The sequence below is a fragment of the Notamacropus eugenii genome, chromosome 1 (genome assembly GCF_028372415.1).
Source record: "Notamacropus eugenii isolate mMacEug1 chromosome 1, mMacEug1.pri_v2, whole genome shotgun sequence".
Lineage (NCBI taxonomy): Eukaryota > Metazoa > Chordata > Mammalia > Diprotodontia > Macropodidae > Notamacropus > Notamacropus eugenii.
The window spans coordinates 265,374,879-266,528,311 of record NC_092872.1 but is presented as its reverse complement, the minus strand read 5'-3'; the positions used below and the strand labels follow the sequence as shown (position 1 = coordinate 266,528,311).

Here is a 1,153,433-nt window from a genome sequence, read left to right as displayed (position 1 = left end):
CAACTTTTATGGCATCAAAGGAAAAAATAACCCCAAAATGACTACAGAGAGATATTTTCCAGGGAGAATATCTGGAGAATATATCCTGATATATCTCAATCACTTCCTAGTATACCTGCCCCACCTCCATTGAATCCTACTTCATAACAAAGAAACACCATTTGGCTCAACAGCTACATTTGACAACGTATGCAACATTCTGGACCTATGGTCCCCCACATGGCCAAAAAGTATGTCCTGGTCTCTTGGAGCAAAACTGGTCCTTGATGTTAATCCCAATCCATTTTCCTTTCAGAATTAGTTTGTTTCTTTGACTGTAGTTATTATGTCTACTGTTCTCCTGGTTCTGCTCCTTTCATTTTGTATCTCATTAGTTCATAAGGTCTTCACAAATCAACAACTTAGGAGGAAATCCTAGAGACAATCTAGTTCAATCCCCTCATTTCACAGATGCCCAGAAAATGCCATCTTTCACATCCTGAGGAGAATTTAACGGAACCTCTGGTCTGGAACCCTAAACTCAGACAAGTACCCAGAATGACTAATCAAGGCCCTAAAAGTAACCAACCAGCACATCTGGAATTTGACCCAAGTCTTTGGACTCAGACCCAGTGCTCTGCAGAACCATTAATGGCAAGCCAGATCTTTCTGAGAGGGAATAATTTCCCAAGTCAGTGATGAAGACACTACCCTGAAAGCTCATTCACTAGAAGGGACCTCCTAGATCTCCTTTCCAGGTTTCCTGGGGCACCAAGAATGCTTCCTCTCAGATCACCAAGGAGCTGGAGCAAACCATCTTATAGCTTTGGTGAATTCACAAGATCTTCCCTTGGCACAGCTTGGACCTTGGCAGCTCAGCAGAAGGGAGTGGAGTAGGGGGCAGGAGGCAATGTGTCTCCTCTACTATGAAAGAAGGAGAACTATGAACCTCTAACAAGCTTGGCCATGTCAGGTTAGTGATGAAGGTTACCCAGTGCAGAACTAGGCCAAGGGAAGAAGGAATAAGGGTATGGGGTTAGGACACAGCATGAAGGAAGAAGGAGGAGGAGGAGGAGGAGAAGGAGAAGAAGAGGAAGAAGAAAAAAGGAGGAGAGGAAGAAGAAGAAGGAGAACAGGAAGGGGATGAAGAAGATCCTTATCTGCTCTGTGACCTTGGACAAATCACTTAACCTTTCTGGGCCTTGGTTTCACCATCTCTAAAATGAGGGAGCTGGACAAGATGGTCTCTAAGGTCTCTCCCAGATTTACTACTATGATTTAGAGATGGATGAGCCTTTAGAAAACATCTTTCCCCTCCCCAATTTTGCAGATGAGAAAGCTGAGGCAGAGTAAAGTAAATTGCCCACAATCACACATCTAGAAAGCATAAGAATCAGGAGCAGGAAGTTGGGCTGTATCTTTGTTGGCTTACACTGCACCAGTTTGATTTGAGTTACTGTTTAAGATGGTGGCAGATTTTCAGTTTCTAAATCTATGGTGGGACTGAATATCTTAACCTTTACTTCCTGCCCTTCCTTAGTGACTTCCATCACAGGCATCAATTAGCCGTTAACCCAGAGCTCCCATTCCCAGCCTCAGCTGGAAGGTTTGTCTAGAGTCTCTGAGTCAATCAACCAACATTTATTAAATGTCTGCTGCCTGGAGCTGCCATATTGCATTGTGGCTACACATCTGTGGTATACATAAAGCCCATAACTTAGGGTCCTTCTCTTGTCAAAGTGAGGTCTCTAATCCTCTTTCCTGAACAAACGAGATAAGTAGTTCATGCGCTTGGAATTTTGTGCTTCCCTTGGAGTAACAGTGGAGCTTTCCTAGTCCAATCACTCTTGGGGTCTAGTCCATCTGGTAAACATTGTGTTAAGTGGTAGTTACAGGACTGAGAGAAACACACTGTCTGACCCCAGGCTGCACTCAAGATCTTAACCTTAACAACCCTAACAACAGCTGGGACTAGTCCTTGGTAAAAATAAACAAGCAAATCAATAAAATGAAGAATTAGGGGGAAATTGTCTTTGAAGCATCATCTCCCCATTTTGTAGCTTTTTCCCCACCCTCCCTGTTTATTGCCCCACCCTAAGCCATCCAGTATTCTCATGCCCTTTCTCACTCTTTGTTTATCAGAGACATTTATACTAACATGTAAATGACTGATATCATCTTCAAGTCTTTCTCCTCCCAAGAGAGGCTGCATTTTACCAGAGATCAAGTTAAAATTAATTCTATACAGATGGAATTATCTAGGTAGACATTCAGGCCTGCGGGACAGGTGGGGGAAGAATTTACAAGGGTTGGGCACTTCCACAAGTTTCTAAAACATACCACTAGGTTGACAGGTTTCATTAGCCTGAAGCAGCCAAGCTGGTCTACTTCTTCCTCTTCTTTGTTCCCAGCACTTGATAAATTCCAAATGAATGACTAAGTGAATGAATGATATCCTCTCCTTATAAAAGTAAAAGAAAAATGAATTAATATTTGCATTTTTAAGTGCATAGCACAGTACCTGGCACGTAGTAAGCACTATATAAACATTTGCTCTCTTTTCTTCTAAGTATGTGCACTTGTTTGTCCCAAATGCCAGGAAGAAGAGGAATCCCATAGACAAAATTAAGAAAATCAGAGTTTCAAGCTAGAAGGGACCTTGGAAGCCATCTAGTGGAATCTCCTTCTTTTACAATGAAAGAAAATGAAGATGAGGATGGTTAAGTGACTTGCCCAGAGCTGCACAGCTACAATGTGAATGAGGTGGCATTTGAACTCAGGTCTTCTTGACTCCAAGTCCCACCCTATACCATTCTTTCTTTCAGATCATGGACTGTACTTTTAAAAAATATTGGATAACAATGACTCTTTGGTATTTTGTCAAACAGGGTCATAAAACAAGTTGGGAGGGATCCCCCAGATCAGCTCCTCCTTCAAACCTGTCGGTGCCTGGAGAAACCTCCTCTCACATTTTTTTTGCCTATTGTCTAGTTGCTGGCGATCCCAACTTTCAAAGACCATGCCAGGGCACTGCCACCTGGAAAAGCTTTGGGGCCGGATTTGGCAATGGGGTTTAGACAGATTCAAGCTAGTAAAATGGAATACGTTAGCCACAAAGTAAGGAAATTTGGGGGTCATAACAACCTTAAAAAAAAGTCTATCAAAGACCATGTGGAAAGGGTGTGATCAGCCAGTCAATTAGATCTGCCTACCCCAAAGGAATACAGCAGGGACTATGCTGGATATGTACAGAAGAACTGGGTTTGAATTCGGGCTCTGTTTGTGACCATAAGCAAATCATTCAATCTCACTGGACTTCAGTACCTCTGGGGGGGGGGGGGGTGCTGCGCAGATGAATTCTGACATCCCCTCAAGCTTTAGAACTGTAGTCATTAAAGTAAAACATGATAGAAAGAATCCAGGACTTCAGGTTGGTAAATGTGGGTCCCAAGCCACTGTTCTTTGACATACTGTCTAGGTGACTTTGAAAAATCCTCTTCACTTTTCTGGGTATCAGTTTCCTCATCTGTCAATTGCTGTTAGGATTAGAGAAGTATTTCTAACCCTAACCCTAATAACCACTCACTCTTTTAATATATTGGACAGCTGAGTGGCATAGTGGATAGAGTGCTGGGCCTAGAGTCAGGAAGACCTGAGTTCAAATCCAACCTCAGGCACTTACGCTGTTTGCCTCAGTTTCCTCATCTACAAAATGAACCAGAGAAGTAAATGGAAAACCACATTAATATCTTTGCCAAGAAAATCCCAAATGGAGTCATGAAAAGTTGGACAAGACTGAAACAAGGGAACAATAACTAACTCTTAATACAGAATTCAATTCATTACAATAAACACTTATTAAGCACTTCCTAGGTTCTAAGGTACAAAGACAAGATGAAATATCTTTGCCCTCAAGGAGGGGTTGGGAGGAGGGGAGGGGAAACAATTCCTGCCTCGGGAGTTCCGTAGGATTTGAATAATGAAAGAGGAGGAGAAGGGAATGGAATTACCATTTATGTAGACTGACTGGGCGCCCAGAGGTGACTTTATAAATACTACCTCATTTGGTCCTCACAACAATTCTTTGAGGTAGCTGAGTCTATTACCCTCATTTTGCAATTGAGGAAACTGATGTAAACATAGGTTAAGTGGCTTGCCCAAGGTCTCACATATTTACAGAAGACTTTCTGAACATATACGGGCATCCTCACTTTCCAGGAATAGAAGGGAGAAAGGAGAAGTTACCCGCAAAAATAGAAAAAAACAAAATGAGCATGGCAATCAATTTCACCATGATCCAGGAGAAATGATTCACAAATTCAGTTCAACAGACCCAGGAGCTTCTGTGAAGAACTAAGCATCATGGAGGGAACAAATAAGAAAGGGATCTGATTCTCAGCCTCCAGAAGTTGCCAGTTTAGGCAAGAGTTTGATCCCATTCCACGAATCTTGAATAAATAACTGGGGAGAGGGGGTTAGAGCTGGGCCAGTTCCGGAGACACAAGAAAAATCAAGGAAGCCTTCTCATCCTCCAGGAGTTTCTGTTCTTCTTGTACACTGAAATGCTGTACACCTTTAATGCTGACCCCTACCCATAATCAGACCGGCCACGTTGGATGTATAGTGAAAAAGATACTAAAGCAGATAAGATTACTAAGGTAAACATACTGTTTGGTTGTAAATAATCTGAGAGAGTGACTAAAGACATTTTCCCCAGAATTGGGCATAGGAGTCTGCAACCAGCAGAGACTTAATAATTATGTTGCAGTGGCTAAGAACTCTAGGTTTGAAGTCAGGAAAACCCAAGTTCAAAACTGGCCTCAAATACTTACTAGCTGTGTGACCCTGGGCAAGTCATTTCGTCTCTGCCTGCCTTAGTATCCTCAGCAATAAAATGGGGCACCTGCCCCAGGATTGTTGTGAGATCAAAGGAGAGAATAATAAAGCACTCAGTGCAGTGCCTGGAGCACAAAGGGCATTTAGTAAATGCTTACTGCCTTCTCCGTTAACATAACTGTGCCTCTGCTGAGTCTTTCCCTGGTACCCCTTTATGGTATGAAGATGAACCTAGGTTCTCATTGAAGTCCCAGGGGTCATACCAAGCAAGAGAGGTTTTAAGGATGGGCCTAACTGGGGGAACACTTGTCTGTCATATGAGGATCAGCCTGGTTATGTTAAGTTCAGAGAAGCTCATCCCCACCTTGGGGCGCAGTCATGGCAGTCCTCTAGAATCATTCCCCATGATATGAAGTGGGTTTGATTATCGCGCCAGTTATGGCTGGACACAGACAACTGAATTACAGAGCCCCAAAAGCAACGATGCACGAATCCTATGGAAGTCAAACGTACTTTTCCAGAGAGTTGTGAATTTGGAAGTGCAGACAAAAAAGCAGGCAGGGAATTAATAGAAATGTTCTTATGATTCAACTTTGCTTACAGTTTTCTGTTTGCCATATTTGGGAATTAAGAACATATAAAAAGCTGGGTTGGAAAGGCAACTACCTCAGCTTCATAAACACAACTAAATCTGCTAAAAATAAGATTGCAAAACAGTATGACGTGGATATGCCAAGTGACTCAGTATAACCTGCCAAAGGCACCTATTTTTCCATGGAAAGTAACCAAGAAACCTTGGTCAAGAGCTTGTATTGATTTAGCAGGACTATTCCAGGACAAAGACTTCCTGACCAACACATCTGCTAACTACTTGTGTGACCACAGGCAAGTCACTTAACTCCCTGGCCATCGATTTCTTCCTCTGAGGTCTCTTTTTAGCTCTAGAACCAGGAACCAATAAGCACAGGACTAGGCCCTTTTCCAGGCCCAACGTGGCCCAAGTTTCGCCTCCATCCTCTGCTACAACAAGCACAGCTCTGCCCCGTTACTTGTAGTACACAGATCTCCAAGCATGGTGGTTTCTGCCAATGGGTCTCCATTTAGCTTGGCTGAATTTGAGAAATTTGTAGATGGGAATCTTATCTGAGATGTCTCTACCCTGACTCATCCTCTTCAAGGTAAGGCTGAAAAAATCATTGTACCTATCTCAGGACTTCCTGAAGAAAATCTCTGGGGGAAACTGGCCAAGAAGATGTGCCAGGTTTCTCATTGTTCAACATGTCACTCCATTTTCAGGAAGGATCAGTAGCGCTGGATTATTGATAAGACATCCCTTAAAACTTGTTTTGACTATTAGGCTCTGTAGAATAATTTATAAGGCAAACAACAACATATTCAGCCCTGATAATGCTAATTCTGATCATTAGTTTTTAAACCATGAATCAGTCTTTTCTAGGAACCATGGAGATGGAACTAAAAAGAATTGGTCAAGGTAACTGAGGTCACATGTAGGCTCTGTCCTGCAAGATCTAGAGTACAAATGTGGCAATGTGGTGTTACACCACATCAGTCATTCTTCTGAAGATGACTTAGGAATGGGACTATCAGATACCTCCTCATTAGAATCTATTTGGTTGAATGAATGGAACCCATCTGGTCTCTAGAACTCATATCAAACTTGTTTTGCTAGGGCCCAGAAGGAAGGTTCAGAAGCAGGGCTGTCCACTGTGTCTCGAATGTTCTGCCTTCTCATCTCCACTTTTCATAATCCCTACCGTCCTTCAAGGCTCAGCACATGTACCATCTCCTCCATGGGGCCTTTACTGAAATCCTTAGTTGTTCTTTCCTTCTGTCTCAAATGATCATGGCTACACCAGTCTGTTTGCATGTTATAAAATATGAGATCCTTAAAGTCAGGTGGGGCATTGGAGAGTGCACCAGGTTTAGAGTCATAAAGACTCATCTTCCTGTATTCAAATCTGGCCTCAGAGACTTACTAGTTGTGGGACCCCGAGGAAGTCACTTCACCCTGTTTGTCTCAGTTTTCTCTTCTGTAAAATGAGCTGGAGAAGGAAATGGCAAACCACTCCAGTAACTTTACCAAGAAAACCCCAAATGAGGGCATGAAGAGGCAGGCATGACTGAAAAAGGACTGGACAACAGCAAAAAAGATCCGGGACAGTTTTCATTTTGTCTTTATATCCTTAGTGAATGAAAACAATCATACCATTCCAACTACCTCAGCTGCTGGAGTAGAGTTTCTTGGTCTTTCTCAAATTTAGTTGAAAGTAGAGGTAATCTTGCCAAAAGTTCCATCTTCTCCTTGTTTTTTTTTTCTCTTCTACACCCCCACCTTTAAGAATCACATTCCCCAAGGTGGGGGAGGAACATTGTCTGTCTGTCAGGAGGTGCCAAGGCACAAAATTAGCTTTCTTTCTTCCTCCTAAGTTCCCGTTAATGCTTCTTTCCTTCTGACTTCTGGTAGTTTCATGATGCACTAATTTTAGCTCAGGGTTTGTCTCCGAGTCATTTTTTTCAACAATAAAAGATTGTCCAGTTCAAGCACTGTTCATCCCCTACCTGTCTTTCCCATAAACCATTTTCTAGTTTCCAAGAAGCAGTGGCATGAGGTATAGTGGAAAGAGCCCTGAATTTGGAGGCAGGAGCAGACAACTAGTGCAAATCTCAACTCTGCTACAAGGCTGATGGGATCATGAGCAAATTATTCTCTCTTTGGTTGCAGCTACCTCATCTGTAAATTAAGTTGGCTGAATTAGGTGACCTCTAAAGGCCGTTCTAATTCTAGATTCCATGATCTCAATCTAGAAACTGATACGTGAGATCTCTCCTACCCTTCCCCATCTTGGTCCACATTCTCCTTCCTCCTGAGTCTGGCCATGAGTGTCTCTAAAACTAAACCTGCCCACAAAAGGAAAGTCAGCAGGAAAATTTTCATTTCAGATCCATTTCCAGTAAATTAAGTTGGTGCTATCTACAACCAATTAATCCATCCCTTTCTTTTGAATATTTCACATTCTTTTATTTTACAGATTTTCCAGTAAAATTAACAGCTAAAATCAATCCTATATCTATCCTGCTTTCCATGATAAAATTAGAGCTTTGTTCCAACCAAAAAAAAAAAATTCCCTGAAGATACTGATTGAAGAACATTTGGTAAGATATATTGTGTAACTATTCACTAACAAATAAATGGTCAAAGATTATGAACAAACAATTCTCAAATTGTAATGTATTCAATATCACATGAAAAAATGCCCAAAACTGATAATAAGAGAAATGCAAATCCAAACGACTCTGAGGTATCACTTCATACCCTACACATTGGCAAAGATGACAAAAAAATGGCAACAGTCAATGTTGGAGGAGTTATAGAAAGATAGGCACACTAAGAGGTTGTTGGTGGAGTCAAGAAATGGTGCAACCATTTTGGCAAACAATTGAAATTAAGCAAATTAAGTGACTGAACTCTCCATACCCTTTAAACTAGAGACTCTGGTACTGACCTTGTTCTTGAAGGAAGCCATTAATAAGAAAAAAGTCCATTTCCTCCAAAATATTTATAACAACACTTTTTATGATAGCTAGGAATTGGAAACAAAGTAGATGCCCATCAATTGAGGAAAGGCTGAATTAATTGTGGTCCATGAATGTAATAGAATATTACTGTGCTGTAAGAAATGATGCGTATGATGAATTCAAAGAAGCTTGAAGAGATCTATATGAACTGATGCAGAATGAAATCAACAGACAAGGAACAATACACAGAGTAACCATAACTATGTAAATGGAAAGAGACACCAAAAATTCAAAGAGAATTTAACAAAGTTATGAAGATCAAACAGAACTTGCATGATAAGATATGAAAATACACCCCCAACCCACTGCTTCTCAGTGGTGGAAGGTCGACAGCTGTTTACCTGTTTAACAGATTTTCAGATTTTTTTCAATGCATCTATCAGTTGTGCTAATTTTTTATCGTTTCTAAAAATACTATTTATCATATGAGATGGCTCTTGGGAGGGGAAAGGAGAAGGAGGGTAGGTGGGTTACTATGGTGATAAAAGAAAATATCAATAAAAACTTATAAGAAAGCAAAAAGCAAAATTGTGATCATTACCAGGCTCAAGTCATATTTAACATAGCACTGGCAAATCCTTTGTAAAACAGACAGGTCTGCATTGCTTTTCTCCCAGAAAGTTTCTATGTTTTGTTACTTCAAAGGTGGCTTCCTTTGCTATTCTTCCTTTCTGGATTTTATTATTGCCATGTGGAAATGCTGTCGATTTTTGTGGGCTTGTTTTGTATTCTACTAATGCTATTGTCCTAATTTTACTGTGATATAAAAAAGTAAAGATGATGAAACATTTGAATAAGTAACAACCTGTTTATGATATAGCCATACAGTGGAAAGAGCCACTAAGAACCTGGGTTCTGGCCCTGACTGAATCACATCAAGACATTTCAGAAAACTTCTGGGTTTCACTTTCTTCTTCTAATTCCATTCATTTTAATTGATGCCTAGAATCGTGTCTACTATGATCTAGGAACTAGGGATACAAAGACAAAGACAAAGACAAACACTCACAGCCACCAAGGAGCTTAAGCTATGCTGCGAGGAAACAATACTTAAGCCTTTAAAAAAACACCAAATCAATACAAATAGAAGAGGAAGGGGGTAGCGATCTGAGCACCAACTGGGGAAATTAGGGAGTCTCTGGCAGGAGGTGACAACTCAGCTGAGCCATGAAGGGATTTGGGATGTGCCCAAAGATGGAGGGGGCAAAGCATACTTCTAGTTTGGGGGGACAGCTTGTACAAAAGCAAAGAAGTGGGAAAGGGAATAGCCAATAGGCTGACAGGCAGATTCAAAGGTGAATTCATAGGTCCTCACCACTCTGGACCTACAATTCGTCTACCTGCACTAGTTGTTGTTGTCATGGTTGGGTTCTTTGTTGTTTTTCAGTCTTGTCCAATTCTTCATGACCCTATTTGGCGTTTTCTTGACCAAGATACTGGAGGGTTTTGCCTTTTCCTTCTCCAGATCATTTTACAGATGAGGAAACCAAGGCAAACATGCTGAAGTGATTTGCCCAGGGTCACACAGCTAGTCAGTATCTACGACTGGTTTTGCACTCAGGTCTTCCTGACTCCAGGAAATCTAGCCACTGCAACCTCAAGCTGAAGACCTACTCTAGTGGAGATTCCAACTCTTATGGAAGCTAGGTCTTAATGGAGCTTGCTAGAGGTATTATAATAGGCATTCTTTTGTGGGGGTATGTACGTTTTAGACCAGCTCATGCAAGTGACTGGCCAACAACCAAGCATGAAATGCACCGTGTAGGCTTGGGGGCTCCTCTACAGAGGGAGAAATGAAATACTGTGTCCAAAAGAAACTTACTTTCTATCAGAGGAGACAACACAGACATAAATAAGTTTATACAAAGTCAAGGAAAGGTGATTGGTTAGGGAGGCAGGAATAGCTGGGGGGATCAGGAAAGATTCTTAAAAAACACAGTGTTTGGACTGAGTTTTGAAGGAAACCAAGGATTCCAGTAATGTGAGTGACTTGAGAGCAGGGACTGTCTTTTCTATGCCTTTGAATCCCCAGCTAGGGCAGCTAAGTGGCACAGTGGATAGAGTATAGGGCCTGGAGTCAGGAAAACCCTGAGTTCAAATTCTGCCTCAGACACTTACTAGCTGTGTGACTCTGGGCAAGACACTTCACCCTGTTTGCCTCAGTTTCCTCATCTGCCAAATGAGCTAAAGAAGGAAATGAAAAATTGTTCCAGTATCTTTGCCAAGAAAACCTTAAATGGGGTCACAAAGTGTTGGACATATTTAAAATGACTGAACAACCACAAGGTATCCCTAGTACTTAGCACAGATAAATTCCCTTAGCTTAATAAAGGTTTATTGACTAACTAGAGGTGGTAATGAGAGCGAATATATTTCAGGCACGGTAGACAGATGCATGCTGACATGCCTCCCAATTTCAAGATTCTGGGATTCTAGGAAATCCTAGAAAGGGCCCTCAGATGAAATGCCTACTTTGCCATTGATTTATTCCAATGTTGGGAGTTCTTCACTTAATTCAATTAAATAAACATCTTTTAAGCACTACTATGCTATAATCTGGGGCTACAAAGACAAAAGACCAAAACAAGCCACCACCATCACCACCCCCCAAAGCATTTTCATTCTATTGGGAATTTGATTGGAGATTCATTTCAACAGTTTCTTCTCTATCCAGATATCAGCTTACATGGGGAAGTATGTGGAATTTGGAGCATCCTGTTGTGCCTTTCTTTGGGGGGGGGGGGGGGGGATGAGGTAGAATGAAGACCCACAAATCCCCAAGATTTTCCCTTTAACTTTGAAAAGTAAGAGGGGCAAGGAGACAGGAGACAGTTGGAATCTCTCGACATGTGTTTCCATCCATCTTTCCTTTTATCCAAGTCTCCTTTCCAAACAAACATCTCAGGATCAGGAGGAAATAGCAGAGAACCCAGGAAGGCCCATACAGTGTCATCAGCTCTCCTCTCCACATGTCAACATCTTTTGATGTTCCTTCCCAACAATGAGTCAGATTGATGCATCAGGGTAAAGCATTAAGGAACTACTTTTAAAAAAATACAGTTGCTTTTCAGTTCCCTCTCCACGGGGGCCAGGATATAGGTGAAAATCAGCAAACTCATAGTGTTAATGTTCAACCAGCCATAGTCATGGGGGCATAAAGCTGCAAAGGGGGAGGCAGAGAAGGCTGACAGGTTTGCCATCCAACCCATTGACTCAGACATGTACTTCCCTTGTAAGGTGCCTTGTCTAATTAGCTGCTGAGATGCTCCATCTCCATCCCCTGGTGCCTTGGCACTGATGGAAGTGCAGGAAGAAAGCCAGTGTCACTGAGCATGATGAAGCAGGCTTTGACGGCCCTACAAGATGTCCTGCGGATGGAAGCCAGACCAATTCGACTAATCATCAACTTTGCTGCTTCTGATGGCAGAACTTGTCTGGCAGGCTTTTGACATCAGGACAGAGGATTTGCAAAAGTCAGTGTGAAGGAGCTTCAGCCGCAAACTGAACATAAGGGATGCTTTGTTTATATACATATTTTTTAAAGGGATGATTACAACAGGCAGCACCCTGAGAGGACCTGAAAATCAAAGGAGGAAAGAGCTGTACAAACTGCCAAGTCATCGCTAAGTGGGGGAAGAACCAGGGGAAGAAGGGAAGGCTTGAAGATTGATGTGTGAGCCCAGAGTCTGCCCGCTCGCTTTCTGTTTCCAATAGGAAATGTTTGATTTTACTCTTTAACCACTTCCTAGCTATGGATGTTTTTAGGTCGTTTTCCATCTTCATCAACTGAAAGTGGGAGCCTGCCTACAATAGTATTGGATGTAGAGTCAAAGAGCCTAGATTTGAATTCCACCTCTAATATTTACTGGCTATGAAACCTTGGGAAAATCACTTCATCTGTCCAGGACTCAGTTTCCTCAATTATAAAGTGAGGGAGATGGACTCAAGAGTTTCTAAGACCCCCTTCTAATACTAGGACTATTATCTTATAATTCTTGGATTCTTGACACTACTTTTTGTTAGCTCTGAAATGGTGGGAAAGTCACTTAATCTCTGTTTGCCTCAGTTTCCTCATTTGCAAAATGTGCTGACTTGAACTTCCTCTAACCTCTAGAGTCAGGAATACTAGAGTTCAAATCTGACCTCAGACACTCCCTAGCTATGGGGCCTTGGGCAAGTCACTTACCCTCTGTTTGCCTCAGTTCCTCATCAGTAAAATGTGGGTGATAATAGCTCCTACCCTAGGATCAAATGAGATAATAATTGTGAAGCACTCAGCACAGTGCCTGCCACATAGTAAACCCTATATAAAAATATCAGTTATTATTATTCTCTTGAAATAGGATTCCAAACCATCCTTTTAAAACTAAAAGAAGTTTTAAGCATAGCTATCGACAAGACCAACTTATAGTGTCCATTCAAAATGTCAAAGACTAGCCACCAGCCAGTCCAAGGAGCTCTGAAACAGGATCCTACAAAGTCCTGTCTCGTACTTCAACAAGGCATGAAGATAAACGTGGGTTATGGAAGGCTTTCCAAACCAACTGTGGGCCACCAACTGGATGGGGACTCATGGCCAAAAATGAAATGGTCCCTGTGTTCAAAGAGTTCTGGCCCCGCTGGAGGCTACAGCCTATAAACCTCTATGGGCCTTCCCAAGAGCCAATCTAACAGGGAGGGAGAGATCCCTACCAGTTCAGGAGGCCCAGCAAGGTTTACCTTGGGAGGTGACCCCTAAGTTCATCCCTGAAGGAAGAGAGAGATTCTAGGGCAGGAGAAAAGGGGCACATTCCAAACACAGAGGCCAGCCTCTGAAAGGCACAGAAGCAGGATACAGAATGCTGAATTTGGGAAACAAAGTAGGCCAATTTGACCAGTTTGGCCAAAGGTGATACCTTGTGGATGGCAAGCAACTTGATTAATTATAGAGCAGAAAAGGAGAATCTATACATTTCCATAGACTCACAAAGGCAGAAATGTGCAATGTCTGGAAAGGTAGGTTTGAGTCTGATTGTGAAGACCTTTAAATAGTGAGCTGAGGAGTTTGTGTATTATCCCAGAGGCAATAGGGAGTCACCAAAGTTTCTAGGATGGAGGAGTAGCATGGAATATGATTTAAAACAGATGAACAAAAATCTTTACAATGCCCTAAGACATCATTTGCTTTTTAAAAAATTTTTAATTAATCTTAGAACTATGATATTTTCTCAGAAGACCAATTTTATTTCCATAATTCTATCACACATGAATTTTAATTCATGCTTACTTGATTTCTAACAGGACCATGCTTAGGAAAAAATTAATGGCTATCCAAACTAAAAATGCAAGCATATTAATTCCTCAGAGCAGATTTCAGTTGACATTGTATTTTTATTTTCCTTCCTTTGAATTCCAACTCAGTGGCTGGCCTACCCAGTTATTAGCATGCTTTCCCTTTTGAAATGACTTCATATTAGTTTGTATTTATGTGGGTGGCTATATAGCACAGTGGAGAGAGTGCCAGACTTGGGAGTCAGGGAGACCTGAGTTTAAGTTCAGCATGAGACACTTAATAACTGGCCAAATCACCTAACCTCTGTTTGCCTCAATTTCCTCATCTATAAAATGGGGATAATTCTAGCACCTACCTCACAAAGTGAATTGTTGTGAAGATCAAATGAGATACCTTATGCAAAGTTCTTTGAAAATAATTATGAAGTACAATATAAACGCTAGCTTTTATTATTACCAAATGTTTAGTAGGCACTTCCTACCTGCCCATCCCACCCCACCCTCATAAGGGCAGGGACTGTTTTGTTGTTCTCTTTATATCACCAGCACCTAACAGAGCCCGACATAGAGCAGGTGCTCACTAAATGATTGTTGAACAGTTAATACTTATGAATGGAGCCAGAAGTTTAGCTCTGTTCAGGAAAATAAATGATCCCATCAGGCCTGTTGCTTATGTAGGGAAATCACTAAAGAGTGAACATGGCTGAACCCTCGGCCCTACACTAGTAATGACTAGGTTGTTGTCATTTTTAAAAACAATGTCACAAAAGCTATTTCGAGACTGTCACTCTTAAGAATAATTAGTTTCCATCAAAGCAACAGATTATCTGTTCCCGTTGTCCTCTGGGTCATTACAATGAGCAACCAATACAGATAAATGGGTCCTAATCTCTTCGGTTCTCCTATTGGACTGATGGATGGTTATCACATCTCCAATATTATGAGGCAGAAAAATTATGCTGACATTTAGAAGCCAAAGCAGAGAAAGATAAAACTAAGTACGAAGCATGCCCAATGACAGAAGGGATGGGGGTGGAGGGGTAGAAAGAGTCAGAGAAAGACAAATAGAATGAAAACCAGAACCACAATTAGGCCAAAGGAGAATGATGAGAAGAAGAGGTTATACCTTGTGGGTGGCAGGCAGTCCGATTAATTGTAGAACAAGAAGGGGAAATCTGGGCATTTCCGTAAGACATATTATTAGAAGGAATATTGACTTAAGCATTTTTAAATTTTATGCCCCAAAAGAAGACAAAGGGATTTCCCTGGTATTGATTTGGTTCTAGATCCCGTCAACTTTACGGGATAACAGAATGAGAAATGGTTGAGCAGCAAATGAGAATAAGAAAGGACTGCAATTCCTTCAGAAGCACATCTAGCAGCCTTGCTGGGTAATAGCTTTTGCCTGCTGGGAACCCACTGGATCATATTAAATCTGTCAAGTCCTAATGTCAGGTCACATTCAACTTGGGAAGGCAGGCTCCAGCTTACCAAAAATTTGGAAGAGAAACTGGGGACCTAGGCTCAACTCATGAGTTACCTCCAACATGAAGACATTCCAATCACTCCCAGCTGTAAGCCCCAGCCCATCACCCTGCAAATCGTTGATTATAGATTTTGTATTGACTTGTTAATGTACATGTTAGTCCCCCTCCTTGAGGTCAGGAACTCTCTTGTTTTTTGTCTTAATATCCCTTCTGTCTAGCATAGTGCTTTGAGCACACCAGGCTCTTAGTAAATGCTTGATAGTTGGTTAATTTCCATTAGACTTTTTTATTTATTGGAAAAATCTATGGTTAGGCGGAATTAAATAATTTTTAAAAATTTGTTTTCTATTTCCAAAGGATTTGAGAGGCACATTCTGTTGTCTTTTGTAGGGAAGGTCTATAGCTCCCAGAGCCAAAAACAGCATGGGGGTATGTGGGAGTTTTCCCCAGGGCCCCACCATCCTGAATGTAGGGGACTTTACCATCTCTTCAGGGTGAGGTACTTCAGGGGAAGTACATTTGCCCCCAGACTCTTCTTGATCACTTTCCTCCCACCTTGCCTCGTCCATCATCTGCTGACCGACACCCTTGCATGGCACAGCTGCCCATCCTAGACCTACTTCCTCCTCCCCCAGCTCCAAGGACCAAATCACTTCCCTCTCCTAGTGAGAGTTCCCTCACAATTAGATTCCTTTGCTCAGCTCTCTTGATCTCTTTCTGTCTGTCTTTCTCTGTCTCTCTCTGTCTCTCTCTCTCTGGTCTCTCACTTTGTCTTTCTCTCTATCTTATCTCAGGTGAAGAAAACGTCCAATTCCCCTCCTAAGAGTTTCCCCTCCCTGATGCTCTTTAAGCCAAAGCCAGTTTACTCTGCACTGGGAATGTGGCAGGCAAGTAGGCAGGCAGTATTCATTAAGAACCCACTATAGAGGGGACCTTTGTCCAAATGTAGGTTGGACTAGATGCCCTCTCAGTTCCCTTATGACTGAGAATCTGATTAATGACAGCTCAAGTTTCCTTATCTGAAAAATGGGAATCATAACCCTGCAGGACCTGCTTTCCAGGGCTACTGTGAGGCGATGCTTTGTAAGGCTTAAACCCCTCTATAAAAATGAGAATTATGATGATGATATTATGGGATCATAGATTGAGAGCTGGAAGGGACCTTAGAGGCTAAGTTCAGCTTCATTTTAGTGATGAGGAAATGGAGCCTCAGCAACTATCCTGCCCAGGGTTGTTCAACTAGTAAGTTTCTGATTTGAACCCAAGCCTTCCTGCTTCCAAGGCTAGCCCTCTGTCCATCCCACCATGCCACACTGCCTCCAAGGCTAGCCCTCTGTCCATCCCACCATGCCACACTGCCTCTGGATTAAATAACGCAAATAGTCCATAAGAAAGTGAGATTAATATTTGTGACAGAACAGGAAGAGCTTCAGAACTGGTCAGGAATAACCTAGGTACAAATGCCAATGTCAACATTTATTAGCTGCACAACTTTGGGCAAGTTGCATCTCTCTCTGAACCTCAATTTCCTCATCTGTCAAATGGGGAGAATAGGGAGGGCCTGCAGTAGCAGTCTACAGATTTAGCGTAGGGAGAATCTTTGGTTTGGTTCTGATCTTAAGTCAGAGAGGTCCTAATCAGAATGGCCAGGGTTGACTTCATCAGAATGTTGTTACTTTGCAACCCTGGGCCTCTGTTTCCTCTTTTATAAAATGAGTTGGACCAGCTGGCCTCTGAGGTGCCTTCTAGCCCTAGTTCTGCAGTTACCTCCCAGTCCAGGGGACCAAGGTCTTAAATACAAGGTCAAGAGGTGGCAAGGTGGAGTCCATAGAGCAGTGAAGAGAAAAGGTTGTTTATTGGATGATAACCCAAGGGTACAAACGCTGACAGGCCTCACCCAGGGCAGAGGCAGCAGCAGTTCCTTCGGGAATGAGGACTCTATGAAGTCCAAAGAGCAATTCTAACGCCCCTTCCCAGAGTACTGACCCAGTTACCAGAAGCAGCCTTCAGTGCCAGAAGACCTGCCCTTTGAACGACTAATGCCCCCACACCCTCAGGGCCCAAGGCCTGGGCACAACACTGCTTGTTACTCAGTCATTTTTTCAGTCATGTCCAATTCATTGTGACCCCATTGGGGGTTTTCTGGGCAAAGATAAGGAGTTGTTTCCCATTTCTTCTCCAGCTCATTTTACAGGTGAGGAAACTGAGACAAACAGGGTGAAGTGACTTGCCCAGGGTCACACAGCTACTAAGTGTCTAGGCCAGACTCGAACTCAGGTCTCCCTGACTTCAGGCCTTATGTTGGTTTCCAAGGTTCTGAGTGGCACTCTATCCAGGGCACCACTTAGCTGTCCCTATACCAGAATACTAGGTGCCTATGACAGATATCATTCCACTTATTTCTATCTTTGGTTTGTCCCATAGGAGGTGGAAGGATTTATTTAAAGAAAAAATATCTTCAGAAGTATAGGCTTGCTTGGCCCCAGAAATGGGTTTGGGACTCTCTATTTACCACAGGTTATGAGACCAAAAGGGATCTGAGAGTATGATCTAGTCCAGAGATGACCTCAAGGCCACTTAGTCAGAGGGTGGCACTTGAGGACCTAGAGAGCTGCAAGTGGCCCTAAGGGGGCAAGTTCCCCAGCCCTGATCTAGTCTAACCCAGAGAAGCCCAGAGATGGAGATGTTGAGCTAGTACTAAGGCACTTTGCACCCTGGGCAAACATCACAAAGCAAAGCCTTCAGTTGAGGGGCTAGGGTGGCAGGGAACACAGCCGTGAGTGGGGAGGAGAGATGGAAAACCTTGGAAACCAAGATAAGGTGGGATAGCCTAGGGGTACAGGCAAGGGTCAGAGTAAGAAAGGAGTATGGTCTGGTAGGTGCTTTCTTTCTAGCCTGAAAGGCAGTTTAGTGCAGTGGATTAAAAAAGATCTGAGTTCGAATCCCAGATGTGACACATACTGTGGGTTTGCTTCTGGAGAAATCCTTCAACCCCTTGGTGCCCTGGGCAACTCCTAGACATATAGAGCAGGTTTTGATTTGCTGCACTCATGAAGAAGGTTTTCTCATCAGCACCTGGAAGCAAAGTCCAGAACAGCCAGTCCTAGTTATGGCTCTGAGAGAAAGTGGTCTGGTACAAAAGCATTAGACTTAGAATTCAGAGAGCTCAGCACAGTTCCCATCATGCTTCTGATGCTCATGAGTTACCTGACTTGCAACAGGTCAATTAACCTTAATTTCCTCATTCACAAAATGGGGACAATAAGCCTACTGAATCCACAGTATCCTTAAAAAGCAATTGAAGGGGGCACAGGAAAACTATTGGCCAAGGAGCCAGAGTGGGTATGATGTTGAGTGAGGAATTCAGACTCAGTCTTTGTGACTCCAGATCTAATGTTCTCTCTGCCATGTGATGGAGAGGTTGCCATTTGAACCTGACTCCTTTAAACAAAGGGGAGACAATTCTCCAGGTTAAGCATATCACCTCTTAGTCAAATAGGAGACCAGTTCAGGTTGCCTAGGCAATGATGGTCAAGCCTGGTAGAGCCTTCCATCATCTTTCCCTTCCTCTCTGATGGAGCATGTCCAAGCTAAGGGAGCCAAGAAGAGCCAGGATGGGGGCTCATCACAGCCCTAAGTCCTGATTCCAATTGGTCAAGTCCCTGCAGGTTGGGGAATGAAAGAAGGGAAGAAGGTCACCAGAACCTAGCATGAGAAGCTACAAAGACATGCATCTCCTCTTTCATAATTTTGTGCAGTACTAAATTAATTTGATTTTTCATGAAGATTCAAATCTGTTACTAGTCATAGGGACAAGGGAGAAACTGCTTTGAGTCTCACTTTTCTCCTATGCGAAATGGGGATAATAATGCTAGTAGCACCTACCTCATAGGATTTTTGCAAGAATCCAATGAGATTCATATTTTAAAGTATTTTGGTTTCGTTGTTTACAATGCTGTAAGAACATATTCTACCACTATTCAGACCATATTCAGACCGTCATCGCCTCATACCTGATCTATAGCAATAACCTCTAGGTGGGTCTGCCTGCCTCAAGCCTCTCCTCACTCCAAACCATCTGCCATTCAGCCACTAAAATGATTTTCCTGAAGTGTAGGTCTACCCCCGCTCAATAAACTCCTGTGGCTCCCTATCACTTCCAGGACCAAATACAAAATGCTCCATTTAGCATTCAAAGCCCTTCATAACCTGCCCCCCCTCCACCCTTCCAGGCTTCTTACACTGTACTCCCCCCACCCCACACTCCAACCCACCCACACACTTCAATCTGGTGACACCACCCTCCTGGCTGTTCTACAAATAAACACTTACTGACTGATCTAAGTGCTATCTTAAAGCCCTTTAGAAATGTCTGTATTGCCATTAAATTTATTCATTTAGAAGACACTGTGGCAGAGAGGAAAGAGCACTGGACTTAAAACTGTAGGAAACCTGGCTCTGATACTCACTAGTTGTGTGACTCTGGGCAAGTCACTTAACCTCTCCCAGCCTTGGTTTCCGCATCTGTAAAGCTGGGGATCACAATCCTCCTAGTACTTATGTGACAGGTAATAGTGCATGTAAAATGCTTTGCACACCTTAAAGCTCTTGAGGCAGGGTTGCATAGTGGCCTAGGAGCTCCGAAGCCCTGAGTTCAAGTCCTGTCTCAGACACATAGAGGCTGTGAGGTCATAGGCAAGTGACGACCTCTCAGGGCCCCAAACAACTCTCTCAGGATGTAATTTGCCAAGCAGACATTGATCTGCATTGGCAAGAGGGCTTTTTCCTCCCTGACAGCTCCCTCCCACCAACATTGATGTCATAGGGCTGGACTTTTCTTTCAAGGGCTAGAAACCTGCCAGATGTCAATATTGTCATTTCAAGTGATGAGGGATATTTACAGCTAGCAGATCCTCCCCCATAGTGCTTCATCGGGCGTGGAGATCACCCTGGGTTCTCCCAAACTGTGCCAGGACAGAGCAAGCTCTGGCAGGTTCTCCCAAGTCCACCAGCGCTTCTGTGGGTAGCTCTTGTCCATACACACTGAGGGAGCTGGATTGCCAGATAATCGATACCAGGCAGTGATTTTTTTAAAAGTCATAGCAAATCCTGAAGACCCTCTCCCAAGATGTGCAGGGGATGTGATTTCTACCAGCAAAGGGATGACTGATCCCCCAAAACACCAATGAAATAATTGCTACCATTTCTATAATGCTTATGGTTGGTTAGCAAAGTGTTTTCCAAATACTATCTCATTTAATCCTCACAACAACCCTGGGATTTAGGTGCTATCGTTATCACTCCCATTCTACAGATGAGGAAACTGAGGCAGATAAAGGTTCAATGACTTCCACAAGGTCACACAGCTAGTGTCTGAGACAAGATTCAAGTTCAGGTCTTCCTGGTTCCAGGTCCTGTTCATCAACCACTGTTCCATCTAGATGCCATCACAGATGGGAAGCAGTGTGATTCAAGTTGAAAGAACAAAGGTTTGAGAGCCAGGTACCTGAGTTCAAATCCTGCCTCTGATACTTAGGGAGCAAGATCTGTCCCCCACACATAGAATGGAGGTGTTGTGCTTGAGTGGAGACAGAAAAGACATCTCTAGCCTTTTCTCCCCTCACCCTTCTCCAAAGAGACTTTAATTCCTGCCCGGAGGGAAAGTAGAAAGTTGAGGCCAGAAGCTTGGCTGCTCTACTGTCCTCAGAGAGCAGGAGTACCAGGCTAGAATTATAGCTCTCTGGTCCCTTCATTGTTATTAGTCTAGGCAGGGGTGGGGAACCTGCAGCCTCTAGTTTAAGTCTAAGTTTCACAGAACAAATCCTTTCATTCAAGGGATTTGTTCTGTAAAGTTTGGATTCAAGCAAAGGGCCACACTTGAGGACCTAGAAGACCACATGTGGCCTTGAGGCCACAGGTTCCCCACCCCGGAAGGGGATACAATTTTCAGGTTCAAGTTAAACTTCTAATTACTATCCATTAATGGAGAAAGAAGGACCCAAGCTGTATATCCAAGACTTGACCCCTTTCTCACCAGTGATCACACACAGTAAATAGCAAAGAAACTTATTTATCCAAGTCAACAGCCAAACAAAAATCAAAGGAAGTATAAACAGGAGAATAAAACCCAGACCATACAGAGTAAGGTAGCTCTCCCCCTGGAAGAGAGCTAACTCAGCTCAGCTAAGGAAGACCTAGATGTCACCCCAGCATCTCTAGCATAGCAGGCTAGTGCAGACATGAAGGAGACTACCAGCTTATTTTCCTTTTGACAACCAGAAGTGGGGTCTGTCTTCAAGCTAGAATCCAGAAGCTCCTAAAATAACCGCAGAATCCAAAAAGAGACTTAAAGAGACTGGCATTCTCCTCTCTCCCACACTCAACAACTCTGCTCCTCACACAGGTACAAGGCACAGGCACAAGGCATTCACTACTACCAAAGGGAAGAGAGTCCCACACCAATGGATTTTGGGACTCAGGTCATAAGCTATGTGATCTTGGCAAATCATTCTACATCTCTGTGCCTCGTTTTTCTCATCTGTAAAACAAACAGTTTGAACTAGATGGCCTCGAGCATCCTTTCCAAGAAAGAGGAAGGAAACAAGTCTTTATTAAGTACCTACTATGTGTCAGGACTTGTGCTAAGCACTTTACCAGTATTATCTCATTTGATCCTCACAACAACCCTGGAAGTAGGAGCTATTATTAGCCCTATTTTTTAGATGAGAAAACTGAGGCAGACTGAGGTTAAGTGACTTGCCCCCCTACTAAGTGTCTAACATCATATTTTAATTCGGATCTTCCTGACACCAGTGCTCTGTCCCTTCACTGCTAAGCTGTTTCCCAGCTCCAGAATTATATTCCTATGATCTTTTGAAATTTTAAAAAAGGGATCTTACTCTCTCTTCCTCCATCCATCCTCTAATTCACACATATATCAAGACTTTTCAAATAGAAGATGACATTAATTAATATGTTAAATAATCATTTTCATAACTGTCACAACTGACATTTTTATGAGGTATTCTAAAAGTCTTAATATAGTTTTAAGCTATTAAAGACTTTTGAATTACTGCTAATTGTGCTTTAAAAGTTGCAAAAAGCTTTGTTTACCTTATCTCCTTTGACCCTCAAGACAACCACATGAGATTGGCACAATAAGATGCTCACTGAAACCGAGACTCAGAAAGGGGAGTGACTAAGCCCATACCTGTATCCCCCACCTATTGTCAGAGACCAAATGTGAAGCCAAGTCTTCCTGACTCCAAATTCAGCACTTCCCTAGCTGTTCATCCCAGCTCTACATATCGCTTGAAACATGGACAGTCTACCAGCACCATGCTAGGAAACTGAATCACTTCCATTTCAACTGTCTTAGAAAGATTCTGAGGATCGGGGGTGGAGCCAAGATGGCAGAGTAGAAAGACGCACATACACATAGCTCCGAACCCACAACCCATGGAACATCTGTAAAGAAGAACTCATGGCGAATTCTGGAGCAGTAGAGGCCACAGAACAGTGGAGAGAAGGAGATTTCTGTTCAGAGGGACCTGCAGACTTCTCGCAAAGGGTCCTTCGTGCCACAGACTGGGTGCCAGGACTGGGAGCCAAGTACAGCCCTGCCACACCCGTGGCACCTAGAGGAGCAGATCCGAGCAGGCTTCTGGGACGGGATCTCCAGTGGTCACGTGGGTCTCTCCACCCACAGGTGATGGGGGTCGGTGAGAGGGTCTCTTTGGCAGGTCAAGAGAGGAGTGGGGTGCCCCCATGGCTCAGGCCCCCTCGGGAGGCAGCAGCTGAGGCAGCGGCAGACCAGGGCTCCCCAAGCAGGCAGGAGCCTGGATCCATTGTTGAAGGTCTCTGCATAAACCCCCGGAGGGAGCTGAGCCAGTGAGGTGGCCCTGCCCCCACCTGAGCACCTGAACTTAATCTCACACTGAATAGCAGCCCCACCCCCGCCAAAAGCCCTGAGGCTGGAAGCAGCATTTGAATCTCAGACCCCAAGCGCTGGCTGGGAGGATGAGGAGACAAGGTGGGTGTGAGGAGAATATTCAGAGGTCAAGTCACTGGCTGGGAAAATGCCCAGAAAAGGGAAAAGAAATAAGACTATAGAAGGTTACTTTCTTGGTGAACAGGCATTTCCTCCCTTCGTTTCTGATGAGGAAGAACAATGCTTACCATCAGGCAAAGACACAGAAGTCAAGGCTTCTATATCCCAGCCCACTCAATGGGCTCAGGCCATGGAAGAGCTCAAAAAGAATTTTGAAAATCAAGTTAGAGAGGTGGAGGAAAAGCTCGGAAGAGAAATGAGAGACATGCAGTCAAAGCATGAACAGCAGGTCAGCACCCTGCTAAATGAGACCCCAAAAAATGCTGAAGAAAATAACACTTGAAAAATAGGCTAACTCAATTGGCAAAAGAGGTTCAAAAAGCCAATGAGGAGAAGAATGTTTTCAAAAGCAGAATTAGCCAAATGGAAAAGGAGATTCAAAAGCTCACTGAAGAAAATAGTTCTTTCAAAATTAGAATGGAACCGATGGAGGCTAATGACTTGATGAGAAACCAAGAAATCACAAAACAAAACCAAATGAATGAAAAAATGGAAGATAATGTGAAATATCTCATTGGAAAAACAACTGACCTGGAAAATAGATCCAGGAGAGACAATTTAAAAATTATGGGACTACCTGAAAGCCAGGATCAAAAAAAGAGCCTAGACATCATCTTTCATGAAATTATCAAGGAAAACTGCCCTGAGATTCTAGAACCAGAGGGCAAAATAAATATTCAAGGAATCCACAGAACACTGCCTGAAAGAGATCCAAAAAGAGAAACTCCTAGGAACATTGTGGCCAAATTCCAGAGTTCCCAGGTCAAGGAGAAAATATTGCAAGCAGCTAGAAAGAAACAATTCAAGTATTGTGGAAATACAATCAGGATAACACAAGATCTAGCAGCTTCTACATTAAGGGATCGAAAGGCATGGAATAGGATATTCCAGAAGTCAAAGGAACTAGGACTAAAACCAAGAATCACCTGCCCAGCAAAACTGAGTATAATACTTCAGGGGAAAAACTGGTCTTTCAATAAAATAGAGGACTTTCAAGCATTCTTGATGAAAAGACCAGAGCTGAAAAGAAAATTTGACTTTCAAACACAAGAATGAAGAGAAGCATGAAAAAGTGAACAGCAAAGAGAAGTCTTAAGGGACTTACTAAAGTTGAACTGTTTACATTCCTACATGGAAAGACAATATTTGTAACTCTTGAAACTTTTCAGTATCTGGGTACTGGGTGGGATTACACACACACACATGCACACACGCACACACACATAGAGACAGAGTGCACAGAGTGAATTGAAGAGAATGGGATCATATCTTAAAAAAATGAAATCAAGCAGTGAGAGAGAAATATATTGGGAGGAGAAAGAGAGAAATGGAATGGGGCAAATTATCTCTCATAAAAGAGGCAAGCAAAAGACCTATTAGTGGAGGGACAAAGAGGGGAGGTGAGAGAAAAACATAAAGTTTACTCTCATCACATGCCACTAAAGAAAAGAATAAAATGCACACTCATTTTGGTATGAAAAACCTATCTTACAATACAGGAAAGTGGGGGATAAGGGGATAAGCAGGGTGGGGGGGATGATGGAAGGGAGGGCATGGGGAGGAGGGTGCAATTTGAGGTCGACACTCATGGGGAGGGACAGAATCAAAAGAGAATAGAAGTAATGGGGGACAGGATAGGAGGAGGGAAATATAGTTAGTCTTATACAACACAACTATTATGGAAGTCATTTGCAAAACTACACAGATTTGGCCTATATTGAATTGCTTGCCTTCCAAAGGGAAGGGGTGGAGAGGGAGGGAGGTAAAGAAGTTGGAACTCAAAGTGTTAGGAACAACTGTCGAGTAATGTTCTTGCCACTAGGAAATAAGAAATACAGGTAAAAGGGTATAGAAAGTTATCTGGCCCTACAGGACAAAAGAGAAGACGGAGACAAGGGCAGAGAGGGATGATAGAAGAGGGAGCAGATGGGTCATAGGGGCAATTTGAATGCTTGGTGTTTGGGAGGGGGAGGGGATAAAAGGGGAGAGAATTTGGAACCCAAAATTTTGTTAAAATGAATGTCAAATTAAAAAAAAAAAAGATTCTGAGGATCACCTGGCAAGATAAGGTACCAGACACTGAAGTTCTTGTTCAAGCTGAACTGCCAAGTATTCAAACTATGCCTCAGAGAGCACAACTCCAAAGGGCTGGTCACATTGTTCGAATGCAAAATGTACGCTTGCCAAAAAGACTATTTTATGGAGAACTTGCATGAGGCAGACGATCATATGGTGGCCAGAAGAAAAGATACATGGACACTCTCAAGGTCTCTCTCAAGAACTTTGGATTTGACTGTGCAACATGGGAGACACTGGCACAGGACCATTCAGCATGGCATGCCCACATAAGAAAAGGCGCTGTGCTCTTTGAGCAAAGCAGAATTGAGACAGCACAAAGTAAACACATGATGCGCAAATTGGGAATATTCACTCCAAACATTCAAATGGACTATCTGTGCCCAACTTGTGGTAGAGCATTCCGAGCTGGTATTGGTCTGATCAGTCACAGTCAGACACACTGAAATTTCACTTTATCGTGGTGATGTCATTTTGGTCCTCTTTGAAGATGAAGGACAACAACCAACCAACATATCACTTAACAATTAACCAATGTATGGTTTTTAAAAAAAATTTTGTAACATTTATGCTCTTTATGTCTTTTATTTGTTTGTTTATTTTAGGCTAGACCTGTGATTTCCATTGGTGTAAGGAACAACCCATGTTGTTCTCCATGTTGTAGTACATAGAGAGTACCAGGTCCGGAGTTAGGAAGACCTAAGTTGAAGTCTGGCCTCAGACACTTACTAGCTGTGTGACCCTGGGTAAGTCACTTAATCCTGATTGCCTCAGTTTCCTCAACTGTAAAATGGGGATAATAATAGCCCCTACCTCCCAGGATTATTGTGAGGATCAAATGAGATAATATTTGTAAAGTCCTTAACGAAGGGACTGGCACATAGAAGTGGCTGAATAATTGTTTGTCCCTTTACTTAGCAATTTCACAGTTTTAGAAGCCTGAAAGCACCAAAGGGTTATAAACTTACCCAAGACCACCCAGTCCGAACTAGAGAACATGCTGAAATCTCTTCTTGTCTGAAGGAGCTTTTGCAAGGAACACAACTGTAAGTTCCACAAGGCAGGGAATGTGTCATAGTTTTGTCTGTCTGTGTGTCTGTGTGTCTGTGTGTCTGTCTGTCTCTCTCTCTCTCTCTCTCTCTCTCTCTCTCTCTCTCTCTCTCTCTCTCTCTCTCTCTCAGCCTGCCAGAGTGCTCTCTGTACACAGGTGGTGGTTGTTTGGTCATTTCAATCATGTCTGACTCTTTGTGATCCCATTTGGGATTTTCTTGGCAAAGATACTGAATGGTTCGTCATTTCCTTCTCCAGCTGAGGAACCTAAGGCCAGTAGGGTGAAGTGACTTGTCCTGGGCCACAGAGTAAGTGTCTGAGGCTAGATCTGAACTCAGATCTTCCTGACTCTAGGCCTAGCACTCTATCCACTGTACCACCTAGCACTTGTTGAGTGGATGGACTCCCCACTTTCTCTCACAGACCATGATCAATCAAAACTTCTCATTTTTACATTTCCAACATCTTCTCTATCCGTCCCCTTTTCTCTTCTCACACAGGTCCATTACTTCTCTCCTGGAGCAATAAACCTCTATTTAGTCCCCTCCCCTTAAGTCTCTTTCCATTCCCATCCATCCTCCTCTTGTTTGCCAAAGTGATTGTCCAACAGCATCGTTCTGAAATCATCCTCCTTTCCTTGTATCCCCAATGCAAAAAAATAGTCCCTACCCTTAAGGAGCTTATACTCTAAGGGGGAAGACAACAGTTAAATAACTATTCATATACAAGATCCATACTGGGGAGATAAAAGGTTTTCTCAGAGGCAAGGTTGTGGGGTTGGGGCTGGGGTGATGGGTGCCAGTGTTGGGAAAGCCTTCCACTGAGTCGAGTTTTGAAGGAAGACAGAAAGCACAGGTGAGTAGAAAGAGCATTCCAAACATGGAACACAGCCACTGCAAAGGTGTGGAGTCCAGAGATGGAGTGTTGTTTATTGGGAATAGCAAGTAGGCCAGTGTACTTAGATCCATGGAAGGGTTCATGAAGGGAATAAGGAGTAAGCGGACGGAAAAGGAAGTAGGGGCCAAGTTGTAAAGGGATTTAAATGACAAATATCATCAAATAAATATTTGATCCTGAATGTAGTAGGTGTTTATCGAGTAGGAGGGTGATATTTTCAGAACTGTACTCATCTGTTAAATGGGGATAATAGTACTTCATGCCTATCTCACAGGGGTGCCGTGAAGATCAAAATGAGATGATATATGCAAAGCCCTTTGAAAAGTTTAAAGAAATATGCAAAATTTTCATATTATTCCACCACCCTTGGCTGGTCAGAGTACTCTCAGATGAAGAGATAGTGTGAAAGGCCCAGTTTTTGAATACCAGCATTCTACCAGTGTCATTTGATTTCTTCAAGACAGCGATCATTGCAGCCTCTAAAGAAATGGAAAGGAGTAACCCGCTAAGGGCAATGGCAAGGCTCATGGAGAATGTGAGCAGGCTGTAACAAGTAACAGATAAGGAATTAATCATTGTAGCAAAGGACTGGGTAATCAAGGAAGCATCTATTCAACATCTGATTTATATAAGTGAGGCACAGTATTCAGTACTGGGAATAAAAAGGCTATTTTTCTCTAAAATTCCTGCCCTCAAAGATGTTATTCTCTATTGGTGTGATCTAAGAAATGTAAGATTGAAAAAGATCATATGGTAAAAAGATCAAAAGGTCATATGGTAAAAGTGAGGGACGAGAATATCTAGTGGATGGTTATACGCTTCATTGGAATCCTCCTGCTGTCCAAAGAAACTGAAGATGACCCTCGTGACACTAAACAAGCATTTGATGGAAGAATCATCCAAGTAGATACAATCACAGCTACTCAAGAATTTGAGTATGAAATTACATATGGCCCATCCTTCATCCTGAGAATGAAACAACTCAAGATGGGACTCTGGGCTATTCTATGGAGCACCCATTAAGTAAAGTAGTGTTGCAAGAAAATATAGTACATTTGGAGCCCGAGAATCTGAGTTTAAGCCCTGACTCTGCTACTCATTACTTGTGGATGAGCTGGTTGTCTAAATATATATGTGTGTCTATAGATGCATATATATGTACGTATGTATATTGGGTGGCCTGGATAGATATTTTATGAGGTCTGGCCTGACTCTGGAAAGAAGGAAAAGGAAAGCATAATTGTATTGTTAGTAGCCTAGTTGGGAGGGGCAAGCACATTTCAGAACTACTGAGGCTAGATAATTTCACCTCCCCTCTCTGGGCTTCAGTTTTCTCTTCTGCAAAATGAGGGGGCATGGATTAAATGACCTCTTAGATCCTAGAAATCTCCATGATCCCAAGTATCAGAAATAAGATTCTAATTCCTCTTTTCCTGATTCCCAACCCAGCATTGGATCCATTTTTCCCATGCTGCCTCCTTAGTCCAGTCAATGCTCATTACATTAATAGACTAGTAATAATTTAAGTCTCCTAGAGAAACACAAGTTTAGACTTATTTTAAAGCCAATTACTGACCTGATTGATTATGGTGACATTGAAGACATAATTGTTTTTTCCCCGGTAAACTCTGCTGCATTCCTAAAGGATCGAACAGGGTCAGGGGTGATTTCCTTTTAATCAGTTTGGGAACAGTTTGGTCAGAATGATGAGTTCATTATTTATTGACATATACCAGAATTAACATTAAGCTAACTTGATTAGACCCATCAGCCCCTTCGGTGTCCCCAGCTATCAAAAAGCCACGAAGTGTTAAATTTATTAAATCAACAAGTCAACCATGTTTTCTGTCTCAGAAGAACCTAGCAGTCCACAAAACCACAAGGCTACTCTTTCCCTCCTCATTTTTGTTAAGAGTTATCACCCAGAATTGAGCAGGAGCAGGAAAGCCAGCTAGATCTCATTTGTGATCTTAAACTATCAAATGGGATAATACTTGTAAAACACTTAGCAGAGTGCCTATTTAGCACATAGTAGGCGCTAAATAACTTTTGTTCCCTTCCCTTTCATTTCAGAAAACACCCACCATTTCCAGTGATCCCAAGTCGCTCCCTGATACAGAAGCCTGTGCTTGTAACATCTGCCAGTGATGGTGTGAACCATGACACAGAAAATATCCCAATTGCAGGGGACCCAGAGAGCAAAGGAAAACTTGTCAATCAAGCAATCAACAGACATTCACTAATCACCTGTTGTGTGCCAGGTGTTGTGCTGGATGCTGGGGGTTCAAAAACAAAACCCACTAACAAAGAACTTACACTCTATGTAGGAGATACACAGCTTCAAGTCTATTGCTTATGATAAAAACACCAGAGAATCTTTCATAGGATCGCTGACTTAGAATTGGAAAAGACCTTGGAGATCATCTATATCAAACCTCTGTTTTATAGATGAGGAAATTAAGGTCTAGAGACACTAAATGATTTGTTCCAGGTCACACAAGTAGCAAAGACAGGAAGGTAGGTGGGAACCAGGTTCTCTGATTACAGAGAAAGTAAACTTTCCACTGTACCATATGTTCTCTGGGGACCCAATCTCCAAATGCAAGTGCAAGATAGGAAATGACCCAGAGGGGAGAGCTACATTTTTTAAAAAGAGCTATCTGATTTTTATAGCAGCATTGTGTTTAATTGCAAAGAACTTAAAGTCTAAAAATAGAAGAATGGCTAAATGGTTAAATATATTGGGGTACATTAATGTAATGAAATGCTATAATATAATTGAGACCAGAAAGTGTGTCCAGTGCTTAGCATAGTATCTGGCATATAATAGGTGCTTAATAAATACATAGTAATTATCTGACTAAAGAACATAGAGTATAAAGAAAGCTAGAAAGACTTCAACGAAATAATGCAAAATAAAAATAAAATAATAAGGCTGCCTGAAGGAATGGTAGGCGCCCTAACTATGATAAAAAGTGGGTAAGTAGATGAGAGTGAATAGACGAAGACTTTTGCCAGGGTCTCAGAAGAAGTGACTGAAATGAAGATTATGATACTTCATACTTTGAAATTTGCTCACATGTAGATACTGTAGTTAACCTCTGCGTGTGTTGGTTGTCTAAACTTTTGGGTGGCATGGATGGATGTGATACGAGATCTGTCCTGATTCAGTATAAAGGAAAAGGTAAAAGTAGGACTTTACTTTCAGGAGGGGCAAGCATGACCCAGTACTACTGAGGCTGGGTAATCTCTCCTATCTCCAAAAGAGGTATCATGCTAGAATACATTCATCAAATATTTCAAGACTAGGAGTATGATTTTTTTTTGAGGTGTTGGGGAAATAAGTCATTTCCTTACGTGCTCTTAAGGAAAAAAATGATAGTGGTTAGTAGTTAACTGAGGAGTTAGTAGTTAACTAGGAGGTTGGGCTGTTTGCATTGGCTTGACATTGTTTTTAATTTTAAAAAAAAGAATCCTCACCCTGATTAATAGTATTAAAAATGTATGGCACACAGTTATTCCTTATCTAGAGCTAAAAGTGACCTCTGAGGCCATATGGTCTAACCTCTATATTTTACGGAAGGGAAACAGACACAGAAACATGAAGTTGATTTCCCTGATGTCATACAAGATAAGAGGCAGGATTTGAAGTCAAATCCTCTAGATACTATTTTGTTGTTGTTAATTAGTCATGTCTGACTCTTCATGACCCATTTGGAGTTTTCTTGGCAAAGATACTGAAGTAGTTTACCATTTCCTTTTCCAGCTCACAGATAAGGAAATTGAGGTAAACAGGGTGAAATGACTAGTCCACGGTCACACATCTAGTAAGTGTGTGAGGTTGAATTTGAACCTGTCAGATCTTCCTGACTCTAGGACCAGCACTCAATCCACTGTGTCATCTAGCTATCCTCTAGCCACCATGGCCAATGCTTTTCCCACTGTACCATTCTGCCTCCCTCACAGAAACTAACAACCAATACTTATCCTAGATCTAGTCCAGCTTCCTCTGAGATCACCTAAGAAAAGCACTCGTCAGACCACCAGAGAAAAGAAGAGGATGGAAGGAGAAGCCGGCAGCTCAAGTGTTCTTTCTCAATCAGGAGGGGAGAGCACAAAGTCAAGAGACAAACCCCGGCAGACCTGTGTCTTAAACCCCTTATCTTCCTTGTTTGTCACGTCTGATCAGGTCATGTTTTCCTGGTCATGTTCTTTCATGCAAGGGTACCAGCTGCTGCTCAGCCACTCCTCTGAGTAGGGGGTACTGTTTTATCTGACCTACTTTCTGAGTTTTGCCAGCACTAACAGGCGACAGAGGTGATTACCACCTTTCCCAAGCGAAAAGTAAGTTTTGAATCAAGGGCAACCTTCTTCATTAACGAACAGAAAACTGTCTCCCCAGACTAGACCTCATAACTCACCATCACGGGGGTGGGTTCTACTCCAAAAAACAGAAAGCTGCCACTTCCGTCTATGACCTTCTGGAGATTTCTCCTGCCCTGGCTGTAGTCAAGTGAGAGAGAAAGGGTTTACTCTACCCACCTCACCCTATCTAAACTCTCAGAAAGCGTTGATTGTTAACTCTGAGACTGAACTTAAGAGTGAGGAAAGCACCAAACTTGGAGCAAGGTTGCCCTCAGTTCAAATCCCCCCTCAGATACTTACTAGCTGTACAACTCGACAAGTCCCTTGGTGGGGAGGTGGGCACTGCACTGAAATGGAAAAAGCACTGGCTTCAGAGTCAAAGGACCTGGTTTCACATCCTAGCTCTGTCTCTTACTAACTTGGATGAATCACTTTACTTCTCAGGGCCTCAGTGTCTTCATCTGTAAAATAAAAGGGTTGAGTGAGATGACCTCTAGGATCCCTTTCTGCTCTAATTCAGTGATCCTACGAAGAAATTTCAACCTCTATAATATGGAATAACAGTGGCAGAGTGGAACACAGAAAAGAGGACTAGATCAGAGAGTGTGGGTTAAAATCCTGATTCTGCCACTCATTACTTTGTGTAACTTTGGACAAGTCTCTTCCCATCTCTGGTGCTTAGCTTCATTGTCTATGAAGTGACAGGATTGGGCCAGATACCCCTGGGAGTCCCTTCTGGCTTGAACACTATGCTCCTATAAGACTATACCAGAGAATCATTAGGAGGCTTATAATGCACAGAGAGTGCTTTGTAAACCTGAAACGGCTATAGAAATGTCATCTTTGATGATGATTTCCAATAGTGGCCCAGTGATAGTGATTGTGATAATGTCTTCAGTCTCCATGCATGTCAAGATCATGCATGATGGGTGCCCCCACAAGGGTCAGTCTCAGGCATTCTTTCTTCTCCGTCTATGCTATTTTACTTGGTTATCTCAGCAGCATCCCTCATGAGGGATTCCCTCATCATCTCTATGTTGATTTCCAGACCTACTCTTTCAGCTCTATCTTCTCTCCTAAACTTCAGAATCACACATCTCTATCCCCTAGACATTTTTAACTCAACATGCCCAAAACTGAGCTCATTATCTATTCCCCTCAAACTTCCCCTCTTCCAAACTTCCCTGTTAGTCTGGAGAGTACCATTATCCTTCTGGTAACTCAGTCACCCAATCTTGTGTCATCCTTGATACTCCATTCTCTCTCACCTCCTATATCCAACCTCTTGGCAAGTCCTATTGATTTTACCTACATAGTTTTTTGTATCTGCCCCCTTATCTTCTCTTACTTTACCACAATCCTGGGAAGGCCTCAGCCCATAGTCAGTCCACTCATAAACTCATTTCATAGTGAGCCAATTAAGCACCTACTATGTGGCAGGCATTGATTGTGCTAAGCACACCTCATACTTACTTGGACTATTGAAGGAGCTGCTGGTAAATCTCTATGCTTCAAAGTTCATCCCTCACAGCTCTCCAGTTCATCCTCCTATCAGCTATCAAAGTGAGCTTCCTAAAGCACAAGTCCAACAATGTTAAGTGCCCCCTCCCCATTCAATCAACTCCAGGGGCTCCCCATCACCTCCAAGACCAAATACAAAAGCACTTTTTTTTGGCATTCAAAGCCCTTCGTTAACACAGTGCCTGGTCCATAGTAGGTGCTTAATAAATGTTTATTGAATTGAATTTGTTATCCGCCCCCCTCCTACCTTTCTGGTCATCTTACACCCTCCACTATAACTGACTCAGTGACTGGCTTCCTGGCTATTCCATAGACAAGATACTCCAACTCTCAGCTCTGGGCATTTTCCCTGGCTGACCCCAGGCCCTTACAAGTTCTAAGCTCCCCACAGTGCCTGCTTCAGCTACCTTCATGGTTGTTGGCACAAATTGTTCTTATCCATTTATTCTGCTGGGGAAGTTGTCACATGGTTGGGGTAGACATTCCCCTAACTCACCAACAGGTTTGAGGCCTACCAATTACCCTCAGCCTAGTGTAGACCACCTGCCAAGACAGTTTTACCAGGGTGAGGCCACTGCACATGCAAAGCTTCTTGGACCCACATGTGAGAGTTGGGTGAATGAGATGGATGCCAAAGGTGAATGAGCAGTCCTCGCCTCAGAGGTGCCAATCCTCCCTGAATACCCCATGCACCCCATCGTTTGCACATAGTTGTTGCATGTTGTCTCCCTGCAGACTGAGCTCTTCAAAGGCAAAGACTGTCTTTTGCCTTTTCTTACCCCCAGTGCCTAACACAATGCCTGGCACATAGTTGTTTGTCCTTCATTCTCAAAGAGGACCATGATGCCAGGAAGATGATGGCATGACTTGTAAGTGAATTGAATTTAAGTGAGGGAGGGCTGTACAAAGTCACCAGCCTTACTCTCTCCTCCAGAGTCACCTGGGTCCAGTGGCCAGATATGGATCAGAAAGACTGGAGATGGTCCCTGATACAGTGGGAGACCTTGGCCATTTTCAGCTAAGGTCTTTCCCAGGTCTCAGTCTGTCTGAAGTAATGTCCATTTAGTGATTAGTGCAAGGTAAGAAATGAGGCAAAGAATGGACTCTTTTACTCTGGCACATGGTGGTTGATTAATAAATGCCTCTTGACTTATTCACTCTCCATTTGCCCATTGTTGCCTCTCAAAATAAAGAAGTTGGATTAGGTGATCTCAAAGGTCCCTTCCAGCTCAAAATTTACAAATAGCTGGGCACCCAGGTCACAAGCAGCAGAGCTGAGATTTGAACTCTGGTCTTCCAGCTCCAAATACTGTATCCATATAGCTGCTCCACTCTAGTCAACTTGGTAAGAAGTAATTCAGAATTTTCTGAGATCCAAAACAGGATTAAAACAAAATGTCCTGGAGACCCTTCCCACCCAACATGACCGGGGCAGGAGGGAGGGGAGAGGAGGTGAAGGAATCAAAGCTACTTGTTTAAGACCAAGCAAAAAGTATATTTGACAGGGCCTTCTACCTCGTTCCCTGCCCACACAGCTCAGAGGCGGAGAACCTGCTGGACTGTGGGGGGAGTGGCTCACAGTGGTTTGAGTCTCAGAGGAAGAAATAAATTCTCTGAACCCTAATCTGCATATGCACAAAAGAAATGCTTCTGACTTCCCTTCTGTTCTCTATGGGGCACTGAAAACAAATATCGTGTGTGTGTGTGTGTGTGTGTGTGTGTGTGTGTGTGTGTGTGTGTGTGTGTGTGTGTGTGTGTGTGTGTGTGTGTGTGTGTTGGAGACACATTAGGAACTAAGGACTCAGTCGACATCCCACTGATGTCAGGTTTGTAATGAGCAATTTTCCAAGGGAGGGGAGGAAGGAGAGAGGAGGGGAGGGGAGGTTCTTCTGGGGAGGGATCCCCTCTGATGGTTGGGAAATACCTAGTCCTTGGTTCAGTCTAGCACAATCCACACCAGCCTCAAGAAACAGAGTGAGGAGATAGGTTCATGAAGAGCCTCTGTCATGTGCTGCCTTTGTGACCTTGGACAACTCATTAAACCCCTCTAGGCTGACATCTGTAAGATAAGAGAGTTGTACTAAATGACCTTCCAACTTGAAGCCCTCAAGGATACTTGGGCTACCTCTGGATATTTTGCAGAAGCACAGGACCAGTGATTTAAAAGTATCTTATTTTTCCCAATTACACTTAAAGACAATTTTTAACATTCATTTCTTATGGGCCATCGATTTAAAGCTGAAAGGACTCAGTCCAACTCCCTCATTTGGCAGATGAGGAAAACAACGCACAGAGTTAAAATGGCTTACCCAAGGTCTCACAGGTAAATGCCAAAGTTGGGATTCACACCTAGTTTTCAAAGTCCAGGTTCAGTATTGTTTCATCGTGCCAGGGAATGAAGTTTTCCTGGAACATGGAGCTAATTCGCAATCATCTCTCTTTCTCTCCCTTATCCTCCTATCCTGCTCCCCAATAAATATGAAATCGTAGAGCTGGGAAGCAAAGGTATGCTGGTAAATGGTGAACAACCAGCTCTCAAAAAAAGTACACCTTTTTTTAATCTACATTGTTAAAATTTTCTCCATTGTTTTCTTATTTCTAATCAACAAAACAATAAATCAAGCCCTGGCTTGTAGCCTAATTTCCAAGGTGCAAATGCTCAGTCCATTAAATTGAAATTTAACAATCAGCTCTTAGAAGTTGGTGCAAGCTAGCTCAAACATATCAGTGACTAGAAGAGACACACTGATGACCAAAGCCACACAAACTTAGAACCTTGTCTGCAGATCTAGAACCCTTTCTATTTCTCCAGAATTAATTGTAATAATTCTGGGTTACAGTGATTCCTAGAATGAAATTCTGCCCAAAGTAGTTTTGCCACAGTAAAGTACTAACATGGTCCAGTCCTCCTGGTTTCTTGCTCAGGACTGATGCCCAACACACACTTAGGAACACACACAGATAATCAAGAACAAAGGGAATCAGATGAAGTGATGTATGCAACAGTCCCTGCTGCTTGTGAGACTGAGGATGGTGGATCAATTGAATTCAGGAGCTCTGACGTGCAGTGAGCTAAAGCCAATCAGGTGTCTGTATTAAGTCTGGAAGTAATATGGTGAACCTCTGGAGAATGGGGGCTCCCAGGCTGCTTTAGCAGAGGCAAATTGGTCCAAGTCTGAAACAGAGCAGTTCAAAGCCTCTGTACCAATCAGCAGGGACAGAGGGGAAGGGCAGCCCATGAAGGGCCACTGCACTTCTGTTTTTGGTGGGACAGGGAGACCATTCTCAAAAACAGCACAACATGGGGGATAAAAACCATTCAAAATCAAGCCCTTTCTAAAAAATTGACCCAGACCAATGACTTCAGCAAGGTCCTTCCATCACTTTCAATAAGTCACTTGTTGCCTGGGGACCCTGAAAGGTTACCCAGGGTCACACAACTAATATGCTCCACAGGCCAGGCTTGAGCCTCAGTCTTCCTGACTCCAAGGCCTGGTCTCCAGCCACTAAACACTGCCTCTCATTCAAGTCATCCACCAAGTCATAATAGAGATAGAGGGACTAAATCTGGATTCATTGATATAGAAAAGTCCTAGATGAAAACAATCCCTTTACAAACATAGGTTGGTGACTTCCCTGCAATTTACACTCTTTGAGCTGCCCAGAGCACCAAAAGGTTAAGTGACTTGCCCAGAATTTTAAGGTTTACAATTTCATTTTCTTGTAAACCTTAACAATCCTGGTAGATAGGCAGTTCATGTAGGATCATCCTCATTTTACAAATAAAGAAGCAAAGGTTGAGAGAATCTGTAAAAGGAGCTGCCCAAAGTCAGAAGCAGGACTCAAACTCCATCCTTCTGCCTTCAATCTCATGATTCTTCTTATTATACCATATTACCTCCTTTCCACTGCTCCATTTAATTACTTCAAGCCTGAAGAGAGTGGACCATACTGGGCTGAGTCAGCCATTAACCTTAGGGACCAAACTCTCCCCGTAGATGAAGAGATTTGATTTCCCCAAGCACAGGACTGACTGTAGTAATGAGAACTCTGTTCTCAGATGCCATGACATCAAGGACCTGTCTAGGAGTCATCTCCTATGGGACACTCACACCCCCAGCTTCCTTTCTAGTCCAATGATGTCTGAGTATGATTTCTCCAGTTCATAGTGAAAGACAGGGGAAATTGAAAGATAAAAGACAAGAAAAGAGCTAGTAATTGACATCAGGTGGGCTCGGACTGAAAAATGTAGCAAGAAAATTCACTTTAATTAGTAATAACAGAAGTGCAAACCCCGACTTCTAGAGAAAAAGGTCTCTCAAGATGTAATGTCATTAATATTTCATCTACCTGTAGCATACCCAGTTTGACCATGGAAGATGATCTGGGGAGAGCTTTGCAAACCTTCAAGTTTCCAGTAACTGTGAGATCTTCTGACTACTTCCACAACACAAATTCTATTCAATCCACTCCCAGCTCTGCTCCTTACTCTCTGGACTTCCCTGCCTCCCTATCTGGAGCCTTCACTCTGGAGGGGCTCCTACCCCACAAGTCTCTTTCCAAATTGGTGTATCACCAGTCATGAGACCATACTCACTTTACTCCTGGCCCCATTTATCACTGTATTATTTCAACTTCCTTCCCAATAGCTACCCCTCCTCTCACAGAGGGGAGGAAGGATAAATGTTATCTTGACCCATTGCAGTGAAAGTTCCTCCAAAACTGAGGGCAGGGAGTCCCTATTTTGCTTCAGTTTATATTCTAAGGCTTAGCACATAGTGAGTGCTTAATAACAGCCTTATTTTTCTATCTTTCTCAATATATCTATTTATATAGATACATGGATGTAGAGAGAGATCTATATGTAGAAACATCTCTAGGTATCTATAGCTAGATTTCTATCTATAAACTATCTCCATGTCTATATAGAGACATCTCTATGTATCTATAGTTATATTTCTGCCTGTGTATAATCTGTCCCTAGATCTATATAGAGAAATCTCTATTTATAGCTCCATTTCTATATCAATCATCTATCTATATATCTATATGTATCTATAGCTATGTCTGTATTTATCTACAATCTACCTATATACCTGTAACTATATTTCTATATGGATATATGGATATGTGTGTGTGGATGGGTGTGTGGGTAGGTGTGTAATCTCCATTCTCTAAAAGGAGTTCCAAGGAGAGCACGGAACATCACTCCTGTCACACATTCTATGTTCAAGCCAAACTGGTTGATTGGCTAGAGCCTCCGTATAACTTTTGGCATAGTGAATAAAGAACTGGCCTTGAAGCTAAGAGAACCCAAGGTCAAGTTTTCCTTCCAACACATTCCTGGCTGTTGGACACTTGGGTGAGTCACTTAAATCCTCCTTCCTTTAGGCACCTCCTAGACTATAATTTGCAGGGAAGGTGCTGACCTACAAGAGTAAAAGCATTTCCTCTACCAGAAGTTACCCTGACCAACTTAATCCCAGGTCTCCCCTAGTCCCTCATTTGACAATCTACCTCCGACCCTAGGCCTTCATACAGGATGTCTCCTATGCCCAGAAGGAGCTCCCTCCTTGTGTCTACCTCTCCTAATCCCTTCAAGGTTGGCCTTGCATCACCTTCTAGATAAGGTCTTTCAGGATTCCTCAAATTCCAGTTCCCCCTGTCCCCCCAAATGAATTTGGACATGCTTTTTATTTCTTTATCTCACACCCAGGAGAATGAAAACTTCTTCAGGGCAAGGGCAATTTCATTTTCGTATTTATATCCCCAGTACCTAACACACAGTAGCAATTTAAGAAATGCTTTGTAAATTGAATTGTTAAATCTGAGCTGGAGAGAACTTTTATTGTGATGTCTAGAAGTAAAAAAGAGTCAGTGCTAATGTCAGGGTACTGCTTTGAGGCTTACCAACTAACTATGTGACCCTGGGCAAAATGTAACCTTTCCAGGTCGCAGTTTCTTCATTTATAAAATGAAGGAATTAGATTACAGAGCTTCCTTCCCAGCTCTTAGAGATTTATGGTCTTATAATCTTGGTCCAACCCTTCATTTTTATGGGTGAGATAGATAGGTGATAGCTCGATGGATAGGTAGAAGAACGGATGGATAGACAGATGAATGGATGGATAGAGGGGTGAATAGATGGATAGTAGTTGATGGATAAAGATAGATAATAGATGGTGGATAAAGATAGATGGAAAGATGATAGATCAATGGATAGATAGATGGATATATTGATGGATGGATGAATATTTGGAAAGATAGATAAATAAGTAAGTGGACAAAGAAATGATAGAAAAATAGGCACGTAGGTAGAGAAATGATGATAAAAGTCTGAGGACCTAGGTTCAAATATTCTGATCCATACCTGAGGGACTGTAGTCAAGTAACTGAACCTCCCTGCACCTCAGTTTCCTCCTCTGTAAAATAAGGGGACTGGACTAGGTGGCCTCTTAGGCACCTTACAGACCTAGATCTAGGAACCCTTGGAGGGGAGTGACTTGCCACAGGTCACACAGGCAGTAAGTGCCAAAGTGAAAATATGGACTCTTCCTACCCCATCTCACTTCCTGTTGTGTACCCTCCCCAGCATCTGGTATGCAGCAGGTGCTTAATGAATGCTTGCCGATTGATTGGTGGTAAGGAGTTATTGTGTAGAACCTGGGTTTCTATGGACAAGTTGACTCTCCCATGATCAAACGAGATAATTTCTGACAAGTGCTAGGCAGGCACCTGGCACATGTTATTTTGTTGTTATTCAGTCATTTTTTAGTCATGCCTGACTCTTCATGACCCCATTTGGGGTTTTCTTGGCAAAGATATTGGAGTGGTTTGCCATTACCTTCTCCAGCTCATTTTACAGGTGGAGAAACTGAGGCAAACAGGGTTAAGTGACTGGCCCAGGGTCACATAGCTAGTAAGTGTCTGAGGTCAGATTTAAATTCAGATCTTTCTGACTCTGGCCCAGCACTGTATTCACTGTATCACTTTGTCACTTGTCATCTGGTACATAGTAGATACTTAATAAGTTCTTTTTAACCTTACTTTCCCTGCCATGTAAATTGAAATGTGGCTTTTTTGGCTTCTAGCATCCAGGTTTTCTTTTCAAAGTTTTGGATTTAGAACAACTGTATTTGAAGAAAAACTTTTCCTCTCCTGTAACATCAGGACAACTTTTCAAGGGGACAAAGAAGGTTAACAAGTCTCTTTCCTCCATGTTAAAAACAGACTTCCAGTTTTAAAGGAACTTCCTGTCCTTGAAAGTGTGCGAAATTTCTTTCCCTTGGATGATGGATGGAAAATGAAATCCTGCAGAGTTTGTTCTGAGGGGGTTGTGTTGTCTTTGTTGGTGCAAAGGAAAGAACTCAGGAAACCACAGGCTTGCTTATGGACGCTCATTTTGGAACCTTCCAAACTCATTTGAAAATTTGTAGTCTATAGCCTGTAATAGAGTGGCTAAACTTAGCCTGTCTTCTGGCTTCCGAGCCAAAATCCTGTTCAGGAACTATAATGGGAGCAAGAGCACAAGATAAACAAGAGTTCACTTGCCAGTCCTGGAAGTCTCAGGTTCTTCCTACTGACCTCTGGGGGGACAGTGATGTCATCTCCAAAGGATGGTGAACAGCAAAGGGGTTCAAATGATATAAGCCTCAATTAAAATTTAAAACCTAATTATGCCAGGAATAATATTTGATGTTCCTTTGTCTGGCATTCAAGGCTTTTCACAATCTGATACATTTCCAGTCTTTATTTCTGCCCACACCCACACACATACAGATATTCTACCCTTGAGCCCAATTAGGCCACTTTCTGTCTCCCCAGCTTGCCCTGAGCTCTCCCACCTCTGAAATTTTATTCAAGTTATTTCCCATGCCTGGAATTTCTCACAGAATCACTGATTTTGAGCTAGAAGAGATCCCTAAAGGCTATCTAATCCAATCACTAGTTCCTGCAGAGGGATTGCTTCTATAGCACTCCTGGCAAGTTACGTCTCACCTTCTGTTTGGAACCATTTACTTCCACAGATTTTCCTGGGCTCCTCCTGCCCACTCCTCTGGCCCATACCTGATCCCTCTTAGCCTCCACCCTCTTCTGCTTCTGCTTCTTTTCTGTACTTGGCATCTCAGGCTTTGCACAATGCCTGGCACCTTTTGTTTAACTCCAGACCTATGATTCCAGCAGCCTATGGCACCTGCTCAGGAGTGCCCACTATCAACTTTGCACCATATAGCCAGAGAGCTGCAAGGGGCACAGAAAGGTTGAGTGACTCATCCAGCATCACACAGCTGGTATGGTACAGAGTCAAGGGATTTGAACCTAGTTTTTCCTGTCTCCAAGGCCAGGTCCCTATGCACTATGCCATGCTGGCTCACACATCTAACTTACAATAAATACTTACACGCCTTTTCATCCATTCATTCACTCATAGATTGAGAGCTAGAGAGGATCTTTAGTCCATTTAGGTCAAGCCTCACATTTTATAGATGAGAAACTGAGTCCCAGAGAGATGAAATGATTTGCCCAAGATTACCTAGAAAGCAAGAAGCAGAAGTAGAATTCAAACCCAAGATCCAGATTCCAAATCTAACACTCATCCCATTGTCCTACTGGAAGGAATTGTTTCATTGTTTATTTTGTATCCCCAAGACCTAATCCAGCATCTAGTAGGTATATAATAGGTGCTCAAAATTGGGTTGTTAAATTGATTTATGGAAACACTAATGCATACCAGTGTATTATGAGTAGACCTGCAAATCAGGAGAACCATTCTGGAAAGCAATTTAGAATTAAGCAAAGAAAGTACAAACCCTTTAAACCCTCTAAACCCAAGATAAGTTAGGCATCATCTTCCACTCCTTACTGGCTCTCATCCCACATAGACAACAATTAGTTGTCAAGTCCTGTTTTTTATACCTTCATCACAACTCTCCAGTATGGCCCCTTCTCTCCTCTGATACCCCCTCCCGCTTGGCCAGATCTTCCTCCCCTTACCCCCTGGACTTTTGTAATAGCTGCTGAGGGATCCACCTACCTCAGGTCTCTCCCCACTCCAATCCATCTGTCATTCAGCCATCAAAGGGATCTTCCCAAAGTGCAGATCTAACCCTATCTCCCCCCAGTCAATAAATTCCAGTATCTCTCTGTTGCTTCCAGGACCAAATACAACATCCTCTCTGTGGCTTCTAAAGCCTTTCTCAACCTAGTCTTGTCCTACATTTCCACTCTTCTTACATGTGATCCCCCTCCACATACTCTACCATCAAATGACACTGGCCTCTCTTGTTCCTTACAAACAAAACTCAGCCTCCTGGCTTCTCTGGCTTTCTTTAAGTCTCAGCTAAAATTCACCTTCCACAGAGAAGCCTTTCCCAGCTCCACTTAATGCTACTGCCCTCCCTCTGAAATTACCTCCAATTTATCCTATCTTGCTTTGCACAGTTATTTAAATGTTCTCTCTCTACCTATCTCTGTCTCTGTCTCTCTCTCTTCCCCCCCCCTCTCTTTTCTCCTTCTCTCTTTACATGTGTGCATAAATGCTCCTTGAATACAATGGTTGTTTCTGACTTTCTTTTTATCCCCTGAACTTATAACAGTCCCTGATACATAGTAAACAAATTCTTGTTGACTTGGCTTGATTTGATATGAATGAATGCGATAAAAGCAAAAACGAATATCTGGTAAATACAGAAAAATCTGAGAAGACTCACATGAACTGATGCAGTGAAGCAACAAAACCGAAAATATATACATACATATATAATGATGGCAACAACATAACTGAAAAAATGCAACAACAATAGAACTGACCCTGAATGCTGAAAAATTCTAATGACCAAGTTTGATCCCCCCAAAAAAGAGCTAAGAGAATACACCTCTCCCTGTTTTTGCAGGGGACTTCTTGTGGCTAACCTGATTTTTTAAAAAGAGAGCAGGAAATCAGATGAATAAAATATTAGGGTGAAATCACAATAAAACCAAAGAAATAAAAAGAATAATCAGAATATACTATGCACAGTTATATGTTAACAAGACCAAAAATCAAAAGAATTTGAAGAATACCTTCAAATATATAAAATACTTAAACTATCAGAAAACTAGATAGAGAACTCAAATACCAACTTAGAAAAGGAAATAGATTTAGCTCTAAAGAAACTATCAAAAGGAGGAGTGGGACTACTGATCCTGATCACTGGAGAATTCTATCAAACAAACATTTAATGAAAAATTAGTACCCATCCTTCACAATTGATTCTCAAAAATGAAGAAAAAAGCACCCTACCAGAATCCTTTTATACGATAAATATAATCCTGATACCTAAACCAGGGAAAGATAAAACACAGAAGGAAAACCACAGGCCAGTATCACTAGTAAATATTAAAGATTTTAAAATATTCAAGATTTCAAAGAAAATCCTGTTAAACAGACTAGTGATTTATCCAAGAAATCATTTATTATGGCAAAGTAGGATTTACATAAGGGACACAAGGATGCAATGTTAGGAAAAATCATCAAAATAATTAATCATATTCAAAACTAAAACTTCCAAAACCATATGATCATCTCAATAAATGTAGAAAAAGCCTTTGACAAAATACAACAATCATTTATGCTTTCAAAAAAACCTTACAAAGTATAGGTATGGAGGAACTTTTAAAAAATATGATAGAAAAGTATCTAGCTAACACCAAAGGCAAGTATCATAGACAATGAATGGTACATTAGAAAACTCCAATAAATACAGCAATGAAGCAAGGGTGCCCTCTCTCCCCGTTGTTATTTGATATAGTTCTGGAAATGCTAGCAATAGCAATAAGGTAAAAGAAAGAAAGTAAAAGAATAAAAATTGGTAAAGAAGAGCTAAAACTATACCTATTTGCTGATGATCTGATGGTATAGTTGGAAAATAAAAGAAAATCATTAAAGATAATAATTGAGACAATAGCTTCAGCAAAGTTCCAGGCTATAAAATAAACCCTCAAAAATCAATAGCACTGCTAAATAATATAACAAAACCCAAGAAGCAAAAATACATAGGGAAATTTCATTCTAGAAAATTACAAAATATCCAAAATATCAACCTGCCAGGGATCAACCTGCCAAAGCATACAAAAGACTTTATAAATTCAATTACAAAGTGCTCATTAAAGAAAGAACAGTTTAAATAGATGGAGGAATAGTCCATGCTCATGGCTGGGCTATGTCAATATAATACAAATGACAATACTTCAGATGTTAATTTACACTTTTAATGCCATACCCATCAAATTACCAATCCTACTTTATAGAACTTGGTGAAATAATAACAATTCATTTGAAAAACAAAAGATCTAGAATATCAGGAAAATGAACAAAAGAAGTAGAGATGAAGTGGGAATAGCACAGATCTCAAATTATATTATATTATATTATATTATATTATATTATATTATATTATATTATATTATATTATATTATATTATATTATATTATATTATATTATATTATATTATATTATATTATATTATATTATATTATATTATAATGCAGCAGTCTTCAAAACCATTTGGGATTCGTTAAAAAACAAGAGGGATAAATCAATGGAACAGACTCAACAAAAGAGAATCAGAAAGAATGAAACAAAATGACCCAGTGTTTGATAAAGTACGCAACACAAATTACCTGAGGGAAAAAAAGTCTAATTTGATCAATACTGCTGGGAAAATTGAAGATCCATCTGGCATAAATTAGGCTTCGATTAACATTTTATACCATATTTGACAATGCGTTCTAAACAAATATACAAGCAATAGCAAAAAAATGATCTAAAAGAAAATTAGAAAAGAAATAGATCATACACTTCTACAACTATCTGTAGGAAATGCATTCTTAATCAAACAAGAGATATAAGCCAATACAAAAAATAAGAGATAACTTTGATTACATGAAGCTAAAAAGCTTCTGCACAGACAAAATTAATGCAATCGGGATGAGAAAGGAAGTGGTAGAACGAGAAAACATTTTTCTATCAAATTTCTCTGATAAGCATTTGGTATACAAGATATATAAACAATTCATAAATACACATAAATTTAAAAGCCATTCTCCATTAGGTAAATGCTCAAAGAACATGAATGAAGAGTTCTCAAGAAGAATTGTAAACTGTTCACAACCAAATGAAAGAATGCTCCAAATCATTAGTAATAAGAGAAACACAAATCAAAACAACCCTGAGGTTTTATTTCATACCCTACAAATTGACAAAGATAACAAAAAATGACTATAATGCATGTTAAGTGTACTGGGGAATTATAGGCACGCTAATACATTATTGGTGTAGCTGTGAACTGGTACAACCATTATAAAGATTTGGAATTATGCAAATAAAGTGACTAGAATATCCACACCCTTTGAACCAGAGACTCCAATACTGTTTTATGCTTCAAGGAAGCCATTGATAAGAAGAAAGTCCTTAAGTACACCAAAATATTTATAATAGCACATTTTGTGATAACAAAGAATTGGGAAAAAAAGAGACATCCATTAATGGGGCAATGGCTAAACAAATTGTGGTACATGAAGGTAATGAAATGTTGCTGTACTGTAAGAAAGTGTATAATGAATACAGAGAAGCAAGGAAAGATCTATATGAACTCAGTCTATAAACATTTATCAATACCTACTATATGCCAGAATTAAATGTAAAATGTAAAAGACAGTCCCTGACCTCAAGGAATTTACAGTCTAGTGGGGGAGACAAGAAGCAAACAACAAAGTACAAACAAGTTATATACAAGACAGATAGGAAGTAAATGAGAGGGAAAGCAATAAAATTAACAAGGGTTAGGGAAGACTTCCTCTAGAAGGTGAGGATTTAGCTGGGACTTGAAGGAAGCCAGGGATGTCAAGAGGTGGAAAAGAGGGGGAAGAGCATTCCAGGCATGGGGTACAGCCAAAGAAGATGCCGGGAACTAAAAGATGGAGGGTCTCCTTCTTGGAATAGTGAGGAGGCCATTGTCACTGGAACAGAGATTACATATTGGGGAGTAAGGTATAAAAAAAACTGGAAAGGTAAGAAGAAGGTTAAGTTCTGAAAGGCTTTGAATTCCAAATAGAACATTTTGTGTTTGTCCTGGAAACTTTTGGAGTTTATTGAGGGGGGTGGGTGCCTGACATGGTTGGGCTTGTGCTTTAGGAAAATCACTTTGGTAGCTTAATGAAGGACAGATTAGACACTTGAGGCAGGCAGACCACCACCACACCACACCCCTACAAGCAGGCTATTACAATAGTCTAGGCATGAGGTGATGAGAACCTGCACCAGAGTCCTGGCAGTGTTAAAGGAACAAAGAGGATGTATTTGAAAGGTGTTGCAAAGGTGAAATCAACAGGTTAAATCCAACACAACCAAGAAAACAGAAATATACAATGACTACATAAATTGAAAGAATGACCATGTACCAAAAATCAAAAGTGAATGTAACCAAATTATAAAGATGAAGCTTAAATAACTTCAGTGAAGAACCCCACCCATCCCTTCATGGAGGTGGAAGGTCCATAAGTGTTACACATTGTGCATGTTTTTGAACTTTTCCAACATATCAATCAGCTGTATAGATTATTTCCTCTTGTTTGTCTTTCTTTCTTTTTTGAACTTAAGAAAGACAATTTGTTATATGCCATGGTTTTGTGGGAAGGGGAGGGAGAGATCCTATGGATAACAATGATGATACAAAAAAGCAGAAGACATCAATAACTTTTAAAAATGGAATATAGTGTATCATAGCTACCTAAGTTCGAGTCTAAAACCTCCCCCAGATCATGAGCTCTCCACAGGGAAGTTTCTCATCTCCCTGAGATTTGATTCTCCCCCATTTCCAGTACAATTCTTGGCCCAGAGTTGGAACTCAGTGAATATGTTCTGAATGGAGCTGGTCTCCAAAGCTAATTCTCCTGAAAAATTAGCATCCATCTCAATCCTGGTTTTTCCTTTAAGTGAGAGCTTATCTTTCATACACAGACTCTCTGCCAACACTGGCAGCCACTCTTGTGCCTTCCCTTCAGGTCACCATGAGAATCTATGGCCCCACCCTTGGGCACCACCTGAGGCCACTGTTGGCCTCTGATTTTTGCAGAAAGAAAGTGTCATTACAAAACATAATATTGCAAGTATCTTAAACAAGATGAAAATATGTATGATGTATTAAGGAAGAGGCAGGGCAGGGTGGGGAAATAAAAATATCATTGGGTAACCAACTGCAAATAACTGGTGTTTATTCTACAGCTATAAGCATCTAAACTGGAATTAATTGTGGTGTTTCTTACTTCCATTTTGTTTGTTCTTGTTCAGTAGTTTGAGTTGTGTTCAACTCTTCATGACCTCATTTGGATTTTTCTTGGCAAGGATACTGGACTGGTTCACCATTCCCTTCTCCAACTCATTTTACAGATGAGGAAACTAAGGAAAACAGGGGTAAGTGGTGTCCCAGGGGTCATACAACTAGGGAGTATCTGAAGCCAAATTTGAACTCAGGTCTTCCTGACTCTGGGCTCAGAACTCCACTCACTGCACCACCTAGCTGCCTCTAGGGCTTAGTTCTATAGAACTTTCAAGTACAGGGGAAATTCCATTCCCCCCCAAAATCTCATGAGAACAGAATACTTACTAAACTTCTGATAACTGTCTGGCTAGTAGAAAGCACTCACTACACCTCAAGTTCTAATTGCAGCCCCCACACATATGAACTGTATGAGCTTGGGTAAGGCAGTAGAAAGAAAGTTGGAACTGGAGTCTGAGGACCTGGGTGCAAATCCTGCCAGCAATATGCTCTTGGGCAATTCAGTTCACTTTTGGGGGCTCAAGTTCCTCATAAAATGAGGGGATTAGATTATATAACCTGTAAGTCCCTTCAAGCCTAAAATCTATGAGCTTATAAAATTTACCTCTCCAAACCTCAGTTTCCACACCTGTAAAATAGGGATAAAAACACTTTTATTGTCTATCTCATGGAACCATTGCAAGGGAAGTACTTTATAAATCACAAAACCTTTTAGAAATGTGAATTGCTGTTTCAAACAATATTTGAGAGAGGGGAAAAAAAGTCAGCATGACCAAAAAAAAATTTGGATTTCCCCTTGGGAATTTGTATATGTATATGAGAACTGTATACGAGAGGGTTACCAGACTAAGAGGTCAGGGAAATGTTGCAGATCTATGATACCTTTTTGATATTTCCCAGTGTCTCATAATATTCTTAAGGCTAAGTGAAGAAATGTGGGCTAGAAGAAAGCATAATTAAGTTAATTCAGTACTTGTGGAATGACTGGACCCAAGTAATACTACAACAGGCTTTCATCCAAGCCTGGATAGTTTTTTATATGACTGTGTGCAAAAGGAGGTATGACTCCTAATTGTTAGAGAGAGCACTGACGCATCATATCTATGTAAGGGGTAGACTTGGTTCTAGATCTTCTTGATAAAAGAATTGAATGACTCAAGAGACTCTTGGAGAGACTTGTGGAAAGATAAAGAAAGCCTATAGACATGTAGGAAGTGTTGACTCTTCCACATGTCCCTCATTTCCACTTTCTTCTCTAGATGCTTCAGAGAAAAGATCGTCCTTTTCATAAAATCAGGCCATCGCCCTTATTTTGAGCTGAAGTCTCATTGTGCTCCCATCTAAAAAACTCATTTGATCTCATAGATTTTCTGGTATATTCTGAGCAGTATAACCTCTCCAATTTCTGTTTGCTATTTGTGTGGATAAATAGGCTTATTTACTACTCACTCTTGGTGATGCACTTTTGTCTAACCATTGGTTGATAGGAAGAGGCCAAGCTGGAGGCTTAGGCTTGGAGCTACCCTCTCCCATAAGAGTGGCCAGAGAAGTAACTTCCCTCCTGAATTCCCAAAGTCCTATCCCTAGATCAGAAATATTTGAGGAGGGCAGAGAGATGACCCTCTTGCAGAAAGGTGAGGAAGGGAGTGAATGCCATGCAGGAGCCTTTCTCCTGCTCTCCTCAAGGCTGAGACTACAGTCTTTCTTGGAGAGGAGTGGCCTAGAACACGGAGATATCTACCCATGCCTCCTATAAGCTAAATATCTTTGTATTTAGACAACACATGTGGACAAATATATCTTATATGATCATATGTATTAGAATAATCATTAATGATTCTACATTAATTTGGTAAGAGGTCTGTTAGATTCAGAGATGAAAAGGATCTTGGAACCCACCTAGCCATTTTACACATGAAGAAACTGGGGTCTATATAGGTTTAGTGATTTGCTCAAGGTCACACTGCTGGTAAGTGGCAGAGTCAGGATTGGAACTCAGGTCTTCTACCACCAAATTCAAGACTTTCCTGTTGTTCAGTCATTTTCAGTTATTTCTGACTCTCTGAGACCCCAGTTAGGATTTTCTTGGCAGAAATACTGGAGTGGTTTTTCCATTTCCTTCTCCAGCTCATTTTACAGATAAGGAAACTGAGACAAACAGGGTGGAATGACTTGCCCAGGGTCACACAGCTAGTGTCTGAGACCAGATTTGAACTCAGGAAGGTGGGTCTTCTTGATTCCAGGCCTAGTACTCTATCCATTGTGCCACCTAACTGCCTCTGCTACTTCTTATGGAGTCCTTACTGAGCTGTCCCCAGGGATCTGTGCTATCTACATTTTTATAAATAATTTTAGTAGAATGTAAGGTCCTTGAGGGCAAGATCTGTTAATGGTTTTGCCTTTCTATGCTCAGGGCCTATAATAGTCCTGTGCATATTGTATGCGATTAATAAATGTTTTTTGTCTTGAATTGGATTGAACTTGGATGAAGGCAAAGATGTCACACTATTTAATTTGCTGGGAGTCAGAGCAAACATTGGAAGACAAAATTGGGGTTAAAAAAAGTCTCCAGAAGTAAAAGTGGCAGGCAATGATCTAATAATGTATAACATAATAGAGACAAATGTAAAGTCTTATACTTGGGTCCAAGAACTAAATTGCACAAATAAAGACAGAGGGATGTACAATTACACAACAGTAAATATAGAAAAGACTTCAGGGGTTGAGAGGAGTTCAATATTGGTCAACTGTGTGCCTGGAAGCTAAAAGTATAATGCAATGATCAGATGCAATAAGAACAGCATTGTGCTCACAACAATATTGTGGCATATCTCTATGTTCAGGACACACAAGATTCATAGGATTTCAAGATCAAAGGAATTTTAGAGATTTTCAGTATTGTATCCAGTCACGGGTGTCATATTTTAGAAAGGACCTTGACCAGCTAGAGCAAGCCCAGATAAGGGCATCCAGTGTGGTACTCAATAGAATAGAAATGCCTTGAAGATAGGAACTGATCCATTGTTTTCTCCTTTGTATTGTCAGCACCTAGCACAATACCTGGAACTTAGTAAGTGTTTGGTAAACACTTGTTAAATTTATCAAATGGTGAGGAGACTGAAGATCATGTTATAAGATCAGTGGAAGGAAGTGAAGTCAATACAGTCTAGAGAAGAGTCCACTCAGGGAAAGCATGATAGCTGTCTTCAAATATTTGAACTATCCAGTGGAAAATGGATCCAACTTGTTCCACTTGATCCAGAGCAAAGAACTAGGGGCAACCAGGAAATATGGCATAGTGGAAGACTCTTGAGCTCTATGGTAGGAACGACTTCCTGAGAGCTGAAACCACTCAGGAGTAAGTAGTATGAGCTATCTCAGGAGGAAGTAAATTCACCATCCCTAGAGATACTTTATATCACTAAATTATACATATTTGTTAAAAGGGTTTTGTTTTCCACTGTTGTCTTTGTAGACATGGTAGGAGGAAGAGAAAATAAAAGCTCATTAATTGAAAAAATAAAATTTAACTAACTTTTCAAAAGTGGATGACCACTTGTTGGTGATATAATAATGGGGATTCCTAGTCAGGTATGAATTTGATTTAAGGGTCCCTGAGATAAACTAGTTGTGCAATGCCCCAGCTTTCTCTGGAACTTCTTTATAAACTAATGTTCCATTTAGCTGGGGACTTTGTTAGCCAACAAAGTCGTTTGTCTCAAGGGGTGGAGATAGTCATCAATTCTTGGAGCTGTCATCATTGGGCCAAGACTTCATAACTCCATTCAAAATCATCCATATTTTTTCAAAAGGAAAGGAGATGAGAAACGAGGTAATATATTAGAAGAAATCAAATAAATTTACAATAAAAGATCATTAGGAAATGAAATCTTGTCAGCCCAGATAAATGGACCAGATTATTACATTTAAGTCAAACTAAATTACTGTCTATGTATCCATTAAAGCATTTATGTGTCGAAAATCGAGATGCTCACTTTTCTGTAGGTGTAAAATCAAAGCGATTTGGAGAAGTTAAAATAACCCCTTCCTATGAAAGAGAAAGGATGAATACTTAGAAAGTAATGAGAATATTATTATAGAAAGTTACTGAATTACTTTTATTTCTTCTTAAATGCTACAGATCATTTGGGATGAAAAGAAACCTAGAAGTCTTCTTATGCAATAGCTCATTTTACAGTTGCGGGAACTGAGGTCTAAAGAGATAATATTACTTGTCAAGGTCACAAAGCTAACAAATGAAAGCTGAGATTTGAACTCAAGTCCTCTCTACTATCACTCCATTATGTCTTCTACTACACCACACTGGTAATCAATTAAAACTGCCTGTCAAACAAAGCTTTTCCTCCTGTTGCAGTTGTATTACAAAGAAATTCCAATTTCTTAATTTTTTGACCTATTTGTTATTTCATTCGTATAGAAGGCTCCCCGGGAGGGCCCCCTCTGCCAATGTTGATCAGCACCTGCTCTGCAATTTGTAGTCCTTGGAGACATTTAAGGAACAGATTTAACTTGATAAGAGCAAAAGCCATTCCCCAATTGATGATTGGTCAAAAGATATGAACAGGAAGTTTTCAAAGGAAGAAATCTAAGGTATAATGAGTCATGAGGGCTAGAGCTCCAAATCACTAATAGTTAGAGCAATTAAAATTAAAGTAACTCTGAGGCTCCACCTCACATTCAGTCTATAGAAAAAGGTAACAAATATTGGAGAGACTGTAGAAAAACAGGCACATTCATGTACATAGTGATCTGTCTGTTGGCTAATCTGGGAATTAGTCCAGCTATTCTAGAAAGCAAATTGGAACTACATGCCCCCAAAGGGTATAGCTGTGCATACATTTTGACCTGGTGATATCAGTACTTACTTCTGCCCCCAAAGAATTTTTTTTAAAGAGGAAAAGAATCTCTCTATATTAAAATCCTCATAGCACTTCTTTTTGTGGTAGCAGAGAACTGGAAACCAAGGGGGTTCCCATCAATTGGGGGATGGCTGAACAAATTGTGGCATATGAATACAGTGGAATTATTATTTTGTCTTAAGCAATGACAAAAATGATGGTTTCAGAAAAACCAAGAAAGAGCTATATGCAAAGTGGAGTGAAGCAAGAAGAACCAGAACAATGTATATACTGACAAGGTAAAGACAAACAACTCTGAAAATGTCGATCAATGTACTAACCAAACATGATTCTAGAGGACAGACACTTAAAGCCTGACAGAGAGGTGAGGGGTAGAAGATGTAGAAGGATAAGACATTTTGGGACATGGCCAATGCAAGAATTTATTTTGCTGAACAAATGCATATTTGTTACAAGGACTTTGTTTTTCTTTTTTTCTGTTTTGAAGGGGGAGTATAAAAATAAATGATGGTTAATTTTAAAAAATAAAGTTTAAAAAAAAACTATAGTTTTAGAAAGTTACTTGAAATACTAAAAAGTCAAGTGACTTTACCAAGGTCATACAATTAACCAAAGAAGGGACTTGACCATAGGTTCTTCTGAATCAAAGCCTAGCACTTTTCCCATTTCTACATGTAAGGATACTTAATAAATACTGACTGCCTGGATCATCTTTAGTCCTTCTGTATTTAAGTACCTGCAGACATATTGTTTCCCTCCTGGAGAATGTAGAGCTTAGGGAGCAGAGATTGCTTCTTGTTGTTTTGGCTTAAACAGTCCTTGCCACACAGTAGATGAGGCTCAATTTAGTTGCTTCCGATTAAACATTTTATCAGATTTTAAAGTGAGGAAAATCTCAGATCTTCAATTTCATTTCTGGAGTCTAACTTCAAGTAACTGAGAAGCAAACTAGTAATTTGTAGAAGAAAGAGATTTGGTGACAGATGTTCAAACTATTAGAATTTTACCAAAATGTCAGTTAAAAGGAATCCAACCAACAGGTTCCATCAATTAATCAAATTTGGGTTGTGTTGGGTTTTTTTTCACTTTATCTCTCTTGGACTCAGTTTTCTCATCTGTAAAATAAGGGTCTAGACTACATGACCTGTAAGGCCACCTCCCATTCTAAATCTATGCCCATGTCCCAGGAACAAGAAAAATTCTTATTTCAGACACTGGTTTAACAAAAGACAAGAGGAGAAACATATTCTAGGTTCAAGACTCATTCAACCCAATCCCCTCTGCCTTCTCTATCTACCCTCCTGGCCAGTGATCATAGCTCTTTACATCAAGACTCAGAGGATTCAGATCTGGATACATTGAAGTCTCACTTTCCATCTCTAAAACGAGAGGGTTGGACCAGAAGACTAATAAAGTCCCTTTCAGCTTTAAATCTATGCTTCTATGTAAATTATACTGCACTACCTAAGGCAGAAATGAATATTGCTAGGTTTATAAGAAGCCCTTAGTTAATCACTCAGTTTGATAAACCAGAATAACCTTATCCCTTGCTCCCTACTCCCATGTACCAGCATTTAAATCAATCAGTCTTTTCCTAGAGTTTAGTTAGGGATGTCATCATAGAACCATGGACTGAGATTTGAAACTAGAATAGAGGTCATCTATTCCAACAGTCTTATTTTATAGATGAGGAAACTGAGGCCCAGAGAAATTAATTGGCAAATTCAAAATCACACAAGTAGAACATAGCAGCAGTCAGATTCAAATTCAGGTGCTTTGATTCAATCAATCAATAAGCATTTTTAAGAACCTACTGTGTGCTAGACATTGTGCTAAGTGATTCTAAATCCTCCAGTCTTCTCAACTTTAATTAGAACTGGACAAGGATCTTTTGCAGGATTTTTCATCAAAACCTTTCCAGCGTGGTAGGCCCTAGACTTAGAGAATTCAGGATCAACTTCAGTCTACAAGAAGGCATTAGAGTTGAATTTTTATGGATTATATCTATCTATAACTAACAATTTTTGGTGATTGGGTCAGACAATACTAAATGCTCCTTTGAGGGAATGGTGGAAGAAACCCTAAAACTGACCAGGCTGGAGAGATTGGGTCACCACATGACTAGTGCTATAGAGGTCACCACCTGGGGAGGCAGAGGGAAAGGATACACCTGGGGAAAAGGTTATTTGTCAAGCTGCTTTTATGGGAAGGAAACATACCTAATAGCTTCCTAGTTTACTTAATTATTCATACTATCTTCTTTACTGTTGCTGAAGAAGTGAAAGTATTGTCAAAATGTAGATGTAACAAAACTTTATAATGCAAAATAATTTTTTTAAATGTTTGCACTCCCTTAATTGAACTGTCTTAATTGCACACTTAATTTTTGTACCCTAGGGCAAAATTCTGATTGTCCTACCCTAGTTACAACTCTAACAATTAGGATGAAATTACAAAAATCCCAGACAAACAGTAATGAGTACTTAAACTACAGTGAAAGCAGGATGTATGGAAAAGGGAAGACAGGGGAGATTCTGTGGCCTTATACCTAGTTAGTATAGAATTATTCCTTATATCTACAAGTCAATATAAGGACCTCTGGCAGGTGTTTAGCAAACTGGAAAAAGCTTCAGGTATAACATAGAACTTGACAGTATATCAGTCCTCCTAGCTGCCTATGGAAGGTCTTATCTCCAGAGAGATGGGATTTACAGGATGATGATTATTTTTTTCAGTCAAAGCAATTCAGAAAGGGTCCTACTATTAGACTGAAAACTAAGAGTTTTTTCTAAGCTAATTAACATGAAATATTTCCTCTCTCAGAGAAAGGGGAGCAATTGCACACTTTAATTGTCCTCCCTCATTTGTAATAAAGGATCTTTTATTTTCTATTCTAAATATAAAAGTGGGGTTGTTGGGTTTTTTTGGAAAGTGTTTTTTTTAATGTGCTTTTCGAGACCTGATGATGGTAGGGATCACTTGTAGCTTATGGCCTTGGAAATCATTTCAGAATTTTTCCAGGTCAATTCATATGTGTGTGTATATATGTATGTGTATATGTTTGTGTGTGTATATGTCTATGTATATATGTGTGTATATATTCATATTGTATATGTATACACATACATACATATTCCTATACACACACACACACACACACACATTATATATATACATATATTTTTTCCAGGCCTTGTGTTAGACTGTAGAGATAAAAATACAAAAATGAGAGAGTCCCTCCAGAAACTTGTATTTTAATAGCGGATCTCAACACACATAAGAGAGTGGTGTCAGCAAAGGGAATTGGGGTCTGAGGGGTTACAGGGATGGTGAGTAGGGTCATGGGACAGTCGATTTTCATATTTTCCAGAGGCAATAGAAGTGTTGACTTAATTACTGTGTCCAGAAAAGAGAAAAAAGGTGGTGAATGCAACGTGATTAATGTGGAAATATGTTTAATATACATGTATAACATGTATCAGATTGCCTTCTGTCTTGGGGAAAGGGAAGGGGAGGCTGAGGGGAGGGGAGAGAGAGAGGGAGAAAAAATTTGGAATTCAAATCTTATAAAAGTGAATGTTGAAACTATCTTTACATGTAACTGGAAAAAATAAAGTATTATTAAGTGGAATTTTTTTTAAATGAAACCTCCTGCCAAAGAGGTGATATATTCAAAATGTAGAATGAGGACATGGCTAATGAGAGAATTTGCCTTGCTGGACGATGCAGATTTATTATGAGGATTTTGTTTACTTTTTTGTTTGTTTGCTGGGGGGAAGATGGGGGAAATTTGAGAGAAGTGGGAAGGAGAAAAAAATGCTTATAAAATTTTTTACAAAGTGGTGAGTGGCTCATAGAGAGAAGTGAGGCAGAAAGTATGGGTCCTTTGGCAAGGTACATGGCAAGTGGCCAGGATGGATGGATGGATGGGTGAACCACAACAATGTACATAAATGATCATGCACTGGATAATTGTCAGCTACTATTATTATGATAAGAATAACCTCACTTGCTATAGAATCATTTACGTGCTAGCCAGAAAAGTTTCAGACAAGAGAGGTGATTCGTCTATGCCTACCTACTTCCCCATCTATGAAATGAGGGAACCTACCATCTCTTATACTCTACTGGCATAGACTTGGAGAACCCAGTCACCTCTTCAACACAAGCCAGTTTTGGTTTGATGGGTTACATCTGCTGCTGTGTATGAATCCCCAGTTCCTAGCATGCTGCTTAGAACATGGCAGACATTTACAAAATGTTAATTGAAGAGGAAAAGGTTTTTTAAAGAACTTGGATCTATGATTAAGTTGGTATAGAAAACTCTGAATCAGTAACCTCCCTCCAATGGTACACATTCACAGCTGCTTTGCATTGTCTAGTCTGAGAGTGTCCAAGCACATTGGGAAGTCATGTGCTAAGTGACTTGCCCTTGGGCAAACAACCAGCATGTGTCTAAGGTGGAACTGAAAGCCAGATCTTCTTGACTGCTTTCCATCTATTATGGCACAATGCTTCTCAGACTAAATTACCCAAAATAAGTGTGCAATCGATGCAGCAGGAAGGATGCCAGTCATCGGGGAGAGGCATGATGGGAAGAGAAGGTGGGGAGAGTATATACAACCTGAGTGCTTAATTGGTACCCATGTAATATCAAATAACATGTAGGAAGGCCTTCCCCAGTAAATTGGGTAGAGACCTATCAATCAATTAAGAAACAATTTTTAAGTGCCTAGTATGTGTCAGATGCTATGCTAAGAGTAAAATGAGAATGATAACAACTCCTACCTCACAGGGTTAAGGATTAAATGAAAGGACAAATCAAACACTTTGCAAACCTTAAAGCTGCTGATTATTAAGGGACTCTGCCAATGGTGGGGTTCAGAAAGAAGACCAGTACAAAGGCCTGGATCCAGAAGGAATAGGGAAAAGGTCAGTTTGGATGCCTACAATGTGTGGGAAAGAGAATAATGTAAGCAGACTGTTAAAGGTTTTAAAAGCTAAACAAAAGAGTTTGTCTCTTGTTTTAAAGGAAATAGGAAGACACTGGAATCTATTGAGTGGTAGGGTGACAAGGCCAGACCTGCCCTTATTCCCCATAGAGAATTTGCCAGAAGACAAGGGCATGGATTGTACAGCATGGCAAGTCATAGATTACAGAGTACATCATTACAGGGAATGCCCACCAAAGGACGGCAGATACATCCAAGTATTGAAAGCTTTCCAACGTGCTTTTCATGCCAAAACAGAGAGTAGGGTCTTGGGAAGTTAATAGGAAAGCTTTGCCCACCATATTGCACAAAGAACATACAAAATATTGCAGTAACTTGGGTGCCAAAGAGAGATTTCTTTATCCTGTTTTTCTGTCTGTGAATTTAACCTTCTTAAAGTCCCAGTTGTCTTCCTTGATTACAGAAGAAAAATATTTTGAAATTTCAAAGGAAGAAAAAACAAGAAGAAAATTAGAAAGCCAATCAATCAACAAGCATTATTAAGTACCTACTATGTGCCAGGCGCTGCGCAGGATACAAATCAATGAGTGAAACATTCCCTACTAGTTAGAAGCTTGCATTCAAATGAGAGAGACAAGTACATTCATAAGGACATACAGAATAAATAGAAATGGAATAAATATATTTCTATTTTCCTACTATTGCTGTGATGTGGAGAGTTTCATTCAATCCAACACTATAAATAATTCATGGGGTCAATAAATGGATGTCCCAGCCTTTGAACCCTGCCCAGCCCATCTTCAGGCGGGATGCCTTCCCCAATGCCAACCTCACCAGAAGTACTTCATGACTCAACCTGCAGCCATGGACCATGAAGATCAGTAGGTAAGATATGTTTAGTTTCTCCCCTCCCGCCCAGCAGTTTCTCTGTTCTTTCATGATTCCTTCCTTTCCCCCCAAGTCTTGCCTTGTCATTCCCTAAACTCTACTATGGTTTCTTCCAGTGCCGGTGCCCAGGGTCTCAGATGCTTTGCTGGAACTGGCTCATTATGTGCAGGTTGTACCAGAGGTTAGAAACTGAATGACATTCAATTAAAATGATATTAGCAGCTCAGGAGTGATTTGGTTTAATTTACTCCTACTCAGATGTAAAAACATTAGCGACTTTTTTAATTGGACCTCATAATGTCTAACTCCTACTCAAATGCAATGAAATTAAAGACTTTGGTGCCTAAATACCGCTTAATTTACTCCTACCCGGCTATAATGACATTAAAGATGCTTTAGGGTAGATATTGTTTCCAATCAATTTTATTCAAAAGAAATCCGAGCTCACAGGTACTATTATTAAGCACATAATAAAATCACACAAGAAACATATCTAGCCATTGGGGGATAGGGTGGTTTCCAGTAATATTAAAAAGTAATCATTTTCATTTTAATGTAAAGATATTAAAAAGTCACAGCTCAAATAGGAGGTTTTACAAAGTTTTCAATTGTTTAACCAAACACTGATTCCAAGTCTCTTCAAAAATAGGGTTTTATTACATGGAAGTAAGAAATGCTTTAAGAGAATTTTCAAGGGTTTCTGCTTCTACTGTTAAGGGGTCCTCTGTTCACCAATGTAGACAGTAATTCTTCTGGCTTAGTAACCCATCTTTGGGAGTGGCCGTCACCAAAAAATTTACTATCCTGGGGCCAACCTGGTGATTAACATTTTAATAAAATTTGTTTCATATTGTTGGCTTCTAGTTGAAAAATGAAAAGACTCTATCTTAAGAATTTTTTTCCTGTAGACCTGGGATTTCACTAGAATAGGACCTTCTGGTGAGGACATTCCTCTACTAAAGGAGATCAGCAGTTTCTGTGCCTCCTAGTCCTAGATAATTGCCTGGGCCACTGGGAGGTTATGGGACTTACCCATGGTCACACTGACAATAGGTGGCAAAGTGGGACTTGAACCCTGGACTTACTCCATGACCAGCTCTCAAGCCACAACTCCATACTACCTGTTGACTTAACAGCAAATCCCTTTAAAGACTCTTTTTTAGAGTTGAAATTAATTAAAATATTGCCATTGCTATAACCCCTTAAAGTTTTCTTTTTCTTTTTTTTAGCTTTATTTTTTTATCTTTAATATATGGAATAAAATAAGCATTTCCACAACACAGTATAATAGAAGTTGAAGTTTGCAAAGTGCTTTTCATGCATTATCTCTTTGAGCCTCAAAATAATACTATATAGATATTACAAATATTTTTGTTTCCGTTTTACAGATGTGGAAACTGAGGTTCTGATGGGACAATAATAAGTCTTTCCCCTAAGTGGAGCTTATAGGCCTGGTTGTTTTTAAACCTTCTCCAACCTCATATTTTAATTAACATTGAAATAGCTTTTCTGTCAGCCATCCTCTCCTAGGAAGAGTAGCACCATCCACAGTCATGATAGAAAGATACAGTTAGAAAATAATTGGAAGTTAAGGCAGAAAGTAACCACATAAACCTGATCTTGGAGTCCAAAAATGTAGCTTTTATTTACTTTACCATTCGGAGATTATTTGTCAGAATATTTTGTAATTTAAAAAAAAATTCACAAGTTGGGAAGACTTGGGGAAGGGATGAGATCAGCACTGATTAAAGGAGGTCTCTGTGGCTACAGATTTATCTAATTACTAAAATGTGTGATAGGGTATGTTACAGGGCAATGGACATATTGGGATGCTTTGCAGCTAAATCACTCAAGGCAAAACTTATGATGATGACCCCAGACCATTAATGAGAGAACATGATTGACAGAAGTTCAGAAATATTAGTTACGCAAAAGATCATAAGAGTATTCATTTAGAGCTGGAAGGGATCTTAGAGAGCATTGGGTCCAATTATAGATGAGGAAACTGAGGCACTGAGAAGTTATGTGATGTGGCCAGAGATATATGGGTGGTAAATATCAGGGGGAAGTTTTGAACTCAGGTCTTTCTGACTCCAAGTCCCCTGCCCTCACCACTACTCTTCAATATCCCATTCCAGCAATCTTCCTATATAGCTGGACTGTAGCTGGTCAGCTTGACCAGAAGTTAAGATTAAAATTCTTGTAGAATAACTCTTTTGCTAAAAAAAGTAAAGAGTTGAAATTAATATAGCATTTTAAGGTTAGCTATACACTTTTCACACATTATCTTTTTTTGAATCTTATAAGAACCCTATAAGGTAAAGTATTATTATCTTCATTCTAAATATGAGTAGACTGAGGTTCAAAGGAAATGAAATGACTTGCTAAAGTCATACAATGAATATGGGTCAGGAGCAGGATTAAAACCCAGGTCTCTGATATCTCCAAATCCAACACCCTATCCATGTGATGGTATTAATGTGGAATGTGGATACATCGTGATTATCTATGTCATAGGGTAAATATCTGATGCTCAATATTTGTTGAATTATATTGAGTCAAAATATGTGATAAAAATCATTTGATATGAAGATACATTACAATGAAAGATTATACATTAAAAATTACCAAGGGGAAAATATCAGTGAAATGATAAATTAGAACTCTGCTTATCCTTTGTGATGGAGGGTTCTGAATGCTAAACAGAGCCCTGGAACATTATAAAGACTTTTTATGGAAATCTGCAGCAATGCAAAAGACAACAGTTTAACAATCTACACTTCGAAAACAAAGTGGATGAAAGACATATATAATCTATATATACTATAATATACAGTTGGATGAGCATTCAGTCAAATTCACAAGATCACAGGATTTCAAGTCGCAAAGAACCCAAGAAATTATCTATTGATAGTCTCCAAGTCTCCACTTGGGTCATTACCTTGACCTCCTTCCCACCAGAACTTAGACTACACTCCTGGAACCACTTTGGGTTGTGATGGGTCAGCTTTGGTCTTCCATGGCCAGATCCACACTTCTGCCTCATTTCTAGGACATTTCCAAGACATTTCCTCTGTTCCCATACCCCTTTTTTATATGTTGACTCCTGTAGTAGATTATAAGCTTCTTAAAGGCAAGGACTATTTTGCTTTCTTGTATTTGTGTCCCCACTGGTTAGCATAATGCCTGGTACATAATAAGTACTTAACAAATGCTTTATTAATCTATCAATCATCTATCTATCAATCATCTATCTATCTAGTTAGCTAGCTAGGAAATAGGTAAAATGACTCACCTGAAATTATGTAAGTACTTTAATAGCAGAGGCAGAATTGGAATACTGGTCCTCTGACACCACATTCACACCTGACCACCCTCCAATGAAAGTACCTTCCTTCTGAGATTACTCCCATTAACTCTCCATAACTTCTTTGTATCATTTTTTCCCACATTGTCTCCTCTACCTGAATGTGAGCACTTTGTGGAGAGTGACTGTGGTTTTTTTTCCATTCTTTGTATCCACCAGAGCTTGCTGGCACATAATAAGGGTTTAATCAAAGCTTTTTGACTAATGTGAAATTGAATCTCAGAAAAGACACTGGGACTGGATGTGTACATTTGTGAGTCATCTGCCTGGTCACACATGTACACATACAGTCATACAGCAGAAGTTGGCTACAACCAGAGGACTGTTGGAGTCAGCTCAGATTAACTCACAAGGTATTAAATTCTCATTGCGGACAATTACACCTTAGAAATTAGCAAATGCTACAACTCAGGGCTTGATTTAATGTTTTGTTGGTTGTCTAGACTGAAGAAAGTAATGGAGAAAATTTTAATAATGTAAATTAAACTTGCAAGTGTGTCATAAAATATCTCTTTCCCTCAGAGAGTCAGTTGTTAAACACTTACCAGCATACCTCTGTGGGAAACCTAATCTCAGCTCCTGAGGAACATTCTTCCCACCTGCAGAGTGCTTAGCTGTGACTTACAGATTTGCATTTGGGGTATCTGGTTTGTTCCTGGACACACTTTAATATCTCACAAAAAATTGTCATTTTGTTGTTCATTTTATATTTGTATTTTATGCATTGTTATTAATTTTTTACAAATTATATTTAGTTAAGTTTTTGTTTCTCCAATTTGAGGAATAAAAATGTCCTTTATGATTGAGTATTCAATAAATGTTTGCCTTAAAAAGAAATAAAAAATAAAATTCCCTGGATGCATGCCCTGATGAAACGTTCTGTGCATGCCTCCACTCTATTAACAGTAACTAACATTGGTGTGATTCATCTTGCACATTTCAGAAAATGCTTTCATATCCCTTGCCTCAGACCAGCCTTGCCTCAGCTCCATGAGGCAGCTGAGCAGATTTTACAATATTATCCCCATTTTGTAGCTGAAGAAGCAGAGATTAAACTGTCATTAAGTATTTGGAGGGCTGTCACTCGGACAAGGTATTAAATTTGGTTTGCCTGGTCCCAGAGGGCAGAGCTAGGAGGGATGAGTAGAAGTTGCACAAAGGCAAATATAAGCCTGAAGTCAGGACAAAAATGCTTTATACCTTTGTTTTGGGTGGTTTGTCTTGTGGTCTGTGTGTTTGAGTCCAGTTCTGTGATTTCAATGGTTCATGGAATTCCCTGCAATAAAACTCCCTCCACCCATGTAGATCTCCATCCCTTTAGCAAGGGAAATTTTAGTTTTCTCGGTACATTAAAAGTTTCAGTGACTTATCCAGGATTGTCAGGGGAGGGACTTTAATCAAGTCTTCCCAACTCTGAATCAGACTCTTTCTTCAGGAGTTGCTACTTCTCCTTCAAAATGAATGGATTGCCTCATATGGGAATGGATTTATCACTAAGAGTCTTTCAATGAAGAAAAGACTACCACTAGTTGAATGTGTTATAGAGGATTATTTTGCCATAGTGAAGCAAGTTGGATAAGGTGACCCTGCGGTCTCTCCTAAGTCTGAAAATGCTATGAAGTGACTTAATGGAGTCATCCAGGAGATATTAGCCTGCCTGAGTTACACATCCAGGGTTCATGACTTCAAGCTTTTCATGACCCGTAAAGCAACAGTGCTAAGGTTGTACATCTCAAAAATTGCCTTATTCTGCATCTTCAGTGATTTGCTTCAGACTGATTTTTCTCAGCTCTGTATTTATTTGGGGACTGAAAAAAAGTGACCAACAGGAAAGAGTTTTTTAAAAAATTCTTGGTGGAAAATCTCAGTTTAAAAAAATAAAAAGAAATCAATGACCAGCCAGCTCATAGAGATAGCCCCAGGGCTTTCAGGGCATTTGTTTCTCCCTAGAAACAAGGGAGCAGGAGAGGACTAAAGGTTCCCATACTTCTTGCCCAGGGAAGTTTTTGCAAGAGGCAGAAAGGGGCTCTCTATTCTTTTCCAGACTGATTTCTAGTTCTCTGTTGTGAATGCCCAATTGTGAGCAGGATTCTGGGAGGCACAGATGTATTATTAAGCTACATAGTGAAACTCAAGAGGTCATTTTCGTGGTCTGCTTCTAAGTCTGCTTCACAATGGGTCTTAATTTCTAGCCAAATGTTTTAGTTTGGAGGGGTTTCTAACATTTTGGGAAAATGTCCATTTAACCCCTCCAAATCCAGTTATTGAAGAAATGGAAACATTTTTATGGTGAAGTTTGGGAAGTTTATTTCCGTCCACCCCTCAATGCCTCCTCCACTAACACCCTTCTTCAACATCTCTATGGCGGTGAACCTGGGTTCTCCAAATCAGTGTCAAAAAGGCACAACATCTGGTAGGCCCTACTGAGCCAAAAGGACTTGGAGTATGGGTCACATAATGTTCTAGAGATCCAGCTTAGTTCACCGAACTGTGGAACCAGTTGTTGCAGCAGAAAGAATTGGTCAGCCACAAGAAGTTTCCAAAAATAGATCCTAAATCAGTCTCTGGGTACTGAACCTGAGTTCCAGTCCTATCTCTAACCTGTGTTCACTGTGTGATCCAAGTCATTTAACCTACAAGTATCCCCAAACAACTCTCTAAAATTGTAAAGGGAGTCTTTTCTTTCATGTTTTTTCCTCTCCAAAATAAGAACTGGGAAAGAAAATGATCCAAGATGCTGTCCTCATGAGGAATAAGGTCATTTCTAAGGTACTCAATCTTAATGTAGGCAAAATCTCATCTCCTTAAAGTATTAGGGTGAATATACAGGAATTACTCTTAAAATCCACTAGAATGTCCATACTCTTTGACCCAAAGAGTCCACTACTTGGCAGTAGGATCCAAGGAGGTCAAAGACAGCAAGAAGAGCCCTATAGACACCTACATGTATAATAATATATTTTATAGTAACAAGGATCTAGAAATAAAGCAGATATCCATAGATTGGGAAACAGCTAGACAAGCTGTGATATGAGAACACAGAGGATTATTACTGGGCCTGAAGAAACAGCAAATAGGAAGAATTCAAAGAAGCATGGGGAAGACCTAGGAGCTAATGCAGAAGGAAGAAAGCAGAAATAAATAGATAATAGATAAACAATATATTATTTTATATTATATTAATTTTATATTATATTAATATTTTAGTAATTTAATAATTTATAATAGTTTTTATATTATATAAATTATAGCTTATAAAATTATGTTATATGAATATATAACAAATATATGATATGTAAAAATATAATAAATGAATAAATAAGTAAGTACATAACGTCCATATGTTCAATTTCTTTTTCATTGATTAACCCCTACTATAGACCAGGCGCTGGGGATATGAAGACAAAAACAATCCCTGCTTTCAGAGATCTTAGAGCCTGGACAGAGGGAGATGACTCATCCAGGTGAAGATGTACAGGCAGAAGGTGATTTTTGAGGGAAAGCACTAGGAGCTGGAGGCAAAAGGAAAATTTGATGGAGAAGCTGTTACCTGAACTGAGATTTGAAGGAAACTAGAAATTCTGAGATGTGGAAGTGAGGAAAAATTCTGGTCATCGGAGACACCAGGGCACAGTCATGGAGATGGAAGATGGCATGAGAAATGACCACAAGGCCAGTTTGGTCAGAACATTGTGGGCAGAAGAAAAGGATGTGTTCTTGGGATGGAAAAGTAATTGGGGCTTATGTTGGGAAAGGCTTTAAATACCAAACAGACGACTTTCTTTTTAACCACAGAAGTAATAGGGAGCCATTAGGGTTTATTGAGTAGAGGAATCAGATTGGCCAGATTTGCACATTAGGACAACAAAAGAAAGAAAAGAAGAAATGAAATTGAATGCTGAGCAATAATAATGACCAAATTTGACCCTGGAGAAGAAATGAGAAAATGTATTTCCCTGCCTACTTTGGAGGGTGGGGGACTATCATGCTCAGTCAATCATAGATAATAAGATAATAGAAATGAAGAAGGAAATAACCTGAGAAACTGTTTACAACTCTATTGGGTCCAGCACCTCATTTTACAGATGAGAAAACTAAGACCCAGAGAAGTTAAGTAAATTGTCCAAGGTCACATAGTAATGCATCAATTAATTAGTTCTGCTGAATTTTTTTTCCTTGTCCTTATTTCTTTGGCTCTCTGGGTAAGGGAGGAGGATGGATAATAAAGGTCATGTAAAAGCAACGGAAGTCAATAAAAAAATTTAATAAAATAAAGTTATTTATAAACATCTAAATGTTAAGACTTGCCTCAACACACATCCTGCAATATTTTCAGTTACCTAGAAATAATAGTGAATAAAAGCATTTGACATTCTTATTTTTATGAATTTAGCCATCAACAAATTATAGGAATAAGCCAGGCATAACTTAAGCTCTCTTGGCTCTGCTCTTGCTGTTTCATTCATATATTTTCACGCTACATTTAATTAAGACAATCATGCTATTATCTTAGGTAGATCCTGGGTCTTTTCCCAGGAGACCTCATCAGCTGACTTATTTTGGTCGAGTTTTTTTCTTGCTGTTGTTGTTTGAGGGGTTTTATGCATCTATTATTTTCCCAACAGCCTATTCAAGAAATAGACATTGTTATCTATACTTTAAGTGAAAACTAAATAGATCAGTTTAATGAAAGCACTGGTCAGTTTCATGGAACATTAATCACTTTTATGGAAACACTGATCAGTTTCTGGTCAGTTAAATGGAAATACTAATCAATTTCAAAGAAATACTGGTCAGTTTCATGAAAGTATTGGTCAGATTAATAAAAAACACTGGTCAGATTAATGAAAACACTGGTCAGCTTCAGGAAACAGTAGCCATTTTCATGGGAACACTGGCCAGTTTCATGAGGGATATGCCAGGAGAACAGAAAGGGAAGTTATGAGAAGTTTGTCCCAATCCACAGGGTTAACGGATAGTGAATCTGAGCATAGAAGTCCATCTCTTGCCTCCCAGAGTAGTCTGTTATCAGCCAAACTGAGCTAATATCCTGGACATTTAAAAGTGGTACTGATCCATGTGAAATGTACAAATGGCAGTCACATTCAGTTTTCTTGCTTGCCTTCATTTGAAGCGTTGCTGGGTCAAATGGCCTTGGGCTTCCCACTGTTCCCTTTGGAGTCCTCCCACGCCTTCACTTCCTTTCTTTTCATCTTCTCCCCTCTTGAAAGGCAATAACTCTATCTTTGAAGACTAGACACTGCTTCTGTGCTGTATAGGAAGCCCCCGGAGACCACATTCAGTGGGAGCCAGGAGGTAATGGGCCCTATTCCTGATCTCTGAATTAACTATGTCTTTGAATGCCCTCTTGGGTATAGACTGTCAAATGAAAACCAATCGTGACATTCAATGACATGTATATGACACTCCTCCACAGTTCATCCCACTTGATCCTCAATGACCCTATCAGTTAAGTATGGCAGACAACATTCTTAAGAGACCTGCCAGTGACTGTACACCAAATAAGTGAGGATTCAAATGCCAAATCTCCTGACTCCAAACCCCACACTTTTTTCACTACTCCATGATCCTACTGAGTATCTGGATATTCAGAATCATGGACACAAAGTCATTGTTAGATGGACCAATTTAGTCTTCCATCCCTTTACTAGCAGCCCCATGTAGTGACAAGAGTACTGGATTTGGAGGCAGGGGAGTCGTGTGGTACAATATAAAAGGGCTAAATTCAAACACAGAGGACCCGAGTTCGAAACCTAGCCATGCAGTTTACTACCCTTGTGACCTTGGGCCAGTATCTTAACGTCTCTGGGCTTTTATCTCCAATCTGTAAATGAGATTGGACTAGATGACCTTGAAGATTCCTTCTGTCTCTAAATTTAGGATCTTACAACCCTAGTTCAAATCTTCTGCTACCTAGCAATTCCTCTTGTCTTGTGCATGTTCTTCATTAATTGAAGCATTACCTCATCTGAAAAATGAGGGGCCAGCCCCAAATTACCTCTGAGAGCCCATCCATCTCTAATTCTGTGTGGAAACAGATTGCCTCACTCCTACATATCTATTAAAAATCTTAAATTGATTGCAGATTGGATAATGATCATGGAATCCAAAGAAAAACTGTATCGACTTCTTATAGACAGCCCAGAAATGCACAAAAAGTTAAACCAAAACTTGCTAAGCCAGTGCTAGTAGAGATGAACAAACCCAACTCCCTACCACTAGTATGACCAGTAATAGGTCAGAGGCCTGCAAAGCTCTGTGTCTAGAGGCAGCAAGGTTGGAGGCCCCTCTCCCACCCAGAAAGACAGTCCCAAATTGGACTTGGAAGACCTAGGGAGTGATAATGATGAGAACACCATGACTCAGTGGGACAGCCCAAGCATCCAGGAGTTCTCTGCCTGGGATGCCATAAAATACATTGAAGATCTAATACTCAGAGATCCCAGGAGGCCTACAGATGGAGATCAGCATAGAAACCGAGTAGACTCAATACAATTAACAGGATGAACCACTCTACAAAAAGTATGCAGCAGGGTGGGGGTGGGGGATGTAGTCCTAGCACAAAGCCTCAGTTTATGAATTAAAGCTGGAGGGATTCATAAATCAAAGAAAACATCAAGTATAGAAAAAATTATTGTGACTCTAGAGAGTCCCCAAAATAAGAGAGTGACTCCATAAAACCACAAGCAGCAAATTAAAAGAAGAAAATGGATATTCCACAAGGACTACATGAATTCACAGAAGAAATTAAGCAAAAGATCAATAGTTAAATAAAAGCTATGTAGAAAAGAATTGTAGGGACAATAAATAGTTTAGAAAAGAATGTGATAAATCTTATGCTAACAACAGACTCCCGAAAGCCCAAAATAAACCTAAGTATGAAATATTAGAACAAAATCAGAAGATTGAAAAAGTAAGAAAATGTAAGGTGTCTGATATCAGTGAAATGAGGTGTTGCACATGCCTAGATCACCTGAAATGGAGACACCATTCTGGGAGATAACAGGGTACTGCTTCTGGTAGAAGACATCTTGTGAACAAAGGAGCAGCCTGTTTTCATTGGTTTCATCCCTGGGACGGAGAGGATCTTTAAAGTAACCAGCATGGGTCCCTCCCTCCCGTAGCTTAGGGTGGGAGGGGGCTTACATGCTCCCTTGCTGCCGCTGTCGCCACCGCTGCCACTGCTGGGAGGAAAGATGAGTGGAAGGACCGATTTTGGGAAGAGCAGAATGCAGAAGTATCACTACCACTACCTAACATAGGAATGGATTACATTCCAACAGAAGAGTAAAGAAGAGTCTTCGCTGAATGTAATCGAGAGCTTCTGGTAAAGATCTGTTCCCTTTTCTGCAGCAAGTATGTTGGTTACTCAGGGATTAATTGCTAAAGGAATTCTTTCCAGTCCCCCTAAATATGGTTCTGTCTGTAAACTTGTATTTGCTTGTGTAATGGGGTAGATACTTTGCCGGAGAAATTTCCTATGTGAAAACCTGCCAAGAGAAGTTTAAATGGCTTGAAAATTCTCCTCTTGCAGAAGTTCTGCATCTGGGACAGGGACATCAACTTGTATCATCTGGATATTTTTCACAAAAATCAGGATTTGAGTCAAAAATAACTGGGTGTTCATTTTTTGGAACATCTCCCACATCTGAAAGCAGTGTAAAAGAAGCTTCTATTCCTCCCTATGAACCAATCATGAATGAATCAACTCCTACTGGTATTACTGATTATAAAGCACGAGGACCTGATTAAACTGTAGAAGAAAGTCCTAAGAGAAAAGCTGTTACATATGAAGAATTAAGGAATAAGAACAGAGAAACATATGAAGTAACCTTGTCACAAAAAGGTGACACCCTACTCAGATCTATGCAAGAAAGAATACCAAAAAAACAAGGAAAAGTAAATCAATATGGAGATACTTGGGATGAGTGAAAAATTTTGTCATGTACTGAAGAGAGTTTGCGTTGATTCTACTGGAGAGAATTTCAGGTAACCAGCATCATCTAGGTGGTCATGAGCGTCTGCAGGAAAGTACAGAAGCAGCCTCCACAAGCATATTTAAAAGAAGAAACATGAGTTTTAGCAGTATGGCTTAACAGAAGGTTTAAATTTAATTATGGACTTTAGGGTTAATATTGTATCACTGTACTTACGCTGCTTGGGAAACTGGATGAATGAAGGTATAGACCATGATTTAATAGAGTATAAAATTGTTTACAAAAATTGGCTAAACTATTCTTAAAAAGTATCATCAAAAGACTCTGATGGACTGGAATGGGCATAGACAGATCGATCAAGTACTATATGTGTGTTTGTGCACATACGGGCAAAGCAACCAAAATGTTAAGTATTAAAACCCCCATATGAAAAGTTTGCTTTTTTTTTCCTGGAAGGTTTGCCATGTCTTCATGTATATTTTGTCAATTAAAGTTGAAAATAATATGAAAAAATAAATAAGTAACCAGCATGGGCCAGTCTTTCTCTCTTTCTGACAGGTCCAAGGGATAGAAGACATATTCATTGAAAGCATGAGATCTACACACTAAGTTGGTTATCAGGGAATGTGCTACTTGCTCCCTCTTTCCCATTAGGCCCTGTGACCATGAGAAATGAGGTTGGGGTTGTAATCGATTTTATTTATCTTTTTTCAGTTCTAGGAAAAAGTAGTTGAGTATCCAGACCCAAGATCTTGAGCCATGATGACCTTGGAGCCAGTATTCCAGGTCAGATTTTGCTGCCAACCTAGTCCTTGAGAAACCAGGTGTCAGGACATGAATATATGGAAGGGGCTGGGGGGTAGGGTGTGATTGGACTTGAATCTTAGTGGAACTAAGTTATATAGGAACTGAATTAAGCTGTTAACCTAATTACCCTCTCCTTCCCAAAGACTAAGGTGGTATAGGGAGGGTTTATGCTCCCCCTGGGTATTGAAAAGAATATTTATATGTATGTTTGCTATACCTTTGAAGTAAACCTTCTTTTGAAATAGCTAATATGACTGTTAAGTTGGTTAATCACAACTGGGGTGCTAAAGACCCCCTAAAATTGGAAGAACACAATCAGTGCGGGCTAGAATACTAAGAGACTAGATACCCCAAAACCCTGTTAGGATACCAGAGAACCGTGGGGGAGGGGTGAAATATAACATACTTGACCTTCTGGTAGTGGGGAACAGGGTAGTCAGTGTTACATCAAAAACAACTGATGTAGCAATTAGGTCAAGGAAAAGTAATTTTAGTAAATGTTTGACTTCCTGAAAAACATGTTTTTTTAAAAAACCTAGACACTATACTTCAAGAAAGCATAGATCTCAGATATAAAAGAAATAAAGAACAATGTGAATATAGATAGAATTCAATTCCTTTTGAAAGGAACCTCAAAGAAAAAGTCTCAGGAATATCATAGTCCAAATCCAGAATGCCTGTATCAAAGAAAAAACATTTCAAATATCTGCACATAAACAGTTCTGATACCAAAATACCACAGTCAGGATCACACAAGACCAACTTCTTCTACATTAAATGAAAGGAGATCTTGGAATATAATATTCCGAAAGGCAACAGATACAGGCTTACAAGTACAATAACTTAGCCTGAAAAGTTAATTATAAACCTATAGGGGGAAAAATAAATTTTTCATGAAATAAAGGGTTTCCAGGCATTTCTGCTAAAAAAAAAAAATAGATCAGAGCTGAACAGGAACTTTGAAATACAACCAGAAGAGTCAAAAGAAATCTGGAAAAGTAAACATGTTTGAATAATCAGAGGAGAGTATATAATATAGATTTCTAATGGGGGAGAAGTCAATGTTCCTTCAGAAGTTTAATGTTTTCAAAGGGTATTAAGAGAGTTAAGAAAAACAGAGGCCTTGAGTAGTAATTTGATTCTGATTTGAGAGTTTGGAAGGGGGCAAGAAAAGGGAGGATAAAAGAGATATACTAATGTAGAAATTAGGGGGAAAGGAAGTGGAGCTTGCTAGTTTCCATAACTCAATTCATAATTGGATGAAAGTACAAGATAAGAACACCAGGCAGAAAATTCAGTTGGAGATGTCCAATAGAAAGCTGGAAATACTGGACTGAAATTGTTGAAAGAGAATGGTTACAGATATATAGAGAGTATTCTGTGTAAAAGTGATATTTGAAGTCATGAGAGAAGATGAAATCCTCTAAGTGAGAGGATGCAGAGTGAGAACAGAACAGAACCAAGGACACCAATGTGGAATATCATGAGAATGAGCTAATCCTATTGTTTAGGAAAGAAAAACCAGTAGGTTATGGATACAGAACACAGGTACAAGGGTAAACTCATTGAATATGTCAGTGACCATGTGGAAGAGAAGCAAGGCTTCAGGACAAAGAATTTCTCATAAAAAGAAACCAATGTGGGGAAATTAAATAAAAATTAACCAATATAGTAAGAGGTTGAGTAATTGTATTCTGGGCTTTTGTTCTCATATATCTGCATTTACTTCTATAGAGATTAATCTTTTCTTACATCAAGTTTCTGTGACAGATATCTCATTTATAAAATATGTAAGGACCTGATTCAAATTTATAAGAACCATAATGCAGTAGTCAAAAGATATGAACAGGAATTTTCAGAGGAAGAAATGTAAGCTACCAACAGCCATATGAAAACATTCCAAATCACTGATAATTAGAGAAATGCAAATTAAAACAACTCTGAGGTTCCACCCCATTCATATCCATTAGATTAGCAAGGATAATAACAAAAGAAAGTAACAAATGTTGGAGAGACAGTGGAAAAATGGGCACATTTATGCACTGCTAATGGAGTTGTGAACTGGTCTAACCATCCTGGAAACCAGTTTGGAACTCTGTCCAAAAGTTACTAAACTTTGCATGCCCTTTGACCCATGATATCACCATTAGTCACATACTCCAAAAAGATCAAGTGAAAAGGAAAAAAAAAAACCCTACATGTACAAAAATATTTATATCAGTTCTCTTTCTACTTATCAAAAACTGGAAACTAGGGGGATACCCACCAATTGGGGACTAGATGAACTGATTATGTTCTATTAATATAACAGAATACTATTATGTCAGAAGAAATGATGAAAGGGATGGATTCAGAGAAACCTGGGAAGAACTGCATGAACTGAATTAAAAAACAAAAAACTATGGTCCTCCCTTTGTTGTTACCCATTCTGGTCTATGGTCCATCACTAGGCCTGCACTCAAAGCTGTCCCATTTTGGTACTAAATGACAGAGATTAGTCAATGCTTCCATAACCTTTGAGAAACCAGGCACCACCACACCTAGATATGACAGCAGACGAGGGTTTTAGCAAAGGATGAGATTATCCAAGTGCCCAAAATATATCTTCCAGAAATGTGTCATGACAATATTAAGTTGCTTTAGGAAAGGTCAGATTGTAAATGTGTAAGATAGTGCAATGCATGAAAGATCTTCTTCACTTTTGCCCTATTCATTCTAATATGCCCTCAGTAGTCCCTGCTCTCTCCCTCAAACAACCAAGCCTCTCATCCTCTCTTCCCCTCCCATAACTTTCCTTTAAAAAAAAAAATAGATTAAATGCCTCTCAAGTGAATCTTTTCAGCATGTGAGTTAGAAACAGCTCTAGGTCAGGTGCTGAAAGACAGGTTTGAATCTAGGTGTTGCTTCTAGTTAGTTGGGAGACCTCGAGACCCTTCTCTGGGTCTCAGTTTCCTCACCTGTAAAACCAGGGGCTTAAACTAGATGATATCTCAGGTCCTTTCTGGCTCTAGCTTCTTCATTCACACAAAGACGTAAATCAGGGGTAGGCATTTCCCCTGGTCACCAACATCTTCTAAGAGGTCAGAGCCTTGCCTGGCAGGTGCTGGGTGATGGGCAGGAGGAGTTCCAGAGACAGAGATCCTCCTGGTTCTCTTAAAATCACACCAAGAGGGAGCCTGCCAATTCCATTTATACCTAAGCCAACCTTGCTTTAAACATACACATTGTTGGCACCTACAGTCTCCTCCATGGAGTCAGAGTTCACGCCCCCACCTAGGCTGGGGGCCCTAAACTGGAGTTTCAATAACAATGATCCAAAGTGAAAAGGGTGAAAGAAAAGTGGCAAGGGAAAGAAAAAGCTATATTTCAGTGTTTGTGTGACATCTATTTTTGCCTGCTTGCTGTCCAGCAAACAAAGTTGGGAAAAAAACATTCAGCCCAATGAAAATACCATGCACACTCCAGTGGTATCACCAGCCCTATAATTTCCAGGAGTGACAGTCATCTTCTGGGTGTTCCCTGAATTTATTCAAATTTTCTTAGGTCAGGAGTCATTTTTATCCCCTGACTAGGGAATAGGAAGTACTTTAAGGGAGTTGCTTAAGATTCCATGACATTATCGAACTCAAGTGCATTCACTTCCTTAGCCTTAATTCAGGTCAATTCAGTAGATCTACAATGCAGCAGGTGCTGTGCTAAGTAAGCAATAGGGATACCAAAAAAGAAAAAGAGAGGAGAAGGGAAGGGAAGGCAAGGGAAGAGAAGGAAAAAGGGAAGGGAAGGGAAGAGAAGGAAAAAGGGAAGGGAAGGGAAGGGAAGGGAAGGGAAGGGAAGGGAAGGGAAGGGAAGGGAAGGGAAGGGAAGGGAAGGGAAGGGAAGGGAAGAGACTATCTAAATGTGTGTTGGGAAATGGTTAACAACTGGCTCTCTGAACACACACACACATACGTGTGTGTGTTTATTTATATATACATACATATACACACATATGCCCAAGACACACTTTTCAGTTTAATCTTCATTAGTTAACAATTTTTCCATCACTTTCTTAAGTCTAGAGAATCAACAAAATAATAAATTAAGCCCTGGTTTGTAGTGTTTCCTGATCTCTGAGGTGAAACTGTTACACTGAAAATTTAACAATTGGTTCTTGGTAGCCAGTTCTAGCTGGTACCTGTACACCCTGAATGAACCAAGATGGTTTTTGGGGAGGTTACTCAGTATGGGAGAGGGATAAAGAAATTTGTAAGTAAGAAAAATAGGGACTGGACTCACTATGTCAGGATACAGGGAAATCCCTGAAAAATTAACAACAATAATATAACAGCAGCTAGCATTTCTAGAGGGCTCTAAGGCTTGTAACATATTCTACATAGATCATCACTTTGATCCTCACAAACATCTTGTGGAATAGAGCTCTTATTATCCCCATTTTGCAAATGAGGAAGCTGTGACTGAGAAGCCCCCTGTCCACATTTATACAAGTCTATGGAACAGGACTAGAAGCCAGCATTCTATGGTCACACCACCTTCATCAGAGCAGGCTGGCATCTCCCCTGAAACTGATCATCTTAGAGAGTTACCTAGAGCTTGAAGAGGTTAAGTGACTTGCCTAAGGTCACCCAACCTACCCCTGAACCTGGGTCTTCCATGCTCTGAGGCCATCTCTTATCTACTATAACATGCTGTATCTCAAACAAGTAATTAAATATAAAAAATGTAAGAAGTTATACTAATCAGTTTCAAGAGGACATGAGTCCTAGTAATTTGGGGGTGGGGGAAGAATCAGGAAAGACCTCTTGTGGGAGGTGGCCCCTGGGCCATGCTTTATGTAAACCTGAGAGGTATTGCTGAAATGGGATGGATCTCTGCACATGGGCAACATGCCTGTGCAAAAGTATGGTGGTCAGAGATGAAAAACCTGATACAGCAAACGTCTGTCAGGTCAGATTAACTGGAATGGAGAGAGCACAAATGGAGTGAGATATGGAATGAGGGTGAATAGGCAGATGGAAGTCAGATTGTGGAGGACTTTACATGCTAGGCTGAGGAGTTAGCTTTTTCTCTTCAGAAGGCATAGGGAGCCTGAGAATTCTGAAGATTTTTAATTAGAGGAGCTTTGGGAGGAATGATATTATCCAATCTGTGTTTTTAGGAAAATCACTTTAGCAGCTATGTGGCAATTAATTTAGAGAAAAAAGAGATTGGAGGCAGGGAGAACAGTTAGAGGCCATCCCAATAGTTCAAGCAGAACATGCTGAGTCAATTCCGCCTTTTCTTGATCATATAAGCTTTCATTGCATTTTTCCAAAACAAAGTGTCGTTCCAAGTCTGGAATAGCAGAATTGTCTCTGAAAATAAAAATCTTGCCCTCCTATCAGAGAGTCCCCTGCTCAAGGAAAGCATTAAGAGAAAGATTGTGAATATACACAGGCAAACCCACTCTTGGTACATCTATCTTCTTAGGGAGACTGTCCAGAAAGTCCTTTTGTTTTTAAACTGAAGAAAGACAGTTATCTGGCATTCTACAAGCACACAACTGAGCTCAAGAAGTTTCCATGACCCCCCACTGTCCCTAGGATAAAATGCAAGCCCCTTTACTTGGCATTCAAAGCCCTGCAGATTATGGCTGCTTCCTTCCTTTGCAGACTCATCTCTCCTCTTCACAAAGTCTACCTTCCTGCCCAAGTGGCCTGCCAGCTCCTATCTTGGGGACTTTGGGCATAAGCTTGCTTCTGAGCCCAGAATTCTGTCCCTCCCTATGGTCAGCTCTTAGAGTTTCCTCTCTTCCTCTAAAACTCAGATTATCCCTGTGTGACCTTGGTCAAGTCATCAGACCTCCCTGGGCTTCCATTTTCTAGGCTTTAAAATGAGGAGATAACTGTGTCAGTGGTCAGAAGACAATCTGAGAGACCCTGGAGAGGGAAAATTGACAAGTGATTGGAAATGGGAGGTGAAGCATCAAACTGCTAGAGTCAGAGGCTATGTGGAATCCCAGTTCTGCCACTCAGGTGACCTTAGACAAATCCTTTATCCTCTGTCTCTGTATCTCAATTTCTCAGCTATGAAATGAGTACACCGGACTAAATAGGTCAGAGGATCCTTTGCAGCACAAATCTATACTCTTATGATAAGAGGGCCTCCAAGACCTCTTCTAGCTTCAGATCCCATGACCCCATGAACTGTCTCCTACAGAAAATCTTTCCTGATCCTCTTTTGTCATTTTCAGTTGTGTTCAACACTTCATGGCTTCATTTGAAGCTTTCTTGGCAGAGATACTGGAGTGATTTGCCATTTCCTACTCCAGCTCATTTTTCAGATGAGGAAATTGAGGCTAAAGGGTAAGTGACTTGCCCAGGGTCACATAGCTAGTAAATATCTGAGGTTACTTTGAAGGCCGGAAGATGAGTCTTCCTGCCTCCAAGCTTGGTGACTCTAGCTGTCCCCTCATCTTCTTAGTGGCTAGTGTTTGCTTCCTCCTCCTCAAATTATCACATATGTAATTATTATATGTTGCCATGTAGCATTGGTACAGTATAATGAGTAATATATTCAGAGTCAGAGCACCTGAGTTGGAGTATTTTAATTAGTCGGGTGGCCTAGGGCAAGTCCTTGGTCACTTCTCTGGGCCTCAGTTTCCACATCTGTAAAATGAAGCAGTTGGGCTAGATCACCTCGGAGGTCCCTGCCAGTGCTCTAGGATTCTGTCTTGTTTCCCTCCCCCCGAACCCCCACCAGTGGCTTTTTGAAGTTTACATTTGTCTTTTGTCATTTCATTTGTCATTTTGGTTTTTGTAACTCCAATACCCAGCACAATGCCTGGTGGCATCCCACAAATGCATGTATGAAGGCTGAATTTCACCAGCTTTGCCCTTCTTCACCTGGGTGGGGGGAGCAAGGGAAATTCTGGAAGCACTGCGCCCCTCCCTCCCTCCTTCCCCACCCCCCACTCTCACAGTCCTTTTCATGCCCTACCTAACAAAAGGTGCTCATGAATCAGCTCCCAATCTCAGGCTTTTTGGATGATGCAGTTTTTTTGACCAAACAACAGTCCACAGTTACAAATGCCAGACAGGAAGGGCATCTCTGCAGGGAAAACAAGCCTCTTTAAGCTGAAAGAATGAATAATGACAACGTGTGGGCTGGGCTTTCTATCCAGCCAACTCTGTGAAGACCTTTCGGGGAGTAGCAATCGGATCACAATTGGAGAGGTTTGGGTGCGCCCACTCATGCACCCACTCACCTCCCACACCCTTTTGTATTAGAAGCTCTGCAGGAAAGGGGGTGGGGGGAGGAAGGGCGGGAAATTTCTCTATTTGGAGAAATGCAGGTATTGATTAGGAACCTCTGGGATCCCAAGGAGCAGTTCCCTTTCCCCATCCCCAGGAAGCCTTTGTGCATAGTCCATCCTTCAGAGCAGGGGTTAACATCCAGAGTCATCAAATTATGTCCCCCTTGGATTTTAGATTCCAAATGCGAGCTGCTACACTATGAAGCAGAGACTCAAGCTCAATGAAGTGTTGAGGTTGATTGTACTTGGAGTGTCCAAAATCAGTAGTATCATGGTAATTCATGACAATGGTTCAAGATAATGAAACATCTTCCTCATTTCAGCAAAAGTGGGGGGAAGGATCAGTACTAAAGCAGAATGGCAGACCTCTTCACTGTATTGGGAGTTTAGGTTTATCTTTTCTCATTTTTACAAGATAGAGTTCAGTTTGGAGTAGGGGGAAAGGGAGGTTTTTTCAGAAATCACAGTGATGTAAAGATGAAAGCAAGCAATAAGTTTAACAGCAAAACAGCAGTAAAATGAATTATTAAATAAGTTTTATCTTTTAGGGAGGAAGAAAGAAAGAAAAGAAGAAAAAAAGAGAGAGAGAAAGGAAGAAAGAGAGGAAGGAAGGAAGGGAGAGAGGGAGGGAGGGAAGAAGGGAGGGAGGGAGGAAGGAAGGAAGAGAGAGAGAGAAAGAAAGAAAGAAGGAAGGAAGGAAGGAAAGAAAGAAAGAAAGAAAAAGAAAGGAAGGATGAATTTAGGGTTACAGTTAGGAAGAAAGAGAGAGAGACAGAAATAAGGAAGAAGGAAGGAAAGAAGGAAGGAAGGAAGGGAGGAAGGAAGGAAGGAGGGAAGGAAGGAAGGAAGGAAAGAAGGAGGGAGGGAGGGAAGGAAGGAAGGAAGGAAGGAAGGAAGGAAGGAAGGAAGGAAGGAAGGAAGGGAGAGAGGAAGAAAACATTAGTACATTTCTGAGCCCAAGGTGATTTTCTAAGTGTTTATTTTTAACTATGGTTTGATTTAGAATCCAGAGTACAGAGTTGGGGCTGGGTTCCCTAGGGGCTCAGTAAATTGTGTGACTCAGTCTAAGTTTTCAATATTTTTTATTCACATTAACTTATGTTGCTACTTAACTTTTTCCTGCAGTTGGCAGCTCCTCTGTTCCTGTCATTAGGCGGGCACAATAATGAAACCCCTTGTTTCCATTCAGAATCCCATTAATAGTTGGGCCACTCGGATTATTTCTGCAATTCCATCCATCAAATCGGGGGTTGCTAGAGAGGAAATAACTAACAGAGTTAGCCCTGGTATCTTCCCCCTCCTCTCCTCATTCCCAAACTCAATTAAGCCAGCGCCATACCAAGACCCATACAAAAAGAGCAACCGCGTATTTACATAACACAGAGATCTAGTAATAAATCAACATTAATCATGAATGTTGGAACAAGTCAGAGAAAATTATGTTTGACCCTGCCATGGGGCAGGCTCATCCATCCATGAACAACATCGCTTTCCAATGGAGAGCAACATCCTTCAGCCAAAGAGAGGGTCAAGCACTTCCAATACATGTGACAGACGTGTCTGATCTCTCTCTGTATGCCACATTCCATGTAATGGGTTCTGTGTCACTGTCTAATAAAGCTTTTTCTGATCCCCTGAACTACTAGTGCTTTCTTCCTCTTCCTCATAACATCTTGGACTTATTTACTTCTCTGTTTAATTGTTCGTATTTCCCCGTAGAAGGAAAACTTTTGGAGAGTAGGGGCTATTTCTTTTCATCTGCACAATGCCTGGCACATGAAGGGCTCCTAAGAAATATTTGAACTGAATTGCATGGGATGGATAATTTCTTTCCCCAGCCACATCTAAAGTTCAGAAATCATCTTCTTTCAAGTCCCTCCTTGAATTCTAACCCCTTTGATAGAGTCTTTCCAGTCTTATGGGAGTGATCTTCAGAATTCATCATTGCCCTAAGGATTTCCAGCTCCTACCATCACTAATTTCCTTTGTATGTTTAAGGGAGAAATTCAAGGTTACACTTGCAGATGACAAAATGTTGCAAGAGATAGCTCACACACAGGGATGATAGAACTGGGAATCCAAAAGGCCTCAGCTAGCCAAAATGTTGGGACAAATCTATTATGATAAAAAAACTTAATAGGACCAACTGGAATGTAACGCTTTGGTTCAAAAACTTCAACTTTACCAAAGTACAAAATTCAGGAGGCCTGGCAAGACATTGGATCATCTGAAAAAGATCTGAGTGTTACTGGTGTCTCAATACAAGGCAATCCAGAAAGCAAATGCCATCTTGGACTTCATTGAGAGATGGAGTATCCAGGATGAGGAAGGTGATAGTGCCATTGTACTCTGCCATGGTCAGAACACACTTTGAGTCTTGTATTCAGTTCTGAGAACCAGATTTTATAGAGGATATTGACAAGTTAAGAAGTTTCCAGAAATTGGACCAAATGGTAAGAGGGTCTTTAAGACTAGACAACACAAGGATCCACAAAGGAACTGGGGATTTTCATCCTGGAAAAAAGATTTAGGAAAGATGTGAACACTGTCATTTCAGGGCTGTCCTATGGAAGAGGGGTTAGGCTTGCTCTGCTTGGCCCCAGAGAGAAGACTGAGGAGCAGCCCATGAAAGTTACAAAGAAGTAAATTTAGGCCAAATGCTACCCAAAAGTGGCATGGGAGAGATCCCTGTCACTGGAGGTCTTCAAAGAAAGTCTGAATAACCACTTGTTATGATATCAAGAAGCAAAGAGTCCTCTTCAGATATATTTTTTTGAGTTGTCTATGATAATGACTTCAAAGATACTCCAAAGGGTTCCATTTCCACATCATTTCCACTTTTCCAATTTCCATATCATTTCCACATCTTGGTCTTTATTTACTGAGAAAACAGCATGCTGATCTTCCTAAAGCACAGGACTGCCCATGTCACTGCCTTGCTCAGTTAATATTCCACGGCTCCTTGGTGCCTCTGGATCAGAGGCAAACTCCTTAGTCTGGTATTTTGAAAGGCAGCATAGGGTAGGGGGAAGAGGACTGGACTTCTTTATCAGAAGAATTGAGTCCTGGAGATTGTACCTCATAATGCAGTCTAAGCTTGCTCTGCTCTGCTTGGCTTCCAGGCCAACCTCTTACCTCCAACCCACCTTACAATGCCTTGAAACTCCTGCATTTTTTTTCAGATGATCTGCTACAAAGCCACACCTCCCCAATCTTATAATTGAGAAATTGATTTCTTGAACTCATGTAAGACTTTATCCCTTTCACATGACAGTCCTTCAAATATTACATCACTCTTGCATCTTCTCCAGTTTCTTCAACTATATGATCAAACAGCATGAATAAAAGACCTTTCATGATTCTGATTTCTCTCCTCTGGACACTATTCTGTTTGTCAGAGGACTCCTTTGAGCCCAGAGTTAAGATTACATGGATCCACATTCTAGCTCTGGTCCTACCTGTACGACCTTGTCCGTGGCACTGAAGTTCAAAGGACCTCAGGTTCCCCATCTGCTAGATGTACATCGGAGAATTGACAACCCTACATCTTTAGTTCTATGAAAAGAAAATTTGAGAGTTATCAATTAAAATTGCTTCACTTTTCTGGTGGAAGAACACAGATTAAATGTAGCAGAGTTAAATCCAATTTTACCACTCACATCTTCTCTTTTCTCTGAACCCTTTAAAAATCTCCTACTCTTTCTTTGACCCTCTTCTCTTGGTTTTCATCATGCTATTTCCTACCTCTCTTAGTGGCCATGTATAAACAATAGTGTATTGTAAAGGACAAGATTCAAATCCATCCTCTGACATTTACTAGGTATATGATCCTGCATTTTCTTTTTAAGACAGCTAGTTTTCTGAGAACTTTCACATACTTTGAAGCCATATTATAAATGACAATAAGTAATAAATAATAGATTTTATTACTTACAAAGTTTATTATTTTTCTAATAAAATCTTGGCATTTCTAGTACATCAAGTTTCTATTGCTGAAAAGCAAAAATAGGTACAATCGGGGAAGGGGATGAACATTTATGGAGCACCTACTATATGCCAGACATTGTTTTAAGCACTTTACAAATATTACCTCATTGGATCCAGCCAAAGTAGGAAAATCTGAGTGATGCAGATCAGATATCATGGGACAGTGGGAAAATGCTGAATTTGGAATCATGGGAGTCCAAGTTCAAGTTCTACCTGTGCCACCTCCTGCCAATATAATGGTAGGTAGAACATGCAACATCTCTGGGCCTCCATTTCCTCATTTTTATTAAGAGGGGTGAGGGGTGGCATACTAGGTACTTTCCAATTCTCAGGTTCTGATCCTATATACTCCTATGATGTCAAGGAGAACAAAACTATTGTTTTTATTCTTATTTGTTGTTGTTGTTGAGTTGTGTCCAACTCCTTATTCAGGGTTTTTCTTGGCAGAGATATTGGCCTGGTTTGCCATTTCCTTCTCCAGCTCATTTTACAGATGAAGATACTGAGGCAAGCAAAGTCAAGTGACTTGTGCAGGGCCACACAGCTAGTAAGTATCTGAGGCTGGATGAATCTTCCTGACTCCAGGCCCAGCACTCTATGCACTATGGCATCCCCTAGCTACCCTACTCTTAGGTTTACCTTGATTCCTACTTTACTCAACTACAATGAGAACAACTCCCCACTAGGCCATAGGCTAAAGTTCACTTGTCCACTGATATATCAGTTCAGTTAGAGCAGGACTAAGTGGAAATAGCAGACAGGGAGATTGCAGTTTTTAGATTTATTTGTTTTTTTCCAATTTCAGCCCTAGGATGAGGATGCCTAGGAAGCAAAAGCATCTCTGCTCATGATGGAAACAGGGGATGTCCACATGAGGAAAGGACATTGGATTTGGGGTCAGAGGGCCTGGCCTGGAATCCAACTCCACTTTGTACCTGGGCAAACTTGCCCAAGGCCCTTCTCTTCCTGGAATCTCAGAATGGTAGCGATAATGCTTGTGCTATCCATTTCACAGGCTTGGCAGTGGTAGTACCGAAAAAAATGTCTTCACTTTCAACTTTCCGTTGGTTTCAGGTGTTCATACAGAAAGCCAAGAAGTCATGGCAAATGTGACTCTGTGATCCAGATGTCAAAGGATAAATGTCAGAGGTGCGTAAGGACTTTTGAATTGTAATTCTACTGACTTCTGTGTTAATCCCATGTTGTTCTCCATATTTCCTCTATAAGCAAGTCTCAGTTATCTTCTCTGGGATCTCATGAAATAGAATTTGGTTTATTTGTAAGAAATATTCCTCTAGGGTTCTTTGGGAACCAAAGCCATGATACAGTGGAAAGAGTGCTAGATTTAGGATCACTGGAGATCTACTGTGTAGTCCTGGGTGAGTTATTTTACCTCTCTCGATTCCAGGAGGCTCATCTATAAAATGAGGCAATGAGATTAGCCAGGTCCTGGGGTCCTTTCCTTCTCTAGACCTAGCATCCTTTTTTTCTGTAAAATGAAGGAGTTAGCCTCAATGGACTCTAAGGAGGTCATTAAAGAAGCACCTAGTATATGCCAGGAACTATACTAAGTACTTTACAAATACTAGCCTACTATTATCTCCATTTTACATTTGAGGAAACTGAGGCAGACAGAGGTTAAGTGACTTGCCCAGAATAACACAGCTCACAAATATCTGAGGTTTCTGTTACTATTTGTTGCTCACAAGCTCCCACCAGTGTACTTTCCACTGATAATTAGTCAATTAATTTTTAGAAAAGATATTTACCAGGAAGGTATAGCAAATATAGTCACAAAAACAATTTCCCCAAACAAAAGGTGCACTCATGAGGTCCTTGAGAAGAATGAGTCTCTATTAATTTCATTGTCTTCCCTCTGTTGTTTCTTATTTCTCCTGTATATAGCTTGCTTGGTATATATTTGTTTGCATGCTGTCTATCCCGTCAGATAGTAAACTCTTTGTAGCAGGGACGATCTTTTGCCTTTTTTTGTATCCCCAGAACTTAGCACAGTGCCTGGCACATAGTAGGAACTTAATAAATGTTTATTAATTGATTTCTAAATTGAATTTAAAGTACGAAGGGTGACACATGTAGAGAACACATGCGATGCAGGAGTAACTTATAATTTTGGTTATTGGAAGTCCTTTCCTCCCTCTGTAGATTTCTCATCAGTTCTCTTTATGTTTACTTCTCTTCTGGATTCCTAGGGTCACAAATCCATCACTGATGCTTCTCTCCACCTCCAGGGTGCTTCCTTATTCAGGAAGAATTTTTGCATCCATGTTTATCTTCGGTTCTACATTCCTGGGGATTGCCTCTTCTTTCTCCAGTGCCTGTTTGCTTCTATCCTCACCTCTTCTACTGGTTCCTTTTTTCTAGTGACATGGTCTATGTTGGGAGATGGGAGAGAGGAATTGGAGGAGGGGGGAGACCACTAGGGAGTTAGGTAGCAAAGTGGTTAGAGTGCTGGACTTGGAAACAGAAAAACCAAAGTTCAAATTTGGCTCAGATGTTCACTAGCTCTGTGACACTAGGCAAGTCCATTAATCTCTGCCTCAGTCTTCTCATTTGTAAAATGAGGACAATAATAGCACACCCCTCCAAGATTTATTATGATGATGAATGAGATATTTGTAATATTTTTCACAAACAATTAATACCGTACTCCCCTCCATTGCTGTCTTCTGCTATAGGACCAAGGTCTACTTCCCCAAGGGACCCCCAAGCCTGGAGTCCTCTACCACTCAACTGGACTATTACTGAACCAAACAGCCACTGACATGTCTTCCATTACTGAAAGCTAGTAGGGGCATGATTGGCCAACCAAGCAAGGTGCTTCCTTCTTGACCCAATTTAGGAGGAGCTTCCTTCTGAACAAGGACTCCAGGGCATAGACAATCTTATTAATCAGGTCTATTATTGATTTCTTCAAGTGGTGTGTGAAACCCCGCTACTTACATCTTTAAGGTGCAGAAAGCATGCTGTATACATGGATTCCCTTGAGTCCTTCAACCAGACCTTGAGGCAAATGCCATTATTATCTCCATTTTAAAGATGAGGAAACTAGTGCTCAGAGGGATTAAGTGATTTGCCCACAATCACACAGCTAGTGTCAGAAGTGAGATCTGAAATCGTCTCCAAGTCCAACAGTCTTTCCAGTACATCGTGGTGCCTCTCGTGGTATACTCCCAAAGTTCATTTCTATGCCAGTTTGAAATCAAACACATTTTCCTATTGTTACAATATCATAGAAGGTAGCTTGAGGTTCCCAGGACAGACCCCAAAGGTGATAATGTTACCACCCTTATAACTGACATTTCTATAGCATTGTAAAAGCTTCAAAGTGCTTTACCACTGACCTAACTTGACAGTTATGGCAAGAGAATACCAGATTGTCTCCATGTTGAAAGAGCAAACTCTTCTGGTGAGGAGGGATGACTGAGTGGTGAGTGGTGAGTGGAAAGACTGTAAGAGATAGGGCTCAAGGACTTGGATCCAAATCTTGGCTCTGCCCCCTTTTTCCTAAAGTGACCTTGGACAAGTCAAACTCTCTAAGGTCCTCAGTTTTCTCTTTTGTAAGATCATAGGTTTGAAGCTGGATAGAACCTCAGAGATCATCAAATTCAACCCTCTCCTTTTACATATGAGTAAACTGAGGCAGAGATTAAGTGACCTGCCCAGGCCCACACAGCTAGTAAGTTACTGAGACTGGATTTCAATCCAGTCCTTCTTGACTCCTGCTGTAGAACTCTACCCCTACTCCATGCTGCCTTCTTGGCTTTGAGGATGAGGCTGAACTTGACAATCTCTTCCAGTTCTATCACTATGTTCTTTGTTAATGGAGAATCATAGATTTTGATCTGGAAGGAACTTTAAACATCATCTGGTCCAACCCCTTCATTTATGTGCTAAGGTAACAGTGTGCTGGTATTACTGGTGAATAGAAAATCTATCAGTACCAATGTAACATAACATCTGGTCTAACAGACCCCATTTCTTCAAGGCCCAGATACCCTACCATCCTATCATCCTTTCACCTTCCAATTTAACTCAATTTATTTCAATAAACACTTGTTAAGTGACAACAAGGTACAAACAACTTGTCCAAAGTCACATGGTGGGAAATAATAAAGAATGGTGATGAAAACAGAACCTTTGACTGCAGATGCAAAGATTGATAGGCATAAGAAATATCAACTGGTTCTTTTAATTATTAAGGAAAAAGTTATGAAAACCCAATGGAATTGCAGAATCTCAGAAATGAAAGGAAACTAGCATCAAATCCCACCAATTTCTGAATCCTGTCTACAATACACCAGGCAAATGGTCGTCCAGTCTTTAGAACCCAAAGGAGAAGGAGCCTGCTACTGCTGGAGGCAGTCACAGATCTAATTGTTAGGAATTTAGTCCTATGCTGAAAAGAGGCTTGGCCTCTACCACTTACAATCATTGCTCCTAGCTCTGCCTTCCAAGGCCAACTTCCTTTTCAGCTATGTGTCCCCTTGAGTCTTTTCTTCTGGAGGAATCAACATCCCCAATTGCTTCTACTAGTCTTCAAGAGTGTTATTTTGAGATTACCAGCCTAGTGGATTTCCTGTGGACACTCCAATTTATCGACGTCCTTCTTAAATATGGCTCCCAGAATTGCACACAATACTACAGCTATTTTCTGACTAGGGCAGAACTCAGTGAAATTATCACCTCTCTAGCACTAGAAATTATGATTCTCTGAATGCTCCCTAAGATTGCATTAGCTTCCCAGGCTGCCATACCATATACACTACTGATTCACATTGAGTTCAATCCACCAAAACCCCCAGATCTTTATTCCATGAACTGCTCTCTGGGTGCACATCCTCCAGCTCACAGCCCAGTGCAATCCATCCTTCTCTATGGATCACAGAATTTTAGACTGTGAGTAAGTTTGGAGGGCAAATAGTTCAGCTTGCTTAGGCCAAGTGGGCATGGATGTTGAAAACAAGAACAATATCACTGGATATTTCAGGTGAAAGGCTTCCATGGCCATTTGTGAAGTGTTTGTCATTCCACCTATGGATACCAACTGAATCTTTTGAGCACACTTGAACCCATGTTACTTCACAAAAGAATTAGATCCAACTGTGCATCATTCTGCCAGAATGTGGCTTCATAGAATAATGTGTGTTTTTCATGATTATTAATATTTCACATCTTTTTAGCAAATTAAAAATCTAGCTTAACAAAGGTTAAAAATATCTAGTGATACATGAATGACTAAAAATAATTTATATTAATGATGCTTTCTTCAAGTGGCTTTTGATTTTTATTACTATTATTTCTATTATTTTTTTTTGGTTAATCATTCACAGAATTATGCCACACATCTATCAAGTCTTTGGCTCTTTTTTCATCCAATCTCCTAACATTTCATTACCATAGTTACCTGATTAATGGATGCAATAATATATATGGCATGATATGATATGTTCACATTAAATTTTAATCAAATATTACTAAATTCAGAAAACATTAAGTAAATCATGACTGATGAGGCAATATCGCTGTCCTGTCATATTGATGGCTGGGAAACTTCACTACTGAGAGTTACAGATTAAGCATAAGGAAAGAATTTTATGAGGAAATATAAGTATTACAACTTCCCCTGTTGTCTTTTTGTAATTGTCTTCAAGCCCCCAGATTCAATATCAAATTCATCAAAAGTTGATCAGTGTCACCCATTCCCTAATGTTTTTCTTCAGTTTAGACTAACCCCAGAGCCAGAAAGAGGGACTGAGGGGCTGCCTGGAAGGGTGTTTCATCCCGATTGGTGGAAGGAAAATGAAATGTCATTACTAAAACTTAAGTCCAGAATCTAGCTTCCCCAGTCTAGGCAAAGAGATAGACAAAGTCAATCCCTTTGCCTTGTCTTACAGCCTCTTTGTTGGTGAAGTGCAGAGAGGTGTTAGGAGAGGAGTTACTATCCTTTCCATAGAAAGATGGAACCTCCCAGAAGACCATTTTCATTCTTGTCTCCGTATATCTGGTGCCTAACACAGTGTCTAGAACATAGTCAATGTGAAATAAGATCCCCAGCTTCTTTCAAAGTTTAGCTCAAATGTCATTGCCTACCGAAGACATATGATCATCTTTCTCCTCTCATGGCTCCATGGAAATGACTTTACATCTACACTGCATACATTTTAAAATTAACTTTTCTGTGCTCATGCTTCTTCTCAATAGAATGTGAGATCTTTAACTTTAAATCTGGTCTCAGACACCTACTAGTTGTGTGACCATGGGAAAGTCACTTCACCCTGTTTGCCTCAGTTTTCTCATCTGTGAAATGAACTGGAGAAGGAGGAAATGGTAAACCACTCCAGTATCTCAGCCATGAAAACCTCAAATGGGGTCATAAAGAGTCAGATGTGACTGAAAAGCAACAATAAATTAAATTAAATCAAATCAAATTAATGGAATGAAATTGAATAAAATCAAAAAATGCTACAGACTACAAAATCACCACCCAGGTTCATGCAGAAGGAGGAGGAAAGGAGTCAGAAAAATATCTCATTCATCCCTCTTTACCCAAGAGCTTCACAGACATAAAAAATCATCCTGCGCTTAGAGGCCAACTTGTAATTTCTTCAGGTGGATTATGGGATGATTTGTGTATCCTTCAAGATGCGTGATTCCACTGGGAGCCTGTTGGGTCCAACAGAGTAGATAACACAAGAGGACAACCCCAGGCTCAAGACCTAACTCTTCCCCCCAGTGTGGTAGATGGGCAAGAATAGTTCATCCAATCAGCCGTGATGTTTTCAGAGCCAATTCAATAACACTTCTTTCCCATTCTTCCGGTTCACCCAGGGTTAGCATCAGAACATGAGCCATTAGACTGATTATAATAATTACTATTAGGGACCATCTATGCCAAACCACATCGTTGGGTGCCAAGACAAAAAAAGGGTCTTTGCCCTCAAGTTGCTTATGTTCTACCCTCATCCAATTAGGAGCTGAGAATAATTCAGGTGAGTGGAGACAAGGGCCTGGGCCTAAGGGTGATGGTTTGGAGCTGGAAGGGACCTTTGAGGTCTTTCCATCTGAGCCCCTCATTTAACAAATGATGAAATTGAACACTGGAGAGGGAAAGTACTAGGCATGTGTCTTGGGCAAGTCGTTTAACCTTTGTTTGCCTCAATTTCCTCATTTGTAAAAATGTAGATAATAACAGTTCTATACCCAGGGATGCTGTGAGGAACAAATGAGAATAATTGTAGAGCACTTAGGATAGTAAGCACTATGCAAACATTAGCTGTTACTATTATCACTATTATTAGCAGTATTATTCTCTCAGAAGCTGTTGCAGATTGTTGCTACTGAAAGCTGTAGGAGAGGGACGTCTCAAGAGGCGAGCAAGAGGAAAGCGATTGGACTTGGCATCTGATTGGATCTGAGGAATGAAAAGGGCAAAGATGAATCCACGGCTTGGAAAATGGGTGACTGGGAGGAGGATGGCACCCTCAATAGAAAAAAAAAAGCAAACAGAGAGGAGTGGCTGGTTTAGAGGGAGAAATTCTAAGCTCAGTTTGGGACCCTCTGACTTAGAAGTGCCAGGAGAGGTATAGACGTGTAGGTGTCTGATGAAGAACTCAAGAAATGCACCTCGGAGCTATGGGAAAACCATGCCGCTCTTGTGAAGCCAATCGAGCTCCTTAGAACAGGTCACTGATGAGTTTTGTCTTGTTCTGAATCAGATCATTTCAGTGTGAGAAGGTATCTGAGCGATCATCTTGTCCAACTCCCTCATTTAATAAATGATGAAACTGAGTCCCACGGAGAGTGAGGGCCTCTCCCACAGTCGCAGGATTGGTTGGTGGAAAAGTAAGGACCGATGGACTCCTTATTCAGATTTCTTGACTTCTTATCCAGGGCTCTGCTCCCAGAACCATACTGCTTCCAAATTTAGCTAATGGCTGAGCACAGGGATGGTCCAACAAGGGAGATGTGGTCCAACTTGCGAGTTAGGAAAAGAGATTTGGTCAGCTTTGTGAAGGACAATCGACAAACCAATAAGCATTTCTTAGGTGTCTCCTGTATACCAGGAACTAAGGAAAGTGAGACAAAAGTGAAAAGTCCGTATCCTCAAGAAATGTCCTTTCTATCAAGGGAGACAACATCTATACATATACTTAAACTTAGAGGGGAAGACATAAGTTGGGGAGAGGGACCAATTGGGAGGTCATAAGTCTGTTTCCCACCCAAAATTCTTTTGCATTTTTGGATATAGCTTTGTTTTTAGCTATGTACATGTTACTTCCCCCATTAGGATGGGAGCTCTCTGAGAGCAGGGACAGAGTCACTTTGTTCTTGGAGCCTCAGGTGTTTCCAGGTACACAGTAGGCGCTTAATAAATTTTTATTGAAGAGTGATGTGTTTGCTGTTCAGCCCCACCCTCACCCCCAGTAGAATCCTTGAGGAGAGGACCTGTATTTGCCTTTGTATCCCCAGAACCTAGATGACCTTAGGCGCTTAATAAATGCTTGTTAAATTGAGTTATCATCACAAAATGTCTAAGCTGAATCTGATCCAAATAAGGACCCATGAAAAATCCAAAGGACTCATAATGAAAACGTTACCCACCTCTAGAGAGAGAGAGAGAAAGAGAGAGAGAAAGGATAAGCTCTGAGTGCAGATTAACACCGACTTATTTTGCTTTCTGTATTTTTCTTGTTTGTGTGCATGTTTGTTTTCTTTTACAGCACGGCTAATATGGAAATATATTTTGCATGACTTCACTTGTATTATCAATATCATTGCTTATCTTTTCAAGGGGTGGGGGAAGAGCAGGATGAAAGGAAAAAATTGGAACTCCAAACATTTGTAAATGAATGTAAAAAAACCTTTGATGTAATTGGAAAATATTTAATGAAACCAATAAAATGACATTTTTTTTTAAAGTCTGAGCTGGAATGGATTATAAGGAACATTTAATTTAATGCCTTCATTTTATAAATGAGGAAATTTAGGCTCAGACCTAATCCAAGGTGACACAGCTTGTAAATAGCAAAGGGTCAGAACTAGAACCCAGGGCTCCTGACTCAAATCAGTTGGGGTCATATTTGAAAGAGTCCTTTGAGGCCCTCAAGGTCACAAAGACCAACCAGACAGTGGCAATCAGCTTTCCATCTGAGATCCCTCTTTTAGTTAGATGGGCTCCACACAAGCCCAGGGGAAAGTGCAGAGGCCGCCAGATATGGCTCCCGAGAGCTGATCCCCATCTCTTTTTTTCTTTCCTTGTTTATTAGGACATAGGATATAAATATCGGAGCCTGACCCGGTTATTCCTATGATCCCACAGGGGCACCCATGTTGGTGACTGACAAGAAGAGGAATGAGAGGAGGCACCCTGTCCTGCGGCTGAGGCTGACTTGCTGAAACACAGAGGCTGTAATGTTTAGCCTGGGTCCATGCCAGCTTTTCAGGGAAGAGGCAACTCATCCAACCGGGCCCTGTCTGAGCACCTGGGAGCACAGGTAAAACCCATAGACAGGGAGTAATCTCCAAGTCCTCCTACACGTTGAGTTACCTTCCTGGCCTGCCAGGTCAGGGCCTTCAAAGACTTTGGGGTTTCGGTATTGTGCTCTTCAGGCCAAGGGTTCTTAGTCATGGGCCCCAAGTCCCTGGATAGATTTTGGGGGTCTGTGAAACTAGATGGGAAAAGAAGCTATCTTTATGTGAATAGATCTGGTTTATTTTGTCATCCGTTGTATACATTTTAGAACACTATTCTGAGGAGGGGTTTCTAAATTTCCCCAGGCTGCCAAATGGACCAAAACTACACACAAAAAAGTCAAGAACCCTGGGCTGGATCATCTGTATGGTCCCTCCCAGTTCTAAATCTATGATCCCATATTCTATAGTGTTCTCTTTGGGACTGGACTGGACCTGGAGCCGGGAAGACCTGGGTGCAAAGCCCTCCTCTGACACTCACTGGTTACGCTGCCCCAGCTGGGTAAGTTATTTAATGTCTCTTCAGTTTTCTTGTCTGTAAAACACCTGGATTGGACCTTAGACATACTACCCAATGTGGTTTGTAAGAGGAATGGATTGGACTAGATGACCCCTAATCATCTAACTCTAAATCAATAACCCTATGAGTTTAGGATTCTGTCACAACCTAAGAGCCAGTTTCCTCATCTGTAAAAAAGAAAAAGTGGGTAAGTCTCCCTGGCTTCGAAAGTCCTTTCCAGCTTCCAACCGGTCCTCCTAAATATCCTTTAATTAAAGACCAAGGTCTGTTTGAAATCTGTCATAGCTCAGCAAAGGCCACAGAGAGGGCCATAAAAGTAGGCTGGTTCAGTGGAGGAAGTGCTTAATTTGGAGTCAGCAGAAACCTAGATCTGAGTCTAGACTCTGATACTACTGAGATCTCAGACCCCTCTGAGTCTCAATCTCCACATCTGAAAAAAAAAGGATACAATAATAATCTAGTTATAATTATTGTATTATATAATAGCTAAATTCAATTAGCATTTCTCATTATTAACTAGAGCAATAATAACTCACATTTGTATAATTTAGGATTTGCAAAGTCTCTTTCAACCTTAGTCATCATTTAACATTCCTCACAAGCCTGGAAGGTAGGGGCCATCGTTAGCCCCACTTTACTGGGCGGGGGGAAGTTAAATTACTTACTCAGGGTCATACAGCTAGTGAGGCTCTGAGGTGAGATGCAAAGTCAACTTCCCTTGATTCCAAATCCAGGACTCTGTCTAGTATGCTAAGGACCTACTATGTGCCAGACCCTGGGATACACTTGGGACGCAAAGAGTACAATCTGCTGGGCCTCCCAAGGACTTTTGTAAGGGCTGTTCTGCAAACCTCAAAGCAGATCAAGAACATGAAGCCCCCCAGGAGGGACTGTCCAGGGGAGTCAAGGAAAGCATACAGGGACCAAGGAAGACTATTCTGGTGGGTTATTTTTTGAATGGAGGAAAATGGAGGAAAAAGCCCCCAAGTCATTTTATTTGTTACCTAAGAACCTGAATCTCTTTAGAGTCAGGGCACCTGAGGTCAAAGGGCGGCTCTTGCCATTACTGTTGGGGTGACCGTGAATAAGTCACTGAAAACTTCTCTGGGCCTCAGGTGCCTCCTCAATAAACTGAAGGGTCTATAAATTAGAGGAAGTTTGGGGAACTTGCAGCCTCAAGACCACCTGTGGCCCTCTGGGTCCTCTACTGTGGCCCTGTAGGACTGAATCCAAATCTCACAGAACATTCAAACGGCCTAGAGGGCCATAGGTGGCCACGAGGCCCCTGAAAGATGGTCTCTGAGGTTCCTGGTGGCTATCAATCCATTCTCCTGAGACTCCCATGATCAACAAAGACAGAGAATTCGGTGCCAAAGCTGAGAATGCCCTAGGTGACGTTTCTTCAGAAATCAAACCAGGGAACACTGGGTGGGGGGAAGTCTGAAGCTGAACTGGCTAGACGATGAACGGAAAGCCCCCTGCTTGGCACTGCTGCTCCCAGCCCAGCCTGCCAGGGCAGCCTGAACTTCTGCCCAAGCCCTCAGGGACTTTCACTATATAAGGTGGTGGTAGTAGTTGGGATGTGGGCTGGGCCTCCTTTTATTGTTTGAATCTGGGTGATGAAAGGGGGTGCTAGGAGGATGTGGGCGAGCAGGCAAGCTGAACAGGAGAGAAAGAGGGTGTGGCTGCGAAGCCCCTTACAGGGGAAAAGTGGGCTGGATCTGGAGGTAGAGGACCTGCGTTCCTGTTCCAATCCCAGCTCAGCTATGGACTGGGCCTCAGTTTCCTAATCTGTAAACTGAGAGGTTGGACCAGATTCCTTCTGTCTGGCTCCAAATGAATGCCCCTCCATCTGATGCTTCAGTTCTGGACTGGCCTGGGCAGAGGGCAGGCTCTCAGGAGGTCCCAACCTAGTTACTCACCAGCCCCAAAATCAAGGGTCCTTCTGAGCCTGCATCTATTTCATAAATCCTAGGATCATGAATTAGCTTAAAGAGACCTCAAAGGTCATCCAGTCCAACCCCTTTACTTCATAGATGAGGGAGGGGGGGCACATAAAGGCATGTGACTTGCCCAAGGTCACCCAGCTAGTCAGTGTCTAATGCAGGATTCCAACCCAGGTCATCCTAGGTGCCAAGTCTCCAGTGGCACTCCAGGTCCACTTGAACATGAGGTGACCTCAGATGTCCAGTTCTGTGTGTTTTTTCTCTTGGACATTTCAGAAGCAACAGTGGAAATCCTTTGAATGCATACCTTGAGAATCAAGGACTCCTCACGGAAGATGAGGTAGCGTACTTCTACTCTACTGAAAGTCAAAGGACCCACATTGGAATCCCAGCTCTGCTCCTCCTTCTTCATCTCTTCTACGAGTCGAGAGGCCTAGACTTTCCCATATGCCCGCATTGCCCCTCAGGGCTCAGAGGACTGTAATGGGGGCCTGACCCACGACAGTTTCATCCTCAGGCTGGGCCACACACTCTTCCTGCCACCAGCCCAGGTGAAGGAGGCTAGGGATTCTGCTTCAGGAAAGGGAGCTAGGTAGTCCAGTAGATAGAGTACCAGGCTTGGCATCAGAAAGCCTGAGTTCAAATGTGGTGTCAGACACTTAGGAGCCGTGTGACCCTGGACAAGTCACTTAACTTCTGCTTGCCTCAGTTTCCTCTTCTGTAAACTGAGGATAATAATAGCTCCTACTTTGCCAGGTTGTCCTGAGAATAATCATTGTAAAGTGCTTAGCCCAGTACCTGGCACAGAGTAAGCATTATATAGATGTTAACTTATTAGCTATTATTTTAAGCATGATTTGTATAATGAAAAGATCTTATTCTGTGATTCTGAGCACACTCAGGCATTCTGCAATGGATTGTGGGTGAAGAGTTACACAAAGATAAGCTCATAGATGGATAATTGGGTCAGGCCTTGGAGGCCATGAAGTCCAGCCTTTTCATTTTACACATGAGGAAACTGAGTCATGGAGAAGAGGCTTGACTTTATTATTAACTGTCTGAGGCAGGATATGGACCCAGGTGTTCCACATCCAGAAGACTATTAACCAATACTGAAATCCATGAATGAGAAATCCAAGTATTAATGGTGTGGGATAGGGCCTAGATACGGGCTAAGAGTGCCTGGGCTCACGTCCCAGCGTGGGCAGGTCAGTCACTTAACTTCCCTGGGTCTTAGCTGGACTCAGTGGCTTCTAAGATGTTTTCCAGGTGTGAGCCAATCTCTGATCCTCTGGGAGAGTGGATGACATTTGATTTAAGTTTCATCCATACTTCATTATCAGTCCATACATGAGTAGAAAACTCAGAGCCAGGATCCGAAGGGGCTTCTTGCCACCCAGGCTCCCCTGGAGTCGAATCCCTCTGAGAGCTTTGAAGAAGCAGCAGGAAAAGGAATCATTGTCAGGCCCGATGGCATGTGGGGGGAATCCCTTTTGTTTCAAAAATGCTTCTTCAAAGGAATTGGCTTTGAGGAAGACTCTGTGTGGGAGGCTTGCTAGGCCTACAATGACAAGGCTGAGGAGCCTGCTTGGGTCTCCGCTTTACTCAAAATGCACAGTCTGGGCAAAAAGAAAGAAGAATAGAAAAGAAAGAAAGAAAAAAAGAAAGAGAAAAACAACAACAGTGAGAGACAGACAAAGCAGTCAGTGCTGAGCAGTGTGGGCAGAAGAATCCTGCCTCCTAAGGAGGAAGCTGGCTCATCATGTGTGTCAAAAGCAGCCTTCGACAGGTAAATAGCAATTAAACGGTCCCCGCCCACGGGAAAATTCCACACTGGAAGGGTCGGACATTGATGAAGGAGGCCCTTCTAGCCACAGGCCGCTTCCCAAGAACCCTGGCTCTTTGCAAGTGAAGGAGAGAAAGTGTCCACGACTCTGAAACATCAGAAACTGATTGGAGAGTTAGAGGGAATGATTCCCAGCCTGCTGTTCCTTCTGTGCTGGAACTGATTCAATTTCCTACCTATATTTTTAACAATAAGATTAATAATTGACATTTATTGAATGTCTCCTCCCCGATTACCTTGTATATATTTTGTCACTGTTTTGTGTATTCTTTTACATGTACTAGACATCTCCCCCTAATCAAATCTAAGGCTTCTGAGGGCAAGACCTGGTTCCTTTTTGTCTTTTGCATCCTCAACGTCTAACACAGTCCTAGGCATATAGGGTGTTCTTAAATGATTGGTGGGTTGGTTAGTTGATGAGGCTTTAAGGTCTACAGAGTCTCAAAAGTCTACATGGTCTCGAAGTACAAGCAGCTTTGCTCATAACAACCCTGGGAGATGGTGCTTTGGATATCAGTATCCCCACTTTGAAGGTGGAGAAACAGGCTGAATGATATCCACATTACAAACTTCTATTTTTATAGCACTGAGAAGTATGAAAATATTTTACATATAAGACTTCCTCTGACTTTTACAACCACTGAAAATAGGGTTGTTGAAGGATTCTAGAGCTGAGATTCCATGGGGAAAGGGAGAGAGAAAAGGACTCCCAGTGTGGAAACTCCCTCCCCCAGACAGATCCAGAAACGTTTTGTAATTTTAAATTTTAGAAAGTGCCTGGGGCAATGGAGAATAAACAGAGTCTCTGTCCACTGTCCTGTACTGCTTCTCTCTCACCCTGTGATAAATCAAAGCTCAGAGAGATGAAGGGACATACCCATGGACACATAGCTAACAATGTGTGTGTCCAAGGCAGGATTCAAACCAGGTCCCTCTTGAGTCCAAATCCATCTACCCATTGATTGGATCATGTGATATGGAAGTAAAATCATTTAAAACACATCCTTCTAAGTAGAAGATGTGCTTTCCAGCCCTTTGCACTCCTAATCCTCATCATCCTGGGACTGATGCTACCCATTATCACAAACCAAACTATTCTTATTTGGATGGACTATGGTCATGATCTTCCTCTAGGGTTCTCCTTGAATACAGCATCACAGTGTGGGCCTGACATTGGGCTTAAAGGGCAGTGTCAGCGGCCCAAGACAGGCTCTGGCAAGTGCTACAGAACTAGGCAGTCTTTGGCACCAAATCAATCAATCAATCAGTCAATCAATGAGCATTTATTAACTGGTTAGTGATTATACTAGCGCTGCAACTACCAAGGCAAAAACAACACGGTCTCCCAACCTCACCTCCCCCAACCTCCTCTACCCAGGGGAACAACCACACAAAGAAATATAGTCCAAAAAGAGAACATTATTGGAGAGAGGATGCTAGCTGGTGGGGAGATGAGGAAAGCTTTCATTTAGGAGGCAGCCCTTGATTTTCTCCAAGAACCACCCTAGATCAATCTGGAGATGCTTATCACTTGCTTGGCCATAGGAGAATGTATGTTTTGGCCACAACAGTTCATGAGGACCATAAGCCAGATTCACAGTCACAACCTGTATTATTGAAGGATGGGCCATGCTCACAAAACCTCTGCTCATAGGTTCATAGATCCAGAGCTAAAAGGGATCTAAGAAGTCCTCTGGCCCAACTCCCTCATTTTGCAAAGGAAGAAACTGAAACCCAGAGAAGAAAAATGACTTGCCCAAGGCTACACAGGCAAGACATAGTGAGGGTATGTGTGGTAGACTAGCTACTGCTGCTGCCGCTGCCACCACCACTACTACTACTACTGCTACTACCACCACCACTACTACTACTACTGCTACTACCACCACCACTACTACTACTGCTACTAACACTACCACCACCACCACTACTACTACTACTGCTACTACCACTACTACTACTAATACTACTGCTGTTGCTGCTACTGCTACTACTACTACTACTACTACTACTACTACTACTACTACTACTACTACTACTACTACTACTGCTACTACTATATCTACGACATCCCTGGGAGGGAAGTGTTATCTCCATTTTACAAACTGAGGCAAGAGATCAAATACTTGCTGAGGGTCACCCCGCTAATAAGTGTCTGAGGTCAGATTTGAACTCAAGCATTCCTAACTCCAAGCTCCATCTCTATCCACCTAGCTACTTAATTTAACATTCATGGAAATAAATAACAGGAGTCCCTGCCCCTATAGAAGAACCAGGCACTATCACCATCATTTTCATGTGACTTTTTGGTCCCAAAGCACTTGCATACAGATGACCAAATGTGCTCCCGGGTTGGCAAAGTTGCTCATCAAATGCTACTGTTCCAGTACCTGCCACCTGAGACAGCACCAGGGGTATCTTGCTCTGCCAAGACCTGGGTTGTTTTAAAGCAGAGCATCGACTGTGCAAGAAGCCACATCTGGACTATCTGGTGCTCCTGCCGGGGTCTGTGCCCTGGAAGGGACAAAAATAAAACAGATAGCATTTGGATGGATAGATAGATAGACAGATAGATAAGAAAGGCATTTATGAAGCCTTTACCGTCTGCTCAGCCCTGTACCAAGTATAGGGGATACATATTCAAGAATTTAAGACTATCAATCCCTGTCTTCAAAGAACTTACACTCTCATGGGAGAAGACAGCACATAAAGGGAAGGGGAGGACAGTGACGATCTCCATGGGGGCCTTGTCTGGAGGGGGCCAGGGACTGAAGTGTAGACCTGCATCCAGGCAGGAGAAGGGGGAAAGCCTCCCTCTCAGAGCCCAGACTGGTTCCAGGGGTGGAGTCCAAGTTCCTGGGGGAGGAACAGCTCTCATGATTCTAGAGTTTAAGGGTTTTGAAGACTGCTTTAACTCACTTGATTTTCACAGCAACCCTGTAAGGTGTGTTCCATTGTTAACCCCATTTTGCAGATAAGGAAACAGGATCAGAGATGAAGTGACAAGTTCAGAGTCACACATGCTCAGAGCATGATTCAAACCCAGCTCTACTTGACTCTAAACCCATTACTTTAGCCAGTGTGTCATACAGAAACTATGCACCTTGAAAGGACAAAGAGACTGTTCTGTTTATGGGAGAAAATAACTCACATTTCTGTGAGGGGAGAAGTACAGATATCATTATCCCCATTTCATGGATTGGCAAAGTAAGGATCAGGTTGGTAAAGTAAGTAGCGCGTGGTCCCGCAGTCAGTGTACATTTGAGCCTGAACTCACACTCAGCCCCACTCAAGCACAGTGATCTGGGTACAATCCTATTCTGATCCTCTTGTAAGATGGCCCTCTACCCACCAAGTCTGCACATGAGCTGTCTGCTGATGGAAAAAAAAATCAGTGGCATACATATCAATCCAGATTGCTCTTTCTACAAACAGGTTAGTCATCACCAAAGGAGAGTCTCTGGAAAAGGCCACACTGCAATCCAGAGAAGTAGGTAGAGAATGTAAACTGATGCCAGGAATTTGGAGGTTTTTTGTTTCTGCACAGGAGGATTTAGCAGCTCCCTGGTCTGGCTTTCAGGGTGCAGTGAATCCCTGCTTCTCTACCAGTCTGCAATGGCTCAACTGAAACAGAAAGCCATAGAATTTCAGAGCTGGAAGAGACCTTAGAGGTCATCTAGTCCAGCCTCCCTCATTTTTACAGAGTGGGAAACTGAGGCCCAGAAAGGAAGCATGACTTGCTTGAGGTCATACAGTAGAGAAATGGCAACGGTAGGCACAAAGTCTCTTGACTTACAATATCATGTCCTTTTAACTACAGGGCCCCACTTTCAATTCAGAAAATCAGGGACCACATCTAATCCTGCAACATAAGCTTTCTGGGTACCTTCTCTGTGAAACTCTAGAGGCTGCAGCCCAAGCTGTGCAAACAGGGAGACACTGCCTGAAAGTCCTCCTGTAGCTCTGACTAAACTTAGGAAGGACCAAAGAAAACAACACTTCTATCTTTCATTTAAAACGCTTTAAGAAAGTTTATCGGGGTGCGGCGTAAACAACAGCCCTCATCCATATAATTATTAAGGAGGTTGGGAACGCACTCTTCGTAATCTTTGTAAAAAAATCCTTTTACAGCTAATTTTGCAGATAAGGACACTAAGGACCAGCAAGGTTAAGGTCTCACAGTCCGTCAACAATCATTTAGAAAAGCTTTGACTGTGCCAGACACTGGGATAAACTCATAGTACCTCACCTTTAGTCTCTTCTTGTTGCTATCGTCCACTTGGGTCCAATTCTTTGTCATCCCATTTGAGAAAAGGAGTACTCACCTGTCATTAGTGAATTCAAGTCACCTGGGCCACATGAACTACATCCTTGGGTTCTGAAAGAAAGAGCAGATGTGATGCTGATCACTTATTATCATTCTTTCTGGTTCAGCCAGTCATTTTTCAATCCAGTCTGATTCCTCACGACCTTATTTGAGGTTTTAATGGCAGAGATACTAGACTGGTTTGTCTCTTTCTTCTCCAGATCATTTTACCAATGAGGAAACTGAGGCACACAGGGTGAAGTGACTTGCCCAGGGTCACCCAGCTAGTAAGTGTCTGAGGCTGGATTTGAACTCAGATCTTCCTGCCTCAAAGTTAAGCTCTCCATTCACAGCACCGCTTAACTGCTTCTAAATTTAAAGAATGAGCATGAAGAATTACCCTGCAGGAGAAGGTGTGAAAGGGCTTTACCCAGACCGAGAGACAAGGAAGCTCGAGGTTATGAATCCCTCCTATGGAACTGCTGTCCCTGGTCATGTCCTGGAAACCTTGGCCCCTGTGATTTTCATGGGCCCCAGAGGGCCTTCCTGGCCCCTTGACTGCACCCCGACAATATCTGTCTCTCCCTGGGACATCACCCCACTGGTCTGCAAGTGGCCTTGTAGGAGGTTTGGGGCAAGAGTACTCACTGGTTCCGTCTCAGTCAATCAGAGAGCCTCCTGCTGGAGATGGGCAGCTGCCTTTTCTTTGGGTCCCCATTGCTTAGCCCAGCACCTCACACACAGTAAGTGCTTAATAAATGTTTGTGCATTGCTTGAGTGACCTTAATACTTCAAGTACAAAGGACCTGCTTGATGTAAATAACTGCGTCATCCCCCCACCCCAAACAAAGGTGGGACAGGAAGAGGTAGACCATCATGGTTTGCTCCCATCTCTTCTAAAAAGGATAATTCAGCCTATCTCTCAGCTCAACCTGAAAGATCACTCAAGATGGCCATAGACATTCGTAGGAGAAGAGGGGGTAATTGTAGTGATTCCACAGCGGCTTCATGGGATGGGTCCACCTTCATCTGGGCCTCAAAGGATACTGAGGTTTTGGATAAAGGAGAGGAAAAAGCAGCAACATGAATGAAGACAGAGACAGAAATGAGCATGGGGGGAAGTTGTTGGACAGATTAGAGTTGCCCAAAGGGAAAAGAATGTGTGTTAGGGGTACAAATGATCAGGGGCATAGACTCAGAACTAAAGGGGACTCAAGATCCATGTAGTCTGGCCCTCAGATTTGAATCCAGACTCTACTACTCACTTACGTGTGTGACCTTGGTTAAGTCCCTTCTTTAAACCTCGGTTTCCTCATCTGTATAAAAAAGAGGTTGGACTTCATATTGTCTTAAATTCTTTTCAGATCTCAATTCTACAATTCCAGGATCTTGGGTTCTGTGGTTCACTGACCATTCTTTCCCCCCTAATTTGCATCTCCTGTAGCCCATGAATACTTTTTAAAATCTGTTACATGTGGTTATTGACCCAAGCACAAAAAACCAGGCTCCTTCTGCAAGGTTGTTTTAATTGAAACAACAAGAGCACAGATGGTTTTTTTTCTGTATCCCAACACACACACACACACACACACACACACACACGCTAATAATTTGCAACTTAGAAAAAGTATTCATTTAAACATTGGAAACTGGTTCTTTTTTATCCCCAATGTGGTCTCATGAAGTTCCGAAACCTGGAGGGGAAGTCGATTTCACAGTACAAGGGATTGAGGTTAGTTGTAAGGATTAGGTGACCAGATGGAATGCATTAAGGGAACCGGGTTAGAGTCCAGCTTCCTGCCTGGCATGAGTTGGTGGCCTCCAATATGCCCTGCATTAAGCCTGATGTTGGCTAGGAGGTAAACAAGCAGAAACAGCAGGGAGGATAAAGCCAGGCACCAAGTAGAAGACTGGTACTTGTGTAAGTTCACTGTGGTGAGGACCATTTCCACACAGCTCCTTACAGGTGTATGGTGCATACAGGTATATGCACAATCAAAGATGGAGGACTGGAAGTGTAAGGAAGAAATTCTGAAAGGAGAGGTTTACTCCCAACTGGAAGGAGTCAGACTCCAGAACCTCAGCGATCTACTTTCCTAGGTCTTTCATCTCACAAAACAGGCAATCACTTCAAGGCACATATTGTAGCCCATCCAGACTTCTCATTCTGACTAATTCTCTTCCATGTCTTCCCACAAATTCTCCCCAGAAAATCCATCCACTGTGCTGGAAGCCTTCCTTTCCATGAAGGTTAATAAGAAAAGTATAGATGTTTTGAAGATATACTAGCCTAGACTGATCCCAAAGAAAAGACATGAGAAAGCCCTCACAGTGGCAGTCTATGAGCATGGAACTCTGCATAGAATGTCAGGCTTTTCCAATATATTGGTCAGTTTTGATGAACTTTTCCCCTCTCTTTTTATCCTTAACGTTATAAAAGATTATTCTCTGGAAGGAAGAAAGAGGAAAAATACTTTGAAAACTGTTGGTGGTGATATAAAAATAAACTACATCAATACAAATTTACTCAAACAAAGGAAAAGCAAGGCTAAATTTCCATTCAGTTTGACTGAAGATCTGTCTGAAAACAAAGTGTCTACAGGTCAGATCCCTTTCTAAGATGCTTTCCGGGCCCTAAGATTCTATAATTCTATGAAATCTGCTAAAATTGTAGCAGATCGGATTCAGCACATTCTTTAAGTCTTCTTGTCCCACGTTTACTATGTACCAGGCACTGGAGGTACCATGATAAAAATCAAACCATTTCCTCCCTCAAGGAACTTAGATCTTGTTAGGGAATTTAAAACACATACAAATAAGTAAATTCAATGTAAATAGAGGGATACAGAGAGAGAAGGAGGATGTGAGAGAAAAGAGAAAGTGTGTGTGTGAGAGAGAGAGAGAGAAAGAGAGAGAGAGAGAGAGAGAGAGAGAGAGAGAGAGAGAGAGAGAGAGAGAGAGAGAGAGAGAGAGAGAGATGGAGGAAGTAGAGAGAGAGAGAAAAGAATGGGGAGAGAAAAGAGAGGAAGAGAAAGAAAGGGGAGGGGAGAGAGAAGAGAGAGAGAAGGAGGAGGAGGAGGAGGAGGAGGAAGAGGAGGAGAAAGAAGACAGGGGAGGGGAGGGGAGGACAGGCAGGAGAGGACAGGAGAGGAATACTGAGTGCTCTTGGAGAGATCAAGAACGGCTTCTTATGGGAGGTGAAGATCCAGGAAAGAGGTTAAGGATAAGAAGGAATAGATGTGAAGGGTCGTTCCATGCAGGGGGAACTGCCCTTGCCCAAGCAAAGTTTCATTGATGAGAAATGGAACACTGTGTGCGGAGAACTGCTCCCAGACCACCTTGAGTGTGATGGAAAATAAAGATGGCAGAAGCTGCCTTTAAGTACCAGGCTGAGGAGTTTTTATCTTATCTCAAAGGCAATAGGGGGCACTGGAAACTTTGGGGGGGAGGGTCTTAGATGGTCGGACCTAGGTTTTTAGGACTATTGCCTTAGTTACTATTGGGGGTTGAAGAGGGGAGAAGACGGAAGCAAGAGACAAATTAATAGGGTATTTCAACCAGGAAGCGAAGAGAGTCTGAACTGGCTGAGTGGAGAAAAGGGAATGGACCTGAGAGATGTGGTGCTAGGCATGACAAAACTTGGCAAGGGATTGGATATAGAGGGGAGGAGCAAGGAGGAAGAAGAGGAAGAAGGAACTTCAGAGGAGACTCCGAGAAGGACTTCCATGGAGTTAATGTAAGTAAAGGCTTTGTTGGTCTATAATCATCCGCTAAACACCTGGTACCTCCCAGGCATTGTGCTAAGCCCTGAGGATACAAAGAAAGGCCAGAAAGAAAAAAAGCCCTGCCCTTAAGGAGGCCACACTCCAGTGGAATGGACAACAAGTAAAACAACTAGGTGTGCCCAAGATGTACACAGACTAAATAGAAGGTGATCTGAAAGAACAAGGCATTGGCAGCTAAGGGGCCCCAGGACTGAAGAGAGTAGGATTTGAATCTTATGTAAATGACACAGACCACTGGCCCTAGCACTTGGAGGGTTCTCTGGTACCCTTAGGGAATACAGAGGCTCTTGGCACTTGTCTCCAGATCTCACCAAAGGTGTTCCCTCAAATGGGGGTCATTGTTCGGATTCTGATGCTATATAAATAGCAATTGTTTCTCTCTCAATTGACCAGGAAGCCTGAGGATCAGTCTTCTCCCCCCAGACTGATTTTTTTTTCCGACTAAGTGAAAAAGGTCATTTTTCTCCCTCATTTCTTATCTAGTCAATCACAGAATGGGTGTTGCCTCAGACACACAAAAACCTGGGGAAGCTGTTAGCTTAAAAAAGCCAAGGTCTCCTACTGCATCCGGGACCACTTCCAGTTATCTTGATCTGCATCACTGCAGACTGGACCCAGATGACTGGAGGAAAAAGTGAGGCTAGTGACTTGGCCCAACTCTGCCTCACTTAAATCCAATTCACTTGCATGTCATGGCATCACTTCCCTGATGTCATGGTCCTTTTGGAGACTGAAGGCCAAACAACAACAAGGGGTATGTTCAAACAGAGTTTGAATTCAGGACTTCCTGGCTCTAAGGGAAGCTTCCTAACCATCCGTCCTGCCATATACAATGCACATGTATATGAACACGCATAGGCCAGGCCCCGTCTGCAAAATGAGAGAATTGTACTTAACAGTCTCAAAATCTGTCATCCTTGTCCTTAAAGGAGTACTGGTCTTGTCTTTGCATTCCTAGGGCCCAATACAGTGCCTGGCACATAGTAGGCACTTTAAAATGCTTGCTGAATGAATGAGTGGATGGCTCAAGGACACAGAGAAAGACAGCGGTCAATATGCCCCACATTTCCAACTTCCCCCCACCATTCTCTCCATGGTCCCACACTTCGTTTCCAAAGCCTTTGTTTGACCGGTGCCCAGGATCCTTTAAGCAAAAAACACCAACAAAAGATAAAGGGGAGAGGAGGCAGAGCTTACATGGTATTTTGTGTCTCTGTTTCCTACAACAAAATGTATTTGTGGCCTTTGTTACAGGTGAACATTCCAATCTGCATATATTTTCATGCTTAATCTTAAATTTTCGTCTCTGGGAGTCAAATTATAAGGAGGGAGGGGACAATGTGCTATGTTTAATCTAATTCTTGCTTTCCTCTGGCAAGGTTTTGTTTTGACAGCAGCAGAGATCTTAAATGCACCAAGTACAAAGAAAAAAAAGAACTCAAAACCAGGAGCCAGCAGGATTTCCCCAGTGGCTAATGGGAAATGGGCGCCTCTGGGGAGTGCTTGTCCTCCAGATCCCCAGGCTCAACATCCCCCTTGGAATCATTGGAGACACACACATCTAAGGAGAAGGGATGACCAAAGCCTCCCTACAAGGGCTAGCCTGGCCCAGAGCCAGCCTGGGCCTTTGCTGAAATTACCCAAGACCGCTGGTCACTGAGGACACCTAGAGGAAAGGCCCTGCCACTGCGGGCAGGCCAATGCTGCAGGCACTGTCTAGGAACTGGCCCATGCGGCTTCTCTGGGGCTAGATCGCCCACTAGGGTCCACACCCTCATGTAGCAGCTGCGCTGGCCTCCTTTGCTGAAATGTGAAGTGTGAGTCAAGCTGAGAACAAGGGGCAATGGGGGGCGAGGGGAGGAAGTCAGGGAATCAGGGACTCTGGGTGCTACAAGGGGAAGGGAAACAGCCTTTATGCAGCATCTACTGTGTGCCAGGCACTTTGCTAGGTATTTTAGGAACATCACTCCTCTAATATTCATGACAGCCCTTCGAGGTAGGGACTGTGATCATCCCCATTTCACATTTGAGGAAACTGAGGCAAAAAGCGGTTACATGACCTGATAGGTGTGTGGGGCAGGATTTGAACACAGGTCCCCTACTTTGTTTTTGAAGTTCTTGACTCTCCGACTCTCCACCAGGATGATTCTATTATCCCTGTCCTGGCACTGTCATTGAGAAAAGCCACAATAACTAACCAGTTCCAGACCCAAACAAGCTTCTTTTCTTCAACTATTTTTCACACTGCTGAAGTGAATGTGCTCCTCTCCTTCTAACTCTACCCCTGAAAACCATCATTAGATCATTATTACCATTCCTGCTGGTTTAGCCAACTGGTTTTCACTTGTGTCTGACCCCTTGTGACCCCATTTGGGGTTTTCTTGGCAGAGATCCTGGAGTGGTTTGCCATTTCCTTCTCCAGTCCATTTTGCAGACAGGGTTAAGTGACTCGCCCAGGGTCACACAGCTAGTAAAGTGTCTGAGGCCAGATTTAATCAGGCCTTCCTGACTCCAGGTCTGAGGCTCTATCCGCTGGGTCGTCCAGCTGTCCATTCCTTCTGGAAAGCCAGGCAATCCAGTCAGCTGCCTTGTTGTTCCATCCTCCTAGAGACTTCCCAGACTCAAACTCCCTACCCAGGCCACTACTCTCCAGCGGTTACTTTTTACTGGCTGCGGCCACATCTGCTCCTCGAGGGCAGGGACTCTCCCAGTTTTATATTTCTATCTCCAGTCCTTTGTCGTTCATCCTTTGTTTTTGAAGAAGACCAATGACATCCTACCAGTGACATCTCGACTCATCCTCAGATTGAATTAAAGTGAGGGAGAGCGCACAAAGTCATCAGCCTCACTCGGAAGTCCAGTGGCAGGACAGAAGTCAGGATGACTAGCAATGACTCAGGATCCAGCGGATGACCTCGGCCTTTCCCAGGCCTCAGTTTGTCTGAAAGATGGAGGTGGATAAGGAGAACATTCCAAACATGGCAGGCAGACTGCCTAGGTAAAGGCCTGGGAGAAAGGAGATTAATGTTGTGCATGAGAAACAACAGCACCAACAAGGCGTGCATGGAGGGGAATTCTGGGTAACAAACCTAGAGAAGCAGGTTGGGGCCAGGCCAGGGAAGGCTGGTCGTAGAGCCAGCTTCTGATGTGCAAGAGCTGGGATTCCATCGCAGGTTCTTGGAGCCTAAATTTATTTTTATCTCTGAATCACAAACATTGTATGGAACCCTGTCCACCTCAGTTTTCTCAGTTACAAGATGAAGCTCATATAGTCGCTACCTCCCAGCGTTGTTATGAGGTTCAAAGGAGGTCATATTTGTAAACAGAGCTTTAGAGGTGCCAGCTCTAGGAGGACCAAGGGTTTCCTTTTCACCTCTCCTTCTAACCCCCTTCCTAGTACTTAGCACACATTAAGCACCCAATAAATGTTTTATTATTCATTCATTCCATTCAATGATTTTGAGTCACCTGTTAGGTACAAAGGTTACTGTGGGACCTTGGGGAGCCAAAGAGAAAAAAAGTGTCTTCCCTCAAGAAGTTCACATTCTTCTGGGAGACCTACCCTGGAGACAAGGCAAGAAAATACTAAGAGGGTTGGGGGTGGGTGTGGTCTGTTTGTTTGTTTTGTTTTTTGGCTTTTTAGGAGGGTAAGGAGGGAATTCCAGTCCTACACTTCCATTAGTGCAAGAAATTTTCAGTTAGGAACCTCCCTCTCCCAAGGCAGATTAGCAGTCAATCTGTAATTTACAGTCTTAGAGAGTCAGACAGTTAGAGGTGAAGTGACCTACCAAGGGTCATATAGCTAGGATGTCTCCCAGGTAGGACTTGTACCAGTCTTCCTGACTCTTAGGTCAAAGAACATACAAAAGCTTCTGTAATGGCCAAGGTATTGGACTTGGAGTTAATCATAACTTTGTTTAAATCCCATCTTGGACATTTACTGTGAGACCATTGGCAAGTTGCTTAACCTTTCTCTGTCTCAGTTTCCTCATCTGTAAAAAAGACCGAGGTAAACTTGGCTTCAAAGTTTTCTTGCAGCTCTAAATCTAGAATCTTGTGATAATTATTTCAAGAGAGAATGAGCCCCAACAACTGGGAGCATTAGGAAAAGCTTCAGATGAAAAGTGGTCCCTGTATGAAAGGGAGAAGTAAGTGTAAGGTGTGGGGAAAAGACTATCATTCTTCATGATGCTTTATTATGTAGCAGGAACATCCTGTGATACTCTCTCCCATTTTAATAGATGAAAATGGGTATAATTAGCTTTAAAAATCAATAAAGCAGTATTACAGATTGTTTTTTGGAGAAGTAAAGAATAGACTCACTGAAGTTAGCCTCCCTTTGTTTGGGGAGGTCATGGGGTGTGGTAGAAAAAAATGTTGTTGGTCTTGGAGGGAAGAGACTTGGATTTGGAGCCTCCCTCTGATACTCTGATAAGTGTAATAGTTGCATGATGCTAGGTATGATCTTTCCGAGCTTCAGTTTATTCACAGATAAGACCCAGATAAGCCCCTTCCCCTATTTTTTGGCCCAGTGGAAACTGGCCTTCTTCCTGATCCTAATACCTGCCATGTCCTTGCCTTTGCAGTGGCTGTACCCCAATCATAGCATGTTCTCCTATGCTGGGACTCAGAATCCCTGGCTTCCCTTAAAGACAACCCAACACCCACTATTTAGGCCTGTTCTGACCATTTAACTCCTAGTACCTTCCCCCTAAAAACATTACCTTGCATTTATTTTGAATATACTCTTTTCAGATACTTGTCTGCACATACATTGCCTTCCCCCAATAAAATGTAATCTCTTTGAGGACAGGAACTGTTTTATTTGCGCCTTTGTACTTCAAAAGCCTAAGATGGTGCTGGCACATGGTGATAACCGCTAGCTTTTAGACAGCACTTTGGGGGTTATAAACCACTTTACAAATATTATCTCATTTGAATCTCACCTACCTTGGGGAACAGGGACTATTATTATCCCAATTTTACAGTTAAGGAAACTGAGATAGAGTAACCACCCAGGGTTACACGGCTGTGGTAGAATCTGAACTCAGGTTTTCCTGACTCCTGGGCCAGCACTCTGCCCATGGCCACACCTCAGAACACTAGAATTGCCCTAGAAACACTGGAGAGAGGCAGTAGAAGTTGGCAGCCTTGGTCAATAAAGTCATTGTCTCCCTTTATATACTTGCACGTGTATTTATGTTTGTCTATAGGGGAGAGGGCCTGGATATGGGATTTCATTGGTATAAGGATAAACCTCTATTCCCTTCCATAGATGTGGGTCAGCATCTAAACCTTCCTGTGTTTCTCAGCATTCCTCCTAGTCATTGTTTCTTGTAGCACAATATTATGCCAAGATATTTAAGGATACACATTGTTTAACCATTCTGTAATGAATAGGGCAGTTTCCAGTTTTGTTTTTTATTATTATTATTAATGCATATGAGATGCTTCCTGCATAGAAACCCTGTGATATAGGTAATGAACTTATTAATAATTAATAAATAATAAGCATATTAAATGGGTAGTTAGGTGGCACACTAGATAGATTGCCAGGCCTGGAGTCAGGAAGATTCATCTTCCTGAGTTTAAATCTGGCCTCAGACTCTTACTTCTTTGACAAGTCACTTACACCTATTTGCCTCAGTTCCTTATCTACAAAATGAGCCAGAGAAGGAAATGGAGAATCACTCCAGGGTCTTTGTCAGGAAAACCCCAGGTGGGGTCATGGAGAGTCAGACACAACTGAAATGACAAAAACAATAAACAACATGAATGAACGGACAATAGAAACAACGAAAAATGCTGAGCGCCTACTATGCTGAAAGTCTAAGAGGCAAGGGTGATGAGGGAGTTCTGTCTGGGTCTGGGAGACGGATCATCATCCATGAAGAACAAGGCTAGTTTGGCTGGACCAGAGAGTGAGCCAAGAGGAGCAGTATATGTTTGTGAAGGTAGACTGGAGCCAGATTGTCACAGGCTTTTAGTGACAGAGCATTTCCTATTGAATCTGCAAGTTAACAAAACCAGTGGTATACATTTAGCCAAGGAGGGACATGACCACATCAACATGAGGACCTAGTATAGAAGGGAGAAAATCATCTAGAGTAGGGAAATGGAAGGGTATATGGCAGCTGTTGGATCTCACCAGGTAGGGCAATCCCTCTCAGGACAGTGGAGAGGAGACTTGACACTGGAGAGGGAATTGGCAAGATGTGGTGACTGACTGAATATGAAGCTAAGGTAGAAAGAGGAGTCAAGGATAGTGAGGATGTCACCTGGATAATATCCCCTGGAAGATGGAAGGATAGTGGAGCCCTTTACAGAAAGAGGGAAATTCCTAAGAAGGGTGAGTTTAGGGAGGTAAATACAATTTCTGTTTTGTAGAAGAGAAACTGGGGTGACTTTCTGAGCTAAAAAGCATTAGGGCCACAATTCAATCTAACCCAATCTAGTGTTCATTCTTCTATAATGCTCTAGTAGTGAACAGTTATAGGCCAAGCTCCATGATAACAAATATTTTTGCAACAAAAACTCCCTATAGCAAAAGATTTCAAAAGATTCAGAAGAAAGATTGGTAAGATCCCATGAACTAAAAATGCTATAGGGAAAAGTAAGTCCAAAAGGAATGGAAGAGACTCAAAAATGAAATTCTGAAGATGTATAAAGAAAGTACTCCAATGAGGAGAAAAAATAGGATTTGTCCAAAGAAACAGCAGAAGGATGTTGCTGACCAATTTAGATTTTAAGAAGAAATGGACAAAAGATGAACCAAGGGCAGGTAATAGAAGATGGACAGGTTAGTGTAGCAGGGTCAGATAAGAATAGTGTCATGGGTGCTAAAACTAGAATGTGTTGGTGCTAATGGGGGGGAACAAAAGACAACAAAAAAGAATTTTGAGGGTTTTGCCTGTATTGGGAGGAGAAAGGAGTATCACCGAAGAGATAGGACTTCTGCTTGGGGTAGAGGGACCTATTATAAGGCTGTTCTATTCAATCCTTATTTTGCTTCTATTTTCTGTAACAAGGATAATGGCCTTTGCAACAAAAATAAAAGAAAAAAAGTGGCTGAAGGGGAGTTGATACCTAAGATAAAAAGGAGCACTCACCTGTCCTTAGTGACTTCAAGTCACCTGGGTCATATGAACTACATCCTTGGGTCCTGAAAGAAATGGCAGACATGGAGTTGAGCCACCGTCAATAAAGTGTGAAAGAAAATGGAGCAGTTCTACCGGGGTGGAGAAGGACAAATGTCGCAATTTTCAAAAAAGTAAAGAAAATAGAGTGTGCAAACTATAGGTCAATGAGCTTGGCTTTGATTCTGGGAAACCTTCTGGGACAGATGATTGATCACAGAAGATGCTCAGTAAAAGTGCATGGATTAATGGTTGATAACATTATTGTGATAATATCTATGAGAACTGCTAGTATTTATATAGAATTTTAGGGTTTTAATACCTTGAAATATTGTCTCATTTGATCTTTACAGCTCTGGGAGGTAGAAATTATTATTATCCCCATTTACAGATGAGGAAACTGAGGCAGACAGAGGTTAAGTGACTTGCTCATTAGACCCTAATTAAACTTCTTAGACGGCTAATAAGTATCTGGGATGGAATTTGAATTCAGATCTTCCGGGTTGCATATCCATCATTCTATCCAGTACAACACAGAAAAGAGATCCAGAACTGGTCAGATACTAGATTAAGAGAGTTGTTGCTAGTGGTTCAATGTTGACACAGCTGAAGTTCTCCAGAAAAGTTCCCCAAAGATCTGTGATCCTATAGTATTTTAGTACTTTTATCAAATACTTGGATAAAGGTCAAAATGACAAAATCATACACAAGGCTAGTGTAACAGTGACTGTTCCCTAATCCCCCTGCCTTAAGGTCAGCTATGTTACAACTCACCAGTTCCCCAGGGTTCTCCAGTACCTCCAAGAGGGTTTGAGAATCTCTCTGTCATTGCTTCAAGCCTCCACATGCCCCCAACTTTAGGGATCTCTAGCACCCCAGATCCATTTAACCACTTAACAGTATGATTCACTTTTACAAAGGAATATTTACTTCAAAAATATAGTAAGATAAATGAATATAATTAAACACTATTATGCAATAAGAAATGATGAAAAAGCATATTTCAGAAAATCTTGAAAAGACTTATATGAATTGATGCAAAATTAAATTGGCAGAACCAGGCAACATCGTGCGAGGATCCACTATGAATCATTTAGCTCTTCTCAGTAACACAATGACCTGAGACAATACAAAGGACTCATGAAGAAAAATACTATCCACATTCAGATAAAGAACTAATGAACTCTAAATGCAGATCTAAACATAGTGTTTTTTTCACTTACTTTATTCTTTCTCATGTTTTTTCCCTTTTGATCTGTTACTTCTTTCACAACTGTGACTAATATGGAAATATGTTCTACATAATAGTACATGTATAAACTATATCAAGCTGTCTACCATTTTCAGAAGAGGGAAAGGAAGGAAGGGAAAAAATTTGGAATTTAAAATCTTATAAAAATGAATGTTAAAAATGTTCTTGACATGTAAGTGGGGGGAAAAGAAAATACTATTAAACTTTAAATAAATAAAAATATATCAAGCATTCCCCCTCAACAATCCAATCCAATAAACATTTATTAAATGCCTACTACATACCAGGCACTGTACTAAGTGTGGGGGATACAATTGATGAAAAGCAAGATAGTCTCTGCCTTCAAGGATCTGCCTTATAATCTAAGGGCAGGAGAGACAACAGGCAGAAGGAGGCAGGAAAGGAGGGTGCATCTGGTTCCTTGGAGTTGAAACAGGGCAGACAGAGCTACAGATACAAAGAAGAGAGAGTCTAGTTTCTGTCCTCTATAAAGGAAGACATTGGGAGGAGTTTGGTACTCCACCTCCAGTTCTCCAATCAGAGGGGAGAGGAGCCTGAGGTAGTGTCAGTCAAGGCTTGTGTTAGTAGCAGGGGGATGAGACTAGAAGTGATGAGCTTAGCCTAGCAGTGAAGTCTGTTCCAGTGAGTTGAAACTAAGCAGAGTAGAAGATGCAAAGTAGAATGATTGTGTCTCCACCATCTCGGGACATCATAATCCCCTACACATAACAACTCAGTGGGAAAGAGAGGGGAATTAGGCTGACAGCTTAGCTCAGTTTCTATGTAGCTATGTAGCCATCAAGTTCTAAGCCCAAATCTCTCCCTGAGTCCAGGTCCTAGGCACCTTGGCTTCTTAGAGATCCCCTACAGCCAGCCTGGAATCCTGTCTCCAAGGTCACTAGGGCTGAGTCCAGGTCCAGGAGCTCCATCACCTGCACCTAAAGCTGAGGAGAACAACAAAAAAGAACAAAATTCCAGGCTTGCTTCTTGGGGCCAAAGTGAACCCCAAAGTGGGCAAGGAAAGAGTATCCTTCCCTTCACCCAGATCAGTTGATGTTGCCAGAACTGTGGGTGAACAGGACCTTCACCACCCTGGACACTTCTGGAGAAAAAAAGAGTGATACTATCCCAGTATGGTTGTTTTCAGAATGCAGCCAAGAGAAAAGGCTGCTCCCACCCCTGGGGGAGGGAAAGGAAGACTATCTTCTCCCAGAAGCAAATCCCTGGAGTTGCCCACATGGGTGCCTCCAGGGTAGGTGATCTGGGCCTGTGCAAAGCCAAGCCTCATTGTACTAGGAGGCAAGAAAAGTTCTCAACAGGCTAGAGCATTGGAGTGGCTCTGATAAGATGAAATTCAGCAGAGATAGACACAAAATCTTAAAGTTGGGTTCAAAAATTCAATTTCACAAGTACAGATGGGAGAGGCATGGGCAGATACAAGTATGTTTGAAAAAGACCTGGGCCCCAGGTTTTCATGGACCCCAAGCTCAAGATAAGTCAGCAGTGAAATGTGGGAGTCAGAAAAGCTAATGAGATTTTGAGTTGCGTTAAGGGGAATACAGATTCCAGGAATAAGGAAGCAATAGTCCTACTGTATGTACTTTGCCTTCATCAGACCTCCGGAATAGCTATCCCTTCCACATCACAATTTTCCCTATCATGGTTTCCATATATCATGGGTCAGCATAAGAAATTAAATAGAAATTTGGGGAGAGTTTTGTAGAAGCCACAGATGACATGCAAAGGCCAATAGACAATACAGAAAAAGTTTAGAAACCCAGAAAGGCATAAAATATGTGTACTGTATTGTATGATATCAATGTATTTTATCTTTTGATATCATAAATATACCCAAATTTTAGAACCAAGTGCTATAAATACTCAATGAAAGAAAAAGAAAAAATTCTCTACTACAAAAGGGAGGGCCCAAAAAATTTTACATGAATTTTCCAGGTCAAGGAGGTGCCATACTCATAACTCTGACATGTAGAAGAGATAACCATATTGAATTCTGCTTTCAGTGCCACAGAAATTTGTCATGTTCCTCAAGAAAGGTATTTACCATGTGTTTGCTCTGGCCTGTCATTGATGGTGACTTAAACACTTTAGGATCATGAGATCTGGATAGGAAAAGATCCCTGAGAATCATCTAGTCCGTAGTTTAGATGAGGACACTGAACATCAGAGAAGTGAAATTACTTACCCAGGGTCACATGGCTAGTAAGTGACAGCACTCAGGTCATCTAATTTGAATCTAGATCCTTCAACTACAAACCCAGGTAGTTCACTTTGCATTCCTCAACCCTGCCTTTAAATATTAGCAATTGTTTTTACCAAAGAAATGTCTGCATTATTGACCTATTGTTGACTTAAAAGTTAAAGTAAAACATGCCTCAAAGCCCGGGCTTTCTTCATAAATATTTATTTTTAAAGAATGGAACTTGAGTTTAGGGAAGAGGGGGAATGGAAGCATTGCTTGGATGTATCTGGAAGTACTTTCCAATAACAAGCTCTCAAATATGAGGTTGCATATTTGTATCCAGACAGGGTGTGGTTGTCCATAGACTTAAAAACTGGGAAATATGGAATTGCCAACTTTTAGTTTATTTTTTCAGGCAACAAGGTCAGGAGAACTGAGCCAACAGCATCTGCTGGGGATGGAGTTTACAATCATCCCTCTTTTACTTTTACAGGGTGTCTGAAAGAGGGCAGGACTGAGCCACCAATTCTAACTTCCATGTGTAATGAATTTCAGGAGAAAGTGATTCATTGAGCCTGGGAGTCCAAGAGTCAGTTTTAAATTTAAAGGCACAGGGGGAAAATGTGTTTTTCAATGGCCAGTTAAGTACAGATGGTGTTATGAGAGTCTCAATTAAATGGAACCATTTAACTTATGGAAGACTGAGTATAAAAACTGAATCCTACACAAAGGTCACAGGAGAAGCAGAACAAGATTGGAAGGTTAGAAAAGGAATTGCATAGAAGGAAAAAAAACATTTTGGATGCCACTTCCAAGAAACAAGATGGTGGGGTAAACAGTAAAGCACCATAAATGACCCATATTCACCTCCAAACAACCATAAAATAATGGCCTCAAACAAATCCTATCAATAAAAAGATGGGATAAAACAATCTTTGAGCCCAAAAAACTTGGAAAATGAGCAAGAAAGGTCTGTTTCACTTGGGTAAAAGGGGAGTATAGTCCAGGACAAAAAGTGTCCCAGCAAACCAGCAGTAAAGTCCACCTCAGCAAACCAGCAGTAGAGCCTGAGCACCAGTGCAGTGGGGCAGGCAAACACCAATAGTAGAACTCCCTCAGCATATCCAGGGAGAACCGCCACATGCTTCTACATAGCCCAGGCAAACAGGCAACCTCTGATGTAGAGACTGGCTAATACTTCAGTGTGTCCCTGGGGAAAGGCATTCCACTGGCCTCAGCACATGCCAGACACCAGCACTAGGATGCTGCCAGACCTCTATGGCCTCCAGCAGCACCAGTCACCCCCCAATTCTTCAGTTCAGCACCAGACATGAGGGTCCCCCATGGGCCTAAGGACAACATCAGTGCAGCACCAGGCAAATAGCCAGGGTCTGCAGCCCATGACACAAGAGGTCTGAGACAATGCCCCTTCCACCCTGGGAGGAGAGCTCAAATTTAACAAAAAGTGAAAAGGCAAAAAAAGATGAGCTAAAAAATAACAAGAACAAAAAATAATCTGACCATAGACAGTTATTAGGTGACAGGGAAGATCAAGAAACAAACTCAGAAGAGGAAAACAATGCTAAAACAGCTGTGCGCAAAGAAAAGAAGAGAGCTGGCCAAAGAAAAGAGAAAGTGGTCTCAAGCCCAAAAAGAACTCATGGAAGAGCTCAAAAAGGAGTTTAAACATCATATAAAAGAGGTAAAAGAAAAACTGGGTAAAGAAATGAGAGTGATGCAAGAGAATTATAAAAAAAAAAAAAAGAGTCAACAGCTTGGAAAAACAAAACAACTGCTTAAAAGGTAGAATTAGCCAAGTAAAAAAGAAAGTACAAAAGCTAATTGAGGAAAACAACTCCTTAATAGTTAGAACTGGCACACAAATAAAGTCAGATCTAAATAATTGGAAAAATATCAGTTGCTCATGGGTAATAGAATAAAAATGACAATTCTACCTAAATTAATTTACTTATTCAGTGCCTTACCAACCAAACTATCAAAAAATTATTTTATAAAGCTAGAAAAAAATAATAACAAAATTCATCTGGAAGAACAAAAGTTCCAGAATAGGGAATTAATGAAAAGAAATGCAAGGGAAGGTGGCCTAGCCACACCAGATCTTAAATTGTTTTATAAAGCAGCAATCATCAAAACTACTTCACACTGGCTAAGAAATAGAATGGTAGGTCAGTGGAATAGATTAAGTACGTGAAAAATAATAGTCAGTGACTATAGTAATCTACTGTTTGGTAAATCCAAAGACTCCAGCTTCTTAGATAAAAATTCACTATTTAACAAAAACTGCTAGGAAAACTGGAAAGTAGTATGGCACAAACTAGGCCAACATCTTATACCATATACTAAGATAAAGTCAAAATGGGTACATGAATTAGATATAAAGGCTGATACTATAAGCAAACTAGGAGAGCAAGGAATAGTTAATCTGTCAGATCTATGGAGAAGGGAAGAATTTATAACCAAACAAGAGATAGAAAACATTATCAAATGCAAAATGGATGATTTTGATTATATTAAATTTAAAAAGTTTTACACAAACAAAACCAATGCAACCAAGATAAAAAGGGAAGCAGAAAGCTGGAAAACAATTCTTATAGCCAGTATCTCTAATAAAGGCCTCATTTCTAAAATATATAGAGAACTGAATGAAATTTATAGGAATACAAGTCATTCCCTAATTGATAAATGGTTAAAGGATACAAACAGGCAGTTTTCAGATGAAGAAATTAAAACTATCTATAGTCATATGAAAAATGCTTTAAATCACTATTGATTAGAGAAATGTAAATCAAAACAATTCTGAGGTACCACATCACACCTATCAGATTGGCTAACATGACAAAACAAAAAAATGAGAAATGTTGAAGAAGATATGGGAGAGTTGGAACACTAACTCATTGTTGGTGGAGCTGTGAGCTGATCCAACCATTCTGGAGAGCAATTTGGAACTCTACCCAAAGGGCTACAAAAATGTGCATACCCTTTGACCCAGCAATATTGCTTCTAGGACTGTATCCCAAAGAGATCATAGAAAAGGGAAAAGGTTCCACATATACAAAAATATTTATAGCAGCTCTCTTTGTGGTGGCCAAAAACTGGAAATCAAAGGGATGCCCATCAATTGGGGAATGGTTGAATAAATTGTGATATATGAATGTAATGGAATACTATTTTGTTATAAGAAATGATGAACAGGAAGACTTCAGAGAGGCCTGGAGAGACTTATATGAACTGATGTTGAGTGAAAGAAGCAGAACCAGGGGAACTTTGTACACAGCAACAACCAGAGTGTGTGAGGAATTTTTCTAGTAGACTTAGTACTTCATTGCAATGCAAGGACTTAAAAATTCCCCGTGGTCTCTTAAGGCTAAATGACTTCCACATTCACAGAAAGAACTATGGAATTTGATCACAGAATGAAGCAGATCATTTTCTTTTGTATTATGTTTTGTTTTGTTTTATGATTTCTCCCATTCATCTTAATTCTTCTATGCAAAATGACTAAGGTGAAAATGTATTTAATAGGAATGTATGTGTGGAACCTACATAAAATTGTATACCGTCTCAGGAAGGGAGTGGGAAGGTAGGGAAGAAGGAGGGAAGGAAGGGGGAAAAAATCTAAGATGTATGGAAGTGATTGTAGAACACTGAAAACAAATAAAATAAAATAAAAAGACTGCACTAAGGAAAAAAAGAAGATATGGGAAAATTGGAACACTAATTCATTGTTGGTGAAATTGTGAACTGATCTAACCTTTCTGGAGAGCAATTTGGAACTATGCCCAAAGAGCTAGACAACTATGTATAACCCTTTGACCCAGCAATACCACTTCTAGCTCTGTATCCCAAAGAGATCATAAAAATGGGGAAAGGAACTACATGTACAAAAATCGTGTTCATGCTTCATTGCTGAAGAAGACCATGCCATTAGAAAAATGATGACATGACTTGCTCTTGACTTTGTTTTGAGTGAGGGAAGGCCATACAGATCACCAGCCTCACTTCTCCTCCAGAGCCATCTGAATCCAGTGAGCAGATATTCATCAGGATAACTGGAGACCCAGGATGCACGGGGAAACCTTGGCCCCTTTAGGCCAAGGTCTTTTCAGGTACTCACTTAGGGTAAGGCAACACCCATTCATTGAACAGGCCGTTTAAGAAGTAGCCAAAGCATTGCCCCTTTAATGAGGTCAAGAAAAAGACATCCAGCTGGGTGAGAAACAGTAACAGTTATTACTGATAATCACTCTAAAGCTAGGAGGGTCCAGAGGAGCCCTTAGGCAGGGGCCCATTGTAGTCCCAGTTTCAGAGTATAGTAGGTTTAAGGTTTTGGGAGATGGGAGGGGAGGGGAGCCAGTAAAACCCAAGTCAACTGGGCATCTTTTGGCCATCCAAATTTAACTTCCTTTGGAGAGGAAAAGGAAGGGGAGGGGGACACAGATAGGAGAGGAGTTGAGTTACACAGCTTGCTGGGACCCCATTCAGCCAGCCGCATCTACTCACAGGATTGTGTTTGTCCTACATTGCCAAAGAAGACCATGCCATCAGAGAAATGATGACATGACTTGCACTTGACTTTGTTTTGAGTGAGGGGGGGCTGTGCAGGTCACCAGCCTCACTTCTCCTCCCTGTACAAAAATATTTATAACAGCAAAGAATTGGAAATTGAGGAGATACCCATCAATTGGGAAATGGCTGAACAAGTTGTGGTATATGAATGTAATGAAATACTATTGTGCTATAAGAAATGATGAGCAGATGGACTTCAGAAAAACCTGATAAGACTTACATGAAATGATGCTGAGTGAAGTGAGCAGAACCAGGAGAACATCATACACAGTAATAGCCACATTGTGCGATGATCAATTATGATTGAGTTAGCTCTTCTTAGCAATAAAATGATCCAGGACAATTCTGAAAGACTTATGATGGAAAATACTATCCACATCTACAGCTATAAGAGTCTGAATGTAGATTGAAGCATACTATTTGCTCTCTTTTAGAGTTGGGCAAGTGGAAACTAATGACTCTATAAGACATCAAAAAGCAATCAAACAAATTCAAAAGAACGAAAAAGAATAAAAGAAAACATAGAATACTTCCTAGGAAAAACAACTGACCTGGAAAATAAATCCAGAAAAGTCAGTGTCAGAATCATTGTACTACCTGAAAGCCATAATCAAAAGGAAGGCCTGGACAACATCTTTCAAGAAATTATAAAAAAAAAAAAAAATACTGCTCCAATGTCCTGGAATCAGAAGGCAAAATAGGCAGTGAAAGAATCCACCTCAGGAAAGAGATCAAAAACCCAAAACAAAACAAAACTCAAAACTCCAAGGAACATTATAGTCAAATTTCAGAAGTATCAGGTTAAGAGAAAAATATTGCAAATGGCCAGAAAGAAACAATTCCAGTGTTAGGGCATGACAATCAGGATTACACAGGACTTAGCAGCTGCAACATTGAAAAACTGGAGATCATGGAACATGATATTCCAGAAGACAAAGGAACTAGGACTACAACCAAGAATTACTTACCTGGTGAAACTAAACATAATACATCAAGGGAAAACATGGTCATTCAACAAAATAGAAAGATTTCAAGCCTTCATAAAGAAAAAACCAGAATTAAACCAAAAATTTTAATTCCAAGATAAGACCCAAGAGAAGCATAAACAGGTAAAAGGGGAAAAGAAAACATAAGGGATTCAATAAAATTAAACTGTTTACTTCCCTACATGGGAAGATGATACTTGTAATTCTTTAAAATTGTATCACTAATAGTATAGTTAGAAGGAATATACAAAGATGGTACAAGTATAAAGTGAATCTGAAGGAGTGAAATTAAAAATTAATTAAGGAATGAGAAAGAAGAATACACTGGTTACAGAAGGGAGAGGCAGAATGTGGTAAATTATTCACACAAAGCGGTGAGAAAAACCTATTACAGGGAAAGATGGCAGTGTGGGTGATGGGCATTGTTTGAACCTTACTCTCACCAGTATTGGCTCAAAGAGGGAACAATAAACACGATCAGTTGAATATAGAAATCTATCTTACCTGACTGGGAAGTAGATGGGGAAGAGATCAAGTAAATCAGGGTGGGGAGGGGGGAAAGGCTAACAGAAGGGAGGGAAAATTGGGGGAGGTAGTAGACAGAAACAAAACACTGGTGAGGAGGGAAAGGGTGAAAGAAGAGAGAGGAGACACAGGAGGGAAAATAGGATGGAGGGAAATACACAGTTAATAATCGTAATGTGAATGGAATGAACTATCCCATAAAATGGAAGCAGATAGCAGAGTGGATCAAAAACCAGAATCCTACAAAATGTTGTTTACAAGAAACACACTTGAAGCACAGAGACACACGAAGAGAAAAGGTGAGCGGCTGGAGCAAAACCTATTATGCTTCAGCTGAAGTTAAAAAAAAGCAAAGTAAAAAAAAATCCTGATCTCAGACAAATTAACAGCAAAAATAAACCTAATTAAAAGAGATGAGGTAGGAAACTACACCTTGCTAAAAAATAACATAGAAAATGATGCAATATGAACACTGAATATATATGCATCCAAATGGTATTACATCTAAATTCTTAAAGGAGTTAAGTGAGTTATGGGAAGAAATAGACAGCAAAACTATACTAAAGGGAAACCTCAACTGTCCCCCCTTAGAATTCGATAAATCCAACCAAAAAATAAACAAGAAAGGAACTAAGGAGGTAAATAGAATATTAGAAAAGTTATGTATGACAGACCTTAATTTCCATGCCATATGTTTTGTGATGACTTCCTTGGTTCCCATCCCTCACACACACCTGGATGTTAGCTTTGCCTTCTTCCTCAAATGCAAAGGTATTTACTTATTTGTGTGAACTTTACATTTTCCAGTAGAATGTCTATTCCTGAAAGTACCTGAGTGAAATTCTAGCATGGTGAGGTAGAATGGAAAAAGTTAGAGACCCTTTGCTGGGCCCCAAAGAGCAGAGCTAGGAGTGATGGATTAAATTGAAATAAGGAAGATATAGGCTTGATGCCAGGAAGAACCACTTAACCACAAGAACAGTCCCAAAGTGGAATGGATGGCCTTAGGAGATAATGGGTCCTCTCTCACTGGAAGTCTTCCAGCAAAATCAAAGTGACCCACCAGTTAAGTGGGGTATTGGAGAAGGGGTAGGGGAAGGTTAGGGATTCCATTTTTGCCATCACATCCCCAAGGGCTAGCACAAGTAGGCACATCACATACACTGGTGGGATCGAATGCTGTTCCCCCTTCCCAGAATATTCAGCCTCCTTTCCTGCCTTTCATCTTGATTATAAATGGAATTTAGAGCTGAGACCTTGGAAACCATCTAATCCAATTACTTCATTTGTCAAATGAGGAAATTAAAGTTGGCAAACCACTGAGGAGAATTCAAATCCAGGTCTTTAGAATTTACATCCGATGTGATTACCCCTAAAGCATGCTGTTTCTGCTTCCTATATTAAAGGAGGGGGAGCAGATTTGAGGACCTGCTCTTTCTTATGTGGGAAATTGCTGGTGAGGGAGCTACCTCTACCAATGCAGATCAAACTATGCCACAGCTTTTAGGTGGTTTGTAACCCCACCTTGGCTACTTATCATTGAATGGCTATTTACTTCTAGGCAGAAAGGTGATAACTATGACCTGAGGAGTGGTCACTTCTCCAGCCTTCCAGTTTAATGAGCGCTGGAGAGTACCTTCTCCAAACAACAGGCTCCCCCTACTGGGTGTGGAATCTGTAGTCTGGTATATAAGTCTGACCTTCTCTTCCTTCTCTCCATGGAGTGAGTAGAAGTAACTGGAAACTGCCAGGGGACTCAGACCTGCTAAACACTATGCTGTATGTCACTGCATGTGAGCAGCTGCTTCCTTCTATGGGATTATTAGTATTATTATGAAGAATAATGATGTCATTATCATAACATTTTAATTACATTGTAATAATTATATTCTTATAATATATAACAATGATAGCTAAGCATTCAAAGGAACTTTAGGCTTACAAAGCACTTTACATATATTATCTCATTTGAGCCTCACAACTATGCTGGGAGCTAAGTGCTATTATTACTTCAGTTTTAGAGATGAGAAAACTGAGGCTGAAAGAGGTTAGGTGATTTGGCTGGGGTCAGTCATGCCACTAAGTAAGTGCTTTAGGCAAGATCTGAACTCAAATATTCCTGACTTTAGGCCCTGCCCTCCTATAGAGTAGGGTCTGAGGGCTCCAACAGACCATGCTGCCTAAGCCCGAGCTCCTACAGTTCAGTGACTGTGGTCCTCAAAGAGATGACCCAAATCTGGTAAGAGACAGGGAATGGTGTGTGAGGAGAAGAGAGAACCAACGGGCCCCAAACAGGCAGTGCCCAAGAATCCTGCCAGTCCAGCGAGCCATGCAGGGCAAATTGTTTTCTCTCACCAATGTTCCCCTGCTCTGCAGCTGGGGCCCTGTCCCTTTTCTTGGATCTGTGGGTATGTGTGGGTCAGGAATTCCCTGGCCCCAGCAGAATTGGGAGGGACATGGGTAGAAGCAGGTAACTTTATAGAAAGGTGCTTTACTTTCTTCCTTCTGTTTTTTTTTTGTAATGTTCAATAAACTATGCTGACAATATACAATCAATATCTGATTCATGTGAATGCAGAGGGTTGTGATAGAAGGGGGTGTCTGAGTACAGGGCAGAAGCCCCAGAGCTGCAGTTTTCGTTTTTAAAAAAAAAATCTATTTTGAGCGATATTCCATGTCATCTCCTTGCTCTGGGGTTCTTAACTTGTTTTGTCTTATGAACTCCTTTGTTTGGTGAAGCTTATGAACTCATCAGAATCATGTTTCTAAACGCATAAAAGCAAATTCATTGGATTACAAAGGAAACCAATTATGCAGAAATGCAATCATCAAAATATCTTTTTAAACAACTTCCCAGATGCCAAGTTAAGAATGGCTGTTCCAGCTCCATTCCAAACCTGGCCAAAATACATTCTGGCCAATGGCTCAGCATAGCTCAGCCCAGAAAGCCACATGTTAGGACAATAAGAGAACAAGCCTCAGTTTGTAGGCTGAGCACAGCCTTGTGATCAGAATGAGTACTTCACACTTTGGGGAGGCTATCTCATGCTTGCATCAGGGAGGAACACAGCTGGCTCTTGGGCAGGTGGTTCAAGGAAAATGTCACCTGATAGAAGACTCAGATATTATAGTCCATGGCTGGATAATTAAGAGTGGCATGATGGCAACATGTAGGATTAAGGAATGCCAGTCTGGACTGCTGCCCTTACTACAGTGCTGCAAGCATCACATGCAAGGCTTCTAGGCAACACAAAAAGAGGCACCTGCAGATTTAAAGAGAAATGAGTTGGAGTCCTGCCTTAGACACTAGCCATGTGACTCTGAGTGAGTCAGTCAACCTCTGTAGCCTCAGCTTCCGCCTCGGTAAAATGGGGATAATAATAGTACCTGTCTCCTAGGATTGTTGTAAGGATCAAATAAGATAATATGTATAAAGCATTTTTCAAAGTTTAAAGAGCTTTACAATCAGCTGCTGCTCTTTTAAAGTCTTAGGGAGTTGCCCAAGGCACTGAGAGACAGTGATTTGCCCAACTTCACAGACTGTATCACAGGTGGGACTGAAACCCAGGTCCTCCTGATTGGAAGATTGGCTGTCTATGCACTTTGCCCCTGTGGCTATCTTTGCTGCTTTAACTACGGATGATTTTTTAAGCAGATTTTTTTTACATTAAAATTTTAGTTCTTTACACACTCTTTTGCCTACCCTCCCTCTTCCCCAACTCTCTTGAGTCAAAGAAAAATAAATAAAACTAAGATAGCAACTGTGAAGATGGTGCATCCAAACTTACCTGACCTGTGCCTTTAATAATGGTTTTTGTTGTTTAACAATGGTGTGCGGATCTATTCCTTTCTGCTCCTTCATCACAACTCTCAGGCCCCTAAGCTCAGGTCTTTCTTCCCTGTCTCCACTCTGGTGCCCTTCCTTTTCATTTCAAGGACTAGTGATCTAACCAGCCACACCGTGTTAAAACAAGAAACTCACTTGCAACACTCTGATCCTCTGCTTTATAACCCCTCCTGGATCACTGGATGAAACTCCGAGCTATGCCATGCAGACAGTAGAGAGTTCTGACAAAAAGTCATCCCCTGGAGAAGGAAATGGCAAATCATTCCAGTATCTTTACCAAGAAAACTCCATGGACAAAAGTAAAACTTTAGAAATGGTGACATGAAAGATGAGCCCCTCAGGTCAGAAGGTGCCCAACATGTTCCTGGGGAAGAGGAAGGACAACTACAAGTGACTCCAGTACTACAGAAGCTTGAAGGAAGCTCAGCTGTGGAGGTGTCTGGTGATGAAAAGAAAGTCCAATGCTGTAACATACAACATATGAAATGCCCCGCTAGATAAATCAAAAGCCAGAATTAAGATTGCAGGGAGAAATACGAACCATTTCAAATACAGAGATAATACTGTTCTCTATGGCAGAAAGTGAAGAAAAAAGTTAAGAAACTTCTTGATGAGAGTGAAAGAGGAGAGTGTAAAAGCTGGCTTGAAGCTTAACATTAAAAAAAACAAACCCTGAGATCTTGTAAGATGGTCCTGGCAAATAGAAGAAAGAATGGCAAAAAATGCTCCCTACCCACTTGCAGGTACTCTGACGTGTCTGTTTCTACACAACCCCAACATTTACCATTTTCCTTTTCTATCTTTGAATATCTGATGGGTGTGAGGTAGAATTTGAGAACTGCTTTAATTGGCATTTCTCTAATGCCAAAATGAACAATTTTGAAGACTTGTATGAATTGATGAAGAATGAAAGGAACAAAACCAGAAGGAAAATGTATCCAATAAGAACAACATCATGAAGAGAAATTACTTTGAAAGTAGTAATGACCATTGACCATTCAGAGTAACAATTGATCCATTCCAGAATAACAATGATGAAATACACAATCCATGTTCTGACGGAGAAGTGATGCATTTAGGAGGCACAATAAGACTTTCTGATGAGATCTTTGTATTGTTACTTTTTTGTTAATTGTTTTACTTTGTTATAAGAGAGCTCTTAGGAAGTGGGAGTAATATGTAAATGTTTATGATGTAAAAACAAAATTTGTCAATAAAATGTTTAAAATGTCAGTCCCTGTTCTCTGGACCTCATTGTCTAATTGAGGAGACAACATACAAAAAAACTATGTACACAGTATATATGAGATTAATTGGAAATAATCTCACAGGGAAGGCACTAGCATTGAGGGGAAATCAGGAAAGGCTTCTTGCACAAAGTGGGATTTTAGCTGAGACCTGATGGAAACCAGGAGGTGGAGATAAGGAAAGAGAGCATTTCAGGTATAGGGTATAGCTACTTCCTCCAGCAGGGAATGAATGAATGGTTGGAACAATTTGTTTCAACCATCATAAAGGCAGCTGAAGCAGGCACTATGCTTAGAGTTTGGTCAGACATCAAAGACACCAAGGTCATTCACTGCATCCCCAGTCATTGTCAGTGGTCCTGACTTTTGTCTTGCCATTGGACTTGGATAATTCTGGAAGAGAGAGTGAGGCTATTGACTTTCTGCAACTCTGCCTCACTTTAATCCAATTTATATACAAATCAAGATATTACCCCATGTTGTCACTGATCCTCTTCAGAAATGAAAGATGAACAACCAGAGCTACTGAAAATGCCCAGAGTTGGGAAATGGAGTGTTGAGTTTAAGGAACAAGGAGACCGGTGTCACTGGAAGAAGAGTTTATGGAGTGGAATGAGGAAGAGGAAGACTGGAAAAATGAGGAGTCAAGTTATGGAAGATTTTAAAAGCTGGAGGATTTTATATTTGATCCTAGACATTATAGGGAGCCACTAGAGTTTACTGACTAGTTTATTTAATTCACACAACAAAATATGTTCAACCATCTTCCAATCAATGGGCACCCCTTCCACTTCTAGTTTTTGGCTGCCATAAGAAGTGCTTTCAAGACTGTATTTTTAAAAATATGCTTATATATTCTTCAAGAAGAAGAATCATTGCTTTCTTCATGACAACTTCCTTGAACCCACCAGTAAGAAGGAACTTCCATTTTTAGCTACCACATGACATCTGATTTTCTTTTGATCCAAGCATGAGTTCGTTGGTCTAGTAGAATCACTCTCACTTTCTTGTTCAACTCACTCTCTACACTCTAATTTTGGAACAAGGCAGTTGGATGTAAGACCATCGGCCCTGGGGCTTCAAGTGAGGGGGAGAAGATAGCATTCACTTCATAGAGCACTCCCTCAATACACACACTCAGTGTACAAGTCATTTTTCCCCGTTCTCTTTAATAGGCCAACAGGAAGAAAGAAGGGAAACAACCCAGTAGGAAAAAACAGGAGGTTGGCAACATCTACAGCAAGTTCCATTCCTCCAGACTAGTAAGGAAACTCCTTTTTCCAATGTGAATCCATTCAGGGGCAAAACTTGAAGTCAGGTCTTCTCAACTCTAAAGCCTAATTATCTTCTATGTCATGCTGACTCTCACCAAAAATATACATTTGTGCTATAGTTAATGATGGATCTACCCCCTCCCCATCTGGACCATAAACTTCTTGACAAGGAACAAGGGTTGTGTCTTCTATATCTTTATGTTCCTCACCAAGTCGAGTCGTAAGTGCACAATGATACAGACCAGCATATTGAGTAGACCCACTGTGAGTAGTGGGTTTCTAAGAGGATACAAATGAGTTTCCCAGGATGAGAGGTCATAGAAGAGTGTCAAGCAGCACAGTTGGAGGGGCTGCCCCCCCCCGGTGACGTCATTTCTCACCAGATTGTTACAACAGCCTCACTGCTCTTCCTGCCTTAGGTCTCTCCAGCCCATCCTACACACTCCTATAAAAGTAATTTTCTTTAAGCTCACTGCTCTGGCCAGCCAGATTCTGGAGATTTCTTTTTTTTTTGCTTCTAGGATAAAAAATAAGTTATTTTAGCTTTTAAAGTCATTTACCACATGGTGCCATATTCTGACATGCAGATAAGCTGGGCTTCTCTCAGTTCCTCATCTTCCATCTCTGTGTCTTCGCACTGCATATCCTCCACACCTGGAGTGTTCTCCCTTCTTACCTCTGTGTTGTAGAGCCTTTTTCTCCTTTTGAGATGCAGTTCAGGCCTCATCTTCTGCATGAAGCCTTTCCTGATTCTCAAATGTTGTACCTTCCCAAACTACCATGTGTGCATGCATGTGTATGTGTACATAGCATTTGGGAGGATTCAAACCTAGGTCTTTCTGGCTCCAACTCCGTTGTTCCATAGAGCCTTGTGTAGAGTAAACACCTAACCAATGATTATCGGACAGAATAGAATCCTCTTTCCAAAGTTGGAAGGGTATCTCTGGTGTTACTGTTTAGTCATTTTTCAATCATGTCCAACACATCATGACCCCATTTTGGGTTTTCTTGGCAGAGATGCTATAGTGGTTTGCCTCATCTTCAGATGAGGAAACTGAGGCAAACAGGATTGAGTGACTTGCCCAGGGTGACACATCTAGTGAGTCATCTAAAGGCAAATTTGAACTCAGGTCTTCCTGACTCCAGACCTAACACTATATCCACTGAGCCATCTCATTGCCCCTGGGCAGCTGTGACCCAGGGCAAGATAGTTAAACACTCCCTCAGTTTCCTTATCTGTAAAATGAGGGGAGGGGCTGGAGTTGATGATTCCCTAAGGTCCTTTCCAACATTAACACCTCAAAAATTAAAGAAGGTTTCATCCGAGATGAGCCTTGAAGGAAGGTAAGGATTCCAAAAAGCTGAGTTTCAGAGAGGGAATATTATAAGCATGGGGGATGGTTTATGCAAATATACAGAGGCGGGAAATTGAATGCCAAATTCAGCAAACAGCAAACAGTCTGTCGAGCTTGGTTAGAACAATAAGGACATTAAAAAGAATAATTTGAAACAAGTGGAGCCTGACTGTGGAGGGTCTTAAGTAGCAATAGCTAACATCTGCATAGCATTTTGATGTTTACAAAGCACTTTCTGCACAACCCTGAGCCCTAGCTAGCACAAGCGTTTAACATTCCCATTTCACAGGTAAGGAAACTGAGATTCAGAAACACATAGGTTGTAATAGCTCAGGTCATGCAGGGAAATTTCAAACCCAAATCCTTTGGAATTCACACTTCGCCCATTACATTTGCCATCTCTCAAAATGCCAGGCTGGGTGGGATGTTTGGATTCAAGCTTGGCAGCAATAGGGAGCCACCAACGATTTCTGACACCGTTAGGAAAATGATTCTGGGAACAGTGTTCAGCGTCAATTAAAGACAGGAGAGACTGGAATCGGGGCAATTAAAAACAAACAAACAAACAATTGAGAAGCTGTTATAATAATCCAGACGATAGGGTTCAAATTAGAGTAGGAACATTGCTGTGTGGAGAGAAGAGAATGAATAAGAGAAATGTTATCCAAAGGATTCAGGAACTGATTGGCTATGTTTGGGGGAGGGGGAAAATCAAGGTTAGTTCTCCACCATTAAAAGCCTGGTTATCTGGAAAAGGAGAGGAAAGTGTTGGAGAAAACAAAGACCACACCCTCCTCAAAGTAACTGAAGGCAAGCAAAAGAGAGGATATTCTTAAGTTCTAAACTTAGGTTTCTACACTTGTCTATTCCGACTGTCTTAGGCAGAGGAGCAAGATCATGGCACATGTTTTCTTTCAAGTCACTCAGGGCAAATTTGGAATGGATTTTTCCAACTTCAACCTCTCAATGCTGGCTGTCTTTTTAACAGGAGTTGAAAGTTAGGGGCTCTGGAATTTGCCATAGGTCAGTTATAAGATCCTGGGTGTGAATTTTCTGAGTGTGAAATCTCACTAGAAGTCAGATGAGATTTCACTAAGGCTAAGCGTCTCTGAATTACCGGTAAATTCCAAACCCAACCCAATGTCAATATTAACTACATTCATTGGCCAAGTCTGCCACCATCTCAGAAAGCCAACAATTCACTGGTTAGTGGTTTCGCCCAACTTTCAGCTCCTTGGTTAATGTTAACATCATGCAATTAATACTCATAACAGATCTTTTCCCACATTGTTTCAGGTTTTAACTGGTGGGTCTGATTAATGTTTGGTGTTAGTCTCAGACTTTGGCTAGAGTTGCTGGAATTTTTTCAACCCAGGCTGGATCACCATCTGTCAGGGAAAATGTAGAGGGTTCTTGCCCTGAGTGGGAGGCTGGACCAGATGACTTATAAGGTTCCTTCCAGCTCTTAGGCTATATGACTCTATTATACATACAGCTGCCTACTCTTGCCATTGAAATAATCCAATAGATGCCATAGGTCAACATCAACATACTAGGTCAGATAGGGATATATAAAATTCGCTCTTTACTCTCTAACCATCTCCAACTGCTGTGCTGCCTTCTCCAAAAGCCATGCCCTTGGTGTTTTAACCCTTTCATATTTGGAACTTACACCCAGTCTTGACTGGTAACTGTCTTTCCACATCTACCACTTTAGGAAAGTCCCTGCCATGACTCCCTTTACTTCCTGCTCTCTAACCATTTCCTCTTCAATAGCCTTAACACCATCTTGCCCTCCTTCCCCGCCCCATCTGCTCTCAAATGGATGTCTGGAACTGGAATCAAAATCTTCTTTGTCACTGGTCCTGGATAGAGTGTCAAGCTACTCCATCATAGCTCTACTAAATATCCCTGTAACTTTCAACAACAAAGGACCCCTACCTGACCACCACTCTGCTGTATCTCTCCTTATGTATATATAAGTTCTTGGAGGTTAGGGACTGTCTTTGCTTTTTAGGGTTTTTTTTAAGATTTATGTCCTTAGTTCTTAACAAGTGTTTGCCATATAATCTGAACCTAATGAATTCTTTTTTATAAATCAGTCAATCAGGCAAACATAAGCAGCATCTCTTCAATTTGGTCTTGAAAGAAGAAGCACTGGTCTAGGAATCAGGAGACCTGGATTTGGGTTTCAGCTCTACCACCAATGAGCTATGTGACCTTAGATCACAGATTTAGGGCTAAAAGGGACCTTGGAGGCTCTGTAGTCCAACTATCTCACTTTCCACATAAGGAATCTGAGATCCATATTGAAGTGACTTACCCAAGGTCACATAGGTAGTAAATGGCAGAGCCATAGTTCAAAACCAACTACTCTGACTACAAATCCATTACTTATTCCACTCTACCACATTCATGAATCTCTCCAGGTTACAGTTTCCTTGCCTGAGAAATGAGAGAGATTGGATGAGATGATCTGTAAGACTTTGCTTCCTTCCAGCTCTATTACACTACAGAGAGGGAGCACATGGCAGAGGAAAGAGAACCAGATTTGAAAATCAGTGGTGCTGGGCTCAAATCCTATCTTTACCTGTGTGACATTAGGCAAGTCACTTCACTTCTCTGAGGCTTAATGCCCTCATCTGTAAAATGAAGGGTATGAGTGATAAGATTCCTCTGGGCTCTAATTTATCATCCTAAGATTCTATTTGGCAATGGAGACAAACAACTAATTATGCTCCTGTTTAATATTTTAGGAATTGTCTATTGACTATACAATCAGCTGGAAACAGGGAGTATTAACATGCCCATTGTGCCTGTAGCATAGTACTAAGTATCGATAGTGAGATAGGAAGGCCTACAGAAGCTAACGGCCTTAAGATGGTGACCTAGTTACATTCCCTACTTATATTTTATGAACTCTTTAATACATTGTATCATTGTGTTCACTTACTGTTAAACTGTAATAAAAGGAAGCTAGAGGGCATAATGGGTAGAGCACTAGACTTGGAGTCAGGAAGTTCTAGGTTCAGAGCCTCAACAGCTACTACTACTACCACTACTACTACTACTACTACTAGCAGTTATATAGCAGCTTAATCTTTGTAAAGTGCTTTACAAATATTATCTCATTTTATATTTACAATAACCTTGGGAGGTAGGTACTATTATTATCTTCATTTTACAGATAAGGAAACCAAGGCAGAAAGAGATTACAATATTCATTTTGGGTATTCCTCCAGGAGGTAACTGGTAGATTTTTTTCTATTTCTATTTTGTCCTCTTGTTCTAAGAGATCTGGGTAGTTATCTTTTAAGATTTCTTGAAAATGATATCTGCACTCTTTTTTGGTCATGGTTTTCAAGTAATCCAAAGACTCTTAAATTCTCTCTTTGATCTGTTTTCCAGACAAATTGTTTTCTTCTATTTTCTTCAGGTGTTTTAAAATTTTGTTTTAATATTTCCTGTTGTCTCATGGAGTCATTAACTTCTATTTGGTTCATTGTAATTTTTAGGGAGTTTCATGCTTGGGTAAAGTTTTATATCTCTTGTGTGAAACTGGTCATTTCCAATTCTTTTTTATTTATCTCTCATTTCTTTTTCCAATTTTTACCTCTACCATCCTCATTTAATTTATAAAAACTTTTCCAGTTTTAAAAAAATATTCTAGCTCCATTTCTTTAGAAATTCTCATTGAACATATGCCCAAGTGTGTGTGTGTGTGTGTGTGTGTGTGTGTGTGTGTGTGTGTGTGTGTGTGTGTGTATGGTTTTAGGCTTGCTTTGCTTGTAGATCTTTTTTAATCATTCTCTTTTTCTTGGTTTGTGTTTTAAACATTCTTGCTATAATAGTTTTTTTCTGGTGGGACTATTTTTTGTTTGCTCCTTCTTTCAGTCTAGTTGCTGACTTTGGATTTTATGTCACTGCTGGGCTCTGTGCATTCCTAGAGGGAATGTCTGGAATATTCCACATGCTGCATTTCTGGGGTATTGAGTGTTGAACTATTTCAGGAACTCAAAGGCAGCTCAGGCTACCTAGGGTACTAATCACTGAATCAATTCCTTGAAGGAGATACTAAATATAACTAGTAATTGATACTGCAGATAAAACACCAGAATGCAGGCTTGAGCCAATGACATTAGACAGATACCCTAACACCTCTGGAGCACCCCTGGAATCCAGTGTGGAAGATCTAGTCCTGCTCTGACAACCAGAGCAAGTTTCACATCCCAAATAGTCTGATCCAGGGCAAAGCCTAATTTTTGCCCTCCTGCTCTGAGCTCTACAAGTTCTTGAGCTGGGTTTGAACCTGAGCCATATACCTGTCTGCTTTACTCAGTTGAAGTTCCAGTAAACTGCTGCTAGGCTATCAATGTCTGCTCTTCTCAGTCATCTGGAAAGCTTTCCTGGTTCAAAGTGAGAGAGCCACAAGTTCTTCTTTGGCCTGGGATTCCTGCTTTGATTATTCCACTGCAACTTCGGAGTAGGTTGAAGGCTAGAACTGATGTTTTTCTCTGCTCCTGGTAACAGAGCTATATAGAGCTTCTGCTTGCTTCTGGATGTGCTCCATACTTGTGCACAGACTGGGACCCTTCATTATCTCTCAGCCTAGAATGCCACCCTTACTCCTCATTCAGTCCCTGGAATTGTGACCTAGAACTGGCAACACGGCTGCCAGCTGGCATCTATTCCTGTACCCCGTACATGGTCAGGCCTTTCTTCTGTCGATCTGAAAATTTGATTAAAAGAGGCAAACAGACAAATATATGTATATTTATAGTATGTATTCCCTTGAAGCTAGCAGTTACATGATCATGGAGCCAGAAGGAAACTTCTGACTGACTAATATAACAATGAGCAGGTTTAAATCTGTTTTAGGACAATCCAAGGGTGTCTGTCCTTCAGATTTATGGTCTCTATATATGTTTAACTATACCAAGAGAAAGGAATTTTCTTGATTGAATAAGTTGTAAATACAGTAAGATGAGAGAGTTGGCAAAGTGTCAATTGAAATTACAACCTAGGATATGTGTTTTCTTTACCATTAATATTCTATAACATAGTATATATTCACAAAAAGTCCCCTTATTCAGGATAGTGTCCCAGGTTAAGGGTCTCATAAAGTATGCTAAGTTAGCCCCATCTGACCTTGTTGACATAAGAAGAAGTAATCTCTGAGTTTACTTCAGAGAAGTAACAGAGAACAAAGACACTGTTGGGTTCAGGTTCTGATTAATTCTAGCTCTGGCCCTTATTAAAGTTCAAAAATAATATTTAGTGATTATCACTTTGCTGGATTTGGAACATTTTGCTGTGATACACAGCCTCTCCCAGGGCAAGAATGCTCTGTGGGGCAGTAGACCTCAGTATACCCTTGAACAAAGTGTCTGCAAACCTTTCGGTCTTCCTATGCTGTCTTGGGCTAGAAAATGATTCATTGTGGCTTTTTTTTTCTTGCATTTCTCAGTCATTCTTATAAATCTCTTAGTTTGGTGTGTTTCCTAAATTTGTTGGGAGGTGTTATGAGGGAGAGCTCAGCTTCGTTCTTCTGCTCCACCATCTTGGCCCTGTTTTGTGTCTATCCGATGACTTTCCAAGACTTTTTGTCACTTAATCTAAAGTCTTTGATTGAATGACTGATTGAAATGTGTTCTGACCAGTTAAATGTGCTAAATGAGGTGTTTTACCCACCTTTACAAATACAAAAGGCTCTTATGATTCACCTTTGTTTTCTTTCTAACATGTCTAAATTCAGAGAATAGATGAGTATAACTAGAAGCCTTAGGGTGGAGGATCCCAAGACCTGCTTTGTTTCTATCCCTCCTTGTCTATTCTTTCCTGTCTTAGATGAAGAAGTCCTGAAAACTTAATAAACTAATCTGCAACACTGTGAGCTTCTATTGTTTGGAAGGACAAGTTGGCAGAATTCCAGTAAAGGGAGTTCAGACAAGTTTGTGAGCAGTGAAGCCTAGTGAGGATGGAAGCCCCCATATGACTCATCTGACCCAGCACAGCAGGAGATTTAAGGCAGTTCAGAGTAAGTAGGTCATGCATTGGCTAAGCCCCATTTACAAGTGAATTTTGTGATGAATACTTCTTACTAACTTCTCAGCCTCTTTTGCTTGCTTATCTATAACATGTCTAACAGTAGGTATCCCCAAAAGCTCTGCCCCAGGATCTCTTCTCTCTCTACATTCTCTCTCAGAGACCTCCTGGGCTCCTAGGGGTTGAGTGAGCATCCATATCTGATGACTACCAGGTCTGCATTTCCAGCCTTAGACTCTCTTGTAAACTGAGTTCTTTATCAATCAATCAATCAACATCACCTACTGCCTATTGAACATGTTGAACTTCTCAAACTCAGCATGACCAACACTGAAATCATTATCTTCCCTCCAAAATGTGCCTTTTTGCCAAATTTCCTTATTTCTATCCAAAGTGTCTCCATCCTTCCAGTCTCCCAGTTTCAAACCCTTGGTTTCATCCTCCAATCCATTTCCACCACCATGTCTCTCACATCCTCCTTTCCACTCCCAAAGCTCCCACCCTAGTTCAGTCCCTTAGCTCCTCTTGCCTGGACTATTGCAACAGCCTTGTCTTAGTTCCCCTACCTCATGTCTTTCCCCTGCTGATCCATACTTCACACAACTGCCAGAGTGATCTCCCCCATTCAATAAACTTCAGGCACTCTCTCTGACTTTCAGGAATCTGTTTGGCAGCATGACAGGGGATAGAAAGGTGATCTTGCTTTTGCTACATGCTGGCTATGAGGTGACCTTGGAGCAGTCACTTAACTCTTCAGTGGTCTAGGCAATTCTCTAAGATACTAAGTTTCAAAGAAGATAACAGTCTGCCTCTGGGAGTTCTCCCATTTTGGTCCCCACCTCTAGTTTGGCTTTTCAAGCCCTTCCCAACTTGACTCCAACCCACTTTTCCAACCTTATTGCCCATGATTTCCCCTCACATCCCGTCTAGTTCAGTTAAACCTGCCTCCTCACTTCCCTGACCTGCACCTCTCCCATTCCCCCAGTCCATACCTTTGCATACCACCTGTCCCCCAAGTCCATGATGCTTTTCCTGCTTACCTCCATCTCTTCTTCCTTCAAGGCTCAGCTCAGTCACTATCTGCATAAGGCCTTCCTGGTCACCTTGCCTGTTAGGGTCACCCACCCCCATCCCAGACACTTCGTATCTACTTTATATCTGTAGAGAGATAGATGCTAATAAATAGGTTTATTGTACTGATTAATTGATTACTATGTAGTGGGCAGTGTGCTAAGTGCTTGGGAAGCAAATAGGATGGCTGCTGTCCTCAGGGAGTTTGTGTTCTACTGGAGAAAGACACCAAATAAGAGGGAGGCTCTCTCCCTGGGGGTAATGTGGCTGTCCAGAAAGAGGAGAAGAAAGCTAGAGAAAGAGGGGCATCAAGAGTTACTGGAAGCATGAATGTGACCATTCCTGAAAGAGTGGTGGTGTCCACATTTTCTGACCCTTAACCTCTCCACTCACAAGGTGGCCTCCAAACCTGGACACATCCAGCTCAACATACAATTTTTCAAAGGTCAAGAAAGGACAAGCACAGAAGTTGCAAAAGGATCTGGGGCCCCGGGGCAAATTTACCTGGTAGAGTCCATGCCCAAGCTGCTACTTGGGCACAGTCACCATAATGGTGGGGTGGAAGAGGGCTGCCCACCCTTCCCTGGTAGCTTCAGTGCTCCTTCCATACTCCTCCCTGCAGTCCTGAAGGAAGAGAGACTGAGGCAGGAGGGATCTCTTAACCACTATTATAATAATCTGGGAGAGGATCAAAGCTACACCCCATGGCCTCAAGTATGCTCAAAAGCTCTTACATGGATGCAGGAACATGTTCCATGGGGTAGCCCACATTACACTTGGATGCTCAGTATCACTTTGTTATTCTGGTTCTATGTTCTGTTTTCCTATTGAGGAATATTGACCATATTTCATTAGGGCCAGGATTCCATCTTAATTAATCATTGTCATTTCCCCTTCTCCTCCTTAGTATAGGGCTTGGTACCCTGTAGGCCAGGGCTGGGAATCTGTGGCCTCGAGGTCCCATATGGCCCTCTAGTATGACCTCCTCAAGTATGACCCTTTGATTGAATTCAAGTTCTGGGAACCTAGAGGGTCGCATGTGGCCTTAAGGCCGCAGGTTCCCCACCCCTGATGTAGGCACTTGAATGATTATTGATCACAGATTTTAGGACTGGATTTAGAGGCCATCTAATGTAATTCTATAATTTTACACATATAAGTTCAAGCCTCAGTTGTGTACCTTACTATGTTTGTAACCTTGGACAAATAAATTTTCTGGGCCTCATATGTAAAATGAGTTCCTGATGACCCATCAGGTACTGTCTAGTTCTAAATTCCTTGATTTTCAGCTTCTAATATCCAGTTAGCAACCATCATTTACCCTTCTGGAAAAGTGACCTTGCTAATTGTAGAAGCATTCAGGACAGAATGGTGAATTAACTTCAGTCAGTCATTCAACAAGTATTTCTGAAACACTTAATATTTGTGCAGTTGAAACTTAATAAATGTTTGTTAAATTGAATTTCATTGTTGAAGCAGAAAAGCCTGAGGGTCTTTTTTTCCATTTCCTTTGTCCATCATGTTTTCCTAAAAGAAAAATGAGTTGAAAGTGAGAAGAAGGAAAATGGCAGTCACAGTATTGCACAGTTCATTTAGAGATCGTCAAATTTCAGAATTACTGGGGGAGGAGGCCTCAGCCCAGAGCAGCCAACACTAAAGCTTGGCCTCAGTCCAGCTGTGTGGTAAAAATTCTTTGGCCTTCGACCTAAAGTCATAACAAACTCCTTGGTTGCATCATCCTTCCTGCAGTGGCTTCTGAACTGACTAGGCTGTGTGGAAGTAAACACTCCAGCCAGGCCTAGAGTGTGAGGTGTTGTCTCCTTTCTTTTGTATCTGAGGGCCAAAATAGCTCCAGGAGAGATTCCTCCCAAGGAAACAGTTCTCCAGGGAGGCATGTGAAAGGCTGTGAAAAAGTCAAAATGCCAAGTGTTAGGGATGGTCTAGGGAGCAGAGGAAAGGTTCTGTGTGCTCTGGTGTATTCTAGATTTGGTCCATGGTGCCACCGTTCACTCCTGTCCCGTGGCTTCCTTAAGCCTATCAAGAAGAATGTTTCATGCTTCAGCTATTGTGAGAAGGGAATAGCCCCAGAGGACCCTGGATGCAACAGGAAGTGTCTAAACAATGGATTCTGGGATCTTGGCTACTATCAAAGAAATCTCTTTAAGAAGAAGAGGCAGGAGGAGAAGTTTTGCAGAATACATGAGGAGGAGGAGAAGGAGGAGAAAGAGGAGGACGAAAAGAAGAACTAACATTTACATCTTATGTGCCAGGCACTGTGCTAAGTATGTGACAACTACCATTTCACTACACATGGCAGAAGGGGCACTGGCCTTTGAGTTGAGTCCCAGGTTCAAATCTTAGCCCTGTCTCTTCTTAGCTAGGTGACCCTAAACAAGTCACTTTATCTCTCTAAGCCTCTGTTTCCTTACTCATGTAATAGAAATAATAACCCTGAGGAAGTTAATCCACTTGCCTTTGAAATCTTCAGACTTTCTTATTCTAGGGCTCAGCCTTCTTGATTGGTGACTGAGTTACTGCAAACTAACCCACTTATCCCATAATAAACAGCCTATCCTAGATTCCAGATCATATTTCACCTTCATATCCCATCCAGTTGGTCACCTGGGCCATCTAAGCATCTGCCTGCCATGCCACATGTACCATTCCCTCTTCCTTTCCACATCTTGCTCTGGACATCATATCAAATCAATACCACCCTTGCTTCTGGAAAGGATTTGATAACTTTCCAGATCAAAATTCATTCTCCTGGACATCATTCCACTACACAGGTTGTCTTTGCCTATTAGAATATTATTTCCTTCAGGGTAGAGACAGTCTCCATTTTTGTTTTTGTTTCCCCAGTCCTCAGCCTTGCGAAGGCAGAAAATAATTGCTTAATAAAGTTTTTTAATTCATTCATTCATTTGGGTCATAGGTAATTTTGCTTCCTTGGAAGTCATTTCATAGAAAACAATGCTTAAATTGGATGAACCAATGCTGATACCTGCTGGTGCTTCCACACTTACCCTTCCTAGACCAGCACCTTCTGCATCCTGGACCTCAGTAATGGTCTTCCATACCCCTAGTCCCTGGGGAAGTGAATGCATTTATCTTTGTCATCTTTAGGACTGGGAAACAGGGAGAAAAATGACAGCTGTACTCAGGCATTTGAAGCAGTCAGGGAGCTTGGCAGAGGGAAAGAGCTTGGCAGTGGTGTCCTCCCTTGTGGTATTCTGCAAAGAATGGAAATGAGCCAGTTCCATGATTCCAGAGGTAATAGTTGAGCACACAGGACTGTGTCAGGGCCCCCTGATGACTCTCTCCAGACCCCCCAGTTTCAGAGCCACTGAGCTAGACTAGGTTGAACTGTTCATTTGACAAATGTTTCCTTTTGGCCTGACCTCTCTTAAGTGTCAACTTATTGGATGGGATACTTGGCCTCTCATCTCCTGAACACCACTGAGCTGAATCCTTGCCTAGCTCTGCTCACCCAAGCTTCTGTGGCAATCAGGATCTTGTTGGCAGTCTCCTCGGATGTCTGGTTCTGTCCAGACCTTGGTCTGTGATCAGTACGTGATAAACAACCCTACGTGACTGCACCTTAGCTTTCATCTTTTAGTGTTCATAACCTTGAACCCAAGAAAACTAACTAACCTCCTTGGTCCCAGGGAACTTGGGACCTGCTGAGGGAGAGCCACTAGCTTTCTCCATGTCACTTCCAGAGGGCTAATAGGTGGGAAAGTCCTAGGTCAGAATGCTACCTGTGACACTTATTAGAAAGTTAGATGAACTTAGGCACATTCTCAGGAAAGATTCCTAGTCAAGAATCTCCATTTTCTCACACTTTTTTCTTGGCTGGTATTTATATGTACAATGTCATATGTATTGAGCCTCACAAACAACTCTGTAAGGTAGGTGCTATTATTTATCCCATTTTACAGATGGGAAAACTAGGGCACAGAGAAGTTCAACGGCTTGCCCAGGGTCACACAGATAAAAGGTGTCTGGAGCAGAATTGCTCAGGTCTTCCTAATCCTGAAGTTCAGCACCACCTAGTTGCTTTACTTCACAGGGTAGTTGTGAAGATCAAATTGGGTAAGGTATGTATGCCTTGCAGAGGTAGCTGGTGTCACAATGCACAGAGCACTGGGCCTGGAGTCAGGAAGACCTGATTTCTAATTCTGCCCAAGATACTTACTATCTGTGTGACCCTGGGCAAGTCCATTAATCTCGACCTGCCTCAGTTTTCTCGGCTATAAAATGGAAACAATAAATAATTGTGAAGATCAAATGAAATAATTGTAAAGTGCTTAACAGTATGTCTGGCATAATTGTTAAATAATGTTCTTCTTAATACTTCTCCTATTTATTAATTCATTCTTTCCATCTTGTTTGATGGAGTTCAAATAATTACACCTTGCCTCCATTTGCTAGCCTGGAAAATGGGGATAATTTCACAGCCACAACCATAACTTGAGGATCAAAGGATTAAGTTTTTAAGAAGCATCAACATCCCCTGCATGCTCTGTACCATTTTCTGCATGGTCTCCATCCTCCAGTGAGCAGTGGGAAAAGGAGAGGAGTAGAAAGGGTCAGGGCCTCACCCTCCAGAGCCTCCCTCTTCTGCTTGCTTTTCAGCCTCCTGTGAGAAGAGAAGTATAGTTCCACCATAGCATCCTCTCCCTGATGAGTTGAGACACGATTCTAGACTGATCTCCCGCCTTGGGAAAAGAAGAGTATCACCACTCTTTTCTCTCCAAGTTCTTGCTTCCTCATTTAATCTACCCAAGGCTCTGAAAGGACTCCACCCTGAGCTCATAATATTATTGACATTGAAAATCTTCCTAAAAATTTCCCTTAATAAGAAACTCCACTCCCCACCCATCCTACCCTCCTTATTCCAGTGAACCCCAAACAATCATCATTCAAATCCCAGTCCCCATTGTCTGATTCTTTATTTCAGTTTTCTACAAACCACCAGTCCACCTCCCATATCCCACCCCAAAGCTACCCACCCCTTCCAATGTGCCCTCTGGAATGCCTAATCAATATGCAACAAACTTGTTTCCATCTTATCTTTTCTTTCCCACTCTTTGTCTTCTGACTCTCCTGGAGACTTGGTTCCTTCGTGATGATACAGCCTCCTTGGTTCTCCTTCTTCACACTGGCTGTACTTTCCCTCATTCCCCTGGCTCCTTGGTGGAGGCAGGGAAATAGGAATACTCCTTGATCCCCCTTGCCACTCCCCAGCTCATCCTTTATCAGCATCACTCAGTAACCTTTCTTCATTTGATGTTCATGAAATTCACATCTACCACTCAATCAGAATCCTACTAGCTTGTCTTTGACCTCTGGAATACACTGCTTCGGGCCTCAACGAGTTCAATATGTGGCCCCCCAATCCTGTCCTTACACAAGGAACTTCAATACACAGACTAATCCTCCTTCAAATACCCTAACCAACCAGTTCCTCAACTTACTCATTTCCAGTGACCTCCTCCTCTATCCCACATCAGTCACACACAAACACAGTCATATCCTTCAGGTTCCCTTCATCCACAAAGGCACATTTCCATGTTCATGAACTCTGAAATTCCCTTATTGGATCTTACAACCAACCTTACAACCCCCAAACCTATTCTTCACCCATACTGTGACCTTTGATCCCTTTACCCCTCAGTTGTCTCTCCTAGGTCATCATCCCTGTACTAGCTACATGCATTTTGACCCTTTGATGAAACAATTCAACTCTACATTGTCTTAAATCTCTTGCCCACTTATCTTGCCAGCTGACCTCTGCCAACTCTCAGTATTGGAGCACTCCAACCATCTGCTGCCTTCACTCCTATCCCGAACAAAGGTGGAAAATGTGTCCAACTACAAATTTAGGTTACATAATGTCAAGTGGGCTCTCCATTCTGTTGGGCAATCCTTTCTTATATACCTGCCTAATTAGTTCACTATTCCACTCACCACAGAGGCTGTTTGAAACCTGTCCTCAAAACTCCTAGGGCTTCCCCACCTGTTCCCTCTCAGCTGAGAACCCTGCCTCATATTTACTGAAAAATTGAAGATATATACTAAGAGTTCCCTCTACTCCACTTCTCCTCATAACTCTCAGTGCCTCCTTTCATTATCTCTTCCTTCATCCATCTCACATGATGAGGTGGCCCTTCTCCCTGCCAAGCCTAAACCTCTACATGCACAAGTGATCACAGGCCATCTCATTTTATCCAGCAGATAGTCCTCTTTATCATCCCCACTCTCTCATTTATCTTCAGTTTTTCCCTGTCTACTGGCTGTTTCTCTAAATATGCCTGTCTCCTTCATTCTCAAAAAATCCTCACTTGATCTCTCCATCCCTGCTAACTATCATCACATATCTCTCCTGCTTTTTTGTGGCTAAATTCCTTGAGAAGGCTGTCTGCAATAGGTACTTCCTTTTCCTCTTTTCTCAATGTCTTCTCTACATTCTGGCTTCTGACCATTCAACTGGAACTGCTCTCTCTGGAGTTACCAATGATCTCTTAATGGTCAGATCTGATGGCCTTGTCTCAATTCTTATCCTTTTTGACTTCTCTCCAGCCTTTGATATTGCCAATTACCCATTTCTCGACGCTCTCTTCACTCTAGGTTTTTGGGACACCACTCTCTCTGGGTTCTCCTTCTACCTGTCTAACTCCCTCTAAATCTCCTTTGCTGAATTTTTGTCCAGGTCATGCCTGCTAACTGTAGGAGTCCCATAGTAAATGTTCTCTCTCTCTCTCTGTCTCTCTCTCTGTCTCACCCTCCCAACTCCCCTATATCCAATAATTCAATCTGTTGCCAAAGCCTGTAGAGTTTACCTTGATAACATCTCTTGAAAATGCTCCCTTGCTGTCTGCCTGGTACAAATCTCTTCTCTCTCCAATGCACCCCCTACTGGGCCACCAAAATTATTTTCCCAAAGTATGAGTCCAAATATGCCATCCTTCACTAAATAAACTGTGGTGGTTCCCTCTAAACCTCCAGAAAGAAACGTAAAATCTTCAGTTTTGTGTTCAAAGCCCCTCCTATCCTCCATCTCACCCCAACCCACACACCTTTCCTCCTCTCTTGCCTCTCCCCACTTCCTCCTCCCCATGTAATCTTGGTTCCATTGACACTGGCTTCCTGGCAATTTCCCAAACAAGACACTTTATCTCCTAACTCTGGACATTTTCTCTGGCTATCCCCCCCATGCCTGGAAGCCTCTCCCTCCTCCCTTGTGCTCCTGGCCTCCTCCAAGTCCCACCTTCTACAGAAAGCCTTTGGGGCTCCCTCTAGATTCCAGTGCTTTCTCTCTGTGGATACTGTCATTTCCTGTTTATCCTGTCTCAAGGTTGTTTGTTCATGGTTGTTTGCATGCTTTCTCCCCCATTATACTGAGAGTTCCTTGAGGGTAGGGCAGCCTTTGGCCTTTCTTTGTATCCCTACACTCTTGCACATCTTCAATCTCCTGCTCTCTCCAGGTCTGCTTCCCTACTTAGGGCTAAAGGCACTCTGCCCCTTCCATTAATTACTGGACTGCAGCTGCCAAGACTGAGCCTCCTTCCTTTTCTAGTACAGAGGAAGGGACCTGTGGGAGGATGAGGTCTACACATCCATTTCAGAGAGGAAGGGCATAATTAGCTTTGGTGTCATGCCAACTATGTGGCTAAACTGGGTGCACGTCATTTGTCTGAGCTGTCTAGTCAAGCCACGGTTCAGTGTTGTTCTGGAACAAGCGTGAAGTCTTCCCTCCTTCCAAAGGGCACTAGTAGCTCAGGTGATTAGTTCTCTTTTCCTTCCTAGGGATGCTCCACTCTTAGCATCCTTCTTTTATTCCATGATCTCAGGCTTGCCAGCTGGCCTTCTCTTGGGTTTCATAGAATCGTAGAATGTCAGAACTGGAAAAGAACTTAGAGATCATCTTATCCCTTTATAGATATGGAAACAGAGATCCAGAAGAGTGAAATAATTTGCCATGATCACACAGGAAGTGAGTAGCCATGGTAAGATTCAAATCCATCACACTGTGCTTTGGTGCCAAGCATCCATGCTATAGGTAATTATCACTGTATAGCCTTTACAAATCTGAAGACATGGAAAAATGAGGGAGATACTGAGGGGTGTGAGGCATAGAAATTATCTGGGTCATGATGTTGAGGTCTGGAAACCATAATGAGGTTTGGAGTGCTCAGGACACCAAAATATCAACACACTGGGTCCTGCTGAATGAATTCAACTCAAGCCTTCTTCCAGCCAAAGTGAAACAAAGTTTATTAAAGGTTCTCCATATTGGATTGACTCTTAAGAAGCCTAACCATTTGTGATGTTTATATGAAAAGCGGGCCAGATAGAATCTCAGCTAGACAGAGTCAGAGCTGGACTGAATCTGAATGAGATGGAACCTATATACAGAAAGTCCATGGGAAAGATCTAGATGTGGTCTAGTAGTCTGGGAGGAGGGTCTAAGCAGGATTTTGATGCAATTGAAGTAATCAAGGGTGGGAAATAGCTGGAGGCAATTGGGAAGTATCAGACAATGGAGAACTTGGGTGGGAAGTAATGAAGTATGGTCCAGGTTAGGTTAAGGGTAACACATTTGAGTATGAAAGGCTGTGTGTGCTCGTCCTTTGTTGCTGAAGAAGACCATGCCATCAGAGAAATAATGACATGACTTGCACTTGACTGTGCTTTGAGTGAGGGAGGGCTGTACAGGTCACCAGCCTCACTTCTCCTCCTGAGCCATCTGAATTCAGTGACCAGATATTCATCAGGATGATTGATGATAACCCAGGATGAGGCAGTTGGGGTTAAGTGACTTGCCCAAGGTCACACAGCTAGTGAATGTCAAGTGTCTGAGGTGAGATGTGAACACCACCTGGCTAGGTTAAGTGAGAAGATTCAAGCAGAGTTCCAGGAGGTTCCTAGAGTCTAGACCCCATCAATAAGGGCCAGTAAATCATAGGATCATAGGATTTTAATCTGGAAGAAAATTTGGAGAAGCATATCCTCAAATTCCCTCATTTTGTATATGAGGAAACTGAGATCCCAGGAAGAAGAGACTAGTCCAAAGTCACATACCTTGTGGCAGAGCTGGGATTTAAACAGGTCTCTTAATCTCTAATTTATCCTTCTTTTCATGTTGATAATTGAACGGTGGGATTGAATGAATCTAAGAAAAGAGTTTGAATGAGGTAGGAAGCAAAAATAAGGGAAAATTGGAGCTAATCCTCCATTAGAATGTTAACTCCTTGAAAGCAGACAATGTTTTTGCCTTTCTTTATAGGCCCGGAACAGTACCTGACTCATAGCAAGTGCTTGTTAACTGATTGAGGTGATCAGTGGGAGAGGAAGGTTGAAGAGGTTGGGAGAAGGAATGGGCTGATAAGATGATGAGTGTAGCTGCATGTGATCTTTGGGGTATGAGCTGGTCAAGGGGATGGAGACATGGTTAAAAGACCTGGAAGGTCGTGGTATGAGGTGGTAAATAATACATTACATGCTCATGTCAATCAGGTGAGGATGGGGTGAATTGGCTAGGAAGTAGTCATTAGGGTTTGGGGTGGTATATTTGGTGGTGAATGGGATAAAGAAGGTGGTTAGTAGTGTTAAAATAAACAATGAAGCTGGAATTGTAGGGAGGAGGGTTGTGGAGTGGGGATACAATCAATGGAGCTCAGAGATGATCAATAGGTAGAGAGTAATTTAGTGGTTATTGAAATTGGGTGACCAATGGGGCAAGGATGGAGTCAGTGACTATTGAGTCTTGAGGGTAATTCATGGGATATGGGTAATGCCTTGGTATGAGGTCATCCAGTGGTTGTGAGATGGTTATTGGATCATTAGAGTTGCTAGGGAATTTGTAGATTATCTGATACAAGCTCCTCACTTCACAGACCCAGAGACAACCTAACTTGACCACAATCCTATACAGCCAATAGCAGAAATGAGATCTGAATATCACCCTCTTCTGAAACTGAAGAAAAAGAGGAAAACAAATTTTCAGGAGCCAAGTTGAGGCAACTCTAGTTGGATGCTCTCAGTCTTCTTAGAGAAACAGAAGGCTACTTCATCCATCTTGAGCGTGGGGTTGGGGAGGGATCTTCTGCTCCAGGGAGTTCAGTTTTTGATGGAGCTGGAAGAGGAGTCAGGAGGCCTGAGAGGAGGCTACCAGCCTTAGGAAGGGTTCGGTGGGTTGGGCTCTGACCGGTGGGAAGGCAGTTAATGAGGCAGGAAGCATCCAGAGAGGTTTGGGCCAGGCCATCGGCGGGTGTGGGGTGATGGCTGTGGCTGAACGGCCAGTGGAAGAGGGAGGTTAATGGTGGCCCAGGAGCAGGAAAGGCGTCTCCATGGGACTGGCGAAGTCTCAGCCTCAGGTAGAAGGGAGTCCAATGGGGATGAGGCAGGAATGGATGTGGGGGGAATGAGCCAGGGATCTGGGAGGCGGAGAGGGCTCAGGGGCTGGGGAAGAGATCCTGGGGATGGCCGGGAGGCTCGAGGGCTGAGGATCAGAAGGGTGAGAACAAGTCAGCGGGCTGGGAGGGGGCAGGGGGATTGGTGGTAGGCATGGGGGCACGGGATCAAAGGGGCCGGAGGAGGGCCGTCAGCGGGTCTCCCTAAAGTGATAAGGGATGCCCTGGTGCTGGAGGGGGGTCTCAGACTGGGTCGCGAGGGGCTGGGAGGTTGCTCCACGAGGGGGTCAGGGAGGGTCAATGGGGGGAGGGGCCGGGGGTGGGAGGGGTCAATGGTGGGTCAGGGTGGGAGGCTGGTCTGCCAGGGTTCAGTCAGTCTCCAGCTCCCCACGTGCTTCAAGGCCGGGATCCTCAAACTCCTGCCCTCCCCCTCTCCCAGACTGGCCTCTACGAGGGTCTCGCGAGATCCCGAACGCGGAACGCGACAGAACGAGAATCGCGCTAGAGACGGGGTATTCCTCGGCCCGCCGGCGGCGTCTCCCTGCGTGTGACGTCATCACGCCGCGCGTGTGCGCGGGGGGCGGGCTCTGGCGGCGGCGGGGTCTGACTTGGGGAGGAGGAAGCGGCGGCGGCGGCGGCGGCGGCGGCGGCGGCGGCGGCGGCGGCGGCGGCGGCGGCGGCGGCGGCGGCGGCAGTGTTGATCCGGCAGCGGCTCCCGGGCCCCTCCGAGTGCTGCCTTCCCCCGGCCCTCCATGAGCCGGGGCGCCGCCGCCGCCGGCCCCCGCCCCGGCGTCTATGGAAGTAATGGACGGGCCCCTCAACCTGGTGAGTGCGGCCCCGGGGAGGAGGGCCGGGCTATGGCTGGGGGAGGTGGGTCTCCTGAGCCTGCCCCCCCCCTCAGTTCCCTCCCGTGAGAAGCGGGGCGTCGGGCCCCCCCAGGCCTCTGCACAGGCTGTGGCCTTAGAACCCCCTCCCCGGGCCTCAGTTTCTCCCCTTGTAGAGCGAGGCCTGGCCTCGGAACAGGAAGAGTCTTGTCCTTTGGGAGCCTCAGTTTCCCAGCTGTCAAACGAGTTCATTTGCAAACCCCGAATTCCCTGGGTCTTGCCCCGTCCCAGTGCCAGGACCCCCGACCTCCCCTCCCCGTTTCCCGGTCCCCCTGGGCAGTGCGCGCACCTGGGGGGGGGCACGTGGGGTCGGGGGGGCCACAGCGCTGCCCGGGACGGGGAGGGGAAGGTGCTTTTCTACCCTTTGCCCCAAGTAGGGAATGGAAGGAGAGGCCCTGCCCCGGGCTGAATTCCCCCCCTCCCCATTCCCCCTTCCTTCCCCCCCAGGGAGAAGTTAGAGGGGTGCCTTGCCCCTGCTCCTCCGCGGAGAAACAGAGAAGCTCCCCGAAAAAGGAACGGGTGGTCCAACCCTGGTTCGGGCCCAGTCCGCCCCCCCCTCACCAGGCTTCTCCCAGGCCCAGGCAGGCGCCGGCCCCGGAGTCGGGGGGTCGGGCTCAGCGCCTTGTCCCTGGGGGCCTCGATTTCCCTCCCCCCTCTAAGATCCCAGGATGTCAGTAGGCTGGTTTGTGTTTTTCCTTCGTCCCCTTTCCTCCTACAACGTAAGCGGTGGGTGAGTTGTTTTCAGCCCAGACCAGAGAAGAAATGGAATTGTGATCTCCAGCCTTATTAATGGGAATATCTCGTCTGGAAGGAGGGAGCCCGATAGAGAGCCTCAGTGGAATGTTGTCTTCAGTTGGGGATGTTGGCCGAGCCCGAGAATGCTAGCTAGCTCCGGCCGGGAGGGTGACCAGAGATGCCCGGGGCTGGCAGGGGCCTCAGGCCGCCGGGTCTAACCTTCCACGATTCTTGGGGTGTTCAGAACTTGCCCAGAGGTACATAAAGTAAGCAGCTAAAGTGGAATGGAAACCTTTCTCCTCCGACTCCACACCTCTTGTTCTTTCTACTGCCTTGGACTGGGCAGTCCAAGTTCTGGAGAATTCACAACTGGCCAGGTATCTGAAGGACTATAAGCTGTAATAGAGAGGAGCGGTAATAACTTGATATTTCTAGATGGTGTTTCAAAGTTTGAAAGGGGCAACATTATACCCCATGCAAGTTACTGAGGGCTTTATTTAGATATAATAGAAAACTTCCTAACAATGAAAGCTTCTTAAAAGTAGAATTGGTTGCTTCATCAAAGAGTTCCTTTTCACTGGAAACCTTTAAGCAGATTTTTTGATGGGTAGAAAAAAGTAGTGGAATTCTGCTTCAGATATGGCTTGAATTTGGTGACCACTGAGAATCCTCCCTGCCTCTGATTGTGCCGTTCTTGGTCTTGGATGCTTCCATGTCATTACCTCACTGTGGTGTTGCCTTTCTGTGTTAGGCTCTAGTAGAGAGATCTCACAGGGAGTCAGACTGACCAGTGGAGAGTCCTGAAAATGTTCAGCATGCTCTGAGATGGAGGGAAAGGCAGAGGCAGAAGGAAGGAAATGAGGGGACTGATGGAGCTCTTTTCAGAGGGAGAGAAAAAGGAATAGAAGAATTATTTTTATTCACAGATTCTAATGACCTTGGTATAGTGAAAGAACACTGGACAGGGAACCAAGAAACCCAGATTCCTAGCCCAGTTTCTTTCACTAATTATGAGCTCAAGCAAGGCCCTTAACTGATCCTGTGTCCTCATTTATGATCAAGCATTATTAAGCACCTGAGCATCAGCCTGCAGTAGAAACGCAAAGGTCTGCCTTCAAGGAGCTTAAATTCTCCTCTAAAGACCTGAATTGTTAGACTAAGTGAACAGACAGCCCTAAAATTATTTAACATACTAAAGTGAATGTGGGAAGTTATGACTTTATGAGAAAGGAGGGGGTCAAATATGGCCCCTTTGGTTTTTAATGTGATAGATTGTATTGTCTCCTATGAAGCGTCATTGGCTTTTCAGTGCTAAAACTTCGTAAGGATATCCTCTGAAATTATAAGACATTTACACAGTAGTAGTATTTCAAGAAATAAGGTATGGTCATTCGTTAAGGTCTAGGTGGACTAATTGTTCTCTGCCCTTTGACTGTAGCCTGCCCCATTACCCTCTAGCCTGCCTTGACAGGTGAATAGACCATGGGTCACAGGATAAGAAATGTAGGTGAAGTGGCACAAACAAATCTTTAGGCATTTTAGAAAAATCATTCATCTTTTGGGTCAGTGTCTTCCCTTTTTGTGTGAAGCCCAGGATATTGTCTGATTAGAAATAATGAAGTAAGGTTTGGAGCTAGAGTTTTTACCATTTTTGAAGGGACATTGGATACAAGTCACCAATAGAATCACAGAACTGGGATCCAATGCCTAAGATGTCAGTGATAGAGACAGAGTAAAAGACATGCGTTCTCCATATTCAGCATTCTAGACTATGACATTTGATATCATGAATTGTGCTAATTAGGTATTGGAAATTTTGGTTTCCAGCTTAGTCGATTATTGGAGACTGACCCAGCTAACAAAAATAAAATTATTTTAATCGAGTTTGGGGTGCTTAGGACAGGCCACATGGAAGGGAGTAGCTTTGATGTTTCTTATTTCATAATAAAATAGCAGTCACCAGCTCAGAAATGCTACCCAGTCTCAGAAAACTCTGTAGTATGTTGCAGTGTAACATGAGGGAAAAGTGATCAAAATGTACCACAACATAAAATGGCCCTGTAATGATTACTGAGTGCCTAGAACATACAAAGCATCTACATTAGTAGGTACTTCATCAGTATTTGTCAGATTGAGAATGTGAGATCCATGAGAACAGAAATGATCTCTTTCTGTTTTCTGGTCTTTGTCACCAACCCCTAGCTAGCACAGTGCCTGGAACTGATAGGGGCTATGTGAATTCTCATTGATTTGATTCTTCCTTTCCTCCTCCCCACCTGGGACCTCCAACCCAAACTTTACAAGGGAATACTTGGTTCAGGGAGTGTGCCATTGGGAACTCTTTCTTTTGATAATGGTTCTTCCTTACGCTTCCGAAGGGGATTTAAAGATGATCGTCCCATTTCAGTGGCATCTGGGGTGCCATTCCATTGTGTCCTGCTGCTGGAGGAAGCTGCTTAGAGGTAGAGAGAAGATTGCTTAAATACCAAGGAGAAGTTGGCATTGGGATGACGGGGGGGGGGGGGGGGGGGGGGGGGGGGGGGGGGGGGGGGGGGGGGGGGCGGCGCGGGACGACGGGACGGGACATTTCCAGGGGTGGTTAGTTTTTTCTACTAGAGAAGCACTAAGTTTGTCCAAAGTTGTTTTATAAGAAGCTTTGCAGTGATCAGGTTGTAAAGCATTCCTCCTGTAAGTTTGGTGAGAATTAGTTCCCATTTTTTATAGATGACAAAATATAGGCATAGAGAAGGGAAGTAATTGTCCAGGTCAGTGACTCATCAACACCTTATGGATCAGAAACTTCTTTGGACTCCCTGACCTTTCCTCTTTCGTTTTTTTCAAGCTGACTCTCTGATGCACAAGCTAATTTTAGTGTCACATTCCCATACTGCCAAGGGGTCCCAGGTGTGTATAGGATTAGTAGGTACTATTTAGATCAGAATTTAGTGTCCTAGAATTGATTTGACCATTGTCAAGTTTGCCACTGGGATCTGCAGCCCTGTTATGTTATATTATACTTAACATGGGGTTGAACAGAACAGGTTTGAAATATTCTGTTGAATATGGCATGCATGTTATGAATACAAATGTTTATTTCTTAACTGAACAGAAAAATAAAATGTACTATGATCATCACATAGTATCATGGTGTCTCTATTTTGAAAAAAAATTAGTTATCTATTAATCTTAGTCCTTTGTGAAGATAAAAAAAAAGTGGGTATTGATACTAATTCCAGCAAATTCAGCAAATGTTTATTCAACTACTGGTCAAGGTGCTACTTAGGATAAAATGATGGCATCTTTTCCCTCAGTTTTGTACATCTTAGATTCAATATAGGAGATAAATGAAAATGTATGAGAATTATAATCACTAAGTGTGACTACCTGTCAGTTCTGGGAGCGCTCATCTCTTCTAAGGTCATTGCCTGCCAGCTTGTAAGTGCGTAGGGGGCACAGGGAGTTTAGTAGACCACCTGCCTCCTTTACTTTTCTAATGAGAACTTAACACTGAATCAGCTGAGACTCGACTTTAGAGCCTGCCTCTGGCAGTTAGTGGTTGGACAACCCTGGGTAACTTCACAGGATCTCAGAATTTAGAGCAAATGCACCTTAGAGGTTATCTAGTCCCAACCTCCTCATTTTACAGGCTAGAAAATTGGGGTTAACAAAATCAAATGATTTGCCCAAGGTTAACACAGGTGGCATGATTTTTGCCAGAGATAAAAAGGTAAAGAACCTTTAAATTCTTTAATTAGTCCAGAGGTGGATTGACTTAATGGAGAAAAAATTTAAAAACAAGTTACTTAACCTCTATAAAATAGACAATGGCCTCTAATGTCAACCTCACTGACTTGTTAGGATCAAATGGCATAAAATGTCTATAAAGCACCTTGTGAACATGACCAGGCTGCCTCAATGTCATCTGGTAACTACTACTGTTATTGCTCATGGTCTGGCACCTATTTACTTCCCACTTCACCTGAGGAGACAGCAGAGCCTATTTCTGCACAGGCCTGGAAAGCAAAATAGACCAGCTTGTTCTTTTCCACTTCTCAGTTTCGAGTTGCCCTTTGGCAGCAAAGTTGCAATGAGAAATTTCAATTTTGTTAGATTAACCAGTGGCCAGAGAGCTGGCCTTGGAGTCGGGGGGACTTGGGTGCAAGTTTCACCACTGGTGACACGAGGCATGCCACTTAACCTCTCAGTTTCCCATGTGATAATCTAAAACTTTAGCAGGTGTGTGCTAACTTCATGTTATACTACTGATGTCCAAATTGAGCAAAGCAAAAGAGCTCTTTCTTTTGTTGGATTTTACCAGTGACTGTACTTTTCATCTGTTTCGGTCAATTTTAGTGTCTTTTGGTACAGTGCTCATTGTTGGATACAGGTAGAAGTTCTCTATGGCTCTTGCTTTGAGGAGCCAGGGGTCAGATACAGATAAACACATAATTTTCACTGGCTACATTTCTACACTGAAGACATACTCACCTTTTCAGACATCAGAGTGGCACAGGTGGTGAATAGGGCACTGGGTCTGGAGTCACTTACCCTCTGTCTGCCTTAATTTCCTCATCCAGAAAATGGAAATAACAGCATCTACTTCCCAGAGTTGTTATGAGGACCAGATGAGATATTATTTGTAAAGTGCTTTACAAGCCATAAAGTGATATATAAATGATAACTATTACTATTAAATGTTGATAAAGTGACTCCTACTTGTAATTTCCCTTACTCATTTCAGTTTTTGAAATTATTTTTATTACTATTATCATGGGAGCTATCAGCTTCTGCTACTGAGTAAAATCACTAGTGTTTTACATCTTGATTAGTAGCTGTAAGTAAATTTTTTGACATATATGAACAATTTTTCTTTTCTTTAGGTTTTGGCCGTAGGAATGTCACTTAACGTTTCTGGGTCTTGGTTTCCTTACCTGTAAAATAAGGGAGATTAGACTAAATGGTCTCTAAAATTTCTTTGAACTCTCAAAAAGTCTGTGATTCCTGTAAAAGAAGTGTCTGGTTGTGTCTCAGATCACATGAATTCCTGTCCTTCAGCACTTCCCCTTCTCCATCACAACTTAAGAAATTTGCTTGATTTTATTGACCATCTCAAACCCTGATAGCAACATCATCATCATCACCATTTACTTATGATTTTTACAGCATTGTACAGAGACGATTTCATTTGGTCTTAAACTGAATTTGTCTTCCATCTTGGCCTAAGTGCCTTTTGCTTGTTTACAATTACAGAGGTTGAAGTGTAGATCTACCCAGTGCCTGCTTTCTTTGTGCAGTTCGCTAGATCAATAATATCTGTGGATTTTTAGGTTATAGAACACAGCTCCTGCCAGTGAGAAAACTGAGGCCCAGAGAGGTGAAATAAACAGACCTGGTATTAGAACTGAGTCTTCTGATTCAATCTTTTGCTTATTCCAAACCTCAACAAGCATTTAGGCCAACATACTGATGTGGACTTCCCTGGGACAATTAACTTCTAACCCAACAATTAGTACAAAATCTACTAAAGAGAGTTTTAAAAAAGACTGAATCTGATGGTATTTAACTTCCTTAGTTTGTAACAGTGAAATTCATCATCTATATTACTTCTAAACTTCTAGTTTTCTGTCAATGGCTTTGTCATCCTCTCAGCTGGCCATGGTGATTTTTTTTCCCCCTTCCAACTCCTTAGCCCCACATGTAATTGGTATAGGCTTCATGGTTTGCCAAAAAAAGCTTTGGTATAGTGTCCAGAGGCATAGGTTTGAGTCTTACCGCAGACATTTACTAGTTACATGACCATGGGCAGGTCACAACCATGCTAAACTTCAATTTCCTATACTTTAAGATGATATTTATGCTACTATAAAATACTATAGAAGTGCGCTTTCGTTATTACTGATCCTTTTTCTTCTTTTCTATATCACCTCTCTAGTATCATGTATGCCACCCTGTTTAGAGGGCCCATTTCATATTGCTTGAACTGTTATAAGAGGCTTCCTTATGCATCTCTCATCCATTCTCTACATCTTACATAACACTGCTAGCACTGGTTCTGCAGAAAATCTGAAATTAAGCTTGGAGGGACTTGAAATGCCAGAAAGAGGAGGTTGCATTTGCTCCTGAAGGCCAGCCACGGTTGTTTCTTCAGTAGGTAATATTGTCAGACATGTGCTTTTAGAATCTCCCTTTAGCAGCTATGTGGAGAATGGAGCCTTGAAGCAGGGAGAATATTGAAGGCAATCTGTGCTGTGAGGGCCTTTACTAGGTTGGTAGCCATGTGAATACAGGAAAGGGGGTGGGTTGGAGAGATGTTGTGAAGTCCGTAAAACCTAGTGACTTTTACTGCATGAGAGGGGAGGGAAGTCAAAGATGACTCCCTAGGCTTCAGCTTGGTAAACATTTCTAGCTTAGAGAACTCTCCAAACATAATTGTCTGACTCTTCACATGCCCTCTGATATTCTATCACAGGACAATTTGATGTTACATAGTCTTGACTCAGGAAAAGGTCATAATGTGTTAAAATACAGTTTGGAGTTAATGGTCTACTCTAGCTAGTAGGACTGTAGTCACATAATCTCCTTTGACTACTCACATCCATTCTTTGAACCCTCCTCTCTATAATAGCAAGGGCCCCAGCATACACAGGAGGGCCTGCTGTATAGATTCTTAGACCTGCTTTTCTAAAAGGAAAACAGCTTTTGTGGGGTTAACAATCTACTTTAATCAAGCACATGTATTATTCACTTAGTTTAGGGGGAGAAGTCAGCGCCCTGTACTTCAGAGAAAATACAGAGAAATTAAGACCAACAGACAGGGCTTCCAACTGTCCGGCCATACATATATAAATAGTTATCAGAGAGAGAAACACCAACATCTGGGTTTTCAAAGCCCGGGGGTTCCTTAGCTGCCCAGAGTCTCATCTGGCATACCAACCTTCTACCAAAAACTAAACCTCAAAGTAAAACCTCACCTCAGAGTCTTTATTTACTCTTCAGAGCCAGAGGACAGGCCCCTCTGATCTAGGGCCTTAATAGAAATTAACAAACAGTATATTGAGGTCTATTAATGGGGGGCAGATCTTTAACTCTTCCCCCCCCCCCCACTCTCCATTAACTTTAAATTACCATTACACTCTCTAGCCCTGAAAGGCATTCCTCTCCCTGTGATATGTACCCTAATTCCTTCTAAATGGAAAAAGAGCACTGCCCATAGTTAATAAGCATTAAACACCTGCTGTGCCTTGCATTGTGCTAAGTGTTGGGGCTACTAAGAAAGGCAAAAGATAATCCTACTCCTAAAGAACTCACAATCGAATGTAAACAACTGGACAGACCAGCTATGTGCCAACAAACTGGAGATGACAGAAAACAGTGGAGTTAAAGGGGATTGGCAAAGCTTCTTGTAGAAGATTTCAGTTGGGACCAGAAGGAAGACAGGCAGAGGAGAATTTCAAGCTTGGGGAACAGTCAGTGAAAATGCGTAGAGTCAGGAATTGTGAGTCATCCGTGAGGAACAGCTGGGAGGCTGGTGTCCCGGGGCTGAAGAATACATGTGAGAGAAGAGGTGAAAGGTATAAGAAGACTAAGAAAGGTAGAGGGTCAGGTGAGGAAGGACTTGGAACTATAAGCAGAATTTTATATTTGACTCTAGAGGTGATAGGGAGCCCTTGGGGTTGATTGGATTGGGGATGACATGGTCAGACTTGAACTTTAGGAAATTCACTTAGACTGGAGTGTGGAGAGAATTGAGCCAGGCTGACCTGCCGGCATGCTCTTTTTCTAGTCCAGGAGCAAGGAAATGATCTCTTCATGGCGAAATCTGATGACTAAGTGACACTCTCCTTCTTTATTTCCCTGCAGCATTTGGCACTGGCTAACACTCTTCCTGAGTGTTTCATGGTACTGTGTTCGGTTCTCTTTCTGGTCGAATTCAAGTTTCCTTTGCTTTATCATTATGGAGATTCTGCCCTCCTACCAGTTGGTGTACTTCAAGCTCTATCTTGTACCCTCTTTTGTCTCTACACTATTGTCAAATTACTGGCAACTTAGAGGCAGCAGATAAAGCACTGAGTCTGGAGTCAGGAAGACTTAAGTTCAAATCCAACTTCAGACATTTTATTTTCTAGCTGTGTGACCCTGGGCAAGTCACTTTCCCTCTGTTTGTCTTAATACATTGGAGAAGGAAATGGCAAACTACTAGTAATGTCTTTGCCAAGAAAACTCCACGGACAGTATTGGCATGTTGTGGTCAGTGGGGTCATAGAGTCGGATATGATCAAACAACAACAATCCTTCTCAAACAGTGTGCAGCATTTGATAGTGTTCACCACCCTTTCTTCTTGTAAACTCTTCCCTCTGAGTTTTTGTGACACTTCTCTCCTTGTTTGCCTCCTGTACCTTCTCATTTTCCTCTACTGGCCCATTGTCCATATCATCTGCCAAACTCTGAGTGGTCCCCAAGGTTCTGTCCTGGGCCATCTTCTCTCATACTTTGTCAGTAAACTTATCAGTTCCCATGAGTTTAATCATCTTAATGCATACAACTCCCAGATAGCCAATCTCAGTCTCACTGAAACTTCAGATCTGGATCAGCAATCACCTATTAGATGTTTCAAACAGGATGTTCCAGAGACATCTTTAATTCAGCACATCTAAAATGAAACTATTCCCCCTCAGAATCCCCCCAGTCCCCATTCCAGACTTCCCTTATTTCTATTGAAGTCACCACCATTCTTCCATATCTCAGGTGCATATCTGTGTATTATCCCGGACTCCTCCATCTTTCACCCCACTTATCAAATCCACCCGCAGATCTTGCCATTTCTGTCTTTACATCTCTTGCATCCTACCCATTCTCTCCGTGCACAGAGCTACCACCTTAGTCTATGCCTTCCTCACCTCTCAGATCACTGTAACAGACCCATGGTCTCTCCTGCCTCTCATCCATTTTCCGTCAAAGTAATTTGTCTTAAATGCAAATCTGACTTTGTGACTTCCCTTTGCTTCTAAGATGAACTATAAACTCCCACATCCTCCTTTCTGAGCCTTATTGGTTTTTTTCCTGCCCTCTGACCCTTACATATCCCACTTCATCTGTTGTCCTGGTACCTTTGCACTGACTATCTCCATGGCCACAATATGTGCCCTCTCTATCTCTGCCTTAGAAGAAGGTTTTTCTTCCTTTTAAAATACATCTTAGGCATCTTCTGCATGAAGCCTCTTTTGATTCTCCCCAACTATTAGTGTCTCCTTCATACACTATCTTATATTTTTGTATGTATCACTTAAATAATAATTTTGTTAACTATTTAACTTTATTAACTTTATAGATTAACTTTATAGTGCTCTGTTATATGGCCTTGTTATCTACCCCATTAGAATGTAGGGTCCTTGTGAGTAAGGATCGTTTCCTTCTCTATATTAGTAGTGTAATAGTAGGTGCTTTATTGGTTGATTAATTATCTAGGGAGAATGTTTGGTGAGGAGAGCCAGACTTTGAGGGAAGAGAGGGTTTTTGTCTTGTTCCGCCACCAAAGGAGAACCAACTTCACTAAAGGAAATCCACAGTCCCTTTTTAGGGTGAGAAGTACATGTTCTTTCCACTTAGACTTTCAATGGCCTAAGGTAGCATTGTTCCCCATCACTTTTGACTACTCCTGTTTCCCTCTTTCCTCATTTCTCCTTTCATCATCCCTCAAGAAAATGCACTTTTTTGCCTTAGGCTAATAGAATACAGCTCAAATGAATGAAGTGCTGTTAAGATTTTGCCTTTGGTCAGAAAAACTTAGCAAAAAATTAGTATTTTTAAAATCAGAAGGTAGAAATTCAAAGTGGAAAAATATTTGCCAATTTAAATTTATGTTGCTTCAGATTAAGCTACTTGAATCCAAAAAGTGTCCTTCTTAAGAGGAAAAAGTAAGATTTTTAAAGCCTAAGTTGTGTAAATATGTTATTTTAATTAGACAGAATAGAATACATATTACTTTTTCTTTTACAACAATAACAATAATAATAGGTAATATTTATTGAGTTTTTTAATATTTGCAGAGTTGTTTGCATAGTTCTTATTTGAAAGTGCTATCCAGGTTGGTTGTACTATCGTTATATTAACTTGTGCAGAATAGGTGGACTATTGGAGATTTTTTGGGTGACCCTCCAAATAGTCCAGTGGTTATTAAATGCTCAGTAGAATTCATTATCATTAGCTTTAAATTAAACAGGAAATGCTAAATATAATTTAATCTCCTTGAGAGCAGGTTGCCTTTATACACCCAGGCTAGTATACTGACTTGCTCAAATAAACTTAATACTTTTTAAACAAAAACAGCACTTTTATTAGATAAGTGGTAATCCTAAATGAAAGGATGTTTGTCTCAGCTCCAAAGAGATGAGTCACTGCTCTGCATACCAATAGTTTTTTGATAAAACAGTCCAGCTGGGAATATGTGAAACTGGACAATGGAAAAATGGAGCTGGGTTGGAGAGGGAAGGACAGAATAGGGTGGGGAATGGTTGTGTTTGTGTTATAGCTAAGTCATGATGTCAGGGAAGCTAAAGAAATGTTTCAACCTGGTTAAGTTCCTGACAAAAGGAACTTTTGTCACCTGGGTATCTACACAAGATTGTTTTGACTTTTGTTATCACAAGGAGTGAAGTGAACCTGCATATTCCTTCTTTACAGCATTGTTAATATCACACATCTTTTCACTAGTTACCTGAAATATTTTCAATCTTGAATCAGGGTAAGGTTAAATATTACCTGATTTGTTTGTAAAGTAACTGAGTGCTTAGTCACAACTAATTCTAAAAGATTCCTGGTCAATGTTATGTCAGTTAACATAATTGTTTGTAATTCTAAGTAGAATTTAAGTCCTATGAGGTACCTTGCATGTTATGGATGAGTAGCGTCTTCCCCCCTCAAGATGCTTGTCTTTATAGAAACTGTTTCACTTCATTCTTGGAGCTCTGTCTTCCTCTTCTCACCAATGTTATTTAATTCAAATTACTGAGTCATTATTTGAATATACTTATTTCTGACACTATCTAGAGTGATTCTGCTTGAAAAACTGAAAGAAAGAACTCATTTCCTTCTTTTACTTATGCTTTTAAAACTACACATATACATTGACAAGTGTAGCTATTTAACAGTATAAACCAAGATAGAAGAAAATATCAAAGCCCCAGAGTGCAAGATTTAAAAGTTAAGCTTGTGCCTATAAACTTATGCTCTTTGCTGGTTAGCATCACACCAAAAATGTCTAGATTAACTTGAAAATAATATTGATATCTTCCTTGTTTTAATGAACTTTTAACTTAGCTGTATTGTTCAGTGGAAAATCGATATTGAAAACAGCTTGGTTTCATAATTAAAAAGTTTAGTTAATTCTTATTAACTTAGATTTAGTTAATTCTTTAACGTTTTACAAATCACTTTACTCAAAACAATTCTGTGAGGTAGACATGACACAGATTATCCCAGTTTTACAGATGAGAAAATGGAGGTTCAGAGACATTACACAAGACAAGATTTACCAAGGTTCTTATGGAAATTCTCTCAATAAGATTTGAGCCTGGCTTCCTTGACTCTGAATTCTACTCTTTGAAAGGACACTTGACTGGGTGTCAGACGACCCAGAGTTGAAGTCCCAGCACTACCGGGATTCTTTTAATTCTTTGAAGTTTCCATTTCCTTGTCTATAAAATAAGTATGATATTTGTTTACCTCAGTCATTGTGAGAAAAGTGAGTTGTAAAGCAATAAGGGTGTCGCAGAAGTCTTAGTGCAGTTTCAAGCTTTGATAGCTTCAGAAGTATACATGCTATAGACTTTTAAAAAATAACATTAAAAAGTTTTTTTATTTATATTAATAAACCATCGATATATTATTAGGATTTAACATAATCACTCTTGTGCTTTTCAAAGAGGCAGTTTCTGAACTTTGTAAAAAAACCCTTTCATTAGCCTCTGCTCAGTGATCAAAAGGATTGCATTTGTAATCATGCCTTAAGGTCACCCAAAGAATGAGGTTTAATTCACAAATGTTTTGCCATGACTGAGATGGCCACGTGAGAGGACCTCCACCACCAATCCACCCACATGGGAGAGGGGCCAACCAGATTGTTTGGATGCCCTCTTTAGACTGGTTCACCTGATAGCTAGCCTTGACTTTGTAGCTCCTCTGTACCCCCTGTACCTACCTTCTCTTCCTTTCCCATCTGACTGTTGGACTGCTTTCTGCTTCTTAATATTCCTCCCTGGACTGTCTGCTCAGCTCCCTCCCCCTCCTTTCAGCTTTGGCTAGGGTCTTCCCAGTTCAATTGTAAGCTGCTCCAGAGCAGGGACTAGTTTGCTGTCTTTACAGTTTTTCCTGTTTATATTCCTAATGCTTAGCACGGTGCCTGGCACATAATAGGCATATGTGTGTGTATAACAGGTAGTTTAAATTGTAGAACTGTAGGAGTTTTTAAGAATTTAAAACTGTACTTAAGATTTTTGTTATACCCTGTATTATGTGAACTGATGTGAATTTTTTGTTAGATCATTTACTTCATTTTAACATAAGTTTCCTTTTAAGTCTTTAGTAATTGCCATCACTTTATCTTTCTTGCCTGATTCAATACTTTTCCTAATTGTTGGTCTGTTTTTTGGAAGATGTGACAATTTCAGGCATGTTCATTTCTTGAATAGGGTGGAGATCTTTTTTTTTATTCCACCAGCATCTTATGCTAGTCTTTAAATACTTTTTAAAAAATAGGAGCCATTTAGTAATGGATAATTTTTCCAATAACTTTGTGCTCTATGGTTAAGGGTCACAACTTCACTCTTTGTGGATCACCCACAGTGCCTAGTTGTTCATCCTGTGTTTTTGAAGAGGTTCAGTGACATCAAGGATGATATCTTGACTTACTTGTGAATTAAATTTAAGTGATGTAGCTCATTTGTGAAACTAAGTGCAGCTCACTCTCTTCCTAAATCTTTGAAGTCCAGTCGCAGGACCAAAGTCAAGAAGGTAGGCATTGATTTTGAATGTAATGGACTTTGTTGTCTCCGATGTCTGACCAATGATCAAGCTCTAAGCGTTCCCACAGCTTTAACTACCTTCCTGGTAGTTGGTTGGAACATATTGTTCTCATCCACCCATTCTGGCAGGGACAGTCATCATATGCTTGGGGTAGACATCCCCCTAACTCACTAAGGGGTTTGAGGCTTGTCGGTTACCTTCACATGGTTAGTCCATCTTCAGAGACAGTTTACTTAGATGTGGCTGCTGGGCATGCTTCATATAGCTTCTTGGATCCATAGGTGAGAGTTCAGTGCCAGGTAGAGACCAAAGATCTCAACAAGCCCTAACACCAGAGGATTCTAGTCCTCCCAATTCCCCCCATAGTGCCCAGTATAAGGCATAGATACCAAGGTGGCAGCAGCTGCTCAGGGGAAGTAGAGGCCATTTGGCATGGAAGGGGTCAGCTTGGAAGAGGCTAGAGTTGTTTTAGGACTAGAACATTGTTCCTAAGCAAGCTTTGTTTATACTCTTAACAGTGCTGTTGCCCCAGTTGCCCTCTCCCTGAATTTGAACCTTTCTTGTTATGAGACAGTTAACGCAGCTCTGCTCTTGTTTCTCTTCAGTTCAAGTTGTGGTAAACTTTTCCTTAAGTGTTGAAGCTTCCCTTTCTTGTGGTTTGCTAGTTTAAGATTTAAGCATAAAATTTGGTTGGTGTGTCTACTTCTGTGTTTTACATTTCAGGTATTTAGCAACTATTAGGCTTATGTACCAGACTCTGGGCCAGGAACTAGTGATACAAAGACCAAAATGAAACATGTGCTGCTTACCTTCTATCAAGGGAAACCTGCCTAAATTAAGTGTAGCTAAAATATATACAAAGTAAATAAAAGGTCATTTAGTAGAGGGAGACAGTAGCAACCAAGGGGATGGGGAAAAGCCTCATAGGAAGGTGGAGGAAAGGAGGAATTGTGTCACAGGTTTGATGATGCCAGTTTGGGGAAGATTAGGCACAGCTTGTGCTGAGTTTTTGAGTTGGGAGATGAAATGTCATGGATGAGAAGCTGTATGTTGGTTGGCCTATGTAACGTGAAAGGGAGTAATGTAGAAGAGGACTTTGTATTTGATCCTCACTTCAGTAAAAAGCCCCTACTAGAGGTTTTGGGGTGAGTTTGGGGAGTGAGTTTGTCAGATCTATGAAAATGTCACTGGCAGCTGTGTGGAGAAGGGAGAGGCTTGAGGCAGGGATCCCAGTTAAGAGGCTTTTCCAGTAGTTTAGCTGAGAAGTGAGGGCCTGAACTAGGGTGGTGGCTTGTATAATCACAGAAGGGAGGGATGGAAGAAATGTTATGGAGATAAAATATGGGAAGGTGAAGGAGTGTTAATAGTTGAAGATGACTTGGAGGTTGAGAAAGCCTGTATGAGTTGAAGGAGGAGTGGGATCTTTACATCATTCACCTGGGTGATGATCTAATCTAGTCTACTGTGGAATATTCCTTACCCAAAAAAGTCTACTTCATCAAAAACATTCTCAAGTTGGACATAGGTCATTTTCATTAAAATTGTACGTAGAAGAGAAAGGGTAGAAAATTTCTATTCCCACAGTCATGGTGCCATTGGTGTGGAAAGGAAGGGAGAGGAGTTTTGAGAAAGTTTTTAGTTATCTATACACTTTAGCCTTATTTTGCTATAAACTTTATAAACTTTAACTAGCATTATTGATAGTTTAGCATCTTGTTCAGTGACAGTGAAAAACTAAACTTAACACTTTTAATGTTCTTGCTATAATAAAACCAGAAGACAGAAGGAAATTGCTGCGTAATGGAAGGATGTTTTAGCCTTTCTTTGGAGGAAGAAATCAAAAGACTGGTGGAATTGTTTTTATTGTGTATCCAAATGAAACATAATTGCATTGACTCCTTATTGTGGTGGGAACTGGACCCAGTCACTGCACCCAGTCACTGCATTGTTTTGTGTGGTTCTGCCAGTGCCACCACTTCCATATTCTGCATTTTTATGCATCTCTAAATACATCCTAAATGACAGCTGTTTTTTGACTACTACTTGGCTCTCTTGACTCATATTGAACTTTCAGACTTAAAATACTTCCTGTTCCCTACCCCCCAAGATTTTCTTTTGAGATGAACAGCTGTTTTAGTCACACGTCCCTTATCTTGTACTTCTGAAGTTGCTTTTCTGAAACTAGATATTGAACTTTAATATTTATCTTTCAAACTCCACATTCTTGATTTTGCCCTATCATTCTAACCCATCAAGATCTCTTTAAATCTTTCTAGGCTTCTCTTTTCTTATCTGTAACATACAAGGGTTGGATTAGAGCAGGAATTAAAAACTTTTTTGCTGTCATGGACCTCTTCAGCAGGTGGAGGCCTACAGATGCCTCAGAACAATGTTTTTATATTACTTGAAATAATGCTAAATTTTAGTTGGAGGTTAGTGAGAATATGTAATTTGTATCCATCCAAGTCCCTGACCCCTCAAAGTCTCTCCATGGTCCCATAGACCCCAAGTTAATAAGCATTTACAAAGCACCTTTGTACTTAGTGCCAGGCACTGTGCTAAATGTTGGGCTTAAAAAAGAAAGTTGTTCTCCAGGGGCTCCTGGGAAGATGACATGCACACAACTTTGCATGAACAAGATATATACAAGATACAATTGGAGATGCTCTGCAGAAAGAAGACAGTAACATTAAAGGAGATTGGAAAGGGCTTCCTAGAGAAGTAGATTTCTGTGGACTTTGAAGGAAGCCAGGAGGCATAGATGAGGAGGAGAGTGTCAGGCCTGGGGCAGAGTTGGGAGGTGAGGAACAGTAAAGAAGCCAGTGTCATTGGGTTACAGAATAGGATAGGGCTGAGGAAGGTGGGCTCTGAAATAGAAGAAGACTAGCAAGGCAGGAAAGGGGATAGGCTGTGTAGGACTTCAGACAACAAATGGGCTTTATCAAATAACCAGGGACTGTGTGACATGATCAGACCTGCTTAGGAGACCACTTTATCAGCGGAGTGGAGGATGGACTGAAGTGGAGGGAAATGGAGTAGCAGGCCATTGCCATAGTCCATGTGTGATGTAGCACAGGGTGGTGGGCATGTCAGAAAAGAGAAAAGGGGGGAACCCACGAGAAATGTTACCAGTGTGTCATCTTCTGGGACTTGACAGCAGATTGGATGTGAGAGAGTTAGAGGGCGATGCTTAGGTTAGGAACCCAGGGGAGAGAAAAATGGTATTACCCTTGACAGGAAGAGGAAAGTCAGGAGAGGGGGAGGGAAGAAACGGGAAAGTTCAGTTTTGGACACGTTGACCTGAAGATGTCCCATTTGAGATATTTACTAGGCAGTTTTATGTGTGAGACTGAAGGTCAACAGAGAGGTTAGGGGGCTAGGTATTATTAGATTTGAAAATAATCAGCATAAAGCTAATTAAATCCATGAAAGGAACAAAGGAAAAAAGGAAGAGAGGGAGAGAAGAAGGGAGGAGACAAATATGCCTTTAGGTACCAGCACATGCCAAGCACTGTGCTGAGCATATTGCAGATAAATCTCATTTGATCCTCACAACAGCCTGGTAAGGTAGGCGCTATTATGAGCCCCATTTTATAATTGAGAAAATTGATGCAGATAGATGTTCACTGACTTGCAGTAGTATAGAAGGTGCCCGTGACTGAAAGCTCTCGAGGACACCTGTGGGACCACCTGGGCTTAGTGGGTGTGACCTGGGTCAGGATCCATCAGAGGAGGCTGCAGAATGGTCAGAGAAGTAGATGTCCCTTTCCTTTCTAAATCCATGACCCTTACAAAGTGGCAGAGTTGGAACAGGATAGACTGGGGAAGAGTTTTCTTTCATCTCTTTCTTTCTACACCTGTCTCTGTCCAGGTGGAATTTGGCTTTTTTCTTTCATTCACCTTTTGAATAGTGTTGAAGTGGATGGTCTGGCTGTATTAAAAGTTCTTTCAGGACCCAAAACATCCTCTTTACAAAGTACTCAGAAAATTTTTGATACTTATTTACAAACCGAAGTGAGAACAAGTATTTCATGTCACCAAGCATTTAGGTGCCTACTGCCTTATTCTCAGAATTGGGAGAGAGCAGAACTTAAGCGAATGCTAGGCTTGTTCTGCACCTCAGTTAGTAGGAGTTCAACTAGTTAGAACCTGAAGAGGACTCTGGGGAACTGTGGGTGCCCTTGTTATGGAGATGAGGAAACTGAAGATGAGAGAATGAAGAGACCTGGCCAGTATCATAGCTTTTAAGTGCTCTTGACTCTGAGAGGCCCTGTTTCTTCATCTGTAAAATGGAGTTGGACTAGATCTCCAAGGTTCCTTTCAGCCCCTGGTCTATGAGCTGGGGACAACAAAGTGCTTTGTGAAGGCTAAAGGTCAGCAGGGGAGGTTATCAGTGACTGAGGTTTCCCATGAAACTCTGCCCCTGCCTGTCAGTAGGTCATAGATCACTTAACTCTTCTGGGCCTCAATGTTCTCACTTGTAAAGTGAGATTCAATCAGCTAGATAAGAGATCCCAGCTCATTCATAACATTTTAGAGCTGAATGGATCTTAGACATTCGTAACTTGAGGTCTCTGAACTTGGATGGGAAAACATAATGTGTCCTATGTTTTTATATCATGCATTTTAAAATAGTATCCTGAGTAGGAGACCATAGACTTCCCCAGACTACCAAAGAGATCCATGACTTAGAAAAAGTCTAGAACCCACTGACCTAGTCTAGCCTTTCTCATTTTATATATCATCTCTTAAGTTCCTTCCCAGTGCCACTGCCCTCTAATCCCAAAGTGCACTGCTCAGTTCCATAGGATTTATGAATTATGAAAACTTTCTTGAAAATTATTTGATGTATAGCTGAAAGAATACATTTTTTGGTGACAGTTTCATTTTAAGTTTGAGAACCTGTCTGATTAACCCTTTCTTCACACAATTCTTGCTTTCCTCAGTGTGGATCTTCATTCCACAGTCTTAGGAGATTGTTTCATGAGTTAATTGGCTAATGTTCAGTGATGAGTCTGCCACAGCTTCACTGATCTAGTTCTTGGAAAACATAGATTCACCAGACCTGGCACATAGAAAGCGCTTCATAAATTACCTCTGCCCATAATTGGCAGGCCAGGCCAGATCCTACCTCTGCTGCAGCCTTTGAGAACCCAGAATCCTCTCCACATCCTGATTTAGCATTGGTCTAGGACTGTAGGATCCTAGAGCTGGGGTTGCAATGAATCCCTCATTGTACAGATGAGGAGACTGAGGCAGACAAAGGCAAAAGGGATTCTTATCACCTGGGTTAGTATATCTGAAACAGGATTTTTACCCAGGTTTTTCTGATGTCCAAGTCTGGCTCTCTCTGCGCAACACCATGATATTATGGAGCTCCATGGAGAGTTTTAAATGCTAAAAGTCTTTATGTTTAGTGTCCATGAAAACTAAAAACATACTAAATATGGTCTGTGTTGATGCAGTTTTTAGTTTTCCTTTTTTTGGTAACAGCTGAAACGATATCTTCTAACTGTAAATTACCCATCAAATATATAAAATTAGGAATTTTGAAATAGTAACTTGCTAATGTAAAAAGGGATGGGTAGGGCGTGATGGTGCTGTGCTGTAATGAGACTGAGTAGAACATTAAGTTTATACAGAAGCAGAGCCATGTATTTCTCAGGAAGGTCTGATCTGAAGAAATCCTTTTAAATTAGGCAAAAAAGCAGCACTGAACATCTGATAGGTGTATGAGTAATATAATTATCAACTACCAATTGTTTGACAACTAATATTTCAGACCTTTTGGATTTGTCTTCTCTAACTATTTTTGGGGCCATTTTACTTACTTAGTATACCTCTAGTAGTAGGAGGTGAGACAAGTGAATATCATAACATTTTTATTTATTAGTTCACATCTTTGAGGGATAAAACTAATAGTAAGTGATTTGTTACTTATAGATTTCAGTTTACCCTCATTCTCTGATCCTTCCCCCATTAATAACTACTTAATTTTAGAGCTAGACAGAACCTCAGAAACTAGGCTAACTGGTGTCTGAACATTATTCCATTCAACCACATTTCCCTCAAAATGGTCTTTAAGCCTCTGCTCAGAGATTTCCAATGAGAGGAAACCCACTCTCCTTGGAAACCCACTCCACTCTAACTCTGAGTATAAGAAATTTATCCATCTCTGTCCATTTTCTCCCTGTGCTCCCAGTTCTACCTGCCCTGTGGGATGAAGCAGAAAGAAGCCTTAATCCCTCTTGGATATGAAAGCCTCCAGATGCCATAAAGTGACTTCCTATTTTTCTAAGCTCAGTTTCCCCAAATCCCTCAGCCCACCTCCAGTTCTTTCACTGGGCTAGTTACTTAGTGTGGGCCCATTGTACTTTATCAATATTTTTTCTCAAACGTGGTGCTCAGACTTGAATGTGGCCTTGTATTCCCGATGTTCTGAACACGATGTTGTTGCCTCTATTCTTTGCTTGCCCTGAGTTACATCATCAGCAGCCCTCTGACATTTTTGTTTTCCAGGCTCATCAGCAGAGCAGGAAGGCAGACCGGTCATTAGCTGCAGGAAAATACGAAGAGGCCATTTTGTGTCACCAAAAGGCAGCCGGTGAGTGTTCTAGAAGAAATGTTCCCTCGAAATAGCACTTTTGTGCTAGCTTGAGCAGTTTCACTTCCCCTCCAAGTCTTCACAGTCCTTTATTTAGAATGGAAAGAGCATGCTCATCATGGCCTTCACATATAGACTCTCTGATGGAACATTTATTTTTCCACCAGTGGTGATGGCTGTGTACTGATCGGCTTCTTGGACTTGTTCCTTCTTACATGACTGGTCAAAGATTATTGGGGAGTGCCATGGAACCTATCGATGTGTAAAGACAGAAACTGATTGGAGGATGAATGTCACTTCATTCACTATAGCACCCAGGGAGGTGGGCTTGGATTTCAAAGAGTTGACCCTGGGGGCTCTGAAGGTAAATAATTGAACCAGTATTAGCCACTATATCTGCTTTCTCATTTCTGAGAAGAACCCTTAGCATGCATAGCCCAGACACCCCTTTTGGTGGTTCTGAAGTTCACTGTGCTGATTTTTTGTTACATGTTCATGTGTAGAGAAATTAAAGGAAGCAGCCTACCAGTGCTTGTCAGCTTAATTAAGAGACATTACTCAAGTCTGATTAGTAAGTCCCACAAAGATAATTGACTTAGATATGGGGCTGGTTGGTTTTAGTCCTTTTAAGCCACTTAGACTTTATCTATTGCTGTATTGTGGTATTCTAAGTGTAGCAAGTTATTTTGAGTCAAAATAGATAGAATTAGACACCCTCTTGTTTTCTAAAATGATGTGCACAACATAATTCATAATGAGAAGTGGAAATTATTAATCTACAGAAAAGACATTCTGTGGGAAACAAGTTAGGATTTTGAATAACAGTCCAAAGTTAAACCTTTCTCTTAGGATGTGGGAACAGGGGAAACTTAAGAATAATTGGAGGCCATTTCTGAGTAACCACCAAGAGCTCAAAGGTTCTTGGATGGACACATTTAAGAACCCTGGTTCTAGGCTTCCCTACTTTTAGTAACAGGTATAATTTCTTTCCTTAATGCAGAGTGACTAAAATGCCTTCATGGTAAGCAGTCTAATTCCTTGAGAATTTAGTTTGTAAATGAATTGAGACCAGGAATTCATGTTAGTTATGGTTCACCTTAGAAACCTACTGCTGAAAATAAGTGTGAGTGTAACTGATGTAAGGAAACAAGCTGACCAGTAAACAGTGGGGTCAGGAGCAGAAATGCTGTTTAAATTTCACAAAAAAAAGGAGATTACTTTGGTTTATAGGAAAGAAAGGGAAGTTTGAGAGATTCTGGCAAACTCTAAGAAAGAATTTAATAAAATAAAATGGGTGCAGCTGCTGGCGCTCTGATTCCTGGAGGTCACTCTGGCGCTTAGTCAGCAGGACACAACATAAGGCAGCAGCTAGACAGGACCAAAGGGCTTTGGATCTCTAGAGAGATTCCGAGAGGGAGCAGACGAAGGGAGCCAAGCGCACACTGAGCATCTGAAACTTGTTTGACCAACTTTTAGATGAGAAGAGATCTCTGCCTTTCTCTCATCACGTGGTCAGCAGAGGGAGAAGCTGAGGAAAGCTGACAACAATGGGTACATTACATTTCTACTAGAGATCAATGTCCATCATTCATGAGGCAGGTTTTGCTGTGTTTCTGCAACCAGGCTGCACAGTGCTTTGGTAACAGTTTAACAGATTGCTGATATTGCTTTAAAAAACACCAGCAGGATGCCTGAGAATTAGTCCTTCTCGCCTGCCAGTTACCCTAAATATACTTTAAATACTGGGTTTGGGTACCACATTTAGTCAGAATGAGGGGTAGGGAGGAGGATGAGAAGCAGTTTCATTAGACTGTGGGACTAAACAGTTTAGTGTTTGAAACGTGGCTCAGTTCTGTCATGACTGAACCGTGTGACCTTGGACAAAGCATGGGAACATCTCTGGTTTTTTTTCCTTTGTGAAATGAGGGTGTTGAACTGATTCTCAAAATGTTTTTTTCCAACACTGACTCTTAAGTCTATGGTTCATATGAGTCTTTAAACAAAGCTCTGTACAGGACTGGGAGAAAAGCAGGTGTGGATATGGGGTCTGAGTTTGAGTCCTCCCCCTGCCACTTAATGCTTTAGGAAAGTGACTTCTCTCAGTCTCGGTCTCTTCCTTCACAGCAGGAGAGGGTTAGACTTGAGCAGCGCCAAGCTTCCAGCTGTGAAGCCTGGGATTCTGTGAACTTTGGTTAATGGAAGTGGTTTATTTTGAAATATGCTCATCATACTTTCTTCAGAGAGTCTTGTTGATGTTCATTTTTCTTTCTCTGTCCCTTTTCAAAAATTATCACCCTGAGGCTGCTGAACAAATTATATGATGGACTTGAAGTGATTTGTATATTTTTAGGTAGTAAAAATAAGGCTTTGTAGTAGTAATCCTTTCTTCTTGGTTTTCAGTTTTGCTGTTGGGCTTCTCTGATCATGAGGAAGCAATCGTTTATTTTGCATTCCAAATGAATGTGCAGACGGGAAGACTACATCCTTTCAGTTGGATCAGGGGATTTCCTCACTTAAAGTGTCCTTGATTGAATTGTTCTGTCCTTTCAATCCTGCTTCCTAGATTCCAGAGCTGGGGGAGCAGAGAAAAATGTCCAGTCATCTGTTCGGTGCAGATATACTCTGTGGGATGCGAGGCCGTGGGCATTAATGAGGTTGTTGCCAAAACACGGTGCTGCTTTTGAGGGACTTAGCTTTAAGGTTAAGAGGGCAACACACTATTTAGTGCAGCAAGAGAAGTGCATTGAAAAATTACAAAGTGAAGTTTTGGGGGAAAGTTTTCATGGAGGTGGTGACAGGAGAACTGGGTTTTAAAGGGTGGCAGCAGTTCAGGGAGGTCGTTTAAGGCATAAGAATTATGAGCCAAGGCCTCAAGACCAGCGAGCATAAGGGAATGTCCAGGGGGTTAGCTGGGTGATAGAATGTTTGGAGGGGAGTTGTGTGAGGTAACTAGGAAGGTAAGGTAGTTCCAGACTGTGCAAGGCTTTGAGTGAATGATGGGCAAAGAAGGTCAAACTATGTCAGAAGTCAGTAAGAGAGGCTATAAAGTTTTTTGCACAGAGGCATGAATGACCAAATCAGTGTATAAGAATTATTCTGGCACTGATAAGATTAGAGGCATCTTAAAAGTTATCAAATTCATCCTTCTCATTTTATAGATTATAATATTGAGGTCCATTGAAGGTCCAGTGACTTGCCTAAGGTCATATAGATAGTAAATGACAGATCTAGGGGAGTCCAGAGGGCAGAAACACTTTTTCTTTTGTCTTTGTATCTCCCTCCCAGTCAAATACAATGTCTGTGAAACCAAGAGAGGAGGAGAGTATATTTAGTAGGTGGAGATGGATAACAGTGTCAAAAAATTTTAGCAAATTGCAACTGTATTACTTCTAGCATCTCAAGTATAGGAGAGAAGGTAGATGCAGGCACAACCCAGAGTTGAGAGTTGGCAGGGTATGAATAGATGAAAGACAAGAAGGCAGAAGATAAAGGAAGGGTAGAATATAATAGAGCCAAGTCTGAGAGGGCTGACAGTGAAGCCAGAAAAGGAGTGATGGGCTGGGGGATGCCATTGAGGGAAGAGGACACCACATGATGGTGACCACTTGGTAGTTGAGAGCCCAGGAGATTATAAGCAAAAGGGAGAGGTTTCCTGCTGATGATAGTAGAGGTACAACTAGAAAATGACTATCAGGAGATGCAAGTTTAATGAACTTGGAGGCCTGATTGTTTGAGGGGATGTCAGCATGGATGTGGAGGACTCCACATAGAAGAGCAGGGGTTAGGGTGGAGAGGAGAACTATGTAATAATATAGAATTTGAGAAAGTGAACTGGGCCTATATCCCAGAGACCAAAGAAAGAAGAAAAAGTCATAAAATGCAAAACTGTTGATAATGAGTATTTTTGTAGTGCTAAAGGGTACCCATCAATTCAGGAATAAGTGTCTGAGGCCATATCTGAGCTTGGAAAGATGAGACTTCCTGACTCCGGATGTAGCAGTCTATTTACTGCACCACCTAGCTGACATATAAGTAAATGTAGTGGAATGCTATTGTGCTATGAGAAATGATGAAGGGGATGGTTTTGGAGACAATTGTAAAGACTTGTTTGAATTGATGGCAGAGTAAGGTCAAGAGAACAATTGATTCTTTAGCATCAACATTATAAAAATGAACAGTTTTGAAAGACCTAAGAACTCTGATCAATGCAAATGATCAACCATGATTCCAGAGGACTAGTGATGAACACTACCTGTTTCATGAAGAGAGGTGATACACTAAATAAGACGTGCATTTTTGGATATGGCCAATTTGGGAATTTGTTTTACTTAATTGTTCATGTTTGTTACAAGACCTTTGTATTTAATGGAAGATATTAGGGGAGGAGGCAAAGAAAATTATGCTTGATAACTGAAAAAAAGAGTGTCTTGAAGGGTAGTAGAATCTAAAGGAGCAGCAAGGAACTGGATGGATGGATGAGACTCTCCAAGGTCACTGATCAATGGGAGTGAAGGGAGGAGGGTCTGTGATCCGGCATTGGTGAACAAGGATTCAGTGAACACCTCCCCTGTGCCATGTGTTGCAAGGGAATTGAGGGAATCAGCAGCCAGCAATGTAGAGAGTGGCCAGGGGGGAAATGTCTCCCTAGAGCCAGGTTTCCATCACTGCAGGAAAATGGAAAGGGTGTGAGAGCTGGAGGACAAGAAGGAGTTTGTTAATGATAGAGCAGATAGCTTCCATGGGTGCCGTGGAAAGGGTTGAGCAGAGGAGAAAGGGGCTGGTTCAGATACCATCTCCTACAAAAGCCTCCCCGATTCACTTGTTAATGCCCCTCCCATCAAAAAAAATTTACTGGTACAATAGGTTCTTGAAGTCAGAGATCCGTTTTTGGTTTGTCTTTGTATCCTCTTCTCATGGCATGTGCCTGACACACGGGTACTTCATAAGTGCTTTTGGAGTTAAATTAACCCATAGTTCTAGTTCCAGGTCCAGCAGATTGCTTCTTTTTTTTTTTTAAATTATTTTATTTGTTTTCAGTGTCCTACAGTCACTTCCATATATCTTAGATTTTTTTCTCCTCCCTCCCCCTCCTTCCCTATTCCCTCCCCGAGACGGCATACAATTTTGTATAGGTTCTACACATATATTCCTATTAAATGCATTTCCACCTTAGTCATGTTGCATAGAAAAATTAAAATGAATGGGAGAAATCATGAAACAAAACATAATACAAAAGAAAATGGTCAGGCAGATCACTTCTTAACTTCTCGTCTTCTCCACCACAATTGCAGTGAACAGTTCAGGATATGGTAATGGTGTTGTCCCTCATCTCACTGCTCCTCAGATCCCTGTGACTTTGGAGGTAGAGACCTGAGTTAGCTGGTCAGGCTAGACAGTATGGAATGACAGAGCAGTGACTAGGCCTGAGATTCCCAAAGACAAGTGGGAGCAGAGCTCTTTACCTTCTGGGCTCCTTAGTTGTGGAAGGCACACCTGGTACTAAAGCTGCAGGGCATAGCCAACTCTGGAACCAAGTGCTAGAGGTGGCTTAGAGCGGTTGGGATTAAGGGTATAGGAAGAAAGTTTAGCATTAGTGAGCAGTCTGGGTCACCTTTCGTTCCCACCATCTTTTGCGCAAGGCATTTACACAAGTACAACTTTAATATCAATATTTTTCTGACAGTTGATATTATTTGAAATTTATACTTACTTTATTCTTTGCAAAAGTTTTCTTATTAATGTCTCTTTCTTTTTATATAGCATATCTTTCTGAAGCCATGAAGCTGACACAGTCTGAGCAGGTGAGATACTTTACTAATATTTGCCCAAATGTCTGGTTTGACAAATTAGTTTGTAGTTGAGATTTCCTTATAGAGGCCCAGGAACCTCACATCATGTCTGGTTACCTAAACTTGCTGTGTATAAAATAGCATGCCTGGAAACCTTCCGACACTTTCACGTGGGGACATTGATAGGTCCCTTAGGAAGGAGATGGATTTGGAATCGTTTATTCTTGCTGGAAGTTTTGGCATCACATTCTTTTCTGACTATATTTCTCTCCTGCCCAGTGAGCCTCCTTGTTGTGAAGAGTTGAGGAGAGGGATCAGTTCAGCACCACTGTTAGGCTTTTGTTCTCTCCCCCCCAATTTGCATTGCTGTAGGCATTGTGTATTTTGTTTTCCCGATTCTCTGTTTTTTTGCATCAGTTCATTTGCTTCCCAAACTTTTGAATTTTTCATATTCATTGTCCCTTATGGCTCAATTATATTACATTACGTTCATGTAGCACAATTTTATTTCTTAGCAGTTAATGAGTATCTACACTGCTTCCAATTTGCTACCAGAAAAAGTATTCCAACAGCCCCTTTGCAGAAATATGAATTTGTTTGCACTCTGTTTGCTTTTAATTCATTGCCAGATGGCCCAATCTCTGTTGGGAGCATCATTTAGAGTCATTCAGACCTTTGAAATGTTGCTTCCTTGAGCTAAATACACCCTTGCCCAAGGGGAAAGAGGGAGACTGCCATTGTTACATCCTAGATGGACCAAATCCGAGTTTAGAATTGGGAGCTCTTCGTTTTACACATGAAAGAACTGAGAAACTAAGGGGTAAAGGGCGATTCCTAAGTGTACTTCCTTGTCATGTGGTTGTTCTGCCCACTTGGTGAGTCAGAAGTGCCTTCTGTGTCATTTCTTGTGTGCTTGGTGATCCTGCAGGGAAACCCTTCCAAGTTGTAATTTTAAATAGTATTATTGATTGGAATGTTAGTTCCTGGGTCCCATTTATAGTCTTTTGGTTCAAGTGATTTTTTAGTGGAAGCAATGGGCTCCTCCTTTCTATTGCTCCAAACTGAAATGAGTGATTTTAGGATTTCCATTGTCACTGGACTTATGGAGTCACTTCTAACTCTGAGAGGTCCCATTGATCAGTGGTTCTCACAGTCAGTGCTATGGCACAGCTTCCGCTACCCAAATTCTCTCAAATTGAGCTTGCAACCCTTGTCACATGAGCCTTTTGACTCTCCTATGGTGTTGTGATTCCTCCTGGCAAAAATGGTACTGTGCCCTGAGAACCACTATCGTAGACCAGCTTTTGTATTGGTCTTCCCCTTACTGCTTGTCAGCTGGCTGCAGAAGGAAAAGCTTTATCCAAATGGCCCTGAGAAAAACCATCACCCTCAGTTTTAAATGTTGATGGCTAGGGGGATCTTGTCTGCTGGAGCAGATGGCTCTTGTGTGTTTTAAGCACATTGGAAAAAATAGATATACCCAGACATTCTGCATTTATTTGGGAAAGTATATTATTGGAAATATGTTTCTTTCCCTAAATGAATTAATAGCCAGCCTACCTTTCAGCAAAGTTTTCAGGCTTTCTAAATCTTGTTAGGTTTGAAAATTTTTTCTCATTGGTTTTTTGATTACAGAGATCTTATTAAAGTGATTATATTGTAGTTTTCCTTTATGTCACTCCACATTATTACCAGATTAGACCCAAGATTAGGGAATTTGAAAGGAATATTGAGAAGCATTGAAGTGCTTTAGCTTTGTAACTCCTAGAAGTGACCATTTCCCTCTTTTTAGGCTCAGTTATCACTGGAATTACAAAGGGATAGCCACATGAAACAACTCTTGCTTATTCAGGAGAGGTGGAAAAGGGCAAAGCGGGAGGAAAGGTGGAAAGCCCAGCAGACTCCTGATGAAACCCCTCATCTTCTGATGTCAACCAGGCCACTGACTGAGGATGGGTCTGAGGGCCCAAGTGTGCCCAGATCTCAGCAGTTTAGCCCTGCCTCAGTGCCAGGGGTCCTCGACAGGGACCCAGACACTCTTCTTTTTCTCCTTCAGAAGAGAAAAGATCCGACAGAACTGTGTCCTGGCAGCAAAGTTCCCAAAGATGACAAAACAACAATAGAAGAGCAGGCAACCAAGATCGCGGATCTGAAGCGACACGTGGAGTTTCTTGTGGCCGACAACGAAAGATTGAGGAGAGAAAACAAGCAGCTCCGAGCTGAAAAGGCCAAGCTCCAGAAGGCTCCACCTGAGAAGGAATTGGATGTAGATGCTGACTTTGTAGAGAAATCAGAATTATGGAGCCTGCCTCCCTCTGCACAGACTGCCACAGCCTCTTCTCCCTGGCAGGAGTTTGCAGCCAGCACAGGGAAATCCAAGGACATTCCCATCCCCAATCTTCCTCCCTTGGACTTCCCGTCCCCAGAGCTCCCGCTTCTGGAGCTCTCTGAAGATATTCTGAAAGGACTCATGAACAGTTAAATGGAAGGTCACAAGGGGCTAAAACAGTGATGGTGAGGGAGAGGCAGTCATACAGTGAAAACAGCAAAAAGGGAAAACCACGAGGCTAGGGACGGTCCGGGCCAGGTGGAGGCTCACTGGACGGACCAGTGTAGGAGAAAAGGCCTGGCCACGCCGTCCAGAACAGTCACTGTGAAGCACCCAGCACAGCCTCGGGAGAGGCCGGAGCTGAGGAAGCTGGAGGTGGCAAGCTCTGACCTCCTGAGGGTCTCTCTCGATTCAAACCAAATGGTGACCCGGAATCACTTTCTTCAAGCAGCAGTTATTTTCCTTCTCTTAACTTCAGGGTTATGCTATATGTAATAATTAATCTATAATGCCATAAAGGATAATGCAGAATCGAATTAATACAGGAGCCCAAGAGTGGCCTTGTATTGGAAAGATGCTTTCTATCATGCATTGACTGCATGCGTTTTGTTATGCACAATTTATTAATTCTAATGAGGTGTGTCCGTTACATGCCTTCCTAGATGATCCCACATGTGCCACACTTTGCACTCCTCCTAATGTGATGGTAACCTCAAGACTATCAGGAGAAAGGTTTAAATTTCCACTTTATGAAGAAAGGAACCAAATTATTAGTTCTGCTTTTTTTTAAATTATCAGTTTACATAATTAATCAGGGTGCATCATAAGTTTTAACTTTCTGTTTGCTGTATTAAAATGTTATGCATCATTTAAAAAATACCCAAGGAATTATCCCTTTGTTTTGAATGGTGCATGAATGGAAGTAATGCTAGTTGGCAGTATTTGATTGCAAGAAATCAATAAAATAATTGTGTTTTATTACCCTTGTTGAATTTGATTGATAGTTATGACACATCTGGTGCAGCTCCTTCCATCCTTCGTGTCACACACTTAGTGCATCCTTCTAGCTGACACTGCTTTCATCCCCTCGGCTGTGCTAGGTGCAGATTGCTCAGAGTTAGTGACGCTTATCCCTTGGTCCTCTGTTGCTGTTGTTGCCACTACCTTGGGTGAACCAAAGCAGTGTGGTTCAAAGGGATGCCTTGAGAAATCTCCCTGAGCCCAAAAGGGCATCTGGCACTGGGTATGAGTGATCCTCTGTCCCCAGGAAAGCATCCTTCATGTGAGCTGGAGGAGTAGTCACTGCATGTGACCATGTGGACAGATGCTGCTTCCTATGTGCTTCTAGCATTGGCAGCTTTTTACACAGTAAAGCACAGTGTGGACAATAGGATAGCAAAATGAGTCACCCAGAAACTACCACATTTATTTTTCCTCTTGTCCTTTCCCTTCCTCTGAAACCAAAACCTGATCCAGATCTGGGAGGATTGAATGGGGAAGGCAGAAGGTTCATAATGGAGTGTCTCACATCAAGCCTTTAATAAAGCATGCTTTCTCAGTAATGAAGAAAATGGTGAGGACAGAAGAGCCACCTCTTAGCCAGAACTAATCCAGACCCCGGGGATTCATCAGGCTTGTGATCTGTACCCTAATATGGCAGCCCTAATATGGTTTCTAGACCCTTTGGCCAAGGCAGGTATAGCTTTAACCTCCCCACTGTGAGCCTCAGCCTTCACGGAGGCTTTTCCAGGCAGGTAAGTATTTGAGCTCCTGCTACATATCTGCAGCACTTGATTGTTCTCACAAACTTTAGAGCTGAAGACACCCCGCATTCAGCCCATTAACAGTCCCAAGAATTGGGAAATATTTAATGAAATAATGCAGTAAAACACAAGAGTATTTCATTTGGAAGCTAAATTACTACACAGCCTTCAGTGATCCTTCTATGGATTAGTGGACCCCATTTCTTTTTGGGTTTGACGCCTTTGCCTCAAGAATACATCTAACTCTTTCATTGTGCAGGTAAATTAAGAGATCCCCAGAGAGGTTACATAATTTACCACACTCAGGTAATATAGGCAAACCCTTGGAGGATCTAATTGAAGGCTTGCTTGATGTCTAACTATCAGAAGGTTGTTATCTAGTTAATATCCCTCCCTCCCTCCTCTTCCTGTCCCTCTCAATAGCCCTAAATGCCAAGTAAATTTAACCAAATTATTATTCTCCCTACTTTGTGGTTTGTATGGCTCTTTTGAGTACATAGGACCCAAGGGATCCTGAAAAGCTGAGAATGAGAATCCAGAGTCCCTGCTCAGCTTCTCTGCCCCAGAGTTCTTGAAACTTATGCCAGGGGAGCAGGAGCTGGCAGGTTCTACCAAACTGGGAAGAAGCCAGTAAGGCTGTCCCAGTCCCAGAACCAACCTAGGTCAGCGTGGCAAGACATATCACCAGAAATGCAACCAACCTGCAGAGGGAAGTTTTGGCTACTGAAAACTCATAATTTGATAAGAAATTGCTAAAAGCCAAAACTGTTTTTAGGGAGGCCTTTGTAAACCAAGCCTTATTCAAACTGAGGCTTTCCTTTCTCAAAGTCTGCCTCCAATCCAAGCTCTCCATCCTATCTCTCTGCTGCCCATCCCTGCCCTGCCTCTTCTACATTGTTTAAACCACGTGTTGCAGCTAAGCAAAAGTAATTTTAAAGCATTAAATCATTCTGTTTACCCCTTTTACGTTGCTTTCTACTATTTTACAATTCACCATGGATTAGATGGGTCATAAAACCAGAGTGCAAAAAAGACCTGAGATTTAGTGCAATAACGTTCATTTTTACAGAGAATTTTTTGATTTGCAGAATGCTTTCTCTGATCACCCTGTAACTTAAGAAGTATATGTGGAATACACATTTTATTTTTTAAAACTAATCATTGACAACAAGACATTTCACTGACAGAACAAAAATGAGGATCTTATATGAAACAATGTCTAGTGTTTTAGGTCCCATTTTTAACAGGTTATTAACAAAATTGCTATGTCTTCTGAACTTTGGTTTCCCTAGTTTACAGATGAGGAAACAGGCTCAGAAGGATGAAGTGATTTGGTCTGAAGTCACACAGCTAGTTAGTATGTGTGAGAAGACTCAATTAGAAGTTTCCTATTTCGAATTCTAGCCCTCTTCCCACTGTTATGTTTGGACAGGTAGGTCCAAGGCTCCAGTTATCTGTAGCCAGTGGAGCTCGACTGACTACTGTAGAGCCCCTTTTAAAAAGTAAATGTTTTGTTGGTTTTAAAAGCCTACTGTCCTTGCCTAGCGTCTTGTGAAACCCTCTGTGGGTGGTAAACTGCCTTTTTGCCTCTGTTAAAAACCTCCTCTCAAGTTGCCTAAACTAGCCCTTCCCTCCTCTCAAAAGAGAACCTCAATAAGTACTTAACTGAAAAAATGGACACTGTCCATCTTGGAAGCCCTCTTCCCAACTCTGAACTCCACCTTGGCATCTTTCCCTGCTCCTCGCCTTGGCTCCCACCTTGCAGGAAGAACGTGGCCCTTTGCTTTGCAAATCCCAAACCCACCCCATTGCAGCTATACACAGAGATGGTCAGACTCATTGTCTTGCTATCAACTGCATGTTACACTTTGATGTTCGTGAACTTTGAAACTCTTATCCGATTGTTGTCTTTGATTTTTCTGTCCAATGCCATGGCCTGTTCATCCCCACTTTGGCCTTCAATCCTTCTACCCTTCATTTCTTTCTATCACTTTTTGCCCCTGTACTGGCTATACCTTTCTGTCTTCCCCATCGAATCCTTGATGAAGCAGTTTAATTCTACACTGTCTTCTCCACCTTTGCCGTCTCTTCCTGTTGTTGATCTCACCTTACTAAACCCTAAATTTGGATTACTCCCACCATTTACATACTTGGCCCCTATTCCCGTGCTATTGAATGGAGCTAAAGAAAATAAAACTGTTATGTCCACCACAAATTTTATTACATAATCTCAACTGTTCCCTCACTGCAGGAAATCATTCCTTTTAACACTTTCCTGATTGATTCACTGTCCCACTCACCGCAGTGCCTATTGTAAACCTTCTCCCTTAAGCCCCCAGTGGAGCCTGCTCCCTTCATCTGCTCAGCTAAGGACTTCTCATAATTCACTGAAAAATTGAATCTATTCATCAGTGGCTCTCACTTTTCTTATCCTCACCTTAAATCGAACAAGCGTCTTTTCCATACCAAATCCTTGTATCACCGGTAGAGGTGACCCTTTTCCTTACCTAGGCAGATCTCTCTGAAAACCCTGGAGCCTGTCCCTTTTTTTTTCAACAAATTTCTCCATTCTAATCTTAAATCTTAAATGTTCACTGTCTTCTTCCCTCCTCTCCCTTTCTCCCTACCCTCTTACTACAAACACACCCATGTCTCCCTTTTAAAAACCCTCGCAGTCTCACTAGGTCTGCTAGCTATTGGCCTGTATCTTTTCTACCTGGCTAACCTTTAAGTAGTTGTCTACACTTGATGTCTCTTATTTTGACACTTGCTTCTAAACACTTTGCAGTCTGACCTCATCTTTCAACTCACTACTTTCTCCAAAGTTACTACTGGTCTTTAAGTTACCGATCTGATGGCTTTTTCTTTGTTGTTAAGTTGTTTTAGTTGTGTTCAACCTTTTGGGATTTTCTTGGCAAAGAGAGTGGTTTGCCATTTCCTTTACAGACAGGGTTATGTTACTTACCCAGGGTCACACAGCTAGTGAATGTCTGAGGCTGGATTTATGCTCAGGTCTTCCTGACCTCAGGCTTGGTGCTTCATCCACTGTGCCACCAAGCTGCCCTTGCTGACTGTTTCTTAATTCTCAACTTTCTTGATCTCTGTACTGTCTTCTGAATACTACTTCCTAGTTTTTCTTGATGAAGATCTCTTCTGGGTCTCCTCATTCCTTACTTGCACTTAACCCACATATCCCTCCTGTTGTCAGAACTGGTCTCTGCTACCTTTTCAGTCTCTCCTTAACATTCCTTTCTCTTTCTGGGTTTGTGTCTTCAGAGTCTCAGTTACCATAGTTTTGGTTTATCGTTTTTTTTTTGTTTGTTTGTTTACTCATTCTTTCAATCTTACTTCCTGATTTTGACCTTTGTGTTAGAGGCACAAAGGAATGCCTGGACATTGCATGTTCCTGTTTTGGATTTTCTTGGATCCTGCTGACGATATCTGAGTATTGAGTGCTGTATTGTCAACCTGGGGAACTGCAAGATTGCAGTGCATCTGAAATGGTCTGATTCAGGGTGCTCTTAGTCAGAACTTTGCAGGCTTATGACCCAGGTTTGGGTCTGAACAACACAGCTGTGGGCTTACCCCTGGTTGAAGTTACAGAACACTGCTACTGGATCCAACCAACAGCTAGGTGGAAGGCTGTGTGGATTGAGTGACAAGTGCAAGCTCCCCCTTGGTCTGAATTTCCTAACCTTTGTTTTTCCACTTCGGACTTGACAATGGGGTGGGGGTGGGGATTAGATCTGAGACTACAGGGTCACAGTCATGAGGCTGCATCTCCTTGCCCACTATCACAGCCTGACTGGACATGAGTCCTTCTGCGCTCTCCTTGACAGTTCCAGCAAACATCCTTCCATCACTGATCCGAGCTGTTTTTGCCATTCCTGGAACACTCCCTCCTCTCTGCCTCTGAATTCTGAGTTCCCTCAAAGCCCACCTCCTCCGGGAAGCCCAACCCATCCTCCCAGTTGCTAGCACTTTCTCCCCCAGGCATTGATTTTGATTTTGTAATTACTTCTATGTGTAAATGTTTTTCCTGATGGAGCCAAAGGTCCCTGAGACCACGGCCTGGTTCCTTTTTTATCTTTGTATGCCCCATGCCTGGGTTAGATATTCACTTCCTTGGTGCTCAGTTTTTATCACCTCACCATTTTATAGCCCTGTCCCTGGTGGTAATGAAGTAAAGGCACTAACACTGACTTTGTCCGACAGCCTGTGCCTTGGTCCTTACCTGGAGTCTGCCACCTCTGCCTGGTGGAGGGGAGACACGTTTCCACCCCCCCATACCCCCACCCCCAGGTCTCTGGAGTCACTGTTGGTCTCTGCATCCAGTAGGCTCTTCATTGGCTTTGGGCAGGGGAGGGTCACCCAGATTTTCTTACTTGAACTCCAGATCAGCGGATGCTTGTTGACTAATTCGCTGACCTTGGCAGCTTGGTAGACTTGATCCTAGCCCAGATTTTGGTTCTCCCTTTGGGAAGCTTGCCACCATCAGAGTGGACTTAAGGATTTGCCAGGCTCACTCCTCGAAAGCCTACTGGCAGTTCCTGCCTGTGGCCTACATCTGCCCATCTCTAGGTGCTGGCTACAGCATCTGGAGGGTGAGCAGTGAAAGTGGGCCTGAGGATCCAGCGACTTCTGCCAACCCAAGAGGGGTCAAGAGCCATCTTGGAGCTGGGAGTCATCAAGAACCTTGGAGTAAGAGCCAGAATTGGAATCCAGTGCTTCATCAGTGCTTGCTGACTTGACTGTAAAATTAGGATAACAGAAGCATCGTATGTAAAGTGCTTTGTTAACTTTATCGTTATTAACTCATAGTGAAGTCACTGAGGAGCTGGCCCACCATTAGTGCAAGTGGGAGTTAGGAAAGTAGTCACAGAGGGAGAGCTACAGAGGGTCCCAATCCTGTGATTCCCTAGCCCTGCATATAGCAGGTGCTCACTAAATGTTGATCATCAGTCACTGTGGTTCCAGTTTGACCAGATCAAGGACCACAGTTTTACTGCCTTTGCAGTGTGTGGGACCAGGCCAGCTCTGAGCCTGTCTTTTGAACAGAGGAGAGGGAATGAGAGAGGGATTGATTGTGACATTGTAGGTTGAATCGAGCACAATACTGGAGTTGCCGCTCAGGTGTGAGGGCTGCTTTTTGTCCAATAGCACCACCTGGTGGTCGACCCTAGCCCAGCCGGCCTGCTGTAGCCACCAAGCAGTAGGCGGGGTGGGGGCCTCTTTGCAGCTGCCACACTCTTACCATGGGGCAGTCCTGGGCATGTGCTCATGACAGAGGCGTGGCACCTAGGCCCTGATGAGGAGGCTCAAGTGAAGCCCCTTCCCAACTCCCACCTGCCCTCTCCAGCCTTTGACACTCCTCCCTAGCCAAAGGGCTGTGGTGGGAAGGGCAGGGGCCATTCCTGGTTTCATAGCCTTCACCAAACATATCCTCTAGGCCCAGTTCTGCTGCGTGGAAGGAAATGCATTTATTAAGAGCCTACTATAGGCTGGGCACTATGCTGTGCGTGTATATGTTCGTCCTTCGTTGCCAAAGAAGACCATGAAATCAGAGAAATAATGACATGACTTGCATTTGACTTTGTTTTGAGTGAGGAAGGACTGTGCAGGTCACCAGTCTCACTTCTCCTCCAGAGCCATCTGAATCCAGTGACCAGATATTCATCAGGATGACTAGAGATGACCCAGAATGAGGCAACTGGAGTTAAGTGACTTGCCCAAGGTCACACAACTAGTGAGTATCAAATTTCTGAGGTGAGATTTGAACTCAGGTCGTCCTGACTCCTGCATTGGTGCTCTATCAACTGTACCACCTAGCTGCCCCTGGGCACTATGCTAAATGCTTTGTGAAGATGCATTTGGTCCTCACAACAAATAGGTGCTATTATTATCCCCGTTTTACAGATGAGGAAACTGAGGCAAAAAGGGTTAAGTGACTTGCCTAGGGTCACATGGCTAGTAAGTATCTGAGGCAGGATTTGAAGTCGAGGCTTCCTGAGTCCTAATCCAACCGTCCATTAGTGCACTGTGTGTCCTCTAGCCATCCCTGTCATTTAGTACCTGCCTGATCTTGGGGGGAGGCACTTGCTTTGTTTCTAAAAGGAGGAGTTCTTTTGACAAGGTTCTATGAAATAGGAACAACTCCAATTTCGAGTGTATTTTGAAGCTTACAAGTCACCTCCCTCAACCAGCCCGAGGGGCAGCAGAGAGTACTGTACTTGGAGACAGAAAGACCTGAGTTCAAATTCTGCCTCGAATACTTAGGCTGTAACAACCTAGAAGAGTCCTTTAAGTGCCCCTAGGTTCCATTTCCCTATACCAGTTCACACATCCCAGGGTGATTGTGGGGATTCAATGATATGAGGGGCAACTCTGAAAGACTTACAAACATCCATGACCGTGCATGATTCCAGGGGACCGGGATGAAGCATCTGGGCAGAGAGAGGATGGACTCGGGAAAGAATGAAACAAATGTTGGGGCGTGGTCAATGCAAGAATTCCCTTAACTGAATATTTGTTACAAGGATTTCTCCCAGCTCACCTCCCAACCCCCACCCCCAACATGGGAGGAAAGAAAATAGATTTTCGTTAATTTGTTAGTGAAAATAAGATCTTTGTGAAGTACTTTCCAAACCATAAAACACTTCATAAAATTTTAACCATTATTATGTCTATTTTAGAAATGACAAAAGCTCTGAGTCAGAGAGATCATAGGAATCACAGATTTGTGGGTGGGTGGGGCCTTAGAAACCTGAGTCTAGTGAGTCAGCCAGGACTAGAATTGAGGACCTGGCCCATCCTCTTTCCCTTGTACCATACTGCCTGACCAAGGGAAGAAGCTGGTCCAAGAGCCCACAGGTAGTGATGAGCAGGCTGACCCCAGGTCTGGGACTCTTCAATCTAGCTTTGATGGTTGGTAGAACATGAGAACCTGGACAGCACTGAAGTCTGATTATTAGGCCAACAGTAGAGAAAGATCAGAACTCCAAGACAAGGCCCTGCCCTTTTAAGGGTGGCTGTGATGGGCACCACAGAGCTTCCCGAGCTGTTCCTTAGGAGATAATAAGGATCCTTTGATCACATTTGCCGTGCTTGCTCCTGCCACTTCTTGGGCATTTATGGGGCTCTGGACAGGAATAGTCTCATTTGAGCCTCGAACCATTTTCCTATCTTGGTGATGACCTGGGTTCAAATTTGGCCTCAGGGCACTTACTGGCTGTGGAGGCTTAGGCAGCTCCCGAACCTGTCTGCCTCTGTTTCCTCAACTATGAAGTAGAGGTAATGACAGCGTCTTACCTCCCAGGTTATATGGATCAAATGAGGTATTTGTAAAGAGCTTCGCACACTAAGTGCATACTAAGGGCTTGTTTCCTTCCAGTTTCCAGATGAGGGAATTGAAGCTCTCAGAAGTTCACTGACTTGCCTGGTCGTCCTGATTCTACATCTGACTCTCTACACAGCTTTTCAGAGTTGGAAGGAATTTTTTCCACCAGGGACTCCAACTCCTACCTAAAAAAGAACTCACAGCCTAGCCCAGAATGGTCACCCAGCCTCTGCATGAAGCCTCCAGGGAGGGGCATCCTAATTCTTCTCTTAATTCTTAATCCTAATTCTAATGCTTTCCTCCTAATTCCTCTCTTCCTAAAGCAATCTTCTTATGGAACGAACTAGAAGATATTCATCACCAGGCTTGCCTTTTTCCAAGGGCCCTCCCTAGTTTATCAAAATTCTACCTAAAATATGGTGTCTTGAGCTGAACGCACACATACCTCAAATGTTGCAGGTTCAATTCCAGGCCATCATAATAAAGCAAATATCACAAGAAAGGGAGTCACATTTTTTTATTTTGGTTTCCTTATACGTAAAAAAGTTATATTTATACTCTGTTAAGTGTGCAGTAGTGTTATGTTAAAAAAACGATGTACGTACCTTAATTAAAAATACTTAATTGCAAAAAATGTTAACCATTATCTGGTCCTTCAGCATGGAGTAGCAACTTTTTGGCTGGCGGAGGGTCTTGTCTCAACATTGATGGCTGCTGACTGCTCAGGGTGGTGGTTGCTGAAGGTTGGGGTGGCTGTGACAATTTCTTTAAAATAAGACAACAGTGAAATTTTACACATTGACTCTTCCTTTCACTTGAACACTTAGAGGCTATTCATTATTAAAGTTATTAATTGGCCTAATTTTGATATTGTTGTGCCTATAGGAATAGGGAGGCCTGAGAAAGAGAGAGACAGAACAGATCAGGAACACACACAATGTTTATTGATTAAGTTCAACATCTTATATAGGTGTGGTTTGTGCCACCCTCCCTCTCCCTTCAGTTACAATAGTAACATCAAACATCACTGATCACAGATCAATCATAATGAAAAAGTTTGAAATATTGCTAGAATTACCAAAATGTGACACAGAGCCATGGTGTGAGCACATGCTGTTGGTAAAAATGGTGCCGATAGACATGTTTGATGGAGGGTTACCACAAACCTTCATTTTGTAAAATAAATAAATAGATATCTGTGCAGCATAATAAAGTGAAACAATAAAATGAGGCATGCCTGTATTGGTCTACCTAAGGATAGCAGGGAACTGTCACCTCTCTAGTTATGGATAATCTGGTGCTCACTGGAACCTATGGTTCCATTAACTTCTCAGCTGACCATCACACTGTTGACTTGCAGTAGGTGAAAATATTTACAGCTATTTCAGACAAACCAGATATAGATGTTTGTTAGTTTCAGACAAACATACATATGAAGTTGATTTTTTGGAACCCAAATGAAAGATCTTGTACTTGTATTATAAAGTTCATCTTATTAGATCTGGCTCCACAGGCTATTAAGAAATTTGGGGATCCTGACTCTGTCATTCAGTGGGTTAGCCATTCCCTGCAGCTTTGTGTCATCAGAAAATTTGATGAGCATGCCACTTATGCTTTACAAATCATTCAGGGCCAAGCATACTTCCCTGGAGGCCTTCATTCAAGTTAATATGGCATCATTAACGACTGCTTTCTGAATCTGATCATTGAAACAGTTCCAAATCTAGCCTATATGTCTCTATATTTTCCATGAGAATAATATGGAATATTACATTTGATGCTTTGCTAAAAGTCTAGGTAAACTACCTACAGCATTCTATCTGTAGAAAGAGCAAAGAGATAGGGGGAAGAGGGATAAAGGTCATAATCTTTCTCAGAATTCCCTAGCCAGGACAGCTAATACTATTTGTATAGAACAGGAAGTCTTCTGGGGGTCTAAGTTAGACTAGTCTTCCTACCAGAATGTCTCTCAATCCCTTTATTGTTTAAGAAAGCAGAGCCCTTAGGAATTTACCTTATCAACCCTAAGAGCTGAAGTGGATTTCTGATTATAAATTAGGTAACAATTGAACTGAGGGATCCAGGGGAGTCGGCAGAGGGCAGCACAGTCAAGTTAAAGAGAAGTTCAGTGCAGAGAAAGGTTTCAAAGAAGAGAAGCAGCTAACAAAATAGTTCTAAGACGGACAGATCTGACTTCAGCTTAGATACCTCTTGTTACAAAGTGGGTAAGAAGACTAGAGAAAGGGCTCCTAAATATTAGCTGAAAATGCTAATTGAGGGTAACTACAGCCTTCCCTGAGTGGGGAAAGTCTCACCCTTCCCTTAAAGGGTCTATGAGTTTATCATCTCCGTTAGGACTAGCTGAGTCACAAAAGCAGAGGCTTCTGAACCACAGCACTGCCCAGTGGATGATGGAGGTGCCTAAAGAAACTGATGAATGAGCTAAAAAGGACATTGGAGGCAGTCATGATATTCATTAACCCTGAAAATAACTAGTCTTGATGACTAGCTGAAGTGAAAAGCAACTTCTTATGGAGGAAAGAATGGTAAAGAAAAACCAGACGGTATCAGTAGAAAATACCAGCAGCTTAGCAGGCTTGGGGGTGTGAGTTGTGGCTCCTGGTTGCAAGTACCCTGGTCATGTGCCTCCTTTCATGTGTAGATAGATGGCCACATGTACGCTTTGTGTGCCCCACACATCATTCCTATATAAGACCACTTTTCACTGAGTGTATATCTGTGGGAGAGTAAGTTTAAGGTTATGGGGGGGAAAGGTTTGGCTGTTTATTTGCATTGCTATTTAATTAAGATGCCTTAGTGATGAGTTAAATGTTTCATCTGACAGACTGGTAAAGAGGAAAACACAATGGCAGAAATTTGGGAGCTAAGGTTTTGGAGACAGTTCTGATCCATAGAATCCCTAGAATGGGGGCGGGGAGGGGAAGAATGAGAAGGAAGGATATTATGGCTATGTATGCACTCTATTTGACTGCCTCCTTAGGTTCACAAGATCTAGAGATAGGAGGGATCATAGAGACTGTCTAATCCAGACCCAGAAACAGAGAGGTTGGGGCATGTCCAGGATAACACAGCCACAGTACAGAGACAGTGAAGGATTTGTAGCCCAATCTTTTCATGCCAGCTCTAGCAGCAAACACAACTTAGGGTACTTAGCCTTTTTTCTTCCAAGGCAGCCTGGTGAAGCCTTAGGACCCCTTCTTGGAATAGTATTTTTAAATACATACAGTAAATACATAGGATGACAGAAAAAAACCAATGACATTGAAATACAATTATCTGAATATTTAAGAACTCCTTTAATGTACGTGACTATCTGGACTCCATTCCAGCGAAGACTTAGCTACATTAGAGGTGACTCTGACCTTTTTTCTTTTTGAATAATATTTTTCCCAATTACATGTAAAAACAAATGTTAACATTCATTTTTAAAAATTTTGAATTCCAAACTATCTCTTCTCTCCCTCCCTTCCTCCCTCCCTCCCTCCCCTCCTCCCTCCCTCCCCTCCTCCCTCCCTATCATGTTAATTTTATATTGGTTATACATGTGCCAATATGCAAAACATATTTTCATATTAGTCATGTTGTGAAAGAAAATAGTCCAAAGAAAAACCATAAAAAAAAATAAAGCGAAAAATATCATACTTCCATCTGCATTCAGATACCATCAGTTCTTTCTCCGGGGATTAATAGCATTTTTCATCGTAAGTCTTTCAGAATCATCTTGGATCTTAGCTGAGAACAGCTAAGTCATTCACAGTTGATCATCCTTACAATATTGCTGTTACTGTGGGCAATGTTCTTCTGGTTCGGCTGACTTCACTTTGCATCAGGTCAAATAAGTCTTCCCAGGTTTTTCTGAAACCAAACTGCTCATTATTTCTTATAACACAATACTATTCCATCACAATCATATGCCACAATTTGTTATCATTCTCCAATTGATGAGCATTCCTTCGATTTCCAATTCTTTGCCACCGTAAAAAGAGCTGCTATAAATATTTTTGTATATATATATTCTTTATCTCTTTGGGGTACAGACCTTGTAGTGCTGTTTTATAGCCCTTTGGACATAGTTCCAAACTACTCTTCAGAATGGTTGGATCATTTCACAACTCTAACAGTCTATTAGTGTCCCAATTTTTCCACATAGCCTCCAACATTTGTAATTTATCTTTTCTGTCATATTAGGCAACCTGATAGATAAGAGGCGGTACCTCAGAGTTGTTTTATTTTGCATTTCTCTAGTCAATAGAAATTTAGAGAAATTTTTCATGTCTATATGTCTATCTAGCTTTGATTTCTTCATCAGAAAACTGCCTGTTCATATCCTTTAATCATTTATCAGTTGGGGGATGACCTGTATTATTATAAATTTGACTGAGTTCTCTATATATTTGAGAAATGGGGCCTTCATCAGAGAAACACTGTAAAATTTTCCCCCACTTTTGTGCTTTCCTTTTAATCTTGTCTGCATTGGTTTTGTTTGTGCAAAAGCTCTTTAACTTAATGTAATCAAAATTATCTCCTTTCACATCTGCCTTATTTCTCATTTGGTCTTAAGTTCTTCCCTTACCTATAGATCTGACAGGTAAACTATTCCATGCTCCTCTAATTTGCTTATGGTATCACCCTCTGTGTCTAAATCATGTATCCATTTTGATTATGTTGGTATATGGTGCATGGTGTTGGTCTGTTCCTAGTTTCTGTCCAAACTGCTTTCCAGTTTTCCTAGGAGATTTTGTCAGATAGTGAATTCTTGGTCCCAAAGCGGGGATCTTTGCATTTATGAAACACTAGATCACTATGGCAATTTACTACTGTGTTTTGTGTACCTAGTTTATTCCACTGGTCCACCACTCTACTTCTTAGCTTGTATCAGATTGTTTCGATGATTACTGCTTTATAATACAGTTTGAGATTTGGCCACCTTCTTTCACTTTTTTAAAAAACAAAGTCCCTTGATATGTTTGACCTTTTCTTCCAGATGAATTTTATTTTTTTCTAGCACTATAAAATATTTTTTGGTAGTTTTATTGGTATGGCACTGTATGAGTAAATTATTTTAGGCAGAACTATCAAAATAACTGATTATTTATATATTGTATAAATAATATCAAATATTTATATAAACATATATAATTTATACATTACTATATTTATTATATTAGCATCATTGATAACACATAAATAATTATAACACATTTATAACATTACTACTTATGTTCTGTTTATATTTGTGTATAAAGCACAGGTCTTTAGCCAAGCCTGGAGCAGTTTTTTTATTTTAGGGAGGCACTTGGGCATAGGGAAGTATCTGAGGCTGGATTTGAACTGAGACCAGGGTTGGTGCTCTCTCCATTGCACCACCTAACTGCTCCTAGGCCTGGAGCATTTTGCATGAGTCTCCTAATTAGTGGAGAGAATGATAACTGAACTCTGTGTCTGCTGGGGAGGTGGAGTTGGCAAGAAAGCTTTGGAGAAGAGAGGTGGATCTCATTCTTTGAGGGAGACCCTTGTGCTTTCACGCTGTCTTTGGCACCAACTCTGAGGAGGAGGAGGAGGAGGGCTCTCTTGAAGACAGAGAGGAGAAGCCAGGTCCTCACCATGTCCGGGATTTTTGGATTTCTTCCCCAGAGACTTCAGGGATTTTCTGCTCTGGTGCAACCAAGGCCTCTCTTGCTTGAGTCAAGAGCTTACCCTGCTTCATCCAGAGACCTCCATTCCCTCTTGCATATTTTCCGGTGTGTTCTAATTGTGTAACTTATCAGATTTCTGCTTGCTGTTTGCTTGGAAAAATGGGTTTATTTGCTATTCACAAATTATGATGATCTTTTGTGTAAACTGGTGGTAAGGAGTACAAGAGGAAAAGGTGTAAGTCAAAGGCTCCTCTCCCTGTAAAGAAGCAGCTTTTTGTTCTGAGCTAATATTCCTAGCCTGATGCTTTCTCTTGACCAAGAGAGCATCCAGAGTCCTCTTCTCTCTTTGAGGCAGAGGGATTTCTCCAGGCCTCCCCTCCAGCTGCCCACCAGACATTCCCGTTGATGTCTTCCGTGGGCAGCCCCTCCCCTGCAACAGATTATAACTGAGCTATGAGCCTTGTGACTGGCCCTGCTTCAGTAATTGATCGAGCTGGTGTTGGAAAAGGGCCTGAAAATTTTCAGCGTACTACAGGCTATCGCAGAGGCATAAAGTTTAACCTCTCTGTTGTACAGAAGAGGAAACAGGCTCAGAGAATGAAGAGGATTGAGCCAAGGTCATACAGGGAGTGACCATCAGAGGCAGGCCTATATATTCCATGAAGACATGCTCTGTCCATGTCACTAGCTGGACTAGTGACAACCAAGGACAAGGAGAGGTAACCGAGTCTCCCTACTGGGAATGAGCTGCTGCACTAGCTCAGGAGGTATCCAGAGCCTCAGGGAAGTAGAGGGTAAAATCTCTGTGTAGTCCTAACTTCTCTCCTGAATCCAATCTAGCACTCTCTGTCACCTGCCAGAACCCTGCTGCTCTCATATAACTGAGGATGAAGAAACTGACTCATCTCTTCTCCATAGAAAAGATGGAGTCTGTGGGTTCAAACATTGCAGGCCAGCCGTGTTGCTTTGTCCATTTTTTTAAAAAGCTCTTTTCCTTTGTTATAAAAGAGAGAGCTTAATGAAAGTGTGGGGGGGGGGGGGACGGAGGGTGTTGGGAAGTGACTTTGGTAAAAACCAACAGGCATCATTAAAATTGTCAGTCAACAAACATTATTATCAAATACTGGCTTTGTGCCAGGCACCATGCTAAGGGCTGGGGATACAAGGAAAGGAAAAATAATAGTTGCTGACTTCAAGGAGCTCCCAGGCTAATGGGAAAGCAAGGGTAAGCAGCTACATCAGCATTTCTAAAAGCTAGAGCATGTCTGTGGGTTATTGCCCCAGGAGGGAAAATGGCAGCTCATTCTACACTCCAATCACCTTATAATCAATACATTCTAGGAGAATGAGAATCTGTCCTGTTGGCTTGACTGGGAAATCTTTCTGATGGGGATTTGGCCTGGGGGCCCCAGTGGGAAGGGCTGGGGTTGGAATCCAAGGCTTCCAGTTGGATCCCAGGCTCTGCCACCTCCACATGTGACCATGCATAAGTCAATCCCCCTCTCTTGGCTCCAATGTCCTCATTTGTAAAGGGTGGAGGGTGGGTAGACTAGATCATCTCTAAGGTTTCTTCCAGCTCTGAATCCCCTGACATCATCTCTCATGTCATCCTTAGAGATTTTCTGCCAGAGAAAACAACATTCACAGTATGACCAGATCCCTGTATTTCGGAATGGCTGGCATATAGTGGGTACAGCCTAATAATAACAGATAATAACAACAACATTTCTATGGCACCTTGAGATTTGCAAAATGCTTTGTCCACATGAGCTCCTTGGAGCCTGACTGAATGCACGGATTACAGCAGTTTATTGCACACTGGTTTCCAAGTCCATCTCAGACCAACACACATTTGTGTCCTAGGAGGTCTCATCTTTATGGCAAAGACATAAGGTTACCTGGTATCATGGCCAATGCACCAGATTCATAGGCAAGAGACCTGAGTTCACATCCTTGTTTCTGCTACTTTCTACTTGGGTTGTCTTGCCCTGTTAGAGCCTCAGTTTCCTTACCTGTACAATAAAGAAGAGGGGGAATTTGATGATCTGCTCAGTTCTCTCCCCGGTAGAGGCACTGCCACTGACCTGTGGCCTTTCTCACCACCAAACCCAAGCATAAGGATGGTTACAGGATTATAGATTTAAAGCCTGAAGGATTGGTCATCTCCCTGGCCAGAGAGCCCCTCACACTGTAGATGAAGGACATGAGGCCCAGGTGCCCAAGGTCACATAGGCAGAGAGTTACTGAACCAGGAATGGAACCCGGGTCTTTGGACTGGACAAGAACCTGGTGGTTTTTTCTGGGGTTACTTCCACTGAGGGTCTCCATTTGCCTGTTGCCCTAATGCCTTTATAACCTCAACTACTCACCTTGTCTCCCTATGGCAACCACACTGTCCCTTCCATTTTCAAGCTTTTGATTCTGTTTTTTTTTCAGAGCAGCCATTGCTCAGCTGAGCTGGCTCTCTGCCAGATCTCAGTGTTCACTGACCCAGTTATTCCAATTCTCCCCTCATCTACAAGCTCCTCACCAGGGTAGGATGACCTAGGTGATAAGTATGCTTGTATGAGGTCACAGGGGACTGGAGGAGAGGTCTAAGAAAGGACAGACAAACAACAAAGCCAGCCTTCAGATATCTGTCATGTGTCCTCAGGGGCAAACAGCACCCCCAGTTACAACAGAGTCCATGTCCTGCCCCCAGCTACAGGGCCCACTTTGTCTTGGGCCTGTCCTCTGTTGGCCACAAGGCTCAGTGAGTCTCAGTTTAGAGGGCAGACACCAGGAGAAACAGAGGCAGGCCAGGGAGGCCTGCATAGGAGAGCTGCAGCTGGCCACCCTGGTTGAAACACTGGCTCTTGGCGCTTTTACAGAGGACCAATTGAGAGCAGCTGAAGTCAGCTGTGAAAACTTCCCTGGCCAAGAGGGGAAAAACACTTTGTCTGCAGCCAAGGAACGAAAGCCTGCCAACAATTTTTTTTCTCCCTTCGTTTGAAAGTCAACCAGTGCTTTATGAAAAGATCCAGATGGATAATCGTAGGAAAATCCTGGAACCATGATAGCAAGCAGCCCCTGAACTCTGACAAGGGCCCATGGAGAAAAGGCCGCCAACTTGGGGAAGCTGATCAGTTAGGAAATGAAGCTGGTGTCTTAGGGAATTGAGATGACAGTGTTAGGAGGAGGGCATTATGGGACTAGGAGTCAGAATACCTGGGTTTATGGCCTGCCTGCCTCATTCACTTTTAAATCTTGAAAGACTGTAGGCAAGTTCCCACTTTACTCTGTGCTTCAGCTTCATAATCTGTAAAATGGGGGACTTGGTTCCCACTTCTAAGGGACCTTCCAGCCCCCAGTCCTAGGATCTTTTACTAATGAGCTAATTGTGTAGCCTTCCTGGCAGCTCTCCCTCAGTTCACTGATGGTGCTAAGTTTTCTCCCTATTTGCCAGTGGAAAAGGGATAATGGACAAGGAAATCTACACCTTCCCACCAACCCCAAACTGGGCTCCAAGAATGAGTCTATTGGGCCTTCCCTCTGAGGATCATTAAGCACTTTATAGGTTTTATTCACTCCTTCCCCCACTCAAAGATGCTTAACTGCAGAAGAAGAACTTGCTCCTGAGTGGGAGAAAAGCCTGCAGAGTAGATTCACATGTACGTATGTGGTTTATTCACCAGGGGAGACCAATCCCTAACCAAGGCCAGACCACATTATAGAATAGGCTGGGGAGGGGCTGAAATAATAGCTACCAGTCATAGTTTGGTCAGCTCCATCCTTTGGCCTGAGATAAATGGCAACACACCCAGTGTTCAGGACCAATGGGGGAGCAGCAGCATCAGGATCAGAGGCCCCAGCAGGTTCTAACCAGGAGCTGGCTAGAATCATTGCTCAAAGGGGAAATCTGATAAGGGATCTCAGTCCCCACCCCTCTTCTTTCAAAGAGCCTTCCAGAGATCCTTCCCCAAAGCTCAAAGTCACACAGAGTAGGTGGTGTTAACTCCTTGGTGGGCTTGTGCTCCTAGCGGCTGGGCTCACTTAGCACATGTGGTATGAAGCTGGCAGGCAGCTGAGTCATAACTGGGCCCATGAACCCTAGATGTGGAAAAATATAAAATCAGATGGGAATTGGTCCCTGCTCTCTGGGCTTCCCCATACAAGAGGAAAAGACTTTGGAAGTAACATACTCACAGTACCTACCAACACTGACTATGGTCCCTCTCAGCTCTAAATACACAAACCTATGTGCACAGAGGATTGTAATACAGAAGGAAGAGAGGAAAGCCACTGTCAGCTTGGGGGATAAAGAATTGATTGTCTTGTCTCCTCTGTTCCAAGGAGAATCCATTAGGGTTAAATGTAACCCACTCAGGGGCAAATTTCCTCAGGGACTTCCAAATATAGCTCTTGTCAATCTGATGAGGGCCCCAATCCTATACAAGCACTTAACGTAATAATCAGATGAGGTTTAGAATGGCCTTCATGTCACCCTTTGGAGAAAATGCAGAAACCACATATGACTTATAGGATACAAATAGCTCATACAATGCACTCAAATCCTGAGATTTTTGGGGGTTCTACTTTCTCCACAAAGAACTGGCCAGGGCTCCCTGGGGTAGAGCACTGTAAGAACTTAGATTCAGCACTGCTTCAGAAACAACCCTTTTACCAGATTTGCATTAAACTACCAACTCCTGGTAGGAGCAAATCCAGATTTCTTGTTCCTCTGAACTTTTTCATATTTATTCCAGGGACATGTGCTTAGACTCTTCTTCAAGAGGACAGTTTTGTTCAAGGAAGTACCTTTTCTCTCTGGAAGGCTGGGTTCCAGAACACCCCAGAAACTACACTGCCCTGTGTGAGAGATGATCACTCAGAAGTGAAGCCTCTTCAAAGAGTTGTTTCCTGTACTATTAAAACACATTCCCTTGAACATCTGCAGCTAGCTAACCTTATAGAGAAGCACGCTTTGTAATATATCTTGTACTGTACCTGACTCCCTCTTCCTCCCAACCTTGTGTATGCCCTACACCCTCCCCGCTTTCCTTGTTTTTGCTGAGCAAACAGTTCCCTATTTCGCACCTTTTTGTCCTTTGTTCTTGGGGAGAAGTTCCTGCATTTAGACTGTGAGCTCTGAGGCCCAGCCAATGGGAGAAGGAGCCAGTGGATGAGTGGGGGTTCCCCGCTAGGAACTTGCTTTGAGCTGTGTGTATTTGTACTCCCTGGCCAGCACTTTTAGGAAGACAAAGTGGGGGAGGTAACCTTTCTCATGAGAAAGCAATAAACTCCTTTTTGCCTTTCCTAGGACAAGTCTCTCACTGATTATTAGAAGGGAATCAAAAATACCCCATACAGTTTTGGGGGCTCGTCCGGGACTCTCCCTATTTGCAGAGGGATCTCCCAGTCAGATCTAGGACATGCGCCTGCCACCATTTGCCAGCTGTCCTGGAGTGGTTTGGGAGTTCCCTTTGACTTTTAAGGAATGGACCCGCAGTGAGACGATCTTGAAAGGGAAAACCGAAAATAAAACAGAGCTCCTGACTGGGCTAGCAAAGATACCATAGAGGAAAAGGGACTGAATCAAGGTCACATGAGTTTGTGCACACAGACCCGAGAATCCTTTTAAGAGGGCAAGATTGGCAAGTTTCCAGGGTGACCATAGACTTAGGGTTGAACACAAGACCAGTGAGTCTCCCTCTGAGCCTCAGGGAACAAGAACTGTGAGTCTCCACCCACTTCCCTAGGCGAGTGAGCCATGGGGAAAGCTAAAAAAAAGTCTCCCTCCAAAACTTCAGACAATAGTCCTCCCCAAATCCTGAAAGACAAAAGTATCAGGGAAAAGATAAGAAAAAAATGATTAAGTATTGTTGTTTAGTTTGGGCAGGCACTGAGCTCAGAGGAAATGTCTTCTGGCCAAAGTATGGATCCTCCAAGGCCTGAGTTCACCAAAAATTTAAACCTATATGTTTACTGTGCAATGTTTTTTTAAATGTTTTGTCTGTGTGAATGAAAGTCTGTATCTCTGTTTTATCTGACGCTTTTTAAGGTTGTAAATTTAGCTAGCCAGCCAGCAAGAGCAGAAAGGCTGAACTGGACTGTCCTTGAAAGGCAGGCTCTTTAATCTGATTCACAGCCTTTTTTGGTAGAAACTGGGAAGGTAGGGCGTGACAGACCATTCCCTATCTCACCTAAAGGAGGATCTCTTTTGTAATGGAAATTAGCAGAGTAAAATACTGAGTCTGTGAAAAGTGGAGTTTTGATTGAATGAGATCTCAAAGCTAAAATCTGTACTTTATATTTAAATAAGTAAACATATCTGATACCAGACAATGGTTTTCAAATTGCAAATTCATTTTAGAATTTCGGTGATTTCTTTTACAAGCATTAGCTCTGTCCATGTACTCAGACCATGTGCACAAGGGGAAGGTTACTTCCCCCTGATCTGAGAGCTTGTTTGATGGGCCTCAAAGCGGGGTGGGGAGGGGAGCTGGCATTTCAGCTCTTTAAGGAGGTATAGTACAAAGATTATGGGAAGTTATAAATAGATTTTTCTTTTAAGTAGCAAAAATATTTAATTTTTAAAAAAGGGCTAAAATGCTTATCATTAGTGATTATAAATACAGAGTTGATACGATTCAAGTTAAAATCTGTCCTGAAGGAATACAAAGCAGCATCTGAGAATGCTCTTCCTATCAGGATTCAGCAGAAAAAGTTATTGTTATTTGTCATTTATGGCTGTAAAGCCCTTGACGCAAGGATGGGCATATGTTAGATGCAACATTAATACAATGGTTACACAATTTTCAGATTTGGATTTTGTTATATATATAGATTGGGATTTTAAAGGGGTGTTATAGAAATTTGATAATTTGAAACTTATATTTGGTTATAAATAAGAAGACAGAAAAATCATGTAACTTGATTTGATAGTTAATAGCTCCATCAAATTTGAGAGGACTGTATCTGAGCAGGCGATAGAGTATGCCCACATGGTGGTAAGGAGATGAATTACTGCTTTAAGTAAAACTTAGTTTAAATTTTTAAGCAAATCTAAATGTTACATTAGAAATTGCATTGTTAAATTAATGATGAATTGGTTTTTAAAAAGCTGTTATTCTGTATGAGTTTCTGTGTTGCAGAATTCCTATTGAGAAAATGAGAATCTTTAAAAAAAAATACATATACATTTTTTTACATGGGTGTGATTTTCAAGCCTGTTCCACTTAAGAATGTATTAAGTATGTTAAAAAAATTTATTTCTGCTATTAAGAAGGAAGTTTTAACTAAAATTGTTTTTGCTATGAATCAAGCATTTACAATGTTTGTAAAAGGAAGCTTATGGGTGAATGTACAAAGACCTTGGTTTTAGGTCTTTTCTTGTAATTTTTGTCAATTAGGTTCAAGAGGGTGACGCAATAAATTGTAAAATGTTCTTAAGATAGGAAAATATCTGTTGTGTGAAGAAATGTTTTGTAAAATCTTTTGTATGATTTTTGAAAGGCCTACCTATCAAATTTATATTTGTAAGCTAATTTGTTATAATAACTTCAGGTTTTATGGGGGTTGAAAGATAAGGGATAAGATAAGGGAGACCAGGAATTTTATGGCCCTAGGAAGCTCTGTGATCATTTTAAGACAAAAAGCCTCCTGGCCCCATCCCCCTTTCCTTTTGAAGTCCAGTCATTACAGGACTTCTTAAGATCTAACACGAACTGGTGAGGCTCAGAGAAGAGATGTTAACTCTTTCCTATTGTCGAAGGAAGCAGGGGTGCCAGCCCTTGAAGAGTCTAAAATCATCACCCAAATGCCATAGTGCCTGGCTTTGTTAAGAGTTGTAATCACTTAAGTCAAGTGTAAATTGTGTGTATATGGAGCTTCTAAACAAGGAATTTGTTTTGGTGATAAAAAAAAATCTCTAGTGATTGATTTTTAGGGCAAATTTAAGATTTAAGATATGAGTCCCGGTAAAATTTTTGATTAGTGAATCCTGCTATCTAATGAAAAGCCTCTGGGACCATTACTTGTTGTGTCCTACTACTCAGAGAAGAATGTGACTTGTTACAGGCAGAAATTTGTCTCAGGGGACAGTCCTGTCCTCAGCTGGGATAGGATCCTTCTGGGTCAGTTTCCTCTTTGTATTCCTTTAGGAAAGAAGTGTTTTCTCACTTGATTATTTCTGAGTCTGGTCATGAAGTGGAAATGGTATCTAATTAGGTTCATGCTTTTCATCTTCATGGCATGTTTCTATAAACAAAGCAGACAGTTTAAGATGTAAGCACAACGCAAGTAGTGGAATTTTGTTGTTTTCAATTAATTGCGTAAAAGTTTATGGGCCTCTAGAGAGCCAGATCAAGTAGAGAAATCCAAGGAGCTTTCAACGTGAGGATTTTTCAGGGCCCTTTTAGACAAATGGGACTAAAACTCCTTTGGAGTAAGGGACAAAGTTCCCAACTTGGAATTTACCTATTACAGAATGATATAAAAACAATTGGTATTAAAACAATTGACTGAATTAACTACTGAGACTAAATCAGAGACATCTTCAAGTTTCTTAGAGGCAGGTAACCTCTGGTAATATTTGCCATTAATGGAAAAATTAAATGGTTGTTTTGATTTGAATTAATTTCATGAATATAAGTTCAAGTTACTGCTTGAACTTATCACATGTGTAGCTCATTCTTTTAGACTGAGCAGGGTTAGAAAGGTATAGAGAAGCTTGGGAAACAGATGTAAATTTACGGCAATAACTTATGGCTTTAATGGTAAATTTGATTTTGGTTGTCATTTAATCAGGATCTAGAACATGTATAGAAAGGCATATAAGCTACTTAAGACTTGCCTCAAAAGATGTTCCTTAGCTAGTGTGAAATTATAGTCATATCTGAAACTGATTATTAGAGTTTGCTATTTTAAGATTTTATGGGATTATTAACTGACTTTTTTCTGAGTCTAACTCCAGGTGTGCATAGCAAGAGAGATTGCCTGAGCCATTGATCCATGATGCCAGTAAGCCTGTGAGATGCTGGTATGAACTGCAAAGGGGTGACCTCATGGGAAGGTTGGGAGAGCAGCTGTTCAGCCTAGGCTGAAGTAGTATTCTCTGGACTCAATTTCCCCACTGACACCTGGCAGACTTTAAGCCTGGCTGGATGCCAGCTGACAGTCTACTCCTGCCTGAACTTGATCTGAAGTTAGGGAGAAGTTGTTTCCCTGAAATGTCCCTACTCAGTGGCAATTTCCTATAATCAAAAATTTCATAAGCAAAACACGAGATCTATTAAATAATAGATTGTTGGTAGGGGAACATCTGAGGTTAAGTCCAAAAAACAAATTAAGCTATTAGGCTTAGAATTTTAGACCAACAGCAATAAGTTAGGGTCCTTTAATTCTTAGTAATAGTGTGGAGACTATCAGGTCAAGGGCTCGCGCGGTTAGCATACAGTTATTATTTTGTCTCAGTTGGTTAATGTGAATTTCTTAAACATGACAATTGGCCAAAGTTCCAATTTTGACTTTGTAAGAGTGATAAGTGTATAAAGCTTATGAATGGTCATCTCAAATTGTATTAAGGTCAGTTTTGTAGGAGAGTGGACATTTGGATTTTTACAAGAAGACAAAGAGGATGCTGAGATGCTGTGCTGAAGACAGCTTGAAGAAGCATCACATGACCAGAAGTTGGAAGTATTTTATGAGGTGATATGTACTGTGTTAACAATGATTGGTTAGTATATTTATGTGAGTACTGGGGCCTGTCACTGACTCCTTAGTGAAATCTCATGAAGGAGACTGCCCCTCCTTGTAATTTGTCAATGCATCAATCAGCCTCATACCTGAGTGAAGGGACTGATCCATTCATGGCAGAAAAGGCTGTTGTGGGTTTATTGTTGTTAGCTGCTATACCTTTTCTTTGCTTTGCTGCAGGTATTTTCCTTTGTCTCTGGCCTGTAGGCCTTAGCCATTTCTGTTGCTATGCATGATGTGGGGACTCTTCAAATTTTAAGAAATAAGAGGGATTGTGAGAGATGATCTCTCAGAAGTAAAGCCTCCTCAAAGAGTTTTCTTGTATTATTAAAACACACTCCCTTGAACATCTGCAGCTAGCTAACCTTGTAGAGAAACATGCTTTGTAACATATCTTGTACTGTGCATGACTCCCCCTTAGCCCCTTGTCTATGCCCTACACCTCCCCTCTGCTTCCCTTCTTTTTTTTTGCTGAGCACATAGTTCCATTTTGAGCCTTTTTGTTCTTGGGGAAGAATTCCTGTGTTTAGACTGTGAGCTCTGAGGCCCAGCCAATGGGAAGAGCCAGTGGATGTTGGGGTTCTGCATTTAGGGACTATGTAAACTTGCTTTGAGCTCTGTGTATTTGTACTCCCTGGCTGGTGCTATTATTAGGGTGACGAAGGTGGGAAGGTACCCTTTGTCATGAGAAAGCAATAAATTCCTTTTTGCCTTTCCTAAGACAAGTCTCTGACTGATTATTACAAGGGGATCAAAAATCCCCCACACACCAGGAAGTCCTTTCCTCCAGGCAAATGATTAACTTCCAGGGTCATGTCAAGTAAACAGGCATTTATTAAGCACTTACTACGTGCCAGGAACTATGCTGAGTACTGGGGATACAAAGGCAAAAATGGTGCCTTCAAGAAGCCCAAGTCTGATGAGGGAGCCAACTTGTCAATAATTGTGTATAAACTAAATACACACACTATACATTGGAGATGGCTTGATGGATCCTGAAAGGACCCTCACTGCTCCTAAGTTTGAAAGCTCATTCTTTATGAGACACCAACTCAGAAAAAGAAAAATACCTTTGCTGCCTTAAGAGAGTGGTGAAGTGGAGGGGGAGGAGATATTTTTAAAGCAAGTTAATACCATAATGATTAAGGTTAAGGAGACTTCTCAACACTGTTCCTAGTTCTGTTCCTAGTCAAGCATCTCTCCTCTTCCCTTGACTTTCTCTGAAGGGAAGCTGGCATGCAGGAGGCTGGTTGGCTTTAAGATGTCCTCCAATGATTGCTCCTCTACAGTTAGGGGTTGGGCCTTAAAAACTTTCCAGTCCAATTTCTTCATTTTATAAATGAGAAAACATGAAAGCCCAAATTAGTTGCCTGAAGATACATGACTAGTAGATGGCAGAGTCAGAATCTGAACCCAGGTTCAAACTTGTTCCACTATGCCTATGAACTGAGGCAGGAGTCAAGGTGACCCAAGGTGACTGTAGGTAATGGGACCTATGTGAAGGGATGTCTACAGCGTGCTTACAAATGTGGGGAGGGGGTAGATAGAAAGAGTATTTACATCCAAATTGGTTGGCTGTCTGCAACTTACCGTATTTTGGGGCGACAACTGCCACATATACTGATAGGTAGGTCAGGGTCAAATTAACAGGTGCAAAACCACTGGAAAACAAAATGCTATGCTATATATATATATATATATATATATATATATATATATATATATATATACGAGGATGATCATCATTATGAAAAACAGGATAAACTAGAAGAACCAAGGAGAAGACTGCAGGAATGTGGTGAAATGCTGGGGTCAGATAGATGGCAGGGCAGCAATGAGCCAGAAAGCAGAGCCCAGGGGAGGAGGAAAGGCTCATCTAGTCAAGCAGTGGGTGAGAGCCAGGCACCACCCAACCCTTACCCTGCCAGAAGGCAGCTTTCGTGATAGGACAGCTCATTTGGATTGAAGTGGTGAAACTATGCTGAGGCAGAGTTGGGAGTCAGAACTTGCTTGCTTGTTCCAGGTTTTTATGTGGGTAGCCTTCTGGAGGTGAAGGGAGAGGCTGTTTCCATTGGTACCAGGAGAGCCCTTCTTGGTACCACCAGAAAGAATTCCACAAACTAGTGAGCTAGTCCAGGAGTCACCTGTGAACATGGGGCAGCCCAGCAATAGTCTTGGGCTGCTGATTTTTTCCTTTTCTGATAATTGGTTGTCTTGAGAGAAATTAAAACACTAATCAAATATTTTAAAATTCTCTTTTAATTTATTTTCTCACATATCAAAGTTTTGGTAATTTAGAAGTGAATCCCCTGCCAATTAAAGTTGTTCCACAGAATATAGATAAACAGAACCAAGACGCCAAAATGAACCACATTCTTCATCATGTAGTCTTACACAAGTAGGCAATGAATCTATTTCCAAGATTGAAGTTTCACAAGAAAACCAGAGAAGACAAAAGCATGAAAATGAAAAACATTGCACAGTCTCCAGAAAATCTTTCCCATCACCACCATCCAGTGCACATACTGGAGAAACTGACGGCAAGCCAATATCTGGTAAAGTCATTTTAATGGAAAATGTAAAACCCCTTTCAACTTCAATGTACAAAGCCATGTGTAACACTTGCACTTTTTAACAAATAAAGCAAGCCAATGTTTTAAAAAAATACATCATTGAATGTATATATGTATATATTTACATAGCATATTAAGTTTAATATTAAGCTTTAAAAGTTCCACATAAATTTTACCAAAATGAGACAATTTAAATAAATTACACCTTTTGAAAATGTTTAATTGTACACTGAACAGCTTCAATAAAGTATCGAAGTGTCTATTGAACACCTACATTATATACTTTGTATTTTACAAACTTTACACTTATTTGGCAGTAAATTTCAGATGATGAAGTGACCGCTGTGCGATTCAGCAATTTCCCCAACGCAGGCAATAGCTGGTGTTTGTGGACTACTCTCACAGTAACTGTCTCAATGTAGTGAAAAATATCAGTTATTTTAGCAAACTGTACAAGATCACATTTACATCTGATCAACAATATAGCATAGAATTTTGTATTTTTTCCCAAAAATAAATACATCATTTTAAATCTGACATTTTCACAAACTCCATGTACACTATAATACAGAGAGGGCAGCTGGGGGCTGCCTTTCTTTTTAGAACTAACACGAAATCACAGTAGCTGTGACAGATGGTTTGGTGGCGCTCCCAGGAGAGTGTGTGCCCGCTGATCTTCATGTGAGGGCTGAGGAGCCCCGGTCCGATCCAGGGGGCACTTAATTCTCCTCCATTTCCTCCATTTCCTCTTCCCGCATCTTCAGAGCTCTCACCACTTCTTTAACTGCATGGTATAAGATATTTTTCACCTGAAAGAGATGTTGGAACTCCAGTCACTTCAACTGCAAAATGACTAAATGAAAATTCCCTATTAATCAAAGTATCTAGGGGTCAAAAGGGCTGTTCCATGGGTCCAAGAAAGAGATTTTAAGGGTAACTGCAAAGAAAACTTGGGGTTCAGATGCTGCCAGGGGAAAGTTGCTGGGGAGACACAGGTATCTAGCCCTTACCTGCAGTTTGTCATCATAGTTGATTTCCTCCTTCAGCAGTCTCAGTTCCTGCGTTAAGTGAAATGATTGAACAAGATGTTCTGGAGACACAAAGTCTTCAGTCACCTGGATGCAGCTGTGAAAATTCTGCACCTGTCCCCCATGAGAAAACAAAATTGTCATCAAAGCCTTTGCTCAGTGACCTAGGGGACTGCAAGATCAAAAGGACTCTTTTCCTAGAGCTTTATGGTCCAGAGGAACTGCCACAAAGCACCAGGCTAAGCCTGCCTCTCAGGGAGTCATCTGCCAGTAGATGAGTTCTCAGCAGAGAAGGGAGGAGGGAAGTTACAGAGCCAGCAGAGGTCTTAGGGCTCTAGTCCAATCCTCTGTTTAACAGATGAAGAGAGCTAAACCCCAGAGAAATTACTTGTTCAAGGAAGTAAGGCAGTAAGGACTGGAATCTAAACTCAAAGCAATATTCAACTTTACAAAACTAAGGTGGAAGCCACGCTGCATTCTCTAAAAAATAAAATGGAACTTGTTTGCACTTATTTACCTCTCAGGGTTTGTCTGATGAAAGTTAAAGCACTTTGTTAAATGAAAGAATCCAGAAGACAGGCAGTCAAGCTGTGAATTAGTATCTATCGAGTCCCTCTTTGAAAGCAAGAACATGTGTAAACTCGGTGTCAGAAATCTTTTTGCCCATGCCTTCTTCAGCAATTTCTTGGTGTTCCTTCCCACCCCCTCTTTGGCTTCTGGGCCATGTCACTATTTGTTGGCATTTCTACCAAAGGATGGGGAAGTTCAATGATGAGTCAGAGCTCAGTCTGCCTACTTTTTGCTATGCAGAGAAGAGTAGATTGAGATGATGAACCGTAACTCGAGGATTTTGAATGGTCCATGGACTTCAAGTCTCCATATTCTTCCCTCCCCCCATGACCAGGGAATATAGTGTTGGCTCAATTTTCAAGCTACTCTCTGGATCTGGTTATAATGAATGGGGAAACATGCCAGTCCCAGCAGGAAACTCCCTCACTTCCCATCTCTTTGCTACACTGGAACAAAAGTGCAGCACTTGCTTCCCAGAAGTTAATTTGCTTCCACCTAAATGATTTTATGTTTGGAGTCAGTGTCTCATCCTCTTGCTCATGTCAATAAGCATTTCTTTAGCACTTACTATGTTCCAGGCACTGTATGAAATGATGGGGATACAAAAAAAGACAAGACATAGTCCCCACTCTTAGGAGTTCAGTCTAATGGAGGAAGACAACATGCAAACTACTATGTGTAAACATGTTTTATATAGGATAAATTAGAAATGATTAAGAGGGAAAACACTAGAGTTAATGGTGGTTGGAATAATTTTCTGGGAAATCAAATTTGGTCCCCTAAGTCTCAGTTTTGTTTTCCTTTTTCAGCCTCAGTACAGCAAGCATTTTAAAAAATGAATTCCACCAAATGTCCCTTTTCAACTTCCCATGAAAACATTTAAGACTTAAACCGGAACATGACACATTACCCTAGGTAGAAAGTGACAAATTAAATCAATCCTTAACTTCCAAGAGTGGTGGACTGTGTCAGTTGTTCTCAAATATATGGAAAAGTATTCCAATGGACCCGAACAAATGCTCGTGCAGTTAAACACCCATCTGATCCACACAGAGGCGCAATCCATGAGGCTTTGTTGGTTTTTACCTGATGCAGTGCACCTGCCGGCAAGATGATCGCATCACCCAGAAACTGGACGACAGTGCACGTTTTCACGCCGTACTCATCCAGCAGCCTTTGGCGGAGTTTTTTGTTCACATACCAGCTCTGGTCACGGATGGGGTCATGCTCTGGGAGGACTTCCAGGCCTTGTTCTTTTGCAATCTAGAAAGTGGAGTGACACACACGGTTCACACACCCAGCTTCTGAGAGGAGGCAACAACAAACTAAATGTCTTTAAAGCAATGACCTCTGTTTTAAGGTCTTGGGTCAAACAGGAAGAGAAGTGGATTAGGGGCTCAAACAAAGAAATGACAGAAACCCAAGTAAGTGTACTGAAGGTGACCCGTGTTCTTTTGGTTCCTCTTCCTTGTCTGTTGGACTTGTTGGCCAGGTCTCCAGCCAAAGCGGCCCACTAAAAATAAGGTCAGCTCACAAAGCCAGATGCCCATGTCCAACTGCTCTAAACAAGGGGGGAGGAATAAATAAATCATCGTCTGGCTACGCTGCCTGCCTGAGAGTCTGTTTTAGCTGATAACCTTTCGCCAACTAAGGACTTAACTGTCATTATTAGAGAAAGAAATTGGCATAAATGAATGTATAAAACATTAAGCCACTGCTGCAGTGTGGACATCAGTGGAACTGCAGACCCTTCATGTGTGGAAGATGATGGTCATCGGGCCTAGGGTAGGGCAGCAGTACGTGGCATTTCTGTCAGACTAAGTGACAAACCTTTCAATAGAGAGGCAGCCATGGACTAATCCTTAAATGACACATTTAAAAGCAAATTCATCTGTGTTTATTCACTTAGTCAATAAACATTTATTAAGCACCTACTATGTGCACTGTGCTGAAGTGCTGGGTCACTCCAATGGGGGAGAGAACAAGCCAGCATGTAATATACAAAGCAAATACTATACAAGATAATGAGGAAAGAATATAGAGAAGGGGCCAGATTTTAGAGGGGTTGGGGAAGGTTCTTTAGAAGGGAGGATTTTAGCTGAAGCAAGCCAGAGAGGTAAGTAGGTGGACAGAGGAGGGAGAGCATTCCAGGCATGAGGGACAGCCAAAAAAAAATGCACCAGCTGACAGACAGAGCATCCTATTTGAGAAAGAGTGGGGAGAGCAGAGTCCATGGGAGAACGTATGTAGGGAGGAAGACTAGAAGGTGGTAGAGGTGGGGGGCAGGTAACAGAAGGCTCTAAATGCCAAGCAGAGAAGTTTCTTCTGATTTTGGAGGTGACAGGGAGCCAGTGGGATTGACTGAGTGTGCATGTAGAGGGGAGGGGAGAGATAAAGCAGGACTTTTGCTTAAGGAAAATCACTTCAGTGGCTGAGTGGAGGAGGCAGACCCATCAGCAGCTACAGCAGTGCCTCAGGCATGAAGTGAGAAGGGTCTTGGCACTCAGAGGAGAGCCCGTGCAGGCCTTGTCAACAGTTTGGATAAGGGGGCGATAGAGATAAGGGGAGTTGAGGCTGATACCTCAGATACAAGCCCGCCAGAGTGGGAGGAAGGAAGCTGGGGGGGTGGGGCCGGATGTGAGAAGGTAAGGAGGAAGAAGGATGGGAAGAAGTGTTATATATATAGTAACCATTCATATAGTGACTACTGCAGTAACTACAGTAACTAAGCGCGGTGCCGAGCGCTTTTCACAAATTTTATTTCATGACATATGATAACGAGTTCCATTTTGGACATGAAGTCAGCAGAGAGATTGGGACAAGAGAAGTAGACTGAGAATCACCAAGCACAGAGATGGCAACTGAATCTATGGAAGCTGATGAGGGAGGCAGAGAAGAGAGAAAATAAAAAGGGATCTATGTTTATAGCTCAGAGAACAAGGAACCAACAGCCACCAGACACAACTACCACAGAGACCTTGTTTTCAGACCAATACACAGGGTAGAAACAATCAAACCGAAAACATACAAAGCAAAACACATTCACTGGTCTCCTTTTTAGGTGGCTACCGCCGGTCCCACCCAAGGAACAGCTGTTTCTTTGGCTCAGTAGTTTAGCCCTTAATGAAACGGTGGTGTGGAGGGATTATGGCAGCAGGGGGGCTTCCTCGCTCTTTAGGAAGAGCCTGACAATCCAAGTCCCAGTGACTCTGCGGTCCAGCCCAGGCACCGTCGTTCATGGACTTTGGTTTTCCAGTGTCCAAGCTTTCAATTTTAACTCTTCCCAAAACAACCTAAATGCTATTCAATAAATCCAATCCTGTTAAAAAGTTGTAAAAGAACTAAAAACACCTGGACAAAAAACCAGATTTCCTTGAGACTTGGGCCCCCTTCTTCTAGAAATGCCCACTTTACAGCTAGTATCCAGACTAGCCGGGCCTTCCTTCTCCATGCCCCAGTGTCCGTCCCCCTCTTCTTATCAGCTAGTTTCTTCCAGACCCTCCATTTAAGTTAAAGTGCTGGCAAGCTAGCCATGGCTTGCCATGCCTCCTCCCTTTCTGGGGTCCATCCTGGATTCTCCAGATTTTTTTCCTAATGCACCTGGGTGGGTCCCTTTCTCTCCCCTCAGCCCCCAGGTACGATGTCAGCTCCTTGAGGTGGGTGGAGGTGTGGAACTGTTTTTCCCAAGCAGAGCCAAAGCATGCTGAATGCTTTCTGGCAGACTAGAGAAGGGTGACACTAAGGAACACAGACAGCACGTACCTTCTGGAGAAACTCCCTTATCTTGTCAGCATCTTCGCCTGCATAGATGTGCCACAGAGCACCAGGGGTCTCAGTTGAGTCTTTCAGCCTTCTCATTAAAACGTCATCCAGGTCTTCTTCCTCAAATTTCTTTAGGATGCCTGAAATATGGAGAGGGCTCGTCAGGCCACACAAAGAGGCCCCAGCATGGCCTGAGCAGACACTGCCACACTCAGCTGCATGCATTCAAAGCTGCTATGCCCGAGTGCTCAGACAAGGGTGTTCCTTCCTCCCTGGGGAAAGCCCAGCACCTCTCCTCCTGAGTTCATGTGCCTTCATATGCCAGAGAGCAGAAGAAATGAAACTGAGACCATTTCTGAACAGCACTACCAAGGGGCTTCTTGTCCTGGGGAAGAGAAACCAAAATCTCTCCACAAATGTGCTTTTGGAAAATGGGGAGGAGAGAAAAGCATGTCTTTCTTCAATATGGCTTTCTCAGACAACCCCCATCAAGCTAGTAAGCAAAAGCAGGACTTATTTGACTAGAGAACTACTAAAAATGGAAGGGAGAGGCTGAAGGAAGAAAACCTAAGCAGCACAAACAAACCAGGAAATGAAAACGCCAGGACAACTCGCCAGGCCTGTTTCAGAGGTGGGGATAGGGAATTCCCCCCACTATTGTTGGCAGGCACCTTTTCTACAACTTAGTCTTAAAGTTGCCCAGTGCACTGAGGAGCGAGGAGACTTGTTCAGTCAGTCAAGCAGCTAGCATATGTCAAAGGTGAATCTTGAACCCAGGGAGCTTCCTAGTCTGGCTCTCTCTCTGCTACATTACTTAGCCTCTCTTCACTAAAACAATAATATACAGATCATACATTTAGAGCTGCATGAGTTTTTAGATATATGGTCTAAACCTTGTTTTGCAGATGATACAAAAAAGAGGCTCAGAGAAGTTAAATAACTTGCCACAAGGCTTTTCCTGATCACCTCCCACCCTGCCAGTTGCTAGTGTCTCCTTTAACTATGGCCCACTATAACTCTGAGACACCCCTCAGATTGCCCAGTAAGACAAAAAAGGAAAACGATAAACGTTGGAGGGGATGGATATGGGAAAATTGGGACATGACTGCATCGTTGGTGGAGTTGTGAACTGATTCAGTGATTCTGGAGAACAATTTAGAACCATGCCTAAGGTCTATCAAACTGCATACCCTTTGATCCAGCAATACCATTACTAGGTCCGTGCCCCCAAAACATAAAAAAACCTACACACACGTGTATATCTACATACATACATACACACAAATATACATGTGTGTATATATTTACAGCACCTCAATCTGGTCTGTAACCCAAAGATTTAAAAAAGGGGGTGGAGGGAGAGGACCTATTTGGACAAAAATATTTTGTAATACTTCCTAAAGCAGCTCCTTTTGTGGTAGCTAATTAGGAATTGGAAATTGAGGGGATGCCCATCAATTGGGGAAAGGCTGAACAAGAACATTATTGTGCCCTAAGAAATGGTGAGCAAAATGCTCTCAGAAAACCCTGGAAAGCCTTACCTGAACTGATACAAAGTGAAGTGAGCAGAATCCAAACATGTCCACAGTAACAGCAATATTATGTGATGATCAACTGTGAGTAACTTAGCTATTCACAGCAAAACAATGAACTAAGACAATCCTAAAGGACTCAACAAAGAATGCTATCTGCCTCCAGAGAAAAGACTGGAGGCATCTGACTACAGACTGAAGCAAACTATTTTTTTTGTTTGAGTTTGCTTCCACAAAATGACCAATATGGAAATATTTTACATGACTGCACATATATGATTTATATCAGACTATTTACTCTCTTGGGGGGACAGAATCTGGAATTCCAGAAAGTGTTAAAAATGGGGTTTTTTTATGTGTACTCGGAGAAAAAATAAAATATCTCCAAAAATAACCTGTGGTTTGGTTTTATAATCATGTGTACAGGTAGTGTCTCCTCTGAAAAGATGTTAGCTTCTTGAGAGTAGTCACTTTCATTTCTAAGTATTTCACTTGACTGGCCTAGGGGTGACTGACTGGCCAAGAACACGTGTTCGAGGGCAAATTGGAGGCAGGCTGACACCAAACCCAGTGCTCCATCCACTGTTTCGTGGTGATTTATACTTGAGGTGATCTAGCCATAATATAAAATCAAAGAACAGGAATGTTTCAAATTCAGAAGTCAAGATTCTTCATGTTTGGAATGAAAAAGGGCATGGCCTCTGAAAGGAGACCAGAACAGAGAGGACTGAGAGGGTTAGGACAGCAAGTGGTGAATTGTGGGAAGTGAGTGATCACAGTGACTCCATCTTGCAACTCAATTCTGGAGCTAGCTCAGTTCCCTTTCTATTCAATTATGGATCTAGTCCAATTTCTGTCTTGTGAGAAAACATTATTCAATTGTGGGAATTGGGAGAAAACCTTATTGCATTGTTTGAGCTTAGCCCTTTATGGCTGGAAAGCTGAACCCTCTCTCCCTGTTGCTTAGAGAGATCTTTAACTACAGACCTTGGTTATGCTGACTAGAAACTCAGTCAGATCCAAAGGCTGGTGCAAGGAGTTTTCTCACCATTGTACATCTCAAGCAATTCATTCATCTTATCTGAAAACTGGCCCCACATAATCCATCAGTTAATTGTTTCTATGTTCCTTTGATTGTTCATGGACACCTTTAGGGGTGGTGATGGTGGTGGTGGTGAGCAGGACATCTCTTTTTCTGAATTCAAGGAATTGCACCTGTTCCCTTTCCCTCTCCCAAGCTGCAAAGTCCCTACCTAATCTTTCATCCAATTAGAAATCAGATTACCTAATGTTGTACTGTTTCCTTTTAATTAGTTGGCTTTATTGTTTTTACAATATTTGGAGTCCAGAGTTAAGCTGAAGCAGGGGCCTAGTCCTATATTCTCAGGCAACTGGCATGCACTGCTTAATAAATCAATATGCTTGGAAGATCAAACCTTTGTTTCCTCAGTCATTTCATCTTTCACCTACCACACAACAAATACCCAAGGGAACTCTTATGTCTGGATCATTAACACGGCCTTCCATCATATTTAAAAATACTCTAATTGCGTGCTCTGAAGATGAGCAATTCAAGTCATGGTTCATTTCTATTGCAAAATTTTGGAACCAAGGGCAAGAATCCTTCAAAGTCCATCACTGGGATTCTATTTTCTGGAGAGTCCATTTGGGCTACTTTAAACACAAGGTCTTCATGAAGTGATTACAGTAGGTCAAAAAGAAAGAACATATTCCATCCAAGACTCCAAAGCATCAGCTGACAGGGTGCAGCCCCCTGCCTGGAGGTAAGGAGTGAGGAGGAGCCTGGCTGGGGCTGCTTTTGTCATAATGAGTATTCCAAGCTACATGATGTTAACTTCTCCAAGAAAATACACTAGTCAGCAAGCATTTGTTTCATAGTTGCCGTGTGCCGAAGGCTGGAAATACAAAGAGAGGCCAACACCCGGTCCCTCTGCTCAGAGACCCAACTCTACTGGGGGAGAGCCCAGGCAAGACAGGCCCTCCAGGACAGAGCCTGCTTCAAGGGGGAGGCCGCAGCCTTTGGGAAATGGATAGGCTATGCTGAAGGGAAACACATCTTTGAACTGAGAAAAAAAGATGGTGATACCTAAAGGGATTGATTGGCAAATCACAGGAAAAGCACCTTCAAATGACCCCATCTGAGGATGATAGAAGGGAAGGAGAATGGCCTTTCTGAAGTTCTTTGCTATCACTTCATGGAGAAAGTAAAATATTCTTATTTTGCCTTTTAAGGAATGAAGAACAGCTGTAATTAATTTGATTATCTTTTTAAGACAGGGGATTGAAACTGATGTAAGGGATGGCAGCATCTGTGAGCATAGGACACAGTCCCAGCTCCAGCTTCTGACAGGGAATCCCTTGGGGCATGGGGGAGGAAAAGCCTCAGTCTCCTCTTCTTGATCCGGAGGGACTTTGTAACCATTACTGAGATCAAGCAGTGGGGAACAGAGGACACATGAGCACTCCATAGAAGGAGAAAGGGATTTCTGGTACTTAAGGAAAAACTATGGCTTGGATACTTGGGAAGTTAGAACAACTGCATTTAAAACCCTAAGAAAGTAAACAACCAGATTCCCACTTCAAATGTCAGAAAAAATGTTGAAGCTACAGGGAAGAAATGTTCTTAAAGAGGTAGAGAGACCTTACCCCTTCATACTGTGGCTTCTGAATCTGACTAACTTGATAATGGAATCAAAGCTGGAAGGGCCAAGTTCACAAGTTTTTCTCATGCATGTACCTGCTCTATTCCTGGCCCTGTGCTAAGCACCAGGAACACAATCAAGGCCACCCACACCCTGATGAAAACCCAAACCAAACCAAACAGTTGTTTCTCTTGCAGTCTAACGGGGAAGATGAATGCCACCATCAGGTACAAACAAGCTATACACAGAATTAAGTGGAGAAAACCACAGAGTTCCCTCTGGCGGAGAGTTGCCCTGGCTTTAAGGGGATGTGGACTTGAGATGACACCTGAAGGAAAGCACCTAAGTCAGGAGATGCAGAACTCTAGCCCAGGGGTACAGTCTGCTAATGTGGGCTGGGAAGGGATGAGGAGATGAAAGGCTCAGAAAGGCAAACACAAGATTGTATATTTGATCCTAGAGGTGATAAGAGAGTCACTGGAAGGTAACAGGGTTGGAGCTGCACCTGAGGAGAGCCTGTATGGTAGCCGAGTGGAAAGGGAGTGGGATAGGGATAGATGGTGGAACCCCCCCTCAGCTGCCATGGCACTGGTCCAGGGGTCAGGGGACAAGGGCCTGTATCACAGTGGGGGTGTACATGGGATTGGCAAGGAGCGGGGTGGGGGTGGGGGGGGAGGGGAAGAGACTGAGCTGAGGAGGATGCCCAGGTTGTGAGCTGGTGGTGCCAGCCATGACTGAACAAGAATCCCGAGTGCACCAGCCTTGGCCTGACAAGGAACTCATCTTCTCAACATTTACAAGTTTTTTCCACTGAGCCAAACGTGGCCCCTTTCCAACCTCTGCTCCCTGTCTCTTTCACATCAACCACAGCCTTTCAGTGCCTCAGAAAGAAGTGATTTCTCCTAAGTCTCCTTTCCTTAACCAATCCCTTTAAGTGACTCAGTGACATCCCTACTGCTTCTTCTCCTCTTTTAATGCTCTCCAGGTTCTTTTAAAAGTATCAACTTGGAAACAACACAGCAGAACTCTTCCCTTTTATACACTAAAAATGATAAATTAATCTAGATTAAAACCCCTATGCGATGAATGAAAATCATTCTTCGTCTACCCTGGCAGTGAGATAGAAACTCTGGTAAGGAAAAGTGTGGGTTCTGAGGTAGACATCTGTTGGGGGTGTAAGCTCAGTTTCACGTGGACAGTCTTGGGCAGGTAAAGGTGAGGACTTCTAAACCTTAAGAGTTCTCATGAGGCCCCCCAGGGAATAGCTGGGAACTGAGGAGTGAGACACGGGCTATCTTGTGCATCTCCGACTCTTCTCCATGGGATACGTGCTGGGGAGAGCATCCCACCCTTGAGATTGGCCCGGGGTCTAAGCATACCTGTTGTTGACTAAGCTAAGGGCTGAGAGCATGCCCGGTATTCTCGTGAGAGCTTAAGTAGAGTCAGGAAAGCCTGAAGGTGCTCTTTGCGCTTAAGGGCCTTTAGAGGGCAGAGGGTCCCTCCCCTCTCCCACTCCCATTCTCTTGCTGTACGATCTTTGCCTCCTTGGGAGGAGGAGGATTCCTCTCTCCTGAGGAAGAATTCACCCTGCACATGTAACCAAGACCCTGAATAAAGCCTAACCCTTGTTCGACTCTGGAAAGTCTCTTCTCTCAATACGTTTATCCGGTTTGGCCAACCGAAGACCTGGACGACAGGTAAGGTAAGACTCAGGTAGCCCTTCGGCCTCAAGGCCGAACAGACATCATTGACAACTATAGACCTCAGGGCCACCAATAGTCCATTCCTTCAAGCAGCCAAGATTTAACCAACAGTTCTTACATGTGCTGCACTACAGGAGGAGAACACAAAATGGCCTACCTCAAGGAGTGCACAATCCAATTGGGAAGATCACACCATGGAACTCAATAAAGAACTGGATTAAATGCAGGTGCACAAGCATGACTTCAGAACTGAAGCCCCTTGTACAATCTGGATTCATGTCATGTTCCACAGACAATCAGACTATTCAGAAACAGTGAGGAGCTGTAGCTTTTCAATCTATTGTTAACTAGCTAACTTAATGAAAACAAAATAGCCCATGAAATTCTTTGCAGAATACTGTGAAAGCAGAGGGCCAAAACTCTAGAAAGTCTTTGGGAGTTTTGCCCCTAAAATCACTAATCTGGCCTTTCACCCAGCTCTACCACTACACCAAGCCTGTACCTCCCTATGGAGGAGGAAGATGAGCAAGACTTTTTACAACAGCTCTTTTTTTTGTGTGGTGACAGTGAACTGGAAACTAAGAGGGTGCCCATCAACTGGTTAAGAGTTCTATAAATGATGGTCTACAAAGGTAAAGGAATACCATTGTGCCATAAGAAAGAAGATATCTTCAGAGACATCTGAGAAAGCTTGTATGTACATACTTGATACAGAAGGAGGTGAGCAGAATCAAGAGAACACCATACATATACACCAACATATACAATAATAAAAACAAACAACTTGGAAAGACTTAAGAATTCTGAACATCACAGTGTTCCATCATGATTCCAGACAACAAAAGATAAAAGCATGCTACCTATCTCTAACCTAGGGGTGATGGACTCGATGCACAAAGAGATGTTTTTGGTCAGTGTGGGAACTTGTTTGCTTGACTACATACATTTGTTAAAAAGGGTTTCATTTCCCTTTTTAGAAAAAAAAAATTATGGTGTGTATAAGAGCAAATAAATGCTTGTTAAATGAAAAAATATAATTAAAAATGAGAAACAGTGCACAGAAAAGAACAGAATTAAGGTCAGAAGGGAAGTTCAGACAATCAGAACAATTCTGAAAATAACATAGAGAATTCTTCCTCTAGATGGATATTTGGTGGATGTTTCCAAAAATCGCTCTAAATAAATTTATTGAAAGGCCCCCAAATTAATAACCTGACTCAGAAATAGAAAGTGATTATATATGTGAAAAAGAACTGTAGGTGATAGTGAAAATAGAATTTTTTAAATAAACACACATCAGTTCTGCCAATGAAATAGAAGGAAAGATCTGCTTATTACTTCTACAAAATTAATTCTGGTTTCACTTTAGGGACCCAAAGTATTTCATAACACCATGTATTTTGCTTTCCTCTGAGTAAGAACAGGTTATGGACTTGTCCTGTGAAAATATAGTGAAACAAGGGTTTGAATATGAAAACTAATGATGTTTTAGCTAAAAGTGAATCAAGAAATCTTTGGTTTATCAAAGAAATAGACAGTAACTGTTATAAGAGAGAATAGTCATTTTGCTTAGTGATTGAAAAAATAAATGGGAACACTGTCAAAGATACCTTATGTTTTAAGAAAAAACCTACCCATCAGATTAAGATTAATATTTTGTTATGTTATAAAAATTATAATAAATTCCAAGACCATCCCCCACCAATTCTCTTTCTTTACTCCAAGCTCCAGTAATGAGGCCCTTCTAGCATGACAGTCTCATCTCTATATTTTCCCTTTACTCCACAAGGCTCCCTCTCCCCTGCTCTCCTGTCCACCTCTCTACATCTTCTCAAGAAGACTGCTCGCCCACCCTGACTTTTTTCCCATCTCAGCTGCTTATAAACATGTACAAATGTCACCAAAATAGATCCCCTCTCCCAGTCGATCGATCATCCTGGATCTTTCCTCCTTTTCTCAGCCAAACTCTTAGAAGGAGTTCCCTTTGGAACTCCCCATGGCCATCCAGTCTCAGACTCCATCACTCATTGGATAGTCTTTTCTCGGTCTTCATTCTTCTTGACTTCCTTGGGTCACCTCCTCCCTCCTCCTGGTCCTCTGTGTTACCTTTGTTGACTCATTATACCCTGTAGCTGCGGCTGTACTCCAAGACTGTTTGGGCCCTGTTTCTCTCTAGACTCTCTTGGAGGTTTCCTAACACTACAAGCTTCGTTGTTCAAAAAACTCCTTTAATAGAGCCAGTCCCAGTCTCCATCATGAATTCCAGTCCCACATCATCAACTCGCCTATTGGTTATTTCAAACTCAGACTTTTTCAAAATAGGAGTCACTAACCTCTGCTCTTCTGCATTTCCCCATTTCCTGCGGAAGGTGCCACTCTTTGCCCAACTGTTCAGATTCACAAGGCTGGTGGCATCCCAACCTCCTTATTTTCACTCATCTCTCATCTCCGTTCAGTTGCCACATTTTATTGTTTCTCCCTTGGCTGCATCTCTCACACCACCCCTGCCTCCCCTTCTTCACTCCTCATAAAGTCACCCCCTTGGTTCAATCTTCCATTTGTGACTTCTTGCTGGACCACTGCCTTCTAACTGGCTTCTGTGCCATATCTCTCCCCATGCCACTAGATCCACAGAGCTCCAAAGCTACTCACTTAATTCCAGTGGCTCCTGGGAACCTCTAAAACAAAATGGAAGCCCCTCCATAAGCCGGCCCCAGTTTCTTCATCCACCACTCCTCTTCTGGCCCCTGGCCACCCATCCAACAAGCCTTCTCTCGGGTCCTTCACATGTACCATGCCCATGCTTTTGCACTCACTGGAGATGCAGGATGTACTCATTTCCACCTTCTAAAACCTTACTTCATTCCCTTCAAGATTCAGCTCAAGCAACACCCTCCCATTAAACCTTTCCAGAGGACCTCTTGCCCTAAACTAGCTTTTACTGATTTGGCATATACTACTAAGTCCTCATGTTCTCTTTCCTGATGGAAGATCAACTCTTGGGCAGCAGTTACTGCTAGTTTTGTTCTTGTAACCCCAGTATCTACCACGATGCTGGCACAGTTTGTGGGTGTCTTATTTCTGCAGCTTAATTAAAAATGTGGGAAGTTATAACTGAGGTTTAACAACATTGCAACGTAAGTTGCAGTGGATTAGATGATCTCCTGACACATGAGCCAAAAAAGCTCTTTTCTAAACATCATGATATTAAAAAAAAACAACCCCCAACACCCAACAACAAAAAAACACCTGACTGTCAAGAGAAATGTGTCCTTCATATGTTTTATTCATGCCTTCAAGCAACAAATTAGGCAACATAAAAATCATGGGGAAAGGGGCTAATCCAAGGAATTCATTGGGAAGATTACTCTGCTTCTCAATTCCTTAAATGACCAATGGAAAGGTTATTGGTGTTAAAAGGAACTAAAATAAAGGACAAACATCATCTATTTGCTGATTATGATCTATCAAGTATGAAGATGTCCCTATCTTACACTTATTCTTAGCGCTTGTCACTGATAATCCAGCAGCTGGGTTTTGGTGAATGAAAGAAACAAAGTCTGTGCAATGCAGAGGGAAAAGTACTGGGCTCAGAAGTAGGAGAGACCTGAGTTCAAGTCCTACCTACCTGACACTGACTTGCTGGGAGAATAGGGGCAAATCACGTTGTTTCCTAACCTGTACAATGAGGTTTAATGCACTATCTTCTAGTGTTGGTATCTGAACCAAATGAGATAAAGTATTTTTAAACACATCGAACTTTGGAGTGCTATAGACATCAGGTTATTACTATCAATAGTTAAGAGTATGGGGTGGTTATTCAACTATTAGTCATAAATACCTGGATTACATTTTCAGGGAAGGTTTCTGTACCTGATTTTGAAAGCACTCCATTTCCTTTTGCTACACCCACGTAAAGTAGAACGTTCACAACATCAGAAACTTCAATGTGGAGATTTGTTGTTCCGATATCATGATCTTTAGTGGCAGCCACACCTACATTTGAAATAAGATTTGAGTTTTCATGAATATACATTTAGTTCCCATACCTCTACTCATATATTAATATATAATCCCCCAATTCCAGTTCACAGTGAGGAAATTATTTCTGCATCGGTAGTGATTAATTCAACCTGCACATGAAAGAATACACCACTAAGCAAAAGTTTGAAATTTACAAAGCATGTCAATATTTGCAAAAGGTTTTTTATCATTTATGATTTTACTCTACACAATGGATTTTTTCTTCACTATATTTGGTCATAGTATATTGTTGATGACATTAAAATATTTTCTCTTAACAGGTTATACAAGTAACAAATTCCTAAGTATGGAGAAAACTCACAAGGGAAGCATTTATTTTCTAATTCTGATATTGAGCTAATGATGAATACAATAAAATAGGGGATATGCTAAGAAAAGTGTTGAAAGGCCATAGAGTAACAAAGACATTTATAACCTAACAATAAACGGAAACCATCGTAGGATTTAGCCACGTACCTGTGTAAAAGCTGCATTGTTATTTTTGGTAGTGAGAGCTACTCACCATATGCACTGCACAATCTGGGTCCTAGGTCTGGACGAACAAAAAATCCTGGCAAGTGAGAGGCCAGATTGAATTTTCCTTCAGGATTACAATATTCTGGTAATGGCAGGCATTTAAATAGATCTTCATATCTGGAAGATTATAATACTTGAAATTTGTTTGGGAATTTAAGATTTTCAAAGTGTTTTTAATCTTAATATTTCCTCCAACTTCCACAACAAGGCCTAGGAGCAAAGAACTCCATGAAAAGAAGGCCTGACTGTAAGCTTCTTTGTATTATCAGGTGACATTTTCCCTCGATTCTGACCAGGTCTGAGGGTAACACAAGTGGTAAAGCCCAGAAGGAGCAGGAGAAAGGATCATAGACAGCTTTCCTGGATGATCTCTGATCCAGACTCACACCAGATGGATTCTGAATCAGCTTCCTCCCGAAATCATGTCATTGGAAAGCTCAGTAAGGCAGGGGGAGAAAGAGAAAACAAGGCCTGCTCCCATGGGGGGCTTCAGGAAGCAGGAGCTCTGTCAGTCATCTCCTACAGTCAAGCCCAAATTTCCCAGTGCCCGAGTCTTTGCATTACACAAGCCACCTCTTTCCTGAATGCCCGATCTCCACCTGGAAGTCAACCCCAATGTGACTACTAACCACTAATAGACAAGTTTCATTTGATGTAATACCTTGCTGGCATCATAGTTTTGAAGTCTTCTCCTGAAGGGCAGTCTTTCAATTTTAAAACAACCGGTTCTCCACTTTTCATTTTTTGCCGTTCTGTAAAGAATACAGTGATCATCAAAAATAAACTGAATTGCCATTTTCAAACAATGTAGAGGGAGACAGAAAAGACATATCATTCAAAAGTTTTATTCTGATTATTGCTCGGTACTGTGCAGTTAAAAAGTCACAAATGCTTACTGCTTGTCAGGATTCCTAATTTTCTGAGGCTACAACATAATGAATTATTCCTTTATGATTCCATAAAGTGTGAAATCCCAAAATCTCTTTAGAAGGATTTCTTTAAGCCTTTTATTTATTATGAACAATCATACTATACATTTGTAAAGTGATTTTTACTTTCTAAAATATTTTGCTTTTATTATTACTTCATTTGGCTGAGAAAATGATTTTTAATATCACTCCCAACTGATAAATGAGTAATTGAGTCACAGAGTACTTAAATGATTTGCTTAATAAATGATATAGCTAAAGGTGTAGCCAGGATTAAAACTCAGACCTAAGTCCTCATTTTGTAGATAACACTGTTTCAATCTACATGTTGCCAAAGCTTAGCTGCCTTCTAGAAATATTACACCTGAACAATTTTTCATTTTTGGAACTATATTTAACAACAATAGTGAAAAATCATATACTTGAAATGTCTTCAAAACCATCCCAGAATTCCTTAACGTTGGCATTTGAGATAATGCCATCTTTGCAATTCAGGAGATCTGCCTGGTGGTTGCCAAAATCAAGACCAATTGCCTCTGCTTTCCACAAGTTGATGTTCATTTTCTTGTGTACACCAGAAACCACTACAGGCTTTTGAAGAAAAAAGAAAAGAAAAAGGTTAGAACCAAGGAGAACTTAAAACACAATTCATAATTAAGTCCTAATTACAACTACTCAGTACTTTTTGACCTGCATTTTCCAAGTGTATCTACTGAAGATGTTCTAAGATTGAGAAAGTATCTCCTGTGTCTTACCTTTCTCCCCTTTCCTAAAAATGTTTATATCTCAAAATAGTCCCAATGATGTTATCTATGAAGTATTGAAAGGCCTGAACAATGCAACAATTTTAAAAAGCTTATTGATTTAATTTTTACAAATTAGTGAAAATTTGCTGTATGTAAAGGCATCACGAGGCTAGGTAGTATGAAGTGACAGAAAACTGTTGGGAGCCATGATTGGTGCTGCTCAGTCATCTAGTTGTGTCTGACTTTTTGTGACCCCATGGATCAAAGCATGCCAGGCCCTTCTATGCTTAACTACCTCTCCAAGTCTGTCTAAGTTCATAACATTTCCGTAACACTACTTATCCATCCCATCCTCTGCTGTCCCCCTTTCCTTTTGCCTTCAGTTTTCCCCAACATTAGGGTATTTTCCAACAAGTCCCATTTTCTCATTATGTGGCTGAAGTATTTAAAAGCTTCAGCATCTGACCTTCCAATGAATAGCTTCAATTAAATTCTTTAAATGTTGACTGATTTGACCTCCTTGCCATCCAAGAGATTCAAAAGTCTTCTCTGGCACCACAACATGAAAGCATTGATTCTAAGATGCTGTCAGCTTTCTTATAGGCTAACTCTCACAGTCATACACTGCTACTGGAAAAACCATAGCTCTGACTATGGACTTCTGTTGGCAGGATGATGTCTCTGCTTTTCAGTCTGCTGTTCAGATTTGCCCTAGCTTTCCTTCCAAAGAGCAAAGTGTCTTTTACTTTTAAGGCTGTAGTCACCATCTGCAGTGATCTTTGAGCCTCAAAATAGAAAATCTGACCCTGTTTCCATTTTTGCACCCTTGGTTAGTCAGGAAGCAGTAGGACCAGTTGTCAAGATCTTAGTTTTTCTTATATTAAGTCTCAGATCAGCTTTTACACTCTCATCTTTCACCTTCACAAAAAGACTTCGGAATTCTCTTTCTGTTATCAGAGAGATATCTGAGATTGTTGAGGTTTCTCCTAGAAACCTTAATTCCAGCTTTTGACTCATTCAGTCTGGCATTTCACATGATACACTAGGCATATAAGTCAAATAAACAAGGTGAAAATATACAGCCCTTTCCATACTCCTGCTCCAATCTTGAACCAACCAGTTTAAGTTCAGATATTTGGTTCTGACTGTTGCTTTTTGACTGCACAGACCGGTTCCTCAGGAGATAAGTAAAATGATCTGATATTCCTATCTCTTTAAGGACTTGCCACATTTTGCTGTGATCCACAGAGTCAAAGGCTTTAGTGTAGTCAATGAAGCAGAAGTATATGTGTTTCTGGAACTCTCAATTTCTCCATAATCTGGTGAATGTTGGTAATTTGGTTTCTAGTTCCTCTATCCTTTTCAAAAACCAGCCTGCTCTTCTGATAATCCTTGGTTCACATATTGCTGAAGCCTAGCTCACAGAATCTTAAGCACCATCCTTGCTGGCATGTGAACTGAATGCCACTTTTCAGTAATACGAACGTTCTTGGGCATTGTGTTTTTTTTGGAATGGGATGTAAGATGTGGCCACTGCCAAGTTTTCCAAATTTGCTGGCATATTTAAGGGCAGCACTTTAATAATAATAATATCCTCTTTCAGGATTTTATAGAGGTTTGTGCAAATTCTGCCACCTCTACCAACATTCTTGTAAGCAAAGCTTCCTAAGGCCCACTTGACCTCCCTCTTTGGGATATCAGGCTCGAGATCAGCAACTACAAGCACTGTGGTTCATGGTGGTTCTTGGTAATGTCAAGAGTTTTCTTGTACAGTTTTTTGAGTGCTCTTGCCACCTCTTTTAAATCTCCCCTATCTCTATTAAGTGTCTGTCAGTTTATGATGCCCATTTTACACATGAAATTTCCCCCCACTGTCTCTAATTTTTTTGAAGAGATTTCTTGTCTTTCCCCTTCTACTGTTTCTTCTATTTCCTTGGAGGGGTCAAACACAGAAGGCATGGAGCTGGATCATAAGAAAACATCTGGCTTAGGGAATAAAGAGGATCATAGATTGAGATCTGGAAGGGAGCGTAGGCCACTTTTCCCAACAGGAGCATGCCAGAGGTGGATGACCTGCTCAGTCATGAAGGTGCGAATGAGCAGAATCTTCATCCTCTGGCCCCACATCCAGTCCTCTTTCTACTTTATCATGTTGCCTCAGATGCTAAAACTATACAAAATCCATTTACTGACTGATCAAAATAAAGGTTACAACTCATATTTTGCTTTTGAAATCATATAAATGAATGTTCTGACCCTAATTCTTATAAATCTGGTCAGAGGTAACCAACCAGAAAGTTTAATAACTGTGTTCTGACACTTTCTGACTGATAGATGGTTGATGAATTGAGCCCAATGGTCCCCTGCCTGCCACCCTGACATAGTTCATTCACTAAGCAGTTTTGGGGAAAGTGTTTGCCTTTGAAAACACTTACCTGTCCTTGTTTCCAGCACTGTTTGAAAAGCTTCAAATTATCAAGACTCTTGTGATCTTGAAGCCACAAGACGTGATTCTCACACATCCATGAGTATGGAGCCTCCTCGGACAACTGATCACTCTCGTCCAGGGTAGCTGGCTGGGTGTCTCCAGGACCCTCTTCTTCTCTTTCTTCTTCTCCTTCTTCTTCTCCTTCTCCTTCTCCTTCTCCTTCTTCTCCTCCTCCTTCTCCTCCTTCTCCTCCTTCTCCTCCTTCTTCCCCTTCTCCTCCTTCTTCTTCTATCTTGGAGGCTTTATTTGGTGGAATCTTGTTTTCAACAACTGAAGCAATGATGTCATCAAGAATGTTTGGAACAGTCCTTCCACTTTTGCTACTCTGTTGATTAAAAAGCCAACAAAAGCAACACAATGTACATCAAAAACTTCCTTTAAAATGTTCATCTTGAGAGAAAAAAAGATATATAAAATATATCTAGGACAATTAGTGCTAAATATCAATTGGGTAATTATAAGTATATAACTTTGCATCCTTTTCTGGGCATGTAATTAAAAAGGAACTTCATTAATTGGAAGGCTCTACAAAATGCAGTTTCAATTTTCCTCAAGTTAAAAGACAGTGATGCACAACACAAAACTGGAATGGTCTTTTAAAGTTTGGTAATTTAACTTCATGATTATTTTATAGAAATGCTGTGAAAACAGTTCAGTTTTACTAGCAAAATTATCCAAATCAATTCAATTTCAAAGGCCCTGAAAAACGCTAAGTGATCCGGCAATCAACTCACTGGGGCTCCCGTAGAATACACCGGAGCAAAGGCGATGCCTGCATCTGTAGAGCCGAGACGCAGCTTGCCTGCTGTTGTGGTCAGCAAGTCCCGTAAGGTGGATCCTTGTTCATTATTCTGGGACACAGCAGGGGAGGTTTGGCAGTCTGGAGAATCAGAGATATCTTGATCACTTTCTTCTTTGATTTGTTTTTCAAGGGAATCTTCCTTGTTTTCTGAAATCAAGTATTTTGCAAGCTTTTTAATATAACTACAACATTATAAACAAGTGTTACTAAAATGGATCCCTTCATTTCATCGTAAGGGTAACCTGCTGTCAGCACTAGCACTTTTATTCACCTCAGGACATCCCATTAGTGATGCCAACAGTCTGAACATGAACACTTGCCCAATGTCTCAGATGTTCAGCGGAGTTTGTACCTATGACAAATCAAAGAGGCTACAGCTAAGTGGGTGTGGGGGTTATAAGGGCAATCCACTGGTAGCCCTTCTGGTACACTTACTTAAAATGAGTCTTGAACCACTGTGAATGCCACCAGAGGAGGGTATCTATAGCATAAGTGAGTAGGAAATATATTGAAATTCAAAACATCATGTTAATGAAAGACAACTGTAGATTACTCTAGAAAATTAATGTTAAATGCCCTGTCCTCCTTCTCACATACTCTTAATAAAATTAAGTGTAATTACCTTTCTTTTCTTCTCTGGCTTTTTGTTCAGCAAGATCTGCTAACCAGTGTAGTGGGGACTGGGACTCTGGAGGAGTTGGCTTGCTGTCTCCGTCTGTGCTTTCGTCACTCCCGGGGCTGGTATCATCATTAGTCTCAGACTGCTGAGGGGAATTCTGCTGCTGAGGCTCAGGCATGCACAGAGAAACTGTGCTACTGTGATGAAGAACACTCTGCAAAACCTGTAAGGCAGAATACTTTATTTAAAAAAAATATCATCTCCAACTCTATGAACAAGTTTAAACATCAGTGGTTATGTTTTCTTACCTAATAATTTAGAAAAACGTATCACAAATCAACCAAACACTGTCATAAATGTGGCTTTGAAACTAGGAAACCTGATTCATCTACATAATGAATTTTAATATTTAAAGATCTCTGACTCACCTGAGACACTCCATTCATTTCAGGAATTGTCCCAACTTGCACATTTTGTATGTCAGTACAATAGCAATGAGATTTAATATCGAATTTTTCTCTCAGATTGTGCATTGCATCCAGGAGATCTGTCAAAACTTCAAGATAAAGTGGTCATAAAAGAGAAGCATTAGTATCTATTCTTAAGACTGTAAGGACAACTCTTTACATTTAGATCTAGGCCCCTCTGTCTCTGTGTCTCTCCTGCTGTGCAGTGGAAGGGGAGATGTAACACCCTGGGCAGATGGTGGAAACTATAACATAGTCTTAGTGCAGTCTCTCCAGCCTCTTCTGGGTCCTCTCCCAGATGCCTCCCCAGTGGCTCTTTCTACTGTCCCTGTTCCAAGCCTTTACTCTGCACCCTATGTTCAGAACATGGCTCATGACTCTGCCTTTTTCTTTTCCTTGGCTTCTCAGGCCTGAAGCCCACTCCTGCCCTCTTGTTCTCATATACTCTTACTCTTTATTCCCACCAGGGCTACCAGAGTGCCCCAAAGGTCTTCATGCTTTACTTTTCTTCCTCCAAACCAGCTCGGATACCCCTTTCAGACACAATTTTCTTCGATTCTAACCCTAACCCTAAATGCACTCACATCACCCAGTCCTGTTTCCTCGAAGTCCAAAGTCCTCCAGCTTGCACTGAAATCTGATGCCATTCAAATTCCACACCATGATGCCCTCCACATACTCTTTGCTCCAGGTAAACTGGATTTCTCAGCATGCTGATGCCTTTCTGGTCTGCCCCTCACCTAGTCTTGCTTTCTAAAGCTCATCTCCATGTCAAGGAATCATAAACGGCTGTGGCATTCTGAAGTGATCACACTCTGTGAACCTCACTAAAAATGGCTTTCCCCCTTTTCTTAGATACTGACTCTGAGTCACGGTTACTTGCACCTGAGTCTTATGTAGTCTTAAACTACATCTTACCTAAACTTGTGTCTCTACTGGTCCTTTGCATACAGTAGGCACTTAATAAATATTTACTGCATTGAACTCTCCATTCTATTCTGCCACTAACTACAGTTTTGGGTGATTAACATTTGACTAAAAGAGTTGATTATAGTTTTCACCAGTGGATGTTTATTTCTTACCAGAGCCTGGTATGATCTGAGTTGGCATTAAGTGTTTGTGATCATGAGGTTGTCCCTTGACACATTTCATCCACGCATAGAGCTCTTTATCTAGAAGACAATATAATTTCTACCTTTATTTTCAAACATGGCTATACATAATTACAGTTTATCTTATTATGCACATGAAAGGATCCAAAATGTTATATAAATACTAATGCTAGCTTCTTGAAGGTTTTAGATGCATTTTTCACATCTGAGTTCCCAAAACATAGTGATAATAAAATAGGAATGAAGTGAGCAGCGTGCCTAAATGACTATCTTGTAATAGCAAAGTGCTATATGCAACCTTCAACTTTCCTTGCAATGTCTCAGCATCTTCCCTTTTGCCCTTCTCCTCATTTTCAGCATTTAATCTGGGGTTATAACTAAGTTCAAGTACATTAATTATCACAGAATTTAGAGCTGAAAGGAAACAGAGAGAATCCAGTCCAACACTTTATTTTACAGATGAGGAGGAGTCTGAGGTCTGGTAAGGCCCAAGCCTAGGCTCCATTGGCACCAGATTCACAGCTGTTTCTGCTCACAGCACCAAGTATTTCTCTTCCCACCTACTTCCTTGAGACAACAGAGGTCAGTGAATTGGCTTTGGGGGCTGTTATGAATATCGCTCACAAAAGTGAAAAGAGAAACAGTCATAAAAGTGGCCTTCACCCTCCAGGCGGCTGAGTGCCAGCCTTTTCACCAAATCAGGTAATGTGCAGGAATTATAGTCAGGCTCAGGTAAAGCACAGGGCTGATGTACTACCTCCACAGCGCACTGAATCCAACAAGAAAATTCTTCCAAAGACAGATTATTTTCCAGAGTTTTGAATGAGTATGATTTTAATCAACATCACTTACTGAGATTTAAACAAAGTGACTTAGGGCTGTTTTCTCCTGACTCCACCCAATCCATGCAGACAGTTTGGTAAAGGCACACGCTAACTTCCAATGTATTTCCAACTCAACAGCTCCTTAGCCAAAATCTGACAGACTGACCTTTGACATATTGACCCTATTTACTGGGGAGGCCCATATCACTGAAAAATTTATCAAAATAATAAAATATCAATCACTATGAAAGTAAGAAGCCCAAGGTATTCATAGTATTAACAGGAGAACTGTCATTTTCTTTTTAAGAATTTTTTTTAAAAAAATGATTTTGAGTTGTGAATTCTCTCCTCCACCCAGCCCCTCTACCACTCACTAAGAAGGCAAACAATATGATAGCCATTATACGAACGGCTACCTAGTTCAGCAAAATATTTTACCTTCCTTTTAAAGGTGACCATTACACATAAGGAGCAGGATGAAACTCTCAACAGCCCAAACCTTTTCCCATGGATTTTACATGGCCACCATTTGTTAACGACACCTGAAACAAGCTTGGGACAAACAAGTAGGCATTTTTGCCTTGGGATCAGAAGCCCAGCTTCCCATGAGGCTCCACTTCAGTCTGAACCCTTCAGAGTTGTCGATTCCAAGGCAGCCATGCTTGCCTTGCTCCTACCAAAACACATTAGCCAGAAAATGCAGAAATGTCTTCTGTCCAGGTGAACATGACAACCACAAAAACCCATTTTTACCTCACCAATATGGTATCTGAAGTGCATTACCACAGATTCCTGCTGCGTCACTGTAACCTTGGGGTGATAACTGATTAACTTCTCTGGGCCTCACTTTCCCCCTGTGTCAACCAAGGTTGGAAATGTCTGGCTTCTGAGTTCCCTCCCAGCTCCAGACTTATGATCCTACTATCTTTGCTCAAGATTTCATGGCTCCTAATTCTAGATCTTCTAAGTTTCCAAGGTTGATCTTTTTCCTAGTTAGACAACAAGCACTCATTAAATTTCCCTACCTTATTTCAATATGTGAATATAACAGTTAAATTTTATTGAGTTTCTTTCATTATTTGAGGCACCTCCAATTATGATAACAGGAAAGATACTTCTAAATTATGATATACTTTAGTGAGGTTAGCACTATACAATCCATTTCCTCAAAGCTACTTCCAGATCTCAAAATTTATTTGAACATTCAACTAAAATTAAGAGAATATGGAGTGGAGATATTAAAATGACAGTAGTTATTATAATCTTTCTGGTAAATGCTCCTCAAGTGAGCTCACAAAACACAAAAAACAGCTCCTACCTGCTGTCACTGAATTCTGACTAGCCATGTCTTTAATTCTGTAATTAAATGGTACCAATAAGTCAATCACTCAAACGTTGCTATTAGCTGGAGAAAAACAAAGTCACACCAGAAATTATCTGGTACAAATCAGGTACAAGAAGATGATGCATTTTTCTTGAAGCCCCCACCTCTTAATAAGGTTGTGTGGATAAAAAGGTTTCTGAAAAGGGGACAATCCCACTTTCCTCAAAGGAGAAAGATGTTATAATTAAAGATAGAAAAACAAGAGTCTAAAAATTAGTTCTAAGTCCATCTTTATATGTGCAAGACTATGACTACACGTACTCATGTAAGAAAAACGTGCCCAACTTTCTCTGTCACTGATTCTAAAACACACTGGAGTAAAATTATGTACAGTCCTCTAGGTTCAAGGGTTCTTAACCTGATGGGGTCCATGGATAGATTTCAGGGACTCCATGAATTTGGATGAGAGAAAAATTATATCTTTATTTGAATGTAACTGGTTTCTTTTGTAATCCTACATATTTTGTTTCATTAATTTTAAAACATGAGTCTGCAGACCATGAGCTGCAACAGACTCTCCACCCAAGGGTTCTATGACACAAAAAAGGTTAAGAATCCATGCAAGTTCATGTTATAAACTGACCTCTTGAACTCTTCCTTTCCTTTGCTTTATAACAATCTAAGCAGACCACAAATCCACATTTTTGGCAGACCCAATGAATATTAAACAATGTGGCTTCACACGCATCACACATCTCACGGACTCCTCTCACTGCTCTTTTCCAGGCAATTTTGGCTGAAATGCAGAATAAACAGAATGAAAGTACAGAAATTGAAAGGTAAACATTTGTGATATAATGCAGAACTGATGGATAAAGCTAACGAAGACCAATCACAAATTTCTGCATGTTCTCGATTCTTTATAGAATGTTTATAGAAATGTTCATAATCATATATGACCAAAATGTTTCCCATTTAGACGTTCCACGTACCAATTACCTTTCCATTAAACAAAGGAAGGCATGATGTAATTAATAATGCTCACTTCAATTCATCAGTAAACATTTACTAAATGTCTACTATCTGCTAAGTACTGGGCATACAAAAAGAAGCAAAACACATTGCCTGCTTTCAAGGTATTTACAATCTAAGGAGGAGACAGAAAGCGAATAAATACCGACAAAGCAACAGACAGGAAATAACAGTGATGTCAGAAGCACGATCCTGTCATTCTACAGAGTGACCAAACCATATGACTTCATGAATTACAAACCCACTGTACTGCAGTCAAACTTTTAAGGAACACATAGAGCACATTGTAGCTACTGAGTCATTTCAGTCGAGTCTGACCCTTTGTATGGCCTCATTTGGGGTTTTCTTGGCAAAGATGCTGGAGGGTTTTGCCAATTCCTTCTGCAGCTCATCTGACAGGTATGGGAACTGAGGCAAACAGGGCAAAGTGACTTGCCCAGGGTCACAAGGCTAGTAAGTGTCTGAAGCTAGTAAGTGTCTGAGAAGATGAGTCTTCCTGACTCCAGGCCTGGCAACTCTATGTACTGAGTCACCTCACTGCCCACTGAACGTATTAGGAATGTATAAATATAAGCCTGTGCATTGTCCCAAGCAAAAAACATGATGAGACAAGATTGATGGGCACATCCCTACAAAAAGCAGAAAGCAAGTCAGGAAGAGTAAATTCCTGGAAACTAAAACAAATAAAATTAATACAACTTTTAAACATATTAAATATCCTTACCATCTTTTTTCACCCAGGACAAAGCTGTTTTCTCTGATGTTACTAACTGACAAAACTTATCACCTATAATCTCCAAGATATATTTAGAAGTCTCTAAGTCTAGTTCATCATCATCATAATTTTCATGTGTCCATAAACTCAGAGCTTCGTCATCATACTGGTCAGGAGATGAGAAACCATCTATTCTAACCACTCCATTTTTACTGAATGACAATCTGAAACAAATCATAAGAAAATAGTTAGATTGTAGGTATAAGAAAATAAAAATCTGCTTTTAAAAAAATTTTAAATTTCTATTTAATTTAAAAGGGAAACAGAAGAACAGAACTAATTTGGTTTATCTTTCACAGAAGTAAAAAAAGTAGGGAAAAAGCCATGCTGTAACTACTATGTTCAGTTTGCATGACTTTAGTCCTATAGAATCATTTAATTTGCAAGGTGGAAATGACCTTAAAAAACTATCAGATAAGAGCAAAATACAAATGCTACCAATTTTAGGTCATTAGAAGAAATGCTTTTATTCTACATGGTGCATGCCCTTACAATTGTCCTGAAGAGAGGATGAAAACCATGCCAACTTGACACTTTAGAAAAAGCCAACTGTTAGTGAAACAAAGCTTGGAGCAAGATATTTCATTTCTGAACTAATTCAGGAATTCCAGAACCGAAGTTAAATTCCACTTAATATTGATTTATTACATGCTCCCTGTATGTATAGCACTGGGGATATGAAGAAAACAATGAACAACAGTAGCTACTGTAAGTTTTGTGATGACTAGAGGAGACCTAACACATAGACCTACAAGTTCACATGAGATCAAACTAAGGATGGAAACAGTACTCAAAAAGAGGTCTCAGGAAAGGCTTTTGCTTGGAGACAGCATCCAAAGCAAACCTTTCAGGAACCTAGGAACCTGAGGAAGGTCTGCATTCCAGCTGAAGAGGCCAGGCTGGGCAAAGGCCCAACAAAGTGAGATGGGATGCCACATTTCGCAAACAAAGAGGCTAGCTGAGTTATTAGCTTTTAAGAACACATGATGGAAAGGAGTGTGAACTAAGTCTAGAAAAGTAGCCTCAAGTCAGGTTGAAATGTGTTTAAATGCTGAACACAGAAATCTGTATTTTATCCCAGAAGCAACAAGAAGCCCCTAGAGTTTACTTGGGAATGCCACAGTCAGACCTGTGCTCTAGGAATATCAATTTGGTAGAGGGGAGACTGGAAGAAGGGAGCCCAAGTAGAAGGCCTGAACATGGGTAGTGTCTCTGCGAGCGAGAAGGGGACAAACATAGGAGACGCTATGGAAGTAGAACTGACAAGATTTTGGCAAAGGACTGGATAATTGGGAGAAGGGGAGGAAGGAAGAGAGAGTAAAGATGTAAGGCTTTCTTTGAAGTTGGAAACTAGGGCAACTGAAAGGATAGTGGTGCCCTCAATAAAAAGAATGGGATGTGTGGGGAGGGGGGGGAAGTGTTCTATTTCAGATGTTTTGAGTTTGAGAGGTCCAAGGGACATCCAGGTGGGTAAGGTACACATAGCTGGTGATATGCAACTGGAGTTCAGGAGAGACCTGGGAGCTGGACAGGTAGATTTGGGAGTTACGTGCTTAGGGATGATTGAATGTAAGGGAGCAGTAAGGTTACAGACATGCAACTGGGTGCAGAAACAGAATCCTGAGAAGGGCACTCACAGGTTACAGGTGGGACCTGGAAGATCCTCTAGCCAAAAGGAAGGAGAGAGGAACTCATTTTCCCAAGCAAGTTGCAGGGGCTTGCTGCTGGCTCTGGGACAACATGCAGCCCCTGCTGTGGTTAGCATTTAAAATGTTCCCCAATGGGACTTCAAGCTATTTTTTTCAGAGTTATTTCACACTACTCTCCATCATCCACTCAAACAGGTAAAATGGAGACATTAAGAGAGAGAGCACTGTGAGGCTGCTGGAAGAAAAAGAATACAGGATGTAGGGGACATTCCTAGGACCAGATTTAGAACTGGAAAGAACCTTCTAGTCCATTAAGCCAAGAGAAAAATGGGTGTTTTGCCCAGTGTCATAGAGTGCCTGGTATGAGGCTGGAATCCAGGTCTTCCTGCCATCAAGGCTGGCACTGTTTATGCTGAGGTCAGGAAGGACAAAGGCTGATCAATTCTCTCTCTGGAGCAGGTAGTCGGAGTAGAACGGTAGGGTCAAAGTAGGATGGGTAGAGAAGTGAATGGGAGGTCTGGAGGGAAGAGAGTAAACATAGATGTGTTTGTGGGTAGCAAGGAAAGTGGCACGACAAAAGAAGAGGATGAATGAAAACGGGATGATAACTGAAGGAAAAGCTCCAGAAGGAGACGGAGTTATGGAATTGAGGGCACAAATAAACTGGCTGGCCTTCAGAAGAGCAGCCTTTTTTGTGGAGGGTGACATGGAGAGATCTTTTATTTCTATTCAGAGGGAATATTGTATGAGAGTTGAAGAGAAAACATACGGAACAGCTTTTGTGGGGAGCCTAACAGAAAATTAGTCAGAGGTTAAGAACATGGCTGTGAAGAGTCCAGGCTCAGTTGTGACTGGATCATAAATCTGTAATGCAGACAGCAATTGGGCGACCTTCTGCAGTTAGTAGTACAGGGCTAAAACATAAGAAGCAAGAGAACAAAGATACAAGGTATTTAAGGGGAGAACACAGCATATAGCTGAAACTATATTAATTATAGGATTAAGACTACAGAGCAAGGGTTGTTGTGTTCGTCCTTTGTTGCCAAAGAAGATCATGCCATCAGAGAAATGATGACATGACTTGCACTTGACTTTGTTTTGAGTGAGGGAGGGCTGTGCAGGTCACCAGCCTCACTTCTCCTCCTGAGCCATCTGAATCCAGTGACCAGATATTCATCAGGATGACTGGAGATGACCCAGGATGCACTGGGAGTCCCTGGCCCCTTTAGGCCAAGGTTTACGCAGGTACTCACGTAGGGTGAGATAATCCCCATTCATTGAATAGGCCTGTTTAAGAGGTAGCCAGGGCATGGCCCCTTTAATGAGGCAAAGAAAAGAAACACATCAGGCTGGGAGGGACACAGCAACAGTTACTACTGATAATCATTCTGAAGCCAGAAGGGTCTGGAAGACAGCCTTTAAGCAGGGGGCAGGGGACCCATGGTGTCTGAGCTTCACAGACTGAGCAAAGTGAGGCCAAAGGAAGGATGATGAAGTAGGAGAACAAGAAAGTCATGGTGAAGGCATAGAGTAAATACAGTACCGAAGCAGAGGGAAAAAGAAGTTAGGTGTTTGAGATTTGAGAGGATTTCCCAGTACCGGATCATGGAGATGAAACAATTATGGGTGAAGCCAGAAAGACTTGCAAGGGATGATGCAGAGTGAAATGCTCTATGTACAAAGTAACAGCAATATTGTAAGATGATCAGCTGTGAATGACTTAGATATTTTCAGAATTGTAATGATCCAAGACAACTCTGAAGGACTTATGATGAAAAAAAAGCTCTCCATCCCTAGAGAAAGAGTTGATGCTGTCTGTATACAAATTGAAGCATACTTTTTAACTTTATTTTTCTCAAGTTTTTTTTTTTTGGTCTATGTTTTCTTTTACAACATGACTACCATGGAAATGTTTTACATGACTACACACATATAACCTATATAGAATTGCTTGCCTTCTCAATGAGGGGGCATGGGGAGAGATGAAGGGAGAGAATGTGCAACTCAGAGTTTTAAAATCAAATGTTAAAAACTGTTTTTACATGTAACTGGGGGAAAATAAAATGTTAAACACACACACACACACACACCACACCCCCCCCAAGTATGGGTGATGATGAAACCAGAAGTCTATCCATTCCTCTGGCAGGCTGGTTAAGTGGCAGGCCAGGGTGCTGGAGGGGACATCAACATGTATAATTAAGTCTTGAAGTAAAAGGGCAGTTTGGGGAATTGAGAAATCAATTAACAAGTATTTTTAAAATCTACCATGGGGATATAAAACAAGAGGGAAGCAGGCTGAGTGAGTCAGGTGAGGGATTCTTTAAGAAAAGAGTGGCAATGACCCGAGAGGTGACAGATGACTGCAATAAGAATGTGGATAAAGAAGCAGGGAACAGAACATATATTTATGAAGTAACATAGTGGTAAGTGTTTTATAAAAATCTTCTCTGACCTTCCCAACAGCCTAGGGAGGGAGGTGCTGTGAAAACTCCACTTCTACAGCTGAGGAAGTGGAAGCAGACAAAGGATCTATGGGCATCTTAGAAAAGGGTGATGTGTGGAGTGGAGGTGACGGTCCAAGGAGGCAAGGTGGCTAAGTGGTAGTCACAAAGGACAGACACAGAATGAGGAGGGGTTCATTATGCCAACATATTCTTTTGGGAAGCCAAAGAAAGGTCCTAAGTTCTAGACAGGATGAGTGTCTTCAGAGTAAACCCAGGAAGATGGAAGGAGCGTCAAAGAGAACCTTCCAAGATTTAGGAAGGGAAGTTTGTTAATAACAGAGTGGACCATTCATTCCAAAGGACATGATGAAAGCCAGAGCAAGGTAGGAAGTGAACAGGGATAGCAGGCCTGAGAGAGAGGGAAGTAAGGGGAAGAGGTGGGCCATTCTGAGTCATCGGGATTAGGAAGAGTCAAGAGATTGAGAGCTGTACAACACTCAAGTGGCAAGTCCATCTATTTCCTTTGGTTTCATTACATGTAAAACCTTCACTCGAAGATGAAAATAAGTTACAGTATACATGTGTCATTATTTACAATTCTACTATATAAATTAGTTTAGAGAAAAATATTAAACTTGAATGGCTTTTTTGAAAATAAGTTTATTTCCTATTATTTCTGATATCTATGCTGTTCTGGGCAGTTAGGGCCGACTCTGAATACAGCCTTCCTTATCCGATTCACCTGCAGGTGTACTGGCTGTCATTTTTCTTCCTTGCTAAACTCCAGCCAGATATCTTTTAACAAAGCTGAATGTTAACTTTGCCCTTTCTTACTCTGTGCTCCCTATTATTCCATATTACAATTACATCACTCTTTTCAACTCTAAGACAGACTTCAGACTTGGAGTGAAAAAACAGGAGGTCAGGCTCTAGAGTGGAGACAATTAAAATAAGTTTTTTTTTATTACACTCTTTGCCACTTCTCATTTTTTCTCCAGCTTCATTCTTGCCACTTTCTTTTTTCTCATGACCAGCCACTTGCTCTCTTCTTTATCGTTCCCACACCCATGAACCCCAACTTCCTCTCTCTTGGATTCCTCTTAACCCTTCCCTCTACATTGCCTTAAGTTTTGTTTTTGTTGTCCAGACAATGGGGAAAGTTTCCATGAACAAAGTTCCTTCTCTAAGCTTTCATTCTGGTATATTCACTTGAGCCAAGTGCCACACTGTTCTAGATAGTCAGGCTTGGCTAAAATAATCAGATTACTTTCCTCATCTCTTTGGAAAAGCCTTTAAAACCTTTTAGTTAAAGCTTATCAATGACTGGACATCATTTTAATAAAAATTTCCTTTACTAGTTGCTTTTAGAACCAAAGAATGTTCAATTTCAAAGGGTACCTCAGGGGCTACCAATGTGTAGCACATCAAAAAAATTCACCCCTCCCCGGCTATATATGGGAATACTGGAATATAATCTCGATATTAGTTGGCTTGCTCAGGTTTACAGGTACCACATGGCGTTTTAACTTACACACAAATTAAAAATCACAGTGACTTCTACCACAAAGTATTAAAATTATTTTTAAATCATTTAATCAACACCTACCAGAAAACCATTTTCTCTACACATGAAAGGAAAATGACATTTGAAAAAGCTATTGTTAAGAAAAGCATCTATTTCCTGTACTGTGTCTAACTTGACCTCTTCCAGTTTGCTGTATTGCGTCATGCAAAGGCTACTACAAAAGGCAATACCCCAGATAAGATAACAACTGTCCAAGAATTCCTCCCGTCTCCCCTGCCCCCACACTTCAGTTTTGATCCAGTTAGTTCTCCCTTACCTCCGGAAGTAGTAAAATCTACAAAACACTGGGGAAGGAGTTGGTTCTTCCCCTTTTTTACTCCGAATAAGTCTGCACTCTCTGCACTTCTGCAAATTGGGCCCGATCTCACAGCAGGAGTCATCCTGCAAGAAGGACTCGCCAGTCTGCTTCAGCTTTTTCACTTTACGCCAGTCTTTTAACACTGAACGAGGGATACCAGCTGTAAGAGTCACACAAAACATGAATTACCAAGATTACCAAGACTAATTTACTTACAAACAAAACCAGATTATGACAACAAGATCAACAGCTAAGAGAGGTAAATGTGAAATAGCCAATTTAAAGGGAACAAATGATTTAAATGGAATTCTTACTATTTTACTTTCCTTAATTACTAGTAGAGGCTCAAGATCAGTGGTGTCAAAACCAGGTCACTAAGGATGCCTTACCGTCTCCATGCTGATTTAGAAAACCACATATTAACATTATCTACATTTGGTTGTATTTTTATTTTGTTATGTTTTCCAATACATTTTAATCTTTCACCAAGAGCTATATGTTTGACGCTGCTGCTCTAGATACTAACAAGACACACCGAAGACCATACGAACACTGTTCTAAGTGCAAAGAACATTTCTTAAGAGCCAGGAGAGAATTTTAATTCTCAAAACTCTGTGTTTCAGTCCCATTTTCCTAATGTCATATTAACTCTTCTAGGACAAAAGATGGTTTTATTTTAGTTGGGCAAATGGAAGGAGAGGGGAGAAGAAATAAGGGAGAAGAAAAAGAAAAAACCTACATAACAAAGTATGTAAGGTATTTTTGCCTCATGCCTCTTACATGTGGATCCATCAGAAATCAGTGGCAGCAAGACATGACAAAAATGATAATCTCTGAAAGAGATGTTAGTCTTAATCTAGGTGATTACTATTTTTTAAATTGGAGAATGAAAACATTCTAAGTAAGTTAGAAACAAAAGAAGCATTTCATAAATACTTTATTGTCTAGTATGTAAAGTGAAAAAGAAACAACAGTTTTAAATACCTATTGAAACTGCCATCTTGACTTCTAATCAATACCAAAACATTTGCTCAAATGACTATGTCTTCCCCAAATAAGTACAGGCAGGTCCATTAAAGATGCTTTCGAATTAAAAACAAAGAGATAAATTTTCCAATGCTATTGTTGAAACTTGTCAGATATTTCCTATTAAAAATAAGCTATGTTTTCTGAATCCTGTGATCTCAAAGCTCATTCATAATGGAGGGTAGAACAATATTAAAATCCTGAGCGGTTTTATCTTGTAGGAACTTGTAGGATTGACTTTTTCACATAAGCTGAAATGTCTTCACTAAAGCCTTGAATGAATTTTCTCCATACTTATCTGTCCATCCACGGTTATAGGAGGACTGCAGTTGTGGCAAGACTAAGCTTCCTAATACAGGAAACACCGTGTTTCAACTACAGGGTGGCCCATTTAATAGAGGCCCCAGTGGTAAGCATTTCTAGGCTTGGTGCCTGATTTTCCTAATTTCATCATCTTCTCTGCTGCCTCTAACTTTTGGCAAGGAGCCACTTGGATCTATCTACTTGGGGTGGGGGTGAGAATCAACCACTGAAAATGCTATTGAAGCCTTTCGGTGGGGTTAGCACAAACTATTTATTATTTTCTTTCATCATTCAACCTCGAACTGAGAATTCTTTCATGGCCTATGCTGTGGTTGTTTAGTTGTTTTTCTGTCTTATCTGACTAAGACCCACTTTTGGAGTTTTCTTGGCAAAGTTACTGGAGTAATCACCATTTCCTTCTCGAACTCATTTGACAGATGAGGAAATTGAGGCCAACAGGGTTAGTGACTTACCCATGGGCACACAGTTAGCAAGTGGTCCCCAGGTCTGATTGGAATTCAGGTCCTCCTGTCACCAGAACCAGCACCCTATCTACTCAATCTATATTAAAGATCTTAAAACTGAGAATCACAATAATAAATGCTTTACTACTGACAGATTGTTAATTTGCTAAATACATCTCCAATTATCTGGATCTCTCTTTTTAACTTTAGTAATGGAAATGAACTACATAATTTGATTTTCCTTTAGACCAGGAACCAGACTCATAACTTAGTGTTTTACAAATAACAGCTCAGTGGAAAAGAATAGAAAACAAAATCAAAACAAAATCTAAACAATGACCACTAGAAAAGGAAGGGGTAATCATGGAGAGCCAATACAGCTCTCTCCAGAACAAGATGTAGAAGACTAATACCCCTTCTTCATCTGACAGGATTACTTGTCCAATGGAGCATGATGACTAGTTTCCTAAATGTGAGCTAAACATGTGACATGTCCCACCTCAAGCACAAGGTGGAAAAGATGTAGGCTAGATTAATGATAGTGCAGGGAGGTGGATTCAAATCCAACTGAATGACAAACCCAGACTATTGTTATATATGAACAGTATCACCCTGAAGCATCTTTTAAATGAAACTTAAATACAATTGATGGTATGCTCACATTCCATTTGTAAGTGGGTTGACTAAAACGCTCGACCAAAGAATCATATCCAGAAAGACCTCTACAGGTTGCCCAGCTGGCCAGCATTTAACTATAAATATAACAAGAGAGTGTGTTTAGACAGGAGGGAGTTCATCTGTAAAAGGGGTAGTGGAGCTTCGCAGACTGTAAACTTGATAAAAGCCAGCAGTGTGACAGAATAGTGTGACAGAGCAGTCCAAGAGCCCAGGAGTTCACCCAGAATTAGGTAGGTGACATTCCTATGATACTCTGCCAGGTCAGACCACATCAAGATGACTGTATTCAGATCCGGGCACCTCTTTTAGGAAGGAACTAGATAACATAAAGAATGTGAAGAAGAAGGCAGAGACAAGCAGGGATCAGTGTCCCAAGAGCCACTAGGCTCAGCTGAAGGCTAGGGGACCGAGAAGCCTGAGAAGAATGGGGATGACAGGAGAGTTGTTTCCACGTGTTTGGAGGTTATCTGGGGAGGAGGAATTCTACTGGTGGAGCAATGAGAACAGCCAGCCCTAAACAGAACGGGCGCCTTTGGAGACCGAAATCAAAGGCTCCAAAGAAGGTTTGGTTCCTCTTTATGGGCTGTTACTGAAGAGGTAATAGCCTATTAAGATACTGAATTGGACAAGCTGGTCCACGAGGTCCTTTCTGGGGCTAAGGTTTTGGTAAAAACATGTATCTAGAAAGAACCAGAGAGGAGATGATCATAGTATCTGAATCCCACTCTACAAAGAGCTTTCCTCCCAACAATCCTACGAGGAGGCAGTAATAGTATTATTATCTAGCTTCACTTTACAAATGAGGAAGCTTGGGCCGAGAGACACTCAATGTCTCAGAGCAAAAGGAAATCTGTCTAGTAAGAGAGAGAGCACAGTCTTCCCACACTACTTCAGAGATTAGGTGGGGCTGCAAACTTCACTGTAACCATCAGGTTTTGAAAAGGCAAGAGAACTTTCACTAACGATACACAGAATGATGAAGCTCTGTTCCCATTCAGAAGAACAATCCAGTCTCTGCTCCCAAGTCACGTCCCACTTTTGGTATTAAATGTGCTCTCCTCTCATGTCTTCCCCTTTTTAATCAGAAGTGTGTACAAATTTGCATCTAAAATAACCTCTCCTTTTTGAGGGGCACTTTGTTCCTCCCAAAGTTCTTCTCCCTCAGCACTTACTGGTTCCATGTACACATTTTGAAAGATTATCTGTTTTGAAACCACAAGATTCCTTCAGTGTGAAAGGTGACTATTAGCATACTCTTTATACAATGTTTGAAGGTTTGCAAAATACTTTAAAAGTAACACCTCAGTTTATCTTCACAATCACCAGGGAAGGAAGGCAATATTGTCCCTTTTCTACAGATGAGGAAAACTGAGGCAGACAGGGGGGTAAGTGACTTGCCCAGGATCACATTGCTAGTAAGTGTCCAAAGGCCACATTTGAACCCACAGCTTCCTGACTCCAGAGCCACTGAGCCACCTGGCTGCTCTGCTTTCCCAGGATACTTTATCAATTCCCTTATGGTATGCATTTTTTCCCCACATTTTTTTCCCCAGACAACTCCTTACTCTTTAGATTTTAAATTGAAATCCCAACAGTCTACCTACATCAAAAATTTGAGAGTTTTAGTTCAAGAATTATGGCAGAAGGGAAAACAAATTTCTAAGGCCTACTATTGTGCCCCTCCCTACCATTTAAATTGTAAAAAGTTCAGGCTTTTATTCTCTATCTTCTTAAAAAAATTTATAGACATGAAAATATTAACATTCATTTCACTAAGGAATGACATGCATTCAAAGTAGATCCAGATACTAAGTTCAGTAAACATTTAGACTACAGAGTGCAATCTAGAACAGGTGAAAAGGGGAAAGAAATGCGGTGAAGATTACAGCAGATAAAAAACCAAAGTTCATGTGTTTTTGGAAATCATATAGGCATGTGTACGTTTCCCCCCTATTTCTTTTCTCTGCACTCAAGTCCTTGCCTTCAAGGACTGAGTTTTTTTTTCTTTGCTTAGTTAGGCCTGGTATGGCTCATGAAGGCCCAACTGGGCTTCAGAAGAGGACAAATAATTATGAATTTGACCACGGAACATGTCAGAATCTTTCTGGAAACAGTTCTTATTTTACTTTGTCTCAGAAGTCTGTGGGGACACAACACAAAAACAAAAGCACAAAATAAATCACACCAGGCTTCACACATACGGCCTGTTTTCAAACATTAAATATGTAACGGACCCCCTCCAAGCCTGGAGCTCTATCCCATTCAATAAATACTCTTGAAGACTGGAGAGTTTCTTAAAAAAAAAAAAAATCATCTCTGAGCTGTAACTTTTAACCCCCTTGGGGATAAAACAAAAAACCACATGACCCAGTGAGAGAATAGAAACTTTTTATGAGTAAGCAGCAAAACAAATGGACATCTTTTCTCTTTCCTTATTCACCACTGTATTTCAATAACTCCACCTGAAATTGTCTCCTGCAGATTTTTCTACCTGTCTCACCCTCCCTTGGCTCTTGTTTTTCAGGCTCTATTGGCAGAAGCATGTGTGAAAATCCCATTCAGTGAGAAGGTCCAACAGGAGCTTTCACACATGGGATTGCTTCTGGAAGCACTGAGTACTTGCTATATATTGCACACAGATAGAGGCTGGGTAGTGCGAACACAGTACCCCAAAAAGGCACATGTCTGCATTATCAAGCACCCTTTAAAAAAACAAACTAAATTTAATGAAATTAAGAGTAAAAATTCGTAAGAACACTTATCAATAAATGTCAGCCATAATTTATATTTGGTTTGCCCTGTCAACAAAAGTATTCTCCTGATCACAAACAAATCATTAAAATTATCTATAATGCTAAAAGTACATTCAAACTAAAAAAAAAATTTCAAATCAAGAAGGGTTCAGAGCAAAATTGCTACCTCTAAAACATGCCAACTATGATGTTAAATGTCCAGTTTTTTTTTTTAACAAAGAAAACTATATCACATTGCTGTATTAGACAATGTAATAATGAAAATGAAAATTTGGATCAATCTAATAATTGCAAACACACTTTTTTTTATTGAGAAAGGGAGTAATGTCTTTTCATTTCCCTTTTTCTCAGTCAGGGTATAGAAGATGTGCCCTGGAAGCATAGGATGAGAGTTCTCTACTCATTAGCCATGGGACCATAGGCATGTGTGCCCATCAACACAAAAGGACTATGAACTATGGAATTAGTGAATAAAGATAAACCACAAGATGGGAGGGACCAAGCTACTACAAAGACCCCCTTGTGTCCCACTCCAGTGTACTCTAGGGATGTTTCTAGCCTGGCTGCCCAACCCCACCCCCTCCCAAGCAAGAAGATGATAGACTTACCACTGCTGCTGCTGCTTGGCAACTTCAGCTTGTTCTTCTCTCGGGCGCTCCGGCTGAGAGCCCCATTGAACTTTGCTTCTTCCTCGAGTTCGCCCTTTCTCTTTTGCAAGTCGTTCTGCTTCTTCTTGTAAGTTGGCTTGGGCTGACGCTTGGCCCTCTGCTCAGCCTTGCTCTCACTTCCATCTGAGTCTCCTCCACTCTCAGAGCCAGATTCATAAGGCCTTTTCAACTTTCTTCGGATGGCTTTATCGTCTTTTGCAGGTCTATCTCCTAGGACCTTAGTCTCCACACTGCTGTGTATCTCACTGGATGTGGAGGCTATTAGATTGACTGAACATGGCTTAATGATCTCTGATACAGTGTTTCCTGAATTTTCCATTCTGTTAGTGTTTTTATCCTCCTCTGAATGTCTGGTGAGCCAGGCCTTCTTCAGCTTGGTGTGGTAATTGGGCTGACTGGTCTGGGAGTTCTGCCCGCTGCCTACAGAGTGTGCCTTGTTTGCTGTACTACAGGTAGCAGGACTCTCGAGGGGAGTAGGAGCTGGACACATCTGGATTCTTCCGGCATTAGACTCGGTCTCGTTGGCATTACTACTTTTAAACTGAGCTGCAGCCAATGCAGCCTTATGTTTTTTTAAGTGGATGAAATCAGTTGCGCTGGAGAATCCGGAGCTGGGCTGAACCACACTGCCTGTCATGCTACTGGCTGTGGGGACCAGAGTTATGGTGCTGACTTTGCTTTCTTGTGCGTGGGTCGTTGGCTGGACAACACTTCTTGCAGAAATACACTGTAAAGACGTGGAGGTCAAAACTGTACTTGATAACGAATATGTTACTTCTGAACCACCCCAGCTGGAGACACTGGCGGTGGTGGCAGCAGCTGGGGTCAAGTCTGTCTTGGTGCTACATATCAAACCAGTGGCTGTAGGCACGATGATGGAACTGGGCATACTGATGGAGCTGGGCATACTGATGGAGCTGGGCATACTGAGGGTGCTGGGCATACTGAGGGCGGTGGGCATACTGAGGGAACTGGGCATACTGAGGGCGGTGGGCATACTGAGGGCGGTGGGCATACTGAGGGCGCTGGGCATACTGAGGGCACTGGGCATACTGAGGGCGCTGGGCATATTGCCCTGGGGGGCAACCTCAAAGTTCTTTTCATACTGGGTGGGAGGAATGGCCAAGTTTGAATTGGGAAAGATAACTCTCCCAGACTCTCGGGCTTCTGCTGGTTTCCAGCCATCAGCTGGACTTGCTCCAGTTGAAGATCTCTCACTACTTCGCTCCTTGGGAGCAGCTGGCTGCATCACTGACACACTATCAAATTTTATTGAAGCGGGACGCACAATGACAGATGCTGTGGCAGCCGGTGCTTTTCCACCACATTTCTCCATGTGCCAGTTCACTTTCTCATTGCTGGGGGCATTATTAGATCTCCACATTTCTGACAAACTGCGTTCAGAAGCATTCTTGAAAGCAGCCTGAGCGTCTTTTGGCTCAGGTACTAGAGTTGGAGGTTTCTGTAATTCCTGGACTTTTCCCCCAGCATTTACAGGCAGAACTGGAGTTAAGGTGGGAGGAGAAAGGCTGCTATAGGTGCTTTCCTTTCTGTCCAGACTGGGATGGATTGGTGGATGAAAAACTGGTGCTCTATGTAACGCAGGCATACTCCGGATTGGATTTGATGAAGAAACTGTCAAATGGGTAGGACTCCGACAGTCATTTCCAAAAGCGGTCATGGAGTGAGACGGTATTTGCTGGGGAAGCTGTTCTGCTCCCTTGCTTCCTATGCCTTCCCCTTCTGGTTGGTGTTTAATCAGAGGTGGGGGCTTTGAAAGTGATGAAATAAACGAAGTCAGAGTTTGAGGACTGGCTGCTGTTGAGGGACTGTTACTCTGTTTATCAGTGAACAGACCGGAGACATCTTTGGATGGGTATGACCGTGGTGGTTCATTCACTACACTGTTTGAGATGGTGGTGAAATAGTTACTTTGCGGTAAACTCTGAGGCACAGAGTGCTTCATCTTATAAAGGTCTGACACAGAGCGGTCCCCATCTTTGTCTTGTTTTGTGGTTTGGCTTTTTGGGCTTGCAGAGGACAAAGGTGTGATTATGGAATAACCCTCTCTCTCTCCCTCTAGAGTCTTCATCTTTGTCGTAAAGGGAGCGACATCAATACTTTCCTGAAGGACCCTTCGGTGCTCCTCCTGGTATTTGTTCAGCCTCTCTCCACTCTCCTGAGGGGGCCTCTGTAACTGACTCATCATTGGATCCACAAAATGTCTGTGTAAGTGACTATCTTTCCCAGTCGGCATTCGATCCAAATCATTCTTGGCTGGTGTGGAAACAACAGTCCTGAGAGGTTCAATAAAAGCTTTCCTCTCCAGTTCTCTGTAAGGGGAAAACCAGACACGGAACATTCTTAATCACTTTTTCTTACAGAAAAGTTTCTATTTGTTTTAAAAATAGACTGTCATTTCAGTACAAACATTCTTTACACATCCCAGAATGGTACCCAGTAAATCAGAATGTAAATTAAAACAAAAGGAACTGAACTTATTCAAAATCTAACTTTATAGCATTAACTTAAAATGCCTTGGAAAAAAGAAAGCACATGAACAGAAGGTATTTAAAAGTCTTAAGCGTCGGCAAACTTACTCTTTGTGATGATCTACTAACGTTTTTGACAACGGTGGACTAGAATGAGCTGTCATTTTAAGGGGCCGATGAGCATCTGCACTGGATGGCCTGACAGGAATGTGACTCAGTAACCCAAGACCATCAGCAGAGGTCACGGGGGTGGGCTGATGTAACCAAGGATTGGGAGTATTCTATTACAAAAAACAAATCAAACTTCAGTTACCACAGGAAGCTAAACACAGCAGAAGAGTAGGCCGTAACAGCAGTATGCATACAAAAGAATATACATTTTAACAGATCATGTGCACAGCAAGATCTCATGTCTAAATTGACTCGCCACATGCATTTAGAGATGGCAATCAGAGGTTTGATAATAAAATATTTACCTGTAAAAATCTTTTCTTTTTAACCAAGGGTAAAATAACGTACTTTCATTCACATAGGGAAGACACAGTTTAAAAGATTTTTAAATGCTCTAAACTACAAAACTCATAAAATTACATGGTACTTGAAGAGTATTTCATAGGAATTCTCATTTCAAAAGAAATAAGAAACATGATTGTTGTTTCTCACTCCTATTCTTTAAAATCATCTTTTACATATTTTTATAATGTACCTTCAAACTCAGAATGAAAACCTGATTTACTTACTGTACTCTATACTATACTAAAACAGATTTGTCTGTCAGACGTATAAAGTACGTATCTAGGAAAAAAACAAAACTGGTCTTCCTGGGTCATTCAGTGACACTTCTCCATGACAGTTAACGGGTTAACAGGCAACAAGCTTAGATCACAGAGTCAATGTGGGTAATTTACACTTGGTTCCCAAAATGATTACTTTTAAAAGGAATGGCAGAAAACAGTGAGATTTTGGAGCTTATTGATTCTAGTCCTCTCAATTTGATTGGTGAGGAGCCTGAGGTCAGATTTTAAGTGACTTGATTTTAGTACTAAAACACCATGAAACTGAAAAGTAATGAAAAATAAAGCAGAAAAGTGTGGTGCAGCCATTTAACACAGAATAAAAAGCACAACACACTAATCATTCTTAAGAATGGTCCTAGTCAGGATTTATCAGTATTCTAGCTGGTCTCTAAAATACCCTAAAACCAAAATGTTTGAACTTTGTATGATGAAGACAGGAATTTGTTAAATAAAAAATCATAATAAAATTTTATTCTGTACTATAACACACACACACACAAATAAATAACTGGGAAAAAAATTAACTTCCTGGGGCTGGGAGTAGGTCTCATAAAAATGGAATCTTCACCTTACAAATAATTCTTGTTGCATTTACTTTTTATAAAAAAAGTACCATAAAATTTTATTTGCTTAGTCCCTACTTTTAAAAAGAACTACCAATAACACCCACACACACGCACTCTTTCTCTCTCTCTTAGAAATGAGGCCATTTTTTATTATTCTATTTTTCTTCCTCATTTTCAGTTTCCACTGAAACTCTCACACAACATGGTCATTTGGCCTATGGTTTCAAGTCCTGAATTTAAGGAAGACTATTGCCCAGTCCCCTCTCATCTATATGGGTCATTTTCTTCTAAGCATAAACAAAGGATTTAACAGTTACACAGAACTAACTCAGTGAGGTCTGTCCAACTATGTTGAAAATGGCTTTGGACTCACTGTGCCACACATCTTGGGGACCTTTAAAATAGGCCTAACTGAAATGATACCACTTGAAGGAGGTAGCATGATACAGTACAATGCAGTACCAACAACATGCGCGCAATTACAGGAGTTCCTCTCTCTGTTTTCCATCAACCCAATGGCACACTGGGCTATAATCTCAGAGGTTTCTTTACAGCAGGTTATAAAGCCCTAAATCTGGTGATGCCTATGGCCAAACTGCACTATCTTCACTGTCTGTTTTCTTTAAGATTCCATGTGACCCTTATTTACCACTGTGCACAAACTCATGGTCACTTTGCTATGATTTTAATCCATTAAGTCAATTCACAAGAACCAACAGTGCATGTGAGACTAGAAGAATTAGGCTTGCTAATGTCTTTTTAGAAACCATCAATCTGACTTACCTTCCGCAAGGAGGCTTCGGTATTAACTGTATTTTCTGGGTGGACCCATTTAGAAGAGGGTAGACTGAGTCCAGAGTAGGGAGGAGTCCCATTAGGATACTGCCACATAACTGGGTAAAGTCCAAGTTGATTAAAAGAAGCAGGTGGATGTGCTTGTCCAAGGAGATGAGGTGATGGATGCTGCAGCATTTGCTGCTGCTGCTGCTGCTGCTGCTGCTGCTGCTGGTGCGCTAGCGCTAAGTGGCTCAAGCTGCTGGCATGAGCAGCCTCTACTCGGGGGCCACCTAGTAAGGAGGCTGGAGGCACTCCAGGTAACGCTGTCGGAAGCAAATGAGGGTGGTGAACAGAAGAGTGGGGGTTACTGTTCAGAGGGTGACTAAGAGAAGGCAAGTTAGTTTGGTTTGAAGACCCCGTCAGGTGGGTAGGGGTACTTAAAGAAGGGGTACTTAAAGAAGGGGCACTTAGAGTAGGTTGGTTAGGGCCTGGATTGAGACAAGTACGATGAGATGTAGAGTGAAGAGGGTAACCGTGATATGATGACGGCGACATGTGATTCGTTCCTGACTCTTGCCCAACAAGTGCAGGATCTCTGTAAACTGTGAAATGCTCACTTTTATCAATAAGAGGGTTCTTTTTGGTTTCTACCATACGAGTTGGAACTGGATGAAAACTAGATCTTGGTAAATCATGGTCTGTTTTATTTGTCAACCTTCTCTCTCCAGTGGCATGACTACTGTTTAAGAAGCTGGTCTTAGGTTTCACAGAATCGGGAGAACGAGAGAATTTGGCTTGAATAATATTAAGGAAGGAATTCGTTTTTGGTTTGGGTGTTTCTGTTAAAGAACCGAACTTGTTCTTCATAACCTCAGGAGGTGAGCTTTGTTTCTGCACTTTGCTGTCTTCACTTGAAGAAACATTTAATGAAGACATGTATGAGGCAAATAGATTTTTATCTTTCTCAGCACTCAAACTATCATCAAGGGTTAAAGGGCTTATAAGAGTAGATGGTTTTAAGTCCACTTTGTTTAAGCAACTAACCCAGTTTGACTCAGATTCCTTCTTTTTTGCTTCTAAATATTTTGCATTGTTATACATAAGTTTTGAGTCATTACTATGAGGCTCTAGTTTCTTCAGTGGCTGAAAACCAAAGATCCTTGTGGAGTTTTCCTGAACCACTTTCTCAGAACTGGTCTCATTTGTAATGTCAATGACACATTTTGGTGCAGGTGCTCCAGATGCAAACTGCTCCTTCGGTAATAATTCCGTAGGATGTGCTTTCTCGATTTGGCAGTCCTCAATATGTAAATCACTGACATTTTTTTCACAAAACATAACCTCTTCTGTGGTGGTGCGAAAAGGCTTTTCTTTCAGCTCAAGACTGGCTGCCTTGAGAGCTTCTGCCTCTTCACGAAGTTTCTTATCTTCATGTATTGGACCCCAAGGAGACTGCCTAGTTATTATTGTTTCCTCTGCTCTCTCAACACGCTGGGATTTCCCTTCATCTCCGTTGATCTTTGAATCGTTTTTGTTCTTCACCTCATTTTCAACAATATGCTCAGAAGATGACTCTGTCATTCTTTTACTTGGATTATCTGAGTCACTGCACTCAGAATAGTCTGAAATGTCTGTTCGAAGTCTTTTCATATTTAGGTTCTTTTCATCCTCTTCAATTTTTCTTCTTTTGTTAAGCAAGGGTTTGTTTTTGTTTTTAAGATTTTCTACAAAAAGAAAACATTATTTTTAGATACAATACAGTATAAGCAGCTTGTAATGTCCATTTCATTCATTCCTTATGACTCTCTACAAAAAAAAGTGTGTACTGCTTCTCCTACCTCCAAGGCCTAGGTAGTCACATTTCTCTTCCTTCATCTTCTCTTCCTCTGGCACACTACTGTCTGAGCCTTTCCTCTTGTTCAGCCGAGCGCAACGCTGCTGCGGATTCAGTTTGAGCACTGGAGTCTGCGAGTTCATAGCTGGTCTTGGGCTACTGGCTTGACCACGTGTATAAGGATCCTAAGTAAAAGAAGAGGATGATGAATCCACATGGTATGCTAGTAGATACACAGATCAGCATCAAGAGAGAACACTGGATGATCATCCACTGGCTACAGTCTACTTACGTGAACAGTGGTGCTGCCTTCAGTAGAACAAGACCTGTGATGGGACGTGATGCCAGTATCTTCTCCTTTCAACAAAGAGTGAACAACATCATCAAGAAAGGTCATTTGAACCATAGAAGGATCGACATTCTGTGGTTCTAGTACCTGGTTCATGAAACAACAGGAGAACAATAAGCATATTTAAATTGCATTTACTGAGCAATGAGCTGTCAGTGTTTCTTTCCTTCTACCATTATTCTACTTGGAAAACAAAAAACATCAAGGAGGACATTTCATCTGGTGTTTGCAGGAATAAAAATGTAACAAGTTCTAAGGCTTAATAATTTCAAACAAATATTATTGTTTCAACCTCCTGACAGAAATAGCAATATGGTGTAATCATACCCTTTCTAATTGGATTGCTAAGTGTCATTCTAGTGCATACAGCCTAGAGTCAGAAAGACTCATCTTCACAAGTTCAAATCTAGCCTCAGACACTTACTAGCTGTGTGAATATGAGCAAATCACTTAAGTCCATTTGCCTCAGTTCCCTCATCTGTAAAGTGAGCTGAAGAAGGAAATGGCAAAACACTTCAGGATCTTTGCCAAGAAAACTCCAAATGAGGTTGTGAAGAGTTGGACACCACTGAAAAACAACTCAACAGCAATCTCAGTCCCGATGGGTAAGAATCAATGCCACAAAAGCAAAATGTGAAGAAAAAATTCACATAAAAAAACTGACAGGATTAGAAGTGAAAAGGTGAGATACACCAGAAAAGAGAAAAAACGAACAAGGCCCAAATGAAGAAGTGAATGAAAGAATAAGTATAGTTAAAAGATTAAAAAAAACATAAAAAAGTGCACTTTAAGTTAGGAAAACACGAGCATTTATGCATCTACCACCTGCCAAGTACTTAATGTGCTAAGCACTTTACACAACTATTATCTCATTTGATCACCAAGGTACATGCTGTTATTATCCCTACTGACAGTTAAAAAAACTGAGATAAAGGTTAAATGACCTGCCCATGGTCACTCAGCCAGTTACTGAGGCTGGATTTGAACATATATCTTAAACAAAAGGGATGGCAGAGGATGAGATGGATAGTGGCATGGAAGCAATAAACATGAGATTGGATAGACTTCGAGAGAAAGTGGAGGTGAAAAGAGCCTGATGAAGTCAGACATGACTCAAGAACAACAACAACAACAACAACAAATACCTTCTTGACTCCAGGCCCAGTGCCCTATTCTCTGAACCACCTAGATGCCTAAGAAAACATTCTTTGGCCCTCAAAGCAATTTTCGTACCTGTGGTATTTTCAGAAGCAAAATTGTTTCTCCAAGAAAATCCTTTATGTGCGACAACTTTAGGGTGGCTTTCATCTAAATATCACAAAGTACTTTAGCAACAAAAAGTTGTAAATGATAATTGTACAAACCATTCTTTTCTTTTCTTTCATTTATTTGATAATACTCCTCTTCAGTTCCCACTACGCTAGGTGGTAAAGTCACAAGTACATAATTTCTGTATTATAAGAAAACAACAACAACAAAGAGGTTCCACGTGTGAATGAATATGCCTAAGATATTCCCAAGATTTTAAGTAGGATACCTACTTTGCTGTTTAATATATCAAATGAACATTCCATTGTGACTTCAGTAACTGGAATAAAACTTAGTATGAAAATCAACATCTTTATTTGTTTCAAAATGCACTACAATACTAGAGAAAGTTAAGCTAATTCTTTGGAAAATATAATATCTATTGACCAGATGGACAGAAAAACTCAAGACACTGACAACTTTAGACTGTAGTTCCTCTATTTCAGATACTTATGTAATTAGGCACAGGTAAACAGTTTTCTTGTGACAAGTAAACAATATAGGAAAGTACATATGTCTTAGAACATTCAATTATAAGAAACCTAGAAACAAAAATCGGAATTAACTTACAGCATTACATTCTAGCAAAGGATGTTTTCATTATAAAACAATCTCTTTAAAAATACTGGCTAAAATATTTACCTGGTCATTCATAACAATCATGGTGCGGGTGAAGAGATCATGGTGAGTAATTACTCCAGTAAACCACTGGGTGGCAGAATCTTGTCTGTATACTCTCACTCTGTGTCAGTTAAAAGAATATGGACCTTTAAAGGAATTGTACAGAGAAGTTTAGCAGACGAGGTCATAATTAAGAAGTGCATTTTAAAGTGTATACGTAGATGATTGACGTGATATCTTGATATCACACACATACACATGCACACACTTCGAAGGCTAATTCCCAGTTATTCTGGAAAAGAAGTAGAATTTTTCTTTTCTGATTTGGAGTGATTCTGAGGTTACTTATATAAATAATCACAGACCATTCAATTAATGTTCAAGAATTTTACATCAGAAAGCTAAAACAGGTGGTTCCTGTAGTAGGTAGTAGCAGATAGAGTGCTGGTAACCTAAGGTTGTCAAGCCTTGCCTCTAACACCTGCCAACTTGGCAACTTTCTAAGACTGTAAGTTGAAGTACAGGTGCCAGTCAACCATGCAATAGATGGAGTTTTTTCATGTGGAAATCCCGATAGCAATGAATTCAAAGGTTTGAATGAAAACAAACAAAACTCCCACTTAACTCTCCTCAGAAATGAAAACAAGAAGGGCTATCAGAGGGAGGTCATCCAATCTAAGCGACCTGACCAATGTCATCCAAGTAGTTAAGTTTCAAAGTAGGATTTGAACCACTGCATATGACTACTAAGTCATGGTTCTTTCCATTGGATCCAAAATACCTCCCCAAGAAGAAAATGAAAAGAAATGGCAGTCTAGAAGCTGTCATACCAATAGATGCAGCACATTAAGGTGTTGGAGAAGTAATTCTAAATTTGGTGTATTTGGTCCCATAATTGCCAAGCCTGTACCCTAAATGACCACATTTGTCTATTCTGTGGAAGTCAGGAAAAACTGTCGTCAAAATAATCTTAATATATCCACGTGAACACATACATTTTGCAGTGCTGAAATTGATAGGCTTTGGTTAAAGAAAACACTCTGTAGTAGGCGTAAGAGAATACATAAAATTTTAAAAATGAGATTTAATTCAGTCCTAACTCTCCAAAAAGTAGCAGAAGTTTTAAAAGGATGACATTTCTCTGCAAGAAGAAATAAAATTATTTGCCTGGTTAAAGGTGACAGAAAATATAATTGCTAATCAATGTCAAATACACAACATTTCACAAATCCATCCTCAAACCAAATGTGAAGTAAAAAGCAATTTGTTAAAATCTCCAGAAATTAGTTGGATACTATATAGGTAAAATGCTCCAAAATACAAATCAGAACATTTTGAGGAGGGAAAGCTCTTTTTCAGCCAGACAGGCATAGCAAAGGCTTCAAGGAGGAATTAGTATCTGAATTAGTCTTAAGAGCAGGAGTTATTAACTGAGGAGCTATTAACATATGCACGCACATGCACACACACACACATTTTTTGAGAACAGTTATTTCAAGACAATGGTTTTTCTTCATAGTTTACTTCATGTATCACTTTGGGTTAAAAACATCATTCTGAGAAGGGTTCACAGCCCTCATCAGGCTGCCAAAGGGATCCATGACATAAAACAATGTGTTAGGAAAAGGATTTCAGAAAGAGAATCATATTTCTCATATGGAGAAAGTTTATTAACAAAACTATCATCTTTCTAGTTTAAACCAACTTCTAAATTTCCCAATTTGGATTGAGGGAACCACTTACATAACCTGTTATTCCAATCATGTTCAGCCTCTTTCCTTTTCTCTACACTCAACCAAATTCTATCAATTTCATCTGTCTCACTTCCACTCCCTTTTCTCCACTTACCGGGGCAGGCCCCCTTTCCATCCTCCCCCCAACTCCTTCCCTGCACAATCATAAAAGCCCCCTGATTGGTCTGCCTTCTCAAATCCATCCTTCACAAGAAAGTGAGTAGTTAAGCACAAGTCTGACCAAATAACTCCTGGGACTGAAAATCTTCAATGACTCCCAACTGCCTCTTGGTATTAAAGACCTAACTTTCTAGCTTGGTCCCATTATGTGCATGTAACAGTTTAGTCAGGGTATTCCCCTAATTCAACATGTCACCACACCATCTGCTGCCTTGGGGCCATTGCACAATCCATCACACTTGCCTGAAATACTCTCTCCAATCATCTCCAAAATTTCCGATTTCTTTAAGGTTGAGCTCAAGTAGCACTACTCAGGAAACTCGAGTGATTAGTCCAGTTGTTTTGTTTATCAATTGCTTTGACTCATCTCAAATTTTCTGAAGGTCACTTTACCTGAACATCTCCTCCCCTCCAACCCCTATAACTCTCAGGGCAAGAAATGTCACTTCTGGCTTTTTATCCCCCAAACTCAGAACTGTGTTGTCCATAATGAAATCAGACATTCAATAACCATGTGCTATAGTCTCACAAATCAATAGTTTCAGTTTATTGTTTTAGAAAGCTTATATCCATTTAGATTAAATCTCTAACTTCATGGCTCTACTACTGTTTTAGAAATGGGAATGAATCAGACTGGTCACTCAGAGAAGGCAAAACTATACTGGTTAGATGGTCACATGTTGTAGATAAACCTGTAATTTACAAATAAAAGGAAAACGAATACTGACGTATTGTGGCAACTGGTTAGGAAGGCACTCTGGCTACTTTTATCAGACAAATACAGCTTCACTCAAGGGAAATCAACTATGGCTCTGGATGACTGGTTGGGGGGGGTAGAGGGGGGAAAAGTTCCTTCATCAGAAAAGAAACACCCAGGGCACTCTGTAATTTTCTATTAACAAAATCCCATGTAGCTCTATTTCCAAGCTTTGCCACTCACACACGCCAATAAACTGCTCACGATTAGAATTTTGGTAAATGTAGCCAGTCATTTGAATGGTGATAGGTGGTGGACCTTTGATTTTGGCCTCTCCCAATGTGAATCAGATCTTAGAGCTGCCCTGAACACTATGAGGACTTGCCCAGGCTCACAAAGGCAGACAGTGAGAGACAACATTTGAAGCCAGATCCCTCCTGGCTTTGAGCCAGTGCTCTACTTCCTAAGTCATGGGACTTTCATTTATATTCTCTATATTAAACAAGATCCACAACAAAGAATCCTTATTCCATGCACAACTGATTCCCATCGAAACTGAGAAACCAAGACCCTGAAGGAAGCCTTGAGCTACGTGCTGATCCCTCCCCTCGGCTGTCCCAGCAGGGCCCACTGACTTCATTTTCCTTGAGTCACATCCTCTCCCGCCTCCTAACTGGCCTCTTCACATTGATCCACCCTCCACATGGCTGCCTAAGTCATGTTCTAGTTTCTCTAGTTTCTCAGTTTGCTAGACATGATCTTAGAGACCCCAATTGCCTCCAAAATGAAAGAAAAACCCATTTGTTCTCCAAAGCTTTCAGTGGCCTGGCACCTTTACACTTCACCACCTTCTGTCCCATTACTCCCTTCTCTACAACACTCTGTAGACCCTCACCCAGGAGCTCTGCTGGCTTTTCTTTGAAGTGTAGAGAAGTGAGGGAACTTGTGACTGGCATGGCAAAGAAGGGGTTTTAGTCCACCAATATACTCCCCCCCCCAAAGACCCTCCCTTCTCTCTCTACTTCTGGGGAGCTTCTACAGGACAGGAGGTACTTCCTGGGCCTCTGAATTGCTCTTCCTCTTCATGTTACCTAGCATTAGGCCACACTCTCCTAGAAGAAGGCAATGTCTCTGAAAACGGACATCCCAAAGCTTAGCTCGGTGCCTGGCACACACGATTCTTTGTAAACATTTGTAGATTAATTACTGTAGAGCTTCAAAACCATTACCTTGCATAAAAATCTTCTGAGCTTTTTTTTTTAACCTAGACTTTAACTTCCTGAAGAAGCTGGGAGTTACTGCTGAGAACTGGATTTAGGCCATCGACAGAGTCCTAAAATTATAGACAGGAAAAGGACCACATTGTATACACCTAGTGCTAATATTACTCTACTTTCCTTCTTATACATCCTCTAAAGAATAAATGGAGAAAATAATTTTTGGACCAAAATGTGTATGTTAAACAGATTAATAAATGATTGTTAACTGCACACTAATGCAGCATAAGACATTAGAGTGTAATAGGAAGGCTGATGTCATGAGAACATATTGATCTCTAACCACGTGTAGTCAACCTTGAAATTTATTAAGCTTTCCACTTTAAAGAGTGTGGCCATAATAAAGACTGATTCAAAAAATTAAAAAACCCTCCAACAGAATTTTACTATTCAAAATTGAAGGAAAAGAGCAAGCAATTTCTATAGTGCCTACTATGTGGTACTGTGCTAAGTGCTTCTTAAAAATATTATATCTCTTTTGTTCCTCACTACAACCCCCTGAGATAGGTGTTATTATTCTCATTTGACAGCAAAAGCAACTGAGATGAATAGAGAGGTGAAGTGACGAGCTGTGCTGGGCCACCCAGCTACAGTGGCCGAGGCTGACCCAGGTCCTGTGCTCTAGCCAACATCAGCAGGTCTAAGTGACTAGGTAAAATCAAGAGAGATGAGGAAAGACTTCAGATACTTCTGTAAATACCCAGAATTCTATAACCACTCATGTAGCTGTGGAAGTAAGAAACCTAAAGCCTCTTTTGTTTTTAGATAATGAAGGTACAAGGCCTTGCCAGTTGCCCCTACCTGAAGTACATTTCAATTCTTATCCAAACTGAGCTGACCAGAGATTTCACTTGTGAATGTTTTTTCTTCTCTGAGCCATTGACAAAGGATCTACACAATGATTACACTATTAATGGCATTATCCCTGTAACAGGGCAGATGAAACATCCATTTCTTTCTCCTTGGAGATGAGAATCATCCAGTTTCCCACAATCTGTTGACCCTCCCCTCCACAACTTGGTCTGTCGATGGTCTTTTAAAAACTGAATTGGTTGATCATGGAAGCCAGAGAAGGAAGTGGACCCAATAAATGTGGTAACGGGAACTATGGCTGAATAAAAACAATCAGGGCAACTCTAAGGTCCAATACATTGGTACAGTACAAGGGAAGATGCCCAAATCAAGCACAGAGAAACTAGCATCTTTATTGCTTGATGTGGGGTATGTACATATCTGGGGACATTTCTTGACCTCTTTTGTTTCCCTTAAGTCTTCCCCTATTTCTCCCTGATAATCAATTCTTTATTTTTCTTCTAGTTTGGTCCTTTCCTTGAAGCACTTCTTTATCAATCTGAAACTAATAATTTTCTAGAATATATTTTACCAATGAACAATCAAGACAAGAGTGATACTTTTTAAGGTTTAACCTTAGGAAACACTAAAAAAGATGCTAATTCATAGCAGAAGTAGATACTGCAGAGGAAAATATCAAAATGAGAAAAATCAGTGAAACAGAAAAAGATCTCTCTAGACAAGCTCTCTGGAATCAACCAAGGTGCCTCCATGAAGGGAAGCCAAATAGAAAAAGCAGGCTCACTAAACATGATTCTCTGCATAATTTAGGAAAACCTGAAAGAGAACAGAAAAATTATCCTCAGTCCAACCTAAAAAGAGAAGGCACAGAGAACAGGACAATCAGACCAGGAGTTGGAAAGGCCCAAGTTCAAATCTGGCCTCAGATTTGACCCTGTATGTAGGCCCGCTATGACCCTGGGGAACTCATTTCTTCCTCTGCGTGCCTTAGTTTCCTTATCTCTAAAATGGGGATAATCATAGTACCGATCTCATGGGAAGGATAAAATGAAATATTATTACTATTACAAACAAGAATTCCCTTTATAAACTAAGCAGTCTTCTAATCTTCTGAAAGACAGCTAGGTGGCAAAGCACCAGGTCTGGAATCAAGAGGACCTGTGTTCAAACCTGACCTCAGATACTCACTAGCTGGGTGACCCTGGGCAAGTCACCTCACCTTGTTTGCCTCTGTTTCCTCACCTGTAAAATGAGCTGAGAAGGAAAAGTCAAGCCACTCCAGTGTCTTTGCCATGAAAACCCCAAGTAGGGTCATGGAGAGTGGTCACGACTGAAAGGATGCAACAACTCAGACTTCTGGGGAAGGAGATCCACTGCCTCCCCAAAGTAACAATGTCACTGTTGAAGGTTTAGCTCCACTGTCACACTTCAGCGATGAGAGTGCTGTCAATTCTCTGCAGTTTGGAGTGACCTTGCGTCTTCTAACCATCAAAAGCCTCTTTGGGACACTTTTATTTTGTACTTAATCATATTCTATGTCCTATAATATGTATTTGCTCTATGTTCACAAGGCCTAGGTCATAAGATTCATCTCTTTCTCCCTCATGTCTAGAGTAAAGGTGGGGTAATTGATTTTTACTCAACTTCACCTCACTTAAAGTGATAAGATGCCTAATCAGTCACAGGCCTTACTTAGACTACTTGGGTGAAAGCCAAGAATCATGTTTGGATAAGCCAAGGAAACCTGGCCACTGTCTAGGGGGTGAGTGGGGGATGGATTCAAGAGAGTGGAGCAAAGCTAGGTTTGAGCTGTGGCAGACAGGTTAGATACTAACTAGGCATCTCAGAGCACAAAATCTTGAAGGTCACTTCTTCCCCCAGACTTCTCCCTGGACTGCCTTGACTACCCAGAGAGGGTAGTATTACCTACCGTTTTGTTATCTTGAATTTTGCCACAACCACAAAGAGGTTGGGGCCTAACTAGAGACAGACATAAATATATAGTTGGGCAAACAACCCCACCTCTGCCTAGTTAAGAATTTCCCTAATGAGGGGCCTGAAGCTAGAGTGACAGAATTCATAGCTTTTGATATGAAATAAATTCCCTAAAGGTGAAAGAGAAGGGAAGCAGGAACAGAAGGGCCCTTGAGGCCTACAGGAACTCATGAGCTTAAGAGGGGGTGACACTACTGGTGAACAGGAGGCATCAAGGAATGAATCAAAGAACAGAAATTCACTAAGAAAACTACACCAAAAAATAGGGACATTTATGACCAGTGCCAACATTCTCTTCTAATGAAACCAAAACTCCTTTCCCTCTGTAACATTAGGCCTTTACAAAGATATATAAAAAGTCTGAACTGCCTGGAGATTCACAGTAGAACTCTAATCACTGCTCCATAACATCGTTTCGAGGAATTAATGAACTTGATTCTGCTCACTGATGTGGTGTGTGACCTTGAGTAAATCATTTTTCAGTTTTCAATTTCATCTGTAAAATGGAGTTACTACTATTGCTTTCTTTCTAGCTTAAAAGGTTATTCAAAAGCTGGTAAGCTAAAAAAGGGACAGACACAAAACGCAATTTTTAAATTAAAACAGAAAATTCTCAAGCACACAACTGTAACAATAATAACTAACATTTTGATAGCACTTGCCATGTTCCAGGTACTGTGGTAAGGACTTTACAAATATATTCATTCCCTCATTTGATCCTTACAACAACCCTGAGAGGTTGGTGCTCTTATTATTCCCATTTTACAAATGAGGACACTGAGAGCAACAGGTTAAGCGACGTGCCCACGGTCCCATGGTAGGAAGTGTCCTAGGCTGGATTTGAACTCGTGTTCCTGATTCCAGGCCTAGTGCTCTAGCCACTGCCACCTAGCAGCACGACCTCATCTTTAAGGCTTTAATGTCACCTCCCCCTCCCCCCAAATTCTGACAGGAAATTCAATTTGAAATTGACAAGCTGAATTTAATTTTCTCCATTCCCTGACAATATTCTTAGTAGAAATATTAACAAGTAGGAAAGTATTTACAAGGCCTACAAAGAAATGGGGGCTCTAAGCGCAGAGCGCACCTCTGAGTTCCTGTGTGAAGCTGAAGAAATCATGGAGTCACTGAGACGTGTAGTTTCCCTGCCTACAAAACAGGCGTCGCAGGAGCATTTGACACACAGCAACAAGCAGGCTGTGCAGTCAGACAGCGGCTGAATCATAGCCGTGGCTGCCTTCCCCTCCTCTCTAGTCTGCCCTGCTCACTGCAATGCCTCAGATACCAAACAGGGGAGTGAAATCTCTAAGTTGTGCTTTTTTAAGCAAAAGTGAAGAGCACCGGTGGAAGTGAGCTTTGGGTTTATTTTAATGCACACTCATAAAACATGCACACACACACACACACACATACACATACGCACACTGTCCTGCCATAATACAGAACTGTTGTAATGAAATAAATATAATTCACTTTGGCTTTCTTGAACTTTTTATTTGAAAAATGAAAACTCTGGGAAGATGTTTTAATTAAAAGTCCCTTCCACTTTTCTAAATAAATACACTCAATGTATGTTATGTATTAGATTATTATTAATGATTATAATAATGAATATTTTACTAGAGCTAACTTATTTGACTATCCCACTGACTTTATATCATCAACTGCAGAAGACAATAATCTAACATGTCACTTAGTTAGCAAAGGTCAAAAGCAGGAACAAGCAAAAATCACCCTCAGGGTTTTATTAGAGGTGATCTGCTGCTCAGGGAAGCTATGTTTCCCTAACTTTTTATCAGGATATATGTGAAATCCTAAAACTATGCCTCTTTTTACTATCACTACTGACAATGATGTGGCATCCTGTAAACTTTTACAAACTTTATCACAAGCATACCTGCTTCCCAGTGTGCTGAGCTCTGCCTCACTTTTCAGAGGAGGAAGGCTGAAGTATGTCAGCAAGCCTCATAGAAGTCCAGTGCTTCCACTGGAGGCTATAAAAGGCTCTGTGTAGTGCCAGCCTAGGACCAGCCAGGCTGAAGTTCTGAGATACCTTAGCAGCATGCTGGCCTCAAGGTAGGGGGAATATGTTGGGAGCAGGGGTGAGGGAGGAAGGAAAATAAATGGTCATCAACTCGTAAACACTATCTGCTAATTCAGGGGAGAATTTCAATCTGAATCTGTGAAGGGAGCACTTAATGAATTAAAAGGTATAGCACTTAATGAATTAAAAAGTAAAAGGTACATCACTCAAGATTTGCAACTTTTGGCTACTGCATTTAGCGGCAGAAAATAAAGAATCACTATTCATGGATTATTGCATCACTAAGCAAGTTTATGATGTGCACTAAAGATTACTGTAAGTCAGAGAGTGGCATGCTGAAAATGGGACTGGATTCTATACTGGGAGGGCAGAAGGGCAGAACCAAAATCCAGTGATGACGGCACTACAACACTCCAGCAGTTTCTCCATCCTTTCTTGACCCATCATTTGTCTTACAATAGAAAAAAAAATCTTTCAATTGTCTGAAGTTGGTAGACTTCAGCTAAATGAAGTCCTTTGTAAAATGACTGTGCATTATGACAGTTTTCAGCATAATATCCTGTTTTAAATTATCCTCAATTATAACAATTATTGTGATTTGCCCATCACTACATTCCAAGTTCATAATAAACACAGCTAAGTCCCCTCTAGTCTATGTTCCAAATTCTGGGTTACATAAAAAACTACTCACCAAAAAAAAAAAAAAAAAATCAGACACAAACTGGGTAATCAGGTACGAGGGACTATTTTCTCCCCCTTAAGTGACTGAGCTAATAACTTTAATGGCTTAAAAGAAGACATTAAAAGCTCATAGTAGTAGTGCTCAGAGCTCACATTTTCTAGGTTAAACATCTACAATGGTCCACCTCTGATGAACAGCCTATGCCCTTCTTCAACTTCAAAGTGCAAATATACTTTCCTCCAATGTTCCATTCCTCTCTACCTTCTATAAATGACTCTGTATTGTAATAATTTTCTAGGTACAAAACTTATTTTCTCCCTAGTCACTGCTGGCACACCAAAAACTTCTTGAATTCCACCCTAAGGGTCTTGACCTTGCTTTTTAAATAATAACTAATTTCAGCTGCTGGTGGGTGGGGGAGGTGAAGGTTGTGTAGACACCATAGAGGCCTGACAGCCTCCACTGGCTGCTGTTTTTAAGTCTCATTTTGGTTTTGCTCTTTGCTGTGTTTTCTTTTTTTTTTTAAAAGATGGAAGACATGAGTGAAATAAAATCCAGGAAAAAGATTTCTAAAAAGATTATGTTGATGAATCAATGAAATGAAAAGAAAAATTCATTTCCAATAAACTTCCTTAGAGGATCATGACATCAGAAGATGGTGCCATGATTTGCACCATGCATCTGGATTTAAAGATTGTGTAAGATGAGGAGCCTCACTTTCTCCTCCAGAGCCAAGGGCAACAGAAGAGATCAGGACAACTGGAGATGGCTCCAGGGAGGCTCATTAGTAGCTTTATCAAAGTGCCTTACGTAGGAAGAGGTTATTTGACCTGCATTTTGAAGGGATTCTAAAAAATGGAGGGAAAAAGGAGTCTATTGGGGGTAAAGGGCTTTGAGAAGAGCAAAAGGAAAAAGCAAGTCTGTCTGTTTAGTCAAAATACAGGGTACGTGAGCCTTGAAAAGAAGATCAAAGCCATACTGTGAAGGGCTTTAAATGCAAAACAGAAAAATTCATATTTGACTCCAGAGGCAAGGAAGAACCACCACAAACTTTTTGACACCAAGGTGAAATGATCAGACCCATGCTTTAGGAACAATCTGGCAGCTGTATTAAGAATGAGACAAAATCAGTATCATTCATAAGGCAATGGAGAGATAAGGTGGCATTTATAAAGAGCTTTAAGATTTGCAAAGTGATTTACAAGCATTGTTGCATTTGCTCCTCACAACAGCCCTGACAGGAAGAAACTATTATTCACCTCATCTTATAGATTATTAAACTGAGGCACAGCAAGGTCAGGCAATGTGCCTAGGGTCACACAATTACCAAGTGTCTGTGGCTGGATTTGATTTCAGGTCTTTCCGACTCCTGGCCCAGTGCTCTATCTACTCATTTAGCTGCTTCCTACGTGCCTGCTGCTTGTAGCAAGCAGCAACAAATAATCAACAATGAACTTCTAAGAAAAGCACATCAGGCACAAGTAGGACAGGAAGAGAAGATGTACTGGTAACCAGCCCAAGTCTTCCGTGGGTGCCCCTTGTGGAGCCAGGAGAAGCCAAGCAGGCAGGCCTCCAGGATATCTGGGAGACCTCCTGAGGCAAGGTCTAAGAATGTACAGGCCAGATGGGGTGGGAGCAGCTTGGAGGAGGCTTCCAAAATGGGGGATATTAACACTAGATCACAGGTGTCACACACCATCAGTGGTGCTTTGACACCACTGATACAGATGAGATCTGTAATCCTATCCATAATCAAGATGTTGTCATAAGAGAAGAGAAAAATCCATGCAACAAACACTGTCAGTGAATCAATTTATTTCTCCTAGAAATTCTAATTTCCTTATTTCCATTACAGAATCATCTTAAACATTTTTTAAAAAATGCGCCTCTACACCAACCAACCCCCCCCCCCCCCCTTAACAACAAGCATCTCTCTGTCCCTTCTCCCTATTCCCCACCCAGACCCTGCAACAAACACAAGTAGACAAACAAAGACCATTCCCACAACGGCCAAGGCCAAAAAGGCTTGTCTGTCTCACACTGTATCTCTCTCTCAGGAAGTAGGCAATATTCAAAGTCATCAATCCTTTGGAATAATAGGTTGATCAGACTTAATTTTTTCAAAATGATTACTTTTTACAATGTGTTATTATAGTATAAATCAGGGGTGGCCTTGAGGCCACAACCTGGTGTACGCCATTCTTTTGGTTCTGTACATTTGGTTCTCCATTGGCTCAGAATGAGATTCAAGACATTACCTGGTTCCCCCCAACCTTTCCTTGTTCATACCTACTTCTTGTGGTCCTGATTACGTGAGCTAAGCTTCCCCTGGCAATTCTTTCTTTCTAACGCCCTAATACATCCTCCCCCAACCCCCTCTCCTCTTCTCCGGTTCAAGCCATAATAAATATGAAGGGGAGAGGGTGAGGGAAGAGATGTACTAGAGACTAAGAGAGAACAAATATTATTAAGCACATATTGTGTGCCAGGTACTGTGCTAAGTACCCCCTCCATTAGAATGCAAACAATCCTTAATCAAATCTTTTCCAATTGTTCACTTATTTCTTATATTTCATTTTACTCCTGTGTTTTTATTTCCAAATTTCTGAGGTACTCAATTTCATTAAAGTTTGTGAGGCCAGCAAAGTAGGATCTTTTGCTGTTTTTGTTTTAGTATAATCAGGTATAATGCCTCTATTTGAATGTGATTAAAGAAGATCTTCCTCACTCACAAATGGGCCTATCCACAGAAGGAAGTTTTATTAGGGTAGTTGACTGGTAGGAGGGTCCCAAGTACCTTCTGTTTTATCTATTGAGGCACTGATCAGAGGTTCATGTCCTCTGGCTCTGAAAAGTTTATAAATATACTCTGCTGGTAGGGTTTTACTTGGGGGCTTAATTTTTGGAAGAAAGTTTGTGTGCTAGAGGAGAGACTCTGGGAAGCCACTAAGCAGCACCCCCGTAGTCTTTGAAAACCCAGATGTTGGGGGTTTTCATACCCACCTCCCCCCCCTTGTATGTTGGAGTGCTTACTGTTACAAAGTTCCATTTTCCTCCCAGTGGGATTACATTCAGTTTTGCTGGATAAGTTATTCTTTGTTATAAGTTGAAACCTTGTGTCTTTGGAGAATTCTTTCTATTCCACACTCTCAGCCCTGTTAAAAAGGCAGCCCCTCAATCATGTTTGATCCTGACTTGGGCTCCTCTACACTTAAGCTCTTTCTTTCTGGCTGAAAGAAGCATTTTTCCTTTGCTTTTGGCTATCTCTCACTTTCCTAGGAGTCTTCACTCTGAGGTCTCCTTCAGGAGGGGACTGTTGCTGGGTGCTTTGTTTTAAGAGCTCTGTGCAGTTTTCTTGGATTATGGCTTTTAGTGCAATGAACTTATCTTTAATCGTCTCTTCTTAGTTTCCAAAGTCAGTCTACTACCTGTTTCCCATGACTTCTCACCAACAATTAGAGTACAAAAATGTACTGGAGGATTTTAAAAAATAAAACATTAAAACAAAACAAAAGCCATTCCATAGATCATTAGCTCTTCTCAAAAATAAGGTAGACAACATCTCTTGCTATATTCTAAATACATTTCATAAAGTTTACTATAGTTAAGGACTTTGGCACAGAATTCATTTCCTGAAATAGTTATATGACAATAAATATAAGACTAAGAGACCTACATGGAAAAATTGGCATTTAATGAACTGTAATTGGACTTTCTTGTTGTGTGCACACTGTGTTACCTGCTCCGGGAACCCTGGGCTCAAGGAAGGGAGCTATCCATTCCCCATGCATGGAACATCATCAGTCCCCCCTCCCCCACCAGAGTTGTGTTTCTAACCAGAGATACCCTTGCACTCAAGCCTGGCCTTTCTCACTGTAGTTCCCTTTGTGTTCTGTCTTTTCATAGTAGTTCTCTCCAGGGAAAGGGGTGCTGAAACACCATTCACTGTCCTAAAGGTCCAGAGTTCTGCTCCAGGGGCTTAAACCCACCAGCTCTTAGCATGCACACATTCCAGGAGGATGAACTCAACTAAGGGTCTGAGGTAACCTAGGCTAAGACTAAACAGGGCCAATTATTTGTAACAAAAGTATAACAGGTTGTAAACCTAGCATTGGAACAAAACCCCAATTCAGGAACTGAGGCTGAAGATGTAAGTAAACAGATGACACTATAAAGAATTACAGTAAATTCAGGTACCTAAAAATCCAACCAGGAAGGATAGAGAATAACTCTACAAATGTAAGCAAAATACAGATTTTCCACAAGAATTCCATGAAAGCTAAGAAGAAATAAATATATAACAAATGACATAAAAATCTCTGAAAGACTTGAAAAGAAAACAAATATGATCTAGAACAGAAAGTGGGAAAGACTAACAAAGGAACAGAGGTCCTGAAAAATCACAACAGATCAAACAGAAATCAGTGACTGCATGAGATGAAAAATATTAGAACTAAATCAAAAGACTTTCTGAAATGGAAGAGTTATGTATGATATATGCCAACAAAAATAACCAAATTGGAAAACAAGTCAAGGAGAAATAATTTAAGAAACAGCAATCTGATGAATACCATGTTTAAAAAAAAAAAAAAGCCTGAAAACTGTTTCAAGCAAATTAAACTGCCCAGATCTTTTAGAAACACAAAGTAAAATGGAAATAGAATCCAAGTATCACTTCCTGAAAGAAACCCCAAGGGGGGAAAAATATCAAAGGAACATCATAACACAAATCCAGAATATCAGAGTCACATAACAAATGCTATAAACAGAAAAAAACCATTTAAGCAGCAAGGAACCAGTCAGGAACACACAGCTTCTACTTATAAGAGATTTTGTAATAAAATATTCCAAAAAGCATAGGCTTTTAATATCTAAGAGTAATTTAGGCTGGAAAACTTCACAAGGAGAAAAATGTCTCTTAATGGATGAATTTTCAAGTATCCCCTAGGAAAGGACCACAGTTGAGCAGACACTTTGAAATGCAAACATAAGAGCATCTGAACAATTGTAAGGGACCATAAGATAATGAAATACTATCTAGAGGAAATAACTGTCCCTTATAAATGTATCTTCACAGGGCTTTAAGGGTATGAAATAGGACAGTGAAAAAACCTCTGCATAGATTGGTTCTGCTCTTATTTGTTTAAAAGTAAGTTTTCATGTCTTCTGTTTCTTACATCATAATAACTCTCCCGAGTATTCCTTCTCCCAGAAGGTCATCCCATGCCAAACAGTATTTTATCAAGGAGCACCACTGATCAATACATGCTGGAAAAGTAAAAAAACTGTTAAAATGTGTAACACCTGTGGATGACCTAACTTCATGATGGGGTAGAGTCCTGCTTGATCACTGTAATTCTGTTGTATTCACTGTGGAGTTCTGGTGTGTAGTTGCAGTCATTGTCTATGTGGTTTTTTCTGGTTCTACTTTCTTCACTCCGTATCAGTTCACATAGACCTTTTCATGGTTCTCTGTATTCATCACGCACAGCAAACATTCCATTATATTAACATAGCAGAATCTGTTTAGCCATTCCCCAACTAATAGGCATCTACTTCATTTGTAGTTCTATAGTATAACAAGAAGTGCTGCTATAAATATTTTTGGGGTATGTGGGGACAGTTTTCAGAAAGATGGCTTCCTTCCTTATATCCCATTCCTGGGATATAAGCCCAGCCATGGAGTTTCAAGTTCAAAGGCTGTGGATATTTTAGTAAATTTACTTGCTTTAACATTCAAACTGCCTTTCAAAAATGTTTATACCATTTCACAGTCCCAATGTATTAGTGAGTCTACCATTCCATAATCTCCCCAACATTGACTATTGTGATTTTTGCCACTTTGTAGAATGTGAGGTGATACCTTAGGGTTGTTTTGATGGGAATTCTCTTATTAGTGATTTGGAGCATTCTTTCATGTGGTTGTTAATAATTGGAAATTCTTTTTTTGAGAATTGTTCATATGCTTTGACCACTAATCTACTGGGGAATGGCTGTTCTTACAGTTTTAAGAGTAGGAAAAAGAAAGGGACTCACTGGTATAAAGAAGATGAATCAGGGTCTTGAACTTACTTTTTCTTATAATCTGGGTTCATGAGAAGAGAAAGAGGTAGGTGGAGTGGAAATCAAATGAACTTCAGTTTTGTCTGAAGCAAAGTTACACACATACACACATACACACACACACACACACACACAGAGTTAGGTATAGAAATGCCATTCTCAAAAGGGAAAAGTGGCAGAGTGATGGAGGAGGATAATGGTGAGAAGGTGCAAGCAAAAGAAATTTTAACTTCAGAGTGTAGATCCTGACATGCAATAGAAGAAGAAAAAAAGAAATAGACCCAGTGACTGAGGTATAAGGTTAAGAGAAAAGAGGAAGCATAACAGTAGCAGATCTTCACTTAAGTGATCAGTCAACAGGAATTCATCAGCCATATTATGACCCATGCAAGGTGCTAATTAATCACCGTGGGCATAAAAAAAGGCATTCTAATAAGGGAGAAGATATGCAAATAATTATGTAAATATGAAACATCTACAGTATGCATGGGAAGAAACCTCAGAGGGAAGGTGGAGAAGGAAGGCTTCAGGGCAGGAAAAGCCTCTAGAAGAAGTCAGGAGCTAACCTCAGTCTTCAAGAAAGCAGCCTACTAGGGGAGGAGCCGAGATGGCGGAGTAGAAAGATTCACACACGCTAGCTCCAAACCCACAGCCCATAAATTACCTGAAGAAAAGAACTCCCAACAAATTCTGGAGCAGCAGAAGCCACAGAACAACAGAGCGGAGGAGATTTCTGTTTCACAGAGCCCTGAAAAACTGAAGTGAAAGGTCCATCGCGCCCCGGACCTGGAGCAGAGCCCAGCCCTGCCTTGGCTGCGTGGCACCAACAGGAGCAGATTCCAGCAGGCTTCAGGGATGGGATCTCCAGGGGCCGCGCGGGTCCCTCCACCCACGGGCTCTGGGGGTGAGTGAGAGAGTCTCTTTGGCTCGCCAGGAGGGGAGCGGGGTGTCTCTGTAGCGCGGCCCCCCTCAGGAGGCAGCAGCAGACCAGGGCTCCCAAAGCAGGCTGGAGCCTGGATTCATTGTTGAAGGTCTCCACATAAACCCCCTGAGAGAACTAAGGCCCATGAGGTGGCCCTGCCCCCACCTGAGCACCTGAACTTAATCTCACACTGAATAGCAGCCCTGCCCCACCCAAAGCCCTGAGGCTGGGAAGCAGCATTTGAATCTCAGACCCCAAGCGCTGGCTGGGAGGATCTGGAGGCGAGGTGGGGGTGGAAAGAAAACTCAGAAGTCAAGTCACTGGCTGGGAAAATGCCCAGAAAAGGGAAAAAAAAAAAGACTACAGAAGGTTACTTTCTTGGTGAACAAATATTTCCTCCCTTCCTTTCTGATGAGGAAGAACAATGCTTACCATCAGGGAAAGACACAGAAGTCAAGGCTTCTGTATCCCAGCCCACTCAATGGGCTCAGGCCATGGAAGAGCTCAAAAAGGATTTTGAAAATAAAGTTAGAGAGGTGGAGGAAAAATTGGGAAGAGAAATGAGAGAGATGCAAGTAAAGCATGAAAAGCAGGTCAACACCTTGCTAAAGGAGACCCAAAAAAATGCTGAAGAAAATAACACCTTGAAAAATAGGCTAACAATTGGCAAAAGAGGTTCAAAAAGCCAAAGAGGAGAAGAATGCTTTCAAAAGCAGAATTAGCCAAATGGACAAGGAGGTTCAAAAGCTCACTGAAGAAAATAGTACTTTCAAAATTAGAATGGAGCAGATGGAGGCTAATGACTTTATGAGAAACCAAGAAATCATAAAACAAAACCAAAAGAATGAAAAAATGGAAGATAATGTGAAATATCTCACTGGAAAAACAACTGACCTGGAAAACAGATCCAGGAGAGACAATTTAAAAATTATGGGACTACCTGAAAGCCATGATCAAAAAAGAGCCTAGACATCATCTTTCACGAAATTATCAAGGAAAACTGCCCTGAGATTCTAGAACCAGAGGGCAAAATAAGTATCCAAGGAATCCACCAATCACCGCCTGAAAGAGATCCAAAAGGAGAAACTCCTAGGAACATTGTGGCCAAATTCCAGAGTTCCCAGCTCAAGGAGAAAATATTGCAAGCAGCTAGAAAGAAACAATTCAAGTATTGTGGAAATACAATCAGGATAACACAAGATCTAGCAGCTTCTACATTAAGGGATCGAAGGGCATGGAATATGATGTTCCAGAAGTCAAAGGAACTAGGACTAAAACCAAGAATCACCTACCCAGCAAAACTGAGTATAATACTTCAGGGGAAAAAATGGTCTTTCAATGAAATAGAGGACTTTCAAGCATTCTTGATGAAAAGACCAGAGCTGAAAAGAAAATTTGACTTTCAAACACAAGAAGGAAGAGAAGCATGAAAAGGTGAACAGCAAAGAGAAGTCATAAGGGACTTACTAATGTTGAACTGTTTACATTCCTACATGGAAAGATAATATTTGTAACTCTTGAAACTTTTTAGTATCTGGGTACTGGGTGAGATTACACATACACACATGCACACGCACACGCACATAGAGACAGAGTGCACAGAGTGAATTGAAGAGGATGGGATCATATCCTAAAAAAAAATGAAATTAAGGGGTGAGAGAGAAATATATTGGGAGGAGAAAGGGAGAAATGGAATGGGGTAAATTATCTCTCATAAAAGAGGCAAGCAGAAGACTTTTTAATGGAGGGAAAAAGAGGGGAGGTAAGAGAAAAACATGAAGTTTACTCTCATCACATTCCACTAAAGGAAGGAATAAAATACACACTAATTTTGGTATGAAAATCTATCTTACAATACAGGAAAGTGGGGGATAAGGGGATAAGCAGGGTGGGGGGGGAATGATGGAAGGGAGGGCATGGGGAGGAGGGTGCAATTTGAGGTCGACACTCATGGGGAGGGACAGGATCAAAAGAGAATAGAAGTAATGGGGGACAGGATAGGATGGAGGGAAATATAGTTAGTCCTATACAACACAACTATTATGGAAGTCATTTGCAAAACTACACAGATATGGCCTATATTGAATTGCTTGTCTTCCAAAGGGAAGGGGTGGGGAGGGAGGGATGAAGAGAAGTTGGAACTCAAAGTTTTAGGAACAACTGTCGAGTACTGTTCTTGCTACTAGGAAATAAGAAATACAAGTAAAGGGGTATAGAAAGTTATTTGGCCCTACAGGACAAAAGAGAAGATGCGGACAAGGGCAGAGAGGGATGATAGAAGAGAGGGCAGATTGGTGATAGGGGCAATTAGAATGCTCGGTGTTTTGGGGTGGGGGGAGGGGACAAATGGGGAGAAAATTTGGAACCCAAAATTTTGTGAAAATGAATGTTAAAAGTTAAATAAATTTAAAAAAATAAAATAAAATTGATAAACCAAAAAAAAAAAGAAAGAAAGAAAGAAAGCAGCCTACTTCTCATTCAATGATGAAAGAAAACAGTACCTTTAGGGAAAAAAAAATCTGTATTGCCAAGTTTCTCTGATGAAGGTCTGATATCCAAGATAATAAAGGAAAATGGCTTAAAAATAAGAACAAGAGCCATTCCCCAAAGGGTATGAACAAGAAGTCTTCAAAGGAAGAAATAACAACTATCAATAGTTGCATTTAAAAAAAAATACTCCACATCATTAATAAGAAATAGAAATTCAAACAAGTCTGAGGTTCTCCCTGACATCCATTAAAATTGGCAAAGAATGACAAAAAATGAATTCGACCATGTTGGAGGGATGTGGGAAGACTAAACCACTGTTCGTGGAGCTATGAACTGGTCTGACCATTCTGCACAGCTATTTGGAACTATACCCCCAAAGTCAACAAAATAAAATGTCTATACCCATTGACCTAGGAATACCACTAACTAGGTTTCTCACACCCCAAAGAAGGCAAAGAGAAAAGCAAAGGACTCCTCTTCCCCAGTGTACAAAAATGTTTAGAAGAGCATATTTTTTTGTTGTAGCAAACACCTGTAAACAAAGGGAGAGTCCAATCAATTGGGTAACAGCTGAACAAATTATGGTATATGAAAGTAATTTTTATTATGGTACTTTCAGAAATGACGAAAGAGACAACTTAAGAGAATCCTTGGAAGGCTTTTATGAATTAATGCAGAGTTAAGTGAGCAGAGCCACACACACACAATTGTACAATACTCTTGCTCTGAAAACCTTAAGAACTCTGATGAAATTGGTCACTCATCATATCCATATATACTCCTGGATGAAGTATTTCCCCCAATTTCTAAGGAAGAACAGAAAGAGAAATACATTTTCATAGTCAATGTAGGAATTTGTTTTACTTAACTATACATTTTTACAAGGATTTTTTTACTCTAAATTGGTAGATTTAGAGAGGTGGGCTAGCAATAGTGATGAAAAAAGAGGGTCAATGAAACTTAAAAAAAAAGAAAAGACAACATCAATTCAGAAAGATGCATAAACAGGATAATTCAGAGTAACATGGTGGATTTATTTACACACACACCTCCAACATCCCAAAAAAAGAGTGGTGATCTACCCCTTACTGGAGGTCTTCCAAGCAGAGGATAGATAACCAGTCATTGGGTGTATTTCAGAGGGGACTCTTGTTCAAGAAGGGGATTGATCAGATGGGTTTGGGTCCCCTTCCAATTGAGAGAATGTGACACACATAACCAACTTTTTCAACGTATACCTAAAATGTGAATTTGAAAGTACTGATGAAACATCAAAGTATGTTTGTATGAAGCGTCACTGATGTTGCCACTGGATACAAAATAGCTTCTTTTTCAACATGCAGACTATAGGAGAGCACTTTAAAACAATGAATGACTGAATTCTGATTCTCTCAAAATCTGTTCATTATAGTTATCCACATGTAGATTATTTGCTTTGTGGATTATCTAGACATAGCATATCTACACTGCCTGCCTGTTTCTTTCTTATATATTTTCTTCCTCCCTAGTAAAATCTCATATATTACCATTTCCTGGTTAGTCTGTAGAGTACATGCAAACTAATGTTTAGCATGAGTCAAACAACATGGATGTCAAAGTCTACTAAGAAAAATGTAGCCGCCCCTCCCCCCCAAGACAAGTGTCTTCTGGATTGTGTCCTAAAGGTCTGAACTGTTTGTAATGTAATTTTTACTACTATTATTTTGAATCTCCTGGGATAATCAAACATTATTCAGTGCAGTCACACATATACACAGAGACACAAAATTCATTCTATAAATTATAATCTGCCTTAAAAATCTACCTTTAGTTGAAATGAATTCAGATGTGAAACATCAATGTTTTCTACTAAGCAGACTGCAACATTATTTCAATGCTATTTTAAAGACAAAAAATGTAAGTGAAATAAGTGATTATTTTTTTTAAATGACAGTACAAAGATTTATAAAGAAACTTGATAATTGAGAAAGCAGTTCATTTTATTTATTTTCAGTATTCTACAATCACTGCCATATACCTTAGAATTCTTTCCCCCTCCCTCCCCCTCCTTGCCCTCTACTCTCACCCCTCCCTTCCCGAGACGGCATTCAATTTTATATAGGTTTTACACATACATTCCTATTAAATACATTTTCACCATACTCATGTTGCATAGAAGAATTAAAATGAATGGGAGAAATCATATAACAAACCAAAATGTAATACAAAAGAAAATGATCTGCTACATTCTGTGACTGAATTTCATAGTTCTTTCTCTGGATGTGGAAAGCATTCTGCCTTAAAAGACCACTGGGAATTTTCTAAGACCTTGTATTGCAATGAAGTTCTAAGTCTACCAGAAAAAATCCTTGCACACTGTGGTTGTTGCTGTGTACAAAGTTTTCCTGGTTCTGCTCCTTAGAAAGCAGTTTCCTGAATTTTGCTACTGGACTTATACACGGGCAAAAAAAAAAATCATAAAATAACCACATTTCTTCCCCTTTTTAGCCACACCCATTTTAAGGAAGCCAAATCCTGTTGATTTTATTTTTATGAACAAATTAAATTCAGTTGATTTCAGTTTCTTGGCCAATTTCCTAAAACATAACCATTTCCTTTAAACTTGAATGTAACTTCATGTGCACACACATGCCATTTCCACATAAAAATGGTTTCCTTCCACTTCATCTAATTGAACCTTCCTGACAGAACAAGAATCTCTCATGTCAGAAGTCTTTAGGTATTTTGTTTATCTGGGTTAGTCCTCTGTTAGATAAGCAGGCAGAATATAAGCTATCTTGGGGCCTGGGCCTCAGTTTCTTCAGCTAAAAAACAAGGAAGTTGGATTAAGTGGTTTCTGAGGTCTCTTTCCAGCTCAAGATCTAGGACCCTATGACAACCTTCCTTTAATTCACCAACAATTAACATACCTGAGTTATTCACAAGTTCAATCACTGAGTCACCTCAATTTGACTCAACAAGGAGTTTCCTTGAACTCAGGGAAGAACAAACTTAGGAAAGCCTGGGAACCATAAAGTAACCAAAAATAATTTTTTTGCAAAAACCCTAAGCTGAAGAACAGTAGTTTCTCTCTAGAAAAAGAAAGAAATCACTTTAAGGAAGATAGAATTATATGTTTCCATGACATTTTATAGAAAGCATTTTACTAAAATTCTTACTAAGTGTAAAACTAAGACCAAGCCATATGGGCACTTCCAGAATTGGGTTCTGATTAATAAATCACTCAGATAATTTATGCTTCAAAATGAACAACATCACTCTTAATGAACTGTTACTCAAATGGTCTTTCCCATTAGAAATTGCAATTGCTATAAATTTTCATGATTAACTTTTTTTGGGGGGAGGGAGGAATAGAGCAAAATGTTTTCAGTTTCTTAAAAACAGCCAAATCGATCTGGTGGGAAACTAAAATAGAAAGGAATTTGCTGTAAGAGCGTGGGGAAGCTGCTTACATGCTACTTCTTGTTCAGTCATTTTTCAGTCATGTCTCACTCTTCGTGATCTCATTTGAGGTTTTCTTGGCATAGAAATTGGAGCGGTTTTACCATTTCCTTCTCCAGTTCATTTTCCAGATGAGAAAACTGAGGCAAACAGATTGTCCAGGGTCATACATCTATGAAGTGTCTGGGCCTGCATCTGAACTCAGGAAGATGAGTCTTTTCTGACTCCAGGCCCAACATCTTATCCACTGCACCACCCACCTACACCCCATGCCCACTATGTACATTATGATCTAATAGTATAGACATCTAAGGGTATTTCACGAGCTCCCTGGGCTCTTAGAATAAATAATATATGGGAAGTCCCTCTAAATCAAGGATTTTTTTGTCTTTACGTGCATGTAGAATCCGTGACAGTCTTCTAAAGTACACAGATACCCTCTCGGAATGTTTTTGAACTTTTAAGTAAAATACATATAATGTTAAATGGAAACAATCACACTGAAATGGTTATTAGAATATTAATAAAACCAATTCATCAACTCAGGGAACCCCTGCCCTATATCGTCAAATAAAAAAAATGCCCCAGAATATAAATGCAAAATAATATAGTATAGGATTGTGTTAAGAATTTTAAAATTTGCAATTTAAAATTAAAATTTAAAATTATTTTGGAAGTCTTTCTAAATATACTTCACATTTTCTTAGGAAAACAGTATATAGTGAATTTAACTTCTGGTAACAATCCTATGATCCAAAGACTATGTCATATGTGCATATCAAAGCCATAAAAATATAAGATACATCAATTACTATATTGTTAATCTATGGTTCTTGATTGGAAATGGAATTACCAAGAATTATGTAAGGGAAGCAGCATAGCAGATTTCATCACCAATGAGCAATAGATGTGAAAGGAAGGTCCAGTCATGAGGAGGGTACTTCATCTCTAGTGTCCAGCCCTTAGATTTCACTGGGATTTATGAAACGCCAAGAGAAGCAGCTTCAAAGGCTGAGTGGATTCCCTATGGTGAGCTTATGGGAGGACAAGGAAAAGAACCACACAGGGAGAAAAGGCACAACTAAGCTGTGACTGGGAGGAGTGTGGTCTTCTTCTAAACCCAGTGTGCCTTCCATAGAACCAGCCTATATACTAACTTGAGCCACCATGGCTTCACTTTATGGACTGGCACTTGCTTCTAAAGGGTTCCTATGTCCTCTCTTGGTCTATGTCTTTGAGGAGCCATCTAAATCTTGTATTCAGTGGACTCTGGGTTATTTGTTTACCTTTCCTACTCTCTTACTCTTAATTTACTTAAAGAGCAAGAAAATAAAGATAAATGAAATTAACTTTTGCCTTGGACTTTTAATCTCTCCTGTATTCATTTACTCCTTGAAAAACACAAATGCCCCATGAGGATCAGCAGAGTCACTCACTTAAAAACATAAATCATGAATGTAGACATATTCCTTTACATGTAAGAATTTGGAAGCTCTTACAAATATAGTACCTTTGTACGTAGGATCATCAACTTAAAGCTAGAAGGAACCTCTGAAACAAATTAAAACCATTTTTGTGTTTTACACATGAAGAAAATCAGCCCCCACAACTTGAAGTGACTTGTCCAAGGTTATACAAGGTCAGAAGAGGCAGAGGTGATACTTAAATATAACTACACAGGTTAGGTATCGTCTGCTTTTGCTGGGCTTAGACAGTCGTACGAAGATCTAAAATGAAATATTACTGACTGTATTTCCCACCCCAATTCCTTGTTGTGCCATTCCAGTAGTTTCTGGAAAAACTGCCCCATTCCCTCCTCCTTCTGCAGATAGCAAGGACAAGTCAGGACTTCGTACCTTTGCTGCTGGCATGACTTTATAGGTTTAAAAAATGTCCTTAGTTCTGTTCCTAAATCATTCCAGATAAATATATCTTTACACTCTCTCCCCCCAAAATTATTAACACCACTTTAATCATTTGCAAAGAAAGGAAATTTCTTTAAGGAACCCTGACAATCCTTTCTAAACCTTTTATAGCAATTATTTTTCTTTTTGTAGGTAGCAAAAAAAACTCTCATGGTGGGACTTTGAACCTTTCCCTGCTTCTTGTAAATGAGTATTAATAGTGTTCAGTTTTTTTCTTAAAAAAAAAAAAAAGTAATGTGAAAAATCTAAATCAATGAGAAATTACAAAGCTGGAATGAAATGGGCCAGGGGAGGGGGGTCAGCCTGGGCTGGGATGGTATTATTTTCTCTTCCATTCACTTCTTTCTATCTGTTCTCTGCAGACAAGGAACTATTTGGTACGAGTAATATTTATATATTAAAACACTTTTTTGAATTTGTACTTTTTAATTTCTTTTCACATATGAAAACTCAATATAAGTAGCAGGTATTTAATAAAAGATTGCTAATCCATTGATCATCAAGTAGTTACTGAAATTCTCCCATAAACTGTGAGCTCCTTGGAGCAGGGGCTGTTTTTTTAGTCTTTCTCTGTTACCTCCAGCACTTATTTATTATTAGCACAGTATTTTCAAAGGCGGGTAAGTAGGCAATATTTAATGTACATGGAATTATTAGAGAAAATAATCAGACCATATCACATAAAAGTACTAAGTTGTGTTGTAAGTTATGTGTATAAAGTAGAAGCTCTAAGACAGGAAGAGCTCAATGCCCTTAAGACCTCCAGAGGTCCCTATCTTCACAGCCTCAAATATCAGGAACATAAGGAGAAACCCAGAAATAAGCAAATATAAACAGGTTACTAAATCAAAATAGATCCCACAAAGTACACATGCATAAGTTTATCTGCTTTATAAGGGGAAGAGTCTGTATTCCCTGTCTTTGAGCTCCTTGTCTTCTTAAGTGCTAAACTGAGTTCTCTGGTTTCCCAATCTTCAGGAGATTAGACGCAATAAAGTAGAAGAGTTGAAGTGAGAGACTCTAGATAAAAAAATACATCAATAACTGACTCTGAAAGACCTACAGAGGGCACAGGAACCCTTTAGAAGCAAGTGAAATTTGAAAAGTGAAGCCACGTTGGCCCAATTTAGTGTAGATTTAGTGTAGCACCACAGAAGTCACACTGGATTTGGAGGGAGAAGACTTGGATTTCAATTGTTTAACCTTGCTAAGCCTCGGTTTCCTAATCTATAAAATGGGGGAGAGAAATTTGTATATGACCTGAAAACCTGAGCACTGACAGTATTACTGTGTAGTGATCGGTGATACTCCCTTCAGATTGCAATTTAGCTGTGGCCTTTGCTCCCTATCCTCATATAAGCTCTCAATAGGGAATCCACCCAACATGCAAAGGGCCTTGACAACAAACCCTGACCGTTCATGTACGAGGTCCCTCTCTACAACATCCCCCAACAAGTGGCCATCTCCCTTCTCCTTGAAGACTTTCTGTGAAAAGCTGGTAACTCATTTCAACTTTCTGACAGTTTGGTTAAGAAGTTTTTCATTGATATTAACTGAAATCTGCGTCTCTACACCTTCTAGCAATTACTGTTCCTAGTTCTACTCTCTGAGGGCAAGGACAAGCCCAATCCCTTTTCCTAAAGAATAGCCTTCCCCACATTGGGAAAGAGCTATCAATGTTTCACCACGACTTTGCAAGATTTAAACATCCTCTCAGAAGGTATAATATTGTAGACGTGCTGATATTTTATGCCACTTTAGGGGGTTACTCCTAACTATGAACCCCAATGCTGCTTTCTAACTCAGTCATGAGAGCTGTCTTGCAGCACCTTGATGAAGATCACAGTGTCACATCCCCATGGCTTGCCCCCTGTTCTCTAACTCTGATACTTTCCAATAACTTCTCTTAAGATAGCAAGAGTTAATCATTATCTCATCTGGCCATCTTGCTCTGGTAATCAGGAAATATAGAGCAAAACATTAAATGTGCAGAGGAGATAGGAACCGTATGGAGTCTTCAGAAAGGATGACTGGGAAGTCAACAGAAAGAAAGTTGCTTATTCTCAGGTTTGGTGAAGGCTACATACAAAAATTGTTTCAAAAAGCTGTCAAGGCTTGAGTTTCTTTAGAAGCAGACATTACGACAAACTTGGAAGATTAGAAATCTCATTGCCCATTTCAGCCCAGTCTTTCCATTAAGTCCACTGTCTCACCAGCTGAAATTATGCAGCATGTTAGGAAGTCCAGTGACTTGTTGAAGCCTATACAAGAATGAATTGATCTTGGATTTGAATATAGTTCTTCCAACTCAAAGTTGATTAGGATTTTTAAAAGTTGGCATATAATTGTGTGACAGGCTTTACTTGTTTGGGTGAAAAAGCAGCTTTCTGTTTGCCCTAAAGCCAAGAACACCCTGACTATCTTGTCTGTCTTTCCTTTGGAGCCTAATCAAGTCAACATGGTTTGTATTTTTGACAGTCTTTCAGCTAAACTCCAGGATTAAAAAAAGGCATTTAAAAGCAAAGCCCTTAACACTTCCACACTACTTTCCATTTTTCAGTTTGACTATTTTAATACCTCACTGAAAAAAAGGGCCTTCCTCATGGAGGGTAGGGTGGAGAGAATGTGTGCTAACAGAAAATGAGGGAGGTGAATATTAAGACCCAAACTATAAAACTGGGAAGACACTGCCAAGTGGCTCAACCTGTCAAAAATTGCCTTTGATTAAGACCAGAGTAGTTAGGGAGGGAAGGAAAATGTCATCTGACAGGGTCAGAAATAACAGAAACGCTACTGAATGACAATGGATGTAATCTGATGGCACTTGTATTTCATAAATAATATCTAATATCCTACAACTAGCAGACTCCATCTTAACTAAATGCAGTCACATGGTTCTTAGAAACAGTTGATTCCCTGGTATGTAACATAAGACTTGAAAACTTATTAAAAATTACATATCCTCCTATGTTGACAGGTTATACTTGGTAAATCAGTAAATATTTTTGTCCCTTTAATAAGAAACTTTGCAATTACATTAATGCTTTACATTTGGCATTTTAAAAGCTTGGATTTTTAATAAGTTTAAGTTGACACAAAACACTGGATGAATAAATAACACAATTATACCATTCTGAATCTGGGATGAAATAGCAGAATTCCAGTAAGCCTTTATCTGTAACTACAACAGCTATTTATTAGTATCTTCAGAGGGCAAAGCCATTGATGTTTACAAGCTTAACAAAGTATTTTAATCATAAATTTTAATAGTTTGAAAGTCACAGCAGCAAGAGATTGGCAATTTTTTTCAGCATGTGTTCACATTACCAGTCCCTCTCAAGCTTAATGTTCAGCACAGTCTTTCCTGATTGCCCCTACCCTGCACAACTACTAGTATCTTTGTTCCTGCCTAAACTTGCTTTGTATTTAATTGTGTATATATCCACATTTGCTTACTTTATATTTGTCCTATAGATATTAAATGTGTATTTATGGTCTCCTTCACTAGAATGTAAGCTAAGAACAGGGACTGTCTCACTCTTTGGAGCTTAGTACAGTATCTGGCATAGTAAAATACCTGGTAATTGATTATTATTAAGAGAACTGTCGTAGACTGTGACATGTTTTTAACAAATAATAGTGAATAGCTTAAAACTGGGGTCAAACGGGGATAAAATTGGAAATGTGCTTGGGTTCAATAAACATTGCTTCCCGTTCCCCACCTCCATTTTCCAACCCAATGTTTAAGTCTGTTTGAATCAGGGCAGCCATACAGTAGTAATCTCCCCTCTAGGGGCTGGCAAGTGTAATTCAGGAAATATAACTTGTATTCAACTTTGATAACCCCATGTACTTGTATACTTGTATAAACAGGGTTGGTGGCAGATTAAAGAGACAAATTAAATGGATGGGATTTTACACTAAGTCTCCTATACATATAACATTATATACCAAATCAGGTACTTCACAACACTCCATTACAAAATATTAATTATACTATTTTCTCTTTAGTCCCAAAATTGAAATCTCAACAAGATATATTAAAACTTAAAAAGGATTGGCTTAACAATGCATACTAGAAAAACAGATTGAATGAAGAGTACCTTTATCTAGATCACAACATTCAGTTGGAAAGACATCTCACAGATGTCAGTATATATCTACGCTGGACAGTCACTTTGCCTGAAATAATCTGGACTCAGTCCAAGAGGGAAAAACAGATTGGAATGACTGTGGGAGAACTACTTAGCGATTTCAATGATCTCCAAGTTTCTACCTGAAACCAAACTATCATCTATTTAACAATGAGTACCATACAGAGTAGATCTTGGAATCAGAGAATGACAGAGCCATGGCAGTTGATGAGCCTACCAAGAGAGATGGTAGAAGGTACAGGACAGAACCTTGAAAGACATGCATAATCAGAGAGGATAATATGGATGATTTCTCTGTCAAGAAAGGAGACAGAAGACTGTTCAAGACAGGAGGCAGAGGGAAGGGAGAGGAGAAAGAGACATCACAAAAAGCTAGAGAGCACATAGTACATAGGAGATCAAATGAAGCAAATAGGTCAAGTAGGATAAGAACAGAAGAAAATCTCAGATTTGGCAGGTAAGAGATGGTGACTTGGAAGAAGAAAGTTTCTGTGATGTGTAGAAAGGAAAGGGAAGGGAAGGGAATGAGCATTTATCTAGTGCCTACTATATACCAGGCACCATGCCAAATGCTACACACGGATATGATTATTTCATTTGATCCCCACAACAAACCTTGGGATTGAATGCTATTATTATCCTCATTTTACAGCTGAGGAAACCGAAGTAAAAAGGTAAAATGACTTGCCCAGAGTCAAAGGATCTGAAGCTGGGCTTGAACTCGGGTCTTTCCAATTTCAGGCCCAGCGGTCTATGCACTGTGCTTGCCCCTAGCAGGACCACGGGTATGTGATGTAGATTGCAAAGGGTTGAGGCACTGGAGGGGAAGTGAGTTTTGCAAGTGTAGATAGCTTTTTCAAGGAGTTCGTCTAAGAGAGGAAAGAGAAAAGGCTACGGAAAAAAGCAATGGATAGGATCAAGTAAACATGTGGAGTGGGTGGCTGGCCTCAACAAGGAGAAGGGTGACTTCCTTGCACAAAACTAGGGTGAAGGAGGAGTTATGCAAATTACGGTCTTGAGAGAGTCATATGGGAATCTGAGATATTAAGCAACTTGTCTAGGGAATGAAGACAGTCTTGGACCTGAATCCAGGTTTCCTTGACAGTCTGTCACTGGTTCTCTACCTACTATATCATAACAATAGTATAATAAATACAATAAGATAAAGTAGGTACACAATGGTGTAAAGTTAACATTTTCTGTTTCATCACTAAATCAACAGATTACTGGCTAAATGTTAAATTACTAGGTTAGATTACTGATATTAATGGTAGTGCTTTGAAAAACCGTAAGTACCCTACAAGTGTAACATATTATTAACAAACTTGCGTAATTATTACTACTGCTTGTTTCCCCCAAATGAATATGACTTAGTTCTTTTTCATACTCATAAATTTTTGTGCCCAAATCAAAGTTCCAAAGAATATTCTCCTCAAAACCACTGCTCATCACACCCCCTTCACAAATAATTAGTACATTCAAACCAAGAAAAATACTTTTATAATTAACTCTATTTCCAATCTCTTAATAGGCTAAAACTCTAGAGTGGGAGAGCACTTGTTTCTTTAACACTGCAAGTGATAGTCCTGAGGTGTGGGGAGTCAGTGAGTATTGTCTCCACTCTCAGCTGGAGGGGATTTCTGCCTTCTCTTTTCAAAATAGTAATTTTCAACCTGTCACTTTAAAACATACTCTTTTCTCTTTCTTAAACAAGTGAAACTCCAAAGGAAAATAATGTAACTTGTATGAATGTAATGTCCTTGAAAAAACTGGAAATGCTTATGCCAAATTAGATGCAAGATTGAACACCTATGCAAATGATAATGGTTGGTTGTTGTCCTTCCTCTTAGAAGAGGACCAAAATGACATCACCACGATAAAGTGAAATTTCAGTGTGTCTGACTGTGGCTGATCAGACCAATACGAACTCAGAATGCTCTACTACAAGTTGGGCACAGATAGTCTGTGTGAATATTTGGGGTGGATATCCCAAATTTACGCATCCTGTATTTATTTCTTGCTGTCTCAATTCTGCTTTGCTCAAAGCCTTTCTGATGTGGGCATACCATACTAAGCAATCCTGTGCCAGTGCCTCCCATGTTGCACAGTCAAATCCAAAGTTCTTGAGAGAGACTTGAGAGTGTCCCTGTATTGCTTCTTCTAACCACCATGTGATTGCCTGCCTCATGCAAGTTCTCCATAAAATAGTCTTTTTGGCAAGTGTGCATTTTGCATTAGAACAATGTGGCTAGCCCATCGGAGTTGCACTCTCTGAAGCATAGTTTGAATACTTGGCAGTTCAGCTTGAGCAAGGACTTCAGTGTCTGGTACCTCATCCTGCCAGGTGATCCTCAGAATCTTCCTAAGACAGTTCAAATGGAAGCGATTCAGTTTCCTGACATGGCACTGGTAGACTGTCCATATAACAATGATGTCAGCACAACAGCTCTGTAGACCTTCAGTTTGGTAGTTAGTCTAATACCTCTTCTCTCCCAAACTTTTCTTCAGAGCCTCCCAAACACTGAGCTAGCACTGGCTATGCCTGCATCAACCTCATTGTCAATGTGTACATCCTTGGAAAGTATACTACCAAGGTAAGTGAACTTATTCACAGCATTCAAAACTTCTCCATTTGTTGTAACTGAGGGTTCTACATATGGATGGTGTGATGGTGACTGATGGAAAACCTGTGTTTTCTTGGTGTTAATTATTAGGCCAAAATTAGCACAGGCAGCAGAGAACTGACCCATACTTTGTTGCATCTCAGCCTCAGAGGTTGCATTGAGCATGCTTGACCCCAGCAGGACCGTGGGTATGTGATGTAGATTGCATCACAACGCAAACAGAAAATCATGCACCAACACTCCCTCCACTTTGGTCTTGGCTTGTAGCCTTTTCAAATTGAAGAACTTACCATCAGTACATTAGTTGGCCTTACTGCCATGTTCATCCTCATTGAAAGCATTTGACAACATGGCTGAAAACATCATACTAAAAAGCATGGGCAAGCACACAGCCCTGTTTCACTCCATTGGTGACTGGGAAGGCACGAGAGTATCATCCGTTATCCAGAACTTGGGCAGACATGACATCATGAAATTGACGTATAATATTGATGAACTTCTCTAGACAACCAAATTTTGACATAATTTTCCCTAAGTCCTCACAACTAACAGTATCAAAAACCTTGGTCAGATCTACAAACATTGTGTACAGACCTCTGTTCTGCTCCTGGCATTTCTCCTGGAGCTGATGGGCAGCAAACACCATATTGACTGCTCCTTGGTCCGTTCTGAAGCCATACTGGCTCTCAGGTATATGCCCATCTTCTAGATGAAGGATCAGCCTATTGAGGAGGACTCTAGCAAGAATTTTGCCAGCAATGACTAAGAGAGAGATCCCTCTGTGATTGTTGCAGGACAATCTATTCCCTTTACCTTTATAGAGATGGACAATGGAGGCATCCTTGAGCTCTTGGGGGATAACATTCTCTTGCCATATAACGCAGAAAATTTCAGTCAGCTTTTGTATGAGCAATGGTCCCCCTACCTTGCAAATCTCAGCTAGAATAGAATCAGCACCAGGTGCTTTGCCACATGAAAGGAGCCTAATGACTTCAACCTGAGGTAAACAGTCAATGGCCTCAGCATTGATTGATGATGATCTGTTGAGAACACTATGGAAGTTTTCAGCCCATCTCTCTAGGATCATACCCTTATCACTAATCAATGTGGCTCCATCTGCACTGAGCAGTTGTGATGCACCATAGGTTTTTGGTCCATAAATAGCTTTCAGAGAATCATAAAACGCTTTGAATTGTTACTATCAGCATAAAACTGAATTTCATCTGCCTTCTTACTGAGCCAGGAATCCTGTATCTCTCCAAACTTTGCTTGTACGTTGCGTTTGATGAAATGAAATGCTGCCCTCTTAGAGGTGGATGAACTATCCTGCTGGTATATCCTGTGGAGTTCTCGTTTTTCATTTAGCAGTTTCTGAATTTCCTCATCATTTTCATCAAACCAGTCTTGGTGTTTGCAAGTGTTCTGACCCAGAGGAGCAAATGCAGTGCTTGTACACCAAATTGCTGAAAGCTGCCCACTCTTTTTCTGCTCCACTGTTGCCAACTGTATGTAGGCTCAACTTTCCCTCCAAATTAGCAACAAACTGTTCATGCTCACAGAAGAGCTCTAATTTGTGGACATTAATTCTTCCGGTAGTCAGTTTGCCTTGAGGGCGGCACTTTTGATGAATATGAATATTTAGCTTGGAAAGGATAAGTCTGGTCCAGTCCACCACTCTGCACCACACACTGTCTTTATCACTCTCACATCTTGTCTGTCTCTTCTCCTTATACTCACATAGTCTATTAGATGCCAATGTTTGCTGTGAAGGTGCATCCATGAAGTTTTATTGTGTTTTGGTAAACAGAAAACAGTGTTGGTGATGAGAAAGTCATGTGACGCACAAGACTTCAGCAGTAAATGACCACTGCTGTTGCTGTTTCCAACTCCATTCCTCCCTAAGACTCTCTGCCAAGTCTCGTAGTCTGAGCCTACTCTAGCATTAAAGTTACCCAGAATTATAAGCTTGTCGTCTTTAGGCACATCGATGATAAGGGTCACTAGGCCTTCATAAAATTTTTCTTTGACTTCATCAGGGTTTGTCATGGTGGGAGCACAGGCACTGATGATGGTGGCATAGCATTTTCCTGCAAAGTGGCAATTGCATTGTCATGAGCCTGTCATTCCCTCCTTTTGGCAAGCATATCAGCTTGCTAATTAGATTAGTTTTGATTGCAAAACCCACACCAGCTTCACAGCACTTCCCTCCACTGTGCCCACTCCAGAAAAAGGTGTATCCAGGACTAGCTTCAATACGCTGACCTTCATTTGCCAACCTTGCTTTGCTCAGGGCTACTATTTAGATGCAATACCTGTTGAGTTCTCTTGCAATAAGAGCAGTTCTTCTTTCAGGTCTACTGGATTTTGGGTTGTTGTCTATTAGTGTGTGCACGTTCCATCTTTGCAGATGTTTTTGTACAATTTTGTGTGTGTGTGTGTGTGTTTTGACAGCATAGTGGGATTTCCCGCCTGCTGCGCCAATCAAGGTAGGGTTGGGTAAGCAGACAATGTTTAGGGAATCTTTTCTAGCCCCTTTCCTCACACCAGAAGGTGAACAGTGCAATCCTTAAAAGGCTGCTCAGACACCCAGGGGGCTGCTGAGTCCCACTGCTGCTTTCAATGAGAAACGACCCTACAGCCTGGGCCACCTGTGTGCAGGGTTGTGACTACATCTCCCAGTGTATCTGTACCTACTGCTTCATCAGTTGCCTGTCACCACAGGAGTTTGAGGCATAATAGTAAAATGATATGGTGACATCTTTTGATCCGTGCGTAAACTGGATTTAAGTGAGGCAGAGTTGCATGAAGTCATCAGCCTCATTCTCTCCTCTGGAGTCATCGGAGTCCAGTGGCAGGACAGATTCAAGATGGCTGCCGATGGCCCAAGGATACGGCATCTTTGGTGTCTAACCAAGCTCTAAGCACTCCACATTGCCTGCTTCATCTGCCTTCGTGGCTGCTGGAACAAATTGTTCTCATCCGCCCATTCCACCACAGAAAGTCTTCATATGCTTGGGGTAGACACCCCCCTAACTCACCAATGGATTTGAGACCTCTTAGTTACCCCTCAACCTGGTTTGGTCCATCTGCCGAAATGGCTTACCAGTGTGGCCGTTGCGCGTGCTACAGCTTCTTGGAGTCACAGGTGGGAGTTAGGTGGAACAGGTGGACACCAGAGGTGGAAAGAGCCCCCAAAGGGCTCAGCAGTCATCACATCAAAGGTACTGGTCCTTCCTGAACACACCCCACACTCCACATCTATGCTAGAGGCATGGTGGAAAGTGGTAGGAGGCAGAGGTAAACCATGACAGAGTCCCCACTGTCAACAGGGCTACAGGCTAACAAGACAGGATAGCCATCATCAGTAAAGGCTCTAGGCAAAAAGAATTAGGACACTTAAATGTGGCATATGGGGGCAAATATATGCACACGGGATTTTCAAAAAGACATAAAACATGAAGATGCCCAGAAACAAATGGATGGGCCCAATTAACAACATAAAAATTCCTAATATACTGGGCTCCAGGCTTGACCACTCCTCAGTTTCCACAGGGGCATCATTAACCATACTGTGTCTCCTAAGGATGAGCACATTCCAAGGCTTTGCCTATGCTCTCCCCTCTTCTTTCTCCGTCTCCTTGTGAGCTCCACAAGTGCAATGACTATCTCAATCCATTTGACTCCTAGATCTAAAGATCTAGCTTGAATCTCTTGCTTCAGTCCCATTTCACCAACTAACTGTCCACTGAACACTTAGAATTGCATGTCAGTTAGGCATCTCAAGTTCAACATGCCCAAATAGGACCTCTAACCCCACTACCCTGCCAGTCACCCAGTCAGATTCTTCATGTCCCTCAATTCACCTATCAGAATCAGGTACCAACCTCATGGGTTCCATCCTTACAACATCTTTTGCATCCACCACTGTTTCTCTACTCACATTTTAGAATCTCATCCCCTCTGAACCTCAACTATTGAAAAAGCTTCCTAACTTGGTCTCCCTGGTTCAAACCTCTTCCTAATACACAGGGACGATCATGTAACACCTCTGGTCTTAAACTCCAGTGTCGTCTATCATCTCTGGAATCAAAAATAATGCTTCTGCCCTTTACACACTGGCTCCAGCCTACCTTCCCAGGCTCCATGACGTCTTCCTTCCCTTCACAATCTCTTGCTACACCTCAAACACATTTTATCTCCTGGATATGTGTCCCCATGTCTGAAATGTTCTCTTTCATCATCTAACTCTTATAATTTCTAGTTTCCAAAATTTAAAATTCCTCAGCCTTACCTTGAAGGCATCCATAATGTGAGCCTCTCCCAATCTTATTCAATTTGACAAACATAAATTTATGGAGCTCCAACCACAGTTAGTGACAAAGAAAAGGAAGACTTCCAGTACTGAGCAGCTAACAATGAGAGAAGATAAGATAAGAGACCTAAATAGAGAAGAGTCCAGAGGGTGGACAGCAGCCAGCCAGGTGCATCCTGGGCCATCTCTAGTCCTCTTGATGAATATCAGGCCACTGGTTCCAGAAAGTTCAGGAGAACAAAGTGAGGTTGATAACCTTGCACAGCCCTCCCTCACTCAAATCAAAGTCAACTGCAAGTCATGTCATCATCTGGATGTCATGGTCCTCTTCAAGAATGAAGGACAAACACAAGGTAACATACTGGATAGAGCTTCAGGTGTGGGGTCAGGAAAACCTGAGTTCTAATCCAGCATCAGACACTTACCAGCTAGGGGACCCTGGCCAAACCAAACCTCTGGAAGAGCAGATGAGATAACATTTGGAAAGGGCTTGATCAACGTCAGCTGTGATGCTGAGGTAGGACATGGAATTGGACAGGGACCTTCAAGAAGTAGAAAGACTTCAACCGGGGAGAAGATGCATGCATTTCTATTCCAGTTGGAGCAGGTGGTTATGAACAAAGACATAAAAGAGGCAGAGAAAATTCCATTTAGGAAAACAGGGAATCATCAAATGATTATTAAGTACCTGTGTGACAACCAATATAGTAGCCATCCTGCCTACCCTATAGAAGCTTACATTCTAACAGATACAGTGAATTAGCAGCTTGAGGGCTGGGGAAGATAGGGACTTGAAATGCTTTCCGTACAGGGTTTTGGCTGCAGCATTAAGGAAGTGACGGCCAGTACTGAAATATAAGACTGGATAAGATCAAGTGAAACTATACTGTGGAGGGCCAAGAATACTAGGGCACGGACTCTAGATTTCATTCTAGAAGCAAAGCAGTGCTATAGTAAGATGGGAATGTGACTCAGAAGACTGTCCTGAGAACTGTGAGGAAGATGGATCAGAGGAAATGGAGAGGGGATTTTGATGTAACAGTCCAGGTGTGGGAGAATGAGGCTCTGAGGAACACAGAACCAGACTGGGTAAGGATATTAAAGGTTAACTGGTCGAAAACTTTCCTTCACATTGACTGCCCTCTACAATATTCCAGACCCAGACAAATGCTCACCCAAACTTGAACACGTCTATGAGTTCAACCAAAGGTGGCCCTGGAACGAAAAGGAGACTGATTACTTCTCAAAGCATAACCTCAGCTTTACTTACTAACTAGCTGCTTTCTTTACCTCATAATTAGACTATACCACATTTCTCTAACAATAATGAGGATGATAACAAAAACTGACATTTACATGAAGCTTTAAGGCAAACAATACTTCATATGCATGATCTCATTTGATCAAGGAAACAAGAGAAAGGTGAATGTTGCGGTCAGTGTTGCAGAGCTCAGAAATGTTAAGAAAATTGTTGAGACTTTGTGATCAGATCTAGCACCCTCTTCACCATGTGCAATTATACTTCTATGACAATATGTTTTCAAAGATTACCAATTCCTCTTGTAACTGCTAAATCTAGCAGGCTTCTCTCAATTTTCTCTTGGCAGCTTCTGCTACGGGCTGTCCCCCTCCTCCCTAGATACTTTCTCCTCCCTTCATTTCCATGACACTTTTCTCATTGGAGTCTCTTTCTACTTGTCAGATTACACCTTTTCATTATTCTTTGATGGTTTATTATCTATCTCTAATCCCTACTTACCCCAAGTGCCTCTCTCAAAGCTCTTTGTTTTTAATTTTGTACTCTCTCTCACTTTGTGATCTCATTAGCTCACACAGCTTCAATTTCTCCCTGATAATTACAATGACACCTCCCAAATATAGACATATACAATGAGTCCCTCTCCTGAGATCCATGAATGCTCATACTTTCAGCCACACAGGTTGGCAGCCCTAAAGTCCTCCATGACTTTCCTGCTCACTCCATCTTCACATTTCATTAGTAGTCAAAGTTTTGTTAAGCTTGTTAATTTTAGCTATGCAACATCTCTTGCAAAAATTTCTAGATACCAGTGCATGGCACTAGTTCAGACAGACCCCTGTCACGTTCTTCCTGTGGAATCTATTCAAAACGCTTCTGAATAGGAAGCTGGCTGACACTTGCTACCTCACTAATTCATCTCCAATCTCTGGCTGCCAAAATCTCAACCCCCTCTGTTGTCTTTTGGATAAACCAAGCCCTTAGCAGACTCTCTTCCAGTCAGCTCCAGACTAACTTTCTAGCTTTCTTTCAGTCAAGAGCTGGACAGAACACATGACCTCCTTTTCATAGGTTCTATATCCAGCCAAACAAGCCAACAAGATGCTCTCAGACTCTCCTCTAGGCCTATAACACCCTGCCCTTCCTACTCATCTGAGACTCTCAGCATTCTTCCTTCCAGGCTCAGTACAAGGGCATTTTCATCCTACCCAAACAGATCTTCCCTTAATTATCACCCTCTCCTTGGCCACAGGAGGTCCTAAATCAATAGATCTGAGAAGTGAAAGGGCTTTCGGGAACCAACTAGTCTAGGCCACCTCTGCCTACAAATCCATCTACATACCTTTATAGGTTGTCACAAAGCTAATTTCTTTGGGTTCTATTTAGTTCATGCTGTAAGATTTCATAAGTCTTTTCAAGTTCTCTTAAAGCTTCATAATTATTTACTTCAGTGTATCATCACATCACCATTTTTTCAGCAACTCCCCCAACTGATGAACAGTGACTGCTTCTAGGCCTCTGCCAACATGAAAAGGACTATTAGAAACATCTTTGTACTATGGGAATTTCCCTATCTTTAACCTCCTTAGGATTAATGAACAGTAGTGGGATCCCTGGCGTCAAAGGGTATGTACAGTTTAGTGACTTTCTAATATCACTCCCAAGTGTCATTAGATTCTTGAGTTTCTTTAGAGCAGGGACTTGTCTTTGGTTTTTCTTGGTAGTTCCAGGGCTTAGCAGTGTCTGCACCTGGAAGATACTTAATAAAAGCTAACTGACTTTTCCATTGGATCAATTTAAAGGAAAGTGGTTGCATTCCACTGGGGGTAGGGAAAAACAGAGAAGAAAATATAACACAACTAAGTAACTGTCAGGAAAACCAAAAGGGACAGTTTGCTACTGGGTGACAGGGGAGGATTATCAGAAAAGGTCCCTTTCATGGAAGAAGCAGCACCAGAGCTGTTAGAAAGCTCTAGATTTTGCAAGGCAAAATGAGGAAGGAGATAGAAAAGTTGTACACAGGGAACAATGAGCAAGCCAATGTGAAGGGGAGTCCTCTAATTTCATATACATTCATGTGAGCCAGATTTGTGGGGGTCTTCATATGCCAAGCTGAGAATTTCTATTTTATCCTCGAAGCAGTAGGAAACCATTCAAGATATGGGTAGGAGGAATCTCATCTGAGTTTTAGGATAATCAATTTGACACCCATGTAGAGAACGGATCAGGGCAGCTGAGTGGCGCCATAGTGCCTGGAGTGCTCCTCCCAGTCTGGAGACAGGAAGACTCATCTTCCTGAGTTCCAATCTGGTCTTAGATACTTATTAGCTGCCTGTCACTTCACTGGGCAAGTCAATTAGCCCTGTTTGCCTCAGTTTCCTCACCTGAAAAATGAGCTGGAGGAGAAAATGGCAAACCATGACAGTACCTCTGCCAAGAAAACCCCAATGGAATCATGAAGAGTTGAACACAAATGAACAAGGATAGACTGGAAAAGACAGACACACTGAGTACCAAACTGCAGGTGCCATCTGACCAGCACACATGCCCTAGCCTTCCTGTGGGTCTGTCCCTGGTAAATGAATGAAACCAAGGTGTATTAAATTCTCACAATGTACCAGGCACTGTGCTTACAACTGAGGATACCAACACAAAGAGGAGGAGAGTCCCTATTCTCTAGGAATTCACAGACTTTAATTGTTTTTTAAATTCTGAACTTGAACAACAAATAAAATGAGAATTTCCATATACATAGGAGAAAAAGAGGGCTGCACATGAAACTGTGATTATTATATCTAAATTATTTTTCTTGCTGAACCCCTAGTCTATCATTCTTCCTGGCCTTCATTCTGTTCTCTTCTGTATATTATAAAAAATGCTTCAAATGACCTGCTTCTCTCTTTTCTTTTTTTGGCTGAAGTGGTCCTAAACAAGCCCCAATTCTCCACCTTCTCTCCTCTGGAAGGCAAGGGAAGAAGGGAGGGGAGGAGATTAGGATTAAAAGAAGTATGGAGGGAATAAAACCTGGCACAACTATGATTAGTCTAGCAAAGTTAATTCCTGAACTGGCTCTATGGTTTTCTCAGAGAACTTTTAAGTCTCATGAGATTTTTCTGGCTGTCCTATCACATTGGCTGGGTTTATAGGAGAGGAATTGTACAGGGACTAGCTCTTGTGATTCACTGATAGAGAAACCTCCAGGGTCAGGAAACTCCCTCTAACACAAGTTAGCACTTTCTCAGCCAATTCCGGCCTTAGAAAGTAGCCTAGACAAGCACCCAGGTTTAGTGGTGTGCCTAGGGTCACAGAGCCATATGAAGATAATGCAAACACCCAGATTTTCTTCAGATTAACTACTGTCTAGCTACAATGCCCCATTCTGTATTTGTGAAATTGATTTGTGGACCCAAAATGTAATATAGTAACAATTATTAAGATTTGTACAACACTTTGTGCCGGCACCGCATTTAAGCACTAGATAGTGGTTACCTTACCCAATATGAACTCATTAGATGTGGCTCACAATTGTAACCTATTCAAGATCTTTCTGAAGGCTAATCCTCTCAACCATGCTATCAACACAACCTCTCTTAGCTTTGTGTGAGCAGTAAGTAGGGCACCAAAGATAAAATGTTGGACTTGGGAGTCAGGATGATCTTGATTCAAACCACATCTCAGACAAGTGCTAACCATTCTGTCTCAGGGCAAGTCATCATCTGGCCAACTCTCATTTTTTTCATCTGTACAATCTGGATAATAACAGCACCTACCTCATAAGTTACTGTCATGATGAAATGAGATAATGTATGTAAAGTACTTGATAAACTTTAATAAGAGGCAATATATGTCAGTTATTATTATTGCCCATGAGACCCTGGACAAGTCATTTAAACCTGTTTGAACCTGAGTTTCTAGAGTTATAGGATGAGGGAATTAAGTAAGAGGCCTCTTTAAACTTTTAGTCTGATCTTATGATCTATTATTACTACTCATTAAACTCGTTCTAAGGACTGCTGTCTAGCCTTTATCTCTCATCTTTCCCACAACAACAGCATGAGACACTTTTTGTTAAATGTTTTGCTAAATCCTAAATAAATTAGATTTCATTTCCCTGCCTTAGATTGAATTCAACAAGTATGTGATTAACAGTCACATTCCTGCTGTCATCATTGCCCTTCCTCTCCCTAGCTACCTGGCCAAAGTCTACCTTTCTCCTCTGATCTAAATTAAAGCCATTCCTGAGCTCCCATAGAACTTATAATGGCATTTAATCCCAAGAGGCAGTATGATATTACGTAAGGAAAACCGGGCTTCGGAGTCAGGAGAATTTGGGAAAAAATTCTACTTCAAACACATAGTGGTGTAAGAGCCAGAGCAAGGCAGTAAACTTCTCAGACCCTCAGTTTCCTCATATGTAAAATGGGGATAACAACATACAGAGTATCTCTCTCCCGGTGTTAAGATTTAGAATTAAATGCTTTATAAACCTTAAAGCTTTATATAAATGTCAACTATCTTATCAGTTGCTAATAGTTAATGCCAATTATATGATGACAGATAGAGAGCTGGATGGAATCTTTGAAGATAACCAATCCAATCCTGTTATTTTTCTAGATGTGGAAATTCAGGCCCAGAGGATTTGTCCAAGGTCACACAGGTGTGAAGTGTGAGAGACGGGAATGGAACTCAGGTACTAGGATTCCAAATAAAATATTACTTTAACAATATCTCACTTTGTACAATCCATAAAGAATGGACACTAAAGAACAGAACTGTGTTTTATCTGTTTTAAGAAATCTGTCAGGGAGATGCACAAGCACTCATGAATTTGCTGAATGAAATCACTCTTGGGATTAGTTTTTCCCCCCTTCTTTGACAGCACCTACAATATTAAAGTATAAGTCAAAGAAATGCATATTTGTTACACTTGGAAGGCAGCATTTGAAAATAAATCGAGTCATTCAACAGTGAGATGAAGAACTCAAGCTGTACAAACTTTTTGGAGTATCCCTGCTCTTAACACTTTAATTATGCTGATGTCCACATGTGATTGTCAAGAGATTAAATCTGTCATGTCTCAAATTGTGCTTTTTCTGCTTCTTGGATCACTTTTCTTGCCTGATTTACATATACATATGCACACATACAAATGTATGTGTGTATACATATATACGTATATACACATATGTATGTGGTGTTAGTCTGAATACAAATGTCACATGCCTCCCAAATTGACCTACATTATGATGTGGCCTATCATTTTTATTGTTAAGGATTATGTAAATTTTAGCATGAATGCCTATTCAATTTCGTTTCTATTATTATAAGCCTGAACCATCAAAGAAAAGAAATTCCTAATGACTTTACCTTAAAGGGATAGTATAAGGAACATGGCAGTTTTTCAAAGTCAAGGGAAGTCAGTCAAGGGAAGTCTACTTTAACAGTAAAAGAAAAGGAGGCAGTAATTTGATATCAGGAAAACAGAAGGTGAGAGGAATTGTGGGGAAGTAAGGTTTACATATATTGTGCCAGGTCTAATCCTTGCAATTCTTTGTCAACCAGACTGCTATAATTTGAGATTTTTTTAAAAGTAACATTTATGACAGTCTCTTGATTCATAAACATACATTCTCTGGGTACAAGGTAGGGAAAACCTTTAAAAATAACCCCAACTGCCTTGCCTTCCTCCCTCCAACACCCCCCCCAAAACCAAACAAAAATATGTAAAGGTACAATTAAACCAGTAATGAGATTTATTTTGTCTTTAAAAAATAGAAATGGTTATTCCTAATAATTTCTGAAAGTACATCCTTAATCAAGATGGAGATGGATGGTGGAAAGGACCACTTCTTGTTCAAGCAATCCTGTTGAGGGAGGTACAAGTAGAACACCTTGTGGAACCTTCAGTACATTTTGGACAAATTTATTCTGCTCTGCTGATACTCTCCAATTTTGAAGAAAATTTAAATGTGTTATCATAAGGTTACAGACTTACAACTGTAAAGAACACAAAGGATATACAGGGTAAACTCAATTTGCAGAAGTGGGATCTGAGGCCAGGAGTTTCAATGACTTGTCTAAGCTTTCCCAAAACAGTAGGAAGCAGTTTAGCCAATGTACTCATTTGACAAGAAACAGTGTTGCAGATGCTAATTGACTTGTCCAAGGTTGTATAGGCAACCCATGACAGAATTGGAATTTGAATCCGGTCCACCAGTTACCAAACGTTCCTCCCTCTAGTGCAGCATGCTGACATCCAAAATTCACTCTTAACTCCATCCAATGGACTTAGAGGAGACATTCTGTTCTCTCCAGAGTTATCAGTAAATGCTCCAGTGCCAAATATCAGAGACTTTCCCCAGTCTTCCTCTTCCTTGACCTCCCTCCACCTACTGACACCTTCTATCACCTAGCTTGTCAGGCTTTCGTGACACCGCTCATTCCTCCTCCTGTCTGCTCTTCTCAGACTCTTCTGGGCTCCACTTTCCTCTTTCTGCACGGTGGGAGTCTCCCCCAGTGCTGGGTCCTAGGACTTTGGCTCTTTATATGCCCTATATAAGTAACCTCATATGCTCTCATATATTTACTTGTCAGCTCTGTGACAAAATATACTTATCATTTCTGTCCCCCAAATAGCATTTCCGCACAGTGCCGGGTATACAGTAGGTAATAAATACCTGCTGAGAGATATGTGTATGTATATCTGTCTACACACAGACATGTGTAAACAGAAGGGAATTCCCAGATGAAGCCACTCCCCAAACCTTCTCTTAGACTCCTGAGACACAAAAAGCTGGGATGTATAAAAGACAGTCAATACTCCCCTCCATGGTGGAGTGGACAGAGAACTGACGTGATGACTGTGAATCTTGGGAGGCACTTTCCTCATTTGGAGAATGAAGTGCCTTCTAGCTCTAGTCTGATGAGTTTATGGCACACACACATTCTCAAGGCGCTAGGGGGCGCCATGGTGCCTGCAGTCAGGAAAACTCTTGGATCCTTTCCTTGCCTTTTGCCCAGGCTAAGTGCCTGCCCCAAGACCCAGAATCCCTGGTTATAGTTGTGCTCATTACTCAGGATGTGCCTCTGGGCTAGCTAGGCGGCGCCATAGTGCACACAGCACTGGGCCTGGAGTCTTCCTGAGTTCAAATCTGGTCTCAGACACTTACTAACTGTGGGTCCCTGAACAAGTCACATCATGCTGCATGTAAAATGAACTTGAGAAGGCAATGACAAATCACTCTATTATCTCTGCCAAGAAAACCCCAAATAGGGTCACAAAGAGTTGGGCATGACTTAACCCCCACCACCCTCTGGTATTCTGCCCTAATGTATTTCTTTAGCTCTGCTCCCACATTATCAGCGACTATGGGGCAGTTCCATCGGTCCAAATCTGTCCTCTGTCTCTGGAGCACACTACAACCCATTTGGACATCCAAGCCCACAACCTTATAGACTTCGCAAATTGTTCAATCCCTCTTCAACAGCACACTCATTCCTCCCCCAAAGCAGATGCCATGTCAAGAGTGGTATTGTTGAAGAAGCAATAGCTCTGAGTCGGGAAATGAATTCAAATCCCACTTCTGACTCTTAATGCTTGCAAAAGCAAGTCAATTAGTTTGGTTTAATGAAAATAGTCCAAGATCTGTAGTAGGGAACCCTGGGTTCACATCCTGGTTCTGTCATCTACTACTTGTGGGCAAGTCAGTTAACTTCTCCGGCCTAAGTTTCTCATCTGTAAAAGTGGAGTGTGAAACAGATAAGATCAGAGGCCTTCACCTAGAATCTGGGAACTTGGGAGAAATAAAAAGTTTGATAACTGCATTTCACTATAGTTGGTTTCCTTTATAATTACACACACACAGACACACACACATGATTTTATGCAATTAAAAAACATGCTGCTCATAGGATGAACAGAAAAGGTTAAGAACCTCTGGATTCAATGACTTCTAAATTTTACATCTATAATCCTTGGAACCCTCTAGGCCCAAGGTACTTTATCTCTTGGATGACAGCCTAAGACTAGATGGCCTCAGAGTCCTTCAGGTTCCAGATCTATGCAAAGTCCCCTATACCTTCTCCCCCTCTCCTCACATGCCATGGCAGTCCTCCCTATTTCATTGCCTCTGAACTAGACTGCTCTAAGACACCAATGGCTCCCCTGCAATCAGTCTTTCTCCAGTCCAATACATCCTCTATGTTAGAGGCCAAAATAATCTGACTATTCAATGGCTTTCCATTGCCTCTAGAATAAAAACGCAAACGCTTCAGCGTTCAGATTTTCCTTTCTAGGCCGATTTCATCTCACTCCCTGGCAGTCAACTGTGCAGAAAAGCTGGGTAACTCTCTGCTGACACAAGCCCCCAAACACCCTGCCCTGAGTGCCATGATATGGAATGAACTCCTTTTCCAGATCTCAATCTCTTACAAGTGTTAGCTTCCTTCAAAGCTTAGGTACTTACTCCCTTCCTAGGGAAGGCCTTCGATAACCTCAAGGTGAAATTGTCAGTACTCTCTTCTTCCTCAATTTATCATTAATTCATCTGCTTAGCATTTTCCTTTGACCTCTGTAGCCTATTTAGGCACCATAGTTGGACTATGTTGAAAACTAGTCAAACTACTTTGGAGGCAGCTAGGTGGCAGAGTGGATAAGAACGTGGGAACTGAAGTTGGGAAAACCTGAGTTCAAATTTGACCTCAGACACTTAATAGCTCTGTGACCCTGGGCAAGACACTTAATTTGTTTGCCTCTGTTTTCTCATCTGTAATGGGGATAGTAAGATCCTCTACCTTGCAGAGTTGTTGTGCAGGTCAAATGAGTGCGTAGCATATAGTAAGCACCATATAAACATAGCATTTTATTATTGTGGATCCAGGATGGACTCAACTTCTTGAGTTCAAATCTGGCCTCAGACACTTACTAGCTGTATGACTAGCTGTGTGACCCTGGGCAAGTCACTTAACCCTGTTTGCCTCAGTTCCTCATCTGAAAAATGAGTGGGAGAAGGAAATGTCAAACCCCTCTAGTATCTTGGCCAAGAAAATCCTAAATGGAGTCATGAAGAGTCACAAAGTAACTGAACAACAAACAATAATATTACTATTTAGCTCAAATTCTGAAACATTTTAAGATTTAAGTAATCTCTACCGGCAGTTTCAAGGGTTTCGGATGCCTCACACTTGAAAGATGATGATATCAGCTTAAGATTTTGATTTTGGAAGTTGGATGTGGATAAAGATCTGACTCATTCCAGGTATAAACACCTGGACCAGGCTGCTGCTGCTTCTTTTTTTTTTGCTAAAACTTTCTAGAAATTTTATTCCAAATGCACAGAAAACAGAAAGGCCAGGACCAGTTCTACCAGGCAAAACTTTACAAAACCATTAAGACAACAGAGGAAATGGACCCTCTCCCTTTCTTTTGTATTAACCCAAAGTCTATTCTCTTGAATGGTAGGAAGCATAGAAATGTATATATCCCTGGCTCTAAATCTGCATCAGCTCATTATGATTCACTAGCCTAAAGTAGAAATATTCATACAGTTCCAAGAGGCAGTGATTCTGACTCTAGGAAATATAACCTACCAAACAACTGGAACATAAGAATGAAATAACAGAAATTATCACAGTGAAATGTCTGAGAAATCCAGTAAAACATGTTGACTTTGCAACAAACAATTCTATGAATGATCTTTGTCAAACAGCTTCTAAATTGTGATCACTAGAGGATCCCTAACCAATCCAGTTTAACAGATGAAATGCCTTCAACTTTCAGATTAACAAGTAATCTCTTCCATTTCCTCTACTTAACAACCAACCTCTAAGCTTCAGGTATACATTTGGCAATCAGTCAGAAAATCCTAGCAGAAGGGCTCCACATGATTTTTAGGAACAGCTCTCCAAACAACTTTCTGTTCTATAGCTATTACTTTTTGTAAAATTAACTGGAAAACTTAGGTGTAAATGGCTCATAACATTTTCAACCTTTGTGTTCTCACAAAGCAAATTTCTTAAACGTAAATATTTCAACGACGTTTAATTAAAGAAGGAATAACACAACCAAGAGGTCCAAAGCTAAATTATTTTTTTTTTTAAAAAGCATGAAATATACTTGGAAAAAAGCAGCCGCACCATGTTTTTTTCCCTTCTTCCTCCCTGGCCAGTTTAAAAAACACAGGAGTTCCCTCCTACTTCAGTACTTTTCCCTTCCCCCTCTACTTCAAAGAAGCAGTCAGTGCTGCCAGGCAGAATCAGGAAAACTAAAAGGAGGAAGTAGGAATTTATGTGCACACAGAAAACAGACCATAGCAAGCTATTTCACAGTGACCTAATTAACATGCTTCAGTACCATGGGACCTCAAGAAGGGTGGTTTAATTTTATTTTCATTCGGCCCTTTTCCTTCTGAACAAAACACAAAACAAAACAAAAAAACCATACACAAAAACCAAAACCTGAAAACTACACCCACTCTAGTGGTAGTTTCTCCCTCTCCTTATCTAAAAACTGAATGAATCAACTATTTTAACTCAGTCAGATACATTTATGATGTGGAAAAGTCTCTCTGACAGGACTAATATGGGCAGGATTTAAACTAGTGTCCTTAAGGCAATCTGTAATAATACCAGGAGAGTTATTCTTTCTTACTGGACAATAAAAAGAGAACAGGTTCAAAGAAAATCATTATTAATAGTATTTACCACATATCTGAAACATAATGATTAGATGGCATCCAGTTATAAAGAGGAATAATAAAAGGTCATTTGAAAATAATAGGACTTTTGGGACCTCCCATACTAGACCACAGCTACCATGATATAATGCTTGAAAGTTTGCAAAGTGCTTTACATCCATGATCTCATTTGAACCTCATAACACAGTAAGTTTGGTGCTATTATCTCCATTTTACAGATGAGAAAACTGAGGTTGAGAAGTTTAAATGACTTGCCCAAGGTCACAGAGCTAATAAATCTCTCAGACAATATGTGAACGCAGGCCTCTCTGACTCCAAATCCAGTAAGTACCAGACAGGCCAACCTATAAACGTGGAAACTGACACTCAGACTCAAAATAACATTCTACCACTATGTCAATATGAATATGGCTACTTTTTAAGAAGCTAAAATGAGTATCACACCTAGAGCAAGGGTGAGATACATGCTTGTATGTGAACAGACTGCACATAAAACCAAATCACTGATCAGCAAGGAACTGCAAGCAAGGAAAAGATGGGCTATCCTGTGGCAAAGAATGAGCAGTAACAGGTAAACAGCCTCAGTCCTCTTAGGGTGTGGTGATAATGCCAGGAGAAAGTGAAAAAGCCTTCAGCACACTGGGCACCAAGCTTTTGGGAAAGCATGGATAAAAATTATACATGAAAAGGAAATGGAAGGCATGGATAGGTTGCCATCTGTATCTCTGGAAAGAACTTCTGAATCAATCATTAAGTTAAAAGTTAACAGAGTATTTTAAATTCAATTTTTAAAAATCAGAAAAATAATGGGGATTTTTACTTAATCATCACTTTCTTAGGTCAGCCAAAACTTTCCTTTAACCACATAAAGGTACCCTGAGGTTGAAACTGTTAAGACACTATTTACCAAAATCCATGCCAGTAGCAGCTACATGTTTAAGATGCCAAAGAATTTATTTAATGTAATGTTTGGACAAGTGGTTAGAGAACAATATTCTGGGATAAAGCTACACACCACTTGCATCCTATAAATCGTTCCTTAACACAGCAGAAACTTACATCTTATTTGGATGGAGCTAAGAAAAGAAATAGTATCTCAACCGTAACTATTTGTTGACTGAATAGAAAACTGTGATCTATTTACTAATATTTGAAATTCTTAAAAAATGTTCTCACATTTTGGGATGTGTTTCTTTAATATAAGTGTACTTAAATATTTAGTATAAAATGTTAAGTAAATATTGCTAGAATCAGAAGGTATTTTAAGGGACTACTTTTAGCTATTCATTAATATTTTTACTCACCTCCAAAGTATAGTTACCAATCTACACCAAAAGATTATTTAATAATGGATCAAATGATAGAGTTTAAAACATTCTGTAAATCAATAAGTGATATACAAATGTCAGCTATAATTAATAGAAGATTCCCATGTTTTAATTTGATTTTCCAAAAACAAACAAAACCTGAATAGAAAATCAGAAATGCAGTTAATTATATATGGAAGTTGAATACAAAATGGGCACCATAGTTTCTATTACCTCTAAAAACTTCCTAAGTTCTCAAACTGTAACACATGAACAGAGTACCATAGAATTTAAGTAACTAGTTGCCTAGCTCATTCAGGGAACAACAATTCCTATCACAAGAGAAATAAAGAATGGTTAAAGAACTAAGTGAGTCAGCCTTCTCATGGAAGTCCAGAGGCTGACACTGATGTATGTACATTGGCAGGGTGGCTGAAATGATTTATAAAACATACAAATACTCAGACTGCCAATATCACATAAAAGAGACTCTGGCTTCTGATAAAAAAAAAAAAAAGAGACCCCCAAAATAAAAATAACTCATCAAGAGCAGAAGATGACTTAACTTTTAAAATGGAAAACAAAAAGGAGAGATATTAGTGCTTTCTTTTAATCAGTACCATAAATAAGAAATAAAAGGCAAGGCCACCAGGCCACCTGACAAGAGTTCATTTTCAGGTCATTTTCTTTACTTATTTCACTTCCCCAAATCAACTTCAAGATGAGAACCCTTCAAAGATCCAACTTAAAGCAACTATTTCTCCACTGGAAAAGAAACATTTACCAAAAAGTGTGTAAGCTAAAAGTGACAGCTGAAAGGTCTCTCCCCACAAATTCAACTGGGTCCCTGCCTTTGGATGGATTTATGGCTACATTTCAATAGCATCAAAAGAGCAAAAGAAAACTGGCCTTTTATGGATATCATCAAGATGATGCAGTAGGAAAAAAAATACAACTTAGTGAGACTTCAAAATAGGAAACAGCATGTGTACTGAGGGAACCATTCATTTATTTGGAGAGAATGAAGTAACAACAAACAGCAGAAGCATTACACTAATATAATTCCCAAGGTATTATGGCTTTATAAACAACAAAAGCACACTGTTCAGTAACTCAAGTCCTGGCACCATGCATTTAATCACAGTCCTATGTTCATATTCTGAAAACAACTATAGGTAAGTAGGAATGTTGACACCCCAAGTTTTTTTTTTAAATAAAAAAAGCATTTTCAGTAAAATAATCCCTCTTCCTATATTTACTTACAATGAAAAAACTATGTAATATTTCACTTCTGAAGTTTTTTAAGTGAGGGAAATCAATGTCATCTGATAACATACATGAAAATGTACTTGCAGAGGAACTAACAAGTATATTAAGACAGTTAGTTTATTCAGGACTATTTTTAAAAACTATAATACAAAACGTAAATTTTCTCTATCTTACTGAGAACTAAAAAATAAAAACAACCCATTATTTACAGTTTTGTATGTGGGTTATTTCCAGGTGCCTTAGACAAGTACTAAAATTTATAAAATATTTTTCTAATTGAATATTACAGATTAGGAAGCTACAAACAACTTAGGAAATGCTTCCTAAATGCAAATTTGAAATCAGAGGCAAAAGCCATTATTTCCTTATGCTATTCAAAGATAATTTTTAAATAAAAGCTTCTTTTTTAAAATTCACAGCACATATATGAAATGACCCCACTTTTAACTATGTACTATTTGATGTGTAACATTTAGTAACCACTCCAAATTCTTGAAAATCCAAGGTAAGAGACAATCACAATCTATGTAATAACCAATCTGTCATTTGCCAAGAACTGACTGATCATAAACTTAACCCACAAAGAGAGAATCAACTTTCTCACATGCTGATACTAAGACATATTATTTTCTAAAAAGTCATTGACTCCTTACCTGTTAGGGCTGAAAGGCGCTATCTTCAGTTATAAAATCGACTTGTTTATCGACAAAAGAATTCTACAGCAGCAGTAGAACTTTTTCCAACTAGAGGTTTAAAAACCTGAGGGAAAAATGAAATACATGTTAACAGAACAGATTACCTCGATTTTATATTCAAAACGGCAAGCAGTATAATTTGATAATTTCATTATTACTGTGGCCTACAGAGCACTGGTATATTATTTTAGAGAACACAACTTCAATCAATGTTTTACACACATTTCTGGCTTATTTTCACCAATAACCAACCAAAGACTCTCCAAGCAACAGGATGCAGAAGGCTTTTAACTCCCCACCCCCACCCAGACACAAAGTGAATTCCAGATGCATCCATAAAGAGGGGGGAGGGGAAGAAGAAAGGGAGAATAAGGGAAGAAGGCATAAAAGAACACTCAACTTCCAATGCATTACATCTCTTTTTCTCCGCTGTCTCTTACAAAAAGCAAAACTCAAGTAATTTATTTTTCCCAAGCAGGACTATTTCTTTTCTGCGGTAAGCAAGAATTTGTAAGTAAAATCTTGTGGCTGACTTGAATTCTTTTATTTGGGCATAAATATAAATGCACAAAAAAGCAGGTGGGAAGTATTCAGCTTAGTTCAGGAATGCTGAATTTGAAGCTGCAAACTCCCCCCCCCCCCCCCCCATTAAAACCCTCTGAAAATGTTCCGGAGTTGTGAAAGTGGAAATGTCATTCACCCTCTCGCAGACTTTTGGTAGTACCTTTAGTGTAAAACACCAAAGTTGAGAAAACAGGGATTTGGAAAGGAGATATACACAATTCGTTTCTAATTAATTTAATTCATATGGAGAAATAAGACCCTTATTCTGGGAACAAATTATGCAACGAAACACTTCTATCACCTGTATCTCAAGTGAGACATCCCTCCAGGTACAAAGTCATTTGTGCTTTCCCAGATTCTCTGGCAGGTTTTTCTGCCCTGGTTTTTAACAGAAAAATCTGGGGTAAAGAAGTCCATTTGACCTAAGCACATAACCAGTAAGTGAAATTGGGGAGAATTGTTTTCAAAGTGATAGGCTAGACTTTTAATTCTGACTGGGAGCTTAAGGAGTTAATGTCTAACAATTAAAAATCCTTTTTGCAAACTGCAGTAGTTCTCAGGACGATAAGAGCTGGCATTTATGTAGCCCTTAAAGGTGGACCAAGCACTGGGGGACATTCTCATTTGATCTCCGGCCCTTATGTCCAAAAAAGTTTAATACAAAAAAATGCAAGTTTAACAAACTGATACTGCTCAACCAAAAAAGGCCAGCATCAGAAGATCTTCTCTTCTGTGAAATACAAATGATTACTGAGAAAATATCTTGCTATACTGTTAGTTCTTGGTTAACTCCAAAAGAGATCTCCAGAACCAGTCATGTTTGTGTGCAATGTCATTCATGCTGACTGTAGGGTGTACTCATTTCCCTCGGGAGTCCAAAACCTCACTAATCTATCACAGTTGACTGTTCTTGTTTTACTCAAGACAAAAGAGGGAACCAACACCTCCTGTGTGTGCCAAGCACTGTGCTCGTCCTACTCATGCCAAACAGAAATTTCCTTTTATATTGTAAGTGAGGTGAGGGCAGCAGTATCTTCTCTTTGCACATGACCAGCTCTATCACATATGAAGGCAGGTGGCATTACAGGAATTGTTCTGTCCCTTAGGAAAGACTTTCTTGCCTTTCCATGTATTGGCAGATTTTAGGTCAAGTTATTTAATTTGTGGTAAGAGATACAGGAATACTCTGCTGAAAAAAATTTTAACGTTTAAACGTAATCAAAGTTGTATTTGTCCTTAAAAGGCACATTATTGGTCAAATGTTCACAAATGACTTTATAATCTAAATGAATAGAACTGAAGGGTGGGGGGGTGGGGAAACCGGAGCAAACTTTCCTAGTTTATTTCTCCTCTTCTCTCTAGTTGCATAAGGAATACAGGTGGTTTGCATTTCCTATGAGACCTAGTCTTTTTTTTAATTTGAAAAACACATTCTTCAACAACCTCTCACAACTCTCTCTCAACCCAGGTCGGACGGTTGTTCCACAAGCAACAATCACGGTTTTCAAGAAAATTGAAACTACTGTCATCTATGGACTGATTAGGGCAAAAGAGCCACATCTCCGCACACCAATTATGTCTTAACATTTCTCACGCTACAAGCTACTGTAAAATTGGGGTTCCCAGACTTCAGGCCGGTTCTGTTAGCTGGCCAACGTACTTGTCGGACACTCCAGCCAAGCAGAAAACGCACAATGACGCTATCCTCAGCACTGACGACGTTATCAGAAAAGAAATGGCCATGACTTACAGTTTCGAAATTGTGTGACCCAGAGTTTGTTTGCCGATAAACAGCTATCGCGCGGGAGTTCACCCACTGGCGGAGTCATAGCTCCCCGTTTCCAAAGCCCTGCTTCCCATTTCCCTGACGCGCTACCGCGCGCCGACCCGGGCACAAGGAGCGCATTTGCTTCTAATGAATGAGAGCCCACCAGGCCCGCGCGGTCCCTTCCTACTTGGGTCTAAAACAATAGCGCTCCCTCCGGCTCGGACCTGAGGACCGGGGATCACGCGTCCGTGTCCGCCCAGACCCCGAGCGCACGGCCACCTCGAGCGGGGCGGGCGCCCGGCTGGGCACGGTGCGCGCGGCCCGACGGCCCGGGCCCCCCGTCCCCCTTCCGTCTAGGGCTCCGCGCGGTACCGCATTCCATTCCCCTGAGAAAAAGCGTAAGAGCCAAACCCCCCGGGCCCGGGACCAGGCTGGCCATTTAAAGTGTCACCGGAAATGCCCCAAATTAGCCGGGCGCTCCCCAGGGCGCCCCCAAAGTTCCCAGAGAGCGGCCGGGGGGGCCCCTAGGGCCGAGAAGGAAGCCCGGACAAAGGAGGAGCCGGGGCCGGCCCGGGGCACCCGCCCGCCCGCCCTTTGCCCCGGGAAGTCGCGGGTGGAGGAGAGAAGGGGGAGCGCTGTTACCTGGCGCGGGGGATCCCCCCGGCTCGGCCGTCTGGGGTCCGAGCGCAGCCGAGGCCACGAGCCGGGCGGCTCACTCCCCCTCTGCGGTCCGCCCGGGCGGCTCGGGCGGCGGCGGGGGCCGCATCCTCGGGCGGGACAAGCGGACGCCTGGGCCAGGGCCGCTTACATGGGTAGGGGGGGCGCGGGGGCCATGGGCCGGGAGGTCCGAGGTCGGGAGGAGCGGCGCTGCGGCCGGCGCGAGGCGGCGGGGGCTCCGGCTCTGGGTCCGGCGCGCGGAGGAGAGCCCGAGGAAGCGGACGGGACGCGAGGGCAGGCGGGCCGAGGGAGGAGGCGGGGGCGGGGGCGAGGCGAGGGAAGGGGCGGCGCTCGGCAAACTGTAACTAATGGGGCGTCACAGGTGCGGAGGGAGTCACTTCCATCCCGGGTCCCGGGGCAGACGCGCCGGGACTCTCGGGGCCCGGTCTCGGCGTAGACAAAGGCGGGCCCGGGGCCCCGCACGTGCCCGCCTGCGCCTCCTCCTGCCCGTCCCGGAGCGCCCCAATCGAGCGATCCCCGCCCGCAGGAAGGCGGAATGGAAAAGGTGACGAGGCGATCCTTCTGGGCAGCAAAGGAAAACCACGTCTCCAAGTTCTCCCGCTTTACCAATGCAGTTCATGCAAGTACGGGGAGGACCGAGGGCCGAGGCGTGCCCTGCACCGGGCAAAGTCTCTGCCATCACCGTCTAGAACCCCCGCCTACGAGGGGCAGGCAGTCACTTCCACCTCTTAAAATGCAGAAGAAAAAAAAGTGCTGACAGTTCTAAATTTATCTGAGCACTTTATAGGAAGTCAACTTTTTAAAGTTAACAAAAAAGTTTCGAGATTTAAAAACAACTGAAAACTCAACGTTGATCGAAAAGCTACTAAAATTTCCACGACTTGCAGTCAGGTCTCGGTTCTGATGATAGAAGACAGAAGCATTTTCTAGCTCTTAGTAGGCCACCAAGTGCTTTTGCAGGTCTTATCTCATTTGATCCACACAGGAACCTTGTGAGGTAAGAGCTTTATTATCTCCATTTTATAAATGAGGAAACTGAGCTTGAGAAACATTAAGAGACTTGCCCAGGGTCACAGCGAGTAAGCGTTCCAAAGCAGCCCTTCCTGATTCCAAGCCCAGCACGTTCTATCTAATGCCTAGTCGAGCGGCCTGGAAAGCATTAGAGACCCTGCATTCTCAAAGCCACTTTAGGGATCAGTGATGACAAGGCTACAAACAAGCGTGGACCTTCAAGTGATATGCTAAAATCTTTAGTTACTTGAAAAAAAATCCATTTTAAAACTACATGTCTAATTTATGTTTCCACTTCCCTCTTTGTGTTCAAAACAGAAATTCTCTTTCCCCCCAAATACACTCCTCTCCCTGACTCATTTATTTCTGTCCACCACACCTCCCAGTTCTGTTCACAACCTCCTCACTGCACCCCCCCCCCCCATTCCACCCTTCCACTCATACTGTAGGTCTATAAGCTTCCACATCTATTTCTTTCTCTACTCCATGTCTCACCTGCCCCCAAACTCAGGCCTTCCTGGCTTGTCAAATGGACTACTGCAATACACTCTTCATTGATCTAACTGCCTCAAATCTGTCCCAATCCACAATCTCCTTTCCACAAGTGATCTTTGTAAAACATAGGTCAGACCATGTTCCCTCCAACCTCAATAAGCTCCTTATCACCTCTAGAATCAAGAAACCATTCTACCTGCCTTGTAAAGCCCTCCCTAGCCTGGTTCCTACCCTCATTTCCAAGCCTGATACATAACAGGGGGTTAATCAATGTTTATTGATTGACTGATCTCTTGATGGTCTCTTTGATGGAGGTAAAGCAAGCCTTGTTCCTTCTCCAGTTTCCATGCCTTTGGCACTGGCTGGTCCCTCAAACGAAATGCAACACTTCTCAAAACTGGCTTCACAGACTACTATAATGCTATGTTCAAAGGTCAGCTCAAGGGTCACACCTTACATAGAGTCCTTTCCAATCACCCTGTCTGGAATGCTTTCTCCTCCCCTGGAAAATTACTTGTTATTTACTTTGCATATATTTTGTATATTCTTCAATCTAAGACTCTGTTACATTTTTATGATATCCAAATGAAAAGCTAAACCACACTATCCCAAGTTCTGATTTCTAACAACTCTTTTAAGAAGTGGCATGACACAGCAGGGCGACAGGGGTGAGTGCTGGCCACATATACACACTTTTTAGGGTTCCCAAGTGATGCTCTAAGACAATAAACTGCAAAGTACTGGGGAACTTTCAGAAGCACAGGTAGCTCTTCTACACTTAGGGAAATCAAAGAAACAACTAAAAAAAGCCACCAAGTCAGCAGCCCAAGGTCTAAATCTCAACTCCTCCGCTACCTGGGTGATCTACCTCTCTAGGGTCCTGTGACATTGCTCCCTCCTGGCTCTCCTTTGGCTTTGATGGGCTCCCTTCTTTGTCTCCTTTGCTGGATCTTCAACCACATCAGTGCCCATATTTCAAAAATCTTTTCTATGCAGATGACCCTCAGATCTACTTGTCTAACCCTATTTGTCTATGATGGCTTTCGATCTCAGGCCTCCCACTGACTGTTAGATAGCTTGAAATGCATGTCCTATAGACATCTTAAACTCAAACAACTACAGCCAGCATTTATATAGCCACTGCTGTGTGCCAGGCACCATGTGCTAAGTGTTTTACAAATATTATTTCATTTGATCCTCACAACAACTCACGTAGGTAGGTGCTATTATAATACCCATTCTGCACTCGAAGAAACTTAGGCAAAGGTTAAATGGCCTGCCAGAGGTCACAGACAGGAAGTGTCTGAGGCTGAATCTGAACTTAGGTCTTCCTGACTCCAGGCCCAGGACTTGATCTATTGTGCAACCTTGATATCTATCCAAAAGTCTAAAACTAAACTAATTATCTCCCCCCAACTTAAGGGCCTAGAAGGTCATATGTGACCCTGAGCCAGAAGGTTCCTCACTCCTGCTCCAGAACATCAGTTATGTCTTTTGCAAAAAGGGAAATCTAAAATGGTGAGCCTTTTTTTTTAAAAAGGCAAAAGATCATCAACCTTTTTAAGTCTTAGCTATTCACTGCAGCCTCTAGGTTTTATATATGATTTGAGGGAAACAGGAGACAGGGCAGAAAAAAAGAGTGCTGTAGACAGTGTCCTCTCCAAGCTCAGAATTAGCTCTTTTGAAATTTTGCTAAGTGTAGAACTTGGGAGTGATCTGTTAGACAGGATCTGTTAGGATTAGGGTTTTACAGGAAATAAAAGGACTTTCCAAAGGCAACGGAAGTGACAGAACACCAAAATAACACAGTTCAAGTTGCCTCAGAGCTTCTTCACTAGGTAACTGACATCACAGAAGAGCTAAGGACAGTCCACGGCCCAGGGGGACTCCTAGCCTTGCAGGACAAAAACCCTACAGCAGCAGAGAGGATGTGAAAGCAGCCGGGTAGGGATTAACAAAGATTAGCAGTGAGATCTTCTGACATATAAATTGCCCCGACCACCTGAACTCTGTGCGTTTGTGTAGTATCTGTCTATCTGATGTGTGTTTTCTGGTTTAGCAGTATTCTCTCCATGTGGACCCCAGAAGTTCTCTGGGTTCCCTGTCTGTGTCCCTTACTTTTCTGAAGGTATGGTAAATTAGAAGGAGATGTCCTATTGTACATGGCAAGATCTTTCTTGTCACTTACTCTATTCTGTTGTTTGATTACATATCTTTTGTTGTGACCCCGAATGATATGGATAGCATAGTTAAAATAAACACCCTAATGAAGGCTTATAAGGGTCGGACTGCATGCAGCCTGCTGAGAAAGTGGGACCCTGGAGGGTCAAAAGCCTCATAATACTTGTAATATCTACTTCCCCAGGTTGTTGTGAGGAAAGATCTTTCCAAACATTCAAATGCTATATAAATGTAGACTAACTCTTGTTGATATAAAACAATAAAACTCATCTAGGTAGGGCCCCTGTTTTCATATGAACTATCAACATCATTCTGAAAGACAAAAAAGTTAAGCAACAAAAGTGTCACACAAAAGCAGTGTCACATTTTATAGGAGATTCATCATAATCTGAGAGAAGCTGCCAAGGCTCTAACACAGTGTTCAAATACTACTGGATTAATTTCATTATTAGGCAGAAATATGGTAAAGTCATCTAACAGTCACCTTTGCTCCTTGGAACAACCAGGCCCCAAAGGAATCAAACAGCACACAACACTACACTTAGCTAACAATCCATGACCTTTAGTTAGCATCCTGGCTCTCTGCCACAAGGTTCCTATGTTCTTGGCAACAGAGGATGCTCAAGTTTTTAGGAAAATATTCAAACTACCTCATAATTGATATTTAAAAACCCCCCAACATTCCAGCCATCCTTGAGAGGGAGATAACTTTTTACAACTATGGGAAAAATATAGTGTCAGCTGCTTGTTATACATGCTAACACAGAGGCATAGAAATGTAGTTAATTGAAAAGATAATTTAAAATATATTTGGCTTTGAAATAGGGGTAGAGGGGGGGAAACAAGTATTTATATAGCACAGATACCATGTGAAAGACAATGTGCTAAGCACTTTTACAAACATCTCAGTTGATCCAGAGAGATAGGTGCTATTATTATCTTCATTTTACTATCCTCATTAAGGAAGTAGGTAAATGAAGATCAAGTGGCTTGCCCAGGATCACACAGTTAATATGTGTCAGGCCACATTTGAGCTCAGATATTCCTGACCCTAGGCAAGGTGGATTAGGCGTTGGGCTCGAGGTGGGAAGATTCATCTTTCTAATTTCAAATTTGGCCTGAGACACTCACTAGCTTTAGGACCCTGGGAAAATCTTTTCACTGTTTTCCTCAGGTTCCTCAAGGAAACTCCAAATGGGGGCATGAAGAGTTGGACATGACTGAGACTCAACAACAACAACTCCGGACTCCATGCCCAGGGCTCTATCCAGTGTGACCAGTTACCTCTAAAATGGGCCAATGGATCAATTTTTTGGCCACAGCAGTTCCCTAAAGGTTGTGTTTCCCATTTGTGTTGATTGTACTGATTATCTAAAAAGACAGAATAAAGCATTTTCAAGTACGGGTTTGCATGACATTCCAACACATCAAACAGAATAACAAAATGTGAAGATCTCATTTGGAAGCAGCTAAGAAGGTGCCCAATTTCATCAGGGATCAGGGATTTCTGTTCAATTCCCTGTTCTTCACTGCTTGCAATTGGTGGAATTTTTTCAGTCTCTCACTAATAAAAAAAAAAAAATATCACAGTGGGAGATGAGTTGTCCTCTCTACCACTAAGCTTATTTCACCTGCTCATATTGTCCCTAACTGATAGAGAAAGGAAAGTGGTGAGTTGCTACTTCATCTTTTTTTTATTGAGAAGGTGGTTAAGGGTTGGTTTCTAGTACTAACTTGACCTGCAACCTCAAACTACCTTCTAGCTTTAGTTTGGCAGCAGGTGTGAACAACAGAGCAGGTTGGAAAAAAAAAAAAAAGGCAGGGACTGAAAGAGTAGTTTACTCTGGGTCCCCAGGCAATGACTGGATCACATCATAGAATACTGACTAGACACCCTCCATCTTTCTAAATGTGACTGACTCAGTGACTCATTCAGTTGTATCCAACTCTTCATGACCCCATGGACCACATCACACCAATACTGTTTTACTGTTCATCTGTTTTTCTTGGCAAGGATACTGGAATGGTTTTGCCATTTCCTTCTCCAAAGGTCTTCTCAGATCTTCCTGATTCCAGGCCCAGGCACTCTATCCATTGGGCCATCTCAGCACAAACTATTTTTCTTGGTCAATGAATCAATCAATCAATCAGTCAATCAGCCAATAAATATTAAACATCTACTATGTGCCAGGTATTGTGCTAGGCTAATGATGGATGAAGAAACAAGACTAATCAAAGGCAGCACTTTCTTGCCTGATTTCTCCCTGGGGATGTCTGTTATACACAGCTGAAAAAAAATCTCAAAGCTTATGACCTACCAGGTCTTATAATTCAAGGACCTCTTCTAAACTGAACACATATATATCTTAAATAGTGTAGTTTAAGCCACTACTTTGGGAAAAGTCATCATATTATGAAGATTTACCTAAGCCAACTATATAGGTCGCTTCATTTTGCTCTGAATTACCAGAAAGTTTATACTTCAAAAATTATAGTATTTTATAACTTACAACTATGTGGCCTCATCACAAGAATTTTTATGATGGTGATGATGATGATAATGATAATGAGCATTTAATATAACACTTTAAGATTTATAAAGCACTTTACTAATATCTCATTTTATCTTTATGACCACCTTAGGAGGTAGGTGCTATTTACATTTTGCACATGAAGAAACGGAGCTAGACAGAAATGAAATGACTTGCCCAGGGTCTCATAGCTAAAAGTATCTGAGACTGGACTTGAACCCATGTCTTCCTGATTACAGGTGCAGGGATCCATCTACTGGATCACACAGCTGCCTAAAGCCAATTTACCTGTGAATTTCTTCCACATAGGGCAATCCTAGAGAAGAAATTCATGGCACCACTGTAGATTCTCAAGTGTTCTTCACTTTAAAGCCTTTGAAGACCAACTATGCCACTGACAGGTTATATAATCTGCCAAGTGATGGCACTGTCACACTGCCTCTAATATGCAAGTCTCTCCCATCAATCTAGCCCACGGTTTCTCCAACTAAAGATAAGGGCCAGTGCACAGTCCCTAACCATGGCTGTAACCCTTAACCTTGCTCAGATCCTGACTCTCTCAATGGCATTTCCACTTCTGTCCCAGTGGCAGTCTCACAGAGGCCAAGACACCTCTAGTTTTAATTCACAAGCCTCCATTTGAGGAAGTACTCCCCAGTCATCCCCTTGCCTCCCCTTGCTCATCGCTAGTCTGCCTCAGTTCAGTTTCTGATTCTCCTGACAGCCTATACAGAATGCCCCCTCTCCATCTACCTTTTTCCGATTCCCTCTTGTGGGTCATGTTCCTCCATTAGAATGTCAGCTCTTTGTGGGCACGGACTGTTTTTTCTTTTTCGCTTGTTTTTCTATTTCCAAGGTTTACCACCGTGCCTGGCACATAATCACTTAATAAATATTTTATGTACGTTAATCCAATCTCCTAACACTATTTCAGTACAGCTTTAAAGTATACACAGTGCTTTTTTTTACAACAAAACTTGTGAGACTGGTATTACAAGTACTACTGACTACCTGTTTTACAAATGAGAAAATTTAGACTGAGACATTAAGTGATTTACTCAAGATTAAAAACTAGTACATGTCAGAGCCATGGTTTAAACCTGGAGCTTTCTTTACTATAAATCCATGCTGTCCCTCTACTTGCATTGTCTGTAAATGATATACCAACTGATAGATAGTTTCAACAAAATGGGCATCCAACTACATATGTACAGGTTGTTACATGGCTTAAAGTTATCTGCAGAATCTCCCCAGTTATGGAGAATCTGTCCTGTGTACAAAATTTGCAATGAGCAACTTCCATGACAAAAAAAGGGAAACACCTTTGAAGAACATTAGCCTTTTTTTCCTCTCACAAATAATCAGAATTTAAGAGTCATTTTTTTCTGTTTTATCAAATGTAACCTTGATATTAACTGAGGTGTAGCACCTATTTTAGGAGATATCTAAATTCTCTCTGATTTGTGCCTCTATTTGTAAACCCTAAAATCATCAGGATATGGCTTGTTTTGTTCTGTCTATGTGGTTCATCAATTCCCCTAACGCCACTCAAACTAAAAAAAGTTGAAATATAGTATTAATAAGATATTCAGTACTACACGAGTTCCTCAATTGCCAGGAAATTTCTCTAACACTTTTCATAGGATGAAAAAGCAACCCATCCCTTTGAATGATCCTTCATTTGGAAGAGGTAGAGATACAGAATTTCAGAATTGGAAAAGGACCTCAATGACGTGCTAATTCAATCTATACTACCAAAATAACTCTCTCTACAACTTGTCCAAGAAGTCACCTATTGGTCCTGATTCTGATCTCTAGCGAAAATTTCAACAAATCTAATTTCTTGGCCATGTGGTATATCTAATGATACTGAGTATGGGGGTTTCTTGATTGCTTACTTTCCTCTGCATTAGCTCATGTAGATCCTTCTGGGCTTCTCTGTATTCATCATGCACAAAGTTTCTTAAAGTTCACTAAAATTCTATTACATTTATGGATCACAATTAAAGTGCTGCTATAAATATTCTGGTGTATGAGGAAGATTTCTTTTTGTTGTTGGCTTCCTTAGAATATAAATACAGGAAGTCTTTGGTTTAAAGTGACAATCTAGTCACTTTATTTGTATAATTCCAAACTGTTTTCCAAAGTGGTTGTACTATTTGACAGCTCTATCAACAATGTATATAAGCATGCCCCTCTCCCCTCCTCCAACACTGTTTCATTTTTTTTATTAACATCTTTGCCACTTTGCAGAACATGAGGTGAAACCTCAGGGTTTCTTCTATTTCAATTTTTCTTACTATTATTAGTATTTGGAACATTCTTTCATGTGGTTGTGAATACTCTGCATCCTTTTAAAAACTAAGTTTCATATCCTTTGGCCATTTATCTTCTGGGGAATGGCTATTACAGAGAAATTTTATTTAAAAAAAAAAAAGACTTCCTCATTTGATCACTTCCTTTCTTACTCTACTTGCATTAGTTTTCTGTCAATTAGTCCTTCGGTTTCAAGTAATCAAAGTTATCTATTTTATCTTTGTTAACTGCCTTTATATCTTGTTTGGTTAAGAATCTATCTCTTACTCAAAGCTGTGATAGATATATGATATGTTTCTGTTCTAATTTTCTTATAGCATTATCTTTAATATCAAGGTTACATTTAAATAGATGAGATGATCATGTGCTTAGTTTTTAAAATATGATATTTTTTCTGAGTAGAATTCATTACGGAATAGGATGGAAGGTATTCATGTAAGTTTTATTTCTGCCAGACTGCTCTCTGGTTTTTACCAAATTAGGAGTTTTTTCCTGGGTAATTTATATTTTCCACTTCATCAAACACTGGGTTATTAAGTTCTATTGTTTTTGAGTCTCTCTTGTCTAGTCTGTTCCATTGATGTCGATTCTTAACCAATACCAAATGGTTTGGATGACTGCTTTGTAATGAAGTTTGATGTCTGAGAGTGCTAGTTCCCCTTCTATTGCTACTTCTTTCCATTATTTCCCTTGATATTCTACATGTTATTTTCTTTAAGAATTTTGTTATGATAACTCCCTTCGTAATTTGATGGGTACAGAATTAAAAGTGCAAATTAATTTAGGTATTATTGGCATTTTTATTACATTGACACCATCTAGCTATGAGCATTGAATATTCCTTCCTTTCAGGAGCACTTTGTAACTGAATTCATACAAGACTTTTGTATTCTTTGGTAATTCCATATATTTTGTACATTTTGTAGTTATCTGAAATAGGATTTCCCTTTCTGTTGCTGCTATTGATTTTTTAGGATTTATTTTGTAGACTGCAACTTTGCTGAAACTATTATTTCAGTATTTTTGCTAAATTTCTGTGATTTTCCAAGTATACCATCCTATCTTCAACAAACACAAATAGTTTGTCTCTTCTTTACTTATCTTTATGCCATTAAATTTCTCCTTCTGGTCTTATTACTGTTGTTGGTATTCCCAGACCTCCTTGCTTTCCTACATTATTTATTGGGAAAATGTATCTCTATTGCATATGATGCTTACTTTTGGTTTTATATATTTACTTTTCATGATATTAAAAAGGTCCTTCTATGCCTATACTTTGTAGGTTTTTTGGCATGAAAGAGTGCTGAACTTTGTCAAAGGCCTTTCTGCATCTAGTGAGATGATCAAGCAATTCTGAATGCTTTGGTTTTAAATATGGTTATTTTGATTGCTTATCTAATGTTGAACTACCTTTGCATCTCTTACATAAATTCCACTCAGTCATAATGAATGACTTTGTGGATAAATTATTGTAGCCTATTTGACAGGATTTTGTTGAAAAATTTTGAGTCAATATACGTTATGACGTTAGTCTATAGTTTTCCTTCTGTGTTTTATCTTTCCATGGTTCAGGTATCAAGACTATAATTGTTGTATAGAAGGACTCTGATAGGGTACTTTCTCAACTTCTGAGAATTTGTGAAGTATAAGTATTGATTGTTCTTTAAAGGACTGAAAGAATTCTTCTCTGAATCTACTGGCACCAGGAGATATTTTTTTCTATTTGATGTATTTCCTTTCATTAGATTGGATTATTTTTAAGAAATCAATTCAGTCTTTTGAGAGTTTGCATGTTTGACATTTTTGAAGTTTTCCTTTATTTCTTTTGTTTTCTCAATTTGAATTTTGTTTTTTTTAATTGTAGTTTTGTTGTAATTTCAACTTCCCCATTTGCTATTTAATTGATATGATTTTCTGCCTTTTCTTTTTAATCAGATTTGATAAACAGTTATGTATTTTACCAGTCTTTTCAAAGAACCAGCCTTTCAGTTTTATTTATTATTTCTACTTCCTTCTAATTTATTTTTCCTCTACTTTTAATGCCTCCTCTTTTGTATTTATTTTAGGTTTATTTGTCTTTCTGATTTTTAAAAGGCTACATTCTGTTTGCTAATCCTAGAAATTTTAGTATGTTCTTTCATCACTGTCATTTTCTTAAACATAATTATTGCTTCTATATTTTGATCTTTGACAGATTAAATTATTTAGGATTTCACTGTTTAAGTTTCCATTTGAGTGTCTTTTTATTTTTGTTTGTGTTCACTGAAACAATGACTATTTCTATTACATTACTGTTTGCAAAAAAATTATTAACTACTTCTGCCTTTTTATATTACTTGATATATTTCTGTGCCCTAATAATAATTTCTGTAGAAGTTCCATGTAGTACTGAGAAATAAGTATATTCCTTTAAGATACCATTTAGAAGATGCCATAAGTTTTTAATTCTAACTTTCCAGCAGTTTGTTCAGTTTCATATTTTCCCTTTTGTCTATCTTTATTTTAAACCTATGAAGACAAAAGGATTCTATTCTATTCTATTACCTTCTTATAGCTCAGTTAATGTTTCTTTTACAAATTTGGATTTTTGAGGTTTTGGGAGTATTTAAGTTTATTACTGATACTGCTTTGCTGTCTATGGTTCTTTTCAGCATACTAGCTTTCTTTTTTATCCCTTAGATAGAATGAATGCAAATTCAGTTTTTTTAGATTCAGATGCACAGTAAATTTTTTTCCCTCCCTTCAGTTTTGTGTGAGTGTGTTTAAAATGTTTCTTTTGAACAACATATTTTAGGGTGTTTTCTTATCCACTACGTCACTTTTTTGTTTTACTGGTTTGTTTTAATCCATTCATATTTAACATGAGAGTTAAATTTATATTTTCCTCAATTTGTCTCTAATATTGGATTTTTATTTAAAGTGGGGTGAGTCTTTTTCCCTATTCTGCTGTAAACACAGCACTACAAAAAAAATTAAATTAAATTAAACTTCAGTTACTTTAGTTTAATCCTTTATAAACAGGTCCTACTCCCTGTCTGTCTGTCCCAGAGCTACATCTCCCCCTCTCTCTTTTGTGACTCCTTTCCCTAGAGGTTTTGTTTATTAGTCCCCTTTTCTCTCCTACTTATCTTGTTATATAAGTTTTACCCTCTATCTCGCCACTGGGCCTAGATGGCTCTGGAGGAGACAGTGAGGCTGGTGACTTTGCAGAGAGCCCTGCTTCACTGAAATCCAAATCACTTGCAAGTGAAAACATCACCTTCCTGATGTCCTCATCGGAAACGAAGGACAAACAACAACAAATCTTATGCCCTTTTGCTCCCTCAGTTACTCAGGTAGATTTCTTCTATTCTCCATTCCTTTTCATATTTCACTTGGGGGGAGGAAGGGCACCCTTTTCCAAAGACAGTTTTTGTTACTTTTCATCATCCATCCCTTCTTAGACCTTCATTCTCCCATTCCTTACCCCTATAATCATCTAATTTCTCTATTCTCTCTATTCCTTATACAAAAATCCATCAAAACTTCTGAGGCACTTTTTCTGGGCTCTTTTCTCTAAGCAATTTTTGTCACTAACTTGTAAAGCTTACCTTGTGGATTCCCCTTTTCCACTGGTCCTCACTCCCAAAACAATGCCATGACAGAAAGGACACAGACCCAAGGTAGGACCTTCCCTCCTCCACGTCCTTAATTATCCAAGCCCATCACTGATCTATACACTCTCCCTACTTTTTTTCTAGATATACCTTAAAATTCCCACTTCTAATTGCCAGTTTGCCCCCACGAGGACACCCTACCTACCAAGGCAGGATGAAGTAGTCTTTTCAAGCAACAAATCCTCCAGACCACACCCAATATAAAATCCCCCCCCTTTCTTCAGAAAACATCTCTCTTCCCCCATTGGCACATTCATTATCCTACCATCAAAGTAAGGCCTTCTTCCCCCACCCTTTCAATCTTTTCTCTTCCTCCTTACCCACTCTTCTCTTCCTGACAGGCCAAAAGGGTCAACTTCCACTTACTGCTAGCACTTGATTTCACTCAGACACATCACATACTCCTTTATGCTCAGATCACCTCCCTCCTTTCATGTACCCTTCTATTTAAAGCAAAATTGCACACACACACACACACACAAAATGGTTCACTTGTAATTGGGTTGTCATCAAGTTCAATCCATAATGCCCTAATCCTGTCTCTTCACCAGTTACCTCTACACTTCCCCTTTCACCTCTCTATTCTTGTTAACATTTAGAAAGAATTCTTTTATTGGTCAGATCTCTGTCACCCTGTTGATCTTGTTGTCCTTGGTTTGTTCACCCCTCTTACATTTCTGTTGTCTTCAATGTTCAAACCTCTGGTTTCCTTTCCAAGAATATTTCAAATGCTTCTTACCAAACATCCACCTTTTTTTTCACTTACGGTTAAATTCAGATTTACAAGGTAAGTCATCCTGATCTGCAATCAGAGTTCTACAGCTCTTTAGACCACACCGTTATTCCACTCCAATCTGCATTTTCCAGTGAGTGTGGAGTAAGTCTTCTATCATTCAGATTCCTTTGCTTCTGAAAAATTTTCTCAAGAGAACTTGTTGTTTCTGAATTGAACTTTTCTATTTAACTAGTCTTTTAAGTTCGAAAGACTTGGTTTTGTTGCCCTCCCCTCCCCAGGTGATATAGGAATTCTTTCAATTAATATTTAATTTTCTGTGTTCAGAGTTTCTGGACTGATTAAAGTAAAATACAAAAGTATTTTACCTATTATTTCTGCTGTGCAGGCTCTAACTTCTACTGTCATCATTCTCCTTTCTCTTTTGAATCACTTAGGAATGTTGTGGTTCTATGCCTTACTTTCCACAGGTTCTTCTGTTTCATCAAGTGTTGGATTATTTTCTTTTGTTTTTCAGTATTTATTCATAGAGGTTTGAACTTGTTTACTAGATATGGAAGTCATAATTCCTTCCATGGTTAAATGTTTTCCTTGTTGATCTGCTTATGTTTGACTGAGGTCTTCGAATTTTTGTCTTCCTAAGGCCTTTAGTAATTGATTTTTTAATATATGTTTTCTTCTTTATTTCCCTCTGCTATTCCCTTTCTGACTCCCTCTTCTCTTGTGGGGGCTGGACCTCTGAAGAAGCAAAGCTTCCTCCCACAGCTCACTGGTACAGGTCTGTTGTTGCTGCTTGTCCTTAGGGCTTCAAGAGGACCAAATCACATCATGAAGTCAGAGTCAGCATAGAATGTGCTGACTGTGAATGACCTCCCCTAGGTCAGGCAATACTAGTTTGTGTGAGTATTTGGGATGGAAATGTCTCTGAATCTGTGAACCTCACATTTCTTTTGAAAGAAGCTGCAAGTCTATAGAGCACCTTCTCTGATGTAGGCACGACATGCTGGAACACCCTGTGCCAGTGTCTCCGTGTCTCATAATGGCTTCCAAAGTTCTTCAGAGAGACTGTCAATGTCCTTGTATCATTTCTTCTGACCTCCATATTTGTATGAGTTCTCTGTAAAATAATCTTTTAAGCAAATGTACATTTGGCATTTGAACAACGTGACCAGTTGTGCTCTCTGGCAGAGTCTGAATGTTTGGCAGTTCAGTTCAAGAAAGGATCTCAGTGTCTGGTATCTTATCCTGCCAGGTGATCTTCAGAATCTTCCAAGATAATTCAAATGGAAGCAGTTCTGTTTCCTGGCATAATGCTGGTGTACTGTCCAGGTTTCAAAGGTCAATAAGGTCAGTACAATAGCTCTGTAGACCTTCACCTTCAGTTTGGTAGGCAGCTTAATACCTCTTCTCTCCCACACTTTCTTTTGGAGCTTCCCAAATGCTGAGCTAGCCTGCATCAACCTCATCATCTATGTGTACATCCCTGGAAAGTGTACTGCCAAGGTAAATAAACAGCATTCAAAATTTCTCCATTTGCTGTAACCAATGGTTCCATGTATGGATGGTGCAGTGCTGACTGGTGGAGAATCTCTGTTTTCTTGGTGTTAAATGTTAGGTTAAAATTAGCACAAGTGTCAGAGAATTGATCCACACTTTGTTGCAACTCGGCCTCAGAGGCTGCATTGAGTTTACAATCATTTGTGAACAAAAAGTCGCCCACTAACTCTCCCTCCACTTTTGTCTTGGCTTGTTGCCTTTTCAAGTGTGGCAAACAAGGAAGTTCTGTTTCCACAGTTTTGGGTGATCAGGATTGTGACCGAGGACAGTCAGTTAAGGTCAGAAGCTTCTGCACAGGCTCAATAAGCTGTTTGACGGAAAGCCTATCAGAGAGGAGAACATAAAGTCACATGGCCAGGGAACAGTAGCGGGCTGAGTGCAAAGTTCGAAATACTATAAGAAGCTCCCATTTTTCTGAACGTATTGTAGTCTTCTGGTAGCATGCTGGAAACTACCCATTCATTCATGGGAATGAATATAGAAGGCCCATCCTCCTCTGAACTCCATTTTAATAAATTTTCCTTGATACCTTTGTGCATGTCAAGTTCGTCTCTAACTCAAGTTATATAAATTTACTGTCAGTGTAGTAGTAGCCCTTGATGCCATTATCATCCTTGTTGAAGGTGTCTGACAATATTGCTGAAAACAAAAGGCTTTAAAGCACATAAGGGAAGCAGACAGCCCTGTTTCACTCCATTGGTGACTAGGAAAGCATGGGAGCAGGACACTGTCCCTTATCCAGAACCCAAGCAAGCATGCCATCATGCAACTAATGTGCAATACTCATGAACTTCTCCAGGCAACCAAATTTCAACATGATCTTCCACCGGCTTTATGATTGACAGAGACAAACCTAGCTCCAGTTTTATGCTGAGCTCTTTTCCTAAAGCTTTGTGGAGTACCACACAGCCCTGGTCAGGGTGTCCCATGGCCCAGCACTGGTAGGTACAAGAACTTTCCTGTTATTGCTACATGGTGGATTTCTGTAGTATATACTTCTAAGGCATAGGGAAGTGGGAGTGTGAGGTTAGGGGTCCATTTTAAGCCCAGACACTGTGTTCTGGTTATCTTTGGTGGCCATAGCAAAATTCCAAAGCCTGCAACCAGGATTGCCTTGGTTTTGTTGCAAGCCTATGTGTTGAGTCCTTTGACAATGTGGTATACAAACAGTAAGATGTTCTGAGTGAGTTTTCATTGGCCATCCATGCTTGGTTTTTAGGTTCCAGATTTCCTGGACAATGGAAGATAGTTAAAGTTACTTCATTTCTGGTATATAATTTCTGTTTTGAGAGTTTTGAGAGGCTGTAATGGTCATAAAAGATGCCTACTCCTCCATCTTCTAGTTTATATGACCCATGTATTTTATCATGGAAATGACATATAGTCAAACCCTTGCATTTAATAACAGCTAGCAGGTACACATTATTAATTATGTGCCAGGCACTGTACTAAATTACAAATATCTCATTAGATTCTGACAACCACTCGGTGAGGTTAAGTGCTAATAATCTCCATTTTACAATTGAGGAAACCAAGGCAAACAGATAAATGACTTGTCCAAAGTCATAGAGTTAGTAAGTGTCCAGTCTTCCTGATTCTATGCCCAGCACTCTGTCCAGTACAACAGCTAGTGTTTCTCAAGCAGTTTCATCTGCACTTTTAAAGGTGATTATTTTGAACCCAGGTAAAAGAATATTTATCACTTTAAAGTTTTCATCTGATAGATTTTGGTTCTATTTTTAGTTCACTGGAAACTTCCTGAATACGATCTTTCAATGGTTCTCATCCTAGCTTTTTGTCATCTGCAAATTCGAGAGTCCACAAGATACACAATAACAAAAGGAGAGATTCTACTCTGTCTCCTAAGCTACGATTTCATATTTCCCACCTCCAACTAGGTGAACACCACTGGCATCTCAAACTAAACACAGCCAAAACAGAACTCAGTGTCTTTTTTTCCCAAACCCTCTCCTATAACTACTGAAGGCAACTTGATCCTCCTAGCCTCCTAGGTGTCTGGACACATAGCAGACTTATTTACTTTTATTTTCAATGAGCCAAAATGTTAATTCAGTTTCCAAATCTGATCAGCCTGTCTCATATCAATATGTACCTTCAAGCCTCTCTCATAAGCATATCCTTCTTTGTACTCCTAGGTACACCCCAGTTCAGACTTTTAACGCATACTATTACTTGAATTATTGCAATACCTTCCAACTGTTCTCAAGTTTCTTCTTATATAAGAACAGAAAAGAGGGACCCCCTTTCTGTAGCTACTGTTGGCCACTAGCAAATACATTCTTATTGTTTAAAAGGATCAAGAGGAAAAGCGTAATAATCTTTCTTATTCAACTTCACCACCTTTGCCTGAAAGAACTGTACAATGTTTAAAAAACAAAACAATTGGAAGCTTCTGTATTTTGTCATCTCTTCTGATTTGTGAATCCTTCATTAAAAGTAGTTCTGAGCACAATGCCCAGCACACTCTAAGCATTTTATGCCTACAGACTTGACCTGATTAAAAAGGCAAAGATTCTCATGTAATTTGCATGGTATAACAAAAGATAGGGAAACAAGTCTAGACAACCATAAACACAAATTACAGGATGTCCCCAAAGTCATATTACAGGATTGCATTATGACTTTTGAAACACCCTGTATATCTTATACAATGACACTTTTAAAGCCAAACAAGAAACTCAAAAGTTAATCTAAAATGAACTAAATCTTACAATTGTTTCAAATAGTTAGCAAAACCAACCTCACAAGTAAAGGAATGTTTCCTTTGTGTCTATACACAACTGGTTTCAGGGCCCTTGTAAATTGGAAGTATTTTTAAATGAGTATTTCTACTTTTTCTTAACACTTGAATAGCTGTGCACTCTATGACACTTACAAATACCTTTTAAAAATTGTTCCATTTATTTCTATCCAGCAAATATCTGTTAAACATGCAGCAAAAATTTATTTGTCTTACAGTTACCTCCCTTTCGTGTCCTTGTGGTGTCAAAATTGTTCTGTCAATAAGTCAATAAATACTTATTAAGGGCCTCCTCTGATCTAGAAACTGTGCTAAATGCAGGGATACAAAGAAAGCCAAACACCAGTCCCTACTCTCAAGAAGCTCATACTCTAATGGGGGAGATAACATGCAAACAGTTATATATAAAAAAAAAAGTTATGTAAAAGATACATGAGCAATAATCAAAAGAAGGCAGGCACTAGAATTAAGAGGGGTTCTACTTCCTGTAGAAGGTAGAATTTGAAGGAAGCCAGAAAGTAGAGATGAAGGACAGCAATGCATGCATAGGAGCCTGGGGGAGAATATCCGCAGAGCCCAGAGAGAGGTCTTGTTTGAGGGACAAGAAGGTAGCTAGTATCACTGGATTGAGGAGTATGAGGGGTCAGTAAAAAGGTAATAATAGCACTAGAAAGTTAGGAGGGGGCCAAATAATGAAGGGTTCTAAATGCTGAACAGGGTATCTGATACTGGAGGTGATAGAAAGCCACTGGAGTTTTTTAGTAAAGGGGGAAGATCACTGACAGCTGACTGGAAGATGGACTAGAGTGGGAAGAGATGAAAAAGAAGGCTGTGGCAATATTCCAGGTGCAAGGTGATCAGAGCCTGTACCAAGGTGGTAGCAGTATCAGAAGAGAGAAGGTAGTGCTATGTGAGAGCTATTATGAAGGTAAAATTGACAGGACCTGAAAACACACTGGATATGGAGGAGAGCAAAGACCTGAAAATGACACCTAGGTTGAAAGCCTGGTAACTGGGAGGATGGACATGGCCTTGACAATAGGAAAACTAGGAAGAAGGGAGAGTTTGCGTAGGAAAAAGATAATTCAGTTTTGGACATGCTGAATTTAAGAGGCTATGTGGCATCCAGTTCAAGATGTCTGATAGACCACTGGAGATGTGATACTGCAGGTCAGCAGAAAAGTTAGGGCTGGGTATGCAGATTTCAGAATCATTAGGAATAGAGACGGTCACTGAATCCAGGGGAACTGATAATATAGCAGAGAGGGAGAAGAAAGAGGGCTTAGAGAGTCCTTGTTAGCAGGCTCAACATGGATAAAGAACCAGCAAAGCATACTGAGGAGTGGTGAGATAAAAGAACAACCAGAAGAGAATGGTGGCCTAGAAAGAACGTAGTATCAAGGACAAGAGAGTAGATGAGAGTGTCAAGAAGTCTATGAAATTTCAAGGATGAGGGCTGAGAAAAGAACATTAGATATGGCACTTAAGAGATTATTAATACCTTCAGAGAAAGCAATTTTAGTTGAATGAAAGGATGGAAGTCAGACTGTAGTTAGTAGATAGAGAGAGGAAGTATAGACTTCCCCTGTTGACAGCCTTCTGAAAAAGTCTGATCACAAAAGAGGAGGGAATGATAGTAACAATACAGAAACTGGATCTTTTATCTACCAAAGAATTTACTGTTTCTGCAAATAAGGTACCACACAACTGATTCTCATTATTTGTGGATTCAGTAGTTGTGAATTCATCTACTTGCTAAAAATTTATTTGTAACCTCCAAATCAGTATTTGCAGGCTTTCGTAGTCATGAGCAGAGCAGCAAAAACTTGGGAGTCACCCCATGCAACATGTTCCCAGCTGAAAATAAGGTCATGCGCTGCCTTCTTGGTTTAGTTCTCATGCAGTAAATGAGTATTCTTTTCAAAGTCTATTTACTGCCACATTTTTTTTTTGGTGCTTTTTGTTGTTTAAAATGCCCCCAAGCACAGTGCTGAAGTGCTGTCTAATGAAATTAAGCTCAAGAAGGTTGTGTGTATAGATAAGCTTCATTCACCTACAAGTTATAGTGTCAAGAGTTCAATGTTAATTAAACAATACTGTATATCCCAAAATCTGCACATAATTTTTATAAGAAATTTATATATTAAATAAGGTGTCTTTAAACAGAAACACATAAAAGAGGGCTATGTATAGATTGTTTTACTTAAAATGCTGTGAACAGAGGCCTGGGAAAGAACCCTGTACTTCTAGTAGGAGCAATGGTCAATATTCACTATTTCAGTTCATGACTGAACTAGTTACAGAACATAATTACCATGAATGACAAGAATCGGCCGTATATTTTTAAAAAATCAACTTCAATTATTTTGTGATTTAATACATTTTACGTGACAGTGACCACTATGCCAAATTACCATTTACAATCCATGGGTGGCAAGAAAGTATTAAGGTTAATAGTAACTAAACTACTAAGTGTTCCCAAATTAGAAGTATTTTAAACATCTGGTTTGACACATTTTATAGACCAACATGTTTTTTGAAATAAAGGCAAATGGTAGGACATTTTTAAAAAAAAGATACCATTAAATAATTTTACAATACAAAAACATGTATTTTAATTATAGTTGTTAAAGTTTATTGATTAACTTTGTAATAACTGTGTCCAAATGGGTTTGCAGTACAGTAACATATTTTAAACACTTCACAAATATTTGTTCAACTGCCTATTGTCAATTAAGTGAAACTCACCAGAAACTGTGGAATGGTTTGAGCACATAGATACAAAGGTAAGAGTTCCTGCTCAGAATTCGCACTACAGAATGTTCATACTACTATAACCTTTTAAAAAGCAATTGAAATAAAGAAAGCAAACATGAAAATAAGCATTCCTTTATCTGAAGTTGACACTCCCCCTCCCCTCCCTCTCCTCTATTTAGGAAAAAAGCCTAGTTAGGAAGCAATTGCCTCACACATAGTAAGGTCTTCTGAAATGAACTGAATTAAACTGAAAGGGAAAGCCTGAAAGGTCCTGACAATACAAACCACATCCAGGACTTGAGGTAATTTGATTCTAAGCAAAGTGAAGCACAAGAAAAGACAGGAATTGTGCCTCTCTACAACCCATGCACACTGAATCATTTGGTACTTTGTGTTTCTGGATAGGGAGTGCTCCTTCTTCAGTCTGGAGCACAAATAAAGGGTGCTGAATGCTGGTGTGTGTCCCGATGGACCATAATTGTATCTGACAGAGTAGTAGGTCACTTATTTCCAGGGCCCAAATGTTTCCTAGGTAGATTCTGCCTGACTAAGTGCCTGTTACAATATTGGCTACTACTATTTGAACTCAGCTTTAAATAGGTTATGATATAATGCTGGCAAGTTGCCCACTTTAAGACACAGCCATTTGAACAGTGATACAGTCCTTTAAAATGAACAGTTTTACACAGCAGCACTTCAAAATTAAATGACCAAAGGCCAGAGTTCGTATGTGTACAGTTTGTCACATATGTAAATATTTAAAGATACTATCACTAGCTCCATGTTCACCAAGTAACAGAGGTTGTTCCCTCAGCCTGAACCGCAATATTGGAGCTACTCTAAAGCTAAGAGCCTGCCAGACAGAATTCCCCTAAGTTCTCAGAGAGGATAAGGAAGCTTGAGTTCCTAACTGCAATACAGTGGTAGGAAACAACCACGCAGAAAGATGAACAAAAACTCATCCTTGTGCTTCTCTTTTTTTAGTAAAAGAGTTCAGTAAAAGTTCAGTAAAAACCATTTTTTAAAGTAGCAAAGATTTCCAAGGCCATATGAAATAACAATGCTATGAAATAGATGATTTTATTTTGCCTTTTAGAGGAGAAAAAACTGACTCACAGCAGTTAAGTGAATTGCCTAGATTCAAATAGTCCATAGGTTCTAAAGTAAGATTTTATTTTAGGCCCTCATGATTCCAAGTAAAGATATGTATCCACCACTACACACTGCTTCTAATTTATGAAATGAAAGAACTAGCTCTGGCTTAGAAGAGATTTTCTGTCAGAGTTAAACTTCTGGGGGTAGAGGCTGGGTAATAAACTACCTCTTGATCTAACAGCAATGCTCAGGATTTTCACAGGTAGCAGAATTTAGAACTAGAGAGGTTCTTATAGATTATGTAGTAAACCCACTCTTATTGTAGAAAAACAAATTAAGACCTAGAGAAATCAAGTCACTTGTTGAAGATTGCAGAAATATTAAGCATCACTATGAATGCTGACCAGACCATCCAGAGTTCATATTCAAGGAAAAGTCAACTGAATAGCCAAGACAGGGGAATTAATATACTTCCTCAGCTCCTTTACACTCCCTCAACCCCCCCAATTCACAGACAAAAGGAGTACAAATTTAACCCATGAAGTGGCCATTCAACCTTTCCTCCAGACCTCATCTACTTCTTTAAGTTTCCTGGAAATTTTTAGCTCTTGAGGACATTTTTGTCCCAAAGATGGTTTCCTCTATGGTCTTAGACTTTCTAGTTTAATTTATGTTTTTTAAAACATTAGTCTACGGACATGAAAATTTTATTTCTTCATCTTTTCTTGATAATGATATCTACTTATTCTTGTTACTGTCTTTTTTGACTTGGAATGTTTACAAGTTGAATAAACTGTTCACAATTCTTTCCTCACCCTTTAGGAAAGACCCAAGGAGGTAGCAGGGTGGCCTGGAATCAGGAAGTCCTAAGTCCAAATCTAGGCTCAGACACCTATAGTTGTGTGACCCTAAGCAGGTCACCAAACCTGTTTGCCTCAACTGTAAAATGGGGATCATATTAGCACATACCTCATAGTATTACTGTTAAGGATAAAAGGAAGGAATATTTGTTAAGTGCTTAGCAGAGCATTTGGCACATAGTAGGAGGTTACTGAATGCTCATTCCCTTTGTGTTACAGGTGGGACTTGAAGCAGGTATTTCTGATTCCAGAGTCAGCCTCTTCTTAAAAGTTGTCTCCTTTATCTATGGTAGTTTTTTTTTGTGGTGGCCAAGAACTGAAAACGAAGGAAGTGACTATTAATTAAGGAACAATTTATAGTATAAGAATGTAATGTAACTGTGCTATGAGATATGATGAAAAGGGGCAGTTTCAAAGAAAGCTAAGATGACTTGTAAGAACTGATCCAGGATGAAGTGAACAGAACCAGGAGAACAAATCGTACAACAGCAACAACACTGGAAAGATAAGCAATTTTAGAAGACTTAAAAATGAAGGCCAACTCAATGATGAACAAGACTGCGAGACTCATGATTAAATGTGCCTCCCACTCTATATAAGAGAGGCGAAGGAATCAGAGTGTACACTGAAACCAGTTTGGGGGGACATGGACAATGGAGGAATACGTTTTGCTCGACCACATACCACATGTCTGTTACAAAAGGTCTGCTTTTCTTTCTTTTTCAGTGTGGGGAAGGGGAAGAGATAGGAGAGAGAGAAGGCAGATTTCCGTTAACTGCAAAACGTAATTAAATGTGAAAAAAAAAGTTGGACATTTTACTTCTTTTCTGGCCAATATTTCTTCCATTTTTTAATTTTTTCTGTTCCAAATATGTCCCACTTTCTTTTACAGCTTCTTACTTTTTTAGAGAGATCCTCCACTGTATCTTCTAAGTTCTATTATGTACTCTGTGGTTTGCTATCAATTACATATCAAAATTTCTTTTAAAAAAACCCCAATTTACATCTAAGTGTCTTTTAAAAGATTTCTTTTCTTTGGGATTTCCTGTTTTGCTTCATGATTTCTGAGGCATTTTCAAAATTATAATTTGTACTTGGACTTTGCATCATCTCTATATTATACCTATTACTGTCTCCAGCTTCTCTCTGCATTATTTCCTTACTTTTCCCCCTTTTATATTAAGCAACTGTCCCTGTAAAACCCTAGCCCTTAAGACTTTTTACTTTTCTGTTGTTCCGTTTTCTGTTGTTTTTCAAGGACCTTGCTCCTGGCTTTCCTCCTTACTACTCCCTGCTGCTCCTTTTCTTAATTCCAAGATGCACTAATAACTCACAGGCTTCCTGGCTGGGCACTTTCAGCCTGCTCCTGTTGAGGGCTGAGGAGGATGGGGCTGCCTCCCTGCAGAATCAATGCAGCACTGACGCTCCCCTGCCTCCACTGGGTTTCTACTTCCTTTTCCTTTAAGCCAACTCTGGGATGCTTCGTGTCTCTCCACTGTAGTTCTCTCTTTCTCTTTGCAGGGTTGGGCAGAATCAGTGTCTGCCACCTTTTGTGCTGTCAATGAGGGAAGATGAGGGAGGGATGAGAAGAGGAAGGGGAAGAGGAAGTGTGTGGGGGGAGACAGTTACAAACTGAGTCATGGCTGTGGGAGAGCTGGGCTGGGCAGGGGACCTGGATGCAGCCTGTGAAATGTGAACTGGGGAGATAGGGCAGGGGGATGATGAGTAATAGCTTCAAGAATTTCAGTTGTCTAATGTTATTTTGTGGGTTTTTTAAACTTATGCAGCTTCTATCTTATGGAGAAAGGCAGCATGGCACAAGTGGATACTGCACTGCCCTTGAAGTCAGAAGGACCGAAGTTTGAATCTTGCCTTAGATAACTTATAACCTGTCACAATGGACAAGCCAATTAACTTTTGTTAATAAAGGATGTGTGTGTGTGTGTGTTTGTGTGTGTAGATTTAATGGCCTCTTAAGATCTATTTAGGCTTTAAATCTATGCTCCTATGATTCACATTGTTATTCTCTATCTGATCTCTCATTGTTTTTTGGAGGAGTGAGCAGGGGTGCAGGAGTTCCATGGGAGAAACTGACAGTAAAAATCTACTTCATCTTCACTACTATGTAGTCTCCAACAATGAAATGTTTGTACATTTCACTGTGTAAGTTATCCATTAATGGGACAATCTGAACAAGGGTCAGATGACCATCTGTCAGGGACAGACCATGGTGGTGAAATCGTATTTTTTTATCTATTCAAGTTGGACAATGAGGCTAGATTTGTATTACTTTCATTTTTTATTCTAAAAGACTGCGACCTAAGGAAGCTAACAATAGTAAGTGTCCCTTAAGGATTTATACAGGACCCCCTTCTCTTTCCATTCTTTATTGATGATGTCATTAGTGCTCAGGAGTTGAATTATCATCACACACAGACACACACACACTCGCACACTCTTTCTCTCACAGTCACCCTAGATTCTGGGCTGAGTTATGTAATCAAGTATCTCAAACTATTATCTGGACACTGACAAAAAAACAATGATCTTTCCCCCAAACCTTCCTCTCTCCCAAACTTTCTTCTTACTGTCCAAGGTACCACCCTCCAACTACTCACACAATGTCAACGTCATCCTGGGCTCCTCACTGCCATTTACCCTCATCTCTAATCTACTAGCAAATCTTGTCACTTCCATCTTTACAACATTTCTCAAATACCTTACCCCTTCTTTCTACCCATACAGCCACAATGCTAGTTCAGACCTTCATCACTTCCAGCCTAAACTATATTCCAAGTTTTCTAAATAATTATCCTGTATCAAGTCTCTCTCTCTCTCTAATCTACCTTTCACAGTGATTTTTTTAAAGCATTAAGTCTGAATATGTCACCCCTGCTCAAGGAGCTTCAGTGGCTCTGTATTATGTTCACGAATAAATAAAAAAATGCTCTGGAATTAAAACTCTTCATAATCTGACCCCTTCCTACGATCTTTTCCATTTTTTTATGCTTTAATGGATCAGATAAACTTGGCTTCCCTCAAGTTGTTCACATAGGACACTCATCTGTTCTTCATACCTGTAAAGCTCTAGTCAGTGTTTATCAGACTAGATGCACATAGTAAGAACTTAAATACTTGTTGCCTTAACTGGGCCTTTCTTTCCCCTCTCCTGGTTTCCCTGGATTCCTTCCAGATTCAACTCTAATCCTGTTTCTGCAGGAGACCTTTCCTGGTTCCCAGCTTCAAGATCACCTTCTCCTTTCTAATTAGTATCACCTTCATCCACTCTGTTTATATCTAGTATGTGAGTAGTTGTTTGGGGCATATGGGGTGATCAGGAAGGACTAGTATCTCTGGTGTAAGGGCCTGCCAAGCCCTTTGCAGGGGTGCCAATCCACCTTTGGTGTCCACCTTCACCCAAGACACACCCTGGTAAAATCATCTTGGCAGATAGGATAAACCAGGTTGAAGGAACCAAAAGATCACAAACCTGTGGGTGATTTAGGGAGATGTCTACCCCAAGCATATGTAGACTTCCCTCATAAAAAAAGGGCAGATGAGAACAAGTTATTTTAATAGCCATGAAGGCAGCTAAAGTAGGTGCTGTGAAGCCCTTGGAACTTGGTTAGACATTAAAGACACCAAGGTTATTCACTACATCCTGGACCATCACTATTTGTCCTTTGATTTTTGTCTTGCCACTGGACTTTGATGACTCTGGAAGAAAGAGGCTGACGACTTTATGCAACTCTGTCTCACTTAAATTCAATTCACAGGCAAACTGAGACTTCACCTTCTGATGTCATTGGTCCTCCCTGAAAACTGAAGGATAAACAAGCCTAGTCTGCATGTAGGCTCCTGGAAGGAAGGTACTGTTTCTTGTTTGTTTTTGCTTTGCTTTCTATCCCCAAGATTAAAATAGTACTTGGCACATAATAAAAGAATCAAACAAATTCTTGTTGGTTGGTTGATTGATTATAGAATAGATCCTTTGCAATGAGCTGAGACTAGACTAGATGATATTTCCCTTCCAACTTCTATTTTGTACTCTTTACATATTGCATATAAAATACTTATTTCATTTACAGCTGATTTATTTTTTGTTTGATCTCTCTTTTTATCCAATAAATAATGAATCCCTTCAGATGAATGGAACAGACTACGATCTGAGTGTAAACAATACTAAAAGGTAGTTGACCTGAATTTTGGTAAAGCAAGACAGTCTATCTTTTTTTCCCCTAATATCTCTTTAAGTGTGAATGCCCTATGGCAGTTCTGGATGAAGCTGCTACTGAACAATAATAGTTCAGTCATGTCCAGCTCTTTGTGACCCCATGGACTCATTTTTTTCCAGGGAATTTCCTTGAAGATATTGGAGTGGTTTGCCATTTCCTTCATGAGTGGATGGCTCTTTTTTTGTCAGTACTCTCCACACTATGGCCTGTCTTGGGTAACCCTGTCCAGCTTAGTGTATAGTTTCACTGAGTTACGCAAGCCCCTCTGACACATCAAGTCAGTGATTTAGGAGGGGCTTTATAGGCAAACGGGGTTGAGTGACTTGTCTGGGGATACACAGCTAGCATATAAGACTGGATTCCATTTAGGAACCTAGCTGCCCTCTCTAGACTGAGTACTTAACCCCTAGCTCCCCCATTCTATTGTCTCCAATAAGTTGCAGAGGAAGCTGGGACCAGGTCCTCACATCTTCCTTAAGGCCTGCCTTGTGTATTTATCTCTTGGTCATCCTGACCGCCCTAATTTTCTTAAAAAGTTCAAGAATTTGAGAGTTGGAAGGGACCTCAGCAGCCACCTAGCTCAGCTCATATATGACATGTAACTCTCATTATAAATTTAATTAAGTCAACAACTACTTATTAATAAGCACTTATTATGTACCAGGCACTATTCTGAAGGCTGGGGATACAAAAAAAAGAAAAAGACAGTCCCTGAACTCAAGGAGCTCACAATCTAACTGGGGAAGATATCACATAAAAAGAAGTGGGGGGGTAAGGGGAAGAAAGGAACCCAGAGTGGGGGTGCAATGAAGTCCAGGGGAACATACCAAGCAGGGAAATGGTAAGATGGGGTGCTGGGCACCCTCTCTAATCAGAGAGAGGGATAGGTCCCAGGGGCAGGCGGTACAGGGTCATGTGAGTTTCATGAGAGTTGATGTGATCTTGCAAGATGAAGAATTTCTGGAGACCATGATGAGATGCAAAAATGTAGTCAGATGGGAAATGAAATAATGAAGATCAGGCTGTTTTCAGGCCTCCTGGAAGGCTTCAAGGGGACATCATCCAGTGCTTCTGCTCTACACCAATCTTCTTAGGGGACGGGCAGTCAGGGAAGCCACTGGGATGGCAAGTGGATAACTAAGTTTGTCAGCTGATGCTCCCTCTTGGTCAGTGATATCATTGATTTGATTATGGTTCCTTTAACAAAAGATAAGGTTGAAGGTTTTGAAATAACTAGGGCAAAAGAATATGATTAGGTCTGAGGCTCCTAAGACATAGTAAGGTCCCATTAATCATGGTAGCTGTTTGACCCTAGGGCAGGAGTTTCAAAACTTCTTAGAGCAGAAGAGATGGTACCAGGTGTCAAAATGGACAGAGCAAAATAACAGATAATGTATTGGACTAGACAGCAGGAGAATTAGGTTTAAATTCCAACTCTGATGCTTACCAGAAGTGTGAATATGATTAAAGCACTGAACATCTCAGAACTTCAGTCTCATGTAATATGGGGATAACACACTATCTACCTCATAGAACTACTGAGAAGAAAGAGCTCAGCAAACCTTAAAACAATAAATCATTCTATGTAATAATTACTATTATTAAACAGTATTAAAGGAAGTAAAGGGAAAAAAAGCTGCCAAAAAAGGCTAATTTTAGGCACTTTGTGAAACTGTTGAGCAACAGCAGGGCAAAAAAGTTGTCATATTAGTATGGAACAACCTCAAACTAGATGTATTCTATAACATTGCTACTACCTCCCCATTCTCCCTTCACTCAAGTCTAGCATTTGCAAATGAAGACTGAGAATGGGAGAGGAGTTACAGAGGAAATTGTCCCATTTCAAGAGATTCCCCTCAGAGGAGTAGCCACAGGGATCTTTTTTATATTCTGATGACTGTGCTAGTCCTCTTCAAGGGCATTCCTCTAGTACCAGGAAATTAAATTTAGTTTAATTCAAGTCAATCCCTGCCCCTTCCAGCCCCCGACCCCCACACTCTGAAACCCTTCGAAGTTTAAGCCCTTTTCATTCCCCTTCCAATTTCTCAGGTCACCCCTCCTCCCTACACCCACCTCTGGTGCACTGAAAAAATTAAGCGAATTCTAGGAGAGCTCTCTCTTCTTTCTTCCTACTCCTATCTCACATCACTTAGCTCAATCTTAGACAAAGCAAAATCCTATACATCATTAATCCTATTCCCTGGAGGCTTTTACAGCAGATTTCCCCCACTAGTATGGCAAACCTCTAATTTTCAATCTTTCCCTATCCAGTAGGTCCTGCCCTGATGGTTACAAACCCATGTTCCAAACCCCTCTTACCTCCCAGCCTTAAAAATCCCTCTACCTTGACCATTATCCTCTCTCTCTCCCTCCCTCTTACTTAAATTTCTTGAGAAAGTTGCCTTCATAAGAGGCCTTCACATCATTTCTTCTCAATCCTAAACTTTTTGCAATCTGGCTTCCAACCTTGCCATTCAAATAAAACTGTCCCGATGATCTCTAAATGGCTAAATATAATGACCTTTTCTTAATCCTCTCCATCCTCCAAGAACCTCATTGCCACTCTGGACTCATACCACATCTCCAATCTGTTCACAATTCTTGTAATTTCTACCTTCACAGACTCTCTACTTATACAACCTTCAGCCCAGTCCAGGTCCTCAATGCCTCATGACTATGTTAGTACAGTAAGCTTCTGATCATTCCAATTCATCCTTTATTCAGCTGCCAAAATTATTTTCCTGAAGTACAAGCCTCACATGTCATTTGCTCTACTTAATAAAATCCAGTGACTTACCATTACTTCTAGGATCAAATATAAAATACTCTGGCATTTAAAGGCCTTTATAATCCGATTCCTTCTTTCCCCATCTTTCCAGTCTTTTTATATTTTATACCCCTCCTTATACTATAGAAACTAGCTACATGGAGTATTTGTGCCCACCTACAGATGACATTCCCTCTATAAAGCTCCAGACTCTGGGCCTTTTCAGTAGTTGTCCCCATCACTGGAACGTTTTACCTTCTTGGTTTCTTGAGATCCTTAAGATTCAGCTCAAATTCCACATTCTATAGGAAGCCTTTCCCAACCCACGTCTCCTCATCCCATCCCTCTGAAATTATCTTCCTTCTCTACTCTACAAATCTCTTATATAACAGTTATTTACATATAGTGTCCCGCATTAGAATGTGAGCAACTGGAGGACAGGGACAATGTATTAGCCTTTCTTTTTATCTCTGCACTTAGCATACAGTAAACCAATATGCCAATCAATAAAACCAAGAATCAAAAATGGTGAACTTAGAACCTGATCTTTGAATTGCAATAGCAAGAAATATTAAATCAAGATTTTCAAAACTAAAGAAGCATATTCAAATACATTATATAACTAAAAATATAATTTTATTAATATTTTTCATGTCTCAGAAGGTTTATGTACTACAAAATAATTTTCAAAATAGTATTTTATCTTTATCTCATCCCTTTAAATTTATTTCTGTGAAAGTTTCTTAATAGACAAAATTATTACTACAGTAGTACATGTGTATAATTTCTAAATAAATAAATATGTATTTTGGTGTGGGGGCAAACTCAAAAACTGTATATCCAGATACGGAAACATGGTCAAAAAACTTTTAAGACTATTGCTCTAAACTATGACTACACTGGATAAATCAAACAGAAATGTTATAAACAAATCTCTGAATCTGGTTATTACTTCACAGCCTGGGTCACTCACTGATAATTTGAGTAATATTAGAAGCTTCAAGTTAATAAACCCAACTTGAGTTATTGTGGTTTTAAATGGCAAACCTAAACAAAAGACCAAATGAATATATAACTTCAATTATATATATATATATATATATAGCTTATATACATATATATAAAAAACTTCAATTATATATAGCATATTTAGTGCTGCTATAATCCTTTCACTAAAGTTAGAAAATGCTGGCAGAAAAAAAGATAATTAGGTCATTAATGTGAAATCTAGTCTTTAGTGGAAGGAGTCAAAATCTTAATAGTTTCCACTTATAAATGAGAGTAATTTCTTCGTTTTTTTCTAGCATTAAACATATAAGAAACTGTACATGAACTTAAGTAAAACGAAACAAGAATAGTTTCAGTTCAAAAGCACAGATGCTTCTTATATATTTTGATCTAAATCATCTCCAATTCTTCATGACCCTGTGGACCATACTGTCCATGGGGTTTTCTTGGCAAAGATACTAGAATGGTTGCAGTTTCCTTCTTCAGTGGATTAAGTGAAACAGAAATTAAGTGAGAAGGTTAACTCCATTAACTCCATTCGGTTTTCTGCAGCACTCACAGACCCAACATTTTCACATGTCCTACACTTCCAGCATCTACAAGGGAAGGAGAACCCTGACACAGAAGGCCCTTTCAAGTCTACCCAGGTGCATTTATTTTTGTTAGTCTCTCCCATGAGAACTCTCTCCTTCAGGAGAGGGACTGTTTTTGGTCTTTCTTTCAGGGCTTAATAAAGGCTTGCTAGCTAACAAAGTATTTGCATAATTTTGTAGTTGGTTCTTTAAATACTAAGTCATTTCAACTTTTTGAATTCTGTGACTTCATTGTAAGCTCCTTAAAGGTAGTTATTGTTTCCTTAGTTGTTTTTTTTCTTTCATCAACAGAACTTTGTACAAAGAAGATAATTAATAAAAGTTTGTTTCTAAGACTGTCCACAATATAAACTGACTTGTACATATCAGTCATAGAAAAGTAAACAATCAGCCACATTCTGCTGTCATTGATTGAGATGTGATACAGTAGAGCTTTTGTACTTTACTTCTCTTAGAATATATAAGGACCCTTATGCTAGGAAATATTCCTGTCATATTAACTTCTGAAAATGCAAACCTAAAACTTTTTTTCAAAATCATTTTCAAGTACATGAATTATTTAGATGCTGCCCTCAGGAATAAATTCAAAATAAACTCTCTGAATATCATATTACTTTTATTGCAGTTCCTTAAGCAGAAGACACAATGCTGAGTGCTATACAAAAAGTATTTCATTTGATCCTCACAACAATGCTAGGAGGCAGGTGTTGCTATTATCTCCATTTTACAGATGAGGAAACAGGTAAAATATGGTTAAGAAATTTGCCCAGGTTCATTTAGCTAACAAGTATCTGAGGCTGGATTTGAACTCAGGCCTTTCTGACAGCAAGGGCAGCTACACCACCTATCTGCCAAAGATGTGCAACTATAATCGCTGAATTCATGAGATGGAGATGGCAGAAGGACCTTGAATTCAATTACAGGGACCAAGGTCGCAGAAAGCAATTACTTATATTCACAGTTCATCTTTATGTGCAATCTCTACTGTCAAAAGCTAAAACCATATAAAAGTTATTTCCTTTGTCAATGTCCTAATAACTACCCAGGCTGCACACACATGCACATGCACATGCACACACACACACACACACACACACACACACACACACACTCCTTTTTAAGGTATAGCTTAAGGTATGTAACTGGCAAAGAAGTATACTTCTGAGCACTGGTCATTCTATATGCTCACATCTAAAGATACCTTCTGATTTTCATTCAGGTAGCCCAGAAACAAGTTGTATCATTTTATTTATTGCGACCCTATTTTCCAAAAACAGTTTAAACCTACAGAAACATCAAACCATGCCCAAAGTCACAAAATATACTATTATCAAAACAGAATCAGTCATACACACATATGTGAAGACATTAATTGCTATTTCTCTATAAATCAAAATAACAATTGAAGGAGATGGCAATCAGTGGATGCAGGGTACAGTGGGAGACAACCCCAAAAGTACTGGGATTCAGTCAGAGCCCTTGGTTTCAACAGTTAGCTTAGGAGTCTGCCAGTGAATTAAACTTTCTAAGTCTGCTGCCTAGGCAGCTAGATGGCGCCACAGTGCACAGAGTGTTGGACCTGGAGTCAAGAAGACTGGCCTGGGTAAGTAAGTCATTTAATCCTGATTGCCTCAGTTTCCTCACCTAGAAAATGAACTGGAGAAGGAAATGACAAAATATTTCAGTGTCTTTGCCAGGAAATCCTCAAATGAAGTCACGAAGAGTCAGAAAGTACTAAACAACAACAACAGAAGTCTGATGTCTAATAGAAAAAACACTTGTGTTACTGATCTTACAGGATGATGTTGAGGATAAAAAAAGATAAAAAAGCAAATCATTTTGGTAGGATTTCTATGTTTCTTTTTGAAAATGGGATGTTTCTATTTATATTCGCATATATCTATGTCCATGTCTGGGAACTTCATGTAGAGCAATTGATGGTGATATGCCAAGAATGGTACAATAAAAACAATGGCTTCTTTCCCTCGGGTTCTTCTATGAATAAATGTTATTCTGGAGAAGCCAAAAGAGATGGCGCTAGGGCTGCATGTCACTAGCTGTTCTGATCAGCTTCTCGTCTCCATGATGATGACTTCCAGGTCTCCCAAAGAGCCCTACCTCTTTGGACGACACCAATATCCTTCCTTACATAACCTAGGACAACCACTTCAGTCATCCTCTACTTTTCACTCTCTCTCATCCTCCATATAAGTCAGTTTCCAAGTCTTGTTGATTCCACAGCCCTACCATTTTGCCACTCACGTAACAACCACTTAATTCTGATTCCACTTGTTGGACTGTTCTGGCTTTGTCTTCCTATACTTGGTATTTCCCCTCCCTACTCAATCCTCCACAAAGCTGCCAAAATTATATTCATAAAACACAAATCTGTGCAAATCACTCCCCTGGCCCAAAAAACCCTGATGGTCCCCAATGGCTACTACACTAAAATAGAATCTTCACTTCACAATCTTGATGCAGCTATTTAGACTGATTTGACATTACTTCCCACATGTACTCCATATTCCTTGTACATTATTTTCCATTTTCCTCCTTGGTGCCTATGCCCAAGATGTCACCCTGCCTATAGACTCTTGTTCCTAACCACTGTTTCTTTAAATCCCTAGTTCAAGGATCAGGTGACACTTTCTCCTATATAGTCTCCTGGTTCCCCCAGTTGGTAGTTTCCTACTGTCCTCAAATTATTTTGTACTTCTTTCTGTAATAAAAAATAATACTTTGTATTTCCATGACGTTGACCAAAATAATAATAATAAAAAAAAGCTAGGTGGACACTAACAAGAAAAAATATATGGCATCCAACTGCAACAAATTAATCTTGAATTTCTGAAACTAGTAATAATAATAATAAAAATAATGGAGTAATGGACAACAGAGAAATTGCTTGAATAATCATCAGAAGATAGTATCAAGGGCAACAAAAAATTGTTGGCTTTGGCAAAGAAAAAGGCTACCTAACCTCTTTTTCTAGAGACTACAGTAAAGTAAGGTAGTACACGTAATGATGTATGGGAGTTTTGACACATGGAAGCAGGAAAAGAAGAAGTCATAACAAATAGTTTCTACTTTCTCTCCTAAGATGGAGAACGTAGGTGATGGCATACAGACCTTAAGAAGGTAAGAGCTTTATAATTATTACAGCAGTGCTAACTTATAGAGAGTTAAACAGTGAAAAATAAAAGATTTGCTGGGCAGCACTGATAGCCCAGTAGAAATGAGAAAACAAATTTATAGTGAACCCATTTACCATAACTGTATAATGTTCAGGAATACATCAGCCTGAATAGAAAAAAGGTAGCTAGACAACAGATGTAACCTAAGCCTGTGGTTGAGAAAGGTGCAAGCAGTGAAATAACAAAGAAACAAAGGATTCAAGGTTAGAGGAGAGTTTATAGTCAAAGAAGCATAAAATAAGATTCACACTATTACTGGGAGAAATTGAGGTAAGAGGAAGACACAGGTGGAGGGAAGGAAAGTTACAGTTAGGTAAAGAATGTATTTTGGAGCAGCCTGGCAGACTGAAACATGGATAGAGCAAAAATTATGATCAAGGGGAGAATATCGATTGGTAATTGCAGGTGAACAATCATTCTTCTTCCTCATGGGTATAATTTGCAGACTGGAGGTATAATTCAAGTACTAACAGTAGGAAAATAAAGTATTTTATAATGGCTTAATAATTTCTTATAGTAATGCAACTGTTCTTTTATTTAAATAGAGTATAAGTGTCTGGGGCTGGATCTGAACTCAGGTCTTCCTGACTCCCTGTCCAAAATTCTACCCACTGTGCCACCTAGCTGCCTGGTATTTTGGTCATTTACCAGGCCCAGCAAGCTTAGCTAATAACCACAACAACACCCATTTCCTATAGCACTTTAAGGTTTACAGAACACGTAACAAATATTATCTCTTCTGATCTTCACAACAATCCTTGGTTGTTATTTGTGCTATTTTTATCTCCATTTGACAAAGCAGTTAAACAAGGAAGACAGAGGTGAAGTGACTTGCCACAGTTACTTAACTGTCTAAAGATTACAGAACTGGGATGAATGAGGGGACAATCTGCTGGAGAAGAAGGGATGGCATAGGGGTCACATGTCAGTAGAGGCATTTAACCTAGCAAGGACATGTTTCCTAATGTTTTGAATGTTAATGTTCTGAATGTTTTCTAATCCTCTCTAATGGAATATGAGTTAGCTTTTTAAAAATTTATCAGACATATTATATACACTTAAATATTTGGACTCCTTTTGAACTTTAATTCTCTCTCAAAGTTATTTAGCATTTCACAATGGAATTGTTGGGGGGGGTCTCATAAAAATAGTTTCTCAATACCAATAAAGAGACAAAATGCATTAGATATTCTGTGCTATCCTGCACACTGATAACAAGCAAAAGCAAAGTTACTGAAATGACTCACAGTGCCCTCAAATAACCTTCACAGACTGTTCTGACCAAAGGATACTCTGACAGAATGCACTAGATGCTGACTCAAGGTCTAATAGACTCGAATTCCATTTTCCCTTAGCATGCAGTACTTGTTCTGTTCCATTAAACTTGATTCCTCTGCATCAGAAGTACTGATCAACAAAACAGACATACAACATGGCCCTTGATATTCTCTTCTGAATACAAACTACAGTTCAAATCAACTTCAAATAGACTTAGGTACAAACATATCGCTGACTTGTTTTTCACATGAAACTCAGTGAATGTGTATTAATATCAACTTTCTCTTCTTTAGGGTGAGAATATTTTGCATAGGTTGCCATGATGTTTAATTAAGAGCCATGAAGAGCCTTTTCTGACCTAACTAATCCCAAGAAGTTCAAGCCCTTCAGTAAATTCAGAGACCCTATTTCTTAAGGCTCCTTAAGTGGAGAAAATACTTTGCAGGAAGCAAGACAAGCCAAAGAAGGCTGACATACAGCCCAAGTGATGGCCCTGGGGCTGGAAACACTCTGCACTTTGATTCTTGATGACCCAGTCATAAGATGACAAAGTTGGCTGACAGATTTCGACACTTGCTAATCCACTCAACAAGCCAAATACAGTGACAATCTGGGACCGAGAATGTCTAAGACAGCATTTGGTTTTCCTTTAGGACTTTTAAGCCTTTGACTAGTCTCTTGAATAAACCACTCTGAAGCTATCTCAGCCCTTCCATACACTCTAAGTGTAACTTTCTTTGGTGGGTAGGTTCCAGAACAGCAAAGCTGTCATGATTTTTCTCTTATTATATCTCTAGTATTTAGCACAGTGCTCAGCATATAAGAACCACTTAATAAATTCTGTGTCTTTCATACATGCACTTTGATGCACAAGCCTTTTTAAAAATTGACAAGTAACTTATTCCACATTCAACGTAATCTACTCTATTGTTCCAACGAAATACAAACCCTTCTAGAAGTACCATTCATACCATTTTATTTAGCAAATCAAAGAGTCAAATTAAACTAAAAATTCTGAGTTTTCATAACGAAGAGTTCTTGTTCCCAATATGAATTATAGTTTCTTTCCAACTCTGACTTTGAAAATTACTAAAAAAAAAACAAACCCCAAAACCTCTGTTAAAATTCTAATCGAATGTCTAACTGTAGCACAGCAGTGGCTCCTGTTTCCCAAAGGCAATGGCAGCAGAACAAAAACTATGGCAGGATCTATCAAGATGGCGAGGCTTTAAAGATGGGTAAGGAAATGGAATAAAGGTCTGTCGCTGATGAACAAGCCTAGTTACAACTGCAAGGACTCAATACCAGATTAGCCAAAGGATAATCAGTTTTCTAGCCTCAATAACTCATTGTTTAGCTATTAAGCATAGAAAGTTTGTTATCTGCCATTTGTGGAAGAAATGTACACATCGTTGAAATTATAGATCTTTTAAGCTCTGAAAAAAATTAGAAGGCACAAAGGAAAAAGTATGTATCAACACATTCATATTATGGAATAGTTAAAAAAATGAACTGTTTAATACTTTAGATGGATTTTATACTTTTGCAAGTAATCAGCGTCTATTTCTTGTTCTCGCAGTATCTCCCCCAAAATTGACTTTCAACAACTCTCAGCTTTCTCTAGACACTAATTATGGAACCCTAACTTTGCAAATTAGTAGCTATCTTTTTTTGTATTTTTTTTTTTGGAGGAGAAAAATCATGCCAACATATATTTATTAAGCACCTACTATGGGCCAGGAACTATGTTAGATGATAGGGAAACAAAGTCAAAAAAAACCTCAGACTTTTTATCTGAAGGAGCTGACATTCGAGACAGCATGCAAACAACTATGTACAAACTATAGAGAATGATAGGAGATAATTTCAGAGAAAAGATACTAACATTAGGGCGGACCAAGAAGTGGAACATTAGCTTAGACCTGAAGGAAGTCAGTAGAAGGAAATGAGGATGGAGAAAGTTTCAGGAATGGGGAACCAGTGAAACCACTCAGAAATATCCTGTAGGAGGATCAGCAAGGGGGGGGCCAGCATCACTGGATTGCAGAGGGAGTGACAGGGAGCAAGGCAAAAGAAGATCAGGGAAGTAAAAGAGGGTCAGATTAAGAATGACTTTCAAAACTGAAGAAAAGATTTTTATAATGGATCTAGATAACAGAAAGCCAATAGAATTGATTGAATAGGGTGGGGTCATGATGAGATCTGCATTTTAGGAAATCACTTGTAGAATGGAGGGGAATGGGGAAGAAAACTGAGGCATCCACATAGTTCAGGTGAGATGAGAAAAGGCCCTGCACCAGAGGCGCAGAGAAGTGGGCATGTAAGTTACATGTTGCTAAGAGCTTTTCCAATGAGCCAGTCATTGTCTACTTAGGCATCTGCTTCACTGATGAGATGGCTAACTGCGCACCAAGTCAGGAAGATGAGTCTTCCTGAGTTCAAATCTAGCCTCAGACACTTGCTAGTTGTGTGACACTGGGCAAGACACTTGTTTGCCTTAGTTTCCCCAATAGTAATGAGCTGGAAAAGGAAATGGCAAGCCACTCTAGTATCTTTGCCAAGAAAACCCTAAATGGGTTCATAGAGAATTAGACATGACTGAACAACAAACAATAAAAAAAAAAAAATTGATGAGATGTTTTCTTTTTATGGATGATGGGCTTTGTTTTGATATCACATTAATTTCCAAGTATAGGCCTCCTCCTGCTCAGCCCAGCCAGCATGGCCTGTAACAAGAACTAAGAGAAGAAAGAGCAATTTCAAAGTGTAAACCAACAATTAATTGCCTTTGTCTAACCATGTTTGTGATATTTTACATGCACCCCCATGCCAGCCAAGAGAAGAAAGTACATTTCCCACAGAAAATACTGGCATTAAATATTTCATTACAGGTGAAATGTTCTCCCCTCATTGCCCTCAGTCAGTGAGATAGCAGTCTCACAGAGTACAGACATTTCCTTAACTCTTTTTTTGTGGGGAGGGGACAGAGAGCAGAACCCATGGTGTGGTGGTGGTGGGGTTTGTAGATCTACCTGGAAGCTTTCAGCCAATCCACATCCACTCGGGGCCAGTCTGTCCCTCCTTAGGCAGTTCAGTGTCCCCAGGGCCTCATCATATTCCTGCCAGACTTAATGCAGACACCTGATCCACTAAGCTCCCAAATTTGAGTTCAAGCTTCTACCTACCTAGAAAAAGGATTCCTGGGGTACACCAATGTTCCCAGGCTAATCACTTTCTTGGCATCATTTCAAACTGTTTTCTGGAATGGAGCACGGCTGTCTCTTTACAGGCCCTCCAACGCTGCCATCTTTACCAATGTGTGGGTTATGAAGTGACATCTAGTATGTTTCTCTTATTAATGATTTGGAACAATCTTTCACATGGTTGTTAATAGTTTACAATTCCTCTTGAGAACTCTTTATTCTGATTCCCTGATCACTTCACTCAGTGGTTCATCCTAAGTATATATCTTAAATATCAAAGACAGATCAGAAATATTTGATGTGAAGACACCCCCGCCCTCAATGAATGGTTTTCCTATCTTGCTGAGCTTCACTGATTCTGCTGGTGAAAAAGCTTTTCGATGTGATAACTGAATTTATCTATTTTACCTCTTGAGATTTGTTGTCTCTTATTTTGCTAAAAATTCTAGTCCCCTAGACAATTGTGAGATAACTCTAAATCATTTTCCTCTCAAATGTTTTAGAATGGAGATGGTTCTCATCAAATTCATGGCAAGATTTTTCCCCATTTATGATCATAATTTGTTATGACTTCTGACCTTTGGGAGAGAAACAGAATAAAATTGATGCCACTTTGATAAGAAGATGCTTCAAACAACTGAAGACAAGCATGATTTTTTTTAGAGAAAGGAATGCATTACAGTGTGGGAGTAGGTAAGTTTTTTCCAGGCTAAACATTTCCTTTTTATTCACATTGGGTCTTGGAGTACATCATCTCCAGTATCCAGGTGCCCTGGGTCCTCACTTCAGGGAATCTTCCAACACCTTGTAAATTCAATTCAACAAGAATTTAACAAGCCAATGTTTCCAGCACTGTGCTATGTCCTCTTAAGAGGCATGCTCTATCCTACTACATTCTCAAACACATGGCTTCTTTTCTCTCTTCCAGAATGGCATATTTCAAAGCATAGGCAGGACCAAGGTACTTGGGGGCATTTAACCAATATCTGATACTTTTTAACTACCAGCATTCAAAGCCAGGTTTAATGAACTAAACAATCAAAAAGTAATTATTTATCAAGTACTTACTATGTGACAGTCACTGTGGTAAACTATAAAGAGACAAAAATGAATCACACAGTCCATCAGAAGGTTTATATACAGTAAATAACAAGGTAACTGGGAGGGGGACAGGCTTTCAGAGGTGGGGGATCAGGATGGCATCTTGAAACGAAGGACTGCAAAAGGTGACTGTGAGGAGACGGTGTATTCTGGAAACGTGGAGCAAAGACATGTAGGTGGGAGACAGCACGTCCTGAATGAGGAGCAAAAAGAGGCAAGTATATTAAGGGGAGTGAGCAAGAAAAGGACAAGGGCTCCATGCTGCCATGTGACACAGCTGTATTCTAAGTAGACTGAGGGCCTTAGCTCTTCAGTAGTTAGAGGACCACCATCATTAGTGTCTCCATCAAATATGAAGGAAGATTCTCTACACATGCACACCACAGACTTAAGAGTTCTGTGAATGGTACAGATAATTCAAAAAGCATTTACATTTGACTCTGAAAGCACTAATGCTTTGTTTTGGTTTGGGGGGGAGTTGCTCTTACTATTGAGGTGTGGGTCTATTTTACCTAATTAGGATCTGTTCATTGATATACTACTTTGATGGATTATGAAGAGGTGCAGGTAACTGAACACTACAGAAATTAATAAGATGAAAAGGCATATTCTTGCTAGCTGAAGGTTAATTTTTTCTCTATAAATAACGGTTACCTTATTTCCATTTTATGATACAGGGCTGCCATTTTATATGACAGATTTGACAGCAAAACACAGATTAATCGCATGATGGACTAGAAATTAGGCCTCCATGCCCATCTCCACAATGAACTGTGATACTTATTGGGTAAGTCATTTAAGTTTCCTGGGCTTGAGCTTCCTCATCTATAGAAAGGAAATTAGATAAAATAAACTGCAAGATATCTTTTGGCACTACATTTTTGTAACTGAGTCATGGTCATGTTCCAAAAACAGATCAGGATGCTCTTCAGTATCATCCCCTGTTCTTGAAAATCTCTCTCTCTCTCACACACAGACACACAGACACACACAGGAAAATGGAGGTTCCTAATTTAGGGCTCAAAATCCTTAAACAATCACTAGCTGGAAGGTGTCTTAACGATAGCTAAATCAAAGCACAGAACAGTTTGTAGTCAGGCTCTGAGCAGCAGGTTCCATTTTCAGATGACTGTGGCTCAGTGCTTTCCCCCCATCCCCCCTGACGTGGCTGCGGCCTCTCCCCGGATACTGTTTTGGGCTTTCCTGGGTTTTTCTGACACTGCTCTCCTCCCTCCCGGTTCTCCTCTTTCAACAACTGGGACTCTACTCACTTCCTTTTGCTGTCTCAATTAAAGAAGGAGGGAGGGAGGTAGATGAACTAGCTAGCTACACAGAGAGAGATACAGAGTTACAGAAAGAAGAGGAAGTTTTTATTACTCTATGCCAGACATTCTTGCTAGATGCTTGGGGATAAAAAATACAAGCAAGTAAAACAAGACAGTAAAAAACACTAAAAGGGCACAGTAAATAAGAATAAGGTAAGGGTAATAGAGAAAAAGGAGGTGAGAGTCAGGCTGTGGATAAAAATAAGGCAAAAAGTCAGAGTCCCAAGGATAGAGCATTTCTGTTTCTAACCTGAATCTTGTTTGGGAGGGGAAAGCAATACTTTCTGTTTCTAACCTAAATCTTGTTTGGGAGGGGAAAGCAATACTTTGCATTTTCAAAAAACCTACAGAATTCAATAAGAATCCATCATTATTAAATCAGATAAATCAACAGTAAGGATATTACTATTGCAGTTGTTATGACTAGCAAACATTCACAACTAATTTATTATTAAAATTACAAGTGATGGTTCTCCAATTTAATCTGTTCTTGCTTATACTGAATTAGCCCTTAGAAGGAAAATAAATCATAGGAGGAAATCCATTAAATTATGGGAAAAAGGCAAAAAAATTTAGGTTCAAAAATATTTGAACTTACATCACAATTTGTGATGCTTTTGGTTTATGGTTTCTAAGTCTGTTAAAGAAAATAAACATACATGCAAAACAGTGTCACTGTTTTAATGAATTTTCTTATTATATGAATGGGGGAGGGGGCTGGAACCAAGATGACAGAGTAGAAAGACATACATACTCTCACGCTTCCCCCACAGCCCACAAGATACCTATAAAAAAAATGATTCTCAAGAAATTCTAGAGCAGTAGAAGCCAGAGAACAACAGAGAAAAAGAGGTTTCCAGCCAAAGGTAACCTGGAAGGCCGACAGGAATGGTTTATCTTACGGGATGCTGAGCAGAGCGGAGCCTAGCCCTGGCCTTGCAGCCCTGGGAGGAACAGGCCCTGAACAGACCTCCAGGGCAGAATTCCCAGCAGGGAGGGTCCCAGATCCCTCAACCCACAAGCAACAAAGAAAGCTCCAAAGATCAGTTGGGGAGGGCTTTCCCAGCTGTGCGAGAGGGGAACGGGGTTCCCACAGCACTGGCCCCAGGCACTGGCAGCAGCAGCAGCAGATGGTGGATGGCTACGCAGAAGCAGCCTGGGGCCATTGTCCAGGCAGCTCAGCTTGGAGCCTCTGATGGAATTGAGCAGCTGATCTGAATCTCAGTCTTGAGCACAGTAGTAGGGAGAGGAAGAGCACTAGGTCCCTTCTCTTGACAAAGGATTCAGAAGTCAAGTAACTGGCTGGGAAAATGCCCAAAAAAGGGAAAAAAAGTAAGACCACAGAAGGTTACTTTCTTGGAGAACAGGTGTCTCCTTCCATCCTTTCAGATGAGGAAGAAAAAGTATACTGTCAGAGGAACTCAAGGCCTCTGCCTGTAGTACCTCCAAAATGAATATGAAATGGGCTCAGGCCATAGAAGAGCTTGAAAAGTGTGTCAGCAGCCTGCTAAAGGAGAACCAAAAAAATGCTGAGGAAAATAACACTTTTAAAAAGAGGCTAACTCAACTGGAAAAAAGAGGTCAGAAAGTCAATGAGGAGAAGGAGGCTTTAAAAAGCAGAATTAGCCAAACAGAAAAAATGATTCAAAAGCTCACTAAACAAAATAATTCTTTAAAAGAGAGAACTGAGTTCAGGGAAGCTAATGACTATGAGATAAACCAAGAAGTTAAAAAAAAAACCCAAAAGTTTGAAAAAATAGAAGATAATGTCAAACATCTCATTGGAAAAACAACTGACCTCGAAAATAGATCCAGGAGAGACAATTTAAAAATTATGGGACTACCTGAAAGCCCTGATCAAAAAATGAGCCTACACATTATCTTCCATGAAATTATCGAGGAAAACTGCCCTGATATTCTAGAACCAGAAGGTAAAATAAATATTGAAAGAATCCACTGATCACCTCCTGAAAGAGACTCGAAAAGAGAAACTCCTAGAAATATTGTGGCCAAATTTCAGAGTTCCCAGGTCAAGGAGAAAATATTGATAGCAGCTAGAAAGAAACAATTCAAGTATTGTGAAAATATAATCAAGATAAGAGGATCTGGCAGCTTCTATGTTAAAGGATCGAAGTGCTTGGAATAGGATATTCCAGAAGTCAAAGGAACTGGGATTAAAACCAAGCAAAACTGAGTATAATACTTTGAGGGAATAAATGGTCATTCAATGAAATAGAGGACTTTCAAGCATTCATGATGAAAAGACCAGAACTGAATAGAAAATATGACTTTCAAACACAAAAATCAAGAGAAGCAGGAAAAGGCAAACAGAAAAGAGAAATCATAAAAGACTTTCTAAAGCTTAACTGTTTACATTCCTCCATGGAAAGATAATATTTGTAACTCTTGAGACTTTTCTCAGTATTTGGGTGGGTGAAAGGATTACACACACATACATACACACACACACACACACACACACACACAGAGTACAGGTTGAGTTGAATCAGAAGAGATGATATCCAATAAAATAAAAATTAAGGGGTGAGGGAGGAAAACACTAAGAGGAATGGAATGGGGCAGGCTATAACTCATAAAAGAGGTAAGAAAAATCTTGTTCAATGGAGGAGAAAAGGGAGGACGTGAGAGGGGAAAAGTGAAGCTTATTCTCTTCACATTTGGCTTAAGGAGGGAATAACATGCTCACTAAATTTGTTATGAAAATCTATCTTACACTACAGGAAAGTAGGGGAGGAGGGGACAAGTAGGGTGAGGGGGTTGATAGAAGGGAGAGCAAACTAGAGGTAAACACTTTTGGAAAGGGCCAAGGTCAAATGAGATAATAAAAAAAGGGGGGGGGGACAGGGTAGGATAGAGGGCAACGTAGTTAGTATTACACAAAATGATTATTATGGAAGTCTTTTGCAAAACAACACATATATAGCCTGTATTGAATTGCCTACCTTCTCAGTGGGATTGGGTAGGGAGGGAGGGAGAGAAGTTGGAATTCAAAGTATTAGAAATGAATGTTGAGAATTACTATCGCATATAACTGGGAAATAAGAAACACAGGGAATGGGGTATAGAAATTTATCTTGCCCTACAAGAAAAGATGGGGATAAGGGAAGGGTGGGGTGTGATAGAAGGGAGGGCACATTGAGGGAAGGAGTAATCAGAATGCAAGGTATTATGAGGTGGGGGAGGGGAGAAATGGGGAGAAAAATTGGAACTCTAAATTTTGTGAAAATGAATATCAAAAATCTAAAAATAAATAAATACAATTAAAATTAAAAAATGAGTGTGGGAAGCATGAGAATGCTCAAATGTTACAACCTTTATAACAAATGAATACATCAAAATTTGTTTGCTTTTTAAAAATTGTTTTAAAAAACATGCTGTTTCACATGTGACGAAAACACAAAGGATGTGGTTCTATAAAGAGATCACGGTCTCATGTAAATTTAGAAGTGCTTATAGACATATGGTCAATCCTATCAAAAATAATATAATAATTATATTGTTAACAACAAAAGAATAGTGTTTCATTTTGGTCATTGAACAGGTAAAAATCAAAGCAAAGGAACACAACCTTTGTGAAATCCCAGCTCTCGTTAAATTATAGTTCTATAATCCAGAAAATATCATACACATATCCTTAAAATCAGGAGAAACAAGGGTAAAAAGAAACATAACATTGTCGAGTTGGAAAGAAACTGAAAATACTTGCTCTTTACGAAGTTTTTTGCCAAATTTATATCAACCAACTGATGCACACCCTACTTCCCAATCTCTGCCTAATGAGACTGCTCATCCTTTTCTTAAAAGGGCCAATTTTGGTGCTTGAAGTTAAAGTTCTTTCTTCAAATTTGCTGGCTGAACAGAAACCAAAACCTGGAAGCATAATCCTTTCATGCCGGAACTGTTGATGTTCCTGTTACATCTAGGGACTATCAATCAATTTATTAAGTGCCTACTATGTGCAAGGCACTGTGCTAAGTGCTGAGGATACAAGCCTTACAATTCAATGCAGGAGACAGCATGCAGATAAATACATTAAAAAGCAGGGTATACACATAGGATGAGCAGGATATAATTACCAGAGGGAAAGAACTATTATTAGGAGTTGGGAAAGGCTTCCTGTACCACAAAGGATTTCAGTTGGGAATTAAAGAAAGTCAGGGAGGTCAGAAATGAAGTAGAGGTGGTAAAGCCCACAGGGAGGTCATAGAGAATGAGGACTAAGAAAAAGCCACTGGATTGAGCAACTAAGAGAACATTAATAACATTAGAGAGAAGTTCTATTTGTAAAGGGTTAAAGAGAGAGTTAAGAAGAGAGAAAGTGCAGGCACCTCTTCTGGCCTGCCTTTCTGAGAAGTTTAACCACAGAGGGAAGAAGAGAAATAGGACAACAATTAACAGGGATGGAAGGATTTAAGTGAGAATTTTTTCCATGTGGACATGCCTGGAGCCATTAGCAATATGTAAGTAAGTAAATAGAGAGATATTGAAAATAAATGAAAAAGTGGGAATGCCAAGAGGGCAATCTGTTAGAGGAGATGAGATGAAATGGGATCACTTGAACAAGTAGAGGGATGAGTCTAGGTAAGGAGTAAGGCCATTTCATCATGTGAGACTGAAGGTATTAGAGTGATAGGAGATGACAGAGTTCACAGTGAATGTCCTCATTTTTTCTGTAAAACATGAGAAAGAATGAGAGGGGCAGAGAGAGAAGAGACATGTAAAGTCTGAAGAAAAGTGAGAATGTTTGGAAGAGCTGCTGTGGAGGGTAGGAGAGTAAACTGATTAGGGAGGCAGAGTATGGATTGCCTAGCAGCAGCGAGGACTCAGCTGAAGCTATACAACATAAATTTAAAGTGGATTCAGTCAGAACAATTGTGTGATTTTCTCCATGTGTGTAGAATCAAAGGTGACAAATGGTGAGAATGATCCAAGGCTAAAGCTTGGCTGGATGTAACTGGTGATGGGATAAGAGGGTCAGGGAACCTAGAGAGGAGGACAAGACAGAGCTTGAAGGGGTTCACTAAGGGGTCCATACACTCTATGCTTCATTTCACTCCCCAGACATTATATGAGCCCCAGAGCTTAACACAATGCTAGGCACACACTTCATAAATGCTTTTTCATTTACCTATCTCCCCTATTAAGAGACTATAGGTTTAGTGAGGGCAGGAAAAATATTGTTTTATCTTTGCAATCCTAGGACAGTGACTTATACACATTAAGTGCTTAATCAATATTTACAAAAATATGGTATCCTTATAAGGAAGGTAATAAGAAATTTAGGTATGCCCCAACTTTAGGACAGTTAAGGCTTACGAATTATAAATTAAAAGTTGAGTCTATTTACAGTACCTGAGTCTTGCTTTACAAAAGGAAGGAAAAGAAGAGTCAAATAAGTGTAATACACTTAAAGTTTATATTTATAGATCACTAAAAAGCACTAAGTGGTTTGACAGAGCTGCACAGAAGGCCGAGAGACTTCAAGAGAAACTAAGCGTGGAAGGAACAGTTACACAACAAGGACTCCTGTAACACCAGGTAGTGACCTAACATGCCTGAAGGAGAAGAATAAATAAGGCAAGGCAAGAAGGATTTCTTAGGAGCATCCCATGTACCATACACTGTGCTAAGCCTGCTAATACCATCTCAATGAACTCTCTAATACATTCTAATGAAGGAAAATCTCTCTCTCTCTCTCTCTCTCACACACACACACACGAAAAGTAGGGGAGGAGACTGAAGGATAGTGTGTCTGTCTGGTCTCTTTCCCAAAATGAAGACTCCAGGAAAAGCTCACCAATGGGAGAAGGGTTAAAATATCTGAAACCCATGAAAATGGGTGTAACAGAAACAGAGTAAAGGCTGTAGACAAAGCCTTAGGGGAACACCCTCACATAGGGGGTCAGACATGGATAGTAGGCACTTCATAAATGTTTGATGACTGATGTAACAAAAGAGCCTCAGAAGCGTTCAGAAAAATAGAAAAACCAGGAAAATGTAGCATCATGAAATCAAAGGTAGAAAAAGCATTCAGAGAGAACAATAAGGGCCAATAGTGTCAGATGTTGCAGAGAGATCAAAAAGGAGGAGGCCTGAGAGAAGCCTACTAGATTTGGAAATTAAGAGATTGCTGGTAATCTTGAGAGATGAGCCAGATGACAAAAAGCTGAGAATGGAGTAGGAGGTGACAGTATAGACAGCTTCCTCTAGGAGCAGGACTATGAAAATGCAGAGATTGATTTGAGTAGGGTTTAGCTCAGGCCAGTGATTAGGGTTTAGGGTAAAAACATAATCAAACACACATAGACCATAAAATTCCATAAAAATAAATACACTTAACATAATATTAAAATGACAGAATTCACAAAAAAAAAAAGTAATCTGCTTCCCTCTGCCTCTACGTTGGATTAGGCAGCAATGCAAACTCAGAAATATATTCCATAAGTTAGTGGGAACTATGCCAAAGCTGGAACACCAAATTCCCATAACTGAACTATTTATGACAAAGGTGATAAGCCTCACCAGTGGTTCACTGTGTCGTCCTCTGGACTTTCTTGGCCTCTTAAAAGGAAACAAACAAAAAAGAACTGGTTTGTACCATACAGGAAGAAAACTTACAAGGATGGCAAAATCAACTGAAAGCTTCAGGATGAGAGATCTGAGGAGAAGTTTGTAGGTAGCAGGGAAGGAGTCAGTGGATAGACAAGGGTTGGGGAACCTGCAGCCTCGATCTTTGGGAAGAGCCTTTTGACCGAGTTCAAGTTTTATGGAACAAATCCTTTCCTTAAGAGGACTTGCTCTGTGAAGTATGGATCCAGTCAAAGGGATGCATTTGAAGACCTAGAGTGCCACATGTGGCCTCTAGGTTGCAGGTTCCCCACTCCTGGGATAGACAGATTAAAGACTGGAGAGAAGGCAATACTGAAAGAGGCCAGTTCCTGGAGGGAATGGGATGGGAAGGAACCAACTGAATAAAAAAAGTTGAATTGGTGACAACAGCTTTCTCTTTAACCAAAACTCAAGTAAAGGGGAAGGAAGGGATTGGGAGATGCCACTGGGGTCATCTGAGGTCCTGCACTGGGGAGGAAGCTGGAGAAAGATGTCCTCAAATTTCTGAAATAAAGCACAAGAGCAGGTTCTCCACTCCTAAGTGGCATAGATACTCTGAGGAGGGAACAAAAGGCTTGACTGTGTTCTGTGGAAGTGCCATGTGCCAGTCACGGTGCTACAATACAAATATGAGACAAAGAATGACAATCCTGCCCTCAAGGAGCTTACACTGTGATATTCTACCTGGGGAAGACAACACACAAAAGAGAATAGAAAAGCAGGGAAAGAAAAGAGGTGAGGGGGGAGGGAAACAAGAGGAACACACAGACTGTTGTGTAAGTAGGAGCTCAGACGGCATCAGATGAGAAGTCTGACTGTGCAGTGGAAACAGTGCTAACCAAAGGACAATGGTTGGAATCCTGGCTCTGCTCTTTACCACCTCAGTGACCTTAGGCAAGTTACCTTTTCATGTTCTGTTTCCTAATTTGGAAAATGAAGGGAATAGGCTGAATGACCTCTTAAGTTTCCTTATAATCCTATGATTACAAATATGTAGTGGCTCCTGTAAACACTACTATACACTGGCATAGGGTTCCTAAAAATATTGGAAGATGTATATGAACTGAAGTAAACTAAACCATGGAAAAAATGTACATACCATTTTAACAAAGTAAATTGAGAAAATGAACCTTTCACCACAGCAGTGGCAGACCATGGGTGTTATAACGATACAAATGCTATCAAAGATGGTCTATGAGTTAGAAGAAGTTGGCTTGGCTAAATGTCTTTTTTCTTCCTTTTCTAAATATTTGTTATAACAAAAAGCTCTTTGGATAGGGGGTGTGAAGAAAGACTATTTAATTTCTGATTGACTTCTTATCGCATACCTTCAATATGACAATTCATAAAATGATACCACTGATTGTTTTCTGTGTACATTTCACATGTCCTGGCTATTATTTATGACTTGGTCTTCCTGTTTGGCAGCTGTACTTCTTTATATAAGCACAGCAGAAACTGTGGTGCTGAGGCCACCTGCAGAAGGTCCTCTGTCACCGATGAGAATCTATTCCATGCATATTAACAATTGTGATCTATTTTCAATCTCTCTGCTGCCTGCCTGCCAGTTTCATCTATGAATTTGAGGTGACAGAGCTCGGTCAGGCACCATATCAAACTTTCTACAAGCCTAGTTCTGACTCAGCTTTCTTCCACAGTTTTACATGATAATACTGCTCACACCTTATCCTACTTAACTGAAAAATGACTTTGTACTACTTGATAGCCTGCTCTCTCTGCATGATAAGGAGGTAAAGTGTTTACTGGCTAAAGTGGTTTTTGGTCTTCTGGCGTAAGAAATGCTTGCTGATTGGTCATGTCAGCTCATATATTAAACTTTTATAGGAAAGAGTGGTACTCAAAGACAATAATACATGTGCTATTGCTCCTTTCCTATTTTAAAAAAGTTTCACTAGGTCAGGTTGAAGCTGTCTCACCTGTTAACAGTGTAATAATAGGTTTCCTTCTAATTTCATGTTGATCTTTACCTCTTCTCTAGTTAAATACACATTAAGCAGTTAATTTAGACTTCCTAAGAAGTAAGTCTTCATTGTGTAACTGTTAAGCTATGGTCAATATCATTTTGGGGTAGGGTGATATTACCCGGTGCTTGCCATGTCCAAGGTCTTCCAAATGTTGCTCTGAATGATGGTATTCCTGAAATATAAAGTAAGGCCTCCAAGGAGTATCTAAACCTTTGTCTTATTTCTTAAATTTTAGCCACATTTTCCAAACTTGTTCCACTATTCATATGCAGATGTTTCCCTGGTTTGAAGAATCTTGTCAAGTTCTTTGGAGAATGGTTCTACCATATCAATCTCTACCCCAGGTGTTGGGGCTAAAGTGAGCAATGCCACAAGAAATGACAGCCTCTGTCCAGTGGGCACACATCACCATCTCTTTTGATTCTCCAAGATGAACTTGTGAACTTTCCTGAGAGTTACCTGCACCTTAATTTTATTTTCTGGTTTTACTGAAAAATTTCTTCCAAAATTATGCCAATTTGCTACTAATTAGACAACAATTACATACTTCGAATACTCCATGTAAATGACTGTTTAATAGATGATTTAAAAAAAAAAGGGTTCCTTTTATACCTCCTTCACTGTGGAATGACAAGATTTTACATTTTTTTCCTTTATTTCATGGGCTGCCATGATCATATAGTTCATTCCTCAAGATAAACTTCATTATCATCAAGGATAGCTTATGACAAGACAGGCCCTCTCACTAGGATCATGCTCAAAGCTTTTTTAGTATGCAAATTTATGCTCCACTGGCAGGGTCTTCAAGAAGACATTGTTTACTTCTTTGACATAAGAGGAACAGAGGTAAGACTGAAATATATGACCATTTTGCTGCTAAGGAAATTCAAGCTGAGAGGTTTTCTGACTTTTTCATGGTTCCAAAAAACTAGCCAATGATAGGATAAAGACTTGAACTGAGGTCTTGGGCTTCTAATAGCTTGTATTCTTTTGATTATTAGGAACTGCTTTGTGATGTATGAAAAGAAACCAGAAGAATTCAGGCCTTGTTATACCTGTAATACCTGAATACAGAAAAGCACTGTAACATAATAGTTAAGAGTGCTAGTCAGATTTAAGAAGTTGCCCCCTGAAGCTTATGAGCTATGAAACTATGGGCAAAATCACAACGTCTCTGGGCCTCAATTTTTAAATATACGAAACGGAAACAACTGTACAGGATTTTTGGGAGGTTCAAACAAGCTCATGTAATTAAATGCTCTGCTTAGTTTGAAATACTATAATATATATTGTTAGAGACAAAATTCAGCCCCTAACAGTAATTGAGTGGCTGAACTCAGGCATGTCAATTTCCAGGACACTACTGGGAATAGCATATTGGTGTATTACAGCACATAGAAGCCAACAAGAAATTCCAAATTTGTTGAATTTTAACTTCATATACTAAATAAATATGAAAAACTAGCTTATGGAGCATCTCCATCCACGGGTCTCAGGGGTAACTTTTGTAAAAGGTTTACTTTCAGAAAAACAAGGTAATATTTATTCTTGATAATTAAATAAATTTATTTCAAAAAACCAGATGACATAAGAAGCAAGTATTATGTCATGTATCTGATTAGGTTATACGCTTTCAGACTACATCAGAATTCTTAATCTTAAAATCCACAAAACAATTTAATAACCAGATTTTCCGGATAAATTTCTAAGGAAATTTAAATAAGAATGTTGCTTGAACCACTGGAAGAAATTCATATGATTCAGCTAATCTTTCCGTTTGTGGTGTAAAGACCACACACGCTTGAGTCCTTTCAGTGAGATGACTACCAATCTTCTTTTACAGATTTCCAAATGAATAATTTATCCTGATAATGTATTTCATTGGTGTTGGGCTATAGAACTGAGGAATAGAAGGAATGGGACGGATCACCAGGACAGAACATGGGGGATGGGTGATGGGGAGTGAGGGGAAAGCTCTGCAGCCCGAGGGAAACAACAAAGCACCTAGCTGGGGCCAGTTCTGACAACACAGTCAGTTGTGGCAAAACCCTAAGTTGCAGGAGAAAGGTGAGATGCTTTGAGATCCAGCCCCCAAGGAAACTATATTCTGAGGGGAAGGAGTCAGAAGTGAGTGATAAGAAAAATAGAGAAAGGAGGGTAGATTGAGAATACCAAAGATTTCGGGAAGAAGAAAACTAAAAGACCCTGTACATAAACAGATAAACAGGAAAAACAGTAACAGAAGGAAATGTGGCCTCCCTATCTAATAAGTTCAGGCATCTATGAATAAATATCACAAAATAAAAGAAAATCATCATTAACTTGATGAGACAGAGAACCCTATGTGATTTAAAGAGAACATAGAACCACAAAACTGTTTCTGAGTGGTTTGAAAGAGAAATGAGAACTGTGAGATTAGAATCTATGTCCTTCAGCAAAAATAATGAGTAGAATTTCTTCAATGGTAAGCCTTACCAAAGAAACAAAAGAGAAAACAAAAAATTGGGAATGTGAATACACAGAAGTGAAAGACAATCAGAAAAGAGAAGTAAAAAAGCAACACTAAAAGAAGACATGCTTTCTATGCAAGTAAAACATACTGATCTCAAAGACAGAATGGATAGAGACAACTTCAAGATCAATCTCCCAGAAAAGCATCATATAACAAAAACCCGAAATACAAAAATGCAGGAAATATGAGAAAGACGTGTTCAAAATTCTGAACATAGAAAATGAAATTGAGTTGAAAGAATTCTCAGAATGGCTTCAACAACAACAACAAAACAAAAAAAAACCCCAATGCTACCAACTACAAGACATATATCCATATATACATATATAGTGGTTAAATTTCACAATTCCATTCAGAAACAAAAAGTTCTACAAGCCATTCCACTTTGAAGAAACTTTTCCATTAAGAAGTTCTTTTTAGTGAACAATGAATACTTTGAAATCTAAGCAGATAAATGTAGTATTAAATCTTTTCTCAGCCTTTTATTCCCCAAGCATAAAAAACCCCTCATTTTCTAACACTCCCATACTGATACTGCTTCTAATGATCTATTCCTATTAGTTTTCTTCTGCTCAGACTTTCCAAACTTAACCCAGTACTCCATCGATAACCATTTATTAAGCTCCCACGATGTGCCAGACACTGCAAAGCACTGGGGATACACGAGGCAAAAAATAGTCCCTGCTCTCAATGAGGGAGACAACATGCAAACAAATACATACAAAAAAGCTCTATGAAGGATAAATAGGAAATAATTAAATGAGGAAAGACACTAAAACGGAGAGGGACTGGAAAAGGCTTTTTGAAAAAAAGATTAGATTTTAGCTGGGACTTAATGGAAATCATGGAGGTTAGCAGATGGAGTTGAGGGAGAATGTTCTTGGTGTTAAAGAATGTTAAGGTGTCCCCCGAATTTGTCTTTCTGAGTTGCCATATTTTCCAAAGCACTGAACTCAGAGAATACAGGAAGCCCTGAATGTGTCAAGGATGAAGCACCCCCCACCTCCATGTGCCCCTACTTCAGCTGACACAATGTGCTGTTTGCATCCCAAGATGAACTTTCCATGTGTCCTTGGGAATAAAGACAGCAGCCAATCAGTCTTCGCTGGGCTGAGAAATTGCTTGTACAGCTGGGACCCTTGTAGATAAGCAGACCAGTCTATCTTCATAGTCTAGCAGTTTCCAAGAGAAAAGAATGGGGCTTTTGTCATTGAAGAGGATGTAGTGAGGAATAAGGTGGAAGAAGATTGGAAAGGGAGGAGGGGGCTGGATTACAAAGGGCTTTGATCACCCAAAAGAGTGTTTTATATTTGATCCTGGAGGCAACAATGAGCCACTGGGTATACTGGGAATACTGAAAGGAATGACATGGCCATATCTGCATCTTATGAAAATCACTTTAATACTATATGGAAGATGGATTGGACTGGAGAGAGATTTGAAACAGGGAAACCAAATAAGGATCTGTTAAATAATGCAGATGACAGGTGATGATCAGATGATAACTGAACAAGAAACAGAGATAATTAACTCATTTGTTCATTATGTCACCTTAGTTTAATTTGAATATACTAACAGTTACATAGGTCTTGAATGGCATTCCTTTAATTTTGTCAGGCATTTCTTTATTCTGTGTGAAAGAGCTAATAGCAAAACATTAATAATGATCACATTAACACCTTTTTTTTAATACAAGACTAGCTTCTGTCACCAGACTTTCCTAATACTTCTCTTCCCCCTCAAAGTAATAGGTCTTTCTTCAAGATATAATTGACTGAACTATTTCCTTGAAAAATGTGTCATCCTACTCTTCCTCCTTTGGAAAAATGAAATCATGTATGTTACTAGACCATCAAAAAAATTAGTGGAAAGAATCTAGCAGACAGACAAAGCTATTTCCAGTCCATCATCTTAGTCCTAAAAGGTGGTACTGACAAGGAAATTGTCTTAAAATGGGAATGGCCACATTTTAGGAACACTTGAAAATAACCAACCCTTTCTCATCTCTAGCTTAAATATGGGATACAGACCTAGTAGTGGTATTGCTGGGTTAATGGGTTTACAATTGCATGCCCCTTTGAGCCAAATTATTCCAAATTGTTCTCCAGATTTGTTGCATCAGTTCACAACTCCATCAACAATGCACTACTATCCCTTCTTTTCCATATCCCTGCCATTATTTATCATTTTCCTTTTCTGTCAAGTTAGCCAATCTGATAGGTGTGAAGTGGTACTTCAAAGTTATTTTATTTTGTATTTCTTTAGTCAGTAGTGATTGAGAGCATTTTTTTCATCAGTCACATGTTCCTAAGCATATGACTCTCCATTTATCTCTATGCTTTTGGAATAGACTGCTTGGAATTCTGATCCTTCTCACTGTGGCTTTTTGGATTCCACTATTCTCTTGCTCCAAGACTCAGCTCAAATGCCACCTCCTTCATGAGGGCTTCCTCTCTTTTACATCTACTTTCTAAGTATTTTGTAAAGACCTGTCTCTACGTAGGGCACATTTCCTCAATTAGAATGAAAGTTCTTTGAGGGTAGGGAGCATTATTATAGGATCTGGTATAGACTAAGCACTTATTGACTAATAGTATATTTAAGATTTATATGCTATAAAAATTTTCATCAGTGTTTATTTATGAGCCAAAAATTCAACTTTTATAGATTATTTATGAAAACTGGTGCAGAGGGGGTGGTAGGGATGTGAGAGTTTCAGTTTTGTAAAAAATGGGCAATTTGAAAACTATAGTCCTAAGGCAAGCCTTTTATGACTCCTTCACTCTAGGATTTGCTCACCTTTCTTCAAATGAACATATATAAATTTTTTTGTTGATATAAGGTATTTCTCTAGTAGAGTCAAAGTTCCTTGAGTGAAGAAGCCCGAATTCAGGGCTTTGAATATAATAGGCATTTAGTAAATGCTTACCGGATTTGATAATCATTAATAAAAAACAAATGCCTCCACCAGAGTAAGGACAGAGTCATGATGGAATGAAACCTTTGAAAATGGTAAAATCCTGAGGAACATTCTAATAAAGACAGGAATCAGGTAAAAGAAAATTAGTCCAAATGTCAAATGTGGTCGAAGGTTATAGTCAAAAGATAAATGTTCTACAATATAAAATTTAGGACTAATTTCAAAACAAGATATATTAGAATATCTACCTACCTGTATCCCCAAGGGAGCTGTTGTGCCATAATGGAGAGAGAGTTGCTTTTGACCCAAGATCAGAGTTCAGATCTTGCATTTAACATACAATACCTTGTGTGAATTGCTTAATCTGCCAGTTCACTGAAGCAGCTCTCGAAGACTTTAAATCACAAAACTGTTATGCTATGCTAAAAAAGCTTCTTCATCAATCCAGAGCAAAAAAAAAAATAGTGTGTCCATATGTACGATTCCCCAACAGAATAACGTTCCTACACAAGCTGTTACCTAGGGAGAGATTTTGGAATACCCGGTTTTAGGCCTGACATGGTAAAATACTGTGTTATGAAAACACCACCACATCTGAAGTATTTATGGATTTGAATCCCATTCTACAAACTTCTACCTTTGTGACTTTAAGTCACCTAATTTTTCTTCATCTGTAAAATTATGAAGCTTAATAAGATGATATCTAAGGTCATTTCCATCTCTAAGTCCTATAAATGCTATAAAATCTTTTCTTCAGTGTCTGTCGCACATTCTTCTAAATATATTCCATGGTGACAAATCTGTATTCTCCAAGAGAAGTTTAGATGTTGAAACAGTAATTTGGAGTCCACACGTGTGAACAAGATAGGTGATTAACTGGAGTACCGTCACTTTGGTCAAAAGTCAGCTGAGAATCAGAAAAGAAACAGTTTTGTCTCACAAATGAGACAAGAAAGCAATTAGAAAGGAAGAATTTAAATACTCAGAAGAAAGCCTGCAGTCCTAGAGTTAGTGGATGTCTCCCCATGATGATGACAGCAGTTATTTCAGCATTTGAATCCAGTCACTGATTTAATAAGTCATGTCATGTACATCATTTTAGCTACCTTAATGAAGCAGCTAGTTAATAGTATTCTACAGAGCATGTTAATTTTTCCTAATGACAAATGCTACACAACTCAAACAAGGCTATATGATGAGACCCCTTTTAAGTTTTAATCTCCTTTCCTGCCCCTTTGCTGACAGAAAGAGACCCTTTTGAAGTCATCACATTCCATCATTCACATTTTGAAAGAAATACAAAAATCAACATTCAAAAGGGCCTTTCTAAAATTTGTCAGCTTATTTGGGGGGAGGGCAGGGAGGAAATCAGGGTGAAGTGACTTGCCTAAGGTCACAGTGCTAGTAAGTGTCTGGGGCTGGATTCAAACTCAGGTCCTCCTGACTCCAGGACCCCTGATCTGTGCACTATGGGAACAACGTGGTGGCCCTTTATTTTTGAAAATACATTTTATTGCTGCCTTTTGTCTGTAATAAGTTACTTCTCACTCCTTGCCCAGTCTGAATACCATTTCTGTGATAAAGAAAAAGAAATTAAGGAAAAAATACCTAAAACTCCAAATCTAATTAGGCAACGTGGGCAGCTCTATCCTCACGGAGAACAGACAGGCTCATACCCTTGTCTCTAGGTCCTCCTTCAATGATGTTTCATTCCTCAGAGTCAAACTTCATTTTGCTAATCATTATTATATTCATTGTGTTTATTGTTCTTGGTCTTCCAGTAACTCAACATTCATGTTTTTTTAAAAAAAAAATATCCTTCAAAATGAGAAGTGTTTCAATAGAAAGAAAAATCCATTATATGAAATGGAAGGAACCTCAGCACTCCTCTCTTCCTTGATGCAGCTACGAGGAAATTCCCACTACAACACCACCCAGCTTTTAGTTTAAGATACTATCTGCATGTATTATGGAGTAGCTAGGGCTGCCACAGTGCACATAGTGCCCAGCCCAGAGTCAGGAACAGAGCGCCAGGCCTGGAGTCAGGAAGACTCAACTCCATGAGTTCACTGGCCTCAGACACTCACTAGCTGTGTGATCCTAGTCAAGTCATATAACCCTGTTTGCGTCAGTTTCCTCATCTGTTAAATGAGGAGGAGGACATGGCAAACCACCCCAATATCTTTGCTAAGAAAATCCCAAAGAGGTCATGGAAGAGTTGGATACAACTGAAAACAACTAAACAGCAACAGAAATATTAATTAGTAAGATCATCATTATCACACGATAATGATAATAATCACGGGAATATACCTGTGATTTCACTGGTACATGGAATTCCCAGGTGAGGAAACTACCAACAAAGGCTGGCACCTTCCCCACAACTTCTAATCTGAAAGTATTACATAGAGGAAGTCCAGTGACTTGCCTCAATCATAGTCATACTCTATATGGCAGAGCTAAGACACGAACCCAGATCTTCCTCGTTCTGAGGGTGACCTCTGGCTTCTATGTGTTACACTGATAATAGCAAATAATAATATCTATCATTTGCAGAGAGCTTTCAGGTTTGTAAAGATCTTAACATAGATTATCTTATGGATCCTTACAACCCAGTGGGATAGGTGCTATTATTGTCATTTTACAGATGAAAGATCAGAAGATTAGGTGACTTGACCAGAGTCACAAAGCTCAGTAAGCAAGAAGGAGGATTCCAATTTTGGTCTTCTGGACTACAAGTAGAGTATTCTACCCACTAAGCTACCTCATATTATCAGTGGGGGGTGTGTGTGTGTGTGTGTGTGTATGTGTACATGCACGCGCGCACGTGTGCATGTCTGTCTGTAGGCTTGACATTTTGTTGAAGGCTTTTTCTACATATATATGTTGATATAGTCATGTAATTTTTATTTTCTGCTCTTTTTGCAATCTTGACCTGTAACCACTTCAAATTTATATTGTCTCTACCCTTGAAAACCTTTGCTCCCTTGTTCTGCTTGTGCTTTTCCCCCCTTGCAGGCCCCCTTTTCTCTTTATCCCCATTTGCCTTCTTCATACCTTTTGTAGGAGGAATCAGTCATGCTGAGTCCAATACAAATGTGTGCTACCTATAATCCAAACTGAGTTCTTACAGCTGCTTAGAGATTCTTTTATACTTTTCTTGATTATGGATCACATACTCTGTATCTGTTCCAAACACTTTTCTCAAGTGATATGAATGAATTAATGAATGATAAAACTTTTATTAAGTACCTATTTGCTAGGCACTATGCTCAATGTTGGATATAGAAGTACAAAAATGACGCTGGCTCTCTTCACCAGGAGACTGCATTCTGATTAATGCTCACCAATGGGCTAACAGGAAATGAGAACAGATACACGGATAGGGACAAAGAGAACTTTGTCTGGAGAATGACAGAAATAGTCAGTGGAGCTCTAGGGTAACCGATGGTCACACTTTCCAGAAGCAATGGTGTAACTGATCTGATGACTGACCCTAGAACAAGAACCAAAACATGGGGGTGGGTGATTCTCTCGAGATTCAGTTGGGAAGACGCCAGTACAGGTGAGGACAAGGAAAGAGGAAGAGAAGGCAAATGGCAAGATGCCCCCAACTTCCTTAGCAAAGGACAATATCAATCCTGTCTTAGAAAATGTAGCCCTTCTGTGTGGGGCCTCTCCTCACCACTTCTATCCCTCAAATCCTTAACATTCTCTTCTTTCATACAGTGTCTGAGGAAGACACAGACCTTCTCTTCTTCATGTCCAAACTCTTTCCTCTTGTGCTCTTATCAGGGCCTGCCCACTCTTTCTCTAACTTTCCCTGCAGATCCTCAAGGTGCCTCATCTCCCCCATTCTGAGAAAATTTTCCCTTGACTCAACCACCTGCATACACTCTTGCTCCATAGCCATTCTCCATTATGCCTAGATGAAGTTGTCTCCACTGATTATCTTTACTTCCTCATACCCAACTCATTTCTCAACTCCTTGCAATCTGTTCCTTCTTAGGTCATCAATGATTTGAAACTGCTGAATCCCAAGGTCTTTTCAAATAATCATCCTCTGGATCTTTCTCCAGAATCTGACCCTGTTCACCACTTAAAAATACTGTGCCTTAGGAGGCAAAGCCAAGATGGTGGAGAAGAAAGACACACACACACAGGGTCTCCCCACACAGCCCATAAAATACCTGTAGAAAGGGACTCTCAACAAATTCTGGAGCAGCAGAAGTGGAGAACAACAGAGTGGAGGAGATTTCCAGCCCAGGGTGACCTGAAAGACCCACGGAAACATCTGTTGCACCGGACGGGGAGCCCAGCCCAGCTTTGGCTGGGCAGCTCAGGAACAGTCCTTGGGGGCAGAATCTCCAGCAGCGGAGTCCCCAGTCCCAGTAGCAGCAGTTCCCAGATCCCTCAACCCACAGGCGCCAAAGGTCAGTGAAGGGGTACAAGAATGTAAAACTGGATTGGGCAATGTAAAATCCCTGCTTATAATCTCAACCACTCCTGTCCATCAGTTCTATTAAACTGAGGGAAGCTTATGAAAAAATAAATCATAATGGAAATGAACTAAATAAATGAAAGTTGAGTTCAGAATATGAAAAAAAACACTGTGCCTTCTTTGACACTCTGGGACCCCATTTTCTCTTAGTTCTATGGTCTAGATTCCTCTTTTTCACTCTCTGAATTGTCAAACAAGATACACCGCCTCTTAAGCATGGATGTATCCCAGAGCACTGATTGCCTATTTCTCATCTCAGAAATCTCACAGGCATATTATACTGGATATCTTGAAGGCAGAACTGGCTTTCTCCTGACACCCAAGCTGCTTGGAGTTGTCCTCACTCTTCACTCGCCATTATCCCTCACATGTGATCAGTGGTCAGGTCTTATTCATCACTTCTGAACTCCATCCCTTTCCCTCTACCCACAGAGCCACTTTAATTTGAACTCTCATAACCTCTTGCCTGGACTTGTCCTGGCTAGGAGGCTAGTGCACATCAAGAATGAGGGTTATTTTTGGTCAGACATACCTTTGAGTATCTCTCAAATTGTACCATACAGGCAACTGCTCATGCTAACTACACACAAAGAAAACAATGAAGCAATTTATTTTTTATGAGATTTTATTTTTCCACATTATAGATCAAAGGAATGACTTCCTTATAGTGTTGTTTTAAAAATATAAAACTTACCCTTAACTGACCTCTCTGATAGTATCAAACTATTATCTTTACAGCTAAAAACTTTGAAAATATGAAAAAAATTGAAAATAAAAAACAGAAGTGCAATATTTTATTTTCAGGAAAGGAATGAGGGTTGAAAAATAGGCAAAGGTAACATATGCTAAAGACATGGCCAAAATCTCTAAAAAATAAAATGAAGCAAACAAAATCCTAAATGAAAGATTCAAATTCCTGCCATGAAATGCCTTTTGCTTTCATCACAGATGCAGATTTCAAACCTGGCAGCCTTTTAAACCCAAAGGCGGTATTACTGAAATATTACTGATTTACTTGGCAGTAAATGAGAAACTAGTCTTACTTGAAGTTAGCAAAGGCAAAACACATTTTTTCTAGTTAAACATTAACTCCTGAAAGGGACACAAGGAAATTCTTCTTTTAAGCATATAACACAACAGCCCTACACCAAATATTATTGATACACACATTAATAAGCAATCTAATTCATGTCAAAAATCTGTATTTTCAGTAAAGGAGCTGTTACCTAAAATATCCAGGCTCAATTACGCAAACCAGGCTAGCACAGGAGAGGCATCTAGCAAATGCTTGCTGAATTAATGAATGCAAACATATTATACCAAATACTCTCTTTTTCTTCTAATTTCGCAAATGAAGTTAAACAGGTTTGAGACTACAAATGCAACGTAATGAAAGTTTTTCTTCATTCAGCTAATTCAGCATTTTCACATCTGGAAACTGGACAACATTCTATTCTCTATGTACTAAGAAAATCTACTCTTGATCTTGAATCCTACAAGGAAGCTCGAGCTTCTAAAAGTCTGGGGTGAGATGGTAGTATATTCCAAGTATGGAAGAAAGACAATCTGTGCAATCTGTTCAAAAGAAACCAATGAATAATAACTATTTGACATGGAAAATGAAATAGAGAAGAGAGAGGGTGGATACAGGAAAACTAGCCAAGAAATTATTGTAAGAATTTAGGCAAGAGGGGGTCCAAGGCCTGATTTGTGGAAAGGAAGTCAAATAAAGAAATTTTATTCATGACAGTGAACCATATTATATCCAAATTAAGGGGATAAAAGTGTAAGTTCTGCCATAAAATACTGAATTACAAACAGAAGTGTTAAGGCTCTGAAGAGAGTTATTATCTTTGATTTCAGATGTATAAACCACCAATACATTCTCAGCTTTAAAACAAAGGATATCAAAGAATGTTATCATATTCAGTGGCCTCCAAGGTGCTGGAAAGTCTTCAAATAATGTAGCCTGAAACAAAGAGAGCTCTGTATATGCAGGAGTGTGGTCTGACAGCTAAGGCATTAACTTGCTATGGAAGAATTTCAGGCTCAGGGAATTCCTAAACCCCATCTCTAGGACACAGACTAAAAGTAGGAGAAGCCCTCAAATTTAGCCTACAGCAATAGTTCTTTCTCAAAATGTGGTCCCAGGACCAATAACCTTTCAGGGGGTATATGAAGTCAAAACTATTTTAATAGTAATACTAATACATTTAAATTTCTAATACAGTTTAAACAAAAGCTATAGTCCTAATAAACAAAAGCTCTTTGGAGGGGTCCTCCAATAATTTTAAGAGTATGTAGTTGTTCTGAGACCAAAAAGTTTGAGAACCAATGTCCTAGACCAAGGGTGGGGAACCTGTGGCCTCAAGGCCATGTGTGGCCCTCTAGGTCAAGCACAGCCCCTTGACTGAATCCAAACTTCACATATCCAATTTCCTTAATAAAAGGATTTGTTCTGTAAAACTTGGGACTCAGTCAAAAGGCCACACTCAAGGACCTAGAAGACCACACATGGCCTTGAGATCACAGATTTCTCACTCCTGCCTGAGACCATAACTAGTAGGAGGTTTGCCTAGAGATTCATTTTCTATAAAATTTTTGTTGTCAGCAAAATACAGTTTTAGGACACAAAGGTTTCATTATTTAACTCTCACAAAAAAATTTGCCCTATGGAAACATTCTATAAAATTAAGCTGAATTAAAGATTTATTGACATTAGGAGTTTTGAAAACATAATACTTTGCTTAACAAGGCAGAATTGTACTATGGGAGAAATACGGGTTCTAGAGACGGAGGACCTGGGTTTACAATTGGCTCTCTGACACTTACTACACCTAGGGGACCTTAAGAAATCTGCCTGGGCCTCAGTTTCCTCATGGACTACAATAGTTTCTGAGGTCTTTTTCAGTCTCTCTACATAGTTGTTCTAAAAAAAAGTTATTAAATATAAAAAATTATCACAAGTTATTAAGAAAGGATCTATAAAACTATAAAAAAGAAACTTGTATTTCCTATCTTATTTTAGCAGAATTTGAAAAATATGAATTTTTTAATTCAACTATTTTTGCTTTTATTCTATTTTAAAAAAACAACAACTTTGTAGTCTAATTTGTTCAAAGTGAAAAAATGTTAGTTCTATGGAGGGAAGGAAAATGCATTTATTAATCTCCTACTATGTGCCAAGCACTTTGCAATTGTTATGTAATTTGATCCTCACAAGAACCCTGTGAAGTAGATGTCATTATTATCTCCATTTAACAGATAAAGAAACTGAGGCAGAGACAGCTTAAGTGACTTGCCCAGGATTACATTTTAGGCTCGATTTTAAGCCAGGTCTTCCTTGCCTCTAGATTCAGCACTCTGTGCACTGTGGTGCCACCTGGCTGCCTCTAATCTATGCTATATACATATAAATATAGCCAAGTAAATTATGTGTCAAAATTCAGAAATATCTTAAATACTGGAACAATGATGTGGTCTCATTATTTAGGAAAGAAAATTTAAATCAAGTAATACTTTATTTGAGTAACTGAATCCAGGACAGAATATTTAAGGTTTGTTCAATCCAAATTTATCACCTAGTTAATATCCTGGTAGCAGTTATCTACTCTCCACAGGGTACTCTTTCCTTAATGAGTTCAGATCTTGGTTCACAATTTCCTCTCTATCCCAACTCTCACTTCAGACTAAGACCTTCAACATACACGCTGGCATTCCCTGAAGTATCCTAAATGTCCAGTTCCTCAACACACTCAACCTCAATGACCTACTCCTCCACTTCACTTCAGTTACACATGGGATGGTTAACTCCTTGGACCTGCCATTCTTCATGAGTCTATACTTTTATGCCCATAAATTCAAATTCTTTCATCCAATTATGATCTTTTATCATTCCATCTTTTCCCTTTGCTGTGCAATCCCAAAACTCAATCTTAGTCTTCATCCTCATGATGACCTTAAATGCTTTCATTTCTTGGTTCTTTTCCATTTCATCGTCCCTGAACTAGTTAGTTACACTTTCATCCTTCCCTTATCTTAGAGGCCCTTTGTTGAATCTGTTCAACTCAGATACTCTCTCCTATGAGTGAGTCCTTTGTCCCCTCATCCAACAACAAATCATGGCTTGCCAAATCACAACCTTGGACACTTCTCACCATCTTCCTCCCTCCTCCTATTCATGATCTGCTAAACAGAGCTAGAGAAAACCCCAGAACAGTACTAATTGGGTCCACAAAAAATTTGTGAGATCTAATCTTACCTGGGTCTCCACTTCAACAAAGCAATCCTTTTACAATCCCATGGCTATTCCAAATTTTTTCATCCCTCTTTAAGGCTCCAATGACACCCATTTCCTCTCACCTTGTCAGCTAAAGACCCTGCCTCACAATTCACCATTTCCCAAGAATGAACTCTTCTCCCCTCTTATCTCTCATTACATGTTTCTTCCCCTACTATCTTCTCCTTTGCTTGTAGGACATGATGAGGTCCCCCTTCCCTCTCCCTGTCAAGCTGCATCATCTCCAGCAATACTATCATGCTGTAAGAAATGATGAAGGGGAAGGTTTCAGTGAAACCTGGGAAGATATGTAAGGACTGAAGTGAGCAGAATCAAAAGAACAATTTATACAAAAACAATAATAATGCAATGACTAAAAACTGTGAAAGACTTAGGAACTCTGATCAATTCCACAGGACACGTGATGAAACACGCTACCCCCATCTCCAATTAGGGAGATGATGGTCTCAATACACACTGAGGCATATGTTTTGTTTGGCTTTTGGACATGGCTAATGGAGGACTCTGTTGTGCTTAAATATACATCTTTGTAACAGATTTTGTTTTTTGTAGTTTCACAGTGGGAGTGGGCAAACTGGGAAGAGAATTCAAAACTGAAAAGAAAGTACAATTAAATTTTTTAAAAGATCACCTCAAATAGATGGCATTCATTCTCATTTTTAACTCTCTCCCGAAGGAAAAGATCTCCCTATCTACATGGCTCCTTTCTGGTTGCCCATAAACACCTATGTTGATAAAGCCCTTACTTGAGCTAACCATCCCTGCTAGATATTATCTCATCTGTCTTCTCCTTTTGGCTGAATTTCTTGAGAAAGCTTGCCTACTCCATGTAACCACTTCCTTTACCTTTATTCAATTTTAAGGCATCTTCAATCTTACTTCTGACCTCATCACTCAAATGAAACTGCTCTTTCCAAACTGCCAAGGATCTGTTTACTGCAAAACTGAATGGCCTTTTCACAAACCACATCCTTCTTGACCTCTCGTACACCTTGGGCAGTGTTGATCACATGCTGGTCTTAATTAATCTCTTCTCTCTGGGTTTTCCTGACCCTGCTCTCACTTTTTTCCCTCCCTCCTGCCTGACCACTCCTTCTCAGTCACTTTGCTGGATCCTTCAACAAGGTAATGCATATTAACCAAAGGGCCCCTCTATTAACAGGGCCCAAAGACTCTGTCTGGGTCCTGTTCTTTTTCTTCCGGATTATCTCATTTGGTGATTTCATCAAGCTCCATGGGTTCAACTACTCTATTTTTGAAGATGAATCCAAGATTTACATATCCAACTCTTAACTTTTCTCTTGGACACCACTCTCTAATCACCAGGTAGCTTTAAGACATCTAGAGGTGGATATTCAACAATTATCTCAAACTCAAAACAAATAAAACAGAACTTCTTATCTTCTCCTACCCAAACCTTTCTCTCTACCCAACTTTCCTGTTGTTGTCTATGGCACTACCATGCTCACAGACACCCAGAATCCCAAACTCAATATTATCCTCAATTGCGTTCACCTCCAATCCCATATCCAATATGGTGCTAAGTCTTGTCAGGTCTACTGCCATAAAATCTCACTTACACAATGTTGAAAATCCTCATAATCTTTAGTGTGAACTACTGCAAAAGCTTCTAATTGGTTTCCATGTCTCAACTCTCTCCCTATTCCAATTTATTCTTCACTCAACTGCCAAACTGATTTTCCTAAGGCATAAATATGACTGTATCACTGTTCTTCATGCCCTCAAAAAACTCCAATAGCTCCCTATTATCTACACGATCAAATATAAACTCCAGTGTTTGGCTTTTAAAGCCTTTCCTAAAACCTGGTTCCTTTCCACCCTGTCAGTCTTCATAGTTTTTACTCCCTGTACTCTCTACAATCGAGACACACTGGGCTTTTTGCAGGTCTTCACATGTCACGATCTATCTCCTAACTCTCTGCCTTTTAACTAGTGGTTCCTCATGTCTAAATTGCTCTCCCTCCTCACCTTTGCCTCCTACCTACCTTAAAGATTCAGCTCAAATCCCATCTTCTGAAGAAGGACCTCTCCATCCAGTCTTTTGGTAGTGTCTTCTTCTGAGATTACCTTCCAGTTATACTGATGTATAATTTTTTTTTTTTGGCTTATTGTTTCCTACCCCTATTCCCCCTCAGAATGCTTGTTTGGGGCAGCAGCTATTTTTTAAAAATTTTTCTTTGAACCAAAACTTTGCATTGTGCCTGGAACATAGTAAATGCTTAATAAATGTTTATTGATTGATTGCTTCCTATTCCCCAATCACCACCCCTCCTTCCCCAGAAAAGTTTTCTCTTGTAATAAATTAACAACAGTCAAACAAATACATGCATAGGTCATGTCTGAAAACATGTATTATAAACCTACAATCCAGAGACCCATTAGCCATAGTTTTTCCTAATCCCTGTTATAGTCCATTAATTTCGTGCCAAGAAGCATCAGTTTTCTCATATATTGGCTGGGTCACGGCATTGATCATACTTCTATCATTGTTTTGCATTTCAGTTATGTAGTTACTATATAAATTGTCCTTCTGGTTCTGCCACCACCAACACCAAATGCTGACAAACACCCACTATTATATCAGGTGAGAGAGCCTAACATTGGCAGGCTGCCTAAGTAAGAGGGAGAAAGCAGGATGCACTAGGTGCATCAAATCATCATCTCCTCTAAAAACTCAAGGGAAACAGCTTTAGAGTCCAGGGAATAAAAGCATCATACCAGACCATTGATTCTAACTGTAACTCAGCAATTATCAAAGATAAGAGTTTGCAGAGATAAGATTTGACAAAAACCTGACTCTACAGATTTTATAGCCAAAGCAGCCAAAGCTACTGAAGACTTAGAAATCCCTGGGGACCAAAGTCCCTGACACTGTCAAATAGTTGAGTATTAGAAATAGAAATGGTCCTAATGTAAACGATATTGAAAAAGGTACATTATTATTGTCATCATCTGCTTCACTCTAAGGATTCTTAATTCACTCTGGGCTTTCCAATCTGATTTGCAGTTTAAACTTTCTAACATGCAGTCTCTGCTATTAGAATATTAGTACAAGATCCTTGAAAGCGAAGACCTTCTCACTGTCCTATTCATATCATCATTTCCATGTATATCATTCACTTATATCATGTAGCATAGTGCCTGCCACACAGAAAGCATTTAATAAATACTTGATGATGGTTTGCTGATTCCTCTTATACTCCCATTAGCAGTATTTCTGGGTTACAGTTTAGTGACTTTGAAGGTAGAATTTTCCAACTGGTTTTATGAAATAGGGAATTTTTTCCTAAGTAATTAATATTTTCTGTTTTACAGGACAGTGAGTTATTGAGTTCCACTGTTTCAGATTCTTGTCTAATCTGTTTCATTGATCTACAAAAATCTATTTTTTTATCCCATTTTGATGACTGATGTATTACAATACAAGTTGAAATCTGAGAAGATAAGAGGCAATGAGGAATCCAGGATGACCCCTAGGGTTGTGAACCTGAGGAACTGGGAGGATGGATGTTGCCCTTTATAGTAACAGGGATGATTGGGGGGGATGGGCGAAATTTGTGAGGAAAGATAATGAATTCAGTTTTGGACATATTTAATTTAAAATGTCTGTCTGCAACCTGTCACCCTTTTCCTTTTTATGGGACTGTTTAATCTATTCACATTAGAAAGTGTAAGAATTAGATTTATATGTGTTTTTTGCAAATTAGGATTCTCCCCCTCTTCCTTTGTACTGACACCACTTTGTTTCTATAGTTATCTTAGGTATTAAACTGGACTACCCAGGTGTCTCGAGTATATATACATATCCTATTGCACACCTACCATATCCCTTTTACTGCTATCTAAGAAATAGTCATTTAAAATTCTTCATAGACTAGTTGTGGTTCGTGACTTGCATCCACACAATTCATAGGAGGGAAAAATTACATCTTCTAGGAAGTTAGGAAAATCTTCTGAGACTAAATGCCATTTGAACTTAAACATTTTTTTTAAAAAGCATGGTAGGAAGTAGCAGAGATAGGCATGGTAATAACAAGAACTATATGAACAAAGGCATTGGGGGAAGAGAGAATAATTTGTGTTAGGGAAACAGGAAATAGGCTATTTTGGTAGCTTAAATAAAAATAATGCTATGTACATGATAATATAATTATCAAAAAACTGTCAATGGATCCTAATTATTATAGAATAAAACCCAATTTCATTAAACAATCATTTAAAACCCTTTACTGGAAAAACCACAGACTTGAGTCTTTGCCTTTATCTCTCAAATACTAAGCAGAATGAGTTGCACATAGCAGGTTAATAGATAAATCAATCAATAGGCCTGCATGAAGGCTGTAGTTAGACAAATTAACAGTTAATTTACATTAATTTAGGTGGAATTAACTATTTGGGATTCAGATTCTTCATCTATACAAAGAGAAGGATGGACTAGGATTTCTAAGTGGTTAATCATATAATATTGAATGGTTTAGGGAAAACTGTACCCCAGATTTTACCACAAGTTTTTTTTTTTTATTATTGTTGTTTTAATCAAAACAGCTACCTATACTTAACTATTATGTCTTATTGTGGAATTTTATCTTTTGTCTTTGTTCTTGAACCCTATAAGTTACAAATTAAAAATGTTTTTGAATGGAGAGATTTTCAAAGTCAGAATCTTTAATTCCTTTGTGTTTTCTCTTTTTTTTAAGCAAAAGTGCTAGTACTTACTATGAATTTAATCAATAAATTTGTCTCCAGTAGTTTTTGCCTAAAATTCAAGGATTCTCAATTTTCTTTCACATTATGAAGTTCTATTCACTGCTTTACTTTAAAATCTTACACTTACTTGGTTGATTACCCAAATTCTCCACTAGACATCTAGGAACATTAAGTATTTTTCCTGTCTTAGCCTACATATTTTTAATGAATTAATTTTCTATCTTCAATTTTGTGAATCTCTTAATTTTCATAATTTCTACTTACATTGAGTTTATGATTTGTTGCTTTTCTAGTTGTTTTAGCTGCATGCCTATTTTGTTGATGAAATCCTTTGGTGATAACAATTTGCCCCTAAAGACTTCTTTAAATGTATGCCCAAGGTCATCATAATGGTAACATAAATAGCACCGAACTCTAGATTTGCTCACTGTCCAAGTGAGTTTATTCCATTTCCTGTTGCTTCCCAGCTATATGCACTACCATCCACATCTGTGTTGTTTCCTAAAGAGTACTGGAAGCTACTTGCTAGGTTTCTTTTAATGGTATCATCCATAATAGATTTAAGAGCTACAAATTAAGTATCTTAAGAGTTCATCTAGATGGTCTTGCTACCTTATTTTACAGTTAATGACTCATAGCAAGAATTTGTGCCCTTGCCTATCTTCATGCCAGACCTATCACTGTCTCCTGTGGCTCATTTGCTTCTACCTAAATCAGCCCAAATAATGAATTTGCATCATGGTTCTACAGAAACCGAGATCCAGATACATTCACTTTCTCGTGTTCTACTTAGTTAACTAAGAGTCCATGACAGGTTTTGAGCCCTGAGCATTCCTAATTCCAAATCCAAAGCTCTTTCCATTCCTGCTGCTGAGTGGGCAGGAATTTCAATTGGTTCTTGAGGCTTTCCTAAATACAAACTCCAGGAAGAGAATTCACTGCCTGGTTTTTCTGCTGTACACCAACTGCCTCCTGAATTCCTTTATACATTTTCAACAGTAAGTGAGATCAGTTTTTTTTCCCTTTTGGTTCCAGTGATAGAGCTCTAGATTGTTACTTACTGGCATCTGTGCTTTGATATCTTTTATTTCCCCAGAGCATTTTCCATAGATGCTTCCTTGGAAGATCCAAATTCATCCTCTGCAGAGAGCCTTCAAGTTTTTACATAGTTCCAGGCATTCAGAATTTCTTCTGTTTTTCCCCTCCAAATTTATTAATTTTCTTTGTTCATCATTTTCAACATTCACTTCCTTAAGTTTTAAATTTTCTCCCCCTCCCTTCCCAAGATGGCATACAATCTTATATGGTTTCTACACATACATTGAAATATTAAATATATTTGCACACCAGTCATTTCTTCTCTTTTCTTAGACTAGTAGGAGTAGTGAGAGAAGTAGTAACAGCGGGCATCACAGAGCCTTTTAAGGTTTGTAAAGTGTTTTACCTATAGGTTGTTATCTCCTTTGATTCTCACAACACTCCCATAAGGTAGCTTTTAATAGCATCGTATTTTACCAATAAGGGAAACTGAGGCTGGGAGAGCCAAAGTGACTGCTCAGGCTCAAACAGCTATCAAGTGTCTGAGGCAGGATTTGAACCCAGGTATTTCTGAACCTCAAGTGCAGTGCTCTATCTACTATACAACTGAGTTGACTTTTCTCTTATGTTCTTGCCATTTGTTTTAACTCTAGCTTTGATTCTTTCTTTCTACAAATCTTTTTTTTCTTCCTGTCTACCTCATTGGCTTATTTCCTTTGTACCATTAAAGATAGAGATTTCCTCAAGCTAAGGAAATTAGTTTTTATTTTAAATATACAGTTGGTGATGGCCAGTAGACAGAAAAGCAACACAGTGCCTCTAAGTTACTTGGCTAATTCTCTTTATTATCATATATCCAAGTACAAAAAATGTTAGGATTATAGTTCTTTTGCAGCACCTTTTGAAAACACTTGTTAGTATGCCAAGACAAAGTGTCTAGGATTCTGGTCTTGTCTGCCATTGTCTTATCTAGTTATCTCTGACCATACTAAATGGCCCATTATAAGTAATCAGGTATTTGATTAAACCTTTCCAGGGTCCTTAAAGTCTGTACCTTTATGTAAAAAGTAGGTAATTATAAACACAAGTCAAGATACTGAAAAGTAAAATAAAAATATAGCTTCCATTTGCTTCTTCCTTTCCTAATTTCTTTTCTCAGAAACTCTCCAGCTCCTTCTGAGCTTCTAATATCTAACTGTATTTACTTTAAAATTATCTTAATGTGAATTTAAAATTTCATTACACCGGCAGGACTATACACAAATATACATAAATTATGGAGAGCTAAGATGATGGATGAATTAGAGATCCTAACAAAGCCAAGTGAATTTTATATCCCAAATTTCACTGAGACTTGGTAGGGCTCATTACTAACATAAAACTAGGAAAGATTATATCTTACTCAAAAAGAACCAAAGCTGATAATAGGTGTTGGGACAAACCAACAGTTTATAGGAAATAAGTTACCAGATGTTCTCAGGGTTCCTGTGCTTATCTGCCTATTGGTGGCAGTTGGTCATAACATGTTGCTGGTAGTGATCATGAGATCAAGGTGGGCCCCTTCCTCAACAATGAAAGGATTTCTCCTTTTAATGATGGGTGAGGGGTTTGAGCTGCAAACAGCTCTAGTGGTTTGGGTTCAGGGAACTGGGCTGTCTGTAGGAGGGACTGAGAAAAGATGGTGGTTGTCAAAGTGATTGCCTGGCAGCACAAAGCTGGCTGCCTCCAATCCATCAGAGTGTTTTCCTGCTTCAGCAAACTTGGTTTGCCTGCCCTATGTTGTTTCCTTTCTCATTTTATGTACTTTATTTTATTCATCTGAAAATGATATTCTGGAAAGGCTTCATCAGATTGTTAAAGAAGTTTATATAGAAATGTCCTGGTAAATACTTGAAAACTAGCTCCTCCCAAATGTAAGAAACTCTTTTAGATCTAATCTGTATTACTCACATTTTCTACATCACTTTCTTAAGTCTAGATCAGTGTAAAGGGCAAAATCTTGCAGCTTTTGGCCTGCCAACCAAAAAAGGTTTTTACATTTTTAACTACAATAAAAGCTATTTAAAATTACATGCTGGCTTCACTGGCCATACGAAAACAGGTCTCATACAAAAACAGATGTTGTCTGAAGTTCACAATCAAGAAAACCCTAAACAAAGCCCTGGATTTGTAAGGTTTGCCTTCTGCTGATTCTAAGGGTGTCAATGTTTACCCTGACAATTTATCCACTGTTTTGAGCTGGTCCCAGGACACAAAGACATTAAGAGTCCCAGATCTAGAAGAGTTTTGTCCACTGATCTAAAAGGTAAACAGAACACTTAAACATAGGGAGAATTAAACATGGGGAGACAACTACTTAATAATCTTAATCTCCATTTGCCATATTATTCAAAGAGCAATAATATGATCCACTCATGAGGATCCTCACAGCAGTTGGGTGAAGTAATCCTCTCTGTGGAAAGGAGTAAGGGCTAACTGCGATCCAAGGAAATGTAAATGAAAGACTGCATCAGCTCAGAAATCAGGTATTCTTTGGAGTTCTGCAATCCTACAGTGTACAGCGTACGATGAAGGAAGTTGAAGAGAGCATAAAGGACGGGGGTAACAATGACCTGATGACACAACAGAGCCCCATAAATTCATCCTTCTACATCAGAATGATCATTCCTACCACTGTCCCCATGTTAAAGTCACAGTGGTCACCTGCCAAAGACAGCAACTATGCCATGTTAGTGAATTCTGAAGACTAGTCACTAGAAAAGACTCTCAACGTTGAAGTAAAGGAGCTGTGCGAAGAGTAGTAGACCTTTTGCTGCTGGGGGCAAGTGGGTGTACCTTCTGGGGCCTCAGTTTACTTACAATGTAATTGAAGGGTAAGATGTGATGACATTTATGATTCTTTACAGCTTTAAATCTATGATTTCAAGATTTTCTGATTCTCAATAATGGAGAACCAATTCTATGGACAGTTATTTACAAAATCTGAGAAGAAGCCCACTCCAGGGCTGGGACTATCTACTCAGCAGAAGGCCGTTAAGATACCGGGGACGAGTTTCACTATTAAGGCTCTCCAATGCCTGAATTCTGACATCACAACTCTAGTTCATCAAGATGGTTTTCTCCATTAGGGTTCAAAGAAATTAACCTGGGCAAGTGAAATGATAGACAACATCTGAAGACCCAGCTGTAACATCACACAAGCAAATGTTTTTTTCTAGAATTTGTACAAATGTTTTGATGAAGCCTTTTAAATCAGAACCCATAGTAGACATGGCAACTGCCATTTCTGGACAGGAAAAAAAATGGAAATCAACACCCATCATCTATATTTTCTATGGACTGCTGTTTTAAGCTACTTCAATTACAATAGTAGCAGAATGGAAATCCTGACCAGTTCCAAGTACAACTAGATGGATGAACAGGTGTGGGAAATGCTTGCAATGGAAAAGTCAACTCATTAAACAAAGGATTTTAACATATCAAACTTAAGAATTTATTTTTTTAAATGAATAAGCAGTATCAAATCATAAGACCACTCAATAACAAGAAAAAAGGCTGAACATTTAAAAAAAATTACTGAACTGTAACTGCCATTTTTTGTTGAAAATAAGAATTTATGAGGTTTTGACAATGTAAATTCAAGAGTAAGCAGGAAACAGAGTAAAAGATCATAATTAAGAATTTATGTTTATATTTCAGCATCTGTGATATTTTAATATACTTTGTAACTCAAGATAATTCAATTTTACAAAACACAGTAAGTAAAAAAAAAACTTACAACATATTTCTTAAGCAATCTTGAAAATTTGAAAAAGAAAAAGACTTAAGATCAGTAATTCCATTTTTGTGACTATTTATACAACTCCAAAGAAAAGTTCAATGATTTAAAAATGTACCACTGATACCTCTTTAGGAGGGGGAAGAGGAGAGATAGCGGGAAGAATGTAGGTTATACTGAAACAAAAGATATCGATCAAAATCAATTTGAAATTGCACCACCTGCTCTGAGGCTCTCATTCCACTCCTACTAGATTCCATTCAGTTCCTCAGAGTATGTGGCTACCCTCTCTCAGAACCAGAGGGGATTGGGAAGTACCTTTTCTAACACTATCATTCATGAACCCAGACTAGTGTACTTCCCCCAAGACTATCAGGTGAAAATCAATTTTGTCACAAAGCCTGTGAAGCTTTCCAGCTGATGGAAAGATCAGAAGTCCTATACCTACTATGTAGGACTATCAAAAGACGAAACAAGGTTGGTCTGGTATTACTTGACTTCATGAAGTTGTCTTGGATCTTTGTGATTCGAATTCTATCTCAAATAATATGTTTTAGGACTTTACCACGAACAGTAGTCAAATTTACTGGTCTATTATTTACAAATTCCATTCAATTCCCCTTTTCTGAAATCATAACAGTGATCCCTTTCAAAGCCCTAAGTACCCTTCTTTAAAAGAAAAGTGAAAACAATGCTCAATCATTTCCATCTAGTCTTTCAATAGCTTAGGATATCTAGGCTAGGTGATGACCTCAACATTTTCTCTTCCCATTTTCTATCTTACTGAGGAGGAATAGGAATTCCCCCTTAAGCCATTTCACTCTGTCCTACCTAATTAAAAAAAAAACCAAAACATTCCATTTAGCACAGAAAACTGAAATAAAATTTAATTTGAACAGCTCTGTACTCCTGTACTCAGCTGTCATTTTCCCAGATGGTCACTTTCCAAGTTTTTTTGATCTTTCCCTTTTCCCACATTAGCTAAATAATCTCCAAACCCCTTTTATTAATTTTAGCTTCCATCACCATCCTCTGCTCATTCTGAGCTTTAGCAAAACTAATAATATTTTTGTAAGACCATGTTACCATCTTAATAACTCAACCTCTGTCACATCACAAGTCCTTGATTCCACTTTCTATACAAGCCTTTTGAAAATTTAAGTTGGATGAAAACTCCCCCAGACATACAAATTAAGCTCTTTAGGTAATATTCTTTTTTTCATCTTTGCACAAATGTTTTTTCTTTGAGACTTCAAAATTTTAATTTTGAATGCTTTCCAACCTAACCAGGCTAACTTCCCCTCCACAGAATTTTACTTCTTAACTTAAAAGATTTCTTTGAAATCTTGTCTCCCCAAATCAAGGATACATGCAGAACTCTTCTGCTTTAACAGAAATTCTGAAGTGGAATGGCTCATTTCTTTCCACTGTTCACATTATTTTCACGTCAGCAACTTTTCTGTTAGAGTTGAGTGAAATAAGAATATAATTTGCCCTTGCTTGTTAGCCCATGTATTTATCTAAACTGTGTATATCTTTTGGCACCCTGCACACACAAATGCTTAATAAATGCTTTTGGCATACCAACAACAATTAGTAACTGAAAGTTAGTTTGTTCTAAATATATCCTCCCCCATGGATTAAAAGTGAAGTCAGGAAAAACAACCCTTTGATGCTAGTGAACAGAGGTGGCCTCAGATTCAGGACAACCAGGCCAACAAGTAAAGTGCGCAGAGCCCGAAGCCTCTCTCTATACTTGTCAACCGTGGCTCAATGGCCAATCTGCACTCAGAAAAGTAGTTTCTGACACTAGTGAAATCACATATCTGGTTCAAATCATTCAACGATATTTAATTTCCTGCTTTAGCATATGAAGTGATTTACTCTTAAAGACGACAAGAAAAAAGAAACCAATTTGCTAAGAAAATAAGATTTACTCTATTTACTGAAAACTGAATTCTCTGTGAAATAATTTTATAATAACTTACCTTTCTCAATAAGCTCTGAAAGATGGTCATGTATGAATCATAGTAAAGTGATCCCCACCAAAAACAAACAAAAAAAGCCCCACAATGAATTGCAATCAAAAACTTTAAAACAAGTACTTCTTTTCCCTTCCAAATGTAAAACATAACTGCAATAAGAAATTCTAAGAAGCATGTCACCTAATCAGTTGAGCTCTCAGTATCCCTTTATATTTTCTACTTTTTCCCACTCTTATGTAAACTTTATTTTATGGACAGAATAGAACTGAAAGCCAGATTTAGCAGATTTTTGTAGCAGAATGATACATGAGAAGTTTTAGAAAAGAATGGCAATTTTTTGAAGATTCAATCAGATACTTAAGAAGTGTTAGCATTATGGGATTATTATGTACAACCTAAAGGATGGAGCTACATGAATAAATTTATTTCTTGTAAGTTAATAAATAACTGACATTCTTACTGGAATATTAAAAAAAAAAACTTACCAGTGTAGGCCACTGTACTTATTTAATCTCTGATCCGAGTCTAGCTAGGATCCTTCCTTCTTGCCCAAACTAATTGGTATTCCAACAAGAAAGCAATAAAATCTTCATAAACTTGAATTCACTCTTGCTTCTCCCATTCAATATCATCAAATTCGACATATATCTAGGGAAAAGTTACATAAGCAAAGTGAAAAAAATTTATTATCGGTTTTTCATAAAATACTTTTTGAACTAAAATACAATATATGAAAATGATTAAACAGTAATTTCTTCTAAAATTAGTATTTACCATACATACTCAACAAGATTTCCTTTGACATCAATTTTTTTTAACCAAGAGCAAACAAGATATAATTCAGTAAGAAATGCAGGCCAGTAAAGATTCAGTTCAAACTCTTATAACTTTTACATTTACATTGTTCCTGTATGCATAAAGAAATGCATTCAGCAGTGATCACCCTAAAATGCTAGAATGTTCACAATGAATTTCCTTTATTAAAGTATGAGTCTGATATCTCAATCATGAAGTGAGGAAAATCTTGGGTTGTTTTTAAAAGCTATGGTGACTGCTCAAAATCTCTGGTAGATCCTGTCCACTGCTTAGCCATCAAGAACAGGCTGCGCATTTCAAGATCATTATGCTAACTCTAGAGGAGCTTGTCACCAGAAGATTGAACAACAGGGAATAAATCTGTCAGTGTCAAACTGTCTACACAGAAAAGGTAGCTAAAAGTGCAGCTACAGTGCCACAAGATGAAATTATAAATCCTATGAGTATTGCTGTTTCAGTTGTGTTTGACTTTTCCTGACCGATAGTCTTGGCTAAGATACTGGAAAGGTGCCATTTCCTTCTCCAGCTCATTTTACAGATGAGCAAACTGAGGCAAACAGAGCTGGGTGACTTGCCCAGGGTTACACAATTACTAAGTGTCTGAGGGCAGATTTGAACTTAGGAAGATGAGACAGACTTCCTGACTTCAGGCCAGGTACTCTATCCACTGAAGTGCCACCTATCTGCCACTTAGAGTAGTATACTGTATTTATTAAAGCAAAAAGTAGACTAATACTTCCAGAAAAATTTCAACAAGTTTTAATCCTGAAATAACAAAAATTTTACAATAGTCATTCATAATAAAACCTAGCAATAATAAAGCTAATTAAATTAATTTATTTAAGCAGCTGCCTCACAGCTCTTTTACCTTTCACATTTACTCTCCAAAGAGTAAGAAATGCAAATACAGAGATAAATCAAGTACTCGACTTCAAGGGACTAGAGTGAAGAGTAGCTAAGATATCAAGCCCTTTAATGAACTAGACAGTGCTTTCTGGCTGATTTTCCCTCCTACTACTACTAGATCACGGCTGTGATAAATGAATGATATAGAGAGACAGAACCTGGAAAATTTGGGGCTGGGATGAATTACCCAGGTTCATTCCCACCAAAGTAGAAATAGATACATAGGGTTTTACTCTAGTGGGTATGCAAATGGAAAGATGGTGTGAGGTAATCATATTGAGACAGGGGTTCTACCACCTGGGAACTGAAGACTAGCAACAATGCGGAGCATATCCTCTGAAACAAAAGCATCAGGAGGTTCTCAACAGATACAGGAAATACCTCTGCCACTTGGACTGAACACTGAACATGTACCATACATAACACTGTCTAAAACATTTATGGAGCGTACAGCAATCTATTTTAGTCTTTACCTCATTAATAAGAGGGTAAAACAAGGTTATCTATGAGGCTGTATCATTCAAGGAGTCTTACAAGATCATAAAATATGGACAGATGACAAAATTTGTAACTTACGGAAGTGATTGTTGCAAACAAAACAAATAAATTAATAAATTTGGAAAAAATAAAAGCAAAATAAAGTAGACATTGATAACCAGTTTGTTTCCTCTATATTTAAAAAACTTGAAAGGTTACAGAAATCTGTCATGTTTTAAAAACTGCAATCTAAAGTAAATCTCCTTAAATAACACCTTAAAGTATTTTTCTTTCTACAAGCCATCCATCTTTTCTCATCCTTCCCCACTGGTTGGGTGTGAAGAAGTGACAAAAGATATCATAGATTATCAAAATTACATGACAGAGTAAAACTTCTAAACAATAAAAAATGAAAGCAACTGGAATAAGAAAGAAAGTGACTGGGTGGGGAAAAAATAAGGCTAGAGATCAGACCAGAAGTTATATTCTACAGAGAATTCCCAGTAAATCCATTTTTATAGAGAATTCTACAAATTCAAGTCAGCACCTTCTCTACAACTTAATTGTTTTAGGGAATTCTAGAGTGCTCTGAGCAATTAGGTTATGGGCCTTGGTCATATAGCCAGTGTATGCCAGAGGAGAGACTTGAACAGATATTTTGTATCTAAGGGCAACCTATCTGAGCAAAACACTTTATATATCTAAGACTCAGAAAAATCAAATTAAGATGACCTCAGGGTAAAATTGGCAAACTGACAAATAGGGCAAGAATTGCGAATGTTCAAAGGAAGAAAGTGTGTGTTGTTGCAGCACGAACAGAGGCAAAGATAGTGGAGGAGATGTTTGGGTTCTTTTCCCTCTACTCTCTATCAGTTCACACATGACATTCCAGGTTTATCTGAAACCATCTCTTTTGTCATTTCTTACGGAACCATAGTATTCTACTACATTCACATACTCTAACCTATTCAAGCTTCCCAAACTGATGGGTACCTGCATAGTCTCCTTTTTTTTTTTTTTTTTTTTACAACCACAGAAATAAGTGCTATAAATAATTGTTGGTACGTATGTGTTTTTCTCTTTCTTTGATCTCTTTGAGAAACAGGTCTAGAAAACATATCACAAAGTCAAAGACTATGCACCATTTAGTAACTTTGGGGGCATGGTTCCAATCTGTTGTCCAGGATGGCTATTCAAACTTACAGTTGTATAAACACTGCATTAATATGCCTGTTTCTCCAGTACCTGTCATTTTCATTTCTCATCTTCTGTCTCAATGAGATGGGTGTCCCTAGATTTACTTTAATTTGCGATTCTTTACTTATTGCTTATTTCTTTCTTTTTTTATTTCATTGGCCATTGATAACTTGAATTTCTTTTAAAACTGTCCATATCTTTTACACTATTTATCAACTAGGAAATGGCAGTTCTATGTTTTTGTGTGTTAAAGAAGAATTTAGGTTCTTTCAATTCTTACAGATGAATTATAATCTCCAACATTAGTTTCTGCCATCTTTATAACAGTCTTTGCATTAAATAAATGGATATTAAAGTATTTCATTTTCTTAATTTGGAGACTATTGTAAAATTTTTTGGAATATATTTCTCTATCATCTTCCTCAATATTAAGAAGGAAGTTGCAATTTTTTTCATTGTAGCCTGAACTCACCCTTCCGCGGAGACCACTCTCTCCAAAGTTAGCAAGGTTCTCTTAATTACTAAATTCAATGACCTTTTCTCAATGTTTACTCTTTCTTGAACTCTGTAGCCTTTCATCCCTTTCTTTATAAACTGATTTTTATTTACATTGTTAAATATTTCCCAATTACATGTAAAAAATTTTTAATAATCATTTTTTAAATTTCTGAGTTCCAAATTCTCTACTTTCCCCTCTCCTCCAGAAAGCAATTTGATTTTGATTATACATGTGAGGTCATCCAAAACATATCCATATTAACCATGTTGCAAAAGCAAACACAAACAAAATAAGAACGAACACGTTTTTTTTAAAGAATTGAATTTTTTTCACTTTTTCATAATCTTTTTGTTCTGTTTCTTCTTTCACAACATCACTAATGTGAAAATATGTTTTATTTACAATATTGTACATGTATAACCTGACATCTCATGGAGGGAGAAAAATGTGAAATTCAAAATCTCATTTAAAATGATTGTTGAAAACATGTAACTGGAAAAAATGAAATACTGTTTACAAAAAAAATTTACATTGATATTCATTCTGGTTTATAGCTTTTTGTTTTTGCTTTCTCTGTTTAAGTATCAGAACTCTATTTGCGTCATAAAAAGAATTTGGTAGGACTCTTTATTTAACTATTTTTTCAAATACTTTATAAAGTATTTGGGATTAAGTGTTCCTTAAATGTTTGGGATAGTTCACTGGTGGCTTGTTGAATTTTTTTTTTCTGAGAAAGAACTTTTTAAAGTATCCTTTCTCCTTTTCTGATAATTTGAGCTATTTATATTTTAATAAATTTTCATACATTTAACATAGATTGCTAAATTTATTGGCATATAACTGGGCAAAGTAGTTCCTAATAACTGTTTTAATTTCCTCTTTACTGATAGTGAATTTACCCTTTTTCTTTTTGATACTAGTGATTTAGTTTTCTTCTTTTTAAAAAATCAAATTAACCAAAGGTTTACCTATTTTTTATCCATAGAAGCCAACTTCTAGTTTTACTGGTTCAAATGGTTTTCCTATTTCAATTTTATTAATCTCTCCTTTGATTTTCAGGATATCCAATTTGGTGTTTAATTGGAGATTTTTTATGTGTTCTTCTAGTTTTTTTTTTAAAGTTGCATGCCTAACTCCTCAATCAGCTTTTTGTCAATTTTATTGATGAGCATATTTAGACATAAAATTTCCCCTTATGTACGGCTCTGATTGCCATCCCAGAAATTTTGGAATGTTGTCTCATTCTTGTCATTCTTTTTAAATGAAATTACTGATTGGTTCTATGATTTGTTTTTTGACCCACTAATTCTTTTGGATTATTTAGCTTTCAACTAGCTTTTCTCCTACACTTCTCCAGCTCTTTATGGTCTGAGAAAGATGTATTTTTCTGCATTTGGTTGTGAGGTTTTTATCCCTCAATATATGGTCAATTTTTGTGAAGGTGCCATATAAAGCTGAGAAAGGTATACTCCTTTCTATTCCCATTCAGGTTTCTCCAGAGGTCTATCATATTTAACTTTTCTAGAATTCTATCTACTTCACTTTCTTATTTGTTTTATAATCAGATTTCTCTAGCTCTGAGAGAAGGTAAAGGTTCCCTACTAGTATATTTTAACTATTACCTCCTGTAATTAATTCACATATTCCTTTAAGAATCTGGATGCTATGCCATCATGTTTAGTATTGATATTACTTCATTATCTATGGTTTCGTTTAACAAGATGTAGTTTCTGTTTACCCTTTTAAATTAGGTCTATTTTTGCTTTTGCTTTGTCCGAGATCACGATTGCTACCCCTGCCTTTTTTTCACTTCAGCTGAAGCACCAAAGATTATGCGCCAGCCCCTCTGTTTCAAGGATGTTTCTTGTAAACAAGATATACAGGGGCAGCTAGGTGGCACAACTAAAGCACACTGGAGTAAGGGGGACCTGAATTCAAATCTACCCTCAGACATTTGCCACTTAATAGCCGTGTGACCCTGGGCAAGTCACTTATTTCTGATTGCCTCACCAAAACAAACAACCAACCAACCATATACATGTTATCACATTCTGGTTTTTAATGCACTCTGCTATTCACTTCCATGTTATAGGTGAATTCACTTCATTCACACTCAAACTTATGATTGCTAACTGTACATTTCCCTCCATCCTATTTAGATTGTTCATCCTCCTTTCTCTTTTTATCCTCTCCCTTCTCTCAAGTCTGTTTTGTTTCTAAACATCCTTTATTTGGGGATCTCTTCAGGTGGTGATTAGTGTATTCTTTCCATTTCTATTTTACCCTCTAGTTCTAAGAAATCAAGGCAGTTTGCTTTGATAATTTCTTGAAATATTATTTCCAGGCACTTTCTTTAATGATGACTCTCATCTAATCCAATAATTCTTAAATTCTCTCTCCTTGATCTCTTTTCCAGGTCAGTTTTTTAAATGAGACATTGCATATTCTTTTTACTTTTTCACTGTTTTGATTTCGTTTTACTATTTCTTGATGTCTCATAGAGTCATTAGCTTATTTTTGCCCAATTTTAATTTTTAAGGAATTATTTTCTTTGGTGAGCTTTTGTACCTCTTTTTCCATTTAGCTAATTCTATGTTTAAGGAGTTATTTTCATCTATAAATTCTTGTACTTCTTTTTCCATTTGCCTAATTGTTTTTTAAGGTATTATTTTCTAAGTATTTTTTGGTGCCTCTTTTACCAAAATTTTCTTCCTTTGCTTTCATTTCTTTACCTAATTTTTCCTCTACCACTCTGACTTGATTCTTACTTATGATAATTCCTATTGGGATTGTGTCTAATTAGCATTTCTTGAGGTTTTGTTTATTACTGATTTTATTTCATCATCTTCTGAGTCTGTGTCTTGATCTTCCCTGTCAGTATAGTAGTTTTTTTTATGGTCAGGTTTTTGTTGTTGTTGTTATTTACTCATTTTTATACCCTATTTACTGATTTGGAATTTCTTGTTAATGTTGGGCTCTTCCAAGGTGGGAGATGAGGGGGTAGTAAGGATCTATCTCAAGCTTTAGCCTTTTCCACCCTGAGGATTTCAAAACTAGTTCTGGGGATTTGGAAGTTTTCAGTTCTTCCAAGGTAGAGTGATTTGGGAAAAGGTGTGGTCACTGATCTCTAGGTCTTCACTCTGCTCCTTACCCAAGAAGGGTTCTTGATCCTTTGGAATGGGAAGAGATACTGTCCCTCAGGGGTTCTACTCCCTCTTGACTAAAAAAGTACTCCTTTCCACCTTTGAACTGTGCCCCCAAAAGTGGGTATAGGTAATGAAGTTACCTAAAAACCTGGTCTCTTTCTGACCAGTTGCTAGTCTTAGGAGCTCCCAAAGCTTCTGCTGCTTCTGTCACCACCAGCTGGTCTAGCCACTGATGTTTTCATTCACAAGGACTCAGAACCAGCCTACTCCCCTGTGTCATAGAGATCTTTCCTTCTGACTTCCTATGTTGTTTTGGGTTGCTAAGAATGCCTCACTTTGACGTTTTGTTAGCTCTCTCAACTCCAGAATTTGATCTGAGGTATTATTTTTAAATTGTTTAGAGTGGTGCGTTGAAATAGCTCAGCTGCCCACCATGGAGCCAAAATTGTTGGTTCCACCCCATCTCCCCCCTTATATTCTCTTCTCTCTAGACTCTCTCATGGCTCTCCTTCCAACTTGATCACTCCTTCTCTGTCTCCACTGATGGATCCTCATCTGGATGGTTGTTGTTGGTCCTCGATCTTCAAATAGGACCAATGCCACTCACAAAATAATGGAATTTAAGGAAGGCAGAACTGCACAAAGTGGTCAGTCTCTCTTCCTAAATCACATAAATCCAGTGGCAGGACAAAGTCGAGGTGACTATATATTACTTCACCTGGTGATCTCATCAGCTCTCATGGATTTACTCACATCTCTATGCTAACGATCATGAAATTTACCAATCCTGCTCCAATCTCACATCTCCAACTGCCCCTCGGACATTTCAAATGGGATGTCCAGTAATCAATGAGTCAATAAACATTTATGTGCCAGGCACTGTGCTAAGCACAGGGGACACAAAAAGAGTTTGTCAAAGTCCCTGCACTCAAGGAGATTACAACATGCAAACAAATAGGTAGAAAGGAAACCACATACAGGATAAATTGGAAATGATTAAACAAGAGGAAGAATGGAATTAAGAGAGATTAGGGAAGGTTTTCAATAGAAGGTAGGATTTTTGTCTAAGAAATTCAAGGTGGTCAGTAGTTGGGGTGGAGGGAGAGTGATCTAGATGTGGGGGACATCTAAAGAAAAAGCCCAGTAGGGAGAAATGGAGTGTCTTGCTTGGGAAACAAGCAGGCCAATGTCACTGGATCTAAAGGTATGTATCTATAGTAAAAACAGGGGAAAGGTAGGAGGGGGCTACATTAGGAAAAACTCTGAATGCCAAGCAGAACATTTTGTATTTGCTCCTGGAAGCAATAAGGAGCCAATGGAGTAATGAGGGGAGGTTGGAAGGGTGTAAAATGATTACACCTGACATTTTAGGAAAATCACTTTAGTGGCTGCATGGAGAATGTACTGGAACAGGGGGAGACTTGAGGCAGGCTGACCCACCAGTAGGGTATTGTAATAGTCCAAGAATAAGGTGATTAAGGAACTGCAACAGGTAGTGTCACTGTCAGAGGAGAGAAGGGCGTATATTTGAGAGATGCTACAAAGGTGAAATCAACAGGCCTTGGCAACATATTGGATAAAGGAGGTAAGAGAGGAGTCCAGGATGACTCCTAGGTTGCAAGTCTGAGAAAATGAAGAGGATGATGTAATCCCCTAAAGTAACAAGGAAGGGAGGAAGGGAGAAGGTTTAGAGGGAAAGATAATGAGCTCTGTTTTGGACATATTTGGTTTAAGATATCCAGTTTGAAATGTCTAAAAAGCAGTTGGAGATATGAAGCTGGAGGTCAACAAAGGAGATTAAGGCAGGAATGACAGATTTGAGAAGCATCAGCAGAGTGATAGTAACTAAATCCGCTGAAGCTGATGAGATCACCAGCCTTTCCTCATGTTATTCCCTAGAAATGTACTCTGATTCAGTGACATTCCTTTCTGTTCCTTGAACAAGCCTCTCTATCTCTCACTTCTGGGCATTCTTTTTCTGGCTGTCTGTCATGCCTGGAATGCCCTCTCCTATCATCTCTAGCTCCCAGCATCCCTGGCTTCTTTCATGTCCCAACAAAAGTCCCACCTTCTACAAGAAACCTCTTCCAACTCCTCAATTCCTAGTGCCTCTCTTTTCTTCATTATCTCCTATTTGTTCTGTATATAGTTTGTCTGTACGTAGTTGTTTGCTTTTGGTCTCCACCATTAGACTATGAGCTCCATGGGGACTGTCTTTTGCCTCCTTTTGTACCTACACTTTGAACAATGCCTGATAAGTAATAGGTGCTTAATAAATGCTCGCTGACAGACAAGGTAAAAAAAAAAAAGACAAAATAGTCAAGGTTTCAATAAAAAATTTCTGATTATTTTCAGGTAGAATATAGAACCAACTATGCATGTAATTTTTTACACCTGGTCCTCAGGTACCTCAATCGGTAATATTAAGGGTTCGGGGGCTTGACCTTTCAGTTGCCTTCTTCCTCTAAATCTATTAGCATGCAAATGAATTTTTGTTGCATCCCTTAGGAAAAACTCAGTGGGCTTTCCACTGTACCACAACTTCCTTCTATTTTCTGGTTTAATTCATAGCAAGAGTTTTGACATTAGTGTGAATCTATTTGTTGGATAATGTCTACTTTTTATTCAATAGAGAAGGATCTCATATTCACAGCAGCAATAGTTAATGTTTACAGACTGTCTAAAAAAAGTCTCTGACCTTTAACATGATTTGCCCCCTTTTCTACAACAGCAGAAGAGACTGGGGAGCTGAATACCAATTTGTAGTAGTTTTCTTTTTTTAATCAGTAACTAAGATGAAAAAATTAATTACTACAGCTGATACAGTCTGTTTCCAGGACTGAACCTGAAGCACTAAGATGGTGCTAGAACCTTCTAGAGCTTATTTTCTGCCAGCAAAGAATTTGAGAACCTAAGATCCTTTTCATACTACAATGTAGCGGTGGGAGTAAAACTTTCAAAAGTATATAAAGTGACATTAACATGGTCACTGTATTAAAATGCCTAGAGTGTGAAATATTATGTGATGAACAATGCCTCATGCCTAGAAAGCTCTTTTCTCACTTTCACACTTCTTGGAAATCTGTAAGGTCCAATTTGTGCACCTTTTACACAAACTGTGTCCAGATTAATTCCCTTGTGTTTAGGCCTCAATGCTCTCAGCACCCAGTACCATCATTTGCAAATAGTACATAGCAAATTTTTGGTGAAATAAATCTGATCACAGAATCTATTACTAGGAGGGATCTCATGGGCCATTCTGTCTAGCCCATAATGGAAAAGGAATCCCTACTATAACCTAACAAGTTATCATTCAGCTTCTGCAAAGAGAAAAAACCTACTAGGGTCACAAGGTGGCCTAATCTACTTTTGGATAGCTCAAATTTTTAGGAAGTTTCTATTATTATCAAGTCTAATTGGGTCAAAAAGAAGAAATAGAATCCCTCTATCACATGATAGTCACTGAAGTATTTGTAGACAGTTGTTAGGTCACAATGCTATTTGATCTGACCAGAAAAATTTTCACAAAGGGACTAAAATTTCCTTATTCCAGGATGCTACTAAGCATTTCTTCAAACAACAAAGAGGAAGAGCTCGGAAGGGTTTCCCTTTTGCAAAACAAAATGGCAGTAAATGATAAATTCATGTAAGAGAAAGATAGGAGATCAAGACTCAAAAGGTATCCAATATTCCTACAATGAAAAACAAATAAATTAATGTCCCTGCTCACTGAAAGGAGAGATGGGTCTGAGTGGGAAGAGAAGTAAAAAGTTACGTCTTTGAAGTTTAACAACTGGAGATAGGAAACAAAATATTCCTGATTAAAAGTTATAGCAACAGCCTACATTTGATAAGCTGTGAACAAAAATTACTTAGAAAATAACTTGTCGGAAAGAACTGTTGGTTAAGCTGGGAAGCAATCTGGCATCAATTAGCTTTAAAACAATATACTGCAATAGATAACACAAGTAATGGATATGCAACCTGAATGAAAAAAATCATAAAAATTTGAAGAGAGCTACATCAAATACACCTTTCCTAAATGTGGCTAAGTGAAGAGTTCTCAATCAAAAGAGGGGCAGAGATAACCACAAAAGACCAAAGGTTATGGGAACTTTAAGTTTTTATACAAGCAAAAGCAATACAAATAGGATAAGCAATGAAGCAGTGGCAAGGGTGAGGAGTTTGGACAGGGGTGGGACATAGGATTTCATCCATAAGAATGAATGGATTTCATCCATCCAGCGTAAAGAAACACCCTCAACAAATGAAGGTTGGAACCTTCTCTGAAACTTCTTGTTAACGAGAGCACTAAGAGTTAAGTGATTTGCATCACGGCCCCATAGCCAACCTATCTGTCTCATAGGCTTTCAACACACGGTTACCATGCTGCCTCAGCTACATCAAATAAGAGCTTGATTTCCAAAATGCACCAAGAAATAATGCAAATACCTATGACCAAGAGTCATTATGCAATGTACTAGAGGTCATAGGAATTGTAAACAATTAATGAACATACAAAACTGCTCTAAATGACTACTAACAAAACAAATACATATCAAAGCAACTCCAAAGTCATAGCTCACATACTGCTAACTGGCAAAGATGGCAAAAATCAGAAATAGTGTTGAAGACCGTGAAAAGACAAGCATAATATTACACTATTAGAGCTCTAAATTGGTATATTCATTCCGGAAAGCAATCTCCAATTATGGGAAGACAGGTGTTAAATAGTCCATAAGCTTTGACTCAAAGATTCCACTGCCAGACATATATACAATGGAGATCAGAAAAAAAAGGTCCTATATTCACCAAAATATTTATAGAAGCACTTTTTCTAGTAGCAAAGAACTGAAAACAAAGCAGATGCCTATTCATCATCAAATGGCTGAATAAATTGCACAACATGACTACAATGGAATATTATTGAACTTAAGAAATAATTAATATTTAGAGTATAAAAAGGCATGGGGAGGCTTATATAAATGAAGTAAGATATGACAAAGCCAATAATATACTCAAATGTCTACAATGTAATTAGGGAAAAAAACCCAGGAGTCATGTGGCATGGAGATGACCCTGGAATCTCAGTGGCTCTTCTAGTAGGTACAAGATCTGATAGATTTTATATCAAGAAACTATGAGAAGCTCATCATGATGGTGATGATTTTTTTTAGCTGTAGCAACTTTCAAAGATTATCTACTAACTTAGAAGGACTTACTCTTTCACAGTAGAGGGAGCAGCCATATACTAATGAAATTTTATGTCTTTGAAATATAGAAGAGAGCTATGGTAACCCTTGAGAACATTTGCAATTGAGTCAATTGCTCTAATTCTTTCAGAGTACTTATTATTCCCTAGCTTGGACAGGTAAAATTCTAATTTAATATATTTGATTATAAATAATATAATCTCAAAGAAAGAGCTGTCACTGAGTGATGAGGAAGGGGAGAACCCATGTATTATTTCCTGACCCCAGGTCCAGCATTTCATTATACTCATACCACCTCTCAAGAAGTGTATTTATCAAAGTGACATTTACAGAGAAGAAACAGCCAAGATAGTCAGGTAGAAAGAAGCAGTGGGTCCCGCTGCCCTCCTCACAAGTCCTCCAACTCCCACTAAAAAATAAAAAAAAAATTTACTCCAACAAAGATCTAAGAAAACCCAAGAGGAAACAGAAAAACCAGAAAGGGTAATCTTTCCAGCCCATGATCACAAATTCAACCTGTAGGCAAATGACTACAACAGGAACTATGTAGAAGATGTGGGTCAAAATCAGGTACTGCATTCAGACCTTCAAACAAAGGCAGTAGTATAGGAATGCTCAGGAATGGTTACAGATTCAAGCTCAGGCCTAAGGTCCAAGCTATAAGCAAGGGGTCACCCAGAGCTCTGAACTAGGATAACCACCAATCTGACAGTCCCCAGAGATCCAAGCTAAGCTTGAAGTATGGGGAAACCCAGAGCTAGTCATAGACTCGCCCTCCCCATTCTACCCTAGAGTAGAAAAGAAAATAATTCTTTAAAACTTAAAGTTGGATCAAGGGGATGCCCATCAATTGGGGAATGGCTGAATAAACTGTGGTATATGAATGTTTAGAGAAGCCTGGAAAGATTTATATGAACTGATGCTGAGTGAAAGAAGCAGAACCAGAACTTTGTACACAGCAACAACCACAGTGTGCCAGGAATTTTTCTGGTAGACTTAATACTTCATTGCAATGCAAGGACTTAAAAAATTCCCAATGGACTCTTGAGGAAAAATGCCTTCCACATCCAGAGAAAGAACTATGGAATCTGACCACTGAATGAAGCAGACCATTTTCTTTTGTATTATGTTTTGTTTTGATTAGTTTTATGATTTCTCCCATTCTTTTTAATTCTTTTATGCAACATGACTAAGGTAAAAATGTATCTAATAGGAATGTATGTGTAGAACCAACATAAAATTGTATGCTGTATCAGGGAAGGAGTGGGGAGGAAGGGAGGAAAATCTAAGATATAGGAAAGTGATTGTAGAACACTGAAAACAAAAAGTAATTTAATAAAAAAAATTAAAGATGGGCAAGTAGAAGTTAATGACTCTGTGAGACATCAAGAAATAATAAAATCAAAAGAATGAAAAATAGAAGAATATGTGAAATTTCTCATTGGAATACAACAGACCTAAAAAACAGATCAATGAGAGGTTAAATAAATCACATAGGGTCAAACACTCAGTAAATGACTCCGAAGCTAGGTTTTCCATAATCAAGATACAGCACTCTATGAATGGTGTCACCCAGTTGCCAAAAAAGTTAAACAAACAAATTTTAATACCCCAAACTGAAATCCTAAAAATCAAACAAGTTAACAAAATTAAAAAGAAAAACAATAAAACTAGGGGCAGATTTCTTTTAAAAAATTAGCTATAAGTCATTAGTTCATTTGATTTTAAAAGAGGAAAACCAAATTAACAGAATCAAAAATGAAAATGGAAAACTGACAAGGAAAAAGTACAGGATATATGAAAACTACTTTGCCCAAATATATGTTAACAAATCAACTTAAATGAAATATTTACAAAAATAGTGAAATTAACAGAATAGAAAATTTAAGCAACCTAATTTCTTTTTAAAGAATATATTTCATTAAATATTTCCCAATTATATTTTGAAGTGTTTACATTTTTAAAAATTTTGAGTTCTTAATTCCCTCCCTCCTGCCTCTTCCCCACCCCTTGAGATGGCAAGCAATACATCAATTATACATATGAAGTAATGCAAAAAATATTACCTTATTAGCCATATTGCAAAAGAAAATATAGGGAAAAAAACAAGAAAAATAAGGCAAAAAAGTATGCTTCAATCTGCATTCAGAATTCATCAGTTTTCTCTCTGGAAAAGATAGCATTTTTCATCATGCACCTTTTGAAATTGTCTTGGATCACTGCCTTGATCAAAGTAGTTAAGTTTCACAGTTGAAAAATCTTACAAAATTGCTGTTGCTATGTGTAATATTCTCCTGGTTCTGCTCACTTCACTTTGCATCAGTTCACGTAAATCTTCCCATATTTTTCTGAGACCATCCTGTTTGTAATTTCTTACAGCACAATCTTTCATTACAATCATACAGCACAACTTGACACAATTTTAAGAAATCAAACATCATAAACGAACTTCCAACAAAAAAATTCCAGGACCAGATGGCTTCACAAGTGAATTCTATCAAACAACTAAATCAAAGAGAAAATTAATTCCAATATCACAGAAACTGTTGGCAAAAATAGCAAAAAATGGATCCTAACTCTCCTATTCTCCATAATCTTTCAAATATCAGCAATCACAATACAGTAGCTCAGCAATGTTAATCTGCCATTTTTTTCCTCTAGTATTCAGATAGCTGTTCTTCTGGCCTAGGTGACTTGAATTTATCAAAAGCAACTAGACGTTCCTCTCTTCCTATCTCCTTTCTTACAAAGAGGGTACCCATTTCCTGTTGCCTATTTCTGCTCTGTCATTTCCAATGCTCACTGAATTCTCCTGCGCAGAGAAAACAGAAATGAAATTACAACTGAGTAGCCCCACCTTCTCTCTGTTGCCACTTTTAACCCCTCTCATCCCTTATATGGGGAATCTATAGATCTATCCAACAGCAACAAGACAAGTTTCATTTTACAAACTGAGGCTCAAAAAGCATCCCTAACCTGCGAGTAGTCCTAAACCTCTTTTTCCAGGGTTATTATGCATCACTCCCTTCAGGGCACCCCACAGGCTAGCCTACTTTTCCTCACACCTCTTTTCATCTCCAATCTCTGAGTCTGCACAGGCCAGTCCTCTTCCCACTTCTACCTCCTTAACTCAACTTGTAGAGTTCCTGTTACTTTCAAAGCACAGCTGAAATACCAGTACATTAAAGGCTTTCCTTATCTCCCTTCCAAGCTTTTTTTGGGGGGAGGGGAGTGGAAAGGAGGGTGTGAGTCTCTGTTTTTTCCCCAGCCTGGAAGTATAATAACCACTCTCAGGTCCAACCACAATACTGATCATCACCGAAGTTTTAACTTGAGCCAGCTCAGTTTTTCTGATACAGAGCAGTTATAACCTCTCCACAAGCAGGCAGGCAAGGGGCTCACTACATTGGTTTTGTACTTAGTGTAATACCTGATCATTTTTTAGCCTTTCCACAGCTCAGAACTCCTGAATTAGTAAACCATCAGCTTCAACCTTCCCAGTAGCAGGAATGGTACCACTACAACAGGTCATCCCTCCAGCTATCCAATATTTTTCTGTCTTCCCCCAAAATTACCTTGCATTTACGTTGTCTATATTTTGAATGTACTTTTATTTATGTGTGCCTCATTTCCTAATAGAATGTAAGCTCCTTGAAGGCAGGAGCTGTTTCATTTATATCACTATATCTATAATCTATAGTAATATAGCACAATATCTGGCACTAATGCCAAAAAGGCTTGATAATTAAGTCAAGTGCTTCTTTTATTACACTAAATAAGAAAATATACACTACTTTCTACAATCTGAAAATTAACTCACATTTAAATTTAGCTTTTTAAAAGCTAAATTTGCTGAATTATATCTGTCAGCACAATGAATGCATATGATACATCAAACATCAGTAATATTTTGCTGTAGTTAAACATATTAAAATCTTCCTCAACTGAAGGTACATCACATGGATAAGAAAATTATTCTTTCAGAGTTATAATCAAAACTCTTAACACTTAAAAATCTGATCCAAAGTTCAGTGCTTTCTTTTAAAGAAATATACTTTAATACACTTAATTAAAAAAAAGCTATAGCTATTTTTGGGTAACAAGACTGTGAAACCTGGATATTGTGTGTGTGTGTGTGTGTGTGTGTGTGTGTGTGTGTGTGTGTGTGTGTACACAGATATAGACACAGACACACAACTTTTGACTTTTTTCTTTTTTTATCAAAAAGCCTTTTTAAAAAATAACATGTAAAAATGAGTACAAAAGAATGAAACTTAGTTTGTAACAAAAAGATTAGGCATTTGATCTGTATTTTATCTTTTTACATTCAACTGTACTAAAAAGTCACCTTAAGAATATCCTTTTCTTTCTACTTCTAGCAGAATGAAAAGCAACTGCAATGCCCTAAGGAAAATTAGCACCTGTAGCAAAGTATTTCCGTTTGCAAATGATGTATCACGTTATTCATCTAGTAACTTTCATTAACCAAAGCTCTCCCTTTCCTGATGGAATTAACTGATGAAGTCTCAGAAAACAGAGCTCATAGTGTTCATTCAGCTCCCACAACTAAGCAGCTGAACATCCTACATCTTTTAAAATCCTATTCTTAGAGAAAGTTTCACATGGTGTCATGCATCATCTTGTTGCTAATCATGAGATCTAGAGATGTTTTCCAGTTGCCTTTAAAAATATCTTAGATTTCTAAAATGCACGTAAATGAGTATTAGTGTTCAAACATACAGGGATCAATAAAAACAATTCAAAGAAATATGGACAAGTAAAACAATAAATAAGAGAAGTGTATGTATATAGTCAATCTCATATATAATTTAAATCCATTCAATCTTCACAATCTGAAACATGTCCCCTTTTCCTCTACTCACAGTGTCAAATGCACTGAAGTAATAATAACTTGTTAATGGTGTCACCTTTTTTATCACCCTCTCCTCTGATGCTGCCACACCATCCTAATACACACCCTCATCTCCTTCCACCTAGACTACTGCCAATAGTTTGCTGGTTCATGCATCCCATTACACAAAGTCTTGTCATACATCAGCCCATCCTCTATTCACTGGCAAAGTGACTTTCCTAACGTGTAGATCCAACCATATCACCTCCATATTCAATAAACTCCAATCATTCCTTATCATTTCCAGGATCACGTAGAGATTCCTGTTTGGCATTCAAAGCTCTTCATAACCTAACCCTCACCTTTCCAGTATTTTCACATTTTAGACATCCCCCTTCTCACCTCCCCTCTCTCCCAAACTCTTTGGTTCAGTGGCACTACCTACATCATTGTTCTTTGAACAAGACAATCCACCTCTTGGTTCCAGGAATTTTCTCTGGCTGTTCCCATACATGGATGGAGTGTTCTCCCTCCTCACCTCTGCTTCCTGGCTTCCTTTCAAGTTCCAGTTTAAATTCCACCTTCTACAGGAAGCCTTTTCCAATCTCCTCAGAATGCTTGAGGCCTTCCATCTGGTGATTAGGTTCTATTAATTCCCTATACATCTTTTTTGCCCACAGTTGTCTGACTAGGCTCTCCCATTAGATTGTATGCTTCTTGAGGACAGGGACTGTGTTGTGACTTTGCATCCTCAGCACTTATTAGCACAGGGCATAGTACACAGCAGGCACTGGCTGTTAAAGGGGCTCCCTACCTCACTTATCGCTTTCCCCACTCCAAATCTATGCTCTAGACAGCAGCCCAATTGCTATTCCTAAAGCTCAGGTCTGACCAAGTCAAGGCCCTGGCTAAAGAAGTTCCAGTCACTCTCTGCTGCTTCTAGCAAAAAAAAAAAACAAAAAAACAAATTCCTCCAACACTAAAGCACTTTTGCCCAGTAGTCCCAATCTGTCTTTCAAGCACTATTTCTGCATTAGTACCCTTCAGGCACTCAATCCAAGTTGACCTTCTTCTTCCCCACAGGACCATGGATAGCAGCTGCTCATCCTTGGCACAGACTAGCCCTTTACCCCTTCCAAACAGAAGCTTCCTACAAGTTTCAACTCCAGTGTAAACTCATTCTGAAAGTCTTTTCCGATTCCAGCATACTCTGTATGTACTTTGGATATATTCTCTAAAGGCTTACTAAAAAATATATGTCATTCATTCTGAAAGTGACTGCAAGAATTCTAAAACACGAAACTGAAAAAAATCATCTCATATGAAATATACATGATTTTACTAGTTTGAGAAATTTCCCAAATTTTTTTCAAAAGACTTTTTTCAGCATTAAATTTTTTTGGTCATAGTACTATGTGAAGTGAGGTTCTATGTCAACAAAACAAGGGAAAAACTGTCAAGTCTACTGATCATCCTATGATGGCAATTTCTCAAACGTATAGCACCTTAAGATGCTAAACAAACACCAGTCTTTTGCCTAAGTAATGAAACCAACCTTAAGATTTGTAAACATTGTAAGGAAGTCATTACTGAAAACACAATTTAGCTCACGTGTAGATATGAAAGAGGTTCAATTTTTCCTGAGCTAAAACTAAGCTTTAAAATGTTTCATCCATGTTTCCAAAGAAATTACTTCTCCCTGTAAATCTGGAGATTTACTGTAAGCATCCCTAAATATAATAAAACGATGTTTTACAAATAAAAGAATATAATACTGTGGAAACCTAAAAGGATGCATTACTATAGTATCTAATACCACACTTACTTGAGGAGTTATTGCAAATTTACTTTAACACAATCTTACATATCCAAATATAAAAAGTCTTTTCCAAATTAATCATGGGGGGAGGGGTGTTAGGGGTGAGCTCTCATTCTACTGATGCAGACATCACTCAAAACAGTTTAAAAACTCTTTTGCAACCTCCTGTATCCCAACAGTAAGTATGAGAAGTGCATGCAGTTGGTGGAATATCCACAAAGCCTTTGGAGAATGCACAGAAATCCTATATTTAGTTCTAGTCCACTAAGGACAAAATGAAAAGAATGTTTGACTGAATGAGCTGGGGGATATTCAAAAGACACTAATCAGGCTCTGGTCTTTGTTCCCAGAGGTGCTAAAAGGAGGTAAGGACTACAGTTCTAGGCCTCCCCAAGCAAAGAGACTTCAGGCCTTATCTCCACAGCCTGCCACGTGGCTAATGAACAGATGGTCCCACCGTGGCTTCTATTGTCTTTTGTTGTCTATTAGTTATTGCCCTAGGTACAAGAGCACCATATTGCTACAACCTAGGGAGGACTGAAAGGTCACAATAGCTGTGATACATCACAAGACTTGAGGATGAACACACTGCACTGGGAAGGTCGAATAGAGGCCCTAAAGAATGAGGGCATAAACTAGTCCAGCTAAAGAGGAGATATCCTCTAGAGCAGACTAACACTACATCAGGAAGTAAACTCAGTGCAACAAAGGCTCTGTGGTCAAAGCATTAAGCTTAAGGGGAAGGAGAAAGAATGGGAGCTTATTAGGTACCTACTATGTGCCAGGCACTATATTAACAAATGGTATCTCATTTTAATCTCCCAACATCTTACTAACAGGGCAGTTTGAGTCTACTCTTTTCAGGAACTGAGTGGGAGGAGGGAAAGTATACTCATAGTGTTGGGAGGGGGGTGTCAATGCTTTGGAACTCATGTCGTTGCAATAGTTTTGCAATAATTATCACTTTATAAAAGTTAATCAGCTAAAGGATATCAGGGTGCTAATTGCTAGAGGATATCTATGACATTAAGGAAATACTAACTGCAACTCATGGATGATATTGTAGGATCCATCCAACAGATTTAAAGAAGAATCAACTTCATCAGCCCTTAAGGGTAGATGTGTCCTCCCCAGAACCTGTAAGTTGAAACAAACTCTCAAACCCTTATACAGTAGTTTCATACCTTCAATAGTTCATCACATATCTTTGTAACACAACAATAGGAAATCATTGTTTTACCCAGTTCTCTGAAGGTAAACTGTTTGATAAATAACATGCCATTATTTACTATGATCAAGACTCTATGGTGTAAAACTATAGTGAAAAGTAAATTTTTTAAAAATTAAACTATTATTTATAACTTGTCATTGAGAGCAACACACCATCTTGAAAATAGTGCCCAAAGCATTCAGCATACTAGAAATACAAACTTTTCAATATTTTTCAGGATTAAAAAATAGCTGTTATAATTTTCAAATGTAAAAACAGTAATAATGTCATGGAAGCAACCTGCACATGCAACCAAGGGATCTCACATATTGTACTAACCACGCTGATTTCTAGTAAGCCACAGAGAATTAGTTTTTTCAGCTGAAGGGTTTGAAATATAGTATAAATATATTTGAAAATGAAGGGTTTGAAATACATTATTTATAGATTCCCTTCTCATGCTACAAAATCCATGAGTCTAATCAATGAGTAAATTAGAATAAGCTAGCTGACAATTTTTTGTGGAATACTATATATTCTTGTACACTATGAAAAGAATTTTCTTCATTTAAAATGTCATTTTTTGGATTCACTCAGGCCACAGTGTTTTAGGAATATAAAATATTCTATTTGACAGCAATAGGAGAACTCTATTTCAATCTATTTCTTAGGAAATAGTGAGATTATTTAAAATATGCCAAAAAATCTTTTCATAACCATAATCTATATTAGAAAGATAAATATTTATAAAGAGATAATAGATTTTGTGGCTCCAAGGTTAATTTTCTTCCCCTTACCCTTAGAAAAGGAATTGGTAATCCCCAATAACTTTCATTAGTCCACTCAAGAATTCACAAAGACTTTTAATGGCAGGCAGGCAAAGTCTTCCATAATATGAATTGCTCCAAATGTTTGTAGAATCCAAAAGAATTATGCTATAAAGGCAGCAAAATGAAGGAAGGGGGATTGGGGAAAATGATCATAAATTCATTTTGGACACAATGAAGTTCCCATGCATAGCAGAGAGCTGAGGATGCCCCATAGGGGTTGTGGAGGTGGTGAGGGAAAAAAGAAGGAAAGAAGGATGGGTTATGTGTGTTTGGGAGTCATTGGCATAGATGTGTTCTTTGAACCTATAGGACATATCTAAGAGAGAACAGGGAGGAAAAAGAGTTATGGAAAACTCAAAGATAAGGACAGTCAGGGATGATGATACAGTAAAGCAGACAGTGTTCAAATGAGTAAGGAAACTGGAAGAATACATTGTCAGAAAAAGGAAGGAATACTTAGGCAGAGATGATGGTCAAGAGTGCTCAATGTTGTAGAGAAGTCCAGGAGAATGAGGAGCAAAAAAGAGAGAGATCTGGCGATTAAGAACCCCTTGATAACTCTAGAGAGCAGCTTCAGTTGAAGAAAGATGAGGACTGAAAAAAAAAATCACTAAAGTTAGTGATAAAGAGATCATGCTACAAAATTACAAAACATAAATATGACTCAAAAGAAAATTGATGAAAAGATGCAAGGTGGGAGGTCCATTAGAGTGGCACATGTATTTTCAATTTTTTCAGTGTACTGATCACTGTTTTGAGTGTTTTTCTCTTACTACTTCTTTTGTTTAAAAAATGTAGGGACAGCTAGGTGGTGAAGTGGATAGAGTACCGCCCCCTGGAATCAGGAGGACCTTGGTTCAAATCTGGCCTCAGACACTTGACACTTACTATCTATGTAACGCTGGCCAAGTCACTTAATCCTAAGTGCCTTGTCAAACCCCACCCCCCCAAAAAATGCTTTATTATATAGGATAGCTTTTTTGGAGAAGGAGATGGGAAACTTTGTAAAATACCAAAAAAAATCAGTAAAATTCATTAATTTTTTTTTTAGACATAACTGATTAAATTGAAGAGAATGGTTTGAGTCTAGTGGTGGGGTTAGAAGTCATTCTGTAAAATCTGAATGAAATGAGAAGATAAGGCAAGGAGCATATATATTTTTCTGAGAGTTTGGGTGTGAAAAGGAATGTGGGAGGGAAATTAGCATTGTGATCGCAAGGTTAAAGGATTTATATATTGCCTAACTCATGCAAGATTATATATGTAGTTATTTATAAGTATGTATATTTTGACATTTAATTTTTTGATATGTCATCATTTTTGATGGGCTGGTCATCTATGGGTTAGTAATTTTCCCTCTTTGACCATCATTTTCCACTGAATCTTTATAGGCCTGAACGCACTAATAAGTGCACTCTGAAAAAGAGAGTACTGTGAGTTTCACCTAAATTGTTCCATACTTCACATAAACAAGTTGGTGAACAGCCTTGAGGTGAAGAAACTTAGCACACTGTAGAAATAGGAGCATTTTCATTTGCCAAGGGAAGGCTGCCAGATACATTAGCAACACACCCTTCCAAGGTGTTCTGGACAACTTTCATTGTCCAAATAGTATAAATGTATTATTTCTACCAACATTCTAATGGTTCAAAATGGAGAAAAATTATTTTCAAAGGCTACAAATTATTTTTTAGCTCATACCTAATACTCATCCAGCTTCATACCCTATACTGGATGGTGGTACTATGAAAAAGTCTTTCCCAAATGATACACACATATCAATATGTATCGTATCTATAATACATATATAACACTTGGGGCATGAATTGATTTTCTTTAAAATTTCATGTAGGAAAACTAAATCTAAGACACCAGAATGTGGTAGATTTCTACTTTATTGCTCTTTAAAATAACGTCAAAAAATAAAAATTACAGTGGCACATTAGTTTTCTAATGTGCAAACAGTAATTCAACTGTTCTAATCAATATTTACATTTTAAAACTACATTTTCTAATTTTCATTCAGCTATCAGGTATTGTTAAAAAACAAAAGACAACACATTTATTCATTTTGAAATAATTTCAAAATGTAAAACTGGTTTAGTGTTCTAGCCAAAGGCTAAGATCATCTCAGGAAAGAGAGGGGCAAATTGAATATACCTAATTTATACAACTGAGAATTATTTAAGCTATCTGTTACAAAAATAATTATACTACTGCCGTAATTTACTCCTAGATCCATTATGTGCAGCAAAATAAAAGGAAATTTAAAGGGTTTTTTTTCCACACATAGCCTTCTGCTTGTTGCTTATAACAAAGAAATCTTTTGCCAAAAGAAACCATCTCTGTTTACATTTTTTAAAATAAACACTGCAATGCAATCAGAGATCTGTAAGCATATGAAACCAATCTACAAAGAACTGCTCAAAAATTAAAAAAGACAACCTTTCCCTAAAAAACATCAAAGGCTGCTTATGTAGTACAGTAATATAATTAAGAACTATTTGCTCCTAATTTTTTAGTTTCTCTTAATAAATGCTTTAAGCCACTAACTATCCATTTTCAGAATCTGTTTTCATCACCCTGAATATTGGAAGCCCTGGGGCAAGCGCGTGTGTCCCTCTGTCACACATCCTGTACCCTGTGTGTATGTCTTCCTGTGTCGCACATCTCATCCCGTGTCTATGTCTCTCTCCATGTCACAAATCGCATCCCCTAAGTGTATATCTATGTGGCTCTGTGTCACAATCCCATCCCCTGTATCTGTGTGTCCCTGTGTTGCACATCCTATCCCCCATGTGTATGTGTCTCTCCCCATGTTGCACATTCCATCCCCTGCATGTGTGTGTATCTGTGTGTTCCTGTGTTATATATCCCATCCTCTGCAAGTGTGCGTGTATCACAATCCCATCCCCTGTGTGTATCTGTGTGTCCCTGTGTTGCACATCCCATTCCCTGCATGTGTGTGTGTATCTGTGTGGCCCTGTGTCACATATCCCATCCTCTGCCTGTGTGTGTGTGTATCTGTGTGTCTCTGTGTCGCATAACCCATTCTCTGCATGTGTGTGTATATCTGTGTGGCCCTGCATTGCAATCCCATCCCCTATGTGTGTGTATCTGTGCGTCCCTGTGTTGCACATCCCATTCCCTGCATGTGTGTGTGTATCTGTGTAGCCCTGAGTTCGCAATCCCATCCCCTGCATGTGTGTGTGTGTATCTGTGTGGCCCTGTGTTGCAATCCCATCCCCTGTGTGTGTGTATCTGTGTGTCCCTGTGTCGCACATTCCATCCCCTGCATGTGTGTGTGTATATCTGTGCGGCCCTGTGTTGCAATCCCATTTTGTGTGTGTGTATCTGTGTGTCCCTGTGTCGCACATCCCATCCTCTGCCTGTGTGTGTGTGTATCTGCGTGTCCCTGTGTCGCAATCCCATCCCCTGTGTGTGTGTGTATCTGTGTGTCCCTGTGTCGCACATTCCATCCCCTGCATGTGTGTGTGTATCTGTGTGTCCCTGTGTCGCAATCCCGTTTCGTGTGTGTATCTGTGTGTCCATGTCGCACATCCCATTCCCTGCATGTGCGTGTGGATCTGTGTGGCCCTGTGTCGCAATCCCATCCCTTGTGTATCTGTGTGTCTCTCTGTCGCACATCCCATCCCCTGCGTGTGTGTATCTGTGTGGCCCTGTGTCGCAATTCCTTGGTGCCGCACATCCCATCCCCCGTCTGTCTCTCCCTGTCTGTCTCTCCCTGTGCCGCATATCCCATCCCCGTCTCTGTCTCTCCCCCTGTGGCACATCTCACCCGCCCCTGTCTCTGTGTGTCTCTCCCCGTGTTGCACATCCCATTCCCCAACGTCTCTCCCTGTGTCGCACATCCAATCTCCCTTGTCTCTGTCTCTCCCTGTGTCGCATATCTCATCCCCTGCATGTGTGTGTGTGTATCTGTGTGGCCCTGTGTCGCAATCCCATCCCCCATGTCTCTCTCTGTGTCGCCCATTCCATCCCCCGTCTTTCTATAGCACATCCCCCCACCTCTCCCTGTGTCGCATCCCATCCCCCAGTCTCGATCACAATCCCATCCCCCCCGCCCGTCTCCCCCATCCCATCCCATCCCCCTCTGTCTCTCCCTGTGTCGCATCCCATCCCCCACGTCTCTATCCCTCTATCACACATCTTATCCCCCCTCAATCTCGGTAGTCTATCCCATCCCCTCATCCCATCCCCCCCACCACTGTCTCTTTCTGTCGCCCATCCCCTCATGTCTCTGTCTCTCCCCGTGTCGCACATCCCATCCCCCTCGTCTCCGTCCCTCTATCACACATCCCATCCCCCCATCTGTCTCTCCCCATCCCATCCCCCCTTCTATCTATCTCTCTGTCGCCCATCCCCCAAGTCTCTGTCTCTCCCCCATCCCATCCCCCCTGTCTGTCTCTCTCCATCCCCCACGTCTCTGTCTCTCCCTAGGTCGCCCATCCCATCCCCCTCCACCCAGAGCCCCCCCCCCCCGGCTATTCGGACCCTTCTTGGGACCACGGGCTCAGGATTAGCCGCCCACGCCCCTCTCTGGGGTCTCCCTGCGGACCCCCGGCCCCCTCGGCTCCAGCCAAAGGGCTCCGCCCGGGGGGGCCGAACCCCCGCCCCGGCCCCCACGCCCGCCGGCCTGCCTGACGGTGGTCGCCCTCCGAGACCACAGGAAGGACGCTGGCGCCGCTGGCCCGGGCTCGCTCCTTGGCCCCGGGCCGCCCGGTCCCTGGGCCAGGGTCTCGATCTCACCGCCAGCTCCGGCTGGAGCTCTGATCCGGTCCGGTCCGCTCCGCCGACGGATGACCTCAGCTTTCCAGCAGGTTCGCCGCGCCCTTCGATGCGCCGCCGCCGCCGCGGCCACCGCTGCCGCCGACTACGCCCGGGAATCGGCAGCCCCCAGCTCAGGGCGCATCTCCCCCTGCCAAGGCAGCCCGTGTGGCCCCCCACGAGGGGCACCCTGGGGCGACAGGGGTGGGGGCGGGGGTGGAGCCGCGCTCCGAGCCTGCGCTCCCTCCCCTCCGCCTCCGCTGCGGCAGCTGCCCCCCTACGCTACCATGGTTACGGCGGCGTATCGGTGCGGAACTACATTTCGTCTCCCTCCGCCTGCAGAGGAGCGGAGACAGAAAAGAGTGCCCGCCCGACGAGGGGGGAGGGGGTCACGGCGCCACCCGGAAGAGCAGGGAGGGCGCGAGGCCGTGGGAGCCGCTGGCGGGGGGAGGGCTGCCGGGCCGCCCCTCCAACCTCGTCCTTGGAGGCCGCTAGGACGCCGTGGGTCTGGCGTCAAGGTTACTGCGCAGCGGCGCCCATGCCGAGCGGGCCGCCCAAGCCCCGCCGACCGCAGGGCTTTTTGTTGTTTTTTAAACACAGTCTCGCCCGATGTGCCCCTGGGGGAGGGGAGAACGAGGAGCAGCAGAAAACGCCCCCCTCGCTGGAGAAGTGCCCGCTCAAGTGCAGTCGGTCACAAGGCAGAGCCGGATCCGGTTCTGACGGGTCCGATCCCGGGGGCCAGCCCTCCCTTTCTAGACCACACCTTGAGGAGGCGGTTCTGTACGCAGGGTCTCCCTGGCCCGCAGGCAGGGGCATCAGGCCACCTTCGCGGCCTCCTCGGAAAAAATGGCTTTAAGAATATATTCATCAGATAGCCCCGAGTCCTGTGACAGTCAAATAAGTTAGCACCACCGAACTTAAAATCTTTGTGTCCCACAATCCAAGTGAGCTTCTAAATGTGACAATAAGGATACACCCGACATCAACAGAATCGTTTTTATCCTGTCTCTGGCCTTTATGGGAAGATAGGAAAGCCAGATTTTTCATCGTTTCCTCTGGGAGACACACACAAGCTCCTTGGATCAAAGGCACATCCTTGAGATAAAACAGGGCCATGCCAGCCGTGTGGCAGAAAGAAGAATGTGTGGAGGACGCTGATGGAGGGTGCTTTGAAGAAGTCTGTTTTGTGGTGCCAATCAAATGGACAAAGCCAATCCATTGAATTCAATAGAAAAATAAAGAGATGCAGGTCCAGAAGCCCTGGAAGAGCTCACTGGACCCATCTCTGAGGTCACAACACAATGGTCACTGATGAAGTGTCCTTTAAGATACCAGTTCTCTGCCCACACCATATATAAACTGTTCCTTTGCTAACTAACCACACTGAAAATCACAGCCATAATTTCCAAAATCTTAGCTGAGCTTTTGGAGCCAGTGTCTTAAGTAGAAAACTTCATGAAAGGGAAAGAAAAAAAGAACAGGCCCAGGAGACCTGGTTTAAGACCTGGTTATCAAAGATTGGCTTTAGGACCTTGGGTAGGACATTGAAGCTGATGATTCCCCCTTAAAAGGGAGATTGCTTGCTCCCTAATTTACTAGAATATTGTAACAGCAGATAATACAAGATACTCAAGTACTCTGAGTCCTCCTCAAGAAGACACTCTGTAAACTTAAGGCATTACTATTATCACTATTATGTTGGTGCTTTACCATATACTACTTTCCATAGCGTCAGGGCTGTAACACACTAGGAGAACAACTTATATGGGACTACCCTTACAACAAGAAATTGAATGAACTCTCAGAACAAGTCTAACCACGCCACTCTCCTCTTCCATAAACTCCAGTGGCTCCCTATTACTTTTAGGATAACCTGGCCCCTTCCAAGCTTAAAATCCCCTCCTCAGAAGTAAGCCTCCCTGCTCATCCTCTCCCATAACCTTCCAGCTCTGACTCTACCCAGTTTCCCTGGCTGTCCCCAATGCTTGGAGTTTTCTCCCTCATGTTATCTGTCTCCTGCTCTCCCTAACTTCCCTCAAGTCCCAGATGGTGTCATCATCTGGCAAGGAGACTTCCCTAATGCTGGCCCTCTGAGATGACCTCTAATTTACCCTGGACATAATTTATTTGTACATAGATGGTTACATATTGTTTCTCCCATTAGACTGTGAGTTCCTTGAGGGCAAGAAGTCTTTCTCTGCCTTTCTTTACATCCCTCATTGCACATAGTAAGTGCTCAATAAACAGTCTCTGCTGATAGTGCTTTAAAAGACATTACAAATCTTTGTATAGATAAGAACTCCCAGCCTTTATTCAGGATAGTGTATCATCTCAAAAGGCTCTCTTCTCAGTCTACTACTCGTCTCTGTTCCCACAATTTCTTTGATCTTAACTATATGTGCACACATGATCACATATGTGCAGATGATTCCTAAACCTATATATCTAAATCAATTTTTGCCAAAGCTCTGATTCCACTTCTCTTAACTAAACACTGGAAACCAGGGGGCCAGTGGACAGACTGCTGAACAAATCAGAAATAAAGAATTCAAACCCTGATTCAGACTAGCAGGTGGCCCTGGGCAAGTCATTTAATCTCCAAAATGAGGGGCTGACATCAATAGTGCCTAAGATCCCTCCCAGCTCTACATTTATGATCCTATGACTCACTTAGGAATGACCTATAAGCACTGCAAACTCAACATTTCCAAAATTCAATTAATCATCATCCACATTCCCTAATTATGTTAATGGCACTATGATGCTCCTTAACAGAAGTTTGCCAGCAACCAAAGGGCCAGAAAAGAGGAGTACACCAAAAAGCCAACCACAAGCAAGCAAACAGGCAGAGATGTCATTTCAGTATGACTAAAAAGAAGCCAGAGGTGGACAGATGTACAAGCTGCAGGGCATTTGATCCAGGGGTAGCAGACCCAGAGAGCCCTAGAATGGCTGCAAACCTACAAAGATGTACCTGGAAGACCCCCAGAAGCATCAGGGATCAACGGTAGCTGAGGCAATGGTCAGTGCAATAATGGATTGATCCATGATACCCAAGGTCCCCAAGAGACTTAGCACTCTGTTCTGAATCACCATAAATGGTCCTGAAGATCCAGGGAACTGAAATTCAAAAGTCCATGGCGGGTACTAATACTGGAAGGTGGTTCAGCACAGGAATCCAGGAGACCCAGGGAGAGATGAAGTAGGATCAAACATCCCTCTCTCAAATCCCAATTCAAAAATGAAATCTAAAGAGAAAGAGTAACCAAAGAAGACAGCAACCAATATAGAAAATCATTACTAATCTAGAGCTACCCCCAATAAGGAGAGAAAAACTTCAGTAACAACTGCAAGCAGAAACTCCAAGAGAAAAAATATATTTTCCACAATGATTAAATGAATACCTAGAAGATATGAAGCAAGAGATAAAAATGAAATGAAAGCTCTGGAAAAATGAATTGAAGAAAAATAATCCATTAGTGAAGGTAGTAAATATGACCCAAGTAAAAGACTAAAATAGAACTAGCAGAAATCAATGATGATGAGACAGAAATATCTATAATAACAAAACCAAAAGATTGGGAAAATATAAGAAACTATAAGATATCAGAAACAAATGACCTGAAAAATGAGTCACGGAGAGATAATTTAGGAATTGTCATACTCACTTAACAATGACTTTAAAAAGGAGTTAGACATCATATTTCGAGAAATCACAAATTTAGAAATTACAAATTCACAAAGTTAAAACCCAAGTCTAAAAAACGATAGTCTGATGTTCATCTTCTGAAAGGAACTCTTAAGTCCCAGATTTATGATCACAATTCAGAACTCCCACAACAAAGAAGAAATACTGCAACCTGCAAACATTCAGAAAAAGATGACCTCCCTCTTCTCTCCCTTCCTCATCTCACTCTTTAGATGCTTTCTGTCATTATCTCTTTCTTCACTCCTGTCTCCCATGAAAAGGTAACCCTTCCCTTTCCCATGGCTAAGTCCTTTTCCGTGCACAAGTGATCCCATTTCATTCCATCTCCTCCAGAGGACTGGCTCCTATAGTGTCCTCACTATCCCACTTAACTTCACTTTCTTCCTGTCTTCTGGCTGTTTCCCTACTGTCTAGAAACATTCTCATGTCTCCTTCATTTTCAAAAGACCCTCACTTGATCCATCCATCCCTACCATCAGCCCAGATCTCCACACTATTTTTGACTAAATTCCTTCAATCAATGCCCCCACTTCCTTTATTCTCTCTTATTCTCCTTGATAACTAGAGAGAGCACTCAAGTGCCCAATCCTTTGACTTTTCCTTAATTCTCCCTCTTCTTGATATCTCTACAGCTTTCAATACTGTTGATCACAATCCTCTCTAGGTTTCTCAGGCACTGCTTTCTCATGATTCTCCTCCTACCTGTCCTACAACAAAGCCTCTTTTGCTAGATCTTCATCCACATTGAACCTGATGACTATGGGTGTGCCCCAGGACTTGGTCTTGGCCCTTCTCTTCTCCCTCTATATTATTTCACTTAGGTGTGAACTGGATATCCTGTATACATTTTAAACTCAGCATGTCCAAAACTGAAAACATTTTATCTTCCCTCAGAATGCTCCCATCCTTCCTAACCTCTCTACTCCTGTGTATTGAAAATGCATTTTTGCTTATTGTTAATGTAATTTTGCTTCTTAATGAGAAGATTGTTCCTGTCCTTAAAAGGCCCATGTGATCTACTTAACTCACATGGAAGCCTGAGTCACATAAGTCAAGTCACATGGAACAGGAAGGGGTAGAGCAGAAGGGGTGGAGCTAGAGCAGAGCTGAGAGGAAGTTAGAGAGCAGTCAGAGCTGGGAAAGACACAGGCAAGCACGCAGCTGGCTATGAGTGACAGAAGGACATTTTACTTAAGGAAGCTGGTTTGTGGGAAGGCCTGGGGCTGGTGTTGTCCTCTGCCTTGTTACTGTGTATCAATCTCTTTGTTACTATGAGGGATTTGGTTTTCTGGTGTCTGAATAAATGTTTTGGTTCTGTCTTCCACGTGTAGAGTATGTTGTATTTCATGATTCAGAACTGTGCCTGCATATTCATAGCCACCATAGGCACTGTGAATATCACACTGGTGCTACATCCTATCAAAGGTGCCATCATCCTCCCAGTCACCATTCATGCTCAACTCCTCACTCTCTGTCACGATATCCAATCTGCTGCCAACTTCTGTCATTTGGTTCTTTGCAACATCTCTCAAGTGTTCCCTCTTCTCTCTTCTGATGCTACAACCACCCTGATCCATATCCTCATCACCTCATGCCTGGACGATAAGTTTATGCCCACTCAAATCCATCCTCTACTCAGCTGTCAAAGTCATCTTCCTAAACAATACGTCTGAGTGCATTTAGTTAATTCCAGTGGTTTCCTCCTACCTCCAGGATCAAATATAAAATCTTTTGTTTGGCTTTTAATGTCCTCCACTTACTCTATGATCAGTAACATCAGCTTCCTTGTTTTTCTTCCCACAAGAAATGCCATCTCCCACCTCCAGAAATTTTTATAGGCTGTCCTCCATGCCTGGATATTTCTCCCTCCTCAAGTTGGCCTCCTGGCTTCCCCAGATTCTTTCAAGTCATGACCACAACTCCACTTCCTGCAAGAAGCCTTTTCTAGTCCTTCTTAATCTCGATGCCTTCCTTCTGATACTATCTCCGGTTTATCCCGTATGTATCTTGTTCATACATAGATGTTTGCATAGTGTTTCTCCCATTAGCCTGTGAGGGCCTTGAGAAAAGGGCCTGTTTTGTTTTTGCCTTTTTTTGTATCTCCAAAACATAGCATTGTGCCTGGCACATAGTGTACAGTTAACAAATACTGGTTTACTTGACTGTAACACATTTAACTTTATATGGCAAAACTGACATGCCGTAAGAAGTGACTGGAAATGGTGTGCACTGAAAGCCCAATGCAAATGTCAATGTTCCCACTGTGCCATTTCCTTTCCTAAAACAGTTGCCAGTAAGTAGAATTGTTCTAGTAGCAGCTGCCTACCTTTACCATTTCTAATTCTTGCTCTGGCCCTAAGATAGTGGAACAACCCAATACACCACCCCAACCCCCCTCCAATCCTGGTAGCCAAGAGTTACATGAAGTTCAGAATTCCTGATTCTACCCAATTCCCTGTGCGAAGGGCTATACTAAAAATCCCAGGTGATACAGAAGTTGGGGGGTGGGGGGAATGGGGGAAGTAACCATTAATATGGGCGAAAGTAACTACTCTACACACTCTCCCTTCTTTTCCTATGTAGCAGTTGTCAAATTGGGGCTTCACTTTGAGCACAGCGCCTTTCCTCCCCCAATTCCTGTGGAAATAGGTGCCACAGGCTTCATTATCAAGGCCTCATGGTCCTAAAGGACTATTTCCCCAAGTGATGGCCCTTAACATCATGAACACAAAAACTAATAACAAAATGTGGAGGCAGCCTTCCTTTGATTATAGAAAGGGATACATAAGCAGGTTTAATGAAATTTGGAACATAGTACAATCACAAATATGCAATAAAAATTGGTTGAACTATCTCTATACAAAGAACAAAGTTATTTGCAAGCATGCCATGTGCTTCTTTGAGATTATTCAACAAAAAAGGGACTTTTTATAAAATAGTGCTCCTGATCATCTATTCACTTAAGTTCAACAATGGGAAGCTTCTTGATTTTATTTTTATTTTATTTTATTTAAAGTTATAGTTCACACATATGATGAAGATCCAGAAAAAGTCTTCTACCTTCAACTAAAAACTAAGTAAATCATGCCTCAAAAGCAAGCTAGAAAACAATATTCTAAGTGCCATGTTACTAGCCAAGTGCTGAGGTCATCTTCAGATTATCCTGAATTAGTCATCAAGTCATTATGGTCCTGCTCGTGACACAGGGGACGACTTCAAATGCTCAGAGTGGTGAACACTGTTATTCTTCACAACATCCAGAAAAAATCAGGAAACAGTCCTCATTCTATACAGTCATTTGGAGATCATTATTTTCTAGGGATCATTATTACTCAGGTAGAGTAGCAAGCTAGAAATTAAAGGTCAAATTGTAATGACTAAAAGCTCTTTAAGTGCCCAGAGTATAGAACAGCAGCCCTGAAAGGCCTCTGGAAAAGAGGAGCTATATTCTAACTCCTAGCTCTGACCCAAGAGAGCTGAGGACTTTCTGGCTACTCATTGGACCCCTTGAGGCTTCAGTTTTACTGTAAAACAAAAATAAACAAGGAAATTTCCAAGGTCCCTTCCAGCTTTATGACAAGCATCAACAGTGATCCTGCAAATGGTACTGCATTCTCTCAGCACATCTCTCTCTCTCTCTCTTTCTCTCTCTCTCTCTCTCTCTCTCTCACTCTTTCCTCCCCACTTTCCTCCCCTTCCCCCTTCTCCCAAGAGACTAATTTACATTTTTAAAGAGCCAGGAACTGGATGGCCAAAAGAAAGCGTCAGTAAAAGTGTTCTATCAGGAAATGTTAAGATTTATTCATTCTCAGTGGGATAACAGATAGCTTTCTACATATAGAGAAATTATGTCATCATTACAGTAGAAAAATAACAGTACTTTTACCTTGTTTCTCCTAATAAAAGACATTATTCCACACTACCACTAAGTAAGTAGAGGAATTTCTATGAGATTCCAGGTTTCAAATAATTTCTAATAACTCAAAAGCTGCCTTTCCTGTATCTGTGCACATTTAATAGAATATCCTTTTCTTGATCTTAACTAGAAAACCCTAAATCAAGAGCATTCACTTAATTTTTTATACCATATCTAATTATCCTGAGAATTTTACTCACTTATATTTAGGAAGCTTGGGAAAAACTAACCCCATCTTATAATTATAGCAACCATATTCTTAGATTATTTGGTATTATGCTGAGAATGTTTCACCCCATATGGGGGGGGGGGGGGAGAATTCACCCTTTTGGCACATTTTCATTCTACTTCCCCAAGATATTTTAAGGTGCACCAAAGTAACTAAAGACTCTTGATAAATCCATGAATGCTGAAGAAAAATAGGTCAAAAGAGGGGAAAGGTGAATTGGTATCTATTTTCCTAGACTTGCACATAAGAAACATTCTCATTCATATATAATTTCCAGAGCACCAAAAAGCCCTTTTCTTCTCACCATACAAACTGATCCCAAGGAGTTTCAGGGCAAACATCCCTATTCTCATCTGCACAAAGACAGAAGACTCACATAAACCCTGACTCAGTAGTCAGGAAAGAAACACCAATTTCCCTCATCTAGAGCTCTATTCTTTACACCATCTCATTTTGTGTGATTTGTCCTTTGTTCTTGAGGAGGACCATGACATCAGGAAGATGACGCCATGACTTGCAGGTGAACTGGATTTAAGTGAGGCAGGGCTGACCTCACTTTACAAGATCTCCAGGAGAGTTTTCCTACCACAAGGACAAAAAAAAAAAAAGTAAATAAGAGAAGGGTGGTATCATGTACTATCGACTGCAGGTCACCAGCAAGAGAGAGATGTGCAGTATTCCTGGTCCAAAACTTGCTTATTCATGTTTTACTTCACTTTCCCAAGGAATAAAAATACCCCATTTCACATACAATTTAACAAGAGTAAATATATAGAACAGGAGACTTTATATTTTATTTCAACTAATCTCTGTATGTTTGTTTTTTAAAATGTCATGGCATGCATTAGCTACTCACAAAGTTACTTTCTAGTCTTGAATAAGTACAAAATTAATTAAGTCATTACTAAAAGCATTTTGTGAATTATTGCGTCCAGAAACATTAGACTTTTCTTAAAAGTTAATTTCCTTTATGACTATAACAGAGCTTACAAATCATGAGTTCAGGGAGAACATTCTTCAAATTACAATATAATTATTTTTCTGTTCTTAATAACATTACATTTGGTTCACTAGTATTACTATTAATGTTATAAATAATTAATATTTATAATGATTATTACCAATTATAGTTGAAATGACAAGGGACTTTAGGGTTAGTTTGAAAAGCCCTATATTCACACCACCTTCTGTGATCCTTAAACTCACAGGGGTGGGAATGGAAGGGTGGGGAGAATGTTTCAAAGATCTTCCAACAGGTACATGTGTACTGGTTGAACCTAATTTTAAAAAGCCATTTGAACCTTGGCCGAAAGTTATCACACTGTATACCCTGTGATTCAGCCATACCACTCCTACGTCTATATCCCAAAGAGATCAAACAAAGAAGATGAGTCTTATAAACAAAAATAAAAATGTTGACAGCAGCTCTTTCTGTGATAGCACTAACCAAGTGCCCATCAACTGGGGAATGGTCAAACAAACTATGATACATGAATGTAACATTACTGTTCATGATGCTAGAGATAAATTGCAAAGAATCCTGGGAAGATTTGTATGAACTGATGCAGGGGGGAGTGAACAGAAACAGGTTAACAATTTATGCAATAAAACTGTAATGACAAACAACACTGAAATGCTTAAAAGCTCTGATCCATGCTGTGACTAACCATGATTCTTAAAGACCTATTCATGAAGTATGCTACCTATTTCTTGCCAGATAGGTGTGACCATGACTGAGGGTACAGATTTAAAAGATTTATATGGTGGAATGTTAGGAAGCAGTATGGCAAGCTCCTTCTACAAAACTATTCCTAAGAAATCCAGAAATCCAAGATCTAGAACAAAAGCCTGATGGAAAAGTCCAGAAAAAGTCAATCATTTGTCCAGCCCATCTCAGCAGAGAGAGACAGACAAGGTCTTTGGACACTGGATTCTGGGGTCAAGCCAGGGACACTCCAGTACCCAGGGAGACCATACACTAGGACAAGAGGGGTCCCAGATCCATACTGGAACACTACCAGACCCATACTAAGGCACTGAATGTGACTAGGAGAGGTGCAAAGTACAGCTACGTCATCCAGTACCTAGTCTGAAGTCATAGATCCAAGGGGATTGAAAAGGGGACCTGTGCCTGTGAACAGGGGTAGGATTGAGTAGTAGGAAGGCCCTGGGCAGTGTAGTAGGAAAGAAGTAATTTAAGAATAAAGGAGCAGTGGTGGGGCTCAGCACTCAGGCATAGAGCAGGATTTCCAGCATCTAGCCCAGACTACAGAAGAATAACCAGTTCCCAGCTGAGAACTTTGCCTTTTATTTCACTGAACCAAAGGACAGCCTACAATTCTGCCATTCTGAACCAACACAGATTTTCAGCTGACTGATTGGGAAGGAGTCCAGCAGCATCTACCTCTGCACAGATCCAAAACCAGCTCAGGAACTTAGAGAGCTCCAGCCACAGGGGTAGCAAGTAGACTTTGCCCAGTCACTTGGACAGCTTTGAAAGCTTGCAGGTCCCTAGCCTATCTATGGCTGACAGATATTATAACACAGCACTCAATACCCCAAGAAAGAAGTAAAAGGACCAGCCCAAAGGTTCCCTCCAAAAACGTGGCAGAACCCAGGCATCAAGTCCAAAGTCAGGAAGTAGGGTGAGAGAATTAACAAACAAAAAAAGAATTCCACCACAGAGTATGGTGTCAGGGAACCTCAGGACACAAACCTAGAAGGGAATGACTGCAAAACGTACAAACAAAGCCTCAGACAAAAACAGAATGGCCAAAAAAAAAAATTAACTAGAATTCTTGGAAGAGATGAAGCAAAAATGTGAAAAGAGAGGGGGCTAAAAGCACGTTTTTATAAAAAGAATGAGAGTGCTAGAGGAAAATATAGGGAAAAAAATGAGAGGTATGGAAGAAAGAATTGGAAAAGTATTAACAGCTTGGCACAAGATATACCAAACCTTGCCCAAACAACAATCTGCCTGAAAATCAGAATGGACCAAATAAGAGCCAATGACTCTATGAGGCAACAAGAAATATTAAAATAAAGTCAAAAGACTGAAAATAGAGACATACATATCCTATTTCTTTCATTTAACCATACATATTTGTTACAAAGATTTTGTTTTGTTTTTTCCTTTTTTCCTATGGGGCAGAGAGAAAAATTTTAATTGAAAAAAGTGAAATGTGATTTAACAAAAAATACTTTTAAAAAAAGTAAAGATCCTCCTTAAAAACCCTGAAAAAGGGTGTCATTTGCAATTCAGAATTTCTTCTAGGCCACACCTTCTGGTTCATTAGTGAGTCAGGAATACAAAACAACTATAAATCTCAATCTAGGGAAGATCATATTGGTAATAAGGAGTTTGTCCACAGTGGCACCTGGAGGCAAAGTCTAGAAAAAACCCTTACCTGGCATCTATCCCAAGCTGACAAAGTCCCACTGAATGTATTAGCATCAAATCAGGTGATAATGATTACAGTGAAAATCCAATGAGGTCAGATTCCTGAACGGTTACAGAATGACAGTGGGCATGATGATGACTATGCCCTCAAAGCACTCTGCTTTCAGCACTCTTTTGGGATTGGCAGTGTCCAGGATCATCTCTATTTTGCAGATGATGAAAACTAAGTTTTAGATTAGTTTACTCAGGACAGTAAAGTGTCAAAGGTGGAACTTAAGTTCTAGTAGTCTCATTTATGTACAGATCAACTCTTAACTACACACATCACCCACAAATGTTCTATATTTCCTCAGTCATGAACTTTGAAATTCCCTTATCTGATCACAATCTCTTTTCATTCTACCTCTCCCTCTGCCTTGCAACCTCAAACCCTGGACTTCAGCCTCAATGTGACCTTCAATCCCTCCCTCCACAAGTTATTTCCCAGGTCATCACCCACACTTACCACACTCTTTTCCCCTCCTCATCTTGACCCTTTGGTGAACTAGTTCATATCTACACTATCTTCTTCTCTCTAGTTCCTTGATTCCTTAAGCCCTTATCCCATCAATAATTTTGTCCAGCAAAGCTCAGTCTTACACCATCTGCTGCCTTCACTCCTACACGTGTCTCCGCTACAAATTTATGTTACATAATCTCAACTAGGTCCCCCACTGTGGCACCTTCATAATCCATTCATAGTCCCACTCACCACCGCAGCTTTTCTACATCTTTGAACACCCCCTCCAGAACCTCTCCTACCTCCTTCCCCCACTCTTCCAGCTGAGAACTTTGCCTTTTATTTCACTGAAAAAACACTGAGACCATTTACTGAGAGAGCTCCGTCTTAATCCCCTTATTTTCCCCATCACTTAGAAGCCTTCTGCTTTATCTCCTTTTTCACGTCTTGCATAAAAAGACAGACTTTCTCACTGACCAAGGAAAAAACAAAACAAAACAGACAAAAAACATTCTACATTCTCAAATGATCCTGATATCTCCTAGTTCTTCTCCTCCTACCTTTGACCAACTCTCCTCAGCTTTCTTTGCTGGATTTTGTCCACATTGAGCCCAATGACCATGGGGTATCCCCCATGGCTCTGTCTTAGGCCTTCTTCTATTTTCTCTCAATACTATTTCACTCAATGATCTCATCATTTCCCATGGACTCAATTATCATCTCTATCAACATGATTCTCAAATCTATTTATCTAGCCCTAAACTCTCTCAAAACTTCCAATACTGCATCACTCATTGACTACTGGACATCTCAAACTAAATGTCCCATAGAACCTTGGCCCCTACTCTGGTCCAGGCCCTCAGGATCTCACATTTGCAATAAATTTCTCCTCACTCCAATCCATCCATCCTCGAACTCAGAGTAAAATATATTTCCCTAAACAAAGGTCTGACCATTTCACTTCCTATCACCTTCAGGATCAAATACAAAATGCTCTCCTTGACTTAAATCCTTTCATAGCCTAGCCCCCTCCTACCTTCTGAATGTTTTAATCCCTCACTTACCTCACTACTCTGGGAAATCCAATGACACTGCCTTCCTTGAATAAGATACCTCTCCAGACTGGGAGAATTTCCCCTGTCTACTCCCTCCAAAGCTAGAATGCTCCTGACCCCCAACTTATCTCCCACTGTTTTTCCTCAAGTTCTAGCTAAAATTCTACTTTCTAAAAGCAGCCTTTCAAGATCTCCTTCCTGCCTTTCAACTGTTGATCATCCAGAATTTATTCCACATACAGCCTTTTTGTGCATGTATTTCTCCCATTAGACCACGAGGGCCTTAAGAACAGAGGCCATTTTGGTTTCTGCCTTTCTTTGTAATCCTAGCATTTAGGAGAGTACCTAGAAGGTGTTGCTTAGTAACAATGCTTGTTGACTAACTAAAAACAATTTTTTATGAACCTGTTACAAATATATTTCTCCTTACACTTTACAGATATTTTGAACTCCTTCCTCTTCTTTATACTCTAATTTTCTTTAATGCTTTAGTGAAGCATAGATATGTACATCCTTCTACTGATTTTGCAAAGGCTGAACACTCATGTCATATGAATATAATGACTTTTACTATGGAATAAGTGATTCAGAGAACATGGGAAGACACACATGAATGATGCCTGATAAAGAATGTAGAACTAGGGGGGCGGAGCCAAGATGGCAGAGTAGAAAGACGCACATACACATAGCTCCGAACCCACAACCCATAGAATGGCTACAGGGAAGTAACTCACAGCGAATTCTGCACCCAGAGGCCACAGAACATTGGAGTGAGGGAGATTTCTGTTCCGGAGAGACCTGCAAACCTCTCGCGGGGGGTCCTTCGCGCTGCGGACTGGGCGCCGGGACTGGGAGCTGAGTGCAGCCCTGCCGTGGCTGCAGCACCGAGAGGAACAGATCCGAGCGGGCTTCAGGGACGGGATCTCCAGCGGCTGCACAAGTCCCTCCACCCACAGGTGACGGGGGTCAGTGAGAGAGTCTCTTTGGCAGGTCGAGAGGGGAGTGGGGTGCCCCCATAACTCAGGCCCCCCCGGAGGCAGAAGCTGAGAGGCGGCTGCAGACCGGGGCTCCCCAAGGGGGCAGGAGCCTGGATCCACTGTGGAAGGTCTGTGCATAAACCCCCTGAGGGAACTGAGCCTGACAGGTGGCCCTGCCCCAATCTCAGCACCTGATCTTAATCTCACACTGAATAGCAGCCCTGCCCCTGCCAAAAGCCCTAAGGCTGGAAGCAGCATTTGAATCTCAGACCCCAAACGCTGGCTGGGAGGATCAGGAGGCGAGGTGGGTGTGAGGAGAATATTCAGAGGTCAAGTCACTGGCTGGGAAAATGCCCAGAAAAGGGAAAAGAAATAAGACCATAGAAGGTACTTTCTTGGTGAACAGGCATTTCCTCCCTTCCTTTCTGATGAGGAAGAACAATGCTTACCATCAGGCAAAGACACAGAAATCAAGGCTTCTGTGTCCCAGCCCACCCAATGGGCTCAGGCCATGGAAGAGCTCAAAAAGAATTTTGAAAATCAAGTTAGAGAGGTGGAGGAAAAGCTGGGAAGAGAAATGAGAGACATGAAGTCAAAGAATGAACAGCAGATCAGCTCCCTGCTAAAGGAGACCCAAAAAAATGTTGAAGAAAATAACACCTTGAAAACTAGCCTAACTCAATTGGCAAAAGAGGTTCAAAAAGCCAATAAGGAGAAGAATGCTTTCAAAAGCAGAATTAGCCAAATGGAAAAGGAGATGCAAAAGCTCACTGAAGAAAATAGTTCTTTCAAAATTAGAATGGCACAGATGGAGGCTAAGGACTTTATGAGAAAGCAAGAAATCACAGAACAAAGCCAGAAGAATGGAAAAATGGAAGATAATGTGAAATATCTCATTGGAAAAACAACTGACCTGGAAAATAGACCCAGGAGAGACAATTTAAAAATTATGGGACTACCTAAAAGCCAGGATCAAAAAAAGAGCCTAGACATCATCTTTCATGAAATTATCAAGGAAAACTGCCCTGAGATTCTAGAACCAGAGGGCAAAATAAATATTCAAGGAATCCACAGAACACCGCATGAAAGAGATCCAAAAAGAGAAACTCCTAGGAACATTGTGGCCAAATTCCAGAGTTCCCAGGTCAAGGAGAAAATATTGCAAGCAGCTAGAAAGAAACAATTCAAGTATTGTGGAAATACAATCAGGATAACACAAGATCTAGCAGCCTCTACATTAAGGGATCGAAGGGCATGGAATAGGATATTCCAGAAGTCAAAGGAACTAGGACTAAAACCAAGAATCACCTACCCAGCAAAACTGAGTATAATACTTCAGGGGAAAAATTGGTCTTTCAATGAAATAGAGGATTTTCAAGCATTCTTGATGAAAAGACCAGAGCTGAAAAGAAAATCTGACTTTCAAACACAAGAATGAAGAGAACCATAAAAAGGTGAACAGCAAAGAGAAGTCATAAGGGACTTGCTAAAGTTGAACTGTTTACATTCCTACATGGAAAGACAATATTTGTAACTCTTGAAACATTTCAGTATCTGGGTACTGGGTGGGATTACACACACACACATGCACACACGCACACATACATAGAGACAGAGTGCACAGAGTGAATTGAAGAGGATGGGATCATATCTTAAAAAAAAAATGAAATCAAGCAGTGAGAGAGAAATATATTGGGAGGAGAAAGGGAGAAATGGAATGGGGCAAATTATCTCTCATAAAAGAGGCAAGCAAAAGACTCATTAGTGGAGGGATAAAGAGGGGAGGTGAGAGAAAAACATGAAGTCTACTCTCATCACATTCCACTAAAGGAAAGAATAAAATGCACACTCATTTGGGTATGAAAACCTATCTCACAATACAGGAAAGTGGGGGATAAGGGGACAAGCAGGGTGGGGGGGGGATGATAGAAGGGAGGGCATGGGGAGGAGAGTACAATTCGAGGTTGACACTCTTGGGGAGGGATAGGATCAAAAGAGAATAGAAGTAATGGGGGACAGGATAGGAGGAGGGAAATATAGTTAGTCCTATACAACACAACTATTATGGAAGTCATTTGCAAAACTACACAGATTTGGCCTACATTGAATTGCTTGCCTTCCAAAGGGAAGGGGTGGAGAGGGAGGGAGGTAAAGAAGTTGGAACTCAAAGTGTTAGGATCAACTGTCGAGTAATGTTCTTGCCACTAGGAAATAACAAATATAGGTAAAGGGGTATAGAAAGCTATCTGGCCCTACAGGACGAAAGAGAAGACGGAGACAAGGGCAGAGAGGGATGATAGAAGAGAGAGCAGATGGGTCATAGGGGCAATTAGAATGCTTGGTGTTTGGGGGGGGAGGGGATAAAAGGGGAGAAAATTTGTAACCCAAAATTTTGTGAAAATGATTGTTAAAAGTTAAATAAATAAATCTAATTTAAAAAAAATAAGAATGTAGAACTAGGGAAACAACACACAAATGACTACAAGAATTCAAATGGTAAGACTAAGAAAAGGCATTAATTTAACTCAGATTCATCAATCCAATGTAATTGTCTTCTCTTGGATAAAAGGAGGGGAAGAGCAGGTACAGAAAGTTGCATGGGCTATCAAACAGGCTGCTTTCTGAGATGGTTTTGCTCAGTTCTTTCCTTGTTGTTATCATTACAAGGAGGAGCCCAGTGGGAGTTGGCAAATTGGAAGAAGTAATGGTATGTGACAAAGGAAACATCAATAAGCAAGACAACAAAAGTAAGGTGCTCCTCATTCTTAAAATGATGTAAAAGGGTCCCATGCATTATTGATGAGTTTTTTCCCCCATGTTCTTGCTATAATAGAGCCATAAGAAACAAACTAGCTTAGAGCAAGACTCAAAAGGAAGAAATCTAATATGAGACAGATATAAAATCATTTTTGACTTCAGAGACAACTCCACTGTCCCAAGCATCAAGTGAAGTTCACAGGATACGAGATGCCTCTGAGTTGCTTTCCCAGGCACAGACAAAACATACCCAATTCTACCATGTTAATACAGTACAGGACTGGACCAAGGCCAGTGATATTCCAAAGCTGCTCTTTCCTGGAAGGTGTGCTCTAACTCTGTAATAGCTGCTGTCACTGGAGGATCCCTAGGAAATCAGAATGGTTCTGAGGCTACCACTAAAAGGGTTTAATTCCCTCCAGAGAGTTTACAAATTAGCTTTAACATTTCAGGTACATAGAACCAAGTCAGGCACAGAACAGACCTCTCACAACAGTTTCATATGTAAATGGGTTCCCTAGATCTGTAATGGATCAGCAAGAGGAAGCTCTGCCATTTTGATGTCTGGGGCATATATTGGTGAGTTACCCCATGGCTGGCCAGCATTGCAGAGGGAGAACACAATGGCTATGACACATCCCTGTAGCTTATAATTTACTCCAGAGCAGAACAATAAGTGCTGGAAAGTTTGGTCATACTTGCACATATCCCTTGTGTAGATGTGAAGGTCTTGTGGGGCTTTGGTATTGGCACAAGTGATAAACCAGCTTTTCGGTCTTTGGATAAAACTGGAGAAAGAATTGAGCGAAAGATTGAGGGGGTGGCAAAAGGTGTGTGTGTGTGTGTGTGTGTGTGTGTGTGTGTGTGTGTGTGTGTGTGTGTGTGTGTGTGTGTGTGTGTGGTGGTTTCTACAGGAACAACAGAACAAGGTTTCCTTGCCTGCCTTCTAACAAAAGTCTTTTTCTTCCCTTCATTCTACTCTCCAAGAATATTAATTTAATTTTCATCAAATTATTTAGCGAGCATTTTCACTCTACACCATATAATTCATATTTTGCATGCAAAAGAAATTGTTTTAAATACAATTATGTTGTGGACTAACTTTACAGTAATTAATGTTCTTACCTCTACAAATTTCATAGTCACATTCATAGAACAATGAAACATTAAACAGAATTAAAAGAATTGTACTACTCTGTATTCTACAGAACATTTGATTAAACCCAATCTACAATCTTTAAGAAAGAAACTGTGTGGGAGTTTTTTTCAGAAACCAAATGGGAATTCCCTTTAATTATACATGTTCATGAATAATTATAAGATCTTTCAGATTTACAATCAACAAATATTGACTATATGGAATTTAAACTTATGTTTTGATTAACTCCATGTTTTCTAGTTAAAAAAACCAAGAGACCTTTTTCCTCAGCACAATTTCACATGAACAGGGCTAGGAGAATGGGACCAAAAAAGAAAGTACTATACACATGTCAATGTACAGCAAATATTTTGGTTACAAATAGGGAACAGCGATAAAGAAGAATCTATCTAATGAGATTTCTGAGGGTGGTATTTTGAAGGTAGTTGTATAAAAGATGTCATTCCATGCACTAAGAAATGTCTAAGAGGTCAGGGTGGCATGAGAGGAAAGCCTTGGAGTTGGAGTAGTAAATTCATCACAGGATTTAGAGTTTTAAATGACCTTACAGATTATCTAGCCATCCCAGCCACTTGACTGCGCTCCACTGACATTCCTGCTATGTCAGACACTGGATCTCCATTTCCCTCCCTAGGATCATACTAAATTGGTGAGATCTCACTCAATGTGGCTTGCCCTGGCCACCCAGTTTGGTTTCACCACCATCCAGCAGCCCAAGTACAACATTCCCAACACCACCTCCCCTCCCCCACATATATGTTCCCCTTTTGGCCTGGGGAACCAAACAGACCAGTACTCCCACTGCCCATGCCACTGGATTGTCCTACGGTTCAACTACCATCTTTGTGACTTCACCCTTCCCAACTATATCTTGCCTCCTTTTTAGAAGGTAGACTCCTTGAGAGCATGGATTGTCTCTTCTATTTTCATTAAAGTACTCAGCACAGTGCCACATGGTAAGTTCTTAATAAATGCTTTTTCACTCATTCATCTATTCTGGATCCTCATTTCACAGAGGCCAAGACAAGTTAAATTGTCCCACGTCACATATGTAAGAAGCAGCAGGGCCAAAATCTGAACCAGGTCTTCTTACACAAAACCCAACACTTTTCCCATGATGCCACAGTCCTCAGAAGATCCGTTTTAATGCTGGTTCTACCATTTACTAATCATTTGACTTTTAAAAAGTCAGTTCCTTTTCTGGCCCTCTGTTTTCTCACTGGGACACAATGTGCATGGCTGCATCAGAGGAGTGTTACTAAAAGTGAGTAAGTGATAAAGGGCAAAGCTCCCTGAGACCCTAATCAGTCTGAGCCCTTCTACATGCATCATCCCACTAGAGGCAGAGAGTGACAAGGCTGGCTCCGTGGTAACAACACATCCTCTTCCCTTTTATGTTGGCATAGCAAAAGAATAAATAGAAATGAATGCAAAGCAGTTCAATTGCAGGTAACTTAGGCAAGTGAGGGTACTAGGCCCTGGGGGCATCGGGAAAGGCTTCAAGGAGGAGGTGGCATGTGAGCCGCATTATTAAGTAAGAAAGGCCTCGGAAGCATGGGACAAAGTCAATTCTTCTGGGATCATGAGTCTATCCTGACTATCGTCTCCTTCAGTATTATCTATCTCCATTTCCTAATATAGCAAGCACATCACGGACTGAGTCATTAACAGTTAAAAGCAGTGGTTTCATGGACATAAAGGAAAATTAAATACTATCAGATTACTGGCAGATTTGTTCCCTTTTTCATTGATTTGTTATTCTCCCAGTTTCATTGTCACACAATCTTGCGATGATCTGGCTACACCGAGTTTCCCACAAAGCTTTCTGTAAACGTGTTTTCCCTCTTTACTGTTTTACTATTTTCCAAAGTGGCACTGCTTATAATATTCTACTGTCTTCCATAACGTTTTGCCAATGAGTTTATGTTCTAAATTAGTGTTGTGTTTCGCTGCCATCTCTCTCTACTTGGCAAGAACGTGAAGTGTTTGCTGACGGTGCAGCTTCTGGGCGCTTTTCTTTTGTCTTTTTTTAGCTTGTCTGAATACAGGTCAGCTGAATGTAGTGTAACTAACTGCCTTCAGTCTCTTTCTGTAATCGTCATCCTTTAGGTGTCAAGTGCTGATTGGATCCTTTAAGTCATCAAGATTCTGACTGTACACAAGTAGCTGATCATCATGAAAGGCTTGACACACCAGTGTCCAGTAAAATATAATCAACCTGATTTTTCATGGTATATATGATTTGGTGTTCACCATATCCACTGCCTTGTGAATCTCCTCTGGAAGAACGAATTAAATAATGAACAGATGGAGGATTCTGGTATAGTAGTGTAGCACCAACAAAACCAAAAATACAAAATGGCTTTGAGTAATCATTCTTTTTTTTTTCTTTTTCTTGTAATTAACTAGCATTAAGAGTCAGCTTAGCTCTGATAGGCCGAATAATGAATGGGCAAGGACAGGAGAGGGAAACCTCCCCTTCTTTTCTTCTCTTTTCCCATTTGTCTCCCGTTGTCAGGGGACAGTAAATACTGTCCAATTTCTTCCCTGCAAGGACCTTTCTTAATTCTTTCTAAAAATGAACACCCCAAAATTTAAATTGATGCAATTGTCTGATAATTAAATTACCAATTTTCTAATAAAACTGACTTCCCTGAGATAAGAGAGCAGGTTGGCCTGCCTGATTCTTTCCAGGCAAAGAGGAGAAGTTCCACGGAACCTTTTAAGCCACTGTGGCAGGTAGCTCCCATATGTCACTCTGATAGGTCCCAAGAAGAAACTTTCATTTCCAACTCAAAACATATTCGCTTATCACCATGGCAGACACATTTCAAACAATGCTTTCTACTCAGTCATAAATGGGAAAATGCAACCTTACAAATTGTTTTCCTTATGAAGATCTAACTCTTTTTAATAATACATCAAAGATGTCTCATTTTTTTCTTTGAGAGACAATTTGGACTTTCATATGAGATTTTTTCCTTTTAAATGTAACTAAGAGGTGCTTTCAAATAACTAGGTATATGGCACTTCTACTATTAGGAAAACAATGAACACAAAAAGAATAAAGAAGATCATAAAATTGTGTTATAATATACAGCTCCTTGAAAGGAGGAATTTTTAAATTATGTGTGTCTGGTGCCTAACACAATGCCAGGACATAGCAGGTGTTTAATAAATAAATGCTTGATTTACTGGAAAAAACAATTCTAAACAAAGAGATTAATTCTCAAATTATTAACCCAACATATCTTAAAACCAATATGACAAAAGACAAGGAAAATGTAATGCTAAGATATTTTGCTGAATTGTGTCCAATTCAAACAATGACCAGAATATTGCAGTCCAAATGGAGTGGAGAATTAGAGTGCTTAAGAAGACAATACACAACAATAAAACTCACTACACTTAGTTTTGAACCACTTGGGTAATCCTAGCATTGAATTTATTATATACATAACTCTCTGGCCTAAATATCCAGGCAGTAACCTGAATTCTTCACCTGTCTTAACAATGAACTCCGGGGCAAAATTCTACAAAGGCCAGACTACAGTCATTACTTAGGAAATAAATTATTTTCTTTTTTTCTTTGAATTTCTCTTTCCTACTTTACATCTTTATCTTCCTTTTTCAGACTAAACCTGTTTTGGTTTTCAGAGTTATAGAACTGTTTATAGAGGCATTATCCATGTAATTTACGAGAGCTTCCTGGCTGTGGAGATTTGGGTTTAGTGACACAAATCTCTACTTTAAAAAAATGAGCATAAGTGTTAAAAAGCAGATACATAAGATTTATTTATTATGAGAGGCACAGTGGTGTTAATGAGATCCAAGTAATACCTCTGAATAGCCTTTCCATTATTTTATGTTCAGTAAACTCTCAACGAAAATCAAGATTAGAAAGAGACAACTTAACTTGTTCCTTTCATAAACAAATCTGCCTACAGGTTTGAGACTCTCACATACCTGACAGGTGGTTCACTACAAACAGAAGTAATAAAATAATAAAAGGCAAAAGATAAGATTAAAAAGGCCCCAAACCAATTCACTCCATTCAAAAGGAAAGAAAAAACTGGAGAGGAAAACACAAGAAGCTTTTTCTTCCAGATGCTGCAGCAGAACTAGATGGTCTATTTGTCCACACTTTTAAATACTTTTCAAAAGTGACAAAGTATACTTAATACAAAGCTGATAATAAAAACACTTCTAAAATACCAGTTTCTGAATTACCAAAGTACTTAAAAAACATTCTCAATGTTAAAAAGCAGCTGATATAATATTTATGTAATTTGCCCTTTTCTAAAAGGTCCAAAATGTATCCTTCATGAATCTGCATGAATCATACCACATCACTAAACTATTAAATACCAAGAGTTCATGAAAATATTTTATTTTCAGATGATATTTTGTCTTCTAAAGACCTCCACAAGCCAGCTCCACCCTATCATTCCAGCTTCAGTAAACATGAACCCCTTCCCACATTCTGACGTCCAAAATCAAGCTAGTTTTTTGGATGTTCTTCACACAAACTCCATCTACCTTAGCTGACCTGGCACCTGCTATCCTCCATGCCTCTCATCACCTCCAGTTGAAAAAACCTCTTACCTCCTACAAGACTTAGCCCAAGCCCCCCCCCCTTCAACTCAAAGACTTTCCTGATCCATCCCCCCTCCCCAAACTACCTTGTATTTACTCTCTATAAAACTCTGTGGTATGTGGTGTGGCCTGACAAAGATAGAATGTAAAGTCTCTGCCTCTCAAAAGGCAGGCAGGATACCCTGAAGGGGAAACAGGAAAAGAGCACATATTAAGTAAGTCAAACCAACTCAATTCTTTCAAGCCTAAGATATGACCTAAAATGTGCCAGTGTTACTCAAAAGACAAAGATCCTGAGAGGGACATCCCTGAATGCTGAATCCAAAAGCTTTAGAAACAGCAGCATCCTCCCAATAACCAGACCTGCTTCCAGGCCAGATCCCACAACCATCATTGAGGTAATAAAGTCATGGAGTAAAAGGGGCCCACCTTCCTCATCACCTTAGAAGAGACCACACAAGTCCCCTTGGTGCATTCACTGGTCCTGCCTCCACTCCAGCCCAGCCCTCCCCCATAGCCATCAACTAGACAAGCAAGTCTTGAGGAGAAGGCGACAACCATCCCCACCAAATGTCACCACTGCTGCTCCCAGGGCAGGCAGGCCAACCAAGTTGAGGCAGAAAGGAGAGACAGGAGGCAGTTCAAGCCACTAGCACCTCCCTGCAGACCCTGATGGGGACAACCCAGGACTCGGAACCCAAGAGCCTTGGGAATAGCCAGGCTTCTAGCCTACAGCCCTCAGACATCTTCTTGGCCCTGTCCAATGGTTCAGAATGCATCGGAAATGACTATGACTTTATTGGTGGACTTGGCATTAAAGAAAAGGCATTTCCATCTGCTCTGCTATTCTACCCTCAGGGACTTTTCCATCTGACTCACAGCTTTTTCTCAGGTGTTGTCTCCTCCATTAAAAAGAGAGCTCCAAAAAAAAAAAAAAAAAGAGCTCCAGAAGAGCAGGAACCGCATTCCTTACTCTTTGCCTGGCACATAGGAAGGGCTAAGGGAATGATTCATCTCTTCAATCAAGGTCCCTCAGGACAAGCCTGACACAAAGCTTTGGATTGACAGTGTAGTGTTTAATTGGGGGGTGGAGAAAGGAGGGTTTTGTCTGTCAATACTGAAATACGGATTCTTCATTTGAAAAAATGAGTCTTTTTTTTTTCTTCAAAAACTCAACCTAATTTCCCAATCTCCTTACCCTCCTCTCTCCTTTCCTTTCCCCTATCCCTTCTCCCCTTTCTCCCTCTCTCCTTTCCCTTCTCCTCTTCCTCCTTTTCCCTCTCCTTTTCTCAGCACTCCCCTCCCCAACTCCACCATGGTCCACATACTCTCAGTTCTGAGGGTAGCAGCTACAGGATCCAAGCTCTTCAATGTTCCACTACCCTTTCCCCTTGCCCCCACTGCCACACCCTCATCTAGCACACATAATGAGGTAGAAGTAGAAGAATAACCGGAATACCGGAATGTAAAATGATATAACTAAGGGAAGAAACAAAGATGTTCAGAAAGCAAATGTCAAAACCATATCACTAATGATCCCTTGTGATATTAAGCTACCTATAAATCCCATAAACTCCACTAAGAGGTGTATTGAGCAGGATAGTCTGAAATGTTTAATGCATCCCTCCCATACAATACAAATGCACAGGAAAAACTCCCATTAAAGTTAATGAGACTCTTATTATCACCAGTCCAGCAGAGCAAGTCTGAGATTAGTTTTCACTCCTCTATAAACTGAATAGGGAATGTCTATACCTTCACATGCCTTTTACTGAATTAAAATTAGAGGTCACTTATTATTAAGCATTCTATTGTCTTTCATGTCCATACTAAGTATTAAAAACAGTCTATAATATAGCCTAAGCTTTTTCTAAGAAAAATTACATTTTCCTACTCTGTCTTTACCTTTAAAAATGTCTCTATTTAAATGTAAATTTTGGTTTCCACCAGGGACAGGCTAATAGTGTTTCCATAGTAACAGCAGCAAAAAAGTAAATCAATTTCTACATAAAGGGTAACCTTTTGTATAAATAATAGTTCTGTCTTTTAAAACGCATTGATTGTATAAAGCAAGGTATAATACACAACCTGTATTGCACTGAATGTATTCTCATGAAAGCATTAGATTTACTGAATGCAAACTCTAACTACTTTGTTCTATGCATATATACAATCTTTGTTGCATGCATATGTACAATCTACAAAGGATGCACCAAGCACCTTGCTTCATGAAAAAGAAAAAAAGAGACAGAAACATATATAATCGGTTAGAAATTAAATGAGAGGAAAATTCTGATATTTTTGCCTTCAACATATTTTTACATATGAACTATTTTAGCTAGGCAGAAAGTTATCTGTGGGGAATTGCATCTAAATATTTATTAACAGATTAAAAAACAACTTCAAATTGATATATACAAGAATCTGGACTTCTAATGTGGAAATTCTTTTCAGGTTCAGATCAATCAATAGGACCCTTTAGACTCAGAGACCTGTCTGGGACACTTTGAGTAATATATAGGTTCACAGGATGAGGATGACAGGACTTGAACCCAGGTGTTTCAGATTCCATAGTTCAAACCCCTCAACAATAGGTGACTTCTCAGAACGTTGAAAATTACTTTTAAAAATATACTAAAGATGAAAAGGGACAGACAAAAGTTTACACTTTCCACAAAAAGCATAATTAAAATACTTTAATATTTACCCCTGCCCTCTGCCCAGTGTAAACTTATTATGGGAGGGGGGATGGTCATTACTAGTTCATGAAATATTTCCCAATGAAATTTTTATCCTAGAGAAACAACATTAGACTCCCTTTAATCTTGGATGACACACTTTAAATACTGAGATTTATATTTAAGCAGGCAACAACTTTTAATAAAACATATTTTTAAATCAATTCACTGGTCTTAGATTTATGATTATCTCAGCTTTAAAACAAGTTGGTTCCTAATACATAAAAATTGGAAGTTATCTCCTTCACTATTTAAAAAAAAACCTGTTCATTTGTGGGTCATTTCTGCACTGGGAGACTACTATCCTTAGCCTGTCAATTAATAAAATTCTTTAAGCTACTGAAAAATCATCTCCACATTCATAGATAATGGCACTTAATGGCAATAAAACAAAATTGATAATGTTTCTTTTATCTCCCACCTCTGTGTCTTTGCATAGGCTGTCCCCCCTAGCTGGCACTCACTACTCCCCATTCACCGCTGCCTCTTCTCTCCTCCAAGTTCAGTTCAAGCACTATCTTCTGTATAAAGCCTACCCTAAAAACGTACATTCAGTCACCCATCTCCACCTCTAAGGGCCCCTTTCTCCAAAATAATTACCTTACTTTTACTTTACTTCTATCTTGTAAATCCTCTGCTAGGTGTGTGGTATCTCCTCCCTAGAATGTAAGTTCTTTGAGAGCAGGGACTGATTCAAGTTGGTCTTCATGTCCCCACTGATCATAACAAGGCCCGGCACATAGTAGGTGATTGATGTGTTTGTCCTTCGTTGCTGAAGGAGACCATAAGAAAAATAATGGCATGACACCACTTGACTTTGTTTTGCGTGAGGGAGGGCTGTGCAGGTCACCAGCCTCACCTCTCCTCCAGAGCCATCTGAATCCAGTGATTCATCAGGATGACTGGAGATGACCCAGGATGAGGCAGTTGGGGTTAAGTGACTTGCCCAAGGTCACACAGCTAGTGAGTGTCAAGTGTCTGAGGTAAAGATTTGAACTCAGGTCCTCCTGACTCCTGCACTGGCACTCTATCCAATGCACCACCTACCTGCCCCAGGATCCATAAACAAAGTAAGTGGGAGAGCACTTCAGGGGGAGTTACTAGTGATATGAGAATTAGGAAAGGCTTCCTTTAGAAGAGGATATTTGAACAAAGCTTTAAAGGAAGCTAGAGGTTCAAGAGGCATGAGTGAGGAAGGAATGCATTCAAGGCCTTGTGAGGGAAAGGAGAATGTCATGGAACAAGGCACAGAGATTGTTTGTGTATGTTCTGTTGTACAGCATATGTGATACACTGAATATACAGATTGTATGCAAGGAACAGAAAGAGGCAGACTGCTGTCTGCTAACCACTTGGTTCTGTGACAGAAGAGAAATAGTGATCATGTGTGAGCTTCCAATTTAGGAGTATAGAAGGACCTGCAGTAGCAACTTGTGGGCCCTGGCTACTCTCAATGTAGTTTTCACTTTTATTGAGTAAGCTATCATAGAAGTCCTGGCTGACGTGGACATATATTTAACCAGGAATCCAGACACGGTCCTTTTGGCAGCTACAATTAGAGATAATAACTATGCAGAGGTGCTCCTCTCTGGGAAAACTGGGAGCTTTGAATGGTCGACTGCCACCAGTTTATCCCCTTTTCTCTGTTCCCCCTGACAAGCCTTGAAAGACAGATAGGCAGCCCTGGGTCAATCTGACTGTACATTTCATGACCCACTGTAGTTCAAACTGTCAGTGGAAACAATGACAGTGACTTGGCAAAATTCATTTGAGAGATCAAAGTGAAGACATGTGGACTCTCTGAGGCAGAAATCCAGAAATGAAAAAAGGGGAGATGGGAGAAAAAAAGGGCACAAAACATCTATGCTTGGACGGCTAGACTTGGAATCTATTCCAATAGTTCTCTCTTAAAACACATTGATTATATAAAGCAAGGTATAATATACAACTCCAGCTGAATAACCCTAGAGAAGTAGCCTGTAAAAAGCTGGAGGGGGGGCGGGGGGAGAGAGAACTTGATGCTCTATTCCAGCTCTACATCTCTGTTCCTGTTTGCTGTGGCCTGACAGTGTGGCTACTTCCTCCACTGGTTGAATTCACATAGAACTCTCTCTGCCTTTCCATCTGGTCTTTTCCTGATGTCTCCACACATCTACCCAACAGGCTGGCACGCAGGCAAGCAGGTTGGTCCTCTGGTGGTCCTCCCTCATTCTAACAACCTAACAACCTGCAGGCTCACTGGCCCCCCAAAACAGGATGTTTTTCATGCCCTCTCACTCTATATTACAACCTTGCCGCAGCGTTCTCTGGTTCTCTGGCTGTGAGAATGTCACAGGACTGAGAGTCACACAGGCTCTCTGCTTACCAGCACTAAAAGAATGGCCTGTGCTGAAAGGCTGCAGGTCCGGGCGAGTGAAAGTACCTGAATAATCCCCATATGTAACTAAGTCTGAAGCCCACCCTCAGGAGCAGCCCAAGTCATGTGTGTTATAGCCAGTTGAGCCAACCTATTTACCTAAATTCCTGAGCCAGTTGGGGGGTGGGGAGCCTCACAATAGTGTGTCTTCTTGCTAAGAGAGGACAGGAATAACAAACCTCCACCCAGTACTCCATGAGGCTCCTCAGGGGCAAAGGCAGAGAATAAGTCAAAGGCTAGGATTCTCTCCAGAAATGAAGCACATACATTTGTTCAATAAAAATGTATTCAACCAACAAGCATTTATTAGGCACCTACTATGGGTGCCCGGGGTCCTATGCTGAGCACTAGGGACAAAAGTGCAACATTCACAGCCCTCAGGGAGCAAACTGTCTAATAAAAGACTGAATAAATGTATGCATAATATAGATACATATAGATACACATACACACACAATGAATAATTTAGTTTTGCAAGAGAGAATACTAGCAGTCAGGAGGATCAAATTCATTGTTTGATAAGCATTGTGACAGATGCTGGGGTAGATAAAAAGCACAGTGTACAAGAAACGCACATGTTAGGAAGGGGGTAAGACACAAATGCAATTGTCATTTAACATCTAAATAATTTACACTAATATACCATAGTTACTTATGTCACGGAACTGCAAAATTAAAGGCAAAGTTAAATCCAAAGATGTGTGGAGAGCAGGATCTTTAACAACCAGGGAAGATCAAAAAAGAATTCATGAAGCAAGTGGCATCTGAAAAGGCCTTTAAAGGGCAGGTAGGAATTAAATAGAAAAAAAATACCTCAGGTATAGGGAATAGAAGGTGCAAAGATCAGTACAGACTATAAATACCTCAATGCATACTCTGGAGTGCAAAGAGTGGGTCAGGCTGCTTAGGGTCCTAAGGTGGTACAACACAAAGAGTTCTAAATTTGGAGGCAGCAATTTCAATCCTGCACCTTCCACCTGTCTTGCCCTGCCCAAGTTGGGTCTCAAGTCAGGCCTCTTGGTCTCAGTTTCTTTATCTGTAGAACAAGTCGATGATTTCTGAGTTCCTTACAGTTATCAATCCATGATGCAGAAGCTACAACTGGCAACAGAGAGAAGGAAGCTTAAATTTTGCTTAGGAAACAAGGAATGAATGAAGGTTTCTGAGTAAGGAACAAAATAATCATTTATGATTACCTTAGATAATTAGGTCTACTTCCAAAATAAAGTCTTCACTGATCTCACTGCTTAGTAATGGTTTTCCCCTGGAAATTCAGGATTTTCATTTGCAAATTGCAATTTTATATAATGATTAATTAACATTCATATAGCATAATTATTGTTATAGAACACAAGAATGGGAGAATTGTAGAATCTCCAAGTTGCCCCCAGGAACCACAAAGGAAAAAGAAGGAGCCAGTAGAGTCCCATGATCTCCTCCAGCTGGAGGAGAGGCATCTGACCAGCTGGTGGGCGGCTCCCTCCCTCAATCACACAGTGCCCCACTGAAGCTCATCTCTTCTGGTTTAACAGAGTGATTAGACAGACTCGGAACAACATCTGGCCAAATCCTTCATAGCAGTGGTGGAAAAGGAGAAATGTAGGGTAAATGAGAGTGGAACGAAGCTGACAGAGCACGAGCTGGAAAGACTTTCAACTCAAAAGGAGCTGAAGGCTGGTGATTTCTCTCAGAGATTACCCTCCAACTACTCTTTTCTTCTATAAGGAGCACAGTTATTTCCATGTTGACTCCCCCATTAGAATGTGAGTTCTCTGGGAGCTGAGATAGTATACTTGCTTCTCTTTGTCTCCCTAGTACTTAAAGCAGTGCCTGGAAAATATTAAAATGTTAAGAAATGCTCAGACTGATCAACTTGACATTGGAGTGTCCCTGGGATCTGGGCTCAGCACTGTTTTTTGAGGCAGCTAGGTGGCTCAGTGGATACAGCCCTGGGACCAAAGTCAGGAAGACCTGAGTTCAGATCTTCAGCCTCAGATACTCACACGTGTGACCCTGGGCATATCGCCTAACCTCACTGGAGGAAGAAATGTCAAATCACTCCAGTATCCTTGCCAACAAAACACCCTGGACAGTTTTGGCAGGCTGTGGTCTATAGGGTAAAAAAGAGTCAGACACAACCCAACAACAACAACAATAGTTTGGCTAAATACTCAAATGGATGGCACTGTTACCAAATTTTCAGATGGTACAGAATTGAGAGGAAAAGCTAATACACAGATGACAGAGCTAGGATTCAAAAAAGATCCTGACAGGCTTGAGCAGAAGTTCCTCATCTTGTCTATGTCAGAGGCCTCCTGCCCAGTCAGCCTGGTGAAGCCTCAGGACTCCTCAGAATCATCTTTTTAAATGCACAATATGAAATATATAGGATTAAAAAGGAAAGCAATTATAGTGAGATTGTTATCAAAATATATCTATTTTCATTAACAAGTTCATGGACTTACTTGTTTGCTTAATAGTTCAAGTTAAGAATCCGTGGGCTGGAGCATCTGGCTGAATCTGATAAAACATAATTCAAGAGGGATCACAAACACAGGATAGGAGTCAGAGGAGGGATGGCTATAGAAGAGTTCATCTGGAAAAGAACTGGGGATTTCGGTAAACTGCAAGCTAGACATGATTCAGCACTGTGATATGGCAGGAAAGAAAGCTAGGGTCATCTTAGGCTGCACTGGAAAACAGTGTCCAGGACTAGGGAAGTCTGCTACACTGCCAGCTACCTCTGGAGTACTGTGTTCATTGTATTGTGGATATCACATTTCCTGGAAGAACGCTGATAAGATGGACAGCGTCCAGAAGAAGAGAGCCAGGGAGGTGAAGAACCTCAATTCCATGTCTTGTGAGGACTGGCTGAATTACCATGCTTCGCTCTGATGAGATTAGAATGGGGAGCAGAGGGAACTATGATAGCTGTCTTCAAAGAGCTGCCATGTTGGGGGAGGGGAAAGGAGAGAGGGAGGAATTATGCTGGAGGCCAGAAATAAGAGCAATGCATGGAAACTGCCAAGAGACCAGTCAGGTCTTAATGCTCAGGAGAAAAGATACAATAACTCCCCCCACTCCCCACACACTTAGAGGCTACTCCAAAGGAGAAGGCTTGTCTCACAAAAGAGGCAGCAAGCCATCCTTTTTTGGGGCGCCTCAAGCCTGGGCTGGATGCCCATTTGTCAGGGGTGTTCTGGGTCATATTACTAAGCTCTTATTATCTTCAAAGGCTGCGACAGTATCTTTAGGGAACACAAAGTAAAAGACACTGCTCATGCTTTCGCAGGAGTCACTTTCTGGTTGGGAATACAAACCATCAGTGCTCAAAAAGTTAACAATAACACAAATACTCTGAATATAAGAATTAAATAAGAAAATACAAGGAACCTCTCCCCCTCCCTATGGTAGAAAGCACTATCTGGTATGCTTTGAGATGTGGAGAATGAAAGGAGGAGAAAGTGAGCTGGGGTCTAAAAGAAGGGAAAACTGCATGAATAAATCAAGGGTATCTAAGGTGTGGTCAGAGAAATGGCATTGGCAGGGGAGCAAGCAGCCCTGACGGCCAGACAAAACTCTGATGACCTTCTATCCTCAAGAAACATGTCCAACAGCAAACCAATGAGTGGCACCTGTGCTTGGAACCCTGGGGTCCACATCACCCTCTCAATTCCCTGACAGGCCTCTCACTTGTGGGATTAGATTCCTTCATGCCCATCTGCTACTCCTCCTTGCTTTCACCACCTCTTTTCTCCATCACTCATTTCTCTGATTTTCTCCTTCACCATGCTGCTACACAAAACCTCTTGGAGTCACAAGTGAGAGTTAGGTGGAACAGGTGGACACCAAAGGTGGAAAGAGCCCTGAAAAGGGCTTGGCAGCCATCACACCAAAGGTACTGGTCCTCCCTGAACACACCCTATACCTCTGAAGCTGAGATGCAACAAAGTATGGATCAGTTCTCTGCTGCCTGTGCTAATTTTGGCCTAATAACTAACACCAAGAAAACACAGGTGCTCCATCAGTCACCACCACACCATCCATACGTGGAACCATCGGTTACAACAAAAGGAGAAATTCTGAATGCTGTGTATAAGTTCACTTACCTTAGTAGTATACTTTCCAGGGATGTACATATTGACAATGAGGTTAATGCAGGCATAGCCAGAGCTAGCTCAGTGTTTGGGAGAGAAGAGATATTAGACTGACTACTGAACTGAAAGTCTATGGAGCCATTGTGCTGATCTCATTGTTGTAAGCTTGTGAAACATGGACAGTCTACTAGCGCCATGCCAGGAAATTGAATTGCTTCCATTCGAGCTTTCTTAGGAAGATTCTGAGGATCACCTGGAAGGATAAGGTACCAGACACTGAAGTCCTTGCTCAAGCTGAACTGCCAAGTATTCAAACTATGCTTCAGAGAGTGCAATTCCGATGGGCTGGCCACATTGTTCTAATGCAAAATGTACACTTGCCAAAAAGGCTATTTTATGGAGAACTTGAAGGAGGCAGGCAATCACATGGTGGTCAGAAGAAACGATACAAGGACACTCTCAACATCTTTCTCAAGAACTTTGGATTTGACTGTGCAACATGGGAGACACTGGCACAGGATTGCTCAGCATGGTGTGCCCACATCAGAAAGGCTTTGAGCAAAGCAGAATTGAGACAGCACAAAGTAAACGTAGGATGCATAAATTTGGGATATCCACCCCAAATATTCACATGGACTATCTGTACCCAACCTGTGGAAGAGCATTCTGAGCTTGTATTGGTCTGATCAGCCACAGATGGACACATTGAAACTTCACTTTATCATGGTGATGTCATTTTGGTTCTCTTTGACAACGAAGAACAACAACCAACCAACACAAATTCTCACTGGTAATATCTTGCTTCCAATACTGACCAATATAAACTTTGTCATTTGCAACCATATAGGTCACATGTACCCCACAATAACTAGAGTGTTGGATCTGGAGTCAGAAGGACCCGAGTTCTAATCCTGTCTGTAAAAGGGGATAATAATAGCACCGAACTCACAGGATTGCTGTGAGGCTCAAATGCTAGAACTTACATAAAGCTTTGTAAAATTTAAGGCCCCACATAAAGGCTAGCTATGATTATTACTATTATTATCTGTTAACTCTGACTTTTCATTCGTTTGCATCATCATCTTAATTAGCAAGGTTTTATGTACGCATGGAGGCAACTAGGTGGTACAGTCGATAAGAGCACTGGGCCTAGAGTCAAAAAGACCTGAATTCAAATCCAGTCTCAGACACTTAGTACCTATGTGACCCTGGGCAAGTCACTTAATCCTGTTTGCCTTAATCCACTGGAGAAGAAAATGGCAAACCACTCCAGCAGTTTTGCCAAGAAAACCACATGGACAGTATTGGCATGCTGTGGTCCATAGGGTCACAAAGAGTGGAACATGACTGAATGACCCAACAATCTATGCCCACATAGCACCCACAGTGATTTTTCTAAAGCACAAATCTATTTCATCACTTCCCCTTCTCCCTTCAAGAAACTCCAATGGCTCCCTACTATCTCTAATATCAAATACAAATTCCTCTTCCATTTAAAAACCTTTCCAGTCTTATTACAGCCATTGCTCTTGCCTCCCTGGACCTTTTGGTCCAGATAAATAGGCTATTTCTGTTTGCTATCTTTTGCCTCTTTTTGTACCCCTGTGTTCAGAGCCTGGCACATAATGGGCCCTTAATGGTTATTAACTGACTGACACACGACATGCCATCTCCTCTTTACATCCCTCTGCACAGGCTGTCCCCAGGGGTTGGAATGCAGTACATCTTAACTTCTGCCTCTTCAAATCTCCTTGTTTCCATCACTTTCTTCCATAAGGCCATTCCTGATCCCCCCAGAGGTTAAGACCTCCTACCTCCAAGAGTTCTTTTCTTTCTTTTGTATATATTTAAAGCACATGAGCCCCTTTGAAGGCAACGGCGATTTCATTTCTCGCTTTGTATTTCCAATGCCTAGCACATAGTAGGCATTTAATAAATGTTTGCTAATTTCTTAATCATGAAGGATAAAATAAAAATGACAACAATTCTTTGGCAGCATCACAGATGAATGAAGCCTTTAATGGCTACATGGTTCATTTAGAGTAGTCACTATAAACACATACTGGGGAAAACTGGCTTTAGAAAGATGGGATTTTATATCAGAGAATAGCTTGAGATCATAAAAGTCAGCATCACGCAGTTTCCCAAGCACAACACCACCTGATTTTCTTGTCCTATATATAATTTTCTGACCAGTTCATTGTTCATTGGCAGCCCCAGATACATGCACAATCATAGAACATAACAGTCTCCAAAGACTCAGATTGCAGAGGAACCAAAAAGCAATAGGGATATAAAATGTAAGGTATAGGAAAGTGGCACTTGATTACCAGCAACGACTTGGCATGCAAGAGATGGAGTCAAAGATATAAATAATCCAGGACACTTAGGGTTAGAAGAGAAAGTGGGCACTGGCCAAGCAGCAAAAAGGAGAAGAACCTATGAATGACATGAATGCTCCACTATATCTTTAAAATATCATTTGACTCTCCCAATGATCTGGTGATATAGAAGCTTTCATTATTCCCATTTTACACATGAGAAAACTGAAATTGAGAGAGGTTAACAGGATCACTCAGGGTCATTCAGCTCATCAAGTGTCAGAGGCAGGATCTGAATTCAGGTTGTAATAGCTCCAAGCCCCACAAACCTGGAAAGGTCAGCAAAAGGTCCAAACTATTAACGACAAAAAGTTCACATGCTCCCAGTGCTCTTGGAGAGCCTAGGCATACTGCTGCATGAAGCAAACTTCTGTGTGCTCTCTTCTCATGGCCCCCAGTAAACATGAGGCCCTAAGGCAAAGCCCTCAGCGACCCTCTCCAAAGATTTCTAAAAGCTATTCTGCTCCTTCTGCACAACTATCAGCAGTGCAAAGTTAAATGCTTGTTGGAATTGTTAAATTCAAAATAGCTAAGCTCCTGACATTCTAACAGGAGCTTGTATCAGTAGTTCAGACCCTACCTACAATTCCAACAACTTAACACTGAGAGAGAAATAGGAATCTTTAATAAACATTGTCACAATATCACTAATTTTAAAGATTTTTTTTCTATTTATTCTACCCTTTTCTAATCTACATTATTTAAAAAAAAACATTTCCATAAAAGATTTCTGGATTTTATTACTTGTAGTATAATTTTTTTCCAGATCAGACCTGTGATTCCATTTCCAAAGGAAAAAACCAGCAAATGTTTGTATCTTGGTATTAAACAAAGCCAGTCTGTATTAGAGACAGAACTCAAGTCCAGATCACACTCTGACTCCAAGGCCTGTCCTCTAGCCACATCACATGACCTCTTGATATTTACCTTAAATGAAAACAGTTTAACACAAGAAAAATATGTATTTATCACATGTGCAAGAACAGAAGTTGATAGAGGGTGTTCCTCATTGGCCCTTAAAATCAATGTATGTAAATTACCTGCCAGCTATTTCAGTGTCCTTTCACTTGTTTTTATAATTTGAAATTTTTTTGTAGAGATTTTTTTTATTCTATTCAAATTGAAACTTGGCTTTTGATGATGACCCCTACAACAAGAAAGAAAATCAGCCAAGTATCCTGTGCTCTTTTGTAGGAACTGACAAACTGTCAAGATGTTGGGCTGATTTTCAGGAGGTCTGGGCAAGCAATGCAGCCCCAATAAGATAGATAGCCACCTAATCCACGAAGCCACCATCAACCTCCATAAATTACTGCCTCAAATACTGGGGCAAGAGATGACAACTGAGAAAAGTTCTAGACTTTCCAAACTTCCCCTTCTTTAGGTGCAGTACCAACCACTATGACAGCAATCAATCCTGTCCCAATTTCTCTCTCTGCTCAAACTTCCATCGTTAGAGCTTTTCCTGTTTACCTGGGCTTAGTTTAAAAGAGGGAAGTGAGCTCTCATGGCTAGAATGACCAAGCCTCAGTCAAAAATGGACTACACAATCCTACTAGAAAGGCAGCCTGGTCAGGGGAAGAGAACCCTGGTCTTAAAAGAGGAAGGAGTCTTGGGTTCAGCAGATCCAATGTTTTCATTGAGCTTTATAAAGTGAACTACAAGCTCAATCTGAGGCAGCAGAGTGTCTGTCAAATGAGGGGCAATCTAGATTCTGGGAACTCAGCCTTTGCCAGAACAAAGCCAGATGAGGGCATCCCATTCTGGGAACCAGTTTTAGGAAAGATACTGAGACAGTACAGGGATACAAAAAAGGTGGTCAGAATGGGGAAAGAGGTCAAGATCATCACATGTGAGCTCAGGTGAAGAAGAAGACATATTTAATCTGGAAAAGAGAAGACTTAAAAGTCAATTCTAACTTCAGGAATGGGAGAGGAGTTCCATCCCAGAAGGGTGAGACTTATTTGACTTGGTCTCCAAGAGCAGCCCTGAGAGCAATAGGATGGAAGATGCAGATGAGCAGATTTTGGCTTTGGGCAAGGAAATAACTTCCTAACACCTAGAAATGTCAACAAATGGAACAGACAGCCTTAGGGAAGGTAGAGAGTTTCCACTTACCAGAGGTCTTCAAAAGAAAGGTAGATGGCCAAATGTGGGCTGTAGCACAGAAAGGATTCTCAGGTGACTATGGTCTGGACTAGAGGGCCTTTGAGGCATTCCCAATGCAAATTCCTGGGCTTCTGAGTTGCGTAACTAGGAACAAATCACTGAACATCATTAGGGCAGCAAAAATTCCACTACTCACATTATTACAAGGGTGCTTTGTAAATATTCAAACACTCTAGAAATTTTAGCTGTTATTAATATCTTGCCTCTGAAGAAGCAAATGCCAATGTCAGGGAAACCTGTCTCTGAGGTAACTTGAGGGAAGCCTTCATGGAAAGGGAGGCACCTCTTCATGCAAGAGGGGAAGGGAGTCCAGGGTACATGAAAGGTCACCATCAGTCAGGAAATCCTGCCTTTTCTCCACTCTCACAGCTCCCACTGTGGTTTCGGCACTGTTCACTATGTCCACTATGATGACACAGCCTCCCAACTGGTCTCTCCCCACCCCAGTATATTCTACACATTGCTGCCAAAATGATCATCCTTTGTACTCCCAGCATTTAGCACAGTAGGTGCTAGCACAGAGTAGCTATAACAGTGGCTCTAGGATTGAACATAAACTCCTCCACTTGGCTTTTTCCTAATTTTACAGACTCAATGGACATGACTCCTCCTGGTACACTGTAATCTAGCCAAACTCTGCCCTCCACAGCACTCCATCTCCTCCTGCCTTTGCATTGGCCATTCCATAAGTCTATAATGACCTCCCTCCTTATTCCACCTTCACAGATAGCCTGTCTTCATTTAATTGCTAGGGGGTGCCATAGTACAGACAGCACAGGAAGACTCAACTTCCTGAGTTCAAATCTGTTCTGGGACTCTTACCAGCTGTGTGGCCCTGAGCAAGTCACTTAGCCCTGTTTGCCTCAGTTTGCTCATCTGGAAAATGAGCTAGAGAAGGAAATGGTGAACTTCTCCAGTATCTCTGCCAAAAAACTCCAAGTGGGGAGATGAAGAGTTGGACAGGACTGAAATGACAACTTCATTTAACAAATAGCAGGATCCCCCTCCTGCTAGTGGCCCACCTTCTTGAGCCACCGTGTATTTAACTCCTTGGTATATATGTGCAATTTCTATTTATGTGGCACATATTTTATGTCTATTTATCTCCTTCCCTTAAAATGTAAGCTCCTTGAGGAATGGAAATTGTTTCCGTTTCTTTTTTGTAACACACAATGCTTGGAACAAAGCAAGAGCTTAATAAATGTTTGTTGATTGAATGACTGAACAGTATAGTCCAGTTTGGTGAGAATAAAAAATACATGAAGGGAAGTCATAGGAACTAAGGTTGAAAGTCCAGTCTGGAAAGCCATAAATGCCAGGCTAAAGAACTGATGATTTATTTAGTAGGTAACAGGGTGTGAATAAAAGTTTTCAAAAAGGAGGAGAATTTAATCAGATCTATACATTAAGGAAATTCTTTTACCAGTCATACGACAGATAACTTAAAATTGCTGAGTACGATATTTAATGCGAGGGGGGTGGCAGACAGGCAGGGCTTACTGGAGGGGAAAGAGCCAAAGAGGAAAAAAATCCAGCTCCAGCTGAAGTCTAACAGTAGGTTTAGAAAATGGTATGAAAATAGAAGCTAGGATTTATCATATTTTAAATGAAAGCAGCCTAATTTAGTAACAGATGCAGACCTAGGGGTCAGAGGAGAGCAAGCAGTCGAAGATGACCGTGGGATCTGCCCATTCTCTCCAACCAAAAGCACAGTGAAACCACCTAGGTTCGTGGTGATGTCTTGGTCAGCACCAAAGAAGGACCATTATTTCCAGGAAACTCAAAGACCGTTGCTCGACGTCAGGGCTGTCCAGCAGAAATACTGATCCTACTTGCCCCAAGCATACCGATGTAGAAAATCTCCCAGTAACGTCATTTACGTTCCGGTGCATCTGTACTGCGTGCATTTGAACGTGGCTGAAGCAGCCGCATCTGACACCTGCGCTATACAGGTGAGAAGCGGGTACCTGCAGTCACCAGACCTGGGCCTGTTCCCCGCTCCTGCCCGGTACCAGCCCATCGGTGTCACAGTAACCCTGGCAGAACCCTTAAGAACCCAGGGGCACTTCCCGGCCCTGAGGAGTACTGGGCTCAGCGCAACGGAAACGCGTTACCGATCACTCCCGACAGGTCTACGAGGGGAGGACGGGTCGTCTCCTCTCTTAGGTAAGTATCTTAGGTAGCATTTGAATCCAAGTCTCCAGATGCAAGGTCCAGCAGCCTATCCACTATACATTCTACCCTCTAACATCCCTGATTTTTCAGGTTGGGAGGTTTACTATGAAAGATCTCCTTTTCTTTTAGTTGACAAAACAGGTAAAAATAAAGCTACTCCAGCTGTGCACATCTGCTCTACAAACACGCGGAAGGACCTGGGCCGGGGCGGCCGTGCCCCTCTTGGGGGGTCTCCGGGCGTGACGGGGCGGGGGGAGGAGCGAGGCCACAAAGTTGGGCCGGAGGCCGTGGGGGCCCCCGGTTCCACCCCGCGGACTAGTGGCCAGGAGACCACTGTGCCCCAAACACAAGTGCACCCGAAGGGGCGCGGGGAGCGACTCCCCAGACCCCGGTGGCCGACCGGGCAGCTGTCCCCGGGCAACCAAGCAGCGCCCCGCAACGCCCTCGTGCCCCCACTCTCCCGGGCGCCGCCGAAGGAGGAAGCGGGGGGCCTAACGGTCAGCCCGGGGAGGAGGGGGAGGGGCGGCGGGGAACGCGAGGTCTCCCGGCCCTCAGTTCCTCGGGATCCCCGGGCTCCCCACCGCGCGTGCCCGAGCTCCCGGGCCCGCCGCCAACAGCCGAGGCGGGCAGGGGACGGCGGCAGCCAATGGGCGCCGCGCAGGGGCGGGGCTGGGAGGGCGGGAGGGCGGGAATCCGGAGGAGCTACGGGGAGCGGGGAGGAGAGGGAGGGAAAAGAGGGAGGGGGCGCCTCCTCCTCCGGCTCTCGGAGAAAGAAGTTCGGGGCGGCCGAGCGAAGGAGCGCAGCGGGGCCGAAGCGAGCCGGGCCTCCGAGCGCCCGTCCGCCCGCGCCGGCGGCCAAGATGGTGTCGTGGATGATTTCCCGGGCCGTGGTGTGAGTGCGGGGCTCGGAGGGGGGTAAAGGGGGGTGCTCACCTGCGGTACCTTGCGCCCGCCGTTCCTCCCTCCGGGCGGGCGCCTCGCCGTGACTCCCTCCTGGCGGCCGTCCGTCGAGCGCCCCGCCGCACTCTGGGGAGCCCTGGCAGCGGGTCGCGTCCCGCGGGGCGGCGGGGCCAGGCGCGCGGTCCTCTGGGCAGCGGGGCACCGCCCTGCGGGCCCGGGACGGCGGCGGAGGCTAGGACGGAGTAGCGGGAGGAGTTGGAGCCACGCGGCTCGGACCACAACTTGCGTAAAAGCGGCCGGGACAGCGAGGGGGCGGGCGGGGGGGGAGGGGAGGGGAGGGGGCGGGAGCGAGCGCGGGGGGGGGGGGGGCGGGAGGAGGCCGGGTCACGTGGCCTGCGGGGGCGCGCGGGTGAGAGAGTGCGCCCAGCCCGCCCCCCTGCTGGGCCCGTTTGTAGGGCTCCCGCCGTGCCCCGAGAGCACCCACTTAGCGCCGGGCTCCCGGGCTGTCCCGGGCACAGAGCGGGCACCGAGAGGAGACCTGCGGGGGAGGAGGAGGACGGAGCGCGGAGGACCGAGGGCCCGGCGGGAGGGGCTTGGACGGGCTGACTTTGGTAATGACTTTGCCTAGGTCCGGATGTTTGAGGGAAAGTTCCTTAAAGGGAACGTCCTGCGGGGTGTGGGGGTTCTTTACATCAATTTCACCCAAACTAGAGGACCCGGAGGAAGTTGTGCCTCTTTAAGAGCCTGCGAGGGCCGGGCGTTATCGGAGGACCCTGGCTGTGCGTGTGCTGGGCTCCGGGCCGGGAGGGTGGCAGGCGGGCTCCCGGGCCCAGGTCCCTGCCGGCTGCTTGTGTGGCCTTGGGTACTTCGGGGGAGGTGCGGTAACCGTCCTGCCCGAGGCAGCCCGTAACTTTTAGAGAATGCCGACATAACTGAAGCAGTTACTTCATAAATGTTGATTAGCCCCGGGGATGACACAGCCCCGGTTCTCAAGGATCTGACAGTTCAGGGGAGAAGTCTGTACATCGAGCTGCAGGCTGTATAAACCGGAAATGATCCGGAGAGGAAAGTTCTAGAAATAAGGGGGCTGGGAAAGACTTGCCGCGATCAGACTTGACACCTGCCTGTCTGAGTGCTGGATCAAAGAAAGACTTGAGACTTGAGGAAGATCCATGGCACCAGATCTGTCAAGAGGTGAAGAGGAGGTGCTCTCTGATGAGTCTTGGTTCTCCCTTACCCTGGATTGCCGCGGAACCCGAGTCTAGGGCTTCAAATGTGTCCTGGGAAGTTTCTTCCATTACAGACCAATGGAGAGACTTGAGGACTTCTTGAACCCCGCCTGTGTCATCTAGAATTTGGTAAGGTTCCACTGGGGACTTTATTTGTTGCCAGTGATTTAGTTGTTCACCGGAGGTGAACAGTAGCCAGCCTGAAGTCCTCCAGTAGCAGCCTCTCTGCAAGTAGACGCTAGGTCCCACGACCATGGTCTGTTTATGAGAATTCAGCCATTCTGCAACCAACGAGCTGCAGGATTAAATAGTCCACGTCTCTGCGTCCTGTAAAAAGTAGTTCACAGGTTTATTTTCTTCCACCTAAAATCACTTAGTTATCAGAACTGCATTTCTGAAGTGACAGTTGCAAACTTTGCCTCAAAACCCCAAGCCCAAGAAGCGTGGAGTTCACTGGAGAAGAGGCTTGGGTCCTCTTGACATTCTCTTCATCTTTGTTCTCTCTCTAGGTTTTAAATTGAGTCTGGAGACAGTACCAAGAGGTTTAGGGAGGTAGGTGGTGGAGGGGTGGGGGGGTTCTGACACCAGGAAAGTAAGAGACAAAAGGAAAAAACAAAAACACATGCCAGATATCTTGGTGAAAGCCAGGTAAAAAATATGGATAACATTTCCCTGAACTGCTTTTCTCAGAACCTTGTCAAAAAAGGAAACTTATTCCCTAGCGTGCCAGAAGGTTAATCTGGCATGATGTATGCTCAGTGAAGCCATACACTCTCAGAGCATTCACAGACTGTTCTTTGCTAGTCCATTCTAGAATTCTGACAGGAATCAACATTAAACTCAATCATCTCTAGTATTAAACGAACTATCTCCTTCCTTTGTGTGTGTGTAAATTAAGCACTTAATTATTAAGCATTGAAACAGAAGCTTGACTTTGTTATAAAAGGTCACATAAACAAATTAGAGGACCAAGGAATTAATTTTCAGAACTTTGGACCATGGAACAGTTCACAGTCAAACAAAGTGTGATAAGACCAATGTTTTCTACTGCTTTCTCTTTTGAACCACCTCCCTCCCCCCAAAAAGAGGAAATTTGCTTTTCTCCTAAAAGGTGACAAAGCTATCTTTAGGACTTAATTGGCCCTTGATTCTTTTGATCCAGCTTCCTGGTCATCTTAGAGTCTAAAAGTCCCAGGTGGAATCATCGTGGAATTTGTAACTGGGTGAATGTCCAGACTGGAGTCATCACACCCTCTCTGGCTTACCAGACATGTTTCCATATGGAAACTGCTGGTTTGCTCTATAGAAGGCAAGTGCCTGTCTCCTTGTTGCATCTTTGTTTTGTTAGGGCAAAGTAAACCTTTTGATTAACTACTCTGACTTACAAGTGCCTTCTTTTATCTTAAAATTAAAACTGAATCACTGGGGTACTGACACCAGCCCCATTCCTACCCAACACAAAGAGTACAGTCACAGAAGATAAAATGAACAATTGTAATTCCATTGAATTTTCTAAAGCATTTGAATTTTCTTTTTTTTTTTTGTAAAGAAATTTTTTTTTTTATTTTGTGGAAAAATGGAAACTGAGACCTCAGATTCCAGAAAACTCCTGAGAAATATATGTTTCCTTAAAAAAATACCATCATGTCTCTACCACACCCTTTTCCTCCCCTGATGTTCCCTCCCCTCCCTAAGAGCCCTTTTCTAGATATTTTCCTTTTTTCCCCATGTCCCCTCCCCAACCCTTATTATTTCTGACTTTTCTTATTTTGCCTCTATTTGTTTTCTAGTCTACTTCCATTCTTCTCCTTTTTTCTTTCATTTTATAACCATTTGTCACTTTTTGTCTCCTGAGACAAAAGCGGGTCCCAGTCCCCTTCCCTCCTCCCTAGCATGCAAAAAAGACATTCTCTACCCTTTCTCCCTGGGACTTGATAACCTTTTCTTCATAATAGTTGTTCTCTCAAGAATTTAAGAGGTTTCCCGTTCTATTCCCACCCAAGGACAGATATAATTTTGGTAAAATTCTCTCCCAATTCCCACCCACCCTACCCCAATTGGGTTGTCTTCTCTGTAGCTTTCTTACCCAATGATAAAGCCATTTCCTATATTCCTCTTTTACTACTTATACCGTGCTACCGTGCTCACCTCAATAATCTACCTATTCCAGAAAAGAACTATCCCTCTTCCTGGGCCCTTTTATCCTAGAAAACAGGAACCATTTCTTTCCTCATCATCCCAAGGAAGGGTTAGTTAATCTCAGCCAGGTCTAACCTCTTCTTATTCCCAAAGGAAGACCTGAGCAACTGTTCTTTTGTTAAGACCTCTGCCTTTAACCCCAAGATGTATGTTAACTCTCCTGGAAACAGAAAAGCCCCTTTCCCCTTCAAACTTCCTCCCCTTTTGGAGAGAGAATCTTTCACCTCCCCTCTCACCCAACTAGTGGAGGAGGGCATTGAGCTCTGACATGCTGGCATCAAAGACATTCTCTGCTGTGGTCTTTCCATGCTGCTCCTTGAGGTGTCGACAGATGGCAGATTTGTGGGCAAATCACACATCACAGTAAGAACAAGAGTAGGGTCAGGCCCCAGAGTGAAGGTTGAGGTGGTCGTGTAGGGTGGACTTCTGCATAGAGCATTTACCACAAATACTACAGGAGTGTGACTTGACACTTTGGTAGACGTTCATGTGACGGCTGAGGTTGCTGCTATGATTGAACTGCTTCCCACATCAAGGGCACATAAGGATGAAGTGCTGGGCTCTCATGTGGAACACAAGTTTTTCCACACCCTGAAATACTTCTGGGCACTTGGTATACTTGATGTTCTTCAGTGGGTTTCCCACTGGGGAGCCCCTGGGTATAGGACTCCTCATGGCCCCATAACTCCCAGTAACTCCACTGCTCCGGGACATAATGCCTACAGCTAGAGCTTCATCTCCCAGCCCAAGGGTAATGCCCTCCCCTACTTGACCTCCAGGAAACAGCAACAGACCCTCCTTTTCCGCATCTTCTATAAGGCTATAGCAGGCCTTCACCACCCCCTGGGGTGCTGTGCTATCATCAGGGGCATCAGTAGTTTCTCCAACTTAATTGATCAGGAGTCCACTACTCCCTCCAAGGCCAAGACCACCCCTCCAAGGTTAAGCTTCCCCCTAAGACCAAGGCTCCCCCCAGTGCCTGCAGAGGGCTTAAGTCTCTGTGCCATTTCCAGTGCTGATTCCACCTTGACAATGCAGATATCTGACACATTCTCGACTTCATCCTCTTCTTTTGCCTTTAGCTCAGGGTCCTCATGGAGGGAAAATTCTAGCTTCACTGGTCAAAGAAGAGGAGGGGCGGGTGGGGTTGGGAGCTGGTTTAGGGGTTTGAGCAGGTGGGAGGTGTGACTTGGTGGAGCTGAGCCCAATCAATCCAATCCCACCACTGACTCCATCCTCTTTTAGGCCAATCTTGGGTTCAACAAATTGGCTCAGGGCATTTCTACATCTTTCTAGCACGTGCTCCATTTGGAGATAGAAGGCAGCAGTCAGGTAGTTGACAACGTCACGGATGGCAAACTCCAGAGCACCTGTATAGCAGGAGAGGAGGAGGTCTGCCATGATTCTGGCACTGTACATTAGCGAGACCTGCAGCTCTGAACTGGGATTGAGGAGAAACTGCTCACGAAGAAATGGGGAGCAGGTCGCCAAGATAACCTTGTGGCAGTGGAACTTGAGGCTGTCAGCCGCGATGGTAACATCGCAGAAGCGCTCTTCTGCCAGGAGCTGGTTCATGTTTCAAAGGGTAGCAGCCTCATGTCCTGGGAGCTAGAATCGCAAGACTTCCACTCCAGAGGCCATTGGTACTGGGTGTGCTGGGGGAGTTCCCTGGATCGGTTCCATAAGCAGTTTTTTTTCCTTTTCTGCATTTTCTTTTTTTTAGGAAATTACTCAAAATTAGAGGAGAAGTAGCTGGGTAAGCAATCTTTGCAGCAAGTTTCTTTGCTGAACATCTGATTTTCAAGTTACACAAGGATCTGAATACATTTTATAAGAACCATTTCTTAGTTGGTAAATGGGCCAAAGATATAAACAGGCAGTTTTCTATGAAATAAATCCAGGTTCTCAATAGCCATGTTAAACAAACACACACACAAAGGGATGCAAATTGAGTCTGAGTGGTTGGAATGACCAAACCTGCCCACAGACACCAAATTACTAAACTTATGGCTACATTCTCATGTACAGTTAGATATTGGTTAGATATCACAGTCTAACAATTCTTCCTTGTTACAAAATGGGGAGATAGGGTGTGGGGTCATAAACATGGTATAACAGAAGATATCACTAAAGTTTCTGTAAAAGCAAAAGACAGCCATCCCCTAAGATTAATGTCTTTAGACAAAATATATTTTTCCCAGACCTCGTATCATTTAGGAGACTTCTTTGTCACCTTGTAGACAGTTTAACATAATAAGTTAATATTTTCCTTTCTTGAAAATTTCTTAAGCCTCACTGCATCCAGAAAATGTCTAACTCACTATCCTACTCTGGCTCTAATTGTCCTTTGGTGACAGGTAGAATAAAAAAGAAAGTTTAGTATGCTGAATTTTTTTAGCTACTGAAGTTTAGGTAGGACCTGGGATTTTTTTCTTCCATTTCAAAACCAAGCCCAAGGTGTGCAGTGGTAGCAATTGCATGAAAGCCTTTGTCCTCTAAGTTTAAAAAGGAGCATGTAGGTATCTGGCATTATAAGAACAATCTAATGTGCTGTTTCTAATGAGTTTCCGTGTCTTTCAGAGAAGTATGTGTGATCCATGATCAGATGGATTTGAGTTTGAGCCATAGAGGTGTTCCATAAGTACTCATGGACATGGAGTAAGTAATTGAAGAGAAAGCAAACTCCCTGAGAAGAGTGATGCTTTCTTCTAGCTTTTGTACTCAGATTCCTAGAATATGATAGGAGCTTAATGAATGCTTATCAGATGCATGAAGCAGGCTTTGAGCCAAGCCTTGAAGCATGGGTAGAATGTGTAATTCTGGGGTCATCTTACTCAGCTGACTTTTTATACACATGTGTGGACGCACAAGCACACCAAGGAAGATAGCGAATGTGGCTTGTATCTAAGGTGACGTTTTCCATTTTGAAGTCTACAGAAACACAGACTTAATCTCTCCAGTCCCAGCGGGATGGCAGTTGGCTCTGGCAAAGGAAAGAAACCTAGAAGATTTTATTACCACATTGTTCCTTTTTTTAAGAGTATGGCCTGTTGGCAATGATGTTAAGTTACATTGATAAAGAAGGGGAAAGAATCAGCCCCACCAGTGCAAAGCCCTGCTGTCTCCCTGCTTCAGTCCTGATATGGATGAGCTGCCCGCAGGCCCCTAAGAGGCCCTGGAGAACACATAAACAGAAGGCCTCAGGCCCCTGGCCAGCTCCTTCAGAGCTCGGAGATGGTCAAGGGGTTAGAGGAGATGATATCTGAGGTGCCCCTACATCATCCTGGGACCCTTCTCTAGTGCCATGAAAGGCAGGCACTTCTCTGTGGTTGCTTATATCTTATCAGAGGAGAGAGCACATACAAAGACAAGTGTACATGATCCCTTTCCTCCCTCCCCCACCAAATATAAATCACTTGCAGATAGAGTTTGGTGTCTGTGGGACATTTAATTTACGCTCCACATCTCATAATTTCCATTAATGTAATCATTAATTGGGACCTTTAGAGTATGTGTTATGCCAGAAGAGATGATTTATGCTTTTGAAGAGATTGCAGTTATTTGGATAAGGAAAGAGATTAATGGTTAGTAGACATGATGACTGCTTTCCAGCGTTTTAATGACTTCCATGCAGAAGGGAGAATAGATTGGCTCTATGTCATCCCAAAGGGCAGAACCAGAGCCAGCTGATATGTTTTGACTGAGTATAAAGAATACTGTTCTAACAGTTACAGCTCCCTAACCATGAACAGTACTTCTCTTAGAGCAGTGAGCTCCCTGTCACTGGAGGAATTCAAACTGAGGCTGGTGATAATCTGTCAGAGATTCTAGGACTGTATTCTTTGGGGTACAAATGAATGAATGATTCAATAAATGCACAAAGCACTATACTAAGCCCTGCAGGGTGATAGAAAGAGAAGAGGAAGACTGTCCCTGTTCTCCAATAGTCCCTCTTCTAATGAGGGAGACCCTTCCTACAGAAGGTTTCAGCTGTAAGTCATAAGGAAAGACCCCAGGGTCCTTTGGGTGCTGCAGCAAAGCAGATGGAAATGCCTCTTCTTTAATGTCAAGTCCACCAATAAAGTCATAGCCATTTCTGATGCAGAACCATTTGAACCATTTGACAGGGCCAGGAAGGTGACTGAGGGCACTGGGCTGGAAGCCTGACTATTCCCAAGGCTCTTGGGTTCCAAGTCCTGGGCTGTCCCCATCAGGGTGTACAGGGAGGTGGTGGTAACTTGAGCTTCTTCCTATCTCTACTTTCTACCTCAGTTTGGCATATTCTTTGGAATAGGAAGACACACCATTGGTTAGCATTCTTTACTGTTGATAAAAGGAAAAATTTGGTAGAACAACAGAGAAAAGGGTGGTAATGGTGTCATTGGAGATATTTGCCCTAAAGATTTTGGCGATAGCAAATACTCATTTGGAGATGGAATATGCAGCTTGGAGTCAGAAAGACATGACCTCAGATACCTCCTCAAACCCTTGGCAGCTCGTGACTCAGGGCAGCTTACTGCAGGATAGGGATAAAACAGCCAAGTCACAGCTATCTCCGAGTTATAGTTAGGATTCTATGAACTATTCAACAAGCAGATAAAAGAGCTCTTTTTTGTTGGAATAAAAGAATTCTTGTGTCAGCCCAGACAACATAGGCTGCCTGAAAACATTTTTAGTATGTCTTGTAACAGGTGGGGAACAGCAGGGTTGATGAGCACCTTCTTCTACCATGTTGTCTTTATCTCTTTTAAGATTATCTGGCTTGATCCTTGTTTGGTCTCTGTGACCCTGGTGAAAATTCATTGAAGCACTAATATTGACTTTCATTTTATAGTGGTTACCACTACTTTTTACTTAGAAGCATGGTAGAATAAACTTCTCAGTATATTTTGTTTTTGAATATTTGAAACTCCAGAAATACATAAAAAAATAAAGTTTTTCTTTATTTTATTGATGTTGGGTGCATCTTTCTTGCTCTAATTACCAAAACTTTTGCTTTATATACTCAGTATCTAAATCTCACGCAGTTTATTTTGTGTGAGAATATACAATATTGTGCTCCTTTGGTCTTAGTCACTGATAACATCAAACTTCTCAGACATGATGGCGTTTTCTAGCCCATCTGTAAACAGTTCTTTTCAGGTACTTTATATTTTGTTTGATACAGTGTGAATGCCTTATCTAAAAAATAATATATAGCTAAAAATAGTAACTCGACTGCAAGACATCTTAAAAGATCATGCTTATGAAGATAAAGGAAGGCCATCATTTGAACAGTAAATAAGAATTAATATTTTAAGTAATCAAGAAAATTGAGTAAAGTAGATATCAAACCTTCATACTGTAAGATTTGGGGGGCCTGGGAAGTACACTATGCTGTTATAAAAGAGTGTTGGTTTGTAAGTCAGAAGGAAAGCCAGAACTAGGAAGTTTTGCACCTGGGGCAAGAGGCAGGTAAGGCACCCTCCTTTGGGGATTGAGCAGAGATAGAAACCCCAGGTTCCTGATGAGAGGATCAGTCTATTGTGCATTCCAAATCTGGGGACAGGCAGCTTGTGCCAAGGCAGGCTCCCAGCAAATGAATAGCAGTTCTGAGCAAAAGCCAGCAGACCAATAGGAATGCGGAAAGTTCCAGAAGCTTTTCATAACCTCCTACCCCTCCCTCCATCTTTCCACTCTTTTTACCCCTCACTTCCTGACTTGTACACAAAAAATAGTGTACCTGATAAGTGTATCTCCTAAGGAGGAGAGATGCATATGATCGGAAAGGGAAGTGGATAGGATGGGAATGAAAGACAAGAGAGGGCAAGACAACTCATATTTCCATAGCACCTACTAAGTGCCTGGCATTGGTTCAGACACTTTGTAAATACTATCTCGCTTGAACCTCAGGGTAATTGAGGCAGACTAGGATGAAGAGACTTGCCAAGATCACCCTGCACGTTAGCTTCTGAGGCCAGATTTGAACTGGTCTTGCTAGCTTGTGTCTAGCCTCCCACAAATGCTGTATGCCTCAAACAGTAAGAGGATAAAAAGACCACCAGAACATGGGCAGATCCTCTGTGGAAGATCTATTGGAAACCTTGGGCAAGGACTAAGATGAAAGGAGAGGCAGCTATACCCAAGCCAAGCTGAGCAAGAATTATTCAGAGTTGAAGTACTACATTTCATATTTATTATGTACATGTCACTTTGAAAACAGATTCTTGTAGTGTAGATTGGCAAACCTTAAGAGAGATGAGAGAAAGAGGTGACTGTTAAAATTTGAATTTAAAAGTTTGTAACATTCAGTTACAAATTCAAACAGTATTTCCAGCTGGAATTTGATCAAAAATTTCCAAGTGTACTCATCTGGCCTTTTTTCCTTCCCTTTTTTTTTAAAGCGAAAATCATGAACAGTGTTGACCTAAAAAGGGCAGTGGGGACAGTGTCCTCTGGGGGTCACTCTGCTATTGCCTCTACAGAGTATCAGATTTTAGCATCTAATGTTTTATTGACTGGAACTTTGGAGTATCCCTAGAAATTCCCAAAAGTCTAACCAGTGGTTCTGATTTTAAAAGTTCCCTACATTTTTGGTTTTATTTTTGTGCCTTCTAGAAGGAAGGGATGTTTCCTATTAGATTTTTGAGCTAGGAAAACAGAATTCTGTAACTTTATAAAGGTAGAGTATTAGTATCTTCATTATAATTTAGGAACCTTAATGATTAGTAATAAATTGCAGCTGTATCCTTGGAATATTAAATTTAAATTATTGTTTCACTGTTTTACTAAGAAGCCACGATTTTCATTGTGGTGCTTTGATTTAATCAATTATAACAGCCCTCTGTAATGAACTGGCTTTGAACTCGGAACATAATGAATTTAAGGGATTAGATTTAGATGGACTATTTTATTCTTGGAAATGAGAGACTTTTATAGTAATTTAATTTTTAATAAAATGTTAAAGATTTTCATAGTATTTTCATCAAATGAGAAAATGTATGAAAGACTTTAACAAACTTCCAAGCACTTTATAAATGGTAACTGTTATAGATAACATGATAACCCTACTGTAAAAATAAAAATAATAATTTTGATCTTCCATAGAAACTTAATAGACTGAATATGTTTAAAAATTTGTAAATGCCTGGAAGCTGTCAACCCTGTTGCTCATCTGAAAAGGATAAGACTCCCCAATAAATTTGATTGGTCATCTGGTATAAATTACAAAAGTCATGAAGTAAAGTAATACTGTAGATGTAATGCCTGGACCTCATTATAGCATTTGGTATTGTTACTCATGAGAGCCACCTTGGAATTAAGACTCCTTCCTGGCTTCCTAGGTTAACTGCTTGGAGGAGCTGACACTTATCTCCTAAATGCTAAATGTCAGTACCCATGTGGACATCAGCGAAGGGATGGGCGTTACTCCAGTGATGCCCTTGGAGAGGTCTGGTGCCTTTCTGAAGATCTTGCATCACTAGCTGACCTCGCTAGTGCTGGCAGGACCTTCCCTCACACTCTGGGCCTGTAAGGCCCGGACATTCCTTGTTTCACAGTGCCATTCAGGCTCCCCTTGCCTCTTTAAGTCACCTTTCCTTTTTAGAAAACTGTTCAATTAAAAGTTTCCATCCCATTAAAATTATGACAGTGACAAAATACTGACTCCCAAGTTATTCTCCATGAGTTTACCACCTGGCTCACCAGCTCCCTCTTCTCCCCCACTCCTGCCCTGCTCCTCGGGTCTTTAGTCTGAAGTAGCATCTCCCTTCAAATCCCGCCCTCCTCTGTTTCTTCAGCCTTCACTCTTGGGATGATCACACAGCACACCATGCAGTACCCACAAGCATTTCATTTCCATAATTAGAAACCCTGCCATTTTCCTATCTGACCATCATCTAAAATTCTACCTCCATTATGCTTCCCCCTCCCCCCAAACCTGCTTTTCACCCTCTTCATCCCCTCCACCCCTCAATTTTCTGAGGCCATTCATCCTGCTCTTCTCCCTCCCACCCCAACCCACTAATTAACCTTTCCATTTCTGTGGCACCCCCTGCTCTTGAATCCTTTCTCTTCTTGCCATATCACTGCTCTTCTTTTGACAGGCCTTAGCCCTGGATCGCTCCCACCATCTGCTTCCTCCATGGCAGCTGAATGCCAGTAGAGAAAGGTTCACATTGTGCTGCTCTGGTGCCTTGCAGATTCATACTCTTCTGTTCCTTGCCTGGGACAGGATCCGAAACCCCTCGGCCAGTATTCTACTCCCTTTTTTGTTCCCCAATACTACATGCTCTTCCCTGACAACTTCCTTTGTGGCCTGCTTACACCTGCCATGCTACCTTCAATGTTTCTTTGGAGTTTTTGGCAGTTTTGATTTTCCTGAGATAGTGGTGGCTCATGATCTGACCAGAAAGCATCCCTGGGAGGTGGACCACTGTTGTTAACAAGGTTTTGCAATGTGTGGGTCAGAGGTGATCCAGCTGACTCTCCTCTGCCTACTCAGTTCTGGGCCCAGGTGGATGTCCTTGTGTAGCATCTTTTGGGCTCTCTATTCTAAAGAGCCCTGTAATATGCTTTTGTCTGACCACGTTCACCACTTGAGTGCAGGTACTTTTAGCCACTTTGTTTTTGCAGTGTGAATGAGTCCTTAGACTGATCTCATTTCCATTACTGAGAATTTTACATTGAACCTTTTGTAATGTTTTTAAGAATTAGAAGGCTACAATTAGTACATTTTGCTTTCTAATTCTGAAAGAGAAGGAATTGTGAAGGTAATTTAGAAGGCTTTGGAATTATGAATAAATTTAAATTTTTTTGATTAAAGGGAATTCGGGAAAATCTGAAGAGAAACCAAAGGATCTGAGGACAAGATAGAAGAACAGGACCATGTAAAGGACTGGAAATGTAGAAAGGGAAGGAGTAAGAAAAGGGAGGAGCAGTTGGCTATGGCTATTACAGGATTAAACTATTTAAAAAGGTGAAAAGAATGAAAACCTTGGTGTTCAAATCCTCCATGGAGTGATCAGCACAGTGAGAGAGCTGAGCTGAAATGACTAGAGAAAGAGAAAGAAAGAAAGAATAAGAAAAGAGAAAGAAAGAAGAAAGCCAAACCTCAGCCTCTGATTCCCAGGAAGTCAGAAGAGCAGGGAAGCATTGCTCATGGAGGGCATCGAGGAAGAAATCTTTCCTTCCCAGTTCACTGGGACAGTGAAATGGAGGAGAGGAGTCACCTTTTAAAAAAAAAAAAAAGAGATAGAAGAAAAGGATTGGAAGAGGTTAACAGGCATGGGTCAGTACTTGAGGACCACATGTGGCCTCAAGGCCACAGGTTCTCTACCTATGGGTTAAGGGGAGGACTGATACATGTCAGAGAGAATGTCAGTCACCCACAAGAAAAAGAGAAGTACCACCATGATATGCTTGGAGCTGAGAGGTCAACTTGAGCCCCTTCTTGCTTTAAAGAGGCCAGAATCCCTTAGCCTACATGGAATGAGGATGTCAGACCCCAGCTGCTGTGAGGGGAGAGATTGGCCTCCCAAGGTAAGAGGCCAAGCAAGGATGGAAGCACATGTTTGACAGTGGACATGTTTATGCTCTAGCCAGGCCCATCTCTTCAGAGTGACCTAGTACCTTTCTTCTGATTGTTTAGGGCACCAGTGATATTGTCATCAGGAACAGAAGAAGCAGAATCAGAGACTGGCAAATCTGGGGAAGGAGACCTCAAGCCTCAGGGCCCGGTTGAGATTTGTTTATCACGGAGTCCCTCCTGATGTTTGAGCCTTTACCCTTGGTTCTCTAACTCGAACCATTCCTGATTTCGTCATTGGCTACAGAGGTTCTTTTGCATATTAAGAGAAACTTAACTACATCCAGTGTCTATGCAAAGTATGGACATTAATTACAGTTCCTTAGGTGCAGGACCTGACAGGAAGGGTCCCAGCTGCCCTCCTGCTAGTAAATCTTATCTGAGGACTGCTTTTTCCCTTCCAGCTTCTTCTGGCTCTCTCATTTGGCAGCCAGGGAAGTTCTCCAAGTAGCTCGTTGAAGTTAGTCATGCTTGGGCTTTCCTTGCCTTGACATTGTTAAAGGTCACTCTTTACTTGCTAAATTTTTGTTAAGAACTAAGCATTTTGTTTTGAAAAGGTTTTTCACTTAAAGAGTCTGTTTCTAAGTTTCTTCCAGTGGTAGAACTGTGAATTTGTTTTTATTTAGTCACTTGGATAAACTATTGGCTTTCATAACTGCTTTCCCATCTTGAAAGTCTATGGTAGCATTGTTTGGAATAACCTCTCATAATATGTTGGAAGGGGAAATTCTTAAAAGAGAGTTAAGCAAAAATATTTTGTGTTTATTTCATTCATACATAATTGATGCATATGATACTTTGTAGTGGTGAAAGAAATGGTATCTGGTTTTTGTCATTTTGTGGAGAAAAAGACTTCATGGCTGCTGCCAGAGGTAGGGCGTCATTCCAGCTGTTTCCATGCAGTTTTTAAGACTTCTGAATATTGAATTAAGTGTATACTGTATAACAGTTCTGGAACTTCCCTTTGAAACCATAATGTCATTTAAAAGCCTTGCTACAAGCATAGTAGGGGCACTTCTCATTCCCTCAAACCAGCCATGGTCATTTTGCTGGCTCACTACTCTGAACTTGGGACTTGCTCAGTCACCTCCAGAGACTTCCTGCTGCCTAAACTTCTCCATTTAGCTGCAGAAAACCCCACAAAACCTGAGCCCAACCCACCTTTCCAGACATTACTTCTCCTACTACATTCCTTAGTCCAGTCAAACTGGCCTTTGGTCGCACATGATATATACCTCACACATGATCTTCTATCTCCAGTTTCTGTGTCTCCACATTTACTATCCCCCAAGCCTGAAATTTGCTCCCTCACTTTTGTCCCCAACACCTCTCCTTTTAAGACAGGTTAGGCCTAGTCTTGGAGAGGCAGAAACCTTTCCTGATTCTACCCTCTAGCTCCTAGTGCCTTGAATTTCACCATGGGAGAGTGTTAACACATATTAACATTGTATTTTTGCTGGGTACATGTTCACATGGGCTTCTGTCCCCCATTAGAATGTGAACACCTTGTGATAGCACCTGTTCCTTCTTTGTACTTCTGGCACATAATCAGCACTTGGGAAATACTTGTTAAATCATATGTCTACATACATACATACACACATAGAGAAAGACCTATATAGGTAGATAGATATATGCACACTTAAATATTTACATTCCATCTTACCTCAAAGAAATGAGAGACAATGTAGAAAAACCTGTGTTCTAAGGTTGAATTCAACAAGTAGATGTTAATCATTTACAATGTGCAGAACATTGTACAAAGGAAACAGAGAGCCTTTGCCCTCAAGGAGCTTATAATACTCAAAACAGAAGAAGATATCTACGTACATACCAATAAATGTGCACAGGAGCATTGTCGCGCAGAGGAGGAGTTTGGCAAGTAAGGAATCACATCTAGCTGAAGGAATTCTCCATGACCGAATTATCATTGATATTTCTTATACGTTCCCCAAGATTTAGGGTACTGTATGGATAATTCTAAAGGTAATGAATGAAGAACATGCAGGGGAAAAAATTCTACATTCTTAGAGCCCATAGGAGTTCAGACATATAGGAAGGTTGATGGCAAGAGACAGGGTTTTTGTGAATCTTCTCTATTTGCAGTATTTTAATGGTTTCAACCAAGACTTAACTCTGTGGCAGACTCCATCCTAAGCACCAGAAATAGAAGGACAAAAATGAAACAGGCCCCTTTGTCAGGCATCTTACCTTCTTTTGGGGAGACAACCTATGGATAGAGGTGTGGATGGATGGATAGATGGATGGGTGAATGGATGTGGATGGTTGGATGGATGGATGGGTAATAGAGCAAACATATATTAAGTACTGACTGTATATCACACTGAGAATACAAATAGGCAAGACAATCCTTGCTCTTGAGACCTTTACATTGCAGTGAAGGAAGACATAAAGTAGAGCTGGGAAGGTGGGGCAGAAATATGGTCCTCAGGAGCTTACCTATCACAGCCCCAGCATGGGGATGGGGGGCTCCAGGGTAGGGTAGTTCAGTCTATCGGTGGAAAGGATGTAGAGGTGTTTTGGTTTTTGGTGTTTGGTTAGGCAAGGTATGGAAGGGGTCTGAAAGTGAACACCTACTGTTTAAATATGTTTAAGTAGAACTAGGTATGAGACAGTGTGGTCATTGATAGAGGGAATGTCCAGGTGAGGAAACTTCCTCTACCTATATTGATTAATTTAACACCCCCTTTAAAACTAATAGTCTTAGAAAGAGTTGCTTAGAATCCCAAATGGCATTGCCTCAGGTTATGTAGTCAGTATGTGTCAGAGACTGAATTTGAACCTAGATCTTCTTGACCTCGAGGCTGGTTCTCCATCCTTTATACCATGCTGTTTCTCAAAATTAATATGATGTAATTTGGTAGAGAAGGCAGCAGCTGGGAAGATCAATAAAACCTCATAGGAGATGGAATTTGAACTGAGTTTTGAAGGAAAATAGGGGTTCCATAGGTAGAGGGGAAGGTTTAGCATGTGCTCAAGGCATAGGGAACCAGTGACCTGGACAAAGCAACAGAGATGGTAGATGGAATGTCTTATTTGGCCAGAACAGACTTCAGAGTGGTTACGTGCTGAAGGGGGGAGTGTGTATTTGGTGTTCGAGTTCATTTGGAGCCATTCAAATTCATTGAGCAGATAGATGTAGTCAGACCTATGCTTTATTTAGATATATAATTTTGGCAACTGAGTGAAAAATGTATCCAAGAGGAAAGGTATTTTAGGCAGAGAGATCAGGGTTTGAATTGTATTCAGATAATCTTAATAAATAGGGTTTGTTCTGAAGTCATACCCTTCTTAACACTGCCCACAATCATGGTTTTGTGGTAACACCTTTAATCTATTACAATCCAAATCTACCATAACCCAAACATAAAGTCATTTCACTAATAACTTAAGCTTCAAATATTGATGTTTCTGACTCTGGACCAAAGTGATCCCGTAATATTGGTTGATGTAGCATTAATCTATTTTAGAAGCAAATATTAGCATTATGAAAAGTGTGCTTGTATTACTGTATTCTTCATAAATATTAACTGGAAAACCAAGGGAGCTTAAGTGTATGGTTGGGAAGTATTCTGTTATTGCTCACATTTCATGTTCCCCTTTTTCCAAACCTAGTTGTCTGTGTCTAAGACCACAGTGTTCAGAGGATGAGAAAGCCAGTTCATTAAGTTGGGTGTCAGCATACAGATATAGTTTCGGCTCTTGTCCAGTCAAAGCAAAACTGGTGTTGGGAGAGTTGAAGGTATTCAGTGCTGGGAAGGCCAGGCTGTCATTTGATAACTGAAGTACATGAGGAACTTGTAGACAAGAGCTTTCTGATCATGGTACGTTTTATCTCTGCCCAGAGAATTCTTAAAATTATATTAGCTTTGTCACTAAGATATGGCTATTTCTTTCCTATTGACTTGTAAAAATTACTGAGAAACTACCTAACAAATTAACTCATCTTAGCTCTAAAAAGAGATCAGGCAGCAATGAGGAGGAATTTAATGAAAAATATTGTTGGACTTGGAGGCACTGAAATGGAATGGATCCAGGGAAACCTGAATTCAAATGTTGTCTCTGACATAAACTTTATAACCTGTGGTTAATTAACACACCTTTATTAAATATCTTCTGTGTGTTGAGTCATTTCAGTTGTGTCCAACTCTTCTTTACCCCATTTCAGAGATTTCTTGGCAGAGATACTAGAATGGTTTGCCATTTTTTTTTGTCCAACTCATTTTACTGATGAGGAAACCAAGGCAAACGGAGTTAAGGGACTTGCCCAGGTAAGTGTCTGAGGCCAGATTTAAACTCATGAAGGTGAATGAGTCTTCCTGATTCCAAACCCAGCGCTCTATCCACTGTACTACCTAACTGCCCCCACCTACTGTGTGCCAGGCACCAAACAAGACCCGTTTACTGCAGTTATAGACCTTAATTTGATTTGCTTTGGTTGAAAATTTTTTAGTGGGTATACTTAACCTCTCTATGCAGATGACTCACAGATCCATGTATGGAACTCCTCAGCTCCCTCAATTTCAGTCCTCTTCACCAACTATCAGACATTTTAAACGAGGTGTCCTGGAGACATCTGGGCTTGACATGTCCAAGCAGACCTCACTGCCTTCCCCTTGCCTCACATTCCAGTTTAGCTTTTGAAGCCCTCCCCAGTTTGACCCCATCCTTCTTCTCAGCTGATGCATATGTTGCTCCCTGCCATCAGGAATCCAGCCAAACTTGCCTTCTTTCTGTTCCTCATCGACAATATTCTTCCTGAGCCCCGGGCACCCATCTCCCCTGCCTGGAATGCACCCCATCCTCCCCTCTGCCTTAGAGAGTTTCCCTGCTGTGTGCAAGAAGGCCTTTGCCCTCCTGCCCTACCTGACCTTAGCTTGCACCCCTAGGAGCAGAAGGGGGGTTTCCTTTTCTCATGACCATCTTCAACACCATGCCTGACATATTGCCACGTATCAAATAGTTACCAACAGTATAATCATGATCATAGTTAATTAAGGTTTATCTAGTGCTTTAAAGTTTTCAGACTCCTGATACTATCCTTCTCAGTCTTCACAACTATCCTATAAGGCAGGTGATATTGTTATCCCCATTTTACAGACAAGGAAATGAAGGCTAAGAACCATTAGGTTTTTTGTCCAGGGTGCCACAGTTTGTAAGTGTGAGAGTCAGGATTTGAATTCAGGTCTTTCTGACTCCAAGTCCAGGACTCTACCCACTGGGCCACCAGCCCTGTCAATGCAGCTTCCACATTTAAGAAACCATTATTTCCTTAGTGACATAGATATAATTCAGTAAGTTATATTTATATTTACAATTTATATAAGATCCACGTGTGTGTGTGTGTGTGTGTGTGTGTGCGTGTATACTTGTAGTAGATTATATTTACTGAAATTACTGAATGTCCATAATTGGGGAGAGGGATAAAGAAAGCAGAGTTTGTACGTTATAGCCCTGTGAAGTTGACTGTGAATGAAATGATTGTCATGAAAGAGAATCAGGGATTCCAAAAAAGCGCTAACACCAAGTGTGACCCGACTTATCACCTAGAAGGGGATGTCTAGTTCAGCTTTTGGTCAGGTCCCTCCTACTGCTCTTGTGGACAAGCTAGAAAGCGCCAAACCTGAGGAGGAGACAGCCTCATGGAGCCAGACCTAGGCGGGCAGCTGCACTCCCTTAATAAGCAGGAGCTGTGAAAAGGTTTTCCAGGACTAGGGCTTAGCAGGAGTCATTCGAAGGATGTGGCAACTAGAAAATCCATTGTGATCCTGGACCCAGTGTTCCAGAAGGCCAAGGGGACCGTGCCACGGCCCTCTACCCTCAGTCCACCTCCTCCAGAGTCCTGTGCTCAGAGGAAGGCAATGAGGGAACAGCTAGAAGAAGTGGACAGATTGAGCATGGAGAAAAGAAAATGAGAGGGAGCTAGAAGCTCTGTGTTCTGGTAACTGGATTTGTTCTGTTTGGCCCCCAGAGAGTGGAACTAGGATCAAGAGGGGGAATGTTAAGCAAATTTAAGCCTGATGTCAGGAAAAGTTTTGTAACTTTGTTAGAGCTTACCAAAGCTTTCTGGAGGGTGACCCACAGTGTGGGGGGTGGGGGTGGGGAGGTGGTAGTAGTGATTGGTAGTGTGGGAGGAAGAGGAGAGTAGGAGTATGGCTTCTGGGACATCGATGAACATGTATATAAGCACTCACTGTGTGTCAGGCACCACGTTTTCTAAAGATCTCATTTGATACTAATGATAATAATAGCCAACATTTAGATAGCCCCTACTGTGTGACAGCTGGGGCAGCTGAGTGGTGCAGTGGAGAGAGCACCAGATCTGGCATTAGGAAGAAGATCTGAGTTCAAATTCAGCTGTGTGACCCTGGCAAGTCACTTAATACCTATTTGTCTAACCCCATCTAGAGAAGGAAATGGCAAAGCACTCCCATATCTTTGCCAAAACATGGGGTCCCATAGAGTCAGATGTGCCTGAACAACGGTGTGTCAGACACTGTGCTCAGTGCTTTCCATTTATGATTTCATTTGATCCTAACAACAACAATAACGAAAATGTATATAGTCTCTACTATGTGCCAGGCAGTGCACTTAAATACTTCCCAGTGATCTCATTTGATCTTCGTAATAGCAATAATAAAAATAAATAATAGCTAAAAAGAACTGCAGACAGAAATGGTAAACCCCTCTAGTGTCTTTGCCACAAAAACCCCAAATGGAGTCACGGAGAGTTGGACATGACTGAAATGAACTCAGCAATAACAGGTTGTCAAGCATGTACTAAGGAGTCTACAAGTATTATCTCATTTGATCCTCACAATAACCCTGGGAGGTAGGGGCTGTTATCCCCATTTTACAGATGAGGAAACTGAGACAGACAGAGGTTAAGTCTCATCCAATAAATGTTTATTGCGTGCCTACTGCATGCCTATTATGGGGCAGCTAGGTAGTGCTGGGCCTCAAGTCAGGAAGACTGAGTTCAAATTCAGCCTCAGACACTTACTAGCCATGTGACCCTGGGCAAGACACTTAGAGAGCCTCAGGTCCTCATCTGTAAATGGGGATACACTGGGGAAGAAAATGGCAAACTCCTCCAGCATCTTTGCCAAGAAAGCCCCCTTGACAAATCCACGGGGTCACACATAGTCAGACATAATGAAATAGCCAAGCAACATATGGGTGCTGTACAAAGTGCTGGGGATCCCTGTAAAGCACCAAGCCAGTCCCCCTCTAATGAAGGGCGACAGCAGCACCCAAGGAGGGAGACCTAGTATCTGGAGGGTCCAGGATTGAGCACACTAAGGAGAAAGCTCCCCGACCTGAGCCTGGGCCCAGGGTTCTGGTGAGAGGGAGAAGAGGAGCACATGTGCATCTCACTCAGGCTTAGGAACCTGGATCTCATTTACTTCATCTGTAAAGGGAAAGGATACTGCAACACTTCCCAAGGGTTGTAATGACAGTCATAATAGCGACTTACCTTTACCTGAACCCTTACATACATTATCTCATTTAATCCTCTCAGCAACCTTGCAAGGCAGGTACTTTGAAGCTGTTAAATGAAGTGCAAGGGTCAGCATCTCAGATGAAATTCTCCCTCAGCCAAGATGCCTGTGGAGGAAGGGCCCTAAAAATGTTAGCTGTCGTTACTTTGATACCAGGTCTCTAGTCCTTCCTGGTCCTAAGACTATGGGATTGTTGGAAAAGTGGAATGTCAGAATTTAACTGGGAGGGAGATTCTCTTCTTCAGGGATGGAACCTAAAAGTCTGAGTTGTATGGGTGGTTTACCGATTAGTCTAGAACATAGGTCCTCAGAAGACAGCACTCACTTCCAGTTTACTTGTTTTGTGGGGAAAGGAGAAGGCAGCCATAGTGATAGGCATCTGCTTTTGGAAAGCTGCTGTGAGCCATCGGTGCCTCCCTAGGTGACCTTTTTACTGTTCCTTTGAGAGGGTGGCTGCAGGGGGAGCTCATGGGATTGAACAAGTTTACTTGACTTTTTACAAACATATCTTGGGATGGGGAGCAGGCTTTTCGGTTGCCCTGGCAAATCTCATGAAGCTTGAGAGAGTTCAAGAGGTTTGCATTTAATCCAAAATGTGACCAAATATGTATTTGAGAGATGAAAATCTATATTTAACTGCAAGTTTTGAGAAAAGATTCTTTTTTCTCTTTCTCTCTCTCTTCCTCCTTCCCTCCCTCCCCTTTATTCAGTGGGCTGTTCCTGAACCTGTCAGCATATCCAATTTCTGCCTGAAATATTTATTATATATTTAATGAATACAGGTTTTACTACTTTTTTCTTTTAATTTTTAGATTTTACAATGTTTAATTTTTTGAAACCTGTCTTCAATTGTTTAGCCTTTCATCTGTCCCTCACTAACCTCCAAAAAAAAAAAAAAGACTAGATGTCTTTTTTAAAGTCTGATATCATTTTGGTGATCCCTTTTTCTGGTATGCTAGGGAATGGGGAGAAGAATTGTGATGTAGTGACCAAATGGATTTTCACAAGTGCCTGCTTGTGACCAGCCCAAAAGCCATGTTTAGATGGATATCATTGATTACTAACATTTGAATTACATTAAGCTTCCTCTTTTCCTGACCTTGGTCATAACTGATTTGTCCAGTCCCACTCCTTTGCCAGTCTATGAAGTACAGTTACCTAAGTAACCCTGCTTTTATCTTTACAATCAGATTCCAGTTATGCTTTTGCTCAAGCTGACAATTTGAAAAAAAGAGATTGTTTTGAAATACTCATGTAGCCTGCTTGCCAACTTTTGTTTTGCCTCTTTCTGTTTCTGGGCAGAGATTTGTGGTATGAGATAGGAAGACTGACCATAACTCATTAAAGAAAGATAGCAAACTCTCAGGGTGCCTAGAAGGAATAGAATTTCAGAGAAAAGGGAGTGAAGGAGGAAGCTTTGGAGCTGGGAGTCAGCACAATGGATCCAGGGGAGGGTCTCAGAGGGGACCACTGTGTCTGGGAAAGGAGGAGTGAACTGGACAAATCCATCATGACCAAGGTCAGGAAAAGAGGAAGCTTAATGTAATTCAAAGGCTGGTGTTTAAATGAAGAAACAGTGTTGGATTTTAATGAGAAGAGATAAATTTCCAGGCTTAAGGGATGATGTCAAAGAAAGACCTGAATGGAGAACTGGATCTAAGGAATGCTGCATAGATAAAGTCACAGGAACTTCCGCCCTCCATTCTTCATTTTTCTCCACAAAGGTGGCATTGGTTTTTCTTCACAATGTGAAACTGGTTCCACTGCACTAGCAAGGTTGGAGGACATGAAGACTTTCACAGCAGATGCAAAAAACCATAGTCTTTCATTATAGGAACATTTTGACTTAACCAAGGAAGTCCTTGAGAGCTTGATGCATCAGAGCTAAGAGGAACAAGGTGCCCTGGGCACAAAGGACATATCCTGGTCTCTGGTACCCAAGGGACAAGGATGCCGCTGGGTCTTGGTCAATGAAGGGGATTCACTGGGCTGGATGAAAAGATTAAGGGGGCCACTCTCCAGGATCTTGAGCTCCTCTTCACCTTCAGATGCTGCACTGAAAAGATCGTTGGCTTTGGAGTCAGAGGATCACCTTGGTTCAGTTCTCAGCCTGTCCACTTCCTACCTATGCAGCCTTGGAAAAGTCACTTCAACATCTCTGTGCCTCATTCTCCTCAACATCAAAGGTTTTTAATGTAGAACTGGAGTGCTCGTATCAGTTTTTAAAATTTGGTGCATTTTTTCAGTTAACAAAAATTATTTTCTCTCCCTCACACCTCCCACTTTTTGTGGGGTGGAAGGTGGGAACAAGAAAAAAACAAAACCCCTGTAACAAATGGATAGTGAACTAAAACACATGCCCACATTGGCTACATCTAAAAATAAACATGTTGTATTGTATACCCTGAATCTGCGCTCCATAAGGAGATTCCCATATCATTTTTCAAAAATCAGTGGCAAAAATTCTTCAGTATCCTCAGTGCAGGTTTGAATGAAACAATGAGTAAATGTTTTTGCTTAGTAGGTGATGATTTAATCAAGAAAATCTTGTCCAAAAATGCTTACATTTTACTATTATCTTAGTTCCACCTAAGAAGAAACAAGTAATTATTTCTTCCTGTCTCTGTGTGAAAACAATGTTCTGTTTTATGGACAGACTTGCTCAGTGTATGGAAAGTTTGCCTTTTATGAGCTATTCGTTTGTTGACAACATGACTTTTTAAAATAGACTTTATTTGAATTCGTTTACTTGCTCAAACTTTGACCTTATGCCAGACCTCCCAAGCTTCAAGTCTCTACAACAGCCTTCATTTAGTGTCCTGAAGAACAATCTCAGAGAAACTTTGAAATAGGAGAAATATTGATTTGAAAAAGAATAGGAAAGAAAGCTATAATTGATGGTCCTATGGAGCATTATTCAGTTTTGCTAGATAATAATAATGTTCCTGATCATTTTGTACTCCTGACATTCAAAGAAGAAAAGGTGAAAAGATCATATTTCTGGAAATGATATTGATTTATGTCAGTTGTCATAATATGCATACTTAATATTTCATTTGTTAAATATCTTTATTACAAAATTAGTAATGTTTTCAATGAATACAAGTAAATAGTATGAAGCTGAAACCCAAGAGGGGAAAATCTGAATTTTCTACATTTTGATCAAAATCAAATATTGTAATAACATTACAATATTCTTTGTTAACTCACAAAAAGAGTCCACCAAAGAGTTTAAGGAGTTATAGTCTTAAGTAAGTTTCCAAACAATGAAACTACAGATCTCTAAAGTATTAAAGTGAATTGACCATAAAGATCAATTCCATGTGGGTTGAGATCATCTTTTGTCTCAGCTTTGTGTATATCTCCAATGCCTTCCCAAGTGCTCTGCCCACAGGCATGAGGCTTGTAGAACAGAGCTGCCAGAACATGAGTGCCCATTGGAGGGCCCTTCATGGGTGGGGTACTGGCAGTGAAAGGAGGGGAGATGTTTATGTATATACAAATTGAAGGGAAAAGATACAAATATAAAGATAACAACTGAAAATGGCATATGCTGAACCAAGTACAAATAAATGGCTCAGTGGAACAGAAATTTCAGAGAAGGACACAGAAAGCTCTCGTGAAAGAGGTGGTGCTTGAGCAGGACTTTGAGACATAGTGCATAGGACTAAATCAAGTGAAGAAGGTATCCCTGGAGTAGTAAATGAAAGGTGAATAGAGCTATTTAGGTGGCAGAGAGGAATTTCTTTTGGGGCAACATTAGAGAGACCTGAGACTGCACCTGGGGCCATCTTCAGTCATCCTGATCTATACCTGGCCACAGATCCAGATGGCTCCAGCAGAGCAAGTTGAGGCTGGTGACATTGCACAACCCTCCCTCACATAAATCCAATTCCCTTCCAAGTTATGGCATCACCTCCCTAGTGTCACAGTCCTCTTTGAGAACCAAGGATAAACAACAGGAACAACAGAGACATATAGGAGCCGCAGAGGGTCTTGGCAAAGGAAGCTAGAGTGAAGCTAATGGGAAATGAGGATTCTGCTTTAGGCCAAGAGGTGTTTTAGAGAATTGATTTAGAAGTGGTGTGCAGCCGGGCTTGGAAGGAGAGTCCTGAATTGGTAACGACAGGAATGACGAGAAGCAGACGCACCAGACCTGAATTGGTACAGGCAAACTTCAGCACAGTTAGTAGGACTGCAAAGGTCACCGTGTCGATTTAACCCCATTATCCAACACAAAGCAAGTACTTTCAAAAACTTGTTTCTAATTCAGTTGTACTATGCATTTATCCGTAGAAAGAATGTTCTAAAGTGTTTTGGTTCTCCTTCCAGTCCACAAACACACATTTAACTAATTATGGAGGTGAACCTGTATAGTGGCTCAGTATCCTTTAACCACTGTCTACAACACTGCTTCTTTAGGAGAAGCTATCCTAGCTTCCAGCCAGGATAAAGGAATACACCTTTCCTCTTCTTTGGTCTCTAGGCCTTGGCATATCTAGGCTGTACTCTCTAGAATACTCTGTTCCCTTCCAGGCTCAGTTCCCATGCACCTTCCCCAGAAGGTGAGGGCTTGGCTTGATTATCCCCACTTTCTGTTGCTCCTCTTTCTCTTCATTCCAATTATTTTTATAGGTTTTGTACTGTCTGTATACGTGTTGTTTACTACCAGTAGAACATGCACTCCTTGAGGACAGGGACTGTTTTGCTTTTGTGTTTACCCCTAGCATCTAGCGCAATGCCTGCTACAGAGTAGGTGTTTATACTTGCTGGTTGACTTAGATGGGGTGGGAAAGGGAAAAATGAATCAAGATTGATTCAAAAGTTTCGGAACACAATAATCAAACTAGAGAAATCTGGAGGGAGAACTGGTTTCTGGAACCAGTTTTTATTTTGAATGCTGTGAGTTTGAGTTTGGAGATACCATGCTGTTTGGAAATGCACAGGAGATGGGCTGTTTCCTTAAAGTGCAAACCTTCGTTACAGCTTCCTGTACATTCTAAAGGATTCACACAAGCCTGAGAAATGGAAATATGACTAATGCTGGACCTTCCTGTGTTTCAACAACCTTGAGAAAAGAAGTACAGACAGGGTCAGCTTAAAAACCACAACCCACAAGTTGTTCTTCACCGGTATTACCAGGCCTTCAATCTTTGGTCAGGACATATACTTCAGTAGGACTTTATCCCCAAGCACATAGGATCACAGTGCCAGCTCAGCCATTTGCATTTTCATTTTGTATGTAACCTTTAACAAATGTATGCTCCAAAGCTATCTTTATTGTGCCTCCTAGGATGTTTCTGGACCACTCCCATTATTTTATTTATTCTCTTGGGCCCCTCCTCTTTTAGTAGATGCTCTGGGGATACAAGGTGATTTTGATATTTTAAGTAAAATATAGCGGTTCTGCTATAAAAAAAAAATTTTTAATCCTAATGAAAATGTGTTGTGAGTCATCTGTACTATTACTGGTGTCCATTAACAAATAGCTGTGGTGATTATATATTGTTTTATGTTAATAATTATAATAGCTAACATTTATATGATGCCTACTATGTGCCAGGTATTGTGCTAAGCACTTTACAATTGTTATCTTATTTGATCCTTAGATAATCCTGGGAAGGAGTTTCTTTTATTATTCTTATTTTGTAATTGAGGACACTCAGGCAGACAGAAGTTAAGCGACTTGCCCAGGGTCACATGGCTAGTAAGTGTCTGGGACTGGATTGGAACTCAGTCCTTCCTGACAGCAGGGCCAGTGCTCTAACCATTGTGCTATGAAGCTGCCCATTAGGACCCAGTTAAAGGATATGTATATAAGAAGATAATGTTTTGTTAATCGGTAGATTCAAAGTTTTATGCATCATGACTTAAAAATAAAAGCCAAGCTATTCTGAGAAAGTGAGATTTTGGAGGTACTTAGAAAGCAGAGACTGAACAGAATGCCATGTGGAGGGTTCAGGAAGGACTGAACAAGGTACAGAGGGGAACCTTGGGTTTCTACTACTGGGTTTAAAACATACTTTTGTCATGGAGTCCAACCTCTGCTCCATAACTCACATTGTCTAGTTAGCTAGTCAAGAATCCAGTTAAAACCAGACCCTGAAGTGTTGAGATGTTTATTGTGACAGTCTAGTATTGACAGGCCAGAGAGTCCAATAAGACTGATACTTAAAATAACAAGGTAACAAATTTGCCTCGACTTCACCTTTTAGAAGAAATAAGCAGATTTCCAATGACAAATGTAATCTATTACACATTTTTCATGTAAAAATGAAATTTTTCATGTGTTTTATATTAATTTTATAATGATATTAAAGTATTCTGTCATTGAAAAAACTTAACTAGTTTTTCACACCTTTTGCTTTTTGCCAGGTTGATTTTTGGAATATTGTATCCTGCTTATTATTCCTACAAAGCTGTGAAAACAAAAAACGTCAAGGAATACGTAAGTCTGACTCCTTCATTTTACATTATAACTTGGCTGCTGTTCTGGAATGACTCTTCTTAAAGCATCCCAAATGATGGGGTCATTGATGTGAGATGCACACCTGCTGCCTGAGATGCCAGTGCCTCTTGAGCTGTTGTGGTCAGGCCTCTGCTGAGGAGAGCAGGCTTTCGGTGGTCAGCCGGGCTCCCAGTCTGTCCTGGAGCCTCTAGAGCATAGCTCCCCCTAGAAGCAGCTGTGGCTGCCTGTTTTTCATGAGGAGGCCCTGGAGTTATGTTTCCCATGCAGTATCCTGACTAATAACTAATATGGCAGTGTGTCACTTAGGGGTAGTTTTCCGTCATTTCATACACAGGCATACATCAATCAAAAATCTTTTTTTTTTTTCAGTGTAAATTCTTTCTCTTAAAAGGAGTATTTTTTTTTCAAGTTAAAGAAGAAAAATTATTGGTTGAATATTTCAAATAGATATAACTCATGCTCTTGAGAATATTCTCCATCTATAAAAATGGGAGATAGATCTTGGAGAAAATCTGGAGATGACAGGTCAAGTTAGATCCACCCTGGAAACCATGGAATATTAACACCAAAGGAGTCATAGATGGAGCTGTTCCCCCACCCCCAACATTTGTATCTTGTATTTAATATAGCTCTCTATTGTTACTAACTCTTGATTTAAAAAGTTACCAATGTAGGAGGTGGTAAACAGGAAGACTATAATGAGTTATGTTTGGAATATGTTGAGTTTGATATGACTATTGGACTTCCCATGGGAATGCCCACCAGGCATTTGGTAATATGGGACTGCATCTCAGGAGAGAGACTGGGAAGGGATACAGAGATCTGGAGTCATCTAAATTGTTGTAATTGAATCCATGGGAAATGATGCAATCTCTGAAAGAGAATGATGGCAGTGGCCTTGGACTCAGAGCCTTGGGGTTCACTGGCAGTTGCAAACAGGGCGTAGGTAATGATCCAGCAGAGAGAAATGAGGAGTAGCCAGACAGTTCCAGAAAAATCAAAAGTTGCTTCAGGAAAGATTTTCTTGCTGGCAAGAAAATCCAAGGAGGGTGAGGGTTCAGTGGTCAGGAGTGTCACAAGAAGGAGGACTAAAAAAGACCTTCCAGTTTTCTAATTGAGAGGTGAGGATAACTTTGAAGACGGTAGTTTTGAAGTGGATTTGATTTAGCTAGAAGCAATTTGGGGTAGGTCTGGTCAATAATTAATTGGAGCCACTCTAGTGGCTCATCAAGCTGAATAAGAAGTCTGTGTAGTTTAAAATGTCCTTATGTAATCATTGCTAAGAGATAAATTTTTTTGATTTAAGTATGAAACATCAGTCAATTGAACAAATATGTAATTAAGCACCTACTATGTGCAAGGCACTGTAGGAAACAATAGGTAAGATAGCAGAGATTAATGAGATAATCCTTTCATTCAAGAGCTTAGTGGTTGGGATAAGACAGATACATAAATGATAATAATTCAGGGTAGAAAATAAATGTAATGAGGTGCAAACAAAATTGTAGGCGAGGCAACCAATTAATAGTTGATTAAATGTTGAGAAAACAAAGGGAGCTTTATTTGATTAATTAGTGGAATCAGGGAGACCTGTTTTAGTATTTTGCCTCAGAAAAGAGCCCATATGTACAAAAATATTTCTAGTAGCAAAAACCTTGACACCAAGGAGTTAGCCATCTATTGGGGAATAGCTAAGCAAATCATAATACATGAAAGTAGTGTAATATTATTGCCTCATTATGAAGGAAATAATGCATGAAAGGTTCAGAGAAATCAAGTCAAGAAATCCTTCATAAGCGCCTTCTGTTCCAAGTAGCAGGCTAAGAATTGGGAATATAATGAAAGGTGAAAAACAGCCCCTGCTCTCCAGGAGTTCACGTATAGTCTAATGGAGGAGACAACGTGCAAACAACTGACTCTACAAATAAGCTCCAGAAAGGATAAATTGAAGAAGCACTAGTGTTAAAGGGCATCTGAGAAGTCCTCTTCTAGAAGGTGGGATTCTGACTAAGACTTGAACAGAAGGCAAGGCACCCAGGAAGCAGAGACTTGAGGAGAAAATTCCAGGCCTAGGGGACTGGGAAGCTGGTAAGGTAGCAAGGGACCAGATTATGAAGACTGGGAAGACTTACATGAACTGATACAAAGTGAAGTGAGCAAAACCAGGAGAACAGCGTATATAATAATAACAACATTAAAGAGGAAAACGACTTTGAAAGCCTTGAGAACTCTATTCAGCGGAAGGAACAACAAACTGTGATGCCCAGGGTCTGAAGAACTGTATGGTGCCAGTCTCCAACAGTGAGGTAATGAGCTCCCGATGCAGAATGAGACGTACTTTTGGATATGGCCAATGTGGCGATTAGATTTTGCTTGACTACATGTATTTGTTACTAGAGTTGTTTGTCTTTTTATGGGGGAGGAGAGACAGAATAAATGCTTAATAGGAAAAAATAAAGCTAAATTTTCATGAATAACTCCTCAGACACTTGTGGTCTTCAATCAGTAACTTCTTGTGTTTTTTCTAATCTTTCTGAATCTTACTCTACAAAATGGGAATGATAATGCCACCTTAAAAAAAAAACCAAACTATTGCTAGAATAGGGAGTTTGGAGCCCTTCCTTGAAGCAGTGAAAATAAGGTAAATAAAGCAACTATGTGTGTGATGGCTCCGAGGGGAGAAGTGGTCTCTTGGTGGTATGTGAAGAATCTCCAAAGAAATCTTGGTAAGTGTTCTGCAAGATAGCACACTGGGATTAAGCCTGAGTGACCTTAGATCCTCTTTTCAACCCCAGGACTTATTTATTGGGTATGAGTGCTTTGTCTGGGATGAGGTTTTCTGTTTGTGATATGTTCAGTGCCTTTTCAGACTTTGGAGTGAGCTTTATAAGGCCTTGCTTAAGAAGGTGGCTGTTGACACAGTGAGCGTGCATGTCTCTCAGTTCCATCTGTTTCTTGTACCCTGTCCCTGAGAAACTAATCTCAGAGCCTGTGTTAGAGTCAGTCTTTATAGTCATTTGAAATCATGTTTAAAAATTACCCCATGGAAAGGATTGTTCCTGGTACCAATGTGATAGAAAGAAAAGTCTCCCTGTGTTGGTTCGGAGAAATGACCAGCTTTGGTACATTACTCTGTGGGTGCCACTTCCTGCCTCATGTGTCACCCCCATCCAGTTTACCGTACACAGCTGCCGAGGTGAGAGGCCCAAGGAGTAGATCTGGCCAGATCATTCCCTGCACAGGTTCCAATGGTTTCCTGGTAGTCCTAGAGTCCAGTACAACTCCTCTGGTTTTTAAAGCACTGTTTTTCTACGCATCTTAGAGGGTGCTACCTCTCATACAGTCTCAAATTCCAGATCATCTGACCCCCTTGCTGTACCTGTGCACAACATTCCATCGCCTATCCTTGCACCTTTTCACAGGTTGTCCCCTATACCAGAAGCTCCCTCCCTCCTCACCCCCACCTCTTAACATCCTGAACTCAGCAGCTGCCTCCTACAGGAAATTTTACCCAGCCTCCCTCCCCCAATAAAAGGGTCACTTTGTATTTATCTTCTCTTAAATGTTTGAACATTTTTTCACCTGCTCAAATATAAGATGCTTAAAGACATGAACTATTGTGTCTTTGCATCCCCCAACGTCTAATGTCATCATCACCATCACCATCACAAGCATTTATAGAGGGCTTTAAGGTTTGCCAGAGCACTTTATGGACATCTCATCTGAACCTCACAATCACCCTGGGATGTGTGGGTACTGTTATTCTATTTTACATATAAGAAAACTGAGGCAGGCAGTGGTTCAACGATTTGCCCAGGGTCACATAACCAGTAAGTGTCTGAGGCCAGATTTGCACGCAGGCCTTTGTGACTACAGGCCCAGTGTCTTATCCACTATAGCACCTGAGTGCCAGTCTAGAACATAGTAAGATCAAGATCAAAGAGAAATACAAAAAGTATGGATGAGACCAGCAAGGCAGAGTATGGGTAAGGACTGAGAAATTGGAGGCTGAGAGAACCACTTAGAAGGCTTGTACGGTGGTGGAGAGGGAGAGAACAAATAATAAGAAAAAATGGTGGGCATCAGAAAGGTACGATACTACAGAAACCAAGGAGGGGAAGATTTTAGAAGAGACATGGAGAGACAAGTTGGATAACAACTGAAGTCACATTCCAGAGGTTGTGGGAGCTGAGTCCCTAGGTGTTCATTTTAGTGGAGACATGAAAAGAAGAGGGGCTTGGGCAGAGCTGGTCTCCAATCCCAGCTCTGCTCCTTTAGCTTGATGACCCTGACCAGCTGGCTCACCTCCTTGGAGTTAGGATACATGATCTTTAAGGCTGGTGATCTGGTGGTCTTTTGAGATGTCCCCCAAGAAAGAGAAAAGAGTGACAGGAGTCAGAGGAGAGCTATGTGTTAGGATGGAGTGATGAGCATGTTTGTGGACTAGAAAGAGGGGTGGGGAGAGAGAGAGACTAACCATACCCTCCTAGCAGACAGCAGATCCCACGCATTATCTCATCCAGAACCCAATCTCTGCATTAGAAGGGTTTGAACTTTGCCCCACTGAATTGCCAGAGTGAACCGTGATTGGTCTTTTAGGAAAGGGTTTTGTTTTATTTTCTCAGTTCATTTTTTTCAGTTCATTTCCTTGCCCCCACCCATACTGCTTCTTTGCCCTTGAAGGCAGCAAGGGGCTTCAGGCACCTGAGAAAATAGCTGTCAGAATGAAATAGAAAGGCTGAAAGTATGTCCACTTTGGCTGCTTTCCAGTCTCTTTCCATGACTCTTTAAAACAGAGCCTTCCTGGGGAGTCATTTCCTGTGCAGGATGGCAGATGCAGCCTGCATGAGGTCTTAAAGGTTACAGGATCTCAAACAGAAACTCACATGGGTATTCATAGAGTTTGGGGGTATCTTTTCAGCCTAGGATTTTTTTTTCCAGCTCAGACAATTAGATAGAGTGTTTATTTCCAAATAAGTATGTATGATTTCCTGCTATTTTGCCAAGGAGCCAGAGTTCTTTTTATGAGAAGCACTTACATTAAAACATTGACCAATACCTCAAAATTTTTCCTAGTGATGCAAAGGAAAAAATACTTTACAGAGTAAGGATTATTCATTAAGAAATGGAGCTGAACTCATTGAACTCATCTCATTTTAGATTGAGAGCTTGCCTGATATGAAAATTTATGTCATATTCAAATCTGAATCCCATTGGAGATTTTTCTGGCAAAGATGCTGGAGAGGTTTGCCATTTCTTTCTCCAGCTCATTTTCCAGATGAGGTACTGAGTCCAACAAGGTGAAGTACTTGCCCAGGGTCATACAGCTAGCAAGTGTCTGAGGCTGGATTTGAACTCGGGTTTTCCTGACTCTAGGCCACTCTCTATGCACTGCACCACCTAAGTGGTGCAATGAATATATTGATGAACTTGGAGTTAGGAATACCTTGGTTCAGATCCTTCTGAAGATGGTTTTTACCTATCTGACCAAAAGCACTTAATCTCACTGAGCTTCACTTTCTTCATGTGCAAAATGGGGATAAATGACAGCACTGACCTCCCAGAGTGCTTGTGAGAACTAGGGAGACAATCTGTGTAAAGTGTTTTCAAACCTTGAAATATTATAGACATGGTATTATTGGCGAGAAATTCACCCTATAGCTTTCAAAACTTTCCTACTTGTCTGTTGCTCTTCGAGGCTTTTTTTTTTTTGTTCTGTTCTCTACATTTTTTTTAAAAAGGATGCTTCACTTAGTCCCCTTTCTTTTTTGCTCTCCTATTCCTGCCCTTTCCCTTTCACCTTTCACTTCCATTCTGTAAACATAAGGAAGAAGCCTGGAAAATGGTCAAAATGCCAAGAGGAGGGAAAGGGAGCCAAGTCCCAGTAGGACTTAAGACAGTCACTTTCAAGATACTCCAGGGGCTTTCTGTTCCTCTGAAAAATGGAACAATTATAGAAAAGCCAGAATCCAGAAGTAGAGAGGATAGGGCCCCAGTCGGTTCTCATGCTGTCCTGGAGCTCCTCAATAAAATAGTCAGATGAAGAGGAGGGGTCTGTGCCGTGATAATGGGCTGGGAGGCTCAGGGGGTCTGTAGGCTTGCATTATCTAATGTAGGTGTGAGAGTGGAAATCCTGAATCAGCAAGAGAACAGTGAAACATGGGTGAATGCAAAGTTCAAAATGAAGTTATCCTGAATGTTGAAGCGGGCCAAGACTATTATTTTATGAGCAGAGAGATTTGTGGAACTGTCTGCAGTGTTATTGTAGGGGGAAAAGTAACCTGTGCCTAGTGGAATGTTTTGTATCAGGTATGGAAAGAATTCATTGGGCCAGAAGACATGGATTCTTGTCTTGGCTCCACTGCTAACTGGCCAGATGATGGCAAAACACAGGCCTTTTTGTTCATCTGTGCATCGTTTGTTTTATTGTTGAGCACCAGCGTGTCTCTGCAACTTCCTTCCACCCAGCCCTTCCTCTGCTGCTAAGTAGATCGAATTGAATCATCTTCAAAGTAGGGCTACCTTCCAAATACTGGAACACAATTCTGATGGCCCTCCAAAGGCCTCCTCCATGCTCAACATGGGCTTCATTTTATGGTTTCTTAACCCATGTCTTGGACTCCTTTGGTAGTCACTGGTAAAACTGATGAACCCTTTCTCAGAATCATGTTTTTTAATACATAAAATATGTTGGATTACAAAAGCAACCAATTTTATCGAAATACAGTTATCATTATTTTAAATTATTATTTTAGATTATTTTAAAAAAACAACTTCAAAGACCCTGGGTTGAGAACCCATGGATTAGATAATCCTGAAGGCCTTCTTTTAGCACTAAAGTTCTAGGATTTCATGATAGGCACTAAGGAGCAAGAGTCTAAGGTGTTAGTGAGGACCTGATGAGATGGCAGACCACTGAGTTGGCAAGGTACCAGACTGAGTGGTGTGAGAGAAATTGGAGCACCAGAGCAGACCCATTCCACTGAGTGTGGAGGAGAGTTAGATAAGCAGTCATTGTTGAGCAACACAGATACTCATTTATCCTACAGGCATTCCTGTTAAGGGCAAAATTACCATGAATTTGTGAGTCTAAAACAGAATAGTCTTCATCTAAATAAAATCTCACTGAGCTTATTGCCAGTCTGCTATCTGTGGATATTGATGGTCATTGGAATTATAGGTGTCCTGTCTGCCCACTTGGTAAAACCACTGAATTACTTTTTCCCAAGCAGTCTTAATAGTTTGAATCTTACATTTCACCATGTGCAGATATTAAGGATGGTTGGAGATAGGCCAGCCTAACCTGGCCAACAACTGCCACTCTTAACACAGCCAATATCTCTATATGTGCCAAAAAAAAAAATACCATATAATTTCTCTGAACAAAACCTTCATAACACTTTGCATTGGTTCTTGTGAGGGTGGAAAGGCCTTGACTCAAGAGGAAAAGAAATCCACAACAACAAGCAGCTATTGGCTTTTTATTCCTAGAGTAATTTGCCTGTGTAATCCATTTGCAACTATTCCCAGAATCCCCCTTAACATGGGTTTAGTAAGGGTGGAGATTTTAATGACTTTCTTTTCTATATGGTACGTGCTAAGTAATTTGACACAATATGCCAAATTTTTTTTCCAAATTAGGTCTTTCCATAATTTGTTTTACTCAGAATGAAGCCCCTTTTTCATGAGTAACAATCTAAAATTAGTCTTCTTTCCAATTTATTCATTTTTGTGATAATCCCATTTGCATTTCATATTACCTCATCTCTTTTCACTTTTTTCTCTTAAGGAGGTCTAAGAATTTTTACATGTCCCAGGCACTAATGAAGGAGACACAAAACCCATACCTCAAAGGAAATATTGATTTCTAAGTTGTGTGGTATAAACCATAAGTGCATTCAGAATTTCAGAACAAGGGAGGGAGAGATTAACTTTGCTGAAACCAGCAGAAGTTTCCTGGAAGAGTTCAAATTTGAGCTAGTTTTTGAAGATTGCATAGTGTTTGGTCAACAAAAAATCAGGATGAGGACATTCCAGATCATGAAGACCTCCCAAATCTCAAAAGATACAGTGAATCTGACATAGGTCAATGTAGAGACACTTTCTGACTGAATTTGAAGGTTTTGTTATGAAAAGGCAGTGTGGCAAAGTAGTTAGGGAGCTGCCTCATGACACATCCTGGCAACATGGCCCTAAGCAAGGCACCTACCTACATAAGGTAGGGTACCATAGAGAAAAGGTCTCATGATGGTGAGCTTTAACGAACTTTAGCTGTGATATGTAGTAGGTGGTCAGGAACAAGTTTTGGTTCTCTAGGAAGACAGTTCTATTTGCAGACCATTATTTTGTTGTGTTGAGATCAATTTTAGTCCCAGCCTCTTAGAGACCATCATTTGTTTCCTAATAGAGAATATTTGCTAAATTGTAATATCTCACCAATCCAGAACCCACAAAATTCTAACTATGTTTATCTAGGATCCAGGCCCATTGGAGCTTAAAAAATGGGAAACCCAGTGGCCTATCATGTACCCTCCAAAGTTTAACATTTTATGATTGTAAGTAGGACAAGGAAATACAGAATCTTAGTGTTGAAAAGGACCACTCATCTATCCCAGACCAAGAGTTCCTTTTACAGTGTACTCATTGCCTGACTAATCAGTAAGTAAATGTTCAGCTTGCAACCTTTATTCAAAGCTTTCTAGTGATGAGGGCCTCCCCATCTGCCTGCCCACCCCTCCCTAGGCCTCCATGTCCATTTTGGAATAGCTCCAGTTATTTGGAAGGGTTTTTTTACATTGAGCTAAAATCTGCTTTTCTGTACCTGGGCTTTATAGTTCCACTTTCTAGAGCCAAACAAAATAAATCAAAATAGTAATATATATGTAGCACTTTAAGATTTGTAAAACAGAATAGAGTTGGGTTATCATCTCCCTCATTTAGGATCATACACCTTACTAATATGGCCTAGGATAGTATTCGACTTTTTGGCCACCATGTCACTTTTTGATCACTCACCTTCATACCTGTTCAAAATATTTGTGAGAATAATTTACATCCATATTAAGAACATCCTTGACAAAAAAGATAAAGCAAAACAGACTGGTTAAGCAAGTCTTTCTCTAACATGTTAAGATCCTACAAGATTCTCTGATAAATATAGCCACAGCTATAATTTTGTTGGTTGGTTTGTGGTATGGTTGTTGTCCTTTGTTCTCAAAGAGAACCAAAATGATATCTCCATGATAAAGTGAAGTTTCAGTGTGTCCATCTGTGGCTGATCAGACCAATATGAGCTCAGAATGCTCTACCACAGGTTGGGCACAGATAGTCTGTGTGAATACCTGGGGTGGATACTCTAAATTTGCCTGTGTTTGCTTTGTGCTGTCTCAGTTCTGCTTTGCTCATGGAGCACATCACCCTTTCTGATGTGGACACATCATGCTGAGCAATCCTGTGCCAGCGTCTCCCATGTTGCACAGTCAAATCCAAAGTTCTTGAAAGAGACCTTGAGAGTGTCCTTGTATTGCTTCTTTTGACCACCATGTGATTGCCTGCCCCATGTGAGTTCTTCATAAAATAGTCTTTTTGGCAAGAGTACATTTTGCATTCGAACAGTGTGGCCAGCCCATTGGAGTTGCACTCTTTGAAGTATAGTTTGAATACTTGGTAGTTCAGCTTGAGCAAGGACTTCAGTGTCTGGTACCTTATCCTGCCAGATGATCCTCAGAATCTTCCTAAGACAGTTCAAATGGAAGCGATTCAGTTTCCTGGCATGGTGCTGGTAGACCGACCATGTTTCACAAGCATACAATAATGAGGTCAGCACAATGGCTCTGTAGACCTTCAGTTTGGTAGTGATTCTAATACCTCTTCTCTCCCAGATTTTTCTTCAGAGCCTCCCAAACATTAAGCTAGCTCTGGCAATGCCTGTATCAACCTCATTGTCAGTGTGTACATCCCTGGAAAGCACGCTACCAAGGTAAGTGAACTTATCCACAGCATTCTAAACTTCTTCATTTGTTGTAACTGATGGTTCCACGTATGAGTGGTGTAGTGGTGACTGATGGAGCACCTGGATTTTCTTGATGTTAATTATTAGGCCAAAATTAACTCAGGCAGCAGAGAACTGATCCATACTTTATTACATCTCAGCTTCAGAGGCTGCATTGAGTGCACAATCATCTGCAAACCGAAAATCATGCACCAACACCCTCTCCACTTTGGTCTTGGCTTGTAGCCTTTTCAAATTGAAGAACTTACCATCAGTATGGAAGCTGACCTTGATGCCGTGTTCATCCTTGAAAGCATTTGACAATATGACTGAAAACATGCTAAAAAGCATGGGAGCAAGCACACAGTTCTGTTTTACTCCACTGGTGACTGGGAAGGCAAGAGAGCATTGTCCACTATCCAGAACCCGGGCAAACATGCCATCATGAAATTAACATACAATAATGATGAACTTCTCCAGGCAACCAAATTTTGACATAATTTTCCATAAGGCCTTGAACAAATCTACAAACGTTGTGTACACACCTCTGTTCTGCTCCTGTCATTTCTCCTGAAGTTGTCACAAACACCATGTCAGCTGTTCCTTGGCCCATTGTGAAGCTACACTGGCTCTCAGGTATATGACCATCTTCCAGGTGAAGGGTCAGCCTATTAAGGAGGAGTCTAGCAAAAATTTTGCCAGCAATGAGTTAAGAGAGAGACCTCCCTGTGATTGTCACAGGACAACATATTCCCTTTACCTTTATAGAGATGGATAATGGAGGCATCCTTGAACTCCCGGGAGATGACTTCCTCTTGGTAAATAACCTGGAAAATTTCAGTCAGCTTTTGTATGAGCAGGGGTCTCCCTACCTTGTAAATCCCAGTTGGAACAGAATCAGCACCAGGTGCTTTTCCACATGAGAGGAGCCTAATGAGCTTTAAAACCTCTTCTTCATATGGAAGTTCAGCTAAGGAGGAATTGACTTCAACCTGAGGTAAACAGTCAGTGGCCTCAGTATTGATTGATGATGATCTGTTGAGAACACTATGTAAGTGTTCAGCTCATCTCTCTAGGATCATGTCCTGATCACTAATCAATGTGGTTCCATCAGCACTGAGTAGTTGTGATGCACCATAGATTTTTGGTCCATAAATAGCTTTCAGGGAATCATAAAAGTGCTTTGAATTGTTACTATCAGCATAAAACTGAATTTCATCTGCCTTCTTATTGAGCCAGGAATCCTGCATCTCTCTAAGCTTTGCTTGTGATGAAATGAAATGCTGCCCTCTTAGAGGTGGATGAACTATCCTGCTGGTATATCTTGTAGAGTTCTCGTTTTTCATTTAGCAGTTTCTGAATTTCCTCATCATTTTCATCAAACCAGTCTTGGTGTTTGCAAGTGTTCTGACCCAGATGAGCAGATGCAGTGCTTGTACACCAAATCTCTGATAGCTGCCCACTCCTTTTCTGCTCCACTGTTGCCAGCTATGTGTTGGCTCAACTTTCCCTGCAAATTAGCATCAAACTGTTCATGCTCAGAGAAGAGCTCTAATTTGTTAACATTAATTCTTCTGGTAGTCATTTTGCCTTGGAGGGGTGTCACTTTTGATGAATATGAATATTTAGCTTGGAAAGGATAAATCTATGATCAGTCCAGCCCTCTGCACCACACGTTGCCTTTGTCACTCTCACATCATCTTGTCTCTTCTACTTAAATCACATAACAATCTTCTGATTACCAATGTCAAGCAAAGGAGATTACATACTTACCAAAAGTGTTCTCTCTCATGGAGAATGTCCGCTCAGCATCCAAATGGAAATGAATGCTCCTTTTAGATGGTGAGACCCTCACCATCACACTGCTGTTTGTAGTTGTTATTGTACTGATTTCAGCAAGCTCTCAGAATGCTACAGGGTCTTCTTAGTGAGACCAACAACCACTTAAATGAGATCAACCTAGTAATCTAAATAACCGAAAAATGCCAGTTACCAAAACAGTACAACATTTTGGGTGGATAGATAGAAGGTATTTGTGACTGCAGGTGAATTGGGCTCAGAAGTGAACTAGGAACAGGCTAGATTACATTTGTGAAATTCCTCAGTGCTTTTCACAATCCCAAACTACTGCCTAATGCAAAAACACTCAAATTTTTTTTTAACATTACTATTTTCTTGATGCTACCTGGGAACTGTGGGATGCTAGAATTATTGAAAGATCAAGACTTCAGGGCACCTAAAAACCAACTGAGAGACAGAGGAGGAATATGCAGGGTATTAATGACTTGAGTGTATTCTAAAAATGCACAGTTATGGTCTGGAATAAATAACCTGAGTGATGTAACCAAAAGCTATGAAAAGACCTAGAGGCTGAATGCCTCTAGCACATAGCCTCTCCCCTGAAGATTTAATTGGAGGCCACACCCAGGAATCACCCAGAACAAGAAGGCTTCTCCACATTGAGGAGGAGCTCCATCCAAATTGGTTCTTAGTTCACTTAGCATATGTGAAGTTGCTAAAGTTAATCTATGAGGCTATTGCTGGCAATATACCTTGTCTGTTGCCCTATAAATCAAGTGGGCACTGATCAGTTAGTGGGAAAGTCAGAGGGGAATATGACAGTATAATGCTGTGTATGCCTTGATCAGCCCCCATCAAGGCTTAGGAGGTACCCATGGGCTTTTGGTATGTGGGTAATGCATAGAGGAATACATGTACATGCCTCAACTGGCTCCCATTGAGGCTTGAGGGGATTTAGGAGAGTGCACAAGCTGGAATGCTGTGCCTGTCTTAATTGACCCCATCAAGACATAGGGGTAGCTGCCCCTGTTCCCTGTTGGCCCTGCGAGAATGGTGATTAGGAAATGCTGTAGGAGTTGGTGCTCCCATTGAGAAGATTAGACTAGAATAAAGTAAGATTATTAACCTCTCCAAAACTGTCTTCCTGTCCTTTCTGCCTTCCCAGATCAAGAGCCTATTAGAGCCTGGAGTCTAAAAACTCCAGTGCTTCCTGTGAAAACAGTCCCCCTTTTCAGAACTTCACAGGTTTAGATAATTTTCACTATAATTAAATGTTTAAGTGTATTTGATAATAAAATGTCATATGCCATCAATTTATGTATAAGATGTTATCATATGAATTACATCATACAGATTTGGGGATGTTTTTGTTCTACCCCCTCAGTGCACAGACACGCACCCCATCTAGCACTGTGGGTCAGTTAGCTAACTGTATCTACTTTGGCATTCTGGATCCTTTGTGTCCTCTATGTATGGTTTTATCTTGATGGTGTGGATTTCTCTCCCTGGACTTTAGCCAAAGTCACCTTTTCCCTTCATAGTTCAGGCCCTCATCTTGGCTCACTGTAGCTCCCACTTGGGATAAAGGCCTAGGCATAAAGCAATCTGCCCCCCCCTCCCCTAGCACCACAAAAAGCCTTGAAGTCTTTCTGAAGCCTTCTTTTACTGTTTGTTGTTAGACCCAGCTGCCATGCCCTGGTATTGTCTCAACAGAGCCTGGGATTCAAGGGGTTAGAAGACCTTCCTCCCAGAATTCCCTTATCCCCACCTCCACCATTGCCTTCCCCTCAAGCATAAAAGTGCTGGGTAGAAGCTCACCTCAAGGTTGGGGACCACTGATACACATGAAGAAATTTTCCTTTAGTTTTAGAAAATCAAGGGCACAGCAATTCCAGTGATGGGGAAAGTCCCTTCAGCTTTGGGAATAAAATCTTGAAATGGAGTAGCCAAATCCTTTGAAAAGGACACAATCAGCAGCTCTTTCTTTAGTGACTTCAATGTGGAGGGTCCTAATGGAGTTAAAGAAGACTTAAGCACCTCCCCTTGACCTCTTTCAACACCTATTTGGATCCTAGTGTAAAATCTGGGGTTTCTATCCAGGGACTGATACCAGGCCAGAGAACAGTCAGCCAGAAGGTTGTCTGCATGCGACTTTAGCTGTGCAGGGCCAACGTGCACCTGGGTTTAGGAAGGGTTAGGAGAGAATGCTTGATCAGGTTTATCAGCTGATACGAGTGTGCCCTAGAAACAGTGGGAGGAAAGCTCAGCTGGATTATGGGTGGCCAGAGAGAGCTCCAGGAGAGGTCTGGGTAAGCCAGTTTCAGGCTTGAGTGGTCAGTCAGCTTTCAGTTGGAGGAGAGAGACTGCAGAATTCATTGTTATTGCCCTTCTCCTTTCTTGGCCTAGTGGACTGAAGTTGGAGTGGAAGTTTGCTGTATTCTGTACTGTGATTTCTCACCAGTACCTTGAGGTTCAGGCCAGACAAGATCAGACTGATGGTAGGAGACTTGGTGAGTCTCCCATCTCCACTGCTCAGTTTGATCCATATGCCCTGGGTGTTGGTTTGTTTTCAGTAGATATTTCTTAAGTTCCTGTTAGATGTTGTCCTTCTCCCCAGGATTTTCAGACAGTCCCCAAGCATTTATTAAGTACTTAGTATGTGCTTGACTCATAGTGCTGAGAGGGCAGAGGTAGTCTGAAACAGTTTTATAATCCAGTGTGGAAGACCCATAAATAAATAGGGACAGGCCAGACAAGTTCAGAGCAGATGGAAGGTAACCTTAGCCCTGGCAAATGTCACCGTTTAAGTAGATAAGTAAAAAAGAAATAACTTAGGAGAAAAGGAAAGCAAAGCATTTAATTGCTTACAGTGTCCCCCAGACTGTTCTGAGACCTCATGTTCTTAATGGGGGGCCATAGCACACAAGAGAGTTCACCTGGATGCTGTTCATTCACTCCTCCTGAGTATTCTCTTTTCTATAGGTTTTGGGGACACTTCTCTCTCCTGGTTCTCCTCCTCCCTAGCCAGCCTCTTCTTCTTAGTCTTCTTTGCTGGATCCTCCTCAAGATCATGGATCCTAACCGTGGCAGTCCCACGGAGCTCTCTGTCCTGGACTCTCTTCTCTCACTATTCTACTTCACTTGCTGAAGTGATCAACTCCCATGAATTTAATTATCTTCACTGTGCTAATGATTTTCAGATCTCCTTATCCAGCCCTAACCTCTATATGGACCAACAGTCTCACATCTCCAATTGCCTTCCGGACATCTCAAACCACATGTCCTGTAGATATCTTAAACTCAAAACAGAACTCGTTCTCTTCCCCCATAAACCCTCCACCTTCTTAATTTCCTCCCAGTCCCTCAGGCTTGGCCACCTAGGAGTCATCTGGATTCCTCATGCTCTCTTACCCCTCCTACCATGGCCAGGCTGCTTCTAAGGCCTGTGTTCACCACTGCACCATCTCTCCAGTATGCCCCTTCTCTCCTCTGATCCTGACCTCACACTGCTGAAGACCCTCATCACCTCACACTTGGATTGTAGCAGTAACGTTTGCTCGGGGGGGGGGGGGGGGGGGGGGGGGGGGTCTGCCTACCTCAAGTCTCTCCCCACTCCAGTCCATTTTCCATTCAGCCGCTAAAGGGTTTTTCCTAAAACACAGGTCTGATCAGGCTACTCTTCTCATTAGACTCTAGTAGCTCCCCTGTCACCTCCAGGATCAAATACAAAATGCTCTTTTTGACATGTAAAGCCCTTCATCACTTAGCCCTCTCCTGTCTTTTGCAGTTTCTTACACCTTACTCCAAGGTGTATAGAGTTCAGGGAGAACTAGCACCTCTGGGGTGAGGGCTACTCATCCACCTTTGGTGTCCACCTTTCCCCACTCTCACCTGTGCTCCAAGGAGCTGTAGCATGTGCAGTGGCCACACCTCAGTAGATCATCTTGGCAGACAGGCTAGACCAGGTTGAGGGTAACCAAAGGGTCACAAACCTGTCGGTGAGTTAGGAGGGTGTCTGCCCCAAGTATATGAGAACTTCTCCTGGTGCAGTGAGTGGTTGAGAGCACTTTGTTTCACCAGCACTGAAAGTGACTGAAGCAGAAGCTATGGAATGCTTAGAACTTGATCAGACATCAAAGACACCAAGGTTATCCACTGAACCCTGGGTCATCAGCAGTCATCTTGACTTTTGTCCTGCCCCTGGACTTCAGTGATTCTGGAAAAGAGTAAGGCTGATGACTTTGTGCAGCTCTACCTCACTTAAATTCAGGTCACACAGGAGTCAAGACATCACCCTGTGATGTCACAGGCCTTTAATGGACAAACTCCAACATCACCACACTCCCCACACACACTCTTTGTTCTAACAGCCCTGTTCCTCCATCTCCAGACTCCATTTATTCCCTCTGGCCGCCCCCCATGCTGGAATGCTCTCCCTTCTCATCTCTGCCTCCTGACTTCCTTAGCTTCCTTCACATCCCAGTTAACATCTTATCTTGTACAGGAAGTAAATCCCAGCACCCTCTTAATTCTTGTACCTTCCTTGGGTTCATTATTTCTTTTTTATCCTGCATGTGGTTGTATTGTCTGCTTATTGTCACTCCCATAGAATGTGAGTTCCTTGAAGGTGGGGACTTGTTCTTTTCTTTGTGTCCCCAGATTTAACACATGTGGCATATAGTAGGTGTTCAGTAAATGTTTATGGACTGATTTCAGCAGGCCTCCCAGGAAGACTTGATTTTCATCCAGAGGGTATCTGCTGCCATGTGAATCCCACATTCAGGAACCTAAAAGGGCCTGTTGTTAGTCTGTTGGGAGTGGCTATTTTGGTAAGATCTGTGGGGAGAGGAGCAGGGTCAAGAGTAACTTCCCCATTGCAGCGAGGAGGTAATACATTCCAACCATTCACTGATGTCAGTTTGTGACAAGAATCCAAGGCTTGAGATCCTGAGATGAGGAGTCACCGGGGCAGGAAAGGCAAGCGCATAATATGTCTGAAAAGGTGGGCTAGTGGCATATTGTAAAAGGCTTTAAAAAGGCTGTGCTGAGGAGGGCAACCGGGAGCCACAGAGGAGTATTAAGCGCAGGAGCACCACAGTCAGATTTTTACTTGGCAAGGATGATGATTCATTGACATGGCACTTTGAATGTTTACCAAGGGTCATATCATTTTTCTAATCATCCCCGTTGTTCTTTTATACCCAATAATCCCTCCTTCCTCACTGATGTTTTCATCATTTTTATTGACTTGCATTTAGCAGTAATCAACCCTCTGGAGTTGTTATTGACATTGTCACTTTTATAACCTCATGATGATTCTAAGTATTTAATGGTGAATGTACAGGTATCCTTTTTAAGAATAATTAACTTCTCTTTAATAGGCTGTTAGTCAACCTTTTTGCCTAGTTCTCAAGAAATAATTATCATTTTAGGATTGTTTTTCACTGCCCATTGTTTTAGTTCTCTTTGAGTCCGAAAGAGTTAATTTTTATTAAACTCAGAAAATAAAGAGATGATTAAATCTTAAATTTTCCCGAAAAAATAAAAGAATGTCAAGTAGAGACCTGGCCTTCCTTCATCATTGATGACCAGTCACAGCCTGTGTTAAAGGCAGGAGATATGCCCCAATGACATAGAGCACAGCTTGTTGGGCTGGGCAGACATTCACACTTGTGTATGCTTACTTTACAGTACACTCAGGCCTAAAATAGCCTTTAATCTCCCAAGAGAAGGAAGCAAAGGATACCATCACATGACTGGCTGGGTTTTGTCCAGATTGAAATGCCAAGAAGGTTGTGTAAGCTTTGTGGGGTCCAACTAAGAATTAAGGCAAGTGGAGACGTGTTCAGTCGCCTGGGCATGGCTGTAACCCATAGAAATAACCCTCAGCTGCTTAGTGCACTTCCATATGATGGGATGGTTTTCGAATTTTAAGATGAATCATTATGAAAGTGTTTTTCATTTAAAGTACTAAATTTTTATAAATAGATTAGTTTTGTTATTTCAGTGATTTCACACATCAGAAGTATTCTTTGAATAACTTTATAAGTATTTGTTGTAAATGACATTGCCTTGGTTTGTTACTTGCTTTCAAATGAGATGAAAAGTATAAGTTAGAAAATAATGAAAAACATTTTGGATAGCGTTTGGAGGGGGGGCCCTAAAGTTAGAAAGACCTAAGATCAAATCAAGCCTCAGGCATTTACGAGCTGTGTGACCATGGGCAAGAAATTTAACCGGTTTCCCCAATTGTAAAATTAGCATCATAATAGTACCCATCTCACATGTTGTTGTGATAATATTTGTAAAGCACTTAACCCAGTGCTTGGCACACGATAGGCACTTAATAAACCCTTTTCAAACTTTGAAGCTAGTTTGGGGGGAAATTTGTCATTCTAGTATGACCAGTTTCAATTATCACTATAAAATAGTGATTAAAGTTATTTAAAATAGAAAAATGATATACAATTATACTGGTCCAGAGAACACTCCTCAATGATTTGGTACACAATTGAGAACTATGAATTACATTTTTAAAAAACCATATGCAGCCAAGGCAGATGTCACCAAGTCTGTTCTCTTGGACTCTGTTCAGTATCAGTAGCAGATGCTGTATTCCCTGACTCAAATCTGCTTTTTAAATTTAGAGTGGGATCTCACTGCTGCCCACCCCTTGGTCAGCCCTTCTGATACTTCCAGATGGCTTTGTTCGCCTCTTGTCCCCCTTATAGATGCAGATTCCTGGCCCTCTTCGCTTGCTGACAGATACCTGACTCCCTGTCCACTCATTGGACACGCTCCTTGGCTTCTCCTGTACCTCGAGACAAATGCCAGGCTCTCTGCCCTTTCACACCATTTGCTGGCTCAGGTTTTCAGTTGAGTGCCTAGGACCTTGCACCCAGCTCTCATAGTGAAGCAGTGACTATCAGACACATTTCACCTTGGATGCCTATGCATTCTGTGAAACTCGCTGCCTGATAGATGAACTGCATGAACCAAGTCATTTAATTAATGCAACATCAGTAACCCAGATGAGTGGGTGGAGAAAATATGCCCACGGGCTTGAGAAATCATGCAGGTGGAGCCCCAGAGGGATGATCTGTCAAGTAGAAGGAGCTGATTGGTGCCTCATTTACTTTGTTGACTGTGGAACGGGAACATTATAGAGATCATCTAGATTTCAGCAGTCTTCCCTGTTCTTCTATGTGCTTAATTATTTACATGTCTCCTCCAAAAACAACACCCCCTCCCAAAAAAAGGCCCTGTCCTCAAGGGGCTTACAAGCTAAGTTAACAATAAAATAGAAGTTCCTTTGGAATAAGGACTAAGGAATAAGTTGTATCTGCAGTGTCCCCCACAGGACCCCACATACATGGTAGGTATTGATTCCTACGAAGTCGTAACATTCCATTATTTGTAGCCATTTAGCATTGGTATTAAAGAGACTATCTTTTTTGGCAGCAGCCTATTGGGGATCCTTGAAAACTTTGCCCAGTTTTTTCCCTGCAGCCTTATTCTCCTGTTCAGTTCTGAGCCTCAATCGTTATACAGGTATAGGTGCACCTTGAGCTACTGTGGATCAAGAATGAGAAGGGACTCATTGCTAAAAAAAAAAGAAGCAGTAGTGATGTGAGTTGGAAAAGTTGGGTTCTAATCTAAGCTTTGTGGAGGGACACAGCCTTTTTCTCCTTGATTGTAGCACTTTAAAAGCCAGATTTTCATTGCAATTCTTTCTTTTCTTCCTCTGGCTTAGTTTTATGTATTTGCATAAGGTATCACTTTTCATGATTGCTCTAGAACATGGCTCAGCAAACTTTGCCCAAACGTAGCTGTTTTTGTATCCCCCATGAGCCAAGGTTTTATGTTTTTATAAAAGGTTTATTGTATTTAAAAATAGAAAAACGTTTCCTAGCATGGGCTGTACAAAAACAAGCAACAGGCCAGATTTGGCCCATGGACCAGAGTTTGCCAACCCCTGCTGTAGAATTAAAACATGTTCTGATTTTATAAGACATGTTAGAAATATTACAATTCAGAATCTCATGTTTCTAGATTGTCTTTTGAAATATGCATCTGTTTTTTAACCTTGGCAGTTGTTTCTCCTATATTCTTTTGAGAAGGCTGTAAGTGGTCTTGAAGCCAATTTTTAATAAAAAGCTTTGCTAACCTAATCCTTTACTGTCACATCCCTTCCCAGTCCATTAATGGACCTAAGGTTAAAGTTTGTGGTTACTGCTTCAGATGACACAAGCTCTCATTAACATCACTTGTAATTCTTCACCAGCCTCCTCCCTTATTGGAACTAAATTGTGGATGTCGTTGTTCATTTCATCACCTTTGTGAAAAGGACCAATGATTAATTCTGAAATTCCAAGAAAAATAATAGCAAAGAATAATTCAGCAAAGAAAATACATATGAAATTGTAGCATCCAAATTTAGGAAAGTTTAAATCTATGAAGTACTCAAGATGATTGAGTATCTTTTTCTTAAAAAAAGGATGTTTTCCTTGATATGATTCCATTATCTATTTTTACATCCTAGTGATACTATTCAAGTTTTATTTGTAGAAAGCACAACTCTGCATTTTGAACTTCAAAGAGGAATATTCCAAAAGGGCAGAGTGACAAGGTTGGGCGTTCCAGGACCACAGCAGTAAGCATTTTTTAAGCACCTACTGTTGCCCTCAGGCACTCTCCTTAATTGCTAGGGGTACAAAGAAAAGAAAGCTTGATCAATAAACATTTATTAAGTGCCTTCTGTATGCCAGGCACCAGAAAGACCAGACCTTGCTCCCAAGATGTTGACATTCTAATTGGGGAAGCAACATGCAAATAGCTCCCAACAACATTCAGACAAGATCTAGACTGAATATTTGGAGATAATAATCAGAGAGAAAGCACCCACATTAAGGGTAATCAAGAAAGATTTCATTTTGAAAGTAGGATTTTAATTGGCACTAGAAGGAATCTTGGAGGTAGAGATATGTAAGGAAAGAGTTCCAGGCCTGGAGGACAGTCAGAAAAAGTGCCCAGGGCCAAGAGAGTATCTTGTTCATATATGGGGGGGCTGGATAACATGCTTAGACCTGTACTTTAAGAAGATCATTTTGGCATTTGAATAGAGGACAAACTGAAATGGGGAGAGATTTGTGGCAGGGAGACCAAGCAGCGGTCTCTTACCAGAGTCCAGGCATGAAATAATGACTGTGTCAGAGGAGAGAAGGAGCATACATGAGAGATGTTATGGAGGTAAAGTCAGCAGGCTTGGGCAACAAATGATTGAATGGGGCCATGGGTGGGGATAGGGTGAGTGATAGGGAATAGTTGAGGATGATGAGCCTGGGTAACTAGGATGATGGTGGATCCAGAAGTTAGGAAGAGGAAAGGAGTTGGAGGGGAAAGACAGCTATGGATGTGGTGAGTTTAAGATGTACACTAGATGAATGGAGGAGAGCAGAGAGGTTAGGGTTAGATCCAGAAAAACCTGGGAAGAGCTATGTGAACCAAGGCAAAGTGAGGTGAGCAGAACCAGGAACACATTGTATTGTATTTGTAATCATTGTAAGAATGATTAATTGTGAAAGACTTAGCTACTCTGTTCGCGACAACAATCCAAGATAATTCCAAAGGGCTCATGATGAAAATGCTGTCCATCTCCAGAAAGAGAACTGATGAACTCTTGAATGCAGGTTGAAGTATACTTTCTTCACCTACTTTATTTTTCTTGCTTTTTTTGAAACATGGCTAATACGGGAATATGTTTTGCAGAATTTCACATATATAATTGACATTACTTGCCTTTTCAATGGGTAGGGGAGGGCCTGGAAGGAAGGAGAGAATTTGGAACTCAAAAAATTTTTAAATAAATGTTAAAAATAAAGGAAAAATCATCTTCACAGTGATAATAATTAAATTCATGGGAACTGATGAGATCATCAAATGAAGTACTGTAGATCTGAGGGGCCTGCAAACTATGCTCCACAGGCCAAATGTGGCCTGCTATTTTTGAAAAAGAATAATATTTTGTGACTTATAAAAGTTATATGAAATTCTTATTTCGGTGTCATTAAATAAAGTTGTATAGAAGCACAGCCATGCTCATTAGTCCTCATTCATTTCCATATCATAGTCTGTGGCTGCTCTTACACCTCAAAGCAGACAAGTGGTTAAAAAAGGAGACTACATATAGTTCTCTTATGCCTTCTCACGGCTGCTTGCTGCACTCTAAACTGAAGTGATGTGGAGATAACCCAGGTGTCCCACGTATCACCATAACATGGCATTTTCTATTATTACCAATGCGTATCCATCATGTCAAAACAAGAAGGGGAGAGGGAGTCAGAGGGAGTTAAGATTTTTTGAGCACAGGACCAAGATTGAAGTTTTTCTGAATAAGATGAATCACCCTCAACCACTATTACCAAACACCAAAGAGCTTTTGGAAATTAGCTTTGGATTGTAGACTTGATAATGTTTCTTAATTGATTCAGCCAAAAATTAAAAAGCTTAATAGCACTTATCTGTGAAATTTATACTGTGGTAAAGTTTCTTCAGTGACAATGAATGTTGTTTAAGTCACAAGTAATGGTAAGCTGCTTTATACACCTCTTTTGCTGTCAGAGTTGAAACAAGAACCAAGATCTCCATCCTGACCCACATTTGCAGCTTAGAGGATGAGCCCAACAGCACTTGTTGGACCTTGATGCAAGTGCAAAAGAAACTTCCATATCTCAAAATCATTGAACTGTTAAGCTGAGGAGATTCCACCTCCCTTTCAGTGGGAAGTATTTAATCTGTAACGTAAGGAGATGCTAAAAAGACAAAATCAAGAGAAAAATCTAATAGAATTCTAAAAATGTCTTCCAAGCTTTGAATGTGTTCCATTAAAATCATATGCTTGTGGATTGATATCAGCATTTGGCAGTGCCTATTTCTGTGAAAAGATATCTTCGAAGATGAAATACATAAAATCCCATTAACAGATGAATGTTTACACTCAGTTTGGATGATAGGGAACACTAATTTTGAATCCCCAATTAAGCAAAATGTTATTCCTCCCCCCCAAAATTATATTCTTGCCATTAGTCTGTCTGTGTTACAATTAATTGTAATCAGTTATATTTTGAATTTCATTAGTAAAAAAAATTTGTGGAAATATTTTCTCTCATATAAATACCTAAATAAGATAGTTACTATCTGACTCTTTACAGAAAAAGTTCATCTAAGCTCAGGGATAAAGGCCTCATTTCTAGAATATATAGAGAACTGACTCAAATATATAACCATTCAAGTCATTCCCCAATTGATAAATGGTCAAAGGATATGAACAGGCAATTTTCAGAGGAAGAAATTAAAGATATCTATAATCATATGAAAAAATGCTCTAAATCACTTTTGATTAGAGAGATGCAAATCAAAACAACTCTGAGGTACCACATCACACCTATAAGATTGGCAAACATGACAGAACAAGAAAATGATAAATGCTGGAGAGGATGTGGGAGAGTTGGAACACTAATTCATTGTTGGCGCTGTGAGCTCATCCAACCATTCTGGAGAGCAATTTGGAACTATGCCCAAAGGGCTACAAAAATGTGCATACCCTTTGACCCAGCAATATCGCTACTAGGACTGCATCTCCAAGAGATCATAAAAATGGGAAAGGGTCCCACATGTACAAAAATATTTATAGCAGCACTCTTTATAGTTGCCAAAAACTGGAAGTCAAGGGGATGCCCATCAGTTGGGGAATGGCTGAATAAATTATGGTACATGAATGTAATGGAGTACTATTGTGCCATAAAAAATGATGAACAAGAAGACTTCAGAGAGGCCTGGAAGGACTTATATGATCTGATACTGAATGAAAGGAGCAGAACCAGGAGAACTTTGTGCACAGCACAACGACCACAGTGTGCGAGAGTTTTTTCTGGTAGACTTGGAATTTCGTAATAACGCAAGAACTTATTTAAAAAAAAAAATCCCAATGGTGGTTTTCTAAGGCAAAACGCCTTCCACACTCAGAGAAAGAAATATGGAAGCCATTCGCAGAATGTAGCAGATCATGTTTGTGTGTGTGTGTGTTTTTGTGTATCATGTTTTGATTTGTTATATGATTTCTTCCATTTATTTTAGTTCGACTACATAGCATGACTATAGTGAAAATGTACTCAATAGGAAAGTATATGTAGAACCTATACAGAATTGTATACTGTCGTGGGGAGGGAGGCGGGTAGTGGGGGGTAGGGGATAAAATCTTAATTTTATGGCAGATTGTAAAACATTAAAAAAATAATAAAAAAATAAATGTGGAATTAAAAAAAAAGAATGCGTGTGTGAACTGATGTAAGATCTCATGCTGTCTTGGGCAGGGAGTGGAGAGGAAGGAGAAGAAAAATCTAAGACTTATGGAAATGATTGTAGAAAACTGAAAACACAAATTAATAATTAAAAAAATAAACTGCAGAAGACACTTAAAAAAAAAAAAAGTTCATTGACCCCTAGTATCAAAGGATAAGAGAAGAGGGCCCAGGACAAAGAGATCTCTGTGAGAGACACTCACAGTTAATGGGCATGACTTGGCTGAAGAGCCAGTGAAGGAGACGGAAAAAGAACACACAGATAGGAGAAAACCAGGAGAAAGTGGTATCCCAATGACCTAGAGAGAAGGCAGGCTACAGAGAAGTAAAAACGATGAGGGCTGGGGAGAGGATAGGTGAAGGACATTGGATTTTGCAATTAAGAAATCATTAGTAAACGTGGAAAGAATGGTTTAAATTTAATAATGAGGAAAAAGTAAATGGGAGCACCTATTGTAGACCGTCTTCTCAAGGAGTTTAGCCACAAAAGGGAGGTAAAGATAAGGGGTCAAGTAGACAGGGAAAGACTGAAGAAAAGTGAGAGCAGGGATGGTGGAGGGGTGATCTGCTAGAGAAGACGAGCAATGGAGTCACTTGGATATGTGGAGGGGGTTAACTGGGCGAGGAGAAGGGCCACTTCATTGTGTGATGCAGGGATGAAGGAAGAGCTCATTGCAGAAGACATCGGAGTGGTGTGAGAAGGTAGAGTTCTAAATGAATGGCCTTGGTTTTTGTTTTTTGATAAGATATGAGATGAGGGTCTCAGCTGAGAGGGGGAATGGGAACGGAGCCATAGGACATTCAGAAGAGCTGCTGTTGAGAGTGGGAGAGTTGCTAAGGGAGGTCTGAAAGGTTTGTCTTATAACAGTAAGAGCCTCATTGAGGTTTTATAACATAAATTTATAATGGACTCAGTCAACACAATTTTGAGATTTTCTCCAGCTTTGTGCAACAGCATATGTGTAATAGCAAAAGCTGGGGGTTATGGAAGCATTCAAAGCTGAAGCTTTGCAGGGCAAGTTCAGGGATACAGTAAAGGAAAGAAAAGGACAATATAGAGTTGATGTGGTTCACAAAAGGGTCAAGATGAGTCAACAAAGGAGCATGTGGGTCAGTTCAAGGGAAAAACTGAAGGTCACGATGTAGATCAAGAATAGAATGTGAGGTTACAAAGCAGGAGGAGAGGTGAAACAATGATCTTTTGAGATCAGATACGGGAAACCCAGAGTTGGTGAACATGAAAGTGGTATATTTGCGTGTGATGGCAAGATCGAGGATAAGATCATTTTTTTGTGTGGCTGAGGTGAGCTGGAGGATTAGATCAGGAGTAAGGTAAGGTTATGATGAGCTTTGGGTATTTGAGGGGTGTGTGTGTCTGTGTCTGTGTGTGTGTCTGTGTCTGTGTTTGAGGTCTCCCAGTATGCATGCAGGAGTTGAGGATAGCAAGGCTGGGAGCCTGTCAGCGAACTCACTGAGGAAACAAAGGAGATGGTGGTGTCCTACAGGGTGATTGACAACAGCTACTAGATTTTTGATTGGATGGCACTTATGGATTGAGTGAACCTCAGAGGGAGGAGAGATTACTTAGTGATGATAGAAGTAGATCCTGGAAAAGGAAATGGGAAGCAAGGAGTGGTCCAACTGCTACCACTTCCCCCATCCCTCCTTGACAATTGAGATGAAGGGAATGAGAGTGAGCCAGTGCTAGAAAGGGAAGCCAGGTCTCAGCCAGAAGATGGAAGGAATGGAAAAGGCAAAAAGTAAGATGAAAGCAGATTTATCACTGATGGAGGAGGCATTCAGGAGAGTACAGTGGAAGGGATAGGTCGCTTTAGAGTGTGGCATTGTCAGGGTTGGATTGAAGGCAGTGGGAACAAGGGATTGAGTGGTGGGGTTCAGAGGATAGGCTGGGAGTTTAGAATCATTGGGATGGGGAGGGTGAAGCAAGGGGGAATTTTTTAATCAGTGATCAATGAGAATAGTTATGTAGATTTTCCAAACCATGCGAAAGCTCAAAAGGGATGCTAAGATCAGGAAATAGTCAGCCCATTTGGCTGGAACATCATGTGCATAAAGGGGAGACAGCAATCAAACAAGGAAAGGGCTTATATGGCAAACTAAAGAGTTTGTGTTTTATTTTAGAGGGAAAGGTCCCAAGAGCAGAGGACTAGCATCATCAGATTTGTTCTGAATGCCAGTCAGCCAGAGGAGAGGTGGACACAACTTGCAGTAACATGGTATCAGTGTGAATAGAGAGGAACAGAGCAGTGGAAGAAACAGGGCTGAGTCTTTGAAGCTGGAAATGCCAGCACTGTGGACCTCAGGTTAGATGTATGTGTGCTATCTGATAACCAGTCAAAGCACATTTAGTCACCAGCAGATGAATTTGCCTCATATTCTGTCCACCTGCCTATTTTGAGTAGTCCTTGGCCAGATGTAATAATGATCTGATTCCAGACTGTGGTATCCATTGTGTTCAATATTCATTCTCAGTTTTTGTTTCCTCTACAGATTCAGTAAAGATACCATCCATGCCTTTCTACGAATTATTGATAAAAATGTCACATGAGCAGCACCCAGCACAGATCACTTGGGTGTACTTGCATCTAAACAATACCATCTAGCCCCTATTTAGCTTTTTTACAGCAATAGTTTGTGATAGTTCAGACAATAAACTAAAACTTAGCTAAACTGAATCTACAGTATTCCCTTGTATACAGGCCAATTTTGATCACCATGTCCTGTTACTCTCTCTTTAAGAGTACGTTTGGGAATATGACTTCAGGTGCAGTCCTATAGTTTATAGGTGCCATTCTTGTCCCTTTCTTGAAGGTCAGGGTACTTGGCCTTCTCTAGTCCTGTGGTACATCTGTGGTTCTCCAAGGTCTTTCAGAGATCACAAACAGGGCCCCAGAAGGACCCTCAGGGTCTTTTTTTCTCTCTCTTACAGTGTTGTGGGTAGGAGGAGAGGGGGAAAGGAATCCTTCGAAAAGGAGGATAGCGTCAAAAAGAGCATCAGAAAACATTGAAGAAAAAAGGGGCTAATGTGAGAAAAAATAGTTATTAAATAACCAGTGGTAATAATGGAGTAGAAGTGAACTGCTCAACGATTCTAGAAATAACTGAAGAGAAGACTGCCCATGCATCTGATGTCTAGTTTGTATCATGGTATATTGGATATCAGAGCCATCCATGGTTCTCCTCCCCCATTCTCGGACTGCTTCAGTAGTGTGAGAACACAAATAGAAGCAGAATCAAGTCTGGTCCTTACTAGTTCTTTGTAATCATTATACAGATTGTGAATGACATAGGATTTTTAGTTGGAGACCGTTTTTCTTTATAATCCTCAACAATCTTCTGTTACCTTTGCTGTTCTCAGGTTCGATGGATGATGTATTGGATTGTTTTTGCCCTTTATACTGTGATTGAAACGTTGGCAGACCTAACTGTTGCTTGGTAAGTTCCGAGATTGAAAAAGCATTGGCCCTTCAAGGGCCAATAATGAATTTGGTTGAGTCTCTATTAACTAACTGACCAAAGGCAGTTTCCCTGACTACTCTGTACCTGTTTTCTTGTCAATAAAGCAGAATATCAAGTGAGAAAGAGTGCAAGTACTTTTGAATCAGGATAAAGCTGTGTATAAGATAGTGGTATTGTCATCATTCATGGAAACTGAAGCCTTTCTTAGTTTACTGTGACCTTTGGGTGTTGTTGCTTTGTTTTTGCAAAGGAGAATTCTGGTTACAACAACCCATTTTGTTTAATTCACTTTGAATATGAAATTAGTTAATTCTTTTAAAAGGTAGTAAAGAAGGTGTCTGCCCTTAACCCTCTCCATGTGGTAAATGGAATTATAAAATCTTCTGGGAAAAAAACCCAAATTTGTCTTCTACCACAAACACTGTTGGAGCCTTTTTAACTGCTAGGAAAGAAGAATATTCAGTATACAGAAATCAAGGAGATGTTATAAATAGAAATTTTCTATGAGTAGTATTAGATATCTCCTTTGGAGCTTTTCTTTCAAAAGTTCAATTTTTGACACTTTAAGGTCTAACTTAAGGGTCTAATGGTTTTCTAAAATTTCCTGGACAGGTTTCCTTTGTACTATGAGATGAAGATTGCTTTTGTCATTTGGCTGCTCTCCCCATACACCCGAGGGGCAAGTTTAGTCTATAGGAAGTTCCTTCACCCACTACTTTCTTCAAAGGAAAGGGTAAGAAATGAGACAAATTTGTAACTCATCAGTTTTATCTTTTGAAATGTTCAAATATTGCAAAATTTTTCAGTATGTTAGAACACAAATTTCTTCTGTATATTTTACAATAACATACTAAATTTTAAGAAACGTCAGTGGCCATGAAGGTAATTTTGATGCCTTTTGAATCCCTCACCCCCTTTTTTTCCTAGGAGATCGATGATTACATTGTCCAAGCCAAAGAACGAGGCTATGAGACCATGGTAAACTTCGGTCGCCAAGGTTTAAACTTAGCAGCCACTGCCGCTGTGACTGCTGCCGTAAAGGTAATTTACAGTTTCCATGAAATGTTATGAGGCAATGGGTAGAATGAATTAGCAATTTTATTTAGTTATAAAGATTTTGGACTGAATTACAAATTTAATATCACTTATGGAATATTTGAATGAATAGTTACTTTTGAATATATGTAAAACTTGATTTTTTTTGCCTTAATTCTTAACTTACCCCGGAATGGGTGCTAGTTAATTGAATTTTTAAAATACCTTAAAATAGCACTTTCCTCATAACTTTTTCAAATTCCTTACTGCATAAGTAGCTAGTCCCTGTCCCCTTTTGTAAAGATGACCATTCTTTCTTTCTCTGTCTTTGGCGTGGCTCTCTCTGGGTGTTAATATCTTGATAGAATTTCTGGCTTACTTCTGCTCCTGTCCTTCAGTCGATTTGAGGTAACTTGTACTATTTTGTGCTTGAACGTTGTACAGTAGTAATGACAAATGGACATTTTAATGATTTACTAATGCTATACATTTGTTGTGCTTTTGCAAGTCACATTAATGCATTTAGTATGCATCATAGACTTGTTTGCATGTCATAAGTGTTGTGGGGGTTTTTTTCCCAATATCAGTGCACAGTCATTTCAGTACTTATTAAATCATTACATTTAATTTGTGGTTGCTAAAATTAATTGGGCTGGGCGATACCTTAGTCAACAATTTTAGGTTTTTTCAATACCAAGTATGTAACTAGATCAGTTGACTTATGACTAAAACAATAACAGAACTTGTAGAAATATTTTATTATTATTAAGAAGTGATTTTATATAATGCTCAGGATAAACCAAGCCAATCAAATGATGGCAGTTTTCACTTTTTAAGACTACCCACGGTGACCTAGTTTTTCTTACTCAGTGTTACCTACTTCTAAATATACCCAGTATAGTGAATAAAATGTAAAGCACATTCCTGGTCATCCTGCTGAATGAAATAGCATTCACTCATTCAGTAAACACTGAATGAGCTCCAGCCATGTGCAAGACTTTGCATGGTACCAAGATAAGTATGTCACAGCCTTAGTCTTCAGTTTATAATCCAGCAATAAAAGATAATCACTTCACTTAGAAGGGTATTTTTCCTTTGAAATTGATAAGATAAATTTATAAATGAAAAGATGAAAATAACTTTGAACTTTGTTCAAAAGATATTTCAAGATTCTTCCTGTCAGAAAAGGAGTCCCTGTCTGGTAATTTCTGACTGTTGAAGGATGTTTTATTTATTCCACAATAGTTTGCAGAGATAGACTTACTGTTTCCTTTCCTTTATTTGGAATTACATGAGACCCCCGTTTACAGGCAGTTGGCAGTGGTATAATGACAGCAAAATCAACAGATTTCAGTAAATTTAGGGTTCAAATCAGCATTGTTTAAGTGTGATTGACAGAGGAAAATTATAGCGAGAAAAAGGCAGCAGTAATTAAGAAGCAGTAAATACTAGCGGGCTACGCTTGGTTGGCAGATACGGAAAGAGTAAAAGGGAAAATGTATATTTAAAGTCCAGCTTTGGGAAAACCATCGAGACCAAGTAAACAAGGAAACAGTTCAAGCAAGAGTGTGCTAAGTTTTGGAAAGTTTTTTTAATATATTTTTCCTCTAAGAATATTAATCCTTCCTCAAACAAATCATGAAAGAGCATTTTTTCTTTGATAACAACTAAATGACATCTTGGTATGGTGGTTAGAGAGCCAACTTCAGAGTCAGGAGAGCCTGGGTTCAAGTCCTACCTCTGACCCATAAGGGTTCTGTGAGCCTAGGCAAGTTACTTAATTTTTCAGTGCCCTAGTCAGCACTCTAAGACATGATGTTGTAGAATGGTTATCAGTGGAGCTCTCCTCAGTGGAAAATGTTATTAAAATGCTTTAGTATTTGAGAACCACTTCATATGCTTTGTGTGATTGTGCTCTTGAAAAGGGTGAATGGTATTTTCTTATTTTCTGGAGATATACTAATATTTTCAAGTCCCTAGGATGCCAGTTTATATCTACCACCAAAAGAGGTAAATTGAGCTTTTTTTTTCCATAAAGGGACTCACAGAACTCTTTCCAGCTGGTAAGATCTGATCCCTCTGGCTCCAGCCTCCTCGGAGCTGAGGGTGCTTACAGTCATTCTGTTGCCCTTCCATCAACTTCCCCTGTATCAGGCATTTCATGCTCATTTAAGTTGAATCTAAAGACCTGCTGTTTCATCACTGTTCACTGAAAAAATGCAAGATGAGGGTGAGTTCTTCCATGGTTTGGTTTTTCCCACAAGCTTTGTTAAAGGGTAGAGGAGTGATAGACACAATACCCTCTGCCAGCATGCTCTCCTTATGTGCAAAGAGAGAAGGCCTGGCTTTCAAAGGCTGAGTGAAACCTACTGCCTATTCTATGGTGAAGGAAAAGATATTCCATGGGATCAGAACTCCTTGGCATCTGAGAGGTCTGGGAACCCCCAGAATTGCAATCATCATGGAGTGGAGCATCCCTTTAATATCAAGGAAATTTGCTCTCCTTCACTTGGCAGAGGATTCAAGAGTCTGAGGACTACCAGCTCCAGTTCTCCCCCAGACAAAAAGGGTTTCCTTAGTTTTCCTTCTCTTACTTTGACCTACCCAATAGAATAGTTGCTCTAAAGGGCTTCCTGACAGCCTTAACTTTTAGAGACTCTTGTTAATGGGAAAACAATGGCGTATCTGTTGGCTTCAATTTCTGTGTTGGCTTCACTTCCAATTTTGTCAAAGATATGAATCCTTCTACCCTTAAAAAATTTTGCTTTTTACAAAAATTCATTTCAAGTAAACAAAACCATCAGTATCTAGAAATGGATCATACCTATATAGGCAGATTTTATTTTTTTCTTACTTTCATTATATACTTTGCTTAGTTAGCATATTGGACCAAAAATGGTTTATGGAAATAAAAGAATTTTTGTGATAGCCTGCAACTTAGCATTAAATTAAGTGTTGAAATAATTTAATTTTTAGTGAAACATCCCTCTATCTGTTCTAATAATAATATTCTAACTGGCTTCATCTGTCTATTCAGAGCCATATTAGCCCAAATTCCAGTTTAATCATACCTCAGTCCTGCTGGTAGGTCAGTCTCTATGTTGAGGATACACCCAACAATGAGATTCTAGGTCCTTCCAAGAACAGACAAATAACTAGTGATACTTCAGTTCATTATTATTTCCAACTATGGCCCCTTTTTGCCTTCTTGCTCCATTTCTTAGTGGTCTAATAAAGGTTGAGAGGCAGCATGAAGTACTGGATAAAGAACTACCTTCAGAATTAGAAAAACCTGAGTTCAAGTCTTGCCTCTAACACATCTACTTATTTTAACTGTGGGCCAGTCCTTTAAGGCCTCTTTAAGACCTAAATTCAAGTGGCTGTCAGTTTGCATCAGGGGAAAGAATTCCCCCACCCAATGGTCCTATGCTGATGAGGTCCAGCGTCTGTTGTTCCTATCCCTGCCTCCTGGCAACTTGGATCAGCTGTGACCTAGAAAGGAAGGATACATTGACTTTAATGACAATCCAGTCACCTAGGAAGTAGCTCATTCATCACATGCACCGAAACATTGAATTGTGGTATAAGGACCATGCAGACCCTGTCCTGAATAGATTGCAGCCCCCTTTGAGCTCAGGAGGCAGAATCTTCAGGAGTTTCTGGGACAGAAACAATCCACGTCCCACTGACCACTCAAGACAGCCTCTCCTAATACAGTAAGCTGTGATGCGAGTTCACTTGTTTTGTGAAAGTGCCTTCCTCAGATTATGACTTTAATGACTACATGCTTTTCTCAGGTAAGCAAAGTTACTATATAACTCAGTTCATCCTGATGTAATTGGGGGTTAGGTGGCAGTACTCAGATGTCCTCCCAGTAAGGCACATCCATATAAAGTGGTCATCAGGATGTAGTTGATAGAGCCACCTGTTCAGGTGAATGCTCTGATTTCATTTTTCATTTATGGTCTAATGTTAATTATTAAGTTAACAGGGCTTCGTCTTTTCCATTCCAGGTCTTCAGTGGGCCTCTGTTGACACTTTGCCTCAGAAGCCCTGGCTAGTTGCTTGATCATTCCATTCTGTCATAGATAGGCTTGTAGTACATCCTTCAGAATCATTTCTCATGCCCCAAACAGAACTCATCATTTTTCTCCTCAAACTCCACCCGTTTCCCAAACTTCACTGTTCTTGTGGGCCAGGGCATCCCCATACTCCCTTACCTTGGGTCCCTCTTTCCATACTCCCTTTCCTCAGTACACATAGCCAGTTAGTGGCCAAGCCTCCTCACTGGACTGTGTCCTTACCAGCCCAGCTCAGGCCTCATCACCCCTCACAAGTGCTGCAGTAGCCTTCCAGTGACCTTTCTGCACCCCAGTCTAGTTTCCATTCAGTAAGTCATCGAAGCAGTTTTTCTGGAACCTGGACCTGACCATGTCACTCCACTACTCCCTCTCCTAACTCCTTATCATGCTTTCAGGTCAGCTCCACCACACCTTTCCACTCCCTTCCACCCACTCCCTAGACCAGCCACATCAGCTTCCATGCCTTCCTCACACGTGACACTCTCCTGGGTCCACACCTTTTGTCTGACTGTGTCTTGGGACTAGAATACATTCTCAGATTCCTCATTTTCCTTCAAAACTCAGCTGTGCTTAAAGCCTTTCCTGCTTCTCCCAGCCACTAGTCATCCCCCATATTACTTTTATTTTAGAAATATTTTCTTCACACACATGTGCATCTGTGTAGCTTTGTCTGATAAAAGACAGACTTCTTTAGAGCCAGGTCTGCTGCCTTTGTCATCTTTGTAGCCCTCTTGCTTAATAAATGATTTCTTTTTGGGTGACTGATTGATTCTTCCAACAGAAAGCAAAATCAGTTAAGCCATTGAACTGATTTTTGAAACCTAAGGGTCACGAGCTATCACAGCCTGGCCTTGGAATGTGGACACTCATGTTCCGTCTGCAGCTCTTGCACTCACTTATTGCCTGGGCAAGCTTTGTCAAGTGACTTCACCCTGGGAAGCTCAGTTTCCTTTTCTATAAAATAAGGAGGTTGAACATACCTATTTCTAAGACCCCTTCCAGCACCGAAGGTGTTCGTAAGCTGCATCTTGAGGGATGTGGATGATTTTCATTTTTCTGACTTTCTCATCTTACTGTTAATCAATACCTTACTATCTTTTTTCCACTATCCTAGCCATGTTTTTATATTATTGTGTTATTATTGTTGTTATAAATAAATATTTCTATTTTATGTCATTGGGGATCATGTAATCATTTGAACCTTATTTTAAGTAGTCTCTCTCAAATTTTGGATTGAATATCAAATCACTTCTCTGTACTGGACACGAGATAGGGCTCTGAATCCACATGTTACTATTAAAACTTAAAACCTTTTCCCTTGCTCTCCCCATCCCCATAATCCTTACTCACACCTTTCTTCTCCTGTGTCACCAGTTTGAGCATCTATGATGTTGAACTTGGTTCTCTTGTCACACTAAACATAAAACATTAACATGATAGGTTTTATAGTTGTTCAAGGTTTTTGTTTAAAAAGGAACATCACTGTAGGGCAGCTATCCATATTAATTTTACATCATTCAAAAGCTTTTTGGAACTTTATTTCATTTTCAAAACATTAATTCTAGATGATTCCATAAGGAAAGGTTGAAGAAGACTAAAATTCATGTTTTAGAACAGATAAAGATGCTTCTCTCTCCTCTTTCCCTTTTAAATAGAATCTTTAACCCATCAGTCTATGAGGTGTCCATCTCTGTGTGTCTTTCATTATGTTATCTCATGACCCACAAAATGTTGCAGCTCTGATGGAACAAGAAGGGAGTCGGGGAGGACCCAGGCAGACCCCCACCTTCATTACAGTCTCTCCTTTTGCCCTCCCCCCACTCCCCACCCCCATGGCTCCTCAATGGGGAGCTAATGAGGAGGTGTCAGTCAGTCCATACACAACCAGCTCTTGGATCCTGGGGAGGCACACTGGCTAAAGAAATGGGTGGCATTAGAGTCTAATCTTCAGGAGACTCCAAGACACTGGGTGACAGTCAGGCTTCATAAACATCCTGACTAGCAAGGGTGTTGATCTGTGTCTGCTTTAATGGAACTGATCTTGGTAAATGTAAAGGGCACTTTTTACCCTTGAGGGCAGATAGCAGCATGATACCAAATACAGGAGTAAGGGTGAGACAAAGGATTGAGGTTTTTCATGGAGTACAGGTATAATAGAAGGTAGTCAAGTGATAGGGCCCCCAAAAACTAGTGCAAGAGCCAGATGACTTGGTCTGAGTTACTTCTCTGATATTACCTATGTAATTAAATACTTTACACTCCTAACCCAGCTCAGCTTCTAACTTGCTGAACTACTTTTCCACCTCTGTCTCAATGGCATTTTCACTGTGGAGACCCTTCTGGCCTCCTCTGATTGGTGAATTTCTTCTAGCTATGCCTGCCAAGCTCCTCAGCTTTGGCTTTAGACTGCTTGTCCACCAGGGCCCCTCCAGCACCCTATCATGTGTGAGCTCCTCGGGACAGTGACTAACTTTTTGCTTGAATTTTTACTCCCAGTGCCTGGTACGCAGTAAGCACTTAATAAATACTATAACCTCAGACAAGACATTTAAGCTCTCTGTGACTCAGTTTCTTCATCTGTAAATTGAGAGGGCTTCATTAACTGATGTCTGGGGTCCTTCTAGATGGTTATGAGCCTGTGAATAGCCAGGCCTCGAGGCTGATGCACCTGACATCCTCTGTACTGTTCAGACTCATGTTAGGAATGGCATTGATTGGCTTGAGAGCAATGGGGAGAAGGTGATCACAGGGTCTTGATGCCATAACATGATGTCCTGGGAAATTTGGCTAAAGCCCCTGGGGATGTTTATCACAGAGAAGTAAAACGTGGCACATGATGGTACTTGGAAGAAGGCTGGAACTTGTTCTGCTTTGCCCCAAGGGCAGAACTAGGAGCCTGGGTACTGCATAGATGTTGTTAAAAGGCACAAAGTGAGGAAGGATGATTTTCTAACCAACACAGCTATCATAGTGTGGGATGGGCTGCTTCAGGAAGTCATGGGCCCCCCTTCACCAGACTTCATCAAGTAAAGACTGGATGGTACTTGTTAGAGGACTCGTTTGTTGGCATAAACATTGGGCAGGGTGAGCCTCCCAAGATCTGCTCGGATATTGGAAGACCAGCAGCCTCAGGATGTTCCCTCTCCCTTTGCCTTGCTCTTGCTCTTGCCCTTTCCCCCACCCCAGATGACCCAGAATCTATTCAGGACTGCTTAGCTATTTTATAATGCTTGGGTGAGATGAGAATCACCAACTCTGTTCATGCTGGCAAGGTGAAGGAACAGCAGCCCTTACCAGCTGCAGCGCCACCTTGAGCTCTTACCACCTGCCCTGCGGCTGAACTTTCTTGGATGTCTGCTTTCCCTACTTAGAGTGTGAGCTCCTAAAGGTCAAGGACCATCTCCCTTTTTCCTCTATGGACTCCCAATGCTTTGCACTATTCTTGGCACATAGTAAGTGCTTAATAAATACTTTTTCATTCATTCATCAGAGGCATGGTATATCAGAGTGCATATAATTTATTTTCAGCATAGGAGCATGGACATCTGGGAGTGTCATTCTTTAGTCCTTTTACCTGAAATGGTATTAGAGTTACTAAATGCACTGAAATAGATTTATTTTTCCATTAATGGGTTTTCTAGTAAGTAGCTTAGAAGAAGCATTTGCAGTATTTACATCTTTTAAGTTGTATTCTGCATAATTTGGATTTGCCAAGATTGCCTTCTTATGTCTTTATAGATGTTGAAAGAAAGTCTTTATCTTGGAAGCTTCATGGAATTAAAGTAGTTGAGGCAAGTTGAATAACTTGAAGCAAACTTAGAAAAGCAGATCATCTTCAAGGAGAAAACCACTAGTAAACAATGACTAGAATTTGAAATTATATGAAATTAACTTTAAATTTGTAATATGAATATTTCACTTTACTTAATACAGTTAACCGACCTGCTTTGGGCTAAAATTGTTGGGGTTTTGTCTGTCTTTTAAAGATTAGTGACACCCCTGAGTAGTCTTTTCTGTATGTACCACCTGAGCATGTTAAAAATGAAAATAAGACTTTAATCAAGACATATATTACACTGTAAAGCAATTTTCTGAAAATGCTGCTCAGTTCTATGAGCTCATTACCAGGCATCTGTTCACAAGGTCGTTGTGCAAGTTTGTTTTGGCTGAGCCAAGCAGAAAGGGAAAGGACCTTCAAGTATTTTGCTGAGGACGTTCAATATTCCATCCTTTTTTTGTAGGAGAAATGCTGGTAGCTGTAGCACCAGATGAACAGCAGTCCTGTTGGATTTCACTCCCAAGAGATGAAAATGTCAGTAATTCTACTAGGTAGCTCATTGAAGTCTCCATGCCTGACTTGCCAAGTGGATATTTCAACCAAAAATTATGAAGTGAAATATCACAAAAAATGTCGTTTACAGACAGTGTATTCATAACCTGATTGTCTTCAAATTGTGATCTGAGCCATGCAGATATCCTTACATTCTGCTATTGCTTCAATGACTGCTCCTGTGCAAGGTCTTGGGAATAGTCAGCTCCTTCCTGTCATTTAATAAACTGGGTATACTTGCCTAGGTAACGTAGAAATGAGTTTTCATGCTAGCCTGTTGTTTTGACTGTGTGATGATTTAGTATTGTGACCTGTTGTCATGGAAACAGTGCTGGTGTGGAGGGAGTCAAGTGAGCTGAGCTCTGCCATACCCTCAGGCAAGTCACTGGCCTCTCTGAGTTTATTTCCTTATCTGTAAAATGGGCAGAGTTTGAACTAGATGATTTCTTAAGTTCTTTTCAGCTCTAAAATATGGTGAAACTTGGTAAAAAAAAAAATTTGCTAAATACTAAATTCTGTTCTCAAGATGAACAAAATAACTAGTAAGTATGTATGTGTCAAAAAGAAAAGTAATTCCCTCAAAAACTTAATAAATGGGCAGTCTGGCCTAGTATGAAATTAATTAGTTCATTCTACAGTATCCCCAAGTGGTCCTCTGGTCTTTGCTTGAAAATCTCCAGGAAACAGGAATCAGCTACTACCTTGAGATCCAGGTCTGCTTTTGGAGTAATGTAATTGTTAGGTCCCATTGATACCTCCCTGTTCCAATCCTTGTTTCTGTTTCTGCTTGCTCCAGGTCAGCCACATAAAAGGATTATACAGGATATCTTTAAAAATATTTGAATGTAGCCATCATTTTCCCACCTCACCTCTAAGTTTGTATGTTTTTCTCCAGGCTAAATATCCCCAGTTCCTATGATCTGACTTCCCTGACTAGGATCCCTAGGGCCATTCTGCTACCCCAGCTCTCAAAACCTTTATGCCTGTCAGTGCTAAAGTTTGGCACCTAGAACTCAGCAGAGGCCTTTCGGTATGGTCAGATTAAAGATTCCACTGGCTTTGAGGAGTTAGATCACACACTAGTAACTCATATGGAGTATGTAATCCCTTGAAAAAACCAGACCTTTTTCAGATAAACTGTTTGCTAGCCATGTTTCTCCCATCCTGGAAGTCACTTGAACAGTTGAGGTTTTTGAACCTCATTATAGGCTATGTTTGTTCCTGTTACTTGCTGGATTTTTCTGCCCACTGACATCTTTCTGGTTCCCAAGCAGCATATTAGCTTTCCTTTCCAACTTCTTTCTATACCTATAGACATTAAACTCTTAAGGAAAAATTTGAGGAGGAGAAATTGTAAAATTTTATTGTACCTCTATTATAGAGTCCACATATTCTAACCAACAAACACACTGAAGTTCCACTCTCATAGAGTATTTTAGGTAGTAATTTCTAAATTGGCTTACTTTCAAACACTTCAAAGGTTTTGAGTTAAGAAAAAAGTCTCATGTAAGGGAATTAGCAATGTACGGAGAGTTAGAGAATCTTTCCCTTTCACAAAGGGCAGGCCATATAATGAGGTACTTCCCTGGGCATAGTCTGCCTCAGAGTTCATAATTATAAATGAGATCTGATGCAGTGGCCCTTTCCTCCCCCTCTGTACTACCTCCATCCACACCAGAAGCATCATAAATCATTCATTTCCTTTTTTGTGTAGTTTTAGCTAAATCTTTCTTGGTGGTCTCATCAACTCAGACTGGTTTAGTTATCTCTAAGCCTCAGATCTGCATATCTAGCTAGAATTTAGTTCTTCCTTTCCAATCTCATGTTACCAACTGTTTATTGGACATCTCCACTTTGAAGTCCATGATACACCTTGAGTTCAGTCTATCCAAAAGAAAACACATTATCTTTTCAAAAACAAAACCAAAAGCCTTCCCCTCTTCTTACTGTTCTTTCTGTGGAGGGCACCACCCTTGTAGTCAGAAAAGTTTGAGACCTGGGAATGAGTCTTCATTCTTCTTTATCTCCCATATCTAACCTGTTGCCCAGTCTTGGTAATGAATGTTATTCTCTAGGCCTGTGAAATTGTTCTTAAAATAAAAGCGAGAAGTAATTAAATTCCTACCTCTTTAACTACCCACATTTAACAGCAAATGTATGTATCAGTGAGCTGTTTGTGGCAAATCATTCATGTCAGGAAAGGAAAGAGTTCATCAATAAAACTTACATAAACAAATGAGTTCTATTTAATGATATCCTTTACAGCCAAATGAGACTTAAGAAGAGTTCAAGAGTGCTCCATTTTGTATCACAAAATGGGCCTCCATTTGCTAGCTGAGGGATGAGATAGGATCACACCATGGCTGTCATCATCAATGTGCTTATAAAGCCTTGGCTAGTCTCTGCACAGTACCTATTTGTAAGTTTTCCCAGAGCCTGAGAACTTGTTTCTCCATACAGGTGGCCATTGACTGATAAGGGGCTTCTAAGCAAAACCAAGAGTTAATGTACCCTTTGTTCATGCCCTGAATTCTTTTTTTCTTTTGCTTTATTTTTTTAAAAAATATTTTGTTTTTTTCCCCAATTACATGTAAAAACAATTTTTAGCATTCTTTTTTTTTTAAAGCTTTTGAGTTCTAAATTCTCTCCCTCCCTTTTTCCCTTCTTCCCTCCCTGAAACAATAAGCAATGTGATATAGGTTATATATGTGCAGTCATGCAAAACAGTTCCGTATTAGTCATTTTGTGCAAGAAAACTGAAAGCAAAGAAAGGAAGGAAAGAAAGAAAAAGAAAGTGAAAAATAGTATGCTCCAATCTGTATTTAGATGACATCAGTTCTTTCTGTAGAGACAAATAGCCTCTCTTCTTCATCTTACAACATTGTTGTTACTGTGTACAATATTCTCCTGGTTCTGCTCACTTCACTTTGTATCAGTTCATGTAAAAACCTTTCCAGGTATTTCTGAAATCATCCTGCATGTCATTTCTCATAGCACAATAATAGTCCATTATAGTCATATACCACAACTTGGCCATTTCCCAATGATAGTTATCCCCACAATTTCCAATTCTTAGCCACCACAAAAAGAGCTGCTAAAAATATTTTTGTACAAATAGGGTCTTTTTTAAAAAATGTTGTGATGTGCTATGTCACAAGGCTATAGTTTTATAGCCCCTCGGGCATAGTTCCAAATTGCTCTCCAGAATGGTTGGATCAGTTTGCAACTCTGCCAGTAATGCCTTAGTGTCCCAGTTTTCCCACATCCTCTCCAACATTTAACATTTTTTGTTTTTGTCATATTAGCCAGTCTGATGAGTGTGAGGTAGTACCTCAGAGTTATTTTATTTGCATTTCTCTAATCAAAAGTGATTCAGAGCATTTTTTCATGTTACTGTAGATAGCTTTGATTTTTTTGTCCGAAAACTGTTTGTTCATATCCTTTGACCATTTATCAATTGAGGTATGACTTGTATTCTTATAAATTTAACTCGGTTCTCTATACATTTGAGAAATGAGGCTTTTATCAGAGATTCTTACTGTAAAAAAATGTTTTCCCAGTTTTCTGCTTTCCTTTTGATTTTGATTGCATTGGTTTTGTTTGTTCGAAAATCTTAATTTTATATAATCACCATTATCCAGTTGACATTTCATAATGCTTTCTGTTTCTTATTTGGTCCTAAATTCTTCCCTTATCCATAAATGTGACAAGTAAATTATTCCACCATGCTCCCCTAATTTTCTAATGGTTTCACCCTTTATGTCTGAATCCTGTGCCCATTTTGACCTTATCTAAATTAACTCTTAACTTCCTCTAAACCAGTCTCTAAACTCTAGAGCATGTTATAGGTGCAGTTAACAGGTTAATATTTACTCAAACTCTGTTGAGCACCTTATCACACAGTTGCTAAAATTTATGAGCTGGGCCAACAAGCAATTATCAGGGGCAGGAATGGCCCCGGCACCTTTTGGGAATCATACCACTCCACAGTGTCTTTGGCATCTGCCCCCTTCTCTTTCACTCCCTCTGCTCCAGCAAGGTTTTTATCACCTCTTGCTTTGTTTATTGCTGTAGCCACCTCCTTGATTACCCTGTTTCCACTTCCTCTCCTGTCCCGTCCATCTTCTGCACAGCTGCCAAATACTCTTCATCAATTACAGACCAAACTCCAACAAACCCCTGCTCAACACCCCTAGAATGAAATAACACATCTTTAAAGCCCCTCAGGGGGCTGGGGGCTGGCTTTCTTACTTCTTTTCCTCAGCTGCTAAGTGAGTCTTCCACCTCAGTGCCTTTACGCAGGCAGCCCCCAAGTGTTCTTCCTCCTCATCCTGCCTCTTGACAGCCCTTCCTCAGGTGTCACTTCCTACTCTAGGACTCCCCTGATGGCACACCTTTCCCCTCCAGGTTACTTGCTCATTCTCTTCTAACAAATCACTTTGTTTGTACTTTGTTTATCTCGGTGTAGCTGAATCTGTCTTATCTCTTGCCTTATCTCCCTTCCCCTTCAATAGAAGGTAGATTCCTCTAGGGCAAAGAAGTAATCATTGTTGTCTTTGTGTCACTATTGTGTTGTAGCCTAGCCTGCTGTGATGCAGAGTAAGCCCTTCATAAACTTAGGGCGTTGAATCTGGGTAATGAATGCAGTGGATACTTTCTGTACCTAATTGCCTACCCTGTTGGGTAGCCAGCCGTCCACCTGACCTCTTGGGCTTGGTGGTTTGCTCAGAACACATCCCTTGGACTGACAACAATTCAAAATGGGCACCTCGGACCCATCCCTTTTGAAATCTGCTGTCCTGAAGATAATACAAACACCTGATATTCATGGGGATGGGCCAGAAGTAGAATTCCTGACAATTCTGATTAATTCTCATGTATGTAACCTATAGCCATCCCACTGTGTATACTGATTCTCTATGCACACACTGAAATGTTCTAAATATTGTTTATAAGACTGGGAAAGCTGAATTCGATTAGTTATTACCAGAAGGACGGCCAGTTTTGTTTCATTATCTATACTAAATTTCTTCTGTTCTCGTTTAGTAAAGATCATCCAAATCATACATTCTGTCTCTTGCTCACCTCATTTTATAATTCAGTTCCATTTAGATAATGGAGCTCTAGCCCTGTAGGGAATAACATTTAAAAAGCTAGAATGTGGTACTTAGGAATTGCTTTGTTAGGGGTGTATCCTCTATAATAATTGGCCAGGACTGCTGTTTCCATGGTGATTTCTCATTCAGACTAAAAAACCACTTCCTCCATTTTTTAATCTTTTCATTTTCATTTTGTTACCCTTTCAGATTAATGTAATGTCCACTAAATTAAAAAAATATGGAAGACTAATGTATTATTTAAACTAAAACTAATAACCATATTTTTTCTGGGAATAGAGGAAGGTGTTTGATTTAATATGATGCTGATCACGGATTAGCTATAGGTACTAGAAACAAAAAATATTGAATCAGAATTACTGATACTGGAAAAATCCCTTTCTTCTCATCCGAAAGCCTCATCCTATGTAGTTCTTATTAGTTCTGAAGCTTTTATGCATTAAAAACAAGTTTTTGTGGGGTTTTTTTTGTTTGTTTGTTTTAGGAAGACCAGTCTTTATAATCTTTGGAGGTGTTTTACTATACAATTCTTGTAAATTCTTCAGTTAATAACCTACTGGTTCCTTCTTTATCAGACCATCTTTTGATTGGCCCACAAGATATATAACTGAAGCGCTGGCTATTCTTGATAATATGGGTGAGGAAAAATGGAGAATTGACCTTTGAGTGGGAGACAGCAAAGGGTGTATGTAGTGCAGTGAAGTCAGATTCAAATAGAAAAAGAACCCTGTGGATCGCATATTGACTTAGAAAACCACAAATTATCCTTGCATCATGTTGTATTTTTATTTATTTTTTAAACATTTCCAATTGCATTTTAATCTGGTTGAGGCTGCACTCAAGAGTTTTGCCTGTAAATTTGACACTTGTGGGGTAGTGGATAGGCAGCCTGCTTCAGAGCCAGCCAGACCTGGGCTGTATCCTGTTCTCACACACCCTGGGAATATGACTTTGGCAAGTCCCTGAACCTCTAAGACTAAGATGCAGAATTGGTGCCAGCCCACATTAGTATAGGGAGTTTCCTCAGGAAAGATTCACCATGACAGTGAAAACAGATTCATTACCTGGAGGTGAATAACAAATGCTGGGGGAAAAGAATCTCAGATCTCATTAGCCAAAAAATATTACCAAGAAAATATCCCTAATTACTGAACAACATATACCTCCTTTCCCATCTATGTGAAGTCATTACAAGAATAATGTACTCCTGCTTCAATAACATCTCTGATGAGGGTATCAGAAGGACAAGACAGCCTTTCAGAAGTTATACTGGATAAGCACATCACATGCTGACAGTCACACAGTTGACTAAAAAATACAGAGAAAGCAAAATCCTACTGTGGTCATGGTCTAAAGAGGAGAAATCATTTGGTTTTGGCTCCTCCTTCAGTCTCTTATCCAGCTGACTGTCATCTCTTGTTGATTCAGCTTCCTCACCATCTCTTGCCTCCATTCCTTCTCTGTTCCCATCAGAATTCCCTAAGTCCAGGGCATCACTTAGTTGGTTTGAAGTGATTGTGCCGTAAAAAGCCACTTCACTGTATTCCCTGAGTCCATTCCTTCTGGTTCATCTTCTTCACAATTCCTTACCAATCATCCTGAAATACATTTTGGCCCTGCTGTTTTCTTGTCCAAGAAGCATCACTGGCTTTCCAGGGCCCTTATACAAAATGTTTTGTATTTAAAGCTTTCAAAATCTGTCTCCAGCCGATCTTTCCAGAATGAGTACATGTTCCCATCCTTCCCTAACACACTCCAGTCACAAGGCATACTGGCCTACTGTTCCCCAAATGTTCTCCAAGATGCCTTTGTCCCTTTTGCTTATGCAGGCATAGTATAGAGCTCTGCAGGCAGTGGTGGTCCTGGCATCTGCCTTTTGGAAGGCCTCTCACACTTCACACCTGCTTCTTCCAAGCCTCAGATCAAGTGCTTCTTCCTTTATCAGGCCTTTCCTGATTGCTCAGCCTCCATCCACTTGGTATTTTTTTTTTTAATAAATCCTTCTCTATGAATATATTGCCATCCCACCCCAATCCAGGGGTGGAGAACCTGCTAGATGCAGACTCCTCAGCAGTGAAGTGTATTCATATTCATATTTCAAATGTAGAGTGAAGTCACATAGTAGATGCTTAATTAATGCCTACTTCTTGACTGATTGTGGTCTTAATTAAAGATTCTCCTCCAATAAAATACTTTCCATATTTATATCAAAACTATGCAAGGTAATTTAAGAAATAGAGCCTTTGTTCAATATTTAATTGCAACATATGCACTGGAGGCTAATACTTCTTACCAAAAGTATCTGCAATGGATATGAAAGACAGCCAACATGGGAGTCCAAAGTGAAGGAAATTTTTCTTTAAATGCCAAAGTACTCCAGATACGCGACATTGTGTGCCTATTGTTATGGCCCAGAACAGTGCAGATCCTCCTAGATGAACTCAGTAAACACTCAAAAGTTTGACCTGTGTACTCAGAAAAAAAAGTTTGTTCTATAGACATTATTACGCGCACTTAGATGAATAGCCCATAGAGCAGCTCCATTAGGAACTAGTGCAGCTGGATAGAAATTGCACAGGGCAAAAAAGGCAGATGGGGCTGCTTTAGTGTAACATAAGGTGGTGTTTTTAATGGCCCCTGACTTCTTCCTGAAGCAAAGGCTCATTTTAGTATCAATAGTCTTCCAATAATGTTGTGTGACTGCAAACTGTGGAATCCCACGGCCTCCGAAAGATTAAAATTGAAGGTCAGCCAGAAGGTAGAGGGGCGTGCATTGTTAGCATGAGTAAGGGACCACATTTTGCCAGCAACATCACACAGGAAAAAGCATCAGAGAGATGCATGAGAAAAGGTTTGGTAACTGGTCGTGGAGCAAGAACAAGAGATAAATTGGTAGTCAGTCCATGTGCTTGGCATCCTTGCGGTTAAAAGAGATCAGAAGATGATCTTCAGCACTTGAAGTTATTCCCCCATTTATTCCTCCACCTGTGGAGGAGTTGTGGGGGGACACGGACTAGATTCACATTTATAAAAGATGGGATTGAACTGCAGGGCCCATAGTATACATTAGGCAAATTCTGTGATGGAAGAAAGGTCAGTCCCTACCTGGGAACTGAGGAAGCAGCATCTGAATTGCAAGGACAAGTATAAATTGAAAAGCCAAGCCAAATTGATACCAAAGTATGAGAATTGCTGTGATCTAAAGAGCAGGTAGACTAGTTGCCAGAGGGATTTAAGGTATAAAAATAAAAAATATGTAGGACATTAACTGTCTAACTCAGTCTAATTCCCAAGGCTTTATAATGTTTTGTCTAATTATGGCTGCTCATGTCCCTCAGCTATACCTGAGGCTAGCATGTTGTAGTCAGAGGGCAGTGTTATGGTCTCGTCTCTGACCTGGGCTGTTCAGCCCTGTGTTGAATATAAAGGAAAGTTAAGCCCAGCAAGATGTTTGCAGATGAAAAAAAAAAATAGAACATAGGTATAAGATTTAAGTGCTGTGCACATGCCTGTAATACATAAAAATATATATACCACATGTGTGTGTTTATTTCTGTAGGAGTTAAGAAGGAGATTAACATGTAAAAGTAGTTGTCTAGGAAGGCTTCATGGTAGAAAGAAACCAAAGGATACCTGGAATTTGGATGGTCTTGGGATAGGCATCTGGCATTTCCTTCATCAAGTCCCTTCTTTCCCCAGCACCTCCAGTGATATTTGAGCTCAGGCTCAAGGGACAGAAAGAGTTTAATAAGGTCTAAGCTTTAGTCCTTCTAATTAATTTATTTTTGAAAGCCTGCGGCAACAGGGAAACAAGTCATAAAAGTTGTCTTGGAAAGGGGAAACCTGAAACTCTTCAAAAGTAAATGGACGTGACCAGAAAAGAGTCCTCAGAAAAACAGGTATAAAGTGAAAGCTGTATATATGCTGCATGTTTCCTTACTGCCAACAATGGATGACAGACCCAGCCAGCTTTTCCTCTCTTAGCTCAATCTTATGTAATATTTCTGGAACTGGAATGCTGTCTTCACCCCATTTAGCTCTCATTTATTAGCCAGTGGGCCAACATTTTAGCTTCTTGCATTCTCTAAGCCATTGCCTCCTTAATTTAGAAAGGTTTGGCAACTGGTCATGTAGCAAAAGCAAGGGATCAGTGGTCAACTGGCATCCTTGCCAGATGAGCAGTGATCAGAGGATGACCTCTAGAACATCAGGTGGACTCCTGGTGAACGACTTATTGAACCTGGATGTGGGCAAAGTTGACATTGGATAAGAGGGTGTGAATGGGTAACAGGCCACCTGCAGGGATTAGGCAAACTCCTAAGTGGAAGATTTAATTTTTTAAAGACTCATTTCATCAGAAGGCACTTAGGAAAATCCTCCTTGAGCATATTGTCCACATGTTAGTTACTATTCAGGGCAAATTAGCTACTCTCTGCCCTTAAGCAGCTTCAAATCAGTAGGGTGCCGGCATTCCTGAATTTAGAAGAAGTGTATCCCCCCTGTTATGCACCTCCAACTTTTCATTACTGGCAGCTGCATAGATATCAATAATGGATGCATATAGAAAGACGAGTGTAAATGACTGCATGAGGGTAATATTATGTGGTACTGGAGGCTTCAGAGATCTCTGCCCATGCAGGGTGATGATGTAGGCAGACCCAGGTGTGAGTGGGAAACCCTGATGCTTCAGGCAAACCGAGCCATGAACTTGAGCTGTATGTCAGGCATCTGCCTTCTGTTAGAGCGCAAAGTTTGTTTTAAATGTATCTATCCCAGGAGCCTAAGGCAGTTAAACATACATGTTTAATTCATAACTAGTAACTGATAAGGGTGAATCAAGTATAAAAATTAAAGTCAAAGAATATTGTAATATGTAAAACCTGGTCTAAATCAGAACTCTTTTTCTGAAAAATGAAGGCATGAATGTGCCCAGGCAGGGGTAGTAGAGGGAGGGGTGGGAATTGAAGGAGCCCCTTGTCCTCCATTTCACCCTATTTTATTAGCACAGTCCCTCTTTGTAGCCCAGAAAATATGGCGGTCAGACAAAGCCAGAGTATGTAGTTCCCATGGTAATGACTCCTAGTTCCTGATGTCATATACCACCTGGTGTTCCAGCCTGAACAGCTGCAGAGGATCTTATTATATGGCAAGGAAAATAATACACGTGTGTGGGAACAGCGTGCTTCCACTCACCTGAGTCTGTGGGTCTGTTATGCTGTTTCAGTTGCTGTGTTGTGACTAGAGGCAACTAGAATCATATTAAAATGTTTAAAGACAAAATGTAGCATATACAGCAAATTTCTTGTTGATTATTAATTCAAAAATATTTAGAAATATTTTAAACCAAACAAATCACAAGGAATGAGTCATGCGCTTATTCTCTGAATTTTGAAAAAATCTTCATTTGGAGATGATTTCTGTGAAAAGGTCTTTATAGCATGGGTACAAATGGAGGTGTGCCTTGGAAAGGTCACTAATGCCATCTCTCTCAGAGAGTGCTTAGATAAAATGTCTTGATGACAAAGTAGACAGTACTAGATGTGCCTGATTGCTTAACAAAATTGGTTCATTCTCATCTTGCCTTAGGTCCTCAGATTGTTTTCCCTTCAGCCGGTATCCATAATGCTTGAAGATCTCTAGTTTAGCAGCCAGTCAGTGCCTTTGTTTATATTTTTAAAAACAAATACTTTTTACAGGACGAAAACTCATTAAGCACAAGAAAAATGCTACTTTTAAGAGGAAAAGCAAAACTATGAATGCTTCTTTTGCTGCATGCCAGTAGGATTATGCCTCAAAGCATTTTTAGGAGTCTTTGCCCCTCTATGTTAAAATTAAATGTTGAACATATTCAGTACTATAAACAAATGCACCCTTTTTTTTGAGTTTTGCCACTGTTTTGTGCGCTGTAGAGTCAAGGAGCAATCACTGAACGTCTGAGAAGTTTCAGCATGCATGATTTAACAGCCATTCAAGGAGATGAGCCTGTGGGACAGAGGCCCTATCAGCCTGCCCCTGAAACCAAAAAGAAAATGAAAACAGCTTCCAGTGAATCCACAGGTGTGTATTTGGCCAATTCAGTTGCTTCTGTCATTGGAAAATATGGGTTTTCATTCAAGCTTGTTAGTGAAATACTACAGGAGGGGATCAGGGTTAAGGGCTTAAACCTTAAATACGTAGTGTCTTCAGCCAAATTTGTTTGTGTAAATCTGTCTTATCTTCTTAACATTTGTCTGGAGCTCTTAAAATTCCAAGTTATTTTGCCTTGTTCTTCTTCCTGAACTTTTTCCCCAAGTAAGATTTCTTAGCTGGTTCAAGTTGGAGAGGAGATAAAGCAAAGTCACTCTCAGGCTACAGAATCTTCTCCTTAAAGCCTGTGCCTCTCACAGCAGCCTCTCCTCCTGTCACCACATTGTAGGCTAGCTTCCATAACAGCATGGGCCAGTAGGCATCTCCTAAGGGACTCTTCCTGCCGCTCCTCTGCAGATTCCAGGAGACCCAGATGGGCTGCCAACTTAGGGAGGGCTATACCAGCATTTGGAACAGCTTGGGAATGGTGTATACTCCTATTTTTAACAACATGTAAGGAATTTTGTACTTGGGCAACCTTTAAACGTTCCTAGTTACAAATAATGACAAATGAGTTCGTTTAATAATGTATGAGCTCCTGAGTAAGGTAATAGAGAAGATAAAACTGATTAAACATGGGATCACTGTATGAAATGCTCATTAGGCCTAACTTATAAATGGCCCCAGAGCAGAGGAACAAAATAGTCTAATAAAAGTAAGCTCCCTCATCAGCCCAGCTCTCAGTGCTCCAGACAGTGCTCTGAAATACTTGTCAGCGTGCACCTGTTGGCAGAGGGGGTTCTTCATGGAGAGCCCCTTTCACAGAGGAGATACAGGAGCAGAACCACAGGTGCACACAGACACACACACACACACACACACACACACACACACACGTAAAGATAGTTCCTAGAAATGATAAAATATTTCTGAAATTTACAATAAATAATATTTAATTCTGTGGGAACCATATGTAACCAAACCTTAATTTTTCATAGCTATAGTGATTATTTTAGAAACACAGCCTCTCAGAGTTGGAAGGGACTTCAAAAGCCATGGACTGTTTCCATCTGAGCTAAGAATCCTCCTGCACATCTGGAACATTGTAATTGTTGGGAGTTTCTCCTTGCATCAAACCTAAATCTACCTCTCTGACATCCACGCATTGCCCCAACTTCTGCCCTCTGGGGCTAAGCAGACCTACCTCTACTAACTAACTAGCAGCTAACCTCACCTCTACTCTATAGTCCTCAAAGCTTGAAGATCACTCTCCTCCTCAGATGATTCTGGACAGACTGGATCCAGCTTTTTCCATCTATTCTCATATGTCTTGGCTTTTCCCATCTTGGCTGCCCTCTTTGGATAGCCTCCAGCTTATCCATCTGCTTCCCAAAATGGACCCAGAACTGAACGATACTGTCTCACCAATGCCATGTACAGCAGAGATAGGTCACTGTCAGCTCATTGAGGCCACAGATTTCATTCAGCCAAACTACTTTCTAACCAGGCATCCTCCATGTGATACTTGTGAAGTATTTTTTTTAACCCCAAGTAAAATTTTACATTTACCCTTGCTTTGTCTTCTTCACTTCAGCCCAGGATACTAGTGCTGTTTAACATTGTTATTTTTGACTTGGATAAAGGTATAGGTGGCACATATTTATACAATTTGCAGATGACAGTCAGTGTTCAGCAAGTTCTTCATATCTTAGATGACTGCCAGTCAGCTGGCATTATTAAGTACTCATTATGTGCCAGATGCTACGTCAAGTACTGGGTTTACAAAGAAACGCAAAAGAAAATCCCTCCTGTCAGGCAGCTCACAGTCTAAAGGGAAGGCAGTCTTTCAACAGCTCTGTAGAGACAAACTATCCATGGGATAAATTGGACGACATCAAAAGAGGGAGGACACTGCATGAAGGGGGACCAGAAAGGGTTCTTGGAGAAGGAGGGAGTTTAGCTGGGATTTGAAGGAAGTAAAGAGACAGTGACAGTGACAGCGAACATTCTGGATCTGGGGCACAGCCAGTAAAAGGGTCTAGAACAGGGAGATGGAGTGTCTTGGGAAAGGAACCACAAGACGACAGTGTCCCTGACTCTCAGGTTGAGTGGATGAGAATAAGGTGAAGACTGGAAGTGTAGGGAGGGACCAGGTGAAGAAGGCCTTCAAAGCCAGGCATAGGGTTTTCTGTTTGATCCTAGAAGTAATCAGGAGCCACTGGCAGTGACTGGATAGAGGGGATGATGAGGCTGGCTTTTCTGATACTTTGGATCCTGGGATCCACTGAACCCTCTCAGATCTGCTCTTTCCATATCTCAGTGCAGGTGACATTGTTCACTTTTTCTCTGTCACTAACTCAAGAAAGCACAGAATGATAATTTCTTCCAAGGTTCTCATCATTTCTACCCTGCCCACCAGCTCTTCCTTCTTGGTAAGAGTTAACTCAAGAATGGAACTTCCCTTTGTTGTTTTCCTTCCTTTTGAAGGATGAAATTATTATTAAAGCAAGAAATGATTAGCCTCTCTGATCTGGTCAGAATGACCCAGCAGATACTCCTCATCACTAACACAGTATGCTTCCTTAGTGGGCTTTCCATCTCTCTGTCCAGGTGGCCTGTAATGTTGTCTAGGAGCATGGATTGCTTCTCCTTCTGCCTCTCAGTCTTTTTTCTTTCCAGGCAACATGGAGTTCATTTTTTTTAAGAGAACAAGCTGTATAACAGCAGGGCAGATAGCAATCATGATAGGAGCTTCAGATTTCAAATCTAGTCAGAGGATGTTTTACCAATTGTTGTAACTGGTTCTCTCTGTTGGTTTCTCGGAGGGAGAAAAATCATACATGATCCAAAATTCTAAAAAAGTTACAGAATCAGCCTCCTGGGAGTCACCAAATCCTGAAAAAATATTCCTCTCCTATGGATTTTTGTTCAAGTTCTCCTAAGGCAGGAGGAGGAGAAAGGTGAAGCATTTTAGCTTTTCTCTCCTAAGCTATTTCTCCAAAGCCCAGACCAACAGGAGAATATTTTTTCATCCTTCTCTTCTGAACTTTCCTTTTCTGACCTAGCCTCCTGGCCCTGAACTTTGGGCTTCCCATTCTTTCAGTCAGCCCTTCTTTTTACCCTCTATTCTGTAGTTGATCTCTCTTCTTAGCCTGCTTTTGGCCTCTGGAAGTACTTCTTTCCTTGGGCTGCAGCCCCATTCTTTGTGGTCTTGACTGAAAGCACTAGACGCATGGAGACATCCTTCAGCTGCATGACCAGTGTACCAGGAGAGCTCAGGCCTCTATCTTTTCTGCTCTTATGCTCTCTTAAAGGCAATTTTTGCACTATTATAGGTGAACTATCCTAAATCCTCTGCACCCTTCTTTCTTTTTCAGTTGAAAACATGATTTTCCAAAAGGCTGTGGTTAGGACCTTTGGGAAAAGTCAACTGAAGAATGTTCATCTTAGTAAGGTTTCTGTGTCTTTAACATGTTACTGCCTTAAAAAACTGAAAACTCACTAGCAAGGCAATGTTCAAGGTGGGGAAGCACATGTGGTGGGCTTGGTTCCTTCAAATTGGCATCAAGTAGTTGACTCTGTGGTACTAGAAAGTTTTAAGTGGCTGTAGCAAATTAGGTAATGGATAGCACAGTGGTACCAGGATCATTTGGCATGGGTAACAGCTAGTTGATTTCCTAAAATCAGTTTCTTTCCTAACCTAATCATGTCTTGTCTGAAGATAATTTCTCTCTTCTAGATTCTAAAGACTATAATTGATTTTCATTCTATTTTTCATTCTACTGTAAGTCACAGTTTTTAAGAGTTTTGTGAGATAAAACTAGAACATTCCCAGTTGTGTTTTCCTATCTTTTTACTTTTAAATCACATCTGTGCAATTATGATTTCACCAGTGTAGGGAATTCCCAAGTAAGGAAACCCCCTCCATCCAATGCATATTGGCACCTGTTCTGCAGTTGAGAGCATTATCACATATGGCCCTGAGGGGGCCAGTACCTTGCTGAAGATCCCACAGCTAGTGGGCATCAGAGGTGTGACTTGAGCCCAGGTAACCCTGAGGAGGATCTCAGGCCTATGATCTGTTTGATACACCCAGCTATATCAGAAAATACCTTAGTTTATTGCTTTTTCAAACTTTATATTTGCTATAAATTAACAAACCATTTATTGAGCACTTACTTAGGGTAAAACCCTGCTTTAGACACTGCTGGGGAAAACAAGACTTATTGGACCCTTCCCTCAAGAAGCAGTAATCCATGGAGATACAAAATATGACCAGAGCAACTCCAACATAGCACATGCAAGTGATCTAGTCTAAACTCTTAAGGACAGTCAAAGGGTACTTGAGGCCAGACCTCAGTCAAGCCAAACTTTCTAGATGAGCTTGATTCAGTGAATAGTTATTGGAGAGGAGTGAAGGAGATTTGCTGCTGAGAGTGTGGGGAGCAAGAGGAGGCAATGGCAGCATCCCCTTCTCAAGACTTACTGTCTTTGTCAACATGTGCAGGTTATGGAATTCCTTCAAAAGATGGAGATGAGAAAACCGACGAAGATGGTGATGGGCCATACTCAGACGACGAAATGTTAACACGCAGAGGCCTCCGAAGATCCCAAAGCATGAAGTCTGTGAAGACCGTCAAAAGTCGCAGAGAGGCCAGTCAAGTACAGTGTTTGTTGTCCTTGATGGGGATTGTGTGATTTATTTGCAGTATTATCACAGAGGATTCTTCCCCACAGAGAAAGGCCAATGAAAATTTGGTATAGTAAATAGGAAGGCAGATTTTATGGAAATCAGAATTTTGAAGAGTCCACGAAATTCAGAATAGGGCAAATTCCTCCCTATGCAGTAAGATGATGGATGGGGGAATGGGATCCAGCTAATGAGAAATTCTAATGAGCAGATTATCACATCCAGTCAGAGAGAGGTTAGCCTGCACAGAAACCAGGAAGGCAGCTGCCAAAAAGCAGACATGGCTGATTGGGCAACAGTTTCTTGAAGGCTGGCCTTCAGAAATAGGATGTGTTAGTACTATGCTCAGTGATCACTTACATTACAGAGCAACATAGAATCATTGAGTGTATTAGGGTCATCATTCCAAAAGCCAGTGAAAAAGACAGAAGTATCTTCTTTGGTTGGAGGGCCAGGGACCGGAATTTACTATGATAACCCCACCACACCTGGGATTATACTTGTCATCGTTCCACCGTAATTCAAATTACATTTTTAAAGAGTTTGTACTGTGTTTTATCTATGTGCATATCTGTGGGCTACTTGAGGCATAAATGTTAAGCCAAAAAAAAAAATCTGATGAGATAATGGCAGCTAATAGAGAATGAATAACTTAGAACATGCATGACTTAATATTACACTGATTTAAAGTTAAATGCTTAGCAGCAGAAGTTGGGATTTCAAATAGCCATATTTAATAAGCTATAATCAATGACTGATTTATAATAATATCTTGTGCTTCTCTCCTCAGGTACGATATGGGTCATTAAAATATAAAGTGAAGAAGAGACCACAAGTGTATTTTTAGTTGACAGATATCTCAAAGTAAACTGCTATAATGCAATAACTTGATTTCAGTTCATCATGTATTTGTCCATTAAAAATAATTCCTCAAGAACAGTGATGATACGATGGATAGAGATAGCTTTTATCTGTTAAGTACATTAATAGGTTTTATTTCTCTAATTATTACTTAATATTCTCAACTGTTAAAAACTATTTATATAAAATGTAGTTCTTTCAACTTTGAAGATAAGTTACAAATGATAGAAAATGTTACCCCTTTTTAAAGTTAGTTAACACTAATTGAGTCTTTGCTGTACAAGGCAAAAGCATACATATAAAAAAAAACTTCTTTAGTATACTTGAAAAGGACAATTTTCTGGTTCAGGAAACTTTACAAAGCCTTTATGGTTATTGTAATTTGTTTACCTCCATTTTTTCTGCGTAAATTATATGATGAGTCATGAAAGAGGCCAGTTTATTCTAAACGTGTGCATTGGTACAGCAAACGCAGAAGGAGAAAGAATAAGTTACATTTTGTAGATTCTTGGACATTTTACTTTTGTAAGATTTCCAGGTCTCCTAATCCTCACCAAGTTTTAAAACTCTAATTTGAAAACCAGGTATCTACACCCAGCACTTTTATACTTAGACAGCTTTGCACACTTGAAATTGTTTACTTATTGATGGCTGTACATTTTTTTTTCTTTGATTGAAACTATTTCCACCACTCTTTGTCTCATTTTGCTATGTCATATATATGCTTTGTTCTCTTTAATTTCTTTTCCTGTGGGTTTAACTCTTTATGTGTATTTCGGTTTTGGAGACATGCAGCAAAACTGACCTTTTTGTTAAGTATCCATTTTAGGTTTTTAAAATTCCTTTACCTTCTCATGAATGAGAAGCCATATGTGACTTTTGCATTTGCAGTTCTGTTTTGCAGTTAAAAAAGTATGTTGCTATTAATAATACTTATTAAGCTTTTTAGTTAAAAAATACTAGCTTAAATATAGAATAGTAAGCAATTCAACCTTGCACCCGAGTTTCGTGAAGTGGCTCAAAGCTTGAAGCATAAATTATTGGTTTTATGTGAATCTCATGATCTATTTCTGAGTCTGGCACTTGCCAGCTCCATTTCATTGAATCTCTTCTCTCCTGGCTAAGAAATCTCCCCTGAGGATAAGGACATCCCATTGTGAAGTACAAGGATTGTTATCTTTCTTTCATCTGAAAAGCCATTTCTGTCTGAGGAAAATGTATCCTAATGAGTCTTCTTCTAGCCAAAGGTTTGGGGATTTAAATTATTGAGGCTTGAATAATGGACTCTTAGCATTATATACCTGGATTGCTTTCTTCACATGGAAAACCAAAGTCTTTTGAATATGATGCTGTGTAATTTTTTTTAAAGCCAAAGTCTTTTGACTATGAAACAATGTGTTTTTTTGAAATTCAATCTTCACCTCAAAGAATTGGCGACCACTTAGTGATTAGGAAATTGAAATTTTAGAATATCTTACACATGAATTGCAGATGGAATTCTATTTGTTCAGAAGTTTTATTCTGATATCCTATTAGTTCTCCCTGACTCTTGCATCTCTCTCCCCTCCCCCTCTACTCCCAAAAAAAGACTGAGATAGTGAAAGAGCTTATCTCTTTTGTCTTCTGCATCTTTTCTGGAATGGAGGTGTTCCACTGATGGGAACAGGAAGGTTTGCTTGGAAATCGCATCCTTATTGATGCATGGTACACTTCTCGCTGATGCCCTTTCTACTCCTGCTAATTAACAGAAGGCAACAATTAGTAACTCTTCCCCTCTGCCCCCCAGAATTAGCTCATGAGAGAATTAGCTCGTAAGAGGAATTAGCTCAAAAGAGTAATCGTTTTCCTGATTATTTGTTTAAGAGAATTCACTGCTTTCTGTCCTGAATCGCTGGGATTTATGGTCACCAGCTCTTCAGGGAGATAGCTTTGTTTACACATTTGTAGTGTTCGTGCTACTCTGAGAAAATCATGGCATTCTCTTGTGCAGAAAACTGTTACTGGTCGTGACAGTCATCACCACAAATCCCATGAGACCTAGTGGAGAGTGCAGATGGGCTTGGTGTGGGCCGTGCTGTGACTGAGCCCACGGTCCAGGGACTGGAGCAAAGCCCTGTGTCTTGCTGATCTTTCATCACAGCATCAGATCTTGTTCAGTGGGAAAAGCCAGAGACACTTTCTAACCTAACTCAGAGGGGATGTCATCCTCTCAGTAACCTGAATTTTTTTTTCTAGGATCATAGTTCCAAAGAGAAGGTTAGAAATAGAAGCTCTTTAAATTATAAAGATTTTACAATTCCCTCTTCCTCCCAAATGATTTCTGGTCCCCATTTTCAGAGGATACAGATCACAGTTTGCTCTCTGACCTTCCTGATTTTTTCCATCTCCTCTTCCCTGTTTCTTGCTTTTGGAATGTTTTTCTTAAAGCTTCTTCTTTAATCAGTACTTCCCCCACAAAATTTACCTGTGTTTCAGAGTCCAGTCTTCCACGAAGCATATCCCTGTTGTCTCCTTTTCCTTCATTACCGAAAAATTACCTTTTGTTTGTTGTATTTTACTCCTAAATCTTAAAGGAGATGCTGATTGTGTTCTGAATCAGGGTGCCTTGTCTCTGAGTGGCACTGCCAGGAAGCCACCTCTATCAACCTATGCCCGAGGTACCTAGCAGCCAGCTAGCAGGGGCCCGGGCCAATTTGTACCACTTCTTCCATAACCGAAAAAGTTCGTCTGTTCATATTTTGTTATGTTATGGAATTAGTTTGTCATTAATAAAAATTAGATATTTTCCAGAGTTTATTAACAGTAGCAAGAATTTATCACTTACCCCTTGCAACCTGTAATATTTTTCTTTTAAAGTGAGCCAGAAATGTATAATATTGACAAAAATGTGTTTGTGTGTATACTCATGTACAAACATGTTCAATTTAGTCAGATCTTCTCTAGTAACTTTTCATATGTACCATAAGCAATAGATTTTGGTTAGGTAATGATATAACCATCATTACCTGGCATGATTACTTGGTCATATTTTATTGGTTAAGTATAACGAAAATTTTAAGCATTTTCAGGGAACTTAATCCATATGTCACCACCAAAGATTTCTACAGTGTTATGAATTATGTAACAGAAATAGCTGAAACACACGAATTAACTGAAATGTGCTTTCCTTTTTTTCTTTCTTGACTAGCAATTTGCTCCTCAAAAGTGTTTGAACTTTGTTTTGTTAAACATTCCCCTCCATCAAAACTTCACCAGGTCCCATGCCCATTTTAATTAGACCGTCTTCTTCCAAATTCTAATTTTGATCATCTTTATCAAGAAAATTCTGCAGGAAAAGCACATATTGAAAGCAAAACAACCAGTGTCTCTCTATACACTGAGTAATTCATTTATAAGACAAAGATGTAGTTGATGAGAATTTTGCTACTTTGTAGCATACATGGCATATTTTAAAATAAATACATTGTCATTATTTGAAACTAAGACTTTCTCTTTTTTTTAACATTTAAAACTCTTTAAGTCAAAATATTTTCAGGATTTAACTCATCTACTAAGTGCCCCTAGTTTTAACGTAAGAGTTTTTAAATGTTTAAGGTTTAACATTTTCTAATCTAATTGCTTTTAAGAAACTGTTTAATAGCTTGAAGAAAAATTTTATTGCATATTATGTCAACTTTTGTAAAGTGTATATTTGAACACAATGTTGTGGGTGTTTTTCTTACTCTGTGTGATTTTTGAGAAATTTAATAAACTTTAGGTTTATTAGTGATGAGCTGAATCATTTCTTACGTCAAATTGCCCCTCTTCAACGCAATTCAATACATGCTTTAGGGGACCTCTAGCTGTCACTAGTGCTTGGTGTTCTCCAGTCTTTTCTTGATGCTCTAGCACACTCCTGACTAGCTTTTACAAGCCTTCCCAACCCAGAAAACTTGACCTCTCAGCCCCTGTATTTCAGCAGATAATCTGACCATCTGTACTGAAAATATTGAGGCTGTCCATTCTGAACTCCCTCATCTCCCTGTCTCCAGTACCTCCAAACATTTCTCTACATTTCCTATTCCTCTGAAACTTCTCCAGAATCTCAGAACCGACAGGATTCTCAGAAGCCCAGATCAGAACAAGAATCCCTCCAATAGCCTAACCAAAGACCTTGGTTGGTCAGGAACCCACTTCCACTCTCTCTCTGGACCATCTCCTTCTTTCAAACAGGCCCCGAAGACCATGCACCATGAGTCATTCCTCTGAACTTTTTGTGGCACAGCATATAGAGTGCTGGTCCTGGATTCAGGAAGACCAGAGGTCAGATTCCGCCTCAGACTTAGGACCTTTGTCCCTGGACAAGTCACGTGTCTTCTTCCTGCCTCAGTTTTCTCAGCTATTAAATGGGAATATTAATGGGACCTTCCTCAAAGCTTTGTTGTGTTAACAAAAGATCCCCAGACCCATAAAGAGACCTGAAATGAAACCAAGTGCAGTCACAGATTATAAAGCTTTACTGTCTGAGAAGATCCTGCAAGGGAGCAGAGCGCATGGGAGAGAGAGTTCTCAGTTGTTCAAAGGGAAGTGGAAAAAGGGTGAGATAATACAGTTTCCAGGGGCTTTCAGTTGGGGTGAAGAGACAAGTCATCTGTAGACACAATATGCCAGGGTGTTTAGAAAGTCCCAAGCAAGGTCTTGAATCTGCAGCTGCTACTTTAGGTCGCCTTTGAGTTGTTTGCTTTCTGGTAGCTACAGGCATCTCCTAATTTGGCTAGAGTTCGTTCACAAAGGCTCACTGGTATGTCAGGCAGCTTTGGGCTGCAGAAGCCTTTCTGATTGGCTAGTTGTGTTACTCTGACAGGTTGACATAGCCATTAGAAAGCCCATACTAACAGTTGGTAGGATCAGATGAGATAATATTTATAAAGTGCTCAGCACAGTGTCGGGCACATAGTAGGCTCTATGTAAATGCTTATTCCCTTCTTTCTCATCTTCAGACTCTGCTAATTTCATCTCCTCTGTCTACAAACATGAAAATTGTCCCTATTAGCAACTCCCCATCCCTACAAAAAGAAACTTTCCCATAACCCTACCCTGCTTTTTTCTCAAGCTATCTTTTCTTTTGAAATTCCAGAAAGTCTACATTCACTGTCTCCAGTTTTTCCCTAAATTCCTGGAATGTGTTTTTTTCCTTCCCATGCTCCCATTAAAACTGCTATCTAAAGGTTTTCACCCAAGCCTCATTGTCCTTGACCTCTGTCACATTTAATCTCTTCTCTCCATCCTCACCTTGCCTGACATAGTTCTTGCCTGGTTCTTCTGCCTTTCTGCCTTTTCGATATCCATCATTGATTCCTTTTTCCACCCCCTAAGTGTTTTCCCAGTGTTCTGCCCTCAGCCTTCTCAGTGGCAAAATACTCTCCTTTGGCCATCTGACTCATTCTTACCCCTTAAATTATTGCATCCTTGCAAACAACTTCTAAATCTATTCATCCCTGGTCTTTTCTCCAGGCTCACATTTGCAAAATCTTAGCAATTTAGAGAGTGGCCCTGTTTGATCACTTCATCCAAACCATACTTGGCCAACTGCTTGAGAAGACCTGCTATAGGGGAGGGGAAAGGCAACCATCTACATTCCAATCATCCCCTTGCACTTTTGGACAACTCATCATTACGAAGTTTCTTCTAGTCTGTTGGACAGTTCCACTTGATGTAATGCTGGTTTGCAAACAATATGTTAAAAAGAAATCTCATCCCCTTTCTAGTGGTACCACCTTAATGTACCACCATCCTCCCAAAAATACAGGTTCCAGATCTCAAGGGTATTCTTTTTTTCTTAATAGTATTTTATTTTTCCCAATCACATGTGAAGAGAGTTTTCAACATACACTTTTATAAGATTTTGAGTTCCAAATTATTTTTTCCCTCCCCTTCCCCAAGATGGCATGTAATCTGATATGGGCTATACATGTACAATCATACTAAACATGTCCACATTAGTCATGTTGTGAAAAAAAATCAGAACGAAAGGGAAAAAACACAAGGAAAAAAAGAAAATAGCATGCTTCTATCTGCATTCAGACTCCATTGTTCTTTCTCTGCATATGGATAGCATATTCCATCTTGAGTCTTTTGGAATTCTTGGATCACTATTGCTGAGAAGAGCTAAGTCTATCAGAGTTGGTCGTCACACAGTGTGGCTATTACTGTGTACAGTGTTCTCCTGGTTCTGCTCATTTCACTCAGCATCAGTTCATGCATTGTCTTTACAGGTTTTTCAGAAATCCACCTTCTCATCATTTCTTACAGCACAACAGTATTCTATTACATTCATATACCACAGTTTGTTCAGCCATTTCCCAGTTGATGGGTATCCCCTCAATTTCCGATTCTTGGCCGCCACAAAAAGCTGCCATTAGTATTTTTGTACATGTGGGTCCATTTTCCTTTTTTATTGTTCAAGGGTATCTTTCAAGCAACCAACAAAACTTTTGCCCCCCCCCCCCAGTACCCATTATGTGCCCAGGCATTATGTCAAAACACTATAAATACAAAGACAAAAATGAAAACAGTCCCTGTCCACAAGGAACTCACATTTTATCAAGGGAAACAATGTGCACCTATTAATAAACACTATATAACACAGGTATAACCACTTTATGTACTGTGGGTAAAGATTATAGTTATACAAATTCAAAGTAATTGGAGGAGTCCGGAAAAGCCTCATTGAAGAGCTATTTCTTGAACTGAGATTCTAAGAGGGACAAATGGAAGTGCATTCCTGGCATAGAGACAGGAAATAGAACGCCAGGTACAGCTGGCCAGTCTGCCAGTGTGTAAAAAGGGAAGGAATGTTTTTGGAAAGGTAATTGGAGCCAGATTGTAAACAACTATGAATATTGTACAAAAGAGTTTGTATTCTAAAGGGCTCAGCAAGTACTGACTGGGGTCAAACCTGTGCTTTGGGAATGTCAGTTTGGCAACCCTGTGGAGCTAGATGAAAATAAGAAAGACTTAAGACAGGAGGTCCAATTAGGAGTCTAGTCTCTTAATCCTACCAAGAGATGCCAAAGGACTGATTATGGGTGATGGCCTAGTGTGTAGAGAGGAGGTGGACCCAAGAGATTGCCCTGCCTCTGATTTTCCCTTCTGCAGTCAATCCTTCACACAATCCCCACAATGATCTAACTAATGCACAAGTCCGGTCACACCACTCCAGCCTATAGGACAAAAATGCAAAATCTTTAGCCTGCCTTTTCCAACATTATGACTCTTTCGCGCATATGTTACCACCAAACTGAGCGACATGCTGTTCTCTCATCTAATCTTGTGGTCTGCAGCTGTTGCACATTAATTGAATGCAGCCCATCTCCTTAACCCAGAGGGCACTTCCTCTCCATGGCCTCTTGAGACCCAGCTCTTCAAAGCCCACCTCAAGTTCCATAATAATAGACTCCCTTGATACCCACCCCCAAGCTGAAAGTGATCTCTCCCTCCCAGTGATTCTTACAGCATTGTATCTAGCCCTCCCCCTTTGTTCTTAATCACATTCTAACCCTATGACATACTCACAAGTATGCCCCATCTTCCTATACTTCCTTCCCTAGATTGTTACCAGCAGAGGCAAGGGCTGAAGTTTCCTATCTCTGTCCCCTTTTGTCTGACACCATGCCTTGTGCATAATGTGTAAGGTATCTGATTGAATTGACTGAGTGATCTCTAAAGTCTTCTCAAGTTTTTACAATCACAATAATGAATGTCAGTCAACATATACTTAACATTTCAGCACACATCATAAGGAAAGGTGAAGAAAGGGAAGATGACATACATTGAAAATTGTCTGTGCCAAGTCATTTGGGAGATTTTAAATTAGGTATCAAAAAAATACAATAAAGGAGTTTTTTAAAAATACTATAGTGATACAAACTGAAGGATGCTGTTTTTCACTTTCATTCTTTTTCTTTTATTTGAGTCTTCTTGTACAAAATGACTAATATGGAAATGTTTTATATAATTGCACACATATAACCTGTATTTGATTGCTTACTATCTAAGGGAGGAGGAAGGAAAGTGGTGGATAGAATTTGGAACTCAACTCTTTAAATAAAAATGTTGAAAATTTAAAAAAAAAACACTGTAGTGTTAACATTCAGACTCATTAGGGATACATTCTTGTACTATTTCCACTGACAGTTAATGAGCATTTACTAAGCCCTGCCCTGTGAATCATAGTTGTGCTCTAGGTTGTCCATCTCCATAAAGATGTAGAAGACTTCATTGTTAGTTAAATGTCAGGAAAGGAGAATAAGAGAAATTGTATTGTTTAACTGTCCAAAGGCACAAAATTAAGATTCCACCCTGGCATGAAATCATTTATCTGATCATAGCTTTAGAACTGGAAGAAAACAGAAGCCATCTAGTCTAATCTCTTCACTTTCCAGGTGAGGAAACTGAGTCCCAGAGGTTAAGTGAGCTGTCCAAGGTCACTGAGCAGTGAAAGATTTGAGCTAATGGTATCTTCTGATGTTGAAGTCAATTCTCTTTCTGCTAGATTACACCAATGTTCTGTGGCTCCATTTGTCAGAAAGTTGGGAGGTTATTGCCCTTGTGATTAACCTCAGTGAAAACCCCTATTTTTAAAAATGTTTGTTTTCAGTGCCATTTTATTATGAAAAATAACGTATGATAAATTACTTCTGGTGACAGCATTTAAAAGGCAATTATCCTCTTATTTGCTTTGTGATGTGTATCTTTTATCCAAATTGATTTATAACTCCAGTGTGCACAACAAAAATGAGGTTGCAGGGTTGAGTCCTCCCCCCAATCTTTTTCACTCTACATGAAGTCATCCTTGCAAACAAATGACCCCAGACCACCAACCACCTCAGAGCTTGGTTCATTGTTCACCAGAAAACATTCTGCTCTCTCTTACTGGTCCTGAAATATTTTGGCCTTGAAATGCTAATTGATTCCAGAGTCTAGTTATGGAATTTTAAAAGCATCCTTTATAAGATGATTTTTTCTAATTAAATGAAGGGTTGTACATTATCAAAAGCTGTGCTATAAACAAGAGGAGATGAATCACCATATAACTGACATTTGTATGGACTTCAGAGTTTACAAGGGACTTAAATTACTTTACTTCATCCTTACAACAATGCTGTGAGATAGGTAATGAAGATATCACACACACACACCCTTTTACAGATAAGAAACTTAAGGCACTTGTCTCCCATTTTACAGAGGAGAAAAGTCATAAATTGACTTGTCCAAAGAAACACAACTCAAAAATCACAGAATCTGAGAGTTAGAAGATAGCTCAGTAGCCTAGTCCAACCCTTACCTAACAAGAATTTCCCACTATAATATAGTCCACAAGTAGCCTGGCCTCTACTTAAGGACTTCCAGGCAAGGAGAGCCCATCACTTCTTGGGACAGTGAATTCCATTTCTGGATGCCTCTCATTGTGATGAAGTTGGTGATGGGGCTGTTTTCTGACGTTATGCCTAGATTTCCCTCTTTGCAATTTATACTTATTGTTTCCAGTTTTGCCCTTTGGAACCAAAGAAAACATCTAATTTCTTCTTTACTAAAAGCTCGTCAAATATTTGAACATTTAACTACCATAGTGCCTCCTAATTCTTCTCTTCTCCATGATAAGCCTCCCTAGTTCTTTCAACTCGTCCTCATTACAACATGGACTCAAGGCTCTTCATCATCCTGATTGCATTCCTTGAATCCCTCTCCGACTCATCCATTTCCTTCTTAGGCTAGAATACTGAGAATCAAACATGAGACTCCAATGAGGTAGTAGACAAGTGGTGGAGTTAGGAGTGGGCCCCTGTTCTAACTCTTACACCTCAACTGCACCACCTGTGTATGACCTTAAGACAACACAGTGTAATAATGGATATTTTCTTCTTTTGTTGAGATACTCAAGTCAATGTGCAGTACCTTTAGTTGCTGCACAGTACCCACAAATGGGAAAGAATTATAATGGATATAAGGAGAATCCCAAACAGTTGCTTGCAGAAGATTTTTACATGCTTTTCTACTAATTCTCTCATAACTGTCTGGTCTTTGAGGAGTCCTATTTAGATTATCTACTATGCACTGGAAAAATTTATTTCAATCTCAGCAACTTTCAGAGAAGAATCTTTATCTTTACCTAAGACACAGTTATTCTGAAATTCCACTGCCTTAAAAACTGCCTCTGAGTTTAAACCAGGCTTTGCTTTACAGGTAGCCCTTAAAAACAGCTTTACAAAATTTCTCAAGTTGACTTTAAAGTTGATGTTCACAATGTGGGGTATCTTATGCAGAAAAAATATGCTTGCAAGGGGTGGAGAGAGAATTCAAAAGAGTCTGAGATGTTTTGTAACTTTTCCATCACTAAATGAATGCCTACAGGGACATTTGACCAATCACTTCAGCTCTCAATTTCCTCATCTGTAAAATAAGGGGGTAGAAACTGAACTCAGGTCTCTTTGGTCTTTTCCAGCTCTAAATCTATGAACCTCAGACTCTGTAAGCCAAAATTTTAGCAATGATACTGAGTGCTTTTATATATTTCTGACATAGGAGCATGAGAAGTGCAGTTATATTTTTCTTTCCAGACCTGTGATTTCATCAGTGTAGAGCTGGCAGGAAAGAAACCTCCTTCTGCTAATATAGAACAGCCATGGATTGGATCAGTAATTTAGTCTTACAGAGTTGCCTGGGTACTGAGAACAGCCAATGTCAGTCAGCCAGCATGTGTCAATGACAGGATTTAAAATGGCACTCCTGACTTAAAACCACTTTATCCTGACACAGGTACTATCTAGTAGCTGTGTTTAATTCTAGTTCACTCAGAATTATAAAGCATTCATTTAACATTTGAAATGGAATAACATTGATTTTTAATTAGCTCAGCTCCTTAACATGACTATGTGCCAAGAATTGTGTTAAGGATACAAAGAAAGGCAAAAAGAAAGAAGAAACCCTTCTGGTCTCCAGAAGCTCCCATTGTGATGCAGAAGACAACAAGCAGATAACTATGTCTGTACAAGACCTAGTCATGTAAGTGGGAGGTCAAATAAATTTTGTGGTTCAGGTGAGCATATCTAGGCAGATTCTAGCTTCTTTGGCAAAAGAAGAATAATCCTCTATAGGTCTTAAATCTCATCCTTCAGCTCGGAGGTCACAGAATCCTTTACAATTGAATAACTGTGAGCAGATACTATCTAGTCCTGCACAAGTCAAGAAAGTCCAAGGTTGAGAATGAAGAGAGAGTTTAGGAATTGTTTTCTCTTGTTTCTAATTGGTGAAAGAAAAGATTTGGCTGGACCAGCTTCCTCAGGGAAGGACAAATCAAAAGCTGCCCTCAGAAGCAGTGAAAAAAGAGGTTCAGTTATTAGTTAGGCAAACAGGAAGGTGAGAATGGGATATCTAAAGGGAGGCTGTAGCTGGGGAGGGGGAAGGCTGGCTCAGGATGGCCTCAGTTCTCCCTTGCTGGTCTCATTCCCCAGTATTTGTTACACTGTTTCCTTCATTCAAGAAGCATCTTATCAATCTTTTTAGTTTTTATTTACATGAAGAATTTCAGGACTTTTTTTTTATACTGGGATTTTAACTAAAAAAAAAATTGTAAAAGGATCCAAAAGGGGCTTTTTAACTTGGGGGAATTTGTTTTTGAAGTAGAGTACATTTATCATATTCTCAGTAAAGGACAACCATGTTATGGTTCACAAATATGGGAACATACTTTTTTTTTCAAATGTGGAAAGGAATGGCAAACTGAGAACAAGATATTAAAGTTTGTATGAGAAGGGAAGACTGAGAAGATGAGTTCTGATTTACATTGGACTTGGGACTCAAGAAGACCTGGGTTCAAGTCCTTCCTCAGACATTGACAAGCTGTGTGAGCCAATTTCCCTCTCTGGGCTTTAGTTTCCTCAGGTCTACATTGTGGGCTTGGGAGTAGGTTCTAGGGTCCCTTCCTACTCTAAAATCTATGATCCATGCATCAGTCCTTTGTTGTTATTTAGTTGTGTCCAACTTTTCATGACCGCATTTGGGGTTTTCTTTGCAAAGCTACTGGAATGGTTTGCCATTTCCTTCTCCAGATCATTTTTCCAGATGAGGAAACAGGCAAACAGGGTTAAGTGACTTGCCCAAGGTCACACAGCTAATAAGATTTCTGGGCCAGATTTTACTTCAGGTAGATGAGTCTTCCTGACTCCAGGCTTGGCACTCCATCCACTGAACCACCTAGCTGTCCCATATGCAGGAGAGGGGAAGATGAAAGTAAATGAAAGGGAAGCAGAAATTTCTCTTTTTAATTATACTCATTTCAGGTTGATGAAGTGGTCTGCAATAGGCAGAGAAAGTAATGGTCTCTGTGTTCAAAGATTTTACATTCTAAAGTTAGAGGCTTCAGACAGGGTACACATAAGCTGAAATCTGTTTGCCTGTGATCTCCATGTAAAAGCCTTCTTAGCCGAATCATGGAGAAGGCTGAGCCTGGAATTTCCAGCAAAAAGGGGCCATCAGTAAAGATGTAGAGAGGGTCACCCAAGGTCAGGTTGATATTTGACCCAACTGCCTAAAAGAAAGCCAAGCTGCATCCAGCAGTCACTGCTTCTTCCTTTAAATGGAACAATGACTTTCTCTTTGCCTGGCAGCTCCCTCTCTAAATGAATTGTACAGAGTAATTGAAACGTGTTAGGGGGAAGAGGGAGTGGACCATTCCTGAAAGTCTGAGAGGAGAGCTATGGTAATCTTGCCTTCCCTATGTGCCTATTTCAAGAATCCACAAGCTAGCCAGGGTTGAGTTCAGTCGGTACAATTTGCTGGGGTTGTTGTTAGACTTGCAGGAAAGTCACATGCCCTCCCTGACAAGCAAGGTTTATGGGCTCTCTCTAATTAGCAGTACCCTCCACCAGACAGACTGTTGGCCACCCTCCAAGAGGAGAGTTTTACAGAGGCCCTGATGAAGGAGAAAACAAGGTTACTTACCCTGTGACTGGAATTCTTGGCTCACATTACCCCTAGAGACCTGGTCAGCCAGTCTTTTCAGGGATGCTTTTCTTTGAGAAGGGAACTAGAAATTAAAGGAAAGGAAAAACTTGGAGATTCTGTGTAAGCTCTTATCCACAGGTTTACCCTTACCTCTTCACTGGGGTTGCTTTTTGGAGGATTGTCGTCTGCACACTCCTGTAATGTTTTAGACATGCCCACCCCCTACAGCAAAGAAAGTTTGGGTTCCATTGTCGATAAAACAGTAATCATTGTGCAGCAGTAGCCACGGAGGCAGAGATCCCGTCTGACACACATGCTATTACTAGCCATGAGAACTGTGAAAATATGGGTCAGATCCATCAGAACTTCGAGGTAGGAGATGGAGTTCAGGAGGAGTGAGTGGGCAGGGATGCTCAATTTCTTTGGTTAATTCAAGCCAGATGCTTAGGCTTCGATTTGCAGTCTGAGATGTTTCTGCTGAAGCCACAAAACTCCAACTCCAGAGGCCATGGTGCCCCTCATGGATCTCAAATGTTTACCTCAGGTTATGTAGCTCCCAAACAGCCAAAAGAGACATAGGTGATTTCTCACTCCCAGTGCAAACAAAACAAGAAGAAAAACACCTTGCAAACAGCTGCTTTTACTCCAGTCACATTCCAAGGGCACTGAGTCACAGGGTACAGTTGGCTTCGTCCCAGAACAGAGCGGCTTCTGTGTATCTGGATTGGGGGGGCGGGGTTGGGAGGAGAGAGAGGGAGGGAGGAAATAACCTCCAACTCCAAACGCAGAACAGATAACTGGTGGAAAGGAGCCAGGAGCGAAATCTCAGACGCCCGACTTAATCTGGGGTCTGCTGGCTGGGTATCCCGGCTCCATCTCCAACCATTTAGAAATGAGGTCACAGAGCCGCTGGCACCTAATCAGGGCCTCTGGGGGTTTTATGTTGTTGCAACTATACTTGGCTTTCCTCTCACAGACCCAAACCGCCCAGGAAATCCTCCTGGCTACCTCTCGTCGACTTTCCAGACTTGGGGATGAGGGTCGGACATAGCTACTCGATTGTCCCTGAGTCAGTCACCCTGGACGGTCCACAGATTTCAAAGATGGGACCCTAAAAAAAGCATCTATCTAGTTTTCACCACTCCAGTCATTTCTTAGGTGAGGCCCAGAGAAATCTGAGACTTTTATAATTACACGACTCCTGGGGTGGGGATTCAGACACAGATCCTTCATCTCCAAATCCAGAGCTCTTTCCACTATGATACTTGGGTAGCCAAAAAGCAAAGGATCTCTAGCCCATGCTCTCAGTAAAGCGTCTCCCACGCCCCTAGACTCTGAGGGAGGCCAGAATGGAAATTCTCTGACTAGGACTTGGAGGCGTGAGATAATGTGGGTTGGGGGTTTGGGTGGTGGCGGCTTTTTCTTTCTTTCTTTTTTTTTTCTCCCAGAGAAAATACCCTAGCCCTCCCTCTCTCCTTCCCTCCCTCCCGTCGGAGGCTGCACAGAGCCAAGGGAGGAGAGGAAAGCAGCTGCACACATCTGGCCCCAGAGCAACCACATCTGGCCGCAGCAGCAGTCGGAGTGCCTGGGTTGGGCGGAGCTCGGGAGGCCCCGGGGAGCCCGGAAAACAGGAGAAGGAGGGGGACTGTGGTGGTGAGGGGGGCGAGGCACTCCACCTCCTTCTCCCACTCACTTAGAACCAAAGGAGGACGCCTCCGCCCTCCTCCGCTCCCTTCTCCAGCAGTCCTCTCCCCTCCCGCCCCAGCTGCCCCCAACCCAGCCCAACTCAGCCCAGCTGTCCCCCCTTCCGGGTCCGGCGGGAGATGGAGCTAGACAGGGCTTTCTGTGCCGTGGGCGAGTTTGGGAGCTGCCAGAGGCGCTTCGTGGCCGTGCTAGTGGGCTTACAGGTAGGGGACTGGCCAGGGAGGGGAAGGGGGATGAGCCCAGGGCCAGACGTGGTTCCCATCCTGGCCCCGCTACGTGGACCACCCTCTCCCCGCCCCCGGCCCCGCCTCCCGTTCTTTCAGCTCCCCTCCCCCTCTTCCTACGAGGGGGCTGTGCTGCCTGCCTGGATCACTGCCCATTTCCAACCGCCGGGCTCTTGCTCCCCTCCAACCCCTGCAAGTGTTTCCAGATAGCTGGACCTCCCACCCCCACCCCTGGAGTCTCGGCAGCCTCTAAAAGCGCGGGGTTTTCCAGCCGTCTGCCAGGGCCTGGAAGGAAGTGGTTGTAAAGGGAGGGGGGTTGGCGGGCGGCCCGACCGGCGGGGGCGCTTCCTTTCCTGGGATGCTCCCCAAGGGTGGCTCACGCGGTGTTGGGGGGGGTGGGAAGGCATCGAAGGCCCGGTGCCCAGCCCCCGCCTATTGGGCCTCGCCTCCTTTTCACTGCACTCCTCCCCTTAGGCATTTCCTTGGGTAGTTGCGGATCGGGGAGCCCCCTCATCTGCCCAGAGGAGTGACTGGGCCACCGGGGCCCCCCTCCACCTCCCACTCCGGCGCTGCCCTTCCCAGTTTTCTCCCACATCCTCAGAACAGTGGGAGGGGGCACTAGGGGGGGAAGTGGGTGGCAGCCTTTCCCTTGTACCCTTGGCACGTTAGCGCCCCAGGGCTCGGTCTCGGATCATTGCTGGGTGGGCCCGGCCCCCCGTGGCTGGAGGCGGTGGCTTTGCCCCGAGTCGCGGTGAGGTGAGGTGGCAGAGAGCAGCAGGCCTTCTGCTCCGAAGGGCCGCGCCCACCCGCCTCCCCGGGTCTAGCTACACGAGTGCTGGACAGAGGCGGAGGCCCAGGGGCTAACCTCGAGGGGGCCTAGAACCCTGCGATGGCCGGCCGCCCTCGGGGAGGTGGTTGGTGAAGGAGGAAAGTCCAAGCTGGCCGATGGACTGAATGACAATCTGTTGTTCTGTTCCTCATTTGAAAATGCCCACTGCCACTCGCCCCAAGAACCCGTTTTCAATCATGACGGAAAGCATGGGTTTAAAAAAATGGAAACTCAGCCTTGTCTTTGTTTTCTGTGTTTCCTAACTCCTCGACGAGCCCCGCCCGTAGGGCAGACGCTCCCTTTAAAGGCTTTATTGCCGGCCAGGGAAGAGAGTAGCCCAGGATAGACGGGCACCCACCCCCAAACCCTCACACAGCATTTCCATGACATTGAAAGGAATCACAGCCAACCTGTTATCCCAAAACCTGAGAGCCTCCAGGGAAAGGGACCAGGGAATAGCTGGAGGAGACCAGCTATTAGCATTCGTAAAGCCATCTTAGATTCATGGATATAACACTGGGAAGGATCTTAGAGGTCTCCTAGTCTGGCTTTCTTATTTTACAAAAGAGGAAACTGAGATCCAAAGAGATTGTGACTTGCCCAAGGTCACACAGTAAGTGGACTCTCAACCGGATTCAGCCTTCCCAGATCCTCCAACTCTTTCCAATGCATCACCCCACAGCACACAAAACCAAACCAAATCTCAATGGCCATAGAATTCACGTAACTTGGAAGTTTGTCAACCTTGGCTTCCTTTTTAAAATTCCTGTGTGGTTTCCTGATAAATGGTACAGGAAAATGTCACAAATACAGCATTTGAGAATGTATTAGTCATCCTTAGAATGTCAGACTTGCCATTTGGAAGAGTAAGCATGTTAGGCCTGGGGAGGTCAGCAGATCATCTCTTTGCAGAGAGGACTGTGGGATCCCCTAGGGTTCATCTGGCCCATCTCCCTTTTATAAATGGAGTGACTTGGAACCAGGCAAGTTCCCAGACCTTGGGAAGGTCATTTTAAGTGTTCTCTGAGATTGTTTTCCCATCTGCAAAGTGAAGAAGTTGGGCTTACTGATGTCTAAGGTCCCTTCTTGCTCAGATATTCTATTGGACAGTCAAACAGTACTGAAGGTCCCATACCCTTTCTGGGTTATTTATTTTATTTCCATCAGAGATCCCAGGATTATATTCTGTTAGGAGTGGTAGTAGCATGGGTAGGATGGTGCAAATATTCCTGTGGATATATTTACTTCCTTCCAAGACTTTTCTTCCTGAATTCAAATCTGACCACAGACACTTACTGGCTGTGTGACTCTGGGCAAATCACTTAGTCCTGTTTGCCTCAGTTTCCTCATCTGGAAAATGAGATGGAGAAGAAAATGGCAGACCATTCCCTTTGCCAAGAAAACCCCAAATGTCAGTCAGACGTAACAGAAAGGAAAAGAAAAGACTACATAATTAGTAGCTAAGACAGGGAAATGGTAGTCAAGAACACTTGAGTCCAAAATCTCAACTGAGACAGTATAACCTCTCTCAGCCTCAGTTTCCTGATGCTGTAAATTGTGTCCTTCTGCAAAATGGACATAATAACCTGCATTGGGTTGTTGTAAAGACTAAAGGAGATGACATTCATTAGAATGTAGACATACATTTATAAGCCTTAAAGTGCTTTGTAAATACCGGTTATTTTTAAAACCAGAAATGTAGGAGGCTATGCACATATGCCACCTCTTAAAATGGCCCTGGGTGCTTTCTAACTCTGACTCTGAAGTCCTACAGATTTTATTCTTCTCCTTCTTTCTTCACCTAGTTTCAGAGCCAAAATTTCCTTCTCTGTAAAATAAAGGGGTGGATTTCCAAGGCAGTTTATGAGCCACATAAGAAAATGACCTCATTTCTTAAAATGAAAAATTAAATGCTGTTTCATCATCTGTCTTTTTCACCACATTTTTGGCTGCTTCCAAAAATCAAATCCATTCCCAAGGATGAAGGATTACCACCTCTAAGAATGTTGGAGGGGAATATTGGAGGGAATACTTTATGGTAACCCAAAAAAGTAATTTGATCTTAGACTACATATGGAGAGACATGTCAGGTAAGAAGTGGGAGGTGAAAACCCCTACCCTCTCGCCTGACTAGGCCACACCTAAAGCTGTATGTTCAGTTCTGGGTACCAGAGTTTAAGCTGAATATTGTCCAGAGGAGGTAAACCAGAGCAGCCTCTACTATCTGTATTTTTAAATGTACATGTGGTTATATAGCCTATATAAGATTGCTTACTGTCTCAGGGATGGGGGAGGGGATGGAGGAGAGAAGGACAGAATTTGGAACTCAAGACTTTTTTTAAAAATGTTGAAAAATTGTTTTTAACATGTAATGGGGGGGAGAATGTACTATTTTAAAAATGTCCATGTGGGCTGAGGGTGTATAGTACTTTAGGTTTTTAACAAAATGTAGTATCTAGAACATTCAGAGAGCTAAGCTGTATGACTCTTTGAGAACTACTCTGTGATGCAGTTTCTTCATTTGTAAAATTAAATGGCTAGCCTCTAATAAACCATAGTTTTTACAACCTGTGTCTTCCTAATTTAGCTTGTATCTAAAGGTCATGGCCTGTTTGACCCAGGTTCCTATGGTCATGAGATAATTCAGAACTTCTATAGGACAAAAAGAAAAACTCAAGGGAAATTTTAGAATTTAGAATTGGACTAATTAATGTAAGGGGGAAACTAGATAGATTAGGCAAAAATCATAGGAAAATAGCACTTAAAACTGAAAGAGATCATGCAGTCCAACCTCATTTTACAGACAGGAAACTGAGGAACAAAGTCTCTGAGGTTATCTAACACTTCTTGATTGATCTAGCCCAAATCCTGTCCAGACAAGAATCATCTCTAGAATATAAGTGACAAGCACCATGAAGCCTTTCCTTGGAGACTTCTAGCAAGAGGTAATCAACTAGCCTTTTCCATGGGAATGGCTGCCATGGTTACAAATTCTTCCTTCTATCAAGCCCTAAATGTATGAAACACAGATCCACTGATTCTAGCTGTGCCCACTCAGGTCAAGCAGGACCAGTTTAATCTCTCTTTCACTTGAGAGCCCTTATTAAATACCTCCAGGAAAGTCACCTCTGATCCACTCTCCTCCCAGGTAACCATCTTCATTTCCATTCTAACAAATAAAATCTACTGTGAAAAACTGAGTTTTCACCCAGGAAGATTTTCATGGCAAATAAATAGACAAAAACCAGAGGAGACAATCTATAGCAATGTTGTAACAACTAGGAAATCACCCAGGATAATAATAGTGTGTACTTATGAGATTTAGTGAGTTGTCATATAGGTGGGGGTGCAAGAATTAGGATTTGAACCTAGGTATGTTTGTACACATATACACACACATACATACATACATGTATATGGAGTTGCTTACCCCCTCCCATTCCACCTGTGCTGATTTTGTAGCTGAGGAAGAAGTTAGTTAGGAAAGATGAGCAGTATGGGAAAAGGAGAGAGACAAGTGCCTTCTTATTGATATCTGTTTAGTGAGAGTAAAGAACCAAGTACTCAGGGTTCCTGAAGGAAACAGTGGTCCTCAGGCTCAGAGACATCTCCCTCAAGGTCCAGGCCTCCATGTTGGCTGCTCACCAGGTAGTGAGACAAAGTGGAGAGTGATGGCTCCCAAGCCCCCAGCTCATCACTAGATATGTCTTCTGTGTGTTTTCTGAACCAAATCATCAATACCTTCTGTTGCCATGGTGAGGAAAATGCAGCAGTTATCTTGTGTAATGGGAAGGCAAGAGCTACTGCCATTAGTTTTGATGAGAAGCCCACTTCTCCCATGCTGGGTCTCCTTTCACTTAGCTAAAAGCACTGGGAGATACAGGGCTTATTTGCTGGAGCACATTAGCTGATTCATTCTACAGCTATTGCAGGGCTGAGAAATCCAGGTCAGATCTCTTCTCTCTGCAGCAGAGCAGCTGCAGTGAAGGCGGAGGAGGAGGGGCAGGGGAGTGGCAGGCATAGCGCTGTTCCTGATTAGCCTGGTGTCTGTGTTTATGTTGCTTAGGTGGTTAGCTGACTACAAGATAGATTACTGGACTGGTCAGAAAGATTGGAATTCCAATTTGGCCTCACTTCCTACATGTGTGACCCCGGGAAAGCTGTTTGGCCTATGTGACTTCAGTGTCCTCATCTGTACAATGTGGATAATAACAGCACCTGCTCCCTAGGGTTGGTGTGAGGATAAACCTATCTTCTAAATATTTATAAAGTGCTACATAAATACTAGCTATTATGCTGCTGGTGGTGTTTTGTTGTTATTCAGTCATGTCTGACTCTTCATGACCCCATGTGGGGTTCTCTTGGCAAAGATGCCGGAGGGATTTGCCATTTCCTTCTCCAGCTCATTTGACAGATGAAGAAACTGAGGCAAACAGGGTGAAGTGACTTGTCCTGAGTCGCACAGCTAGTAAGTTTCTGAGACCAGTTCCTGAACCCACAAAGATTAGTCTCCCTGACTTCAGGCCCAGCACTGTAGCCACTTATTACATGCCAAATAATAATGCATTATTACATCATTATTATTATATGTCAAAACACAGAGTCTCAATATTCAAAGAGATATAAAAAGTCATCCAGTCCAACCTATAAGTCCACAGGAGTGTCCTCTGCAAATTTCCCAACAAGTTGCCCTAAGTCTTCCCTTAAAGACTTCTTGGGAGGGAGAACTCACCACCTTCCTAAGCAAGCTTATGGACAGCTCCATTTTTAGGAAGCTTTTTTGTACAGGGATCTTAAATCCACTTTTTTTTTTTTTTGGTAATTTCCACTTATTGTTCCTGGTTCTGCTCTGAGGTGGTCTTCTACTCTGAGGTGGTCTTCTGCTCTGTTTTGTGGTCTTCCACATAACAGATTTTACCAGTATTCTGGGATGGTTATTATATTCCCTTTCATTCTTCTCCAGTTCCTTCAAATGATCATCCCATAGCCCTGTTAGTATCCAAGGCTTTCCCAATTCTTGTATTTCTCCTCTGAAATCTTTCTAGCTTGTTGATGTCTTTTCTAAAATCTGTCATCTAGAATGGAACACTAGATATGGTCTGGACGAGGTACTACAGGACTATAATCTCCAGTCTTCTGGAAACGGTGTTTCTTTCAATTCAGTTTAAGATTGAACAATAACTGAGATGTCACCTTCCTGCCAAGAGAAGGAAGCCAAAAGAAGGTACTCCTGTTAGTGGAGTAATCTGAATGTTTGCATCAACTCAAAACTAGGGAGCTCATGAGTTTCCCAACAATATGTTTACTTTGACTAGTCAGTCAGTGGACACAATTAATTCAAAACAAAACCATTAGTGAACTAGCATAGTAAGAAACTGAAATTCCCCCCTCCTGCCCCCATCATAAATCCCAGGCACACTCTCCTAGAAATAGAAATACCAGCAATGAGAAGAGCAGTTGAGCTGACTCACTGAGGGCCCTCACATAGGGAACGCTCATGGCAGGGACAATTCAAACCTCCAATTCCACAAGGGTATCAGCGTCTTCCACAATCAGATCAGCATGCTGCGGCTTTCTGAGCAAGCTCCCTGCTGAGCACTGATTCCTATTGGGCCTGCACTTCAGCATCCAGGCATCCTGCTGGAATCTGTCTCTGCTGCTTCCTCAATGGTTTGGTGGCAGTTCTATTGCTTCCAGACTGTCTTGTTATTTTAGACTTCTCTTTGGGCAACAGAGTTACAGACCTAGCGTTTGAAGGGATCAAAGAGTTTACCTCATCTAAAATCTTTATTTTACAAAGTAAGAAAGTGAGGCCTAGAGATGGTAAGACCTTTTCCTAAGTAAGTAAGTTGAGCTGGAATTGAATCTTATTAAAAAATCTTTGATGTTAAATCTATTTTTTTTTTTATTGCACTGTACTGTCATTGTTCTCTGTTGGGTGTATCCCTTCCTAATTTTGTGGATAGTCTTGGGCCTTGCTCCCTCTTAGCTTTGGGGGCTTCCTACTTACCTCCTAACCCTCTCAGCTCCAATCAGCTAGGGTGCAGCAACTAGAAAGCCTACCTCTACCAAAGATAGGCTGGTGACTCTTTAGTTATATCCAGAAGACAAAGCCTCCATACTCACTAACAAAAGCCAGATGGGATGCCTATAAGTCAAGTCTTTTATTTTAGTCTGTGTCTGAAGTTAAGATCCCAATCCTCGGTCTTTGATTTAGAATTAGAAATTCCTAAACTCCTCTGTAGTTTGCAATACAAATGCAGTTGAGCTAGAAAAACAAGAAAGGACACAAGGCCATTATTTCCTACTCACCTGGTCCCAGTTGCTGACTTTATTTTATAAATAGATGGATACAGATATATACAGTATGTGTGTACATGTATACATATATGAAATATATACCCACGTGTATATATGAACACATGCACACATGTGTGTCTATATATGTATGTAGACATACACTATTTACATGTCAACAAGCATTCAGTAACGATTTAGTATGTGCCAGGTACTGTCCCAAGCACTGGAAATAAAAATAGAAGCAAAAAGTATAACACTCTTTTCCCTCAAGAAGTTTATATTCTAGTGAGGGGAGGACACAGATAAAAAGAGGATGAAAACCAGAAAGTACGATGTAGGGGAGAGAAATGAAGACATCCCAATACTAGGACATGGTGAAGAAAGTCCAGAGGTTCAAGAGTGTAGCCTGGATAAGAATGAAGACATGGGGTGGCCTAGGTCCCCTTCTTAAAATGGAGGTCCTAGGAGGATTAAGTCAACTGGTGGGAGAAGCCACAAGGACAGATGGTACTTCTAATGTGAAGGAAAAGTCCTGGTAGACTGAGCTTCCAGAGTGAAGTGAAGAGTTTCTATGACATGGTAGAGAAAGTCCTTTGGAAAGTCAGGAGAGTGTGTATCCTGGAGAGGAATGAAGTATGTAAACACTGTCCACCTTCTTTCATATGTTCAACATGGAGGATGTGTCACCCTAGTGTTCTGGAGGCCTTGCGCTAGGCCTTTTAAGTTACATGGGAGTCAGAGCAGCGCTCAGCCTGACCACCTGTTGTTACTTCCTCTTGGTAACAGAAGAGTGCACCTCCTTTTCTGATCACATATGTCCCAGAAGAGAGCATTTACTTCTTGTATGGAAGTTATCATTTATAATGTGTTGTGGCCTATTTAATTTGCCCATTTTCCTTTGGATCATTCACAATTTTTTATTCTTTAGCCATTGTGTTGTCTGACGATTAATAATCATAACAAATGATGTTTGTATAATATTAATGAATAATTGCAAAGCATTTTATGTATATTACTTTATTTGACCTTCGTAACAACCCTGGGTCCTATAGATATTATTATCCCTCTGTTATACATGTGAAAACTGAGGCTCAGAAAGCTTGGGTGTTTATCTGGGTTCAAATAGCTAAGTAAGTATTGGAAGTGAGAATTGAACCCAGGCTTCCCCCGATGATAGGCCCTTGGAATTTACATAGATCAAAATGTTAGGCAGTACAAAATCAAGGATGAATTCCTGGGGAACTCTATCCAAAACTGCTCTCAAAGCTGATGCCAAGCCATTCATTACCTTTCTTTGAGCCCAGCCACCCAATCAGCTCATTCTATTTCTGTACACATTGTCACATCTCTTCCCCCACCCCCCCACCCCCGCCCCCTGCGTTAGAATGTTAGGTTTCTTGATGAGAGGAAATAACTTCACTTTTGTCTTTGTATCCCAGCACTTGGTTTGATGTGTGATACTTAATAAATTCTTGTTGATTGATTCAAAATCCACCCAACCATTTTATGACCTTGACTATGAGGATGGCATGAGAAGCTTGGTTAAACGTTTTGCTAACATCTAGATAAATGTGTTCCCTTGGGTGAGGTTTATTCTTAGGGAGATTTTGTGTGGTTTGAGTTCAAGCAACTTGGCCAAGTTCACATCTAAGTGCATGAGGTGTTCAGCTCAGAGACATCAAAGAATGTGTAGGAGATAAATCCATGTCATGAGGTCATCCACACTGGCTTCTTTGATAATACCTTCTAACTCCTTCCTTACTTTTTTAGGCACAGCCAAGAAGGTCGGGCCACCTGTTTACCTTCTTATCAAGTTCAGTACACTTTGTTAAATAACCACTATGCATGTACCCTGGTCTGGCCTTAGCCAGGTCCTCATGCTTCTAGAACTAGTATGGCTACAAATTCTGAGAGATCCAGGGTGGCTCTTCTCTAATGTTATAAGCTTAACCCCTGTTTTGATGTGTTTCTCTCCCTCATCCATGGTTAACAGCTAGTGATTAGAAACTAGTTCCATTCCACCAATGAACATCAATTAGTTCTTACAAAAGGGAAATTCACTTGAAGATACAGCAATATAAACCTTTTCCCTCAACACTTGGGGCACTTTTCCCTAAGTAACACCTAAGTTCCTAAGGAGCTTGAGCTCACACTGAAAGCAGTTTCTGCTTCAAGCAGCATTCACTTTCAAATGGATGAGTCTGAGCTGCCCCTGAACTGTGTCAAAGAGACTACTGGGTACTTTCTTCCTGACTACCAGGCATCCAGCACATCCTGACATGGACTCCAGTCCCCAAACATCTGGTAGATCACCATTCTGACCTGTGAAAGCTTTATTAAATACAGCTACCTCGAGGATGACTGTATCTAAGAGGTGGCGAAGACAGGTCCCAGGGCAGATGCAAAGGCCTGAGGCTTTCTCTCCACCCAAAGCTTAGCCCTGGGAACACCACCAGTCAGGAGTGAGGACCAGCCTCACTTTGTCCAGTTAAAGCCTTTCAAACACACCCCAGCTCCTGGGGCAGAGCTGATGAACTGTATGTCTGCTCATCACGCGTTTAGCACATTAGAACCAGTTACAGAATGCTTGTAAAGGCTCCAAATTAGGGAGCAGGGTTCTTCCATTACACATCATCATTCCAGAAACAGGCTCCTAACCCCTTCCATGATGAGATGGTGTCATTTGAGCACACTGCACATACTTTCCAGAATTCCCCCACCCTACCCCTACCCCCACTTTAAACTTGTAAGGTGTCCCTAGATACTGGAGACACAAAAACAATCGTGGGATTCCCGGGGATAGAGTATATGAGCAGAAAGATAAGAGGATCCAATGAAGGAGAGAGGGATGGGGCAGGGAGCGGGGAAACCTTCACAGAAGTAACTCCTGAACTGAGCCTTGAAAGAATCTGACCAAGAATCCTAAGAAACAGTGAAGAAGGTATCCCAGGTGGGGGGCGACAAGCTTATGCAGAGGCCAGGAGATGGTAGATGGAATCCTGAGGTCAAGAAACATCTAGTCAGCTAATTTGGCCAGAACATGCAGTGTCTAAGTGGCAATAATATGAAATACGTGGACATGTTTGTCTGGAGTCATAGTGTGGAGCACCTTGAATACTAGAGGAAGGAGGATGTATTTTATTCTACAGGTTACTGGGAGTTACTAAAGATTTTAGAACATGGGAATAACATAACCAGACTTATTCATAATCATTGAAAAGATTATTTCTGTGTAAAGAATGAACTGAGGAGGGCAGAGACTAGAGCAAGGATGGGGAACCTATGGCCTTGAGGAGCTATGTGGCCCTCTAGGTCCTAAAGTGCAACCCTTTGACAGAATCCAAACTTCAGAGAACAAATCCTTGCCTTGGAGGTCCTCAAGTGCATTCCTTTGAATCCATACTTCACAGAATAAATTCCCTTAATAAAAGATTTTGTTCTGTAAAATTTGGCCTCAGTCCAAAGGCCCAACCTAAGGGCCTAGAAGGCCACATGCGTCCTCGAGGCTGCAGGTTCTCTACCTCTGGACTAGCGGCTACGAGACAAATGAGAAGGATATGAAGACATTCAGGAAAGAGGGGATGGCCCCAACTAGAATCCACTGTGTTTTGCAACTGATTGGTTGTGGGGAGGTGAGGGTGAGGGAGAAGAAGTCCAAGATGACTCAGAAGGCCGACGGGGAGGACCTGCTCTCCAAGGGCCACTTGAACTTAATCCTTTTTTTAATTGAAGCCTAGTGTCCCCATTAGGAGAAGCAATTAACAGTTAGCAAGTCAAATGAGCCTTTGGATCCTGGCAAAGTTCTTGTTATTGTGAGAGGCACTTTAATACTGAAGGGAGAGCCAAAGGTCAGGAAATCTGAAACCTCCAGTGCTGGGCCAGCTTTGCCTTTCCCATGAACTTGACCTCCTTGGACTAGTTGCTTAACTTTGGTAATAAATGGATTCACCTGCCTTACCTGGCCCACCTGATCAAGTAGGATAATGCATATGAAAGTGCTTTGGAAAGTATAAGCATTACCTTCCCTTCCTTTCCTTCCTTCCTTTCCTTCCTTCCTTCCCCCCTTCCTTTCCCCCTTTCCTTTCCTCTCTGTCTCTTTGTCTCTGTCTTTCTCTCTCTGTCTCTGTCTTTCTCCATCTCCATCTCTGCCCCTGCCTCTCACTGTTTTGGTGTGTGTGTGTCTCTGTTTCTCTGTCAGTCTCTGTTTGTCTCTGTCTCTGACTAGACTCAGAGACAGAAGACCTGGATTGCCATCCTTTGCCTTCCCAGTCGGGCTTCCAGCTTTCCAGACTTCAATCCCATACTTAAGCTGCAGCCTCACCCTACAACCTCAGCCTTTCTCATTGTCTGGGGCTCCTCACCCTGAAACATCCATCTTCTCCCACCACCCTGTCTTTGCCCCCTTGGGATTCCTCCGGAGCCAGCTCTAGGCTCACCATATTCATTCCCTTCTGACTTTCCACACCGTATCTCTGACCCCCTTTCTAGGCTGCCTCACACCTACTTCTGTCCCCGTTATTTTAAAGTTTCCTTTTTCCCCATCAGAAAATAAACTCCTTGAGAGCAGGGACTATTTTTCTTTTTCTTTGTTTTGGTGCTTAACATTTTGCCTGTACTCAGTAAGTACTTCATAAATGTTTGCTGCCTCCCTGTTGATCTTCTTGAATCTTGCTTCAAGTACACTTAATCTCCGGGTCTCACAGAGCACAATAGTAATCCTCGTCCCCACCCCTCCCATTGTGGTGAGGAAAGTGCTTTGTAAACCCCTAGATACTAAACAGGTATCAGCTGTTCCTTTTTTTTTAGATAAGGAAGCCAAGTCTCTCCAAGTTTAATAGTTCCAGGTTACAAAACTAGTAATATTTGTAACTGCCTACTTTGCAGGGTTGTTTTGAGGAAAGTGTTTTGAAAATGAAAACAATTGTATTATAAACAATTTTAGGAATTTGTAAACAATTGAGGTGTTTTATTTTTTTCCATCCTCTGCACAGCTACCACTGTGTTTTCCTAAAGCAAAAATCTTACTATGTCACTTACCTACTCCATTTGGCTCTTTCAATTGCCTTAGTTCAATATGACTCCCTATGCCATCTAGGTTCAAACAAAAACTTCTTTGTCATTCACTGTCCTTCACAGCCTCCCTATAGTTATCCCCTTTACATATTCTAACCAAACTGGCCTTCTGGTTTTTCCTGTCCTTGAAATCTCATATCCCATCTCTGTGCTTTTGCACAGGCTGTACCCTATGCCCGGAATACCTTCCCCCATCAGCTCTGAGTTTTAGAAACACCAGGTTTACTCCCATTCCCAGTTTTGCCTTGTGGATATTTTCACTTAGACAGTGGCTTCCTTGAAATAAAGTCAGCTAGGGTCATACAAGTAGACTTAGAGCTAGAAGGAGCACTGACCATGGAGTCAGGAAGCCCTGAGTTCAAAACCAGCTTCAGAGGTTTACTAACTGGTGACCCTGGGCAAGTCGCTTGGACTCCATCTGCTTCAGTTTCCTCATCTGTAAAATGGGGCTGATAATAGTAGCACCTCCTTCCCAGGGCTGTTGTGAGGATCAAATGAGATCATATGTGCAAAGCATTTTATAAATCTTAATGTGTTATATTAGTCAATAAGCATTTATAAAGTGCCTACTATGTGCCAGGCACCATGCTAAATGTTGGGGATACGAAAAGAGGAAAAAGACAGTCCCTACCCTCAAGGAGCTCACCGTCTAAGAGGAGACACAAGGAAATAAATCTGTACAAACAAGCTGTATACAAGATAACTAAGAGAGAGAAGATACTAAAATTAAGAGAGATAGGGAAAGGATTCCTGTAGAAGAGGGATTTTAGTAGGGACTTAAAGGAAGTCAGGGAAGACAACATGTGGAGACAATGATAGTAAAATGGTATTGTTATCTTTGTTCTTACAATAACAACAACGCTATTATTATCATCATTACCAGCTAGTTGAACACTCTCATTTCATAGATGAGGAAACAGGCCCAGAGGGAGAGAAAAGTGATTTGAAGCCAAGTCATTCATTCATTTGTTCATTCATTTAACAATCATTTAGCAAATGCCTTCTATGTGCAAGGAGTGCAAGATAAAAATGAAATAGTCCCTGCTTTGGAGAAGTTTATGATAGGAAAGTTTCTTTTCCAGTATCATCCTGCCTTCACTCAGGTAATTGTGATGATGGTAGTTTTATAGGTAGGAGAGATTTTAAAGAAACTGGTACTTTGAATGCCTCTGAATCAGACCAGAGGGAAGGTATCTATGTTCAACTAGCCATGAGCATGAATGTAAATGGGCTAAATCTAACAAAATTATGCCAGACTTTTAGAGACTGCAGTTGTTTTCAAATATGAAGCTGATGCCCCTGGCTATCATCAGGCCACAGAATAGCTTTATAGGATTTGTCATGGGGTCATGGCAAGGATTAGGCCAGAACCACAGCAAAGAGAAGTAGGAAGGAACCCTGAGGTCATTCAGTCCTATCCCCATCCAAAGGAGGAAGACTTCCCCGAGCATCCCCACCCTCCAAGTGGTCATTCAGGCTTTACTTGAACACTTCTTTTTCTGCACACTCAAGCAAGTTGACTGTAGGCCAGAGTAAGAGCAAGAAAAGTGAGATTTTTGTTGTTTTCTTTTTGGAATTCATTTCCTAGGCTCAGGCTAAATTGAAAACATCTGAAGGGTGAATCACAGCTGTGCTGAGTCACGTGGGTTGTGATGCCTTCTGGCTCTGAGCCTATCAGTTGAAAACTATGTACACTGGGAGGCTGATGTTTTGCTTTGTGGGTTTCGCTTATGGAAAGGAACTTTTGATTCCCTGGATGGGACCCCTGAGTAGCCATTTGTTAAGAGCCTCCAACTACTCCGATGCTGTTGGTGCTCCCCCATCCAGTGGTTTATGTAGGTGGTTTTACTTTGTCAGATAGTTGGAGCCCTGTCTATTGATCTTTGTGCTAATTTCTCTGCTTGTATTTTCTCTGCATTTTCTCCATGTTCAGGGTGCTGACCTTTCCCCGAACTAGTGAGTGATTTATGTATGTTTGATTAAAGTAAGAGTGTTGACACCTTTAACAGTTGTCTTTCCTTTAGTAAAGCAGATCAAAGAACCTGGGCTAGCAGGCCATCCTGGGTGTGCTAGGGTGCTTGCTGCTACAGCCAGTCACATCTGAGCCAGCATTCAAGACACAGAAAACCTGATAGCAGGTAGACACCTGTGCAAACAGTTCTAGCAGACTTTATTTCCAGAAAACCCTTGCCAAAGTAAAAATATCCACAAGGCAGAACTCGGAGTAAGTAGGAATAAGCCTGGTGAGGACAACCACCTGGGGCTCACTCAGCCTTTATGAGAGTACAAGGAGAGTCCCTTTTAAATGCATTTCAGGGTCATCAGTCCACTTTGCAGGGTGATGAACTATCCATCCATGGAAACTCTAGAAACCCCTTCGTTAAAGTTGTAGAGAGTTACAATCTGCATCAGAGAAGGGACTAGGGATTATTCTCAAAGAATTAAAGTAGTTTTATACATGTACATTTTTGTGACCTCAGAAAGTCCTGCTCTCGGTGGAATGTGGGTATTCATTTTGTGATTACAGGTCCTATATGTTACCCTTAGGATTAGAAACCTTCCAGTGGATAGTGACACAGTCCCGTTTTCAAACGTGGGTGCACAAATATCTCATCCAGAGGTATAACAAACACCCTAAGTCGTATTGGACTGTCAGGGGCATTTAAGAGAGGCTTGTGAGTTGGACTGGATTTTTGGTAAGAGTGCTGACACTCTTAAGAGTCAGTGCATTTTGTAGTTTTGGGACCTTTTGTGGGGCAAAGGACAATAGGACACTTGGCAGGGTGACCAAATGAACAACCAGTTTTGGGGGAGAGAGAGAGGAGAAGGAAGAAAAAAAAGGAGAGAGATTAAGAAGAAGAAAGAGGAGGAGGCAGGGTGAGAGAAAGAGGGAGAGAGAGAGGAGGAGGAGGAGGAGAGAGAGCATAAAGAGAGAACTACCCAGCACAGCTCCTAAATGTTTGAGTCAGAATTGGAAGCCAGAAATTCAGACTCTAGGTCAATACTCTGTCTACTATGTCACAATGCCTCCTGATGACTGCAGAATGACTTCAGTACTTTGATAACATAACCCTGAACTGTAACCTTAAAGATACAACACACGTAAGACCTTTCTGAAAGGAAGATAAAATGTTCAGTGGATACATAACCTAGTCTGGTAGAACTTCCCCATGAATCTTGAGGGTCTTCCCCTCCCATTTTGATTTTTTTTTTTTTTATTAAGGGGCCATTCCTTGAGTAACTTAAAGAAGCCTATACATTGAATAGGTGTATCTCACTCAAAGTAAGATTGTGATAAGACCTAAACCTGAAAAGGCCAAGGTCTCCCATTGCATCCTGGGCTATCTCCAGTTGTCCTGATGAATATCAGGCCACTGGATCCAGATGGCTCAGGAGAATAAGGTGAGGCTGGTGATTTTGCACAGCCCTCTCTCACTCAAATCAAAGTCAACTGCAAGTCATGCCATCATCTGGATATCATGGTCCTCTTTGAGAACAAAGGACAAACACAAGCCTCATGAAATAGCTAGAGTGACACCCTGTGAGGGAGAAGAGGCAGAGAGAGGAGCTCTCAGAAGACAGTCCTTCCATTCTGCCCTTGCCTTCCATGCCCAGTCTTGGTGCCTCTCACATGCCAGAGTCCTTGAGCATTCTTGAGGACTGAAGGGAGGCAATACCATACCTTCCTTCTTCATTCCCAGTTCTAGGCCAGAACTGAGCATCCTTGGAGAGGACCTTCTCCATTCCCTCCCCACTTCAAAGAAGTATATTTTGAATCAAAGGTCCTCCAATCATGGGATAACAGCCAGCATAATAATAGCTAGTATTTACATCTCATTTTAACATTTACACAGTGTTTCACATAGGTTCCCTCACCACTGCCAGGTGAGGTAGGTGCTATTATTAGCCCTATTTTACAGATAGGGAAACTGAAACATACAAACAGGTTAAATGACTCACCTAATATCACACAACTAGTAAGTGTCTAGACCAGAAGTATGAGACCCACAGGTGGAATGCAGCCCAGCAAACCAGAACCCAGCCCAAACTGGATTAAAATGTAATTGAGGAGCTTTTAGCAAATTAAATAAGAATATCATGGAACATAGATAATGTTAATATGTGATTTTCTAAGGCAGAATGCTACCTGAAGGGATGTATAGACATACATACATGTATGCACATATATAGGTACACATCTACACATGTATGTGTATATACATGCATGTGTGGAGAGAGAGTTTGAGTTTGAAATCATTGTGTTAGACAACTGTCAAAGTCCAGTCTTCCTGACTTCAGGTCCCAATAGCCCACTAACCCTGGTAATAGATTCAGCCCTGGAAGGAACACTAGAGGCCATGCATGCAATTCAATCTCTTTATTTTACAGATGAGGACACTCAGACTCAGATGTGGAGCGACCTGCATCATATAAGTAAAGTGGCAGAGATGAAATCCAACCCATTGGGCTTCACTTATTCTGGTTGGTGGGACTGGTCAGTTTTGAATTGAAGAAGGAATTAGTGGCCAGACTAGCCTTGAATCAAGGAAGTCCAGCCCTCTTAATGACACCTCCTTCTACTCATGTGACTCTTGACTCCCCTTTCCTGAGACTCCCAACACCTGTTATTCTGGTTAGGGGATGAGGAGGTAAGATGAAGGAATTATTATCGCCCCATCTCCTCCCATAAACAGGCAAGATAACTTGGCTTCAGTTCTAGGTATGACCTTGTGAGGAGGGGCTAAGAAGAAAGATACCTAAGGAGGACATGGGGTTGGGGGAGGGTGGGAAGAGGAACAGTTGGGAAAAGAAAAAGAATGCCACATCAAGAAACCAGACCTTAGCAGAGTCAGGCCAGTTAAGAGGAGCAGTATCCCAAATAAGACTTACCTGCTCTAGAATTTTTTCCTAGAGGGTCTGAGGGAAGCAGCTCAAGTAGTTTAAGGTTCCTATTCTCATTTGGAGTCGGACTAAGCAGCTGGAAGTTTCTTCTTTTACTTGTAGGTTTACTATAATCATAGATAATCTAGATAGGATAGTCCAATAGAAAGAGTGCTGACTTTGGAGTCAGGACCAGGATCCAAATCTTGGGCAAGTCAGTTATCTGCTCTCAATCTCAGTTTCCTCATCTGTAAAATGAAGGGGTTGAATTACATGAGCTCTAAGGTCCTTTCTAGGTCAGGATCTATCATTCTGTGAGACAGAGAGGGTGGGGACAGTCAAAGCCCTTGTCACCCCACCATGGTTACAGTTCTGTGCTCTGATTCTAAATTCAATGCTTTCCCCATCCCCTCAGGACTCCAGATGGTTTGGTGAAAGCTGTGATCCTTAGAAACAAATGAAACTTTCATCCTACTGGCCTTCATGTTAACCAGGAATAACTCAGGAGTGAATGTCATTTGCTGGGTCTTGATTCTCTCTCTCTGTCTTCCCAGCACTTAGCACTGTGCCTGGTGCCAGCAGCTCTTGGAATGAATGAAAGTCAGGCCAGTTCTCTCTGGATGTGAATTTAGGAAAGGGGAGTAAATGCACCTGCTTCAGTGGATTCTCAGTCTGATATCAGCATTTACATGTGCTTATTTCAGATCTATGTGGCCTGCCAGTCGATGCTCGTTGTGCTGGTGGGCGCCGTACCAGAATATCATATCGACCAGGAAGAACTTCTCAGGAACCCCGAGGAGCTGGCCAGCCACGTGCACTTTGCAGATAACTTTACATCCATAGTGACAGAGGCAAGTAGCAAAGCAGCACGTTGTAAGCCCTACATTTCTTTGTCCCTTTCCCATGAAACTCTATTTTTAGAGGACTTTGAAAATGATAAGCCTGTCTGGATTGCCTAGGCGGAGACTGTGTGTACAGATATAGATTGTGTTCTCCTTGTAAATGAATACAGAAAGACTCTGTGAGTAGAAAGCATCATAAGCAGTAGAGAGGAAGGCGTGTTAGAGCTGGTCAGAGGGCCTGGGTTCAAATCCCAACTCAAACACTTCCTACGTCACCTGGGGCAAGTTACAACCTCTTTGAGCCTCAGTTTCCTCATCTGTGGAATGATGATCTCTGATTCTATGACCCAGGTTCAGATCTCATCTCTGACTCCCTATGTCACATTGGCCAAAGCGCATCAGCCTTCTGAGCCTCAGTTTCTCCATCTATAAAACGAGGGGTGGGTGGAACATTAATAAAGACAAAAGTGGAACAAAAACAAGCCATCTCTGAAAGACTTAAGAACTCTGATAAATATAATGACCAACTATGATACCAAAGGACAACAACGATACACGCTTCCTACTTCCCATCTCCCATCTGAGAGGTGATAGAGTCAAGATGCTGAATGAGACATACTTTTTATTTCATGTGTCAGTGGGGACTTTGTTTTATTTGACTATACATATTTTTTGTAAGAATTTTGCTTTGGAGGTCCCGTCTGGTTCTAAATATATGATCTTATGAAATACACATTAGCTCTGCTTTAGTATACTAGGAATGATGCTTCTGCCTCACCAATTTAGGGGAACGATTTAGGGGAAATTCTTAGTAAATCATTCATATGGCTCCTTTAAATTGGTCTCTCTGAATTTTGAATTGCTTGCCACTGAGAACAGCTGGCTGCCAGGCAAGAGGGATTATTAAGCAGATTTCACAAAGCTTGCTTGTCTGAGCCAGAGCATGATTCAAGGCTTCCCAAAAACATCTTTGTCCCTGTCTATGGTCTGTCTCTCTGGCTATATTTATCCCCTGGCCTAGATCGAAGTCTCTCTGGTGAGATGCTTTGTCAAAAAGCTTTTACTTCCTAATGCACATTCTGCTGTGAGCAAAGTCCGGGAGCTGCAGCTAATAGAACCCCGCGTCAGGATCCATGCCTGCATCAGGCCTTTCGTGATGCTAATCACCATTTGGAGATTGGGGGAGTGGGAGCGATTTATCATGCTGTACTTATACCAGAGGGCGTCAGGGTTTCTGGGAGAGCAGAAAGGAGGAAATATGCTAAGCTAGTGTTTGCCAAGTCTGATTTCATAGATCATAGAGCATCAAATCAAAAAATGACCTGCTGGAAGTCATAAAGGTAGTGACAAAGGAATGATTGAACCTTAATCCTGGGCTCTTTCCACTGTACCTAGCAGAGAGTTGAGAATAGAGGTCATCTCCTCCAATCCCTTCATTTTATGGAGACCAAGAGAAATTGACTGATTTGCTCAAGGTCCCACAGTCCTCTTCCCCATCTCCTCTGCCTTACCCTCCCTACCCACCCCTCTTCTTTCCTTCCTTTCCCTTCTAGAAGGAGTTCATGGAACTCCTCATGAGCCTTTTGGTCTTGGAAGTGTGTGATGCACAAACACAGACGATCATAATGCCCAAGATTATACATGATTAGGGTTTTGGAGAGGTGCAAAACAAAGTGCCACATGAAATCCAAGGAGAAAGGTCAGCCTTGAGCAGAATCAGGAAATTCTTTAACTTTAAATTTAGCTTTAAAGGATTCAGCCTGTGGGAAGGGGAAGAGCAGGATATTCCAGACAGTGAACAGCAGGAGCAAGGGTTTGGAGGCTGGAAAAGTCAAGGAGTGTTTGAGGTGACAGTTTGGCTGGAGACTACATAGAGGAGAATACCATGAGATAGAGTGGCACCAGACAGTGGAGGGAGGGCCTTGCATCTCAGGTTAAGAAGTCTGAACTTTGCTGAGGGGGCAGGAAGGAACCATTGAAGATTTTTGAGGAGAGGAATGGCATGACCAGATCTATGTATATTAAATAGTATCATATATAGGATATGTAAACTATGTCCCACATATAAAGGCTGGGTAGGCAGGAAGAAAGACTGAGTGTGGGAAGAAAAGATTTTGAGTTTTGTCTATCCTAGCTAAATTCATAGGCTTACCACCAGAGTTTGACTGTCTGGTAATTAGTCCCACTGCAACTCATGAAAACTGCTAAGGCTTTGGGTTGGTAGCTTCTGCCTTGATTGAAGGGCTACCCTCAACAATGAAATGAGAGATTCTTTCAAGTGTATTTATGATCTGTTGAACTTTCAGGAGGAGGAATCAGGCTCTCAGACGTGGAAGAGACCATTGGATCTTAGATCCACTGTCAGAAAATACTTAGAGACCATTGAATCCAACCGTACCATTTTACCAATCAGGATGCTGAGGCCCAGAAAAGTGAAATGATTTGCCCAAGGTCACACAAGTAATAAGGAGCAGAGATAGGATTTTGACCCAAATCCCTTGATCCCAGGTGTGGGCCACCTCCTGATTTCAGATGTCATCCAGCCCAACCCACATTTGACTCTTAAATTCCCTTCAAGAAATATCCTAACAAGTCATTGTTTAGCTTTTCCTTGAAGTTCTCTAGGAACTGGCAGCTCATTGAATCTCTCCCTGATCTCAAGTTGCTCAATGCCTTTATTAGGCAAGATAATATATAATATAATATAAATAGCATAACACAACAGAACACAACACAAAATAACATAACACAATACAACACAAAATAACATAGCATAGTCTAATATAATATAATACATAATATAATATAGCATAATATAATATAATACAATATTATTATTTTTAGGAAGTTTTTCTTTACAAAATAAACTGCAACAGAATATCAACATTCTAAAGCACTTGGGAATCAGTGAGCTACAAGATCATAGAATCCATTTCTATGCTGTAGTCTTTGTACGTAGGCACTTAATAAATGTTTTGCAGTAAATTTACATGAAGGTTTAGAAAAAATGACAAATATGTCTGTCATTCTTGAAGATGCATCCCTTTCATGAAATAAAAAGAAGTCATTTTCTGATCATCTGATCATCCTGAGTACATGGGCTTTGACAGGATAAAATATCAAGTTCAAAAGCATTGATTAAGTGCCTACTGTGTGCTAAGCATGGGAATATAATAAGAAAGGGTTCCCATTAACCAATCAACAAACATTTATTAAGTGCTTACTATGTTTTGGGCATTTTAAGTGCTAAGAATACAAAGAAAAAACAGAAAAAACATCTTTCCTCAAGGAATTTCCATTCTAATGGGGAAGACAACTTGCATATAAGTACAGAAGGTGCATACTGAATAGGTAACAGTAGAGGTAGAAAATGCTAGCCCTGGGTCTGGCTGGGCCTGGCATCCTTCAGCAGATGGCATTTGAACTGAGTCCTGAAGGAAGCCAGGAATTCCAAGAGATGGGGAAGTAAGAAGGGAGAGCGTCCAAAGCACGAAGACGGAAAATGGAGTGTTCTGTGTGAGAAAGCGCAAAAAGGCCCTGGAAAATGAAATTTCTCGTATGTTAATGCCTCTTTTAAATAGTGGTTTTATAATATGGCTTGGTAAATCTTTGCCCCCAGTACAAATGTAACAGGAAAAAAAAATCGTGGTGTGGAAAAAGTAGCATGGTTTATAACCTTAAAAAGGACATTTTAAGAAAGACTGATCTAGATGGTCTGGACCAATGATTTCTTGGCAAGAAAACTCCTTTTATTAATATAGTTTAGCACTTTTTTTTTCAGTTTGAAGTTTGAGAAATCAAAGGGAGTTGAGATATCAAGTGACTTGCCCAGGATCATGCAGCCAATATGTATCAAAGTTAGTATTTGAACCCAAGTTGTCCTGAAAAATCCAACCTATAACTTTTTTTTTTTTAACCCACAGCTCTTTTATCTGTGTGGGAATCTTGTGCTACAGAAACTTCCTTCCATTCATGTAGATGTGGCAATACACTTAGAGTGTCTTACTTAGGTGCCTGGGTGGTTCAGTGATTTACCCAGTTGTAGCTAATCTGTATCAGAAAGGGGACATGAACCCATTCTTCTTAGCTCTGAGGCTGACCCTCTAGTCCTTATGTTGGGCATCCTCTCTGTACTAAAATGAATAACATGGGTGATGAAATTGATTCTCAGGAATGGAAAAGAGAAAATTAGCAGTTGGCATGTGGTGGGCATCTGAGTAATTTAACAAATTGTGAAAAAATGTCATTTCAGGTTAACTTAAATGTGGTGAGGCAGAATACCTTAGCAAATTATTTAAAACTGGAGAGATGGGGCTGCCTCTTTTCATAAGCTTTTTGGCATCCAACCACCCATAGCTGGTATAGCTCTAGAGTTCTGTTCAATCCAACAAGTACCTACCACGTGCCAGATGCTGTGTTAGCTGCTAGAGGAAGTGATGATATGGAATATATGTAGATAATGTAGAAGTGCTGCTAGAAGTAATGCAGAAGTGATGCAGTGCCTACCCTCAACGAGTTTATATTCTGCTAGGAATATACCTAAAGTGATTTGTCTCAACATGGATCTGATGGTGCTGTACCCCTGCCTAATAAACCCCAAAGGCTCCGTAGTGCCTGGGAGAGTAAATACAAAACACTCTGTTTGGTATTTTGGCATTACTCTCTACTCTTTGATCCAGGGACAATGGTCTCGTGGCTGTTCACAAACAAGATATTCCATCTTTCGGCTCGGGGCATTTTCTATGGCTGTTTCCAATATTTAGAACTCTCTCCTCCACTCTGGCTTCCTTTAAGTCCCAGCTAAAATCTTGTCTTCTGCAGGAAGCCTTCCCTAACCCCTCTTAATTCTAGTGTTTTCTTCTGTTGAATGACTTCCTATTTATCCTGTCTCTAGCTTGATTTGTATCTATTTGTTGAGGTATTGTCTTCCCCCCAATAGACTGTAAGCTCTTTCAAGGCAGAGACTGTCTTTTGGCTCTTTTTATATCCCCAGAACGTAGCACAGTGCTGGAACATAGTAGCAGCTTAATAAATGTTGATCAGTTGATTATTTTAAAAAAAACAAAAACAAAACGATTAGTTGTTTAGAAACACCGATGGGTGGCCAAACCTTCCTTTCTACATGACAAGTGCAGAAAGATTCATCTTGACCTTACGGTCCTAAGACTGCCCCTGTCTCTCTCCCTTATCTACAGAACTGTTGCTCCTTGTAGCTGTCTTCCCATCTCCAGCTGCCAAGTGCCTTGTTGAAAATGGGCCAATTCTTGATGCTTTCCAGGTTGAAGAATCATAAACTCAACATGTCTAAAATCGAACTCATTCTCTTTTCCCTCAAACCCTCCCCTCTTCTGAATCTCCCTAGCATTGTTGGTCAGCCTTAGGTCTTTGGTATCACCTTTAACTCCTCACTCTCATTCACCCCATATCTCGTGTCTGTTTTCAAGAAATGTTGATTTTACCTCTACAATATCCCTTTCTCTTGAATCACACAGATACTACCCTGGCATAGACCCTCATCACCTCACTCCCAGATGATTGCAATGTTCTTCTAACTCGTCTTCCTGACTCCTGTCCTTCCCACTCTGTCCATCTTCCACTTGGCTGTCAAATTGATTTTCCTAACCAAGCAGGTCGAAAAACATCACTCTCCCCCCTACTCAGTAAATTCCAGTGGCTCCTTATAACTTCCAGGATTACATATAAGTCCTCTATTGGGCATTTAAAACCTCCAATCAGCTGGGCCTTTCCTACCTTTTCAGTCTTAGACTTTGTTCCCTTCCATAGACTCTGTGATCTACTGACCTAAATCTTGCCCGTCCTCATCCACTCTGACTGTCCCCAGTGCCCTGTTTCCTCACTTTTTTCTGGCTTACTTCAAGATTAAGCTAAATAAACCTGCAAGAGGCCTTTCCTGGTCCTGTCTTATTAACATCTTTCCTTGTGAGATTACTTTCATCTACACTATGTAGGTCTTATATACCTAGCTATTTGTATATTGTCTTTCAATTAAAATGTGAGCTTCTGGAGGGAACGGACTGGTTTTGCTTTATTTTTTAAAACAATATTTTATTTTTCCCCCAATTACATATAAAAACAATTTTTAACACTCATTTTTTTTTAAAGTTTTGAGGGCCAATTTTTCTCCCTTCCTTCTTCCCCTCTGTCTTCCCTGAGACAGTAAGTAATATGATATAAGCTATGCATTTTGCTTTTCTTTTTCCCCCCATTCTTAGTACAGTGCCCTACACATAGTAGGTGCCTAATTATGGCACATAGTAGGTGCTGAATTAAAGCCACCATTCCTACTGTCTCAGAGTGCTACCATGCTCTGTAAACTGCTGCTGCTTCAGTGTGCCTTTAGAAGGTTGTTCCAGGGCCCCTGCTTACCACCCACATGTCTGTGTTAGCTCACAGTGAAGCTGTTTGGGAAAATCTGCTTTGCTACCCACTCTCTGCCCCCATGTTCATCTCAGTGGATCTGTGTGGAGGTTGATGGGTGCTTTGGAGCTGGCGCTGATTTGTGTAGTTCTGCAGTGGACTCCCAGGGTGCACCCAAGCAATGCTTCTGCCTCCAGGACCTGAGGCTGCTAGACAGGAAGGCCATTGCCCATGGGGAGTGGTTTTTCTAGGAATTGAGGGCCCCATCTTCCTTTGCCTGATTTCACATACTTACAGTGAAAGAGAGATGGCTAATTTAATAAATGGAGTCATCTGGCTGGAACTAGGAGTCTGGGTTTCTCCGCAGATGAGAAGCACAAGTCCTTTAGTAGCAAAACTGACCATAGTCATCATCTAAGACAATCCCTATGTTAGAGAGGGCTGCAGATCTTTTCTTCCATTTGTATTTGGGACATTATAGGACCACAGACTTAGACCTGGAATAGGACTTAGCAACCATGTGGTCTACCTCCCCCACTTTTTTTTTTAAACAAATGAGGAAATTGAGACTAAGGAAAATGATTTGCCCAAGGTCACATAGGTCATAAGTAACAGAAGAAGAATTTGAACACAGGTCCTTGGACTCCAAAGTCAGTGTCCTTTTCACAGTACTATGTTGCAGGGATTTTCATCAAAGTCCTATGATGTCTCATAGTGGTATAGATTATAGGATTATAGGATTTATAGGATTATAGATTTAAAGTCAAAAGGGTTTCCAGAGATCATTTAGTCCATCCCTTTCCCCATTTTACAGATGAGGCAACTGAGGTCCAGAGAGGGGAAATCAACAAGTCAAGTGAGTGAGAATTTGTTAAGTACCCACTATGTGCCAGGCACTCTGCAAAATGCTGAAGATGAAGAGAAGGGCAAATATAGTCCCTGCTTCCAAGGAGCTCACAGTATAATGGGGGAGACAACATTTGTATAGACAAAATATATACAGGATAATTTGGAAGTGATCGAGAGAGAGAAGGCTTTAGCATTAAGGGGCATAGGAATGGCTTCTTGTAGAAGGTGGAAAAAAAACCCCATGCAAAATAAACTCCCAGCTGAAAGCTGGGACATGCAGGAAGCAGGGGAAGGCAGGAGGTGGAGATGAGAGAGAAAATTCCAGGCATGGGGGCACAATCAGTGAAAATGCTGGGAGTTAGGACACGGCATGTCTTGGGTGAGGAACAACATGGAAGCTGATGTCCCTGAAATGCAGAGTGAACAGAATAAAAGGTGAGAAGATTGAAAAGGAGCTGGGTTATGAAGGGCTTGAAAAACCAACCAGATTCTGTGTTTGATCCTAGGTCCTAGGGGAACCACTGGAATTTGATGAATAGGGAGGTGGTATGTTGAGACCTGCCTTTAGGAAGATCATTTTAATAAGTTTAGCATGGACAGGACTAGGGCAGGGAGATCCACCAGAAGACTGGTCCAGCAGTGCAGGAGTGAGGTGATGAAGGTCAGGCTGGGGGCAGTGCCAGAGTAGATAAGGGGTCATATACAAGGAATGTCCCATAGATGAACCAGCAGGACTTGGCTACAGATTGGATATGGAAGTGGAGGCAGGGAGAGGAGATGAGACAGAGTTGATTTGACTTGCCCAGGATCATACATTGTAGATGTAAGATTTTAACTCAGGTCTACTGCCTTTAGATCCAGCACTTTTTCCCCTGGATTATGGTGCCTTTCTGCTCAGGTGACCCGGAATAGTCACAGGTTGTGGGACTGCCAACCTTATGAGACAACCCTAACTCAAGAGGAACGTTACCAGAAGACTGATTGGGAAGTGATGGATTTGGTGAGCCACAGCAATACACAGAGGTGATCTACTGAGTTGTAGGCGGGTGTGTGAGCAAGATAAGCTTGTGGAGGACATAGCTTCACTGATGAAATTCTGGATTCATGAACTACTGAAGTAAACAGGTCAATCAGGAGCTAGGAGGCACTCCACCTTGCCATGGTAATGACTGAAGTCTGGGCTATTCACTAAGTGTCTGGGATTGAATCCTAATCTGTGTTAGGAAATGTGTGGCTAGGCCTTTCTGTATCCCTAGTGAATAAAACTGTATAAATTATAAAAATTTACATTTATATAGCACTTTCAAGGTGATCATGTACTTTGAGCCTCTCAATAAATATCCCAGGAAGGTTGGCACTACAAGGATTATTCTTTCCATTGCACACAGGAGGCAACTAAAGCCCAAAGAGTCTGTGCCTACCCTCAAGCAACTTACAGTTTAATGGGACAGACAATATGCCAACCACTATAAACATACAAAATATACACAAAGCTACCCGATAGGGGAAGGAATTAGCAACTGGCAGAAGGCAGAGGGATTTTTGGCTTGTCCAGAGTATGACAGGTGGCAGCAAGTACAGACTATAAACTGAGGTTTCCTTAGCTCCAAGGCTATGACTATGCACCCCGCCTCTCTAAATTTTTAAAAAAGATATGATATCAATGACCTCTAATTTACAACAGCTAGAATTTAAATGTTTCTTCATTTTCATTCCCTTTTTCCATTTCTAAGTATTAAAATACCTCCACCCAATGTCTCCAAGAAAGATTATATAGCTACATACAACTATTTAAGTTTAAATAGTTTAAGGGGAAAGCCTGTCTTTACCTTGTAGTCAAATGTCCAGGGTAATTGGGTTTTGAACAAATTGGAGACCTTGACAATTCTTGTGATGTCCTTGGAAATTCCTGTTAGGGTAATCCTGAGCCTTGCTTAGCTAGAGACAATCTCCTCAGTAGTGACCACAGTCCCCGGCTTCAGGGACCCTTTCTTTTTTTTAAATAATTATTTTATTTGTTTTCAATGTTCTATAATCATCTCCATATATCTTAGATTGTTTCCCCTCCCTCTTTCCTCCCCTCCCTCCCCACTCCCTCCCTGAGATGGCTTGCAATTATATAGGTTCTACACATACATTCTTATTAAACACAATTTCACCATAGTCATGTTGAATAGAAGAATTAACATGAATGGGAAAAGCCATAAAACAAAACAAAACAAAATATAACACAAAAGAAAATGGTCTGCTTCATTCTGCGATCCACTTCCATAGTTCTTTCTCTGGATGTGGAAAGCATTTTGCCTCAGAAGTCCATTGGGAATCTTTTAGGTCCTTGCATTGCTATGAAGGACTAAGTCTAAGAAAAATTCCTCACACACTGTGGTTGTTGTTGTGTACAAAGTTTTGGTTCTGCTTCTTTCACTCAGCATCAGTTCACATAAATCTTTCCAGACCTCTCTAAAGTCTTTCTGTTCATCATTTCTTATAGCGCAATAGTATTCCATTACATTCATATACCACAATTTATTCAGCCATTCCTCAATTGATGGGCATCCCCTTGATTTCCAGTTTGTGGCCACCACAAAGAGAGCTGCTATAAATATTTTAGTACATGTGGGACCATTTCCCATTTTTATGATCTCTTGGGGATACAGTCCTAGTAGTGATATTGCTGGGTCAAAGGGTATGCACATTTTTGTAGCCCTTTGGGTATAGTTCCAAATTGCTCTCCAGAATGGTTGGATCAGTTCATAACTCCACCAACAATGAATTAGTGTTCCAACTCTCCCACATCTTCTCCAACATTTATCATCTTCCTGTTTTGTCATGTTAGCCAATCTGATAGGTATGATGTGATATCTCAGAATTATTTTGATTTGCATCTCTCTAATAATAGTGATTTAGAACATTTTTTCATATGACTATAGGTAGCTTTAATTTCTTCCTCTGGAAACTGCCTGTTCATATCCTTTTGACCATTTATCAGCTGGGGAATGACTTGTATTCTTGTACATTTGACTCAGTTCTCTATATATTTTAGAAATGAGGCCTTTATCACAGACACTAGTTGCAAAAATTCTTTCCCAGTGTTCTGCTCCCCTCCTAGTCTTGGTTGTATTGGATTTGTTTGTGCAAAAACTTTCCAATTTAATGTAATCAAAATTATCCATTTTGCACTTCATAATGTTTTCTATCTCTTGTTTAGTCAAAAATTTCTCCATTCTCCATAAATCTGACAAATACACTATTCCTTGCTCCACTAATTTGTTTATAGTATCAATCTTTATACTTAGTTCATGTACCCATTTGGACTTTATTCTTGCGTATGGTGTTAGGCATTGGTCTATGCCCAGTTTCCGCCATACTGTTATCCAGTTTTCCCAGCAATTTTTGTCAAACAGTGAATTCTTATCTCAGGGACCCTTTCAGGAATGGTCCCAGGAGATTGTATTCTATCCTGGGGGAGTCACCAAATTTGAGAGTTGAAAGGGAGCTCAGTGACCACCTTGTCCAACCCAGACCGGAAAAAAGAGTTCCATGTAATAATAACAGACAGCTTTTATATAGCACCTATGTGCCAGGCATTGTGCTAAACTCTACAAACATCATCTCTTTTGGTTCTCACAATGACCCTGAGAGGTAGATTATTATTCCTATTTTACACTTCGGGAAACTGAGGAAGACAGAGGGTAAGTGATTTACCTAAGGTCATACAGTTAGTAAGTGTTTGAAGCCAGATTTGAACCCAGGGCTTCCTGAGACCATTTCTTCCAGACCCATTTCTCTGGCCATTACAACCCCTAGCTGTCTTCCCAATAAATAATTAGCCATTTTTTGAAGATCTCTAAGAAGGGGCATCCACTACCTTCAGAAGCAGTCCCCCTTGGGATCAGCAATAATCGTTAGGAAGTGCTTCCTGACCTCAATCCTAAATCTTACTCTTTGCAGCTGCCCCCTACCCCCAATGCAGTCATAGGCCAAAAGGTCCCCAAGAAACCACATTAGTTCACAAGGAGTGATCCCAGAGTTTGCAGAGAAGGGTACATTAGATCAGATCCATTCTCACCTAGTACTTCCCAAGCTGAATTTACTGACAAGTCAGGGAGGCTCTTGGCCCCTGCATGTTCCCAGATGCTTTGGCAAAATTATTATAGGCTTGGCAATCTCTCTGCGACCTTTCAAATTCCCCATCTGCAAATACTCACATCTGTGTTCCTGTGTGCCTAACTTGGGAGTGAAGTAGATACCAGGGGAACCTATCAAGAGGGATAATATGATTTAACTTCACTTAAATCACAAGCCTAGCTAGGACTGATAGATTTCTGGAAGCCACTCAAATGTGCAGAGAAACTGAAGTGTTTTTCTCAGCCTCTCATATGACGTGTTTTATGTCTTCTCTTTCATCTGTCTCTATCTTTGTTTTTTCTTCTGTCTTTCTCCCTCTCTTCCCTCCCTCCTATTCTCTCCTCTTTTCTCCTCTCCCTCTCTCTATCTTACCGTAAGAATAGCTTGATAGATAGGAAAAAAGCTCTATTTTTGTTTGTGTATATGAGGGAAGGAGAGAGAGAGAGAGAGGATGAGAGAGAGAAGGGAGAGGGAAGAGGGAGGAAGGGAGGAGAGAGAAACAGAGGAGAGAGGGTGTGGAGGGAGAGAGACAGAGGAGAAAGACAGAGAGGAGAGAGAGACAGAGACAGAGGAGAGACACAGACAGAGAGACAGAGAAAGAGGAGACAGACAGAGAAGGGAGAGGAAGGGAGGGAGAGAGAGGAGAGAGACAGAAAGAGGAGAGAGAGATAGAGGAGGAGAGAGACAGAGAGGGGAGAGGAAGGGAGGGAGAGAGAGGAGAGAGAGAAGAAATCCATGAATTTGAATTGTTTTTCCAGTGATTCATTTATCATAAGAGGGAAAGGGTTGGCAATGGGAACTATTTACACTGGAATGGCTAAAGCCCATTAAGAATAGCTCTCTGCTCTGCTCGTCTGGGCTAAGGATGCACACCCCCGTCCCCACTCTGTGGAGCTTCTGTTAGAGAGAGAGCCTTTCCCAGCTCCAGGCTGGTGCAGTGGCTGTCAGGTTCCAGGCGGTTCTCAGATTAAATGTATGACATCATCTCTGAAAGAGAGAGAGGCTAACATGGCACTTTCCTGCTCTCCACAGTGGTGCTTAATCGAGCAGGAAGCCTATAAAGTGAGCCTGGCGTCATCTTTGTTCTTCGCAGGGCTGCTCATTGGAAACATCACCTTTGGCCCATTGTCAGATAAATTTGGCAGGAGGCCAGTGTATTTGACAGGTAAGAGACTCAAAGTAGTTTCTTTTTTTCTGAAATGTCCTTTCCAGGGAACAACCAATCGGCAGACATGATAGGAACTGAGTATGTGAATGAATAAATCAGTGAATGAAAACACTTTTATTAGGTGCATATTATGTGTCTGACACTGTACTAAGAATTGGCAGTACATGCCTCTGTGCCCCTAATGGCTCTCCTTATGAAGTTGGGGGAAGGGGAACCAAAGGATATGAGCTCAGGGTAAGCCTCCAATCTAGGGTTCTGTTAGGGAAGCAGCATTTCCTCTTCAGGACACAAGGTTCATGTTCCCCGTCCTTGCTTTCTACATTTCTTAAAATGAATCTTGAGAGGTTGGTGTGACTGTTGGGAGTTTTAGACCTCTGTCTAAGGTTTATAAGCTTAGGGCATCCTGACATAATGCCAGAGGCTGGGCATATCAAGGGGAATTCCTTGGAAATGCTCTAGGTCCACTGCTGCAGGAACCATGGAGACAGGAATCAGATAAAGGCAAGAGAAGAGATGCTGTTTTTTCATCCTTGAGAGGAGAATGGTATCAGGGATTTGGCCATATAGAAGTTATTATAGGAGGAAAATGGGGTTGGGGTGGTCTTCACCTTCCTCAACCCTTATTCAGGGGGTCCCACTGAAGGAAAAGGGGAGTTTCTTTGGTTGCTTATAATGGACTATAGGAGCTCTGGTCCTGCTAGTTATACAAGGTGGCAGGGAAGGACCCCAGTACTGAAAGGGCTAGGTTGTTAGGACTGCTGCACGGGGCACCCCAGAGTAGACAGGCCAGAGGTCAATACAAAATACAAACAAGCAAGATAGTCTCTACTCTCAAGGGCTTATATTCTAAAAAAGGAAGAAAGCTCATATAAGGGAGGGGTAACTGTGGAGAAGTGTTTTTGGACAGGGTCAAGACATAGGACAAAAGATTGACACATCTTTTCCAGGATTGGTACTGTTGATTTCATTACTCCTGTCAGAGCTGGAGTTGGAAGTGGGACAAAGGTAGACAGGTACATCAATATGGCACAGGGATGGCTGGGGAGTGGCATGATGGGCCTAGGCCTGGACAAGATAAGGAGAATGCCCCCAATTGATAAATGATCAAGTTTCCAGATGAAGAAATTAAAGCTATTTATAGTCATATGAAAAAATGTTCTAAATCACTATTGATTAGAGAAATGCAAATCAAAATTACTCTGAGAGACCACATCACACCTATCAGATTGGCTAACATGACAAACAGGAAAATGATAAATGTTGGAGAAGATGTGGGAAAATTAGAACACTAATACATTGGTGGAGTTATGAACTGATCCAACCCTTCTGCAGAGCAATTTGGAACTATGCCCAAAGAGCTATAAAATGGTGCATACCCTTTGACCCAGGAGTACCACTACTCGGTCTGTATTCCAAATTGATCATAAAAAGGGAAAAGAACTCATGTGTACATAAATATTTATCGCAGCTCTTTTTCTGGAGGTCAATAACTGGAAATTGAGGAGAGGCCCATTAACTGGGGTACAATTTGTGGTATATGAATTTAATGGAATAGTATATGAGCAGGTGGATTTCAGAAAAACCTGGAAAGACTTATATGAACTGATACTGAGTGAAGTGAGCAGAACCAGGAGAACACTGTATACAGTAACAGCCACATTGTACAATGACAAACTTTGATAGACTTAGCTCTTCTTAGCAATGAAAAGATCTAAGAAAGGATCTGCAGATCCAAGCAGACTATTTGCTTTCTTTTGTGGTTTTGTTCTGTTTCTTCTTTCTCGGGCTTCCTCCCATTGGTTCCAATTCACATGACTAATGTGCAAATAAAACAAAAAAGCTAAGTAGAATGCTCATGGCTCATGTTAAACTTGTGGTCCTCTGAAACACCAATTTTTTTTTTCAGATCAATCACTATCTAGTCACAACCTGCCCATCTTGTACTTGTGAAGTGAATTTTTAAAAAATTCAAGTGTATTCCAAAAAACCTAAGCTGGAAAATGCCATCCACATCTGGAGAAAAAACTGGAGTCTGAATGCAGATCAAAGCATACTGTTAATACTTAATTTTTTTGGTAGTTTTTTTCTTTTTGTTTTCTTTCTTCTTTCACCTCCTGACTAATATGGAAATATTTACATAATCACATATATATAATTGCTACCATTTTGGGGAGGAGAGAGGGAGGAAATTTTGAACTCAAAATTTTATTATAGAAATGGATGTTAAAAATTGAGTTTACATGTAATTGAAAAAAATACTATTTAAAATGGAATAAAAATAAAAGTCCATGTGTAGAAGCTTAGCTGGAGAAGGAAATGGCAAACCACTCCAGTATCTTTGCCAAGAAAACTCCAAATGGGGTCATGAAGAGTCAGACACAATTGAACAACAACACCCACAACAAGAAGAGAATCTTCTGTTATTTTTACCAAATTTCACTGTATTCGGCGGGAAGCCTTGTCCTAGACTGTTGAGATTTTTTTGCACACTGTCGTCCACTTGCAATGATGTCATTGGTCCATGGCTGACTCTAGACCACCTTAATCAGTGAATGGGAGACCCAGTTCATCATCAATTGTTAATTAGAAGGCATCATTCCCTTGTTCTAATACTGTGATCATGTTACTTCTGTCAGAAGGACCTTCGAATGTTTAATTAAGTGTTAGATGTAAGCCACTCTAGTCAGGAGCAGCTGCCTTTGACTTCTTATCGTGATATTAGGAGAACCAATTTCCTCCCAATGCACTCAAGGATTGTTTTGGGGGTGAGAAGATAAGTGAGAGCTGCCTGAAAAAAATTGTACAGATGACTTTAAAAAAAAAAAACAACATTTCAGGGCTTACCCCTGAAATCCTAATAGTTTGGCTTGTTTGGAAATATTTATTTATGCCTTTAAACCATGATATAATCTGGCCCTCCCTCCCTCTTCTCCACTTCCAAACCTTTAATGACTGTTAAGTGTTGGCACCTTCCTAAACCGAATGAACTGGGACTTGGGGATTTTCATTAGCTCATCACTGGAAAGGACAGTCATAAAATGTGGATTTACATTCACTTAAACTGTAAGTCACTTACCACCAATAGAGTCAGAATGTCATTGCAGGGTGTCTCCATCTCTGGATCAGGAATGACGACTGATGCAATTGCTTTTGTTCCCAACTGAGAAGAATTAGGGGTCTAATTCCTTGTGTGAAAGTGCTTGAGTTAGTTTAAATCCCAAATTTCACAGTGCCCAAGTGAATTTTACTATCTTTACTTATTACATGTCCATGGATGTAATAGGTACCTTGGAAGTTAAAATCTAATGGACAAATGGGCCTGTAACTGACACACAAAGGTCTTCTTCAGGTCTTCAGTGGTTCTGTGATCTCATCAATGTGTATATTCCTTTCATCAGTGCTGATAGCAGTCCTGACCCATTGTTGTTTATGTTCTCCCCTAGATTCACCATGGAAGAGTCACTCAACATGCTAGAAGTCTTCCTTAGTGGTTTTTATTTTTTAAGGTTGATAATGGAGTCCTTTAAGATCCCTCACTCTTGTCCCATGACCAACTCATCACCTTTTCCATCCCATATCTCTTTAGATATGTCTCTTATGTTTGTTTCTGAATATTCATCAACGAGAGCCCATCATTTGTCTCTGCATCACCTTTGGGCTTTACATGCACACACATACATGCACATGCCTACACCTCCTTATTTTTTTCAAGTCCTGCCATCTCCATGAAGCTTTTCTTGATCCCTCCAACTATTAGTATTCTTTTTCCCTGGTAACCTTGTGTTTACTCTGTGTTTATTCTTCATCTACTTATCTATATGCATACTGTCTTCCCTGATAGAATGGAAGCCCCTTGGGAGCAGGGTCCATCTCAATTTTGCCTTTGTCCAGTGCTCACCATAGTGCCTGATATATGATTGGCATTTAATAAATGCTTATTGATCAAGTTGATTATTCTGCATATCTTAGTTTTCAGCTATACAAATGTCTCACAGATATGCATGGGCAAACAGATTACATGGTCCTAGGGGGCAAGGACTGTGCTGCATATTCCTTTTATATGATGGAGTATTAGATTAGTTCAATTGGTTAATGTGTTTCAAGCCAGAAGGCACCTCAGAGTTCAACCCCTTCGAGAAAACTGGGGCCCAGAGAGGTGAAGGCACTGTCCTGTGGTCACATAGGTAGTAAGTCAATAATAGAGCTGAAACTCGAACTCAGGTCCCCTCATTCCAAACCCAACTCTCTTTTCACTGTGTCACCATTGTTGATTTCACTTGTCTATATAGAGCAGAATCTCAAAGGTAGAAGGGACCTCCTATATCCCTACTCAATCAATCAGTCAACAAGTATTTATTTAGTGCTTGGAGATGCAGATACAATCTAACTCAAGGGGCTTAATTTTGTTGGGGGTGGGGGTGGGGAGAGCACATATACATATAAATTATGGAGCAGTCCAATAGATACAAAGTAGAGAGGGAGGGCACTCGTAGTTTGGTGGGGATCAGGAAGGGTTTCCTACAGGAGATGATGCCCAAGGGGTTACCAAACTACTTTGCTGCCTTAAGGCTCATGAAACTGTTCTGGCATAATCTGCTAAGCTGTGGTTCTCCCATAGGATTTTTGAATGTTGGGAAATCATAAATAGTGTGGTATCATTAAAATATCTAGAGTCAGAGGACCAAGCCTCTCCTTAATACTGTCATAACCTGGGGCACATCACTTCATCTCTCTGAGTCTGTTTCTTCATCTGTAAAATGATGGGGGTGGACTAGTTGCCTTCTAATATCGCTTCCATCTTTAATTCTCTTAGTCTGATGGATTCATCTCATCTGTCATTGTATCCGAAGGGTATAAAACACTGTCCTTGTACCCTAGGAGGCTGCATGACCTTACAGATTTAAATCTATGGTCCTGAAAGCATATTTAATTAACTAGATTCCACAGGAGCACATGGTATGAACCTTGGATAAGCACGATCATCTCCCTGAGTTATCTCTTCAGGCTTGGGTCCTTCATCCACTTCTCCGACATGGGCTGAAGGCCCTTCACTATATTGGTAACCTTCCTCTGCTGGCTCTCCTGCCTGACAATGGCCTCCCACAGAGCTGAATACAATGCCTCAGATGTGGTCTAACCAGGGCAGAGAGTTGAGAAATGATGGGGTCACAACCTCTGGACATTAAACTGCTCTTGAGAAAGTCCAAGATCATGTTAACCTTCTTGACTACTGTGTCCCACTGTTAACTCCTACTGAACTTACAATCCATTGTTAGAGAAGAAAGCAACAGAACTTGCCTGGATACGGGATGTGAAAATGCCAGATGTGCCCAAGCTTCCTGTTTTTCAGGCCTTTTAGAGGTGGGAGGGGGCATGGGTTGAAATGTCCTGTGGTTTAATGTATTTCACACACTTTTCTTTCTGTCTTTTTTCCCCCTATTTCCTGTCTACAACCAGAGTTGCTCCAAAAAGACCAATAGAAATTATTATCCTTTTTTTCCCCCCTTTTGGGGAAGATGGTTGTGTGTGCACTCTAAACTCTCTAGTTCAATGCTTGAATCCTTCACCCTACTAAATGATTACTGTCTGGTTCATGGCCCAAGGCAAGACTCAAACTAATAATTCCTTCTTTGTTTTCAATGTTCCCTTCCCTACCCCAATGGTTTTCCTCTTTTGAAAGGGGTTCTTTTAAGCATTTTTTAGTTAGTTGTGTACATTTGTTGTTTGACTGACTTCCTGGGCTTTGATCCAGCTCCGCTTAACTTTGTTTACTGGGTCCCAGAGTCTTCTTTTGAAATGGATGATTTGATGAACATTCCAGTTTTGGGGTACCCTCTTCAACTGTCATCTGGTCCAAACCATTTCCATATTTCACTCATTCTCCACTCCCACAGGTCTCTCCTCACCAAGCTCCTAAAAAGAAAAAGTTTTTTTTCTATTTTATCCATTTTTGAACATAATTACTTTTTCACTCATTCTACCCCATGCACATTTGTCAGCCTTTGCTTAAAACATTCCCTCTTCCATACCCAACTTAGCTAACATTTCCCCTTTGCCCCCTTAATTTCTGGTTCATTTGTAACCTCAGAGAGAATTTATGACTAACCAGGGGATAGGGAATCTGTGGCCTTGAGGCCACATGTGGCCCTTTAGGTCCTCAAGTGCAGCCTTTTGACTGAATCCAGAGTTCACAGATCAAATCTTTTAATACCTGTGGCTTCAAGACCACATGTAGCCTTCTAGATCCTCAAGTGCAGCCTTTTGAATCCAGACTTCACAGAACAAATCCCCTTAATAAAGAATTTGTTCATAAAATTTGTGCTCATTCAAAAGGCCACACCCAAGGACTTAGAGATTAATTGACTTGCCCAGGGTCACATAGCTAGTAAGTGACTAAAGTTAGATCTGAACTCAGATCTTTTTTTGCTCCAGGTTCAACACTCTATCTACTTCACCATCAATCTGCCTCTATGCGTAACTCAAGATAATAGAGTGTTTCAGATAGTGAAACTTCTCCATTTCTTAAAAAATATTCGAGTTTTTGACATTTTAGTTTGGTATTTAATGCTCCCTGCTGAGAATTTATGGTTGACTCTTTCTTCCATCCCAAATGTATTTTAAGAGAGGCAGTGAAGCTTAATGGATAGAGAGCTGGTTTTGGAGCTGAGTAAAAGAATAAGGTATCTCAGGAGACAGCAACAGCAGCCACAGTAGTGAACCAGGCAGGTTCTTCCATGAGCCAAACTAGGTCAGTAGATATAGAAAGCAGGGCTCCTGTGCTTAAAATAAAGGGATTCCCAGACAGTGTGGGCACCATGTCTTCTGTGGTGAGTGGGTGGAACGCTGGTGAGTATTCCAACGTTAGGAGCCTTTTCACGTTGTCCAATCTATGCCTGGGGGATGGCACAGACCAAGGGGGCTTGGGTTGGGTGATTAAATTCTGTGATTATATTTCAATAGGCTAAAGTTAATCCCAGTTAACGCTGCTGTCTTACGCTTCTATTAATGTAGTTAACTATTTTTTCTTACCCTACATGGAGACTTCAGTAATTAGGAAATAATGGAGAATGGGATGAAAGGGAGGAATTTTCTAAACAAGATGAGTGCATGAAATTCTTGATCTGATTGGATAATTCACACCAGTCTGCAGACTAAGGAAAGAATAGCACTGATAAAGGGTTTGGAGCAAGAAATGGTCAGTGGAAAACTCTCTGAGAGTCTGAGAGAAGCAGAGAAAGCTCTTTGGCTTACTCCAGAGTGACTTCTGGTGTTGGAGGGTGCACATAACATGGGGGCTGAGTGTTGAGCTGGAAGACACCCATGACATGGGGGCTGAGTGTTGGGTTTGACAGCAGCTCTTTTGCTCCCAGCTGCTGCACAAGATCAGGGACAGGTCAAGGAGTTTCTTATCTATTATGCCATTTTTGGATAGCTCTAATTGTTCTATCAGTCCTAAGTTTGTCTCTGCACAACATCTACCATTTGCTTCTGGTTTTGTCCTCTGAGATGGAGCCTTCCACACATGGAAGCCCTTTGAATACTTGAGGACAGTTATCCTGCCCTTTTCCCCTCCTCTTCCAGCCTTTTCTTCTACAGACCAAACCTTCTTAGATCTTTCCACCAATCCTCCATCCCCACCCCTACACACCCCTTTCAACCTTTGGCTGTAGGCATAGTAAACATATCAATGGCTCCTGGACGGGTATGTCTGTTGACAGCTCTCTGGATCAACTCACTGTCTCTGTGACTTCCATGACATTTCTTTCCCTGGCCACCATTTCCCCAAGGCAGAAACTCTCTCATTAACTATGCACTTAATCAATGCTTTTACATTCATTCATGTAGCATAAATTCAAGGCCCTTCACCATTCTGTTTGCCCAGCCATGAGCATTTGCTGGTTGATCAATATCCTTCCTCAAACGAATATGGTAGGTATTTCAGGTCTAGTGTGAGAAGAGTACAGACTGAGGGACCATTACCTTCTTATTCCTGGCTGCCAAGTTTCCGCTAACAATCATCACTGAATAAAGACAATGCCCATACTAATGGGCCCCGTGGGTCTGTGAAGGTGTAAACTATATGGGATGACTGAGGCACTTAGAGTTCAATCAATGTTCCTGCTTTGCATGTGAGTATAATACAAAGAGATAGTTATAATCGAGGCATTGAGTGGTAAGGCAAACCTTGGGAAAGCTCCTTCCTTGAATTGAAATGCATGATAGAAGAGGTATGTCAATCTGATTTCCCAGCATCTTTTAATTTCCTATGAAAATCATTTAATCTTTTCTTTATAAAAATTAATTTGTTTTCCATTTTCAACAATCATTTCCACAAGTCTTAACTTTTTCTCTCCTTCCCTTCTCTCTCCCTCCCTGACATGGCATGCAGTCTTATATGGGTTCTACACATACATTCTTATTAAACACATTTTCACATTGGTCATGTTGCATAGAAGAATTAAAATGAATGGGCAAAATCATGAGAAAAACCAAACAAAAGCAAAACATAACACAAGAGAAAACATTCTGCTTCATTCTGCATTCTGATTCCATAGTTCTTTCTCTGGATGTGGAAGGCATTTCACCTCAAGAGCCCTTTGGGAATGTTTTAGGTCCTTGCATTGCTGTGAAGGGCTAAGTCTATCAGAAACAGTCCTAGCACACTGCGGCTGATACTGTGGACAATGTTCTCCTGGTTCTGCTCCTTTCACAAGCTGTGGTGTATAAATGTAACGGAATACGATTGTGCTCTAAGAAATGATGAACAGGAAGACTTCACAGAGGCTTGGAAGGACTTACATGAACTGATGCTGAGTGAAATGAGCAGAACCATTTAATCTTTTCTTGAAAAGGGCATTTAATAATGTTCTGATTTACAATGTAAAAAAGGGGGTGCATTTTAATACTATTGTGTCTTACCATGGCTCATAATTTTGCAATTTGAAAAACAAATTTGGATAGGGAGTCCTCAAGTTACTAATAACTTGTGATCTCCAAGGTGGATTGTAAAATGTAGTTTCATGGAACTGGGAAACATACATTTCCCATAGAAATGACTACAAGTGGTAGATAGGTTCCCAGGCTGACTTATGTTACCCATTACACTCACAATAGAGGGTTTTTTTTTTGTTTTTTACCATATATTGGCAAGGAAAAGTACAGAGAGTCAATTCAAATCCCTTCTAAAAATATTAAGTACCTATTACATGAAAGGCACTCCACTAGGGCTGGAGATAAGAGAAAAATGGAAAACAGGCCATGGCCTCAAGCAGCTTATACTCTATTGTAAGGGAAATGAGAAAATAATCCTAAACATAATAATAACAGACATTTTTATATTTCTGGAAAGCTTGCAAAACAATTTGCATATATTGTTATTTCAGCCTCACCACAGGACATTATTATTCCCATTTTACATACAGGGAAACTGAGACTGAAATAGAATGATTGACTTACCCATGGTCGCAGAGCAAATAAGTGTCTGAGGTAGGATTTGTAGACCCTTCCTTATTTACTGATGGAGGCAGGATTTGAGCCCAGGTTGTCCTGACTTCAAGTTCAGCACTCTATCTGCTATGCCACATGGCATCACGTATGTGCTTTTACACTGTGTTGGCACTACTTCTCTTCACCACCCTCAGCCCTGCCTCCCACCCCCAACTCTCTGTAAAGTACCTTTATTTCAGTGTTTTGCTGTTATACATGTGTCTGATACTGCTAGGGGAGCAGAAGCACAGATTTTGGTCTCTACATTGGACAGTCAAGGTGAGATGTGGATGGGTCTTAGAGGACTGGGGAGGTCAGATGAGCTGGTCAAAGGTCACTCAGTGTGGAATCATGTCAGTTGGCACTCTAATTAGGCCTGCTGATTGTGAAGTACCCTCCCCCAAAGGAGGTCAGAGGTCTGTCCTGCTGTGGAGAACATGCCATCAAGGCTTCCCAGCAGTTTGATCAGCCTGCCTGGGGGTAGAGGACAGTGGAGTCCCAGTAAGAGATTAAAGGGCACAGGTTTCTTTGGTCAGGAGTCCATCATCTGTCAGCTACATCAAATACTCAAAGTCCATCTTCCTACTGATAGAATATAACTGTTCAATAAAATCATAGATTCAAAGATGGAAGACTTTCAAGATTATCCAGGGCCAACTCATTCATTTAAGGGAGACCCATACTATTAATTAAAGCAACTACAATTTAAAAAATATAAGGTTTTCATGTTCTTTTAAGTGTACTTACTCTCTCTTCTCCACTCACCCAGTCACTGACTTAGTTCAGGCCCTCATTATCTCTGATCTGGACTATTGCAACGGTCTCCTATTTGGTCTCCCTGCCTCCAGCCTCTCTTCTCACTCTGACCATGTCACTGCCCTGCTCCTTGAACTTCTGCTTAGTTTCTCTTTCCCAAGGGTCTCCCTACCACCAACTATTCTCCACTTTGCTGTTAAAGGAATTTTCTTAAGGTCTAGGTCTGACCATGCCACTCTCCCTAGACAATAAAGTCCATTGGCTCCCCATGACAACCAGGATCAAATATGAAATTCTCTGTTTGGTCCTGAAAGCCATTGGTAACCTGGCCCATTCCATGTTTTCAAACTCTTACTTTTCCTCCCCTCCATACACTTTGCTAAAAGTCTACATGCTGTTCCTTGCTAGCAATGCTGTAGTGTAGATCACTGAGTCTTTGCATCAGCAGTTACCCATGACAGGAATCCTCTTGTTCATTGCTTCCAGTTTTTAGCTTCCCTGACTTCCTTTGAGATTCAGCTCAAAGCCCATCTTCTGGGGGCAGGCCTCCCCTCAGCTGCTAGTGCCTCTCTCCCTCCCTCCTGTATATTTCTCGTGTGCCCCTAGCCATTAACCTGGGTCCCCCATTAGAATGGGAGCTCAAGTGCCTCGAGATCTGGGTAGGTTTTTGCCTTTCTTTGTATCCCTAGCACTTAGCACATGGACTCACACCCAGTTGGCACTTAATAAATACTAGCTGACTGACTGAATGGTTGACTTCTGTGGCTCCCCATTGCCTCTGGGAAAACATACAGACTCTTTTCTCTGGCATTTAAAACTCTTAGGAATCTGGTTGCAGTCCTTCTTTTGGGCCTGATTTCCTATTATTCCCTGTCATGTACTCTGTGCCTTGGCTATAGTTCATGGTTAGGATGCCCTCCTTCCTCTCCTGTGCCTCTTAGAATCTCAGGTTCTACTTAAAGCTTCATTTCAATGCCCCTTCCTGAGTCTCTCAGGTGTTAGCGCCACACACCTTACTCCCCTTATTATTTTGTATTTGTTTGGTCCATATTCTGCATGATTTACTTGTGGAGGTACATAAGCAGAGCAGAAGCTCCTTGAGGGCAGACTGGTTTCCTTTTTCTCTTTGTATCCCCAGAACCTATCACAGGGTTTATAAAAGAGTATGAGTGCTTCAGAATGGGCAGGCCTAATTAGCAGATGATCAGGAGGAAGGTGGAGACACATGGAGATGCTGAAAAGGACCTTGGATGCCCACCATGGCTTTGGAAATGGAGAATCTGGTCATGTGCACAACTTTTCTGCTTATCAGCCACAATTAGGGTTGTTTGGGGCAGGGGGGTGGGGCTCATCCATGGAATAGAGAGGAGAAGAAAGGAGATTTTCTGAAGCCAACTGAACAAGAATTAGGAGATAATAGGAGAGACTGAAGGCCCTAAAAAGAATCTCAGAGAGAAGGGGGAGAGTGTTGGATCTAGAGTGAGAGGTCCTGGATTCAGATCCCAGCTCTGACTCTTCCTGCCCATGTGATCTAGGACAAGTCAATTTGCCTTTCTGCCTCAGTTTCCTCATCTGTAAAGTTAAAGGTTGAATTAAATGACCTCTAAGATCCCTTTAAACTCTAAATCTATGGATCCATCATCATGCCCTTGAGATAGTCATCTTATAGCACCATGACATCCTAGTTTTACCTGTGATGCTGTGTCACCTAGTGAATTAAGAGGTAAGACTGGCAACTTTCTGTAGAATATAAGCTCCCTGAGGGAAGGAAAAGTTAGTTTTTTTTTTCTATCCTCAGTCGTCCCATGGTTTTTTCAACTATAAAATGAAAAAGTTGATTCGGATGCAGCTGAAGTCCCTTCTAGCTCTTAATCAGTGTGATCACAGGCAAATCATTCAATCTCTCACTCTTGATTTCCTCATCTTTAAAATGGAGATGATAATACATTATTTAATCAAATACTTACCCTGTATTGTGTTAGTTTTCTGGGCGGTGCTATCTAGCCAGATATGTATACTATATGGGGATTTTTTTTGTTTTTTCAGGTCTCTTTTTTGATGTCATTTTGGGCTATATCTCAGCATTTGCTCCAAGTTATCGAATCTTTGCGATGTCACGCCTTGGTGTTGGAGTTATGAATGGTGGAACAGCTTTAGTATCTTTTGTCTTGATGCAAGAATATGTAGGGAAATCATTTTGGGCACTCACAGGTAAGAAAGATAAAGGAGATTCAGTGTCACCTTTATTGATTAGCTGGATGGTAGGACCTATCAAGCAATCCCTCCATGACTCTCCTCACAGATCCTATGATTTCCTCAGCCAAACCGAGTCTCTTTGGCCAGGCTCCCTTCCATGTACTGTCTTCCCTTAGTAGGAGGTTAGTGCCTTGAAATCAGGAACTATTTTGCTTTTTTATTTTTAAGTGCTCAAGGAAGGCTTTTTCGTTTATTCATTCATTCACTTATTCATTCCTTCATTGGAGAGAAGCTAAAGATGGATTTTTATTCAGCTTTACAAATCAAGAATATCGTCCTGAGAGTACTTCTGAATCCAGGACATAAGCAGACTTGCACCCAAAGGCATGACAGAAAAAAACGATTCTGGAGGATGTGGATGCCTGGAAGGAGAGACCACCTGAATGAATGGTGCATCCATCAGCACTCCCAAGATGCTCAAATAATAAGAACCTATCAGAGGGAGTAGATTTTGAAGGTCAGCTGACACTATAGCTAACACTGATAGACTTTAAGGTCTGCAAAGCATTCTAAATGTATTATCTCATGTGACCCTTACAACAAGTCCATGTAAGAGCTGGCATCATTATTCTCATCACATAAACTAAGAAAGCAAACTCAGAGAGGTCAGATGACTTGGCCAGGGCCTCAAGGTTAGTAAATGTCTGAGGTAGAATTTGAACCCCAGACTGACTCCAGGCCCAGCATGCTATCTATTATATGAACAGAAGTGATTGAAGACTGATTTCAGGGGACATCCTGGGAGGACTAAAGGAAAATGGAGAAAGATAGAATGAGAGGGAGGAAAAGAAGGCCTTAGGATGTTTATGAGAATGTAAGAGGCAGAACCTGAAGCCAGCTCCCAGTAGGCAACTAATCAATGCTTCCTGGACAGAGCTGAAAGAGTTCACCCCACCCATGCAGATCCATCCTCAGTACCTTAGTCAATGGTCTTTGTGAGTGATGAAGCTGATAAATTCATTCACAGAAGGTCACCAGTCTGCTGGAGATGAGGCTGTGCATGTACCTGAGCTAGTCCTTGGATAAAACGACCTTCTGTCTGTGACTCAGTGTGGGAGCACCTAGGACAGTGTACACTTTACAGGCCTTGCCTTGGAGAGCTATGGGTTGTCTCCACACCACAGGGAGGTTTTTGCCCCCAAAGCAGAGCTCTGAAAAGATACCACTTTTAATTTCGGTCTAAGTCTGAAAGTGCAAGATGTGAGGTATGTGGCTCAGGACACAGCCCTCCCTCTGTTATAGATGCTGAGGCTGAAGATAATCAGGAAGTGGTCCTCAGGAGGCTTGGGGCAAGGACTCAGAAACCTCAGGCTCAGCATCTTTTTATGGGCAGAGCCATCGATAGCCAGTAGGACCTGGATTCAACAAGACTTAGTTAGAATCCTGCCTAGGTCATTCATTTACCTTCTTTCAGCCTCAGTTTCCTCATCTGTCAAATGGGGACCTATCTCACAGGGTCATCGTAAGAATCTGATGAGGTAAGATATTTGGAAACTCTGATGCACCATATAAATGCTAACTGTTATGAAGGGGGAAAAAGCCTTGCTCCAAACCCTTGCCCCTTAGAGAGCCCCATATTTCCTCCCTGACAATGAGCTCTTGCCTGCTGAGCTAATAATACATCCTCTTTCTTTTCAATCATGGAGCCATTTTGCTCTTTGGGATAGCACAGGCTTCATTTCTTTTTAATGACGCACATGATTGATTTCTCTTGCTTAATCCCTCTCTACAGAGTGCTGGTTTGCTCTGGCCTGGGAAGGGAGCTTTTTTTTTTTTCAGCGGATGGCTTGTCTTCAACAGTTAATTTAAAGCATCCTTCCGCTGAGTTAATGCTTCTGGCCAGGCTAATAACCTTGCAAGGTAATTGAGGTGTCCTTTCTTTCCTCCTCTTCTTGCCCACGTGGCTCTCCCTGCTCTGAGTTCTTTACCCTTCTCTCTGCCCGAACCTCCCACAGAGCCGCAAATTAATATCCCATGACGCTCATAAAATCTAGAACAATAAAAGCCCCAAATCAAATCCTCCTGGCTTCCCCTAAGAAAAGCTGTAGGGCATGGCTGATTTCTGGGTTTCGTGTATAGAGAATAAATCATATTGAGGGTTGATGAATGGCCTCCGAGCAAGGGTGCAGACATTTATTCTCCCGTGATCCCCATGAGGTCAAAACAGGCATTTGTAACAATCCCCATCTTAGAGAGGAAGAGACTTGTCTTGGGCCATAAGTGGACTTTGTAGATGCTGCCTTTAAGCAATTCAGTTCAGTGAACACTGATTAAACCCCTGCTGTGTGCTAGTCCTGTGCTAGGCTCTGGGTGCTTTCATCCAAGGACGTAGGCTGCGTGACCATGGCAGGAACCCGCTGTGAGCTTGAGTAAGCCCCTTAACTTCCCCTAGCCTCAGTTTCCTCATCCGCAAAATGAAGGCATTGTATTAGATTCATCCCTAAGGACACTCTCAACTATGACCTCATAAATCTATTCCTCCCCAAATAATTATACCTAGTTTAAAAGTCATTTATTTCTGATTATATTTTAATCCTTATATTTTCTTTTTTGTTTTATTGGTGCCTTTTATAAACATCATATACTTTCGCTGTTATACCCTCCCCCTCACCCATTGAACTTTCTTTACAACATAGAAAAAAAATAGTTAAGCAGATGTAATCAGTATAGCTTGTGTCTGATAGTGTTTGACCCATAATAAATGCTTAATAAATTCTCTCTCTCTCTCTCTCTCTCTCTCTCTCTCTCTCTCTCTCTCTCTCTCTCTCTCTCTCTCTCTTTCTCTCTCTGTCTCATTCTGCATCTGCTGTTTCTGGCTCCTGGCCAAAAAAAAAAACCTCATTATGATTTCATTAGTATGAAGCCAGTTCTTGACTTTTTTTTATTAGACCTTTGATTCCATTGGTCTAGCAAAGTTCTGGTGAAGAATCTGGCCTTACAGGCACAAATCAGTAACTGCTTTACAATGTAAAATCTTGGTATTATCATCCTCCCAGCGATTCTGAGACACTGGATGGCTATCCTAGGGTGACGCAGCCACTATGTATGAGAAGAAGGAAGGAAGGGTGTCTGTTCCCACGGTCTGAGTCTAGTCCTCACAATTTTGTAGAGTTTGGCTGAGATTATTCTCATTGATGGTAGTCTATATCAGTTCATACAGGCCTTCCTACACTTCTCTGAACTCAGGCCATTCTAGATTCAGAGCTGGAAGAGACAGCAAAGGTTATCCTGCCCAATGTTTTATGTTGTATTGCTTTCAAGGCGCAATTCAATCCCATTACATTCATGTGCCAAAATTTGTTCAGCCATTCTCCGATTGATGGGTGTTTGCTTTGTTTTGTGTTTTTTGTTTTCACACATAGGCCTTCCTGCCTCTTCACATAGCTTTCCTCCAGTATTTTAAGATAAGCTTGGGCTTCATTGTTTTCATTTTATTTCATTTTCAGGTTCATTGGCCCACATGACCTTCGCAGTTGGTATCGCATTCTATGCCATGTTAGGGTACTGCATCAGGGACTGGCGCACCTTGGCTTTCGTCTCAAATTCTCCTGGGGCTTTCTTCTTTCTCCTTTCCTAGTAAGTTGTTGGAAGGCTTTTTAAGGAAGAAGCCAAAGTATAACCCTATATCTTCTGATTCACAGTCTAATGAATGAGACAAGAGGCAGAGAGCAATATGCAAAAAAGAAGCTATCAACAGGATAAATTGGAGATAAGCAAGAGAAGGAAGGAACTAGCATTGAGGGGCAGACTTTAATTGGGTTGTGAAGCAAGCCAGGGGAGCTGGGAGGTAGAGACAAGGATGGAGAGTGTTCCTGGCATGGGACGGCCAATGGAAATTCCCAGAGTGAGAAGATGGAGTGTCCTAGGAGAGGAACAGCCAGGAGGCCAGTCACTGGATGGAATGATATGCGGGAATAAACCAGGCATAAAAGACTGGAAAATGGGGGTGCAGGTTATTAAGAGCTTTGGATGCCAAGAAGGAGGATTTTATATTTGATCCTGGAGGCAGTAGGGAGCCAATAAAATGTATTGACTCGGGAGCTATACAGTCAGACCTCAACTTTAGAAAGATTGACTTGACAGTTGAACGGAGGGTGTAGAAAGGAGCTTGAGGCAGACAGACCAATTAGCAAGCTATTGCCACAGTCCAGGTAGCCGGTGATAAGGACCTGGACCAGGACAGTGGCTGTGGAGAGAAGAGTGGCATATCTGAGAGACATTACAAAGATAGAAGGAGGCATCCTTAGAAACAGATTGGATATGGGAAATAAAAGACAATGAAGAATCAAGGATGATACCTAGGTTTTGGGTCTGGGTGTTCAGGAAGATGGCAAGTGATGCCCTTGACAGTGACAGGAAAATTAGGGAGAGAGGATAGCTTTGTGGAGAAGAGAATGAGTTCCATGTTGGACAAGTTGAGTTTAAGATGTCTATTGGACATCCAGTTCTAGATGTCTTAGAAGCAATTGGAGATAAGAGACTGGCGATCCAGATAGAATTGATTAAGTAGGTATGCAAATCATCAGCATAGTGATGATAATTGAATCTATAGGAACTGATGAGATCACCGAGGGAAATACTAAAGGGGGAGGAGAGAATAGTGTCCAGGACAGAGTAGGGAGCACAGGGTATGCCCACAGTTAGTGAGCAAGACCTGGATGAAGAGCTAGCAAAGGAGATTGAGGAAAGGTCTGACAGGTAGGACAACCTGGAGAGAACAGTTTCACAAAAGCCTAAAAAGAAGAGGGTAGCAAGGAGAAGAGAGTGATCAACAGTGTCCAAAGTCAAGAGGAATAAAGATTGAGAAAAGGTCAGTAGATTTGTTAATTAAGAGACCATTGGGAATTTGGAGAGAGCAGTTTCAATTGAATGTTGAGAATGCAGAGAGTTAAAAGAGAGTGAGAGAGGTAGAGACACTGATGTAAACAGCTTTCTCAGGGAAGTTAGCCACAAATGTGAGGAGAGATATATGATGGTAGTTAAAAGGGATGGATGGATCAAGTAAAGGTTTTTTGAGGTTGTGGGCCATGGTCATGCTTCTGTGTTGAAGGGAAGCAACCAGTTAAAAGGTAGAGACTGAAGATGGGTGAGAGAGTAGAGCTGATAGAGGGGAGTCTGCTCGAGAAGATGGGAGGGGATGGGATCACTTGGATATGTAGAAGGACTAGCATTGATGAGAAGGGTCATCTGTTCATGAGAGACAAAGGTGAAGGAGGAGATAGTGTAAGAGGGCACCTAAGTGATGTGTGAAAGGGAAAAAGAGATAAGAGGGAGCTCTTGGCAAACAGCCTCAGTTTTGTGGCAAAGTTCTCATCAGAAGTGATGGTGGGAAGGGTTTGGCCAAGATGCTGTGATGAGTGTAATGGGGAATTAACTAGGGGATTATTAAAAAGGCTGCTTTGCTTCAGTGAGTGCCTAGTGGAGATGGTATAACATAAATTTGTAGTGGACTTGAGCAGCATGGTTTCAGGATTTTTTCCAGCTACATTCTGCAGCACTTGAGTAGGAATGAAGGTAGGGAATGACAGGAATCATCCTTGCCCTTGCTTCTTAGATAGTCAAAATTTCCCCTTGCCCCAAAGGTGGGCACCTGACATCCAGGAGCACTATTTGTGAGACAGAATTGCAGAATTGTTCTAGTTGGGATGCAAATAAAACAAATTATAAATTTATAATAAATAATATTTAGATTCACTCTAGAAGAGGCCTTTGACAGTCATGGGGATATCTACTCTAAAGATCCCTGGGAATTTCAGAAACTTTTAATGTGGTTTCCTCCATTGGTCCCATTCCTAGCCTTTCCCCAGGAGCCTGTGGATTCAAGGAGAGCATGGAAATGGGGGACCAGTTCCATATGTAAAGCTTCTTTGCCTTTACCTCTTCTCAGCACTATGGGATCATAGGTTTAGATTTGGAAGGCACCTCAGAGACCAGTTAGTCCAACCACCTCATTTGACAGAGGAAGAACCTAAGGATCAGAAAGGTTAAGTGATTTGCCCAAGATCACACATGTACTAGGGGCAGGATTTGAACACAAACCTTTGGGTTCATAACGTACAGAACATAACATAACATAAAGAACAGAGTTCTTTATGCCTCCTCCTCTCCCACTCTGAGAAAACTGAACTAAAAGGCCACCAATGAATGACTGTTCCTCCAAAGTCACAGGATCACAGTTAATCAGTCAATAAATGCTTATTGAGTGCCTGCCACACACCTGGCACAGGTGCCAAGTGCTGGGGATATAAAAAGGGACAAAAGATAGTCCCTGCCCTCAAGGAGCTTAAAGATCTAAGAAATGATTTCTGAGTCATCTAGCCCAATACTCTCATTTTATAGATGAGGAAACTGAGGCACAGAGGTTAAGTGACTTACCCAAGATAGGAAGTCATAGAGATGGGTCTGAACTCTGGTCCTCTTTCCACTGCACTAAGAATGCTGCCTGCCTGGGAGTCAGATTCCCCACTTTATGTTCCATTTTTTTTCAACTGGACCTTCAATATAATTGAGAACTTTTGGTGAGCAAATTCCTTCTATTAACATCTTCTTTGCAGTTAGTGGTCTTAGATAATTGCCTCGGGCACTAAAAGGTTAAGTGATTTTGCTAGAATCCCATAGCCTATGGCAGAGGGAGGGTTTGAACCCAGATTTTTCCATTCTCCAAGTTCAGCCACCCATGCATTTGCCATGATACTTTTCCTACTTGGATACCTTTTCCATATTGGAGGACATCCGAGGTCTTTTTGCTGAAGAAAATGCTAGTGTAGGGTTACAAAATTAAGATAGGACAAGACCTTTGCCCTTGAGCTTAAAGAATGGGGGAAAGCCCCTCTCTCCAGCAGCAGAGAGCCTGGCTGCAAAGGCTGCCTCTTGCTTCCCGCCTGTGTGACCTTGGGCTCGTTTCCTCCTTGGTCAAGTGAAAGGGTTAGCACAGTGCCTGGTAAGCTCTTAATAAACGTTGATTGATTGACTAGATGACTCTGAAGTTTCTTTCTCTTTTAGCTCTTATCCCGGGATCTTGAAGCAAAGACCCCATAACAACTGAGACCCCTTTACAAGATTGAGATAGAGAAGCCTTGTTTATGAATGGCCCTGGAGGGCAAAACTCAGGATGAACTGTTAGCAATGGAAACTTCCCGGGTTACCAGGCAGGGTCCTCTTTGTATCTTGTTGCTGGGTTTCCAGATCTGGCAGTGAGCTCGAATGCTATGGGGGCTCGTTTATTTTCCCATGATAGAGCAGAAAGCCCAAGCAACCTTGATGATTGGCTTGATTTGGAAACAGTGGTTCAGACAAGCTATTTCAATTGCTTAGCACTGCCTTGAAATCGGAAATAGCTGATTATTCTCCTAGCTCTGGAAACCAGCTGAGCCCTCCCTCTGTTCTCCAGGCCTGAAAAATGCAGGCATGATGACCTTATAAGTTTATGCCTCTAACTGATTTGTGAAGGAGAAAAGGGAGGCTCTGAGGATATTGTGTCTGGCTGGAATGAGTTTTCATGGTCTTGTCCTTTTTTTTTTTCTGGCAGTCTGCTCCCTGAATCACCAAGGTGGCTGCATTCCCAAGGGTCTGTGGAGAAAGCAGAGGTCATAATGCACTACATAGCTTGTGGTAATGGCAAAGAGAGTCTGAAGATAAAATTAAAACCACTTGGAGGGTCAGGGAAAATCCAAGACTCAGCACCTGGTGTCCTCAACCTTGTGACACACCCAGTCCTGCGCCGGAGGACCATCATCCTGATGTATGTTTGGTAAGTGAGTGGGAGAGGGCTGTGGGCCCGACTCAGAGAGGCTGACTTGGTCAAACTTGAAGAAGGGGCCAACCATTTGCCCTTTGGACACATAGTTAGAAAGAGGGTTTTCAATAAAAAGTGATCTCATTGGTTGATTGTTTCTGGATCTAAATGATAAAATATTTTTTTCCATTCTATGATTCCATCACCGTAGGAAATCCCTAGTGTGGAGACGTCTTCCACTGACGTAGTTTAGGAATGCCTCTAAAACTGATTTTCTTGGAAAGTTGGGTTAGACACTGAGAGATGATGTGATTAGTCCAAAGGCACACAACTAGCACATTTCAGAGGCAGTTCTTGAACTGGGTCTTCCTCACTCCAAAGCCACCTTTTATCCACTACACCATACTGCCTTGTCCTCAGGGAGTGTCCATTCTGCTGACATCTGTAAACATCAATTTTGTCAGATCACAAGGTTCAGAGAAGAGACTGCTAGCTTTGTCCCAGTTTCTCACAGAGGGCCCATCTCTTCTTTTCATACTTTTTATAGTAACCTGCTTTGCTTAGAGATTTTTCACTGGTCCCTTTAGGGATGTAAACAAGACTACAGCCTCTGGCCTTCTTTCAAGGCTGGGCTATTTTGAGTGGAGACGTAAATGAACGCTAGGCCTTGGAGTTTTTGCTCACTCACTTTGAAGCAAAGGGTATAGTGGATGATATATTGGCTTGTCTTATCCGGAATGGATGCCCAGCTAGGTCATGGGCACTACTGAAGATAAACCTCACTCTGAGAAGCTCCCATGGGCACCATTCAATCAGCCAATTAACAGGCATGTATTAAGCACTTACAATGTGATGAGCGCTGTGCTAATGACTGTAACTTTTGGATCCCCACACCATCTATGCTTGGAAAACAGATGAGCCAGTGTGTGTGTGTGTGTGTGTGTGTGTGTGTGTGTGTGTGTGTGTGTGTGTGTGTGTGTGTGTGTGTGTGTGTGTGTGTGTATACCTTCTTTTAAGGGATACTTAGGAGTCTATAAGGGATCCCTAAGGATTCATAGCCATATAATATCCTCAAGAATACCAGTGTTAAAAAAGGTGGGCTTTGGCAGTAGAAAGTGATTTGGGATTCTTGAATGTATTGTCCAGTTTCCTTATTCTCATCTATCAAGTTCTCAAAGGTTTACGAAATGCTTTCCTGACAGCAATCCTCTGAGGTATATTGGAATAGTCAATCAGTCAGTAAGCATCTAGTAAGCTCCCACTATGTGCCAGGCATTGAGCTAAGGGCTGACTTACAAATACCACTTATTTACTGCTCATAGGACTTCCCTTGGGACAAGACCGAAGAACATAATTATAAGTATGGTTAAATATAGGGCAATCGTCTACTGATGGCATTAGTCTCAATTCTATTAGATTCTCTTTCGCTGTAAATCTTTTAAGCAAAGATTAGATGTTCTAGAAGCAGCTGGTGGCTCCGTGGATAGAGTTCTGGAACTGGGGTCAGGAAGATGTGAGTTCAAATCCAGCCTAAGACATAGTTGTGTAACCCTAGGCAAAGTCGTAAAAACCTTGGTCTGCTTCAGTTTCCTCATTTGGCAAAATAAGGATAATAATATTACTTACCTCTCAAGATAATTGTGGTGATCAAAATAAGAACCTTTGTACACCAGGAAGTACCATATTATGCTATTTATAATAATTATTATCAGGGAATGTTATAAGGGGGATTTTTGTTCAGGTGTGGGTTGACCTGCAGAGCTTCTGAGTCTCTCCCAACTCAGAGGTATGTGTAAGGGGCTAAATTTTCCCAGATCCTTGAAATTATTAGCATTTGTCTTTGAAATTACTTTGGTTGGAGGCTGTGCTTGCTTTTCTTTGTATATATTATTGTCCCCTTTTCTGTCTTCCCTCTCTCCTCCCATCCCTAGGGAACGGAAGCTCCTTGAGGGAAGGGCCTATTTCATTGTTGTCCCTCGGAACCTTGCATGGGGTCTTGTGTATAGTTTTATATATATATTTATCATAAATATATCTTATGTGTATATCAAATACATCTTACATATATTTAATCATCACTTGTTGAACTGAAGCTAAAAAATTCATTAAGTAACTACTCTGTACAAAGCACCATGTTATAGCTAAGGCCAGGACAAGGGCAAGGGGCATCCAAGTGGGAAATAACAACTAGAGAGTTCATTAAAACAGGCCTTTGATGGCCTCTGTTGTTGGACTTTCTACAGTTCCCTGGGCATAATAGCTACTAAGTGAATTATTTCATTCATTCATTCATCCAATTATTCATTCAACAAGTAGTTTCTTGAATTGTGCAAAATAGTGGTCTGTGAGCTTAAACCAGATTTTGTTCCTGGATTAACAGTGCTAATACCACAAAAAAATTTCTTGAAAATATGTCCTTATTCAGCTTGTGAAATATAAATGCTGCCTATTAGGATAAATGAGGAGGGAGCAAATGGAGTGCTGGATTGGGCATCAAAGGACCTGGTTTTAAATCCCAGATCCACTCTTTACGGTCTATGTGATCTTGGGCAAATCATATCTTTTCCCTTAGTTTCAGTTTCCTTTTCTGTAAAATGTAAAAAGTTCCATTTTATTTCTAAAACCCATGAATGTCAACACAGTTATAGAAATAATTATTTTATTATTTTTTTTAAATAACCAGGGTTAAGTGACTTGCCCAGGGTCACATAAACTGAATTTGAATTCAGGTCCTAGCTGGCCTTCAATTCCATTGCTCTTTACCAACAAGAACTCTAGTAGATTGTAAATTCCTACAAGGCAGGGACTTTCTTTATATCTTCATCATTGCTTACCATAATGCTCCACACAAAGCATTGTGGTATTAGGTGAATCAATGAATGAATGGAGGTGAAGAACGGGGAAAGTTATATAGAAGTCAACACAGAACCCTAATGAGGGGAAGTCGAGATGATACTAAATATTCTGCTTTTGGCAGGGATAGGGAAGGAGAGAGAGAAGGAGGAGAAGGAAAGATGCCTGGCCACGTCCCTCATCTTGTGCTTGAAGCCCTCTCCATCCCATGCTACGATTTCCTCTTTACGATATCTAGCTTGATGGAGATTCTTAGGAGTTCCTGAACAATTGTGATTCTTTTCGTTTTAAAGTTATTTAGATTCGCCTTGTTATTTGTTGTTGTTTTCAGCTGTATCCAACTCTTCATGACCCCATTTGGGGTTTCTTGGCAAAGTGGTTTGCCATTTCCTTTTCCAGCTCAATTTACAGATGAGAAAACTGAGGCAAAGTTAAGTGACTTGCCCAGGGTCGCACAGCTAGTAAGTATCTGTGGCCAGATTTAAACTCAGGTCTTGCTGACTCCAGGCCCAGTGCTCTATCCACTATGACACCTAGTTGTTCCTTCACTGGGCATAGTAGGTATAAAAGGAGGGTGTGAATTTGATGCCATGAATTAAAAGTTTCAAAGAGGAAATCATTTGTTCCATAGGGACAGAGCCAGAGGGCTTCAGCTTTTCTTAGGATCAATTTCAGCCCATTTCAAATCTTTCCCTTAGCCTAAGTTTATGAGGATTTAAAGTGATGTTCACATATATTCTTAGATTTGTGGATAATCTTGAGAATAAATAGCTACTAATAGAAACAATGACTATCCACTCAGGGTATTCACTGGTCAGCTTTATAAAACAATCTCTCCTCCCTGCCCTTGAAGGATGCTGCCTTAGTGAGTGAATCAGTGATTTTGAAGGTATAACCAGAGCAGTCCTGAAAAATTTCCGTGGCTAAAGGAACAAGATTTGTCTGGTGTGAGTGTCAGTGTGTGTGTGTGTGTGTGTGTGTGTGTGTGTGTGTGTGTGTGTGTGTGTGTGTGTGTGTGTGTGTGTGTATGAAGTAGATTATCCCTATCTGGAAAATATAGGGATGCCTGGTTTTTCTGGCATAAACTCTTTTTGGAGACTCCTGGCTCCTCCCCATGGTGAGTTACCCTGTTATTTTCCCAACCTAATTGCCTGGACTCCATCTAGAAATAGGGGGAGTAGGGATACATAGAAAGGGAAGACGAGGGAGAAGGGCATGCCCATAGATAGTCCACCCAGCTGCCTTGATGAGGCAGACTGATGTTTATAATGAGGATTTTGAGCTATCACTGTGATGTAGGAGAAAGAGTTTTAGGTTAAGGGTCAAGAGATGCAGCATTGAGTCCTGGCTTAGACTCTGTGACGGTGAGCAAATCACTTAATCTTGCAGTCTCAGCTTCTCATCTGAGCTACTGCTACATTCTAAGGCCATTTGCCCTCCTGATGTGGGAATAAGGTAGGGAATAAATACTGTGTGGTGCTATTCCATGCTAGGCACTGTGCTAAGCACTTTTTACAAATATTATCTAATTTGATCCTCGCAACAACCCTGAAAAGTGGGTGCTATTGTCCTTAATTTACCGTTGAACAAACAGAGGCAAATAGAGGCAAGTGACTTGCCCAGGATCACAGAGTTAGTGTTTGAGGTGAGATTTGAACTCAGATTTTCTGGACTCTGGGCTCAGCACTATTTGCTGTGCCAGTGATATGCTCTCCAGACCCTTACATACTACTGTGGGTCTCTCTGCTGGTGTACCCTCAAGACCGCCAAGCCTTCTCATCTTCCACCTCCTTAAGGGATACTGGACTTTGCCATCTACATTGCACCTGCACTCTTGTATATATGTTGTCTCCTCCTTTAGAATATAAGCTCCTTGACAGCAGGGACTGTCTCATTTAAAAAATGTGCATCCCCAGTGTTTATTATTTTTTAAATGAAGTAATATTTATTGTTCATGAATAGATAAAGCTAACACAGTAAAAATGACAATTTTACCTAATCAGTCTATCTATTCAATGCCACCAAACTACCAAAAAACTATCATACTGAGCTAGAAAAAACAATAACATCCCCATTGTTTAAGACAGTGCACAGCACATAGTAAGCATTTTGTAAATGTTCATTCATTCAATCATTTCTCAGTAGGAATATTTACCCTCAAACTAGATGATCTAAGATGGCTATGCTTTTTGAGTTGTTTTTGGATTTTTATACTTTTTCTGCCCCCTCCTTTACTCCTGTGTATCATTTCTTACAGCTTTCAAAGTTCCAGCCTCCAGCAGCACGCTCCTGAACTTTCCTAATTGGCTGCTTTGAAAATCCAATATGCTGAGAAACCAAGCTTGTTAGATTTGTGCTTAAAATAAGGGTTAATAGGCTCTGAATGATATTCTCTTTTCGAAGTACAATGTATAGACTTAGTGTAGAATTTAGAGATGCAAGAGACCTTAGAAATCATCTAGTTCTACTCCCTCACTTTGCAGAAGAGAAAACTGAGGCTTGGGTAGAGGGATCTATGAAGTGAATTGCCCAAAGTCACATAGGTAAGCAAATGGGCAAATCAGGTTTTGAAACTGGATCTTTTTATTCTGAATCTAGCGTTCCTTTGTCATACATATCCATTTGGGCATCTTAGAGACTTCTTTGCTTTCCCCATGTTTTTCAGTTGCTCTTTGAGAGATCAAGAGATGGGTTCTGGATAAGTAGGACATTCCTGTCCTATTTCTTTGTGTTATTAATTCATTCTAAGTACTTATCACTGTTTTTCCTCTTCCTCTCTGTTCCTTTCAGTGTCTGGAGTGCTCAAGCATCAAGTCCTTTGGATACTGGGGCAATCAGGCTAGGCTAAAGGGAAGGGGAAAGATGGCAACTCACATTCTTACATCACTTGAGTTTCCAAAGAACTTTCTTCAATAAAACCCTTTGAGGTAGATAGTATATGTTGTTGTTATTGTTATTATTAATTATTCTCCTTTTACAGAAGTGGAATGGAGTTTTCCCTGAGGTTAAATATGACCTGGCATGCCAATGATAATAGCTAGCATTTGTATAGTACTTTAAGGCTTGTAAAATATTTTGCAAATGTTATCTCACTTAATCCTCATAATAATCATGTGAGGTAGGTGCTATTATTATCCCTACTTAAACAAAGTCATCCTTTATAAATGTGGAAACTGAGGCTGAGAGAGGCTAAATGACTTACCCAAGGTCGTGTGGTTGATGACTATCTGAGGCAGGACTTGAATTCACGTCTTCCTAATTCTAAATCCATCTCACTCTCCACTGTCCCACTGGTCTGCCCCAGCTGTAAAAAATAGAACCAGGAGTACTAGCAGTTAGAATGAGCTTAGGATGACAAGGAAATCCAAGGATAAAAACAAAGGTGTTTTGTTTTTTTTTGAAAGCTATGTTGGAGGGAAAGAAGAACATCCCAGTGAAAACAACTCTTATTGCTTGGGATGGAGAGGATGATGGTAATTGATGAGAGAGATGCTCAACTCTGATTTTCCTTCTATCTTCTCTGCTAAGTAAAAAGACCTTTGGCCTGGAAAGACTAGAACCAGAGTGGCTCATGGGAGTTGATGCCCAAGATAAGTAAGGCAATAATAAGGGAGCAGTTATCTACACTTGAACAATCAAGCAACTCATCAACATTTGTTAAATACCTACTATGTGACAAACACTAGGCAGTTAAAGTTGCTAAGTTAAAGCCACTTGCCCCAGATAAGCTGTGTCCTTGGGTACCAACAGAACTGAAAGGTGTGATTGTTGAGAAAACGTCAATGGTCTTTGGAAGATCTTAGGGAAGAGGACAGGTCCTAGGCAATGGCCTTGATTTTCAACAAAGGGAAGAAATTAGAACATGCAGACTACAGGCCAGTGAGCTTGACTTCTCTTCCTGGGAAAATTCTAGAGTATATTGTTAAAGGCATGGTTGGTGAACATTAATCAAGAAAAGGAAGCAGCAATCACAAAGAATCAGCTTCATTAAGAGAAGACAAACCTTGTTTCCTTTTTTGATAGTGTTACTAACTCAGCAGATCAGATATAGAATGAATTATGTGTTTGGCAAAGTCTTTCATGCTAGCCTTGAGGAAAAGATGGACGAGTGTGGACTGTAAGAGGGCATAGTTTGATGAACTTGGAACTGGTTGCATGACCATGGCCAACGAGTAGTTCAAGTTTGGCTTGGAAGGGGAGCTGCAGTGACTCATGCTTGGTTTGGTGCTGCCTAGTGTTTTTGTCATGACTGTGGGATGAAGGCATTTGTGGCATACTTACCAAGTTTCAGATGTCTAAACGTGGGGAGGGCTGGCTAAGACATTGGATGATAACATCAGAATTCAAAAAGACCTCAGCAGGCTAGAATGTTGGGCTGACTCTGCTAAGATAATATTTAATTGGGACACATGCAAGGTCTTATCTTAGGATATAAAAAGCCAATTTCATAATTGCAAGGTAGAGGAGGCTAGCTAAATAGCCATTCATCTGAAAAAGATCTGGAGGGCTTAGTGGACCGTGAGCCCAGGGTGAACCAACAGGGTGATACAGTAACAAAAAAGAGAATGTATTTCAGATTCAACATGGAAAATGTGACCAATATTAAATTGATATTAAACCAATACTAAATTGATATTAACATTAATGTGTGTTTTCAGGTATGTGTGTAGCCTCGTATACTATGGCCTTACTTTGAATGCTGGTGAGCTCAAAGGAAATCTGTACCTGAATATAGCTTTGTATGGTCTGGTGGAAGTCCCAGCATGCCCTCTGTGCATATATTTCATCGAGAAGCCCTGGTACGTATTATTTTGAGTGGCTGATTTTCTCTCATAGCTTTATAAAAATGATTAATTGTTGGAAATCCCTTTTGGAGAAACTCAGAGCATTTTCCTATTCCAAGTAACCCATTCCCCAGTTCGCAGGAAGCTATAAATCAGTTCATCCCAAGAAACATAGATTAAGTACCTACTATGTGCAGGGAAGTGTGTCAGGCACAGGAATACAAGATAAAGTGAGACCCCCTGCCCTGTGGGAGCTTCTAGTCTAAGCAAGGTGGGGGTGGGATTGCCATGTCTACAGATAAGTAAATCCAAGGAATCAGGGAAGGCTTCATGTAAGACATGTCAACAGAGAGAAAATTAACTTTACTTTGACCAAACAAGGGGATGTTATAGACTTCCTTTGTGTATGTAGGATTGTAAGGCACTCAGAGAGCTAGCCCACTTAGAAGGTGAGTCATTTGCAAGACTTTTCATATGCTAGATTTAGAAATGATTCATTCTTAAAGGTAAAGTTCTTAAATGAAGCCAGGATGCAAGTGGCAGTATTTTTTCAATGAATTCAGGTAAAGCCTCCAGAAGTCCAGATTTGAAGGTAGAAGGGATTTTAGATATCATCTAATCCAATCTCTGCATTTTAGAGGAGAAGAACCTAAAGTACACACAGGTTGAGTGACCTGTCCAAGGAGACTGACAAAGAGTCCAGATTTTAACCCAGGACCCCTCACTCCAAATTCGGTCCTCCTTCATGGAGTGATTTTGTCAGTGTCCAACTGTCAGAGCCCAGAATTAAATACAGACCTTTTGACTCTTACTTCCTGCACAGCCACTAACATCAACCAGATACTTTTTAGCTGTGGGATCTTTGGCTAATCACTTAACCTCTCTCAGGCTCAGTTTCCTCTTTTGTAACACAGGCATCATAATTGTAGCATTCACAGTGTTGTTGTGAGGCTTGAATGAGATAATGTATACGCAGGGCTTTACAGATCTTTGAATGTCTTCTTATTCAGTGTCAATCACTAAGTATTCATTAAGCACCTACTGTGTTCTAAGTTCTGTGCTCGGAATTAGGGACACAAGGAAAAAAAAGTGCCCTCCTTTTAGAAGGAATTTACCATCTCCCAGGGGAGACAATGTATACACATATAAATACATACAAAATAGAAACAGGACAATGGGAAGGAGGACTGGAAAACTGGAGGACTTAAGGGCATCATATGAGAAGTATCACTTTAAGGAAAATAGATTCTAAAGTGAGGATGGAGTTCATTCCAGGAATGGGGACTGAAAGGGCAAAGGCATTGAGGTAGGAGATGGAGGATTGTGTGTGAGGGACAATAAAAAGTTGAGTCATCCAAACTATAGAGTTTATGAAGAGGAGTGCCGTATATAGTAAGACAATAATAATTATGGACATTAGAGATAAATAAAACATTTGTCAGACTATTTGCTCATTATTATCAGTCAGTTTTGCCTTCCTATTAGCAAACAGGAAAAAAGAGCAAAAATGCCCTCCACACTATATTTTTTCTTTCATACAAGACAACTTGTTTCTAGAATACCCTTTCCCTCTTCTGGAACGTGTCAGACTCATGGAGCATTTGTTAATTCTGGGAATTAGTGAAATTAAGCTTCTTGGAAACTGACCACTCCTTCCTTTTGCAGCATTTAAGCTGTGCAGGGTGAAATGGTGGGGAACACATATTGTTTCCAGACCAAAGTCTCAGTGAGATCTGATTGGGATTTGGTGAAAGCACTTTGCCTTTGAAAAGATTGTCTTCTTTAGCATGAATTTTGGCTGTCCTTTCTTCTTCTAGCTCAGGTCCCTTCCTTTACAAAGGAAACTAAAAGCCAAAGGAATTACCTCGTTTGTTTTAAGAGCAAACAGGAGAGAAGTGAAAAGCTGGGATTAATACCGAGGCCCTCCAACCTCTACACCTGGGGTCTTCGCACTAAAACTGTCCTATACACAGCACCCTGCCTCCCCAAGGTCTTTACAGGTTCTAGATGATTCTAGATTCCAGACTCTTTCCACTACTCCCCATTGTCTTTTAAAACTTCCATAGGATTAAGAACTAGCAGGGATCCCAAAGATAATTTAGTTTGATTTCCTGATTTAATGAAGAGGAAATTGAAGTCCAGAGACGGGAAACAAGTTAAGGATATAATAGATGAGGAAACTGAGGCTTGGACTAGTTAACTCATTTGGCCAAAATCACACAGGTGATAAGGACTAGAGGTGAAATCCGCACCCTGGTCCTCTTGCTCTGAATCTAACTCTTTCCCACAGTCTCCCTCCTTTTTGTCCCTGGATAACAACATTTTAAGCTTGATAAGAGATGCTCTTGTTTGCCTGAAAAGCAGGTTTCACAGTTTATCAAGAGACTCGAGGATTTGAAGCCCTGGCCAATTTGCTGTGAGCATCCATCCCCAATTCTTTTGGGGAAGGATTTTAATCCTCTGTCTGTCTAAGTTATTTGCATCTTGTCCAGGTGGTACGCAGTAGGATCCATGAGCTTGATGGACGGCTTTCCTTGGCTCAGCCAAGTTCTCCAGGCTTGGCCAAGAATTCACTGACGTTATTTACCCATGGAAATGAAGGCAGCCGCCATGTGAAGTGTGCCATCTGCCACGTCTGACCTTGTGTGCTTTTTCTTCTAGGGCAGGGAGACGGAAAACCACCTCTGCTTTTCTCATTTCTGCAGGATTTGCCTGCATCTTGAACATGTTCTTAAGGGAATATTCAGGTAAGTACAAATTATTGAATGTATCAAAAACCTGTGGATATATAAGAGGAATCAGATTACCCATAAACTCTCTGTTGAAAAAAAATCCTCTAGGAATAGGAGGGAAGGGGATGAAGAAATACTGATAGTGTTCATTGATTTGGTGATTTCAAAATTTATAACAAGTTTTTTATAATCCTTTGAAACAGACTAATTTTAGTGTGGAGCCAGTCACCAAGCATTTATTAAGTGCTTAATACACGCCCTTTTCATTTTTTTTTTCTTAAAAAGACCTTTGATTTCATTGGTGTAGCAAAGTCCTCTCAATTCATGAAGATTAACACCTACCTAGCAATTTAGAGCCTGACTGGGGGGCTATAAAATTAAGTGATTGTTGCTCGGAGTGACATAGACAGTATGAGTCTGAGGTAGAATGTGAACCCAGGTCTTCCTGATTCTGGTACCAGCTCTCTGACCATTAAGCTATGCTGTTTCTCACCTCTTAATTATTCACGTTAACAGAGGGGAGTTGTTAATAAGAGTAAACAAACAGGAAATCATCCAAATAATTTAATATTTGCCACTCTGGGGAGTACATCCCTAGAATTTAAACTCTTTGAGAGTAAAGATTGATCTTTGTTTTCATATCCCAGCACCACCTAACATGGTGCCTGGGTATGGTAGTAGGCACTTTAAAAATGCTTGCTGATAGATTGATCTCCACATTGATATTTGAATGGAAATTCATGGCGTTTCCTATTAAATTATGAAATCTCACTGCCTGACTCAAAGGAACCTATGAAGTAATTATTTTTTTAATCTTGTCCTTACCTTACCACTATCACAGTACCTTGTTCCACCTTCTTCTGTGTGTCCACTAACTGCATTACCTGTTAGACCGATGCTTACAAATATTCCTTCCCCTTCTCTTTCCTAATTCAGTTGCCTTCATCTCTCTTTCCCCTTTCCCAATACCTCCCTTTCTTCTCTTTTCTCTCCCCCCTCTCAATTCATTTCAGTGCAATAAGTATTTGTTGAGTATCTGCCTTGTGACTAGCTCTGAGCTAGACCCTGTGGAGGATGGAAGAAGGCAGCATGGCATCAGGGAGAGAGTGCCAGACCCCAGGTCATACCCTTGCCTGGGCAGCTCTACTTCTCTGTTTGCCTGGGGGGAAGTAGAACTCTCCTCAAGGTTGGCAAGCTCTGGCTTCCAGTGAGCAAGCTTCCTCCCGTGGCCACCTCCCTCTTTTGTCTTGTTTCTTTTTGGTGTTACAGAGTACCCGGCTGTTGGGATCTTATCCAATCAGAGTCTGTTCTGGGCTTGCATCATCAGTTGCTGGGCCTACTAGATAGTTATTTCTGTGTATGTCTCATCAACTCCAGCTAGGATCACAGGAACATGGAGCAGGAAGGAGAGATCTCAAAAGCTATCTAGTACATCCCCCTTTATTTTTCAGAGGAGGAAACCCCCTGAGGCTCACAGGGGGTAGAGTGACTTGCCCAGGGTCAAGCATCAGAAGGAGAATTAGGACCAGATCCTCTAATTCCAGAATCTGCTTTCTTTCCCAGCTGTTCTCAGCTCTTGGAAAGAGGCTTTCTCTTCATAGAAAAGGGCCACTAAATAGTTGGTGAGTGAATGACAATATTCCTATGAAGTGTAAAACAAGAGTTGCTTTGGATAAACCTACAGGGTGGATAATCTAATTTGTCCACAGAAAAATGTTGGAATCCAAGGAAGATTGAATTCCAAGGAAGAGACAGCATGTGTTTTCTGTATCTGTGTATCTTCCTTATAGCCTAGCCCAGTGCACTACATAGAGCAAACTCATAGTAAAAACTTGTTGAGTTAAAAGAATGAATCATCTTTTTAAAAAACTGATTTTCAAATATTACCTTCCTTAGTGTTTAGTGAGGCTTTCATTTAAGACATTTTGGATGTTTTTGGAGCTGTAGTCCCCATTACTGGGTCTTGCCAATATCACTGTTTTCAGATGAGCCCACAATTATGTATGAGGGGCGTTGTTGCACCAGAGAGAAATTCTGGATTTGGAGCCAGAGTATCCATGTTAGACTTTGAGTTTTTTCCTAATTTCCTAATTACTTATTGTGCTTCACTTTTCTGATCTATAAAATAAGAGAACTGAACTACACAAACCCTAGGGTCCCTTCATTTTACAGGCGAGTAAATGGAGCCTCATAGAGTGGAAGTGACTTGCCTGAGGTCACACAGGTAACTCAGAAGTAGAATCTGGATTTGAGCCTAGATCTCTGACTCCCAAGCCAGTCCTCTTCACTGCCACATGCGGCTTCTTGCAATATTTGTTGTTTTTATTGCATCTTTTTCTTTTAGATTTGGTTTTTATTGGATAGTTACCCTGGTAGATGATTTTCTAAAAACATCATAACTTCCAGCAATGACAACTCAGAACTGACTTTGATATTCCATTGTTAAGACATTTCAAAGATAGCTAATTGAGTATCTGCCCATAGTCATAGACCTACTAGGAGCCGATAACAGACATTAATGTGCTTTGTCTACAAAGCACTTTACTACTGCACAGGATCTCATCTGATCCTCACAGCAACTTTGTCAGGTGGGTATTTTGATGTCTTCATTTTACAGATGAGAAAATTGAGGCTGTGAGAGGTTAAATGAAAGATCGTATATATTTAATAACAGAACTAATTTGTTCATTGACCCTGCTATAATGAGGATGGGACAACTAGGTGGCTCTGTAGTGCATAGAGTACAGAGCCAGGAGTCTGCCTGAGTTCAAATCTGGCCTCAGACACTTAGTAGCTGTGCGACCCTAGGCAAGTCACTTACCCCTGTTTGCCTCAGTTTCCTCATCTGTAAAATGAACTGGAGAGGGAAATGGCAAACCCCTCTAGAATCTTAGCCAAGAAAACCTCCAATGGGGTCATAAAGAACTGGAGATGACTGAAAAATAACTAAATAATGAGGGTAAGGACATAAATCATAGTATAGTGGAAGAATGATAAATTTATAGCCAAAGGACCTGAGTTCATTTCCCAGATCTGCTACAGGCTACCTTTGTGTTCTTGGTTATTTCCCCTCTTTGGGCCTTATTTTCTTCACCTGTAAAATGGGTCCAAAGTAGATGATCTCTAAGGTACATTATAACTCATATTTGTAGTGTAACCTTCTCTAAGGTTTGTTCCATTTTTTTGAAAATCTTTTTAGCCCCCACACCTAACACAATTACCTGGCACTCAGTCTATGCCTAACTTGTTAACTGGAATTAAAGTCTCATATGGACTGGAGAAACTCATGTTTCAGTTGCTCCCAGCAGAGAATAAGACTTCAGGCAAAGTTGCCAAGCTATATGGAAACCTGCTTTGCTTCTAGGTTGATTTCATGGTGAGGAGACCTTGCCGAGGTAACATGTGAGTCATTTTCCATCAGGCCAGGACTAGAATTGTTCCTTGGCCCAGAAAGATGTGAGTCAGTCTGAAGCTGACTCAGTTCTCAACATGATGCCGGGTGACTCATTTCCCTCCATGATATAATGTTTGTTCCTTATATGGCTGACCTCCTGGCTGTTCTATTGTGCTGGAAGGCTGGCTTTTTTTTTCCTAAGAAGAAAAAGATACTGTTGTAGAATAATCTAAAAGCTTCTCAGGAATGTAAGATGAGAATGATTTAAACAGACAAAGAAACAAAGAAAAGATTCACAATGGCTTGTTAGGAATCATTGAGTTTTAAAAGCATGTCATGTCATTCGCATTTCTGAGGATTCCTAATTTCCAACCCAACTTTGGCATGGCACAGGAGCAAAATGGGCATACTGAGCATCCACGTCATTGGAGGATGTCCCATTAGTAAGAAATGGCCCCATGACTACAGGGGTGGCAGCCAGGGTTCAGAGGAAACAATTCAGTATTTGGTGTTCCTCTCAAGTTTCATCCATTCAACTATAGAAATACAGCATTTAGTTGAAAAATCACTTTTGTTTTCATAGTGTGGAGGATTTAAAAAACAGAAACAGAGCCCCCTTTTCAATCATGCCCTAATAATTGTTCACTAGCCTAACGTAAATGAATTTTCATTTTCTCAATCTTGTGATATGGTGGTGTTTGTGTGTCAGAGTTGGGGAGCCCACGAGTAGTGAGATGTACTGGGCTAGGAGTCAGAGTCCTGGTACGAGCATCTTGGTTCTGCCACTTATTAGTTGTGTGACCTTGGGGAAAACCCCAAAGCCCTCTGGATGTCAGTCTACAAAAAGAGGAGATTGGACTAGAAGACCTGTAAGGTTCTGCACTTGAGGTTTGATGCCGAGTGGTCTTGATTCATTTCTGTTTCGTATCCTCAGTACCCAGCACAGAGTCTGGTGTGTAGTAAAGTTAATAAATACTTAATATATGCCTGTTGATTGGTCGATCTTATAAAATGCACCGAAGAAAGCAAGGCTGGAATGGAGATTCCCAGGGCTAGAACTAGTACCTTGGAACTAGCTGGAGCAGAGACTGAGTGTCCTTAAAGGAACTGATGATATAAGATCATATTTCTAGAGGTAGAAGAGACCTCAGTGGTCTTCAGTCCAACTCTTCTCATTTTTCAGATGAAGAAATTGAATTTGTTAGTTACCTTTCTATCCCTCAACTATCTTGAGGTGGTTTTCTCCTGATCATCCCACTCTGACCCAAGATTATTGCCACTAAAGCTTAAAGGTGAGGAAATCCGAAAATAGACACAGAGGCAAAATATTAAGATGGCAGGCACACTGGACTGGGATTTACCTGCACTTGTTGGTGCACACTGGGAAAAAGTTTTGGTGCAATGACAGTAGTATTTTTGTGATTCTGCTCATCTGAATGAGAGGGGCTGGCTCTCTTATGCTAAAAAAGTGGCAGACTTTTTTTTTTTTTAACTTTTTTGGAGAACATTTAAGAGGTAGCCAAGTGCCACTGTGGATAGAGCACTGGGCTTGGAGTCAGGGAGACATGAGTTCAAATTGATCCCCAGATACTTAGAAGTTTTGTAATCTTGGGTAAGTCACTTAGCCTTTGTTTACCTCAGTTTCCTCAAATGAAAAATGGGGACACTGGTAATGCCTACCTCTTAGGGCTATTGTGAGGATCAAATGGTGTGCTTATCACAGCACCTGTTGTATAGTAGGTGCTATGTAAATTGATTGTCATTATTCAGTTGTTTCAGTTGCGTCCAACTCTCTATGACCCCATTTGGGGTTTTCTTGGCAAAGATACTGGCATGGATTGCCATTTCCTTCTCTAACTCATTTTGTAGATGAGGAAACTGAGGCAAACAGGGTGAAGTGATTTGCCCAAGATCACGTAGCTTAGAAAGCATCTGAGGTCAAATTTGAACTCAGGTCTTCCTGACTCCAGACCCAATGCTCTTTGCACTATGGCTCTACCTAGCTGCCTAAACTATGTAGATGAAGATGATGATGATGATGATGATGATGATTACATGGAGCTTTTTGGTGTTTCTAGCAATGTTCATGAAGGCCAACTCCTGGTGCAAAGTTTTTGTGGGTCCCATAGGTGATAGAGCAGGCATTGATTAAATGGGACTGACCTGCCTATTCAGGTATTCCCTTAGAGATGCCTCAGTTTGATCATGATTTCTATGCCACCTTGTACCCAATATTTTTCCTTCTTTGCCCAGTTACTAGCCTTCCTGCTTTCTAATGAAATAAATTTGTGTCTACTTTATCTTTACTAATGAGTATGCTAGAATGTAAGCTCTTTTAGGGCAGTACCTGACACAGCCTGGGCTTAAGAAGTGTTGTAGAATAGAATTAAGCCCTCCAAATGCCCAGATTTCCAATCCTGAGCAGTTCATACATTCATGGTTAATTGTGTCTAATTCTTTTAAAAAAATTCATTTAAAATCATATTCATTTTTATAGAGTAATTACCCACATACTTTCTCCTCACATCTCCTCTCAGTCTTCCCCCTGAGGGACAAAACAATAAAGAAAAATAGTTTCTTAATTCATCCTCTCCATCCAGAAGGCTTCCCCCACCCTCTCAAGCCTCTCCTTTGTACCAGTGACTGGGCTTCTGGGAGATCTAAGTACATCACTTCTTTTCACAGCAAGAGGCAAAGGTTTTCCTTAGGAAACAGGGTTTGTAAAAAGTAAAATGTGGTTTGTCCTTCACCCATTCAATATTTATTTGCTAGGGCAGACAAAGGTTTAAATTAAATATACCGCAAGAAGCAACTGGCTACTTGCCATGGCCAGAGACAGAAGGAGAGGAGAGTGAATCACTACTCACTCATTTACTCTTGCCCAGCTGCCAATCTCCACCCTTCCTTCTTATCTGTCTCCCTCTCATCTCCCTTGGGAAGTTTCCCAGAGCTTTTGGCCAGCAGTAAATTCTGGTAACTGCCGCAGGTCTGACCAAAGAACAAAGCACCATCACCCCCTTTGGAAGCCTCTACAGCTGCTTGCTTCTTCTGCTTACCCCAGAGCCAAAATGGCAAAGACTGAAACTGGAAAGGGAATCCTGCATGGTAATGTCACCTTGCATGGAGAGTCTTGCACTTTCTCCTGCTTCTTTCCTCTTCTCTCTCTCTTAAAAACAAAACAAAACAAAACAAAAAACAAAAAACAAACCAGGCTAAATTTTCATAAGCAGAGCTCCAAGCAAATGACTGAAACCTTTCTGCTTCGATCCAAGGGCAGAGCTGAGCCCATCTGCTTATACTTCTTCCAAACTTTCCCAATTTTAAAGCATGAATTTTGGTGATTGGAGGTAGAGGGTGTCTTTTAAAAAAATGTGATATATACATACCCAAGGATCAGGAAAATCTGGGTTCAGGATCTGCCTCTAATACGTTCTGGCTATAGTTCTTAGTCACTTAACTTCTTAAGAGAAAGTGCTGACCCACATATGAAGAGGGAATTTCCTCACCCCAAGGTCCCCTATATTAATGGAACCACAGTCCAGACTGTCTTCTATTCCTGACTCCATAGAAGACTATCCACTAGAGAATATTTCCAATCTTCATCGAACTCTTCTCCAGAGTGTTGGAGCAGGTTGTAATCTGTACAAGTTGGGGGAAGGAGCCGTATTTATGAAATCATAAATCCTTGAAATATCAAAGTATTATGATGTGTTCTCCCTCCATGGAATTAGGTTTGATGAGCTAGGTTTTGGGGTTTGGGATCCTGCCTGCAGTATCATGCACTAAGAGCTCATGGCCATTGGCATCTTCATGCAGAATGGTACTAGATGCCATGAACTTTACAAGCTCCCAAGGGAATTGAAAGAGTGCTATATTTAGAGTTTGGTTTCAAATTCTGTCTTTGACAATCATTATCCATGTGACCTTGGATAAATCATCTTACCTATCTGAGCTTCAGTTTCCTCGTTAATGAAGAGAAGGGGTTGAAGTGGATGACTTCAATGCCTCTTCCAGCTTTAAATCAATGAGTCTTGAAACCCTAGAGCATTACTGGAGGTCTGATTCTTGGCTTCCCCAACGTATTATAAGCTCCTCAAGAGTATGTTGTGGGTTGGATTTCTAACATGACATCTACAATGCTAATTACAGGACTGTTCACATGGCAGAAACTGAATAAATGCAGATTGAATGATTTCATTGAATTACACTATCTGCATCTAGGAAACTGAAATACTTTTAATGATCCTAAGCTATTCCCCGGTATACAGAGCTGTCTTTTAGACACAGCAGGTCTCCAGGACATGTATGCTTGAGGATCTTAGAACACCAAGGAATCTAAAGGAGAGGACAATAAAGAGTTGCATGGTGGCACAGGCAAGATCCAGCATATTTTCAATGATGACCTATATGTGAGAAGTATGCTAAGAGATATCAAGGAAGAAATGTATGAATGGAAAAAGATGTAGACTGGTCATGATCACATGGCAAGAACAAGGGATAGTGGGTAGGCAGTCTGAGTACATCACTTATACACATGAAATGGAAAAAACCTACAGGGAGACCACTAACATTTCAGGTATCTCCTTGAGGATGGATCTGTGGAAGGGAAGAAGCAAGAGTGACACAGGGTAAGATGAGTAGATGGGTAATAATTTATGCTGTTGGATGGAGGGTGACATTGTTGACCTCATGAATCCAGTGATTCATTAAAAGACTTTGAGAAAGAGGGAAGATGTAATATTGTAGCATAATAAACATTAAGAGGTTCTATCTCCCAAGAGATTAGCTATCAGTTGTCTGTTAAAAAGAACTTTGCAACCTTTAAGGTACTTAGTAAATATCAGCTGTTAGTGGTGGTTGAGCTCTGGAAGGCATGGAGTAATAGTAATGGCCCTTCAATCCTTTAAGGACTGGGAATGTCATGGATCTACACACTCCTTCTATCAGTATAGACTCTGGGCAAGTAGGTTGCACAGTGGGTAGAGTATGGAATTTGGAGTCAGGAAGTTGTTGTTGTTCAGTTGCCCATTGGCATTGTAGATATCATGTTAGAAATATCCAACCCACAACATATTCTTGAGGAGCTTATAATACGTTGGGGAAGCCAAGAATCAGACCTCCAGTAATGCTCTAGGGTTTCAAGGGTCATTGATTTAAAGCTGGAAGAGGCATTGAGGTCATCCACTTCAACCCCTTCTCTTCATTAATGAGGAAACTGAAGCTCAGATAGGTAAGATGATTTATCCAAGGTCACATGGATAATGACTGTCAAATCATTGCCCATTGCCCTTGGCCCATTTCCAAGAGGTTAATGTTTTCAGTGACAACTGAACAATCAGAGTCATTGCAGCTGACTCTAGCCTGACTCTTTTTTGAGGTTTAATCTCCTGAGAACAACTTCAGTCTGATTTAGCTCTCCAGTTAAAGCACCACCCATTTCAGTCCTGATAGAAATCATCCTTCTTTAATTTTCCATAGGTTTGTTTTGGAATCCCATATTGCTGGCCTTGAGTGGAAAACTGGCCATAAGTGCTGCCTTCAACACGGTCTACATCTACACCTCAGAACTCTATCCTACAGTGATAAGGTAGTCATGCTTAATATCATAATTAGTATTTTCAAACAACACCAGAATTTCAATGTATGATATCTAAATGTGGAAGATTGACCGCCATTTATATTGTTAATAGCATGATCTGTCTTCTATAGTCTTCTCCTTTTGGAGAATTAGATCATTTTCATGCTATACTCAGAAAGTCTCCTGGATCCATGATCTCATCCATGTAGCTCTAAGAGTGCTGATCCCAACCCATTCCTGTTTGACTCTTGACCATGTCCTACCATACTTCACCACTCAGGATCCTTTTAATGCACTAGAAGTCTTTTGTGATTTCTCCTGATGTATGGACCCCAATGGTGCCCATAGACAGTGATAATCCCTTCTCCCTGACACATAACAAGTCTCCTCAATGACATCCTTTACTATGCTTCTCCTTGGTAAAGTCCCATTTTAAAAATACTGATATTTGATGGGCATTATAGTATAGCTGTGAGATGTGGAACCCTACTGTTTCCTAAAAATTAGAGACAGCTACAGGGTGCAGTGCATAGAGTGCTGGATCTGAAGTCAGGAAGACCTGAGTTTACTTGCTAGCTTGTGACTAGACTTACTTAATTCTCTCTGCCTCAGTTTCCTCAGCTGCACAACAATGGGGATCAGAACAGTATCTACCTCCAAGACTTGCTTTGAGTATCAAATGAGATAGTATTTGTAAAGTGCCTGGCACATAGTAGGTGCATAATAAATGCTTATTTCCTTTTTTTTGTGCTTCCTAGAAATTGAAAATTAGTATTTCTCAGAGGGCCATGGAGAAATGCATGATCGTAGTGAATAGGCTGCAAGACTTTATAAAGAAGGTACTATTTCCTCCACAGCACTTAAATATATTTGCCCAAACAGGTTTTATGTGGGATAAAGGAAATTTGATTCCCCACCCCCACAATTTCAGTGTGCTAAGATGTTAGCCTTATACCTTTATCTTCAGAGACACAGAATCCTGAAGAAAATCAATTGAGGATAAAAAAGAAAAAGAAAATCAATTGAGCAGTTACTGACACTTATGTAGTACTCACTGTGTCTCAGGTACTTTGCTAAATGCTCTACAATTATTATTGTCATTGTCTTAATGATGACACTAATCGAAGGATCACAGATTTTGACTTGGAAGGGACCTCAGAGAGACTCAGCTCCAATCCCATCATATTATAGATAAGACTCATCTTCCCAAGTTCAAATCTGGCCTCAGCCACTCACTAGCTGTGTGACCCTGGGCAAGTCACTTAACCCTGTTTGACTTGGTTTCTTTATCTATAAAATGAGCTGGAGAAGGAAATGGCAAACCACTGCTGTAACTCCGCCAAAAAAATCCCCACATGAGCCATGAAAAGTCATACGTTATTGAAATAAACCAACAACATCAAACCTAAATAAACAAGGGAAAGTCACTCAACCTCCCTGGACCTCAGTTTCCTCATCTGTAAAATGAGGTTGTGTAAGGGGCCCTCTGAGCTCTCTTCCATCACTAGATCTACAACTTGTTATCCTAATGGGGTAAACTTGGGAAAATCACTTACACTTCCTGGGCCTCAGTTTCCTTATCTGTAAAATGGGGAGAGAGGTTGGATAAGATGCCTAGATCTATGATCTTATGATTAGCAGGGCTTGGTTCTGAACCTGGGTCTTCCGACCCTAAATTCTCTTTTCTGCATTGTACCCCGCCTTTCCATCCTCCCTGCCAAGATATTAAGGGCAAATTTATGGTGTATTTTGGTGAAATGGGGACAATGTTACAATATAATCACAATATCTTGAAGTTGGAAGTAAACTTAGCTGTCATTAACATAAATCTTTACCTTAGAACAGCATCTGGAACACAGTACTTAATAAATACTTGTTGACTGACTATCTAGGAAGCCCTTCTACATCCTTCCCATTAAGTGGTTATCCATCCCCAGCTTCCAGACCTCCACTGAGAGGGAATGTATTCCTTCCCCAGACAACCATTCCATTTTTAAAAAGTTTTGAGGATTAAAAAGTGTTTTCTTGCAAAGCGTATTTCTCGGCAACTTTTATCCATTGCTTCAGCCCCTGCCCCCACCTCTTCTGTGGGATCCAGCCGTTAATGGCTCCCATTCAGGGATGACAGGTGGTAAGGAAGTATGGGAAGGGGTGGGAGGAGGACCAGTGAGTTGATCAACAGGGCAGAGTATGGGAGTCAGCATGAAATGGGAGGAGCAATAGACTGGCAGCCAGGGGACCAGAAGCAAACCACTTTAACTGAGTTTCCTTATCTGGAAAACCATTATAATAATGTAGCCTACATGTTACCTACCTTGCAGGGAGTGCTGTAAGAAAAAACACATTGTAAATTTAAGTTGCTTGGTTAATAGGACTGTGGCCATTGTTGTTCTAACCGCTGGGAACAGGAGACTGGACTGAGTTCACAGGTTACTCCCTGGACTCGAAGATTATCCCATAAAACAATGGACTCCATTCAAATAAACCACAGGGTGTGGAGAAAGTGATGTGTCAGGGCCCCATGAGCAAAGGAAACAGGTATTCAGAAAGCTGGTGGTTGCCAGAGGATCTCCAGCTCACCATGCTGGTCTCCGCCCCCTGCCCAGTCCTGTAGGACAAATGTTTTTATGTAATAAACCATGACTGTCATGAACTATGCAGGAACTAAACTATGTAGGAACTAGAAGCTAAGAGCCAATACTCAATGGTAAATACTTCTAGCTTCTAAGGTGCAGTTTATTTGCTGGAAAATATATGATTTCATTTTCTTCCTCTGTTACAGGGTCTGGGGTCCATGAACTTACAAATTTGATAACTGTATTTGAATATAATTGGTATCTTTTGTGATTCTGTGTATTTATACAGTTGAAAACATTTTTTTCTGCAAAGGTGGCCCTAGGCTCTCCTAGATTGCCCAAAGAGTCTGGAACACATACACACACCCAACTACACACACACACACACACACCCAACTACACACACACACATGCACACACGCCAAAAAATCCTGCTCTGATATTACCCAGTTCTGTGGAGTTACACAATTGAAATGAAATAGTAATCAAAGAACCTCTGTTAGCCCCAACTGCTATGCATTGTGCTAGGCTCTTGGGATTGAAAGATAACAATTGAACAGTCCCTGCCTTCAAGGAGATTTTGTTGTTTTTCAGTTGTTTAAAGTCATGTCTGACTCTCTTTGACCCCATTTGGGATTTTCTTGGTAGAGATACTGGAGTGTTTTGCCATTTCCTTCTCCAGCTCATTTAACAGATGAGGAAACTGAGGCAAAGAGGGTTAAATGACTCACACAGGGGCACAGCTAGTCAGTTTTTGAGGCTAGATTTAAACCATGAAGATAAGCCTTCTTGATTCCAGGCCTGGTAGGTACTCTATGCACTATGGCGCCACCATATTCACATCTAAGCAAGTACAAGGAAACTAAGTAGCATGGTATAGTGAAATGAAGCCTGGACTTGTAGTCAGAGGATCTCAGTTCATCTCCTGGATCTTCCAGCTTGTGTGATCTTGGGCAAGTCACTTAACTTCTGTAGGCCTCAGTTTCCTCACCTGTAAACTGGACTGGAGTTAGACAGGAGGGGTTCCAAGATCCCTTTCAGCTCTAAGATTCAATGTCAGGTACATGTAGAACCAGCCTTTGGATTCTTTTTTTCCTCCACTTGTCATTCTAACTTCGATGCCTATGGGTCATGAGTTCATCAGGGTGGGTAGTCCCTTCAGGCATCCTGACTGAAGTCCATCTATCACCTTAACTGATGTTTGGACAGCCTTGCTCCCAAATGCATCATTACCTGGTTTCTCAGGCTCTACCAGGGCTTGCTCTCCACTCACCATGATTAAATACCATGAGGAAAAATAGGGAAGGAAATAAGCATTTGTAAAGCACTTACTATGAACCAAGTGCTTTACAAATATTCTCCTGTTTGATCTTCACAACAACCCTGGGAAGTAGGTTCTGTTATTATCCCCATTTTACAGCTGAGGCAACTGAGTCACACAGCTAATAAGTGTCCGAAGTTAGATGTACTGTACTTCCTAGTTACTGTAAGAAAGCTTCAATGGAGAATTTGAACAAATACATTTAATAATCGTTGTCAGATCATTAAATGAATGTGCCCTAGTCACACCCTCTAGTTTCATGTGATTGTTAAAAACAATTTGTCTTGATGGCTTTTGTTTTTACATTAAAATCATTTCAGGAAATACCCTTCCCTTCCTCCCAATATTGGAGCCTCCCTAAAAACAAAGAAAACAGTTAAGCAAAAATACTCCATATAGTGGTCATGTCTGAGAATGTATACAATGTATACAATATTTTGCTCTGCTAGTCCCCCACCTCTTGCTCAGGAGGAGAGAGGTGTATTTCCTTATCTGTTCTTCAGGACGATTATTAGTTATTCAGTTACTCAGCCTTTGGCTTCCTTTTCCTAATCTTTCCTTGACCTTGTTGTCTTTATTTACATTGGGCTTCTGGTTGTCTTTATTTCATTCTGTACCGCGTCATATAAATCTTCCCCAGGTTTCTCCAAATCCCTCATTGTCCTAATTTCTTACTGTACAATAATATTTCATTACATTCATATCCCACAGGTTTTTGTTGTTGTTGTTGTTGTTTGGTTGGGTTTTTTTCAGTTATTCCCCAGCAGTGGGCATCTTTACTCTCACAACGAGTATTTTGTAATGTGTATATTGGCTCTGTGTTTTTTGTCCTTGACCTCATTGTCCTCCTGCCCCTCCCCCTGTAGTGAGCTTCCTTATAGGATTCAAACTCATGTCTTCTGATTTCATGTTTACTGTTTTTTTCCCTTACATCATAGGTCCCAAGAAATGTTTATTGAAGGAATCAGTTACCTAGGAACTTGGCATTTTTGGCTTTGAGGTAAAGGAGAATAGAGAAACTTGTCAGGATTCCCTAGGTGATTTAGAATTCCCAGACTGATGTCCATTAATCACTGTCAGTTTACTTATCAAACCATCACCACCTACATTTTCACTTCAGCTGTCACCCTGTAACCTCTTGTTTTAGAGAATTGTCTCAGGGCATTGAGTTTTCTTTCCTTCCTTCCTTCCTTCCTTCCTTCCTTCCTTCCTTCCTTCCTTCCTTTCTTCCTTCCTTCCTTCCTTTCTTCTTTCCTTCCTTCCTTTCTTTCCTCCTTTCTTTCAATGATTTCTCATTTAGAACATTAAAAAAATGTCTATTGATAGCTTGGATTTCTTTCTCTGAAAACTGCCTTATCAGATCCTTTGACAATTGGTCAGTTGGGGAATGGCTTCTCTTTTTGTAAATTTGGATCAGCTCCCTATGTATTATACTGAGAGGTTAAATGACTTACTTGGCAAGCATGCATCAGAGGTAGGACTTAAACTTGAAGTAGCTTGTTGTAGATAGGGCTTTGTACTGGAGTCTGGAAGACCTGGGTTCAAATTGTGCCTTGCATACTTACTACCTGTGTGACCTTAAGGAAGTCCCTTCATGTCTCTGTGCCTCAGCTTCCTCATTTTTAAGATGAAGAGATAGGACCCAGTGGCCAATATGTGGCTTCCAGCTCTAAATCTCGGTATGATCACCTGGTCTTGACTCTTTCCCAACTATGCCATGCTGTCTCATTAACATCTTATTAAGCATCTTCTATATCCAAGTGAAGTGGGCCGGGGATAGAAGTAATGATGAGAAACAACAGTCTTTTTGTTAGAATCTGCTGGAAGACGTGGAGCCATGAACCCAGATGAGCGTGAGCCAGCTGTAATGCTAGAAGGGCAAAGGGGGGAGGGGTCCAGACAAAATACTATAAAGAATACTATGTTGCAGACATCTCTTTAATCTGGGAGGAGTGAGAAAGGATTCAGGGAAGAGGGTAGGATCTGAGCTGGGCTTTGAAGAAGGAGCTGGAAATAGAAACAGTGCCTTCTGGGCATGGCTGATGAGCTGTCCGATCGCACACACCCAGATGGGAGAGGGCAGATATCCCAGTGCTGTGGAGTCTTGGGATGATGGGTCAGGGATCTCTTTGCTAGTTCCTGGGGCTGGTCTGGAGCCTGCTATGAGGAAGGCAGATTACTAAGCACACTCCTTTTGTCTGGTTTAACTTCTCTCGTGTTACCTGTGCTTTCAAAGCCCAGAGCCCTGAAACTCAGACTGTGTATCCTGCCACCAGCCCCTCCCTGACTTCCTTCTGGTTCGGCTTCCATTAGTGACACCGCCTCGGGTCCTTTCCAACTCCTCGCCATGTCTGCCTGGCTCTTGGCGGTGTCTTGTTCTGCTGCATTCCTGGCTTCTGCCTCGGCTGGGATTGCCTCATTCACTGGGCTCTCCAAGTAGGGGAGGGTTCACTCAGCCCCCTGGATCCGGCCCAGGTCCCACCCAGGGCTGAGGATCTACAGGACCAGTATCATCTTGTCCAGGTCCTGGTGAGTCCCCTGACCCCTGGCTCTTGGGGGCATGGCCACTCTGGGGATCCCCCCGGCCCCACAGCATCTGACAGAAGCACAGCCCCAGGACACCACCCTGTGGTAGGAGCCGGGCCACATGACAATGTGCAAGCTAAGGCTTTGAGCTGGGGCAGAAGCACCCTGAGAAACACAGCATCTCCCTGGCTGTGGGTCTAGCTCTGGTTCTGGCTCTCATTAGCAAGGGCTCTCAGGAGGTGCTCTGGCAGGGGAGGGACATGACCATCTTGTACCCATTTGAAATGAAGGTTTGACCTTAATCTTTGGGAGTTCTGCTCCCAGTGAGAGCCTTACTGGTGGAGGCCAAGTCACCAGCTTTGGTTGCCCCCATTTTGGAGGAAACACGCTAGTTATTTAAAGTATCTGAAAGGCTGCTGTATAAAAGAGGGCTCATAGCTATCGTTTGATGGATGGGCCACTTTGGAAAACTGTCTTACCATACATTTCATGTATTTAAGACCATGATTCTGAGAAGGGGTCCATGGACTTCACCAGCCTGTCCAAGGGGACCAGGATACATTCCCAAAAATGTCAAGAGCCCCTTCAGTGGAGGATCTGAGTTTCCTTCTAGCTTTAGGCTTCTAGTTTTCCTTCACATATCCATGCTTTTCTAAATCACTTTCCAAGCTCTGCTTGCACACCTCCCCTGCCTTAGCCAGGCACTCTCTCCATGGTGGGGCTACTGTGGGGTCAGAACTGTGCCTCTCAGGTGTGGCATTTGTCCATGTTCTTTTGTCATTGGCCCCAGACGCTGCGATTGCTCAACCATGTGATTCTAGGACTCAGTGTACCCTTATTACCTGCTTGCCACACAGACCAGGAGTCCCCATCTCTTTGCTGGCCAATAATTTTCAGTTTACTCATACACCCTAATTTCAGGTTTGCTTAGGAGCCAAACCCAGCCCTCCAGGGATTCACACAGTCACCCCAAAGCTCCAAGGATCTGTGCCCAGATGTGCCCCCAACCTCTCCTACACTTCCTCAGCTTCCTAGAGTCACTTTTCTCTCCTCACAGACTCTTCATCAAAACTTTGTCTCTCTAGCTATCCTCCTCCCCCACTCTGTACTCCACACCCAAGGGCTGGTTTGCCAAGCCATGCCTTCTCCATCAAATGCCAAGATCAAGAGATTGTCCTGACTGATTCTTAGAACAGAGGTGGGGCAGCAGCTGAGTGAACAGGCACTATTACTAGTTTGCAACACAGGAGAGATGAAAGGTTAGGTGAGAACTGGGGTTCCTGGAATATATGCCAGTTTGTGGGAGGGAGTTCAAATGCATCTGACATAGTAGAGGGCACTTACAACCCCAAAGACCCTTTAATATTTCCTGGAAATATCAAGATATTTTCTTAGACCACTCCTCAGAAGGCTTTCTGGGAATTGGATTAAAAAGTGGGTTTGCCATGGACTGGCCCTTATTTACTCACAAAATCCCTTTATCATCTATGACAGTGGCAGCTCTCCTCTCCCCAACTGATCAAGATTCTTTGGTCCTATTCAAATTTTTTATAGAAATTATCCATAGCTGAGAAAAGCTGTACATGTAGGAGAAGGAGCTTTCTTCTATAAAGGCAGCATTTGATCCATGGCACCATCACATCCCTCCCTAGCAGTTCAGTAAAATTTAAAAACAAAATCAGGGACAAGTACCTCCAACATGATTTGGAAATTCAACCCCCAATAGAGAGGGGGTGGGCCCTTTTCTTCAGTCAGTGTAATTCAACCACAGGACCCATGCCAGGCTACTGTTATCAGTAAGCAGAAGTCCAGTTATGGAAATGGGCACATTCTTCCACTTCCCTCAGGCATCCATGCAACTCCCTTGCATCTGCAGAGGTTTGCAGCCCTGGGATGGTCCCTGGTTGCCTTCTCCTAGGGGTTCCTCAGTCTATCAGTGTCCTTCCTAATCCCTCACCATCCCTTCCAGATTTAATAGCCATCCTCTTCTGTACTATAGTTCTCACCTTCCATTTTAAACTAAACTCATGCTTTGCATCTCAGGGCCAGCAGGAGACAAGTCCCTGTGATAGCTGGAGGTGACTCTGGTTGCTTCCCATTCTCTGCAGCCTGAGAGCCCAGCTGAAGATCATGAATCCCCAGGAGAAATGTTGTGGATCAGGTCTGGCTGAACTCTCAACGTCCCAGATGACAGTCCTTCCCAGAAGCTAAAAAATGGAACAACAGATAGCATTCTTGGCTATTGTTCTAGCATTTAGCAGGGTTGCCTCCAGACTTCAGTTCCCCTGGTTCTGGTTTGCTTGTCCCAGATTCCACCAGTCCCTGCTCTGCCTACACACCCTGACCTGGAACAGGCTAGCATGGGGAATAAAGTACTGAACTTAGTCTGAAGACCTTAGTTCAAAGGGGCTTTGCTATTTAGTATACATGTGGTCTTGGGCAGGGCATAGAACTATTTAGAAACCAGCCCCCAATAGTATTTCATAAACAATAGTATTCCTTAACTTTTTGGATGGATGTATTTTAAAATCATTTTTTAAAAATCCAATATTAAGTCATAGGATCATAGCTCTAGAGCTAGAAAGTACTTCTATAATGTAAAGTACTTGTAACATGAGGAAAAATAAGTCCTGAGAAAACTAGGACTTAAAGATGAAGTCACTTGCCTGAGATCACACAGTAGGCAGTAAGTAGTAAAGATGGAAATACCACGTTGCCTTCCTGAGATTCAGGGTTCAAATCTCAGCTCTCCCACTTAGAGGCTGTGTGACCCGGGGCATGTCAGTTTGCCAGGGAAGACTCCATTTTCCTCATCTGTAAAATGAGAAGAATTGGATTAGACCAGCGAGTCTCAAAGTATGATCCTGGGGATTCCCAAGGTCAAAATTATTTTTGTAATACTACTAAGATATTTTAATTTCCAGTGTGGTAAATATGGGTATATTTGACCCACATAAACAAAACCTCTTGGGAGGGGTTCTCAGTAATTTTTTCTATAGTGTAAAGGGGTCTCAACACTAAAAAAATTGAGAAGCACTGCACTAGATATCATAAACCCTGAATTCTAAGAACCCACTACTCTGACCTTGGACTGAAGGACAGGTTACAAGGGAGCACAAGATCTCTGCGCCATCTAGTGTCTGTCTGGAGCTTTGATTTTTGGTCCTTAACTTTCTGCAGTTTAGCTCCTTAAGTCAATATTATTCTGGTTTCTGGATAACTCTTGCTGTAACATGGGCCAGTTCAGACACATAGAAGGGCCTTATTCCCACTGCAGGCTCTTAGAAACCAATAAAAGCCCAGTTACCACGTGGAGCCCATCAACCCAGTATGGTCTTTGTGCCAGCATCCTCCACTCTTGGAGGGTGTTCCTGCCTCCTACATCCCCTCCTCCCCAGGGCCTTTTCTGATGCCCTTCCTTGACCTCCAAAATGCCTTTGTATTTCAGATGTATTTTGTGTTTATCTGGGTGTGTAGGGCTTTCAGGAAGCAACTTGAGACCAGGAACAGTTTTGGTTTTTTTGCCTTTCTTGATATCGCCAGTGTCTAACCCAGTGTCTGGAATACAGCAGGCCCTTAATAAATGCCCATTGAGTTCAACTGAAATGCATTGAATTTAATTGAAGGGTCAACTCCCTTATGTCACTCCTAACGGATTAGAGACATTGCCCAAACTTTTAAGTTTTACCTAATCCATGATGACTCTTTCACCAGGAATGTGTTTCAGCTTCTAACTCTGGGAATAAACTTAAATTTATCAGCTTCTGTTTAAAGTCTGTAGGATTATAGGATTTAAAACTGAGATCATCTTGTCCAGGAATTCTTCAACCTGTCCTTAAATTTGTTTTTTTCTTCATATTTTGATAACTATATTTCACTAGAATTGGGTTTTTTTGTAAGCTCATGTAATTCTATGTATTTATAAATGTGATTCTGAGAAGGGATCCACAGATGGCACCTGACTGCCAAGGGGTTCCATGATACAAAACAGGTTAATAAAAGGTTAATCCTGATCTAGTCTCAATCTCCTCAGTTTTAAGAGGAGGAAACTTAGGCCCAGAGAGGAAGTGATTAGTTCAAGTTCACACAGATGGAAAGCAGCAAAGCTGAGATTTGAACTCAGGTCCTCTGATCTCTTGTCTTCTCAGTACTCATTTTATTTGCACCAAGATTCCTCATTCAGGGGTGAAAGGATTGAACCCCTCTGCTGTAGGGGACTAGTCTGTATTTGTTCCATGCATACCCTTAGTGATTTTTAATTTTTTTGTTGTTCAGTCATTTTTCAGTCATGTCTGACCCCTTGTGACCCCATTGAGGTTTTCTTGGCAGAGATACTGGAGAGGTTTACTATTTCCTTCTCTGGCTCATTTTGCAGATGAGAAAATTGAGGCAAACAGGGTTAAGTGACTTGCCTAGGGTTACACAGCTGATATCTAAGGCCAAATTTGCAGGGGTTTCTTGTATTTATTTATTTTTAGATTTCGACATTCATTTCCACAAAAATTTGAGTTCCAATTTTTCTCCCCAACTCTCCCCCCCCCCCATAATACCTTGCATTCTGATTACCTCTTCCCTCAATGTGTCCTCCCTTCTATCACACCCCACCCTTCCCTTATCCCCATATTCTCTCTTTTCTTGTAGGGCAAGATACCCCATTATCTGTGTTTCTTATTTCCAAGTTATATGCAATAATAATTCTTAACATTTGTTTCTAATACTTTGAATTCCAACTTTTTTCCCTCCCTACTTATCCCCACTTGTCCTCCCTTCTATCATCCCCCTCACCCCACTTGTCCCCTCCTCCCCTATTTTCCTGTAGTGTAAGACAGATTTTCATACCAAATTTAGTGAGCATGTTATTCCCTCCTTAAGCCATATGTGAAGAGAGTAAGCTTCACTTTTCCCCTCTCTCCTTCTCCCTTTTCTCCTCCATTGACCAAGATTTTTCTTATCTCTTTTATGAATTATAGCCTGCTCTATTCCATTTCTCCCTTTCTCCTCCCAGTATTTTTCTCCCTCACCCCTTAATTTTTATTTTATTTATTTTTTTACGGATATCATCTCTTCTGATTCAACTCAACCTGTACTCTGTGTGTGTGTGTGTGTGTGTGTGTGTGTGTGTGTGTGTGTACAATCCCTCCACCTACCCAAATACTGAAAAAAGTCTCAAGAGTTATAAATATCATCTTTCCATGTAGGAATGTAAACAGTTCAGCTTTAGAAAGTCCTTTATGATTTCTTTTTTCTGTTTACCTTTCTATGCTTCTTCTGATTCTTGTGTTTGAAGGTCAAATTTTCTATTCAGTTCTGGTCTTTTCATCATGAATGCTTAAAAGTTCTCTATATCATTGAATGACCATTTATTCCCTTGAAATATTATACTCAGTTTTGCTGGGTAGGTGACTCTTGGTTTTAATCTCAGTTCCTTTGACTTCTGGAATATTCTATTCTAAGCACTTTGATCCCTTAATGTAGAAGCTGCCAGATCCTATGTTATCTTGATCATATTTCCACAATATTCAAATTGTTCCCTTCTAGCTGCTATCAATATTTTCTCCTTGACCTGGGAACTCTGAAATTTGGCCACAATATTCCTAGGAGTTTCTCTTTTCGAGTCTCTTTCAGGAGGTGATTGGTGGATTCTTTCAATATTTATTTTGCCCTCTGGTTCTAAAATATCAGGGCAGTTTTCCTTGATAATTTCATGGAAGATAATGTCTAGGCTCTTTTTTTGATCATGGCTTTCAGGTAGTCCCATAATTTTTAAATTGTCTCACTGGACCTATTTTCCAGGTCAGTTGTTTTTCCAATGAGATGTTTCATGTTATCTTCTATTTTTTCAAACTTTTGGTTTTATTTTCTAACCTCTTGGTTCACCTCATAGTCATTAGCTTCCCTGAACTCAGTTCTCTCTTTTAAAGAACTACTTTGTTCAGTGAGCTTTTGAACCTTCTTTTCCATTTGGCTAATTCTGCTTTTTAAAGCCTCCTTCTCCTCATTGGCTTTTTGGATCTCTTTTTGAGTTTGCCTCTTTTTAAAGGTGTTATTTTCCTCAGCACTTTTTTGGTTCTCCTTTAGCAGGGTGCTGACATGCTTTTCAAGTTCTTCTATGGCCTCAGCTCATTTCATATTCATTTTGGAGGTACTGGAGGCAGAAGCCTTGACTTCCTCTGACAGTATGCCTCGTTCTTCTTCATCTGAAAGTATGGAAGGAGACACCTGTTCACCAAGACAGTAACCTTCCATGGCCTTATTTTTTTCCCCTTTTTTGGGCATTTTCCCAGCCAGTTACCTGACTTCAGAATCCTTTGTCAAGAGGAGGGTCCCAGTGCTCCTTCTCTCCCCAGTACTGTGCTCAAGGCTGAGATTCATATCAGCTGCTGAACACCTCCAGGGGCTTTGGGTGGGGATGGGGCCACCACTGAGGGCTGAGGTTCAGATGAGCTGCTCAATTCCCCCAGAGGCTTTAAGCTGAGCTGCCTGGACAATGGACCCAGGCTGCTTCTATGTAGCCACCCGCCTCCTCCTGCTGCTGCTACTGCTGCTGCCACCTGGGGCTAGTTCTGGGGGAACCCCATTCCCCTCTCGCACAGCTGGGAAAGCCCTCCCCAACTGACCTTTGGAGCTTTCTTTGTTGCTTGTGGGTTGAGGGATCTGGGACCCTCCCTGCTGGGAATTCTGCCCTGGAGGTCTGTTCAGGTCCTGTTCCTCACAGTGCTGCATGGTCAGATCTGGGCTCTACTCCACTTAGTGTCTTATGAGATAGACCTTTCTTGTCGACCTTCCAGGTCACTTTTGGCTGGAAACCTCTTTCACTCTGTTGTTCTGTGGCTTCTGCTGCTCTAGAGTTTGTTGAGAGTCATTTTTTAAAGGTATTTTGTGGGCTGTAGGGGAAGCGCTAGAGTATATATGCATCTTTCTACTCCGCCATCTTGGCTCTGCCCCCTGGAATTTTGTAGTTTAGTTCAACTCAATAAACAATGTTTATTTTTTATTACTATTATTATTTATTACCACAAACAGAACATTACAATCAGTTCTAGGGAGATACAAAGTTCAGGTAAGATATTCATGGAACTTAGAGTGTTGGGGGAGGGGGCAAGGAAGGACATTCAATTCATTAAGCATTTATTAAATGTTTACTGCATGCCCAAAACTGTGCTAGCCACTAGGCATAAAAGAAAGACAAAATGAAACATCTCTGCCCTCAAGGAACTGACATGCTCATGGGAATGACATGCGCAGTGATGTTCCAATATTGTCTTTCTGAGTTTTTGTAGTTTACAAGTTTTCTTCAAGAGATAGCTTCATCCCTCCCATCTTTCCCCTTCCTCATCCCACTGCAGCCAGCATTGATCTGTTTATTTATTTTTGATGCTATTTATCTTTTTACCCCCTCAGAACTAGCATCAAACTTCATTAAAATGGCTCTTAGGTGAGTTGCTGCTAGATGGTGTGGTGGAGAGACTCAGGGCTTCAGAGTCCTGTCTCAGCCTCTTCCAGGACCTGGGATGCTTGGCTCAGTTTCCTGATTTGTAAAATGAGAATGATAATAGCACTTGCCTTACAAGGTTATTGTGAGGCCAAAATGGGATAACCTCTATAAAGAGCTATATAATCCCAACAATTCTTATATTATTTTTGAAAATACCAGTGGATAGAGCACATTAGAGAAAGAAATGGCAAACCACTTTGGTGTCTTTGCCAAGAAAATCAAATGGGATCACAAAGAGTGGGACATGACTAAAAAGACTGAACAAAAACAGACCTGGAGTCAGGAAGAGTTAGGATCCAGCCTTAGTGTGATCCTGGGCAAGTCACCTAGCCAAGGTACTATGGCTTATGTTTCATATGTATCCTCCTGGCACATGGGAGTTAATGAGTAAATGAAATACTTGAGTGACTGACCATGAAAGGATAATACCCAGGGGTTGTAAATCCCCCAGTGGGCTCTAGACTCTGAAACTCTGAGTTGTATTCTCTGATCTTTAAAATACAGTTATTATGAGAGAGAATTTTCACATTGGCAGCCTTATACATTGATGAAATCAGTGATCCAAACCCTTTTCACCACTCTCTTTTCCAACAACTAACTAACCAGCCTATAAGCAAGTGAGGAAACAAACAAACAAAACCAGATAGGAATTGTTTGATGTCAAAAGATCTGAGTTGTAATTCTGACTTTGTACATACTGTATCCTGTGTGAATCACTTAACATTTTTTAGTCTCAGTTTTCTTATCACACAAATGAGAGACTCAGTAACCTTCAAGGTTTCTTTAAATCTAAAATCCTGGGACCTTTTTAGTTGCTTATATGTCTTCTCTCTCCCCATTCTGCAATGACCTTGGACTCCCAGAATTCCAGTATCCTTGATCAGAAGTTCTTATCTGGGGTCCAGGTCCATGGATCAGTTTCAGGAGGTCCATGAACTTGAATGGAGAAAAAATTACATTTTTATTTTCACTAAACTCAGGTTAAAATTGAGCATTTCTTTGAATAATTAATGTAGGCAACTCTTTGCTGGGGTTCATAGGCTTCACCAGGTTGCCAAAGGGATCCATGATATGACAAAGGTTAAGAACCCCTGTCCTAGATTAATTCTGCATGTTAGATCTCTAGCTTCTGGGATTGGCTTTTGCATCTCTTATTTACGGCTTATGATTACTTCTCTGATTTTTGTCTTAAAAGGAACGCTGGCCTGGGGGTCTGTTCAATGACTTGCAGACTTGGTGGTATATTGGCTCCTTTTGTACCCACCATGGTAAGTCAGATTTTTGTTTTTGTTTTTATTTGAGAGAAAATTGCTGAGATACTTGTAGGAATGGTAGCTTGACTTAGGGGAAAGTAATGGATTTGGTGTTAGAAATAAATACATGAACTCAAGTTTTGTCTCTGATACTTGCTAGCTGTGTGGTCATGAGCAAATTACCTAACCTCTCTAAACCTCAAGAAACTCCCTAAGACTTTGAGATGAAGATGGTTTGCATTGTTGGAGAAAATGAGTTCCCTTGCACATTGACATTTGCTTTGAGATTTTAAAATCTTTACGTTTTCTTAAGCGTCAAAGTGGTACAATGGATAGAGCACTAGACCAGGAGCCAGGAAGACAGAGTTCAAATGTAGCCTCAGACATCTACTAGCTGTGTGACCTTGGGCAGATCACTTTGCCTCAATTTCCTCAACAGTGGAGGATAATAATAGCACCTACCTCCCAGGGTTGTTGCGAGCATCAAGTGAGATAATATGTGGAAAGGGCTTAGTATAGTGCTATAAAAATGCTAGCTCTTATTGTTAAGCACTTCCCTGACTTTCGTCTTGTAAAAAACAGCACTTTAAAACAATTATTCATTATTATTATGAATTTGACAAACTTTAACACAGATCAGTGCAGAAAAAGGTTTGCACATCAAACTATGAATCATTGTTACATACAGCTTGTTTTTTTATAAAGTATATAGTAAATTTAAAACGTTATTTCTATCCTCATTTTCTCACCTGTTTCTGATGGCCTCATCTATGTATTTAAAAAAATATTTCATTGATGAAAAAAAGTGTACTTGTAAAAAGATGAATCATCCACCTCCAAGACCTGCTTCTGTTCAAATCCCAAAGAATATGAAATTTATCATAAATATTTTATGAAATCAGCCTTCCTGGCTGAGTTGGCCTATGGTATGGTGGGAAGAATGTTGGATTTGGAGTTGAAAGAAACCTGCATTCAAACCCACCTCTGATGGTGCGAGTTGTGTGACCTTGGGCAAGTCACCAATCCTTTGCTTCCTTATTTGTAAAATATAGAGATGAATGCCTATCTTACAGGGTGGTTGTGAGGTTCCAATTATAGAATGTAAATAAAGCACCTTACAAAGTTTATAGTGCTAAGGAAAAGGAAGATATTTGTAACCCTTTGTTTGCCCGTAGGATCTTAGAGTGGGAGGGCATCTCTGAGACCAGTTAGCCCAGTTTCCTTATTTTCCTGATGGGGAAATGGAGGTCTCCATCAGCAATGTTGATTTGAACTCAAATCCTCTTGAGGCCTCTTATATTTTGTTAAAATTTCCTCTTTGCTGTGTTTTCTTGTACTCATTTGTGGGGGAAGTTTGGCTTTAGGATGAAATGTGAGCTTATTTATGAAAAGCAGTTTTCTGCGTATTGATTTTGTGGAACATTTGAGAGGACTGTCTTTATTTATGGTAGATGACTCAATGAGGTTGAAAATGAATTTGAGAGTCTTGAAAGAACAGTATGAAGGGTGTGAAAAAAATTGGTCATTTCAACCGCTGACATTTACAATTTCAGAAATCTATCAGTCCATCTGTCCCCTTTGTGGTGTTTGGCATCAGTGGGCTGTCAGCAGGATTCTTGGATCTACTTCTTCCAGAAACTCTAAATCAACCAATAATAGAGAACCTTCAGGATCTGCAAGCCTCGGAAACCTAAGTGCTAAGAAGGCATGAGAAGGTTGGCTTTTGTTTTTTAATGTTTATTTTTTCTTTTTTTAATGTTCATTTAAAAAATGTTTTCTTTATTTTTCTTTTTTTAAAGTATGGGAGGGAATAAGTAATCATTATAAAGAACAGAATGATTAGTGGAAATATTTTATCTGCGTGGTAGAATGACCCACATATACAGGTTGTGCTCTATTTGTTGATTATTTTGATAACAATGATGTCATTTATATAATATGTTGCAATAACCATCATAATAGGCCCATTTTACAAATGAAGATGCTAAGACCCAAAGAGGTTGAGGGACTTGAGCAAGGTCACACAGAGGATGCATGAGAGGTAACGTTTGAGGTCATAGGATCATAGCTCTGTATCTGGGAGGGACCTTAAAGGTCATCTAGTCCAGTTCCCTTTTCTTACAGGTGAGGAAACTGAGTCCCAGGGAAATTTGAGAGATGTCCAAAGTTGCACAGGTAGTGAACATCAGAGGTGGGAGGTGAATCAGATCCTCCCACTGTAAAGTTAGTGCATTTTATATTGTTTACATCTTTCTTTGGTGGGGATGGAGGCTGAGGATGTCATCTCAATCTATGATTCCAGAACTCCCATTGTGGAAATTCATTCCACCAAGGCAGACAGCTACTCCCTTATCATTTATAGTCCTAAAGAGTTGCCTGGGGTGCAGAGAGACTGTTGAACCTAGGGTCCTACAGGTGGTAGCTAGGTGTTACATTTGAGGGAATGAGGTGCAGAGGGTGAAATGATTTTCCCATGATCCCACAGTTAGCGTATATCAGAGCAGAGATTTGAGCCCAGTTCCCTTGACTCCATGTTCCTTGTGGTTTCTGTTATGTAATGCTGCCTTTTCTGCCAAATGAACACCAGAATTCCAGAGTCTGAGAGTTAGAAGGGACCTCAGAAACCACTGAATCCAAACTGTACCAGAGCAGAAGCCCTTTCTGTAAGATCCCTAACAGATGGTTATTCAGTTTTTCCTTGAAGATTTCCAAGGAAGGAGAACTCACTGCCTTTCAAGGACTAACTGATATTAGTAATTAATCATTAAGCATGTTCCTAGAAGTAATATTAAACATTTCCTAGCATGGAGTGAAATGACCTTTCTTAAAGCTATATCTTTTTTATTAGAAAGGAGTCGATAGTATGATAAAGAGGTAAGAGAACTGGGCCTGCAGTCTGGATACTTGGATTCAAATTCCAGCTTTGCCTCCTACTAGTTATAGGTCCTTTCAAAGCGAGTTACTTCATAGCCTCAGTGGCCTTCTCTGTAAAATGGGCATGATTATAATACTTGTTTTTTGTTGTTTTGAGAAAAGCACTTGGTAAGACTAAAAGAGCTTTTATTTTTAATACATAAAAATACTTCCTATTACTATGTGTCAGAAACCATCTGGAGCATTTACTTGTGGCAAATGTTTTCTAAATGCACTTCTGCAAGAGCAAATTAACTGAGGCTTTTCTGGTAGGACAAGGGAGTTTTGAAAAAAACTAATCAGGCAAAACTGCCCAGAAATAAAACTATGGCTCCACAAAGTCTGATTGCAATTGACCTTAGTGATAACAAGCAGCCCAGATTGAGGACATGGGCTCCTCTTTTGAAGTAGCAGAATCCTCTAAGAAATCCCCTGAAATTGAACAAGGTCCCATGGATTTGAGCTGTGCTGCTCACAAGAACCATTTTGATTTTATTTGAGAGGAGGCAGCATCGTGTAGTAAAAAGAACACTGGAGTCAGAAGACATGGGTTCAGATCTCATGGTGCTTACTACCTAGAGTGACTGCCCAGTTTTCTTAATCTCCCTGGGCTTCAGTTTCTTCATCTATGAAACGCTGAGGTTGGACTAGCTATCTCTGAAGGCCTTTCCATTTCTGGATCCATGATCAACTGTGTGATCAACTTCTTTGGACTTCCCTTTCCCTGCCTTTAGAATGAAAGAGTTAGATAAAATGCCTCTGAGGTTTCTCCTAGTTTAAAGCCTGTGATCTAGAGATTGACATTGCTTTGTCAGCATCTGAAGATTTCCAGCCACAGCTAACCCATGTTTTGTCTATGAACTAAAATGAATATAGCCAGGAGAGCTACAAGGCTGGTTTTCATAATATTTGAAAATCTATTTAACTGTCGAATGACGAGATGGTGTTTAAGTGAACTCAAGAGGCTCCTGTGAAACCTTGCATTTGTCTATGTAAGATAACGAGCACTGTGGTTGAGGTTAGTGTATGTTCCAGGACCTCTGGGGGTTGTGTGTGTCTAGCTTGTTAGAGTTATGTCTCTAAAAAACTAATTCCATGTCTGTTCATGACCTGGAAGGGACAGTGGGTTCTCAAAGAATATTCTTAGTGGAACACAAGTTTTGTCAAGTCCAATCAATCATCCATCCATCCATCCATCCATCCATCCATCCATCCATCCATCCATCCATCTAACCATCCATCCATATAAGCATATAGTAGATTTTCTTCCCCTTCCACCCTCTGTGTGTTGTGAGGGAGGGGAGGAACAGAAGGATAGCAGAAGACTCTAAGGTAGTCTGCAGATTGCTACAGGAAGAAGTATACCCCTAGGGTAACAATGCCCTAGATATCTTGCTTTAGTTAGAGCATGGCCAAGATCAGAATGGTTCATCCCCAAGTTGGCTTCAGCAGCATGACTTTAGACCATAGCAACTAGGTTTTAGAAGGGCTATGATCTATGTCAGTGGGAGGAGAACACAATAATAATAATTAATTTTTTAAAAGTTTTGAGGTATTATAGTCATTGATTTTGTCAAGCTGGCCTATTTTGGGTAAATTTGTACCTCAATCCATCAACAAGCATTTATTAAACACCTACTATGTGTTGGGCACTGTGCATACACAGAATGAAGTGATCCTTACTCTAAGGAGCTTCCTTATATATACTCAGTTCTATGGATCCTATTACCTAAACACCTGTAGACAAGCCAGTGGGTGGTGTAGTCCGTAGAGTTCTGGACCTGGCCTGGAGTTAGGAAGACCTCACATGGTTTCAGACACTTGCTAGCTGTGTGACTCTGGCAAGTCATTTAACCTTTCTTTTCCTGTTTCCTTATCTTTAAAATGGGGATGAGAATAGCACCTACCTCCCAGGCTTCTTGTGAGACTCAGATGAGATAATCTTGTATAAAACTTATATCCCTTAGGGCAGTGGTTCTCAAGTTTTTTGGTAACAGGACCCTTCCTACACTGTTAAAGTTGTTGAGGATCTCCTCCAAAAGAGCTTTGTGTTTATCAATAATTACTGTATTAGAAATGAAAACATCTAATCTTGTTATTATGAAAATAGTTTTGACCTCATGGATCCCTGAGGGTTCCCAGACCACACTTTGAGAACCACTGCCTCAGAGAAAAGCAGACCCATGTTTTACAATGAGGTCACTGAATTTACAAGAGGACTGAGTAGAGAATGACATGATAAATGTGAAGACTGCCTGAAGCACAGATCCTGTGATTTGAATTTGTTATTGTTATTCACTGTTGTGACATGATAAATAGAGGATTCAGATTCAGTTGATTTAAGGGAAGAGGCAGGAAGACAGAACCAAACTTAGGTACCACGAATGTTTTAATCCTGCCTTTTTTGGTGTCTTTTAATAGGTGTGCTAATGAAAGGAAATCATCTTTTGAAATCCTCCAAAAGTACAGTGACTTTGATCAACAGGTCGGACATTTTTTTAATCAAGGAAATTTTGCAATTGAGTCAGGAAGTCATTGTTTGATTCTACAGGGGAGAAAGACATTGTGAACTCTGGAGATCAGTGGATGTGATGGGGTGGGAGGAGGACCACATTGATCAGAGCTTGTAATTGGGTAAATTAAACATTGGTGGATCCCTGAAGCAGAGAAGAAACAAATCAGTGAATGAAGAATGAAAAATGGCCAGTACCCACGCCACGGAAGGAGTTAATGAATGACAAGTGCAGGACCTTGGCACAGTCGGATTTTTTGTCATTAGAACACCGTGCACATTTACATAGGACCAAGATGAAGTTGGTCAATGGTAGCAGAGTGAAATCTTGTGCCTGATTTAATAGGCTTACCGAGGCCTGCCATTGGAGGGTAACTGCCCAATGGCTCTTCTTAGACTGATCCGTGTGTCCAAGGGAAACTTCCTCCTCCCCAATCCCAACTCTTCCTAATTTTCCTTTTGTGGACTTGCAGTGACAGAATACCTCATGGCTGTGACCAAAGATTTTTTTATGTATTGGTTTTATATTATCAAGTGACATGCTAATTAGCTTATCATGGACTTTAAAGAAGGTCAATCAAGTATGTACCAGGTAGGTTCCCCATCACCCTCAAAGCACGTTCCATTCTTTAGGAATCGGTCTGTCATAAGCATTCAGTCAATGGCTGCAGAGTGGATGAAGAAAAGAAAGAATGAGTCCCCACCAGGATAACACTGGTGTGTGAGATGGGAACAGTGGTATGGGTTGGATGTTATTGAATGCATTTTCATTTAGGGAAGAGAGTCATTCATGATGTAATGGGTAGAGAGCTGACCTTGGAGCCAAAAAGACCTGGGTTCAAGTCCTGCCCTTGATGAGTACGGACTGTGTGACCCTAGGCAAATCATTTAACCTCTAATGTTCTGGGCATTTGGTGGGGCTGAGTTTCAGGGAGGGTGCCCACCTGCATTGGTAAGAAGGAGCTTCCTCATTTAGGATTTCCCTATATCAGGGTTCACAAGTCTCCTCTTTATCCTTTTCAGTTAATGAAGATTCATATTCATTTTTCAAAACATGGCAGGGTGATACAGCCAGAAGTTTGCATTTCTTATTCTGCTTTTGATTATCCCCTGTGGCAGCATGGGAAAGAGTGCCAAAATACAGCTGAAGCTGCCTCCCTGCTGAGTTAATTGGTATTTAAAACATTCCTCCCATTAGGTAAAAGGTACTTAGGACCTCTGTTTCTAGGGTAACCAGGAAGCATTTATCAACGATAATTTTATTGCCTGCAGGATAAAATACAAAGAGCTCAGCCTGGCTTTTAAGCCATTCCTACAGCCTACTTTTCTCGTGGCATTGGACAGTGCTCTGCTTCCTTCCTGTACGCTAAGTTCCAGTCAAATTTGGACTATTAGCTGTATATTGAATTCGACATTTCACCTCCCATCTTTTTACATTCTCAGAAGTTGTTCCTCATGCTGGATATTCACTCCCTCCCCCTCTCTACTTACAAGGCTGTATCTTTCTTCTTTTTTTAAAAATTCAATTTTATTTTCAGATCTGTATTCTTTCCCTTGCATCTCCCCTCACATCAATGAGAAAACAAAGAAAATAAACCCTGTTGCAAATGTGTGCAATCAAGCAAAACAAATTCCTGCATTGCCAAAAAAAAAAAATGCTCTATCCTTCCCTCTGAGTCCGTTTTCTCTCTTTCTGTACCTGGAGGTGGATAATATGTTTCATTATGAGTCGTCTGGAATTGTGGTTGGTCATTCTGTTGGACAACTTCAAAATTGTTTGTCTTTATAATAGTATTGTCATAGAAATTGTTTCCTTGGTTCCACTCTACCTTTGTATCAGTTCAGACAAGTCATCTCTGGTTTCTTTGAAGTCACCTCCTTGATAACTGTATCTTTCTTTAAGATTCTTCTTAGATGCCATTTCCTTTGTGAAGCCTTTCCAGATTCCTCAGTAGACATAACTCTCTCTGTCCTCAAATTATCTTAGAATCATAGCAGCACGGATTTAGCACAGTGTCTGGCACATAGTAGGTGCTCAATAAAATGGTTGTTTTCTTTTTCCTTTCCCTTCCTTCCTTCCTTCCTTCCTTCCTTCCTTCCTTCCTTCCTTCCTTCCTTCCTTCCTTCCTCCCAGAATTCTACCAAAAATCCCCTGGAATTGAATAGAGACCTTTTTTTCTGTACTGCTTCTAACATTTGCCAGCTGCCTAATCTTGAACAAGTCCTTTAACTTGTCTGAGCCTCAGACTCTTTCTAAGATATACCTATTAAGTTATAGCTATGTCAATGAAGACTAATACTTAGCTACTAAGTGTTAGCTTCTTTGTAGTAGAAGGTGAACTTGATGTAGAGTTCACGTCATCATTGTCACAGATCCTTGACAGATTAACTGAGTGTAGAGAAAGGTCTCAAGGACTGATTTTCCATCTGTCTCCATTCATTTACACACTGTAGGAGAATTAAATGCACAAGGACTTACCTTGATGAAGGCAAACTGCTTCCTCAGCTGGATATTTGGCATCCCAAATATAATTTTCAGGCCAATTTGTCATTTTCAGGCCAAATGTCAGGTCTGACATTTTTCTGAAAAAATGCATCACTGAAATTATATTGGAAATCAACAAAAATAGGATTATGTATAAAAATAGTTGCTCTATATGAGACTTTTCAGGTGTGTCTCTTTGAAAATGCAAGTTAAACTACAGCATGATCTACTCATCCATTTGGAGGCTACATAGTATAATAGTAGTAATAATAACAGCTGATATTTCTAGAGTACTTTAAAATCTGCAAAGTATTTTGCATATCTTATTTAATCATATCGTCATAAATTTAGAGGTAGAAGGGACCTTACTGATTATCTAGTTTATTTGACCCTTACAATAACTCTGTGAGGTAGAAGCTATTATTATCCCCACTTTATAGACATGGAAACTGAGAGAATCATTGCAATAGTTGCCTTGGGTTAGTAAGTGTCCAAGGCAGATCTTGGGCAAGCCTATTGGCCTCTGAATCTTAAGCAACTCTCTCTAAGACTTACTCATTAACTTATAGTTATGGAATCTAAGAGTAATATTTATATACTGATTTTTAGTGTCGTGGTATTGGGCTAAGTTTTCCAGGGTTATAGCCAGGTTTTCCTGACTTCAAGTTCAGAGCAATATCTGTTATGCCAAGCTGCCTCTATGGTGAAATAATTACAGGTAGACCTGTGTTGACCTCCTGTCTCTTGCCTCTTGCTACCTATGTTTCCGTGGGCAAGTCCATTAGCTTTTCTGAGTGTCAGTTTCTTCATCTGCAATCTAGAAATGATAATATGCATAGCTTCTATAATGTCTCTATTGCTAAGATGTCTACAACAGTTCAGGGCCCCCCGTTGGTGACATAAAAAGTGATACTATTGGTCCCTGCTTCATAAGTGCCGGTTTCCTTATTATGCATGAACATGGAGTCCTCATTCCTACAAGTGTAGGACTTCACATGTTCTTTTCTCTGGAATGATTCTCTCCCCTCCTCCCTTTGCCTCTTCAAAATCTTTTCATCTCAAGGCTCAACTCAAATTCAGCCTTCTTCATCAAACTGTCTCTGTATATTCCAACTAATACTGACCTTTCCTTTCATGGAAGATCTGCTGCATTTAATTGACTATTTTCTCTTTTGCTATAGTATCATGCTTGCATGTCTTATCTTCCAAGATAGAGTATAAGCTTAGGGGTTGGGACCATGCCTTAGAGTTCTTTATGTTCCCCAGAGTCCCCCTGGCATAATTCTGGGCAGAGCCATAAGGAGATAATCTGGTACTGAGGAAGCAATAACACAAACTCAGTTGTTAGTGGGGGAAATCTAGGAAAAGACCTAGAACTTCAGAAGACAAGAGCATATGGAAGTGGAGGAGAGACACTAGGATATCCTCTTCCCAACAAAGTACTGACGGGGGAGGACAGTGACTTCAGGGCATTCAATCTCTAGGTAAAGATCCAGGGACATCAGATTGCTGTTGCTGGAAACCAACTCATTGGGGATATGGCCACCAGTTGCTGGGGGAAGGAATACGCCAACTGGAAGCTTCCTTTAATTTAGCATTCTTGGGTATAGGTGCTACACTCAATTGTTTTTGCCAACCAGTGGAATGTTATTATCAGTATCTTTTACATTTCAGAGCTCCAGTGATCCCCTGCTAGGCATATCTCTCATAGCTGGGTTCACAGTAGGGTCCTATGATGTGTCAAATGAAAACTTCTTGGGATTTTGGAGCTCAGAAGTACTGAATGACTTGGCCAAAGTTAGGCAATTTCCCTTGTGATGGAACTGGGATTTGAACACAGGTCTCCTGGCTCTAAGTCCAGCGCATTCCCCACTAAATTGAGGACAGCAAAGGTCAGATTTTCCCTAGATTTTTGACAAACAGCCCCTCCACTTTGTTCTGCCAGTAAAATAAAGTCCTTTAAAACCTCCAAACTGTGACTGTTATTTTGTGTTGCTTCAGCTGTTTGATTACAGTCTTGCATTCCATGGAGCGACTGGACCAACCATAAAGTCTAGTTTTGCCAGCTCAGGTTTCATTGGTGTCTGGTGTGGGTGTGGGCCAGACCCACTGAAGGGCACTTTGAAGTCTGTGCACATATGTTTTTTTCTTCTGCTTTGGTTGTAAAACATTTTCCCAGCTCTGCTTTGGACTTTCCCCTTTCCTGTTTTGAAATGGCCTCATGGGCTTCAGCCAGTTGGTAAACAGCTCTCAGATTCCTTGCCTGACAACAGCTTGGGCTGGGAAGATTCAGGGTCTTCCTCTTCCCCCCAGAGCCAGTTCCTTTCATCAGTTCTCCTTCCTTGGTGAGGCAAGAAGTCATTTATTTTCCACTGTTTTTGGTCTTTACTCTGGCAATACCTAGCCAGTGAAAGGAGGACTGATTTTGGATGGAAAGGATCTAGGTTTGAGCCAGGCTCTGTTCCTTCCTGCCAGGGTGATGTTGGGCATCTCTGGCCTCTACCTTCCCGTGCTTGTTTCCTCATGTGTAAAATGAGGGGGATGTGCTAGTTGGCCTCTTCAGTCCCTTTCTGTTCTGACTCCATGCTGCTGGGACCCCACTGCTTTGGAGCCCTTACCTCTTTTCTTCTTGTCAGCATCAGCCTCCTCTTTCTCCGCCTGCATCTTGCTTCAGATCGAGCCTTCGTTTTCTTGGAATATTTCCTTATGGCTCTGTTTCTTGCTTGATTTAAGTTTCTTTTCATTATATTTGGAGCCAATCTCTGTCAGTTTCACAATTGGTCTGGCAAAGTGGAGGCTGCCATCACTCTGGACAGCTGCTATTCAGTGTGTCCTGACTCAGCCTTGGAAGCACTTTGAAAGCCTTGGGTGTCCTTGGCTTTGGAACACAGTGTTCTTAGTATCCCAGTAGTGATGACTCTGAAGGGAGGGCTGACCCAAAGCCAAGACGAGTTCTTTTCTTGGTATTTGATGCCCTCCATAAGTTAGTGCCACCCCTAGCTCTCCAGCCTTAATTTATGAGTCTCTCTCATACAGTCTACATTTCAACCAAAGCAGTCTACTCTCTGCACCTCAAGCTCACCATCCGCCCTACAACCTCTGTATCTTTGCTCAGACACCTCCCTTTGTCTGTTGCCTTTAAAGGCTGACTCAAATTAGTTCCCTAACCCCACCCCATCCTGGTCAGTAAAAACCTCCCCTCACATAGCACATTTGTTTTATAACTCATTGATTCATCCATCCATCCATCCATCCATCCATCCATCCATCCATCCATCCATCCGTCCATCCATCCATCCTTCTATCAAGAATCTATTGCATCTACTATGTACACACTGACTGCCTTGATGGAATACAAGCTCCTTGAGGGCAGGCACTGTTCTATTGTTGTGTTCCAAGTGCTTAGCACTGTGTCTTGTGATCAGTCATTGAATTGGCACTTAAAAAAGTACCAGGCACATAAATTCCTTAAGGAATTAGTGAACTTAAGTTCCTTAAGGAAGTAGTGAACTAAGTTCCTTAAGGAAGTAGGATGGAATTTCTTAAGGAACTTACATTTTTCTGGGAGAGAGAGACAAGATATGGTCAGATAAGGAAACCCCAGGTATTTATAGATCAATGGAAAGTAATGTTGATAAAAAGAGCACTGTAATGGCAGGGGAGACCAGGAAAACTTCATGTGGAGAGGTCTCTGAGCTGTGCTTTGAAGGAAGGTAGACATAATTTCCATTCCTATTTTAAATTTACTTAGAAAGTTTTCCAGATTCCCTTAGTGACTAGTGCCCTTCTCCCTAATTTCCTTTCAATACATTTTGTATTTATTTACCTGCTTCCATGTTGTTCACTTCCCTTCAACAGAATGGAAGCTTCTTTAGGGTGAAGACTGCTTAGTTTTTACCTTTGTTTCTCAGTTCCCTGTATAGAGCCTGGTATATAGTAGACACCCCATAAATGCTTTTTGAATAAATACATAAATGACAGATGAGAAATTTCCATCATAGTCTCCTGCCTCTTATCTTTCCTATGAAAATATTCTTAGAAGTCAATAAATGAGCATTTATTAAATACCTACTATGTACCTGACACTATGTGAGGTGCTGAGAAGGCAAAGATCAAAGGAAAAAGTCTTTGCCCTCAAGGATCTTATTTTCTCTTAAGATAAATGTGTGTTAAGGGTAGAGGTTTCTACCAAGTCCAATTAATGTAAACCTAGAATCAAGATGTAACTGGGTGTAAATAAGCCCTTAGTAAGTGGAGAGGTGTGAAAGTCTTTTATGTTGTCTCCAAGCAGGTGATACCACATAGGAAACATTTTGTGATTGGTTGAAGAGAGCCAGTCACACTCTATGGAGCTACGGATAAAACGGCAAGCCAGTTTGGCCTTCTGACCATTGCAGCAGTTGGCCTACTGACTCTTAGCTGAGGGAATTATCCTTGGGGTGAGGGATATTGCATTCTTCCTCTTCCTTCCCCTCCCCATTTATCAGGGGATGACCTTGTAAACTTTGAAATATAGAAAAATCTTGAGTTCTCATTGGTATTGATAGGAGAGACCCTAGAACTGTTTGGAAACTGGGAGACACATCAAGGGCAAATTAGACACCCTGTGAAAAGGCTCAGGACTTTTCAAGGGCCTTGCCCCCTGGGGTCCAGAAGAATTGGGGAGAATTTCATGAGGACTCTGTGAAAAGGAAGAAAGACTTCCAGTAACCAAGAACTGTGAGTTTGTCCTTTGGCTATGTGTGCTCTCAAAATCTGAGTCCATTCTTTTCAGTAACCTTGTGTGTGCAAGAGGAGAGTACAACTCTGATTCATGAGGATAACTTGTACCTACTGCACTTGCTCTTTCTACTCCATAAATATCCCTTTGTAAACCCTAATTCACATGAATTGGTTGATTGATATTGAGGATAGGGACTCCAATTTGTCAGGTTCATTTCTATAACTCTGAGGGGAGAAGTAATCTGCTGTCTTCTGGGAATCAAATCTATTAGTGCTAATTGGAGTTGGAGAATTAGCCCCAGAGAGGTGTTTCATAAGTAAGTAAAAATACACACACAATTAATATATGATAATTTTGATGGAGGATCCACTAGAATCTTAGAAGAATCAGGAAAGCAGGGGATTTGTACAGCTGTTGATACCCTTTATCCTAGGATATCAAAGTCATTTTTTAAATTTTATATGTATTTGAGTTGAACTTTCAGACTCATTAGGATTTCTAAGAAGTAGAGGAGAGGACTAAATGAATTCCAGGAATGGGGAACAGTCTGTGCAAGGCACAGAGATGGAAGATAAAATGTTGTGTCTGAGGAACAGCTAGCTAGAAGGTCAGTTTGGCACATCCTGGAAAAAACATTCATCAGACTCTACACAGTTCCAAAAGTGAAAAGCCCTTGAAATCCCAGCTGCCCTGGGCAATGGGCTGCTATTAGAGCAGCTGTTCCAGATGTTGCTGAAGCTGGAAGGGACCTAAGAAATCCACAAGCCTAACTCCCTCATTTTGCTTTATATTTTATTCTCTTAACAATCTATTGTATTGATGTTTACAGCCTTTTCTGGAAAAAAGACCCATGACCCCCATGGCAAATTGAATCCACTCTTGTCATACACACAAACCCTCCCCCCACCCCAGCAACTAAGCAAAACCACCAGTTACAGCAATCACATCTGATAATGAACATACCATTCTACTGAGAGAAAGGAATTTGAAGATCATATACATATGTGCCATAATACATGGTTCTCAAGGCAAAATAGATAGGTAACACTTCCACCTCTATGCTAGTCCCTTTTGTCTCCCATTCTTTGTGACTTTTTTAAAATAAAAAAATACTTCTCATTTTAACCTGATTTTGCCTGTATTAAAATGTTTGGTATGTAAAAGGTGCACAAAATGGGAATGACCCTAGGCCCCACAGTTTTATTAAGGAGCTAGACTTCTAATTCATAACTGATTTTTTTGGTGTAGGGAATTCCCTTAGAGGGAAATTCCCTTCATCAGTGCAGATCAGCAACTTTTCTGTAATTTGTAGGCTTAGGAGGCTGACTGTAAGATTAAGTGACTTTCTTACATCCCATGGCCAATAGGTATCAGAGGTGGGGGTTGAACTGAGCCCTTTCTGAAAATGGAAGAATAGTTTGTAGGGTTGCAGGTGGTGTCAGGAGCCCCTTGGCCTAGGAGGCATCCCACGGTCCTAAGAGAGCACTGGATGGGAAGGCGAGAGGCATGGGATCTCATCTTGGCCTTGCTGTGTGGCCCATGGTGATCACTTCCTCTCTCTGGACCTGTTTCCTCTTTGTAAAATGAAGGATTGGGCCTAGATAGTTTTTAGAGTCTCTCTCAAATGCTATGATTCTTCAATCTTTGTGTAATGGAGGTTTGGTGGATGCCTAGACCACCCAAAAGGATGTTCTTCCCACATCCTCCTCATGCTGCCACCATTTTAGGCAGTCTGGGCATGCATTATATTTGTGGTGATAGACTTTGTCTCCACCTTGAGTGTAGATCATAATTCATCACTGCTGGGAAATGTACTGACACAAATAAAAGGATTTAGACTCAGAAAGGGCCTCAGATATTGTCTAGTCCTGTGTCTTCATTTTACAGAAGAGGAAATTGAGGCCCAGAGAGGCTAAGGAACTTGCCCAATGTCACAAAGCTAGTCAATGGCAGGGCCTGGGTTTGAACCTAGGTCCTCTAGGGTCAGATCCAGAGCTCTTTGGACTATTTAAAGTTGTATTTAAAGATACTTTCGCATGCCCTCATGACCATTCCTAGCTCATGAGTGGTACAAAAAAGGGAGGGCAGTGAGCTGGTTTTGGCCTGCAGTCTGTGATTGAGTGACCTTGGACTAGATCATGCTACAAAATGATGTTGAAGGAAGAGCAGCCGTGGATATTCTGAACGCATTCTCTCTTATCTGCTTCTGCGAATTCCTTGCTCCCTCTTCTGTTCAATCTGTATTTCAGTTCAAATACAGTTTTTACCCTTAAATTGATACTGAAGTCCAGTCCTACACCACCTGTCTTTTGACCATCTTGAACTGGATGTTCTGGAAGTATCTTGAGCTTAGCATGTCCAAAGAGAACTCTTTATCTTTTCCCCAAATACTTCCCTCTGCTCAACTACTATATTTCCATTAAGATGCCCTTTACCTGCTAGACACTATTGTCCTTCTAGACTTCCAGATTTGCAGTCTCAGTGCTGTCCTTGACTCTTCTCTCCTGCTCACTCCATGTCCAGTCCGTTACCAGATCTTTTCATTTCTTTCTCTTCAACATCTCCCACAAACTCCTTTTCTCTTTTTTTCCTATAGCCACACCCTTGTTCAAACTCTTGTCACCTCTTGCCTGGGAGCAATGGCCCAATTGGTCTTCCTACTCATCTAATTGATCCTGACTCAGCTGTCAAAATGATGTTCCTCAAACACGCTGCTCCCTCCACTCCATAAACTCTGATTGTTCCCTATAATTGCACCATCAAATGTAAAGTCTTTGTCACTTACAACTCTTTTCAGCCTGGGCCTCTCCTACTTTTCCAGTCTTCTTGATTTAGATTCTCCTTCATATACTCTATGATCCAACCATCCTGATGCACTTGATATTCTGAAAATGGTCTCTCTCCCAGTCTCCAACTTTTAGAATCCTTGGCTTCATTTCCAGATTCAGCCCAATTGCTGTGATTTTATGGGAGGCAACTCTTCTGGTTCTCCCAGCTGTTGATGCCATCTCCTTTAAGGTGACCTTCCATCCACTCTCTATTTCTCTTTCTGATTTGTTGAAGTTACTTCCTCTATTTATCAGTCAGTCAATAAGCATTTAAGGGATTACTGTGGATCAGGCATGGTGCTAATTGTTGAGGATATAAAGAAAGGTAAAAGTTGGTTCCCTTCCCTTGAGGAGCATAATGATGGGGACAGCTATGTACAAGCAAGCTATACTATGGATGAATTGGAGATATTCAATAGAGCATTAATGGAGATTGGGAAAGGTTTCATGTAGAAGGTAGAATTTTCAGTGGGGACTTGAAGGAAGTCAGCAAAGGCAGGAGACAGAGAAGAGTAGGGGGATGTTCTAGGCATGGGGGATAACCAGTGGAAATGCCTGGAGTTGGGAGATGGAGTGTCATGAAAAGGACAACAAGGAAGACAGTGCCACTGGGTCAAAGAGTAATGGAGTGTGTGTGGGTGAGGTGGAAGAAGGCTGGAAAGGAGATTAGGTGGGACTGGTCAGGAAGAGCTTTGAATGCTAGATTTTACATACAGTGGCACATTTAGGGTTAGGAAGCCATAAGAGTTTATTGAAAGGGGTAGAAGGAGATAGGGGGTCAAACTTGAATTTAGAAAGATCACTTTGAGAGCTGAATAAGGGATGGATTGTAGTGGGGAGAGATTTGTGGCTGGCAGAACAACCAGTGACTTATAGCAGCAGTCCAGACCGAGGTGATAAGATAACCCTTTAACCAGGCTGGGAGCAGCATCAGAGAAAAGGGAGCATAGACTAGAGATATTACAAAGGCAAAATCGACAGGTCATGGTAACAACCCTGATAAGGGAGGTCAAGAGATGATACCTAGCGAGAGAGAGGAGCTGAGGATGATGTGTAGGGTGCAAGCCCAGGTTAGTGAAAGGATGTTTCATGTTCAGTTTAAGATGTCTTTGGCATATCCAGTTGGAGATGTCCAATAGGGAGCTGGAAATGTTTCTGGAGGTTAGGAGAGAGGTAAGGGCTGGATAAATAGATCTGGGAATCATGAATCTAGAGGTGGGAACTGAATCTACGGAAACTGATGAGATCAAGTGAAATAGTGTAGAATGTAGCTTTCTTGAGGTCATTTTCCTTCCTTCCTTCCTTTCTTCCTTCCTTCTATCCTTCCTTCCTTCCTTCCTTCCTTCCTTCCTTCCTTCCTTCCTTCCTTCCTTCCTTCCTTCCTTCCTTCCTTCCTTCCTTTCTTCCTTCCTCCCTTCCTTCTTTCCTTCTCATCCCCAGCACTTAGCACAGTGCCTGGCATATATTATTAAACACTCATAAATGAGTGTTGATTGAATGATTTCAATCTGTAACATGAAAACTCATGGTTTGACCATAGTGGGCACCTGCATTTAACTCTTTGAGGATTCAGCATTGTCAGAGTCCTTGGCAGAGCTATACAGAGGACTGGCAAATAGAGACTTTGTCCCAGAATTCCAAATTTAGAAGGTATTGACAGCACTTTTACTCCTTCAGCAGCTCGGAAATAACCAAGCCTAGCACCAAGTAAGCAAGAATTCTGTGGTTATTGTTGCCATGGGTGGGGGTGGGGAGTGGGGAGGGTTGGTCCATATGGTAATTTCATTAACATAGGATTATTCTGGTAGGAAAATTCCCTTCACTGATGCAGATTGGCCACTGTTCTGCAACTTCTAGTCTTAGAGAGCTTCCTGGGCCATGGAGAGGTTAAGTGATTTTTCTGGGGTCTTACAGTCAATATAAGTCACAGGCAGGATTTGAACCCAGGCCTTTCTTGAGTGGGCCATGGAGAGGTTTAGTGACTTGTCTAGCATCACACAATCAGTCTCTCTGACTTGGCTAAGATCACACAGTCAGTGAATATCAGAGGCAAGACTTGAATTCAGGTCTTTCAGTCTTCAAGGCCAGTTCTTTATTGACTATGCCATTAATTGCAATCGTATCAGTGCTTCCTTCTCCAGTCCCTAGCTGCCCTCCCATTCTTTTTCCTCCCTTCCTAGCAGAAGGCAAAGGTACTTGCCTTAGGTACCATCTGTGTGTCTTGTTTGCCCCTGGGGCTCTGGATCCTAGAAAATGTCTAGTCAACCCCCATTATTACAGGTAAGGAAACTGAGGCCACAGAGGGCAAGTGTTTTATCAAGGTTGTACAAGTGGCATAGTTAGTATTAGACCTCATTCCTCATGTTCATCTCATTCCACTTTGTAGATATCATTGTTTATATTCTCCTATCTCACCTTCTAAATCAAGAAAGAAAGAAAAGAAGAAAAAGGGTGCTAGGAAGCCTGATTTACCCATTTTCTTGTTTTCATGGTTTAAAGGAGGCCCCCTGACCTGGAACAAAACAATCACCCTGTCTGTGACCTGCAGGAGCGCCAAGGAAGGAAGGCTCTTAATATACTCATTTCTCAGACAGCCTGGCACAGCTTAGAGGAAGCACCATTTGGGACCTGAGAGAGGGAGCTTTTCTGAATCAACTGAGGCTGGTTCAGATGTTGGAAACAGGAATCATAGAAGTTCACAAGGCAGAAATTGTCATTATTTTTAAAGATTTTTTTCTCTTAGATATATTCTAATGCATTTTTTCTTTAAGCATCAGGGATGGGTTGCAACTGTCTTATTTGAAAAATGGGGGGAGGGTAGGATCTTTAAGGTCCCTTTCACTTCCAAATCCTACATTATTCAGAGTTATAATGGGGGGGAGGGGAGAAGGACCACATTGGAGAGCTTTGTCCCACTAGCCAAAAAAGGGGTGGGGGGAGTCCTGAATTGCCCTTCCCTATATATATATATCTCATCTTGGGCCTTTTGTTTACTTCCTTTCCCAGTCTCAGGGTCTCATATTTGTAGGGTCCTCTCCTGATGCTTGGAACAAGGCAATGGTTAGACTCTCTAGGGAACAAATGACTCTTGTTCTGTGGATAATGACAACCTCCCTTTCTTCACGTTGGCTGCTGTTCCTCCTCTCTAACTCTTTTTTTTGCCCTGTGAGAAAAGATTCTTGGTGTAACCTCTCCATGGGGATACAGGATGGAGAGGCCCTTCCCTCTCCCCTACTTCAGAGCAGGCACAGATACCTTTGAGTGTTTCCTATCAGCCATGATGATAATTTTAAAAAATTAAACTAATTAATTTCTTTTTACTTTTTAACATTCATTTCCATAAGATTTTGAGTTTTAAATTTTCTCCCTCTCCCTCTTCTCCCTCCTCCCCAAGATGGCATGCAATCTGATATAGGCTCTACATATATATTTATATTAAACAAATTTTCACATTAGTTGTGCGGTAAAGAATAATTAGAACCAATGGGAAGAACCAGGAGAAAGAAGAAACAAAACAAAACAGCAACAAAAAAGAGAGCAAATAGTATGCTTCAATCTGCGTTCAGACTCTGGATATGGATGGCATTTTCCATCATGGGCCGGTTGGAGTTGCATGATGATACTTTCACTTGACTATGGAACTGGAATTCTGTGATAAGCTAAGGGGCCCACAACTCTCTGAGCACTAGAAAGGTCATGGGGAGATTCCCTCCCTTCCTACCAGTCTTGGCTCCATAGGGGTACAGCTTCCTTGGCAAGCAGGTATCCTCCTGTTTGTGCCTCGCTACCTTTCCCACAGGGCCTGGGAGAGCATGAGAAGTGGTCTCCTTACCTGGGCATCTGAGTAGTGGGTATCAGCTACCAAATGCCGCAGCAATGTGGGAGAGAGAAACAGAAGAGTGGCTTACAGAGAGAAAAACCACTAGAGAGAAAAGAACCCACTTGGTGTTGATCAGGCTGTTTACTTGGGGGTGGGGATTGGTGATGAAATAAAAAGGAGCTCATGAGCTCCATGTTGTGTGTGTCCCCAGAGGGCTTAGTGACTGGTCTCTTCATTAATTTCAGCTATGATTCTTTATTCCCTTTCTGGGTGGGAATAAAACTGCCTGTTCCATACCTAATTCAAATTTGTACTCTGGGGACCTCTTAAAGCCTTCTTCCTCCCCCTGCTAGGGAGGACCCCTTAGACTGGAGCCAAAAATAGAATCATTTCTCAGGAATCTGGGGTGGGGGTGGAATTGGAGCTCTGGGGAGGCTGGCTCTCCTACTGGGGAGACAGAAAACCCCACAGCAATGAAAGAGGGCAAACTGAGAGGGCAGGTCAAGGACAGAGAGAGGAGAAAGTTGGCAGCCTCCACAAGTAGCCAGCCATGGCTCTGACCCCACTGTCTTGTAATCCTCCTGTTTGTGGTGGGGAGCTAAAAACTCCATGAAATCTCAGCTGGGCCCAGCTTTGATTTAGAGACTGTTTGGATCCTGTGTTGTTACAGTTCAACAGTTTTAGGAAATGTTTACATTTGGCTCTAGTTTGAAGTGGGTCATGAATTGTCTTTTGGAAAAACTCTGGTTTGGCAGAACAGTGTGGTTGGTGTTGGGTTAAATTTGATCTCCCCCAGCTCCTCTCTCTATGCGTCTGATACTCCTGCCAGACTGGGCTTTTTGCCATTGGAGAAAAAGCAGTACAATCTCCTGCCTCCACATCTTGGATCCTGTGTTGAATGTTCTCTTCTTGCCCAATGCTCCACCCTCTGCCTGTTGAAATCCTTCTCATGTTTCTTCATTACTCTAGTAATCCATGATCTCCCAGGCTCAGGTCATGGGAAAGACCTTAGCTTAAAAAGGTCAAGGTCTCCCGCTGCATCTGGGGCCATTTCCAGTCATCCTGATTTATATCTTGCCACTGGACCCAGATGGCTCCAGAGGAGAGTGAGGCTGGTAACTTTGCATGGCCCTCTCTCTCTTAAATCCAATTCACTTGCAAGTCATGACATCATCTTCCAGATGTCATTTGTCCACTTCAAGAACGAAGGACAAGACAAGCCTCAGACAAGGCTATTAAGCACCTACTGCATGCCAGGTGTGCTAGGAGCTGTGGACACAAAGACAAAAAAGAGATCTTTCCTGGTGGGATTTGAATCCAGGACTTCCTGACATGACACTCCCCTTTTTGAGACTGATGTCCTCTATGCTCAAAATGTTCTCCCTCCACAGTCCTGCTTTTTCCCCCCCTGACTTCCTTCTAGTTAACCTCAGCTCAGATCTTGCCTTCTGCAAGAGGTCTTTCCCAACTGCAAATCTCCCTTCTCCCCTTCCTACTCCAAGTGTCTTCTGTGTACTCTTATTACATATTATCTTCCCCCTTAGAATATAAAATTCCATGGGTCAGGGGCTGTTTATGTCTTTCTTTGTATCTCCAGCTCTAAGCACAGTGCCTGGTATACAGTAGGTGCTTAATAATTGTTGCCTGATTACATCATGAAAGGACTTCTCAAATTCCTTCCAGTTGTCAATCAATGACTTTGAGCATCCTCTGTCCTGACCAGATGAGGAGTCACCTCCTACCCCATCCCCAATCTGGACATCATTGTAATGACCATCTTGTACAAGCTCTGTGGGGAGCAGTGAATTGAAGAAGGCTTATTTACTTTTCAGGGTTTTTTATTGTTATTATTTCAAATAGTCAACAATACCCTTGTCTTCTGTGATGAATAGCATGGAAGCCAGGTTTTCCCAAAGGATAAAATGCTGCATAGAAAATGAAATGTTTCTCAAATGCGGTGAAAGCTTGTCTTGAATACATTTTAGTGATTAACAGACTGAGAGTGAAAAGAGAACAACAGTGACTACAGCTCTCTTCATTTAGCAGTTTTCTGCCAGCTACACCTGCCTGTTTTTTCCTTGGAGGAAAGGCCCACGTGTGGACTTAAAAGTACATATGAGTTGTTAAAAAAATAAAGCATTTAGGCTTAAGACATGATAATGATAATGGCTAACATTTATGTTGAATTCTAAGGATTATAGGCATTTTAAATGTTATTTGATCTTTACAACAAGCCTGTGCTATTGTTATCCCCATTTTACCGATGAGGAAACTCAGGCTGAAAGAGATTAAGTGACTTTGTTTTACATTGAATTTTAATTTTATTTTTTCTCAATTACATATAAACAATGATTTTTAGCATTTGTGTTTTAAAATTTTGAGTTTCAAATTTCCTCCTCTGCCCTCCCCTCTCCTTTAGAAGGCAAACAACTTGATATAGATTATACATGTGCAGTCATGCAGAACATCTTCATATTAGCCATGTAGCAAAAGAAAACACAGACCAAAAACAAAACAAAACAACAAACCCAAACAAACCCCAATCCCACAAGAATAATAAAATTAAAAAAAAAAGTATGCTTCAATCTGTGTTCAAAGTCTATCAGTTCTCTCTCTGGAGATGGATAGTGTTTTTATCCTAAAACTTTCAGAATTGTTTTGGATTTTTGTGTTGTTGGGAATAGTTAATTGATTTACGGTTGAATATTCTCCTGGTTCTGCTCATTTCACTTTGAATCAGCTCATGTAAATCTTTCCAGGTTTTTCTGAAATCATCCTGTCATCATTTCTTATAGCACAATGATATTCCATCGCAATCGTACACTACAACTTGTTCAGTCATTCCCCAATTGATGGGCATGTCCATCAATGTCTAGTTCTTTGCCACCACAAGAAGAGCTACTACAAATATTTTCCTTTTTTTATTTTGAAAAATGTGTTTGGGATACAGATATAGTAGTGGTATTACTGGGTCAAAGGGTATGCACAGTTTTCTAGCCCTTTGGACATAACTCCAAATTGCTGTCCAGAATGGTTTGATTTGTTTACAACTCCACCTCAAGTATATTTGAGTCTCATTTTTTTCACCTTTCTTCCAGCATTTGTCATTTCCCTTTTCTGTCATGTTAGTCAATCTGATAGATATGAGGTAGCACCTCTGATTTGTTTTAATTTGCGTTTCTCTAATCAATAGTGATTTAGAGCATTTCTTCATAGGAATATAGATAGCTTCAATTTCTTTGTCTGAAAACTGCCTGTTCGTATCTTTTGACCATTTATCAATTGGGGAAAGATTTGTATTTTCATAAATTTAATTCAATTCTCTATATAATTGAGAAATGAGGCTTTTATCGGAGAAACTTGATGTAAAAATTTTCTCCCATTTTTCTGTTTTCCTTCTAATCTTGGCTCCATTGGTTTTGTTTGTGTAAACCCTTTTTAATTTGATGTGATTAAAAGTATCCATTTTACATCCTGTAATGCTCTCTGTCTCTTTTTTGATCATGTATTCTTTCCTTACCTATAAATATGACAATTAAAACATTCCATGTTCCCCTAATTTGCTTATAATAGCAAACTTTATGTCTAAATAATGTACTCATTTTGACTTTAACTTAGTTTATGGTATGAGATGTTGATCTATACCTAGTTTCTGCCAAACTGCTTTCTAGTTTCCTGAGTAGAAATTAAGTGACTTGTCCAAGATCTTATAGTTTATAAATGCCTGGGGCAGGATATGAGCTCTGGTTTCTCTGACTCCAGGTTGAGGGAGCTATCCACTAAATCAAATAAATAAGGCTATGTGTTGTACTTGGAGTGATTGTCCATACTTTATAAATGGTAGGCATATAAATTTCTCTTATCATTACCATAGTCCTGGGACTTAGAGTTTGCAGGGAGAATAGAGATCATCTTACCTCCTTCCCTCTTCATTTTACAGATGAGGAAATAGAGACCCAGAGATGTCATAAGATCACAGGAACATGGAGTCAATTACTCAAGATCACACAGCTCATAATGAGCAGAGCCAGGATTTGAATCGAGGGTTTCTTTTTTCAGATCCAATATTCTTTCAACTACTCTCTATAGTCAAGAGATCCATGTTAATTTAGAATGAGTTTAGAGGATTGAAAATAGAGCATATCTATATATCTATATACATATATGTAGGTATAAATATATGAATTCAATACAAGAATATCTATTGCATTTCATTCTAGAAAGGAGTGATGTTGCTCCAGAGAAGGGAAGAGACTTGAGCTTGACAGAAGGCACTGGTTCCAAAGTTGGAGACCCTGGGTTTAATTCCTACCTCTGACACAGTAGACCACAAGCTCATATGGTTCCTACACCCAACTAGAAAGGATCTGAATATAGGGCCAATGATTAACTGACCACATGTCTATTCTCCTACTTACTCCCTGGGTGACATTGGACAAATGACTTAACCTTTCTGGGCCTCAGTTTCCTCATCTGTTAACTGAGCAGGCTGTAATAGATCAAGGATTCTTAATCTGATGTCCACTAGCTTGTTTTTAAAAACTGCTTTAATAGCTGTATTTTAACATAATTGGTTTCCTTTGTAATCCTATGTATTTTATTTTATGACTTCTCTTCTTGAAGGTTGTGCTGAGGCCAGTTGGATACTAGGGAGCAGAAGAGGTGTGCAGCTGCCTTTCCTCAAGCAATGGGCTTGAGAACTGGGTTTCTCAGTTCTCCCCCTGGCCCTGTCCAGGACTTCTCTCTCTTCCTCTCTATCTCCCTAAGCAGCATGGGAAAGAACAGGAAAGAGTGGTAGGAGGAATCGAGATGCAGAGAGAACCTTGGCATCTGACCAACCAGAGGGAGGGGGCATTCTTTTAGCAGGGATGAGGGCAGGGGGCTTCTTTTCAATTCTGCTTGTTTTCCTTCAGGCCTGACTATTCTTTCTCAGTGCAGTCATTTTGGAAAGTAATTTGGAACTGGGTGAGTAAAGTGACCAAAATGTCCATACTCTTTGACCCAGAAATTTCATTCCTAGGTTTGTACCCAGGGAAATCACTGATGAGAAGAAAGTGCCCCTATACACCAGAATATTTTTTCTAGTGGCAATTTTTGAGGTAGCAAAAAAATTGGAAACAATGAAAATGCCCAATGATTTGACTAAGCAAATTGTGGTACATGGAATACTACTGTGCCACAAAGAATGATGAATATGATGAATATAGATCAGCATGGAAAGATTGACATGATCTAATGCTGAGTAAAGTTAGCAAACAATATACACAATGACTACCACAATGTACATGGAAAAACAAATCTGAAAAACAATCAAAAGTGAATGTTTCAAAACTATCAAGAACAGCTATGCCCCCAAGAAGAGAATGAGAAGACACTGTCACCGAAATCCTTGGTAGAGGTGGAGATCGCTCCACTTCTGTGTATTTTTAGACTTTTTCACTGTGGTGATTGATTCTGCTGATAGTTTTCTCTTGTTTATTTTTTTTATAAAATATTATTTGTTGGGTGGAATGTTTCTTTGGGAAGGGAGAGGGAAAGAGAATCTGGGAAAATTTCTAGTGACGTAAAACACAAAAGATATCAATATAAATTTGTGAAAAAAAAAGAATGACAAACGTTGTCCTTCGTTAACGAATAACTCCCAGGTCCCATGGCCGTCACCGGAAGTGCACTGTCAGCATTTTTATTGTCTTCATGCCATTCTTCAAAGTCATCTGAAAATGTAACTCATGTAACTAGACTTGAACTAGCTTAGCTCTTTTGGTGGCTAAGTCCTTTATAGTGTTTCTGTTTCCCTCAAATGTGGATTCTTTTGTGTTACTCTGTAGGAGAATCATGAAGTGTTCTTATCTTTTTGGACATGTATTTAATGGGTAAACTTTTTCTTTTATTTGATTCTCATAGGGGTGTCCTGAGGGGCTGTATGAGGGAGCAAAGGAAGGAGCACTTGACTTGGAGTTAGGGGAAGCTAAGTTCAAATCATGTTCTTTGCACAAGCTGGGAGACCCAGGATAAATCACATCATCTCTCTGAGCCTCAGTTTTCTTATTTGTCCAATGGAAGTAATAATATCTAAGTAGCCTGCCTCAGAGAGTTGTTGGGAGACAAATACTTTGAAAACCTTCGAGTACTAATAGAAGTGTCATTGTTGTTATCTGCTACTGAAGCATAGCCTGTTATGTCTCAGTGACCCTGTCTACATCCCAATTTACACCACATTCATCTCTCCTGTGGTTTCACAGCAATGAACTATTGCTGCTACTAGAAAGAGTGTGATAATCTGTTCTCCTATGACCCACTTCACTATCCTTGTAACTTTCCAAACACCCCTCACTAGCCCACACTCCCTTATGTGTGTTGTTAGAATGTAAGTTTCTTGGGGGCAGGTACTCTTTGTTTTTTTTAATTTCTGTATTTAACACATACTTGGAACGCAGTAAGCACTTAATAAATGCTTTCTCACTAATCAGTTAATCAGTATTTGTCATTTCTTGCAGTATAATAATATTGTATTCATTCACATGCCATAATTCAGTCATTCCTTAATCAAAGAGATTTTTTAATATTTATCTTTTATTTTAATTAATTAATTAAATTATTTGTTTATTTATTATTATTTTTATATTTTTCCTGCATCACAAAGTTAAAAAATCTTTCTATGAATATATTTATATATGGGACCTTTCTTTCTCTCTTCACCCTCTTCTTCCTTCATGTTTTGTGAGTGAGTTTGTATCTTATATCAGTATTACCTATGGCCGCCATATTTCTTTACTCGTCAGGGAGTATTGGGGACATTAGGTCTCAGTTTCCTCAGCTGTAAAATGTGGGAGTTGAGCTAGATTCAGGGGTTCTTATCTTTCTCTGGTAGTCATGTATCGCTTTGGTAGACTGGTGAAGACTATGGACCTCTTCTCAGAGCAATGTTTTTAAATACATAAAATAAAATACATAGGATTGTATAGCAAACCAGTTATATTGAAATAGCTATGAAAATGTATAAAAAGAAACCCAACAAGTTCAAGGACACTAGGTTTAGAACCCTTAGACCAGATGGTCTCAAAGATGTCTTCTTGCTTTCAATTTATTATCCTATAACTATATGCTCTATTCAGTGCATCTGGCTCTCTTCTTAAAGAAAGAGAATGAATGAAAAAAAGGCTTTTATTAAGTTCTTACTATGTGCCAAATACTCTGTGCACAGAGGATACAAAAGCCAAAAGGTAAAGATGGCCCCCTTTTTTAAGGCGTTTGTTCTCTTATGAACTCCAGTTTATAATTTCCAAATGTTTTCTAGATATCTTTGATAGAACCACTTTGATAGCTATTGAGGAAGTGAGTCTTAACTAGTGACTAAGTTCACTAGATTCAGGAGGCAATTTTCTGTTGTTAATTGGGTAGGACTTCCCAGATTCAAAACTTGATTAATCCTTTAAGAGGGACAAGAGTGCATTGACTACCTTCAGATTTGTTGTCTAGAATATGGTTTTGCTTTCAGTGCCCAGTAGGTGCTGAAAAATATTGGGGATTTCTTGGTAAAGATACTGGAGTGGTTTGCCATTTCCTTTTCCAGTTTATTTTATAGATGAGGAAATTGAGGCAAACAGGGTTAAGTGACTTGCCCAGGGTCACATGGCTAGGAAGTATCTGAGGCCAGATTTGAACAAAGGAAGTTGAGTCTTCCTGACTCCAGGCCAGGCCCTCTACTCACTGTACCATCTGGTTAAAGAACAGGCACAGACTATAAAGGGGAAGATAACTGTGCTATGACTTGCCAAGAGGTAGGAAGGGCTTATAAAAAACACAAGGTTTTTCAAGAGTGATTCTCTTTCTCTCTCTCTTCCTCCCTCCCTCCCTCCCTCCCTCCCTCCCTCCCTCCCTCCCTCCCTCCCTCCCTCCCCCTCTCTCTCTCTCTCTCTCTCTCTCTCTCTCTCTCTCTCTCTCTCTCTCTCTCTCTCTCTCTCACACACACACACACACACACACACCCACACCTCTTCCCCCTTTGGGCTCCCTTCTTGGTGGATAGACCCTTGGACCCTATACCTTTTTGGGCCTTTCTCTCTGACTTTGTCTCTGCCTTTCTGTCTTTGTGTTTATTTCTCTTTCTGCCTGCCTGTCTCCCTTTCTCTGTTTCTGCTTGAATCAGATACTTCTATGTGGCATTGACAATTCCGGGGTCGGGAGATTTAATATAATTCCATCCTGTTTATATGAATTTATATGTGACTCATATTTAGATTTACAATAAAGATTTTTGGGGGTGTCTAAACCTGTGATTTAATGAGTGTGGGGGACTTCTGTTATGGAAATTTCCAGTAGACTGACATCTCTCCTGTAACTCCTGTGGGGAGCCTGAGATGTAGAGAGGTTGTCACGTTGCCATGGTTACCTAGTCAGTATGTGTCACGAGCCAGAATTGAATCTTGTTTTTCCTGATTCCAAGACTGGTCTTTTAGCCACTGTATATGCTGCCTTTCTTTGCTAGGAATTACATTCTCAATTTATAGAAGTCATTTTGGATGAATTGTTTTGTCTGAAATGAACTAGAAATTATCTTGAAAGTTCACGTGCTTGCTAGTTCCTATGAAAATCATATGTTTATTCAGTAGTTCAGTAATGGTGTAATCAGCCATTTGTTCTCACGTGTGCTCTTGGAATGCAACAAGCTTATTAAGTGTTTCCTATAGGCCAGGCATTGTGCTAAACATTACAAATATTAGAGCATTGGATCCTCTTAATGACTCTGTGAGGTAGGTACTTTTATGAATTTCATTTTACAGTAAGGAAACTGAGACAGACAGAGGTTAAGTGAAAAGTTCAGGGTCACATAGCTAATTACTGTCTGTAGCTGGATTTAAACTTGAATCCAGGCCCAGAACTCTATCCACTGTACCATCTGGTTGCCTCAATTATATTCTTCTTGGAAAATCCCATATTACTAACTGGGAAGGAAAAAGAGTGTGTGTGTATGTGTTCGGGGGGCCGGGTGGGAATTATATAATCCCCCAAACTGCATCCTGGTATAATGATTTTAACAAGGTAGTAGCTGCCCTCTGGAGATGCAGCTGTGAGTTATAAATGCAGTGTTCCCTTAGTATATAAATTCAATTTCATTTGTTCATTTTTTCTTATGTTTCATGTGTTAACTCTAAGTTTTAAAAACTAAACTACTGCCCCATCTTTCCTTCCTTCCTTCCTTCCTTCCTTCCTTCCTTCCTTCCTTCCTTCCTTCCTTCCTTCCTTCCTTCCTTCCTTCCTCCCTAATGGATCCATGTTCTTATGGATGTGGGTACTAGCTCTAATGTTGTAGGTTGAAACCCATACATACGTTCTTATCTTATATGATTTTTGTCCATACTGAGTCAAAAATTCTCCAAAAAATATTTCCTCAATGTGCTAGAGTCTGTCCTCTAGGTCTTCTAACATATCCTAGATACCAGAGCAGCCTGTGAGGTGCCACACATTATCCTTTGATCTCATGACTGACTGATCCATCTCCTTTTTCTTTTTTTAGCATCATACATTTCCTGGATAACCTTTAAATCACTTCTTTCAATCAAATCATTGGTTACATAGGCTGCTATGCTTACTATGAACCTGTCTGTTGCTTTTTGAGGTGTCTCATAAAATAAAAAATAGATGTAAAATGGAACAATTAAAGATAAAAACAGAATATAAACCTGCTGAGATAAGCGTGGGGAGTAGAAGTTGGCAGGTCCTTGAGATGAGTTAATTCCTACCATTGGTCCCTGAATTAGACTCTAAATTTAAGAGGAACATGCTGTGATGCATGGTGTTCCTTGCCTGAAAAAAAAAGCATACAGGGTTGTCTGTAGAGGAAAACTATTTTTTGGAACTAAATTCAGAAAATAATTTATCAAATGAGTTCTTGTATTAAGAGCATTGGACAGTAGGGCAGATAAACTTTCAATGAAAATTTGATATGTTCAAAGTCTTTTATCAATCCTCTATAAAGGTGGAAAGCACCACATTAAATCATGACCTAATGAGAGTGGTAGCATAAGGAGACAACATGGTCCAGGGGCTTTGCTTCCCGATGGTGTAAGATTCCAAAGAAGTACCATAAAGGATGACAAATATCAAGGATGTATCTAACTGTTTAAACAAATAGTGATGCTGCTAACCACTCACCTAATCCTTTCCATGAAAAGTATTTTGCCCTGTGATGTCCCACACTCACCTTTGTGATTACGCATTCTACCCCACTCATGGGCCAGTGTTAGAGAAGAGTCAAATGAATTATAATTATCAGAATGTGGATGACTTTTTTATCTCAATTGAACAATAAACATTTGTTAAATGCCTGCTATGTTCCAGGCACTAGGCTAAGTGAGGGAGATAGGAAAAGAGGTAAAAACCAGCATCTGACCCCAAGAAGCTCACAGTCTAATAGGAAAGCTCACAATCTAGTAATCTCCCAGCTCCTTTTCTCCTTGGTAGCTGAGCTCATTTCAGCTGACTGAGAGGTATGATTAGTGTTCATTCACCCAATTAGATTAGCTTTGAGTCTTCATCCATTGGACCACCCTGCCTCCTTCTTGCCTCTGCCATAGTTCACTGAGCCTTGGTTGCATCATTTTGGAATGAGTTGACTACCCACAAAGATAGACATACTGTATCACAGTTTTTCTACTTTTTACTTAGAATCAGTAAAAGCAATAAGATGATATTATCTTACTATTCAGATACCCTTCTCTTCTCCTAGACTCTGGCTGCCACCCAACAGTATTTAGACGTAGTTCGAGATACTGCCAAGGTTCCACTGACTGCCCCCAATGGGAGTTTTAGGAAAAACAGGGTTCAGTTGTTTTAGTCTACCATTTGCTTTCCCCCTTCTAGCAGTGAGCAAAGGAGTTCATGCAATAATGATAAATAGAGGAGTTTGTATTTGACCCTAGATGTAATGGGGGGCCAATGGAGTTTACAGGGTAGGGGAAAGATGTGATAAGTCTTGTACTTTGGCAGCTGAGAGGAGAATGGATTGGACAGAAGAGAGAATCAAGGCAAGGAGATTCATTAGGAAGCTAGTCTAGGTACAAAGTGATTTGGGTCTGAGTTGAGGCGGTGGCTGCACTCTCCAGTACCTGACTACTCACATGTCCTGCTTGCTTCCTCATTGGGTTCCAAGACTTTTGGGGCCATACCTCCTCCTGCTCCTGACTGCTATGATAAAACTGTACCTCCTGACAACAAACTGAGCCTCAAAGAAGGACACTGAACAATTTAATGATGTGTTTGCCTCAGTGGACCTCTTCCTAGCCTCTGATGGGAAATACTGTCAGCATTCATTTCTCAATCCTATCAACCCTATACTTTCTTCATCCCAGTGTTACTCAAAGACCACCTCTTCCTCATGTTCTAGCTACTGCTGAACAAATCCTCTTCCCTAATCTCTGCTATCTTCTCTCTTATTCACACCAGTTCTACCTTCCCAATGTCCTGCTCCAGATTCGCCTATTCTGTCACTGTGCTCTCTGGAATGCCTGCTGCATAATTAACAGACTTTTTGTCTTAAATCTTTTCTTTTCTCCCTCCTTTTCTCTTCTGGCAGTCATTGAGACCTGGTTTTCTCCTGATAATACTGCTTCCTAGGATACTCTTTCCCCAGTGCTGGCTATATTTTCTCTCATATGCTCCACACTCTCATACTCCAATTATAATGGGGGAGTCAGAATGTTCTCCATTGTCACTAAAACCAATCACATATTATTAGGCTACTGCTTCAACGGAGTGACTGATCTCCAGGTCATTTTTCCTTCCTCCTCAGGAAGTTCAGTGCTTGGCTTGAAGTTTTTCCTTCAACATAAATATTTATTTTCCCTCAACTACTCTGACTTCCCAAGTTGTTCAGTCTACTCAATTCCCACAGCCTACTCCTCAATTCTACCTCTGCTACACTCAGAGACGGGTATGTGCTTGGTCGTGCTATCTCACAGAGATTCCATTCCATTCTTCAACTCAGAAATTCCTTAATTTGATCATAGTTTTTCCATAATGACCACCCATCTTTCTTCTTACTTATTGCCATTAATCTTGTTCTTCATCCTCACTGTGAGCTGCAGTTCCATCAGTCTATTACTTCTGATGTAGCCATGCTCAGATCCCTTCCTTAGGAAACCAGTTTGACTCTACACTATTGTCTACTCTTGAATCCTTTGTCCCTTTATCACAGGAGTCTGATCACTCTAGAAGTTCAGTCCACCTCTAGATTTCTCACACTGAATGTACTTTTCATCTCTGCAATCCCTTTCTCTGATTGGCTGGTTCCTCTCAGACCCTTCATTTTAAGGAAAATGTCCAGCTAGTTATTTCTTCATCCTACTTTGGACCCTCTGGACTTTCTTTACCATGTTCCTGTCCAAATGCCTCTACTTCTTCCCCCATTCAGCCTCTTTTTATGTGCTAGATTGTTTCCTCCCACTGGAATGTAAACTCCTTGAGACTTCCTTCCTTCCTTCCTTCCTTCCTTCCTTCCTTCCTTCCTTCCTTCCTTCCTTCCTTCCTTCCTTCCTCCCTCCCTCCCTCCCTCCCTCCCATCCTTCCTTCCTTCCTTCCTTCCTTCCTTCCTTCCTTCCTTCCTTCCTTCCTTCCTTCCTTCCTTCCTTCCTTCCTTCCTTCCTTCCTTCCTTCCTTCCTTCCTTCCTTCCTTCCTTTTCCCAGTACTTAGTACAGTGCTTAGTAAATATGTGTTGATCTGAATTAGCTTTGTCCTACTAACAATCATGTTGCCAACCCCCAACTCTGAATTATTTCTACCATCTGTCTCCTTCACTTTTATTCCTGTGTTCCTGAGCAAACTTGGAGGAAGTCACAAAACTGTGCTAATTGGCTTCACTATAAATTTATGTTGGCTAATCTCAACTGGGCCCTCAGTGCAGAAAGGCAATCTTTCTACTCCTCTTACCCATCACCAAGGCCATTCCAAACCTTGACATCTTTCCTAAAGCTTCTCAAGGTACCTTTCCCTTACTCTTAGATGAGAACTTTGCCTTATAGTATACACACACACACACACATACACACACACACACACACATACACATACACACATACGCACGCACACACATACACACTATTTGAGGCCAGTGACGGAGCTCTCTCTTCTCCCCTTTTCTTCTATATCCCTCAGATCTCATCTTCCACTTTCTCTCTCTTCACTTCTGTGTCTGATGGTGGAACTTCTTAAGGCCAATGTCTCTATACCCCCCCTACCCCCCATCTCATCTTCCTCCTTTTTCTTCACTCTCATCTCCATTCTCTCTTTCATCTATAATCTCCTTCTTTATATTGGCCTTTCCCTGCTGCCTTATAGACATAAGCAGATGGGAGTATGGTAATGGCAAGTAAAATAGAACTTTTGCTGTTTTTGTTTTAGTATAATCAATAAGTGTAAGGCATGTGACTGAGGAAGATCTTTCCCACCCATTGTGGGTTCTGGGAAGATTTGTAAGAAGGTCCACGCCTTTTGCTAATGAGGCACTGGTTCTCCCAGGATGGGATGCCCTCTGGCTCTAAATAGTGTATAAATACTCAGTGGGTGAGGTTTTACTTTGGGGCTTACTAACTGAAAGTGTTTGTTTGGCCAGAAGATGACTCTGGGAAGCCCCTAAGGAGACTCTCTTCCCCCCTCCCTTTGAAAAACCCAGATGTTTCCTCTCTGGTCTAAAGATGTATGCATGTTTATGATCAGACATTTTGGAAGCATGTCTGTTGACTTTTAATTTCTCTGTGTTTTCTTTGAAGTTCAGGGTTCTGACATCCCTGAAATAGGTGAATGGTATATATGCTTGCTTAAAGGAATGATACCTGTGCTTGATTAAATTATTAACCCCTCAAAAGTCACCTTTCCTTTTATGAATGCAGATCTCAGGACTTGTGGTAGCAGGCCCCGCTGTGTATGTTGGGGTACTTACTGATTCAAGTCTTTAAAAAGCCCTCACTGATTTCTACCATCCTGCCAATGACCACCCTAGATTCCTCTTCTCCTACTCAGTTAAACTCTTCAAAAAGGCAATCTATACTCAGGAATTCTATTTCCTCCATTTCCTTTCTTCCTATTTTCTTCTATAATCTTGTTTCCAATGTTACCAGTGGGGTAGCTTCATAGCACAGTAGATGGAGCACTGGGCTTGGTTTCTGGAAGACTCATCTTCATAAATTCAAATCTGACCTCAAATACTTACTAGCTGTGTGTCCCTAGACAAGTCACTTAACCTTGCTTGCCTCTGTTTCTCCTCTATAAAATGAACTGGAGATGGAAATGGCAAACTACTCCAGTATCTTTGCTAAGAAAACCCCCAAATGGGGTCACACAGAGTCAGACACAACTTGAAATAACATGACAAAAGTGTTACCAATAGTTTCTTAAGTGGCAAACTTTATCATTTCTACTTTTATAACATCTTTGATCTCTGACCCCTTGTCCCTGCTCAGACAACCACCCTCTAAGGCCTTCATCACCTCTCACCTCAATTGTTTTGACTGCTTCTTCCTTGGTCCCATACTTGACCATCTTCCACATTGCTACCAACACAAATCTGTCCAAGTTATTCCCTTACTCAATAAATCCCAGCCATTTTAACTACCTCTAGGACAGCATGTGAGCTCCTCTGTTTAGCTTTTAGAATCCCTCACAACCAGGCCCCAACCTGTTTTTTTCTAGCCTTTTGTACTTTTGTACTCTTTGACTCAGAGTCTCTGTTCCTTACCCACGCAACACTTCATCTCATCTTTGGACCTTTGCACTGGTCATCCATGGCTGGAATTCACCCCTTCCTCATTTCTACCACAGAGTCTCTTTCTTCCTTCAAGACAGCTCAACCGTTGCATCAAGCCTTTTCTGATTTCCCCAAACTGTAGTGCCCTCCCTCTCAGGCTACTTTATGATCATTCTCTTTATATTTATTCCACATATATTTATATGTTCATGTTTTCTCCCTTGTTAGAATGTGAGCTAATTCCCTAGCAAGTGGGGATTTATTTCATTCCTCATCCTTCTGTCTCTAGTGCCTGGCACATAGTAGGCTTTTAATAAATATGTGATGATGGATCCACTGAAGTAAGAAGTAAAATAAGTGTGTCTTCTGAGCCTCCCTTTCCCACCAGGGGAAGCTGCATATGGCCTTCAGAACCCTGGCCTTCCTTCAGAACCCTGGCCTTCAGAACCCTGGCCTTCCTTCAGAACCCTGGCCTTCAGAACCCTAGCCTTCTGCTCTGATATCTCACAGCCTCCCAAGCGAAACAACAGAAAAAACAGTTAAGAGCTTTTCACACTGTCATCTCCAACCAGATGGTATTGCCATTCACATTTCTTTCCCAGGGAGCTCAGAGGCAAATAACCTTGGCATCTGTGACAAGATCATTGAAACCAGAGCCTGGAAGGAAAGCCTCTCGGTTTTCAATCAGATGAGTGAGCTGCAATTCACTTGGAAAGTTCTCCCTTGAGGAAATGCTCCCCCGCAGCCGCCAATCAACGTGGCCTTGGTTTCCTCAGAAGGCTGAAGATTGCCTTCCAGCACAACTGACCCTCCAGCCAGTGCAGGCCAGCTTTGCTTTTCAATTCAAACATCTTGGGAAACAAATTTGCTCTGTTGATTTAATTGGGGCCCTGGGTATTTGTTGTTATTTTATCTTTCAGGCACATCTGATTCTTGAACGCCTTTGGGATTTCTTGGCAGAGATACTGGAGTGGTTGCCATTTCCTTCCCCAGCTCATTTTATAGATGAGGAAACTGAGGCAAACAGGGTGAAAGGGACTTGCCCAGGGTCACACAGCTTAGTAAGTGTCAGAGGATGGATTTGAACCTACAAGGTCGTGACTCCAGGTCTGGCACTGTACTCATTGTACCACCTACTTCCCCCTTTGGGAGTGTTTAGTTCTTTTTTTTTATATAGATAATTCATTTGTTTTCAATTTTCAACAATCACTTCCATAAGTTTTAATTTTTCTCCCCTCCCTGAGATGGCATTCAATTTTATATGGGTTCTACACATACATTTCTATTAAACACATTCTCACATTAGTCAATTGGGGTGTTTAGTTCTAATATCCTCTTTAGCAGCTGACCAGCACAAATCTGCAGTCAGGTAGGTAGCTACTAAGAGCTGACTGTTGAATACGAATCACCTGGGCTGGTGAACCAAAGCCTCAGGAGCTGAAAAATCTAGTGGATGTGATTATGGAGCCAGTCTCAGTGATATTCAAAAGATTATGGAAACTAGGAGAGGTCCTGTAGGATTGCAGGGCTGGAAATGCTTAGGATGATTTAAAAAGAATGGAAGAGACTGGTCAACAAGGCCTGTGACCTTGACTTTGATTCTTGGCAAAATTCTACAACATGTCATTAAAGGGATGCAGTCTCTATTCTGTGTCTATTTATAAAAATCTAGAAAAGGAAGCAGGGATCTAAGGAGTTGCCTGATGAGTCTCATTGCCTTTTCTGAGAGTTTAACTAAGTTGTCAGAACTATTTTTGATAAGCTCCCTAAAGAAGTTTATGAGGAGATTGTTGAAGACAAAATTTACCTAGATTTCACCCAAACGTGATAAAATGTGCAATTCTTGTGAAAAGGTGGAGAGATGAGGGTTAAACAGTATTACAATTGAAGGAATTCACAGCTTGTTGAATGGCAATGTTGAGTTCAAGACACCAGACATTTAGTTTAAAATATCCACTGGGAAACTGGTAAAGAGCTATTGGAGCTCAAAAGAGAGACTAGAATTGACTATTTAGATCTAGGAATCATCTTCAGAGAGATGATAATGGAGCCCATGAGGGCTGATGAAACTCCTGAGAGCGAGAGTATGGAGAGAAAAGAGAAGAGGGCCCAGAACAGAACACTGGGAGAGACCCACACTTAGTGGACACAATAGATCATAGATCATTTGGGAAATTATTGGGTTTTATTTGAGCGATAAGGTCATTTTATGTCTGAACCCAGGCAAGTACAGTATGTATAAAGAGAAATAAACAGAACCAGGAGGAGAATATCCACAATGAACACAGCAGTGTAAATGGAATGGTCCCAGAAAGAAAGCTGAGATCAAAGGAACCAGTGAAGATGGAGCAACCCTTGGAAAGCCACTGAAGATTCTGGAGAACAGACGAAACACACCCTCCCCTCCAGGAGAGAGGTGGGGATTCCTAGGACAGAAGCTTGTATTCCTTGTCAGGTACAATCATTGTATTGGATGTTTATGCTTTCTTGTTTTTTTTTTTTCATAAGAGAGAATTCAGTTTGAAGGGGGAGGGTGTTGAAATGATTGATATAAAGACAAAAGGAATCAATATGGCATTAAAAAAAAGAAATGAATGCATGAATGTGAAACAGACATAACTAGGTCAGAGTAACTGGGGTTTTGCCTCAGGGTGCAGAAATTTTAAAGGTGGAAAAATTAAAAATAATAATTCCAAAAGTTTCTGCAATTAAAATGTTACTTATATAAAGTCAAACATTTGTGACCATATATAATACATATGTTACACACATGCACACACATAATATATTTGCATTTCCCTGACAGTTTAGAAACTAGTTAGCAAGTGTAGCCAGTATACTGTCCCCTCTCTCCAAGGGTGAGTCCTCTTACACCCCCTTCTCAGGGTCCTAGGATGCTTCCAAGGGATTGGGGGTGTCTATTCTCAGATGCTGTCTTTTCTCACTGTTAGGTGCCAATAAGTACTCCAATTCCATTTAACAACTTAACATCTATTAGTTTTTGAAAAAGGGATATTTAGATCTAGGGATCACAAAAGTACAAACATTTCCCTCCAATTCCTGGGGACACACTCTCCCTTATCCTATCTTAATCTCTGTGGAAAATGGATTGACTCTTAGATCTGTTCCTACATAACATCATCCCATCAACTTTACATCCAAGTGTAGTATGACAGCTGGATGAGTCCCTGTCTGAGCTATTACTAGGTTGTGTTCTGAAGGTCACTCCTTGATCCTTGATGTATAGATACTAAGCTGGTTGCTGAAAGAAATTAATATTACTATTAATAACTAATTATTAACTTCTGATCCATCCTTCCCCTCTTATTTTTGTTACTCTTGAAAAGCTCAGGCAGTTTTAGAAGGGTCTAACCGTAAAGCAGTTTTCTTTTAGCCTCTAAGGCACATGTCCCTTAACTTGGTTGGGCAGGACCCCACCCACTTGGGAAACCTAATTTCTATTTAGAATATAAATAGTATCTAGTCTTATGCTGGGGGAAGGAGCCACTGTCTTTGGTCCCTTCCTTTAGAGTTTAGGGTAATGCAGCTCATGAAGGAGAAAACCAGCCAGAGAAGTCTAGATAGAAATAGCTTGCCCTGTTGAGATTGCTAGAGGTTGCTGAGTCTCATGATCAAACCACGCTCTCAGTGGGAGGAGCAGAAGACTTTTAACCCACCTCCTCATTAAATGCCCTCCAATCAGTGTTGAGTTTCACTTGTCAGAGGAGTTCCCTGTCAGAAGGTACACACCTTATTTAAAGCATTTCAGAGTCTCCTTTGGTGTCTTTGGGTACCGAGAGAAATTGCTGACCATTAATTTATTGATTATTAGCTAGCCTAATTAATAAATTGATTATTAATTCCCTGAAAATTCTGCTTCTCAGAGATTTTATTCATCAAATTGCAAATCCCAGATACTGAAATGCCAGTATGCAGGTTTACTAGTATGTTGGGATGCTGTGATCTTGGGGTGCTGGACTCTGTGCCCAGATGTTCACTCTCTTGATATTCTGGTCTAAGTCTTTCCCCTAAAACAGAGGATAGCAATCACAAAGCCAAGCTAAGGTCGTCTCATGGGCCACATTTTGTCTTCATCAGGGTGGAGGCCCAAGGCTTCTTTTCAATGTCATTCACTAAGTTCTGTCAGTGGAGGAGTCAAATCATGAGGGGAGAAGACAATCAGAATGAAACCAAAGAGAAGATGGTGAAGGCTAAGGCCCTTTTGAAGGTACCCCACACAACAAATCTAAAAAACTTCTCCTAATCATGTGATTAGAAAACCAGAACCAGTTAGAGAAGGTCCATGCATGCTCATGTCTTTTCAGTTCTATCCATTATATGTCATTGCAACTCTCCCAGAAGTCCCCAGTGTCTTCCATGTTGGAAGATGCTATCAAAGGCCCAGTGCACAAGCTTCATTCCCCATGACATGAATATTATCAGTTATAGGAGTTGGCGATCAGGTAGCAAACCTTCATGTTGTACCCACATACCACGTGAGCTCCTTCTTGCCTAGCCCCATCCCCTGCTCCTCTCTGCAAGTGGCCTTCTCAACAGTGGCTTCCCCTATCCTGGGGTCTCTCCCAATGTATCAGTTTCTCCTGTTTTCTGCTGTTTCTCCTGAGCATTAAAATGGGTAATTTTGGCTTTAGTGAGAAATACAAAGCACACGCTTGAGGAATTTGATTGCCAGAACAATAAGGAATTTGACACTGGCTAAAGGGAGATATGGGGTCAAGTAGAGACTTTTGTTTTTTAAACCCAGAGAATTGATTATATTTGAAAGGGGAATAGATGGAAGTCTCAGATAGAGGATGACTGAGCATCCAAGAGGGGTTGGAGAGCATGGTAGACTAGGGAATGGGTCAGGGCTAGGTTTGGGATGAAAATATCTCTTTATTGTTAAGTTGTTTCAGTTGTGCCTGACTCTCTGTGATTCCATTTGGGTTTTTCCTTTTTTCTCTCCCCTCACCCCAAATTGATTAATTTATTTGTTATATAATTAATCACTTCCATATGTCCCAATTTTCTCCCACTCCTTCTCCCCTTCCTTCCCTTCCCTTTTGGGTTTTTCTTGGCAGAAGTACTAGAGTAGTTTGCCATTTTCTTCTCCACCTCATTTTTACAGATGAGGAAACTGAGGCAAGGAAGGTTCAGTGACTTGCCAAGGTTCCCACAGCTGGTAATATCAGATTTGCGCTCTGGAAGATAAGCCTTGCTTACTCCAGGCCCAGTCCTCTACTCATAATGCCATCTAGCTGCCCCAAACCATCTTATCACTCTGCTTTTAGAAGGAAGGATGAAAGGTCAGTGATAGATAGCAGCTTATTTATTGTGGAAAAGCTGGGCATCCAGGAAGGAGTTAATGGCAGATGTTTTCTGGCTTCTTGGTGAAATCTGCAAAGTCATCTTCCACTAGTGAGAGAGAGTCAGGGGAGCTCCCAGAAGGAACAGTCACTCAGACAGGCAAAACTTAATGAAGGAGAAGACAGTCTGGAGTCCAATCACCCCAGGGAATGTCTAGGGCTGATGAAAGGAAAGAGAATTTATGAGTGATGGGCAGGTTGAAGGGAGAGGGCATGAATTTCTAATAGACTGCTTGGAATGATTTTACATCTCCCTTCCCTATTTGTCTTTGGCTTGAGAGCTACAAAGAAACAAGCTGGCTGATGCCAGCCTACGACTTGTTAGCTGTGTGATTCTGAGCAAGTTGTTCAGGACTGTAATTTTACTCTACAAAATAAGAAGTGTAGACTCTATGGCCTTGGAACTCCCTTCCAGTTGCAAAATCTCCAATCCTAGACTGTCCTACTTCAGGCATCAGATGGAACCTGACCTAAATGTAATTTTAAGAATGTGGTCCTACCCTCAAGGAGCTTCTAGTCAAGTTGTTGTAGGTAAGACAAACAAGTGACAATATATAGACCGGTTTGGTCATTTCCCCTCCTTGTTAACTTTTCTGAACACTTCTTATTAAAAAAAAAATTAGTCTAAACTCCACAAACACCAAATAGAATGAGTATTTCCCTAAACCCTTTTGTTATGGAACAAAAAGAGAGGACCACACATTAAACTGTACATCTCAGTCATGTGGAACCTACTTATATTTTTAGGTATATAATAAATCCATCATGTAACTTCAAAAGCTGTCTAGCTTGTCTTGGATGCCTTTGGTTCTCCTACTGTCACTCACTTCTATGTCTCCACCTCTTCTGACTTTGAGACTCTCCCTCCCTCTTTTTCCTTTCACTTCCTTCTGCCCAAGACCAAAGATATTTCACTGACTAAATTTAAGACAAAGAAACTCTAATTCAGTTTTCAAGTCCTGAGCGCTGGTATCTCTGAAAATTCATTGGCTCCTACTGGTTTAATTATCGCCCCTGCAAAGACAACCCCCAAATTTACACTCAGTCCTATCTTGTCTGCTGAATGTGAGACTCCATGGCTAATTGCCTACTGGATGTCTCATCATCACCTTAAGTCTGACATGTCAAAAATGGAACTTATTTTCTTTACCCTAAATCCTTCATTACTCCAAAGCTCCTATTTCCACCATCTTTTTAGGTTCGTATGTTTAGAGTAATCGTTGATTCCTTACTCTTCTACAACCCTGCTAAACAATTTTTAAAATTATTTTTTTATTTTTTATTTTTTTAATTTTATTTGTTTTCAGTGTTCTATAATCACTTCCATATATCTTAGATTTTTCCCCCCTCCCTCCTTCTCCTTCCCTCCTACCTCCCTACTCCCTCCCTGAGATGGCATACATTTTTATATAGGTTCTACACATACATTCCTATTAAGTACATTTTCACCTTAGTCATGTTGCATAGAAGAATGAAAATGAATGGGAGAAATCATAAAACAAAACAAAACATAATTCAAAAGAAAATGATCTGCTTCATTCTGCAATCGAATTTCACAGTTCTTTCTCTGAATGTGGAAGGCATTTTGCCTTAAGAGACCATTAGTAATTTTTTAAGTCCTTGCATTGCAATGAAGTACTAAGTCTACCAGAAAAATTCCTCACACACTGTGGTTGTTGCTGTGTACAAAGTTCTCCTGGTTCTACTCCTTTGACTCATCATCAGTTCATACAATTCTTTTCAGGCCTTTCTGAAGTCTTCCTGTTCATCATTTCTTGTAGCTCAATAGTATTTCATTAAATTCACATACCATTTCCCAATTGATGGGCATCCCTTTGATTTCCAGTTTTTGGCCACCACAAAGAGAGCTGCTATAAATATTTTTGTACATGTGGAACCCTTTTCCATTTTTATGATCTCTTGGGAATACAGTCCTAGAAGCAGTATTGCTGGGTCAAAGGGTATGCACATTTTTGTGGCCCTTTGGGAATAGTTCCAAATTGCTCTCCAGAATCAGCTCACAGCTCCACCAACAATGAATTAGTGTTTCAACTCTCCCACATCTTGTCCAACATTTATCATCTTCCTGTTTTGTCATGTTAGCCAATCTGATAGGTGTGTTGTGATATCTCAGAGTTATTTTGATTTGCATCTCTCTAATCAATGGTGACTTAGAGAATTTTTTTCATGACTATAGATAGCTTTGATTTCTTCCTCTGAAAACTGCCTGTTCATATCCTTTGACCATTTATCAGTTGGGGAATGACTTATATTTTTGCACATTTGACTCAGTTCTCTATATATTTTAGAAATGAGGCCTTTATCACAGACACTAGTTGCAAAAATTCTTTCCCAGTTTTCTGCTTCCCTTCTAATCTTGGTTGCATTGGGCTTGGTTGTGCAAAAACTTTTCAATTTAATGTAATCAAAATTGTCCATTTTGTACTTCATAATGTTTTGTATTAAACAGTTTTTAAAAAGGATTTATTTAATGCCTACTATGTGCCTTGAAAATATTATCTTATTTTATCTTCACAACAAAGCCTCAAGAGTAGGTGCTATTATAATCCCTATTTTACAACTGAGGAAACTGAGGCAGACAGGAGTTAAATGACTTACCCAGAGTCACAGAACTAATAAGGCTTGATTCAAACCCAAGAATACCTTAGTCATTATTCCACATGCCTCTACCCTTTTGAACTGGATTGAATATTGATTCAAAAGAGGATTATAAAAAAATTACTTCAAGGTTTCCACCAAATGATTCCAACTAGAATTCCATTTTAGGTGTCTGTTTTTATCATTACCCAAATATCAACAGAGTTCTATATGGCCTTGTAATCTGTCCCTCTGATTTTAATGATATTTACACTCCCATAAGTTTTTTAGCACGTAGAACACTACAACCATCAAGGAACATTCTCTCTCTCTCTCTCTCTCTCTCTCTCTCTCTCTCTCTCTCTCTCTCTCTTCCCCTTTCTCTCTCTCTCTCCCTTTCCTTCTCTCTCTCTCTCTCTCCCTTTCCTTCTCTCTCTCTCTCTGTCTCTCTCTCTCTGTCTCTCTATCTCTCTCCTTCCCTTCTCTTCCCTTCTCTGTCTCTGCCTCCCTCCTCCCAAATCATCAGAGAACAGGGTCCTAGAAATTATCCGTTGTCATCAGACCCACTCAAAGGCACGTTCTGAAGGTGTCTCTCTGAAGAGGAGTTTTTGGATGGGGGCCTTTAAAGAAAAACTATGTTTGTAGCCCCAGTGTGGAAGGGGCTTATTTGTTTCATCTAACCTTACTAGAGAGTTCATAATTTATCAACGCTCAGAATCCTTTCTAAACCTTTTCTCTAGGCAACTTAAAATGTAAGACATGTTTCTAGCAGATGGAAAGATTAAGAAAGTAGCCAATCAGCTGGCAGGATTCCAAAAGCTTTAGGAACCAAAAGAATAGCTATAATGTTACTAATTCACACTGAGGAAGTGCTTTAAGGGTAGCTATAAATGAGCACAGTAGCAGCCCTTTTAAGTGGGCACTACACTGCAGGGGGTCTTCACATGGTAACTGTGAATTAAAATAATTGGAACTGTAACTAGGGCAAAGCAATTGAGGTTTTGCCCCAGAGCATTATTATCATGGACAGCCATGGCTGACTGGTGACCACTAGCCCTGTGCTGGTACTACATCACCATGTGCCACAAGGCACAAGTAACTTCCTTTTCCAGGACTGGATTTCCGGGGTACTATGGCTTTGTGCCCTTCTCTGGGGGCACGCATACCTTCTATCCCAATTCCACTGGGGTATAGGTCCAGCTATTTGGGGAATGTGCTTCCCCCCATCCTAGTGTGAGTGCATCCATATCTGCTAACACTGCCTATCCTACCCCAACTTGATTTTGTTCTAGGTACAAAAATTCCTAGTTATGGTTCTATCCTTCACATCACTTTTTGTTTGCCATTGGGAGAAAATCTGCAGTGCTCTGAGTCTTGGCTACTCTAACAGCTGTGAATTTCCTGTGGGTTTTTAGTGATTTGAGCGGGGAGAACATTTTGAGGTGTCAAATTTGGGGCCTCTGACTGACCACAAGTGGGAAATGTCATTGGGAATGTTTAACAAAATTAAAAAAAACAGAATATGTCATAGATAATGTTAATCTGGGGTTTTCTAAGGCAACATGCATTCCACAGGGACCTCTTTCAATTTGAGTTTGACACCACTGCTGTGGCCGACATTTTCCCAAACTGAAAACCCGATAAAGCAAATGGAATCTCCCAGATAGTACAGGAGAAGAGCTGTAGCTACAACCTTGGTCTTGTTTTACCCTGAAACTCATGTCTGCAGAGGCCTCCACAAAGAGGAACTCTCTGACTCTCAGGGTTTTGGAGCTGAGGGAAGGAAGCCTCATAATGCCTTTGTTTTATTCCTTGAGGAGCTCTTAAATGTTTATTTAAAATTCTGCCATCCTCTCTCCTTGGGTGACAGCTATTGGGATAATGACTTAAACAAATCAGAAAAACAGAAACTTTTCTGTGGGAAGATTTGAAAGGTGATGAGATGCTATGAAAACTCTGGGATGCTGGAGTTCAGAGGGCCAAGGTTTGAAGTTCTGGTTATGTGACCATGAGTAAAGTCTCTTAAACTCTCTGGACCTCAGTTTCCCCATGTGCAAAATAAAGGGATTGGACTAGAACAGGGATAGGGAACCTGTGTCCTCAAGTGTGACCTTTTGATTGAACCCAAACTTCCCAGAACAAATCCCCTTAATAAAAGGATTTGTTCTGTAAAACTTGGACTCAGTCAAAAGCCATACCTAGAAGGCCACAGGTCCCCCACCCCTGGATTACATGACCTCTAAGGTCTTTTCTAGCCCTGTGTCTATGATGCTGAAACACTCATGTGTAAAATAAACAGATTGGACTAGATGCCCTCAAAAATCCCTTTGAACTGCAAATCTGTGATTGAGAAGGAAAGCTTCAACCATCTGCTATTGCCTCTAGGATAAAATAGAATTTAGAACTTAGTACAGTCCCTGGCACACAGTCGGTGCTTAATAAATGCTTGTTGATTTGACAGACTCCAGTGTATGACCATTCGTCACTTAGAGCCCTTTGTCACCTGGCTGTAATCTATGTTTCTAGATTTATTCCAGTTTATTCCATTTTATATTCTGCATTTCAGATAAAATGCCCTTCCCTTCTCATGGTTCTGTCTTCTCCTTTTGTTCTGGCAGTGCACTACATCTCAGAATGCTCACCTTCCTCATCTCCATCTGCTGGAATTCCTAGAGTCCTTCCTGTTTTAGCTTCTACATGAAACCTTTTCTGACCCCTTCTTTGTTGAAGCCCCTTTCAAATAATTTCATATTTACTTCCTTTCATACACCGTAATTAGAACGTAGGTTTTTTTGAAGGCAGTAACTATTTTGTTCATGCTTTTGTATCCCCAGCATCTCAAGCAATGCCTGGCCTGTAGTACATGCTTCAAAAATCAATTGAATTGAATTCTCTGGTCTAGCAGAACCATGCTACAATAAATGTAGCACCTCCTCACCACCATTTGAAAGAGTCATATTGTCTTTTCCTCAGCTATAGGTTCTGATCTTAGTCTTACTTCCAAGCCAGAAAGGGAGGGGAACCATTATTGATGACAACCTATCAACCAAGTTAATTTCTTGTCAGAGGATATAATTAGCTATTCCAGGTGTTTTTCATCAGTTTAACAAGATACCATGTGGCTAGTGATGGTTCCATTTGCAATGAAGCTAATTAAACATAATCCAACCACTTTGGGTTTATAATACCCAGCTAATTATGAGTAATTAAACAACACAGGGTTTTTAGCATATGCATATTACAATATATTTGCATTTGGAAAATCATTTTTTTCTAGGACAGAATGATCCTTGATACAATAAGATGCAGGGATCAAGCCAAGAAATAGGAAGTTTGCTCAAGTATTTTTTCTTCCCCCATGATCCATCATCAACTTTTTCATCACCAACTCTGAGATGTTTCATAATATTTTAATTCATAAAACATGTGAGGGGATGGATATCCCCAGGCAGGGTAGAACATGCAGAAGAGCCAATTAACTGTGATATTATGGAATACATTACTTTTGGAAAATGAGGTGTTTTGAAAGTCACAGTAAATCATGTATTGAAAGACACACTCCAGTGCACCCAAATTCCCTCTGGCTCTCCCTTTCTGCTTCCAGAATGTGCATCAATTTGGAACTCTGTATCAGGAATGAAAAACCTTCCTTTCTACCCCTGGTTTCTCTGCTGCTCTCTGTTTTATGTCTAGAAAGCAAGTATAGGGACTGGTTCTCTTCTAACTGGTTCTCTAATGTAACACACTACTACTGTGTTGAGTTGGGGGTCATAGAGATTGCTTCTACTAGTATCCCCAAAGGCATTATTTCACCTGGAACAGATAGCTAACAGTCTGGATGACAGAATCAAGATTTAAAAAGATCTTGACAGTATAGACTGTTGGGCTGAATCTGAAAAAATGAAATCTAATAGAAATAAGAGTAAAGCTTTAGATGGGTTAAAGAACTCAGCTTTGCAAGTTCACAATATGGGAGTTATGACCCCATAGCAGTTCATCTAAAGAAGAGCTGGAGGTTTAAGTGGACCACAAGCTCAATATATGTCAAGAATGGACTCTAAAGAAGCCCAATTTGCCTACAGGTAGAAAATTTAGGAAAATCGTATCATTTGTTTTCTCCTTTTCTGCATGTTAAAGAATATTTATGTATTTTATAGAATGTCTTCCCACAAGACTTGAGTACCTTCCATTGTGGAATGCTGTAATAGACACTAGAAAAGTCATTTAGACATGGTTCATGCTCTTTTAAGAGTTCATAACTTTGGGATTCTGATGGATTTAAAGTCAGAAGACCCGCTTTCGAATCCAGATTCTGCTGTTAATTACCTGTCTCGTTCTGGGCAAGTGACTTTCTTCCTTTGGGCTTCAATTTCCACATCTGTTAAAAGATGGAGCTTGACTAGAGAGTCCCTACGGTCCCATCCATCTGTAAATGACATGTTCTTATGAACTGTGCTAATCATTCAGGGATTACTATAGTTTCTGCTAGTTCTGTATGTCCCTTAGAGTTTACTTCTGTGCACATTTAAACTAGCACTCTTGTTTTGGGTTCACACGGACTGGGTCTAAATAGAAGGCCATCTCAAAAAGTCAGTTTCTCTTTGAATTACTATGCCTCCCCCAAATTTACTCAGAAAATCTCCATACAATAGAAAATAAGTTCTTTGAGGGCAGCGCTATTTAATTTCTATGATGTATACAGGTGTAGAGTACCTGGTATGTAGCAGATGTTTAGCAAATATTTCTTGATCAACTGACATGGGTTAAGTATAATGCCTATCTAGTTGGTTTTTTTTAAACAAATGGGAGTTATGAGGTCTCCTATATAAGCTGTTAGATTAACATGCTATTGGGAACAGAACAGACTGTACTTCTCTCACACACATACATATGTAAAATTATTCTCTACACACTTCTATTTATCACTTCTTTCTCTGGATGCAGACAGCATCTTTCTTCTTATGTCCTTTATTTTTAATTTGCGTATTTATAACAGTCAAAATGACTTAGTTGCTCAAAATTGTTCTTAATACAATATTATTGCTACTGTACACAATGTTTCTCTTGGTTTTGCTCACTTCGCTCTTCACCATTTCATGTCTTTCCATGCCTTTCTAAGATCGTTGAGCTCATCATTTCTTACAGCACAGTAGTACTTCACTATGTGACCTTAGGCAAGTCACTTAATCCCAATTGCCTCATCCTGGGTCATCTCCAGTCATCCTTATGAATATCTTGTCACTGGATTCAGATGGCTCAGGAGGAGAAGTGAGGCTGGTGACCTGCACAGCCCTCCCTCACTCAAAACAAAGTCAAGTACAAGTCATATCATCATTTCTCTGTTGGCATGGTCTTCTTCAGCAGCTAAGGATGAACATACACTTCATCACAATCCCACTATCTCTCATTAAACCATTTCCCAGTTGATGGACATCCCTGCCATTTCCAGTTCATTGCTACCACAAAGAGAGCTGCCATAAACATCCCATTCACTTTCGAAGTTATAATTACTATTTGTAAATTTTTTTCCATCTTATTTTTACTCACTATTTTCTTTCTCAGTCTCTCTTTTTACCCTATTTCTGTTACCTCGTATTCTCCCCCACTCTACCACTCTCCATCCCACCCACCCCTGCAAGAGTCTCCCTCACCCTCTCCCCCAACCCTCCCAATCTCAATACACATACTCATCCAAAAGTTCCTCCTTTCCCTCCACCCTCCCAATCCCAAGCTACACACCCCTCTAAAAGTCACTTTCCACCCTGTTCCCTCAGTTTTCTCCCTTTTCTATATTACTGGAAGGCTTCTACACTCTTCCAGGTGCATACGTTGTTTCCTTTTCAACCCAGATGAGAGTAAGGTTACAACATTACCAGCCCTCCACCCCTACCTGCTTCCTCTGTGTTAGTTCTTCCTTTCATACCCCATTTTTATAATATAGCTACTCCCTTTTACCTTTTTCCTTACCCAGTTTTGTTTTTTAGAATCACCCCATCATGTACAACTCAGCCTCAACCTTTCTTTCCAACTTCCTATGTAATGATGACCATTTTAAGAACACTGATAACATTTTCATATGTATAATAAATAAAAAGTTGGACCTTAATGAGTGCCTCCTAATTAGTCTTTAATGTTTTCCTTATATTTCTTCTGGATTTTTTATATTTAATTTTTCACTGAGAAAATGGGGGCCTCTATTTGAGGATAGGCCCAGGAGCATTGTGTTTCATTTTCATCTTCTCCCTTTTGTGTGTTGTCTTTTCTCATTAGAATATAAGCTATTTGAAGGCAGAAAGTGTTTTTCTTTTGACTTGTATTTATATCCCCAATGCCTAGCACAGTGGCTGGCACACACCAAGTACCTAATTAATGCTTGTTGCCTGGTTCCTGCTATCAAGACCCAGCACAGTGCCTAGAACACAGTAAGCACTTAACAAATGCTAGTTGATCAACTGATTAAAATATAGATGGCTTGGAAATAATGCACCAAATATTCATATACATATGTATATATACACACACATATATAGATACCACAAACATACATGTATCAAACACACACATGTATATACATACATATATCACAAACCTACATGCCTCAAATACACATATACACGTATATATACACATAAACATACATAAGAAAAGGAAATTTTATGCTTTATTAATCTTTTCTTTCTTTCTTCATCATCTTTTCCTGAGCAGAAGAAATAAGAAGACAGTGCTTTGTAAAAAAAAGAACTCCTTGGTGCTCTGAGAATTCAGAAAGATTTCCATTTTCTTTTGAATAGGCAGGATGAGTAAACATGATTAACAGGTTTTTCTCAAAGGACATGTCTGGTGTCTGCTTTTGAAACCTGGGGATGTTCAATTGGACAAGGGTTAAGACCAGAGAGAGGTTAAGTGGCCACGTGTTTGTTGTCTCCTCAGAGGGTCCGCATAGGTATGATATTTCAATAGAGACATCCGTTCTACATGGGCAGGTAAAAGAGACCCAAATCAGCGGTTAGTCTTAGGAGGGGATAAGTAATGAAAAGGTCAGTCCTCAGCTGACATCCATTTCCACTTGTCTTCTCCTCTGTGGACCAGCAATGTGCCCTGTTTTTGATTGAATTTTGGTTCCAATTCCTGGTTTCCTGGTAAGCCCTTGAAATGTGGCTAAAGTATGAGCCTTGGCAAATAGAGAGGGGGGCAGGGAGGAGAGAGAGAGAGACAGAGAAAGACAGACAGTGAGACAGAGAAAGAAACAGATACAGAGGACTGACTTCATTTGGCTAATTTTTAAATATGTCTAGGGATGGATGATCTTGTTGATAGCAGTAGAACTCCCAAAGGGGCAGATTCTAACCCACCCAGGCTCTCATTTTGTGAGAATTTTGTCCCTTCCCTCCAGAAATTGGACACAAGTGTAAGGTATACTCCCCCTTCCAGGTATAGTGACAAGGGAAGCAAGAGACCAGCACTATTTAAGGTAAACAGAATTCTAGCTCAGTCCCACTCTCTCTCAGAGAAGAACTATCAGTCTCATGGACCATTCTGCTGCTTCCCATGGAGGCAGGAATCAGTTTCCCTGGAAGAGTGCTGGGCAAGAATCCATGCCTCCCCCTTGAGCTGCTGGTTTATTCACTGAGACATCCCATGGGCACGGGTGGTGAAGTGGGTAAGAACGATGGGTTTAAGTCTGTAAAACCTGCATTAAAATTCTGCCTCAGATACTTAATAACTGTATGAGTCCAGGGACCTCCCAGACTTGGTTTCCTCCTCCGTGAAATGGGGATGATAATAATAGGACTTATCTCACTGTGTTAACTATTCTCCTCCTCCCCTCTCCCCTCCTTCTCGTGCCCCTCCCCTTCTCCTCCTCTTTCTCCCCTCCCTCCTCTTCCTCACCCCCTCCTTCTCCACAGCCAGCACACACCTTGAAGATAAAGACTGTTTCACTTTCACATTCGTCTTCTCAGCATTTCGCACTGCTCCTGGCAAATAGTATCCTTTTAGTAAATGGTTTTAAATTAGTTTATTCACTTATTCATTCATTCAGGGATCAGCAAGAGTGATGAAACCTCTAGAGGCTATTTCAGGGCTCCAAGTCGGGACTTTGACCTGAGGGGGAGGGGAAATCGAGAAGTCCCCACCCCCCTGGGGGGAGGCTCATGCTGAGCGGTGTTTCTGTCCCTGCCATTCATTCTAACACTCCTTTCAAAAACTCCACCCCAGAAATATCCCTCCAGTCAATAAGCTGACATCACCTGGGGCATTCGGGTGGCTTTCTGAGGGGATCCCTACATATGGGAGATCTCTTCTTGGAGGAGAACCTTCCGGAGGGCATTTTGGTCTACCAAATTAAAGACTTAAAAAAATTAATCCACAAACAATGGGCACAGCGGGATCTTGTATTCTCTACCCTTTCGGTTTTGTGTGGCATTGTCGGATCTGGTCTGCTCTAGAATATCACTTGTGAAAACCATTCTGTTCAGATTTTCATCACGGACATCCTCAGCATGTGTTTCAAGCATTCTCATAAAGATTTTGTAGAGGAGAGAAAAGAGGCATATGGTGATTGACGTCTTCTCAATTGCCTTTTTTATTTGATTTCCCTCCCCTTCTCTCCCTCCACCCCTATCATTCTGTAGCTTCTCATTTTTCAGATATTCGGGTTTGACTAATGAACCAATTAATATAGAAGAATGACAGGCAGGAATTAAGAGAGGTTGGCAGTGTTTGGATGTATTACTTTCCTCCGCTACTGAATTATTCAATATCCCTGCCTATTTCCAGGATTTTCTCCACTCCACTTCTCAATGTGACCAGATTTGTCTTTCTAAAACATTGTTTTTAAGATGATTTCCATCCCCTGCTCACAATCCTTGAATGGCCCTCACTGCTTGTGAGGAAAAGGCTGGCTCAGCCTACTTTTCTAGTTTTATTTCCCATAGTTCCCCTTTTCACTGAGATAGGTGGAGATGGCCTCAAGGCTGGGAAGACCAGGGTTCAAGTGCTTCTTTGACCCATACTGGCTGTGTGACCCTGGGAAAGTCACTTAACCTCTCAGTGTTATTTATGTAGCCAGCTCTCTTAAGAGTATAAACTGCTGACTTGTAATGGTAGCAAGAGTTTCCTTGATGGGAGTCTCCTAGATAAACCAAAAGAATCACAGATTCCCTCTGTGTTTCAGTTCAACGGGTTGACTGATCTCCAGTCTAAACATTTCATTTCCAGTCTCTGTACCTTTGTATAAGACATACTGATTCCCAGACTGCACTTATTTCTCATCTCTGTCTCTTAGAATCCTTACGTTCTTTCAAGGCTCAGCTAAAATGCCATCTTCTCTGATTTGTTAAATGCTCAGTGTGTCCTCCCTTCCTAAATTACCTTCTGTTTACTTATGTACAGAAGTCCTGGCCCTCAGGGAGTTTATGTTCCACTGAGTGATTACAACATACTTACAAATCCAAAGATCATAGCATCATAGACTGACTCAAAACTTCCCAGCACTTACTTAGCATAGTGCCTTATAAATAGTATGTGCTAAATAATGACCAACTTGTTGACTTCTCAAGTTCCTCTGAATATTTCATATCCATCATTTAAAAAATATATATCTATTTTACTCAAAAATTTTGGAATAAAGCAAACATTTTCATAACATAGTATAATAAAAAGGAAAATTTCACGTGAAACTGCAAATCCATTATGTACAACTTGTTATTCCTTTTAAATATATAATAAAGTTATTCTGTAAATTTCTTTCCCCCTATATTGTAATATTCTATTACATTCATATGCTACATAGACCGTTTAGTAGTTCTCCAATCAATAGACACTTGTTTTTTAGCTCTTTGCTACTTCAAAAAATTAATTTAATTGAATTTAATAATTTAATTTAATTAATCTGCAATTAATTTTTTGTGTATGTACATAGGACTTTTGGAGAAGGGTAGGCAAGATTCCAAAGCTATCTATCTATCCATGCTCCCCCTTGATCTGCCAGTCTTTATGTTTAGACACCCCAGGGAACATAAGTGGTGAACAGAAATGGATAAGATTCCTGGACTTCAAGTTGGGAAAAATTGAGTACAAATTCTACCTCAGACACTTAATAGCTGCATGAGTCTTTCCCTCTGTCTTTGACCTCTTTGGGGCCTAGTAGTAGTAGTCTTGCCTCTGCCCTGCCCTGTCTCCTGGCCCCCTACTCCCTACCCCTTTACAGCAGCATCACTTGGTATAGTTTAGTGACTGGTCCAGTATCAAATTGTTTTACAGTATTGAAGGGCAAAGTCTTTCCTCTACCAACCAGGAATTCTTAGTAAAATTTTCTTGAAACTTGAACATGTGTGTGCATTTAAGGAAAAAGAAATAATTGTTCTCTGGGAACACATCAAGTGCCAAGAACACCAACACCCTAGAGCTGACTCCTTGATGAGGTCACAGAGGAGAAGCAACTTGCCTTGAACACTCACTGTTGCCCTATACATTCTGTTCTCAGTTTTCTTTTTACTCTGGAGTCAGCAGTGATGGGCCAGAGGGGGTAGAAGGGAGAGGATGGGATGGGAGCCTCTCTTCTTTAATTTGCTTTCTGGTATCATTGTCTATTGAGCACACCCTGGTGACTGGCCTATCTCCCTCAATGTTTTCCTTCTGTTGATTATCACCAATTTATCATATACATATATATATATATATATATATATATATATATATATACACATACACACACACATATATATACATATACATATACCTCCCTCTGTGTATGTGTATACACACACACATAAAATATATAAGTATATATCTTATTTGTACAGAGTTGTTTGCATGTCATTTCCCCCATTAGAATGTGAACTCCTTGAGGGCAGAGATAGTATGTTTGCCTTTCTTTGTACCTGCTTAATAAAAGCTTGTTAACTAACATGGAGTCCTGGAGCTGAATGACATTTCTTTTGGGAGGCCCTTTAAGCTTCTTCTAAGAAGTCCATTCAAGGTCCAGATCAAAACACAGGAACCTGGGCAACTCTGGTTAGAATCTGTTTGAACTCCAATGATAATAACCTTGAGAAGAATGATGAGCACAGAAGTAGATGAAGAATTACAAAGTCAAATTGGGAGGGATACTATTCTGTTTTTCCCCCAAAATTTTTTAGATTTTGCAACTTTATACAGAACCTGCATGGTTTAATGGCTTTTTTTATAAGAATGACTGATTGATCTCATGGGAGCAAAAGCTGTGGGTAGTAGTTGGTCAAACAGGATGGGGCTATTCCACGCTTTTGCCTGGTTCTACTCTAAAATAGTATTATCTGCAGGTCAGCTCCGATTTGAAAAGCTAGATGGGGGGAGAAATTAGATTTATTTCACACAGACTCATGGGCAAGATGAGGAGCAATGAATGGAAGTTACGATGAGGCAGACTTCAGTTTAATGTTAGGCTAGATTCAACCTTTGTACCTCTCCACTTTCTTCCCATCCTAGAGAAACCTCCACCCTGAGACGCTGATCTCTTGATGGTGATTCTCTCATCTGAACCCAAGTTCCCAAGGGAACCCAGTCAGGGTTACTTCACTCCTTCCTTAACTAACAGGACTTTGTCTCCATTTCCTGGCTAGTGTCTTTACCCCCAGGTGGGTACTCTTCCCAACTCCTTTTTCCATCTCCACCATTTATGTTATCTTCCTCCATTAAAATGAAGGTTCCTTTAGAGTAGACTCTTTTCTTTGTTTGTATTCATATCCCTGGTACTTAGCATAGTGCCTGGTATATTGTAAATGCTTAGTAAATGTTCTCTCCCTGTCTCTCTCTCTGTCTCACTAGCTCAAGTTATGACAATTAGATCTATTCTAAACTGTACAAGCGTAGCCTTGGGGGTGAGTGGGTTTCCCATCAATGAGGCCTTCATGTCAAAGCTGATTCATACTCTATACACACCTAGTTGATGGATCTATCCTCACTTTGCCAGTTCAAATCACTCCCCATACTTCCATTCAAAGCTCAGTGACTACTTATCAGGGATATCATAGAGGGAATTCCTATTTAGTTATGAATTGAATAAAATGACCTCTGATGTCCTTTCCACTTCTGAGGTTTTGTCCATCCAAGTTGTTATGAAGCATTTGTATTTTTTTAATCAATCAAGTTTAGAGGTTGATTTGGGTCTTGAGTATATAGTGTTCTCAGTCAAAGATGTAATCATTGGTCCATACTCCTCTTAGAATCATTACTAGAGTAGGCCAGATTCTACCCAGAACCCAATGTTCTTATGGTTTTTCTCTTGACCTTGAAGAAACTTTCCAAAAGAAGCCAATTACAGAGGAAATGTCATAGGGTGTTGACAAGAAGGTTAGGACAGGGTGAAGCTGGGACTCAATTTAATATTATCTGGGATGTGGAGCAAAGAATATTAGTGACTAGAAGAGGATGGTTGAGAATGGATGTCCTCTTGACTTCTTCTAGGAAGTCCATTCAAGGTCCAGAGCAAAACCACAGGAACCTGGGGAACTCTGGGTAAGGTCTACTTGGACTGCAGTGATAATGATCCCAGGAGGAGGGGTGAGCACAGGGTAAATGAAGGGTTATGAAATCAAATTGAGTCAAGTCATCTAAGTCTAGAAGGGATGCTACTCTGCTTTTTCAAGTTTCTTAGATTTTTCAGTTTTATATGGACACTGGATGCATAATGGACTTCTTTAGGAGAGTGAGCTAATTTTGACTTTGAGAGAGTACTAGAAGCAAGGTCATTGGTGGTCAGCAGATGGTTGGAGGTGATCCCTAACTCTTGATTCCAAACTTCATATCGATTTTCTAAATTTTGAGCAAAGACTCACATTAATGAAATAATTCTCTCCTCTTCAAGTTCACATTCTGGTGAAAAATGGAAATTAACCAGAGTTTTATTATAGTATATACCAGAAATGATTAGTCTTGGGAGGTAATAAGTTCTTCATTAAAAGTTTGTAGGCAAAGTCCTGACAGTGACAGCCTTTTGGGTGTGATGTAGATTCTTGTTTAGGTTCAGGTCAGGCTAGACTTCTCAAGTCCTTTTCAATTCTGACATTCTTTTGACCCTTGAAAATTAAAAGAAAAAGTAAATCCAGGAATAATGATAATGTCTTGCTCATCCCAGTCAACAGATACTTTTTGACAGGGATCTTAAATTTAGGTGATAGTGACTTGGTAGCAGGGAGAGGCAGGGAGGTGGTAGGAAGGTTTTTCTATCAGGATGCTGTAGGGTTCAAAGAATTAGATGGAGGAGATGACATAACCTGAGAGGAAATCATGATGGCACCATTTCCCAAAACCATTTAGTGTTTAGTGAGTGCCAGAAAGTTCTTGTCATGTTGTTAAAACAGCTGGATCCTGAATGGGGAGAATGGAATGGAAACTTGGCTTGGAGGAAATCCTCTGTGGATCATGGTTTCCTGCAGATAGGATTTACTCCTTACTAGTTCAGGAGGAGGATGCAATAGTCAGTGTTTAGAATACAAAGTCAGATAAAATGACTGCCCACTAGAGCTAACCTCTTTCCCACAGAATTAACATGTTATCTCAGTTTCAGTATCACCATTTCCTGTTTTGAGACTTAATTGTTCAAGATCTACAAAGTGAAAATTAAAAAAAAAAAATTATAAATGAATTTGTTTCAGAAAATTCTTCCTAGAGACTCCTAGAGCTATTATATATTATTTGTTCTTCAGAAACAAGTATGTAGAAATGATTTCCACTAAAGAAATTCCACTTATTTGTTTCCTATCAGGCATAAAATGTTTGTATTCATTTTATGTCTCTTTTGTTTATTTCTTTCTTCGTCTTACTTTTTGGAAGTACATGGTTGATTTATGTGGAGTCTTTTAAGTATAAATACAGACAGCACCTTTATGGGATTGTTTGCTCACAATAAAATATGGTACTGCTGTTAGAGGTACAATGGAAAAAGAATTAGACTTCCCATCAGGAAGACCTGGATTCAGATCCTGCCTCTGACCGTCGTCTATTTGACCACAAACAAATCACTTAATCTTCTGAGTCTCAGCTTCCTTATCTGTAAAATAGTGATAGTATTACTTTTAGTCCTAAACTAACTGGATTGTTTCAAGGCTGAGATGAGATAATGTACATTAACAGAATCTTAAGGCAAATGGTTTGATTTAAACTGTTAGACAAACATTGTTAATTCTATAGGTGAAACACTAAGTAAATGTAATTTAGTATTTTCAATTCAGTGTCTGATCTCTGGTGAAGATGATATTGCTAAACTTTTCCCTGGAAAGCTTCACAAAAAATATATGTTCTTAGTGGGGGGGGTGTGTGTGTCAAAAGATATGTCAATTTTTTCATCCCAACACTTTTCCCCATTTTCATCATGGCTCTCTGACTTGTAGCTTTTTTGTTTTATTATCATGTCATTAAAATAAGAATACAAAGAGACTTTAGCTGGGAATAAGGAAATGCTCAAGTGAACGTTCTCTGAGGACTTAAGTGACTACAAAGCCATATTTTCTAAAAAATGAGGTCATGGCCTGAATTTAGGTTTAATGCCATCAATTTGATTTTCCTTTCCTTCCAAATTTATTGCTGAAGATTTTTCAACACGGAAAAAGTAAAAAAGTAAACAACAAAATCCAAACAAGATTCTGGGATATAAATTATTTTATTTTTACAAAAACGCCCAACCCTGCTCTTAATAAATATATTTTTTTCTTAGATCAAATGTGCTGATTAGAGAAAGGCTCAATAAAATTGTGATTGAAAGAAAACAGACTTTCCAAGGGAAGGAATTCTACCAGAGACAGTAATACCATCTTTGCTTGAGATCTTAAATGATATCAGAGCCAGTGCCTTGACTGTTTTTACAGAAGTCAATGATTAATGAATGGTTTTTCCAATTGCTGGAAGTGACACATGGACTTAATCAGTCTGAAGGTGGAGGAAAGGGGCAGGGATAAAAGAGGCAGATGTTTTGCTTGAACTTTTTCACTGGGGTCAGATGTTTTTACTAGGGAAATTGATTTTGTTTTAATTTTTCCTTGCTCATTCTCCCTCCTGCCATCTTCTATCACCCTCTAATTGGCTAGCTCCACATTCTGTGAGTTTTCAGAGGTCTGCTCAGAATGAATGAATGCTTCTCTTTGCAGTTGGATTAATTGGCCCTTCCTTGGGCTCCATCAATCAATAGTTCAGTGATTCAAGACGGAAGGCTACATTTCTGAAGGCACTTAAAATCGATGAGAGATCAGTTACTAAACCAAAAACCTTTCTATTCCTGTCTTCCCTCCACCTCAAAAAAAAAAACAAAGAGAAGGATTTCTAAGTTTCAGGGGACAATTTCTACCACTGACCTGGAGTCCTAGCTAGTGGTTTTATGACCTCTAGAAGTCACTCAGGGCACATTTTGAAGGTGGGGTGACAATCACAGAATCTTGAGTTGGAGGGGAGAAGGCAGCACATACAGCCAGCACCCATACAAAAATTCTCTCTTTAATGCCCCATAGAAGTGATCAATAAATAGCCTTTCCTTCAAGACCTCCCATGAGGTGGGAAATCCTATATCCCAAGCAGTCCATCCATTCCACTTTTGAATCATTCACTCTATTCATTAGAAAATCTTCCCTTACATCAAGACCAAGTGTGTCTCTTTGCAAATGTACATAAATACAAAGAGCATCTTTTTGGCATTTGCTTCATACAATGGAATGTCATGTACAACATCTCTTCTTCAAGGCACAGTGGGAAAAAGTGAGGCTTAGAGGAGCTGGGTGCCGATTCTGTCACTCCCTAGTGTCAGTTCAGTTCTTGGCATCTCAGTTTCCTCATTCAGTCCAACTGATTTCCCATGCTGACTGGATGGAGGAGTTGGGTAGCTCTGCCCTTGCAAAGATGGAAGTCATCTGAGCAATAGTGTGGTAAGGGGGACCAAGTGTAGAGAGGCTTATGTGTTTAGACGACCCTGTCCTTGTGTGGCTCACAGAAAGGCCAAATAAACATCTCTAGACTCTTCCCATTCCCTCCCCCCATCCCTTTCTCTAAGAGAGACTTTCATTCGTTCCAGGAAAGAAAGCAGAAGGTTGGGGTCTGCTCTCCTCAGGGAGGGGGTGGGTTACTGAATTGGAAGATTGTTTATGTACTCCTTTAAATATTCTTCATCCAGGAGAGGTGATTGAGTTTCATCTAACTTTTGAATGCTTTGTCATTTTTGGGCAAGGGGAACCCCAAGCTCTATATCCAAGGTTTGACTCCCTGCCCACCTAATACCAGTTCTACAGTGAGCACACATAGAGAATAGCAAAGAAACTCATTTATCTAAATCATAGCAAAACAGAAATCAGAGAAGGTATACAGAGGAGGATATATACCAGCCAACATAGAATGAAGGAGCTCTCCCATTGGGAGTGAGATTACCCAGCTCAACCAAGAGAAATTGTCGTGGATCTGATCTAAGGGAAAACTCCCTGATGTCTTCTAGAGTAGCAAACTGGGAATAGGGACGTGATAAGGCCTGCCCACTCCTTTCATGTCTTCCCAGAGTCTTTTCCTTTAATAACCTGAAATGGGGTTGGCCTCTTCCATCTTCTTTCTTGAAGCTGGATGACAACTTGACTCTCCAGGAACACTTGAAGCTTGTCCAATCCCAAAGTGGGAGACTGGTCTAGAAGAATCCCCAAAGAAGGACTGGCTGACAAATGAAGCTTAGCCTCTCACCAACTCCATCCCACCTCTCCTGCAGAGCAGGGCCTTCATTTCCACCAATAGGGAGAGAATTTCGTAACGATGAGCTTTGGGATAGGGGTTACACATCTAAACAAGAGTAGCTGGGTTTCTGCTAACCTCAACACCTCTGGCCCCACAGCCAGGCTACATGAGGAGAGACGTTTATCATCAAAGAAGGATGACAAAATAAACTCATGAAAGAGTGACTATGTGTCTCAAAGTACTTTGAATGGAAGACTTTAGACAGTTCTGAACAGAAGGGGTCTTCTGGTAGAGGCCCCTCTCATAACTCCTGCTTCTGTTTCCCCTCCCCATCTCTCTCTCTCTCTGCCTCCCTGTCTCTGTCTCTCTCTGTCTTTGTCTATCTCTGCCTCTCTTTCTCTGTTTCTGTCTCTCTCTGTTTCTTTAGATTTAGGCTGGTTCTCTTAGCTCCCCATAGCTACATATCATGGCTGTTTGCTCCACACACTTACACAGAGGTGAGTTAGAGATGAGTTTCTAGGGATAGATTGAGAGGGATGGAAGGTAATTTAGAGATCATCACACTGACCTTTACACAAGAAACAAACAAACAAACTAGGTAGGGTGTTGGAATCCATCTGTCCTGAATGATCCCAGCACTCAAACTTTCCTTTTTAAATGTTTTATTTTTTATTCATTAAAAAATCTCCTGTCATTTCCCAATGACTCTTTCCTTCTGAATAGAACTCTCTTTCATAACAAAGAAGTAGAATAAAGCAAATAAATCATCTTACTTGTCAGATTTGAAAATAGAGGCTTCATTTGGCACCTACCGTCCACCACCTCTCTGCTGAGACGTAGGAGGCATGCTTCACCACAGATCCTTTGAAAGTCACAATTGGTCATTGACTTGACCCAGGTACTGAAATCTTTAGGTGCCATTAGCCTTTACATTACTGTGGTCATCTTGTCAATTGTTTCTAATTCTCTTTCCACTGTATCCCACTGATTTTTGGATTTTAGCACTATCATCTTGGTAAAAGAAGAAGGCAGCTTTCCAGTGTCCTCTCCTTTCCCTAACTACCCATGCTTCCCTCTTATTAATTTCCACCAGCTAGCATCCCCACTCACCACCACATGTGTCTTTGGATAGGCAACATTCATTTTCAGAAGCCCATCATGGAAGACAGAGGAGAAAGGGGGAGAGATCCCAGCACCCAATGTAATGACATTCCTGAGTTCCCAACACAGAGCTTTACACCTGAGTTTCTTACTAAAGGTTTGCATGTTGCTTTATCACTTCCTTACCCTGCCCCCAGAACCTTGGACTCCTTCCCAGAGTTGCTGGGCTCTCATAAGTGAGCTTCAGCCTTATTTTGCTCAGGACCAGGTTCCTATGTCATTTTCTGGCTGTCTCCAAAGCACACCTTTGATGGTGAATCCTGCCTCTCTTTTACTACCCTTTCTGTATTGTCTTCTAGATAGTTTATAAGCTATTTGAGAACCAAGACAGTCTTACTTGTTTGTATCTGTATCCCCTGTGTTTAACACTGTGCTTGGCATAGAGTAGATGCTAAATAAATGCATTATTTATCTATCTGTCAATTGTGGCTAGGGATACTCAAAGTGGGATGGGTCGTGTACTGTCACTCAGAATGAGGAATAGAAAAGTCTTCCATTCCAGCCTATGCAGTGTCTCCCATATGGGTGACCTACTTAACAAAGTAAAGCAGATGACAGTTCATAAAGGGCTTTCACTTAGAAAGACCAAGGTCATCTGGGACTATCTCCAGTCATCCTGATGTCTGGCCACTAGACCCAGATGGCTCCTAAGGAGAAAGTGAGGCTGGTGACTTTGCACAGCCCTCCCTCACTTAAATCTAATTCACTGGCATGTCATGACATCACCTCCTTGATTATGGCTATGGTTCTCTTTGAGAAGGAAGGACAGGCAACAAGAATCCCATACTCTGGTGGAATTCCTTTTTTGTTTGTTAATTCTCCCACCCTACATCCTTTCTTTGGACTTGATGCCTGGGTTCTGCCATGTTTTTTGGAGTGAACCTTTAATCTGGTCTTGTTACTTCTTTCTTGGGGTATTGAGTGCTATGTTATAAGATCTATCAGCCATAGGCTAGGGACCTGCAAGCTTTCAAAGCTGTCCAAGTGACTGGGCAAAGTTTACTTGCTACCCCTGTGGCTGGAGCTCTCTAAGTTCCTGAGCTGGTTTTGGATCTGCACAAAGGTAGATGCTGCTGGACTCCTTCCTAATCAGTCAACTGAGAATGGCAGAATTTTAGGTTCTCCTTTGGTCGAGCATTTCTACCCTGGTTATTCTTCTGTTGTCTGGGCTAGATGCTGGAAATGAGACCCTGCTCTATGCCTGAGCTCTGAGCCCCACCACTGCTCCTTGATTCTGACCTTCCTACTAGGCAATCCCACCCCTGTGCATAACCTGCCTTCTCAGTGTGCCCTGCATTTGTGACCCATGACTGGAGAGAGGGCAATAGAGTTGCCGGTTTATACCTATCCCCATTGTTGTGCCCAATAGGGATCTAGGACCTCCTTGCCCAGATGTACAGCCTTTCCCTGGATGCTGGAGTGGTCCTGGCCCAACCTAGTCCCCAGGAGCCACAGACCTGCCTATTCATCTCCCAGTGTTGAGCTGGACTAGACAAATAACTCACTGTGACTTTTTCTGGAAGTCTCCGTTAAGATTCTGTCCAGTACATTTTTCTAGATGTGATTGGAGAAGTTTTGTGGAAGAAAATACGGTTGTATTTCTTTCTGTCACTGTGTCATTCTCAATAAGCATTTATTAAGCACCTACTGTACGTCAGATGCCATGTGAGGCATTGGTTCTACAAAGCCAAAGACTGAAGCAATATTTACTGACCCAGGAGCTCATGTTCTAGTGTGGGAGACAACGAGCACATATAGAAGTATGAGTTTTTGTTTTTGTTTAGTCATTTCTCAGTTTTGTCTTATTCTTCATGACCCCTTTTTGGGTTTTCTTGGCAAAGATACAGCAATGGTTTACCATTCCCTTCTCCAACTCATTTTACAAATGAAGAAACTGAGGCAAACAGGGTTAAGTGACCTGCCCAGGGTCACATAGCTCATGTCTGAGACTGGATTTGAACCCAGGTTTTCCTGAATCCAGGCCTGGCCCTCTCTATACTGTACCACCTATATAAGTATAGAGCAAATAAATAGGAAGAGAATGGATACAGTTAAATACACTCTCCCTCATATTCTTACAGCAACCCACCTCCCTGTTCCCTGCTGAGATTTAAGTCCTTATAGCCTCCAGTTGCCTCCTCACTCTGTTGGAGACGGTAGGCAGTTTGACAGTGAATGGGCATTACCAGCTGGCATCAGCAGTGGTGCTCCCTGAGGCTTTTCCTGTTCTGTCTCATGGCTTTGCTTGTGGGTGGAAGTCGGGCACTGGCTCCCAAATAGCTTTTCTAGCTCCCCAAAATAGGGAGAGAGGGAATGGCTTAGTCCCTCATATGAGATGGCAGAAAATCTTACTGCAGCTCTTGAAGTGTGCTAGATATTTCAACAATGGAGCTAGAAAGCACTGGAATTGGCAACAGAGTTTTCTCAGTAACTGAGGGAAGCAGCTTCACTCTGCCATTCAATATAGCAGCTGCCACATGGGAAGCCCCTAATAAATACCTGTTGACTTGATTTGACTTCTAGCCAGGACATACTTCAGTGGTGTGACTGGGCCTGCAGGAGACCCAACACTACATCTGGCCACTGTTATTTTCATCACCTAGTTATCTCCTTCTGGGTTTTCATTCCTAATTCTAAAAATCAAATCAAAGAGAACTAAAACAAAAAGATCCCCTGGGCCTGTGGAGATGTTGTACACTAGGGGCCCTGGACATGACCTCTGGGCTGAGACATTCAGGACCTTTTCCCAAATAGTGAGCCTGGGTCTCAAAGTATTGTGAGAAGAAGAGTTGGTGCCTGCCTGGGCACACTTCTTACACTATTAAAAGGATACACAATGAGAAAGGCTCTAACCTGGGCATCATATGACCAAGTGAACTTGAGAGATGCCCATTTTTAGTTTTATAAGAGGAAGATGGCATGACCATTGTACTGGTATAGTCATATTTTTGAGTAATTGAACATTTTCAGAATCAGGGAAAGAAAAATGATCAACTGAAAAGTAAAGAGATTTGTACTCTGGCAAGTTTGTTCTTAGCTTAAGACAGGATAGTGAAATTTTTGTCCATTATATCTTTCTAGTTCCTTAAAATAAAACTAATCCAAGGTAGGTCTCAAGAGTCTCTCTCCTGGTTGCTACTTGGTTCTGAGCATGTTCACTTTGTCTAACATGATGCTAGCTAATCACCAATCACGTGGGTGGTGGAGTAGCTGGCCTTGATCGGCTGTATGCATCTTTAAAAATAGAGCTGTTAGATTTTTCTGTAACAAGCATTGCTCTTCTTGGTAGTGGCTTCTCAATGGTAGCTCTGAGAAATAGGTCTGGGGGTATCTGTTTCTGTTTTGTGTTATCTTTGCTGTAAGGTTCCTGAGATGATTTCCACTGGACCAGGAGTCATGGTGACCTTGGAAGCAGCATTACAGGAGAGTTGAGTTAGCAGCAAGCTATCTCAGTGTAGAAACCTTGAGAAGCCAGGGTGCCTGAGACTCCAGTGCCGGGGTTGGGGGGTTGGGGTGTGGGGGTGGGGGTTGGGTTTGAAACGCTTACTGTACTCTATGGCAACTAAATTAAATTCTAATTCTAATCCCCTTCCACTCTCCAGAGACTGGTGGTACAGAGGAGAGGAAGATTATGCCTCCCACATATTGGGGGAGGGGATCATTAACATATTTGGGATGATACCTTTGGAAGTGATTATATTCCTTTGTAAATACTCCACTTTTAAACATAGTAATAAGGAGTAAGTAATTATTAAGGTGGATTTTTCTTAATTTGTTTTTACTCTGCCTTGATTTCCCCTGCAATCCCTCTCCACTCCCAAGGAGCTGTCCCTTGTAAGAATTTATTTAAAAGAAAAAAAAGAAGAAAACAAATCAACAAAACCAAACGAAACATCAAAAATAAAATCTGCTATTAACTACTCCCCATTTATAGACATCCCTTCCCTTCCACTTTTTCTACCAAGGAGGAGGGGTGGGAGAAGGTCTATTCTCAAGGGAAAAGTAATTTTAAATAGGGTTTGTCAAGGTAAAGTAACATCCTTTTTGGGCATGTTTCAAAAATGGGATGTTAATATATCAAATATTCCTTTTTCCTTTGTTGATTTTATCTATTCCCATGAGCTCAATTGCTATCTCTAAGGAGATGCTTGACAGATCTCTTTCTTGAACTCCAATTCAGTGTGGCCAATTAACTGTTGGACTGTTCGTTGGATGCCCAGTTGGCATCTCAAACTCAACCTGACCAAAATGGTACTGTTCATTTTCCCTTTGGTCCTGGACCTCTCCCCAATTTCTCTGTTTCTGTCAAGGGTATCATCCTCCTTGTCTTCACCCATGTTTGTAATTCAGAATTATCTTGGGCTTTTTATATTTGTTAATCTTATCAACCAGTTGCCAAGTTTTATTGATTTGACCTCTACAATATCTCTTGTATGTTTCCTTTTCTTCACTCATGTAGTTACCAACCCCCACCTCCTCTTGCCTGCACTATTATAGTGGTCCCCTATTAAGACTCCCAGCTTTCAATCTTTTTCTCCTTCACACTGTTGCCAAAATGATTTTTCCTAAGGAACAGGTCTGCTCAGGTCGCTTCTCTGTTAAAACAAAACAAAACAAAACAAAAGACAAAGCAAACCTTCAGTTTCCTCTATTGCATTTAGGACAAAACACAAATTTATCAGCTTAGAATTTAAGGGCCTGTGCAAATATTGGCCCAAATATGCTTTTCCAGTATATTTCTCATTTCTCCTTTTTGTGTAGCTTTCCTTCCAGTTAAACAGACTTTTTAAAAATTAATTTATTTGTTTTCAGTTTTCTACAATCACTTCCATAAGTCTTAGATTTTCTCCCCCTCCCCACATTCTCCCTCCTGGAGATGGCATGCATGGGTTCTACACATACATTCTTATTAATCACATTTTCACATTAGTCATGTTGCATAGAAGAATTAAAATGAATGGGAGAAACCATGAGAAAAACCCAAACAAAATAAAACATAACACAAGAGAAAATATTCTGTGGTCCAACTCCATAATTCTTTCTCTGGATGTGGATGGCATTTTGCCTTGAGTCCTTTGGGAATGTTAAACAGACTTTCTAGTTGTCTCAGGACTTGACGCTCAATCTCCTGATAACCTTTCTCTGGATACCCTAATGTCCTCTAAATGTGTCACACATAACGGAAGACAACACTCCAGATGTAGTCTTACTAGGGCAAAGTACAGCAAGATTTATCACCTCCCTCATTCAGAATGCTGTTCCTCTCTTAATACACGGTTCATGTTTTCTTTAGCTTTTTTGATGACCATGTTGAATTTTCAGTTCACTTAAGACCCTCCCCCTTTCCCCCTCAAATCTTTTCAAATTGCTCTCTAATCATACCTCTCCCCATCCTATACTTGTGGAGTTGATTTTTTGAACCCAAGTGAAATACTTTACATTTATTCTTCTTAAATTACATTCTTTGATCTTTTGGAATGATCTAGCATATTAGTTATCCCTCCCAACTTTGTGTCATATTCAAATTTGATAAGCATATTATTTAGGGAGCTGGTGGCCAGAATTCAAATCCTGCCTCAGACACTTAGCTGCATGGCCCTGGGCAACTCACTTAACCTCTGTATGCCTCAGTTTCCTTGTCTGTAAAATGGATATAATAACAGTACCTACCTCGCAGGATTATTGTGAGGTTAAAAGGAGATAATATTTGTAAAGTGTTTTGAAAATATTGAAGCACTAAATAAATGCTATGATGATGAGGATGAGGATATGGTCAACCACCGTGAAATGTCCTGGGGCATTTCACTAGAGACCTGCTTCCAAGCTGATATTGAACCATTTATAACTACTTCTTGGGTCAAGACTACTTACAAATTCATCTACCTGTATGACTGTCTTTCTATACCTTTCTATATTTTTTAAAGTAAGAATTGCGTGAGAAGCTTTTAGACATGCTTTGCTAAAAATCTAAGTAAATTATGATGACTGCAATTCCCTAATCTTCTAGTCTAGCTTAAAACTAGTGGAATGTAGAGTTGAGGTCTCAGTACTTTATCTCTTCTGCTCTCTCCTTCCTGCTACTTAGGGACTGAGCCTCATTTCCCCCAGGTGTTTCTTATCTCTTGGGTATTGGGTGGTTTAGTGAATAATCTTTTCCTCAACCCCAGACCCCTTATCTCTAGGGATTTAATCAGCCACATCCTGTTAGTTTCTGTTTTATCCTAGGGGCAATATGATGGCCCTCAAGGCCATAAGGTTTTCCCCCTCTACTCTTTTATGAAATCTTTACCAGAAGGTAGTAATCCAATAACAATAGTTCAAGGCCTGCCCCCACCTAATTCCTAACATTCAGAACAGAGATTATACTCTCAACCCTAATTTAAATTTTTGTGTTATTTCCAACTAGCCTCTTTTAATTTGGGGCAAGAATGTTACAGGAAATGTTAAGTTAAACAAAGTGAGTAGAGTGTGTCTAATAGAACAGACATAGGGGAGGGGGAGTTGGGGAAAGAGTAGATATTTAAAAAAAATAATTTACCTCTAACCTTAGAGTTATTGTTCAGTTGTATCTCACTCTTCATGGTCCCATTTTGGTTAATTTTGGCAAAGGTACTCAAGTGATTTGTCATTTCCTTCTCCAGTTCATTTTACAGATGAGGAAACTGAGACAAAAAGGGTTAAGTGACTTGCCTACAGTCATATAGCTAGTAAGTGTCTGAGGCCAAATTGGAACTCAGATCTTGTCCTGTATCCACGGAGCCACTTACCTCCCCAATGTATCTAAATGTAGTTTCTAAAATATGCAACATATGCATGATACTAAAGAAAGCAAATAAATATACATGAGATAAGAAAACAATAAAACAGAAGTATTTTAAATATGCAACCATTATGGATCAGTGAACATATGCAGTTATAAGCAAGGTGCACATTGAATGAGTAAGTTTTGGCATCATTGCCTTGCTTTGTGTGTCCTGCCCCAGGGTAAGTTGCATTGGTCACTGGATAGTCCTTGCTCCCTTGAAACTTGTTGGCTCCTATTCCAGTGCTAATTGATGGGACTGACTGATTGGAATCTTCATCATAACTATGGTCCTTTCTTCCTAAACCTTAACTTGTGGGTGGCCCAGGCTGGGTAGCAGTTTTACCAACTTTGTGGGGGCATATCTGCGTCCTTGGAGTCCGTATGGCTAGAAAAGCAGAAAAGGTCTAGTTTATGGCATATAAAGTCTTCACTTGAAATGTCTTCTTTTGAAACTCAGTCAGTATCAGGTTGTCTTCATATGCCTGATGGGTGATCTCTTTTGTTTAGGGTCCACTGAGATGATTCTATGTCAGTTTCAACTTGTTCATTGGGAAATCCAACTAGATCATCTATCAGTAATAAGTGATTATGGCAGATTGTCTTTTCAGGGCCCCAGAAGTCTCTAGGGCTATTTTGTAAATAGACAAGTTGCCCAGGGTCTCCACAAGTAAATATGGAGTAGTTTTTTGTTGACCTACTGATTTATGTGAGTCACGAACACCAAGATTTCTCATTAGATCTTGAAGACTTTGTCAGAGATCTTGTTAATGAACTTGGGTATCATATCATCATTTATTTCTTTCAGCATTTTTCTGGGTTGACTTTGTAGCTAGGTGGTAAGTTTCCTTTAGTTTCCCTCTGAACTGAGAGATGTACCATATCTGTGGTCTTTATATCTTCAGAGATTCCAAAACACAGATCAACAAGTAGGAATGACTCATGCCCCCAAATCAGTAAGGAAGGTATAAAGCCAGTGGCATCATTCTTGGTGAGTTGAATGTAAGGTCTAGACATACTACATGATGCCTCCCCTAAGATTTTTGTTTTTATTTCAGTTAACCCAACATGCTCATTGGTGTGAGCTTGAAATACCTTGGTTATGGATCCCTGTGAGGAAGAGTAAGATGTTGTTATTAAGTTCTTAATGCCAGCCTTTCTGAATCTAAATGACTCCTGGAAGGAAAGCCATACCCTGAGAAATATTTTTCCCAAATATTTTATCAACTATGGAAACTTTCTAGTGCTTTGGTGAAATGGTAAAAAACCCCACCAATATATAGGGTATCCCAAAAGGCTTAGGGCAAGTTTAAGTTTTGTGAAGTCTAAAGTAAAACTTCTTGGACACCTTATATTATGTGTCCTTGCTGTCTGCTTTTGGAGATATGAAGTCAATGCATATACGTTCCAAAGGTTTATGGGTACTTCTCCAAATATGCATCGCAAGTTGGTAGTACCTTTCTTTCCTTCTTTGTGTACACCAAGCACAGATCTCACACATTTTGGTGACATCTGTAGGTATTTCAGGCCAGTAAAAATCTATTTCTTTCTAGCTCCAGGATCTTTTCTTGACCCATGTGTCCAAAGTCATCATGCAGTGCTCTAATGTCCATATGGCAACATGTACCAAGCAGCACCAGCTGCTTCCTGGTACCGCATGTGGTATTAGAGACAGTCCATTCCAGTGCTAAATTTCACAACCCCAGCTTCTGTCATTGTCTCCACAATAAGGGACCTTCAAGGGACTGGCAGCTGAGTCCTTTGACATCACTATTTATCACTTCCCCCAACCCTTCATTGGCCATTTGCTCTTTTCTCTCAGATAATTGTGGTAAAGAAAGTTGGTTTAATGAAATGAGGCTAATTCACACTGCTGGCATATTGTATAGTGAAAGTCCCAAGTCTTCAGCTTTGTCATTCATTTGTGATACAGCTTCTGGGGTGCAAATGAGGAAGATACATTCTAGGCACACCTATCCATGTGAGCAAATTACTTTCCTAATCATGCGATTTTCTCTTTGTTGGTTTGTAAAATCTGAATAAGGACATTTCTAAGTTGGCCCTCAGGTTCCCTGAAATAACATATAGAAGAACAAAAAGGAAATAACATATAGAAGAACAAAAAGGAAACCTAGTTATATATTGACCTAAGGCAGAGATTTATCCCATTTTCATTCTCCAATTCTGTCTTAGTAGAAGATGCTTACCTATGATTACTTAATCAGTGTAAGTGGTCCTTGAGATAGAATTGTCACCCGCCACCCTTGGATAAAGAAGGAAGGATGTGTACTTGAGAATGAAATGAGTCCTTAAATCAGCACATTCTGATGACATAATATGACAGTACTTCAAGAACTTATGTGATGGGTCATTACTAGGCCCTTCATTTCTAACAATTACTTTGCCCCTGCCTAGCTGTATACTGCAAGCTCGTGATACTCTCTGAGCCTCCCAGAATATAGATTGCTTTGCCATTCTCTCCATGCCTTATCAGCTTGCATGATTCTTGTCTCTTCCTCTTCTCTGCTTCTCTCCCAGATCTTTGGCAGAGGATTCATCCATTCTGCTGTGGACCTTCCTCTAGCTAGGTCTTTTTAGATTTTATAGGCTGTCCCTCTGCCTTCTCTCACCCTCTGCACCTGGCTACTCCATCTCCTCTCTGACCATACCTTTCCAAGATGATATACTCCCTGTCTAGGTTGTGTGACTCTGGGTAAGTCACTCAACTTCTAAGTGCGCCAGGTAGCTTTTTAAAATCATAGATTACAGAAGAGGTGGAGGAGAAGGAAAGAGAATAAGCATTTGTATAGAGCCTACTATGTGTCAGGAACTATGTTAAATACTTTTTACAAATATCATCACATTTGATCCTCACAATAACCCTGTGAGGTAGGTAGTATTATTACTTCCATTTTATAGTTGAGGAAACTGAGGAAAACAGAGGTTAAGGGACTTGCCCAGGATCACACAGCTAGTAAACGACTGACCCTAGATTTCAACTTAGGTCTTCCAGACTCCGGGCTTCTTGCTATGTTGGTTAAGGGTGTTTGAAATGAGGCCCCCGAAAAATCTCTTTATGTCATTTATTGCACTTAAGTCATTATTGGAAAATGTTGTAGTTTACTTAGCCTTACCAGATGTCTTTCTCTCTCTGATGCCCTATGGGTCAGTGACAACTTGGATTCTTCTGAGATTGTTGTGTTCCAGTGTTCCAAACCATTGAGCATTGTCAGGAGGATATTTGTGTTTAAAATATGGGTCTTTTCAAGCTGTACAAATATGAGTTATTTTTTCAGCTCTACCACTCTGTGATTCATGGATAACAAGGGTAAATCTGAAGACTGGAAAATATCTGCTTGCAGATCTTTAAAAAATAAAAGGGTGGGGCCAAAGCACTCATTGCCTTGGCTGGTTTAATCATTTAGCTGCCCAGAGAAGGGGGCAGGACCTGGTGGCCTCATCAGGTCCTTTGAGCTCAGTGATTTTATAATATTCACACTTTGCTCTTTTTGCTTCTTTGTATTATGTTTGAGGCACACTCTTGGGGAGGACATGAGGAGGGCATTTCAGGTTAATCTAGAAGTAGATGAAACCATGGTTTTGGACCTAAAAAGAGTCAATAAACAGATAATTCACAGAAATGCTATTTCTTGTTCTGCTTTGTCCTGGTGCTGTTTGGAAATTCTGATGGATTTTGGCCCATTGGAACAATCGGACCTTTTCTTTCCAGGAACCCAGTGTTCCACTGTGGCTTTATCTTGGAAGAACCTGGAGTTTGTGCTGTAAGATTTTTCTTTCCTCTTCATTTTCCTTCTCTTTTAGTGCCCTGATTATTACTGCAAGGGATGATGTAGAGGAAATTCCCACTCAGGTCCGGGCTCAATTACTTGGCTTCTGAGGCTCTTTCCAACTCTGGAGATTCTCTGATTACACTAGAAAACCACCAGTACATTTTTAGTTTGGTGGTATTGGTAATTTTCCCTCTTAGGGGGAGGGTTAGAATATGAACTCCTTTGTGATGATAGTAATGTTAGCCAGTATTTATATAGTGCTTCAAATTTTGCAAAGAGCTTTGCAAACATCTCATTCTCTGTGTGGTAAGTGCAATTATTATGACCAATATGCAGATGAGGAAGCTGAGGCAATGGGCAGTTTAGTGACTTGCTCAAAGTCAGCCAGTTAGTAAATGGGGAATCATTTGAATTTAGGTCTTTTGGACTCCAGGTCCAGGGTGCTCTGTACTGTAGCACCACCTGGCCGCCTTGAAGGTAAGGATTGTCTTGCCTACTTAGATTGGTGTCCCCCATATGTTCTATTTATATACATTTATATTTCTATTATATACATATCTATATTTATGTGCACAGTGATAGGCACATCAATGCTTAATAAATACCCTTTCTCTATCTATTTATCTATCCATCCATCCATCTCTCTATCTATAGATCATGGTCTATGTTCTTTGAATTTGAAGAATATGCTTTAAAAATATGCCTTATTTGGACCTTTGACTAAATCTCCTTCTTTTATAATGGAAACTATCCAAGCTCTTCTCTTGCACATATGAAGTGGGATTGACCTTAACCTCAACTCCCACAAACAGATGAGAATCTAGCTTACTCTCAAAGGGCCCCAGGAGAGAATTAGTAGCTTTCTTCATGTAAGGAGGCCTCTGCACCAAAACACTCCAGTGATTATTTCATGTCTATTTTTTGCACAGGCCAATTGGAGAGGACCACAAATGCCAGCCCATTTCACAAATTAGCATTTTCCAAGATGCAGTGCAAATCATAGTAGTACTTGTGTGGCTTTGGATAACTCTCTTAACTGTTCCAGGCCTCAATTTCTTATCTGTACATGAACAACATTGGACTAGAAGATTTTTAAAGTCCCTTCTAGTTCTAAATGTATGGTCTCATGACCTAAAAAGGATTCTTAGCTTGAGGTCTATGGACTATCAAATTTTTTTTTTTTTTTTGCTAATGACACAGGGCATCCCATAGGTCTTAGTGCAGTTTTAATATTTATATGTCAAATATAGCTTAAAAGTATACTAAGACTTTTGGGACATATATTTCAATATAATTGGTTCCCTTTGTAAACCTTTGCATTTTAATCCATCATTTAAAAATATTATCCTAAGAAGGGGTCCATAGACTCTCCAAGCTGCCCACAGGGTCCAGAGCCCAAAAAGGTTATGAACCCTTGAGTCTGAGTAGAAGGCTTACTGGAGTTATGGTCACTGTCTTCCAGGGCTGTCATGTACAGGAGGGGGTAGTCTTGTTCTCCTTGGCCTCATTAGATAAGATAAGTGAGGAGTAGAAGTTGTTGAGAGACAGGCTTTTACTCTATGTAGGGAAACACTTCTTGTATCTTGGGAAGTGACAGTTTGCAAAAGGGGCTGTCACCCCTTGTCCCTGTCTATCTAGGGCTGAACAAGGAAAAGACTTGAATGAGGCCTGGCTCTGAGAAGGAGGTGGTTAGCTCTCTTCTGGAATTTATAAAGGGTGTACCAGATTCTCTTTCCTGCATTGTCTGTGCAGTTTCCTGAGGGAGTGAAGGTTGTGTTAACCCATGGCACAGGTGTCATGAACTGAACTGGTGATGTGGGGGAAGGACTTCCTTTCTTTGCCCTTCTTTTTAGATCCTGAAAAATGGGATTAGGGTATTTCTGCTTAGTCTGTTTCCTTGCTTTTCCTCATATTCTAGATACAGGAAGACCTGGGATCGACCCATGGTGACCTTGGAGGTAGAATTTTCTAGGCAGGATGTTGTAGCCAGTCAACCCTGTAGGGAAGCCCTGAGAAGCCAGGATTTCTGGGACTTTGGACTTGGAATTTAGGACTGGGTTACATAGGAATTGAGCTATGTACTTAATCCCCTTTCCTGTGGAGACTGAGGAAGCATGTATAGGGATTAAGCCCCAGTACTGAGGAATATGTTTGTATATCTGTTATATTCCTTTGTAAAAGCTAAAAACAAGAGTGGACTAGATTTTCACCTGTTTGTCAGAATGGAGATTACTGGCCAATAAGGAAATTGTGATCATCCATTCCCTGTCTAGCTGTTCTGCAGGAAAGTTGGGATTGATAACATCCATCCCCTCTAAATTCAGAGCCACCTCTGAATCTCAGTTTTTTTTTTAATTTAACTTTTAACATTCATTTTCACAAAATTTTGGGTTCCAAATTTTCTCCCCTTTAGTCGCCTCCCCCTCCCCCAAACACACCGAGCATTCTAATTGCCCCTATCACCAATATGCTGTCTCTTCTATCATCCCTCTCTGCCCTTGTCTTCATCTTCTCTTTTGTCCTGTAGGGCCAAATAACTTTCTATACCCCTTTACCTGTATTTCTTATTTCCTAGTGGCAAGAACAGTACTCAACAGTTGTTCCTAAAACTTTGAGTTCCAACTTCTCTTCACCCCTCCCTCCCCACCCATTCCCTTTGGGGAGGCAAGCAATTCAATATAGGCCATATCTGTGTAATGTGCAAATGACTTCCATAATAGTCGTGTTGTATAAGACTAACTATATTTCCCTCCATCCTATCCTGTCCCCCATTACTTCTATTCCTTCTTTTGATCCTGTCCCTCCCCATGAGTGTCAACCTCAAATTGCTCCCTCCTCCCCATACCCTCCCTTCCATCATCCCCCCCACCCTGCTTATCCCCTTATCCCCCACTTTCCTGTATTGTAAGATAGGTTTTCATACCAAATGAGTGTGCATTTTATTCCTTCCTTTAGTGGAATGTGATGAGAGTAAACTTCATGTTTTTCTCTCACCTCCCCTCTTTTTTCCTCCACTAATAAGTCTTTTGCTTGCCTCTTTTATGAGAGATAATTTGCCCCATTCCATTTCTCCCTTTCTCCTCCCAATATATTTCTCTCTCACTGCTTGATTTCATTTTTTTTTTTTAAGATATGATCCCATCCTCTTCAATTCATTCTGTGCACTCTGTCTCTATGTGTGTGTGCGTGCATGTGTGTGTGTGTAATCCCACCCACTACCCAGATACTGAAATGTTTCAAGAGTTACAAATATTGTCTTTCCATGTAGGAATGTAAACAGTTCAACTTTAGTTAAGTCTCTTATGACTTCTCTTTGCTGTTTACCTTTTCATGCTTCTCTTCATTCTTGTGTTTGAAAGTCAAATTTTCTTTTCAGCTCTGGTCTTTTCATCAAGAATGCTTGAAAGTCCTCTATTTCATTGAAAGACCATTTTTTCCCCTGAAGTATTATACTCAGGTTTGCTGGGTAGGTGATTCTTGGTTTTAGTCCTAGTTCCTTTGACTTCTGGAATATCCTATTCCATGTCCTTCAATCCCTTAATGTAGAAGCTGCTAGATCTTGTGTTATCCTGATTGTATTTCCACAATACTTGAATTGTTTCTTTCTAGCTGCTTGCAATATTTTCTCCCTGACCTGGGAACTCTGGAATTTGGCCACAACGTTCCTAGGAGTTTCTCTTTTTGGATCTCTTTCAGGCGGTGACCTGTGGATTCCCTGAATACTTATTTTGCCCTCTGGTTCTGGAATCTCAGGGCAGTTTTCCTTGATAATTTCATGAAAGATGATGTCTAGGCTCTTTTTTTGATCATGGCTTTCAGGTAGTCCCATAGTTTTTAAATTGTCTCTCCTGGATCTATTTTCCTGGTCAGTTGTTTTTCCAATGAGATATTTCACATTCTCTTCCATTTTTTCATTCTTTTGGTTTTGTTTTGTGATTTCTTGGTTTCTCATAAAGTCATTAGCCTCCATCTGTTGCATTCTAATTTTTAAAGAACTATTTTCTTCAGTGAGCTTTTGAACCTCCTTTTCCATTTGGCTAATTCTGCTTTTGAAAGCATTCTTCTCCTCAATGGCTTTTTGAACCTCTTTTGCCAATTGAGTTAGCCTATTTTTCAAGGTGTTATTTTCTTCAGCATTTTTTTGGATCTCCTTGAGCAGGGTGTTTACTTGTTTTTCATGCTTTACTTGCATGTCTTTCATTTCTCTTCCCAGTTTTCCTCCACCTCTCTAACTTGATTTTCAAAATCCTTTTTGAGCTCTTCCATGGCCTGAGCCCATTGGGTGGGCTGGGATACAGAAGCCTTGACTTCTGTGTCTTTCCCTGATGGTAAGCATTGTTCTTCCTCATCAGAAAGGAAGGGAGGAAATGCCTGTTCACCTAGAAAGTAACCTTCTATAGTCTTATTTTTTTTCCCTTTTCTGGGCATTTTCCCAGCCAGTGACTTGACTTCTGAATATTCTCTTCACACCCACCTGGCCTCCAGATCCACCCAGCCAGAGCTTGGGGTCTGAGATTCAAATGCTGCTTCCCAGCCTCAGGGCTTTGGGTGGGGCAGGGCTGCTATTCAGTGTGAGATTAAGTTCAGGTGCTCAGGTGGGGGCAGGGCTGCCTCACAGGCTCAGTTCCCTCAGGGGGTTTATGCACAGACCTTCAACAATGGATCCAAGCTCCTGCCTGCTTGGGGAGCCCTTGTCTGCTGCCGCCTCTGCTGCTGCCTCCCCAGGGGGCCTGAGTTATGGGGGCACCCCACTCCCCTCTCGGCAAGCCGAAAAGATCCTCTCACCAACCTTTGGGGTCCGTGGGTGGAGGGACCCGCACGCCCGCTGGAGATTCCATCTCTGAAGCCTGCTGGGATCTGCTCCTCTCGGTGCCGCGCGGCCAAGGCAGAGCTGGGCTTGGCTCTGGGTCCACAGCGCGACGCACCTTTGGTGTCTGTTTTCAGGGCTCTCTGGAACAGAAATCTCATCTGCTCCATTGTTCTGTGGCTTCTGCTGCTCCAGAATTTGTTGGGAGTTCTTTTTTACAGGTATTTTATGGGCTGTGGGTTTGGAGCTAGCATATGTGTGTCTTTCTACTCCGCCATCTTGGCTCCACCTCCATCTCAGTTTTTTTATTTGTAAAATGAGCTTTCTGCCTGCACTATGACATTCTGCCCAGAACATCATCCTCTCCCCATTCCAGCTCCCTTTGACTTTCCCCACTAGAAAGTAAGCTACTTGAGGTAGCTTACCATCTTGCTTAATTATATCTGTATTACCAGTGCCTAGCACACAATAAGCACTTGATAAATACATTATTATCTTTATCTTTCTGAGCTCTAAGGACTTTTCCTGCCCCCTAGTCCTTTAATCCTACAGTTCTACTTTCTAAATTAGAACAAGGCTCCACAGTACCAATTGGCGTTGTTTTAATGGCAGGATGCTATTCTCTGTCCAAAAGTGTCCAGAGCTGAACACAAAGTCCAACACGTTAGAGTATCTTAGAATACTAATTTTTGGTGGCTGGGGTCTCTTATGTTTTCACAGAAATTTCTGCTTTTGCTTAGTATAACACCAATTAGTAGAGTGTAATAGGTTTTTTCTTTTATGACAGTGAGTTCTAGTCTAGGGTATGAGCACCCTCCTCCCCACTGTCACAGAATCTATCTATTTATCCATCCATCCATCTATCTATCTATTATCTAACTATCTATCTATCTATCTATCTATCTATCTATCTATCATCTATCTATCTATTTATCTGCCTATCTATCATTCCTCTCACAGGCATGTGAAACACCCTACTGTTTCTGTGAGTCTAACTCAATCATTCCAACAACCTCTCATAATAGGTATCAATTTCCAAAGATAGGCCACATAGTTATGTGTATATACTACTAGGGTCCTAGGGATAACCTTGTTGAGGGAATATACACTCCCTTACTAAGCCTTATAGTTCTAGAAACCTCATCCAAAGTATTTTCTATTTATACAATCGGTTACTTTTATAATGATGACACTTTTAGATCTTAAACATAACTATGTACTAAGGCAAAAGAATATTAGACATACCAATCCATTAAAGAAAATGCATAAATAATAAAATAATCACCATAAACACATATGCCTAGATCACATTATCTCACTAGTGTATGTAGTATCTGTGGTAAAGAGTGGCCACACATTAGAATCTGGAAGGGAATGTGCTGAGGGTAACTCACAAGTCTGGGTTGCTGACTTCAATGATATAGATCCATTCAGGAAAATCTGCACAAGAAGAAATTGCTTCTTTGCTAATTTTGTGGCTGTTGATCTTTGCCATTCTTCATCTGGAGAAATCCTTTTTCCTATTCGAACGACCACTTACAAATTCTTTGAGTTACCCTTCATTATTAAAAGGACATTAAAAACATGTTAGCTGTTATTGTAAACAGCAGCTCTCTTTAAGTTAGAGAACTATAAAGTTCACCAAATTGCTCTTTTTGGACCATATAGACCGGTGCAGACAGTCATTCATGCACAGAGATGCTCTGTTATCCATTCAAAACGGAGAACACAGCAAGACTGAAATTTGGTCACCTCACTGGTACACTGAAACAACCATGAGAGGTGACAGCAGAGAGCAATCATCACCTACGAGAAGTTTTACCTCTATCCATCCTCAAGAACTGCTGAAGAGCCCTAGCTCTCTGTGGTCCTCTTGGCCATTGAAGTCAATTCTTTCTCTATTAATCAGAACTTAAGGGAATCCTTCTGCTTGTCATGGCTGACAGAGCAGATTTTCAACCCACCTTGTGCTCTGTTTACTGTGTCTCCAAGTTCTTTTCTCAGGATCCTCTTCTGGTTTTTATCCCAGTCCCTCTTCCTTTTTACTGAGTGTCCTACGTTTCATTGAGTCATGTTTCAGTTAAAAAGTCACAAGTTCTCCAATTCAATAGTCCTTTAAAAAAATAGAACAGCCTCGAAATGCTTATACAATTTCTCATTTTAAAGGTTTCACCTTCTTTAGTAATAAACAGCATATGTAAATTAGCTGAGGTGCCTATCATGCTCTGAATCTTTCTGTAAGCCTCAACATAGTCCTCTATTTCTTTAGTAGCCTGGAAACTGTCTTTTGTCATGCTCGTATATCTCTAATTTTTAATGCATAAAAGGCCTGCCTCTGACTCTTTACAACACTAAACTATTCCTACACAAGCGAGGCATTCATTACTCTGCACTGTTGGCAAAGAGATCCAAGATCTCACGTCTATGCCACAGAGCATTTTCTTTTCAAAAATATCCAAATACATTCTAAATTTTGTTTCTTCAAACATGCATATTAGCAATTTATATTAAAACAAAGTTGTTTTTCTATTCCTATTCAGTGCAAAAAATATCATCTATGACAGTGGCAATATCTTAAAGCAATTGATAGTTGATATAACTCTTCCTTTATACACACACACGCACACACACACACACACAAATCCCTTTCTGCCCCTTTTCTCACTAAACTGCTCTGTTTATCTTAGAGGAACATTATACCTTACACTAGGAATAAAGGTGAGTTTTGTAGAGAGAATGCTAGACTTGGAGTCAGGAAGTTCTGCATCCAAATTACTTCATCATCTGTGTGAACCTGAGCAGGTTACTTAACATCTTTATGTCTCAGATTTAGGCCATCTAGGGCTTATTTATTAGGATACTGGCAGTTTGTGATCTACATTGGCGGAGGGATTTTCTACACCAATGACATCACAGGTCGTTTGTATATTTGAACATATCTAGAAATAAACTTCAATCCTTCAAATATCCACAATGACCTTAGTGAGGGACCTGCCTCCATTGACATAGACTTTAACTCCTCCACAGATTAATAGATGCTCTCGAAGATCGCCCAAAAAGTGATCCTCCCTAAGGTTGTTCTCATCATACCTCCCTAAAATATTGGAGTAGAAGTCAATAATCATTAAGTTTCTCTTATAGGCCAGTATCGTGCTAAGTGCTGGAGATTAAAAGAAAGGCAAAAGACAGTGCCTGCTTCTAAGAAGCTCCCAGGCTAATGGGTGAGATGACATGTAAATAATTATGCTTAAACAAGCTAAATGTAAGATAATTTGGGTGTAGTCACAGAGGGAAGACATGAAGAGTGAGGAGCCTTGGGAAAGGCTTCTTACTTCAAGTGGACTTTAAGTGAGAGGTGAAGGAAGGCAGAACATGGTGATGAGGAAGGAGACTTTCATGGATAGAGGACAGCCAGCAAAAAGCCCTGAGTCCAAAGACAGAATGTTATGTGCAAAGAACAGCAGGTTGGTGTTGCTGTTGTGTTTGTCTTTCATTCCCCAAGAGGACCCTGACATCAGGGAGATGATGACATGATTTACAGTTGACGTGGATTTGAGTGAGGGAGGGCTGGGCAAGGTCACCAGTCTCACTTTCTCCTCCAGACCCATCTGGATCCAGTGACCAGATATTCATCAGGTAGACTGGAGATGACCCAGGATGCAATGGGAGACCCTGGCCCTTTCAGGCTAAGGCCTCACTCTAAGGGAGATAATGCCCACTAGGTGAATAGGTATCTTTGAGAAGAGAGTTAAGGGATGGCCTTTAATAAAAAAAATCAAACTGGGAGGAGAAGACCCTCTGGGTTGCTGACCAAAAGAGAAATGGTTACTATTGACATTCACTCTGAGCCAGGAGGGACCAAAAAATAACCATTAAGTGGTGCTTGGGCAGGGACCTATTGTTGTCCGATGTAGGAGCTCTAAAGTGATATAGGTTTGAGAGAGAGAGAGAGAGAGAGAGAGAGAGAGAGAGAGAGAGAGAGAGAGAGAGAGAGAGAGAGAGAGAGAAACTAGCTTTATTCTGTTGTATCATTGGATTACAGAGTCCATGAAAAGGAGTAAGGTGGAAGAAGATCAGAAAGGCAGAGAAGGACCAGGCTGTGAAGGGCTTTAAAATTCAGGCAGAAGATTTTCTATTTGGATCTCATGGATATGGAGAGAAACTGGAGTTTACTGACTGACTGACTGTGTGTGTGTGTGTGTGTGTGTGTGTGTGTGTGTGTGTGTGTGTGTGTGTGTGTGTGATGTAGTCAGAACTTTAGAACTTTAGGAAGATCACTTTGGCAGCTGAGTTCAGGATGGACTGGACTGGGGAAATACTGGAGGCGGGAGACAGCAGGGTGGCTGTTGTAATCTCCTGGAAATTTAGTTGGAAGTATTTCTTTCACTGATTAGAAACACAAGTGGAATTTGTGGGCCATTGCTAACCGTGAATCAGAAGCAAGAAACACAATTATCCAATTTGTTAATCAGTGAGCTATTGTGAAGGGTAGGCATTTGTGCCAGCATGTGAAAGTACTGAGTGTTCCTTGTTCCCTGGCAAGAAGAATAAGACTTGGGAGACTGAAGTATACTTAGATGATTCAAACACATTTTCATTCATTCAACGGAGGGCTACAATTTTTCTCCCTCTCTGGGACCTGTGATTCTATTGGAATAGAGATTTCTTGGTGTGGAGACTCTCTCAGAGATGTATGTTGGAAATTTGTCTGTAACTTACAGTTTTACGGACTGGGGACACTGACAGATCAGCGATGCCTGTGGTTGCACCCCCATTATGTGTTCAAGGTATGACTTAAACTCAGGTCTTTTTAACTCTAGCCAAATCTGGCTCTCTACCCATTAGGGGACAGAGGGAAAAAGCCTTCTCAGGTTTCATTTTCAGTCATGATTTTAACAAAGACAAAATCAGAGGATCACAAATCTGGAACTGAAAGAGAACTTAGAGATTGTCAAGTCCAGGCCTTTTATTTTACAGATGGGGAAACTGAGGCCTAGGGAAGTTAAATGACTTGTCAAAGGTCACACAAGTAGCAAAAATCAGAGCCAAGATTGGAAGCTATCTTTGGACTCTGGGGCCAGAGCTACCAAAACTGATTACTTAAAAAAATTATTCGCCTTGAAGATAAAAATATAACCAGGACCTTGATTAATGATTTTTTTTCTCTGAGAACTGCCAGCCTGGCACCTCAGGGGCCCCCTAGGCCAAACTATTTTCTCTTCTCTTTCATACCTGATATTGATCTGGTCATTTAGTCATCCCTTGAAGATCTCTAGTAAGGGGGAAATCACTTCTTTCTGGAATGGAATAAGCATTTATACAAAATGCCAGGCACTGTGGTAAGCCCTTTACAAGTATCTCATCTGATCCTCAAAACAGCTAGGTAGGTGGTATTATGATTTCCATTTTACAATTGAGGAAACTGAGGCAAACAGAGGTTAAAGTGACTTGCTAGGACTATCCATTAGTGTCTGAGGTCACATTTCAACTGAAGCCTTTCTGAGTCCCGGCCCAGTCCTTTATCCACTGGACCATCTCTCTGTCCAATGCAGCTCTAATTGTAGGGATGCTTTCCACTCTGTAGAGCAGAAATCTGCCTCTCATCATTTCTGTTCATTGCCTTTACTCTCCAGGGCTAGGCAGAGCACACTTAACCCCCTCCTCTTCAAATCCATAAAGAAAGCAACGAACTGCTTCTGGTGAGCTCATCAGATCATAGAGCTAGAGCCAGAAAATTTAGTGGTCATTAAGTCCAAGCACCATATTTTATACGTAAAGAAACTGAGACCCGGGAAATTAAGTGACTTGTCTAAGGCCATGCAGATGGCCTAAATGGCAGCTTCTTCAGGCTAAATACTCCCTCCCCCATATCGTTTACCATCTAAACAACTGAAAAAGGGTTTGTGGGTTTATTTTCTACAGAAATGAAAGTAATTTTCCAAAATCCAACATGTTCTCCTTTGAACGTCTCCGTCTGAGCTAAACTGTTCCCCTCCAAGGGTCGATTGTTGATCTGAGCTGTGGGGAATCTGATTAAATTATCTGTTATCACCATCCTTTGAAACTCAGATTCATTTCCCAGCAGTTTTCCTTTCTAAGCATCATGTCTGTAGTGTTTGGTACCAGCTAGGGGGGAAAAAGCTTTCTGCTTTCATCCTCCAACCCTCTGTTTATTCCAGTCTCACCACGTGAGCTAGCATCCAGGAACAATTTACCCATATGTTCCTCCTCTCTCTTCCCCTTCCCCTTTGCTATTTTAGTGGCAAAATACCTGCTAAACAGAGGTGGAGGCAATTATTTGAGCAAATCCACTGTTGAAAACAAGCTTGTCTCAGGCTCAGCAAGTCCTAGCTGAGTCTAGGTTACCAAAGGCAAGCTTCCTTGTTGTGAAGGCCTTATTTCAGTACTGCCTTGGCAGGAATGCTGCAGAAATGCATGACCCTTGAAAAGGAAAGGACAGTAGGCTAGGATCTCATCAGGATAAGAGCATAGAGAGAGGTTCACAAAACCCAATTCTATTTTGGTTAACAAAAAAAAGTATGGAGCTACCTCTGGACCAGGTGTTGGAGGTACCAGTGGGTCACAAAATAACTTGCTTAGAGATACCAAGTTATTAAGCATCAGAGACAGCATTTAAACCCATCTTTGAAGCCCAGCATTCTATCCTCTATGCCAAATAATTCATGACCAACTGATAATGGAATGATTCTTTCCAAGTATAAAACTTTATCAAAACTTACTTATATCAAAACAGAATAGTAAATCACGCCTTTATTTTAAAAAATCAGTTTATTTTCTAGTCTGAATTCTCTCCCTTCTGATTCTCTCCCCTTCCCAATTGACAAATTAAGAAAAACAAAATCTCTGTTACATACATGTAAAATGTTAAATAAAATGTATGTTACAGAAAAAATTCCTTCATTGACTGTCCAAAAAAACAGTGTCTCAGTCTGCACTCTTACTCCATTAGCTCTATGTCTGGAGGTGGGCAACCATTTTTCATCAAAAGTCCTTTGGAATTGTGGTTGGTCATTGTATTGATCAGAGTTCCTCAGTTTTTTCAAAGATTGTTGTTTTACAATATTGTTGCTATTGGCTACACTTTTCTCCTGGTTCTTTTTACTTCACTTTGCATTAGTTCATGCAAGTCTTCCTAGGTTTTTCTGAAACCATCCCCTTCATCATTTCTTATAGCACAATAGTATCCATCACATTTATATACCACAATTTGTTTACCCATTCCCTAATTGATGGGCACTCCCTCAGTTTCTAATTCTTTGTTACAACAAAACAAATTAGCATATATTTTTTGTATGTATAGGTCCTTTCCCTCTTTCTTTGATATATTTGTGGATTAGAGACCCAGGAGTATTGTTGCTGGGTCAAAGAATATGACAGTTTAATCTTTTTTGGGCATACCTGTAAACTACTTTCTAGAATGGTTGGACCAGTTCACCAGGTACACTATAAATTTACCTATTTTCCCACAGCTCCTCCAGCATCTGTCATTTTCTTTTTTTGTCAACTCTGAGAGTATGAGGTGGCACCTTAGAGGCTTTTAAATTAGTATTTCTTTAATTATTAGTGATTTAGGGCAGTTTTTCATTGAATTTCTTCCTCTGGAACTGACTATTCACATCCTTTGACAACTTGTCCACTGGGAACTGGATCTTATTCTTGTAAATTTGCATCAGTTCCCTATGTATCTTAGGAATGAAACATTTAGATTTTTTCCTAAACAAGGAAATAGGACCCACAAGCTTTAGACATAATTCTTTGACTCCTTTTCCCCATTCTTCCTCCTACTTTCCTTGTACTCTTTCCACTTTACCACATGGCTTTTGTATAGTTTGCTGTTATTTTATATGTTAGTTTTTCCCTGTACAAGAACATAGGTTATTTGAGGCAGGAACTATACCATCTACCTAGTTATTAGATATTTGGAACTAGATATCCCATAGGCATCTCAGACTCAATAGTTTATGTACAAAAAAGAATTCATTATCTTTCTCCCCAAACTCATCTCTCTTCTGAACTTCCCTGTTTCTGGGAAGACCACTACTAGTCTTCCACTTAGTAGATTCACAAAATTGGAGTCATCCTCCACCCTCTATCATGTCACACACTGGGCCATCTACAGTCATCCTGATCTATATTGGCCATTGGACCCAGATGACTCTGGAGGAGACAGCGAGGCTGGTGACTTTGCATAGTTCTCCCTCTCTCAAATCCAATTCAATCGCAAGTCTTGTCATCATCTTCCTGATGTCTTGGTCCTCTTTGGGAAAGAAGTACAAACCACACCACACACATATCTTACAACTTAGCAGTTGCCAAATCTTGAGACTTCTACCTTGACAATATATTTGACCTCCATTCCATTATCTTGTATTATTGCAATAGCCTTCTGATTGGTTTCCCTACCCAAAATCTCTCTTCTCCAATCTATCCTTCACATAGTTGCTAACGTGATTTTCCTAAAACATGTATTTGAGAATGTTAGTTTCTGCTCAGTAAACTCCAGTGGCTTCCTATTACATCTAGGATCAAGTATAAACTTTTTTGTTTGTCACTTAAGCTCTTCACAATTTGGCCCTAATCTAACTTTGAAGTCTTATTACATATGTATCACTTATTTACATTGCTGACGGGATAGACTGGTTGTTGTCCTTCATTTTCAAAGAGGACCAAAATGACATCACTAGCCAAAGTCAAGTTTTAGTCTGTTTGACTGTGGCTGATCAGACCAATATGAGGTTGGAATGTTCTTTCACAGGGGTATATTAACACTTTATGAGAAGAGAACTCTACCTTATCCTCCTCATGTACCCTACAGTCTAGCCAAACTGACCTTGTTTTACAATATGACGTTCATTTTGCAATATGATTTTTCTATCTCCATGTCTCTTCTCTTTCTTCTCCTTCTCCTCCTCCTCCTCTCCTTGAGGAAAGAATTAGTTTCATTTTTGTTTTTGTATTTACAGTGTCTGGCATATATAATGGTGTATATATATATATGTATATATATATATATATATACATATGTGTGTGTGTTTAATAAATGCTGGATAATAGATTGATTTTAATATTTCAGATAGTAGGTCAATACTTGAGCTGTCTTTCCATCTTTTACCCAGATAGACACACATGATACCATATACACATTGGTATGTATATCACACTTAGAAAATACAGAAAGACTTATTTCCTCACCTTCTGTTTGCTGTTATATATTGATTTTGCTGCCATAAAGATAATGTAATGAAGGGAAATCACATACAGACTCCAGGATTTCCTTTTATGTTTGCTGACAAGGGTGAAAATGCCACTTAGTTTGCATGTCTTAAAAATATTAAGCTGCAACTCAGAAAGTTTATCAATCGATTTATGTCTTAGAGTTGGTTGGCTTAATCCTATGGGATTTGCAAACAAAATGATCCTGTTTTTGAGACTTTCGCAGGAAGGCCTGCTCATTTACCATAGCTGTACCAGCATTTAGATTAGACTTTAGGAGGACTCCTGTTTAGGATGTTGGTGGTATCTTTAGTGGATAATTCTAGCCTGTGTCTGTCCACAAAATGCACTTAGGAGTGTAAATAAGAGATAACACTGGGCTAGTGAAACACTTCTCACCTTGGTTTTATTAATGATCAGAATCCAAATAACTCACTTTGATGATAGTTGAGATGAGTTAAACCTGAAAATAGGACGAGAGGAGATACTTCAGTCTGATATTTAATAGGACTTCGCTAGATGAATCTCTTTAGATGAATGTAAAAGTTACAGAGCTTCAGTCTTTATTTGAGTTTTTAGATGAATCTCCCAATAGTAGAACTCTAACATTTTAAATCTGGAAGAGATCCACATGGGTTGATCAACAGTGTGGTATATTGGATAGAATGCTGGACATGGATTCAGGAAGACCTGAGTTCAAATTATACCTCTAACACAACTAGTTCTAGGACCATGGGCAAGTCATTTGACTACTCTGATTCCCAGTGTTTTCTCTCAGATTTATCTGCTTGGTTAGAGATAAAAGTTAATAGAACACAATGGAAAAGAACACTAGATGTGGAGACAGAAGACAGATTAAATCCCAATTCTACTACTTACTGCCTCTGTGACTTTGAATATATTACTTAATGTCTCTGGGACTCAGTTTCCTCATTTGTAAGATGAAGGGGATTGGATTAGATGAGTTATAAGGTCCCTTTTAGCTCTGTCTATGTACACATATGTACACATATATTTTTATCATCTAGTAGAAGCCTGGTAGAACATTTCAGTGGTATGAAGGTTGAACTTGGAGTCCTGGACCTGAGTTCAAATTAGATGTCACTTACTTGCCTCAGTTTCCTCAACTCTAAAATTCAGTGTAATTCAGTAAACATTTATTAAGCACCTGCTATATGCCACTGAAAGCTTGTGGTCACAGGTTCTGGCAGGTGCTATGAAACTGAAAAAGTTTTGAATTGGGTCTGGACCATATTTCTATTGTCTAGGGACCAGCCTAGCTAAAGTTGGATAGACTCGTTACTAGGTTGACTATGAAATGATTCGGTTTTTGAAAGACCATTTATTGATTTGTAGGAAGGGTTGCAATCTGCACAGATTTTTAACTTCTTGAAGTATATAATATGTTATCCAGCCCCTTCCCCAACTCCAAAGACTCTGGGCTCATTCGAACCATGTTTGATTCTGGTCACTAATTCTGGATGGCATCCTTATCTCTTTCTTTTTGGTTAACATGCCCTATTAAAACTACTTTGGGAAATATTCCAATATGTCCCTACAGTCTTAAGTTAATAGCGTTTAACTGCACTAAGACTTTTGGGACACCCTGTACTATCAGTCATTCAGTCAATAAACATTTATCAAACACTTGCTATGTACTAGGCACCATGGTAAGTACTGGGGATACAAAGAAAGGCAAAAGATAGTTCCTCTTTTCAAGGAACTCACAGTCTAATGGGGAGAAAAAACACAAGCAAGATAAATTGGAGATAATTAATGGCAAGAAGGCACTGGCATCCAGGTAGATCAGAAAAGATTATTATACTAATGGCATAGCTTTGTGTCTAAATTCTCCCCAGATGTGGATGGAAAGAGTTTCTAGCTTCTGAAAAAGCACATACTGATATCACAAAGGACTTAATCATAGTCCACAAACATTCAGGAAATGCATGAAGAACTCCAGGAGCCCCTCTGCTCCCTGAGGGAGGAAGCTTATCTTGGAGTTGCTACCTGGTGATTCTTAGACATTCTTGTGAGTCCTCCTGTCCCACAGCTTCCTACAGAGTCTGATCAAGATTCATAGTTAACTCTCTGTAGTTTAGATTTGTCCTAGAAGGCAAACATACTTTAGGGTCTGCTCATCAAGAATCCCCCTCCTATGAGACTAAACTACACTAAGTCACTCCTTGGTTTACCTCTTGAAGTAGGAAGAGTCACAGGAATTGTATGGACCAGTCTCTCCTTTGTCCAAAGAGCAAACGGCCCCAGGAAACCTTCTCTCTTTGTAAGGTCAGATCCTTGAACTCTTGAACATAGGAGTACCCAGCAAGTACTTTCCAACATAAACCCCTTCTCTGGTTAGAAGGCTAAGATTCTAGGATCACAGTGCTTAGGGGATTAAAAATCCCTCCTTCTTCCCTAGAAGTTGAGGTTCATGAACACTGTCCATAAATGAAACTCTTGGGTTGAATGAATGCATGTATGTGTTTCTGCTGTAAGTTACAATTTACATCTCCTGGTGAGGTGGAAAACAGTGAGCACAGGTTCTAGTTGTCAGAACTGAGTTCAAATCTTGAATCTTTCTGTGGCATTCCATAGATATAATACTAATAATAACAGTTAGCAATTATACCTCACCCTCTACTGGCCAGTTACTGTGCTAAGCTCTTTACAAACTGAGTGTTGTAAAAAGCCCTGGGAGGTAAATATTGTTGTACCCATTTTACAGTTGGGAAAACTGAGGTTAAGTGACTTAAGGGTCTCATAGTTAGTAGATCATATCTGAGGCTGGATTTGAACTAAGGTCTTCCTAACTCCAGGTTGCAGCACTACCCCTCTCCCCCCTTCCCCCCACTGCTTTACCAGTCTGCTTCCTTCTGTATCTTTTCTCCCACCCAGAAAATACGATTCACAGAATCACAGAATTTCAGAGTTGAAAGGCATCTCAAATTTCAACTAATCTAACACATTCTCTCCACTATATTACCATTACAATGTTATCTGTCAAGTGGATCATTCAGCCTTAGCTCAAAGATCTTTAATGCTGGAGAACCTACCATCTTCTCATTCTCTCAACCCATTTCTCTTTTGGACAGCTCTAAGTGTTTGGAAACCGCCTCCCCCCAACCCCTCCCACCCCAATCAAATCTAAATATGCCTCCCTAACGTCCATCCAATGCTCCTGATTCTAGGATCGATTTAGCAGAATGAGTAAAATTCATTTCATTGTGTAGCTTCCACATATGTGGATCTTTGGTTCACACTTGGGCATCTCATCTACCAAGGATTGGGAAGCAAGCTAGAAATACAGAAGTCACTTTGAAGATTCAGTACAACCTGTGCTCAGGGAGATGCTTTAAGTTCATATTATGCATCTCTGATCAGTTGAGGAAAGTCTTAAGCCTCATGAAAAAAACATTCGAGTGGTGAGTCGATGTTAGGCAGGCAAAGCAGATTGGGTTAAGGGAGTTCAGTGTCTGCTGGGCTTTGTTCAGTTTGAGAATAAAGAAAAAAATGGACTTTTTCCAAGAGAGCAGCTTCACACAGAGGGTTCATTATTTTAGCTGACAAATGAAGAGGCAAATAGACATTGACTTCCCAGCTAAGAATATTCTGTGAGCTTTTCGCCACAGGGAGCCCGCATCTTGGCAGCAAGGTGCAATTTTTTTAAAAGCTTTCATCATGAAGTTCCTAACTAAATAGCCAAAAAAATAGTGGTTTCCCTTTTTGAACTTGGAAACTTTTAAAACAAATATTTTACAGAAGAAGAAACTGAGGAAGTTGACTTGCTCATGATTACAGTGAGCACAGCAAATGTTATTGATATTTTTTCAGTCACTTTCAGATATGTGCTTGGCCCTTCAATAAGTTTTCTCTTTCAATATAGAAAAAAATTCAAGCAAAATCAATGGAAAAGTGACCACATCTGGCAATGCATGCTCTGTTCTATACCCATAGGACTCCACTTCTCCACTGAAAGTGGAGGATGCTTAATGAGATAGGTTGGATACATCCTGCGGTATTGTGCGCCTAAGTACTACAGCTGAAGGTTGGGGAGATTGGGGACTCTCATGAGCAACACTAAACACTTAGAGAGAATCTACTTTGTATCCAAGGCACTGTATTATTTCAATAGTGTGTATTTGTCTTGCATTGCCGAAGAACACCATGCCATCCGAGAAATAATGACATGACTTGCCCTTGACTTTGTTTTGAGTGAGGGAGGGCTGTGTAGGTCACCAGCCTCACTTCTCCTCCAGAGTCTTCTGAATCCAGTGACCACATATTCCTCAGGATGACTGGAGATGACCCAGGATGAGGCAAATGGGGTTAAGTGATTTGCCCAAGGTCACACAGCTAATGAGTGTCAAGTGTCTGAGGTGAGATTTAAACTCAGGTCCTCCTGACTCTTGCACTGGTGCTTTATCCACTGCACCACCTAGCTGCCACCATTTCAATACTATGTAGATACTCAAAGGATAAAGACATTGTAATTGTACATAACTGAGTAAATAAATCCAAGGATGTTGCTTAAATCATATAAATATTAAGTGACTTGTTCATGATCACATAGCTAATGAATGTCCTAAGAAAATTTGAACTCAGGTTTTCCTTACTTTAAGATCAGCATGCTATTCATTCTATCAGACTATCTCTCAATAATAATAATATAATAATAATAATAATAATCATGCAGCCTGGTAAAGTGGAAAGAACAGCTAGGAAGTCAGAGGGCCTGGATTCAAATCCTGACTTTGATGCTTACTTCCTGTGTGTGTGATCTTGGTCAAGTTGCCCTCCCTGGACTCAATTTCCTCATCTGCTAAAGGAGGGGATTGCACTAGAAGGCCTTTGAGATCCCTTCTAGCTCTCTATGAGATATAATTTATATTTTATATAATTCATACATATTGCTTATACTTCAGCTTGGAAAAATTCTTGAATCCAGAGGTCTACTCTATCTGCCTCTGTCTACTATGCTTACCTACAGTGCTAGATTTGGAGTCAGGAAGATCTGAGTTCTAATCTTGCCTCAAATACATGCTAGGTGTGTGACCCTGGGCAAGTCCTCCTCTCTCTCAGCCTCAGTTTCCTCAACTAGAAAATGGGGATAATAATAACACCTATCTCCTGTTGGTATTGGAGGATCAATTGAGATCATAATTGTATGATTGTGTGGGTCAGTGTTTGACCCATTGCAAGTGCTTTATAAATGTTAGCTATTATTATAATAATAAATAAAATAATTTAGTATACATAATATATATTAATAAAATAAAATTTATTATAATATATAATTATAATGTAATATAATTATATCATTTATTAGAAAATAAATTAATACCTCCCAGGGTTGTTATGAGGATCAAATGACATACATACATATAAAGGTATTTGTAAACCTTAAGGTGCCATATAAATGCTAGCTATTATTGATATCTGTGTGACAGATAAGTCCCTTATACTTTTTGGGCCTCAGTTTACTCATCTCTAAGATGACTAGGTTGGCCTAGACAATAATAGAATGAGAACCAGAGAGGGACCCCCATCTTGCCCATCCCCTACCCCCCAATTTGGTAAATGAGGGAACTGAGGCCCAGGAAAGTTAAGTGACTTGCCCGGGGTAATAGAGAGTAAGCATCAGAGGTAGGATTTGAATCCAGGTCCTTTGCCCTCGGAGCTGGTCCTCTTTTCCCAGTGCTCCTTTGAGGCTTTATGGACTTTCACTGCAGAGAGAGAACCAGTCACTGATGATATCTAAGGAATGCAAATCAGCTGTTCCTTCTTTCCATTATTTCAGGTCTGGGGTCAAACACAAAGGACCTTCAGGGTTTTGGGGGAACGTAAATATTTGTTTCATGCTTCTTGGCCTTTTCAGGAGGAAGTGTGGTTGCTCCCTTTATCTTTGTGGTTCTGGCTGGGAGGGCACCCACTCCCCTGCAGGAGAGAACCTCACCCACCTTGCTCATGCACTACTGGGATGGGGGCTCTAGATGGTGCTAAATCTCCAAAGAACAGGACCATCTCGGTTCAGCTTCTGTAGCTTGGAAGCCTGCTTTGCAGACACACAAATCTGGCTCAGGAGGCCCTGACAGCCCTTTCTTGGTCCTCTCTGCTCCTGTAACAAAAACAGCAACGCCACCATCAAAAGCCCAGTCCTAGGATTGCTGCCTAAATCCAGACTGGTGAGAAACCTGGCCTGGGAAAGAAGGAAGTAGCCCTTGTGAGTAGCCAGGCTGGGCTTTAGGCAGAGGTGGGGTGCAGTGATCCTGAGGCAGCCTGCCTTCCCCCCTCTCATGATCTCCCTCAGCTGTTTGCTGATACTGCCTGGAAATTCCTTTAGCAAGGGATAATGACACTGATGTTGAGTTGCTCTTACCATGAGAGAGCAATGAATGAATGAACACGTATGAAGCACCTACCATGTGCCAGGAACTGTGCTAAATAGTGGGCATGCAAAGACAAAAGGAAACAGCTGCTGCTCTCAAGAAGCTTACGTTTGAATTGGGGATACAATATGCACATACATAAATATGTTCTGAGTAAATATAAAAGTAAATGCATGGTCATTAGGCAGTGAGGTCCTGACAGCTGGGGAGCCGGGAAAAGCTTCCAGTAAAATCTGGTGCCTTGAGCTGAGACCAGAAGGAAGGATCAGCTGAGGAGAAAGAGTGTTCCAGGAAAAGGGGGAGCAGAACCATGGATTGGAGGAAAAGAAGTCATATGGATGGAGCTTAGAGTATATTCTATTTTAGAACCATTCCTGAGACCAGATTTGGAAAGGAGAGATGGGAGAGGGAGAGAGAGAGAGAGAGAGAGAGAGAGAGAGAGAGAGAGAGAGAGAGAGAGAGAGAGAGAGAGAGAGAGAGAGAGAGAGAGAGACAGCCTATTAGTGATCCCTCTGAGAGACAAGGAGAAAGCTTCAGGGCAGCTGCTGTTCATCTCTGGCACTCAGCAGGGGCAGGCCCAGCTGTGATTCTGTCAATTGGGCAGGTGCCACACAGGAGGGAGGAAGGCAAACACAGAGGCAGAAAGGATGTTTCAGGCAGCACAGGGAAATGCCTTTTTCTATCCAACAGCCACTGTTGAGGATTTCTGGGTCCAGAGTTCAGCCTCAAATCAAGGCAGGTAAGTATTAGTATCTAAAGACCACATCCTTGCAGTCTTCTTGCTGCCCTAAACTTTCCACTCTCCAGTTTCTTCAAATCTGTTTAGAGCATGGACAGAAGAGAGAAGACAACCCCTATGAGGCTGGTTGGGAGACAAAGGGGAGGGCCAGGGTGAGGAAAGTTTGTCTTTGGTATTCCCACTGCTGTCTCTTTTCTCTGTCCTCTGATATCTGTAGGTGACCTACTTAACTTTCAGTTGCTTTGCTACTAATCTCTGCTAAGGTGTTAGCTACCTCAGTTTCCCCACTTATAAAATGAGGCATTTGAACTAGATGGTTTCTAGAGTTCCTTCCAGCTCTACTACTCCAGGACTAGGGGAATAATATAAGGCAGTATGGTATGGTGGATAGTGTTAGCTCTAGAGTGAAGGAATGAAGGAGAGGGGTTCAAATCCTCCCTTCAACACGTACTAGCTTTGTGACCCTGGTCAAATCATTTCATTTCTCTCAGTTTCATTTTCCTCATCTGAAAAGTGAGGGATTTGGACTGGATGATTTCTGGGGCCCCTTCCAGCCCTTAGGCAGTGTGGTGCATTAGACAGAGCACCAGACTTAGAATGAGAAAGACTCTAGCTCCCTCAGATACTTGTTAGCCCTGTGACTTTGGGCAAATCACTTTAGTTTTCTAGGCCTCAGTTTCCTTATTTGTAAAATGAGGATAATAAAAGTATCTGCTGCACAGTGTTGTTGTGGGGTTAAGAGAATCATGGGCTCAATCAAGCCATGGATTCCTGAAAAATAAACAAAATAAAACCCCTTCAGCCTCTAATAGGACACACTGATAATAGTGAAAAAAAATCAAGGCCCTGGGAAGAGGTGTGGGGGCTTGTCTGGGATCCAAGAGCTAGACTGGCATGCCCTTGTCCGCATCACCATCTCTTAACTTCCTTTTTCTTATGGTTTTACATTGGTTATTGTTACTTCCAATTACAATGCAGATTCAATAATCACCTTATAGAAATACATGAAGAGTACATTATATGTGACTCTTATCAGGATACTGAACTCTGAAGATCTCTAACCATTGATGTGGGAGTAGAGAAATCCAAGGGCACATAGAGATTAAATGACTTACCCTTAGTCCCCTGGCTAGTAAGTGTCAGAGGCAGGATCTGAACCTGGGTCTCTTCGATAAACCCTAACTACGGTGATATACTGCTTCTAGCAATAACATCAATTGTGATAATACCTTGGATGTATCTAGTGTTGACATTATATTAATGTTAATATAATCATCACCTTGAAACTTTGTTTTGCCTTGTCTCCAAGGGGTTTGAGACCTTCTGCACATAGTCCTTATATATGGTAGGGGCCTGGTGGGGGGGTATTATCCCCATTTGACAGATGGAGAAAGTTAAAAACAAGTTGAAAACTGAATTTTCTTCCCGTGATAGCCTATGCTTGATGTCTTGAGACACCCTTGAGATTGCTGAAGCAATATTAGCATTGACATGAAATTCCAAGGAATCGACTTGTTGGCAAGTGGGATGTTATCATGTAAGAGTCTAAAAGGACATAAATAGCTGGTCAGAGACCCCGGGGGAGAGTAGCTGACAGATCCTCCATCCAGATGCTGCGGCCTCTCAGTGATGTATGAAGGACCCCTCCATCACATGTTCTCAAGGGGGTTAAAATCCTTTGTCTGACACTTATTACTGGTATTGCCTTGTTTCCTGATCTTTAAAATGAGGTAGGTGAACTAGAGGGCCTCTGAGTGACATTTCCTCTCTAGAGTCAAAATGCTTTCTCATTCAGGGTGTCCCAAATCTCAGTGTGGCCTTTAAGCTTTAATAATCTTAAAACTGCACCGACTTTTAGAATACTCTGTTTCTCTACTTCATTTTAATTCTTTTGCTCCCTTTCATTCTATCATGATAAGAACAGTTGTCATAACAGAAATTATCTCTAATCTTTCTCAGTTGCCTACCTATGGCATGGTGGTGAGCCCAGTTTCATAAAGATCTAGCAAAACCCAAGTTCTCACAGGTCCTTCTGGACTGTAAAAGATGAATTGCATGTGTCTTGCCCAGCTTGGGCACCTAGCGGACCTTGGAGAGGCTTATTCCCAGGTGGGCCATAGGGGGCTATTTTTTTGTGTCTCCAGCAATTCTCAAAGACTATCAACTAAGCAATAAAGAGGTTTCTGTTGGTTTTGGGGAAGGAGGACCCACAATGATGAATTTATTGAAGCTTTCCCCAATTCTCCTCTTTGAAATTATTTTATATAACTTTGAATAGAATTTTATATAGAAAAATCTATTTCTCTCTCTATGATTATCATCTATTTACCTTTGCCTCTCTGTTGATATATCTGTCTGTATCTCTTCAGGAGAATATAAAACTTCCTGAGGGCAGGGACTGCTTTATTTTTTTGCACCTATCAATCAACCAATTAATGAACAAACTTTTATTATCACAGGCACTGTGCTAGGCACTGGGCAAACAACAACCAAAGTGGATGGAGCCTAGCTTCAAGGATTTAGCATTCTATCTTGTATTTGTATCCCTAGCACTTTGAGTAGTGTCTGGCAATACTAGAGACTTAGTAAATGTTTGTTGAATGGAACAGAATTCAAGTCATAGCAATAATTAATATAATAATAGGTAGAACACATTTATGTGTAGGCACACATGTATGCACATCTTTAAGAACTGAAAATCACTTTACATAGTTCTTTTTTTATTTTTATATTAGTCATATTGTAAAGCAGAATTAGAACCAACATGGCCCTTTGGTCATAGTTCCAAATTGCCCTCCAGAATGATTGGATCAGTTTACAACTCCACAGACAATGCATTAGTGTTCCAATTTTCCCATCTTCTCCAACATTTATCATTTTCCTGTTTTTGTCATGTTAGCAGTCTGATAAGTGTGTGATGTGGTACCTCAGAGTTGTTTTGATTTGCATTTCTTTGATCTATAATGATTTAGAGCATTTTAAAAACATGACTATAGACAGTTTTAATTTCTTCATCTGAAAACTGCCTGCTCGTATCTTTTGACCACTTATCAATTGGAGAATGGCTTGTATTCTTATAAATTTGACTCAGTTCTCCATATTTTTAGAAATGAGGCCTTTATCAGAGACGCTGACAGTAAAAATTGTTTTCCAGTTTTCTATTTCCCTTCTAATCTTGGTTGCATTGGTTTTGTGCAAAGCCTTTTCAATTTAATGTAATCAAAATTATCTATATTGCATTAAAAATGTTCTCTATCTCTTGTTTTGTCATAAATTCTTCCCTTCTCCACAAATCTGACAGGTAAACTATTCCTTGCTCGCCTGGTTTGCTCATAGTATCAACCTTTATATCTAAATCACGTACCCATTTTGACTTTATCTTGGTGTATGGTATAAGATGTTGGTCTATGCCTAGTTTCTGCCATACTGTTTTCCAGTTTTCCCATCAACTTTGGTTAAATAGTGATTTCTTATCCCAGAAGCTGGAGTCTTTGGGTTTATCAAACAGTAGATTACTGTACTCATTGGCTATTGTGTCTTGCATATCTAACCTGTTCCACTGATCCACCACTCTCTTTCTTAGCCAGTGCCAAGTAGTTTTGATCATAACTGTTTATTTTTTACAACAATCCTGTGATGAAGATTATTTTATTATCCCCATTTTACAGAGGAGGAAACAAACTGACAAAGGTTAAATGACTTGCCCAGGTTGATACAGCTAATGTCTGAGGCTGATTTTGAATTCAGGTCTTCCTGATTCCTGGTCCTTCACTTTATTCATCAGGCCACTCTGCTGATGTTCACTTAACATTTAATGAAATTCTAAAAAGTCTTTCCTGTATTTATATAGCACATTGGAGGCAGAATAGTATAATGAATGGAGAGCTGGCCCAAGAAGACTGGGTTCATATCCCAGGGTTCTCTGGCTCTTACTGGTCATGTGACCCTGGGCAAATCACTTAAACTCATTGCCAGGCAACTCTTGAAGACTCTAAGTTGCAGAGTAGGTGCCAATCTACACTGGCAGAAGAATTTCCTTATGGGGAGCTCCCCATTTATGATATCTCTGGTCTGGTAAAAACCAGAGTTCTTTGAGGTTTACAAAGGGCTTTCCTCATAGCAGACCTTTGAAGGAGGAAGTTCTAGGATTACTTCCCCTATTTTAGAGATGGCTGCATTTTCATGTTGCTCAAGATTCATGTGTAAGGATAGGACAGCTGGATGATAAGTTAATTTATGCTAAAGTGTTAGGGATTTCCTCTTTTATATTTCCCAGGAAATTAATTTGAAAGAGAACTGGGGAGAGAAAGCAGTGTTTAACACAAAGAAAAGCCTTTTTTAATGGTACTATAATTGTAGACATCAGGCAGTTGGGGAGACATTTGCAGATTTAGGGAGTTCTTCCCCAAACCCTTTGGATCAGAGTATGTGTGTAAACTTTCTGATGACCTATGAGCCTCACTCTGTTGACAAGAAACCTTTGAGTCAAAACCATCCTTCACTCTTAAGCTATCTTGGACTCCATGAAGGGTTGGTGTTCTCCATTGGTGGCTGAAGGTGTCAGTAAGCAAAGCCATGCGCATACATATACACGCACTCACTTTCCATACCCCAACATGCATGCAAACACATGTCCACTTCATCCTTACCCCCACACATATGTATACACACACAGAGTTAGAGAAAATCCAGTTCCCCTTTAGTTAAAAAAGTCCCCAGGACTACAGGACCATAGATATAGGCATAAAATTGATTTAGTTAGTTCCCTATCCCTAACCCCAGCCAATACGTTTTGATAACGTTTCCGAGTCAGATCTCCCAATCTAATTGCACCTCCTAATTGCTTTAATGACTTTCCCCTTCTAATGGATCTCATTGCAGAGTGAGTTTTAGGCTATGATTTTTGTAGCTGCCCAATATCATGACCATGCTCCCAGGATACACTGGTGAGCTGGGGTGTGATTGGTCACATCTGGCATGAAGTACAGTAAAGGGGAACAAAGGAGATGGTATTCCCCCAGGAGAAGGGGAAGAATAAACTACAAGAAAACCCATGGGGAAACTTGGTGAATTTGGACTCACTTACATGATTAGGCTCAGGGACCTTTGAGACCATCAAATCCAGGGCCCACTTTTTTTTTTTGACAATTGAAAACTTAGAGAGATTTAAGTAACTTGCACAGCTACTAAGTCTCAGGGCTTGGGCCTAGGTTTTCCTAACTAATTCCATACCCTACCTGCTGCCAGGCAAATCCTATCTACACCCCATTCTCTAATGTAGCGCTGAAATCCAAGTGAAAAAAACTGAGTTTGAATCCCAGCTGCATGATTCAGCAGCTGTGTAATCATGGGGATTTTATTTAGCTGTCATTTACTTAAATTTCTGGACATTACATTTTAGGAAGTGGAAATGAAGGAACTAAGGATGTTTATCTTGAAGTCAGTCAGTTAAGCGTTACTGTGTGCCAGGCACTGTCTTAAGTGTTGGGGATAAGAAGACAAACAGAAGACTTTATTAGACTGCGATAATAATTGGGGAGTCAACGTATAAACAGCTATGTACAAATAAGATATACATCAAAATTAGAGATAGTGCATAGAGAGAAAGCATCCGTATTAAGGTGGCTCAGGCAGGACTTGTAGATGATGGGATTTTAGTTAGGACTTGAAGAAAGCCAGGGAAACCAGGAGGAGATGAAGAAGGAGAATATTAGAGCCAATGAAAGTGTCCACAGTCTGGAGGCTGGTTTAGAGAGGGGAGAGGACGCACTAGTTTCCTTCAAATAATTTATGGATTTTCATGTGAAAGAGGGATCAGATATGTCCTTATCCCCAAAGAGCAGAAACATGAGCCACAGGTGGAAGTTGTTAGGGGTTGGGGGAGCACAGATTTAGACTTGCTTATGTTCAGAAAAATCTCTTTAACAATTAGAACTGTCCATGAGGGGCAATGGACTGCCTAGTGAGGTGATAAGCTTCCCCTCATAGGAGGTCTAGTAAGTAAGGGCTGGATACCCACTTTGGAGATGTTGTGGGAACCTAAAGTGATTTTTGGTCAAGTAAGAGTAGGTTAGATCATCACTGAGGTACCTTTTGACTCCGAGATTCTATTAATAATTATGAAATTCACAACAAAATATGAATGGCTGATTTAGAATTTCCTGCAAGCAGCTTTTGTTTGGGAGGAAGATGGTGGGATCATAAATGGATTAGTATCTAAAAAGAGTGGGAAGGAGGAATGGTTCAGAAGGGGAAGGTGTGGGATGTCCCAAACAAACTTGGCTTATTCCTAGTTTTGCCCAGCTATATGCAAAAAGAGTAGTAAAAGGGAGTTCAGAGTTACAGTGTGGATACCAAATTGCTACGTGCCAGTGGTGTTCTATTGTAGTTTCCAAAATGATTTTTAGTACTTTCACGAGGCAGTTTTGCAGGTTCATGAGGCAACTATGGGAGGAATTGCTAAGATATTGGATCACAGGGTGTAAACAGAACTTGACAGGGTAGAGCATTTGGCTGAATCCAATAAGACAACATTCTAGGGGTAAATATCAAGTCTTATGCTGGGTCCCAAAATCAATTTCATTTTTGAAATATAGAGGAAGAACAACTAGACAGAAACTCATCTGAAAAAGAACCAAGGGTTTAGCATGTGGCAAATTTAATATGGGTGAATGTGGTAAGAGGGTAGGCAAGAAAATGGACATTATCTTGGGTGTGTTTTGGGGTAGTGGTAGTTAGTGTCTAGATGTCATTTCATCAGTGTAGAGAATTGCCGGAATGGAAACTCCCTTCACTGATTTAGATCAGCCACTCTGTTGAAATTTGTGGTCTTAAAAGATTTGCCTATAGGGTATTGAGAGGGTAAATAATTTGTTCATGGTGATGTAACTGGTATGTGTTTGGGTCAGTGCCTGAATCCAGGTCTATCCAATGCTCCCTCCTGCTTTTCTGATATTTGCCAGCACTTCCATGAAAGGACAGAACTTCAAGGAATAAGGAGGTGATTACACTGCCATATTCTGTTTTGGACAGACCATCAGGTTCAGTTCTGGGGACCTGAGTTTGGCTGGGACATTGATAAGCTTCTGGAGAGCATCCAGGGGCAAGTATCTAGGCTCAGGAAGAGCCACAAAAGGATTTCATTGGAACTTAAGGTGAAGGAGCTAGAGAACAGAAGGCTTAGGCAGCCGATCTTAACATAGGTTACACAAACTTGCTTTAAAAAAAATTATAGCTGTATTTCAATAGAATTGATTTCTTTTATCATCCCACGTATTTTATTTTGTGCATTTAAAAACAATCCAAGAAGTGGTTCACAGGCTTTACTAGATTGCCAACAAGGTCTATGACACAATAAAGGTTGAGAAGCACTGGCTTAGGGAAACATGGTTCTGACCAAGGTAGCCTGGTGGGATCAGTGGTTAGAATGCTGGATCTGAAGTCAGGAAGACCTGAGTTCAAATTTGCCTTCAGACATTTAATATCTGTGCTATCCTGGGCAAACTGCTTAGCCACTGTCTGCCTCAGTTTCCTCATCTGTAAGATGGGGATAATAATTGTACCTATCTTCCAGGATTGTTGTAAGTAGAAAATATTAGTAAAGCACTTTGCAAACTTGAAAGGGCTTTCTCTATAAATGCTGTCATTATTATTATCATCGCACTCGAGGGAGGACACACCACCTCAGAAACTGAAGCAGGAGTCAAGATGTCAGAAACTGAGAAGTGTCCACCATTTCAAAGCATTTGCCAGACCCTTGGACAATAACTGTGTTTAATTATGGACTCTACAACTAAAGACTGATATGGAGAGATAACAGAATGAGAGAGAATCATAGTGATCATCAAGGAACAAAACCTGGGGGCTGGTTATAGAAATTTACTTTTCCACTTAGAGAATGATGATAGTGAGTTAATGCTCCCTTGTGGTTTATGAAGGATTTCTCCATTAAGCATGAGGATCATCTCTCCATATCCACTGAGGACAGCAAAGGAGGAAGCAGGCTTCAATTGTAGTGTACTTGTGAATGAAAATTCTGCAAAAATGTTAATTAATGGAGACCCAGCATGGTATAATGGAATACATGATTCCAAATCTTGCCTCCGACTCTGACTAGCTTTGTGGCTGTGGGTGAGTTATTTTACCTCCTGAGCTATAAGTTACTCTCTAATTCTCATAGTTATAGGTGCTTCTGATCTGTACTGGTAGATGCATCACTCATGAGATCACAGATCCTTGACATGGTGACCTAGTTAGGTATTGGGATGTGTTACTGAGGATGATGGTGGGATCTTTAGATCTCTGGCAGTCACAGTATGGTTAGTGTAGGTACTTGATAAATACTTGTTTCCTGATTTAAAAAAACTGAGAGATTCCATCTACCTGTGATGTTTTAAAATGTAGATGTGACTAAAGAGACGGTGGTGAACCAGATGAACTTACAAGGACCCTTTCAATCTATGACTGAACTCACCTTCACTGTAAATGTGATCAAGGGAGACTGTTTCCAGATAGCTCATTCTTATGATTGGCATGTCTAGCACTTTAATACAATCATGATCATTTTGACCATTTTAATTTGGTGATTTTAGGTAATGATATTGTGCCCTTGAATGCAGAATACACATTCCTGGTTTAGGCAAATGAAAAGGAACATGGTAAGATAAGAGAATTACCATAATTCCTTCTTAATTTGACTGAAAGGAAGATTGGTTTTAAGACTGTGGGAAGGGTAGATGAAGAGTGAGTAATAAAAGTATGGTAAGTTTGGAAAGTTAGGGTGGCATCTAATTATGACTAACCTTGAATGTCAGGCTAAGGTGTTGGACTATTCAGTAGACAAAAGGACACTATGGAAGATGTTTGAACAGAATAGTGATATGACCAACCAAGTCTCTAAATAAGGAAGATTATTCTGACAGACTGTAAAGGAAGGGTTGGAGAAGGGAGAAAGATTTGGGATGGTCTGTTAAAGGGCTACTGGGAGGGTAATGAGAATTTGCACAAAGGAGGTGGCAATGGGAACAGAATGGAGAGAATTTGCAAAGGATCTTGACCTTTGAGAAAATAATTTTAGTAGAGGGAGTAGAAGCCTGATTGTAATTGATCTGTGCCTGTAGCCTAATACCTCTCTACTGAAAGGTGATAGGTTGTTTCAACATCAGTCCACTGGAGTTCATTGGTCATTGTAGTGATCTGCATCATAAGTTTTTTCTCCCTCCTTACATTATTGTAACCATTGTTTATATTATTCTCTTGGTTTTGATGATTTAATTTCTTCATAAGTTCATACAAATTTCATTGCTTTTTATTACACAATATTTCATTATATTCTCCTGCCACAATTTGCATACCAATTGATGTGTACCCACTTAGTTTTGAGTTTCTACCATGATGTGCTGTTACAGATATTTTGATATTTTATAGGGCTTCCATCTGTCTTTTCCCTCCTTTGGATAAAGGTATGGCAGTGGTATCACTAGATAATAGGACATGAACAGTTTAATCACTTTTCTAGTATAGTTCTAAATTATTTTGCAGAGTAATGGGGCCAATTTACAGCTCTATCAAAAATGTTTTAGTGTGCCTGTTCCCATAATACTTCAAACATTGATTATTTCACATTCTTCCAAAGGGCCTATTTATATTACCCAGGACTTACAGTACTCTTCTACATGGCACCTCAGAAAAGGGAAAAGAAAAGCCTCATAATAAGTAGAGCTAAGTTGGATCTCCAAATGGAATATTCTGCTTCATGAGCCAGTGGGGTCATCTGTTACTTAAGGTCTTCAAGCAAAGGCTGGATGAGCACTTTTTGGGCATCAAACATCCACTCACTTAAGTTCCAGGCTTTGAAATTATATTCCCCCATCCAATCAATCAGTTTCCAAATCTTATCAGTTCTACCCCTCTCACTTTTGTCTCTTTTTCCATCTCCTTTGACTCCCTTTCCATCTCTTGCTCTGAGAATCATACCAACTCTACCAGTTCCTCCATAAAGAGCTTGTTATTTGGCTGTTCTATGGATTGACTCACCAGCTCTATGACTCCAAAGATTAAAACTCTTTTCTCTGGCCCTTACTCCTCTATACGTCAGTTGGTCAAGAAACATTTCTTAACAGCTATGTCCCAAGTACTGTGCTAAGTGCTGGGGAAACAAAGAAAAAACAAAAATATTATCTGTCCCCAAGGAGCTTATATATTCTACATATCTCTGCGCCTCAGTTTTCACATCTATAAAATAGGGATAATAGCACCTACATTCCAAGCTTGTGAGGATCAAATGAGGTAAGGTACGTAAAGCACTATGCAAACTTCAGTTATAGAAATTTTCAGCTATGTTGGTGATTCCTTCATGTCAGCTCTCTTCTTGGATGTCAGTTGGTCACATCTTTGCTCTCAATTCAATAATTATCTTTTAAGTACTTCCTGTGTGCCAGGAATTCTCAAAATACCATTGGGGCAATTGGATAGGGTGTCAGAATCAGCTCTATACAAGAAATGTATCTGGAGTGGTCTTTTAGAGATCTTTTTCTCAGACTCAGTAGGTAATAGTTGCTGTACAAGTATGATACCAAGTACTGGCCCATACCACAAGACATTTGGGAAGGGAATATATAGACACACATCCTTCCCTGCCCAAGAGCATCCTGGAAAGAGACATAGAGATATATAAGAATTTTTCTTAGGATACTAAGGCAATGGATAGTGTCCCTTTCCAACCATCATGGTACAGTGGAGGGAGGACTAGCTCTGGGATAAGAAGACCTACCTTTGATACTTATTACTTGTATGATCTTGAGCAATTCACTTAGGCTCTTTGGGCCTTAGTTTTTTCATGTATGAAATGCAGGAGTTGGAACTAGATAGCCTCCAAGGTCCCTTCCACTCTGGCCCTGGGATTCTGTCAGTCACTGGAGAGTCATCTAGGTTTTTCCTCTTACTATTTAGTCAAAATCTCAATTCAGTTTAGGCCAGACTGCCCAAATGTACAAAAGCCTGCTGACTTGGTTAACTCTTCAGATCACATTTTTGAAAGGGTAGAGAAACAATTCCTGCCCCATCCCTCAGCTGTTCTGGCTCCCCTCTGCTTTCCCCCAGCCTTAGTGCTGACCACAGCAATTAATACCTCTACCCATGGTGCTGACTGCTTTACTAATAAACGTGCTGGCACAATGTTTTGATGAGCATGTAATTTAATAAAGTTGTAGGAACATTTAAAAAAAATAAAACAAGGACCAAGGAATCTCAGAGTTGGAGGGTCTTACAGAGCTCAGCTCAGGGGTGGGGAACCTGCAGCCTTGAGACCACATGTGACCTTCTAGGTCCTTGGGTGTAGCCTTTTAACTGAGTACAACTTTTCCAGAATAAATTCTTTCATTAAGAGGATTTGTTCTGTGAATTTTGGATTCAGTCAAAGGGCCACACTTGAGGATTTAGAGGGCCACATGGTTGCAGGTTCCTCACCCCTGGTTCAGTTAGTCAAAACAATATCCCCAACAAATGATCATCATCATTATTATTTTTTGATTAGTTATTTTACTTTTTTCTGAGTCTTTGTGATCCCATTTGGGCTTTTCTTGGCAAAGATACTATAGTGGTTTGTCATTTCCTTTTCCAGCTCATTTGACAGAGGAGGAAACAGAGGCAAACAGAGTTAAATAACTTGCCCAGAGCTACAAGCTAGTGTCTGAGGTTGGATGTGAACTCAGGTCTGGCACTTTATCCACTGCAGCACCACCTAGCTGCCCCAAGTGTTCATCTAGCCCTTCTCTGTTTTAAGATCCCTTGAGATGTCAGACTCCATTCTGAGTCAGCCCATTCCACTTGTGGACACCTAGGAAAATAGATTTGAGCTGGTAAGCTTTAATTTCTGCTACTGGTAAGACTGAGGCAGGAAGATCTCTTGGGCTTGGGAGTTCTGAACTACAGTATGCTAAGCTGTTTGGATGTCTATAGCAAATGCAGCAAGAATATCATGAGCCCCTGGGAGTGGGGGACCACTAGGTTACCAAAAAGGGGACAAACAAGCCCAGGTTGGAAACAGAGCAAGTTAAGGTGCAAATTCAAGTAGGATTGGGCCTGTGAGGAGCCCTTGTATTTCTTGCCTGGGTGAGATAGGGAGACCCAGTCTTAAAAATGAAAACAAAACAGATTTGGGTCTGTTAGAGAGAGATGGCAGATCCAGGGTAGGGGAACAGAGGGCCAATGTTTGGTTGTTTTGAAGGACTGAGACTGAGTGAGGAAGGGCTATGTAGAAAAATGATCATAGGATAATGAATTTAGAACTGGAAGAGACCTCAGAAGGCATTTGGTTCAATTGCTTAATTTTGTAGATGAGGAAGTTGAGTCCTAGGTAGGTAAAGTGACTTACCCAATGTCCCACAGGCAGTAAATAGCAGAGCTGGAATTTGAATCTGAGTTTCCACTCCAAATCCAGCTGTCTTCCTGTTGCATCATGCTGCACTCATGCCTGGCTGATGAGCTGGAATAAAAGGAGGAGAACAGCAAAATTGTCCAAGTCCTTTCAGCTGAGCAGGGAGTGAAAGGGAATGTAACCAGCATCCTCACTTACCTCTAGTGTCAGTTACCCCCTGCTCTGGTTTTGATCTCCTGGAGCTTTTACAAATCAGGCCAGTAAACTATGATCAAATGTTTCTGCAGATCACAAGATCTGATAACTCCTCTGCTTTTAAACTCCCTGCCTTTGGTCTTAGAGCTTACCATCTGGCCCTTTCAGTAGCTGCCTTCACTTCTTGTGCTTGGTCCAGCTTTATATTGGTGATGTGTTGGGCCTGGAGTCAGGCAGATCCAAGCTCAAATCTGGCCTCAGACACTTACTAGCTATGCAACCCTAGGCAAGTCACTCAATGTCTGTCTGCCTCAGTTTTACCAGCTATGAAGTAGGGACAATAGTACCATCTCCCTCACAGAGTTGTTATGAGGATCAGATAAGAGAAGGTAAAATGCGCAAAGCACGTTGCAAACCTTAAAGTGCCATATAAACGCTCACTATTATTGTTTGTTGATGTATATCTACATACCTACACATATATGTTTGACATATTTGTCTGCTTACCTGCCTGTCTCTCTCTGTTTCTGAATGTATCTGTTTATCTGCCTATTTCTGTATCTCTTTAAATGTATCTGTGTATTCAAATAGTTTTAGGATGCTTGTGAGCCAAAGTATCCGCTCCTAGGAAATCACCATGGAAACCTGAAGAGGTCATTATTGCAAAACATAGAAGAAGAATAAGGCTCCAAATATGGAATTCAGAAAGGAGTACGTGGTCAGTAAGGGCCCAAGTGCATTGATGGGTTTGAAGCAGGGGATGATACCCTTTCATTACTTTTCATTAAGTACTTCAGGATAAAAAGCAACCTGGTATAATGGGAGGAGGTCTGCATCTGGAGCTAGAGGACCTAGATTGGAGTCCTAGCTTCACTAATTACTACTTGTGTGACTTTGATCCCTTTTCTGGGCTCTTGGCTCCTCATCTGCAAAATGAGGGAAATGAGTTACATCATTTCTGAGGTCCTTTCCACATCTTAAATCAATGATTCCACCACTGAATTTTCCTGCTGGTAGAAATTCACACAGGAAACAGGCTGTCAAGATATTGGTTACCTTCTGAAGCTTGAGCATGTCCTGGGCCATCTTGGAGTGGAGCTGAAGCAAAGCACAACTAGTGTGTGTGTGTCTATGTGTGTATGAGAGAGAGAGAGAGAGAGAGAGAGAGAGAGAGAGAGAGAGAGAGAGAGAGAGAGAGAGAGAGAGAGAGAGAGAGAGAAGAGAGGGAGAGAGAGAAAGAGAGGGAGAGAGAGAGAGAGAGGGAGAAAGAGAGGGAGAGAGAGAGCCAGAAATCTTTGTGTATACTTGTCAGGTACACATACACATGTGTATGTGTGTATACATAAGCATCTATGTATAGATATAGACATATACACATAAATGTATCTATAGATATAGATAGATTGATTAGTCAGGTAGAACCACTTGGAGGTGGTTCTTGGAGCACAGATGTATATTTAACTCACTAATATCTTCGTCTTCTAAAGTTTATTTGTTCATTTATTGACTTGGCAGAGATAAAAGTCTCCACCAAGTTTCCCTGGTACTGGCCTTGGTGCTGACCCTTCCCTCACATCCAGGTGAACATTTCAGTCAGAGTCTCATAAATATGGCTTGTACTTACTGGGACTGAGGAGGTTCCTGGACTGAATACCAATTGCACAGAAAGTAAAATTTCAGAGATAAAAGGGAACCCTAGAGATCATCTAGTCTGAGGTCCAGAGAAGGGGAAGAGATTTGCTTGAAATCACACAGTTAGCTAATAATCAAGTCACGAATTGAACTTCTTGGGCAGGGCTCTTTCCACTTTCCAGAGCTGCTCTCCTCTGCAGATATTAGATTCCACCTAAGCTATATGGGAGTTAATAACAGTAATTTCTAATAAGCCACAGTTGTGTAATTCATAAATGAGAGTGTCCAGAGAGGCCCAAGCTTCTGCATTGTTATCCAGTCCAGGAATAGGTCTGGGTAATATACTGTGTGTCTAATGATGGCATTTATTCATTCAGGCATGTTTACTAAAGTAATTACAAGTCAGATTAAGTTTGATGCTTACCGACCTTTAAAGTGGAGTTTGACCTCAAACAACAACAACAAAAAAATGAGAAGATGTCTGTTTCAAAGGTTAATCAGCAAAGCCTGCTCTGATTGATCCAGATCTCCTGACATGCAAATATGAGGGATCTGGACTGATGTTAAGGATGGGGTAGTGGTTGAGAGGGGCTAGCTCATTATTTTCAGAGTTTGGTTTCCTGGACAAAGAGTCTCAAGTTGAAATTAATAGGAGCAACTTGGAACTCTGAGCTGAGGGTGGAGAAGAATTTTCAGAGTTCTGCATTGCTACTGTGCTGTTCTGGGAACAATGTGGGAAGTTAGTTATTTTCCCAGAAGCTTCCTACCATGCTTTAGTATTTTTCTATTTTTCCTCCACATTCTGGAAATATACTGGAAATTTCTTCCTGAGTCAGAGGATTGTAGAATTAGAGCAGAAAGGGGCCTTCGAGACCATCTAATCCAACACCTTCATTTTACAAGTGTGGAAACTGAGGCTCATTGAAGTGATGTGACTGGTCCAATGTCATACAGTTAGTAAACATCAGAGGTAGGATTTGAGTCCAAGTACTCTGGATCAGCTATGTAGCCTAGAGTCAGGAAATCTCATCTTCCTGAGTTCAAATCTGGCCTCAGACACTTCCTAGCTGTGTGACCCTGGGCAAATCACTTCACTCTGTTTGCCTCAGTTTTCTCATCTGTAAAATGAGTGGATAAGGAAATGGCAAACCACTCCAGCAACTCTGCCAAGAAAACCCCAGATGGGGTCATGAAGAGTCAGGCAATTGAAATGAATGAACAACAACAACTCTGCCTCTAAAGTCAGACTCCATTTCACTGTGCCATATTGAGCCATCCTTTTTAATGAAGAAAAACAGTTAAGGAAAGACAGTGGTCATGTCTAACTGTGAATCCAATGTTCCATATTCTTTACTAAGAATCTCTTTTAAAGCTCAAAAGATTCCAGGAATCTTAGTTTCATGATGGTTGTACTGTTATTTTCTGTTGACTGTAAAAATCCATGATGACAAAAGGTTTCTATGAATTGAGTAAAATGTTTAAATGACTCAATTTGCATTTAAGTAAACACAGTAGCATCTACTTATATTTGAAAACTGGCAATACATATAGGTGTCTGACAATTTTTACTCAAACAATCTTTCATTACCTCTTCTTGGATTACTGCATTAGCCTTATAATCAGGCTCCATGCCTCAAATTTCTCCCCACTCCAATACACCTTCCACACAGTTGCCAAAATGACTTTTATAAAGCTCTATGAACTTCTATTACCTCTGGGACCACATATAGAGTCCTGTGTTTGACATTTAAACCACTTATTAACCACCTTCTTCCTACCTTTTCAGTCTTCTCACTCCTTACTCTTTTTTTTGTGTACTCTATGATCTGGCTACACTTTCTGACTTACACTTCCTGGAATACAATGCTCTGTCCTCCACATCTGTGCCTTTGCCTGGATTGCTTTGCCTCCTACCCTTTGTCTCTCGGTTTCTCTGACGTCTTTCATGACTCAGCTCTGACGTTACCTTACGCAGGAGACCTTCCCAGGTCTTGTCAGTCATGAATACTTTCCCCTGTCAAATTATCATTATATATACTCTACATCAGATGTGTCAGAATCATAGCAGTTCCAAGCCCCTTGCACAGCAACATAGATGTTGCCTGCATCAGATTAATATGTAATTAGAAAATGTTTAACGAAACTAATAAAATTCAATACAACATAGCTAATGCTAATTTGTGATTTTCGAAGTCAAAATGTAGCCCATAAAGACCAATTTCTACTTGAAACAACTGCTATATTTATCTAGCTGTTTATGTGTTGTTTCCTTCATTAGAATATTAGCCTTTTTTTGTGTTCCTAGCACTTAATACACTGCCCAGCACGTAGTAAACTCTTAAGAAATATCTGTTGACTGACTGTCTTTATAGAAGGTCTGTTTGCTTGTTTTTTATGCTGTCATTGAATAGGATGGACCCTTTGCAAAATCTCTTGGATGACATTTTGGGAACTCTTGTAATAGTACAAACCCCTCACTCTATGAGGGAACTGAGGCCCCATGAGGTACAGTAACTTATACATTGTCATACAACTGATTAATGACACCCAGAACTTAAGCTGAATACCCTTTCTAATGTATCATAGTGTATGATGCTGTCTCACTTTTCTGGAATCCTGGAAAAGGCTGCTGATGGTAGATTGTATCTGGATTATGCTAGGAGCTATGTATAACTTCAGACAAGACATTTATCTGATTTATGCTTCCCTTTCCTCATCTATTAAATCATGATACTAACTCTTGCGCCATCTACCTTCCAGGGTTGTTGTAAGGATCACATGAACAGGAAAGATTTTTAATGAGAATGAGACGCTTGACAAGTATAAGGAATCCTGGCCCTGATGCTTCCTTCCTGTGTGACCTTGGGTAAGTCACTTTTCTGGACTTCAGATGCTTTCTCATTTTCATAATCAAGCTTTTCAAAAAAGTTGTTGCCACTAAAACAAAGAAGAGGATTTGAGCTCATGGGAATAGTTTCAAGTTTCCTGCTGGGCCTCAGTTTCCCTCATCTCTTGACTAAGACTACTCTCTCTTCAGTGATCTTTTAATTGCTGAGTTCAATGGCCATTTCTCATTCCTCATTCTTCTTGACCTCTCTCCAGGGTCTGACAGGAATGACCACACCCTCCTTCTGGTTTCTCTCTCCTTTCTATGTTTTTAAAATATTACTGGTCTCTCCTGTTTCTCCTTCTGTCTTTTTGAAAGATCATAATTTATACCCAGACCTTTAAGCATGGGTAAAAATAATGCTCTTTCCTGGGTCATGTCCTCTCATCCTCTTTTCTGTTGATCTCATCAGATACAATAGATTCACCTATTATTTCTCTGCATTTGTCTTCCAGATGTTCCCATCCAGCCCTCATTTCTCTTCTGAGCTCAGATCTCACACTGACTGTTGGGCACATTCACCTATAAGCTTCTCAAACCCAACACATAAGCCCCAAATAACTGTTGACTGTCCAAAACAGAACTCGTTATATTTAGAACTAAACCTACTGCTCTACTAGTTATGAAGATTTGGAATATCTGTATCCTATTGCAATCCTCAATCTCCTTCATCCCATTTATCCATTCAGTTGTTAATTCTTGCAGATCCTACCTCCATCACATCTGTCTCTTCCTCCTTTCTTCCTCCCTTCCTTCCATTCTTCTTTCCTTCCCTCCTTCCTTCCTTCCTTCCCCTCTTCCTTCTCCTCCTCTTTATTCTTCTTTTCCTTTTCCTTCTCCTCCTTTTCCTTTTCCTTCTCCTTCTCTTTCTTCTTCATCTCCCTCCCTCATCCATTCTCTACTTTCTACTCATGTGGCTATTTTCTTCATTTCATTTCCAGGCCTTATGACTTCTTCATCTAGAATATTGTAACAGTCATTCTCCCATCTATCTTCCACACAACTGCCAAATTTCCCTACACTTCCAAGAAGTTCAAGAGATGTTTACTGAAGGATTGGATGACTATTAAAATGGGAAAACTGAAATCTGGGTTGATTATATGACTTAAAATTCATTCATTCATTCAACAAACATGTATTAAGCATTTACTTTTAGCCTAATAAATATGCCACTATATTTATCTTTGGGGATAAAATGAAACAGTTTGTTTCAGTTTAGCTCCCTCAAGGAGCTAATAATAAATCAATCAGTCTGGTGGAGATTAGACTCAGACCTGGTTTTGCAGCTCAATACAGTGCGTTCATAAGATCATAGATTTAGAGGCAATTAATTGATCCCAATCCTCTCATTTCATGATAAAGAAACTTGAGGTCCAGAGGTATCGAGTTATTTATTCAGAGTCATGCAGCTAAGAAGTATTCAAGGCAGAATTCGAATCCAGGTCAAAGTCCAATGCCCTTTTCATTGCTTAATGCTGACTCTAACTGGCTCACCTTATTAGATCTGTTGCTTACCTATGTGATGCTGCATGGCTATAATACCTGCTACAGCCTTAGGTTGAGAAGTGCCTGTGCTAAAGTGTATTGGATACCTACATTCAGTTCTGGCAACAATATGATGAATCTCCTGGGACCATAGCCAACAAGTCTAAGGAACTGACTCAGGCTGGAGAAAGAGTAGGTCAAAGCTTCATTGCCTATCAGGAGTGGAATAGGTTTTGCGAGTAAACTCTGAACTAGCCTGGGCAAGATAGGGAGACACAATTTAAAAAAAAATCAAATCTTTTGCCAATCAAGGAGGCAGCTTGATAGAAAGGGCAGAGGGTGACCTTTGCAGCCAAATCTAGCATTTAGCTCCTCAAAAGCTCCCCCGAGAATGAAGAAGATTGCTTGTGTTTTTCTTTTTCCTTTTAATCGAATTGGAATACAGCATCCCTTCAGAGGAAATCATTTTGGGTGAGAACACTGATAGATAATGACTGACATGGAAAATAAAGCAAAGAGAAGACATGGAATGTAATGGGTGTTTACTGTGGCATATGTTTCTCCTCCCGGATTTCTACTTACTGTGTTATCCAGGCAAGGAATTTATTTCGAAGAGGAAGAGGTATTCTGCAGATGGCAGGGTATCTGAGGAATTGTCAGAAAGACTGGAGATAATATCAGACTCATATTGGATCAAATGTTCATTTGGGAATGAGTCTGAGATCATCTTTCCTCATGGTAATGAATATTTTAGTGCATCCAGCCTGCTGTTCTTCTGACTAATGTGCTTATCCCAAAAGGACATCTCTGGAGACCCCAGAGGAGCCTTAATACAACTGTGATGAGGAACAGACTGAGTATGTTGAGCGTAGAAAGAGTCTATATGGGTTAGGCTGAGACAGGATTATACTAGCCTTGTGCAAAACTGCCTAGTGTTAGGTGGAGTAGTGGATAGAGTTCTGTCCTTGGAGTCAAGACCTGAGTGTGAATCCTCCCTCAGATACTTACTAGCTGTGTGACCTTGGACAAGTCATTTTATTTCCATCTATCTTTCCTCATCTATAAAATGAGAATGCCTCCCAGGGTTGTTGTGAGGATAAAATGAGATAAGATGTGCAAAAGTGCTTTGCCAAACAAAAGTGCTAAATAAATGCCAGTTACTATTATTACTAGGTGGCGTAAGAGGCAACTTATAGTGTACAATTTGCAGGCTATGCCTCAGCTCTCTTATCCCTTTGTTGGCTCTGCTCTCCACATTCTTTAAGTCACAGAAAGTCCCTGTTAAGATAGAGTGGTTACCCAATAGACACAATATAGCATGGTAGAAGGAGTATTGGGTTTGGACTTGGGATTTGGGTTTGAACCTGACTTGGCTCTTTAAAAAAAGACCATCAATCCAGACTCAGAGGGACCACAGAGGCCTTCTAGTCTAGCTACTTCATTTTACAGATGAGCAAACTGAGACTCATGGTGAATAACTTTTTTTTGAACAAGATTTCCCATTAGCTGTGTCACCTTAGTCAAATCACTTAATGTTTTTGGCCTCAGTTTCCTCATCTGTGAAATAAGGGGGTTGGATTTATGGAGTCATTAAGATCCCTTTCAGCTCAAAATACTGATCCCATAATCAACCAATTTAATTTGTAAGATGAGATCTTGTTAGCAGGGAGGGGATGGGCAGGTCTTGATGGCAGGGAAAGATTTAGAGGAACAAGCGGGGAGGATGGGGCTGAGTGAGCAAGCATATTGGGAGACATACAGCATTGTGAAAGACACTAGCTCAGGGGTGATGGAGGAACAAGAGGGAGAGTAAAGTAAGGTGAATGAAGAGGGACTTAGCCTTTTACTTGGTTTCTTGGTGTGAACTTGAGAAAAGTCAGCTGACCACTTTGGCTGCCATTTTCATAGATTCAAAAAGTTTATTTTCTTTTTCATTCCTAGAGTAGTACAAAGAGCTTTTACAGATGAGGAGACTGCAAAGGGAATGACGGAAAACTCTACAGATCACAGTGATAGGACTGGGAGTCAAATCCAGGTCCTCTGATTCCAAAATCAGTGCTCCTTTGACTATATTCAGAACTGCCTACTGCACTGTGATTTTGAATATGTGTAAGAGACATTGATGAAATACTTACTATGGGCAAGGTCCTTTGCTAGAGGCTGGGGATATGAAGATAAATTATTTTAGTTGGTGCTAAAAAAAAGGCCATCCCCTCAGCTGGCTGCCCACTCATAGATGCCCCACATTCCATCCCCTTTCCTTCCATCACCAGATATGGGATTGGCTACAATGGTTCTGTTTCTGATTACTGCCTGAGTCCCATGTCTGGGTGTAGGAGAACAGACGAGAAGAAAAGGAGGTTTCCGCTTATGAAGTTTAATGTCCTGAAGAGCCTTGAAAATGTCAAAGGATTTTTTTTCTTTCTGTCAGGCAGCGTGAGTAGCCCACCAAGGGCCTAGGGCACCATGTTGACACAGGAGGGGCAATGCTGTAGAGATATCACAATGAGAGTCTGAATGCCCCATGTTCCAAATGCCTGTGGCTGGAGGCTGGAGGCCTTTCCCCCAGGGTGCCAAAGGGCAGTTGTTTGCTTTGGCTGTTACTTAGAGTACAGTTCTTTGCTTGACATTTTCTCTAGTAGCTGAAGCCTGCTCATGCCTTCCCTGGAAGCATCTGTTCTGTCAGAGCTGACATATTTTACATTTGTCTGTGGGAAATTACCAGAGTGTCAGTTAGATGCCCAAGATGCCTTGTGCTCAAAGGGGTTTGTGAGATGTGCCAGACCTTCAAAGCCCAGTGAAGAAGACCTGTATTTGACTGGCACCAGTTCTCTAAAGTGCTTGTCCAAATCATTTCAATTCATTCGACTCAATTCAATAGTTATTAAGCTTGTACTGTGTATTAGGAATTGTGCTGGGTTGGGGATACTGGACAAAAATGAGACAGTCCCTGCCCTCATGGAGCTTCCATAAGAATGGGAGAGATGCCACGTACCATGTGAACCTATGCAATATATATGTACACACACACATATATATTTATACAAACATACATATATACACACATATATGCATACAGGCATATATATAATAAATGAGAATAAATAAAATAAAATCTCTCTTTCTCATAAAGTAATTTGAGGAGAGGAACCTTAGTAGCTGTAGTAGTCAGGAAAAGTACTTACTTCATGAAGTAACTGGCCCTTGCTCCTCTGTCCACCTTTCCTACTTTGTGTTTCCTTTCCTGAGTAGTTGACAGAGCCTCAGTTTTGAGATGTATGTGTCCAACCTTGGAGGGGACCTGGATAAGTCTGAGAGGTCCAGAAGACCACTATTCAGTTCAAAGCTAGGGTAGTTTCTTTATTGGAGATGGTGACACCAGCAAAAGATGAATGGTTATTTTTTGTGTGTGTGTGTACGGTGCCTAGTCAAGGTGCCACAAGCTGCTTTAGTTTTGATGAGGGTTAAGAGATCATAACTAATTATAAGTTGTTACTGAATCCTGTTTTAAGTCATTCTGTCAATGCATTTTCCAAGTTTTTTGTTCCTTTTTGCATTTTTTTGTTTGTAGGAAAGAAATACATCCTTCCTATACTTTATTCATATTGTACATTAGCTTTCTTTCTACTCCTCATATTTTTGTGGACCTTAAACATGATCCCAAACCTTATCTTTACACAATTTGACCCTGTAAACTGGGGTGGGAGATTAAAAATCTAGAGGATGAGAGAAAGGAACCTAGTCCCATTCTAATTAGAGACCAGACTCCTCCAGGACTGAACCCAGTCTGAACCATAGATCCAGACCTAAAGGGTCCATCATTAAGAGAAAGCCCTTACAGTTTTTGAGTTCTTGGGTCTCATAGTGGTGGTTTGTTGTTATAGGTACATGCAGAGTTATTGACTTTGGGGAGGAGAAGGGACCTCTTTTCATCAGATGATGGGATAAAGGAGAAAATGATAGAGGAGATGGATAAGTAGGGTTTGAATTGGTTAGGGAGTTGGAGATAGGAAGAGAAAGTTTCAGGTGAGGAGGAGAGAAAAAAAGGGAATTCTCCATGGATAGGTTTTATGAGGAAAGGTCCTACGATAAGAGTATGAGGACAGGGGGTTGCTGTTGGATGCTTGAGGTGAGAAATAGAAGTTTTGGAATAGGTATTGTAGAGTAGGAAATTAATTAGGGGAGCAATAAGATGTTTATTTCATTGCACTAAGGGCCCGTTTGAGATTCTGTAATATGAATTCATAGCAGATCCAGTGAGCACAGTTAATGGATTTTCTTCAGCTCTGTTCAGTAGGAAGTGAGTAGGAATGGAAGAAGCAGGTGGTGGATTGGAGTTTCTCAAAATGTGAATAGTGATTGGATAAGGAAGCTAGGGATTCAAGGGGACAGGACTGGAGAGAGAAGCCAGAACAAAGGTGATGGCTTAAAAATACTGAAGGGCGAAGAATTTGAAGCTCTTGAGGGGGATGAAAAATGGGGTTAAGAGGAGTGAGGCACTGGGGAAGCTAGAATGGAAGGAGATTATGAATAGGTCAGTGGCTCTTAATCTGGAGTCTATGAACTTTAAAAAAATATTTTTATAACTATATTTCAACTTCATTAGTTTCCTTGGTAATCCAATATATCTTATTCTGTGCATTTAAATACCTGATTCTGAGAAGGGGTCCATAGATTAAACCAGACTGCCAAAAAGGTACATGATACAAAAAAGATTAAGAATTCCCAGAAGTGATCAAAGGAACTTTGGAGTTCTAAAACATGGAAGTGTAGCAATTTTGGATGATGGTGGGATCAAAGGTGTGGGCATCTTTGTGGGCAGCTGAGAGAGAAAGTAAAGAACATTGTATTAAATCTTCTTGAGCAGGGAGGACCATGGTCAGATTTGTACCTTTAGGTGTATCAATTTGGCATCTGTGTACAGGATTTATTGGAGAAGGGAGAGACTGGATATAGGGAGACTAATTAAGAGTCTGTTGCAATTGACTAGGAGACTATAGTTTTGGTGTTTTGTTCCTGGAGGATTAGGCTAATGTATACTCTTGTCCTTAGACATATCACTACCTGAGAAATTCCTGCAGGGCATGGGGGTATGCCCATGAAATGGAAGTATCTCTCTAGACTTTGTGGCAAGAGTGTACCTTGGTAAAATGATCAGAAAGGATACAACTTTTGGAAAAGTTTGGTTGTAGGACTAGGTACTTAAATGGCTTCTCTTCTGATCATATGATGTGGTTGAAAGAAGGTATTTGGAGTCAGACGGCCATGATTTCATTCATTCATTGAACATTTAACCCTGAATCTGTTGCCTGTGTGATCTCAGGGAAGTGGCTTCTCCCTTTTGGGTCTCAGATCATCAAATGACAGACTTAGGTGATACAAGTACTAAATCGAAGAGCCAGAATTTGAATCTAGATCTTTAGATGACCCAAATGAGAGATACGGGCTAGATGATCTCTATTGCTCATTTTCATTTTATAGCCTCTAGTGTTCTGGTCTTGTTTAGAATGACCCTTAAGGAAGGGTTTTTTGGTTGGATGGTATCTCCCCATCCCTGTTTGTTCTTGAGGATGTCCTGCCAAATGCTAACCTGCTTGGACAGTGCCTCTGCGCTGCAGGGACCCCCCCAGATTTAAAGTCTTGGGGTATCAAGTGAGGTTTTCAAGTGAAGGCTTGGGGTAATAGACTATCCATTCTCTTCTGGTCTAGAATCCCTTTAGTCTATTGACCTTGAAGGCAACTTATAAAATTTATCAGTCTCCCTCCTGATCATAATCTTCTACATATACATATTTTTCAAAGTGCTTTCTCAGGAGAGATAAAGCTACACAAAGCAACGTACATGAGAAAGTCCTCAGACAACAACTTCCTCACTAGCCTTATTGCTTTCAGCATTTCCTCCCTCTCTATTCCAGTCTCTGAATTGATTAAAGCATAGCTTTGGTTATTTCACTATTTCTGCTAAAAAATCTTTGTAACATATGCTCTAAGATGACTGTCCCAACTCTGATGAGGCAGGTCCCCAGAGTATGGCTACCATGTCTCCTCAGGGAACCTCAGAGGGATTAAAGGGGTTGTCTTTTCTAGTACTATAACTCATAAGCCCCTACCAGTGTGTTTCCCACCATGGCTATTAGTATATGCCAGTAAGACAGATCACATTTTTTTTAAAGAAAGAGGGACATTGACAAATATATATTGGTCAATTAGTGGTATAGTTGGTACAAAACATGCTGCCCCTCCCCCTAAGCCTATGGCACCCTCTTCCACTAGTACATACAGCATCCAAGGGAAAGTGGGCTCAAACTTAGAGAACACATGTGGAAAAAGGGGAAATTCACAGCTTCTTGCAGCCCCATTTGTAGAGTCCTAAAGTCATGCTCCTTTGGAATGCTGTAGGTCATCTGGTGAACTCCTTGTAGATTCATGAATGTGGTTTCCTATATTGTATTTAGTAGTTGTTGTCATGGGAGATGATGCTAGGATGATGAGGATGAAAAAGCCAAAGTCATCAGATATTTCAAAACTGGTCAAGGAGGATGGGGAAGGAGACCTAGTCTAGACTTAAACCAAAGTAAAGCAGCTTTTCCTCAAAGTAATTTACTAAAATGCTATTCTTACTCCAGTCTCTTGGGTAACTTAGACTCTGAATAAACTTAATATTTTACAGATGACTCCTAGCGCATGACCAGGTTTCCTCAGCCAATCCTAACAATCTTCTTGTGCAATGCAAGGTAATTCCAGTTCATACAATGGCTCATCAGAGACATGAACTTTATAAGGCCTTTTCACACATATTTGAAACACTTTCCACAGATTCAATTCAATTGACATTGATTGAGGTACCTTGGTTAAGGTACCAAAACATGGTACTTTATTATTTTTTTAAGATGATCTGCTGTGATTTAAGCATTGGATCTTTATACCTTCAGCATATCAAACCAAATCCTTCGCTGAAGGAAATCACTATTTTAGGAGAACAAGTTCAATATAAAGTTAACAATCAGAGAACTATCCAGTAATGAATCAAGGTGTATTCAGAATATGAGTCTCACATGCCATTGGCCTAGACCTATTGCTATTGGTCTGGGCTTTCTCCATGCTTATTGTGCTGTAAGTGATATGCAGCTGTCAAGGTCTGAAACTGCTGAATGGGATGAGAAATAAAGTTCCTTCCATTTTGAGACTTCTTGATAAGCTTTGAACAAATAGTTTCTTGCCTTGGGCTTGTAGGTTTTTGTTGTCTGGGTCCAGGGCTCCTACTCTGGGATATTGTCAGGCTTATCCTGAAACTTGGTACACTTTTGTGGAGGCACGATGCCGGAGACAAAGCCTTTTCAAAGTTTACCATCTTTGAGCAAATTTCAAATTTGGGCACTTCAAATGACTTTGAAATTTACTTAAGCGTGTCTTTCCACCTCCATTAGAAGCCCTGAAACTAGTTAACATGATATAAGGGATCTCTACAGAGAAGAGACAGGTTGGATGAATTCAGTAAGCCAATGGGGAGGGCTGCCAGCTCCCCTCTCCTGTGAGGGGGATTCTCTTTATGGGGAGGGTGATTTTGGAAAGAAGGTTCATCCTCCCATTCTCTTCTATTATTTTTCTCTGGGATAGGATTCTCAGCATTTATATAGCTCTTCATGGTTTGCAAAACACCTTGTAAATACAACCTCATTTTATCATTACACTAACTTGGAGGTAGGTAACATTATTATCTCCATATTAAAGATGAGGAAACTGAAGCAGATGGGCTAAGTGACTAGCTTAGGGACACACAGTAAGTACCTGAGATAGGATCTGAACTCAGGTCTTCCTGACTCCAGGTTCATCACTCTATCTACTGTTACCACCTACCCTTCCTCTAATCCAGTGTTTTACAGGTAACAAAGGAAAGCATCCTAACAATGAGAGTAATTCTAGAGTGGATGGGGTTGATTTGGGGGTAGGGGTGATGAATTTCCTGTTTCTGGAAGTCTCTAAGCAAAGGCTGAACGTCCACTTGCCAGGTATGTCACAGTGGACTTTGTTCAGAAAAACAAGAGAGCCCCTGAGGTTGCTACCAAATCTAGATTCTGTTATTTCTGTGACTTAGGGCATATAGTAAGTGACCTCAGAGCTATTTCCAGAGCTCTAAGGACTAAAGAAAATTGGAAGCCAACAAATATTGAGTGCCTGCTGTGTGCCTGGTATTGTAGCTTGCTCTATGGAGGCAGTGTGGTATAATGCAAAGTCTGTTGGTCTGGAAGCCAAGTAATGAGTTCCAGTCATGGCTTTGCCACTGGCTGTTTGACCCTGGGCAAGTCACGTCACCTTTCTGAGCCTCAGTTTCCTCATCTCTGCAATGAAGGGGTTGGACTAGATGACCTATAAGATCTTTCTAATGAGATAATATTTGTAAAACACTTAGCATAGTGCCTGCCATTCCTTCCCCTCCTTACATGTTTCTATTGGCTACAGTGCTTACCTCAAGTTCAATTCAGCCAGCATTTGTAAGCTTCGGTTACTTCAAGAGGGAAATTCTAACCCTAACCACCAAGCTTTTCAGATGAGATGAAGGCATGGAAAGGGCAAGGGACATGGCCACTATCATATAGGATTTCTCTCTCTCTCTCTCTCTCTCTCTCTCTCTCTCTCCCTCCATCCAACTCCTTAACAGGAGAGATTAAATATGATATGTAAGCAAATGATTATCACGTGTGTTTGTCTCCCCAATGCGTACTCCAGGGAAATTCACATGATAGGCACTTACTAAATATTTGTTGAATTTCAGGAGATATTTGGTCATTATATCTCCATGGCCTAGCACAGTGCCTAGGGCACTGTGGCATTACTAACTTTTTGTTGGCTTATTTGTTTAATTGAATTTTTGAGGAAAGTGGGGTTCCAGGAGGGGACATGACTAGAAGCCTACCTTCAGGTGACATTTGAGGAGCTGAATTACAGTAGTGAGAGATGACTTGTAGTGGACTTGGAATTGGGAAAATCTGTGTTCAAATCCTTCTTCAGATACTGGCTGTGTGATCTTGACCCAACATCTACTAACCTCAGTTTCCTCCCTATAAAATAGGGATAATGACCTCAGAAGTTTGTTGTGAGGGTCAAATGAGATAATATCTATAGAGTTTTTTCCCCAATTTTAAGGGCTATATAAATGTGATATATTATTATTTATTACCATATGTGCCTGACTACTCGTACCATACAAAATGGTATACAAAAACACTTACTTGAGCCTTCCGCTGCTAATTGTTTTATATTGTTCTTGACCAGTTTGACATGTGAACATCTCATCTTCCCAACAAGATGGTCATTGCAAATTTTTTGAAGACAGAGGCTGCAACATATGATGCTTTCTATCCATTTGATAGACTTGATAGTGGTCCTTGGGTTAAGTTAGGCATTTAGTAAATGCTGATATTAGAGTGGAAGAAGATGTTGCTGAGATGAACAAAGCTCAATGGAGCCATGAGCTTGGCAAAACCATCTCTGTTTATGCCAGGAGACCCTTCCGGGTTGATTTCACACATAGAATCTCAGAGTCGGAAGGAACCTCAGAAGCCATCTAGCTCAACCTGAACCTGAGCAAGAAAACCCTTGACCCCCATCCCTGGAAAACATGCCTTTGTTTGAAGATCTAAAGTGAAGGGAACCCACTAATTTCTGCATTAGCCTTTTGGATTGCTCTCAACATCAGGAAGTTTTTCCTTATACTAAGGATAAATCTTCCTCTTTATGACTTCTACCCCCTTGCTATGGTCATCTCAAGACAGAACAAGTCTAATCTCTCTTTCATAGGAGAAATCTTCAAATATTTGCATACAACTCTCATACTATCAAAGTCATTATGTGAATATACTGGAAACCGTACTTGACTGGAATACAAAATTCAATTCTAGTTCCAGCTGGACTACTAGCTAAGTACTTGCACAATATTAACCATGTTATTTAATCTCTCTGGACCTCAGTTTCCTCTTCTGGAAGTGAAAGGATTGAACCAGATGATTTCTAAGGCACTTTCAAATTCCAAAAGTCTATGAAAAGCAAGCCAACTACATCTCAGCAGGATGGAGCAGAGCCATCCATCTGCACCAATCATCTGGGTTTCCATTGGTGGACATTCGCTAGGTCACCAGCTGGTTTTGCCTGAAATCTGCCAGACTTTCACTTAGGAAGGCAGACTTCTGGAATTGTCATATTCCACTGCTACATGAGTGACAGATGTGGAGAGAAAAAACAGATCTGCATTTAATTATGCAAATATGTGGATAAGCTTAATAAGGCACTGGAATAAAACTGTCATAACTGCCAAGTTTGGGAAATATGATAAGCTTGTTTTTCATCATTGGCCATCATATTTGGGTAAAAAGACCAAAAAAGGTACCCAGAAAAGGCCCATCCTTCTTGAAGAAACAACAGCCGCACATCAGGGATCCCCAAGCTTCTTGCTTCTGCCAGGCGCCATTCATGGTGACAACTGATGTCGAAAGCTCCAGCAGCTGACAACAGCCTCCCTGGGAAAGGAGAAAACTGACGTTTCAAGGTTCTAATGAGAGCTGAGAGAGATGATGCATCCTATAATCACCTGCCATTTCCGACTCACGGTCAGCCAGCTTCCTTCTCTGGTGCTGCTCAACTCTGCTCTTTCTGTGTTCCTCCCACCTGGGACGAAGTAGGACAGAGTGGCTCAGCCACTTTTAGAAGAGTCTGGGGAATATTCCCTTGCATATTGGCAGGCAGTTGATGGGCATTTGGCAGTCCCCACCCCATAACGAACTGTCACTAGTGCCTTTTTTGCTAAGGTTACTCTCCCTCTATTCTGTAGATATCTTGTATGGACTTAGTTATGTACATGTTTTTTTCCCCAATAGAATATGGTACTCTTGAGGACAGGAGACATTTTTTTGGGGAGGGAACCATTTTTGTATCTCTAGTATCTAGCATAGTGCTCAGCACTTCATACATGATTAATAACATTTGTAGACTTGACTTTGGGGTCATTGTTAAAAGTTCATGTTTTCTGACTGTGCTAGTGTTTACAAAGTGCTTTCCTTCCAACAATCTGATGTGGGAGAGCACTAGACTTGGAGTTAGAAGCCCTGGTTTGGATCCCACATGTGCTAGGTACCCCTGTGTGACCTTCAGCAAATCATAAGTTTTCTGGGCCTGCTTCATTTTCTGTAAAAACCAGATAGACTCTGGTCTTTGCAACTCATTGTTTGCCAAACAGCGTGAGGTAGACAGTAGAACTGCCTACTGTTAACTGGAGTTATCTCCATTTTATGGGTGAGGAAATTGAGGATTAGAGATGTTTAGGGACTTGACTACATAGTTAGCAAGGGTCAGAGCCAGCATTCAAGCCTAGATCTTCTGCCTTGGGATTCAGTACTTTCCTCACTATCAATCATTTAGCAAGCATTTATAGGCATCTAATATGTGCCAGGCTCCATGCTAGGATCTGTGGATACAATGACAGGATTTAACAATTTCTGCCGCAATATTATCTTTCACTGTTGAAACCCTGCTTTTCATTTATTTATTCAATAAGAACTGACTGGGGTGGGGGTGGGGGTCAAACACTGTGCTCCCTACCAAGAATACAAACACTTAATTGTACTTGCCCTCAAGGAGTTTGTATTCTTATAGAAGAAACTACACACACACACATACACACAAACACACACATGCACACACTGAAGTAAACACAAATACTTGTGAATATAAAGTAATTTTTGAGTTAGGGTAAGACACTAACAACTAATGGTGAAGATCTGTTTCCATGATCTCATTTTCATTTTGATACAGTATTAATTTTTCAACTCTAGTCCCTTGGTTTGTTCCCATTACTCTCTGAGTCAGTTTAATCTTGATAGCCCCTTGACTTCAGCAGCAGCTGGAACTAAAAAAATGGCATAAGGCTATCTAGACAATCAGGGATATATTCATGTGTGGATGTGGGTTAAGAATTACTCTTTTATTCTCCCATGCACTCAATGGGTTGGTTGTTCCTCCTCAGAAAGCACAAACAATCCCATGACAGTATCTCAAAGCTGGAAAGAAACTCAGTAGACTTCTATTTCAACCTGTACTAGGGCAAGATTCCCCTTTACACCATTCCCAAGCTTTGCTTGAAGACTTCTGGTAAGGGTAGACCCATGGCCCACCCAGCAAGTCATTTTCCTTTTGGACAGGTTTAATTAGAAGGAAGTTTCTTCTAACGTCAAATCTAAAACTGACTTCTTTGTAATTCTCACCCGTGGCTCCTTGTTCTGCTGCCCAGTGCCAAGCAGAACAAGGCTGACTAATCTTCCACTCAACAGTCCTTCAAATACTTGAAGACATTGTTGTGTCTTAATAAGTCTCTTCTGCACATGACATGTCCTTAATTCTTCCAGCTAATCCTCACATGGCATGCTGGGAGGATTTTTTGAGGACCCCATTCTCCAGTCATTACAGTTTCCTTGAGAACATAAATAGACCACAGTATTGATGTCTTTGGAAACATCCTCACAATGGAGACTATGGGGTGTCGTGGAAAGAAGACTGAGCCAAGTTCTCCTGAGTCTATCAGCAACTAGATGAGTAACCTTGAGTAAGTCATTTAACCTCTATCTGTATTCATTTATTTAGCTGTGAAGGGGAGAGAATAATGCCACCTTATATGTATACACAATGATGTTATGGGGGTCAAAAGGAAGTAATACATGCAGAAGGATGGTGAATGCTGTTCCAGAAAAAGGAAATGGTGATGATGATTATGGTGAAGCCTATGGTGACTGTGGTGGTAAGGTAGATGGTGAAGATGTCAATGATGATCATGGCGATAATGATGTAATCATGGTGGTGAAGTTGATAATGATTGTTGATGACTGCGATGATAATGATGCTGATGATGCGGATGGTGGTGGTGGTGCAGGGATAATCTTTCCTCCTTCCCTTCTCTCTCACCAAACACTCCAGTATCACTGGAATGTTGCTTAACTATCTTTCCTCTACTCCTAGAGTGGTCATAGAAACATCATTTTTAAAACAAAATAATTTTTATATAGTACTTCTTTAAGCTTGTGAACTATTTTAAATATATTATCTCTACCTTTGAGGTAGGTACTGCTGTGGTTCTTGTTTTATAGATGAGAAAACTGAGGAATGGAGAGGTTAAGTTACCTGGTCAGGACCACATGACTTGTAAGTGTCTGAAGCATCTTTAAACTCAGATTTTCCGTGATCCAAATACAGTGCACTGTCCATCACAGTATAGTGAGAGTATAGGAGAGGACCAAGTCCTAATGGTAAGTGGCAGATATACTGATCTGGACACAGGCTCAAAGAGCCCTTTTTGCCATGTAGTTTTTGTTAGGAAGTCTGAGCATTAACCCCATCCCCCACTAGTTTTTCTAGAAAGCACTCTGCAATTTATATTCAGAGAGTTGCTTAGAGTACTCAGAGAATAAATGACTTGTCCAAGGTAACTAGGATTGGAACCTAGGTCCACTGACTCCGAATTATAAATTCTTTCTACTGTATCATATTGCCTTTCCATTAACAATATTATTCTACTCTATGCTCATCTAATTGGTGTGCATCAGAACAAACAATAGCCAGTGAATGAAAAACATTTATTAGCCACTTACTCCATGCCAAGCAAGAGGTTCATTGTTGGAAATGCAAACACAAAAGCAGATTCCAGTCCCTGCTTTTAAGGACTTTACATACTAATAGGTGGAGACAGAGTATTACAGGGAGTGGTGGTTAGGAAGATTTTGGTTTGGGAAGTCACAAGGATGGCATAGGGAATGACAGAGCTCCCAACTGATACATGCTTTCTAGAAGTCATATTAGTACTGATTTTGTTACTGGCCTCAGAGCAAGTGGTAGATAGAAAGGAGAAGGGCAGAGTGTAAAACATAATGTGACAGGGCGGATGGCAAGGAAATAGTCTGCTTGGATGGTCAGTTGGGATAGGGAGCATGACTTGGGGTCTAGGATTGGCTAGATATTGTGAGCCATGTGCTCTGAATTGGCTAACTCATCAATCAGGACTGCACTGATGATTCCAAAGCTGAGTGATTAAATCATTCAGGATATGGTATCTGGAGGTCTGGTCATCCAGAGGGTGCAGCAGGCAATTTGGAATGAACTTGAATTTGAAGAGTGGGGTGGGATGGAAGATAGAGGATTTCAATCCTCTTTTCTATATTTTTAAATTCTGTTATGTTTCTTCTTGTCCCGGGGGAAAAGCACTCTCCTCTGCTCTCTTTTTCCTTACCCATAAAGCTGGAGAAGTTTGTACATTGAGATTGCAGATGTAATTGACAGGGTAAATGAAACTGTCAAGAATTCCCACTCCTGCAGCTTCAGGGTTGACTGGAGCTCAGTTCCCTTAGTAGGTAGGAGAAATGAAACAAGCCCAGTCCAGAGAAATAATGGACATGGTCCATGAACCTGAAATGGAAGTCAGCTTTCATTCTACTTAGTTAAGACACCTTTGAAGGAGAAGCTGTCTGGATGTCAGAATGTCTCTCACACAAGAGTTTATAGGAAAAAATGTTATCTCTGAGAGTTTTTCCCAGTCTTGAACAACTGTTGTACTCAATGACTTTAGAGATCCAGACACAAAAGGGCAAGATTGGCTTTCAGGGATTTCATAGCAGGGGCTGTAAATGGAAAGCTCTTATTGTTTTTTTTTATTTTTATCACCAAATTCCATTACACAATGGTAACAACTCTCAGGGTAGAACATTTGGAGGGTTTATTGTCCTCCTTGAGTTGTTAGCTGGCTGATCTCTGGCCCCCAGCCTTGGTACTCTACAAATGTTAGTGGTTGTCAGTCCCCAGGGTGAGTGGTAATTGTCAAATGGAGCTCTCCAACTGTCCCCTGTCAGTAATGGTTTTTAAAGGCCTGGCAACCTGTTTCTTTAAAATCACAAAACAAAACAAGTTCTCCAGCACTTTCAGTCCCTAGCTGCCTCTGTTTCTCTCCCTCAACAGGATGCCACACTGTCATTCATGACAAGCTGCCTTAGGAGATGGTTTTATTTTCTGTACCAATTGCAAGGGAACCCTATATCCAGGGTCAGAGGATCATAGGTTCAGAGTTGGAAGGGACCTCTGAGGTTACCTATCCAATTATCTCCTTTTATACATGAGGGAACTGAAGTCCAGGGAGGGAAAAATGATTTGTCATAGGTTTCACCAGCTAGTAAGTGACAGATCCAGAAACTGAACCCAGTCCTCTGATTCCAATTTGATCAATCCATAAACACTGATCTATTGCCTACTCTGTGTGAGACATTTTACTAGGTTCTGGAATAAAAAAAATGAAACAATTGCTGTTCTCAAGTCTTTTGGGGAGACATTGCCTGTATATCAATTAACAAGCATTTATTAAGTGCTTTTATGTGCATTTAAAATATGTGCAAGGTTAATGTTTCTCTGGAGAAAAGCATTATTATTAATAATAGCAATAAAGAGCTATGATTTGTATAGTAGTGTAATATTTAGAAAGTGTTTTACAAATACTATTTTATTTGATTCATCATTTTACAGATGAGGACATTGAGGCACAGAGATGTTAAGTGACTTTTCCAGAGTCACTGGGCTCTGATATATAATGACAGTATGTGCCTCTGATGCACCTAGCTGTTTGACCTTGAACAAATCAATAAACCTTTCAGTGCTCTAGGCAACCTTTAAGACTACAAGTTGCAGAGAAGGTGCCAACCTGCATTGGTGGAGGGTGTTTCCTCATCTGGGAGTGAAATTGCAGGTCTTATCTTCTATAGTTGGAGAAACTAAGGCACAGGGAAGTAAAATGAGTTTCCCATGGTCACACAATTAGCAAAATATCAGATCACGTACTCAAACCCAAGTCTCCTGACTACAAGTCCTTCAAGATCTTTTTTCCTCACTTTTTAGAAGTTTTATTGATGCATTTAAAAATATTATAGACATTTCTATGTTATTCCCTGTTTATAAGAGCTCCTTGGAACAAAGCAAAATGATTAAAACTAACAATGCAGTGACCTCATGTGAAACTGCTTGCAACATTCCCTATCTATAGCATCCCCAGCCTCTTTATTTTACGTGTTCTTTAATGAACAGAAATCTTTATTCTCTCATTCTTATCCTCCACCCCATTGAAAAAGGGGAAAAGAAAAATAAAGTCCTTGTAACATGCACATAGTCAAGCAAGAAAAAAACTCCCTCCTTGGCTGCATACGAAAATATCCATGTCAATTGCACATATATAACCTATATCAAATTGCTTGCCATCTTGGGGAATGGAGAAAATTTGGAACTCAAGATTTTCAAGAAATAAATGTTAAAATTTGTCTTTACATGTAACTGGGAAAAATAAAATGCTAGTAAAAATATCCACATCTCATTCTGCACCCTAGCTCTGTCATGTCTCTGTCAGGAGATGGGGGATATGTTTCATCTTTGGGCCTCTGGAATCATGGATGGTCAGTCATAGAAGAATCATAATTCTTCTAGATTTCAAAGTTGTTTGTCTTTACAGTGTTATATAACTTGTTCTTTCATTCTCTATCAGTTCATTCAAGTCTTCAAAAATAGCATGCTGGCCTACTTAACCTCAGTTTCTCCATTTGTAAGGTGATGAGGTTTGGACTAAATGATTTCTCCAGTTCCTTTCAGCACTAGCCTATGTTTGACATGTTTCATGTGACATATATTTCATATGATCCACGGCTGAATGCAGTGGATAGAGAGAGCTATAGAATCAGAAAAACATGCATTTAAGTTCTGGCTTTACCTCTCTAGAGATCCCTATTCCCCTACACCTCATATCATCTTTGCCTTGATCACAGTGATTGATACAAATTGAGTGGAACTGGGCCAAGGATTGATCTTTACAAAACTACCCTGAAGAGCAAAGATCCTCCATGTTGACACTGGCTAATTGATTATTCTTTGCCTCCAGTCACTATAACAATTCTGGATCCAGAACTAGCTATACTATCACTCAGCTCTTATCTATCCACTTTATCTTCCATTAGAGCTTGAGAGGTTTTGTCAAATGCTTTGCTGAATTCTAGGCATGTTATTTCTCCAACATTCTCCTGGTCTAACAGTTTATTTGAATATGCAAAAGATTTGGGGTAGCTAATGGAGCTCTGGGCCTAGAGTCAGGAAAACCTGAGATCAAAACCAACTTCAGACATTTAGTATGTGTTTGATCCTGGACAAGTCACTTAGCTTCCATCTGCCTTAGTTTTCTCAAATGTAAATAGGGATGATAATACTACCTTACTCCCAGAGCTGTTGAAGAGATCAAATGGGGTAATGTTTGTAAAGCACTTAGCCCTGGCACATAAAAGGCACTTATATAAATGCTTGTTTTCTTCCATCCTTGTCAGTGTAGGGGGAGCTACTGTCCAAATGCAAAGGCAGCTTATCTGACAATACATGCGTGGTTAAGAACATTTTCCATTTCTAATTCAACTTCCAATTTCTAAAATAAGTTCAAGGGGTAGGAGCATAAAACCTGGGGAAATCTGAAAAGGTTTCTTATAGGAGATGATACATTTGCTATTTAAATATCTCACAAAATAGAATAATAGGACCCCCTAGAAGAATGTTGCTTTCTGAGCAACATTTCCAAGTCATTTTCACTATGGTGTCAATTTATCACTTTGAAGTCTCCATAAGGTCACACTTCTCTGGTTCTCTTCTGCTTATTTTCCAACTTCATCAGCATCTGACATTTTTTATGTGCTGGGAACCTGCAGATCATAGAATCATCCAGCTTTCATCATCTTAATAAAAGCTCAAGAAGACAGCCAGCAGCCAGTTGTAGGGTCGTTTTATCCAAGATCTTGGCAGTCACTGCAAGGAGAATGTGGCATTTCTGTGAATAGAAAATGTACTGTGGATGAGTTTTGATGAGACCAGGCAAGTATGCAACAATTTATAAAATCTCCAAACCATACCTAGCTAGAAGTTGAAGCTACTTTACAAGTCATGTGGTCTACCTTCTATATTTAACAGGTGAGACCCTTGAGGCTTAGAGAAATTAGGTGACTTGCCTGAAGATTTGAACTCACATTCTGTACCTCCAGGGTCAATGCTCTTTCCAGAAGTGTATGGAGTTTTCAGGGATGGAATGGCATCTCACTCTTGGGTTGAATGAGCTTCGGGCCACATCGGGAGAGTGTTACTGAACTAGTAAGAAACAGACTACGTTATATCAGGTTCTCATGATGGAGAGTTCAGTGCAGGAAGAGCTGTCTAGTCTGTCACAATACCCAAGCTATAGATAAGGGCTAGGTGTTTCATAGAGAGAAGGGGGTCTATAGCTTTTCTCTTTGGTTTACTACCTTTGATATCACCCACAGGGAAAGGAATCTGGGAGTTTTTAGCATATAAGTTTCCGGATATGAAGGACTCCAGTCAAGGAAGGACACTGGCATCAAAGAAGGAGGAGGAAGAGACAAGACTAGAGAAGAGAGAGCCTGACCCAGAAAAGGTTAGGCCCCCAAACCAGGCAGGTTCATTGAGCAGTACTAAAATACCTTAGTCTATGTCAGGTAATGGCTGCACCATTCAGCCAGTGAACAAGCATTTATTAAGTGCTTACGATATGCCAAGTACCATGTTAAGTGCAGAAAATACATAGAAAAACTGGACAGTCCTTGTCTTCAAGGAGGAAGACAGCAGGTTGATAGTTATACCATACAAAATAGATGCATACAAATATGTATGTGTATAGCAATATACATAAAAAGAATATATGCACATATGAATATGCACTTAGACAACAAATGCATACGTGTATATGTTATGTATAACACGTATATATGCCTTTATACATTATATATTATATGTAATATGCTTTCATGTATGTATACGTTTTGTGTCTTCCATTAGAAGGTGAGCTCCTTGGCAGTAGGGACTGTATTTTCAGATGGAAGGCAACCTCAGAAGGAAGTCCTTAGCAGTGGGAGTGGGAGTGGGGTGGAGTAGGAGAGCAGGAAGCCTCTAATAGAAAAGAGAGAATTTGAGCTGAGTCTTGAAGGAAGCTAGAAAAGTGAAGAGACTGAGAATCTTGAATAAAAACACAAAGAGAAAATGGTTTGGAAAACATGAGGTGTTATGGCAGCATTAACTTCTGTTAGTAAGGGCTCTTGTAATTGGAATTCTAGGAAGCCATCAGAAGCAAATTTTTCTTTAACAGAGAGGAAGGTTTTTCTTCTCCAATATCAGGGAAGAGGTCCAGGGAGGGATTGTGATAGAGATTACTCAGGTGATGGAAATGGAAAGTTACCAGGTCAAATTGAATTAAAGAAAATTGAGATTACAGGATTGCCTTGGCACCCAGCGAGTGTGCAATGGATGTTGACTGACAGAGTTGATTAGCAACTAGGAGAGCCCCCTTTTCAGCTATCACTTTATTGACTTTCATGAAGAACTCAGCTTTGATAGGGACTTTAAAGTTCATCTTGGCTCATCAGAAGGATGCCAGAGCAAAGGGGAAAAATTGTTCCATGATACAGTGATGCTAGCTCTTAATCAACATTCCCTTCCAAAAGACTCAAGGCAACCTTCACATTCCAGATGTAAACACAGTTCTAGAGAGTTATAAACACCCATTGAGATGACTTCCTGGGGGTAAATTATATGAAAATGATTCTTTTCATTTTCATTAATCTACAGAGTTAAGTGGGCGAAAGTGGTTTGGTTCATTGCAGAAGTATCTTTTCCCATATATCCCAAAGCAGAAGCCTGAGATCATAAAACAAAGGGGAGAAGAGGGCATGGGCTCATAGCTGAGTACACTTCTTACCTGTGCAGATTCTAGAGCTTATAATGTGCTTCCCACACATTATCCCATGGGATGTTTATAATAACTCTAGGAGGCAGATAGTACAATTCTTTCTGTCTTGATAGTACAAAGGAGGAAACTGGCTGTGAGAGATGTTAGATTTGTCCAAGGTCTCATGGCTCTTAAGTGCAAAGGCCAGGATTTGAACCTGAGGTCTTCTGATTCCAACCAGGGATCTTTCCCCAGAAAACCCTTAGAAATAGATAAAGCATTTATTAAATATCTACTATGTGCCAGACACTGTCCTCAGCGTAGGGAATACAAATGTAAGTGAGTAAAGCAGTCTAGGTCCTCAAGGTACTTACTTGCATTTTAATGGAGGAAGGTAACATAGAGAGGGGAGCTGGAGGTTGTAGGCAAGATTTGGAGCTACTGCCTAGAAAGTGAGCTGGAGGCTTAGCTTGAAGGCAAGGTAAGGCAAAGGCCCTTATTAGAACTCAGTATAGGAATGACAGCTAGCATTTACAAATCCCCTTAAAGTTTGCAAAGCACTTCACATATATTATCTCATTGGATCCTCATAGTAACCATATGATGAAGGTGATGTTATTACTCCATTTTTATGGAGAGTGAGAGGTCACATGACTTGTGCATATAGCTCTGTAGTGTCAGAGGCAGGAATTGAAATTGAATCTTCCTGTCTCTAAGTCCAATACTCTACTACTCCATTTGGCTGCTTTAAAAAATGATGATGTTAATGATAATAGCTAATATTTGTACATGGTTTTAAGGTTTGCAAAGCACTTTGCATGTGTTAACTCATTTGATACTTGCACCAGTCCTGTGAGTTAGGTATTATTATTATTATCACTTATAATAATAACATTTAGTGTCTACTATGTTCCAGGCAGTATGCTAAGTACTTTACAATTATTATCTTATATTATCCTTACAACAACACTGGAAGGTAGGGGTTACTTTTATCTCCATTTTACAGATAAGGAAACTGAGACATACAGAAAGAAAATAAAGCAAAAGAATAGATTTTGAATATTAATAGAACCCAAACTCCTCACACATGTCATTTAAATAAATCTCCAGGTTTAAAAATAAATTCCTAAAGACCTGGATTCTTGACCTTATACACATACACAGAGAACACAATCATAGAATTCCATGGGAAATTAAACCTTTTTTGCTGAAATAAACTTTGACATCATTTAAAGATGAAGGATGAGCTGTCAATGAGTCAGTGCTGAAATGATGTTAAATGGCTAAAATGATTTGAATTAAACTCATGGATAGCACCTCAAAATTCACAGAGAATAGATTAACATATTCCTCACAGCTTGGATCCACTAAAGTTGTGACAGGATTTCAATTAGAATCACAGCCCTCAGAGTTGGATGGGACCTCACAGGCCAACCAGTATGTACAACATCTTCTGTAACATCTCCAAGAGGTAGCCAGACACGAAATCTTTGCTCTCCTCTCCTTGAGTCAGGAACGCCTGAGTTCATGTACTAGTTGTGTGATTCTGGGCAAGTCATTTAATCTCCATTTGCCTCAACTGTAAAATGGGGATAATAATAGCACCTAACTTACAGGGTTATTATGAAGATCAAATGATAAAACATATGTAGAATACTTTACAAACCTTAAAGGGCTATGTAAATGCTAGCTGTCCTTATCATCATCATTAACATCATCATCATCATCATCATCAATCATCATCATCATCATCATCTTCACACTGAATGATAGAAAAATAATTCTAAAAGATTATATTGGGCTAGAGTGTATAGAGTGCTAGACCTGGAGACGGGAAGACCTGAATTCAAGTCCAGTCTCAGACACTTAATAGCTGTGTGATCTTGGGCAAGTAATTTAACCCTGTTTGCCTCCATTCCCTCATCTATAAAATAAGATGGAGAAGGAAGTAGCAAAGCACCCCAATATTTCTGCTAAGAAAACACCAATGGGGTCATGAAGAGTCAGACATGACTGAAAAGACTGAACAGCAATCAGATGAAAGTTAGTAGGGATCAGTATAAAGTCTTCCACTTGGTTGAAAATACAAAACCAACCCGCAAGTTGGAAGAGGCAATGGATAGACAGCAATTGTTCTGAAAATGATCTGGGGATTTTAGGGGACTGCAAGCTAAGTAGGAGTTATCAAAGTGATTTGACAGCCAGTAAAGCTAATGCAATATTAGGCTGCATTCCTTTTGGGAACATAGAGGTGAGAATCCCACTGTATTTTGCCCTTAGCCTACCTCATTTGGCATATTGTGTTGAATTCTGGGCATCACAGTTTAAGAACGACATTGAGAAACCAGAAAGAATCAAGGAGATGATAATCAGAATAGTAAAGGGCTTTGAGATCTTGGCATATGAGGACCAATTGAAGGTACTGGGCATGCTTCACATGGAGATGCTAAGTATCTTCGAGTAGTTAAAAGATGAGGACAGATGGAACATGTTTAGCTTGTCCCTAGAAGGTAGAGCCAGGAGCAATAAAGTTTGGAAGTTACAAGGAGGAAAGTTTAGATTCCAAGTCAGGAGCTGTCCAAAAGTACAGGACTTGCTTTGAGGTGGTTGGCTCCTCCTCCTCCTCAGAGGTCTTCAGGCCAAGATTGGACAATCTCTTGTTTGGTAATTTATAGTGGTGATTCCTTTGGACACTGAGGTCTTTGCCAACTCTCAAATTATGATTCCTATGTGAAATTATGATTCTTATTATGATTCCCATATGGATTAACTGAGAGGGATATTAGCATAGTTCTCCTTTCAGTTATGACTTTTAAAAATATGCAGCTTTTGTTCAATCAGCTAAATTCAGCCATTAGAATCATTATGCTCAAAAGAATACACAATTAGAGAATGATTCATTTAGAGAATTATGAACATCTAGGTACAATTAGGTACTGTATTCCCCAGTGCTTAAGTGTTATCAAGAATGATTTAAGCTAAGCCTGGTTTGGCAGAATAATTATCCCTTCCACGTCATAGAGGTTAGGGGCATAGCACCCTCATGATCTGGAAAGTCCATATAAAATATTTTGACCCTTCCTTTGTACCAGACAAGAAGTCTGATTTCTTTCTTTTTCTTTTATGGGGTATTTACATTACTTTATTATAAAATTTGAGTTGATTTTATACAATACTACATGTATATTTTATGCATTTCTGAGTTTCTAAACTTTTCCTGTGCCATCTGCCACCTTTCACATGTCATCTGTGGCTTCAGCAAAACTTCCCTCAAATTTCCATTTAATTTATTATGCCAACCTCTGATATATTGGAACCCCTATGGGGAAAGTCATGATGTGGAAGGGATAATTGCACTTCATTCAGTTTACTCTGACTCTCCATAATTTGAGTCAAAAGTTCTACTGTTTGGAGGGTTCAGGCCATTTTGGCAGTCGTCATCTCTGTTCCTATTTCTGGTTCTGCATTGTCAAAGTGCCACTCTGGATGCTAAAATCATTTCTTTCATGGTCCTTCTTTGCAGCCTATTCCTGATGTAACATTGTCTAGGATATCTTCCCTGGAGGAGGGTTTCAGCTCCCTCCTGTTTGAAAGTCTCCCTTTCTTCTCCCATTATTGGGGGCCAAGGACAGGAAGAAGATCACAGGCTCATAAACTCTAACTTGGCAATTGTGTTTTTGTTAATCAGAGGATAGGGATTTCTCCTTTCAACCTTATCTCTTTGCCCTTTAAAGTTAGAGCTCCTATTATTCCTAATTTGCATCAGTTGGTCCCTTAGCAACAATCACACATGCAGGAATAAATAATAGCTGACATTTAAGATTGGCAAAGGGCTTTACATACCTTATCTCATTGGACCCTCCCAACATCCTATGTGATAGGCACTTCTGTTATCATTATCCTCATTTTACAAGAGAGGAAACTGAGTCAAAATGGCTGGCATAGGATCAAACAGCTAGGAAGTGGTGGAAGCAGGATTACAGAATCCCAGACCAAAGCTCTTTTTATTATTGAGATATACTGGAATAAGATTTTTTTGTCCTCACTCTCTCTCAACCTCCTCTCCCTTCCACCACTCAATCAGTTGCCAAGTTCTGTTGATTCAATCTTTGTAATATTTCTTGCCTATACCTGTGTCTCTTGTCTGAAACTGTTTTCATCCTGGTCCAGGCCCTCATCTACTCAAGCTTGGAATATTGCAAAAATAGCCTGCTGGTTGGTCTCCCCAGCTCCTCTTCCCACTCTAGTCCATTCTCTACTCTGCTATGAAAGTGATTTTCTTAAAGGGCAAATCTTATCATATCACTCTCCTATTAAGTAATCCTGAGTGACTCCCTATTACACTCAGGATCAAATAGAAAAACTCTGAAAGTCCTTTATAACCTGATCTCTCTCTTTTCCTGTTTTCTTACATCTCATCACCCTTGGTCTATTCTGTGATCCAAGGACCCTGCCTTCCTTGCTGTTCTTATCTGCTCAACCCTCCATCTCCCAAACCCCGGCATTTTTTACTGGCCAGTTGCCTCTGCCTGGAATTCTCTCCCTCCTCCTCTCTGCCTCTTGGCTTCATATGAAATCCTGCCTTCTACAGGAAGCCCTTCCCAATCCCCCTTAATTCTAGTTCCTTTCCTCTGAGGTTACCTCCAATTAATCTTGTAAATATCCTGTATGCACACATTGTTTGCATAGTCTCCACCACTGGATTATGAAATGCCTGAGAGCAAGGATTGTCTTTTTATCTTTCTGTGGATCCCCAGGGCTAAGCACAGTGCTGGCACATAGTAGGCAATAACAATTTGTTGACTTGCCTTTGTATACATTTAGCCAGAACATAACAAGACTTAAAAATATACCTCTTAGGAGGAAGCTAGGTGGTGCAGTGGATACAGCACCAGCTTTAGAGTCAGGAGGACCTGAGTTCAAATCCAGCCTCAGATGCTTACTAGTTGTGTGACCCTGGGCAGGTCATTTAACCCCAATCATTTACAAAAAAACTTCACTTTGCTCGCATTGCTCAGTGGGCATGCAAGGCATCTCTTAGCTCTGTCTTGCACTATGATGACTCATCTACAACACATTAAGGTTTCCAAAGAATTTTCTTCATAACAGCCATGTGAATTATATAGTGCAAGTGTTATCTCAGCAGAGAGAGATAGCAGCACAGATTAGTGGGGAAAGCACTGAATTCGGAGCCAAAAGACTTGAGTTTGAGTCTCAACTCCAACAACTCACTAGCTGTCTGACCCTGGGCAACTCACCTTCCTTTTTTGAGGTTCAATTTTTCTCACGTGTAAATTAGGGTTAATAAGAGCAAACAGGCTTATGTGAGGATCAAAGGAGACAGCATATGAGAGGTGCTTTACAAACCTCAAAGGAGTCAGTCAATAAACATGTATTAAGTTCTTACTTATGTGCCAAGTCCTGCTAGAGGTGATGGTGATGCTACTGGTCACGGCTATATTCATCCCTCATATGTGACTTTCATGTATATTTCCTGGTCCTTTGTTTTCTTTGTGTGAGTGCTCAACTTGAGTTTGAATTCTGGTTGTGTCATCTACCACATTTGGGATACTGGATTAGTCACTTAACCCTTTGAGGTCTCACTACCACACCTCTCCCCAGAGTCACATTCCTCCAAAGGGCCATGGCCTGCTGCTTTGTCTCTTCTGCTATAATAATAGCTAACATTTAAATAGTGCTTACTATGTGACAGGCCCTGTGCTAAGTGCTTTACAATTATTCTTTCATCTGATTTTCACAACAATCTTGGGAGGTAGTTGCTATTATTTTCCTCATTTTTAATAGATGAGGAAATGGAAGCAAATAGAGGTTAAGTGACTAGTAAGTGTCTGAGACTGGATTTGAACTCAGGTCTTCCAGACTGTAGGCCTAGTGCTCTGAGCACTGGGGTACCACCTAGCTGCCTCAACACTTGCCTTTAATAATGCTTCTCAAGAAAAGCTACAATATCCCTATTATATTTTACTGCTGCTCTTGTCTTAGATTTGTCCCCAGAACCATCGTGTGTGTGTGTGTGTGTGTGTGTGTGTGTGTGTGTGTGTGTGTGTGTGTGTGTGTGTGACACATACCAGTGAGACATCATGGCCTGGAGAAATTTCTGCCCTGGGCATGCCTTTCTCTACTTCCTGCGTCCTGATTGATGACTCCCTCTCCTGAGCCAATATTTCAGGAAAAACCCATCTGTGCTTCTCTTTCCTTCAGTTTAGGAACCAGGAATCATGACCAAGTCCATTCTATAATTGTTCATGGATGGTATTTGTCAACCTACTTATGGTACCTCTCATAATCCCAGGATCTTTCTCTTCTCTTCCTGGTTGCCACTTTTCTGTTTTTTATTTTTTCTCCCCACTACATGTAGAAATACCTTGAGGATAGGGATTGTCTTTAATAAATGCTTTTTTAACTCATATGTTCATTTATCCATTCATTCTTCTTTTGCTCTCTACTTTTCCAAAGGCTTTTGTTTCCTTTCCACATTCCTCCATTTCAAGTCTCCTTTTACCAGATCAATATGTTCCAGAAGACCAGTAATTAATCTAAGGAATACCACCAAGTTCTTGATCAGACCAGGGTTGGAGAAGAAGTTTTGACAATTTCCCTTCAGGCACTGGGTGTGTTACCAAATTTTGTATCCTTGAACTTCAGCTAATTTTTGCCCAGACCCATCCTAGTCACCTCAACTCTCTACCAATTTAAACCCTTGTACATCATAACAGAAGAGATGATAGGGGACAGATGAAGGAGACCTGCATCCAGGTCTAGCTTGTCATAACTCACTGTGTGATCTTGACTAAAGTCCCTTAACCTCTCTGAGTTTCTTTTTCTCATTTGCAGAGAGAAAGAGAGTTGACTTGGGTGAGCCCCAAGGTCCCATCCAGCTCTCAAACTCTACACAATTTCTAGATGGGAAGGATTAAATGCAACAAAAATAGGAGGTCCTGGGAGGTAATTGGGAGGGTGGGAATGGGCAAGATATGAATAGATGAGGAAGCAACTGTGTTAGAGAGAGTAGAGGAAGGAGGAAGCCAAGTTCTTAGAACAGCCATTTAAGGGAAATCAGTGTTAAGTACATCATAAAGAATAAAAATGTAGAAGTTTATATCTTCATAATGGAGTTATTAATTAGTGTTGAGTTGTTAACTAGTTTATAGTCTCTTGGAACTGGGAAAATCTTTTTAGAGAACACTTAGCAAATAGCAGACAGATTTGATAATCACCTTATCCTTTGGAGTTTTTACTCATTTTGGCCAGATCTGTTCAGTTCAATTCAGCAGACATTAATTAAATAACTACTCTGTGGAGAACACTGTATTAAGTCCTGGGGAGAGATACAAAGTTTAGTTGTAGTGACCTTTAGCATGGTATGGTGGGAATTTGATTTGGAATCAGAGGCCCTGGGTTCAAATCCTGCTTCTGTCCCTTAGTAACTATGGAACTTTGGGCAATTCACTTGTAATCTCCAGACTTTAGTTTCTTCATCTGTACAATCAGTGGTTGGACTCTATGACCTCCAAGATCTCCCCCATCTCTTAACCCATGATCCCTTTCTGCTTTGTACAGAGCTAAAAAGTTTGTAGGAGAACATGACAATGATACAGGTAACTATAATGTGTCATAAATGACCTGGAAAACTACAAAATAAAGCTGTGAAGATGAATTCAGAGTAGAAAGTCATTGCTGATTAAAGGAGTTGGGTAAATAGATATCTAGCTAGATTGAAGCTAGGTAGTAGGGACTGGAGTCAGGCAGACCTTTGCTAAAAAATCCTTAGAGGTTCCCTATTGTCTTGTTCTTGTGTTCAGTTGTGTCTGACTCCTGGAACATAGCATGCCAATACTGTTCATGGGGGTTTCTTGGCAAAGATATTGGGGTAGTTTGCTATTTCCTTCCCTAGCAGATTAAGGCAAATAGAGGTTAAGTGATTTTTCCCAGGGTCACGTGGGCTAATAAATGTCTGAGACTATATTTGAACTCAAGTCTTTTTGATTCCAGGATCAGTACTCTATCCACCAAGGCATTTAGCCGCCTCTTCTCTGTTGTCTAGTAAGTTCACACGCCTTTGCTTGGTATTTAAGACCCTCCATAATATGGTCTGGACTCTACTTTTCCAGGCTTACTTCCTATCATTGGCCTCCCAGAAGTCTTCATTCCCTATCTTCACACCAAGATGCCTCTATTCCAGCCATCATTCTCTTCTTCTTCCTACACCTGGATTCTGTCTCCCAGAAGTTGGACCTCAAGGAAGCAGAGTCAAGATGGCAGAGTAGAAAGATGCACCTCTAGAAGCTCTCCCCCAAAAGCCTATAAAATACCTGTAAAAATGACTCTAAACAAATTCTAGAGCAGCAGAAGCCACAAAACAATAGAGTGAAAGAGATTTCCAGCCCAAGGTAGCCTGGAAGACTGACAGGAAAGGTCTATCACACCAGGCACAGAGTGGAGTGCAGCCCAGGCTTGGCCACATCATGGCAAGGACAGGATTGGAGCAGACTTCACGGTGCCTAGCAGCAGCTGCAAGTCCCAGATTCCTTAACTCCCAACTGCCAAAGACAACTTCAAAGGTCAGTGAGAAAGTTTTTTCACTTGGGTGAGAAGGGAATGCAATAGTATAGTTCCAGCCCCAGGCAGCAGCAGCTTCCATTGTTGGAGCCCTGGTCTAAAGACCCTGGGGGAATTGAGCAGCTGATCTTAATCTCAGCCCTGAGTGGTGACCCTGGGGTGAGGAGGAAGTGGTGGAGCTGGTGGAGGCTCTGGAGAGGGAATCCTGTTCACAGACCAGAGTGCAGGCCTGGAGAGGAGTAAACTCCTCTCCCTTGATTGTGCCACCTTGGAGGAACTGAGAACTTACAGATCCCCAGAATATACCCTCCTCTTGACAAAGAACTCAAAAGTCAAGTAACTGGCTGGGAAAATACTCAAAAAGGGAAAAAGAACAAGACAATAGAAGGTTATTTTCTTGGTGAGCAGGTATTTTCTTCCATCCTTTTGGATGAGGAGGAACAATGCATACCATCAGAGGAAGACCTAAAAGTCAAGGCTTCTGCATCCAAAATCTCTAAAATAAATATGCAATGGTCTCAGGTCATGGAAGAGCTCAAAAAGGATTTTGAAAATCAAGTAAGAGAGGTGGAGGAAAAATTGGGAAGAGAAATGAGAGCAATGCAAGAAAATGATGAAAAACAAGTTAACAGCTTGCTAAAGGAGACCCAAAAAATTGCTGAAAAAACTAACACCTTTAAAAATAGACTAACTGAAATGGCAAAAGAGGCCAAAAAAGTCAATGAGGAGAAGAATGCACTAAAGAGCAGAATTAGCTAAATGGAAAAGGAAGTTCAAAAGCTCACTGAAGAAAATAGGTCTTTAAAAATGAGAATGGAGCAGATGGAAGCTAATGACTTCATGAAAAACCAAGAAATTACAAAACAAAATCAAAAGAATAAAAAAATAGATGACAATGTGAAATATCTCATTGGAAAAAGAACTGACCTGGAAAATAGATCCAGGAGAGACAATTTAAAAATTATGGAACTACCTGAAAGCCATGATCAAAAAAAGAGCCTAGACATCATCTTTCATGAAATTATCAAGGAAAACTGCCTTGATATTCTGGAACTAGAGGGTAAAATAAATATTGAAGGAATTCACCAATCACCTCCTGAAAGAGATCTGAAAAGAAAAAGTCCTAAGAATATTGTAGCCAAATTCCAGAGTTCCCAGGTCAAGGAGAAAATATTGCAAGCAGCCAGAAAGAAACAATTTGAGTATTGTGAAAATACATTCAGGATAACACAAGATCTAGTAGCTTCTACATTAAGGGATCGTGGGGCTTCGAATATGATATTCCAGAAGTCAAAGGAACTAGGATTAAAACCAGGAATCACCTAACCAGCAAAACTGAGTATAATACTTCAATACTTTAAGAAAGACTTTCAAACATTCTTGATGAAAAGATGAGACTTGAATAGAAAATTTGACCTTCAAACACAAGAATCAAGAGAAGCATGAAAAGGTTAACAGGAAAGAGAAATCATAAGGGGCTTACCAAAACTGAACTGTTTACATTCCTACATGGAAAGATTATATTTGTAACTCTTAAAACTTTTATCAGTATTTGGGTAGTTGGAGGGATTATACACACATACACATAAACACACACATATATAGACAGAGGGTACAGGGTGAGTTGAATAGGAAGGAATGATATCTAATAAAATTAAGGGGTGAGAGAAGAATATATTGGGAGGACAAAGGGAGAAATGGAATGGAACAAATTATCTCATAAAAAAGGCAAGGAAAAGCTTTTTCAGTGGAGGGGAAAAGGGGGAGGGGAGGGAAAAAGTGAAGCTTACTCTCATCACATTTGGTTTAAGGAGGGAATAACATGCATATTCAAGTTGGTATGAAAATCTATCTTACACTACAGGAAAGTAGGGGAGAAGGGCATAAGTGGGAAGTGGGGAGGATGATAGAAGGCAGGGCAAATGGTGGGGCGGTAAACACATTTGGGGAGGGATAAGGTCAAAAGAGAGAATAGAATAAATGGGGAGCAGGATAGGATGGAGGGAAACATAGTTAGTCTTTCACAACATGACTATTATGGAAGTCTTTAGCAAAACTACACATACATAACCCATATTGAATTGTTTGCCTTCTCAGTGGGGATGGGTGGGGAAGGAGGAAGGGAGAGAAGTTAGAACTCAAAGTTTTAGGAACCAATGTAGAGAATTATTTTTGCATGTAACTGGGAAATAAGAAATACAGGTAATGGGGTGTAGAAATATATCTTGCCCTACAAGAAAAGAGAGAAGATGGGGATAAGGGAAGGGAGGGGTGTGGAAGAAGGAAGGGTAGATTGGGGGAAGAGGGTAATCAGAATGCATGGTGTTTTGGGGTGGGGGGAGGGGAGAGATGGGGAGAAAATTTGAAACTCAAAATCTTGTGGAAATGAATGTTGAGAATGAAAAATAAATAAATAAATTGGAAAAAAAGAAGTTGGACATTGATAAATGAGCCTTCATCTCATCCAGTCTCAAAGCTGACCTCTACCATCTTGTTCCAACCATCTCCACACCATGTCACCCAGTGGGTCACATTCTCTCCTTTATGTGTTGTTTTTTCCCATTAGAATAGAAGCTCCTTGAGGGCAGGGACTGCATTTTGTATGTGTATCCCTAGAGTTTAGCACATAAGAAGTGCTTAATAAATGCTTTATCCATTTATTTATAATAATAATTATCATTATGTCTTAACTTTTTTTAGTGCTTATTATGTGCCAAGCACTGAACTATTTTATGAACATCTTCTCATTTGATGCTCATGACAACCCTGGGAGGTTATTGTTATTGTTATATATCTATTATTATCTCTGTTATTATCTCCATTTTATAGATTGGGAAACTGAGGCAGACAGAGATGAAGTGACTTACAAGTTAACTGTCTCTGTTACTGTCTCTTCCTGTCTCTGTTTTTCTTTACAGTGTCATACAGTTACTAAGTGTCTGAGGTTGGATATGAACTCAATTCTTCAGTCCAGGCATGGTGCTCTGTGCACTGTGGTGCCACTTAGCTGACCTAGATTATTATGTCAGTTTGTGAAAGATTGATTAGAATGTGGAGAGACCAGAGATAGGAGGACATGTTAGTTGGCTATTAAAATAGCTTTGCTTAGTGAAGCAGTAGAGAGAGAGGAATGATTCATGCCAGAGGTGTTACTGGGGTAAGTGACTCAATATTCTGAGTCCCTGAGATGTGTTGCTTCAAATCTAGAGACAACTCATTGCCTAGACCATCCCAGAATCCCAAAGGCCTAGAAGGCCACCTCATTCAACCCATGCCTGGCAGGTACTCATCCTTCCTGCAGCATAGTCAACAAAGAAATGATCCTTTAGACTTCTCGACATTGGGAACCTATCATCTCCTCAACCAACCCATTCACTTTTGATCAGCTCTTGTTTCTAACTAGCTCTAATTGTCACAGGGCTGGGAATCATGGGAGCAGGGCTACTCTACCTCTGGGAGTAGACTGGGCACATTCTCATCAGTTCCCATCTTGGCTCACAACAACCTGTGAAAAAGGTGCAAAGGATAATATTATCCCATTTTAGAGATGAGGATACTGAGACTCAGATGCTGAGTGCTGAAAAAGTGACATGTCTTGCCTGTAATCACCTAGCCAATGAGGGTCAGAGGTAGGATTCAATCTCAAATCTCTATGGCCTCTAAGCATAGTTTTCTATCTATTGTTCCTTGTTGCCTGAGATTACTACTCAGGACTCTGGGCTTCCAGGAGCCCAGTGGTCTTCTCTGTGCATCACTCTGCTTCTGACACTATATCTCCCTTTGGGTGAATATTCCTCCCCTTCCCCCTTCCCCTGCCCAGTAAAGTGGAAGATCTCTCAAAGCAGGTGAGAAATTCCTGGTTCGAAACACGTTTTATTGTGATGGACATTTCTGAAGGAAAGGTAAAGTCCTTGAAATCCCACCAGAATAACTGTTTGTTTCCTCTTAATGGTAAAAATGAGAATCATTATCCTTGGGGACTGGAATCTACCTTTAAAGACAGCTCATTTTCTTTACAGATGCCATCCTTCCAGCTTCTCAAAGCTGTCACGTCCTGCGTGGCTTCTCCCTCTGATGAATCTGCCGTTCCGGCATTCAGCACTGTCTGTGGAGAAACAGCAATTAAAGTGGCCAATCATGGGCACTCCTAAATCATGGCTGAGTGCTGATGGCATGATTAACTGCAGATGCTCCAAATGCTTCAGTCAGCACATTGGAAACTTCCTTCCTTTCTTCCTTCGTTTCTCTCCATCCACCTTGCAGGCACTTGACCTGAATTTTCTCTGAAATTCCCCTGAAAAGGATCAATTCTACTGGTGTGACATTGGACAAGCCATTTTCCTCTTGCTAGCGCTCACTTTCTTCCTCCGTAAAATGAAAGGTTGTATTCTTAATGTTTTTTGTACTATGATCCTCTTTGGCAGTTTAGTGAAGCTTAGGGATCCCTTATCAGAATCATGTTTTTAAATGCATAAAATAAAATATATAGGATTGTGAATGAAGCCGGTTTGTTCAACAGTTGTCAAAATATAAAAAACAAAAACATTCAAGGTCAGGGACCCCAGGATAAGAGCCTTTGGACTAGTTATCTTTAAGGTCCCACATGACTCAAAATTTTATGAATCTATGATTCTATAAACTTGTTCATATCCAATTATACTGGGCATATATATTTATATATATAAACACACACACACATAATTATACTGAGCATACACACATGGTCACACAACTAGTTTGAGGTCAGACTTGAACTCAGATCTTCTAACTCCTTAGCTGACCCAGGATTTATCTACACTGTAGATTTTCCTATGCTGGTGACATCATAGGTCCTTTGCATAACTACACAAATATATCTTTGCTCCTGAAGCAGTTTGGTATGGAGGCTAGAGAGTAGCCCTCAAAATCAGGAAGATCTAATTTCAAGTTCTCCTTCTGACTCATATTGTCAGTGTGAAGCTGGGAGATTCTTAACTTATCAATGCCTCAGGGAGCTCTAAGACTCTGAATTGCAAAGCAGGGATTAATAAGCCTGAGGAGGAGAGGGAGTTAATCCATTTGGAGTTCCCTATGCCAATCAAATCCCAGGTCCAATCCTACTACTCTATACACCCACACCACATATACCATACTCTGTTTTCGTGTGTCTTTAGTACATTACAATGGAAAATTCAACATGGTGGTGGTACAAGTAGGAAGTGCTTCACCCCCAAGCTTATAGACTTTCCCTCTATTGGCTCACTTTGTTTCTTGCTGCCACTCACAACCACAGTCCAGAAAGCTCAAAATTTGGGGAAACTATAATGTACCTATGTCTAACAAAAAAAACTGTTGTTGGTGTATGTGTGTGTGTGTGTGTGTGTGTGTGTGTGTGTGTGTGTGTGTGTGTGTGTGTGTGAGAGAGAGAGAGAGAGAGAGAGGGAGAGAGAGGGAGAGAGAGAGAAAGAGAGAATCCCTTGATTAAAGTTCCTAAAATTCTTCCAGCCATTTATTTTTTAAAATTTCAGTAAATTCAGTAAATTTCTTAAGATTATGTAAGTAAATATTCAAGTAGGTGGAAGAATGAGAAAATAGGTCAAAGACTTAGAAGTCTGCATTCTGTGGGTATTAATCCAGTGTTCAGAAGAAAATCTAATCCATGTACTTTGAGCTAAGAACAAGCTTTTGAGATGAACTAGGGGGTCTGGAAGGATGATAGTTACACTGGTAGGGACAGGAAATCTTCTGGGTGGGTGATAGATGGTTGGATTTTGCAGTGGATGGAGTAGAGTTCTGGACCTGGAACTAGTGACACCTTAGTTCAAATCTGGGTTCAAACACTCCCTGGGTGACCCTAGGCAAGTCACTTTAATCTTCATCTGCCTCAGTTTCCTAATCTATAAAATGGGAATAAAAATATCACTTCCAGGATTATTGTAAAGATAAAACGAGATAATATTTTAAAAGCATTTTGTAAACCTTGAAGTGCAACTTAAATTCTTCTCCTCTTCCTCTTCCTCTTCCTCTTGCTTTTGCTTCTCATTAGTATTATCTATGTTCAAATTCTGCCTCTAACATTTACTAGCTCTGTGGCTGTGGGTAGGTAACTACACCTCTCTGACTCTGTTTCCTCACCTTTAAAAGAGAAATGTTGATGCTGCAACAAATTCCTCAAAGGGTCATTGTAAGCCTCAAGCGATACACTGTATGTAAAGGCTATTGCAAATTTCTAAACCTAATAATAACAGTGGTAGTAGTGTAATAATATGTGCCTTTACATCGTCCTTTGTACAGTTTCTCATTTGAACCTCACAATGACCTCTGAAGTTGGCTCTAAGAGTATTATTTTCCCCATTTTAGAATCAGGGAAACTGATCCTCACAGATACTAGGTGACTTCCCCTGGTCACATAGCTAGTAAGTGTCAGAGGTGGAATTTGAACTCATATTTTCTTGAATCCAAGTCCAGCAAGTGACCTCCTGATTACTGACGAGGAGGAAGATGACTCACTGCTCTAATGTCTTTGTTCTGAGTGAGGAAAGTCAGTATAAAACCTGTGGCAGCAAAGGTCCCCTTGGCAAAGTGGCATTTTCTGCTGTTCACACTAGTTATATTAAGAAAAAACCCTCCTATTTATTTTCCAGGTTCAAGTGTCTTTCAGTTAGATAGAAGACTCGTAATTGTCGCTTCTACTTAGCGCTGGAATTTGCTGAGCTGAGTATCTTTAAATGGAAAAAGTAGCTATAAATCTCTAAAAGTTCAAAATCTATTACCTAGGGATGTGGTTAATTTCTCCTCCTTTGAAGTCATTACCTTTTCAAGGACCTCGCTGGCTAGAGAAAGACATGGTTGATTTAAACCAAAAATCTTCCAAGCCAGCGATTGATCTTAATTGAGGATACTACTCTTGTCCACAAGTGTGGGGGTGGAAAGTAGAAGAGTCTGGAAAATGAATGTGCTCATGTCTTCCTTTTTCTGCACTTGTACATGTCAGCAGGGCTTGCCTGTCTATGTGGGCAGAGCAGGTGGTCACCTACATATTGTCTTTGAAGGGACATAGAAAGCCCCCTTCCCCTTCCCTCCAGCCCTAGTGTCTCCCTTGCTCCCAGCCATCTTAGAAGCTTGGAATTCCCATCATTAATCACTCCTTTGACTTAAAGTATTATCTCCAGAAGGTTGCTATTGAAACGCATGTGTTATCTGCTAGCCAGAGAAGGGGCAAACTAACCCTTTCCTAATTACAATACATTAAAACTCAGCTATTAGGCTGCATCAGCTGAGCAGTTTTTTTTGTACTACTCTTTAGAAAGCAGAGAGTACAGCTGGAGGAAATGGGACATTTTGCTGGTGGTAGGAGCAGGGTAGAGAATGGAGTGTTTGGGAGGGTTATAGGATCAAAGTAGAGAGCTAGAAAACAACTAAGATATCCTCTCATTCCCCTCATTATACAGATGAGGAAACAAGCGCAGGGAAGTTAAATAATTTCCCCAAGGTCACAAAGCAAGTAACTGGTAGAGGTGGGATTTGAATCCAGTGCCTCTGTACCCAAATCCATCACATTTTGAACCTCCCTCAGGCAGCTGGGCACAGCACATGGATACCAGTCAGTCAATAGGTGGGAAGGGATTGTGCCCAGGGTGGACATATAAGGCAAGATGTGTTATGTCCTGGGGATACAGAGAGAAGTAAGACAGAGTCTCTGTCCTTAAGGGTCTTTCAATGTCCTTTAGAGGACAGAGTAGGCACCCCAAACTGCAGACAGTAAATGCTGCAAAGGAACAAAATAATAGTGCAACATGGCAAGATATCCTAAGAGGAAGGAAGCAAGCAAGCATTTGTTAAGCACCAGACATGATGCTAAGCATTTTACAAATATCTCATTTGATCCTAACAACAGACATGGCAGCAAGGTACTATTATTATCCCCATTTTATAGATGAGGAAACTGAGGTAGACAGTAGTTCAGTAACTCGTCCAGGGTCACACAAGTAGTATAATGTCTGAGACGGGATTTGAATTCAAGTATTCCTACCTCTGGGCTCTGTACTCTACCCATTGTACCACCTAGCTGCCTCTCTGGGTAAACTTAATGTTAGAATCATCTTGGGAAAACCTGGTGACATTTGTTGTAGCAATCGGATTCTTCCTGCTGTGGTTTTGACTTTCAGTTCTGACCACCCACTGCTCTCTTAACCCAGAACTACAAAGAGAAGTTGGTGCTTGACCACATATGTAGAATGTGGGGTCCCTAAAAGGGACCTCTCTCTTCAGGGAACCCCATGAAGACAGTGTTATTTTGGGATAGTGGCAGAATCTTGTGACTAGGATGATCACATCTCACCCAGAGCTCCAGGACTTTGGATCTCCCAGTCTTTCCAGAAGGGCACTATGTAAACATGGCATACTGGATAGCTCTGTGTGGTACAGTGGATAGAGGCCAGGAGGCAGGAAGACCTTTGTTCGAATGTACCCTTAGACACTTACTAGCTGTGTGAGTCTAAGCAAGTCACTTAACCACTGTCTGACTGAGTCTCCCCAGCTGTAATAATAATAATGGCATTGATCTCCCAGGATTATTATGAGGATCAAGTACATATGTAAAGTACTTTCCACAGTGCCTGGCATATGGTAGATGCTCTACAAGTGCTAGCTGCTGCTGCTGCTGCTACTACTAACAGAGGTGGTTGAATATGCGGAGATGAAAACTAGCAGAGGGGGGCCCAATTGCTTGTTCTTGTAGTGTCTGCTGTTGAGTAAATAGGCATGTGTCTCTGTACTAGGCACTGCTGATGAAACTACTCTGCTGATTGTCAATTCAACTAAATTCAATAAACCTTTATTTAGCACCTACTATGTGCCAGGCACTGTACTAAGTACCAAAGATAGACTTAAAGAAAAGACAGTGCTTGTCCTCAAGGAACTTACAGTCTAAAGGAGGTAGGAAAACAGGGTAAGAAGGTGGAGGTACCCACTGCAGGGTAAGAGGGCAGTGCTTGTCCTGTGCAGTTGAGGAAGACCATGCCATTAGAGAAATGATGACATGACTTGCAATTGACTTTGGTTTGAGTGAGGGAGGGTTGTGCAGGTCACCAGCTTCACTTCTCCTCCAGAGCCATCTGAATCCAGTGACCAGATATTCATCAGGATGACTGGAGATGACCCAGGATGTACTGGGAGACCTTGGCCCCTTTAGGCCAAGGTCTATTTAGGTACTCTCTTAGGGTGAGGTAATGCCCATTCATTGAATAGACCTGTTTAAGAAGTAGCCAGGGTGTGGCCCCTTTAATGAGGCAAAGAAGAGAAAGACCTCGGACTGGGAGGGAAACAGCAACAGTTACTATTGATAATCACTCTGAAGCCAGGAGGATCCAGAAGAGAGCTTTTAGGCAGAGGGTAACCAGTGCAGGGATACCTTGCTCTGAAGAGTGGAAGTCAGAGCAGCATGTGCAAAGTGGAATGAGCTGAAAGCTCTCTATAAAGGAATGGCTTTGGAAGGGCTTGGTCCCACCCTCTAGCCTTCCAAAAAGAGGGGAGAGGAGGCTAAGGCAGGTGGTGTCCAGGCTTGAGTTAGCAGCATGGTATGGAGATGACAAGTGATGAGCTTATCCTAGGAGGAATGTCTTGTTCTATGAAGCTGAAACGAGGCAAAGCAGCAAAAACATGGACACCTGTGGTTTGGTTGGGGTCTTGCTTTTCTTGTAATGATCCAGTGATCAAAATTCTCTGTAAATAGGTACTCACCCAGGCACACATCTGATACCCTAATGGGAGAGAATTTATGTGATCTCAGAGGAAAAAGATGCTGACCTGGAGATGCTTAAATTTGGGTCCATTGTGTGCATCAGAGACTGACAAGGGTTGGAGGATGGGTGGAGAGAGCAAAATGCTTGACAGATGCTTCAAGTAATCATATTCATATGTTAGTGTCAAGTGCAGACGCAATAAAAAGTCCCAAAGCTTTAGGGGATTGGCTCGTTGGAGTCAAGTTTTCTCTTTGGATACTGACTTCCTGGCTCTGAATCTTACCTGGTGACCAGTTTCTCATACATATCAGCTGCTTTGATCTAAGCCTTCTCCTGCAGCCACACTGGCACAAATCAAGGTAGAATTTTCAGTTTACAGCCTCAGATCCCTTCTCCTTGGCCAGGGTAGGGGGTGGGGTATCACCTGTGCCTCTACCTGAGGGAGGGAAGTGTTTGTCTAATGACTTACCTGATTAGTTCTGCTGCAGGTGGGATGCAGTATATTTTCACACTGGTTTGTTAAGCCCTTAACAAACAGATGTAGAACAACTGTGTCTATCATAGTGCTTGTCATGAACTCCATTAACCTAGATGCTCATCATCTTCCAATCCCAGGAACTTTACATTCTGCTTAAGGCTTCAGGAAGCAGTTTTCTCAAGCTCCTGCCCCCTACTTCCTCTCCTGATAGGACCCTTCACATACCACTTGCTCTAACTCCTGCCTCCGTTCTGAAGATTTTGCACAAGGTCATCCCAGGAGAGATAAATTACTTACTCAGGCTGGTAGCAGATTTATTGGACCTGTGCCTGGCTAGTTCCTTTTCTGGTTGATGAATGACATGGTATCCTCTGCTTCTCTTTGTCTGATGGAACCCACTTCCTGTTAGTTAGCAATAGCAAAATTTATTGATTTATATATTCACTCAGATGCCTAGAACAAAACTTGCAGAAGCGAGTCTACCTTCCATCAGTAGTCTCAGGATTATTTCACATTACAGGTATAAGCATAATATGGAATCATTGTGGGAGCACACAGATCAGGACTGGAGTCACTTGGAAGAGGACCATTCACCCTTGTAATGACATTGGCAAGTTGATGATGCCCATGTGCATATTTTTCCTTCTGGTGAGACTTAAAATGTGTGAATGATGAATGGGATCATTTGATCATTATCTTCCCTGTTGCTGTGCACATTTGAGAATAGTGGGGTCTGGATCATACTCTAAAGTGTTAAAAATCAAGACATAGGTCATGCTCAATAGGGTTGATCTACATATTACATACACACACAATACAAATACTTATATTGTTGTTGTTTAGTCATTTTCAGTTGTGTCTGACTCTTTGCAGCTCCATTTGGGATTTTCTTGGCAAAAATACTGGACTGATTTGCCATTTCCTTCTCCAGCTCATTTTATAGATGGGGAAACTGAGGCAAATCGGTCTAGATGACTTGCTCAGGGTCACATAGCTAGTAAATGTCTGAGGCTAGATTTAACTCGGAAAGATGAATCTTCCTGACTCCAGGTCCAGGACTATATTCACTGTGCCACCTAGCTGCCATATAGATACATACAGAGAGAGACATATTTACATGCATATATATTCATAACTTTTAATTTAACAGGCATCTCCCATCTCTTTGTCTAATCTTGGAGTCATTTCTAATACATTGTAATATGAAAGAATACGTTATTAGCTGGTTTTTCAGGCCAACATAGCCAGTTGGTTCCATTAAACACCTGATTAATTGAATGAAAATATTAGTCAAAAAATTTTTTTTTACAGAATTGATGAATTAGACAAATAGTTGACCCTTTAAGCTTTGGGTATGGACATGATCTTAGATATGAAGGTAATGAATATAAACCACTAGTTCAGTGTTATGGTCATGAGAAATCATTGCTGAGGTTGCAAATTAGGTAGAGTTTGTCTTGAAGATCATCCTGGCTCCTCTTCAGTGTCCTCTCCTTTTGGGCATCTTCCTTAAGTGCCCAGTGCCCTTGTGCTGCCACTTCACAACTCTGGTGTCTTGTTGGGTTCTCTCCACTTAGATGATGCCATGCCCTTTAGATTTCTTCCTCCGGATCCCCTCCCCTGAAATAAGGCCCTTAACACACCACTTGCTCTAACTCCTGCCTCCACTCTGAAGATTTTGCATAAGGCCATTTCAGGAGAGATAAATCACTTATCCAGGTTGCTAGCAGATTTATTGGAAGCCATGCCTGTGTCCTATCCCCTCAAGGCCTTGCTAATTGACATGTTTCATTATGCTAAGGGGCTAATGTAGCTCATAATGATTTAATATTTTCAATTTAACAGGGATCTTTCATGTTTTGATTAAATGTTTTGAACAATATGGAACTTTCAGGTTAATGAAGGAGACAATTTTGGGTAGGTTCTTTTTGACTCCCTTCAAATCACACTAGAGAGATGACGGATTGCCTTCCTACCCTATACAAAAGACTTACCCCAGTTATAGATTTTATTGCCCTTGGGTCTGTTTTAGAACCAACTCAATTATATCCCAAATATTTTGTAAGAACCAAGAGAATATGTTGTTTCAATAGTAACTCTGGCTAGTTCTTAATGAGAAAGGTTTGAAGTCACTGGGGATATTGAGCCTGGAGGAGAGCAGACTTACAAGGTGTATGATTGCTTGCTTCATGTACTTGAAAGGTTTTCATGTTGGAAAAGGGGAAGATTTGCTCTGGGAGTCTTGGGAGTGCAAAACAATGACCCATGAATGGGAAAAACAGGACGGGGTTAGAGTTTGCTCAAAGGAAGACCAAACTTTCTGACAATTGGAGCTCCATGTCTTTAGAAGTCTTCAAACAGAGACTTGTTGGCCGTCTTGGGCACAGGACACACTGACTTACTAAAGATCATCGAAAAAAACTGGAGTGGAATAGAGTCTGCAAACTATAGACCAGTGGACTTGGTTTATATTTCTTGGAAAAATCTAGAATAAATTCTTGTAAAAAAAATGTTTCAAGTTGTATTTACTTATGGCAACTAGGTGGCACAGTAGATAGGATGCTGGGCCTGGAGTCAGGAAGGCTCATCTTCCTGAGTTCAAATCTGGCTTCAGACACTGACTGTGTGACCTAAACAAGTCACTTAACCCTCTTTGCCTCAGTTTCCTCATCTGTCAAATGAGCAGCATCTTTGACAAGGAAATCCCAAATGGGGGTCATGAAAGGTTGGACATGTCTAATTGACTACATAAAACTACACAACTACAAAGAAAAAAGATACTCGCGAAGTTCTTTTTGTTTGTTGTGTCATCCTTGTCTCCTCCACTTTATCATTTTCAGACCCATATACATAAAAAATGGGCTTAGATTTTTTAAAACCTTTTCAAAAATCTTAAAACATATGTGGTGAATATATTAATTAGTAAATGTCTAGAATATTTGTGACATGGTTACTAAATTGGCAGAGAGGGAAATGTGGAAGATACAGTTTGTTAGCAAAGTGTTTGATGAAGTTCGTCATCCTAGACTTAGAAAGTAGGAGACATGTGGGTTAGGTGACAGAAGCACTAGATATATTTGGAATTGGTTGACTAGCCAGACACCAAGGATTCAATGTCAGTTTAACATGAGGTCTACTGTGGAATGCCCATGGAAGTCCCATGCAGTTTAAGATTTTTATCATTGATGCATGGATAGTATGTTTATCATATCTGCGGGTAACCCCAAACTGGGAGGAATGGTTAATACACTGGATAGCAGATTCAGGACCTGGGAAGATCCCAATGGGTAGTAAGCATAGGATGGAATCTAGTAAGATAAAATCCAATAGAGATAAATGTAGAGCCTCACACTTGGGTAAAAACAATCTTTTCAAGTTCAAAATAAGGGGGATGTAGTTAGCATTTTATCTGAAAATGTTTGCCTGATAGTTTTTGAAAAGAGCCTTGCCCATAGTAGGCCCTTAATAAAAGCTAGTTCCCTTTCCCTTTTCTTTTCCCACTTTGTCTGAAAATGTTTCTCTGGGTTTTTTTTGGGGGGACTGAGAGGTCAAACCAAGTATTGTGGGGGAAATTAAACCAATAAATAAAATGAGACCATTTCTGTGAGCATAATACCATTTATTAATAGGGTCATGCTATCTTTTAATAAAGTCTAGGTCAATGGCATGCCTCTGTTTATGCCAAAGACCTGGAGTGAGGACTGGCAGGGTATTTTATAACTAGTATGTCTTTCTTTTGATTGACCTGAAAGTGCATCATTGGGTCATCCCATTGCAGTCTCAATTGGTGGAGATTTTAATGCAGAGGTAGGCTAAGAGTGCACAGCTCCTCTCCATTCTTTATCTTTGGGAGGGAGGAAGGCAGCTGGGAAAAGTGGAGTGTCTCTCAGATGTGGCTGATCATGACCCTTGACTCCTAAGGAATTCAAATCTCTAGCAATCTTTACTAGAAAAACATAAGCCATTTCCATCAGGTTTTCACTGACTTGTTCTCCCAAGACTCTTGAACTTAGGGTCCTAGGCTGTCTCTGTTGTAGTCTGAGGAGAGGTGGTGGAGGTGGTTTGATCTGTCTGGCACATGTCACCTCTCATCTCTCCCTCGGGGTGTTTTCTGTTAGGCAGGTGGCATAAGACAAGAGGGATGAGGGAGTCATAAGAATTGCCTTCAAGTCTTTGAAGGGATGTTATGTGGAAGAGAGATTAGATTTGCTCTGTTCATCTCAAAGGGAAGGACTAGGGACAATGAGTAGGAGCTGTGATGAGGTGAATTAAAGTTTGAGGTCAGGAGGATCTTCCCAACAGCGCTAAGAGTGAATGGGCTGCCTTGGCTGCTCAATGGAATCCTTAAGTAGAGACTGGCTGATCTTTATTGGGTATGTCATAGAAAGAATTGCTTTTCAGGTATTGGGTTGGGTCCAGTGGCTGCTCAGGTCTTTTCCAACTCTGAAATTCTTTGATTCTGTGATTTTTGCATCTAGCAGCTCAGACTGTCAGCAAGGTACTAATAAAACAGCTGGTTGGTACTAGCAAACATCTGACTGGGTGAGGAAAGGCAAAAACAGTTGTCTGATTAAATGGTTAATTTGGCTCAAAGGTAGTTTATCTATTAACTCTCATGGGATGATGGAATGTAAAACCTTGCATGTCCATCAGGATTATCACAGAGAGCTTCCCTAAATGGGTTGGAGAGTTGGATGGGATGTAAGATGTAATGGGGATAATGAGATTTAAAATTGCTGGGCCTGGGCTTGAACTTGCTACTTTCTGTCTTATCTGTAAGATATTGATGATAGTACCTACCTCACAGGGTTGTTGTGAGGACCAGAGGAGATAACATGTCTAAAGCACTTTGTAAACTTTAACATACTCTTGTTAATTTGAATCCATTACTTAAACTTTCTGGGCCTCAGTTTCCTTTTCTGTAAAAGAGGCATTTGGGTTACAAGGGACTAAGGGACTTACTGTTCTAAATCCCAGGGCTCTATGGATAACCATCACGGACCCCTTTAGTTCCGAGACCCTAAGAGTCTCATCTATACTGCTTGTTGTTTATGGATCACTTCTGAATCAAAAGATAAAGGCCCTGCATGTTACTTTCAGACAAAGAAAAAAACTGAATAGAAATGGACAGTCAGAATGGACTCTGCCATTCTGAAATCTTTTAGCCTTCAGTAGGTACATACACAGAGGAAAGATGTGTGTTTGAGTATCTGACACTGAGCAAAACTGATCATTGCAAAGAATCTTTTAACTGCACTTAGTTCAACAAGCTTTCATTGAACACCTAGAATGTTCAAGGTACTGCCAGGATACACAAAACCAAATGAAAGACAGACTCTACCTTCAACAAGATTACATTCCACTGAGGAAAATACAACATTTAAATAGATAAACAAATACAAGATAATGTGTGGAGGGACAAAACACTAACACTGAGGGAATTAAGAAAGGGATTGGGCAGAAGGTATTACTAATAAAGGCAGCTATGGCACAGTTAAAGGCACAGTGGACAGAGGAAGACTCATCTTCTTGAGTTCAAATCTGGCTTCAGACACTTATGAACTGTGTGTCCTTGGGCAAGTCACTTACCCATATTTGTCTCAGTTTCCTCATCTGTAAAATGAGCAGGAGAAGGAAATGTCAAACCACTCCAGTATCTTTGGCCAAGAAAACCCCAAATGGGGTCATGAAGAGTCAGAATGAAAAAAATGACTGAACCACAGCATCACTAATAGACTGCTACTTTATCTGGGCGCTTCGTGGACCTGTTTTCAATGAAGAGATGATTTTTTAATTAGCACATGATATCATTTGTCTATTAATGATGCTTAGGAGACTTAAAAACTGTTTGTTCTCTTAGTTGAGAACAAAGAATACCTAAACCAGGGTTTAGATATTCTTTTGAAGATATAATTATCAGCTCCAAGAGTTGAACTCCCTTGGAGATTGCTTTGTAGATCGAAAAAACAAGTGTTAGATGGAACTGGGTCACTGGTGAGATGATTAACTTGTTCAAAAGATGGGTGTTGGGATTAATGCAGTCTTCCTGCAGCTTTGGTTGGAAGAGAAAATCTCTAGACTCACAAGAGATTCCTTTTTGGCAGAGATTGGAGGGCATTTCCATCATTTCTTCCTTGTTTTTGTTGACGGTGTCAGTGGGGCGGTGCGGGGAGCTCTATGAGTGGAAACTCCCTCCACGAGGATGAAGATCAGGAGCTCACAGTGTTACAGAGTTATTGGCAGCCCTGAGAGTCTGTGACTTGCCCACTGGCACACAGCCAGGATGAATCTGAGGTAGTGCTAGCGCCCAGATGTTTCTGACTCCAAGACTGACCCTCCATCTTCTATACTACACGGCTTCTGTCTCTTTACTTCTGTCTCCTTGTCTCTCTCTGTCTTCCTCCTTCACCCCCTTTCTCTCTTGTTTTCTTCCTCCTCCATCTTTCTTCTTCTCCTTCTTCTTCTTCTCTCTCCTCCTCCTATTTCTCCTCATCCTTTTTCCTTCCTTCCTTCCTTCCTTCCTTCCTTCCTTCCTTCCTTCCTTCCTTCCTTCCTTCCTTCCTTCTTTCCTTCCTTTTTTCTCTCTTTCTTTCTTTCTCTCTTTCTTCCTTTCTCTCTTTCTTCCTTTCTCTCTTTCTTTCTTTCTCTCTTTCTTCCTTTCTCTCTTTCTCTCTCTTTCTTTCTTTCTTTCCCTCTCTCTCTTTCTTCCTTCCTTCCTTCCTTCCTTCCTTCCTTCCTTCCTTCCTTCCTTCCTTCCTTCCTTCCTTCCTTCCTTCCTCATATACACACACCAACTAGATGGTACTACTCTTCAAGAAATACATTACATTAAATATTGTTCCCAATTATGCAGTTCTCAAGAATATTTCTGCTGATGGTCAGAGGGCTTCCACCTTTCTTTAGTGATTGAGATACTAAACATCTTGAGGAAAAAAGAAAAATGCTACCCTGCTTCTGGATACTTCCTAAATGTCCAGGTGTTTGGCATCACATCTACAGACTTTTAAGTGACTGAGAAAATTCATAGGACAATAGAATCAAGAGCAGAAGAAGATCTTTGAGCTCTTCCCAGTCAATATTCATTATTTAGAAAACTGAGGCCCAGAAGTAGTAAGTGGTTAGCCTTGTCTCCTAGACAACTAGGCATTTGAACAATGTTGTTGGATGAAGATGAATGATATGGGCTAAGAAAGGATCCATTAATTATATGTTCTCCATGTTTTTAAGTCCCCCCTTTAAAAATAATTTTATTTATTTCATTAAATATTTCCCAATTTTATGTAATTAAACATAATCATTAAATAAATTTAGTTTCAAATTATCTCCTTCCCTTCCATTCCACCCCCTTCCTCGAAAAAGCAAGCAATTTGACATCAATTATACATAGGAAGTAATACACAACATATATCCACATTAGCCATGTTGCAAAGCAGTTAGATGACACAGTGGATAGAGTGCCAGGCCTGGAATCAGGAAGACTTTTCTTTCTGAGTTAAAATCTGGCCTTAATAGCGTTGTGGACCAGGGTACATCACTTATCCCCTTTTGCCTCAGTTTTCTCATTTTTGAAATGATCTGGAAAAGGAAATGGCAAACCACTCCAGTATCTTTGCCAAGAAAAACCTGAAGGGGGTCACAAAGAGTTGGACATGACTGAAAAATGAGGAAACAACAACAAAAAGAAAACACAGACAAAAAATAAAATGAGAAATAAACAAAATTTTTAAAAAAGTATGTTTTGTTCAGAGTTTATCAGTTGTCTTTCTGAAAGTGGAGAGCATTTTTCATCATGGGTCCTTTGGAATTGTTTTGGATCATTGTTTTGATGAGAGTAGCTAAGTCTTTCACAGTTGACATTCCTACAATATTGCTGTCATTGTGTACAATGTTCTGGTTCTGTTCATTTCACTTTGCATGAGTTTATATGTCTTCCCAGATTCTTCTGAAACCGTTCAGTTTATCATTTCTCAACAGCACAATAGTATCCCTTCACAATCACATACCACAACTTGTTTGGTTATTCCCCATGAACATTTCTTTGATTTCCAATTCTTTGCCACCACAAAAAGCTGCTATAAATATGTTTGTACAAATAGGTTCTTTTCCCTTTTCTTTTTTTCCCTTTTTCTTTGATATCTTTGGGATATAGACCTATAAATGGGATTGCTGGGTCCAAATTTATACATAGTTTTATAGAATTTTGGATAGTTACAAGTTGTTCTCTAGAATGATTGGACTAATTCACAACCAACAGTACATTAGTAACTCAATTTTTCTATACTCCCTCCAGCATTTGTCATTTTCCATTTCTGTCATGTTAGCCAGTCTTAAGGGAGAGAGGTGATATTTGCATTTAGAGCCTTTTTAATGTGGCTATTGATAGCTTTGATTTCTTCTGCTGAAAACTGTCTGTTCCTATCTTTTGCCCATTTACCATGACTTTTATTTTTATTAATCTAGTTCAGTTCTGTATATGCTTGAGAAATAAAGCTTTTATCAAAGAAATTTTTTATAAAAGTATTTTCCCAGTTTCTTGTTTTCCTTCTAATTTTGGCTACATTAGTTTTGATTTTGCAAAACTTTAATCAAAATTATCTATCTTATTTCCTAAAATCCTCTCTATTTCTTATTTGGTCATAAACTTTCCTCATATCTATAGATCTTAAAGGTATATTTTTCCATTCTCCCCTAATTTACCTTCACATTATCCATTTTGACCTTATCTTGGTATATGGTATGAGATGCTGTTCTATGCCTAATTTCTTCTAACTGCTTTCTAGTTTTCCCAGCAGTTTTGCTAAATGAAAAGTTTTTATCCTCAAAACTTGTATCTTTGTGTTCATCAAACACAAAGATTACTATGGTCATTTACTATCGTGTATTGTGTCCCTAATCTATTCCACTGTTCCAGCACTCTATTTCTAGCCAGTGCCAGATTGTTTTGATGATTACTGTTTTGTAATATAGTTTGAAATCTGGAACTGCAATCCACCTTCATATTTTTTTCACTGATTCACTTGATATTTTTAACCTTTCGTTCTTCAAAATAAATTTTGTCCTTACTTTTTCTAGTTCTATAAAATAATTCTTTGACAGTTTGTTTGGTATGGCAACAAATAAATAAATTAAGTTAGTTAGAACTGTCATTTAATTATATTGGCTTGGCTTACCCAGGAGCAATTAATATTTTCCCAGTTATTTAGATCTGTCTTTATTTGCGTGAAAAGTGTTTTGTAATTGTGTTCATGTAATCCCTGGGTTTGTCTTGGTAAGTGGACTCCCAAGTATTTTACATTGTCTGCAGTTATTTTAAATGGATTTTTTCTTTCTATATCTTGCTGCTGGATTTTGTTGTGGATGTTTTATGTGGATTTATTTTATATCACATAACTTTGCTAAAGTTGTTATTGGTTTCAACTAATTTTTTAGTTGATTCTCTAACGTTTTCTAAATATACCATCAAGTCATGTGTAAAAGTGATAGTTTTGTTTCCTCATTGACTATTTTTATTCCTTTGGGCACCATTGCTGCACCCCTGATATTACTGAGAAGGCTTCAAGTTTATCCCTCTTACAGATAATGTCACTCTTGTTTTGAGATAGGCACTATTTATTTAAAGAAAGGCTTCATTTATTTCTATGCTTTCTAGTGTTTTTAATAGGACTGGGAGTTTTCTTTTGTCAAAAACTTTTTCTTTATCTATTTTTATGTTTATAATCATTTGATTTTTGTTGTTTAGCCCTGCACTCCTAGTATAAATTCCTGATATAAATCTCGCCTGGTCATAGTATATGATCTTTGTGATATAAGCTGTAATGTTCTTGCTAGTACTTTTTTTCTCTTTTAAAATAGTATTTTATTTTAAATAGTATTTTAAATAGCATTTTAAAATAGTATTTTATTTTTTCCAAATTATATGTAAAGACAATTTTTAGCATTAATTTTTATAAGATTTTGAGTTCCAAATTTTTATCCATCTCTTCTTTCCCTACCTCCTGCCTAAAATGGTAAGCAATTTTATATAGGTTATGTATGTGCAGTTATGTAAAACATATTTCCATATTAGTCATAGTTGTGAAAGAAGAAATAAAGGGAAAAGCACACAAAAAACCCAAAGTAAGTAAAAATGGGATGCTTTGATTTGCATTCAGAGACCATCAGTTCCTTATCTGGATGTGGATAATATTTTCCATCATGCGTCCTTTGTAATTGTCTTTGACCTTTGTGTTGCTGAGAAGAGCTTAGTCATTCATAGTTGATCATCAATCAGTGTTGCTCATGCTGTGTACAGTGTTTCCTTGGTTTTGTTCATTTCACTTTGTGTCACTTTGTACAAGCCTTTCCAAGTTTTTCTGAAACTTGCCTACTTATCATTTCTTATTACAAAATAGTATTCTTAACAGAGTTACATTCATGTACCACAGCTTGTTTGGTAATTTCCAAATTGATGGGCATCCCCTCAATTTTCAATATTTTGCTATCATGAAAAGGGCTGCTATAAATATTTTTTGCACATATAGGTCTTTTTCCCTTTTTTATGATCTCTTTGGGACACAGACCTAGTAGTGGTATTGCTGGATCAAAGGGTAGACACAGTTTGCCTACACAGAATTGCTTTCCAGAATGGTTGGATCAGTTCAAAATTCCACCAAACAATACACTAGTGTCCTATTTTTCTCACATTCTCTCCAAAAGTTATTATTTTCCCTTTTTGTCACATTAGCCAATTTGTTAGATGTGAAGTGGTACCTTAGAGTTGTTTTGATTTGTACATCTCTCATCAAAAGTGATTTAGAGCACTTCTTCATATACCTATAGATAGATCTGATTTCTTCATGTGGAAACTGCCTGTTCATATCCTTTGATCATTTATCAATTGGGGAATGGCTTGTGTTCTTATAAACCTGACAGTTCTCAACATACCTAAGAAATGAGGTCTTTATTAGAGGTACTTGTAAAGATTTTTTTCCCAGCTTTCTGCTTTCCTTCTAATTTTGATTGCATTGGTTTCGTTTGTGCAAAAGTCTTTTCATTTAATATAATCAAAATTATCTATTTTACATTTTGTAATTTTCTCTATCTCTTGTTTTGTTATGAATTCTTCCCTTCTTCATAGATCTGACATATTTCTGGCTCTCCTAATTTGCTTGTGATATCATTTGTTGTGTCTAAATCCCGTACCCATTTTGACTATACACCTTGGTATATGGTATATACCTTGGTGTATACCTAGTTTATATCCTATTTATTTTCCAGTTTTTCAGTTTTCCCAGCAGTTTTTGTCAAATGGTGAGTTCTTATCATAAAGACTGTTGTCTTAGGGTTTATCAAACACTATATTACTACGGTTATTACTATGTTCATTTGCTACTACTTGTGTACCTAATCCATTCCACTAACCTACTACTCTGCTTTTTAGCTAGTACCAGATAGTTTTGATAATTACTTCTTTATAATATAGTTTGAGATCTGGTATGGCTGGGCCTTTGTATTTTTTCATTAATTCCCTTGATATTCATGAGCTTTTGTTCTTCCAGATGAATTTTATTTTATTTTTTTCTAGCTCTAGCAAATACTTTTTTGGTAGTTTTCTTGGAATGGCACTGAATAAGTAAATTAGTTTGGGCAGAATTATCATTTTTATTATATTGACTCAGCCTTCCCATGAGAAATTGATATTTTTCCAATTGCTTAGATCTGATTTTATTTGTATGAAAAGTGTTTTGTAATTGTGTTCATGTAGTTCCTGGGTTTGTCTTGGCAGGTAAACTCCTAAGTATTTTGTATTGTTTACAGTTATTTTAAATGGAATTTCTCTTTCTATCTCCTACTGCTAGTTTTTGTTGGTGTATAAAGAAATGCTGATGATGTATATGGGTTTATCTTATATCCTGCAACTTTGCTAAAATTGTCAACATTTCAAGTAGTTTTTTAGTTGATTCTCCAGGATTCTCTAAAGAATGCTATCATATCATCTGCAAAGAGTGATAGTTTTGCTTTCTTGTTACCTATTCTAATTCTTTCAATTTCTTTTTCTTCTCTTATTGCTATAGCTAACATTTCTAGTACTATATTGAATAATAGTGGTGATAATGGGAATCTTTGTTTCTCCCCTTATCTTTTAGGGAAGGTTTCTAGCTTATCCCCATTACAGATAATGTTTTCTGATGGTTTTAGATAGATAACTGCTTTTGAATGCTTCCTTTTTGAAGAATGCTTCCTTTATTCCTATGCTCTCTAGTGTTTTTAATAGGCATAGGTGTTGTATTTTGTGAAAAGCTTTTTCAGCATCTATTGAGATAATCATTTGATTTCTGTTGATTTTTTTTATTGATATGGTCAATTATGTTGATAATTTTGCTAATATTGAAGCAGCCCTGCATTCCTGCTATAAATTCTATCTGGCCATGGTATGTAATCCTTGTGATATATTGATGTAATTGTCTTCCTAGTATTTTATTCAAAATTTTTGTATCAATATTCATTAGGGAAATTCATTTATAATTTTCTTTCTCTGTTTCAGCTCTTCCTGGTTTAGGTATCAGGACCATATTTGTATCATAAAAGAAAGTTAGTAGCACTCCTCTTTTACCTATATATTTTTTTCAAATAGGTTATATAGTATTAGAAATAATTGTTCTTAAATGTTCGTAGAATTCATTTATAAATCCATCTGGTCATGAGGATTTTTTCTTAGTTCGTTTATTCCTTGTTCAATTTCTTTTTCTAAGATAGGATTATTTAGGCATTGTATTTTATCTTCTGCTAATATGGACCATTTATATTTTTGTAAATATTCATCCATTTCACTTTGTTAGTTTTATTGACATATAATTGGATATGTCAATTGTCAATTGGGGTTAAGTGACTTGCCCAAGGTCACATAGCTAGTGAGTGTCAAGTGTCTGAGGTGAGATTTGAATTCAGCTCCTCCTGACTCCTGCACTGGTGCTCTATGCACTACACCACCTAGCTGCCTCAATACCTGCAGTACCTCACAGGGTTAAGATGAGAACTAAATGAGGATAAAATAACTCCTAATAATTTTTTAAATTTCATCTTTATTGATGGTGCATTCACCCTTTCCATTTCTGATACTGGTAATTTGGTTTGCTTCTTTCTTTTTAAATCACATTAATCCATGTTTTATCTATTTATTTTTTTTATAAAACCAGATTCTAGTTTATTAGTTTAGTTTTTTAACTTTCATTTTTATTAATCTCTCCTTTGATTTTCAGAATTTTTATTTTTATTTTTAATTGGGGATTTTAAATTTGCTCTTTTTCCAGTTTTTTTAGCTGCATGACCAATTCATTGATCTGCTCTGTCTCTCTTTTGGTGATATCAATTTAATTTATATCTTTATATATGTTTAGAAATATAATTTCCCCCTAAGTACTGCTTTGGTTGCGTCCCATAAATTTTGGAATGTTGTTATTATCTTTAATGAAATTGTTGATTGTTTCTATGAGTTGTTCTTTGACACATTGATTCTTTAAGATTAAATTATTTAGTTTCCAATTTATTTTTAATCTATTCTCCTTCAGCCCTTTGTTAAATGTAAATTTTATTGCATTATAGTCTGAAAAGGGTATATTTAATATTTTTGCATTTCTGCATTCGTTTGTGAGATTTTTATTCATTAATACATGGTCATTTTTTTTTGTGAAGGTACAATGTACAGCTGAGAAAAGGTCTACTCCTTTCTCATCTCATCCAGCTTTTTCCAGATGTCTATCATATTTTTTCCATCTCCTTGACTTCTTTCTTATTTATTTTATGATTAAATTAATCTGTCTCTAAGAAGGAAAAATTATGGCCTCCCATTAACATAGTTTTACTATTTCCTCCAGTAATTCATTAAAATTTTCCTTTAAGAATTTGGATACTATGTCATTTGGTGCATATGTGTTTCATGTTGATATTACTTCATTTTCTGTGCTTCATCCACATGCCTTCTGGGCCGTCCTCCACCTTCATGTCACAGATCTCTCTTTCCAATCTCGTCAGTTGTCTTGGATCAGAACAATGTCACACTCTGGGCTTCTGTTGGCTCTGTCACTCCAGAATTTGATTTATGGTGTTATTTTAAAATTATTTGGAGGGGAATGTTGGGAGAGCTCAGAAGAGTGCTTTGTCTGCTCTACCATTTTGGTTCCACTCCTGAAAATCCCAAGCCACCTCTTTCAATAGAAAAATAATAACCAGCATTTATATAGCATTTTTTAAAGTTTGTAAAGAACCACACACACATATCACCTCATTTAGTTTTTATCTTAACTCTGTGAGGTACTGCAGGTACTGGGGCAGCTAAGTGGTGCAGTGGATAGAGCACCAGTGCAGGAGTGAGGAGAGCCTGAGTTCAAATCTCACCTCAGACACTTGACACTCACTAGCTATGTGACCTTGGGCAAGCCTCTTAACCCCAATTGCCTCATCCTGGGTCATCTCCAGTCATCCTGATGAACATCTGGTCACTGGATTCAGAAGGATCTGGAGGAGAAGTGAGGCTGGTGACCTGCACAGCCCTCCCTCACTCAAAACAAAGTCAAGTGCAAGTCATGTCGTTATTTCTCTGATGGCATGGTCTTCTTTGGTAATGAAGGATGAACACACACACTGCAGGTATTACTATCATCATTTTATAGATGAAGAAACTGAGACTTATAGAGATTAAGTGACTTGCCCATGGAAACACAGAAATTAAGTGTCAGCGGCAAGGTTGGAACTCAAATTTTTCTGACTCCAATCCAGCAAGATTTTGCCTGTCCCTGATATGTTCTTTTCCTGCTTGCTGAGGAAGGAGAGAAACCAATCTCTTGGCTTGGCCTCCTCTGCCTGCGTGGGAAGGACAGAAATATCATCCCAGTAACTTCCTTCCCCCCCTCCCCAATGTTGTTCTGACCTGAGTTGCCTTTCTGACTTCCAGAAATCACTCTGTGTAGGTGGCTTTCAATCTTCCCCAGGTAGGTGAGTCCTGGTTCAGTTTAAACAGTTTGTTTTTAGGAGTTCTACTTAAAATCCACATTTGGCTTCTTAATACCTGGGCCTTGTTTAGTTATTAAGCCTCCCCTTAGGAGATCTCTCATTGTGGAGGCAACCACTAGCGTCTAAGAACCCGGCCTACCTCCCTTTTTATTTTGGGTGGGGTAGCATGACTTATACAGGATAAGTAGGCATGGATCATCTAGCAGATAGCATCACTTTACCTTTAACCCTAACTCCTCTCTTCCAAATTTTCCTATTACTGTTGAGGACACTACGTTACCATCATCCCAGGCATCCAAGTCTTCACAATCTTGGTGTCATTTTCACCTCTTCACTTGCCCTCCTACATATTTATATGTATAACTAGATGTTAAATCTTGTTGGTTCTATTTCCATTTCCCTTATGTGTCCCCTCTTCTCTATTCACATAGTTTCCACTCTGGTTCATGCCTGTCAATTGCTCTCTGTGCCTCAAGTGTCTCTCCACTCCAACCCAACTCAGCTGCCAAAATGATTTTCATAAAGTACAGATCTGATCATGTCACTAATCTATCAGTAAAGCTCTGGTGTTTCCCTGTTGACTCTTGGATAGATAGTATTTCATCTTTTTTTCATCTTTTTAAAATTTCTATTTTATGTGTTTTAGTATGCAAAATTATTTGAACCATAATTTATGTATATAAATGGTAAATAAGTGAACATATTGGGGAATCATATTCAGACAAATTTTACTGATAGGGATATGAGATAAAAATGTTTGGGGATCATTAGTATGGACCAGAGGGGAAAATGGTAGTGTGAGCCTGTGAAGGTACATTTCAGAAGTGGCCTGAAAATTGGAAGAGTTTGTTAGCTCAAAGTATTGTAGGGCTTTCCTTGAGATTCCTTCTCCTTCATCATCATTATCTACAGGATAGGATTTGTTACCTGGCTTCTTTTCCCTTCCCCCTCCACACAACGTTCTCCACATCACCACCCCAGCACAGGTCAGTGTACTCATATCTGAAAGTAGGCAGAAAGTGGGGGTGTCCTAACATTTTTATTCCACTAAAGTCATGGATAGGCCAGTGAGCAGTAGTACAGAACTCTGAACAGTTAGAACTCACACTTAAATTTGATGACTTCACAAGATTGTCTGCTATTGGCAGTACTCAATGTTCCCCTCATACCAGCTGCTCCAAGGGAGTTGGTAATTGTATCACAGGAGGATACCTTTACTTTACTAGAGCATCCTCAGGTCATCTTCAGGATATATCCATCCCATTCTGTGCCAATACACTTCTAGCCAATTGGATACTAGTAGGTTTCGTGGTTGTCAAGCTGAGAGAGAGTATACTTATCTGTGAGATGCTTTTGAAGAATGGGGGAGCTTGTTCCTAGGGAAATGTGAGAACAGAGTGGAAGTTTGCTCAATGTTTGAGAAAATATATTTAATGCCCTTTTTAAACCTCAGAAGACTATAGAAATGCCAGCTCTTTTTATATTCTAAATTTGGTTTGGGAGGAGGCCCTCCAGGACTGCTTAGCAGGCCATCCTTCTTCAGAGAGGCTGTTGGGATCTGAGGACCCTGCTTCTACAGCTGAACAAGAGTACTTTTGTCCCAGCTCAGCTCCTGACTCTCAGACTTTTCCACTTCTGCTCTAGAAGCCTGTTCAACCTGGACATGGTACCATCCCTATAAACCTTTTCCAATTGATGAGTACCTATCTGGAACCCTCTCTAATTAAGAAAGTTTTCAGTATGTACATGCTGACACACCCTGGCTTAGCTCTTGACTTTTCAGACTTTTCTAGTTGTTCCTGCATCACTTCTCCCCACCTTCCTTCCAGTTTCCTTTTGTGTATTGTCTTTTCCCATTAGAATGTAAGCCCCTTGAGGGGCTCTCTTTTTTCTTGTATTTTTATGCCTTCTCTTACAATAATAAAATATCTGGTGCAGAGTAAATGCAATCTCTCTCTTTCTTTTTATCTCTCCTTCACTCTCTCTGTGTCTGTCTGTCTCTGTATCTCTGTCTGTCTCTGTGAGAGAATAGGAAACAACCACCATTGGTCAACCAAAACACTAGTGCCTCAGGAATGATAGTGAAAATGTTGGATGACAAAGTGTGGATTGGAAAAAAACCTCCAAAGGTTACAGCATTGAGCTAAATCTAATGAAATTTAATAGGGATAAATGTAAAGTCCTATACTTGGGCTTAAAAAAATCAATTGTACCAGTGTAAAAATCACAAAGGCATTGTTAGAGAATAGCTTGACTGAAATCGTTCTGGAGGTTTCAGAGGACTACCATCTCAGTATGAGTCAAAAATATGATGTCAGCCAAAAAATCCAAGCCAAACTGAAACAGATGAGACATTAGGCTGAATTATTAGAAGCATGGTTTCTAATACAAAGGTAGTCATAGTTAAAGCTCAGGCTAACTAACTAAATACTCTCCCAAGATTGAGAACCCTTTATGTTCCAAGGATTTGGATGAAAATAAGAATTCACATTTCTATAAGTCTTAAGTCCTATAAGTTAGTAGCATAAGATTACTATCTTCAGTTATCTGATAGGAAAATGGGATAAGAGAGGTCAAAGTATTTGCTTAGGCACACACAGCTGGTAAGTGTGTGAGTTGGGTTTAGAACCCAGCTGACTCTTGACTTCAAATCCAATGTTCTTTCCATTGAACTACCTTGCTTCTCCACGAATGTTATTTAGAAATGGTAACTTTGATAAGTAAACTTTCAGCTCAATGCTGAATTTATTTGTCCTAGAAGTTATCAGATTTTGAACTCTTTCTTTCTTTTCCTTAGAATTTGTGGGAATGATGGTCATTGGTCAATTAGAACATTGGTAGACCTCTAACTTTTAATCTAGAGTTGTTGGGGTGTCAGTGATTTTATTCTAATTTTTCTGTTGGGTTTTTAAAATTTAATGTTTCTGGGGCAAGCTTTGCTGTATTATAAGGATTAGAACAAAACTGTACCATCTCCTTCACAACAACAATGCATTCATTATAAGTGATAAGCCAACCATTCCTGATTGTCAGCAACATGGATCACAAACTTAAAGCAGTAAGAGATTTAAATGTCATTGAGTCAAATCCCCTTATTTTATAGATGAAAACTGAGGCCCAGAGAGTATAAGTGATTTGTCTAAGGGTTCATAGCAAATAAGTATCAGAGGTGGGAATGAAATTTAAGTCTACTGATGTTATATTCATTGATATATCCACTGTGGCGCATTGCTGGGTGAGTTTTCATAAATTATATGTCCATAAAGCATTGGAAAAATACCACCACCACTAACAATGGCAACAAGAAAAATAAAATCAACCTGACATAGGCAAGACTCACTGAGGAAGAAGCATGTTGCATGCAGAAAGTATGGATTAGTAAAAGATGACTAGGTTATGAGTCAGGAAATATGGGTTGTTACTACCTGAGTGACCAAGAGCAAGGGTAGTGTCAATTATTATTGGTCTGACCTTGGAGAAATCACTTAATCTCAACTTTGGGGAAAAATTCCAAGTGTAGGTACCAGCTAAGTGATTCTCTATATACTGGCTGTGTCACAGGGCCATTGCAGAGACAAAAGGAGGCAATGTAGAAGAAAATAATTGAATCTGCAAAGTGCCATAAAAACATATATGTTTGTGACTGTCATATAAGGAGTAAGAGTAAGTGGGCACCTATGGAAAACCCAGATCTTTTGTACATCTAGAATGCCCTTTCCTTCCAGCACAATCTACTTTCTACCTTTCCTGAGTTGGCTCAAAAGCCCTTTCTTCCAAGAAACTTTCCTTGATCTCTTCCTTTCTCTCTTTTCTCCACCCTCTCCCAGAAAGAGAGTTCTGCCTCCCATGACCTTCTAGAATGTTTTATTTCTATCTCTGCATTACCGAAGTATCTGAGACCCTAAGGGTTAGGAATGCTGACTGGCAATTTATTCCCTTTGCTTTCAGAGTGCTTCCTATTTTAAGTAAATTGTCTTTATTCTTCACTACAATAGGAAGTCTAAGCTATTAAGAACAGCTGGAACTCTGAAGAAGGAGGGCATTGCCAGGACTGGGGACAAAATGAACCTCTGTAGAGTAACTTTAATTGGTGCCCTAAGCAAGCGGAGTCTTCAGGAATAATAGGAAAGGAACATTGCCCCCAAGTCTCAACTTTACCCCCAACCCCATCTCTAGTACCTTTTTCACTTAATTTCTAAGAATCACATCGATGTGAAGAGCTATAGCTGCTAAAAGCCAGAACTGTATTCTTTCTTCACTCAGTTGATTCAAATTTACTGAGGGCCTACTCTGTTCAAGCTCCTGTACTACACATTGGTAGAAATGCAAAGAAGAAGACAGAGTCCTTAATCCCAAAAGATTTACAATCTAGGTGGAAAAATTAGACATATGGAAAAATAACTGTGATACAAGGTATGCGATGTTATGTGCAGTGGTAGAGATGGTGCGGGGCAGCTGGGTAGTACAGTTTAGAATACTGAACCTGGAATCAGGAGTTGAAATCTGGCCTCAGACACTCACTAGCTGTGTGACCCTGGGCAAGTCACTTAATCCCTATTTGCCTCACTTCCTCATCTGTAAAACTGGGACATAGAGGAGAAGGAAAGGGCAAAGCATTCCAATATCTTTGCCAAGAAAACCCCATGACTGGTCCATGGGGTTATGTAGAGTCTGACATAACTGGACAACAAAGAGATGGTGAAGAGAAAAAAAGATTGTAGGGAAATCTAAATCTCAATCGTTTACATCTTGTTTTTGTTAAAGTATATATTAAATGGATTTCTGTAGTCAGGCAACAATCACCTATTAAGTACTTGCTCTGTGTCAGGCACTGTGCTATGTTCTGGAGATACAAAAAGAGTCAAAAGACTGTCCCTGCCCTCAACCATAGGATCAGCTCTGCCCTGCTTGTCTGTCCCTTCCTGAATGTTCTGTTCTTATCTGTATATTTTTCATAGTTAATAATGTTCTTTTCTTTTCCCCCTCCCTCTCTCCCTTTCTCCCTCCCTCCTTCTGTTCCTTCCTTCCTTCCTTCCTTCCTTCCTTCCTTCATCATTCTTCCTCTTCCTTCATCATTCTTCCCCTCCTCATGACTGTCCTCAATTTTAAGTTTTCTGCAATGTGTCCCTTCTGCTTTACATGATCAGTCATGTTGTTGGGAACATCTATCCCAGTGCAGTTTATGACTTAGCTACAAAACTAAGAATTTAGAAGAAAGGTGAATCTTTGAGTTTCTGGCAACATCAACAAAATAAAGATATTTCAAAATCAAATGTCTTGATTTTGACCTTTAAGTCTCTTTTGTTTCCATGAAAATATGACATGGGAGCAAGAATCTGCTACCTTCTGGTCTTGAACTGGCCCTCATAAATTCTGTGCAATCAAGACCTTTGAAAAGAGTGAGATTGCCTGGCATCCTTCCTGGGTACAATGTGTGTCTTTCTTTTCTCCACAATCCTCGGAGGGCTGCCAGAATTGTCAGAGTTTATGACATGTTCTGGTTAAATGGTGATTTCATTCTCTTCCCCCCATCTGGTCCCAAGTAACCATAGGGCAGGATGTACCAACATGTTACAGAGACCTCTTTATTTGATAAGGAGGGTCTGGAAGGGCTTGTTGTTTTTGTTTGGGTCATTTAGTGATGTCTGGCTCTTTGCAACCCCATTTGGGGTTTTCTTGGCAAAGATACTAAAATGATTTGCTGTTTCCTTCAGCTCATTTTCCAAATGAGGAAACTGAGGCAAACAGGATTAAGTGACTTGACCAGGGTCATATAGCTAAGCATCTGAGGCCAGATTTGATTTCAGGTCTTCCTGAGTATATTTCCTGCACTGAGTCAACTAGCTGCCCCCTACAAGGGCTTGGTATTCACTAAATCAAGCACTCATGGTGTAGACTGTTCTTGAGATTTTCATGAATTGAGCACATGGACCTACTTTGCTGGGAAGTGGCTAAGGACATTTGGCATGAGATTCTTTTAATTCCCCAGCAAGTTGCAGCAAAAATATCCCCAAATTTTGGAGTCAGAAGGTCTGGATTCAAATTTTGGCTCTTTTATGATGTGTATGATCTCTCTGGACCTCAGTTTTCTCATTTATAAAACAAGAGGGTAGTTTAGGTGATCCATATGTTCATTTCCCCCTGAAATTCATGATTCTATGATCCTCCATTGCTAAAAAAAATTCTTGGTACTATCTCCTGATCTCTTCTCTTTCCTCTGTGCTCTCAGAAGAGAATATATCTCTACATTTCACTGACTCCATTGCTTCCACCTCCTTCAGGACCTGACTCCAGCAGCCATTTCTCCCTCATACACTTCCAAGCTCTCTCTTAACAGCTACTTTCTATAAACCGCTACTCTTCTATAAACATGCCCAGGTTCTTCCAACCTAAAAACTCAAGACTTGTCTTTGCCCATGTATCCCAGTGCAGTTCAAATCACATTCCTCTCTCATTACTGCCTGAGCCTGGCAGTCTGGCTTCTACTCCCATTGTTTTGCTCAACCTTCTCTCAAGGTTTACAATGGCCTTATAATTGAAACTAACAACTGTTTTCTAGCCCTCATAATTTTTTACCTTTGCAACTTTTAGCACACTTCCTTCCTAGTACCTAATTTCTTCTTTCTTGACTATACTTTTTTATGACCTTCCAAGGTACTTATGTATTTAAAAACAGATTTCTGTGTTCATTTTCTTCACACACTAGACTCTAAGTCTAATGGGAGAAGGGCCTTTGTATCTTCTCCAGAATCTATGATAGATCTTCAAACACAACTGACATTTAGTAAAGTATAGAACTGCAAAATTTGAGAGTTAGAGGGGAGTTCAGCAGCAGCCACCTAGTCCAAATTATATAAGAAAGGAATTGCCACTGTGCTATGCCTGAAAAGTGGCTGTTTGACCTTTGCTTGAAGGCCTCCCAGGATGGGGAGCCTATCACCTTTTGAGTTAGCCTACTCTGCTTTTGGGTAGCTTTCATTGTAAGGTAGTTTTCCCTGACATTAAGCCTAAACCTGCCTCTGTAATCTCCACCCAATTGATTCGATTCTTGGGGGATAAATAAGATGAGTCTTATCTCCTGTCCATATGACATACTTTCAAATACTTGAATACAACAATGAACACTGAACCTTTCATTCTTCAGGCTAATCATCTCTAGTTGCTTCAGTCGATGCTCATATGGCCATGAATTCAAAGCCCTTCAGTCTTTTTCTACCTTTCTCTAAATCCTATGCAGCTAATAATTATCCTTGAACAATGACCCTGATAACTGAATACTGTTGTTCAGATGAGGTTTGAGGAGGGAAGTGTGTAGTGGGACTATCACCTTCCTCTTCCTGGTAGCTGTGCCTCTCTTGATGCTCTCCAAGATGGCACCAGCTTTTTTGGCTGCCTTGTGACACTGTGGAAATATACTAACATGTGTTCCACTACAACTCTAGAGCTTTTTCATTTAAATGCTGTTTGATGATACCTCCTTCATTTTGTTTTTGTTGTGTTGATTTTTTTTTGTGTGTAAGTGTTTGTTGGATAGATGTTGCTGTTCTCAACACTTATCTCACTGCTTGACACAAAATAAATACTTAACAAATGCCTGTTGATTGACTGATGGTATTGACATAGGTGGATCCTATCTTCACTTTCACCCAGCTCTCCCCTGTGGCTCCAAGAAGGTAGCATGTGCAGCAGGCACATCCTGGTTATACTGTCTCAGAAGATGGGCTAAACCAGGTTGAGGGTAAACAACAGGCCTCAAACTCATTGGTGAGTTAGGGGGATGTGAACTCCAAGGATGTGCAGACTTTCCCTGGAGGGAAGGGTGGACAAGAACATATCTTCCAACAGCTGTGAAGGTGGCTGAAACAGGTGCTGTGGAGTGCTTAGAGCTTAGTCATACATTGAAGATGCCACAGTCATCCACTGAATCCTGGGCCATTGCCAATTGTCTTGACTTTTATCTTACACTTCAATGATTCTGAGAGAGAGTAAGGCTGATGACTTTGTGTAACTCTGTTTCCCTTAAATCTAATTCATTCACAAGGTGACATCACCTTGTGATGTTATTCATTCTCTTCCAAAATGAAGGATGGAGAAAAGCATCCTCATTGATAAAGATTCTCTTTGCCCTAGAAGATCTTCAAGACTTCTGTGACCAAAAATAATCTATTACCAATCAATCAAGCTGATTATGAGCTTATTTGGGCCTCAGATAACAGAAATACAGTCCATTGCTTGGAAACATTGACAACATTTCAGTTTGGTAGGACCTTCCAGAGTGTCCATCCTGTTGACATGGCCTCCAAGAACCTGCATTTACTTCCACACTAGGATAAGTTTTCAGAAAATGATGTTAGTGGAGACATTGAAGGAAGAAAGCAACAAAATACATTTAATATGAAAATTATTTGCATTGTTATTCCAAGAACAGGAGGATTCCAACTAGCAGAGGCTGTGGCTATGGTTTTATAAGTTTGTTTGTCACGTGAAATCCATTTCCTGTAGGAATTATGTTGTAAACTGCCTTAAAGTTTCTAGGGTAGTCCATGAATGCCTATTTAATTCACAGTACAGATGAAATACTATTTATTTGCAACAAAGCAATACAATAGAATACAATACTTTCCTAATGCTAGTAGTTAACAAACTGGTAAAGAAACAAAATAAAAATTTAAACAATAGTGTATGCATTTATGATCCCTTAGCCTTGGTGTGTTTATTATGCCTTTGCAGGAGTCAGAAGAAAGATAATGCTATAGAGAATTTTCAGGTTGTTTCTAGTGTTCTAATGGGGGCGAACCATTGATTTAACAAATTTTTGTTGCTGTCCAAAAGGACCCAGACATAAGAGAAGCAGTAGAGGAAGACAGTGTACAGCTACTTGATTACAGCTGCTATGTTTTGGAATGGATTAAATATGTGTAATTCTACTGAGGCACAATCAGAGACAAACCAACAAATCAGAATATGACAATGAATTATTTTTGCATAAGAGATATCACCCCAGCTCAGACTCAAAGGAAGCTGGGGATTGTCTGAGGTAGAGTTGAAGGCTTGAATCTAAATCTAAGAATTAGCTACTAAGTTATAGAGAGGTTGTGACCTTCATTGGTGGAAAAAGAAGTTCCTATTCTGATAATATCACAGATCTTTGACTCATTTGCTCTTCAGGCAGTTGTAGTGATATATCTTAAAAGAGAACTCCAGAGATGTGATTTTCTAATCATATTTTATACCTCATGATGATCATTATACAGGCTTTGACAAGCTGTCATCTTGAGATGTCTGCTGAATGTTATTTCATGGACAAGGGCTGTTTGGGCAATAGGAATGTGTGTTGATTAAGTGCACTTAAGATCAATTGAACTAGTTTCAAGTTTTGGGCTGGATATGCAGAGTTTGGTGGTGATTGGCTTTGAACTTGAAGTCAGCTCAGTGTTTAACAGGAAGAAAAGCAATGTGGAGTAGTTGAAATAGTGTTAGATATGGAGCCACAAATCATGGGTTTGAATCCTGGTTCTGCAAATTACTAACTGTGACTTTGGGCAAGTTACTTTCTTCTGCTGGGCCTCTGTTGCTTTATCTGTATAATAATGAGATTGGAATGGATGATATTTAATTCACCTTCTAGTTCTAAATTCTGTGGATCTGTATGATTCCATGACAACAAGTTTGATAAAGACTTAAGGGAAAATGGAAGGACTATTCTTCCAGTTTTCTAACACCAAACCTTGCTTAATTGGGCATGAGTCAACCTCCTAAGGATTTATTACTGTTTTCCTAGGCTTGCAGTCAAGTGAAGAAGGGAGAGAAGAGAAAAAGATAATTATTTTTATTGTACGGAAATAAGGGAGGTTGGAATTAAATGAGAAGGATGCTGACCACAAAATGTGTTACAGGATACTTTGGCCCTGCTTGGTAAGGGGCTTGTGTTCTCACTGTGGAAGGGATATGTGAGCATAGTGTATTTGGGGGCAGCATGGAGGGAGAGTATAGGGGAGATCATAGAGGATAATTTGTTTCTGCTTCTCTTTGGAGTTCTGACCTCAGCTTCTGCTTTTCTGACGGTGACATTTATCTAGTACTTTCAGTTTTGAAAGATTCTTGCATGTCTAACATTATTTCAATCTCACAACTCTATGAGATAGTTATAGATATCAACATACCCATTTTATGTATGAGTAAACTGAAGCTCAGACTTCTGCTTCACTCCTTAGAATCTTTAGTTTCCTTCAAAACTTAGCTCAAATGCTATGGCCTTTCAGATTCTCAGCTACTAGTGACTTCTCCTCAAATTGTCCTGTACCTTTTTTGTACTTACATGTATATGCTTGTGTATATATGTAAATATATATTATATATGTGTGTATATATATGAATGTATGTATGTATGTGTGTGTGCATATATGTATGTAGAGGGCAGTTAGGTGGCACAGTGGATAGAATGCCAGGCCTGGAGTCAGAACGACATCTTCCTGAGTTCAAATCTGTCCTCAGACACTTACCAGCTATATGACCCTGGGCAAGTCACTTAACCCTGTTTGCCTCAGTTTCCTCATCTGGAAAATGAGCTGGAGAAGGAAATGGTAAACCACTCCAGTATCTTTGCCAAGAAAATACCAAATGGGATTACAAAGAGTAGGACATGACTGAACAACAACAAATATATATATCTATATGTACATATCCACATATCTATCATCTATCTAACTATCTATCTATCTATCTATTTATCTATCTATCCATCCATCCATCCATCCATCTATCCATCCATCCATCCATCTATCTATCCATCTATCCATTCATCTATCTATCCATCTATCTATCCATCCATCTATCCATCCATCTATCCATCTATCTATCTATCTATCTATCTATCTATCTATCTATCTATCTATCTATCTATCTATCTATCTATCTATCTATCTATCTACCTATCTATCCATCTGTCTGACCATCCATCTATCTATTTATCTCTTGTCTTTCTCAGACATACTATAAGTTTCCCAAGGAATGGAGCTGTTTCACTTCTGTTTTTGTACCCTCAGATCCTAGAATGACTGGTATATAGTAGATAGTTAAGAAATGATTATTGATAGACTACCTTGGGTCAAACAGATTAAGTATCAGAAGGAAGATTTGAACCCAGGTCTCCCTAACTCCAAATACAGCCATTTATTCATCTTATCTCTACTATGGGCTGGCTTGCATAGATGGATGTGGGTATCACTAATGTGAAAGTGTTTTGTAAATCCTGAAGTTATTATTCAAGTATCACTGCTGTCAGTGACTCTGATTGGTATTCTCTAACAACTTTCTAGATAGTTGGAGTTGACAGTTTTAACCAGTTACATCCTATTTATCAAGTTGTCATTATTAAATTCCTTTTGCACTTAGTTCTTCTGGGCAATCTTTTTAAAATATAAAACCACTTTTCTACCTTAATAAATTACATGAAGGTAATTGATTTTTTTCTTTGATAGTAGAAGGTTTTAGAGGATGAGTTTGAATCTTGAATCTAGCACTTTTTATACATACATATCTTTGGGCAGGCCACTTTGCTTCTCTGGAACTTAGTTTGTTCATCTGTAAAATAGGAGTAATAATGCTGTGTGGTTTTGACTTCTAGACAATAGGTCATGTGTTGTTAGATTTTTGGCACATACTGAATTGTTATGTGATGTGTTGCATAATTTCTATGGCTTCCTTTCATAATCTTCAACGATCACTAAGACTGTACTCCATATCTATCTGCTTCTCTGTAATTTCTAGAGAAAATGACCTCGTTTTAATTTGCCACAATAATCTCCTTCATTTCTACAAACAAATCTACATGATTCAGACATTTGTTTGAAGTTTCTTTGTCTGCATATTGTTGACTGAGTTTATGTGAATGTGGCCCACAGAGGGCCTTTTGATTTCACTCTTTGATCATATTACTTTGCTGGACTCCAGTGAAATAATTCTGATCTACAGGTCTTATTGTTCAGTACCATGGACAGAAACAGTGCATCTATTGAACTTTGCGTTGACTGCAGTCCTAGGTTTATTTATTTTTAAAGAGTATTTTTATTACAATTTGTCCTTTTGTTCATTATGATTTTTTCATCTAACATGGGTCACAGTAAAATTCTCAGATAATTGAAGGTTCTGGACATAGGGGATTCATTTAATGTTTTTCGATTTATTGCTAAATAAACAGCATATCTTAGACTCAGAATATTCAGTTATTCATTTTCCACTTTTGTGCTTTATTTATCAAACACTGAAATAGTAGGCTAGGGACTGTTAGTATTTCAGAAAAAGAGTGGAAGCAGCTTCATCATCTTTCTCATTAGCCAGAATTGCCATAACTTAGTAAACATACTTTGAGGAGAATTTCTTTAAAGTGATGGGACTTTGAGCCTGGCCATTATTTCTCCTGGACAAAAAAACACATTGCTTTTGATAGCATCAGAGGTTGTTTCTGTCAGACAGAGTGGATAGCTTTTCATGTTTTCTCTAAGTAGAGGTGAATCACCAGTCTGTTATAGTGTTCTCTTTTTCTACCCTCTAAATCTAATACTAAGTAGTGGATATAGGACAGCAAAAAAATCTGTGGACCATTGATAGCTTTACTGATTATGAATGTGAGAGATAGAATCAGAGAATATTAGAGTTTGGAGTAAACATGTAGTCCAACACCTTTAATTTACTTAGGAAACTAAGACTCAGAATAACTTGTCTAAAATCACACAGGAAAGAAGTCACAGAGTCAGGACTGGAACCTTACTCTCCTCATTTCAAATCCAGTACTTTCTCTACTACCTTGTCATATTTATATTGTTTCCTCTGCCCTTAGGAGAGCAAATTTTTTATCCTTTCTTTGTGGAGTTCCAACTGACCTGTGGGGATGGAGAAGGTAAAGATGCTGGGGCCAAGGCCAGTAGAGATGGGTGGTTGCTCTGTCTCAGGTTATTACAGGAAACAGCAGGCACATATCTGAATATACATATCTGACCTCCTGGGTCACTGGAAAAGTGTCTACCTAGCTTGCTCAAGGGTTCTGCCCCCTTTCTTAGCCCAGCTCTGCTCCAAGTTGGCTTAGGTCATGCTTAGTCTCTTAAATGTTACCATTGACTTAACAGTTTATTTCCTGTGTGTCATCTTGCAAGATGGTTGGCTTTGTCAGAGGATCATAGTCCAGTACTTTCCCCATTAAATCAACATATTTGCAAAGCCACAATAAGGCATTAGACACACTCCCATATTTCATTATGTTGGCCTTGGTGTTTTTCAAAACCATGGGAGAAAATGTTAGGGGGATTGAGGGGGAGGAAGATTCTGTAACATAGCATTTTCATTTTGTCTAGCCCAAACACAAGCAGCTGGATCGAGATTGCCTTTTCAGAGTTCACAAGGGACTTTTACAGCTGTCACATCTAAGCAAGTCTTAAAATCCATTTCTCAAAGCGAGATTTATTTGAGGCAAGCATCTGGTGACAAATGTTGAAGGAATAACAAAACCCTTTGTACTGTGTATTTCATGACCTTCCTGTTTATTAATGTTCACCTCTTTTTTCAAGACTCAGAACCATAGTAACTGGGTTCTGGTTAATGCACATGACTAGAGGCAAGCAAAATGGAAGACATTGCTTTTTTTCCCCCTTTGCTGCATGAAAATCAACTCATTAAAACCTTAACATGTCACTTGCCAAAAGAATGTGATCTGTGAAGCTACACATAGAACACTGACCCTGGGCCAGTAAGAAGAGAACTGGACTTTTAAGCTCCTTGAAGGCAGGGCTGTTGGCCACTTTTGTCTTTGACTCTCTAGGCAATAAGGTATAGTGGATAGAATGCCAGCCTTTGAGAGAGAAGAATATGGGTGCAAATCCTACCTCTGACAAATATTGGTTTTGTGACATTAGGCAAGCCATTTAAACCCTTAGTGCCCTCTGGCAACTTTCTAATTTTGTAAATTGCAAACTGTTCATTAGCATTGGAAACTGGATCTTCCTAACTGGTAGCTCCCTCTACCAATGAACTAGGGGATCTGGATAAGAACAAAACAAAACAATACTTTACGTTTGTAAAAAAAAAATGGAGGGGGAAATAGTAGCCCAGTCCATTTAAAATTATTGATTAAGAAAGATACAGGGCCAAGACAGATAATAGTCCTAGAGAGTTTTCTAGAACATTTTAAAGTAAAGTGACTTGGAGAAGATTGCACAGGCAGTATGTTAGAGATGGAACCTAAACACAATTTAATTGAATCAGTCTTGGAATAAAGAAGGTCTTGGTTTGAAACCTTGGATCCAATATTTACAAGTAACATGGCCTTGGGAAAGTCAGGAAAACTTAATTTTCTCAGCTTTAAAGTGGAGACACCCACCCTCCCCTTGAAAAATTCACTTCATGAGGTCTATTGTGAAGGGAGTAACTTTTTATCCTTAGAATTCTACCGAAATACGAACTCTTATTTTTGTAAATTCTGTTACTTAACATCTCTGAGCCTCACTTTCCTTATATATGAAGTGAAGGATTCACACTAGATGGCCTCTGAGCTCCAAGTCCAAGGGACTTTGATCCATGGATACTCTGATCATTCCTAGGTCAACATAGAATTGTTTCAGCATTGAAGTTTTTCTGCAAACACTATAGTGTTCTCTGTATGGTACTTAAATGACCATTCTTGTGAAGAAACCCAGATGGCCAGCAAAGTCCCAGGGCCAATTATAGTCAAGCCAGACCTAATCCAGCCTATCAGATTTTTTAAAGCAGTTCTTGGATCATATCACTCCTCTGCTCAACACTTTCAGCTCACAAATCCTTCAAGTAATTCCCATTGCTTTCAGGATAATGTTTTAGTCTGAAATGGTCTGGCATTTAAGGCTTTCCACAGTCTAACTTCAATATATCTTATCATCTTTATTTTTCATTGCTCCTCTACATGTGCCTTCCATTCCTGCCAAACTTATCCACCCTAAATATGCCACTTCCATGCCTTTGCTCATACCATTTTCCCCCTTCTCTTCATTTATCCAAATCATAGCCAAATTTCACAGGTCAGCTCAAGACTCATCTCTTTTATAAAGCCATCTTTGATCACTGTAGCATTCAGGGATCCATGAACTCTCCTTTCTGTACTACTGCATATCTGCTGTCTCATGATACTACAGCTTTAATATAGCCTTATTATATACAAACTCTCATTCTTAGGTACATTTTCATTACCTAGCATCTTGCTTATTAACTGCTTGAGGAGAGAGACCATGCTTTGTACTTTTATTTAAAGTACATTCATCACAGAGCTGTAGATTCTCAATAAAACTTTGCTGATATGTTATGTGGAAGACAGCATGGAGAAGTAGACCGAGTGCCAAGCGAAGGGAGATTTGGGCTTAAGTCCCAAATTAGATCCTTGCTGCCTGTATGACATGAGGCAAGTGACATGGTTTTTTAAAAAAAATAATGATTTATTTATGCTTTCTCATTTTTACTTTGCTGTCACTTCCAAATGACCTCTCCCTTCCTCCAAGACCCTGTCCATTCAGCCTTTATTGTGGGGAAGAAGTACATTTAGTTTAGCAAAAGAAACCAACACGTTGGCCACGTATGTCAAAGTATGCTCTATTTTGCACCTATAATCCATCACCCCTCTTTCCAGAGGTAGAATATAAGTGATATCCTGAACTAGTTTCTTCACCTACCAAATGAGGATAATAACTTACACGGGCAGCTCGATGGCACAGGGGATAAGGCACCAAGCCTGGAGTCAGGAATACCCACGTTTAAATCCAACCTCAGATGCCTCTACCTGTGTGGCCCTGGGAAAATTACTTAACTCCTGTTTGCCTCAGTTTCCTCATATGTAAAATGGGGATAATAATAACACCTACCTCTTGGCTTGTCATGAGGATAATTGTAAAGCATTTAGCTCAGGGTCTGGAACATTCTAAGTTCCATTCAAATATTTATTATTATTAGCTATTATTTTCCCAGAATTTTAATGTTCCCAAACTGCATTACTTATATTATCTCACTTAACCCTCACAACTATCCTGTGAGGTAGGTCCTTATAAAAATCCCTATCCTATAGATGAGGAAAATGAGCTTCAAGTTCCTCATATATAAAATTCAAAGAATGGACAACATGACTGCCAAGGTCCTTTCAAGGATGCTAAATAAAGCACAGGGAGATAGGGCACTAGGAGTCGGGGGCGGGGGGGACGAGGGAAAGCTTCATGTGGAATTCAGTCAGTATAAGTATTTGTTAAGCACTTACTATGTGCCAGGTACTCTAACAAAGCTCTTAAATAAAGAAGAAGCAAAATCAGCTCCTACCTTCAAACAGCTCATATTCTAAAATGAAAGACATGTTAATAAGTAGAAACTCACGAGATATATAGAGAGTGAATGACAGATGGTGTTTAAACGGCATCATGGAGGAAGAATGCAATTCTGGGAGGTACAGGTTTGGAGAATAGTCTGAGGCGAGTTGGAGTAGTAGATGGATTGTTGAACTTGGAGTCATGAAGATTTGGGCTTAAATTCAGCTTCATGCACTTACTAGTTGTGTGTCTGGGCAAATCACTCCATTTCTCTGTCCCTTAGTTTCCTCATCTGGAAAATGAGCCGGTTGGGACTCGATAGCTCATAAAGTCCCTTTCGTTTCTAAATCTATGATCCTATGATCTGTGATCATATGAAAACCTTCTGATATCTCTCAAATCTCATCACCTAGGTGGCTACCTTGTTGGCCTACATGTTAAGCTAGCATTGATAAGAATCTAAAGAAGAGCATTTGAGGCAGAGCTCCTTTGAAGAATGAGAACCAAAATACCTGGGGTCTAAACCCTGTTCTACTACTTACTAGTTATCTGCAAAAGCAAGGACCCTGACATACACAGGAGGGCCTGCTATCACAGGTTCTTAAATCTGCTTTTCTAAAAGGAAAGTAACTTGAGGGGTCAGTAATCACTTTAATCAAGCACATGTATCATTCACTTAATTCAGGGGGAAAAGTCAGCACTGTGAACTTCAGAGAAAATATAGAAAAATCGAAATCAATAGATATGACTTCCAACTGTCTGACATAAGTAATACATACATCATAGATCAACAGACAGATCCGACTGTCTGATCATTATCTACATACATACATACATAGTTATCAGAGAGAAAAGCACCAATGTCTGGGTTTTCAAAGCCAGGGTGCTCCTTAGGAGTTGCCCAGAGTCTCATCTGGCCAAACAAACATTTCCAACAAGCAAGCCCCAAAGTAAAACCTCACCTCAGAGTATTTATACATTTTTTAGAACCAGAAAACATCACAACCCTTGAGAACCAATGCCTCATTAACAAAAGGTATGGGCCTTCCTATACCCTTCCCTAATCAAACTCGCTTTAATGGGCAGGCCCATTAATGGGTAGGGAAGATCTTCCCGTTAAGAGGCAAAATTATATTAACAATAAGCAAAAATGCATTATCAATACATTATCTCATCTTGGTCAAGTCACTGAAATGTCAGCTGCCTCAAATTTCTTCTTCCATAAAATTAAATGATGGCACTCAATGGCTTCTGAAGTATTTTTTAGCTCTAGCTCTATGTTATAGGATTGCATTATGACCAAGCTCTAATATTGTATGATTGTAAGGGGAAACACCAGAGTACTCTTCTTTATTCTGTCCAGTTTACAGCTGAGGACCTGTACAAGAAACAAGATTCTAAAACAGTGGAGATTCCAGAGAAAGGGGAAGAAGAAACTCATTCAGGTAGTTTCCATAGATCAAATGATTCACTTCTAGAAAGGTCCTTAGAGATGATTAAATCCATCCTCACTCATTTTTCCAGATGAGGATATTAAGACATACCACACTCACTCTCATGAAGTAAATGCTACTTATTCGATGTTCTGTGTAGGACTCTTGGCATCTTTTGTATTAAAGTAGGGAGGTTGTGATAAATCTGTTATAATGTTTTTGCTAATTAATGTGCATTTAAAACTGGGGGAGATATTAAATATTTTATTCATGATGGATGTCTCATTAAAGATCAGAGCTGGAAGTATAACCTCCAAGACATAATAAATATTTCTAGACAGTACATTTGGGAAGCATCCTGCCAAGAAACAATGCAGTCTTAATATGGTGAAAGGGAGCTTCATTTTGAAAAAAAAAAAGCCTAATCAAAGAATAATAATTGATGCTTATGTGTTGGCTTAAAATTCTCAAAGGATTTTTCATACATTATCCCATTTGAGCCTCACATTTGAGCCTTGTGAAGTGGCACTGGAAATATTATTCCCATTTTGCAGTTAAGGAAACCAAGGATCAGCCAGTCAGTGTTAGAGACTGACTCAGAACCCAGGTTTTTTTGTCTCTTGTACTAGCACAGTATCATTCCATGATAGAATGAATAACTTCTATCCTAAAGAACTGCTTGTTTTCTTTTGGTTTCTGCACTCTACCATTTTTAGTGTTCTCATTTCCATGACACTGTACAACTTTGGGCTAGTCAGAAAGGAAACGCAATGAGGTGAATTAAAATCAGATTTTTAGCTCTGTTTCTGTAGCCAGGGCTCACTTTTATTTTTATTAAATTTATTTATTTTTAGTTTTGAACATTCATTTCCACAAGGTTTTGAGTTCCAAATTTTCTCCCTATCTCTCTCCTCCATCCAGCCCAAGATAGCATGCATTTTGATTACCCCTTACCCTAATCTGCCCTCCCTTCTATCACACTCCTCCCTTCTCTTATCCCCATCTCCTCTATTTTCTTGTAGGGCAAAAGAGATTTCTATACCCCATTACCTGTTTGTCCTATTTCCTAGTTGCATGTAAAAACAATTTTTAACATTCATTTTTAAAACTTTGTATTTCAATTTGTTTCCCTTCCTCCCTTCCCCACCCCACCCCATTGACAAAGCAAGCAATTCAACATATATTATACATGTGTAGTTATGAAAAAGATTTCCGTAAAAGTCATGTGAAAGACTATGTTTCCCTCCATGCTATCCTGCCCCCCATTTATTCTGTTCTCTCTTTTGACCATATCTCTGCTCAAAAATTTCTACTTCTGATTACCTCTTCCTCCCATGTGCTCTCCTTTCTATCATCCAACCCACCCCACTTATCCCCTTCTCCCCTACTTTCCTATAGTGAATGATAGATTTTCACAGCAAATTCAGTGTGCATGTTATTCTCTCCTTAAACCAAATGTGAGGAGAGTAAGGTTCACTTTATCCCTCTTACCTCCCCCTTCCCTTCCATTGAAAAAGCTTTTTCTTGCCTCTTTAATGTGAGAGATAATTTGCCCCATTCTCTTTCTCCCTTTATTCTCCCAATATATTCCTATTTCACCCCTTAATTTTATTTTTTAGATATCCCTTCCTATTCAACTCACCCGGTGCTCTCTACCTCTATGTATGTAATCCCTCCAACTACCCAAATATTGAGAAAATCTTCAAGAGTTACAAATATTACCTTTCCATGTAGAAATGTAAACAGTTCAACTTTAGTAAATAAATCCCTTCTGATTTCTTTCCTGTTTACCTTTTCATGCTTCTCTTCATTCTTGTGTTTGAAAGTCAAATTTTCTATTCAGCTCTGGTCTTTTCATCAAGAATGCTTGAAAGTCCTCTACTTCATTGAATAACCATTTTTCCCTCTGAAGTATTATACTCAGTTTTGCTGGGTAGGTGGTTCTTCGTTTTAATCCTAGCTCCTTTGGTCACTGGAATATCATATTCCAAACCCTGTGATCCCTTAATGTAGAAGCTGCTAGATCTTGTGTTATCCTGATTGTATTTCCACAATACTTGAATTGTTTCTTTCTAGCTGCTTGCAATATTTTCTCCTTGACCTGGGAACTCTGGAATTTGGATACAATATTCCTAGGAGTTTCTCTTTTTGGATCTCTTTCAGGAGGTGGTTGGTGGATTCATTCAATATTTATTTTATCCTCTGGTTCTAGAATCTCAGGGCAGTTTTCCTTGATAATTTCATGGAAGATAATGTGTAGGCTCTTTTTTTGATCATGGCTTTCAGGTAGTCCCATAGTTTTTAAATTGTCTCTCCTGGATCTATTTTCCCGGTCAGTTATTTTTCCAATGAAGTATTTCATGTTATCTGCTATTTTTTTCATTCTTTGGGTTTTGTTTTATAATTTCTTGATTTTTCATAAAGTCGTTAGCTTCCATCTGCTTCATTCTAATCTTTAAGAAATTATTTTCTTCAGTGAGCTTTCGGACCTCCTTTTTCATCTGGCCAGTTCTGCTTTTTAGGACTTTCTTCTCTTCATTGGATTTTTGGATCTCTTTTGTCATTTGAGTTAGTTCATTTTTTACAGTGTTGTTTTCTTCTGCATTTTTTGGGTCTTCTTTAGCAAGCAGTTGACTTGTTTTTCATAGTTTTCTTATGTCACTCTCATTTCTCTTCCCAGTTTTTGCTCTGCTTCTCTTACTTGTTTTTCAAAATCCTTTTTAAACTTTTCCGTAGCCTGAAACCAATTCATAGTTTTCTTGGAGGCTTTGGATGGAGGAGCTTAGACTTTGTTGTTTCCCGTTTGCTTGTTTTGGTCTTCTTGGTCTTTAAAGTACGATTCTATAATCTGACTCTTTTTCTAGTTTTTGCTCATTTCCCCAGCCATTTACTTGACTTTTGAGCTCTTTGTCAAGGTAGATCTCTGCTTTCAGTAGGGATGGAGGGTGTACTGTCAGCCATCTGATCCCTCCACAATCTGTGGGCCTAAAACTCCAGAAACAGTCACAGCCACAACTGCTGCTGTGGTTGCTGTGGGTTCCTCCACTCCTTCCCCCTCTGCCACCCTGGGGATGGTGCCAGACCACTCCACTCTTTCACATTGGTCCCACAGGATTTTTCCACTGACCTTCCAATTTGTTCTCAGCGTTTTGGGGTCATGAAGTCTGGAAACCTCCACATGCGTAAGAGATTCAGTCTCCCCTACAAGGTCTGCTCAGGTTCTGTCTGTACTAGCAAGGCCCACACTGGACTGTGCCCTGCCCCCAACGTGGCATGATAGACCATTTCCAGCAACCTTCCAGGATGTCTTGGGCTGGAGATTTGCTTCACTCTGCCATTCTGTGGGTTCTGCTGCTTCAGAATTTGTCCAGAGGTATTATTTGCAGGTATATGGCTGGGCTTGGGGAGAGCACTGTAGAAAGTCCATACTGTTACTTCACCATCTTGGTTCCCTTCCATCCAGGACTCACTTTTCAATGGAGGAACTGAGTTTTAACCTCCCAAATTCATTTTGGCTTCACTGAGAGCCTGAGGAAGGATTTAAATGTTAGTTTCTACACCTATTAAGATAAAGAAAGAGTTGAAAGGTAGCTAAAATGTAATCTAATCCACTTTCCACCCCCACACCTGTTTTCCAGATAAGAAATCTTAGCTCTATAGAGATTCAGTGCTGTATCTATGTCACAAAGGTAATGAATGTCTGCTGTGCATTCCACTATTCTGACTCAACTGAACTCCCTAAGTCTGAGCTCTGATATGTGGATAATTTTGTTTTGAAATAGGTATAAGATATATGGTTGGGAGTCCAGACACAAATGATTCTACCATTTTTTTTCAGGGAGAACAAGGACCCCAGCACATGGAATCTAAACTTTGGGTCTCTATTTATCTAAATCCTACTATTTGAGTTCAAGGATACAGCTCTTTTCTCTGTTTAGTTATAATCCTACATTACCAACTACCTGGATTTCCCATATTAACTTTTAACTCCTCATGTTACAAATGGAAGTCATTATCTTCTGTTCTTTCCTTTTACCCTGGCCTTTTCCTAACTTCCTTATTTTCCATCAAAGACACAATCACTTTCACTTATCCTGGAAGGCCACCGGGAAGTGTCTATCATGCCATGTTGGGGGCATGGAACAGTCCAGCGTGGGCCATGCTGGCACAGACAGGCTTTTCATGCTCCCTCACCCACCATATTCAATCAGTTGACAAATTTTAATGATTCTAACCCCATAACACCTCTTAGATCTTCTCCTGTACCTCCACTTACAAGGTCATCACCCTTGTTCAAGCTTTTAGCATCATTCATCTGGATTCATTCAAATAGACCCCTAATTGATGTCTCTGATTCCAGTCTCTTCCATCTCCAGTCCATTTTTCAGTCAGTCAACAAAAGAGTCTTTCTAAAACACAGGTCTGATCACATTACTTCCCTGATCAAGAAGATTCAGGTACTCCCTACTGCCTCTAAGAGAAAAGACAAACTTTTCTATTTGATATTAGAAGCTTTTCACAATGTCTCCAGCTTATTTAATCTGACTTCACATTATTTCTCTGAATGCACTCTGTCTCCCAGAGAAACATGTCTACCTGGCTGTTCCCTGGGCATAGCATTCTACCTTTCCACTCTATTTTTTTATACAACAATACCCTCCCTCCTCATCTCTACTTTTCAGAATTCTTAGAACCATTCAGGCCTCAATTCAAGTAACATATAACTCACAATGAATTTTCTGATACCTTTAGCTGTTAATGTTCTCTTCTGACCTGGAATTCATGCATACATATATGTAGGACCATAGATTTAGAGCTGGAAGGCAATTGAGTGAACATTCTCATCTTAACTATTAGGAAACTGAGGCACAGAAAGTGCCTTGTTCAAGTGACTTGTTCAAGGTCACACACAGTTGAAATTTCAGCCATTTTCTCTGAATCCAGAATCTGGTCTCTCTCCATGGTATCATGCTGTTTGCTGTTCATGTATTCTACCCTGCCCCTCCCTCCCAGTAGAATGTAAGCTCTTGAAGAGTAGATAGAAGCTGTTGAATTTTTGACTTTGTATCTCTGGTGCCCAGCAGAATGCCTGGTAGTAGACTGAGTAAACATGAGTTGAATTGAGCTGAATCAAAATACTCTGTCCCTGGTCCTATTTTGTCCAACATTTTGATCAGTGACTTGCTTGGAGAGATAGGAGGCATGCTGAGCAAATATGTGGAGTGTTCAAAGCTTTGAGGAATAGCACACAACTTGGAAGCCAGAATTAGTATCTTAACAGGTTGGAAGGATGAGCTGAAACCAAGAAGATGAAATGTAACAGGTCTGAAGTCTTGTGCATGTGTTAAAGAAGTCAGGGACAGCAGAAGGAAATGAGGGAAGAATTAGCTTGACAGTAGTTCCTGTGAAGGAAAGACCTGAGAAATTTAGTTACTTCTAAGTTTGGGATGAGGCCACAACATGATGCAGCTATTAAAAGACAGTGCAGTCTTAGACTTCATGCATAAATTTTACTCTGTAGTGGACAGTGGGGAAAAATCATAGAATCTAACCTCAGAGAAGGAAGGATAAAATTGAGTACTATTTGTTAAGTACTTAACATAGTACCTGGCACAAATGAGATATTTACAAATACTTGTTACCCTCCCCCTGGAAAGGACTTTAGAGATCATTTAGTTCAAATCTCTGATTTAGGAATGGAGGAAACTGAGGCACATAACAGGGTAATGACTTATCCAAGGTTACGCAGGTAATAAGCAGCAAAGCTGACATTTTGATGTCTTGATCAAAAGCAGTAAAGCCCTCATTGTACTTGGCTGGATCACCTTGAGTGCAGTTCTGAGTATCATCTTTTAAGAGGATCATTGACAGAGAAGGCTTACTGGGATGAAGGTGGATGTGGAAATCAAGCACATGGCAAATGTGGTCATCCTTGTATGAAGACAGCTTTAGTGATGATGGCCCTCAGAAGCTATTCAGTTCAATCTCTTAATTGTACATAGAGGTCCAGAGAAGCTGAGTGTCTTGCTTAACATCATATAGTATTGTTATGGATAAAGTTAAGCTGAGATGAGGAATGACATTAGCATGGACAGGATCACTGTTTTCAAATATTTGTAGGGCTAGCACATAAAAAGTAATTGACTTATATTCAGTGTTGGTTCAAAGGGGCCAATGGCTAGGAGTAAAAAGAAGCAGATGTCATCTGAAAAAAATACTTTTAAAAATTAGAACTCTCTGACATTGGCTAGAGAGGCAGCAGAGTGCAGTATGCAGAAGACCAACCTTGGTGTCTGGATTTAAATTCTGTCTCTGACATACTTGCTAAAGGCTCCTCAGTGTTTCTCACATAACACTTAACATTGTACCTGGTACATAGTAGGCTCTTAATAAATGTTTATTGATTGATACCCCAGGCAACATTTTAAAAATGTAAGTCACATCACTAGAGGGAGTTTCCACATACCGAGTTTTTTTACACAGATGAAAACACATATATAAATAAAAAATTAATGATAAAACATAATAACCAAAGAATGAATTGTGTGGGAGACTGGACTTGAGACTGGACTAAGGTCCCTTCTGATGCTAAGATTCCGTGGGATGTGAACTAGAAACAAAGTAAATGTCCATTAATTGGAGAGTTACCAAAAATGTAACTCAAGAATGTGATGGAATATTGTTGCATCATAAAAATGAAAAATATGAAGAGTTCAGAGAAACATGGGGAGATTCACAGAATCAATGTAAAATGAAACGAACCAAACCAAGAAAACAATGACTCCAAAGGAAAAGGAAAAGAACAACAATGAAAATGTGTAATTGAATGCTATGTAACTATAATGATCAAGACTGGGCCAGGAGGAGAAAAGGTACTTCCCTCCTTTCTTTGCAGAGGGAGACAATGGATGGGACAAGCTATACCGTTAGAATTAGCTGATGTGTTGGTTAGTTTTCCTCAACTGATTTTTTTTTCTTTCTTTTATAAAGGATACCTCTTTGGATAAGGGAGGGAAGAGATACATTTGGGTATGAAGGTGATATGAAAGCAAACTATCACTTAAAAAAATTTCTGTGGAACATCTTTTGGCATATTTACAAACAAGATGTTGGTCAAAGTTTGTGAGGAAGCTAAAGAAGTTCAAAGGAGGGAATTTTTGATAGGAGAGAATGAGATAAAGCCGTATTTGAGAATTGAGTGAAAGTCAATTTCCCATGTTGAGGTGTTCCCAAATCTCATCCACCATTTTAGTTGAAGCTCTTAGCCATCACTGCAAAGGTCTTTATGTGAATTATGGCCAGTTTCCCCAGTAAGTGCACACCAACTTTATACCATAGAATAGGACAATTTGCCTTGTTCTCTCTCTCTCTCTCTCTCTCTCTCTCTCTTTCTCTCTCTTTCTCTCTCTCTCTCTCTCTCAGCTGCAGATGGTTATAGTTAAAAATAAAGTATTTATCTCTAGCTTAGCAATCTAATAAAACTTTGACAAAAGCATGAAATGGTAGAAAGCATCTCTTCAGGAAGTCCATCTCAATAACACTTCCTGACAACCAAAAATCTCAGGGCTACCCATTAATGACTTCTGAAGTTTTTGTGGTTTGTACTTCGCATGGGAGAATAAACAAAAATGGATTTTTAAATGGTCTTCTCTTGTTTGTTTTAAAAATCATCTCCCAGAATCAAGCCTTTTGAAAAGAGTTGGAGGATATGTCTGTTAAAATATAGAGTTCCTGATGAAATGATTAAGATAATGGGAGTCTTGCTGAAAGTCTATCAGTTTTCCTTTTGCTTCTGGGGATTGGAGAGAAGAAGTTCTTAGGGGTGATAGCATTAGGGGAAAGAAATGCTGCAGAGAAACTGTGGACCTGGGAGGAAAGGGTTAGTTGATTATCTGGAATTCACTCAGTGGGCTAAGGTGAGGGTCAGGAATACTGGGCATCTGTCTCTATTTTAGAATCAGAAATGATGGGCTGACTTCAAATATGTGATTGTGCCATGTCTCCTTTAGAGTGGAAAGGATGGGGTTGTCAGAATGATTGGGAAAAATAAGACTTTAGTCAGTCAGTGACACCAGGGTCTCTAACGCCTGGTCTTCTGAGGTCGCTGAAAAGCCCAAGTCCACTGGCAAGTCAAGAAGAAGAACTATAAATTACAGGGCATGGAGGTCATCAAGAGAGTAAATTGCAATACAGTAGCTTGGTGGAGCTTTGGAGGGACTGTCATTACAGAGAGACCAATACTTCAATACACTCCTGCTGGATTGTTATGGAGTCCAGGTAACAAAGTCTCTCTAAAATCCACAGGAATTTCTATGGAAGTCTGAAGCTCATTTTTTTTTTACCTGCCAGGTCATCTCACTGAACTCACTGGAAAACGCTTATAATTGGTCATCTCAGGTCTTGATTGGTTCTAATAGGACTGTGGCTCCGCTACTGTCTCAGTTCAACAAGGGTTTATTAAGCACCTACTGGTTGTAAGGCACTGTGCTAGGCTCTGAGGTCAACAGGCATTGATTAAGTGTCTACCATGTTCCAAGCACTGTGCTAAGACTTTATAAAAATGATTTTATTTGTTCTTCCCTGTGAAGTAGGTATTATTATCACCCCCACATTACATATGAGGAAATGGAGGCAGAGGTTAAATGACTTGTCCAGGGTCATACAACTAATAATTGTCTAAGCTACTTTTGATCTCAGGGCTTCCTGCCTTTTAGCTTCAGTGTTCTGTCTACTGAAAGCAGAAAATAGTCCCTGTTCTCAAGGAACTCAGTCTAATGGCAGAGACAACATACAAAAAAAATGCAGGATAAATTGGGGGTTAGGTCAGAGGCAAGGCACTAGCTTTAAGGGGTAGTAAGAAAGTCTTTTACAGAAGGTAGAGCTTTAGCCAAGACTAGGAGGAAGCTAGGGAAGCCAAGAAATGGGAGAGAATTTCAGGCATGGGAGAGAGCCAGAGAAAATGCATGGAAGTTTGCTGACTAGAAGGAAAAAATTGAAATTGTTTTTGTATTCAGATAAGTGAATGCAAGATATATTGAGGATTAGCATCTGGGAGGATCAGGGAAAACTTCCTGGAGGAGGAAATGAGGGGTGGAAGTGATTGGGCGAATGAATCATTTGCTAAGAGCCTGCTTTATCCAAAGCCTCATGATAAGCATTGGGCATAAAAAAAAAAAACCCAATAAAACATTCCCTGCTCTCAAGATGCTCACGTTCCAATGGACTCGACATCTCATATGGAAGGTTTCAGCTGCAAATGAAATGGAAATGTCCTGTGGTCCTTAGGGAATAGCAGGGAAGTTTAATGCCATTTCACTTGATAAAATCACATCAGTTTCTGATGCTGAACCATTTGACAATGCCAAAAATTTTTGTGGCAAGAACTTTATTTCCTGAGTCTTTAGAAGCTGTCTCTGTAGCTGTTACAGGAGTAGCTGCTGGGCTGCAGTCAGCCAACTTCTCAGCATGATGACTGAGGATACTAGGCTGGAAGCGTCACTATTCCCAGGACTTTTGACTTCAGAGTCCAGGGCTGTGTCAGCCAGGCTGAGCAGAGATGCTGGTGATATTTTGACTTGTCTGGTTCAAGCTGCCTTATCTCTTTCTCTGAAATGAGGAGGGAATTAAATATGGAGGATGGTGGTGGGGGAAAGGAGATTGCAGTTTATAAAAATGTATAGAGGGAGTTCTGAGTATATTGTAGTAATGCTGAATTCGAGAATGGTAAATAGTCCAGTATGGTTGGACTTCATATGCATGAAAGAGCCTTGTGTTGGAAAGATAATGTCTTTTATGGACAAACTTCAATGCTAGACTCAGGAGTATTTTATCCCTAAGACAATGGGAAGCCACTGAAGGTTTTTGGTCAGGGGAATGACAGATGTGCCTTAGAAAGATCATTTTAGCAGCTATGTGGAGAATGAATTTGAAAGAAGAGCCTAGAATTGGAGAGATCAATTAGGAGGCTATTACAATAGTCTAGGCATGAGGTTAGGAAGGCCTGAATTAAGGGAATTAATGATCTCATGAATTGAGGGAAGAGAAGATGTGATGGTCATTGCAGAGGAAGACTCTAAAGGACTTTGTAACTGACAGAATATTGGGGAGGGTGAAGAGAATAAGGGAGGAGAGATAAAGATGCCTCAAATTACTGGTAACCAATCTAGGCAATTGGGAGGACGATGGGGAAAGGAGGAAAAACTTCATTTTGGACATGTGGAGTTCAAGATGCCAGTGAGCATCTAGCTGGGAATGTTGGTAATTATGGGAATGAAGTTCATGAGAAATATTAGAACTACATATACAATTTGGGAGTCATCTGTTTTGAACAACGGGAACTGATGGGGTCACTGAGAGATGAAATGATGACAGGGAAGACAAGGCCTGGGTCAGTGCTTTGGAAGACACTCAAGCTTTGGGGGTGTTGCACCAGCAAGGAATACTAAGATACATATAAGAAGAGAACCTGGAAAGAACGATGTCATGGAATCAAGGGAAAGAAAATATGCAAGAGGAGGGAGTGATCAGCAATTTCCAAAGCTGCAGAGAGAGCGGAGCTAGGAAATAGTTTGTGTAAAAAGGCTTAAAGGGTTTAATGGAATGCAAGATCCCTATGAGGCATGAGGAGAATGATAATAACATACTGAAATGGCACTTTAGGGCTTTTGAAGATCTTCCCTCACAACAAGTCTGGGTGGGGAGTGGGAGCAGAAACACGAATATGATCTTAGACGCTATTAATGAAAAACATGGTCCATAATGAGGCATCTGGAAGCCAGGGATTGTCCTTTGCCTTTTTTGTATCCCCAGACCTGGAACATAGTGGGTGCTTAATAAATACTGACTGATTAATTCCTGCTCAGCCACATCTGGATCATTACGTTCCATTGTAGGTACCACATTTTAAGAGGAACATTGACAAACTGGACCGTATCCAAAGGAGGGCAATGAACGTGATGACACATAAATTGCCAATTAATTTATGGAATTATTCATCGATTTATTGTGACCCAAGAAAAATCTCTTGAGAAGGGACAAGAGGTTCAGCTATTTCCCCATGTTTTCTATTCATGAATTTATTGTGATCAGATTGTGAACAGCTTAGAGTCTTGATCTTGGTGCTCCCAGTTTGTGACTAATGCAATGGGACCACAAGAGGGTCCTTCTGGGTTGGGTAGGGGACAGGCATGGACACTTTTTTGGATCCTTCCTGGGAAGGACCACGATGACGGTAAGTGGGGGATAAAGGGTCAATCACACTTTAACAAGGTACAGAGAGTACAGAGGCAGATGACATGGAAATGGGGGATGGTGGGGTGTTGGAAGGAGCCAGGCAGCATGGGAAGGGGAACAAAGAAAGGAAGGGGCAGAGAGTGTCACTTATGTAATCATGGAGTTGGAATTGGGCATGGACCCATAGAGATGGAGGAGTGATTAGACATGACTTTAAGACTCATCATGTCTGTCTAAAGTTGGAATAGTTGCTAGGAAGTGACCAGGGCAGTTTCATCTCTGGAAGACAGGATAATGATAAGACTACTTTGGTCCAATTTTACCCAAGTTGTCCTCCATTTCTGGAGCCATTTATTGGAATCTTTCCCATCCCCTAAGCTGTCATATTTTTAGCATAGGCCTTTGTTCTTGAACAGAGACCCCTAGAGGGCCAGGATGGTGTATCTCGGTTTGAATTCTTCCTCAGATTGTCTCTAGCTGCATGAATTTCGTTTTAGCTCTCTTGAGTGTCAGGCTGAAGGGACTGTTGATGCCAGCGAGGCAGCCTTTAAATTGGTTGTTTTGAAATGTTGGCCAGGGTCATAGATTTAAAGTTAGAGAGGATCCTGAGAGGAAACATGGTTCAATGGAAAGACAGTTGCATTTGAAGTCATATGCCTGGGGATAGAATCCAAGCTTTGTCACTTCATTGAGTAAATCATTTAACCTCTACAGACTTCAGCGCCCGCCTCGAGAGCCTGAGTGGGTTCAAGTAGATATATTTTGGGTTGTTTCTAGGTCTAAATATAGGCCTTTAGTTTTGTAGATGAGAAAACTGAGACTCAGAGAAATTGGGGAGCTTGCTAAGGTTACACAGGAAGTGGAAGAATGAGAATTTGAATGTAGGCAAAACCCAGCCCTCTTTCCACCATACTATGCTTCTGGCACACAGATTTCATGTTTGTAAAGCATTCTGTCAGCATAGCTCCATCCATAAAAACACCCAAAAAACCCACACACAACCCCCTAACCTAGGATTTCACCATGTGTCAGGATATCATCTTCTGGTTATCGTTGGAGAACAACTGAGGTGGCTGCTAACAAATAGTGGATTTACTACAACATTATAGCTCATTCTTTTTCTTAACTCAGGTCATAATAAAATTGGATGCTGCTAATGAGATTTTTGATCTTGATAAAATGTGTTTTTTAGCACTAGGGCATCTCACTTAAGGAAATCACATGGATATATTCAGCAAGGATGTGTGATTTTTCTTCCAACTCAGCTGGAGCTCTGATGACTGGGTGTAGCTTTCACCCAGCACATCATTTAATAAAAGGAAATGGGAGTGGGGGAATATTCATAATATCCTGGGACTTCTGTGTGATATGCTTAAGTTACAGGGCAGGACGGTAGGTGAAACTGAACCAGAACTGATTTTTAACTTGGAGGCTTTGGATATAGGAACTTGACTTTGTTGTCTTCCTCTGAGTGTGTGTTTTGATTTTCCTTGTTAGCACAGTAACTTTCTATGATCAGATATTTCCCCCTGTTGTTTCCTCATTTCCCCAACCTATTTCTTGACTTTTAACTGTTTGTTAAAATAGAGCTCTGCTTCCAGAGTGGACGGCACACTGACCCAAGTTTCAGGGTTTTTGAGCAGCTGTTTTCAGAAATACTTCTAGGGACCTGTAAGTTTTCAGTTCTTCTAAGGGGGTATGATTTAAGGAGGTGTGTTTATTACTCTACTGGCTGTACTGTGGTCTGTGAGTACTCTTTTCAGTGACAAGGGTCCCTACTCCACTGCAGTTGAAAACAGGTATACTAGTACTATTCCTTGCTCTGAGACTGCCACCTAATGCTGAGATCCAGATTGGAGTATAGGCAAAGCAACAGAGTTCTGCCTCAGTGTCAGCAAAGAGACCCCTGTGATCTCTTCTTGATCAGTTGTGTGACCCCTTTATCATCTGTAGACTGAGAGCTCCAGAAGCTGATTTGGTGGCTTCCAAGGCTTGCTCCTGGTTTTCTGGGGTTGAACCTGTGCTGGACTGTACTCTACTCTCACCCAGATGTGACAGACCTTTCCTAAGTTGTCTTTGGCTGGAAAATTATTTCACCCCATCCTTTTGTGGGTTCTGCTGCTCCAGGAATTATTGTATGGTAGTATTTAAAGATGTTCAGAGGGGTTTAGGGGAGAGCTCAGGCTAATATCTGCTTTTTGTTCTACCATCTTGGTTCTACCCTTTGGAACTGATTTAAAAAAAAAGTTTATGAGTGATTCAGTGGCTGAGATTGGCTCCTTGTTAAAGTGGTAGTTGTAACTGTATATCTGAGCCAATTGACACAAATTTATGAAGCAACTACTGTGTGCATGGGGTAGCCAGGTGGCACAGTGGATAGAGTGCCAAGCTTGGAGTCAGGAAGACTCCTCTTCCTGAGCTTAAATTTAGCCTCAGTCACTTGCTAGCTATGTGACCTTGATCAAGTCACTTAACCCTGCTTACCTCAGTTTCCTCATCTATAGAATGATCTGCAGAAGCAAACCATTCTAGTACCATTGCTAAGAAAATCCCAAATGGGGTCATAAAGAATTGGACACTACTGAAAAACTACCCAACAAAAACAACCACTACCACCACCACCACCACTGCCATATGCAAGGATCTTAGCTTACAAAGAGAAATATCCTACCACATTTAAGAACAAGGAAGTTAAGTGGGAAGGATGAATTGATATTTCAATAGCAGTAATATTAATAATAATAATGGTAATAAGGTACAGAGGAAAGAGAGCTGAGTTTAGAGGCAGGAATCTGGGTTCAAACTCTGGCCCTCCCATCTACTACCTTTGTAATTTTATGAAGTTGCTTCACCTTCCTGGGCTACAGTTTCATCATCTTTAAAATGAGAGGATTGAACTAGATCTAACAAGCATTTATTAAGTTCCTGCTGTGTGACAGGCATTTTCCTAGATAATAGTGATGATAAGCTACCTTTTTGTTGTAAGTTTTACAATGCATTTTACAAATAGTACCTCATTTTATCCTTACAATAATCCTGAAAAGTAGGTGCTTTCATTATCCTTATTTTAAAGGTGAGGAAACTAAGACAGACAGAGGTTAAGTGATTTGTCCAGGGTCACACAGCTTGTAAGTGTCTGAGGAAGGACTTGAAGAATCTGCTCTTCTTGACTCCAGGTCCAACGTTCTCTCTGCACCACCTACTTGCCAGCAGTGTGTAGTGGATAGAGTACTAGACTTAGGAAGACCTAGGTTTTCACCCAGTTTCTGCTACTCACTAGTTTTTTGAGTATGGGTATTTGACTTCCAAGCTTCAGTTTCATTTCCTGAAAAATGGGCATAAAGTCCTAGGAGTACCTACTTCATGGTATTTTTGTGGAACCCAGATGATACAATGTATGTAAAGGTCTACATGTCTACTGCTATTTTACAGAGTAAAAGAAGAAACGTTACCTAACCTCAAGGAGTTTATGTTCATTTAGATCAGTGGTCTCCAAGCACCTCATCAGTAAACATTTTAGAGAGTAGCTCTTATAAATTATGTGCATGTGCTACTGTATTAATATGTATTATATACCTTCTAAAACATATAAAAATAGAAATTTAAAAAGGATGAGGTAAAGAGAAAATATTTTCCAAATGATTTTATTTATTCAAATGATGAAAATCTTTTCCCTCTCAATACCATGTTATTATTATTAATAACAACATTCTTAGTGACTTCAATGGGATTAAAAGAAATCTTGGTTTAACTTTTGATATAGAAATCCAAAGGTCTGGTTCTAAGTTCACCTTGTTTAATCTTTGGTCTTAATGGATCTCATACCTGAAAAAATGTGCTGACCCCAATGGAAGAAGAATTCCATTGGCTACTCATAAGTCATGATATTTATTTTTCAGTCCCATCTGACAAACAAGGAAAGGTTATTGTTGAAATTCAGCAAGTAAATTTCCATGTACTCTGACATCAATCAGTGGTTCTTACAAATTAATTAGCTGTGCATTTTTATAATTTTAACAAATGTGTTGAATACTCAGATACTGCAATCAGAAGATTTTAAACAGATGAAAAAATGTTCTTTCTGCACTTTAAAGATGTCCAGATAAGAGAGTTCTTTTGCAACATACGTTGTGTTCGGAAACAAAATCTTATAGTAGTGGAAATATTTCCTAACATCTGATTTTAAAAAATGTGTTCTTCATAGCAGAAGCATGTAAAAAATCAGTCACTTTCTTGCTCATTGTTAAAATGTCTCCTTTGCCTAGAAGGGACTAGATGAAGTGTATTTGTTTTTGGGGAAAATATCTCTTAGCATACTAATGGCATTTTTTTTTTATTATGGAAAAGTTCAGGAGCAAATTTGGGACATTTGCTTTTTTGTTGTTGTTAAAGAAAATTATATAACTGATCTTTGAATTCAACAACTCTTAAGCACCTTGCCTCATGATAACAAATGAACCTTTGTGTGTCATAAAGGATTTTCATGGTTGTTCTACCTGTGGCCCATCCTGTAAATTTCTAAGGACTAAGACAATTCCCTAGGAAAGGGTATCATTAAATTGAGGCTGGGAGGGAGTTTGGGGACAATATAGCATGTGATTTGAGAGAGCAGAGAGTCAAAGGAACGAGGTACATGGCCAGAAGGAAACAGCTGGCTACAGAGATTGGTAGCAGGACAGATACTGTGAAATGGGTATAGGGAACAACTGGATATCTTTGGAGTGACCAGTGTCATCATCTACAGCAGGAAGATAGAATACTCTCTTCCCTTCCCACCTCTTTCAAAGCATAGTGACGTTCTCCTCCATTCTTTTGTTTAAGCAGAACTGAAAAAAATAAAACCTTTCAACTTTCCCCTATTTTGCTATTCACAACTTCTGGTGGTATTTGCAAAACCTGATTCTTTTTATAAATGAGTTCGTTCCGGTTGTCTACCAGAACGTCATTATGAGAGATCAGAGTGTGCATGGAGCCATGACCCTGAGTGGTTTCATATTTCACAGATTAGACTAGCACCCTGAAATTCTGTCACGGGAAATTAAAAAACAATCCTATGCCTCTCCCATGCAGTACGATCAAACTTGAACTTGGCCATCACTTCTAGTTCCCCTGGAAGATGAGTCATGGGAGTGAGCAATGATGCTGCTGAGATTGTGAGTGCTTGTCCCTGAGGCTAATCTCTACCCTTTTTTACCCTAAAGGAGGAGAAAAAGAACTAGGAAGGACAAGAGGAGAAGGTCCCATCTCTGAGCTGACCCAGTAGATGTGGTCTGTGAATATGGTGACTCTTCCCCTTTCTGGTTGAGACGGGAATGAGACGCTCAATCTAGTATTACTTTACTCACCCCGTTGCAAGTATTCTAGAGATTCTGCTAAGTGAGCCACATAGATGACCTCATCTAGCACTTTATCCACCTCTAGCTACAAATTCTTTGCTTTAATAGTTTACCTCTGACTAATGCAATGGCTGAATTTCACATATGGTGCTATCTTTGTGACCTTACACTAAAATCTTTTTAAAAATCCCACTCAAGGCAACTACTCTACTAGTGGCTACACAGTTTTCCTATGAAATATTGCTTTTATTAAAGAAGTTATTTACTGCTGAGAATAGATCTTCTTGAGTAGGTCTTTGCTTTGGTGACTCATGAAAGGAGTCAGTTCTTTGTGTATTTCATTATTAAAAGAGGCTTTAGCAAATACCATAAGCTGAGACGCATTAGAAACATCTGTACTCCCATCCCACTGTATAACAAACCTCCCACACTTTATAATTTGTTCAAGTGTGTGTTTCTATAAATCTTCAGTAATATTTCCTGTGCATCTTCCAACAGTATTTGCTGATAAAGAAATGTACCTCTGTTTGTCATCAAATGTTTTCCATTTGTTATTTCAGCCATTTTGACTGCAGGAGAGGAAGAAAACCCCAAAGTGTTTTCTCAATGATGTGTGGCTTTTTGTCTTTCATTATTAAGTAAGGAAGATTTTTTAAAAGTTTCTAAACATCTGCCATTGAGTTTAATGTTTTTTTTCAAATACTAGGTGAGTACTGAATGATTTTAAATGTTGTAGAAGCCATTACTGAGGTTTGATGTTTATCTTCATGTTCAGGATGCTTAGTTTTTTATATCTTTTATATCTTATCTTTTTATATCTTGCTAATTGTGATGGCATTATATTATCACTAATAACAACACACAAGATACTCTGAGGGTGATGTTCAGCATTAATAATAACGGACATACATCCATATTTCAACTAATGCTGTTAATAATTTCCCTTATGGAGGGACAATTTCTTATCAAATCTCATTAGTTAATCATTGTTCTTACCCTGTAGTGTAGCTGACAGTCTGATTCAAGATTAGAAGTATCTGCTTGGCCATTTTATCGCTGATCATTTATACTCCTATTATTAGTACGATATTCCATCCCTGATTTCTTTTCAGTGATCTATATGTCACTTTTCCATTTGATGAGAGTGGCTTAGGTAAAACTAGATAATATAACCCACAAATCCACTCCACTTGGCACAAATAAATGGAGATATATCACAATATGCTGAAAAGAAATGAAGGAGTGAGCATGGCACCAGCTGATGTGTGGTATAACTCCTGTTCCCTCAGAATGACCATCTGATGTGAGGGGTGGGTGAAAGCACCATTATAAACCTGCCTATTAAATACTAGTAAAGCTTATTTTTTCTTATTATTTACATCAAAATAAATATAAATAGAAGCTCTAATTTTTTTCTTTGCCTTGCGATGGATCATCTTATGTGATGCTTGGTGTGTTGCTATGTGGCTTGGTTTAAATTCCGTCATCGTGCCCCACCCAGGGTAAACTCATCACCAGGAAATTTCACCATGGAGATTGTTTAAGCTTTGCTACTCACACTTCATCAGTACCTTCAGATGCTTCTACCTCTCCTCTCATAGCCTCCCTTTATAGAGGCCTTAACACACCAGCCAGCTCATTTGTCACCAGTTCCTCTGCTTCCCTTTGAATCCATTATCATCTTCATCATGTCTCTTGCTAGGGACCCTCCCTTTGGCACTCTCCACCCCCTTTCAGCTTCCTTCTGGGTATTCTCTTTCCCATTACACTCTAAGTAATTATGGGCAAGGAATTTTTCTTTTCTCATTTGTATCCCCTGAATTTAGCACAATGTTTGTACATAATAGGCACTTAATAAATGTTTCTCTTTTTTGTGTGTACACTGTCCCCACAGCACTAGAGGACCTTTAGCATTCTCTTCCAGTCCTAGATCTATGATCCCATCAACACTTGCATTTTCTCTTTATATTTATGCTATACACACATATACATGTTCTATCTCTATCTATCTATCCTTGTTTTCTTCCTCATTAGAATATAATCTCCTGGGGAGTAGAAAGAGTTTCATTCCTTTTATTTGTATCCCAGAATCTAATCTCCTTGAGAGTAGGGGTTGTTTCATTTTTTGTAGCTGTATTTTCAGTGCCTGACAAGCGTGTGTGCTCATCCTTCATTGCTAAAGAAGACCATGCCATCAGAGTAATAATGACATGACTGGCATGTGACTTTGTTTTGAGTGAGGGAGGCCTGAGAAGTAGTAGGCATTTAAGAAATCCTAGTTGATTGCTAGAGTACTTTAAGGTCTATGGAAATTTTTTTTCATAACTTGAAAGGGAGGCAGGGCAGGCATTTTGCAGAGAAGGAAATTGAAGCTCAGAGAGGAAGCAGGCCACACAGCTAGTGAACTTCAGAACTAGGTTTTGGACCCATGTTTCTTGACTTTGATCCTCTTTCTGCTGCACAGTGATTCACCCTCTGGATTGCAGTGACAATGCTTCCCTCAGCATGTGGGAGGCATAAGCCCCTTCTCCCTCTGTAACACCCCAGCTTCTGTGGAGGGGAAGGGAATTAGGTTTATAGTTTAGCTTGGTTGTCACAGAAGACAATCCCAGGTCCAAGTCCACACTCCTCTAGGACTCCAGGTCTAGGTACCCTGGTTCCTCATGTTGAGATGCCTGGCTGCTGATCTAGTCTTCCTACAATCCTGTCTCCAAGGTCATCATAGCTTGAATTTTTTGTCTGGCAGGGATCATCTCCCACACCTGAATCTGAGGACGCACAACACAAAACAGAAACAAACACCCCTAGGTCCATTTCTGGGATCTGGGGTAGAAGAGGAAAAGTAGGGGAAGGAAAGACCCCTCAGTTCATGATGAGCCACAGCTAGGAGCACGGCAGAAAAAGATAGCAGAAGGAGAGAGAGCAACCAGTGGGGTTTATTAGTTTTAAAGATGCAGGCAGTCAATCAAAGGAGGTTACCTCACCTACAGGGGAAGGGACACATGTTAGCTAAACTGAGAATGCTTAAAACTGGGTTACAGGTTCTTCTAGCAGAATGAAAATGAATGGAGAAATGAATGAAGAAAAGCATTTATTAATCACTGTGATAAATTCTGGGCATAAAACTATAAGAGGTAAGACAATCCTTGCCTACAGGGACCTTATATTCTAATGGAGGAGAAAATGCAGATAGGACAATGATGACCAGGGAAGCGCTTTGGAGAGTCACTGGGATGGCAAATGGAGTCAAAAAGGAGTATGCCGATACAATCTTTCCAGGAGTAATGGCAGAATTAATTTCATGATGGTTTCAGAAGTGGATCATAGATGGGGCACAATAAGACCATGGTAAAGCATCTGCCAAGGAGCTGGCCAGTTAGAATAGTGAAGAAAGGCTGGAGTTGGCCAAGTTATAGCAGGACATGTGAGACATTTACCACCCAGGAAAGTGGGGGTCCCACAGCAGTAAGGGTTGAGAGACGAGAGAAGAACTTTTCTGGGTAGTAAAGTAAATCATGATGGAAAAAGGAAGAGAAGAAATACTTCCCCCTGTAATCCTGAAACCTCCTTGACCTTGGCAGGTCAGGACTGATTAATTCTAGGATCTCCCTTCTCCCTGTAGGTTTAGGACAACTTCGTCTCTGAGTCTCACCTTACAGCACTAGCAAAGAAAAGGATCATGTCATTGTTCTTACCTAGTTCATAGAATAGACCACTCTGCGTATTGCACATTGTTTCATTTTCTAGTTGTCTCATGTGGGGCAGGCTTATCACCCCAACAAGACTGTAAGCTTCCTGAGGCTAAGTAGGCTGTGTCTTCTACTTCAGTATCCCCCAAATTCCTTCAGGATTCCTAAACTGTTTTAACTCTTGATTTCCCCAATGTTTAGTATGGGACAGTACAGACCTGGCTTGAGAGCAGTCAATGAAAAATATCTTTGAGCTGTTTTTCTGAGACTATCTGGAGTGGGGCAAGGAACCCTGGCCTTGACTTCAGGAGTGCTGTGTTTGAATCCTGGTTCTGACATTTCAATGTTGCCTGGCTGTGCCAAATCACTTTGTTTTGCCAAAAACGAACTTTTTTCCTTAACTGTAAAATGGGACTAATATTTCTTGGAATCCATAAATTTACTCCAAGAAACTTTTTTTTTTTTGAGGAATGTGCTTCATAAACATAATGTGAGATAGAGGATAGGGAGTGTCCTTTTGATTACATTGATACAGGGAAATCCTACAGGAGGAAATTCCCTCCACTAGTGCAGGATAGCCTCTTTTCTGTAACTTGTAGTGTTAGAATTGCCTAGAGCATGTCATATAGCCAGTATGAGTCAGAGGTGGGTCTTGAACTCAGATCTTCTTGGTTTTAAGGCTAGCATTCTATATACTATGCCAAGCTGTTGCTCTTTCTTGCTTATTTGAGGCCAAATTCCCCCCATTTAATAGTTGATGGACATTGACTGAATTCAAACTTTGTATTTGAATCAATTCAGTCAAACTGATTTATAGTCATGACCAGAGAGCCCCAAATCTATATCAAGTCCCTAGTAACTATTCTGAACTGTTGGGAGGCATGTTACCATTGAGGCTAAATTTCTCCATTTCCTGCTGCTGTTTATAACATGGTGTGAGACTCACTTTCAGTCAATAGCATCGATAGAACCATTTCAACTTGCTGACTGGAGGGTCCGTGTGATGCCTTGCTTGCACAAACCTCTAACCTTCACAGCTGGGGTTGTTGAAGCTTCATCTATAGTTTCAACCTCACCCCAGACTCTAGGCTGGAGACTCATTGTCAAGTCAACCTTGCCTTTTGAGATATTGTCCTGATCAAATTCAGGACAGTGGTGATGCTCTTCTGACTAGAAACCAAATGAAAAGGTCAGACTTTATGCTCTTATGCATCTTAGGTTCCTAAGGTTTGCACCTGGAAGTGACAACAGAGACCAGTGAGTAAAATATCTTTATAAATGAGGAAACCAAAACCCAGAGGTGTTATGGATTGCAAAATGTTGCACAGGTAGGAAGTAGGAGAGGGATTTAAATCCCTATACCATCCTACTTTAAATCCCTAACCCCCCAAACCATCCTTCTTTCCCCAGTACCACATTGCTTTTCCAATAAAGTGATGAGAAAAACCTACCATATATTAAATGCTACATATCAAAATTTGTGCCAAACAATGGGATACAAATATAAAATAAAAAGCGATCCCCACACTTAAGGAATTTCTATATTAATGGGGGGGACACAACAGGGGAGGGGAGTCCAGGGAGAAGAACTTTGGGGAAGAGAGTTAAAGGTGTAGCAAAGCTTGGGATTTATTCTCCCAACCTCCACAAGTACCCTGAACTCATTCTCTTAACCTTTAGAAGCTCTATCTCCACATGGAGATTGCATCAGCTCATAAGGATGGGGCTCATTGCCCAAACCTCCTTACACTGGGGTGGCAAGTGGTGCCATAGAGGAGGGTATTAACATAGCCTTCCAGGAGCAATGGTAGAGTTAATACTATTGTTGTTCCAGACCTAGAGAATATTGGAGGTGGGAGTGTGGGTGAAGAGGAGGCATGAAACATTGTTAGTGTCTTCTTGACATAGTGAGCCCGGGGAGACACTCACCAATTAGGGGAGTCGGCCAGAGTTCTAGAGTTGAGAGAGGTTTAAAGTTCCAGGACATTTCTCTGGTGTGGTAGGATTCTTTAGGGAAGAGAATTAAAGTAGCAGTTCTTTAACCTGAGTTCCATAAACTTATTTAAAAAAAAAAAAATTGATAACTACATTGTGACATTATTTGCTCTTGGTTCTCCAAGACTGATCTTTCAGTCTTTCCTGCTGGATTTTCATCCAGGTCACACCTCCCAAATGTGGGTATCCCCTATGGCTCTGTGCAGGGCCCTCCTTTCTCCTTCTCTGCTGACTTATCTGATGATCTTATCCACTGCCTTGGGTTCAATTGCCATCTATGCAGACAATTTCCATTTTTATTCATACATCCCTAAATTCTCCTTTGACCTCCAGTCCCGCAACAGTTGTCTACTGGACATCTTAAACTGGATGTCCTATAGAGGCTTTAAATTCAACATGTCCAAAATAGAGCTCATTAGCTTCCCTCCCAAGTGCTCTCCTCTCTAACTTCTCTTTTCCTGTTGACAGTACCATCATTCTCCCAGGTACGCAGGATTTCAGCATAGATGTCCTCCTGGGTTTCTCACTTGCTTCTTTTCATGAGTTTATTTCTTATGCATAGATCTGGCCATATCACTCCTCTTCTCAAAAAATTTTAGAGGCTCTTGATTGCCATAAATTCATCTCATATTCAAGGTGTTATTGTCTGGTGTGCCACCAAACCATTCCAGCCCAACATTCTACTAATCTTTTGCATGCACTCAAGGCTCTACCCAATCTACCCTACAAACACAATCTGTACTCTCTCACCTCTAAATTTTTGCTCAAGCTATTCTCTCTGCTTGGAATGACCTCTCTCCTCTTCTTTACCAATGTAGTATCTACAGACATTTAGAAACCCAGTGCAAGTCCTTGGAAACCTTCCCTGCCTTCATCAGTAATAATCTTCCTTCTTAAACTGCATGTGCTGTTTTGTTCTCTATCCTATTAATAAATTTACAATGCAATTTCATGCACTATTGTTATGTGTGTTATGTGGGAGGTGTCCTTCAAATTGTGAGCTTTGTAAAGGCAGGAAATCAATCTTGACTTAACTGAATATTCCCAGCAAGCCTAGCACAGTGCTCTGAATACAGTAGGTACTTAGTACATATCTGTTGAGTGATTGAATGAATGGAATGCTTCTTCAAGGTAGGAGGATTTAGGTTCCTTGTGCTGTCAACCCATCTCTCTTCAGATCTTGTATTACTTACAGGCTTCCTTTGTATCTTGGTCAGAAATGAATCCACTTAAGTTATGAGGAGGACTTTCTCTATAAGACATTTTTACAGCTCAGATGGAAAAGATTTAAAAGGAGAAACTAGGACAGATGCTTTTCCTTTACTTATTATGAAATACAGTAACTTAGAGATGACAGGTAAAGGGATATAAAGTTTTATATTTGACTAAAGTGAGAGATTTATTCCTTATCTAGAAAGATCACTGGACCGGGCATAAGGAGATAGTGCTCTGGTCCTGGCTCTACCACTTACTCAAGGTAGGAGGACCTGGGACAAGTCACTTGACTTGTCTGGTTCTCTGTTTCCTTTTGTAAAATCAGGAGATTGTACAAGATGACTTCCAAGGTCTCTTCTAGCTCTAAATCTATGATTCTTTGATCCTATGAGATGTTTAATAATCACTGACATTTTCATGTTGCACTGCTGTTGTTTGACCATTTTCCAGTCATGTCCAGCTCTTTATGACCCCTTTTGGGATTTTCTTGGCCAAGATATTGAAGAGGTTTTCCATTTCCTTCTCAAGCTCATTTTACAGATGAGGAAACAGAGGCAAAGAAGGTTAAGTGACTTGTCCAGGGTCACACAGCTAGTAAGCGTCTGAGGCCTGCTTTGAACTCAGGAAAATGTCTTTCTGACTCCAGGCCCATTTCTTTGTCCACAAAAATTTGCCAAACACATTGAGTGCATTATTTATTTAAGCCTCACAGCAAACCATTGAGAAATGTACTGTAGGAAAATTGCAACTTGCATGACAGTCAACAGAGCTTTGGCCCAGGGTGTCATTACAGGTGGGGCAGGTTTTCTCTTTATGACAACTGCCTTTCCCTCGCCTTCCCTTGAGATCCTCTGGAAGCAAACAATACAAACACTTCCTACCTCAGAACCCTCACTATCACTCCCAGGATCCTCTTGTCATGAGGCTCCCTTCTGGGGCTGTGGTCCTTCTCAGCACCCCTGGAGTAAGGAATGAAGCAGCTTAAGGGATGGTCCACTTTCTCCTGAAGAACATCCAGTCCAAAGCCATCATTTTATGTATGTGGAACCTGAGGAGCAGAGAGGTGGACTGTGAAAGGTCACACAAGTGAGAACCAACAGAACCCAGATGGGAACACAGTTCTCAGACTCCAAAAGCAGCATCCTTTTTTACTGTGGTACACTGACTTTTCAGTGAAAATTTGGTTTGGTGACAATGAAAGCTACATAAGATATTACAAGAAACTTTACAGGGCGTCTAGTCCAATTCCCTCCTTTTATTTTATTTATTTTTTAATGTCAGGAGATCACCCTGGTTTAAAGATTAAATTTTATTTTTTTCAATGAGCAAAAATTGAGCTTTTCTCCTTCCCACTCACTCCTCACTGGAAAAAAAATCAAGCAAATGTAAAAAGCTTAGCTTTGTAACAAATGTTTCAGATAAACAAAACAAATTCCCTCATTTGCCCTGTCCAAAATATGTCCTAATCTTTGCTCTGAGTCTGTATCCTTTCTGTTAGGAAGAGAGTAGCATACTTTCTGAATGATCCTCTGGAATCATGATTATTGCATTTGTCAGAGTTCATAAGTCTTTCAAAGCCATTTGTCATGTAATAAATTGGTCTTTTTTTTCTATTTGCTTCACTCATGGAAGAAATCTATAATTACTCAAAAGTGTTTGTCTTAACTATCCAAACAGGAAAAAATAGATGGATGAAGAATGCCTTTTGTTCAGAGAGAGACTACAGTGCACTAAATAGAGCTCTGGACTTGTGGTGGAGAAGATCTGAGTGTGAATCCTGACTCAGATACTACCTATGAGATCTTGGGCAAATCAATTAACGTCTCACAGCTTCAGTTTCTTCATCTGTAAAATGACAGAGTTTGACTAGATGGCTTCATGTTGCACAAGTGTTAGCTATTAGCTCTAACATCCTTTTTTTGAAATCTAAGCCCTGTGAGCTAAAAATGAGTATTGCTCAAAGGACCACAGAGCTCACTGATGTCAAGAGAACTCAAGAAGGGTGACTAGCATACTGGATAGACTTCCTATCCTGAATTTATTGAGGAGACATAGGCAAGAGTCATCCATATTAGACAAACATAGATGGGCTATGACCTGCATCTTTGGAGGGAGAATTCCAATCAGTGAGATCACAGATCTATTGGAATAAATTGGGCTATTTTTACTACCTAACTCTGAGGCTGCTCAAGTATGATCTACCTGGGGCTGGTGAGTTCTACTTGGGGGTAGGGGTGAAGAGGGGCTGGGGGATGGATAGGTTCTACCTTAAAGAGCCTCTCTCATCTAAAGTGACTAGAACTGGATGGATATTTTTAACATCCTCAAACTTGCCTTGCGCTTGTTCTTACTTAGAGCTTGTCTAGAACTAGCACAAACCTCAGAGATTCAGTGTTCTCATTTTACCAAGGAGGACACTGGTTTAGAGGTGGGTACTGCAGGGTCATATGGCCAGTAAGCAGAAGAACTGGGATTCTAACCCCAGGTCTCTAATTTTATATTTCTGCACATTTTTCTTTTAGTGGTTAAATCATATACGTGAAAGAGTTCAGGAAAGTCGCAAGAATTAAGCTCACATGAACTCAATGAATATTAATTAGTTACCAATTATTAGTAGTAACTTTAACTCTCTTGTATTTATTCTGTGTATATATATGATAAAACAAGTATCTATTAAGGATCTATTATGTGCCAGATATTGTACTAGGTACTAGGGTTATAAAGACAGAAAATGAAATAATTCCCTGCTCTCAAGGATTTTGTAGTATAATGAGGTGAACAAGTAAGTATACAAGTTTATACAGAATATATAAATATATTTATATGTATATAGACACACACACTTACATGTTTGCTCTCTCTATACACACATATATATAACATAAATGCATATATGTAATAAATAGAATAATATTAAAATATACAATGTAGTTTGGAAGGGAAGGTACTTAGTAACAGTTGTGGGAATCAGGAAAGGTTTTATTTCACAGGAGATGCCTGAGCTGTGTCGAGGTAAGAAAGATATTCTATGAGGTTGAGGTGGGGAGAGAAGACGTGTCAGGCATAGGGGACAGCCAGGGTAAAGGCACAGAGGTTAGAGATGAAATATTATGTATGAGGAACAGAGAGAAGGCAAGGCCAGTCTGGCTGGATTTCAGGGTAAAAGAGGGAGAATAATGTGTAGTAAGTAGGGAAAAATAAATTGGTGCTTGGCTGTGAAGAGTAGAAGAGATTTACTTTATTTTAGAGGAGATAGAGAGCCTCTGAGGTTGGCTGAGTAGGAATATAAACTAATTAAGTGCTTACTAGAAGTAAAGTAAAGAGGTAGATAGAACATGGGGCTTGGAATCAGGAAGACTCATCATCATGAGTTAAAACCCTGTGTGACCCTGAACAAGTCACTTAGTCCTCTTTGTCTCAGTTTCCTCATTTGTAAAATGAGCTGGAGAAGGAAATGGCAAAACACTCCAGTATCTTTGCTAAGAATACCCCAAATAGGGTCACAAATAGTTGAATATAACTGAAATGAATCAACAACAATAACCAAAATGTTCATAATAATGACAAATGCTGGGATATGAATAGAAAGATAAGGCAGCCTCTGCTCTCAAGGAGCTCCCATTCTAATGGGGCAGATACATATAGGGAAGGTTTCAGCTGCAAGTCAATTGAAAAAGACCCATGGCTTTTGGTAGATAGTAGTAGTTCTTATTTAATGTCACTTCCACCGATAAAATCATATCAGTTTCCATTGAACCATTTGACAATGACAAGGGTTTTGGTGGCAATAATTTCCTTGTCTCAGTCTTCAGGAGCCATGGCTGTAGCACCTGCAGAAGTAGTTAACTGACTGCATCTCCAGGATGATGGCTGAGTGCACTGGGCTGGAAACATTGCTGTACCCAAGACTCTTGAATTAAGGGCTCTGGAGAGTGACATATCTGAGTTTGAGGATTATCACTTTGGAAGTTTGTGAAGAATGAACTGGAGTGAACAAAGTCTTGAGTCAGAGAGCTCAATTAGGAGACTGCTGTAACATAGGTGAGAGGTGATGAGGGTCTGAGTAAAAGTAATGATTGTGTGAGTAGAGAGAAGAGGTCAGATGTCATGAGGGCAGAAATGATAAGATTTGGCATCTCAGTTGCATGTGGGAGATGAGAGAGAAATTGTTAAGGAAGGTAAAAGACTAGAGGAATGATGATGCCTTCAACAGAAATTGGGAAAATTTGGAATAGGGATTGGTTTTGGGAGGAAGATAATGAATTCTGTTTTGGGATGCCTAGGTCATTCTGTTTGGAATGTTCAGTAAGTAACTAATTATGAGAGACTGAAGCTCAAGAGAGATATGGGGACTGGATATATGGAGCTATGAGTCACTAACTTGGACATGATATTTCAATCTCTGAGATCATTGAGAGAGAATAGAGAAAGAAAAGGGGGGCCTAGGCAGAGCATTGGCAAACAGGAGGCATGATTTGGATGATCGTGGCAAAGGAGACTGAAATGGAGTAGTTAGAAAGCACAGGAGGAGAGCTAGCAGAGAATAGTATTTTGATAATCTAGAGAGAAGAGAGTGGTCAATAGTGTCAAATGATCCAGAGAGGTCCAAAAGGATAGGTACTGAGAGAATAACACCTCATTTGGCAATTTAGAGAGTATTGGCAAATTTGGAGAGAAAAACTGAGGGATGAGGTCAGAAGCCAGAAATGAAAGGGTTGAGTACTGAGGCAGAGGAGGATAAATAGAGATAGTTATAGCTTTCTCCCCAGAGTTTGGCTGAGGGAATGATAGGTAGTAAGGAAAGGTTTTGGAGGAAGGGAGAAGCTGGGATATGTATTATATAAAATTAGCAATTATTACATATTTCTCTGTAGTTTTTACAGTGGCTAGCGGATTAGGTACACAAGAAATCCTTATTGATATATTCATTTATTGATTCCTTAATTCATACAATAATTTATTGTGTTTGTCTTTCACAAGCACTGTGCTTGATGCTTTGAATTCAGAAACAAAAGTGAGATGGTTCCTGCCCCAAAAGAGACTGTATTCTATTGGTTTAAAGTGTACACATATAAACAAATACAAGGAAAATACAAATAGTAAAGGTCTGGTGTAACAGATGGCATTTGCTTTGAGTTCTGAAGGAATTCAAAGAGGCAGCAGACAGGTGGGTAGGTATTTCAGGCTTGTGTCAAAGAAGATAGGGGATGTTCTAAGCTTCCTGGGAACCCTAGGGTTTTCATTATTTTCCTTAGGCAAGGCAATACATTTTTATCCTTCCCTTATGGCTGTCTCTCCCTATTCCTATCCACCTACAGCCAGACATCCATTCCCCCAATTCACATTGCTGTAATCTCCTGGCTCTTTGAAAAGCTTTTTTAAAAAAGTGTTTACTTGGATGACTTGTGTTTCCATTTGTCCAATTCATTCCCTAACCTCTGTGGATGGAGTAAGGTGATTTAGAAGTTTAGAAAGAATTGATTTCTGAAGATCTAAGGGATCATTGGCAAAAGGAATGGTGTTCTCACTGGCTATTAGTTAGAGAAGGGAAAAAAATCCCAAAACGAAGACATGATTTGAGAGAGAGGAAGCATTTCTCTTGTCTGCTGCTTACTGGGGAAGATTAAAAGTTGAGGTCTTTTGCTTCACAGACTTGTCTGGAGGACTGAGTAATAAGAAGGGCAGCTCATCTGCATCATCCAAACACTGAATTCTAAGTTAACCTTAATTGTTATTTCTTTTAGATCTATGATTTCCTGGTGAAAAACTCTCACTAGCAATGCTGGTTGTTGCCATCTCCATGACTCTTAGAGAGATACTTGAAAGACTGAAAGGTTAAAAAACTTGCCAAGTTTCATACAATCCATATGTGTAGACTTGAACCCAGGGCTTCCAATACCCATGTGTCAGAGGGAAGACTTGAACCCGGCATTTCCTGATTCTGAGGTCATCTCTTCATCGACTATACCATGTTGCTTTTTTTGTCTAAATAATAAGTTGACCTATATGTTTTTTATTTTCTGGAGTCTCTTACAAACAGCATTTCATTTTCTAATGTACTCTTTCCTCCCCTCCCCATACTTTCTCCTTCCTCCCATCAAAATCAACTCACATCTTTTATTTATATTAAGGCTTGCATGAATATTGATAATTTTATTATTTTCATAGGGACATTTACACTTTAAGGTCAAGCTGTAAGCTAAAAGGAGGAGGTTCAGGCATTTGAATTTGAAGTATCAGTTAGTAGACAATAAGTATAGGAATGGGGACCAGATCTCTCATTTTCTTGGTGTAGGAAACTTCTAGGCAAGCAAGCTCCTTCACTGATTAAGGTTGACCTCTTCTTTGCAGCTTATAGTCAGAGAATTGCCTTGGACACTGAGTGAGAAGTTAAGTGCTTGTCCAGGGTCACACAGTGAGCATGTGTCAGAGAAGTCTTCCTGTTTTCAAGGCTTGTTCTGTAATCACTATACCACACTACATGTAATACAAGAGATCAATATGACAATTTATAGCAACACACTTATAAGACAGTAGATAAGTCTGGGGAGATTGCCTAAAGTTTAGAGAGGATATGGGATTTTCTTGTAGTGACACTAATAATAAACATAATAAATGGGATTTGACTCTATTTCCCAATCCATCCCTCTATCCACTATTCTAGGCTGACTCGTCATGAGGGAAGAAGATTTTTTTTTTTTTGGAGAGGGGAGGGAAGATCATGTAATTTAAGATAGTCCTAACCTAGGCAGGCTAGAGATTCATATTGAACAATCCTTTACAATTTGCACTTCCTTAAGGCAAGACTCAAGTTTGTATTTCCTATCTGCTTTCATTATATAGGTACAGTGTGGTTCTATAGGTGGAGAAAGGAGGAAGTTGGTAGAAGGATAGAATTCCCAAGCTAGATGGCATCTTAAGAGAGTCTGAAATCATAGCTTAGTGTCTTGAACCAGGCAAGAGACAATTCAAGTTAATTCAGTAATAATCAAGCACCTATTTTGAGCAAGATACTGAGGAGACAAAGACTGAGACAATGGAGTCTCTGATCTCAGGCCACTTAAATTTTAGGAGAATCAGCATGCTGTAGCCAGGAGAGACAGGTTTGAATCCAGCCTCTAATGCTCATGAGCTGTATGACCATGGGCAAGTCCCTTAACTTCTCTTAGATAGGATTTCCTCATCTGTAAAATGGGAATGTTGGTATTGATAGGAAATCCCAGGTTTGTTGTGAGTATCAGATAAGATGATACAATTTCAAACTCAGAAGGGACCTTGGACGTCATCTAGTTGAATCTATAGGCCAACAAAAATCTGCTGTTATTGTTGCTGAATTGTTTCAATTGTGTTCAAGTCTTTAGGACCACATTTGGGGTTTTCTTGGCAGAGATACTGGAGTGGTTTGCCATCTCCTTCTACATCTCATTTGACAGATGAGAAACTGAGGCAAGCAGAGTTAAATGATTTGCCCAGGGTCACACAAGTAGTAAGTGTCTGAGGCTAGATTTGAATTCAGGCCTTCCTGAAGAAATCAGTCTGCTATTTGGAGTGGATGGGATAATGATAAAGTAGAGAAGACAGAGATACTCAATTCACATTTTGTTTTCTCTGTCAAAGAAAGCAATCAGGAGATGAGGACACTGTGACTATATGGTTTATCTGAAAAAATAAAAGATCTAGAGGTCTTAATGCATTTTAATTGTAATATTAAAAGTAAACTATGAAAAAAAAAGAAAAATAATGAGAGCTTAGATGGCTTTAAGAGAGGTCTAGTATTCAGGCCTGGGGAGGTCACTGTCCTGCTGTAGGGCTCTTCCCCAGGCAAAATTTGCATGTGGGACCATGGGGACAGTAAGAATAAGGCAACTGGGTGGTGTGGTGTATAGAAGGCTGGGCCTGGAGTTATGATAACCTGAGTCTGGGTACTAGCTGTGTGATCCTGGATATATCACTAAACCTTTTTAGTCTCAGTTTCCTCAGATGTAAAATGGGAATAACTAGAGCAACTAACTTATAGGGTTGATGTAAGGATCAAATGAGATAATATATGTAAAGGACTTTGCAAACCTTGAAGTCAGTCAGTGAGCATTTATAAAGTGGTTACTATGTTCCAGGCAGTGTGGTAAGAGTTGAAGATTCAGAGAAAGACAAAAAGAGGAGCTCATATATAAATAACTATGTCCATGCAAGATATGTAGAGAGTAGAAATACCAGTCTCCGAGGAGAAGGGTCTAGTACCTCCCTTCCCCCACACTGGGAGATTAGAAAAGGCTGTCAGACAAAGGTAGGATTGGAGCTGAATCTTGAAGGAAGCCAGGAAAACTGAGGAGCAGAGTGAGAGAAGAGTGTGTACCAGGTATGGCGGATAGCCAGTGTTCCTAGAGGAGGAATAATGAGCATTGTATGGCAAACTGCAGGTAGGCATTCTGTAGTTCATATAGAAATTTTTTAAAATTAATTTATTTAACTTTTAACATTCATTTTCACAAAATTTTGGGTTATAAATTTTCTCCCCATTTATCCCCTCCCCCCACCCCAGAACACCGAGCATTCTAGTTGCCCCTATCACCAATCTGCCCTCTCTTCTATCATCCCTCCCTTCCCTTGTCCCCATCTTCTCTTTTGTCCTGTAGGGCCAGGTAACTTTCTATACCACATTGCCTGTATTTCTTATTTCCTAGTTGTATGCAAGAACACTACTCAACAGTCGTTCCTAAAACTTTGAGCTCCAACTTCTCTTCATTCGTCCCTCCCCACCCATTCCCTTTGGAAGGCAAGCAATTCAATATAGGCCATATCTGTGTAGTTTTGCAAATGACTTCCATAATAGTCGTGTTCTGTAAGACTAACTATATTTCCCTCCATCCTATCCTGCCTCCCATTGCTTCTATTCTCTCTTTGGATCCTGTCCTTTCCCAAGTGTTGACTTCAAATTGCTCCCTCCTCCCATTGCCCTCCCTTCCATCACCCCCCCCCACCCTGCTTATCCCCTTCTCCCCCACTTTCCTGTATTGTAAGATAGGTTTTTATACCAAAATGAGTGTGCATTTTATTCCTTCCTTTAGTGGAGAGTAAACTTCATGTTTTTCTCTCACCTCTCCTCTTTTTCCCTCCACTAAAAAGTCTTATGCTTGCCTCTTTTATGAGAGATAATTTGCCGCATTCCATTTTTCCCTTTCTCCTCCCAATGTATTTTTCTCTCACTGCTTAATTTCATTTTTTAAAGATATGATCCCATCCTATTCAATTCACTCTGTGCTGTGTGTGTGTGTGTGTGTGTGTGTGTGTGTAATCCCACCCACTACCCAGATACTGAAATGCTTCAAGAGTTACAAATATTGTCTTTCCATGTAGGAATGTAAACAGTTCAACTTTAGTAAGTCCCTTATGACTTCTCTTTGCTGTTTATCTTTTCATGCTTCTCTTCATTCTTGTGTTTGAAAGTCAAATTTTCTTTTCAGCTCTGGTCTTTTCATCAAGAATGCTTGAAAGTCCTCAATTTCATTGAAAGACTATTTTTTCCCCTGAAGTATTATACTCAGTTTTGCTGGGTAGGTGATTTTTGGTTTTAGTCCTAGTTCCTTTGACTTCTGGAATATCCTATTCCATGCCCTTCGATCCCTTAATGTAGAAGCTGCTAGATCTTGTGTTATCCTGATTGTATTTCCACAATACTTGAATTGTTTCTTTCTAGCTGCTTGCAGTATTTTCTCCTTGACCAGGGAACTCTGGAATTTGGCCACAATGTTCCTAGGAGTTTCTCTTTCTGGATCTCTTTCAGGCAGTGATCTGTGGATTCCTTGGATAATTATTTTGCCCTCTGGTTCTAGAATCTCAGGGCAGTTTTCCTCGATAATTTCATGAAAGATGATGTCTAGGCTCTTTTTTTGATCATGGCTTTCAGGTAGGCCCATAATTTTTAAATTGTCTCTCCTCTACCTATTTTCCAGGTCCGTTGTTTTTCCAATGAGATATTTCACATTCTCTTCCATTTTTTCATTCTTTTGGTTTTGTTTTGTGATTTCTTGGTTTCTCATAAAGTCATTAGCCTCCATCTGTTCCATTCTAATTTTGAAAGAACTATTTTCTTCAGTGAGCTTTTGAACCTCCTTTTCCATTTGGCTAATTCTGCTTTTGAAAGCATTCTTCTCCTCATTGGCTTTTTGAACCTCTTTTGCCAATTGAGTTAGCCTATTTTTCAAGGTGTTATTTTCTTCAGCATTTTTTTGGGTCTCCTTTGGCAAGGTGTTGACCTGCTTTTCATGCTTTTCTTGCATCTCTCTCATTTCTCTTCCCAGTTTTTCCTCCACCTCTCTAACTTGATTTTCAAAATCCTTTTTGAGTTCTTCCATGGCCTGAGTCCATGGAATATTTCTTTTGGATGTTTGGGATACAGAAGCCTTGATTTCTACATCTTTCCCTGATGGTAAGCATTATTCTTCCTCATCAGAAAGGAAGGGAGGAGATATCTGTTCACTAAGAAAGTAACCTTCTATGGTCTTATTTTTTTTTCCCTTTTCTGGCCATTTTCCCAGCTAGTGACTTGACTTCTGAGCTTCCTCTTCACACCCACCTGGCCTCCAGATCCTCTCAGCCAGAGCTTGGGGTCTGAGATTCAAATGCTGCTTCCCAGCCTCAGGGCTTTGGGCGGGGGCAGGGCTACTATTCAGTGTGAGATTAAGTTCAGCTGCTCAGGTGGGGGCAGGGCCGCCTCATGGGGCTCATTTCCCTCAGGGGGTTTATGTGGAGACCTTCAACAATGGATCTGAACTCCTGCCTGCTTTGGGAACCCCTGTCCACTACCACCCCCACTGCTGCCTCCCGAGGGAGCCCGAGCCACGGGGATATCCCACTCCCCTCTTGACCACCCAAAAAGACTCTCTCACCAACCTTTGTCACCTGTGGATGGAGGGACCTGTGCGGCTGCCAGAGATTCTGTCCCTGAAGCCTGCTCAGATCTACTCCCCTCAGTGCTGCACAGCCAAGGCAGGGCTAGGCTCCACTCCGGGTCTGGTGCTCGATGGACTTTTCGGGTCAGTTTTTCAAGGCTCTCTGGAACAGAAATCTCCTCCACTCTGTTGTTCTATGGCTTCTGCTGCTCCTGAATTTGTTGGGAGTTCTTCTTTACAGGTAATTTATGGTCTGTGGGTTTGGAGCTAGCATATGTGTCTTCCTACTCCACCATCATTCATGTAGAATTTGATCCACTTGGTTTAGTGTGGCATTAGGAATCTGCAAGACCAAAGTTCAGATTTTGCCTCTGATACTTCCTTGGTAGGTATGAGCAAGTTGTTGAACTTCTCAATGCTCTTCATAGCTGTTGCAAACTGTAAGTTGGCAGACTGTGCTAACATGGAGACTATTAAGAGATACCAACCCTGAGAATACAGATGTCCCAGAAGGGCTCTTTTTGAGTTTTCTCCTGTTCCTAACTCCCAGATAAAGAAGAATCATGGAAGAAAAAGCAGAAGTGAGGGGAGAGGTCTAGCCAATAGGTGGTAGCTTATGTGGCATAATTTGAGGGGTTGCCAGGCAAGAGATACCTCAGAATGTCACACCCATTACCCATTATTTCACCATTTTAGTTTTATTCCTTTAGACTTTAAATTTTTTTCTACCTAAAATAGTTTGTTTTTAAAAAATGACCTAGAAGGAGGTTAAATATGACCAGATAATACTTTAATTTTGAATATATTGGAGACCAATGAACACAGAGCTTTGCACAAGGTAGATATTTGATAATTGTATTAATTGACAAGGATTGACTATCAGTCAGACTAAGAGCAAAGGGTTGAGGTTGGAGAAAGATATGATTGGTGCCTAATAGGGAGGTGGTATGAGGAATGTGAAGGGTGTGGAAAGGGATTAAAAACAGAAGAGAAGAGATGATAGGGTTTTTTGATTGGAAAATTATTCTGTAGTAGGAAGGGGAAGAAAGGATCAAAACAGGATTTGGAGAAAAGAGAAATTTTATTGATATACAGGGAACAGAGTTGAATTTGGAGCTAGTGGATCTAGATTCAACTCAGATTCTGTTATGTTGCTATCCAGATGACCTTGGGGAATTCCCTTCCTTTCTTTCTGAGCCTTAGTTTCCTCATTTGTAAAATGAGAGGATTACACAAGATGTCTTTAACATTCCTTCCACTCTAAATCCTATGAGATTATTTTCATATTATTGATGTATTCAACCCAGAAATGCTGCAACTAAGAAGGAAGAGATATTGGACATGGTATGCAGTTTTTAAAAAAAATTCCTGATGATGGAAATGAGTTTCACAGTCTCTTCATCACTCCTCCCATCTGACAAAAAATTAGGAAATGGGACAGAGAAGCTGAATATTAATGGCCTAGAGGTCCATGGTACTGGTGGAATAGGTCCTATGGAGTTTCTATTCTTTATTTTTGCTTGCCAATAGAAGGTCTTATCTTCAGTTTAGATGAATTTATCTCAGGGCTTGTGTTTTTGGTGCCAAGTTCAGCTAAGCTTTGAAAGACTTATGAAAGACAGATAACAATAAGAAGCAGAGGAGAATCAAGTAAGCAATTCATGTAAAAAAACTTTATGTTTAAATTAGTTTCTGTTCTCTTTATGACATCATAATTGACTAAAAACTGGGAAAATTACACATAATGGTAGTTTGCTTTGTCTACATGTGTAGTGCCAGTGTAATCTTCACAGTGCCTATAGTGGCCATGAATACACCAGCACAGTTCTGAATCATGAAATACAACAGATTCTATACATGGAAGACAGAACCAAAACATTTATTCAGACACCGGAAAACTGAATCCCTCATAGTAACAAAAAAAATCTATAGAAGATAACAATGCAGAGGGCAATACATCCCCAAGCCTTCCCTCTGTTAGGTTTCCCACAAACCAGCTCTTAAACAAAATCACAAATAAGCTCTCTCATTCTTGCTAGCCAGGTATTTGTTTGCTCTTTCTCCCTCAGTTCTGACTGTTCTGGTCAATTTCCTCTCAGCTCTGCTCCAGATCTGCCTCTTCCTGTTCCATGTGACCTGACTTATGTGACTCAGGTTTCCATGTGACTTAAGCAGGTCATATGGGCCTATTAATGGATAGGAAAGATCTTCCCATTAAGAAACAAAATTGCATTAACAATAAGCAAAAATGCATTATCAATACAACATGTATTAGACCAATTCCCTCAGTCCAAGTGATCAATTGTTTGAATCTATTGATTAGTTTGCCATTACACAGACACAATTTTTATTTTTCACTTTTTAACACAGTCTTAAGAATAGCGATGCAATGTAATATAATGAACTCTCACTCTGGCATCAGAGGACACCATATTTGTCATACTTTCTCAGCTGTGTGATCTTGGACAAATCATTTCTCCTCCCTAGGCTTTAGCTACTGTATTTGTATAATAGTAGTTGGGTTGGGTAGGGTTTAGTGATAAAGTCCCTTTGAAATCCTATCACCTCATTATTGAGTCTACCCAAACCACTTTCACTAATTTTTTTCATGAAATTGATGTTTTATATAGGTATTATTCAGATAGCATTTTAATTAAGGGTGATAATACTAGAATGTAATTCAATCCAATTCAATAACATTTATTAAATACCTGCTTATGTGCCAGGTAAGAGGCAGATATAGTCAGCAGAGCACTATCCCTTAAAATCATGAAGAATTGAGGTCAATTGCCACCTCTGAGACATGCAGATCCTGGGCAAGTCATTGAATGATTAAGTACTTTGGGCAACAATCTAAGCCTATGAATTGCAGAGAAAATGTGAACCTATATAAGTAGATTGTCATTGTTTTCAGCTTTCTACAACAATAAATTTACATTAGTCCCTATCCCCATGAACCAGATATTTTGTTGATCTCTGACATAGAAGTGTCAAACTCTCAGTCTCCTTCAAAATTCCCAGTGTGGCCTGTATCAGATTCAAATGCAATTGGGACAGGTTTAACAGAATAAATAGCAATATATAAAATATAGATAATATTAATTTGTGATTTTCTAAGTTAATGTGCAGCCCCCAGAGATCTTTTCTATTTCTGTTTGATACTACTGCTCTGATGATACAATAACAAACAAAAGCCTCCCTTACTAAAAAGGGGCTTACTGTTAGAAACCAGGAGTATATAGACCCTTTCTCCCCCTCAAATACACTATAAACCTTTGTGTCAGGATTGAAATGGCTGCAATAAATAAGTACATTTAGATTTGAAATGTTTGGGCCATAAATCCCTTACTGTTGTTTATTGTATGCTGGCTGCCATTTGAACAGTGTCAATGACTTGAACTATAAGCATAGCCTACCTAATATTAGTTGATTCTCCATGCCCCCCTCCCACCAATGATGACAGGGAAACAATATTACAGAGGGGAAGTTAAGTATATAGGAGCAATTCATGAATAAAAGATATGTTCCTAAGGTGGAGCAGTGAGTAGAAGACAGAATGCTGGAGTGAGGCTTAAGAAACTGGTGGAGTGTTGGGTGCTCTGAGAGATCGCTGAGAAAGAGGAGCTGTCCATGGGTGGGGTACTAGAGAAACTGGAATACTTGATGGTGAGGTGAGGGAAAAGGCTCTGGGCCATTGCTGAGACGAACTATCTGGGACAGAGAGCACTAATTGTAGCTGATTTTGGTTGATCACAGGAAAAATTTGTTTATGTGTGTGTGTGTGTGTGTGTGTGTGTGTGTGTGTGTGTGTGTGTGCTTCTGACATTAGAAAGATAACTCCCAATTTAATAAGCATTCATTAAATACTTGCTTTGCAAGCACTGTGTTGGGAGTACAAATGCACAAAGAAAGTATTCTCTTCCTACAAAGAGCAAAGAGCTTCCCACAAAGAGCTTCAAAGAGGAGGAAAATAACACACACACATATTAGTAAACATAAAATTTACAAATTAAATTGTAAGGTATGGTTTAAGTCTAACCTGGAGGGTATTTTGTTAAACATAGATTGGGGGTTCCAGAGGGTATAATGAAAGGGTTTGGGAAGGCTGGGGACAGGAATTTTGATGAGGTGGGACTGATATGGATGGGTAAGTGGGAGCAGAGAGTGGTAATTAGGAAAATAGGTTTTTACCTTAGTAACTTATAATAATAATTTGTTAATAATAGCAAGAATTGATATAGGGTGTCCCAAAAATATTGGTGCAGTAAGTTATTAAATCCTAAGTGATAAATCATACAATAGCAAAAATTTATGAAGATAATAAAAAAAAGCTTAGTGTAGTTTTAAGCTGAATATCAAAACTTAAAACAGCACTAAAACTTTTGGGACACCTTGTATAGCCACTGTAAATTTGTAAAGCATTTTGCACACATTATCACATTTGAACTTCACTACAACTTAGGTGCTATTATTGTTATCACTTTACAGGTGATCAAACTAAAGCTTACAGTAGTTGTGACAAGCCCAAAGTCTCACAGATAGAAAATATCGACCCAGAATTCAAGCCCATGTCATACTAACTCTGAGTCTAGTGCTATATGCACTGTAAATGCCCCTGTTGACAAAGTAATTTTGAAGTGTTTTGGGCTAACATTCAGGAAAGATAGAAATACCTACCTAAGTAATAAATGATTCCTATCTGAATCTGTTTTTGTGGATGAAAAGCATAAAAAGCATCATAAATAAAGCATAAAAAGCATAAATAAAAATTATTTTATTTACATATTATTTTATTTATATCATTCCCCAAATCTTCTCATCATAGAGTATGTCTTATAGTAATTTTCCATGAATATTTCAGTACCATTTGGTATTTAGATGTGTCATCAAAATTGCTTCCAGCTATGAGACTGAGTATTCTTTTTAGCCACTGTTCTCATGAATGAAATTAATCTTCAACAGAACAGTAAATTTATACCACATGTGGAGAGCTGAGGCTCATGGTAACTCAGCAAGACTAAAAAATTAATAAATAAAGAACCAAGCCACCAACCTCACCACTGAGACTAGTTTTTCACTGTTCCATCTTATGAGTCTACAGTGAGTCTACATTCTTCCTGGGCATCTTGAAATTTGGTAGCAATTGCAGTCAGAGTAGGAGAACCATGCTCTAACCCATGGATGGATGTATATACATATATTGATGGGAGTTGCCTGGTCACATTCGATCACAAAGATAATATAACTGCCTCACACTCTAATTCCAGGATCTTCTTTTTTTTTTGACCCTTTATTAGTTAGGAGTTGACCAAGTCCTGCTGGAAGAGTTCATTCATCTTCCCCATTCTTCTGTTAGTTTTTTATTACTCTTTCTTGGTACAGAATAGAACACTCTTTATGTATATAATGGAGTTTTTTTTGACAGCTTCATCTATATAGAGATTCTTCCATGGAGAAATGATTTATTATAATGGTTTTTAGGTTGTTAGAGTTAAAATTGAACACATACTTTTGATCTACTTTATTGCTTGCCCTGTGAAGAGAATTCTTCCCCCTAAATATCTGGCAACTTTTCTGACTGCAAAACATGCCTCTTCTCAGGTTCACTTTTGCCTGGCTGTTTAATTATGAAAAAGAGAGGTGAGAAAAAGATTTTGGAAGATGTGACATCCACCTTTCCTACCTCTCCAGATGTTTTCCTATCATTTTGTACCCTAGAGTGGGGTGAAAGGTCAGACCATTGCTGGGGTATTGTGTTCCATCTCTGGTGGCACAGTTGAGGAGAGTCACTGAGAAGGTAGAGAGGATCTAGAGGAGAGCACCATGGAGAGAGGACTGGAAGCCATATCATGTGAGAATCAGGTGAAGGAACTGAAATTATTGGTTCGGTAAAATCTGGGTAGATGGGGACTTGAGAGCTATTTTAGATGTATGAAAGGCACTAGAGAAGAGATTAGACTTATCTTATTTGCCACAGAGGGCAGAACTAGAATTGAAATTGTAAAGAGACAAATTTAGGCTTAATGTTGGGGGAGAGGGGAGGATTGCCAAATCAACCATCCCAGGAATTAGAGCTGTTCCGAAAGAATAGTCTTTTTTTGAAGTCTGAGGACTTCTCTGTTTAAGTAGAGGCTGCATGCACGCTTGTTTCTGTAGTGGGGAATCTCATTTAGGTTTAGTTTAGACTATGTGGCTGCAGAGGTCCCTTCCAGTGTTGAGGTTCTGTGTATTCATGGTATCTTCCACTGGAAGCAACAGGGAAGATACAAATTTGGCATTTGGTTTGGTCATTTCCCTTAGACAGGGTAGAATCTAGGAGTTAGAGGCAACTTTACATAGTAGAATTCTGTTCAAAGAAAGACCTTTGAGACCTGCCCTGGTCCTCCCAGTTCCTAGTGCCATTCTCCTGAAAATTTCTTCTTTATGTGTTTTGTATCTATCTACGTAAGTATATATTGTCTCCATTGAAATGTGAGCTTGTTGAGGGCTGTGATTACTTTGCTTTTGTCTTTTTCCTCCCAGTATCTATCCCAGTGTCTGGCACGTAGTAGGTCCTAAATAAATGCTTATTGGAGAGGCATGGATAGAGCTCAACATCAGAAAGACCTGGTTGATAGTTATGACTCTGGAAGTAAAGAGACTTCTGAGAGCCAAGATGGTGGAATAAGCCTCTGCCACATAATGGTTATGTGACTTTGGGCAAGTCACATAACTTCTCTGCCAGTTGAATTGTTCTCACTGATTGATGAATGACTTGGTCTTCATATTGTAGATTTGGGCCTGGGAAGGACTTGATTCCTGGATATTAGCCTGAGAATTTTTAACTTCAGTAATTCCATTCTTCTTATGGAATGCCATCAGATTGCCTCCTTGTGTTCTTGCTATATGAGGCACTTATGGGAGCCCCATTTGAAGAGGATACCTTCTAGTCCTGGTGGTCTATTAGCTGTTCCCTGACCATAGGGTTGCAGTTTTCTGTTTCTATCCCTTTGTACATGTAACCTCCATGCTTGGAATGGATTCCTTGCTCTTTTGTACATGGTAGAATCTTTAATAGCCATCAAATCATAGGTCAAGTGATGTGATACTAAACTAGTCCTGTCCTTCCATTTATTATTCATCTTTCCCTCTTGAAATATTTTTGTGCTATTAAGATTATTGGAAGAAGGGAGTTCTTCTCTTGCCCCTATATATGCAATTCTAGCTTTTATTAGCTGTTAACCTGATGTATCAACCAAGACTGGGTTGTCAGGACTGTAGCATCTTTGGTCTTAATGCACTTGCCAAGTGGAAGCTCCCAAAATAATTGCACAGCTTTTCTCTAGAGAAAGAAATATTTAATAGGAATCATCCAAACCAATTGGTCTGGGAATTCTGAGCTTAATAATGATTGTATTAGTTCAATGTAAGTTAAACCACTATGCCCATGGTCCACCAGGGGAAACATTAGTTTGACAGCATACTAATCTATGAATAATGATGCCTAAATAATAAAACAGAAACCTTAACAATAATCCTAAACATATTTAGTTATTGCTGTGTAAGACCTAGGGATCAGGGGCTATACCCCCTCACAAGGGACACAGGCTCTGAATCAGATGGCTTGGATTTTGTTCTGGGGAAGCCTGACCTATAAGGGGGAGGATAATGGGTTTTCTGATACTCTCAGACAAATTTTACCCCCATCTGGAGTTATTCCAGGAAAATAAACTAAAGTTTAGATTTGGCTCATATCTAGGGTCTCCCTCAACAAAGAATTAACAGTTACATTTTAGAAAGATATGATGTGCACAAAATAAGCATCAAATATGATAGCCCTTTGTTTTTTACACCACAAAAGAAATGATTAAAATACCAGGCTCAAGAAAAATGTACTGACCAGAACATAAATCACAAAGTAATAATTCATAGTTCCTATTACATTCTCCCCAATTTCAAGGACTGCTGGGAGATTTGTGGTATTGTTGGATAGATAGATTTCACTTTCACCTCAATTCATATACTCAATTCACTCAAAGTTCAGAATTTCTGGTGAGCTAAGCATATGCTCATCCAGAAGTAGCAAATGCTCCCACAGCTCAACCTCTCAGTGACAATGGACATCTTAAATTCACGAGGTAGTCTTAAAAGCTAGAAATATCCATCTCAGGATCACTGTTCACTAACTTATTCAAAAAGACAGCTCGAGCCTTGAGATCTAGTCTCAGACTCACCTATAGAAGCACAGGTTCTCACTCACATGTGCTTGTAGGTATTATCATTGCTGCTGTAGATAGGTGAAGAGGAAGACTTCCTTTTCACCAGAGATTAAAAGGAGAGTTGTCAGAGACCCAAGACTCATGTAGAAAAGATTGGAAGAGTTTGTGAGAGTGAAGGTTGTTTATCCTTTTAAGATTGCCAAATGGGTATCCTTTCCTGTCTCAATTGTCAATTGTCTTTGGCATAACTCTTTCAGATCATCAGGAGGTCCACAGGGACCAACTGACATTGTTTGGTCATATATGCCTTTTAGCAAGAGGTCAAGGGATATCATCATCCCAACCCATGGATTCATCTAATAATGAAAATCCACCTCCTTAATCCTGTGATGCCCTGGAGTTTATTCCTTCTGCTTTTTGTTTCTTTCTCTCAGCACACACAGCCAGTGAGTGATCCTGAGATGGTTGTTCCTAGCCATGAAGGCTACCTTGGGAATTCAAGAAGTCTGGAGTAATTAGGAGATCAAGGTGTGGAAAGTGCTTTCAGAAGCTACATCCTTATGCAAGATGTTCATTGGTAGAAATCCAGTGGGGACAGAGGCAAGTTATTCTACTGTGGTCTCCCCTTTCAAACAGCTAAAAGGTAGTTGCTGCCATTTAGGACACCATCAAGAATAGGTAGGAGATGAGGACACTCTATATAATCAATTAAAAAGAATTTTAAAGCACCTATTATGTGCCAGACACAAAGTTGGGTGCTGGAAACACAAAACCAAAATGAAATAATTCCTCCTCTAATATTTATATTCCATTGACTTCTCAAATGTAAGGCATTAAGTATGGCATTACCATTACCATTACCATTACTATTGAGGAGCTGAGGACATGGTATAATTCTTCTCTCACTGGTGGGTTGGTCACCCTAACTCTGTTATTAGGTGTAGGAAGAGCTAAGAATGCCCTATAATATGCTTGTACATATTTTCTATTTGCTTATCTGTGTATACACAGCCTCCTTCCATTGGAATATAAGCTTCTTGAAGGTAGGAATTTTTTGCTTTGTATTCATTCAGTACCTTGAAAGTAGTGTTTGATAAATGTTGTTTTGAACTGAATTGAAATGGGAATCTTGCCTTTGCCACTTAATTGTCTGTGTCACCTTGAGCAAATCACTTAATTTCTCTGAGACTCAGTATGCTCATCTATAAAATAGGAGTCTTGGACTAGCTGGCTTCCAAGGTTCCTTCAAGCCATAATTCTACAATCTGTTTATTCTATGGAAGGAACTTAATCACTCTTCTCCCCTTAGCATCTTCTGCTCCCCAGTGTTGGAGTTATGGGAATGAAAGTGAAAAACTTTCATCCATAGGAGGATACAAAAAAACAACACTTCCCCCAAAGCTCTCCAGAAAAGTCCTACAATAGCTTCTTGATATAGCACATCATAAAGAAAATCTCTTGTGGTGGAGGGTGGTAAAAATGTTTAATGGCCAAAGTTGGGGGGGTGTCGGCATCATTTACAGGTAGACCCATCATTGGAAGGTCCCAGGGTAGCCATGCTTCCTTCCTCCCATAAAACTTTGAGGCCATTGAGCATTCTGCCCTGGTATTTCAGATTCAGGGATTTACAATCCCCATATGTGAACTGGCATTTAAAGTTGCTGCAGATGTGCTCGTAATTCATGGTATGAATTCATTCAGATGAGATTGGCTAAGAGCAGCAGTTGTGGAGCATTGGAAACTAACAGAGAGGTGGTAAACAAACAAGCATGGGGATGAGTGGCTGCATTTCTCCCCTTGGGAAGAGTGGCTAATGGTATGCCACTGGGGATGGTTTTAGGTCTTTTCTTAGTTAATATCTTTATTAATAATTTGTTGGGGGAATTAAACAGCTTGTGAATGAAGTAGACAGAAGAAACTTGATTGGGCAGTGCCAGCTGAGAGTGAGTGAGATGGACTGAGACAGAGAGAGTCAGAGAGACAGAGACACAGAGAGATCACATTGGAAACACATTTTTATGTTGGTTTCAAATCAAGGTACAGGGGAATCCTGTCAATTATTAATTCTCTGAAAAACTTAATTGGAGGTGGCAAGGAAGCAATTTGAGGTAGATACAAAGTAGAAGTTATTGTAAAAGATATTTTTATGATATCACCATCAAATATTATGTCCAGAAAAACTTGGTAGCACATTGGTCTAATATTGTGCTTAACAAGGACAAAACTAAATTTTTCATGATCTTCTGCCAAATGTTTTCATTCCCATCTTCCTTTTCTTTCTTGGTAATGTCACAACTGTTTCTGTCAAAAATCACAGAGTCACCCTTAGCTTAGTAGTGAGGTGGTGCAAGTAGATAAAGTTCTGCTCTTAAAGTCAGGTAGACCTGAGTTCATATCTGACCTCAGACACTTACTAGTTGTGATGGGGACAGTTCACTTAACCCTGTTTGCCTCAGTTTCTTCATCTGTAAAATGATCTGGAGAAGGAAATGGCAAACTTCTCTAGCATCTTTGCCAAGAAAACCCCAAATGGGTTTTTAGACACAACTGAAATGATTGAATATTAACAACAAATTTGAGAATTTCTTGAAGGCAGGGATCATGTCATGTCTACACACCACATATCTTGCAGTTGCTAACATAATGCTCTTGCACACTGGTGCTTATTGAGAGCTTGTTGTATTTGTATTCTATTCTTCATCAATTGCTCCTTTTTTTGGTATTAATATCATTTTTCCCATTCCTCTTGCCATCTTTCTTATGAGAATAATCCGTGAGAGTATTGGGAGAATCCTTGATAAAATCTAAGAAGGAAACAACAGGCTTTCACAAAAGCAGACCATTTATCCAATTGACTTGAAGGTACAGGGAAAATAAAATTCAACTGTATTCATAGTTTGTTAGGTATAAAAAATTGATTTAGCTGATCAAAATGTATCACCAAACTTCCCAACATAGGTCTTCCATGCCCATGTTAAGATCATACACAATTCCTTGATAGATGTACCATCAGGGATAACTGTTTAATGACCTTCTGATTGCTAGCAAGCTAGCAAGCACTTCGTAACTACTTGTTTGCTGATTTTGATGATTATAAGCATCAAGAGTATTGCAAAAGAGGGAAATGTAGGTTCATCAAAGACATTTTCACCATCATGGAAGATGTACAGTGTATCATTCAAAAGGTGGAAAGATTTCTCATAGATGGTGAGGTCCTTTATGCATATTATTTTGCTGATTGTGCCCTATGTAGATTCATGAGTGGGATTTACAATTGCTCATAAGAGTTTGACCTGACAATCCACACATAAAGATTTGAGTGGATGAAAAATGGCTATTGTGCTTCCTAAAATATGCAACTTAGAAAAACACTGGGCAGAGCCAAGACAGTGGAGTAAAAGCAGGGACTTACTTGAACTCTCCCCCAAACCGCTCAAAATACCTGTAAAGATGACTCTAAACAAATTCTAGAGCAGTAGAATCCACGAAATGATAGATTGAAGCAAATTTCCAGTCCAAGACAACCTGGAAGATCAACAGGAAGGTTCTGTTGTACTAGGCTGGGAGAAGAACGCAGCCTAGCATGGGCTGTGCCTGCACAGATTAGGCTCCCAGCAAACCTAGAGCAGGGCTCAGGACACTGAATCACTGGCAGCTGTGGTGGTTTCCAGACTCTCAACCCAATGCCAAAGATAATTTAGAAGATCAGTAGGAAAGGTTTGTCAGACCTGGGGGAGAGAGAAGCAAGGTCTACCCCCCAACCCCAGTGCTATGGTGGCAGTGGCTGCAGTGGCAGTGACTGCTTCTGGAACTTTTGACCCACAGACAGTGGGGGGAATCAAGCAGCTAATCAAAGGGGGATTGCTGATATCTCTTTGCTGGTTCTGAGACAGGATTCTCTTGCTTTGCCTGTGTTTGGATCTGGGTCACAGACTTGGGTGGTGGTCCTGAAGTGAGAAGGACCTCTGGTGTGGTGGAGCTTATGGCAGTTTTGGAGAGGGAATGCTCCTCACAGTTCCAAGGCAGAAAAGATTGCTTGTGGTCATTCACAGACCAGAGCACAGGCCAGGAGAGGAGCAAATACCTCTCCTTGGATCATAAACACCTTAGAAGGAGTGAAAATTTATAGGGCCCTAGAAATATCTCTGAAAACACCTGCACACATACCCTGAAGCTTGGGACAGTATACCTTCCACACTGGAAGCAGAGTCCTACCTTAACAAAGAGCTCAGAAGTCAAGTTATTTGCTAGGAAAATGAGCAAACAGTGGAAAAACACTGCAGATGGATAATGAGTTGTAATTAGAATTCTGGAGTTCAAAAGAGTGACATGCAGGAAATGAAGGAGAGGGAAAAACTCTGGTTGTGTGATAAGAATGAAGAATAATGAATGGACAATTAAGGTGATGTACTCAATACTTCACATTCCAGAACTAGAAGAAGAAGGTCATCACAGGCTGAATTAGATGGTCTTTTGGAAAATTTATGGTATAACTTAGTAGTTGTACTGGATGATTTGCATTCTACTTCTAGTCTGTGTGAGAGAAGGATTTGGGAGAAGAACTTGAACTGAGTAGAACAAGAAAGAAATTACATAGGCAACTTAGAGGTGTTTGAATTAGTGAAGTAGGTAAGAAGTTGAATCTGAAGAGATTAAATTTAGGAAAAATTAGGGAGAATTTTAAGAAGAAAAATTTCTAGGTCTAAATACTGGTCTAGATGCTACTTCATGATTGAAAGAGCAGCAGGATCAAGGACAACTATGGAAGATATAAAAGGATTGAGTAAAATGAAAGATGATTAGGGAATAGAACCTGCAGAAGGAAGTAAAACCTCAAGAAGTAGAAGGTAGCTGGTAAGACAAAGTAGGTTATGTAAGAAAGGTAGAAGGATCCATCAGAGGGGAAAACAAACTGATAGAGTGTATTGATGGGCAGGAGAAGCTGGTGAAACTATAGGAAGTTTATGTGAAATTGCAGGGGAGGTTTGTGGGGCATTGAATCTATTGCTGAGACTAAAGAAGGGAAGTAGAGTGAATTTGTAAAGTTATTAAGAGGTGCTAATTGGCTACATAAATTTTAATCAGGTGCTTAGCTTTAAGAGGGAGAACACCCAAGGAGTTTAAAAACAAGCTTGACAATCTCACCCATTGCAGAGAATAGGGGAAATTGTTCATGGAGCATGTGATGCTTGCATTTCTGTCATTGCTGAGTATGTGTTATTTGTAGTAAGAATGAAGTCTAATCTCCCTCCTGGAGAAGAAGGTGAAGGGAATCAGAAAACATCTCACCATATTCCAGGCTACTGGGGGAAAAAAAGTGAGATTATGATGGAAAAAGGGAAATCTGAGGTAATGAGAGGGAGAGTTGACCCCTGTTAGAATAATGGGGAGTGGAAGAATATTGAACAGAGGAGAAAAAGAAGAGAAAGGACAGCTGTGGATAAGAACTTATAAACAGATTTGAAACTCTTCCTGAAGAGGAGGCACCTTTACTGTCTCAGAGTTGATGTCCAACACGTAGACATCTCAAATTCAATAGATCCAAATCAAAACTCTGATCTCTGTCTAAACCAAGATTGGGGGGCCTGCAGTCTCGAGGCCTGTAACACCAATGTGATATTCACAGTGCCTATGGTGGCTATGAATATCCTGGCAAAATTCTGAATTGCAAAATACCACAGACTCTCTACATGGAAGACAAAACTAAAACATTTATTTAGATACCAGAAAGCTGAATCCCTCATAGTAACAAAAATTGATACACAGTAACAATGCAGAGGACAACACCAGCCCCAAACCTTCCTCCTGCTAGGTTTCCCACAAACCAGCTCCCTTACACAAATCACAAAAAGCCCTTTTGCTCACACTACCCAGGAGTCTGCATCCTTCCCAGCTCTGACTGCTCTCAAGACTAACTTCCTCTCAGTTCTGCTCTAGCTCCACCTCTTCCTGTTCCATCCATTCAGCAAAATCCTCCCATCACATGCTCCATGTTACTCAGATTCATGTGACTCAGGCAGGTCACATGGGCCTATTAATGAATGAGAAATATCTTCCCTTTTTAAATTACCTTTATAAGGCCACATATAAGGACTTCTAGGTTCTCAAGTGTAGCCCTTTGACTGAATACAATTTCGCAGAACTAGCCCCCTTAATAAAATGATGTTTTGTAAAACTTGGACTCAGTCAAAAGGCTGCACCCAAGGACCTAAAAGGCTTCAAGTGGTCTTGAGGGTGCAGGTTCCCCACCTGCAGTCTTCTCACCCCCAACTTCTCCACTACTGTTGAAGATATTTCCATTCTTCCAGTCACCTAGGTTTTCAATCTCAGTGTTATCCTTGAATCTTCCTGTCCATTTTCCCAGTCACCCAAGCCCACAACCTAGCCATTATCCTTTGCTCCTTATTCACACTCTCTTCCCATATCTAATCAATTGCCAAATCTTGTCATTTATACTTTCTCATCTCTCAGACATGTCCTCTTTCTTTCAAGGCCACATCCCTAGTTCAGGCCCTTATTATCGCTCACTTGGACTATTGCAATCATTTTTTTTTAGCTGAGTTCCCTGTTCCAATTCCATCCCATTTCAATCCGTTCTTCACTCAGCTTCCAAGGTGACTTTTCGAAAGCTAAGTCTGACCATGTTAACAAACCCCGGTTCAATGAGCTCAAGTTGCTCTCTAATACCTCCCAGATAAAAAAGAAACTCTTATTTTTGCCATTTAAAACTTTTCATAAGTGCGTCATTTCCTACCTTCCCAGGCTTCTTCACACTGCTTCACTCCAAATACTCTTCCATGTAGTTACCATACTACATTCTTATCTCTGTGTCTTTGCACTAGTCTTCCCCAAATCTGGAATTCCCTTGCCTCTCACCACCACCTAGCTTCCTTGAAGCCTCTTCAACCTCTACCTTTTTCAGTACGGCCTTCTGGTTTCCCAGATGATAGTGCCTTCCCTCTGGATTTTCCTTCCTTCTTCTCAGTATAAATATTATATGCACATTAGAATGGAAGCTTCTCAAAGGACTATTTTGTCTTAGCCCTTTGTCTGGCACATAATAAACAATGATTGAATGACTGACCAGCATGAGTGTTCAGAGCAAGAAGAAGTCACATAAGACTTAAGAACTGAGGAGGACTTTAGGGGAAAGGTGACTTTCGGGACTTCAGGCATGGATAGAATTCCAATAGACAGTGTTCAATTAATTACCGAATATTTATGAAACATCTGTCTTAAGCAGGGTCCTGTGCTTTGTGCTGGGGATACAAAGACAAAATGACAGAACAACATGTACACACCTGTATCTATTTCTATATGGATGTCTTTATCTCTGTCTCTATTTCTATCTCATTTCATTCTCTATCATCTCCATCTCTATCTCATGCTCTACCACTACCTTTATCATATGTTTCTATCTCCATTTAAACTATCTCTGTAGTAAGCAGATTAAAAAATGAACACAAGAAAAATTTTAGAGAGAAAGAGTTCATATCTTGATGATCAGCAAAGCCCTCACCCTAATAGACAGAGCCTGAGTTGAGACTGGAATGGAAACTGGAGATTCTAAGAGGTGAAGGTGAGGAATGAGTGCATTCCAGGCAAAGGGAATACTGTGAACAAAGGCTTGGACACAGTAGGGCTCAGGATAATTTTAGGGAAATCAGGAAAGAGTTTAGACTGACAGAATCCTGTGAATAGGGAGTAGTATGAGAGGAAGATGGAGAAGAAGGCTGGCCATTTTCTACAGGTCTTTGAGGGTCAGAAACAGACTTTTTCAGCAGGCAATGGAGAGTCACTGAAAGGTTTTGTAGGGGAGAATTGGAAAAGGCTTAATGTAATAAGTGATATCTGAGTTTTGAAGTTAGATGGGTTTTCAAAGGAAATTGCTCTCCACAGTGGTTGCATCAGTTCACAACTCCATGAATAAAGCATTAGAGTCCCAATTTTCCCACACCCCCTCCAACATTTGTCATTCTCCTTTTCTGTCATATAAGTCAATCTGATAGGTGTGAGCTGGTACCTCTCAGTTGTTTTAATTTTCATATCTCCAATCAATAGTGATTTAGAACATTTTTCACATGAGTATGAATTCATAGCTAACATTATTAACACTCTTTGGTAAGGGTTCTAAGCAGAGTCCTTCCTAAAGTATAGCTTCTACCACTAAAAGCACTACTTCAGTTATGGTTCTTAAAAATAAAGAGACGGAAAGTCTCAGAGAGCCTCCAGTTTGTCTCTGGATCTCATCCAAGACTTTGCATTGTGATGTGATACACAACTCCCTGTCCTCTCACTTTCACTTCCCACGAAAGCCAGTGACATCTATCCTTAGATATTTTTACCATACTAGAAATCTTCACAGAAAACTGATTCCTTTCTTCTAAGGGAGCCCCAGGGAGACACAGCAATGAATACACCAGAGAATGCAGGTCTCAAAATACTTTTGTTTCTTGACCTTTCCCAAATCTTCCTCCTGTGAATTGTACTGAAATGATGCCATTCTCAGAACAAGTGGGCTGTATTCCCTCCACTCCCCCAGTTATTACTCTTTAAGAGTTCCCCTTTTCTCCCATTTCTACTTCATCTTATATTACCCAGATGCCCTCTTTCTCTTACTTTACCCTGTTTCTATGAAGAGGTGGCCTTTCTTGTCAAGGCAAATCCCTCTAAATGCACAAGGGATTCTGTTCCATCCCATCTTTTTTCTCCTTTATTTCCAGTCATTCATTTGCCTTCTATCTTTCTCCATGTGCTAGTTAATTCCTTGTTGTCTACAAACACATGCACATCTCTCTAAACCTCCAAAAAGCCTGAGTTATCTCTTCCTGCTAGCCATCATTCTATATATCTTCTCCCTTTCGTGGCTAAACTCCTTGAGAAGATTGTCTATAATTGATGTCTTCACTCACTTTTCTGTCACTCTGTTCTTACCTTCCTGTAGTCTGGCTTCCAACCCCATTACTCAACTGAAACTACTCTTTCCATAGTTACCAATGAGCTCTTAATCAACAAATCTAGTGGCCTTTTCTCCATTCTCATCTTTATTGACTTCTTTATAGCCTTCAACACTGTCAATCTCCCTGTTTTTCTCAATACTCTCTTCTCTCTAGTTTTCTGTGATACAACTTTCTCTCCTTATTCTCTCTCTGTCTGTTCCTTCTCAGTCATTTCCAGAATCTTTATCTAACTCATTCCTGTTAATCATGGTGTCCTCTGAAGTGTTGTCCTAGGCCCTCCTCTCTTCGCCCTCTATGCCATTTCATTTGGCAATCTCATTAGCTCCCATGGATTCAATTTTCATTTTTACACAGATGATTTTCAGATCTTTGCTTAACCATAACCCATCTCCTGACCTTTAGTCTCACATCTTCAGCTATTTATTAGATGTCCAGCACTGGATGTTCTGTTTATGACATCTTAAACTTAACATATCCCTCAAACTGAACTCCTTATATTACCTCCCTCTCCCCCCAAGCCTTCTCTCTTCCTAACTTCCCTATTGCTGTGGAGGGAGGGTAACACCATCCAAATCAATGATCAAATGGGATAATATTTGTAAAGTGTCTGGCACAAAGTAAGCACTTATTCCCTTCTTCTTTTCCTCATCCTCCCCAATCACCAGGCTCACAATCTAGGTCTCTTTTACCCTTCCTATATATAGTCATTTGCAAATCTTGCTATTGCTTCATTCATAATATCTCTTGTATGTGCCCCCTTTCCTCCTCTGACGCTGCCACCACCTTGGTGCAATGCCCGACCTATGGTGGAGCATTCTGAGTTTGCCTGATCAGCCACTGTCAGGTGCACTGTAACTTACATAGTGATGCCATTTTTGGTCCTCTTTAAGAGCGGACAACAACCTACTATTGATGTAGTTTACTAATTGCTCTGGTCTCTCCTCACTCCAGTGCATCTTCTGCTTCAACTGTCAAAGTGATCTTCCTAAAGGTCAGATCTGACCCTGCAAAACTTCTGTTCAGTGAGCTCTATTGGCTACGTATTGCCTCCAGGATCAAATATAATCTGCTTGGGTTTTAAAGCCCTTTATAATCAACCCCCTTTCCACTTTTCTAGTTTTCTTATGACTTGCTTCCCTCCACCCCCAGATATTATCCAATGACAATGGCCTCCTTGATGTTCCTCACACATGATACTCTCTCCTTCCAAATCTGAGCTTTCTTTAAAGGCGGTTGTAAAGGCAAGCACCACGACATACAGAGAAGGGCCTGCTGTCATCGGTTCTTTTATCTGCTTTTCTAAAAGGAGAACAACTTGAGGGGTCAACAATCACTTTAATCAAGCACATATATCATTCACTTAGTTCAGAGGAAAAAGTTAATACCCTGAACTTCAGAGAAAATACAGAATCAAGAAGCAATAGACAGTGCTTCCAGCTGCTTGACATAAGCAATACATACATCACAGATGAGCAGACAAATAACTGTCTGACCACACATACATAGTTACCAGTGAGAGAAGCACCAACATCTGTGTTTTCAAAGCTGGGGGGCTCTTTAGCAGCTTCCCAGTGTCTCATCTGGCCAAACAAACATTTCTAGTAAGTGAGCCCCAAAGTAAAACCTCACCTCAGAGTACCTTCCTACAAATCTTCCCAGGCCCATTAATGGACAGGGAAGATCTTCTTTAATCACATTATTCAATCAGAGGAACTGGATTATACTAAAACAAAAACAGCAAAAGATCCTACTTTGCTGGCCATTACAGCTGTCTCCCACACTTGAAACTTTCCCCCTTCTCATCTCTGTCTCCAAGGCTTCTTCCATGTCTCACCTGAAGTTTTAATTTCTACTAAAAATCTTTTACAACCTTCATTTATCTTTGTGGCTTCTCTCTCGAGATTATCTCTAATCTATCCTATATATATATCTTTTTTTATACATATTGTGCCCCCTATTAGACTATAAGCTCCTTGAGGGTAGTTTTTTTTCTTTTCTTTGTATCCTCTGTGTTTAGTGCCAGGCCACTGCAGGTGCTTAATGAATATGAGTTGACTATGTTTTCCCATATGAATTCTCCAAAGTCGTAATGGAATGAAACTAGCTTCAAGCTTCTGTACAGCAGTAATGTTGCAATTGTGGTCATTCTATGGTCACATGTCTCTATGCTATTGTGTTGTGGAGTGTGTGTGTGTGTGTGTGTGTGTCCGTGTCCATCACATTCTACTGGGTGATGGAGTTCTCTCTTTGGGCTCTGTGATTATTTATTTGAGGGCTCTATAGGAAACAGGGGCTTGGACCCATATAATACAGTGGAAGGATGGCTAGATTTGGAGCCAGGATCTGAGTTCAGATTCCATCTCTTACTTCCTATATGCCTTAGGCAAGTCACTTGACATTTTGGGTCTCAGTTTCCTCATTTGCAAAACAAAGGGCTTAGACTCTATAGTTCAAAATTTCTGATCCTGTTAAACCATTTCATGTGACATTTTTTAAGGAGTTAGGAATGTTTAACCTGGAGAAGAGATAGAAGGGTGGACTTTAAATATTGAAAGAGCTCACATGTGGAAGAGAGATGAGTCATTCTATTTGTTGACTGATTGAAAAGATATTAGCAGGAGACTGAAGACTGACTTTAACCATGTCCCATCTTTACCTGGGTAAAGATTTTGGACAGCATAGGTCCTCAATAGAGTTAGCATCTATAGTGTGTAGTGGTATATAGTAGTATAGTGGTAGCTCACAGTTATCTACCACTTTAAGGTTTACAAAATTCTCTACACATATAATCTCATTTGGTTCTCACAATCACCCTAGGAGGTTGGTACTATTGTTACCCCCATTTTACAGAGGATGGAACTGAGGCTGAGAGAGGTTATATTAATTGTCTACATGTCATTGAATCCTGGCATTGACAGAATTCAAATTCAGGGGTTCCCAATTCAAGGTCTAGCATTCGATCTACTATGCCATGTATTCATGCCAGGAAAGTCAACGATTATTCATGAAGCCCTCACTGTGCCAGGCTCTGTTTTAAGTTCTGGGGATACAAAGAAAGGCAAAAGTACAGGTCTGGCTTTCAAGAAACTCGTGTTCTATATAATAGCCTCAGAGAGGCCCCCTTCCCTCTGCTTGCTTCTCAGCTTCTGGAATCTTCTCCCTTATAGTTACCTTTTGTCTGGTCTGTGGGACTTTTTAATATGCTTTTCTATTGACATCTTGTTCCCCGCATTTGAAGACAGCTCCTTTCAGGACAGTAGGGACTCTGTTTTCATTTTTCTTTGTATCCTCAGTGCTTAGCACAGTACTTGGCATGTAATAACACTTAATAAATACTTACTAATGGACTGATTGCTGCAGCCAATGCAGAAAGAGTCAGTGCTTGGGGGAACTGCTTTTAAATTAAACTGCAGCAGTGGTAGTAGCTGAGGCTGGTTAAGGCTTGAAATAAATGGGGTTGCTGGTGGGGACAGCTCACTTGGGCCCCTCTAGCCTGGGTGCAAGATCTGGCCAACTACTTCTGGCACTGCCAAGGACGAATGATTCCCCTGAGCTTCCTTTGACTCATGCAACATGCTAATATTGTTATTATTTCTGTGGGCATCTCAGCAGCAGATGACAAAGATTACAGAGTTTCCAGAACATCTAGTAAACAGTGCACACAGCTCCTCAGCAGGATAATTAAAAAGCCCAACATGAGGTGAAATTGGAATTAGGGAGGAAGTGGGCTGGCTATGAATCTACATCGAGTGGCCATTTGGGGCATCTTCCTTGGAAGAGGAGGTCAGGAAGGGAGGACCAACTTTGATGGATTGGCAGAGTCCAGTCTGGGGACCAAATATTCTAATCAGCTTCATTTCCCTCTGCCAGCACTGATCAGGGGAGGCTGCCCACCCTATTAGACAGACTTGGTAAGGAAGGCTTTCATCAAGTCTCGTTAAATGAAAAAATAACCAAATGTTCCTGCTCTTTCCAAAGTTCTTTTGAAGTGTGTGTTTTTCTTCAGAAAGACAATTTCTATCCTCTGGAGATCTAGAGAAGTGAACATCTGAGCTAGTAGGGGAGGGAGGTTTCTTATTTTTCTTATCTCAGTACCCCTTTTTCAAAGCTGTGGATAAACGGGTGGGAAAAAAGAAGACCCTTCAAAAAGACATAGTATTCAGCAACACAGTCTTTCTGGCTCACAAAATCTTATGATTCAGGTGGACTAAATTCCACTCTAGTTTGCCCTTTCAAGTTTGTTGGAAGAAATATGATATTGCTAGATTCATCTTTTTAAATATGGGTTTTCTTATGTCATTCCTTTGCTTAAAAGCCTTCTGTCAGGATCAATTTCTGGGACTAAAGGTTTTATGTAGTATGATAAAACAGGATAGGCAACACTGAACATAAATTAATTTTCCTATGAAAAATATAGAGACCTCCTTCTACCAGTGCAGACTGGTGCACATTCTGGTTTGTCCCATATTATGATATCAGACTGTGGCAGAGGCAGGCTGTGATCAGTCTTCCTCACTCTGGTGTCTGTCCTCTAACCACCGTGTCTTGGGCTGTTGAAAGCAATGGCTCCTTTTAGCTGGTGTGTTATGTGGTAATGTTTGTGAAATCCTTTATGTATATTATCTCATTTGAATCTCACAACTCATACCAATTGAAGGACTCAAGGAAAAGGCATTTGGTTCTAACTGGAGATACTCTAGGTAGTAGGAGGCAGGGAAGGATACTAAGGTAACCTAGTGGCCCCCCCACACTAGGATTGACACCTCCAAACCAGGCAGCCACCTCCCCCCCACTCACTTTGGGTCTGAGACCAACACCTCTAAACTAGTATAGCCCAATGACTTTCCTCGTACTGTCTGGGGTAAGAACTGGACCTATCCAAGATACATTCCAACTCTAAATCATGTGCCTAAATTCCCTTTCCCCAATAAACATTTCTCCCTCTGTTTCCTTAGCTCTGGGGCCCAGTGCCTTATGGCTCTGACTGACTCCTTACAGGGTGTGTTGTGAAAAGACTGGGAAATACTTTTGCTAGCAAGACAATAGAGGAATCTGATTTGTGTTCAACCAGAAAAGCCCACTGGCTTGTCATTCAGAGTCCTTCTTATTTATTATCATGAGGGGAGACATATGACAAGTAAAATATAGCTGGCTAGAAACCCAGGGGAAATGATCATTCTATTGTACATCTTGTCAGCTTTGTACTGACCTCTAGAAATGGCATCTGATGAGAAAATGCTGATTTGGGTCCAAACAGGAGAAGTGTAGGTAGGACAGTTATATGGAGAGCAATGATTAGATGCTTTCTCTTTTCCTGAGGACCAAAAAAAGAAGTATAGGGATTTACACTCTTCCCTATACCCAGCAATTTCTCACAGTAAAATTCTGGAGCCACTGGGATATAATCAGAGGATATTTAGAGGACATTATCCCACTAAGGAGCCAGAACAGTTGAGCTGTGGGGTCAGGAAGGGAGCAGCACTGGGCAATAACTCTAATAGGAAACAATCATTTTATCTTCTGAGGCTTCTGCAGGGACCAGGTAAAAACAGGGTGAGGAAGATCATCTGACCTAGTGTTTTTATAGGTGATCTTACTAAACAGTGGAGGAAGAAGTGATAATGTGGGAAAGAGAGAGGGAGGGAGCATCAACTGTGTCATCTTTGGGGCTGTCAGTTGGCTTTTTCAGGGAGGTCTGTTTTTGTTCAGTTTTGTCTTGCCATGTGTTGAGCCTATCTTGGGGAAAGTCTTTTGTATGCTGGTCTGTGAGCTGCTGAAGTACCAGGCAAAGAAAACAGAAAATGTTTTGGGTGCTGATGATTATATGGTGAGATCAGAAAGGAAAGAAACAAATATATGCCAGGCACTGGGCTAAGAACTATACAAATTTTATCACATTTTATCCTTATTAAAAAGTTGGGAGATAGGTACTATTATTATTCAAATTTACAGTTGAGGAAACTGAGGCAAATAGAGATTGCCCAGATAGGAAGTGTCTGAATCCAGATCTGAATTTTGGTTTTCTTGACTCCTGTGACTCTACCCACTTTTCTATCTAATGACCTCAGCAGGCCAGTTAGCTCAGTAACAGCTGTATTCTGGACAAATTTCTGATCCCTTCCTTCTCCTCTTGACTATGCCTATGTTATAAGCCATGCACTCATGCAGAAGTCATTGGACCATGCAAAAGTCCCTTAGACATAAACAGAAAACAACTCAGAATGTCAGAAGCCATTTTTCATTAAAAGGTCAACCATGGAAATGACTCTAGGTTTCATTAGCACAGTGTCTAGCCCATAGTGAGTGCTTAATAAGTAAATAAATTTTCATTCATTTGCCACTTTCACCTATGGGATTTTGTGGCATCTTCTTGAGAGATCTTTAAAGCTAAGACAGCTTGCCTTATTTATGTAATGCACATACTTGATCATATCACTGCCCAACTCAAGAATCTTCTGTGGCTCCCTATTACTTTTAAATAAAATACAGTCTTCTGTTTGGTATTTAAAGTCTTTTTCAATCTGCCACTGGTTTACCTTTCTAGACATTACCTATTATTTCTCTTTTCTACTTAATATTTCTTTAACATCTCCCAACTTTATGCTTTTGCACAGTCTATCTTCCATACCTGGAACTCAATCTGTTCTTACCTCCCCTTAGTTTTCTTAAAGTGTCAGTTCAGATGTCACCTTCTTCTTGAAGCCTTCACTGATTTCCCTTATTATTAGTAGTGTCCTTTCCCTCTTTCAACTAATATCTTGATAGTAGATGGAATTATTCATTTTTCTGTAAAGGTGAGAATCTGATGATAATGTATCCCTTCCCACCTACTTTTAAATAATTCACTTTGTCAGAACTGTGTGAATAGGGCCTGTATATCTCTTTGAGTCAAAGTCATTGAATGAGAGACTTGGTCATGTTCTAAGGCAGGGCTTCTTAAACTTTTCCCACTCATGACCTCTTAGAACAGTGCTATTCTAAGAAACTCATGTAGGAAGGAGGTGCTGAGAACTAGACAGATTCTGAGGAGCCAAGAAGGAAACACAGAGAAAGGACAGGGTTCCTGCAGAGTTGGAGAAAAACAAATGGTAGCACAAGGACGAATAGTACAAAGAGAGAAAGTAAGACTGAGTTGTGAGAGAGAAGGGAGGGGAGGAGGTGGATTATTGGCCATACAGGCATTTTAGAGAAGAAGAAGGCTGATGCTACCAGTGAATCTCCCTACTCAAGGACTGAGGGAGGACCCAAGAAAAAGGCATCACTTCCTTCAGTTTCTCCTCTTGTTTCTCTATCCATAGACATAATAATATAATCTATTGTTTTATTACTCACATGTGTCCAATAACTTGAATTTTATCTCAACTATAAGAAGGTCAAGGATTAACTAGAAAGATATAACTATACATTAAGACTGAGAATCTGGCCTTTGCCTAAATATTAAGAATTTCCTAACTGGAGGATCAGAGCTATTGTAATTGAACTATTTTTTATCAAAAATAAATTCACCAAAGCCATAGAAGAGGGAAACACACTGACTCCAAGGCCATTAGAGTTTCCCTTATTAAAACAACATAATTATTGTAATAGAGTGTTGCACTTAATTGGTGACAAAAGTCAACAGTTTAGACACTAAAACTAATTCTGCCCTAGGCCTGCATTGAAAGAGTGCTCAGGATGAGGGAAGTCTGAATCTACAGTCCAATGCCCTGCTTAGACCTGGAGGCAGGGAGACCTCAGTTTTAAATTTTACTTTATCCATTGACTAGCTACGTGATCCTGAGCAAATCACGTACTTTCAGTTTTCTCATCTTTAAAAGAGATGAAAACCTCACCTCATGGAGTTGTTGTGGGGATAAAATGAGACATATATAAAGTGCTTTGCAAGTCTTACAGTGCTATATGTATTCTATTTAATAATAATTGTCATGCCCAGAGAAGGGTAATTAGGATGGGAAGAGGAATGGGGAACACATCATTTGAAGATCTGTAGAAGGAACTGATGATTCAGGTATGTTTGGCCCAGAAAAGTGAAGACTGGACCATGATCAAGACTATGACCAATATTTTTTAACTTCTTAAAATATTATTTAATATTTTATTTTTCTCAATTACATGTAAAAACAATTTCAACATTCTTTTATTCTTCAAATTTTGAGTTCCAAATTCTCTCCCTCCCTTCCTTTCCCCTCTCATTGACTAGGCAAGCAATTTGACAGACTATACATGAGTAGTAAAAAAAAAACACAACACATTTCCATGTAAGTGATCAATATTTTTAAGTAGTTGAAGGGACATTATGAGGAAGGAGAATTACAGCCATTTTTAGCCTTAGAGGGAAGAGTAAGAAATAATGAATGGAAATTTCAGAGGCGAATTTCGGCTCAACGCAAGGATATAACTTCTTACCATTGACAGCTGTCCCAAAGTGGAATGGGCTCTCTCAAATGGTAGGGCTTCCTTTTTACTGGAAGTTTTTAAGCAAAACCTGAATGATCACTTCTCAGGAATGTTTTGGTGGGGATTCTTCAAGTGAAGTTTGGATTTGGTGGTCTCTGATCTCCCTTCCTTCCCTAGAAGATTCTGTGAGCTATTGTTGAAAGTTGAAAAGAGGTGAATTCAGGCTTGATGGGATGACTCAACTTTCTTTTCACTAAAGTGATCCCAAGGTTCAGTGGATTACCTTGGCAGATCATTGATTCTTCATCATTGTCAAGCAAAGACCAGGTGATCACTTGTCTGGGATACTGCAAGGGAATGCTTGTTCAGTTATGAACTGGACCAGATATCTTTGGAGGACCCTTCTGGCTCTTCACTTTTGTGACCTCATGTGAACACAGCACAACACAGCGCACACACACACACACACACACACACACACACACACACACAATCTTTTAAGAGGAACCCATTCCCCAGTAAGAGGAGCATTTTTGGATAACTTGAGAATTGAACACAATGCCTCTTGTCATCCCTCTCCTTCCTTGCCTTTTAATTCTCTGCTAATGGTCAATGTCATTTTTTTTGCTGAGCACTTTTATTTTTAGAGAGACTTTTATTTCCTGTCCTTGAAATCACTTATGTGCTGGCAGGAGCAAATGTGGAGCATTTCAGAGAAGAGACAGAGTATCTTTCTGCAGAGACCATTGATTGCTCTAATGGGGGGTGGGAAATTGAAGGCAAACTTACATGGCTAGATCCCACAAATTGCCTCTATTTCCCTCCCTTCCTTCCTCACACTTCTGCTCCCTCTCCCCATCTTCTCCTCTCCCCTCTTCTCCCTTCCTCTCTGTTAGTGCCTTAAAGACTATTTCACCTGTAGCCTGGCAACTGTCATCAAGTAGTGTTCTTCCCTCTCCAACACTGAGACCTGGTAGTATTCTTTGCCTTGGTCTTCTCTTCTTCTTCATGTTCCCTCATGCCATGCCCCCTGATTGTCTTAAGTTACATCTTGGACTTTTCTTCCATGGGTGTTAAAATGTCCACAATAAAAGCTTTAACCTCACTGGCCCACTGAACATTTGTAGAATCCAAGATTTAGGTCTAGAATGGTCCATTGAATCCAGTCCTCTTCTTTTGTAGATGAAGAAACAGAAACTCAGAGTGGTTGTGACTTGCTCAATGTCTCATAACTAGTATGTGTCTTAGGAAGGATTCAATTCTAGCCATTCCTGACTTCAAGGACATTGCTCTGCCCCCTGTGCCATGCTGCCTCTTGGAATGATGGGAAAGCCACCAATTCCCCAAATATCTTGGTACAGTGTAAAGGTTCTAGAATAAGAAGAGTTAGGTTTAAATCTTGCCTCTAACTTTTACTATATCTATAACTATGTATAAGTCACTGAACTCTCTCGAGCCTCAGTTACACTAAAATGAAGTTTTTGGACTTAGTTTCTGAGGTCTCTTGATGCTCTAGACTTTTAATAAAAAGATCTGTTAGAAGGCAAGCTTCTTTTTATCTTTGCATCCCCACCTACTCCACCTACTACTCCACCTAACAGCATCAGGCACATAGTAGGTGCTTAAATAAAGCTTGTAGAATGGTTCATTGATCTGCTGTTGCCTAAGGTGAAAAGAGACACTTAACAATAACTCAGATTAGATCGAGGTTGAAACTAGGGTAGAACTAGAAAGAAAATTTTGAGGAGTCAGTAAAAATCATTTTTTCTATCTTTTCATGAACTGTGCTAGAATGGTCACTATGTCTGGAATCAGGAAGACTTGGGCTCAAATCTTGATTCTGTTCCTATTAACTATGAGACCTCAGTCTAGTCATTTTATTAATAGAATGATATTTATGTAGCATTAAAACATAAGCTCATTTTTAAGTAGGAATTATTTTATCCTTTAGCCTATGTGCTCAGGAACAAGGACATAGAATTCCTATCTGTGGTTCAGAAAACCCCCACAATTCGGGTTTTCTTGGCGGAGATATTGGAGGGGTTTGCCATTTTCTTCTCCAGCTTGTTTTACAGATGAGAAAACTGAAGCAAACAGGGTTAAGTGACTTGTCCAGGGTCTCATAGTTAGTAAGTATCTGAGGTCAGATTTGATCTCAGGAAGATGAGTTTTCCTGAATTCAGGTCCATGACTCTGTCCACTATAGTGCCACCTAGTTGTCCTAAGCACATAGTAGGCACTTAATAAATACTTGTTTGGTTGATTTTCAAGTTTATAAAGAACTTGAAGTACTTTATCCTACTTGATCAACTTCCCTTTTGATAATGCGAGTTTCTCCAAGTGCTACAATGAGGGTCTTGGACTGGCCTATATTGAAGGTTCCTTCCAATTTCTAAGTCCTCTGATCCACATCCACATTGAGTAGATAACTTTCAGTACTGAGCAATCAATATCTCTTCAAAGAGATCCCTTGGAGTTGCCAATGAGGGATAGATCCAGGCTGCCCCTCTCCTGAACTCCTGGGAGCCAGGCAGCAGCTGGGTAGAATGGATTAAGAGACTTAGTTCTATCATGGATGCTCATTTCGGAAGGCACTTCCATCCTCCTTTCCATTGACAGTTCATTAGGTTGCTTCTGAATTTTCTTTGAGCATTTGAAGAGATTTGGTTTTTACTCTTTTGGAGGCAGTTATGATAAAGCTCCAGTCCCAGACAGACTATTGAAGGAGATAGGAAAGGGAATTCACAAGGTAGGAGGCAGAACCAAGTGGAAAATGAAACAAGAGGAAAGTTTTATTTTTCTTGTCTAGCCCAAGGCTTCCAGAATCTATCATGAAACCAGGTAGTTATGAAAGAGACAGAGAGAGAAAGAGGAGGAAACTTGGTTCATTGTGACTTTCTTGTTGGTGTTTAAAAAAATCATAAAAATAACAGATCTTTCAACCAGATGTTTAATTTTGAAATACTCAACATTGCAGACTTTTTAGTGACTGTGGAACTATTGGAAAACCAATTCTGCCTCTTCCCCTGGGCTCTCCCACTGCCTTAGTTAACAGCATCATTGGTCTTTAGGAAGATGGCTGGTACCAACAGTGGATTCTGAAATGCTGAATCTAATGATAAAACTTTGTTAGAAAAACAGAACCCTTTTTTTCCAATTTATTCATGATGCCAGGTGTTCTTTTGTGTTGCACTTTGAGGGTTGAGTAGAAAGCTGTCATTTTCCTTCAGAATGGCAGAATATTAGCATAAATGACATGTTTTCCTCCATGTTTGACGCAACATAGCTCTCCAGGAATGCACATGCATGTTGGGAGTTCAGTTGGAAATGAAATCTCCAGGAGGCTTTTGCTATCCTAATTAATCAGAGTGATATCTCCCTTTTTTTCTCCTGAAGTGTCATATTAAGATCATTTCTAAATCTGAGAAAGATGAGGAAAGATGAGTGAACAGCCTTTACTGCATGGATGACATCTTTCAATTTATCCAGTGCTCAGTGCTAGGCCTTTGTGTGAAAGATATTGGTAAACTGGAGAATATTGAAAACAGTCAACCAGAGTTGCTAGGGGCCTTGAGTTCCTGTTATTTGAGGACTAGTTTAAGGACCTGGGGATGTTACCCTAGAGAAGAGAAAGCTTGGGGGAGACCTGATAGCTACCTTCAAGTATTTGTAGGGCTATAACAAGAAAGGTGATTAGGTTGCTTCTGCTTAATTCTAGAGAGCAGAATTAGGAGCAGTGGGGGAGGCTACAAGGAGGTGGATTTAGGCAAAACATCAGGACAAGCTTCCCAGTGATCAGTAATCTAAAGTGGAATGACTTGCTTCAGGAAAGAATGGGTTCACCTTCACTGGAAGCCTTCAAGCAAAAGCCAGATGGCCACTTGTTAGGTTTGTTATAGAGGGGGATCCTGGTTAGTCTTAGACTGGGCTATATGACCACTAAATTCCTTTCTATCTTTGAGATTCTGTAATTCTATTTTGCTGTACTATACAACTTTTATTTGAAAGACAAATGTTACAGTGGAAAGAGCCCTGAACCTTGCAACAGGAAATTTGAGTTCAAATCCTGGCTTTGACACTAATTATTTGATTCCCTGCAAGCTCTTTGACTCTCTAACCCTCAATTTCCTGCGTGTAAAATGAGGGTAATAGTACCTGAGAAAGCTGTAGTAAGGAAAGTGGCATGTACACCTTAGAGTGGAGCAGAAATGGGAATTATTATTTGTCTTTAGACCTTTTCCTGTACTAAGGAGACATATCAGTTTTTATTTCTCTTCTCACAGATATAGCTGTGGGCCAACCATTTTCCACTTTGCCCAAGACTCCAGATGAGTTTTCCACCCTTCATTTTTCCCAGTTTCCAACTTTGTATCATAATTTTTCTGCTAATTCAAGAAGGTCTTTTAACTGACTGTTAAAGGTAATAGAGATCAGATTCCATCTCTATGGTACAGTCATACTACATGTGATCCCTATTTCCATTAGGATTTATTAAAATTGAAACTAAAAACAAAACCAAGACTAATCCCAGATCATATCAGGAAGAGTACCTCTTGCTTCTTTGAAAGAAAATCCTGTGTAGAAGTTGGTCAGATACTTGTCCCAAGGCAGAGCACCTTGTCATTATACTTTGTCTGCACAAAAGAAAGCCTTTCAAACACCATGCAGTAAGTGATGTAGGTTTTTTTTTTTTGCAAAGTTCTAAGATTAACTAGAGAGATGTATAGTGTAAGGTAGTAGTTACACTGAATTTTAATAATAAATGTTATTATAAAAATTAAAATAATGAACTTTTCAAATGTTTTTGTAAGTTTGTAGCATTTATATTTCTGTTTTCAGGGTGATGTTCTCATCAGTGAATTCTTTTTTTATAGTTTTAAAATCATTGGCCAGCTTTTCTTTTATATCCTTCTTCAGACATTCCAGGTAATCTAGTTGTGCTTGCGAGAAATTCATAGTCCCATCTGAGGTTTCAGATGGAAGTACAGTCTCAGCTCTAACCTCTTTGGTGTTTGTGTTTTGGTCCTTATCCCCATAGAAAGATTCTATGGTTTTTTCACTTTTCGTCTGCTTTTTCCGATTCATGATGTTGGCTGAGTGTTGTAGCTTTTGGTTCTTTCAGTCAGAAGGTACAGATCTTTAAGTTGAGCTGATGTGTGTCTAGGCTAAAAGCAGGCTTTTGTTTTTTGTTTCCCCAATCAACCCTGGGGTTAGCTTGTTAGGTATGTGGGAGGGGTGGTCTGTCCTCAGGATATCTCCTCAGCTGACTTGAGGCAAAGGCAAGGTCAGGGGATGGTGATCCCAGCTTCCCTATTGTCTTCCCTTTTCCCCTGGAGGGCTGGGGCACGCCTAGAAGCTAACGCGTGTTCCCGCCCCTCCTGGGGCTCCTCTCCCGGCTCTGAGGCTTGCCTGGGTCTCAGTGCGAATTTTCTCTGCCCTGGGTTGTCTGTCCCTCCAGCCGTCTCCGCCACCGTAGGAAGAATCCCCCTTTGCCACTTTTCCAGCCTCTGGTGTTATGAGACCACCCGCCCCCTTCTGCTGTTCCCGCTGATCCAGGATTAATCTGGGGAAGAATTTTATGGTTCCCTTACAGTCATCAGGGGGGAGGAGAGAGCACTTACTGATCACTCCGCCATCCCAGTTCCTGGAAGTTCAAGTAGTGACCCACCGAAGCCCGTCTTCAGGCTGAAGATTTCAAGGGCTGCTGCGCTGATGTCTGGCACCCAGCGGCTCCCACCGGCTCGGCCTGGCTTATCTCCTGCTCCGCTGGTCTCGCCCGCCACTCTCGGGCTCCTCTGGTCCCCTCTGCCCTGCCACGCCGACCGCGCTGCGCTGTGCGCCTTGGTCTTACCCCCGCGGAACAGATCCCTCCCGTGGACCCTCCGGTCCGGCCTGGGCTCCGAATCCGTCAAAGTCCGTCACCCACTGGATTCTACACCTCCAAAGTCTGGTCAGACTCTCCCCCCAGAGATATCCAGAGGAGTTTTTCCAGGAGCTTAGGTGAGTCGTTGCTTTCACTCCGCCATCTTGGCTCCGCCCCCCAGCATTTATATTTCTGAAGTGATGAAAGCTTAAACTATGCTAAGACTTCTGGGACTCCTTATATGTTTCTCCTCTCCAAACTCCCCTCTATATAGCTGCTAAAATGATATTCCTAAAGATACAGGTCTGACCATATCACTTCACTGCTCAGCAGAATTTAGTGGTTCCCTTATGTCTTGTTGATAAATTACAAATTCCTCTGGCATTTAAAACTCTTCATAATCTGGTTCCATTCTAACTTTTTGGACTGATTTTACATTATTCCTTCTCCCATGCCCTCCCTTTCATTCAGGCTGCCTTACTTGCTGCTCTCCCAGTTGAAGCAACAATTATGCCAGACAAGTAAAGTCCCTACCACCACATAGACCACTGTCTTCCTTCAGACCCTGATAGAAACAGCCCAGGATACTGAACCCAAGAACTTGGAGATGGTGATGCTTCCAGTCTAGTGCCTTCAGCTATCATCCTGGGAAGCAGCCCCTGTGGAGATACAACTTGCACACTGCTCCTGCAGTTGCTATAGCCACAGCCATGGAAGACCCAGAAAAAATTCTCCCACCAAAGTCCTTGGCATTATCAAATGGTTTCACATTAGAAATTGTTACGATATCTGTGGAAATGACATTAAAGAAGAGCCATTACCATCTGCTTTGCTGCTGTACCCTAAGGACTATGGGACCTTTCCATCTGACTTGTAGCTGAAACCTTCCATGTGAGTTATTCTCCTGTTATAACATAAACTTCTTGAAAGCAGTGACTGTCTTATTTGCTTTGTAGCTCTGATTTTTAGCTGATTGATTTGCATGTAATAAGTACTTATATGCTCCACCCACCCATCCATCCATCTATCCATTTTCCATGCATGATATTCCATCTCCCCCCGTGCCTTTGTAAAAACTATCTCCTTTATTTGAAACACTCTCCCTCCTCACCTCCAACTCTTTGAATCTCTAGCTCCTTTGGAAGATGAACTCAAATGGGACCTCCTATGTGAACTTTTCTCAGTCCCTCCAATTGTCATTCTTCCTTCCAAATTGGACTTAATGATTATAACTGATACACACACAGACATAGTACCTTAAAGCTTGTAAAGTAAACTTTGTCCGTTATTTCCCTTGAGCTTCATACTAACTCTGGGAGAGAGGCACTATGGGTATTTAAAATCCATTTTAGAGATGAGAAAACTAAGGCTCAATGAATTCCTCATGGGCATTGCAGGTTTTCCTGGCTTCAAGTAAAGTGCCCTCTTGGTATAGTATACTTCACTTTGTACTTACTTAGGCATATTCATGTGTGATGACATTCAAATTTGGGTCTTTTCCTGCTTTTTACTAAAAGTGCCTCTGATTGAATAATGTGATTAAAGAAGATATTCCCCACCCATTGATGGCCCTGGCTATTGAGGGAAGCTTGATTAGGGGAGTGGTTTTGTAGGAGGATCACAAGTACCTTTTGTTTTCTCTGTTGAGGCACTGGATCATTGGATTATGCCCTATGGCTTTGAAAAAGGTATAAATATTCTGAGGGTGAGGTTTTACTTTGGGGGCTTACTGACTGGAAGTGTTTCTTTGGCCAGATGAGGACTCTTGGAGGCCATTAAGGCCATTAAGAAATCCCCTCCCCCCACCTTGGAAAACCCAGATGTTGGTGCTTTCCTCTCTGGTAACTATAGTCAGACAGTTGGACCTGTCTGTTGATGATCAGGCAGAGGAAGCCATGTCTGTTGACTTTTGATTTCCTGTACTTCTTTGAAGTTCAAGCTGCTTACTCCCCTGAACTAGGTGAATGATATATGTGCTTGGTTAAAGGAATGATACATGTGGTGTACACACAATACATATGTGCTTGATTAAATTGATTGTTTACCCCTCAAAAGTTGTCTTTCCTTTTATGAATGTTGATCTAAGAATCTGTGATAGCAGGACCACTGTGTATGTTGGGGTGCTTACTCTTATATCATGTTGTAGCCCTCCACATAGAATATAAGCTTCCTGTGGTCAAGGATTATTTCCTTTCTGTTTTTCCATCCATAGTGCTTACTGCAGTGTGTGGCACACAGTAGAAACTTGATAAATGCTTGTGGATCCAATCAAATTGAATTGATTGGAAATGTTATTCAGCAAAGAAAAAAAATGTCTGGTTGCAGGTGGTCACTTAAAATTAGTGACTTTCCCATCTTCCCATTTCCTTTGCCAAACCAGAGAAGCATAAAGACAACAGCAGTGGTGGAGGATTTTCCATTACTTTGGTAATATCGTGAGTGGCCTGTCATTTACTGTGTTATGCAACTGAAAATCACATGTCATTTTTAAAATTTTCAATTTTCTGGTGGTATTGGTATTATACAATCATAATTCCAGTCATTTATCACCTTGTGAAATAACTGAGGCAAATTTGCTTCTCTTCACATTTATCATATTAGCAGGGACTAAAAAGGCAGCTTTAGCTAACTACTTTCCACTAAGTGGCGCCTTGGTTAGTGAATGGCAGTGTCTGCTTTTTAATTCCAAGGTCTTGCTTGGGTATCTTCTATCCTGGGGGTGGTGGGCTCTACATCGCTCTTCCAATGACTTTGACATTGGGATTACTCCTTAAATACAACATCATTTCTCACCAAGAGTAGCTAAGTTACTATCAGCTCTTTGAAGCAATTGTATGGTGATGAGAGAGAGAGAGAGAGAAAGAGAGAGAGAGAGGGAGAGGGAGAGGGAAAGGAAGAGGGAGAGGCAGAGGGAGAGGGAGAGGGAGAGGGAGAGGGAGAGGGAAAGAAAACAAGTTAGGAGGAAAACTAAGCCCTTTTATTGTCTTTTTTGCTGGTATGCTTTATTGAAAGAGTCCGCATGTTAACTCTGAGGTCTCCTTTGGATGTCTGGCTCTTAACCTCAGACAAAAACTGCATTCAATTTGAGAAGAAAGGAAGGGGCAAACAGAACTGAAGCATTATATAGTGAGGAAAATGATCATTTCCTCAATGTCCTTTCCTATATTTTCTTCTCTCTACAAGACAGGAGTAAAAATTTTATACAGTTTCACAAACACTTTTTCAAGTGACTGGCTAGCTGGTTTGGTTTGGAGGATGGTGCAGGGGGAAATCCCCTAGACTCAAGTTCTACACCTCATGCCTTTGGTGCATTGGGTATTAGCTGTGATCTTGGGTAAGTTACTTAGCCTCACTTTTTCAAACATAAATTATATATACCTTTTTTTCTACTCACACATTGGATTCTCTGGTGCATGTCCTCTTCTCTTCAAGTCTGCTCTATTGCAATTGCTTTCTGATGGGTCTCCCTGTCTCAAGTCCCTCTTCAAGTCTATCCTTTATTCATCTGCCAAAATGGTCTTTATAAAGCAGAGATCTAAATGCACCACCTCCTTATTCAGTTCGCTCCAATGCTTCCTTACAACCTCAAGAATTAATATAAAATCCTTCACTTGGCTGCTTTCTACCTTCCATTCCTCTTAAACTGTCATTCCCCTCATGTATTTTGTCATCCAATGACACTGGTACCCTTGCTATTCCTCTTACATAAAACTCTATCTCTTGATTCTGGGCACTTTTACTGTCCTATCTGGAATTTTCTCTGGCAGTATATATTTTATTTTTTAAATTACATGTAAATTTTTTAAACTTTCATTTTTAAAAATTGAGTTCCAAATTCTTTCCCTCCCTCCTTCCTCTCCCTCTTTTTGAGAAGGCAACCAGTTAGATATTGATTATGCATGTGCAGTCATACAAAACATATTTCAATATTAGACCCCATGGTATAAAAGAAAACACAGACAATCTCCAAATAAAGTTAAAAAAAGTATGTTTTGATTTGCATTCAGACTCAGTTCTTTCTCTCAAGGTGGATGTATTTTTCATCATAAGTCCCACAGCATTGTCTTGGATCTTTGTGTTGCTGAGAATAACTAAGTCATTCAGAGGTGACCATTGTACAATATTGATAATACTGTGTACAATGTCCTCCTAGTTTTGTTCATTTCATTTTGCATCAGTTCATGTAAGTCTTCCCAGCATACCTAGAATTTTCTCTCTCTTCATTCCTGCCTCCTGAATCCCTGGATTTCTTGATGACTCAGCTCAAATCCTGCCTTTGCAAGAAGGCTTTCCTGAAAACTCCTCCCCACATTCTCATCTATTGAGGAGGGAGAGAATTCCAGGTGTAGGGAACAGTCCATAATCTGTTGTTTATAAGAAATACAACTAAAACCAAAGAAAAACAGAATAAAAATGAGAGATTGGAACAAAATTTACTAAGCAATAGTAGTATTCCCAAAAGTAGGCATTGTATTTATGTTATCAGATAAGACAAAATTTCTAACATATAAAGAGATAAACAAAGAAACTACATTATGTTGAAAGAAACCACAGACAACAAACTAATATCAATATTAAACTTACATGCCTCAAATGCCTTATCATCTAAATTAATAAACAAAATATTAACTGAATTACATTTATAGTAAAACAACGGTAGCAGGAGACTCTAATATCCATCTCTCAATCTTGGACAAATCTAATAGAAAAATTAAAAAACCCCAGAAAATATAGAATTGACTATATTGTTGAGAAACTAGAGTTAAATGACTTATGGTGAATTCCAAATGGGATCACTAAAAGATAAATGCATTTTCTGGTACGAGAAACAACTTTTACAAAAATTGATCATTTGTCAGGGCCCAAAGCTTTTATAAATATGTGTAAAAAAGGCAAAAATAGAAAAGATACCTTTCCAGACCATAGCAATAAAAATAGCAATCAGTTTATGGAGGAGAAACAGAACACACAAACTCAAATGGAGACTTGACAATGAGATAACAATAATTAGCTGCAGAACAAATAATAAAAACAATTAATAATTGTGTTAAAGAAAATGATAATGATGAAACAACATATCAAAACCTGGGATGGAATGAAAGTAACCCTTAGGGGAAAAATTCTATCCCTATAAACATACATTTACAAAATTTAAAAGAAGAGAATTAAGGAACTCAATATACACTTAAAAAACTGGAAATCTAACAGATCAAAAAACCCCAAATAAGCACAAATTAAGAACAAAAAGAAGACACAAAAGTGAAAGGAGAAATAATTAAATGAGAAACTAAAACTATAGGAATTATAAAAAAATTGAATGCTTGTTCTTTGAAAAAACTAACAAAATTGAAAAATCTTTAGCAAACTGATTAAAAAGAAGAGGGCAGGAGATCAAATCAACAAAATAGAAAATTATCAAGGTGAACTCACAACAAACCAGAAGAAATAATTATAATCAACAGAACTTACAATGTGGAGTTTTATGCTAACAAAGCTAAGAACACAAAAATAGAGAGATATCTTCAAAAAACGTCAAAAATCCAAGGTAACACAGGACCAAATAGAAATCTTAATCCAAAATTAGAAAGGAAAATAGAACCACTTTTAAAAGAACTATCAAATGAAAGAAAGACCTCCTATTCCCAAGATGTTCCCAGGAGAGTTTCATCAAACTTTTAAACAATAATTAGTATAGATACTACACAAATGGATTAAATGAGACAAATAAAAGATTTGTAAAGTGCCCTGGACTGGCCCATTAGGAATCTGATTGCCCACTAACATGATTGTTAGAGAAACATCCACATCTAGACAACTATAACTCTAAACAACTATAAGGCACGGACATGCCACCTGGCATGTGATTCAATATCCATTCACTGCTAACTATCACTGTGTGGAGCATTTGCAGAAGCCACCAAGTAAAAGCATAGTGTTTTCCTTATGCTTAGCCAATACTTCCATCCCAACAGTCCAGGATGGACCAGTATGCTCTCAGTCACATATACTCAACATGCAGATGTCAATGTCATCAGTTAGAGGAGTGGGGACATATCTGCTCTCAGTATCTAGGCTCTTAGGCAGTTTAAAATTTACTTCCTAACACCCACTTTCAAGCAGAATTTAGCCCTCTGGATGTTGGTGGAGTGGCACCCCCAGAATGATAGTGTCTTCATTAGAATTAGGGCAGGTGAGTAGCTCATGCAGTGGAATCTGGAAGTTTGTAGCACAGTCATATAAGGAAATGTCATGTCTACTAAGCCACAACAGTACCTAAGCCAAGAGTACAGAGCCACCAAAGAATTGCCCTGGTCTTCCCAGTTAGGAATGTCTTTATTAGCACAGATATACTGATATTTGTTGATGTTCACTTGTTTTTTCAGTTGTATCCACCTCTTTGTGACCCCATTTGGGGTTTTCTTGGTAAAGATAATGGAGTAGTTTACCATTTCCTCCTCCATATCCTTTTATAGATGAGGAAACTCAGGTAAACAGGGTTAAACAACTTGGCCAGGGTCACAAAGCTAGTAAATGTTGGAGGCCAGTGAATTAGTTAAGTATCTGAGGGTTTCCTGACTCCAGAACTGACAGTCTATCCACTGTACCACCTAGCTGCCCACATCCATGTATCTACAATATCTATCTCTCTATACAATTACATATGAAATATATGATACATTATGTATTTACTATTATTCACACCACACTATCAGCATCTGATCCCTGGAGCTTCTATTGGAAGATATACTAGGTATATCTCATTGTCTTTTTCCTAGTGGCGAACTGGGATGGTATGTTCTACCCCCTTATGTTAGACTGAATTTACCCTTTTCTTCTCTATAAAAGACCTCACTTTGGCCTGTTTAGTTCCACATCTGGATTTAATTTAGTTTGTCTCTTTCCCTGGATGAATTTGGTTGGAATCATTTGACTTCAGAAACAGAACTTTGGCTTGACTTGTTTCTTCTGTGCAAGGATTTGGTTTAGCTCAATTGCTTTCATGAATGAATTCATTATGAATTGATTTTTCCCAACCTCAGTGTACTTATGTTGGTCCTTTTCTTCCCAAGTATGGAACTGGTTTTTCCCAAGGACTTAAGCAGGTCATAGCTTGTGAAAGTTGAGGGCTGAGAAGTCATTACTGATTGGGATTCATATGATCAATAAGAGAAAATAAAGCACTGGAAAGCAAAAAAAAAGGGAATAATTAGACTTAAGTATCTATTAAGTTTCTTCCAACTGTAGAACTATGATCCCATAAGTCTTCAGTAATGAAGAATTCAATATATCCTGAGACAGTCCATGTAAACGTAGAGTCTACCCCACTATTTACTATATCTGTGACCTTGGACAAATCACTTAATTGTAATGGGTCTCAGTTTCCTTATCCTTTAGATGAGGGGGTTGGATTAGACATCTCTAAGGCCCTTTCCAGCACTAATCTATGATCCTTTGTTCCAGACAGCTTTATATCAATAACGGCACATCTGCCTTTTTCTGTGAGAGAAATCCAAATATTGACTCCCAAGTTGCTTGGAGAAGAGAAATTACAAGGTATATCTTACCTAGGGAATACTCGGAGAAAAAAAAAAACAGCATAGCAACCAAACCAAAAAATATGACAAAAAAGCCTACCTTTTTAAAAATGTGTTTTTATTTCGTTAAATATTTCCCAATTATATGTAACAATTGTTTAACATTCATTTTTAATACTTTGAGTTCCAAATTCTCCCTTTTCCTCTTACTCCTCCACCCTCCCAAGCAATTTGATATTAATTATACATGTGACATCATGCAAAATATATTTCCATGTTAGCCATGTTGTAAAAGAAAACAGATAAAAAAAAGAAAAAAAATATAGTTAAAAAAAGCTTCAATCTGCATTTAGAGTTCACAAGTTCATTTTCTGGAGGTAAATAGTATTTTTCATCATGAATCCTTTGGAATTGTCTTGATCAGATCAATCTTTCATTTGATCATCCTTACAATATTACTATTACTATGTAAAAATGTTGGCCTGGTTTTGCTCACTTCAAATTGCATGAATTTATATGTGTTCCCAGGTTTTTCTGAAACCATCCTGTTCATCCTTTCTTATAGTACACAACCATATAAAGCAACTTGTTCAGTCATTTCCCCAAATGATGGGCTTGCCCTCATTTTCTACTTTTTTGTTACCACAAAAAGCTACTGTCAATATTTTTGTATCCTTATTTTTGAAAACTTTGGAATACAGACCTGATAGTCTTATTATCCTTTAAGGCATAGTTCTGAATTATTCTCTAGAGTGTTTGGGCTAGTTCTCAACTCCACCAATTTTGTATTAGTGTTTCCTTTTTCCCACATTCCCTCCAGTATTTGTTATTTTCCTTTTCTGACATGTTGGCCTGTCTGGTAGGTGTAAGGTGGTGCTTCAGAGATGTTTTAATTTGTATTTCTCTAATCAGTAGTGATTTAGGAGATTTTCTCATGTGACTATTATAAGCTTTGATTTCTGAAAACTGCCTGTTTATAATCTTTGACCATTTATAAACTGAGGAATGGCTTTTATTTTATAAATTTGGCTAATTTCCTGTTTTTCTTCTGTCTCCTTCTAAATTTGGATAGTTTTACTTGTGCAAAAACTTTTTAATTTCATGCAATCAAAATTGTTCATTTTACTTCCTGTGATCCTCTCTGTTTCTTATTTTGTAAAAAACTCCTTGTTTATCCATATATCTGACAGGTGCATTTTTCCATGCTCCCCAAATTTACTAATGATATCATCCTTTACATCTAAATCATTTATCCGTTTTGACCTTGTCTTAGTATATACTGTGAGATGCTGGTTTCTGTCTAGTTTCTGTCAAACTGCTTTCCTGTTTCCCTACCAATTCTTGTCAAACTGAGCTCTTGCCCTCCAAAGCTTGTGTCTTTGAGTTTACCAACTACCACATTACTATGCTCATGTAGTACTCTGTATTACATACTTAATCTATTTTACTGATTCACCACTCTACTTCTTAACAAGTACCAAATTGATTTGATGATTACCATGTTGCAATATACTTTAACATCTAGTTCTGCTAGACTGTCTTCCTTCATATTTTTTCATTGATTCCCTTGACATTTTTGCCTTTTTGTTTTTTCAGATGAATTTTGTTATTATTTTGTCTAGCTCTATAAAATAATTTCTTGGTAGTTTTTTGATCAACATTGCATCAAATAAGTAAGTTAACTTAGGTAGAATTGTCATTTTGTTATATCAGCTCAATTGGACTATGAGCTATTAATATTTCTCCTGTCTAGTTCTGTCTTTATTTGTGTGAAACATGTTTTATAATTGTGTTTTAATTCTGTTCATATAGACCTTGGTTTTGTCTTGGCAAGTAGACTTGAGTATTTTATATGGTCTACAGTTATTTTAAATGGAATTTGTCTCTTTCTGCTGGATTTTGTCTTTTTCTGTCTCTTTCTGCTGGGTTTTGTTGATAATATATGGAGATGATGATGATTTATATGAATTTACTTTATATTCTATACTTCATTCAAATTAATTATTTCAATTAGTTTTCTAGTTGATCATCTAGAGTTCTCCAAGTAAACCATTATATCATTTGCAAAGAGTGATTGTTTTGTTCCCTATTCTAATTATTTCAATTTCTCCCCCCTCCCTTATTTCTATAGCTAGCATCTCTAGAGCAATATGGAATTGTAGTGATGATGGATATCCTTGCGTCACCTATGATCTTACTGGGAAGGTTTCAAGTTTATTCTCATTCCAGATAGTACATGCTTTTTAAAGATAGATACTGCTTATCCTTTTATTCCTATGCTTTCTTTGAAATGTGTGTTGTATTTTTTCAAAGGCTTTTTCAGTATCTGCTAATACAATCATATGATTTCTGTTGTTTTGTTTATTGCTGTAGTCAACTATGCTGATAGTTTTCCCAGTATTGAACCAGCCTTGCATTCCTCGTACAAATTCCACCTTGTCATAGAGTATGTCCTTTGTGGCATATTGCTGTGTTCTTCCTGCTAGTATATTATTTACAATTTCTTTTTCAATATTCATTAAGAAAATTGGTATAGTTTTATTTATCTGTTTTTTGCTCTTCCTGGTTTAGGTATCAAAACCATCAGGGTCATATAACTAATAAGTGTCTTAGGTAGGATGTGAACCTAGAGCATGCAGATTCTAAGTCCATTCACTGTCACATGACCTCTCAAAAAGGGGGGGAGGGGCATCCAGACCTGAAATTTTTAGGGAACTTTTGGTGAGGAAATTCCCTCTACCAATGCAATGCTCCAACTATTCTGCAAGTTAAAATAATTGAGAATTGTCTGGGGACACTGAGAGATCAAATGATTTGCATATGTGTCTGAAGTCAGGCTTGAACACAGGTCTTCCTGATTCTGAAGTTGACTATCAACAAATCAATCAATAAGTGCCTATTAAGTGCTAACTATGTGTCAGATACTGGGATAAACTCTGCTCTATCCACTGTATCACATAGCTTCTTGTCTTTCAAAAGAATGAATGATAATAACAATATTATGTTGCACATTTTTAAACAGTTCTGGTTTAGCTCATCTGCTGAGATGGTTTTATTGGAATGTGGTTGTTATATATGCTATAGCTTTTTGGAATCAAAGGGAACTTAGGGGGATGCCTACATGAAGCATGTGAAGACTTCTATTGACAGAATGGATAGAAGAGAACACTTTGTTCCAATGGCCATGGAGATATCTGAAGCAGGTGCTGTGGAGCACTTAGAACTTGATCAGACCTTGAAAATGCAAAGGTTATCCACTGCTTACTGGGCCATCAACAGTTGTCTTGGCTTTTGTTTTGCCATTGGACTTCATTTATCTGCTCTTTCTCTTTTTTATTGATGTACATTAGAAATATAAATTTTCCTCTAAGTAGTGCTTTGGCTGCATTCCACAAATTTTGGAATGTTGTCCCATTGTTGTCATTCTCTTTTACTAAATTGTTGATTATTTCTATGATTTGTTCTTTGACTCATTTATTCTTTAGGATTAGAATATTTAGTTTCCAGTTAATTTTTAATCTATGCTTTCATGGCTCTTTACTGAATGTAATTTTTATTTCATTATGGTATGAAAATTTTGCATTTAATATTTATACTTTTCTACTTTTGTTTGTAAGGATTTTACGTCTTAATACATGGTCAATTTTTCTGAAGGTGTCTTATACACTTGAGAAAAAGGTATGCTCCTTTGTATACCCATTCAGTTTTCTCCAGAGTTTTATCATATTTAACTTTTTCTAAGACTTTTCATTTCCTTGACTTCTTTCTTATTTATTTTATGGTCAGATTTATCTAGCTCTGCAAAGGGAAAGTTGAGGTTACCCAGTATAATAGTTTTACTATCTATTTCCTCCTGTAATTAATTTAACTTTTTCCTTTAAGAATTTGGATGCTATGCCTTTTGGTGCATATATGTTTAATATTGATATTACTTTGTTGTCTATGGTGCTTTTTCACAAAATGTAGTTTCTTTGATTATCACTTTTAATTAGGCCTATTTTTGCTTTGTATGAAATTATTATTGTTACACCTGCCTTCTTCAAATCAGCTGAGGCATAATAAATTCTACTCCAGCCTCTTATTAGAAATTTGTTTGTGTCCCTGTTTCAAATGTGTTTCTTGTAAACAACATATTATTGGATTCTGGTTTCTAATTCATTCTGCTATCTGCTTCCATTTTATGGAAGAGTTCATCCCATTGCCTTTCACAGTTATGATTACTGATTATTAATTTCCACTCATCCTATTTTCCTTCTATTTATCCTTCTCTCTCTTTTTAAATTTTTTCCTTCCTTTAAAGTCTCTTTTGCTTCTGACTACTGCCCTTTAACATCCCCCTTTCTCTTATCCCCTTCTCTGTCTTCCTTGTTTGGTAAGACATTATCAGTTGAGTATATACACAGACACATCTTCCCTCTTTGAACCAATTTAGATGTCAATAAGGTTCATACATTATCACCCCCTATTATTTTCAACTTGATTGTAAAAATCTTCCTTCTACAACCTTTTTATGTGAGATTATTTCCTCCATTCTTCCTCTCCCTTCATCTCCCAGGGCATCCTTCTTTCTTTCCTATGCATTTTTTATATTGCCCCAATGTAATCAATTTACTCCTACATCCTCTTTTTACATATAATCCTTCTAACTGCCCTAATGATAAGTTATTGAAAGTTATACGTAGTATCTTCCCATGTAGAAAGGTGAACATTTTAACCTTATTGAGTGTCTTGTGTTTTCTCTTTCATGTTTACCTTTTGAGGCTTCTCTTGAATCTTAAAATGGAAAGTCAGATTTTCTATTCAGCTCTGAATGTTTCATAATTCATAAGGAATGCTTCAAAATTCTTTATTTCACTAAATCTTATTTTTTTTAATTTTGAAGGATTGTGCTCAGTTTTTCTGAGTAGATTATTTTCGATTGTAATTCCACATCTTTTGCCTTATGGAATATCATATTCAAAGACCTCTGTTCCTTTAATGTAGTGGCTGCTAAGTCTTGTGTGATCTTGAGTGTGGCTCTATGATATTTGAATGGTTTATTTTTTGACTGAAGTATTTTATCTTTGACCTGGGAGCTCTGGAATTTAGAATAATATTCTTGGGAGTTTTCATTTTGGGATCTCTGTCAAGAGGTGGTTTGTGGGTTCTTTCAATTTCTATTTTGCCCTCTAATGCTAAGATAATGGGACAATTTTCCTTGATAATTTCTTGAAATATGATATCTAGATCCTCTCTTTGATCATGGCTTTCAAGTAGTCCAAGAATCCTTAAATTATCTTTTTTCATCTATTTTCCTTGTTTTTTTGCTGAAAGTTATTTTTCTAATGAGACATTTCATATTTTTTCTTCTGGTTTTCACTCTTTGGATTTTGTTTTATTGTTTCATGTTTCATAGGGTCATTAACTTCTACTTGCCTAATTCTAATTTTTAAGGAATTATTCTCTTCAGTGAACTCTTGTGTCTCTTTTTTCCTTTGGTCAATTCTGCCTTTTAATTGGTTATATTTTTTATCAATGAATTTTGGTATCTATTTTTCCATTTGTCAAATTCTGTTTTTAGGGTATTATTTTGTTCAGAATTTTTTGTGTGCCTCTTACGAAGCTACTAATCGTCTTTTCATAGTATTCTTCCTTTGTTCTCATGTATTTACCTAACTTTTTTCTACCACTCATTTCATGCTGAAAATTATTTGTTAGCTATTTCAGGAATTTTTGTTGGATTTGTTTTCAATTCACATTTTTTTCCCTTTGAGGCCTTGCTTCTGGCTGTTTTGACTTCATTTTTTTCTTCTGAGTTTGCATCTTTATCTTCCCTGTTACCATGGTAGATTTTTATGGTCAAGTTCTTTTTTTTTTTTTTTTTTTTTGTTGCTTGCTCATTTCCCATCTCATTTCTTGATTTTGGACTTTATGTTAAAGTTGAGCTCTCATCTTGATGTATGTGTGTGTGTGTGTGTGTGTGTTTGTACATGTATGTATGTATGAAAGGGAGACAGAGAGAGAGAGAGACAGAGAGATACCATCTCAAGCTTCAAATTTTTTTTCTTTGCATTGCTGTTTGCAGAACTAGTTCTGTGGCTTTGGAAGTTTGCAGAGCTTCCTAGATGTTGTGATCTGGGGAGAGGCACAGTCACTACTCTTCTGGTTTGCACTCTGGTCCTTACCTAGAAAGGGCCTCTGATCCCTTTTAATTGCAGTTGATATTGTTCCTCAGGTTTATTACTTCCTTGGGACTGGATGTAATACTGCTCCTTAGGGCTTCTGCTCCTTCTTGACCAAAAGTACTCCTCTCTGTCCTTGAATTTTGAAACAGAAGTTGGTATAGGAAGTGGATGTATCAAAAATCATCTGATCTTGCATCCAGTGCTAGCATAGGGATACTTTGTAATCTCTTTCTGACCAGTTGCCAAGTCCCCTTACTGTCTCTGGTTTGAGAGCTTCCAAAGATGCTGCTGTTTCTGTCATTGCTACCTAGTCCCATCACTGGTGTTTCATCCATGTGGGCTCTGAGTCAGCCTCCACCCCTGTGTCACAGATCTCTCTTTCTGACCTCTAAAGTTGTCTTGGGCTGGAAGGATATCTCTCTGACTTTTTATTGCATCTGCCAGCTTCAGAGTTTGATTTGCAGTGTTATTTCAAAATTGTTTGGAGAGGAATGTTGAGAGAAGTCAGAATGCTTTCCCTACTCTGCCATCATGGCTCTGCACCCAGATGTCCAGAATCCCCTTTTAACAAATAGCATCAGAACTAAAAACTGCAATGGAAATAATACTGGTTTTGGAGTCAGAGGACCTGAATTCAAATCTTAACTCAGAAACAAGCTAAGTGACCATGGGAAAAATAACCCAGCCTCTCAAGCCCTATGTTTTCTCATCAATAAGATGAAGAGGGTTTGCTCATTGGCTTCCAGTGTCCCTTTCAATTCCAAATATATCTTTCTATGATCCTAAACTCTTCTCTCACAGAAGCATAATCTTTTTTCATTACATAAGGAGAAACGTGTATGAAGACGTAGTTGTAGAAACTGGGAAAGTAGCTTAAAGTACTAAAAAAAGTGAATGCTCTAGACGTGGTTGGACATGGTTATAGAAACTGAGAAATTAGGCTAAAGTACTAAAATGTTGTGAGATGATATGTCTAAGGCTACCAAATATGAGAGGTAGAATAGACCTCAAAGGTCATTTAGTCCAACAAATATCCGAAAGGAATCTGTTCTATCAAAGTTTCAACAAGTGTCTAACCTGCCTCTGCTTAAAGACTTCTAAGGAAGAGAAACCCACCACCTCCCTAGGAAGCCCATTCCAATTTTGGATAGATCCAATTCTGAGTTATTTTTTCCCAGAGGCAAATCCGAATCAACCTCTTCCAACATCTACCCATCATTCCTAGTTCTGTCCTCTGGAGCCAAGGAGAACTCTTCCACATAAAAGTCCTTCAAGTACCTGAAGGAAGTATCTAAAGTCCTGAAGTTCATTTCAATTTTTCCTCAAGTTAAAATTTTAAATTAAGCCAATGCACACTTGTTCAACTCAGACACTCTGCTTTGAAGATGAAAATTCAATTACAGAGGATGAGTGATTACTCTTACCTCACTGACACTCAGCATGCTTCAGAGGGGAATTCACAGTTCAGAATCTGGCAGCTGTTCCAAGACCTATTGCTAAAGTAAATCCTAAACTCAGGAAAACCTAACCAGATGGCCAGACTGTATGCCTGAAGAAGCCCCATGTACTGTATCTTAGACTCTTTCTCATTGGGAACAAGATGCTTGTATGCCATTTCCAACTCTGATTAATACCTCACTTTGAACTCTTGTCTTCAAATTAGTATAGAATGACTTCTCATTACCTTCTCATGGGCCTTCAAGAAGGTTTGCCAATCAATCGTACATTCAACAAACATTTACTAGGTCCCTGTTGTGTTCAGGGCACCAAGGCACCAGGTTCCAGGACAGCTATAAAATTTATATGTCAGGGATTCTTACTCTTTTTGAATCATGGATTATTTGGTAGTCTGATGATATTTATAAACCCCTTCTCAGAATAATACAAAGAAAATATGGAGGAAACCAATAATACTGAAATAATTATACAAATATTTTTTAAAAGTTTCTAGACTTCAAGCTGAGAACCCTTAAAATAAAATGTTATCTTCCCTTATTCAACAACCATTTATTAAACATTTGTTAAGCACCTACTTTGTGCTTAGGCACAAGGATATGATGATAAAATAGCAGTCCGTGTCCTTAAAGAGATTATATTTTACTGAACAATATATACATAGATAATTAAACATAAAGTACATTAAAAGCATCAAGAACTGGGTGATTTAAAGGATACTTTACAAAGGATGTAGGATTTGAATTGAGTCTTTAAGCAAATTTTAGAGTTAAGGAGGAAGAAGAGGAGGTGTTAAGGAGGGTGAGGAGATGGTATGTCTCCATAGGGAACAGTCAATAGACCACTTTGGCTAAAGTAGAGTGTGTGTGTGTGTGCATGCACGCTTGAATAAATAATGTGTAATTAGCCTAATTCCTCATGGAAGGGGAATAAGTCATAAATGCAAATAGATACAAAGTACAAAAGTATACTAGACAGGAGCAAAAGCCAGTTCTAAGAGAGTTCCAATTACTGGCTAAGGGGAATTATGGAAGGGTTCAGGGGTGAAACAGCACTGTAATTCTGCTTTAAATGAAGTAAAAACTTGACTGGTGGAGTAGAGAGGGAGGATATTCCAGGTACAGGGAGAAATCTAAACAAAGGCACAGAAGCAGAGAGTATGGGTCATATTTAGTGGCTCTTTTCCAGGCTAATTGGAACATAGGGTATATAGAAGGGAGTAATAGGAGATGTCTAAAAAAATAGGATGCACCAGATGGTGAATGACCCTGAATGGCAATCAAAAGTACAATGGAAGCAGTGTGGTTCAATAGAAAGGACATTTTATTTGGTATCAAAGAACCTCAGTTAAAATCAGTCAGACCACAAGTCTTCATTAAGCACTTACTATGTGCCTAAATAATAAGGATACAAAAGAAATCCAAAACATGTCTCCTGTCCTCAAGAAGCTTATGTTCTAAAAGGGAAACCCTTTGGCTGTGCTGTCTCTTGAAGGTTGGGTAAGTCACTTAACCTCTTTGAGCTTCAGCTTTCTTATCATCTGTACAATGGGGAGGTTGACCTAAAAAATTTCCAAGGTCCCTTCCAGCACTAAATGTTATGAACTTTCCTCAATGACTATACGGAGCCATTGAAGCTTTTTGAGCAGAAACATTTCATGGCCTGAACTATATATGAGAAAAAAAAATTAGTTGAAAACTAAAAATAAATAAATAAATTTATAAAAAGTTGAAAAATAAAAATAAATTAATTTATATAGAAAGAATAAATAAAAATTATACAGTGAAAAAAATTAGTCTGGCCACTTATGAAAGACAGAATGCACGATTAGTAAAGGCAAAGAATGCAAAGAAACATTAGACCAGCCATAGGGTTTCCCCAATTTGGCTTTGCTTGGTTATTGAGTCTTAATACCATTGATGGGGAGGAGCCAGAAGAATAAGTTGCCAGGAGGCCCAGAAAAGTGCTGTTTTGGCACTCGAGATGCAACTTATATATACATGAAAAACTGAGAACCTAGTACAAGATGGAAAATGAAGATTCCCCAAAAGGAAGGACTAAGAACTTTACCATAAGACTTTTGGAGCCCCATATGTAAGGGAACACAGAATTCTTTGTTACCCAAACTTACCGTCAGTGGTGATGCCCATATTAGGTCACCAGGCTCAGGTCTCATGGCAAGCAATCGGGTGCTCTGGGGGTTATCCCAAGGAGGCAACTGGCTTGTGAATGCAACATTTCAGAGGTAGAACCCTGATGGCAGAAGGCTTCCCTGCTTGGCTTCTGAAGCCTTGCTGCCCTGGCCCAGTATGTGCAGCTCTAGCCACTGCATCACTCCATCTTGGAGATCACGTAGACACCCTGGTGCCATTCCTTTTTTTTATGAGAAAAATGAGGCTCAGAGTGGTTAAATAATTCCACCATGGCCACACACTTCCTAAGCTGAACAAAGGTCTTCCAACTCTAAGTTTGGTACTCTGCTCAGGACGTCATATTGTGAGGTCTACAAGGAGCAATGGTGCGATCATTTGCTGGCTACTTGAGGATGGTTACTTTTCCTTTTACCTCTTAGCATAGTGCTCTGTACACAGTAGGCACTTAACAAATGATTATTAAATTGAATTCAACTGAGTTAAATTTTGGGGGTGGTTTTTAAAAATAGTTGTGCAATTTTAAAGGTGTTTCATGCTTTGGGTAGGAATTATAACTACACTGATCATTGAGATCCCTTCCAAACCCGAGACTCCTTTTACCAAGTAAGGCAGACAACTGAAATCTCATGCACAATTGGAGAGACAGTGTCTTTTGTTCTTGTGAATTGCAGCTCTGGAAGTTTCAGAGATACACTCTAGTCACATTGGCATAGGATCACAATTTAGTGATGGAAGAGACCATAAAAACAATTCAGATCTTCCATTATACAAATGAGGACTTGGGGTTGAGAAAGATTAAGGGAGTTGCCCAGTGGTCACTCAGGTAGTACACAGAAAAGTCAGGATTTGAATTCAGGTCCTTTGATTGCAAATGCAACTCGCCTTCCACAGTTCATATTGTTTCCCCTTTACCTAAGGCATGAAAGTCTTCAGCAGAGTAGAAGGGAAATCAATCCAAATTAGGCATGAGATTATGAGGGTTTAAGTCTCAGCTCTGCAATTGCTAATCTGTACGTTCTTTGCCTAGGCAGAAAATCTCTCTGGACCTCAGTTTCCTCATTTAGACAATGAGAGTTCTAAAAAATACAACCTTTAATTCCCTTCTAGCTCTAAGATTTTATGAAAAATGGGACCCATTTTATACTTTCATTTTTACCCAAGGGAAAATGTCAAGTTCAATTCTGAGGAACAAGCCACATGTCAGATGCTAAATTTACAAAAAATAAAATGACTTCTTTTTGTCCTTGTAAAATGCAAAATTCATGATAAAATCCTTGGACCTTCCCTAGAGTTTTTCTCTCCTTTATACCAAACTTGTTAATTTAATTTATGATGTTCTTGTCCTTGGTAGCTTCATTTCAGAACTTTCCTTGTCAAATCAGTTTGTTCACTGATCCTTGATTGGCCCCCTCATTTGTCCAGCCTTTGTGCCTTTATTCATGACAGTCCCTGAGCCTGGAATGTTATCCTCTCATATCTATACTGATGGTTATATTTTGATGAGTCATTCTTCAATTAGATGGTAAGCCTGATAAGGGCAGGAACTGAATTTTTATTTGATTTTTGTATACTATCCAGCAATTAGCAGAGTATTCTTGCATGTAGTTGCTGGTGCCTTCTCCTCAAATTACCTCTCATTTACTTGGCATATATTTATATGTGTACATATTGACTCCTCAGTTGAATGTAATCTTCTAGAGGGAAGGGCCAATTTTATTTTTACTTTTTATTCCCAGGCCCTACTATGGTGTTGGACACAGAGTAGGTGTTTAGAATTTGTTGATTGCTTGCTTGACAGGTCCTTAATAAATGAATCCATGAGCAGAAGTAGGGAAAATCATGAATATTATTCACAGGGATCCTGGAATTTGGAGTTCTGGGGAGACTTTGAGATGGTGTACATTTTACAGTGAAGGAATCCCATTTTGCCTAGAGAGGCAAAATGACCTATCCAAGGTAGAAAGAGGCAGAGTCAGGATTCCCAGCCACGTCCTCCCACTCCAGACTCAGCACTCTTTCTGGTGGATCAGATTACGTACAGCCTCAAATATTGGCACAGGAGCATTTTTGAATATTACACTTGGATATATTTGAACATATTCCCATACACTCAGACTCACACTCTAATCTGTTTTCTAACTTCTCTTACACTCTTCTCTGAAACTCAATTTGAACTTGAGTTTGAACTGTTATTTAGAGCATCCAGCACTCAACACACAGCTGGGCATGCAGAAGGTGCTTAATAAATGTTTATTGACTGACTGACTGAAGACTGAAGTACTTATTATCAGGAGGGGTTGTTTTATTCCTTGTATTTATATCTTCGGTACCTAGCAAAGTGCCTGGCACATAGTAAGTACTTAATAAATACTTGTTGATTAAATACTTGATTTGAACTTTCAACCACATAATAGCCCATAACTAACATTTATATAACTCCTACTATGTGCCAGACACTTAACAAGCATCTCATTTGATCCTCATAACAGCTTTGACAGGTGATATCATTATTCCCATTTTATAGATGAGGAAACTGAGTAAAACAGAGGTCAAGTGACTTGCTCAGGGTCACAGAACTAGCAAGTATCTGAGGTTAGATTTTAACTTTGATCTTCCTGATTCCAGGCTCAGTGCTCTATCTACTTTGTCATCTAGCTGCCACTAATAGAAGTTATATAGTATAGTCAAATAGACCTATCTTAGAAACCTCAGGTCTTTCAGTGATACTGTTTCTACATTCTCACAGAGTCTGAAGATGTTTCTAGAGGGTGGGAGAGTGCTAATGTTCATGTTAATTATATATCAAGACTGTCTCAACAATAGTGATTTACTTGATGTGGGAAAATGATAAAGTTTAAGGGGAACTTTAATTGAATTTGGATGTTAAATATTGTATCCATCACTGACATAATCTTGATTGGAAGGAGAGAGAAAGAGAGAGAGAGAGAGAGAGAGAGAGAGAGAGAGAGAGAGAGAGAGAGAGAGAGAGAGAGAGAGAGAGAGATTTTTTGGATATGGACATTTGATAAGAGTTGAACCCTTGACTTCACCATTTCCAGTCCTGACAATATAAGTACAATTTTTTGTGTGTTTTAAATAAATAAATATTTTAAATTAACAAAGCATTTCTCTCTTCCATTTTTATCCCATTAAAAAAGGAAAAAAACCTTTTGTAACAAATACTCATATCCAAGTAAAGTAAATTCCTGTGTTAACCATGCCAAAAATGTATGTCTCTATATGTTTATTCAGTCACATCTCTGTTAGAAGATGCATAGCATTCTTCATCATTGGTCCTCCATGGTTGGTGATTAAGAAAATCAAGATAAGAATGCTTAAATCTTTCATAATTTTTCAATTTCTTAGTGGGCAACAGGAATAGAAGGTGTTAGATGAAAGCTTTCTGTTCCAGATTCAATGGATAGGCCCAAAGTTAACCATTCTTTATATTTATCTGCAGAGAAGGTAGACAAAAGAATGACTAAACCTGCAGCTCAATTCAAAATCATTCCATATTTTCATTAAATGCTGCATCAAAAGAGAAGGAGAAAGCCAAGACCACTGAGGTGATAACAATTTTCCCAAGATTGTGCAAGACAGTGAATGACAGAGCTCAAACCCAGGTCCAGGGACTATAAATCAGCATTCTTTTCACTGCATCAATTCTCTCTCCATACTTTTTCTTGCATCGTAATGGATGCAAGGTACTACATAATTTGTGAACTCATTTTGTCTGTATCTGCTGAAATGTTTCCAAATGAGAAGGGACGTGAATGAGAGATCTTTTACATTTCCAAAGGAAGGACCAGTAATGGGATAGAAATGGGACTGATGAGACATTAATGGAACAGAGGAAAGAAGAAATTTGGTAAGAACTGAGTTAGTATTGTCATTTTCATGAATAATATTTCTGTGGTGTCCTACTAGCTACTGGACATGGAGTGAAAAAATTCAGGGATCAGATCCTGCCTAGGACACTTTTTAACTATTTGACTCTGATCGAATCACTTAAATTCTCTTTGCCTCAGTTTCCTCATCTTTAAAATGAGATGGTAGTCATAACAATCTCTCAAGTTCCTTCTAAATCTAAATGTATGATCCCATGAGAAATATTTCAATTTTATATAGTATTGTAATTAGGTCCACATCTTTCTATCAGGCATGGTCACTTTCTATTTTTCTCTTACAATATAAGAACATGTTTCAATTTTACTTGAAGAAGAATGTGAAAGCCCATACTTCACAGTAATTTTGAAATTACAAGACTCTTTACTTAGGAAACCTTGCTCCATGCTCCCTGGAAAAGGTGTTAGGGAACTGTCCTTTGTGCTGAAAAATTTTAGAGAGAACCTCTGAAATAGAAAGACTAGGTTTGAAGTTCTGCTAAAGTTCTATACCTGTCAACAACTGGGGTAGGAAAGTATCTCAAAAAAAAAAAATTAGAACTCAAAGAGCAAAATCTACAAATTATTAGTGACGCATAGGATTTAGAGCTAAAAAGAATTTTTAGAGGTCATTTTTATAAATTAAGAACCCCTCTGAAGCCCAGAAAGGGAAAGGTACTTACTCAGGGTCTTATAGACAATAATAATTGGGATTTGAACTTTACTTTAAGGCTTAAATCCAGTGTTCTTTCAACCATAGAGTCACTTTTCCCTAATACTTTTGACAAGATTCATAAATGGTACATTAGATAGAAGCTATGCAAGATAGTGAGTGGAGCACTGGGCTTGGGGTTAGGATGACCCAGGTTTGAATACTGTATAATGTAATGAACTGAATACTGCATAATGAACATATGCTAGCATGATGCCCTGTGGCAAGTAATTTCACTTCTCTGGCCTTCATTTTCATGCTTCATGAAAAGAGGAGGTTGTACTTGATCTCTCAGGTTCACTATTGCTTTAATTATAATTCAATGAACCTATAGTTAATAATAATGATTTTGTGAGTTGGAATCAGGGGAGCTGAGTCTAAATTCTGGCTGTGCCACTTAACATCTGTGTGACTTCCTTGGGCCTCAATTTCCTCTTCTGTACAATAAAGGGAGCTAGATTAGGTGGTATTAAAGATATTTTACAACTCCAAATCTTAAAAGTTCTCCTGATTCTATATTGTTAAGTTCTAAAAAATGGAGAGAAGGCACTACGAAATAGGGAAATCAGGAAAGGTCCCTTTTGTTCCATCAGTTTCAAAGTGTCAACAAGAAAAATCAAGGAAGGCTGCTATCACTTTGAGTGGATGGACCTTTTGTGGCAAATTTTTTTAGGACATGAACAAGAGTCGTATGGGATGGGCAGCCTGGATTTTGCAAACTACATCAATGCAGGGAATGTCTACAGTGATGAAATCACAGATCCACTTGAGCCAATTTCTGTCTGGCATGGTGTTTGATCAACATTTGTTCAATTAAGTTGATATAAAATTAAGCCAAAGAGATAGATAAAGAAGTGATCTTTAAGGTAATTTCTAGATGAAATGATATTTCTATGGTTCTAAATATTTGTTGATCAAAGATGTGCCTAAGTGTTATGGAATCCCAGGAAGACAAGGTCTTTGCACACAGCAATCTTTTTATAGAACTAAGGCTTAAAGCATTCCCTATGAGCAGAAACTGAATACTAGATAAAACAGTATTATGTATAATATATTGATGAGTGTGTGTGTGTGTGTGTGTGTGTGTGTGTGTATTTGTGTTTCAGGTATCATGGTATAATGAAAAGCACAACCTTTGGAGTCGAAGAACCTGAGTTTGAACCCTATATATGTTATTATCTGTCTTTGGACTCTTTATTAAATCACTTTGCTTCTGAGCCTGCATTTCCTTATATGTAATAATAGTAATGGTAATATCGATGAAAATAATTAATATTTATATAGTGTTTTAAAGTTTGTATGCACTATCTGAAAGTTCCCACAAAACCCTGTGAGACATGTTGTATAACAATTATTATCCTTATTTTAGTGATGAAGAAACAGTTTCAAAGAGGCAAAATAACAGTGTAGGTCATAAAGCCAGTAAATGTTTGAGCAATGCAGACTTTCCAGAATTAATAAATGTTCATTAAGTATCTACTATGTTCCAAGCACTGTGTTAAGCACTGAGGATATCAAAATGCAAAAGGTAGTCCCTATCTTAAAGAAGCTCACAATCTAATTGTCACCTCCTGGATCATCTCTCCTATCTAGGTTTTTGTGACATTACTTTCTATTGGTTCACACTGTTGAGAGATCAAGAATAAAAATTGAGAAAATACATTAGATTTGGCAGTAAATGGATGCCTGGTAGCTTTGAGGAAAGAACTTTCAGGATAATGTTGAGGTTGGCAGCCAGATTGTGGAAGGTTTACAAAAGAATGAAGAGAATTGAAAGGGGGTACTGAGTGTGAACTTGTGAGTGACAAGCTCAAAAATATCATCATCACTGGGTATAGTAAAATGGAGTAGAGAAGTAAGTAATGGGAACTGAGTTGACTAAGGAATTGGGAAGTTAAGAGTATTTAAAGGATTATCAGTATGTGTGAAGTTCCTTATTATGAGGAAAGGAGTGACTGTGGAGAAAGAGGATGTAAGTCAGGGACTGAAGTCATTGAGGAAGGAAGAAGAATGTCCTGGGGCCAAAGAGAAGAACCATTATGATCTCGATTGTGTGATAAATTTGGGAAGCAGTAAGCTGACAGAAAGAGAGGTTACTGAATAATGATGGTAGAGAGAATCCGAACATAGTCAGGGGAGCAAAGAGAATGGTAATTAACCAATAAAGGGGACTAAGAAAAGTGGTTGGATGAGTAGGAGGACAACCAGGAGAAGGCTCCCCTTCATCATGACTAGTAAAGTGAGGAATATGAGTGAATGTGTAGCTAGGATTGGATAAGGCTTGTGTGAGAAGTAGTATTATCAGGAGGGCACTGTTTCAATAAAGGAAAGAAGATGAAAGTGAGAAAGGCAGAGGTTTTAGATAAAATAAAGTTTGCTAATTATGAAGCAGGAATTCCTGAGGGCACAGTGGAAGAGGCAGGCAGATCTGCAGCATGTTATTATGGGGTTTGGGGTTAGAGAGATGGGAGGAGGGAGCAGAGAGTTGGGAATGGGGAACAAGGTTTGTATAGTGGTAACCACACATTAAGAATCACTGAGGAGGGAGAATATAAGGGACTGGGAGTATGCTAATTGATGAAAAATTAGCCCAAGCAGAATAAGAGTATCTGGAGAGAGATCTGTTAATGGAGGTATTTGATTGGGAGCCCAACCTCATGGCAGCTGATATTGTATCCAGAGAAGGCACAGTTGAAGAAATCTTGCACTGACAACCTTTCATACAACTTGCTTTATTTTCTCTTGTGCTCTTTTTAAAATTGTGCTGTAAGAAACAAATGTCTAAACATAAACAATTAAAAAGTTTATAAGTTTGCAATCTATTTAATTTATTTTTGATAACCTATTGAAAGTACTTGCATACCATGCAAAAACTCCATTTTGCTTTATTTTTTACCATTTCTTCCCGCCTAAACCAATTCTCCAAGGGCAGTCAACAACCTTCTATCCTTCCTCTTCTCATGCAAAAGAGTATTTGAGTGAAAAAGGATAAGGATTTTGAGATTTGGTCCTGGTCATCCACTGGTAGGTTTGTTTCTCTACTATCCAAGATAACACTGAGAATTTAAACTCTAAGGAATCCTAGAAACTATCTAGCTCTAACCTCTCATTTAAGCAGATGAAAAAACTGAGCCCCAGAGACATGAGATGACTTGGTCAAGTCTGAGAGCTGGGAGAGGAGAACTAGGATATGAGCCCAGTATTCCTGCATGCAAAGTCCAGTGTTCTTTCCTCTTGGATTATAAATAACCCAAAAGGCTTTGAAAAGTCTTCATGAAACTTTCAAAGTATTTCTTTACCTAGTGCTAATGATATCTAGGAGTTTATTGCATTTCAGAATTTTATCAATACATTATTCATAGTTGGTCTGAAATGTATAATGCATACATTTCTTTTGATTTTGCTGTGTGATTTACCTGTGTTGTCTCTGAAAAACTGCATTATCCAGAGTATGAATAAATACTTCCCCTCTAAATACTTCTGTAAGAGCTCTTTCCCTCTATGAAGATCTATGGACATTTTACTTGTATAACCTCATCTTTTTTTCTCCAAATTTCTTCAGCCTGAAGTTGAAGGAGATACTTCCATTCTAATAGTCAAGAGAGATGAAATGCAGAGAATATGTTTTTTTCCTGAGTTAAGGGCTATTCAGCAACCCAAAAGGCCAGGAACTGAAAAACAGCTCTCGCCGCATATTGCTGACTAAAATGATCCATCTTTGACATGTGCCAAGATCACAGAATCCTAGATCAGGAAGTAGAAGTCACTGCAGAGGGCACTAATCCAAAACCCTGATCTTAAGGATGAAGAAACTGAAGCCCAGAAAAGGTCGTGTGCTCAGTCACATAGAGAGTCTTGAAAAAAAAATTTATTGAGTGCCAACACAGTGCCCTGGAAGAAACATTCATATTGGAGGGAGGCCTAGACTTCAACCAGGGTCCAATGCCTGAAGTACACTTCTTTTTCAGCTATCTTACAGAATCCTTATCTCCCTTTAAAGCACTGACCTAGGACTACCTCTTATTTGAAACTATTCTTAATCTACCCAATAATTAATGTTCTTGCTATTACTTTGTTTTATCCTTGACATCGCTTTGTGCTTCATCTATTTTGTATTTAACTCACTCTTTACATGTGTGGTAGAATGTAAACTACTTGAAGCCAGGACTGTTTCTTTTTCATCCTCATACTCCAAGCTCTCAGCACCATAGTGGACATTTAACAAATTTTTAATTTAATTAATTAATTAATTAATGGTTGGTGAATTGTGTTGTTCCTAAGGATAGCATGAATCAAACTGCAGAACAGATGATAAAAGCATTGACTATTAGATCTACAGGAAAAATCTAGTCCCTCCAAATGTGCCCATCTCATCTCTTTCTTCCTTTATGACTATACTCTACCAGTCATCCCCACTCTCATGTATATTTAATCCTTTCCATTCTACTAACTTCTTCTCTTTAGTCTACAAACATTTTCATAAAGTAATTTTCTGTCATAAAGTAATGTTCATTTGATCCTGCCATTCCTTCAAGGTGTCACCCTACCTCTTCTTGCCCTTCACTGTCAAATTTCTCAGAAAAGTAGCCTATACTTCCCCCTCGACTTCCTCACTACCCTATCACTTTTCCTTAACATTTTGCACCCTTCCTTCTGTTTCCTCATTATATTGAAGCAGCTCTCTCCATGGTTACCAATGACTAAGTTCAATGACTTATTATATTTTCATTTTAAACTTCTCTGACTCTCTGTTTATTTACCTACAAAGTTATATTTGCTTTTCAGCTCTAAATTTCATGACCCTTATCCTATCTTATTGCATTTGACATTGGGGATCAATCTTTGCCAGAGAAACTCTTTTGCAATGGTTTCCATGGTCTCTAACTTGCTTGACTCTCATGCCTCTCCTTTTATGTCTCTGACAACTCGTTCTTTATCTTATTTCCTGTCTATTCATTCTCCTTAAACATGGACATCTCTCAAGATTCTGTTTTTGATCAGATTCCTTTCTCTCTACTTTCTCCCTTGGTGGCCTCTTTCACTCTCATAGATTCATTATCACCTCTATACATATAACTCATAATCTGTGTCTCTACCTCCATCCTCTCCCTAGAGTTTTAGCCTTATATTTCAGCTACATGATAGAAGTGTTCATCATCATGTCAAAACCAATATGTTCTAAATTCATCTTCAAACTCAAACCTTGACCCATCCTTAATTTCTCAATTCACATTGATGGCACCATCCTCCTGCTAATTACTTAGGCTCACAATTTTGGAGTCAGATTTGAGTTTTCTCCCCTCCTCTCCCATAGCACCCCATTCAATTAGTGGGCAAATCTCATGCCTTTGCAATGCCTTTCCCATCCTTCTTTTTCCTCTCTACTCCCAATGTAAGCACCCTTGTTAATGTTCTCATCCCTTATTGCCTTGACTATTTTAGTAATGGACTAAAAAATCTTTCTGCTTCTATTTTGTTCTCCCCTTGGCTTATTATTCACAGAACTGAAATGTCATCTTTTCTGTGCACTATTCTCTGATCACATCCTTCTGACTTCATAATAGCAATAGAAGATTGAATACTTATATGTCTATTCATGAATTAATTGACAATTTGGAAAGTATTATCCTGAGGAGAAGAAATACTTTTTTTTCTTTTCTTGTTCCTATGAGTGTACCAAACCCATTAGCTTAAATGTTCTTTTTGACAGTGTGAAGTGATCTGAGTTTGAGAGACAGCCAGAATTTCCTGCTGACAAACTTTCCAAAAAAATATCTATCCATTAAGTTGGAAACAGGATTTTGCTTGATAAGGCTTTGCCAACCTCCTAACGAGACACCCCCCTCTATGTAATGCCATCAGCTGAAAGTTTGGGATGAGGAAGCATTGTTCTTCCTATGAAGTCCTCCCACTCCTTAGACAGATGCAAAGGGTGATGTGGGCAGAAAAGAGAGTGCCATGAATTAGTGTCAGAGAACATTTTTTTATTCATTGATGTGCTCCATCAGCAGGAAGTACAAGCAACACATGGCTGTTTTTACCTCCAAGGAAATTAAACAAGAGGGAGCAAAAAAGTTGGCTACTTGACAAAATGCCATTTATGATTTGCACCTTGCATATTTTCCCACATGCAAACTGCTTGGTTTACTTTTGACTTGTTTATTAACTTTGGAGTCAGTGCTGAGTGTATACATATATACTGAAGTCCTATGCAAAGAGACAAGTAAGTTAGTGAGCTGATTACTCAATTTAGACAAGAAAAAGCTGAGAAGAGAGGTAATATACTTTCAGTCTGTGAAAGGAAACTTAAGGGGAAGGCGATGAGCCTCCATTGTATACTGTTACAGAATAACACCAAAGGTGAAGCAAGATAGATTCCAGTTTCCATTATGAGGGTAGAACTTCCTGATCAATTAATTGGATGATGAATAGGGTTCTAATAGATTATAGCATTCCATCCTTTTGTTCTAGCAAAAAAAAATTCAAGACAGTCTTTTAGCTAAAATGGTTTAGGGATATCTCTTTGAAGATCCAAGTTGTCGAGACCACAGAGCAAAGTAAGTGAAGTCAACACTATAGAAAGAGACACGGCCAATCCCATCACAGACAAGTGGCTTTCTGACACCATTATATTTATTGGGAGCAGGGCTTAAGGAGGAGTTGCCAATACATACAGATTCTAACATCATAGAGCCTAGAGGGAGATTTCAGAGAATTAAAGAATTTAAACATCAGAAGGGTACTTAGTGGACATACATGATAAACACATATGAAGGGAACCTTGAACAACATTATTTTATTACTTGTAGATTTAATTCAATTCAGAAAGCATATGTTAATTGTCTACTATGGATCAGGGTCTATGCTAGGTTATGAGGATACAAAGACAAATAAGAAATAGTTCCTGCCCTTAAGAAACTTACATTTTATTAGGGGAACAACATGGAAATAGAAAATGAAATAAAAAATATACAAAGAAATTTCTTGGGAGAGAACACAGGTCCAGATAAAAGGATAGTTTATTGACAACTGAATGGGAGTTCCAGAGAGCACAATAGTAAGGTGAAGGGAAAGGAGAGGGAATGGGAATGAAGAAATAGCTTGTGGTGTCCAAGAAAGAAAGCATTTGCTCACAAAGTAAGCATGAGAATTGTGAGTAGAACCATAGGGTGGTAGATTTTCATGCCCTCCATAGTAGGAAGGGCAATATTAATTTGATTGTCCATCCCTGAGCCAGAGGTAAAAAGTTGGAGGAGAGGGTAGCATGAGGAAGGGAATATAGGAAATCCCTGGTCCTGCCTTATGGTCAAGGTGGATGTCAGTGGAGTTCTAAGACATGGCTAGTTATAGAGAGGTAAGATATCTTCAGTCCCTTTTGAATTATTGGGATTTTTGGATGCCTTCTTGGTACGTCTATCCTGAGACGCTGACTGAGGAAAGTGGGCAAAATTGTGATGTGAGTCTGTGTTTTCTTTCCTTTTGGTGTTTCATATGTGGTGGTTCAGATACCAGGCTAGGTCTTATGACCTATGGCTAAATCATAAGAGGGACTTATACAAATTTGGATGAGGGTGAAGGTTAATTATGAAATTTTATGAGTTTTGTTGTTTGTTGAGTTAATGTTCATGTCTATGCTTGATAGCAAGGATAGAGGTGGTGGTAATGGTGCTTAGGCTGCTAGGGTATATCTGCTTCTGTGCAACTGTTAGAATTGTTTTTTAAAACATTTGCCTGTTTTACTTATAATTTACAATAATCTAACACAATAGCCCCATTGCTACATTTCTAATTCTTAGCAATGAACTCCTAGAAAAACAAACCCAAACTTTTATGATAGCATAGTCAATACCTAACTAAGATCTCTGTAACTATACTAAGGGAATTTTCATTTACCAGGTTGCTTATTTCTTTTCTTTTTTTAAAAATTTTAATTAATTAATTAATTTGTTTAAAAATTTCAACAATCACTTCTATAAGTCTTAAATTTCGTCTCCTCTCTCCCATCTCTCTCCCTGAGATGGCATGAGATCTTATATGGGTTCTACACATACATTCTTATTAAACACATTTTCACATTAGTCATGTTGCCTAGAAGAATTAAAATGAATGGGAGAAAACCAAGCCAAATCAAAACATAACACAAGACAAAATAGTCTGCTTCATTCTGTGTTCTGATTCCATAGTTCTTTCTCTGAATGTGAACGACATTTTGCCTCAAGAGTCCTTTGGGAATGTTTTAAGTCCTTGCATTGCTGGGAAGGGCTAAGTCTATCAGAAACAGTCCTCCTACACCATGGCTGTTACTGTGTACGACATTCTTCAAGTTGCTTATTTCCACAAAAATGCCTTGTCAACCAGAGTGGGATACATGCCTATTACTAAAGATGCAATCCATTTACTCATGCAACAAGTTTATGTTCCCCACCCTTTCTCTACCCCACCTTTGAAACCAACCAAAAAACCTAATGACTTGAGAGATTTGATTTTTGTAAAACTAGTATGAGGCAATTTATGGAAGACAATGTGGTCTTCTCAGAACTTTCTATACACAGAGAGGTGCTTTATTTTTTCTGGAGAGGAGATATATTTCTGTAAACCTTGTTCCATTCAAGCAGAGGGTCATACATAGGAGCTCTTAAGCTTAGGGCAAGTGCTAGCATGGGAAAAATTTACCAACCATGATCTGCTTATAGAGAGGGGATACTTTAGGGTTCTCCTAGGAGAGGATTGAAGGGATGGAAGAATTCAGGGGTATCTCAGAAATTATACCCAAGCAAAGGGAACAGTGCTTTCCTAGGCAATCTGGGGACAAGTGATAAACTGGGATTGTGTTTGTCCTTCATTTTCAAAGAAGACTATGACATTAGAGAAATGATGACATGACTTTCACTTGACTTTGTTTTGAGTGAGGGAGGGCTGTGCAGGTCACCAGCCTCTTTCTCCTCCTTAAGATGGGATATGATTTCCTGGGCTGCCTTTCCCCTGGCAGTAGAAGCAAAATTCAGTGCCCTATATTCTTTAGGAACAAGGGCTTGGCTGCTCCATGGAGAGCTCTGGAGAAAGATAAACTATAGCTATGGAGTGACCCTGGGCCAGATGGCAAGGCACGAATTGGTCCCTAGGATCATGATCCTCCCCAAAATGAATTTGACCCAGAAGCTGGGAATTATTATATAAGGCTCTTCTTCAGTCCTCACATTCATACCCTTTGGTATATCAGGTGATGATGTCCCTAAAGTTGGTGAGGCTGATCCTCAGAGGACAGATACAGTGTTCATAGCCAGTTTCAGACCTGAAGCCTTTTCCAGCTTAGTAAAATATGATAGGATTTCTATTCTGTGCCATTGTTTTCAAGAATCTAGAGTTGCATCCATGTACTGATATGGTTTACCTTAAAAGAGAATTTTGGTGGAGATCCTCCTTTATATACTGCAAGAACTCAAGCCTGTTTAGCTGGGCTAAAGTAAGGATGCAAAGTAGGGGGCACAATTCAAGATAAAGGTCAGCCTAGGAAAGATTGAATTTTTTCTTCCTCTCTCCATTTCTTGACTTCTTTGGTTTCTTCTGGTCTCAGATAAAATCCTGCTTTTGAAAGAAACCTTTTCTGGTCCCCTTTAATTCTAGTGCCTCCTCTCTATGATCATCTTTCATTTATCCTGTATGTATCTTCTTAGTACGTCGTTGTTTTGTTGCGTCCATCTTTTCATGACCCAATGGCCTAGGCCATGAGATATTCCTGGGAAAGATACTAAAGTGGTTTATAATTTCTTTTTCTAGCATGTTCCCATTTTACAGATGAGGAATTGAGTCAAACAGGAGTAAAGCAACTTGGCCAGGGTCAGATGCACAGCTAGTAAGTATCTGAGGCCAGATTTGGACTCAGATCTTCCTGACTACAGGTAGTATTCGCTGCACCACCTGGCTGGACATCTTTGTACATAATGCATATTATCTCCTCCACTGGATTATGAACTCCTGGAAGGCAAGGACTAGTTTTTTTTTCTACTTCTAGCTCTTAGCATCATGCCTGGCACCTAGTAGGCACTTGACAAATGCTTATTAATTTATTTGACATTTGCCCAATCAATTGACATCCATTTAAAACATTTGTACATTCCAGGCATTGTGCTAAGTGTTGGGGACACAAAGACAAAAATAGTCCCTGTCCTCAAATGGGGTGAGGAACAATATATAAATATATAGATAATTACAAGATAGATACAGAGTAGATGGACCTTAGAGGCGGAATCTCTAGCAGCCAATAAGATGGTGTTGGGCTAGAAGCACAGAATGAAATGCATATTTTTGGTACAACCAATGTAGCCAATGATGGTCTCATTCAATCTATCAACCAATGGTTTATTTGTCTGCTTATTTTTTTCAATGGAGGCCCTTAATTTTTTATTGTGGGGGAGTTTTTGGAGAGAGGCAATAGTCATAATGATGCTAAATAAATGAGAAGAAAAGAAAGAAATGAGTGGAAATGAAACATTTAAAAAATGCCCAGAAGAGAGCAAGAGGAAGTTAAGAAGGGGGCACTGACAAAGAAGGCATTATTAACACTGCATGGAATTTCATATATATTTAAAAAAATAGAAATTCACAGTTTATAAAAAAATAAGCATTTATGAAGTGGTTGCTATGTGCTAGGTATTGTGGTAACCCCTGGGGATACAAAGAAAGTCAAATATAGGACCCCTGGCCTCCAGGAGCTCAAATTCTAATGAGGAGGCTGTTTTCCAGTCACATCCAACTCTTTGTGACCTTATTTGGCTTGTCAAAGACATGGGAGTGGTTTGACATTTTCTTCTCCAGATCATTTTACAGATGAACTGAGACAAACAGGGTTAAGTGACTTATCCAGGATCATAGAACTGTTCAGTGTTTGAGACCAGATTTGAACTTAGGAAAATAAATCTTGAGCAATCTATCCACTGTGCCACCTAGTTGCTCTCAGTGGGGGAGACAATATTTAAACAACTTATTACATATTAGATTACATATTACATATAAGATTATTGCACACTATATATATATATATGCAGAGAAAATGAAAGATAACTTCAGAGGGAAAGGTGTAGCAATGAGAGAGGGCAACAGAAGTCTTGCTCTGAAAGAACTATGAGATTACTTTCCTAATGTCACGTATGTAAGAGGTGGCTGTCAGCATTATAACCCAGTTCCTCTGCACCACCTTCCCTCCACAATCCCCACCCTCTTCTACTTTGCTGCCCCAAGCACAGGGAGCACTGCTGGATGAAGAAGAGAGTTTTGCTGTTTTATTTGCTTATTGGGCCGGTCTTTAAAATATGAGCCAACAGAAGGTTCTCTATGTTCTAAGATTTATGCTGCTGGGAAGCTGTAATGCATTTCAATGAAGAATGATATATCCCCAAACATCACTTTTTTCATTACACTAGGTACAAAGTTACTATATTTCTTAGATTTTTTAAAAGGCATAAACTATTTCCAGCTATTATCTTAAAGACAGATTCAGAAATGTCATACATTGCTTTCATAGGTATAAATTAATACACAATCTTCACTTCCAATAAAACTTCTTGGCTTCCCAGTGAGCCTCACAGTCATATTTTATAGGCCAGCCCATAGATTTCCAAGTGTCTTTTTTTTTACTGGCTTGAATGGCAGTTTTTCAGCAAGAATGCTGTATGATTCTTTGAAAATAAAAATCTGGGAGGGGGTTGCTTTTGTTTCCTGCATCATATTGGTGACATCCTCCACTGATGTCCTCTTCTGAACCCTTGTGTGACCAGGAGGTGACCCTCAGACTCTCAAGGAATAGGCCAGGTCAGAACAAGCTCTGCCTGGCAGGTTTCACCAAACCTGGGTTGCTTTGAGAATGGGTCTAGAAGCTGCAACAGTAATAATAATGACAATAGTTAACATTTACATAGTGCTTACTATGTACCAGGCATAGTGCTAACAATTTACAATAATTTGGTCCTCACAACAAAACTGGAAGGAAGGTGCCCTTATTATTTCCATTTTCTGGATGAGGAAACTGAGGCAAAAGAGGCTTAAGTGACTTCCACAGGGTCACACGCCTAGTAAGTGTCTGATGCTGGATTTGAACTCAGCTCTTCCTGACTCCAGGCTTGGTACTCCATCCAGTAAATCCTTAGTTGCCTCAGGGATGATGAATCTTGAAGACTCTCCTAGCTAATAAAAATAAACAGTGTTGATCTGGTGCTGTTAGACTTGCAAAGTGATTTAGGTGTGTATGCACCTCCAAACAAACTTTTGAAGTAGGCATATTATTATTCCCATTTTACAAGTGAGGACTCAGAGACTGAGAGAGAGGTTTTGATTTATTTAGTCACCCAGCTAGGAGATATCACAGGCAACATTTGAAATTAGAACTTCCTTGCTCTTAGTTCAGTACTCTATCTACCATGCCAGGCGTGGTTGGTCACAAACTTATCTTTATACCTCCTTATCCACATCATCTTTATCCATCATAGTCCTATGTATCTACGTTCTATATGGTCTTCCCATTCTATTGTATTCTTTGGCATCCTCTATCATTCACAAACTACTTTTTATTCTGGAAATTTCCACTTTACCTCTTCCCTATTCTGACACAAATGGAAAATCTGAGACACTGTGCAGAGACACTGTTTCTCTGGCCACACTGTACTTTTTCCATAGCTTCTGAAGGTCTGGACCAGAAGGAGAAATAGTCCACAACTTCTTTGCTTACCCTTACTTCTAGATTATCCCTTTTTAACCCTCACTCAGCAACTTCTCTTCGTCTGAGGATCACTCTACTCATTTTTATCACCTGGTCCAACCCCTTGTTCTGCCAGACTCCAGGTCATTCACCCTCCTTTCTCAAATTACTTCAGTTACTGGTTTGCAGAAACCACTATCTGTAATGTCAAGCTTAAGGACTTTATTTTGAAAAATAATTAATGCTTAAATTATGACCTTAACCATTAGTAAAAATGATTTTTTCAAGGTACAAAGAATAGGATAGAGAATTATATAAAGAACTAAGAACTTTTCTGACATAGAATGAACACATACATATACACAGTGTGTTCCAAAATTCTTAGTGGAATTTTAAGCTACACGAAGATTTTTGGGACACTTTGTATATATTTTTGTCATGATAGTGACACAGTTGTTTTTGGTGTGCACTTATATACTTTTCTTGTTCTGTGAACATTTAAAAATGTTTCATGAATGCCATTTGGATGGTTATCACATCAACCTACTTCTTCCCCTCACCATGCAGTAGTCCTCCTTTGTAACGAATATGCACAATTATGCAAAACAAATAAACTCATTGGCCATATCTAAGAAGGCTGGCCTGATTCTGCACCTCTATTTCATCACCTCTGTGCCAAGATCTAGAATGTATGCTTCATCATTAGTTTGTTAAAGTCATAGCTAGCTGCTGTTTTAGTAAGAGTTTTGATCAGTGTTGTTTCCCTTGGAATTTTTTTTTCCTTGCTCTTACTTCACTCTGCATCAGTTATTCTCACAATCAAAACTTCTTGTGGCACAAAAAATTCCATTGCATTTCTATATAGCAATTTGTCCATCTGATTACTATTGGGCACTATTTTGTTTCCAATTCTTTGATATGACAAAAAGCACTGATGGAAATATTCTTGTGCATATGGGTCCTTTCCCTCTGTTCTTAACCTTCTTGGGGGTCCAAGACTAATAGCATCTCTGGGTCAAAGAGTGTGTACAGTTTAATAAATCTGAGAGTATCTTTACAAATTTCTTTCCAGAAGAGTTGAACTAATTCACAACTCCACCATGCATGCATGAGTGTGTCTGTTTTCCCATGATCCATCCAATAATTGCTATTTTCCTCTTTCATTATCTTTGCTAATTGGATGGGTAAGATAAGAACTTAGAGTCACTTTAATTAGCATTTCTCATTATTTTGAGGAATTTTTTGCATGGATGTTGGTAGCATGCATTTTTCTTTTTTTGAGAATTGCCTGTTTATAAATTTTGATTAGAGAATGACATACTTTTTTCTCAGCTCTTTATATGTCTTAGGTACTAAGCTTTTAACAGAGCAGTTTTCTGTGAAGACTGGGAGATAGCACAGTAGTAATAGGATAATAGACCTGAAGTAAGAAGATGGAGGTTCAAAGTTTGCTTAAGATGCTTGAGTGTTCTATGGTCATGGGAAAGCAATTTAATTACTCTGTGCCTCAGTGTTCTCAATTATTAAATGAGTGGTTTGTAATGTGATGGCCTGCAACTCCCATTTTACCCCCAAATCTAGAGTCTTATGATTCTGTCATCCCCTCTTTAATTCATTCCTTTGTGTCAAACTGCATTAATTTTGCTTGTACAGAAGCTTTTCAATTTTACGTAGATTCGCTCATTTTATCTTTCATGATCATCTTAATCCCCCCCAATTATGTAAAAAATATCTCCTCTCTCTTCTTATGTGAACTTTTACATTTAGATCAAGTATTCATTTGGAATTTATTGTAATAATTTATTGAAATAATAGGCAGTTAGGTGGTATAGTGGATAGATTTCTAGAGGACCTGGACTCAAATCCATTTTCAGACACTAGCTGTGTGACCTTGGGCAAGTCATTTAACCCCTTGCTGACTTATTTGTAAAATGGAGACAATAATGGCATTTATCTCCCAGGGTTGGGAGGTTCAAATGAGATATTTGTGAAGTGCTTTACAAACCTGAAAGCACTATATAGGTAACACACAGAAATGTATATACATATATGCATACATGTATACATGTACATGCATGTATGCATGTGTATGTATATATAAGCATGTACACACATATAAAATTATATTTTTTGCCAGACTCCTTTCTGGTATTCCTAGAAGTTTTTTCAAAAAAGAAGTCCTTGTCTCAGGAGTAGGTATCCTTGGGTTTATCAAACATTATGCTATTACAACCAATTCTAAGTTTTGTTTAACAAATTTCTTCCACTGATCATTTTCTGTAATAATTTCTTTATAGTATAGTTGGAGCTCTGGTCCTGCTAGGCCCCTGTCATTCCTATGTCATTTCACTTCATTATTTTTCTTGAGGTTCTTGACCTTTTGCTTATCTTTGGTAGTTTGATGAGTATTTCTTATTCATCTGTTTATTCATTTACTTATTTTGTACATTTTTTTCTGCATTCATTTATTTTGAGTTTCATTTTTTTCTTTTCTCTCACTCCTCCTCTATCCACTGAAAAGGAAACCAATATGATATCAATTATACATGTGAAACTATGAAAAACATATTTCCAAATTGGCTATGCTGAAAAAAAAGCAAGAAAAACAAAGAAAGTGAAAATGTATGCTTTTATGTGCATTCAGAGTTTATCAGTTCTATCTCTGAGGTGGATAGCATTTTCATCATGTGTCCTTGGGAATAGTCTTAGATCGTTGTTTTGATCAGAGTAGTTGAGTCTTTCACAGTTGATCATTGTATAATATTACTCTTTTTGTGTACAACATTTTCCTGGGTCTGCTCACTTCTCTTTGTATCAATTTATGTAAGTCTTCTCAGGTCTTTCTGAAACCCATATTACTCATCAATTTTATAACACAAAAATATTGCATCACAACCATATACTACAACTTGTTCAACCATTCCTCAATTTGTGAGTATCCCTTCAGTTTTCAGTTCTTTGCCACCACAAAAAGAGTTGCTATAAATATTTTTGTACATATAGGTCCTTTTCCTTCCATCTCTTTAGGGTATAAACCTAGAAATTGTATTGCTGGGTCAAAGAGCATACACAGGTCACAGCCCTTTGAGCATAGTTTCAAATCACTTTCCAGAATGGTTGGATTAGTTTGCAACTCCACCAACAATATGCTAGTGTCCCAATTTTTCTACTTCCCCTCCAACATTTGTCATTTTTCTTTTCTGTTGTCATGGTAACCAGTCTGATAGGTATGAGATAGTACCTCAGAATTATTTTAATTTGAATTTCTTTAATCAGTAGTCATTTAGAGCATTTTGTGTGACTATTAAATACTTTGATTTCTTCTTCTAAAAATTGTTTTGTGTTCTTTGACCATTTATAAATGGGAGAATAGCTCTTAATTTTTGTCAATTTGATTCAATTACACATATTTGAGAAATGAGGCCTTTATCAAAAAACTTGCCATAAGATTGCTTTCCTGCCTCTTACCCATCTTATTTTGGCTGCATTGATTTTGTTTGTGCAAAATGTTATTCATTTCATGTAATCAAAATTATCCATTTTACGTCCCGCAATGCTTTCTATCTCTTGTTTGGTCAAAAATTCTTCCCTTATCCATAAATATGACAGACATATTTTTCCATGCTCTCCTAATTTACTAGTGATATAACTTTTTATGTCTAAATTCTTTACTCTTTTTAACCTTATCTTGGCATATGCTGTGAGATGATGACCTATGCCTTTTGTTGTTATTCAGTCATTTTTGAGTCATGTCTCATCCTTTGTGATCCTATTTTAGGGTGTTCTTGGCAAAGACATGGGAGTGATTTTCCATTTCCTTCTCTAACTCATTTTACAGAAAAGGAACTAAGATAAACAGGGTTAAGTGACTTCCCTAGAGCTTCTAAGTGTCTGAGGTCAGATTTTAACTTAGGAAAATGAGTCTTCTTGATTCCAAGCCCAGTGCTCTACCCACTGTGCCATCCAGTTTCTGCCAAACTGCTTCCTAAATTTCCCAGAAATTTTTGTCAAGTGGTAAATCTTAACCCCAAAGCTTGGATCTTTGAGTTTATCAAGCATCAGATTACTATGGTTATTTACTACTATGTTTTGTATAACTAATTTATTCCCCTGATCTATCACTCTATTTCTTATCCAATACCAGAGTGTTTTGATGATTATAACTTTGTAATGCAGTTTCAAATCTGTTACTGCTAGGATGCCTTCCTTGATTTTTTTTTTTTTTACTGATTCCCTGGACATTTTTGACCTTTTGTTCTTCCAGACAAATTTTGTTATAATTTTTTCTAGTTTCATAAAGTAATTCTTTGTTAGTTTGATTGGTATGGCAATGAATAAGTAAATTAATTTAGGCAGAATTATCATTTTTACTATATCAGGCAGACCTACACATGAATAATTAATATTTATCCAATTGTTTAGATCTGTTTTTATTTTTGGGAATAACTGTGAGTTTGATTAGCATTTCATTAAATTTATAAATTAATTTAGGTAGTAGCACCATTTTTATTATACTGGCATGGTCCAACCATGAACAATTAATATCTTTCCAATTATTTATTGTCTTTTATTTCTTTAAAAAGGTTTTGTAGTTGAATTCATATATGTTCAGAATGTTCAGTAATAGAATTTCACATTTTCTATAATTCTGTATTTTTTTGAATGAAAGATTTAAAAAAAAGCCTTCATTGTGGTGTTTTGGCTTTAATATACAGAAAAGTTGGTGATTTTTGTTGTTTTATTTTATATCTAGAGAAGTGGCATGCTATAAGGCATAGAGAGTCAGCCTCAAAGCCAGAAAGATCTTGGTTTAAGTCTTGGTTCTGACACAGATGGATTGTGTAGCTCCTGACAAATTACTTCACCTCTGAGGGCTCCAGGCTGCACATCCTTAAGCCTGTGAGAAGCAAAATAGTTTTAGGTCAGCATTGGTAGAGGAGATTCCCTATTCATTAATGAAATCATAGGTCTGGTTCCTTCTGCTCCCCTAATACCTGAACTACTTGGCCTACAGAGTCCTCACATAGAAATCATCATTTTGTAACCTATAAAGTGCTACATACCAAGTTTGTTGTTACTGGCATCTCTTACACTGGTGTTATTTTTAGGTTCATCTGTAATCCACATGTTGAATTTGTGTTTATATATCATATTTGCAATCTATCATGGCCTTTCAAAATGACTTTGCTTATTACCATCTAATAACCTTGTCCTCATGTCATGAACTTTCTATATCTTTCCTACTGTTGCTTCTTATACTGTAGTAAAGGACTCAGGGGTTGTTATGTGTCTTCCATTGAAAGATAGTCAGGTCACATAAATATGGAGGATGGAAAAGGGAAAAGCTACATATAAAGATAAAAATGAATCTACTCAATGAACTCCAGCACTGACAGCACTTCAGTGGCAAATAACTGTTTTTCTAATGTAATCTAAAAGAACTCAATTTTTATAGTGGAGAGTTCTCATCTGAGGTTTTAAACTAAACCATAGTACCTTGGATTTTATTTGGAAAAAATGGTCAGAGCTGGTCCCAGCTCTAATCATGCATGCACCAGCATTCTGTAAGTACAGCTGGCATTTAGGCTGTGAAAATACCCTACTGAGCCTTGAATTCTCTGACAAAGTTACAGAAATTTTACCAAAGTGTACACTAGCCTAAAGGTAAGCATAAAACATATTTAAGCTCTTCTCTCCCTGCAAATATGTTCCCTCTCATTTGGACAGCTAGAGAGTGGGAGGAAAGCTTGATAAGTGGTAAGAGAAACTATTAGAAATCTGAGATCCAGATTGCTATGTCTTCTTGGGCAAATCACTCAGTCGCCTAATTGTTTCCTGATCTACAAAATATAGGTAATAATGCATACTATGCCTACCTCATAAATTGGCTGGGAAACTTACAGAATCAGTATTTCCAAGTTTAAAGGGACCTTTTCGACCATCCAGTCCAATCCATTCAAGATAAGAATGCTCAATATAGCATAACTGACAAGTGGTTAGATAATTTCTTCTTCAAGTTTTCCAAGATGGAAGAACTCTTCACCTACCAACACAGTCCATTCCTCTTTGGGGCATCAATCAAAATCTACTTCTTTACCTCCATCTTTTTGAGCTTGTTTTTGGTCTTTGATCCCAAACTGAACAAGATGACCCCTCCTCCATGTGATAGATATCACTCCCCCTTTTTCTTTTCCAGACTATACATACATTCCCTACCCCTCCAACTGATGCAATTAGGATCTAACTTGGGGAAAAGACAAAAGTCAAATGAAAATGTTTTGAAAGTGTTTCAAAATGTTTGCGATTTATTGAAATTGACATTTGTTCTTCTACTCAACTGGGTATTGATTTGCTTTTCAATAGTCAGACTATGGGACCTCTTTTTGTACTTGGGGTAAGTGTCAGTCAGTTAACATGCATTTAGTAAGTGCTTATAATATGCCAGACATTGAGCTACTTGGTATGGATTCAAAGAAAGGCTAAAACGTAGCTCCATTGGAAATAAGCTGCTCAGCACACATTGGATGGAATGACTCCAAATACCCATGTGTCACCATATACTTGTTAATAAGTACTAAGCATAAGTACTATGTAATGTCTTTTATTTTTAGTTCCAATATGTGATTTTACTGATGTGAGAAACTACTAGCATAGATTCTCCTTTCATCAAAGCAGATTGGCAATTTTTAAGATTTTCCGGAGGTTTCGAGAGGTGAAGTCATTTGCCTATGGTCATGATTCACCATCCTCTTCTATCTCCATGCCTATAGCTTTTTCACCCTGAAGATATCTTCTCCCTTGTGGCCTTTCCTCTGATTAGTCAGTGGTCCTAGAACCACTATTTTATGGATGGCCCAGTCCATCCATGCAAACTTTTCTCCAGATCTACTTCTGACTCTCTGGAGCAGGTCTGCCCAACCTGCAGCCCACCAAAGGATTTCAGGTGAAAAATGTAGAGGATATTCCTTTACATTTTTCGTGGGCTGCAGGTTGTGCAGGCCTGCTCTAGACTTTTCCAATCTTTCCCTTTCCCCACTATTCAACTCCATTTAATGTCTTGTCTTCCCTTTTGGAAGGGTAGCTAGTGGATAGAACATCAGACCTAGAGTCAGGAAGACCTGAGTTCAAATCTGACCTCAGACACTTACTAGCTGTGTGACTTTTGGCAAGTATCTTCACCCTGTTTGCTTCAGTTTCCTCATCTATAAAATGAACTGGGTAGGAAAATGGCAAACAATTCTAGTATCTTTGTCAAGAAAATATCAAATGGGGAACAAAAGCTCTATATGACTGAAACAGCTGAATGACAACTTTATTCTGTAAACTCTTTGAGATTAGGGACTACTGTCTTTTTTGCTTTTATTTACATATCTAACATGTAGCTCAGTGCCAGGTCCAGATTAAGTACTTCATAAATAAATAAAACTCTCTCTCTTTCTCTCTCTTTATCATCATGTTATCTATTATCATCATTATCTGTCTATCTTCATTATTATCCATTTATCCATCTTCATCACCTGTCATAATCATAAACATAACATTCTTTATCTATGTACTTATCTATATAATCTATGAATCAGAGGTAGGACTTGAATCCAGGTCTCAGTTGATGACATCATGTTGCCTTTCCCATAGTGGATATTGAGCCTATCTTTTCTTTTTCATACTATATCTTTGTCTTTGTTGATGTGTTGAGCTCTCAGTGAGCAAACACCTTCTACCCATGCAGATTGCCACCTGCTCTGCACCAGAGTGTTGTCCAAGGGCACTGTGGCTCAGTACCTCACCAGGGTACCCAGCCAGGATGGGGCAGATGCTGACTTGCAGCCATATCCTCCAGATTCCAAGTATAGCTTTTTAGCCACTCTGCTGTGTTGATCCTCCAAATCCTTGTTACATGAATGAACATGACTGACATCTTCACAGGTTCTGGAATGATATGGAAATACACACAGTAGAACAGTTTGAGTTCTTTCTAGAAGCCTGTAATGTTAGTGAGAGTTGCTTGGTTAGGAGAGGCTTGTTTTACAGAAAGCAAAGATCTTCCCCATCCATTAAAATGTCTCAGGTGGAGACCATTAAGGGAGGCTTGATTAGGGGAGGCTTGTTTTGTAGGAAGGTCCACACCTTTTGTTAATTGCTAATGAGGCATTGGATCACAAGGGTCATAATGCTTCCCAGTTCTGAAAAGTGTGTGTGTGTGTGTGTGTATGTGTGTGTGTGTGTGTGTGTGTGTGTGTGTGTGTATGTGTATATGCTAAAAAGAAAGGAGTTGCCTGAGGCACTGAGAAGCGGCCACATGATCATTATTCATCTACTTTCCTCAGAGCTTCTGGGATGTTCTTTAAGTACCTTGTTGAGTGTCAACTGGAGATGAGTGACAGGTTGGAATCAAAAGTGATTCCAGAGTATATAGTATATACATACTCTGAGGTGAGGTTTTGCTTTGGGGCTTACTCTTTGGAAGATGATTGTGTGCCAGATGAGACTCTGGGTAGCTGTTAAGGAGCCACACTCCCTCTGCCCCCTAGCTGTGAAAACTCAGATGTTGGTGCTTCTCTCTCTGGTAACTATGTATGCATGTAATGGTCAAACAACTGGATCTGTTTGTGATGTATGTATTGCTTATTGTCAGACAGAAGCCCTGTCTTTTGGTCTTTATTTCTCTACTTGTATTTTCTCTATTGGTATATGTGATTAAAGAAGATTGTTAACCCCTCAAAAGTTGATTTCCTTTTATAGAAAAGCAGATCAAAGGACCTGTTCTAGCAGGTCATCCTGGGTATGCTAGAGTGCTTGCTGCTACAAAGCCATAGGGTTTACAAAGTTGAAGTCTGAGTGACTCTTCCCCAAAATAGTAATATGGATAGAGTTGAAAAGTTTTACTAGCATCAAGTTCTGGCAACATGTTGTTCCCTAAGACTTCAGTTGGATTACATATTACTTATTGCAGATGAATTCAGGTTGGAACAGACACATTTAATAAATTACTGAGCCATAAAGGGCCAGCAAGTAAAGTGGGTGCCATGCCTTTCAGACTGACTTGAGGAAGACAACCACGAATGATGCCATGGTACATCACTCATGGTTTCACTGGCAGCAGACTACTGGGCTAAGTGGGTTATTTGTCTAACCCACTATGGCGATTCATCTGCTCATGTGCCTGTTTCCTAGAGTAAAAAAATCCCCTGTATAATTCTGGGGAGAACTGAGCTAAAACACTAAGTTTATTGTCAGCCCCTTACAACTGGAGGGTAAAGGTGGGTGGGGAGAGAAAGCTGACAAGTCAAAATTATCAAGGAGAAACTGGAATGGCAAAGAAAGATATAAGAAGGAACACCAAACCTGACACTTGCAGAGCATCAGATTTGATAAGAGGAAAGCAATAACTTTCAAGCATTATAGTCCTCTGTCATTGCCCTAGAATCAGATAGTCCTGTTAATGGGAAATGAGACTAGATGGAGCCTCAGCATCTAAGACAATGCGATAACACTTTTGAAAGTCTCACCTGATTTTACATGTCAATAAATTTATTGAAATGAAATCTCAAAAGAATTGGTGAGAATATTAGAGCATAATAAAAACTTTGGTTACCATGTCAAAATTTAGTAAGAGGCAGAGAGAGACCAAGTCCAAGGTCAAGATTCACTTTTGATGCCAACCTGTCACTCACCTCCAGTTGACACTCGACAAGGTACTTACTGAACATCCCAAGAGCTTTGAGGGAAGTAGATGAATAATGATCATGTGGCTCTCTTCTCAGTGCCTCAGGCAACTCCTTTGGATTTTTCTTTTTAGTCACAGATAGGTCACAACCCACATTGTTAAAGGGCATTCCCACTTTGGGGGTATACCTCACAATGAAATTTCAAATCTTTAACTTATTTGCATATTCAGTGCCTACAAAGAGGTCTCTTCTCCTGCTTGTTAATGTTTTCCCAGGTTTCTGTGATCAATACTGATGCTTCAGGAAGAGATCTTTAGAGGGCATCATGCAGTTCTGAGCTCTTTTCTGCCTGAGCTGTTTAGCTGTTCCAGAAAACAACAGTATTTGAGCCACAAGGGGGAAAATGCCTTCCTCCTATTGTACTCCTCCAGGTTTTCTTGTGGGATGCAGTGTGTCTCTGTATGTAAATTAAAGATGTAAGAAGGAATGGAAGAAAGCTGTAATTAGGGCAGGGGATGAAGGGTGTTTTGATACTCTGAGAGTGACTTGAGCAGTCCAATCTTTGGTTGTTGTTCCTAGGGATTTCTGTTTACACTAGACCCCTGATAAATACCGGGCCACTATGTCATGGTTATAGTAATCACCTTTTCTCATCTGTTCATGGTTAAATGTAAAGAAGCCTGAATTTGAAGTTGGAGGATCATGGCTTTAGAGCTGGGAGGGACATAGATAAGTTAAAAGGCTTGCTAAAGATAACACAGGTAGTAAGTTTCAGAGTTGGTATTTGAACCCAGGAACTGTGACAGCAGAGCCATGACTGCTTTCATTGTATCATGCTGCTTCTAGTTAGAAGAATTGGGTTCAAATACTACCTCTAACACTTACTCTGTGATGCTAGACAAGCTACTCAGATACTCTAAATCTCTCTGTTAAATGAGAGAGCTGGGTTCCATCACTTATAAAGTTCCTTTCAGCTCTACATCTATGATTAGCACAATAGATGAGTCAGAGGAGCAGACTTTCTAAGAAAAAGGCTCTAAGACTCAGGGATATTCCAATGCAGAAATAGGGGAAATTTAGCTTTTAAAGCAGTTCTTTTGCTTCTTCTCATGTCCTTGGGATTTAACTTTGTGTCTCAAAACATTCTGCAAGTGGATCCTACTTCTGGCTCAAGTGGGTCTTGAGCTAGAAAGACACCTTAGACCACCATTATTCTCTTAGCATTCCTGATCTTTAGCAAAGAGAAGCTCCTTAATATTGAGCTCACCATCTGTCCCTTTGGTTGTGCTGGCCAGGTCACTCTGGGCTCTGACCAGTAGGTTTTAGAAGGGGTATAGTCAGAGATGAGCTGACCATCACAAATGTGGTCACCAGCTGAGCCAAGTTCACTGGTCTTATATGAAAGCCAAAAGGACTAGGTTAGTTTGATTGGATCACAGAGGAAGTAAATGGGAGTAATGAACAACAAAATTAGTATTAGAATGTTAATACTCCCTCTTAAGACTGGATTCATTCATTCAACATTTTTTAACAGCCTACTATGTGCTAGGCACTGTGATTCAAAAAGACAACAGTTCTTGCCCTCAAGGACCTTATATTCTAGTGGGAAGAAACAACAAACACAAATACGTATAAGTAAAAACAAAATATATAATTTTTTTATTTTTGTTTTCTATCAGTGGAGGTCTCAGGTCCTTTTATTTCATTGGGGTTTTCCGGTTTCCTCCAGTTTTAGCACTGTCACCTCTTACAAAGTTGGTTAATGTCTTCACGGCACCATCTTAAGCTTGCAACTTTCAGACCCGTCAGCTCCATTAGAATCTGTCACCACCATATCATTTATTTATTTTCTCCAAAGAGAGAAACAGTAAATAACACTGATTTCCTGTTTTTCTGGCTAGCTTCTGAGTGAAGAGCTTTTCACAGGGGAAGAATGAGGCTCTAGAGGGCAGACTTCAGCTGCTTTTGCAGAGCTGGAGGAAAATTTTCCAAAGGCATTTCAAACAGCAGGAGAAAAACCACCTAATGAGTCAATACCTTTTCCTTTCATTCATAAATCAGACAGATCAATAATTGCTTGAAATGGGAAGGGGATATTAAAACCTCTTTGGAGGGGAGAGTTGAAATGGTTTCTAAGTTAACAAAAATGACAAATATCAAATCTCTGACTTCCCCTCAGTTGTGAGTACCCTGCCAGTTCTCCTGTCCGTGGTCCTGGAAAGAATGGCACAGAACATGAAATGGTGGGGACTAATTAAAGCTCCATGTTTAGAGTGGGACTCAATTCTAGGAAAGGAGACAGATTTTTCTCAGGTCACAGTTTGCAGCGATGACACATATTTACACCTTGCAGCCACCAGCTAGAGGTGAATTTTCTCCAGTTGAAATTGTTAGCTTGCATTGCAGGGTGAGTTTCTGGTTGTGACACCGTGGGTGCTGCTTCTCTACCTACCCCCTTTCTACTCCACCATTAAGATACTATAAGACCTCTTATAAGTCTCTTTCTCTCCCTTGATGTCAAATTTCTTGTCTGTAAAATGAGGGGATTGAATGAGATGACCTCTGTCTTTCCCCTTCCCCCCACTGCCCAACCACCCAAACTTTGGTATTTGGCAATTATATAAATATTTTCATTATGACAAAATTCACTTTAATTCAAGCAATTATTGGGCAGAATGAAGAATGTCCATTGCCCAAGCTTTGTATGTACCTTCTACGTACCTGTATCTGTACATGTTGACTCTCCCTTTATTATGTGAGCTCCTTGAGGTCTGTTTTGCTTTTGTCTTTTTATGCCCGGTGCTTAGTATAGTAACATACTAGGTGCTTAATACCTGCTTGCTAAATGATTGCTTCTGCCATTTAGGTAGACAGGTGACCAATGGAACCTGTCATCCATTTTGAATCTCCAGAACAGAGAGTACAGTTTGACAAGTTGGACCTAGAATTAAATAGAGGAAGGCTGTATTGTCTTCAGGAAATTGCAAAGCTCCTTTAATGACTCCACACTTTCCCCAGAAACAAAGGCTTATCTTTTTAATACCAGTATTTTATTGGCATTGCTACATGGCTTTGAGACATAGAATGCAATGGGCTCTGAAGAATTGAAAATTAATATAACATAGATCTCATCTCTTCCTTGAAATGAGATATGGATTGGGCAAGAGAAGATGGGGTGGCCATGGGGTGAGGGTGAGGGCTGGTAGGTGGGTGGTCAGAGTGATCCATTAGTACCCTTGCCATGTCAGGAGAAATTGCAAATGACTTCCAGTGTGTTTGATGGGTTCCTTGGGGTCAGTGTAGAGGAAGACTTGGCCAAGTGTCATATTGGATGAGCAAGCACAGTCTACATTATGAGAGGGATGGGGTGACTAAATACGTATTTGAATATGTGTCATGTACTATGATATGCAACTTGGGAAATAAAAGGCAAAAATGAAAACAGCAATTGCCCTGGAGAAGCTTCCATTCCATCATCTAACTTTATCCAACATCATCTAGAATGATCTAATAGGAAAGTAAAAGAACCATAGGATTGTTAATCTACCACTGGAATGGAACTTAGAGCTCATCAAGTCCAACTTCCTAATTCTTTAGATAAAGAAACTGAGGCCTAGACAGGGTGACTTGTCCAAGGTCACAGAGAGAATAAGTAGCAGATCTGGGATTTGAACTCAGACCCTTTGACTTCAATTAAGTTCTGCAAAAACTTTATTGAGCACCTACCATGACATTTGAGGTATTGTACTTAGTTCTGGTGATACACATATAATCATCAACCAGCGTATGCTCTCAAAGAGCTTATGCTTTACCGGGGGTTGCCACATGTACAATGATAAGTAAAAATACATGGCAACTGAGGAGTCAGAAAGTCCTAAAACTTTCTGGAAAGTTTTCATGGAGGATATGGAGATGAAACTGAGGCTTGAGAGAAGATAAAGATTCTGAAAGATGGGGAGGAAAAGAGAATTCATTCCAGGAAGAGGAGATGGTTGGTGAGAATGCATGGAGGTGGGAGACAAAATTTTGTGTTTGGGAAACCAGCTATCCCATGCAGTGCATCCCTCTTCTTCCATTGGTGAATTCTTCCCAGAACCTCCATTGTGAGGAAGGGATTGGACTATCCATGATTCACTCTACAGAGGAGTCTCCCCCATCTTCTTAGCTCCCCCTTTATGCATTATCTTCCTCCATTAGAATGCAAACTCTTTGAAGAAAGGTACGGACTTTCTTTTAGCTTGCATTTGTACCCCCAGTGCCAAGGACAGTGATGGAAACTGAGAAAGCATCTAATAAATGCTTGTGGACTTAACTGATATAGTACATATGTGAGTAATATGAAATGAGACTGGAGAGTCTGATAGAGACCAGACTGTAGAAGGCCTTGAATGGAAAACTGAAAAGGCTGTACTCTCTCCTTAGAAGTAAGACCCACTGAAGAAGTTAGACAATGGCAATGTCATGGCCAGACCTGCACCTTAGCAGGATTATTTTAAAGCTTATGTGGAGAATACATTGGAAAGGAGAGAATGGAGGCAAGAAGAACAAATTAGAGGCTGTCATAATAATCTAGGACAGAGGTGATAAGGGCCTGAACTAGGGTAGTGTGGAGAGAAAGGGCCACCTGTGAGAAATGGTAGTGGAGGCAGAATTGATGACTTGGAAAATGATTCCATTTGGAAAGTTAAGGAGAAGGAAGAGTCAAGGATGATGGTGAAGACCCTGGGTGCCTACAAAGGGACACCCTCAGAAGAATGTGCTGAGGCTGTGAAATAGAAGATTGCTTTCGTTTGTTCTGTTGTTTCAGTAATATTGACTCTCTGTGACCCCATCTGAGGTTTCTTGGCAAAGTAATTGGAGTTGTTGGCCATTTCCTTTTCCAGCTCATTTTATAGATGAAAAGTCAACTCCTCATCCAGCCCATAGGAGGCAAGTGACTTACCCAGAGTCACACAGCTAGTGAGTGTCTGCGGACAGATCTGAACTCAGGTCTTCTTGATTTCAGGCCTCATGCTCCAACCACTAGCTGCCCTTAAGAGAAGACATAAAAGGGAGTTGGATGGTAAGTTTCTGAGGCCAGATTTGAACTCAGGAGAGCTGAGATTTACACCCAGGTCCTCAGACTCCAAATCTAGCACTCTTCCTTAGGCACCCAGGCTAAGGTGATCTCTGCAGTGTTCTGAAATGCTTCCCTTGAACCTATTTTCTATCATGGTCAAACTATTCCTTAGTATTCCCCGTCCACCTATACAGCCCTTTCCCTACAAAAGGGAGAGGACCCTCCCCCTTGCAATTTTGCAGTTCACCTTTGAAACAATGGAATTCTCTGGCTATGGAGCAAAATGATTAATAGCCTCTATTGATTTTCAAAAGTAAGGAAGCAGAGTGGAGTGAAGCAGTAAGTAAGGAGCTTAACTTTCCCATTACTGTTCCTTCGCTTTTTTAAAAGGGTATTTGGAAATGACTCTTTCTTGGGGAATGTCAGTGAGTTTCTAAATATTAAAAACCTTTTCATGTGTTATGGAAAGGTGATGAGTGTTCCTTTTGCTAGCATGACTCCTGCTTTTCAAAGCATGCAACAGTCACCTCGGAATGTGCTCACAGGAGTCGACTGCCTCAGAGAAAGCTTTCTGCTTCTCACTTGTCTATGTGAGGAGAATAATTTGTCAGTATAAAAGTGTATTTGTATCTATGGTATTTGTGTCTGTGTTTGTATATGTGTGTTTCCATAGGAAAAGGGGTGCTATGGCATTGTGGAAAGGGAATAGGCCTCAGTCAGGAAGATCTGGCTTTGATGTGATTGAGGCTCTCTGTGTGACCTTAGGCAAGTCCTATAACTTTGCAGTGTCCAAAGCAACCTCTTTTAAGACTCTAACCTACAGAAAATGTGCTGATATGCATTGGGTGATGGAGTTTTCTTATTGGGAATTTTCTACATCAGCTATTGTGAAATAATAGGTCTGGTTCATTCCCATCCTTTATCCAGATGCATATGGGAAGGATTTTATCTGTGTAGATGAACTCCTAGCATTGGAATTCCCTCCACTAATGCAGATCACAAGTAATCTATGACTCAGTAGATGAGTCCTGGGAAATTGCCCAAATCTCAGAGAACTTAAGAGACTTTAAGGTCATACAGTTGAAGACTGTCAGAAGAAGACAATAATTTATCTACTCTACTGCCTTTGTTCATCCTCTCTCTCTCTCTCTCTCTCTCTCTCTCTCTCTCTCTCTCTCTCTCTCTCTCTCTCTCACACACACACACACACACACACACACATACACACACACTCTCTCTTTTTCACACACACACACACACTCTTTCATACACACACACACATATACACACATACACACACACCCCATCTCTCTCTATCTCTGTGCACAGGAAATTTACTATGACCTTAGAGGGAATCAGAAAGACCTGGGTTCAGCTCCTTCTCACACATACAGGCTGCGTAACCTGGGCCAGGTACCTCAGCTCTTGGTTCCCCAGGCTACTTTCTCTGACTCTTAGTTGTAGAACCTTTACAGACCTGTATTGATAGAGGGACTTTCCTTACCAGAGTATTGAAAGTCTAGACCATACACACATACATACTGGTATATACGCATATGTGTGCTGTATATGTACCTATATGTGTATTTTAACACTATTTCTTTATTTTCTCTATTTCTTTCTTTTTTTTTTTTATCATTTATCATTATCATGACTACTTCCATGTCATTCATATAGGTTTAACTATTGGTATAACTAAATCTCAATCTCTAGATCATCTGTTTCATCTCTAGTCATCTCTATAGTTGAGTCTGTCACCTGTATCTATTTCTATGTTTGTGTCCATATCCATGACCCTATCTATACATATCAACTCATAATGTGCAGAAGGATTATAATCTAGGCTAGGGAGGGAGCCATCAATTCATGAAATATGAAACCTTGAAGTGCCAAAGTACATTATGTATTTATATATGCCTATATACAGATAAGCATATTTCTTATATACAAATAATACACATACATCTCATGGGTTAAGGGCTCCTGCCATGATTGATGGTCACTCCTTTAGGCCTTATGAGATCACCTTCCCAAGTTTCTGTGGCTGAAAGAATCGTTGTCCTGTGGCTCATCTCAGGATGATCCTCCCCTGCCTTAACAGCTATACTGGTCTTCAATGCTATTACCACCACTCAAATCACTCTGGATATCATTGATTGGCCAATAATAAGGCCCAGACCAAGTCTCAGTTGGTCATTGTTTGGGCTTTGATGGCTCAGAGTGAGTGTAACTAGCAATGTTTCTATTTTGGCCAGAAATTCCAAAGGTCTTTCCCTCCCAGATTGCTTTTGCTTTTTGTTTTATTTTGTTTTGTTGACTAGGCAAAAGGAGTCATTCTTTGCCTTACTTCTTACCTAGTCTCAATCACTGAGTGGGCATTGCCTCTGTTAAACTGAGATCTGGGAAGTATCTTAGCTTAAAAAGACCAAGATCTCCTCCTGCATTTGGATGCATCTCTGGTCATCCTGATCTATATTTTGTCACTGGACCAAGAGGACTCTGGAGGAGAGAGTGAGGCTGGTGACTTTGCACAGGCCTGCCTCACTTAAATTCAATTCACTTGCAAGTCATGACATCACCTTCCTGATGTCATTATCCTCTTTGAGAACAATAGTTTTCAGATGCCACACCCATATTCCTCTGGGTCTCTTCCCAAATCCTTTTCTTTTCAAATAGAACTTTCCAAATGTTCTATTCTGTTGGTAAAGCCCCAGAGAACCTGGGGTTGCTGCCAAGTCATGATTGGGTTTCTAAGGAAAAAAACCTTTCATCTAAAGGTATAGAATGCCATTCTCTGTGGAAATGAATGCATTTTATAGTTTCTGATAACATGGTACAATGGGAAAAGCACTGGATTGGGAGTCAGAGGACTTTTTGAATTCTAGATCAGTTATTTATTTTCTATATGATCTGCAGCAAATCATGTGGGCTTTCTTGTTCTCATTTTTCTCAAATAAAGAGGTTGGATCAGATCACCTCTGAGACAGTTTCTACCTCTAAATGGAAGAAACTCAAGGAGTATCTGAAAGGGGGAAGCCAAAGTACCCAGTGTGGGAATATGATGAAATGGAAATGGTAGAAGTGGTTGGGGAATGAAGACATGGCAGACCTGGACACCCTCCTTTAAGTGGAGGTTTAAGGAGGAACTCTCTTCTCATCCTCCATTTAGAGGGGTCCCAGGAGCAGAAGGTACTGATGAGGTATGCGTACCAAGGCTGATGTGACCTGACAGGATGATGAGGTTCTTGGGGGCAGAATGAAAGAGTAAAGCCAGTTGGGAAATGTAGAGGTGGTTGTTAGCATGGTGGTCCATGAATTATGGGGTCTGAATTCAGTAGCATACAAGGGTTGTAAAGTAAAAATCACCATATTGATTCAGGTGGAAATCTGAGATTTGTGAACTGGGTGGGGATGGAAAAGCCATAGATGGTAGCCAGTTAGGGGGAAACTTGGAGTTACTGAGCATAAATAAGTTGTTCAACCAGAGATGGGCCTACATGGAATGAATGAATGCATGCATGCATGAATGAATGGGCTAGTGATTGAAAAAGCTTTTATTAAATGCTTATAATGTCCCAGGAACTTGGCACCCAGCACTTCCTAAGTGCTCTGAATTAAAATACAAAAGCAGAGATAGCACCTGCCATCAAGGAACTAACATTTTAATAATTTCAATAGGGAAGACAATACACATAGGAGAGTGATGCTCAGGGACAGGGTTTTTGGTTTGCGAAGTTATAGGAATGTGAGTCGAGGAGCAGAGGGACTCATTCTTTTAGTTGAAATGTCAATATTGATTTGATTATGGTTCCAGAACTTCAAAGAAAGCATTGGGGAATTGTGGAGAAGGGAGATTGTTGTGGGGGATGAGATGACCAGGGCATAAGGTGATCATGAGCAGGCGCTACTTCTATATGGTGGACACATGAAGCTTTCACTAATCAGGAGGAAACTTTCAGTAGTATTATTTCATTCAGTAAACAAATTCAATTTATTGAATTTTTATTGACCTCATGAGTACCAAGAAGACCCTCTTGTTTCCTCCCCCCCATCCCAATTCTTCTTTCTAACGTTCACTGATATTTGAAATTTCTTTAACAAAGGATGTTGTCTTTTATGCCATACCTAAGAGATATGATTTAAAAAAATCAGTAAGCATTTATAAAATGCCTATTATGTGTCCTGTACTGTGCCACACATGAGGGATAAACATACGAAAAAGACTGTCTTCCTCAAAGAGCTTCCAATATAATAGGGGTCAGACAACATAAAAGAATGTTGAAGTGGGGAGAGAAAGTGGGGAAGGTACACATTGATTTAGGGAATATCCATGTATTTTTAAATGAGGTATAAATAAATGTTATGGATTCACATCAGAAGTAGAAGGGACCAGAAAGGCAATCTAACTCAATCCCTGCTACATCCCTTTTAAAATCCCTCACAAGGAGTTCTATACTCTTTCCTTGGAGTCTCAAATGAGATGACAGTGACTCAGTAATCACTTTATACCATTCTTTTACTATTCTAGGTTGGAATTTATCTAGGCCTAGTGCCCTGAGCTCATTATTATCTCCCTACTTGCTTTAGGTGTCAGCTCTCTGTTAGCCATTTTATCGGTTCTTTCCAGTACAAAAGCCATTTTCCTTGTCAGGAAAAACAAGGAAAATCTGAACTGAACAATGATGCCTTTTACCTTTATCGTCTCATTGCTAGGGAATCTTCCAGGTCAGATAAGCTGTAGTTCCCTTTCATATATGTGCACATGATTTTTTTTCCTTCTTAGAATTATTCTGTCCCTCTGTGCTCAAGTAGTGATGAGGTAGCCTTCTGTCAGGGATGTGAGGGAGGAAATTCTTGCCCCGGGTGTGAGATCACACCAGATGAGCTGTTACAAGGTCTCTTTCAGTTTTAGCTCATTATTCATCCATGTAATAACATGGTGTGCTAACCCTCTTGAAATGGAATCTAGTAAGAAAGAGTATGAGCTTTACCTCAGAATATCTCAGAATATGTTTGTTGAATGAGTGAATGCCTTGATCTGATGATAGCCTCCTCTCTTTTGTCTCTCCTTAAGCCATCCAAACCTATTCCTTTTTTTTTATTCACCATGCTCATTATTCTCTCTACCCAGTATTTTGCCAGGTCATTATCCTTACATTGTCATACCCTCTTCCTTTGCTAACCCAAAGTGAATGCTTTCTTTATGACCCTATTGGGAACCAGTTCAGTGCTTTACTCACCTTTCCTTATTCCTGAATGCTTTGCTCCTTTGCCTTCTGACCATACATGTCTTGTCAAACCTCATATCTGTATTACTCCTATCATCTGTTTATTTATATGCTATGAAATAGAGCTAGAGAAAAGTCCTGTAACTGTGCTGACTGAATACAGTATGTTATCTCTTCTTAACTGGGCCCCTGCCACAACAAGACAATCCTTTTATGTCTCCCAAGTTGATTTTGAATCCCACTTTCCACAGTGTTTATTCCAAACTTCTTTTCTTTAATCCTCCAGCTACACCCTTCTTCTCCCAACCTTTCAGGTGAAGCCCCCACCTCCTACTTTACCTAAAACATCCTGGCTATCTACTGAGGGCTTCTTTTGGTCCTGTCTTCTTACCGTATCCTAACATTGTACTCTTTAACATTTCCATTTTTTTTATTATCAAAGTCTGATGAAGTGGTCACCCTTCTTTCCACCAAGAACCATCCCTCTACATGTACCCTTGATCCAATACTCATCTGTCTCCTTCAAAATATTGTCTCATTTCTATTTCTTCTCTATTTCCAATCTTTAACCTATCTGTATCTTCTGGCTTCTTCCCTGCTGCCTACAAATATATCCAATTCTTCCCCATCCTCAAAAAAATCTCTAGAGTCTACCATCCCTGTTGACTTTCATCTTATATCTCTCTTTATCTTTTTAGCTAACCCTCTTGGAAAAATCAGTGCCTCAACTTCTGTTCTCCCTTTGTTATTGTTGTAGTTTAGTTGTTTCAGTCACGTCCAGTTCTTTGTGACCCCTTTTGGGATTTTCTTGGCAAAGATACTAGAGTGCTTTTCTATTTCCTTGTCCAACTCATTTTGTAGATGAGGAACCTGAGGCAAATAGGGTTAAGTGACTTGCCCAGGGTCACATAGCTAGTCAGTGTCTGAGGCCAGATTTGACCTCATAAATATGAGTCTTCCTGACTTCAGGTCTGGCACTCTATCTACTACACCACCTGTGCCCATTTTCTTAACCCTACAGTCTGGCCTCTGTTTTCATCACTTAATTGAAACTCTCATCTCCTCATAGTGACCAATGATCACTTAATCTCTAAATCCAGTGATCTCTTTTTATTCGTCATTTACCTTGAATTCTCTGTTACACTTGTAACTGTTACCAAACTTTCTTCCTGTCTACTCTCTCCTCTCTCAGTTTTGGGACAATATTCTTTCCTGTTTCTCTTAATACAAGTTTGACCATTCCTCAGTCTCCTTTACTGCTTCATCATTGATATCATACCCCAATAACTACAAGTGTCCCCAAGGTTCTGTCTTTGACCTTCTCCTTAATTTTCTACTCTCAGACACATCATCAGCTTCTCTGGATTGAACCATCATCTCTAGGCAGATGACTCCCAGATCAATATATTTAATCCTGTTCTTTCATTAGAGCTTCAGTCTTATATCAATAACTGTGGAATATTTAAAATTGAATCTCAAATTCAACATGTCCCAACAGAATTCATTATCTTTCTCCCTAAAGCACCTATCCATTTTTTTGTGTTATTCTTCAGGACTCTATTACCCTCCCAATAACCTACATTTGCCACTTGAGTCTCATCTTTGACTCTCCACTTTCATTTCCTCCCTGTATCTTATAATAAGTTGTCAGATTTCTATACCCACGACTTCTATTGCATGTCCTGTCCTCACCTGCCTGGGAAGAACAGAGCTCTCCCTCCCCTTTCCCTCTTGGAATCTCTGAATTCTGTCATGACTCAGCTCCTGCACTACCTTCTTCATGAAGTCTTTCCTGGTCTCTCTTCCCCTACCTAAGCTTATAAGACTCCCCCTTATATGTTCTTTTGTGCGTTGTTTTCCCCAACTAGATTGCAAGCACCTTGAGATCAGGGACAATCTTTTAAATTAATTGTATCCCCAGCACTTAGCACAATGCAAGGCACACAGTAGGTGCTTAACAAATGTTTATTAGGTTGGAGTTAATTGACAAGATTATTGGTTGTCCACATTGCATTAGAAAATAAACCCAATATTCTGTTTTCTCTGAAGTTTGTTATGAAAGAATTTTGTGGAATGGAGAGAGAAAACGTGTAGAATATCTTACCCCACCTATCACCAACCCTTTGAGATCCCTCTAGATCAGGGGTGGGGAACCTGCTGCCTGGAGGCCACATGTTGTGGCTGTTTCATGTTTTTGTGGTGGGGGTCTTCTGTAATGAATTCAGAGTCGGGCCACCTTTAATCCAAGTATTGGCGTTTATTGAGATTGATAACTCTCATGAAGCAGTCTGAGTTCCAAGAGGAACCAGCAACTTAGTAAGACAACATAGGCAAACTCATTGTGTAATGATGTTGATTATACAACAGAAATTATGAATATTAAAAGGCAGAGGGGTTGGTAAAGGGATTAGGTAATGGGGATGGATCCCTTCTATGGTACAGTGCTCAAACATCCTGGTTGTGCTGCTTTCTGATTGGCTAGCTATTGTCATCCTGTCTGGTCAAGTTGAAGAGTTAGTTATTGTGGTCCTGTCTTGGGCTGTGATTGTGGTTGAGTATAAGAACATACCTGTTCAATATGTGAATTGGTTCTGGGGACAATGGCTAGTTAGGGGAGTGGCTGTATTAAGTCTGGGGACCTGAGGTGTGGTTAAAGCTAGGTTGTATGGTTAAATCAGGACACGTCTTTTGTTCGGTGGGACCCATTGGGGCTGGAGACAACTTTATTAGGATTCCATCATGCCCCCCTCAAAGAGCTGGGGCCAAAATTTATTTGGGAAAAGGGACAAAGGTCTCAGCTTCTGTAGCTTCTTCAGGCTAAAAAGGAGCATAGAGCTGCCCTGTCTCAACGGATCGCAGGGAGGAGGTTGACTGGAACCAAATATAGGCCACATATATGGGATGATGGGTAAGTATGGGCTGGTGTCCACTATTCACTGCCAACTGTAGGTGAATTGACCTGTAGCCTGGGAGACGCAAATCTGACAGGTGGGTTCAACATGCTTAGCCCAAATATAAGGAGAAAGAAACCAAGATTCTTATGATACTACTATTAACTTTTGACATACAGGATTATCTGATCTTATTACTTTCTCAAAAATTTCCAGGCTGCCTTCAATTTCTTGAGGAGGATCAGATGTTCTAGGTATTGGTGTTCCCTCTTTCCTCTAAGTATCTTGAATATATTTATCAGTGTAAATATTGAAACTCTCTAGGAGAATGAAGATCCTTGAGACATGGGACCTTTATATAATTTATCTGTGAATATGCCATACACCCACAGTAGACTATAACCTCTTTGAAGGCAAAGACTGACTTTTTTTCTTTCCATTCCTAGCACTTAGAACAATACCTGGAATATAGTAGGGACTTAATATATGATTGTTGATAGGTTGATTTGTCTTCATATTCCCAGCATGGAGAAAAGTGGTTGGCATAAAATAGGGGCTTAATGTATGTTTGTCCTTGTGTCTCTAGCACCTAGAAAAGTGCCTGGCATTCAGTGAGGGTTTAATTGATTTCTTTTTGTATCCCTAGCCCAGTGTCAGCAGTAAGTACTTGTATATCTTGTGTTTTTTTTTTTTTTTTTTTATAGTTGATCACATACTATCTCCTCCATTAGGCTATGAACAACTTGAGAGCAGAGCGTTTTTTTTTATGGCTTTTCTTTGTATCTCCAGTGCTCCTATAACCCAGTCAGCTCATACAATGTATGACATATAGTAGATGCTTACCAAATGGGTGATGATTTGACTTAAATGTTTATCCAATTGAATTCAATTTAATGGAGCAAGTAAACTCAAATTCATAGTTTAAGTGACTTGGTTAATGTCATACAGTCAAGCCATAGATCTGGAATTTAACCCTACCAGAATATCTTTCCTAGGTCACTGCTTGACCTCTCTTTAACCAAGCTCTTCTGCAGAATTATCAAGGTAAAATCTGGACACCCCGGAGGTTCCCAGTTATTTTGTTCTTTACTATCAAATGCCAGAATGCAAAATGAAGATCAGTCTTAATAAAAGAAATGATTGTGCAATTTACATCAAGGCAGATCTAATTAAATGCCTAATCCTTAAACGCACATAATTGGATTTACATATTCGCTTCAATGCAATTAAGAGTTGGTATTTAAAGGGCATGATTGTTTTTTCACATTTTTTTCATCACAAAACTGGAGCTTTTTTCTTTCTTCTGGTTGTTGTAGTAAAGACAAACACTTTTGCTTTTCAGCCCTTAATCATGAGGAAGTAATGGCCTTGTTTAGGTCCAATCATTTTAGGAAGTAAAAAAGAATCATGGTAGATTTAAGTGCTCTTCTCCTGGCATTTACAATGCATGTTATAGGACATACATTTTAACTGCATTCCGTTTCTTTTAATTCCAACTTTACCAAGGCTCAATCATGAATTAAAGTGCCTTTATCCAGATCCTAGTATAATGTGGTAACAGAAGAGTCACGCTGAAATCAGAAAAGCCAGATTCAAATGCTAGCCCACTCAACTTCTAAAGTTCAGTGGCATCTCTGGACCATCTTGTCTTATCTGAAATGACAACCTTTTTTCAATAACTTTGAAAAGTCTTGTGTGGGGGCATCCTACACAGGTAGTCAATTACATTTTTGGATGGCTTTGATTACTGAGATCTTTTTTCTATCAGAGCAAGTTGGATATGTCATTGAGTAAATCACTATGACTTTCTGAAATCTAAGTTTCTTCTGTAAAACAATGACAAAAATCTCTGTAGTAGCTACTAGAGAGTATTATTGTACATAGATTTAGAGCTGGAAGGGACTTTTGTTATTGTTTAGTCATTTCGGTCACACCCAACTCTTTGTAATTCTATTTGGGCTTTTCTAGGCAAAGATACTGGAGTGCTTTGCCATTTTCTTCTCCAGCTCATTTTAGAGATGAGGAAACTGAGGCAAACAGGGTTAAGTGACTTGCCCAGGATCACATAGCTAGTTAGACGAGTCTTCCTGACTTTAGGCCTGGCACTCTAGGCACTATGGCACCCCCAAGCTACCCTGAAAAGGGCCTTAAAGGACTTTGAATCTGTTTTTTTTACAGAGAAAAAGTCTGAGACTCAAAAAGGTTAAATGAATGTCCCATGGTCACATAACTAGAGGAAAAATTTGAACTTTTTGACTCCCAGCCTAATATTCTATTCTCTGTTCCACCGAAAATGCTAGTTATTATTAGAAGTGGGGAAGCTAGATGATGCAGTAGATAGAGTGCTGGACTGGGAGCCAAGAAGACTCATCTTCCTGAGTTCAAATCCAGCCTCAGATATGTACTAGCTGTGTGACCCTTGGCAAGTCACTTAAGTCTGATTGTCTCAATTTCTTTATCTGTAAAATGAGCCAGAGAAGGAAATGGCAAATCACTCCAGTATCTCTTCCAAGAAAACCCCAAAGCGGGTCATGAAGAATCAGGCATGACCAAAATGGCTGAACAACAACACATTATTAGAGGAGATATGGAATAATGGGTAGAGAATTTGTTTCAGAGTGAAGACTTGGATACAGAATCACAGATTTTGAGCTGGAAGGAATCTTAGAGACCATCTAGACATCAGAACATAGATCTAAAGCAAGAACAGACATCAGAGGACATGTGGTCCCATCCCCCTTTTCTCCTGATAAGGAAAGTGAAGACAATACATGTAAAATAACTTGTTCAAAGCCAAACAGGTATTATCACCCAGGTTTAGAACCCAGTTCCTCTGGCTATGACTGCCTCATTTTGAGTCTTCCAACAAGGCATTAGGTGATATCAACTCTCTTTGTGAATCATTTTAATGCTGTGAAGAACTAATTATTAAATCAAACCTCAGAAGTCTGGAAGAGCCTTATTTCTCTCCTCCATAAAACAAGGCATTTGGAGTAAATGAGCTATAATGTTCGTTTCAGCTCCACATGTATGAGCTTATGATTTTGTGAGCTTTAATCATTACATTTGCCCTGTGAATTCATCCTCTCCATTTTGCAGATGAAGAAGCAGAAATGGAGAAAAGTTAAATGACTTGCTCAAGGTAACATTGCCAATGAATACTCAAGGTGGGATTTGAACCAAATTTCTTGATTCTAGTTCTAGCCATTTTATCCTCTTGACCTCAAACACCTTGAGCGAGGTGGTTACAAGCCATGTTGATCTCCATTTTACAAATGGGGAAAATCAGAGTCATAGAGGTGAAGTGTCTTTCTCAGTCAGGCTTATACACCTCACAAAAACCAGAGAGAGGACTTGACCTTGACTCTTCTGGCTCTTAGGCAGGCCATTCTACTAGGCTGGCCTAAGATGAACGATACTATCTTCAAATCTAAGATTCACAAAAGGCAGAGGCATTATCTTTTCCAGAAAACTTCTCGATGAAGGCTGGTAGCATTTGTCAGCAGTCTGTTTTCAACCCCTTTGTGTGTTGTTCTCACTTGAGAATGACTTCTCAACATGCATTTTTAAAAAAAGGAAATGGAAAAGTCTCATTTGTCATTCTGTATTGTTCCAGCTGAGTGGCAATCTCTCTCTGATGAGGACATCTTATTTTCTCCTCTGCTAACATTTATCGAAGGCTATGATTAGTGAATTTACTGCCTTAGTTTTCACTAAAAAAACCGAAACTAACCTTATAGTTGTTTCCTTCAATTTAGTCTTTTAAAAGATTTTACATCCATGACTACAATGAAATTAATAATTCAGAGCTCTGAGTGGCCCATTCATATCCGAGCAAGTTAGTCATGGTTCTTATTTTGTTGATAATGTAAGTTTCCAGACAACCATGTTGCTATTTGCCAACAGAAATGCTAATGCTATTCGTATCTATATGATGCAGCCTGACTTATTTCACTTAGAGATGATATAAAATCAATTTAATTATGCCCCTTAGAAGAATCTTGAAATTGGTATTTGTTCTGAGTATGTTAATGCAAAAAGCATTTGCATCTTAACTCACTTTTATACATATCCCTCGCCTATAATCTCTCCAATTTGCACTTCCTTTCCTGTGACAAAGGCAGCAGGCTAGTAGCTTACTTAAAAGATGCTTTCTGCTTTGTGGGATGGACAGGCTCATTTACTGGCTGTATGTTGCTTGACAAGATTTTTACCTTTTGAATAAGAAACCCCAGAGACTCCCCAAGCATCATTTTGGCTTCTTGGTGATCCCAAAGTGGAGCTTTTCTTTGTCTGCTTCGCAAAAAGGAATATCTGTAGAGGAAGAATGACTTACTTTCCTTGTTTAACTTGGTCTTTCTTTTTTGGAGACAAGAAATGCAGCATAAGCTGTCCAATCTAAATAAAATGTTTAACATACAGCAATTTGCTGATCTGCTCGCGTTCTGAAAGCTAGATCAGAGAACATTACCTGTAAGCCTGTTCAGCCAGTTGGGAAGATTTCCCTGTGCCTAACCCCAACCCCTTTGCTGCAAGTTAGCTCACTGATTTTCTGCATTGACTTCATATGTATTTTATGTACATGTTGCACTACAGCCTCCTTCCCAGTAGAAGGTAAAATCCTTGAGGAGATGGGCTCTTTTCCCCTTTGTCATTTTATTCTATAAGTTTATTACAGTACCTGGGGCATAATAGGTGCTTATATGCTTGTTTAATGTAAAGGCATATTTAACTCTTAGGAGATCACTTTTAATTCATTTTTTTATGGTGGTTTCGTTACATTGATATAGGGAACTCTCATGAGGATATTCCCTCTACCAATCCAGTTAAATCAATCAATAAGCATTTATTAAATGCCTATTATGTATTAGGCACTTGCTAAGTGCAGAGGATAAAAATACAGTGAATGAAACAATCCTTAACTCTCAAGGAGTTTCTCTTTTGTCGGGAGAAACAACATGTACAAACATAGTTAGGTCTTGATTAGTGCAAACAATGAATCCCATGTATTGGTCTCATTTATTTGCATTCATGTTGCATATTTCCATTGGGCTGGAACCAATGAAAATATCTGACATAATTATAACTTTATGTAGTATGAATTTTAATACATGTGCCTACTTCATTGGATTTGTCATTCATACTAATGAAGACCTAGTGGTATAAGTGTAGCAGTTCTTCTGGACTCATTTCCTCAAATGACACTAGACTAGTGGGTTGGGTTCGTGGAGAGCAATGACTCCTTGGGGTTCCTGAGTTTTTGGGGTTTCTAACACTTGCTCACAAGCTACCATCTGGTTGGCTTGTGATTCCATCAGCTGAATTTTATTTGTTGCTAGAAAGGGGTATTAAATATAGAAAGAACAGAAATTTCAAAACATGTAGGTTCAACAATGAAGGTTCCCTTTTTTTGTTGCACTCACATGGTCCTTCTGGAGAGTGAGCCTAAACTTAGAGCATAAAAAAGTTAGTCTTGCATATAGGGAGAACATAGGGTTGAGTGTTACCTTGTATCTCCTTAACCTAGGAATCATCTTATGCTTTGGCAGAGTCTCCCTCAAGTTTTGTCCTGTATTGTGTAATACTGTTGATGGTTGGGTTTTTCCCTTGCTCATTTGGACTGGGTCTTTCTAGGGTTTTTCTGTCTCCACTGATGGGTCAATCTGTTGTTGAAGTGGGTCAAGAAGGTTGCATGTCTGCAGTTTCCTCACTGAAATCAGGCACTGGATATCTCTGGTCCCACTGATTTCTGAATGCTTCCTTCTCAGGATACTTGTTTAAGATCAGGCAAGAATAAACGCTAAAGAAACAGAAGCAGCAGGAGCATACCCTCCCCTGCCACCAATAGTTCACAGTAGTTGTTGCTTCATCCACTTCCAGGAAGGATGCTATGTTACCTCAATAAAACAAACAAAAACAAACCTCCCACAATTCATTAAATGACCCAACATTTTGGTGACGGACCTCTTAGAAACACAGAAAGACCTCAGAAGCCATTTAGTGCATCCCATGTGCTAAAAGTAATTCCCACTACAAATCTCTGCATTCAATTTGGTCTTTAGAGGACATATCCATGTCTGTACTTATAGCATTTCCACCATGGAAGAGCTTTGGCTCCACAACTCAGGGTAGCCTCCTTGTCCTGATGTATCATCTGAGCAGGGCCTTCCTGAAGCTTGGACATGATTCCAAATGCAGCATGGCATCATGGGTAGGGAGCTGGCCTCAACGCAAGGAAGAACACCAAGGTTCAAGTCTTGCCTCTGACATATACAGGCCATGTGATTGTGGACAATTTCTCTGTGATATAGGAAACTTTCTAAGATGATAAATTGCAGACAGGAGGTAATGTCACCTGAGGATTTCCCCTACCAATAAAAGCACAGGTCCTATTTTTGTGCCTCTGTCATAGTTGATTCAGCAAATCTTTAAGTGTTCATTTTGTACCAGGCACTGTACAAGGTATGGGCGATACACAGATAAAAATAGAACAGTCTTTGACCTTAAAGAGCTCACTGGTACTTATATACTTAGGTATAAATACAGCAATAAAAATCATCTAAGAAAGGCTAGCTAGGTTGGCATAATGAATAGAGTGACAACTTAGAATTAGGAAGGCTCATATTCCTGAGTTCAAATCTGGCCTCAGACACTTACTAGTTGTGTGACCATGAGCAAGTCACTTAACCTTGTTTACCTCAGTTTCCCCATGTGTAAAATGAGTTGGAGAAGGGAATGGCAAATCACTCCAATATCTGCCAAGAAAATCCCAAATAAAGTCACAAAGGGGCAGATGTACCTGGAAACAACTGAGCAACAACAATTATGTAAGAAACATTAAGAAGTGAAAGAGCACAAAGAAGTAGAGCAACAAGGTTTCTTGAAGACGTTGCTGAGTTTCCAAAGGAGACAAGGACTCAGAGAGGTGGAGATCGGGGGGAATCGATGTGCCTTGGGAGTGTACATCAGACATGAGAATTCACAGAGGTAAGAGAAGGAATATCAAGTTTCATGTCCTGCCAACAATACATTTTGTCTGAAATGCTGAGTTTATGCAGCTAAATAGTCTGAACTAAGGTCATGGAAGTATGGAGGACTTCCAGATCGTGGAAGTCTTTAAATGGTAGGTGGCAAAGTTTGTATTTTATTGATTAAATTCATCAATTTAGTCAACTACTATATTTCAGGCATTATCCTAAGTGCTGAGAAAAGGAAGAAAAAGTAAAAACAATCCCTACCCTCCAGAAGCTTATATTCTAGTGGAGGAGACATTATAAGATTAATAATGATAGATACAGTATTTATAAAATTATCACATAATGGTTCTATGAGGAAAGGCAGACCCTCACAGTTTAGGGGCCGGGGATAAGAATCAGGGAAGTCTTCATGTAGAAAGTGGAGCTTGAAACAAATCCTGGAAGAAACCAAAGATTTTAAGAAGCAAAGGTATGGAGTCAATGCATTCCAGGACTAAAAGACTATTTCAAAGAACCAGAGACAGAAGATTTGAGCATGTGTGTGCAAAGCACTGAACAATCCAGTATGGCTGGACTGCAAAGTGTGAGGAGAGGTAATGGAGAATCTCTGATGATCTCTGAGCAGAAAAATGACATAGGTTGATCTTAGGAACATGATTTGGTGCTAGTAGTATACATTTTTATACATAGCATCCATTTTTAATAGGTTGGCCAACTGAGAAAAAGAGAGCTTGTAACAGCAGCAATCAGAGGTTTAAATGCAGCTATCAACTTGCATTTTGCTTATTTCTTTGCCCCAGAGTGGAATCCCCCAGAATTCCCTGTGTTTGGTTATATAGATCAGCAGATCTATCAGCTGATCAGCGAGCCAATAAGCAAGTATTTATTTGGTATCTACTCTTCCAGGCATTGTGCTATACAAAGACAAAAATGAAACCATTTTTGCCCTCCAACAGCTAACCCATAGGAGAAGACAGCATGAAAACACTGAAGGAGATACAAAATGTGTATAAAATGAATGTAAGGCAATTTTCTGGGGGGGATAATCATTAGCAACTGGGAGACAGTGGAGACCAGAGAAGACTTTATGGAGGTGGAAAATCAAACTGGATTAATTCCAGGTAAGGAGAGAGTGGCAGCTTCTGAACCTGCAGACATCTACCCCTTCTTAACCATCCTGATATCTTGTCCAGCAATTTTGGTGGAGGTGACTTGTTCTATTTCCTATTTCTATATTTCAAAGTCTTATACTAGGCTGATTTTAAAAAATGGAGAGATATGGATTAGACTAAGAAGGTTCCAAACTGGTTAAATGACAGAGTAGTTAGCAATTAACTACTATTAATGCAGTTAATGTTCAGTTGGAGGAAGATTTCTTTTTTTCTTCTTCTTCTTCTTTCTTTATTTATTTATTTAACTTTTAACATTCATTTTCACAGAATTTTTGGCTCCAAATTTTCTCCCCCCTTGTCCCCTCCCCCCACCCCCAAACACCGAGCATTCCAATGGCCTCCATCACCACTCCCCTCTCTGGAGGAAGATTTCTAATAGAATTCTCTAGGGATCTGTGATTCAAGGTCCACTGTTGAATGGCCTTTTTATCAGTGACTTGTACAAAGGCACAGATGTGCTGATTTAATCTGAAGATGACACAAACAGGAAAGATGGTGGTCAGGATCAAAAATAAGGTTGTTCATATTAGAAGTCTGAAGCAACTATAATAAGATAAAACTTAATAGGGTTAAATATACAATTTTATACTTGGGTCAAAAATCCATTTCACAATACAGATGAAAAAGATCTGGTAGTTTTTATGAAATGGCTAAGTCAACATGAGTTATTAGTATGATACTCAGCTCAAATGGAAATGATTTTACCAACAGTGATACAGATCCCGGTCTATCCATATTTACCCATCCTGTGCGATGCTGCTCACATCCCCCCAGAAGTTTGTAACATGCAGGACTCCTTTCTTGATTTCTCCTGACATCTTGAGGATGATGGTGTTGTAGAAGCCTGATGTCACTATCCTTTATCCTCACCATTTAACCGACTTATTTTTTGAGAATACATTTCTTTAATGGTTTCCTTCATTCCTGGTTCTCTTTAAATTTTTTTCTTGCTATACGCTGCAGTCTGTGTACACCTACTATGTCACTCTTCATTGCTTTAAATTCTTTGGAGAACTGTTTTTAATGTTTCAGCTATACAATGCCAGGGGGACAGGCATTAAAGAGGTGGACCTTTGTTTCTGGGAGAATTTTTGTGGTCATTAAAAGAGCCTTGGAATTGCGTACTCTCCTCACGCTCAAGTCTGAGCTCAATTCATTATCCATCTGTATTGCATGTCCTGATTTACACGCACACATATGTATATATATACATATATGTGTATATATATATGCATATATATATATGCACATTCAATAGACAAACTCTATAGATTATATATCTAACAACTTGTCATAATCCAGGCAATACACATTTTTCATCCATTTGGTTTTTCCTCTGTTAATAGTTAGGTCAAGAAGCCAAAAATATGATACTGTCCTCCCCCATCCCCCTTAAAATAGTTCATGTGATCTCAGGCTACATTAAGAGAAGCTTAGCATCCAGAGAGAGTGAAGTGGCTTAGCTCCACAGTCTGCCATGGAATATTGGGTACAGTCTTAAGCCCTCTAGTTTAGAAAGGACACTGAGAAGCTGTAAATAAATCCAGAAGAAAGCAACAAGGATGATAAAGGTCTTGAATTCATATTATATAAGGATCAATTGAAGAAACTGGGATATCAAGTTTAGAAAAGAGAATTAGTAGGGACAGGATAACTGTAAGTTTTCAAAGGCCCTTCAGTTAGAAGCAGGACTAGACTTGTCTTGCACTACTCCAGAGAAAGATTGGGAGCAAGGAGTGGAGATTTCAGAGGGTGAGATCAAGGGTTGATGGAAGGGATGCTACAATTTAGTGTTCTCCAAGGGTGCATTGGGTGGCCTTGAAAGGACTGGATTTCACCTCATCGGCAGTTTTGATGCAATGGTTAGATAACTATAGTACGAGTTCATTGCTGGAAGTATTCTTGGTCAGGTGTGCTTGACCTAGGTGTCCAGTGAAGCCCTTTGCAAACTGAGATTCTTTGATTCCCTAATGCAAAATGGCAAGAGGTTCTTCCACTTACCTTAGTGCTCAGGGGCTTAGACATAGGCTGTAATATGGAACATTTGTTTTTTTTCTGATACAGTGTGTATATCAAATGTCTTTATTGGGAAGTCAGAAAAAGCACAAGCCCCGAGGCTAATGATTCCCTTTGTTGACTGGATAAATGAACTAGCCTTTGAATGCATGTTTGCTCCGATATGCCAGTTTGCCAGAACACCATTTAGAGAAGAAAATAAATCTTGAAGATTTTTTGCAGGCCACTGAGCTCCTATTAAAAAGCAGTCAGGAAGTTGAACTAAACAGTGAAGCAGAATGTATGTGACCAGGATGTAGGAAGACAGGAGATATTTTCAAAGGACTGGCTGATCATAAATGCAGGCAGGGTGCTCCTTTACTGTTCTTCAGTGAATGTTATTGAATACCCTGGGGTCTATGGCACACTACTAGGTCCTCCTGTTGAAACATAACAAAGAGAGATGATTTATGTTCCTGGGTGGAATTGTGGTGTGCAGGTGGATAGACTGCAGTGAGCTAGGGAGTCACAATCGTCTGAAAGCGCTGGCGGACCATGTAATCTTTTATTCAAGGAGATACTTCAATTCATTTTGATTAAGTTCAGCTCAGTTTAAGTCAGCATGCTGCTCCTAAGCAAGTATAATGTGCCAGGTACAATGCTAGGTGCTAGTGATACAAAGACAGCAACAAAAACAATACTTAGCATTGGGAGGTTTTCTGCAGGTATGCAAGTAAGTAAGACCAGAGGACAGATTTTGTACTAGAAGGATTCTCAAAGGCCATTTAGTCCAACGCTCTTATTTTACAGAGGAAGTGGAAGCTTAGGGAGCTGAAATAACTTGTGTAAGACAACATACCAAGTCCAGCACATCTTTCACCATCATGCTACAAAATATAGACAAGGTCAATATGACAACGTTTCTGAGAGGGAATGGGAAACGCTAATGGTAGAATGAAGGGCTGCATCAGGAAAGGTAGCTTCAGACTGAGACTTGAAGGTGAGAGTCTCACAGATGGGGATGAAGAGTGAGAGCACTACAGGCATGGGAAACAGCTGAAGCAAAGGTTTGGAAGTGAGAGATGTCCAAGGAACAGCAAATAGACTAGTTTGGTTGGAAGTAGTTTTGTAGGAGTGGATCATTGAGATCATTGCTAACATTCCTCTCATTTCTGAAAGTCCCTTGAATTGGGCTGGACTACTCTCTGCCACTGAACAAGGTCACTAAGGTTAATGTGGATAGAAAGACCTAGAGAACAGGGTCCCTTCTGTCCTTGAGTTCTAATGAAATGTGTTTGGGTTGATGAGTTCAGCTGGTTAGAGCATGGGAAGGAGGGAAGGAAGGAAACAAGTGTTTCTTACACATCTGCTATGTATCGGGCACTCTTCTATGTGCTTTACGAATATTATTTCATTCTATCTTCACAAAAATCCTGGGAGGCAGGTGCTAGGGTTATCCCCATTTTACAGCTGAAGAAGCTGAGACAGACAGAGGTTAAATGGTGACAGAGGATTGAGTCCCTCATAGACTGCAGTTAGCTACACACAGGAGATCATTTCCCAGTCATGCTCTTACCTAGGATGACACCTCTAGCAAGGGTCAGAGGCAAAATTTGAATACTATATTCCTGGTTCAAAGCCAGGTACTCTACTACACAATGCTGCTAATTACTTGCTTTTACTTCAGGCAACATTTCCCAAAGGTCATGAGTCATAAAGGAAAGGTGGACAGAGGCAACCCAATGTAGAGAAATGAGTCCTAAGCTTGAAATGATAAGAACTCACTTCCAATCCTGATCCTTCAGATTCCCACTTGTGTGGCCTTATACAAGCATCTTCCCTTCTGTAGACCTCACTTTTCCAGAAAGTGAGGATATAAAATGGGGATAAAATAGGAATATGAATGGGTATAAATTTTATAAAATGGTGATAAATAGCACCAACTTCACAGAATTGTATGGATAAAATCATGATACAATATACACCAAGGGTTTTGCAAACTTCTAAGTAGTTTATAAATGGGAGCTATTTTTATGTGACTTTAGAAACAAAGATTTTGAGTTGAAGTCCTCTGGGAGGTGGACTGTGTATGTGCAGGAAGAAAACCAACTTTTCTTTTATTTGGTGTTTGCCTAATACATGAGGAGTTGGTAGTAAAGGGATCAGTACAGGACAATAGGGACCTTAGATGCAATTGCCAATATTACCTTAACCATGGAATTTATGATGGGATAAGAGATGGAGATAATGCTTCATTCAAAAGGAGGTTATTTGTTATTTCAAAATCTTTTAAAATTTCCTCCCTCCCTGATGGATCTTTTTTCTTCCTAGTATGCATTCCCTCTGCCACTGAGAAGCATATATAACAGAATGAGAGATCTAAAATTGGAAGGCACCTAAGGGATCATGTCATCAGTACTTTTACCCCATTATACAGATGTGGAAACCAAGGCTCAGGAGGTTGACTGGCTCAAGATTACAAATGCAGTGTCAGAGGTCGATTTGAATCCACTCCTGATTCCAGAAGTAATACTCTCCCACTGTATCATGCTATATAGCTTCAGTAACTTTCCTTTCTCCTATAGTGACATTGTAACCTCTGCTTTTCCTTGTATTCCACCTACATTCTTTTGTTATTTTTTCTTCTGTTTTTCTCCTTATTTATCCTCTGATATTTGATTATCCCTGCCCATGCCACTTATAGCAAACCGAGGCTGAAGGTTCTTATCCCTCTGTTCTACTCTCAAAAAAAATCATCTTCTTATGATTAAAGGACATGGCTGGAGCTTTTTGCTGTAGACTATATATCCAATGGACATAGTTCCTTTGAGATATCACATAGCCTTCTGCTTGTCTACGACCTTTGTTTTTCAACTTCACTTTTTCAAAATTTAATTGTCTTGGACAATTGGGTTCTTTGTCCTTTTTTTCCAGGTTGAAAAGTAATCAAAATCACCCCCAAACAATCTCCAAACTTCTTTGTCCTTTTTTTCCAGGTTGAAAAGTAATCAAAATCACCCCCAAACAATCTCCAAACTTCTGTTTCATGGCACATATTGCCTCTGTTTATTTGGTTTCTTATGGATAATTTAATGTGAGTTGTAATCTGAGTTTTGTGAAGAAAATTCACTAACTTCAAATAGCTCATGTGTAGCAAATATTGCTACCCAGCTAAATTGCTATTTGTACCAGTAAATATACACAGAGAATGCCTTTGGTTCGACAAAGTTGCAATCATTTTAGAATCCTCCATGAACACAGGAATTAAAGAATCTAAATTGAAAATGAGATTGGGATAGGTGAAACTGACTTTAATGGAAAGGCTAGTGTCAAGAGCACTTCTATTTCACTTCAGCAATCTGAAAAGTGATGAATAATACATTACTGGTATCTTCTACGTAACATTTCAGAAATTCACTGAGTCAACTGATTAATACTTAGTGTGTTTGATGGACAGCATAGCTTGGTGGAGAGAAGAGTCCTGGGCTTTGTATTAGGAATACCTGTATTCAAATCTTACTTCTGAAACTTGCTAGAAGCATGATCCTAGGTAAGGATCTAACCGTTCTGTTCCTCATGACACTCAAGACAGGTTATCTACTAAGACAACAGGCATATTTTGTTTTATTACCCTTCACAAATTGTGCATGTGTGTGTGTATGTGTGTTACAAATGGAAGGTTTGTGGCAACCCTTCACTGAGCAGGTCTATCAGCGTGTGTTCATATCATGTCTCTGTGTCACATTTTGGTGACACAGACTCACAATATTGCAAATTTTTCATTATGATTATATCTATTATGGTGATCTATGATTGGTAATCTTTGATGTTACTATTGTAATTGTTATGGGGCACCACAAACCAAGCCCCTAGAAGATGGTGAACTTAATTGATAAATGTTGTGTATGTTTTGACTGTTCTACCAACTGGTCTTTGTCCCATCTCTCTCCCTCTCCTTGGGCCTCCCTATTCCTTGAAACACATTAATTGAAATGAAGCTGATTAAAATCCCAAGATAGCCTCTAAACATTCAAGTAAAAGGAAGAGTCAATATGACAAACTTCATCATTGTTTTATTTTAGGAAATTGCCACAGCTACCTCAACCTTCAGTTACCAACACTTTGCTCATTCAACAGCCATCAACATGGAGGCAAGATCCTCTATCAATAAAAAGACAGTGACTCACTGAAGGCTCAGATGATGGTTAACATTTTTTTTTAACAATAAAGTATTTTTTAATTAAGGTATGCTTATATTTTATAAGACTATAGTATAGTATAAACATAACTTTTATATGCACTGGGAAACCAAAACATTTGTATGACTCACTTTATTACAATATTTACACTATTGAGATGATCTGGAACTGAACCTATAAGATTACCAAGGTATACTTGTAGTTTTTAAACTTTTTGATCTCAGGACCTCTTCATACCCTGAAAAAATTCTTTGGGACCTACAAATAGCTTTTGTTCATGTTAATTTAAGTATGTCTATTGATATTACCACATCAGAAGCTGAAGCATCTTCGTATTTTGACCTTGTGGACTCCCTGAGAAAGTCTCATGGATAGCAGGGGATTGATTCCAGGGGCACATTTTGAGAACATCTCTACAAGTCACAGACAAATTTTGTTTTAGTTTGGAGAAAAAGTGCCTTCGCTGTGAATTATCTATGGTATCCAAAGCATAGTTCCTACTTGTATTCACACATTCATCTATTTGAAGAGATTGTCTTACATCCAATAATAGTTTCATCCGAGCCAGGGTAAAGCTTGATGCAAATGTTTATTTTATTTCATTTTTTACTTTATATAGCATTTTGTTTTCCCCTAGCTACATGTAAAAGCAATTTTTAGCATTCATTTTTAAAAGTTTGAATTCTAAATTCTTTCCCTTCCTCTATTCCCACACCTCCTCATTGAGAAGGTAAGCAATTTGATAGAGGTAATACATATGCAGTCATGCAAAACGTTTCCATAATATTCAAGTTGTGAAAGAAAACATTGACAAGAAAAACTCAAGAAAAATATAAAAAAGTATGCTTCAATCTTTATTCAGACAGCATCAGTTCTTTCTCTGGGAATGGATAGCATTTTTCAACATAAGTCCTTCCAAGTTATCTTGGATTGTATTGCTAAGAATAGCTGAGTTACAGCTGATCATCTTACAGTACTGCTGCTACTTCGTACACAGTACATTTCACTTTGCCTCTGCTCATGTAAGTCTTTCAAGGCTTTTCTGAGAGCATACTGTTCATTGTTCCTTATAGTATAGTACTACTCCATCATAATCACATCTGACAATTGTACAACCATTCCCCAATTGATGGACTTTCCCTCAGTTTCCAATTCTTTGTCACCAGAAAAGAGCTGCTATAAATATGTTTGTACATATAGATCCTTTTCTATTTTTTTTAAAATCTCTTTTGAGATATAGACCTAGTAGTGGTATAGGTCAGAGGGTATACATGACTTTGTAGCCCTTTGGCCTCAGTTCCAAATTGCTCTAGAGAATGGTTGAATCAGTTCATAACTCCACCAACAGTGCATTATAAATGTTTTTAAGTACAGAAGTTAGAACCCAAATACACTATCTTCATGTAACAAAAGCACCAGATTTTGAATGAAAATATAATTCTACCCATCTCTGTTATCCAATCACTCTAGCTCCAAATAAAACATTTTGATTGCCTTCAGACGGATTCACCCCTAAGGATACCCTTAAGAACACACAGAGAAAAAGGTTTGATGATCTCCTTTATGGTTTTCAACAACCTAATTAATTCTTCCTTAAATCTAATACCAAGTCTTCATCAATGAATCTCTGGTTTGGAATAAACAGCAGAGATGATCTTGTACCACTGATACAAAACCGAGACCACATATCTGAAAAAGTGGTCAGTCAACCTTTGCTTAAAGGTCATAAATGAGAGAGTCCATTTCTTCCTCGGGCAATGTATTTCACTTTTGGTTAGCTGTAATATGTTAGGTAGTTTCTCCTGCCACCAAAGCTAAATTTGTCTTTCTGAAATTTATCTCTATCACTACTACTTTTGTTCTCTGAGTTCCAGAAGGACAAGGATAATCTCTGTTCCAGGTGACAGTATTTCAGATTCTTCAAGACAGATATCATGCCTTCTTACCTCCAGACTACATACTCCTAGGAATATTATTATTCCCTTGAAGGTTCATGGAGGCAGTTAAAACTTATGGATAGTGTTTCAACATTTTAGAAACATTTCTTCCTTGTATTACTACCTCTGATTTTAATCACAGCCCATAAGTTTACAGATTTGCAGCTAGAGGTGGCCCTAAAATTTATGTAACTAAACCTCCTCATGTAAGAATGGAGATCCACTGAGATTAAGTGATGTATCCAAATTTACAATGCAGTAAACTGAAGAACCAAAAACCAAAAATGTAGGTTCTCTCAGTGTTCCTCAGAAGTACAGGTTCTCTGATTTTATGTTCAACTCTATTTCCTTTGTCTCTGCTTTCCTTAATGAGGAATTTCATTGATCACCCAGTTCTGGTGATGGATCAGTTGAGGGCAGCACCTCATAACTGCACCTCCAAGTAATTTATTATCAATCCTTTTGAAGAGGGCTCCCCTGCAAAGATTGAAAGCCACATATCAGCAAAACTTGATAAATTGTATGTAATAAATAAGACTCAGACAGAAGGAAACTCAAGGCAAGAAAGTTCATGTTATTGATCAGTGAGGGATGTAATGAGTGTGCTCTTTTCCTTCAAAGATGAAACAAAACCAAGTAAAAAATAAATCAGCCCAGTTTCATTACCACTTTCATCAAGGCTAAGATGATCTCAAATGCTAGAGAATTCCAAAATATCCAAAGCATATACTGGCTTTTCATTTTCTTTTCTGCAACCCTCTTACTTGTTTAGAAGAGCCATTTGAAGAGCACTTTTTGAGTGGGAAGTAAAATTTCTACCTTTGCTAGTGAATCTCTAATAGACATAAGTATTGCTGACTTGAAAGAGGGAATTAGATATCTATCATCAAAAGTGTGTTTCACATACACACACACATACATGTGTGTACATATGAGTAAAAGCACAGAATTCAGTGCCATCATCTTGTCTAAAAATGTAAGTGGAACAGTCTTAAAAGTAAATAGAAATGAAAAATTCTCTCATTGGAAATACAGGAATCTTTTGAGCTCTAACTAATCCTGGCTCATTCAGGCTCAGATGGACATCAAGGTAAGAAGAATCCCTTTCAATTTCACAACTTCATTGGTGTAACACGTAATGAACTAGATCAATATGTGTGGCTCCTGGCAACTGGGCTTTTGTGAAGTATATGTTTTATTAAATGTTAAAAAAATAAGCAGCAAGATTATATTTGCTTCTAGAATAGCCTTGGTGATGTCTAAGTCTCCATACTGTAAATGTTTTCATGTCTTTGAAACTGCTTTTCTCCCCCTAGAAATCACTCCAGCTTAGTGACTTTATGTGTAATATGAATAAATCAATGAAAAAACAAATAAACAAATGCTTTAAAATAATAGATTTTAGACAGCTGTAGAAATTGGATTTTCTTTTTTTCTGCCTGGAAAACTTCTTGTGCATGCAAAGTTGCTTGGGTGGCCTTGTTTAACTAGGCATATCTTGGACTGCACTGGAAATGATGACATGAGAGATCATTCATAACAATATTTTCCCTGATTTTCTCTCTTCATATAAGTTGGTAAGATAAAATTGAATTTTCAGTTTTTTCTTTTTCATCTCAAGCATGCTTATCAATTTTGATTGAAATTCAAGGATGAGATGAAATGGAAGGGGAAATTGATAAGTTAATACCTTGAAAGTTTGACTTGTTTGTGCCAACCTGTGCAGTCTTTCTTAAATTCCTCTCTCCTCCAACTGAAGGATTGGCTGATTACTAATTAGCCATTTGCCAAAATAGAAAAAAAAAGGTTATTTAGATGTGTTTTCTGAGCAAGATAGAACTCTATATTGGAAGAAAGTAGTTATGATTTAGTACAAATCACAGATTATCTTCAAGTATGAAGTGAATGAATAAAAGAAGCATTTGTTTACCATCTTCTAAATGCCAGGGACACAAATAGAAAAGGCAAAAGGATTTTTATCTTCAAGGAAACTGCATTCTTATTGGTGAGGACAGCACATATACAGGAGTGGTGGCTAGGGAGGGATGTTCTTGTTAGTAAATTTACAGGGATAGTAAGAGGAGTCATGGAGAAATATTGACATTCTTTTCAGGAATTTTAGGATTGATTGATTATTGCTTTTAGAGACAAAGATGGAAAGCTGGGAGTTCGGGGTCAGGAGGAACATGTTTTGTCACAGCATGGTGTGATAATGCTGGGAATAATAGTATGGTAGCCTGGGTTGGGCTACAAATGGTGTAGTCTCATCAATCACATATGTGCTTTTCTCATGGCAGGGAATTATTTACATTCAGATGCTTTGGTATTTAGGAAACTTTAGAATGGAAAATGTTTTTGAACAGCTAGAACAAGTGGAAAACATTACATATGGCAAAATCAAAATGAGCATTATTTCAGGTAAAAATTCCAATTGCTACCATTTTGTTCGACTGAGTCAGGTACTTTTTTCCTGGTGTTGTTACTACAATTTATTACTCAGAGATCCTGTAACTTCTACTCTCCCATTCTTGCCCTGCTTTAATGTCATTCCTCCAACTTCTTTCCTTTGACTCCTTCTAACATGAAGAGGTGAAGCCTAAATAGATAAGGGGAGGTGGCCTTGTTCACACTTTTTTTTGATTTGTTTTAATATCTGGTAAGCATAGTTAAGAGAAGTATGTAATTGGTTATGAACACTTCTGAGCACTAATAATAACTCATTTATATTGTGCCTTAAGATTTACAAAGGACTTTTTATAGGATCACAGGAGATGTAGAGCAAGAAGGGACCCTAGAGGCCATAAAGTCGAATCCTCTCATTTTACTGATGAAACAATGAAGATGCGTTACTGGCTTTGGGTCACATGACTGGTAAGAGAATAAGCAGGATTTGAACCCAGTCTTCCTAATCCCAAACCTGTTACTCTATCCACTATCCCACCAAAGTTCCCTTTTCAGACCGTATCTAAGAGAGAGGAGGTACATATGGCATAGTAGTTAGTCCATGAAGTCCAGAGTCAGGGCAGCTTGACTACTGGAAGGACGTTACTGGAAACAGAAACAGAAATGTTAGGAAGTGGGGAGGGACTTTGGAGAAAAATGAGTTCTTATTTGGGCACATTGAATTTTGGATGCTTATAAGACTTCAAGAGGAGGAATGAGGGCCTCAGAGAGGTGAGGTGACGGTCTCACTGTTGGTACATGGTAAATCCTGGGATGGAGAACAGGACTCCTGACTCCAGGTCCAATGAATATTGGCTTAGAAACCATTTTGTATACTTATAATGAAGAACGAGGAGGGGAAACGAATCAGGGAAAGAGAAAAGTAGATGGTTAAGTTGTTGTTAGTTTATTAAGATTTGAGGAGTCCTGGATTTGAGGAGCCCTCCCAAAAATGGTTTAACTAGAAGATGGCCTACTTGCCAAGCATAGGGGGCCTGGGGCTCTGTTAAAATTCTCAGTGACCTCTACACTGAAAAGACAACTTGAGATTTCAAGGGTTAGGAAGAGCCCCTCTTCAACGTGGAAAAACAAATCTTCTCATTAGTAGGACTGAACACACATTTCTTTCCTTTTTATTCTCGTTCAGATTTACTGTGACCCATCCATAGTACAGAAACCTGGCTCCAGGCAGACTTGTGTAGCACAAAGCATCCTTAAACCAATTCAACTTCTGCCAAAGTGAAGGGGAAAAGTCAGATATTTGAGTTAAAAAAAATCCCTCGGGGGAGATGAGAGATGGAAAAAGGCTAGAGTGATGTTTTTGCTCTGTTTTTTGCCCACCCCCTCCTGTTTTTCTGTTTCTTTCTTGCTCTGAATGCTTCAGGCCTTACCCCTGAAACAACAAACATTTTCACATCCACAAGTCTGGCCCTTCAGTGCTTTTAGCTTAAAGAAATCCAGTCCCCATGTTGAGGTAATAGGAACAAAACAACAGCAGCCTTTTCTATAGTGCATATTGAAAAATGAACTTTAGACGACAAGAGAATTCATATGTGGCAATCACAAATGGTCAGGACCTACCATTGAGCCCTAGTGTTATTGTTTCACCTTGTAGGAGAAGATTCAAAATTTTTTTGTATCTCTACTCAGAATGCAGTATAATATATGCCAATGATAGGACTTAACCTGTGAGACAACTCGCCTGTTTTCAGAGGCTCCTGTCATGTTCTGCAATGCTCTTCTCAGCCTAAAAAAAACTGATTTTTTTTGTTTGACTAGAGATGCATTCTATAATCTTTCCAGCTCCATTCTCTTTTATTCTTTTTAACTCTAATCCTGGCTGTGTAATTTACTCCCATGTGACCTCGAGAGAGTCACAACCTTAATGGGCTCCCATTTCCTTATCTATAAAATCTGTGTTTGGACCAGTTGACTTAGGAGGTTCCTTTAAACTCTGAATCTAAGGTGCCATGGGATGTTTAGAAATACCTCTGTATGTTTTCAAAGTTTCTTTGTGGAGTCAGCAAGAGAGGGGGGTACATTTTTTTACTCAGTTATTGTTAGCGTATTTCAGATAGCTGAATAAACTAGTCCACAAAGTTTACAAAGGAGTTTTTGTGAGGAGGAGAGGTGGTGTAGCTGGGCTGGGGCGAGGCAATAGTGTACTGTCAAGAAAATAGCACTGAATTTGGAGTCACACATGCTGGTTTGAAAACTCACCTTTGCTACTTCCTAGCACTTAGACAAGGCACTTAACTCCTCAAGTTTCAGAAAAGTACAGCAGCTGTGATCTAGAGTCTTTATTGCTTCCTTCACAAAATCAGTGGGTTAACATGCATAACCTCTAAGGTCCATTTGAGCATGAAATCCTATGATCCTATGATCCCATGATACATTGTGCAAAAAAAAATTATGACAATTTCAAAATCAGTTGCTGAGAAAAGATACCAAATATTTCCCAAGAATTTTGAAAGGATCTTGCCCAAATAATGCACTATCAAGGAACCCATTGTTCTTGTACGGGATGGTCAATGAGAGCTCAACTTATAACTATCCATGTATTGCTTCATCCGATTCTTTCCTGGCTATTAAACCTACTTAGGAAATTAAATGCAAAAACCTTCGGGAATTCAACATTGAGGGTGCAATTTTAGAATTGCAAATAGAGGATTGTACAGATGCTGTACTTTTCCACTCTGAGTTTAAGACATCATTATGTATATGTATGTAAACGGAGGGTAAAAGAACACCATTAAGGGAACATTAACTCCATTTCTGCATTTAATAAATGTGAGTGTTTATATAGCGGTCGCCCTATCATGCTCTGTAGTTGCTTCTTTGAATGGAATATCTGAAGAGAAATGCCTTCATTGTCTTCATAAGGCACATTTTCCCCCCTGATAGCTGGAAGAATTAGCAAATCCACTGACATATATTATTGTGAGTTGCTGGTAGTGGAAAGAATACAGGTTCAAACCCCAGTTCCATCATAAGTAACCTGAGTGACCTTGGGCAAGTCATTTTCCTCTCTGAGAATGTTTCTTTACTTTTCCAATTATGGGGTTAGACTAGATGGCCTTCAAGGTTCCTTGTAATTCTCAATCTGTTATTCTTTAATCCAGTTCTTAGAGTCACAGAGGTTATCTTTTCCAATTAGCACCTCCACAGAATTCTCTTCTCAACGTACTGGATAAGTGGTCCTCCATCTTATTCTTGATTCCAAGGAGAATGACTATCCTTTCTTTTGAAGCAGTTCTTTCCATATTTGGATACCTCTATTTGTAAGGACCTTTTCTTTTTTTCCCTTTATATTAAGCTGAGGGTAATAAGATGATAAACTCATAGTTTTAGAGCTAGAAGAAACCTTAGACAAAATCTAGTTTGAGCTCCTAACTTTAGAGATGAGAGAAACTGAAACACAGAGAAGGGAAGTGATTTGTTCAGGGTTACCACAGCAGCAAGTCAGAGAGCTGAGAATTTGGACTCGTGGCCACTGACCCTCAACTTAACACTCTCCCTTGTGCCATCCTATGTAAATCATGGTTCTTCTGACTTTGTATTTCTACAGGCTATGAGTAAAAGGCAATGTTGTCTAATAATATCATCTGGGACATTTTAGTTCCCAAGTGAAGAACTACAGGAAAGACCCCAATGTTAGGGAATCTCATTGTATGGGTAGCAAAGACAGCAAGATCCTAATCTGTCTAGTATGTATGTATCTATCTGTCTTTCTATCTATTTACCTATCTATCTATCTTTTGAGAGGTTTTATTCCCCCGTCCAAAAAAAAAAAAACCAAAACAAAACAAGAAACATATTGTTGTATTCTCCTCCCAGTATTGCCATTGATTTGCTTAGCATATGTTTTGTATCTGCTTGTATGTGTGCAGGTTATCTCCATCGACAGACTGAAAGTTCTTCGGTAAGAGAGATATTCCTTTTTGTATACCCAGGCTCAAACAGCATAACACATATTAGATGCTGAATAAATGCTTGTGGATAAACAGCCTTTGTATACTTAGCACCTATCACAGTGTTGTACATATAGTATGTACGTAATAAATGTGTGCTGGTTGGCTCCTTAGTTGCTTACCTCTGTTAATTATCCTGCTTGGTTCTAGAGGACAGAATGAGGAGCAATAGAAAATAAAGAATGACACATTCCACCTAAACATAAATGGGAAAAATCCTAAAAATTCGGACTAGCTCTAAACATATGGTTTCACAATTGGATCCCAAATTTCCTCTAAAACGTACTGCATTCCAAACTGCTGAAGTAACATCGTTGCCTGCCTTGAACTTTCAGACCTGATTTATCGTCCCGGCATTCCTGCTCTTGATGGCTAGATTGTGACTTGCTCTCAACTCTAGGGCATGCCTATGGGTTGGGTAATCCAAAAACTATGCATTAACCTGGAAAGCAATGTCAGAAGATGATAGGATGATATGGATAGGGATACCTGGATTAGATCTATGATTTATTTGCATATAGAATTGCTGGATGAAGAAACTGCCTCTTCTAATGTAGGTTGGTACCTTTTATGTAACTTATAGTCAGAACAACGGTGTCAATTTCAACTAGAAACAAGGGCCACCAAACTCTGCATAAGGATTCCTGCATGCTACACACTTACTTAGAAAACCACAAATAATATTACTTGTGTCCCATTGTATTTTTGCTTATTTTGTTAAATATTCCTCAATTATATTGCACTCAGAGTGCCACATGTCTGCAACATTTTGACACCTCTGGCCTAGACCACTGAGAGATTTCGTGTCAGAGCCAGAGCCTGAACCCAGGTCTTTCTGACTCCAAAGTCAACTTGCTATCCAATATGTCATGACTACCTTATGAAAAATATAAATAAAGAATAAAGAAAGTTCTGTGAAGATGGCAGAATAAGACAGGAAATTATCTGGCTCTCTCAAATTCCTCCCCCAAATAATTTAGAATAATGCTTCAAAGTGAACAGAAATAATGTGGCAGAAATAATTAAAAGTCAAGGTAAAGGAGTTATCCAGTATAGGACAACTTGGGAGGACATCAGGAAAGACCTCGTCCCCTGGAGTGGTGGTCTGGTTTGTTTAAAGTGCCTTGAGGCAAAAAGCACTGAAACAACAAACAAGAAACCTTGGAGGCAGCTGTGTCAGCAGCAGCCTCAGCTTCAGTAACTTCTGCCCCTTGGATAGTGTGAAGGGTCAGACAGTTGCTTAGAAAAAGATCGCAGTCCCCCTGCCCCAGTGCTGGGCCTGGGACCCAAGTATGCTGATCAGACACAGTCTCAGATTGTGGCTATGAGTGAGGAGGAATGAGCATACACCAGTGAGGGTGATCGCAGAGAGTCAGGGACCCTTCTGGCCACTAGCAGGAGGGCAGAGTCCCTGGTTTGGGTTGCAGGGCAGAGGGCTGAGCTGAAGCTTGCAGTCACCAGATAGACCGCAGGGAGGAAGAGCATTTGAGGTGACAGTGTTGCTGGGGTCCTAGTCATGGATCAGGGGTGGAGAGGAGTACCTGAGGTCAGATCCTTAGGCAGAGCTCAGAAAGCAACAGCACAAAAACTCTGAAACTTGACACATTATCTTCCACAACTTGAGACTAACCTGACTTTAACAAAAGTTAACAGCCAAGAAATGTCACTTAAAAAAAACCAAGCAAAAGAGAAAGAGTATGACCATAGATGGCTGTAGAAAAGATCTGAATTCAAATTCCAGAAGAAAACAGTGAAGTCAAAACAGCTACTTCTATTTCAAAGAAAAATGTGTAATAGTCACAAGCCTCAAAGGAGTTCTTGGAAGAGCTTTAAAAGGACTTTAAAAATCAAATAAGAGAGGTTGAGGAAAAATTAGGAAAAAAATAAGTATGATACTAGAAAATCAAGAAAACAATAAGAAAGTCAACCAACTGGAAAAAAATTAGATCTAAAAACTTATGGAAGAAAATAACTCTTTAAAAAGTAGAATTTGACAAGATGAAGCTAATGACTTCAGAGGACACCAAGAAATAATAAAACAAAATCAAATGAATGAAAAAATAGAAGAGAATGTGAAATATTTTACTAGAAAAACAACTGACTTGGAAAATATATCAAAGAGAGACAATATAAGAATTATTGGACTACTTGAAAATTAAAAAAAGTCCAGAAACTATAGTCAAGAAATTAAGGAAAATTGCCCTGAAGTTTAGAACTAGAGGGTAAAATAGAAATTGAATAACATCCACTGATCACTGCCTGAAAGACTTACCAAGATGAAAACTGCTTCAAAACTTCAAGTTTTGAAGTTCCCAGGTCAAGGAGAAAATACTACAAGCAACTTTCTAGAAAGAAATAGTTTTTTTTTTTTTAAAACAAGGTATTTTTATTAGGTAAGAGACATCTGTTCAATAAAGCTTCAACAACTTAGGGTGGGTGGTCTAAAGTTTAAAATTATTTTATCAACAGGGCACATGCAATAGCTTTTTATTTCCTGCATAATCAAAATATCAGCAATGTAATCAAATCTAATGAATGAATGAATTAGAAATCATTTGCTAAGTGTTAGGGGATAAAAATAGAAAAGGTTAGACAGTGTGCTTTCAAGGAACTAATACTCTAATTGGGAAGAAATACATAAAAGAAATTTTAACTGTAGGGTGAATGAAAAAGTCTGGAAGTCCATGTGCTTTATAGCAAGACTCTAGGGTCCTTAGGTAGGCCTGATGACAATTCCAGAGTCCTGCATGGCCTGGAGGACTTTGATGCTGCAAATTTTTCCATTTACGCAGAAGTAATAGAATTGATAACCGCAATCACACCTAAACTATGGAAATAGACAAGTGGGTTTGCGAGCCCTGGCCAGAGAGGAAAGAAGGGAGACGAGTTGAAACTCAGTTTTAAAAACTAATGTTAAGAATTGTTTTTACATGCAATTGGGAAATAAGATATACAGGTAATTGGGTATAGAAATCTATCTTGCCCTACAAGAAAATAGAGGAGATGGAGATAAGGGAAGGGAGGGATGTGGTAGAAGGGAGGGCAGATTGGGGGAAGGGGTAACATGCTGTCTTGGGGTGGGCAGAGGGGAGAATATGGGGAGAAAATTTGGAACTCAAAATCTTGTGGAAAGAAATAATTTAAATATTGTGAGAGTATAGTCAGGATAACACAGCTTCTACATTAAAAGACTGAAGGATATAACATGTTATTCTGAAGAGCAAAGGACCTGGGTTTGCAACCAAGAATAACTTTACCTAGGAAAGCTAAGTGTACTCTTGCATGGAAAGAAATGGAAATATAATGAATTAAAGGACTTTTAGGTATTTGTGAGGAAAAGACCAGAACTGAATGGAAAATTTGACCTACAAGAAGTAGGAGAAATATAAGAAGGTAAATGTAAAAGAACAATTATAAGATATTTAATAATATGTTCATATGAGAAAACATTATCTGTTACTCTTAAGAATATTATCATTAATAGGGTAGTGTAAGCAAGCATACATACGTAGAAGACTTGGAGTTAAGTTGAATAGAATGTACAGATCCTACATAATAAAATTGAGTAGGGAGATAAAATGGGGTAATTATCTCATACAAATGAGGCATGAATAGAAGAGTCATCACAATGGCGGACAGGAGGAGGTAGAGGGCTGGTAGTGCTAGAACTTTATCCTCATCAAAACTAGGTTAAAGAGAGAATGACATCTATTTAGAAGAGTATAGAAGTCTTAACTTATGCAGAGAGAGGAGGACAAGCAGATAGAATAAAGGAAGAACTCTTAGAAGGATGAGGAGGGTAAAGGAGGGATTCTTAGAAGGGGTGCAGATGAGGGAGGCAGTGATCAGAAGTAAATTAAATGTCTGAGGAGGGATAGGGTAAAAACAGAGTGAAAGAAGAATAAACTGTGAGGGAACAATAGGATAGAGGGAAATATAAAACTAGCAATTTTAACTTTGAATGTGAATGTCATGAATTCAGCCACAAAGCAGAAACAGATAGCAGAATGGATTAAAAACTAGAATCTGACAATATCTTCTTTACAAGAAACACATTTACAATGATATATATATATGATATTAACATGTATTATATATATTTATATATGATCTTAGACAAAGTTGAAGCTAAAGTAGATTTAATTATGTTATGATAAAATTACATTATGGAAAATTACATTATGATAAAAGGTACCATAAATAATGAATTAATATCAATACTAACTTTATATGAACCAAATGCTGTAGCACCCACATTTTAAAAGGAAAAACTAAATGAATTATTTGTGGAAATAGACAGCAAAACTATAACAGCAGTGGACTTCAACATTCTAAGAACTAGATACACATAACCAAAAATAAATAGGAAGTCAAGAAGATGAATACAATACTTGATAAACTAGATACTATAGATACTTGGAGAGAATTCAGTGGGAATAGAAAGGAATACACCTTTTATTCAGAAGTATATGGTACTTTTACAAAAATTGACTTCATGTTAGGGAAGGGCCTCTTAAACTATTTTCACTCATGACCCCTTTTTGCTCAAGAAATTGTTATGTGATCCCAAGTATATAGGTATATAAAATAGGTATACAAATTATTTACTGATAATGAATTGTAAAGAAATTTATTTTAAAACAATTCTTTGGTTTACATATAATTTTACCATTTATTAAAGATGAAAGCAAATATGCATATTAACAAGATGGATGTGCTTGTTTATTTTTACATAATTAAATCTGAGTGTAATATTTCATATTGCAAGACACAGAGCATCTACAATATTTTTCAGAGTTGATTGATGATTTTATAATGATCAATGCTGAGAACTCCACTTTGAATAAATACATAGTACAAAATGGCAGAAATATGTTTAGGGCCATTTCAGATATTGTTAGAATATCCTAATCCCAAACCAAAATTCATTTAATAATTTTGTATGTATAGTAAAAAATACTGGAATTATAACATATAATAGTCTCGAATCTGAGCTGAGCTGTTTCTGGCAGCATTTGTTGGCATTGTGTGGTGTGACAGCACGCACAGTGCAAAGTGCACATATTGTGTGTTCAGAAACAAGGCTACAGTAAAGTTGTGTGATGCAGCACAGGCGAGCACTTCAAGCAACACCTTGGATTTATTATGTTTGATTTTGAATTAATTTTTGATCAGAAACCTTCTGTGAACAAATCAAAAAATAATAAAGAGTTTTATTATAGAGAATAATAATAATGAGACAATGTATCAACACCTATGGGACGCAAAAAAAAAAAAACCAACCCAGTAATCAGAGAAAAAGTTATACCTCTAACTACTTACATCAATAGAACAGTGAAAAAGCAGACCAATAAATTGGGCATGCAATTGAAATAACCTAAAAAAAAGAACAAATTAAAACCTCCCACTTAAGTACCAGATTGTAAATCCTAATAATTAAAAATGAGATTAATAAAATTTAATGCAGGTAAATCACTGAATAATTAAAACTAGGAGTTGGTTTTTATAAAAAAGAATAAAACAGATAAAACATTGGTTAATATGATTTAAGAAAGAGAAAAGAAAAAAATCACTAGTATCAAAAATGAAAATTATGAATAACCATTAATGAAGATGAAATCAAAACAATTATTAGGAGCTATTTTGCTCAATTATATGCCAATGAATTTAAAAATCCAAGGGAAATTATGGAATACTTACAAAATTGTAAATTGCCTAGATTATTGGAAGAGGAAATAGAATGTATAAACAAACCTATTTTAGAAAAAGAAATTGAACAGGCCATACATGATATTTCTTTTTTTTTTTTATTAATTTATTTAACTTTTAACATTCATTTTCACAAAATTTTGGGTTCTGCATTTTCTCCCCTTTTGTCCCCTCCACCCAGCCCAAAACACCGAGCGTTCTAATTGCCCCTGTCTGCCAATCTGCCCTCCCTCCCTCCCCACCCCTTCCCTTTGGAAGGCAAGCAATTCAATATAGGCCAGATCTGTGTAGTTTTGCAAATGACTTCCATAATAGTAGTGTTGTGTAAGAACTAATTATATTTCCCTCCATCCTATCCTGTCCCCCATTACTTCTGTTCTCTCTTTTGATCCTGACCCTCCCCATGAGGGTTGACCTCAAATTGCTCCCTCCTCCCCGTATCCTCCCTTCCATCATCCCCCCCACCCTGCTTATCCCCTTATCCCCTACTTTCCTGTATTGTAAGATAGGTTTTCATACCAAAATGACTGTGCATTTTATTCCTTCCTTTAGTGGAATGTGATGAGAGTAAACTTCATGTTTTTCTCTCACCTCCCCTCTTTTTCCCTCCAATGAAAAGTCTTTTGCTTGCTTCTTTAAGAGAGATAATTTGCCCCATTCCATTTCTCCCTTTCTCCTCCCAATATATTTCTCTCTCACTGCTTGATTTCATTTTTTTTTGATATGATCCCCTCCTCTTCAGTTCACTCTGTGCACTCTGTCTCTATGTGTGTGTGTGTGTGCGTGTGCATGTGTGTGTGTGTGTTATCCCACCCACCCTGTACCCAGATGCTGAATAGTTTCAAGAGTTACAAATATTGTCTTTCCATGTAGGAATGTAAACAGTTCAACTTTTGTAAAGTCCCTTATGACTTCTCTTTGCTGTTTACTTTTTCATGCTTCTCTTCATTCTTGTGTTTGAAAGTCAAATTTTCTTTTCAGCTCTGGTCTTTTCATCAAGAATGCTTGAAAGTCCTCTATTTCATTGAAAGACCAATTTTTCCCCTGAAGTATTATATTCAGTTTTGCTGGGTAGGTGATTCTTGGTTTTAGTCCTAGTTCCTTTGACTTCTGGAATATCCTATTCCACGCCCTTCGATCCCTTAATGTGGAAGCTGCTAGATCTTGTGTTATCCTGATTATATTTCTACAATACTTGAATTTCAAGGTGTTATTTTCTTCAGCATTTTTTTGGGTCTCCTTTAGCAGGGTGCTCATCTGCTGTTCATGCTTTGACTGCATGTCTCTCATTGCTCTTCCCAGCTTTTCTTCCACCTCTATAACTTGATTTTCTATGAGCTCTTCTATGGCCTGAGCCCATTGAATGGGCTGGGATATAGAGGCCTTTACTTCTGTGTCTTTCCCTGATGGTAAGCATTGTTCTTCCTCATCAGAAAGGAAGGGAGGAAATGCCTGTTCCCCAAGAAAGTAACCTTCTATAGTCTTATTTCTTTTCCCTTTTCTGGGCATTTTCCCAGCCAGTGATTTGACTTCTGAATGTTCTCTTCACACCCACTTCGCCTCCAGATCCTCCCAGCCAGCACTTGGGGTTTGAGATTCAAATGCTGCTTCCAGCCTCAGGGCTTTGGGTGGGGCAGGGCTGCTATTCAGTGTGAGATTAAGTTCAGGTGCTCAGGTTGGGGCAGGGCAGCCTCACAGGCTCTGTTCCCTCAGGGGGTTTATGCAGAGACCTTCAACAATGGATCCAGGCTCCTGCCTGCTTGGGGAGCCCCGGTCTGCGCCCGCCTCCACTGTTGCCTCCCGAGGGGGCCTGAGTTATGGGGGTACCCCACTCCCCTCTCGACCCGCCAAAGAGACCCTCTTACCAACCGCTGTCACCTGTGGGTGGAGGGACCCGCATGGCCGCTGGAGATCCCATCCCTGAAGCCCGCTCAGATCTTTTCCTCTCAGTGCCGCGGCAGCGGCAGGGCTGTACTCAGCTCCCAGTCCCGGTGCCCAGTCCGCGGTGCGAAGGACCTTTTGCGAGAGGTTTGCAGGTCTCTCTGGAACAGAAATCTCCCTTGCTCCAATGTTCTGTGGCCTCTGGGTGCAGAATGTGCCGTGAGTTACTTTTTTGTAGATGTTCTATGGGTTGTGGGTTTGGAGCTATATGTATGTGCGTCTTTCTACTCCCCCATCTTGCCATACATGATATTTCTAAGAAAAAAACATCCGAACCAGATGGATTTTCAAGTGAATTCTACCAAACGTTTACTGATCAACTAATTTCAATATTAAATAAATTATTTGAAATAATAGGCAAAGAAGGAGTTCCACTAAACTGCTTTTGTGAAACAACTATGGAACTGATATCTAAACCAGGAAGAGCAAAAGCAGAGAGAGAAATTAAAAACTAATTTCAGTAATTAATATGAATATGAAAGTTCTAAATAAAATACTAGCTAGGACACTAAAGCAATATATCACAAAGATTACATATTGTGACCAAGTGAAATCTATACCAGGAATGTAGGGGTAATTTCACATAAGGAAAACAAACAAAAGTATAGCTATCACTTCCACATGATGAGGGTTAGAGGTGTGATATGCCTGAGACCTGGAAAATCCATGCAAATTTTTTTGGCCCTTTTTTCTTTGTAACAGAGAAGAAGCCTGAATTATTATGTGTGTGTTCATCCTTTGCTGCTGAAGAAGACCATGCCATCAGAGAAACAATGACATGACTTGCATTTGACTTTGTTTTGAGTGAGGGAGGCCTGAGTTATTATAATAGTAAAAGATAAAATATGTTGATATTATACAATACTATACATATATTTTATGCATTTCTGAGTTTCTAAATTTTTTTTTTTGTGTCATCTGCTGGCCCTTGCATGTCATGTGTGGCTTCCACCAAACTTCCCCCCAATTCTCATTTAGTTTCTTATACTGACCTGCAATATATAGAAACCATGAAGGGGAGAGTTATGATGTGGAAGGGATAACTGGAACAAAAATCATATAATTATATCAATAGATGCAGAAAAAAGTTTTGACAAAATACAACACTTATTCCTATAAAATACACTTATAACTAGAGTTATAAATGAATTTTTCCTCAAAATGATAAGAAACATCTATTAAAATCATCAGCAAGCATTATTTGTGATGGGGGATAAGCTTTCCTAATAAGATCAGGAGGAAAACAAGGATGTCCATTATCAGCAATGCTATTCAATATTGTATTAGAAATGCTATCAATAGCAATAAGAGAAGAAGAAATTAAAGGAATCAGAATTGGTAATGAGGTAATAAAATTATTGCTTTTTTGCAGATGATACAATAGTATCATTGGAAAAGTCTAGCAATTCAACTAAAAAGCTAGTTGAAACAATTTATCATTTTAGAAAAGTACCAGGATATAAAATAAACCCGTAAATTATCAGCATTTCTATATATCAACAAGAAAAGCTTGCAAGAAGACCATTTAAAATAACCATTAAAACAACCCATTTAAAATAAACAACATAAAATATCTCAGAGTATACCTGCCAAGGCAAATCCAGGAACTATTTGAAGATAATTTTAAAATTTTTTTATACAAATAAAGTTAGACTTAAATAATTGGAAAAATATTAATTGTTTATGGGTAGGTAGAACCAATATGATACAAATAGTGATTCTATCTAAAATATTCTACTTACTCAATGTCATCCCAATTAAACTACCAAAAATATTTTATTGATCTAGAAAAAATAATAAAATTCATTGGAAAGAACAAAAGGTAAAACATATCAAAGGAATTAAAGAAAAAAAATAAAAAGGAAAAGGTTTAACAGTACCAGATCTTAAACTGTATTATGGTGATAGTTATGAAAACAATCTAGTATTGCCTAAGGAATAGAAAGGTAGGTCAGTAGAACAAAGTAGACATATGATAGTAAATGTTTATTGTAAACTTGTGTTTGGTAAATGTAAAGATTTAATCTTGTAGGATAAGAATTTGGTAAACATTGTTGGGAAAACTGGATAACATTCTGGCAGAAATTGGTATAGATTAATATCTTATGCTATTTATCAAGACAAGGTCAAAATGCATATGTGTCCTAGATATAAAGGGAGATATCATAAATAAATTTAAGAGCATAGAACACATTACTTATCAGACTTACGAATAGGAGAAAAATTTATGAATAAATAAGGGACATCATTGTGACATGTAAAATGGATTATTTGAATTACATTAAATTAAAAAGTCTTTGTACAAATAAAGCCAATGTAGCCAAGATTAGAAGGAAAGCAGAAAATTGGGGAAAATTTTATATATGGTTTCTTGGATAAAGGTCTCACATCTCAAATATGTAGAGAACTTAGTCAAATTCATAATTTGAGTCATTCTCCCATTTATAAGTGGTCAAAAGATATGAACAGACAGTTTTCAATAAAAAAATTGAAGCTATATATAATCACATGAAAAATGCTCTGAACCATTATTGATTAGAGAAAGACAAATTAAAACAACTTTGAGATATCATCTCATAACTGTCAGATTGGCTAAAATGATAGAAGGGGAAAATGGCAATTGGAGACTAATATACTATTGATATAAATGTGAATTGATTCACCCATTTTGGGGAGAGTAATATGGAATTATGCCTCAAAGTTGCAAAACTGTGTATAACTTTTTACCTAGCAATCCCACTATTAGGTCTGTTTTTCAAAGTGATCAGGAGAAAAGGAAAAGAAATGATGTATTCTAAAGTATTTATTGTGACTCTGTGGTGGCAAAGAACTGGAAATTGAAGGGATTCCTATCAATCGAGGAATGGCTAACATATTGTGGTATATGATTGTGATGGTATGCTATTGTTTTATTTTTTTTATTTTTTTCAGTGGTCAAAATTTATTTACAAGCTGAGCAAATGTGTAGCCCAAAGCAGTTGAGTCAGCAGTGGAGCTTGGGGAAGAAATGGGCCCCAATACCAAGGAAATAAGAGTTGGACCGGGCAGGGAGTGTTCTTGTGTTCTCCTCTTTCTCTCCAGAGAGAAGTAGCTGCTTGTGATGGGGAGGAAGGAAGAAGGAAGAGGATGGAAAGGAGAAGGGAGCCAAACCCTCACTCCTCTTTCTTGTCTGTCAGCCCGTCCACTGCAGCCTGGTGACGGGTATGCTCCTCCAGCAGACAGTCGTACTCTTTGGTCAGTCGTACTCTTTGACTGCTTGAGCATGACCAGAGCCTCATTTTCTCCTCTCTCCAGGTTGCGTTGCTGATGGCCAGCTCCTCTGTGAGTTTCTTGAGTTCAGCCTTCAAGTTTTTGTTCCCCGCTAGGACATCATCATTCAGGTCCAATTTACCACCATTGGTGCCAGCTTCCTTCTTCAGCTTGTCATTTTCTTCTATGTATTTCTTGGCGGCTTCGCTGGCACCCTCAGCCTGCTTTTTGAAGGCTTCATTGGAGGCCAACAGCATGGCCTGCTGGGAGATAAGGGTCACCAGGAGTCTGAGAGGAAAGACAGCAACAGAGAGAAGCCAGTGATGTGGAGGTTCCTCTAGGCCTGAAACAACTTCATGTGGAAGTGTTCCATGGCCCCAGGGTTATTCTGGAGATTCACCTTCTCTGTCATGTCGTCATCGTACTGCCTGATCTCCCGCACAGCATCAATGAGAAGCAGCACCAGATAACAATGAAAACCACAAAGAAGGTATTGCCATACCTCACCACCAGTTGCACCAAGTGGGACTTAAAGATCTTCTGCCATCTTTTGGGAGAAATGAAAGGAGTGCAGAGCAGCAGCATAGCAAAGACCTCTGCATAGAGGCAGATAGCAAGTGCAGTCCACTGAAGACTGAGCGCCTTTGCACCACAGCCTCAAGATTTGAGTGCCCGAGCTCAGAACTCTCTTATACTATTGTTTTATAACAAATGATGAGCATGTTGATATTAGAAAAACATGGAAAAACATATGAAATAATGAAAGTCAAATGAGCAGAACCAAGGAAACACTGTATACAGTAACAGCAATATTGTTCAAAGAATAACTGTGAACAACTGAATTATTCTGAGTATTATAAATATCTAAATCAACCACAAAAGACCTATAAAGGGAGATACGATTCATATCCAGAGAAAGAACTGATAAATAAAAGCATGCATAGAGTATGGTTTTACACCCCCCCCCACACCACACACACACTCATGCACATGCAAGTGTGTGTAAGTGTGTGAAGTGATGCTCTTCTCCAGTTCAGCATGGAGACAGAGGGAAACTTAAAATGTAACAAAAATAAATTTAAATTTTAAAAAGATAAGGATAAATATTGGAGTAATATAAAAAGTCAATACAAAATACATTTTGGGGTGTTGTGGGGAAATTATTGGAGATCTGAGAAATCTTCACATAGAAATTGATGTTTAAGTTTTGAGAGATGCTAGGAATTCTAAGAAGTGATGAAGGTGTATGTTTCCGATTTGAGGGACCTCTGCAGATTTGTAGAGATAGCAGGTAGAATACTGAGAAAAGCAGCAAGGAGAATTTGGCTACAGAGTAGAGTCTAGGAAGGGGAGTAATCTATAGTCAGTCTGGAAATGTAGGTTCACGCCTGCTCATGAAGGATATTGAATACCAACCAGCAGAGTATGCATTTGATTTTTAGAAGTAATAGGAAGCTATAAGAATTTAATGAGCAAGATTATGAAATACTTGATCTCTCAGGTGGTTTCAGCTCTGAGTTTATGAAGGTTGGTTCTATGGAACACATCCAAATGAGCCTGGTGCTGGGGATCAGGTGTCCTTTTTGTACCGGATACTTTTCACCTTTTGTTACTTCAAAGAACAGTTCAGGTAGCACAAGACATTTTCTGATTTCTTCAATTATCATCAGATTCTTCCATGCAAAATTATTTTGTATTTCTCTGTAAGAGTAATAGAGGCATAGGTGTGCGTGTGTGTGTGTGTGTGTGTGTGTGTGTGCACGCACCCTAGACTAGGCAATAAGGACTCAGTTCTGAGATCCTGCATAGAGGTTTCTGTCTGTAGTACAAATCAACACTATATTCTATGATCTTCTGTGCTTACTATGTGATGAAGAAAAAACTTAATTGACTGGTTAGCCGGAACTTAATATAAAGACAAATGATATGAACAAGCTAAAATGAGTTTTTTCCTTGGGAGTTAAAGTGAAGGAAAAGAAATGCTGTAAGCTGAAGGTGAAGGAACTCCTCCTCAACTTGGTTGCCATGTGGCTTTACACACATGGCACCGATGTTGCTTCCATCTTTGTTGGGTCTATTTTTTCTTGCTCTTTGGTGAAGGGGTATTGAAAATGAAAGAACAATCATGTGAGCATTCCAGAGGCTCAGTGATAGCAATTAATGGCAAAGACTGCTGGAGCTATTGCTGCCAAGCCAGATGAGGCCCCAGATCAGCCCTGAGGGATTCAGCTCAACCATGAAATGACCTGGCATCTGAGACTCCATGTCCTGCAGACACAAAAATGCCTTATCCAGTAGCCATGACATTCCCCAAAGTGAACTTGGGGCAGGGCAGAGAGGGGTGGTACCACAAATATTTAGTAGCAACCATGTTAAGTTTAAGCCTACTCTCCCAAGGAGGGGTGGTGGTGGTATGGGGACAGTGGGTCTCTACTTCAAAGAGAATGTATTTTATTTCAGTTCTTTCTAAAAATCCATAAATATGCTTTAAAAAAAAGCTAATTTGTTATTTGTTTATGATACTGAGTAAATATTAATAGGTTAAAGGATATAGGAGGAGAAAATATTTGTGATTGTTATGCAGCGAAATACATGGCATTTAGGGTTGCATGTGTCTGTATGTGGATTAGGAGAATAAATACTGAGTTTTGCCAAATAAGTATTTTGCATTAATCCATTTGAGCAATTCTATACCTACCCCCAACCCCTAAGAGTATGAGCTTCTTGAGGGCAGGGGCTTATTTGTTTTTTTTGTCCTTATCTCTTTAATGCCTAGCATAAAATAGGTGCTTAATTAATGCTCATTGAATTGATTTATGCTTCCTATCTGAATAAGAAGTGACTTTAAGGTACAGGTTTATAGGTATAAGGAAAAAAGAGTATACAGAGCAGCAACGTAAGACTAGACAAGTGTAGGCCAGTCATCATATCCAGGAAAAGCACTTTAATTAGTGTTTGGGAGTTGCAAAGCACTCCCTGCAAAGTCCCAGACAGAATGGGAGTGCCATGATGAATGCAAAAGGCAAGTATGTTGGGATAGCTCCACTTTAGTAAGGTCAAGAGATGACTCTGACTTTCATTTTCCAGCCCTTTAGGGGAAAGAAAAAGCAAATCTTGCACCATGGGAAGCAAAATAAGGAGGAACAGAGTGATATTGGCACAAAGGACCCACACAAAACAAGCCATCTTTGTTCTAAATAAACCACTGAATTCTTACAGACAGGTACAATCAGAAAGGGTCCTGATCAATTACCTCACACCAAAGACCAGTGCAATACGTGAGTTCCCCAGGTGCGTCAGAATTTCAAACATGATATTATGTTCATGGGCTTAATGATAATTCAAAGTTATTTTTGAAGTTTTCGCATTAGAAGATAATAGCCTGCTGTGACTGATGAGATGAAACAACCCTTTGAAGAAACAGGCTGGGGTGGTCTTTGATACTCCCTTTGATAATGTAACTCCAGAAAAGATGCACAGAAAACTGAACAAGTAGAGAAGAGATGAGCCCCATTGAGTTGTGGTCTCTGGGCTACTTGGGTACTCTTTAGAGCCACAAGTAACACAAAGTACACTGGAAGGAGAACCAACCTACTTCTTCCTTTACCTGCTGGAATTGGAAAAGACATCTTTTCCCCTGAGAGTCTGAGAACTTAAATGCAGCGAAGATATGAATGTGTTCTTTTATAGCCCTTGGCACAGTGCCTGACACATTAGTGGGCACTTAATAAATGCCGTTCTAGACTTCAAAGTTGCCTTTGTCTCTTCTGGAATTCCACGAACAGGTACTGTAAGACTGAATTAAAAGAAAAAACTATATTTATACACTTTAAAATAAAATATAATATAATACATAAGCAAATTTACATATTTTATAATATTATATATACATGTATATATGTATACATGTATATATAATATAAATATGTGCAAAATATTTGTGAATATATAATATATGTATATAATATGTACATGTTATATATAATAAGTATATGTAATTGAACATTTAAAATACGTATGTTGTTCAGTTGTTTTCCCATTTGGGAGTTTCTTGGCAAAGATGTTGGAGTAGTTTGCTATTCCCTTCTCCAGATCATTTTACAGATGAGGAAACTGAGTCAAACAAGATTAGTTGACTTGCCCAGGGTCATATAGCAAATAAGAGCCTGAGTCTGGATTTGAACCTGTGAAGATCAGTCTTCTTGATTCCAAGTGCTCTATTCACCTAGCTACACCACCCCCCTCACTCCAATATGTAAGAATTAGAGGCCTTGAGAAAGCTGTTGTCCAAGGTTATGCAAATAAAATAAATGGCTTTAAAGTGCGGAAAACACTATAAACTATTTTCTTCTGTGGTAGCCATAGATACATTTCTCACTTTTAGAATAGATATGAATCCACCCAGGTCCACATGCACTTTTTCTCTTTTCATACTTTCTCTTTTTCTTTTTTTTTGGGAGGGAGGCAAGGGGCTAGGTAATCAGGGTTAAATGACTTGTCCAGCATTACATGGCTAGTGTCAAGTGTCTGAGACTAGATTTGAACTCAGGTTCTTCTCACCCCAGGGGCAATTCTTTATCTACTGCACCACCTATCTGCCTCCCCTCCCCTCCCTGCTTGTTTTCTTAATCCTTTTCCTCCTCTTTCTTCTTCCACTGGTACCTTTTTTCAGTCCCTCTGGACTGCCAGTAGCCATGTCTAGAATTATCGAGATAGCACTAATGGTTTCAATTTAGGCTTTGTATTCCTAGCACACAGCTAGTTCCAATCCACTTTTATATGCTATGGATGCAGAGATATTATCAGGTAAGAAAAAAAGAGTTTGACCCTAAATCTCAAAATCTAAGGATGGATGTACATCAGTCTGCAAGCATGTTAAGTGTCTATTTTTTGCCAGGCAATGCTCCATGTGAAGATTGTGTCAAAAGGATCATTTGCTCTTTTGGGTCTACAGCAACCCCTTAATTTAGAGATTCTTAACCCTTTTTGGGTGCAGTGCAGCTCCAGTGGTGGAGCTGAATTCAGGAAGACTTGAGTTCCAAACCTACTTCAATTACTTATTAACTGTGACCTTGGGCAAGCTACTTAACCTCTCTGTGCTCAGTTTCCTGACCTGTTACATGAAGATAATGATAGCCCCTACCTCTGGGCATTATTGTGAGGATCTATTGAGATAATATGTAAGTTGCTTTGTAAAAGAAAATACTATTTAAGTGCTAATTATTGTTGTATAATAAATAGATCTCTTTGACAATCTGAAGAAAATCATGGTGAAAACTGCTGAAACCAGTTTTGTGAAGTCAGTTTGACCAATTTGATGAAGTAATTTCAGAATGATAGTTTTAAATGTATAAAATAAAAGACATAGGATTACAAAGCCAACTAATTATATTGAAATACAGTTATCAAAATAATATAAATAGGCATATCTACTCAAAGTTAAGAAACCCTGCCTTAATGTAATACTTTCTTCCATTCCATGAGAAGTCATTATTGTTCATTCTTTCTTGACTCTGAGTGGCATAAGGAAAACAAAAGGACATAGGGACCACTTTGCAGAGATTGTGAGATCCTGGGGCATTTCATGATCAATTTTGTTATTTTCTATGTTCCTTACTCAGAAATTGACTCGGAAATGCATATATGACAGCTATGGTCCACCAGTCCTGTTCCTGGACCTTATGCCTGTGGCCCCTTCTACTCAAGTGAGTCTCTCTTTCCTATCATTGCCCTCATATGGAATACATGTTCATATGAAATTCCCACATGAGGACATCTGGCTTCTGCTTTTTTTTTGTTTTGCTACTTTGAAAGGTTCTTTAACTAAAAGTGACCATAAACAATAATTTTAGAAAGAATCACAGGATCTTAGTATCAGAAGGGAACTGACACCTACTTGTTCAACTTATAGCTGAATATAAATCTCTCTATAGCATTTCCAACACATTCAGCCTCTTCTTGAAGACCTCTGGTGATATAAAACTTTTTGCTTCTGAAGGCAACCCATTCCACCTTGGGATGGCTCTAGTTGATAGGAAGTTTTTTCTTGGCATCAAGAAATCTTTATACCTTTCACTCATTACTCCCAGTTCCTGGATTCAGATGGCTCTGGAGGAGAAGTGAGGCTGGTGACCTGCACAGCCCTCCCTCACTCAAAATAAAGTCAAGTGCAAGTCATGTCATCATTTCTCTGATGGCATGGTCTTCTTTGGCAAAGAAGGACGAACACAACCCTGTAGGGCCAAGCAGGAGAAGGCTAACCTCTCTCCCCTTTCTTTATGACAACTCTTCACTTATCTGACAAAAGCTGTCATACTCCTTTGAAGACCTTACTTTTCCAGTCTAAACATTCTCCTTTTCTTCAACTGGCCCTCGATCTTTGGGTTCTTCACCTTCTTGGTTGGCTGCCTTTGGACACTATCTAGGTTTAACAATGTTCTAAGTAAGATGTGACACCCACCAATACTGCAGAGGTGGTTTGGGTAGGTCAGAGTGCTATGGAATCATCACCTCCTTGATCCTGGAAGTTATGGCTCTGTTAGTAAATATTTCCTGTTCTTGGTTGCTATATCATGCATTCAATTCAAATAATTTCATATTTCAGCCCAATAAAATTTGTAGTATTTCTTGGACAAGCTAGCTAGTCTTGTCTTATCTAGCTAGTCCTCCCACATCTTATATGAGGGAAATTAATTTCTTGAATCCATGTATAAGACTTTCCATTTATTCCTATTCAATTTTCCCTTATTAGAGTTGCCCCAGTTTTCTAGCATGTCCAGATCTTTTGGGATTCTGTGTCTGTTATCCATAGTCTTTGGTGTTCCTCAGAAATCTAAAATTTGATAAGCATGATAATTTAAGGTCCCAGTTCAAGGCGAGGGATTACTTATTTTTTACTACTTAGTAAGTTTCCCTTGTTTGAGGTTTCATTTAGATATTTCAAAGTGACTGATTTCCCTAAATTAGAATAGACTGATTTTCAGAGCCGGGTATCTGAGCGGATTTCAAAACATAGAAACAAATTAATTATTACCTTGTTAGCAATATGCTTAGGGAAAGTCTCTTTTGGGACTTGGTAACGATATAATAGAAAGGCTGGCGAAAATTTAAAAATGATTGACTTTTCCCTCGTATAAAGTACACAAGATTTATGTTGGAGCTGACTGGCTTCATGGAGATGGTCATTAACTAAGTGCTGTGATTTGTCACCATAGGCTGACCCTTTGTGAGGTTTCATTAGTTGATGAAGAAGTGAAGTGTTTTGATCTTAGGCCACAGGAATTTATACTGTGTTTTGATTGTGTTGTGTTGTAAAGTAGTAATGGGCACTCATAGATAAGGCAGAGTTTCTCAGAAAAGCTGAGGCCTAGGAATTTTTGTGCCTGGGGAAAGAATTGGCATAGAGAGGGAATATAGCAGGAGAAGCTTACCCACGGTACAGCTGTGGGGGGAACAGAGCACATGCTGGGACCCTGCCAAGTGCTAAAAGATTAGCTACTGTTGGAGAAGAAGGGGATATATGGAGGCCCATGGTGCTGCTCATTGGCAGGGGAAGGAAGTGTACCCTGGGAGAAGAACATCACTTCTAAGTTGGGAAGAGAGGCTCACTTTTGGGGATATGGCTGCTGGGTATGTGGAGTAGAAAGTAGCTCCGGGATACCCTCCAAATTTAGGTCCCCTGAGGCAAAGTCCTAGCAGATTTTCCTAGGTGTGGTTCTGGTTCCCAATACTTCAAGTGTGATAAATACTTTTTATAAAAAATAAATGTTGTGGACCCATATGATAGTAATTGTATTATTAAGTATTTGTTGAATGAAAAAAATTCATGATGATAAAAAGCTACTACAAATTCAGTAACATTTTAAATTAATTCTTAGTTTATTAATCATGACTGTATCTATATACATTTGAAAATTAGTAGTGCATGAATGTGTTAGACATATTATTTAGTCAGCCTACAAAGGTACATTTCTAAATGTATTGTGCTGTGGTGTTTGTTTTGTTGAATGAATCAATGCAATTCATTTGTTAGAGTAAAATATACTTTAATAGTTTATTAGACCTAAATAAAGATAGAAATGACAATTTTGTTGGTTATATGAAGAGTGGTTAGAGGGCTAATCTTAGAGTCCTACTTTAACTCTCTCATATTAGAGATGAGGAAAATGAGATATAAGTAGGTTAAGTGACTCATCTAAGGTCATACAAGTACAAAAATGACAGAAATAAAAATTGAACTCATGTTTTCTAATTTCAAATCCAATGCACTTTCTTTTTTAAATACCACATTCCCATATTTCCTTGGAGGCTAGAAAGGATGGAAGAAAGCATTTATTAAATGCCTACTATATGCAAGATATTTTACTAAGCTTTTTGCAAATAGTCTCATGCTTTTCTCACAATACTTCTGGGAGGTAGGTGCTATTATTTGCTCACTTTACAGCTGAAGAAACTAAGTAAGACTGAGCTTAAGGGACTTGCCTAGAGTTACAAATCTAAAAAGTATCTGAGGGCAGATTTGAACTCAAGTCTTCCCGACCCTTGGCCCAGTTCTCTCTTCACTGTCACCTAGCTGACTAGAATGAATGAAGGCAATCTTGACAGCATCAAGGCATTGGCAACATTGCTCTTCTCCATTAATCTGCAGAATATTTGCTTTCTCAGTTTCCCATGGACTTAACCATTTTTGCATGAATTCAAACTTTACCAAGCAGTTCTTTCCAACTCCCACCCTGTTTAAGCTTATTAAATGGTTACTTTTAGAATCTATTGAGACATGGAAAAATATAGTTTACAAAGGACTGAAAGTGACAGTCAGTCAGAGGACAACGAAAGTACTTATAGGGTGGGTTGGGTTGAGTTCAGATGGCAACACATAGCAATCAGAGAACTAATAAAGAAGTAGTGGAGTATGGGCTATCATCAAAGAGGTATGAGTGAAAAAGACTATAGGCTGGTCATATGGTGGAATGAAAATATAAGGTTTGTATGTTCCATTGGTGTCCTATTAAGAGAAAGAATGGACACTCACCTGACATGTTGGGTGAAACATTTGTGGCAAAATTATTAGAGCAATTCAACAAAGGTTGTACAAACTGGGAAGGCATGGATGAGTTATCCTCTTCAGGGGATAACCACATTGATGAAATCACAAATCCATTGGAGTACTTGAATTTAGCCTCTGAATCAGGGATTTATAACCTTGGATCCATGAAGTTTTTTCAAAATTTGGTAATCATATATCACTAAAATTAGTGTATTTTGTAATTCTATGGGTTTTATTTTGTGTATTTGAAAATATGATTCTAAGAAAGGGTCCAGAAGCTTCAGCAGACTGCTCAAGGGATTCCTAATACAGTCTCTGATCTAAATGGAATACCCTGTGACTTTTTATCCAAGATGAAAATTAGCATTTTCTCTCATGCTAAATGGGAAGGACAGAAGCATAGAGATGTGACTTTTATTTGCACTTATTTTTACAAGTGGTCACATTATTGCTTTACTGACTATTTAGAGCAATTGTATCAAAGTATAATTTTGTTTTATTGCCAAGAATTAAAAATATTTCTCTCCCCATCAGCTCCACACACAAACTGCATAATCCAATGTACCTTTTCCTCTCTGAGCTTATTTGAGTTGTCATTTATGCTAAGCTGCTTCATGAATCAACTTTAATATTTAATAATTTACCTTAATATCAGCAAACGAAAGGCTTTGCTTTTATTTTAATGTCAATATGTCCAGCTTGTGTAGGTCTTTTATATGATTTGCAGCCCAACCTGGCAGGCATGTAGAGCAGAGGAAAATAATAATAAAGAAAACAAAGCCAGTTTTCATTGATGGAAATTTCCAGCTGTTTTGTACCAAAAAATCATCAAATATAATGAAGAGGTCTGAAAGATTTAAACTGCCAAGATTACCTAATTAGCTGGATGCATTTGAAATGGTACCATCAGGTTTATCGAGATGAGGCAACGAGAGCGGCTGTTTTTGATGAGGGTGAAATCGTGTGAGTATTGTCATTTACCTTCCATTATTTTTAGTGGAGGCTGAGTGAGAGCCATCTGTAAGAGCTGAATTCATCAGCAGCCTGGAAAGCTGTGTTCACATCCTCTTTTAATATATGAGTGGAATTGTGCTGCAAACATATGCACATGCACAGGCATGGTATAGAAATGGAAAAATTAAGATCACTTGGGGGGATTGGGATGATACCAATAAAAGTGATTTTATTTTTAAGTTTCAATCATAGTTTCATAGTAGCTAACTTGGAAAGGATTTTAGAGGTAATTTGGTCTAGACCCCCTCATTTTGAGGAACAAATGGAGAGTTTAAGGCCTCAAGAGAATATAGGTAATAAAAAACACAATGGGATTTGAACTGAAATCTTCATATACCAAATATATTATCTTTTCTACTCCATCACAGATAAGATTAGAAATAATTTGATATTCTGTGTTCTCATCAATTTGGGTATTTCAGGGGTGTATACTGCAACACATCCTTCTCTCCTCAGTATATACAGCTCTTAGTCATGTCAAAGAGTTGCAGGTATCAGAATCATAAGGGATTTCAGTGGTCATTTAGTCCAATCTATCCTTTACAACAATGCCAAAATAATCTTTCTTACCATAGATCTTGTCATGTTATTTCTTTGCTCAAATAGAAATGTTTGCTTATTACCTATACAATAAAATTCAGATTTCTTTATGGTCTAATATCATCATGCCTTACCAACCCTCCCTTATATAATTCTGCTCTAGTCTTCTTTCAATCCATATTAACCACCCCTCAAATGTGGATTACACTTTCCCACCTCCAAATCTTTGTCTAAGTTACTTCTAATGCCTGGAAGGCCCCATCTCTTCTATCAGATTTTTGCTAACCCATTCCATGCTTCAATACTCCCCTTCCCCCACTCCCCGAATTCAAGATGGCTTCCCTGAATAGCTCATGCCAGTAGCAACGTTCTCCAGCATACTTTACATTTTGGAACCTTTTTACTGCATGTTTTGGTCTAGTCTTGTGTTTTCTTTGGGTTAGACATTTCTTGGTTTGAAAATTCCCTTTATCAATAGAAACTAGGAAATATTTTTGTAATCTCAATTCTTATAGAATTACTTGGGATTCTGAGATTCAAGTGTCTTGGCCAAGGTTATATAGTGTGTTTTAGGGGGTGGGACTTGTACTCAGGTCTTCCTGGATCTTTACCTATTATGCTAAGTTGATTCTAATGTAATTTTTTAAAAAAATAATATTTATTCCACTCAACTACATGATAAGACAATCTTTAACCTTTTTTTAACTTTTTGAGTTCCAAATTCTATCCCTCCTTCCCTCCTCTCCCCCTTCTTGAGATGGTAAAAATTTCGATATAGATTATCTATGTGCAGTCATGTAAAACATTTCCATATTAGTCATTTTGTACAACACTCAGGCAAAAATAGAAAGGAAGGAAAAAAGAAAGTGAAAAATAGAATACTTCAGTCTATAGTTGGATAATATCAGTTCTTTCTCTGGGAGGTAGATAGCATGTTTTATCAAGAGTCCTTTGGGATTGTCTTGGATCATTGTATTGCTGAGAATTCATGGTTCCTTATTGTACAATATTGCTGTTATTGTGTCCGATGTTCTCCTGGTTCTGCTCATGTCACTTTGCATTAGTTCATATAAATTTTTCCAGGCTTTTCTGAAATCATCCTTCTTGTCATTTCATATAGAACAATAATATTCCACCACAATCATATATCATAACTTGTCCAGCCATTTCCCAACTGTTGCCTACCCTCTCAATTTCCAGTTCTTAGTTACCATGAAAAGAGCTGCTATAAATATTTTTTTTTACACATAGGTGCTTTTTGCTTTTTAAAAATCTCTTTGGGATATAGACCTAGCAATGGTATTGCTGGATCAAAATGTATGCACAGTTTTATAGCTTTTTGGGCATAATTGCCTATAATTGGTCCAAATTGCTCTCCAGAATGGGTGGATCCATTCACAACTCCACCTACAATCCATGAGTGTCCTGATTTTTCCACATCCCATATCACATTTATCAGTTTCCTCTTGTACAATAATAAGATCATAGATTCAGAGCTGGAAGGGATCTTAGAGACAATGAAGCCCAGTCTCTTCAGTTCATAGATAAGGAAGCAGAGGATCAGAGATAATATGATTTGCCCAGCATCCCACAACTAATAAATGCTTGAGATAGGATTCAAACCCACATCTTCTTGACTGTAGATTCAATGTTGCACAACACTACACTGCCACATGTATCATACTTTCTATCACAGTTACATCCTGAACTTATGGACTTGTACTGAGAATTAGAACATAAGTTCCAAGAGACTAGGGACTCTGTTTTAATAAAACTTTGCCTAATCTTGTGTGTCCTTCACAGGGAATCTGCATTATGGGCTGGGAGAACTTCCTCTAGGTCTCTAGTGGTGCTAAGTCTCATGTAATTTTGTAAGCATTGACTAAAAATTTCACTAAGCTTAAAAAAATTAAAATAACAAGTCATGACATCTAGTAACAAACCATTTACCTTGTATCTCTATTCTAAATATCTGACTCAGTTTATATAGTTTGTGACTTGTTAGTTGTATTTGTTCTTCATTTTTGAAGAGGACCATGACATCAGGGAAATGAGGACATGATAGTTGACTTTGACTTGACTGACAGAGGGCTGTTGCAAGGTTACCAGCCTCACTTTCTCCTCTGCTCTTGAGGAGTTCCCAGTCTAATGGAGGAGTTCACAGTCTGAATGGGTTAAGTTGTTTGGTCTGACTGGACCATTGATTTGTTTTCCACATTATATCTTACCACTTTAAAAAATAATGCCATCACCTCACAATCTCCAATTTGTAGTCAGACAATAGGATTGGAATGAACAGAGTTAAGTAGGAAGGAAGAAAGGAAAAATATTTATAATTTAGGCTCCAAATGAAGACATTTATCTCCTTTCAAAAAGCCCTGGGATCTCTGAACCATTTCCATCTGAGGAAATCAGGAAGGATTCAGAAAGTATTGTCAAAGAGGTGGTGATCAATGACCTTGTGACCCAAGGTCACTATTACTATGCTTAAACAGTAAGGTTTTTAACATTGACTAAAGCGTAGCAAGACGAAGACACCAGACACATGTCACAAGTGTCAATCATCTCAGTTCTTCCCATACCCCAGGGAGGAAACTCACTCTCTTTGGCTCCAGCAGCTGGGTGACAGAAAGAAAATTTTCCCTCAGGAAGTAAAGGGGAAAATGGTTTTAGTAACTCATCATTGTCAGAACTGGCTGGAAGCTAGAATTCTCTCCATGGCTCAAGCAGCTAAAGGAATCTCAATCCTGTCATGCTAGGATATTGTCGTTCAGTCATTTTTCAGTCATGTCCAACTCTTTGTGACCTCCTTTTTGGCAAAGATACTGGAGTGGCTTGCCATTTTCTTCTTCAGTTCATTTTATAAATGAGGAAAATGAGGCAAACAGGGTTAAGTAACTTGCCTAGGATCACATAAGTAGTAAGTGTCTGAGGCCAGATCTGAACTCTGGAAGATAAGTCTTCCTGACTCTAGACCTGGCACTCTGTCCACCGTACCACTTAGCTGCTCCATGCTAGGATATAGAGCTAAATAAAAATGAGAAAAAGGAGCAAGTTTAGTTACATGGTGAGAATAAAGGATGCTGCTGGGAAGCATGTGAACTCCCTTGTTATCTCATGGTAGTAGGATGAGGAAGGTTTCCAGAATGATGAATTGAATCCCTTCATAGCCCTGGATAACATATAGGAGGACATGGAAAAAAGAGTTACCCTAAATGGGCTGGCATGGGCAGATTGCCTTTTGCACCATTCGCATCCATTGGATCACAGTCATCTTAGTATTTGAGGGTATCTTATACGTGTTTATTTGGGCATGCATTGATTCTCCTTAATAATTTCCAAGATCCTTTTGGATAAGGGCTGTTTTGTTTCAGTCTCTGTATCCTCAGCTCCCAGCTCAGTTCCTTATACATGGTGGGCGATTAATAATAAATGCAAATAAATGCGTTGACTGGAAGATGTTCTGGTAAGGGCTGAGAATGCTGAGGTGGAGTGAACACACATCTTGCTTTCAAAGTGCTTACCATGTAGAGGCGAAAGACAAGCACACAAGGCTATGACCCAAGGGGGACTAAACTAATTTCAAAGTAGAAGTCATTTTGAACACCTCTTAGCTCTAGTGCCTTTTCACTTTTAATGAGTTCCTTTTTATCCTGTATGTACTTTATTTGCACATATTTGTTTGCTTGTTGTCTCTTGCATTTGATTGAAAGCTCTTTGAAGACAGGAACTGTCTTTTGCCTCTCTTTTTTTAATCCCTAGTGCTAAGCACAGTGCATAGATCATAGTGGGAGCTTAATGAATGTTTGCTGACTAAGGATGGAATCCAACAAAATGTAAGGGGAAGTTTGAGGAGGGAGAGATTCTTTTTTTCATTGGCAGGGGCATGTCAAACAAATCTCAAATAATTTTTCAAAAGGCATCCATTCATTCATCTGCCTGTCCATCCATCCATCCATCCATCCATTTATCCATCTGTCCATCCATCCAAGAATCCAAGAAATATTTGTTGAGTATCTGTTACTGAGTGCAGGAGGCAGCATGGTATAGTAGATGGTATGCTGCATTGCAAATCAGATGATTTAGGTCCAAATCTCATTTCTGCCATTTATTTCTTGTGTGACCTTTGACAAGTCATGTAATGCCTGTAGGACTCAGTTTCTTTGGTTGTAGTTTGAAGATACTAGACTAGAAGATATCAAAGGCATCTTCTAACTTTACATATAACTTAATCTGTGAGTACTGGGTTTGGAAGGCAGGAGTCCTGGGGAAGGCACCTGGATTCTCAAAGCCTCAGTTTCCTTATGTATGTGATGAGGATAGTAACAATTATGCTACATGACTCAAAGGATCGCTGCAAGGAAAGCAAGGAATATATTTATATATATATAACTAAAATAAATATAGATGATAAACATTAAACATAAACATATACTCTTATGTTGAATAAATTTTTGAGCTCCAAATAAATAGGAGCAAATGAGTTAATTTATGAAAGACATTGTGGTAGATTCAAAAGTAAAAAGACATAATCCCTGCCCACAAGGATTTTCAAGTCTAGTCTGAAAAGCAAGGCAAGTACGTGATAAATTTAATCCAAGGCAAAACAGCAACAACAACCAGAACAACAATAAACCCAAGGTCAGGAGAGTTTCAGGCATCATGCGGTGAGGATTCAGCTTGGCAAGACTTTGGATTTTGAATTTCCAAAGCCCAGCACAAAAGATAGCAAACAATCAATGTTTTCTACTTGAAAAAACGACAAACTTCTTCAGCAAAACAGATATTTATTTATGTGGATAAGTCTTCCTCCTATTGGAGTGCTGAAGCTGATTTCTTCAGAGTTTAAAGAGTAAGTCCTGCATTACAGGCTGTGTAGTCTGGGGAAAAGTTCTGGCTTTGGAGTAAAAGTGCCTGAATTTAGACCCCAGCCAGGGTACAGCACCTTGGGTGTTACTTCCCCTTACTGTACCTCAGTTTTCTTAGCTGTAAAATGGGCTTGTTGGACCAAATGGCCCCTAGAGCTCCCTTCTTCCTCTAGATCTATAAACTGGACTCTGCCACTTATTGCCTTAGCCATTTAAGCTCTCTGGGCCTCAATTTCCTCATTAGTAAAATGAGGGAGTTCATCTAAATGCCAGTTTTAAACTGTGATTCTTAAAGTCACTTTGGAAGTAGGATCAATCAAACACATATTTGTTAAACACTATGTGAGCAGCAGTGTGCTAAGTACTGGACATACGTAGGAAAAGTGAGGCATTCTCTGCTTGCAGGAAAGTCAGATTCTATTAAAGGGATACAACATACATGCAAATAAGTAAATATAAGATAGATATAAAGTAAATATGCAATGATTTGAAGTGAGGAGGGCAGGCGTAGCATTTGGGGAAATCAGGAAGGGTTCCTGAGGGAGATGGTGCTTGGATTAATTCTTAAGATTAAAGATTTAGATCTGGAAGACATCTGGGAAACCACCTAGCCAAACCACCATATTTTACAGATGAGGAAACTGAGACACAGAACTGACTATAGTCATATAGCTAGGAAGTTTGTCAGAGGTGGGATATGAACTCAGGTCTCTCTCGGCACCAAGTGCATTCCTCTATCGACATACATTTGGATAGAGGGATATCAACTATACGTTGATAAGCTTTCAGAAATTCTTGAATGAGATTTTGTCTCAGAAGCATTAGAATAATCGGTTTACTATAATCTGGAGAAGGGCTTAACTCTGCTCTTTCCAAATCTGAGAGTCTATGATCTGGTAATTCTATTATTACTCATAGTCAGAATACAAGATTTCATATTTCAGCTCTTTTGCTGACTAGTTGTGTGACCTTAGGTTGGTCATTTCCAACATAGCCTAGGAGGATAGGTATTATACTGGAAACACACTGGAGTTGGTGAGCACCACTCAAGTTCATATTCTCACCTCCTATACTTGCTAGCTGTGTGACCCAGGGCAAGGCACTTAAACCTCTCGGTCTCAGTTTACTCAGTTGTAAAATGGGGAAGCTAGTTACTTGTACCTCACAGGGATGATGGGAGAAAGTGGCAAACTTTAGTAAATTGTCATCATCACCATTCTACATATGTGGGTCTCCAGTTTCCCCATCTTCAAAATGTAATTATGGGACTAAATAATTCCTCAGGTTTCTTCCTTCTCTAAAGCTTGCGATCATAAGGACACAGTACAGATAGAACCTAGAGTTCATGAAAGGGAGAGTAATAATAAGAGAAATTGCTATGCAGTTAGATTGAAGAGAGATCCTTGAAGGCCTTGAATGTCATGACCAGAAGTTTGTACTTCATTTGTTAGGTAGGTTTTTGAAAAGAAGATTAGCATAATAAGAGTTAAAACAAAGCAACAGCCACAAAGGGGACAGCTAGGTAGCACAGTGAATAGAGTCTGTGGGCTCTGGAGTTAGGAGGACCTGAGCTCAAATCCAGCCTCAGGCACTTGACACTTACTAGTGTGACCTAGGGCAAGTCATTTAACCCCAATTATTTTGCCTTCTCCCCTCCAAAACAACAACAAAAACCCAACAAAAAACAAACCAAAGAATAATAAGGGTTGTATATTTAAGTTACTTGTACAGTGGAGTGAAGGATGACTCATTAGGAAGCTGTTCTAGTAACCAATATCAATAGGATGAGAGTCTGAACAAGAAGAGTACTTATACTTAGAGCTGAGAAGAGAACTTGAATGCCATAGATATGGCAGACATAGGCTCAAAAATCATTGGCAATGGATGGATGATAGTTGTTGAGGGAAAGAGAAAGGCCAAATATGACTTTGAAATTAGGATCCTCAAAGTGGTTTGTCTTCTGAGTATGATGGTGTCATTTACCATCTTTTTCCTTTCCCCTCCTCTCCCAGTATTACCAAGTTGTGGAAGAATAATACTATAGACCACCTGGTCAAATGTTGGAAATGAATGAATTCCTGATGCTTGACCAAAGACAGATTATAGTAGTAATGGGGAACTTCAATTCCTTGTATTCAATTACCTATTGCATGATTCATCCCACTAAAAGCTGAGCATTCCATACATTCTCCAATTCAGTTCCACATTTAAGTGTCCCCTAGGGGTAATTTTTGACAGTTTCATATTCCATGTAACAGAGGAAGAGAGAAGGAGATTTGCTACTTTGGACCCAATTCTGATCAAAAGAGAGATGAGAAAAACACCTTGTGAGAAAAGGCAAGAGAAGGGGGTTAGCATCTTTACAGGTTTCCAGCCTGATTTACATTCATTCTGCTCTCACTGGTAAAGCATCATGATCATGGTGACACTCTTATTAAAGAACAAGAGTTTGAATTATGGGAAGGTTAATACCAGTTGTATCCAGTAACTCTGGAGAGTGCACCAACCATTTATTCTAAAGCTGCTTACAGGAAAAGAGAAAAAGCTGGTGTCTATAGGTTATCATGAATTGAGGTAACTACTTTCGAAGGGGAAAGGGAGAAGGTGAAGTTGAAGAACTTGTTTTTAGTAGAGCCATGTGTTTGGGGGTTTGTTTTTCCCAGGTGGTTTTTCATGTGCATTTATATTTGTGTTTCCTGGACAAGTCAGGTTTGCCAAGTTGCACAACTCTCTGCCCAGGTCTTAGGCACAGAAGTGGAAATGAAGGAATTTCACAATGATGGATTTATACCACAGCCCTAGAAATAACCATATTGCTGGAACATCTGAGATTAGTCGTTCTGAAGAGGTCAAGAGACCTTGACTCTTAGGAATGTTTTTTTATGACTGTCAACAGATATTTTCTGTCTTCCTAAATGCTCGGACGGGTTGTTTAAGGTTAAGAATGTTTGGTGTATTGTTACTAGAAGCTTGAGAATCTGAGAAAATGGCTTCCTAACTGGAAACAGAAAGTGATTATTTATTTTAGCTATTTCTTGTGACATGGAAGATGAACTTCCTTCAGATGCTTAGCGGGTGGTGCCCAGGCATATCAAAGAAGGGTGTAGAAATTAAAAAGGAAACTAATTCCTTTTCATTGCTTTGTCACAGCAAGCTAGAAGAAACCTTTATTAACATTACTCAAGTTAAAATATATACACTCATTTTTCTCTCCTCAAGATCTATGACTATAGCAGGTAGAATTGCTTACAGTGAGACTGAAGAAACAGGAAAAAAAATGGCCTAGGTTATTGTGCCTGCAAATATTCACAGGACTCCTACTCAGAGTAGAAAGATTAACAGTCAGTTTCCTCTCCTTCTACCATGAAGCTGCAGTTGATGAAATTAGAGCAGAGGATGAAAACATTTGCTGACTTTATTTTATGGAGTTGCCATTCCTCATTGTTCTGGGCTCTTCCAATATTGTGCATCATTTCAGATCACTTAGTTCATCTCAGTGCCATGGCTGAGCCCATTTTGACCAAAAAATGCTGTGCAAGATGCCTAAGTAATTTTTTTTAAAATAAAAGAACTTTTATGTCAACTAAGCATAATGTTAAGGAAACTGCCTGGTTTTCCCTAGCAGTGGCCGTCTACTCTGGGCACTAGAGCACTTTAATTTTCAGAGAGATGCTGCCCACGGGAGTCAGTATGGCACAGTGGAAAGGGTGATGGATTTGGCATCAGAGGATCTAAATCCTTGGACTTCGATTTGCTATTCATATCCCCTTGAGTAAGTCACTTAACCTCCTTCACTTTCCTCCCTTCTAGAAGGAAGAGAGTAGACTAAATGGCCTCTGAGATCCCTTTTCTTTCATGATCTATAATTCTGTGTATTCCACCAAGAAGCTGTTAAGTTCTAAGTCCTTATCTTTCCACAAGAAACTGTTAACAAGACTAAAATCCCCAAACATATAAACAACCAGCTCGTTCTACCACAGGATCCATTTTTAAAAAAGAAGCAATGGCCCGTAGAGCATATGACAGATTATATACGCTTCTGAATTCTGAAAGAATTTATTAAGCACCTACTATGTACCAGGCAATGAGGATACAAAATCAGACAAAATCCCCCACAACTTAGTCTCTGCCATCAAGGAGCTTTACACACACAAACACATACAAATATGTACAAACTACATTCAGAAATATAAGAAATATAAGATTTGGGGAGCTGTGGGCTGGGGGAAGCAGAAGAAGCTCCAGAGGATTAGAAAAAGCCTTAGGTGGAAATTGATGCTAGAGCTAAGTCTTGAAGGATATTAGTTATTTTACAAGGTGGAGTGAGTCAGAAGTTCATTCCAAGCATGAGTACCATCCAGTACATTGAGTGGGAAATGGGAAATGGAATGTTATGCGTGAGAAGAACATGAGAAAGGCTGATGTTTTAGGACCATAGAATATGTGAAAAAGTTATGTGTAATAAGACTGGAAACGTAAGTTGGAGCAAGTTTTTGAAGGGTTTCAGATGCTGAACAGAGGAGTTTGTATTTCATCCTGAAGACAAAAAGAAACTACTGGATTGTCTTGAGTAGTAGAGACAGCTGGTCATGCCTGGACTTCAGAATAATGTCTGGCAGATATGTGGAGGATGAATCACAAAAGAGAAAGATTTGATATTGAGGAGATCTATAATAAAATCACCATGATTTCAAATGAGAGGTGATGAAGGTTTGACCATCATGGTGGCTGTACAGGAAGACAGAATGTGATGAATACCAGAGCTTTTGTGGAGGTGGAAATGGCAAAGCTTGGCAACTGATTGGATATGGGTGCATGTATGTGAGAGAGAACAGAGAGTTAAAGATAAACACACACACATACACACACACATACAACTTTGCTTTAGTGAAATGGAGAAATATTTAATGAGGAATAATCAAGCCTGCGGACTACTAACACTCTTCCTTGATCAATTCAAATATCAAATATTTTCCCCCAAAATCTCCACAATGAAAAATAGTCCTTAAGGATAACAATCCTACAAATATGAAATTCATAAATATTCTTGAAAATGGCAATGGATTTTCCATAAATTCTTGGTAGAAGAGAAGAGCCTTTTGTTCTGTTGTCCATCATGTCCTTATTTGCTCCAATTCTGAAGCAAGAGTAACTCCACTAGTAATTCCTCTCATCAAATCCCCTCCCATTTCCTTATATAATTGATATCAAAATATTTAGATAAGATGTCATCATATCAGTAAAATCTAGGACAGTCTGTTCTTCAGTTCTAGAGCCTGATATCTTGAAGGCAACAAGGAAATAATGGGAAAAAACACAGATAAAAGAGGTAATAGTACATTCATTTCTCAAATTATATTTTAAAACAATAATTCCCAAACTATTTGAAACCGGTTAAAAATTTTTAAAATTAGATCAGTGAAATGGACAAGATAAGATAGTTTCAGAAAAACCTAAACTCAATAATTCACAGTTTAGTAAGTCTAATAACTAACTATATTGAAAAAGACTTCCCTACTTGACAAAAACTATTGGAAACTGGAGAACAATTTGGCTAAAAAGGCAGGGGGGAGTTAGATCAAATCGTAACAACATATTCCATAAAAAGTGACCTGCCCCTAGATGTTGATTTTCTTTGAATGACATGATCATCTCTATGCATGTGATTTTGAAATGTTCATATCCAGCTTCCATTTCTCTCCCAAACTCTGATCTTAAATCTCTAGCTGCCTATATAATATCGCCACCTTGATGTCTTGTGTCTCAACTCAAAAGAGTTCACTATTTCCTCCTATGTACCAATCTCTTCTCTTAGGTTCCCTTCTTATGAGCAGGGCATCATCATCCTTCTCTTCACCAAAGTTTGCAACCTGGAGTCCTCCAGAACTCCTCCCTTTCCTTTGCCTCTTCCATATCCACTCACTTTTCAAGTCCTGTCACTTCTATTTCCATATAATTTTGCTCTACATGTCTTCATCTCTTCACTCATATAGATACTACCTTCAATACTTTGTTCAGAGATTATTTCTATAACTTCTGTATTGGCCTCTTTGCTTATAATTTTAAGTCTGGTCTTCTACCCATTTTCTGCCTAGCTACTAAGATGATATTCCTAAAGGATAGGACTTAGCATTGACTTGACATGGAACAGGAATAAAGAAAAGGGAAGAATCAGTGGGGATGCCAGGATTTCAGGATGAGGTGACTGGTGCCATCAGTGGAAATAAAGAAGTTGGGAAGGATATAATTTAAGAGTTGGTGAATTTCATTTTAGATATGTTGAGTTTGAGATAGAGATATCTTGCCAGCAACCGGAGATGAAAAATGGATAGGAATGGATATACAGGTCATAAAATAGTGGAGCCATAGTTTTAGAACTGGAAGAGACTTTAGCAGCATGTAGTCTAATATTTTCATTTTGTAGATTAGTAAACTGAGGCCCAGAGATATGAAAGACTTGGTCAATCTAGGTTATACAGGTATGAAGAAGCAGAGACATGATTTCTACTATAATTGGCTACCTTTGTAATCTAGGAGTCCTCTGAACAGAAATGAGACTCAAACCCATGACAATTAATGAAATCTTCAAAGAAGGAAGTACAGAAGGGCAGACCCTTAGAAAAGGCCCACATTTGGGGGAAGGAGGAGGAAGACGATACTGAAAAAGTGAGAAAAAGTCAGATATACAAGAGGAGAATGAGGAGAGAGCAATAGTCAAGAGGAGGGATTTTGCAGTTGGTGCTGAATGCATCAGAAAAGTCAGATAAGAGAAGCAGGTAGGTGGTGCAGTGGATAGAACACCAGCCCTGGAGTAAGGAGGACCTGAAGTCAATTTCAGTCTCAGACACTTGACAATTACCAGCTGGGAAAGTCTCTTAACCCCAATTGCCTCACACACACAAAAATTAAAATAAAAGTCAGATAGGGTAGAAAATGAGAAAGACTTTTGGATTTAGCAATAGTCTTGCTTGCTATTGAGAGGACAGTTTCCATAGAGGAGTGACAGTGTATTGGTAAAGTACATTGATCTTGGACAGATATTAATGTTTCTGGAAAGTGATCTGCACCAAAAGTTTGATAGCAGTTGGAGAATAGACTTGTATGAATTTGGGAAAATGTGAAGCTCTCTCATTGATCCCAAATGGCTCCCAGATCAAGACTCCATTTTTTTCAACATCAGCATTTGGCTGATAATACTAAATGCCTATGAGGTATGAAATGCCATGGGCCCTGAAGAACCAAAATTGCCTGTGGCCAAAGGGTAATAGAGACTGTACTTGGTAATACATTGCCAACAAAGCCAATATTTGGATTCTGAGAGGGACAGTTGACAAGCAGATTGGACCACACTGCCTTTCAGCATCCTAATTAAGGGAAGGCAGAAATGCCAAGTCATAATGGATGTTTTACATATTTTCCCCCACTGTGAAGTATTTATACTTCTGCTCCTTGTGCCTGCCAACATCAACTTCTTTTAATTCTCTCTGCATATCAAATTCCCAGGTTGCTCTCTGAAGAATGATCCAGAGGTCAGCTTTTTTATCTTGGAGAAAGGGAGACTGTCTTTTCATTAAACTAATGAGAAAACGTGACTACCATTTCCTCATTCTTGTTGCAATCCAATCAGTACATGCTGTTCACATAGGCAGTCACAGAACAAGTTCACCTTTGGACCTCACTGTCCTAGAAGAGATACTTGTGAAAATGTTTTATTTCACCCATCAAAAGAGATGAAGAGTCTCAAACTATTATTTTGTATGTATGTGTATATGGGGTGGATGATGTGTGTGGTAGAAAGCTATCTTCAACTATCTGTGAAAGATAAACACTTGGCAGGCAAAGGAGTTACAAGAAATCACTCTAAAACATCAAATAATTAAAACCTATTTTCCTTATAAAAACACTATGAAGCAATCAATGTTAATATTATTACCTTCATTCTATAGATAGTGAAACTCAGGCCTAGAAAGATTTAAGTGACAGTCACATATGTAGTGTTAGAGGAAGATTCTAGCATAGCTCATGAGAACTTTGAGAAATAGACATCTAATATCATAATTCTAGAGCTAAAAGGAACTCAGAGGTCATTTAAGATCACAGGATTTTAGATCTGGGGCTGGGAGATATCTCAGATACGATCAAATTCTGCTCTCTCATTTTACAGACATGGAAACTGAGGCTCAGAGAGGTGGAATGACTTGTCCAAGGTCATGTAGCCAATACATAGCAGAGCCAGGATTCATGCTCAGGTTTCCTAGCTCTAATTCCAATAGCTTTTCCATTATGGTGGTATAATCATTGGACAAGGATTCAAGAGAGATCCAGTTAAGATCTGGCCTCAAACACTTACTAACTTTGAGATACTGGGTAAGTTGCTTGGTCTCCATCTGCTTTAGTTTCCATATTCACAAACTGGAGATAATAATGGCACCTACTTCCCAGGGTTGTTGTGATGATAAGATGAGATAATATTTGTGTAGCATATTGCAAAACTCAAAGCACTATGCAAATATCAGCTATAATTATTATTAATATAATATTATTTTTAATATTATATTATAATTAATATTATTATTATTATTAATACTACACCACCTTTTTATTCAAAAAATTATTTTTTCCCTATTAGTGATCACTTATTTTCTTTCCCTTTTACCTCCCTACCCATCCTCATTTTGGGAGTAAAAAGAAAACAAACTCCACAAACTCTTCATAAAAATATGCATAGTCTAAGAAAACAAATTCTCTTGTTGGTTATGCCCAAAATGCGTCCTAGGCTCAAGACTCATCTGTGAGAGCAGGAGTTGGGATAAGGATCCTCAGATCATATATGGTCTATACCACTTACAAACATGACCAGTTTTACTTCATCCTTTAAAAATAATTACTTACCCTTACTTTTGTTCTATATCTTCCTTCCCTTTCACAGTCAAATTCCTTTAAAATGTTCATACTCTGCCTCTAAATATTTTATACTAAAAGTAAATTATGTTACAGTTAAGGGGAGGATTAAAGGAAAGCAAATTTTGATCTGATTTAAACATAAACTTTTCAGCAATTAAGACTACTCCACTGTGGACCTCATGCCACAGGAATCAGTGACTTTCCCCTTACTTCTATGATTGTTTAGCCATTTTCAGTCATGTCTGACTCTTTATGACCCCAATTGAATTTTTCTTGGCAAAGATACTAGAGTGGTTGACCATTTCTTTCTTGAGCTCTTTTTGCAGATGAGGACGCTGAGGCAAACAGTGTTATATGACATGCCCAGGGTCATGCACCTAGTAAATATCTGAAGCCAAATTTGAATTCAGATCTTCCTGACTCCAGGCCTGGCACTCTAACTACTGTGCCACCTATCTGCCCCCCTCCATTACTATAAGTCTTTGTTTAGAGGCTCTGGCATGGCCACCTGGTAATATTTTGGAGGAGATTTCATGAAATGGTCTCTTCCCCCTCAAAGATTCTATGATCCTAAGAGACCCTCATTGAGCTCTTTGTCAGGCAGATATTACACCACTGAGCCTACTCAACCTCAGTACATCAAAAGTCATGTCACAGGAACCGCCTGTCTGGGGCTAAGGAGAAATGATCCTCATAAAGCAGTCATCAGAATGAAGTCATCAGAAGTGAAGAACTCAACAGTGTCATAAGCTGGATAAATGTTAGGATCAAGTACATTGTCCTATCTAAATCCTACACTACTGATCTACTCCTGGAGTTTTACAATACCTCAAATATGTGGTTGTAATTATGAATTTGTTCTCAATGATGAAAGAATGGTGACTTTGAAGTCAGAGGACCTATTTTCAAATTCTACCTCTGATCTTTAAAACTCATGTGACCTTGGGCAAGTCACTTAATTTTTGTGGTGCTCAATTCATCTGGAAAATAAGAGGCATTGGACTAGATACCATTAGAATGTTTTTCCAGGTCTAGATCAATGATTTTGTGAACTCAATACCCGTAGCTCAGCTTCCCAAGTAACGTGTTGATAGGGGTCCATCAACACTTGGGTGAACTTGAAGTGGGTTCATTAAACCCTTCAATTCAAATCTTTTCATTGGATTAGTAACTGGGGCATTGTACTTTCTCATTTTAATGGTTGACTAAGAAATTGTGACACCCTTGAAAGCCACCTTCTATTCTAACCCCTGGCACTATATGCAGGCTGATGAGAAGGAAAGAAAGTAATAACACTTAGGAACTGTTCCCAGCCACTGTGGATTCAAACGCATAAAAGAGACAGTCATTTACTTTTAAAAAATGTAGATTAAGTCAAGTCCTCCCATAGCCTATAATGTGCTCTGAGAATCAATCTTTCCATTTTGGTTCAAGGCTTTGAACAGCAGTGAATCTCATTTCCAGCTGCTAGAATGGATGTCAAGAAAACTCAGAGATTGACACTTTAAAGCTTGACCCAGTGTGGGGACAGCACTAGAGAAAACACTTTTACTGCTAGAAATTCTGGGATGGATTGCATACATTAGAAAAGAAGACTTTAAAATGACTAAACTGCAAACAAAGGTAACATCTATTCAAGGACTTCAGTGAAAGGATGATTTTTTTCTCCCTTTCCTCTATATTGTCTATGGGTCATGAAAACACTTTAAATGGACACTTTAATTGGACATTAGTAAGGAAGGAAGTGGTTCAAGGTTCTGTCTCATTTCAGATTCATGACCAAGGCTAAAATTCCAGAACTCGAGAGGGTATGATGCTTGATACAGTTAACCTCTGGACAAGCCCTGATAGAGAGAGCTATTCCTTCATTCATGCCACCCCCAGGGACTTGCTAAGTAAGCCCTTTCCAAAAGAAGGAAGGAGTGTCTCAGGAATTATTGTACTCTGGGAGAGCTGAATCTCCCTTCAGGACTCAGCTAGGTTCACCACACATACGGTGAACCCATGGGACTATGGCTTTGAAATATTAGTCAAAATATATTTGCTCTGCAAGCAAATATTCCCCAAATGGACTGTGCTGCTTCAAAAGGCAGTAGATTTCTCCTCACTGGAAGTCTTCAAGTAGAGACTGACCAAATGTTTATTAAATATGTTACAGGTTTTCTTTAGTACAGGGGATAGTAATCTTTTTTTTAAATGTGTGTGTGTGTGTGTGTGTGTGTGTGTGTGTGTGTGTGTGTGTGTGTGTGTGTGTATCTTGGACTCCCTTGGCAGTCTGATGCAACCTATGGATCCCTTTTCAGGATAGCATTTTTTAAAGTTTATTTAAAATATACAGAAATACGTAAGATTATAAAAGAAACTATTTATATTAAGACATAGTTATTAATTTTTAAGAAGTTAACAAACTCCAGGTAAAGACTTTCTGCTTAAGTCAGTCAACCACCTTAACCAGCTTAAAATGTAATTAGGAAATATTTAATAAAATAAGTAAAAATATAAAACAATAAAGATAATGTTAAATTGATGTTTTCTAAGTTAATCTGCTATGTACAGGGTTCCATTTCTACTGGTCTAGATGACCATGAGGTCCCTTTCAAATCACAGATCCTATAATTGAGATTGAGAGCAAGCTGCCTGCTCTTTGAGCAGATGTGCTATAAGAAATGCACAAGAATATTACTTTAAAAGAAAAATACCTGAAAAGGCATTTTTGAGCACCTACTGTGTGCCAAACAGAAAAAAATCATTGTGACAACTCGGTAGAGCCCTCTACTACCTACCTCATGATTTCAGATAACAATGAATGCTGAGGCATGCACACCATTGTACTGAGCGTTTTTCCAGAGCAACAAAGATAATTACAACAGCTGCCATTTTATAGTGCTGTTCGGTTTGCAAGAACTTTTGCATGCATTGATTCTCATTTGATTGCCTTTTTAGTTTTATAGATAAGAAATCTGCAGATGAGTGAGATTGGCAAACATGGTCCCACTGCTAGTGTCAGAGGCAGGATTTGCATTCGGGTCTTTCATCCTTCCAAGTTCATCCTTCTTTCCACTAGGATTCTAGATTTAGGTCTGGAGCACACCCAAGAGATGATCTAATGTCTCTCCCTTCCTTTTTTCAGAATAGGAAACTGAGTCTCAGAGAAGTTAAGTGGCTCAACTAAGATAACACAGTAAATAACAGGACTAGGACTTGAACCTTCTGCCTCCAAATCCAGAGCTCTCTCCAGAGTACCACACTGTTCATAACACAGTCCTCAGTTCCATTAACCACAGGATATTATTTCTTTCTGTTAGAGAAGAGACAGGCAAAGAAGCATCTTCATTTAGAATGACTATACACATGCTTCTGAATATATTTTGCATCACAACTTAAAGTCTTTGAAAGTGGGACATTTTCACTTGGAAAGTCTTAGAAAAGAAATGTAGTAAGCTTTATTATTTACAAAGAAACTCTGCCTTCTGGGGGAAAAGAGCAATGAATACCATTGGTGAGTTAATTTTTTCATTGTATGAAAAAGAAAAGCATTGAAATAAAAAAATGCCTAGTTCAAACACCAAGAGAATTTGAAAGGAATTCAGCAGGAATGATTAGAATTTAAATAAGTTATTCTCAGTCATCTTGCGAAGAATAAAACCTAAGAGATGTAAGAGACCCCATTAGGGGCATGTATGATTAGAAAAGACTGTAGACTGAGTATTTCAGAAGGAAGAGATGCTGGACCAGAGATAGATATACCATTTTTGTTCTTTTGTGATGTTTTAATTAAATTAAAAAATATATAAGCACTGATTTTCTCTCTTTCTCTGTCTCTCCTTCTTATTAAAAAAGAAAATCCTTATAACAAATATGCATTTTTATGCAAAACAAATCCCCATATCGGCCAAGTCCAAATATGTGTGACTTCTTCCAAATCTCAGATTTGTAATGTCTAATTCAGTCTTGAGTCCATCACCTGTCAGGAGGCGAATAACATGCTTTTTCAGCTTCTCTGGAATTGTTTGTTCCAGATGATAAACTATGGCAAGGAATCTTCAAAGACAGAGAGGTCGATCAATGAGTGCTATATTTGTAATATCCAATTCAATCTAATCTAACACATATTTAGGAAGTCCTCTCTATGTGCCAAACACTGTGTTAGGTTCAAGGAGGTACAGAGAGAAAACCGCAAGAGAAAAACAGTCTTGGGCCAGAAGGAGCTTACACTCTATTGCAATTAAACATTGAAATAAAAGAAACAACACCCAAAGCACCAACACTTACAGTGGTGTTTTTCATAAAGCTCCAGCTCTTGGCATCCTATCTGTCACTCCATGTCCTGCCTCTGTGCTTTTGCACCAGCAGTTCCTGATGCCTGGTGTGCATTCCTTCCTCACTTCCACCTCATGAAACTCTTGGCACCTGTAGAGACTCTACTTAGGTTCCACCTCCCTCATGAGACTTTTTTCTGCTTGCCCCTCTCCCCACTGGTTACTGTGCTCCACTCAAATGACTTTGAATATATTTTGCTTATATTTTTCTAAATTTCTGTACATCATTTCCCCTCAGTAGAATTTAAGTTCCTTTAGATCAGGAGAAGTTATCACTTGTGTATTGTAACCTTAGGCTGTAGCCCAGATGAGCCCTCAGATGACAAAACTCTACTGTCTCTTCCTAAAACTTCCCACAATTCCTGGGGCTTTATCGCTTCCTCACATCTAACCATCCCTGTGGTCTTCTCAGCCTGAGATTGCCCTTTAGAAGGCTGGCCCCTTTCTCTGACTGGAAGAAACACCAGAAGGAAGGAGGGAAAGAAGAAAGGAAGGAAGGGAGGGAAAGAAGGAGGGAGGGAGGCAGGATAGAAGCTTCTATTATGTGCAGAGGCCAGACTGGTCTTCATTCCCCTGCTGCTCCTGTACCTGACTTTTGGACTTCAAAATCATGTCCCACATTTGGTACTGGCAGGGAGCGTCTTTCTTTTTCCTTGTATTTGTATCCCTAGTGCTTAGCACAGTGTCTGACACATAGTAAGTGTTTAATAAATGTTCCTTCCTTCCTTCCTTCCTTCCTTCCTTCCTTCCTTCCTTCCTTCCTTCCTTCCTTCCTTCCTTCCCTCCTTCCCTCCTTCCTTCCTTCCTTGTCATTCACCTTTTGATGTCATTAAATACTGAGACCAAAAAACTCAGCTTACTTTAAAATAAATCACTTTTTCTGGAGGCCTAAAGATTTGGTCTGTTATGAAATGGACTTAGGTCTGTTTAGACAGAGTAAAAAATGAGGTTCTCCTTGACCTTGAATGAATTTAGTGGCTTCCAGTGGATGGCATTCCTCCCTGGATAATGAGTTGGTCCATCACAATTTCTTGGTCCAGTCAAAAGGGAAGCAGCAGGTCCTGTTATGGCTATCCCCTATTCTAGTGGAAAACAGGACAGTGCTGTGAATCTAGGATAGAACATTTTTGAAATATTCTAATGTCTTCTCTTGAATCTCTACTGATTTGGATTGCTTTCTTATATGTTTAAAGGTCACCTCATTCAAGCGTTTTAATGTTACTTTGGTTTGGATCCTGGTCCAGACCTTTGATTTCACTGGCATGCAGGATGCCTGGTGTGGAAGTCCTTGTTAATAATGATTTGAATCTGCTCTGTAATTTGTAGTCATAAAAAGTTGTAATGAGGCCCTGGGTCATACATTTAGGATACTTCTGTCTTCATGACTACAAGGCCATATTGTATCCTCTACGCTTTAAGTTTTCAAATTTCTGTTGGCCTTTGAGTTTGATTGGCCATAAAGTCATATTTGAATCACTAATTAAGTGGTGCTCGATTTTTCTTTTGGTATAGGCAAAAAAAGATCAAATGAATTTGAGTCACATTCAATCAATTAAGTTTCTTCTGAAAAACAATGAAATGTACTCAATGAATTGTGCCTTTGCCATTGGCCCAATCCTTTCTGTTAGGATGGCATTGATCCAGATGATATTAACATCAGTATTTCCCCATGGTTCCCATCAAACTATTATTGTTATAGGAGGTGGGGAAGTGACATATTTCATAGGCTCATAGATATAAAGCTACAATCTCAGAGGTCATTCTAGGCCAACCATCTCATTTAAGAGATGAAACTGAGGCCTAGGGAGGTTAAGTGACATGTCCAACATCATAGGTGGTTTTGGAACTCAAGACCTCTGACGTAATGTTTGAGAACATTTCATGTCATTTTCATATTTATGAAATACGTATATGTATATTTCAGGAATAAAATAAAATAATCATCCTGAGTTCAGGTAATTCTGTTAGATTTCCCTAAATAAATTATGAGTAGAATTTGCTTTTATGTTGAATTTCATTTTTAAAAAAAAATCAAATGGAAATAAGTCAAAAGAGGATTTCCAAACAAAACCTCTGGAATTCTCAGATTTCTTTCAAATTGATAGTATTTATTATAGTCTCAAACAAGGGTCTAACCGAGAGGACTGCCCCCAACTTAATTATTCTAGCTAATGGCAGCCTGCTGGGTAGGGAGTGGGACAAAGTAGTTTAGGTCAAGAGCAAATTCATCAGTTTGGTCACTGATAAGGGGCAGATGCTGTAACTTGGGCTGTGATTCATTGAGTGGACAGAACATTTGAGATTCCACTGGGTACCATGATTGATCTGACCTGTTGTTCCTATGTAAAAACAACTTATTAACTGACAGGTAAAAGAGAAGTGACCCTTCTGTAGAAAATCTGTTTTCTTCCTTAGTAGCAGACCATGAAGACCATTCTAGTCTCTTAAATATCTACTGTGTTTGTGAAACAAAAAGGGTGGAGTTAGCAATGTGGTGGTAATCTCCCATCTATATACCTTTGCATATACTGTCCCCCTCCATGCCTCAAATATTCTGTCTTCATTCCCACCTCTTAGTACCTCATATTTCCTTCAAGTCATAGTTAAAATTCCTCTTCCATCAATAGGACTTTTTTGATTCCTCCAAGTATTGATGCCCTGACAAAATGAATTTATATTTGTTTTATGTATGCATACATATGCATATATGTGCATATGATACATATATGCATATATAATAAGTATACACAGAGATGTATGCATATACATAGCATGTAATACGGACAAAATAGTAATACACATATGTAATGTGTATGAATACATATCTGTAATGTGTAACATATTGCATATCACATCTATGTGTATATATGTATATATACATAAATATATGTAAAATTTACATATTTATGTACATGTTGTCTCCTCCTCTCCAAGTAGAATATAAACTCCTTGAAAGTAGGGGCTTGTCTCACTTTTCTCTTTGTGTCCTCTGTGCCTGGCATGCAGTAGGCACTTAGTAAGTGTTGTTTATTGACTGATTAAGTTTCCCAAAATATTTTCATTGAGAATGGAGAATTCAATCATTTTTGTGAATTCAAGATGGCTACACTAGATTCTTCTCTTTCCTTTCCTGTTCCCTGACCAGACACTAGCAAGAAGTAACAGCCAGCTCCTTGGTGGGGCTGCCAAGTGGAAGAGCACAACACTGGATAAACAGGACCAGTGGGTATGTAATTACAGTGGCAAAGCTCCAGCTAGTTCATCAGCATGCATTTTGAGCTACCCTGATCAGTACCTAGGAAGTTGGGTTCACTAACTTCAACATTCTCAGTTCATAAATTTGGAGGCAGTTAGGTGGGGGAATGGGCAGAGTGCTGGACTTAGTCAGGAAGCCCTGAGTTCAAATCCTTCCTCATACACTTATTAGTTAAGTGACCCAAGGTAACTCCTATTATCTCTATTTGTATCAGTTTCTTTCTCTATAAAATGAAGATAATAATAGCATCCGCCTTTCTCAGTTGTTGTGAGGATCAAATAAGATATGATGTATAAAGTGTTTAAAAAGTACATAGCTGGGTCCATTTAAAGAAATGTTTCCTTATCCTTTAAAATGTTTTTTTTTTTTCTGCAGCTGGATGCCTTCAAATGCTTTTGATTCAATACTTTCATCTTTGGGTCCATAGACAGCCAGACAGCATGTCATTTCACATTGAGGCTTAGGACCATAACGTATGCACGTAATAGTGACCCATTCTTCACTTTCTTCTTGGTGATACTGACCAATTAAATATTTGGATGGAAGAAGACAAAGATGGAAGCGTGACTGTCCTGTGATCCCTCCAATCACACGACCAGGTGGCTGGCATTGCCTACATGGAAGGCTGAACTTAGGAGTAAAGAGAATGGGCTTGAGGCAGATGTATTTTCATTTTCCTGAAGGAGTTTCTGATCTATGGAACCAACCTGGGTAGTCAGTAAGTTTAACAGTCCCAAATTTCCTACAATTTGTCACTGGAAAAAAAAGAAAAGCCAATTAGCGCTCTATATATAGCCTGACCCTCACATTTGTACTGGCAGTGGAGCTCTCACCCTGAAGTACAAGGAGACCTTTAATTCTGCAAACAGGTCTCTCCTTGACAATGGAGTCTTTCTGAGCTAATTGATTCGACAAAATAGCAACAAATTAGCCACTTAGTTTTTTTTTTCAATATTTCTACAAATGGCAAAGATATGTGCCCTATTGGTATAATAGTTTAACTTATTAAGAAGACAGCCAGAATTGAAACCTGTGAGGACAATGGATTGTAAAGGAATGACATTAAATTTATGCAATTAATTTAAGTGCTAATGAAAGCCATTTGGGTTTGCTTTCAGACTTTGAGAATTGCCATGGCCTGGCAAATGGTATCTTTCTCTTTTAGAATCACTGATGCAGAGTCTGGGGTGAAGAAGAGACTTTTCATCTCCGTGGCTATGTTCCAGATAGTTTCTCTGAAATAGGCTGCTTTTGGATAACTATTTAAGGTCTTGCATCATTAAGTCAACATCAATGTCAATTTTCTCCCATCTCCTCTGGCAGATTGCACCACGACCATTGCCCCACTTTCTCTGATCTCTCTCCCCTCTCCTAATTCTTTCTCTGTTAACAGCAAAAAGTCTCAAGTCTCCTTCAATTTTTTAAAAAAACTTACCCATCACACAAGTTCCTCTCAATCATCACCTTTAGCTATTGTCCTATCTCTCTCCTCTCTTTAATAGTCAAACTCCTAGCCAAAGATGTCTATGCTCCATAGTTATTTCTTTTCACTTACTCACTACTCAACCCTTTGTACTCAGGCTTCTCATCTCATCACTTTGTCCAAAGTTGCCAGTGATTTACTCATTTCCAAACTGAGTAGTTTTTCTTGACCTTTTTGCCATAGTGATGTTGTTGTGCATCCTCTGCACTTAGATACCCTCTTAACTCTTGGTTTTTGTGATACTGATTTCTCTTGATTCTCCCCCTTCCTATCTGATCATGCTGTCTCCTTTGCTGAATCATCAATCGTATTACTCCCCTTAGCTGTGACTGTACTCTCTGTCTCTGTCCTGGCTTCTCTAAATGATTTTTAGATACACCCCCAACCAACCCATGTCTCCTGAGCTTTAATTCCACATCATTAATTGCCATTTGGGTATTTCCCACTGGAGAGCCATGAGGTATCTCAGACCCAATGAGTCCCAGACAGAGCTCATCATCTTCTCTCTGAAACGTCCCTCTTAGAGTCAAGGCCATCTCTTTCTATCCAGTCAGAAAAACTCCCAACTTCATCATTATTCTTAAATTTTCAGTCTCTCTTATACCAATAGCCAATCAGTTCATTTATTCTACCTCCACGACATCTGTTGTATCCATCCCTTTCTTTTCATCTCATACTACCACTGTCCTATTGCAGATCTCTGGCCTTGACTATTACAATGAATCCCTCTCCACTCAGTTGTCAATGTGATTTTTTCTAAAGTGTAGTTCTGACCATATCACTCCTCAACTCAATAAACTCCACTGGTGCCCTATTACCTCCAGGATTGATCTAAAATCTTCTGTCATTTAAAGCCCTCAACCTAGCAACCTGACTCCAATTTACCTTCTTATCCTCATTATATCTATTATATAGACACACATATATGTGTATATATATGTATATATCCATATGTGATACGCTCAATTTAACTGGTTTCTTTTTTTTCTTAATACAGGCATCCCCATGTCCTGATTCCTTGACTTGGCCTCATATCTAGAATATACTCCACCCTTTAAAAAATAGGAATTTATTGAGCACCTACTATAGGAGAGGTGATGTGTTAAGTACTTTGCAAATATGATCTCATTTGATCCTCACAACACTCCTATGGAGTAGGTGCTATCATTATCCCCTTTTACAATTGAGGAAATTGAGGCATGTGGAAAGTTTTAGTGGGGACATGAAAGTGATCTTGAAGGGTTTGAAGGGGTGTTACATGGAAGAGAGGTTAGACTTGTTTTTCTTCACCCTGGAAGGTAGAACAAGAAGAAATTGATGGAATTTATATGCAGCCTAGGGGCTATTTCTCTTTCGTCTTTTTATCTTTAGAACTTAGTACAATGCCTGGCACATAGTTGGTGCTTAAAGAATATTTATTGCCTGTTTGATTGAAATGCAAAGGACAAATATAGATTTGATATAGGGAAAAACAAACAACTGGAACCCTCCAAAAGTTGAATGGGCTGTTTTGGCAGTTGGCAGAAAGAAGTCACTTAAGCTTTTCTAGCAGATGTTGCATGTAGTAGTGAGAGAATTATTGGCCTGGTCCAGGTTGGACAAGGTGGCTCCTGAGGTTCCTTCTGTCTCTGCAATTTGGTGATGTTCTGAATCAAACTAAGGTTTCTAGTTTTCACCAGTTCTCTGGTGCTGAGTAGGGGGCCGTATAGGAGTAACTGATTTTTCCAGTGTCCTGTTTGATTTCTAGTCATTGCTGATAAACTAACTGCACAGAGACAATTATTCCCACCATCCATGTGAAGTCCTAATTTATGGCAATTACGTGCTATTAGTCATTACGTGCTTTTTTTCTTTGTGGTTTGGATTTTAGCATTTGAAAGGAACAGTGATTCCAGAAAGTCAGGTTGCATTATGATAAACATATCTCCATCTGTAATAAACAGCATCTCTCAATTTTCCTCTTATAATGGTGTGGTAGAAGTGAGTCCTTGCTCTCACCGTCACTAGTCAAATTGCCCACAATTTGGGTTGGCGGACTTTGTGTTATTCTGGCAAAAACATGAAATGAATTGAAAGTGAATCCTGAAGGACTTGGAGATTAATTTTATGTATTTCATTTTTAAATTACTGCTGATAAATATTTCTGTTCTTGCTTGTTTCAGACTGTTATCCTATGGATTGTCTTTCTGTTTTCGTTTCAGTAGATAATTACATGCCTGGGGATATTGTTCTTTTTATAGAGAGAAATTTCTCATATCAGATTTAAGGGCTTTCTAGAATTAACTCTTGATTGCCTGTGTATGTGTTGGGGGGAATCATTTTCCAGTGCTGGTGGGTTTCAGAATGTCACAGAGTGATCTCTCCACTCTATTTTCCTCACCTCCCTCCCCTACACTCGCTTTCTCCAAATATCACTTTATATTAAGCTTTCAAAAAAGTCATGGGTAGTCTGAAATGAAACAAAGCCTACACTTTTCTACTAGCACTTATATTCTGTTTCTATTGTGTGGAAGGCCAAATTTTGTAGGATATAATATCAACTTATTTTTTAAAAAAATATTTATCTATTTATATTTTTATTTTTTGTTTGTTTGTTTTTTTTCCTAATAGAACTATTATCATCAAGTTGAGGTCCCAGCAATACAGTGATTTGAACCACCAGAAGGAAAAAAAAATTATCCAGATAGAATTTTTACAATTGGTGAGATGGGGTCAAATGCAATTGATTGACTTTAGAACCCTAAGAACAATGCCAACAACCCCCCAAGGAGAGTTCCCTTTTATCCCATTTTGGCTCCCACTTGTTGCTAGCACTTAGTAAGGATTTAGTAAATGCCTATTGACTGTTTGAATGACTTTTCTTTGCTCATGTTCTTACTCAGATATTCCTTTTTGAATCAGTTGCTGATCTTATTCTTTAAGATAACAATATTATAATGCATGATATAACAATACGACAGAAAGAAATTTGATGAGATATAACATAGCAATGGAGTACAATGTAAAAATCATGTAACATAATATACCACAACAGTACAATATATGCCATGAAGGAAGGAAACAAGCATTTATTAAACATGCCAGGTACTATGCTAATATTTCATCCCAATAGATTACATATAACCATGAGCATGATCCTGGGTTATTTGACTAGTCTATTGGTCAATGACTGACAAATCTATTTTCCTTTCATTATACAATACCTTAAAATTGCTAGAAATGGAATGGAAGAGGCTCTTTTTGATGAGGCATTGGTAGTATAGAAGACTTTCCTTTGGTGAAATATCTTAGAAACAGTGGTTTAGACTTAGCAAACCTGGTGTAGTATTCTGCTTCTGTATGGGTCAGATCCTGACCAAGTTATTGATCCTTAGCCTTTGTTTCTCTGTTCCTAAAACAAGAACCTGTGTTCCAGGGAGAATCTGAGGAAAAAGCCTCGAGAACCTGAAGGTGAGATAGAAGGGCTAGTTATTGCTGTTGCTTCTGTTATAGCTTTTATCAGAGGAAGGGAGGGACAACTTTCTCCCTCCACTCATCTTCCCTCTTAGAGAACTCAGTTGACTCCTAAAGTACTTCCCAGGGGTCTGACCTCAGTGTCCATGGGATCTCTTTCTCTCATGCCCCTACACTGTACATGTAGTTAGTTATATGTAAGATGGAGGATGGTAAGATCTGGGGACCTCAGTATCCCTCCTGAAGGATCAAAAATCCTTTGTAGGTAAATGATACTTGACTGTTTTTTGCTAGTTATTGTTAATAATGATAATTTGGATGGTAAAAGAAATTTAATGAGGAATATCCAAAAAAGGTTCTTTTGTACTTGCCATGATCCCCTTCAATTTAAGCCCCAAATAGTATCCCTGGGTCTCAGTTTTTCATTAAAAAAACGAAGTTTGGGATTGATGATCATTAAGGTCCCTTCTAGTTTTATAAATTCTTCGACTTTTTCTAGAATAATAGCACAGCTGCTATCACCAAGGCTGGCCAGTAGATGACAGTAATAAACCTTTCTGTTTCTTCACTCAAGTCAAGGCAAGGCATACATACATCATCAGCTCTTAAGATCCCAGATATAGGACTGGAAGAGATCACAGAAGTCATCTAATCCTACCCCATCATTTTACAGATGGGGAAACCAAGGCTCAGGTAGCTGACAAAACTTGGCAAAGTTCATATAGTAATCATCAGAGGAAGGATTTGAACTCTAGGTCCTCGGACTGTAGAACCCAGTGCTCTTTCTGCTGCCTTGCATTGATGTTGACTGGGGTCTTTCTAAACGAACAAAGTGGGTGGTGACCGAGAGACATGAACCAGAAGTAGGGGTCCATGTGCATACTTGAGGTATTCAAGGAGAATGTGTATGTCTTGAGGGGGAGTAAGGGAATATTGGTACATCTTGTTTAAGTACAGTTTATTCATTCTCATTGGTCTGGACTTTTTATTATTCGATATTAGAGTATAAGTAGGCAGTAGACTGTGTCTACCATTGAAACCTAGAGTGTGACTGAAATATGAAGAAAATCAGACAGGCAAGAATAGAATATCTTGTCTCCATGGTAGAAATCTAGTAATTTGGAAGGATTCATATTTTTTGGTGTAGTAAAACATCGGGATGATGGGTAAAATTAATGACCTTTCATCCAGAGGTTTTGGCTTTGTGTTGACTTGTCATTTCTGTTTGACTTAATGCAGAGCACCTAGATCAGAGACATGACCTTGCAGAAACTCATGACATCATTTCCCATAATATCAGAGTGGGAAGGATTTCATCTAACCCAACGCAGACTTGAATATGACTCTCCTCTTCAGTGTATCCAAGAAGTGCTCAGCCAGAGAGTACATGAAGGCCTTCTTCCACCACATTCCATTTTGCTTTGGGCAGTTCTAGTGATTACAAAGTACTGCTTTATCTTAAACTATTACTTCTCTGAAACTCCATTTCTCCTGGTTTTTTCTTTGGGCAGGACAGAGTAAGTCCAATTATTTGTCTGTAAAACAACCGTTTAAATACTGAAACATAATAATCATGTCATTTTCATGTCTTTTTTTCTGAGCAAACCATCCTATGTCCTTTAACTCCATTATGCCAGGACCTTTAGTCCCTTCAACATTCTTGGCCCCCTCTTTCCTTCAGCTTATCCTTCTCTCAGCGTGGGGAACCTGTGGCCTTGAGGCCACATGTGGCCCTCTAGGTCCTCAAGTGAATCTACATTCACAGAACAGATCCCCTTAATAAAAGGATTTGTTCTGTAGAACTTGGACTCAGTCAAAAGGCCACACTCAAGGACCTAGAAGGTCATATGGGGCCCCAAGGCTGCAGGTTCCCCAGACCTGCCTAGCATATTAATGTCCTTTCTAAAATTCAGTGTTGAGGAATGAACACAAGAGTCCTCGGATGGCCTGATCATGCAGATTACACTGGGATAACTGCCATCCTGCTCTTCCCTATTCTACCTCTTAATTGATGGATGTAACAAGCATAAATGCAGAGAAAAGGGAGAGAATCTCTGTTGGAGACCCTGCTGAGGCCTTTGGGGGAAAATGATTCCAGAAATTAAAGCTTGTGCATTTGAGGGGTTTATGCTTCCTCATTATTCAACAATGGAACTGTGAGACTGAATGCTTTCTGTTGATAATAGCTAATTATTTTAATAAAGGGTTTTTAGGTTTTTAGTTCCTTTAACTAAAATAGAACTTTTAGAATCTAAAAATGACCCTGACCTGAAAATGATCACTTGTAATTAACTCTCTTTTCTCTGCTGTTCTTTATCATGATATCCCAAATATAGAGCTGCAGGGGAGATCAGAGGTCACTGAGGTGAGGAAACTGAAGTCCAGGGAGGTCACGTGACTTGCCCAAGGTCATGAAGGTAGAAAATGTCAGAACTGGATGTCAAAGTCATATCCTCTGATTTTTCAACTGTACTATACAGTTTGTAATTCCTTTATTACAAGTTCAATTGAATAAGTCTTGGATGAGCATGTACTATGTGCCAAACACTGTCAGGTGCTAACAATAGATTCACAAAGGGAAAAATAGTATGGTCCTTGGAAGAGCTTACAATCTACATGTGATGTGCATGAGTGTAAAAGTCTATTGATTATCCCACCCTACTTAGAAGTAATTACCTTCATCTGGTGAGAATGCTTCTTAATGGAAACAACCAATCATTATTAGGTGCGAAGATGGCTGGGACACTTTCCTAAATGGGATAGGAAGTCTGATATGAGCGGGTAGGGGACTTGGTAATGCCACATGGGCCTTGTATAAAACTAGGAAGCTAGTTAAGAATCAAAGCAATTCTAATGTCTGGAGATAGAGAAAAGAGGGAGACCACTTGGAAAGGAATATCTTAGGGGGAGATTGAAGAGTACCTTGGTCTAGGTCTCCTACTCCTGTTTGTGCCTTTAACAACTTTAGGATGTTGGAGGATTTTGGATTTCTTATCTTCCTACTATCTTCCCATCTTCCTACTTCCTCTAGAAGCATCTCTGGAACATCCGAGGACAGTGTCTATATTGAGAGCCATGGAAAGACTGGATATAGGTTCAGGGCTCTACAAAGTTGAGAGCAGCAAAAGCTATCCCAGATGTAAGTGGACCACCTTGGAGGATCAAACAAAAGGAATTCCCAGAACCGTGAATTATCTCTTTGCCACAGTTGCTTTCTATGTCTGAGTCTACTTTCCTCTAGGCTCTGAATTGACATTTGTGAGAATATGTCCCAGACTGTTGAGGAGGGGATATTTTTATCACCTGTAATTATATTGTCAGCTCAACCCCTCCTTCCCCCCCACCCCCCCAAAAAAAACCCCAACCTGGATCCTTTCTAAAAACTAGTCAGGTCTGGCTGAGTAATTGATATAACTGGTAATCATGATGAGAAACATACCAGTGGGGACTTCTGAGCTATATAGTGTTAGAAAAATCTGTGCTCCCTCAGGGCTACCCCTAAACCCCCAAGAAGAAATGATTGATTTCTATGATCTTGGAAGGGAAGGAAAGTGCCAGGCACTGTGCTAGCCCTTTATAAATAACTGGAGACCCAACTCAGCTGAAATGGGAGTATGAATATTCCCCCAAGGCTATGAGTTACATGTACACTGATAAGTAAATACAAAATAACTGAGAGAATGTTAAAAACTAAGAGGATCAGGAAAGATTCCATACTGAAAGTGAGATTTGCAATGAGCCTTGAAGGATGTAAAAATTCAAAGCCAAGAGATAAGGAAGGAGTGTATGACAAAAGGCTTGTATAAAGACATGGAGATGGGAAAATTAATGCCAAGTTTAGAGAACTTGACTGAATTATATAATGCACAGAGGGGAATACTATGGAATAAATATGGAATTCAGCCTGATGTCAGGATCTAAAAGAATGGAAACTTTACAGAAGTCAGCCTTGGAAGCTCTCAATAATTAAACTCTTAATCACAAAGATGAGCAATTCTTTTGAAGAGGTAAAAATGGGAGTTGTCTAATGACCAGTGTGAATGCATGGGAGACTCACAATCCTATCTATCCATTCATCTATCTACATGTCTGTCTGTCCATCCATCTATTTGTCTATCATCTTCATAGGATAGAAGCAAGGTCAGGGAATAGAAGATGATTATAAAGAACTCAATATGATGTTTAAAAAAATCAGGAGTGCAAAACTATAGAAGGAGCTGAGGCTGTTAGCAAAGCTAAGAACAGTAAAATAGATTGTCAGGTCTAATCAACCAGCAATTGTTAAGTATTTGTTATGTTTTACATCCTGATATCTTAAGCAGATGGAGTCAGACCTGGCTAGATGTTTGGACACAAAGAGTAGTTATTAATGGTTGGATGTCAAGTTGGAAAGCAGTCTTTAGTGGAGTGCCTCAGGACTCCGCATGGCTTTGTTCTTTAATGTTTTCTCATTGACCCAGATAAAGGCATAGAGAAAGTCTTTGTATGATGCCATAAAGCTGGAAATAATGACTAAATAGAGGAAGAGGATTACCTTGGCTGGTTAGAACACTGAACCATTTCAGACCAGATGAAGTTCAGTAGAGATAAATACAAAGTCTTATGCTTGGGTTAAAAAAATCCAAATAACAAATATGAGTTAAGAGAGACACAGCTGGCTAGCTGAGTGATGAAAAAGGCCTCAGGTTTTAGTGTCCTGCTGCCTCATTATGTATGAGCTAACAGTAAAAAGGGCAGCTAGCCCAACTCCAAACTAAATAGGGATATAATGTGCAAATGAGCTGCACAGATGAGAGCTCAGCACAGCTCCTGGCACATTTTTTTTTTGTTCAGTCATTCAGTTATGTCTGACTATTTGTTATTCCATGGACTTATTATCCATAGGGTTTTCTTAAAGACACTAGAGAGGCTTACCATTTTATTCTCCAGTGAGTCCCCATTTTACAGATGATAAACTGAGGCAAATAAGGGTTAAGTGATGTGCCCAGGCTTACACAGCTAGTGTTTGAAGCCAATCTGAACTTGAATCTTCCTGACTTCAGGCCCAGTGCTCCATCCTCTGGACCACCTAGTTGCTCTGGCTTAATAAATGTTAATTGTTTTGTATGTATTGTATACCTTCCAGGAACAGTGAGAAAGGAGGTAATAGTCTGCCCTGGTCAGACAGTATGAGTCAGTTGTGGTCAGTTCCAGGTACCACAGTTTAAGAAAGACATCGATAAGCTGGGGAGAGACCAGAGGAGGACAGCCAAGATGATGAAGGTTCTCTAGTTAATGTCATATGAGAACTGATTGTAGGAATAGGGGATGTGTGAACTGGAGAAAAGAAGACTGGGTATGTCTGTGGGGGTTGTATAGTTTAGCTGCCTAAAGGATTAGGCTGACTCTGCTTTGCTTCAGTGGACAGAATAAAGTAATGGGGAAGCCTGAAAAAAAAAGCAAATCTACACTTGATGTATGGTGGGAGAAATACTCTAACTGCTAAAGATTTTAAATAGGGAATGATCTTCCACTGCAGGCAGTAGAGTTCTCCTTATTGGGGCTAGATGATTTATTGGGCCAGTGTGTTTGCAGTAAGTGTCTGTGTGTGTGTGTGTGTGTGTGTGTGTGCGCGCATGTGCGTGTGTGGTATGAGTTGAACTAGAGGCCGATGAAGTCCTTGTCAACTCTGAAATTCAGTGGTCGGATGATTGTAAAGGGCTTTGCATTTATCCAGAGGTAATAGTGAGCCACTGAAGATTCTTGGATATAGCAGTGACATGGAACACTTTGTGGAGACTAGTTTGGTGAGGGGGAAGACCAATTAAAATCACTGTTACAATTGTCTAGGTGAGAAGTGATGATGACCTGTATGATGGTGGCAGTTCTGTGAATGGAGAGAAAGGAGGGGCGAGTGAAAAGCATCACAGATATGAGCAGGAGTTAGCAACTTGTCAGATAAAATATATGTAGAATCAATCCTGTGTGGGATCATTTTTCCATTGATACACTTAAGATTTTAAAATTCTTTACCAGTATTTTAATGTACAGATTTATTATGCATGTTGAAAGTAAATGCTACATTTAAGAATGTTACCGAGGTTAATGGATTGCTTTAATTTCTTCTTCGCAAAGTTGTCACTTCAAAGTCATTTAGCATAATCACAAAGAAATCTATAAATATTTCCAGAATATAACATTCCAAATCCTCTATTAAAGTCCTCCTTTCTCATTGTGGCCAAGAGATGACCTGGGGACCTTAAAAAAAGAGCCGTAACTGACAATCCTCTCACCTGGATGGGGCAACCAAATACCTCAAAACATAACTGGGGCAAAGTCAATTGAAGGGTTCAGAAAGAACTTAAGAAGAAACCATGGACCTGGTGACACCTGACCCCTTGGTGGATACACCGAGGGACTCTAACTTGTATTGGGGCAGAGACTTGGCAACACTATTCTTTGGGAGGAGAGGACAGAACTATTATGTCAATTCATCAAAGAGTATTCAGAACCAGGGTATTCTACACGCTCATCAAAGAATTTGAGACTCCGTGGTAGAATAGAAAGAGTTCTGAATTTTCTGTCACCTATGGAACAGAATTTGAATCCTGGCCCATTCACTAACTATGCAATGTTGGAAAAATCTTTTAACCTCTCTCTCTGACTCTCAATTTCTTCCTCTATAACAGTATGGCAGTAAGACTATGGGAACTCTTAAATTTCAGCTCAAGTTCTAATCTCTGCATAGGAACTGTCAGATGTAGTCTCAGTGTGTTGTCAAAGGGGAATGTCTATGTCTGTGGAGAAGATATTATGAATGTCTCCAACATGGAATCAGTGAGAATGTCTTCCTTTTACAGGAAGATATCTTCAATGTTCAGACAAAGGTTTCATCCTTTAATCTTCTTTGATTGCCCAGGCTTCTTCTGGTCACATTGTCTACAGTTAATAAACCACCCTTGGTCCTGACAGCTTCTTGGGATTAAGGAATAAGACTAAGGCTGGTTCCTTGAATGTAGATTCAATAAGACCCAGAGAATGGATTGTTTAAATTTTTCATGGCTTTTTTGGCCTCGGGAATGATTAAGGTCCTAGAACCTTAGTCCTATTCTTTGTAGAACCATTTCAATGGAATGTGTCTCATCCTTAGAATGACCTTGCTAAATATTTGTGAGTTGAAATGAATTTTGGCAGTATGAAATTCAAGCTTACAATATGCAATAAAAATATTCCATTGTCTCTTTGCTACCTATGTGATCACTCACAATTTAATCAAATTCAATTTAATAAGAATTTATTAAGGATAAAAAGAAGAAGAAAACAATGATGCCTGTAGTCAAAGTACTTAGATTCTGCTCAGGTGAATAACACTAGATAACAATAAATATATACAATGTAATGTAAGCAACATAAATATATTACAAAAAGCAAATATATAGAGTCAATATTTACAGACAGTAAATAGATATAAAATGTATATAAAGTAGATGTAAAGGAATTTTGTGGGGTCCTAACAACTGGGTGACCCAGAAAAGGTCACTTATAACACATGAGCTAAGCCTTTGGGGAAAGCCAGTGGCTCTAAGAGGCAGAGGTGAGGAGGGAAAACATTGCAGGAATGGGGGACGTCCTGTACAAAGTTATGGAATGTTGGGTTTCCCGGTGCCTCGGTTTCTTAACATGCAACGTGAGGTAATAAGGCTTGTGCCTTAATGAGGATGCTGTGAAGATTAATGAGATGACTTGGGTGATGCATTTTCAGGCGTTGTCATGTAGAGCAGGGCAGTATTTTCATTCTCAAAGTACATTGTTTGCTTAAAAATGGACAGTGGAATCCTATATTAAACTGCATATTCTGGGGAACAGACTTTACTTCACCACTCTAAACGACAAAGAGGGATACCTGAGGCTGCCATCTTGTCTGATCCCTAACCTGGATCACATTCCCCTTCCCAGCTTTCCCTTGAATTTTGCTTCTTCTGCAAAACCTCCAGCAACAGTAGGGCATCACCTGCCAAGGCTGCCCACTCCACTCTGGAGATCTGTGATTGTGAGAAGGAGCTTTCATTATTGTAATTGTTATCTTGCTATGAGTGGTTTTTCCTTATATCGAATTTTGAGTCTATTTCTCCATGGCCTCTACCTACTACTTCTAGTTATGTGCTTTGGGGCAGAGAAGGACTAGTCGAATCCCTCTTTCACATGACTGCCCCTCATCTACTTGAAAAAAGCAGCAATTTTATGCTGCTTAAGGCTATTTTTGCCTCATTTCTAAACAACATCAGTTCCTTCAGCTGATCATCATCTGGCATGAAATGGAGACCTTTCAGCAACCTGCTTGGCCTCCTCTGCTCCCAGTACATCTTATAAATGTCTGTTCTAAATTATTGTACCAGACTGACCCAATAGTCCAGATATGATTTGACCAGGGCAGGGTTCCGTGGGACTACAACCTTCTTATCATTGGATACTTTTTTCTCTTAATGCCCCATAGGATCTCATAAGCTTGATGTGTGATCTACAATTTGATCAGGTTAATGACTCCCCACAACCAAAATAAACTATCAGAATCCAAAAGCAGAAATGTCTTTTCTGCATCTTTTTGGTGGTTCTATTAAAAAGAATAAAAATTGATTCAATTCACCCACTTCCTACCAGAGAGGGGATGGATTTAAAATGAAGAATAAGGTATGCATTTTTGGACATGACCAATGTGGGAATTTACTTTTTTTGGTGTATTCATATTTGCTATGAGAATTTTATTTTTTTGAAGTTGTTTAGTGGACAGAGACAATTGGAGGGTGGGATAATAAATGTTTGTAAAAATAAATAAACAATATATATCATAACAGTATAAGTGGGAAGAACAAAGCTCATAACTGAACAGTGCACCATTACAGTAACCAAAAATCTTGACCTTGAAGAAGAGTTGAAAAGAGAGAACTGATGAACTCTGAATGCAGATGGAAATATACTTTGCAAAAATTTTTTGGTTTTTTGGTGCTTCCTTACACAACATAGCTAAGAGAATATATGTTTTGCATGACTGCATATATAATTGTTATCAAATTGATTACCTTCTCAAAGAGGAGGAGGGGTGGAAGAGGAGAGAATTTGGAATCCACAATTTAAAAAAATTGATTGCTAAAAATTAGGTATAATTTGGAAATATTTAAGCAAATAAAAATATTTTTAAAAAGAAATTGAGGAAATGAACATCCTTGGGGATTAGAGAGCTTAATTTGTATGTATCTGAGGTGGCACTTAAACCCAGTCCAGCTCTTTAGTCACTATTCCATGTTGCCTCTCCAAATCACAGGAACATAGATTCAAGCTAGAAGGAACCTCCAAAGTCATCTGGTCATAGGATCTTAGACATTAAAAGTCACCCAGTTTAATCTCATTTTACAAATAAAGGAACTGAGACACATGGAAGTTAAGTGAGTTATTCAAGGTCATGCACAGTAAGTGTCTGAGGAAATCTTTCTGACTCCAAATTCAGTGCTCTATCTCCTATGCCATGTATGTTGTCTTTACAACCTCCCTCATTTTTTCGGAAGAGGAAACTGAATCTCTGAGATATTAAAAGATTTGTTTAAGGTCAAATGGATAGTTTACTCCAGCAGAATTTAAATCCAGGTACTCTGAATTCCAAACTAGAGTTCTTTCCATTGTATTGCATTATGTCTCATGTACTTTGCTAACTGCCCATAGTCACACAACCAGAGTGTGTTAGAAATGGGACTGCAACCTAGTTTCTTTTGCTTCCAATGGCTGCTCTTAATGTTTTGCATTCTGATGCCTCTCAAACTAGAAAAATACCCAGGAAGAAATACTTGGCAGCTCTTTTTTCATTTTCTCTTTCAATAGTTTTCAAAGACTAATTAATTGGGTATCCTCTCCTCCTGATTCTGCCAACTGCTAAAAGAAAGGGTCACCTGCCACTAGCTTGTAAGGAAGATACATTTATTCAAGGAGGCCCAACTTAATGGCAAATCTTAATAACCACTGGTTGATTTCTAGCCAATTTTCATTGTGAATGAAAGTGAGGTACAATTAAAATCCTGGGGTGGTGAGGAAGGATGGTAAGTCAGCAAAGTGAATGACAGGGAGCTGGCTTTATCATGCAAATGCTCTTCTCTGAGAGACTCAAATGGTCGTGCCTCATTTTCTTTGTGCTGAAAGGAAATAAAAATGAAATGCATATTTTTTATTGAGCATTGAATATGTGTATGGGTAGAACTAAGGATGAACTGTGACCTTCCTAGATTTCAATAGTGGAACTACCTTGGCAAACCTATTGTAATCCTAAGAGTGGAAACAGGCTTATGCTCAAGTCACTAAGTACCCTAGAAGTTGTATTTCTTCCTAGGGTCTTTAGTACCTTAGTTCCCTTTGTAAGGCAGCTAGTCCAAGTTTTCCCAGAAAGAGTATATTAGCCATGTTAATACAACAGGATAGTTTACCTAGGCTTCCCCAAATAGCAATAATGACGTTGGCTAGTGCTTCCATAGTGATCTAAGATTTACAAAGTGCTTTGCATATATTATCTCATTTGATCCTAACAACAACCCTGGGAGGTGGATGCTATTATTATTCCCATTTTATGAAGGTTAAAAATTTTTTTTTTTACTGATGATGAGAGGCATCATGATGTAAAGCACAAAGAGGAGGCAGGAAGACCTAGAAGGTCCTACCTCTGACACATATTGGCACTGTGACCCTGGGCCAGTCCATCAATGTCTCTGTGCTCTTGGCAACTCCCTGATATGAGAAATTGATGAATAACTATGGTAACAGCTACTCATCTGTCTAGATGGAGAGAATTTTTCTCCAAAAATTTTCATAAATGAAATTGCAAGTCTAGGAAAAAATAGGGATAATATCCATTTCATTGCTTTATTATTAATATCAAATGAGATGATGTTATATAAAGCAATTTTCAAATCTTAAAACACTATGTAAATATTAATCACCATCATCATCATCATCATCATCATCATCATCATCATCATCATCATCATCATCATCATTCTCAATAAAATTCAATGACTCATGATTACCTAGAAGATAAAATTAAAATAAAATCCTCTCTTTGGCTTTTAAAACCCTTCATAGCCTGGTCTCTTCCTAGTCTTTTTCTAGCCTTTTTATGCTTTTTTATGCTTTACTCCACCCATGTAATCTACACTAAATTGCACCATGTACAATCCAAAGTCACTTATCTTCACAAAGCTGCCACTCAACCTCCTCACTCCATGCCTTTCTACTGGCCATTCCCTCTGCCTGGAATACTCCCATTCATTATCTCCTGGCTTTCCTGACTTCCTTAAAGACTTGGCTCAAATTCTACCTTCTGTAAAAACTATTCTGAGATCCCCTACTGTCAGTGTCTTCCTTCTAAGATTTATCTCCCATTTACATTATATTTCTCTTGTATCTATATAATTCTTTGCATGTTATCTCCTTCATTAGACTGTGAACATTTTGAGGACAGGGCCAGTCTTTCTTTTCCCTCTCTTTGTATCCTTAACACTTAGCAGAGTGCCTGGAACATAGTAGCTACTTAATGCATGCTTGTCGATAAGGATATTGATATTAATCATTGTATTATATCATTTATCAGATAATTGTATTCTTCATTGTTACAGCTGTTGTATTATTGTGTCCCACTACTGTTTTCTTTTCTTTTGTATTGTAATTTATATTCTTTAAGAGTAAGTCTCAGAGCCAGGAAGACCTGGTTTGAAGTCCCATCTCTGACATATCTTGCTTTGTGTTATAGTTAATTTGTCTGCTTTATGCCTGTGCCAGAAAGTAAGCTACCTGAGCACAGGAATTTTTTCTTATTTCATCTTTGTATCTTCAATAACTTAATCAGAGAAATCACTTCAGAAACATGTGTCTAATTAAACCAAAATTTAGTGTGTTGCCATATACTGAACGGTTTTGGACATTTTGACTGGGCTGACCCACTAATATTTTGGTATTAGCATAACAGTAGTTTTTTTAGTGGTTGCTTAGTAATCAGTGCAATAATTTAATATATAAGAACTCATTTGATTTGGACATTTCATTTGGATAGAGCTGATCCACTAGTATTTATTGCATTACCTTGATAAAAGTAGTTTATTATTGACTGGTTTATAATACATTCAATAAAATCAGCCAAATTCAATGAAGTCACTTGCTATCCTGAATGATACATTTAGCTGTCTTCATAGGGATGGAGGTGATTGGAAATGCCATCTGTGAAAAATTGGAAGAGAAATTTAAATTTTGCCATGTCTTTTCCTTTAACATTTGGCTTTATTTCTCCCTACATTTTGCTCTCATTAGGTTCATTGCATACTTATCTATTTTCTGAACTGTACTTACCTTCTTTCCTCTGCTTTGACATTGATACCACCTTTCTGTCTGAGACCAGATGATAGATGGCATCAGTTCCTTTCCCAAATGTCATCAGACAGAGGAGATCACTGCAGTGACTCTGGTTGGGATATAAACATTGACAAGAGTTTTATTGAAACCAATGAAAATTCAAGGGATCAATATTGGTTCCACATCTAACATCTGTTGCACTATGGAAATGACCCTGATACATGTGTACTTGGTGTATAGGGAATGGGAGACTATTTTAAGGTTTTGAGACATATGACTCAAAAAAGAAATTCATTTTTGCCAGGCCTAGAGGCCTGTGTGGGCTACCCGAGTCTTTCTTACCTCACCTCCAAGGTCTTCGGCTGGCCACGCCGGATGCACATATGAGAGAAAGGATGTTCCAGAGTCGAACAAGGGTTGAGCTTTATTACAGGGTCTAGTTACAAGTGCAGGGAGGTCTTCCTTAGGAGGAAGAGGGGGAGATTTCCTAAGGAGGCTAAGATCTTAAAGGATTGGAAGTAGAAGTACAAGCGGGGAGAGAGGGGGAGGGGAGAGAGGAAAGAAGGAAAGCGGAGCCTACTGTCCTCTTGGCTCCTCACGTGCTAAGAGAGCTTTCAGGCTTCCTCAATCCTACTTAACCTTCAGCCACACAGTTTGCATCTCAATACCGTGCTGTTAGGTAACTAGGTGTGCTCCAATCCGGGACAATCTCGAGGGCAGGGAGACTCCACCCATCACGTATCTCCCAGGGAAAGGCGGAAATACCCGAGCTAGCCGAGCTAGCTCAGTCTGACCTTCTCGAACCCCCGTTGTTCATGGAGGGCCTCGTAAGGCTCTAAGATTTAGAAGTCCCACTTTTACCCGCCCGAGACCGTCCACACGGAATTGAGCTTCCAATCCCAACACATTTTACTTTGATCTCCATGAGAAAGTATGTTTCTGGGGAATGATGAATTTATTGGCAGAGAGCAGATTATAGGATCATAAATCTTCGATGAGCATTGTTAACCTTTTTTTGAGTCATGGACACTTTTGGAAGTCACTCTGATGAACCCTACGGACACTTTCTTAGAATCATGTTTTTAAATGTATAAAATATAATACATAGCATTCCAAAGGAAACCAACTATATTGAGATATAGTGATCAGAATATATATTTAAAGAAAAACAAATTCACAGATCCCGAGTTAGGAAAATTTCCTCTAAATCTAGATGGGACCAAAGAGGCCATCTGGTCCCATTCCTTTAATGTTATGGACGAAGGAGGCTCCAAAAGATGAAATGATTTGCCCAAGGTCATTCAGCTAGTAAGCCTCAGAGATGAGATTTTAACTCAGGTTATCTCTTTCCAGAGTTAGTTCTACGTGCTGCTAGATGTACTCACTTAAAGAGAAAAATTAGGGCAAGTTGAGAATGGCTAGGAGAGGTTAGCTTTAGGAAACTTTCATGGGAATGGATCTAATTCATGCTTCAAGTATTTGTGACCTTTGTCAGTATGGATACTCCTTCCAAAGAATCAGATTGTAGGTCCTCTAGGACTTGGCAAATGGACTAAATTGTAAATTTCTGTGAAGTAAAATTCCATCACTCCGTGTCCAGCTATTGAGAGATAAGTTTCTGCATAATTAGAAAGTCAGGTTCTTTCATGGCAAACCCATGGTTATGCCCATATTCAAAGCCTTTCAGCTTGGTCATCAATGTTAGAGGCTTAGATCCATTGGCACAGCCCTTGATAACCAAATGTTATCTCCACAACATGAAAAGCTTCAAATAGACCTGTAAAAGATACTCAGTTGATAGCTAAGATAAAATAAATTTTTTAGGGATTCTTGAGTTTTAGAAAGCATTAGCTAGGCTGATCTTTGTATTTCTTCTGTTTCCCCCTCCTATCTCAGATTAAGAGCTCATTCCTTGGGATATTTGGATTGTTCATAGTCTTAGAGCTACCATTCAATAAGGCTAAAAAGGCCCTGCAACTTTTCTAACAGTAATAGAAAGTATGGTTCAGGGTAGACTTGAATAGACTTGAATCCCAAACAGAAATGCATGATAGAAATTCAATACTAATAAAGCTGATCTCTACATAATGACTTTTGTATCAACTTCAAAGGACAGTAAGAAGTTAAATTGGCTTTTAAGACAAGATAGCTAGGAAGAAATGGGAACCAATTCTAAGATATTTTTGATGGAAGGGCAGACTTATTTTTTTGAATTGTTGAGAAGGTTATAAGCCCTCTCAAGTCAGTAACTGTTTTTTGATGTTCAAGAACACTAACTAATAATAGCTAGTATTTAGAGCTTGTTCCTTTCCTACTATCCTATGTACAATATACAAGATAGCCTATTGATACTAGGCTAGCATTTGGATGGGTTATTCGTATGGTTGGTCTATCAGTGCATTGATATCAGTGAGTCAGGGAGATAGATGGATGATGAGTTGCATCCAGGATTAACCAGAACTATAATGGTCTGGACAGTCCTTGAGACATTTCTCTATGCTTTTAGTATGAGAAATGAATATTTATCTTTTATATTTAATAGCTAATTATTAAATTTAGGACCAAGGTTTTTTCTCCTTTTCTTGTTCCTCATCCAGAAACCAACCAGTGTGGGAAATCTCTCTTTGAGATTAACCCAAGTCAAGATCTAATCAGGCAGTAAAATAAATTCTAAGTTTTTTTTCCGAATAAATATATTCCTGCTCATTGTGTTTGCTCAGACAGGTCTGGGAAAATGTTGATTATCCCCATTACCAATACAGGTAATATGGAAACTGATGTCTCTTTGACCAAGATTTGGGTGACCTAAATCATCGTACCCCAATATATCCCACTTTCCATTGTGTTAACCAATCAGAACTGATTAGGCACCCCTCAGGAACAGTTACTCTTAGAAAGGCATATAAACTGAGCCCAACACCATAATGAGCCTTTGGTCTAACAGAGATGGCCAAATGACCATTTTTTAAAATCAATAACATGCTGGCTTTATTAATAAGATGATTAAATTATTCAGAAGCTATGTCTCTTGAACCTTTACAGTTGTCACATTGGTGATCCTGAAGTTCTACCTGAAACAAAGGCTTATGGTTTGGTTTTGTTTTTGCAAAAATACTCTTCCAGAGTTATCCTATCATGGAAAGTCATGGGAAAAACAACCTCTAAAGGTTTAAAGGCAATGTAGAGGGCATGGGTGCGTGTGTGTGTGTGTGTGTGTGTGTGTGTGTGTGTGTGTGTATGGCAACCTTTAATACATGAGCATTATGCAAGGGAAACACTGTCAAGTAAGTCAGAAAGAAGTACAACCTGAATAAGGGGAGATGTGGTACAGCAGTGAGAGCAAGGCAGAACAGATGGGCAATTATTGTGCTCCAATGGTTTTCCTGCAATAAGAGCTGAAGAGAAAGAAGTTTGTGTGCCCTTTGTGATGCCTTTGAAGGAGAACATGCAGATGGCTTGGGAGGCTCACCATGGGCAGGAATGTTTGGCTAGTGATCACTTCAATGAGATTATCATGCATCCATCAAAGGCTGAAAGTCACAGGCATTCAGGGTTGAAATCATGCCTTTGAACAGTTAAGTGCTTGTTAATTAGTCAATCTAAGGAGGATTAAAGAGAATTTATATAGCTAAGTGCTTAGGAAGAATCATAAGAACACTGAACACCACCTTTCTGGGTAGGCTGTTTACATATGACTGTGAAATTCTACTGTGGTCCATTTTATGTAAACTATTTTAATTATTTGATCACAAACTGCCCAAGACTTATTTCCTGTGTTATATAAAAGGAAGCATCATTTCAAATAGTCTCATAGCTGATAGCATGCTGGACCTGGAATCAGGAAGATTTTAGTTCTAAAATCCTGCTACAGAAACTTCCTAGCTGTGTGACCCTTCACTGCTTTTTACTTTAGTTTCATCATCTGTAAAAGGGAAGTAATAACAATGGTACCAGGGGGTTGTTGGGAAAATGAGGTATCTGTAAAGTGCTTGGCAAAACTTTAAGTGCTATATAAATGCTAGCTATTATTATTATTACAAATGTTTATATGATAGCATACACAGACCTTAAGGGAACTTGAAGGACAGGTTCATTATTAAAAGGGGTAAAAATGATGGGCAATGTGACACAGTGGCAGTTAGGTTAGATTTAGAGTTAAATACCTGGGTTTTGAGCTCAAAACAATTACTATATGCATGACCTTGGATGAATCACTTTACCTTTCTGGCCTCAGATTTCCCTTATGTAAAATGAGGTAATGAGACCATATGATATTTAAAGAGCATATGATCCAGTGTAAACTAATGTTAGTTTATCTCAGCTGGGCCCCTACTAAAGCAATGCCAAGGTTTCCTTTTCCTCTAATTGATACGCTGTCTGACTCTTCACCATGACTTCCATATCTTCTTGTCTCTTCTCAAACTTTCCATGGTACCCCGACCTCTCATCCTCTCAGTTGAGGATCTTGCTTCATAGTTCACTGAAAAATTTGGAACAATTTGCCCTCTCCTCTCCTCTTCATCTCACATCATTCAGTCATCTTTCTCTTTCTCTACTGTCTCCTCTTTCACTCTGGTTTCAGATGATGATATTTCCTTTCCCCCTACGAAGCCAAGTCTCTCTATATGTTTTCTTGAACTTATCTCCTCCTGATTTCTGTTATCAAATTGTTCCCTCTATCTTCCCCATTCTTTCTCTTATTGTCAATTTCTCCCCATCTATTCTATCTTTTCTCCAATGTCTACAAATGTGTCCATGTCAATCTCATCCTTAACAAAACCTCTCACCTGATCCTATTCACCTACTGTTATAGCACAATTTTCCTCCTTTCATGACCAGACTTGAAAAGGCCATCCACAATCAGTGCCTCTACTTCCTGTGTGCTTACTCTGTTCTAAAGCCTCTGTAGACTGGCTTCTGACCTCATCATTTAAGTGAGATTGCCCTCTTCAAAGTTACCAATGGTCTCGCAGTTATCAAATCCATTGGAATTTTCTAAATCCTGTTCTTCCTTGACCTTTCTGCAGCATTTGATACTGTTGATCACCTTTTCCTCTTAGATACTCTGTCCTCTTTGGATTTTCATGGCACTACTCTCTCGGCTCTATTACTAAATTCCAACGGCCCCTTTGCTGATTCTTCATCCATATCATACCTCTTTTTGCTTTATACTCTTTCACTTAATGATAGCATGGGATCCTATGAGTTTAATCATCATCTTTATGCAAATGAGTCCCAGATCTGTATTCAGCCCTAGTAGTCTCTGGACCTATAGTCATGTATTTCGAACTGCCTCAGACACCTCAAACTGTTGTTCCCTAAAGTATTTCATACTCAACTTACTCTCTTTTCCCCTAAACCATCCTCATTCCAAGATCCCATATTATTGTCAAGGACACCATCATCATCTTCCTAGTTGCCAAAGCTTACAATCTCATTATCATCCTTATCTCCTTCCTCTCATTCACCCTACATTTTCAACTTATTGCCAGGTCTTGTCATTTCTACATCATAACATCACTTGAATGTTCTCTTTTATTTCCACTTATACATCCTTAATCCAAGTTCAGGTCTTTATTATTTCTCACTTGAATTATTTTGATGGCCTTCTAACTGGCCTCCTTTCCTCATATCTCTCAACATTCCAACTCATTATCCCCTCAGCTGCCAAAGTAACTTTTATTATGGGTCTAACCATATCACCCTATTACCTTCAGAATCAATTAAAAAAAACCTTCAAGCATTTAAAAGATTTTACAACCTGGTCCTTTCTTCCTTTCAAATCTTCTTATGCTGTAATCCCCTCTATATCCTCTATAATCCAACCATCCTGGATCACTGGTGGTTCCTGAAACACGGCAGTCCATCTTTCATTCCACTCTGGTACCTTATAACATGGGCTGTTCACCCATGCCTGTACTGCTCTGGTCCCTAGCCTCTGTCTCTTAGTTCCCCTGGTTTTCTTCATGTCCCATCTCAAATCTGCCTTCTCTCAGAGGCCTCTCCCTGTTCCCCTTGCTGCCAATGCCTTTCGCTTTCTGATTCCCTTTCATCTACCCTATACATCTAGTTATTTGCATATTTCCTCCACCATTAGAATGTATGCCACATGAGGATAAATATTGATTTTTGCCTTTCTTTGTATCCCTAATTTTTAGCACTCAATAAACACTTAATAAATGCCTCCTGATTAAAATGACTCTGGATATTAGCATAGTCAAAGGACTGTGGCCAAGGAGATAAGATTGAATAGAATTGAAGTGGAAAGAGGGCTGGATTTGGAGATCATGTGTTCCAATCTGGTTTAGCCACTTCCTGTGGTAAATCATTTAGCCTTTCTGAGCCTCGGTTTCCTCAACTATAAAATGAATGGGTTCAACTGGGTCACCTTAAAGATACCTTCCAGTTCTGAATCTCTGGTCTCAAGTTGTGAAGTCCACTACTCAATAGGCTCCTTATTGCCATTGGGATAAAATAAAACCCCCTCAGCTTGATATTGAAGACCCTTAATATTCTGGCTCCAGCCTACCTTTCTGGGCTTATTCCATAATGGTCCTCTTCCCACACTCCAAGTTTCAGCCAAACTGGACTATTTTCCAATTCCTGAATCCCACATTCCACCCCCCTCCACCATGTACAGACTGCTGCTTGTCTGGGTAACAGCATTTGCTTCTCCTCTCCGTCCATTTGAATCACCAGGTTCCTTCAAGACTCAGTTCAGTTGCCACCCCATATGGGGAGTCTCTCATGACTGTCTTTGTCATGATTTCTCTCTTCCTCCCAACACTATCAAGAAATTCCTTAGCTGTAAGTCTGTTCCAATCTCTTAGTAGCTATTCAAAGTAGGACTCATTTTGATTTTGCTTTAAACTTCTAGTGCCGGTACAGAGCCTTGCCCGTAGTAGGCACTTCATTATAGTTATTGGAGTAGAAGTCTATAATCATAATTTATGAGTTTTGCTTTCTTGAGCACTAATGTACACCCTGGCTAGTGCATAAAAACATACCTCATTTGTCAAAATGATGCCACTGACAGCTCACTGGGCAGATGCCAAGATGAGCTTATGAATAATTAAATCTGCTAACTGATATTCCTGTGTCCATTAATAATATAACATAGTTTAGACTAGATCTTTCCTAAGAATTAATTGTTCAGTTAATAATCTCAAGTATATCTGGAATTAGTTAAATTAGAATCATAATAAGAGAGGCAATATGGTGGAGGAGGGAGAGAGAATGATAGAGTTGGAATCAAAGAATTCAAGGTTAAGGACTAGAAGGGTTCATCCAGTATAAGCCCCTCAATTTATAGGTGAGGAAACTAAAGTCCAGAGTAATTAAAAGCCTTGTGCAAAGTCTCAGATTTAAATCAAGTTTCAAATTATGGGTCTTTTACTTAGTACTAGTTTTAAGTGGTCATCCAGCTAAGTCTATTGGATTCTCTGTATCCCTCATTTCTAAGTACAGACCTGGGACTAGAATTTGAAAGTGACTTCCAGCTTTAAATCTATAGGTAGCTAGACGGCACAGTGGATAGAGTCAGGAAGTTGTTGTTGTTCATTTTTCAGTCATGTGCAATTCTTTGTTACCCCACTGGGGTTTTCTTGGAAAAAATACTAGAGTGGTTTACCATTTCCTTCTCCAGCTCATTTTATAGATGAGGCAAATAGGGCTAAGTCACATGCGTAGGGGTATTTGAGAATGGATTTGAACTCAGGAAAATGAGTCTTCCTGACTCCAGGCCCACCACTTTATCCATGATACCACCTACCTCCCCACCCAGAGTCAGGAAGATCTGAGTTTAAATCCATCTCAGAAATTTATGTGACCCAGAGGAAATCAATTAATTTTTGTCTGCCTCAGTTTCCTCAACTGTAAAATGAGGATGATAATAGAATTTACCTCCTAGGCTTACTGTGAGGATTATAAGAGATAACTGCAAAGCACTTAGATCAGTACCTGGCACAAGGTACTTAATAAAAGCTTATTTCCTTGTTTTCTATCCTATTATTATAACAAAGGATTGAACTGGCTGCCTTGCAAGAGGGACTGAAGTCATTGCAGAATCCTAGGGTTTCTAGTCTTTGCAGGCCAGGGAGAGATTGAGCTATTATAGACACTGGGCTGGAAGGCGGGATTACCATCTCAGCAGGGGCATTTTAAATCACTCCATGATAGACAGAGGAGCCAAGCACAATCCTGAGAGACCTGAATCCCCAACGACAACAATGAATGGAGTCCGGGGGTGAGTGTTGAGTGGCTGGAACCACACTGTACATTGAAAAAGTCTTTTTGAGAGATGACATAAGTTCATCTGCCCTGAGAGTTCTAGTGACTGGCAAAGTGTTACCTCCTACCTTCCTATATAGTACATAGATCATTTATTAAGGATTTAATATGAACCAAGTACTGCGCTATGTGCCTGGGACACCTATAAAAGCAAACAAGACAATCTTTATCCTTAAGAAGCTTATATTCTAAAGGGGGGAAGATAACACATGGAAAGCGGGAGGGGAGAGAGAGAAGAGGTGGCTAATGTAGCAGAGAGAAAGATGAGGAATCCAAAAAGAATCCAGGTGTGAGTGAAATGAACTATGGTGGAGCCCTTCCCAAAAGAACGGTTCTGGGGGTGGTGAGCAGGAAGGTAGAGTGATAATCTGAAGAAGGAGGCTTCAAGGCAAAAGGCCCTCCATTGTGGCAATGTAGGAGGAGAAGGAGAGGGAATTCAGGTGTGATGGAGTGGCAGAAGTCTCTCTTTTAAGTTGTGCATTTTCTGTTTTTCATGGTAATTTAAAGTCAGCTTTCTTTAAAAATAAGATCAATCTTAATTGCTTTTGAGTAAGGTACCTTTAACTGCATGCAGAGTGAAAATTTGAGGATTCTTGAATCTACAGAATTTACATTGTCAGCAACTGACATTTATTAAGCTCCTACTATGTGTTGAGCGAAGTGCTGGGGACACAAAGAAAGACAAAAAATAGGCTCTGATCTGCTCCTCTTAGTGATCTGACCTGTATTTTGATTTAGAACTCTAAGCTATGATGATTTTATTAATAAAATGCAGTTTTAAAACTGTACAACCTGCAACCCTTTTGGCCCTCAGGCTACTTGCTGTGTGCCAAAGGACTTCAACCACAGGTGAAAAATGTAGAGGAAAACATTTTTCATATGTAGAGGAAATCCTTTGGCACGCTCAGACACCCTGAGGACTGTCAACTGTCCACTGGCCTCAGGCTGTGCAGGCCTGGCTAAAACCATGAGCTCATTGTTGGCTGTAGACAGATTGCTCTAAATCCTAGTGCCTTAGTCAAGATCTCCAGCCTCATATGCAAAAAAGGGTCAGCAGTGGGGAGGACAGTCTATCAGAAAGTCAATCAGCATTCATTAAGCACCTAATACATATCAGACACTGGAATTTAGGTGGCACTGTGGATGGCATGCTGGACTTTGAGTCAGGAAGCTCTGAGTTCAGATCCATCCTCAGATGCTAGTTATGTGACCTTTCGCAAGTCACTTAATTTCTGTTTGCCTCAGTTTGCTCCACCGTGAAATAGAGATAATAATAGTGTCTAGTTCCCAGGGCTGTTGTGAGAATGAAAAGACATAACATTTAGCACAGCACCTGGCACATAGTAGGTCCTGTCTAAATACTTATTTCCTTCCTTTCTCCCTTCCCTAAGGGCTGATGGAGGTGAATGTAACTCTTCTCTCAAAGTCTTTTTGTATGAAACTCTTCTCATTGGGGGAGATTAATTAGTCAAAGCTCCATGTCAGCATCAGGGGTCAAGTTTGTGAGGGCTAGATTGAAGAGCAATTCTGATCTTTGGTCTTCTCTTTGCTAGAGAAAAATCATGCCATTCCAGACTCTGTCTGTAAGGGAGAAAGATTGAGAAGAAGCCAGCATGTAGAAGAGTCTGCACTTTGATCGTGTCCCTATTCCCAGGGAATTTCCCCTTGAGTGAGATCGGAGACTCTTGTTCAAACTCCCAATGGGAGAGTACATTCACTCTGTATTGTCTGGTATATATCTGCCATGTCTATTTTCTCTGATTTCTGTTTTGCTATCAACTTGGATAAATGAGTTTATTTGCTGTTTGCTATGTGTATTCTTGTGGAACAGGCATCTAGTGGGAAGGGACTCAAGCCTTGGATATATAGCTTGAGGCACTCTTTCCCCATGAAGTGATAGCAGTCAGAAGTATAGCTTGATTCTAAAAATTATTTCTCTTAGACAAACAACATTTACTGGAGAAGATCTAATTCTAATCCAGCACAGCCTGTTTCTGAGGAGAGCAGAGCATCTGGTCTCTGACCCCAACCTCTTCCTCATTCATTAAACACCTGTAATATGAAGGGCATGGTATTGGGGATACAGAAGGACAAATCACAGACCCTTTTCTGATTGGGCATACATTCTATCAGAAGAGAAATGACATTTGTGTAAATCACTGTGATATAAGAGATAAAGTAATATATACAAAAGGGACATCCAGGAGAAAAGTGGAGAAACTGGAGGAAGGAAAGATCCCTTTCCAACGTAGAGATTTAGGAGAATAAATGAAGGCTTATAAGGAGAAAGTGGCTCTCTTTGACTTTGAAGGATTTAATCAGATCAGAATTGATGATGGAACGGGAAGCAGTCCATTTGGGGCATATGTAAAAGTAACAATTAGCATTAATATAGCACTTTAAGATTTGCAAAGTATTTTATAAATATTATCTAATTTTATCTCTACAACAATCTTGGGAGGTAGGCACTATTAATATCTCCTTATCTATGGGGAAACCGAGGCACAGAGGGTTTGAGTGTTTTGCCTAAGGTCACACAGCTAGGAAGTATCTGAGGCAGGATTTGAACTCCATTCTTCTGATTCCAGTTCCAACACTATCCATTGCACCATCTAGCTGCATCATGGAAAGGAATGGAGAAGGAGAAGACAGTGAAGGAAAGTGATGCAGAGTAGCTGAGTTTCTATGGAATGGACAATCTGAAGTGGAATAGATGTAACAATCCTGGAAAGGTAGATTGGGGTTGAATTATAGTGGACTATCAACATCATGATTACCACTTTATGCCTTATTTAGTAGATACTAGGGAGCCACAGAAGGCTTTGGGTGAAGCGATTGATGTAAGGTGAGCAGAGCAGGAAGATCACTGAGATGGCCATGGTAAAGATGAGTTGGAGGCCAGAGCATATTTGCAGATGGAAGAGAAGAAGCAGTGGAGTTGGAGGCAAGAGGCCCAATGAAGGGGCTCTTATAATAGCCTAGGACCTAGGCAGAAGGTGTTGTACACCTGAGGTAGGTGGTTGAAGAAGGATTAAAATGGAAGGGCCAAAGGTGAGAGGCATAATCTTGGTAAGTAAAATGGGTGGAATTTGTCAACTGATTGGATTTGGGAGTGAGGGACAAGGAAGATTCAAAGATGAGCCTGTGATGAAAGATGAGCTTGAGTGGATGTATCCATAGAAGTGTATGAACAAAAATCAGGAGAGCCATTTTTTTTGGATGAAGGAAGATGATAAATTTAGGCTTTAATATGTCAACATGTGGGACAGATCAATGAGGACATTAAGCAGGAAGCTAAAAACATAGATCTGAAGCTTTTGGGAGAGATTAGGGGACTAGATATACGTTTGGGAGGCATCTGCATAGAGATAATAAGTATAGGAGTCAATATTACTTCCAAGGGAGACAGTATATATATATATATATATATATATATATATATATATATATATATATATATATATATATATATATATATATATATATATATATATATATATATATATATATATATATATGGAGAGAGAGAGAGAGAGACAGAGAGAGAGAGAGAGACAGAGAGAGAGAAGAGAACTGAAGCAATAAGAGGAAAGAAACACACATTTATTAAGGACGTGTGCCAGGCGTGGTATTAAGTACTTTACAAAAGATTCGGAATCAACAGTAGAGGGGAGTGCAGAGAGGTAAGAAGAAAATCATGACTCATGTCACAGAGCCAAGTAAGAAGCCTAATTAACTGTAATCTCCTTGAAGTCAGGGACTATCTTTTGTCTTTGTTTGTATCTCTATCACTTAGCACAGTGTCTGGTTTTTCATATATATATATATATATATGCACACACACACATATATATGTATATATGTATATATATATAGTAGGTACTGAATAAATGTTTATTGATTGATTGAAGACATCATTAGAAAGGTGGGATTTGTTAATAGCATCAAATACTGCAGAGAAGTCAAGGTGGGGAAAGAATATATTAGTCACTGAATTTGCCAATAATGAGGTCATAGAAATGGCAGCTTCAACAAAATGATGTAGATGAAAACCACATTGGGAGGAGTTATGCAGTTAATCAGTCAACTAACATTGCTCAGGAATCTACCATGTGTAGCAGTTGTCCACATCTCTCCCACCCTTTCACCAGGCCCACGTTGTGATACCCCAGCATTGGAATCATTCGTTAGGGGAATGAAGAAAGAGTAAATTGATGGTCCAAATTCCAAAGTAAGTTAATCGCAGAGTAGTCATGAAAATCCAGGTGCCATGACAAGTGTTCACATCCTTCTCCCACCATGTCATGTCATGATATGCCAAGTAACACTATATCCACCACTTGTCTCACAACCTAATCTATTTCCCAATGTAGATCAACTATCCTACTCTTAAGGAAGAGAGAACAACATGTATGAAAGGTCTTTGGTCATTCCAGCCTAGAAGAGACTTCTGTGGTATCTAGAGAGCTATCTTTCATTCTCTCAATTTGGTTCATAATAGGCAAAGAGGCATCTTCAAAAAAAATGCCTCTTTCATTTATAATGGAAGCCAAATGTGAACAGCATGAGTAGTTGGGGTCATTTGGATTATCCTAGGAAACATCTGTGCACGTTTTTCCAGAACTAGACTATGAGTCTTACATTTGGGCTAATTTGTTGCTGTACCATCTGCTTAAGAACTATCGTTCCAGGTGGCTGCCTTCTTAGCAGGCACGCCTTCCCTTTTGTCAAGCCTGAGTATTGGCACTATTTTTTAAAAAGTCAACTGTTTATGTGTGTGTGTGTGTGTGTGTGTGTGTGTGTGTTTTATTTAAAGAAAGGACTGCGATTCTTTATAAAAGACAAGGCTCATAATTTTCATTAAGCTCATGTGGTGCCTGTCACGAAGGTGGGATGGGCAGGAGGTGGGGAAGGAAGGTGGGGATTGAGAGCAAATGAAACTGGCAGGCTCAATTCTAATTGCCACCTCTATGGTGTGTTTACTCTGCAAGCTTTCAATTGTACCTCAGAAAATGTATTAGAAATTGGGATATTAACAGATCTCATGTCTTATTCAACTGCTTTGTTTCACGTATTTCATAAAACCATAACTGTAAAGGGAGGGATGATGGAAATATGGTTGTGAGCTGATGGACACAGAGGATTTTTTACCAGGGGGTTTTAACCTGGGGTTCAAAAACCCCCAAGGAATCATCTATAAATAGATTTCAAAGGGTTCATGAATCTGGATAGGAAAAAAATATATCTTTATTTTCAATAATCTCTAACTGAATTTTAGTATTTTCTTCAATTATTTAAAAACATGATTCTGAGGAAGAATCTATAGACTCTACCAGACTGCCAAAGGGAACCATAATACAAAAAAGATTAAGAATGCCTGCTGAATATTCTTCTGAGGGGAAGTAGGTGACATAGGGTCATAAATCCAGTTCAACAATTATACATTAAGCATCCTAACAACAGAGCTTTTACATAGCCCTTTGAGACTTATTTATATGTTGTTTAAACGTAGTTTTTATTTATTTACTTACATATTTTTATATATTTATAAGTTTATTTATATATTTATATTTAGTTTTATTTTATTTAAATTTCATTTATTTGTATTCCATATTTATATAATGCTATATTATATTATATTTATTTATATATTACCTCATTTGATTCTCTAAGGTAGGTGCTATAGTTAGGCTCATTTTACAGATGACCAAACTGAGGCTGATAGAGGTTGAATGACTTGCCAATACATAACTCGCAAATATCTGAGGCAGGATTTGAATTCAAGTCCCAAGGCAGCAGTATACCCACTGTCCCACCTAGCTGTACCAGTATATGTCTCCCATGCCACCCAGCTGTCTTACTATGTGTCTTACCATGTGTCTTACCAATCCTATGCATTTGACACTTAGGCTGTGGGTTTGCAGAGACAAAAATGAAATACTCCCATCCTCCAGGAGCTTATAACCTACTGAATGGAGATGATATTTCCACAAATAACTATAGTAAAAGGAAAAAAAGTTTACTTGGGAAGAGGGAGCCCTCTCATGTAGATAAAACGCCAGCTGAGATTGATTTCCCATTTTGTGGTCCTCTATTGGTAAGAGCTTGGCATGTTGCTTCATGACCAGTTATATCATCCTCCTTTTTTCTTAGATCAGTGATATACAGTTATCACTTCTACATCTCAGAGGTTAGGGGTGCAGTGTCCTGGTGATTTAGATTAAATAAAATAAAAATTTTTTGACACTGTCTTTGTATCAGAGAAGAAATCTGAATTATTTGCTATTAAAAGATAAAATATGTTGATATTATACAATTCTATGATGATATTTTATGTATTTTTGAATTTCTAAATGTTTTCTGTGTCACCTGCTGGCCTTCACCTGTCATCTGCAGCTTCTGCAAAACTCCCCCTAAAAAACTTATTTAATTTCTTATGCCTACCCATGACATATCAAAACCACAAGGGGGAAAGTCTCAATGTGAAAGGAATAACTGTAATATTAGGATCATCCCTTTGTAATGTCAAAAACTTCAAGGACCTACATCTACATAACATGTGTTGTGCTGTTATTAAGTTCTGAGAAGAATGGAACCTTATTGAGGATAGAGACTGTTGTACTTTTACTCTTGTATACTAATATAGTACCAATATAGCACCAGACCCATTGGAGGCACTCAAAAACTTCCATGAATTGAATTATCATTTCAGGTAGCTGGGAAGATGGTAGAGTAAGTCCGAAAATTTCAAGCTCTCAAGATTTTCCCCCACAAAGTAGACACATAGAACCTAAGGGTGGACATAGATCGGTGAAAATAAATAAGAGTAGGGGCAGAACAGGGGTCCTCTTGTCCTCAGGAACAGTTCCTCAGAAGATCTGAGGAAATATCCCAGGATGAGGTATTGTCCCTGTGAAGAGTTGGACCACCTGAACAAGTGGCAAGCCTTGGGGTTAGCTGGGTCAGGAGGCTGCCTTGGCCCCAGCCACAGGAACATTTATCCCCAAGACAGTGAGGGGAGTTGGGCTTCTGAGCTGGGAAAGATATAAGGAACCTCTGCTGACAAGGAATACCAGACCCATCTGTGCTATGGAGACATGGTAGGGGTGAGAAGGAACCCATTAGGGTGGGATGCCATTGGCTGTGGGTACTTAAAGGAGGATGGAAGTGTTTGTTTGAGTTTAAGGTCAGAGGGGAGAACTGAGGAGGATCTGAGGCCAGAGGCACCATCTCCCATACCACAGGACTAGAAGTGATTATAAGACTAAACTATTAAAAAATGCACAAGCAAAGGAGAAAGATTCCAACCATAGAGAGCTACTATGGGAATAGAAAAGACCAGGGTTCATCTTCAGAGGATGATAATGAAGTAAAAAAACAAACAAACCCTCTTCTACCCCAAAGAGTAATGACCAATGCTCACCTGCCCAAATGGAATTCATTGAAAAACTTAAAAATGACTTTAAAAATCAAATGAGAACAATTAAGGAATAACTAAAGAAGAAAAATAAGAATAATAAAAAAACCCCCAAGAAGATTAAGAAAAAAAGTCAAGCAAATAGAATAGGAGATTCAGGATCTTAAGGAAGAAAATGACTCCTTGAAAATCAGAACTGGGCAAGGGGAAGCCAGTGAGGTTATAAGAGGTCAAGAAATAAAAATGTAAAATGTAAAGAATGAAAAAGAGAAGGGAATGTGAAACATCTCATAAGGAAAATAGTTGTTTATCTGGAGAACAGATCAAGAAAAGAAAATAGAATAATTGTACTACCTGAAAGCTATGATTCGAAAAAGAATCTTGATATGATAATACAAGAAATAATTTTATAAAATTGTCCTTAAACATTAGAACAAGAGGGGAAAGTAGAAATAGAAAAAATCTACCAATCAGCACAAAGAGATCCTATGAGGAAAACTCACGGCAATATTACAGTCAAATTCTGAAATCCCCCACTCAAGGACAAAATATTACAAGCAACAAGAAAAAAATTTACATATGGTGGTACCACAATTAGAATCACACAAGACCTAGGTCTTGGAACACTATATATCAAAGAGCAAAAGAACTGGGCTTCTGGTCAAAAATATCATGCCAAGCATAGCTAAGCATAATTCTGAATAAAAAAAAAATGGACATTTAGTGAATTGTCAGACTTTCAGGACTTAGTTAAAAAAAAAAACAACCTGAACTTAATAGAAGATTTGACATACAAGAGTCAAGAGAAATATAAGGTACATACAAAAGACCAATTACAAGAGACTCAGTAAAGATAGACTCTTCACCTTTTATGTATGTAAAATGTAAAAACCTACATCTAAAATTGCTACCAGTAATTGGGTAACGTATAAGAAAGATTGGTGTAGACCTGAGTGTGACATGACTTCAAAAAGTAAAATCGTTCCAGAACAGCTGAAAGAGCAATTATCTTGCAGAAATGAGGTACAAGAGAAAGAACCAATACAGAGGATTTAGATGGGGGAGGGTGGCTGTTAATTCTGGAAACCTACTTCCATTGGAAATGGGTTTAAGAGGGGAAAATACATATACATCTAGAAGAGTATAAAAGTCTCCTAAATTTAGAAAGAAGTAAAACTCTAAGGGGATAGGGAGGGTAGAGAGGGATCTTTAGAGGAGAGGATGAGGGAGGGATTGTTATGGTGGGGTAGGTTAAGTAATAGGATTGCAAAGTAGTGTGTAGAAGTAAAGTAGAGGAGTTAGGAGAGACAGGAAAAAAGAGATATGCACAAACATAAAAACAAAGATTAGGAGGAGACTCTCTTAGGGAAAGTATATGTTTATATATGTATGTATGTATATGTGTATGTGCTTGCATATATCAGTATCTATATACAGATTGTAGAATTGTAGTCTGGGGAGGGCGAAGAAGGAGGAAAAAGAACAAATTAAAAAGTGTACAGCAGAGAACAAGAGATAACTTATAAGGAAGCAAAGAAAAGATGGACAGCTCTTAACATAAGAACAATATTTAATCCTTGTGGGAATGGTAAGTTATTGTTCTATATTTTGAAACCTCTTCTATATTCTGCTATGAACATGACATAGTTTTCTTTGCTTATTTGATATTTAAGCTTATATTATGTTCCTTCTTCTTACGTATTTAAGTTTTAGTATTCAAATATAAAATAAAAAACTACAGAGGGCTACTTGTCATATTTTTTGGTCAGAAACTTCTTTAATCTTTCAGAGCTGAGCACTGAATGAGATCATTTAAGGAGAACCAACAGGAAGCTGGGATTTTAGTTACCAGGCCAACTAGATTGAGGCAACAAGTGTTTTTTTCCCCTTCTGCCATCAATGCCTAGAAGAAGCATGCTGTTTTCCATGCTGCTCACACAAGGAGGGCTTCTAGCTGAGGTGGTGGGTTCATCCTCTGAAGGTCACTTTTTAACAGCCTGGTAGTAGGGAAGAAATTCTGCTCTATTTGGGGATTGTGTCTGGTAATTACACTGTCCTGAAATCTATGCTGCTGTTGTAAATGTAGAGGAAACCCCCTGACGGCCTCCTGCTCTTTTATTTTGATTGTTTTTTAAAAATGAGTTCTTTCAGGGGAGTTAAACACTGACCAACGTATAGAGGATACTATGATGTGTAGGAGAGTTAAGATCCAAGAGAAGAAATGTTCTTTGCTCATAGAGGAATGAGAAAACATACAGAAAAAAGATTAAAATTATTCATGACTCTAGAATCAGGGTATGGTCCTCAAGTGTGTCCCTTTGACTGAATCCAAATTTCACAGTATTGTTTGGATTTAGTCAGAGTTTGCACTCAAAAGGTGGCACTTGAGGACTGAAGGCTCCATGTGGCCTCGAGGCTGCAGGTTCCGCACCTCTCCATAGTTTAGACCATTGAGTGTGCTGGATTTTATGGGAACATCTTAATAGAGCTCTTGACACATAAGGGGCACTTAATAAATGCTATTTGACTGACTGAATCTAGAACAGGCAAAGAAATCAAGCATTTTGTCCCAGGATATTGTGTGTGTGGTGTGTGTGTGTGTGTGTGTGTGTGTGTGTGTGTGCCTTCAAAGGACATGCATGCACAAATAATTTCTATAGTTAAAAATTTATAAATCAGAGTTCCATAGAGAGGTACACATACACAAAGAAGATATAAATGGGATGTGTTAGAGCTGCAAAAGAATGAAATCTAGGAATCCAACTGGGGGCTATTATTTTCTTCAGGCAATCAATGGGTAAATAAACATGATGCTAAGTATTATAAATGGTTGGTTGTTATCCTTTGTTCTCAAAGAGAACTAAAATGACATCACCATGATAAAGTGAAATTTCAGTGTGTGTGACTGGCTGATCAGACCAATATGAGTTCAGAATGCTCTATCACAGGTTGAGCACAGATAGTCCGTGTGAATATTTGGGATGGATACTCCAAATTTGCACATCCTATGTTTACCTTGTGCTGTCTCAATTCTGCTTTGCTCATAGAGCACAGCACCCTTTCTGATGTGGGCATGCCATGCTGAGTGGTCCTGTGCCAGTGTCTGCCATGTTACACAGTCAAACCCAAAGTTCTTGAGAGAGACCTTGAGAGTGTCCTTGTATCACTTTTTCTGACCACCATGTGACTGCCTGCCCCATGTGAGTTCTCCATAAAATAGTCTTTTTGGCAAGTGTACATTCTGCATTCAAACAATGTGACCAGCCCATTGGAGTTGTGTTCTCTGAAGCATAGTTTGAATGCTTGGCAGATCAGCTCGAGCAAAGACTTCAGTGTCTGGTACCTTATCCTGCCAGGTGATCCTCAGAATCTTCCCAAGACAGTTCAAATGGAAACGATTTAGTTTCCTGGCATGGTGCTGGTAGACTGTCCATGTTTCACAGGCGTACAACAATGAGATCAGCACAATGTCTCTATAGATCTTCAGTTTGGTAGTCAGTCTAATACCTCTTCTCTCCCAAGCATTACAAATACAAATAATTAAAAAGGAAGACAGTACCTGACCTCAGGTCTAGTGGGGGATGATGACATAGAAGGTCAAGCTGGAAAGTGGGGGTTAGAAAGAGGAAGAAGGTACCCAGTAGGGGAACATGATAGAGTCTAATGAAAGAAGACCAAGCTGGTAAGAAATGAAGAGGTGGCTGACTTGGGAGCCCTCTTTAAATTGTTGTTCATCCTTCATTTTTGAAGAGGACCAATTACATGATTGGTGATGTCTTGACTCCAGAGTGAATTTTTAAGGGAGGCAGAGTTGTGCACAGTTTACAGCCTCAGTTTCTCTTCCGGAGTCAGTTCAGTAGCAAGACAACATGTGACAAAAGAGCTACTATAAGTATTTTGTACAAGTAGGTACTTTTCCCATTTTTGATTTCTTTGAGATTGGAAACTCTTAGGAAGGATGGTTGATTAACACCCAAGGGCTTCAGCATGGCTTCATCAAGAAAAAGGTAATGCCAGACTAGCTGCATTTTCTTCGTTGATAGGGCTACTCAACTGGTCAATGAGAGGAATGACATTTATCTAGATTTGAGCAACATATTTAATAAAATAGCTCGTTATTTTTGTGGAGAAGTGGGAGAGATGTGGACTGGATGAAAACATAATTAGGTAGAGTCAGGGATAGATGACCATAAGTAATGTTTTTAATGTTCAATGCCATAGGATCCCATTTATCACAGATGTAGAACTGAAAGAGACCTGAAGCTACCTTTTTCAGTCCCTTCATCAAACAGAGGAGGAAACTGAGACCCACAAATATTCAGTAGCTTCCTCAAGGTCACACAGATAGTGTTAGTGGTCTAAGTTTAATCAAGAATCACTGATTAGAGTCAGTGGTCCTTTCAAATGTATCAAAATGGCAGTGTGGCAGGAAGTCTCCAGTTGCATCTACCAAGGATCTGTGCTTGGTATTGTGATAGATTTTTTTTTAAAAGCAATGCCTTGGATAAAGGAATAGATAACATGTTCATCAAATTTGTTGATTATTCAAAGCTGGGTGGAAAACAGGGTCAGGCTCCAATAAATTATTGAGAAGCTGAGGAGTTGGACTAAATCATATAATGGGGAATATAATATGGATAAATATAATCTTACACTTGGTTACAAAAAATTGACTTCAGAAGCATAAGACAAGGGAGGCATGGTGGGTGGCAGCTGTTTGCAAAAAGATCTGGGGGATTTACTGGACCTCAAGTTCAGTATGTGGCACCAGGTGATGTGGTGATGGGATGCTTTGAGGAGTATGGCTCCAAGGAATAAAGAGTTGATAGTTTCACAGTGATAGTTTCAAGGGCAGTTAGATAGTGCAGTGGATAGAGTAGTGAGTGTGGTATCAGGAAGACTTATCTTCATGTACTCAAATCTGGTCTCAGACACTTACCAGCTATGTGACCCTTGCAGGTCATTTTACCCTGTTTGCCTCAGTTCCTTATCTGGAAATTAAGCTGGAGAAGGAAATGGCAAACCACTCCAGTATCTTTGCTAAGTAAACCCCTGAAAAGGGGACATGAAGAGGCTGAAATGACTCAACAACAATAATTTCACTGTACTCTGACCTCTTCATCTACACCCCAATCCTTCTAGTCACCCAGAATTACAACCTTGGTGTCATCCTCAACTCCTCACTTTTATTTACCATGGTGCTTGTAATTTCTACCTTTGTGGCATCCAGGCCTTATCACCTCTCCTTTGAACTAATGTAATAGCTTCTTAATGGTCTCTTTATAACAAGTTCTCCCTTATCCAATTCATCTCCCATTTAGCTACCAAGGTGATTTTTCTTTCTTTTTTTAAAATTTCAAATATTTATTTTTAGTTTTCAACATTCATTTCCACAAAATTTTGAGTTCCAAATTTTCCCCCAATCTCTCCCCTCCCCCACCCCAGAACACTGTGCATTCTGATTACCCCTTCCCTCAATATGCCCTCCCCTATATCATACCTCTCCCTTCACTTATTCCCATCTTCTCTCTTTTCTTGTAGGGCAAAATAGATTTCTATACCCCATTACCTGTATTTCTTATTTCCCAGTTCTATGCAAAAATGTTTCTCAACATTTGTTCCTAATACTTTGAATTCCAACTTCTCTCCCTTCCTCCCTCCTTACCCATCCCCACTGAGAAGGCAAGCAATTCAATATAGGCAACATATGTGTCGTTTTGCAAAAGACTTCCATAATAGTCATGTTGTGTAAGACTAACTATATTTCCCTCCATCGTATCCAGCTCCCCATTTATTCTATTCTCTCTTTTGACCTTGTCCCTCCTCATAAGTGTTCACTTCTAATTATCCCCTTCTCCCATTTGCCCTCCCTTCTGTCATTCCTCTCACTCTACTTGTCTCCTTCTCCCCTATTTTCCTGTAGTGTAATTTAGATTTTCATACCAAATTGAGTTAGCACGTTATTACCTCCTTAAGCCAAATGTGAAGAGAGTAAGTTTCACTTTTTCTTTCTCATCTCCTCCCTCTTCCCCTCCATTGAATAAGCTTATCCTTGCCTCTTTTATGAGTGATAATTTGCTCCATTCCATTTCTCCCTTTTTCCTCCCAATATATTCCTCTCTCACCCCTTAATTTTATTTTTTTAAAATATCATCCCTTCTTATTCAACTCACCCAGCGCTTTCTGTATGTATATATATATATATATATGTGTGTGTGTGTGTGTGTGTGTGTGTGTGTGTGTGTGTGTGTGCATGTGCGTGTGTGTGTGTGTGTGTGAGTGTGTGTGTGTAATCCTTCCAACTACCCAAATACTGAGAAAAGTTTCAAGAGTTACAAACATTATCTTTCCATGTAGGAGTGTAAACAGTTCAACTTTAGAAAGTCCTTTATGATTTTTCTTTCCTGTTTATCTTTTCATGCTTCTCTTCATTCTTGTGTTTGAAAATCAAATTTTCTTTTCAGGTCTGGTCTTTTTATCAAGAATGCTTGAAAGTCCTCTGTATCACTGAATGGCCATTTTTTCCCCCTGAAGTATTATACTCAGTTTTGGTGGATAACTGTTTCTTGGTTTTAATCTTAGTTCCTTTGACTTCTGGAATATCATATTCCAAGCCCTTTGATCCCTTAATGTAGAAGCTGCCAGATCCTGTGTTATCCTGATTACATTTCCACAATACTCAAATTGTTTCTTTCTAGCTGCTTGCAATATTTTCTTCTTGACCCAAGAACTCTGGAATTTGGCTACAATATTCCTAAGAGTTTCTCTTTTTGAATCTCTTTCAGGATTCCTTGAATACTTATTTTGCCCTCTGGTTCTAGAATCTCAGGGCAGTTTACCTTGATAATTTCATGAAAGATGATGTCTAGGCTCTTTTTTTTTGTAGTCCCATAATTTTTAAATTGTCTCTCCTGGATCTATTTTCCAGGTCAGTTATTTTTCCAATGAGATATTGCACATTATCTTCTATTTTTTTCATTCTTTTGGTTTTGTTTTGTAATTTCTTGGGTTCTCATAAAGTCATAAGCTTCCATCTTTTCCATTTTAATTTTTAAAGAACTATTTTCTTCTGTGAGCTTTTGAACCTCCTTTTCCATTTGTCTAATTCTGCTCTTTAAAGCATTCTTCTCCTCATGGGCTTTTTGGACCTTTTTTTGTCATTTGAGTTAGTCTGTTTTTTAAGGTGGTAATTTCTTCAGCATTTTTTTTTCGAGTGTTCTTTAGCAAGCTGTTGACTTGCTTTTTGTGGTTCTCTTTCATTGCTCTCATTTCTCTTCCCAATTTTTCCTTCACCTCTCTTACTTGATTTTCAAAATTCTTTTTGAGTTCTTCCATGGCCTGAGACTATTACATATTTATTTTGGAGGTTTTGCATACAGAAGCCTTGACTTTTAGGTCTTCTTCTGAAGACTTAAATTGTTCCTCCTCATCTGAAATGATGGAAGAAAATAATTGCTCACCAAGAAAGTAACCTTCTATTGTCTTATTCTTTTTCCCTTTTTCAGACATTTTCCCAGCCAGTCACTTGACTTTTGAGTTGTTTGTCAGGGCGGAGCTCAGGGCTGAGATTCAGATCAGCTTCTCAATTCCTCCAGGGACTCTAGAAGGAGGTGTCCAAAAATGGAAGCTGCTCTCCTGGGTGACAGAGCTCTCCCACTGACCTTTGTAGTTGTCTGTGGTGTTTGTGGGTTGAGAAATCTGGGAACTGCTGCTGGTGCCTCCCTGAAGTCTGTTCAGGAACCTGAACATGTCAGAGCTTCCTGGGCTGCATGCACTTCATACTTCCTGGACTGCGTGTACTTCCTGGGCTGTATCCAAGATGATTTTTCTAAAGGGTAGGTCTAACCATGCCAGCCACCTCCTCAATGAGCTCCACTGGCTTCCTAATACCACCAGGATCAAATATAAACTACTCTGCCATTTAAAGATCTTTGCAAGCCACCCCTTCCAACCTGCCCAGTCTTACTATTTTACTCCCCTCCACACATTCCACAACCTAGCTATATTAGCCTCTTGGCAGTTCTTTAATTAGGACAGCCCACTCTCCTTGATATTGGCTGTCTTCCACATTGGGCATGTTTTGCTCCCTCACCTTGACATCTTAGTTTAGTTGACTTACTTTTAGACTCACCTCATATCCCACCTACTTCCCATAGGAGGCTATTCCTGATCTCTTCTGCTAATAATACATTCACTTTTGGAACACTTTTCCTTCATATCTTATATCCATCTAGTTGTTTACATGGAATCTCCCCAATTAGTGTATAAATTCCTTGAGGTCAGGGATTATCTTTTTGACTATCATGATGTACCCAGAATTTAGCACAATACCTGGAACATAGTAAATCACTCCTTGTGGGCTTGACTTCTAGGCCATCTCCATACTATGCCTACACTTTGGCCATCATTGTCATATTTCTCCCATATGAATTTAGACTCTGACTCTAGTCACTGAGCTCAAATAGGCAAAGAACCAGCTCTCATATCACTTTCTGGCCACCTCTCCATAATGGCTCAATGTCCATTTCATATCCATATGCGAGCCTCTGGGTGACTGACAGTAAAAGGAATTTATTTGTATACCTAATGTTTCACATAGTGCCTGAGATGTAGTAGGTGCTTAACAAAAACTTCATCTCTATCAAGACGAAGAGTCTAGAAGTAGAAATGATAGTGTTCCATAATCAATTTAGTTGCAAAAAAAAACCCAGACCGCTCTTTGTGATCTGTAGATGCAATTTTTCTATAACTCACACTGTTATCATTTTACTTTTCTTCCATTCCAGTATTTATAGATTGCCTGTTCTGGACTTAGCATTGTAATTTTACACATTCTTCTATACACCAACTACTCTGAGTGATCATAGTTCCCCATTATTGCAGATCCATAAATGGAGACAGAACAAGTACTTGCATTGGGGATTACTTTTCAGGTATGGGTTATGCTAGCTGACCTCTGAGCTACTTTCCAAATTATATTCCATAATTCATTAGTTTTCCTACTTAGACCTTCTTTCCCTACAGTCCCTCCTGTGTTATTTGTAGAAAGGACCCTGAATTTCAATTATACCACTGCTTAGAGCCACTGCCCTAAAGCTATACTGAGCAAAGTTTAGAAATTGTATAAATAAATGTCTGCAATCCTGTAGGATTGTGTTTTATAAGAGACTATTTCATAGAAATTAACACAAAAGGAAACTTTGCATTATTTTAGCATAAATACTCAGAGATGTTCTTTTGTATGTAAATTTGAGATAATATTATCTTCCCAGGCTTTGGGGAAGTCACTTGTATAAATAAACGGGTGAATAGATGGTATTAACATTGTCTAAGGTAACCTTTCTTGGGAATTTTCTTTAAGGAGATATTGAGCTAATGTTAGCTAAGGATGATGGCTAATGTGGTGAGCTAAGGAAGGGGATTAAATAAGTCAGGTTATTGTTAAAGCTGACTCAAAGTTTCCTAGCAGAATCAGTTCTGAAGGATATATCTAGACCAGACTTGCACAACTTGTAAACTTCTTTGCAAAAGATAGGTTAGACTAGAGACAGACTGATGATGGTTGGTTTCCACAGGTCATGTGACAAATAGCAGAGTGCATACTGGCAACCCTACATTTTTCAACCTGAAACCCTAAATCCTTTGGTAGGCCTCAAACAGCCTGGCCATATGTTGTGCAGTTCTAATCCAGATAATTAAATCAAAAGTTGGTAGGTGGTACAGTGGAGAGAGTGCAGGGCTTGGAATCAGGATGATCTGAGTTCAAATCCAACCTTGATTACTTGCTAGGTGTGTGACCCTGGGAAAGTCACCTAATCTCTGTTTACTTTTTTCTCAACTGTAAAATGGGGATAATATCAGTATCTACCTTGTTGTAGATCAAATGAAATAACAATTATAAAACTAAGTACAATGACTGTCACATAGTAGATGCTTATTACATGTTAGCTATTATTATATTTGATTTGTTTATATTGATAAGGTAAGGCAATCATATCATTCTCAACTTGAAAGCTGTATCACTATGGTCTAATTATAAAATTTGAGCTTTTAAAGATCTTTAACATTTGTTAAATTCTTCCAAACAATTCTGTTGGGTAGAAAAATAAGAATTACTACTCCCAATCTATATACAAGAAAAACAAAGCTCAGAGAGGCCAAACAACTTTCTGAAGACCACTTTGAAATTAAGGAGCAGAGACAAAATTTGAACCCAGAATCTTTAATACCAGATTCAGTGACCTTACAGCTATAGCCCATGTCCTCTCAAGGGGGTTCATAGAGGCCAAAGGACTCACTAATTTGCAGAATTAGAATAATACAATTTTATTAGTGGAAGTGGCCCCACAGACCATCTAGCTCAACCCACACCTGAAAAAGAATCTATTATTTTGACAGATGGTTTTCCCACTTTTACCTGAAGACTTCCAGTGGGGTAGAACTCCTTTCAGTTGCCCATTCCACTTTTCAATAGTTCCCTTAGGGCCCTTTCCTTTCCCCTCAGCTTCTGTATCTTTCACATGTCACATTCTTGAGCACCAAGAACAAGTCTAATCCTTCTCCATAGAATAGCTTTTCAAATACTTGCCCGTTTTCATGGCCACCTCTCCCTCCCCCAAGTATTCTCTTTTTTAGGCTAAGCACTCCCATTTCCTTCAACTCATTCTCATGTTGAGGATGATGAATTTAGGGCACTTTGACATCCTGTTTGCCCTCATCTGACACTGTCCTACTGACCAAGGTCCTTTCTAAAAGTGCTGCTCAGCAATGATTGTGTTAAGAGCAAGTGCTTAATATGTACTTTTTGGCTGATTGATGATATCCTAGACAATAGCAAGTCTTCACAACATATCGCATAAAGAGCATATAGAGAATAGATGACATTTTAGGAAATAAAATTTTAGCAGAAAACCAATGATGTCTACTGAATTTTTGATGAGTAATGTAGAAATTATAACAATTATGCCTTTTTCCTCTGTGATTAAAGGAATGAGTTAGAACTTGGTACTTTGGGTGCGCCTTGATGCCAACTAATGGACTGGAGTAGTCAGTTTCTTAAGTGTTAGGAATAACCTTATTGATGGGTTGAACTAGATGGCTTCTAAGGGACCTGCCAACTCTGAGTATCTGTGTTTTTGTGATTTGTATTAACTCAAAGGAGTTAATGCATTTTTCAAAGGAAGATTGTGGGCAACTGATCCCTCTCTGCTCCATACTTCCAACTTATATACATCTATTTAAAATGTTCCATTTTTTTAAAAAAGTGGTTTTGAGAAAAATAAAAGGGTATTAGATCTTTCAAGAAACAACACTCTACCAGGGGCCAAATCAGAAGAGAGGGGAACTTTATTCTTCAGTGAGGAGCAGGGTCATACATAGTGAGAGGAATGAAAACCCTGAGAAATGGAGTTTTTGGATAATTAATAAGCAATTTATTAATTAGGGTCGTTGGCAATCACTAAATTATTGAGAAGATATACTAAAAGTCTTCTGCTCCTCCTACAGAGAATACGGCTTGATTATAAGACTCAGCAACTTTAAGATATTTGGTCAAGGGAAGGCCATCTGCATCTGGACCTCTCTAGCTAGTTTTCTCCTTCATGAATTGAGTTGCCTGAGACTCTAATGGAGGGGATCCAGGATATGGAGTTCCTCTTCCAGGAAGAGTCTCACTGAGACTGGATTCTGTTTATAATCTAAACCAGAAAATAGGTCTCCCAGTTGAGTGGTATCTCACTAAGGATCAAGTGCCATGAGGGGTAATTGACCATGCCCTTCTGAGGGTGATTGACCTTTTGTAGGAGTTGGGCCTTAACAGAAGGGAAAAGGGTGGATTACATAGTAATAATTAGTTATTAACATAAGAGCTTAATATTAATTTCTCTCACTAGCATGGGTTTGAATGAACTTTGGATCAGGGCACTGAAATGCAGGGGGCTATGCTGCCTCCTTATGAATGAAAAAAAAACCCATTTATTAAGACTTTTTTTGTGCCCTGTGCTTGCTCATATGACTCCCTACTGGATAGTACTGTCATCTAACACCCTACAAAAGTAGGTCAACAGAGACCATGAGTAAGAGGAACAAAGACATGCCACTGTGCACTTTCTGGGGTCATGCATGTCAAACTCATATGGAAATGAATCCCTGTGGGTTCATACTTAGAAAACCATGAATTAATATTCATATATGTTGTGTTGTATTTTTATTTATTTTAATCTGGTTTAAGTTATACTGGAAATTTTACTGGACACTGAGGGCTGTGGGTTTGATACCTCCGGTCTATAGCAGGTCCATTTGCTTCCTTGCATCCACAGGTACCTTACCCATTCCATCCCTTAGACCTTTTGTGATAACTGTAATAAAATCAATGATACTATTACCTGTTGAAATGGTATATCCACCATCTTTGTGACCATAAATCCAATCTTTGACTGCTACTCTTCTATACATTTTATCTCCCCCACTATAATGTGATACAATATAATATAATGCAATATAATATAATGTGGGGCAGAGACTATCCTATTTTTGTATATGTACCCTCTGTGCTTGGCATTTTCTAGAGATACACACTGCTGCTCATTCTGGCCTTCTCCAAATTCCATATCCCTGACTTTCAGTTATTTAATGGATCTATTTTACTGAAAAAAAAAACCTCAATCCATTTGCAATATCACCAAAATAGCGTGGATTTTGGAGAGATTCTGTTTAAGTAGGGCTCTGTAAGAGGGAAAATGCATAACTCTCACCCTAGCTAGATTAGGAAAGCGAGAGGAAGGAAGGGAAGGAAAGAAAGAGAGATAGAAAGAGAGAGAGAGAGAGAGAGAGAGAGAGAGAGAGAGAGAGAGAGAGAGAAAGAGAGAGAGAGAGAGAGAGAGAGAGATTAATTTCCTCTCAGCAAATAGTAGGAATCCTGTGGATGTCTCAGATCCAACATGTCCAAAATTTCTTGACTTGCCATCTTTCTACTTTAGGCCCCTTTCTAGTTATCAGCCTTGACTTCATATCTCACAATTCCCTAAAAAACCAGAAAGCACTTTGGCATCTTACCATATGTCCTATTCTGTCCCTCCCCACTGTTCTTCCCACCCTCACCCTAAATACATACTTTTTACCTCTTGCTCAGAGAGTAGTGATTATTGTTTAATCAAGGCTACAATTGTTACTAGAAAGGTTATGATGACTGACTGACTTATGGATCTACTCACCATCATTGTGACTCAAATTCAAACTCCTGTTTTCGGCTACCACTCCCTATCATATATGTATTGTTTCCCTCTATTACAAAGTAAACTCCTTATATTTATGATGAAGGTTGTCTTTCTTTTTAAAAAATTTTTTTCTTTGTTCAGTTGAGATAGGGTAGGATAGAGAGAAAATAAATACTAAAAGAATCCCAGAAAATATATAAAACTATTTGAAAAATATGTTAAAATTTATAACAACTAGAAAAATAACGAAAAGAAACTTGAGAAAACAAACAAAATTACTAAAACAACAGTAATCAGTGTCTTTCCGTAGTGGTTACTTATGCCAGGAATCAAGCCAAGTGCTTTACTTTACAAACATCTCCTTTTATCCTCACAACTACTTTGGGAGGTGCTCCTATTATCCCCATTTTACAGCTGAGGAACAGGTATAAAATGACTTTCCCAGGGTCACATAAGCTAGGTAGTGTCTGAGGTCGGATTTGAACCTTGATCTTCTTGACTCTGAGTCTACCATTCCATTCCATGAGACACTTAGCTGCTTCCTTTCACATTTGCTTCTTTTCCCTCATTTCTAAGGTCAAGTATTTGGACTCCATGTTATGGTCTTTGCCCTATCTCTCTCTCCCTGCCTCTATTAGTAGAATTTTAGTTTCTTGAAACTGTTTTGCTCCCTTTGAATCCCTAGGGCTCAGTATAGTTGGTGCTTAATAAATGCATGCTGGACTGGACTTGATGATCTCTAAAATCCCTTTGAACTATAAATCATATAATTTTAATGGTTGCATGATTTTTCTCCCCACCTTTTGGCTTGGAATTGTGATTTCATCAGTGTAAGATGAACAAAGGAACAAAACTCCCCCTATTAATGTGCATCTACAGCTTTTCTCCTTCCTGTGCACCCAGAGGCTTAGTTCATTGTCTGGAGCACTGAGAAGTTAAATATTTTGTCTTGGGTCACACAGCCACTGGGTGACAGAGGCAGGTCTTGAAGCCAGGTTGTCCTGAGTTGGAGACTGGCCTTCCATCCATGATTCCATGCTACATCTTTATGATTTGATCATTTTTATTAATCACTGAATAGATAGTCTATCCATTCACCTGACCAAAATATCAGATCTGACTTAGCAGAAATCTTCATGAATTTCATGAATATTTCAAGGGGATGCTGAGCAAAAGCTCTCAACAGCAACTATCTAATGTCTGACAAAAATGCCAGGATGCTTCTGGCAGTTTATTCAGGGGTTACTGTCCAACACCTGACATTTGGGAAGACCTCAGGATTTTTCTCATTTTCCAGACCAGTGGAGCTAAGGTGATGCACTGGAAGAGGGAGAGAGGAGGTAATATGGTAGCCGGTTAAAAAATAACAACAATTCTCTTTGAACAAACTTACTGAGTGAGGTTTAAATGCTGAAAAAGGGAGGTCTCCAGCCCTCAGGTTCAAGATCATGAGTCAGTTGCAAGGGTTAAAAACTGGCAGACCCTACATAGGTGTAGCTGCTATTTCTGTAGTAACAACTGTACTCATGATAAGGTCCCGAAGTATCTTAAAGCAGGCATTCTGTCCAGTCGTTTTCCCAATATAAGCCTTTCAACTGATTCAATTCAATTCAATTGACAAATGTTAGTAATAAGTATTTATTTTTATTGCTCATCCTGGGCTTGGAGAAAGAGAACCGAATTAGAATCTCACCTCTGACATTAGCTTGATAAACATATCACTGAACCTTTTTGAGTCTCAATTTCTTTATCTGTAAAATGGAAATTAGAATGCTAGTGTATTTATCAGACAGAATTACTAGGAGCAAGGGAGATAATGCCCAGAAAATACAATTTCTTTTTTCCCACTAAAATCAAAAGAGTTTTCAGAAGAACCACTATCTTTGATATGCCCATCTCCTCAATACCTAGACAGTTTCCTGTTTCTCTCTCCATGCCTGCCACATTCTTCCCCCAGGTAATGTAAGGGTCTGCTATTATGATTATCATAGCCCATTATTAACATGGAAAGTCAAGAGTGAAAGTGTTCCTGGAGTTAGCCTTTATTTGCTACTCATCCAAAGTATTCAGATAAGTACCCGAGTTCATTCTTTACATTGCCTGGGGAGACTGTGTAAGGATGAAGGGATGATTAAAAGATAAAGCAACCACATATTTACAGTTTCTCTACAAGCTACTCTTTGCAACACAGCCTGATTGTTTTTCATTCTAGCTTCTGGGCCAAAGTAACCACATCCTCAGAAAGTCACCTTGGATTAACACTGGCTCTTGAGACGCAGAAGGAATGAAATAAGTGCAATTCTCAGTAATAAAGAGTAGAAATGAGAACATTATCTCTGACACTGTAGAGTCATGTGTGTCTTCATCTCCCCAGGGTATCTTTGTTGCCTGTGATTGCTTGAATTGGGGGAACCAGGGACAAGTATGAGTTTGGAAACTTTCAAGTGGCTTTCAGGTACTATCTCATCTTCCAATTTGCCAGTCAAGGACAGAACAACATAGGAACCACTGACTTAGAGTTAGAAGAGACTTTTGAGTCAACTAGTACCATCCTCTCATTTTTACCATTGAGGAAACTGAGATTTGGGGAGGCTAAGTCATTTGCTAAATGTCAAAAAAAAGTGAATTTTAGAGCCAGGATTTGAACCCAGGCCCTCTGACAACAGAGTCGATGTTTTTTCCACTGTACCACACCATTCTCCATAATGACATATAATATATATTTTAAAAATTTTATTAAAATTAACATTGAAAGACTATATTTGCTTAATTTGCCTTTAAAACTATTTTCCCCCCACTGAAAATCAGGAAAATTGTCACAGGACCCAATATCTTTGATATGTCAATCTTTTTATATATCTAGAGAGTTGTCTGTTTCTCTTTCTATCCCTGTCACATTCTTCCCCTAGGTAATTCATAAGACCACGCCTTAAACTCAAACCACTGTGACTTTCATTGATTACTCAACAATAGTTCCCAGGTCAGGCCCAACTTGGTCATTGTTGGGCCCTGATTGGGTCAGAGTGAACGTAAATAACACAGTCAGAAACCAGAGGATCATCCTCTCTCAGATTGTCATTTTTTTTCTTACTAGGTAAAGAGGCCATCCTTTGTCTCATTTCTTAGCTAGACTTAATCACTGAATAAGAGCTGCACCAGTCAAACTGAGACCTGATAAAGACCTTAACTTAAAAAAGGCCAAGGTTTCCCATTGCCTCCTGGATCATCTCCAGTTGCCCCAATACATATCTGGTCCCTGGACTCAGATGACTCTAGAAGAGAAAGTGAGGCTGGTGACTTTGCACAGCCCTCCCTTACTTAAATCAAATTCACTTATATGTCATGGCATCATCTCCCTGATGTTATAGTCCTCTTTGAGAATGAAGGCCAGCCAATAACAACAACCCCTGTAAGCATTATAAGAGCTTAGAGTTGAAAGGGGCTTAATACCCCATGAATACCCCATGAAGAAAATATCTTCTTCAACATCCCTGAAAAATGTTCATTACCTCTTGAGGATGTCTGTTTCATTTTGAGACAGTTCTGTTAGGAAGTTTTTCCTTCCCTCATGCCTAAATCTGCCTCACTCAATTTCCTCAATCTGCTCTCTGGGTCCAAGTTGAACAAGTCTTCATTCATTCATTCATTCATGGAACATTTCTTAAGTGCTATTACTATGGCATGGAGAACATCTTTAGTGGGTGTGAGGGGGTAGAGATTCATTTTGCCCATTGCCATTTAATAATATGCCTTAGATTTCTGGTCTAGCTGCCCCATTGAGATTACTTTCTATTTATTTTGTGCTTATGTTATTTCTCCCTATGGAATGTAAGCTTCTTCATCCTACCATACCCGGTAGCTGTCACTCTATATTCCTCCCCCCCCTTCTCAACTGAATTCTTTGAGAGATTTGTCTTCTGTCAGTGACTTTACTTTCTCCTCTCAGTTCTAAACTCTCTGTACTTCAGCTTCTGTTCATCATTTAACTGAAACTGCTCTCTTCTCCAAAGTCTCCAATGAACTCTGAATTGCCAAATCTGAATTACCTTTTCTCAGTCCTCATCCTTCTTGACCTTTCTGAAGTTTTGACACTGTTGATCATGGATCTTCTGCTATATATTTTCTGCTTTTTTAACTTTTTGGGACACCCTTTACTTCTACCCATCATTCACCTGCTCCTCCTCAGTCTCTTTTTGTTGGATCTTTATCCATGCCATGACTATCAACCATGGGTGTTCTCTAAGCTGCTTCTTCTATGATATCTCACTTAGTAATCCCATGAACTCCCAGGGGTTCAATGAGATCTAAGCAGACAAGTCCTACACAGACACAGATACAGACACATAGACACAGACATGAGCACATCAAGTCCTAACTTCTCTCCTGAGCTCCAGGTTTGCTTCACTAACTGTCATTTGGACATTTCAATTTGACTTTCCTGTAGACATCTCAAACTCATTGTGTTCAAGACAGAACTCAATGTCTTTCTCCCCAACCCTTCAATCTTTGATAATTTTATTTTACTTTTGAGAGTTACACACTACAAACTTACAAACTTGGTGTTTTATTAACTCCATCCTTCCATTCAGTCCACACATCCCATGTATTTACAAGTCATTGTTTCTACTTTCACAACATCTCTCACATGTCTTCACTCACATCATCATCATGCTGATATCACGTCTTATCATGTCATGCCTGTACTATAGCAGTTGACATCCACTAGTCTCTCTGCTTCAAGTCTCTCTCGCTGTCCTGCACTCAACTGCCCAAGTGATTTTCCTCAAGCATAGCTTTGACCATTTTATCTCTATTAGTTTCCTATTACCTCCAAGTTCAAATAAAAAGTCTTGGTTGGCATTTAAAACTGTCTATAACTGAATCCTGCCTATCTTTATATTTTTATTAAACTTTATTCCAATTCATAATCTCTATGATTCAGCAATAATGTCCTCTTTGCTCTTTGCCACATATGACATTACATTTCCTATCTTCCTGTATTTTTCAGTGATTTTCTTCCTTGTTTGATATTATTTCCCTTCTCATCTCTGCCCTCTATCCCAAACCTCTCCCCTCCCTCCACCTCACCACCTGCTGTCTGAGATTACCTCCCATTTACTCTATAGCTGACTTATATGTGCATAGTGATTTTCATGTTGTTTCATCATTAGAACATGTTTTCTTTGAGGGCAGATATCATGTTTTTGTCTTTTTTGTATGCCAGTTCTTAGCATAATGTCTAGTATATAATAAATACTTCCTGATTGATTGACTGAGTAAGGATGGAGACTGCTTCATATTTGTCTTTGCCAGCATCTAGAACAGGTCCTGGAGCATGGTTGGGCTTAATACATGCTCATTGATTGGTGAATTAATTGAAAAACAATGGAATGATGCTTTAGTTGACTGAATGAATGATGCTGAGCTCATGCCCTTGAAGATTTGTCACTGATCAGGAAAATTATTTGGATTTAATGTAGCCATTTTTACAGATGCACAATGGCCCCAGATGGAATTGGATAAATGGGAATCCATTTCACAAAGTATTTAGGGATGAGAGCTGTCTGAATAGTCTGGCCTTGTATGAACAAACACCTGCCAAAATACAAGTCCAGTGGGTTGATTTCTTGGAGACCTATCCCTGGTAATCATTTAGTGAGTTGAATCCCCAAAAGCCATGGCCATTAAAGGTAAACAGTACAGTACTGGATTCATGCCTCATCACTTAGTGAATATTTTTGAAAGGGAAAATCAGGAAAATGCTCGATTCCTGTCTGGTTAGGTAATTCATTGATATTGGAATCACAGAAGATGAGAGGTGAACTTTATTGTATTGACTTCACTCCTGTGGTTAATTTCCCTTTTTGTCATTTGCTGAGCTCCTTTTGGATCTAAAGTATTATTTCTTTCCTCTCTTCTCTGCCTCATTTTTTCTGTTATTCTTTTTCCCATCTTCCTTTCCATAGCCTTCTACTTTTCCTCCTTGTTCTCTTCCCTCCTACGTCTAAACTAGTATACTGGAACTCTGGTATTATCAAATATGCTATAGGCTCAGTGTTCTAACTGTAAAATTTAATCATGGTAATTACTTTTTATTCTTGGGACCAGTGTTAATGATCTGTAAATCGATTCAATTTAACCCATTTGGCACTTATTAATCACATTCTATATGTCCATCATTATGCTAAGGACTGGAAATACATAGAGAAAAGACCATTTCTATCATGGAGGGGCTTACTTTCTAGTGACAGGACTGTATATAACCCTTTATAGTAGGTAAAGAAAAATGAATCGCAGGACTCTTCTTTTCCTCTCTCCCACTACTAACTCTGCATGCTATGGTGGAAAGAGCTGAATATGGAGCCAATAGATTTTGGTTCAAATACCAGCTTTGCTATTCACTACCTGGCCAAATCAGTTCATATAATAGTGCTTTAGTTTCTTCATCTGTAAAGAGGTTTAAAGGTAGACTAAATAGCATGTGATGTGCCTTATAAGTGTAAATCTATAGTACTAGTGTAATCTATGAGGGTTTGGTACATGCCAGATGACCTAAAATGGAGCTACTGATGTGGGAAACTCTGGGGACCTGCATCTGGAAGACAAGAGAACTGCCATATGGATGGGCATTTTGCAATGGCTTTATGGTCAGAACTGGCTGTGTGTTCAGAACTACATGATGGAAAGCAGTCTCTCTTCCCTAGGCATTCAGGGATAAAGGAATCATTCATTCATAGCAGATGACACCAAGCAGTAATCAGGGAAAGGGTCTGAGAGTCATCTCTTCTTTCTGTTGGGTCATGTGGCCCTGAGAACTTGTATATTTCATTTATCCTCTTCAGTCCTGGGTACAGGGAATGGAGTCTCTAATCTAGAAACCCAGGCCATGGGGACCTTGGACTCAGGAATTCCAGTAGAAGATGTTATAACTAGCCCAGCAGAAGAAACTAGATCTTTGGACATTAGTGGGTTGTGGGTAGGGGAGGAGTTTGTATTTGGTACTTGGTGGGACTAATGCTATGTAAGAACTAAGCTAAATTGTGAAACTAATTATTCTCTCCACCCTCCCCACCATGGAGATGGTATAAGGAGAGATTATGTCCCTAAGGTATTGGGGGAAAGGCTTGTTTGCTTTTGTTATAGCTTTGAAATAAATATTCCTTTGAAAAAGCTGACTGTTAAGAAGTTAAATGAGCTGGGATGTTTGGATCCTCTAAAATAGGGAGAACATAATCAGTGGGGAAATCCATCCAGTGGAAAAGAAGAGAGATTTCCCCCTCTCCCCCACCCCCCAGCCTTTTAAGGGCAATGGAGAATCTTGGGTGAAGTGTGAAATGTAAAACACTTGATACTTCAGGAAGGAGGCAGAGAAATTCTTGTTACCCTAGGCCTGGATGATTGATAAAGTCTCTTTCAGTTCTCGAAACCAGTGAGTCATGATCTGGTACCTCAACCTTTACCAGGTGCCCAAATCCATCTGTCATTTTGGTCTTTAGAGTAGGAAGAGAAGAAAGGGGTTGCAGGGCCAAGTAGGATTTTCTCAGAGTTAAGGGGAGCAGAATCAGGGTTAAATGAAGCCTAATTCCCAGAATTGCCAGGAGTAGGTAGAGGTAAGCAGAGATGGCTTCTTCCAAGCTATTGGCTGACTATCCTCATCCTGGAGTCTGAAATGGGCCAACATAAAAATGCTCTCTCTCATTTTGCCCCATTTTTGGAAATTCCAGACATGTCAGGGGATGTAATTATTCAGGCACAAGGCATAGAGAAGTTCTTGGACAATCTCTACAAAAGCTCGCATTTAGTGAAACTCATTACACCTGCTTTCCAGGTTGACATATTATGTTTCTCTGACCCCAAATCAACACACTCAGCATTTCTTTCTTTTTCTCCCCCAGGAATCAGCATTTTATTATTCTTAATGTGCCCCACCTGTGGTCTTGTGACTTCCATACCAAAACCCTTGTCGATTTAGAGCAGTATTGTGGGGATTTTATTTTATAATTTTGTTGGGAAAGGAGAGAAAATTTGTTAAAACAATTCCAGTAAATTTTGCTTTTTATACATTTTTGTTGGAATCACTGTTTACGGCTTCTTGCCCCAGAAGATTGAAAACTAATGCAAGTATTTATCTCTTCTGTTTCATTTATCCATCCTCGTAATTCCTTCTCTTTAGAAGTGTTTTATTTGTTGTCTCCATCTCAGGGAGTTCAAGTCATGTTCTTTCTTTTCTATTTATGAAATTTTGCTTCTTCATACATGATTGGTTTCCCAAACCAACACTCCAATGAGGAGATAACTACAATGATGTAGATGTCAACCCACTCTTGTCTACCCATCCTGTTTCCTTTTTGTTCTTGAAAGTTAATTCTTGAATTAATTTTTGAAAGCCCACCACAGAGGATCCCCTTAATATGTTGGTGGCCTTCTTTATACTCTTGACATTACATGGATTCCAGTGGAGTCCATCAATTATCTCTCACTCTTGTAATGTCACTGATCCATCTTTCTTTTTTTATTCTGGTCATACATTTCTATTCACATTTCTTTTGAGTGATTTTGGTTTTCAAAAGCACATAAAACAGGAACAAATGCTCCTCTTTAGGTTGTTCCTCACCCTTTCCCCCCCTTTTCATTATTCTATTCACCCATTGCATGAGCCCCAACCACCAAAACAAAAACAAAGTCTGTCCTAAATTCTTTCTCATTTTAACTCAGTTCATTTTTTTTAGAGATAATGGTGGAAGAGAGGACAATAAATGTATATACATCACTATATTTACTTTGGGAAAGATTTATTCTAAGCCCATTGCTTTTGGAAGTTGGGCAGATAGTGGGAGCTTGTGTCTACCCCATGGGAGAATAATTGTAACTTAATGATTTTTAGACTTTGACCCAATGAAGATAAATGAATGTCCTGACTGGTGATTAAGAGTGCTGCCTTTAATATAATAACAGGCAAAGAGAAGATAAAACTATATTGATTTATTGATGACATGATATTTAATTTAGAAAATCCTAAAGGAATCAGAAAAGAAGCTATTTGAGTAAATAGCATCAGTAAAGTTGTAGGCTATAAAGTAAACTTACTGAAATCCACAGCATTTTATTTTTTAAATATATCATCCTTAAAAAAAATCTTTGTTTTTAGTTTTCAACATTTCAGTTTCATAAGATTTTGAGTTCTAAATTTTCCTTCTCCTCTCCTCCCCCATGGCATGCAATCTGATATAGACTATACATGTATAATCATGTTAAACCTATTTCCACATTAGTCATGTTATGAAAGAAGAATCAGAATAGAAGGAAAAAAACCACGAGAAAGAAAGAACAAAAAACAAACAAAAAAGAGGAAATAGTATGCTTCAAGCTACATTCAGACTCTATAGTTATTTCTCTGGATGTGGAGAGCATTTTCTATCATAAGTCTTTTGAAATTGTCTTAGATCATTGCAATGCTGAGAAGAGCTAAGTCTAGCAAAGTTGGTCATTGCGCAATGTTGCCATTACCATGTATATTGTTCTCCTGGTTCTGCTCATTTCATCCAGCATCAGTTCATGGGAGTCTTTCCAGGTTTTTCTGAAATACAGCTGCTCATCATTTTTAATAGAACAGTAGTATTCCATTACATCCATATGCCACTTCTTCAGTCATTCCCCAATTGATGGGAATCTCCTCAATTTCCAATACTTTGCCACCACAGAAAGAGCTGCTATAAACATTTTTGTACATGTGGGTCCTTTCCCTATTTTATGATCTCTTTGGGATGCAGAATTAGAAGTGGTATTGTTGGATCAAAGGGTATGCACAGTTTTATAGCCCTATAGGCATAGTTCCAAATGCCTTCCAGAATGTTTGAATCAGTTCACAACTCCACCAACAATGCATTAGTGTTCCTATTTTCCCATATCTCCGATCTTTATCATTTTACTATTTTGTCGTATTAGCCAGTCTGATAGGTGAATCCACAGCATTTTAAATCAACAACAATAATAGGAGACAGTCAAATTAAATAAAACAACTACAAAATGCATAAATTATGAGGGAGTTTATATACTAAAGCAAGTACAATACCTGCATAGTTACAAATTAAAAAAAGAAAACACTCCTTAAAGAAACTGAACTACAATAAATGAGTAAAGGGAAAGTTTCAGATAAATTGATAAATTGTGGCAGTCATACAGCATTTGAATGTGAACTTGATGGGACCAATGCTATGTCCTCAGTGTGGGCCCTTTCTTCCCAGAGACCAAGAAGTCCACATTTTCTGGAACTTTGCAAACTCAAAATCCCTTTACTTAAAATATATAAGAGCAAATACTGATGCAGGCAAAGTACCACAGCTTATTTCACATGACTTTGGATAGGAGAAGGTTCAGGGCCTTTATCCTTAGTGCACTGAATGCCATAAGTGAAATAGTCAACAAAGAGAGAGTTGAGGAGAATGACTGATCTCTGGTGACTAAGCAGTGATTTTGAAAGTGCTTCTAGTTCTAGTCATCTAGTGAATTGATAAGGCTTCTGCTAATTGTGCAGCTAGCATATTGGAAGCAGTTCTGGTTTGTCTACACACGCTTGACAGTCTTTACAATGCATTTCCATACATATTTTTACAACCATCTGCAGCAGCAAGCACCCTGACACATCCACGATGGTCTGCTAGCACAGGTTCTTAGATCTGCTCTTCTAAAAGGGTCAACAATCTTCTTTAATCACATATACCAACAGCTTATGTCAAAGATTGGTGTAGTTAACATTAAAGGGCAGGAACATTGTGGAAATATCAGCACATTAATTTCTAAGGTGGCATTTTCATTGGATCCTATCTTTCTGGAAAATAATTTGGAATTATACAAAGGGAACAACTAAAATGTGCATACCTTTAGACCCAGAGATTCTGCTTTTAAGAATATATCCTTAAGAGGTCAGTGGCAAAAATAATATTCCATATACACCAAGATAGTTATAGTAGCACTTATGATAGTAACAACTGTAAGCAACAGAGATGCCCATGGATTAGAGGATGGGTAACAGATTGTGTCTCATGTATGTAATGGAACATTATTTTTCTGTAAGAAATGAGGAAGAATATGAATAAAGAGAAGCATGGGAAGCCATATGAACTGATGCAAAGTGAAGTAAATGAAATCGGGCAAACAATACGCACAGCTAAACAGTATAAACGGAAAAAAGTCGAACCATCAAAACTTAATGTTTTGAAATTATAATAACTAAGCTTGGGCCCAAAGAAGAGATCTGAGTTGATATATCCCACTGATTTTTTGAAGAGCTGCTAGTCCTTGGGGGTAGAATATGCATGTTATCATCAGACTTTTTCAGTTTGTTGATTAGTTTTGCCTGACATTTTTTCTCCCTTCTTTTTTCTTCTTTATTATAAGGATAAGGGATGGCTCTCTGGAAAGGGATGGGGTGAGGGATGCAATGGGAACAGTAGGTGTTATAAAACAAAAAATACTGGTAAAAATTTATTTTACAAATTTATGCTCCTTGGGTCTGACGCTCATTATTTTATTGACAACACACTGAAGGCAGTTTGTAGTGAGAAGTGTGCATGCTGCCCAGTTAACCTAGCCAGAGAATCCTGAACAGACGGCTTCAGTCATTATTGCCCATATGGCAAAACATAAATGGCTGAGCTGGGGGTGTCCCTCTGTCACAGAGTCACTTATCCTGTTGAAAGAGCTTGAGAGATAGAACTAAAGAATCCCATTCGAATTTTAAGAGCATTTCCATTGTCTCTCTTTGCAGATCCCTTGTTACAAACCTTCAAATCTCCCATAACCAGGAGCACCAAGCACATGTTCTACACTTCTGTTCCTCAAGCTGCTTACCATTTCCCCTTTCTTTTAAAATAATGATTGCATTTTAATAGAACACAGAGAGAGAGATTTAAAAATTCCAACTTACGCATCACACAGAAGGGCTCCGAGAGTATCATTATCATTTATTTGTTCTCCCTGAACAGAATGAGTGAGATCCTTAGAACTTTCCAAACTCTCATAAATAGGATAGCCAAAGTCTGCCCTATTTGGAAATTATTATATTATAAATATAAATTATAATTATAATAAATTATATAATTTTATAATTGTATTAATATATTATTTATTTTAATATAAATTATATTATATATTATAATGTAATTAATATATAATTATAAAATTATATGATTATATTATAATAAATTATAAATTAAAGTCTACCCTATTGGAAATTAGCACTCAGCGGAATTTTCTTAAACACTTGTTCTCTATACCAAATTTGGATTCCTCAGCTAGGAAAAAATTCAAATCAACAAATATTTATTGAGCACCTTTTATAGTAGCTAGGTGCACAGCTAGGTGCTGGGCCTGAAGTCAAGAAGACATCTTCCCGAGTTCAAATCCAACCCCAGACACTTATTAGCTGTGTGACTTTGGGCAAGTGATGTATTCCTGTTTGCCTCAGTTCCCTCATCTGTAAAATGAGCTGGAGAAGGAAATGGCAAACCACTTGAGTATCTTTGTCAAGAAAAAAACCATATGGGGTCATGAAAGGTCAGACATGACTGAAAAACAACTAAAGAACAGCAATATGTTATACATCATGCTATTGCTGTGGATATGAAAAAAGGCCAAAATAGTTCCTACCTTTCAGGAGCTCACAATCTAATAACACTCAATTTTCTCTTGCTTATGGATTGCAAGGGATGAGATCTGAAGTATGGATATAGCTGGGCATGGTGGAGTACTCATGTTTAGTGGGTGCTTTGGTAGAATTTTATTTTTTATTTCATTTTTTGTTTTAATAGTATTTTGTTTTTTCCAATTACATGCAAAGATAGTTTTCAATATTCATTTTTATAGGATTTTGAGTTCCAAATTTTTCTCTTTCCCTCCTTCCCCTTCCCCCCTTCCCACGATGGCAAGCAATCTGATATAGGTTATACCTGTGTTGTTAGAATTTTAGAAAATAGGTCTGGAAAGATGACAGAAAGATGCATGATTTTGTATTCATTTGTTCAGTAACTTTATCTATCAATTCATACTAAATCATAAATTGAGAGCTGGAAAGAATCTTAAAGGTCATCTAATTTGATTCCCCTATTTTACAGATTATGGATCTGAAACCCAAAGAAACTCAGTGAGCAGCCCAAGGTCACACAGGCAGAAATTGACAGAGTCTGGATTTGAACCCAGGTGCCCTGATACCAGTTCCAGTCTCCTTTACACTACAACATACTACCTCTCATTGAATAACTTATCATTGTCTTCCTCTCAGAATTCTATTAGTAACCTAGCAATTGACCTAGAAACAGATGGGGTAAAGGATACTTGGGTGAGATTAGCACAGTCTAAAGGGATTAGATTTAGAATCAGAAGACCTGAGTTGGAATCCCAGATCTGTCAATTACTATCTGTAAAATCTTGAAGCAGTCACTTTTCTGGGGTCCAGTGTCCTGTTCTGTAAAGTATAAGGACTGCACAATTCAATCTTGAAGCTACCTTCCATCTCTAACATAGAGTGATCCTATCAACAGATAGAGTGACTTTCAAATGGTCTTACTCCTTTCCTTTAAGTTATAAACCCTTAGGAGCTTCAAGGAGTAGGAGGGTTATTTTTTAATGTCAATTGATATTACACTGGATTTTGCAGATGTTCTATGTAAGTGACCATAATCTAGGTGCTTTCTTGAATCATAAGTGAAGCTACTGTCAGTTGTACTTCCTGTTGTTAGTACTTCCTTTTTATTTTATTTTATTGCTTTTTATTCATTTAGCATTTTATTTTCCCCCAGTTACATATAGAAACAATTTTTTTAACATTCATTTTTAAAACTCTGAGTTCCAAATTCTCTCCCTTCTTCCCTCTCTACCCCACCTCATTGAGAAGGCAAGTACCTTCATTTTAAAAGGATCTCTTCTTTTCCCTCTCCCCTTCAATTCTTTTTTTTCCTTTTTCTACTAGGAAATCTATCATCCAAAAACAAAAATTCAGCTTTCCTTTTCCACTCCTGTTCTAGTTACCTCCCATGGTTAACATTGTGTGTTTGCTTTTTTCTGTTACTGCCTTCCTGGTAATTGAGTGTCATTACCTCTGATTTACAAGGGGAAAAAGATTTACAAAAAGATAAGGCCATCATTTTGGATAAAATTCAGACCATCTATGATTTGGCAGAGAAAGAAAAGTCAGACTCATTAATAAACCTGGCTACATATTTTTAATTTGAGCAAATGAAAAGCCATTTGAGAGTAGCAAATTTGTTTCCCATGCTTAAAAATACATCACACTAAAGTGTGATCGGAAAAGAGACCCAAAAGATCTATTCTTATAGGGTCATCAATTTATGGGTAGAGGGGACCTTAGATCCACCCAATACAAGTCCCTCATTTCATAGTTTAGGAGATGGCAATTCAGAGAGGATCATACAAGTAGGAAAGGGCAAAGCTGAGTTTGAACACAAATCCAAATTAAGGGTTCATCACCTTGTACCACATTGTCTTCTGTGAAATGGATAAAAAGGGGTGGTAGGCAGGAATGTCCTCTGATCTTTTGTTATTTCTCACTACCTGATAGCTTTTAAACATATTTTTCATCTTCACTGTCCCCTCCAGGCTTTAATTTCTCGCTATTCTTCCAGCACAGCACCAGGGCTTTGGCCTTACTCCCCTCCCTTCAGAGTCTTGACCTCTGGAATTTACCAGTTTGATTATACACTACCATATATACTTAAATCTCTAGCCCACTAGTCCTATCTTCAGCTGTATTTTCCCCAAATTCCAATCCAGAGTTATCTGTACCATCAACCTTATTTATGTCTACTCATGTTCATCTCTGCTAGAGAAAGTCATGCAAGCATGCCTTCTGGGTTCTTTAAGAATTGATGTTATCTATTTGCACCAAGACCCTTATTGCTATACAGAAAGTCTTTGATTCTTGTCTGGATGTCTCATTCCAAAATCTATATCTCCTCCAATCTTTTATATGATACCCCTTTCTCTTTCCTCTTCCTTTGCTCTAGTATTCTACAAAGAGATGGCTTATCTCTTTGCTAAGATAGGAGTTCATTTGTCTCCTCTGGCATTTTGTTCCCTTTAGTATTCTCTCTCTTTTTCTCATCTTCAATCTGTCCTAATCTACTGAGTTTTTCCCATATAGACATACCTTTCTCCCCAGCCTCTTTAAAAACCACAAAACAAACAAACAAACGTTCTCCAGTTGATTCTGCTTTCCTTGACCTCTCATTCCTTCTATAGTCAGAATGGTCATCTAAAAAAGGATCATTTATTCTCATTTCCTTCATTTCCTTATTTTCCACTCATTTCTAACCTCTTGCAAACAGGCTTTTGACCCTGCAACTGACTAATGTTCCTCCCTTCCAGCTTATAGGTGAATACTCTCCTAGCCCCCAGGATTTCAACCTTGGAATCATGAAGGGGTTAAACTCATTGGCCACTAGGGTCTATTCCAAGGGTGGGGAACCTGTGGTCTTGAGGTCACATGTGGTCCTGGAGGTCCTCAAGTGTGGTCCTTTGAGAGAATCCAAACTTCACAGAAGAAATTCCCTTAATAAAATGATTTGTTCGGTAAAACTTGGACTTGGTCAAAAGGCCATACCTAGGGACCTAGAAGGCCACATGTGACCACCACAGGTTCCCCACCCCTGTTTCCAATTCTATATCTCTTGTCCCACGATTTCCTATATCATGGCCATCTCAAACACTTGATATTTTAGAGAAACTATTACTCGTGTTCCCCAAACTCAACATTCTCTCTCCGTCCATTCAGGCAGGCTGTCTCCCTGCCTAGAATGCACTCACTCTTCACCTCTGGCTCTTACAATCTTTATCTTCCTTAATAGCGTAGATCAGGAACCACCTACTCTTTGATTACTCCAGTGCTATTATTTTCCTCCAACTTCAAATTTCTTTGCATTTTCTTGTCTCTGTGGAAGGTATATCTCTTTGCAAAATGCAAGTGAACGGTTGTTTCATTTTTGCTTTTGTCCTAGCAGGAGATCCTGTGCCTTGCACGTAGTTCACTTTTAATTAATCCTTTCTGATCTGAATTAATAACATTCCATATAGCAATTTATATAGCACTTTGAGCTCTGCAAAGTCTTTTACAAATATTATCTCATTTGATTTTCACCACAACCCTGGGAGGTAGGTGCTTTTATTATCCCTATTTATAGATGAGGAAATATGCTTAGAGGAGTCTAGTGACTTGCCCTAGGTCACAAAGCTAGTTAGTATCTGAGGGAGAATTTGAATTCAGGTTTTCCAGACTTGAGACCCAGCATTCTACTTATTGAATTGAATGGATTTGAATGTATCAATGATCTACATAGATGAGGGCTGACTCTCCCCTGCTGAATGAACATTGGAATCTGGGATGGCATTCCTATATTTGACCAGTGTATTTGCTGTCCTGCTCTCTCCTGCCTTTTTCAAATCAATTAGTCTCTCTCCTCCAACCCCATATGTATGGTGGCCCCAGCACATAGTTCATTGTTTCTAATTAGTTACAACCTTGCTATAGTTAGTAATGAAGAGTTGCTTGAGCACCCTTGGTGCTACATTTATTTTAGAATGGGCCATAAGGCAGATAGAAGAGCGAGGTGGGAGCAGATAAATGTCTGTTGATGGAGGAACGCAGATGTAACCAATAATGAAGCCAACATCTTTGAGGAAGGTTATTTCTCTATTAACCTCCATTCTAAGCCTCTGAACTGGGGCATCCTCCAACATCAATGACTTATTTCTGTATGACCTCTAATCAAATGTTCTTTATCTGAGTTTGCTCGTTCAGGGCACTGATGTTTTTACAAGAGATACTTTTTTAATTTAGTCAAATTAAATCTCTCAGCTGAAATCTACTGTGAAATTAAAACTTTAACTTCAGTCCTAGACTCAGTGGTCTCTCTTGGAAAACATCTTCCTGGGCTTAAATGACCAATGTCATCCTTAACTCTGGCTTTACTCTGCCAGGCTCAGCTGATGAAAAAAGGGAGGAAAATGCATCCACTGGAGAAACAGCGCCCTACGTATGGAAGTCGAAAAGGAGTCACAGGTGTTTCTAACCACCACTGAAAAGCAATTTCATGCTTGCACCTGGCTTTTATTGCAACTAACAATTACTGCTTCTGGAAATTGTACTGGTGTGGGAAGGAGGGGAGGAGAGGGATAAACTCATCTAGGGTATTGCCCCCAGAGGAAAAAGTGTGCTTTGGGATGCCAGGATATTTCTGTTTAAGGGGAGGAAAAATCCATGGGATGGGGCTACTGACTTGATAAAGTTAGGGGAAAAGTATGTATATGTGCATGTATGTATGTAAGTGTGTGTATATATATGTGTGTGTGTGCATGTGTGTATGGCTGAGAGTCAGGAATCTGGCCTCAGACACTTATTAACTGTGGAATCCTGGACAAGTTACCTAACCTCTGTTTGCCTCAGTTTCCTGAACTGTAAAATGAGGATAATAATAGCTCGCAGGATTGATATGAAGATCAAATGAGATAACATTTGTAAAGCACTTAGCACAGGGCCTGATGCATGGTAATTCTACATAAATGCTTATTCCCTTTTTTCTGTTACTTCCATGGCAGTTTTAGGTTGTTACCTCCCAAAGCCTCTGTTGCCCTGCCTGAGCCCGGGTTTTGTTTCCTATTGTCCAGTAAGTAGCTATGAATATTATTTAATTAATTTGGGCAGGCTTATCTACAGAATAGCACTGCAAGGAGTGAATTTTTCCTTGTTCTTTAACAATGTCAGTTTTATGGATAGAATGACCAGTGACAGAACTTTGAGAGTGAAGCTGGAATACTAAGAAATGAACAGATGAGACTGCATTGTTCCTTTCTCTCACTGGAGCTGGAAGGCTTCTGTATAATTAATTTTCCCTTGGCAAGCTCCCAGGAGCTCAGATGAGGTTTTCTCTGTTTCTTTGGATGTCAAGATCATTGATCTGTAGAGTGTGAGGTGTTGACTCATTATATTTGGTCCAATGCTCTTGGCCAATCTCTTCTCTGTGTGTGAAGTTAACCTCACCTCTCTTCTCAGGGAGCTCAGGGGGCTTAAGGACCTGGCCAGGTAGGATTATACTGAAAATGGACTTAGAGCTTTTCAGATTTGGAAGGGACATCAGAGGTCATCTAGTCCAATTCACATCTGAATGAGAATTTCCTCCGCCACGTCCCTGCAAAGTAGGTCTGCAGTCTCTGTCTAAAGCCTCCAGTGAGAAAAACAACACCTGCTATACCCAGAGGCAGGCCATAGGCCATTCTCAATGGAAATTCTTCCTTATGTTCAACAAAATCAGCTTTGCAGCTTCCACCTACTTCTCTCAGAGTGAGATTACATTAGGTTTTGTGTCTGCCATATCCCGTTCTAAACTAATACTGAACTTGCATTCTGAACAGTTCTACTTCTATGTGATAGACTCACAAATACTTGGAGATCATTATCATGTCCCTCCTATGTTTTCTATTTTAAATTAACCTCCTGAATTACTTTGTATTGCTCATATGAGATGAATTGTAAACCCCTCGGTTTGCAAGGTAGACTCTGCCTTGCACTGGACACTCTCAAGTTTGTCAAAGACCCTTTAAAACATGGTACCTAGGACTGAGTCCAACATTATATGTGTGATCTGTTTAGGTCTGAGTGCAAAATTCCTTGCTATGGACATATGGACATATCTATTAATGCAATTTAAACTGGAATTAGTTTTTTTTTTTTGTTAGCAAGGTTATTAAGGAGATTAAATGATATTTTGTATGTGAAAATACACTTGTAAATTATAAACACTTCCAATCTAAGACATCTTATTGATTATTCTTCTGATTTACCAATCTAATAAGCTTCCCAGAAGAAGAAATCAGGTTAGCTTAGTTTTGGTTTGCTATGTTGGTGGTCCCCACATTCTTTTCTAAATACTTTCAAACTATCTGCTTGGTAATCTGTTCTCGTATTTTTCTAGGAATTGACATCCAGATTATCTACAAGCTTTCCCCAAGATCTTCTCTTTCTTTACTCCTTGTTAAAATTAGGGTATCCTTTATTCGTTCCCAGGCCCACATTTCTCAATAATGTGTAGCCGGGGTCACATCTGCTGATTCTTGAGATTTAATTTTCTACTCTTTCATAATGTATTATGCAAACAGTACACTGGCTTAGTTGTATAACGTATTGGTGACCCCAAATGTGGAAGTCCCTCTAGGAGAGGAGTATAGTACTCTGGCAGGAGAAGGGACACACGGAAATAGGTACAGGGTTACAGAAATCCTTTGGCAGAGACTCAAGCCATGTTCCAATGTAATCAGTAAGGGGCTGTCTAATCTTTGTGCTTCCTGAGCCACTGATTGTCTCCACTCCAAAGGAATCAGAGCCTTCTTTTTCCCTACCAAGTGCTAGTACTGAGGCTTACAAAAGTAAGTCTCTATAATTAGAACTTACAGGGCAGCTGGATGATACGGTGGATAAAGTACTAGACCTGGAGTCAGGAAAACTCATCTTTCTGAATTTAAATCTGGCCTCAGACACCCACTTAACTGTTTGCCTTAGTTTCCTCATCTGTAAAATGAGCTGGAGAAGCAAATGGTAAGCTACTCCAGTATCTTTGCCAACAAAACCCCAAATGAGGTCAGGAAGAGTCAGACATAATTAATACCAATATAATTAGAACTTAGAGAGACAATATGTGCATCAAATAAAATTTTTCCCAACTTTCCCCTAATTTCAATACAATCACAAAGAAACATGGAGGGTTGTTGAATCATTTCAGTCATTTCTGACAATTTATGACCCAGTTCAGGGTTTACTTTGCAAAGATATTGGAGTGATTTGCCATTTTATTCTGTAGCTTATTTGTACAATTAAGGAAACTGAGGCAAACAGGGTTGGAAGACTTGCCCAGGGTCACACAGCTGGTAAATGTCTGAGGCCAGATTTGACCTCTTGATGATGAGTCTTCCTGATTCTAAGCCCGGTGCTCTATTCACTGTACTACCTACCTATCCATTAGGAGATACATATGTAATTTACCCAAAACCCCAACAACCCAAAGACAGTTACACGAGAAGTCTTCAATCTGAAAATGGAAGGTTTCATGTCTATCTTTAAATGCATTAATGAACCATGTTCTAGAGGACTCATGATGATCTATGATACCTACCTCTTAACCCTGAAGCGATGGGTTCAACAAACAGAATAAGACATCCAATTCTGAACAGGAATAATTGGATTTTGTTTTCTATTTGATGGTGTATATTTGTTACAAAGGATTTGTATTTCTTTCATAAATGGTAAGGGGTGATGGACAGAGAGAGAAAATTAATGCTTATTAAAGGAGAAAACAATAAAACGAAAAAGAAAGAAGCAGTGACTTCCAGACTCCAGACCGCTAATTGAAATACTGGTTTCACTTAAAGGGAAAGAAAGAAGGAAAAAAGAAAGGAGCAAAAAAAAAAAAGAAGAAAGGAAGGAAAAATATAGCAAAGAACATAGCAAAATGTGACTGTGTTTAACATCTTTCATGCAGACTGTCTCCCACAAGCTGTCTCCCAAGACATTTCTAACTGAATAATTTCTATAAATAATACATTTACAGAGCTAACAAATTTCAGATCGAGGGAGAAATGAAGAGTGATGAGAAGGAAGGGAAAAGGCTGTTTTCACTGAGAACTAGGCTGGAAAAATGAGGCATCTGGGGGGAGTCAGACAAGGACCAAATTCGAGGGGCTCCTGTGGGGATGGTCTTCTTCCTTTAACAACTGTGGAAAGCTGATGCTCACAGAGAAAAGGGGAAAACAGGAGCATGTGAAGCAAGGAGTTGAGAAGAGCAAAGGTATTTGAGAGAGGAGGCTCTGGAATAGGAGTGGAAATACATTCCTGAAGGATTTTTAAAATCAGAAAGTGCCATTTGGAGCATCCACTTGGAATCATCAGGTTGACAAATGCAATCAGTTATGCTGACTGGAGGGAACCTCTAATTTCTTAGTCAGATAAAATATAGCTTTAATCAGTCACAGAAAACAGCCTTCCTCTTGTACCAGGTAATAAAAAGCTTTATCAGTGTGACAGGAAGGGTACAATATATGTAAGGCTGTAGAATATTAAGAAAAAAACAAACAAACAAACAACTTTTCAATACCATTCACTAATTTGACTGATTTTCTCATGTGACCCTTATGGAAATAGGTATTTATATAATTTTTTTTGATAGGAAGGGCATCTTATCCTTCAGGCAGCTGTTTGATTCCTTGAATAGTTCAGGGACAGAGCTCTATGTCTTGACTTTCGTGGAAATTTGTCTAAGGAACTGTGTTTCCAGTTAGTCCTTGCCACTTTGTTTTTCCTATTCCTTTTCAATTTTGATGTTGGCACAATAAACACTTTCTGGGCCTTTCTCTCATAGTTGTCATGGGAGTGGCACAAAGAGGGCTTTGATCCTGAAAAATGAATTTAGAGGGTGCTGAATTCAGGCCAAGTTAGTGGAAGAATTTTCAGTATTTCAATAACATAGATGCAACAGAACCTGTATTCCTTAGTAAGAATGATACATTAAGCTAAGAAGTTACCTGAGAGTTGACTGGGGGAATGATGCTCCTTAACTCTCTCCTGTTCCTTCCTCCTAATGAGTCAGCCTCCTCAGTAGGTCCTGTGATGGTCAGGAGATCAGGGAATCAGAGAAACAGGACCCAAAGGATCGCAAAGAGCATTTGTTCCAGCCCTCTCATTTTACAGATGAGAAAAGTACTTTTGGGGTCTCTACCTTCTCCCCTTCTACTCTAATGAAAGCATACATCCTGATGTTTGCTGTTTTCAGTATCTGCCTCAGGTATGTGATTCTTAGTTATACTTTTAAAGTTTTCTCTTGAGTTTTATTTCCAGAAGTAAGAAGGAAATGGGAGCAGATTCTGGGATGAAACAGAAAGTAAGTTCTACAACTTCTTTCAACCAGTGCGTGGGGCAACTTCCCCCACTCACTTCCCTTGGTTCATCTCCATGATGCCTGTCCTACTATGATGAGGATCCTAACACAGAAACCAAATTTTCTGCTTGGATGATATTTGGTTCATTTGATACAGTTCCAGTTCATCTTTCAGTAATTATCCTTTCTTGTTTCTCTGTGGCACTGGGTTATTACTTTGGAGTATTCAGACAAGATATTTCTTGACAAATAAATATCACTCAGTTAGAGAAAGACTTGGAATTTAGATTATCAGCCTGAAAAGTGCCAGTATAAACTGTTGTTATATTGTGGTATTCAGCCTGGTGCTTCCAGTGGTGTCGATATTTCAATGCTGTACTGTTTTTGGAATTGTTTCTCCAACTGCATTCTCCATGTTAGCCAGGGAAGTCTACTCTTTAGTACCTCTCTTGAATTTTCAGATTACCCTCAATCTGGTCTTCCATGGCTAGAAGAGAGAGTGAGGCTGATGACTTTGTGCCACTCTGCCTCACCTACATCCAATTCACACACAAGTGAAGACATCACCCCATGATGTCAATAGTTCTTTTAGAAAATGAAGAATGAACAACATAACATGAATTCCCAGAGAAGTTATTCAGTGGTTTCTGTTCTTCATGCATTCTTTCTCTTTTCTAACAAAATGTGTACTTGAGAGGTACTGTTGTGTAGACAGAGGTCTTAGAGTCAGAATGACCTGGGTTTATGTCTTACCTCTAATACATACTGGCTTTGTCTCCCTTGGGAAGTCATTTAACCTCTTGATGCCCCAGGCCACTCTCTGAGAGCATGAGTTACAAATCTGTGTTGGTGGAAGGAGGTTCCACATTGAGAATTTCCTATTCTATTGCAATCACAGGTCTACTCTCTCTTCTCCAAACCAGCCTTTTCTATAACTATATATATCCCAAAATTACCTCCTCGATGAAGCGTCTGCTGATATGCCCTCTTCAGTTAGAATCAACTTTCCCTTCAGACTTTATGTAGCACTTGGTTTTGTAATACCTAAGACACTTACGTATTCCTTTGTATTGTAGATCTCCATGCAGGTATTCTATCTCCCTACTAGCCTGTAAGTCCAAGAGGGCAGGGACTAGGGTCCATCTATGCTTAACTCTCAGCTCAGCACTCTGCATATAATAGGGGCTTAATAAATGTTCTTTGAATTTGTGTTATTGACACTGTTCCCTGCAATTTTCCCCATCCCCTGCCCAATAACCATGGTTTGATAGATCCTTGAACAGAGGATTCCATTCTCCTCAGCACCTGGCAAGGCATTTGTTCCAGAAGCTAGCACCACACAGGTAAGTATTCATTTAATCTTAATCTCAGTAGCCTTATCTCCTTAATCAGTGGTGGGGAACCCTTGGTGTAGAGGCCATATGCGGCAATGAGGATCTCAAGGTCCTCAATTGAATTTGGATTTAGTCAAAGGGCCACACTTAAGGACCTAGAGGGCCACATGTGGTCTCAAGGCTGCAGGTTCCCCACCTCTGCCTTAACTCCTAGGAAGTGATTGGTTCAGACCAGGGTACTTAGGCTAGGCTGCGAACTTGCTTTTGTTAGAAAAATATTTTGTTAACTGTATTTCAATATTATTGACTTCCTTTGTAATCCTCTTTTGCTTTATGAATTTAAAAATAGGATTCTGAGCAGGAGTCCATGGACTTCACCAGACTTCCAAAGTGATCCCCAAACCCTGAATCCCTGCCCTAGAGGACCCACGAGATCTCTTTGAGCTCTGAATGTGTGGCCAGTAGCACAAACTCAAGGAAAATACTCAGAACTCCCACCCAAGGACTTACAAGGAAAGATACTCCTCTACATGATGCTGAGTATAATAAATATGCCCTAGGTCCTTGACTGAGAAATTCTTAAATCTGTTGAACATGTAATTATTGCGCTGCAAAATAATTCCCTTGGAATGCCCGTGGGAGCAGCCTGTCTAAATTCATGATCACCCACAAAAAGGACAAAAAGTTCTTTCACTGGTTTGTCTTTGCCTGGCTGATAATTGGCATCTGGGAAAAAAAGTGGGTTAGAGGAAGAGATCACAGCTCAGCTGCAGAGACTCGCTGCTCACGGTGTTCCCAGTGTTACTGAGTGGGTTAGTGAATGCAGACCAAGGAGTTTGCTTATTTTTCCTTGCTGTTGGACCTATGACTGTACCTCTGGGCCTACAATCTAGCCTTTACAGTTCTGCCTACCTTCTTTGCTCATGTACCATCTAGGCTACCCATGGTTATCTTAGTGTCTCTTCAAACAATCTCCCCTCCAGGACTTCTCTCCATAGCAAGAAAATAAAAATAGTCATTAAAAGAGTTCGTTGGGAGAATGAAGGCATCTCTAGATTGCTATGGCAAGGTAAGCATAAGGACTTGAATTCTTCTGGGGAAAGCTCCTGGAGAGACAACTTGGTACAATGGAAAGGGCACTAGCTCTGAACTCAGTAGGCCTGGCTTCTAATCCTGTTTCTGCCACTGACAACTTGTGTTTCTGTAAGCAAGTCACTTAGTCTCTCTGGGCTTCAGTTTATTCATCTATAAAATGAAAGAGTTGGTACTTGATGGTCCATGAGTTTCCTTTCACATCTATGACCATAAAGTGACCCTGGAAGAGTAATTGAAAGGAATGAGATGTGGTTTGGTGGCTCATAAAATAATTTTCTTTTCAGAGTTAATAGTCTCAGCAGTGACAGGGAAGTGGGACTGAGAAATGGATTAAGGTAGAGCAGAGACAAGAGCAGACTGAGTCTGTGGAAAGAAAAGCTGAACATGGTGTCTCAGGATCTGAGTTTGAATCCTGGCTCTGCTACTTCCTCTGTGACCTTTGGAAAGTCTCTTAACTCCTCATCACCTAAATAAAACCTCATTATCATTTTTTCTGCCTCAAGTTCATGGTACTCCAATCTACCCTCCATAAAACTGTCAAAGAGATTTTCTGTTTTATTTTTTATTAATTAACTTATTTTTAGTTTTCAACATTTATTTCCACAAGATTTTGACCAAATTTTCTCCTCATCTCTCTCCTCCCTTACCCTGATATGGTATGCATTCTAATTACTCCTTCCCCCAGTTTGCACTCCATTTGATTATCCCCCTGCCTTCATCCCATTTCCCCTTATTTTCCTGTAGGGTAAGATATCCAATTGAATGTGTATGTTATTCTCTCCTCAAGCCAAATCTGGAGAGAGTAAGGTTCGTTCATTCCCTCTCACCTCCCCCCTCTTCCCTTCCATTGTGAAACGTTTTTCTGCCTTTTTATATGAGACAATTTACCCCATTTTATCTCTCTCTTTCTCCTTCTCCCAAAATATTTCTCTCTCACTCCTTAATTTTATTTTTAGATATCGTCCCTTTATCTATCTATCTATCTATCTATCTATCTATCTATCTATCTATCTATCTATCTGTCTGTCTGTCTGTCTGTCTGTCTGTCTGTCTACCTATCTATCTATCATCTATCTCTTTCTTTCTCTATCTATTTTTCTCTCTATGTATCTCTCTCTCTCTCTGTGTCTGTCTATCTACCTACATATATATTTCCTCTAACTATCTTAATGCTAAGCAAGGTCTCATGAGTTATAAATATCATTTTCCATGTAGGAAGGTAAACAGTTCAACTTTAATAAGTCCCTTATGATTTCTCTTTCCTGTTTACCTTTTCATGCTTCTCTTGTATATGAAAGTCAAATTTTCTATTCAGCTCCGATCTTTTCAGCAAGAACGCTTAAAAGTCCTCTATTTCATTGAAATTCCATTTCCCTCCCTGAAGTATTATACTTAGTTTTGCTGGATAGAGGATTCTTGGTTTTAATCCTAGATCCTCTGATCTCTGGAATTCCAAACCCTTTGATCCCTTAATATAGAAACTGTTAAATCTTGTGTTATCCTGATTTTAATTCTACAATACTGGAATTATTTATTTCTGCTTGCAATATATTCTCCTTGTCCTGGGAACTCTGGAATTTGGCTGCAACATTCCTAGGATTCTTACAATTTCTATTTTACCCTCTGGTTCTAAAATATTAGGGTACTTTTCCTTAATGATTTCTTCAAAGATGATGTCTAGGCTTTTTTTTTTATCATGGCTTTCAGATAGACCAATAATTTTTAAATTGACTCTCCTGGATCTGTTTTCATGTTCAGTAGTTTTTCCAATGAGGTATTTCACATTCTCTTCTATTTCTTCATTCTTTTGTTTTTGTTTTATAATTTTTTGATTTCTCATAAAGTCATTAGCTTCCACTAGCTCCATTCTAATTTTGAAAGGATTATTTTTTCTCTTTTTTAAAAAAATTATTTATTTAATTCTTACCTTTATTTTCACAAAATTTTGGGTTCCAAATGTTCTCCCCATTTGTCCCTTCCCCCCACCCCAAAACACCAAGCATTCTAATCGCCCCTATCACCAATCTGCCCTCTCTTCTATCATCCCTCTCTTCCCTTGTCCCTATCTTCTCTTTTGTCTTATAGGGCCAGATAACTTTCTATACCCCATTACCTGTATTTCTAATTTCCTAGTAGCAAGAACAGTACTCGACAGTTGTTCCTAGAACTTTGAGTTCCAACTTCTCTTCATCCCTCCCTCCCCAGCCATTCCCTTTGGGAAGGCAAGCAATTCAATATAGGGCATATCTGTGTAGTTTTGCAAATGACTTCCATAATAGTCGTGTTGTGTAAGACTAACTATATTTCCCTCCATCCTATCCTGCCCCCCATTGCTTCTATTCTCTCTTTTGATCCTGTCCCTCCCCAAGAGTGTTGACTTCAAATTGCTCCCTCCTCCCCATGCCCTCCCTTCCATCATCCCCCCCACCCTGCTTATCCCCTTCTCCCCCACTTTCCTGTATTGTAAGATAGGTTTTCATACCAAAATGAGTGTGCATCTTATTCCTTCCTTGAGTCAAATGTGATGAGAGTAAACTTCATGTTTTTCTCTCACCTCCCCTCTTTTTCCCTCCACTAAAAAGTCTTTTGCTTGCCTCTTTTATGAGAGATAATTTGCCCCATTCCATTTCTCCCTTTCTCCTCCCAATATATTTCTCTCTCACCATTTAATTTCATTTTTTAAAAATATGATCCCATCCTATTCAATTCACTCTGTGCTCTTTGTCTCTGTGTGCGTGCGTGTGTGTGTGCGTATGTCTGTGTGTGTGTGTGTATGTATGTGTGTAATCCCACCAACTACCCAGATACTGAAAAGTTTCAAGAGTTACAAATGTTGTCTTTCCATGTAGGAATGTAAGCAGTTCAACTTTAGTAAGTCCCTTATGACTTCTCTTTGCTGTTTACCTTTTCATGCTTCTCTTCATTCTTGTGTTTGAAAGTCAAATTTTCTTTTCAGCTCTGGTCTTTTCATCAAGGATGCTTGAAAGTCCTCTATTTCACTGAAAGACCATTTTTTCCCCTGAAGTATTATACTCAGTTTTGCTGGGTAGGTGATTCTTGGTTTTAGTCCTAGTTCCTTTGACTTCTGGAATATGATATTCCACGCCCTTCTATCCCTTAATGTATAAGCTGCTAGATCTTGTGTTATCCTGATTGTATTTCCACAATACTTGAATTGTTTCTTTCTAGCTGCTTGCAATATTTTCTCCTTGACTTGGGAACTCTGGAATTTGGCCACAATGTTCCTAGGAGTTTCTCTTTTTGGATCTCTTTCAGGTGGTGATCTGTGGATTGCTTGAATACTTATTTTGCTCTCTGGTTCTAGAATATCAGAGCAATTTTTCTTGGTAATTTTATGAAAGATGATGTCTAGGCTCTTTTTTTGATCACTGCTTTCAGGTAGTCCCATCATTTTTTAATTGTCTCTCCTGGATCTATTTTCCAGATCAGTTGTTTTTCCAATGAAATATTTCACATGATCTTCCATTTTTTCATTCTTTTGATTTTGTTTTGTGATTTCTTGGTTTCTCATAAAGTCATTAGCCTCATCTGTTCCATTCTAATTTTGAAAGAACTATTTCCTTCAGTGAGCTTTTGAACCTCCTTTTCTATTTGGTTAATTCTTCTTTTTAAAGCATACTTCTCCTCGTTGGCTTTTTGAACCTCTTTTGCCAATTGAGTTAGCCTGTTTTTCAAGGTGTTATTTTCTTCAGCATTTTTTTGGGGGTCTCCTTTAGCAATGTGTTGACCTGCTTTTCATGTTTTTCTTGCATCTCTCTCATTTCTCTTCCCAGTTTTTCCTCCACCTCTCTAACTTTATTTTCAAAATCCTTTTTGAGCTCTTCCATGTCCTGAGCCCATTGAATATTTATTCTGGATGTCAGGAATATAGAAGCCTTGACTTCTGTGTCTTTCCCTGATGGTAAGCCTTGTTCTTCCTCATCTGAAAGGAAGGGAGGAGATATCTGTTCACCAAGAAAATAGCCTTCTATGGTCTTACTTTTTTTCCCTTTTCTGGATATTTTCCCAGCCAGTGATTTGACTTCTGAGTATCCTCTCCACACCCACCTTCCCTCCAGATTGGCCCAGTCAGCGCTTGGGGTCTGAGATTCAAATGCTGCTTCCCAGCCTCAGGGCTTTGGGTGGAGGCAGGGCTGCTATTCAGTGTGAGATTAAGTTCAGGTGCTCAGGTGGGGGCAGGGGCACCTCATGGGGCTCAGTTCCCTCTGGGGGGTTTATGCAGAGACCTTCAACAATGGATCCAAGCTCCTGCCTAATTTGGGAGCCTTTGTCTGCTGCTGACTTCGCTGCTGCCTCTGGAGGGGGCCTGAGTTATGGGGACACACCACTCCCCTCTCGACCAGCCAAAAAAACTCTCTCACACTGACCTTTAGCACCCGTGGGTGGAGGGACCTGTGTGGCTGCTGGAGATTCCATCCCTAAAGCCTGCTCAGATCTGCTCCTCTCGGTGCTTTGTGGCCAAGGCAGGGCTGGGCTCTGCTCCAGGTCCATTGCGTGACAGATCTTTGGTGTCGGTTTTTCAGAGCTCTCTGGAACAGAAATCTCCTCTACTCTGTTGTTCTCTGGCTTCTGCTGCTCCAGAATTTGTTGGGAGTTCTTTTTTACAGGTATTTTATGGGCTGTGGGTTTGGAGCTAGTATATATGTATCTTTCTATTCCGCCATCTTGGCTCCTTCCCTCGAAAGGATTATTTTCTTCAGTGAGCTTTTGAACCTCCTTTTCCATTTGGCGAATTCTGCTTTTTAAAGTATTCTTCTCCTCATTAGTTTTTTGGACCTCTTTTGCCATTTGGGTTAGTCTTTTTTTTAAGAGTTATTTTCTTTAGCATTTTTTGAGTCCCCTTTAGCAAGCAGTTGACTCGTTTTTCATGATTTTCTTGCATCACTCTCATTTCTCTTCCCAGTTTTCCCTCTGCTTCTCTTACTGGATTTTCAAGTTTATTTTTGAGCTCATCAATGGCTTGAGACCAATTCACATTTTTCTTGGAAACCTTTGATGTAAGAACTTTGTAGTGTTCTTCTGGTTGTTTGTTTTGATCTTCTTTGTCACCAAAGTAAGACTCTATAGTCTGAGTTGTTTCTTTGTTTGTTTATTTTATTTATTTGTTGCTGTTTGCTCATATTCCCAGCCAAATACTTAACTTTCTAACTTTTTGTCAAGGTAGGACTCTACTTCCAGTGGGTGTGGGGGTAGGTGTGGATGTATTGTCCCAGGCTCCAGGTTTTATATCAGTTACTCTATTGCTCACCATCTATGGTCCCAGAGCTCCAGAAGCAGCCTCTGCCACTTCTGCCTCCACTGCTGCCCCACTGCTGCTACCACCACCATTGCTGCCAGCACTGCCTCCTCCTCCACTCTAGTACTGGGGCCAGACCATGTCTCACTGACCTTCTATGCTGTCTTCAGTGTTTGTGGGTTGAGAAGGCTGCAAACTGCTACAACTGCCAGTGATTCAGTCCCTGAGGCCTGTACTGATCCTGTCTATGCTTGTGTGGCCCATGCTGGACTGACTTCTGCTTGGGTCCACTCCCAGCCCAATGTGATAGATGTTTCCTGTTGACCTTCCAGGCTGTCTTGGACTGGAGATTTGTTTCACTCCATCATTTTGTGAGGTTTACAGCTCTAGAATTTGTTTAGAGTCATTTTTTACAGGTATTTGGAGGGGTTTTGGTGGGGAGAGCTCAAAAAATTTCCTACTTTTACTCTGCCATCTTGGCTCCACCTCTCAAAGAGATTTTCTGGAGGCCCAGAGATGACCATGTCATCTTATTAATCAGTAAACTCTAGTAGCATCCCATTACTCCCAGGAGCTAAAATAAACACTCACTTTCTGTAGGAAGTCTTTCCTGATACCTCTTAATTCTAGTGCCTTCCCTCTGTGGATTATTTCCAATTTATCCTGTCTATAATTTCTTTATGCATAGTTGTTGGCACATTGCCCCCCCCCCCCCCCCCCTTAGACTAAGAGCTTTTTGAGGGTTGAGCACAGTGCCTGACACATAGTATGAACTTATCATATGTTAATTGACTGACTGTGTTTGGAATTTTCAATCCTTCACAAAAGCATGCCTAAACAATGAAACAGAATGAACAACCCACTACAACAAGTGAAATTGAATGTGGTTCAGTTATAATGACCAGGCTGAACTCTGAAGAAGAGATAGGAGTAGGTACTCCCCCTTGTTTCTCTGCCCAGATGGATGTGGAAAACTATATACTATGTCAGATATTTTTGTGATGTTGGATAGTCTTGCTCAACTATTTTTTTTCCTTTATCATTTTTATTATTATTGCTGTTGTTGTTATTATTGGAGGGATAGCTCTCCAGGAGAGGAAAGAGTGAGGGATTCATTGATATACATATCATGTGAGACAAAATCTACCAATACAAATGTATTTGGAAAAAAAAGCCATTCACTCTAATAAGAGTCTCCCTGACTACATAACCAATAAATGGTCCTATAGTCTCTGCTGGATGATCTCTAGTCAGAAGAAACACATTGTCTTCTGAGAGACCTATTCTTTTGTTGGATTTATCTAGTTCTTAAGTGTTTGCTGTTTTATTTTATTGGATTTCCAGTGCTTAATACTGTGATTGGTACATATTAGGTGCATAATAATTGCTTAATGAATGATTAGGTTTTTCTTTCATGGAACTGCATTTGGCTCTCTGCTGATTTTCACCATTGCTCCCTCTTCTGTACTTGAGGATCAAACAGTATAAGTGTAAGTCACCTTTCATGCACTAACAGCTCAAATACTTGAAGCCAGCTGTGACCTGCTCTACTCTCCCCCTCACTCCCACAGTCCCAAGCTCCATCTTTGCTTCACTAGACTAAATATACCTAGTGCCTCACAACTGCACTTCACATGGAATGGTTGCTAGTTCCTTTGCCATTCTGGTCATATTTCTCCAGATGCTACAGATCATCACTGCCCATCCTAAATGTCTCTCAGAATTGAACCCAAGACTGCATATGGAAGAAAATGATAAAGATTCAGGCATGAGTTGTCTATGGTTAGCACCAAGGACAGAGTGGAAAAGAGATTTTGTTCTATATGAAGGAAATGGAAATATTTTTAACTCTGTAATTGTTTTGTTGGCCACAAAATAAGCACTGTCATTTCCCAATTCTCCCCTCCCTTTTCTCTTCCTCTTCCTCTTCTTCCTTCATCATCATCATAATTATCACCACCACCACTACCATCACCATCATCATTGTCTTGCAGAAAATTATGACTGAATATAGGAAACTCTTTTGAACTGGTGAGATATAATATAAGAAAACAAAGATTGTACAAAACTATGAATTCATAAGCTCAATAGATGAGGAGGGGAATTTTTCTCATTTCAAAAGGATTCTTTGGCTTCTAAAAGAACTCACATTTTAAAGTTTCTTTCAATGGAAAACTCCCACAGAGTGTTTAAAATGGGGCTTAAATCATTCAAAATAACTTAGAAACTTCTGAGTTACATGCCTTTGCAAAAAGTCAGCTATGTTCACATTTACTACTTGAGGTTATGGGAGGAGGGTCATTTTTCTGAGAAAAAGTTTTACAAAGACCATTTTAATTCTAATCCACTTTCACTGAAATTAATTTATGAATTATAGGATCATAATCAAATTGGAAAGGGTCTCTGGGGTCACTTAGTTTAGTTCCCTGATTTCATAGTTGAGGAAGCTATGACATTTTGATATTAAGTAACATGTCTGTGGTCACATAGTCTAAAGTTCAGAGACAAGATTTAAACCCAAGTCTCCTTATTCTGGAAGTGTGTTCTTGGGACAATTCCAGGTTGAATCATGGTGATTTAAAGCTTTCTGGAGGGCATTAGAGGGTATCTTGCCCCACCCCTTCATATCTGTAAAGAAGGAAGCAGAAACCCAAGATGATTAAATGAATTACCATAAGTCAATTATTAAATAGCAGAGATGATACTTGAACCTATATCCCTAAACCTGTGATCCATAGTATCACAGATTTAGAGCTGGAAGAGACTTTTGAGATCATTTAGTCCAACCATTTTAGAGAAGGCTTTATAGATTTTTGAGATAATCAAGTCCCTCTCCATTTTATAGTTGAGGAAACTGAGGCCCAGAGAGTCTAAAGCAGAGTCTAAAAATTCATGAAGTTTGGGTTCAGTCTAAGGACTGTCCTTGAGGACCAAGAGGGCTGTATGTGCTTTGAGGGTGCAAGTTCCTCGCCCCTGGAAAGAGTCTAAGTGATTTGCCTAAGGTCTTACAAGTAATTAGTAGAAGAGTCAAGATTCAGGTCTTTGGAATCCAAATTCCAAGTTCTTTTCACTGTAATACACTGCTTTATCTTTCAATTGCAGTTCTAGTGTTGTTGATTATGTCCAATACTTCTGTAGAAACTTCTTAAGAAATAATGTCCTGGCAGCTGTCCCCTCAGCAGTTCAAGCTGACCTGAAGGAAGCAGAATGCCAAAAACAGATTCAAAAGCTCTCTCACCCTGTGACACTGCAGTTCTTGTCCCAAGATTGCATACTTCTCAGCAAGGGGAATAACCAGAAAAAAGAATGTGCAACATTCTAAAGTGGCTGCTTAGGTTTAAAATGCAATTAATCAGAAGGAATCTTCATTCATTCATGTCTCATAAAAACTGGGTCTTTCTGTAAAAGGCAAATGAGGAATGTGTGATTTGGAAGGAAATGTGGGGCTGTGGGGAACTGTGCAATGATCACATCACTCACCCATTCTTAATGACCATAACTATGATTTCTTCCGAAGGGAAATATATGTCCAATTATTTTACTGAATGCTAAGGAACTTGCTGGAGTAATTGAGAGCTTGTTTGGGTAGGGGGAGAAAAGTCCATTTTCCATAGGAAAGAAAAACAGATTAAAGTTAGCAAGTGCCCTTCCATATTATAATAAGAATATGTAACCATGTTTTTTGGGACACATTGTTTCAGAAAATTAGTCTCAGGTTTCCATATTTTATGAGAAGATGATTTCATTAGCCATGGAATGTCTATTTTTGTTATGGCTAAGGGGAGCAAAAGAACTTCAGATCATAACTGAAATATTCCATTGATGCAGTTGCTTAGCAACACACTTTTATATAAGCAGACTAATCATTTTGCCTAAAACTGGGTTTCTTTAAACTTTTTTTATTTGCTTTCAGCACATCATCCAGCTAACTGTAAAAAAGCATTTTGAAAGCACTTTGTAAACCTTAAATCCCTATAGAAATGTGAGTTTATTTAGCATCATTGTTATTTTCAGCTTTAAAAATGAATTGAAATGTGAGGGTTGAGATATATGATTTGTGGTCAATGCAAAAATGTAGGTCTCTCTGTACTAACAAATATGCTTCTTTCTTGGCTTAGGTTGAGGTGGTGGAGGCAACTTGAACTCGATGCAGCAGTACAGGCTGGTCACTGCTTCTGGTCCAGAAGGGCCTTCTGGGTTCAAGGGAAGGACCTGTGTTCAGATCCCACCTTTGATACTAATTACCTGTGTGATCTTGGATAAGCATCTCCTGGTCCCCAGTGATATCATCAGTAATATGAAGGTCTTGGACTAGGTCTCTCTCTTAGGACTTGCCAACACTATAATTAATCAATATTTTCAGAATCACAAAATAAATATCAGAGTTGCAAGGGATCTTAATGGTCTCCTAGTCCAAACCAGACTCAAAGAAGAATGCAAACTATAATCAATGGACATACATTCATTGATTTCCTGCCAGGTAGTAGTTAGTGCTATATACTAAAGTTACTGAGACAGAATTGAAATCCTGAAAAGCTTATGTTTTGTTAGGGCTACAATATATAAACATTAAGGTACAGATAAAATATATACAAACTAAAAACCATACAATTTTGGGGGGGATACTATGTGATCTTGGCAGTGAATTATCATGGAAAGTCATCTTCCACATGACAGCCTCTCAGGTGTTGGAAGCAAGAGCATTTACCTTCAGCCTTGTTTGCTCTAGGATGGACATTCCTAATTCCTTCAGCTCAACCATGTCCTGGCCACCTTCCTCTGAATGTTATTCAGCAGATCAGTGTCCTTCCCAAAATGTGGTTAGAGCTGAACACAGCACTCTAAAGCAGTGATCAGGACAGAGGACAGCAAAACTATAACTTTCTTGTTCCTGGAAGCTCTGCCTATCTTGATGAAGCCTAACATGTCACTAACTTTTCTGGGCTCCACATCACACCATTGACTCATTTTGTGACATATTGTCATTGTAGCTTCTAAACAACCTAGATGAGGTGGCATCTAGAGACAAGAGGCAATTACAACTTTGTTGTCAATTTAAACTGATTACCTCTTCCCACCTCTCTGTCTCTCTGTCTTTTAATTAATTAACTAATTAATTAATTTGTTTTCAGTTTTCTACAATCATTTCCATAAGTCTTAGATTTTCTCCCCCTTCCTCTTCCATCCCTCCCTGAGACGGCATGCAATCTTATATGGGCTTTGCACATACATTCTTATTAACCACATTTTCACATTAGCCATATTGCATAGAAGAATTAAAATGAATGGGAGAAGCCATGAGAAAAGCCAAACAAAAACAAAACATAACACAAGATAAAATATCCTGCTTCATTCTGCATTCTGATTCCATAGTTCTTTCTCTGAATGTGGAAGGCATTTTGCCTCAAGAGTCCTTTGGGAATGTTTTAGGTCCTTGCATTACAATGAAGGGCTAAATCTATCAAAAACAGTCCTCACAGACTGTGGTTGTTACTATGTACAATGTTTCCCTGGTTCTGCTCATTTCACTCAGCATCAGATCATATAAGTCCTTCTAGGCCTCTCTGAAGTCCTCCTGTTCATCATTTCTTATAGTACAATAGTATTCCATTACATTCATATACCATTCTCTCTGTCTTTTCTCTCTCAGTCTACTCTCCATCTCTGTCTGTCTTTCTCTGCCTCTCTTTCTGTCTCTCTCTCATTCTCTGTCTGTCTGTCTCTTTCTTTCACACACACACACACACACACACACACACACACACAATGTCTCTCCTCTGATTCTTGCCTCCTTTAGAGGGAGAAAAATATCTAAGAACTCTAACCAATGACATTTCCTTCCTTGACAATTTAAAGCTACTGTAACCTGAAATCAGATAGTTCATAGCTGTTCATACCAGGGTTGTTCTTCTCTCAAAGATTGTTTAGAAGGGAAAACACTGAACTGATGAAGGTTTTGCAGGTTATGCAGCTTAAGCAGGGAGACAGAAAAGATGGATTGGGAGCATGATGCATAGCATAGAGAGACATTTATGTGTTTGGTGTGTATATTTATGTTTGTAAATATAGAATGATGGAATTTAGAGCTGGAAGAAACCTGAGAGATCATATAATTCAGGGATTCTTAACCTCTTCTGTGTCATGCGGCCCTTTGGCAATCAGGTGAAGCCTTCTAAGAGTAATGTTTTGTTACCTACATTTACAATTGAAGGGCATGCTAAATTTCAGTGAGAGGCTAGTGAAAATAAAGATATAACTTTTTATTCCCATCCAAGTTCACATATTCTCTGAAATCTATCCCTTAATTGTGGGTACTGGTTAAGAACCTCTGATGCAGAACAACCCTCTTATTTTACAGAGCAGAACACTGAGGCACAAAGAGGTTATATGACTTACTCAAACATGAAAAGCTTGGAGAGACCTTAGAGATCATTTAATCCAATCCTTTCATTTAGTGATGAGGATACTGAGGTACAAATGGGTCTACCAGCTATTCCCATATATACCTCCCTCCCTCTTGCGTTAAACGTCTTGCTATCTCATTTCTGAATCTAAAAATCCCTATCTTGTTTCAAAGGATCATCTCCTTACATCTCCTTACATGGCACCATTCCCGATCTTTCTAGTCACTAATGTTTTCTCTTTCCTACCCTCTAAATTCCTTTGAATTTACTTTCTATATGTGTTTTGGATTTACTTTTTCTTGAATATATTACATTCTCTCAGTCCCCAGGAATACAAAAACTCCTTGAGGACATGGAGCATTTTGTTTAGTCTTTCTATGCCTGGCACCTGGCACAATGCCTTCAAGATAATAGACAATGAATGTTGTTGCTGTGGTGGTTATTTAGTTAGGTCTGACTCTTGGTGACTCCATTTGAGGTTTTCCTGGCAAGGATACTAGAGTGGTTTGACATTTCCTTCTCTAGCTCACTTTACAGATTAGAAAATTGAGTCGAACAAGATGAAGTGACTTGCCCAGGGTTACACAGTAAGTGTCTGAGGCTGGATTTGAACTCAGGAAGATGAGTCTTTCTGACTCCAGGTGTTCTATCCATTGTATCATGCAACTTCCTCAAGTCTCAGAGCTAGAATTCAAATCCAAGTCTTCCATTTCTTAATCCCACAATTAAGCAATAATTATTTATTAAGCATCTATTACTTGCAAGGTGCTGTTCTAGGTACTAGGGATGGAAATGCAATGATGAGACAATTTTTAGTCTCATAGGTTCATAGAATTCAAGATTTGGGGAAGGAAGGGGCCTTAGGTGTCACCTAGTCCAATCTCTCCATTTTTCAGATGAAGAAACTAAGGGCTAGGCAGCTGAAATGGCTTGCTAATATTATATGGGTTAAAGTTACAGAGCTGAAACTTCTCTAATAAGCCTTGGCAAATATGTACCAAATACTTCCGATATGAAAGATGTTGTGGTTACTTTTGCATGGAATGAAAAAACATCTCAGATTTCGTCATTCAGTCCCATCTTGGGACTTGCAGTGTAGTTGAAGGGCTAAGATATATAGATATAAATACCCATGTAACTTGCCTCTACTCCCCCAGCCCCAATGACATAAGTCATCATGTAAAAGCCAAAAGAGTAGGAGAGCAGAGGATGTGTTTACATGTTCTGTTTCTTCAGTATAATATGAGTTTATTTTGTCTTTCTGCCCTGGAGCATGGTATGTGATCAATACATGTTTTTTTGGATTGGGTTCCACCAAAAAGTGTAAAGTGTCATCTAGAGACAGTAATTGACCTATCTGGCTAGTGGACAGAAAGGGAAGATGTAGGAGAATCTCCAATTGCAGGGACAAAAATGTAGGCAGGATCATGGGATCATAGACACACAGATTTAAAGTCAGAAGGGACCTTAGAGACCATTTCGTCTAGCCTCCTCTTTCTGCCTGTGAAAAACTGAGGCCCAAAGAAATTAAACTTGTTGAAGTTCACACATCTAGTAAGTGACAAAGCCAAAATTCCAGCCCAGATCTCAGGACTCCAAATTTAGTTTCCTCCATCCTGTACTGCCCAGGAGAGCTCCCTGGGCCAAGGAAACAAGTCCTTGTACTTTAGCCTCCTTCCCATTCTCTCCAACCTAGAGTAAAGTGCAGTGCTTTGCCTAGAGTAGGTACTCAATTAATTTTATGATGGTGATGAATTCCTGATAATACTAATTAAGGAGGAAATTACCTAGATTTAGAGAAACCTTTATTACACACACATTTTCTATCCTGCAATTTTTTGCCTCTAGAAATGAGGACAGAGGCAAAAAATTGCCAATTAACTATTTTTTGACAATGTAAACACATAATGAGAAAGAGTTACACTTCATTTATACACAACCAGGTGCATTTCTCTAGCTATTAATAAAGATTCTTATTTTTGTTATTTATATAGGGGACATAGGACTTACAGCTGGGAGGCGTTTAAGAGACCATATGATTCTCCACCCCCCATACTTTACAGATGAGAAAATAGAGGTCAAAGGAAGGAAAGGGTCAAGTATGTAATACAGAACCACCTCACACACCATCTCCTCCCTCTTGTATAAAGCCACATAACTCATAAGTATCAGGGCTAGAATTTAAACCTAGTTCTGATTGCAACTTCAATGCTCACATAGACTTAGCATCCATGTGATTAGCATCTTCTCTTCTGAGCTTTGACATGACCAGTTAGATACTTTAGGGGCTATAGCATTGGATCTGGAGTCGGGAAGACTTTAGTTCAAATTAGTTCTTAACTTCTGTCTTCTCCTCATTTGTAAAATGTAGATCATAATCGTACTTACCTTACTGGATTATTGTGAGGAGGAAATGAGATAAGAAATGTAAAGCATGCCATAGAAACACATTATTAAGTACTAGCTAGAACTTTTTCTTCATCTATAAAATGAAAATTACAATAATAGCTGACATTTTTATAATGGTTTAAGGTTACAAAGAACTCTATATACATTATCTCCTTTGATTCTCTCAGTAACCCTGGGATACAGATGATCATATTTCCCTCCATTTTACAAATGAAGTGACTGAAACTCAGGTAGGTTAAACAGCTTACAAATATTCACCTAGTTATTCATTCGATGAGCCCTGATTTCAGCTTAGGTCTTCCTGACTCCCAGGCCAGTGCTCTCTCTCCATGTTACCACAGTGCTACCACCTTTATGCCACACTCACAGAGTTATCCTGAAAATCAAGTACAATAATGTTTGTATGATGTTTTACAAAACAGAAAGTACTATAAGCATGCCAGCTCTAAGAGTTATAAGTATGATGGCAGAACCACTGAATTGCTGAAAGCAGCTTCTAGACCTTCTGTCTAATTTACTGCACACAGATCAACACTTTCTTTCCTGTCTTTACTAGGAAGGTTAAGAAGGCCAGTGGAGGATAGAGAGAAGGAATAGAAGGCTTTGGGCACAAGCTTATTTCTAACTTGGGTCTCAATGGCTCCCCTCTCTTCTATGGAGGAGTATAAACAAGAGGTTTGGTCAGAGTAGGGGAAGCCACGTACAGTGCCAGTGCCCTGGGAGTGCTTGGAGAGATACAAAGTTGAGATGGAACAAGAAACCTGCCCTCCAAGAGTGTATAGTCTTTCTCTTTTCTTTCTTTCTCAATGCCAACCTCCTTTCTAGCAACCTCTTAAGTTTAGACCTCATTACCTCTCACTTGAACCATCACAATAGCCACATCATCAGTCTCCCTGATTCAGTTCTCCAATCTTTCCTCAATATAACTGACAAAGTAGCATTCTTAAAACTCAGATTTGACCATGTCAATCTCTGCTCAGAAAACTCCAGTGGCTCCCTATTGCCTTTAGAATAAAATTTTAATTCTTCTGTTTGGCATTCAAAGCCTTTATGACCTACAGCCTCCCTTTCTAACCTTATGCTTTGTATTACCATCATTGACACACTTTTGAGTCCAGCCAAAGTGACTTTGTTGTTTTCATACATGATATTCCATCTCCCATTTTCCATCTCTGGTACTTTGCCCAGGCTGTCCCTCTTGCTTGGAACTCTTTTCCCTTTTCCTCCACTTCTTTTTTTTTTAGAGGCGATTGGGCTAAGTGACTTGCCCAGGATCACACACCTAGTAAGTGTCTGAAATTGGATTTGAACTTAGGTCTTCCTAACTCCAGAGCTGGTGCTCTATCCTTTGAGCCACTTAGGTTCCCCTGTTTTCTTTTACTTCTTAGAACCCTTAGTTTCCAGCAAAGACCTACAAGGCCTTTCCTGAACATCCCTCCTCCCAGCTCCTAATCCCCCAATTGCATTTTTAATAATTTTGAATTTATTTATATGTGTGCAGCTTGTCTCCTACCTATAGAATATAAGCTTCTTGAGGGTAAGGACTCTTTCATTTATGTCTTTGTATTTCTAGGCTTCAGCACAATTCCTGACATACAGTAGAGACCTAATAAATGCTTGTTGATTGATTAATCTTTGCTTTTTTTGTTTCTTTTCTCTTCTGCTCTTTTTGATTTTGATCTCCCCTCCTTTCCCTTCTGCCTTATCTGCCTTGGCCCACTTGTGACATTAAGGACTTCGCTAAGTCCCACTAATACCTAAGTGAGGATCCCAATTTTTAGTTTCTTATTTAAATCTCCCTCACGTGGATATAAATTAGAATTTGGACAACCAAATGTGAAAGCTTCTAAAGGAGAAATGGTAGTGCATTAAACTTTGGATTTCAGTATTAGGAAGGCAACTATAATGCTTAATTTTTGCTTTTTCTATCCTGTTATTAATACAGTTTATCCTGGTAAAATTGGCTCTAAGAAGAGAAATTCATTTTTAGCTTCTTATTAGTATCCACATTGCACACTTTACTGAAAATAGATGCGACAGAATGAACCATTTCTGTTGCTCCTGGAATTGAGGCATTTCAGAGAGATACATCTAGAACACATTCTTTTGGTTATCTCCTGGGAGAGTGAGGCGCTTCTCGGTGGCACAGCTAAAGATAATAGAACTAATATTGCTACTGGGGAAAAGCAATTAGCAAATCTCGGAATTAGGTTCCTGCTTTATACACATGCTTTCAATGCTAATGTACTATTCTAAGTGAAACTTTGCCTTAATTAATGACTTTGGTTCTTGTGAATAAATGAAACAGTATTAGAGCATCTATTTGGTGCAAGACATTATGCTAGACACTGGGATGGGGAAGAAGAGGAGGGAGAGGGTGTAATAACACAATCCACTGGGCGAGACAGGGTGCAAACAAGGGTGCACAAATGATATATATATAGGATAAATTGGAGATAATCAGCAGAGAGAAGGCACTAGCATTAAGGTGGATTGGGAAATGCTACTTTTAGAAGGCAAGATTTCAACTGCAACTTAAAGAAAGTCAAGGAAGTCAGGAGGCAGAGATGAGGAAGGAGAACATTCCAGGCATGGAGGGCAGATGGTGAAAATTCTTTAAGTTGGGAGAAGGGAATGTTTTATGAGAGGAAAACCAAGAAGACTAAGAGTTTCTAGATTTTTGTTTTTGTGTTTGAGGGCACTAAGTTGTAAGGATCTTGGAAAGGTGGGAAGAGGTCATGTTATAAAGGCTTTCAAAAGCTAAATAAAGGATTTTACATTTGATCCTGGAGGTGATGGAGAGTTGTTTGATTCCATTAATTTGGATTAGAGCTTAGAAAACATTGTTAGCTTTGCCAGGGAATTAAGATGAGGGTGCTAAGATGACAAATAACCATAACCATATGACATGGTGGACAAAACTTCTGGGATTCAATCACTGGCCTCTCTTCTTGTCTCTCTTTTGATTATCAGCTGTCAAGGTAGTAGTAGGTACCTTGTGAATCCTCTTACACTTCTCAGTTTTCCTGGCTCTGGACAGATTTGCAGTCTTTGTCTAGACTCGGGGCCTCCTTCTCTTTCAGGCTCACCTGCTCTCCTGGACCGACTTTGACTTAGAGTGAAGTGATGTAATGTAAACCTGATTTTGTAGCCATTTTATCCACTTTTTCAATGTCTCTCTAATTCTTCTAGGAATCAAGAAATCTGTGGGTGCTCATGCCCAAGGAGGCTCTGCTGGGCTTAGGATAGCTGTTGATGGTTATCCTTGCCATGTGCTTGTTAAGAATTATTATATGCCTTACCTGGAGAGTTCTCATTAAGGAGTGTTTGATGTTCCTTACATAGGAATTACTTTTGATCGATTAGAGGCTAGTTACTGATTTAATGGTTTAGTTTATGTATTTCTTGCTGTCCATTAAGGATATTCTCTCTCTCTCTCTCTCTCCCTACTCTTCCTCTATCTTTCTTTCTTTTTTTTTTAAATTTTAAATTTATTTATTTATTTATTTGACATTCATTTTAACAAAATTTTGGGTTCCAAATTTTCTCCTCTTTTATCCCCTCCCCCCCAAACACCAAGCATTCTAATTGCCCCTATGACCAATCTGCTCTCTCTTCTATCATCCCTCTCTGCCCTTGTCTCCATCTTCTCTTTTGTCCTGTAGTGCCAGATAACTTTCTATACCCCTTTACCTGTATTTCTTATTTCCTAGTGGCAAGAACATTACTCGACAGTTGTTCCTAACACTCTGAGTTCCAACTTCTTTACCTCCCTCCCTCCCCACCCATTCCCTTTGGAAGGCAAGCAATTCAATATAGGCCAAATCTGTGTAGTTTTGCAAATGACTTCCTTAACAGTTGTGTTGTATAAGACTAACTATATTTCCCTCCATCCTATCCTGTCCCCCATTACTTCTATTCTCTTTTGATCCTGACCCTCCCCATGAGTGTCGACCTCAAATTGCTCCCTCCTCCCCATGCCCTCCCTTCCATCATCCCCCCCCCCCCGCTTATCCCTTTATCCCCCACTTTCCTGTATTGTAAGATAGGTTTTCATACCAAAATGAGTGTGCATTTTATTCCTTCCTTTAGTGGAATGTGATGAGAGTAAACTTCATGTTTTTCTCTCACCTCCCCTCTTTATCCCTCCACTAATGAGTCTTTTGCTTGCCTCTTTTATGAGAGATAATTTGCCCCATTCCATTTCTCCCTTTCTCCTCCCAATATATTTCTCTCTCACCATTTAATTTCATTTTTTTAAGATATGATCCCATCCTCTTCAATTCACTCTGTGCTCTCTGTCTCTATGTGTGTGTGCGTGTGTGCATGTGTGTGTGTGTAATCCCACCCAGTACCCAGATACTGAAACGTTTCAAGAGTTACAAATATTGTCTTTCCATGTAGGAATGTAAACAGTTCAACTTTAGTAAGTCCCTTATGACTTCTCTTTGCTGTTCACCTTTTCATGCTTCTCTTCATTCTTGTATTTGAAAGTCAAATTTTCTTTTCAGCTCTGGTCTTTTCATCAAGAATGCTTGAAAGTCCTCTATTTCATTGAAAGACTATTTTTTCCCCTGAAGTATTATACTCAGTTTTGCTGGGTAGGTGATTCTTGGTTTTAGTCCTAGTTCCTTTGACTTCTGGAATATGATATTCCACGCCCTTGGGTCCCTTAATGTAGAAGCTGCTAGATCTTGTGTTATCCTGATTGTATTTCCACAATACTTGAATTGTTTCTTTCTAGCTGTTTGCAATATTTTCTCTTTGACCTGGGAACTCTGGAACTTGGCCACAATGTTCCTAGGAGTTTCTCTTTTTGGATCTCTTTCAGGTGGTGATCTGTGGATTCCTTGAATACTTATTTTGCCCTCTGGTTCTAGAATCTCAGGGCAGTTTTCCTTGATAATTTCATGAAAGATGATGTCTAGGCTCTTTTTTTGATCACGGCTTTCAGGTAGTCCCATAATTTTTAAATTGTCTCTCCTGGATCTATTTTCCAGATCAGTTGTTTTTCCAATGAGATATTTCACATGATCTTCCATTTTTTCATTCTTTTGGTTTTGTTTTGTGATTTCTTGGTTTCTCATAAAATCATTAGCCTCCATCTGTTCCATTCTAATTTTGAAAGAACTATTTTCTTCAGTGAGCTTTTGAATCTCTTTTTCCATTTGGCTAATTCTGCTTTTGAAAGCATTCTTCTCCTCATTGGCTTTTTGAACCTCTTTTGCCAATTGAGTTAGCCTATTTTTCAAGGTGTTATTTTCTTCAACATTTTTTTGGGTCTCCTTTAGCAGGGTGCTGACCTGCTGTTCATGCTTTGACTGCATGTCTCTCATTTCTCTTCCCAGCTTTTCCTCCACCTCTCTAACTTGATTTTCAAAATTCTTTTTGAGCTCTTCCATGGCCTGAGCCCATTGAGTGGGCTGGGATACAGAAGCCTTGATTTCTGTGTCTTTGCCTGATGGTAAGCATTGTTCTTCCTCATCAGAAAGGAAGGGAGGAAATGCCTGTTCACCAAGAAAGTAACCTTCTATAGTCTTATTTCTTTTCCCTTTTCTGGGCATTTTCCCAGCCAATGCCTTGACCTCTGAATATTCTCCTCACACCCACCTTGCCTCCTGATCCTCCCAGCCAGCGTTTGGGGTCTGAGATTCAAATGCTGCTTCCGAGCCTCAGGCCTTTGGGTGGGGGCAGGGCTGCTATTCAGTGTGAGATTAAATTCAGGTGCTCAGGTGGTGGCAGGGCCGCCTCACGGGCTCAGTTCTCTCAGGGGCTTTATGCAGAGACCTTCAACAATGGATCCAGGCTCCTGCCTGCTTGGGGAGCGCTGGTCTGCCACTGCCTGAGCTGCTGCCTCCTGAGGGGGCCTGAGTTATGGGGGCACCCCACTCCCCTCTCGACCCGCCAAAGAGACCCTCTCACCAACCCCCGTCACCTGTGGGTGGAGGGACCCGCGTGGCCGCTGGAGATCCCGTCGCTGAAGCCTGCTCGGATCTGCTTCTCTCGGTGCTGTGGGCGCGGCAGGGCTGTACTCGGCTCCCAGTCCCGGCGCCCAGTCTGCAGCACGAAGGACCTTTTGCGAGAGGTTTGCACGTCCCTCTGGAACAGAAATCTCCTTTGCTCCACTGTTGTGTGGCCTCTGCTGCTCCAGAATTCGCCGTAAGTTCCTTTTTACAGATGTTCTATGGGTTGTGGGTTCGGAGCTATGTGTATGTGCGTCTTTCTACTCCCTCTGTCTTTCTTTTACTGTCTCTCTTTTTATCTCCATCTCCCTCTGTGTCTCTGTCCCTTTTCTCAGTCATTTGGTGAGGTTCAGCTCTATGGATATGCTATGACGAAAAGGTAACATGATTCCTACAGAATTATAGCCACAACAGACTCAGTACTTGGTAGAAGTAGGATTTTTTCCCCTGAATAGATATGGCAATGGTGTTTCTTATGTCTTTGAATATATATGGAGAAAAAATATCATCAGTGTTTGCTAGTCCTTTTCCTATTGCTTTTATATACTTACTGAATCTGTTTTTGGCCACTGGTAACCAAGGTTTGGGCTTTATTGCTTCTTCATTCAAAATGACATCTTTATAACATCTTGTTGCCTCGTAAGACTTAGAGACCTTCCAGTCTCACCCTCTTGTTTAAGGCATGCGGAAACTGAACTCCAGAATGATCAAGTGACTTACCCAAGGGGACACAGTATATAACAGTACCCAGGTCTTTTGACTCCTAGTTCAGTGCTTTTTTTTTTTTTTTTACTATTTCAGGATGCCTCACTCACTTTCTACAGTTCTAAATGTATAGCATCTCAGGCTGGCTTTTCATTTGTAAAAGATGGCTTGGAAGACAGAAGAATGTCTTGTGTGTCATGGCAAGGTTGTAACTCATGTGGCAAGGATGTTAAAGTATTTCTGAAGGTTAATCTCATGAATGCTCAGATATGAACAGGAGAAGAGGTAGATGGCCATGGGGTGATAGCCAGAGATAGCTGAAGAATAGCCCATATGTCCTAGCATCATTCAATTGACATCAGGAGAAAAAAGGGGAAAGCCTTTGCTCAATGTGCATTAGTTAGGAGATGACATGGATGAGTCCAAGAACTATGGATCAGTGTGGATCAGTAGCAATTTGCCTCTTTCTTGAGGGAATACCCATATCAATAAGATCCTAGAGCTGTCAAAATGCTGAAATGTTTTCCTTTTCCCAGGCCAAGGTTTGCAAGTGGGTTGGTGATTATAGTGCAGTATAAAGAGGTCAGATGGACAAAAAGAAGCCATATATACAAAACTAATTTTCAGAATACTTTTTGAGTTAGCAAAGACATAGAAACAAAGTGGGTACCCATTAGTTGATGAACTGACAAAGCAACCAACCGTGAATTATGAATATAATGGAATATAACCTGGGCAATAAGAAAAGACAAACATGGAGAATTAAAAGAAATACGAGAAGATTTCTGTGTGTTGATACATACAGAAGCAGAGAGATAGTACTAATAATGACTATAGCTATATAAAGAGCTCTAAAAAGAAGTATAGCAGCAAATATGCTCTGGCACATTCTCCCAGAGTCAAGTTGTAACAACTGCCTTTCAGGGCTCTAGAGTAGACTAAGTTGTTTTTACAGGGAGAGGTTATCTTCTCTCTACTGTTACCTCTTAAGTTTCATTTAACAATTTAATATCAATTCCTTTTTTTTATAAAAGTACATGTACTTAGAGATATAGCACCACATTTTTCACAAGCATCTCAAGATACAGAGAGAGTAGGTTCAAAACTTGGCTCAGAAGCCACATAGATTTGATCACATCAAGTTCAATCTAGAGGCAGCATGCTTGCCGTATGAGTCCTCATTTCAGACTCTGTACTAAGTCCAGAAGGTCAGTCCCAAATGTCATTCCTTTCTCCTTAGGACAACATTGCTACACTGACTTAGAAAACCCAACCTGAACTCCAACTCTCAATTTGCTGCATGTCATTCTTCCATTTTTTTTTTTTGAAACTTTCAAGGTTGGAGGACCTCTCTCTACTTTTCTTTACCCAGGAAGTAAAAGAACAGACAAAATGCCCCAGAACCATGACATATTTCTCAGGGTCTTATGGCTTCAGAAGGGTAGAAGGCCTAATGGTCTTTCTTCTTACTACATGTTTTCTCACAGGATATTATGAGCAAAACGTCACAGATTTTCCCAAGAGTGAGTGAGTAAAACTGGAAAGTGGTTGATATTGGCAGATCTATTTGAACACTTCTATAACCAATCAATAAACCTCTTCTTTACTATATGGTCTGTCAGCTGGATCCAGTCACAGGATTTCTCTGCATGCTCCATAGGTTCTCCAAGACTTTTCTCTTGTGCATCATCATGATTCCTGGAAACAGATACCTTAGTTTTCCTGCCTGAGTTAGTGGAAGCTGATGGGGTCTGCACATAAGCCTGAGCTTCATTACAGGAGCCAATCTCCAAATAATGGAAAAACCAATAAAAGTCTAAAGATATTTGTCAATTGTTAGAAAAATCAAGATGGATAACTAACTCATAAATCTTGGTGGCTATTGCTGAAATGTTTTGAAACACACTTTCCATAGAGTGAAAAAAATCCATATTTGTGGCAGGATTTAAAGGTTCCATTTAGTGATGAGTATTTTAGTTTTATATATAAATGATGTATTTTTGCACATTTTTAAAAATTGGAGGAAGTAGGTACTTTACCCCATCACTCAGTCTTTTTAGGGGGTAGGTTGTTGAGGACATATCACTGACTTTTTTCTTTTTGATGAATGGCTGAGTTGGTAGTAAATTGAATCACAGGAAGGATGGTAGAATTAAGCTCTTTCCACTCCCTCATTTTACCTATGAGGCAACTGGGGTCCTAAGAAGTTAAGTGACTTTGGGAAAATGTACTGAAAGTTCTAAGCTGCAAGTCAACTTTTGGAATCCAGTTCATTTAATCTGTGCTGGGGATTGACTATAACTATATTTTAGGGGTAGATGCTCATTTGCCTTTTACACATTTGGCTCCTGTGATCAGTTTTCTTTTCTTAATAGTCTGTGTTATTGGGGGAAATGCATGAAAATCGAAGTCTGTGCAAAAGGTGACAGTGGAGCTGGTAGTGCTTGAGAAAAATGCATTTGCTGAAGCCATAAAAGCTGTGGCTGGCTGGCTTCATGAGGTCAGGAATAATTCAGTGCTGTTTGGTCAGTTTAAAATTCATGGAGAAAAGGAGTGCATTGCCATCATGGTGCATATAAATCCCTGGGAACTTAGTTCTAAATCTTGCTCTTTAAAATAACACTATTATGTTTGGTAGCTTGTATTTTTTTAAACAGTCCATCATGTCACTCTGACAAATGATTTTTTCTTTATTCTCCTGAAATTGACTTCCAAATGTGCTCCCATTAAGGCCACTATTGCTATAAAGTGGAAACTATCAAAGTCAACTCCCTAGGACTTGGATTATTGGAGCTTGGACCATAAATTGATTTAATCTAGTTTTTTCGTCCATTTTTGATGTTACAACTTTTTAGTTTTCAAAAGATGAAAGAATGTATTGGTTAACTAGCATTCATTTATTCTCTTAACAACCCTTTATTCAATTGGAGAGTATGGTAGCAGGTACTTGGGAAATTACAACATGTTGATAAAACAACATTTGTTCTCATGAATCTACTGTCTTATAGGGTGATAAGACATAAACTAAGTCACAGAATCTCAGAGTTTGAAGGGATCTGTCCAGGACATGTGATGAGGTATCAAGTCTCAATGTACTTAGAGCTGATCAGACCACATCTAGAGTACTTTGACAAATTCTGGATTCTACATATTAGAAAGGACATTATCAAGCTGGACAGAACAATCAGAGAAGGGTAGTAAGCGTCACTATCTGACTGGGAAGGATACCACATCAGTTTGCCAAGAGGAACTAGGAATGTTTAAGAGAAAACATGAGGCAGAGCAGAACGTATCGGAACATATCCTTCCTATGAAAAAGTGACCAGATGTGTTGAGCAGCAGAAATGATGGGTAGAAATGACTTTACCATCTTTTCAACTATCCTCAGGGTATTGTCTATTCTTAGAATGCCCTCCCTTCAGCATTTTTGCTTATGGAAGAATTTAAAATCTAACTCAAATGCCCCCTCTTCCAGAAGACCTACCTTGGACTACTAGGTGATGCAGTGATAGATGGGCCTGAAGTCAGGAAGATCTGAGTTCAAATTTGGCCTCACACTATCTACTAGCTCTGTGACCCTGAGCAAATTATTTTTACTCCTGATTGTCTCAGTTTCTTCATTTGTAAAATGGGGATAATAATAGCACCTACTTCCCAGGGTTGTTGTGAGGATCAAATGAGATAATTTTAAAGTGCTTAGCACTGTGCCTGCTGGTGCTTCTGCTGCTGCTACTACTGCTACTACTACTACCACCACCACAAATTCTTGAACAGTCAGTAAAAATCCTTCCTACTAGAAGCTCTCAAAGAACTTTATTTTGCAATTTTCTGATATGTGTTGTCATGGAATGAACAATAGATTCCAATTCTGGCTCTTCTACTTACTATCTATGTGACTTTGGCAAACTTCTTCCCTTCTCTGCGCCTCTGTGCTTCTCTTTTTGAAAAAATGCTGGGGTTGGACTAAGTAATATCTAAGGGCATTTCTAATTCTAAACCATCACCCAAATTTCGATGGCCATTCATATTATTGTTGGTTCTTTTCTTGAAAAACTTTCCCCCAAGAAATACTGGATCTCTTCTGCTATGCTTCTTGTATTTTTTACCTGTTATTCCTTGTAGTATCAGATTTGGCACGTTAGGATTTTTTCCTTCTCCTCCTTTTTTATCTTAAAGCTCTCTTGATCAGATTGTGTATAGAATAGAGAGATTTTTTTTCAATAGAGTTGTGGAGGAGCCTAGAAACAGCCTCATTCAGCAAATCCTTGATCTCCCTGCCAAATGGAGAGATATGTCAGCCAAGGGCATCATGGTTTAGCATATAAACTTGTTTATAAAAATCTTATGGAAGAGGAAAGTGGAAGATTAGGAGCAATATTGCATTGTGAAATGGATAGGAAGTGGTAAATCAAAAAATAAGTTTAGAAAGCTTAGAGACTCAATTAAGTTCACTTATTCCTAGAACATTGACATAACTAGGAAGGGGATAGCAAATCACTGAAAAGTAGAAAAGATCTGCCAGAACTTTTTTTTTTTTACCAACCTCTTTTTTCCTTCACTGACACCAGAGCCACCATATTTGGACTCTAACATTGCAATTGCCAATGTGCTATGCCAGGAAGTAGAAACAGTAATAATGAAGACTAAACTGAGAGGAGCTGTTGAACTGGACCAGACAGAAAGATCTATCTATGCTGTTGGCAATACAATTTTGAGGGCTTTAAGGTAGAATTTTCCAAAATATCTGAAAGAGGGGAGGTGATATTTTCTAAGAAGAAACCACAGACTTTATTACTAATGAAAAAGTATAGTCCTTATCCTCACAGGGTTTATATTCTAACAGAGTAGAAAACACACATATGAGAGTGGAGATTGGGAAAGGGAACATCTGAGGAGCTACAGGGACAGTGAACCGGCCCATGGGTGGTCAGTTGATTCATCCTTTTCTGGAATCATGGTAATTTTGTGATATCTATTTAATTACTATTCCCAGAGAAAAAAGTAAAAATACTTTTTGGGGAGGAGGGGTTTCTCTCTTTTAGTTCAGATCAGAGCTGAAAGTGGGGTGAAAAAGGGAAACATTAGAAGTAGGAGGATAAATGCAAGATAGCTATAATTAGATTAAATAGCTGCATGTGATATGATGCATGATTTCATTTGGGCATGTGGGGTCATGTCAACAGAGTTAAATTTATGTGTTCATAATTACTAATCAAGATAGCATAATTCCATATCAGGAATCATTGTATTGATCTTAATGGATTTCCTACCCTTTGGACTGAAGGCATATTTTATATCCCAAAAAGGTCTAGTTTGGAGATAAAGGTAGGTCCAAGGGAAAAGAAGAAGGACATCAATGTCAAGGCAGTTGACACAAGGACCAGGGTAGATAACAAGATGTAAAGAAAATGAAGGTTTCTTGACTCTAAAAAGAATAATTTAATTCTATAGAGTAAAATATCTTCCTCAATATCTCTTCCAACACAGAGCATATTCACCATAAATATATTAAAATCTTATATGATTCCTTGTGAGATGCAACAACAGAGAAGGTATTGTTTACCATTCTGCAGATCATTATTTTTAAGCAAGAGATGTCAGCTCACCAAAGATAATACTGAGAAAGTTTGGGTAATGGAAGAGGGAGGAGGCTGAAGAGACATAGATTGCTTCAAGCTTTTCAGTCTAGTAGCAGGCTAGGTCATCTGCTAAAAGTGTGAGGTTAAAGGGAGGAATAGAGAAGAGAACATTTGAAACAGATTCTCTGGAAAATGAGATAGGGAGTCAATGAAGGTACAATAGAGGGACTTTCAAGTGGCAGTCAGGGCCAAGAGAGGTTATATAACATCAATTTGTAGTGTGTAAAGTCAGAACAGTTTTGTTGTTTTCTTCATTGATGGATGTATCCAATGCTCAGAAGCAGGATTTGAGAAATCAATAAAGAGGCTTAGCCAGGGATAGGGATATGCAAGTTGGAGATGGAGGCAAGTCAGGTTGGGGCAAGACATTCTGGGTCAGTGACTAGCAATATATCAAAATAGCTAACTAAGAGCCCAAGGCTGGGAAGTGACTAAGATGGACTGAGACAATAGAAATGAGTCAAGGAATATGATGTTAATGAGAAAACTCCAGCTCAAAAACTCTACCTAGTTCAGTTTTCACTTAGAAATCTTTGTTGGTCAGCCAGTAGAAATGGATTATGAATAAATATCTATGCTAGACCTAGGAGGATTTGCCTTACAGGCTCTGGATCAGCAGAAGAACAAAGTTAGACATACTTTTCTGACTCCTGGGAATGGGAATGAGGTACAAACTGGGATGTCTCAGCTTCCCAGGAAGAAAGAGAGCATAGGCTCAGAGAACTATGTCTTAAATCTCCATCTACACCTTCTTGTCTGGTCATGTCGTATGCCATGTCCATGTTCCTTTTTACTAGGATCTAGGTTACCTCAACTCTAACTTTTTGAGAGTTAAAGATAGAATCGTACTTTTTAAGAGCAGTGGACATGATGTCCCTTGTCTAATGTAGAGTCAACTGTGAATTGAGGGGGGTCCTACTCTGATCATGAATAGAAAGATACTTCCTCAATCCGGTCAATCAAGATGGCTTGTTAGGGCTCAATCTCCTGGTTGAAGTAAACTGGGGAAATGGCCCCCTCTATCCCTTCACCCATTAAAAAGAATATACAAGAGTTCTTAACTTGTGTGTGTGTGTGTGTGTGTGTGTGTGTGTGTATGTGTGTGTTATGGACCCCTTTGGTAGTCTGATGAAGCTCCTTATTAAAATAGCTTTTTACATAGTCAAAGGAAATACTAAATTCTAGTTATAGATTAATTAAAATAAAAAGAAAATAAGATGTAGCTGTTCTTTATATATTGTTACAGTCATTGTATAAATTATATATTGTATTGTGTATTATATATGGAATATTATATTATATGTAATATATATTATATTATGTATTACATTTTGTATGGGATCTATAATATATATTATTTTTCTTGGCATCATCAAGTCTTTCCAAATTTTTTTGTATCATGTATGTAATTTCTTCTAGCACAGTATATTCCATTACATTTGATCAATCACAACTTATCCATTCTCCAATTGATATATATTTGCTTTGATTAACATGTATATACTTAAGTATATACTTTGAATAACATGTATATATATATATATATATATGTATTATATATATATGTAAGTAAATCTAAGTTATCTGACTCTGTCTCTGTTTCTCTTGTCTGTCTCAGCAAAATAATTTTGTAAGACATTAGCAGTTGGAAGAAGCAGAAAATGTACTTGAATTGAGGATTGTAGGATCTCAGGGATTCTAAAGGGTGGAGAGGAATGAGTGCATTCAAGGCAGGCCCATCACTTGGGCAAAAGCATAGAAATGGGTGATTGTATGAAATTCAAAAGAGGAAAGGGTACGGAAAGATGAGAGTGGAGGAATGATCTCCAAATAGTAGTGAAGAGCAATGAGTACATCTACCCATCCTCGTGGTCTATGAGTCTGTGGATATGGGAGAAGTGTCTCAGGGAAAGGGATTGCAAGACTGAGGTACTCTCAGTTTGGAGTCAAGTTTCAGACACAGAGAGAAGATGGAAGGTTGATTGGTGGAAGTATGTGAAAACATGGCTTTTGGATAAAGGAGCTCCTAGAAGAATGGGCTAGGTGATGGATGGATCAGACAGAAAGGAGTAAAACTAGTGAGAGATAGGGCTGAGAAGAGACACGAGAGTCCTGGATGAGGTCATTGATTTTGTATGGAAGTTGGCTATATAAAATTTCTGTGATTTCAAGAGATGAACACTATGCTTTTGTATCATTACAAATCATCAAACAATGGTTATCAGTCACAGAAGCACAGATAGAGATCTTGAAGGGACCTTAGATGTTGTCTTGTCCAATTTTATACATAATAAAACTAAAACCATGAGAAGTTGTGACTTGCCAGTTTACTAAGGTGGTAAGTAACTCGTCAAAGTGCCCTGACAGCAAATCTACCGTATTTTCTCTGGTATTGAAGTTTCCTTGGAATTCTTTGCCTCAGTCTCATTGTTGTTGTTTAGTCAACTGAATAATGTCTGACTCTTTGTGACCCTGTAAATCATACTGTCTATGAGGTTTTCTTGGCAAAGATACAGGAGTAGTTTACTATTTCTTTCTACAGTAGAATAAGGCAAACTGAGGTTAAGCGACTTCTCAGGGTCACACAGCTGATATCTGAGGCCAGATTTGAATTCAGGTCTTCCTGATTCCAGGCCCAGAACTCTATTCATTGAGCCACTTAGTTGACCACTTAGTTGACTTGCCCAAGGTCATACAAGTAGTACGTATCTGAGGCTGAATTTGAAGCAGGTCTTCCTGACTCTGGGCCCAGTACTCTATCCACTGAGCCATCTAACTGTCCCAATCACCTCTCTTTACTTATTGTCATTTGATCTAAATTCATACTCCTTCACCAAATGGGAAAAAAACCCCAGTTCATTTTGCCTTTATTCGGATAATTCTGCTAAATATTTCCAATGGGATTTCTGAATTTGAGGCAATCCCTGATTTGCAAGCTAAAGGGAAAAAAAATCTACAATCCACAGCGAAGTATATTAAAAGCAAATACAGAAACATGCTGATGGTTTTCAGGATGGTAGTCTATTCTGAAGGAAAATACAGATACTTTCTTCCTGCAAGACCTCTTTGTCTTACAGCAATTATTCATAAGCAGCTATGAGATACTGGAAGAATAACGAGTATGTTTCAGTGGAAATATACTCATTTCTATTCAGTTTTGCTGGCTCCCATGGGAATCTTGAATTGCTTTCTTAGTTTCAAAATGCAGTCCTTGAATTGCAAGAAGGAAAAAAAGGGAGTCAATAACTAACAGCTTACTTTTAGATCAACTGTTAAAACTGTTGGAAAAACCTCAGAAAATGAATATAGAAATAGGTGGAAATTGAAATTGCTATTATTTGTGGACACCACTTGAAAGCTTGCAAATTCTGGGAGGTATAACTTTTTGTTGATGAGTGACACATGGAGCTAAGAGTGTGGTGCCAGGCAACTGGAATTTCATTTTCAAGCTCCTAGATTAAATCTCTGGTTTGTCACCTTTTTTCTTTTTCCTCCTTCTTTCCCAATCACCCTACTTCCAATGTTTGAAGGGGTGAATGGCATAGAATTTATGTAGGCCTCCTCTGGAAGAAGCTGGCTTTAAGAAGCAATCTTGCCCAGTGGGTGGCATCCTGTGTCAATGAAACCTGGGATCAAATCTTGCCTCTTGCTCTTTGCAGCTCTCCTTTTCATCATGTGTTAGATGGAATTAATTAAAATCTCTAGGCTCTTTTTCTGGGGGTTGTGGAGAAGCAACAATGAGTTGAGGATTTTTTTTTTACTTTAAAAGCATTATGTAAGTCACCTGTCATTCTTCAGCAACAGCCACATGACAATCGAAGACATATTGCTAAAATATAAATCTTGACCCCAAAGGGAGGTAGGAGAAGCTGCTTTCTTTACTCCTTTTCAGAGGAGTGTGTGTGTGTGTGTGTGTGTGTGTGTGTGTGTGTGTGTGTGTGTGTGTGTGCATGGAGGAGGGTTAGGGAATGGTTCCTTGTAAGTTTCATATATTATCAGACTTTTTGGACATGTTGGTCAATTTTGCTGATTTATTTTTCTAAATTCTTTCCTATAAAGGATGATACTTTGGGAAGGAGAAGAGGCAAATTCAGGTGATGTCAAATCAAAATATTTCAATAAAAATCTTTTAAAAATACCTTGGATTTTTCCTAGTTAGTTTCTTGGCCCAGAACACTGTGAAACTACAGTCTTTGGTAGCTCAAATTTCTATTGGGCTTTAGAGCTTGTTGTGTGTTTTTCATGAGTTAGATCCTCACAACAATTCTGTGAGATAGGTGCTCTTATTATTCCCATTGTATAGATGAGGAAACTGAGGCAGAGAGCAGTTAAGTGACTTACCTGGGATTATACAGGTTTCATGATTAGAGGTGGAATTTGAACTCAGCTCTATTTGATTCCAAGATAAATTGTCTTATCTTCTATCGCATACTGCTTCATGGATGACATCACTGCTGAGGCGTAGAGCATAGCCTCTTTCTCACATTGGTCCTTAGCAAATGGCTCTCCTCCTCCTTTCTTTCCCTTAGCCTGACCTGGCAATGATCTTAATGTCCTGACGTGGGGTTTGATTAATTGACCAACAAATAGTTGTGGGATACCTACCATGTGCCCTGTCTTATGCTTTGACCTTAGGAGGTGGACAAAGAGTATGGTACAGTTTCTATAACAGAATAGTTAAAAAATATAAATACCAACCATAGACAAAGCTCTGTACTAGGAGTTGGGGATATATTGATACATAGAAGTCAGACTCTATCCTCACAGAGACTGGGAATATTCGACTATATTATATACACACACATATATGTATATACATACATACATGCAGACAAACAGACAGACAGATAGAATATGGATTTTGGGAGGGTAGAGAAGGGAGGCTGACCTGTTATTTCCTAGATATAGGGAAGTCCCATTGAGGAAACTCCCTCTACCAATGCAGATCAGCAACTTCAGGCAATGATAGTTGAGACACTGAGAGGTTGAAACTTGGCTGTGATCAGATGACCAGTGTGCTTCAGGGACAGAATTTGCACACTGCTGTCCTTTATTCCCTGAGAAACTCTCCTTCCATCCACTAATGCTAGACTGTTCCAAAAGGAAAGTGTGTGGATGATGTGTGCTGGTGTGCGCATGTGTACATACAAATTTTTCATATGTTTATATACTCATGTGTGTATGAAATCATGTGAAGTCATCCTTCCCTGCCCTCATTTGAAATCTACAGCCCTAAGGTTGGCTTTGTTTATTCTGAGGAAGAGAACATATATGGAGAGAACACAGCATCTATCTTCAGTTATTTGAAGGGCTGTCACACGGTGGCAGAGATCAGACTTGTTCTGATAGGTTGAGGGGGGGATAACCAATTCTAGGAGTTAAGTTAGAGGGGGAAGATAGCTCATTTGAAGGAAGATCTTTCTAACAATAAGGGCTGTCATAGTCTGCTGCATGAGGTAGAGACAATATTTTTTGGAAGTATTCAAGATGGGTTTAGAAAATCACTTCTTTAGGATTTTGTAGAATGTAATAAATATTGCTTGGGATTGATGACCTGTGTGATCCCTCCCAGATGTGAGGTTCTTGAGTCTATATGTTTCTAGATCAATTAGGAATCAAGTGCCATTGTGTATATAACTTTGTCACAAATGTTCTGCAATGATGAAGTCCAAATTCAAAATAGTCACCAGTCCTCTCAGAGCGCTATACTTTGCCGTGTCTTCGAGAGGGAGCTATCAGTATGTTTCAGATACTTTAATCTTTTCAGATGGTATGAGATACGGTAAATAGGATAGTTATTCATTTCTAGCCTCTGGGAGAATATGAATCATAAGTAGAATTAATGGCCATACATTTTGTATAGCTTTTAATATGATTTATGGTCAGATATTCAATATTAAAATACATAAATTTATTAAAAACAGGGAATGAAGTAATCTTTGTCTCTAAGATGATCTACTTAGCCTTCAACATGAGACATCTTCTCTTAACATTCCAGTTCTTGGCTAATAGATAGACAATGGTCTCATCCCCTTTACTGCATCATCTTGGTGGGTGCAGTCCCTGGAAAGCAATGCTTACCCACTTATTTAGAAAATTCTGCCCCTTGTTGGTGGACAATCTGAACCCTTTAGATAAAAGTGTACTTTTTTTCTTCCTGAGTCATGTATTGTATACCCAAACTGATTAGCTTTAAATGTTGTCTTCATGTACTTTGCTTTACCAAACTGGTCAGCTAGCTGTTCCTCATACAGGACATTCTCTCTTCTGTCTCTATACCTTTGCAGAAATAATCCCCAAAGTCCAGATTGTTCTCCTTCCTCAACTTTGTAAAGGAATCCCTTTGTTCCTTCCAATGTGCCACCACCTACACCCTCTGCTGATTAGTACAAGCTCCCCTTTGAGACAGCTTTATATTATTTTATAGATTCTTGATCTTTTCTTATCTGCATACATATTCTGTCCCTCTAGGGGACTATAAGCTTCTTAAGGGCTGGACTGGTTTCATTTTTGTTTTTGTATCGCTGGTGCAAATGGATGATTAATTAAGGTTTTTTAAGTTGAATTGATTTGGAATTTCTATTGGGACAGCAAGGAAATTTGGAATGGAATATATTTTGTATTGGAGTTGTTTATGCATAGGCCAGGGGGTGTAGGACTACCCTATCACACAGAGTTGTCCCTTCTGCCATAGTAACACTGTTTATGGAGTAAAATCAGATCAAGCTATCGTGTTAAAGGGAGAAAGAAGTTAGAAGTGGACCTCTGAAATCTGAGGTCTCCAGAACACCTTCCTTTTAATAATTTTGTGCTGTAGGCAGTGCAAGTATTATCATTCCCAGTTTATAAATGAGAGAATTGGGCTGCAAAGATGGAAAAGGATGAACCTATACTTTGAAAATATGAGGCAGAGCGAGGACTCAGCCCAGGTCTTCAGTTTAACTCCCTTCAGTCTAGCATATGACCTAACGGCATGTGGGATGCACAAACAGAGGTTTGCAAATTATAAGGAGTATGCAAACTAGTTGTGGCAAGGAAACATTTCCATAAGGTTTGATTTTAGAACCTCAGTAATCATACAGGTATTCTTCTACAGACACTACGCTGGCTCAGATTGCCCGACTTTGACACTAGATCAAACTAGATTGAGCTGAAAAATGTCCTCATTTTTCCTTAATTTTCTGAAATTTGGGTGCTGAATTTCATTTCATACCCGTATTTTTCATTGTTCTCTTTTGGTGTGTTTTAAATCCTGAGACTTTTAAGAAAGTTATGTTCCTCCAAGGAAATGGATAAAGTTTCAATTCTTAAGTAGCACACTTCAATGAATTTAAATGGGATTTAAAAAAATACATGCTGAGAAGTGATGATCAGTTGTTATAAAAGTCTAAGAAGCTGCTAGAAACTAAGCAAAGACCTTCCAAGGCACCCAGTAGCTAGAGGGGTTACTATTGATTCCTCTATAGTACAGTGTAAATTTCTTGAAATTGGGAAGAATGATGAGAGGACAAAGAAAAATATAGCTGCCAACTATATGAAGGAAAAATGCATGCTTTGTGCATGACAACACAAAGGCTGGAATACTAAAGATTAGAAAAAGGTAATTTTTTTTGGGGGGGGTGAAATTTCCTCTTTTCATAAAAGGTTTTCCTCAAACCACTGTCCAATGAAGTTTAAATGAATTTGTAAGATCTGGACAGGCATCTTCATGAAACTGCAAAATATCCAAACCATGTTTTGGGCTTTTTATTTGTATTTCCACTGGGCCTGGAAGTCTTTTCCTCCTTAAACACTGATGAACTATGACAAAATGTATTGCTATAGTGAGAAGCAGAATTATTTTGGAATAACAGACCTTGCTTTATGCCACATGTCACAAAAGATAAAGAAATTTATTCAAGAGATCGAGATAAACAAGCTTCAACGACCTAGAAATTGACCTGATTTATACCACATTGAAAACCTATGATTTATAGTTGACTAGACATGGAAAAATAGACTACTCATCAAACATATTCTTAATATCCAATGTAGTAAAAGTAAGGTTTCATGATGAAAAATTAAAGAATATATGTTCAAATCTTGTGTAATTAAGTCTGTTTTTTGGAGAGCTGATACACTGCTACTGACTTTTGGAGCTATTTTCCATATTTTCTCCCAACTGGTTTACAAGTTACAAGACTATTTGGGTATCCACAGAGGGTTCCCAAAGACTGACTATAGTCAACATCATTGAACAGTTATTGAGCTCATGAAACTGGGAGGTAGTGTGGGATAATGGGAAACCTACCAAGCTATTTGAAAATAGACATCATCTCCTCATTTACAAGCCAGCTGGTCATCACCATGGTGATTCATTTGTACAAGATCACTATTACATGTGACAAGAGTGCTGTAGTAAATCAAGCATTGAAAATGTACCTGGCTTCTAACCTTGACTTCATGCTTTTTATTTTCTCTGGGTCTCATGATCTTTACCATATATAGATGCTAAATATTTGTTGAATATTTGCTATATGCTCAGTAGATTCTGCTCTCAAAGTGCTAACAAGCTAATAGAGAAACAAACCTATGTCTATGAAATCATAGGAACTAATACAAGGTATAATTACATATTATAATGTGTGGTGAAGGTCATGTTTCCTATGGGCATTCAGCAGAGAAAAAAATCAGTTAGGGAGAGATTAGTTAAGTCATACCATCTTCCTTGTATATCATCTCACTAGCTATCAAACCTGTGTTCATTAACATTGCTGAATACCGAAAAAGTGGGCTAGATCAGAAGAGTAAAACTTACCATAAAACTCCCTGGTAAGGCACAATTGGATTAAAATGTAAGTGGAAGTTATTTTAACGAAATAAATAAAAATACAGTATAATGAGGATAATGTTAATTTATGTTTTTCATTGGTCATATTAAGCCCACAGTGATCCATTTCTATGAGTCTGACACCACTGGTCTAGACTACAAACCATCCTGTGGCACTCCCACCGGGTCCATCACAGGGTAATTGGATGCTCTATGCTTAGTTTAGTTCTTGTAATCTTTGGAGATACCTCAGTCACCCTTGGGGCCATGGGATCCTGTCCATTCCAAAGCCCAGGATGCCTCCTAGCTCAGTAGAGTTATTTTGTGAGATTATCCTGCTTTGTCATGCACACACACAGGCACACACACACACACACACACACACTATGATTATATTTTTGGATATTAGTAAAAAACCCTGCAATTCTATTGCTCTTTAAAATTTTTAAAATATCTTCATAGTTATCACAAATGTTTTATAGTCTTTCAAACTGGAAAAGAGCTGTAGAGATTTGAGTCTAGAGGTTTCTAATCTCTGTCTCTGTCTCTGTCTCTCTCTCATGTGTGCTCTCTCTTGCTCTCACTCTCACATTCTCTGTGGTGTGTGTGTGTGGTTCTGTGGCTAGTCTTTTGTTCTTGAAGAGGACCATGCCATCAGGGAGATGATGACATAACTTGCAATTGAATTAGATTTTTTAAAAAAATTATTTAATTATTTTTAAATTTATTTATTTTAAGTTTTCAACGTTCATTTCCACAAAATTTTGAGTTCCAAATTTTCTCCCCATCTCTCCCTTCCCCCCAAACCAAACTTCCAAACATTCTAATTACCCCTACTACCAATCTGCCCTCCCTCCTAACATCCCTCCCCTCCCTCAACCCCATCTTCTCTTTTGTCCTGTAGGGCAAGATAAATTTCTATGCCTCATTACCTGTATTTCTTGTTTTCCAGTTGTATGCAAGAACAATACTCAACAGTTGTCCCTAAAATTTTGGGTTCCAACTTTTCCTCCTTCCTCCCTCCCCACTCATCCCCATGGGGAAGTCAAGCAATTCAATATCAATATAGGCTATACATGTGCAGTTTTGCAAATGACTTCCATAATAGTCATGTTGTGTAAGACTAAATATATTTCCCTCCATCCTATCCTGACCCCCCCATTTTTTCTATTCTCTCTTTTGACCTTGTCCCTCCCCAAGAATGTTGACTTCTAACTGCTCCCTCCTCCCATTGCCCTCCCTTCCATCATCCCCCCCACCCTGCTTATCCCCTTCTCCCCCACTTTCCTGTATTGTAAGATAGGTTTTCATACCAAAATGAGTGTGCATTTTATTCCTTCCTTGAGTCAAATATGGTGAGAGTAAGCTTCACGTTTTCCCTCTCATCTCCTCCCTTTTTCCCTCCATTGAAAAGTCTTTTTCTTGCCTCTTTTATGAGAGATAATTTGCCCCATTCCATTTCTCCCTTTCTCCTCCCAATATATTCCTCTCTCACCCCTTAATTTCATTTTTTTAGATATGATCCCTTCCTATTCAACTCACCCTGTGCTCTCTGTCTCTCTCTGTCTCTGTCTCTCTGTGTGTGTGTGTTTGTGTGTGTGTGTGTGTATGTGTGTGTAATCCTACCAATGACCCAGGTACTGAAAAAAGTTTCAAGAGTTACAAATGTTGTCTTTCCATGTAGGAATGTAAACAGTTCAACTTTAGTAAGTCCCTGATGGTTTCTCTTTCCTGTTTACCTTTTCATGCTTCTCTTGATTCTTGTGTTTGAAGGTCAAATTTTCTTTTCAGCTCTGGTCTTTTCATCAAGAATGCTTGAAAGTTCTCGATTTCATTGAATGACCATTTTTCCCCCTGAAAAATTATACTCAGTTTTACTGGGTAGGTGACTCTTGGTTTCATCCTAGTTCCTTTGACTTCTGGAACATCATATTTCAAGCCCTTCAGTCCCTTAATGTAGAAGCTGCTAGATCTTGTGATATCCTGACTGTATTTCCACAATACTCAAATTGTTTCTTTCTAGCTGCTTGTAATATTTTCTCCTTGACCTGGTAACTCTGGAATTTGGCCACAATGTTCCTAGGAGTTTCTCTTTTTGGATTTCTTTTAGGAGCTGATTAATGGATTCTTTCAATATTTATTTTACCCTCTAGTTCTAGAACATCAGGGCAGTTTTCCTTCATAATTTCATGAAAGATGATGTCCAGGCTCTTTTTGTGGTCATGGCTTTCAGGTAGTCCCATAATTTTTAAATTGTCTCTCCTGGATCTATTTTCCAAGTCAGTTGTTTTTCCAATGAGGTATTTCACATTATCTTCCATTTTTTCATTCTTTTGGTTTTGTTTTGTGATTTCTTGGTTTCCCATAAAGTCACTAGCCTCTATCTGTTCCATTCTAATTTTTAAAGAACTATTTTCTTCAGTGAGCTTTTGAACCTCCTTTTCCATTTCGCTAATTCTGCTTTTGAAAGCATTCTTCTCCTCATTGATTTTTTGGACCTCTTTTGCCAATTGAATTAGCTTATTTTCATCAGCAGTTTTCTGGATCTTCTTTAGCAAGTTATTGACTCACTTTTCATCATTTTCTTGCATCTCTCTCATTTCTCTTCCCATTTTTTCCTCCACCTCTCTTTCTTGATTTTTAAAGTCCTTTTTGAGCTCTTCGATGGCCTGAGACCATTGAATATTTATTTTAGCTGTCTGGGATACAGAAGTCTTGACTTTTATGTCTTTCTCTGATGGTAAGCATTGTTCTTCCTCATCAGAAAGGAAGGGAGGAAATGCCTGTTCACCAAGAAAGTGACCTTCTATAGTCTTAATTTTTTCCCTTTTTTGGGCATTTTCCCAACCAGTTACTTGACTTTTGGGTCCTTTGTCAAGAGTAGTGTATACTCTGGGGGTCTGTAAGATCTCAGTTCCTCCAAGGTGGCACAATCAAGGGTGTATCCTGGTCTGGGAAGAACCAGAAACTTTTGTTTCCAGAATCTGTGAGTGGTAGAGTTTCCTCTCCACAACCACCTGGCCTCCAGTTCCATGAAGCCAGCACTGGGGACTGAGATTCAGATAAGCTGCTCAATTTCCCCAGGGGCTTTCATGGGGGGCAGGGTCACCATTCAGTGTGAGATAAAGATGAGCTGCTCAATTCCTCCCCTCCAGGAGCATTAGGTGGGGGCAGGGCTGCCACACAGGGCTGAGGTAAGAATCAGCTGCTCAGTGCCCCCAGGGGCTTTACAATCCAACAATGGATGCGGGCTGCTATGGAAGCTGCTGCTGCCTGATGTGGCCTCTGCTGGTTGAAGCTGAAGCTATGGGAAGACCCTGTTCCCTTCTCAGCCAGCTGAAAAAAACCCTCTCAGTGACCTTTGGTGCCTGTGAGTTGAGGGATCTGCAAACCTCTGCTACTGCCACTGGGGATTCTACCCCCAGGCCTGCTCTGGTCCTCCTTCTGGTGCTGTGCTGCACAGCCAAGGCTGGGTTGGGCTCTGCTCTCTTCTGGTGCAACAGACCTTTCCCATCAGCTTTTCAGATCACCCTGGGCTGGAAATCTCCTCCACTCCATTGTTCTGTGGCTTGTGCTGCTCTAGAATTTGTTGAGAGTGTTTCTTTACAGGTATTTTATAGGCTGTGAGGGAAGAGCTAGTGTATGTGTGTCTTTCTACTCTGCCATCTTGGCTCCACCCCCCACCAACTGAATTAGATTTGAGTGAGGGAGGGCTGTACAAAGTCACCAGCCTCACTTTCTCCTCTAGAGCCATCTGGATCCAGTTGCTAGATATTGATCAAGATGACTAGAGATAGACCAGTATGCAATAGGAGACTTTGGACTTTTTTTCCCCCTTTTGTCTGTCTAGGGAAACCTATGGACCCTTTCTCAGAATATCTTTTAATACATGACATAAAATATGTAGGATAATAGAGGAATCCAATTATATTTGAATGTACTTATTCAAACATTTTTAAAAAGAAAAGAAATTCATGGGCTCTAGTTTAGGAATTCTTAATCTCATTGAGTACTCTCATTTTTTGAGATGAGGAAAAGGAATTCATTCAAATCCACAGAGGAAATAAGTAGTAGAAGGAGAATTCAAGGCCTGTCTTCTTCTCTGCTATATAGAAGAAAGAATGCTTGATTTAGAATCCAAGGATTCACACCTAGTTTCTGCCATTTACTCCTTGTGGGACCTTAGGTAAGCCCTTTAACATTCCTTGGCCTCAGGTTACTCATCTGGAAAATGAGGACTCTTAGAGTACATGGTCTCTGAGATCCCTTTCAACTCTAAATCTGTGAGCCTATGATGCATATAGAAGCTATACCACTGAGGCAGAATAGCCTTCAAGGACCTAGGACTAAAATCAGCCTTTAATGAAGTATCAGAAAATTGGAGTGGAGTTTGCAAGTATCAATTTCCCTGAAATGCATTCCCTGTGGAGGGCTCCCATTAGGTATTTATTGAACATCATTAAATACAAATTGATTATTCATGTCTTTGAGGATTAATGGCTATAAATCCATTATATGACCAAAGTGTTTCCTTTACTCAAGCAATAAATAGTTTTAGGGTGCTTTGTCATGGTCAAACTATCTGTTGTTCTAAAATAGATTGACCAAATATCCTGAAATGCAGACATTGAGTTATGAAAGTTTTTAAGACAGACATGACATAGTGGCTAGTCAAGTCAAGCCAACAAGCGTTTATTAAGTGCTTGCTGTGTGTCAGACACTGTACTCTAAGCTTTGGGGGTGACAAAAGCCAAAACAATCCTTGCTATCAAGGAGTTCCCATCCCAGTACTGGAAACAAAGTGGCAACCACCAAGAAACAGAGAAAGTAGATGGGAAGCAGCCTTAGAGAGGAAGGCATTAGCAGCTAGGGGCTAGAATAGCTGAATGTTGAAGTCAGGGAAATTAAGAGGTGGACCAAGGGGGCTAAACATTCTGGTCATGCAAACTCACAAAGATGGGCTAAATGGTTGGAATTAACATCAAAAAGATGAGTTCCATTCTTGTCCGACACTTACTAGCTGTGGTAGCATGAGTAAACCATCTAAACCTCTCTGAGTATCAGTTTTCTAATCTGTAAAATGAAGATATTACCATAGTACCCTTTCCAGCTTACTGTGGTCCTGAAGTGAGACAGTGTATACAAAGTGTTATATAGATGATGTCTGAGAGCCACAATGGAAAGAACTATAGCTGTGGCATCAGATGACCCGGGTTCAAATTCTATCTCATAAACCTACTACTTGTGTATCTGTCAGAGAGACATTTAACCTCTTTGAGCTTCAGTTTCCTCATCTGTAAAAGGAAGAAGTTAGACCATAAGGCTTTTGAGGCCCCTTCTCATTTTAGATCTATGATTCTATGAGGTGGAAAGCATAAAAAGTCCTCCCTGGAGTCAGTGATCCTGGAGTCAAATTCAACCTCTGCTAAATACTGGTAACCTGAATTGAGCAAGTCATTTAATCTCTCAGCACTCTACATGGCTTTCCAATACCTTACGCTAAGAAAAAGTGAAGATTTGTGTGAGTGGAGGGAGATTTTTTATCCAGAGAACTCTACGTCAATGAAATCTCAGGTCTAGTTCCATTCCATACATTGTCATTATTAATTAATCAGTCTCTATCTCTGTCTGTCTGCTTCTTTTCATATAAATCTATATCTACATCTATATCTATATTCAGTGCCTACTATGTGCCAGACACTGTGTTTAGTGCTGGGGATGCAAAAAGAAAGGTAGTCCCTACCCTGAAGGAATTTACAATCTAACCAGGGAAGACAACATGCAAATTGGTGTGTACAAAACAAGCTATGTATGGGATAAAAACGAGATAATAGAAGAAAAGCACTAGAATTAAGAGGGGTTGGGGAAGGCTTCCTGTTGAAAGTCTATACCTGTGATTTCAGCCATGTGGGGAACAATCTCTTTTCCAGATGCTGATCTCTGTCCAGCTTGTACATAACTTAGAGTCTCAGAGGGTTGCCTAGGCTATGGAAGGGTCACAAGACTTGCTCGTGGTCATGCAGTTAGTATGTGTCAGAGACAGGAATTTTCTAGGTCATTCTGATTCTAGAGCTGGACCTCTAACCATCATGCCATGATGCCTCTCCACTTATGATTCCCTCATTTAAATTGGGAGAGCAAGATCATAAATCCGACTGTGTCATTGCCTTCCTCTGTGGCCCTCATTTAATCTCCCTGGGTCTCAGAATCCAAATAGACAAAATGAAAGTATTAGGCCAAATAATCATCAAGGCCACTGTAATCTTTAAATCTATGATCCTATTTTAGTGTGATGGGCTATAAGGAAGTTTTCTGCTTGAACATTGTATGGGAGAAAAATGTCATGTTCAACTGCGTTTATTTTAGAAGTTGGATATACCTAGAGGAACACAAAGGATAACTTTTTTACTCAGCTCATGTGTCCAAACCAAAGTGCATAAAGATGTGGTGATATTTTAGCATCTTTTCTTCAGGCTGATCAGTAATTACTCATATAGATTCTATGCTCTCACGGTGAAATTGTATAACTGAATTGAAAGGAAATACACGTACTGTTCTGATTCTGTTCCCAAAGGTGATGGTGGGTGGACAGGCAAGGGGGTGGGTGGAAGAAATCATGAATTAGATCATCTTGATTGGTCCATTTGTATGCAGGCTTAACATCCTTTGAGATAAAAGGAAGATCTTCTTGAACAAGATTCTCATGCCAATGATAAAAATACTCATTAAGTGCCTGAAGAATGCTGTGTGTGGGATCCAGCTTCAGTGTCCAATTCGAGACATTTTAATCATCTTGTACATGCAGAGAACAAAGAATGGAGTTTGCTGCTATCAAACCCACCCTCCTTTCATTTTGTTTGTCTTTTTCCTTCTCCTGATATGTACTTCCCTTTTGCCAGGGAAGTCATTTGAAAGTGGAAAGATCATTGGATGATATATTTAGAGCTGGAAAGAAGGCAGTCTGGAGGCTGCTAAGATTGAGGTAAATAAAATTTGTAGGGTAGCTACTCCTCAATGGAATGGAGCCCAATTGAGTTTTCTTTTGCCTAACCTCTGAACAATTTGTTGGACCATTGTATGTCCTAGGATACAAAGTTCTTGACTTTGGGACATGAAAGTGATAATGGGGGAGTGGAGTGGTGGGGAGTGAGCAAAGAGAGACCACTTTAGAGGCAGAGTGAAAAGTCTTCATACTAGACCTTTTAATAATATTTTCAGTTGCATGGCCTTCAGTCTGTCCTCTCTCCAATGTGTCCTATACAAAACTACCCAACATTCATATTTTAAAAGCAAAGTCTACTTTATCAAAAGGCTTCAATGGCTCCCCTGTTTGCAGAATAAACTTCAAAGGTCTTTGAATTCATGACCCTCCATGATGTGGTCTATTGCTGCTTTTCCAGTTCTTTCTCTCATTGTTCCCTTCCGGGATGGGCAACATGGTACAGTGGAAAAGGGGCTAGATCTAGACTTTGGGGTCCTGGGTTTAATCCTAGTTCTGACACTTTGATGAAATTGGTAAACTATCTGCCCGCAGTTTCTTATTGGTACAATGGGAAGTTTGGATGAAGTGGCATTTAATGTCCTTTCCAGCTATAATCTTTAATCCTATGCTCTAGAATTCAAGCGTAGGAAACTTCAGCCTTAAGGCCACATGTGACATTCTAGGTCCTCAGGTGTGGCCTTTGTTCTGAGAAGTTTGGATTCAGTGAAAAGGCTGTATTCGAGGACCTAGAAAGCTACATGTGGCCTCAAGGTCACAGGTTCCCCTTCCCTGCTCTAGATAGCCCAAGCTATTACTTATTGTCCCCTTAATGTAACTCAGGTACAATATCAACTTAATTTTTTAAAAAATATTTATCTATTTATGTACTTTTTTTTGTTAATTTTACTAATGGAACTATTATCATCAAGTCTTCCCTAGTTGAGGTCCCAGCAATACAGTGATTTGAACCACCAGAAGGAAAAACAGTATATGTTGATTCTTGGAATTTTTCTAATTGGTGGGATGGGATCAAATGCAATTGATTGACTTTACACCCCTAAGAACAATGCCAATAACCTCTCAAGGAGAGTTCCTTTCTATCCCACTTTGGCTCCTTAATTCTAGCACTTAGCACTTAGTAAGGATTTAATAAATGCTTATTGCCTGTTTGAATGACTTTTCTTTGCTCATATTCTATATTGCTATTTTGTATTTTACTTCTTACTCAGATATTCCTTTTTGCTGCTGGTCTTATTCTTTAAGATAATAATGCTATATTGTATGACATAACAAAACGACAAAGAAATTTGATGAAATATAACATAGCAATGGAGTACAACATAAAATCATGTAACATAATATTCCATAATAGGACAATATATCCCATGAAGGAAGGAAACAAGCATTTATTAAATGCCCATACTTCCTTCCCACCCTCCTTTCCTTCCTTCCTTCCTTCCCATTCCCCAAAACCTTAAACCCTGTGCACTCTGAAGCTCATAGACTGGACAACAATAAGTTCCTGCCCAAGTTCCACTTAATGGCTAGCTTAGAGTGATTTTTGATAGTAACAGTTTCTGTTTTCCTCCCAGCTTGATTTAGTTATTTTTTTTCTTTTCTTCATTAAAAGGGCCGTTCCCTGACTGCTTCTTAAAGAGGCCTGTTCACTCAATGGGCATTACCTCCCTTTAAGTGAGAACCTGAAAAGTCCAGCCTAAAAAGGCTAAGGTCTCCCAGTGCATCCTGGGCCATCTCTAGTCATCCTGATGAATATCTGGTCACTGGACTCAGATGGCTCAGGAGGAGAAAGTGAGTTTGATGACCTTGCACAGCCCTCCCTCACTTAAAACAAAGTCAAGTGCAATCATCATTTCTCTGATGTCATGGTCTTCTTCAAAAATGAAGGATGAGCACAACAACAATGGAACTCAGAGTTTCCATCTTCTTTAGTTTAGCTGACTCATACTTTCCCTTTGATTTGTATAAGTTCAAAGGAGCCAATTTTCTAACCTTTCTAGAAAGCCTAGTTCAAGTGTTAGGGCTACTGGCCTTTTGGCCCTCAACTCTACTCCTGTCCACCCACCAATATACAAATCCACATTTTTTCCATACTTGAAATAATCTGCCAGAGATATTATGGGTAGAATGCTTTATTTTGAGTTAGGAGAGCCTAGGTTTGACTATATTATCAGACACTCAACAGTTATGTCACCCTTAACTTCTTGGAGACTCAGTTTCCTCATCTGTAAACTATGGCACCTACCTAAGAGTGCTACTGTGAGGATAATATTTGTAAAGTGTTTAGTAAGCATTAAAGAGCTTTAGAAAGATGAATGGAAAGAATATAAAAGCATCATTATCATCATAACTAATGAAAACTACAGCTATATTATTTGCAAAGGACTTTATATATAATTTTTTCACGTGATCCTCACAGTAACCCTTCCATGGGCCAGAAGTGTTCTCATGCTCTCATAACTCTAGCCCAGACTAGAGTGATCAAGGAAGCTATAAACAGGTCATGGGGTGCTTTAGCTTAATTTTGCCCCCAGGAGGATCAGTCTGGGAGCCAACTGGGAGCCATTTGTGCAAGGAGGAGCATGCTTGTGAGCTCCCGACCCTGGGGAACTGTGTTGCTTACTGCTTTTAACTTGAAGGTGACTACTCTCTGCTTTTACATTCCTGAACTGCTTTTAACTCCCTTCAGAAATGGTTTTATTACAGGGATCCAAATGTATTTTTATAAAATGAATGACTTATTAGAATTCTCAAGCTCTTAGTGTCATTGCACCAGATTATGGAAAACCCTGTGAGACAGCTATTATTACTCCCATTTTATATAGCAGGGAACTAAGAAGTTAAATGATAGCTACCAAATACCTGGGGCAGGCCTCAAACTCAGGTCTTCTAGCATTCTGCCCAATATGCCACTTGCTTGTCAATGTATACAGGTGGTATGGCAGGAACATGTCTTCAGGTCATCACTATGGGTATGGTAGCACCTAGTTGATGTGAACTTGTGTTAATTAGGATGTCATTCTTGTAGATGGGAGTTGGAATGTCCAGTGGGGAATGGAGGATAGAATGGAGCTTCATGGGAGGAAAATGTCCTGAATGCAAGTAAGCTATTTGTTAATCAGTCAGTAAACATTTATTAACCACATACTAGGAACCAAGCATTGTATAAAGTGCTGGGGACACAAAGAAAGCAAAGAACTGTCCCTGTCCTCAAGGAGCTCACAATCTGTTGGGAGAAGACAACACACAAAAGTCCAGAGAAATGCAAGCAGATGAGAAATGATCCTTAAATGAATGTCCTACAAACATCTCTCCCCTGTCCACCATCCAAACAGAGGTAGAATACTGAGAAGAAAGGAGGTCCAGGGTTGAAATGATCTTCCAGGTGGTAATGACAAAATGTGAGGTTCAAGGCAGAAGCAACCTTGCAGGATGAAGAGATTCCAGTGGCGTTGGAGAAGACCAGAGGAGGGCAGCATCCACTCATTTGTTTATTCATATACACGATAAACATGATCACATGCCTATTTGGCAGAAGAGTGCTATGCTAGGCACCAGGGGAGTATTATCTATGGTTTAGATAAAACATTGTCCCTATTCTCTTGGAACTTATCATTTACTAGAAGATTGGACACTCAATTAACACTCAGGCATGGTAATATCTAATAAGCAACACAGAGAGAAAGTATAAAACAATGTATTATGTGAGGTTCAAGAGGGAAGATTAATGGGGGTAATGGTACTGAAGGCATTTGGCTTGAGCTACATTGAGGTGAAAGGCACTAGAATGCATTTCCACCAAGAGGAATAAGGAAATTGTATGATTTGTCATCATAGGCCAACCTTTAAGGAGGCTCCTTTTGGCTTTTGCCCTGCTTGGATGAACTACCCTTGGCCTTATAAGTAATCATGATGCCTAAGAGTGGTGAGCATAAATTGATAGGAAGGTGGCTTTCCTAGAGTAGTGACTTCTTCCTCAGTCTGAGAACTTTTCTGAATATGATATAGGACATAGTGGTATATTCTCTTGGGTCAAGATAGTGCTTCAGCCAGACCCCTATGGGGGAATGTCCTATAATCACCATCTGTCATTTAAAATCCTTTGTGAGCAGTCATATTTCCCTGGATCCTCCATATTCTTTAATTTTATAGCACAACACTCTGATTTATACCCATATGCCATGATTTGTCTAATCATTCCTTAATTAATAGACACCCATTTCCCCCTAATTATTTGTTGCAATAAAAAACCATGTTGCAATAGATGATGTTGTATAGATGGATTATTTCCATTTTACCCTGACCTTAGTGGGATATATACTTAATAGTGGTTTTACTGGGTCAAAGGGCAAGCACAATTTAGTTACTCTGGGGATATGACTCCAGATTGCTTTCCAGAATGACTGCACTAATTCACAGCTTAACCAAAAGTATTTTGGTGTACTTGTCCTTATATAACCCTTTGATGTAGGTACTCTTAACCTGTTAACATAGACCAATGTAGTCCATGGATAGATTTTAAGAGATTTGTGAAACTGGATAGGAAAAAAAATTAAATCTGTATTTTCATTAACCTTTGGTTTCCTTTGTATTTCTTGTATTTTATTTCATGCATATAAAAAACAATATTCTAAGAAAGGGCCTATAGATTTTGACAGATTCCCAAAGAGCTTCATGACACAAAATAGGTTTTGAGACATTTCCCTAGAGTCCTTATGTCAGTTTCTTATAAAATGAGCTAGTATGAGCCAATCCTGTCAGAGTCCATGCAGCATTGGATAAGCTGAATAAAGAATAATTTGATTAGAAAAATAAACAAATAATTAGTCAGGCTATATGGCATAATGTATAGATGCTAGGAAGGTTTGGTTTAGAATTCTATTTCAGATACTTATTAGCGATGTGATTCTGGGCAAGCCTTTTAGCCTCTCTGAACCTCAGTTTCCCCCACCTACAAAATGAAGTCAAATCCCATACCTTCTGAGATCTCTTTCAGTTGTGAGTTCATGATCCTATGAACTCATTTAACAGGGAGATAGATCAATGACTGGATTTCCTCAGTTTCCTAACCTGAGATCCTGACCATGGACCAGTGATGACCTGCCCATAATATGTAAAGCCTTTGAAACTCAGAATGAAATAGCCTGCTGATCTCTAACCACCATACCTTAAAGCAGAGCCCTCCCCTGTATATCAGCCATAGTTTTTCTGAGACAACAACTAGGGATCTAGTTAATGCACCTTATGCTCAACTTTAAAATCCTATTATTCACTTCTGAAGGCTTTCATCCATCACCATGTAATGATAAATCTCCAACAAACCCTGTACCTGCTCCCTTAACATTCACATTTCCTTCCTCAATAAATTTCCCAGGGAAATAACAATTAATCTTTAGCTAGGTGTTAACCTTGTTCCTATCAAACTAGCCCTGTGAGTCCCACAGTTCTACATGTGATTAGCTCCAGGTATCCTTTGCTTTATCTTGAGCTCAATGGCCCATCAGCACCTTCCTTCATATCAGCTCCTTCCTTTGTCTCTTTTTGCTAATGCCAAGGCTTTGCTTGGTGCGCAGACTCTTGTTGACCTATTATCATTTTTTTCTCTGATCTGCTTATCATTTGATGAAAGTCCTTTTGCTCTGATTCCCATTTTTTTTAAAGTGCTGTAGCTGAATGAATTAGCTAAAAGTAAGAATTTAAACCTCTCAAACACTATGGAAATTATGAACTCATTTTAGTGATTTATAAGCAATCATCTTAGCACTGGATCTCCCTTCAGAGAGCTGCTGGCTGTTTCAGCCAGGAGCTAGCTAATAATATAAGAATGCCATCATTTCTGAGTTTTTTCTTTTCTTATTTAGTTGTTAAGGAAGGATTATTAGTTCATAGAGATTAGACCAGAAAGTGGCTTATGGTAAGCATGCTGAGCAGTTTTGCAGTTTGAAGAAGGAAAACTCACCCTTGATGTAGGTAGAGCAGTTAGCTGCCAACTAATAATAACTAAATAATTTCAGGGTCACAAAAATTCAGATGTAGCTAGTATAATCCAGACTCTCCTAGCTAGCCTTAACTTCCTGAAGACCATGTAGGTTAGATTTCATTCCTTTCCTACCAGGGTTCTCTGGTACTCTTGAGTGAATGTGGGGTTATCTCTAGACTCTTTATGAATAGCTTTAGCCCCCATCAGTGGTGTTTCCCCATTTGTGCGTGTGTACTTGCCTGCCTGTGTATGTGTGTGTGTGTGTGAGTCCCCTGCACTGCAATTCCATTTAGTCACTAACAGTCAGATTAGCTTTTACACAGAATCATTTACTTGAAAAGTTATAATCACAAATACATAAACATGCTCTTTCCAGCATGTGGGATTTCAAATCCTCTTCCTCCCTGTATCACTTCCATCACTGGGGAGTGGAAAGGGATTGGGTTCATGACTTAGCTTGGTTTCTCTAAAGCACAGCCTCTGTTTCAAGTCCAAAATCCCTCCTCAGGTTTAAATACCAAGCACCCCAGCTTCTCAGGACTTCTATAGGCCTCATCAGCTCACCTGCAGTCCTGGCTCCAAGGTCACCAATAGCTTGAACTCCCCAGTGTCTTAAGGATCACCTTCAGTACTGAAAATGAGAAGAATAAGTAGCACAAATCAGAAACAAACACCTCTAGACTCATTTCCTCAGAGCTGGAGCAAAAGCAACAGAGGAGGGAAAGAAAAGTCCTTCCCTTCTCACTGGTTCAAATCTTCGCGTCCTTACTGTGGGTGAATTGGGATCTTTGCCTTCTGGATGATGCAGATAAAAGTGGCCCCCAAACAGGTGGAAAAACAGCAGCAGAAAAGAGAATGAATGGCTTAGTCTTGACAGTTTTAAAGCCATAGACACAAGAGAAATGATCATTTCTCTCTTGATTGTATTGGGACCAAGGTTTTTCCCCTTTTCTACTTCCTCATCCAGAAATCAATCAGTATGAGAAATCTTTCTCAAAGATTTACCCAAGCCAGGATCTAATCAGACAGTAAAAGAAATTCTAAGTTTGGGCTAATCAGAGGATTGCTACTCATTGTGTTAATACTCAGATAAATCTGGCAAAATTTTGTTTCTCTCTTTTGTCAGACAGGTAATATGGAAATTGCTAAATTTCTTTGATCAACATTTGGGCAAACCAACTCATGTACCCCAAGACCCTCACTGTAATATAGCCCAGCCTCTTCGTTTTCTCGTTATTTCTTAACTGATCAGAGTTGATTGCCAGCCTCAGGAACACCTGTTCTTCCAAAAGAGCCCACTACCATGAGGGGTCTATGACATTCGAGGGTGTCACTGACCTTGTTTATTAATAAACATGTTTTCTTTATTAATAAAATCATTAAATTATCCAGAAACCATGTCTCTCAAATTTTTAAAATGTCACAGTGTTGGGATTGGAAGCTCAATTCCGTGTGGACAGTCTCGGGTGGGTAAAGGTGGGAGCTTCTAAATCTTAGAGCTCTCACGAGACCCTCCCAGGAAACGGCTGGGAATCGAGGTGAACCGAGCTATCTCAAGTAATTCCGCCTCTTCCCGTGAGAAACGTGATGGGAGAGAGATCTCCCCGCCCTCGAGATTGTCCCGGATCTGGGCACACCTAGTTACCTAACAGCACGGTATTCAGATGCAAACTATGCGGCTGAAGGTTAAGTAGGATTGAGGAAGCCTGAAAGCTCTCTTAGCACGTGAGGAGCCAAGAGGACAGTAGGCTCCGCTTCTCTTCTCTCTCCCCTCCCCCTCTCTCCCCGCTTGTACTTCTACTTCCAATCCCTTAAGATCTTAGCCTCCTTAGGAAATCTCTCCCTCTTCCTCCTAAGGAAGACCCTCCCTGCACTTGTAACTGAGACCCTGAAATAAAGCTCAACCCTTGTTCGACTCTGGAACGTCCTTTCTCTCATATGAGCATCCGGTTTTGGCCAACCGAAGACCTCGGAGGTGAGGTAAGAAGACTCGGGTAGCCCACACAGGCCTCTAGGCCTGGCATCACAGGTAGCCAATCAAAGAGATCAGATAGCTACCTCACGGTAGCATAGGACAAAGGGCACTTTGCTCCAGGGACTTTGCAATTATCTGGTGGGAGAAGGTGCTGTTCCTACGCCCAGTTGTTGCCATGGAACAAATGCTCCTAAGCTACAAACCCTATGATCTTATTTTCTAGAGGACTCATCCCCAACTTGCTTAAGAGTAAATGTAGTACCAGCATTTCTAATGACATAGCTTTAGCTGTCAGTCAGTCAGTCTTGGTCAATCTGTCAACAAGCCTTATGCTAGGTAGGCATTGGGGTCAGATATAAAGAAAGGCAAAACCATTGCTGTATTCAAGAGCCTCACATTCCAATGTTAGGGAGATGACATGCAAACAACTAATTATGTATAAGATATACGCAGAGTAAATAGAAGGTATTGGCTATGGGGGATGGAGGTGGGAGAACTAGCACAGGCCTCCTACTAAAGGTGGGATCTCTCACTTCACAAAAACTCTTTTTGTCCCAGTTAAAACGTCCTTAGTCACAGTTCTGCCTAAAGGCTCTTTTAACATACTTCTCAACTATGGCTTTTTCTCCCTGCAATAACATTCCAAGTGGGAGGAAGGTCTCTTCAGAATCACTTTTTTCACTCTATGTTAGTTTACAAAGTCCTAGAGAAATATGATCACAATTTTCTGATTTCTATGATGTTTGTTAGATGAATGTTTGTGAAGCTAAAGTTCCGGAGGTCTAGAAATTTATTTTATTTTTAATTTATGGAATAAAACAAGTATTTGCTAATAGCATGGTAATTGCTCCATCCGAAGATTTTACTGTTATTGATCAAGTTTGTGAGGAACCCAATAGTCTCCATGGAAATTTGTAACCTATCATTCTATCTTAATGAAATCCAGAGTGAAGCGGAAGCCTCTCATATTTGGGCATCTTTCAGTTTATATGCTTTAGTTTCTTTAAGACATCCAAATAGCTCCTTTAAATTAAGTTGATTGGCCATAAAAGAGAGGTTAGAGGAAATGAGTAGTGAACAAATAATGGAGAAATTATATGGGAAAATATTTTTCTTTTTCTTCTCATCTAGATCGAAATTGTTGGATTTATTTGGTCCAACAGACTATAATCCAGAAGGCAAAGAGAAGAACCACAGACCTGCTCATAATCCCAGAAAAGAGACATTGTGAACACAAATAATACCAATTATTAAAAGGCAGAATATTAAAAACATGGATTCCTTCCATATCTTAGGCTCTCCAGCTCTTCTTAAATTGATAGATTGGATTTCCAGTTTCAAGTATGCACTGGGTCCACACTCCCAAAACTATAGCTCACTAGCCCCATTGATCTGCTCACCTTGTTTCTAGGTGGACACAAATAGCTTGAAGAAAGGAAAGAAAAAAAGGAAGTGTACATTTATTAAGCACCTGCTACATGCTGAGCACTGTGCTAAGTGTTCTCAAATATTAACTATTTTAATCCTCACAACATCTGAGATATTTACTGACATAGTATAATAGGAACTGTAGCAACAAAACTCTCACTGGTGATCCTGGGGCATCCACAAAAGGGTCAATGAAAAGAGGAAAACCCATAGAGTTCAGAAGGGGAGAGGAGGCACATAAACAGGGAATGGATATGGCCAAGGCCAGAGGGAAGAGTGGTACCTCATTCCTAAGATGCTGCAGAGTCACTGCTTACCTCCTACTACTCCCACTGACCTTGGCCCCAAATTCTCCGATGGATGCTATTTCAGTGCTTCCTTACTGTCCCCACCATTTCTAGCTACTAAGTCTATTGAAACTCTCACCCAGGACACTTATTGTAGTATGCCTTTTTTGTCTGAAAGAATCCAGAATGTTACCCTGAAATCAGTGAAGGACTCTCTTATTCTACTTCCATAGGATCTTAGTTTTGAGGTCTCCAGCCTCTTGGGCAACAAGATCTTGCCCCTAAGCTTTGGTTCTCCCTCCTCTCAACAACTCAATTGTACTCTGAAGCTGGGTTCTGCTCTATTGGACTGACATGTAATCATCTTGTAAGATACCTTTGCCATAAGTGTTGGGGGGCTGTAGAAGGAGGAATAGAGGGAATCTTTTCCCTAGCTTTACTACACATAATGATAATGATGATGATGATGATAGTTAACATATATCACTTACTTTGTAACAAGCACAATGCTAAGCATATTCTAATTATTATCTCGCAAGAGAAAAGGTAAAGAGTGGATCCTCAAGAGCTGACTTCTTCCTACTTAGCTGACCCTCTTGACTCTCAGAGTAGAGTCTTGCTTTTTAAAAGTCATGGTTGATCTCTCAATCATCCAGTTGAGTCAATTGTCTTCATCCAATGGCTTTACATTTTCATTTCATCAGGTGGATTGAGGAACTTTTTCAAGATTGATATATAACCTTTAGATTTGTTAAAATAACCAGACACAGGCAACAGGGAGAGGAACAGAGATTCTCAAAGTGTTATTTATACCTCCTGCAGAGGAAAACAAATTGAGTGATCAAACATGAGGACAGAAAGCTGTTACTATAGAACGCAATGTCAGGGAACCAAGACAGCAGACAAAAAAGTGAAGGATGACTGATATAAGACGGGGAAGTGATAGAGTACAGAAAAGGTCATCACAAATGCTGCTACATGAAGGAGAGAAGATGGCATTTTATCAAAGAGATGTTCAAAGGGCATAAGTGAAAACCAAAATGGCAAATCAAAAGGTGCAGGAAAAGGATGGAAGAAAACAAGAAGAAAACCAATATACAAGGAGTACAACAACAACCCAGTGACATCAACAAAGAAGTCCACACTATAACAGAAGAGGGACTGAGGACTAACTCAGAATGGAAGCAACCTTTGTGAACAATGGGGTTCAGCATTTACAAGGATGGAGAGGGAGTATGTGCAGTGAAAAGTGTAGCTTTGCAATAAAAAAAGGCATAGGTTAGAATTTGGTGGTGGTGGGGGTGAATTTTGATATTCTTTATGTTACAGGTTTGGAAGGAGGAGAAGAGAGACATTGGTGCTGTAGCTTTCACAGGAAAATTCCCTCTTGACTATTTGGCACTGTGGATATGACTGGATAGGGGAGCAACTAATGGCAGTTCTTTGAAGGATATTTAGAGGTACTAGGAAATAGGCTGGTATAGGCAGCAAGTGTGGAGAAAAAAATGACTTCAATGCTAAGTGCTAAAATGCTAACTCATTGGCCAGCTCCTTTATCCTCACACTCATACAACACCAGTCGCACACAAGAACCAACTACTGGTTTCACTCTGAGAGTGGAGAGCTAGGGAAGATGTGGAGAGCCACCATGGTGGTGATTTCATACCACCAATGACCATGACTCTTCCAATCTTGTGCAGTCACTGGTGTTGTGTGAATGTGAGGACAAAGGAGGTGGCCTCAGTTTATTCTCTCACTGTTCCTGATACTGCTTAGCCTGGTCTTCTGGTGTATGTCTGCCCATCCACTTTCCATTGGGAGAGACTGTACTTTCCTTCCCCCAGTACTTTTCTAATGATTTACATATATTGACCTCTCCTTAGTCAGAATATGCTATAAACAAGATGAAATAGATTTATGTAAGATCTGGTGGTCTGTATAACATACCTTGAATTTTGAACATTATCTCATGTGGGTCAGTTCTCATACTTGGGCCATGGTCAAATTTAAGTCAACAATCATTTATTAAGTACTTCCACAATGCTAAGTGTGGAAAATGCAAATACAGGCAGATAGAAGCCTACATTCTAATGGGGCAAGACAAGCCAACAAAAAAGGAATTTGAAAAGGTGAAGAGTTAATTGACCAGAGGCATATAGAGAAAGTCGAGTGCCTCCTGGAGAGGAATAAAAATAGGACTGGCTTGGATGCCCTCCTTAAAATGGAGGTTCTGTGAGAAACTGTCCAATAAGAGGAAAATGCTACAGGGGCAGAACGTATTTCCAAAATATGAATTCCAAGGTTGGAGTGAACTTCCAGGATGAAGAAGTCTTTTGGTGTGGGAGAGAAATTAGAGTGCCCATGCTTTCTCAGGAAGTGATTGGCATTATTTAACAGTCCTGAAAACTCTGTCATAAGTTAATATTTTATGTAATGACATATCAAGAGAATGTAACAGTATTTATGTTATTAGTATTAAATTAAGTTTTTCTGTCAATAATCATCTGCTGTGTTTAAAGCATTATTTTGGTGAACAAGAAATAAATAAGCTTCATTCATCAAAAAAAGTGCTCAGTAAGCTTTGTAATGATAGGTTGCATACATGTTCTTATAGTAACAGTTGCTTAAGCATATGCCTGTCCTCTTCCACAGTTGTCTTCTATATTTTATTGTATCAATATGTTATACATAATTAGATAGATATTCTGTACATAGTTTGATTCTTTTTTTCTAGTGTATCTTTTATACATGGACATACATATATATCATAACTCTATAACCTAACAACCTATTGATATATTGTTTGCACCCATTTGGCATCTCCCATTCTGTAAGGCTGTCCTTTCTATTGGCTAAGGGATTATTAAATACACAAGACATAGGTATATAGCATAAGATTATGTCAGTCAGGAATAAAGGTACTAAAAGACCAGCTGTTTACCAAATCAGTAGATGATTTGAACTAGATATACTCAGAAGTAGAATTCTTCTGGAATAGTAGACTTTGTACCAGGCTAAATGTCACCAAATGTTAAAAATTTTTGTACAAGAGATGAAGAGAAATGTGCTTCATTGACCTGAGACCTACCTCTGATTGAAATTTTATTGAAAACCTAAGGAATGTAATCAAGGTTAGACTTGGAAAAGGCAGCTGGGTGGCTCATTGGATAGAAGGCTGGGTCTGAAGTCAGGAAGACCTGAGTTCAAATCTTGCTAGCTATGTGGCCCTGGGCAACTCACTTATCCCTGTTTGCCTCAGTTTCTTCATCTGTAAAATGAGTTAGAGGAGAAAGTGGCCAACCACTTCAGTGTCTTTGCCAAGAAACTCCGCCCCCCCCCCCCCTCCTAAAATGTCACAAAGAGTCAAACATGGCCAAAAATAATAGCTAGAGCAACGACAGCAAGACTTGGAAAAATGGACTCAGGATCAAAGGTATGCTTAATATACAATATAATAAAAGTACAGCTTCATGGAGAAGAATTAAAGAATACATGTCAGAATCTCTGGAACTCAATACCACATTATGTAAAATGTGATTGCAGTCAAGGAAACATTGAATATTAAAAGTCTCTTAAAGATGAAAAGAGTTATAAGGTTTACTGTAAAACTCAATCAATTGAATTATTTGGCTTTGTCTCAGTTAATTTGCACAATGTTACAATAACATAATGAGAACAGAACCAAAATTATGATCTGTTCATTATTAGTCAGGTCTAGAGATTTCCCTTCCCCCCACCCACATCCATTAGAGCCAGAGTAAATCTTGGTTAAAAGATGGTATTAATAGTGATGTCTCCTTACATCTCTTGACTCCACAATACTTACAGCAAGTATTTCACAGCAAATGAAAATAGATTCTTGGATGTCACAAAATGATCTACCCTAAAGAAAGTGACAATTTGGAAGGATCGAAGAGAAGAGCTATCAGGAAAGGATTTTGAGGCACCATTTCCTCTACTGAATTTTCCCTTTGATTTCATTCATTCATTCGTTGTTTATTTTTGCTATAGACTTATGATTTCATCAGTACAGGGAACTTTCCAGGTGGGAATTCCATTTATTGAAACAGGTTAATAACAGCTGTGTAACTTAGTTTTAAAGAGTTACTTCAGACACTGAGGGGTTAAGTGCCTTGCCAAATGGACAGATAACTACTATATATCAGATGTATGATTTGGTATTATTGACTCCAAGACACTCTTCCATGATTCTATGCTTCATAGCATAGATTCTAAAGTTAATAGGAACTAATCTTGTAGTCCAAAGTCCTTACTTTACATACGAGGAAACTTTGTTGTTGTTGTCGTCATTGTTGTGTTTGTCCTTTGTTTTTGAAGAGTTCTATGACATCAGAGAACTAATGATATGATTTTCACTTGACTTTGATTTGAGTGAGGGAAGGCTGTGCAGGTCACCAGTCTCACTTTCTCCTCCTGAGCCATCTGGATCCAGTGACCAGATATTCATCAGGACGACTGGAGATGGCTCAGGATGTAATGGGAGGCCATGACTTTTTAGGCTAAGGCTTTTTCAGGTACTCACTTAAAGTGACGTAATGCCCTTTTAGTGAATAGGCCTCTTTAAAAGGTAGTCAGTGGTTTGTCCAATGCCACACAGGTAAATATCAGAACTGGCATAGAAATCTTCCTCTAGATGCATGCTTCTTTTCACAGTACCAATTTAGAGTCAAACACAACCACTCTTGATGTAGCTGGGTTGGTTTCAGGGTAGGTAAAAACATTCTGACTTTGCCTTAGGAGTCCCAAGTGATAATGCTAATTCTTGCAGCTGCTGCAGTCAGAAGAGGCTTCAGGATTTGATAATCATAAAATATTTCAGATGAAAAAAATCTCTGCCATTCGAGATACAAAAACAATTTGGTGTTAGCGACACATCATCTAATGACTTTGCTAACAAATCTGCAAGATGTAAATGAAAGGTTATGTCTTCTGACTTCAGACAGCCTGCTATTTATAGAGCATTTATTGATGTCTAAAGCACATTTAAATATAAATTGCAATACTTAATGCCTAGTTTTATAACGTGTCATTCACAACCCATTAAGTATTTTATTGCACGAATTGTATAAGAAACAGATTTATAGCCCTCAATTATGGCATTAATAAGGGATGATGGAATCTCACTGAAGATGTATTTCCTTTCACTTTTTACAGAACTTTATAGTTACTGCATCATGTGAACTAGGCTTTTGATCTTCCCTTGTAAGAAACCAGGATACCAGAGCTACTATAGACCTAGTGTTGGAAAAAAAATAATAATCTCACTGATGACTGCTGTGTTTACACCAATGCAGTCAAGGGCTGGTGGTTTGCTTCATATTGTATTTAATCAGAAGGCTATTGTAATATCAAAGGCTTTTAAAAAAACATATTTGAAAATTGTCAGACATGTATATCTGTGAAGATATTATAAAAGAAGTTGTTTCCTTCTTTCATAAATAGGACTAACCAATTAAAAAAAAACCTCAGGTTAGAAAACATGATAAAATAGGAAAATGGGAAATGTTGGAGGGGCTGTGGAAAGACAGAGCAGTGAACTGGCCCCACCACTCTGAAAGACAATTTTAAACTAAGTCATGACAAAACTGTTTCTAGCCTAGCAATCTGACTTATGAACATGGAATCCAAGAAGGTCAACAGTAAAAGTCAAGTCCCTATAGACAACAATGTATTTATAGCAAAACTTTTCTTTTCAAGAATAATAAACAGAAAAGAAAGTAGGTGAACATTGATTGGGTAATGGCTGAACAAATGGTGGGATATAAATGTAATGGAATATTATTGCTCCATAGAGGGAAAATGAATAGGAAGAATTCACAAGAATATGAGAAGTCTTGGATGAAGTGATACAGATAAAAGAAAGCAGAATGGGGAAAAAGCAATATAAATTACTTCATTAAGTCAAGAGAAGGTATCAATAAAAGGAGCTGAGCTTAGACTAAACAAAATGGTTTTGGTTCCATAGGATCAGGGATTTTCTGGAAAGCGGATCATCAACATGAGCATTTACAACTTGGAAATGGGCAAATGTTACAAATCAGGGTTTGACTTATTGTTTTGTTGATTGTCTAGACTTCAGAAAGTATCTGCAAATTAAGCCTCAAAATGTGTTGCACATATGTTTTTCCATGGAGGGAAGGTTGTTAAATATTTGCCAGTATATCACTAGAGAGGGCAAGTGATTCTAGGTAGCAAGGTGTGGAGCCATGGGTGTAAAACATTGTAAACAATGTTGGATGTGCTTACAGTAGCTATTTTTTCTTTGTCATAAGAGAGGTTTCAATTGATGGGAAGGCAGGAGATAAAAAAGTAATTTGAAAAACAAAAGATACAAATAAAATTGAACAATAAAAAATTAAAATTAAATGAAATAAAAGAAGACTTTAAAAAAGTATCTTTTCCAAGTATGCAACAGTAGGTGATATTGAAAAACTCAATGCTTTTTTAGATAAAAGAAAAAGCTATGTGTATAACTATGGACTTATTCAAATGACATATAACATCATCTATGCACAAGGCACTGAGCTAGGCACTGGTGACATAAAAATAGATAAGAGAAAAACTATTAGTAACAGTCCCTGTCCTCAACGAGTACACATTCTCAATGAATCGATTTTCTTCCACTTTCTGTTATTAATAGACAGGCTTCTGATTTTCAATTAGGGACAGAATGGCAATACTTTGTTCAGTTACACAAATCCCAAAGGAACTCCAAGAACATTTCTCTATCTTATCTTTTCTTTAATGATTGTAAAGCAAGAAATTCATTCATCTTTAAACAACTAGAATGAAGCTTGAAATCCAAGTCCTTCCCCACTTATCCTTCATTTAATTCTTCTGTTCTCACATGGTAGTCCATAAGGCAACAAAGGGAACAATCAGAGTTGTCTAAAAATGGAATGATTTTCCTCATGAGGAATTGAGGTCCCCATAAATAGGAGGCATTTACATCTAAGTGAGATGATCACTTGGCTTGGAATGTTTAGGAGGATTTGGTGCTTTGAGTATGACTGGACAAAAAGTATTCTTACTTCTCTTCCTAATCTGAGATGCTATGACACTCTTAGAAACATGAGGGATATCTGATTAAGACTCATTTTAGATTATGGATTTTAGAATTTTAGAACTAGAAAAAGTCTTCTAGTCTAGTCTTCTCATTTTACAGAAGAGGAAACTGAAGTCCAGAAATGCTAAGAAATCTGCCCAAGGTCATATAGAAAGTTGGTGGTAGGAATGGAATTAGAAACCAGTCCTCCAATTCCCACTAATCTTTTTATTGCACAGTCTTCTGAGATCATATCCATTAGAGAGTTGAACTAGATGAGGGGATTGCTGTCTTCTGTCCCCTTGCTAAGAGCTTCTATGGGCTAGAGCTAGGTTCCTAGATCAGTAAGTAAGGAAAGGGCACAGTCAGAAGGCTCTTCCCCAGAGATAGACCAGAAGCATTGACTCAATTATTCAAAATCTGAATCACTTATGGGGCATGTGAGAAGCTGAGTAGAGTGGGACAGAGGAAGAAGACAGCAACCAGAGCAGAAGTAGATGCCTATATCCAGATGAGAATTCAAGCAATGAGTTCAGAGATGCACACTTTATAAGCATAGCATGAATCAATAGATTACCTGGAGGCTCAAAAAGTCTAATGCACTCTGAATCATACTGAGAAGCCTAATGTTCAGAACTAGGATGGTGAGACAGCCCTACCTGACTGTCTCTTAGTTAGATCATATGGGCAGTGATAGGTGTACCTTTGGGTGCCACATTTTAGGAAGGCCATTGTCAAGTCAGAGATCATCCATGGAAGAATGGCCATTGTAATAAAGGATGTTAGGACACCAGGGCACATGAAGATTTGTTGAAAGATACAGAATGTTTAATTTAGAGATGAGAACCCCTAGAGAAGAAGGGCATGGTGTGCGGAGAGTTAGAGAGCATCTTCCCCTGTCTTTTGGTCTTTGGAGTGCTAGCCCCACAAAAAAGGATTAAATTATTTTCTGTTTGGTGCTGGAATGCAGAAATAGGAGAAATGATAGGACAAAAAGAGGCTCAGCATCTTTGTACTTCAAATGAAAGCTTGGTAGTCACTTAAACTATTTGGCATAAGTGAAAATAAAAGCATCTATCAGAAATAATCTAGTATTTGGTAAACCCAAGAACATAAACTGCCAGGAAAAAGACTTCCTGTTTTGTAAAAAATGCTTTTGTAATAAAAGTCTATAGGCATCTAGGTGCCATAGTAGATTGAACATTGGCCTTGGAGTCAGGAAGACCTGAGTTCATAATCTTGACTCAGGGACTTTCTAGCCATGTGACCCTGAACAAGTCACTTAAGTGTACTCAGACTCAGTTTCCTCAACTGTAAAATGAAAATGATAATAAATGATAACACTACTTCACAAAATTGCTGTGAAGATAAAATGAAATAATTTCTGTAAGGTACATAGATAATGTAAGTAAGTAGATAAGTAATATAAGTACTAAAAGTTCTATAAATGTTAGGTATTACTTGGAAACTGGAAAGCAGTTTGGCAAAGATGGGTTTAGATCAGTATCTTGTGACTTATGCATAATAAGTTGCAAATAGATTTTCAACCTAAACATAAGAGATCATATCATTAAAATAAATAGAGCAGAATTAAAGGAGATACCTTTTTATAGCTATGACTAGGATTAACATTCTTAAATAAACAAGGATAGAGATGATCACAAAATAAAAAGTAGAAAATTTTGACTGTGCAAAAATAAATTGCTTTTGTACAAACAAAATAATACAGATGGAAAAAGAAGGGAATTCCAGTTGAGAAAACAAAATCTTTGCATTGAATATTTCCAATGAAGAAAAGATATTTAAAATATACTAGGAATTAAGTAATACAACCATGAAAGATCTGCCACTATTCCCCTAATAAATGACTGGTCAAAGGATAGGAATAACTAGTTCTTAAAAGAAAAACTACAAATTATTAGCAATTATATGAAAGATTGATCTAGATTACTATTGAGAGAAATGTAGAGACAATTGACAAAGACAACAGAAAACAGAATAGTTAAATTTGGTGGAACTATGGGAAGGCAAGTACTTTGGTAAATGTGTTGGAAGAGTTATAAAATGGTTCAGCTATTCTGGGAAGCAATTTGTAATGACTAGGGTATAGAAATTGGAATCAGGAAGACCTGAGTTCAAAACCTTTCTCAGAAACTTACTAGATGTGTGACCCTGGGCATGCCACTGAACCTCTTTTAGCCTTGAGTTCTTTATTGTAAAAGAAGTGAGGGTAGGGGTGTTGGGCTTGATAACTCTAAGATTTCATCCATCTCTAAATCTCATGAATTTTGTAACACTCTAGCTGTCCAAAATTAGAAGAGGGTCCCTTGACAGGTAATGAGTTTCCTTTCACTAGCTGACTTTCAGCAAAGGCTGAATGGTAACTTTATTGGTGCTGTGGCTGGAGGAGATTCCTGTTCAAGTATTGGTTGAAATTGATGGCCTCTGAGCTCATTTCCAACTGAGCTTCTGTGCTACTGGGTCAGTCTGAAGGGTACCCCCCTGGGATAACCAAGAATCCAAGACTTCCTCTTAGAGGTTATTGGTGGGTGAGGAACTTGTATTCAGGAGGCCACATATGGCTCTCTAGGTCCACAAGTGTGACCCTATCTGAATCCAAGCTTCACAGAATAATCCTTTAATAAAAGAATTTGTTCTGTAATACTTGGACTCAGTCAAAAGGCTGTACCTGAGGACCTAGAAGACCACATGTGGCCCTCAAACTACAGGTTCCCTACCCCTGCAGCTTGCAGAACTCAGACTTTTGATGGTGTACTTATCTAAAATAAAATCCTGACAGCATGAAGCCAGTCAACTACCTGCTCCTTCTAAATCCTTTCATCTGGTCAGCTGGACATTTCCCACTACTGCTGGTGTCATTGCTCTCTAAGGAAACAGTTGTTTTTTGAGTAGCAGCAGACAGTTATCTAACTGTGAGAGTTATTGAGTGTGAACAGTAATTACCTCTGCTAATGGACAGGATGAGGTCCAGTTACACATTTCTTCTTAAGAAATCTCTTAACTGGACATAACAAGTGGGTAAAAGGGGGTAAGCATATCTTCTAGTACTTCAGATAAGGAAGATTAAGGTATGAAAATAGGATAAAAGGATTTAGAATTTAAAGGGACATTGAAGAAAGTTTGGATTGGAGAGTAGGAGGAAAATAAAAGATTTTCAAGCACAGATATTGCCTGAAATGAAGACTTCTAAGTAAGGGATAGATGGGAAGCTCCTGAGAATTCTTGGAGTCCCATAACACCAGAAAATTGACATTGAGAAGGGTATTGATAGATACTCTTAATTGATAGATTGAAGATCATAGAATTCTAGATTAAGAACTAGGAGGGACCTTAGACAACCTTTTACTTTACAAATGAGGAAACTGAAACATGCAGACATTAAGTGACTTGCTCAGAATCACACAGGTAGTATATAAAGGAGGATTTGAAAACAAGTCTTCCTACCTTCAAGTCAAATACTTTATCCACTGTTTCAGGCAACCTTAGAGGCCTTGTGTTGAACCCCTTCATTTTACAGCACAGAGAAAAGATAGCCTGAGGGGTTGTGACTTGCTTAAAGTTCCACAGGATAGCAAAGCCGAGTTTCCAAGTTATATCCTCTGACTAGCAACCCAGGAGTCTTTCTAATACTTCATGCTTCTTGGGTCAGCTATACAGCACAATGAGGAAGTAGTATTTAGCAATATTAATACTCATGGAGAATACATAGCATCACATACTTTAGAGTCCAAAAAAAAACCCCTTTGTGGCCCTCTGGTCTAATATACCCATATTACAGATTAGGAAATCAATACCCAGAGACATAAAACAACTTGTCTAATGTCTCACAATGATGGCTTCTGGATTAGAATTCAGAAATTCCGACTCCTGATCCAGGGTCCTTCCCACTGTGCCATACCAAATCTTTATCTTTACAGAGTTTTAATAATGTGGAGGGAGATGGAGTCAAGATGGTGGAGTGAGAGCAAGGACTCATCTAAGCTCTTAGACAAACTCCTTCAGATACCTCTAAAAGAGAATCTGACCAAATTTTGGAGGTGTAGATTCCAATAGGAGATAGACTGTGGCAGATTCAAAGCCCAAGACAGACTGGAAGGTCCAAGGGAAGGATCTATTCCGCAGGGGTGAACCCACAGTGCACAGTGCAGGGAGTCCAGCGCAACAGAGTGGGAGGGCCCTGGGAAACCTGAGACAACAGCAGGCGGAATCTGTGGATCAGCAGCCAAGGGTGAGAGACCAGCAGAGCTGAGCCAGTGACAGTAGCTGAGTGCCAGATATCAGCCACAACAGCCCCTGAGACTTTCAGCCTGCAGATTAAACATCTGAAAGTCACTTACTTGAACTTCTGGCAGCCAGGATGGCAGAGTGATTAGTAAATGCTCTCCCCCCCCCCCTGATGACCTTGAAAGAACCATAAAATATTTCCCCAGAAAAATCCTGGATCATCAGGAACAGCAGAGGGAGCCAATAGTCTCATAACACCTGAGGCTAGGAAAATAGCTAAGGGGGATTCCTCCCACTGTGGCAGAGGCAAACTGGAAGGAAAGGGGACCCAGGGCAGAGGAAACTCACACTAAGACCCAGGCAAGCCTCAGTGCCAGGAGAGGAACCACAGGAGGGGTGAAAACTCACACTAGGATCTAGGTGTGCTTCTGTACTCCAGGGGAAACGGGAAGACAATAAGGCAGCTGGGATCACCATCCCCTGAGCTTGCCTTTGCCTCATTTCAGTTGAAGAGATCTCCCATGACCAGACCACCCCTCCCCCACACTTAACAAGCTAACCCCAGGGCTGATCTGGGAAACACAAAACAAAAACCTGCTCTTAGCTTTTTCACACAAGGCAGCTCAACACTAAGTTCTGCAGCTTCTAACTCAAAGAACCAGAAGCCACAACACACAATCACCATCACGAACAAGAAAAAGCAAAAGAAGGGAGAAAAAAACATAGAATCTGTCTATGGGGACAAAGACCAAAACACAAATACCAAAAAGGTCAGTGGTGAGACTGTACTTCCATCTGAAACTTCACAAGGGACTATGAACTGCTCGAATGCACAAACAACTCTCCTGAAGGAAATAGAAGAAAAACTGGCCAATGATTTTAAAAGTATAAAAAAAGAATTCACGGATGAGAACATCTCTTTGAAAAGGAAAATTGAACAAATGGAAAAGGAAGTATAAAAATTAACTGGAGAAAATGACTCCTTAAAAGGAACAATTGGACAGATGGAAAAGGAGATGCAAAAGTTAACTGAAGAAAACAATTTGATAAAGATTAGAATTGGACAAGTAGAAACTAATGACTCTATGAGACAGCAAGAATCAGTCAAACAGAATCTAAAGAATGAAAAGATAGAAAAAATGTAAAATATCTAATTGGAAAAGCAACCAGGAGAGAAAATTTAAGAATTATTGGCCTGCCAGAAAGCCATGATGAAAAAGAGACTCTGGATGACATCTTCCAGGAAATCATCAAGGAAAACTGCCCAGAAGTGCTAGATCCAAAGGGCAAAATAGTCATCAAAAGAATCCACCATTCACCTCCCAAAAGGGATCCCAAACTCAAAACCCCAAGAAATATCGTTGCCAAATTCCAGAACTGTCAAATGAAGGAGAAAATGCTACAGGCAGCCAGAAAGAAACCATTCAAATATCAAGGAGTTACAGTCAGGATCACACAGGACCTTGCAACTTCTATATTAAAAGATTGAAGGAATTGGAGTCTAATATTCTGTAAGGCAAAGGAGTTGGGGCTACAACCAAGGATCAACTACCCAGCAATGTTCATCTTAACATTTCAGGCAAGGAGATGGTCATTCAATGAAATAAGGGATTTCCAGACCTTCCTGACAAACACGTCAGAACTTAATAGAAAATTCGATCTTCAAATGCAGGTCTCAAGAGAGGCATAAAAAGGTAAACAGGGGGAAAAAACTTGTTACTCAATTTGGGGAAACTGTTTATCTCCCTATAAGAGAAGACGATACCTGTTAATCTTGAGAATTGTGCATCTATTATGAAATATAAAAGGGATATATATATATACATATATATAGAGGGAACGGGTATAAAGTAAATGATGTCATGTTAAAAATATGATTTAAGTATGTGAAGGGATTGTAACAGGAGGTGTGAAAAGGAGGATGCAGAAAATGGTAAATTATATCACAGGAAGAAGTACAAAATTGTAGTAGAGGAATAGAGGGGAGGGAGATAAGCATTGTTTGAGAGGTATTCTCATCTGGTTTGGTTCAAGGAGGGAACAATAAACTTAAATATATAATCCTATCTAGCTCTATAGGCAGTAAGGAGGGGAAGGGGGAATAAAGGGAAGGGAAGCTAAAAGGGAGGGAAGAAGCAGTAAGGGTAAAGGGGAGTAAAAGGGAGGGGGGCTAAAAGAAGGAAGGGAAGGCTGCTTGTGGTGATGGTGAAAAGTGAAAATGATTAAGGAGGGGAAGGGTGATGGGAGAGCTAAAAGCACAAATGATGGGAAAGAGGATGGAGGAAAATACACAGATTGTTATCATAGCTATGAATGTGAATGGAATGAACTCTTCCATAAAATGGCAATGGATAGCAGAATGGATTAAAAGCCATAATCCAACAATATGTTGTTTACAAGAAACACATTTGAAACAGGGGATACACACAGGATAAAGGTCAAAGGTTGGAGCAGAATATATTGTGCTTCAGCTGATGTAAGAAAAGCAGGAGTAGTAATCCTAATCTCAGACAAAGCAAAAGCAGAAACAGATCTAATCAAAAGAGATAAGGATGGAAACTATATCCTTCTCATTACTAAACATGTATGCTCCAAGTGGTATAGCATCCAAATTCTTAGAGGAGAGGTTGGGCGAGTTGAAGGAAGAAATTGCAGCAAAACTATACTAGTGGGGGACCTCAACAGCACTTTTTATAGTGGCCAAAAATTGGAAATCAAGGGGATGGCCATCAATTGGGGAATGGCTGAATAAATTATGGTATATGAATATAATGGAGTACTATTGTGCCATAAGAAATGATGAACAGGAAGACTTCAGAAAGGCCTGGAAGGACTTATATGATCTGATGTTGAGCAAAAGGAGCAGAACCAGGAGAGCTTTGTGCACAGCAATGACCACAGTGTGCGAGAGTTTTTTCTGGTAGACTTGGAACTTTGTAACAACACAAGAACTTAAAAAAAAAACATTCCCAATGGTCTTCTAAGGCAAAATGCCTTCCACACTCAGAGAAAGAAATATGGAATTCATTTGCAGAATGTAGCAGATCATTTTTGGGTGTGTGTGTGTGTGTGTGTGTGTGTGTGTGTGTATTATGTTTTGATTTGTTATATGATTTCTTCCATTTATTTTAGTTCATCTACACAGCATTACTATAGTGAAAACATATTCAATAGGAAAGTATGTGTAGATCCTATATAGAATTGTATGCTATCTTGGGGAGGGAGGGGGATTTTAGGGGGCAGGTAGGGGGGAAAAAAATCTAAGTTTTATGGTAATGATTGTAGAACATTAAAAATAAAAAAAATACAAAAAACCCAAAACAATTACAATGTGGCACATTCCTCCTGACTTTATTGTGTTGGTAGGTTCTTATCAAAAAGTAGCATATCACCAGCAAGATAGAAGACCAAAACTTGCTAACTGTGTTATTTAGTTGAAATCCATATTTCACAGGTGAGGATTACTCAGGGATTTGAGAACTTCTGTGGAATCAATAGCCATTATGTAGAGGATCAGTGAAAGCCATGGGAAATTCTTTGCTTTTGGGGGTGACTCTGTCCCAACCTTTGTCTCTATGGGGAGTAAGAAGAGTCCAAAGGGATTTAGGACTCCAATTAGCTTCATTCTCCTTGACTTGCCTGTGTGTCAGAACTCTACAGAGGAGTTACATAAAAGGACCCATTTTTCTTGCTTACCTTATGAATGCATTTCAGATTATGGTAAATGATTTACTGAAACATCTAAAAGGTTAATTGCTACTGGCAGTTAAAGAAATACCTCATTTTCTCATGTTATTAAATGGTATATTAACTTTAACCTTGTTTCTTTGTTAAAGGAAGCTGGTTTGACTGATGTACAATGATAATGCAATAGGGTAAGGGTCAGTTTTAATAGCCCCTGTTCTGTCCCATTAGTGAACTAGATAATAGAATAATCTCTCTATAAATACTAATCTTGTGTGATTTTCTCATGTTGGTTTCGTTACTGGCATCATTAGTCAATTCCCACCATAACAGTTCCCAACATAATTAGAACATCATTTGAATCCTGACTTCATTGCACTTTTCTTCTGATTGTACAGTGAATGGAAGCAATTTCATGTACTTAAAAGTTTATAAGATTCCACAGGACTTTTTGATATTTAAAATGTATTCAATTTTTAAAATTAGTTACAACTAGGAGCACTGTGAGGTGCGTTGTACACAGAAGAAAATCAATTAAAAACAGCCAGTACTGAAGGAATGGAAGCCCTAAAACACATCCCCATAAAACTGAGAAAAAGAGCATGAGAAGGCTTGGCAACTGGTCTATGGGGATACAGCTAGACAATAACAGAAACATATCTAAAACAGATCTCATGGGAACTCTCCAGTGTTTTGTTGGTGGTCACTGATGATGAGAGAATACTTGGCCTGCCTGTGGCCATGTCCCAATAGCGTATAGACTCATCACTGTAGAGCCAGACAGTGGTAGAGATTCCCAAATGCTCTTCTTGAGAGGATGCGTGATCTTGGAAGAATCTCTTTTCCTTTTTGTTTCTCTATTTTCTTATCTGCTAAATGAGTGGGTTGGGTAAGATGATATCTAAGGATCTTTCCAAATTTAAAAATCTGTGACCCTATTGTGTTTAGATTTTAGATTTAATATGAAAAGCAGGCCCAAGCTATTGCCTCTCTTTACATCTGATAGTTGGCTAATAGGGTAAGATCATAGTGATTCCTATTTCTACGGTTCCAATGCACCTGCTTCTTTTAAAAATGTATTCACCACCGAGGCTTAAATAAAGACCTTGGGAAAAGTCAAAGTTGGGGTCCATTGCTAGCAGGAGTTTATCTAAGTTAGTCCTTTATATGATATTCAAAAAAAAAGTTTTGGCCTGTGCTGGGAGAAATCATATCAAAGGCAAGGATTCCTTTGAAATTTAACATTATTGTCCCTTAGGAGTCTTATATAGAATGTATTCTGTTGCAGTGGGAAATGCTTTCATAGTACCTTGCTGTGAGGAAATTATCATCTATGTTTCTTCTCCCTTGTTGTCAGGGTCCTGCAGCCTCTAATTGGAAGGGTCCCAGGTCCTATGGCACAGGTTTGCCCAAGAGAATAGGAAAGATTTGCAAAGGTACTGTTAGGGGTGCAGTTGTTCCTAAAATCAGCATTCAGCCTCATCACTATTTGTCGCTCTTTGCTTCTTAAGGCTTTAAGCAGATTTTGTCTTAACCTACCACATGATGCTCTCCCCCAGCACACTCATAATACTGCCACACAGAGAAAGCCATTTGGCAAGGGGATGCCCTAGGAAGACAGTTTTGCCAGAAAGGTTTCACTTTGCTATAATTCTTTCCTTCTTAATGTAGGCAATTACACAGAATAAGGGGGAAATTTGGAAACAATGACCCCAAAATCTAAGATTGTTCTCCTTTTACAAATTAGCTATGGAAATTTTCAAAAGTGGAAAGAAATTTGTCGGAGTTATTGGCAGCATTTTCTGCCTTCCTGACCTGCAAATCACTTGCCCTGTCGCCTTCATTTTTCCTTCCTATTCTGCTTATCATCATCATCATCATCATCACTTTCTTTTCTTCTTCATATTCTTGTTCCTCCTCTTCCTCATTCTCTGCCTTTACTACCTATGTGACCTTGTTTAAATTACTCAACCTCTCTGAGACTCAGTTTCCCCATCTGTAAAATGAAGGCATTGGACATGAAGTCCTTTCCAGCTTTAGGCTGATGACCCTGTGATTTCCTTAGCCTTTTCATAGCAGAGTCTCTGTGATCTTGCTCTCCTCCTCACTAGCCTGTGAAGGAGGTAATACAGATACTTGGAATGCCCCTGTCACTTCCTTGATATGGGAATTCCCAAGGAAGAAACTTCCTCTGTTGTTCTCCCTACACTGTTCCTTAGAGTCTCAGAGCTTCCTAGAGCACTGAAAAGTTAAATGACTTGTCCAGGGTCATATAGCCAGTAGCCTCCAGAGGCAGGTCTTGAAGCCATGTCTTCCAGGTGGAGTCCCATTCCTTTCCAACCTCTCTTAACTCCAGTGCCTTCTTCCATTCATTATTTCTTGTTCATCCCATGTACAGTTTGTTTGTGCTTCTTGGTTTGCTTGTGGCCTCTCCCATTCGAATGAGAGCTCCTTGAAGGCAGGGACTGTCTTTTACCTGTTATTTTATCCTCAGAACTTAGAACAATATCTGGTACATAGTAGGTCTATATGTACTAAACCACATGCCACCAGAGGCTAGGATGCTGCCTGATAGATAGTAGGAACTAAATAACTGTCTGAGACTGACTACCTCTTTACCATTCCTATTTTTCTCTTTTTTAGATGAAGAAACTGAAGCATAGAGAGGTTAAGTGACTTATCCAAGTTCATATAAGCTGTAGGAAAGGGAATAAGCATTTGTACAGAATGTACTATTTGCCAAGCATTGTGCTAAGTACATTACAAATGTTTATCTCACTTGGTACTCACAACAACCCTGCATGGTAAGTGCTATTGTTGTCATGTCCATTTTACAGTGGAGGAATCTGAGGCAAATAGAGGGTAACACAGCTAGCAAAGCTATATTTGAACCCAGATTTTCCTGACTCCAAATGTAGCTCTCTCTGTGCACTATTACACCTACTTGCCTCTAAGTACTCAGCTGAGACAGAATTTCTAGTCTCCAAGTCAAGCCTTATATCAATATACCAAGCAACCTCTCAAAAAGTGTAGAAGGAGTCTGGGGAGAAGCTCTCTTCATATCGAAACAGCTATATTGTCTTTCATAATTCAAATCAGGTGCAAAGGGGATTTGCCTTCCTTGTATTCTTTAGGGAAATTTCATTATATCAATCCCCATTTATTACTATGAATATTTTATAGTTACATGATACTGTAAGGTTTGCTTCAACAAGACATGGGATTTCATGTTATAGGCCACTTGCAGGGAATAGCTCCCTTTAACCCTGCAGGCCAGTGCCTTCTCTACAATTTATGGTCCTACAGAGTTTCTGGGTCATTAAAAAGATAAGTGCTTTGCTCAGGGCCCCATAGTCAGTATGTGCCAGAGGGAGCACTTGAACCCAAGTTCAAGATTCTGAGACCAGTTCACTTCCCACTACATTTCAACTAGGTAGCAAAATGGATAGAGTACCAGAGTTGGAGTCAGGAAAATCTGAGTTCAAATTTGGCTTCAAACATAAAGTAGGTGCTTAATAAATGCTTGATCCCTGCCTGTCTCATCTCAGGGATACTTTGTGACACATACGTTATCTCATTTAATTTGCAAAAAAACCCTGAAGGAGGTAATACTAGTACCCACATATTACAAATGGCGAAAAAGAGACCTTTAGAGGCTAGTTATTTGTCTAAAGTAGAAAAATGAGTCAGGATTCAAACCCATGTCTTATATGGCTCCAAGTTCAAAGCTGTGTTCTTTCTACCATTATTCTCTCACTTGAGTTAGTAAAATCCATTTAAGATGCCCACCCAAAACTTTCAAATGGGAAGTATACCCTTAACACTCTTAAGTGCCTTTCTTTCCTCTAATACCACCCATTCTGGAGCCAGGGAACTAGGGTAAGCAACCATTTCACTCATGCTTGATCCTCATCTGTAAAATGAGCCAGAGGAGATGGTAAACTACTCCAGTATTTTTGACAAGGAAACCCAAATGGGGTCATGAAGAGTTGGACATTACTATAACAACTAAACAACAACAAAACCACCTTCAACTGGAAAAACCCTCTCTCAGTTAGTTGTGAGTTATCGAGGCTTCCATGCTAGTTATCCTTGCCAGTTGAATTATGCTGCATTTTAGTATAGGGCAATGCTTAATCCCATAAAATAAATTTCTTTTTTTCTGTCTACCATTGTATCCATCCATCTGTCTGTTATGTGTCTGTCCATCTAGCTAGATAGCTGTCAGTTTATCTGACTAACCCAAGAACTCAAGCAGTTTACAGCAAAGTCCAGGGTATCAGACTTATCAAAGAATTCATATAACATTGAGAAACATAAGTACAGACATTTAGGAAAGGTTGCCATGCAACCACACTCCTCAAAGATGTGCAGTTCTACCCTAGGTGAACTCTCATCTGGTCTTCCCTTTTCTCCCCTTGTCATTACACAGTACAAAGTCCCATTTAGGAATGCCAGCAAAGAGAGTTACACTTGTTCTATTTTCCGGTCTTTTGCAAGCAGAGGGAGAGAAGCTGATGTTCTCCCTAGGACTATTGGCAGTAGCTACTGCAGCCTTCTCACTCAGTTTGCTAGCCTTGCCTCCTTGATTAGGGGATTATGGGAAGAGTTATTATTGGAAATACTTTATAAGAAAATGCATCATGATGTCCCATGCCCTGATCTCTTGTTGATCAAGTCACATTTTACAACTTTCAGAGTCTCTAAAGGAACTTCCAGGCACAACCTATCACAAAGATACTTCTGATATCTTTTTGGAATTTGTGTCGAGAATATTTCATCATGTTTACATCAGTTTACATGGCTCTCATTTTAAAAGGAGTCCTGGAAGATATTAAACAGTGCATGTCTATCTCTCACTATTCAGATCTGTTCAAAATGTTACCTGTGAAACTTGAGGTATTGAAAATTGTGGTAACCATGAGCAAGCAAGGAGGCATGTTTACACTTAGTCTTTAATATTTCTTATTCTGGTAGTAGGTTTGGTCTCTCAATATATTATATTCCTAAATGAAAAATCATGTGTGTTTGTCATCATGTCTGAAAATCATTTTGTTAAAAAAGGGGAAAGTGGTTAGGTAATATACTCACTGTTAATTGCTGGTTGAAAAAAATGCAAGTCACACCAAAATTTATGTCTGTGCCATCCAGTGTTTCCTGTTAATGTCTTATTGAGTACTTAGATTGGGATAAAGAGCTTGTACTATGCACTTTTTGTCAATGAAATAAGCAGAAAATATATTAAAGCTAAATTCCAAAGCTGTATTAAATGCATTTATGTGGGGGTTTGAAGGTGAAAAAAGATAATTCTTAGCCTCAAGGATGTCATACTTTCCTAGGAAGAATGAGACCAGTACTTGTATAACCATGGAAGTTGGAATATTGTAAAAACATAGGTGGGCTCAAACAGAGATGAGGTGGGGAAACCTATTGGAATGCCTTTGGGAGAATTACACATGACTCTAGAATGAGAAAGGAAGTTATGTAGTCTGACCCTTAAGGTCAAGGTCAAGGAAACTGAGTTTCAGGGAGGTTAATGTCTTGCTTAAGGGCACGTAGTAAATGGCAATATTGGTATTCGAACTTGAGTCCTATGTCCCCAAGCATTCTTTCTACTGCCCAACAAAACCACATTATCCATTTTCCCTCTGACAACAAGATGTATTTATATTTATGAAGCAGTTATGCCTTTTAAATTATTTTGATGCACATGATCTCATTAGAACATCACAACAATCCCATGAGGTAGGTAAGTAGTATACATTTCATTATCTCTATTTATAGAGAATTGTGATATAATTGAAGGAAACTTGACTTGGAATCAATAGGAAGGATTTAAATACCTAGGTGATCTTAGGCAAGTTTGCCTCACTGGACCTCAATTTACTTATTTATAAACTGAAGTAATTGGACTTGATGGTTTTTAAGGTCCCTTCTGGGGATATTACATGGTCTCTTTGTATATTATATGGTCTCTTTGATCAATGTAGCTGCTGAAGCCAAGATAGGTTAAATGACTGGGTTACACAGTTAGTGATAAAACCAAGATGAGAACAAAGGTCTTCTGATACCCTTTCCAGTCTTCTTTCTACCATATCCCCAGGACAAAGATCTCTAGAGGGAAAATACTCATTGCCAACCCTTTGGCTGACCCTAGCAAGTCCTCTTTCACTATCACCCTTGTGAACAGAGAGAGGTATCTTTTCCCTAATAAACCATGCCTTTGACCACTAAGGTCAATAATATTGACACACGGGAGACTGTTGAATCATCCATCAGCGTTAGTGTCTCTGAAGTCCTCCTAGACCTCATTGACATTACAAATAGATGTCACATGTATAAAAGATTCAGTGTTACAAGGACAAACAGAGGAAATGAGAAGATAGGGAACCAAGATTCCTTGAAAAATCAAAGAGAAAAGCTGAAAGAAAAGGGAGTGAAGAAGCCTGTCCCTATTTCTTCTTAGACAGAAAAGGCTACTACTTAAATGTAAACATAAGCAAAGTTGCCCCCAATTATCCATACCTTTCTTGGCAATACTCACTCAGCTAAACGATCTTCTTTAGGAATACTGATGTTTATAAAAAGATAGACCCATAATCTTCCTCATGCAGATTCAAAAAAACTGTTTTAGATCACCCATCCCATGGGGCCAATGACAAGTAATCAATCTGTCAATGAGCATTTGTTAAGTATCTTCTGTGCGCAGGAAGCAGCTTGGTAGGGGACAGCATTTCCAGTCCATTAAACTCTTCCCTGGGGTTTCTTTAGTTTCTACCTTTGTAAAATGATGGAATTGGATAGATAATCCTCTAGCTCCCTTATAGTTACCAATTTTTAATACTGAAAGTATTTTCTGTAGGGAAGAGATTGGAACAATTGAGTAACAGAGGAGGGCAGTAGGGTCTGTCCCCTTTCTATAATGACAAGATACTTTAGAATCATTTTTTCATGTTAAAATAATCCAGCAATTCAAATCCTAAATATCTGGATATTCCAGATGAAAAGAGGATATTCTGAAAACTGGTACTAGAAAGAGACAACTTTGCAATACACAGTCCAAGTAAGAACTGCCTAAAGCATTGGGCTAACCTTAAAAAAAGAATGGAAATTAATTAGGGAAACTTTCATGGAACGTATGGAAAGAGATTGGTCATTTCAAAGGAGGCAGAGTTGCACAAAATCATCAGTCTCACTGTCTCTTCCAGAGTCATCAAAATCCAGCAGCAAGACACAACTCAAGATCGGCAATGACTCAAGATGCAGTGGATGACCTTCGTGTCTTTGATGTCTGATCAAGCTTTAAGCACTCCACAGTGCCTACTTTGATCACCTTCACAGCTCTTGAAACAAATCATTTTCATCCAACCATTCATCTGGGGAAAGGTCTTCACAAGTTTGGGGTAGGTAGACACTCCTCTAACTCACTGATGGCTTTGAGGCCTGTTGGCTACCCACAAGCTGGTTTAGCCCATCTTCCAAGACAGCTTATTGGGATATATGGCTACTGTACATGCTACAGTTTCTTGGAACCACAGGTAAAAGTTGAGTGCCGGATAGATATCAAAGGTAGATGAACATCTCTGAAAAGTACTTGCTTGGCAAGCTCTCACACCAGAAGTGCTAGTCCTCTTTGAACATTTCATACCCTGGTTAGTCAATTATATCAAATGTAGCAGAGTGATAAGAATTGTGTGGACTCAGGAAAGATCATTATATTTGGTCACTGACAACTTGTGATCCCATGGTTTCCCTGCAGTTAAGGCAAGATAGTAATGAAGTAGAAGCAATTATTTAGACAATCCTTTCTACAAATATGATAGTGAGAAGAGAGGACGTTATAACCCAAGTGTCTAGAAAGTTCAAGGGAAGAGTTTTTGTTTGTTTTATCTAGGAAATAAAGAAGTGAAAAAGAAGATGAATTAGTGACCAGGTAAGAGCAAGCAATGACCAATGGATAGTCCATGTTCCCAGTTAGTGTATTCAAGGTTACAAAAGAAATCAAACTTAACATGACAGGTGGCCATTGTGCATGCTAGATGCATAGAAGGATGTATACAGCAATCACATATGAGGGGGAAATTTGCATGGGTTGAGATCTGCCTTATTGGAAGTGATAGCTACATTGAGGAGATTGTAGACAGACTGAAGCATTTGAGAACTAGAGGATTGTTTATTTTAGATGGGCCTAAATATATTGAGGAATAAAAGAGAGGTTGATACTATTGCATCATTTCAATTACGTCCAACTCTTCATTTCTTAATTTGCAGTTTTCTTGGCAAAGATAGTGGAGTGGTTTGCCATTTTCTTTTCCAGCTCATTTTTCCAGATGAGAAACTGTGGCAGAAAGGATTAAATGACTTGCCCAGGGTTATACAGCTAATAAGTATCTGGGGCTAGATTTGAACCAATGAAGGTGAATCTGTGAGATTCAAAGTCCAGGCCTCTATCCACTGTACCACCTAGCTGCTCTAAAAATGGGGGGGAAACCACTCTAGGATAAGGAAATGTTTTCCTTCCTTCCTTTCCTTCTTTCCCTTCCTTCCTTCTTCCTTCCTTTTTAATCCCTTCCTTTTTCCTCCTCTCTCCGTTCCTTCCTCCCTCCCTTCTTCCCTCCTTTTCTTTCTTCCTTCTGTCCACCCTCCCTTCATTTCTTCCTTCCATACTTCCTCCTTCTTTCCATTTTATTCCATTCCTTTTTCCTCCTCCCTGCAATCATTCTCTCCCTCCAATCTTTCCTTCCTTCCTTCCTTCCTTCCTTCCTTCCTTCCTTCCTTCCTTCCTTCCTTCCTTCCTTCCTTCCTTCCTTCCTTCTTTCCTTCCTTCCTTCCTTCCTTCCTTCTTCCTGTCTTTCTGCCTTCCTTCCTCTTTCTCTCTTTCTAGACTAGGTTCTTATCTTTTCCAGGCTTGAATAGCAATGACCATTCCCAGTCCTACTCCATTGCTGCTTATTACAGAAGCTTTGATCTGGTTAATTTTCCTGGACCACTTTGTCTTTCCTTAAGTAACCTGGTGGCCCCCCAATGTCAGAGGCTCATCATATTCCTGGACTTAGTTGATGTCCAAATGGCTTAGCCCAGTAAAGCTCATAACTCTCTAATTGAAGATATCCTCAGCCTCTTCTATAGCAGGAATTACATGTATTCAGTCCCACGGCCAGACCTTTCTTTTTCTGTTATTTTTTTTATCATGAAAATTATGTTACTGTCATTATTAAATGATAAAGTTGAAGGCATTACTGAATAATTAATCGCATTTTAATTTTGACCTAATGAAAATCACAAACACACAATTTCCAGACATAACATACAATGAATAAGAATGAGATTTGGAATACTTTTGGGGGGCATGAATCACATCAATACCTAGAAACCAGAGAAAGTCAGTCTGAGGTCAAAGCCAGGGTAGCATAAATTTATATGTTTTAAAAAAAAACTGCAAAGGGAACCTAGAAAGGGATCTTGTCCAACCTTTTGCCTCCTGCCTGGCCAACATTTCATTATCTTAGACAGCTAAGCATAGATCATAGATTTTAAAAAGAAATCACAGCTGAAGCATCCCTTTATAGCCAAAGAATTGTACTTAAAGATTCTTTCTAGAAGATCATTCTTACACATGACTAAGATATTGTTGAATATTTTGTTCATCTGTCTCAGCTGAGTTAGATGTGATATATCTTATCAATTGATCAAATGAGCATTTATTAAATGCCTGCTATGTATCAGGTACTGTCCTTGGTACTGGGGATTTAACTACAGAGAACCAAACAAATCTCTGCTTTCAAGGAATTTACTTTCTAACAAGGGATACAGAAAACACATATATGTATATATACAGAATATGCTTGAAGAGAATGAATACAAATAAAATTGAATTAGATACAAAATAGTTTTGGAGAAAGGGAATAGCCATTGGAAGCATTAGTAAAGGCAATGTGTGAAAGATGGTGCCTGAGATCAATCTTAAAGCAAGAGAGGGATTGTATTAGGGATAGTGAGGAGCAGGTGTGTTCTAGGCATAGCGGATGCCCAAAGCAAAGGTAAAGAGACAGAAGATGGATTGTAAAGAGCAGAGAGAAGTGCAGTCTGGCTATATAGCAGAATGAAAGAGGAGCAGTATTATATACTAGGAGACTGTAAAGATCGACTGGAAAATAGTTTAAAAGAGATCCAGAAGAATTTATATTTTCTCCTAGAGGCAATAGGAACGGACTGGAAGCTATTGATCTGGAAAGGCACATATCCACATCTGGACTTCAGAAAAGTTGTTTTGACAACAGTGTTTGGGATGAACTGGAGTGGGGAGGGGAAGAGGAAGGAGATTTGGGAGGTCATTGGAATAATATAGGCAAGTAATGAGGACTGCGATGGCAGCTGTGGGAGTAGAGAGAAAGATTTAATTGCGAGAGATGTTGTGAAGGTAGAAATAACAAGATTAGATAATGGATTGTGTATGTGGGGTGAGGGGAGGGAACAGCTGAGGTGAAAAGCCAAGGTTATGCAGGTAGAAAACGCGGAAGGATGGTGCCTTTGATAGAAATTGGGACGTTTGGAAAAGGGGAGGTTTTAAGGGGAAATTTAATGAGATCACCAGTGTGTATTTGTGTGTGTGTGTGTGTGTGTGTGTGTGTGTGTGTGTGATAAAGTTGAGTGTGGTTCTCCACAAAGCAGAGGCTCAATAAATGATACCAACATACTAAGTAGTGGTACCTATCCCAGCAGTCCCATTATAATCTACTGTAACTCACATTTCCAATTTCAATGAACGATTTCCCAAGAAGAATGGCACACTGTGGAGAACAATTATTTACAGCAAAATGGAAAGCCATAGAACCATAAAGCTGGAAGGAGGCTCAGAAGTCATCTAACCCAATCACTTCACTTGATGGATGAGGCAGCTAAACTGGGAGAGATAGAGCTGCACGCTCAAGGTCACTCAGCTAATTAGTGACAAAACCGAGTCTGACGCTCAAGCTTCCTGACATCAAGGCTAATCTTTCCATTGCATTTTCATCTATATTTGAATCCTGTCTGCCATTTCCATGTATATATGTGTATATACATATTTATATACACATGTATAGACACACGCACATATGTCTCTTTGCATATGTACAATGTAACAGATACATATATAAAGATATATACACATACATACATACATACACAGCCATAGTGACTAGAGGTAATTGCTCAAGTGAGGCCGAGGAGCTGTGCCAATCCCTGCCATAGTTGTCTAGATATAGTTCTGAGGAGCCTGAGCTCTCTTCAGATGATTGGGTTCCCCACTAACACTCATTAGTTTATCACCCACAGCATATGCCAAAGACAATTCTGTATTTGAGTCTAGAATTTCATCAAAAAGAGAAATCTGTTAAAAAATATCCAGTGCTCAAACATGAATTGGGCATGGGATAGAGGCAAATGATTCCTACTTAGTATGCTAAGTAGGAAACGATAATATGTATTAGTGATTGATTTAAACTGGTTTTATAAATCCAGGGGCAGTTAGTGGCCCAGTGGCTAGAGTGCTTACCCAGGATCAGGAAGACCTGAATTTATATCTAGTCTCAGATACTTACTATGTGACCCTTGGCAAATCATTTAACAATGTTTGCCTTAGTTTCCTTTTCTGTAAAATGAACTTCAGAAAAAAAGTGGTAAATTACTCGGTATCTTTGCCAAGAAAACCCTAAATGGGGTTACAAAGAGTTGGACATGATTGTAACAACTGAACAACAACATAAACTCAGCTACTCACTGAGTTATTATCACCTAGGAGACTAATAGAAAGCCTCAGCAAGACACTGGGTAATTCTTCTGATTGGTCATTTCATATTTCATCTCCTCCCTGTTCCTTGTCCAATCAAATAGCCAACCTTCTTCTTCTCTGTCTAGTGATTTCTCTCCAATGCCAATGCTTCCCTTGCTGCTGTCCAGTCTTACCATAGTTATTCACTTTCTCCTGTGCTTTCGCCTCCATCTGCTTTCCCCTTCAGTCAACACTTCCACTGCACAGGAGGCCACTTCTGACACTCCTACAGGTGGGAGATGCTACCTTGGGTTTCCAGTCTTGTGAGTTCTCACAAGTGCTATCCCAAAGGAAGAAATAAACAGAATGGAAATGGCCCTATTGCAGGCTCTGACTTTAGTAGCTCCCTTATGTGTTCTCAGTTTCATTTAATAACTTAATACTGCACTAAGACTTTTGGGACATGTTGTGCAATGGGTTATTGGTTATTATTTATTTTTACTATTCTCTCTTTCCCTAATTAGCTTAGAATGTCTTCAAAGGAGGATCACATAAATCTATAAACATCATATACATACATATACACACAACTAAAGAACAGATGTGATAAGAAATAGCTGCTAGTAGAAATGAATAAGGTTACATAAATACATAAGGCCTCAAGAGGAATGCTGAGCATTCTAGGTTATGGATGCATAAAATTTGCTATCAAAATAGGTAATCAAATACAATAATAGTAATTAGTGTTATAGTACTACTAATTTTTAATGATAATTATTATTCTTCAGTCAAACTTTGAGTCATGTTGATCAAAGGTGAATGGCTTATGAATAATGTATTATTTGATGCACTTTCACCCCCAACCTTGTCTTTTTCCCTCCTCACATATAAGAATATTAAAGGCAAATCACAGTGTGAATTCGGCCAGGATTATGGCTTCTAAATTGTCTTCAGTAAACAGAACACATTGGCATTGAATCTAGCTTGCTTTGATAATTCCCTTACCACATCATCATGGGTACTTTTTCTGATAGTATCCATGGCCATCAATCCACCCTTTCTCTGCCTGTGAAAGTCTTTTCCATGTTTTTTCTATAGATATTCCAGAGGATGCATTCACTGGGCTGGAGGATCTCCTTTGGCTCTTTCTATAGTTGAAAGCTACCATGACAACACTTGGGCTGGCCATTGACTATCTTTCATTTTTTGCTACATGGCTGGCCCATCTGTTTTTCCTGTCCTATATTTCCATGATGTCTTTTATGCTTCTTGAAATGCAGATATCATCTTCAGTAATATGATGTACCTACCCAAGAGAGAAAGAATGAAGTGATGGAATGAAAGACGAGTCAGGAAAGCCAGGGTTCGATCCTGCTTTAGATGTTTCCCAGTCATGTGACTGTAGGCAAAGTATTTCACCTCTCTAACCTCATTTCCTTATTTTTTAAAAAAAGAATACTGATATCTGTACTACCTACTTCACAGAGTTGTTGGGAGGTTCATATGAGGTCATCCATGTAAAATGCTTATTACTCACATGTACCAGTATGTCATTACATTGTCTTATGAGTCACGTCGCTTGATATTTTGATGACTTGTCTTATCACATCATTGTGGTACCTCCTCTGACAGTACCCATGCCCACCTATCCACTCCTTCTCAACCTGTGAATATATAAATAATGTAATCATATCATATCAATATATAATCATTCAATCAATCACTTCATCCATATTCATCTGCTAACAAATATTTATTAAGCACTTTTCTATGTGTCAGGCATTGATCCAAATACTTCTATCCTACTGAGCTGATATTGTGCCATGATTTTCCTTTACTCATATTTTATCACTGAGTTTGGGGCATAGATATCAAAAGAAAACATTTTCTGCGAGCAGATAGTATTTTCCAAGAGAACAACTTGGAATTTTTGAAAATGTCTTGCTATTGTAGAACAAGACTCAATCCTAACCAATGATCAATACCCCAGAAGGCCTTCCCCAAACCTCTATTGGGTCTAGTGTTACAACTACAGACTTTTTTTGGTGGGTCCAAGATGTTGTAACTAGAACTTATAAATTAGTAAGTGGAACTTGACTGCCTGAATGTTCAGTACTGCCACTGGCAGGCTGGAGGAGCTCTCAGAGGAAAACAAGTTATCTCTTACTTGGAGCAGCTATATTGGAAAATCAATTCATTCCTAATGGTTTGCAACCAGTTTCAACTGCCAGGATTCTTGAGATGCTCATTTGGAAACGTTTCCCAAATTTCTTCTCTAATTACTTAGCTAACCTGTTCCTTTTCTTAACAGTTAAGATTTTTGTTTTTAAATTGAGAATGAATGCATTGATGGTTGCCTGAAAGTGACCACTCAAATCATTTGACTCAGGACTCTTAGGACAGTGGATTGAGTTCCCTTATCTGTTCTCAATTTCATTGCTTTCTTGGTGTACTTTAAATTTTACCCTTGAGTCAGGTCAGTGCCACTGGAGTGATGGGTATTTTTTTTGAATAGTTGTTTTGATATTCACTCAGACTTTATTGATCTAAAGAGGTCTGGCCTTGGGCATGATTACACTAAGATAGATAACAGTCTTAATGGAGAAAGGACCTCTCTAATTGTGGACAAGTCTATTTCATTTCCAGCTTCTTGTGTGTTTGTCCTGCATTGTTGAAGAAGACCATGCCACCAGAGAAATAAGGACATGACTTGCACTTGACTTTGTTTTGAGTGAGGGAGGGCTGTGCAGGTCACCAGCCTCACTTCTCCTCCTGAGCCATCTGAATCCAGAGACCTGATATTCATCAGGATGACTGGAGATGACCCAGGATGGGGCAATTGGGGTTAAGTGTCCAAGGTCACACAGCTAGTGAGTGTCAAGTGTCTGAGGTGAGAGTTGAACTCAGGTCCTCCTGACTCCAGCTTCTTACTCTGTGATAAGATTCATGAATATTTCAACTTTGAGGCAAAAATTTTTTTCAGGTGAAGAATTTCCCAGAGCCATGGTGAAGTAACTGGGACAAAAAAAGTTAAAATGAAGAACTAACAATTTATTTAGGTTTCAAAACATTCATTAAATGTGCGTGGGAAAAATGTCCAAGTGTCATAATTCTTTTTTACCTTTTCTTCCAGTTCAGCAGATGGCATTGGGAATTGTAGATGGGGAATTGAGGGTGGGTTATTCCAGCGAGACTTTTCAAATCCTAGCATTACAATAAGTGAATACAACAAAGTAAAGTTGTAGGGCTCAATCTGTCTATAACTTTACTCGCTCTTTCTATGATGACATTTGGAAGTATACCTTTTCTCATTAATAATCACTTGTTTAGTTGTACATATACTAAGGTCTTGCCTAATTAAAGAAAATACTTCTGTTACCCTGCCTGCTACTTTGATTCTTTCTCTCAATTTTAATTTTAATATATAAGGATCCATGATTGCATCTTCATGGGTAATAAACATAGGATTAGTAGCTAGCATTTATATAACGGTTTAAAGTTCACAAGGTACTTTACATGTGTTGACTCGTTTGATCCTCACAAAGCCCTGTATAGTGAGTGCTATTATTATACTCATTTTAAAGATGAGGAAATTTGGATTGAGAGATTAAGTGATTTCCTAGCATCACATAACTAGCTATTGAGTGTCTAGGATTTGAACTCAGGTCTTCCTAAATGTAAGTCCATCATTCTATTCAATGTGTCACCTTGCTGCCTTATAATCAAAGAATATCGGGAAGGAGATGTCTTGGAAGGAGCTTCAGTAACCATACTCATTACCCAAATGAAAATCCTCTCTCTAATATTCCTAACAGTTGGCACCCTTGTTTTGTTTAGTTGTATCTGACTCTTCATGACCCCATTTGGAGTTTCCCTGGAAAAAAAGATACTGGAGTAGTTGGCCATTTCCTTCTCCAGCTTATTTTACAGATGAGAAAACAGATAAACAAGATTAGGAGACTTGCCTAGGGTCACACTGCTAATATCTGAGGAAAGATTTGAAATCAAGATGAGTCTTCCTGACTCCAGGCTCAGCACACTATCTACTGTGCCACCTAGCTGCCTAATTGTCATCCAACTTTTGCTTGAAGGCCTCAGGTGAGGTGGAACTCACTGCTTTATGATGTGACACGTTTCACTTTGGCCCAGCTCTGCTCGTTAGGAAGTTTCTTCTCACATTAAGCCAGACTTTCCTCTTTGTACAGTGCCCTGCTGCTGCCTCTTAACTCGAGGGCCAAGAAGAAATCTAATGTACATTTTATGTGGCCATTCTTCACACATTTGAAAGCAGTTTATCCATCAATCCTAAGTCTTTTCTACTCTAGGCTAAATATTCCAAGTCCCATCCACTGACACTATAATCTTGAAGTAGGTCCTTCATGGTAGAGTTTCTCTCCAGCTTGAACACTTTAGCTCATCAATGTCCTTCCCAAAATGCCATACCCACCACTGAACACAATGGTCCAGATCTATCTATCCATGGACAAATTCAGAGGGATTCTTCCCTCTCTCACCCTGTGTAGTATAGTTAAAACATTATTGGAGGCTAGGGTTGAGGGGAAAATTTATAGAGGTCTCCTTTCTTTCCTTTCTTATATTAGCCACCATTCTTCTTATCCCATAAAGTCTAAGTGCCACAATGGCTTTAGGATAAACATAGTTATATTAGGGAGTTCCAGATTTGGAACTATTATCTGATATCTTAGCCTAAGTGCTAAGATCTACATTTTATGAGACAAGAGATGATTTTATTTCTTGTCTGTTATGTTTCATAAGTTGGTGTCTTGGCGAATCAATTACTTTGATACAAGTATTTCCATGATTAAAAAGGCTGATGGGTTCAGTATGAAGGTCTCTGGTATCAACTCTCCTCAGATTCCCCCTGCTCTAACAGGTCCAAACAGTCAAGATCTACATATACATGGTTGTGCCCTTCAGTAAGCCTGGGAAATTCCTAGTTATAAAAGAAACATAAATGTTATTTAAATATGTGGGTGATTAAGGATTTCTAAACAGTCAGTAAAATTAAAGACTAGAAACAGAAACTGTTACTTGATGTGGAACACTGTTCCAACATCCTCCTCTCAACCTCAGTTTTTGAGGGTTTATTTACAAGTAACAAACCCCATGGAGTCTATTAGTCAAAATTACTGGAGGCGGTTTCTCAGTGATTGAAGTTCTGCAATGGAGAGTCTGTCATGCTCATGCAATTTGTCCTCCCTAATCTCAGCCAAACCACGGTGCTTTGGGAAGCCAAAGAGAATCTTGACTCCAAGTTGGAATGAATGCCATTCAATCGATGCCTGAACAGCAGCAACCTGCCCCAATGCTCCCAACAGTGGTTATCTAGTCATTGCTTAAAGATTTTCAATGAAGGGGAACTCACCTTCTCAAAGAGTCAATTTCACTTTTTGATTATTAGGGATATTTTTGTTACTTGATATGAAACCTAAATTTGCTTCTAGAATTTTTGCCTTTTGCTCCTTGTTCAGCCCTTCAGGAACAAAACAGAACAAATTATTTTTCTTCCAAACCACAGCCTTTCTAGTATTTGAAAACAGCTTTCACGTCCTAACCCAATTCTTCTCTATGCTAAATATTTGTTATTTTAGCCAGTTATCACTTGGCATGAACTTTAATTTTTTTACCATTTGGGTTGCCTAGTTCTGGATATTCTCCAGCTTATCAATATATTTTATAAAACATAGAACCTAGAACTGAATATAATATTCCAATTGTGTTCTGACCAGGAATACAGAAAATGGTCTTATCACCACCTATCCCCGGATATTATGCCTCTCTTAATGAAGCCTAGGGCTCAGTAGATACAGTAACAGTCTTGAAATCATGAAGACTCCTTTTCTTGAGTTCAAATCTGGTCTCAGATATTAGCTGTGTCACCCTGGGCAAGTCACTTAACCCTGTTTGCTTCAGTTTATTCATCTGTAAAATGAGCTAGAGAAGGAAATGTCAAACTATTCCAATATCTTTGCCAAGAAAATCCCAAATAGGGTTACAAAGAGTTAGACATGACTGAAAAACAACTGAACAAAAATGAAGCCTAAAATTTCATTAATTTTCTTGTTATCCATATCATGCTGTGGATTCATATTAAGATAGAGACAACTAAAACCTCTGAGTCTGTTTTTCAGACAAACCTACCTAGTCAAGACTCTCGCATCTTGCATTATCACAGTGACTCTTTTGAACCTGAGGATAAGACTTTTCATTTATCCCCATTGAATTCTATCTTGAGATTTAATCCATGGTCTAGTATTATAAGATTCTTTCGAATCTTGACTCTATCATCTATTTTGTTAGCTAATCACCCTAATTTTTTGTTAGCAAATTATTTAAATAAACCTTCTATGCCTTTATCCCAGCCATTGATAAAAATGTTAAATAGTATCACATGGCATTGGTCCTTCGAGCACTCCACTGGAGACTTCATAACAAGTGGATTTTGAATCATTAATTACTACTCTTTATATCTGGCCATATGGTTCAAAATGCCTGGCAAATCCAGGCACTGCTGTTCACATCAGGATTTCTTTAATGCCCTGAGAATTAGAGCCTGCTGTCATGAAGCATGTGAATTCACTAAGAGTCGAAGGAGTCCTATTGAACATGGCCTATCAAAGTCTTTCGAATAAATAAAAAATTAATTGCAATTTCTGAAAAAGTCCACAGGACAGAGATTGGAATTGGCAGCTTCATTAGCTCTCCACTTTCTTGTTATATGCTAATGACAAATAATGGAGGCGATGTGGAAAACAAGTTGCATCTCTCAGGGAAAACATTTTTGCTTCCCAGGAAAATTAATTTGGTGTTTATTGTGAATTAGAATGGAAATATCCTAAGCAAATAGGTATTGGCAGTAAAATGGAAAGGAAAGACTTTAAAGAGAATATAGATACCACCTTATAAGCATATTTTCCCCAACCTTCATAAAAGGATGCTAAAATTAATAGTTAAAGTCATATATACCAGAATTCAGATTATGCAATCTAATCTTCATTTCAAAGAACTGATGAAAGGATTGTTTGGATTCTTGCATATGTAACTAGGGCTTTGGAGCATTACCAGAACACCTAATGTGGAGGGTACCCTGTTTCTAGGAGTAGAAATCCTGTATTTCCCTCACACATGGGTAGGAGTAACCTCTTTACATTGGCTCTGTAGGCAGATCATGCTGAGTTTTTAAAAATTGCTAGACTGAGATACTTTCTCTCTTTTCTGCTGTATCCAGAGAGGGCGAAGGTAACAGTTTAGCCATGACATTATGAATTGAATTGGTGGAGGAGGGTGGAATGCCTTCCTTTCTTCCATCCTTTTACCCTGTGACCCTGAGAATAAGACTGAGGGTTATGTTCTGATTTGTTTCTTCTGTGATTTTCAGTTCTAGGAGCAGGGATTGAATCCCTATTGGACGTCAGAGTTTAAAACATGGCAGTCTTGGAGGCAGATTCTGGATATGCAGTCAACCAGCCCAGGTGGGAAGCTCTGAGAACCCAAAGTGGTCTCTAGCTGAAGGGGAGTGGCTTTGGATTTTGAAATTAATACTTGTGCTGAGAACGTACGTCCCTTTCTCTTCCCAGAGACTGAGGAGATGAAAAGTGATATAATATAATATAATATATTATAATAGATTATAATATTATTATATTATAAAGTGATATTTTTGGGGGATGTTTATATGATTACTTTAGCTATTCCTTTGAAGTAAATATACATGTTTCTTCATAAAAAGTTAATTCAACTCTTAAGTGGTTAAGTGGAAATGGTATGTAAGGGACCATTCCTACAGTTGGAGGAACATCATTGATGGAGGTTGGGGGTCAAACCCTGAGTCTAGACACATCCAAACCCACTGGAGAATTCTGGAGAGTGGGGGTGAAATGTAACATATCTGGTTTTCAGAGAGCAGTGGTCAGGGTAATCACTGTTACATATAAATTTTCAGGCATATTTTATAGAATCATCGATCTATAAAGAGTTAATAGTATGATACAGAATATAGAGTACAGATATGTAATCCAGAAGACCTCAGTTCAAATCATTCTTCAGGCACTTACTAGTTGGGTGACCCTAAGCAATAATAACTTACTCAAATTGCCTCAGTTTCTTTATCTAGAAAATGGGCATAATAATAGCACTTATTTTCCAAAGTTGTTACAAAATTCGAGATATTTGTAGGGCACTTTGCAAATCTTAAAACACTATATAAAGTCTAAATATTATGTTTTCTAGAGCTAGAAGAGTCCTCCCATGCCATCTAGTCATCTTCTTTATCATGCCCTGCCCCTCCCAAGCCTTTGTCTTGCCACATTAGATTGTAAGCTCCTTTAGAGTAAAGACTGTCTTTCTTTTTCTTATTGGTATCATCAGAGTTTAGCACAGTACACGATATATAGTAGGACCTTAACCAATGTTTATCTTATTGTATCTAGACCAACCTCCTCATTTCACAGACTGGGAAACTGAGACCCAGGGAGGTTAAGTCACACAGGAATTGCGGGGGATGGAAGGGAGTTCGGAGGTTCAATTTTCTCCTTCTACAGATGAACAAATATTTAAATTTAAATTTCCTGGAGGTCCAGGAAAGTTAAATAATTAACAACAAACCAAATAACAATAATAGAATTTATATAGTATCTTAAGATTTACTGAGTACTTTGTGAGTATCTCATTTTATTCTCATAACAATTCTGGGCAGCAGGTAAAACTATTTTATTTATTTTACAGATGTGGAAACTGAGGCAGAGAGAAGCTAAGTGACTTTCCCAAGTTCCCAATCATCATAAGGACCTTGAAACCAGGTCCTATGACTCCACACTCAGTTCTTATTATACTTTTTCAATCCAAAAGTTTTTATTAAGTGTTTCATATATGCTTAGTTCAAAGACTGTGTTCTGAGAATACAAAGAAAGTAAGAAATACAAAAATATGAAGATTTTACTTTCCTAAGAGTTGATACTCTGGTTCTTTTGGTATTTGTAGTAAAAGATTAGGGACCCATTGGACTTCTCTTGCTGTGATTTTCTTCCTATAATCCATAATCTTATAGTGGGTCCTTCTCTTAATTCTTTTCTGTGCATAATTTACTTTTATTTTTAGAAAGTTTTGTCTCAAAGTAATTGTCATTTATTAATCTATATACATATTCATACATATATGACACATATATCCAATGCACATGCAATAATAAATATAACACAAATCACATTTTGTCAGATCATATAATGTATTACATAGTATAACATGTAGGTGCAAGAGTCAGGAGGACCTGAGTTCAAATTTCACCTCAGACATTTGACACTCACTAGCTGTGTGACCTTGGGCAAGTCACTTAACCCCAATTGCCTCATCTTGGGTCATCTCCAGTCATCCTGATGAATATCTGGTCCCTGGATTCAGATGGCTCTGGAGGAGAAGTGAGGCTGGTGACCTGCACAGCCCTCCCTCACTCAGAAAAAAACAAAGTCAAGTGCAAGTCATGTCACTATTTCTCTGATGACATGGTCTTCTTTGGTACTGAAGGACAAACACACAAAGAAGACAGCATTTAATTCCATCAAAAGCAAAGTACAAGCCAAACTTAGAGAGATGCAGGATTCTTGGCTCAGTAAGAAGGCAGATGAAATTCAGTTTAATGCTGACAGTAACAATCCAAAGTGCTTTTAGGATTCCTTGAAAGCTATTTATGGACCACACATCACAACTGTGGTGCATCACAACTACTCAGTGCTGATAGATCCATGTTGATTAGTGATAAGGACGTGATCCTAGGGAGATGGGCTGAACACTTCCACAGTGTTCTCAACAGACCATTATCAATCAATGCTGAGGCCACTGACCATTTACCTCAGGTTGAAGTCAATCCCTCCTTAGTTTAACTTCCAACTGAAGAAGAGGTTTTGAGGGCCATTAGGCTCCTTCCATGTGGCAAGGCACCTGGTGGTCATTCTATTCCAGCTGAGATTTACAAGGTAGGGGGACCATTGCTCATACAAAAACTGACTGAAATTTTCCAGGTTATATGGCAAGAAGAGGTTATCCCCCAGGTGCTCAAAGATGCCTCCATTGTCCATCTCTGTAAAGGTAATGGGAAGAGATTGTCCTGCAACAATCACGGGGCGGGGGGGTGTCTTT

The 1,153,433-nt window shown here is 40.1% G+C and overlaps 5 protein-coding genes, 4 long non-coding RNA genes and 3 pseudogenes across 39 annotated transcripts; 6 read left to right on the top strand and 6 right to left on the bottom strand.

The window, feature by feature from the left end:
- The first annotated feature begins 68,812 nt into the window (after positions 1 to 68,812).
- Positions 68,813 to 69,548, top strand: LOC140517515 (OCIA domain-containing protein 1 pseudogene; annotated as a pseudogene).
- Positions 69,549 to 136,466: 66,918 nt separating this feature from the next.
- LOC140517516 (uncharacterized) lies at positions 136,467 to 139,924 on the bottom strand. The gene is made up of 3 exons (XR_011971616.1): positions 139,590 to 139,924; positions 138,085 to 138,291; positions 136,467 to 136,585 (listed from the first exon to the last, which is right to left on the bottom strand). It is a non-coding gene; the product is annotated as an uncharacterized lncRNA (long non-coding RNA).
- A 6,215-nt stretch (positions 139,925 to 146,139) lies between these two features.
- On the top strand, positions 146,140 to 175,819 carry NRBF2 (nuclear receptor binding factor 2). Of its 2 annotated transcripts, XM_072628852.1 has the most exons (5): positions 146,140 to 146,301; positions 166,636 to 166,720; positions 166,888 to 167,084; positions 172,481 to 172,521; positions 174,302 to 175,819. In XM_072628852.1, exons 4-5 carry the CDS (start codon positions 172,498 to 172,500, stop codon positions 174,989 to 174,991), a joined length of 714 nt encoding a protein of 237 aa, XP_072484953.1. In that variant the 5' UTR covers positions 146,140 to 146,301; positions 166,636 to 166,720; positions 166,888 to 167,084; positions 172,481 to 172,497; the 3' UTR covers positions 174,992 to 175,819. The 2 variants fall into 2 exon arrangements, with proteins under 2 accessions (XP_072484953.1, XP_072484952.1); XM_072628851.1 differs by lacking the exon at positions 166,888 to 167,084.
- Positions 175,820 to 201,570: 25,751 nt separating this feature from the next.
- Positions 201,571 to 443,239, bottom strand: JMJD1C (jumonji domain containing 1C). Of its 21 annotated transcripts, none has more exons than XM_072628823.1 (27): positions 443,032 to 443,239; positions 439,873 to 440,007; positions 378,558 to 378,720; positions 299,987 to 300,092; positions 249,475 to 249,599; positions 248,758 to 248,832; positions 247,468 to 247,611; positions 247,180 to 247,360; positions 245,348 to 247,065; positions 243,310 to 243,482; positions 240,650 to 243,042; positions 234,776 to 234,977; positions 228,788 to 229,002; positions 227,675 to 227,827; positions 224,854 to 224,943; positions 223,733 to 223,860; positions 223,308 to 223,527; positions 222,618 to 222,832; positions 221,831 to 222,208; positions 219,072 to 219,240; positions 218,382 to 218,472; positions 217,707 to 217,837; positions 217,034 to 217,156; positions 207,263 to 207,402; positions 204,587 to 204,763; positions 202,913 to 203,044; positions 201,571 to 202,711 (listed from the first exon to the last, which is right to left on the bottom strand). In XM_072628823.1, exons 5-27 carry the CDS (start codon positions 249,493 to 249,495, stop codon positions 202,622 to 202,624), a joined length of 7,359 nt encoding a protein of 2,452 aa, XP_072484924.1. In that variant the 5' UTR covers positions 249,496 to 249,599; positions 299,987 to 300,092; positions 378,558 to 378,720; positions 439,873 to 440,007; positions 443,032 to 443,239; the 3' UTR covers positions 201,571 to 202,621. The 21 variants fall into 21 exon arrangements, with proteins under 21 accessions (XP_072484924.1, XP_072484938.1, XP_072484926.1 ...); XM_072628837.1 differs by lacking the exon at positions 248,758 to 248,832 and adding an exon at positions 433,742 to 433,796 and having other exon boundaries at positions 247,468 to 247,532; positions 443,032 to 443,237; XM_072628825.1 differs by lacking the exon at positions 439,873 to 440,007.
- LOC140516961 (uncharacterized) lies at positions 285,808 to 308,127 on the top strand. The gene is made up of 3 exons (XM_072627836.1): positions 285,808 to 285,894; positions 302,566 to 304,035; positions 307,900 to 308,127. The coding sequence occupies exons 1-2, from the start codon at positions 285,808 to 285,810 to the stop codon at positions 303,472 to 303,474; spliced, it is 996 nt and encodes a 331-aa protein (XP_072483937.1). The 3' UTR covers positions 303,475 to 304,035; positions 307,900 to 308,127.
- Positions 442,789 to 527,563, top strand: REEP3 (receptor accessory protein 3). 5 transcript variants are annotated; one of them, XM_072628846.1, is made up of 8 exons: positions 442,789 to 442,990; positions 469,890 to 469,962; positions 497,513 to 497,589; positions 498,226 to 498,346; positions 498,541 to 498,654; positions 518,087 to 518,234; positions 522,751 to 522,896; positions 523,724 to 527,563. In XM_072628846.1, the coding sequence occupies exons 1-8, from the start codon at positions 442,959 to 442,961 to the stop codon at positions 523,778 to 523,780; spliced, it is 768 nt and encodes a 255-aa protein (XP_072484947.1). In that variant the 5' UTR covers positions 442,789 to 442,958; the 3' UTR covers positions 523,781 to 527,563. The 5 variants fall into 5 exon arrangements, with proteins under 5 accessions (XP_072484947.1, XP_072484946.1, XP_072484950.1 ...); XM_072628845.1 differs by having other exon boundaries at positions 442,823 to 442,990; positions 522,751 to 522,905; XM_072628849.1 differs by lacking the exon at positions 442,789 to 442,990 and adding an exon at positions 443,414 to 443,609 and having other exon boundaries at positions 522,751 to 522,905.
- Positions 446,667 to 448,723, bottom strand: LOC140517506 (zinc finger and BTB domain-containing protein 12-like; annotated as a pseudogene).
- LOC140517510 (uncharacterized) lies at positions 499,610 to 555,979 on the bottom strand. The gene is made up of 3 exons (XR_011971614.1): positions 555,799 to 555,979; positions 536,776 to 536,860; positions 499,610 to 502,140 (listed from the first exon to the last, which is right to left on the bottom strand). It is a non-coding gene; the product is annotated as an uncharacterized lncRNA (long non-coding RNA).
- Positions 537,570 to 766,912, top strand: LOC140517508 (solute carrier family 22 member 15-like). 6 transcript variants are annotated; one of them, XR_011971613.1, is made up of 18 exons: positions 537,573 to 538,685; positions 556,494 to 556,640; positions 569,019 to 569,151; positions 581,443 to 581,607; positions 585,099 to 585,228; positions 589,181 to 589,402; positions 596,899 to 597,039; positions 599,686 to 599,771; positions 608,629 to 608,737; positions 623,842 to 623,914; positions 625,453 to 625,614; positions 629,234 to 629,916; positions 658,524 to 658,982; positions 660,145 to 660,376; positions 662,020 to 662,149; positions 732,452 to 732,557; positions 746,459 to 746,655; positions 761,970 to 764,675. XR_011971613.1 is itself a non-coding variant. In XM_072628842.1 (13 exons), the coding sequence occupies exons 3-12, from the start codon at positions 556,515 to 556,517 to the stop codon at positions 625,591 to 625,593; spliced, it is 1,326 nt and encodes a 441-aa protein (XP_072484943.1). In that variant the 5' UTR covers positions 537,573 to 538,685; positions 555,298 to 555,390; positions 556,494 to 556,514; the 3' UTR covers positions 625,594 to 625,614; positions 629,234 to 646,655. The 6 variants fall into 6 exon arrangements, 4 of the variants coding, with proteins under 4 accessions (XP_072484944.1, XP_072484943.1, XP_072484942.1 ...); XR_011971612.1 differs by lacking the exons at positions 746,459 to 746,655; positions 761,970 to 764,675 and adding an exon at positions 766,437 to 766,912 and having other exon boundaries at positions 658,524 to 660,376; XM_072628842.1 differs by lacking the exons at positions 658,524 to 658,982; positions 660,145 to 660,376; positions 662,020 to 662,149; ... (1 more) ...; positions 746,459 to 746,655; positions 761,970 to 764,675 and adding an exon at positions 555,298 to 555,390 and having other exon boundaries at positions 629,234 to 646,655.
- LOC140517511 (uncharacterized) lies at positions 708,742 to 728,647 on the bottom strand. Its single transcript, XR_011971615.1, has 4 exons — positions 728,567 to 728,647; positions 727,862 to 727,972; positions 714,321 to 714,478; positions 708,742 to 708,823 (listed from the first exon to the last, which is right to left on the bottom strand). It is a non-coding gene; the product is annotated as an uncharacterized lncRNA (long non-coding RNA).
- A 195,145-nt stretch (positions 766,913 to 962,057) lies between the features above and the next one.
- LOC140516861 (B-cell receptor-associated protein 31 pseudogene) lies at positions 962,058 to 971,192 on the bottom strand (annotated as a pseudogene).
- A 90,898-nt stretch (positions 971,193 to 1,062,090) lies between these two features.
- LOC140525113 (uncharacterized) lies at positions 1,062,091 to 1,064,595 on the top strand. The gene is made up of 2 exons (XR_011973934.1): positions 1,062,091 to 1,063,592; positions 1,063,933 to 1,064,595. It is a non-coding gene; the product is annotated as an uncharacterized lncRNA (long non-coding RNA).
- Positions 1,064,596 to 1,153,433: the final 88,838 nt, after the last annotated feature.

Bases quoted from the DNA above. Each gene is read 5' to 3' on its own strand.
- NRBF2 (XM_072628851.1), top strand. From the start codon at position 146,272: ATGGAAGTAATGGACGGGCCCCTCAACCTG. The intron at 146,302-166,635 runs GTGAGTGCGGCC...TTTGTTTTCCAG, and splicing joins TGGACGGGCCCCTCAACCTG to GCTCATCAGCAGAGCAGGAA. The intron at 172,522-174,301 runs GTGAGATACTTT...CCCTCTTTTTAG, and splicing joins AGCTGACACAGTCTGAGCAG to GCTCAGTTATCACTGGAATT.
- JMJD1C (XM_072628823.1), bottom strand. From the start codon at position 249,495: ATGATTGTTATGAATGACCAG. The intron at 247,361-247,467 runs GTAAGTAGACTG...TCTTTTACTTAG, and splicing joins AAGGCAGCACCACTGTTCAC to GATCCTTATACACGTGGTCA. The intron at 247,066-247,179 runs GTAGGAGAAGCA...TTCTTTTTGTAG, and splicing joins TGACTACCTAGGCCTTGGAG to AAAATCTTAAAAACAAAAAC.
- LOC140516961 (XM_072627836.1), top strand. From the start codon at position 285,808: ATGGATCAGAGGAAATGGAGAGGGGATTTTGATGTAACAGTCCAGGTG. The intron at 285,895-302,565 runs GTAAGGATATTA...CTAAAACAATAG, and splicing joins GGAACACAGAACCAGACTGG to CGCTCCCTCCGGCTCGGACC.
- REEP3 (XM_072628845.1), top strand. From the start codon at position 442,959: ATGGTGTCGTGGATGATTTCCCGGGCCGTGGT. The intron at 498,655-518,086 runs GTAATTTACAGT...TGTGCGCTGTAG, and splicing joins CTGTGACTGCTGCCGTAAAG to AGTCAAGGAGCAATCACTGA. The intron at 518,235-522,750 runs GTGTGTATTTGG...CAACATGTGCAG, and splicing joins AGCTTCCAGTGAATCCACAG to GTTATGGAATTCCTTCAAAA.
- LOC140517508 (XM_072628841.1), top strand. From the start codon at position 538,602: ATGGAGCTAGACAGGGCTTTCTGTGCCGTGGGCGAGTTTGGGAGCTGC. The intron at 585,229-589,180 runs GTAAGTTGTTGG...TTTTTCTGGCAG, and splicing joins TTCTTCTTTCTCCTTTCCTA to TCTGCTCCCTGAATCACCAA. The intron at 597,040-599,685 runs GTACGTATTATT...TTTTTCTTCTAG, and splicing joins TATTTCATCGAGAAGCCCTG to GGCAGGGAGACGGAAAACCA.